This window comes from Delphinus delphis, chromosome 3 (genome assembly GCF_949987515.2).
Source record: "Delphinus delphis chromosome 3, mDelDel1.2, whole genome shotgun sequence".
NCBI lineage: Eukaryota > Metazoa > Chordata > Mammalia > Artiodactyla > Delphinidae > Delphinus > Delphinus delphis.
In genome coordinates this window covers 58,471,721-59,625,153 of record NC_082685.1, presented here as the reverse complement: position 1 = coordinate 59,625,153, position 1,153,433 = coordinate 58,471,721, and the positions used below count along the sequence as shown (strand labels likewise).

Here is a 1,153,433-nt window from a genome sequence, read left to right as displayed (position 1 = left end):
TTAGGTGACTTAAATGGTATTGTGTAACCCCTCAGTCTATCTGCAAGTTTGGAAATGACAGGTAGGTACCCCATCACCAAAAAGAAAAGTAGATTAAGCACACTGAATTCAGATGGTGGTGCAAAATATTTCTTGACTTTCCCCCGATTCACTTGCAGTATAAATAAAGTCTGCGTTGGAGGGCTATCCAGGGAACTCCTTTCTCCCTGTGTTCTCCAGTCACCCTGCCCTTGAGTCTTTCTGTCTTTATATCCTGTCGAGCCAAGGCTCAGTTCTCTCCTCAGGACCTTCATCTGCATCCAGGAGGAGGGCTGCAAATGCTCCGTGGTCACCCGGAGCCTCCTCTTGGCCATCTGCGGTGGGTCTTCAGATGCTGCAGTGTGGATGCCTCTTGGGACTTGGGATACTTTCAGCAAAGCCTCAGTCTCTCTACACTGTCTTATCACAGATACCCTCTTCACTAGGGAGGAGAAGGGGCGGGAAGGAAGACATGAGGATGGAAGGAAACCCTGTCTTGCCGCGTTAGGTAATATTATTATTATCATTATAATTGGTATTGCTGGCACCTAGAACTGTCTGCTGCTTGACTGCTTTTCTGTCTCTGCTCCAGACCCTGGATATCCCAACACTAAACCCTTTTTTTCCTTTGAAGTAGCATGAGTGAGCCTCTGGCCAGGACATCAGCTGTTCTCCAAACCCCCTGATCTTCACACTGGGGCAGGGGCTGCTTATGCTGCAGGAGATGAGAAAGAAGCACCATCCAGGTGCAGTTGTGTCCACAGGAGGCAAGAAAAATGGAGAGTTTGATACCCAACATGTCCGATGTCGTCTTTTAATGAGAAATACATAAGGAAGAAGGCAGCTCTGACAGGCCCCTGCAGGGAAGGACCTGGCTGATGGCATGCGGTGTAATTGTTAGGAGCATGCGTAGAACTGACTTGGCAGCTCTGACTGCTGCTACATGTCTCATCTCCCCCTGCTCCTGCCGTTTCTGCTCCATTCCCAGGCCGAAGGTTAGCCCCCTTCATGAGCAGAGGTCTGGCCAAAAGGCTGGGGCCAGCCCGCCCTTCCAGCATCCCATTTAGACACACCAACCTTGCACATCAAAGGAGGATGAGCAATTTCACTTTCTGCCCTGAAGGCCAAAATAAACAGATGTTGTAATGCTAGCCCTTAGGGAGAGAGGGCAGAATCAGGAGCCTTTTAATCCATTTCCTCCATATCAACATTTCAGATCCAGAGGGTCGGACGCCTTTGTTCATAAAAGGTCACAAGAAGAGCATGTTGACTCCAGTAAGCAGTCTCCTGGGTCAGACCATTCCGGAAGGGTCTGTCTTTGGAGCCATACCACACAATGGCAAGAAACACAGAAAGGGCAAAGAGTTCTCACAGCTCAAAATTCTTTGTCTAATTATCCAGTGCCCACTGTGCTCCGCCAGAATGGGTTCTGAGCTCTGGTCCTGTTTCTATCTCATACCTGGTAGGTGAGTCCACTCTCTGGGCCCTCAGTTTCCTCATTCTGCAAAGTGTGAGGATGGACTGCACCAGAACAACCACCTACAACTCTGGGTACACTTTGGAAGAACCCGGCAAGCTTTTTTTTTTTTTTTAATTGGAGTATAGTTGATTTACAATGTTGTGCTGGTTTCAGGTGTACAGCAAAGTGAATCTGTTATACATATACATATATCCACTCTTCTTTAGATTCTTTTCCCATTTAGGCCCCCTCAGAATATTGAGTAGAGTTCCCTATGCTATACAGTTAGTCCTTGTTAGTTAATCTATTTTATATATAGTTGTGTATATATGTCAATCCCAGTCTTCCAATTTATTCTTACCCCCCTCACCCCCTGGTAACCATAAGTTTATTTTCGACATCTGTAACTCTATTTCTGTTTTGTAGACAAGTTCATTTGTACCCCTTTTTTTTAGATCCCACGTATAAGTGATATCATATATTTGTCTTTCTCTCTCTGACTTACTTCACTCAGTACGACAATCTCTAGGTCCATCCATGTTGCTGCATATGGCATTATTTCGTTCTTTTTTATGGCCGAGTAATATTCCATTGTATATATGTACCTCATCTTCTTTATCCATTCCTCTCTTGATGGACATTTAGGTTGCTTCCATGTCCTGGCTATTGTAAATAGTGCTGCAATGAACATTGGGGTGCATGTATCTTTTCTAATTATGGTTTTCTCCAGATATGTGAGTGGGCTTTTTATTTTTGGCTTAATGGACACAGATTCCTGGGTCCAATGCCAGGCTTGCTATGTAAAGATGTCTAGGGCTGTGGCCTAGACCCTTGCATATTTAATAAGCTTCCCTGGAGATGCTGAGGCAGCCAGCTGGGTACTCAGAAAAAAACATGCTTCGCAGCCACTGAACTAAATGATCCTTAAGGGCTCTTTCTCAGATGATTATTTTTAAATATTTAACTATATTTTAATAACATAAAATATAGGCACTTTTCAGAAAAGTGGAGAAAATAGAATTTTTCAATGATAATCATTCTACCAGGCAGAGATCTCTATGTCATTATTTGTCCTTATACAGAGTTTTCTTGGTTTTTCACTTTTGTTGGTTTGCATACTTATAACCACACTACAGATACAAATCTGCATCTTGCTTTTTCTTTTAACATTACCTTATAAACATTTTCCCATGTTTTATCTATGTTTTGTAACTAACATTTTTAAAAGTAAATGACATAATCTGAGCGCATGGTCCCTGGCTTACTTTCTCACTCCCTTCTACTTGGAATTTTCAGCTCCATGAATTTGAATCACTTGCTCTGTTGCAGAGCTCCTCCTCTGAGGGATATGAGAGCACTGGGTGGGCTGTCTACCCTCCTTCCGTGGCTTAGCAGAAACCTGACAACCCATGTCCTGCCCACAGAGTGCCCTACTTTGGCATTTGTGCCAGATGAGGACCAATTCACTGAGTCGGATGCTGCTGAGTGAAACCAGCGTGGATGCCTCTGCATTGCGCTGTGACTCCTCTCCTGAGAATCCTGTATCATTGCTGCTGATGGAACAAGTTAATGGAGAAACTGATGGATCTGACCCAGAAAACATCACCTGATCGCTCCCAGTCAGTTTTCATTTGCTATGGTCTGTTTGAGCACTTAAGGGCTGCAGCGAACTTCAGTCTTAATTGGTGCAATCTCAGGTTTGGGAAGCTCATTCATCGACCCAATCGTGAGCCCCCTCAGACTAAGTAACAAGCAGAAAACTCAGGGCTAGGCTTTGGGCAGAGAGGATGCTTAGTATCTGGTGGCTCAGGGCATCACTGTTCTCAGTAAGCTTCTCTTCATAGACGCCAGAAGCCAGAGAATCCAGCTACACCACACGTTATTCAAGCAGGAAGCTGAGACTTTTCCTGGGGAAGGGACCTATTTAGGGTCTCACAGTGAGTATGTGGCAGAGCCTGTAAGCAGGATTGGCTGCCTGCCCTTGACACCAGGCTGAGGTGCTGATACAAGGTGTCTGTGCCTGCTCCTCCTTCAGGATGTCCCAAGAGCTCAGGTTGGCTTTGTCCCTCCACCATATTCCCCAGCCAACTACTTTGCCTCGAGCCCATGTCAGTATAATGTCCTTATGGTCCTTGCCTTCCCTTCTCTTCCCTTCCCTTCTTTGCTTCTTCCCTCCCTCCCTCCCTTCCTCTTTTCCTTCCACAAGGTTTGTTTTGTTTTGTTTTGTTTTGTTTTTTTACGCGGGCCTCTCACTGTTGTGGCCTCTCCCGTTGCGGAGCACAGGCTCAGGACGCGCAGGCTTAGCGGCCATGGCTCACGGGCCCAGCCGCTCCGCGGCATGTGGGATCTTCCCGGACCGGGGCACGAACCCGCGTCCCCTGCATCGGCAGGCAGACTCCCAACCACTGTGCCACCAGGGAAGCCCCACAAAGTTTTCTGAATGTTAAGCAAATGTCAAGTACTGTACTGGAGATTCTGTAGGTTCACCAGCTGTTGGGAGTGACAGACTGGTTCACCTGTAAGGCAGTTTCACCCCCAGTGTGATAAAGACTGTGATGGGGCTGTGGAAGCATAGGGAAGGGCACCGACCCCAGACTTTAGAGGGGAGGGGCTTCCTGGAGCAGGTGACCTCTAAGTCAAATCCTGAAGACTGCGTGGGAATGAGCAGAGGGAAGTGTGAAGATGATCATTCACTCTTGGGGCTACGTGTAAGAAAGCACATGACCCACGTGCGGGAGTGCAAGTCATTCTGCATTTAGGGCCCACAGGGTTTGGAGTGATGGAACATGACCTTCTGTGCGAGCGGTGTGCCGTATGCCACTGGTGGAGCCTTGTAAGCAGTAGGTTTCCACTCCAACAGGGGAGAGCTATGGCTCTGTGTGCTTGGGGAAGCGGAGGGGTCTACCTGAGTCCTGAGAGGGAAGGAAGTCTCCTTTGGTTGAGTAACACTGAAGGCTTCTGTAAAGTGCAGAGGTGACCAGGAAGAGGCTGTCGTATTCAGCACTTCTCACTGGCTGACCTTGCCGCTCTTCCTGTGCTTAATTAGGCGGGCACCCAGCCAGGCGCTGAAGTGATAGAACCTAGGAGTGATGGGCTTTGTGGGGAAGAATCAGATAATTCTGGAGGAGAACTTGCCCAGGTGGGACACCACTGTGAAGGTCCCCAGGCAGCTGGGCAGGGAGTCAGCACGAGCAGAAGACGCCCGCAGCAAGGACTAACTGAGAAAGAGAGCTGAGAGGACCAGCTTTGCCTTGTCTTGTATCAGCTCTATCCTGAAAGCTGACAGCATCCTTAACTCTGGGCTCAGAGCATCTAGTTTGTTTAAAAGCCAGTGCCATGGGTTTTCTTTCTCATAGCATCTAATTTATTAAAACTCAAGCACCATGGACAAGTCTTTTTTTGTTTGTTTGTTTTATCATGACAAATGGTGGTCTAAGCCTTTTATAGGAGTAATCTTCTACTTGAGGAGTTCGGATTTCAGTCTTTATAAAATCATCTTCACTTGAGGCATGGGCTAATTCTGGATGATCTCAGCTCTCACTGCCCTCCAAAAATCAGATCTCTGGACATTATTAGTTTTTGCTTTTAAATCTACATTTGTTAACTAAACATCTCATAGAGTCATTTCGTAGGCATGCGGTCCAGCTGGTGTCTGTTCTCAGGATAACTTGGGAACAGTTAAGAGACAGGCAGCCCAGAATAAACAGGAAGAAGAGAAGAGACCTGCAGTTACTGAGTGGCTCTTTCATGAATTCTATTTAATCTTCCCCACAGGTCTGGGAGATAGGTTTATTTATCCAATTTTCTGGTAGGGAAACTGACATTCAAAAGGGGCTAATGTAGCCTGAGGAGCTGGGGTGAGCGGAAAGCTAAGATGAACTCACTGAACCTTGCCCTTGTATAAAATAATTCCTTTCCCTTGAATGTAGACAGAACCTGTGGATGTGATGGGTCAGAACTGTCCTAATTAGGTTATGTTATGTGGCAAAAGGACTGTGCATATGTAATTAAGATTACTTATCAGCTGACTTTGAGTTAATCAGAAGGGAAAACATGCAGGGGGACCTGACAAATCACATGACCCTTTAAATCTGTGTGGAGAGGTCAGAGACAGAGGAAGTCAGAGATTGGAAGAACGAGAGAGGCTAGACATGGAGGACACTCTCCATTGCTGGCTGTGAAGCTGGAGAAGGCCATGTGAGAAGGAACACAGGTAGCCTTAGGGGTTGACACATTCCCCGCTGACAGCCAACAATAGAATGGGGCCGCCATCCTACAACCTCAAGGAACTGAATTCTGCCAACAACCACTTGCGCTTGAAAGCCCTGAGCCCCAGAAAAGAACTCAACTCAGCTGACACCTGGACTGCCACCCTGTGAAGCTTTGAGCAGAGAACCCAGCTCAGCTGTGTCCGGACTCCTGGCCCACAGAAGCCAGGAGATAATAAACAGCTGTTGTTTAAAACCACCTAGCTTGTGTTAATTGGTTGCACAGCCATAGAAAACGAATAGAGAAGGTGATGGACCAGAATTTAAAGCCAAGGCTGTTAGGACTAAGGCCGGGCTTGTCCCACTGCAGCAGCTACCTCCTCTGCCCTCTACTGCATCGCGGGGAGAAAGTGAGAAGGGCTTATTGGACAATTAAACTCTACAAGTGTTCACTGAGAGGCTTTAGGTGCATAGCCCTGGATTAGGCAGTGGGTTTATAAGATGATTAAGACTCAACAGCATCCCTCAAGGGGCTCACTGTGTAGCATGAAAGACAAACAAGAGGCAGATGGTGGAAGTGATGTGGGAGAGCCTATGGCAGACAAGCAGCAATGCACTGTGAGAGTTGGACTCAGAGAAGGCTCCAAAGGAAAGGACGCTTTCAGCTTGGACTTGAAGACTGTTGGAGGCCACAGCAGACAAAGTGGGAAGTGCATACGTGAAACATGTCAAAGCCAACTGCACACCGAGTGAAACAAAGCAGAAAGGTGAGGTTATCACGAGGGTTTCAGTCCACAAGCCAGGAAACTCAAGGCTGCAAGAGGCAATGAGTTCTGAATTGTTCACAGACTAAGGGATTTTCAAGGGGTAAATGCCAAAGTTCGTGCTTTTTCAGCTGATTGGTCACCTGGTGGTCTTCTTCCTTATTTGCATCAGGTAGCTGAGTCGGGGGAACAAGGAAGTCCAGAGATGGTGTGGACAGACTTGGCGTTTGGGGATCGGCTGGCTTCCTCTGCTGATCTCTGAGAAGAGCTGTAAATTCCTACAACTTATGTTAGGTAAGGTTGAGTTTCATTTTCTTAACGTGCCTGCGTTGGTCTACCGCATTTTGTCCCTGACATAGTGACTCCATTTTAGTTTGGTTCTACAAAGGGTGACAAGATGGGCAAAAGCAGAGACAGGACACACAATCTATATAAATTCTAATAAGCGGTCCGTGGTGTCTGGACCGTCAGGTGCGTGCAGGGCAGGTGGGGGCTGTAGCTGGGAGTGTGGGTTAGACCAGAGAGGGGCCTTTCATCCTGTGATACAGCGTTCTGGCCATTTCCTCTAGGCGGTTAGAATAATTTCTCTGCCAGCCCTGCCTGCCCAGAGATCTCATAAAAATCAAAAGGCAATTTACTAGATGACATTCTAGACTGCCTTAATATGCATTCAATATCAAAATCTACGACCTCAAATGGCTGCCATTTCTTTGGTCAACTCCTTTTCACTTAATTTAATCTGGGATTCATTCCACAAACTTTTCCTGTGCAGCAACTCTCGCTGGACACTGTGTGGGCCCCGGGGGCACAGCAGGGAAGCGCAGGAGGCCCTCCCCTCAGGGAGCTGCACTGACCAAGCCTGTGGCGGGGGTGAGGGAGGAGTGACAAGGATTAAGAAAGTGTGTCCAGAAGGAGAAGGGAATTTGATTCCTGGGAAGTGAGGGAAGGAAGAGGCCAGAAAGCATCAAAGGCTTCCTTTTCCAAAACACTCTGGAATTCTGTGTGCTCCGAGAACCTGTTGCTTCTGAGGAATAGCTGTCAAGCTTCGGCTGGAAAGTTTATACAGGTTACCAGAACCAGTTCAGAGCTGGCGACCGCGTGCAGCCTCATTGGACGCTCAGGGCTGAATTACCGCGAATTCTTTGCCTTCATTGCATAATGGCTTCTTTTCTTTGTTAAAATTTAACATAATGATATCATAGGCAACAAAATATTTCAAGGGGCATTTTGGAAAGGATTATGTTTGTTTTTTTTTCCTACAGCAGATTTCTCTTTCCTAGTCTCAAGTTTAAAGTTTTTCAGTCTGTTGTAAAAGGAGTAAAAAATCGGGGTAGGTGGATAGAATTGTTTTGTGTCCTGACTGTAGTGGTGGTGGTTTCATGAGTGTCTTAGCTCGGGCTGCCATAACAAAATACCATGGATTGGGCAGCGTAAACAACAGAAATTTACTTTCTCACAGTTCTGGAGGCTGGAAGTCTGAGATCAGGGTGCCAGTTACGGTCAGGTTCTGGTGTGTGCTCTCTTCCTGGCTTGTAGATGGTCACCTTCCCACTGTGTGCTTGCATGTCAGAGGGAGAGAGAGGAAGAGAGACAGAGAGGCAGAGACACAGAGAGTGAGAGACGGAGGCAGAGAGACAGACCAAGACAGAGAGACAGAGACAGAGAGAGACAGAGACACACAGAGAGAGACAGAAACACAGAGAGAGACAGAGAGAGACAGCTAGAGAGAAAGAGAGGGACTGAGACAGAGAGATGCAGAGAGACAGAGAGAGAGAGAGAAGTAGAGCAAATAAAGAGAGACAAATAGAGACAGAGACAGAGAGATACAAAGAGAGAGAGACAGAGAGATGAAGAGAGAAAGACAGAAGGAAAAAGAGAGAGTGCTCTGCTCTCTCTTTCTTTTCTTATGAGGAGAATAATCTTATTGTGTCAGGTACTTCATTTAACCTTAATTATCTCCTTGTAGGCCTCATCTCCAAATACAGCCACATTGAGGGGTTAGGGCTTCAACATATGAATTTTGGGTGGACACAATTCAGTCCATAGCAGTCGCTGTATAAATCTGTCAAAACTCATCAATTTCTGTGCTTTAATTAAGTACAGTTTATTGTAGATAAACTAAACCTCCATGAAGTTGTTTTAAAATGTATATATAGAAGAAGAAGCTGGAAACAACCGGAACGTGGCCTTTTAGATTTAATACAAACCGTAAATGTCAAGTTAGTCCTTGCTCTAGGATTGAGTGACTGAGTCGCTTGCTATTCAGTAGAATTGGAGCAGGAGCCCCCCACTTCCCCGAACCGCCATCCCCTAGGCTTGCACCTGCCCCTCTGTGACAGAGGACAGGACTGGATGCTGCCTTTGGGCCCACTGAGCACAAGCTGGTTCCTCTTCTTCCTCAGGCAGCATTGGGCACTGGTAACCCCCTGCCCCTCACTTGGCTTGGGAGCTCTCAGAACCTAGATGAAAGACCGACCTGCCCCTGCTTTTGAGGAGCAGGTCCATTTTCCACCTATCTTTGAGCATAAGGTATTTCCAAAGGGCCCTGGAAGAGCTGTGCAGTGGATGAAGGGTCTCAACCAGTGCTGTCCCCACTACACCAGGACACACTACACCAGGACACCAGGACACCCACCAAGGCTGGTCCCTTCTAGAGGGCGTCATGCTCCAGCATTTTCTGCCCTTTCTGGGGATCCCCTCATGACACATGCTCTCTGTCTCAGGATCTGCAGACTCAGTGTTCAGATAATGTACTGGTGGACGGTAATGGCTTGCATGACCCAGGGTTGCCTCTGAAGGTAACAGAAGCATTCTGGAGACAGCGTCTGAACCCCAAAGGGTCTTGATGCTTTTTTCTACCCCTGTCTGAACTCTAGCCCATCTCCCCTACCATGTCAGGGGGATTCTTCTAAAATGCTAAATGGATCACACACTTGGCTGATTATAGCTTTTTATTATTCATTCCTTTATCCTTCCAGAAATTATATAGCAAGTTTCTGTTGTTCTCAGCATTGGGCATACAGGAGTGAATAAGACATAGTTCCTACCCTCTAGAAAATCACTGTCTAGCAAAGGCAGATAGACTTGTGAATAGATAAATGTCACAAAGGGCTGTAGGTGCTTTGGAAGAACTGAATATGGGATTTAGCAGAGCCCAAAGGAGGGAGATGTCATTTCTTCCTGGGAAGCGAGAGGGTGTCAAGTAAGGAAAGCTTCAAAGAAAGAGTGACCCCGAGCAAGGTTTTGAAATGAGAGAGTCAAGACATTTGTAAAGAGGAAACTGCATGGAGCAAAGGCATGAAGCAGTGTGTAGACATACTTATCCCCATTTTACTTATAAACGTTGAGGCTCAGACAGGTTAAAAGTGTGCTTATAACTGTACTGTTCAAATTGCTAGAAAGAGCTTCTACCACACATTGTTATAGGGGCTAGGAATACAGCAGAAAACAAATTCAAATGCAAGTACAGGGCTCTCTCCACCACTTAACACTGCAACTCATCTTTTCAAGTTAACAATTCTATCAAGCATCCCTCCTATGCACAAGGCACATTGGGGAACCTGGAAATGAGCTCTGCAATGCTGCCCTCAGAATATAAATGTTATATAGGAAAGAATATTATATACAGACATAAATAATCATGTGGTCCTTTCAACTTTGTAATTTTATCTTGAAAAAAAAATCATTGTTTTGTTTTATTTTCCTGATGCCAAAGTGCAAACATTACAACAAAACAAAAGTATTATTGCCCTGGTACTTAGCACTTGACCAAGGTTTCAATTAATATGTTCTTATGAACAAAATAAAATGAGCTCTGACCCAAAGGCAATTGGGAACTGTTCTATTTGTACTCACACTTAGGCCATGTAACATGAGTTGCCATTCTAAGAAAGGTCAGTCTTTGTAGTTAAGCTGTTGGGTCTGCCATGTAGACTCCTTGTCCTATCTCCTGGAGGGACCTCCGAATCCATAAATGAGAATCAATACTCAATCTACTTCAATGCCGAGAAGCTTTTCGCATGGGTGCTTGAGCATCTATTTCTGGCTGTCAGAGGGAAAAGCAATGATTAGATCCAGACAGATAATGTCACCATCCCCCACATGACACTTGGGTGTTAAGTGAAGGTGAATCATGTCACCTCAACTCAAGTCTTTACGTTCCCCTAGGCCCTCCTGGCCTGGGCCAGTGGCATCCAGGATTAATGACGTCCTGGACCATAGCACAAGAAACTTGAACATCACTTCTCTGTATGGGAGAGAGGGCAGGAGACTGAGAATGATTCTTGCTCACTGAAGCCCACCCAAAAGTGGCTCAGTGAGTATCCGAATCCCCAAGTAACCAACAAGACTTCTGGAAGCCCTACCTGACCCTACAAGGGATTTAGGTCCCAAATTCCAAAAAGATATGCATATAAAACATAGGGCATCGGGCTTCCCTGGTGGCGCAGTGGTTGAGAGTCTGCCTGCCGATGCAGGGGACACGGGTTCGTGCCCCGGTCCGGGAAGATCCCACGTGCTGCGGAGCGGCTGGGCCTGTGAGCCATTGCCACTGAGCCTGTGCGTCCGGAGCCTGTGCTCCACAACAGGAGAGGCCACAACAGTGAGAGGCCCGTGTACCAAAAAAAAAAAAAAAAAAATGGGGCATCAAGGGTAGGTTCTGTTAGAGTTTTTTCAGGGCCAAGAGGTCCAGGAACACTGCCTGCCCATAATGTATTACTTTCCGTATGAATCCCCAAGAGAAGTAATGTACAGGACAAAGGTAAAAGACAGGCTCAGTTTAGTGTTAGCTGGGCCTTTGACCCTGAACCCCAATATAAGAATGACAGTAAATTAGACTGGGCCACATTAGTTGTGCCCACTCTCTAACCCTGGGCCCGTGGCAGACATCACTCATCAATAATGGTACTCTACTATAGCTCCCACACTTAGCCTCAGACTTCTTTTCAATAGAAAGTTTCAAGAAGCCATTCCTAATTCATAAAATGAGTACAAAGATTAAGCCCTTTTGCTTTTTTTTTTTTTCTAATTTGGACCAGAAGATGAGTGAAACTGCTCTGTACTGTCCCTGTCTTGCTGCTTCCTGCTAGGATCTCCTGCTGTTCTAAGCTTGGCTGCGTACCCACAGATTTCATGCTATTAAGGACGTCGCATTCTTGGATTTGGGTCACTGAAGCCCTGCCATGTATCTCCTCTCCTTCCTTAGCTCCTACCAGCCAATGATAAGAGAGCGTTGTTTTCTATTGATCTTCCTCCATTTGTGTTTTTCCCTCATTCTGAGTTGAGTCACAGCCCTCTGCTTGGGTTGTACTTTTTTCGTCCTCTCCCTGCCAGCTCATATTCTCTACTGGTTTTCATAAAAAGCATATCTTGGAAAGTTTAAACAAAGTCATTTAAACTTTCTCTTTCATTGTTAATAACACAGAGAGTCTTATGTGCCAAATGAGCTGGTACCTCTGACTCCAGTGTCTCTTAATTTATAACTGAAAATGCTGTCACCCGCTGTCTCGGGGGTGTTTTATGTCCCACTGTCTCATGTTGTCTCTGAGGCTCTTCTTAAATAGTATTACTCTCAGTGAAGCCTGAAACCTTCCTGTCTCTTTTAGAAAACTTTCTCTGCTTGATCTTATCTTCCCTTGGCTTCCCAGCCTGGGCCTAAATCTCCCTTTAGTGCACTTGCACAAAGGCAGGGCAAGATGCTAGTGCATAGGCATAAGTGGCCTCAGTTACTCATAAGCCCAAAGGCTCTTAAGAATTGATAATTTCTTAGTTTCTTAATAATTTCTGCTTCCTATAGAGGATGGAATTCAAATCTGTGTTTCCCTCTAACTCCATTGATTTCACTCTCAGGGAGGTATTAATCTGATTGTTCAGATTCCAATAAGTGACAAGTCTTAAGGGCATAAACAAGCCCTAGTGGACAGACACATTCTCTTTGATTTCATCCCCCTTTTAGCTGGTGCATGTCTATTTTGCCTGATAATAATAAGATTCTCAAGACTTGGGTGCGGGAGCAGTGGTAGGTGGGGAATAGGCAGAATGTCCTCGTGGCATCTTTTATCTAAAATTACTTCAGTTCAACTCAGTCCTCACAAATGTCCAGAGACAAAAAGTATCGTCACTGTCCTTTATCAGGACTGTTAAAATAACTCTTCAGATGTCTCTAATTCTCCAGCCTTGTCTTCTTCTGATCCATCCTGCATCCTGAAGCCATGATGATTTTATGCAATGTGAATCTGATCATATCTCTGCGCTTGGAAGGAGGAAACACATTCAGAGCTCAGGAACAAGGACCAGAAAGTGATCTTGCTTAAGGAAGAGTGGCCCCTGCATGCCCACAAGTCATGGCTTATTAGAGAATTCAGGTTCTGATAAAGGGCTGCATATACCTCAGCCTCTCCAGGGAAGGCTATTATGGTGAGAAGAAAAATGAAAAGGAACTAGAAAACAATTTTTAAAAGTTTAAAAATCTAAGGGTTTTGCAAAATAGGCAAACCCTTGTAGGATGCTACATTCTGATTTTTTTTTTAGTAAGTGCGTATGGGGTCTCCTCCCAAGCAGAGAATTCTGGGTCTACTTTATTTTTTTTAAATTATTATTTATTTATTTATTTATTTTGGCTGTGCTGGGTCTCCGTTTCTGTGCGAGGGCCCTCTCCAGTTGTGGTGAGTGGGGGCCACTCTTCATCACGGTGCGCGGGCCTCTCACTGTCGCGGCCTCCCTTGTTGCAGAGCACAGGCTCCAGACACGCAGGCTCAGTAGTTGTGGCTCACGGGCCTAGTTGCTCTGTGGCATGTGGGATCTTCCCAGACCAGGGCTCGAACCCGTGTCCCCTGCACTGGCAGGCAGACCCCCAACCACTGCGCCACCAGGGAAGCCCTTGGGTCTACTTTTATATAGGATTATGGGGCTGTAGGCCCCAGCAGTGCAGGCTGGCCTGTTCCCATTTCTGGGTGAAGCCAAAAGCACAGCTTGGCTTCCCTTTTTCCCCTTCCAGGACTCTGGGGCTGATTAAGAAGCAACTCAGATGTACCCAGGTGGGAAGGAGCCTCTGTTCCTTAGCAGTTCGTTTGGAAGCAGTCGCAGCCAGCTGTCAGGAGTGAGGCAGGAGAAGCCAATGTGGGGAGCTGGGGTCCGGTGTAGGGGAGTGCGGCCAGTGTCAGACTTGGGAGTGTGAAATGAGGCCAAGCTGGGGCAGGGAGGATGGAGGGGCTGGAGTCTGAGGCTGGGTCAGCTCTTCAGGAGACATCTAATCGGAGCAGTGTGTGAAAATTGGAATTTGGAGTCAGATTCAAGGGCAAACAGAGCTTGTTAGAATGGCAGGACCAGCCTTCAGATCAAATCCTTGGCCAGCTGAAAATAAAAATCACTTCTGGGGATAAGAGACCAGAGAGGCCAAGCCTGTCTGCAATCTCCCCACTGTTCTGAGAGTTTCTACCACCTCTGGTCTTAAAGGCACAGTCATCCAAAACTAGTGTTTGCTACAGGTTGAGGTACCAGCCCCCATTATGCAATCAGGACATCAGTGTTGTTTGGGGAACCCAGGGTTGTCCACATCTTAGCAGAGGAAGAAAACCTGTGATCATTACCTTGTTGTGTGGGGCTGACTATTCGTTAGTTTGTGGTACAGGCATAAGCTGGACAGCCCAGCCCTTCTTTGGGTCATAGGCATATATATTGGCAAGTGCCTTTTATTTCAAAACATTTTAAATTTTCTGTGATGAATTTTGAAATAGTTGTTCATCCTGAGGCATCGTAAAGCTAAAACTGAAAGCCACAAACATGGTAGCTTTGCTATGAACCAGTGCCACATGCCATCTCTTACCTTCCTCCTGTTCTCTGTAAGTACTTACTGAGCACCTCTCTGTGCCAGGATGCCCTTCCCCCAGTGGAGCACACACTCTATGCTTCTCAAAACACACTGGCAATCTCTGCTCAGTCTCCCACCTCTCCAAAGACCTAGAGTGCTGACTGATTTTTTCATACTCATTTTCTAAGTTAAGAGCAAAAGCCATAAAATGGCCTTATTCTTTTTTAAGTCAAAACAGTGGTCAAAAAGAAGATAAACCATCTGCATAACTCAGGAATGCTGGATAAGCGTCACGTTTAGATTTTTTTTTTCTCTCCATGATGTCTCTTTGCCTGGAGGAGAACTTTCAAACAATTCTCACATTAAATTATATGTAATTCAACAGGAAAAAGTGGTGGGCAGTCTAGCCTCCCACTGGGTGCTCTGACTTATCATTTTAATGGCCTTGATTTGAAATGCCCTGTACCTGACCTTGAACGTCCATAGAAGGGATGCTCTGATCCGTCAGTGTTTGCAGCCTAACCTTCATCAGATGATCATATAGGAAATCCCCATTTCGGATGCTGGGACTGTCGAGGGTGTTGATTAAAGGAATAAGTGTCTTCATTTTGTGCAAATATCCTGAAGTATCCGTTCCTAGCCCTGTGCCATCGCCTGCAAGGAGCATCATGAGGCTGAGGCCAGGTGCTACTCAACCCTGCTTGCCTCCCTGATCTTCACTGAGTGCTCACAGCATGCTGAGTGCAGCCTCATTCAGGCCAGCAATCATCCCCTCTGAGAACCACCTGCAGCCCCACACCAGTGGTTTTTTGCTGGGAGGCAACTGGTACACGGGGAAGAGTAGTTTTGGGCAACAGAATCACTCAGAATGGAATCCTACTGCTGATATACTTGCTAGATGTGTGGCTTTAGACACAAGACACTGTGTTAGAAAGAAGAAATGAGATGACAAAAAGAACGCCCCTGTCGTAAAACGGAATTTGAAAACCGTGAATGTGTGTAACGGTAGCTTTGAGGATAAAAAGAACGGGGCCCTACCCTGCGCAGCCTCTTTGCTTCCTTCTTTTCTCCACTAGCACTTCCTGAGCGCCTCTCAGTGCCCAAAGCTGAGCTAAATGCTAAGGGTGCAGCTGTCACCAAGAAAAACATGACCTTTACCCCAGAGCCCATACCTGGAGGCAAGTGTCTCACAAATCATTCTGCCCCTCCCTTGTTTTGGTCTTCTGCAGCCAAAGCGAGAGCAAGAATCGTTGTTCTTTTCTCTGTAATTAGTACAGTGTTCCCAGTAAGAGTTCAATAAAATGTTCCTCACTTAACTAACTAGCAAAACTCAACTTCCAGGCGGGATTTTTCAGAACAGCCTACGGTGGCAAGAGTGGCATATTGGAAATGACCTCTCACACTTTGAGCTCTAGGTCGAGACCGAAAAGGGAAGAAGAAGAAAAAGTATTTGCCCTTCTATAGCTGGCTGGGTGAGGCAGTGGGCCCCACAGAGTAATCCACGCAAACTCATATAAACAGGTCACCCACCACCAGTGGGGAGGGACACAGACGCAAAGGCAAATGTAGCTTTGCTGGGTCTTACTAACACCTTATGTTTACTTTGCCCATTTTACTACTAGGAGAAGCAACCACATAAGGGTGTTTGAGGAAAAAAAGTAAATAAGCACATAAAATGTATTTGTTACTCAGCGTGGCATAATGTAGGTGCTTTTAACAGCAGGCAAAAATAAGCTCCTTCAGTAAATTAATTCAATTGTGGTGACAAAGCACCCTGAAGTCAGAGAGGCTGCCCCTGGCAAAGCCTCGGTTCCTTGGCAGTGGTGCTGAAACCCTACGTTATGTAATTAAAACAGGGGAAGCCCCTTTCCGGGAGAACGAGCCAGGAAAACCAAATAAAATAGCAGCTTCTTAAAATGAATTTTCTTTTCCTTACTCTTCAAGAAAACACTGATCAAATGAGCAGAAGTTAGTTTTGTTTCTAAAATAAGAAGGCTGATGTCTCTGACAGTGGAAGTTATGCCTCAGGCCCTATTCTGTTGAAAGGCAGCTCTTACATGTCCTCCTGTCACAGACCCCCAACCAAGGCCCTGCTCACCATAAAACCAGTGCAGCAAAAACCACACCACATTCACTGTGGTTCTGGCTATCAGAAATGTGATGCTAAGGAAAATCGGGAAAACCAAATAGGAAGAACTTCAGATAGTTTCTAGCTACATTTGTTTTTCTTATTTATAAATGTCATCCATGTGGACATACACATCACACAGTTGATTTCAGTTTTGTTGAAAATGTTAGACAACGATTTGGTAAATGAGAGCTAAATAAACTGTGTGACTGGTGCACCCACTGTGGCCCAGGGCTGGGGGAGATTCCAGCAGAACCCTGCTTACGTTCCTCGGTAGCCTCTCCTCACCGGAAGCAGGCCTCCAGTATCTGGCCCTTGCCAACCTCTTCAGCCTCATCCTCATTCTGCTCATTTTGAAATGATCTCGCTCAGCTGTTTCCTAGCCCCATGCTTTGTACCAGCCCTCCTCTCTGCTAGAATGTCTCCTCCCTTCTCCATCTCCTTCTCCCTGGTGCAACTGAGGAATCCCCACACATCCCTCAGACCTGGCTGCAGAGTTTCTCTTCTAGGAATCCTCCCATGACTGTCCTCCCCTTCCTGCCAGCCAGCCTGGCCCAACTTTATCCCCAGGGCCTTGCCCACACCTGGCAAGGCTCTCTTTACAGGCGTGATCTTAGCTTATCGGTTTCCTTGTAGTTGGTTTACCTGTCTATCACTACTCCTGAACGCAGCTTCTCAAGGGCAGGGGCTATGTTAACCCTGGTTTCAATCTCCCACACTGCCAAAGTGCCTGGAACACCATAATTGAGCCACTGGTGGTGGAAGGGAGGAAGGGAAAGGGAAAGGGATGGTGGACAGAATAAAACAGTTACCTGAGAAGGTCTGGGGCAGAGCATGAAGGAGGCACCAGTGCTGCTAGGGAGAGGCCAACACAGCCAAGGAATCAGAGGAAATTATGAAGCTTCACAGAGGAAATGGAGGGTCTGCCTTGCTTACAGGGATGATAACTGGAATGAAAGAGGGAATCCTGGGCAAATAAAGGTAGATGGTCCCAGAGTCCCTTTCTTAGGTGTATAGAAGCCTGACATAAAAAGGCCCGGCTTTGTTTGTGTTTTAGTCAGGGACCTCCAGAGAAACAGAACCAGTAGGATGCATGTATACATAGAAAGAGGTTTATAATCAGGAATCGGCTCACGTGTCCATGGAGGCTGACAAGTCCCAAGATCTGTAGGGAATGTCGGCAAGCTGGAGAGCCAGGAGAACCACTGGTGTCGTTCTGATCCAAAGATCGGCAGGTTTGAGACCAAGGAAGAGGTGAGTGTTCAAAATAATTTTATAATAAGGTGCTTTTGAAAGAGAATGAACAGAAGAAAAGGCTTCTGCTAGTTTGAAGACTCCCACACATACCCAGGTCACAGGTTTGTCTCAGCAAGGTGATTTCTCATTAGCATACATACCTGATATCAGATTTGGGTGAATATTCTCACCCTATTGCCCCACTCCTTGGAACTTTATTATTTTTTTCATTTTTTTTGCAAATTATAGTCCATTATAGGTTATTACAAGATATTGGGTATAATTCCCTGTGCTATACAGTAAATCCTTTTTGCTTATCTGTGTTGTGTATAATAGTTGTATCTGTTCATCTCATACTCCTGATTTGTCCCTCTTCCCCCTCTCTCCCCTTTGGTAACCAAAAGTTTGTTTTCTATCTCTGTGAGGCTGTTTCTGTTTTGTATAATTTGATTTGTATTATTTTCTAGATTCCACACTGAAGTGATATCATATAGCATTTGTCTTTCTCTGTCTGACTTTTTCCCTAAGCATTATATTCTCTAGGTCCATCCATGTTGCTGCAAAAGGCAATATTTCATTCTTTTTTATGTCTGAGTACTATTCCATTGTGTATATATATATATATATATATATATATATATATATATCACATCTTAAGCCAGTCCTCTTTTGATGGGCAGTTGGGTTGCTTCCATGTGTTGGCTATTATAGATAGGGCTGCAGTGAACATTGGGGTGGATGTATCTTTTCAAATAAGCATTTTCTTTTTTTCTGAATATATACCCAGGAGTGAAATTGCTGGATCATATGGTAGTTCTATTCTTAGTTTTTTTAAGGAACCTACACACTGTTTTTCATAGTTGCTATACCAATTTACATTCCCACCAAGAGTGTATAAGAGTTCCCTTTTCTCCATATCCTCTCCATCATTTATTACTTGTAGACTTTAAAAAATTATTTATTTATTTATTTATTTTGGCTGTACCAGCTCTTAGTTGTGGCATGTGGGATCTTCGTTGCGACATGCAGGATCTTTAGTGTGGAGTGTGGGCTTCTTAGTTGTGGCATGCAGACTCCTTAGTTGTGGCATGCATGCGGATCTAGTTCCCTGATCGGGGGTTGAACCCAGGTTCCTTGCATTGGGAGCACTGAGTCTTGCCCACTGGATCACCAGGGAAGTCCCACTTGTAGACTTTTTGATGATGGCCATTCTGACTGGTGTGAGGTGATACCTCATTGTGGTTTGATTTGCATTTCTCTAATAATTAATGATGTTGAGCATCATTTCATGTGCCTGTTAGCCATCTGTATGTCTTCTTTGGAAAAATGTCTATTTAGGTCTTCTGCCTATTTTTTGATTGGATTGTTCCTTTTTTTGATATTGAGTTGTATGAGCTGTTTGTATATTTTGGATATTAACGCCTTGTCAGTCCCATCATTTGCAAATATTTTCTCCCATTCTGTAGGTTATCTTTTTGTTTTGTTGATGGTTTCCTTTGCTGTGCAGAAGCTTTTAAGTTGGATTAGATCCCATTTGTTTATTTTTGCTTTTATTTCTTTTGCCTTGGGAGACTGATCTAATAAAATCTTGATATGATTTATGTCAGAAAATATTTTGTCTATGTTCTCTTCTAGGAGTTTTATGGTGTCATATCTTACATTTAGGTCTTTAAACCTTTTTGAGTTTATTTTTGTGTATGGTATGTGGGAATGTTCTGATTTCATTGTTTTACATGTAACTTTCCAGCTTTCCCAACATCATGTGATGAAGAGGCTGTCTTTTCTCCATTGTATATTCTTGCCTCCTTTGCCAAAGATTAATTGACCATATGAGCATGGGTTTATTTCTGGGCTTTCTATTCTGTTTCATTGATTTTTGTGTCTAGTTTTGTGCCAATACCATGTTGTTGTGATTACTGTAGCTTTGTAGTTTAGTCTAAAGTCTGGAAGGGATATGCCTCCAGCTTTGTTCTTTTTTCTCACGATTGCTTTGGCAATTCTGGGTCTTTTTTGGTTCCACATAAATTTTAGGACTATTTCTCTGAGTTCTTTGAAAAATGTCCTGGGTATTTTGATAGGGATTGCATTAAATCTACAGATTGCTTTGGGTACTATAACCATTTTAACAATATTAATTCTTCCAATCCAAAAGCACAGAATATCTTTCCACTTCTTTGTATCATCTTCAGTTTCCTCCATCAGTGTTTTATAGTTTTCAGAGTATAGGTCTTTCACCTCTTTGGTTAAGTTTATTCCTAGGTATTTTATTCTTTTTGATGTGATTTTAAACAGAATTGGTTTTTTACTTTCTCATTCTGATATTTCATTATTAGTGCGTAGAAATGCAACAGATGTCCTTATATTAATCTTGTACCCTGCTTCCTTGCTGAAATCATTTATTAGTTCTAAGAGTTTTTGTGTGGAGACTTTAGGGTTCTCTATATAGAGTAGCATGTCATCTGCAAAGAATCACAGTTTTGCCTCTCCCCTTTCAACTTGGATACCTTTTATTTCTTTTTCTTCTCTGATTGCTGTGGCTAGGACTTCCAATACTGTGCTAAATAGAATCTGTGTGAGTAGGCATCCTTGTCTTGTTCCTGAATTTTAGAGGAATGCTTTTCAGCTTTTCACTGTTGAGTGTTATGATGGCTGTGGGTTTGTTGTAAATGGCCTTCGTTATGTTGAGATATGTTCCCTTTATACCCACTTTGATGAGAGTCTTTATCATGAATGGATATTGAATTTTGTCAAATGCTTCCTCTGTGCCTATTGAGATAATCATGTCTTCCCCTTTGTTAATGTGGTGTATCACATTGATTGATTTGCGTATGTGGAACCATTCTTGTGACGCTGGAATGAATTCAGCTTGATCATGGTGTATGATCCTTTTTATGTATTGTTGGATTTGGTTTGCTAATAGTTTGTTGAGGTTTTTGCATCTATATTCATCAAAGTTATTGGCCTGTGATTTCATTTTTTTGTAGTGCCTTTGTCTAGTTTTGGTATCAGTGTAATGGGGGACGCATAGAATGAATTTGGGAGTGTGCCCTCTTCTTCAATTTTCTGGAATAGTTGAGGAGGGCAGGTATAAGTTCTTTATTTGTTTGGTAGAATTCCCCAGTGAAGCTTCTAGATTGCTTTTTATCTTGGAAATTGAACTATCTATTTTTGATTGATTCATCATTATAGTTTTAGTTCCTTATTACAGTGGTCTGCATTTATATTGATAATCTTTATTAATTCAGTTAGCATTTTTATTACCAGTTTTTTGAACTCAGAATCTGGTAGACTGGTGAGCTCTATTTCATTATTTGTTTTTTTAGGGGATTTCTCTTGCTCTTTTAATTGGAAGTAGTTCCTCTGCTTTTTCATTTTACTTAACTTTCTCTGTGTCTATAAATATAAGAGAAACAGTTATGTAGTGTGGTCTTGAAGAAGTGTTTTTATGTGGGAGCATCCCTGTGTAGACCGTATGTCTGATGTCTTTGGTGAGAAGGCTGGTTTTGCTATGAACGCCAGCCACATCTTTCCTCAGGATGTGTTGGCTGCTATCACCTTGATACAGGTGTACTTAGTGTTGGAGGATCTAAAGCCTGTGCAGGGTGTGAGGCGGGACTTCCCTTCTGCTCTGTGGCTGTTGCTGCCCTATCAGGAGCAGGATCTGCTCCCCAGTTGTTGGAGTAGGAGCCCTGGGGGTTGGGCTTGATTAGGTTCCATGCCTCTTGAGTGTATGCCCTGCCCTAAAGGAAGGGAGTGCTGAAGCAAGCCAGGCCTGTGCAGACACAGAACGCCAGTAAACCACCTGTGTAGGCATCCATGGCTCCACTTAGATGCTGTCCAGGGTCATGTCTTTACCCCATTGTGGTCATCCCTGATCTAGTACAGGGCTGTGGTGTGGAGTGGGCAGGGCTGGAGCATCTGCTAGGCTGGGACTGGGGGTCGGGGTGTTGTGCCTGTAGGAACTGAGGTGGCCATGCTGCCGCCAGACGTCTGGGCTTCCTCTGTGCCTCTCTCCTCCCAGGACGTGTCTGCCCCAGATCCAGCACCAAGTTCTGGCATGCAGTGGGCAGAGCCAGAACACTGGCCTGGCTGGGAGATGGGCGAGGCATGTGAGAGGAGGTATCTCTTGTAGCACTGCCCAAGTAAGTTCTGACAATGGCCGCTGCAGCCCCACCGGGACCACACCCCAAGTCCCTGGGCTGTCCGTGCAAAACTAGACCAGAGTCTTTTCCCAGGGCTCAGCTGGCCCAGATCTTGTGCCAAGCTGGGGTGTGGAGTGAGCAGGGCTGTGGTGTGTGCCCTTTTCATATTGGGAAGTGCAGTGACGTGGCAGCCACCAGTGCAAGGCTCTCTCCACCCTGATTGTTGGCAAGCCAGCATGCATGTACTCCCCACAAGTAGAGACTAGGCTTCTCTAGCCCTTCTATCTGTCCTGGTGTAGTAGGGGACAGCACTAGTTGAGCAGGTGGGTACCTGGGACCTTGCATCCGCTGCACAGCTCTTCCAGGGCCCTTTGGAGATACCCTATGCTCAAGGGTAGGTGGTAAAATGGATCTGTTTCTCAAAACCAGGGGAAGATCAGTCTTTATTTGGGTCCTGAGAGCCCCCAAAGCCAAGTGAGGGACAGGGGGTCACCAGTGCCCAATACTGCCTGGGGAAGAGGAGGAATCAGCTTGTGCTCAGCCGGCACAAAGGTAGCATCCAGTCCTGTCCTCTGGGGCTCAGTCGCAGAGGGCAGATGTAAGCCCAAGAGGATGAGGGGTTTGGGGAAGGGAGTGGTTCTCCCAGCAGCCAAGGGGGCTTGTCTCTTCCACGTAGGACCTCAGGCTGGGACACTCAGTCTGTGGTTCCACCTGCTCACTACCCAGGGTGAGAGTCTGCCTATGCAGACCTTCTCTTCCTTTCAGATCCCTCCAGGGGGCACAGATCCCAACCTTATGCCTTTATTCCATCCTTCCTGATTATGTGGAAATCTATCTTTCAGCTTTGGTTGTATAGGAGTTCTTCTGCCAGTTTCTAGTTTTCTGTGAGATTTGTTCCTCATGCAGGTGCACTTTTGATGCGTTTGTGGGGGTAGGTGAGCACCATGTCCTCCTACTCTGCCAACTTGATCCAACCTCTCGGGCACTTTAAAAATTACCCATATTTTTCTTTAGGCAGCAGGATGATTTGTGGGACCCAGGGGGTGTTCCATCTCAGTGGGGCCTAATTGTCAGGTTGGGAGAGAGTCACTATTTAGGAGATCCTCTGGATAGCTGGACTAGAGGCCTAACAGGACCTAGGGAATAAATAGGACCCTCTGGGGTCTTGAACGGAGGGAGGAGTCTCCCCCCAAAATAGAGCCAGACTGGCTGGGTTCCAGCCTGATTTCTCCATGTATCAGTTTTATGATTTGGGGCAAATTCTGTAACTCAGTGCCACTGTTTCCTGGAGAGATGACATCTCTCTTAGAACTTCGTGAAAATAAAAAAAAGAGGTATATAGCCCAGCAGAGCTGTGTGGTCCACAGAAGGCACCAAACATTTCTTCTTTCTCTCTCCTTTGGCATCCTTCCCATCTTGGAAGGGTTAATCCCATCAGAATATCCCAGTACTCAACTCTATGGCCATGGGATTTTTGCTTTACAAATGATTTTGGTCTAAGTACCAGGGAAAGAGAGATGGCATATTCCAAGGCTTTAGTCAAGAACAGATGATTTTGTGCAGTCCTTATTCCAAATGGAAAGACAGACACTGAACTGGAGTCAGGAGAATTGGGCTATCACAGATTCTCTCACTTTCTCCATGGTTAGAAGGAAGCATGCCTATAGTCTCTTATAGCAGTAAGATAATATAATTTTAAGAATAGAGGAATGTAAAATAGTTAGAAATAAGGATAACTATAAGAAAAAGTTTTTATCATTATTATTCCATGTACACGGTCACCATATGGATTTATGGCCTTATTCTTATTTATACTGTCATCATGAAATATGAATATGGGAACCATAATTAGTATGGTTCTTATTTGATGAATATTATTCAAAAACAAGGCACAAAGTGAGCTCTATTATTTTTTCTAAGTACTCAGAGACCTATATAGGCCTTTTCCCTAACTGTGGGTGATGAAGTAACAGAGGCCCAGGTGTATTAATTTCCCAGGTTCCCTTAGCTAATAGCAAGAACATTCTGTCTAGTACATTTAGTAAACAGTTTGTACTCTGATTTGAATTCTCAAATTTAAAGGTTGTTGAAGGGAGAAACTACCTGAAAATAGCTTTTTACAGTTTATTCAGGTCACCATGATTGAGCTTTAGGTTATTGAAAATTGTCATTTCCTTCCCTGTTTCGGAACAATAATTGTCCATATGAACAACCATTGTTTGCTTGTTAAAGCAGGACAGCCAGCTGATATGTCTTAGGAAGATTTTCAACCCCGCAGGTTGAAATTAAAAGCTTCTATGGCTAAAATAGAGTTAACCAGAAAATTCAGTTCAGAAAATACTATATTCACTGATATTCCTGGTGACTCAACATTTTGTTATATTTTGCATTAAAAAGGAAGATCAATCATGCCCTGCTTGACGAAATGCTGCCTGGCATAATAGTGTGGGCGGAAACAAAGCAACTCAGCTTTGTTTTTGCTCTGCTGTGAATTAGTCTGGTGGTTTAGGGGAACTGTGTAACCTCTCTGAGGCTCAGAGTGCCGACCTGGAAAATTAAGGATCAAATTAGAGACAATTTGAAACCCTGTAGTTCTCGGTGCCTACCTTGTACCAAATCATCTACCAAGTACTACAGGTGAAGCCAGAGGCATCAAACAAGAGTTATCTTCAAGAGGTTCAAGTGTGATATTATTAATCCCCTCCCCCAAACTGTCAACCTGTCTCCCAATCCCTATTGAACAAAGTGCTGAGAATAACAGTGAAATATTTTTATCTCTGAGGATAAAGGAAAGGGACTGTCTTTGCACCCCGGATCTGTAGGTGAGAAATAAAGTCACTTGCACCATTGTACTTTCTAACATAGCAATTTCTGCTAAGCCAGCAGTTCAACAGAGTGATGGGAGGTTTTAAACAGACATGACCTCTCCCTTCTAGGGACCCCCCAGGGTCAGTGTCAGTGAGGACTGAATAGATTCTGGGATTCTGGGTCCTGGAAGCTGTAGCAGAGACTCACTAGCTGGTTACCAAGGCCATTTCCCTCTCCTGGGAACACAACTGGATTAAGTATCCCAGCCTCCCTTGCAGGTAGGTGTGCCTTTGCTCCTGAGCTCTGTCCTATGGAATATGGATAGAAGATACCTTTTCTAGTGTGATTCATGAAAACTTCTCACCTGATCCTCAAGTCTCTCTCTCTACCCATCTGTCAGCTGAGTACCCATGCCCAGGGCAACTTTGAAAGAAGTCACACATTGAAAGATGGAAACCTGTAGCCTGGGTTCCTGAATGAATGTCTCTACTACCGATTGGACTTTGCAAGAGTAAGAAGTAAACTTCTGTGTTCACCTGCAGAAAATTTGGAGTTTATTTGTTACAGCAGCTAGCTGCATATAAAAATGCCTGCCTACATACAAAAATGGTATTTGCATTATTGATTATTTCATGGCATACAGTCAGTTAAATGGCAGCTTTTAGGGTTTCACCTAATTAAGTCGATAAACCATCCACTATGGTCCTGCGGTCTTAATGAATGAATATTGAATAAATTATCGGATACATAAACAATGGATACATAAACATTGGATAAATAAATAAACAGCACTGTCAGGAGTGGGTAAGATGGCAAAAATGTCTTCTTCCCTGTGTCTTCCTAGCTATGTCTGGAGCAGCTTAGAGCCACCGCTGATTTACTCTTGGAGAAGTGAGACATAAATTGTGATGCAGCCACAGGAGTCTCTGAGGCAGTTAACAAGAGACCCAGAAAGAGACTGACTAAGCTACAGGTGCTGCCCAGCTCTGATAGGGATGAGGGAGAGAGACAGATATGCGGAAGTGCCATTAAATCAGAAGCCAGGGCAAATGCACTCCTGGAACCGGGAAAGCAAGAGAGGCTGTTTCCCCATTCTCCATCCTGCAAGGGAAGCTGTGTACAATTATAATTTTCAAACATTTAAAAGCAATAACTCTCTTGTAATATAGAATGAATATGTGTCAAAGATTCTAAACTAAAGGAATGAGGGAGCTGGTATGATGGTAAAGCTGGTTCAAAGAGCATTTTGAAGAGCAAGGGTTACATGGTCTATCAGAAAAGGCATTCTGAAATAAATTTGCTGAGTTAGACACAAAGCCGGAATATCCTACAGTCAAAACATAACCTCTAGGGTTATCTTTTTCACCTGACAGAAATCTACATGGTAAATTCATTGGGTCTAATCCCTTAATAGCAGAGCCAAATACAGGCATATTCCCCTAGATAGGTAATTAACCCCTACATAAGGCTGTGAAACAATTCTCCAAAATAACATTAAAGAGACATGTTGCCCCCTCTTTGCTTTAGGATAGGGAGGGCGGGAGGGAGGGAGACGCAAGAGGGAAGAGATATGGGAACATATGTATATGTATAACTGATTCACTTTGTTATAAAGCAGAAACTAACACACAATTGTAAAGCAATTATACTCCAATAAAGATGTTAAAAAAAATAAAACAGGGGTAATAATTCCTAACTCAAAAAAAAAGTTTCAAAAGATTATTCCTAACAGCCCCCCCTAATTTGATAATAAATAATATGCAAAAATTATTCCTGATCACAAAAAACGGCTGGTCTCATTATCTTTTAGCTTGATTATTTACAAAGGTGAAGCAAGAGGTATTAATTAACTATATAATCCTCCTTGAGCATATAGAATTGAGCAAATACTTAGGTCAGAGAATTAACTTCTATCTGGAAATTTCATTAAGAAATCTCCTGAGGGGTGGGCTATTCAAAAGACTTGATTATTTGCTCTTCTATTTTGAGGCTAGAAACTAGGCCCAGGAAACCCCACCAGACTTCATATCAATCAATACTGTAAGTTCTTCTCTCTTCTAGATTCTCCAAATTTTATTAAGGTCACTGGCGTGCCAGAAAGTGCCCTTCCACACCTCCCGTGGGTCTGGGATCCTGTAAGCCACAAACACGTCTCAGGACAGATGTCCTAAGTGGGCTTTGTAAACATGGGCACCACATGTTAAGTGTACCTTTTTAAAGGTGAGCTTGTCATGCTTGATTAAATGAGGTCAGTTTTCAACATGGAACTCCAGATACGGCCTTGGTTGCACGACTGATCTGTCAAAGCACATCTTGGTAAAAAAGGAGACCAAATTCTCACTGAGCAGATGCAAACAACAATACTGATGTGTAAAATGAAGAAACTCAGTATTAGTTTTTGAGTTCTGAGGTATCAGTGAGAAACAGATACCATTACAAGTGTACTATTTCAGTTTGCCAAAGCCTCGTCTACTAAAGTAGAAATAGATGAAAAGGAAAGAAAAAATATTTCCTCATATACCTGTCAAAACTAGAATATTAAAAAATGGTAACAATATTCAAAGTAAATAAGGATAATTATATTCCTCTCATCAGTTAATTCAGTCCCATGTAATTAAGTTTATTTCACTGGGTCTTGAGTCGGCAACTGCTTTCCTGAAATTGTCTTCTTCTTAACCAAAGCATTCTGGATATTCTGACCAGACCCCCAGATACAGCCTGACAGTTGTCTAAGTAATGTCAGCTTTACACTGTGGAGCTTGTACCCATGAGTCTAGTCCTTGAAACATCAGTAGTCACTGGTACCTGGTACAGTCCTTTCCTCAAGACTCTGAGTCTCTTCTTCTTTGTTGAAGATACAGATTCTAGCCTGTGGGCCTTCAGGAAAATATCAGAGGAAAGTGGAAGCCACCTGTAGATGAGACCATATGTTTGTGGTTCACTTTTTAGTGAATAATATCAAAATAGAGGACAATTAAGTTCTCTGTTGGGATATAATATATGACTTTTTCCTGAGAAGTGAATGTCCCTCTTGGACAAGATCATGTCATAGACAATGAGAGTGCTGGAAAATCTCTAGCACCTGCCATTCCCCTCTGTAAAGTATACACCTCTGGAACATTATTATTAATAACATTTTACCTATATGTACAAAACTATTTGATTTGACAGATCAATTTTCATCATTCAACTCTTACAACTGTGCTGAGCAGACTAAGAAATATGCAAAACAAACCTAATTATTTGAACCATCCCTCTTTTTATAAAACTAAAGAATGTATCTTCATGAGTTCCTAGCGGAACTTTGGAACATCACAAAGATGTTTATGTGTAAAAAAAGCTAATTTTTTATGTTATAGTCCGATTTGGGGGTGACAAAATCAAGAGTGATAAGAGGAAATTTGGGCACCTGATTAAGATAGAAATAATAGCTTGGTTACCCATTAATCAAAGTGGCAATACAGTATTTTAAATAAACAGAGAGGAAGGTGACACAGTTTCACGGAACCTGAGTGCCTTGAGAATCAAGGGCATAAAAAAGCACAAAGCACGGAAAACTATTCCAATGAGAATTGTAATCGTTGCTATCCAGGCAGATAACAGAATGTAAAGAATAAGCTTTTATTCCCCTTTTAAGAGCAGACTAAATGCTCTAAGATCAATTTACCTTTTAACAGAGAAAAAGCAGATTCCAGCTGTTCGTTCATATCAGATTTGACAGTAAGAATTCTCTAGCTCCTCCCACTCCATTTATTAAACTTATCTTACGAATAAGCCCATCAACACTGAACACAGTTTTCCAAAATTTTAGCACACTTCTTTCCTTCTTGCAGAATCATTATTTTGCAGGTGCTATAAACCAAGGTAAATGAAATTTCATTTCTACAAACCCTCTACAATTTTCTGTATCCAAGTTTTGTCTTTAATTATTCTTTTCCACATTCAAGAACAGCCAGATACTATACTTTAGGTCAAATCTAACCTTTTTTTCCCTTGAGAGACACATTCCATTATCTTGCAAGTAGTTGAATTTCCTTGCCATTACTCCTAGTATAGTCTTAACCATTCATATTGATTAAAACTTTTAACTGAAGGAACCAAATTCTATTTTAAAGAAAGAACTGCAAGGTAGGTAAGTAGCTGAGAATTACCCATCATACACAAGGACTTCGGCAGACCAAAAAGCTCACAGAACACATACTGTGACTCCCAACAGCTACCCACATGCCTTTATACCCTCCAAATGACAAAAAGGAACACATTCATTAATAAGACGCAAAGATATAGCTGTTCTATGACATATGAAAATAAGAAGCAAAAGTACTTATATTTATTTATATAATAAGACTATACTCTGTAACCAAGATTTCTGTATTCTCTTTCACCTAGAAATTATCCAAGTATCTAAAAATTATTAATTCAATTTAATATTAGCCTATGGTTTTAAAGTTAGCTAAGAGTGTTGGGAATTATGTTCAAACTGGCAAACTACAGTCGTAATTGCTGTTGATATAAAAGGTTTGTCAGAATTATAATTCATTTTAGTTGTAATTTTTCACAATCCTAAATATTATATAGGAGTAACTTTAGATTATCTGATCAGTAAATAGTCTAAAAAGTTTAGGAAGTTCATATTAACTTGTCTCTTCATGAAAACATACCAAAACCTTACTTTTTAAAAAATCTTGCATGATACCTCATAGTGATAAAACCAGAGAAAACATAGATAACTATGGTTAAGCTAAAATTTTTAAATCAATCTGATTTGACCAAGGATTCACCTTGATTACCTGATTTTTTCTTTTTTTTCATTTTTATTTCATATTGGAGTATAGTCTAACAATATTATGTTAGTTTTAGGTGTACAGCAAAGTGATTCAGTTATACATATACATGTATCTATTCTTTTTCAAATTCTTTCCCCAGTTAGGTTATTACAGGATATTGAGCAGAATTCCCTGTGTTATACAGTAGGTCTTATGGGTTATCTATTTTAAATATAGCAGTGTGTACCTCTTAATCCCAAACTCCCAATTTATCACACCCCCCCACCTTTCCCCTTTGGTAAGTTTGTTTTCTGTCTGTGAGTCTACTTCTGTTTTGTAAATAAGCTCATTTATATCATTAATTTTTAGATTCCTCATATAAGCAATATCATATGATATTTGTCTTTCTCTGTCTGACTTACTTCCCTTAGTATGATAATCTCCAGGTCCATCCATGTTACTGCAAATGGCATTGTTTCATTCTTTTTAATGGCTGAGTAATATTCCATTGTATATATGCGCCACATCTTCTTTATCCATTCTTCTGTCAACGGACATTTAGCTTGCTTCCATGTCTTGGTTTTTGTAAACAGTGCTGAAATGAACATTGGAGTGCACATATCCTTTCAAACCATGGTTTTCTCCAGTTATATGCCCTGGAGTGGGATTGCTGGATCATACGGTAGCTCTATTTTTAGTTTTATAAGTAAACTCCATACTGTTCTCCAAAGTAGCTGTACCAATTTACATTCCCACCAAGAGTGCAAGAGGGTTCCCTTTTCTCCACACCCTCTCCAGCATTTATTGTTTATAGACTTTTTGATGATGGCTATTCTGACTGGTGTGAGGTGATATCTCATTGTATAATAGTTTTGATTTGCATTTCTGTAATATAGCAGTGTTGAGCGTCCTTTCATGGGCCACTTGGCCATCTGTATGTCTTCTTTGGAGAAATGTCTGTTTAGGTCTTCTGCCCATTTCTTGTTTGGGTTTGTGTTTGTTTGTTTGTTTGTTGATATTGAGCTGTATGAGCTGTCTGTAGATATTGGAGATTAATCCCTTGTTGGTAGCATCATTTGCAAATATTTTCTCCCCTTCTGTGGTTTGTCTTTTTGTTTTGTTTATGGTTTCCTTTGCTGTGCCAAAGCTTTTGAGTTTAATTAGGTTCCATTTGTTTATTTTTGTTTTCATTACTCCAGGATTGAAAAAGATATTGCTGTGATTTATGTCAAAGAGTGTTCTTCCTATGTTTTCCTCTAAGAGTTTCAGAGTATCCAGTCTTATATTTATGTCTTTAATCCATTTTGAGTTTATTTTTGTGTATGGTGTTCAAGAATATTTTAATTTCATTCTTTTACATGTAACTGTCCAGTTGTCCCAGCACCATTTTATTAAAGAGACTGTCTTCTCCATTGTATAGTCTTGCCTCATTTGTCGTAGACTGGTTGACCATAGGTGTGTGGGTTTATCTCTGGGCTTTCTATCCTGTTCCATTGATCTATATTTCTGTTTTTGTGCCAGTACCATACTGTTTTGATGACTGTAGCTTTGTACTATAGTCTGAAGTCAGGGAGCCTGATTCCTCCAGCTCCGTTTTTCTTTCTTAAGATTGCCTTGGGGAGTTCCCTGGTGCTGCAGTGGTTAAGAATCTGCCTGCCAATGCAGGGGACACGGGTTCAATCCCTGGTCCAGGAAGTTCCCACATGCCATGGAATAATTAAGCCCGTGCACCACAACTACTGAGCCTGCTCTCTAGAGCCTGTGAGCCACAACTACTGAGCCCACATGCTGCAACTATGGAAGCCTGCATGCCTTGAGCCTGTGCTCCTCAACAAGAGAAGCCACCACAATGAGAAGCCCACACAGTGCAACGAAGAGTAGCCCCAGCTCGTCACATCTAGAGAAAGCCTGAGCAGCAGCAAAGACCCAACATAGCCAAATAAATAAATAAATAAATCTTTAAAAAAAAAAAAGATTGCTTTGGCTATTCAGGGTCTTTTGTGCTTCCACACAAATTTAAAAGTTGTTTGTTCTAGTTCTGTGAAAAATGCCATTGGTAATTTGGTAGGGATTTCATTGAATCTGTAGGTTGCCTTGGGTAGTATACGCATGTTGACAATATTGATTCTTCCAATCCAAGAACATGGTATATCTTTCCATCTATTTGCATCATCTTTGATTTCTTTCATCACTGTCTTACAGTTTTCAGAATACAGGTCTTTTGCCTCCTTAGGTAGGTTTAGTCCTAGGTATTTTATTATTTTTGATGCGATAGTAAATGGGATTGTTTCTTTAATTTCTCTTTCTGATCTTTCATTGGTAGCGCTTAGAAATGCAACAGATTTCTGTGTATTAATTTTGCATTCTGCAACTTTACCGAATTCATTGATGAGCTCTAATAGTTTTCTGGTAGCATCTTTAGGATTTTCTATGTATAGTATCATGTCATCTGCAAACAGTGACAGTTTTACTAGTTTTTTTTTCAATTTGGATTCCTTTTATTTCTTTTTCTTCTCTGATTGCCATGGCTAGGACTTCGAAAACTATGTGGAATAAAATTGCTGAGAGTGGACATCCTTGGCTTGTTCCTGATCTTAGAGGAAATGCTTTCAGCTCTTCACCATTGAGTATGATGTGTGCTGTAGTGTCATATATGGCCTTTATTATGTTGAGGTATGTTTCCTCTTTGCCCACTTTCTGGAGAGTTTTCATCATAAATGGGTGTTGAATTTTGTCAAAAGCTTTTTCTGTGTCTATTGAGATGATCATATGGTTTTTATTCTTCAGTTTGTTGATGTGGTGTATCACACTGATTGATTCGTGGATATTGAAAAATTCTTGCATCCCTGGGATAAGTCCCATTCGATCATAGTGTATAATCCTTTTAATGTATTGTTAGATTCTGTTTGCTAGTATTTTGTTGAGGATTTTTACATCTATGTTCATCAGTGATACTGGCCTATAACTTTCTTTTTTGTGGTATCTTTGTCTGGTTTTGGTATCAGGGTGATGGTGGCCTCATAGGATGAGTTTGGGAGTGTTCCTTCCTCTGCAATTTTCTGAAATAGTTTCAGAAGGATAGATGTTAACTCTTCTCTAAATGTTTGATAGAATTCACCTTGAAGCCATTTGGCCCTGGACTTTTGTTTGTTAGGAATTTTTAAATCACAGTGTCAGTTTCAGTACTTGTGATTGGTCTGTTCATATTTTCTATTTCTTCCTGGTTCAGTCTTGGGAGATTGTACCTTTCTAAGAATTTGTCCATTTCTTCTAGGTTGTCCACTTTATTGGCATATAGTTGCTTGTAGTAGTCTCTTATGATTGTTTGTATTTCTGTGGTGTTCATTATAACTTATCCTTTTTCATTACTAATTTTATTGATTTGAGCCCTCTCACTTTTTTTCTTGATGAGTCTGGCTAAGAGTTTATCAATTTTGTTCATCTTTTCAAAGAATCAGCTTTTAGTTTCATTGATCTTTTCAATTGTTTTCTTCATCTTTATTTCATTTATTTCTGCTCTGATCTTTGTGATTTCTTTCCTTCTACTAACTTCGGGTTTTGTTTGTTCTTCCTCTAATTGCTTTAGGTGTAAGGTTATGTTGTTTATTTGAGATTTTTCTTGTTTCCTGAGGTAAGATTATATTGCTATGAACTTCCCTCTTAGAACTGTTTTTTCCACATTCCATAGGTTTCGGATTGCCGTGCGTTCATTTTCATTTGTCTCTAGGTATTTTTTGATTTCCTCTTTGATTTCTTCAGTGATCCATTGGTTGTTTAGTAACATATTGTTTAGCCTCTATGTGTTTTTGTTTTTTACAGTTTTTTTTCTTGTAGTTGATTTCTAATTTCACAGCATTGTTGTTGGAAAAGACACTTGATATGATTCAATTTTCTTAGATTTACTGAGGCTTGCTTTGTGGCCCAGCATGTGATCAATCCTGGAGAATGTTCCATGTGCACTTGAAAAGAATGGGTATTCTGCTGCTTTTGTATGGAATGCTGTGTAAATATCCATTAAGTCCATCTTGTTTAATGTGTCATTTATGGCCTGTATTTACTTATTGATTTTCTCTCTGGATGATCTGTCCATTGGGGTGTTAAAGTTCCCCACTGTTATTGTGTTACTGTCAATTTCTCCCTTTATGACTCTTAGTACTTGCCTTGTATATTGAGGTGCTCCTATGTTGGGTGCATATATATTTACAACTGTTATACCTTCTTCTTGGATTGACCCCTTGATCATTATATACTGTCCCTCTTTATCTCTTCTAACAGTCTTTATTTTAAAGTCTATTTTGTTTAATGTGAGTGTTGCTACTCCAGCTTTCTTTTGATTTCCATTTGCATGGAATACCTTTCTTCATCCCCTTACTTTCAGTCTGTATGTGTCCCTACATCTGAACTGGGTCTCTTGTAGACAGCATATATATGGGTTTTATTTTTGTATCTATTCAGCCAGTCTGTGATTTTTTGTTGGATCATTTAATCCATTACATTTAAGGTAATTATCAATATGTATGTTCTTACTGCCATTTTGTGAATTGCTTTGCATTTGTTTCTGTAGGTCTTTTTTCTTTCCTTCCTCTTTTGTTCTCTTCTCTTGTGATGTGATGACTAACTTTAGTGTTGTGTTTGGATTCCTTTTTCCTTTTTGTGTGTGTATCTATTGTGGATTTTAGGTTTGCGGTTACCATGAGGTTTTGATGTAGCAGTCTATACATAAACAAGATTGTTTTAAGTTGCTGGTCTTTTAATTTCAAATGCATTTCCAATATCCTGCATTTGTACTCTCCTCTTCTCATGATTGCTGGTTTTGATTTCATATTTGTGTGTGGATGATTTCCTATCTTTACCATATGTTTGCCTGTACTGGTGAGCTTTTCCATTCATAATTTTCTTGTTTCTAGTTGTGGCCTTTTCTTTCCTGCCTAGAGAAGTTCCTTTAGTGTTTGTTGCAAAGCTGATCTGGTGGTGCTGAATTCTCTTAGCTTTTGCTTGTCTGTAAATCTTTTGATTTCTCCATTGAATCTGAAAGAGAGCCTTGCTGGGTAGAGTATTCTTGGTTGTAGGTTCTCCCCTTTCTTCACTTTAAACATATCATGCCACTCCCTTCTGGCCTGCAGAATTTCTGCTGAGAAATCAGCTGATAACCTTATGGGAGTTCCTTTGTATGTTATTTGTTGCTCTTTTCTTGTTGCTTTTAAATCTTTTCTTTGATTTAATTTTTGTCAATTTGATTACTATGTGTCTCGGCATGTTTCTCCTTGGGTTTATCCTGCCTGGGACTCTCTGTGCCTCCTGGACTTGGGTGACCACTTCATTCTCCATGTTAGGGATGTTTTCAGCTATTATCTCTTCAAATATTTTCTCAGGTTCTTTGTCTCCCTCTTCTCTTTCTGGGTCCCTTATAATGCAAATGTTGGTTTGTTTAATGTTGTCCCAAAGATGTCTTAGACCGTCTTCATTTCTTTTCATTCTTTTTTCTTTATTCTGTTACACAGCAGTGATTTCCACCATTCTGTCTTATAGTTCACTTATCTGTTCTTCTTCCTCACTTACTTTGCTATTGATTCCTTCTAGTGAATTTTTTATTTCAGTTATTATATAATTCATCTCTGTTTGTTTGTTCTTTAGTACTTCTAGGTCTTTGTTAAACATTTCTTTTATCTTCTGGATCTGTGCCTCCATTCTTTTTCCGAGATCTTGGATCATCTTTACTCTCATTACTCTGAATTCTTTTATAGGTAGATTGCCTATCTCCACTTCACTTAGTTGTTCTTCTGGGGTTTTATCTTGTTCCTTCATCTGGGACATATTCCTCTGCCATCTCATTTTGTCTAACGTTCTGTGATTGCAGTTTCTGTTCCACAGCCTGCAGGGTTGTCATTCTTCTGCTGTCTGCCCCCTGGTGAATGAAGCTATTTAAGAGACTTGTGCAGGTTTCCTGTGGGAGGGGCTGGTTCCTGCTCACTGGTGGGTGGAGCTGAATCTTGTACCTGTAGTGGGCAGGGCCATGTCACAGGGTGTGTTTAGCAGGCAGCTGGGTGGTCAGAAAGACTTTAAGCAGCCTGTCTGCTGATGTGTGGGGCTGTGTTCCTGCCCTGTTGGTTGTTTGGCCTGAGGTGTTCCAGCATTGGAGCCTACAGGCTGTTGGGTGGGGCCAAGTCTTGGTGAGAAAATGGTGGCCTCCAGAAGGGCTCATGCCAATGAGTACTTGACAGAGCTGTTGCTGCCAGTGTCTTTGTCCCCATAGTGAGCCATAGCCATCCCCGCCCTCTGCAGGAGACCCTCCAATACCAGCAGATAGGTCTGGCCCAGACTCTTATGAGGTCACTGTTTTGTCCCCTGGGTTCTGGTGTGCGTGTGACCTTGTGTGGGCCCTCCAAGAGTGGAGTTTCTGCTTCCTGCAACCCTGTGGAATTCCTGAGATCAAACCCCGCTGACCTTCAGAGCCAGATTCTCTGGGGGCTCCTCCTCATGTTGCCACACCCCCATGCTGGGGAGCCTGACATGGAGCTCAGAACTTTCACTCCTGTGGGAGAACCTCTGTAGTATAATTATTTTTCAGTTTGTGGGTCGCCCACCCAGTGGGTATGGGATTTGATTTAATCGCAGTTGCACCCCTCCTACCGTCTTGCTGGGACTTCTTCTTTGACTTTGGATGTAGGACATCTTTTTGGTAGGTTCCAGTGTTGTTGTTGTTGTTGTTGTTGTTGTCGATTGTTGTTCAACAGTTAGCTGTGATTTTGCTGTTTTTGTAAGAAGAGGTGTGGTCACGTCCTTTTGCTCCACCGTCTTCAGATTTTTGATTCTTTATAAAGATGCCTCTTAGCTAGGATTTTCTGTAAGAAAGGATATTTGTAAGCCAGCCCATTTAAAATATTAGAAGTTCAGCTTTTATATTTTTGGGGAATTCTGGCAATATTATTTGTGTAAGTGTTTAAAATTTCTATGAACCAATTAATTAACTGAATTTAACAGACATTGTATTCTAATTTATTAATGCCCTTTGGGAGAAGGAAAATATTTCATGCCCTCATAATAAGAAGTAAAGGCCTTTCTTAATTTCAGACACACAAACCTACAGTGAACTTGCAGCTTCGGTTCTACAAATTCAGTCATAGATCAAGAACACACAGAGAAACACAAAAATTCATTGGTCCAGATCTCAAAGGGCTATTCAAGGATGCACAAAATATTTTTTTAGTTGTTTTGAGCTCACAATTAGCCAAATAGACAAACAGAAAAGACTACAAAACTGCATTGTCTGTTTCTCACCCAACAGAGAATAGATCCCATTATCCCAGTAAAAGTGATGAGACCATAAGACTGGAGTCCCAATCACTGCAGTCACCAATGGCAAATAACAAACTGGTGATGCATAAATCAGAATGAGGACTAAAGCTGGTCAAGGACCAGAAGTAAAAAGAAAAACACAGAGTTAAATTAGAGAGAGAGAGTGTATCAGGGAAGATGAAGTTTTATTACCATTTGGGATCTGTCCCAGGAGCCAAAATAGCATGCTAGGCTGAACATGAGGTGCACCTCCCTGCACCACAGCTGAATTGGCCCTGATAGATTAGTCCACTTGGCAATCTCATTGAAATCTCCCAAACTGACAATTATAATTATTACAATTTTCAAAAAATTAAGAACATATAACTATAGAAGGAACATGTGTCAAAGATTTACTGATATATCAGTAAGAGAACCAGTAAGATAGTAAAGCTAGTTAAAATTGCATTTTGAGGGACAGAGGTTATACAGTTTACCGCCCCCTCCCCCCAAAGCATTCTTAAATAATGATGGTTCTTACAATCTGGTAAGCTGAAAAATGATTCCTCAAAGATGTCAACTCTCTACTCCCCTGAACCTGTGAATGTTATCTTAATGGCAAAAAAGATTTTGAAGATGCTATTTAGGCTAAGGATCTTGAGATGAAGAGATCATCCAGTATTATCTGAATGGGCTCAGTTTAATCACACGAGTCTTTAAAAGTAGAAGAGGAAAGCAGAAGGGTGGGTCAGAATGATGCTATGTGAGAAGGACCGGCTACCGCTGGCTTTGAAGGTGGAAGAAGGGGGCCATGAGCCAGGAAACATGGCAGCTTCTACAAGCGGGGCATGGGCCTCAACTTCTGGTTAGCAAGAACACAGGGACCTCTGTCCTACACCTGAGAGGGACTGAGTTCTTCTAACAACTGGAATGAGCAGTAAAAGCATTCTCCTCCAGAGCCTCCAGAAAGGAACACAATCTGCCTACCACTTGATTTTAGTCACATGAGACCTGTGCTGAACCCCTGACCTCCAAATATGTAAAATAATAAGTTCGTGTTGTCTTAAGCCACTAAGTCTGTAATAATTGGCTATGGCAACGGGAGAAAACTAACACAGTGAGGCAGAGATAAAATTTGTTAATATCCTATAGGCCAATAAAATGATAAGCTTTGAGGTTATCTTTTCTACCGGGTAGATCCCTACATGGTACATTTAACTTCACAAGAATCTAATTTCATAGCTAATAGTAAACAGCCAAGTCAAACACAGGTACATTACTCTAGATAATTAAATAATCTTTGAGTAAATACGTTAAACAATACCCCAGTTGACATTGAAAGAACATGCCATTCACCTTTTTGCCTTATTTCCAAGTTTAATTAATTTTTTCTCAACAGGCGAGACAGGAAATATCATTTCAGTTTACAAACAATAAGTTCCATGAGGGCATCACCTTATTTATATCAATTAATGTTGTCTTATCACAGTGACACCTAGCAGGTTTGTTGAATGGATAAAGAAACCCCTGCAACCTCATCTCTAAATATTTCCTCCTATGAAATCTATGATTCACACCAATTTCCTTCTTTTCTTTAAATATAAACAAGGCATGTTCTCTCTCACCATGAGACTTGCATTTGCTTTTCCTTCTGTCTAGAATCCACACCCCCATTCAGCTTGGCTAACAAGCAGTCACACGTTAGATCTCAGCTTAGACGTGACATTCTCTGGGAAGTAGTGTCTGGTCACCTCATCTTCTCACATGTGACTCTTTCTGCTCTTATAGCTTCTGTAATTAGTGCCACAATGCTTAATACATTAAATTTGCCTTATACAGACCCCCGTTGGAGGTCTAATGCAGCAAACTGTAATAGTTTAAGCATCAACTCTAGAGTCAGACTGCCTGGATTCAAATCCTGGCCCTGCAGCTAACTAGCTGTGTTATTTTAGGTAAGTTAACTGATCTTTTTGTGAATCAGTTTTCTCATCTAAAAATGGGGATAATATTAATATAATCACTACATAGAGTTGTGGTGGGGATTCAATGTTAAGGGCTTAGGAACGGGCCTGGTATATGGCTAGAACGTGGGAAGCTGTTATTGTTTTGTAAGTTCCTTGAAATCAGAACCATCATCTTGTTCACCATTTGTCCTCAGTTTCTGATGCAGAATGCCTGACGTGAAGTGCTCGGTATCTTTTGGTGACTTGAGTAGACTTGTGACCCATCCTTTTCTCAGACCAGAATTGGAGATAAAAGAGCAACGTCTTCATAGTGAGATAAGCTACCCAGAGAGACTTAACCCTAAAGCCAGGAGAGACCCTCCCCCTGAAATATCTGGAAGTGAAAGTACTGGACCTAGTGCTCCCTGAAGGAGGCTGTTGACTTGAGCCTTCTGCAACATGGGCCTCGTTACATCACAGGTGCAATTAGCCTAGTCCCAAAAGGACCATGGGTTCTCAGTAATGGCAGACCCTTCCATCCCTACCTCCCTCTCCCTCTCCCTCTCCCTCTCCCTCTCTCTCTCTCTCTCTCTCTCTCTCTCTCTCTCTCTCTCTCTCTCTCTCTCTCTCTCACACACACACACACACACACACACACACACACACACACACACACGCACACACACCATTCTTCCTGGACCAGGAAATTCTTCAGCAGCCTTGAGACCCATTACACTGACCTCAGGGATCAGCCTCTCAGTTTCCTAACAAGGTGAGTTTCCAAGCTTTTGCTCAGGATATCCCTTGGAGGAATATAAAAGAGATTGCTCTGGCTGAGAGAATGTAATGCCACTCTTTTCCTTGTTCGTTATTGGTGTTACTAGCTGAGCCATCACACTCTTTTTGATACACAAACTGAGAACTGTCCTCCTTCAGCCCTTCTTCCCAGGGGGATCTGGAAGCACCAGCCCAGTCAGAAACAGAGCCACCCACACAGTCTACAGCCTGCAACGACTTAATCAAACTCAGACTCCTGCAGGCATCGGCGTTCAGCCCCCACGGAGTGAAGAGAGAACATAAATTATGGGAAAGGCACAGTCATTTTGCAGAAATTACCACGAGCCAGCGTGGAATTTGTACATGGACAGAAGCTATGAGATTTAGTATGAATTTTTAAAGGCCTGGTCTTATTACATGCTGAAATGGCTGTTTGGGCTGCATCGAAACGAGCTATGAGGAAGCCTCACTGATGATTGTCTACACCCTCCTGGTTTCCATCTGTTATTGAAGAAGGTTTTATAATCATTACCTTTGCGATTCTCATTTTCATGCTTTTATTTCCCCTAACACTAAGGAACTTGAAAACACTACACAAATACAAGCATTAAACAATGAAATAAAACTGAATGGCATCCCCCTGGATAATAATTATTATTTTGCCTTTGAGAAAGGTGAGTCAGAAGAAAGTTACATAAAATTTCTCATATAGCATGATAGCTACAGAGACCAGACTACTGGATTCCAGATTTCTAGAAATGTTACCCCGTCGAATTCTCATTCTACGAGTTGGGTGTTGTTATTCCACCATTATACAGCTAAGGAAGCTCTCTCTTGAATGAGATGAGACTGTATTCTGAGAGTAGATATTTAATGAAAAAACATAGAATTTTGCATACTTGGATGACTGAGAAAATTTTAGCTGTAAATAAAGGCATTCAAAAAGCTTAGCAGTGGTGGCAAGGGGAATTCCGAATCCCATGCCCAGGCTGACTTTCTTCCCCTCATCTCTCTAGGATAGCGGTTTGTTGAGGTTTGAAGGTTTATGTTCTCAGAAGGCAGCTTGCCTGTGCCCATGGCACTGCCAGAAATCCTAAGACCATGCTGAAAAGACACAAAGAAGTTCCCCCTTTGGCTCTAGACACCTCCTGGCTTGAATAAAAGATAGCATTTTAGCAACACTGGACTGCCATTTCAGAGAATAGGTTGGCATCAACCCTTTGAAAAATACCATCTTGAGTCCATCTTAGGAAAGAATGGGAAGTAGGATTGTTTTCAAACCTAATCCCCTTCTAGCACTTCCATCCTCTGCAGCTCTCCCAGATAGGTGGGTTGAAGGGGAAATACTAATGCTGCAAAAGGGTCAAGGCCACCCCTTGATAAACAAGGAGAAGAATCTGACTTTCCAGAGGCCTCCTCCCAAGCTTTAGCCTATAGTTATGCATTGTTCCCTCTCTGCCCCCAGGAAGGCCTTGCTGGGCAGAGCCCCGTCTGCTCCTCTTTGCCATCTTTGCCGTCTCCCTCCCAACCTTCACTCCTGGAAAAGACCCACCCTGGCTTCTGTCTCCAAAGAATCTTGAAGCAGCTTCCTGGTGAGTATCTGAGCTACTTTCTCCCTAACTGGTACTGGTTAGTGTGTCCTACCTACCAGATGATATATTCCTGTTTTAACAAGGGCTTCTTGAGACAGCTGAGACAACATCTTTTTTTAAGAAAAATTATTTGCCTTTTGAAACTAAGTACATGTCTTACTTTGATTAAGAGAGAAGTTATGTAAAAGAAGAAAATCATTGAGGTTTTACGCATTAGTTTTCCCCTCTGTAAATCAAATAATCCCAGTTCTAAAACAATTCCTTTTGAATAAGTCATTTTCCAGTTTTTATTCTTTGATGGGAATGATTCTTCCCTGTGAATTCCTCCAAAAGTCTCAATGTAACCAAAATACTTCCCAAAGGACCCCAAAATATATGTGATCTGATATATACTTATCTTTTTAAATTTTTATCTTTACCACATTTTTCTTGGCATTTATCACTAATGTCTAAGTTATTTATTTCTTTTTTAAAATCAGGTAATTGCTACTATTTTATTTTTTAATTTTTATTCACTTTTATTGAGGTATAACATTGACATGTTTTATTAGTTTCAGTTGTACCACATTCGATACATGTATATACTGTGAAATGATCACTGCAATACAGTTAACATCCATCACCACACATAGTTACAGAATTTTTTTTCTTGTGATGAGAACTTTTAAGATTTACTCTTCTGGCATCTTTCAAATATGTAACATAGTAGTATTAAGTGTGGTTGCCATGATATACCTTACATCCCCATGATTTTTTTATTTTATAACTGAAAGTCTGTATCTTTTTCTTCCTTCACCCATTTGGCCCACTTCCACCCCCACCCCTGACAACCTCCAGTCTGTTCTCTGTACCTATGAGGGTTTTTTGGTTTGTTTGGTTTTTTTAGATTCCACATATAAGTGAGATCTTAATAGTATTTGTCTTTCTCTGACTTATTTCACTCTGCATGATGCCTTCAAGGTCCATTCTTGTTATCACAGATGGCAAAATTTCATTGTTATAATGGCTAAATAATATTCCATTGAATATATATACAGTTCGCCCTCTGTATCTGCAGTCTCCGCATTCTTGGATTCAATTAACCGCCGATGGAAAATATTTGAGAAAAAATTCTGGAGAGTTCCTAAAAGCAAAACTCCAATTTTCTGCATGTCAATGACTATTTATATAGCATTTACATGACTATTTATATAGCATTTACATAGTGTTAAGTATTATAAGCAATCTAGAGTTGATTTAAAGTATACAGAGGATGTGCATAGGTTATATGCAAGTACTATTCCATTTTATATAAGGGACTTGAGCATCTAAGGATTTTGATATATGGCACTGGGTCCTGGAACCAATCCCTCATGGATACTGAGGGATGACTGTTCAACATTTACTTTATCCATTCTTCCCTGCACAGACACTTAGGTTGTTTCCACATCTTGGCCATTGTAAATAATGCTTCAATGAACCTGGGGGGTGCATACATCTTTTTGAATTAGTGTTTTCATTTTCATCGATAAGTAGCAAGAAGTGGAATTGCTGGATCATATGGTAGTTCTATTTTTAATTTTTTGAGGAATCTCCGTATTGTTTTCCATAGTGGTTGCACCAATTTACATGCCCACCAACAGAGCACAAGCATTCTTTTTTCTCCACATCCTCATGTTACCTTTTGATAATAGCCATTCTTACAGGTGTGAGGTGGTATCTCACTGTGGGTTTGATTTGCATTTCACTGATAATTAGTGATGTTGAACATCTTTTCACGTACTTGTTGGCCATCTGTATGTCTTCTTTGGAAAAAAGTCTAGTCAGCCCCTCTGCCCATTTCATAATTGGATTGTTCATATTTTTGATGTTGAGTTGTATGAGTTCCTTATTTATTTTGGATATTAACACCCTCATCAGATATATGCTTTGCAAATATGTTTGCACATTTGTTAGGTTGCTTTTTCATTTTATTGATGGTTTCCTTTTTCTTGCAGAAGCTTTTTAGCTTGATATAGTCCCACTTGTTTATTTTTGCTTCTGTTACCTTTGCTTTTGGTGTCAAATTTTTAAAAATCATCACCAAAACCAGTGTCAAGGAGCTTGCTGATTACGTTTTCCTCTAGGAATTTTATGATTTCAGGTTTTTCATTCAAGTTTTTAATCCATTTTGAGTTAATTTTTTTGTATGGTGTAATATGGTGGTCTAGTTTCATTCTTTTGCATGTGTGACTGTCCAGTTTTCCCAAAACCATTTGTTGAAGAGACTGTCCTTTTCCCATTGTATATTCTTGGCTCCTTTTTTTGTAAATTAGTTGACCATATATGCATAGGTTTATTTCTGGACTCTGTATTTTGTTTGATAGTGTTTTTATTACTGTAGCTTTGTTATATAGTTTGAAATCAGGGAGTGTGATGCTTCCAATTTTGTTCTTCTTTCTCAAGATTGCTTTGGCTATTGGGGTCTTTTGTGGTTCTGTACAAATTTTAGGATTATTTGTTCTAGTTCTATGGAAAAATGCCATTGGTATTTCGATAGGGATTGTGTGGAATCTATAGATTGCTATAGGGTAATATGGGCATTTTAATAATATTAATTCTTCCAATCTGTGAGTACAGAATATCTTTTTATTTATTTGTGTCTTCCTAAATTTCTTTCATTATTGTCTTATAATTTTCAGTGTAAAGGTCTTTCACCTCCTTAGTTGAATTTATTCCTAGGTATTTTATTCTTCTTGATGCAATTATAAATGGGACTGTTTTCTTATTTTTTTGTTCTGATAGTTCATTATTATTGTATAGAAATGCAACAGATTTTCTGTATATTGATTTTGTATCCTGAAAATTTACTGAATTCATTTATTCTAACAGTTTTTTGGTGGAGCCTTTTCTATTTATAATATCATGTCATCTGCAAATAGTGATGGTTTTACTTCTTATTTTCCATTGTGGATGCCTTTTGTTTCTTCTTGTCTAATTGCTCTGGTTAGGACTTCCAGTCCTATGTTGAATAAAAGTGGTGAGAATGGGCATCCTTGTCTTGCTCCTGATTTTCAAGAAAAAGCTTTCAGCTTTTCACTGGTGAGTGTGATGTTAGCTGTGGTCTTGTCCTATATGGCCTTTATTATGTTGAGGTGCATTCCCTCTATACTCACTTTATTGAGAGTTTTTATTGTAAATGGATGTTCAACTTTGTCACATATTTTTTCTGCATCTGTTGAACTGACCGTATGATTTTTATCCTTCATTTTGTTCATATGCTGTATCACATGAATTGATTTGTGGATGTTGAACGTTTGCGTCCCTGGGATAAATTCCACCTGATCATGGTGTCTGATACTGTTAGTGTATTATTGAATTTGGTTTGCTAATATTTTGTTGAGGATTTTTGCAACTGCCTACATCACGGATATTGGCCTGTAATTTTTCTTTCTCGTGGTGTTGTTTTCTGGTTTTGGTATCAGTGTAATCCTGGCCTCATAGACTGAGTTTGGAAGTGTTCTCATCTCTTCTCAGTTTTGGAAGAGTTTGAGAAGGATTGCTATTAATTCTTTTTTTGAATGTTTGGTAGAATTTACCAGTGAAATCATCTGGTCCTGGACATTTGCTTTTTAGGAGGTTTTTGATTACTGATTAAATCTCCCTACTGGTAATTAGTCTGTTTAGATTTTCTGCTTCTTAGTGATTCTGTCTTAGAAGGCTGTATATTCCTAGGAATTTATCTGTTTCTTTTAGGTTGTCCATTGACACAGTATTCCAATTTAAAAGTGTTGTGGTAACCAGAGGGAAGATTGCCTGGGGGTTCTTGAACTAACTTCAGATAGGCAATGGCTAACGGTAACTTTCTCTAGCATTTTTTTGTTATTGTTGTTGTTGTTTTATTGAAGTATAGTTGATTTACAATGTTGTGTTAATTACAGCAAAGTGACTCAGTTATACATATATATACATTCTTTTTCATATTCTTTTCCATTATGGTTTATCACAGGATATTGAATATAGTTCTCAGTGCTTTACCGTAGGACCTTGTTGTTTATCCCTTCTATATATACTAGTTTGCATCTGCTAGTCCCAAACTCCCAATCCATACCTCTTCCACCCTCCTCCCCCTTGGCAATCACCAGTCTATTCTCTATGTCCGTGATTATGTTTGTGTTTCATAGATAGGTTCCCTTGTTCTCTGGCATTTGTTAATTGCGACGGCCCCTCCCCTTACCCCAGTGCTTGCCTGGCTCCTCTAGATAGGGCCAGGAGAAGGCAACAGGTCTCAAATGGCAGTGTATATCAAAGCCTGGCTCACCAGCAATGCCTGCTTCTGCCCAAGCAGGTAGGAAAGGTTCCAAGGAACCTCTCAGAAGCTCCATATCTCCTAGCCTATTATCCCAGGTGGTCTTGACTGCAGAGGAAGGGGAATGAGTAAGAATATTAGTAACTCTGGGAAAGAAAGAAGAAAAGTCAAACTATGAGCCATGAACTCTCAGGCTTTTTATGACACAGAGCAGCAGAAAATGAAGACTTGAAAACACAGTGGCTGTTTATGGAGAAAAGAATCTGGGAACTTAACAAACAATGAAAAATCACACGACCAAGTGAGTGTTGCTCTTCAAAGTAGTTTTCTTGGCAGACTTGATACTTATTCTAAAAATGCTTCTTTGCTCAAAATGTTTGGCCAACTCCAGCTTCAAAATTACTTCCCAAGCTTGTGACACATTCTTTTGATATCTCCTTAATGATGCCAAGTCTTTGTCTTTTGAGGATGAACTTAAATTTTGTAAAACAGACAAAGGTCATTAAGAGTCTCATCGGGCTTCCCTGGTGGCACAGTGGTTGAGAGTCCGCCTGCCGATGCAGGGGACAAGGGTTCGTGCCCCGGTCCGGGAAGATCCCACGTGCCGCGGAGTGGCTGGGCCCGTGAGCCATGGCCGCTGAGCCTGTGCGTCCGGAGCCTGTGCTCCGCAACGGGAGAGGCCACAGCAGTGAGAGGCCCGCATACCGCAAAAAAAATAAAAATAAAAAAAAAATAAGAGTCTCATCTGTTGGGTAAGTTGAATTATACCATCCCATCACTTCCGCTGATCCTCTGCAAAGTGATTGTGAGTTAATGAAGCTAAATTTCTTGCACAGTTTGTAAAATGACCCTAAGAACTATCTTAAAAGGAGAATAGAAGAGTTACTGAAAGGTCTGTTTGGAGCAACCAAAGCATCTTTGGAATAAGTATACAACCTTTCAGAGTTGTTACGTAGAAATGGGTAACACTCACTAGGGTGCACAGGTCTGAGGAAGATTCCTTAAAAAAATACAGTGTGCGTCTATCAGAGCCACAATCAAAAACACATAATGTTTTGCCTTATCTCCATTTCTGAAAACTTAAATAAGGGGAACAAACTCCTTAAACTTCCAGAACCCCCTCCTCTCTTTACCTCCTGCCATGTACACAAGACAGCAAGAGACTGAGAATGAGCATGAGATCATGTGAATGTGAGAAAGCAAAACATCGTGAATTTTGCCAGTGGCTTCTGCCGGTTTCCTTTTCCTCCAGTTGGAGCTGTTTCTTCTCTTGGTAATTCACTAATTCACTGTAGAAAGGCTGAGGATTGGGTCTCTTGTCTCTGAGCTCTTTAGCCCACATGTGTAAATTCTGTCAGTGCACGCATTTAAATCGAAGGTGATTATAAACACAAAGTAGAATTTGTAGAACACATACACACAGATCGAGTGTGTAAAAACAATTCACGTTTAGTATTCACAAAGGCCATGTTACTGAGTTTAGAAACCAGATGCCAAGAGAATAGAAGTGTTGAATACTAGAACCCCACTGTTCTGAACTGAGCAGAAGTAAATTTATTTGAATAGTTTGATTAGATCTTTTAGATCCTATCCTGCCTGTCACTAGAGCACAGCCAGTCCTGTGAGACCTCGCTCCTGCTAGATTGCCCACTGACCAGAGGTTGAGTGTGGTACATTGGAATTTGGATCGATCGGAAACCTCCCCATCCGAGTGCCGCCTTGCCCAAAGGAAGCAGCAGAAGTGGGTCGACGGTGAGAGGGTGCTCACCGTGCTGAGGCTGAGGCAATGTGGTCTGATGGAAGACTGGAATCTCGGGTGCCCCTTCAGTCTTCCCTCCTGTGACTGCCTGCAGCGTCTCACATCCACCATGGGGACAAGACTCAGAACAGGGGGCTTTGGAAAGAACCTAGATGGCTGGGCATGTGTCCAGCTCCCCGGACAAAGTGTGCTGCCTGAAACCAGTAATGGTGTCCCTCAGTTCCCCTCCCTGCGACCGCAAGTCTGCAGCAGAGCCAGACTCCCTTCCCACTTCTCTCAAGGCTGCTCTGAGCTCATGGGCAGAAGGCCCAGCTGTCACTGAGGAGGGGAAGACCTGAGAAAGAAGGTGGAGTCGAGATCAAGCCCTGGACCCTCAGGGAATTGCATGACCTGCACAGCTCCCCCAGATCCCAAGGATGACCCAGGTGGGCCCTGGAACTTCCCCCCACTCCCATCCCTGCCCAGGACACTCATCTCTCCCAGCCCTTCTGACCTTCGAGGGAACTAAGAGTCTTAACCCTGAGCACAGCTGAGGCAGGATGATGCAAATAGTGCGGCAAAGACCAGGAAGCACAGGCACTCTCCTCTCCTTGCAAAAGGAACAGCGATGATGATGGTGGTGATGATGATACAGAACGTGGGAGAGCAAATACCGTGTGCCAGCCGTTTTACAGACTTTATTGTGGTAATATCCAAAGAAACTTTATAAAGAGGCAATGGGGAAACACAGCTTGGACTAGATGAGTCATCTTCCCCAGAGTCTTTATTCTTTCTGCTTGCTTTTCTTTTGGGGCATGACCCAGATGCCTCCTCCTGTGGAAAAGCTTCCCTGCCCTTCCTCCCTCCCCCATAACAGGGTAAGCATCTTCCCCTGTGCCCTCATAGATTCCTGGGTTTCTTTCTGTCGGACCACTCCTCCCCCCTCCGCCCCCCACACTGGAATTGTCTGTTAAACGTACCTACCTCCCTCTTTTAGGCTGTGAGTCGCAAGAGACTGGCTTGCGTGGGGAAAAATATGGAGGTTCCTTAAAAAACTAAAAATAGAGTTACCGTATGATCTAGCAATCCCAGTCCTGGGCATATATCCAGAGAAAACTCTAATCCATGCACTCCCATGTTCATAACAGCACTATTTACAGTAGCCAAGACATGGAAGCAACCTAACTGTCCATTGGCAGAGGAAAGGATAAAGAAGATGTGGTACACAGTTGCAGTGGAAATCACTCAGCCAAAAAAAAAAAAAAAAAAAAAGAAATAATGCCATTTGCAGCAACATGGATGCAGCTAGAGATTATCATACTAAGTAAGCCAGACAAAGACAAATAGCATATGATATCACTTACATGTGGAATCTAAAAGAGTGAACAAATGAACTTATTTACAAAACAGACTCACAGACATAAAGAACAAACTTATGGTTACCAAAGGGGAAAGGGGAGGGGGAGGGATGAATGAGGAGTTTGGAATTAACAGATACATACTACTATATATAAAGTAGATAATCAGCAATGTCCTATTGTATAGCACAGGGAATTATATTCAATATCTTGTAATATCCTATAATGGAAAAGAATCTGAAGAAAAAAGAGACTGGCTTTATTTATCTCTGTTAAGTTCAACCCAGCCCAACAGAGGATGTACTCAGCAAATGGTTGTCACATACATGGATGGATGGATAAAAATACACACAGTGCTTATAAAACAGATATTGAATACCTTTTATGTGCCAGGCATTTTGTTAGTGCTGAGAGTTCAACAGTCACCAGACAGTCAGGGTTCTAGCTGGGTTTTTGAGCCCCAGCTCTCTTCCTTCTCCCCACCTGGGGAAACCCGCCTCAGAGTCTCTTTCTCGGTGTTTGGGATGTGCAGCCAGCCTCCCCTGTGTGTAGAGGACAGAGTAGGGGTCTGGGCCACATTCCCAGTCCCCCCTGGAGAAAGGATCATGTAAAATGGATGGCAGTGGTGGGAAAGAAGCATTTGTTTCTGTCTTTTGCTTCGCTATCCAGAGGCTCCTACTGCCTGTGACAGTTGCTCTCAAGGCCACACTGCAGCTATTCACACTTCCATGTGCCTCCTCTCCTGCTGACCTCCTCGGTCATGATCTAGATGCCAGAACTTTCCATCTCTCCACACTGAGTGCACATCACATAGTATCAAGTAAGACCGACCCCAGCACCGCTCACCTTTGTTCCCTGCCCTTGGGGAGAAGAAATGATAACAGCCTGCTTTTGAGCACGTGCTGTATCTCAGGCGATCACTTTTCCAAGCCCTCAACCCACTGCAAGATAAGCATCGCAGATAAGCGAACGGAAGTTCTCAGAAGTTGTGCAGACTTACTCAAGACCACTCAGGACTTGAACTCAGGTCTTGGTAGATCCATAGCAGGTGTTCATCCCACTACATCAGACTTTATGGAACAAAATGAAGGGCTCCCATTTGGAAAACCAGTTGGGGCCATTTGCTGAAATGAAAGACCGAGATTCTTTGCAGTCTTACCGACGGCTGTGGTATTTCTCTGTGGAACTGCAGCCTTTCCTCTTACAACCTAAAGAAGAAACTAATATTTGCCCATGGAACAGAACTGCCAGGAAGGAGGCCAGGAGGGCTTACCAGGGTACTGTTAAATTGCCGGTGAGCCAGAGAGCTACGGCAAATGCTTCACTCATGAACAACTTTATAATCCAGCTGGGGGGCGCGGCACGCTGCCTGCCATGCAGATGAGATTCCAGGAAGATGGGCTGAGGTCAGGGAACATTGGGACTTATTTCCAGAGGATATTGTAAGCTGACTTCTGGGGTGCCGTTGAGACCCCAGTGTGTGATGGCGGGTTTCAATCGTGGTAGCTAACGCGTGGCAGGCACTACCTCTGCGCCAGGCTGTGGGCTGGGCTAAGTTTTCAGCTATGATGCTGGCAGTGCCCAGGGGTTGGTGAAGTGGCAGTCACACGAATAAGGTCGCGCAGCGTGAGAAGTGCTAAAGTGGGGGTAGCTCCTTTTCGCGCCTCTGCAAGTGTGAATAACAGCTCCTCGCTGCCCTCCGGAGCTTACGGCTGCTGTGACCTGCATAAGACAAGGGCACAAATACCTGACAGCACGTAGCACTCCTCCATTCACTGAGCACCTGTAGACCAGTGAGAAGACAAGGCTAGTTAGACACAGCCCTCAATCGCAAGTTGCCTGTCTTTTCATCATCATTCCACACATTTTATAAAAGAGAAAAAATACTTCCAGAAGGCTTGTTAATTTGCCTGGGGTCATGGAGCTGGCGTGTGGCAGATGTAGGACTAGAACACTAGACTATGTGACCACAAAGCCTAGATCTATCTTTGCATGACACGACAGATGCTGAAATGGCTCTGAAATGGCCCTCTAAGTGAATTTCACATTACCTGCCTCCATCTGTAGGCATTCTCAGGAGTGTGAAGAGATGTGCTGATAGAAAGCCAGGGGCTTGTTCATGAGCCCAATCAGGCCAGTTAGCTCAGAGGCCTAGAAGGAGCCAAGCTGTGGCAGAAACTCTTCCTGGGAGCCAGTTCCTATCACAGAGGCGGGGACTGTAGGCCTCGCCTGAGCAGCCCACAGCAATTAGATACTCTCCGTGCAAGACACAGAGAAGCACCACCCCGATCCCTTCAGGGAAGGACTTGCTGTCCAGCTGGGGAAGTGCAGGCAACAGGTACCCCACACTGTCAGCCCCAGCTGCAGGGGGCCATCGCACCTGGGCCCACACCCTTCTGGGACAGCCGTGTTCCGTGGTACAAGGCCGAGCTATTTCAGCTCAACATGGGATGGGTGGTGCTGGCTCCCAGGCTCCCCATCGGGTTGGCCAAGGCTTTGTGGCGCCTCCGTCACAATTCTAGTTTTTCCTCTGCCCAGCGCTGCTTTCTCCCGTTCCTTTCGTAAACATCTGGTACTCCACCATCTATCTCAGCATCTGCTCTGGGAGACTCCAGTCTGCAACAGTATTGAAGCCTGTAGGGATATGTGTGTAAGGGGTGGGTGGGGGAGAGGGATACAGAGATACAGCACAGCCCTTGCTCGGAAGATGCTCATCATTGGGCACAAGGGGAGAAATATGGGTAGCTCAGCTGAAACTCCCATCTGCAGATGAGCTCAGAGTAGAGTCCTCCTGCCTCTGTTCAAGAGCCAGCACAGTGAGGCCATCCTTGGTCCCAGGCTGCAGAGGGATAGTCACAGAGGGCTGGGGCCACATGAGGGTCCTTCTGTCCCCAGACACCAGCTTCGTCCCGGCTGATCCACCAATTATTTCTCACAGCCTTCCCTTTGTATCCATGGACACCATTATGGTCCAATCCGCCAGCCTCTTTTCTGGGCTATTCTGCCATCTCCACCTCTAGGCCCCTGCTTTTGGTCATTCTCCACAGCCACAATAAACCCAAAATACAAGGCAGAACATTCCTTCACTGCTTAAAGCTTTCCAATGGCTTTTTACTGCTTTTAGAATAAAATCGATACCACTTAAATGGTCTGTGATATTCTCCATGGTCTGGCCCTGCCTGTGTTTCTGACCTCAACTAATATTTTTTTGAGGGTCTGCCACATGCCAAGCACTGTGCTAGGTGCTGGAGATAACAGCAGCGAACAAAGCAAAGTTCCATCATAGTGGGGAGTGACAGGCAACAAACAAACAAATAACAAATGTGTCAGATAGTGCCAAGGGTCATGGAGGGAAAAAAAACAAAGTGCCTGGGGTGAGTGAGGGGGGCAGCAGGAGGGGAAGGAGACAGAGTGTCCGTAATAAATTGACATTTTAGCAGAGACATAAAGGGCTTTAAGAGAGGGAGCCATGTGGATATCCGGTACGTGTGGGTGGGGCAGGGCGGGGTGGGGCATGCACCAGCAGAGGAAGGAGCAAGTGCAAAGGCCCTGAGGTGGGTGTGTGCTCGGTGTGTTTCAGGGAAGCAAGGTGGCTACTGGAGCAGAGTGAGTGAGGAGGAATGGTAGCAGAAGAGTTCAGGAGCATGTGGGGTCTCATGGGTGACCACACGAGCTTTAAATTACACGCTGAATGAGATGGGAGCTGTGAGAGGGTTTGAGCAGAGCAATGCCTTATCTGACTTACCATTTAAAAGGATGCGTCTGGCTGCTCGGGTAGGTGGGGAGTGAGAGGGGAAGCAGGAGACCAGGTAGGCATACTCCAGGTCAGGGTGCCCCCCCCCCACCAGATTTCTGGTCATTTCCAGGTCAGGGTGGACTAGGGTGGCAGCAGCAGAGGTGGGAGGAGGCAGTCAGAAGCTACACGCACAGTGGAGTTGACTGGACTTGGCCGTAGTTGGCTACAGGGTGTGAGAGAAGATCAAGGATAACTTGGGACCTATACAGTGTAAGGATAGCTATTCTTTTTACTGAGATGGGGAAAACAATGGAGGAGGGGCAGGGTTTGTAGGGGAACTAGGAGTTCCGCTTGGGCATGTCAAGTTCAGCATTTCATCTCTTACCACTCGCCCTGAACTCACTGCACTGTCACACTGGCCGTCGGTCAGCTTCTAGAAAATCAAGCTCCTTTAACCTCAGGGCCTTTGCACTTGCTGCTCCCTTGGCCAGCTGCTCCCTGACTCCGCTTAGGCAGCGGGGAGCAGCTGTCTACTAGACAGGGCTCTGACCTTCCCGCACCTTCTTCCTGCAGATCTCAATACGGCTGTCACTTCCTGCGCATGTGTTGAAAGACGCTCCCGACCCCTCCCAGTCACATAGTTGGTGTTTTGCTTTTGTTTTTGCTTTTTTTTTTTTGGTAGCATTTATCACTACACATAACCTTTCTGTTCCTTTGTTTATCTGCTAGTCTGTTAGTTCCATGAGAGTCGAGACCATGGCTCTTTTGCTCCCAGCTCTTAGCTCAGTGCCTGGCACATTGTGGTTGCTCAATAAACATTTGTTAAATTAATTTAACAAAGAACAGGAACCATCGCCCTGTATTCCAGGGGCTCACAGCCCAGGAAAGGAGGAGATGTCCCTAAATATCAGTCACATGTAAGAAAGAATCAGTGCAGACAGGGCCAAAGGAACACCTAGCGACAAAGGGCAGATGTGGAGTGTGGCCGAAGCACCTGGGCAAGGCTGGCTCAAGAAGAGAGCTGGCGCAGGTGGGGAGCTGTGAGGTGCGGCTCAGGGTGCACCCAGGGCAGGCGGGCCAGGCCCGGTGGGAGGGGAGCAGAGGCAGGCAGGGTAGCCCAGGCCGGCCTCTTCTTCTCCGCAGCTAGCAGAGGTAGGGTGAGCAGTTTTCTGCCAGGGCTGGGGAGCACCAAGAATGGAACGATCGGCATCGCCTGCCAGAAAGCCCGTCCCAAAGCTCCTTCTCCAGGTGGCGGAGGGACATGCAGGGACCATAAATCAGAATTAATTGCAGCTGTCATGCAGAGGGTAGTTCGCCTTCTAGACACCAGAGGAAAGAAACCCCACTGGGTTCAGCCATCAGTACCCGTCCATTGTGTGTTCTAGCCCCACATGCCCCTGCTTGACCCCTGCAACTGCAATCAAACTTCTTTGCTGACAAGTCCTGTCCTCAAAAACCCTTGCCTTGAACACGCTTGGAAAGTAGCCCTCCTGCCAAGGACAAGGCCTAAAGGAAACACAGCTGCTAAAAATACTGAAACACTCTCTGAGCTTCATACCCCACCCACCCCCTTGGACCCTCCCCTCCCCAGCCCAGAAGGTTTCTAGGAGGCTGTCTGTGGGTGAGGCCCTGGGGAGCAACGTTTCCACATCACCAGCAGAGGGAGGCAGGTTGTGTCGGCTCAGAGCAGAGAGCAGGGGCCAGTGGCGGGGCAGGACAGCTGTGGACTCCAGCAGGGATAGAGCCAGTCTGGCCGGTTTCCTGGCAACTCCTGGTGCTGGCTGTGTTTAGCGGCAGCTTCCAGAGCAAAGCTTGCTTGAGCCCATGGGTTCCTCTGTTCTGGGGTATTTTTCTTGGCTTCCTGAGGCCTTAGTGTGGTCTCTTTTCCCCATGACTCTGGCTGGGGTCTGTACCAGGGTTAAGCTGTCTTCCCTGAAGGACAGGCCTGCACTGCATCAACACTGTGTCTGGCACAAAAGGCGACTACTCAAATGGAAGAAATGCCCCCCTACCAGATTTCTGGGCACCCCAGTGTCAGCCGCAGGCACTTCTGGGGTTATAGGGGGCATGCCTACAAGTGTGGGAAGATTGGAAGGACCTGGCTCTGGGTCATTTCCTCTCCTGGGTTTTTCACCCTCCTCCGAATCTTGTTGGAGAGCTCTCTCTGGGTCATCCTCTCTGATTGTGCTGTGACGATGACACTGTTACCTGAATACCCACCTGGGTTCCTGTCCAGAGGCCCCAGACATGGTCACAGTCTTGTCCTCCACTGTCCCCCAGTGTCTGACTAGGCTCACTACACCCTGACTGCTGAGCCTTCCCTTAATTCCCTTAAACTTTAGACACTGCGTTCCTGCCATACACCTAACCTTCTCCCTAGGGCTGTAAGAGATGCAGTGCTTGCCCTAAAAGAATAAAAACTCCCCAGGAGGTGAAGGCATACCCACAAGGGGACACTGAAACCAAATAAGGCAGCATGTACTCTCAGAAAAGTGTGAGATTAGTATTTACAGTAAGAAGCATATATTTGGCCTTTGTCCAGTGTTCCTGGCACAGAGCTCTAAAACCCTTGGCATTTATTAATTGATGAGAGCGGTAAAGGTGTCTTTTGTTAGGTTAATGAGGTGACTTTTCGAATGCACCCGAGGTTGGGGCTGGTTTCCCGGAGAACCAATCCTGTGATTAAGAGAGTTGAAACTTTTCAGTCCCATCAGTCCTCCAGGGCGGCCCCATACCTCTGACCTCCAGGGTGAGACGAGAGGCTGGAGGTTGAATTAATCGCCAGTGACCAATGATTTAATCAATCATGGCTAAGTAATGAAACCTCCATAAAACCCAAAAGGACTGGTTTGGATACCTTCCAGGTTGGTGAACACGTGGAGGTTCAGGGAGGGAGGTGCACCTGGAGAGGGTATGGAAGCTCCTCACCCTTTCCCCATACGTTTCCCTGTGCATCTCTTCCATATAACTGTTCCTGAGTGTATCCTTTTATAATAAACTGCTGATCTAATAAGTAACATGTTTCTATGAGTTCTATGAACTGCTCTAGCAAATTATTTGAACTCAAGGAAGGGGTCCCTGGAACTTCCCATCTATAGCTTGTCAGTCAGAAGTGCAGGTCACACCTGGGCTTGTGACTGACATCTGAAGTTGGGGGCAGCAGTCTAAGGCTGAGCCCTTAACCTATGTGATTTGATGCCCTCTCTGGGTGGCTAGTGTCAGGATTGAGTTGAACTGTAGGACACTCAGTTGGAGTCTGAGAATTGCTTGATGGTATAGAGGAAACCACCCCCTCCCCCAACACACATATGGGCATTGGGTTCCAGAACCCTTTCAGTTGGTGTCAGGAGTGGGATTTGCTAGATCGTCCCTGGCTCACAGAAACATGGTTTGGGAAGAAAGGATGAAACAGTGAGAATGAAGAACCTTTGATTCTTGGGCCACATGGTCACCTGTGTCATGGAGCAGCAGCGGTGCTGCAGTCAGTTACTGAAGGTAAAAGTTACCAGTAGAATTTAGAGATGGGTACAGATCCTGGGGCGTGGAATCACTGGATATACAAGGAAACGCAAAATAATAAGCATGCTCAAGATATAGTCGCTTGATTATTGTTATCTGTAATAGCTAAAACAAAAGTAGGAGAAAGTGCTGGGCTGGGCCTTGATGCTAAACCAGGCTCAGATCTGGATCCATCTGAGCTTTGGCCACTAGCCTCCAAATTGCCTAGGCAGGGGCAACAGAAAGTACCTCCAAGACCTCTGGTTACCAAGAAAGTAGTCAGTGTAGGGGGAGGACAAAACCAAGAGACTCCTGAAACCAAGGAGTGTAATGTAAGGAACCGTCTCATTTTGTATCAGTATCATCAGCCTTCTGAGGAACCCTTACTGAAATGGATTATGGGAGTAGCTAATTTAGGAGCCTTGTCTTTGGTTTTGAGTGCTACAGAGTGGAAGAGCATGTTTGGGTTGACACAGAACCCACAGCTCACTATGGAACAATCACAGATGTCTGTACATGGGCTGGACCTATAGGAGGTTACTCCCAAAGGGAACTCTGTAAGGTCTATTTACCCTGAGAAGGGGGACTGCCCATCTCCCCCTATGAATGCCAAGTGGAAACCCCAGAGGAAGCAGCTGATATGCTTTCCATGCAAGCCATGTGGGACTGACTTTAAGTTGGCTGGTATATTCACCTGCCGAATATGCCTCTTACCCAGGTCATGGTAAATGTTGTGGTTGAGGGGGACCCTTTCACATGGGCATCCCATATAACCTTATTGCTGCAAAACCAAAGGATAGTTTGGGAAGCTTTATCTGCCGCTGGAGAGGGGCACAGTGACCCTGGCTGAGTCTTCTAGCATAGGGAACATCCTGAAGGCCAGAGGAAAGGAGTTTTTCCCCTTCAAATCTCAGGAATCTCAAAACAGATGCCAGGTGAATCTGACAGCTGAGCATGGCGTTGGTAAACTCAACAGGCTCCAGGAGTAATAAGCATAAAGGGAGCCCTTCAGAGATCCAGCCTGCCCCCGCCTCCTTGAAGTAGCTCACCCATGGAGGAGGAGAGGTACTAACGCCCAAGAAGGCCTGAATGTGCCTGGTCCATGTGAGGTGTCTTATCACCTGCTGGCTCAGTTAAACCTCACAGTGGTCTTGTGTGGGAGGCATGTAAAATTGTCCCCACTTCACAGGCGGGCAAACTGAGGCTCAAAGAGGTCAAGTAGGAGGTCACACAGCTGGTAAGTGGCCAAGCAGGGCTTCAGACACCTCTGAGATGCCACAACTGGCTGCCCCTTAATAACAACAACAACTAACCCTGCGTGTGCATTCACCATCTGCATGGTGCTCTCATATGTTGTAAATTTAATCCTCATGTCAACCCCATGAAGCTGGAGGTGGTGTTTCCATTTTACAGGTAAGAAAATAAAATCCCGAAGAAATAACATACCCATGACTCATTGTGTAACGGGTGGCTGAGCTATGATTTAAAATTTAAGCAGTGGTGTGTCTGGTAACCCAGGACCCTTTATGACATCACAAGGTTCTGGTATGTATCCCTCTTGCCATTAAACTCTGGCGACTGAGAGTTTTCCTGGAAAAGTTGTTCTGCTGTCTCCCAGCCGAAGCTGGCTATCACCTAAGCCCCCTCCCCATCCCTAAACATCTTCCCTGTCACAGGCAGTCAAGAGCACATGCCCTCCAAGGAAGTCAAGTGCCACACCCAGTCCCCACCCCCAGCAGCAGGCCTGGCTGATTACTGTCAGTTTTGTCCCTGCTCCCCTGAGCATCTCCACTGCCAGGTCCTGTGACAGGGCACGGTTAGGAACAAATGTCCCTGAGATCTCTGCTAGGAGCCCTCAGCATGTCCTGTTGAAAATCACCCCTGCCATCTCCCTTGAGAACCCTTTTCCCCTGGAGCTGAACATTTACAGGCATTCCCTTCATTTTGAGGGCTTGCCTTTGGGGGAGAAATAACTCAGCAGCAGGTCAGACACACAGCCAGAGATGGGACGGCAATGATCTCCACTCCCTGAGTGTGGGCCCAGGATGACTGAGTAACAGAAACACAAGAGGCAGTGCAAAGCCAGCATTCAAGCAACTCAGGGTCAAAACCAGGGCTCATGCTTGCTAGGATTTTACCTGCTAAGTACTGGATGTGCTCCACTCCAATATAAACATCATCACAACCCAGTGAGGGCAGAATTGTCAAATTCCTGATTTACAGTGAGAAAAGGGAGACTTAGTAAGCTTAGGTAATTTGCTCAAGGGCTCATAAACTGGTCAGTTTGATTCCTTCCTCTCTGTTCATAATCACTTTGATACAGTACCTAAAGCAGTGGCTCTCAGAATCACCTGGAAGGCCGTATCCACAGAATTTTTGATTGAATAGGTCTGAGGTAGGCTTGAGAATTTGCATCTTTTAAATTGAAGTATAGCTGATTTACAGTGTTATGTTAGTTTCAGGTGTACAGCAAAGTGATTCAGTTGTACATATACGTATATATGTGTGTATATCTGTCTATATCTACCTATCTATATATATATCTGTTCTTTTCAGATTCTTTTCCCTTATAGGTTACTATAAAATATTCAGTACAGTTCCCTGTGCTATACAGTAGATCCTTGTTGGTTATCTATTTTATATATAAATAGATAACCTTGTTGGTTATCTATTTTAATTTTATATATATATATATATATATATATATATATATATATATATATATATATATATATATATATATAAAATTTATCCCTCCCCTGTCCCTTTCCCCTTTGGGAACCATGAGTTTGTTTTCTATGTCTGTGGGTCTATTTCTATTTTGTATATAAATTCATTTGTATCATTTTTTTAGATTCCACATAAAAGTGATATCATATAGTATTTGTCTTTCTTTTACTTCACTTAGTATGATAATCTCTTGGTCCATCCATGTTGCTGCAAATGGCATTATTTCATTGTTTTTTATGGCTGGGTAATATTCCATTGTATAAATATACCACACTTTCTTTATCCATTCATCAGTCGATGGTCATTTCCATTTTTAGCAAGTTCCCCGGTGATCTCGGAACTTTAAGAACCACTGCTCTGGAGGCTGGATGGATTAATGAAGAGTTTACTCAAAACCAACCCAAGTGCACGGCAAAAGGGATTTGTTTCCTTCAGTATGTATCATCTGGTGACGCCAGAGGGCTTCTTGAGCTGTAGTAGCAGCCGACCCTGAACCTAATCCTCACTCTCAGGGCTGGCTCCCGTGGAGAGGACAGGGGGATGGGCTCTGCACTGTTGAGCATTTAAGGAGCCCAAACAGGGACTCCAGTTGGCTAACCCATCAGACAAGAACAGCACCACAGTGGTGGTCTTAAGGGTCTCTGTCTGGCCAGTGGGTGCTGAGCCAAGGGAGACCTCACCAGCCCTGAGCATGACCAGGGCAGCCAAACTCTACTCCTCGTTTTATCCAGACCACAGAAGTCTGAGTCCCTGGGGGTTTGGTTTCAGTGTCTCAGGATCAAGAAGCAAAGCATGCTTGCTCTCCCTGCAGCTCTGAGGTCAGGCAGCCTTCTCCCCACCCCTGCCCACCAGGAGACAATGACAGTTGGCAGGAGGAAGAAAGGGAGGGGGAAAGAGGCAGCTAGGTTGGGGGGAGGTGCTGAACGTGGGCGCTCAGAAGACCTGACGCCTTCTTATCTGAGGCACTGTCTGGCCAAGGTCAAGTTGCAGGTGGTGGCAAGAGATTTAAATGCACAGTAAAAGAACAGTAACCATCCTTTCGTGTGTGGCTGTTTCTCTGTGCTTTGCTTCAGGTCGGGCTGACCCTGGGCTCTTCATGTGGACAGACAGTCCAAATGCAGCTCTACTGTGTATGCAAGGAGTCATCCGGCTGACAGACACACTTTCCTATGCCTCCACACTTTGGATCTTCCTTATGGGAGCAGTGCAAAATCAAGGAAGCAGGTAATTTGTAGGAGCTCTGTCTAAAAGCCTGTGTTGAAAATTCATTGCTCTGCAGCAGCTGCATGGCACTCTTCTGGGGTCACATGTCAGCAGAGGGATGGGGGACATTGGTGGGTCACAGGGCAATATCCAACGGGAAGATAGAAACGGTTTTCAGAAAAAAGGTCTTAGTATATGGAACATGACCTTACAGGAAGCCGGCCACGTAGATTAGGAAGCAGAAGTCAGAGTTCCATTTGTTTTGTGTCTATTTAAGATTCACAAAATTTTAAAATCAAGGTAAATACAAAGCAAAACAAAACAAAAAAGAATGAAAAGCAAAAGAAAAGGAGGAAAACTATTGGGTTGGCCAAGAATTTTGTTCGGGTTTTTCCATAAGATGTTACAGAAAAACCTGAACAAACTTTTTGCCCTACCCAATGTACGTGTACGTGTGTGTGTGTGTGTGTGTGTGTGTGTTTGTGTGTGTGTTTCTGTCTGTGGAGTTGCACCTCCAGCTGCTCAGGTCGTGCACAGCATGTGATTACCCAGATGAAGGGAAACACTTGTGAAGAAGGACAAAGACACAGTTTTAAATCTACAGAAAGCAAAAGAGAGGTCGGGGCCCTACAAGAGAAGACATCAGCACCCACACCGAGTTCTCCCTGTCCGGCTTGGTGTGAGCCCAGGGGAAAAGCTAGAGTCCGGATTTCCTAGGCTGCCAAGAGATTGTGAAGGAGCGAAAAGATACTACCAGTTCACTGCCCTGATCGGCTTCTTAGACTAATAGATCTCAGTCTCAACTGAATATCAGAATTATCTGAGGGGCATTTAAAAATCTTAATGTCAGGCCACACCCCAGACCAGTTAAGTTAATGTTGCTGAGAACCTCGCATCAAAGATTTAAAAAACCTGAGTGATTCCATGGGCAGCCCAGGCTGAGCATCCCTGCTCTGGAACACTCTTGTTGACTTTGAATTTCTTAGATTATTGGCAGATTTTGATAATCTGCTTTCATCTGATTTATGCTCATCACGCATGCAGTCAGTTAAGACCTGGCCCCAAATTCCTCTCACTGCCTGTCTTTGATACTCTGTATCCTTATTTACTTGCATTGATTTAAAGATGAGCATGAACTGGAGACAAGTCATTAATTCATACTTAAAAAATAAAGAGCGAACAAAATTGTGAAAGTATTTCCCAGCCCTCCCACATCCTATCTAACTTCTTGAGCCGCAAATGCCTTTGCAAAATAAAACTTCAGTCCTAAAAAACCCAGCAAGCCAAATGTTTCTTTTCCCGTTTTCGGTCAGTTCCTTGATTTTATCTCTAGCCAAAAAACCCCAAAAAACAAAGCACCGTTTTGGAAGATCTGCTACCTCTTCAAGTAACTTTTTTTTGGTACATGTGATAATGTGGTAATTCTGAACTTTTTCTAAGAAAAATTATACCAGACAGACAGGTCTTAGATAATTTTCCCCACCACCATTCTCTTGTCCTGTTTTTTAAAAAGTTCTTTTAGAAATGCCTCTTCCAATCAAAGGTCGGCCGTTTATTTCAAGATCTATAAATAGCTTTGGTTTTCCTAATATTCTTCTAGCATATTGTATTCCTCTGCTCTCTGCAGTGTTCAATTTCTTCCCAGTTTTTTAATACCAACACAGCCTGAAAAATATTTCCCTGGGGGGAAAGTTATGACAAGTGCCCTAAAACAAAAGCGACCATGCCAAATGCTCAGAGAGTGCTTAATAATTAATGAATGAATGGAAAAATAGCAAAGTGTCTTTCTAGCCCAGGTATAGATTTCAGCACTAGGAATCACCATACATTCCTAGGTAAATATATATGTCACAGTGCTGGAGAAATACCTAGAGAAAACTGTGCTGTTAGAAACTTTGCCAGCGGCTACTACCATAAGCCATTAGATAGACTGTCCAATCTCCGCTTTCATCTCTGCTCTGAATCTCTAATGCACCTTGGGGAAAACCTGCTTGGATTCAGAACAAAAGGAGAAGAACTGAGATCATTTGGTGACTTAGGGACTTCGTTTATTGCCACTTGAGATGATCAAATTACCTTTATTTTTATCTCAATCAATTCATCTAACTTCCGCATTCATGTTTTTGTCTTGTTTCTCTCTTTTAAACCATGCATCCTTCAGTATGACACACTTAGCCATGCTTCCAGGTTCTCAACCACCTAATCTTGAGGAGTAGCTAATGATTGAGCAAAACGTTTTGTTTCAGGATTTAAATCAAATATGTCTAAAAGATATGTTTCGTATGTCTAAAAGAAAATCGACCCCCAGGAATCACGCCCAAATCTTTAGTGGACCCAGCTTGTCTCCTCCCCAGTCCAGGGTTTGATGGTCCGTGGAAAAGACCCTAGATTTTGGGAAGACTTGTTTTTCAGTCTGTTCTCTGCTCTTTCCAAAGGTGTATTACTTTTTGAAAGAGGAGTAAAAGTGCATTGTTTGGAAATTTAGTTCTTGTTTTGGCTAATAGGGTGGGGTTGGTTATTTATCTGATTGTATTAGTTGTTGACCTGCCCCATGATGACCAGTCTTGAGGAGACTAATCAGTTTGGAGAGAACGCAGATAAAAACAGACACAAGGTTCATCAGGCCCCTCTCAGCCAGACTGTCCCAATATGCCGCTCTTTCACAAGCCCTGTATTTCCATACCAGAATTCCTTAATGGTGTTTCTCCACCAGTCTTCTGAATTCCCAGTTCTGAGAACAATGGATCAAGAAGTCAGGAAAAGGGGAAACCAGTATTAGAAATCTCCTCTGAGAATTAAAGCTTAACAAGTTGTAAAGACTTTACTGGTCGGAAGGAATCCACTGACTTGAGAGCAGAGAAGCTGACAAGGGGAGTGAAAGGTTGAGGGGGACATTTCTGGGAACCTAGTCGTTGACAATCTAATCCATTCCCCTTGTAGCTTCTGCCATGCTTGTAAGTGGGTGGCCATGCTTGTAAGTGGGTGCCCCTGCACCTGTCTGCTGCTAATGGTGAGTCATTCTTGCAAATAAAATAAATATTAATAAGATTATACACATAGTATACTTTCTACAAATGCTGTGAGTGATGTTCCAAGAAGTAATAAGTTTTGCAAACAAATGAAGTCCTTAAATTGGCAGTTTTAACATGTGATTCTATGTCGTGTCATTACTCTTCCTTGGAGATCTGAATGCTACATTATTGGAACGCTATCTTATAATGTTTGCTTGTGTTTATCCAGAATGTGAATATTGCTATAAGCTACAGTTCTTCGTAATGACATTAAACTTAAAATTTCTTATTCTTCTTATTTATTCTTATATATCAAACAAATTTTCAGATTACCATAATATGGATTGAGTATAAAGAGTCTTAGGAGTGTTTTAAGAAAAACTTATGATTTCAGAAATTCCAGAGAATTCCCGAGAATTCTTCCTTGCCCTCAACTATATCTCCTAAATTTCTCTTAGAGTCTGGTGCCGTATCTATGCCCCTGACCTGAGCTGCCATCCCCTTTGGAGAGACCTCATAGAAACACAAGTGTGTCCATTTCATCCCCTCACATAAGACATTTTAATGGCTGCCCACCCCATTAAAAGGTACTCAATCTCATTAGCAACCTGAGAAATGAAAATTGCAACCACAATTAGAGATCAGTACATACCTATCGTCATGGCACAAAATGAAAAGTCACAGCTCCATGAGGCAGGAACAGTATTTGTTTTTGCTCACCATTTTATTTATAAGTTTAGCACAGTGCCAGACATATAGCTCAGTGCCCCTCTGTAGATGGATGAACGGGTGGATAAATGAATGAGAATGGACACACCAGAGCTTCATGCTATATATCGCACACGGCATCACCCAGACACCTGGCCAGGTAGGAGGTCCTTTGGGTATTGCCCCAAGTGGCTTTTTTCTCTGAGGCTGACAGTCAAGGTCCCTTCACTTATCCACAATGCTTTCTCCTATCACAGTGGAGAAATTGATTCTTTTGAGCCCAAGTTTTCCCATCTTGAACACGGGCCTGGTATTTCCTTCCTTCTGAAAATTTATCAAGCTGTATCAAATTATATAAAAATCCATTCAAACATAGCCTAACATCAGCGACGCCATTTCCTCATGTTTTGCCGAATTATGGTGAGAAACAAATGAGGTAATGCACGTAAAATTGCTCCATAAAGCACAAGGCATCATGCAGAATTAGGATCCAGCATGATTAAGTCAACTTGCCTCCAATCACAACCCTGTCCACCTGAGCTTACACCACAGGGCCTGGGCTTAGCCTTGAGCCCACCTGGAGAGATCCTCTGTCTATCTGGAAACCCCTTCTTTTCTGGCTCTCTCTAACCTGCTTTGGGTGCCTCATATTCCGGAACCTAACTTCATTAATCAAGGTCCTCATTCTCTCTGGACATAAATGGATTGTAGAATGAAACCCACTTGGCTTTGGGGCTTAGAATTTCCTTGACCCTTGACCAGTTTCTTAACATTTCTGAACCTCAGTTTCTACATCTGTAAAACGGGAATGGTAATCTCTCCTTAACAAGGATGTTTTTGAGAACTGAATAAAGCTGTGTGCTCAAAGTAGCATTCTTACTGTCTGGTTCACAGTGAGTGTAAGATATACATTAGTTCACCTCCTTTTCCCTCTGGGTGATCTCAACTAATTGAAAAGCTCATCTTCACTAATAGAAGAGGACAAAAATGCAGGGTTTGATATGACAAAAGGTGGAAATATCAGGTTGGGTAAGGTAGCTTTCAGTTCCTTAATAAAGCAGAGGGTGAGAGATTTCATCACACAGAAGCCCTCCAGCCTCTCCTAGTGGTCACTGAACCTTCTGGGTGATGGGAGGACTGGAATACATAAGAGCTCACTTGCTGAGCAAAGACTTTTGTCTGAAAGTGTGTTACAGAAGCATGATGGTTTTATAGATCTCAAAATCATGGCTAGCCGGAACTTGCCCATCCTAAGTTTGAGTGGGCCACTTCAACACATTCTGGGAACCATGCCAGCAACAACTGAATACCAGTTGGTCGCCCCCAAATCACTTACTCCCTAAACCTGGACTTTTAGTCTAAGGAATTATTATCTTAGACCAAGACTTGCAATAGGATGCCCTTGTCATTGGCTTGTAGTCATTTAAGACCACCCCTTACTGCTCCCTCCTCCGTGCACCTACGCACTGTGTAGGCTGGGTCTGCACAAAGGACCCTCCCCAGTCTTGTACTCTGTCAGTCAATAGTGTAAACCTTTGCACATGGAAACTTGTACCTCAGGATCAGGGAATGTTTCCCTTGGTTTTGAATCAAAATAATTCCTGCTGTATTTGAAGTATGTTTTTGTTGTTGTTGTTTTAAACAGAGAAAGAAGAGCTTTTCACTGTTACCAGCTCCCAGAACCATCTTTCCTCTGGCTTCTGATTTCTTGCTGCCCACTCACACTGAGGTTCCCGGCCTCAGCTCTGTGACAACCAGGGTGCTGGCTGTCGGCACCACAGATGTCGTGTCATCCCTGAAATGCTTTGGTTCTGTGTCCTTTCTCCGTTGCTTTCACACAGACAAGGATTTGGTGCACAATATGCAAGTTTGCCTATTTCCACTCTGACTCAGTACATGCATTGAACCTGAAGGGACTGTAATCAGACACAAAAGGCTCTTAAATGTAGGCAGCTCATGTCAGGGATCCCCTAGCAGAGTCCCGATTTCAAGTATTACATTCTATTTCCCAGTCAGGAGTTTTCAATTTCTATTGTGAAAACAGTCACTTCGGTGAAGATTAAGAGCAGGAATATGGTTGTGAAATTGACCTGTCAGACATGTAAGTGATGAGGAGAGTCCATGTGTAGTAGTCAGGGCAGAATCAACCTAGGCAAGAAGAAAGTATGCATTTTAGCAAGAGCCTTTTTTCGCTGTGGGAACCCACAGCAACAGGATGTGCATTTTTCATTGAGTGTGGTTTTACTGCCCTCCAGTGTCTCAGAGTGTTAAGGACTTATTGAACCTAAAAATGCCTTCTCACCACTGGCTATGGATTTTATAGTCCCTGAAAAAATATTAGAACTCAGTGAAAAAACCATTAGAGATAGTCTAGTGAACATGATCAGCCTTTGTATAGGTGGAAAACTGGGGGCCAGAGAGGAAAGGCAGGTTCAGCCTGCCAAAATAAGAGGCAGCATAGCAAGGATTAATCATCTCATTCATTCATTTGTTCATTCATACATTCATTCAATTGTAGCACGTGTTCCTTTTCTTGTATAATATTGGAAAAAATAAATTGTATTCTTTGTTCCCTACATTATATCACTTTCTCTGAAGTCCCTGAGGACTCCAGAGCCAGAGTTCTTAATTCAAACTTTGTCCCTCCACTCCTTTATATCCCTTAGGAGAGAGGAAAGCCTGGGTCCTTGTCACTCACAGACTCTTTACAGAGTTTGGCACATGTTAGGTGTTAAATCAGTATTCATTGAAGCAGTCAACCAACTAATGAATGGAAGGATAATTTGTTGCAATATAAATTGTGGTATTTTTGTTGTTGTTCTCATTGCTATAAGTATATAAGCATTTCATTGAAAGAGCAGAATTTAACAGGATACCAGCACAAAATAAAACTCTCTCCCAGTTACTGTACTTTTATACCTGCTTGGTGGGCTAGGTTTTTTTTTTTTCCCTTCACACATTGCTTAAATTTAGGTTGGGTCTTACGATGTTTGTGGTAACTTTCAGATATAAAAATGACCTCAGGTCACTTTTAAACACAGTGATTTAACTTTCCAATCACTTGAAGGTGGACTTCTCCACTGTTCTAGTACTAACCTTAGATGTGGGGAGAGGATCATGGTGAGATACCACTTATGCTCTCAAACTGACAAAGATAAACGCATGTTGTAGTAGGGCTTCCCTGGTGGCGCAGTGGTTGACAGTCTGCCTGCCGATGCAGGGGACACGGGTTCGTGCCCCGGTCTGGGAAGATCCCACATGCAGCAGAGCGGCTGGGCCCGTGAGCCATGGCCGCTGAGCCTGCGCGTCCGGAGCCTGTGCTCCGCAATGGGAGAGGCCACAACAGTGAGAGACCCGTGTACCCCTCCCCGCCCCAAAAAAAGGCAAAGTATCTGGGAATGTCAAAAAAAGTATGCACAAGTAAATTGTGATAGATTCACACTATGCAATGTTATACAGCAGTAGGGATGAACAATTTATAATTACTTGCAAGAACATTTTAAAATCTCTAAGCATAACACTGAGCAAAGAAGACAGACACAAAAGGGCATACATATATATATATATATATATTTTTTAATAGATTTATTTATTTATCTTTGGCTGTGTTGGGTCTTTGTTGCTGCACGTGGGCTTTCTCTAGTTGCGGTGAGCGGGGGCTACTCTTCATTGGGGTGTGTGGGCTTCTCATTGCGGTGGCTTCTCTTTGTTGAGGAGCACAGGCTTTAGGCGCGTGGGCTTCAGTAGTTGTGGCACGAGGGCTCAGTAGTTGTGGCTCAACAGGCTCTAGAGCACAGGCTCAATAGTTGTGGCACATGGGCTTCGTTGCTCTGTGGCATGTGGGATCTTCCCGGACCAGGGCTTGAACACATGTCTCCTGCACTGGCAGGTGGATTCTTAACCACTGTGCCACCAGGGAAGTCCCCAAATGGCATATATTTTTGAGTCCATAAAAATCTTAAAGTATAAAAAAGAAACAAAATCAGCATAGATTTATAGTGAATGAAATCAGAACGGAGGTTAACTTCGGAGGGATAATAGTAATGGGAGTATGAGAGGTAAAATGTGGTTCAGTCTATAAAAAGGTTTCATTAAGCTATAATCATAATACTGTCTTGTGATATTTAAATATATGTGAATATACAGACCCTCTTATATATGTATGCATATTTATTAAAATATTTTAATATGTAAAACATATTAGAAAATTATAATGCATGCATATTAAAGTAAACAACAATAATATCCAATAGGCAGGACAGAGTTAAACTGGAGATTAAATATTCTAAGGTCTTTGTATTATCCAAGAAGTATAAAAAATAACCAATCTGTATAAAAAAATAAAAAGCTATGTTTTAATATTTAGAATGATAAATAAAAGACTAGTAAAAAAATATATGGCTAATAAGCAAATGGAGGAGAAAAATAAAATAAAAAGAATTATCCTAAAGAGAAACTAAGACAAAAGAGAAAAAAAAAAAGATTGTAGAACAGATGGAATAAATAGACAACACAGAAAGATAGCAGATTTAAATCCAAGTATGTCAGCAATCATGTTAAATATGAATAAACTAAATATGTCAATTAAATGACAAAGATTGTCAGACTGGGTGAAAATTTTTTTAAAACTATTTGTCACTTACATGAGACACACTTTAATATATGAGGATAAAGAAAGATTCAAAGTAAAAAGATGAAAAAAGAAAGACTGTAAGCAGTATTACTATGGTCTGAATGTTTGTGGCCCTCAAAATTGATAGGTTGAAATCCTAACTCCCAAAGGTGATGGTACAAGGAGGTGGGAGCCTTTGGGAGGTGATTAGGTCAGGAGGGTGGAGTCCTCATGAATGAGATTAGTGACCTTATAAATGAGGATCCAGAAAGATCCCTCACCCCTTCAACCATGTGAGGTCACAGTGACCTTGAGAAGTCTGTGACCTGGAAGAGGGCCCTCGTTCAACCCTGCTGGCTCCCCAATCTCAGACTTTAGCCTCCAGAACTATAAGCAGTAAATTTCTGCTGTTTTTAAGCCATCCAGTCTATGATATTTTGTTATAGAAGCCTGAATGGAGTAAGGCAAGTGTGCAGAAGAAAAGCTTGTATACCAATACTAATATCAGACAAATTAGATTTTAAGGCAAAAAGCACTGCTAAAGATCAAGAGATATAGTGATAAAAGTTTCAATTAACTAGGAAGGTTGTGATGGTTAATTTTTATGTGTCACCTTGACTAGGTACAGTACCCAGATATTTATTCAAACATTATTCTAGATGTTTCTGTAAAGGTAGTTTTTAGATGAGAGTAACCATTAAATCAGTAGCTTTTGAGTAAAGCAGATTACCCCTCATAATGTGAGTGGGCCTTGTCCAATCAGTTGAAGGCCCTAAGAGAAGACTGACCTCCCCAGAAGAACAGGGGATTTCTGCCAGTAGAGAACCTTTGGACTCTTCCCTGGGTCTCCAGCTGCTAGCCTACCCTGCAGATTTTGGACCTGCCAGCCTCTACAGTCATATATATGTATATATGTCAGAGACGATCAAATATATACGCATGTAAAACTGCTTACTGTGTTTGTACCTTGATCGAGCCCCCAAGATATCCTTTTACTGCCTTGTAAGGTTGGTAGTTAGGATATTCCCATTTATAGGCACAAAAATAGTACTAAATGGTTACATAACTTGCTGAAGGACATACACCTACTAATTATTAGGATCAGATCAGAACCCACACCTTGCTGACACCGAACTCATTTTCTCTTCCCATTGATTCATCTCCTCTTTTCAATAATCTTACTAATTTAGTCTGGCCTGTTCCCCCATTTTGAAGAGGGAGATGATGACTTGATTTTCTAGCCTGATAGACCCATAGCACAGCACCCATGGAGCTCGCTGGGGGGCCCCTGTCTTTCCACACAGGCTGCCCTGCCGACTCCCTGCCTTTGCTCGCAGTTCTCTCTGCCAAGTGCACACGTAACGCTTTCAGGGCACTATCGCTCTCCAAGTGACAGATCTTAATGCTCCTAATTGTCCCCCATTATATCATCATTACTTTTTCTGTGGAATTAAAATCCTTTTCATGAAAGGGCAAAAAAAGTTCATCTGCCTTACAGCATATCCCAAACTTCTCTATTGGAATAGTTAGTTCTTTAAAATTTCCAGCTCTGGCTCCAGAGTGACTTTCATTATCTTTCCCCGTGGCAGTTTGTGGGAAGGATGTTGCAGTCACACAGTAACCTCTCCTGTCAGTGTCTTCCTTTTAAAATGAAAGCTGCTAAACAGTGAGTCCTAGAGGGTAGAGGCTATATCTTAGTACCCTCCATGTGCCTGGCACCGTGCCTGACACATATATCATAGGTGATCATTACATGCTTACCAAATAAGTTATTGGAACTTCATCATTCCTTTTTTCAAGCACATTTGAATCCTCTGCCTTCAAATCTGTGGGGTGGTCCTCAAGCTTGTTAGAACTAGAGCAAAACAAATTTAAAAAGATATAGGTGGGAATTTTATGTCGCATTTTACAGGTGGTGAAACTGAGGCATGAGAAACTGAGATGCTGAAGCCAAGCGCTACACAGCAGAACCACAGCAGAGGCAAAGCCAGTCGGAGATGATCAAATACCTTTCCTCTCTGCATCCTTCTGCCTGGACCCCTCCCAGTCTCTTGGGTTGGTTCACTCTTTCTTTTCTTTTTTCTGTTGTTACCATTGCAGAAGTTCCCCCTCTCTTAAACCAGTGTAGAAATTACTGGCAGCATAGGGTCAATGAGGTATAAACGCTTCTTCGTCAACATCAGAGCAGGGACCAAAGGCAAGCACTGTGAAATTCCTTCCCATCTAAGCTTCCAAGGCAGCATCTTTGACCCATGGGTCAAAAGAAAGTGGCTCATGTCACATTCTGTGGCCATTGTTTGCTGGCCTGTTAGTTTCCCCATGGGGTGGCTGGAGGCTCCTGGAGAGACAGTGAGGGGTCATCAGGGGGAGAGTTCAGACCCTGGAGTTACAGCCCAGCTCTGGGGCCTTGGCTATGCACTCATTCAGTAAACACTGACTGACAGGCACCATGCTGCCACTGGGGGATGTTATGGTAACAAGATAAGCATGGTCCCTGCTTCATGGAGCCTTCAGGGTTACATCTAGAAGATAGGCATTTGATGAATGAATAAAAGCATGGCTAATATTTATGAGTGCTTACTGTGTGCCAGACACTGTGCAGTTTCATGCATTATTTGAAGAGGAACCAGTAAGCAGCAGAGCTGAAGATTCAAACCACATCCATTTCTGTCTGGCTCTAAGGCCCAAACTGATGAAAAGAGAGGATATCGAAAATACTGAGTAAAATGTCTAGCACTTAGTGAGCATCGTGGTAGAATGGCATGAATCTGGATTTGAGTCAGAAGGTTAGGGCTTGTATCCTGCATCTGCCCCCTCTGTGATGATGGACCGCAGGGGTGAGGCCACATCAAGGGGGATGAAGCTCCCTGAGGCAGGGCCAAGCAGGTTCACTACCTTGCCCTTAGCAGCTGGCACAGAGAAGCTGCTAGAGTTCAATTACATTGGCCTGACTTAAAATATCTTGGGATGCGACAACATGGATGAACCTTGAAAACATTGTGCTAAATAAAATAAAGCAGACACAAAAGGACACGTATTGTGTGACTCCACTTAGATGAGGTACTTAGAATAGTCACATACATAAAGAAAACAAAGTAGGATAGAGATTACTAGGGAGTGGGGAGGAGGTTTAGTCTTTAATGGTTACAGAGTTTCTGTTTGGGATGATTAAGAAACTCTGGACGTAGATAGGGGTGATGGTTGCACCTTGTGAACGTACTTAATGCCAGTGAATTGTTCCCTTTAAACATGGTTTAAAATGGTAAGTTTTCTGGTATGTATATTTACCGCAATAAAAAAGTAATATTTTTTAAATTAAAAAAGTAAATATCCTGGGAAACCAAGCAATGTCACAAGAGCTTAGAAAACAGTCAGAGGGGACAGACCTGCAAGGTACCAATGGAGAAATCACTTCTTGATGATACGCTGTGGCTGATTACTTACTCGGCACTAATAATACTTTCCCGTGTACACTGTGTACTCCTCCACCACCAGAATAGAAGCGATTATTTCTGTTCTGCACAGAAGAGGAGAGCTTAAGTGCTTTCCTGTCAGCTTCACACTGATGGAGTCTGGCCTTGAACTTAGGTCCTTGAACTCAGATCTAAGCATCACAGCAGGCTCCTCCTCGGGAAAGCAGCCTCAGTCCAAGCAGACCCTGATTGGGGTGGGGTAACAGCTGTCATTTGAAGGTGAGTTTTAATGAGATTCCAAGGTTTCCTGGACCTGAAGGCTGAGTTTCCTTTGGAAGCAGTCACAATTAAGATAACAGGAAAGCTCTAACCAAATCCATATGCTCTCAGATCTTCTGCTAACGAGAACTCTATACAAATAATGGTGCACATGAAATGGGATTTCTTTTGAGCTAAGGAGGAAGACTAGCTTTTCTCCAGTGGTCTAGTCCTCAGCTGTACCTTCTCCATCCCAGGGGAGTGGATGAGTGCGTGAGGCTAGGCAGCTGCCCTTCCTTCTAATGCAGCATCTGACCATTGCCCTAATATAGCGCTTCTCCAGAAGTGGCCATATGTCGTAAAGGGGCAAATTTTCCCCTGGTTGAGAACCACTGCCCTAAGAGAAGACCTCTATGGGGAGGGATTGATTCATTCAGGTCCTCAGCCCTCCTTGGTGTGCTAGTCTTTTCTGCTGCCCCTGCCTACTCAGTGCTGCGGAGCCTATAATCCAGGAATGGTGCATGCTGAATTAAAGAAGGGAGCAATTCCAATCCCGGACTCGCCCCACATCTCCCTGTTATTGTATGTGCAAGGCCCCGTGGGAGCTATAAGACGTTTGCAGTGTGTTATTCAGTGATGTAAATGAATGAAGAAATTAAATAGATGTTACAAGTGGTTGGTGAGGGCCCAGGCCCCAGGTAGGCCACTAAAGGGAATCTTGTGGTCCCAGCTCTTGGATAACCTACCAGAAATATCTGAGTGAAGGGACTTGGCAGGTGTGTCTCAGTGCAGCTGGCCACACACGTGCTGGAATGCCTCGTGGGTGGGAAACGGACTTTGCAGACTCCCATACTGGGGATGCTCCAGCCTGGCCTTGGGGGTTGGTGTGTATGAGAGTCACCTCAACGCATCAGAAAGCCACCCTGCCCACCCCCCCCACCCAACACCTCCAGCCCCGTGAGGACAAAACAGTAGAGCTGTTAACAGCAGGTCACAGCAAAGTCACAGGCAGAGAGAGCAAGACAGTGTTTAGCCCATTATGAACTTTCAGTAACTGCTGGTCAGGACTTTTCTTCTGGATAATACAAAGGAGGCAGCAGGTTCTCTGCCAGCTAAGAGAGGACCTGCTCCCTGTTAGTCACAGTTTCATAAAACAAAGGTCAGCAATTTCTGAACAAATTCGATTTTAGAGTAACATTTTCTGTTTACTGGTTTTGTTCATTTTAGACTTTTTAAATGAATGATAAATGTAATATTTATTACAGAAAAAGTAACTATATACAAAGAAGTGCAATGGCACAGAAGATAATTCATAATAATCCTACTGCCAAAGAGAGTGCAGCAAACAATTTTGACATTTTTTATCATAATTTTGTCAAGGCTTTTTTTCTTCCATGATTTTTATTTATTTTATTATAAATTTATTTATTTATTTTTGGCTGCATTGGGTCTTCGTTGCTGCGCACCGGCTTTCTCTAGTTGTGGCGAGCGGGGGCTACTCTTCATTGCGGTGCACGGGCTTCTCACTGCAGTGGCTTCTCTTGTTGCGGAGCATGGGCTCTAGGCGCGCGGGCTTCAGTCGTTGTGGTGCGCGGGCTTAGTTGCTCCGCGGCATGTGGGATCTTCCCGGACCAGGGCTCAAACCCGTGCCCCCTGCATTGGCAGGTGGATTCTTAACCACTGCGCCACAGGGAAGCCCTATTTTTATTTTTAGAAGTGATGTGTTGTATTACAGTCCCAGCAAAAACTAAGTGATACTTGAAGAGAGTCTAGTAAAGTTACTGTTAATGAGGGAGTGGGCAGGATGTAAGGAAACCGCAAGAGGTGGTGCAGCACCCACCCTGGCGTGTAGTGACAGGGAGGTGCCACCCCCACCCCCAGCCTAAAGAGGATGGGGGAGAAACAGTGGCCACACCCAAGACAGAGAGCTGGAAGGCTGCATCGGGGGAGGACCCCTTGAGAAGAAGAGGGGTGCTGGGGCATCACAGGAAGAGAGCAAATACCTTGTCCTCCAGCTTCTGCCTCCCTGCAGGGGCCCCAGAAACCAGTCAGCATGGTTGCAGAAGCACATGCCAGGGTGGGCAAGGGTAGAGGGCCAATCTGGAGGAGCAGACAGACATCCAGCCCGAACAGGAGCACGTTCCTGTGGTCTAATATTCAAACATTATGGATAAAGCTACCCCTCTCCACAAAGAGGTGACCATTGGTTTAAGTGTGGTCCAGATCCTTCAGACATTTTTCTAGGTAGTTAACTGTATACTATATGCCATCATAAAATGTGCAGTTTTGTTCTGTGTATATGTGGGGCGGGGGTTATAAATGGTCTGATGCTGGTATTGTTAGACGACCTGCCTTTTCACTCAACAATATATCCTGGACTCTTTCTGTGTCAGCTCGTGTGGAGCTAACATGTTATTTTAACCTGCTGCAAGGTGTTCCCCAGTGTGGTCCATGGGAAGGCTGTTTTCCAATATCGTGCTTCTTGCTCTCGACTTTTGGGGCCATGGCAAGATTGCAGTTCCCTTCTCTATTAAACTCAGGTGTGCCAGTGCAGTTTTCTTTAGGGAAGGACATATAAACCAAAGTCCCATGTGTTACTTCCAGGGACAAGCTGTAAGAGCCAATAAAAGCTTCCCCATCTCTCTTCCTCTGCCACTGGGACTAGGAACGTATCAGACCAGTGATGTCCAATAAAAATGTAATACAGGCTGCTCTGTAATTTGAAATGTTCTAGAAGCCACATTTTAAACATTTTTTAATAGATAAAATTTTGATTCTATGTTATTTATCCTATATATTCAAACTATTATCATTTCACCATGCAATCAAGATTGAACATTATTGAGATACTTTACTTTTTTTTTATGCAGAGCCTTTGAAATCCAGTGTGTGTTTTACACTCACAGTGCGTATCAGTGCCGATCCGCCACACTGCCAGGGCTCAGTAGGCACTCGCAATAGCCTCAGTAGATAGCAGCTTCCATATGGGACAGCACAGTCCTACCTGGATCTCAGGACGACACAGAGCTGAGCTCACAGCCAAAGCATGATAGGCATACGGTGTGCCTGAGAAATAAATTTCTGCTGTTTTAAGGCATCACGGTTTGGATGTTGTTTGTTCCTACAGCATCGCCTGGTCTATCCAGACAGGCACACATCCTAACTCATGTAATCATTTTCCCATGGATGGACATATAAGTTGTTTCAGGTTTTTCACTGTCATAAAAATGTGTTAATACACATCCTTATGTGCATTTCTGATGCTCATATGCAAGTTTTTCTCTGGAGTAATTACCCAAGAATAAAATTATATGAGCACATTTTAACACATATGTCTAAAAAGTTGTCCAGATGGACTTTACAAATTTTCACTTCCATCAGCAGTATCTGAAGGTAACTGTTTTTTCCATATCCTTACCAATAGTTCATATCATCAAATTTTTCATTTAATAGTGGTTTTTTTTTGTATTTACCTTTTGATATTATACTTGACAAAATAGATAGCTGTTCTTTTTAACATCATAATTTTTTTTTTTTTTTTTTTTTGCTGTACGCGGGCCTCTCACTGCTGTGGCCTCTCCTGTTGCAGAGCACAGGCTCCCGGACACGCAGGCTCAGCGGCCATGGCTCACGGGCCCAGCCGCTCCGCGGCACGTGGGATCCTCCCAGACTGGGGCACGAACCTGCATCCCCTGCATCGGCAGGCGGACCCCCAACCACTGCGCCCCCAGGGAAGCCCCGTCATAAATATTTTAATCTAATTAAAAACTTTTATAAACCTTGATTTTAAGTGGCAGCATAAAAACATGGTACAGATATGCAAAGTTTATCTAGCCATTTCCTTAGTTTATTTGACATTTGGATTGTTTATGACTCAGGTTATACATAACATAATGAATATCTTTGTACATTCAACTTTTTCCACAGTTCAATTATTTTTCCTTAGGAAAAATTCTAAAAGTGTAAGTTTTGGGTCAAAGACCCATAAGCTTTGTTTTAGGCTTCTTGATATTTGCTAACAGGTTTTTTTTTTTTTTTTCCTCCAGAAGAATTGTATCAATTATACTCCTTTAGGGAAATTTCAGATTTTTATATAAGATGTATTGGGCATTTAGCATGTGCAGATGCCTTCAGATGCATTATTGCACTTAGTGCTCACGAGGGGGAGCAAAGGGGAAATGACCCGTCCAGGTTCACATGGTAGGTAAGGGGCAATGCTGACCCTTGAACCCAGCTTTGGACCACAAGTTTAGGCTTTTTGTTTGTTTTGTTTAACGCTTCAGCTGTCTCCTTTACACTGCTGTTGAAAAATAGCCTTCTACTTGATCTTTATTGCAGCCACCACTCGTCCCATTAATTAATTAATTAATTAATTAAGGTCTCCAAGTAGAGAGAAGTAGTATTAACAATGGCTTCTTTCTGTGGGAAAAACCTCCTCAGTGTTTGAAAAAGGGCATGTCAAGCTATAACTTCAAGATGCCAGGAGAGGGCACTGCTGGCCCATAATATGCTTTAGAAATAAACAGAAAGGCTCTCAAGAGGAGGCTGACAGTTTCTGTGATGGTTTCCCTAGGAGAGAGAGAGACCTTCTACTGAAGGAAATTAAGCTGTTGTTTGGCATACAGAGCTGTTTTCCAGTGAGACTCATCGGGGTTCTTTATTCAGGTGATTTAACCACACAAACAAACCACCTTGTTTCAAAATGAAACGGGAGTCACCATAAGGTGTTTTAAGTGGAAACCATCACAGATATTTCTTAGGATAGTTCTCACCATCGCAGACAACAGTGAAATGCAAATGGAGAAGCAGGGCTAAATGCAAACTTTCCTTTTAGCATGCAGTAGAGTTGAGTGTGTCAGAAAAGATCAGAAACCATCTCTGGACATTTTCCCATTTTGTTCTTTGGACAACTGTTGATGTTCTGTAAATGTTAGCTGAAAGCAGTGCTGTGCTCACTGAGGATGTACAGAGCCATCTCTTTTCTGCTGCAATCTGAGCTCTATTCTTGCCTGGACCGTGGCCATAGTTTTCCTGATTGGTTTTCCTTCCCCCACTGCCACATCCTCAGCCCCACTCTTGTCCCACACTGTGGCCTGAATGGACTCTCTAAGAAAGACTTGGATCCCATCACCTCTGTACTGAAAACCCCGTAGTCATTCCCCACCACCTTTCAGATAGAAGTCTTTGCATGTCTTACCCTACTTTCAAAATCAAGCCCCCCCTTTCCCAACCCCATTTTATGCCACTCTTCCTGCACCCCTCCTACTACTGTGTTCCAGCCACGGTGAACTTCTTGCCTTCCCCCCCAACATGCTTTGCCCTTTAACATCTCCATGCTTCACACCTCTATTCCCTCTGCCCGGGAAGTTCTGCACCATTTTTTTTCAACCTCTCAATTTCCTGCTCATTCTTCAAAACCCAGCTAACAAATCACTTCTTCCTGATGTTCTCTCCAAATCTCCAGACACAGTCACTTCTCTGTTGGTACTCTCATGGGTGATTGTAGGTCTACGTTGTACTGCTGTTTCTAATTTTGTTTGTCCATCAATACCTCTGTACAGAGAGCTCTTACAGGAAAGGGACCGTATTTCATACATCATTTCATCTAAGCTTAGCTAAGCTTATGCCTGGCATGTAATAGATCCTCAATCAACTATTATTATTTGCATTTGCATTTGGATAGAGAGGCTTCCCATAAACTTCAGTAATCTGGCAACATGCCATATATATATCATTATAAAATATTTTAGAGGTTCTAAACTGTCATTATTCATAATTTTATAATTTCATACTTGAGATGGAAATGTTTGTTTATACTTACTTTTATGTCTTTCTTCTGGATGATTTTATTTGGAAAGAGGATATCTGAGGCTAGAATTTGGACCAAGACCGGCATAAGTTTCTTGACAGAGATGTAATTTCAATGAAAGGAGAGTTTCTAGTGGGTAAGAAGGGAAACTCGCTCCAAGTATTTAACAGAAGAAAACAGAAAGATTAAAGTGGAGAGGGAAGCAAGGATCCTTGAGAGCTGGTTTGGCACACTCTAGGGAAGGGGAGATGGGAGATAACAAGAGTGAGTTAGGAAGGAGAGAGAAGGGTGAGTATGGGCATTTATTCCTCCTCCTACAGCTTCTATTTTTGCTCCCAGTGGCAGGAATTAACATTGGTAAAAGTCAATTGCCAAGTTTCTACCAACACCCTGTATTCTTGCAGATGGTAGTGAGTTCTGAATGATCATTACATCTTGAAATGTAGAAGGTCACTAAAGGGAACATTATTCACTCAGAGATCTATGGAGCTTGTCACTTCACAATGTACACTATTTTAATGAGTCTTGAAACTCTTTGTACTGGTCCTATACGTACACAGAGAGTTATAACTAATAGCCTGTATAAGCACACGCCTGCACGTGCACGCACTTGCAGACACGGGGCTTCACACATCCACTATCCCACATGGGGCATGACTCCATTTTCCTATTGATGGATAGAGTTCTTAGCTTGAGATGAACCATCTGTCTACCAAATGGCATTTCTACTGCTTCAATCACATCGCCAGTAATCACTTCCCCTAAATACATTAGTGGGAAATGATGTAAAAAATAATTAAATGTAACTATCCATTCCATTAGAAATTGATGATATCTGTGTTTTATAAGTTAGAGACGTGTAGGAGAAAATGATTATTCTTACAACTCATTGCTACAGAAAGATCTCTTCATTGTCGCATAAAATTTATCCTAGTAAGAGGAATATTTGAAAACTTGGTGGTTCAAAGGAAAGAAGTAAAGACTTTAAATCAAAGAGTTACTTAGAAAAATAGAGGAGACAGAGATACTAGGAAGCTGATGATAAGGGCAAGTAGAAAAAAGGGGTTATGCCAGTGAAACTTGCTTTTCAGCTTAGGGAAATTAAATACAGTCTAGAATTGATTAGCATAGCCTCTATGACCCATGAAAATCAGGTAGACATTTTGGTTGTTACAATGTTGGCTTCTGACTTAGCCAGACACAGTGTTTCTTGAATTTCCATTAACCCACCTATGAAAAAGCCCTTCTCATCCTAAAGGAAGTAGATAGAATCTTTGGTCATCACTGTCTACCTGGTTCAAAACACAACAAAGAAAAGGGGGCACTCCCTTTTAGTTGTTTGGATGTTGTTTTGGGGGCAGATGAAATATTGCTCCTTTATTTCTTCAGTGCACTATTCACACAAACACACACACACTTTTTTCAGCAAATTTTATACTATTTAGGGACATAAACTCTGAGAAAACAACTAAAGAAAATGTGTGTTAGGAGGGGAGTGTGTATGGTGTGAACAACTCTCTCTTTGTATGTACAAGCATGTTTTCCTTGAGTGGTTTTTTTTTGGGGGGGGGGCTTTGTTTTTAATTCTCAATCATAAGTAAAATTATTCAGATACACATGAAAGAGGTATTCTGGTAATAAGGCATATTTGGAGTCATAGCTTGTCACATTCTCCATTCATTCAAAATGTAAGAAGTCCAGGAAGGCAAATAGATGCTTTCCCAGGCTAAATAAGGACTCTGGCTGAGTGCCTCATGGAAACAAGCAATTGGGCTGGCAGCTCAGCAGATCATTTTGCTCTTTGGTTATAAAATAAAGAAAGAAAAGTTGACTAGTGTTCAAAGGGACCAGAGATGGATAACACATATAGCAATATTTAGCTCTGGGTAAAACTCACTTATTCAAGCACATGAGAGAAAAAAACACTATGGGGTTTATGAGAATAGTCTCTAGGATTGGTGAAAGGTATATTATTCTGAAGGTACAGAGGAATAGCGAATCTTTGAAGATAAATTACTACAGGAATCAGAAAAAAAGTTTAGAAAATTATTAGACTACCTTATAAGATGCCAGGAGATATGGCCTCTGTGAAACAGAAGCAGAAATCCTCAAGGATGGGATAAGCTAAAATGAAAATACAACATAAACAAAATTAGGATTTCAGGGACGATAGAGAAAATAAAGATAGAAAGAGGTTTCAGGTAAACTAAAAATGCAGAATTAAATATACGTTGGAGACATCAATAATCAGAAATTGCAAAAAAATATCAATATACTTTAAAACATGTTTGATAATTAGAAGAATGGAACAAATATTAAAATGGGAGTGATAATATATAGAGAAAAAAATACAGACAGTAGACATCCCACTTAACAATGATAAAAATCTCTGAGGAAAAATCCAGAATAATTGGTATTGAATTGTTAATCAAGAACATAAGCAAAAAAAATACTGCAGTTTTTTTTTTTTTTTAAAGGAGGTATTTTAATAGGAAGATCTCACAGGGTAGGGGGAGACAGAAGTTACCACATTCCCACATAGAATCAATGATAATGACTATACCTAAATATAAACCTGAAATTAACTATTTTATTTTTTGTATTTATAAATAAAAAGAACATAATTCTGCAAGCATCCTTTCAGATGACACACAAATGACCCACAAAGAAACATATGTCTGGCTGGCCCCAAATTTTCTTCTGTTTTTCTGATACTAAATAACAGAGGATAAGAGAACAAAAATTTTGAGGGGAAAACAGTGAGCTCCAGTAATCCATAAGTGAAAGCAATAGGAAAATACTCTTAAGACACACCGATGTTAAGTAAGTGTACCACTCAGAAAGCCATCCCATAAAAACAACCCCGCAACTTGAAGATAATAGCTTCAATTGGTAAAAAGAGTCTTGTAACCTAAGAATTAGGACAACATGTATAAAAGCACTGTAATTTCTGCTGCATTTGAAGTTTCTGTTCTAAGGAAATAATTTTATATTTGACATTTTATTGTTCAGAGATATTAATTGAAGCATTATTTCTTTAAGCAAAAGTTGTAAACGAGCTAAATGTTTAACATCATAGAACTATCCAAATGATGGATCATTATTCGTTCATTTAAAGTGATATTTAGGAAGAATTTTAAGGATGTGAGAAAATATTTATGACATAAAGTTTAATGAAGAAAACATGGTAGGAGTTTGTGTAGAATAACTTTTATGATGTAAAAAACACCAAAGAAAATAGATTAGATGAAAATGTAATGAATGTCAACTGTGGATGCCCCTAAGGAGGGGGATTAGGATTGAGCTTTATACTTTTGTGCAGTTTCTAAATTTTCTAGGAAGACCTTGAAGGTCAGGAAGGAGAAGGCAGAAAGAATTATAAAATTTTAGAACTCGAAAGGATTTTAGTGATTGCCTGCTGTTGTAATTCCCAACCATGAGCCCATTTTAGAACTCCTCAAGCAAGTTGTAGTGCTTCAGGTAATAACGAACTACCTTTATTACACATTGGTTGTGTGCTAGTCACTATAATTTCTTTAAATATAATCCCTCCAAGTTTAAAAAGTGTCATACATTTATTTATTCATCAAAAGGTCAAGAAACTGTGTCTCAGGTTTTCTAACAACGGTCTAATAGCCTTTCTAATTCCCCACACTTTGCATGACCTGGAGTGTGCTCACAGGACTGATGGTTGGGACACTTAGCTTTCACTGGAGTAGATCGTACTCTACTCAGGAGAGGAGAATATGTGGCATGTTTTTGCAGAAGGAGACTCGTCATGCAAATTGCTTGGAGTCTGACAGAATTGGCTCTCACATATGACTCAGCAACTTAAAAGCTGGATGATTTTAGGTAAGTCAATTAACCTTTCTGACTCTCTGTATCCTCACAGAAGTGTTCTGAGAATTTAATTAGATGAGGCATATGGAGCGCCAGGCACATTTCCCGGCATATAGATCCCGCTTATGCCTACTGACTCTCCCTACCCTGTCACAGAACCTTCAGCATCCACACTGATGGTCCGTTCGACACACTGACCTCTTAATCTGAAACGGGCAGCACTCTGTGCCCTGTTTTCAAACATAATGGGACCGGCTCCCTTTGCCCTGTAACCTGCTTCAAGCGCCCCTTTTTGTTGCGCTTTCTAACTGGATACTGAACACTGCAGTCCCTCTCGGCAGGAGTTCTCAGTGGCGTCCCGCTCCCTGCAGATCTGCCTCTGATCCGACCTGTTTTCTTTGCCTCTCACAGTGGCAGCACTAGCCCCTGTGGAGACCTCAGCCAGGCTGGCTAAACCACAGGGAGCGGGCAGCTACCTCACATGCAGGACAGACATCTCTGTTCAGACCCCAAGGCAATGGCGAAGGAGGAAGGTTGATTTTGAGCCGTAGCTGGCCCCAGACTACTGCTTCACCCCTGTCCTCCTCTCATCTTCTCACCGACTGGCATAGACCACCCTGCCCTCCCTTCTGGAGCATTCTTACATCCCCTTGTAGCTCTCCAGGTGGTAGCCATCCTTTAGTCCTCGTTCTGATATCACTCTCTGAGGAATCTCACTCTCCCTGGCCCAGCCCACCTCATTCCCTGCCTCCCGTCAACAGCTGTGGCACTCGTTACGCCCCTTACTCAGTTGTGTTTGAGAATTAGGACGCTGGTGCCAGACAGAATAGATCTGAATCTTGGCTCTTATTAGCTGTGTGATCTAGAGAAAGTGACTGATCTTTTCTAAGGAAGAGTTTCCTCACTTGTAAAGTAGGGATACTAATAGTACACGTCCCATAGAAGTGCTAGGAAGATTAAATTAAAAAACGGAAAAGTGCCTTGCACGTAGCTAAGCGTTTAGTGAGCATCTTTTAAGTTGCTTACGTTTTTCAAAGTAAGCTCCTATATGACAAGATTGATCATCTATCCATCCACTCATCCATCTATCCATTACTTGGGACCCAGAGGCAAACCAGACCCAATCTTCGCCCTCAGGAGCTGGCAGTCTCACTAGGGAGACAGAAGTGTGAGCACACTGATTATGATGTGATATACCTGAAAGGCTTAGGACCTGCCAACTTCCCCATTGACGCCGCAGCTAAGACAGAGCATTCTCATTCGGCTGCAGTGTGCTCTCTGCCCACTGCTCCTGGCTGCTCACTGAAGCCTCTTGGTCCCAGAGAAAAAGCTGGAAGCTATGGCTACACTGAGGTCTGGAGGGACCTGTGCTCCATCCTGATTTCAAGGCCGCAGTAACCTCCTCTTTTACTGTGTGGGAAATGGAAGAACTTTTCACCATAGCCTGCTGGAGCTTCTAGGACCTTGACCAGGATTTTAATCCATCCAAACCAGTTCTTCCAAGCTGAGGGTCAGTGGGCCAACTCTGGACTTGATCCTAGAGTCAGACAGCAAAGCTTGGCAGTCACCTGATACCTTCTCAACACCTTCCACCCAGCAGATCTGTCTGAACCATCCCCAACAAGGAATAAATCCTATCTTTGGAAGATTTTCAGGGGAGTCAGTTCACAGATGCCCCTTCCAGTGTGAGGTTATTCATAGAGCCTCTGACTCATCATACAAAGATGTGAGAGCACACAAATACAGAAACAGTGTCCAATTAGCTCGGAGGATCACAGAAGCCTGTGAGCCTGGCCTTGGTCAGGGCTGTGATTCCCACACGAGCCAGCTGACCTCTGATGCCTGCAGACCTAATGCTGATTGGGCAGCATGTGGTCTTCAGGGAGCAGAGGAGAGCATGGGCAGCTCTCCATGACCCCAAATCAAAGGCTACATCCTGAATGACCTCTGTGCCTTGCCCATAATGTTCTTTACAATTGGCGCCCTACCTGGCAAGATCCCTGCCGTTGTAGAAAAACATAGCTTACGTGTCCTCCCTTCTGAGGTTTTCCCTAATAGACCGTCCATCACCTGATGCTTCTAGTTCTGTTCAACAGGCATTTATGAGGTTCTCTTTTTATTCCGATGTGCATGTGTCACTGCATTTGATGATGTGTGTGCATGTCTCTGTTAGACTTGAACTATCCAAAAACAATGCTTTGTCCTGTCTATCCCAATGCTCAGCATGGAGTTGGAATTCGATGTGAATAGATAGGACCAAGTGACTAGAGAAGAGATCCTATTTCCAACCACACTAGTGGGGGAGGCACAGAGTAGCCATCAACAAAGAGCTGAGAGGAATGGAGCCTCTGATAGTCTCCAGGTGAGAGGAGCTGAAATGGGCAGTTTCTGAGCTGAGATGGAAGAAAGCAACTCAGCCCCTTATTGGCTGTTTTCCCACAATGCTTAGCAACTCTTTTACCTCCTTGCTACCTGGCTTTGCTTTTCTCCTAATTATTTTACTACACTTTACCATTATTTAATCTCTCAAGCTTATGTACATCTACTGTATCTGTAGGTGAAAATACTATATAATGGTACACCATGGAGATATAGTAGGTGTAAATAACCTTAAAAGCAAAGATAATAGTAAAATGCAGCAAAATAACTATAAAGTGATGTTTTGACAATACATTACTTTTGTTTTAACATACTTTATTTAATCATAAATTTATATAACTTAATATTTAACATGGCTGTGTTTAACAACCAGCTTGGAAAATTCCTAAAAATGTTAACAGTCAGCACCTGTGAGGGGGCGTGGGCCAGCTGCAACCTCATTGTCAGGATAACTAACCCTGATCACTGCCAGGACCACCCCTCCAGGACTCCGCCCACCAACGGGAACGCTTGGTAGGAGAATCCACACTCCCAGGACTAGAGACTTGAGCCCCAAACTGGCTCAGATACACACAGAAGCGAAGAAAGTCTGGCCGTCTGGAGAACTGCCACTCTGCCGTCAGAGAGATGGGAAACCACAGAGGCTACAAACAGGTCCGTCCTTTCCTCCCCTTGCTAGAGGTTGGGTTGCTGGAGGTCAGGGTGTTTCTGAAACAGAGATTTGTGTTTATTGGGGAGCGCGGTTGGGAACACCACCTGGGAGGGAGTGAAGGCCGCAGGACCGGGCAGGGAGAAGTTGAGCTGTGATGCAGGTGCAGGGAGGGCCCCAGCTGATCCCCTGGGGAGCCCCAGCACTGGGTGGGCTCTTCAGGGCTGTTTTGCTCTGAGGCACAGGGCCAGGCCTTTGCAGGCCGCGTCACCCCGGTCACGGGATGTGGGCTGTCCCCGGAGCGGAGGTAGTGTTGGACAGGCAGCTCCCTCTGCCAAGGGCAATGCCTGAGGAGGCGCGTGGCTGTAAGCCACCCAGCAGGCAACACTCATGGCAGCCGGGATGGGAAATGAATGCTTGGTCTTACAGGGGTCTGGTCTGCACGCCAACCCTCCCTTACACCGGAGTGGGCCCCAGAGCAGCATCAGCTGGGAACTTGTTAGAAATGCAAGTTTTTAAGGCCTCAGGGGATGGGGCCTAGCAATCTGTTTGAACAGGTTTCCCAGGTGATTCTGTTGCAGCCTGGTGTCTGACAGTAACTGTCTCACACCAGCAATTCTCAGACTGTGGTCTCAGAACCACCTGATTGTCTTAAAACTTACCTAGGACCCCAAAGAGCCTTGTTTATGTGGGTAATATCTACCTATATTTACCACACTAGAAATTAAGAGATTTAAAAAAAAATAGTCTATCAGTTTGTTAAAATAACAATAAAAGCCTATAATTTTATGAAAAAAACTAGATTTTCAAAATTAGAAAAAAATTAGTAAGAAAAGTGGCATTGTTTTCCATTTTTGTGAAATTTTTCAATGTCTGGCTTAGCAGAAGGCAGCTGGATTCTCATATCTACTTTTATATTCAGTCTGTCTTAACATCCCATGTCATGTAGCTTCTGGAAAACTACTGTACACTTGAAAGAGAATGAGAAAGAAACAAGGCTCATAACGTCTTTGCATCATGATAAAAATAGTTTCAACACTGTAGGCCTTAAAAGGGTGTCAGGGACCCTCAGTTTGAGAACTGCTGCCCCTCGCTTCTCTCCTGGAGCAGGAGGTCAGGCCTCTAGGTCAGATGCTGGTAGGTTTCCGTGTGTGGAGTAGTTTGGGATTGTGCCTTGGACCTTGGGAATGTCACGTTGAGGAGACGCTGGGTTATGTTATATCCTAAGAGGAGTGCTTTCTGTTTTCGTTTTTGTTCACCAGTAGACAGTGCACTTGGTTGGGCTCAGAAGGCAAGCTCTGTCCCTGGGGCAGCAGCTCAGTGCGTTCCTGCAGTCTGTCCTGTGTGTGTGTGTGGTTCAGGGCTCAGCCGGAGACTTGGGCGGAATTTAGACCTAGAATTTGGGGCTTTCTCCTTTCTGGGTACCCTGCTCACTTTTCAGCAGCTATGGTTGTCCCATACTCAGCTGTCTGGTTTCCACTGGAGTTTTCATGCCCGCCTCACCCCCGGCAAACACAGAGTGCAGATTCCCACTGGCCGTTAGACCAAAAATCCCCTTAAAAATCTCGACTGCATGATGCCGTTCCTTTGTTCTGAGTGTCATGTCCCCTCCAGAATCTCCCTGATTTTGTTCGATCTCCAGTGCCTTTGGATCATCGCTTTTTGGTATTTTGTTAGGTCTAGTTGTTATTTGCAGGAAGGTAGCGTCATCAGGAGCTCTCCAGTCACAGGGGAGAGGAAGGGGCGTGGGACATTGCAGGGGACATTCTAAAGCCTCCTCCTTCCCTCGTCCTCACTTCCCTCTGGGGTCCTACCAAGAAGGAATAATACTAATATAGTTTCCAGGACCCTGTGAGTAGAACTGCTGAGTTAACACTTGGCACATGGGTGTGATTCTCTTTTTAGCTGCTTCCCTTCCTGTGGCAAAGGGCCCGGCAGACACAGGTCCGCTCCCTCCAGCTCAGTCAGCCAATATCTGTTTTTCCCGGGATGGTCTTCTTTCTCCCGCTAGGCAGTGGGCCCGGGACATCTGCCTCAGCTGAGGACCAGAATGGCTCAATGCTAAGGTCCCTTTTCTTCTGCTACCACTTCTCTCTGGCAGCATTCCTCTTATTGATGGGTTTGTACTGGATCAGACTCTGGTCTGCAGTCCTTTAGGCCTGACTGGCTCAGCAAAAAGGTAGTTACCAGGTTGCTAGAGTTCTCTGTTTTGGGGTTTGAGGCAGAACCCACAGCTGATAATAGATTGTTTTGTTGTATTCGCTGTATTTTATTTTTGCCAGGCATTTTCCCCATATTTATCTCTCTCTCTCTGAGACCTCAGAGGGAGGAAGATGGATTGGCAGGGCAGGGTTAAGGAGTCCCCCAAAGTGCTTCCTTCTTTCATGCTGCGTCCCAGAACCACGGGATCTGAAGGCAGAGTCCAGAGTCTGTAGACATGGGAGACCTTGATCTGGGACAGAAAGCACCCAGGACTCGAGGCTAACCCAAGTCACACATCTTTCAGGACACCTACCAGGCTGGGGGCACAGTTATGGTGTGTGACATACTGGGCTGTAGGTGTCTTTCAGTCTCGTCTCCTCTGCTAGAATAGGAGCTCATCTCTTTTTCCTTTTACCCCTGGCAACCTCATGGCACTCATTATTCTATTTCTGTTCTCAGACTCAACATGCTCAGAAGTCAGACAGATTCGTTCTATTTCAGTTCCTTCCACAGAACGTGAAAGGGGCTGGCAGCGCCATTCAGCATGACCCCTACTCCAGTCCAGAGGACCCCCTCCCCACCCAGCCCTGCAGCACCTCTCTGACCTTCTCTACCTACCACAGACCCCACTGCCACCCTCAGCCCCCTCTTTCAGGGATGCTCACAGGCCTGCTTCACTGACAGTCCCTCCTCTGTCTAAAGCTTTCTGTGTTCTCTGTACCAGTCAGGGTCCCAACAGGGAACAATAACATATTACAAGCTGGATAATTTAGGAAGAATTTGATAAAGGGATATTTTACAAAGGTACAGTCAGGGTATAAAGAAAAATCAAGGAATGGTACAGTCGTCTGGGACTGGAGACAGAGGTGAATGTTCCAGGCACCTGGAGAGGGGGCTCTGTGGTGAGGATGGGAACTGGCCTGTGGTAAAGGGACACAGGCAACCTGTGGGCCACCCACCAGAGACAGAGGCAAGGAAAGCTGCCCCAACATCCCTCTCCTCCTGTCTTCTGATCTCCTGCCTTGGCTTCCACCGCCACATATTAGTGCAGTGATTTTCCACTGCAGGTGACATCAACCAGAGGCCAGATGGTAAGAGAGCCTGTTGAAGCAATACTTAGAGGTCCAACCCCTGTGCACAGGGCAGAGTGGTGACGGGAGATGGGGGCTGGGTCTGGAGGAGCAAGGAGAAGACCCGAGAATAGAGGACTATTTTATCCCATTGAAGGTAGCACGGTATAATGGATGGACATGTTTGTTTTAATCTTACCTGCTATACGATCTTGAGCAAACCGCTTCATCTGTGTGCACCTCAGTTTTCACTTCTGCAAAATGATGATAATACAGAGTTTTTATGAGGCTGTTGTGGGTATAAAGTCCATAGGCTGAGGCCTGTCACATAGGAAGCCTTAGTAAATGGCATATATCCTTACCAGGACAGTCTTTTTTTTGTGTGCCCTTAATCATACCGATATTCCCTCTCGCTTTTGCAACTTCATTCTCTCCAAGGGATTCTTCCCTTTCGTCTGCAGATATGTCTGGATAGCTCTTTTCCTCACTCAACTTCAGTTTGGTTTACAGAGATAAGTGCAGTGATGGGCATTCTCAGAGAGCTGGACACTTCTGGAGGGCCAGAAAGCTGGTCTGGTCTGGTGCACAGCCTTGGGCCGGCAGCATGCCCTTCATTTGTGGTCAACCCACGGGCCATGGCCGGCAAATTATCTTAACTATCTGATTGACTCAGACTGCAGGAATCCAGGTGAAGGATGAGGTTTGTTAGCAAAGGCAGTACCAAAATTGGGCAGCCAATCCAATTAGGAATGGTCGTGTTACGTTTTCTACAGAGAAGGAGCAAAAGGCAAATCTGAAAAAGACTGTCTGTTTTGGGGTGTGATTAGTTCTGAAGTGTGCATGTTTTGGGTTCATTGACCTCTTCCAGTTGTGTCCTGTGTGTAAACAGTCCTCAGGCCCTAAGGGTCAGGAGAGGTTCCTCATTGGTGATGTGATAAAGTCACAGCTCTGAAGTAAAGTCTAACTACCATCAGGGTTAGCAGCAAGTAAATGATATAAACTGTCAATACCCAGATGCCCTCTGCATTAGTTTTCTAGGGTTGCCATAGCAGAGCACTACATATTGGGTGGCTTAAACAATAGAAATGTATTGTCTTGCAGCTGTTCTGGTGCTAGAAGTCTAAAACCTGTGTGTCAGAGGGTTGGTTCTTTCTTGGGGCTGTGAGGGAAGGATCTGGTCCAGGCCTCTCTCCTCTGTTTGTAGATGGCCACCTTCCCCCTGAGTCTCTACATTTTCTTCCCTCTATGTGTGCCTCTGAGTCCAAATTTCTCCTTTTTATGAGCACATCAGTTGTATTGGATTAGAGGTCAGCCTAATGACCTCATTTAACTTGATTATTTCTGTAAAGACCCTTTCTTCAAATAAGGTCACCTTCTCAGGTCCTAGGGTCTGGGCTTTCAACATGTGAATTTGTGGGGGGGGGTTCACAGTTCAACCCATAACACCCTCTAATGGCTCTTGAATCAATGGAGACTCATAAAAATCAATATATCTAGAAGATTCTCAAGTTGGTCACATCTCCATAGTTTATTTTCTAAACAACCGTCTTCTTGTGAAGGGAAACCTTCTTTCCCATCGTCCTTTGCAATTTTGGGGGGTAGTGCCTATGTATGCCAGATGGGTTAAAGAATTCACACACAGTGCAGGGAAGTTGACCACACCAGCCTCTTCCTTTTGCACCAATCAGGGCAGGTCCCTGGGTCTCCTCAAATGAACTAACTGGCAGAGAAGTCAGACTTTCAGCCTGAACCCGTTTACCTGGGTCTGCCTCTGTCACGTCCTTGGGTAATACTGTATGAAAGCCATTATTTGTCTTGTCAACACAGACCAGGAAAAAATACATTAAAACCGAGCTCTATCAACCTTGTCTTTTCCACATCTTGTCTTATACATCGTGTCCAGAATCCCAGGGAGTGTCTGGCACCTACCCTCAGGGCAACATGAGGAAAAGGCTTTCTCTCTCCAGGGCTTTAAATGTTCAGACTGATTCCTCTGGCTTCAGGCTGCTGAGTCCACAGATGTTCTGCTGCAGAACGCTAATGTTTATCCAGGGTTCAGAGGTGGTGGAGAGACGGTGGGCTTTTGGTTCCCACATCCAGTCTCTGAAGAGAACTATGCCCTGGGAGCTGAGCAAAGCACAGGGGAGGGGGAGCTCTGCCCTTGGGGGGCCTTAGAGTGACTCTGAGAGACTTAGGTAGACGGTGAGGAGATTCAGGCTGAGGGGAGCGGGCTGGAAACATATTGACCTGGGTTTGTGGCCCTGCCTGGACTGGACTGTTTGGGGATGCCTCTCACAGGTTTGTCTTGAGACTGAATAACCCAGACTCTGGGGTATATTGATGTTGGTCTCTTGTATGGTTTTCGTCTTAGGCCCTTAGGATCAGACTGGTGATGGAGGGAATCCCAAAGGGATGGAAACCATGCAGTACTCATCATCTAGGGCAGGAGGTGATTGGGAAGGCAGGCTGTAGGTTGGCGTCAGGCAAAACTCCCCCCACCCCAGGGTCCATCTGAACCAACTCTGAGGCATGGAGGGGTCCTGACTGAGGGGTAGATAGAGGGGAGATGAGCTTAACCTGCCAAAAGGAAGCCATTCACTTGTGAGTAAAAGAAGCAGTGGGATGAGAATCCCCAAGGATGGGGCCTGCTGCCATGCCGTTGAGTGCTATTCCTCTGTGTTGCGCATCTCTGTCATCGTTCTTGAAACTGCTAAAATTTCAAAGTTACACCTGGTCCATGCCCTACTATACAGGTAGTGAAGGGAAGGGCAGGTCCCCTGTCATGGGGAAGCAGACAAGACCGGGGCAGAGAGTCCTCTGAGGCCGTGTGGTAATAGAAGCTGGGGTAGGAGGCATGAAGGCTCTGTGTAGTCAGACACGAGCCCCTGTGAGGGGGCCCCTGAGGAATCGGGGGACAGGTGGAAGAGGGCATTTCCTGACAGAAGAGCTGGTGGAATACGTGTCCCTGTGATTCAAGTTACACGCATAAGCAATCAGTTGAAATTCAGCCCGATAAATCCTGTGGGACAGGTCAGCACAGATGTGAGGAGAAACCCCAAGTGGTGTAGACAGTGGCTCAGAGCCTGGGAGTTTGACTACATAGTTAGAGAGGCTCAGAGCTTGGGTTCAGACAGCTTGGTTTGAGGGCCATTGGCACCATTTGCTGGCCGTGTGATTGTGGGTAAGTTAATTTTGCTAATCCTTGGTTTCCTCATGTAATATGGGGATGATAATCGTACCTTGTGGGATTCCTATAGGATGCAGTGAGGTAGGTAACTTAGCATCATTCATTCGTTCATTCATAATTCATGTGTATATTGATCACTCGCAATGTGCCAGGCCCTGTTCTAAGCACTGGTATACATCAGGGAATAAAAGCAGAGAAAAATCATGCTCCCCTCTGTACCACCACTGAGTTTATATGTGGTGTTGAGAGTGAGCCCACAAAAAACATAGCAATATTATCTTTCTTATATGAGAAATCTATACATGAATGAATGAATGAATGAATGAAATCAAACTCATAGATACAGAGAACAGATTGGTAGTTGCCAGAGGCAGGGGCTGGGAGTAGGAGAAATGGGTGAACTTTTTTTTTTAAGTTTAAATAAATAGGATAAAAATCAATAAAATTTATAAACCAAGACTGTAAGCTGCCAATTAAAATGTCTTTCTACCTTACAAATATACTTTTATAAGGAAAAAAAGTGTCAATAATTGTCTGTATACCTTAGGTTAGTGAATAATACACTGAAATATTGCTGACTATGCTGTAATATTAGAAATTCAGTATGGTATTCAGTGATTCTTTTATTCTTAGTCATCAAAAAACAATACAAAATGTAAGATGAAAGTAAATTGGAAAATTAGAAAGGGAGAGATGCTTATAATTCTGCTTAAATATTATTGGCTAGTTCATAACCGGGTACAGAGTGAGAAAGTGAAATGGTTGTGGTATGAGTTATACACAGTGGATACTTCTGTGAAAAACAAACAAAAGCAAACGTCTGTTATGAGAGAAGATAAGTGACTATGAACAAAAGGGTAAAGGAGAAAGAATTTTTACATCTTGGGCAAGTAATCAAGATTAAAAACTCCAATTCTATAGTCATAGAGAAATAATTCAGTTATTCAGCAATCTAAAGGTATCACTTGTGATTAAACTACTGAATAGATACGTACCATTTCCTTACAGTTTTGAATATGTACCAAGGTGGAAAGATGGGGATACTTTAAGGTGTTTCAATAGTCTGTTCCAGCTGTGAACCATCATTAGACTATAAAGATGTCGATTAGAATCAACTTTTCGGAAGCTGGTTATCCAGTTAATCTATTTCCATGTCCTTTTTCTCAATATTTGTCTTTTCTTTTCCATTGTTAGCAAAAAGGAGAGACAAATGGCCTTGGGAGCAAAATTAGTTGATTTTGTGTAAAATGATAACCTGAATTTTAGGTGTAGTTGGGGATCAAGAAAAGCCCTTAATTTAAATAAAGATTGGGTATCCCTTAAAGATTTCACTTATTCGTGTATTTTATTCCTGAACAAAGTACTTTCAATATGTCTGTGTATTTATACCTTGCAATAAGGTGCTGTCAAACAATGCCATAAATACACTGAAAAAATACATTTTCTTTTCAATAAATATGTGAGTATGTAATGGATAAATGATTTTTTGATACTTTACACATTAAATTATTGTTTATTTCTACTGTTAAACAGTAAAGTATTTCCAATTTAAATCAACAAATTGTTACCTAATAATAGACCTTGGGTTTTGTTTTTTTTCTCAGAGATATTTATTTTGCATAATCATGCCAGAGCTGCCTCATTTTCTTGCTCTATATCTAACTATGGATTGGTTAATACTATCTGAACAGGAATGAAAATGTTCTTCTGATTCGCTCCCTAATTTTCCAATTTACTGTGTAGGTAAAATCTTATTATATTTTAAAATATTTTTATATTGATGATAAGGCTTTGCTAGTATTCCCATCAATAAAAGATAACTTTGAAAATAATGGAAAAAAATAAAGATTTTTATTCCTCAGGTAGCGTTTGAGAGAGAAATTAAAGGGTGAGTGAGGAAATGGGAAAGCAGAAAGGTGAGTTAAAGGCATTCCAGTGGAACCATCAGCACAAGCAAACCTGGAGGTGACATAAGGTGCATATGAATTGGGATTTCAGTGTCCATTAGGCGTTTAAATCCTCAACATGCTTCCCTGCAACCAGCCACGTCAAGGCAGCCCCCTGAGTTGGAGAGCATCTCACCAACTTTGTAGCTGAGATTTCCCATTTTCGATCCGAGGGATTGCTATAACTCACTGAGTGCACTTTCAGATGGCCTGCACCACGCAGACTGGCTGAACTGGAGTGAATGGGAGAATCTTGCCTCACTTTTCAAATTCCGGTAGCACTGTGGCAACCTTCCAGTTATTTTACAGGGTCGAATGAAAAGAGCAATTAGAGAACGAGAAAATTATATAGGACTTCAGCCTGAGAGAGCATAGACATTAGCAATTCATTATTGGAATGGAAAATGTGACAAAGGGATTTTGAGAGTGGTGATAACCTAGCTGAGACAGGGAGCCGGTAGGAGATTCTGGTAACACTGTAAAAAAAACATCTCCTAGTTCAACTGAACTAGAGGCTCTCACTGCTTAGAAAATTGTGCAGCATTCTTTCCCTCTCATCGCAGGCCCCCTGCCATTCCGAGCAAGCAAGTGTGCATGTGATGTTTGCAGGGCTTAGTTGCAGCGAATCTCCATTTGTTTCTGGTTTAATCAGTTCTCTGAGTGCTGTAAACCAGTCACCACCTATGATCCCTGTGGGCTGTCTGCAGTGTGTGCTGTGCAGGAACACTTCATGGGATCCTAACACCTTCCTGGATCGCAATGCAGCCTTGACAGAAGAGCCAGGCGTAGGATGTTAGCCGTCGGCATCATTACGTTCTGGGAGCCAAACTTGAGTCTTATGACCTGTTCAGAAGTGATAATTATAGAAGAAGAATAGCTAACATTAATTATGGGATAATAACCACTAACCAGAGTACTTACTATGAATAAGGTAGTACCATTCTAAGCATACTACCTGTACTATGTTAATCTTCACAAAACCTCTTTAAGATAGGTATGATTATTTTTTAATTTTTAGTTGATTTTATTGCAGTATAGTTGATTTACAATGTTGTATTAGTTTCGGGTGTATAGCGAAGTGAGTCAGTTTACATGTGTATATATAGTAGTTTACATTTGCTAATCTCAAACTCCCAACCCATCCCTCCCTGCCGGCCCTGCCACCTTGGTACCACAAGTCTGTTCTCTGTGTTTGAGAGTCTGTTTCTGTTTTGTAGATTGTTCATTTGTGTCCAATTTTAGATTCCACATATAAGTGATATCATATGGCATTTATCTGTGTCTGACTTACTTCATTTAGTATGATAATCTCTAGGTCCATCCATATTGCTGCAAATGGCATTATTTCATTTTTTTTTATGGCTGAGTAGTATTCCATTGTATATATGTACCACATCTTCTTATCCATTCATCTCTCAGTGGACATTTACATGGTTTCCATGTCTTGTCTATTGTAAATAGTGCTGCAGTGAACACTGGAGTGCATGTGCCTTTTTGAATTATGGTTTTGTCCGGATATATGCCCAGGAGTGGGATTGCTGGGTCATATCTGGTTCTATCTTTAGTTTTTTGAGGAACCTCCATACTGTTCTCCATAGTGGCTGCACCCTCTTACATTCCCACCAACAGTGTAGAAGTGTTCCCTTTTCTCCACACCCTCTCCAGCATTTGTTATCTGTAGACTTTTTAATGATGGCCATTCTGACCCGTGTGAGGTGGTACCTCATTGCAGTTTTCTTTTTTAACATCTTTATTGGAGTATAATTGCTTTACAATGGTGTGTTTCTGCTTTACAACAAAATGAATCAGTTATATATATAATATGTTCCCATATCTCTTCCCTCTTGCGTCTCCCTCCCTCCCACCCCTCCAGGCGGTCACAAAGCACCGAGCTGATCTCCCTGTGCTATGCGGCTACTTCCCACTAGCTATCTACCTTACGTTTGCATTTCTCTAACAATTAGCGATGTTGAGCATCTTTTCATGTGCCTATTGGCCATCCATCTGTCTTCTCTGGAGAAATGTCTATTTAGTTCTTCTGCCCATTTTTTAATTTTTTCTTGCGAATTGAGTTAAGCATCAACAAGATGACACTCTTCTCTGTGAATTTGTGAAGCAGTGGTCACCATCTAAAGTTATTGGGCATCAAGAGGCCAAATGCAATGTCTCCAGCAGCCCCTGTTTCCTTGGATAGCTCCAGAGACCTGCACAGAGGGTATCATGGCACTTTGGCTTCGGTCTAATGGGGTAGCTCTTTCCTGTCTCTTCTCCAGGGGGAAGGTATGATTTCTATCAGACTGGGAGATGTTTCCCTATCTCTAAGCCAGAGAGCAGAAGGATGCTGGGCCCGCGGGGACAAGGCAGTCACACAAGGTGCAGACCCCACCCCCAGCATATTTGCCCTTAGAGAACCAGAGCTACCTCCTTCTCAAGGATAGAGAGCCAGGACTAAGATGCACAATGTCCCTGTATCCAAAGATCCAGTGTTGTTAAAATGTCAACACTCCCTGAATTCCAAATGAAAATCCCAACAGATATTTCATAGAAGCCCTCAAAATGACCATAAAGTTTATATGGAAGAGAAGCTGTTTAGAAAAAGAGAAATAAAGAACAATTGAAAGAGACCAGCAAGGGATTACTTGACTTAACATTTATCAAAATATACAACAAAGGCAGTAACTAAAACAGGAGAAATTAAATGAGTAGGTCATTGGAATAAAACAAAATACAGAAATGGTTCCATGTATATAGAGGAATTTAGATTGTGGGAAAGATGGAATTTCACATGGGTAGAAAGAGGATGAACTATTTCCTGTCAAATTGAGAGCTAGTTATCCCAGTATCATTGGTTCAGTCAAGCTAGACGTGCCCCAAATCACCACTCCCAGTGCCAGGGAGATGGGCTAAAGAGCTCTTTATTCAAAGCAATAATAATATTAGGTGAAAATGAATGAGAATATTTTGATAACCCTAGAGTAAGTTAGAGCTTCTATGTAGGATGCAAAATGCCAGAAGTTAAGAAAAAAAACACTTTTAACAGGTTGTGAAATAAATTTAAACTCTGTATATAAAAAACATCATAAGGGAAGTTAATTAAAAGAAATAGCAACATTGTTTCAATTTGAATGTTTGAAATTTTTCATAATAAAATTTTGGGAAAACAGTAGGCGACAGACTAGGAGAAAATGTTTATGACACAAATTACAGGCAGGATTAATATTCAGAATATATAAAAGCACCAATAAATGCCAAAAGATGAAAAATTGACAAAGAATACATATAGGCAATTAAGAAGAAATGCCAACAGATTATAAACATAAGAAAATTAGTTCAAATTGACTAGTAATCAGGGAAATGAAAATTAAATCAACAATTACCTAACATTTCTTATCCGTTAGATTGGAAATAATTAAACATATTGATCATATTCTGTGTTGTTAAGGAAATAGACACTCTCATCCTCCTTGTTTGAACTGTTCATATCAAAGCCTTTGGGAGGGCAACCTGGCAGTATTATTAACATTTTAAATGTGCACACCCCTTAATCCAGAAATTCTGTATCTCGAAATTTATTCCAAAGAAAGACACATTTGCTTCAAGATTCATGTAAAAACATTGGGGGAAATGCCCATTGTTAGAGGAATAAACTGTTGATACACATAAACTATAGTCACTAGGAAGAATGTGGTAAATACATATGTATTGACACAAAAACTTTTCCAAGACATTTTTCTTTGTCAGTGAGAAAGGCCAGTCAGTAAACGATTCATAGGGCATGATTTGCATCATATAAAGGGAAAACAAAAATACTTGTTTTTCATGGATCTGTGAGTGGAAGAATGGCTATCACATTTCCCTCTCTCTCAAAGCTAACAATTCCCCCATCCCTCCCTAACCCCTTCACAAAAACAAAAGCACGCGTGCGCACACACACACATGCACGTGCACATACCACTTACAGCATTACATCCAAATTAGTTTCTAAGCTTCTTTCCCTACTCTGTGTTCTCATAGCACCCTGTACTTCCACTTCCCCCATCTATATCAATTGTTGATTCAAACTCTCTTTTTAACACTAGCTTCCAGAAGAGAGGGACAATGCATGAAATGCTGGTGTGTTACATATTTGGGATAATTATATGCTAGCCCTAAGGCACAGCACTGTGCTTGGCACACAGCAGGAACTCAATATTTGTCAAATGATAAATAACTCCTTTGTAAAAAGGCAACATTGAAATACATCAATGCGTTAGTAATTAATAAATAAAATGACCAATAAATTCACATCCCCTCTATCAAATGACTGATTAGAGGAGAATAAGAAATTTGCAGGTGAAGAGTGGGGGGCTGTTTCATAAGCACTCCCTCTTGCAAGGACACGTGCAGCAATGTTTTCTCTCGTTTGCAATGAGAAGAGGTCAGCTGCTTGTCCTCACTTTGTATGGATATGAGCCTAGACTTCACCTGGCATCCTCTCCATGCATTTGGTATGTGAGATCTCAAAGGAGAAGTGACAAGACAGTGGATAGAAGTTTTTTGTTTTTTTTACAGTTTATCAGGGGAATACTGGCACCTCAATTTTTATTAAAGATAAAGCAAGCAAGCAAGCAAAGATAATGTGGAATTTGGGTTCCAAAAACTGGATAAATGATGGAGGAAACACGGTTTTCCTATAAATACAGATAATATATTATGACCAGAGAAACCCCATATCTCACGGGTGGAACGAATCTGAGAGGATATCCATTCCAGTGAAATTACATTTGGTATAACATAAAAATCTTCAGTAGATAAGTTATCACTACGTGTAAGTTTTCAGAGAGGGATAAAGCTGTATGTGGGTGTTGGGAGGAAGAATGCCATGTGGTAAGGACAGATGGAACTTGTAAGAAAACTGGGTAAAACGAACCCTCTTGTCTTTGTCTTAATCTTCAAGCCTGCTTCTGGTCACGTTTGAATGTATTTCTAGCAGGCAATGCATCTGTGGGCTTTGTGAAAGCCCTGTGAGAGAAATGAGATGAAATCACCAGGCAAATGTATAATATCATGTTCACTCCTTGAGCTGGAATTCCCTGTGCACCTGCCTGTCACATCAATCCGCGGGAATCTGTTAACTGCCTAGTTCTCCGGTCCAGGTGTAGCCGGGATGTAGTAGGCAATCCAAAGAAGTTTATTGAATTAATAATATTAGATGCTTTTTTTTTTAACGTGGAAAGCATGAGGTGGTTCTTTATTTGAAAATGATACATGGCTTTGGAAGATGGGAAAAAAGACAAAACGTTTTTTATCTCTGAAATACTCTTTAGGATTTGGTATATGATTTTTGCCCTATTTGATAAATAACATTGGAGACCTAGGGGCTCAATAGAAAGTAAGTCTTAGGCTCATAATTACTCCACTCTTAGAGGATTCTTGTCTATCAGTAGTTCCCCTTTGAGAGGGGACGGGTAGACCAGAAAGTAGGGAAGCAAAAAAGGGATTCCAAGTTTTTCTGTTGTGCACATTGTATTTTTCTCAATAAGCTTTCTTGAATTTTGTGGTTCTGCCCACAGCCCTATTCTCTAGGAATTCCCTCCATCCATAGATAGCCCGTTGAAAGGGCAGGCCTGGGCAGTAAGCGGAGGCAGCCAGGCTGAGTGAGAGTCTGTGGTGGGTGAGAGACAGGAGAAAAAAAATCAAGGTATTCAAACACACAGACTCCAAAGCTATGTATAATGACCTGCCAATGGGCAACTGGGAGATTGCCTCCTGAGGATGAATGCCCTAAAAGGGGTCCTAATTTAGGTGGATGTCTATTCCTTGCTATCAGTAATGTCTGACTAAGACGTTTTTGTTTGATTGAAAGTAAGCCATCTTTTGAGTAATACTTGCTGGTTTGGGGTGTTTGTGTGTAGTGCCTGTGTGTGTACACGCTCTCGCCTCCACCTCCGGCCTCTAAGAGCTCCGCTCTTAGTCTATCCAGGCTTCTGTGTGTTCTCCACCAGTGAAGACACATACCCATTACCAGATGGTAACAATTTTAAATGGAAGAGTTGGTCTCTAGAAACTGAGCTCCCTAAGTATATGTTTAATAGGGTTTATTAATACACAAAATTTTAGGAATGTTCTATCTAAAACAAGGTCCCGTTGAATACAGGTCCCATTCTCACCTGTCTTTCTCTGACCAGCAGCATTGTTGCCTTTGCCTTGCAGCATCTTTACACTATAAGGGACCTAAACTGTTACAATCCTTTTCTTAACAGATGAAGAAACTGAGGCCCAAAGAGGTCAAGTGACCTACTTACCCAGTGTCACAAAGTGATGTAGGACAAAGCTAGACTGGACCTCAGGTGTCCTGAAATATCAAGCCCCATGACACTCCCCTTTCCTCGGGTAGTCTCCTTATCTTGCCAATGCTCACTCCATCCCGGGCTGTGACAGGCCTCTCTTGGCTGGCTGGATCTAAACTTAGACATCCTTTCTTTCTTTTCCAGTGAAGTTTTTCCATATGGTTCTTTATATAATTGGTCCTCAGCTAGAAAAGAAAATGTATGCTGGTGTCAGGAGGTAAACCCTCTAACTGTTCCAAAGTTAGCTTTCTGCCCGCTACACTTTTCAGTTACAGAGCCAAGTAAATCTAGGACAAATGCTCTCATGAATCACTGATGGGGTCTGTAAAGAAGGATGTTTCCAGGCCCTCAGAGACCTAGCTTGAGAAATGCAAGTAGTTTTAGAAAAAGAGAAAGGCTGCCACTTTTCAAACCACTGCTTTGTCCACCCTCTGAGTCTCTGACCCGCCAGCACAGTATTAGCTCAAACAGACGTGATCCATTCAGCTTCACCCGGCTTGTCATCTCAAATCCCCAACCACATTTGAGGAGCAGCCCTGTTTGGAGGCAAAAGACTACAAAAGAACTAGAATAACAAGCCCAGGAGAAGCAAGAGAGTCAAGAGGGAGAGACCCTTGGCAATGGCCAGAAGCACTGGAGCTGGTGAGCAAAAAGTTAAACAGCATCAGGAAATCTCATTTCCCTGCCATGTTGCTGCCCAGAGCACAGGTATTTGCTACTGCTAGTGTAAGTAGGTGGAAAGCACCAAAAGGGAGGAAATGAAGGCATGCACACAGCTTGTAAATCCTTGGGATGAAGGAAGCAAGGCTTCAGAAACAGAAACTAATCAACTGTGAGAGAAATACAGGACCAGCCTTTAAGCATGTGCTTTGAGCCTGAGCTGGGCCCTTCTAAGGACCAAGTACTTCCTGAGGGGGAAAGGGGGAGGGTTGTCCCAAATCCTCCCAGCTCTGTTGCACACTGCTTGGTACAAATAGTAAGAAACACTTGGCATTTCCCCTAGTGCTATCCTGGGCACTCTTTCCAAGTATTAGGCATTCATTTAATCTTCTCCCAAAGTCTGTTATTATCCACATTTTCCAAATGAAGAAGCAAACTGCAAAGTGAATAATCTTCTCCAATTTACATATTTGTCATGGAGAAAAGCCAAGATTAAAACCAAAGTTTCTCTGACTCTAGCACCCACAGTCTAAATCATTAGGCTAATTATCTCTTGCAATGCGCTTGCTGTACGAGAACTTGCTGACCCTCTTGCTAACCATGCTTAGATGCAGCCAGGGTCATTCAGAGGGCCCAGGATTTCTGATCAACTTAAAAGGAATCTACGCTGTTCTGGAATGCCCCATTTCCCCCCTCCTTCTCTCTCTCCTTTTCTCTTTCTCTTCTCATTCCTTTTTCGTTTCCTTCTACATCTCTATTGAAGCTCCCCTTGCCCCAAACGATATTGTTGAAGCCAATATTTGGTTCTATGTGTCAAAAAGTTTTCTATTTGGAGCCGAAAGTCACACTCTTTCTTTTCCGTTTGTAATTTCCAACTGTTCGTTTATCAGAACTTACTTTCAAGAGTCTAACATTTGCAATAAAGTATAAGTGGTTGACAAGTCTCATAAAGGAGGTGCCAAGACCTACCCATAAAGAAATATCACCCAGAGGCCAAGAACCACAGAAGAAATTAGATCAAAATGGAGATTAAGTCACCAAGGAAAGGAATCAGTCACAAAGAAAAATTGAAGGTGTCATCAAGGCCAGATCGGCGTGTGGGGAGAAGAGATGGCTAGTAGACTGAGTATATGAACCTCCTTAGTTGACTTTCATACCACCAGCTGGCAGTGGTCCTTCTCCCAAGGCTGCCTCCCTACAACCCAGCCCAGGAAATGGCCAAGCTGTCTTCTCTCCACCCAGCTCTTGCCATCCTTCTTTAGCTGACCCAGAATCCTGATGCACGTCCTGACCAGCATGCGTCTCAAGGCAGCACAGTACCTCCTATCCTGTAGCGTGACTGATTTATCCGGGTCCTGGACGAGGAGTCTTCATGAGCACCATCCCTCCCTCCCTCCACCTTCCTCACCACAAGAAAGTGTATGTGGGGATCACACCTAGAAAAGAACATTCCCAGAGATATTCTCAGAAATTGCAGCTTCTCACTGCTGAGATGAACAGAGAGGCTAAGAGAACTGCTATTCCAAGCCATGGAATTACAAAAACAGCCAACATCACTGAGGACCATCTCTCCCTGTTCCTGTGTTTCATTAGCTCAGCATCAACCGACTTAACTAGAACAGACAAAGCCTCATTAAAATATCATGTTGGACGAGATATAATTCTCAGAATAATGTTAACATCAAACAAGCAATTGGGAGACAGCATTGCTCTGGCCCTGCAAGGGAGTGGGTATTTTGCAAGGTAAGCACTCTTCTTGCCAGTGGGGTTTGGATGCTGGGTGGAGGGAAAATGATTATGGATGAAGAGGCTGTTGCTGTGAGGGTAGAAACTCTATGCTGACTACACCAAGCCCTATTCTCTGAATATTTGGCTTCTCAAAACGTAATTCTTTTCTAAACCCAAGTGCAGTAATGACATCTCTAAACTGACTATTCAGCATTTCTTCCTTACAAGTGAACCACCTGTCCACTGTTAAGAGAAGCTGTCAGATTAACTCTGGAGTTTGCTAGTCATCTTCCCCGTAGAGAGGCTCAGTCAGGTGTGAGGCATTGTGGGAAATATCCCTAAGGCAAAGGAATTTCAGAGGTAGCTTGTTTGGTATAATATAAAGAACATTGCCGTGAGTTAGATCTCACTTTTAGCACTAGCTCAGTCACTGTACTGGGTTGAAGGGTGTGCCCCCCAAATTTATGTCTACCCAGAACCTCCAAATGTGACCTTATTTTGAAATAGGTTTTTTTTTTTTTATTGTTTTGTATGGTTTTGTATACGTATAATTAATTAAGTTAAGATGAGGTCATACTGGATTAGGGTGGGCCACACCAATGACGGGTATCCTTATAAGAAGAGGAAAGGCACACAGAGACATACAGAGGGAAGATGACCATGTGAAGACAGGGGCGGAGATTGGGATGGTAAAGCTACAAACCAAGGAGTGCCAAGGACTGCCAGAGGCACCAAAAGTAAGGAAGAAGCAAGAAGGGTTCAGAGTGAGTGTGGCCCTACTAGCATCTTGTTTTAGGACTTCTAGTGTCCAGAGTTGTGAGAGAATACATTTCTGTAGTTTTAAGCCATCCAGTTTGTGGTAATTTGTTGTGACACTTTTAGAAAATGAACACAGTCATTAATTAGCTGAGTAAACTTGAACTAGTTATTTATTCTCTCTGAGCCTCGGTTTCTTTGTCTAGACCAGAGTTTAGATCTATGACTTTGGTAAGTTATTTAATCAATTTTCTCATCTTAAAATGAGGTACTATAACTTAGCATTTTGATAAAGAGAATTAGAGTTAACACGTGTAGGGCACTTAGTACATCATAAACATTAATAGGCGTCTCACTAAATATTTGTCACCTCTTTCTATATCCTGCCTTGGTCTGAAAAGAAACTGAGATGGCTTAACAAATTCTCGTCATAAAGCATGATGCACTTGCATAGAATTTAATGCTAAGCTTTCCAACATCCAATGCAAAAAGGGAATAATGGAGTTTTATATAACTCACATAACCACAGGGCAAGTTATCACAATTTTTAAAATTTAATTTTTATTTTATATTGGGGTACAGTTGATTCACAATGTTGTGTTAGTTTCAGGTGTACAGCAAAGTGGTTCAGTTATACATGTATATATATATATATATATATATATACACATTCATTCTTTTTCAGATTCTTTTCCCATATAGATCATCACAGAATATTGAATAGAGTTTCCTGTGCTATATGGTAGGTCCTTGTTGATCATCTATTCTATATATAGTAGTGTGTATATGTTAATCCCAAACTCCTAATTTATCCCTCCCCCAACCTTTCCCCTTTGGTAAGCATAAGTTTGTTTTCAAAGTCTGTGAGTTTCTTTCTGTTTTGTAAATAAGTTCATTGTATCATCCTTTTCGATGCCATGTATAAGTGACATCTTATGATATTTGTCTTTTTCTGTCTGATTTACTTCACTTAGTATGATAATCTCTAGGTCTTCACTTAGTATGATGATCTCTAGATAATCTCTTAGTATGATAATCCATGTTGCTGCAAATGGCATTATTTCATTCTTTTTCATGGCTGAGTAATATTCCGTTGAGTGTGTGTGTGTGTGTGTGTGTGTGTGTGTGTGTATGTGTGTGCATGTGCATGCACACACATACACATACACACACACACACACACACACACACACTACATCTTCTTTATCCATTCCTCTGTGATGGACTTTTAGGTTGCTTCTATGTCTTGGTTATTGTAAATAGTGCTGCAATGAACACTGGGGTGCATGTGTCCTTTCGGATTATGGTTTTCTCCGGATATATGCCCAGGAGTGGGATCGCTGGGTCATATAGAAGTTCCATTTTTAGTTGTTTAAGGAATCTCCATAGTGTTTTCCATAGTGGTTGTACCAATTTACATTCATACCAACAGTGTAGGAGGGTTCCCTTTTCTCCACACCCTCTCCAGCATTTATTGTTTGTGGAATTTTTGATGATGGCCATTCTGACTGGTGTGAAGTGATACTTGATTGTAGTTTTGACTTGCATTTCTTTAATAATTAGTGATGTTGAGCATCCTTTCATGTGCTTTTTGGCCATCCGAATGTCAAATTATCACAATTTTATCCTGGCAATCTTAGGGGAGATACTGGTGGGCCAAACTGTACACTCCCATGGACGCAGAGTTTTCCTGTATATGTTTCCAGATTTGATTTAGCCTCACGTGTTATTAAATTTCTACTCTGTGTAAGACTCAACAGTAGCAGAAATAAGGAAGGACCCAATTTCTGTCCATAAAGAGCTTTTAGGCCAGTAGTGGGGTAGTGAGTGGAGGGCAGTCAGATACGTCTACAAGAAACTGATGTGAGGCATGATAGGATCCTGTCCTCATTCTTTGAAGGTTGAGAAGAGAGATAAATCAGTAACATTCTGAAACAGCACAAACCTATGTCTTATCTTACAGCCAGGGAACACGTTTCTTACCAAGTAGTGGTAAGGTCATTTCACCTCCTGTCCCCAGCCTAGTGCCCTTACAGGGCAGTTTGGAGGATAAAGGCCTTCATTTTCCTGAAAAGCCTACTCTGAAGATTGCCATTTCCAAGAAAGTTAAAAGTCTAGAAATTGAAGCATAAAACAGTATGCTCAGTGCTGGGAATATACTGGTGAGAAAAACAGTCGAGATCCTTGCCCTGATAAGGTTTTATTCTCACAAGGGAGACAGACATCAACTGGTCATCACTAAATTGAAGGTGAAAATGTTTTGTACTAAGAGAATAGCTAATAGAGAGAATTTTTTCTAGCTGTGGAGGTCAGGGAGGTTGTCCTGAAGAAGTGATGTCTGAGGTGAGATTTGAGTTTATCTTGGTGAATAGGGGAGAAAGGAGCATTCCAGACAGCATGGGCAGCATGTGCAAAGGCCCTGAGATGAGCAGGGCTTGACTAGTAGAAAGGATAGAGTCGAACTCAGTACCAGTGCTCTGGAAGAGCAAAGGCAAGGCACAGAGGGCGGAGGAGCCTGCTGAGTGAGACGGCAGCAAGACCATGAAGGGCCTTGTCAGCCATGTTAAGTTTGGTCCTTATCCCAAGAGAAATGTGAAGCCACTTGCAAGCTGAGAAGTTTGCCGCACACAGTGTGGTTCATGGATCGACAACACGGGCGTCACAGGGGGAGCAAGTTAGAAAAGCAGAGCTCACGCCCAACCCACACCTACTGCTGAAACAGAATCTCTTCCCCACTTGATTGGCTTGCATATTAAAGTTTGAGGAACACCAGCTTAGAACGTTTTCAGGTCGTGTAGGAATTGCACAGTGTGGAACATCTACCCGAAACATTTGTGTTATTTAGTATGTGTGCATGCGTGCATGCGTGTGTGTGTGTGTGTGTGTGTGTGTGTGTTAGGCAGGGACGATAATAAATCCCAACAAAGACACCTGGTTAATGGTGTCCTGTTGTCCTGTGAACGCTTTCCTTGAGAGCGTTTTCTACTGTGTCAGGGCTCCTCTGTGCACTTGGGACAGTGCTGAGTATGTTTAGTATGCTCCATAATCATCGTGTGGCCCAAGGAAGCCTCTCTCCATAGTGGCACATCGCTCAGGCATCTTGGTGGGGCCGGCTCCTGCGCCTGTCAGACACCTCTAATTGATCAGCCTTCTTTTTACCCTGCGTTTAGACATGGCCTGAGACTCTCTCCACACAGTTCACCTGTGCGTACCAGTTGATCTAAATTGCAAGATTAGATCAATTTCCCACCCTCAGTTTCTTTGGGCAAGGCATAAGAATGAATTTCTGCAACAATCAGCATTTCTGAAGCTTCAAATATATTTGCCCACGGTCCTTTAGGCTTGCAAGCCTAATTTCTAGGAATACCTTTCCAGGAGGGGAGCAGAGTCGCAGCCCCTTGGAGCTTGGCCACGAGGGGCCGTGAGGGTCACACGGTAGGCTCCCCAGCCAGAAAAGGAGGAAGAGATACCAGCTTAGGGAGCCTGCTTCTCGCAAAGGCACCGACAGCTCAGGGAGGAACAGCAGAGACTTCTCCAAGAAAGCATTTGTCTTTTTGAACCATCAGAGCTGCCTCTGGGTCTGCAAAGAAGGATGACTGGAAGCTGTTCAGAAGGACAACTTAGGAGCTGGGCAGCTTCAGCTACCACAAGCTTAGACAGAGATGGATGGGTTGTCAAACACCAAAAATTAATCCTGAGTCTCTGACCCAAGCAAGATTCCCAGCAGCATGAGTGTCCAGCTTCATTTTTTCTATTTATAAAAGAAGAAACTAATCTTTCTCTCCCCCCAACACATGCATAGAGGTGAATGATAAAACTGGATTTGCCACTGACTGTCCCAAATACAGTATTTGGTCAGTGCTTTCAAGAACAAGCATTTTTCTGTACACTCAGATACAGGACTGTGATCAAATGAGATTGATTGTGTCTGAATGGATCAACTTTATTATTCTGGAGTTATGTGGACTTGGCCTAGATCAGCATTTAGTTTGTATCCACTTGGTAGATTCAAAAAGACCTCTGGACACTCCCATGTTTGAGTTTCCTTTGAAGCCTAGTGGTAAGAGGGACGAGCAAGAAACTCAGGACACAGCTCCAGTCCTCAGCATCATTGCCATCATTAAGTGACATTATATCCATGTGACATCAGCAGAGGCAAACACATGGCAGACTAATAAACAGAGTTAACATCGACTGACCAAACAGAAGGATTTGGGTAGTGAGGAAAAACCAACGAGGCATAGTTAACGATGCAGTACATAACACTACAGTACAATGGGATATAGAGTAACAGTATAGCACAGTATTGCTAACCAAGGCTGCAGGCTCAAAGGAAGAGGGGGAGACATAAGCTGAATGCTAGGAGTTGAAATAAAAAAAGTTGAGCTGTTGAGCAGGTCATCCAGTGGCTTCCTTGAGCACGTTCAGAAATTCTGAGTTGACACAATACACCTTACATCTAGAACAGTCTTCCCAAGGAGACAGTCAAGGATGCCTCAGATTGGCAGATCTTGAAAGGATGATCATTGAAACAGGTAGACATTTTTCCAAACACAAGTTACTTCTCTGCAATGTTCAGAAAGGCTTACTCTGAAACACAAAATGTAAGCAGCTAATTCCAGCTTTCATATCTGAGTACTATAATTTCTATATTCCCCTGGGAGTTATTCCATCATAGTTTTATTTCATTACTGTGTTCAGTTCTATGCACGGCATGAAAAGCTAACTTTGAGGCACCAAATTCCGTAATGCTGATTCAATATTTTTTTATACTTTAGCTAACTCCTCTGGGGAAAGTACTTTTGAGATGTATTCCCGTTTGAGAGAGCCATGGTTGTGCTAATGTCCACAAAGCACACTGCTGAGCAAAAGACGTGGATCTGAGTGTGTTCATGGTGCATCCTTGGCATGAGTGTAAGGCTCTCTGTACAATGAGGAAAGTGTCTATTTATTATTTATTAAAATGGTAACTTTCTATGTTTTCCAACTTTATCAAGAAGTAATTGATGTATAACATTCTGTAAGTTTAAGGTACACAACTCTGTTAATTTGCTACATCTACATGTTGCAAAATGATTACCACAGTAGGGTTAGTTAAAACCTACATCACCTCACATAACCGCCACTTCTTTTTTGGATGAAGGGAGAGAGAAATGGGTGTCTTTGGCAGGATCCCGCATAACTGGGGAGGCTGGGTACTCTCTCGCATGATTTCACTTTCCCTTGAGAGGAAATCATACTCTGAGAAAGTCTCTCTTGGCCCTGAGCTATGCTGCCTTAGGGGAGGGGTGATACAGAAAAAGTTTCCAATGTGTCCAAACTCCTTTTTTTTTCTTTTGTTGCTCCATTGGTGTGCTAGGACTTCTCCACTGGAAACCTTGACTCCCGCAAATGCTTTCTGGTCTGTGGGTGATTGCTTAAGCCAGTGTTTTCCGGGGTCTCCTGGACCACACCCGACAGGGGCTGGAGCTGGATCGTGAGCCACTGTAGGGTCCGCTACTGGGACCAGAGGTCTTGTCTGCCTATTACCTGATGCGTGCGCGGGCGAGGCTGCTCTCGGGTCCCACGGCATGTGGTGCTGGATACCAAAATTCTCACAATGACACTTTTGTCTATGGATGGATGCCAAATTGTTATTGTTGGGAGAGGGACATGACAGGGTATGCCTTATTCAGCCGTGTTGCTGGTGTAAGCTGTCAGTTCATTTAGAAAGTTGCTCAAAGCAGTTGATTTCAAACAGAACATCTGCATTAGGTATGGAATTTAAATGAATTGTTTGAAATTCATTAATGCAGTGGTTTTAATGAGGAGTGAGAGGATATATAAAGGAGCCTTGATGTTATTTAGCTCACTTGCTTGAAATGGAGATCTAAAACCAGAGTGACATAGACTTTAAGCAGTAAATAAAAGTAATTACAACCCAAGAAATAACCTTCTGCTCAATTCTGATCAGATACAATGGGAAAAAAATGCATTTAGATCTGGACACCTCTTAACAAACATAAATTTTCATGGAAAAGTGTCGAGGGTGGTGAAGTATTTAGAAACTGCATCATGTGAGGAACGAAAGAGGCTGCCTAGCCTAATTTTAATCTGGGGAGGAAGCCTTCAGAAAAAGTGTCTTTTTTTTTTTTTTTTTTTTTTTTTTTTACGGTACACGGGCCTCTCACTGCTATAGCCTCTCCCGCCGCGGAGCACAGGCTCCGGGCCCGCAGGCCCAGCGGCCATGGCCCACGGGCCCAGCTGCTCCGTGGCATGTGGGATCCTCCCGGACCAGGGCACGAACCCGTGTCCCCTGCATCGGCAGGCAGACTCTCAACCACTGCACCACCAGGAAACCCAGAAAAAGTGTCTTTGAATGACTGAAAAACTGCTGTGTGGAAGTAAATTCCTCCTGTGTTGTTCTAGGGGGGCAGAAGCCATAAAGAAGTAAAGCACAATGACAGAATTTCCAAGCTATCAGAACTGCCCAGTGACTGAATCGGGGTGGCAGCAGCAGAACAAGATGTGACATAGCAGCTGAAAGACCCATTTGGGACAAAAAAGAAAAAAGAGAGCTAGGTCAAAGGGTGAGGAACTGAGTTCTTTTTCCTGATTCAAATTCTCTATAAAAAAGGAACCAGAACAAGGAGAGGTTTTTTAAAACAAACAAACAAAAATAAACTTTAAGAACCGTTTTAGATGTACCAAAGAATTAAGATAGTACAGAGAGCTCCCATATACCCCACACCCAATTTCCCCTATTATTGTAGTAGCTTACATTAGTATGGTACGTTTATTACAATTAGTAAACTAATATCGACACAATATTGTTAGCTTACTTAAGTTCATACTTTATTCAAATTTCCTTAGTTTTACCGAATGCCTTTTCAGGATCCCATCCAGGATGCCACATTCCACTTAGGTGTCATGTCTCCTTAGGCTCCTCTTGGCTGCAGAAATTTCTCATGCTTTCCTTGTTTTCGATGAGCTTACCAGTTTTGAGGAGTACTGGTCAAATATTTTGTAGGATGCCCCTCAAAGGGATTTGTCTGATGTTTTCTCATAATTAGACTAGGATTATGGGTTTGGGGGAGGAAAACCACTGAGATAAAGTACCATTTTTATCACCTCACGTCAAGGGTTCATATGATATGTAGTTTATCACTGTTGTTGTTGACCTCGATCACCTGACCGGGATAGTGTTTATCAGGTTTTCCCCTGTAAAGTCACTTTTCCCCACTTTTCCTTGCTGTCCTCTTTGGAAGGAAGTCACTGTGTGGATCCCACTCTTAAAGAGTGGGATTTATGCTCTCTTCCCATCCCCTGAGAGTGGAGTAGCTACATAATTCATGCGGAAGTCCTCTGCAAGGGAAATTTGTCTCTTCGTCAATTATTTATTTATTCAATTATTTATTTATATCAGCAAGGACTCACGGATATTCATTTTATACTTTGGGTTATAATCCAATACTACTTTGTTTTGTTGCTCAAATTCTTCTGGCTTTGACCCCTGCGAGTTCTTTCAGTTGGCTCCTGTGCTCTTTCCACATAACTCATCAATGTAGGTTTTGTTTTGTTTCTGAGCACTTCCTTCCTTTTAGGCACTTGAAGAAGCTCCAGACTCATCTTGTATATTTACTGCCCCAGTGCTAGCATCAGCCATTTCTCCAGGGAATCCTGGCTCCTTTTAACGGAAGATGGTATTATGGACCAAGATCTGGGTGCTAGATGTGTTCATTGCTGCTGGGTTCTTCTTGCTTTTGCACCATCTCTGCTGACAAAACAAGGACACGTGTGTGTATATTAAACCACTTATATACATTTATCCATAAATATTTCCATATGTAGCTATCTGTAGGTATATGAATACTGAGTTCATACTGATGTCTTCAACTCTCATCTATTACCACGTGGACTATTCCAGCCTTCTCCCCTTGCTTAACTGTGATCCCCACTTGAACAGTAAGAAACCTGGCTCCCACAGTCCACCATCCATTTACTTAATTGTTCAATTCCAGTGTCTGAATTGTTCATCTGAACCCCCATAGGAAACAACTCTTTCAGCTAGTGTACAGTGTTTATGTGTGGCTCCTTTTGCCTTTAGTCTTGCAGACTCCAAAGTTACATAGGTCAGCACCTTTCCTCTCACCCCTTTAATGAGGTAGTTTCATTTATTTTTGATACAGTTAGATTCTCTTGTCACAGTCTGAATTCTTTCCTGGAATTCCTTGACCTCATTTGTTTGTTTTTGTTTTTAAATTTGCCTTCATTAAGATTCACTCTTTGTTCTGTAAAATTCTGTGGGTTTGAAAATAATATCATGTACCTCCAATTAAAGAATCATACAAAATGGTTGCCCTATATTACCTGTGCTTCCCCTATACAGCCCTTTGTTTCTCCCCTGAAAGCCCAGGCAACCACTGATCTGTTTTCCATCTCTATAGTTTTGTCTTTTTCAGAATGTCATATAACCAGAATCATTCAGTTCGTAGCCTTTACAGGCTGGCTTCTTTCACTTAGTAATGTGCATTTAAGGTTCAAGCATTTTTCTCGTGGCTTGAGAGTTCATCTCTTTTTACCAGTGAATAATATTCCATTGGGAACAAACCACAATTTGTTTATCCATTCATCTATTGAACAATATCTTGGTGGCTTCCAGTTTTTGTCAATTATGAATAAAGTTGCCATAAAACATTCACTTGCAGATTTTTCTGTGGACATAAGTTTTCAGTTAAGTTGCGTAAATACTTAGAAGTGTGATTCCTAGATTGTAAGGTCAGAATATGTTTCGTTTTATTAAAAAAACGCCAAACTGTCTTCCAAAGTGACAGTACTATTTTTCATTTCCACCAGCAATAAAAAAGAGTTCTTATTGTTTTGCTTCCTTGCCAACATTTGGTATTGTCAGGTTGATTTTCGTTTTGTTTTCTTGGCCATTTTAATAGGTATGTGGTAGTGTCTCATTGTTGTTTTAATTTGAAATTCCTTAATGATAGATATTGTTGAAAATCATTTCGTATGGTTATTTTCCACCTGCTTATCTTCTCTGATGAGAGGTATGTTCAGATGTTTTGCCCATTTTTTTTTTTTTTTTTTTTTTTTTTTTTGTGGTACACGGGCCTCTCACTGTTGTGGCCTCTCCCGTTGCGGAGCACAGGCTCCGGACGTGCAGGCTCAGTGTCCATGGCTCACAGGCCTAGCCGCTTCGCGGCATGTGGGATCTTCCCGGACCAGGGCACGAACCCATGTCCCCTGCATCGGCAGGCGGACTCTCAACCACTGCACCACTAGGGAAGCCCTGCCCAATTTTTAATTGGGTTGATTGTTTTCCTTTTGTTGAGCTTTGAAAGTATTTGTATTTTGGATATAAGTCCTTAATCAGATACATGTTTTGCAAATGTTTTCTCTCAGTCTGGGGCAGTCTTTTTATTCTTTTAATAGTGTTTTTCACAGACCAGAATGGTTTAATTTTAATAAAGCCCAATTTATCAATTTTTTTCATGAATCATATTTTTTGTGTTGCATCAAAAAAACCTCATCATCAAATCCAAGGCCACCTAGATTTTCCCTTATATTTTCTTCTAGAAGTTTTATAGCTTTGCATTTTACATTTAGATCTACAATCCATTTTGAGTTAATTTTTGGGAATGGTGCAAGGTCATGAGCCTTTTTTTTCTCTTTGCATTTGGTCATCCAATTGTTCCAGTAGTATTTGCTAAAAAGACTGTCTTTTCTCTATTCAATAGCCTTTGATCCATTGATGTGTTAACTCTCTTTGTATGGATTTATTTCTGGGCTTTCTATTCTGTACCACTGATCAATGTGGCTTTTTAACCCCCACCAATACCATACTGTACCTTTGTAGAAAGTCTTGACATCCTATCATGTCAGTCCTCCAACTTTGTTCTTCAGTGTTTTGTTTTTTGCAATCTTTTGCCTTTCCATATAAACGTTAGAATAAGATTATCGATATCTATAAAATAGTTTGCCTGGATTTTGACTGGTATTGAATTGAATCTTTAGAAGAAGGCTTGGGAAGAATTGACATCTTAAAAATATTGAGTCTTCCTATTGATGAACACAGAATCTCTCTCCATTTATTTTGATCTTCTTTTATTTTTCTTATCAGTTTTATAGTTTTCTGCATACAGACCTTGTACATATTTTGTTAAATACATAACTAGGTATTTCATTTTTGTTCTACTGTAGATGGTGTTGTGTTTTTAAATTTTAAAATTCCAATTGTTCATTGGAATTGAGAGATTACATTGGTGTATGAAAGAGAGGGGGATTTGGGAGAGGAAGAGAGAGAGGAAGGAGGAGAGGGGGAGGGAGAGAGAGAGACAGGGAGGATTGGCTCACAGGATTCTAGTGGGGCCGGCAAGTCCAAAATTTGTATGTCAAGCTGGTAGGCTGGAAATTCAGGTAAGAGCTGATGTTGCAGTCTTAAGTCCAACATTTTCAGGGCAAGGAAGGCAGGCTGGAAACTCTGGGAGGTTTTCTGTGTTGCAGTCTTGGGGCTAAATTCCTCCTTCTGTGGGAAACCTTAGTCTTTATTCTTAAGGCCTTCACTTGATTCCATGAAGTCTCCCCATGTTATGGAGGGTAATCTGCTTTATTCAAAGTCTATTGATTTAAATGTTAATCACATCTAAAAAAATCTTCATAGCAATATCTAGACTAGTGTTTGACCAAGCAACTGGTCATGATGGTCTAGCCAAGTTGACACATAAAATTAACAATCACATTAGTGTACCCTCTGACTCTATATATTTTCTGGAAGAGATTTGGTGTTATTTTACTCTTAAATGGTTGATAGAATCTACCAATGAAATAATGTAGGCCTGGTGCTTTATTTTTGTAGCATTATTAATTATTGGCTGCATTTCAATATAGACCTTTTCAGATTGTCTGTTTCTCCATGAGTGAGTTTTAATAGTTTGTGTCTGTCAAAGAATTGGTCCATTTCATCTCAGTTCTCATATTTATGAGCATAGAGTTGTTCATAATATTCTTTTATTATTCTTTTAATGTCCAAGAGAGCTATAGTGATGACCCCTCTTTCATATCTGATATAGTAATTTCTGTTTCTCCTTTTTTTCCTTGGTTAGCCAAATAATCATTTTCCCTCACTCTGTACAATTTCATTGATTTCTGCTCTAGTTTGTATTTTCTCCTTCTTGCCTTAGGCTTGATTTATTATACTATCTCTGTTTTTTAAGTGGAATTTTTAGATTATTGATTTTACATCTTTCATCTTTCCATACATATATACGCATATATATATATATATATATATATATGCATTTTAGTACTATGTATTTCCCTCAAGTACTGCTTTGCTGCATCCCACAAATTTTTTTTTCTTTTTTTCTTTTTTTTTTTTTGTTGTACATGGGCCTCTCACTGCTGTAGCCTCTCCCGTTGTGGAGCACAGGCTCTGGACGCGCAGGCTTAGCGGCCATGGCTCATGGGCCCAGCTGCTCTGCGGCATGTGGGATCTTCCTGGACTGGGGCACGAACCCATGTCCCCTGCATCAGCAGGCGGACTCTCTACCACTGTGCCACCAGGGAAGCCCACAAATTTTGATATTATATTTTCATTTTCGTTTAGTTCAAAATATTTTAAAATTTCTTTGAGATGCCTTCTTTGGTATATTTGTTGTTTAGAAATGTTGTTTAATCTCCAAATATTTGGGGATTATCCAGCTGTCATTTTATTATTGATATGTAGTTTAATCTCATTGTGGTCTGAAAACACACTTTGTATGATTTTAGTTCTTTTAAATTTGTCAGGTTATGTTTTATGACCCAGAATGTGGTCTGTCTTGGTGAATGTTCCATATGAGCTTGATGAGAATATGTATTCTCCTGATATTGGATAAAGTATTCTATTAACGCTAATTAGGTCCAGTTGATTGATGATACTGCTTAGTTCAACTGTCTTAGTGATTTTTGCTTGGTAGATCTGTCAACTACTGATAAAGGGTTATTGAATTTCTGACTATAGTAGTAGATTTGTCTATTTCTCCTTGTAGTTCTATCAGTTTTTGCCTCATGTATTTTGATGCTCTGTTCTCAGATGCATATACATTAAGGGTTATATCTTTTTGAAGAATTGAGCTCTTTATTATTATGTAATGACCCTCTTTAGCCCTGATAATTGTCCCTTTCTCTGAAATACGCTTTGTCTGAAATTAACATAGCAACTCCAGATTCTTTTTAAAATTAGTATTAGTATGGTATATCTTTCTCCAATCCTTTATGTTTAATTTATCTGTCTTCATGTTTGAAGTGGGTTCTTCATAGACTACATGTAGTTGGATGTTGGATTTTTATCTGATATTACAGTTTCTATCTTTTAATTGATGTACTTAAACCATTTTACATTTAAAGTGATTATTGATCTAGTTGGATAATACTTACTATGGATAATACTTACTATGGATATTTGATTATTGATCTAGTTGGATATATACTTACTATACTTACAACTATTTCCTCTTCATTGTATTTCTTTATTTCTTCCTTTTTCCCCCCTTTTCTGATTTCAATTGAGCACTTTATATGCTTACATTTTCTCTCATCTCTTATCATATCAGTTATATTTCTTTTGAAAAAATTTTAGTGGTTTCCCTATAGTTTGCAATATACATTTACAACTAGTCTAAGTCCACTTTCAAATAAAACTGTACTGCTTCCCAGATGGTGCAAAAACTTTGTAACAGAGTATTCCTAATCCTTCCCTTCCATCCCTTATAAAAATGCTGTCATTCATTTTACTTATATATATGGTATAATCACATAATACGTCTTGAACAGTTATCTATGATACCAATTTAGAATAAGAAAAAAAAAAGGTTTTTAACCTACATCTATTCCTTCTCTGATGCTTTTCCTTCTTTATGCAGGTCCCATTGTCTGAGCTATATCATTTTTCTTATCTCTGAAGAACTTCTTTTAACGTTTCTTGCAAGGCTGGTTTGCTGGCAATGAATTAGCTCTGTGTTTGTTTGTGAAAGTTTTATTTTCCTCACTTTTGAAGGTTTATTTCAGTGGATACAGAATTCTCGGGTGGTGAGGTTTTCTTCCTTTCAACACTTTAACTATTTTACTCCACACACTTAACTTCTTAAATGGTTTGTTATGAGAAGTCTGTTATAATTTTTATCCTTTTTGCTCCAATGATAAGGTGTTTTTCCCTCTGGCTTCTTCCAACATTTTGTCTTTGGTTTTCTGAAATTTGAATATGATATGCCTTGGTGTAGAATTTTTATTTTTATTTTGCTTGGTGTTCTCTCAGCTTGCTGAATCTGTGGTTTGGTGTTATTGATTGAGAGAAGTTCTCAGTAATTTTTATTTCTGTATTTATTCTACTTCATTTGTTTTTTCCCAATTAAGTATAGGTTATATACCTTTTTAAGTTATCTTGTAGGTCTTGGGTATTACTTTCCGACTTATTTTCATTCCTTTTTTCTCTTTGTATTTCAGTGTGGGAAGTTACTAACGTACCTTTAGACTCACTGATTTTTTTTCTTTTGCTGTGTCTAAAACCGTTTATTAAAGGCATTCTATATCTTACAGTGTTTTTTATTTCAGCATTTCCTTTTAATTCTTAAAGTTTCCGTCTCTACACTTACATTACCCATCTGCTCTTGCATGTTGTGTACTTTTTCCATTAGAGGATTTAACAGATTAATCATAAATGTTTTAAGTTCTCAGTCTAATAATTCCAAAATCTGTGTCATATTTGAGTCTCATTCTGATGCTCACTTTGTCTCTTTAGACTCTTTTTTTCTTGCCTTTTAGCATGACTTGTAATTTTTGTTGAAAGCTGGGCATGATATATTGGGCAATAGAAACTGAGGTAAATTGGCCTTCAGTGTGAGGTTTTATATTAATCTATCTATGACTCAAGTTGTGTTTAATGTTTGATGTAGCTGTGGGTGCAAGGACTTCAAATTCCTCTCTAGTGTCTTTGGTTTTCCCCACTGTTGTCTTTGGGTTTCCCTAAGTACTCCTTCTTAAATAGAGTCTGTGCCTTGCAACTCTTCTAGTTGCATTGCACTGTTATTGTACTGGAGCACTGGTGATGTGGTGGTGAGGTGCAGGGAAAAGAAAATGTTCTATGATCTTACAATTAGGTCTCAGTCTTTTAGCGGGCCTTTCTCCCTGGGCTAACACCCTCACAAGTGTTTCTTAGCTTTACCTTCTATTTCTTTAGGTGAGACAGAAAGACTACAGGGGGCTGAGGTTGGGTAATTGCCCTTCTACCATCTGCCTTGGTAAGATAAGGTGCTGATAAATTCTTTTTCATTGGAGAGTAGGCCTTTGTTGTAGAGAATGCTCAGAGTACATTTCAAAGTGTTTACTTTTCCCCTCCTCCTGCCAGAACCATGAGGTGATTTTTTTTTTTTTTTTTTTTGGCTCTTCATCATGAGAACCTGGTGGGTACCTGAAGTTAAAAACCACAAAAGTTTAGCCCACTCAAGAAACAGCCCCCAGGGGTTTCTCACTGTCAAGTTACCCAGATTCCACCTCCAGCAATTCATCAAAATTGCCGTTTAAATATTCCTACCAGTTTATGACACCAAGGACTTTCACACTAGGGAAGCAGAATCCCCTGGGTTCCTAAAGAATCCCCTGGCCATGATTTTCTGTATTCTGGGATGGTGATTTGTCCTGAAACCTCAATTATCTGATAAGCCCAAGAAAAGTTGTTGATTTTCAGTTTGTTAAGCTTTTTTTTTGTTGTTATTGTTTTAAGTATGGGAGTGATGATTACCAAGCTTTTTTTTTTTTTTTCCCCCAAGCTTTTTACATGATGTAACTGAAACCAGAAAACTTTGGGAGAATGAGGCAAGGAAATAAATTACAAGAGAGGGGCAGATTTATAACTTTATATTTTTAGTCTCAAAAAAGATTTTCAGCTGTGTCCTACTTTTTCTCCCATCAAATGAAGGAGTCTGTGAGTGTACAGCAAAAGATGTTGATTTTCAGCCATAGAGATGGTGAGACATCCATTCAACCAATTTGAGGTAACTAAAACTCAGAGAAGGCAGATTTCTTAGGCTTTCATCTGATGTGGCATGGAGGGAGGGCATGAACTTCTCATGATATCTATGTCATATTATGTCTAGGTGCTCTAGCAGATGGCCCAAAGCTGGAAAAATACTGTTCTCATTTGCTAGCATTTTTCTTTTTTTTCTTTTATTAAGGCAGAAACTTATTAACTCATTGTTAATGTTTGTATTATTTGCTTAATCATCCACTATATATAGACAGATCCTTTTTTGTCTGAACTATTTGTTAATTGCAGACTTCTTAATGCTTCTCTCTATATATCTCCTAAGAATAGGAATTCTCCTCAATAACTACAATATAATAATCACACTCAGAAAATTTAATATAGACTCAATATGATTATCTAATATCCAATTCATTTAAAATTTCCCAAATTCCTCCCAAGAGATTATTTATTGCAATGTTTTGATCCATTATTCAGTCAAAGATAATGACTTGATTTAATTGGCATGTATCTTAAGTTCTCTTTGATCTAGAATAGTTGCCCAAACTTTTTTTCAGGGGTTCTTTTATGACATTAACAATTATTAAGAATCCAGAATATTTTTCAGAGTGTCCCTATGTTTGTGTTTGTCTTATTGTTTTCTGATGACTTGATTCAGGTTGAACATCTCAGGCGGGGATTCTACATTGGTTATTTTGTGTTCTTTTAAGGAATCACTTCAGGGGACACAGGACATCAGGTTTTACCTCCATTGGTGACATTACATTTGATCACCTTTTTAAAGTGATCCACCAGAATTTTCTATTATGCTGGAATCTTTTCACATTTGTAATTAATAAGTAATTTGTGGGGAGGCATTTTGAGATGTTGTGGATCTTTGGTTCCCCAGAATTCTTTTCCTCAGTAGTTTAAACATCATCGATGTTTCCTTCCTGAACCAATTTTTAGTCCTTAGCTATAGAATGGTGGTAAATTTTCTGTCATTTCCCATATATATATATATATATATATATATATATATATATATATTTTTTTTTTTTTTTTTTTTTTTTTTTTTTTTTTTTTTTTTTGCGGTATGCGGGCCTCTCACTGTTGTGGCCTCTCCCGTTGCGGAACACAGGCTCCGGACGCACAGGCTCAGCAGCTATGGCTCACGGGCCTAGCTGCTCCGTGGCATGTGGGATCTTCCTGGACTAGGTCACGAACCCATGTCCCCTGCATCAGCAGACGGACTCTCAACCACTGCGCCACCAGGGAAGCCCTCCTTTATTACTTGGCATTCTTCTGTAAAATAGAGCTTCATACCTCCTCTCTATTTTTTAATACTAGTAAGAATGCATGTATATATGTATGTATGTGTGTATACATACTGGGCATTAAAGGAATTTGAAGCCCCTAGCACCTACAGCTATAGATATATCAGCATGAGCTACTGGGATCCTTTTTATTTAGTGTATCATAATACATTCCTGTTATTTTTATTTTTATACTCAGTTATACCCTAATTTGTCCGGTGATTACCTCTTAAAACTGGCTGTGGAATCCTTTTGACATGTTCCCTTTAGTCTTTGAACAAGTTCTTATTTTCTGTTACAACTAGATGTTCCAGGTTTGCTTTATTCCTTCTATTTGGAAGACCTAGAGTCAATCATTTCTCAAAGAGCCCAGATTACTTTTAGTGGGAAACAGTATTTAGAAATCAAAATCTGGGCGCTAAGTGTGCTCATTGTTACTGGGGTGCCATTGCTCCTATCCCCTTTTGGTGGACAAAGCTAGAACATATTTTTGAACTCCTATCCATACTAATATCTTTAGTTCAATCCAGTATCACAGAATTCTTCATCTTTTTCCATATTTGTATCTTCTCTCATTGTGAGAACCAATATTGTACAAATAGGCATAGTAATAACTCTGGTTCCCAGCATCAATATTTTTACTCATTTGCTCAAATCTACAATACACAAAAATAAATAGTTTCAGAGTTGCTACATCAATACCACTACCAACAATAAATCTCCTAAATAAATTTCAAGATTTCTTTGCTGTTCTTTTTGTCTTTAGAATAAATCTCAATGAAGGTATCTGGAGTAGTGTGTTCAAAACTTACTTGAACAAATCCTATTTATCTTTTGTGTAATTTTGATGTCTATTTGTTATAAAGAAAATATAAATTGCCTGTTCATATTAAATTTTATCCTTCTTCCCATCTTTGTCAATATATTTTGATTGTTTGAGTGTGTAAACCTAGAATCAAAGGAAAAACTAAAAAAAAAGATATGCTCAGAGATGTACTGATTCTTTCTCTTTCTCTGGCACCCTATTCCCACCCATCCCCTCTGGGTTATTAATTAGGTAGCTAATTTCATTAGTTTCTGGCTTATTTATCCTTCTAGTATTTCTTTTTGCAAAAATAATAGACATTTTCTTATTCTCTGATTTTTTTTACATAAAGAGTAAAATACTATATATAATCTTTTGCACATTGCTTCTTTCCACTGAAAGACACATATCCTGAAGATCACTCCATATCAGTTCATAAATAGCCTCCTCATTTATTTTTACGGATGTATAGTACCTCATTATGTGAATGTATAGTAGTTTATTCAGCCAAACTTCTAAGGATAGGCATTTAGTTCATTTCCAGTATTCTGCTACAATAAATAACGCCTCAGTGAATAATCTTGCTCATGTGCTGTTTGTTTCTTTTTGACATTATTGCAGATAAATCTTCAGGGTAAGTTCCTAGAACTTGAAACAAAAGGTTTTTCAGGGTTTTTTGTTTTTTTTTTTTTTTTACTTGCCATGAACAATTAGACTCAATTTTGAAAGCAGATTTTATTATTTGTTTGTATTGTGGAGGTGTGGGGAAGCAGATAAGAATATTTTGGTCATGTAAAAGTACCAAAATTGAGACAATGAGGAATCAAACTCTTGAGTGTAATAATAATTTAAAAGTTAAACTTAACTGTTGCGAATCTCCATCAGGAGGCAGGCCTAAAATTGGAAGTAATGAGGAAACTAGATTTATTCTCACTCTGGACCTCAAAATAAACAAAAGAGCTGGGAACCAGCATGGTTGCCATACTGCCAACTCCATGGGTGCTGTGTTTGTGGAATAGATATTGAATAGTGTCCCCCAGGAGTTATGGCATGTGACAGCCCTGGGAACTTGGACTACAGAGAGGGATAGAGCTATTCAGATCATCGACATTGGGCACCAAAAAGAAGGGTGTCACTATGGACTGGAGAAATCAGGAGTATCTGGACAGCATCAACAACAAAAATCTGTTTTGGAGCAATTGGATGGATTCGACTCCATTCAACGCACATTTATTTGGCACACACTGTATACAAAGTTCTGCAGGAACTTGGAAAGCAAGCTCTCCACGTGTACCTACTATATGCCATAGACTATACTATTCATTATTTCAGTTATCATTAACAGGTTTGTAGTGAGGTAATATCAATATCCCCATTATATAGATGGGGAAGCTGAGGTTCTGGGTGGTTCAGGTATATGTCAGATCAACCTATTTCAAATTGCAGTTCAGCTCCTTACTAGCTGTGTGATCTTGGCTAATTCAGATAACCGGAGACTCAGTCTTCTCATCTGTAAAAAGGGGAGGATAATAGGAAAATTGGCAACGCAATCTAGAGCAGCCTGGTGCCATCAGCATGTGTGTCACCTGGCGACGTTGTAGAAATGCTACTCTCAGGTTCCACCTCAGAACCAAAATCTCAGAGAGTGGGTTTAGCAGTCTGTCTTCACAAGCCCTCCAGGTGATTCTGATTTTTGGAGTTGGAAAACCAGTTGTGTAGAGGTTAAGAGCATGGATTCTGGGTCCTGACTCCATGGGTTTGAATGCTGGCAAGACTGTACTTTTTAGCTGTGGGATACAAGTTACTTAATGTGAGTTCACGCCTTTGAAAGTGGATATAATGATAGTACCTACCTCGTTGAGATTGCTCCGAGGATTTAATGTACATAAAACAAAACAGTGCCTGGCACATAGGGAGTATTACAGTGAGTATTTTAAAGCTTTTTGTTAAACAGAATAGATAAAAATAAAGGTTGCTAGGGGGTTTTAGATAGTGTGTATAAATTGTGCTTGGCATATAGTAAGCCTCAACACATGTTAACAGTTATTATTGTCAGTAGTGATAATGCCGTAAAAACTTGTTCTAAAGTCCCAGAGCCAGTAAGGGAAAGCACTAGGACTGGAATGAACTCTGTCCATTTCTAATGTCTGTACCCTCCCTGTACATTACACTGTACCCCACATGAACAGTCTCTGCTTTCAGGGGAGATAAATATAAAAAGTCCACACTAAGCAGGTGGACATCATGGCAGAGATCAACCTAGGAGCTGTGGACAGATGCATGCAGACAGAGCAGCAAGAAACAGAAATGCTGTTGCCCTCAGAGAGAGGAGGATATCGGTATTGGGGAAGTGATGGAGGGAAGAAGTTGATGACCTGCTGGGTAAGAATTGAAAGGGACACATCATTTCAGCTGGAAACACTCAAAACATCATTATTTCGAAATTGCTGAGCAAATTCAACGGCTGGTATTCCTGTGCTAATGTGTTAATAATAATTCTGCAGTTAGGGACAAGCCTGAGCTTTTAGCATTCAAGGCCACTTAAATTTTAAAGAGTCATCTTATGGAAAGTTTTAATTAGCTCTGGATTGTAACTAACATTCTCTTTAAAACTGTGGTGGGCGTTTGATGAGGTCTGGTTTCCAGTGGATGGAAATTAAAGCTGGATTTTACTCATTGCTCTGCCTTTGGGGCCAAGGCAGTTCATCTTCTCTGTGGCTCAGCTTGAGCTCCACGTAGCAAGGCATTGTGCCCGCCAGAGGAGTCAGGCCTGCGTGTCCCCTTGTCCTCTGTGCAAAAGGAGAAGGGTAGCCTGGCCACTCAAGGATGAAGGTTGGTCTGACCTCTGACTACAGCCCCTGCCTCTCTTCCCTTAGCTTATATTCCTCCTCCTAACGCCTAGATGTCCTGCCTGGTTTTCAGGACAGTCTCCTGGGTACAGATGCACATTCCAGCTTCATGCTGTGCCTTCACCTGCCTTCTAAAACTCCACTGAGATGTGCAGGCCCAGCTCTGTCCGCCCTTTTTTTGCAGCATGGTATGGTGGGACCAACATGAACAGGGTGCTAGTGGACCTACGTCTGTAAGCTGACTTTGCCATACGTAAACTGTATACTTGAGGCTTTTTCATCTCTCACACTCAGTTTTCTCATCAGTAAAATGGAGATAAAATACCTTTACTGTGAGGATTGGAGATAATCCAATGGTTGGCCCATAGTCAATATTCAAGGAGCGATTATTTCTATCATCATCCCATCACTTCCAGCCATTCTCACATTTAGTTCTCTTCTGCCTGTGTCCTTCTCGAATTACTTTATGGAGTCTTCCCTTCAAACCCTGAGGGCTGACTTCTTTGCAGTCCCTTTTACTGCTCCCCCGCCCTAGTTCCCCCGTGGTGATCACATTTTTGCGTTGACTGGAAGCCCCACAGCAAATGAGCATCCTTGTTACTGGTGGGAATGGGCTTCTTGCAAGTAGCCGGGCTCATGATGGAGGAGTATAAACTGGCTCCAATGGTGTAGCACTTAACCAGAAAGAAAAATAACCAAGTTTAAGATCTGGAACTTTAAGAACCATGCTGAGTTTGGCAGTACAGGAAGCCCAGGTCTGAGGGCTGATTGGTGCAGTTCCGGGACCTGTTTGTTATTTGAGGGTCTGGGAGGCTCACAGGAAGTCCAGAGATTGAGAGGGGTAAAGTGAATCTCACCTACACCTGTGACCGGGCAGCACGGAGCAGAGTCAAGCAGGGGAAATCAACCAACAGGGAATGGCATGTCTTCAGGCCGCTGCCCCAAAGGGGATCCCAGAGCTTCGCATAGCAGAGTAGAAGGGGGAAAACCAGAAAGGGACCAGAGAGTGTTCAATGACCATCCTTGAGTTTCTTCCAGGTGGTGGACCACTTCATACCTCATGACTATCTTCCTACCTCTTTCTGGCCATGTGCCTGTTTCAAATGTGACTGTGAGTTAGTTCCTTGGGACCTAGAGCTCTGATTTTTTAGATTCTGAAGTTTGGGTTCCTGCCCTGTACCCTCACCACATCAGAGAAGCTAAGTGGAAATATGCAGACAGTAGGGTCTTTGGAATTAATCAGATCCGAGTTTGAAGTCCCGCTGTAGAATCTACCAACCTCTTCATATTGGACAAGTCTCTTCATATCTTGGCAAAATAAGGCTTATCTTTCAGCTGTGAGGTTTCTTTACTAAGGCACACGTAGCCTATTGCCTGCTCAATGAATGGTAGCTATTTGGTGCTTAATCCCATTGGTGGCTCTGATGACGTCTTGGCCTAGAAGATTCGGTGAGTTGTTCAGGGGATGACAAACTAACCCCAAGTGTCTAAGGCTCTTCTTTTCTTCAGCTAATGTAGTCCAACCATCTTTAGCTAATTCAGTCATTTCTCATTCACCAATGCATAAATTATCCTCATCATAGGCTTAACCATGCAGCTAATATGGTTTGGAGAGAGATTGATTAACAAATCCCTAATTGAAGCTCAATAAATGAGATAAATGTGAAAGTCTGTAAGATCAAGCAGCAGTCTGGAGATGACTACTGGCAATATTCAGTTATCCAATTCATCTAGCAATACTTCAACAAGTACTTATTGTGTGTCTACTTTATGCATGTCAAGCCTAGGACTATCTCCTTTGTCAAAGATGGATATTAAGGGACTGCCAACTCAGCCACGGTCAGTCTGAGTAGACTATAATTAGGAAAGATGACCACTGTGGGGGGTCAGAGCTAGGGCAGGAAGTTTAAGGCAAGTCAGGAGATGGAGACAAGCTGAGAAAGGGACCAGAAGGTGAGGCCAGGAGACCATAAGAAGGCAACTAAAAGGTTCCAGAGGTAGTTATCATCTACCAGAGGTGAGGAACAGAGCAGAAATTGGTGACGCAGGGATCCTGGAGTGATCGGGCTGAGACCAGTGTCTGTGCATGTGGTAGGTGGGTGAGGGCTGGGACTGGAAGGTGAAAGAGTTGAACACAGATTTCTTTTATACTCTGGCGGGGAAAGGTGTATTGGTGCATGCATGGGTGAGTTCATGTGACTTATAGGGACCAAAGAGACCACAGGTTTGTTAGAATCAATGTGAAACGCTACATGCTCAAGGCGAATATGAGCTGTTGGCTTTACAGTTGTGAGCCTATTCGTTCTTCCCCCTGAGAGTAGGTAACTGCACAGATAAGCGAGTATGTGTCTCTTTCCCTTGACTTTAATTGTGGTCTCAGCACTGAGCCCATGTCGTGTAAACTTACGTCACATTGTATTTTCTGAGTTGTGCCATCGCACACACCTGGCTCAGCTTGCCGAGGCCGGATTCCCAGGCACTGGGTTTGTGCCTTTTCCAGTCTTCACGAAAACACTGTGTAGGCTAGTAGAAGTCTCGACCCGGTGTCCACTTTATTGTTCAGTTCAAATTGGGCTTATCACCCTTTTCCTAATAGAAGTGTTTGCCAGTCTTCACCCTCATCCTGGTGCCTCTGTCCCCTCTGGCAGCTATGGCTAAAAACAGAGATGGAGTGAGAGACTCTGCATCTTCCTAGACACTTTTAAACAGATCCTTGATCACCCCGTCCACCTCCATGCAAACCTAGCTCAGGCAAGGAGTGTTTGAACTTACGTGCATTTTCTTCCCTCTTCTGTAATCAGCTGATGTTCTCCTGTTTCAGCCTTTGAGTGGATTTGCTCCACACGTTAGCTCACAGAGCCTATTTCATCTACCTAGGGTCTTTATTTCTCGGGTTCTTTGTCCTGCCTCAGAAGGATGTGTGCTGTTGAAAGAAAATAGTGTATTGTGTGATATGAAATTTCTCTCTATCTGCAGTTCTGGAAACCAAGGTTCCAAAAAGGTATCAGTTTAGGGAAATGTCAACAAACATTCCATGTGCCAAAAAAACTATTCTCTAGTGACATGTCTCAGTATCACATTAACCCCTGAATATGCCCTGAATTTCTTCTGATGTTTGACTTGGTTATAGTTAGTTGGAAACGTCGTTGCTCAGGGATTATATCCTCACTGAAACACTGACTGTGCTCAGAGAGCTGTGGGACCCTAGGAAAAGGTTTAGAGGGCCTAGAGCTCTCTAACCCTTCATACTCTTTCTGAGCTTCTCTTTCTTTATGTAAAAGGAGAGATAACTTTACTTCTTGAGTCCCATTTTAGAAATGCAACCTGTAACAGAAAGCTTTTCTAATAGCAGATCAGTTTCCCACCTAATTGGGGGTGAAAGAGAGATCATTAATTTGCAGGGAAATCAGTGTGATCCTTATCTAGCTTCAGCTCTGAAGGTTACACAGGCTCGAAAGAACCTTGTTTACAGGAACACTCGTATGCTCCCATCGCAGATGTTAGACATCAGCCACGGTGCTTAATGCCACCTATGTAATATTCTGAAACGAGTGTGGGCTTACTCTTCTATGGCATCTGTCATGGGGAACTTGAGGAATAGAAAAACTTGCAGCAGGATGCTTTCCTTGGGTTCTAACTAGTGGCTGGGCATTTGGAATTCTCTGGCCTGCACCTTAACCCCTTTGCTTGAAGTTAGAGGGCCTTTCCTTGCACAGAGCACGTATTGACTTCTATTGTTAATTTTTTTTTTTTTTTTTTTTTTTTTTGCGGTAACCGGGCCTCTCACTGCTGTGGCCTCTCCCGTTGCGGAGCACAGGCTCCGGACGCGCAGGCTCAGCGGCCATGGCTCACGGGCCCAGCCGCTCCGCAGCATGTGGGATCTTCCCAGACCGGGGCACGAACCCGTGTCCCCTGCAACGGCAGGCGGACTCTCAACCACTGCGCCACCAGGGAAGCCCTATTGTTAATTATTTAAGTAGGCCCCATGACTCTCCCCTCTCAGTGGCTGGAAGCCACTCCTACATTCCTGTTTCTCAGCTCGTCTACTTCTAATCTAAATTCTTCAAATGTATTTTTAGAACAAGTATGCTTAGAAGTACGTTTTTGACATTTTCAAATATTAGAATTGGAGCATCTTTTCTGTATCAAATGCACAATGGCAGAATGTACCCTTAATTTCAAGAAGACTCATTAAAAACTTCCATCTTGATACATAATTATCAGGAGTCAAAGTGGTCATGATTAGTCAAACCTCACAATTAAAATCCTCTGTTTGATGGACTTTTGAAATAAAATACCATTATTATCTAAAACCTCAATCACCTATGATAATAAGGTTCTCAATTACTTCTTTTGTTCTTCACAAAAAGATTAATAATGCTAGTTCATATATTTTTTTAAGTATCAACATCTGCAAGAGGCATACCACATAAGCCATATGTAGCTAATCTCTTCCAAAGGGAACAAGAAACAGATTGAGGCATATGTTTTATGGACAGCTAATACTGCCCTACAGCAATAGTTCATGCTAATTATCTTTCTTGAATTGATTATGTTTGCAATAAATTATTATCTTTATGATTATTGCTAGTTTCAGGAAAATGTTCAAGAAATAATTGGTGGTTAATATAAATGACCTTGCACTGAGTTAGTGTTCAGATAAATGTCACATTAAGTAGATAATTGTTGTGATCTGATTCTTACCCTTAACAGCTCCTTCTGGTCCAGCTGCTGCGTTAGAAGTCTTGAGCACCCAGGTGGAATTCTACAAGTATTAAGAATACATTTGAAGCTCTTAGATAAGTGCTTAAGTTTATGTGGAATATTGTCCTGGACATTATCACGACCTTAACCTAGGTGGCCATTTGTGACTATAGTGATGACCTTTGCTTGTTCCGAGGCAGTGATCCATCATGAAAGCCAAGGACAGATTGAGTCTTCATTTATCAATACAACCCATGGCCTCAAATGCAGTAGACTAAGGCAATATTTGATCGTCTCCCTATACAAACTCTCCCAATGTTCATAGTCTTCATGATCAACAAGTTCTTCCTTTATAATTGAAATTTATTTTTCATCATGTGTTATCCTTGGTTGCAAAGATAACTAGGAACTAGGTGCTCAAACTTCATTAATTTTTTTTTTGAATTTTATTTATTTTTTTGTACAGCAGGTTCTTATTAGGTATCCATTTTATACACATCAGTGTATATATGTCAATCCCAATCTCCCAGGTCATCCCACTACCACCCCACCCCACCCTGCCACTTTCCCCCCTTGTTGTCCATACGTTTGTTCCCTACATCTTTGTCTCTATTTCTGCCCTGCAAACCGGTTCATCTGTACTATTTTTCTAGGTTCCATATATATGCATTAATATATGATATTTGTTTTTATCTTCTGACTTACTTCACTCTGTATGATGGTCTCTAGATCCACCCACATCTCTACAAATGACCCAATTTCATTCCTTTTTATGGCTGAGTAATTTTCCATTGTATATATGTACCACATCTTCTTTATCCATTCATCTGTCGATGGGCATTTAGGTTGCTTCCATGACCTGGCTATTGTAAATAGTGCTGCAGTGAACATTGGGGTGCATGTGACTTTTTGAATTACGGTTTTCTCTGGGTATATGCCCAGAAGTGGGATTGCTGGATCACATGATAATTCTATTTTTAGTTTAAGGAACCTCCGTACTGTTCTCCATTGTGGCTGTATCAATTTACATTCCCACCAACAGTGTAAGAAGATTCCCTTTTCTCCATACCCTCTCCAGCATTTGTTGTTTGTAGATTTTCTGATGATGCCCATTCTCACAGGTGTGAGGTGATACCTCGTTGTAGGTTTGATTTGCATTTCTCTAATAATTAGTGATGTTGAGCAGCTTTTCATGTGCTTCTTGGCCATCTGTATGTCTTCTTTGGAGAAATGTCTATTTAGGTCTTCTGCCCATATTTTGATTGGGTTGTTAAACTTCATTAATTATTGGTAGGCCATTGAGAGAGTAACTATTTATAGAGAAGTATGATTCACATAGCTAACAGCATATATTGATTACCTACTGCATACAGGTCCTTGCATGTTTTTGTTAGGGAAACAACTCAGGAAGTAATCAAGTACAAATGGGGTTCAAGCTAAATGTCTGGATTTACCTTCAGCAAAATGAGCCGAGGATCCTAATATTTCTAGGTCTTACTTTTTATCCCTAATATACCACCAGCATAGCAATATTCAACAAATACGTGAGCCATTCTTTTTTTTTTTAATTATTTTTATTTATTTATTTTTGGCTGTCTTGGGTCTTCGTTGCTGTGGGCGGGCTTTCTGTAGTTGCGGCGAGCAGGGGCCACTCTTCGTTGCAGTGCATGGGCTTCTCACTGCAGTGGCTTCTTTTATTGCAGAGCACGGGCTCTAGGCATGCGGGCTTCAGTAGTTGTGGCACGTGGGCTCAGTAGTTGTGGCTGGTGGCTTCTAGAGAGCAGGCTCAGTAGTGTGGCACACAGGCTTAGTTGCTCTGCGGCATGTGGGATCTTCCCAGACCGGGGCTTGAACCCGTGTCCCCTGCATTGGCAGGCAGACTCTCAACTACTGCGCTGCCAGGGAAGCCCCGTGAGCCATTCTTATACTGGATCCTGCAGAGCATGGCTGTGAATAAGACATTCATTTCCCCTGAGCAGTCCTCTGAGGGATATGAAATAGGTAATGGCAAAAAATAAGGTCATGACAATACAGGGTTATGGTGTGGTTAGGGTATGGGAGGTCCATGGAACTGGAGGATCACAGAGAGGTACACCTAGTCTAGCAGGGGAGACAGAAGATGTCTGGTAGAAGTGACATCAAAGTCAAGTTCTAAACGATGAACAGGAGTTAAGAGAATTCTAGTTGAGCTGGGCGAGGACTGGGGAGGCACACAGAGAGTGAGTTCTGGCTTCTTGACGATGGGAACCCATATATAAGTTCCGAAGGCCAGGAAGAGTGCGGCACACTTTGAGAACGATAATGGAAGTTAGTTCAAGATGACTGGAACATAAAGTGCAGATAGTAGCTGAGCCTGGAGGTAGAAGTTTGGCTTTTGCACTGAAGGTAAAGGAGAGCCATTACAGTGTTGGGAGGGGAGGGACATGCTCAGATATGCAGGTTAGCAAACACACCGTGATAGCAGCCTGGACTACCATTGAAGGAGGGCAGGGGAGACCCATAAAGATGCTGGAAATATAATCTAGGACAAAGAATGGCCCCCTCCAAACACTCTTGCTTTTCCATGTTCCCTGCAAGTAAAAGCCCATTTGGGAACCAAGTTAACAGTTGAACAGTGTTTTTCAGTTATTCTGGGGCAGTACTATAATCTACTTCCTATGAGAAGAATGCTGTTTGCCATGGCTGAAAAATGCTCAGTTGGTAGTTCTCTGGGAGAAACTACTCAATTTGCTAAAATTTAAATACCCACAGAGTAAAAACAAAAGAACCTAATAAGAAATGTGTCACTGAAATTGAACAGAAGCTAGAAAAGTCCCATTTCTTGTTTTGTTTTATCTTTTCAAAAGCTTGGCTCCACAGCAATTTACCCACGTTATCATTCATCCTTTGTATCATTAGCATTTGGGAAAATGCCTGAAACTGTCACCATGAGACAGGCAACATGCAGAAACTAGAAATGTGGCTTGAAGAAATTAGAAAATAAAACTCTTAAGGAGGAGGGATGAACATTTCATTAAATATAAAGATGATGCTAAAGAAAATCCTTCCTGACTTTGAGTTGCTGGCTACTGAAATGTCATCATGAATTCAGTCTTGTCTGCATGTTCTGTGGTACAAAACCAGTTGTTCTGACAGTCCCTGTCTTCGGAACACAGAGACCACTGATGTGGGCAGACAAAGCAAGGACCAGTTTTGAGCCAAACATATATTAAAGCAGATACTAGTTTTTAAAAGAAAGGCATTGGTATTTATTCATTCATTTATTCATTCATGCCAGTACATATCATACATAAGGCAGGGGGCCCAATGGAGGCGAGCAGTTCCAGGAGAACTGGATGTGGGCCACGCCCATGGTAGGCTTAGTTATAGTCGAGTAGAAGTGTTAAGTCATGGCCTTAAATGGCAAAAACAAAGTGGAAAGTAGTAAGTTAAGTGTCAATAGAGAGTGTGCTTTCAGTAAAAGTGGGTAAGGAAAACAGTGGGGGGTAGTGAGTAGAAGGAAGAGGGAAAATACAGCAATTAACATTTTCCTGAACCAGGAAATAGATATCATGTGGTACAGACTGTAATTACTCATCTTTTAACACGAGGGAACTAAGACTTAGAAAGAGTCAATAGTTTACTAGCCCTGGAATTTTGGCTCCTGTTAGCACTGGAGATCACCCTGGTACCTGTAGGACTTCACGGTACATCATTTTATTTCTAGTATACTCTGGAGTTGAGGTCTCAGGGTAATGAAGAGATTATGACTTTGGTTTCAAGATTTTGCAGACTTCACTAGGTCAAGGAACCATGAGAATTCCATGTATATTCTTCAAAGAGTAAGACAGAGGACAAAAAGCATGGAGCCGATGTGTTATAGGGTCTCTTCTGGTATGGTACCAGCATAGGGAGTTCAGATAATGAGAATCTTGGTATGCCAAGGAAGGCTTCTTAGAAGAGGTGAAGGCATAGCTGGACCTTTGAAAGTAGGACCTGGACAAAAAGAACAAGGGAATCTTCCGGAAGGAAGAGAGCTGAGGAAATAAAACCAATCCTGCACCCACTGGAAGGGTAACATTGATGCCAGTTGAGATGACTGAGAAAAGACCTCTCTCTACTAGTGTCTGACTTGAGGTGAGGAGACCAAGAAATAACACCATGAAGGTTGTACACCAGGTATGATCTGGGCTTTTGGGGTTGGGAAGAGACATGATTTAGAGAGGCGGCCGGTGGTAGACAGGAAAAGCTGAGCAGCTCCCTTGGTCTCCACTTGCCCCTCTCCATTTTTGGATATGCACAGTGGACATTCTCCTAGTTTTGACAAATGCAGTTTTAAACCTTCCTCTCGTCTCACCTGGCTTCCAAGTAGAATGTATTTCTGTGCCCCTCTTACAGCCAACACTTCAGAGAAGGATGAGTTAGAAGGAAGAGGGTTGGGGATATTAGAGTGTACCACTGATTCCCTGGCTGTCATTGTCTCCGTCTACTTTTTAGATTTATTTACTTGGTCTGTAGTTTTCCTCCCATCACTGGCTGAGTATACCAATAAATACATTCAGTGTTGGAGAGTTTCCTTTCTGTCTGAACATGGCATACTCTGGTAAGGGTTAGGGCAGTGGGAGAGAGGGCCAGTTGCTGAAGGTAGGACATAGGATTTGGAGACCTTGAATACAGTCTGGACATTGGGCTCAGTCATAGCTGAGACATAGGAACAAGTTTGTTTTTATGAGACCTGGGGTATGTCCTACACAAATCAGAGAAGTGTGGGCTGGAAGGAAGAGGGAAGAGTGGCATTTTCTTAATGGTACTCTACTTCTCCATTTGAAGTTTGGCTCTGTGATACATGGCTTGGATGTCATAGGTGGATGACCAAAAAATGCACTGAATTCTAAAGAGCTCAGCTCTGCCTGTAATGGTGGTAACTCTCTTGAGTTACTCTTGGAGTTCACAGGTGGAGTGAACTGTGGAGGCTGAGAATCACTGACATACTTTAGAGGAATAGTATACATTCAAAAGGAGCATACATATAGCCTCAGGGAAGCAGTCTTCCTGGGTCTCGGTTTGGTAGCATATTTCAAATTTGGGTCTTTTGACCCAGAAATTTTACACCTAAGTATTTACCCTATAGAATAATAAAAAAATTAGCTTATAGCTCATGCCTACTGTACAGTTACTAAGTTCAAGGCCCTCTGCCAAGCAATTTTCCTGCTTTATCTATTTAATCTTCCCGACAATACTGTGAGACAGGGACCATTAGGTACTATTATTTCTTCGTCTGGGGAAAGAAAAGGTCACCCAACTAGTAGGCAGTTAGAAAATAAACTAGTTGCTTCCTGTTAAGCATTGTTTTAATTATGAAAAACAACTGAGGCAGCTTAAAATTCTAATACAGGAATTTGTTAAATTATGTCTCGGTTATTCAATGGAATTCAGCCATCTTGACATTGAAAGTAATGGTGTAGAATGTTTTTAACATACACAGATGTCTCTGCTGTATTAAGTGTGAGAAATAGGTTACAAAAGAGTGTATACAATATGATCTCATTTTTGTTTAAAAATAGCATCTGTATATTTTCCTATGTATATACAGACATCTTTATAAGTCTCAAAATCTATACATCAAACTATTAATAGAATTTATATCTGGAGGGTGGGCTTGTGCCTGGCATTTACTTTGTTCTTTTTGTTGATTGCTTCTTATTTTTTTTCTACATTGAACACATCTTTACTTGTTTAATATAAAATGTTGCTCCCCACCCTGAAGTCTTTGAAAAACAGAGCAAAGTCAGTTAATAGTTGTTCATTTTTATCTCAAGTGGAAAATAGAAGATCCAAGGGCAGTGTGCTCAGTGGACAATAAAACAGAGCGGGCTGAAGAGAAATAGGTTTCAGTTGAACTCTCTAAAGATTTTCTTGACTAGTAGTGAGTAAAAACTGAAGTACTCAGCAAGGGTAGATTTAGAGCTACGTGGCTTTATACAGAGCAAGAAGGAGGTTCTCTGAAGCTCAAGTGCTCAGTCATTTCCCCAAGTGCTCCAATCTAAAACAGAGATTCTAAACTTGGGTCTCAATGGGTCCCTGGATAGAATCAGGGATGTCCATGAACTTGGGTGGAAGGAAACTGCGTCTTAATCTTCTTAACTGTCCAGCTACACAGTAGAATTTCCTTCCAAAACTACTAAGTGGCACCTATGACTTTGTCACCAGTAGAAAGCCCATGTATTTTCATGTCATGTTACAGTTTTCTTTTTTTAGTTTTTGGCCCCACCCCACGGCACGTGGGATCTTAGCTCCCTGTCTCCTGCATTGGAAGGCAGAGTCTTAACTACTGGACCATCAGGGAAGTCTCCAGATGTTCTTATGTTTATTATTACTTTGAAATTATCATAGATAATGCTTCACAGATCTGTTCCTTAGTCTTATTATTTAATGCAGTAATAAAGAAGCATACATACTGCCATACCTTTTTTTTTTTTTTAGCTAACCATGTTTCAATATCATGGTTTCCTTTTGGAATCCTGTGTCTCTTAATCTTATGTGTGTAAAAACATGCCCCTGAACAGGGGTCAGTAGACTTAACTGGAGTGCCAAAAGAGTCCATGGCACATGATAGGCTAAGTGCCTCTGATGCAAAATCTGTAGATCAGACAGCTCTGGCCGTTCGGAAGACATCTCTGCTCCTCTGAGTTCCTCCATGAGGTGTCTTGCCTTGAGGTCGAAAGATGGGTCACAGAGCTTCTAGTTACAAGAGTGTGAGCACAGCAGCTGGCACGCAGTAGGCATTTTAATATAGGTGTGTACTCTTCTCTCTTTCCATTCCTTACCTGCCTCTTTGAGTGGCCAACAGCTATCCCTGTCCACAAGCCAGTTAAAAAAGAAAAAGTTAGCAATTAACTATTTTTTTAAATGGCCGTCTCTTTCGCTGTATTGAATGGGGCTTTATCCAACTGACGTCTGTATAAACAGATCATCCGTTCAGACGTCTGCTGAGCACACTTCAGGTACAAAGGCCCACAGTGTACTTCTTGGAGGCACAAACTGTTGGCCCTCTGTCCTCCAGGAGAGCATCGTCTGACAGAGGAGAAATGAGGTACATGCAAACCGTTTTCACAGAAGGTGGAAGGAGCAGCTGAGCTTGATTCTGGGGTGCGGTGGCACACTTATTTCTGGAACTCTGTGCTTGCCTACTTTTTTCTTTATGGAAGTATGGTTTAGTTTTGTGTTGTTCTTGTGAAAAAGGGACACAAACAAAAAAATACTAACCACCTTTCTCATCTCCTATTTGAGTTTATTTTTCTATCCCGTTCACTGTTATGTCCCTACACGTGCCCCTGAGCAACACGTGGTAGGCATCCGATTGTTATTTGCTGATGGATGAAGGTAGCATGCATCCTGGTTTACAAGACACCTTCACATCCATTGACTTAAACCAGTGTTTCTTAAAGTGTGATCTGAGAAACAGAGAGGTTGTTGAAAGTAGATTCCTGAGGCTGACCCCAACCGTCTATGTCAGAAACTCTGAGCTTAGGCTATAGAAACCTGAACTATAAAGAAGTTCTCTCTTCCCGTTCTGGTCCACTTCTGTGGTGATTCCTATGCACATGAAAATTAGAGAACTACTATCTTACATGATCCTCCCAAAAATCCTATAAATTAGGTAGGGCCAGCACCATCAGCCCATACCAGAAATTAGGCAAATGAACAGAGGAGAAGTTAAGTAGTTTTACAGAAGATGATACATTTATAATGTGGCAGCTGGTTAAGGTATTATTCAGAGAGAAGGAGCTCGTCAGGTAGAGGGAAGAGAATTTTACAGCCAGAACCTATAAATCCAGTCGCAGAGAATGGAGAGTGTAAGGTGGACGTGGAAAGTCTGAAGCTCAGGCAGAAAGATTGCGCAGGAAAGTTCTTCCAGGCAAGGGGAAGTGAAGGCTTCAGCCAGGGCAAGAGTGCTGGGTACAAGAAGGAGAAAGTACAGCCAGTTCTCGTCATTCGCGCATTCTGTATTTGCAGTTTCACCTGCTAGCTGAGATGGATCTGTAACCTGCAAATCAATACTCAAGGTGCTTTCGCTGATATTCACAGACTTGCACAGAGTGGTGAAAAAATCCAGGTGCCCAGCGTGCATGTTCCCAGCTGAGGCGGAGCAAGGCAATTGCTGTTTCAGCTCTCAGACTATAAATACATGTCCTTTTCGTGGTCTACTTAGGAGTGCCATGTTTTTTGCATTTCTCTGCTTTTTGCTGGTGGTTTCTCTGTTTAAAATAACCCCCAAGTGTAGCAGTGAGGCGCTGTCTAGGTTCCTAAGCACAAGAAGGCTGCGATGTGCCTTAGGGAAAAAATACGTGTCAGATAAACTTCATTCAGGCAATAATGATAGTGTGGGTGGGCATGAGTTCAGTGTTAAAGAATCAACCGTGTATATCAAATAAGGTGTTTTAAAACAGAAACAAGCATAAACGAGGTTATGTATTGATCAGTTGATGAGAATGTTGTGATCAGAGGCTGGTAGGAAGCTAACCCTGGATTTCCCCAGGAGCCGTGGCTCAGTGTTCACTAATTCAGTGTTCCCGGTGACGTCATAGAGCACATTTATCAGGAAGAATAAGACTCAACTGTAATTAACTGTCAGGAAAAATAATTCAACTGTAATTTTTTTTAACATCTTTATTGGGGCATAATTGCTTTATAGTGGTGTGTTAGTTTCTGCTTTATAACAAAGTGAATCAGTTATACATATGTTCCCATATCTCTTCCCTCTTGCATCTCCCTGCCTCCCACCCTCCCTATCCCACCCCTCCAGGCAGTCACAAAGCACCGAGCTGATCTCCCTGTGCTATGCGGCTGCTTCCCACTAGCTATCTACCTTACGTTCGGTAGTGTATCTATGTCCATGCTTGTAATTCTTGTAGCAATGGCACCTGGAAGTATCTACCATGCCCCAGTCCCTCTGTGTTTTAGTGTCAGGGCTAAGAACCCTTACAGCCCTGCAGTGTGTTTGCCATGATCTATGTGCAAGGGTTGGGAAACTGAAGCTCAGAATTGTGAAGTTGATCTGATGTCACTCAGCAAAGAAATGCCAAATGCTAGTTTGCTATAGACATTGCAGTCATAACCAACAGGGCTTTACTTACTCTTGGGGTGAGTGGGCAAGAAAGAAGGGAGAGTTGTAAAAATAATCTCAAGATCTCAAGCCCAGGAACAGGAAGGTGATGGTGCCACTAGGAAGAAGAGCAAGGTAAGATTTTAGTAGCAAAGCAAGACTTGATTTTAGCTCTAGATTTGGAAGTCACCCACAAAGATGCATTTATAGTCAGAAGAAAGAGAATTTGGGGGGGTAAAAAAGTTTGTATTTAAAGAAATAGAGGGAGAAAAGGGAAGCCAAGAAAGAGAACAGAAACCTTAACCAGATATAGGGAAAGAATAGAAGACTACAGGGTAATGGAAGCAAAAATGGATTTTCCAAGGAAGTGGAGAAGAGATGGCCTACAGTGTGAGACACTCAGAAAGGTCGAGCAGGACGAAGACTGAGAAAAGGTCACTGCATTTGCCGATGGGCTGTCACTGGTGACCTTCGGGAGAGTGGCTTCTGTGACGGTGGGGTTGGAAGACAGAGAAGGAAGGAGTGAGTAGGTCTGAGCCGTGGAGGCTGCAGATATGGCTGGCTCTTCTCCCAGCTGCAGATCTCCAGAGGGGTGAGATGGGAGGGTAGCTTTAAGAGGAGACAGGAGCAGCCCTGGAGACAAGGAAATGGAGTCCAGAAAAAATGAAAAGGCCAGAGAAAATGTCATTTTGAAGACCCAGAAGGGGCTAAGAGGGAAGGAACACACAGATTTGTCCTTTGGGAAGAGAAGGAGGTGTTTTTGCTCCTTGAGGCAGTGTAAGGCTTGCATCTGCTGGGGCCTGGAGAGACAGAGGAATCTGAAGTTTTCAAGCTAAGACCCAAACCAGGACTATGGTCATCCTAAAAGACGGAGATGAATGAACAGCAGGAAAGGTGGAGACACCCGCTAGGTTCACATTTTCAGTCTCAGAGAGGTGATATTGACATCATCAACTCTGATTGCAGAATATCTAGTCATTTTGGGAAATAGCCTTGTTGGAGACATAGACTGTTATTTCAGAGCAGTTAGAGTTGCTTGGCTACTTCTAAAAAGTTATGACCTAGAAATCTTGCTGAATCTGCATTTGCCATTAATAACAACTATTGAGGAGCTGACATTTTCAGGCAGACACCTTGCTTAAGTTCTTCACAAATAAAGGAAATCGCTTAAATCTCTCAAGTAGGTTAAACGTTTTCCATCTTCACTTGTCTGTTTTCCTTATTCATCAAGAAATCTGGCAAGCCTTTTATCTACAGATGTTGCAGAGGCACACTTCAGCCAGGCTTATGTGAAATTGTCACAAAACCCCAAATTAATGAGACCTGACTGCCTAACACCGCGCTCCAGCTGGACCTGAGTGCCCCTAATAGCCCTGCCCATGGGAGCAGGAAAGTGAGCTCGGCCGTGTTACCGCGTCTTGGTTAAGATTCTTCAATGATAAAATGCTTCCAGGTATAGAATGTTCCCAACAGCCTGTTCCCTGGGAAATGCTGTGTAGAAGCTGATGGGTAATAGCGGCTCGCTCAGCCGAGTCCAGCCTTGAGAACTGAGATATTAAAGTTTGATATGCGAGGGAAGCAGTTCTAACCCTGAGTCCAGCTCACAGCTCTTACTACCTCTGCCCCACCACCGGGCTCGGAAGGAAACTGCTCACCATCTCACCTGATGCCCCTGTTCCGTAGCCTCCAGCTTGACCTCTTGGTACGGGGCAGCCCTCCAGCTGCATCCTTCCCCAAGGCTTCTGCAGTAGACCAGACCTGGATTCAAGTCACCTATGTCCCTTACCAGTGGTGCAATTTTAGGCAACTTACTGAGCATTTGAGTCTGTAGAATGGAAGCATAGGGGTTGTCATAAGATGCAAACGGGTGTTTTTGACACACTCAGCGGTGGGCGAGATGCATAACAGGCCGCAAGGCAGTGCTTACTGTTATCATTCAGTACTGTTTGTTATCTTAGACGCTAAGCGATTTAATATTTGTAACCTTTTTATTATTCTTTTTAATCTCAGATTCCAGTAATGTGTGCTCATCGTAAGTCAAACAGTAAGAAGTGTGCAAATCTTTTTTTTCCTTCCTTCCCTTCCACCACCTCACACGCCCTTCCAGAAAGTATCCATTGCTGTGGGTACCCCTCACACCCTTCTCTCTATTCATACTAACACATTCATAAATATCAGGGATTTCCCCCGCTAAGTATGTATGTGGGTTTCTGTGGTTTTTTGTAAAAATGGGATCATACGGTGCTCAAACTTACCCTTTCTGATGTCACAAATGTTTCTCTAGGTCAGTATTGCAAATAAACGTATTCTTTGGAAGAGCCACATGTTACCCTAAACAGCTTATTAATAATATAATCTGTGCATAATATATTGCTACTGTAATTGCCTCAACCAGCCTCCTATTGATGGAGTCAGGCTATTTATAGTTTTGTTTCTCTAGCATAAATATTATCATTATTATTTCATCATGGGCATAAAACTGGGCCTCCTGTAATATCACAGTTTAGATGGGAAAACCAGAATCCATAATTAAGTCTCCTATTCTGCATGATTCTTTCTTCCATTCTACCTTATCTGCCTTCAATTCTCCTGTCTCCCTGCTCTCCCCCTCCATCTCTTTCCACCTCTCCTCCCTCTATCAAACCCCACCATCTTTCTTCTCTCCATACAATTGCTTCCCACATCCCTGATAAACCTGGGAGCAAGGGGAGATTGAAGGTTTGTTTTATTTCTGCATTTTATTGGATCTGGCCTTCAGGGAGCCTGTAGTCATTTTTATGACAAAGCATTACTTGTTAGAGGACTTTGCAGTCTCTAAGCAAATGAATGTAAATGAATTCCTAGGCTGTGCCCTACCTGCCCTGTGGGCACCCTGTTGGGTTCATTTTGTTCCATTAGTATCTGCAGGAAAATTAGAAATCTGAGATTCTTTTAAGCAGAGGAGAGCTCTTATTTCACTCTGGAGAAGCCATGTTGGAAATTTTGGACACTTTTTGCTACAAGCTGCATTTTTAGATCTGCAGAGTTAAATGCATAAACCGCTCCTGAAAGTTTAGTTTGTTCGCTTCTCCCCATATCCTCAGCCTCTGGCACGTGTAGAGACTGGGCTTATTTTGAAGCCAGAGACCCAAAGCCTTGACCCATCTTGATACAGTGGTGGTACCCACAGGTGGCCAACACTGGACACACAGAGACTAGGCCAGTGCTGGCAGAGAGGGATGGGGCTGGTCCCTGGTAGGGGACAAATTCTGGCTTCTAGGGCAGGAAGAGACCAGTTCAGGCAAGCCCTCATGCTTCTGTTTGGCAAAGAGAAAATTCCAGTTAGCCTAATCCACTATATTCAGTTCAACCTATAGTGTTTTAGTCACTTGTAGTTTAAAAGTCTTGCCGAGGTATTGAGTCAAATTTACATTCTGTCATTATTTAGGAACTTTTCTCAATTGAGAGCTCTCCCTCCAGGCTTTACACACACACACACACACAGTTGATTCCAAGCTTCTTTTTTTTTTTCCTTTTGGAAGTTCTTTTATATATATATATATATCTTTATTGGGCTATAATTGCTTTACAATGGTGTGTTAGTTTCTGTTGTATATCAAAGTGAATCAGCTATATGAATACATATATCCCCATATCCCCTCCCTCTTGCATCTCCCTCCCACCCTCCATCTCCCACCCCTCTAGGTGGTCACAAAACACCGAGCTGATCTCCCTGTGCTATGCAGCTGCTTCCCACTAGCTAGCTATCTTACATTTGGTAGTGTATATATGTCAATGCTACTCTCTCACTTCGTCCCAGCTTACCCTTCCCCACCTGTGTCCTCAAGTCCGCTCTCTACATCTGCGTCTTAATTCCTGCCCTGCCACTAGGTACATCAGTACCGTTCTTTTAGATTCCATATATGTGCGTTAGCATCCGGTATTTGTTTTTCTCTTTCTGACTTACTTCACTCTGTATGACAGATTCTAGGTCCATCCGCCTCATTACAGGTAACTCAGTTTCATTTCTTTTTATGGCTGAGTAATATTCCATTGTATGTATATATGTACCACATCTTCTTTATCCATTCATCGGTTGATGGACACTTAGGTTACTCCCATGACCTGGCTATTGTAAATAGAGCTGCAATGAACATTGGGGTGCATGTGTCTTTTTGAATTATGGTTTTCTCAGGGTATATGCCCAGTAGTGGGATTTCTGGGTCATATGGTAGTTCTACTTTTAGTTTTTTAAGGAACCTCCATACTGTTCTCCATAGTGGCTGTATCAATTTACATTCCCACCAGCAGTGCAAGAGAGTTCTCTTTTCTCCACATCCTCTCCAGCATTTATTGTTTGTAGATTTTTTTGATGATGGTCATTCTGACCGGTGTGAGATGATATCTCATCGCAGTTTTGATTTGCATTTGTCTAGTGATTAGTGATGTTGAGCATCTTTTCATGTGTTGGTTGGCAATCTGTATAAGACCTCACACGATTAGAAAGACCAGGAAGGAGGAGAAGGGGTCTACCTATGGGTGCCTCTCTGGGTCCTCCTGGAACTGGAGGTGTGGAAGTGTCCACCAGCCTTTGCTATGCTCTCTGGCTTGGTCTTGCCCTGCGGAGTGACCTTGGTGCTGCCTGCTACAGTGGCCCATGTCCCTGTTACCTTATTGCCCACTCCAGGCCCACAGGAATCTGCTGTGCCAGGTCGGGCTTCCAGGTTAGGGACCAAGCTTTGCCACCTTCTTCCCTCACTCTGCCAACCTACTATCATTGCTGTTTTGCTCATTTCCCCACAGGGATTCTTCTCAGGAAATACCAGTTGAGAAGCAAGTACCAGACCCTATGTTCATAGTCACCCCCGAGGTACCAAGAACATTCTCTTGAGGTCACCCAGAGAGGAGGGGTCAGCCCAGAGATGTAGTTTGTCCTCCTTGTCAATTTTCCCCAAAGCCCATCTCCTCTCTTTCCCAGTCTTTTTTTTTTTTTTTTTTGGTAATATTTATTTATTCATTCATTCATTCTGCGCCAGGTCTTAGTTGCGGCATGCGGGATCCTTTGTTGTGGGGTATGGAATCTTTAGTTGTGGCATGCATGCGGGATCAAGTTCCCCGACCAGGGATTGAACCCAGGCCCCTGCATTGGTAGCGCCAAGTCTTACCCATTGGACCACCAGGGAAGTCCCCCCAGTCTTTTTTTAACCTCTGTCTTGGTGGCAAAAACCTCCAAATCATTTGTGCTTTATTTTCTACTTGGTACAGATTGGGAGAGTCTGGCCCTAGGAAGTATATCTCTTGTCATTTAGGAGATGAAGGATTTAACCTCTCTGGTTATCAGCTATGAGCTTGCTCTTCTATAATGGGGTATTTGGTTGGAGGAAGGGACTAGTGGATAACAGGATAGAGAAGGGAAGGCATCTTTCAGGTGACACTTTACGTCATCTTGGCCCAGCATTCCATAATCAACTATGTAACCATTTGCTTTGTGGCTGTGTTTCTGTTGTGGCAGTGATTGTACTGTTATATCCCCAACACTCTCCACTCTGTCACAGGTGCTCAGCTGACATTTGCTGAATGAATGAAGGAGCCATCACACCAGTGCCCAAGATCAGAGCCTGCCCGCCCACAAAGGTGATCTCTGTCAACCCAGGAGGGCTGACTGGCGCACCTTCTAGCCCTCATCCATGCGCCAGAATTGGTAAGAGGAGCCGGGGAAAACTGGATGAGCAGTTGGGAGAAGAGGGATGAGGATGTGGGGAAGGAGGTACGACCTCACGAAAGGAGGAGATGGAATACCTACTATCTATATAGCAGTCTCTTGATCTGAGATGCCAAGGGCTTCTGTCTGAGTATTAAGGACAAGATGCTTTGTCTGCCAGTGCAAGATCCCAGCTGTCATCAATGGCCATTTTCTTTTTTTTTTTTTTGTCTTATTATCTCATTTTATTTATCTTTTAGAACTCTTCCAAATATTAGAGGAAAGAAATCAATTTTCACCTGTCACGTTCCACACTTCAATTACTGATGAATGTCAAACTTTATTTTAACATCTTTTTTTTAACATCTTTATTGGAGTATAATTGCTTTACAGTGGTGTGTTAGTTTCTGCTTTATAACAAAGTGAATGAGTTATACATATGTTCCCATATCTCTTCCCTCTTGCGTCTCCCTCCCTCCCACCCTCCCTATCCCACCCCTCTAGGTGGTCACAAAGCACCGAGCTGATCTCCCTGTGCTATGCGGCTGCTTCCCACTAGCTATCCACTTTACACTTGGTAGTGTATATATGTCCATGCCACTCTTTCACCTCATCACAGCCTACCCCTCCCCTTCCCCATATCCTCAAGTCCATGCTCTAGTAGGTCTGTGTCTTTATTCCCGTCTTACCCCTAGGTTCTTCTGTGCCTTAACTTGGGTTGAACTCATAAAGGAAGGGAAGAAAGGAATCGAAATCCCATCCACTTCACTCTTTCATTTGAAAGGGCTTTGTCTGTGTGCCTGGGTGTACGTGACTGAAATTCACAAGTGTGGTGCTCTCCCTTCATTCTTGTACCAGCATTTGTTATTCCTGATTTATGTGGGAGGCAGAATAATACAGTGTTTCAAAGGGTTTGGAATCCAAATTCTGCTACTTGTTAGCTCTGTGACCTGTTAGTAAACTCGCTAAGCCTCAGTTTCTTTATCAGCAAAGCAAGGGAACGTGCTTGCAATAAACATACAATAAATGTTAGCTTACCTATGGGGAGAAAAAACGCCCCTCCCACGCTTACCTCTGTTGTCCAGTTAGTCTCACAAACGTTATGCAAACTTAATTTCATTCATTCTTTTATAAACTCATTCATCTGACACATCTTTTTTTGAGCCACTGCAGTGTAGTTGCTGAGACCACAGACTTTGAAGGTCAACTATCTGGGCTTAAATTCTTGTTTAGATATTTGCTGGCTGGGTCACCTTGAGCAGGTTACTTAACCTCTCTATTCCTCCAACTCCCATCTGCAAAGAGAGTGTCCCAGTGGTATTTATCTCATAGGTGATTATGAGGATTAAATTAATGGGTTAAAAAGGTGGAAAGTATCCAACAAATATTAACTGTTGTTATGATTATGAGCCAGGTACTGTGCTAGGGTGTGGAATATGGTGGTGAGTAAAAATACATCCCTGACCTAACAAAGCTTACCACCCAGCAGAGAGGATGGTCTACAAATAATTATACAAATATAATTGTCATTGTGGTGAGTGCTAAGAAGGCAGTGGAAAGGGAACAACAGTAGGCCAGTGGAGCAGGGACTTGAAATGGGTAGAGAAAGGCTTGAGGGAAGATCCCCCAGTGAAGTGACAGTCCAACCAGGTTGTGAGGATTAAGATGTGTTGACCGGGCCAAAGGCAGAATCTGAGCTAGAGGTACAAAGGCCCTAGTTGAGCAATGAATGGTGTTGTGGTGGGGAAGACAGAGGGTGACCAAGCAGGGATGTATGCAGACTTTGGAGGCGAGGTAAGAATGTTAGGCTTGATTCAGAGAGCATCGGAAGACACGGAGGGTTTTAAAACAGGGGGGCGATATGGCCACTTTCTCACTGCCTTGTTCTATCTTTGGAGCTACAAGGTGAGATTAGCACACGGCCCTCTGGCCACTGGGTCATCCTGATGTTTTCCTTCTGCATATCTTCATTAGCTGATCCATCGCAGCGGTCTCAAAGCCAGGAACGCATGTGAGAAAACTCTGGGGGCTGGACATTTCAGGGCCTCAACCATTCTGTCTGGCATTCCCCCGTACGAGGACATTCTCTGGAGGAAAATGATGACACATCCTTGTCCTTCTCGAATCCCACCCTCAGTGCCTCACACAGTGTGAGGTGTGATATGAAGCGGTCCATCCATGAAGGGTGGTGGTTCGGAGCCATCACCACGATGACGTCATCAGGAGCTCATCAGGCCATGCCCAGCTCACCTTTCACTCTGGTCTTTGTGGCTCTGGCAGGTGGGACTGGGGCAGAGGGCCTGCCCATGGGGTTTCTGCCCTGAAGCCCTGGCACAGCCTGCGTCAGATTTATTTATGATTTTAGGAAACTGTGAGGTTCACGGGTCAAGATGCTGTGACACAGATTTTAGTTTTATTTCTGCATGTTGCTCTCAGCAGCCATTTGTTCCCTCCTCTTATACCTCTTTGCAAAGCTCCGGATTCCCTAAGAAGGACTGAAGCCATTTGAATTACGATACATTGTGTTCCCAGCCAAGGTGTGTTGTGCTGGTGAAACCTTCCCTTGATCAAAGGCTACAACTACTGTTGAGCGTTTGGAACAGCATGGCGCTTTCTTTACTATGCCCGAGGAGTGTATTTCAAGAAGAAAACATTGCATTCTCAGAGTAACAAATCATACCTGTCAGGTAGGCTGCCCATCTCTGGGAGCATTAAGCACAAGACCAAACTCTCTGCTCTCTTCCCTGAACCGCAGCTGATTTCTCGAACACTGATTAAATGGCAAATGCAAAGTCTGTACAGACAAATATAGGTCATCTTCCCCTTTGATGGCTGAATTGCTAGCGTGCAGCTGGAGCCGCTACGTGTCAGATCCCTGACAGGGTTTTGTTTTACATTCCAGACACAAGCAGGCTCCTGGAATCTTCTGCCACCCACATACGCTCCGTCTCTTAAGCTCCCCCTGCACAAACACGGCCCTCTGCTCCTTCTGCAATCCGAGGACTTGAACGAAATGAAATAACAGTACAATTCAATTCAGATTCAATTTAGGGAATATTTTGATTTTCTGGTTGAATAATTCTAGAAAAGATACAGGTTTAGTCCTGAATCCAGCTGGCTTATTGGATGTATGTATTTAAAAACAGCTTTGATTTGCTTCATAGCTCACTTTAAAATAAGCTGGGCTTCATCTGATTCTGGAAATGAGCGTGACCTCTCCTCACTTTCTGCCCAGCGTTCGGTTCGAGACCCCAAGGCCCCGCACATGAAGCGACGTGAAGCTCAGTTCTGAAAAATAAATCTTTCAGGGTCCTCGTTTGACTGTGCTTGGGATCCAAGGAGAGTTGAAAAGGCCCAAGAAGCCCAGTTTAAGCAGAGAGTTGGCCTACAGCCAGTTTTAATAAAAGCACCTTCACTTTGGGGCAGTGAATGTAAGACCAGCATCCGTAGCACAAGAGAAGCTTACAGGGTAGCAACTGGACACTTCGCAGCTAATCTAAGCTCTTCCAGGAAATAGAGAATTGACTGTAGTGCAGTTCAGATCATAATGGGCTAAAGGCGTCTCTGTGATCTCCTATTGTGTGTCTCACTTTTTCTTGATCCCCTGTAGTCTGTAAGTTCATTATTCTTCTTGCTGTCCCCAGAAGTAAGCAGTGGGCCTGATGTCTAACAGGTGTTTGCCATGTGTGAGTTGAATTGAACCCAAATCTTATCTTGTAGAAGTTAGGATTAGGTTTGACTGCAAGGAACAGAGATCCCCTAAATGGTGACTTAAACAAGATTGGGGTTGGTTTATCTGTTGGGTGAAAGGAGTTCAGAGGTAGGCAATCCAGGACTGACGTGGTGTCTCCACAATGGCCAGAAGCCCTATATTCCCTCTGCTGTCTGTATTGAGTAGCCCTCCTCCTCCATCAGGGAAGGAAAGAAGAAGCCCGCCCATTCACTCTTTTTTTTAAAATTTTTTACTTACTCATTATGAAATATAACACACATGTAGAAAAAGGTAAAGAAAATATATACAACTCAATACATTATCATAAGACAGGCAAACATATAATCAATATCCAGGTCAAGAAATTGGGCTTCCCTGGTGGCACAGTGGTTGAGAGTCCATCTGCCAATGCAGGGGACACGGGTTCGTGCCCCGGTCCGGGAAGATCCCACATGCTGCGGAGCGGCTAGGCCCGTGAGCCATGGCCGCTGAGCCTGCGCGTCCGGAGCCTGTGCTCCGCAACTGGAGAGGCCACAACAGTGAGAGGCCCGCGTACTGCAAAAAAAAAAAAAAAAAAGAAAAAAAAAGAAATAGAACATTGCCAGCATCCCCAAAGTTCCCTTTCAGGTTCCTGCCTAATCTCTCTCCTCACCACCACACACCCCCCGCCCCAAAAGAAAACTACCATCCTGACTTTGATAGTTGTTAGTTCATTACTTTTCTGTATAGTTTTATCAGTTCAGTTTATCCCAGTTCACTATAGTTTCGTCATGTCTATTTTAAAGTTTTTTTAATAAATGGAATCATCTAGCATGTGCTGTTGTACAGCTGATTCCTTTTGCTCAACAGTATGTTTGTGAGATTCAGCCATATTGTTGTGTGGAGAAGGTGTTTGTTTTCATTGTTGTGTACATTCTGGTGAGTAAACAGTGGTATCTCCTTGTGCTGCTGATTAGCATTTTCCTGATTACTAATGTTGTTTAGCGCTTTTTCATGTGGATTTTAGCTATTGAGATAACTTCTTTTGTGAATCACCTGCTCAAATCTTTCTTTTTTAAAAAATTTGCATTATCTATTTTATTTATTTGTAAGAACTCTTTGTGTATCCTGGATATAGTTTGTTATTTACTGTGTTCCAAATACTTTCTCTTACTCCATAGCTTGCCATTGCATCCCCATAGGAGTGTCTCTTTAGAAGTCCTTACTTTTAAGACAGTCAGAATTATCATTCTTTTTTTTTTTTTTTTACAATGGTGAGTGTTTTTGGTGTCTGGCTAAGAAATCTTTCTGTACCTTGAGGTCACAAAGAAATTCTCCTGTTATTTTCTAGAAGCTTTATTATTTTGCCTTTCATATTTAGATCTACAGTTTAAATAGGGATTGCTTTTTATGTATGTGTGAGGTAAGGTTTAGGGTCCCCCCCACCGCCACTGAATAGCCAGTGATTCCAGTATTAAAAAGCCCATCATTTCCCCTGCTGCTCTGCAATGTTACCCTTTACCTTAATCAAGTGTCTATATATACATGGATCTCTTTTTGAGCTCTCTATTCTATTCCATCAAGTTATTTGTCTGTCCTAGATTCAATACCACATTGTAAAAATTACTGTGGTAATTTTATAATTGTAACTTTACAGCAGATCTTGATATCAAGTAGACCCTGTCTTTTCATTTTCTTCTTCAAGTTTCTTAGCTTTTCTTTTTTAAAATTTCTGTTTACATTTCAGAATCAGTTTGTCAAGTTACACACACACACACACACACACCTGTTGGGGTCTTGGAATTTCATTAAATTTATAGATGAAGTTGGGAGAGAACTGATTTCTGTACAGTACTGAGTTTTCAAATCCAGGAACATGACACATCTCTTTTTCTAGTTAGGTCTTCTTTAATTTCTCTCAGTAATGTTTGCAGTTTTTTATGTGAAGCTTTTACACGTAAGTTATTCATAGATAGTTGATACTTTTAACATTACTGTAAATTGTTTCTTTTAAAATTTCACTTTTTAACTAATACATAGAAATGTAATTAATGTTTATGTTCTGATCTTATAACCAACAGTTTTTCTAAACTCAATTATTATTCTAATTATCTCTCTGTGGATTATTTTGGGTCTTTTACATATATACTTATGTCTATAAATTATCTTATGTAGTTTAGGTCTGTTCAAGTTTTCTATTTTTTCTTGGGTCTATTATTATTAACTTCTTTTGTTTTTATTTCATTCTGTCTGCTTGCTTTGTGTTTCATTTGCTCTTCTTTTTCTAGTTTTTTAAGATGGAAGTTTAGATCATCGATTTGAATCCTTTCTTTACTAATATAGCCTTTTAAACTAATAACATTCCTCTAAGCATTGCTTTAGCTGCATCCCAAGATTTTTGATGTTTTTATTTTTATTATCATTCAGTTCAATATTATCTAATTTCTCGTGTGATTTCTTTTTTGAACCAAAGGTTATTTATACTTATGTTGTTTAACTTCTAAATACTAGGGATTTTCTTGGTTACTTTATTGTTATTGTTTACTTCAAATATATTTTTTTGCACCTTGACACTCTCTTCTCCTGTCGCATTTCAAGTATATGTATGTTTCCACCTTGATATCTAATAGGTCCATAGGGCTCTGTTAATTTCTTTTTCAATCTTTCTTCTTCATCTTGTATAATTTCAATTAATCTGTCTTCAAGTTCACTTACTCCTTGCTCTGTCATGTCCATTTGGCTATTAAGTCCATCCCATGAATTTCTTTTTAATTTTGGAAATTGAATATTTCAGTTCTAGAATTTCCATTTCTTTCTTTTTTATTATTTTCTCTGCTGAGATGTTCCTTTATTGAAACATGTTTTGTTTTGCTTCATTGAGAATAGTTATTTAGTGCTTTAAAATCCTTTTACATTGGTTTCAACATTTAGCTCATCTTAGATTTGGACTCAATTGACTTTTGAGAATATGCTCCATTTTCTTGGTTCTTTGAAAGTCATGTAATTTCAGATTTATCCTGAACATTATGAATGTTAAGTTATGAGAATTTTGGAATCTATTATTTTTACCCAATTTTTGTTCCTTCTTTTGTTTTAGTAATTTTCTTGGCTGGGTTTGAATTGCAAATTCTGTTTTTGGAGACAGCAGTTTTGGTCTTGATGCAGATTTTTTGTTTTTAGCTTAGGTGCTCTGAATCTGTTCTGTGCCTGAGTCATTCAGGGGTTATACAGAGATAGGGGTAAACAGAGCTTAGAGATCCCGCATCTGGCTCTTTCCCTTTTGAGGGCCCTTCACTCTCTTTAGCACCTGTGAGTGCCAAGGCTCACTTTTCTGGTTCCCCAGGCCAGAAAAACTATAGGGTTTTTTGTTTGTTTGTTTGTTTCATGCAACCCTACCTGCTCTGTGTATGCAGCTTAGCTCCACGCTAAAAGCCTTGGAGGTGGGAGTTTATTTGTATAGCTCTCTGGCTCCCTTCTCCAAGCTAGCATGCACTCCTCACCAGTCAGTCTGCTTCTGTTCATTTTCCAGCACCTTCAGGCAGTTGGCTTTTCATTTACATCCAGAATTAGTAGTTGCTTTCTGCAGGAGAAGGGGAATGTCTTAGTCAGACATACCCAGAAGTGGAAGTCCTCTTTCAGAATTCCATCAGGACAGTGAGGAGAAGAGGAATCCAATGGCAGTGAGTCAGGCTCCAGACTGGCCTATAGCTCCATTTGATATAAATTCACCAGTAAATTTCCTTGCTTCTAACACAAGGATAAGGGCAATAGGCTCAGATCACTTCTCTTTCTATCCAAAATGCCCAGACACACTGGCCTTCTGAAGAGGTGGCCTCAAAGTGACATGCCTACAATAACTATGTGGAAAGTTTTTGGCTTTCAGATATGTTTAGTAGGATGTGAGTTAAGTCTGGAAATCAGAATCTCTTGTTTCATGAGTAAGACACTTCCCTGACTCTTGTCACCAGTATTTTCCAGTAAGGATAGTATATATGGTCTTGTAGAACTCAAACACAGGAGAATTAATCAGGAAGGGCCGGAAGCTGGAGGAAGACAGGAAGGACCCACCATGAAATTCAAATAGGGAAATAGAAACATAAAAAGTACTGGAGTTTATTATTATTGGCTTACTGAACCATCTGGCAAGTAAAGTCAGGAGCAAGTTATGGGCAGACAAAGGGATGCTCAATAGGTCCATTTGGGACATGTGTTCCAGGGGGTGGGGACAGGTAGGTATTGGGTGCCCACAATGTTCTGGGGCTGCCACAGCTGCCTTATGGCCCCTCTTTGGCAGAGAAAGAAATTGAACCTCAGACAGCTTTTATCACCTGCCCAGTATTTCATGGTTAGGGAGTGGCAGATTCAGTCTGAATCATGGTCTGCTGGACTCCAGAAGAGAGAGAACTTTGACCCATTCTCTGAATCAGAGGTTCTCAATCTTTATTGTAGTATAAGTAAGACAGATAGTGGATATTTATCACCCATTAAAGAAAGCAAATTGAAAAGCAAATGAGCAAGACTGCCATTGCTAAAAAATTAACCATGAATCTCAATTTATTTAAGAAAAGAAAAAAAAAGTCATTTGCACATTGCAGTATCTTGATCATTATTCATAACAAATTACTAGAGCCACCACTTTATAACTTATCCCCACACATTGCATCAGGGTGAAAGCACTCAAGGGCTAGAGAACATTAACCTGGAGAAAGGGAAATGTCCCGCATTTGGATGCAGGGACTCAGCGAGAAAGAGGCTGAAGCAGACAGTTTCCTCCAGCCCCTTATAGCTGAGCAGCAAGAGGCAACCAACCAGAAGCCTGGTTTCTCCCATCCACTCCCAGGTCCTCTCCACCTCCTCGGCTCACTCCTGCCTGCAATCAGTCCAGACTCTTAGAGCTATTGACCGGCTGCCTCACAGTCATTGCCCAAATTCCATCTCCTGTAAAATCCATTTTCCCTGCCTCAGAGAGAGCCATTGGATTTCTCAATTATCAAATTGTACAGTCATGAGCTTACATACTTCTAAGAGGTAATACGGTGTAAAGTTTCTTTTCCGTGGAAATGTCATATTGGTTCCTCTGGGGAGTGAATGGAATATTTAAAATATTCTTTCAGTCTCAATAGCCCATTAAGAGGGATGCAAAGGTGAAATGTGACTTTGCTTAGGCTGGAATAGAAGTGTGTGTTCTTTGAGAAGCTCTGAGGCAGTTTGCTCACTGATAGCATCACTGCCTAATCTTTTATTATCTGTCTCGCTTCCTACTTTTTGGATTAAAAAGTACCTAAGTGGGCAAATGAAGTTTCTCTGCTGACACACACCTTTGATAAACATAATTTTTGGCATGTAGTTATATGCACACTTACAGTTAATTCAATCAGCGTTGCTTGTTTATTTTTTAAAATAATAAATACAGCTACCGTTTGTTGGATGTGTACTTTGTGCCAGGCAATACTTAGGTACTGTACAAGTGCTATATAATTTTATAAACTAATTTTTTGGCTATAAAAATACTATATAATTACATTCTCCTTATAAAAATTCAAATAATTTAAATAACACTGAAGTCCAGTTTGATCTCAGTCCCTATCCTCACCCAAGATTCTGCTGTCCTACCAAAAGGTAACAGCTTTTTCACCTTTTTGTGTCCTTCCAGAATTTTCTATGTACTTACATACATATGTTCCTGTACAATAGATATAGGAGTGTGGTTTTGTGTGTATGTTTGTTTTGTAAATAGAATCATCACTGTGTTTCATGCTGCAATTTGCTTTTCACACTCAACAATATGTCTTGGATATTTCCCTGTGTTGCTAAGACAGTTCTGGCTCCCTTCTTTTAAACTCCTATTTCATTGTCCATAACAGCATAGCACCAAATTTTACTTAGTTATTCCCTACTAAAGCAGAATTAGGTTGTTTTCTTTTTTCCTCTTGCTATTACACACAAGGGTAAATTTCTATATTTGGGGTATTTAGCGTTTATTAGCTTCCTTGTTAGAAATAAGAGGGTGCCAATAGTCAGCCCAGTGTAGTGTGTAGCTCACACAGACAGATTTCAAAACCTCAGTTCCAGTACTAGAGTACAGACAGGATTATCTGCATTTTATTTTGAGAGTGGTAGGGGAAGGGAGGAAAAAAAGAAGCTAAAAATACAAGTGATAACTATTGAGATATCACATCTGGGATCAGTTACATATTTTTCAGACATTAAAAAAGGACATCCAAACCATAGGAAACACATCGTTATTTTCATTTTGGCTTTTTTGTGTTTTTAATTGGCAACCAGCAGAAATCTCCTAGACAGATGAGGAAAACAAACTCTTAATTAGGAAGCATGTATTAGGTATGTGGAGAGCCTGTTTCTTTCCAGACACTCCACGTAAATGCTACTTCCTGTACTCCCCACAAGCTCTTGAAGGGAAGCAGAGTATGCCACCCCAAAATATGCCACTTTGCTATGTGGATTGTTTTGAGCTGAAGGCAATCAAGACCCCAAAGACTCAGGAAAAACTTTTACCTCTCCCTTAACTACCTAAAAGAATTTAGACAGGGGTCCTACACCAGAAGAGAGCTATTGGCAGAGAGAACTTTTCTAATCTGAAAGACCTCTCTACGCGGAAGAGCAAACTTCTAATTACCAGTCATCTGCTCTTAACATCCTGTGAGTTACGCTCCTCCCCTTTGAAGCCCCAGGCCCCTTTCACATTCCTTAGTTCAGGATGGCATATAGATCTCAATCGCCCGACTTGCTCTTGGGGCTCATCATATCTTTGGAGAGCCCATACGTATAAAATTAATTTTGTTTTTCTCCTGTTAATCTGTCTTGTATCAATTTAATTATTAGAGCAGTGAAAGAACCTAGAAGGGAAGAAGGGAAAATTTTTCCAGCCCTGCACCCTGATTACACTGCTGTGCTCACGGCTCCTGATGTCAAGTAGCTACACTTCAATCCTGCAACCTTCAGAAGAACAAAACACAAACGTTTGCATTTGTTTATCTTTCCAAAATTAGTAGTGTTGTTGAGGAGGTTTTATTATAAATCTGACTTATTCTTATATGAGATAGTCAAGCATATGGAGATGTTTAAAGAAGAAATTTTTTAAAATCTCCCCCAATGTCTCGATCCCAATATTAATTAGCATTTTGGTAAACATCTTCCAGATAGTGCATTTTCTGTCTTTTCTGAGAAATATAATTTTCTATAAATGTGATTCTAACACTCATGCATTTTTATAGCTAACTTTTTTTTTCAGTCAACAGCATATTCTATAAATCTTTAACAATGCTAATAGATGTGATCACTCCTTGATATTGACTAAATCATAGTCAATCACGTGGTGGTGTGGTACATTTGACCCTTCATTCATTCCCTTGGTCCCTCATCCATTTATCCCCCAAATCTTTGTTTTGTGGCTTATTGTAAGTCAGGCATCATGCTAAGCACTGAGCATACAATGGTGGGCAATACAGGTACAGTCTGAGGGCCTTAGGAGTTTAGGTCTGGTAGGAAAAACAAATAAGCAATTGTTTATCATGTGATAAACCCTATGGGACTTGGTTTAGAAGGTGTGATTAAGAGAGGCTCCTTGGAGGAAGTAATAGCCATGCTGCAGAATCACAGAGGATGAGTGGGAGTTTGTAAGACAGTGGAGGCGGGGGGTGGCAGGGGTGTTTAAGCAGGGGGAACAGCATTTGCAAAGACTTGGAAATGAGAGAGATCTGGCCCTTCTGTAGAAACCAGGCTGCTGCTTTGTCTTTATTATGGGCTGTTGACACTGCCTAGCTGAGATCAGTGATCTCTAGGGCTGGTGGTGGTTGGCAGTGGTGGTGGTTGGCAATTGTGGTGGCACCCACCCTGATGTTTCTTCATGGCTTTGGTACTTGGCTAGAAAGAGAAGGTATAAGTAGGAAGCAAGAGCACTTCCTCCGCCAGCTTCAGCAGGGAGAGGATAAGAAACCACAGAGAAGGGGCTTTCCCCAGACCCCCAAATCTCTGCCTGGACAGAGTTTCAACAGGCTCCCAGCAGCCTGGGTCCTCGCAGGGTCAGAGTGAACCTGCTGAGGAGTGAGGGGCCCACTGAACATGGATCAGTGTCAGAATTGCTGGCTTTGAAAGACCAAGGGACTGTTAGCAAGTTTCTGACCTCAAAGATGGGGATAAAGGGGCTAACACAGGCAGTCTGAAATTAAACAATAACTTATAATTTTTGCCGTTTGAAGGTAGTGTCATTTCCTCAAATGTATCTTTGAACTGGCATTTTTATACCCCCGCCAAGGGAAATTCTGATAAATGTAAGTAAAGCCGTGGTCCTCCTTGCTTTCCCAATCGTAATTCCCCGAGCTTTCTGGATAAAATATCCATTTTTTTCTCTGTGTTGAATAAAAATGTTGAGTGCCTTGCAGGACACTAAGGTAAGTTAGGAACTGTCCAAGTATCAAAGGAAAAAATACATTTGATCACCTTTGGACCCCAATAGTCAGGTTGGAAGCACATCATCCCCAGACAGTGGGAAGGGATTTGCAAATGACTTAAATTCCTGTGAGTGACAATGCAGGTAGCTGCACATGCCAGGGAAATGTTTATTGACTACCTATTACACTGAGAAATAGAAAAGATAAATATTTGCACTTCCATTGAGATACATTTAAAATTCCCAAACAGCCATCATATAATCTGCAAAGCAATTTACCCAATTGTTTTACTTTTTTTTTACTGAACAGGTGATTATAATGATATTTATTCTAGTCTGTGTGGATTTGTTATTGGTGATTACTTGTAGTTGTTATGCATCTGATACTGAGGTTTTTTCTTTTGAGGGGGTGGTAACAAATTAATAGAAATCACATATAAGGTACAATGATAAATCTCTTCTGATTTTAAAAATCAGAATCAACTTGGTATCTCCACTGACAAAATGTACAAATCCACAATCTTCAAAATTGCTTGCGGTACAAAATTATTAATTAGGTAGCATAAACTCTGCTTTAGGACTTATGGAACTGGGCTTCCTGGTTCTTCAAATACACTGGCTATTAAAACGTTACCACACATACAATACAATTAGAATACAATAAAATGCCTATCACTAAACTGGATCAAACTGGTATTTTTCTTTGATGTTAAGTAGGAACCTCAATATCGTAGAATGCCTTGAGGGGTCACCATTCATCATTCCTTACTATATAGAAGATCTGTGGAAATAAAATGCATTAGAGAGCTCTCATTATCCAAATGCTGAATAGCAAGGGTTCACCATTCATTTTGCTCATTTCCCACTTTCATATTCAGAGATGGCTTGTTCAGAAGACTAAATGGGATGAAATATACTCACCTGGCAAGTACATATATGATAGAAAGGATTAAGAGGAAATGGGAGTGGTAAAAGACCAGTAATGAGGTTACAGGATCAAGCCACGCAAGAAGTGAAGAGGGTCTCGAGGAACAGGGCAGCAGAAGCAAGAGGAAAGAATAAAAGTTGGCCAGGAAAGAAGCCAAAGAGTAGGGAAAAGGAATCAAATATGTTCAAGTTTTAAGGCAGCAGGAATATGTGAGTTTAGGGGAAAACAGGCGTTTGGCTTATTACTTACAGAGACTGCAGTCATCCAAGACACTCCATGCTCCTTTGGGTCATATTGGCATTCTGTATTTGTGAGAGCTTTTTTGGTAGGATTTAGTTAATGCGAGAACTTTCCCTTTGTATTATAATTGCCTTTTGCCATTCTCTTTCCCCAAACCATGAACTCTTTGATGGCAAGGTCTTTGTCTTTCATCTTTGTATTCCTAAAGCACCTAGCAACATACAGGGCACATAATAGATACTTAGTAAATGTTTGAAAAAGGAGGCATGTGGTGAAGAAATCAAAGGAAGTGAGGGACTAAGTGGAAACAGGGCAAATGTCATTTGATATTTGTCTTAAAATTTAATATCCCAAAGGAACAAATTCTAGAGCAACATCTTACTTTACCACATGGTAAACTGAGGCCCAGGCAAAGGAATCAAGTTGTCCAGTCAAGGTCAGTCAAGTAGTTAGAGGCAGAGGTAAGGTCAGAAACTTGGTTTGCACTGCACACTGCTCTGTCCTCACCTGGTGAGTACTCCTGCCCCCTCAGAGAAAGCAGTGCCTGTTTTATTTTATTTTATTTTTTCTTTATTGAAGTATACAATGTTGTGCTAATTTCTGCTGTACAGCAGAGTGACTCAGTTATACACTTATATACATTCTTTTCAATATTCTTTTCCATTATGGTTTATTCCAGGAGATTGGCCATAGTTCCCTGTGCTATATAGTAGGATCTTGTTGTTTATCCATTCTAAATGTAATAGTTTGCATCTACTAACCCCAAACTCCCAGGCCATCCCTCTCCCTCCCCACCTTCCCCTTGACAACCACAGGTCTATTCTCTGTGTCCATGAGTCTGTTTCTGTTTTGTAGATAGGTTCATTTGTGCCATATTTTAGATTCTACATATAAATGATATCTGTGGTATTTGTCTTTCTCCTTCTGATTTCACTTAGTGTGATAATCTCTAGGTCCATCCATGTTGTTGCAAATGGCATTATTTCTCTCTTTTTTATGGCTGAGTAATATTCCATCGTATATACGTACCACATCTTCTTTATCCATTCCCCTGTTGACGGACATTTAGGTCACTTCCATGTCTTAGCTATTGTAAATAGTGCTGCAGTGAACAGTGAGGTGCATGTATCTTTTCGAATTAGAGTTTTCTCCAGATATGTGACTAGGAGTGGGATTGATGGATCAAATGGCATTTCTACTTTTAGATTTTTGAGGACCCTCCATACTGTTTTCCGTAGTACCTGCACCAATTTACATTCCCACCAACAGTGGAAGAGGGTTCTCTTTTCTCCACACCCTCTCCAGCATCTATTGTTTGTAGAATTTTTGATACTGGCCATTCTGACTGGTGTGAGGTGATACCTCATTGTACTTTTGATTTGCATTTCTCTAATTATTAGCAATGTTGAACATCTTTCCATGTGCCTATTGGCCATCTGTATGTCTTCTTTGGAGAAATGTCTGTTTAGATCTTCTGCCCATTTTTCAATTGGGTTGTTTGTTTCTTTCGTTGTTGAGTTGTAGGAGCTGTTTGTGCATTTTGGAGATTAAGCCCTGGTCAGTTACATTGTTCGCAAATGTTTTCTTTCATTCTGTAGGGTTTTGTTTGTTTGTTTGTTTGTTTTAATGATTTCCTTTGCTGTGCAAAAGCTTGTATGTTTGATTAGGTCCCATTTGTTTATTTTTGCTTTTATTTCTGTTGCCTTGAGAGACTGACCTAAGAAAACATTGGTATGATTTATGTCAGAAAATGTTTTGCCTATGTTCTCTTCTAGGAGTTTTATGGTGTCATATCTTAACGTTTAAGTCTTCAAGCCATTTTGAGTTATTTTTGTGTATGGTCTGAGGGTGTGTTCTAACTTCGTTGATTCACATGCAGCTGTCCAACTTTTCCAGCACCACTTGCTGAAGAGACAAGCAGTGCCTGTTTTAATTCTCTCCAAGTGACCAAGGATTGGGACACAAAGAAGCAACTCCATGAAAAATATCTTTTACTAAGCAGACATGACCCTGATGACCCTGACAGAGCTAGGTTCAAGCCCATAAGACTGACCACAAAATACAGAGGTATTTTCCAGAAAATTGAATTTTAAAAATTATTACCTGATTAATTTTTGATGGGTAATACAATCGCATGATTTGAAACCTTAAAAGAATAAAGAGGTATAGATGTTGAGAAGTCTCTTTCCCTTGCCTGTCCCCCACCAGGCCGGTTACCACCCACCATATAGTTATGTACTTTTTTAGTTTCTTACGTATCTTCCACAGTTTCTGTACAGTTACATAAGCCAAATGTGAATAAATATTCTTCTTTACTTACTTTTTGGGTAAACAAAATGTAGCATATTACAGACACTCAACTGCACCTTGCTTTTTCTTTAACTTAGAATTGATCTTGGAGAATTCTCATACCAATACAAAAAGAACTACCTTTACTAAGCTATTACAAAGTAGTCTATAGAGTGGATGTAACAATTTAATTAAATGCCCCCCATGTTTGTGTATATTTGGGTTATTTCTAATCTCTGATATTAGAAAAAAATCCTTTAATGGCTAATATTGTATGTACACCAAGGGTTTGTGCATTTGTAATTTTGACATATTGTCAGTTACCCTCCTAGTGGTTGTACCAGTTTACATTGAGTTGGCAGTTTGAGAGTACCCGAGTCTTAACAGCTTCTTCATCCGAGTTTGTTATCAAACTGTAGGATGTTAGCCAACCTGATGGGTGAAAAATGCCATTTCAGGGTAGTTTAGTTTGCATTTGTCTTAGGAGTGAGGTTGCACATCTTTAAAATGCTAGAAAATAGAAATAGAAAAACCAAAACAGGATTTCCTCCACTTACCAAGATCAATAACCAGCACACGGTTGGCCCTAAAGAAGGAGACCACTGGCACCTCTGAGAGGCATTTGAAGCCAACTACCCCTCGGTGCCAGCACTTCACAGGGATTATCTCATTCAGATTCACAAGCCCTTGAATAGTAGGCGCCGTATTCCCATTGTACAGATGGGGAAACTGGGGTTAACAGAGAGCAACCTTCCCAAGATCTGGCAAGTAACCGACCGGGGGCTTGAACTTCAGTCTGGAGTACTCCAGGACCCTGGACCAGCCACTCTCCTGCACTGTAGAGGATGCTGTCTTTCTGCAGAGAGTTTGAATGAGGTCATTTGTATGTCGTTCTACTCCCGTTGGATTTATGCTCTTCTCCCTGGTCTAGCCATCTCCTTACCCTGCGCCTGGTTTGGAAGGACATATGTTTTCTTTAATGTAGCTGTGGTTCATTGCTTTTCCCTGTAGGATTTTGAGATGCAGCAGGTTTACTCTTGGGCAGTCTCTCCCTCTCTGCACTTTACCCTTTTCTGCTGCTGTCTTTATACAAGCCACTGTGTGTTTGTAGCAAATTATAAATATCGATCTGTTTTCTCTCACCTTTTATATAAACATGGGAGTTTGGGCATTGGGCTGTGTAATGAAGAAAAGCGTTAAAAAAAAAAGTAGTTGGGAAAATTTATTATTTTCTTGGTTATATATGAGGAATGAACTCAACGTAATCATGTGCGAGCAAAATAGATTAAGACTGTCAACTTCTAAGCTAACCACAACTGGACTTTTCCAAAATTACCTGAGAAAGGCTAGCTCTCCCCAAGTAGAACTATTACTTGGAAAGGGGTAGGGAGTTTACAGCGGCACCCATCCTGTTAGAACGGGATTGTTAGCCCCATCAGCTGCAGCTGTCTATCTAGAAAGCTAGGAAATAACCAAGGTAAGGTGTGCTTGCCTCTCTCCTCTCCATATCTGTTTGCAAACCCTTCCAGGTCCCTTTGATCTAATTATTGCCTGTAGGCATATGCCCCCTCTGCTGGTAGTCAAATTAAGAATCCCTTCTGTAGGTATGCAGAGCAGCACTTCTAGAAAGCACTTCTGCCTTCTCAGTCTGGCCATCTCAGTTTTTCCTCCTATCCTAAAGCCTCAGCATGCCTGCTGAAGGAAGGTAGGCTTTATGGAAGCCAGGTCCCATTCCCATGAACCCTGCACCACCACCAACTGAGTGTGACAGTCTTGGGTCATAGATGTCCTGGAAACCAAGGACCAGATTAAGGCTGTTTCCAGGGGCAGGACAGGAATAAAGACTCAGATGTAGAGAATGGAATTGAGGACAAGGGGAGGGGGAAGGGTAAGCTGGGACGAAGTGAGATAGTGGCATGGACTTATATATACTACCGAATGTAAAATAGTTAGCTAGTGGGAAGCAGCCGCATAGCACAGGGAGATCAGCTCAGTGCTTTGTGACCACCTAGAGGGGTGGGATAGGGAGGGTGGGAGGGAGACGCAAGAGGGAAGAGATATGAGGATATATATATACGTATTGCTGATTCACTTTGTTATAAAGCAGAAACTAACACACCATTGTAAAGCAATTATACTCCAATAAAGATGTTAAAAAATAAAATAAAAATTAAAAAAAAGATGATTGAGAAACAGTGTAAAAAAAAAAAAGGCTGTTTCCAATCAAAATTAAATCACTTGAAAATGGCTATGAAATGCACTTTTCAAGTGCCTGACAGGCACTTCAGTTGACTGACAAAGGGATCAAAGGGATCTAGAGAACTGCCAAGCCGTGCATTGCCATGTACCTCATCCATTTTTCAGGCTGTTGCTTTCTGTCCTGGGGAGTCAGGAAGAAGGGCTTAGCAGGAAGAGAGGGAAGAGGAACCAAGACACAAATACTACTATTTTTCTTTTCTCTGCTTCTGCTGTGAACAGCCTCCTTTTACTTTATTTTTTATTATTATTATTTTTAACATCTTCATTGGAGTATAACTGCTTTACAATGGTGTGTTAGTTTCTGCTTTATAACAAAGTGAATGAGTTATATATATACATATGTTCCCATATCTATTCCCTCTTGCATCTCCCTCCCTCGCACCCTCCCTATCCCACCCCTCTAGGTGGTCACAAACCACCTAGCTGATCTCCCTGTGCTATGCGGCTGCTCCCCACTAGCTATCTATTCTACGTTTGGTAGTGTATATACGTCCATGCCACTCTCTCACTTTATCACAGCTTGCCCTTCCCACTCCACATATCCTCAAGTTCATTCTCCAGTAGGTCTGTGTCTTTATTCCCATCTTACCCCTAGGTTCTTCATGACCTTTTTTTTTTTCCTTAGATTCCATATATATGTGTTAGCATACGGTATTTGTTTTTCTCTTTCTGACTTACTTCTCTCTGTATGATGGACTCTAAGTCCACCCACCTCACTACAAATAACTCAATTTCGTTTCTTTTTATGGCTGAGTAATATACCATTGTATATATGTGCCACATCTTCTTTATCCATTCATCTGTTGATGGACACTTAGGTTGCTTCCATGTCCTGGCTATTGTAAACAGAGCTGCAATGAACATTGTGGTACATGACTCTTCTTGAATTATGGTTTTCTCAGGGTATATGCCCAGTAGTGGGATTGCTGGGTCGTATGGTAGTTCTAATTGTAGTATTTTAAGGAACCTCCATACTGTTCCCCATAGTGGTTGTATCAATTTACATTCCCACCAACAGTGCAAGAGTGTTCCCTTTTCTCCACACCCTGTCCAGAAATTTATTGTTTCTAGATTTTTTGATGATAGCCATTCTGACTGGTGTGAGATGATATCTCATTGTAGTTTTGATTTGCACTTCTCTAATGATTAATGATGTTGAGCATTCTTTCAGGTGTTTGTTGGCAATCTGTATATCTTCTTTGGAGAAATGTCTACTTAGGCCTTCTGCCCATTTTTGGATTGGGTTGTTTGATTTTTTCTTATTGAGCTACATGAGCTGCTTGTAAATTTCGGAGATTAATCCTTTGTCAGTTGCTTCATTTGCAAATATTTTCTCCCATTCTGAGAGTTGTCTTTTGGACTTGTTTATGGTATCCTTTGCTGTGCAAAAGCGTTTAGGTTTCATTAGGTCCCATTTGTTTATTTTTGTTTTTATTTCTATTTCTCTAGGAGGTGGGTCAAAAAGGATCTTGCTGTGATTTATGTCATAGAGTGTTTGCCTATGTTTTCCTCTAAGAGTTTTATAGTGTCTGGCCTTACATTTAGGTCTTTAATCCATTTTGAGTTTATTTTTGTGTATGGCGTTAGAGAGTGTTCTAATTTCATTCTTTTACATGTAGCTGTTCAGTTTTCCCAGCACCACTTATTGAAGAGGCTGTCTTTTCTCCACTATATATTCTTGCCTCCTTTATCAAAGATAAGGTGACCATATATGCGTGGGTTTATCTCTGGGCTTTCTATCCTGTTCCATTGATCTATATTTCTGTTTTTGTGCCAGTACCATACTGTCTTGATTACTGTAGCTTTGTAGTATAGTCTGAAATCAGGGAGCCTGATTCCTCCAGCTCCGTTTTTCGTTCTCAAGTTTGCTTTGGCTATGCGGAGTCTTTTGTGTTTCCATACAAATTGTGAAATTTTTGTTCTAGTTCTGTGAAAAATGCCAGTGGTAGTTTAATAGGGATTGCACTGAATCTGTAGATTGTGGGTAGTACAGTCATTTTCACAATGTTGATTCTTCCAATCCAAGAACATGGTCTATCTCTCCATCTATTTGTATCATCTTTAATTTCTTTCATCAGTGTCTTATAATTTTCTGCATACAGGTCTTTTGTGTCCTTAGGTAGTTTTATTCCTAGATACTTTATTCTTTTTGTTGCAGTGGTAAATGGGGTGTTTTCTTAATTTCACTTTCAGATTTTTCATCTTTAGTTTATAGGAATGCAAGAGATTTCTGTGCATTAATTTTGTGTCCTGCTGCTTTACCAAATTCATTGATTAGCTCTAGTAGTTTTCTGGTAGCATCTTTAGGATTCTCTATGTATAGTATCATGTCATCTGCAAACAGTGACAGCATTACTTCTTCTTTTCCAATTTAGATTCCTTTTATTTCTTTTTCTTCTCTGATTGCTGGGGCTAAAACTTCCAAAACTATGTTGAATAATAGTGGTGAGAGTGGGCAACCTTGTCTTGTTCCTGATCTTAGTGGAAATGCTTTCAGTGTTTCACCATTGAGGACGATATTGGCTGTGGGTTTGTCATATATGGCCTTTATTATGTTGAGTAAAGTTCCCTCTATGCCTACTTTCTGCAGGGTTTTTAATCATTAATGGGTGTTGAATTTTGTCGAAAGCTTTCTCTGCATCTATTGAAATGATCATATGGTTTTTCTCTTTTAATTTGTGAATATGGTGTATCATGTTGATTGATTTGCGTATATTGAAGAATCCTTGGATTCCTGGAATAAACCCCAGTTGATCATGGTGTATGATCCTTTTAATGTGCTGTTGGATTCTGTTTGCTAGTATTTTGTTGAGGATTTTTGTATCTATGTTCATCAGTGATATTGGCCTGTAGTTTTCTTTCTTTGTGACATTTTTGTCTGCTTTTGGAATCAGGGTGATGGTGGCCTCATAGAATGAGTTTGGGAGTGTTCCTCCCTCTGTTATATTTTGGAAGAGTTTGAGAAGAATAGGTGTTAGCTCTTCTCTAAATGTTTGATAGAATTCTCCTGTGAAGCCATTTGGTCCTGGGCTTTTGTTTGTTGGATAATTTTTAATCACAGTTTCAATTTCAGTGCTTGTGATTGGTCTGTTCATATTTTCTATTTCTTCCTGATTCAGTCTTGGCAGGTTGTGCATTTCTAAGAATTTGTCCATTTTTTCCAGATTGTCCATTTTATTGGCATAGAGTTGCTTGTAGTAATCTCTCATGATGTTTTGTATTTCTGCAGTGTCAGTTGTTACTTCTCCTTTTTCATTTCTAATTCTATTGATTTGAACCTTCTCCCTTTTTTTCTTGATGAGTCTGGCTAATGGTTTATCAATTTTGTTTATCTTCTCAAAGAACCAGATTTTAGTTTTATTGATCTTTGCTATTGTTTCCTCATTTCTTTTTCATTTATTTCTGATCTGATCTTTATGATTTCTTTCCTTCTGTTAATTTTGGGGGATTTTTGTTCTTTCTCTAATTGCTTTAGGTGCAAAGTTAGGTTGTTTATTTGCGATGTTTCCTCTTTCTTAAGGTAGGACTGTATTGCTATAAGCTTCCCTCTTAGAACTGCTTTTGCTGCATCCCATAGGTTTTGGGTCTTCGTGTCTCCATTGTCATTTGTTTCTAGGTATTTTTTTGATTTCCTCTTTGATTTCTTCAGTGATCACTTGGTTATTAAGTAGTGTATTGTTTAGCCTCCATGTGTTTGTAATTTTTACAGATCTTTTCCTGTAATTGATATCTAGTCTCATAGTATTGTGGTCAGAAAAGATACTTGATACGATTTCAATTTTCTTAAATTTAACATGCTTGATTTGTGACCCAAGATATGATCTATCCTGGAGAATGTTCCATGAGCACTTGAGAAAAATGTGTATTCTGTTGGTTTTGGATGGAATGTCCTATAAATATCAATTAAGCCATCTTGTTTATTGTATCATTTAAATCTTGTGTTTCCTTATTTATTTTCATTTTGGATGATGTGTCCATTGGTGAAAGTGGGATGTTAAAGTCCCCTACTATGATTGTATTACTGTCGATTTCCCCTTTTATGGCTGTTAGTATTTGCCTTATGTACTGAGGTGCTCCTACGTTGGGTGCAGAAATATTTACAATTGTTATACCTTCTTCTTGGATCTATCCCTTGATCATTATGTACTGTCCTTCTTTGTCTCTTGTAATAGTCTTTATTTTAAAGTCTATTTTGTCTGATATGAGAATTGCTACTCCAACTTTCTTTTGGTTTCCATTTGCATGGAATATCTTTTTCTGTCCCCTCACTTTCAGTCTGTATGTGTCTCTAGGTCTGAAGTGGGTCTCTTGTAGACAGCATATGTACAGGTCTTGTTTTTGTATCCATTCAGCCAGTTTGTGTCTTTTCTTGGGAGCATTTAATCCATTTACATTTAAGGTAATTATTGATATGTATGTTCCTATTCCCATTTTCTTAATTGTTTTGTGTTTGTTATTGTAGGTCTTTTCTTTCTCTTGTGTTTCTTGCCTAGAGAAGTTCCTTTAGCATTTGTTGTAAAGCTGGTTTGGTGGTGCTGAACTCTCTCAGCTTTTGCTTGTCTGTACAGGTTTTAATTTCTCCATCAAATCTGAATGAGATCCTTGCTGGGTAGAGTAGTAATCTTGGTTGAAGGTTTTTCTCCTTCATCACTTTAAATATGTCCTGCCAGTCCCTTCTGGCTTGTAGGGTTTCTGCTGAGAGATCGGCTGTTAACCTTATGGGGATTCCCTTGTGTGTTATTTGTATTTTTCCCTTGCTGCCTTTAATATGTTTTCTTTGTGTATTTAATTTTTGATAGTTTGATTAATATGTGTCTTGGTGTTTTTCTCCTCGGGTTTATCCTGTATGGGACTCTCTGTGCTTCCTGGACTTGATTAACTATTTCCCTTCCCATATTAGAGAAGTTTTCAACTATAATCTCTTCAAATATTTTCTCAGTTCCTTTCTTTTTCTCTTCTTCTTCTGGGACCCCTATAATTTGAATGTTGGTGTATTTAATATTGTCCCAGAGGTCTCTGAGACTGTCTTCAGTTCTTTTCATTCTTTTTTCTTTATTCTGCTCTGCAGTAGTTATTTCCACTGTTTTATCTTCCAGGTCACTTATCCGTTCTTCTCCCTCAGTTATTCTGCTATTGATCCCTTCTATAGTATTTTAAATTTCATTTATTGTGTTGTTCATCGTTGCTTGTTTCCTCTTTAGTTCTTCTAGGTCCTTGTTAAATGTTTCTTGCATTTTGCCTATTCTATTTCCAAGATTTTGGATCATCTTTACTATCATTATTTTGAATTCTTTTTCAGGTAGACTGCCTATTTCCTCTTCATTTGTTAGGTCGGGTGAGTTTTTACCTTGCTCCTTCAACTGCTGTGTGTTTTTCTGTCTTCTCATTTTGCTTATCTTACTGTGTTTGGGGTCTCTTTTTTGTAGGCTGCAGGTTCCTAGTTCCTGTTGTTTTTGGTGTCTGTCCCCAGTGGCTAAGGTAGGTTCAGTGGGTTGTGTAGGATTCCTGGTGGAGGGGACTAGTGCCTGTGTTCTGGTGGATGAGGCTGGATCTTGTCTTTCTGGTGGGCAGGTCCACGTCTGGTGGTGTGCTTTGGGTGTCTGTGGCCTTATTATGATTTTAGGCAGCCTCTCTGCTAATGGATGGGGCTGTGTTCCTGTCTTGCTAGTTGTTTGGCATAGGATGTCCAGCACTGTAGCTTGCTGGTCATTGAGTGAAGCTGGGTGCTGGTGTTGAGATGGAGATCTCTGGGAGATTTTTGCCATTTGATATTACGTGGAGCTGGGAGGTCTCTTGTGGACTAGTGTCGTGAACTTGGCTCTCCCACCTCAGAGGCACGGCACTGACTCCTGGCTGGAGCACCAAGAGCCTTTCATCCACACAGCTCAGAATAAAAGTGAGAAAAAAATAGAAAGAAAGAAAGAGAGAGAGAGGATAAAATAAAGTTATTAAAATAAAAAATAATTATGAAGAAAAAACTTTAAATAGTAAAAAAACACAAAACAAAACAAAAAAATGATGGACAGAACCCTAGGACAAATGGTGAAAGCAAAGCTATACAGACAAAATCTCACACAGAAGCATACACATACACACTCACAAAAAGAGGAAAAGGGGAAAAAATCATAAATCTTGCTCTCAAAGTCCACCTCCTCAATTTGGGATGATTTGCTGTCTATTCAGGTATGCCACAGATGCAGGGTACATCAAGTTGATCGTGGAGCTTTAATCCGCTGCTCCTGAGGCTGCTGGGAGAGATTTCCCTTTCTCTTCTGTGTTCGCACAGCTCCCCAGGCACAGCTTTGGATTTGGACCCGTCTCTGCGTTTAGGTCGCCGGAGGGCATCTGTTCTTCGCTCAGACAGGACGGGGTTAAAGAAGCAGCTGACTCGGGGGCTCTGGCTCACCCAGACCGGGGTGAGGGAGGGGTGCAGAGTGCGGGGTGAGCCTGCGGTGGCAGAGGCCAGCATGACGTTGTACCAGCCTGAGGCACGCCGTGTGTTCTCCCGGGGAAGTTGTTCCTGGATCACGGGACCCTGGCAGTGGCGGGCTGCACAGGCTGCCAGGAGGGGAGTGTGGAGAGTGACCTGTGCTCACACACAGGCTTCTTGGTGACGCAGCAGCGGCCTTAGCGTCTCATGCCCGTCTCTGGGGTCCGCGCTGATAGCCGCAGCTCACGCCCGTTTCTGGAGCTCCTTTAAGCGGTGCTCTGAATCCCCTCTCCTCACTCACCCCGACACAGTGGTCTCTTGCCTCTTAGGCAGGTCCCGACATTTTCTCGGACTCCCTCCCGGCTAGCCGTGGTGCACTAGCCCTCTTCAGGCTGTGTTCACGCCGCCAACCCCAGTCCTCTCCCTGCGATCTAACCGAAGCCCGAGCCTCCGCTCCCAGCCCTGCCCGCCCCGGCGGGTGAGCAGACAAGCCTCTCGGGCTGGTGAGTGCCAGTTGGCACCGATCCTCTGTGCGGTAATCTCTCTGCTTTGCCCTGCACACCCCTGTTGCTGTGCTCTCCTCTGCAGCGCCAAAGCTTCACCCGTCTGCCACCCGCAGTCTCCGCCCGTGAAGGGGCTTCTAGCGTGTGGAAACCTTTCCTCCTTCACAGCTCCGTCCCACTGGTGCAGGTCCCGTCCCTATTCTTTTGTCTCTGTTTATTCGTTTTTCTTTTGCCCTATCCCGGTACATGGGGAGTTTCTTGCCTTTTGGGAGGTCTGAAGTCTTCTGCCAGTGTTCAGTAGGTGTTCTGTGGGGGCAGTTCCACGTGTAGATATATTTCTGATGTATCTGTGGGTCGGAAGGTGATATCCACGTCTTACTCTTCTGCCATCTTCTCCTGGCACAAGGTGGCCATCCCTGGTTTCACATCAACATGATCTCAGGCACAAACCTCCTTGTTTTTCCATTTTATCTTTAAGTTACTTGTTGAAACAACCAGCCAGCCGTCTCCACGACTGTCACGGCTTTGGCCGCTGGAGCCCCTCCAGAGCCGGCAGCCTCAGTGAGGTCGCCCTCCCCTTGGGTTCCGGGGCAGTTCCGTGACAGCGGAGGGAAGAGACCCCCGAGCTGGGAGTTCCCTCCTTTTACATTAAATGGTGGTTCTCAACCTTGGATGCACATTGGAATTTCCTGGAGAGTTTTTAAAAATACTGATGTCTGGATCCTATCCAGAGATCCCTAGACTGTTAGGATAGTCTAGGTGCAACCTGGACACTGAGTTGTTTTAACACTCCCTGGAGGTTACACCCATGTTCATAATAGCACTATTCACAATAGCCAAAAGGTAGAAGCACCCCAAGTGTACATCAGCGGATGAATGGATAAACAAAATGTGGCATATCCATATAATGGAATATTAGTCACTCTACATGCTACCACATGGATGAAACTTGAGGACATTTTGTTAAGTGAAATAAGTCATACATGAAAAGACAATTACTGTATCATTCTGTTTATATGAGGTACCTAGAGTAGGTGTGGACTTTGGTCTCCCATCATGGACATCGGTAGTAGCCCATGACAGTCTCCAGATTAGCTCTGTGAGAAACTCCAGGGGCCTCTAGTTTCTTTCCGAAGATTATAGTCAGAATTTTAATTGTTGGAGCTTGAGTCTATGAATTTTTATAATCTCCCCAAGTGATTTCTGATATGCTGCAAGGATTGGAAATCACTGCCTGTCATAAAATCCAAACTCGTTGATTTCACCTGAAGGTCTTGGGCAATCTGGCTCTAGCATGCTTTTCCACCCTTACCGCTTATCTTCGCTGTGTCCCTCAGACAGAACTTTTATCCTCATCGTAACACCCTGCGCTTTCATGATGCCCTGGTTCAGAATTTTCTTTCTGCCTGGTGCGATCTTCTGCTACTTCTTTGCCTATTACAATCCTCCTCAACCTTTGAGACTTGGACTGACTCTGACCCCTTCCACAGAACTTTTCTGGATTCCTTTCCCATCTTCATGCCTTCTCTCTCCTCTCCCTCACCAATGGTTACCATAGTTTTGAGCTTTAGGGTCCTTTCCATTGTACGTGAGTATTTTACTCTCAGCATTTCCAACATATGGTCTTATGGTCGAGACTGATTCTCTGGGAAGACAAGGTCCTAGCATGATGCTTGGCTCAGAATAAGTGTTCAGTGTTTATCACATGAAATTTAATTTCACTTTCCAACCCTGACCTTCTAAGCTCCAGATAAATATATCCAATGGTCCACATGATGTCTCAAGCTTTTCAACCAAAACACAGTCAAAACAAGGTTTTCATTTAGCTCTGCACATTTTCCCTCCCCTCCATGTCCTGCTTCTCAACAGTGGCATCTCCAGCAACCTGATTGGTTGTTCAGCTCAAAATGTTGAACATCACCTTTTATACCTCTCCATTTCTCACCTCCTACATCCAATCAGCCATCAGGACGTGACAATTCCATCTTCAACATAGAACATAACCTTTCTCTTTTCTCTCCATCTCTGCTGTCAACCACCAGACACCAGCTTTCTGTCTACACTGAAGAGCCAACTGTTCTCAAACATTACCCCTCACTCCGCACCTCTTCCAGTTGGTTCTCTTGGCTGCAGTCAGACTGGAGTGAGTAGCATGTCTGGCTATGTCACTCCATTGTTCAAGCCCTTTCATAGATGTCTGCTGATCCTGGCAGTCACAGGATTTCATAGAATCTACAAGGCTCTGTGTCTCCTGCCACTTACCCTGTTTTTACTTCCTGTTCTCCCAACACCAGTCCCCTCTCTTCTTTATTTTGGCCTTATGTCTTTCCTCCATCAGAAAATTTGTTCACAAGGTTATTTCTGCCTAGGATGCTATTACTGTGTCCCAAACCCTATGACTGGCCACCTACTACCCTTCTTTCCGACTTTCCTCTAAATGTCACTGCCCTAGGGAGACCTATCCTCAGCCCAAGTGTAGTAGCTTACCTTCTCAGAGCACCCATGATTTTTCCATCTTAGTGTGTAACACAAGTGTGCTTATAAAAATTTTGGATACTCACTTCATTGGGTTTCATCCCTGATTGTATGCCTGTATTCAAGCATCTACAAATTGTTCAATAAATATTTACTGCACGAATCAGCTCCATACAATCTGCCTGACTACGTAGACCGTACTCATTTTCTGGGCGCCACTCCCAAAGGAGTAAAAATCATTTATATTTCTGCCACAGAATTGCTTCTTTCTTGAGCTGATCCAAGCTAATCATTGAAACGCAAAGTGGTGGCAGTCAGGGGTGGGTGCTGGCTTAGGAGGGAGAAATGCAGGAGTGGGTCCCTAATCACCATCATATGGAAACATTCAAGTCCTCCAGCCCATCTCCTCTGAGCTCCCGTCACAGCTGGCAACACAGTTCTGTAGCCTCTGGTCCCCTACCCACCAGACTCCCTACCTAGAGCTGCAGGGTGGGAGGGAGGAAGACCCCACCCCTTTCTCTCTCCCACTCTGGGTACATTATCATGAACAAAGAAGGGAGAGGAGGATTATTTTCTTGTGATGAATGCTGCATTTTAAACAATGTTCCCTAGGCATTTAAACAGTCACAGTTATTCTACATGCAACAATAGTTTCATTATATATAGTGAAAATCCTTCTAAATGTTAATGTAACATGGCCCAAGAACCTCACATTTGGAATAAATAAACCAAGAAATGGCCTCACATTAGTGAAAACTTATTGAGCCCAGTTTTCTGTCTGTTGCAACACGTTTTAGGGAGAAAACAATTTCTCATAGTTGTAAAGAATACAGCCTTTGAAGTTGGAAAGATGTGGGTTCAAATCCTAGGTTACTAACTGGGTGACTTTAAGAAAATTATTTACTATTACTGAGCCTACTTTAAAGGGTTTTTGAAAAGATCACATGAGAGAACATATATCAACTAATGAGTACAGAATGCTGTTAGTATGTGGTTTATTGTATATAGTTATAATATATAGTATAGATAGTATATAGTCAGTACTCAGTAAATGGTAATTAGTAGTAGTTACTAATATACAAATTCTCTGTCTTCTAGCTCAGTAGTAAAGCTTACCTTGGGTCAAATGGAAAGTTGCCTAATACCCATAATTTATCCAATAAATATTTCTTAAGCCCCTACTATGCTCAGACAGTGTGCTTGGTACTGGATAATATTTGAGTGAATAAAATGGGCATTTTTAAAAGATTGAAGTATAATTGATTTATAATGTGTTAGTTCCAGGTGTACAGGAAAGTGAGACAGTTACATATACATATATATCTATTTTTTTCAGATTATTTTCCCTTATAGGTTATTACAAAATATTGAGTATAGTTCCCTGTGTTATACATTAGATCCTTGTTGGTTATCTGTTTTATATATAGTGTGTGTATATGTTAATCCCAAACTCCTAATTTATCCTCCCCCATCCTTTCCCCTTTGATAATCATAAGTTTGTTTACTATATCTGTGGGTCTATTTCTGTTTTGTGTATAAGTTCATTTGTATCTTTTTTTTTAAGATTCCATATATAGATGATTATCATATGATATTTGTCTTTCTCTGTCTGGCTTACTTCATGTAGTATGATAATCTCTAGGTCCCTCCATGTTGCTGCAAATGGCATTATTTCATTTTTTTTATGGCTGAGTAGTATTTTATTGTATAAATATACCACATCTTTAAGAACAGTATGGAGGTTCCTTAAACAAACTAAAAATAGAGCTACCATATGATCCCGCAATCCCACTCCTGGGCGTATATCCAGAGAAAATCATAATTTGCAAAGATCCAGGCACCCAGTATTCATTGTGGCACTATTCACAATAGCCAAGACATAGAAGCAACCTAAGTGTCCATCGGCAGAGAAATGGTCATGGTTTTGCCCTCATTGAGCTTAAAGTTCAATGAGAGACAGTAAAACAAGTAAGCAAACCAATTAATATATATCTATAAAACGTGCTGAGCTGCACAGGGGAATGAGCTGCATGGTCTGAGAGGAAATGAGGGAGAAGGGCTACATAGATAAAGAAATCAGAGGAGTGCCAAATGAGCAGCTGACTGGCTAGGTCCACAGGCTTATTCCTGTTCCCACCCCAACACAGAATCAAGAGAGACTTGGTCAAACACTTTGTTTATCCATCGTGATACTTTTCAAATTTCCTGATACATTTTACAAAGCTGCCCTAACTGATGCTCTTATCTGACCAAAACTGATGAGTGTGGAACAAACATACAACCTACAGGCGAGCACATGAAAAAACAAAATCCTTAAATAAAATGCTAGCAAATTAAATCCAGCAGCATTTGAAAAGGGACAAACTCCAAAGGTAGACTGATACAAAGAAATCTGCTAATATCATTTATCCTATCAGTTGGTCAAAGGAGAAAGACTGTATCCTCATATCCCACAAGTAGAAAAATCCTTTCATTGTATTCAACATTCAGAATAAGGGTTTCCTTTACTAATCATTGCTGTGGTTGGTTTGTCTGAAATTCTAATGCTACGAAATATCATGATGCAAATCAGAAAACCTTCAAAGCTAGCAAAAGAAAAAGAAAAAAAAGCATGTGTGTATGTGTAGAGGGGGTGTAAACTGGCCATCTCTACCAGGTTAGTTTAGGTAACATCAGTATTCGTAAGACTTCAAACCAATATACGCACCATTCCTGCCCAATCCGAGCAGTCTGTTCAGCCCAACAACTTTGACAGAAGCAACAGAAACAAACCCCCAAAGGCTGTGGCTGCTCACTAGTGACATGGTTTATGCCAGCATGTAACTGACAGCCTCCATTTTTGAAATTAATTACTTTTCTTCTGGAGTTAAATTTGCTGATGGTGCTTCTCACAAAAATATGGGTCTTTACATAGCAAATGCTCTAATTAAATAAGAATAAAGGCAGAAAACTTCCAGACCTAAATGAGATACATTCATTCTGTGCATGTGCTTGAATCTTTAATGATTCGAAATGTAACAGTCTCTTCCCTCCTGGGATAGCAATGATATCTTGCTCTTTCCTAAATTTGCATCCGGCTCCTTTCTAATGTTTATTTATGACTGTGGCAAAGAGGATAGGTGCATTCATTTTGTTCTTTCCCTGCCATCCCCTGCCCAGTCTCGCAACCCCCAGTGCAGTAGACTGAATTGTGTCTCCACAAAATTCATATGAGGAAGCACTAACCCCCAATGTGACTGTATTTGGTGATATGGCTTTTAGAAGATAATTAAGGTTAAATGAGGTCATGAGTGTGGGGTCCTAATCCAATAGAACTGGTAACCTGTAAGAAGAGGAAGAGCTTTCTCTCCCTCCCTCCCTCCCTTCCTTCCTCCCTTCCTCTCTCTCTCTCTCTCTCTCCCTCTCCCTCTCTCTCTCTCTCTCTCTCTCTCTCTCTCTCTCTCTCTCTCTCATCCCATATCTTCCTTATCCCATCTAAACACCCTGCATTAGGGACCACAGACATTATTGTTGTCTGAGAATCAATATCCCTTTTCTGCATTCCTCCTCCTCTCCTCTGCTCTCTTCACATGAAGGTGCATGGAAGAAACAGTGAGGACACTATGTGTCAGATACTGGGCCAAGCACCACAGCCCAAGATTAGCCCCTTTAATCCTCATATCCGCTGCATCAGGAGAAACACAACAAAGGAGTCCCCATGCCATACCTCCTGAAGCCATTGCTCTTGGCACAGTTCTGTACCCACTTTGTGGTGCTCTTAAGAGCCAATAATCAGAGGAGCCACTGCTGGCCAAGAACAGGTATAATGCAGAGATGAAGTTAATTTCCAAATGGCCTGGCTACTGTCAACTCCTACTTTCCCACGCCTCCCTGGTCTCCCTTACACCAGACCTGGATCCATTAGACAAAGGGGACAGAGAAATCCCAGGACTCCATGCCCTCAGAGCTCCCCAAGGTTACTCTTTGATGTATTGGAGGAGGGGGAAGCCAAAGAAAGGGAAGATATCAAATCAGAATCTTTGAGTTGCAAGCTAACTTGGGAAGGGGGTGGGGAGAAATTTAATAAAAGAAGAGTGCTATCCCACACAACCCAAGAGCAGAAAAGTGTCTGGGCCTTGGGAAGAGAACTAGAAGAACTAGGATCTAGAAACTGGACAGAATGCCTTCTGTCTCTTGTGCTTTGCCCTTCACTGCTTAACTGCTTCATTCTCTGCTCTTCCCATATGACAGTTGCTTTGTCCAGTCTGCAAGGTGGAATATGGTTGCCTCACAGAGTCAAGGTTATATATTTTTATCTCAGATGTCCAGAAACTTTTGGAATATCTTTTAGTTACATTTAGCCCTAGGAGAGAGGACCTGATTGACCCAGCTTGGATGAGCATTCCACCCCTGTCCATGTTGCTATGGCTCAGGTAGGCATGATCACAGAATAAGCTAGTAAGCAAGGCAATGGCCTAGGGATAAAGAGGCCTCCCCCGAACCCCTGCAAAAGTGTGTACCACAGGAAAAGGAGAGGAAGGAGGACAGAGGTGGAACGCCGCTGGCCAGCTTTTGTTGAGTTCCTATGGGATATCTTACATGTATTCTAGACGCCCTGATGAATGCCTAGGGAATAAACCATGATCCTCTAAGGGCCTAGCTGGGGAGACCAGGAATACCTAGAAGAGACAATTCCTGAGCAATATGAACAGTGTTACTCAAGAGCTAAATTATAGGGCCCAGGTGCAGTCCTCAGAATTTCAGAGGGTGATTAGGGTCTGTACTGGTGAGAAGGAAACTCATGTTTACTGTGACAAGCATCTGTTAGATGTGGTTACATGTTTTGCCTGATTCCAGCCTCTCAACAGCCCTGTAAGATAAATGCTATCTGAGAAAACTTCCTAGAGGATGCAAGGAAAGGGCATTCTACTGGAGCTCATGGCATGAGCAAAGCCTTGACAGTAGGAAAGACCGCGTTTGTACAGGGAAGTGGCAGGTGACCAGTCTAACTGAAGCAGAAAAATGTTTTAGAAATGGCGGGATTTGTGAAAAAGAATCTCAGTAAAGGCACAAACTAATGAAATTACCACCATTCATTCATTCAGTTTACTTCTTGATCCCTATGATGGTATGGCAGGCTCAGGAACTTGGCACTGGAGATGAAGAGATGAGTGAGGTGCAGCTCAAACTGAGAATTCTACAGTCTAGCAGACAGAGAAGTAAGTGATGGAAACAACAGGCACGCACTTCACACATTTCAGAGATGGAAACATCACCTGTGGATTTTGGCTTCTCAGTATATGAGCCATGTTTTGCCGTGGCAAAGAGGGAAAGCAGAGAATTAAATCCAGAACATCACTACTGCAGTTCCCCTATGTCTCTGTCATTTTAAAGGGCCCTGAAGGAGATTTTTAAAAAGAGATCTAATCATCAAATGGCCAAAACTTTGGGGATTTTTAGGGTGACCTGGTATCCAAAACAACAGACTGAAGACATTAATCTGCAGTACCAACTATGCATAATTTTCCAAAAAAGTTGATGCCATACCATTGGGCAGCAACTTTGCTATGCTGTTCATATAGAATAAATCTCATTTTTAATAAAAATGTATCTTTAAGATATACACAACGATTACCCTAGAAATAGATTGGACTGTCTATTATATTGATATATACACAATCTCAGAAATTTGTCTCTAGTGCCTGGTTAACTATACACCAACAAAATTTAGAGCTCAATAAAAATACTTTATAGCATTCAGGCAGCAGTGTTCCTATTTCTTATGCAGATACACTGGAAATGTGGTCAGGGCTGTCATTCATCCCTGGCACTTAAATGTTTTCCACAAGTAGTTGCTGCCTTAGGAAAGCATCACCAAATAAAATGTTTTTATTTGGTTCTTCAGTGATACATCAATAGACATTAAATTAAAAACTTCCTTGTACTGAGGTGCTATACCTCCCTTCACAATGTTTTCAAGGGGAGCTGGAGGGTCTCTAAGGACCCATCAAGGGGGATGCGGAGGCAGAGCTGGGGAGTTATTACCTCTTAAAAGGATGGCTTTGCTATTGGCCACTTCAGCTTTATGGGGAAGGAGGGAGCATATTTAGAATTTTATTAAGATGTACCCTCACCTGTCCAGAGGGGGATCACCATATCCCTGTGCCTCGTGTCTCTGCAGCACAGGAGAGGGGACCTGCAGATCACACGTGTCCTTCTTTCCAGACACCAAAGTATGAAGGTTTCCCTTTCTTCAAGCAAACTCAGTCCATGGTGGTATTTTTACCCACTGGATGTGGCTGAAGAGGAGGAGGATATGTAGACTTTGCCAAATGATTCGTCTATAATCTGTTTAAATAAGGAGGTTTGATAGGACATTGAAAATAGACTTTTGCGTTCATAAGTTACACCTGCCTGCCCAGTTGTATTAGTCAGTTCCCCATCCGCAGACCAACTGCAGATCAAAAAGTATTTGAAAAAACAGTCCAGAAAGTTCCAAAAAACAAAACTTGAATTTGCTGTACGCAGGCAACTATTTACATAGCATTTCCATTGTGTTAGGTGTTACAAGTAATCTAGAGACGATTTAAAGTTTACGGGAGAAAATGTACAGGTTAATATACAAATACTATGCCGTTTTATATAAAGAACTTGAGCATCCATGGATTTTGGTATCCAAGATGGCTCTGAAACCAATCCCCTGAGGATACCAAAGAATGACTGTACTTGGAGTGGGTCACATAAATATAATAATAATAGTATTACTACAAATAACAGTAGCACTCCCGTAAAGGCCCCTTCCTTGCCTTAGTTTTCTCCATAACACTCATCATATTTACCATTTATTTTATTATTTATTATTTACCTTCCTTCACTATAATATATATCCTATAGAGGAAATGATTTTGTCTTTTTTTTTTTCTTCCACTACCCCACGCTTCAATGCATGGAACAATTCTGGCTCAAAGCATGTTGTCATTAAATATTTTTTGACCAATTGATCTTTATTAACTTTTATTTAATATTTATTAATCTTTATTAAGTCTTGATTATATTTTTATCTCATTTAATTAGTATAATACTATAAATAATACAATTTATTATTCCCATACCTAAAAGAATGAATGAATGAATGTATTTTTTTTCTTGATTTTTATTTTATTTATTATTGTATACAGCAGGTTCTTATTAGTTATCTATTTTATACATATTAGAGTATATATGTCAATCCCAATCTCCCAGTTCATCCCACCACCACCACTCTTCCAGCTTTCCCCCCTTGGTATCCATACGTTTGTTCTCTACCTCTGTGTCTCTATTTCTGCCTTGCAAACCAGTTCAACTGTACCATTTTTCTGGATTCCACATATATGCATTAATATAATATTTGTTTTTCTCTTTATGACTTCAGTCTGACTTACTGTCACTCTGTATGACAGTCTCTAGGCCCATCCACATCTCTACAAATGAGCCAATTTTGTTCCTTTTTTTGGCTGAGTAATATTCCATTGTATATATGTACCACATCTTCTTTATCCATTCATCTGTCGATGGGCATTTAGGTTGCTTCCATGACCTGGCTATTGTAAATAGTGCTGCAGTGAACATTGGGGTGCATGTGTCTTTTCGAATTATGGCTTTCTTAGGGTATATGCCCAGTAGTGGTATTGCTGGGTCATATGGTAATTCTATTTGTAGTTTTTTAAGGAACCTCCATACTGTTCTCCATTGTGGCTGTATCAATTTACATTCCCACCAACAGTGCAAGAGGGTTCCCTTTTCTCCACACCCTCCCCAGCATTTGTTGTTTGTAGATTTTCTGATGATGCCCATTCTAACTGGTGTGAGGTGATACCTCGTTGTAGGTTTGATTTGCATTTCTCTAATAATTAGTGATGTTGAGCACCTTTTCATGTGCTTCTTGGCCATCTGTATGTCTCCTTTGGACCTTTTTTAGGTCTCTTGCCCATTTATGGATTGGGTTGTTTGTTTCTTTAATATTGAGCTGCAGAGCTGTTTGTGTATTTTGGAGATTAATCCTTAGTCCATTGATTTGTTTGCAAATATTCTCTCCCATTCTGAGGGTTGTCTTTTTTGTCTTATTTATAGTTTCCTTTGCTGTGCAAAAGCTTTTAAGTTTCATTAGGTCCCATTTGTTTACTTTTGTTTTTATTTTGTTTATTTTGCTTATTTCCATTACTCTGGAAGGTGGGTCAAAAAAGATCTTGCTGTGATTTATGTCAAAGAGTATTCTTCCTATGTTTTCCTCTAAGAGTTTTATAGTGTCCGGTCTTACATTTAGGTCTCTAATCCATTTTGAGTTTATTTTTGTGTATGGTGTTAGGGAGTGTTCTAATTTCATTCTTTTACATGTAGCTGTCCAGTTTTCCCAGCACCACTTATTGAAGACACTGTTTCTTCTCCATTGTATATCCTTGCCTCCTTTATCATAGATTAGTGGAACAAAGGTGTGTGGGTTTATCTCTGCGTTTTCTATCCTGTTCCATTGATTTATATTTCTGTCTTTGTGCCAGTACCATATTGTCTTGATTACTGTAGCTTTCTAGCATAGTCTGAAGTCAGGGAGTCTGATTCCTCCAGCTCCGTTTTTTCCCCTCAAGATTGCTTTGGCTATTTGGCGTCTTTTGTGTCTCCATATAAATTTTAAGATGTTTTGTTTTAGTTCTGTAAAAAAAATACCATTGGTAATTTGATAAGAATTGCATTGAATCTGTAGATTGCTTTGGGTAGTATAGTCATTTTCACAATATTGATTCTTCTAATCCAAGAACATGGTATATCTCTCCATCTGTTTGTATCATCTTTAATTTCTTTCATCAGTGTCTTATAGTTTTCTGCATACAGGTCTTTTGTCTCCCTAGGTAGGTTTATTCCTAGGTATTTTATTCTTTTTGTTGCAGTGGTAAATGGGAGTGTTTCCTTAATTTCTCTTTCATATTTTTCATCATTAGTGTATAGGAATTCAAGAGATGTCTGCATTAATTTTTTATCCTGCAACTTTACCAAATTTATTGATTAGCTCTAGTAGTTTTCTGGTGGCATCTTTAGGATTCTTCCTGTATAGTATCATGTCATCTGTAAACAGTGACAGTTTTACTTCTTCTTTTCCAATTTGGATTCCTTTTATTTCTTTTTCTTCTTTGATTGCCATGGCTAGGACTTCCAAAACTATGTTGAATAATAGTGGTGAGAGTGGACATCCTTGTCTTGTTCCTCATCTTAGAGGAAATGCTTTCAGTTTTTCACCATTGAGAATGATGTTTGCTGTGGGATTGTCGTATATGGCCTTTATTCTGTTGAGGTAGGTTCCCTCTATGGCCACTTTCTGTAGAGTTTTTATCATAAATGTGTGTTGAATTTTGTCAAAAGCTTTTTCAGCATCTACTGAGATGATCATATGGTTTTTATTCAATTTGTTAATATGCTGTATCACATTGCTTGATTTGCATATATTGAAGAATCCTTGCATCATTGGGATAAATCCCACTTGGTCATGGTGTATGATCCTTTTAATGTGTTGTTGGATTCTGTTTGTGAGTATTTTGTTGAGGATTTTTGCGTCTGTATTCATCAGTGATATTGGTCTGTAATTTTCTTTTTTTGTAGTATATTTGTCCGGTTTTGGTATCAGGGTGATGGTGGCCTCATAGAATAACTTTGGGAGTGTTCCTTCCTCTGCAGTTTTTTGGAAGAGTTTGAGAAGAATGGGTGTGCGTTCTTCTCTAAATGTTTGATAGAATTCACCTGTGAAGCCATCTGGTCCTGGACTTTTGTTTGTTGGAAGACTTTTAATCACAATTTCAATTTCATTACTTGTGATCAGTCTGTTCATGTTTTCTGGTTCTTCCTGGTTCAGTCTTGGAAGGTTATACCTTTCTAAGAATTTCTCCATTTCTTCCAGGTTGTCCATTTTATTGGCATAGTGTTGCTTTTAGTAGTCTCTAGGATGCTTTGTGTTTCTGCAGTGTCCATTGTAACTTCTCCTTTTTCATTTCTAATTTTACTGATTTCAGTTCTCTCCCTCTTTTTCTTGATGAGTCTGGCTAAAGGTGTATCAATTTTGTTTATCTTCTCAAAGAACCAGCTTCTGGTTTCATTGATCTTTGCTATTATTTTCTTTGTTTCTATTTCATTTATTTCTGCTCTGATCTTTATGATTTCTTTCCTTCTACTAGCTTTGGGTTTTGTTTGTTCTTCTTTCTCTAGTTCCCTTAGGTGTAAGTTAGATTGCTTATTTGAGATTTTTCTTGTTTCTTGAGGTAGGATTGCATTGCTGTAAACTTCCCTCTTAGAACTGCTTTTGCTGCATCCCATAGGTTTTGCATCATCCTGTTTTCATTGTCATTTATCTGTAGGTATTTTTTGATTTCCTCTTTGATTTCTTCAGTGACCTCTTGATTATTTAATAATGTATTGTTTAGCCTCCATGTGTTTGTGTTTTTTATGTTTTTTTCCCACTGATTTATTTCTAATCTCATAGCATTGTGGTCAGAAAAGATGCTTGATATGATTTCAGTTTTCTTAAATTTACCGAGTCTTGATTTGTGAGCACTTGAGAAGAGACTGTAATCTGCTGTGTTTGGATGGAATGTCCTATATATACCAATTAAATCTCTCTGGTCTGTTGTGTCATTTAAAGCTTGTGTTTTCTTATTAATTTTCTGTCTGGATGATCTGTCTATTGGTGTAAGTGAGGTGTTAAAGTCCCCCACTATTATTTTGTTATTGTAGATTTCCTCTTTAAATAGCTATTAGCATTTGCCTTATGTATTGTGCTGCTCCTGTGTTGAGTGCATATATATTTATAATTGTTAAGACTTCTTGGATTGATACCTTGGTCCTTATGTAGTGTCCTTCCTTGTAACATTATTTATTTTAAAGTCTATTTTATCTGATAAGAGTATTGCTACTCCAGCTTTCTTTTGATTTCCATTTGCCTGAAATATTTTTTTCCATCCTCTCACTTTCAGTCTCTGTCCCTAGGTCTGAAGTGGGTCTCTTGTAGACAACATATATATGAGTCTTGTTTTTGTATCCATTCAGTGAGCCTTTGTCCTTTGGTTGGTGCATTTAATCCATTCACATTTAATGTAATTATCGATATGTATGTTCCTAGTACCATTTTCTTTTTTTAATTTATTTTTTATTTATTTTATTTCATTTTATTTTTATTTATTTATTTATTTTTGTGGTACGTGGGCCACTCACTGCTGTGGCCTCTCCCGTCGCGGAGCACAGGCTCCGTATGCACATGCTCAGCAGCCGTGGCTTACGGGCCCAGCCGCTCCGCGGCATGTGGGATCTTCCCAGACCAGGGCACGAACCCGTGTCCCCTGCATCAGCAGGCGGACTCTCAACCACTGTGCCACCAGGGAAGTCCCTATTTATTTTATTTTTGACTGCATTGCATCTTTGTTGCTGTGCACAGAATTTCTCTAGTTGTGGCAAGTGGGGGCTACTCTTCGTTGCTGTGCGTGGGCTTCTCATTGCGATGGCTTCTCTTTCTGTGGAGCTCAGGCTCTAGGCATGCAGGCTTCAGTAGTTGTGGCATGTGGTCTCAGTCATTGTGGCTCCCGGGCTCTAGAGCACATGCTCAGTAGTTGTGGCACATGGGCTTAGTTGCTCCGAGCATTTGGGATCTTCCCAGATCAGGGCTTGAACCTATGTGCCTTGCAATGGCAAGTGGATTCTTAACCACTGCGCCACCAGAGAAGCCCACCAGTACCATTTTGTTAATTGTTTTGGGTTTGTTTTTGTAGGTCCTTTTCTTCTCTTGTGTTTCCCACTTAGAGAAGTTCCTTTAGCATTTGTTGTAAAGCTGGTTTGGTGGTGCTGAATTCTCTTAGCTTTTGCTTGTCTGTAAAGCTTTTCATTTCTCTGTCAAATGTGCATGGGAATCTTCCTGAGTAGAGTAAACTTGGTTGTAGCTTCTTCCCGTTTATCACTTTAAATATATCATGCCACTCCCTTCTGGCTTGTACAGTTTCTTTTGAGGAATCAGCTGTTAACCTTATGGGAGTTCCCTTGTATGTTATTTGTCATTTTTCCCTTGTGGCTTTTAATAATGTTTCTTTGTCTTTGATTTTTGTCAATTTGATTACTATGTGTCTTGCCGTGTTTCTCCTTGGGTTTATCCTGCCTGGGACTCTCTGTGCTTTCTGGACTTGGGTGGCTATTTCCTTTCCCATGTTAGGGAAGTTTTCGAAAATAATATCTTCAAATATTTTGTCGGATCCTTTCTCTCTCCCTTCTTCTTCTGGGACCCTGATAATGAAAATGTTCGTGCATTTGATGTTTTCCCAGAGCTCTCTTAGGCTGTCTTCATTTCTTTTCATTCTTTTTTCCTTATTCTGTTCTGCAGCAGTGATTTCCACCATTCTGTCTTCCAAGTAACTTATCCATTCTTCTACCTCAGTTATTCTGCTATTGATTCCTTTTAGTGTATTTTTCATTTCAGTTACTGTATTGTTTATATGTTTGTTCTTTAATTCTTCTAGGTGTTTGTTCTTTAATTCTTCTAGGTCTTTGTTCAACATTTCTTGCATCTTCTCTATCTTTGCCTCCATTCTTTTTTGGAGGTCCTGGATCATCTTCACTATCCTTATTCTGAATTCTTTTTCTGGAAGGTTGCTTATCTCCACTTCTTTAGTTGTTTTTCTGGGGTTTTATCTTGTTCCTTCATCTGGTACAAAGTCCTTTGCTGTTTCATTTTGTCTATCTTTCTGTGAATGTGGTTTTCATTCCGCAGGCTGCAGGACTGTAGTTCTTTTTGCTTCTACTGTCTGCCCTCTGGTGGATGAGGCTATCTAAGATGCTTGTGCAAGCTTCCTGATGGGCAGGACAGGTGGTGGGTAGAGCTGGCTGTTGCTCTGGTGGGCAGAGCTCAGTAAAACTTTAATCCTCTCGTCTGCTGATGGTGGGGCTGAGTTCCCTCCCTCTTGGTTGTTTGGCCTGAGGTGACCCAGCTCTGCACCTACAGGCCCTTTGGTGGAGCTAATGGCGTACTCTGGGAGGGCTCACGCCAAGGAGTACTTCCCAGAACTTCTGCTGCCAGTGTCCTTGTGCCCGCGGTGAGGCTCAGCTGACCCCCTGCCTCTGCAGGAGACCCTCCAACCCTAGCAGGTAGGTCTGGTTCAGTCTCCTATGGAGTCACTGCTCCTTCCCCGGGTCCTGATGCACACGCTACTTTGTGTGTGCCCTCCAAGAGTGGAGTCTCTGTTTACCCCAGTCCTGTCAAAGTCCTGCAGTCAAATCCCGCTAGCCTTCAAAGGCTGATTCTCTAGGAATCCCTCCTCCCATTGCTGGACCCCCGTCAGGTTGGGAAGGTTGGGAAGCCTGACGTGGGACTCAGAACCTTCACTCTAGTGGGTGGACTTCTGTGGTATAAGTGTTCTCCAGTTTGTGGGTCACCAACCCAGCAGTTATGGGATTTGATTTTACTGTGATTGCGCCCCTCCTACCGTCTCATTGCGGCTCCTCCTTTGTCTTTGGATGTGGGGTATCTTTTTGGTGAGTTCCAGTGTCTTCCTATCGATGACTGTTCAGCATCTAGTTGTGATGCCGGTGCTCTCGCCAGTGGGAGTGAGCACACGTCCCTCTACTCCGCCATTACTGTCCACTTCCCTTGGTGGCACAGCCACCTCCTCATCCACGTTGTGGCTGTTCACCTGGACGCTACTCCTGACTCTTGCTCCTTCCCTCTCACTTCCCCCGAATGTATTTTTCATATAAAGCGTTAAAGTACCACTGGAGCCTAGATTATGGTTTTAAAATACCATTTCCCAGGAAAAGAAACAAGGTTTCCTAGAGAAGTGGCTGATTTCAGATCTGGGGTGGGAAGTGCACAGGATGAGGCTGGAACATCTTGCCAAACAGAGAACAAGGAAGCTGTCAAACACTACTTGACTTGTTTCAAAAGGTCTACGAGGCCAACTTGAAGGGGCTCCCACTGGGCAAAGATGTGGAAATTTAAGAATAAAAAGAATAATTGCAATAGCATGAAAACCTGAAAGGTTTAAAATCCATTAGTTCATAATGGTAGTTTTTAAAAAGTCCTGATTGGTTACCTGAAAGTAGTAAATAAAAGAATCATGACTTCCTGTTTTGCCTCAGAGATCTAGAGAGCTGGCAGCAGTGCTGTTCCCACACTTACAGCAGGAAAAACCTGGATAAATGCAAATGAGTGTCTTTTCTTGAACTTATAGTGAGCTGAGGCCACAGGGCGAATAATCTGAAATCTGGTGTCAAAGACATAAAGCACCAGACCATTAAGGAGATGATTTTATTCAGACTACTGCAAGAGGGCCGCACCCGGATTCAGAGATCAAGGCCTCTCAGTGGTGGTTTTGCCTTAGACTTTTATAGGGAGCAGTAGACAGGTTACAGGTGGGGAATTTAGAGGTGGGATTGTTTTGCAGTCAGGGACAGTCTCAGCTGAAGTGGAAATGTTTATTTCTGTGTCTGGCTGGTTTCAGGGGGGACTAACAGTTCTAACTTTAGCTATTCCCTCATGAGACAAAAAACGGGGAGTCAGCCTGAGGTGAAAGGGGAAGGGCTGGTTTTGTCAGCGGATTCAGGCAAAAGGGGGAAAAGTCTGTGTTTGGGCCCCTCTCAGGTAAATATGGGAGTCACCTTGAGTGTTATACCAGTCATGACAAAGAGTAAACAGCAAGTCTTATCTGAGTCATATGGGGAAGGGTGGTTCTTTATGGTAAGCCGTTTCCTGGAACAAAGAATGGTAGGGGGATTTCTTACTGTCACTGTTTGATGGGAGCACAGGGTGAGGTAAAGTTCAACGTTGTCACTGGAGCGACAGGAGCGACAGGTGGCTAAGGGTGTCTAACAGTCTGCAGCTGCTTTCCAGGGACAGACTACCAGCTACCAGAGAAGTGCACAGGAGATCCAGGCAGAAACTTAAACAAATTCCTAAAGGCTGGTGGTGGGCTATGTTCAAGAGTGTGAATCCCATAGGGAGGTTTGCAAAGTCTTACAGGTGTGTTTCTCTCAAGAACTGCACCAGGCGTTCAGCTTGTTGCTGGCTGGGGGAGGTGGATGGCAGCCCTGCTGAAACTCCACTGAGACCTATCTCCCCATGAAACAAATGCCTTAATCTTGCTGAGGAACAGGAGACTGGAGCCAATCCTTTGCAGCTGGATATGGGGAAAGGAAGAGAAAAAGCTCTACTCCAGGGAGAGGGCCAGGCATAGTGTAAAGCCCAGCACTAGGTCTGGAGGAGGGGCCAGATCACTCGTGAGACCATGTCCCCAGCCTGAGGGGTACAGTGATTGCCCACGGCTGAGCCTCAGTCAGTCGAGGGTCAGAGGGTCAGAGGACATCTCCGTCCCTGCATCTCTCAGCACCACACTAATGAGTATCAAGGAAAAATAGCAGTGGAATATGCACGCAAGAAGCGCAGGAGAGAGGTTTTCTCTGGGAAAAGGGCAAAGGGAAGACTGGGAAGATGAAATACCAAGTAGGGAGCAGACTCTGAGAAACACACCCCAAAACAAGGTAGGACTACTTATGAATGAAATGGGTTTATAGTTGGTTTTTCTTTAATCAGCATAAAATATTTCATCCTTTTTTGCCTTCTTTTCTACCTCATCATATATTAGCAATTGACTTTCTGGTTATTAATACTTGCTTTCATGTTTTTGCATTCCTTTATTTTCAATCTTCCTATGTCACTTTATTTCAGATGTTCTCCTTGTCAAAGCACATCTCTGCTTTTGTTGATCCTTATTGGTATTTGTTGTGTTGATATTTTATAATGGCCTTTTTGATTCTCCCCAGAGAGGCGTATCCTTTGAAGGTTTAGATGGGATCCTAACCTTGGTTAAATAACTTGTTTGGCATAATGATTGCAGAGCATTTGCTTTAACTTTTAGCTCTTTTTACATGGGCTCAACCCTTAAGATAGCCACCTCTCTAGAAAGTAGGAGGGCACCTAAACGTTCCTTAACTTGCTGTTCATGTTTGATGGGGGTTCCAGCAGAGGTGAGAAACCCCCTTTGTTTCCAAAGCATCCCAAAGCCATGTACTACTCCAAAGGCATACCTTCTTTGTGTACATATGCTTACTCTCTGGTCTTTGGCTAGTTGACAAGCTCTTGTGAGCACGGTGAGTTTCGCCATCTGGGCTGGTTTTACCTCAGGTAGAGGACTGTACAGTATTCTAAGGGAAAGCTTGGATTAGTGCTAGCATATCCTGCTGGGTATCCTCCAGTTTCACTTTTGAGGTCTGGTCCATCAGCCAATAACATTAGGCTGAGGTCCTCAATAGAAGTCTTTACTAAATCTAAGCAAGGCACAGAGAGTTTCCTAATGGAGGTACAACAGTGTTGAGGCTCCCCTTCTCGTAGGGGCAGGATTCAGGGTGTTGGCAGTGGTGAATGGTAAAGTGAGACAGAGAGAGTAATAGAATTTCCTAAGAGGTTAATCAGTTGGCTGAAAAGTGCCGTGGGTTCTCAGTCAGCAGTAATGTCTGTATACTGCATGTGGACCCATGAGGTCAAGCGGGGAGCCTAGAACTGGTTCCGGCAGAAACATCATTGTGATGTGGCAGCTGTTACCCTAAGACAAGGGGGATAAGTCTTTGCAGGTGGGTCAAGGATGAAGCTATATTAAGAGATGGGTTTTCGATGTTTGCCGTGGAGCTCAGTTAAAACCCCAAGAGCTTGTTGAGATGGCTCACACCCAAATGGATGAAACAGTTTTTTGTGGTTAGGGATGCCTGGGGAAGGAGGTCGTTGAAGAGCCTCCTCCAGACTATATACAGCTGGTTCTTGTTGGAGCTCTCAGAGCAGAGAGCTTCTTACCAAGGACTTGGTCAATTCATAAAAAGCGTTGCAATTTCAGAAAAATCTGCACCCCTTGTTTGCAATATCCAGTGAAACCTCAATTGTTGTTTGTTAGGGTCTAAGATATATTCGAACAGCCTTCGGTCCATTAGGAGAAAGTGATTTTCCCTTTTATATAGGTCATGCCCTAACTAATAAACTGTTTGGCAGAATTTAAATTTTTTTTGAACCTTTATGTCCCTTTTCTGCTAAGACTGAGAACGAGTATATGGCATCCTTTTCTTAGGCTTCTTTGTTCTCTGAATAAAATAGATCTGAATGTTCTCTGAATAAAATAGATCTGAATAAAATAGATCATTTACATATTGTATCAGAACTGAAAAACATGGAGGAATTTAGGTCTTTTTAGCCTTAAGTTAAGGACCTGGGAAATATAGGAGGGGGGCTTCGGTGAACCCCGGGGTCATGACTGTCCAGATAAACTATTGTGCTCCCCAGGTGAAGACGAAGAGAGGAATTGATAGTCCTGGTCTAGAGGTATCCTGAAAACAGACCGAGCAAAGATCCACTATGGTGAAGCAAGTGGCTTCAGGAAGAATTGATGACAGGATTGTATTTGGCCTAGGTGCTATAGGGAAGCAAGGGATAATACTTTTGCTGATGGCCCTGAGGTCTTGAACAAATGGATATTGCCATCCACTTAGTTTCCTTGCTGGCAGGATGGAAGTGTTACAAGGACTAATGTAGGGTATGAGAAGACCTTCGGATATAAGACTTCCAAATGGATTTGATGCCTCTTCTTTGCTTCTGGTGTCAAGGAATATTGTGCAAGTTTAGATGATGGTGTGGTTGGATATATCTGAACTTTTAGAGATTCTGTTCCAATTATTTTGCCTATGTATGTGAAATTTTTAGCCCGTAGAGTGTCAGGTACAATGTCAAGATCGCTGTTTTTAGTACGCACTAAATATAATGAAGGAAGCGAAGGTATCTCCGGAGCAGAAACAACTTAATTATGAATAGACAAGTCCTCCAGAACCTCAAGAAATAGTCCTTCTGGTGTACATTTGATTTTACAATTCCACTGGCAAAGTAAGTGTCTCCTTATTAAATTTGAAAGGGTGATATCACAGAGCAGGAAGAAGTTTCTATCAGTTAAGGGCTTGCTCATATGGGAAATCTGTTGGCTTATTTGAAATACATACCATCCGTGTGATATGTTACTCTGAGGAGGAGGTTGAGCAAAAGTGGCAGGATTTAGTGCAGACACCCATATCTCCTTGAATATGAGTGGCAGGAATTGGTGAGAAAGACTTTGTATTTACAGTTAGTTCGCCTTGAGTGTTTAAGGATATGTGTCCAGCATTTAACAAAACCACTGCATAATATTGCTGCCACGGCATTTGTTTTGTGTGGCCAAGTGGCCTACAGGGGCCTTGAACTGACACTAGCCCCTCCCTGGAGTGCATGCCTGAGATGAGAACCTGAAGAGGCACAAGTCAAGGTAACTTCCTGATATGATTCCCCCACCTCCCAGGGCCTTGACCTTATAACTCCATGGGTAAGAAGACTCCCTCAGTGATCCGAAATGAGGGATCTTCCTTTGTCTTGGTTTTGTCTCATAAGCTGGGGCAATCTTTCCTCCATGTTCTTCTGTAAACAATATCTACAAGTGTCCTTGTGAGTAGGTGGTTGGTTGGGTTGTGAGCCACCTAGGTGTTTGATCTGCAAGGCTAAGTTTACTTTGTTAAAGTCTTGTTTCATTTTTGTTCTAAAGCCCTATCAAAATATTCTGCTAGGTGTTACAGGTTAGCTCAAGTACCTATTTTCCATTCTGTTTTTGAATTAGATCTCCAATTTCATGTTTAACTCCATCATCAAAATGAGATAGGAGAGCTGCTGTTACATCAGCACCTACTTTAACTCACAAGTGTTGTCAGGAGTTATTTTCTAGTCAACCCTGAAAATCTCCCATGGTTTTGTCTTGTTTGCGTACCTGAATTATGGTTCAGTCAACTTTGTAGGGGGAAATGCTTCAGGTATGGCTTTTAGGAGATGAATTTCTTTTCTGGCACTATATTTTCTTTTTAAGTTTATTGTGGTTTATCGTGGAAAACGGGGCCTGTAGGTCCCTTTCCAGATAAATCCAATCAGCTTTTGCCACCCAGGATTTAGCATCTGAAGTTCCAGCCAACATGTGTACAAGTTGACATGTCAGGTAATCCTAGGTCATATGTACCCAAAGAATTTTAAATTCTTCTGTGAATATTTGTGATCTGGTTTGGATTTAAGGAAATCTTTAATTATAGCTCTTAATTCAGCTCAGGTCCAAAGCTTAAATTCTATAGTTGCTTGTACACCTGGCTCATGGGAGGGATGGATCCTTATAGGCACCTGGTATTTTGAGGTTTTAGGTAAGTGATTGGGAAAAGGTAGGGAGTCTGGACAACGGGAGGAGGGAGGAGGGAGTGTGGAAGGAGAGAGGGCAGAAGGACAGAAGGAAGAGGGAGGGCTGTATGGAGAGAGGTGGCCAGGGGACAAAGAGGGGAGGATTTATTAGGGAATGAATTCTCCTTCGTTCTTGCAAGTTTGTCAAATTTTCCTTAGCTTTGGGCAAAGAGTCTTTTAGTGAAGTAATTGCTTATTCAGAATTTCATTTGGAGGCCTCTGCATGCCAATCAAAAATTGATGTTCAATGGGATTGTGAAATCTTATCCCCTTTCTTTTCTAAGGCACCTCTCAAATGAACAGTTTTGTTCAAATCAAATGTTCCCAAGAGACGCCACTGAAGGCCCAAATCATCCTTCGTGAGGCTATGCCACTTAGAAAGTTAGACACAAGAATTAGGATATTAATCAGAGTACATATAAGAATCAGTAGTTTTTCTAGGTAGTAGAGAGGATTTAGACTTCGATGACCCCAGGAGAGCTGGAGATGGTTGGCAGGAATGTAATAGTTATATTCCTTGTGTCTTGGGCACCAACCTGAGAGCTGGCCACCTCCTAATGCAGACCCAATAATCTATGCCCCTGGCTGGTGGAAAACCAAAGAGAATACTCTCTTTAGATCAAAGCCAACCTTTTAGGACACAATATAGAAGGGAAACCTTGTCCGGTTCTGTTGGTGACCCACAGCAAAGTTTATTCAGTGGATGCCAGTCTGGTGAGAACTGAAAACTCAAAGGTCTGTGATGCCAGCTCAGATAACAGGCATTCTGCTCTATGAGTCTCCTTCATAGGACAAAAAACACCTTTAGACAACACAACACCAAACAGTAACACAAAAGAAAGCAAAAAGAGATGAAAAAGAATGGTCTCATTCAACCAAGGAGGCCAACAAATGTAAACCAATAACAAAGCCTGTGTACCACACAGAGAATAAATAGCTGAGCAACTCAACACAAAGAAGAGTTCAGACCTGGTGATGGGTCATAGACTACACCAGCAGCAAGGCACAAGGGGGCCCTATGGGTACCACACACGGTTGAAGGTAACTATGGAAATACAACCAAATGAGAATAAGCTAATGTTATTTATTCAGAGGTTGCTATAGAGGCAGAGGAGTGAGAAAGCTTTATAGTGGAAAAAAGGGGAAGGCTTCTGTGCCCTGACTGGAGGCTGCTGGTGCAGGGAAGTTGTAGGCAGGCTAACTAGAAGTGGGACATCCTATGTGGTTGGTTAGGGGTACATATTTTGCTTTCTCTGGTTGGTTCTTATTTGGAAACAGGGGCAAAATTAGGGAAGCTATCAGTTGTTAATAAAGTCCTGGTCGTTTGGGGATGACTATGACAAAAGTTATTGTTTGGCTTCCCACAAGTCTAACTTACGGAGAGCAGTCTGCCTTCCTAGCGTACATACTGTAGATCTCGGATTGGCTTCCTGGGCTGGTTGCTGCAGATTGCGGGCGAGAGTCGTAGTTACGTATAGTCTGCCCAGTACTGTCTGTATATTCAGTCTCCCACGTCAATCTGTTTATTCATGTATAGGTATTTATTCTGAGTTTCTTAGCAGATTTTAGAGTTTTACACGCGTGCTTGATATTATCTTGCTTGACACTCAGTGGTTTCTTTCACACGGAGGACTCATCAGTGTCCGTCTTCAGTTTTGGGCTGTTCTTCCTTCTCTTATTGCTATCTCTCCATTATCAGTTCTCATTCTCTCCAGAATTTCCCTTAGAAATTTTTTGGTTTCTGGATTCGTCTTTCACATTTTTTAACTTACCTGTCCTCTTCTTCATCTTATCCCTTTGGCTTCATTCTGAAAGAATTCTTTAACTCAGTCTTCCAGCTCACTAATTCTTTCTGTGTGTTTATTTGGCTTTTTAATCCATCTATTGTTAATAGTCCGGAATGCTATCAATTATATTTGTCACTTGAAAGAGTTAGTAAGCAATGTGTTTTATTTTAAAGTTTCTGAGTACAGTAATTATCTTTTCTTAAAAAGTCCTGTTCTGAATGCAATATTAATTCTTTGTCCTCAGATATAAATTCTGCCATTGGTTGAGTTTGTTGCCTCTTTCAATTTGGGGTGATTTTCCTGTATTTCCTCCAGTATTGGATAATTTTTGGTTGTGTTTATCTCAGTGATTGACATTTCCTGTTAAATTACCTGTTTTCTCTGTGCTCTGGGGCCTTAGCAAGTGTACTGTTTTGAGTGAACTGTGTATGGTGAGAATGGGTAAGTGTGGCTTGATGGCTGGGTGGAGTATTTGTCATTCCGTGTTTGAGCAGCTGGTTTCTCCTGGCACCAGAAGTTCTGTCTAGCCTCTCTGATCCTGGCTCCCATCTATAGACAGATACCCCTCGTTGCTGCTGCCTGGTCTCTGAAGAAGACAGGAATGATGCACAAGGTTTTATCTGCCTGGAGTGCCTCAACTTAGCTAGCTCCCAGTTAATTGTTTCTGGGTCACCTTCAGGTTTTGAATTCCATCATGTCAATGCATGGACTTTTTAATGCTTGAATGCTCCTTCAATGAATCCCCCCCACCCCATTCTCTTATTTTTTAAATTTTTATTGGGGTATAGTTGATTTACAATGTTGTGTTAGTTTCAGGTGTACGGTAAAGTGAATCTGTTATACGTATACATACATCCACTCTTTTTTAGGTTCTTTTCCCATGTAGACCATTACAGAGTCTTGAGTAGAGTTCCCTGTGCTATACAGTAGGTCCTTATTAGTTACCTGTTTTATATATAGTAGTGTGTATATGTCAGTCCCAAACTTCCAATTTATCCCTACCCCCAGTTCTGTCATGTTCTGTCTTTTAAACCCAGCCATACATTTTTTATTTTAACATATTTTCTATAATTCAGTTTGGTGTAGGAAACAGAAGATCGCAACATGTGTTCACTTTGCAGTCTCGAAACTGGAAACTTTTTAGTCTAGGGCTTGTTAAAGTATGGTCCAAGGATCCTGGGTGGGGGGGTCCCTGAGACCTTTTCCGGATTCCACAAAGCCCTTCCTTTTCCAGCTGTATATTTGTGTGAAGCTGGATTCTCTTCACGTAGTTCAACCAAAACACATATTGCAATAGATTGAATGCTGAAGCAGCTATGAGAATTCAGCTGTCTTCTAAGTCAGATATTAAAGAGATTTGCATAAATGTGGAATAGTACTACTCTTCTTATTAATTATTTTTTGTTTTAGATTATATATTTTTCTTTTTTTAATATTTGGTTGCACTGGGTCTTAGTTGCGGGAAGTGGGCTCCTTAGTTGCAGCAGGCAAGCTCCCCGATTGCAGCTCCAGGGCTCCTTAGTTGTGGCTTGCCAGCTCCGTAGTTGCAGCATGCAGGTTCCTTAGCCATGGCATGCGAACTCTTAGTTGCAGCATGCGTGTGAGATCTAGTTCCCTGACCAGGGATCGAACCCGGGCCCTCTGCACTTGGAGCACGTAGTCTTATCTACTGGGCCACCAGGGAAGTCCCAGAATATATGTTTTTCATAAAATATATTATTGATATCAACATGCAATACATTTCTTATTGTTATTTGATTAATGAAGAAACAGAAAATATTGATAGATATAATGACCCATATAAACAATACATCTTTGAGGTCCTTAATAATAAAAGGGTCTTGAGACCAAAACATTTGAGAACTGCTATATTAGTCCCATTTCACATGTGAGACTTCTTGCCCCGGGGTCTCACCTAGAGGACGATGGCACTAAGAGCCACACCCATGGAGTCTGACTGCAGAGCCGTGTACAGAACCACCATGCATACTGTTTTTCTGTATTGCAGCCATCTCTCTATTATCTGCAAGTGTTTATTTTTATTTAACTGATGACATCAGAGAAACTACAAGTGTTCTCTTGCCAAAGTAGGGCAGGTGTTTATGGTGTGTGTGCACACACATTAGTCTATCCCCATTGTAAAGTGAATAGAAATTGTTTATTGCTGTGTTATTAATGCCTTCCTGTGGGGGACTTTGGAATTGGAACTTAATTGCACTAATATCATATTTTCATCGATTCCATAGTCTTTCACATGCCCTCTTTTTTCCCCAGAAGCTTTCTTTCCCTATAAGCTGTTTATGTTGTTTTAATTAGATATCAAATACATACAAAGACTGTATCATAAACATAAAGTGAAAAATAGTTAAACTGGATGGTAGGTACACAAACATCAAAGAGTATCAGTCCCCTAAGTCTATTTTCTGATCTATGTCCCACCTTCTACCACCCTGAGGTAACTACTTTCCTGAATATAGTATTTATCATTTTCTTGCTTCTCTTCATCACATATGGATGCATTCTTAACCAAAATATTTCCTGAAGTTTGACCCATATGAACCATACATAGAATACATTATATTAATTTTTCTGCAAACTTTTTTCCCACAATTAGAATTTTTTGGAGAATGACCTATGTTGATATGTGAAGCTGTAAATTTTTCATTTTCCTGCTGTAGTTTTCTGATGCCTAAATATATCATGATCTATTAATTCATTCTCCTACCGAAATGACATCTAGATTGTACACAAGATTTTTTCACTATTAAAAATTTTTTTCTGAGACTTCCCTGGCGGTCCATTGGTTAAGACTCCGTGCTTCCACTGCAGGGCGCACGGGTCCAACCCCTGGTCAGGAAACTAAGATCCCACTTGCCACGGAGTGTGGCCAAAAAAAGAAAAAAAAAACCTTTTTCTATGAACATTTTAAAAACGTTTTGAGATTATTTTACATTCACATGCAGTTGTAAGAAATCATACAAAGAGATCTCTATGGACTTCTTCCAGCTTCTCCCAATAGCAACATCTTGCATAACTATAGCACAATATCACAGCCAGGAAACTGACATTAATACAGTCCATTTACCTTATTCAGATTTGACTAGTTCTCATGAACTCACGTGTGTGTATGTGTGCGTGTGTGTTTAGTTCCACGAAATTTCATTACACAGTCAATATACAGAAAAGTTCCATTATAATACTCTTTTATGCTACTCTTTGATGGCCATAGCCACCTCCCTCTCTTTCTTCTTCCCTCACCCCTGGCGACCAATTTGTTCTCCATCCCCATAATTCTGCCATTGGAAACCTGCTATATGAATGGGAACTCACAGTATGCAACCTTTTGAAATGGCTTTTTTTTTTTTTCAGGCATCGCATTTCCTTGAGATCCATCCGAGTTGTTGCATGTACCAACAGTTTGTTCCTTTTTAACTGAGTAGTATTTCATGGCATAGATGTACCACAGTTTAACATTCACCTGTGAAGGACATTGGGGTTGTTTCCAGGATGAGGCTAGTTCACAAAGCTGCTATGAACATTTGTGTATTGGATTTTGTGTGAACGTAGTTTTTATTTCTCTGTGATAAATGCCTAAGAGTGTGATAGCTGGGTTGTATGGTAAGCACATGTTGAGTTTTGTAGGAAACTGCGAAACTGTTTTCCAGAGTGGCTGTGTCATTCTACATTCCTGTCTACTACCATTTTTATATGTCCATTTTGTGTACACACCTGAATACATCCTAGGTATACACCCAAGGATGGGTTTGTTTTCTTTTACTTTTTTTAAAGAAGATGTTGGGGGTAGGAGTTTATTAATTTATTTATTTTTGCTGTGTTGGGTCTTCGTTTCTGTGCGAGGGCTTTCTCTAGTTGTGGCAAGTGGGGGCCACTCTTCATCGCGGTGCACGGGCCTCTCACTATCACAGCCTCTCTTGTTGCGGAGCACAGGCTCCAGACGCGCAGGCTCAGTAGTTGTGGCTCACGGGCCTAGTTGCTCCGCGGCGTGTGGGATCCTCCCAGACCAGGGCTCGAACCCCTGTCCCCTGCATTAGCAGGCAGATTCTCAACCACTGCGCCACCAGGGAAGCCCGAGGGGTTTGTTTTCTAAAGTGCGTGCACTAATGTATTCTTCAGTATAAACAAGCTCTGTTTACTCCTTGTCCTCAGTGACACTGGATAATGTCTAACATTTTCATTTCCTCTGTTTGGGGGAAGTATAGGCTATCTTGTGGGATTAATTCACACTTCCCTAAACATTTTTCTTACGTTTATTACCATTTAGTTTTCCTCTTCAATGATAATCCTGTCCTACTCCCTTATCCTTGTTTCTCTTGGGTTGCTTGTCCTCTGCCTAGTGATTCCAACAGCCAGGATACTAAAATTTTGTCAGATATAAACATTACAAACATCTCATGTTTGTGGTTTGGTTTTTCATGGCCTTTCTGAAACCTTTTTAGGAATAAAATTATTAATTTTAATACAGTCAAATGTATAAATATTTTCTTTTATAGTTGATGTTCTTGTGTATGTTTTCCTATATTCTAAAAGTTTTATAGGCTTATCTCCTCCATTTAATCCACTTGGAATTTATTTTAAAGCATAGTGTGAGGTGGGAATCCGAATTCACTTTTGTCCATAAAAGTACCCGGTTGTTCCCGTATACTGTCCTGCATTCCATACTCCTTTCCCAATCACTTGCAATGTCAGTTTTGTCATATGTCAGTTTTGTCATATGTCCATTTAAGTGTGGCTCTGCTTTAGGGCTCTCTGTTCTGTTATCAATCACTGTACTAATTGCACAGTGCCTTCTATATAGTATTACTATAATTGTATTCTAAATTTTGATATCTGGTTGAGTAAGTCTACCCTCCTTGCCCCCAGCCTGGTTCTTTATTCCCAGGAGTGTTTGTCCATTCTTCCCCCTTTGCTCTTCCGTGTAAACATTTTGAAATGACTTGTCAAATTTCATCAAAGTTTGGAAGGATTGGAGTTAAATTGAAACCATAGAACAATCTAAGGAGAAATGCATCTTTATGGTTATAGTTTTTCAACCTCTACATGTGGAATCATTCCATGTATTAGATCCTCTATGAATGTCTTTCAACAGAGTTTTCTAATGTACTCCAAAAAAGTCTTGCACACCTTTTATTTACTTTTATATAAGAAACATATATTTGGTTGCTATTACAAATGATATCTTTCTTTATTACATCTTTTAAGAAGTTGCTGGTATATAGAAGTGCAATTAGGTTGCTAAACCATTCTCTTTTCACGTTATCCCGAGTGCTTATCCTTTTTCCTACTTGAGCTTTTTCTGTACTTATCATTTTCTAATATACTGTATAATTTTCTTCCTCATTTTGTTTATTGTACATTTTCCTTCACCAGAATGTAAGCTACAGTGGGGCAGGTAGTTTTTCTATTTTGTATACTACTTTTCCTCCAGTATCAAGTACTATTCTGCTTATAGGAGACATTCAATAAATATTTGTTAAATAAGTGGATGAGCTCTTATTAATTTTAATAATTTATTGTACATATTTTGGGGGGACACTGTGCAGTTCAATTATGTCATATGCAACTAATGACAATTTAATTTCTTCCTTTTGGCCCATGTCTTTTTTTGTTGTCTAGTTGCTCAGGTTACTTCCCTTCATATAACATTGGATACAGTTGATGACATTGGTGAGGGTGGTATTCCTTTCTTGCTACAGATTTTAAAAGTAAAACTTCTAGTATTTCTCTGTTACATATGATGTGTGTACACGTACATTTTTTATGAGGGGGAGATTTTCTTTATCAGCTTAATAAAATTTCTTTTTACTCCTAGTTTGCTAATTAAAAATATATATTAACAAAACTGGATATTAATTCATTGATGTTTTATTTGTATCTATTGATAAAGTCCTATGGGTTTTCATCTCTAATTAATTAGTATGGTGAAATGGATGAACAATTTCTAGTATTAAACCAATCTTGGTCCTGCTTTGGTTACTTGAGGTAAATCTGAGTTTTAATACTTGGTGTCATATTATTTCTAGCATTTTTAAAAAATGAATTTTATGTCTACTTCTTGTGTAAAGTTGATCTTCAATTTTTTATTTCCTGTAATATCCTTCCCTAGGTTTGGTGTCAAGATTTTGCTAACTTGATAAAAAGGATTGGGAAGAAGTCTTCTTTCCTAGTCTTGAAAAAATTTGCCTAACATTATACTCTGTTCCTTCAGTGTTTCATAGAATGCTTGTATAAAATCATCTGAGCCTGTGTATTCTTAAAGGAAGTTGTTATTTTTAAAGTTAATTATTCAATTTTTAAAAATAGTTTTAAAGTTTTGAGTCAACTATTGTAGTTTATGTTTTTTCCAAGTAGCGTTCCTTTTCATTTAGGTTGTAAAATTAGTTGGCATAAGGTTCATAATTATTTTTATTACTTATATAGGAGCTTTTAAATCTCTGCTCCATCAGTGGTTATGTCCCATTTTCATTCCTAATAGTATGTATTTGTAATTTTTCCTTCTTCCTTTGTTCTTACTAATTTGTCAAATTTATATATTTTAGAAGAATCACTATTAATTCATCTTTATTCAGTTTCACATTTTCTACTGTATCTTTTTTCTCTATTATTCCTAAATTCCAAACAAATGAATTTTTTTCTATTTACTTTTTAGTTATTGATTTCTAACTTTGAGCTCAGAGAATGAAGTCTGTCTGATAATTATTGCTTAAAATTTATTTTTGTTTTTTATGTTTAAATATTTTAAAATTGAAGTATAGTTGATTTACAATGTTGTGCCAGTCTCTGCTGTATAGCAAAGTGACTCAGTTATACCCATATATATATATTCTTTTTTAATATTCTTTTCCATTATGGTTTATCCCAGGAGATTGGATATAGTTCCCTGCGCTATACAGTAGGACCTTGTTGTTTATCCATTCTAAATGAAATAGTTTGCATCTACCAACCCCAAACTCCTAGTTCATCCCTCTCCCTCTCTCCTTCCCCCTTGGCAACCACAAGTCTAATCTCTATGTCTGTGAGTCTGTTTCTGTTTTGCAGATAGGTTCATTTGTGCCCTATTTTAGATTCCACATATAAGTGATATCATATGGTATTTGTCTTTCTCTTTCTGACTTACTTCACTTACTATGATAATCTCTAGTTGTGCTGCTGCAAATGCATTATTTCTTTTTTATGGCTGCAAATGGCATTGTTTGTTGCAAATGGCATTATTTCTTTTTTATGGCTTAGTAGTATTCCATTGTTTATATGTACCACATCTTCTTTATCCATTCATCTGTTAACCTAAACAAACATGTAAGTTGTTTCCCTGTTTTGGCTATTGTGAATAATGCTGCTGTGAACATAGGGGTGCACATATCTTTTTGAATTAGAGTTTTGTCCGGGTATATGCCCAGGAGTGGGATTGCTGGGTCATATGGTAATTCTGTTTTTAGTTTTCTGAGGAACCTCCATACTCTTTTCCATAGTGGCTGTACCAACTTACATTCCTACCAACAGTGTAGGAGGGTTCCCTTTTCTCCACACCCTCTCCAGCGTATGTTATTTGTAGACTTTTTAATGATGGCCATTCTGACCAGTGTGAAGTGGTACCTCATTGTAGTTTTGATTTGCATTTCTCTAATAATTAGTGACATTGAGCATCTTTTCATGTGCCTACTGGCCATCTATATGTCTTCCTTGGAGGAATGTCTATTAAGGTCTTATGCCCATTTTTCAATTCAGTTGTTTCTTTTTTTGTGTTTGAGTTGTATGAGCTGTTTGTATATTTTGGAGATTAAGCCCTTGTCGGTCACATCATTTGCAAATATTTTCTCCCATTTCATAGGTTGTCTTTGCTTTTGTGTGTGTGTGTGTGTGTGTGGTTTCCTTTGCTGTGCAGAAGCTTATATGTTTGATTAGGTCCCATTTGTTTATTTTTGCTTTTATTTCTATTGCCTTGAAAGACTGACCTAAGAAAACATTGGTACGATTTATGTCAGAGAATGTTTTTCCTATGCTCTTTTCTAGGAGTTTTATGGTGTCGTGTCTTATGTTTAAGTTTAAGCCATTTTGAGTTTATTTTTGTGTGTGGTATGAGGGTGTGCTCTAACTTCATTGATTTACATGCAGCTGTCCAACTTACCCAGTACCATTTGCTGAAGACTTTTTCCAATTTTATATTCTTGCCTCCTTTGTCAAAGATTAATTGACCATAGGTGTGTGGGTTTATTCCTGGGCTCTCTATTCTGTTCCATTGATCCATATGTCTGTTTTTGTACCAATACCACAGTGTTTTGATTACTGTAGCTTTGTTTGTATTGTCTGAAGTCTGGGAGAGTTATGACTCCTGCTCCCCCCCCACACCCCGCTTCAGGATTGCTTTGGCAATTCTGGTTCTTTTATGGTTCCATATAAAATTTGGATTATTTGTTCTAATTCTGTGAAAAGGGTCATTGGTAATTTGATAGGGATCACATTAAAAGTGTAGGTTGCTTTGGGTAGCATTGCCATTTTAACAGTATTCTTCCAATCCAAGAGCATGGGATATCTTTCCATTTCTTTGAATCCTCTTTCATTTCCTTTATTAATGTTTTATAGTTCTCAGCATATAAGTTTTTCACCTTCTTGGTCAGGTTTATTCCTAGGTGGGTTTTTTTTTGGTGTGATTTTAAAAGATTTTTTTTTTTTTTTACATTCTCTTTCTGATATATCATTGTTAGTGTAAAGAAATGCAACCAATTTCTGAGTGTTAATCTTGTATCCTGCTACTTTACTGAATTCATTTATTAGATCTAGTAGTTTTTGTGTGGAATCCTTAGAGTTTTCTACATATAGTATCATGTCATCTGCATATAGTGACAATTTTACCTCTTCCCTTCCAATTTGGATACCTTTTATTTCTTTCTCTTGTCTGCTTGCTGTGGCTAGGACTTCAATGCTATGTTGAATAGAAGTGGTGAGAGTGGACATCATTGTCTTATTCCAGATTTTCTCAGGAAGGCTTTCAGCTTTTCACTGTTGAGTATTATATTGGCTGTAGGTTTTTGCATCTGTTATATATTCATCAAAGACATTGGCCTGTAATTTTCTTTTTTGGTGGTGTCTTTGTCTAGTTTTGGTATCAGAGTGCTGGTGGCTTCACTGAATGTCTTTGGGAGTGTTCCCTCCTCTTCAGTCTTTTGGAAGAGTTTGAGGAGAATCACTGTAAGTTATTCTTTGTATGTTTGGTAGAATTCACCTGTGAAGACATCTGGTCCTGGACTTTGGTTTGTAGGAAGTTTTTTTTTTTTTTTTAATTACGGATTCTATTTCACTTCTGTTGATCAGTCTGTTCAAATTATCTACTTCTTCTTGATTCAATTTTTGTGGACTGTGTGTTTCTAGAAAGTTGTCCATTTCTTCTAAGTTGTCAAACTTGTTGGCCTATAATTGTTCATAGTATTCTCTTACGTTTTTTTGTATTTCTGCAGTATCAGTTGAGATCTCTCCTTCTCATTTCTTACTTTGTTTATTTGGGTTCTCTCTCTTTTCTTCTTGGTGAGCCTGGCCAGAGGTTTGACAATTTTGTTTACCTGTTCAAAGAACCAGCTCTCACTTTTATTGACTTTTTCTATTTTTTTAATCTATATTTTATTTATTTTCTCCCTGATCTTTAGTATTCCCTTCCTTCTGCTGACTCTAGGTTTTATTTGGTCTTCTTTTCCTAATTTTTTTAGGTGGTAGGTTAGGTTGTTTATTTGATATTTTTCTTGTTTTTTGAGGAAAGCCTGTATCACTATGAACTTCCCTCTAAGATCTGCTCTTGCTGAATCCCATAGATTTTGTATGGTTGTGTATTCATTGTCATTTGTCTCAAGGTATTTTTTAATTTCCTTTTTGATTTCCTCATTGAACCATTGGTTTTTTAGTAGTATGTTGTTTAGTCTCCGTGTAACCTTTTTTTTTCTCATTTCTTTTCATCCGGTTGATTTCTAGTTTCATGCTATTGTGGTCAGAGAAGATGCTTGAAATAATTTCTACACTCTTAAATTTGTTGAGGTTAGTTTTGTGCCCTCATATGTGGTAAGGCCTAGAGAATGTTCCATATGCACTTGAAAAGAATGTGTATTCTGGGTTTTCTTGGATATAATGTCCTGAAAATATCAATTAAGTCTAACTATTCTATTGTATCATTTAGGATCTCTGTTGCCTTACTGATTTTCTGTCTTGAAGATCTATCTGTCCATTGATGTGAGTGGGGTGTTAAAGTCTCCTACTATTATGGTACTCACATCAATTTCTCCCTTTATGCCTGTTAGTATTTGTTTTATGTATTTGGGTGCTCCTATATTAGGTGCATATATGTTGACAAGCGTAAAATCCTCTTCTTGTATTGATCCTTTTGTCATTATATAGTGTCCTTTTTTATCTTTCTTTATAGCCTTTGCTTTAAAGTCTATTTTGTCTGATATGAGTATTGCAACTCCTGCTTTCTTGTCATTTCTGTTCTCATGAAATATCTTTTTCCATTCTCTCACTTTCAATCTATGTGTCCCCTTTTCCCTAAGGTGGGTTTCTTATAGGCAGCATATTGTCGGCTCTTTTTTTTTTAATCCAGTCTGCCACTCTGTGTTTTTTTTATTGGAGCATTCAGTCCATTGACCTTTAAGGTAATTACTAATACATATGTATTTATTGCCATTTTAAGCCTTGTTTTCCAGTTGATTTTTTGTTTCTTCTTTGTTCCTTTTTGTGGTTTGATGATTTCCTTTTATTTTATCCTTGTGTTCTCTTCCTTTTGGTTTTTGTGAATCTATTGTATGTTTTTGATATGTGGTTGCCCTGTATGTTAACCCCTTCCTGGATCTGCTTGCTTTAGACTAAGAGTCATTTAGGCTCAAACACATTCTAGAAAAAAAAAACAAAAGCTACATATTCTTACTCTCCTTCCCCATATCTATGATTTGATGTCCTTTTTTACATCTTCATATTTATCCTTTAGCTGTTCTTTATGTTGATCATTGCTTTCACAAGTAGGTTTTTTGTTTTCTTGTTTGTTTTGTTTTTTTTATCTGTATACTGGCTAATTTAAGTGATTTACTTTCGAAATGTGATTTCCTTTTTCCTGTATCTTCTTGCTTCTTTTCTATTTAGAGAAGGCATTTCAATATTTCTTTTAGGATAGGTTTAATATTGCTGTATTCTTTTAGCTTCTGCTTGTCTAAGAAATTCTTTAATTCTCCTCCTATTCTAAATGATAATCTTGCTGGGTAGTGTATTCTAAGTTGCAGGTTTTTCCCTTTTAAGAATTTGAATTTATTTTGTCACCCCCTTCTGGCCTGTAGTGTTTTTTTTTCTTTTAGTATTTATTTATTTTACTATTTTCTTTTATTTATTTATTTTTTTGACTGCATCGGGTCTTAGTTGCTGCCCGCAAGATCTTTCATTACAGCATGGGCTCTTCATTGCAGCATGCAGGCTCTTCGTTGTGGTGCACAGGCTTCTCTCTAGTTGTGGCATGCAGACTCCAAAGCACGTGGGCTCTGTAGTTTGCAGGATACGGGCTCTCTCACTGAGGCTTGCAAGCTTGGTAGTTGTGGCGCAAGGGCTTAGTTGCCCCACGGCATGTGGGATCTTAGTTCCCCGACCAGGGATCGAACCCACGTCCCCTGCATTGGAAGGTGGATTCTTTACCACTGGACCACCAGGGAAGTCCCCTGGCCTGTAGTGTTTCTGTAGAGAAATCAGCTGACAGCTTTATGGGGGTTCCCTTTTCATTAACTCTTTCTTTTTCTCTTGCTGCCTTTAGAATCCTCTCTTTATCTTTAACTTTTGCCATTTTTATTATAATATGTCTTGGTGTAGGTCTGTTTGTGTTCATCTTGTTTGGGACTCTCTGTGCTTCCTGTACCTGGATACCTGTTTCCTTCTTTAGGTTTGGGAAATTTTCAGCCATAATTTCTTCAAATACATTTTCAATCCCCTTTTCTCTTTCTTTTCCTTCTGGAATCCCTATTATGTATAGACTGGCGTCCTTTATATTATCCCATAGATCTCTTATATTGCTTTCATTTGGTTTCTGTCTGCTGTTTTGATTGGGTAATTTCCATTATTCTATCTTTCAGATTACTTATTTGTTCTTCTGTATTATTCATTCTGCTATTCATTACCTTTAGCTCAGCTTTCATCTCAGCAAATGAATTTTCTAAGTTTTTTGGCTCTTCCTTATGGTTTCTAGTTCCTTTCTACAGTAATCTGCACTTCTGTTAATTGCCTTTCTTAATTCCTTCAGTATTTTCATTACCTTCACTTTGAAATTGGTGTCTGTTAGACTGAAGAGGTCTGTTTCATTGTTTCTTCAGGAGAATTCTCTTGGTCTTTTAACTGGGAGTGGTTCCTCTGCTTCTTCATTTTGCTTATATTTCTCTTACTCTGTGCGGGTAGGAGAGACAATTATCTACTGTAGTCTTGGAGGGCTGTTTATATGTGGGAGCATCCGTGCATAGCTTGTGTGGTTTAATATTTTTTTGGCGTGAGGGCTGTTGTAGGTTTGCACACTTGCCATCTCTTTCCTCAGTGTGTGCTGGCAGTTATGCCCTTGATAGGGGGTATGCAGGTGCACAGCCCACACATGCTCCCAGGAAGGCAGGGGCAGCAGTTGGCTCCCGGTTGAGGGACCCTTGGCTGCAGTGGCAGCTGGCTGCACTCACTTCCAATTAGGTGGGGGCAGCTGCTTGAAATTTATTTAGTTCTCATTTATGGCCTGGCTTATGTATTTTTTTTTTCTCACACAGGATTTAGTTATATACCTGTCTATTAAACCAGCTGTTAATTATAGCATACAATTCTTTTATAGCCTAACCCTTTCTCCCCATGTTTGATTTATCAGAGAGGTGTGTTTTTTTAACTCTCATATTTTTATGATGAATTTGTGAATTTTATCTTGTAGTTCATTGATTTTTTTTTCTTTTGCTTTTTTAGGGTTAGAAGTATGTCATTAGGTATATACAAACCTAGAATTTAAAATTTTGTTTACTGCTGTTTACCTAGTGGCTAAAATAATGCTTAGCACATAGTAAACTCTAAAAAATGTTTATTGAGTGGGTAAATTGATATTTATCTATCTCTCTATCTATCTATCTATGATCCTGTAAAACTCAGTAAATTCTTTTTTGTAAAGTGAGTTTGGTCTGAAAGTAATGAAGTTTTTTTTATTATTTATTTTATTTTTGGCTGCATTGTGTCTTCGTCTCTGCACGTGGGCTTTCTCTAGTGGAGGTGAGAGGGGTCTACTCTTCATTGCAGTACATAAGCTTCTCATTGGGGTGGCTTCTCTTGTTGTGGAGCACGGGCTCTAAGCACATGGGCTTGAGGAGTTGTGGCACATGAACTCTAGAGCACAGGCTCAGTAGTTGTGGCGCATGGGCTTAGTGGCTCCGTGGCATGTGGGATCTTCCTGCACCAGAACTCAAACCCATGTCCCCTGCATTGGCAGGTGGATTCTTAACCACTGTGCCACCAGGGAAGCCCAGTAATGAAGTTTTTAGTAACAAAATTTTGGTTTGTATTTGCTTCATACAGTTTTTACTATCATTCTCCTTTCAACTATTCTACATCCTTGTGTTTTAGCTGATTCTTATATACAGCAGGTGCCTGAGTCTTAATTTTTATCCAATCAGACAGTCTATATTTTAACTGGAGAGTTTAGTCCATGTATACTGACTATAATTATTGATATGTTTGCATTCTTTTCTACTATTTTTTTTCATTTTTGTAAATACCCTTGGATTATATTTTTTATTTTCATTTCATTCTATACTTTCCCTTCTACTGATTTTGTTAGTATATATTCTATTACTGTTCTTATAGTGAATATACTGGACATTTTAAATTTATATTTAAATTTTTAAGTCTAAATTTAATAAAAATATATTATTTATCCTCAAGTAAAATAATGATCTTAGAGATAGCCTCATCCACCAGAGGGCAGACAGCAGAAGCAAAAAGAACTACAGTCCTGCAACCTGTGGGATGAAAACCACATTCACAGAAAGATAGACAAAATGAAAAGGCAGAGGACTGTATACCAGATGAAGGAACAAGGTAAAACCCCAGAAAAACAACTAAATGAAGTCGAGATAGGCAACCTTCTAGAAAAGAAATTCAGAATAAGGATAGTGAAGATGATCCAGGACCTCAGAAAAAGAATGGAGGCAAAGATCGAGAAGATGCAAGAAATATTTCACAAACACCTAGAAGAATTAAAGGAGAAACAAACAAAGATGAACAATACAATAACTAAATGAAAAATACACTATAAGGAATCAACAACTGAATAACTGAGGCAGAAGAATGGATAAGTGACCTGGAAGACAGAATGGTGGAAATCACTGCCACAGAACAGAGTAAAGAAAAAAAAATGAAAAGAAATGAACAGCCCCGGAGACTTCTGGGACAACAAAACACAACAACATTCACATTATTGGGGTCCCAGAAGGAGAAGAGAGAGAGAAAGGACCTGAGAAAATATTTGAAGAGATTATAGTCGAAAACTTCCCTAACATGGGAAAGGAAATAGCCACCTAAGTCCAGGAAGCACAGAGAGTCCCAGGCAGGAGAAATCCAAGGAGAAACACGCCAAAACACATAGTAACCAAATTGGCAAAAATTAAAGACAAAGAAAAATTATTAAAAGCAATAAGGGAAAAATGACAAATAACATACAAGGGAACTCCCATAAGGTTAACAGCTGATTTCTCAGCAGAAACTCTACAAGCCACAAGGGAGTGGCATGACATATTTAAAGTGATGAAAGGGAAGAACCTACAACCAAGATTACTCTAGCCAGCAAGGATCTCATTCAGATTCGATGGAGAAATCAAAAGCGTTACAGACAAGCAAAAGCTAAGAGAATTCAGCACCACCAAACCAGCTGTACAACAAATGCTAAAGGAACTTCTCTAAGTGGGAAACACAAGAGAAGAAAAGGACCTACAAAAACAAACCCAAAACAATTAAGACAATGGTAATAGGAGCATGCATATCAATAATCACCTTAAATGTGAATGGATTAAATGCCCCAACCAAAAGACACAGGTTCACTGAATGGATACAAAAACAAGACCCATATATATGCTGTCTACAAGAAATGCACTTCAGACCTAGGGACACATACAGACTGAAAGTGAGGGGATGGAAAAAGATTTTCCATGCAAATGGAAATCCAAAGAAAGCTGGATTAGCAATACTCTTATCAGATAAAATAGACTTTAAAATAAAGAATGTTACAAGAGACAAGGAAGGACACTATATAATGATTAAGGGATCGATCCAAGTAGAAGATATAACAATTATAAATATATATGCACCCAATATAGGAGCACCTCAATACATAAGGCAACTGCTAACAGCTATAAAACAGGAAATCTACAATAACACAATAATAGTGGGGGACTTTAACACCTCACTTACACCAATGGACAGATCATCCAGACAGGAATTAATAAGGAAACACAAGCTTTAAATGACACAATAGAACGGATAGATTTAATTGATATTTATAGGACATTCCATCGAAACACAGCAGATTACATTTTCTTCTCAAGTGCACACGGAACATTCTCCAGGATAGATCGCATCCTGAGTCACAAATCAAGCTTCGGTAAATTTAAGAAAACTGAAATCATATCAAGCATCTTTTCCAACTGTAACGCTATGGGGTTAGAAATAAATCACGGGGGAAAACATATAAAAAACACAAACACATGGAGGCCAAACAATACATTACTAAATAACCAAGATACTAAATAACCAAGAGATCACTGAAGAAATCAAAGAGGAAATTAAAAAATAACTAGAGAAAAATGACAATGAAAACAAGCGATTGAAAACCTATGGGATGTACCCAAAGCAGTTCTAAGAGGGAAGTTTACAGCAATACAATTCTATCTCAAGAAACAAGAAAAATCTCAAATAAGCAATCGAACCTTACACCTAAAGGAACTAGAGGAAGAAGAACAAACAAAACTCAAAGTGAGTGGAAGGAAAGAAATCATAAAGATCAGAGGAGAACAAATGAAATAGAAACAAAGAAAATAATAGCAAAGATCAATAAAACTAAAAGCTGGTTCTTTGAGAAGATAAATAAAATTGATAAACCTTTAGCCAGACTCATCAAGAAAAAGAGGGAGAGGACTCAAATCTAAAAATTAGAAATGAAAAGGAGAAGTTGCAATGGACACTAAAGCATCATAAGAGACTACTGCAAGCAACTCTATGCCCATAAAATAGACAACCTGGAAGAAATGAATGAATTCTTCGAAAGGTGTAGCCTTCCAAGACTGAACCAGGAAGAAACAGAAAATATGAACAGACCAATCACAAGAAATGAAATTGAAACTGTGATTAAAAATCTTCCAACAAATGTCCAGGACCAGATGGCTTCACAGGTGAATTCTATCAAACATTTAGAGAAGAGCGAACATCCATCCTTCTCAGACTCTTCCAAAAAATTGCAGAGGAATGAACACTTCCAAACTCATTCTATGATGCCACCATCACCCTGATACCAAAACCAGACAAAGATGTCACAAAGAAAGAAAACTATAGGCCAATATCAGTGATGAACATAGATGCAAAAATCCTCAGCGAAATACTAGCAAACAGAATCCAACAACACATTAAAAGGATCATACACCATGATCAATTGGGATTTATCCCAGGGATGCAAGGATTCTTCAATATACACATATCAATCAATGTGATACAGAATATTAAGAAATTGAAGAATAAAAACCATATGATCATCTCAATAGATGCTGAAAAAGCTTTCGACAAAATTCAACACCCATTTGTGATTAAAAAGCTCCAGAAACTGGGCATAGAGGGAACCTACCTCAACATAATAAAGGCCATATATGATAGACCCACAGCAAACATCATTCCCAATGGTGAAAAACTGAAAGCATTTCCTCTAAGATCAGGAACAAGACAAGGATGTCCACTCTCACCACTATTATTCAACATAGTTTTGGAAGTCCCTGCCATGGCAATCAGAGAGGAAAAAGAAAGAAAAGGAATCCAAACTGGAAAAGAAGAAGTAAAGCTGTCATTGTTTACAGATGACATGATACTATACATAGAGAATCCTAAAGATGCCACCAGAAAACTACTAGAGTTAATCAATGACTTTGGTAAGGTTGCAGGATATAAAATTAATGCACAGAAATCTAGATCTTTCATAAATCTAGAATACACTAACAATGAAAGATCAAAGAGAAATTAAGGAAGCAGTCCCATTCACCACTGCAACTAAAAGAACAATAACCTAGGAATAGACCTACCTAAGGAGGTAAAAGACCTGTACTCAGAAAACTTTAAGACACTGATGAAAGAAATCAGAGATGACACAGACAGATGGAGAGATATACCGTCTTCTTGGATTGGAAGAATTAAAATTGTGAAAATGACTATGATACCCAAAGCAATCTACATATTCAATGCAATCCCTATCAAGTTACCAATGGCATTTTAACAGAACAAGAACAAAAAATCTTAAAATTTGTATGGAGACACAGAAGACCCCAAATAGCCAAAGCAATCTTGAGGGAAAAAAATGGAGCTGGAGGAATCAGACTCCCTGACTTCCGACTATGCTAGAAAGCCACAATAATCAAGACAATATGGTACTGGCACAAAAACAGAAATATAGATCAATGGAACAGGATAGAAAGCCCAGAGATAAACCCATTCTCCTATAAAGGAGGCAAGAATATACAATGGAGAAAAGACTACATCTTCAATAAGTGGTGCTGGGAAAACTGGACAGCTACATGTAAAAGAATGAAATTAGAACACTCCCTAACACCGTACACAAAAATAAACTCAAAATGGATTAGAGACCTAAATGTAAGACAGGGCACTATAAAACTCTTAGAGGAAAACATAGGAAGAACACTCTTTGACATAAATCATAGCAAGAGCTTTTTTGATCCACCTCCTAGAGTAATGGAAATAAAAACAAAAATAGATGGGACCTAATGAAACTTAAAAGCTTTTTCACAGCAAAGGAAACCATAAACAAGATGAAAAGACAACCCTCAAAATGGGAGAATATATTTGCAAAGGAATCAATGGACGAAGGATTAATCTGGAAATATATAAATAGCTCATGCAGCTCAATATTAAAGAAACAAACAACCCAATCAACAAATGGGCAGAAGACCTGAAGAGACATTTCTCCAAAGAACACATACAGATAGCCACGAGGCACGTGAAAAGCCGCTCGACATCACTATTATTAGAGAAATGCAAATCAAAACTACAATGAGGTATCACCTCACACCAGTTTGAATGGGCATCATCAGAAAATGTACAAACAACAAATGCTGGAGAGGGTGTGGAGAAAAGGGAACCCTCTTGCACTGTTGGTGGGAATATAAATTGGTACAGCCACTATGGAGAACAGTATGGAGGTTCCTTAAAAAACTAAAAATAGAATTATCATATGATCCAGCAATCCCACTACTAGGCATATACCCAGAGAAAACCATAATTCAAAAAGACACATGCACCCCAATGTTCCTTGCAGCACTATTTACAATAGCCAGGTCATGGAAGCAACCTAAATGCCCACTGGCAGACAAATGGATTAAGAAGACCTGGTACATATATACAATGGAATATTACTCAGCCATAAAAAGGAATGAAATTGGGTCATTTGTAGAGATGTGGATGGACCTAGAGACTGTCATACAGAGAGAAGTAAGTCAGAAAGAGAAAAACAAATATTGTATATTAACACATATATGTGGAACCAGACAAATGGTACACATGAACAGGTTTGCAAGGCAGAAATAGAGACACTGATGTAGAGAACAAACGAATGGACACCAAGGGGGAAGTTGGGGGTGGGATGAATTGGGAGATTGGGATTGACATATATACACTAATATGTATAAAATAGATAACTGGTAACCTGCTGTATAAAAATAAATTAAAAATAAGGATCTTAGAATGTTTTAAATCTGATCATTCCAATTTTGTATGCTTTTTTATTCTTGGATACTACTTCTAAATTAACTTCTGTAGCCCTACAGACTAGAGGGTAATATTTTTGTTTTGCACAATTAATGTTGGCTTAAATTAATGTTGGTACACGTTTACCACTTTCTGTACTTCCACACTCTTTCTTCCATCTCAGACCTTCCTTCCAGGATGATCTTTCTTCTAAAATCACATATTTTAGAAGTCATTTCAGTGAAAGTCTATTGGTAATAAACTGTCACTTTTTGTTTGTCTAACAATATCTTTATTTTGCACTTGCTCTTGAAGGATAATTTTCCAATTCTAGGTTAACAATGATGTTTCTCTTCGTGCTTTACAGATATGGTTCTATTTTCTTTTGTCTGACACTTTTGCTCTTTATAATGCAAATATCAGTCTAATTCAGTGGTTTTCGAAGGGTGGCTCCTACACCAGTAGCATTTGTATCACCTTAGAGCTTATTAGATATGCATTTTTTCAAACTATTCCAGACCTACTGAATCCACACCCTGTGGTTGGAACATAGGAATATGTATTTTAAAACATCCTCCAGGTGATTTTGATGTATCCTGATGTTCGAGAGCCGTTGATATAATGTTATTCCTTTGAAGGGGAAAAGTAATCTTTTATTTCTGACTGCTTTTAAGATTTTTTATTTGTCTTTGGTGTTCTATAGATTATGATGAGTATAAGAATTTCTAAAAATTTATTTTGGTTAAGATTTCTTGGGCTTCCTGAATCTTAAGGATTTGCGGCTTCAATTAATACCAGAAGACTGTAACCCATTACCTCTTTAAATATTTCTTTTACCCATTTTCCTCTACTGTATTCTTCTGGAACTTCATCAGACTTACATTGGACCCTCTTACTTCATAGTCCTTATTTTTAATTATTTACCCATATTTTATATGTCTTTGTTATCTTTATTATATTTGGGGTCATTTTGCCAATTATCCCCCAAAGATGATTTATGTTTGTTTCTGCTTGGGGCACATTAAATTTGATTTACATCTTGGGATTTTGGACCACATAAGAGATACGAATTCTACCCTCAAACCCATATGAATTCAGATTGTGTTACGTATTCTCATGGGAATGTTTTCTTTCTTTCTCATTCTGCTCTAAAGTGAGCCAAGGTTAAGACTTGGATGCTCAGCTACCTCCCTTAATTTCCTAATTTTTAAAAAAACAAATTAATCCCCTGAGGTCATTGCCTTTTGAAGGTCTTGGCTTCCCTGGTGTTTCTGAGCTTAACCCCATCCTAATGAGGCCTAGTCTTTGTCTTGTATCTCCTGTACCTATGAACTATTAAAACACAGCTAGAGACCACCAAAAGGTAAGCAAAATCTAGCTCTAATATTAGGTTAAACCTGTGGATTTTTGCTTTTTTGTTTTTGCTTTTTCCTGCCAATTAAGGAATTAGTGTATTGATCAATAACTGATCAAGGATGGCTGGATGGCTGAGCTATCAGGAAGGTAAATGAATTTTATTTAGTATTTTGGGAAATACTGTATCAGGAGTAATTTCTCTGAACACCTTGTCAGCCCTATTGCCAAACGTTGAGATCACTTGAATTTTACTCTAACCTCTCCTGTCAGTATCCATACTCCTCATCGAGCATCCTGGTACTAGTGACCATGCTGGCCCCAGCACTCAGTGGATAGATTGGAGAATTCACTTGCTCATAAGCTAGGGAGATGGGATGGTAGGCACTGCCGTTCAAATGCCTTAGGTGGCCTGTAGGTATTTTGTCCAAAAGAGCCCAAGCTTTACCCTGGCTTCCCCAAAGTGTCCTGACCTGAGATAACCTGACAGCCAACTTGAAGGAGGTGGCCTTTTGGGGTCATACCCGCCGAAAATTCTCCTTCTATCTCAGCTCAGCAGGGTCAGGCCCAAATATGTCAGGGAAGCACAAACAAGAAGGCTGCAGGTCAGAAGCCATAGAGTAGAGGCAACAGTACACTGAGTATCTTAGATCTAGACTGCAGTCCCGCAGATGTGGCCCCAGAGTGTGGACATTCCCTCTGCTCTGAGTGCCATAGATCCTACGGTGGAAAAAAAGAACCCATCAACTAATACAGTACAAAATAGGAGCGCAAAAAATATTTGTAGAATGGATGAATTTGCAGAGATGTCTCTGAGCCTTGGAATATTACCAGATGTTCTAGTCCATGATGGGCCCTGGTTTATTACCATTTCTTTGTTCTTTCAAGATGTTTGTGTTGAGCAACATGTACTATACCTTGTTCTGTGCAAACCACATAAAAATAAACTTGATATTTGCTATATTCAGTTCAGAAAATGGTCCCTAAGCATACAGCAGCCAAAAGGCCCAGGGCTATGTTTTTGTGGAGCAATAGAGAATTGGCACCTTCTGATGGTTGAGGGGAACCATAACAGGTGATTAGACCATCACCTGAAAGATGTCAGGGATGAGGCATGGGCTTCAGTCAAGCACAAATATAGTAAGAAGTGAGAATATTCCAGAAACAAAGAAAACTACTGTAGGATACAGGTAAAGCATGTTGAGGGGAAGGATTAAGATGGTAAAGGAAGTCAGGGCCCATAGTGTTAGTACATTGAAGAGAAGTTGTGGAATTTATATATTATTTACGTAGCAAAAGGAAACTCTGGACTTCTGATCAAAAACGGCCCAGGATATTTTCATGTTAACAGAGGTGTTTGAACCCAGGCCATACACAGGCCAGACATTTTACATTGGGGTAGAACGGTTTCAGGGTGTCTCTAGAGTTCCCCTCTGAGTGACTGGTACAGTTGGTTTCAGGTGAGAAGGGACTGTCTGGTGTCAGGAATGGATGGCCAGCTGGCTGTGACATTAAGTAGTGTCATTACACTCTGTGATTCTGGAATGTGGCTTCATTTCTATCAGTTAATGTTAAGCAGCTCCTAAATCCTGGCTTGGTGCTCATGCAAAGTGCTAAGATCCTTTTTTGGCGAACTATTTGTTAAAGTATAAAACAACTCAGAATTCCTCTGCACGTACAAAATGTCAAGTGGCAGAATAAATAACCATTCCCCTGATTGATCTCTATGGGCAGCATATGTTTGAGAGCTTGGCTTTTCTATAATGAAAATATGCCAACCCTGAATATACATTTGCACTATTGAGACATGTATACACTATCAAATGCAAAATAGATAGCTAGTGGGAAGCAGCCACATAGCACAGGGAGATCAGCTCGGTGCTTTGTGACCACCTAGAGGGGTGGGATAGGGAGGGTGGGAGGGAGACGCAAGAGGGAGGAGATACGGGGATGTGTGTATACGTATACCTGATTCACTTTGTTATAAAGCAGAAACTAACACACCATTGTAAGCAATTATACTCCAATAAAGATGTTTTAAAAAATATATGTTTTAAAGAAATAGGGCAGTTTGTGGTGAATGAGGCACCCAGTGTGGTGAAGTTGAGATCGAACTGGGAGAAACCACAGGGAGGCTGAGATCAAGCCAGAGAGGGGAGGGCAGCGTGTGATGAAAGTGAAAAGCAATACCAAGGAAAATTCATCTTTATCTATGCCCATCTTTAAGAGAAAGCTATGCTACGTAATGTAGCTGGGTGTTTAAGAAATATGGGAGGCCTTGTCCTCGAAGCTGTGGAAATCAGCAGAAGTTCTGCAGTCAGGGTTTGATGTGCAGAAATGGTGTTAACACAGGAAGCAAAGACCACAGGCTGCAGTGAGTGCAGAATCATAGGGGCTCAGAGACCGGCACACCCAGCCCATTCATTTCACAGGCAAGAAAGCTGAGGCCTAGAAAGGGAAGGGACTTGCCTAAGGAATCACAGGGAGTCAGTGCAATTCTTAATTCACAATGGCCTATACTCAGGGTAGCCTCTTCAGTCGACAGTGAACCCAGGCTGTGTCTGTCTGTCCTCTGCTCTAGCACAGACATCTGGAATTCTTTGAGGACAAGGTCTGATTGCCTCAGCAGACAGTGCAAGGTACATGGTAGGTGATAAATGTTGTGAATTGATGTATTGCCAGACCTTTTCCCAAGGTCCAGGGTATCTCTTTTGTGTTGTGTGTGTGTATGTGTGTGGGGTTATCTTTTATTTCAATTACTATCTATATTTCATTTTTTTAAGTCAACACACAGCCCCACAGTGTAATTTAATAGTGAAGAACATGGGCTTTGGAGACAGCCCATCCTGGTTCAAATCCTCACTCTGCCATTTACTAGCTGTGTGACTTCAGACAAGTTGCTTAACCTCTCTGTAAAAGAGGAAGAGCAATCATACCTATGTACAGAACTGTTGTGAGACTTGTAGGAGATAATATAGATAAAAGTAAGCAGCCTACAGTCAGCCTAGTGATGGTTGTTACATTATTTCCTTCTCATCTAGTGATGGTTGTTACATTATTTACAGCATCTAGTGATGGTTGTTACATTATTTCCTTCCCATCCTGACTCACTCCCGTACCAGTTTTGCCATGACAAGTTAGAGGTGCAGAGGTTGAACTGCGTCCATTTGAGACACAACATTCTTGGGCTGCCTGTCACAGCATTGCTGCTCTTCCTGGCTCGCAATGACGGCTCCAGGCAGTGTTGTCCTCAGTGGGGGAAGAGTGGAGCCACTGAGTAGAATTGATGTTTTCAATGGTTTTTGAAAATGAGTGCAGATGACCAGGAGGTGATAAAGGCTGCCTAGGGTCCCAGGTCCACAAGACACGGGAACAGTGTCATCTGGTCCCTATTTTAAGAACTGGCCACAATTTTGAGAAGAACTAAGTTATAGATTTTAATGAGTTTCATTGTTTCTTTTTATAGAATATGATTAGTACTACCACTTTTGAAAATCAAGCTTAGATTTATATGAATAGAGTTCAAATTTGTGAAAAAAAGTGGGAAGAAATTCTTCTGTATAATCACACAATCTCTAAGTCCTTAAAAAAGAAAAAGAAAAGGAAAAGGGTTAATAGTAAAACTAGAAATAGTAGGGCAGAATAGTAAAGACATCAGGAATGTCAGGAAAAGAGGATGGCTCTCCAACTTTGGAGAACATGTGCTATCAGCTTTGTTAACAACATGTGTTAACAGACCCCCCTCCTAAAGAGACTTGCAAATCACTATTTGGCGCCAGGATGGCCATCGAATTTGTAACCTTTAAACTTGTGAGTAATACAACTCATTGGCATGGTGCATTTGTCATTAAGAGTACTACAAAGAGCCCACATGTTATAGGATTGTCTCTATATGAAATGTTCAGAAAAGGCAAGTCTATAAGAAGCAGAAAGTAGTTTGGTGATTGCCTGGGGTTCAGGATGGGAAAAAGGAAGAACTATAGCTGGACATGAAGTTACTTTTTCTTTTATAGTTAACTTTTTTATTTTTAAACATCTTTGTTGGAGTATAATTGCTTTAGAGTGTTGTATTATTTCTGCTGTATAACAAAGTGAATCAGCTATACGCATAGGTATATCCCCATATCCTCTTGCTCTTGTGTCTCCCTCCCACCCTCCCTATCCCACCCCTCTAGGTAGTCGCAAAGCACCGAGCTGCTCTCCCTATGTCATGCAGCTACTTCCCACTAGCTATCTATTTTACATTTGGTAGTGTATATATGTCCATATCACTCTCTCACTTGGTCCCAGCTTACCCTTCCCCCTCCCTGTGTCCTCAAGTCCATTCTCTACGTCTGCGTCTTTATTACTGTCCTGCCCCTAGGTTCATCAGAACCATTTTTTTTTTCAGATTCCATATATATGTGTTAGCATACAGTATTTGTCTTTCTCTTTCTGACTTACTTCACTCTGTATGACAGACTCTGTGTCCATCCACCTCATTACAAATAACTCAATTTCGTTTCTTTTTATGGCTGAGTGATATTCCATTGTATATATGTGCCATATCTTCTTCTTTTTTTTTTTTTTTTTTGCGGTACGCAGGCCTCTCACTGTTGTGGCCTCTCCGGTTGCGGAGCACAGGCTCCGGATGCGCAGGCTCAGCGGCCATGGCTCACGGGCCCAGCCGCTCCGCAGCATGGGGGATCTTCCCGGACCGGGGCACGAACCCACGTCCCCTGCATCAGCAGGCAGACTCTCAACCACTGGGCCACCAGGGAAGCCCTGTCACATCTTCTTTATCCATTCATCTGTCAATGGACACTTAGGTTGCTTCCATGTCCTGGCTATCATAAATAGTGCTGCAATGAACATTGTGGTACATGACTCTTTTTGAACTATGGTTTTTTCAGGGTATATGCCCAGGGTATAGAGGGGTTGCTGGGTCATATGCTGGTTCTATTTTAGTTTTTTAAGGAACCTCCATACTGTTCTCTATAGTGGCTGTATCAATTTACATTCCCACCAACAGTGCAAGAGTGTTCCCTTTTCTCCACACCCTCTCTAGCATTTATTGTTTGTAGATTTTTTGATGATGGCCATTCTGACCAGTGTGAGGAGATATATCATTGTAGATTCGATATGCATTTCCCTAATGATTAGTGATGTTGAGCATCTTTTCATGTGTTTGTTGGCAATCTGTGTATCTTCTTTGAAGAAATATCTACATAGGTCTTCTGCCTATTTTTGGATTGGGTTGTTTATTTTATTGATATTGAGCAGCATGAGCTGCTTGTATATTTTTGGAGATTAATCCTTTGTCAGTTGCTTCATTTGCAAATATTTTCTCCCATTCTGAGGGTTGTCTTTTGGTCTTGTTTGTGGTTTTCTTTGCTGTGCAAAAGCTTTTAAGTTTCATTAAGTCCTATTTGTTTTTGTTTTTATTTCCATTTCTCTAGGAGGTGGGCCAAAAAGAATCTTGCTGTGATATATGTCATAGAGTGTTCTGCCTATGATTTCCTCTAAGAGTTTGATAGTGTCTGGCCTTACATGTAGGTCTCTAATCCATTTTGAGTTTATTTTTGTGTATGGTGTTAGAGAGTATTCTAAATTCATTCTTTTACATGTAGCTGTCCAGTTTTCCCAGCACCACTTATTGAAGATGCTGTCTTTTCTCCACTGTATATTCTTGCCTCTTTTATCAGAGATTAGGTGATCATATGTACATGGGTTTATCTCTGGGCTTTCTATCCTGTTCCATTGATCTATATTTCTGTTTTTGTGTGAGTACCATACTTTCTTGAATACTGTAGCTTTGTAGTATAGTCTGAAGTCAGGGAGCTTCTTTCCTCCAGCTTCATTTTTCTTTCTCAAGATTTTTTTGGCTGTTTGGGGTCCTTTGTGTTTCCATACAAATTGTGCAATTTTTTGTTCTAGGTCTGTGCTATTTGTAGTTTGATAGGGATTGTATTGAACCTGTAGATTGTTTTGGATAGTATAGTCATTTTCACAGTGTTGATTCTTCCAATCCAAGAACATAGTATATCTCTCCATCTCTTTGCATCATCTTTAATTTCTTTCATCAGTGTCTTGTAGTTTTCTGCATACAGGTCTTTTGTCTCCTTAAGTGGGTTTATTCCTAGGTATTTTATTCTTTTTGTTGCAATGGTAGATGGGAGTGTTTCCTTAATTTCTCTTTCAGATTTTTCATCATCATTAGTGTATAGGAATGCAAGAAATTTCTGTGCATTAATTATATATCCTGCTACTCTACCAAATTCATTGATTAGCTCTAGTAGTTTTCTGGTAGCATCTTTAGGATTCTCTATATACAGAATCATATCATCTGCAAACAGTGACAGCTTTACTTCTTCTTTTCCTATTTGGATTCCTTTTTTTTCTTTTTCTTCTCTGTGTGCTGTGGCTAAAACTTCCAAAACTATGTTGAATAGTAGTGGTGAGAGTGGGCACCTTGTCTTGTTCCTGATCTTAGAGGAAATGGTTTCAGTTTTTCACCATTGAGAATGATGTTGGCTGTGGGTTTGTGATATATGGCCTTTATTATATTGACATAGGTTCCCTCTATGCCTACTTTCTGGAGAGTTTTTATCACAAATGGGGGTTGAATTTTCTTGAAAGCTTTTTCTGCATCTACTGAAATGATCATATGGTTTTTATCCTTCAGTTTGTGAATACGGTGTATCACATTTATTGATTTGCATATATTGAAGAAACCTTGCATTCCTGGGATAAACCCCCCTTCATCATGGTGTATGATCCTTGTAATGTGCGGTTAGATTCTGTTTGCTAGTATTTTGTTGAAGATTTTTGCATCTATGTTCATCAGAGATATTGGTTGGCCTGTAGTTCTCTTTTTTTTGTGACATCTTTGTCTGGTTTTGATATCAGGGTGATGGTGGCCTCATGGAATGAGTTTGGGAGTGTTCCTCCCTCTGCTATATTTTGGAAGAGTTTGAGAAGGATAGGTGTTAGCTCTTCTTTAAATGTTTGATAGAATTCACCTGTGAAGCCATCTGGTCCTGGGCTTTTGTTTGTTGGAAGATTTTTAATCACAGTTTCAGTTTCAGTGCTTGTGATTGTTCTGTTTATTTCTATTTCTTCCTGGTTCAGTCTTGGAAAGTCATGCTTTTCTAAGAATTTGTCCATTTCTTCCAGGTTGTCCATTTTTTTGGCATAGAATTGCTTATAGTATCTCTCATGATCCTTTGTATTACTGAAGTGTCAGTTGTTTCTTCTCCTTTTTAATTTCTAATTCTATTGATTTGAGTGTTCTTCCTTTTTGTCTTGATGAATGTGGCTAAAGGTTTATCAATTTTGTTTATCTTCTCAAAGAACCAGCTTTTTGTTTTATTGATCTTTGCTATTGTTTCATTCATTTCTTTTTCATTTATTTCTGATCTGATCTTTATGATTTCTTTCCTTCTGCTAACTGGTTTTTTTCTGTTCTTCTTTCTCTAATTGCTTTAGGTGTAGGGTTAGGTTTTTAGGTTGTTTCTTTGAGATTTTTCTTGCATCTTGATGTAGGATTGTATTGGTATAAACTTCCCTCTTAGACCTGCTTTTACTGCATCCCATAGGTTTTGGGTCGTCATGTTTTCATTTTCATTTGTTTCCAGATATTTTTTCATTTCCTCTTTGATTTCTTCAGTGATCTCTTGGTTATTAAGTAGTGTATTGTTTAGCCTCCATGTGTTTGTATTTTTTATGGTTTTTTTCCTGTAATTTATATCTAGTCTCATAGCGTTGTGTTTGGAATAGATACTTGATACGATTTCAAATTTTTACGTTTACCAAGGCTTGATTTGTGACTCAAGATATGATCTATCCTAGAGAATCTTCCATGAACACTTGAGAAGAACGTGTATTCTGTTGTTTTTGGATGGAATGTCCTATAAATAGCAATTAAGTCCATCTTGTTTAATGTGTCATTTAAAGCTTGTGTTTCCTTATTTATTTTCATTTTGGATGATCTGTCCATTGGTGAAAGTAGGGTGTTTAAGTCCCCTACTATTACTGTGTAACTGTTGATTTCCCCTTTTATGTCTGTTAGCATTTGCCTTATGTATTGAGGTGCTCCTATCTTGTGTGCATAAATATTTACAATTGCTATATCTTCTTCTTGGATTGATTCCTTGATCATTATTTAGTGTCCTTCTTTGTCTCTTGTAATAGTCTTTTTTCTCTGATATGAGAAAAGTCTGTTTTCTCTGATATGAGAATTGCTACTCCAGCTTTCTTTTGATTTCCATTTGCATGGAATACCTTTTTCCCTCTCCTCACTTTCAGTCTGTATGTGTCCCTGGGTCTTAGTGGGTCTGTTTTAGACAGCATATATACGGGTCTTCTTTTTTTATCAATTCAGTGAGCCTGTGTCTTCTGTTTGGAGCATTTAATCCATTTACATTTAAGGTAATTATCAATATGTATGTTCCTGTTACCATTTTCTCAATTGTTTTCGGTTTGTTTTTGTAGGTCCATTTCTTTTCTTGTGTTTCCTGCCTAGAGAATTTCCTTTAGCATTTTGTTGTGAAGCTGGTTGGGTGGTGCTGAATTCTCTTAACTTTTGCTTATCTCTAAAGCTTTTAATTTCTCCATCGAATCTGAATGAGATCCTTGCTGAGTAGAGTAATATTGCTTGTAGGTTTTTCCCTTTCATCACTTTAAATATGTCCTGCCACTCCCTGCTGGATTGCAGAGTAACCGTATGGGGATTTCCTTGTATGTTATTTGTTGCTTTTCCCTTGCTGCTTTTAATATTTGTTCTTTGTATTTAATTTTTGATAGTTTGATTAATGTTTCTCGGCATGTTTCTCTTTGGGTTTATCCTGTATGAGACACTCTGTGCTTCCTGACTTGATTGACTATTTCCTTTCCCATGTTAGGGAAGTTTTTGACTGTAATCTCTTCAAATATTTTCTCAGACCCTTTCTTTTTCTCTTTTTCCTCTGGGACCCCTATAATTTGAATGTTGGTGCATTTAATGTTGTCCCAGAGATTTCTGAGACTGTCCTCAATTCTTTTCATTCTTCTTTCTTTATTCTGCTCCCTGACATTTATTTCCACCATTTTATCTTCCAGGTCACTTATCCATTCTTCTGCCTCAGTTTCTCTGTTATTGATTCCTTCTAGAGTATTTTTAATTTAACTTATTGTGTTGTTCCTCACTGTTTGTTTGCTCTTTAGTTCTTCTAAATTCTCATTAAATGTTTCTTGTATTTTCTCCATTTTCTTTCTGAGATTTTGGGTAATCTTTACTATCATTACTCGGAATTCTTTTTCAGGTAGGTTGCCTATTTCATCTTCATTTATTTGGTCTTGTAGGTGTCTATCTTGATCTTTCATCTGTCACAAATTTTTTGTCGATTCTTTTTTTTTTTTTAATTGGTGGTGCTGCTTTCCTTTCTCACTGGTTGTTTGGTCTGAGATGTCCAGCACTGGAGTTTGAAGACAGTTGGATAGAGGTGGGTCTTGGTGCTGAGATGAGGACCTCTGGGAGGCCTCACTCCGATTGACATTTCCTGGGGTATGATGTTCTCTGTTAGTCCAGAGGTTTGGACTTGGAGCTCCCACCACAGGAGCTTGGGCCTGACTTCTGCCCTGGGAACCAAGATCCTGCAAGCTTCGTGTCACAGTAAAACAATTAAAAAAAAAAAAAAGAAAAGGAAGGAAGAAAGAAAAGGAGCAGTACAATATCAAAGAATAAAAAACAAAATAAAATTAGAAAGATAAAAAATATATTAGGAAAAATAAAACTATATTTAAAACAACTGGTCGCTGGGGGTTCCTCCAGTCCCTTTAGGTGTCCATGGTCCCCCACTGGTGCCTGGTAGGTGCCATAGTGGTGAGGAGACGTGAAATCTGTGTCCTCCTAGTATGCCATCTTGAGTCTGTCTCTCTGAAGTTTCTTTATAATGTCATAAAATTAGATGTGATGTGGTTGACACCTCTATACATTTAATAAATGTCACAGTTAAAATACATTTTATACTAAGTAAATTATACCTCAATAAAGCTGTTTAAAAAATCCAACCTTATGTGAATTGATGGAAAAAATCCAACCTGTGTGAAGGTATTGATCAAATGTCATCCTTTCTATGAGGTCTGTTTAGAAAAAAATCTTTCCAGGTGAAATTAACTTGTCAGTCTTTTTTTGGTTCCCATTACTCTTTGCTTCTATTCAGTACTCATCCAATAGATAGTAAATGATAATGGTGTATTGGGCACTGAGGAATGAGAAAGAGCAAGATAGAATGGCATCTCTTGCTTTTTTTCCCCCTTTTTTACTGTGGTAAAATATATGTAAATTATGATTTTAACCATTTTTAGGTGTTCAGTTCTTTGGGACTGAGTTCATTCACATTGTTGTGCAATCATCACCACTGTCTCAGAACGTTTTTCATCATCCCACACTGAAACTCTGTACCTGTTAAACACTAACTCCCCTTCCCCCATCCCCAGGCCCTGGTAACCTCTAGTCTTCTCTGTCTCTGTGAATTGGACTATTCTAGGTACCTCATATAAGTGGAATCACACAGTATTTGTCCTTTTGTGTTTGGTTTATTTCATTTAGTATAATATTTTCAAGGTCCATCTAAGTTGTAGCATGTATCAGAATTTGCACATTTTCTTTACCCATTCATCCACTGATGGACATTTGGATTGTTATCTTTTGGCTACTGTGAATAATGCTGCAGTGAAGATTGTTGTACAAGTAGTTGTTCAAGTTCTTGTTTTCAGTTCTTTGGGGTATATACCTAGGAGTGAAATTGCTGGATCACATGGTAATTCTGTATTTAATTTTCTAAGGAACTGCCATTGTATCTTCCACAGTGGTTGCAACATTTTACAATCCCACCAGCAATACATGAGAATTTCCACTTCTCTACATCTTTCCTAACTCTTTAATAACTCTTGTTATTTTTTTTCTCTAAAACACTGCACTTTTTTTGAATTTTATTTTATTTACTTTTTTATATAGCAGGTTCTTATTAGTTATCCATTTTATACATATTAGTGTATATATGTCAATCCCAATCTCCCAATTCATCACACCACCACCACTACCACCCGCCGCTTTCCCCCCTTGGTGTCCATACGTTTGTTCTCTACCTTTGTGTCTCAATTTCTGCCCTGCAAACTGATTAATCTGTACCATATTCCTAGGTTCGACATATATGTGTTGATATACAATATTTGTTTTTCTCTTTCTGACTTACTTCACTCTGTATGACAGTCTCTAGATGCATCCACGTCTCTTCAAATGACCCAATTTCGCTCCTTTTTATGGCTAGTAATATTCCATTGTATATATGTACCACATCTTCTTAATCCATTTGTCTGCCAATGGGCATTTAGGTTGCTTCCATGACCTGGCTATTGTAAATAGTGCTGCAAGGAACATTGGGGTGCATGTATCTTTTTGAATTATGGTTTTCGCTGGGTACATGCCCAGTAGTGGAATCGCTGTGTCATGTGGTAATTCTATTTTTAGTTTTTTAAGGAACCTCCATACTGTTCTCCATAGTGGCTGTATCAATTTACATTCCCACCAACAGTGCAAGAGAGTTCCCTTTTCTCCACACCCTCTCCAGCATTTGTTGTTCGTAGATTTTCTGATGATGCCCATTCTAACTGGTGTGAGGTGATACCTCACTGTAGTTTTGATTTTCATTTCTCTAATAATTAGTGATGTTGAGCAGCTTTTCATGTGCTTCTTGGCCATCTGTATGTGTTCTTTGGAGAAATGTCTATTTAGGTCTTCTGCCATTTTTGGATTGGATTGTTTGTTTTTTTAATATTGAGCTGTGTGAGCTGTATATATATTTTAGAGATTAATCATTTGTCGATTCGTTTGCAGATATTTTCTCCCATTTGAGGGTTGTCTTTTCGTCTTGTTTGTAGTTTCCTTTGCTTTGCAAAAGCTTTGAAGTTTCATTAGGTCCCATTTGTTTATTTTTGTGTTTATTTCCTTTACTCTAGGAGGTGGATCAAAAAGGATCTTGCTGTGATTTATGTCAAAGAATGTTCTTCTTATGTTTTCCTCTAAGAGTTTTATAGTGTCCGGTCTTACATTTAGGTCTCTAATCCATTTTGAGTTTATTTTTGTGTATGGTGTTAGGGAGTGTGCTAATTTCATTCTTTTACATGTAGCTGTCCAGTTTTCCCAGCACCACTTACTGAAGATGCTGTCTTTTCTCCATTGTATATCCTTGCCTCCTTTGTCATAGATTAGTTGACCATAGGTGTGTGGGTTTATCTCTGGGCTTTCTATCCTGTTCCATTGACCTATATTTCTGTTTTTTTTTACCAGTACCATATTGTCTTGATTACTGTAGCTTTGTAGTATAGTCTGAGGTCAGGGAGTCTCAGTCATCCAGCTCCGTTTTTTTCCCTCAAAACCACTTTGGCTATTCGGGGTCTTTTTTGTCTCCATACAAATTTTAAGATTTTTTGTTCTAGTTCTGTAAAAAATGCCATTTGTAATTTGATAGGGATTGCATTGAATATGTAGATTGCTTTGGGTAGTAGAGTCATTTTCACAATATTGATTCTTCCAATCCAAGAACATGGTATGTCTCTCCATCTGTTTGTATCATCTTTAATTTCTTTCATAAGTGTCATAGTTTTCTGCATACAAGTCTGTTGTCTCTCTAGGTAGGTTTATTCCTAGGTATTTTACTCTTTTTGTTGCAGTGGTAAAGGGGAGTGTTTCCTTAATTTTTCTTTCAGATTTTTCATCATTAGTGTATAGGAATGCAAGAGATTTCTGTGCATTAATTTTTTATCCTGCAACTTTCCCAAATTCATTGATTAGCTCTAGTAGTTTTCTGGTGGCATCTTTAGGGTTCTGTATGTATAGTATCATATCATCTGCAAACAGGGACAGTTTTACCTCTTCTTTTCCAATTTTTATTCCTTTCATTTCTTTTTCTTCTCTGACTGCCGTGGCTAGGACTTCCAAAACTATGTTGAATAATAGTAGCAAGAGTCAACATCCTTTTCTTCTTCCTGATCTTAAAGGAAATGCTTTCAGTTTTTTACCATTGAGAATGATGTTTGCTGTGGGTTTGCCATATATGGCCTTTATTCTGTTGAGGTAGGTTCCCTCGGTGGCCAATTTCTGTAGAGTTTTTATCGTAAATGTGTGTTGAATTTTGTCAAAAGTTTTTTCTGCATCTATTAAGATGATCATATGCTTTTTATTCAATTTTTTAATATGCTGTATCACATTGTTTGATTTGCATGTATTGAAGAATCCTTGCATCGTTGGGATGAATCCCACTTGATCGTGGTGGAAGATCCTTTTAATGTGTTGTTGGATTCTGTTTGCTAGTATTTTGTTAAGGATTTTTGCATCTATATTCATCAGTGATATTCGTCTGTAATTTTCTTTTTTTGTAGTATCTTTGTCTGTTTTGGTATCAGGGTGATGGTGGCCTCATAGAATGAGTTTGGGAGTGTTCCTTCCTCTGCATGTTTTCAGAAGACTTTGAGAAGGATGTGTGTTAGCTCTTGTCTAAATGATAGAATTCATCTGTGAAGCCATCTGGTCCTGGACTTTTGTTTGTTGGAAAATGTTTAATCACAGTTTCAATTTCATTTCTTGTGATTGGTCTGTTTGTATTTTCTATTTCTTCCTGGTTCAGTCTTGGAAGGTTATACCTTTCTAAGAGTTTGTCCATTTCTTCCAGGTTGTCCATTTTATTGGCATAGAGTTGCTTGTAGTAGTCTGTTAGGATGCTTTTTATTTCTGCGGTGTCTCTTGTAGCTTCTCCTTTTTCATTTCTAACTGTATTGATTTGAGTGCTCTCCCTGTTTCTCTTAATGAGTCTGGCTGATGGTTTATCACTTTTGTTTATCTTCTCAAAGAACCAGCTTTTAGTTTTATTGATCTTTGCTATTGTTTTCTTTGTTTCTATTTCATTTATTTCTGCTTTGATCTTTATGATTTCTTTCCTTTTGCTAACTTTGGGTTTTGTTTGTTCTTCTTTCTCTAGTTCCTTTAGGTGTAATGTTAGATTGTTTATTTGAGATGTTTCTTGTTTCTTGAGGTAGGCTTGTATTACTATAGACTTCCCTCTTAGAACTGCTTTTGCTGCATACCATAGGTTTAGGATCATTGTGTTTTCATTGTCATTTGTCTCTTGGTATTTTTTGATTTCTTCAGTGATCTCTTGGTTATTTAGCAAAGTATTGTTTAGCCTCCATGTGTTTGTGTTTTTTTACATTTTTTTCCCTGTAATTGATTTCTAATCTCATAGTGTTGTGGTCAGAAAAGATGCTTGATATGATTTCAATTTTCTTAAATTTACTGAGGCTTGATTTGTGACCCATGATGTGATCTATCCTGGAGAATGTTCCGTGCGCACTTGAGAAGAAAGTGTAGTCTGCTGTTTTTGGATGGAATGTCCTATAAATATCAATTAAATGTATCTGGTCTATTGTGTCATTTAAAGCTTGTGTTTCTTATTAATTTTCTGTTTGGATGATTTGTCCATTGGTGTAAGCGAGTTGTTAACGTCCCTCACTATTATGGTGTTACTGTCAATTTCCTCTTTTACAGCTGTTAGCACTTGCCTTATGTATTGAAGTGTTCCTATGTTGGGTGCATATGTATTTATAATTGTTATATCTTCCTCTTGCATTGATCCCTTGATCATTATGTAGTGTCCTTCCTTGTCTCTTGTAACATTCTTTATTTTAAAGTCTATTTTATCTGATATGAGTATTGCTACTCCAGCTTTCTTTTGATTTCCATTTGCCTGGAATATCTTTTTCCATCCCCTCACTTTCAGTCTGTATGTGTCCCTAGGTCTGAAGTGCATTTCTTGTAGACAGCATATATATGGGTCTTGTTTTTGTATCCATTCAGCGAGACTGTGTCTTTTGGTTGGAGCATTTAATCCATTCACGTTAAAGGTAATATTGATATGTATGTTCCTATGACCATTTTCTTAATTGTTTTGAGTTTGTTTTTGTAGGTCCTTTTCTTCTCCTGTGTTTCCTACTTAGAGAAGTTCCTTTAGCATTTGCTGTAGAGCTGGTTTGGTGGTGCTGAATTCTCTTAGGTTTTGTTTGTCTGTAAAGCTTTTGACTTCTCCATCAAATCTGAATGAGATCCTTGCTGGGTAGAGTAATCTTGGTTGTAGGTTCTTCCCTTTCATCACTTTAAATATGTCATGCCACTCCCTTGTGGCTTTTAGAGTTTCTGATGAGAAATCAACTGTTAACCTTATGGGAGTTCCCTTGTATGTTATTTGTCATTTTTCCCTTGCTGCTTTCAATAATCTTTCTTTGTCTTTAATGTTTGCAAATTTGATTACTATGTGTCTCGCATATTTCTCCTTGGGTTGATCGTGTATGGGACTCTGTGCACTTCCTGGACTTGGGTAGCTATTTCCTTTCCTATGTTAGGGAAGTTTTCGACTATAATCTCTTCCAATATTTTCCGGGTCCTTTCTCTCTCTCTTCTCCTTCTGGGACCCCTATGATGCGAATGTTGTTGTGTTTAATGTTGTTGCAGAGGTCTCTTAGCTGTCTTCATTTCTTTTCATTCTTTTTTCTTTATTCTGTTCCATGGTAGTGAATTCCACCATTCTGTCTTCCAGGTCACTTATCCGTTCTTCTGCCTCAGTTATTCTGCTATTGATTCCTTATAGTGTATTTTTCATTTAGTTATTGTATTGTTCATCTCTGTTTGTTTGTTCTTTAATTCTTCTAGGTCTTTGTTAATCATTTCTTGTATCTTCTCGATCTTTGCCTCCATTCTTTTTCCGAGGTCCTGGATCATCTTCACTATGATTATTCTGAATTCTTTTTCTGGAAGGTTGCCTATCACCACTTCATTTAGTTGTTTTTATGGGGTTTTATCTTGTTCCTTCATCTTGTACAAAGCCCTCTGCCTTTTCATCTTGTCTATCTTTCTGTGAATGTGGTTTCGTTCCACAGGCTGCAATTGTAGTTCTTCTTGCTTCTGCTGTCTGCCCTCTGCTATCATTTTTTGATAATAGCCATCCAAATGGTGTAACGTGCTATCTCATTGTGGTTTTGATTTGCACTGCTCTAATCATTAGTAATGTTGAGCCCCTTTTCATGGACTTAACGGTCATTTGTATATATTCTTTGGAAAATGTCTGTTCAAGTCCTTTGCTCCTTTTTAATTTGGGTTGTTTGTTCTTTTGTTGTTGACTTGTAGGCATTCTTTATTTATTCTGGATATTTATCTCTCATCAGATATATGATTGGATATATTTTCTCTGATTCATTTTCTTGATAATGTTCTTTGATGCATAAATCTTTAAGTTTTGGTGAAGTCCAATTTTTTTTTTCTTGTGGCTTGTGCTTTTTGGTGTTATATCTAAGAAATCATTGCCAAATTCAGTGTCGTGAAGCTATCTTTCTATGTCTTTTTCTAAAACTTTTGTAGTTTTTGCTCTTACATTTAGGCCTTTGCTCTACTTTGAGTTAATTTTTGTATATGGTGTAAATAAAGGGCTTAATTTCATTATTTTGCATGTGGATATCCAGTTTTCCCAGCATCATTTGTTGAAAATACTGTCCTTTACTCATTCAGTGATATTGGCACCCTCATTGAAAGTCATTTGACCATATATGCAAGGATTTATTTCCAGTCTCTCTATTCTATTCCATTAGTCTAAATGTCTGTCTTTATGCCAGTACCTCATAATTTTTATTACCATAGCTTTGTAATAAGGTTTGAAATCAGGAAGTCTAAATTTTGCAGCTTTGTTCTTTTTAAAGACTGTTTTGGCTATCCAGGGTCTCTTGAGATTTCATGTAAATTTGGGGTTGGATTTTTCTTTTCCTTCAATAAACATCAGTGGGATGCTGATAGGGAGTGTGTTGAATCTGTAGATCACTTTGGCTAATAGTGATAACTTAACAATATTAACTCTTCCAATCTATGGACACCAGATGTCTTTCCATTTATTTATATCTTCATCAGTTTCTTTCAGCAAAGTTTTGTAGTTTCCAGTCCATAGTTATTACACCTACTCTTTTAAATTAATTCTTAAGTATTTTATTCTTTGTGCTGCTATTGTAAATTGAATTATTGTCTTAATTCTCTTTCAGGTAGTTCAGTTTTAGTGTATGGAAGCACAGCTGATTTTTGTGTGTTGATTTTGTATCTTACAATTTTGTTGAATTCATTTATTAGCTCTAAATTTTTTTGTCTGATCTTAGGGTTTTCTACGTATAAGATTATGTCATCTGCAAACAGAGACAATTTTACTTTTTCCTTTCTTACTTGGATGCCTGTAGTTAATTTTTCTAATTGCCCTGGCTAGTACTTCCTATACCTTGTTGAATAGGAGTGGTGAAAGCAGACATTCTCATCTTGTTCATGAACATAGAGGAAAAGTTTTTTAGTCTTTTACCTTTGAGTATGCTGTTACCTGTGGGATTTTCATATATGGACTTGATTATGTTCGGGTAGTTTCCTTCTATCTCTAGTTTATTGGGCTTTTTTCATGAAAAGGTATTGAATGTTGTCAAATGCTTTTTATGTATCAATTGAGATTATTACTTGTTTTTTTCCCCTTCATTCTGTTAATATGATATATTACACTGATTGATTTTCATATGTTGAACCCCGTCTTGCATTCAGGGGATAAATGGTTTGGTCCTGGTTTATAAACATTTTAATATATTGCCAAACTTGGTTTGCTAGTACTCTGTTGAGGATTTTTCCATGAATAATCATAAGGGATATTGGTCTGTAGTTTTATTTTCTTGTAGTTTATTTGTCAGGCTTTGGTATCTGTGTAATACTGGTCAAATAGAATGAGTTAGGAAGTGTTCCATCCTCTTAAATTTGTTGAGAAGAGTTTGACAAGAACTGGTGTCAATTCTTCCTTAAATGTTTGGTAGAATTGTCCAATGCAGCCCTCTGACTCAGAGACTTCCTTTGTTGGGAGATTTTTCGTTACTGATTTAATCAAAATTTCTATTTCTTCATAATTCAGTCTTGGTTGGTGGTGTCTTTGTAGGAATTTTGTTTATTTCATCTAAGTTATCCAAATTGTCATACAATTGTTCACAACATTCTCTTATAATCCTTTTTTTTTTTTAACATCTTTATTGGGGTATAATTGCTTTACAATGGTGTGTTAGTTTCTGCTTTATAACAAAGTGAATCAGTTATACATATACATATGTTCCCATATCTCTTCCCTCTTGCGTCTCCCTCCTTCCTAACCTCCCTATCCCACCCCTCTTGGTGGTCACAAAGGACTGAGCTGATCTCCCTGTGCTATGGGGCTGCTTCCCACTAGCTATCTATTTTACGTTTGGTAGTGTATATAGGTCATTGCCACTCTCTCACTTTGTCACAGCTTACCCTTTCCCCTCGCCATATCCTCAAGTCCATGCTCTAGTAGGTCTGTGTCATGATTCCCGTCTTACCCCTAGGTTCTTCATGACCTTTTTTTTTTTCTTAGATTCCATATAAATGTGTTAGCATACAGTATTTGTTTTTCTCTTTCTGACTTACTTCACTCTATATGACAGACTCTAGGTCCATCCACATCACTACAAATAACACAATTTCGTTTCTTTTTATGGCTGAGTAATATACCATTGTATATATGTGCCACATCTTCTTTATCCATTCATCTGTTGATGGACACTTAGGTTGCTTCCATGTCCTGGCTATTGTAAATAGAGCTGCAATGAACATTTTGGTACATGACTCTTTTTAAATTATGGTTTTCTCAAGGTATATGCCCAGTAGTGGGACTGCTGGGTCATACGGTAGTTCTATTTGTAGTTTTTTAAGGAACCTCCATGCTGTTCTCCATAGTGGCTGTATCAATTTACATTCCCACCAACAGTGTAAGAGTGTTCCCTTTTCTCCACACCCTGTCCAGCATTTATTGTTTCTAAATTTTTTGATGATGGCCATTCTGACCAGTGTGAGATGATATCTCATTGTAGTTTTGATTTGCATTTCTCTAATGATTAATGATGTTGAGCATTCTTTCATGTGTTTGTTGGCAATCTGTATATCTTCTTTGGAGAAATGTCTACTTAGGCCTTCTGCCCATTTTTGGATTGGGTGGTTTTTTTTTTTTTTTTATTGCACTGCATGAGCTGCTTGTAAATTTTGGAGATTAATCCTTTGTCAGTTGCTTCATTTGCAAATATTTTCTCCCATTCTGAGGGTTATCTTTTGGTCCTGTTTATGGTATCCTTTGCTGTGCAAAAGCTTTTAAGTTTCATTAGGTCCCATTTGTTTATTTTTGTTTTTATTTCCATTTCTGTAGGAGGTGGGTCAAAAAGGATCTTGCTGTGATTTATGTCATAGAGTGTTCTGCCTATGTTTTCCTCTAAGAGTTTTATAGTGTCTGGCATTACATTTAGGTCTTTAATCCATTTTGAGTTGATTATTGTGTACAGTGTTAGGGAGTGTTCTAATTTCATACTTTTACATGTAGCTGTCCAGTTTTCCCAGCACCACTTATTGAAGAGGCTGTCTTTTCTTCCCTATATATTCTTGCCTCCTTTATCAAAGTTAAGGTGACCATATGTGTGTGGGTTTATCTCTGGGCTTTCTATCCTGTTCCATTGATCTATCTTTCTGTTTTTGTGCCAGTACCATACTGTCTTGATTACTGTAGCTTTGTAGTATAGTCTGTAATCAGGGAGCCTGATTCCTCCAGCTCCATTTTTCTCAAAATTGCTTTGGCTCTTTGCGGTCTTTTGTGTTTCCATACAAATTGTGAAATTCTTTGGTCTAGTTCTGTGAAAAATACCAGTGGTAGTTTGATAGGGATTGCATTGAATCTGTAGATTGCTTTGGGTAGTAGAGTCATTTTCACAATGTTGATTCTTCCAATCCAAGAACATGGTGTATCTCTCCATCTATTTGTATCATCTTTAATTTCTTTCATCAGTGCCTTATACTTTTCTGCATACAGGTCTTTTGTCTCCTTAGGTAGGTTTATTCCTAGGTATTTTATTCTTTTTGTTGCAGTGATAAGTGAAAGTGTTTTCTTAATTTCACTTTCAGATTTTTCATCATTAGTGTGTAAGAATGCCAGAGATTTCTGTGCATTAATTTTGTATCCTGCAACTTTCCCAAATTCATTGTTTAGCTCTAGTAGTTTTCTGGTGGCATCTTTAGGATTCTCTATGTATAGTATCATGTCATCTGTAAACAGTGACAATTTTACTTCTTCTTTTCCAATTTGGATTCCTTTTTTTTTCTTTTCCTTCTCTGATTGCCATGGCTAGGACTTCCAAAACTATGTTGAATAATAGTGGTGAGAGTGGACATCCTTGTCTTGTTCCTGATCTAAGAGGAAATGCTTTCAGTTTTTCACCATTGAGAATTATGTTTGCTGTGGGTTTGTCATATATGGCCTTTATTATGTTGAGGTAGGTTCCCTCTATGCCCACTTTCTGGAGAGTTTTTATCGTAAATGGGTTTTGAATTTTGTCAAACGCTTTTTCAGCATCTATTGAGATGTATGATTTTTATTCTTCAATTTGTTAATATGGTGTATAACATTGATTGATTTGCGTATATTGAAAAATCCTTGCATCCCTGGGATAAATCCCACTTGATCATGGTGTATGATCCTTTTAATGTGTTGTTGGATTCTGTTTGCTAGTATTTTATTGAGGATTTTTGAATCAGTGATATTGGTCTGTAATTTTCTTTTTTTTTATAGTTTCTTTGTCTGGTTTTGGTATCAGGGTGATGGTGGCCTCATAGAATGAGTTTGGGAGTGTTCCATCCTCTGCAGATTTTTGGAAGAGTTTGAGAAGAATGGGTGTGAGCTCTTCTCTAAATGTTTGATAGAATTCTCCTGTGAAGCCATCTGGTCCTACACTTTTGTTTGTTGGAAGATTTTTAATCGCAGTTTCAATTTCATTACTTGTGATCAGTCTGTTGATGTTTTCTGTTTCTTCCTGGTTCATTCTTGGAAGGTTATACCTTTCTAAGAGTTTGTCCATTTCTTCCAGGTTGTCCATTTTATTGGCATAGAGTTGCTTGTAGTAGTCTCTAGGATGCTTTGTGTTTCTTCAGTGTCCATTGTAACTTCTCCTTTTTCATTTCTAATTTTATTGATTTGAGTCCTCTCCCTCTTTTTCTTGATGAGTCTGACTGAAGGTGTATCAATTTTGTTTATCTTCTCAAAGAACCAGCTTTTAGTTTTATTGATCTTTGCTATCGTTTCCTTCATTTCTTTTTCATTTATTTCTGATCTGATCTTTATGATTTCTTTCCTTCTGCTAACTTTGGGGTATTTTTGTTCTTCTTTCTCTAATTGCTTTAGGTGCAAGTTTAGGTTGTTTGTTTGAGCTGTTTCCTGTTTCTTAAGATAGGATTGTATTGCTATAGACATCTCTCTTAGAACTGCTTTTGCTGCATCCCATAGGTTTTGGGTCATCGTGTCTCCAGTGTTATTTGTTTCTAGGTATTTTTTGATTTCCTCTTTGATTTCTTCAGTGATCACTTCGTTATTAAATAGTGTATTGTTTAGCCTCCATGTGTTTGTATTTTTTGCAGATCTTTTCCTGTAATTGATATCTAGTCTCATAGCATTATGCCCGGAAAAGATACTTGATATGATTTCAATTTTCTTAAATTTACCAAGGCTTGATTTGTGACCCAAGATATGATCTATCCTGGAGAATGATCCATGAGCACTTGCTAAAAATGTGTATTCTGTTGCTTTTGGATAGAATGTCCTATAAATATAAATTAGAGTCCATCTTGTTTAACATATGATTTAAACCTTGTGTTTCATTTTTTATTTTCATTTTGGATGATCTGTCCATTGGTGAAAGTGGGGTGTTAAAGTCCTCTACTATGATTGTGTTACTGTCGATTTCCCCTTTTATGGCTGTTAGTATTTGCCTTATGTATTGAGGTGCTCCTACGTTGGGTGCATAAATATTTACAATTGTTATACCTTCTTCTTGGATCTATCCCTTGAACATTATGTACTGTCCTTCTTTGTCTCTTGTAATAGTCTTTATTTTAAAGTCTATTTTGTCTGATATGAGAATTGCTACTCCAGCTTTCTTTTGGTTTCCATGTGTATGGAATATCTTTTTCCGTCCCCTCACTTTCAGTCTGTATGTTTTTCTAGGTATGAAGTGGGTCTCTTATAGACAACATATGTATGGGTCTTGTTTTTGTATCCATTCAGCCAGTTTGTGTCTTTTCTTGGGAGCATTTAATCCATTTACATTTAAGGTAATTATTGATATGTATGTTCCTATTCCCATTTTCTTAATTGTTTTGTGTTTGTTATTGTAGGTCTTTTCCTTCTCTTGTGTTTCTTGCCTAGAGAAGTTCCTTTAGCATTTGTTGTAAAGCTGGTTTCGTGGTGCTGAACTCTCTCAGCTTTTGCTTGTCTGTAAAGGTTTTAATTTCTCCATCAAATCTGAATGAGATCCTTGCTGGGTAGAGTAATCCTGGTTGTATGTTTTCCTCCTTCCACTTTAAATATGTCCTGCCACTCCCTTCTGGCTTGCAGAGTTTCTGCTGAAAGATCAGCTGTTAACCTTATGGGGATTCCCTTGTGTATTATTTGTTGTTTTTCCCTTGCTGCTTTTAATATGTTTTCTTCATATTTAATTTTTGATAGTTTGATTAATATGTGTCTTGGCATGTTTCTCCTTGGATTTATCCTGTATGGGACTCTTTGTGCTTCCTGGACTTGATTAACTGTTTCTTTTCCCATATTAGGGAAGTTTTCAACTATCATCTCTTCAATTATTTTCTCAGTCCCTTTCTTTTTCTCTTCTTCTTCTGGGACCCCTATAATTCAAATGTTGTTGAGTTTAATGTTGTCCCAGAGGTCTCTGAGACTGTCCTCAGTTGTTTTCATTCTTTTTCTTTATTCCGCTCTGCAGCAGTTATTTCCACTATTTTATCTTCCAGGTCCCTTATCCGTTCTTCTGCCTCAGTTATTCTGCTGTTGATCCCTTCTAGAGTATTTTTAATTTCATTTATTGTGTTGTTTATTGTTGCTTGTTTCCTCTTTAGTTTTTCTAGGTCCTTGTTAAATGTTTCTTGCATTTTCTCTATTCTATTTCCAAGATTTTCGATCATCTTTAGTATCATTTTTCTGAATTCTTTTTCATGTAAAGTGCTGATTTCCTCTTCATTTGTTAGGTCTGGAGGGTTTTTACCTTACTCTTTCATCTGCTGTATGTTTTTCTGTCTTCTCATTTTGCTTATCTTACTGTGTTTGGCGTCTCCTTTTCACAGGCTGCTGGTTCATAGTTCCCATTGTTTTTGGTGTCTGTCTCTGTTGGCTAAAGTTGGTTCAGTGGGTTGTGTAGGCTTCCTGGTGGAGGGGACTAGTGCCTGTGTTCTGGTGGATGAGGCTGGATCTTGTCTTTCTGGTGGGCAGGTCCACGTCTGGTGGTGTGCTTTGGGGTGTCTGTGGCCTTATGATTTTAGGCAGCCTCTCTGCTAATGGGTGGTTTTGTGTTCCTGTCTTGCTAGTTTTTTATCATAGGGTGTCCAGCACTGTAGCTTGTTGTTGAGTGAATCTGGGTGTTGGTGTTGAGATGGAGATCTCTGGGAGATTTTCTCTGTTTGATATTACATGGATCTGGGAGGTCTCTTGTGGCCCAGTGTCGTGAAGTTGGTTCTCCCACCTCAGAGGCACAGCACTGACTAGGCTGGAGCACCATGAGCCTTTCATCCACATGGCTCACAATAAATGGGAGAGAAAATAGAAAGAAAGAGGATAAAATGAAATAAAATGAAGTAATATAAAATAAAGTTATTAAAATAAAAAATAATTATTAAGAAAAAAAAATTTTTTAAGTAAAAAAAAAAAAAATTCAGATGGACAGAACCCTTGGACAAATGGTGAAAACAAAGCTTTACAAACAAAATCTCACACAGAAGCATACACATACACTCTCACAAAAAGAGGAAAAGGTGAAAAAATAATATATCTTGCTCCCAAAATCCACCTCCTCAATTTGGGATGATTTGTTGTCTCTTCAGGTATTCCACAGATGCAGGGTACATCAAGTTGATTGTGGAGATTTAATCTGCTGCTCCTGAGGCTGCTGGGAGAAATTTCCCTTTCTCTTCTTTGTTCGCACAGCTCCCGTGGTTCAGCTTTGAATTTGGCCCCGCCTCTGTGTGTAGGTCACCTGAGGGCGTCTGTTCTTCCCTCGGACAGAACGGGGTTAAAGGAGCAGCTGATCTGGGGGCTCTGGCTCACTCAGGCTAGAAGCAGGGAGTGGTACGGATGCGGGGCGAACCTGCAGTGGCAGAGGCTGGTGTGATATTGCACCAGCCTGAGGCACGCCGTGTGTTCTCCTGGGGAAGTTGTCCCTGGATCACGGGACCCTGGCAGTGGCGGGCTGCACAGGCTTCCGGGAGGGGAGATGTGGATAGTGACCTGTGCTCACACAGAGGCTTCTTAGTGGCTGCAGCAGTAACCTTAGCATCTCATGCCCGTCTCTGGGGTCCGTGCTGTTAGCCACGGCTCGCACCCGTCTCTGGAGCTCCTTTATACAGTGCTCTTAATCCCCTCTCCTCACGCACCAGGAAACAAAGAGGCAAGAAGAAGTCTCTTCCCTCTTCGGCAGGTCCAGACTTTTTCCCAGACTCCCTCCCGGCTAGCTGTGGCACACTAGCACCCTTCAGGCTGTGTTCACGCTGCCAACCCCAGTCCTCTCCCTATGATCCGACCGAAGCCCGAGTCTCAGCTCCCAGCTCCTGCCTGCCCTGGCGGGTGAGCAGACAAGCCTCTCGGGCTGTTGAGTGCTGGTCGGCACCAATCCTTTGTGCGGGAATCTCTCCGCTTTGCCCTCTGCACCCCTGTTGCTGCGCTCTCCTGCATGACTCCAAAGCTTCCCCCCTCCACCACCCGCAGTCTCCGCCCACGAAGGGGCTTCCTAGTGTGTGGAAACCTTTCCTCCTTCACAGCTCCCTCCCACTGGTGCAGGTCCCGTCCCTATTCTTTTGTCTCTGTTTTTTCTTTTTCTTTTACCCTACCCAGGTACATGGGGGAGTTTCTTGCCTTTTGGGAGGTCTGAGGTCTTCTGCCAGCGTTCAGTGGGTGTCCTATAGGAGCAGTTCCACGTGTAGATGTATTTCTGATGTATCTGTGGGGAGGAAGCTGATCTCCGCATCTTACTCTTCTGCCATCTTCCTCAACTCCCCTCCTTTTCATTTCTATAAAATGAGTAGTGGGCTTCCCTGTTGGCGCAGTGGTTGAGAATCTGCCTGCTAATGCAGGGGACATGGGTTCGAGCCCTGGTCTGGGAAGATCCCACATGCTGTGGAGCAACTAGGCCCATGAGCCACAACTACTCAGCCTGCGCCTCTGGAGCCTGTGCTCCGCAACAAGAGAGGCCGCAAGAGTGAGAGGCCCGCGCACCGTGATGATGAATGGCCCCTGCTTGCCACAACTAGAGAAAGCCCTTGCACAGAAACGAAGACCCAACACAGCAAAAATAAATTAATTAATTAATAAACTCCTACCCCCAGCGTCTTCTTAAAAAAAAAAATGAGTAGTAATGTCCCCACTTCCATTTCTAACTTTAGTAATTGAGTCTCCTTTTTTTCTTAATCTAGCTAAACTTTGCTAGTCAATTTTGTTAATCTTTTTGAAAACCAACCTTGGTTTTGCTTATTTTTTCTTTTTTTCTATTTTCTATTCTATGTATCTCTGCTCTAATCTTTATTTCCTTCCTTCTGCTACCTTTGGGTTTATTTTGTTCTTCTTTTTCTAGTTATTTAAGATGCAAAGTTAGATTTTTGATTTGAGATTTTTTAAATGTAAGCATTTAGAGTTATAAATTTCCCTCTTAGCACTGATGTTGTTGTGCCCTGTAAGTTTTGGTATGATGTGTTTTCATTTGCATTTGTTTCAAGATACTTTATAACTTCCTTTGTGATTTCTTCTTTGACCCATTGGTCATTTAGGAGTGTGCTGTTTAATTTCCACCCATTTGTAAATTTTTTGGTTTTTCTTTTATTATTGACTTCCAGTTTCATTCCACTGTGATCAGAAAAGATACTGTATGATTTTAATCTTTTTTAATTTATACATTGTAAAATATTAAAACAATGAGACAAGTTTTTGGCCTAATACATGGTCTATCCTGGAGAATGTTCAGGTCCACATGTAAGAAAAGTGTATTTTGCTGTTGTTAGACAGAGTGCTCTGTATATGTCTCTTAGGTCCTATTGGTTTATACTGTTAAGTCCTTTCTCTCCTTATTGATTTTCTGTATAATTCTATCAATTATTTTTATTTTTTGCAGTATGCGGGCCTCTCACTGTTGTGGCCTCTCCCATTGCGGATCAAAGGTTCCAGACGCACAGGCTCAGTGGCCATGGATCACAAGCCCAGCCGCTCTGCGGCATGTGGGATCTTCCCAGACCGGGTCACGAACCCCCATCCCCTGCATCGGCAGGCGGACTCTCAACCACTGCGCCACCAGGAATCCCTCTATCAATTATTGAAAGTAAGCTATTGAAGTCTCTACTTATTATTGTAGGGCTATCTATTTCTCTTTTCAAGTCCATCAACATTTTTGTCACATATTTTGTAGGTGTAATTTTTGTTGCATATATGTCTTTAATTGTTACATCTCTTTGGTGAATTGACCCTTTTATCATTATATAATGCTATTCTTTGTCTCTTGTAAGAGTTTTTTACTTAAAGTCAATTTTGTCTAATACCTGTTTAGCCACCCTTTCTCTTTTGAATACTGTTTTCATGAAATACCTTTCCCATCCTTTCAATTTCAACTTATATTTGCCCTTTCGTCTAATGTGAGTCTCTTGTAGACAACATATAGATGATGTTTTGGTTTTGCTTTTTAAATCCATTCTGCTAATCTACACATTTTGGCTGAGAAATTTAATCCATTTACACTTAGTTAATTATTGATAGAGAAAGTCTTACCTTTGACATTTTGTTGTTTTCTGCATGTATTACAGCTTTTTTTTTAATGTCCCTTTTTTCTTCTGCTATTGCCTTCTTTGGGTTTAGTTTCTTGTTTTGTCATTTCCTCTTTTGAATATTCTATAAATATTTTATTTGTGGTTACCATGGGGATTACATATAACATCCTAAAATTATAAAAATTATTTTAAATCGGTAACAACTGAAATTCACTTGCATACAAAACTCTACCCTTTTATAGCTTCTTACCTCTCCTTTATCTATTCTTGTCCCAAATTACATCCTTTTATATTGTGTACCCATTAACATAGATTTATAATGATTTTTATACATTTGTCTTTTAAATACTGTTGAAAATAAAAATGTTAAAAGCCAAAATTACGACAATACTTTTAAAAAATATTTGACCATGTATTTAGCTTTACCAGAGAATTTTATACCTTCATATGGTTTTGAGTTACCATCTAGCTTCCTTTCATTTTAACCTGAAGGACTCCATTTAACATTTCTTATAGGACAGGTCTAGTGGTAATGAATTCCTTCAGCTTTTGTTTATCTGACAGTGTCTTAATTTTTTTTGAAAGATATTTTTACTAGTTATAGAATTCTTTGTTGCTATGTTTCTTTCTTTTTTCTTGTTACTTTAAATAATTTCATTCCGCTGTCTTCTGGTCTCCAAGGTTTCTTGGTGGTAAATTGTCTGGTAATCTTACTGAGGATCCCTTGTATGTGATGAATCACTTTTCTCTTATTGCTTTCAAGATTCTCTCTCTTTCAGTAGTTTGATTATGATGTGTCTTGGTGTGTATCTTTTTGGATTTACCCCACTTCCAGTCTGTTGCGCTGCTTGGATGTGCAAATTCATGTCTTTCCTCAAATTTGGCACATTTTCAGCCATTATTTTTTCAAATAATCTCTCTACCCCTTCCTCTCTTATCCTTTTGGGATTTTTATAATGTATATACTGGTCTACTTCATGGCATTTCATAAGTTCCTTAAGCTCTGTTCACTTTTCTTCATTTTTTTTTTTCTGCTTCTCAGACTTGATGATGTCATATGTCCTAATTTGATTTTTTTCACCAATTTTTTTTCTTATGCCTGCTCAAATCTGCTGTCAAACCAGTGCATTGAAATTTTCTATTCAGTTCTACTTTTCAGCTCAAGAATTTCTATTTGTTTTTATATATATAATTTCTATCTTTGTTTATATTCTTATTTTGTTCATGTATCATTTTCCTTGTTTCCATTAGTCTTTTGTTCATGTTTTCTTTTAGCATTTTCAGCATATTTATGACAGTTGTTTAAGTTCCATTGCCTTTGCTTCTTCAGGGATTATTTCTGCCACCCTATTTTCTTCCTTTGAATGGACCATGTTTTCCTGATAGTTTGTGTACCTTGTGAAAAATAGGGCATTTGAAAAAAAACATCCACCTTTCTCAGACTTTGCATACCAGTTCTGTACCAGGGAAGTCCTTCACTAATTAACTGGTCATATCTGAGGCTTGGGATCAGTCCAAGGTGAAGATGTAAGGTTTTCTCATGTGTCTTAGCTGAGCATGCATTTTGTCTGGGCCTGTGGGCAGCACTTTTTGATTCTCCTATGTACACAGTTGCTTTTAAATGTCCCAAAGAGTTTACTTCACTTTACCCATACTCTGCTGTCTCAGGTATCTGCAGGTCTCTAGTACCTTGCAGCTTTCATGAGCAGTGCTACCTGTTTCTCCCTGCCTGATCTTTGAGTTAGGCATCACAAAGTCCTGTCCTTTAGGAAGCCCCAAGATAGGTAAGAATATTGCAGAAAAGGTCTTTTTTGTTCCCTCTGATTCATGGGATAGAATTAGGAACTCTGCTGCCACCTCCTCCAGATGAAGACCATTATGAACTGGGGAAGCAGTGGTTCAGGGCGAGTAAAACACCATGGAATTTACTACCATTTTGAATGTGGCTTTTTATTGCTTGGGTGTTCACTTCGTTGTTGTAGACTTTAACCACTTATTAGCGTTCTTATAAGGTTATCTTAGCCAGTTTTGGGTTATTTTTCATGTCTCTCTGGGGGAATGATGGCTTAGAGCTTCGTAGTCTGTCATTTTGCTTTATCTCTGGCTTTTGAAAGGTTCATATTTGATGAGAAAATTGGACATGGCAGTTACCAAGCACTGGTTTGGAGTTACAGGGTTCTAGAGAAAAGGGTAGGAGTGCTTGGTAATTCTCAGAGTAATTGAAAAGGGTTCCTAGAGGAATAATAATTGAGCTGGTACTCCTCGGCTGTTTTGATAAAGGAACTATCAGGAACACAGGCAGAAGCTTGAGAAGGGTGGAGGTGCTTGGGAAAAAGATTAGAATTTGAGATGTGAGGAATGCAAGGAGACAAAGAGGTGGAAAGGGATCAATTACAAAGGAGTGTATTTGCCAAGCCAAGTAATTTAGATTTGGTCATGACAGTGATGAGAAACCTTGAAAATTTAGTAGGGCAGTGACATGATCAGATTTGCCTTTGAGAATAAAGTACTTTGGCAGAAGCAGCATGTAAGATGTATTGGAGCTGGGCAAGAATAAAGCAGGGTCACTGGTTAAAAAATTCCCAAGACAATTGAGAGAGAGGATGGTGGTCAGAAGCATGACAGCAGTGGTGAGACAGAGAGGAAGAGATATTTAGAAAGAAGAATTGAAAGAATTCGGTGACTTATTACCGTTTGGGAGTTGGGGAGAGAGGGGTAGATGGTGGTGCTATTCCTGAAGTCAAGGAGTGTATGAGGAGAAGTCTTGAAGAGGAAGCTAATGAATTATTTTGAAATCATACAAGACATGGTGTATTGCTTTCATGATAAAAAGCAAAAGTGAAACATAGAGATGAGGCTGATCAGACCAAGTCCCAGTCCTTTCCTCAGAGGTCACCACTGCTACCAGCTTGGTGTGTGTCCTTTCAGACCTTGCTTTGTGTATTTCCATATTTACTCAGAGAAAGTGGACTGTATAACCTTTTATATATCTAACTTACATATTTCATACTCTATCACTTGATTTGTTTCTTCATACAATTGATGTTTTAGAAGCTTTGATAAGTCAGTGCATATGAAATTACTTCATTGTTTTTGACTGCTGCATAGTATTCCAGAGCATAGAGTTGCCCATTGTGCCCACTGATGGATACTTAGTTTTGTACCAAATTTCCTGTTCTAACAAATGATGGTACAATGGCTATACATACATTTTACATATATCTTTGTAAATTAGTGTGATTTTTTTCCCTCTAGGAGTAATTACTGAGAAGTGAAATTATTCAGTCCTAGGGTATTTACTCTTACTTACATAGTTATTACCAAACTGCCCTTCAATGGCTGATTGGACTGTACAGTGTGTAAGAGTGTTCCTTATACTACACTCTCAACAACACTTGACATGATCATGATTTTTTTCTGAGTGAAACTGAGGGATCATTGCTTAATTTGTGTTTCTCTGATCATGAGTGAGGTTAGGCATGGTTTCTTTGCCATCTGTGTGTCTTCCATGGCTCGCTTGTTTTTATCTTTCCCCGTTAGTCTGTTGAATTCTATTTTTCTTATGGATTTGTAGGAGTTAAAAAATTTTATATCCTAATCCTTCATCTGTTTTATGTCCTCATTATCTTCTTTAGTCTCTCGTTTATCTTTTAAATTTGTTCATGACGTGCTATTAATTTTGATGGAGGAAAATTTATTAATCTATTCCTTTATGGCTCACATTTGCTAGGAATTGTTTTTAAAGAAGCCTTGCTGACTCCTATTTTCATAGGCATATTCACTCTATATTTCATTCTATCATTTTGATGTTTTAAGGTTTAAAATTGAGGTGGTAATGGGAAATTTGAGTAGAATTACCTAAATGTCAGGTGACTTTTTCAGAATGGAATCAAAACCTGCACTTGAAACATAGACCGGGGCTTCTTCAAGTGGAGGAGTTGGTTGAAATCACTGACGTAGATAAGCTTGTCTAGAGAAAGCATGTAAAATTAAAGAGGAATTGGCCAGGGACACAGATCTGAGGAACACCTGTATGAACAGAACTGGGTGAAGAAACGGAAATACAGGAGACCTAAAAGGAATAGCCAGAGAGGTAGGATGAAAATCAGGGAATGATGGATATGAGAAATCAGGAAAGGTGAGCTTTAAACAAGGCTGCAGTAGCTATTGGTGTCAACTATGATATCCATCAACCCATACTGTAACAGTTATTTGTCTTTTTCAAGGAGATAACTTTACAGAGCAGGACCCCCTAGGTCTTATTCACTTTTCTTGATATATTCCTAGCACTGAATATGGTGTCTGCCCATAGTGGCATTCATCCATCCATCATATATTAATCTATATATCTACAAATTTTCTAATTAATCTTAAAGTCTTGTTGAATGAATAAATTTTGAAATCTTCCTCTTTCCTTGAATCAGTTTGTCAAAGCAAATCTGAAAACTGATCCAGAATTTTGAGAGGTGCTGGGACCTTTTTACTCACGCTGTATAACTAAGATTCCTTTGGTCCTGGCCTTTAACAGACAGAGGTGGCTTCCATGAAGACACAACTTGAGGAGACATGTGGGGTTTGACTGTAAATCTGATGACTTAAGAGGAATTTTGGGAGTGTCCACAAATGCCAGCTGCTCTTTAAGGTACCCTGTACCTACCCTGGAGGCTTCATATTGGCCACTGTTCTTCTGACCTTAGTTATTTTGTGGATTTATGAAGCACCTTTCCTTGAACTGTCAATCTGTAAATTGTCTGTAAGATGCAGTCCATTGGGTAAAGAATTAGAATTATTCATAAGATAGTTTCTACCTCGGTTGGTGGTGAAATTACTCACTCAGGGTATAATTAAGTCATAGATACCCTGGCTTTAATGTGGATAAAGGTGGAAAGGAAATAATTCCTGTTGCAATTTGGGTGTTTTCTGATGTTTGACAAGCATCTGGTGTGTTCAGCCATAAACTGAGGACATCTCAGAGTCCCTGTAAACGAGGTTTTTTTGTTTTTTGTTTTTCCCAAGAGAATTGGAGAATAACTGACTGGGGAGGGAAGGAAGAAGAAGAATTGAAAAAGCTTAAGGTTGCAAACAGGATGACAACAGTGAAACCCGATGGATAAGGACTAAGTAAGAAAGTTGTGGCTTGAGAGAGGAGAACGCGGCAGAAAGAGGGGTCGGGTGAGAAGGTTCTAGGCTGAGGGGGCACAGGGCATGGATGTGCCAGGGTGTGCTGAGAGGGGTCAGGACAGGCTGGACCACCAGCAGGCTGGCCTCACAGAGGGCCCTGTGTTGGTGATCCCCTTGACCTGCCCATACTCTTCTCCAGAGGTCATGTGTGGACATGGCCTGGCGAGTGCATGTGCAAGCTAACAAAAGACAAACACTCAGATGTTGCAGACAAATTAAAATTTATTGAGACAGACAGAAATGCACCTACTCAGGACTACAGTTAAGCATTTACTATTAACCAAAGAGTCGTGTTCACATTCCAGATAAGTCTATGTGGGAAAGCATTCAGAATTTACTAGGTTGTTCTACTTCGCTATTTCATCTACAATAGGGACAACAAACTGACACTCAGGATTTGGAGGGCTCTCATTACAATACTACACATTGAACAGAGACAAACATCAGTGACTTTGAGAAAAAGGTATAAAAAGACCAAAACCACCCACTGTAGAAAGGGCTCTTGGATGTTACTGTACAGTGTGGTCAAGGTAAAAACTAAACAGAACTGTAGATGGCATCCCGTGAAGAGGAGAGGGGCAGACCTGGACAGACACGCTGTCATTCACTGCTGGGCATGGGAAAATGGGCATAAAGGAGGAGGACCTGATATAATATCTCGAATTCAGTGTGAAGGTATTCCCATGCCTAGAATGTTCACGGAAACAAAAAGACAGTAATATGTTAGACAACTAACCATTGTGGAAGAAAATTCTGGGGCTTAACTAAGATGCCAAGGAAATGGCATCAAATAAAAGAACCATTTATGGAATAAGAATATAACTATTTACTGAGGAGGTTCCAAAAATGAGCCAGTGAAGTTTCAACTCCATATCTGTCTCCAACAAGGGAATGACTATCACAGTACTATTTTTTTTAATCAAGATTTTTATGTATACTCCATCACTAGCTAAAGGGCTCCTGCCAAGAAAGAGGAAAGCAAAAATTCTTCTTCTAAGGATGAGGTAACTAAAATATCAAATCTTTACTACTTATGCAAAGTACCTTTAAAAAAATCTAATGCTGTCTTGCCAAAGCGAGGCATGAAAAGTGGCGTTAATGTTGCTCCATTGATTTGGGGTTCCAGTCTTAGGAGGGCTTTTTATTTAATATTTTAATGAATCAAAATACCTTCTCGGAATGTCTCTGAAAATGAGCATCTCATTACCTTCCTGGGAATTGACTAGGGAGCGCTCTTCTCCATCATTAAGTTAATGCTAAGGATCTTTAAGTGTCATCTTAATTTGACACTTGTCATAAGATAATTAGGCAAATTAAAATCAGTGTGGTTCACTCTGTTCCTAGAAGTTTCTCTAAGTGAAATCGATTTGTCGATTTTAATTTGTTCTCTTGTGCACTTTTCCAAGCTCAGAGGAGATAGTAACGATGGTTTTCTTTGATGGTCTAAACTGAGATTTTAAAAATATGTCTCGATTCTTTTATACATTCGATTGTAATTTAACTGCAATTAAGCACCTGTTTTCTAAATTATCATCTCAGAGTTTTGTTCAAGTGAGAAAAAAACAAAAACAAAAACTGAAACAGAGGTGAAGGAGTTGAGATCCCAGTACAGAGCTTGCCTGTGGTCACCCGCTACCTAGGGTCCTGGCTGTACTCACTCTATCAGGCCAAATGAGTTTGCCATATCAAGTAAGTTCATGTCCCATCTTAGCCAAGTCCAGGGATAATGCCACTGGGTCTGGCCAATGCAGGGATTGGAAAATACTCGTTTGAGGTGGGCTGGTAAAGTATAAACAAATGGTCAGTTTGGAGCAGGGGCTGGTCAGCTGCCGCTGTAATCATGGTTTGGCAGAGTATATTTTTCGCCTGAGTTTACGTGGTCTCCTTGTGGACTAGCTGGAGTGCGGGAAGGGAAGAAAAACAAATGTGGGCAAGAGATCCTTGCTGGCTGGCTGATGAGGGCGTCCATGTGGGTGGAAACCGAGTGGGGCAGGAGCTTAAGGCCCTGTACCGAGCTAAATGGGGCCACTTTGAAGACTACTCTTTGGTACTTGTACGGGGGCCAGCTTGATAGGGGGAGAAATCCTAAAGACTATAGAGATGATGACCCTACCAAATTTGGAGATAGACTCTAATCATGAGTTAACTTAGGGAAAAGAAACGCAATGGTAAAGGGCTTTCTTCATTAGTACCTTGACACTTGTGTCGGGGAGGGGATAAGGGCAGGACTAGCTCTTGAAAATCTAGCCCTGGCTTCCCACGTGCTGTCGTGGAGTTCTTTCTAGGCTTCCATCTGAGATTCTTTGCAAATGATGAGCGATCAAAAATCTCTAGAGCTTTTATAGCGTCATCATGATGTGTGGCTAGAGAGCGGCAACACTGAAACATGGAGTTAAGAATGCGGAATTTTCTTCTGCTAAGGAACAGCGAGGGACTGTCTTCTCAGAGAGCAGAGGGTATGTGTACATGCCTTAGAAAAAGCCCTTGAGTAGGTAGGAAGGGAGGGGCCTGCCGCAGACAGGACTGCTGCAAGCCCCAGGGGCGCTGGAGCTGAAATGAGAGAGATGGCTTGTGGAGCTGCCCGCGTGGGAGTCGCATGGCTTCTGCGAGGAAAGCAATTTAGGCAGACAGAGGCTTATCCAAATCAAAGAGGCTTCCAATAACTCTGCTGCCGCAGACGGAAGCAGCCTCCTCAGTCTGCAGGCTACAAGTGCCAACTGTTAGTGCAAAAAAGGACTTTGATACACATTTCCTATTCCAGAAATGATGATCCAGGTCTGGACAAGCTGACAAATGTGTAATTGTTTTTCAAATGAGTTTTTAATAGATACCCAAACCCTTTTTTTCGAGAGGTGTGTATAGTCTCTTCTGTACATACTTCCATGTTTATGTACGTACAGAGAGAAGCATCCAGACACCTTTTCTAATAAAGGAGATCAGTTCCCCAGAGGGACTCTTGACTGAATTAAGGCTGTTGTTTGTAGGAAGCCAGATCGAGTAATGTGAAAAACTGATTTGTAATAATAGACACCAGGGGTGGTGGGGGGCACTGGGAACAAGGTACAGTGCAGTGTGTTTTCCACAACATCTACAGGACACAAGAAAAGCACTTAGACACGGTAAGGCCGGGAACCATGCTGTACTAACCACCAGTGTCGGTGATCGCAAAGGGTCTTTGACGTTTGAGGGTAGGGGCTCCCTGCACTGTCAGAATCCCACATAAATCACATGCTTGTTGCAAAAAACTCACGGGAGGGAAGGAGGCTCTAATTCAGCCAGCCTTCCCCTGTCTAAAAAACAAAACACAACACCCTTTTTCCCACACGCCGTATGCAAAATCAGAACGCTCCGGGAACAAGGAGTTGTCTTCCGAACCTTAGGTTGGGTAGAGAGGGCAACAACGGAGAAGAGGCCATGTGCCGTGGAGTCTTAGATACAAATGCAGGAACAGGAAGTGACTTGCAGTGTTGTGCGAACCTCGTGTCCTCCTCCTCGTGGGAACTACCATATGTACCCGACCTCGTCCTCTTTCTCGTCGCCCTCGTCCTCATCATCCTCCGTCGCTGCCCGGGCGTGCACCCGCAGCTTCCCCACTTTGTCCTTTGGTCCCAGCTCCCATTCATCCTCTAGGTCATCCAGCAGGACCACAGAGCCGCCACTGCCAAAATCCCCTGAAGTTTCCTGCTCCTCTTCTGAAACATTAAGAAGGAAGAAAAGATCTGAGGTTAGGTTCTGCTTATGCCTCACGACTTCCTTAACTGTAGGGCAAAATCATGCAATTTACCTTCTGAACATGAGAGCATCCCTGTCTACCTGGCATGGACCATAAGCTTTATTCTGATATGAGCCCCAGAATTCTTGAGATGTTTCTACCTTGTTGGGAGGTCTATCTGAGTCACTCTTTGCCTGCAACCGTTTCTGACTGTCAAAAACTGTTGTCCAGTTCATTGGCCATAGTGAGCTCCTGGCACTCGGAAAACTAGCTATGCATTATCTCATGTGATTTCAGGGTTACTTTATCTCCATTGTAAACTCACTCACTGTAGACCATAACGACCTCTACAAATTCTTCTGCCCAGATCCTCATACAGTGAGTACCTCTAAGTCACCAGAGGTCATTGGGGGCTGATGCAGCAGGCCTTACTCACCACAGCTCACAGCACCCTGTTTCCTGGAGCCAGCTAGCTCGTTCCCGTATTTATCCACACACCAGCACTGCCCTGTGCTGCCGTGGCACTGTGTGGCTTTGTAATAGCCCTCCTCATTACACCGAGGTATGAATGCTCCTGGGAGAACGAAAGGTCCAACTTGAATCAGAGAAGTGCACAGATATTCAGAGTTAATGCCCTCAAAAACAGACACGAGGGCTCACACATCAGACAGGGTATTTACTGCAAAGCCAGCAAGAAAGAATGGCATGCTTGGTTATTACCTAATCAAAATTACAGGGCCCTAGGACTTGCTCAAGGTTAGATAGGATTCCTTCTTGGATGAGTTCTCTTTTTCCCTGTGGTTCTACTCGTATTAATAACTATTTCAGAAGTTTTTCCAGTTTTATTGAAATGTAATTGACATATAATCAACACACAGCACTGGATAAGTTTAAGGTATATAGCACAATGATTTGACTTATATATTGTGAAATGATTACCACAGTAAATTTAGTTTACATCCATCATCTCATATAGAAAATAAAATTTTTTTTCCTTGGGAGAAGAACTCTCAGGATTTACTCTTAGCAACTTTCATATCTACCATACAGCAGTGTTAACTATAGATATCACGTTGTATGTTATATCCCAGTAGTTATTTATCTTATAACTGGAAGTTTGTACCTTTGGACCACCTTCATCCAATTTTCCCACTGCCCATACTCTGCCTGTGTTTACCACCAGTCTCAAAGTTTGTTTTTAGATTACACACACAAGTGATCATACAGTATTTTCTTTCTCTGTCTGACTTACTTCACTTAGGATAATGCCCTCAAAGTCCATCCATGTCATCACAATTGGCAGGATTTCCTTCTTTCTTCTGGCTGAATGATGTTCTGTTCATATATATATATATATATATATATATATATGTGTGTGTGTGTGTGTGTGTGTGTGTGTGTGTAAATACATATACATATATATATATATATAAACATATATGAACCTCTTTAGCCATTCATCCGTTGATGAACACTTAGGTTGTTTCCACATCTTGGCTAATGTAAATGATGCTGCCATGAATGTGGGTGTGCAGATATCTCTTTGACATAGTATATTCATTTCCTTCAGATATATTCCCAGAAGCAGAATTTCTGGATCATATGGTAGTTCTATCTTTAAATTTTCAAGGAACCTCCATACTGTTTTCCATAGGGCTGCACCAATTTATAATCCCAGCAACAGTGCACAAGGGTTCTCCTTTTTCCACATCCTTGCCAACATTTGTTATCCCTTGTCTTTTTCATGATAGCCGTTCTAACAGGCAGGACCTGATATCTTATTGTGGTTTTGATTTGCACTTCCCTGATGATTAGTGAGGCTGAGCACCTTTTCATGTACCTGTTGACCATCTGAATATCTTCTTTGGAAAAAATGTCTATTCAGTTCCTTTGTCCATTTGTCAAATTGAATTATTTGTGGAATTCTTTGTTTTGTTTTTGCTATTGAATTGTATGAGTTCTTTACATATATTGATATTAACCCCTATCTGATATATGGTTTGGAAATATTTCTTCTCATTCCATAGGTTGTCTTTTCGTTTTTTTGATTGTTTTGCTGCACAGAAGCTTTTAAGTTTGATGTAGTCCCACATATTTTTGATCTTGTTGCTTGTGTTTTAGGTGTCATATGCAAAAACTCACTGCCAAGGCCCATGTCAAGAGCTTTCTTCCTATGTGTTTTTCTAGCAGTTTTATTGTTTCCAGTCTTACATTTAGGTCTTTGATCAATTTCAAGTTAATTTTTGTGAGTGGTGTAAGGTAGGGGTCTAGTTTCATTCTTTTACATGTGAATATCCAATTTTCCCAGCACCATTTATTGAAGAGACTGTCTTTTGGATATATTAGTTGATTGTATATGTATGGGTTTATTTCTGGGCTCTCAATTATGTTCTGTTACTCTATGTGTCTATTTTTATGCCAGTACAACCTTGTTTGTTGACTATAGCTTTATAATACAGCTGGAAATCAGGAAGTGTTCTTCTTTGTTCTTTCTTAGAGTTGCTTTGGCTATTTGGGGGTTTTGTGGTTTCATATAAATTTTAGGATTGTGTTTCTATTTCTGTAAAAATGCTACTGGGATCTTTATAGAAATTGCTTTGAATCTATACACGACTTTGGGTAGTATAGACATTTTAACAATATTAATTCTTCTAATCCATGAATATGGGATTCCTTTCATCAATGTCTTGACAGTTTTCAGCATAGAGATCTTTCACCTCCTTGGTTAAATTGTATCATCTGCAAACAAAGAAAATTTTACATCTTCCTTTCCTTTAATGTGCTGCTAGAGAATTTTTGCATCTATATTCATCTGGGATATTGGCTTGTAGTTTTCTTTTCTTGTAGTGTTTTTTTCTGACTTTAGTATCAAGGTAATGCTGGCTTCATAAAATGAGTTTGGGAGTGTTCCCTCCTCTGAAGTTTTTTGGGAAGAGTTGGAGAAGGATTGGTGTTAATTCTTCTTTAAATATTCGGTCAAATTCACCAGTGAAGCTGTCTGCTCTTGGTCTTTGCTTTCGTGGGAGATTTTTGATTATTGATTCAATCTCCTCACTCGTAACCGGTCTGTTCAGATTTTCTATTCCTTCCTGATTCAATAACATTAATACTTGAGATAATCATAGGATTTTTTATCCTTTATATGCTTTTAATGAGTGGCACAATTTTTTAAAATATATCTTTGCTTTCCTGGAATAAATACTACTTGGTCATGATATATTGGATTCAATTTTCGGATCCTTTTGCATCTATGTTACTAAGTGATAGAGGCATATAGTTTTGTTTCTTCAATTTCTGTATCCAAGCAACTCATTTGTAAAGTGATTCAGGTATTTTTCTTTTTCTGTACTCCAGATGTTTTGTATAAAATGAGAATGATCTCTTCCATGGATTCACCCATAAAAATATTTTGGGCCTGGTGCCTATTTTAGGAGGTGACAGTAGGATTTTGATTTTGATTTAAAATTAATGTTTTTGTGTTTTTTTTTTAATCCTGTTGGGTCTTCTTTTTCTTCATGACCCATACTCATAGTATCCTTTTCAACTAGGTTTTTGTAATTGCTGTAAGTTGGTTTATAGCAATGGTTTCCAAAGTGTGGGCCCAGGACCAGCAGCTGCATCATCAGTGGGAAACAAACTGCTTGGAAAAGCAAATTCTTGAGCCCACCTCAAACCTACTGACTTAAAGACTTTGAGAGTGGGGCCCAGCAAACTATGCTTTAATAAACTCTCCAGGTGTTTCTGTAGTAGTTCTCAAACTGTGAAGTTTGAGAACTACAGATTTATACTATTCATCTATATCTGAGGTTACAGCCCATTTTTAAATGCATGAGACTATTTGAGGCTTTCCCATTGTCAAAGTTTTGTCTATTTGATTTCTTTTTGCTTTAGTCTTAACTGTGTTGTCCTTATAGCTTTTGGATTTGAAATTTTAGTTTTATTTGTTTTTCCAGAAATGCATCTGAAGCTATGAATGTTCCTCTAAGTTTCATTTTAGTTGCTTCTCTGTTTTTGGCACATAGTGCTTTCATTTTCATTCAGGTCTAAATGTTTTGTAGTTTTACTTTATTTCATCTTTGACTAATTATTTAAAAAACAAAACCCAGACATATAAGTTTGTGTAACCTCATTTTTACTTCTGTTTGTATTGTGTTGTAGAGAATATCATCTATGATACTTTTTTGAGGTGTTTAGTTTTAGTTTTCTTTTGTGTAGTCCATGACAAATGTCATGTGTGTTTGAACAGACTGTCTATTCTATGCCTATGTACATATACAGGAATACATATATAAAAATGCTAATGAATAGGAATACATATATAAAATAGGAATACATATATAAAAATGCTAATGAAGTATGTTGTTCATTTCTTCTTTTGTATACTTGAACTGTAAGTTTTCAAGAAGAGGTATATTAGAGTCTCTGATTAGGCTATAGATATGACAACTCCTCCTTGCAGCTCTGTTACTTTGTGTGTGTGTTCTTTTTTTAAAATTTTTATTTTATATTGGACTATGGTTGATTTACAATGTTGTGTAAGTTTCAGGTGTACAGCAGAGTGATTCAGTTATTCATATACATGTATCTATTCTTTTTCAAATTCTCTTCCCATTTATGTTATTACAGAATATTGAGCAGTGTTCCCTGTGCTACACAGCAGACGCTTGTTGGTTATCTATTTTAAATGTAGTAGTGTGTACATGTCCATCCCAAAATCCCAGTTTATCCCTCCCCACCTTCACCTTTCCCCTTTGGTAATCATAAGTTTTTCTATGTCTGTGAGTCTGCTTCTGTTTTGTAAATAAGTTCGTTTGTATCATTTTTTTTGGTTCTGCAGATAAGTGATATATGGAAACAATGGAATATTACTCAGCCATTGAAAAGCAACATGGATGGACCTGGAGATTGTCATACTAAGTGAAGTCAGACAGAGAAAGACAAGTATCATATGATATTGCTTTATATGCAGAATCCAAAAAAAACCTATACAAATGAACTTATTTGGAAAGCAAACAGACTCACAGAATTAGAGAATGAACTTATGGTTACCAGGGGGAGTGGGGGAGGGATAGACTGGGAGTTTGGGATTGACATGATCATATGGGTTTTTTCTTCACTTTGTTAGCGTGGTGTATCACACTGAATGATTTGTGGATATTGAAAAATCCTTGTGTCCCTGGGATAAACTCCACTTTACCATGGCATATGATCCTTTTAATTTATTGCTGGATTCAGTTTGCTAGTATTTTGTTGAGGATTTTTGCATCTATGTTCATCAGTGATATTGGCCTGTAATTTTCTTTTTTGTGGTATCTTTGTCTGGTTTTGGTATCTGGGTGACAGTAGCCTCATAGAATGAGTTTGGGAGTGTTCCTTCCTCTGCAATTTTTTGGAAGAGTTTGAGAAGGATGGGTGTTAGCTCTTCTCTAAATGTTTGATAGAATTCACCTGTGAAGCCATCTGGTCCTGGACTTTTGTTTGTTGGGAATTTTTTAATCACACTTTCAATTTCAGTGCTTGTGATTGGTCTGTTCATATTTTCTATTTCTTCCTGGTTCAGTCTTAGAAGGTTCCATTCTTTTTAAGATTTTGTCCATTTCTTCTAGGTTGTCCATTTTAGTGGCATATAATTGCTTGTAGTAGTCTCTTAGGATCCTTTGTATTTCTGTGGTGTCAGTTGTAACTTTTCCATTTCTAATTTTATTGATTTGCATCCTCTCCACTTTTTTCTTGATGAGTCAAAGGGTTTATCCATTTTGTTTATCTTCTCAAAGAACCAGCTTTTAGTTTTATTGATCTTTGCTCTTGTTTTCTTTGTTTCTATTTCATTTATTTCTGCTCTGATCTTTATGATTTCTTTCCTTACTACTAACTTTGGGTTTTGTTTGTTCTTCTTTCTCTAGTTGCTTCAGGCGTAAGGTTAGGTTGTTTATTTGGGACTTTTCTTGCTTCCTGCGGTAAGATTGTATTGCTATAAACTTCCCTCTTAGAACTGCTTTTGCATCATCCTGTTTTCATTGTCATTTGTCTCTAGGTATTTTTTGATTTCTTCAGTGATCCATTGGTTGTTTAGACTCCACATGTTTGTGCTTTTTTCCAGTGTTTATCTTATAGTTGATTTCTAATCTCACAGCACTGTGGTCAGAAAAGATGCTTGATATTGACTGCAATTTTCTTAACTTTACTAAGGCTTGCTTTGTGCCCCAAGATGTGATCAATCCTGGAGAATGTTCCATGTGCACTTGAAAAGACTGTGTATTCTGCTGCTTTTGGATGGAATGCTGTATAAATAGCATTTAAGGCCTGTGTTTCCTTATTGATTTTCTATCTAGATGATCTGTCCATTGATGAAAGTGGGGTGAAGTCCCCCACTATTATTGTGTCACTGTCAATTTCTCCTTTTATGTCTGTTAGTATTTGCCTTCTATATTGAGTGCTCCTATGCTGGTTACATCTATAGTTACAATTGTTATAATGTTACATTTTGTTTTAAAGTTATGGGTATACCAATTGATGACATAACAACATAGTAAATGTAACATTTCAGCAAGATAATAATACCTCTTTCTCTTAAGAATTGAAAACAAAGTATTTGCTCTTGTCAGATTTTCTCAGTCTCTGTCTCATAATAAATGAGTTTAGCCCAGTCACATTTATGGTGATTACAGATATGCGTGTTTTTATATCTACCACTGTATTTTGTGTTTGCTGTCTTCCCCCTTTCCTGCTTTCTGTTGATCAAGTTTTCTTTATTCTATGGTTGTCTTCCATAGGTTTAAAAACTATATATTCTTTTTCCAGTATTTTTACAGTTACCTTACAATATGCACTGAGAATCATATTTTTCTTAATAAAATCTTAAGTTAATCTATATTTTCTTTTATTCCTGAATAAACCAGACACATTTTTATCACATTTTTCTCACTGACCCCCAACAGTCTGAAATTTTAATTCTACCTTGATATCAAAACATTTTTATAGTTCATATTTGTTTAGATTTAGCAGCATGCCTTATTTCTTTTCCACATTGTATCTCAATAATTCCTCCTGGTATTGTTTGTCTTCTGCATATTAAAACCTTTAGTAAGTCTACGGTTAGTAAGCTTACTGAATCTGTGGTTTGAGACTATGTCTGTCATCACACTTGGATGATCACTGAGATAAATTTAACATCCTAGGTTCAAAGTGATTTCCTCTCAGCACTCTGAAGATAATATTTTCTCTTCTTAACACTCAACTGTAGGTACTATTTATGACAGTTTTTCGTTTTCATTTTTCTTAGGGGGCATGTGTGTGTTTGATGATTGTGTGCTCATCTACTGTGGGACAATTCTCAGTGTAACCTGAGTAGTAACATTAATCAGCCATGTGAAGATGGAGGTTTCTGCTTACCACTGGCTTCTACTGCCTAATTTTATCTGTGATTTTTTGAGAGTGACTGTGTTTTTAAATTGACCTTTTATTTTATTTCATAGAACAGATCTGGAAAGAAGAGTGGCATGGCAGACAGTAACCTCAGATCCAGCTGATTCTAGCAACTGCTCACCAAGCTATTCCAAGATGACCACGTTCTCAAAGATCACAGCTAGGAAGTTGCACCCAGAAAAATCCCTCCTAAGTGACAGGTATGTCTGCTGGTGCTGCAGTTAGAAGTAGTGCCCATACTCTTAGTTGCTCAGCCAGTACACAGCACCCCTGGTCTTCAGGGAACAGAAGGAAGGACAAAAAGAAAAAAGCAGATGCTTTCTTTTGAGAACAAGTAGAAAGGTGAGGAAATGCTGATCCTCCTCCTTGAGCTGCAGTTGGAAAACAAGAGCAGTTAATAGATGCCCCCCCCAAAAAAATATATATCCTGGCTTGAGGCCCCAGGTTGGTAGGAAGCAGGTGCTGCTCTATATCTATAAGGTAATAGAATTACTGTTTTTTTCTAAGTAGGCAGTAATTATAACTGACTGTAATTTGTTATTGCTTGTCTCTGCTAGGAATCTGAATGCCCCTGAATACACATGTGTTATATTAGGAGATTTCCCCCTGCAAAAAATAATTTGTAAGCAGATAAATGGTATTTTTATGAGTCGGCTGGAATAATATCCCTATGTGGGGAGATGTGGTAAAGTGAGCTTTAAAACTAGGTGGGATTCACAGTAGGAAAAAGATAGGCCTTTCATTCCTGTGAACTGGGGAAAATAAAAGATGAGACATTTTATCTGAGGCCACATACTTTAAAAATATCTCATTATCAATGAAGCAGTAAGAAGATATCCATGCATCCAGAAATAGCACTCTCTATTAGTTCTCTTAAGCACATCACTCAAACCCAAAATAACCTCGCACATGGAAGAATCAGATCATTGAGCACAAGTCCTTGCACTGGAGGAAAGCCCAATGGAAGAGAGATCCAGAAAGATGCTTTTATGTCTTCAACACTGGAGAAGAACCTACACTCAGGTCCAGATCACAACGACTTTGGAGTTCTTGGTGAGCTGAAAAGGGTGTTATCAGAAGTGGGAAGTCTAAGGCAAGCCAGTGAAATAAGTAATTTTCAAAAGTAGTAGGAAGGAGATAAGATGCACTTTGAGGTGGCACAAACATCAGATGAAGAGAAATGGCCGGAGTTCACAGACCAATCTGCAAAAAACTTGCCCGTTTCCTTCAAGAAAATAGCTAAATGGCAGGCTGTTTAGGGGGTGAACCTGCTTCTGAATGTTTAACAAGAATAATTCGTGTTGTAGCTGTCAGCTCTCTTTTTAAAAAGCAAGGGAAGCAGTGCAGGCTCTTTTTTGGGCAAACAAATGAGGTGTCTCAGCAATGGCCTGGTCTGCGTGCTGCAGAAAGGAGGGTATGGAGCTAAAGGGAACCTTCAACAGCCAGCATTTGTTACCTTGGCCACAGATTTGCATGTCAGGGAAAAAACACACTCGCACAACCCACTTGCTTCCACCTCAACATTTGGACAAAAGATAAGAGAAGAAACGTAGAGACAGGGTCCAGTGATCATGCACCTGAAACAGGAATGTGTTTAAGTGCACTCGAGTCCTTGGACCCTGTCTGATAAATTTAGAAGGGACTCAGCTCATCGTCCTCCTTGAATGGACAACTTGATCTGCAGAATGTAGGAAATTCTATAATTTATAGATCTTATCATTTTAACTTGGAAGGAACCCTTGAGAGCTCCGTTCAATGGCCATACCTGAAAGAAGGAAAAGCCAAGATCAAGGAGGGGTTAGCTCGATTTCAGCCCGGTGACCTGCCCACTGGTCATGGGCTGACCTTTGACGTCTCCTCCCGCTGATGGGAGCACGCAGCGTTTCTCAGCCAGCTAACTGAGCCTCAGAGTATGTCCTGTGGACTACCGCCTAGTACCAGCTTCCTGGAAGAGCCCTGTCTCGGGTAATATGAGGCAGTTCTTTCACAAAACACTGGTCCCTAATTGAATAACCATGGATGTGCTCAATATTACAAGAGACACGGATGGTTTAATTAATTGTTTAAATGAGTGGCAAGGAATGGTGCTTACCCAACAGGCTTTTCCCCTTGTTCAACTTCTGAATCCTGTTCATTTCATTCTGGCAAGGGAGACCTAAAAATAATTTATGCAAGTCAGTTTCCAGATGGTAAGGGATATGATTGCTAAAGACTGGTTTCACTCTTGACACGAAATGGAGACAAGGACACACCTGGGAGTGGAATTACTTCATCTGCTGTTACTATGCAGCAAAACAAATTCAGGCCATTAGTGGCACTAATTTTAAAAAAACAACATTTTATACCACTAGGTACTTAAAATAGTATTTGGGGGCTACTTGCACTGTATAGGAATCTTTCTTCCCACCAACCATTCAAGCAAATACCAAGTGTCTAGTCAGTGATTTCATTATTTACTTCCTTATAGAAAGAAAAAAAAGTCTCTTATCAGCCAAGACTTCTACGAGCTGAGAACCAGGATAAAAGGTTACTAGTGGGTACGTGTGTTGAATCCACAGACTGGGACAAATACTTAATCTACCTCAGGTCTTACTGCAGGATAGAAAGACGATTAGAATGGCTACCTCCGACCTCATGGCTCACTACCCCAGGAAAGTAAAACACAGGCCTCAAGGGACAACTATGAAGATACAGAAGAGATCCAGAGGGACAGAAGGGTGACACCTTAACTCTGGGCTTTGCCACCTCCTACGTAAGTACTTTGGGCCTGTCTCTTTCGCCCTCTCAGCCTCCAAGCCTTCAGTGATAAAACATGTGTTATTACAAACGAGCTCAAAACTGTCCATTCTCAAGTGAAGGGCTGATACAGTGGGAGCCACATGGCTAAAGTAGGGCATATGAAAGTGTGTGGTACCCTTTTGACTTCCGCTCCATGCAAAAAGAAAGGCGACCTCACTAATCTTAATTTTACTATGACCGGCCTTTGCAGATGCTGTGGCTCTGCTATTTGCTCATGGTTCTCCAGCAAAGACCATGACATTTGGATTCTCAGAGCACTTACCCTACCTCTGTAAGTACAAGTGTGGAGTCTGCAGAAGGTACCTGAGTGCCTATTTACATCTGTTACCCTTTGGATTTCACAATGCCACCTGGTCTTGCTTCTCATTCCTTGAGAGAAACTATCATGTACATGTTTTTGACTTCTGGGTTTAAGATGATTTCGGAGTACAGGAGAAAGATACCACCTGAAACCAGCAAAAAAGAGACCAAACTCCATCTTTCTTTGATGATTAAAAGTAGCATCTAGGGCTTGCATGGTGGTGCAGTGGTTGAGAGTCCACCTGCTGATGCAGGGGACACGGGTTCGTGCCCCGGTCTGGGAAGATGCCACATGCCACAGAGCGGCTAGGCCCGTGAGCCATGGCCGCGGAGCCTGTGCTCTGCAACGTGAGAGGCCCGTGTACCGCAAAAAAAAAAAAAAAAAAAAAAAAAGTAGCATCTATAGCAAATAATGAACATTCACTGAATTCTCAGAATGCACCAGCTAATGTTTTAGAATTTTCTAATTAATTTAATCTTTACAGTCACCATATGAGGTAGGTACAAATGGAAATGCTCATCTCCCTATGAAGAAATACAGAGAAAAAAATCTTTAGGCATTTAGAAGACTGCTCCTGAAGGAGCATCACAATCATAGACACTCTGCCAGTTTACCAGGAAGCAAGTTTCTAATTGTCAGGCCCCTTTCTCAAACTGTCTTTAAAAAACTCTACTTATAAGTAAAAATGAATCAAGACTGAGACCTACTAAAAATGCTGCAAGAAAAAGAGAGGAACGAATAAGAACGAACTTCAGATGAAAAATTTGTAACAAAATGTATGCTGCTGAGAAGAAAATATTTACCAAAGATTCTAATGAAAAAAGACCGTCTACAAGTATTTTAATGCACAGGTACAAAAGCTCAAGGATATAAATAACATAAAGAGGAAAATTAAGCCGTTAAAGAAAGGAAGGCTATATCTGAAGCAACAAAACTGATGTGAAACGTCCATGTGACTGATGAGAAGAGACTAAACACGTGGGACAAAAAAGTTTTAATTCTAGAGCTCAAAAGAGCATAACATGTCTCAGGAAAAAGTGATTGATGTAGCCTGAGCAAAACTAAAACATGTCCAAGGAAGTTCATAGCCGTGAAAGGTAAAGAATCCTTTTGGCTTCCAGGCAAAATGGTTACATCACCACCAAAAGGGAGAAAAATTAGTATGGGTTCACTCTTTCATTAACTACATCCAGGGCTAGGAGAATAACGTTAAAGTATCAAGAGAGCAAACTATGATTCCAGGAAGTTTATACTTAGCATCTTTGCTTCTGTATAAAGGAAATTTATATATTTTCAAACATTCAAAGACTAATTCCCATGAGAGCTTCTGAAAAAACTTCTAAAACTTGGCAATAAAGAAAAGAATGATCTCAGTCAGCACGAAGAGTTTAAAAGTGCTCTTTCAAAGCTTTATTGGGCCAAAGAGGTACCCAGATCCTTAATTGTAGAATATCTACAAATTAACCATAATAAAAATACAAACTATGAATACCTATGGCCTATAGCTAAAGGAGTGCTTTGGAGGAAAACTTTACCCTCAAGTACATACATTAAAAATATAGGAAATAATAAAGAAAGGTGAGGGTAAATAGAACTCCCAAAGTTGATTCTGGGTCAGGAAGGGAGGTGGTAGGAACTTTATCAAAAAAATAAAGGAACTAACTTAAGAAAATGGGAGAAGTACACAAAATAAGAAACAAAGAACGACAACAAATTATTTTGCTCAACTCCTCCTAGATGCCATTCTTTTCCATAGCTGGGTCCTGGCTCCCTCCCACAGTTGCTGAAAGGGCAGCCTATCTGGAGACATCGCATGTGGCCAGGGGCTCAGCTGTGTCTCGTGGTTAAGGCAGTTACTTCCCTCTCGGGGACCTGGCATTACCCCTCCAGGTGAAGTATTAGCAATGAGGCTTCGCTTCATTCAGCCTCAACCTGGAGCTAAAGCCACATGACTTTGTATGAACTCAAGCCCAGAGCTATCATTAAGCTTAACGCTGAACCACCACAAGCATATTCCTATTGAAGTAAAAAGCATGGCTATCACGTAACGTCGATTTGGAAGAACTAGCTGATGTGATTAGAAAGAAATGAGGTACAAAAATTGAAAAGAGAAAAAACTATCACTATTTGCAGATAATATGGGTGCACACCTGAAAAATTCAAGGAAACCAACCAGAATAACCATCATAAATAAAGTGAGGATTTAGTATGGTGGCCGGGAACAAATTCAATAGTGAAGCAATCACCAGTGAGGAAATATAATGGGAAAAAATGGATTTTGTCTGTACTGGCAACAACAAACACAAGGGAAGTATAACATCTGTGAAAACAAAACTTGTAGCTTGCTGGTTAACAGGCAAACCCTGTTCTAGGATAAAAGGGTTCAATATTATATAGCTGTCAACTCTCTAGATTAATCTAATTTTGCCTAATTCTAAAAAAAATACCAGTAAGTTTTTTTAATTGAATGAACTGATTATAAAATTCAAAGAGTTCAAACATATAGGACATATAACGATATTCTGAAAAAAGATTAATGGTAGGAGAGAGTGGTCCACTAAATAATAAAACATGTCAATTAGTAGGACAGAGCACCCAGGAATAGACAGATCTACATAGAGCATATAGGAGTTTTATATATGATTGATAGAGGAAGCATTTCAAACTAGTGGGAGAAAGATGGGTTAGTCAATTAATGACAAATGGGCAAGTGGACAACCATCTCAAGGGATCGGGACTGGGACCCTACTTGACTGCACACACACAAAAAACTAAAGGGATAAAAGATTTCAGTAAACAAACAAAACCCCACAAAGGTACTAAAGAAAACAAGAGAATTGCTTTACTATCTCACAGTGGGAAATGCCTTTCTAAGCTTAACGTAAGCCTTATGGCTTCTAAGAAGCCCCAGAATAAAAGATGGAGAAATTTAACTATCTTAAAATTTTAAATTTCACCCTAGCGAAAACTCACATAGTCAAATTTGGGGAAAAAAACTATTTGCAATACCTGTGATGAGACCAATTCTAATGTCTTAGTATAGAGAGAGTTCCTACTGAAACCAAACAGAAACACCTAAAAACCTAATCTGAAGAAAATGTACAAAAAACAAAGACATGAAGGATCTTACACTGACTTTGGGAATTATGTAGCAAAGGTTTCTACGCCCATCTTACAGATGGAAAAGCTGAGGCACAACAGTTAAAAGATTTTCCTAAAAGGAGGAGTGGAATAACACACTCCTTAATTATGCTCCTGGGTTTTCCCTACCATGCTGAAAGTGGAGATCAATGAGGAGAAAAGAGCGTTTGCTTTATTCTCTAGCTGTGTCTTTCTGCTTGCTGATCCTTGTCTATCTCCCCAGGACATGAGAGGGGGCCCTTCCCTGCACAGCATGGTGGCCCTGCCCTCTGGGCCCCACCTCCCTCCTGCCTTACCTCCAGGCTTCTGGAAGCAGTAGCACCACTCATTGTTAGAGAGCTTGCCATCCTTGAAGGAGTCACAGGAATTGAAGAGAGGCTTGATACAGGGCTCGTACTTATCCAGGTAGATGGCGTTGATCTCTGAGTGGTCAAGCAGGAGGTCATAGTTCATGTCCAACTTGTTGAACATCCAGCCCAGGGAGTCCTTGCAGATGGGAAGGATGCTGGTGTCAAACCCTGTAGAGGGAAGGACATGTCTCAGCTGCCACCAAGCCCGCTCTCTCCTGCCCTGCTTGCTCCCCAGCTTTCTGCCCCCAAAGGAGCCCCAGGGCCCACCCTCTCCACCTCCTCCCCTGGTGCTTTCCCCCTCCACGGGTACAGTCTCAGCAGCCTTCCACCAGAACATGTGGTGGTGGTTGGTTGGTTTTTAAATGAAACAGTCTAAAATGTGCTAAGACAGAGAAGTCAGCATTTGAGGAGAGTATATTCTAAAGGGAATAAATCCCCAATCCTAAGTTATCTGTGATGTAAATAGGGATTTTCATTTACCAGACTTGCTTAAAACAGGGGATGCCTGAAAAAGGAAGAGTACAAACATGGTGAGTAAGAGGACTAACGGATAATACTGCAAACTATGCTTTTATATTGAGGGAAAAAAACTACTTGAAAAACCAAAACAAAAGAACTATCGTAAAAGGATGGCAGTGAGATGAAACTATGTGGTACAATCCAGAAGCAGTGATTATATCCCAAAGGACTGTTCAGTCCAAGCAGTCTGAACATTAATGGGAAAACAAGCCAGGGTACCTGCCTCTGTTCCCCATTTTTCTTTTCTGCAATCCCCTCAAGAGATACATGACATGGAATCATGTATGACTCAGAAAATTATTTCTTTTTATTTCCCGGGGTGCGGGGAGGAGGGTTGGTTTTCTTAGAGAAGTATTTGTTTCTACAGTGGAAACTGTATGCGCTCGAATAATAACACTTGGCCTAACACTCGGGATACTGAGTGTACTGTAGACAAGCCCCAGAGAAGGCATACCCCACATGTAAAACTCATCTTTCTTTCGGAATCAAAGCACCAGGCAATGTTAAATTATTCCATAATCTGGATTTCTAGGACTGGTTTTATTTTCTCCGGAAAATGATGAAGAGTTCACTTTTGTGTTACTGAAGGCACTCTTCTCAGCATTTTATACTGAATTATCTCACTGAATCCTTATAACAGCCCTAAGAGATGATGCTTTGTCCTCCCTATGGATTACAGAAAAGAAGCTCAAGATTTAAGTTACTTGCTCAAGGTCATACAATTGCGGGGCTGGAATTCAAGCCCAGGTGGCCCAACCCTCAGTCTACATTCTCAGTCCCTCCTCTCCCAGGACTGCCTCTGCTTCGCATGACACAGGAGCCTCCTACGCTGAGGACATCCAGCTGGCTTGGGCGCCAAGTTTAGGGATGAGCAATGCAAGGGCTGCCACAGTGACTGTCACTGAGGATCCTGATGGGATCGATTGATGGGATCGATTGACCCTCTAGGGTTCTAACCTACAGCCTGCTCATCAGGCTCTATGTGCCTCACCAGGAACCTCTGCTTAGTCAGCAGGATATAAGACAGAGCAAAGCGTGCCCACCCTTTAAAGTAGCATCTTTACAACAGGGTCTTGGCTGTCCAGACGCCAGTACAGGCACACAGGAAATGCTCAACAGAAGAACTTGTTGAGAGGAGTTTTCTAGCTACTGCAAAGTTTAACTTACCCGTTCCAACATACAAAAATCTTTCCATTTTTAAATTTATACCTTTTGATATCTTAAAGCACATCTTAGAAAAGATCCTGATTTTCAAGAAGAGAGACTATGGAACATCATCTGGCCTCTTCTTTGACTGAAGGTCATGACTGAACAATCTCTGTGATGATGATGTCCTCAGGGGCGACTGAATAAAGCAAGATAATTGACTCTGACACTAAATGGCTCCACGCTTTTGTACAGAATATTTTATGTAGTATGCATCAATGTTGTAGGATATTACCATTTTAATACACAGGAAAGGGAAATTTTAATACTGCTGACTGACCACTGAAATAAGTGCCAAATTTGGGAGGCTCTAGAAAAGGGGCACCTGCATCTGGTATCCAAGGGAACAGAGCAGCTCTTCTGGCTGGCGCAGCGCTCATGGCACCTCTAGGGTTCTGTGGTTTTCCCCTTCAGAACTCCTGGACTGACAAAAACGTCTCTCCTTCCTGTGCCTCGTGGGCTAACCAAGTGTCATTCCTTTATATCCCTTGGCTCCAGTTGCTTCAGGACATCCAACCTAAAAACCTCTTCAGGGACTTGATTTGCCTGTGGCCAAGGGCAGGCCTTTTGCAGGCTCCCCGGGAGGCAGAAGGGGCCTCCCACGACTGGAGGCTGCGAGGAGCAGCTCTTTCACATCAATCTGCTCTTCATTGAAAGGTTGTTCAGAAAGCCCGGGGACTCAGCGGCTCCTGGAAGACCCCTGGGAAAAGCTTCTAGAGACTACCTGTGAATTAACTGTCCACAAACTCCCAGAGACTACCTGTGAATTAACTGTCCACAAACTCCCAAGGAAACCTTTGGCAGGGATGGAAAGAAAGACTCTTACATCCCCCTTCCCACAGATACTACAACCCCAGGACCCACTCTTTGGACACTTAGCATTTGCTTCCCAGAATCTACCTTTCCCTTAAGGTAAAAAAGTTCCAAACTGGTGAAAGAATTGTCCCCTAGGATCAACATTCTCTACTAGTATCTCCAGATGGCTATGAACAGCAAAGGATAAACCCGAAATTAAGAAGATCATTCTAATTTGGCCTGAAGACCAGATGCTGGTTAAACTCTGGTTCCCACCAATTACCAGTATCACTTCTTACCTACTTAGTTCAATCCAGGAGCATTACATTCAGAAATCCTGTCCACACAAGTGTGGCAGCAGGGATGGGGTGAAATACTCTCTGCTTTAAATAATGTGTGTTTTTATATTTTGACAAATCAATATAAAAATCTCTACACAGAAGAGGCTGTGGCAAAGCTCCGCGCATCTCAACAACTGTATTGTTGACTAAGCCGTTCTGTGCCAATCGGCCACAGTGTGCAGGAGCTCTCCCCTAATGGCCTTTACGTTAAAGGCAGTGAGAGGCTCTGTTAAGGTACAAACAGGCAGACCTACTCTGAGTTTTCTCTCCAGCTTCTGGAGAGGCTCTGGGTATGGTCTCTGCCAGTTCAGTGATGGCGGAGGGAACACTTGTCTGGGAGTTTATCTATGGAAAACAAAATGCAATCTGATTAACGTCCATAGAGCTAAGTTATCAAAGATGTTTGCTACCGTGTTGCTTATAATAGCTGAACATTAGGAACAACGTCAAAGCTCCCAAATAAAGGTCTAATTACATAAATTATGTTGTATCTATACATTGAGGTTCTATATAGTGACTACAAGGCAGAATACTACTCAACAGCCTAGAAAGATAGTGTATTGCTGGATGATAAAAGAAGGCCATAAGACAGTCTGTAAAGCGTGTGTGTGTGTGTGTGTGTGTGTGTGTGTGTGTGTGTATACATACACACACAGACATAAATATTTTTTTCTACGTGGCAAGGGAACATTTGAAGTATATGCCATGCCACGACGTGCTTACAGTTGTTAAAATGCTGTGTTTCTATACATTTTTTAATTGAAGTATGGTTGATGTACAATGTTGTGTTAGTTTCAGGTGTACAGCATAGTGATTCAGTATTTTTGCAGGTTATTACAAGACAATGGCTATAATTCCCTATGTTATATAGTATATTGTTGCTTATCTGTTTTATACACAGTAGCTTGTTATTTTGGTATCTTTACTTAAATGCATTTTCCAAAAGGACTGTACTAGGCACATGATAATTTTGCAAGCAGACTTTAAAAAACCTAAGTTGTAGTATTTTCTTGATTCTAAGGCATTTCCCTCTCCTCCAATATTTCTGAAACTGGGGCATAGTTCAAGTCAGTGTCTACATTTAACTTAGGGTTTCTTTTAACAACAGCATCTCAGGGTGGTCAATCAACAACATCCAATAACTGAGGAGGGAACGTGGTGTTTAAAATGAGGTAAATTAGCGAGAGTAAAGCGGTCTTACTGCCTTGGGCTGTGTCGGAACTGGTGGGCTTGACGACCCTGTTTGCATCCTCATGGAGGGCTCCAAACCAGTCTTTGAGCCGGGAAGCGAGGTTCCTCAACTCCTTGTCCGTGCAGGCTGGAGAAAAGAAGATGGAAGAAACAGTGAGTCCGTGGGCCTTCTCCTCTTTTGAACTCTCTACTCTCAACATGTGATGCTCCTAACAGACCTCCCTCTCCAACCAGGATATAGCTCCTTATGCCACTGTGAAAATGCCCCAAAGATGCTGCTCTCACAGGTAAAGAGTATGACAGAGTGAGAGCCGAGACGCCCATGGCAAGCAGCGCTATGCACAACCGAACTTGTACTGCCTTGGCACTCTGAAAGCAAGCTGGGATGGCCTCGCGGTCATGCACCAGCCTCCAAAGACCGTCACGGGTCCCTTTTGCTAACCCGATCAAACTTGCTATTGCAGTTGCCAGAGAAGATGTTTTCCACTGAACTCATGGCAAGAGATTAACATTTAGGAACAGCTAATGCTCTTAGGGAAAGGCTGCCTGGGACACCAAAAGATCCCAGTGAGAGCGACTCCCGATTTTGCTTTAGCCCACGTTTGGGTTTGTGGCTGTGGCTTATGTTGCCGGCCTTTGAACAGACTGACTCGACTTTTCCCTGTGGACAGATGGATGCCTTGTCCCTGGAAGAGTCCTTTCTATATGCAGCCCATCTTTAGCTATCCAGCTTATCTTTTACGGTATGACAGAGCAAGGCCAACGAATACTCCTGAGAACAAGAAGAAAATCCAGATGGGTGGATGGGTAGGTGGGTGCGGGCTATTTGACAGTCTCATAGAGAGCTAAGACTGGAGGAGAGAAATCCCCAAAGGAGGGACAATGGTGCAGAGGAGGGAGCTGACTTTCCCTAGCTGCCTGATTTTACCCTAATTCTGGGTGCTGAGAATTCTGACAAAGGGTCCAGGCAGTGGGCCGCTCCCAAGAGGCAGAAAAACCAGCAATGCATTTAGCGGTTGTTCGCATCCGGAGGGACAGGAATTAGAGACCTGAGGAGGTAAAGCCTCAGTAAATAGGAAGTGAACCCCACAACTGTCAGTTTTCCCAAATTCTAAAGCTGCAGGAGTCAGGCTGTGAAGCCAAGCAAGCCACATTACAATGCAGAGCCAGGTTCTGAATGTCTCATGGTGCTGACAAGATGTAGATTAAGGCTAGAACCTATCAGTGCGGAGAGACCCCAGTGGAAGGCACGGGGGTAGTGACGAATGAGCAGAGGGTCTCGCTCAAACTCCCATCCAGCCTTCACTAAGAGCAGCGTCTCACTCAACTGAGGCGACCAGCCCCCATCTGAGCTGCAAAGGGATGAATCCCCTCCAGAAGACAATACGAGGCAGAGCCTCTCCTCATTTTTATAGGTCATGTCTGCTTGCAGGAAAGCCCATCTTTCCTGAGCCTGGGGCTTGGTCCTTGATGGAGAACACGAGCCAAACCTCCCAGCCCTCAGGAGGAAAGGACTCTCTTGCCCTCCATCTGAGGGGAGGTGGTGAGCAGACCCAGACTGGGTCTGTGCAACCTCAGTGCACATGTATAGCTGCTTCCTTCCTTCCAGCCAGGAGCCAGAGGTAAACTCTGTAAAGCATGGAGTGTGTGGCCATTGTTTATACGCCGGTTGCTAATGACCTCAAGACAATACCTGGCGTTCAACAACCAGGACACGACTGTATCTTAAAACACCAGGCAGGCAATGGCACTGAGGTCTGTCGGGAGAGGCAGCAGAGTATATAAGAGCTCTGGGGTCTCACTGCCTGCTGTGAATCCCAGCTTGACCACTGGCTGGCTGGGTGACTCAAGCCAGCCACTTCACCCCTCAGCGCCTCCGTTTCGTCATCCGTAAACTCAGGGTATCATGTGACTATAAATGAGATGGGGTGTGTTAGAGGGCTTAGCGAAGCACATGGTATATAGTAATTACTCAGCATGTGCCAGCTATGAGTTTTATTACCTCTACGATTGTTTTTATTTTTAAATAGACAACTTATCAGTAAGTTTGGAGCAACTAGAACAGCATTCAGAAAACCAGTAAGACAAAGATACCTAAACACAACTGGCTTTGGCCACACAGGAAACGGGTGAACACAGATACCTGTGCTATCCAACAGAGTTACCATGAGCCATACGTGGCTATTTGCATTTAAATTAACTAAAATGAAATAGAAGTCAACATTTCGTTCCTCAGTTGCACCCACCCCGTTCCAAGTACTCAGCAGTCACTCGCGGCTAGCGAATGACTCCATCTGGGAGAGCGCAGATACAGATTACTTCCATCACGGCCGAACGTTGTATGGCGAGCGCTGGATGAAAGTTAGCTATCCCTTTGGGATTTCCAACTTTCGGAGGTCCATCACGATATCCTGACACGCAAGCCTGTGCCTCCAGTCCTTCCCTCCAATCTGTACAGATTAGCCGAGGAAGGAGACCACAAGCTCGCTCAGGCTGGGAACCCGCATCTCATGCTGAGCCATAGGAGGAGGAGGAACTGTGGCTGATGGTAGCGCCACACGGCTCTGCCAGGTACCAGGACTGGCCCCCGGGCGCAGGCCCCCGCTAACGTGCTTATCGGCCCCAACTCAGACCCTCTGGGGACTAGAAGGCCCTCTTTTCTGAGTTTTCAGACAGTGCACAGCTCTAAACGGGAGAGGAGGTGGTCTGTTTTTCTGAGGAGAATGGGATATGGGCTGTATAGTCAATCTCACATTTGAAAAATGGAAAATTAATAGTATCTATTTCTTCCTGATTGCCATGCACACCATCTATTCTAAATGTTCTTTGAGCAGGGAAAATTGCCAAGTCAACTTGCAAAGGAAATGAATCCCCATCTCACACTGCAGGATAAATTAGTCAGTCATGTTTAACTAAACCCTGACAGATGTGCAGTTAATCTATATCTTTAGAAGACGGCTGAATTTCCCGCCGACTTCCCAAAGTACACAGGCTTTGGATGGCTGATGGAACCAGGGACTGGAGTCTTGAAGGAGCACATCTGTCGCTCAGGGAGAAGTCCTCAAGCAGGACACCACTGGCCTGGGTAGAGAGGGATCAGAAAGCTGAATCGGAGATAGGAGGCGCTCAATTACTGGGCCCTGTTCACTCACAGTGTCCTCAACCGAATGGTCCTTACAAGGAGAAAGTCAGGCACAGTCTGCCTGGAGCCAGATAAAAAAAATAATCAAAGACGACAGCACACAGAGAGCTATTTGCTCAGATTTGGTATTCTAGCCATAACAGGCTGGCAATGGGAGAAAAGCGCTTGCCTTTTAAGATGCCTATCATAGCCCCTGATAAAGGTCGGAAAGGAGGACTAACGCTTTGAGAAAGAGGGGACCCAAAGGGTACCGCTCACACACTCGGTTCCTTCCTGGGGAAAAAGTAATTTCTGTGTGGAGGAAACCATAAGACCACATCCACCTGCCGTCTCACACTCTGCCTGGAGGTGGGCAACTCCTGTGATTTCTAGAGGGGTGTCTGATGGTCTCTCCACTCCTCCTGGTGAGAGAAACAAGGTCCTCAGCAACCAGCATCAGATCGTCAGAGGGAAAGATGCTTCTGTCTTGGGAAGGGATCTGGCTCAGTCACAGACGCCGGGGCTGGATCCCTGTCCCCTACTTTACCTTCCCAAGTGGTGGGCGCAGTCAGTGCCCTGCCCTCCTACTCTCCATTCTCTTCCCTCTCGCCCCAGCCCTGGCTTCAGCTCAGTTTTAATTGCTATCATCCTCCCAGTCGTCTCTGCCCAGCATCCTCTTCCTCAGTCTTACCATATCTGCCTTCCTGTTCCTACAGGTTAGTCTCCATCTTCCTTCCATGATCTCAGTCTGCTGAGCATGGCTGGTGTGTTGGTGGCGTCTTGGAGATCCACTGACCCCAATTGCCACCTCCTCCCGTAGTCAGAGAATGACCCTCAGAGCCTCAGGGCAAACACCTGGGCCTGATGTCCTGGACTCCCACGCAAAGTTGCCTGCTTCTTGCTAGCCCACTGCCAGCCCATGGTGCCACCATGACCTCCCACCACCAAGACAATGGTACCAGGCTCCTAATCGGTCTCCCCGACTTGCTCCCACGTTCCCTTCGCCGAACAGCAGCCAAAGTGATCTTTCTAAAATGCAGATTTGATCAAGTCGCTTCCCCACTTAGCTACTCCAGAGGCTCCCAACTGTTCACCCAAACTCCTCAATGTGAGATCCATCTCTAGTCTCTCCTCCTCGGCCTCCAGGCTCTGCCCTTACTGTCCTTTCCACGCACCTGTTCCCCCTGGAGCACATCTCTTCTCTTTGTCTTGCTAATGCCTACTCTCCATCAGATCTCTGCTTTAAAGGTATTTGCTCTCTGATTGTCTGACCCGCGAACCAGGTGAGTTTTCCCTTTTATAATGCTTTCGAAGTCTTGCTCCTCAGATGGCACTCAGCACACCTGTAACTTCTGGCTCAGCGTCCATCTCGCCCTCTAGATCACAGCAACACAAAACATGCCCCGAGGCTGGCTCAGGCCTTGGGGCCCAGCACCTTATGCCCTCAGCTCCTGGCATAAAGAATGGGAGCTCCCTGGTGGCCCAGTGGTTAAGAATCCGCCTGCCACTGAAGGGGACACGGGTTCGAGCCCTGGTCCCAGAAGATCCCATATGCCACGGAGCAACAGCCTGTGCACCACTACTGCTGAGCCTGAGCTCTAGAGCCTGTGAGCCGCAACTACTGAGCCCATGTGCCACAACTACTAACGCCCGCACACCGCCACAAAGCCACCACAATGAGAAGCCCACGCACCGCAACGAGGAGTAGCCACTGCTCGCCGAAACTAGAGAAAGCCTGTGTGCAGCAACAAAGGCCCAACACAGGCAAAAATAAACAAGTAAATAAATAAAAAAGAATGCTCTCAACACATACTTATTAACTGGGTATAACAGTGCTCTTGCTGCCTTTTGTAAACTTCAATCCGTCCATCTGCACAATGGCGTAATAAAGCTTAGCTCATAGCACCACTGCATGGAGTAAGATGAGACACTATCAGTAAAACACAGCTCAGGGCTTCCCTGGTGGTGCAGTGGTTGAGAGTCCACCTGCCGATGCAGGGGACACGGGTTCGTGCCCCAATCCGAGAAGATCCCACATGCCGCGGAGCCTGTGCGTCCGGAGCCTGTGCTCCGCAACGGGAGAGGCCACAACAGTGAGAGGCCCGCGTACCGCAAAAACAAAACAAACAAAAAAAACATAGCTCACAGTTACTAGCATACAGCAGGGCCTTGATAAATTTATGTTCCCCTTCCCATTTCCCAATTGTCTGCATAATATGTTAGAATTTTATTCTTATGCTTTTTCTAAAAAAAAAAGCCTGAGGAGACGCCTGGGATATAAAGAATGACATCTCTCCTCTTCTTATTTTGTAGGTGGGTCAGTACAAGTCCAAGAGATTCAGGTTACAATTTATATCTGCCTTCCTCCAGGTGGAAAAGCTCCATGATGGGAGGGCTTGGTCTGATTTCCCCACACCTGATATTCCCAGCACTTACCATAAGGATGGATACATAGTTGTTGATCAAAATATATGTATTGAAAGAAAACATGAACACAGTGGTTATAAAATCCCCAAGTCAAACAGCTATCAAGTGGCAGAGACAGCATTTGGATCTCGGCTATTATCTTGCTGGGCTGCCCCTGGGTCCTGGACCAGCTTTTTGGATTCATTGGGCTTGTGGGTAGCCAGTACTAACTGAGGCAATTAATATACTTGGTCCATGATGTTCTGGGTTGAAAAACAGCGAAACATCAGGCCCTCACAGGTAAAGGAAGCTCTGCCAGCAGAGGAAGCTAGCTGAGTATCAGAGGATGGAGGGAGCATGTAGGCTCCCACCTTCATTAGCTCTGGTGTGAGAACAGTGGATCTTTGGAAGGACTGCGTCCAGCCTGCTGCCTTCCTGTTCCGCTCCCAGAAGCATGTATCACCTGTGCAGCCGCTGGGGCTTTAGTAGAGAAAAGTACAGGGCCACTGCATTACTCCAAATGTGCAGGAAGACAGTTCCCTCCCCAAGGAAAGCACAGCACTCGGGCAGAGAAGGGCCCAGGTAAGGTGGTGCTCTCCCAGTGGGCTTTCCCTGTCTGTTTGGAAAATATGAACAGAATGCAATAAGCAAGTGTAAATAAGGCACATGCAGCCTCTGTGGAAGGTATACAGCCCTGGAAAGAAAATGTAGAAATCACTTTTTCTACCCGGGCACTCTCTCCTCTCTCCACAAGGCCTGAAGCTTTAAGGGGTATTAGGCACGATGGGCTCTGAATGCAGACAGTGTTGAAACAAAGCCCGGAGTGCGTCATGAGTGGCCCAGCTGATGGGAGGGAGAAGGATGCACTGTGGGCAACATCATAGGGTAGAAAGCGGTGACAAGGTCACTGCAGCCCTGGTGGGGTCATGAGAGAGGAGGGGGGCACTCTGATCTATGAGTATTTGCCTATGGAGAAGTTAGCCCAGGTAAGCAGTGCTGGGGGGAGAGAGCGGATTGCTCCTTCACCGAACGAGCGTCAGTAGCCTGGCTCTGCCTGCCCCCATCACCCCTTCTTCCCTGCCTCCTCTGTCTTCCTTCAGACAAAGCCAAGGGTTAGTGAGGAAGTTTCAAAATAGGTAAAGTCTTTGGAAGGGGCGAGATAGGAGCTGGGAAACCTGTGCTCCTTTGAAAAGTGCTCCCAAGGGCGATGACTGGTGTTCCAAGCTGATCTCGGCTTATTGCTGACTTTGGGGGCTGAATGACATGCTGCAAAGCCCTCTTAGAGGATTAGAAAGGGGGAAGGTAAGGAGACAATCCGAGGTATAAAAATATGTCAAGAGATGAGGTTAAAAAATAGAAGCGGGGCCAGACCGTAGACATTCTGCATTTAGAGCTACAGTGTTAATATCTAACAGAGAGAGCAAGTGTGAGTGTGTCTGTGCGTTACAAATCCTAACGGAAGCCACATTTGAACACCCAATTGGGGATGTTTGAAAATGGCAAATCCGACACGCAAGCATTATAGGATATCTGTAAGCCTCTGCTAGGGAACCAATTACCGGTACACTCTGGAAACTCATGAAATCTTGCAACTAAAGAGCCAAACGAGAAAACCACCCGCCCGTCACATGGACCCTCCCTCCCCAACCGTAGCCTCACCAGTGCTTAGCTCAGGACTCGGGCAGAAGCTAATATGAAAACAATAAGAATGTAACTTAAATTTTAGTGCCTCTGAAGGTAATTAAAGAGTTGGGCCAGACTGGAGTTTTCTCTGGAGCAGGCCGGGAGGCCTCTCAGAAATGATGACCTGGTGCTGGTCCTTTCAAACTAATCTCCTTCAGCCCTTCTAGGTGCTGTTGTGCATAATTAGTTAATCAGAGCAGCAGTGGATGGATGCACTGAGAGTGTTTGCAATTAGCATCCTCTGTAAAAGTTCCAGCTGAGCCTCCTTCAGGGCCGAAATAGGTGCTGGGCAGAGCCTGGACTGGATCGACTCAAGGATGTCTTCCTGAACTGCCTTGCCTAGGGTCCAGCCTCTTCTTTCTGCCCTGGCATCCTCATGCTGCTGGGAGGCTTCGGCTGCCTCTTCCCAAGAGGGACTGGGTCCCTCGTGCCGCTGAATATCTAGCACACAGCAAGTGCCCCAGTGCTGGTGGGGGGAGTGTGCAGGAATGCTCAGCAGAGGGTGCTACACTCCACGGGAGCTTGAAAGACAGGGAGGACGAGCAAGGCTACAGCTCCCTTGGGAACGTGGGCGCTAATCAGCTGGAACTCAGAGAGGTGAGAGTTGGTTGATTCTGCTTAGCGTGGTTTTTAACAGCAATAACCAGTCATACTGCTTTAAAAGAATCCCAGGGAGGCAGGAGAGAGTATCTAGGCTCTGCTCTGAAGCCAGCTCTGCCATCCTAGCTGAGACTGGACAGATGACTTTTCCAATCATCAGTTTCCACATCTGCAGAATGGAGGTGATGACAGAACAAGCCCGCAGCATTATGGGAGGACTGGACTAGAACAGACTTAAGTGTTCAGCACTCGGTAACCACTGGCTCTGAGATTATTTGTGTTTGTGGATCCACCAAGTGGAAAAGTCTGGGAATCCAGAGCATGCGTGTGGTATTTTCACATGAAACAACCCCTGAAGCCAGCTAGTAGGATACGATACTCCCCTGCTGCTTCTCAGAGGTGAGGCAACATTGCCAAGGTCCTACAGATGGTCAACAGTAAAACAGACATTCAAACCCAGTTCTCCTGATTTGACATTCACTTGATCTGCTCACACACCATGACGCCTGGTGCCTGCACCTCTACTCCAGCCCCATAAGCAAGGGAGACCCTCTTCCACAAGTTAAAGACCATGCACTTGACCACAGGGGTCAGAACCCCACTCCCTGCCCTGAATACAAACAGGGGTTTGGCACTGCATTAAGAGTTCAAGCTTCTACATACAGATGGCCAATAGGCACATGAAAAGATGCTCAACATCGCTAATTATTAGAGAAATCAAATCAAAACTACAACGAGGTACCACCTCACGCCGTTCAGAATGGCCATCATTAAAATGTCTACAAATAACAAATGCTGGAGAGGGTGTGGAGGAAAAGGAACCCTCTTACACTGTTGGTGGGAATGTAAATTGGTGCAGCCACTATGGAGAACAGTATGGAGGTTCCTTAAAAAAACTAAAAACAGAATTACCACATGATTCAGCAATTCCACTCCTGGGCATATACCCAGGCAAAACTATAATTCGAAAAGGTACACGCATCCCTATGTTCATAGCAGCACTGTTTACAATAGCCAAGACATGGAAACAACCTAAATGTCCATCAGCAGGTGAATGGATAAAGAAAATGTATGTACACACACATATACATACACACACACACACACAATGCAACCTTACTCGGCCATCAGAAAGGATGAAATAATGCCATCTGCAGCAACATGGATGAAACTAGAGATTATCAATAGTAAGCGAAGTCAGAAAGACAAATACCATATGGTATCACTTATGTGTGGAATCTAAAATACAACACAAATCAACATATCTACAAAATGAAAAGAGACTCAGCAGATATAGAGAAAAGAGTTGTGGTTGCCAACGGGGAGAGGGGGGGTATGGGAGGGAAGGACTGGGAGTTTGGGATTAGCAGAGGCAAACTATTATATATAGGAGGGATAAACAATAAGGTCCTATTGTAGAGTACAGGGACCTATAGTCAATATGCTGTGATATTTTCCCTAATGGAAAAGAATATGAAAAAGAATATATATGTATAACTGAGTTACTTTGCTGTACAGAAGAAATTAACACAACACTGTAAATCAACTATACTTCAATAATTTTTTTTTTAATTAAAAGAAATAAAAAAGAGTTCAAGCTTCTGGGTCTGACAGCCCTGGGTTTGAACACTAGCTCCCAGTGTACAAGTGGTTGTTTTTCACATAAGTCACTGTTCTTCTCCAAGAGTCAGGTTTTTCATCTGTAAAATGGTGACATTAACAGTCTCAAACTCATGGGGTTGTGGTAGGGATTTACTGTGAAGCTGAAGCTTTCAAAAACCAGCAGGCAGCCACCACCATCTTCTCCTCTGAGGAACGTCAAGGGCTGGTAGCACTTACCCTTGGGAGGCTGAGAGATACGCTCCCAGCCATAGCAGTTCTAGTGGCAGAAAACACAATCAGGACTTCCTGACGGGATTTTTAAGGCACATACAAGGTGAATCCCCACTTCTAATTGGAGGTCATCTAACAGAGATTTGAGCCAGGTTGTGCCTGCTCAAATTAAATTGATTATATGTAATTCCCGTTTTTACTTTTCAGCACCTAAAACATCAATATATATGCGTGTTCTCTTACCCTTAGAGAGTGCATCGTTTTGTGTAAAGACAGGCATGAGCAAAGGAATTAGGGCCCCATTATTCAGGAGCTCACTAATAAAGTCCTTTTTAAAAAGCAACCTTAGAAAGAGCTTAAGATACTGGCATTAAACTGGGAGGAAAATGAGTTAAACTAATTAATGGTACAAGCTACAAGAAGGGACAGATTATAGAAGATGGCAGAAGAGTAAGACACGGAGATCACCTTCCTCCCCACAGATATACCAGAAATACATCTACACGTGGAACAACTCCTACAGAACACCTACTGAACGCTGGCAAAACCTCAGACCTCCCAAAAGGCAAGAAACTCCCCACGTACCTGGGTAGGGCAAAAGAAAAAAAGAATAAACAGAGACAAAATAATAGGGACGGGACCTGCACCAGTGGGAGGGAGCTGTGAAGAAGGAAAGGTTTCCACACACGAAGCCCCTTCACGGGCGGAGACTGCGGGTGGCGGAGGGGGGGAAGCTTCAAAGCCGTAGAGGAGAGTGCAGCAACAGGGGGGCGAAGGGCAGAGCGGAGAGATTCCCGCACAGAGGATCGGTGCCGACCGGCACTCATCAGCCCAAGAGGCTTGTGTGCTCACCCGCTGGGGCGGGCGGGGCTGGGAGCTGAGCCTCGGACTTTGGTCTGAGCGCAGGGAGAGGACTGGCGGCGTGAACACAGCCTGAAGGGGCTAGTACGCCACGGCTAGCCGGGAGGGAGTCCAGGGAAAAGTCTGGACCTGCCGAAGAGGCAAGAGACTTTTTCTTCCCTCTTTGTTTCCTGGTGCACGAGGAGAGGGGATTAAGAGCGCTGCTAAAGGAGCTCCAGAGACGGGCACGAGCCGCGGCTATCAGAGCGGACCTAGAGACGGGCATGAGACGCTAAGGCTGCTGCTGCCGCCACCAAGAAGCCTGTGTGCAAGCACAGGGCACTTTCCACACCTCCCCTCCTGGGAGCCTGAGCAGCCCGCCACTGCCAGGGTCCCGGGATCCAGAGACAACTTCCCCAAGAGAAGGCACGGCGCGCCTCAGGCTGGTGCAACGTCATGCCGGCCTCAGCCGCCACAGGCTCGCCCAACACTCTGTACCCCTCCCTCCCCATGGCCTGAGTGAGCCAGAGCCCCCGAATCAGCGGCTCCTTTAACCCCGTCCTGTCTGAGCAAAGAACAGACGCCCTCCAGCGACCTACACGCAGAGGCGGGGCCAAATCCAAAGCTGAGACGCAGGAGCTGTGCGAACAAAGAAAGGGAAATCTCTCCCAGCAGCCTCAGGAGCAGCGGATTAAATCTCCAAAATCAACTTGATGTACCCTGCATCTGTGGAATACATGAATAGACAACAAATCATCCCAAATTGAGGAGGCGAACTTTGAGAGCAAGATTTATTATTTTTTTTCCCCTTTTCCTCCTTCTGCAAGTGTGTATGTGTATGCTTCTGTGTGAGATTTTGTCTGTATAGCTTTGCTTTCACCATTTGTCCTAGAGTTCTATCCGTCCGTTTTTGTTTTTAATTAAAATTTTTTTCTTAATATTTTTTATTTTAATAACTTTACTTTATCTTACTTTATTTTATTTTACCCTCTTTCTTTCTTTCTACTTTTTCTCCCTTTTATTCTGAGCCATGTGGATGAAAGGCTCTTGATGCACCAGCCAGGAGTCAGTGCTGTGCCTCTGAGGTGGAAGAGCCAACATCAGGACACTGGACCACAAGAGACCTCCCAGCTTCACATAATATCAAAAGGCAAAAATCTCCCAGAGATCTCCATCTCAACACCAGCCCCCAGCTTCACTCAACGACCAGCAAGCTACAGTGCTGGACACCCTATTTCAAACAACTAGCAAGACAGGAACACAACCCCACCCATTAGCAGAGAGGCTGCCTAAAATCATAATAAGTCCACAGACACCCCAAAACACACCACCAGACGTGAACCTGCCCCAGAAGAAAGACAAGATCCAACCTCATCCACCAGAACACAGGCAGTAGTCTCCCCCACCAGGAAGCATACACAACCCACTGAACCAACTTTAGCCACTGGGGACAGACACCAAAAACAACAGGAGCTATGAACCTGCAGCCTGTGAAAAGGAGACCCCAAACACAGTAAGATAAGCAAAATGAGAAGACAGAAAAACACACAGCAGATGAAGGAGCAAGATAAAAACCCACCAGACCTAACAAATGAAGAGGAAATAGGCAGTCTACCTGAAAAAGAATTCAGAATAATGATAGTAAGGATGATCCAAAATCGTGGAAACAGAATAGAGAAAACGCAAGAAACGTTTAACAAGGACCTAGAAGAACTAAAGATGAAGCAAGCAATGATGAACAACACAATAAATGAAATTAAAAATACTCTAGATGGGATCAATAGCAGAATAACTGAGGCAGAAGAACGGATAAGTGGCCTGAAAGATAAAATGGTGGAAATAACTGTTGCAGAGATGAATAAAGAAAAAAGAAAGAAAAGAATTGAGGACAGTCTCAGAGATCTCTGGGACAAAATTAAATGCACCAACATTCGAACTATAGCGGTCCCAGAAGAAGAAGAGAAAAAGAAGGGGACTGAGAAAATATTTGAAGAGATTATAGTTGAAAACTTCCCTAATATGGGAAAGGAAATAGTTAATCAGGTCCAGGAAGCACAGAGAGTCCCATACAGGATAAATCCAAGGAGAAACATGCCAAGACACATATTAATCAAACTATCAAAAATTAAATATGAAGACAACATATTAAAAGCAGCAAGGGAAAAATAACAAATAACACACAAGGGAATCCCCATAAGGTTAACTGCTGATCTTCCAGCAGAAACTCTGCAAGCCAGAAGGGAGTGACAGGACATATTTAAAGTGATGAAGGAGGAAAACCTACAACCAAGATTACTCTACCCAGCAAGGATCTCATTCAGATTTGATGGAGAAATTAAAACCTTTACAGACAAGCAAAAGCTGAGAGAGTTCAGCACCACGAAACCAGCTTTACAACAAATGCTAGAGGAACTTCTCTAGGCAAGAACACAAGAGAAGGAAAAGACCTACAATAACGAACCAAAAACATTTAAGAAAATGGGAATAGGAACATACATATTGATAATTACCTTAAATGTAAATGGATTAAATGCGCCCACCAAAAGACACAGACTGGCTGAATGGATACAAAAACAAGACCCATATATATGCTGTCTACAAGAGCCCCACTTCAGACCTAGAGACACATACAGACTGAAAGTAAGGGGATGGAAAAAGATATTCCATGCAAGTAGATACCAAAAGAAAGCTGGAGTAGCAATTCTCATATCAGACAAAATAGACTTTAAAATAAAGACTATTACAAGAGACAAAGAAAGACACTACATAATGATCAAGGGATCAATCCAAGAAGAAGATATAACAATTGTAAATATTTATGCACCCAACATAGGAGCACCTCAATACATAAGGCAAATACTAACAGCCATAAATGGGGAAATCGACAGTAACACATTCACAGTAGGGGACCTTAACACCCCACTTTCACCAATGGACAGATCATCCAAAATGAAAATAAATAAGAAAATACAAGCTTTAAATGATACATTAAACAAGATGGACTTAATTGATATTTATAGGAAATTCCATCCAAAAACAACAGAATACACATTTTTCTCAAGTGCTCATGGAACATTCTCAGGATAGATCATATCTTGGGTCACAAATCAAGCCTTGATAAATTTAAGAAAATTGAAATTGTATCAAGTATCTTTTCTGACCACAACGCTATGAAACTAGATATCAATTACAGGAAAAGATCTGTAAAAAATACAAACACATGGAGGCTAAACAATACACTATTTAATAACGAAGTGATCACTGAAGAAATCAAAGAGGAAATGAAAAAATACCTAGAAACAAATGACAATGGAGACACGATGACCCAAAACCTATGGGATGCAGCAAAAGCAGTTATAAGAGGGAAGTTTATAGTAATACAATCCTACCTTAAGAAACAGGAAATATCTCAAATAAACAACCTAACCTTGCACCTAAAGCAATTAGAGAAAGAAGAACAAAAATACCCCAAAGGTGGCAGAAGGAAAGAAATCATGAATATCAGATCAGAAATAAATGAAAAAGAAACGAAGGAAATGATAGCAAAGATGAATAAAACTAAAAGCTGGTTCTCTTAGAAGATAAACAAAATTGATAAACCATTAGCCAGACTCATCAAGAAAAAAAGGGAGAAGACAAATCAATAGAATTAGAAATGAAAAAGGAGAAGTAACAACTGACACTGCAGAAATACAAAAGATCATGAGAGATTACTACAAGCAACTCTATGCCAATAAAATGGACAACCCAGAAGAAATGGACACATGCTTAGAAATGCACAACCTGCCAAGACTGAATCAGGAAGATATAGAAAATATGAACAGACCAATCACAAGCACTGAAATTGAAACTGTGATTACAAATCTTCCAACAAACAAAAGTGTAGGACCAGATGGCTTCACAGGCGAATTCTATCAAACATTTAGTGAAGAGCTGACACCTATCCTTCTCAAACTCTTCCAAAATATAGAAGAGGGAGGAACACTCTGAAACTCATTCTATGAGGCCACCATCACCCAGATACCAAAAACAGACAAGGCCAATATCACTGATGAACACAGATGCAAAAATCCTCAACAAAATAGTAGCAAACACAATCCAACAACACATTGAAAGGATCATACACCATGATCAAGTGGGGTTTATTCCAGGAATGCAAGGATTCTTCAATATACGCAAATCAATCAATGTGATACACCATATTAACAAACTGAAATAGAAAAACCATATGATCATCTCAATAGAATGCAAAGAAAGCTTTCGACAAAATTCAACATCCATTTATGATAAAAACCCTGCAGAAAGTAGGCATAGAGGGAACTTTCCTCAACATAATAAAGGCCATATATGACAAACCCACAGCCAACATCGTCCTCAATGGTAAAAACTGAAAGCATTTCCACTAAGATCAGGAACAAGACAAGGTTGCCCACTCTCACCACTCTTATTCAACATAGTTTTGAAAGTTTTAGCCACAGCAATCAGAGAAGAAAAGGAAATAAAAGGAATCCAAATTGGAAAAGAAATAAAGCTGTCACTGTTTGCAGATGACATGATACTATACATAGAGAATCCTAAAGATGCTACCAGGAAACTACTAGAGCTAATCAATGAATTTGGTAAAGTAGCAGGATACAAAATTAATGCACAGAAATCTCTGGCATTCCTATACACTAATGATGCAAAATCTGAAAGTGAAATCATGAAAACACTCCCATTTACCATTGCAACAAAAAGAATAAAATATCTAGGAATAAACCTACCTAAGGAGACAAAAGACCTGTATGCAGAAAATTATAAGACACTGATGAAAGAAATTAAAGATGATACAAATAGATGAGAGATATACCACGTTCTTGGATTGGAAGAATCAACATTGTGAAAATGACTCGACTACCCAAAGCAATCTACAGATTCAATGCAATCCTTATCAAACTACCACTGGCATTTTTCACTAGAACAAAAAATTTCACAATTTGTATGGAAACACAAAAGACCCCAAATAGCCAAAGCAATCTTGAGAACGAAAAACAGAGCTGGAGGAATCAGGCTCCCTGACTTCAGGTTATACTACAAAGCTACAGTAATCAAGACAGTATGGTACTAGCACAGAAACAGAAATATAGATCAATGGAACAGGATAGAAAGCCTAGAGATAAACCCATGCACATATGGTCACCTTATCTTTGATAAAGGAGGCAGGAATGTACAGTGGAGAAAGGACAGCCTCTTCAATAATTGGTGCTGGGAAAACTGGACAGGTACATGTAAAAGTATGAGATTAGAACAATCCCTAACACCATACACAAAAATAAGCTCAAAATGGATTAAAGACCTAAATGTAAGGCCAGACACTATAAAACTCTTAGAGGAAAACATAGGCAGAACACTCTATGACATAAATCACAGCAAGATCCTTTTTGACCCACCTCCTACAGAAATGGAAATAAAAACAAAAATAAAGAAATGGGACCTAATGAAACTTCAAGGCTTTCACACAGCAAAGGAAACCATAAAGAAGACCAAAAGACAGCCCTCAGAATGGGAGAAAATATTTGCAAATGAAACAACTGACAAAGGATTAATCTCCAAAATTTACAAGCAGCTCATGCAGCTCAATAAGAAAAAAACCAACAACCCAATCCAAAGATGGGCAGAAGACCTAAACAGACATTTCTCCAAAGAAGATATACAGATTGCCAACAAACACATGAAAGAATGCTCAACATCATTAATCATTAGAGAAATGCAAATCAAAACTACAATGAGTTATCATCTCACACTAGTCAGAATGGCCATCATCAAAAAATCTAGAAATAATAAATGCTGGAGAAGGTGTGGAGAAAAGGGAACCCTCTTGCACTGCTGGTGGGAATGTGAATTGGTACAGCCACTATGGAGAACAGTATGGAGGTTCCTTAAAAAACTACAAATAGGGGCTTCCCTGGTGGCGCAGTGGTTGAGAGTCCGCCTGCCGATGCAGGGGACACGGGTTCGTGCCCTGGTCCGGGAAGATCCCACATGCTGTGGAGCAGCTGGGCCCGTGAGCTGTGGCCACTGAGCCTGCACATCTGGAGCCTGTGCTCCTCAACAGGAGAGGCCAGAACAGTGAGAGGCCTGCGTACCACAAAAAAAAAAAAAAAAAAAACAACTACAAATAGAACTACCATATGACCCAGCAATCCCACTACTGGGCATATACCCTGAGAAAACCATAATTCAAAAAGAGTCATGTACCAAAATGTTCATTGCAGCTCTATTTACAATAGCCAGGACATGGAAGCAACCTAAGTGTCCATCATCAGATGAATGGATAAAGAAGATGTGGCACATATATACAATGGAATATTACTCAGCCATAAAAAGAAACGAAATTGAGTTATTTGTAGTGAGGTGGATGGACCTAGTCATACAGAGTGAAGTAAGTCAGAAAGAGAAAAACAAATACCATATGCTAACACATATATATGGAATCTAAGAAAAAAAAATGTCACGAAGAACCTAGGGGTAAGACGGGAATAAAGACACAGACCTACTAGAGAATGGACTTGAGGATACGGGGAGCAGGAAGGGTAAGCTGTGACAAAGTGAGAGAGTGCCATGGACATATACACACTACCAAACGTAAAATAGATAGCTAGTGGGAAGCAGCCGCATAGCACAGGGAGATCAGCTCGGCGCTTTGTGACCACCTGGATGGGTGGGATAGGGAGTGTGGGAGGGAGGGAGATGCAAGAGGGAAGAGATATGGGAACATATGTATATGTATAACTGATTCACTTTGTTATAAAGCAGAAACTAACACACCATTGTAAAGTAATTATACTCCAATAAAGATGTAAAAAAAAAAAAAAGACATAGATTTCCCTGTTAAACCCATTAAGACTATTCTTAGTAACCAGATTTGAGGAGCCTTTAATGGTTCTCTTGATTCTAATGATAATCCTTCATCTGGAAAAAGAAATACATTTAGAAGTTGCACAACATTTGTAAGTGTGCATTAGTGGAGTAGCACTTATTTTCCCCCCTGAATAATCTAGAGCAGGGAGGTTAGTTCAATGAAATAAGCTTTTAAAGCTTCTGATAAGATCCACAGATTTTTCCACACTCTAGGGCAAAACAAAATGTTGAATATGCAAAATATTGGTTAAAAATGCCAACTCTGGCTTTGTGTTTCCCAGGCAGTGGGTAGGCATTTCCCTACATGGGAAACCTTGACTAGATGAGCAATACTGCAGAAAACAGCAGTTTTACTGAAGGATTTCATAGCCAACCAGATTCCCTAGGTCCTCAACTAATAAAGACTAAGCTGGAAAAAATGACATCAGTTCTCACCTAAAATCAGCAGTGGCAGATGCTTCAGGACAAGGTGTGAGATGCAGCATCCACCTGGACTTCTGAGAGCAGTGGGAGTGGGCAGAGCCCTGGGAAAGGGGCAGGGATGGGGAGGGTCAGTCTCTGCCTGGGCCATCCCACCGCAGAGAGGCAGACTCAGTGTCTGCAAGTCACTTTGTGTTTGTTAATGTATGAGCTCAAATGGCTGGTGACAGTCAGGGAAGACTTTCAAGGGGAGGCGGGACCTCAGCTGAGGCTCATGTGCAGGGAGGACTTTGAAAGGAGAAGACATTCCAGGCAGGTCTTAGAAATAATGAGGAAGCCAGTTGAAATTAAGTGACTGATTGTTACAGCTGATTTATATTTAAATTAGCTCTGCTCGAATTAAACACAACAACTTTAGGGCTTCCCTGGTAGCGCAGTGGTTAAGAGTCCACCTGCCAATGCAGGGGACCCGGGTTCGTGCCCCGGTCCGGGAAGATCCCACATGCCGCAGAGCGGCTGGGCCCGTGAGCCATGGCCACTGAGCCTGCGCGTCCGGAGCCTGTGCTCCGCAACGGGAGAGGCCACAACAGTGAGAGGCCCGCGTACTGGGAAAAAAAAAAAAAATATATATATATATATATATATATATATGTATAAATAAATCAAAGATATAAATGTTTGTGTATATATAAAATCTGTGTATCTGCTCAAAGATATCCCATTATTTCACACATTATATAAATGCTTACGTGCATTCCAAGGACCATTTTCTGACCAGGTAACACTTACTATTCCAGGACTGATACTAGCCTGTATCTGCAGGAGGTTTTACTATCAGAAAACATATTTTTAAGGTACATATAAGAAGAATCTCCATTCCTAACTGGCAATTTGTGTCCAGTGTAACCTGTTCAAATTCAACGTGCACATCTGGGCATTTTTAAACATAATTTGAGTTTCCGTGTTTTTTAATACCTAAGGAACCAATACATGCGTGTATGTTTTTACCCTTAAACATGGCATAAGCTTTGTTATTTAATGGGACAGGAAGCCACAAAGGATTGGCAGAAGGCCATGACTGCCAAGCTTGAGATGGAGATCTGATGCGAATGGCCTGGGACGTGTATGGAACCTGAGATGGCCTCTTTAATTTGTGGGTGAGAGGGGGACGTCAGATTAGGTGGGGACCAGGAGAAGATTTAGCCCCAATACAGAAAACCACAAGTTCTTCTTAGTCCTTCCCCAGAACTCCTCCCCTTCCTGGTCTAGAGTGAATGGTGACATGGGTATATGGGCTGATTGGAAGATTGGTAGCACCATCCTCTTCCTGTGACAAAGGTCAAGCAGTACCTCCAGGGGTACTGGAGTTGGAGTCTAGGGTAAGAGGGTAGAGGTGGGAGCTGGAACTGAAAACTCCCAATTGGAACTGAGGCCAGGACAGAATGATCCTGGAGATGCCTGGAGCAGACGCATCCTGGCATCTTCACTCTCATGCTTCTAGTGGACAAACTGATAGAGGACCAGGATAAATAAGGTAGTGTCTAAGGAAGAGCTGCCTTCTGAAACCATAACGGGAGTCTTAAGCTATTCCAAATCTTGCCAGGTTCAGTGTCTGACTCACTATTCTTTTCACTCTTCAGGTTATGCAACTCTCTCTAAATTTGTCTCCACCTTACCCTGGAAGACTTAGGGCACAAATGGGTGTAGTGACTTGACATGATAAGAGGACGGTATTCAAGCCTCAAGGAACCTCCTCTGGACTCACAGAGGACCTTGTGACTGGCACAAAGATGAAATAGTAGCTATTATTATTTCTATTTTTAGAAACACTTCTATATTTGATCACAATTGCCTGTTTAGACATCTAGTATCTAACAAGGCAGCATGACACAGCTAGCAATTTCCCTGTTCCCCTCCTAAATATCATATATAATCAACAATGTAAACAGAAGAAATACCATAAATTCTATTTTCAGTAAAACTAGAAAAGAGATATAATCCCTAGCTTTGAACAATATTTCACAAGCCACCCAGATGGAAGTATAATGTCCAGATAGGCCAGTAAAAAAATATCAAAAATATGTTTCTGATAAGTGAAGGACTCCTCCTGAAGTGATAGATCAGCATTTCCTGTTCAGCAAAATCTAAGGGATCTGAAGAAAGGACAGGGCACAGATCAAGCAGAAGCTATACAGGTAGAAAAAAACCAATAAGAAAGCAAGAAAAGAGTGTAGTGGCCTAGGGACAGCAGGTCCCAGAAAATGCTCACAGCATTGTTCTTCCTGTTGGCAAGAGGCACTCCAAAGTGCAAGAACAGCAGAGACAGCTGATGAGAGAAACCCTCTTGGGGCTGATCTGTTTCATAGAAACAGAAAGAAACACAGAGGAGCCATTTTAGCAGGAAGCCACCTGTCACTGGTGACACTAAAGCAGAGTGCTTTGGGATTGTGAAGGCTACAAAAATATAAGGGTACCCCCCCCCTTTCATCCATAGGACTCCCTTTTGAATAGGTAGGCCATTAAAGTCTAACTTATTCCAATTTTTTTTTTTTTTTTTTTTTTTTTTTTTGCGGGCCTCTCACTGTTCTGGCCTCTCCCATTGCGGAGCACAGGCTCCGGACGCGCAGGCTCAGCGGCCATGGCTCATGGGCCCAGCCACTCCGCGGCATGTGGGATCTTCCCGGACCGGGACACGAACCCGTGTCCCCTGCATCGGCAGGCGGACTCTCAACCACTGCGCCACCAGGGAAGCCCTAAACACAGATTTTTTAATCAACATGATCTGTGTGCTGTTCTCCATCCTGCCTTGTGACCTTGGGCAGGTCTAAATTCAATTTCAGCACTCCCTGAGTCAGACATGCAGGGGATGCAGAGATGATTAGGTCATTGCCCTTGCCTGGTGTTCAGTCTCCCCTCTCCTTATTTGTAAAAGGACAACGTTTTCCATTCACTGTATCTGTGGAATTTTAATGACAAAGACCTTTCTCCCAGAATGTTCTTTGCTGGAGAACCAAGGCTCAGTTCCAATATATGTTCATCTGTGGAATCCTCTCAATACCCACCCAGGAAGGTTCGACCGCCCCTTCATGGGGTGTCCCCAGAGCCCTACACTAAAAGAATTCCACTTTTATGTGCTATGTCACAACCTGTCATCCCTCCTGGACTCTGAGCCAACGCAGCAAGGATTCTGCAACAGTCACATCTGTGCTCACCCGCAGTTCCCAGCAGAGTGTCTGGTCAAAGGTAGGCATATATGCAGAAGGCACAACGGACGTAATCTGAATATTCTGAGCTAAGTTAAAACACTGTTCCCATTACCATAAAAGTACCAGGAATAAACACGGTGAAGAGGTCAAATAAGAAAGTGCCGGTGTGTGCATTTGAGGATGAGGGAGAGAGTTATAACTACCACCAAGACAAATAACTTCCAGCCAGAAGATGACTGGACTTGGGTGGGGGAAGAGGCGGGAGAGATACATGGGTGCCTGAGTCTATGACGCTGACTATATACAAAGACACACACATTGTCTTAGTGAAGCCTCAGGAAGTCCTGGGAGGGTGATCCTATGACCTCCACTTCGCATTTGAGAATACCAAGGTCTAGACAGGTTGGGGCCTTGCCCATTCTCACCTCGTCTCCCTGCAACACACATGTAAAGGCCAAAGCTGGCATTTGAACCCAGGACCAAATGATTCTAGTCCGTGCTCTTTACCCCACCCACGCCGACTCGCTTATGGGAAGGAAGGGCTTATTCTTCTATCGCAGATATCATACTGATTCCCCCTACCCAAGGAAAGAAATTACCAGAAAGCCTGGCAACTCTGAGCTCAGGGTTCCACAGGCTGAAGTCTGGCTCACGGGCTTACAGATTGGTGCTAACCCACCCTGCTAACACCTCAGCCGGCCTGGCAGCATCCAGGGGTCCCTGGGATCTCCTTGTCCTATTTATTTGCATATTGTGATGGAAGGATGCAAGAAGGACTCCACACACTTGGCTAGTTTCAGCACTGGCTTCTCATTCCTGTCTGGATATTTACCACTAAGTAATTTAGTTTATCTGTGTCTCCGTGAGCTTATTTGGAAAACATGGAACACTGCTTACAGAAAATTAAGCTTCATTTTCTTTAAGCATTCAGCCAATAGTGCAGGAAGTGGTGATTTGGAGGTAACTGGCTTATGCATATGTAAACATGATACATTTAGCAAATTCAGAGCATTGAAGAAAACAAAGGTACCTTCCAAGGAAGCTTTAGTGCAATAGAGCCATTCTGAAAGGAACAGAATTATTGGTTTGTAAGAATAGTTGAACTGAGATACAAATGGAAAATAATGATTTACACTGTGGAGCAGGGGGTGGGCATAAGCAGAATTTGAACAGGTCTAATTTGAAGTGGTGTTAAGGTGTCTCTAAGGACTTCAGAAGAATTATAGCCCATGGTGTGCTTTGAGATTGAATTCATGGTATGATGAGGTCGTGCATTTCAAACTCAGTTGCACTGTGACTCCTCACGTTTCACACAATCTCCCAGCATATGTTTTTCTCTTTGAACCTACAGAGAGAATTCTAGGTGTACCTTTAGCTCAAAAAGAATTGCAAGAGTTAAAGCATCCCTCAAACCGATGATCTTTTCTATTCTCCACTAAGACCTATTGCCTATGTCCCTTCTAGTATCTCATCAGTAATTAATTGCACTGAAAATTTAACATATCACTCCACACAGGGCAACCTTGCAAGCCAGCACTGCGGATTTCAGAACTCCTAAACAGGGCAGGTTAGAGTGCCTGAACTTGAGGGTTTCCAACCTGCAGGCCAAAGTGGAGGTGCTGCACGTGTCTTCAGGCACTGCCTCCAAGGGACCCACTAACTTGCAGGGCCCAAACAGCCCACCATTGACTGTAAGAGACAAAGTCACCAGGGCAGCTTGGCTGCGTTGCTTTCATCAATACTAACACCAGTAGTGATACTATGTCCCAAGAGCTGCCATATATTAAATACCTACTATTGCCGAGAACCATAAGAGCACCTTGCCTTCATTTAATCCTGGTGATAACTCATCAAAATCGTTACTATTACTTCTCTCTTACTGATAGAAATAGGTTAGGGAGGTTAAGTGACTTCTTTTCTGGCTGCCACTGAGTGCTTATGATATGACAGGTGCTATCCACACAAACATGACCTCACTGAATCATCACCCCAACTCTCTACGAGGTGGGGAGTTTCATTAATATCCATTTCCCAAGCTGTGAACCAGAAGGAAGTTACATTACATGTCTCGAGTCAAGCTAATAAAGGGTAGAGCCAGCAGTCACATTCAGGTCACAGCCACAGCCATGTCTGTCCCACTGTGTGCTGCATTCTTACCATTTGAAAAGAGTTCCCCATTGCCAGAAAGGGAGGAAGAGCGGGGGAAGGAGAATCTTGAGCTTGCAGAAGTCATGCTGGTCTTTGGTACCCCATGCTCCCCCTCCCATCCTCTCCCCGCCCCCCCCCCCACCGACCCCTGACAACATGCTCCCAAACACACACAACCCATCCCCATTCCAAGTGATAGACTTGTAAATCCCCTCAAGAACCCTTTGAGGAAGGCACTATTATCATTACCATTTTATAGCTGTAGAGACTGAGGCTTGAAGAAGTTACATAAACACCGCAAAGCCAGTGACGTTTTAAGCAGCAGGGTCAGGGTCTGCACCAAGGCTGTCTGACTCTGATCCTGTACCCTCAGCCAGGAGGCCACAACAAAGTCAATCTAATCATTAGAGACATGGTCTGGATGGCCCAAGAGTTCTAACTAGGGTTCTGGCTCAGGATGAAGAACGCACACTGAAAATTATGACCCTTTAGCAGATTTTATATGAGACTTAAGCCAAGCAAGCGCAGATGGCTACAAAGATTTCGTTGTATTCTTACCAACAACTGCAGTGGTTACAACACACACGCAACCTAGAAACAAATGTCCAATAATAGGGATTGCATTATGGTTCACAAATATGCTAGAAAACTGAGAAGCCATTAAAAAATAGGACAAAGAAGGATATTATAACATACAAAATGTTTACAATATATTAAGTGGAAAAAAAAGCAGAATACTAAGGTATTTATGGACTGATCCCACTATTGTAACACAAAATGGGTAGTGTAGTGAGTCATGTAGTGAGTCAGAGAGACAGACAGAGACAGTCAGAGATGGGAAAATATACAATAAAAGACTAAAAATGGGTCTGTTATGTGGGAGGTTTCTCTATTGTGTTTCTGTCTTTTGCCTGTTGATGTTGTCTAATTGTTTACAATCAACAAATGTCTATTATTTTGTGATTTTTTAAAAAGTTTTTTAGGCCTAAGATAAATACAGTCCATTGAGGCTCCAAAAAGATTGCTGGAGACCAGAGCACCACTTCTCAGAGTTTGGAGTGCAAGGATGTTCCCAGAAAAGAGTTTCATGGAGAAATTCATTTGGCAAACATTCTATTTATCGTTGGTGATTTGCAGTGCAGGGTCTCATGTTAAGGAGCTGGAGGAATCAGGCTCCCTGACTTCAGACTGTACTACAAAGCTGCAGTAATCAAAACAATATGGTACTGGCACAAAACAGAAATATAGATCAATGGAACAGGATAGAAAGCCCAGAGATAAACCCGAGCACCTATGGTCACCTAATCTATGACAAAGGAGGCAAGAATATACAATGGAGAAAAGACATTCTCTTCAATAAGTGGTGCTGGGAAAACTGGACAGCTACATGTAAAAGAATGAAATTAGAACACTCCCTAACACCACACAAAAATAAACTCAAAATGGATTAATGACCTAAATGTAAGTTTGGATACTATAAAGCTCTTAGAGGGAAATATAGGGAGGACACTCTTTGACATAAATCACAGCAAGATCTTTTTTGATCCACCTCCTAGAGTAATGAAAATAAAAACAAAAATAAACAAATGGGACCTAATGAAACTTAAAAGCTTTTGCACAGCAAAGGAAACCATAAACAAGACGAAAAGACAACCCACAGAGTGGGAGAAAATATTTGCAAACAAAGCAACTGACAAGGGATTAATCTCCAAAATATACAAGCAGCTCATGCAGCTCAATATCAAAAAAAAAAAAAACAACCCAATCAAAAAATGGGTGGAAGATCTAAATAGCCATTTCTCCAAAGAAGACATACAGATGGCTAAAAAGCACATGAAAAGATGTTCAACATCACTTATCATTAGAGAAGTGCTAATCAAAACTACAATGAGGTATCACCTCACACCAGTCAGAATGGCCATCATCAAAAAATCTACAAACAGTAAATGCTGGAGAGGGTGTGGAGAGAAGGGAACTGTCCTACACTGTCGGTGGGAATGTAAATTGGTGAAGCTGCTATGGAGAACAGTATGTAAGTTCCTTAAAAAAACTAAAAATAGAGCTACCATATGATCCAGCAATCCCACTCCTGGGCATATATCCGGAGAAAACCATACTTTGAAAAGACACATGTACCACAATGTTCATTGCAGCACTATTTATAATAGCCAGGGCATGGAAGCAACCTAAATGTCCATCAACAGAGGAATGGATCAAGAAGATGTGGTACATATATACAATGGACCATTACTCAGCCATGAAAAAGAACAAAATAATGCCATTTGCAGCAACATGGATGGACCTAGAGATTGTCATACTGAGTGAAGTAAGTCAGACAGAGAAAGACAAATACCACATGATATCGCTTACATGTGGAATCTAAAAAAAAGGGTACAAATGAACTTATCTACCAAGCAGAAATAGAATTACAGATGTAGATAACAAATTTATGGTTACCAGTGGGTGAGGGGAGGGGAGGAATGAATTAGGAGATGGGGATTGACATATACACACTACTATGTTTAAAATAGATAACCAACAAGGACAGGGAACTCTGCTCAATACTCTGTAATGACCTATATGGGAAAAGAATCTAAAAAAGAGTGGATACATGTATTTGTATAACTGATTCACTTTGCTGTACACCTGACACTAACACAACACTGTAAATCAACTACACTCCAATAAATTTTTTTAAAAAATAAAGAGAGTTTATTTAAATTTAGCCTGGAAGTTCCTCAATTCTTCTGGCCACAGAAGACTTCTTTTTGTGTGCAGGACACCATTACTATCTAGCAGCTCAGAGGAACACAGTTTGGAAAATGTTTGCCTACGACTGTTATTTACTCATCTCTACAACCTACTCATGGTCCAGATATCAGTCTCCCCCTCCCAGGCATTTCCTTTCTCTAACACCTGTGACACTAATGAACGTTTTCCTTTAAGTGTCCCCCATACTTTCAGAATTTAAGTGAAAAAAGAAGAAATATTCTAATTTCCTTAAGACATGGGACACCTGGACCTGTAGACGTCATCTGAAGTCAAAATATTTTGGGATGCATGAAATACTTTTTTTTTTTTTTTTTTTTTTTAAATGCTGCTGCTGTTAACATCAGTGTTATCACTGAGTATATACTTGTTCTGGAGAACTTGTTTGGAGCCGTATCAGCAAGCCTCCATACCCTTCAGAGGAGATCGGCAGGTGGCTGAGACAGCGGCGGCCAGATCTGGGGGCACAGCGTGCAGCGGGGTGGGAGGGATGGCTCTGATCATAAGGCTTCCTTGTTGAACCAAGTTTTCCTTGGCCTCGTGGTGCCCAGTGGTGGTGTGGCCTAAGGACATTCCTCGTACCCCATGCGTGTGGGTCTCAGGGCATCAATATTTGGGGACTTACTGGAAATGTGGCCTCAGACATAATTTACCAGCTAGTGAAGCCTGCAGTGTCAAGATTATAAGTGCCCAAGATAGAGAGAGAGGAGAGAGACCCTCTTAGCTCCCTGAACTCTACTGGAAAGGTGACATTCTGTGTCAATATGCCTAAGCCCATCACCCATAATGAAATATGTACATAGCTAAGACTCATTAATCCAATTTTCTATCCCAAGGGATATAAAAATCTTGAGAGGAACAAATTTCTGAGAGGGTCAGGATACATCCTCTTTTATTTAGTTTGTTTTCCTTTTTAAATCCTGTGTAATGATATGAAAACCCCCAATGACTGTGACAGAAACCACCCATTTCTCTGACTGACAGGAGTTATTCTGGAGGCGGCGAGAGTCTCTCCCAAGACAGTTTGGCAGAGGGAAGAGGCAAAGGCCAAATCGTTTGGAGGTGACTTCCCCAAGACAGATGATTGTGATGCTGGGAAACTAGGCTGGGGCTGATTCAAAAAGTCTTTTGGGGTAAAAGTCAATTCTAAAAGACTCAATTTTCCACTTTCACCAAGAGGCAGGTTAAGTACCTGTGGAGAAGAGTTTATAGCGTGGTTAGCACGTTCGTCTTGGGAAAGAGACATCAGTGTGCTTTTTTTTTTTTTAACATCTTTATTGGAGTATAATTGCTTTACAGTGGTGTGTTAATTTCTGCTTTATAACAAAGTGAATCAGCTATACATATACATATATCCCCATATCTCCTCCCTCTTGCTTCTCCCTCCCTCCCACCCTCCCTATCCCACCCCTCTAGGTGGTCCCAAAGCACCGAGCTGATCTCCCTGTGCTATGCGGCTGCTTCCCACTAGCTATCTGTTTTACGTTTGGTAGTATATATAAGTCCATGCCACTCTCTCACTCTGTCCCAGCTTACCCTTCTCCCTCCTTGTGTCCTCAAGTCCATTCTCTACGTCTGCATCTTCATTGCTGTCCTGCCCCTAGGTTCTTCAGAACCATTTTTAGAGCAGGGATTCAGGTGCTCGTATTAGTAACGCTCACGTTCACGTCAGGGCCCCTTTCCCTCCTAGAGTCTCCCCTCCCAAACAGAAGGCTCGAGGAACCCAAAGACCTGCTGGGAAGAGCAGTCGGAGCCCTGAGAGATCCTGCTTCTGCTGCTGTCACCCCCTTGCCGGGTTTCAGTGGGGAAGGCAAAGGGGGTCTGCTTAGCTGTGTGCAGACATGTGAACGCAGCAGACCACAGAGGGGCAGAGGCCCAGCTTACCCTCCCGCAGTCACACACCCACGAGTTGCCAGATTTATTCTGGGCCACGAGTGTGGTCCAGGCCTCTGGAGGCATAGGGGGAGAAGGAGAGCCACAGTGGAACTGTTTCTTCGTGCTGCCAGGTCAGGACAGCATTTCAGAAGGGCCTGGCACTGGAGCACATGACGCCGAGCCTGAGAACACAAGCCTTGAACGGAATCCCACCAGGTCAGGGGGCGTGTGGAGGGAAGGAGACAAAGCACGCACGTCCTGGACTCAGGATTTGGAGTCTGAAGGATACTCTGAATGAAATGGCTAGAGTCCAGCAGGCCAAGGCCGCTGCTGAAAGGGAGGGAAGCTGGGGTGGGTGAGGGTACAGACTCAGGACGCAGGTGCCCCTCTGCACCAACGCCACTCTGCTCTGCACAACCAGACCACTAACCAACACTTGTGTGTCTGTCCTGGGTCCTCTGCAGACATGAGCGTCACTAAGGAGCTGCTGTGCTCCTCCATGAGTTCTGAGACAGCACTCACGTGGACACCAGCAAAATGCTGTTTCCACCTAACACTCTGTCGTAAAGAGGAAATGAAGGTCCCGCAAAGCCTCAAGCATGAGCACAGCACGCGGCGGGTGTTGAAGACGTCAGGTATTTCCCAGATCGCTCGCTCTCGCTCACTTAGGGCTCTTCACGAGCAAGGAGTCAAATAGCTGATACATTCTGAAGTTCAAATTCAAATGTATGTCTAAGATAAGCAGATTTAGAAATCAGTAGAAAACAGACTCATACCCAAAAGGCAGAACCCAGATTATAAAGCCTTGGAAAAATCAGATAGGTCAGCTTAATACCCACTAGTCCACCGGCTGTAATAGGAAGGAGTTACCTAGTTCTCATGTAGTTCTGACCACAGGGGTCTGGTATGTTTTTCTAGACTTCTGGAAGGAAGCTAACTAACCAACCTTAGGGTTAAAAGTTAGGTCAAGGGGCTTCCCTGGTGGCGCAGTGGTTGAGAGTCTGCCTGCCGATGCAGGGGACACGGGTTCGTGCCCCTGTCCAGGATGATCCCACGTGCCGCGGAACGGCTGGGCCCGTGAGCCATAGCCGCTGAGCCTGCGCATCTGGAGCCTGTGCTCCGCAGTGGGAGAGGCCACAGCAGTGGGAGGCCCGCAGACCACAAAAAAAAAAAAAAAAAAAGTTAGGTCAAGGAAAGCTTGCTCAGGAACCCAACGAAGCTGCCTGGGACCCAAACCATTTGTGATATTTTAAAAGGACAAAAGACCCAGAAGTACCAGCCCAATAGAGCCCCATGTAGACAGTATTGTGAGACTACCCCTGGGGAGGGCCAAGGGGGAGATCAAGAATGAGGGGGCTTAGTTCTGGGTCCAAGATTTGAACCAACTGTATGTGCTCAAGCACATCTGGGGTGCTGGAGAGCTGGGGCTTCTCCTGCCGACTCTCGCAAGTCCATCAGGCCATAAATCATGCTGTGGCAGACACAGTGTCCCTCCCAGGTCCTCTTGGTTGGCATCACTGACTGGAGGAAGGAAGGACTGAGAAAGGAAGCCTCACAGCCAGAGGCTGTGCCTGAGCTGGCCTGTGATAGGCGCTCTTGAGTCTACCTGCTGTTCATGTGAAGGAAAGCTCGTCTCCACCAGGGCGAGGGTGACACAGAGTGAAAATGGCCAGAGGAGACTTCACTGTGGAGGCCATCTCCCCGCCAGACCAAAAGACCTTAGTGGCTCCAGGCAGCGTTATATTTCTGTCTCTCCCGTGGCGCAAGCTTGTTGCGGGAGGAGCTTAAGATACAGTTGCTACTGGTGACCCACTGAGGGAAGCCCAGGCTGCCATTGTTGTTTCTTTTCTGAGTCAAATTCCAAGGGAAACATTGAAAAACTCACAAAACTAGGATCAAATTTTCACATTAGGTTATTCCCAACACCTAGTTGTGTGTGTGTGTGTGTGTGTGTGTGTGTGTGTGTGTGTGTGTGTGTGTGTGTAAACAAATAATGTGTAAGGAGCTTCTTCACTCTAATAATTTTTTTAAAAATGCATGATAAATATTGCAAGAATCTTTAGACAGAACCAAGAAACAGAATACATGACTGCGAAAACAGAATCTATTGACTGTGAAAACAGTATCTATTGACTGTGAAAACAGAATCTATTGACTGTGAAAACAGTATCTATTCACTCTTTGTCTTAAGGAACACCATAACGGAATTACTCAACCAATGGCATCATCACATTTGTTATTTTAAAAGAAAAACAACAAAAAGTTAAGCCTCACCTCCCAATACACATCAATGTAAGTTTCATATGGATTAAAGGCTTAAGGTAAAAACAATCAACAGTACCAATTATTGCACAATAAATAAAGAAGGACTCTGCATATATCAAAGCAACAAAAGACTTTACGAAAGTGTTCATAAAGTGGAGGATAAAAATAAAAGGTTTCTGTTCATGAAAAGACTCACCATAGGCCCACACTATGGAAGAGACACCTGTGGACAGCCGGCCTCAATCCTGTCAAATTGGCATCAAAACAAGTTGAGCCTAAAACCTGTGCAAATGACAACTCAACTTAAAGGCCCCCAAAGCCTAGAAGGAAACCTCGAGCTTTCACTGGCCTGTGTCAGCTTCAACTTAAAGGTCTCCAGGGCCAATTTTACCCTCCAGGGGGCATCTGGTAAAATCTGGAGACACTTTTGGTTGTCACAACTGCAAAAGTACTACTAGCATCTAGTAGGCAGAGGCCAGGGATGCTGTTAACATCCTAAAATGCACAGACGGCCCCACAACAAAGAATTAATCTGACCCAAAATGTCAGTAGCGACAAGGTTAAGAAGCCCTGGCCCAGGAGAGAAAAGGGAAGTACCTTGTGGTTTTCATGACTGACAGCAATGACTGCTCAGATGATATACAGGAAGAAATGGATACAGGTCCAAACCTCAGGACAATCAGTAGAAAATGGAAAAATCACAGGGTGAATTCCTACTCTGAAGTGCGTAAACCTTTATCTTGCAGTTTGCTTCTGCCTTTATTTCCTCTCACTTTATCCACTCCTTAGTGTACTTTATAGGGATCATGAATAACCACAACCCTTAGAAGGGTATAATGATAGCCTATTAAATATGTAGATATAATATATGGATCTGTACATCCAGAGAGGGCAAATAATGCGACAAGTCACCACCATCCTCCTGTCAGTTAAAAACTCTAAGGGAATACTCTTCTCTCCCCACTGGTAACCACTAGTTTGTTCTCTATGTCTGTGAGTCTGCTTCTTTTTAGATATATTCACTAGTTTGTTGTAGTTTTTAGATTCCACATATAAGTGATATCATACAGTATTTGTCTTTGTCTAACTTATTTCACTTAGCATAATACCCTCCAAGACCATCCATGTTATTGCAAATGGCAAAATTTCATTCTTTTTTATGGCTGAGTAGTATTCCATTGTATATCTTCTTTATCCATTCATCAATTGATGGACACTTAGGTTGCTTCCATATCTTGGCAATTGTAAATAATGCTTGGGGTGCATTATTTACATTGGGGTGCATGTATCTTTTCGAATTAGTGTTTTGGGGTTTTTTCGGATGTATACCCAGGAGTGGAATTGCTGGGTCCTATGGTAGTTCTATTTTTAATTTTTTTGAGAAACCTCCACAATGTTTTCCACAGTGGCTGCACCAATTTATATTCCCACTAACAGTGTACAAGGGCTACCTTTTATTAGAATCTTTTTTGAATGTATATTTCACCTTACTCATAATTATTCCTCTTCTTTTTTCAAAATGTATACCTGAGTCATTTTAAAAATGAAATATTAAAAGAACCAAGTTTTTATAAGTGATATTTAAAAGACAAGTTGGCAAGCACTCTGAAAAAAGGCAGGGTCAATATTCTTAATATATAAAGAGTTCTTTCAAATCAATAGGAAAGCCATTAAGAATGTAATTGAAAAATCGACAAAGGGTTATGAACAAATGCTCTCGTGAAAGAAGAAATACAAATGGCCAATAAGCACACACACAAAAAGCATTCTACTTCAATACTAATAAAAAATGTAAATGGAAATAAGAGTGAAATACTAGAGTATACTTATAAAATTGGCAAACATTAAAAATATAATTGCTACTCCTACACTGCTGGGGTGGAATGTGAGTGTAAATGATCCAATCTTGCAAATCATTTTGATTATGGGTAATTTTTAAAAGAAATAACTGGTTTCTAATTATAAATACCATGTAGATGGTCCCCAACTTACAATGGTTCGACTTAACGACTTTTCAACTTTATGATGGTACAAAAGCAGTACACGTTCAGTAGAAACCATACGTCAACGTTTGAGTTTTGATCTTCTCCAGGGCAAGTGATCTGTGGTATGATACCCTCTCATGATACTGGGCAGCGGCAGCGAGGTGCAGCTCCCAGTTAGCCACGTAATTATGGGGGTAAACAACCCATAAACTTACAACCATTCTGCACCCTTACAACCACTGTGTTTCTCACTTTAAGTACAGTATTCAATAAATTACATAGGGGGCTTCCCTGGTGGTGCAGTGGTTGAGAGTCCGCCTGCCAATGCAGGGGACACGGGTTCGTGCCCCGGTCCGGGAAGATCCCACGTGCCACGGAGCGGCTAGGCCCGTGAGCCATGGCCGCTGAGCCTGTGCGTCCGGAGCCTGTGCTCCGCAGCGGGAGAGGCCACAACAGTGAGAGGCCGCGTACCGCAACAACAAAAAAAAAAAAAAAATTCTGAAGTGCAAAGAGGGGTGATGGGCAAAGAAAAAGGCAAATATGTGGGTAAAAGTAAATAACTATTAACTGTATAAAACAATGATAACATCTTGGAAGTACAAAGAATGTAGAACTCAAACACATACCAACAATAGCAAGTAAGTTGGAGTAGAAATACCCTAAGGTTCTTCCTAGTATTGCCTGGGAGGGGGGCAAAGATACTGATCAACATCATAAAGTATGATGTCAAAACTTCTGGATTAATCACTAAAAGAATAGAAACAGAGTGACTAGCTTCAAAACCAATGGACCAAATAAAAAAATAGAATTAGAAAAAAATAATCCAAAAGAAGACAAAGGGGAAAAAGAAAAAGAATCATGGAAAAGGCAAACTTAAAAGCAGAAAATATTAATGAGGATGGAACTATTGTAAATATATGTGCTTTGAATGCTTTAGTTAAGATAAAGATTGTAACACAAAGTGAAAAATAAAACCCAGCTGTCTGCTGTTAACAGACAACTAAGACCAAAAGACAAAGAATGGCTGAATGCAAAAGGACCAAAAAAGGTATCCTGGGCTCATACTAACTCAGAGAGCTGATGTAACTACAGCATTAGAATTGTTGGAATCTTGACATCAGAATTCTTAAATTATCAAAATTTAAAGCAGAAGGACTACTGAAAATTGAGTCAAAACACAAGTGATAAGAGTTTCACATCACTAGGAAAGCAGTCTTCCTAAACATGCCTGCAGCTAATATTACAAAAGGCAATCCAGGTGTACTGAACACTAAAGTATCAAAGAAAACACGGCAAAGCATTCAGAAGAAACTATAAGAGAATAAAAGCATTCAGAAGAAACTATAAGAGAATATATTTATTTACAACCTCAAGTTCGGGAAGGATTTTTTAGGTTAAGACACAAAAGTGCAAACAAGTGCGACAGACAATGTGTGCCCCGAAATAATCGACCTGAAAAGTGTGACTCACATACCAGACAGTGCCTAGAAGAATAGTTTAGAAAATGAGAAAGTGTGCTACCGACAGAGAAAAGGCACAATGAGGAAGACATCCTGTCATCCGCAATGCAGTGCCCAGACATGTTCAATACCCTAATTATAACACAGGAGAAAAAAGGCCAATTCTTTGTCATCCTAAGGGATGTTCATCCCCTGTCTGTCCCGTCACCCTGTCTGCTCTCACAGAAATGAAGGAGAACAAGGCTGATTTGGCTATTTTAAAAGATGGCTCCACCAAAATACACTGAGTATCGTAAGCAGGAAGTGCTTCCATAGAACGATGCAAAATTCACATAATCAGGGCTTCCCTGGTGGTGCAGTGGTTAAGAATCTGCCTGCCAATGAAGGGGACACGGGTTCAAGCCCTGGTCCGGGAAGATCCCAAATGCCACAGAGCAACTAAGCCCGTGCGCCACAACTACTGAGCCTGCACTCTAGAGCGTGCAAGTCACAACTACTGAGCCCGCAAGCCTAGAGCCCGTGCTCCGCAACAAGAGAAGCCGCCGCAATGAGAAGCCTGTGCACTGCAACGAAGAGGAGCCCCTGCTCATCGCAACTACAGAAAGCCCACGCACAGCAATGAAGACCCAACTCAGCCAAAAATAAATAAATAAAATAAATTAGAAAATAAAATAAAATTCACATAACCATAGCAGGCTACATGGTGAAATTGTATCTAATTAACAAATGTCAATATACTACTCCTTGCTAACTCTAACACTTGCATCCTTGGGTATTTCAGGAAGTCTACAGAAGATTCCGTCAGACATGCGACCCAACAGCTTATATTTCCTATTAAGTCTCTTTATATTAATAAGGTAGCTTCTCTCTGAAATTCAAGGGGCAGGAAGCTCCTTAAATGACAGGAAAGCAAACTTTGGCTTTTGAGCAGCAAAATTCAACAGCATAGCCAGCGCTACTCTGGTAAGACTAGCATAGAATGAGGGAAGGTGACGAGGGTGACAGGTGTAATTAAAATTATGTTCAGCTGCTGATCTGCCAGACAGATAAATTTCATAAGCACTAAATTGCATCAGTTTACTGAAAAAAGTTACAATTGACTGCTCATTTTTGTTGAATACAACATTGATTTAAAGCTGGGATCCTGGAACTTCACTGTGATTAATGAAATCTCACCAGGTCTTTGGAATAAAAACAGCACCAACCTTTGACCCATAGAAATGTTTAAGGTATTAATGCAGCTCATGTGAGAAAAATGCCCTGGTTATTGCTGTCCACTCCACTGTTACTCTACAATTTGGACACCTTAATCATGAAAGCTAATCTCCTCTTTTAGTATAAAGCAATTCCTAGGAAGGGGGCCACCTGGCATGTAAGAAAAGTAGGAGAACCAGAAAGCTAGGCAGGGAAAAGAAAAAGATTGAATAGCCAGTGATGTCATGATATGTCAATCATCCCTACTATGCAGGTGATGTAAGACTAGAGGCAACAGAGGTGAGACAGCCTGGAAGCAGGACCTAACAAGCCCAACAGTGGTGGGAAAGAAACCTACACTTACAGTATTTGCTACATACTAATACCCCTGCTCACATCACCCCCTTTCAATTCATTCATTCAACAATTAATCAACAGATATTTCATGACCATCTATTATATTCTAGTGACTGTTCTATGTACACAATACATAGTCCCTGTCCTCAAATACAAGAAGAACAATCAGATGAAGAGGAAATTCCAAAACTGAATAAAAAGTGCTACGAAGGGTACCATGAGACAACTATTCTCCCATTTTACCGATAATAAAACTGAGGTTCAGAGAGGTTAGCCCTGGTCAGCAATAGAACCAAGGTTGCAATCCACATCTGTCTAGCTCCAAACCTGTGATATTCCCACTCTATCATGAGCTTCCTTCTAGGTGCAGGAGGGGAGGGAGAAGAAACTGTTGAAGGCAGCTGGGGAGATGGTACCCCTACTTGGGACTACATGGCCAATGAAAACTGGGCTCAAGGAATCATCTATAAAAAAATAGGTGAGGAAGCTGGCTTGAGAAATGGTAAAACAATTGCTAAACAGAAAATGTGCAGAGACACATATATGCAAGAGGTGCATTTCTACATGCCTGAGGTAATCTAGCTCCCATGCTGGACATCAAAGGGAGCAGGAATGGCCTGAGCACAGAACCACGTAAGAAGGAACATCCATGCTCAGTGTGGTAGGGACCAGGACAGGAGCAACTCCACCAAGTGGAGGGAAGATAAGACTATTGTGATGGTCAACTTTACGTGTCAACTTGGCTAGGCCATGGCACGCAGATATTCGGCCAAATATGATACTAGATGTTTCTGTGAAGGTATTTTTCTAGATGAATTAACATATACATCAGTAGACTTTGAGTAAAGCAGATTACCCTCTGTAATTATGGGTGGGGCTCATCCAATTAGTTGAAGGCCTGACCAGAACAAAGACTGATCTTCTCTGAAAAAGAAGAGGAATTCTGCCAGCAAACTGTCTTTGGACTTGAACCACTGTATCAACTCTTCCTGAGTCTCCAGCCTACCTGTCTACCCTGCAGATTTTGGCCTTGCCCACCTCTGCAATTGCATGAGCCAATTCCTTAAAATCCATCCATCCATCAATCTCTCCCTAGATATATGCACATGCATACACACACACACACACACACAATCCATCCTATCTGTTTCTCTGGACAACCCCGACTAATACAACCACATTAAATTATGGAACTAGGAAACCAGCTCCACGGCCCAGAGAATCCCACCACACCACACCTAGTACAGGATAACTCTGCCTCCCAGGTGCTAGTCTGAGTAGCTGGGCCTATTACCCCCACAAAATTCATGGGAAGCAAAGAGGATCAGCAGACTGAATGGCTCAGTGGACTTTTTCAAGGTGAATAATTTATTCATTCCTTTGATAGATATTTATTGAATGTCTACTATGTGCCATGCTCTGTGTTAGAGGCTGGAGAATCTGGGCTCTGACTGGTACACAGTAGGCACTCAATAAAGACCTACTGAATAAGTAAAACCTTCACTCTAAAAAAATTAAACTTACTTTTTTTTTTTTTTTTGCGGTCCACGGGCCTCCCACTGCTGTGGCCTCTCCCACTGCAGAGCACAGGCTCCGGACGCGCAGGCTCAGCGGCCACGGCTCACGGGCCCAGCCACTCCGCGGCATGTGGGATCTTCCCGGACCGGGGCACGAACCCATGTCCCCTGCATCAGCAGGCGGACTCTCAACCACTGCACTACCAGGGAAGCCCTAAACTTACTTATTTTTATGATTGTTACATTTTAAAAAGAACTCCAAACCCAGGTGACTAAATCCAGAATTCAGGTCAAGATACCACGAGGGCAAGGATCCTGTACAGGCTAGGGTGACGGTGGCAAGAATTCGTAATGAGAGGAGAAGGGTTCTGGGACCCTCCTTCACAATCTGGAGGTTTTCTCCTTGAGCACTTTTTATCTTTCAAACTTGATTCTATAATTACTGGAAATGTGTGTGTGTCAGAGAGACTATGCCTTTAGAGACAAACGGGCCCCAATTTACACAAATAATGTATTTATCAAAAGCTCTAAGGCCAGTTTTATATAAATTCAATGCTCATAAAAATGTTCTAGGTTAAAGGACCCCCCCCCCCCAGGTTGATTCTTTTGCAGAGCCAACCATCACTTCCTAGAGTGGTACTAATAGAACTTTCTGTGGCAACAGAAATGTTCTATAGGACTTCCCTGGTGGCACAGTGGTTAAGAATCCGCCTGCCAATGCAGGGGACATGGGTTTGAGCCCTAGTCCGGGAAGATCCCACATACCACAGAGTAACTAAGCCCGGGTGCCACAACTACTGAGCCCGTGAGCCACAACTACTGAAGCCTGTGTACCTAGAGCCCATGCTCCGCAACAAGAGAAGCCACCGCAATGAGAAGCCTGTGCACCACAACGAAGAGTAGCCCCCGTTCACCATGACTAGAGAAAGCCTGCACGCAGCAACGAAGACCCAATGCAGCCAAAAAAAAAAAAAAAAAAAGATAAATTAAAAAAAAAAAGTTCTGCATCATAGTATCCAATATGGTAGCCACTTGTCAAGTGGATCACTGGAAATGTGGCTAATGTGACCAAGCAATCAAACTTCTAGTACTGAATTTAAATTCATTTTAATAGCCATATGTGGATAGTAGCTATCATATTGGACAGCACAGCCCCAGACTATCAGGAGAAAGCTGTTACAGGGTATTTTAACAGATAATAGGGCTATCCAGGCATGGGGACCCCTCTTCCATCAACCCTATTACTGCCAGACTGGCTCCTCAGTAGTCTGGCTGTGATCTCCCCTCCGGCCCTGGTACCCACCACCGCTCTGTGGCCCTCATTCTCTTCTGCACGTGAGCAGGCATAGAGCTAAACCTCAAGGGAATCTTGTGGCTGCCCCCTACTGAAAAGCCTGCTGAGCAAGGAACGGATAAGGGTGACGGGAGGGACCACAGGGTGGATGACGGGAGAGTGATGTCTATGAAGCTCTATGGTCGGAATAAACGTATCACCCTAAACGCCTGTCTCCTTCCGATTATAGGAAGTCAACTTTCCCATTTTCCCCAAAATGTGATGGCGGAGGGGGAGGGGATTTTTCTACCTCAGGGTACCCACAACCCCTTCGCTCTTCTCTTTAAGTCAGGATGACTCTGACACATCAGAGGGTCCAGTTGTCAAAGGAGACTTGTCCCCATTTCAGAGCTGTGAGTCTCCTCTGTAGGAGGCAAGCTGCCTTCCCAGGAACAGAGGTGACAGGCTGAGCGAGTGGCAATTACAGGGGGAGGACGCGTGTTCTCTGACCATGTGAAACAGAGTAGAAAAATAATCTCAGCCAGACTCTCACTGGGCAAAATGCTACGTCCCAGAGGAAATGTAATTCATACCACTACCACTTGCTGACTCTAAATGACGGCAAACGTGACCTAGCGGAGAATGTTCGCACAGCCGGCGTGGCAGCACGGGGCTGGTGGTTTTTAGTGTGGTCACAAACATAGTCAGGGGCACCTTTGAGCAGCAGGAGGCCCTTGAGGTTTCTCCCAGCTTTCTGCGGACACCAAGAGATAATGTATGTGTCAGTGGGGATGTCGTACCTGGGGGTGGGTTTCATATCCAATACCCCTGCTTAAGGTAGCAAGTCTGCAGAAGGGTCACAGGGTAGGAAGGACAGTGAGGTATGTGCCTCTCACCTACCCACCCACTCAAGGGCTCTCTAGAAATGAAACTGGCCTCAGAGAGGTGAATGACAGAATCGATGCCCAAGGGAACACACGCAAAACCTCCTACAGAGACTCAACTCTAGAATGAAAGACTCAGTGGTAATTAGTAACTGATTTAAAGACAGCGACACAGCCAGAAAGGCGATGTGTCATTCAGCAAAAGAAATGGTCAGTGGAGAACCAAGGAGAAAATAAGAGTTTGAGAGGCAAGTATGGGCAGTGCCCATCGAAACTCTCCCTGAAGGATCCATGGTACATGGATGGTCATGTAAGACTAATCCTGTAAGAAGAGCTAAGAAATCCATCAAGGTATCTTAGCTGGAGTGTGGGTGGGGACGTTGGCCTCTTACCATCAACTAAATCCCGTTCCTCCCATTCCGTGCTCACCTCGCAAGCACTGATTATAATCTGGCTCTCACAGAGCTCTCCTAGAGGGAGAGAAGGGCTGACGTGGGGCGTGCCTATCCCAGTCCCCACCTACCTGACAATGGGCTGGACGTGATAAGCTATCTTGTTTGGGGTTTATACAATGGTCTCTTGGGAATTCGGTTAATGTGCTCTCATACCACTCTCAAAGAGAAAATGAAATCTAGTTTCAGATCTGTGAAACCAAGGTCCAAACAGATCCAGAACGTGGCCAGTGTGTTGAAGTAAAAGCCAACTTGCACGATCTTTGGTCATAACCAACCATAGGTTTCCTTAACGGTAAACGTGTATGACTTTACCGTAATGATAATAGCTGTTATTTAGTATCTACTCTGTACCAGATACTTTAAATCATCACCTTGACTGATCCTTAAAACAGCACTGATGAAATAAGGTTTATTTCCCAACTTAATATGCTAGGAAACGGAGACCCAGAGAAGATGAGTCCTGAGCCCGAGAGCTGGGATTAGGCTGTGGGTCTAGCTGACTCCAAAGCCCTTGCACACCTGACTCCAGCAGTGATTTTCAAGCTTACTTTGGCACAGAGGTCAGAGATCACGCTAAAGGGGCAAAAGGTGGAGGCCAAGAAGAGACCACATTTATTAGCTTCCACAAAAAAACGCGCTAAAGGAAGTCTGGTTTTGTTTTCTCCAAGCTGAACTGACCTGTTTGGTGCTGAAATTTGCCTCTCAGAGGAAGCAATTAAGAAGAGAAGGGGGGCTTCCCTGGTGGCGCAGTGGTTGAGAGTCCATCTGCCGATGCAGAGGACACGGGTTTGTGCCCCAGTCTGGGAGGATCCCACATGCCGCGGAGCGGCTGGGCCCGGGAGCCATGGCCGCTGAGCCTGCGCATCTGGAGCCTGTGCTCCGCAACGGGAGAGGCCACAGCAGTGAAAGGCCCGCATACCGCAAAAAAAAAAAAAAAAATGAAGAGAAAGGGCACACACCCTCTAAAATAAGGTCCGCTAAGAAACTTCTGCCTGTTCATGAAAACATGTGCACTTACTAGGGGTCAAACACATCCTCTTTAAGATGGACTTGTATTCTGAAGCGTTTCCTTTAGTGAATTAACGCACTGTATAGTAAACACCTCTCCTTTAGATTAAAGCTCTGGAAAGCAGGAACTAAAAGCCTAAAGCACAGCCTAGGACACTTAAGAAAGCATATGGGGCAGAGTGATGGGTGAGTGGAGAAGGAGAGGAAGTAATGTCCTGCCACTCCTGGGGAGAGCAACCGAGAGCTCTTGGCCCTATGGCCATCCACCTGCCACATTATGATTCCACAAACATTGATGGTTAGACAAATGACCAGTTTAAAGATCTGATCCAAGATGATTCAACACAGCTTAATGAACCATTAGTGACTATGCCTCAGCTGTTCAGTGCAAGAACAAAGATGTTTAACACAGCCTCTCAATACAAAGGACACCAACAGCAGTTCACACAAGAAGAACTAGAGATCACCAAGTAAAAAAGAAAAAGGGTGCAACCTCGCTAGTGATCAAAGGAATACCAACTAAAGTAAGACTTGATTTTGGGTGTGTCTGGCAAATAGGCCACATTAAAAAAAAATTGTTTGTGTCTTTTAAAGCAATATTCAAGACTGGAAAGGATGTTAGCAAATGGCCAGTATGACAGACTATATGTTGGTCCAGCATTTTGGGGTGGGTAAGTTGGGAGTATGGATCAAAAGACCTAAAATTATCTGTATCTTTGAATTTGTATTTTTATTATGACCATTTATCCTATCAAAGATGTGTATGAAAACGTATGTATAAAGATGTTTATTCAGAATCGCACCAAAAAGACAAAAAAGGAGCCAACAGCTCAAACCAAGGGACTGGTTAGATACATCATATAACAATGCTACGCGGCCATCAATAACCAACTCCTCAAGAAGTTGATTTGGGAGATGTTTGTAACATACTTCAAAGTGACAAAAGCAGGTTTCAAAGCACTACCTAGAAAATCATTTGCGTTTTGTGAACAAAAATCCACATTTTCTCTATTTTTATCTATATTTTCTCTTCTCTATGTTCAAGTGTATATAGACTTATAAGATAAAATTTTATAGTTTTTTTTGAAAATAGCATAAGTCTCACAAATCAAACCAGCGGTAACCTCTGACGCTCACGTGGGACCTCATCCTGTCTCCGTGCTCTCTGTTCATCCCCCACGGTAGCCCTGGTTTGGAAAGAGATGAAATGACTTGTCCATGCTTTCTACTAACTAAACCCCAGAGCTGGCCTCACACTCAGCTCCCTCGCTTCGAGAGTCCAATTCTCTTCATTACACTAGAGCTGGATCTACCCTGAACCGGTACCAATTTCCAAAACTCATCAGGTCTCACGGTGAACTTAACCCAACTGCATTTGAAAATGGCAAATGTAATTATGCCATGTACCTAGACATAAGTATTCCCCAATGGGAGAACCCAGCAGCTACCATATGTTTTAAATTCTAACTCTCCCCAAAGAATTTTTTTTAAATTATAGTATGTTCCGTAATGAAGAGTTTTGTTTCGTAAGCGTTTTCCCCAGAATCATAAAAGCACATTCTTCCTTGTAAATTATACATGGCATAATTACAAGATGGCCATGCTTCGGGTCTCACTTCAAAGTGATTCCATTTTAAAGCGTTCCCTTTAATAAACAAAAAACACAGCCTCCACTATGGAGCTGTCCAGAATTAGTGAACTCTATTTTTAAAGGGTAGATACTAACCCTGGGATTGATATCAAGTCTTCAAAGCCTTGCTTTATTCTATACAAATTCTTTTTATCATAATCATAAGATCAGGAATTAAGAAGGTTGTAAAAATGACAGCGGCAAGAACAATTAACAACTAGATAGCATACAGACCTAGCTTGTGGGGGAACTGTCAAAGAGGAGTTTAGACTATATCAATAGATACCATAATTTCTCCGGAGAAGAAATGATTTCTCTAGCTTTCTCTACATCTGTCCATCTCCGCACATACACTAAACATTTCTGGATGGTCTGATACATGGTAAGAGCTCGACAAATGTTTGCTGGCTAGCTGTGAACACCAATGAGAAAGACCCCCCCTCCCCTCCCCCCCAGAAAAGTTTTATCCCAGATAGGCTAGGGTGGCTTCATGGGTTGAGAAGGGAAGACAGTATTGCAAGGCTTGGGAACAAGATAAGTGAGAGTGAGAATCCAAGTTCAGGGGAAAGTGAGTTAATGAACTCGATTATACCAAAAGGGAGGGCCAGATGTTCCCCAAGGAGTGGTTTTAAGAGACTGGTCTGGAGGTGGGGTACAGCAGGGTGGGAAGGAGAAAAGAAGCGGCAGGACACCCTGTAAGCAGACGCTGCAGTGAGGGAGGTGGGAGGGGATGAAGACCAAGGTGAAGTCAGTGGAAAAATGTGAAAAGATGTCAGATGAATAGAAGATGCGGACTAGCTAAACATGGAGAAGATGGTACAGGTGAGAAAACCAAGGAAGGGGAGACCAGCAAAATTCGTGGAGAAGCCCAGCATTCCACTAAGGAGAAAGGAGAAGGGAGAAGAGTTTTCAGAAGGAAGAAGGCATGGAGGAGGGAGAACCCAGGATTTAGCATCAGGACTGCTGCTGCGGGCCTGAGGACCAAACAGCAGGAGTCGGAAGGGGCGAGTGGTGAGACAAGAAATGTGGTAAGGATACTCTACACGATGAAAGAGGAAGATGGAAGGGCATCAGGAATGAAGGAATTCTCCTCCCTTTCCTGAGGAGGAGGGATGGGTGGGCACCCAAAGAATCAAAGAGCTCAGGGCTTCCCTGGTGGCGCAGTGGTTGAGAGTCCGCCTGCCGATGCAGGGGACACGGGTTCGTGCCCCGGTCTGGGAAGATCCCACATGCCGCGGAGCGGCTGGGCCCGTGAGCCGTGGCCGCTGAGCCTGCGCGTCCGGAGCCTGTGCTCCACAACAGGAGAGGCCACAACAGTGAGAGGCCCGCGTACCGCAAAAAAAACCCCAAAAAACAAAAAAAACTCAGCTCTCACAGCCTCAGGGCAGCAACCTCAGGAGGCAGTCCACCTGGTAAAGGGACAGGGCAGGTAGAGAGGCAGGGCTGCGGCTGGGCTGACAGAAAAGGAGAGGAAGTGCCTTCTCCTCACTGCTCCTCCCGCGGGTCAAATCCATTCTTCCTTCATTCTGGGGACTCACCGTGCACGCTGTCCTAGAGCCCCTCAGATGCGTGAAGGTGCTCCCCACCAGCCGCTCAGCGGACGCTTCTCCCTGGGCCTCACTGGCACGTGCTAATCCCTCCAGCCTCAGGTCAGGTGCCACTCCCGATGGAGGCCTCCGCCCCTGAGCGCAGGCAGCAGGGCCAGCTCCGCCCTCCTCCCTGCCAGGCACCCGGCACCTGACCTTCGGCGCTTCCCTTACACTGCTCCCACCCTCCCAACCAGTGATGTGTTCGACGGTCCCATCATGACCGTCCTCTCTCACGTGAAGCTCCACGACAGCAGAGAGAGCTGTTCTTCTTCGCTCACTGTTACACCCTAGCGCCTAGCACAGTGGCTGGCCCCGAGTGGGCACTCAGGAAGCCCTTGTCAGGTAAACAACAGGGGAGATGGCTGGACTCCGATTGTTTACGTGCTACACTCTCTCCCACACAGGGGAGCACCGTCTCAGGTACCTGTGGTTCCCCAGGGCCTGGCCCCCGGGAGGTCCCCCCTAAGTGCCCACCTGCTGATGGACTGCCTGTCTGGCTGGGGAGGGTGGTAACCCCCACGCAGGGCCTCAGTTCCCTGTTTGGCATGAGAACAGCTGGAGACCCTGAGTCCTCGGACCCTGTGACGATAAGGAACCTGTGAGAACAGAGTTCTTCTCAGGCTCAGCACCTTCTCCTAAGGGCCGGGCCCCATCGCGGGTGCAGGGAGACCAGGGGGAGTGAAACAGCTCCTGCTCTCAAGGAACTCTGGGCCTCAGGAGGGAGACACATGGAAACAGGGTGAAGAGTACCACGAGAGTGTGTACAGCACCAACACCGAGGGGGGACCGCTTCCGCTTCGGGAGAACTTAGCAGGTGCCAACCTCGCTGGAAGCGCTTCACAAAGACGGCCTCGTGCAGTTCCGTGCAGCACCCCTAAGAGATCCAAGAGATGAGGGTCTCCACGGTGGGCTGTTAAGCCCCTACAGGCAGCTGTTACAACAACGGCGACAGCAGATGGCGTGACTGAGCGTTTACTAGGGTCCAGGCCCGTATGAAGTATTTTACAGGCAGCATCTCATGGTTTTGTCACACTCCCATGAGCTAAGCATGATCATCACATACATTTTACAGCGGAGAGAGGTTAAAAGATTTGTCTAGGCTCAAAGCTCGGACGTCACAGAACTGGGGATGAAACCCAGGTGTGTGGGACTCCAGAGCGAACTATTCATCTGTAGTTAAGGAAGCATGCAGTCCCTGGAGGAACCACACGGTGATGACAGATCGACAGCGGAGAAAGGGCACTGCAGACCTGGCATCCAGGGCAGGGCTGGCACAGACGATGGGCATGGATAACGGGCAGCTGTCTTTTCCAGCTGACAAAGCGTAAGGAAAATCAGGCAGCACAAAAAAGGTAAGAGCAGGTGGTCCACAGAGGTCCAGGTGCAGGCCAGCACAGCCTCCTCTGTGGGGATGGGAAAGGGCAGATACGGCTGCAGGTGGCTGGCCACCGTGAGTCCTTCCATATGTGGCCTCTTTCCCTACAAGTCAGATCATAAGCAGCTCCTCAGACCCTGGGCGTGGCGTACAGAAGACTGCACACTTTAGCACCTGAATTTAAATCAGGCCAATTTCGTGCTATTCCTGCAGGTGTCTGTGCTGCAGCTTCTTTTTTCTCTCCTCTGCCTGCTGGAGGAGAGGGAGAAAATGAGCAGCCCAGCAGCATCACTGCGTCAAGACCAGAGTCGGCTGCCCGCAGGGCAGCTCCCCCAGCCAGCGTACTGTTAGTCTGAATCAGAGAAGACCTGGGGAAGACATGAGATCTTCACACTACCCAGAAAGCCACTTGCAAGCAGAGAAAGGGCACAGGTGCAGATACCTCTGCAAGGCGGCTGCCTTTCCAGAAGGAACGGGCAGATGGGGGAAAGGATGGCAAAACTGGAGCAGGGCAAATGTAGCTAGGAGGGGAAGGGGGTGAAGAGCCATGACCAGAGAGAACGCTCACCTGGGCCCTCCGCTCTCGGGAGCCTCTGGCCACTGCCCTACACGGCTGGCCTGTCTTGTTTACCACGCCCTAGGGGTGGGGCATCCAGCACCTGTGACTAGATGGCAGGGAAGCGCCCTGGCCCTCCCTTGTCACATGAATGGATCTTAACCAAGCCTTGCTGGTGAAAGCAGCTCTTCTGCCCCTTTCCTGTTTGCCCATTTCTGTTCCCCTCTGACCTTAAAAGAACTTAATTATAGGAATGAGATCACTAGGCAATTTCACCTAACTCCTGACTTACGCTCTCCTGAATGCACACCATGCCTTGCCTAACCTGTTGATTCTATCCCTAGATTAAAAGAAGTGAATATGAAGGATTAAGGAGTTAAAGAATGACTAGCTCCTCTACCCCCATCGGCCCCCTTAGCAAACCTGCAGGAAGATCATATGGGCAAGATAACACCTGAAGAAAGAGTCAGCCAGTCTGCATGCAATGGAGACTGATGCAGAATCCAACCTCCTGCCTCGATGAGTCACTGAGCTTCTTTCCCCTTTTTCCCTTTAGAAACTGTCATAGCGGAGCGGACTCTTCGGCGTTGGTCTCAGGACATGAGTCTATCTTCTCCCTAGACTGCCGGCTTTTCTGATTAAAGCAACCTCCCTCTCTACTGATACTTGCCTCTTGATTACTGGCTTTTGAGTGGCAAGCAGCCGAACCTGAAGTTTGTTAACGCTGGGACCATGCCTGACTCAAGCAGGGATGTTAGGGTGGGCCATGTGCCTGCGGGCGCCTCAACCACAGTGCCTGGGCAACCACCCAATTCACCTTCCCTCTTTGGCTAAGCTCTACGAGGGTGGTAAGGACCATTCAGAACGGAAAGACCAATTGCTAGGGTGGGAGCAGGGCTGCACTTTCTCTCTGCTTGGATGTCCTCTGTGTGTCAGACGCTGCTCTGTGCTGGGAATTAACCAGGGAAAAAGACATGTGGAGCTTGCCCCATGAAGTGCTCCCGCCAAGGATAAGGATGCAGAGCCTGGCAAAAAGGGAGGCCACCATGAGAATGCGCCTGGGGGCAGCGCAGCGGGGGAGAGAAAGTTGGGCTTATGTAAGAAACCTTGTGCCCCGGCAGCAGCAAAGGGCCAAGCCGTACTTGGGAGCAGAGGCTGGGGAAGAGTCTATCCATTTTCCTGAAGGAAAGGGACCTATACCCACTGGGCCCTAGCTCTCATCTACGTCACTTTATTTTCTATCAATTCGTGTCCACCAAGCAACCTGAGCAGGGGCTGATCAGACAGTCCCGGGTTTCTGTGCTTGCCACACCCTGACCAATGACTTTCGCCACACTCAGGAGTTCTGGAGCAAAGGAGTAAGGGGTAGTCAGTGACAGGAAATCCGAAGACTTCTCCTCTCTGACAACCCCCCTCTCTCCTTCCCCCCAGGCTCCTTCTCTGTGCTCCCCCAGCCTCTCTGCCTCTCTTCCATCAGGACACAAATGACACAACTATCATGACCGATCTGTCTGTCTCCCTCCAACAGGAAGCTCTTTGACGGCCAGGGTGGTGTGCCCAGCTATCAGCACAGAGCTCAGAAGATGTATCCTGGTGAATGAATGAATACTGCCACTCCTTCTTACCTCCCAAGCGGGCTGATTCGAGTCGCAGCTCAAAGAGCCCAGGCCACCCAGGAGCCAGGCAAGAATGGGGTGGGAGTGAGGCCCGCCCTTCAACCTTAGCAGCTTTTCCTGCTCCAGTCCTCAGGGAATCTGCTTCATAAACACTTACTTAGCAAGACATTTAAGACGCTATTGATTTCTCCCCTCAAAAGCAGAGGTGAGACAGTGATAGACACGGTGAGCAGCCAGCAACAATGAGTCCCCTCCACCCCTGTGCAGAAGTTATTTCCCTTTCAGATCGCCAGCGTGGCAGCCCGGAGTGAGATGCAACATGCTAATGGAGGTGGCCACTAGAACCAGTAGCAATTAGAGGCTTAAGCTCCCTTTCCCATGAGATGAGGGAAAACAAAGCTGACTGCAGACGGTGTACTTGCTTGTAAGGCATCTTTCTCTCCTATTAAGGAAGAAAGATAGGAGGCCTCACCTCTCCAGGAGCCAGGATCAACGTCAGGCCACCATGGACAACATTTTCACACCCATACTAGGTGCTGGACACATAAATGCATGGCAATAGGTAGCAGGGACATGAAGGTCCCTGCATAAAAACAGAGCCCTTGTCCTTGAATAGAGCTAGATGATGCCCCCCTAAAGTATCGGCTCCATGACAGCAAACCTTCCTCCCTATTCTCTGTTGTTGGGGTCTGTTATGGACTGAATGTCTGTGTCCCTCCAAAATTCATATGTTGAAGCCCTAACCCTCAATGTGATGGTATTCGGAGGTGAGGCTCTGGGGGAGGTCATGAAATTTAGATGAGGTCATGAGGGTGGAGCCTCCATGATGGGATCAGTGCCCTTATAAGAAGAGGAGGAGACCAGAGCCCCATCTCTTTCCACCATCATGTGAAGATACAGAGAGAAGGTGGCAGCCTGTGGGCCAGGAAGAAGGCCCTCACCAAGGATAGAATCTACTGGTACCTGGATCATGGACTTCCACCCTCCAGACTATGAGAAACAAATGTCCGTTGTTTAAGCCACCCTGTCGGTGGTACTTCGTTACAGCGATCCTGAGCTAAGGCAGGGTCCCAGAACTTAGCACGATGCCTGTCTCATATCAGGTGCTCCACAAACATTCTTTGAATTAATTTATGCATAAGTTAGGGTAATGGTAGCTGCTGCAACAGATAATTCCCAACATCTAAGTGGTTTAATATAAAAAATATATAATCATTCACTGTCCCCTCAAACTAAGACAAGGGGGTCGCAAGATCATCACGCATGTAAACTCTTGGCCTCATTTACTGAGGTGGGCTCTGCCCCTTAAACTCACAGTCTCCTGATATGGAAACATGCATTGGAAATAATAAACACAGAAATGCAGTTTCAGAAACCCCAGTCAACTGTACCTGGTATTTGAGGGCCAAGGCACAGCTGAGCAGGGAGAGGTAACCCAGAGGTGCTGGCCTCAGTCACGGGTGGAGCACTGCCAGTGGCTGCATTTACATATTTTAATGATCACATGAATGGGGGTTTGTGGAAGAGGAAACATCAGATTTGTCACAGAATAGAAAAATGCCTTTGGGAAATGAGGCATTAGGGACCAGCTGAGATGTATGCTCTTGCCTGAGGGCGGAGCCATCTCTCCAACGGGCCTGTTATTATAGGGAACGTTGCGCAGAAGCCCTCAGGAGTGGTTTAAAGAAAGAAAATGCACTGAATTAATTCTCTCTCTCTCTCTCCCCTTGACTTGGAGAGGGCGAGACAGTTGAAGCAGCTATTCTAAATCCACACTTCTGGACACCAAACTCTGGGACTCATGAGTGATTTCACTGGATGCCAGGTTACTCTGTCTCAGGGGAAATCTGCACCTCTGGGGCCCCCACGGAACCTCCCAGGATACAGGAAGCTTGTACCTGGCAGGGAAGCAGCAGGTAGATGACAACACCCAGAAGCAAGCCCGGGAAGAGGGGAAGATCACAACAGACATGATCTGCATCTTACCTTCTCCTCCCAAAGAAATTTTTACAGCACCAAGGTTTCAAATGCCTGTGTGGTCTGAGAGTGAAGAAAGGGCAGGTGGAATCGGGGGGGGATTCAGGAGGGAGAGAAGGAAGAAGACAGAGAAGGGGAAAGGGAATATCTATTTGGTGCCGAAACAAAAGAATCGTGAGGAGCTTTGTGGTGGCTGTGATTTGCTTCTCTGTACTCTCTGGGTCTCCCTGACCCTTCATGGCAGCAGTATTTTTGTGACCCAGATTGACAGTGATACGAACCAAGGAAAGACCTTGTGGGTCAGGGCTGTTGGTAAACAAGCTACCACCATTACGTTGGCTTTCCAAGCAATTAGTAACCACATATGGCATTGCTTATTTTTATACTTACCATTGAAATGTAATAAATGTATGAACTTGCACCGCCAGAAGGTATAAGTTCTATGACAGCAGAAACGGAAGCTGCAGGTACCTGTCTGTATTCCTGAATACAGTAGGAATCAAGAAGGGTTTTACGATTTTGATTTAACGCAAGGTGCTAACGACAGAGCATAAAAAGGTTGCTGTTCAATGGACCTTCCTATTAGCAATCATAACGTAGCTGATGAGTGTGATGGTGAGCTTTACATTGATTATTCCATTTAAACCTCAAAACAACTCCATGAGGACGCATCCTTATCCGCATCGCCATTCCTCCAATGAAGACATGAATTCAAACTGGTTAAAGTATTTGCCAGAAGTCATCCAAAGTGTAGGTTCCTGGACTGAACACAGATCTGTCTGAATCTAGAAGCAGCATTTTTCACCACTCTGCTTTTCTGTCTGTCATGCCATGACTTTTACAGCAAGGACATTCTGCTCACACCAGGAGCTCTGGGAGGACAGAGGGAAACCCAAGACATGTGCAGACAAAAGAAACTGTGAGGGCTTCCCTGGTGGCGCAGTGATTGAGAGTCTGCCTGCCAATGCAGGGGACGCGGGTTCGTGCCCCGGTCCGGGAGGATCCCACATGCCGCGGAGCGGCTGGGCCCGTGAGCCGTGGCCGCTGAGCCTGCGCATCCGGAGCCTGTGCTCCGCAACGGGAGAGGCCACAACAGTGAGAGGCCCACGTACCGCAAAAAAAAAAAAAAAAAAAAAAAGAAACTGTTAACCTTGATCCTGGAGGGCCCCTCAGTGCCCAGGTCCATGCTGATGGTCTGATAGATGCTTGAATTTGTTAGTACTTCTCTGCAATGTCATCCCACCCTTCATGCTGCCTTGCAGAAGACTGGAGTTGGAAGATGCAAATTCAGATTATAAATCCTCATTTGCCATCCTTCTGACTCCCCCACAAACCCAGGGCACCCTTGCACCAGGGCCCATAGGTTCAGCGGGCACGACTTGATAACCATAGACCAGAGAGAGGCACGGTCTTGGCATCAGGGCCCTGAGTAGGATTTAGGCTATCCACCCTCTGCTGCCGGTAGGTACTACTGAGCCATGGCACTGGGCAGGCCCTGCAGGAGGAGAACAGAGCACTCAAACGGAATGCTGGCTCCTGCCTTCCAGGCACCCAGGACAATGCTGCACATTCACAGGTGTACGGGTGGCTGGCTGGTCACCTGAACGACAGCCTCCTGCCCATGTCAGGATTCCTCAGGTTACGGTTGGATCAAATTCCCCCCAAAAGTAACCCATTCACTGTTCAGAAGGTTTGAAAAGAAATAAACCCAGCTGCTGGCTTGGGTCTGCCAGGGAGTGCTTCTCCGGAGGTTAACGTGGTGCTGTCATGCACAGCGAGCTTTCCGCTAGGGCTTCTGTTGTTCCTCGTGCCCTTGTCTCCCTGCCCCGGCTCTGTCCAGCAGCTGCCCAGTGCCTGCTGGCCACTGGTGCCAGCAGAGACCGGGCTCTGAGCCTGGAGCAAAAGGGCTGTCAGTACTGATTGGCTTCCTGCTGAAGTGGGCCCGCCCCACCATCCAAAGAGGCAGGAAAGACAGTGTTAAAAGCAGGCTAGCACTTCACGAGGGCTTGGACAACTGTTCTAATGCATCCTGATGAGCTCCATCTGCTGCCAATCTACACTGGGCATATGTCTCCTCGCCCCAGCACTGCATTTTGGCTGGAAAATTCATCACAAAGTATGTATCTGCCTTACAGAGAGGAGACAAGTGCTGGAGATGGTCTTCAAGCATATCTGGGAGCAAAGGAAGGCAGGTGGGGGAGAACATTCTGCAAAGACAGATCCACAAAATGCCAAAGGGATGGATACTTCCTGAAACATTCACCAACACCCAAACTGCCAGACAACACCAGAGCATAAAAGTGACCCACACAAGTCTTTACATTGGCTGCAGCCTTAGCTGAAACCATTTCATGAACTGCTTTTCTTGCTTCTGTTTGGTGTGGTCACAGCTCTCATTCTCATTCAGTTCTGAGCTCCAGTTTATCTCACATCTCTAGTTTTTTATTAAGAACCATTATTTCACAAACCTCTTCACGTCTCTTCATAGTAATGATCCTCACTAGAAATCAGTTTTCTTTTGGGAACCGTGAGTGTTTATCACCTCATGAAAGATGCTGAGACGCAAGAGCCCACTGAGATGACCATGCCTGACCATCTGCTGGACTCACACGCTAGCCAAGGGAACTGTCCCCCATGCTTTCCTTCTAGGCAGTCAGCAACTGGTAAACGAGGGCCTACTGTGTGCTTGGCCAGCACTGCACTACCAGGACAAAGTACATGCTTCAGGCAAGAAGGCTGAGAACCAAACATATTTCCTTTTTAAAAAATATTTTATATTACAAAATAGAAAAAGAATATTGTAATACTGAAGAGAAAAAGCAAAGTAGGAATGCTTATACCACCAGATTTCAAGACTTACTATCAAGCTGTAGCCTTATAACTGGACAGTATGGTAATGGTTAAAAAAAAAAAAAGAAGAAAGAAATAGACAAATTGATCAATGGCACAGAATAGAGGACGGAGATGTAGACCCACACAAACAGACTCAACTGATTTTTGAAAAAGGAGCAAAAGCCAGTGGATTCCATTCAATGGAGAAAGGATAGTCTTCAATAAATGGTGCTGGAACAACTAGATGTCCAAATACAAAAGAATGAACCTAGACAGAGACCTTACACCTTACGCAAAAATTAACTCAAAATGAATGACAAGCTTAAATGTATATTCATTGGAAAACTACAAAAATGCTAGAAGAAAATGCAGGATAAAATCTATGTAACCTTGGGTTTGGTGATGAATTTTTAGATATAACACCAAAAGCAGGATTCATGAAAACAAATAGATAAGTTGGACCTTATTAAAATAAAAAACTTCTGCCCTGCGAATGACACTATAAAGAGAAATAACACACAAGCCACAGCCCAAGAGAAAAGATTTGTAAATGTATATGTGACAAAGGACTTGCATCCAAAATGGAATGCTCTTAAAACAACAGGAAAATAAACAACCCAATTAAAAAATACACAAAAGATCTGTACAGATAACTCACCAAATAAGATGGAAACTAACCATATGAAAAGATTCTCAACCTGAGTTGTCATTAGGGAAATGCTAATTAAAACAACAGTGGCATACCACCACACACCTAGGAGGGAAATGTGAGGGGGAAAAACCAAAAAAACCACAAATACAAATTGCTGACAAGGATGTGAAGCAACAGATACTCTCACTACTGCTGTAGGAATAAAATGGTATAGCCACTTTGGAAGACAGTTTGGCAATTTTTTTTTATAGCTAAACGTCTTACCATATGATCCAGCAGTAGCATTCCTAGGTGTTTACCCAACTGATTTGAAAACTTGTGGTAACACAAGAAGCTGCAGTCAAATGTTTGTATCAGCTTTATTCATAACTGCACGAACTGGAAGCAACCAGGATGTCCTTTAAAAGGTGAATGTATGAACAAATTATGAAACATCCATACAGTAGAATACTAGTCATTGATAAAAAGGAATGAACTATCAAGCTACACAAAAACGTGCATGAATCTTAAATGAATTGCTAAGTGAAAAAAGTACAAAAAGTTACCTACTGTATGGTTCCATTTATAGGACATTCTAGAAAAGGCCTATAGTTTGCATTCGTTCTGCCAGTGGTTCCCAGGGATCTGAGGTGGGTGAGTGGAGTGGTTGAAAAGTAAAGCACAGGGAATTTCCTAGAGTGGTGACACTATTCTTTATGATACTATAAGAGAGGCTATATGACTGTATGAATTTGTCAAAAGCCATAGAACATTACAGCGCAAAGAGTGAACCCTGATGTATGCAAATTAAAAAAAAATCATTTAGGAGGTTGGGAGCTCCCAGGATGAAAAGCAGAATGTGACAAGACAGTCTAAGTGTATCACAGAGGTGCTGACCTGAGTAGCTTTGGAAATGAGTAGAGCCTATAAGACTAAAGGCCAAAGGATTATACATAAACGCTGTGCTCTAGTTGATAAAGTCATTTCCCACAGAGGTAGGGATCCGCAATTTGATACCACTGTATGTACATGCATACCATAATTGCAGAATTAAGTAAATGGATGGTGGACGCTGAGAGCCAAGTTTCTCACTGCTGGAGTGGGAGATTATAGACAAGCTATGGAGGAGACTGTAATGATCCTTGTGGTGATGGGGCACAGTTGCAGACATTAGTATGAACTCATATTCAGCTTAACATAGATTCTGATGGACACACACAGAAGAATTTACAAATGTATACGTGTGTTAGTATGCACACATATATTTCCTTGTTCTGTTAGCTGAAAGGGCAGACGAGTGACACTGCAGGGGTAGTGAGCACACCTAGAGCCCAGACACCCAGATCTTGGCCTCTAATGCTGTTCTCCAATAAAAGTAACCAGGGCCGCCTGGAGAAACGGCTGATTCTATGGCTGGGATAAGGAATCTGCAAGATGAGTCTGGAGCATCTTGTAGTGCCAGAAAGTAAGGAAGTACTCAAATGTAAGTAAATAAAATAAACCACAGGGAGAGTATATCAAAGGGACACAGGAGCCACCAAAAAGAGCTCCCTATGTCCAAAGCTGGAACAATGAGAACAACAAAACTTTAGCACTGGATTAATCTAATAGTATTCGATTATAACCTCAGGTACCAAATAAATGTCTATGAACCATAAATTCATATTTGATTGATCAAATGAATGAATACATAAATAAATAATTAAACAGGAAGAAGAAACTAATCTTTGGTGCAGAAGAACTGCGAATAATTTATGTAGATGCTCCGTTCTCAAGGAGAGAGAGCATTAACTCTCCACTCCTTAAATGTGGATCGTCATAGTTACCTTCACCCAAAGAGTACACTATGAAAAGAGGGGAAAAAGAGTAACATTACAGTGGAGAAACCTGATATGAGGGGAAAATGGCTATGGGGCATATGGGAACTCTCTGTACCTATGTTTGCAATATTTCTGTAAATCTAAAACTTTCCTAAAATAAAAAGTTTATGTAAAAAACAACAACAACAACAACACTGAATTAAAGGTATTGGGAAATAGAATTTTGTTGGATATCAATTGCTGAAAAAAAGAGGTACACAGTGCTCCAAGCATGAAGAATGACCAAAGATTGACGAAGCCAAGGAAGTGAGGAAGGGGTCCTCTACAGGCGATGCATGAGGAGACCAGTCACAGAGGGACAAAGGGTGCCAAAGCCTTCACAAGCCCTGATTCACACTGGTGCCCCAGCAGAACTTTAAAATGCCACACCACGGGCATCTTAGTCAACAAGTACCTTATTTACTCCATTCTGGAAGTTTTATCCAGATCACTGAGACACAAAAAGAAGTGTAACATACTTACAGGCAGTGGGGTGAAGTACTTAGAAGCAGGGGCCTGGAAGTCAGACTGATCTGGGTTCAAATCCTAGCTCTGCCATTTGCTAGATGTGTGACCTTGAGCAGTTGGAATGAACAAAGGTCTATTTTCTCAGTATTAAATGGAGATAACAGTACCTCCCATCCCTGGGCTTTCAGGAGACTATATGGAAACATACACACAAAACACAGTGTTTAGCAATAGCCAGTAATCCCCAAATGGCAGCTTTTCCTTAAAATTTACATTGGAGAGGAAGATAAAACACCCATTATCTGTGGATGAGATAGTCTTCTATAGAAGATCCAAAATGATAAAATAAAAAACTATCAGAATCAAGATTTCCTGTTGGAAAGAAATAATCATTTTAACAAAAATAAAAAAAAAACAGTTTTCATTCACAGAAAGCAATCACAAACATCAACTCTCTAGTCATAGGTGTAATGAGGAATACAGGAGCCCGTATGAAAGGAAACTGCAGACATTTCCTGAGGAAACTGGGAAGAACTGTGCCATGTTTCCAGATGGAACAACTTAAGTGTAAAGTTATCAATTCGTCTCAAATTACTTTGTAAATCCAATCTAAATCTCATCTCCTGCAAGTTTTCAAAATGATTTTTAATATCATCTGGGAGAACACGCAAGATGGGCCATGAAAATTGTGAAAAAGAGGACAGCTTGTTGTTAGACGAAAGATGAATTACAGAGTAAAAATCATTAAGAAAACTGGCTATTTAAGAAAGAAAAAAGAACCCTTATAGTTCCATTTGTCACAGTATACCCCAGAATAAGTATTAGATTGATTAAACTAGTACTTTTTTCAACTAGTAGTCACAATGCATGAGTAGGTGATGAATGTAACTTTCTAAAATACGAAGTATAATGGCAGAGAATAGAAAATAGCACATATTATACAGAGTGAGAGTGAGTATTGCTTGGTGGAAGCTTTAAGTACTGGCTCACAATATAAACTATTTCTTCCTGTTTGAATGCCATTGGCCTAATGCGTCAAATATGAAAAATTCAAGCCGTGAAAGAACAAAATGAAAACACAGGTGAAATTTTTATCTGGTCTCAGAGTAGGGGAGATTTCTAAACATACATCAAAGCCAGAAACTCCCACAGGAGAAAAAAAAAAAAAAAAAAAAAGATGGACCTAACTGGATAAAAACATCAAAATCTTAGTCTATCAGAACACACCATTAAAGGCAAGCAAAAAAATTAGGAAAAAAATTGTGAGATATACATGATGGGTTCATACCCTTAACACGTAAAAGAATTGCCTTATATATTATTGAGAAAAATACTGTGAAAGGTAAAGAATAGAGTATATGAGGCAATTCATAAAGAAGAATTACAAATATTATATATATATATATATATGTGTATATCCACATATATATATGGAAAAAAATGTTAAACCTGCAGTGTAGTCAAAGAAGTAAAAAAAATCAAACTTTGACAGAGCCAAGTAATTGTCTCCCAGGATCCATTCTTCCTGCTTTTTTTTTATTGATAAGAACTCTGATTTTTAGCTGCCTTCCAGCTTAAAACTCTACATTCCCCAGCATCTAGGTAGACCATGTGACTAGACTCAAATTAAATTCAGACTAAGTTGACCACTGAGATGTAAAGTGAATTATATCCAAATTCACAAGGGTCTGCTTGAAGGAAAGTAGTGTGCCCTTCTTTGCTCCTTCCCTTTTCCTGTTGACTGGACTACAGATGGAATGGCTGGAGCTCTAGCAGACATGCTGGACCATGAGGCTGCACCAAGGTCATCAGAGCAACAAAATGAAAAGGTTCTTGATGGACCTGAGATGTTCCATACCAGCCCTGGACTTCTTACCATTTGACTTATATGAAAACGAAATAAACACTCTTTTGCTTAAACCACTGTTATTTGAGCACCAGAGTGTTGATTACGTACTGCTGAGCCAAATCCTAACTAATAAAAGTACCTTTTAAAAAACTCACACAATAGAAAAATTCTTTAAAAATTATAGTATCCAAAGTTGATAAGTGTCTTCTGATAGGCATTCTCGTACATTGCTTATGATATACATTTTCCGGAAGAAATTCTGCCAGTACGTAACAAAAGACGTACAATATGCATACCCTTTTACCCAGAAATTCTACTGCTAGGACTGTTTCCTATGAAAATAATTAAGACGTGCAAAATTAATATCCAATGATGTTCAAAGAAGCAGTGTTTATAATAACGAAAAATTAGCGAGAAGCTAAGTGCTCGATAGAGGACTAGCTATAAAAATTATAGTGCATTTATAAAATCAGACACCAGGCAGCCATTAAAAATCAAGTTTTAAAAGGATAATTGATGATATGGGAATATTATTAAGTAGTATTAAGCTAATAATAATGATTTTAAAGTAGTATGTGATTATACTCAGATTGGGAGACTACGGGTAATTTTAAAACGTTCTTCCTGTATTTTTAATTTTTTTTAAATGTTCTGTAACAAACATGTAAAACTTCTATTTTTTTAAAAAATGCTACTTAAAAATTTGCATGTGTCTACTGCCTTTTACCACATACCTGTCTTTTCCAGTTGGGCAGTTCCTTCCGCTCACCTTCACGTACACTGTGTTCTAGTCCAACATGCCTCACTCATTTGTAACAAGAAATATCCTTTCCGCTCCCTTATCAGAAGTCTTTGCAAGAGATTGCAGAACCCCTGATACACAAACGTACTTTACTCACAGATCAGATGCTCCCACTCCAGACCAATCCAAGTCCTAGTTGGATTGGTGCCTAGTTCTGGGAACTACATGCTCTCCTGACACTGAGTGATGCTCCTGAGACCACCTCGGGTCTTCCCTGCCCTAGATACCAAGACACCATTGGCCCTGACTCCCTGGGGGCTCCTGGTGTCACACAAGCATGGCCCGTCTCCAGGCAAATGCTCTTTAAAAGGAAGGTGTTCTGTATCAGCTAGAAAATGTATTTAGCTGCAAATAACAGAAAGCTTGATGAACAGTGGCATAAGCCCTTGGAGGTTCACCTTGTGACATAAGTTAGGAGAGAGGCAGGGAACCAGAGTCACAACTGCCCACTTTCTAAGCTCCTGCCCACTCATCCTTAATGGGAATTCTTGGGTTTGTCGCCTTGCAGTCACAAAATGGTTGCCACAGCTCCACTCAAACCTCTGATTTTCATGAAAGCAGGAGCCTTCTCAGAAATCTCCAGAAGACTTTACTTGCATTCCATTGACCAGGACTGATTCCCCAGGCCACACTGCCAGCTGGAAAAGAGACTGAGAGACTAAGAATTCTGGTTTTCCTTAAAGAAAACCAGAATTGAATGGGTACAGGATCGACAACTGACAGTACCTGCTAGTGTTGGCAAGACTGATTCTAGAATGCAAAGGTGTTTCAGAAGGCAGTGTGTTACCAAACTGCATAAACAGCAGACCAGGTTACTCGTGTGTGTGTGTGTGTGTGTGTGTGTGTGTTACCTATATTCACTGAGCATCCTTCAGAACCAGCAGCTTTCATAATTATCTCATTGAGTTTATTTCATTCTTATAATAATCTCTCAAGATAGGCCTTATTCTCTTCGCTATTACAGATGTGGAAACGGACACTCAGAGAAGTAGCTTGCCCAAAGCCACACAGCCAGGGAGCTTTGGGGCTGGACTTCAATCACACAGCTGTCTAATCCCCCAGCCCCTGCGTCTGCTAGTTTACAACACTAGCCTCCTGGCAAGTTCCATCATATGTAACCTGGAGGGCAAATAAGGGGACTTACAAATGTGTTTGCATCAGAACTTGAAGATGCACACGAAGACCCATGGGAGGTCAGATGGGGAGCGCCCTTCTGTGGGCAACAGGTATGCTAGTGACCTTGACCGGGATCTCTCCCCTAACTGCTGCTCATGGACAAGGAGGCAACAAACCATGTACACAGGACCCCAAAGAGCCAAGTATTCAGGATGGTTATCACAGAAAAGACTCGGTAAAACAATGCAGACATTTTAGACCCAAATCAGAAGTTTGAGAGGAAACTGAGGAGGAGATGTGTCTCCACGGTACATAGAAAGAATAATAACTCACAACAGACAGGAAGGAGAAAGGCACCAAACTGAACCTGGATATTTATTTATTTAAATATTGCTCTAATTAAATAGGTAACAGATACGGTACACGTTTATGTTTATACTTAGTTGTGTCCACTCATGCCACAGACCCTATGCTAGGGATATAAAGACAAATAAATGAGACATAATCCTTGCTTTCAAGGTTATGACACTCTAGTGGATAGATGATATTTAAGCTAGATTAGTTTCCTTGTCTCAACCATGTGAGGTGAAGTCTAGCTCTTCTGACCCCTGGGACTGCAACAGCAGGTCTGAATTCTAACAAAGCTCTCGGAAAATAATTTTTAAAAATGCCTTTGGAGTCCCAGACTTATAAAATGGGATGGAAAACAGCTCAGCCCTATAGACAATTGTTACCTTGGGACAGAAGTGAGCTCCCTGTGCAGATACTGAAATAACAGATTATTGATATCTTTGGTGTTGATTTCTTCTCATCTGCTTACAGGAGGGACAGCACAGGACCTGGGCACAGAATAGGTATTTAATAAATGCTGGATGGATGGATGATGGATGGACAGATGAACAGACAGACGGATGCTGGGTGGATGAAGACACATTGCTCACCACTACCTCCAGACTCAATCACTGCCCTCAGTTTTAGGGAAAAAAACAAACCAAAACAAAACAGCTGTCAGAGTGTTGCCTTAAGCTTTACATTTTAATTTTTTTTTTTTTTTTTTTTTTTTTTTTTTTTGCGGCACGCGGGCCTCTCACTGCTGTGGCCTCTCCCGTGGCGGAGCACAGGCTCTGGACGCGCAGGCTAACGGCCATGGCTCATGGGCCCAGCCGCTCCGCGGCATATGGGATCTTCCCGGACCGGGGCATGAACCCGTGTCCCCTGCATCGGCGGGCAGACTCCCAACCCCTGCGCCACCAGGGAAGCCCTACATTTTAATTTTAATTAGGGCTTAGAGGCCTTCAGAAGCAAGGTACATGAAGTCACAGATCAGTATTGTTCTAGTTCACTACATTTTTCCTGAATAGGTAAGTTTCCTATTGGGCGCAGAGGTAATCAGTATTTAATCCAGCTATCTCACAACAGAAGTATGCACAGTTCTTGCACCAGAAGCTCTCAACCCAAATGAGAACAAACTCTTGCTACCTCCAGATACTCCCTCCTTTGCCTAGGAATGTTCTCAGGAGAGCCCGTTCATGAACTGAACAGAATGTTCTATCCCAAAGGATGCTATGCTTCTGTCATCAAGGCAAAAAACATTTGCTTCCCGAGGCAACCTGAGCCCTCTTCCTAAGCTGGGGAGGCAGGATACAGGCAGATTCAAGAACTGGGTGAGCTCAGGCTGGATGACGCCATCTGTCCCAAACCACGGGAGCCAGAAACACACACAGCACTTACGTTCCAGCCTGAGCTCATGCCCCAGAATGTCTGATGCAAAGAAGGCCAGAGACGGGTGTCTCAGAATCACTGAGCCGGCCTCTTCAACCCAGGGACCTAATTCACCTACAATCCCCAGCCTCTTCAAGGGCTGCAACATCCACAAGCTCAAGTACATCAAAGTCCTTTGAAAACCTTAAGAGCCTATACATTTCCTCAGTTAATTTGTTCTACAAATGATTGAAGATGGCCCAATCTGTGCCATCCACTGGCCCATGCATGTGCTGGGCACGGTGCTCACAGCAGGAAGCTGAAGGGAAAGCTGGGACAGAAGATCCAGGTGAAGAGGACAGACTGGCAGTGCAGAATCACAGACAGGAGCTCAGTAGGGAAGGGACCCCACAGCAGCCACCCTTCAACACCTGGGGAAAAGAAGTGGGGGAGGGCTTCTGGGAGAAGTGCAGATGCCAGAGCCTGAAGCCTGGGGAAGTCCTGAAGGAATCGAGTCACAGACGGGGATCCAGATGCAGATCAGGCTAAAGGAATAAGGGCGCACGATTCTACTCTCTCCAAGCTACTGACGTGAAGCTCTGAACGCCCCACAGGATTAGCCTAGTTCGGGACAGCGTCTCCCATGGTTCTAAGATTTGGAGGGATGTAGGGACAGGGATCTAGACCTCTTCAGCCTCAGTAATACCCCTCAGGGTAGCAGTTCCATAGGACTAGCAACCCCCATAAAAGGGGCTTTTTTTTTTTTTTTTTTTGCGGTACGCGGGCCTCTCACTGTTGTGGCCTCTCCCGTTGCGGAGCACAGGCTCCGGACGCGCAGGCTCAGCGGCCATGGCTCATGGGCCCAGCCACTCCGCGGCATGTGGGATCTTCCCAGACCGGGGCACGAACCCGTGTCCCCTGCATCGGCAGGTGGAGTCTCAACCGCTGCGCCACCAGGGAAACCCAAAGAGGCTATTTAAAAAAAAAAAAAAAAACTTGGTTTCAAGTAATGTTTTGAAAATCTTTTTTTTTTGGAGTATTACTTGGCCTTGTGCATTGGTACGTGATCACAGTTATGATCAAACCCCCTGTCAGCACTAATTTTCTGCTCTTTGACATTCATCTTCTAGATCTGGTTTCATAGCGTGAGTGCCCCTTGCCTAGGTGATTTTAGAAGCTGGAGCTACACTCAACATCCCTTGCTAGGGTAGAACACAGAGGACTCACTGGGGTGTTAGCCACACCCCACCTCCAACACATGACATAATGGAAAGGGCCATTTAGAAGACTCAAGCTTGGACAAAGCATAACCAGGCCAAGGACGCCAAAATAAATGGATACCTCATAGGATGAGATGGGAGGAAAAAGGCCCATGCAGATGCCTTCTAGAGATTCCCAGGCGGACATGTAACAGGACAGCTGCCCTGGTTCCTTACACAGAGCCTTCTACATGGTGAAGTCTAGTCAAATATGAAGGACTTGCCCCCCAAACGACCTGCTATTGCATCACCGGGAAATCTGAAAGCAGCAATTTTTACATTCTATGGACCCATGACCATCCTCATCATCGCCTCGGCCCCAACGTCATGGTGCCTCCTCCACCTCTCGGAACTGCCCCTAAATTGTGCTGAAAGTATTTCTTCTGTTAGCTCACTCTAGGTCTTGAAATAATGAGAAACACAAGCAGAACCTCCGCTGTATAAGGAGATCTACCGTCTCTCCCTGCAAAGCTCCTTCTTTTCAAGCAGGACAGAGGGGCCCCGGGACTAGAAGTGGAACGCGAGATCTCGCCATCATGACACCACCATGATTTGGAAGCGTCTCTCAGATCTCTCTTCTCTTTTGGTCTCCACAGGCTGAAGAGAGCTGGCTCGCTGTTTTCGCTGTGGCTATGCTCCCGAGCGATCTGAATATCTATTACCATATATTCAAACAACTGCTTATTCTGAGCTTTATCTGGTGTCATTATACATTCCTCAAGTTCAATAGTCAAAGTGCCATCCTGCATCCTTTATGTCTAAGTGCCATTTGAGTTTTTAAACAGAGAACCATGATCAAGATGATGACGACGATGATGACACAGCTGTATTTTTCGAACTCTACATCTACAGTTGAAATTGAGCTCATTTACTTCTCACTGCACCTGCTAGGAAGGCGCTGCCCCTTCCTTTGCCAAGGCCCAGGTGCCCACTACAACCCTTGGCCCTAGGAAGGACGAGAGCTACCAAGATTTTACTAAGCAGCTGGCTTGGTGACGGGGTAGCCACTTGCTCTCTTTCGATTATAATTTCAATTTATTTTGTATTGTGATGCTGTCTTTTCTTCTCACAGCAATAGATAGCAGGGCCATGAAAGAACAGTCGACTTCAGGACAGATTACAAATGAATTTTTATCTTTAAGAAGCTAGGTCGGAAACTTGTGGCTATCAGGAAAGCGTACTACGCAGCGGTGAGCTCATGCTCATGCCAGGGTTCGGATAAACTTCAGAGAGCAAGGTGCGTTACAGAAAGAAAGAGGAGAAAATGAGTGAGGACACCTTGGAAAAATCCCATCAGAGAGGGCTATGATATCAGTGACGGAGTGCATTCTCTGAGCACTGAAAGCACAGGGAAATTTAGTTTAAAATGTGTGAATGTGTGTGTGTGTGTGTGTGTGTGTGTGTGTTTTCTTTTTCCAAAGGAAGTCTTCCCTTTCAGTGGATATTCAATTTAGGTTAAAAACACAGTATAACGTGAGGATAAGAGCACACGTTCTAGGAAAGACTTCAAATCCCTGCTCTTTCATTTATTAGCTGGGTGGCCTTAGGCAAGGTGCCGAAAAGCTCCAAATCTCAAATTTTCTCACCAGCACTACAGATGACATTTTTTGGCTGTTAGAAGAATTAAACATATACACCAAGGGCTTAATACACGTATTAAGCACCTTCTACAGATGATCTCTTGTCACAGTAAATCTTTTTTATTTTTATTTTTTTGCCATTTTAAACATTATATTCTATGGTAAATCTATATCATGGACAATGCCTTAAAAATAATGAGGTAGAATCTTTCAACATTTGACCAATAACTGTTGGAAATCCAGACAGAAAGCCCTCATATAACTTCCATTCTAGTTGGGCAAGTCAGACAACAAACAGAACAGGTAAACAAATTATCTAATATATTGGAAGATGATAAATGGTATGGAGACAAATAAAGGAGGAAAGAGAGATAGGAAGTGTCGGGGAGGGTTTCCTGAGAAGGCCATGTCTGTGCAGAGATTGAAGGGTGGCTGATGGAAGGAGCCATGCAGATGTCTGGAAAGACAGTCCAGGCTGAGGCAGGATATGACAGCACATTTGAGAAACCCACTGGGACCTGATCCGGGCCTTGATCGTGCTTGGCCTTGCAGGTCACTGAAAGGATTTTCTCTTTTCCTCTTAACAAGATGGGAAGTCAGTGGAGTGTCCTGAACAGGGAGTTATACAGTCTGACATACAGTTTACAGAATGTTTAACTCCTATGTTCGAAAGAGAATGTAGGGGCCAGGAAATTAATTAGGAAGCTATTGAAATAAAAGATGAGGATGTCTTGGACCACCAGGGTGGTAACCGTGGAGGTGGTAAGAAGTGCTCATATTTGAAAATCTATTTGAAAGTAGACTCAAATGATGATTATAATGTGGCACATGAGAGGAAGAAGGGGTTTTTTTGTTTGCTTTTACTTCAGCAGATTGAAATATGAAGCTGCCATTAATTAAGATGGCAAATACTACAGGAAGAAAGAACAGATCTGGGGGGAGATCCAGAGTTTCATTTTGGACATGCTAAGTTTGACATGCCTATGGGCGTCCAAACAGAAATGTGGAGCAGTCATTACACATTTAAGTCTGGAGTACAAGGGAGCAGAGCTGGCAGGTTGGCTAGAAAGAGAGCAAGGTGGGGGCAGGGGGCTTGGGCAGGAGGAGAGAGACAGACAGACAGATAGATGTGACCCTCCATGAAAACGTACGTACAACACACAAGAAAGGCAGGGTGCAAAATATCGTAGAATGTGATCCTGATTTTGGACGGGTACAGTTTTAAAAGTATATTAATATATGTTTACAAAAAATAATTGGAAGCATATGCAACAGAAAGCTAATAGAACTGGGAATATGAGACACTTTTTCCATAATACTTGGATTTTATATAAGAATGGGTATTAATTTATAAATAAAAAATAAGGGCAGGAGAAGAGTGCCATCTGAGTGAATTATCAAAGCCATTAATTTCTAACACCAACCTCTATCTCCTTCTCTGGACTCCAGCTATGACCCTGGCCACCCTCTCCCTCAGTTTACCCTTCTCTCTCTTTTCACCTTTAGCTTTCTCCAATCAGTTGCTACCAAGGAAGCTTCAGAATGACCAGGAGAACCTGTGGTCTACTTTCCCAGGGCTGAACTCACAGAAGAAGACTCTGAGTTCAAAGCCAAAGTCGGGGGCTTCCCTGGTGGCGCAGTGGTTGAGAGTCTGCCTGCCGATGCAGGGGACACGGGTTCGTGCCCCGGTCCGGGAGGATCCCACATGCCGCGGAGCGGCTGGGCCCGTGAGCCATGGCCGCTGAGCCTGCACATCCTGACCTGAGCCTGTGCTCTGCAACGGGAGAGGCCACAACAGTGACAGGCCCGCGTACCGTAAAAGAAAAAAAAAAAAAAAAAAAAAGCCAAAGTCGGCATTTACCTCCAGAGTCCTGACAAATACCTTTTTCTTCTTGGATGCAGTTGCTAATTTAACCCCCAATTGTTTTTTCTTTAAAGCTCATGACATTTCTATTAACAAGGCCCTAAAACTGAAATGTTCCTTTACATGTTTAATTTTTGACCATAATGTAGTACTGAATAATCAGTGAGCGAAGTTGAATGGGTATGGAAAAGGTTAATATAAACCGCTTTTAAATTGCAAGTTTGCAAGCCCCAGGCCTTCACCCTGTTACACAACAGGCATTAAAGAAAAATGTTCTTTCTGTGGTTGCAAAGATAAACCTTCATTTTGCTGGGAGCCTCTGCAGCAGGACCCTTTTAGGATTTTTCCATTGAGACATCACAGCGAGGAAGAACTTTTCATCCCGTCTCTTTGGCACCACCTCCTGTTCCCGTTTAAACACATTTCCCCAGCTCGACTTGTGATAAGTAATGGAATTAGACAACCGTCTGTCAGCCCAGGACTTTTCCCCCCAGAATCTAGCCCTCAGGTTGAAATCACCATTGGAGAAAAGAAAATCATTGAAGACTATTTTTCTACTGTTCCCAAGAGCTCAGCTGGAGGGAAGTCGTTATTTCCTCTTTAGCATGCCCTGCGGGAAGGATCTGTGGAACGAACTTCCCCACCTCCCAGCACAGTCAGGCCAGGAAGTTACAGCTTCATGGACGCTGACCAGCCGGCCGGCTGGCTGTCTCCAGAACACCTGAGGCCGACTGGCTGGGCCCCCATCCCTCCTCCAAAAGCTAACCTGTGACAAGAGAAGCAAAGAAGGAGCTGGCCTTAGAGACAGTGCTGTTCGCTCTACTCTCTCCTCCAAAGCGGAGGAGGAGCGGGCGGGAGAGACTGCAGGATGCCTTCCAAACACTGCTGCTCGTGGGAACACAGGGACACTCGCTGCCTGATGGTTCACACTTCAGGATCCAGGCAAGCGACATCAGACCCCGGAGAAATAAATCTAACTCCCACCCAACTCAGCTCCAGACCCTCGACCATCTTTAGCGGAGGACCTGGCTGGCTGTGACCTAAGGGAGTACACACGGGGGACAAGGGCGCTAGCCCAGGCGTCGAGAGGCCCAGGCTCTGACCCTGCCCCACACCTGCCCACTGTCTGACCTGAGGAGAGATGCCTTCTCTCCATAGACCTCCAGTTTTCTCTTGGGGTAAATGGGAACTGAACAGTGGCTCCCTGGTGCCAAACTCCTTTCCTACAGATGCGATCGGAGGTGGTAAAGCATAAAGGTGGAGCCACTCTAGGGAGGTCGGAGGCCCGACCCACTCGGCCTTCCCCTGGTCCCCGTGGGGAAACCCGAGGCGCCTTCGAGGAACACAAGGGTCCCCTCGTGCGTGGTATGGAGGAAGACAGGGGCGATCTTTCCTGACCTGATACCCTAACTACAGAGTTTTCACCTCAGCCACGAGGGAGTTCCGAGTCCCTCCTTCAGAGGGAACAAGGCTGCTGAGCGCAGACCAAGGGGAGAGGTCTGTCTCTGTGGACGAGCGGAGGGGAGGGGAGTCAGGGTGGGGAGAGCAGCAGGTATGGGGTGGGCTAGTTTAAAAATGTATCTTCAAGACCCTAACAGTCCTCTATTTTACCCCTAAAATTTCAACCACTGTAAAGAAATCAAGAAACAAGTGCTTCAGACATTCCTCATATTCTTTACTGAGGACTGAAGAAAAAGCAGCAGCAAAACCCAGAACCAAAGGGTTAACATTAGATGTGAGAGGGGACTTCCTAACTGGGCTGGCTCTTGGGTACTGGAAAATACCAAGAGAAACTGGGGAGGGACCTTTCCTAGGAGACTCTTAGAAAAGGTACAGAAACCCAGGCTTAATGTGTAGACCTCAGTCTCCCTTTTTTTTTTTTTTTAACATCTTTATTGGAGTATAATTGCTTTACAATGGTATGTTAGTTTCAGCTTCACAACAAAATGAATCAGTTATATACATACATATATTCCCATATCTCTTCCCGCTTGCGTCTCCCTCCCTCCCACCCTCCCTATCCCACCCCTCCAGGCGGTCACAAAGCACCGAGCTGGAGCTGATCTCCCTGTGCTATGCGGCTGCTTCCCACTAGCTATCTACCTTACGTTTGGTAGTGTATATATGTCCATGCCTCTCTCTCGCTTTGTCACCGTTTACACTTCCCCCTCCCCATAGCCTCAAGTCCATTCTCTAGTAAGTCTGTGTCTTTATTCCTGTTTCACCCCTAGGTTTTTCATGACATTTTTTTTTTAAATTCCATATATATGTGTTAGCATACGGTATTTGTCTCTCTCTTTCTGACTTACTTCACTCTGTATGACAGACTCTAGGTCTATCCACCTCATTACAAATAGCTCAATTTCGTCTCTTTTTATGGCTGAGTAATATTCCATTGTATATATGTGCCACATCTTCTTTATCCATTCATCCGATGATGGACACTTAGGTTGTTTCCATCTCTGGGCTATTGTAAATAGAGCTGCAATGAACATTTTGGTACATGACTCTTTTTGAATTATGGTTTTCTCAGGGTATATGCCCAGTAGTGGGATTGCTGGGTCATATGGTAGTTCTATTTGTAGCTTTTTAAGGAACCTCCATACTGTTCTCCACAGTGGCTGTATCAACTTACATTCCCACCAACAGTGTAAGAGGGTTCCCTTTTCTCCACACCCTCTCCAGCATTTAGTGCTGGGAAAACTGGACAGCTACATGTAAAAGTATGAAGTTAGATCACTCCCTAACACCATACACAAAAATAAGCTCAAAATGGATTAAAGACCTAAATGTAAGGCCAGAAACTATCAAACTCTTAGAGGAAAACATAGGCAGAACACTCTATGACATAAATCACAGCAAGATTCTTTCTGACCCACCTCCTAGAGTAATGGAAATAAAAACAAAATAAACAAATGGGACCTAATGAAACTTAAAAGCTTTTGCGCAGCAAAGGAAACCATAAAGAAGACCAAAAGACAGCCCTCAGAATGGGAGAAAATATTTGCAAATGAAGCAACTGACAAAGGATTGATCTCCAAAATTTATAAGCAGCTCATGCAGCTTAATAACAAAAAAACAAACAACCCAATCCAAAAATGGGCAGAAGACCTAAATAGACATTTCTCCAAAGAAGATATACAGAGTGCCAACAAACACATGAAAGAATGCTCAACATCACTAATCATGAGAGAAATGCAAATCAAAACTACAATGAGATATCATCTCACACCAGTCAGAATGGCTATCATCAAAAAATCTAGAAACAATAAATGCTGGAGAGGGTGTGGAGAAAAGGGAACCCTCTTTTTTTTTTTAACTTTTTATTTTATATTGGAGTATAGCCAATTAACAATGTAATAGTTTCAGGTGCAAAGCAAAGTGACTCAGCCGTACATACACATGTATCCATTCTCCCCCAGACTCAATCTCCTTCTTTTTAATTTTCCCCTTCCTTTGGACAATCATTAGGCTATACTCTTGAGGATGGTCTGGTATCACAGAGATGAGAGAGAAAGCAATTCAGTAACTTGTCCAAGGTCATGAGTAACTGAGAGGTGTGAGAGGAAATACTCAGAGGTATTAAAGGGTGACTCCACCCTCCACCATCTCCCCAGGGGCCACAACAAAGGAGAGATGCCAGAGAAAAACAAAGAGAACACACACAAAAGATCAACCATTTGTCTCTGCCTTCCTAAAAACGATCTCAAAACCAAAGCTGAGACGAGAGACTTTTGATTTCCAAGAACCGGGTTTGCTGTAACTCAAATGGCCAAAGGCTGGAAGAAGCAGAGTGAGATCAGAAAGAGAGCTAGTTAGACCCTGGCCTCACACACCTTGGACACTCACATCCAGTACTGATCACAGTTGGGGCTACAAAAGGAAGGTGAACAGGCAGAGGCCGGTGAGTCCCTAGGAAATGTTCTGCTCACCACAGCTTTTGGGTCTCCAAACTCAGCTCTGGGGCCTGGGCAGGAAGAGGCACTCCTGAAACCCCAGACAGCTGGAGGTCCCGCAGCAAAGAGGACCTGTGTCTTTCTACCAATATGAAGCCCATTTTGAGGTAAGTCTCACAAAGATGTCCTCTGCGTGCAAGAGAAATGGCTGCTGGGCAGATCCAAGGAGAGACGGCTTGAAAGAGCAAACTCAACGCAGTCTTTCTTGACACCAGAAGGTCACAGAAGTTAGTGGCCCTGAAGGGGGCCAAGGAGGGGCAGTGAGAGGATGAGTAAACTCAGAAGAGTAGGCTTAGAAGAAAGAGGACTCGGGGGACTTCCCTGGTGGCACAGTGGTTGGGAATCCGCCTACCAATGCGGAGGACATGGGTTCGAGCCCTGGTCTGGGAGGATCCCACATGCCACGGAGCAACTAAGCCTATGTGCCACAACTACTGAGCCTGTGCTCTAGAGCCCAAGAGCCACAACTACTGAGCCCGTGTGCCACAACTACTGAAGCCCGTGCACCTAGAGCCGCAGCTAGAGAAAGTCCGCATGCAGCAACGAAGACCCAACGCAGCCAAAAATAAATAAATTAAAAAAAAAAAGATTAAAAAAAAAAAAGAGAGGGCTCAGTATGAGTGGGCAGAGGTCACGGGCAGGATCTTAAACATCTCTCCTTGGCTGCACTCAGGATGAAACATTGCTGGACAGCTAATTAAAAACTGCAAAGCCCCATAGAGGTAGATTCCAAAGAAAGAGACACACCAGGAGCCACCTGACACCAATATGGTAGCTCATAAGCCCTCATCCCACCCCTACTTCCTAGAATTTAAATATAATCCTGAATTGACAGAATTGACCTGGAAATGACTTCACTAATGTTTGTATTAACCAGAAGGAACCACGGTTCAAAATAGAGGTAAGGTTGAAGGTAAAATGTCATCATCAACAACAGTAATGTCACATTTTTGACACATCTGCATCTGTGAAACTGTCAAATGTCATTTCTGTAATAGGCACAGACACAAGCCTGCTCTGGATACCGTTCAGAGCCACGGTGTGTCTCATGGATGGCGTCTGCCCGTAGACGCCACTCCCACCGCAGCTTCAGAGAGGGGCGGCTGCCAGGTAAGGGGCTGTGGACTGGTGGGCACTCCTCCTCCGCCTTTCACCCAACAGCCAAGTGGCCAGATGAAAGCTGCCCTTCATTTCACCTCCAACCCCTCTTGTGCATCCACCCCCTCCTCACCCCAACTGCCACAACCTCAGTGCAGCGCTCACTGCCTGGCGCAAACTATCGCGAGAGCTGCGTGGAAAGAATCGTCAAATTAAAGGAAAAAGTCAGCCTTCCCTTGACTGATTCTGTCCAGGTAAAATGTTCCTCATTGAAAAGTTTCATTTCACATAATGACCCTAGGGATCTATCCGTGCCCTCACTGCCCGTAATATGCCCTTATCCCCCAGGGAAACACCGATCAAATCCGTATTAAATAGTGAAGCATCCTATCCTGAGAGAGGATTATACTCTCCTTCATTAGGATGTTGTTGGATATGTAATAAATTAACTACATTCAGTCTTATCACCAACAGGTAGTTCCTGCTTCCCCTCATGCTTATGTAAAATATTTGCTTTACGTCACAGCAGAAATTGGGTCTTTAACGAAAAAGGACAATCTCAGAGCCTCATGGAAAGAAGTGTACCAAGTTTGACGGATACTTCAAATAACAGATGCCTTGTTACAGGCTTCCAAGGTGATATTTCTTAGATAATTGCCAGGTGATACCAGAGACAGAGTGTGGAGTTCCAGGACTCTGATGACTTCATAAAAGCAGACAGTTGACCCAAGAGCCAGTGGAACAAAAAATAATTAGACAGGACTGCAGGAACTAATGACGGAAACATAATTTTGATCACTGGTTTGAGAATGTTGCTGGTATTCTTTTTTATTGTTCTCATTTCTGATAGGCATATAATGAAGTCTTTGCTTTCTTCCTGACCTATCTCTCACTACTAACTTAGTGGTCTGTGCTTTGACAAACATTTGGAAATGAAACCCTTTCAAGTGGTAATCTTGTTCTCACTAACCTCTCAGAATTCTGGAACGACACTTTTTTTCTGAGTCTTTTTACTTTCAATGCCAATGTAGTTACTCTTGCACAGGCTCGATAAGAATTTGTTCTAGTTTTCACCAGTAAGTAACTGAACAAATAGATGGTACAGCCAAGGCCATACCTGGAGAGTCATATTTGAGAGTGAATCTCATTTAATCAGATGTGACAAACCCACCATGAAGAAACAAGGGTTGTATTTTGTTTAAAGAACCATGAAGCCCTCCCAGAAAACTACAGGCAAAATGGTAGAAATGGCTTTCTTGGATTGGTTTCCTTGTCTCAGAACAGAAGACTAAATGAAAGCAGTAAAGAATATACTTGGAATAAGAGAGGCTATTGAGACTTCCTAAGAAGATTCTTAAGAAATCTCCAGGGCTTCCCTGGTGGCGCAGTGGTTGAGAGTCCGCCTGCCGATGCAGGGGACACGGGTTCGTGCCCCGGTCTGGGAAGATCCCACATGCCGCGGAGCGGCTGGGCCCGTGAGCCATGGCCGCTGAGCCTACGCATCCGGAGCCTGTGCTCCACAACGGGAGAGGCCGCAACAGTGAGAGGCCTGCGTACCGCTAAAAAAAGAAATCTCCAGACAGAAGTTAATTTTGTGGGCTTTGTAGTTGCTTACCACAGCACGGCTTTAGGTTTTCTGACCAAAGTACAAGGAGGCTTGTGTAGATTAGTTGACATTTCTTTTTTAAAAATAATTAATTAATTAATTTTTATTTTTTTGGCTGTGTTGGGTCTTTGTTGCTGTGCACAGGCTTTCTCTAGTCGTGGCGAGTGGGGGCCATTCTTCGTTGCGGTGCATGGGCTTCTCATTGCGGTGGCTTCTCTTGTTGCAGAGCACGGGCTCTAGGCGCACAGGCTTCAGTAGTTGTGGCTCGTGGGCTCTACAGTGCAGGCTCAGTAGTTGTGGCGCACGGGCTTAGTTGCACTGCAGCATGTGGGATCTTCCCGGACCAGGGCTCAACCCCGTGTCCCCTGCATTGGCAGGCAGATTCTTAACCACTGTGCCACCAGGGAAGTCCCTAGTTGACATTTCTTCCTAGAGTTATATAGATGATCAGTCCAAAATGCAATGAGATCAGCTTTTTGGTAACCAAGAATAATCTATGGAGATTGTTTGTGACCCCAGTGCTTTACAGTTTACAATGTCCTTCCACATCCTGGGTTAAACCTCCCAAAGAGCCTTCTAACACAACATTCCAGCAATCGCCATGAACAAATTTACACTTGAACATCTCCATCTATGCGCCTTGGAAAAGACAAAACAGCTTAGGAAGAGGTAAGTGGATGAACACTTACACCCTATTCATTCTCCTCCGTCGCAAATACCTGCAGGCTTTAGAAGACACGCGTGTGCACGCACGCACACACACTCACACACCGATGTCCAACATTTTCCATGGGACAGCCCCCTACAGCTGAGAAAGTCCAGCTCCACAGAAGGCCAACGCAAACTTCTATCTTGGGTCTCATTACGGAAGGCTTGTAGGGGGCTGAGACCAGTGGGCCAACATTACTTTCCCCATCATGAAAACATCCAGATAAGCCCGACCTTTGCCGCCCCTGTCGGCCATGGAAGAGAAACCGCAGCGCCTGGGGAGTTCTTCTTCTTCCATCTACCCCCTGGCTCCGTGTCGCATGCCAGGCAGAGGCAGAACATATTAGTAGAGAACTGCTTTTGCACGGGGTACGGCCCATCATCGTGACATCTCTGCACTCTATGTTTTGAAATCGGGCCTTTCAAAGGATTTAGAGATTAGAGTTCAAGGATGTCCAAGGCGCACCCCAGGGCAGGCCTGGTCTTAACGCTGAAACCCTGCCCTTCCTACACCATAGCCAATTTGACCTCTGGAAGAACCTAGTGCATATCTTGGTCTAACAGAATTATTTTCAAAGACTCTCAGCTCTTCTTTTTCTATTTAATGGCAGCTGAAGGCGGTTCAGTTTGGCGTCCCTAAATGACTAGGGTACATGCCGAGCATAACGGTCTCCCCAGCCCGAGCTAGAATGCCTCTGTTAAGGGCTTAGGGCCAGGTTCCTGGCATCTGGGGAGGGAGGACCTTGGCCATGTCAGGCCGCCCTGACCACACGGCCCCCCTTCGGGGGGTGTCCTGCGATGCCAACTCACCATTCTTCTCTGCCTTGTGTTTTGGTGGCTTGGGCTCCGGGAGACACGGACAGGGCCCGTCGCAGAGGGTGGTGAGACTTTTGCCAGTGGAACAAGCATGGAACTCCAACTTGCACTGCAAAAGACAGACAGAACAAGCCTTAAGAATACTGTCATGTAGACCCCTCCCCAGCTTCCTTAGGAGACCGCCAGTGCCCTTCTAACCACAGTTAGACTCACAGAAGCAAAGACAGAGAGAAGAGGAGTTCATCTCTGTTAAAGGTCTGAATTACAGGATGCTAACTAAGAAATGGCCTTCTATGTTTTCCCAAATGCACAGAATAACATCTAAAAACACTGCACAGGGAGGCTTAGTTTAGTAAGTGGTCAACTCAACCGTCATTGTTTATGCAAGCATCAGGATGAAACTTAACATCTGTGGAGTCCCAGAGGGTCCACAAAGACAAAAGGCTGCTCCAACTCGTTCCCTTACCCCCACTCGGGAGGCTCTGCCAGTGTAGCCCTCCTAGTCACGCTCAGCTGCTCACCCGCTCACCCTCTTCCTGGGGAGGAAGGGTAACAATCTACTTAGTAAGTGTGGATGGTGTGTGAGGCCCAGGCCTTTCCCCGGGAGCAAGCGAGGAGTGAATGATTTGGCCTCAACCATCCAAAACGCAAGCTTGACACAGTCTTTCCCCCCAGAGGATGCCTGTGGTTGTCTAAGTAGCCTGGGACTGGGTGGAAACGTCCACTGAATCCTAGGATTCAAAATTAGAAGCCCCAAAGCCATACAACGTCCTGTCAACCCCTTCATATTTTGGCCGCTGTCTCCAGTTCTTTACCCTTAAGTCTCAACTGATTCGGAACCCAAGCAGGAAAGAAGGAGGTTCTTTACGGATGCAAAAGACCACAACGATTAACAGCATTTTATTATGACTACATTATGGAATAAGAAATGGAGACTCAGAGGCTAAATAACTTGTGAAAGCTCAGGACATGTACAATCCAGGATTCCAAACCCCCTCTGACCGACTCCAGGGCCAAGCACTTAACCGTCCCCATCACTGTGTCTGTCATGTGGAGGGACTGAGAGAACAGATGGCCTGCACTGGACTCCGCGTGTGGCTAATTATGCGGCTGGGCTACTGGCCTGGGTCGGAGTTGTCTGAGAGTTCCCTCCCTTTTTGACCTGCAAAATTCTCTAGATCAAGGCCTGTGTGCAATCAATCAGGCTTCTGCAAAGGCCCACGGGCCCAGAACCACGCTGGTATCTGCTGAAGGTTCAAAGGAAGGGGAGACGGGCAGAAGGGACGGAGCATCCACGGTGCGTGCAGCTCTTATCAGGTGCCACGCGGAATCTTTCAAAGGGAAGAAAAGGGGAGATATGGTCCTTGCCCTCGGAAAGCACAAATGCATGCCTTTGAAAAGGCCGCCAGCATTTGCAAAGCAACACATGAGTGCAGATGAATCCCGGCTCCTTGTGAGACGACGGGGTATTCAGTCCCCACACAGATTACACCCCGAGCATAGGGAGAGCGGGCTTTCAACCTACACATGCTGGAGTCACCCGTGTAATTCCTACCGTCGGCCACGCAGTCGCCTGCGACCCTTGCAGAGAGAGCACGGCAGATGAGCCAACGGGGAGCTGGCTTCCTCTTGATGCAAAACTCCCTTTTGTGCACGCTGCTGGGTGTCTGGTGTGGCCCAGTGTGGAGGCAGGCGTGCTGGGGGCCGTATGAAAGGAAGCCACGGCCCAGACCGCCAACGTCGATTGACGGACGTAGTGAGGAAACAAAAAATGTGTGACCACGTGGCTGTGACGATGAGGAGAGGAGGGATATGTGTGTATGTAGGGATGCAGCACCAAAGAGACCCCAGGTATGGGCCATACCTGCAGATGGCCCAGATGGACAGAAGAGGCACCAGGGAGAACGCTGGAAGGCGGCAGGTGGGTCCCCAGTGTAAGAAGCTTCTTTTCAACTAGCACAGCCTGTGTGCACGTGCCCGGGGCTAGAGGGGAGACTGCTGCTCCTGGCCCCACCCCGCCCCCCCCCCTTCCCCTGCGCTAGTTCTCTGGAACCATCCTCAGGTTCAGGCTAGTGATTCTCATACTATTTTCTCAACAGAATCCCTAAAGCTAATTTAGAGGGGGAAATACACTTTGTTTTTTACATGTCAACTTATTTTATGAAGTCACAATTAGTACACAGACTTGCTCTAAAGCCTTTTCATACTGTGACTGCAATTGCCTGCTTGTATCTGTGATAGACAGTAACCCTCTTCCCAAACGTTCTCTGGCCTCCCCGGAAGAGGGAGCTACACTCTGCTCAGGGCCGTGTGTCATGAGATCTGATGTCCCCTCTGTGGTGACAGCAGTCTTGACCACATGACGCGCTCTGGCCAGCAGATGGTTAGTAGGAATGATCCAAGCCAGGTTTGTGTGACATTTGAAAACCCACCGCTTGGTTTTCCCCTCTTGCTTTTTCCCTCTGTTATGGAAATGGCACGTGTCCCATAAGGGCCGCTCCTTCTGCCTGGGACCCAGACGGCAGAGGACACGGAACAGCGCTGAAGCGAACCCACAGCCAGCATGCGACATGAACAAGGAACTAATGCTTGCTGTCACAAGCCACTGATGTTTGGGGATCCCTTGCTACCACAGCATTTTAGCAAAAGGTGACTTCCTACTAGACCCTAAAGTACTTAATGGCAGGGAAAAGTCTTAGTCGCGGTCTTATCCCTGGCATGACATGATACACATATAGCCCTGGCACACAGTAGGTGTGCAGTCAATAGCTGATGAATGATAAAGGCAGCAGGATGGGGTCCCTGTTCACTCTGCAGCTCTGAACCTCTGTTCCGGCCACCAGGAGACACCAGTCTGCCTGCGCAAGGAGCGTAGGTGCCAGAGCTCAACGTGTGAGATGCTCGTCGTGAACCATCCTTGACTCACAGCACTCCCTGGTCCTGTCTCTGAGCTCCACATTTAACGCTCTGCCTTTCAGCCTCCCCGCTCGCCCGAGTCTATCACTGGAGTCAGAATCCAGCCCATCTGCTTCCCAGGTACCCAGAACAACCGCCTCTTGGGTGGCCTCGCCTGGCCTAGGGACCCCTGCACACTGTGATTCTAGTAACACAGCTTCCGTGGCTGGCCCCGGCCCCGCTCCTGCACAGTCGCTGTCTCAGTCTGTGGCGGCCCCGGCCCCTCTCCTGCACAGTCGCTGTCTCAGTCTGTGGCGGCAGCCAGGCCTCTTCCTGACTCCAGGAAGGGGCCACCAGAGAAAACAATATTTAGCTGCAGTGGTGAAAATGCATGTTTCAAGGACACAGATCTGCCTTTTATCTTCCAGAACAATATGTGGCATTTAAATGAAGCTCAAAAGGCTATAATTTCATTTTTTTATAAAACTCAAAATGTGCTCTTTAGAGATAAACACATATGTGGTAAAAGCTACTTTAAAGAAGCCAGGGGCGGGGGGGAGCGTTGACAGACACCATCAAGATACAGGTCACCTCCACAGAGGAGGCAGGGGACGGCGTCATACAGGGGCCCACAGAGGCACAGTGAAAATCGGGAAGGGTTTATTTCATAAGTTGGGTGTTAGACTCTGAGGCTTTTGTTTTGTTAGTAGCTTTGGCAACATATGAATAACACATATATGTTTATGTGTCAAGTACTTTATGATCAAACATAAAACACAGTTTATAGGCTTCTATCCAGGTAAGGACCAATTATCACCACATCTCCCGAGGAAGCTGGTTAGGAGGAGTGAGAGCACGTGTGTGGGGCGCCCCTGGGAAGGGTGACGAACCCTGAATATCTCTGGGCAGAGGCATCTAAGGGCCTACAACCCAGGCATCTCGCACATGTTCCCTTCCTACAGCTCTTCTCCAAGTGGCACCGGTGGAGTTACCTACCAGTCTCTTACCCCAGCCCCTCTTCCCCAGGTCCTTGCTGGGCAAGAACAGATACAGAAGCCAAAAGGTGGTCACTGCACCAGCTTTATCCAGAGAGGACACAAAACCCTCACAGTACGGGACACAAAACCTTCACAGTACAGGGCTTCCCGTTAGACCGGGCTGTACAACGTGCCTTGGACCTTCACACCTCCAACTGCCTCTCCCAACCTGCAGGGGATGGAGGCCTAGGAAAGCCCTGGTCCACTTACCGCCAATTACAGGCAGAGACAACACACAGACCTGGGTGGACCTGGCAGAAGTGTGCCCGGGTCTGTGCACACAGAGATTTTGGAAACATAAGGCAGGTATGCTACCCCTTGAGTACAGACCCGCCAAGAGAATGGGAGCCAAGAGAAAAAGAGGTGCCCACGTGACCTGGCCAACGCGGGGATGCTGCTCCTGGCTGTGACTATGAACCTGAACTAAGAGATGCCGGGCTCCCACCCAACAGGACACAGGCGGCTTTCCTGGGAACAGGGCAGTGGGGAGCAGAGAGCAAGGGAGTGAAAGGGTCCTCCCAGGGAGATACGGGGAGGGAGAAATAAGCGTCCCCCAACACCACAGGAACATCACTAGCTCCCGCCCTACCTCAGGACCAAATGCCAAGCCTTCAGAACTCCCACACCTTCACCCTCACAGTGTTCTCAAAACAGGAGTTGAAAACTGGCAAAATTATGGATGGTGATTTCTTGGCATTTAGGACTTGCTCAGAAAGCATGTGTCTGCTTCCTCCACGTATGCCCTGCAGGTCCTGAGGTTCCAGGTAGCTGGCACCCCACCCTGCCCTGCCCCACCTGGGCTTGTTGTCCTGAGTCAGAACAGGGTCTGCAGAGCTCCAAGTTAAACAGGGCGGCCTGTGAGCCTACCTCTTAAAGAGTCTGTAGCCTGGAGGTGGACTCTCAAAACAAACTGAAAAATGACATTCTTGGGAAGTGACACCCATAACGCCTCATTTTAGGAAAAAAATTGGGGTTGGGGGATAGAGGAGGAACAAACAGGTACAAACAAAGTATATGGGTTTGGAGTGGAGAGCCATTCAATCTACAAAGTTCACAAAGAGCCAAAGGCAGACGTGCTCCCTGGAGCTTGTCCATCACAAGCAGAGTCACAGCTCAATAAATGTAGAGTTACCACCAGAAGGTCACCGTGGCCCATGGGGGAGAACCCTTCTAGCCCTGGCCAACACTGGAAGCTGGTCTAAAAAGAGATGAATCACTACTGTTCTGCCCACCTGCTCACCCTCTGGGAGGGAAAGATTTACACCTTGTGCTATGGGTTGAATTACATCCCTCATGTTGGAGTCCTAACCCTCAGTATCTCAGAGTGTGGCCTATCTAGAAATAGGGTCTTGACAGAGATAATCATGTTAAAATGAAGTCATCAGAGAGGCCTCAAATCCAATATGACTGGCATGCTTATAAGAAGGGGAAATTTGGACACAGAGACAGACACACACAGAGGGAAGATGATGTGAAAAGTCATGGGGGGAAGAGGACCATCCACGAGAAATGTCTGAGGCTGCCAGAAGCTGGAAGAAGCAAGAGACAGCTTCTCCCTGGCAGTCCCAGAAGGAACCAACCTTGCCCTCACCTTCATTTCGGACTTATACCTCTGGGACTGTGAGATGATGAACCTCTGCTGTTTAAACCACCCAACTCACTGTACTTTGTTACAGCAGCCCTAGCAAACTAATACACCTTCTATTTTTAAAAAGAGAGTCTCTAAGGGATGGATCACCTTGTCTTAGGTTCATAAAGCACAGATCTTGCGCCAAGATGGCTCCATTCTCCTAAAAAGAAAGACGATAACATGAAACGGCAGCCTCAGGATACGGGGCAGCTGGACATGAAGAACTTGGCCAACGTATAGGCTGAGACTCATGCCCAGAAGAGAGGAAATATGAAAAACTCAAGGCTTTATATTGATTTTATGATAAAGCAGTTAAATAAATAATTAGCCAGAACTATTGAAAGGAGGAGAGTTGAAGAAGTGGGAAATAAGTTAAGGACTTTACATACAGTACTGGAACCCATATTCATATAAACGCAAATATAAAAATAAATACAAACCGCTGAAGCTTCTAGACCCCTTGACCTCCTGGGACAGCAATGCCTTCCCCAATCATCACAGAAACAGAGGAGACAGAAGAAGAGCCAGAGATTTCACAAATTGGCAGAAATATTCAAAATGTTGACCTACTTAAAAATAAACGGCCAGCAGATTTCCCAACCAATCTTCCATTTCGCATAACACGCCAACACGTTGGAACGAGCGAATGTTTGCCCGCGAATGGCCAGTAAATCTCTCTCCTCTGTGATTTGTAAAGCAAAGCTAATAACCTCTCTCTGGGTCAGTGCTCACGCAGGTCTCCGCTGCTCACATTCTCCACCGCACCGCGCTTTTCCTGTTGCCTCGCCCCCTTTGGGTATTATTTTTAACATTTTATTTAAATTGCTTTCTCCGCTGTATTTCATCAACCTCTCGTCTATTTTTAAACCAGACTGTTGACAGTTCACAGTTGACAATTTTGTTCACAGTTGATGAATTCTGATTTGTTTTTATTCCCCAAAAACCATGTCAAGGAAGGTGGAGGCGGCGAGGGGCAGCTAATTTCCCGACTCTGCAGGCTTTCACAACTGGGCGCCAAGCTAGCGGTTGCTGACGGCACACGTTATCCTGGGGCTGAGGAACAGCTGTCCTGTCTACCCAGGGCTGGAAGGTCTCTGCGGTCATCTGGAGAGAGCAGCGAGGAGAAACAAGGGAAGGGGCTCTGGTCTCATTCAGAGCTTTACCAAACATGCATGCATGTGTGTGTTCCTTCTTGCATTCAACAAATATTTATGGGCCTATGGTAAGCCAGTGTCCATTCTAGGCTCTGAACCAATGGGACAAGGGGCCTGTTTTCATGAAGTGTATGGGGCAGGTGCTGATGAGGGCTGTGGAGGATACACCATGGACAGTAAGAGACAGAGAGTAATGGGGAGGGGCTGGTACATTATATGGGTGACCAGGAAATCTTCTGACCAGATGACGTCTGGGCAGGGAACAGAATAAAGTGAGCCATACGGCTATCGGGAGAAGGGGGTTCCAGGCAAAGGGAAGTGCAAAGGCCCTGAGGTGGAGGATGCTGACTGCACTTGAGAAATAGCCAGGAAGCCAGTGAAGCTGGAGAGGAGTGAGCAGGGAGGAGAGTGGAAGGGACCAGCTCAACTGGGCTGATGGTGGGCCTTCTCAAGAAGGCTTGTGTGTGTCGGGGCTCAGCCTTTAGATCTCATTCTGTCTCTGTCTCTCTCTCTCATACATGCACACACACTCCTTCTCACATTCTCTCTCTCACACACACTTGCCTTTTCTGAATTAAGAGTTCCAAAGAAGGTAGAACCTTAAACTTTAAAACCAAGTTGCTAAAAATGTGAAAGAAAAGCTCTTCTTTACAGAAGAATGCCAGCTAAATAAAATTAGAAGGAATACTGGAATTAGAAAATAATTATTTTGCTACCCGCCCCCCCCACAACGTAATAATTGAGTCAGGAAGGAATCATTTGATGTTTACTAAAAATATTGTGTGAAAGTCACTGGGGAATAGGACATTCACACAGTCTCCAAGTGTCACCCCATAGAATACCTAATTAGGGTCCCACTAGAGGGGCCCTAATTAAAAGAGGAAATGTACATTTTTCAATGACATTTGGCAGTCACCTCTTAAAGGGACAAAGGGGCCGATTTAGTGCCACCAGCAGTGGGACCACCTGGCATGTCCCTCCTGATGTGCCTCAAAAGGAAGTAATAACAGTGCCTTTGAAGTTCCAGTGCCCAAAATCCTTAACTTGGATCTATTCATGACAAACCAAATCCAAAATTGAGGCTATTTTATAAGATGACTGCCTAAACGCTCAAAAAGCGAAACAAACAAAAAACGCCTGAAGTGAGTAGGTCCTTGTTCTAGAAGAAATTAAACAGTTGAAACAAAAGCAATGAGTGAGACTTGGTTGGTTCTTGAATAATAATAATAATTATACAAAGCTATAAAAGGCATTCTGGGAAAATGTTGTGATTGTAACACGGATTATATGTTAGGATGCTGAATTATTGCTCTCGTAGGTGTAATAATACCTACTAAGGGGCTCGTATAGGAAAATGCCTGTTAATTTTCTTAGGGGTGAGATGTCACGAAGTCTACAAATTACTTCTAAATGGTCCAGGGGGAAATTGCACATGTGTACAGAGAGAGGAAATGGGGCAAAATGTTAATAACTGTCAAACCTTGGCAATGGGTATACTGTATTCATCCCAACATTCTTTAAACTCTTCCATATGTTTCATAATTATTAAACCAATCGCTAGCGGAAAGTAAACGTTGCTTTGCCCGGCGGTGCTAGAATTCTTCGCAGAAACCACTCCTATCTCCTCCCGTGAACTGCTCCCTCCCTCAGTACTGCGCTGAGTTTTTCTCCTTCGCCTGCCACTAGGGGGCGAGCTCTGGGCTGGGGGGTGGGGGGGTGGGGGGGGGGTTGGGGGGTTGGGGGGGCGGGGCAGAGAGGATGCTGCACCGCCGCCTACAGGACCTTCCTGGGATTGCAAAGAACAGGCCTTCAACAGGGATTGGTGAGACCAAGGATGGATTGAGGTTTTCCTAAAGCACACATTCTCTTCACTGATGTACACAGGCACCAGTACAGTGAGAAGACTCGACACAGGCACCATGAATTGCAGCATCTGAGGTCTTGCAAAGACTCTCTTTCATGTTGCAGATGGGGAAACTGAGGCTGGAAGAAGTCATGCATCTCGTGGGAGGTCATTCTCTTACGTAGCTTTCCTCACCTGCTCCCTACCTGGCTCATCTTGTCAACGAGTTAGCAAACCCTTTTGAGCAAATGAGGATTCCTGTAAAGAATGTCCCAGGTCTGTTTTAAGGGGCAAGGCTGAATAAAGCTCCTTTAACTCGCTTAACAAAGCCAGTGGAAGGTCCTGCAGGGAAACGCCAAAGGGACAAGATACCCTGAGGGGGCCTGAGAAAAAGATGCCCTCTCCCCAAAGGCCTGAGAAAAAGATACCCTCTCCCTAAAGCAGCCAACTCCGATAGCCTTTGACTTGGGGAGCCCTCCAGGGGCTGCATCCCACCTCCCTGACCAGACCCTGGTGAGGCGAGTGCCCCCCGCAGGTGTCACCTGTGTCAGTCCCACCTCACACGCCCTCAGCCTCATCTCCACTACTCCCTGCCCCTGGTCCACGCTTTTTGCTCCCAGACATCACACCTCTGGGGCTTCGTGGCCTCACCTCCACTGCTTCTCCCCTCTGAGTCATTCTCCTGATGTCTGCTCTGCGTGGGATCCTCTTAAGGCTAGATACTATTTAAAAATTTCAAATTTCTTTGGGATTTTTCCTCTATCTGGGATTTGGGGAAGACAGTGCAGATGAGGAAGGAGTTGGAGTTCCCAGGCCCTGCTTCCTGTCGGTTTCGTGGGAGATACCTGGGAGGAAGGACCGCCAGGTATGCACCAAAAGAGATGGGACCACACACAGCCTGGCCAAGCATGGCCTGGAAGCAGCAGGGAGCCCCAGACCCATAGGGGCCCTGGAGACAGGGACGGTTAAGGGCCCCTCCCTGCATCCCCTCATCTTCTTGAGGCCTTTGCTCAAATGTCACTCTCTCACTGAAGCCTTCTCTCAGTACCCTTTTAAAACGACAACCTGGCATTCTGATCCCCTTACATTGTTCTACTTTGCCTTTTTAAAATATGAAATCTATCATCTTGTAAATACACTGCTTAAATCACTCATTTGCTGCTTTCTGTTTGTCTTGCTAGAATGTGAGTTCCACAAGGACAGGGATCTTTGATTTATTCATTGTTATGTCCAAAGCTCCCGGAACAGCACCTGGCACATAGTAGGTGCTCAATGAAAATAAGCTGAGTCAAGGAATGAGGGAACAAAAGCAAGAGCCTCTGTGTAGAGGTGACGGGCAGAGCAGCACCTCCACCCCACCTAGCGTCCGACTCCAAGTAAGAGCTCAGACCCTTGACAGGATCCAGGAAGGAGGCAAAACTCATAAAACGACTGAGGTCAGGTTTACCCCCAGCCCTGTAGGAAAGGGGCTCCAAGTAGAAATGAAACCGGTTTAATAAAAAAGAAGAGGCATGCCACTCCCAACACCTAAGCATGAGAGCAGAGACTCAGACCTTCCCTCTTGCTTGCCGGGCTCCACGCCCCCTCCAGGCAGGCCTCCGTGGGCTCCTGCCTGAGTGCCCAGTGCTGTTCTCCTTGCTGCCCTGACCGCAGGCACCTCGGCTACCTGTCCATAGGACTGCATCCTGAAGGAAATGTGCCCCTGCGTCTCAGCCCCAGCACACAGCAAGTACTTACGACGGACCTGCTGATTTATGTGATGCACCTCACATAACACTGGGTGAGAGCTGGTGTTGGTTTTATAGACGAAGACACTGCAAGCTTGAGAAAGCAAACGATGGCCTCAAGGTCACAAAGCTGTTGATGGCAGCTTCACTGTGAATCCAGATCATTCCACCTCCCCCTAGTCCCTGCTGCGTGTGGTGCCTCACGGACTCCTCCACTGCCAGGGGTCTGGCCAAGCCTTGCCAGGTATCCCAGGAGGGCTGGATGAAGAGGGAGAGGTCAAGAGGAGGGGAATGATCCAGAGCTGGGGAGATGCAGGAAGGAGGCTGCCACGACGCTGAGCTCTAGTGGGGAAATGAACCGCTGGCCACATCTCCCTAAATCATGCCAAACGGAACCCTTGCTTGTCAGCTGCACTACTGATAGTGATGTTATTCAAAGTCACTTTGAATTATTGTAATTAGCTAAGGGAGCTCACAGAAGTCAAGCTGGTTAGCCAACAGAACTGGATAGGATGATGTGGACATCTTTCCTTTGCGTTCCGGAAGCTGAGAGCACCCAGACTTACCTCCCCTGGAGGAGTAAGGGCCTGAAGCTATTCCAGGCTAACAGAGTAACTGTCGGAGCACACAGGGCCTCTCCCCAGCAAAGCGCTTTCAGAGGCTGGCAGTCCAGAGTGGCCCAGCCGGGGCCTCAAGCAAGCGATTAGGCCTCTGAACTTGACTCCCACCTGGCGGGAAGCTCCTTGAGAGTAAGAACTGGACGCTGCTTGTACTCACACCCCCCCAGGGCCAGACAGAAGCCCGACACTTGGAAAGTGGGTGGAAAGGGCTTGCTGAAATAGTGAACTAATCATCTTCCCAGGAACCCTAGGAGGTCAGGAACCACCATTCCCATCTTACAGATGACGAGAAACACAGGTCAGGAAGGAGATGACACAAATCAGAATGAAAGGGGAGAGGAAGAAAAGACGACAGTGGAGAAGGCACGGCGGAAGGAGACGCGGGAAGCACACTGAGGAGAAACACAAGGAAGAGGATGGGGGCAATGCTGCAAGCGTAGGAGAAGCAGAAACATCCTGGGAGGTGCGAGGGGCGGGCGAGAGCAGGGGCCCGTTCAGGCGTCTCAGGCGGGCTCAGGCAGCTCCAGGAGAAAGGAAGAGGGCGTTCCGAGGTGCTGGCACCTGCTTAAAATAAAATGTTTCCACTGCTAGAAATGCCCTTGGGATGCCTGTCTCTCCCTCTGTCCCGGCTTCCTTGGAGGCCCTGCCTATTCTCAGCCACCATTCCCACTCGAGGGGCCCTGACACCTCTGGGGCAGAGTCTCCCACACAGGACTCACAGGAGGCGGCAGGCAAGTCGAGTCGAGGTGGCACCTGATTTCTCCGAAACTCTCACCTCTGCAGCTGTGATGACAGAAGGCCACAGGCTTCTGCCCCCTGCCCGGCCTGCAGCTCTCAGGGTTAACCAGAAGGAAACCTGACACTCGGGGCTCTGACTGCTTACTAGAGGCGAGAACCGAGAACCAGAGCACTGTGCGTAACCTGTCCAAGCCTCCCCTCCCTATCACTAAACAAAAGGAATCCTCCTCCCGCAGCTGTCAGGAGAGTGCAAAGGACAGCTCAGGGATCCCCTGCGCGGCAGCTCTCCCGTTCCTCGGGTCCTCCCAGCCCTGCCTTCACCCCTCCCCGCCTCCAAGGGCTTCTCCACACCTGAGCGAGTTCTGTCAAATGCAAATATGTTTGTGATGCCCCACCCGTGCACACCCATTCCTTGTTCCCTGTCATCCTCAGATAGAAATAAAGATTTGAGCCCAGCAGGAAAGGGCCCCTCCTTCGCGACACCTTGCTCTGTCTGCAGCCCCCCACAGAGCCTGTAGCAGGTGTCCCCAAAGGCTCCCAGCCCCTGTGCCCGCCTCAACCCCAACGCCGGCCCGGCCCTCTACTGCCATGACTGCTTTCTTGCCGGTTTCTCTCATGAGCTCCATAAACTGTAGGTTTTCATGCACTTGTTTATTAGCCCCAGTGCCCAGCAGAGCATCTAAGAAATAGTAGGTGCTAAATTAACAGTGGATGGACAAATAGCTGCTTGGACAGATGAATGGATGGATGGTGGTCCCACCCACCTCACTGCCTGCTGAGCGATTCCACATGGCTCTGGGTCATCGTGTCCGGTCAAGCTGCCCAAACGATGTCATCTCTCACCGCACAACTCCAGGCCTTGATGCTCCTTGGCCCCGTGAATGACATCTGGGCTCTCAAGAGTCTACCAGATGCAAAGCTTGGACAGTCCTCTCTACTACCCAGTGTGATTCTCCCTGCTTACTGAGGACTCAGACCGAAGACCCCCAAATGCTGACATTTTCCCCACAGGCCCCGGTTAAACTCAAGACCTTCTTTCTGAGGCCCGTCACCTCTGGTCCTGATGTTGCTTCTCCAGCAACAGTGCCCCATTCCTTCAACATCTGTTCTCCACCCCACTCCCCAGTCCTTGCGTCACTCGGACGTTCCTCTCACCCGAACTCCTTCACCTTTGGCTTCCCAGCCTCCCCGCTCAGACTAGAGCTCCCCGAACACATCCCAGCCTCTCCTGCTCCAGCAGAAACCCTGCTCCAGGCACATTTCCAGCCTCCACGACCCAACCTCCAGGCCCCCGGACTGCTCCTCTTCTTGCCTCTGTCTCTCTAATGAGTTCTCCCCGTTTATCATTTAGCTGCTGGACTGCAGGGCTTCTCTGTAATACACCAGAGCATCCTTCAGACTAAAGCTACGAACACAAAGTATATTTGTATCCTGCACAACGCCGGTAGAAAGGGATTATAAAGTCTTAATAATATATATAATGTTCACTGCAGTTAGTCACGGAACCCCAGGCATTGGGCTACAAGCTTTACCTACAATTCCTTCTTTCATTTTCACCCCAGCGCCTACGAGGTAAGAACTATTATAATAGCCATATAGGCTCAGAAAGGTTGTTTGCCCAGGGAAAGCCAGCTCTAAGTTGCAGAGCCAGAATCCAAGCCCAGGCCATCTGACTCTAAAGACTGTGTTCTTAAGAGTTTAATTACATGGTCTTATGTCTAGGCGTTTACCAAGTTCAGTACGGTCCATCTCGTCAGCCCACCCATGGTGCCTGCAGGAACCACTGTCAGTCACACATCTGGGAGGCATTCTCTGTGAACGGTACCAAGGCAGCACATCTTCAGGCTTACAATGTTCTGCATCTGAAAAGGCAAACAGGTGGTGTCCCTCCAAAGTATGTCTGCAGGGCTCTTGTCATGATCCCACTGGACCCTGGGCTCCAGGAGGGCAGGGATCTTCGACCTTATCTTCCCTGCTGCATCTCAGGCACCTAAAGGTGTGCCCAGTACACACTAGGAACCCTTATTTGTTCAATGAAGGAAGAAATGAATGACAACAGATAACAAGCACCTCCTCCGCCTCCCACAAGCCCCGCCAGACCTTTATTACCAAAGAAGAAATGAGTTTCTCAGAAAAATGAGGGAAGAAAACCACAGACATCTGAAGTGGCTACAGCGGAGAGAGCACTTCGCAGTCAGCAAAAGACGGGGAGGACCATGTCACCCATGAGAAGGAAGGTCAGAGTGAGAAGTGTGTATCAGACCCACAGCCTCTGCCGCCCAGCGAAGGCCTCTTCTGTGGCTTCAAACTAATTTTCTCCTGTTCTGAACTCCTGAGAATGCAGGCTTCGTAGGGAATTAATCGTTTGGGGCTCAGAAAACGGTGAAGTCACCTTTCTGCTCTGGTCCCCGCAGCAGGAGGACGTGTGGCCTCCTGCCCCAGAGCATCTCTGAGGGGCAGTCCCAGGGCGCCTGCTACACGTTGTCTTTATTTCTTTGTCATCACGAACACACTGTAGAGACAGGTTTCTGAAGCAATGACTTCTCGTAGGGCCTCTTCCTAAAAACCCCTCCCCTCACTTAGAAACAGAGACTTCACAGATGAGGGAGAAGAAATACAGATGGAGAAAGAGAAGCAGCAGATTTCTAGAGTGATAAAGCATCCAGGTCGCAACCCCAGCAGCTCCTGACATTTTTTTTTTTAATTTATTTATTTTGGCTGTGTTGGGTCTTTGTTGCTGCGTGAACTTTCTTCTAGTTGCGGCGAGCAGGGGCTACTATTCATTGCTGCGCGTGGGCTTCTCATTGCGGTGGCTTCTCTCGTTGCACAGCACGGTCTCTAGGAACGTAGGCTTCAGTAGTTGTGGCACACGGGCTCAGTAGTTGTGGCTCGCGGGCTCTAGAGTGCAGGCTCAGTAGCTGTGGCTCACGGGCTTAGTTGCTCCGCGGCACGTGGGAGCTTCCCGGACCAGGGCTCAAACCCGTGTCCCCTGCATTGGCAGGCAGATTATTAACCACCGTGCCACCAGGGAAACCTGCCCCTGACATTCTAAAGAATGAGAAAACAGATGCCAGCTAAGCATATCCACCAACTCCTTTCCCAAAGCTAACACTTGCCAAGGTCAAAAAAAGCCATTAACATCTCACAGTGGCCTCACATAAGATTACCATCACCAGCCATTCAGCCTCACTTTACGTCTGCTCTTTAGCCCAATTTCTTTCTCCCTCCCCCTTTGCTTGCTGGAAAAAATAAACCCCAAATGCCTTTCTGAATAAAACCTGCATATGTTCATAAGAGCCAACAAAACAAAGCTATAGATAAAGGTGACCAAAAATGCCAAAGCAGACTTCGACCAAGTGCAAAACATTAAGGTGATATTTTTAAAATGAAACAGTAACTTAAACTCTGAATTACTGCCTGATTTTACTGCTCAGAGATGAAAGATCCTGCAGTGCTGAACGAAAAAGCCGTGTAACTCCAAGAGGATTTTCTTTGCTCAGTATCACCTCTGTGAGAAATACATTTAAGTAATAAAACACCCTTGCAAGAGTGCATTCTCTGAAACTGGTGAGGGCTGGACAAAGTCTGTCATTTTCCCTTTCTTTTGATTACACAGTTTTCCCCCAACAAGTCTCATCTCATTTCTCCAAAACCTGAGAAAAGGGGATCCAGTCAGACCAGGAGCCTCCATGAGGCGACCCTTGCCCCCATCCTGCCCTGTGAGGCAGGCACGAGCTGCTGATTCCTACTGCTCATCCCATGGCCACAAATGTCCAAGTCCCATCAGTCATGGGGACCCCCTCTCCTTCTGTACTTTTTCTTGAGGCTGCAGATCCTGAGATGGCCATGACAACACAGGCAAACTTACAAGGGTGAGGTGTAGGCATCTGATACTGAAATGTAGGTACCTGCCTAATTCCTTGGGCTATACAAAGAGGGGCAGATCTGAAGGTAGAAGGTCAGCCCTGGGGACAAAGGGAGCAGAGATATGCCTGGCACTTACAGAAAGCACAGTCTTGTGATGAGATGCCAGGACCCAACCAGGCAGGGGGGACGGTCATGTAGGTAGATCCAAGGGGTGAGCAACTGACACGGATCCAGGCAGGAGGGGCAGGAATAGGGACCCAGCTATAAGGAGGCGGGCTTGGAAGCAAGAAGCCATTGCAAGTCCTCGTGAAGATGGCAGGGTATGGTGAGTTTAGATGAGGATGCATGACAGGTATCCAGGTGCTGAGGGAATGGCGCGCGAGAGAAGCAGCTGGTACAGCTTTGGAGGGGCAATCAGCCTTAGATCCCCCCACCCCCGGCTGTGTGTCCTCGGGCATGGAATGGGGCCAAGAAGCGCCTGGAGTCTGGGCTGGGCCTCAAGTCTACAGAGGCCTGAGCAAAGCGGTGCAGCGTCAAAGATCTGGGAACTCATCACACGCTCAGTCCTCAGCTCCAGGCTTCACACAAGCCTTTCCTTCCCCTGACTGCAAAGTTAGAAAGTTCACCCTAGTCTTCTCCCACCACTACCAAGTTTCTACTTGCATATTTTGATGTCAATACAGAACCTGTGTTAATCAGGCCAAAATTCATTAACAAAGGCCAGCTGTGACCTCCAGGAAGCTAGCTGCTCTCCATCCAGTATAATTTGTGTGTCATACAGCTGAGGGCTTTTTCAAACATTGTAACACCGAGCTCCAGGGGGGACCCCCGCGAAACAAATGGGGACAGCTCCCATTGTAGTAGGCTCCCTGCCATTTCGAGGAATTCTGCACCGCCAAACAATGAGGAGCACTCCTGTTGTGGCACCGTCATCGTGTCATTGTCACAGATAATTAAGCTCATCAATTATCTCCTTCCCTCTGCTGCCTTAAGATGATGCACTTGTGAGGCTCACAGGAAGCCCATCTATCAGCCACTCAAACCCTCAGGAACTGCGCTGCTGACTTCCCAGAAGAGCTGGCTGGTTACAGCAGAAGCTCTAGAATGAACCGCTCTGGGTTCCAATCCTCTCTGGCTCTAGAGCTATGGGAAAATTAATTAACCCTCTTGTGGCTTATTTTCCTAATACGTAAAATGGGGGTAATAATCATACGTGCCTCAGTGGGCTGCCCTTCTCCATTCTTTCAACTGAAGTTTGTCGGGCACCTACTGTGTGCTTGGCAGTGTTCTAGGTGCCAGGGCTACAGCAGGGAACAAAACAGGCACAGCTGCTGTCCTCTCAAAGCTTACATTCTAGAGTAGGAAGCCACATACTAGAAAAAATTAATATGAAATGAAAGAATGTATATAAAATATAAAGTGCTCAGCCCAATGCCAGACACAGAGCGTGGGCTCACACTGAAACACTGGCTACATCTGGGTACACATCTCCCCTGCCATGCCTGCCCACAGAACCTCGTGGGGCTTGCATCTCTCCAGTGTGACAGGGGCGAACAATGATACAGTAAGAATCCTACCGCGGTCAGGAGTGAGGCAGTGTCGTGGAGAGGAAGGAATTTGGAGGCAGACAAACTCGGACTCAAATCCCAGCTCTCACTTCCTCAGCCTACAACCTTGAGCATGTCACTTAACCCTCTGAGGCGCAGTTTCTGCCTCTGTGAAGTGGGGGTGACAGTGGCACCTGCCCCCGGCCTTGTGAGAGGATCGGCCAGGGCTACGGTCAGGGCTCAGCCCAGTGCCTGGCACCGGGTCAGTGCTCACCCCCTCTGCCATCCCCGCCCCACCCCGTGTGGACGCGAGCAGCTGCGGCTGTTACGCTGCCCCCGTTCCACTGCTGAGAATGCGCCCGGGGTGCCTGAATCACTTCACTTTGTCATCCATAAGAATGCCATAAATTCCATCCCCGCCAGATGGCTTTGCCCCCTTCTACTTGTAACAACAGCTCTGAGCGCACAGGTGCACCTCGAAGCTACAGAGGGGCCTGGGGACTGTGAAGCGGGGGCGGCACACGGCTCCCCGTTCAACCTGGAGCCTCAGCAGATGACCACTCTCCTCTCCCCGCCAGGCTGCGAGCTCCTGCAGGGCAGTGGCCTGAGCATCCCTCTCGGTGCCTGGATGTGTCAGGGGCACGGAAAATACCTGAGGGCTGAAAGCAGCTGGAGCAGAAGCAGTCCAGGGGGACAAAGGAGAAACCACTGTTAGAGGGGGACTTGCCACTCCAATTCCCCCACAGTAAGTCCTCTGTAAGAAGCACTAGTGCAAACGAACATTCTGCTCCAGACTCTGTAGGGCCACAGAGGAGAAAGTTGTATCGCGGGTCCCTAAACCTCAAGCAAGAGAAAATCTATCTCTATTAGATTCTTCGGTCTCCTCCAGAAGTTCGTCTTCAGCTGCCACGGACCCAGTCTCTGCTTCAGCTCTCCAGGCCAGCCCCCAATCCACTGGTTTCTCGTATTCATATCCCGCTAAGGAAGCAAAGAGCCCATTTAGGGACCCACCATCTGCAGAAGGCAGGGGATTTAGACAAAGCCCATAACTGTCCACAATCACACAAATATTCTACATTTCTGATCATTCTAATCAGAACAGAGCAGTAAAACTGGTATTAAGAAAAATCAAATTTCCTTGTGTCTAGAAGACAATCAAATATGTGATTCTAACAGAAGGGACCTTCGGCATCCAAAGTGACAAACCACAAAAGGAGGTCACACATCGGAGGGTTCCCTAAGTAGCACCCCCGAGACCATCCAGAACTGCCCCCATGTGACCCTCAGCCCCGCCCCCTACACATCCATAGGGCAGGCGACCAAGGACAGCACCTGCGAAGCGGACCTAATGGTAGCTGTCAGAAAGAACCCAGAAGTTACTAAAAAGGAAAAAACAAGATTTAAATTTAGGGCCGTGACAAACCACAGCTCTGAGGCATTTGGGAGGCAAGAGCAGGAAAGTGACATTTCCCCAAGCAGAAGCTCAGCTCCAGCAAGACGATCCCACTCGCCATCTGTAATGGGTGTCAAACTGCTTTCCCTCCTGGCTTTCCCACCCCAGAAGGAGGGAGGGGGCTGCTGACAGACAGGGCAGGGAGAGGTGGTCTTAGAGAGAGAGGTCAGGGTCTGAGCGAACACTAAGAGCACCTCTGCTGTCTACACTGGGGAGGAAGAACCTTACCTTTCACATGGGAGCAAAGAAAGACAAAGCCAGGTGCACACCCATACAGAAGAAATGGCCCCCTTCATTGCTGCTCAGCCATGACGAAAGTGGATGTGCAATGATGAGGACAATGGCAGAAACATGAAGACAGTAACTGCTGGAAGTAGAGCTTTGCACCCACGAGCTCATTTGAACCTCACCATAAACCTCCAAGGTAAGCATGCTTGGTTCTTAAAATATCTGCCGATCTGATGAGTGAAAAATTGCATCTCATGATCGTTTCACCAACGTAAACCCCTCCCTTCCTGTTTCCACAGGGTAGTGCCATTCAGGGCTGGGGGCAAGGGCTCCACAGTCCGACAGCCCTCGCCCTAATCCCAGTTCAGCCACGCTCCAGTAAGTCCAGTTCTCCCATCTGCAGGCAACGATGTACCTGCTTCAAAGGGTGCTCACTTTGAGGCAAATGAAATAAAAATGCTCACAGAACGTTTAGCACAGGAGCTCCTCATCTGGACTTCTTCCCTTTTCCTCACCAAGAAGGCCTCTGCATCTTCCTGTCTCGCTCCCTAGGTTAACCTGTTTCCCAGCAGCTGATGACACCTGAGCCCCACTAAGGACCCAGAGAAGATCCCCCTGACCCCAACTCCTTCCTTCTGCTCCTCCATCCCTCCCCACAAGCCACACTCTGTCCCACCACAAGGCGTCTTGTTAGGGACAAAATAAGCCACCCCAAAGGTTCTAGGATGTCAAGGGCTCATCGTCCCTCAATCCACCCCCACCTAAGTGCAGAAACTGAGCAAGGACACTAACAGTGCCTCTGGCAACATTAGCTTTCTCTCAGAGATGAGGAAATTGAGATTCAGAGATCATGTGATCCGTCCGAGGTTACCAGGAGAATATGAAGTAAAGCTGAGACTTGACTAATGTTTCCTAAGTCCTCATCAGATACTCTTATTATGTAACAAGTTGTCATTTCCCCAGCAGCTGGGGAAGTCCTTGCAGGTATTTGCTGAAATGAATTAAATCAAAACAATAAGGATACACCAGGAAAAGCTTCCTAAAGAGAATGATGAAGACAGCGGTGCACAGCCTGCTCTTCTTTCCCTCCCAACTGATTAACTGCAGCAGGACCAGAGGGCAGAAGGGTCACTGAGCGACCTCCTTTCTTAAGGTGACAGCTGAGGGCTAGAGGGTCTCCACCCCTCGGACCTCTGCTCTGCCCAAGAGGCCCAGGGTAGGTCAGGTGTGTCCTGGACGCATGAATTCAGACAAGTCACCTGAGCTCGTTGAGCTTCCACATCTTCTTCTGGAAGACAGGGATAGTACCACTGACCTTTTTGGGTTATGTACTAAGTGAGATAATACAGGTCAAGTTCTTGGCATGGTACAACATTCAATAAACAGTAGCTATTTTATCTCCATCATCATCGTCGTCATCATCATCATTATTGATATCGTTATCCATGTCATCAAGTTCATCTGAAAGAGCTATCTCCTCAAGATCTCTCGCCCTCAAAACCCCTGCGTCCTTAGGTCTCGGTACGGCAGGGAGGGCTGGAGATTCTGCTTCTCTGTGAAGTAGTAGCCAGTATCATCTCTCCCACTGAATAACATAGGATGTGTGTCAGGGTGGGGGACCCAGGGAGCACTGTGACCGTGACATGCAGTAGAGGCTGGCGACAGAAGCACAGCATCCGTCAGATCTTTCAGGGGGCCCAGAGAGGGCTCCCCATGCCACACGGGAGGGAGAACACGGAAGAGTCTCCAAAAGGAGGTCAGGAAATGGGCAGAAAAAGAGAAAAAAACATGTGAACCAGGGGAATTGCGTGGGTAGCTCTATTTAACTGGAGCCCCCCACCCAGGATTTCTGCTGAGGCTGGGGACACTACGTGCTTCTCTAAGCTAACTGGTGTCCAGAAGCATCTACCACCCTCCCATGGAAAGCTCTCAGTTGGGAGTCAGGTGACTCAGGTTCTTGTTTCCACTCGGAATAATCTGACTTCTCGGGGCTCAGTTCCCACATCTGCAAACATTGTTGCAGGGCGGGAGTGGGGACCAGGGGGGCTGGACTAGTTGGGTTCTAGGCTTTCCTCCAACTCAGATACACTGTGCCTTCCCGAACCAACAGAACACCCTACCTCAAGAGCGATGTGGATTCCCCTCCAGGGAGGGGCTCCTTCTTCTACTCCTGCAAACCTCCCAGGGCATGTGGCTGAAGTCCCGAGTTAGGAATCTGAAGCCACATCCCTGCCTCCTGCATATTCATTAGGAAAGTTTAACTTCATAACCCCACTGGTTCTATCAGTGCGAGCTGGTTGCATGTTTTTCATTTCCTCATGGATTTGCAAGATGAGGAGTATCTGCCTCCCGAATGGCCTTGTTCCTACTTTGGGATACGAGTCCCCGGATCAGCTTCCTCCAAGGCATTTGTAAAGAAAGATAAAAATAATGGTGTCAGGATGTCAAACCTATCATCCTCTTAGAGGAAGTTTGCTAATCCTCCTGCCTCTCTTCTCACCCACCATCACCCCCACCCTTCTGGCTATCCTTAGCCTGTCACGCCAGTCACTTTTGCTTTGGTAGAGACTACATGTTGAGAGATACACAAAGAAGTGGCAAGGTCAAGGTCCCTGTCCTCAGAGAGTTTCCAGACTGGCCGCCAGACTGGCCGCCATTACATGGTGGACCATGGCAAGTGACCTTGAGCACTGCAGGGTTTGAGAGGTGGAAAACAGTAGTGGGGAGATGTCTTCGGGGTGACCTTGCAACTTGGTGCAAAGTTCTGAGGATTTGGAAAGAATGAGGCACGTGGGAGACCAGGAGCAAAGACACAGATTAGGAAAGAGGCTTCGAATTCAAATTGGATTCTGGTCCAAAGTAGGAGCAGGAAGCAGCTACTGCATTTGCTCGAGGAGAGGAGAAGCACAGTCCATGTGTCAGGAGAGGAGGCCAGGAAGAGCACTCGGAACGTGGCCAAGAGGATGCACTGGAGAACTGGGGAGGGACAGAAACAGGGAGGGAGCACAGACATGCAGGCACCGGGAGGGGAGGAGAGGGTCTGTTCCTGACAGGGCCAAGGCACTGCCACCCCTCCCTGGCCTCCCATCCCTCCCCCTGTCCCATCATAGTCTTTGATACTCCCTCTGAATTAAAGTGGAAGAAGACAAAACCAAAAACCTTCAAAGCCACCCTATCTCAACAGCATCTTCTAACTCTCTGGTTAGCTGGGGAAAGCAAGTAGAGACGGCTTTCAGCTTCCAGACTCAAAACTGTAGTGACAGCTCCTATCTCACACTGAATGCACTAACCCCAGAAGCCGACACGTTAATTCCCCAGATGTGGCCTCCCTCTTCTTTCTCTGACACCTGCCACAACGTGACAGCTGAGGGCCTCAGTACCAGCGACTGGGGCAGTGGGACACCAACAAGGTCATCTTCACTTCCAGGACCTGGAGGACTGTGCGGCTGCCTCTCAGTGCCTCCCCAGGGACCTCGCCCAGCCAGACCTGCTTGTGACTTGAGTCACCCAGAAAAGCAGGGGCTGACTTCAGGAAGCCATGCAAAGTGGACGAGGCTTTACAAAGGAAGTATTCTCCCCGGAGCTTGCATGTCCGCTCAACCTCAAAGTTCATCAGATGTATCATCTCATACTGAGACAAAAACATCCAAATGGACACTAATTTTTAGTAACGCGATAAGCACAGAAATTGAGAGTAAGCTTTAAAAAACGTATGTTTCTAAACATGCTTTCTGAAGCCCTGAGTTAGAGGGCTTTGTTCCTACAAAGGAGAGCTCCACGGTGTGAGCTGAAAGGACGAAAAGGAGGGGAAAATACACCCCAGTGGTGAGACAGGAATGAGACAGAGGCCACCAGCTGGCTGGAGACTTCCACTCCCCAAATAATCAGCCGGGGTATAAGAACACACTCTGACACCTGGACACTGGACATTTTTTGCTCACTGACTTAGCTGGGAATCCGTGGAGAAATGGAATCAACGTGGAGATGGTCCATCGTTCAGAACAACAGAAATGGAAGCAATACTTTCTAGAACAAAACGTGCAACTCCCACTCGAGATGCTAGTTTGAAGGTTCTATCTCAATAAGCAAGGGTTGAGCTTGCCACAAGAACAAAACCATTTTTTGGCAAAACGGCAGTTTGAAGTGCATCCCTTTGTCAACAAAATTGCTGTGTAATTTCCAAACTTCTCACAGAGAAGCAATTAGCCAACAAACACCTCCATGAGTCATGACACAGTGGAAGAAAGAGAAGAATCCCTGTTCTGTTCTCCACCCCACAGCGCCTCTCTCATGCTGGTCTGGAAGACAGCATTTCACCCCTGGGCTCTGCCTCTGGTCATATCCAGACCTTCCCGCTCTGCGCACTGCAGGCATCTGGCACACCGATATAGACAGCTTGGGAGCCCTTGAACTTCCACTTCACTGCTGTTCACAGAGTACAGACGGCATAAGTAAGCAGAAGCTAAGATTGAAGATTGCCAGCTCTTCGAGGGCAGGCACCACGTCCAGCCCATCTCCATCCTCCCCACGGCAGCCCAAGCACGGGGACCGGAACTCAGCAAGCCCTGTTGCCGACTGAAGTTAACGAAGCAGCAGAATCAGTCCAGTTCGGTTGCCATGTAGTTTCGTCTTGAAAGCATGAAACAACTCTCAAATACTCCATAGTCCCCAAGCTGGGAGAGAAGAAGGGTCATCGCCCAAACAGAATAGGGAGATCTTGTGAAAGGAAAATCCGTTTGTTCCCCCGGGCTTTTAAGTCAGGAGCCTTGACAGATGCAACGTGATTCTCCTGAGACTCAGGCACCTGTAGTCATGAAGCGGTTTCCTTTCTTATGGTCCTCGCTGGCTCCGTTTCAGACTCCAGCCGCCCTCCATCCCTCCCCCACCTCCTTACGTGCTTATACAGCCGTGGAACTGAGCCAAGACCCAGGGGAAAAAGGCAACACAAGAACAATGAAAACTGGGTCGCAGGTTCCCTTTCCCCCGCCTGTGTTTAGGGGCCGAGAGGCACAGGGGAGCAGATGGGTGCAAAGGGAGAGGCATGGTGAAGATGGCCAAATGGGATGCAAAGATATATCTCACAAATCTGCTTCTTTATGAGCGTGGGGACAGTGCCTTCAAACTTGGCAACGTCATCTCCTCCATCTTCCCAAGGACTATCTCTTCTCTACTCCATCCTTTCTTTCTACCAGCATTGACTGAGCATACTAGCTGTTAGGCACGGGAGTAGGTTGCCAGGGATATAAAGTAACAGCTCTAGCAAAACAGGGCCTGGACAAGATGAGAAGAGACTCCCAAGGGTGACACTAAACTGAAATGATAAAACCTCCGCCTCAGCTGAAGCTGAGAAACAACCCCTTCATAAAAAAGCTCCAGTACCAGGCAGCTAAATGCCCTGGGCTGTACTTGGAAAAGGCCTGTGCACATTTCCACTGAGAGACATGCCCACCGGCAGCCTTTACGTCTAGGCTTGGTTTCTGGGTAAGGACAAATAAAAATAACAGGTCTGGACAGCCACGTTTAATTTAACTGCTGGCCCTCCTTGGCTCCTGGGTTCTCTGAGCTTCCCTCCGCCTCAGCAGTCCAAGTTTGCTCACTGTTGGAGGATCGCAGGTTGGCCCTGCCCTCACAACGGAGAGGCAGGGGTCTTCAGTTGTTCGTGTCTGTCACCCCCAGGGATGGGCATGAAGTCTGGCACGACGGTACGTGTATGCTGATGGTGAAGTTCATTAACCCTTTTCCCCAGAATTGAAAGCTATTTGCATATGGGAGTTCATTTGTCCTTCGAGATTCTTCATTTCATTGGCTCACAAAACTATTCCATCCACCGAGACAAAAAAAAAAGACTCCCCAAGGCACTCAATCACGGCGGTTCACATAGACGTGATAAACTCACGTTTCCGTTATTTTCCTGTCAAGTGCCTCAGGGGCCACACACAGAACTTCACGACCCGCGCTGATCACCTCTCCTGCCTCATCCTCGTCCCTACCCACCTGCCTTTCGATACCTAAGTGTCTATTGAGTCATTTCTCTGTGCCAGACATTGTGCAAGCTGCTGGGTATAAAATAGCTGGCCAAAAATATATGTAGTTCCTACTCCAAGGTGCTCCGAGTTTACTGGGGGAGAGAGAGGTTAATTAAATCATCTTTCAAATACAAAATTAGACAGTATCTGTGGTGAAAGCCAAGAATAAAAGGTATGTGGTGCTGCTGACAGGCCCTGGCCAGCTCCAGGGCATCAGGGAAGGCATTCCTGAGGGAGTGACCTAGGAGCTGAGGCCCGCAGGATGAGTGGAGTTTGCTACAGGCGTGTGAAGCGGGGGCGGGCAACCAGGGCTCACTCCTACCTCCGTGCTTTTGCCCACGCTGCTCTCTGTGCCAGGCACCCTTCACGCTTCTCTGACGCAGCTCAGCCATCAGCTCCTCAGGAGGCCCTCCACCCCTGATTGCCCAGGCGAGGTCAGATGCCCTCCTGTATGCCCACGTGGCACTCTGTACATGCCTACCTTTATCAGGTCACTTAACATGACTGGTCCATCTCCCCTTCAGAACTGGGGATTCTATAATGGCAGGGACTTTGCCTAATACATTTTTACTTCTCTAGGGCCTAGAGAGGAACAAGCACCCAGTTCATTCCTGCTGAATGGAGACGGATGGATGGATGTATGGATGGATGGATGGATGGATGGATGGATGGGTGATGGAAGGAAGGATGGATGGATGGATGGAAGGAAGGAAGGAACGAAGGAAGGATGGATGAACGTAGCGTTGGTCACCCCCATTCCCCTCTCCTGCCTCTTTTGGGCAGGGTGTGTGCACAGATCACTATCTGGGCAGTCACTAGCCTCTCTGTATTCAGTGTCATGATTCTCTTTTCTCCCTGGACTCCCAGAAGGACAATCAGAAGAGCCTGCCATCCCCCTCACTGGGCAGAAGAACAGGATCTTCCCACAGCCGCCAAGAGACTTTGGACAAAGAGAAGCCCAAAGCTCCACCCAGCAGCTACCCTGGCACATTCTGAGAATCCTTCACTCCATTTGATCATTCACTCTCTCACTCACAAGTATCCATCACGTGTTAGACACTATCCTGGAAACTCAGCAGGGAACATGACGGACACAGGCACTGCCTTCAGGGAGCAAAGTATTGCGTAGCAATTAAGAAAAGATGACATCAGATCCCAATACTCGGTCTGAAGAAAGCAGAGCAATGGACTAGAAAGTAACTGAGGCTGAGGTCGGCTCTGTTGTGTGGTATCAGAGGGAACCTTTCAACTGAGACTCAAAGGATGAGAAGGAGCCAGTCATGTAAAGTTCTGGGAGAAGAACATTCAGCAGAGAAAGGCCATACACACAGAATCCCTGACGTGGAACCAGCTCGGAATGCTGGAGGGAGAAAAGCACACTGGGGTGGCCGGACAGAGTGGTGGAGAGAGAGATGTGGTTAAGATATGGTAAGACAGAGGCCAGGTCATGAAGGACGTGGGGGAGCTGGGTAAGGGTTCAGATGTCATTCTTCAAGCGATGGGAAGCAAATGGGGTGTTTCAGCTGTTCACTGAGCTGTGCTGGGAGGAGTGCAGGTGGAAAATGAGGGAGCAGTGAGGGGGCCAGGAGTGGCCCAGGTGCACGACAACGGTGGTTTGCATCGCTGTTGGGGGAGGAGCAATGGTGGCGAGAGGTCACATCAGGATACAGTTTGGAGGGAAAAAAAGGCAAGGCTTTTTATCCATTCATCTGTTGACGGGCATTTGCATTCTTTCCATATCTTGGCTACTGGGAACCGCGCTGCCACAAACATGGCGGTGCTTATATCCCATCCAATTCCTGTTTTCATTTCCTTTGGGTATATTCCCAGAAGCGGAATTGCTGGATGGTATGGTGGGTCTACGGGAAGGAAGGATATCCTGCCATGTGTGACAACATGGATGTACCCTGAGCATATTATGCTGTGATATAAGCCAGACAGAAAGACAAGTGTGGTATGATGTCAGTTATACGTGGAATCTAAAAAAAATCAAACATGTGGGGGGAAAAAAAAAAAACCAGAGTAAAATGGTGGTTACCAGGGGATGGAAGGTGGGGGGTAAGACTGATGATATTTAAGGGTACAAACTATGACGAGCAGTAAAATAGCCACAGAGGTTTAACGTACAGCCTATTGGACACAGACAATAATATTGTACTCTATGTATGTAATGTGATAAATGTCATTGACAACAACCATATTACAAAATATAAATGTATCAAAGTAATGCAATATACACCTTAAATTTACACGTCACAGTCAAATTTGTCCAATTAAAAAAAGAGAGAGAGGGTTCCCTGGTGGTGCAGTGGTTGAGAGTCCTCCTGCTGATACAGGGGACACGGGTTCGTTTCCCGGTCCGGGAAGATCCCACATGCTGTGGAGTGGCTGGGCCCGTGAGCCATGGCCGCTGAGCCTGTGCATCCGGAGCCTGTGCTCCGCAACGGGAGAGGCCACAACAGTGAGAGGCCCGCGTACCGTAAAAAAAAAAAAAAAAAAGAGAGAGAGAGACAAAGCTTGCTAATGGACTGGCTGGAGGGGATGACAGAAGATGAGGAGTCAAAGATGCCTCTGTGGTTTGGGGCCCGGCCACCGGGTGGGGGTAGAGTGTGGCCAAAGGGGGAGGCCCTGGGGGATGGGGACGATCAGAAGCCTGACGTGAGACGCCGATCAGAGAGGAGTTCTAACCAGCCATTCAAAGCCGCCCTACCCATGCATCGTGCTCCTGCGATCCACTGCCACTAACCAGCTACGTTTAGTACTTCGCACACTTCAAGTACTGACAAAAAAGAAAAAACTGTGTGGGTTCGGCTAAATCTACACTCAGATCCACCCGTGACTTTAGGCTGTGTCGTCTCAGGTAGGGAACAATCTGTCTGTGTCCGTTTCTTCATCTGTAAAAGTGAGGACAAAACTGTTTCACCCCAGGGCTGGGAGGGCAGACGCCACCCAGGGCAGGGGAGGCCGCTGCAGGCAGGCTGATCACCGGGTCCTGAGGGCCAGGCCCTGCCCACCGGCAAGAGCCTGGCTGTGGTTCTCCATTCTTCTCATTATTTATGATTCTCCCTCGGTTGATGGAAACTTTATGAAGGAAAAAAGCCCGAGCAATTCCAAAGCAATACGGGCATACTGTCTTGAGTGACTGAAAAAGCAGGTCAAGAAAAATGACAGCTCTAGGGCTAAAAGTGTGGGTCTACAAAACATGTAATCAAGAAAATCTGTGAGCTGTGAAAACCAAGTAACCTCAGGAGCCCTCCCTGGCTCCCCACAGGACCCGCTCCCAAGAGTACAGAGAAATCTGGGTGGGTGGGCAGGAGGGAGGGGGAGGGGAGTCACCGAGGAGGAGATTAGACTCGGAGCTGTCAGTGCCGTCAGCACCCAGGGTGTGCGACAGAAGCCCTTTGTTTATACGACACAGTAATGGGGCGGTATGCACAGGGCCCTCCCTGCGGGCGCCCTAGGCCTGCCCCATCCTCAGCCTCCAGCTCTCTGCTGTGGCCCCTGAAATGGCTCAGTCACAAGCTCTGCTCCTCAGCTCATCTTCCATGGGTGAGCACTTCACTCTTCCCACGTGGAGTGGGAAATATATAGGAATAATAAAGCAATATATATAATAAAGCAATGATCGCTGCCCAAGACAAAAAACGAACACGGAAACAGGTTTCCACAACAAGCACTTCTGAGCAAGGTACTTGGGATGGCGCGACACAGAAGCAGCGCCAGTGGGACCAGCTGTGGCCCACGGAGACCCAGCGTCCACCACACCCCACCAACACCCAGCACCTGTTCAGGGTGCTGTGAAACACCATCCTGGGCTGGGCCCAGGGTCACCAATAACCAGTTTGGGAAAGAAACGGTCTGTTGACGGGGAGGAATTAATGCAGACACAACCACGAAAGGAACATTTCAAATACTCAGGAAAAGGGGCTGCTCGTGATACCTGAAAACAAATCATCAGAGCAGCACGGTTGTATCTAAGAAACTGATGAGCCAGCCCAGGCCATTATCTGTAAGCATTTGCCAAGGCAGGATTAATAGCCCTTCAGGCTGCGGCCATACTGCTTCCTGAGAGTTAAAGAAAAAACGCTTTAGAAATATGATGAAAATCCATTTTTCTTGCCAATTCTAACTGAATTCAACACCTCCTAGATGAGTCTGAATTGGGCAAGTTCTGTTGTACTGACTTTAGCAGTGTGGGAATTATGTCTGTCTGGACATGGCAAGTTGTCAGGGTGATGTTGTGGGAAAGCCTGGCTCCTCATTTAGTTGCTGAGGGACGACAGGAGTGTTAATAGCTTGAGTCTGACCTGCTTCATTATATGAATAAGGGGTTAAACACTAAGGCCCACCTCATAGGATGGGTGTGACAATTCAGCAAGATCACAGCATGTTCACGCAGCACAGGGGGTGACACAGGATACACACTCGATGTGGTATGGACACCGGTGTTTGTGTGATCAGCAGTGCACGTGGGGGGCTGGGGTGGGACGCCCAGGGCAGGAGACATGAAGCTGGTCCCCGGAGAGGGGTTCTGGAGCAGATCCTTGCCTCTGGTCTTGTGAGCAGAGGGACTGCCTTTGCTCCATTCCTTAAAGTGGGGGGCTTTCCAGGCAGGGGCAGGCCTGAGCCCAGTTATTTACTCCCCTTGCACATCTGGCAGACTTGGCTAGGGTCACATTTCTGTCCGTCCCTTCCAGCAAAGGAACGGTGAGGCCAGCAATGAAAGCTGCGGGTCACTTAGACCTCCAGCAAGGCCCTGTCTCAGAGGTACATAAACCCCAGCTCAGAAACCCCAGCAAAGCTACTCCAGCTCTAGAAAATGCAGGCAGCTCAGCCCACCCACGTCAGAGATCTGTACACATGCCGAGCAGAGGAGGAGGTCTCAGCAAGCGACGGACGGACGGATGGATGGATGGATGGATGGATGGATGGATGGATGGATGGATGGATGGATGAATGGGTGAATGGATGGATGGATGGATGGATGAATGGGTGAATGGGTGAATGGATGGATGGATGGATGGATGGATGGATGGATGGATGGTGAGTCGTGGGGTGCGAATGAGGTGACATCAGGGCGAGTCAGGTAAAGGGGTGAGTGTGCAAAAAACATTCCCACCTGCCATACTGTGCAGGCCTTTGTCTACTTCCTACTGCCTCCTCACCATCTCCTTAAGACCACTCTGAACTCAGGCCCACCCTGATTTCACCAATAGAAACTCAGCCACCCCTGAACCTGCTCGGCCGCACGCTCACTACAGGTGCACAGAATGAATGGAGATGAACCTCAGCACAACAGCTGGAGCATCTACCATGGTGGGTGCTGCTGCCACGGGACCAAGAGCGAGCGAGAGAGTCCTTGTGCTGGCCAGTGCCTGCTACAGAGTATGCCTTCAACAAAAGGCGCCTCTGTCATCATCCCCATCACCACCTCCACAGCTCAGAATACGAAGCAATCCCACCTACTTGGGAGAAAGAGGCAGAAAAGACCTCGGGGAGAAAATGGAAAGTATGATATAAAAGCTGGGCCGTTGGGGACACAGGGAGGAGTGGCTTTCTAGAAGAGGTCCTTCAGATTTCCTTGGGGTGAGGACAATTAATATATACAGATGGCTTTTCTATGTGCCAGAGACTGTTCTAGGAATGTAGCACGTGACAACTAATGTAACCTTCGTAAAAACTCTTTGAGGTAGGCATCACCATCCTCACTTTGTAGACAAGGGATTGGAGCACCAAGGGGCTTCATGACTCGTTCAAGGCCACAGAGCTACCAAGTCAAACTGGGATTTGAGCCTATGCCATCCAGCCCCACTGAACAAGCTCTTAACCCTGACAGTGATGTGTCAACCCTTCCCCTGTCCTCCCACAAGGCACCTCCCCCGTTCATACCTCTACCACACCCCTCACCTGTTGACTTGTGAACTATCTATGTTTACACGCCTGTCCTCTCCAGAACCAGGGGACAACCTGGGGACAGGACCAGGGTCTGGCATGGGCCTGGTACACGGTGGGCATGTCCGATGACTCTCGAGGGGCCACCCTGGAAGAGGGTCGCAAAGCAGGCACCAGGAAAGTTGCAGCCTTTTCCAACTCTGCAGACTCGGAGGTCTGAGATGGGAATCTGAGAATGAACCGAACACTTGCAGAGTCAAAAGATGAAGCAGCCCCTCCCACCCATGTGGCCTGCAGAGGTGCCAGCTCCCTTGCTCCCCTGTCACCTACAGGACTAATGGCCTTGTCACATCAGTCACAGGGACCATGTCAAGCACGTTGCTCTTCCCTTACCTGCACTGACCACAGATTCCTGTCTCCCAGGCGTTTATACACTGAGCAGTTTCTTCTTGCCACACAGTGACCCTGAACCATCCCTCTCACCCAAGTAGCCACGGGGACCAAAGGGTCCTCAGGTCCCACAGGGCCACTCCAGGAGACCTGCCCCCCACCATCCCAGTCATGCCCTGGGTGGCTCTTCTGGCCACTGCTCAGTGCCCCAAGACCTCTGCTTCTCAAAGAAGGGGTAGCAGGGCAATGCCAACAAATGAAAACCGGGCTCTGTACCCAAAGGGATGTAAAAATCCAGGACAGAGAATTCTCCAGAAGGAAGAATCCAAAGTGACTGGGTGTTCAGGCTAACCTGCATCTTTTTCATCTTTTGAGTTTTCACTAGAAAAATGTTTGAAAACAGTCAACTTTATCTTCTGACGTTGCTCATCCTAGATGAGGCTACAGATGGGATGTTTATGAATGATGGAGGTTACCAGTGTCAAAAAAGAGAAACATGGAAACGAATGTGGGTATTTGGAAGAATGTGCTAATCTTGAGACACACTCCACAGGTCTGATCAGCTTTTGAAAAACTGTTTAAACAGCTGTATTGAGGTATAGTTGGCCTTCGGTAAACTACACATAATTAAAGTGTACAACTTGGTCAATAAAAATATACACACACTTAAGAAACCATCACTATAATCAAAATAATTACCGTATCTATCATCCCCCAAAGTTTCTTCATGCCCATCCTATTCTTCCCCCCACCACAGGAAACCAGTGATCTGCTTTCTCACACTACAGATTAGCATGAATTTTCTGAAGGTTTATATCAGTGTCATCAAATAGTATGCACTATTATTTATCTGGCTTTCATGCAGCATAATTATTTTAATATTCCATCATGATGTTGCATGCATTAGCAGTTCATTCCTTTTTATTTCTGGGGAGTATTCAATTGTATGGATAAACCACATTTGTTCATTCATTCACTTGATAGACACGTGGGTTGTCTGCAGTTTTTGGTTATTAAAAATAAAGTTGCTATGAGCATTTATGAACAAGTATTCCTATGGATGTATTCTTTCCTTTCCTTGGGTAAAGATCCAGAAATAGAATGGCTAGATCATATGGTAGGTTCTTTTTTTTTTTTTTAAAGAAACTTCCAAACTGTTTTCCAAAAGCGGGTTGCCCATTTTACACTCCCACCAGCAGCGTGTGAGAGTTCCAGCTTCTCCACATGATGGCCAACACTTCATATGACCAGTCTCTTTAACATTCAACATTCTCATGTAGTGGTATCTCATTGTGGTTGTAATTTGTATCTTCTCAATGATAAATAATGTTGATCTCTTTAATGTACTTATTTACCACCTGTATACCTTCTTTGGTGAAATGCCTGCTCAAATCTTTGCCCACTGTTATTGGGCTGTTGCTTCACTTATTGAATTTAGAGAGTTCTATATATATTCTGGACACAAGCCCTGTATTGGATACATGATTTTCAAATATGTTGCCCTTAGGCCGTGGCTTCATTTTTCATTCTCTTCACAGTGACCTTCAAAGGCAGAATTTTTTTGAAGTATCATTTTTTTATTTTATGCTTCATGCTTTTGGTTTTTTATCTAAGAAATATTTGCCTAATCCAAGGTCACGCAGATGTTTCTATGTTTTTCCTAGAAGTACACAATTTTAGGTTTTATATTTATATATATGAGGTATGTATTTTTTATACTTTTACAAATTTATCACTTTTGCTTCTCCTAAAACCATCCTGCAAATATAATTTCCTTTCCTCCACTCATGTTCATTTTCAGCATTCAACACTGGAGATAGTAAGATTAGCAGGAGGTACTTTCTCCCCTCAAAGACTGTAGTTTTTTTTATTTAGGAAAAATTTTGAACATATGCCAAAGTAGAGAAATTAGTACCATGAATCTCCATAATGTCAGCTAAACACTGTCGCTCGCCACCTGGTTCTATAAGAATGAAGTCAATAGCCACTGCAGTCACTGACTTTCAACACACCCTGAAAGGGGTTCAGGGTGGAGATCAGGAATGAGGCCCTCTGTGCTCTGGGAAACACTGGCAGAAAAGGCCTTTAGATAGTCAGATATTTTCAGGAGAAGATTTTATGAGCCCAATTTCTTGCATCTACTCATAACTAGAAAAGCACTAAAATCATTAATGGACATCTGCTCTTTGTGACTAGCAGCGACCTTCAGCCAAAATGTGTGCTCGATTGCCTGTATCCTCCTTCACCAAACCCACATCTATACTGACTTCCCTCACTTACCTCTTCAGAGCAGTTCCTCAGTGCTGAGAGGCTGTCTCCCACGCTTATAGTTTTCATTTTGCCCCAAATAAAACTTTAACTCACAACTCCCACGTTTTGCATTTTTTTCAGCTGGCAATAACCTCCGTTCAATAATTTTCAAGATTTTGCCACATTTGCTTGATCTTACCTAAATTATCTTAAGTTATCTTAAAGCAAATCCTCTATGTTCTTCACAATGTATCTCTTAAAAAAACGTATGTTTTCCTTATTCAACTACAATGCTATCAACACATCTAATTTTCAGTCCATAATCAATTTCCCTTAAAGTCCCCAAAACATCTTTTTCTTTTAAAGTTTTTGTTGCCTTTTTTCAATTTGGGTTCAACCAGTGTTCAAAAAACATTTGGTAGCCATGTCTCCCACTCCACCTTTTTTCATGCAGAAACTGGATCCAGTTTTTCCACACACCCCCAACACACGTCATATTCTGAATTTGTCTGTTTGCCTCTGCGTGGCCTCCTTTAACACATTCCTCAACCCCTGCACGTTCTGTTAACGGAAGTCAGCACTGTAGGCTTGACTAGATTTAGGTTTAATTCTTTTTGGCAAAAATACTTCACATGCCTATGAAGCACACATATGACTGTGACACCAGAAGACACCACATGACACCAGAGGACAAACAATGCCAGCTGCTCACTGAAGTGATTCTATGATTCATCCAATGACTCAGGTGGTAATAGCACGAAGTTAATCATCAACCTTTGTCTAATGGTTTCACCCGTGCTTGACTGTTGCCCACATCAGCTATATCTTTAGGGGCTGAAAATGACGATTTTCTAATTCTAGTGTTACTTCTGCATTTATTAGCTATACTCCTTCTGTAAATAATTTTCCCTTATTGAATAGACCTTTAGGGTTACCCTGAAATATTATCTGTACAGAAACAGTATGGATTTAATTACTTTTTCACTGCAAAATTTAGAATAAGGAGCTGGAATCCTAGTTTTTTTCCCATAGTGAAGGAGTTTACATGTGTGTTTTCATCACTAAAATGTACTTTTAAAGATAATAAGAATAGATAAACCTTTAGCCAGACTCATCAAGAAAAAAAGAGGGCCCAAAATAAATAAAAGTAGACATAAAAGAGAAGTTACAACTGATACCACAGAAATACAATCATAAGGGCATACTATGAACAATTATATGGCAACAAATTGGCAAATGTAGGAGAAACGTATAAATTCCTAGAAGCATACAATCTTCCAAGACTGAATCAAGAAGAAGTAGAAGATCTATACAGAGCAACTACTAGTAAAGAAACTGAATAAGCAATCAAAAAATTTCTGACAAACAAAAGTCCAGGACCAGATTTATAGATTAATTCAACCAAACATTTAAAGAGAGTTTTCATATCTATACTTCTCAAACTATTTCAAGTAACTAAAGAAGAAGGAACACTTCCAGACTCATTCTACGAGGTCAGCGTTACCCTGGCATCAAAACCAGGCAAAGACATGACAAAAAGATTAAATTATAGACCCATATTCCCAATGAACGTATGAGCAAAAATCCTCAACAAAATATTAGCAAACTGAATTCAACAATACATTAAAAGGATCATATATCATGATTAAGTGGGATGTATGCCAGGCATGCAAGAATGGTTAAACATCCACAAATCAACCAATGTGATACACCACATTAATAAAATGAAGGATAAAAATCACATGATCAACTCAAAGGATGCAGAAAAAACTTTTGACAAAATGCAACATCTATTCATGACAAAAACTCTCAAGTTGGTAGACAGTGAACATACTTCAACATAATAAAGGCCATTTATGACAAATCCACAGCTAACATTATACTCAACAGTGAAAAACTGAAAGCTTTTCCTCTAAGATTAGGAACAAGACAAGGATGCCTTGTCTCGCCACTGTTATTTAACCTTGTTTTGATAGCCCCAGCCACAGCAATCAGACAAGAAAAAGAAATAAAAGGAATCCAGATTGGAGGAGAAGATATAAAACTGTCACTATGTGCAGATGACATGATACTATATATATGTATATCCCTAAATTATATATATGATACTATATATATACTATATATGTATATATAATATATACATATATATATATATATATATATATATATATATATATATCCCTAAAGACTACACCAAAAAACTATTAGAAATAATAAATGAATTCAGTAAAGTTGCAGGATACAAGATCAATATACAGAAATCTGTTGTATTTCTATACACTAATAATGAACTATCAGAAAAAGAAATCAAGAAAACAACCCCATTTACAATCGCATCAAAAAGAATATAATACCTAGGAATAAATTTAACCAAGGAGGTGAAACCTGTACTTGGAAGACTATAAGACACTGATGAAAGAAATGGAAGACAACACAAGTAAAATGAAATATATTCCATGTTTATGGATTAGAAGAATTAATCATGTTAAAATGTCCATACTACTCAAAGCAATCTACAGACTTAATGCATCTCTATCAAAATACCAATGGCATTTTTCACAGAAACAGAAATAATCCTAAAATTTGTATGGAACCACAAAAAGACCTCAAATAGCCAAAGCAATCTTGAGAAAGAAGAACAAAGCTGGTGGTATCACACTCTCTGTTTTCAAACTGTACTACAAAGCTACAGTAATCAAAAACAGTATGGTAATGGCACAAAAATAGACACATAGATCAATGAAACAGAATAGGGAGCCCAGAAATAAACCCATGCACTTATGGTCAATTAATCTATGACAAAGGAGACAAGAATATACAATAGGGAAAAGACAGTCACTTTAATAAGTGGTGTTGAGAAAAGTAGCCAGCTACATGTAAAAGAATGAAACCAGATCATTTTCTCACACCATATAAAAAAATAAACTCAAAATGGACTAAGACCTGAAACCATAAAACTCCTAGAAGAAAACATAGGCAATATGCTCTTTGACACTGGTTTTAGCAGGTTTTTTTTTTCTGTTTTGGATGTGTCTCCTCAGACGAGTGCAACAAAAGCAAAAATAAACAAAAAGGACCACATCAAACTGAAAAGCTTTTGCACATTGAAGGAAACCATCAACAAAGCAAAAAGGTAACCTACTGAACGGGAAAAGATATTTGTAGATGTTATGTCTGGTAAGGGGTTAATATCCAAAATATATAAAGAGATCATACAACTCAAGTAAAAAAAATCTGATTAAAGTGGCAGAGGGGGCTTCCCTGGTGGCACAGTGTTTGAGAGTCCACCTGCCGATGCAGGGGACACAGGTTCGTGCCCCCAGTCTGGGAAGTTCCCACATGCCGCGGAGCGGCTGGGCCCGTGAGCCATGGCCACAGAGCCTGCGCGTCCTGAGCCTGTGCTCCGCAACGGGAGAGGCCACAACAGTGAGAGGCCCGTGTACTGCAAAAAAAAAAAAAAAAAAAAGTGGCAGAGGACCTGAATAGGCATCTTTCCAAAGAAGACATACAAATGGCCAACAGGCACGTGAAAAGATGCTCAACATCGCTAATTATCAGGGAAACGCAAATCAAAACCACAATGAGACAGCGCTCACACCTGTCAGAATGGCTACTTTCAAAAAGACAACAAATAACAAGTGTTGGTGAGAATGTGGAGAAAAGGGAACCCTGGTGCCCTGTTGGTGGGAATGTAAATTGGTGCAGCCACTATGGAAAACAGTATGTAGGTTCCTCAAAAAATTAAAAATAGAACTACTGTACAATCCAGCCGTTCCACTCCTGGATATTTATGCAAAGATAAATGAACCTGAGTGACCACTGATAGATGAACGGATAAAGAAGATCTCTCCCTCTCTCTCTCTCTCTCTCTCTCTCTCTCTCTCTCTCTCACACACACACACACACACACACACACAGAGGAATAATATTACTCAGTCATAAAAAAGAATGAAATCTTGTCGTTTGCAGCATCATGAGTGAAAGTGGAAGGTACTATGCTTAGTGAAACAAGTCAGAGAAAGACAAATATTTTATGTTTTCACTTATATGTGTAATCTAAAAAACAAAACAAATGAACAAATACAACAAAACAGAAACAAACTCACACGTACAGAGAACAAACTAGGGGTTGTCAGAGGGGAAGTGGGTAGACAGATGGGTGAAATAGATGAGAAGGATTATAAACTCCCAGTTATAAAATAAATAAACAAGTCATAGGGATGTAATGTACAGCACAGGGAATATAGTCAGTAGTATTATAATAACTTCATATGGTACATAATCTGTAAAAGTACTGAATTACCATGTAAAAAAATACCATGAGGAAATTAATTTCTTATGACTTCAGACAGGTTATTAAATTACCTTGGAAAACTCTACTAAATACACAACGTTAATTGCTTTGAGCCTACCATGAAATAAAATCTAAATATTTGAAAAAAATAATAAATTAACTAATTAAATGTGTTTTTAATGATTGTATTTCTCGCTTCTAGAAGTTTCAGAATGATCTGGTATGTTTTTCTACCATATCATTCATTGCTGAAGTTTTGAATCACCTTTTTCATTTAAACATTTTGAACAACTGATTTTACATTCCGTACCTGAAAAATCCATCTCTCAACGTTTTAGGGGGTCTAACTCTGCTATTTTTTATCTGTGCTGCCTCTTGCTCATGGTGGCTTATTTCCTTCTATGCTTTAAAGAATTATGAGTTATGTTTGGCACTTTGAGGGAATCCTGTAAAGCCTGAGTTGATGGTCCTGCCCTCCAGAGAGGACTTACACATGCTTCTTCCAGGAGCCCTTGAGCATCCCATAGCCAGGGCCACTTTAAGTCAATTTACAATTCAGGTTTCCAACACAAAGAGGGTAAACTGGAACCACACACTTGGGCTGCTATTCACACAGTAAGCAACAGGACACCTTAACAGCAGTTACCTGTTCTGATTGGTTTACATCTGTGTCCTGTATTAGTCATCAAAGGTTTTGTGTACCACAATTGCCTTATCTGAATAAATACAGGTTCTTTGTTAAAAAGTTTCGCAGGTCATCTTTTCCCTCTCTAACCAGAGCCCAGGCCGAAGTCGAGAAGTGTTATTGTCTCACTTTACCAACAGGCATATTTAATTTTTTTAAAAACAATCGAGCCCACCCTTTAACTCGAGGTGAATGTTATTGTTTTAAAAACCAAGCCCACCCTTCAACTCAGGGCAAGCATGCTGAAAGTTCTGGATTTATGTGTGGGATCTCAGCTGCAATTTCCCACCTTGTAAGCATTTAAGGCACTATCTCCAGTCTGCAGGCAGCAGTTACCCCAAAACCTCTTGGTTAGATCCGCTGCCCTTTACCTCCCCACCCACCGGGAAGTGGTCAGTATCCACTCTGGTTTTCCTTCTCCCTACCCCCCAACCAGGGACTTCTCTTACATCTGACAAGCTCATCTATTTTAAAGGATAGTTTTTAGGATCTCTAGCTCACCGTATGGATGGATATACACACTTATCTACAGACAGTTCTAGAGTGGTACAATGAATGCTCCAGCAGAACTATGCACGTGGTGCTGCTGTAGCTCAGAGGAAAGAAATGGCTTATCCTAGCACCAAGAGCTCAAGGATGCTTCACTGAGGAGATGGTGCTTAGGCAGAGCCTGGGAGCTGAAATCCCAGGAAGGCGTTTACGCCATTTCTGGCAGAGGTGGGTGTGGGTAAGGGAGGCTCAACCCATTCTATCCCGTTACGTGCATTAAAGTTCAAAAGAAACGACTGATGAATCCTCTCTGCTCCACCTCTATTTTGCTTGGTTTGGTGCCAGGGAATTGGGTCATGTGGTGGGGTGCTACTACGACGGGCCAGGTGGCTGCCCTGGAGAGCTCCCAGCAGGAAACAGTGGAAGAGATGTAGCAGGTCTTGCTCAGAGCCACCTTTGGGGAGCCCCACCCCACTTATACCCAATAGCATCTTTTGGTCTCTCTACTAGGAGAGGAGAAAGTAAATAAACCCTTAAAAGGAGCTTCATCTGATCAATCTGGTCAGGGTCCCTGGGTTCCGGTTTCATCTGATCTCTTGCCTGGCCGCCACTGCATAGCCTGCCTTTGGGGAGGTTTGCATCCCAAAGCAATCCCCAGTGCCTTTCGATAAGAACTTGGGGAAAACTGTTCTTTTGGACACAGGGTCTTCCCTGCTGCGGAAGGTCTGCTGTTCTGAGCACCTCACTGGACAGAACCCAGCATCGCAGGAAGGTGCCACCCTTGGCCAAAGGATGAAGTATTTCTATCTCACGTGCTGTATATAAAGATGCAAAAATGTTTCATTTGGCACTTCCCTGGTGGCGCAGTGGTTGAGAGTCCGCCTGCCGATACAGGGGACACGGGTTCGTTCCCCGGTCCGGGAAGATCCCACATGCCACGGAGCTGCCGGGCCCATGAGCCACGGCCGTTGAGCCTGCACGTCTGGAGCCTGTGCTCCGCAATGGGATAGGCCACAACAGTGAGGGGCCCACATACCGCAAAAAAAAAAAAAGTTTCATTTGTTTTAGAATGGGAAAAAACCACCAACTTGCTACGGTAAAAGGGAGAGCATCATTTAAGTCATATCTCTCAATAGGCAGTTATGGTAACTATTCATGGTAAATTCTAACCCAGCTAAATATTTCCTCATTCTCTGACATAACATACAGGTCCTAGCCCAAGGCATAGAAAGTGAGATCAGCTTCTATGAGCATTACCCATATCTAGTACTGAAATGTTCTCTTGGAAAAAATGTCATAAATAAGTCTGACTGTACTCATTTGAGCAGTAAGCCAACAGGGAATGTTTTGTTTGTTTATTTGTTTAAGAAAAACAAAAGCAACATGAACCTGAACTTCATTAAAAGTTTTTGTAATGATTTAATTAGATTTATAGCACTGTGCCTATTCATTCTGGCCAGGGACCCCTCTCTCTTCTAAAGGATTGGTTGGCAGAGATCTCATGTGCTTTGCAATTTTTTCCTAATCCTTTGTTTCATCTCCTGATTAGGTGAGGATGAGCAAAATCATGTTCAGGTAATTGCTTTATCAAATGGTTTAATTATGCATTCAACAGAACTGACAACAAGAAGGTTATTCTTCCTAACGTGCTTTCAACAAAAGCGCTAACTAATTACATGGCATTCTACTCAGGGCATTTGAGAAGAAGACATGAAAACCTATTCTTCAAATCTTGGTTAAACACATGTTTGTGTATACAACATAGAAATACGTGGTAAAATACTTAGTTGAATTGCTTCCTTCTGCTGTAACTTCATAACTAATCTGCGTGTTGACACAGACCATGTAAATTCTGAGGATGCATTTCACCGTGGACGGTGTTTGAACATCTGTGCTTTCTGAAAATGTCACAATAACCATTTTACCTGAAAGTTTATCCTCGGGAGCCAAAAAGACTGTGTTATCTTGGCATGTTCCAAAAAGAAAGAAATGCTTAACAGAACTGAGGACAGATGTGTCTCATGATTAGAAGGAAGTATTACAACATTAGGCCAAATGGTTGAAAAGATTTCTGAATTAAAGTGGTGCTGAATCTACTTTATTTTGCATGAACTTCCTTTTCTCTTTAACTAGATCGCTAACACGTCTGGTATGGACCTGTATTATATGCTCCTTTTTGCCTACCCCTCCTAGAAACACAGTACGCCTTAATACATTCTTACAGGCTCCAAAGCTAGCGGCATTTAGCTGAAGCCTTTAAGGACACAAATACTTAATAATATTTGATATTTTAAAAGGTGATTATGCAGTACACTACTTTAAAATTTTTATTCAGTCCAGTACTCTTTCCCTCTCCTTCTGGTAAAAAAAATACTACCCTTGATCATAGTGAAGGGTGGGGGTAAAGAGGGTCATGTTACCATAGTATTTGATTAAAGGATGGGCACATGATTCAAAAACAGCCAATTGGAATCCTTCCCTGGGATGGAAACACAGCTACTGACAAGTTCCTTTGCAGTTTCTAGGCTAGAAGCAAATGAATCAGGGGCTGTCAAAATCCATATTCCCCGCAAAGGGGAGAGAGCCTCTTGGCAGAATGAAGCCCAGCAGAGATGGGCAAAGATGAGAAAGAATTTCCACACTGAATTTCCCCTTCTTTCTCTGAGGTCTGCCCACCCCAGTATACTTGCTAGCCTTCTGTGCCAGTAAATCTTCATTTTCTGATGAAGCCAAGTTTGAGTTCTGTTTCTGTCACTTGAAATCAAAAGCATCCTGATGATACAGCTGGTATTTTATATTACTTTTCAGATGGCATTTCCCTCGTAGAAGTAACGACTGTCACTCGAGAACCAGACAGACAAGGGTTCCAATATCTACTCTGCTGCTAAGAGCTGTGTTGACCTTGGACAAAGTTTTGCAGCTTCCGCTTTCTCCTCTTTGAGACTACTCATAGCCCCTCCCTCAAAGGTTCACTGTGAGAATTAGATGGCACAATCGAGGAAGTAAAATAATACTGTGGCACTTAGTATGATATCACAGTATCTAATACATGTTCAACAATGGAGTACTATTTTTTTCATCTTATTGTCACTGTCATTATTTAAAATATTACTATGGTAGAGACGGCTAGATTACTCCAATATTCACTCTATCCTTCTTAATAACAACACAACTCTCAAATTTTAGCTGGATACAGAGCTACCCAGAATAAACCCACATTTCCCAGCCTCCCTTGCAGCTCTGCGTAGCCCTGTGACTAAGTTGTGGCCAGTAGGATGTGAGCAGAAATGGCACATGACTTCCAGACTGTGCCTCTTCCCTCACCTCCTTCCTACTGGCTGGGGCACAGCAGCCATCTTGGACCAAGAGGCAGAAGCTCAACAGTTCCAACTGTCAGGATGACAGAGCAACAAGGTAAAGGATGCTGGTCACTGACAGTCTGGAGGCAGCATATCAGCCCCAGGCTGCTTATCTTTAGAATGTCTACGTGAGAGAGAAATAAAACTGTATCCCGTTCAAGCCTCTGTTCCGTTTGAATTTTTGCTAGAGCAGCCAGAACTAATACACAGTAAACATCTTAAATATTATTTATACTTGTTCCTTCCAAAAACCCTGTGAAAGAGAAAAGGGGATGACAACCAAACAAGGGCAAGAACTCTATTTAAACTAATAGTTGAAGGTCTTCGTACTATGAACACTAGCTTCTCATCATCCAGTGATGTTTGGCTACCGCAGACTGAAGAAAGGACAATGAAAATGAACAAGGCCTCAGGGGGCAAAGCAAAGTTGGGGCATCTGCCATGGGGAATTTGTCCCCTTACCTCCAACTGTTTAATGTATAAAACAAACTTGCTTAGAGTTGGTTAGATGCCACTGAGTACGTCTCCAACGTCATAACACCTCTTGTGTTAGCTTTTTCTAAGCAACAGAAAATCAAAATAGTGAAGTCTATGACCCGACTCCCACCTCAGACCACTGGTGTCCACGTGGTCTTTGGGCACACGACCCGACCTTTTTCTCCCCCCCTACCACCTGAGAGCATGCAGGATGTGGGCGGGGTATTTACTACTTCTTGGCCCTCCACAGGGCTGCCCAGATGGCAGTAGCCAATGCCTTGCCTAATTGCTGCTACACCTCTTGTTCCTGGGGCCATGACCATGGCCATCGGGCTCCCGTTTCCTGATGCACAAAATGTGCAAATGCAAGCCTTCCACCTCAGCGTCCAATCATCTTCTCTTCTGCTTAGTCAGAAGTGAGACCCTTGCCAATGAGCCATTTGCAAGTGAAGACAATTCTCACCCAGCACGTTCTATGGAGGCCGGGCTACCTAAAAATGTCCCTGAAAACACCGACAGCCTCAACTCAGCCAGAAAGCAAAGATGAGGAGCCGCACATGAAAACCACCCACGCCTGTCATGGATGCAGGGCCATAAAAGTCGGGGGAGACTAAGAAGACATGCCGAGCTCGACGCTGTCTTGGGAAGGTTTAACAAATGCATGCCCTGGATTGGCTCTGACCCTCAGAACAGCCTGTTTGTGGGGAATGCCGGCCAACGGAGTCTCCACTTGCCAAGAACTTCAAACATGACCTTTACTTGGTGACAATTGTTTGAAACTATTAAGACGACTCTGAAAATAATATAATCCGCAGCAACAAGGTGCTGAAAGAAATGCCAACACTGTAAGGCAAGCTCTCTCTCCCCCTCCCTCGCGTGCGCGCACTCAGAACAGAGGGGAACCATCCTCCTTCACAGCGCTTCTTCACTCTGCATCTCTCTTCTGCCTCTAGACAGAAATGAGCCATTTGCTAATTGTTTAACAGCTGTTAATGAACTAAACGTCGTGGGAGGAGGGGCAGAGCAGACGGGGGTTTGCCGGCTTGTTTGTCTGTTCCCAACAGCCGGGCTGATGCCTGCGAGCAAGCTGAGCAGGGCTCCCAGGGCCACTCCAAGGACCCTCCTCTCAGAGGTCAGGCCGTGCAGCTTCTGCCTGGACAAGAGCAGTCCCAGCCCTGACGTCTGAGCTCTGGTCAGGTGGGTGCAGGGGGAGAGATGTCAAGGAAGTCCTATTAAAAGAGGCCCAGCCAGGAGACACCCACCAGGGCCAGAACCTGGAGCAGCGGGGACCTCCACTCCTGTCCCCTTCTGAGTTTCCAGGTCCCCGGCACCACTCCAGATCTGCTCACAGTTCTCCCAAACCGCTCTCCCCTCCAAAGGGAGAGAAAGCTGAGATGGCCCACCGGAAGCCTGGGCTGGCCAGATACCGTCAGCCACGGTGACGTTTCCCTTCTTACAGGCAAAATTAGAAATTGGCAGCCAGGACCCCAGGAGCCTTCATCTTTCTACGTGGATAACAGCAGAGAAAGGAAAGGCACTCACAAACGACGGGGTCCCTCTGGTTTAGGCTGAGGCCACAAAGCTGCTGGCAAGAGCAACTGCAAGTCCCACTGGGATCCAGATGGTGAAGATGTCCCTCTGCTGAGCTCAAAGCTAAATGACTCTCTGTATTTGAAATTGAGACAGTCACCAAGTCCAGCTATGACTTCCTGAATGCCACTTCAGATTGCTTCCTATCCATCTCTGCAACCACAATACAAGCCCCAGGCTTCCAGGCTTGCCCAACCACTCCCATCCTGCAGCCAGTGGAAAAAAAATAAAAGTCCTTAATAAGACCCCCAGTGTTCTTAGGGTAAAGTGCAACCCCCTCATTTGGCCTTCAAGGCCCCGGAAAGTGGCCCCTGACACTTTTCTAGCCTCATTTCTGTGTCTAGTTAACCCCCTGTCCCCAATCCCCATGCGACACTGCCACAGTGACACATTCACCGGCTCCTTCAGGAGGGTCTGTGCTTTGTTTCATCTCTTCGGCCCCCTTTTTCCTCTGATGAATGAACTCTCTATACCTTCCACCTCCATTCGTACTCCAGGCGACTCCTTCCAGCCTTAAGATCTCAATGAACCATCGCTTCCTCTAAGAAGACTAGTCACACCTCCAAACTGGCTGAGGAGGCCCTGTTCTGGGTCCTGCGGCATCCCGAACATCCCTTACCTGAACACCTATTTTAATGAAAGGACACTGCTTTGTAATCTGTCTACCTTCCTCGTAAGTTCCGTGAAAACTGGGGCTTCGTCTTCTGTCGTATCCCCAGGACTTAGCACAATGCGTGACACAGAGTAAGAAAGAATTCAATAAACACTTGCTGAATTTCTGGACTCCTTCAGTTTTCCTGGCCAGGAGAATGTGACATCAGGGCAAGTTAAATGATAAGGGTGATCCTTCTACTACCCAGAAGCCATGTCGAGGGGCAGGGTCTCTACCACATTCTCAAACCAGCTGCGGTGCTGGCCTCCACTTGCCTGTTCCCAGAGGGGAGTTTTCTGTTCCTTATCTTTTGTGAGTTATGCTTTGTAGAGTCTGAATGTAGAGTCATTTACTGCCATGTAACATCTTACATCCCTTCATCTCAAGATGCTTTGCGTTCCTGTGGGTTTTATCTTTGATCTGGGGGAGTCACAAAGCTCTGAGTGGTGTCCCTGGTACCAGGACACTGGAAGAGTCCTGCTACAGAGACAGAGGCTTCTACATACATCCCCACCCCCATTCTAGGAGCTTCTGATTGTTCAGGGCCCAGAAGCAGAAAGCAAGCTTTGTTTGATGGAAGCCGAAGACAAACACCGGGCATCTAGGACAGAGCTGATACCCACGCTCCTTCCTCCCCCTGCTGCTGTCAGTGCTCCGCACAGGCTTCAGATCCACCGTGAAAGGGTGAACACTTCCCCTGGAGGACGCTGATTATTTATTACAGATTTCCTTGATGATGATGGGACTGGGCTGCAATATATTTTTGCCAAAACTGATTTTTGTGAATGTGATTTATGACATCAAATCACTTCCAGTTGTACATGCATCCTGGTCTCACCTGTCCTTTGTTTCTTGACCCCAATGACCCAAGAAAGGCCATAACTCCAGGGAATGGGAAGTCACTTGTTCACTAACAGTTAACTCATTCACTCTATTAACTGCCCATCTACTGGTGGTCCTGTGACAGCTTTGTCTGAGACTAAAATATGCCCTTGAACCTGAATAAAGAAGTGGCCATATGTTTAGGGGCAATAGCTAAATCACTCCAATACTGAACCCGACCAGTCTGAAATATCCCTCTTGGAAGGAAGTCTCGTTGCACACCACGAGGGTTTAGAATTGGTCTTGGCTTCAGAGGTCTTGAGCAGTCAACACATGCCTTCAGCATGAGACATTTGATTCATTTCTTTAGGAAAAAGAGAACGTCAACTTTCTAAAAGTGGATAGAAAGCTAGGAGATTAATGTCAAAAACCAACACACACACCATTTTCCACTGCACTGCTGCCCCTCCACTAGCCTCTGCCCTTTGTTTTAACTGGAAGCAGGTGATCACAGATATCCGGGCAAGAGACTCTGAGTGTCAAATTCTGCCACTGCCCTTGACTCTTTGGGCCTCAGTCTACCCCACATGGAGGATGGGGAGAAAGGCACTACAGTTGTGATAGGAAGGCATTAGGTCTCTTCTTTTGCTCTAAGAAAAGACAGCTGACCGGGTCTGGGAAACTCAGGACTGAGGCAGGTACAGGAATTCAAGGGCACTAGAGGAATAGCAGGCTGGGGCAGACTTTGGGGCTCTGCCCAGCAGTACCTGGAAGCCATTCCTCTTTTGAAAAATCATTGCAAAGGAGCCTTCCAAATCCTGATCCTGCCTCTTAAACAAGCTAGTTACCACTACCTGTAAGCAGGCAACCTTCCCTAACCCAAAAGGCCAACTTTCCTGCTCAAACTGCAGGGGAGCCCTGACCAGCAAACATTTGCAGAGACATTCCCTGGGCAGCTGACAGCATTTCAAGCCACATCTGACAGGTTACGACTGCTCCTTGTAGCTCGGGGGTCAGGGCGAGCTGGCATTTGAAGCTCCTTCTGCGAACGAGAGACAGGCGAGCGGGCGGGTTGTTGCTGGAGTTTGATGTGCAACGTGCCACTTGCCCAAACAGCCCTGATCACTCACTGACATTTCCTGGCTCGTCTCTAATCGCACACTCCAGGATCAGACAGTTCACTCCAGAGCTGGAGGGAATAACTGAACAGCGCAAACTGGATCTTCACAAAGAGAATGATTGCAAAGAGCCTCTCTCTGCCAGGGCCCCAGGCTGGGTGTTTAGCTAAGCAACTTGGCCCAGGCTGGGGATGGCTTATTTCTCTCAATCACTAAGCTCTCTGCAACCCCTTCACTCAAATCCCGGAAGGGCTGCACAGACTGGAATCTCACCATTGCTTCTCAGCTGGAGTCCTCAGAGGCTCTTGTCTCTTATCCGTGATGCTGAGCACCAACTGTGTGTCCTATGCCTGGTGAAGGTAGACAGGCATTGTTTCTACCTCTAGGACCACACACACTCTTAAGTCTGCCACTTAAGGCGGACATGGGCAAGAAGGCACTTACAGCAGCAAGTGTCCTGCAAGCCTGGCATTGCCTGACCACCTGCTTACTTTCCAAGCTTTGGCTGAATGTCTCCTCTTGGACTGTCCTCACATCTGCCCTCTCCTCCTCGTCTCCTGCGCCTCTCCCCTCACTGTCACAGCCACCAGCAGGGCAACCTCTTAGTTCTTCAAACTCATCATCCTGCCTTAGAGCCTCGGCCTATGTTATTTCCTCTATCTAGAACATTCTACCAATGCCCCCTCTCAGAGTTTAAAGGACACCTCAGAAAGGCCTTCTCAGCAGGCAAGCTTCTCTAACACAAAAAGCCAACTTTCCTGCTCAAACTGCAGGGGGACCCTGACCAGCAAACAATTGCAGAGACATTCCCTGGGCAACTGGTAGCATCTCAAGCCACATCTGACAGGTTACGAGTGCTCCTTGTAGCTCAGGCGTCAGGGGTAGCTGGCATTTGAAGCTATAAAGCACTCTGTCTCTCTTTCAGAGCACCACATGTATTTCCTTGGTACCAGTTACCAAAATTTGAAGTTACCTATTTATTTGTTTGGTCAGTTATTTCTGTCTGTCTCCCTTACCAGAGTGTAACCTCCAAGTGAGCAGGGATGGCGTCGGGATGGTTCCCCACTGCCCTTCCATGCTCTGCACAGTGCCTAGAACAATGACAAGTGTCCAAGAGACAGTTGCTGGACAAACGAATGAAGGTTCTGTCTAGAGTAGGTGATTACGGAGACAGACTCTGGGGGGCTTTGCTGTTGACGGTGAAGGGTCTCAGCTTAGTTGCGACTGCAAGAGGAGAGCTATCCATACATTTTAAGTGGGGGAGACGTACAAACAGACTTTTAATGCAGAATGACCCTCACCTCTATGTCATGTGGAAATGGATTTGGGGGGCCGGCGAAAGGCAGACTGGAGGTAAAAGAGTCCTATTAGGAGGTGTCTATAAAAACCAAAGTCCTCACTACTCAAAGTGTGGTCCGTGGACCAGCAGCATGGACGTCACCTGGGAACTTGTTAGAAATGCAGAATCTCAGGCGCCACATCAGACCTGCTCTGTCATAATCTGCATTTTAACAGAATCTCCAGGCAATTGTTCACATACCTAGAAGCTGGGCTTTAGCTGAAAGACAATGATGGCCTGATCTGCCTTCGGGGAGTGGGGGACAGATCTGAGTCATCAAAGCTATTATAAATGCACTAGTCCAGACGGTGCAGGGTGTTAGAAGCCAGCCTGCGGTTCCTTCGGGGTCAGGGAGAGACGCGAAGCGGGGATGGTAGGCACACTCAGCCCAGCTGGGCTGAGCGACTGGGCCAGGACGTTCTGGCTGTGACCCTGGGCAGAGACGCTGTAATTCACACTGCAGGTCTGACGTTGGGGAGGTATGGCTTAGTGACTCTGGCCGTGAAGAAAAGCCAGCTTTTTTATTTCCACTATATCATAAGTTTCCCCAGCACCTGGCACAGAGCCTGGTGCATAAGAAGGGCTCTAGTGATACCTGTTGAAAGAACAAAGGAACTACCAAGCTGTAATTATGATACTGATATCCTAAAACAGCTTACACGGGTCTGGGTGCAAGCTAGATGAACCTTCTGGCTTCCCGTTTTGTTACATATATTCCCTTTGGTTAGAAAACTGTGAAAATCCGAGAGAATAAAAATCTACTTTCAGGGAATAAAAGTACATGACTCACTCTTTCGGTGAATAATAATACATGATTATTATTATTACTTGTAATAATCCTAATAAGCTTCTGAGGACAGCAGGCAGTGAGGGACCCCCAGGTCTATGCAATCTCCACGGAGTAAAGGTCAGGACGGTGAGGGGATCGCAGAGAACAGAAGCTATGCGTGCAGTGGGGGAGGGACAGAGGTGGGACCAGCGTAAAGGCCCAGGCCCAAGGACCACAAGGCAACGTGGCCACAAGTGACCAGGGAGTCGGCAGTTACAACTCTCATCAGCCCCCGACTCCCTTCTGCAAATGATCCCTACAGAGAAAACAAGAAGAGAGATAAAAGCGGCGCCGCTCTGGCTGGAGGGGATGGGAGAGTCAGAGACCCACTCCTCGCCCCCCACCCTGTCTCAGACACACACACACAACTCTCCCCGCCTAGCACTAAGCGTGTGGGAGCGGGTGCTGAATTATATTTGTTGAATAAGAATAAGCAAACCCTTGTCGATTCTGTGCTTTCTTTTGTTCATTATCCCACCGAAATGTACCCATTCCCAAACGCAAATGGACAACCTTAGCCCGAGGACGCTGTCTGTAGTTCCAAGAACAAATGGTCCCCTCCTTCCTCCACCCTAGTGATCCCTGCTTCCCTGCCTGCAATTCCCTTTATTACAGCCCAGATGAAATGCTCTTCCTCTGTGAAACTTCTCCTCCTTGCTCCAGTAAGAATAAACAGACCCACTTTATGCCTAGTCCCTTTTTCTATGAAACCATTTTCTCTTCACCGGTTTGAGTTAAAATGACCTGTCACCATACTAGCAACCCTGTCCCCCCTCACCCCGCATTAGACTGTAAGTCCTGAAGTCCCCAGAGAAAGGCACAGCAGCCTCTCTAGCCCCAGGACCTGGGGTCGTGCTGGGTACATTCTAGATACACAATAAATGCAGCTTAAATGTGTGCCGACATCATACACCTCCCCAGCACCACGCTGTCCGTGAGGCGGGCATCCTGGGCCTCCCTCACATCTTTGCTCCAAAGTAAGCTTTGGAACAGCTTACTTCCTCACCTCCTCCAGGAAGCTGGCCTAGATTCACTGCAGGATCACACACCACTCTCAGAATCACACTTCCCCTAAGCCCTTGATCCCTCCAGTTACATAGGAGAGAATACTTTTATCTTGTCTCTTAGGCCAAAGAGTCTGTTCATGTGGCAGCTTCTCAAGGGCAAGCCCCAAAGTCCACCAAGATTCACAGGCCCCAGTTTTGGCCCAGAAAGCCTTGTCAGAACAAACAGACACAGAGTACTTTTTGATGACTAAAAAGAGAACGAAGAAGACCGACCTTGGACGTATAGGTGTGGCCGTCAGAGCCGCAGATCATGGCTGACTGTGCCGTGGGACAGGGCTTGCACTTGACCAGATTCGAAGGTCCAACCCAGTGTCTGTGGGCTACATTCCCCTTCTTTTGCCTGAGGATGAAAAAAAGAGGGCATAAGGTAACTGAAGCTCCAGTCTCCATGGTCTTTCCTCCTAGCCAGGCACATCCTGAAGGCCCCTGGCCAGCACCCCAATTTGTTCCAACTTGCTGACAGTGGGCAGGAGACAGTTTCAAAAGCCTAGGTTCAACCCACCAGATGGATGGAGGAAAGCAATGTGGCCATTAAAAGTGTTGTAAACACATGACTTATTGACATGAAGAGACATTCACAACACACTAAAAAGACAATGAGAGAATGACTCCGTCAGCTTCCCCAGCGCCCCATCTGGGGTGTGGCAGATCACAGGCGCCCCCAAACAGCACCCAGAGCCTCAGACGCCTCCAGGGCCGACCAGCAGCCTCCGAGTGGGAGGGTGCAGAGACAACTCAGAGAACAGTCTAGATAGAAATGCATCTCCAAACACAAGCAAATGACTTTATCACAGCTGTGGAAAACCATCTCTGGATACGTTTTAAAGCAATTTCAGTCCGGCTTTCAATTTGCCATTCGATAGCCCGGTTCTGAGGTGATGTCACTTTCAACTGCTAAAATCATCATAATTCTACTCTTTCATTCCAGCTCCAGTCTCCCCCTATCCTAACCTTTGTCATAATGATAAATGGTGCTATTAGGATGGCTTATGTCGACAGAAGGAACCCCATCACCATATCATAAACCACCGAAATAAAGGCCTGCAGTTACGGCCTCCCTTTCTCTCTTAGTTGAGGCTGCTTTCCCAGCAAACCACTGAGAGCCACTCTCCCAGCTGAGGGGCGAGTTCTGGGTGGAGGACAAGTGAGTGTGAGCTGCCCATCAATCAGGCGGGTACTGTGCCCTTGAAGTGCTTTGCTCTGGCAGTCCTGCAAGGTGCTTATTTGGGCGCTAGAGTCAGAAAACACAGGTTCAAAAGTCAGCTCTGCCTCTTACAGTGTGATTGCAGCAGGATATCTCACCCTGTAAATCTCAGTTTCCTTATCTGTAAAATGGGGCTGGGGGGGCGCTGGGAATAGTATCTCCTTCAAGGGGATGGTATGAGGATTGAAATGAGCTGATGTATGTAAACGACTCAGTATAATGCCTGGAAAATAGGAAGCAACAAAATTGGTACCTGCTGTTATCATTATCATTTGCCCCAAAAGTTGGAGGTATAAGTACCGTTGCCATAGAAATATGACTTAATTCTAAAGCCCTAGGTTTGGAATGGTGCTGAACTCCCCAGAACTCATGGGCCCCAAGGAGGACATCTTTTCTGCCAGGTGTGGAATGGATCTCCAGCTCCTCAGGAATTGGGGTTTGGCATCTGACATAATCTACCCTCTTCCAAATGAAGGAAAGTGAGAAAGAAACGGCACCCACCAACTTGGTTCTTATCCTACCTCAAACCTGCCCCAGCGATGTGGGGGAGGCAGTAAGAGCAGGAAGGTCTGTTTGGGGAACTGCCTTGAAGGCTGACATCGAGAGGAGGACCACGTGCCCACAGCACAACACTTGGAACCGTCAGGGATCACAGGCTGGACGGGTTGTAGGGCTGAGCCTGTCTGACCAATGAAGTGGCAGAGGAAGTCCTACGAGGGCACTTGGAGATGGCCTGGTCCAGATGACTCATTTTCCTAACGTTAGCAACTAAAGCCAAGTTGGCAAAGAGCCTTGCCCACAGTGATGGAGATAACGGGAGGCTAGGTGCATGGTAACATTCACACAGCTGCAGTGTGTCCAGGGATGACTCCTCTTCAACCCATCTCAGTCCCACCTAGATGAGTAGCCTGAACATTGGCTGGGGCACCTGCATGTTTGTCACCGGGGCTCCTCTCTCCAACATCTCCCCGCTTCCAGAGCAGCTACCCACCTTGTCCCTGTCTCTCTGTCTGGAATAAAAACATCTACTGTTTGCATTTCTAAATCACATGGACATGGGGTCTCCTATTAACCAAACACACTTTCTTCTTTCAAGGTGTGTCCTGGACTACTGAAAAGGGGATTGTAGGGGAGGGGATGCCATGCAGCGGACAAGCCGGCTGTTGGCACAGGGTTAATCTCAGAGGACGTGATTCCTTCAGAAGAACACCACACATTTATCATCATTCGCAGAGCAGACTGTCTGATGCCGATAATGAATCAGCAAATACAGGCAGCAGTTCAGGCGTCTGGCAGCCCTTCTCCTGGGTCTGTCCCCAGCGTGCGTTGCCACAACCGAAGCAATTCTTGTTTTGAGTTCCCAGAAAGCGGCAATGAAGTCCAAAGAGTGGGCAGCTTTGCTGGAGCAGGCATCACCGTGTGCGGTGATGCCCCAGAGGAAGGAAGCCTGAAGGAGCTCAGCCAAAGGCAGACAAGGGAGAAGTGAGCACTGAGCCACTGGCTTTGAGGAAAAGATAGAGAACTACCTATTAATCACCGGCTAGTGGTGGGTTATCCCTGTCTCTGGACCTGAACTTCACTATCAAGCGCGTTAAGGGGAGGCAAAGAGGTGAAACTGGCCAGTGCTTCCTAGTGGGCCTGGTGCATCAAGGATGCTCGATACATCCTTATTGGGTGAGTGGGTGGTACCCTACGTGCTCACCACTGCAGCAGTTACTAGCAGTTAATCACAGACTATCTGAGCCAGAAAATACCTTAAAATGAATCTAGTCTAAGAACTTTATTTTATAAATGAGGAATTGGACACACATAGCAGAAGTGAACTGCCCAGTGTCACAAAGAAATATGGCCAAGTTCCTCCATATATATCCGTCGGGTTGAAGTTATCCTGAAAATGACTGCATTGCTCTAGGACCATTTTAATTCCCCTGTTTTGGCATCTATATTTTCACCATCAGGGCTCAGTTTTATAAATAAAAGCCCCGTGAAACACTGTCCTTGACTCTGCACCTGCAGTGGAGAAAGCTCTCTCTCATACCTGATGCCAGGTGGTCATGGATTATGCCCAGAAGGGACCACGTCTGACTTCTCCTGGGATACCTTGGGGACTAGAGGTACAAAGGCCAAGCCATTCTGAGTTTTCCCAATTCTAATGAGACGAACATACCTATTATATCCAGGCAAACCCAGGTGTCCCTTACCCCACTAGGACCCTAGCGGAGACGGCACCCAAACTTACAGTCTCTGTCCAGAGGCTAAATTACACAAAATAATGTACAAGCATATGCGAGCCCAAGGAGGCATAACTTCCCTGGTTATTGTGTGTATATTTCAATCCCCACAATTCAGGGCAAACCATAAAAAATAACCAACCCAGTCGAGGCAAGGGACTAAGCTTTCTGGCTCTAAGATATTTCACTTCTTGAGTCAATGAAGAGTGAAATCCGATGAAGGTGTCTTGATGGGATTGCTATTCCCAATGTCAGAGACGTTCATCAACTGGGGCGACACAAGCAATTTAGTCCAGGAGGCAGGTCCTGCCAGCCTTCCCTTTGGCCACAGAGCCCTAACTTCATCCCAGCCTGGCTGGTACTGGGGGCAGCCACACCTCCTACCCTACACACAGCACGGCACAGAAAATCCCAACCGACAAGATGGAGAGAAGAAAGACAATCGGAAGATCACCGGCATTGCTTTCGCTCAGTTGCTTATTCTTGATCCTTTTTTTTTAAGTTTACCAAAATTCTCAGCATGTATGGTTTTGAAGCAGAGTGATGATTCTTAGGTCTAAATCTGGTGATGCGACTCCCATGCTTTAATTCTCCATCTTCTCCCCACCTCCTAGGGCATCGTCTGAACGCCTAGTTTTGCTGTTAAACTGACGGAGCCTGTCTTCACTGGGTCACTGTCTGTCTGCTTCCCTCTCCAACCTCCCCGCCACACACACATCCATGTACACACACACATACCTATGCATGCACACACACACATACCCCATGTACACACCCCACCATGCGCACTCACACCTATGCACGTGCATACGCACATACACACACACACACACACACACACACCATGCACGCACACTGCACGCACATACACACCCATGCACACACCCCCATGCACACAATGTACACACACACACTGACCACCAATGTCAAATATTTTTTCTCCAGCCACCCTTTGCTACTTCCCAGAGGCCACCAAAGGGCTCTGTACCCCTGTGCCAACGTGTGAGTTTTTCCCAGATCTGAAACATCTTTATTCCTACCCACGTTTCTCCCCTCCAACCCTCTCTGCCTCATAAGGCCTCCTTTAAGGCTCAGTTCAAAAATCCCCTCCCCCAGGAAGTCTCCAGGGGCCCTTCCACAGGTATGCAGGTTGCACTCTCAGCCCAGCATGGTCCTGTGATCACTTCTGCTCAGGCTCCCCTACTAGCCTCCAAGCAAGCACCTTGATTTGACTGGACCAAATGTTAAGACACTACTATGATTCAGATAGGACCTGGCATACACCCAAGCTAAAAGCCTTAGAGTCCATCCTGGACACCTCCCTTCCCTGCCCTCACCACTTCTCCCCATCACTCAGGTCCTACTGATTCTATCTCCAGCCAGCCATATCAGCCCCTTACATGTGCCATGCAAACTCAAGTCAGTATTGACTTGGTAAACGCCTTCTACCTACAGAGCAAATATCTGCCCCTTGTCTAAGCTGCAAATCGACTGCTTTCCATGAAGTTTCTCCTCCCCCTGGGAGCCCTACCCCAAGCAGAATTAACCATGACATTATTTGTCCCAACACACACCTCGTTCAGACCCAACTGTGACTGTCACCACAGCACAAAGCAGTTCATTTTGTTTCTATCTTCCTCAATAGACTGTACACTCTTCAAGCGTAGTGACTGCGTCTTAACCACATTTGTGCTCCTGGTGCTTGGAAACATGGTTGACCCTTAACACATGGGTGTGCTCAGTGAAATAAGTGAATTTATTAATTTGGACTTTTAGAACTTTCTCCTTTTATTTCTGGAAATTATTAGCCCTAACCAGAAGACAAAAATTGCATGTTGTTTAAAGAATTAGACCGACTAAGAAATCCTAATTCAGACTTGCAAAAAAACAATTAGCAAATATGTCTGAAGACAGCAGAAAAGTGGGTAGGGAGGACTCTCCTGTGCTTCTGAGGGCTGAGGGACCCCCATCCTCTTGAAGTGAGCTTGTCTCCAAAGCTGGGGGAGGACCTCCAAGACAGAGCTTCCAAATTCCCAACTGAGAGTAATTTTCAAACTCAGGAACGAGAAATGAGAATTCTCAAGAACTCTTGAGAACTGCTGAAATAATAAGTTTTTCTGTCTTCTTCTCAATACTGTATTTACGTGTTATTTTTAAAACAAATAGGAAATATTAAGTTTAGTAGTATTCATAAGGAAATGTAGCTTAAAGTGAAAAATTCAAATACTAGAAATTACCAGCAAACATGATTGGGTAGTATTCAAGTAATGTGTTATTTGCATCTTCTAGCAAGTTAACAGAACTGCACAGAATCACATGTTGATACTTGTTCTAAAACTACTTTTTGGAACACCACTCAGAGGATTTCTATAAGGTACACTATGAAAATGCATTTATTAATATTCATTTTATTTACAAGAGCAACTCACCACTGGCAGCATGGTGGATGACGACCACATTCTTATAAGATGGCAATAGCTACAGGCAAGCCAGACCAGATCATGACTGCTCTTTCCTGTCCTAGTTCCTGGAAACGTCAACCTTAACCCTCAAGTCCACACGTCAGCATTTCCTGCTCTTGCTTCCCACTGGCCCCTGCCACTCTTCACTCAGAGATCCCTACCCTCACCAAGCAGGGCAAGTCCCAAATCCTGCCACTTCCCCAGCTGACGAGCAAGGGAATCTCTGATGACATGAGTTGTGACCCAGTATTTCACACGAGCATGGGCAGAGGTAGGGCCATAATCAGGGCCCACAGTAAAAGTGTCCGAACAAAGACTTCTAGAGAACTTTTTTCCAGCAATCAATACAAATGCAGGTGTAAATTTCCTGATATCAATCCCACAGGATGAAATTCAACAAAGTGTATCAAAAATATTTGAAAGATGCAGTGGGGGAAGGAGCTGCAGCTGTATAGAACTGCTGACAGTTTTTTCAAATTTTTTAAAAATTTTATTTATTTATTTTTGGCTGCTTTGGGTCTTTGTTGCGGTGCACGGGCTTCTCACTGCGGTGGCTTCTCTTGTTGTGGAGCACAGGCCCTAGGCACACAGGCTTCAGTAGTTGTGGCTTGTGGGCTCAGTAGCTGTGGCTCCCGGGCTTAGTTGCTCTGTGGCATGTGGGATCTTCCCAGACTAGGGCTTGAACCCGTGTCCCCTGCCTTGGCAGGCGGATTCTTAACCACTGCGCCACCAGGGAAGTCCTTTCGTCACTTATTGAAGAAGACAAGACCCCTTCATTTTATTTAATACACTGTGCATTCTAATGTGTTTGCATAACTTTTGACAGAACTGTTTTACTCTGCATATGAACAGCTGGTAAAAGAGAAAAGCAATTCCAGGTCACAAATAGTAGCAGCTGCACTCCAGTTCTTTCCTGTGACTGCTCCACTCCAGTCTAAATGCCCTGAACACATCTCCCTGACTCCTCGCCCACAACAACACCCTGGCAGTAGATGCTGCCATTACTCCATTTAATGGAAGGAAAAAACAGAGGCCTACATAACCAGTCCCAGCCCCTTCTTCTCTGTCCTGTCTCTGCTCTCTCGTCAAATCTCTACGGCAGACCTGTCAGCTCAGAGGCCTGGAGAACCCACCGAGGAACCAACCCTTTCCATTAATCACAGTGTCTGTTTGCTGGCAGCCAGCATTACTGCAGTTTACTTTCATGTTAACGTCAAACTGCCCATTGGAAACCGAGATTGAATTTGTTTGCAAAATCAGAACTAATTGCTTCTGAAACAAGGATGGAAGATACTCAGATAGTTGATATGGTGGCTACTTTGAACCAGAGACAAAATAATGAATGTTAATTGGAACGAAAACAAGTTAACCACTGAAATAATCTGTCCTGTAAAATGAGGCTATAATTCCTCCATTGTTAGGGTTATCTGAGTCATTATACTAAGTCATGAAATTACACAGGAGGAGCATAATGGCCTGTGTCATTTACAAAAGCTGTTTTGTGAGAGAGAAAGGCTCCCACATGAGACTTGCTCCATCCTGGTGCCCGTGGGCTCAGGAGTCTCCTTCCTTTTCCAAATGAAGAAGGTCCCAGACACAAGATCCTGTCCAAAGAGAGTCCAAGTTTCCTAATAAACAGATGTCTATTAGAGAACTGAGGAAAGAACGCCCAGCCTTCGTGGAGTAACTATTGTGCATCTCGGAGTGTTCTAAGGGCTACTGCGCACTCACATGGTATAAACACATGCTGTTTACAGAAGCTTGAAATTTTTAAGGGCAAATGTATAATAATGATAATAGCAGCTAAACATTTACTGAGGACTTATGATTCTGCTGATACTACTGTTATTACGACCAGCAACAATAAGGACCATGTTCTGAGCTCTCGCAATGTTCCAGGCCCTTTACATGAATTGTCACATTCACTCCTCCCGGCAGCTCCAAGAAGGAGGGGAGTGATAGTGCAACATGGGAAGAACATGGGAAGTGTTGGGAGTGAGTACGAGTCGAGGAGACCTCGTGAGCAAAGCAGACTTATGGAAGGACCCAGACTCACAAGGTGGGCCCTGGTCATCAGGGTGGAGCATCTGCTGATGCACTGATTCGAGCTGGCATGTCACTCACAGGGAAGCCAGCACCCTTGTGTGTCTTCACTCCATCTGGCTTGGCCCAGGTAAGGAGGCTGAGGGTTTGACATATGCCAGGTCGAGGCTCCAATCCATCAGAAGAGAGAAGCAGGTGCCAGAATTAGCAGAGAGCCATCAGTCCCCAGGCATGCTTCCAAACCACCACCAAGCCAGCTTTCTAAAGCACCTTCACACCCGTAGGAAAAGTACGTATTGTTTACGTTTTTAGAGCAGAACCAGGGCCACCAAACAGACATGTGCCTGGTATGGATGCAATTCCAAAAGCTGGAACGTCTCTCTGGGTGTATGTGAACGGCAACCTCTGCACTGCAGTTCATTTCAACTTGAGCCTCCATGACCTGCCTTTCACCTGAGCTGTGTAATGGCCCAGGCAGCTGAAAAGCATCTAATCTTCATAGATGACAAGATTCAATAGCCAGAGGAGAGCTTCCAGCAGCACTGTACGTGCATGTGTGAAAGAGCTGAAAACGTTTAAGAGGGAACACACCACAGGAAACACTCCCTTAGCCAGGAGGGACTGAGGGTGTGAGAAAGGGAACCTCCACTTTGTTACTCTATATGTCTAGTATTTGACTCTCTTACAACCACGTATTGCTGGTTTAATCTGTTCAAAATCTAAAGAAGGAATGCATTTTCAGAATTTTTTAAGAAATGCATGTTGTCAAGCCTACCCGTCTGCCAACACTCCCTTTCTCCAGTAGTGTTTAAAAAAGTCAAGGTGATTGAAACAGAAGAAAGATCTCCCAGGTGCAGGAAGGAGGGCCGAAAAAAGGGAGTTTATCTAGGTAAAAGCCTCCTGACCAGTCCGCAAAGGCTTCAGTGAAGAACAAGGGGTCAGATCTATCTGAACTAAGTTTCTACATTACTGCATTTTGAGGGCCTGTTTAAGCAAAGCCATCAAAACTGAAGGTATAAGTATTCCAAAGGTGGTTAGGATCCGAGAGACAGTCTACTTTTTCAGTAAACATTTATTATATACCTACTATGTGCCAGAAATTGGGCAAAGAATTCAAAGATAATGCTAGATTTGTGTTAAACGTACTTCCTATAACACACATCACATGTAACAATTATTAATTAGCATAATAATATTTAATTACTCTGGATGGCTGAATTTATTTGGGGTAGGTGTTACTTTAACTGTTTTTATTCCTACATCCTGAAAAGGTAAAGGTTCTCTGAGAATGCTAACTTATCCAAGAAAATTTCTACATGGCAAATTTCTACGTGCTATTAATTTCAGGACCCCCATCACCATTCTACATTTAAGAGCGTCAGAAGCAATTTGTGTGACCAAAAGACAAGAAGGAAAGGAACTTGCCGAATTACAAACCCAGATCTCTGGTGTTCTTCACATTTCTGGACATTACTTGAATCAAGGTTTCCTTATACTTGAAACCAAATAGATATGTCCAGGGATCCTAATTCAACCCAGTTCTCACCTAAACTTACAGTGCCCTCAGCGTACCCACATCAAATCATGAAGGTTAGCAGGCTGATGTGATTATGTAAATTCCACTAAGCGGCCTGAGACTCTGTGTCTGCAGTCACCTTCCACTGAGGCAAACGACAGAGCACAGCCACTGGCACCAAGGGGCTCTATGAGGCAGCGAGGGTGGAGTTTTAACTCAAAGTTCAGCTTGTTAAAGAGCTCGGCCACTGGGGCCTGCAGGCAAAACCCACACACGTACACACACACTTACAGGCCCCAGCTAAGATTCTGCTTTGTTAGTGAAAAGTGCCAAGCCGGCAGTGTAACAGCAGCTATTAGGGAAAATGTAAGTGAACGGCTGGGCTTTCTTTATTCCCTTAGGATAACGGATAGCGGAGTACTGTTGTAAAATTCCTTTTCTTCCTAAAAGGGGGCAGGAGAGGAACTGTTACCATTACCCACTGGCCTTTGGCATTCCCATTTGATTTCTTGTTTACTGGTTGTCTTTGTTTGCTGGTCCAAGAAAGCAAGGGCCCTTTCTAGCCCTGAGACCTTAGAGGAAATCTTTAGCAATGGATACGCTCATTGGAAAACAATCAAATGAAAGCCCAGGGCCAAGAATTTCCTTTGCCTCCGTCTCTGAGTGTCCATAATCCTGCCTCTTCTCGGGAGGGGCCAGAAGTACTGAGGGTTTTGCTACCACGACTTCCAGCTAAGTGTGTGTGAGCTCAGGTGTGCACAAGAGGGTGAGTGGAATTCTAACATGGACTCTGCTGCTATCGTCTCAGAAAATACATGCTTGCGTTCCTGAGGGGCAGTTAATTATAATGGGACATGCGTATGAGAGAAAAAATAGCCACGTTTGTTTTCTAGTCACCAGCAGCAAAGCAACCCCATCCTAGGAGGGCTGCATACGATCCACTTTAGGAAGAACAAGTCGGCAAAACAAAGCAGAGGTGGGTAGATGGCATCGGGGATACCGCCTTTGCAGGACAGGCCCAGAGACAGGCTGGAAGCTGACAGAGACACGGATCCAAGGAGATCCAGCTGAACACCATCATCCGCAAACCATCAACGTGGCACCATTCACCACCACCAGTGCCGCAGAACACAGGCATGGCCACATCTGCATAACTTTCTCCTGCTCTGGAAGTTTTCTTCACAGTCAAGGTCAGAGGAGAGAAGCTAGAGCCCTTGACAAGTTCCTTCTCGCCTCTGTGGCCTTCACTGGTAGGGAATTTTCTGGGTGGGCGGCCAAGAATGAAGCCTAGCTCCCTTGGTCTTGTATTTTCTCCAACACTTACCTTCTCCGGCCAGGTTCCTCCCACCCTTTCCCGAGGGCCAGCTCCAAGGCTACTCCTCGCAGAAGATGTCTCAGACAGCCCCGCCCCTTCCCTGAAGCATGTCTGTCCTATGTTCCCAGTCCCTTGTTCGTGCCCTGCAGCTCTTTATCATTGGCTACTTTGGACTATGCTCATTCAGGTACCCAGCTGCTCCTATGCACAGACGAGATACTCAAGAACGTGTTGGCACAGGGAGCAGTAACCCTGTTCCCTAATGCTATTCCAGAGTAGAACCTGGACCAATGTCTAAAAGTTACCAAGAGAAAACCTTCTGAGTCAGCACAAGGGAGATCTCTCAACACAGTGAGAGCTGTCCCAGGACAGAGGTTCCATCTCAGGAGGTTGGGGAGGAGGCTGCCAATACCGCAAGAGTTAACGCAGAGGTCCCCTAGAGGAAGGGGATTCTACAGAAAGCACACTCTGGTGTGTGTAAGCATTCTTCTATGACGGACCATGAGGAGCTTGTTTCTGTTTCTTTAACACTGTAGTCAAGGGCACTGAACATCCTGGAATACAGATCTTTACGTGTATCTCTATTGGCTTCCATGAGATAGATTCTCCAAAATGGAACTAGGGGGCCAATGAGGCCAAAATACCCACCAGAAGTGCTGTAATGTGAATACCTGCAGAGTGCCAAGACCTGGAGTTACACTCCAGAGGGAACTAGGTATTACAAGTAAGTGGGATGAGCATGATCGGGGTGGGGGGTGGGATGTGCTCTGTGGCAGGGAACTCACTAGATGTGAGCTCACGTGAGCTGGCAAGGATCATCACCCCACCTGATGGTTCCTTGAGCGACTGGAGGCTCAGATAGGAGACTACCTTTCACTGGACACCTACTGTGTTCCAGCATTACTTTAAAGTCATCCTCTGATAAGAAAATGCAGATTCCATGTAGGAAAGTGTCTGGAAGGCAAAGTGGCCCTTACACAGAAGACGGGCTTCGGGCAGCCTTGCCCTGGTCCCCCATCTCTGCCACATAAAGGCTGGGCAGGATTGAGCAAGTCACACAGCGTCTGAGCCAGAGTCCTTACATGCTCTTAAACTACTAGGGATACTAGTAAATACCACTGGTCCATGCTGCCCCTTCCCTGCCTTCTACCCATGGCCCAGCCCCAACTACAGGGGGAAGTGGCTGCTGCCTTCTTGGAGTTTTAACTTTAGTTTACGGGACTTTTGACTTCCTAGCCTAGACTGTAGGCACCTGTGTCCCTAGTCCCCTCTACTAGGCTGCCAGCTCCAATGAGGGGAGCTTTAGGATGGTCCTGTGAGCGCATGTGTGCGTGAACGTGTGTGAACGTGCGTGCGCGTGCACACACACACACTCACACCCAGAGTCCTCCAGCTCCTCTCACATAGCACACAATCTGGTTTTAAGAAAAAGAATTCAAGAAAATTCGGTCCACATTTTCTTGTCGATTATATTATAAAAAATTCTTACCAGATCTTTAACAGTGGTCATTTTAAATCTTCTTCAATTCATGGACAATTATTTTATTCTGATGCTTTCTTAAAAGCTTTTGCAATAAACTATAATCCAAAAGTAATAAAAAAATTCAGTCCATCCTAAGCCACACTTTTATGTCACTCTCTGGCTTAAAGCCACATAAAACTTCCTTTCACACCTGGCCTGAGAGCCGACCCCGTCCGTGGCCTTCAAGACTCTGTAGGGTTGGGCCCTGCCTCCCTCTCTGACCTCATGCAGCCAGGTCCCCTCCATCATTGCCTTTCTGCAGCTCAGGCCTCTCTCCTCTCACTTCCTTTAGGACACCAAGGCCCTTTCCCTTCCCTGAACCAGGGCCTTTGCAAAGGCTGTTCCCCAGCTCCAAGAACACTTCTCCCTACTCTGTACCTTCTCCCCAGATGGCACTGTTGGTGGGAATGTAAACTGATACCGCCACTATGGAGAACAGTATTAAGGTTCCTTAAAAAACTAAAAATAGAACTACCATACGACCCAGCAACCCCACTACTGGGCATATATCCTGAGAAAACCATAATTCAAAAAGAGTCATGTACCACACTGTTTATCGCAGCTCTATTTACAATAGCCAGGACATGGAAGCAACCTAAATGTCCATAGACAGATGAATGGATAAAGAAGATGTGGCACATATATACAATGGAATATTACTCAGCCATAAAAAGAAACGAAATTGAGTTATTTGTAGTGAGGTGGATGGACCTAGAGTCTGTCACACAGAGTGAAGTAAGACAGAAAGAGAAAAACAAATACCATATGCTAACGCATATATGTGGAATCTAAAAAAAAAAAAAGGTTCTGATGAACCTAGTTGGAGAGCAGGAATAAAGAGGCAGACATAGGAGATGGACTTGAGGACATGGGGTGGGAGGGCGAAGTGAGAGTAGCATCCACCGTATACGCACTACCGAACGTAAAATAGTCGGCTGGTGGGAAGCAGCAGCATAGCACAGGGAGATCAGCTCGGTGCTTGGCGATGACCTAGAGGGGTGGGATAGGAGGGAGGCTCAAGAGGGAGGGGATATGGCGACGTGTGTATCCATATGGCTGATTCACTTTGCTGTGCAACAGAAACTAACACAGTATCGTGAAGCACGTATACTCCAATAAAGATTAAAAAAAAAAAAAACCACTTCTCCTTACTCTGTACCTTCTCCCCACCTGGCACCTTTTACCCCCTTCAACCAACCTAAAGTGACCCTCTCTATGGCATCCTGCTCTTATCCTACTTAACGCATAGCACAATTTGTATGATACTTTCTTTATACCCGTCTTTTCCAACAGACTTTAATCTCCACAAGGGTAGACTGTGTCCATTCATCACAGAATTCCAAACACACAGCAGTGTCTGGCAAGTGGAAAGCACCATAAACACTTGTTTAAGAAATGATCGCAGACCCCAACTTCGTGGAGTCTGAATGAATGACATTTAACCCAACATCAGCAGTGCATGGGAGCCCCTTTCTGAGAACCAGTCTTGCCAATGTGATGACAGGATGGACTCAAGCCCAAAAGCCCTTCATCACCATCACCTTCACAGATGGCCTCCCTGGTACCCGCCAAGAGGACACTAGTTCCAGGCCGGAGGGGAGCCCCGACGCTTTGCCCTCCACTTGGGAATCCTCATAGCCATGGAGGTTTGAGCCAGAGCCTCCTCTCTCATGTCAGGTAAATGGGAAGCAGGACACCCCAGCAACCCGGCTGCAGCGGGACCATGGAAAAGACAGTCCGGAAGAGGGGCCTTTCACTCTTCAGTAAGACAGCCACATTCATTTCAGTGTGTACCCATGAACAACATCACTTAAGAGTGCACCTTGGAAAGGTACCAAGGTCCCCAGACTAATTAACTTTCATCTCTCCTGTCCCTCTATTCATGGAAGGCCTTGCCGGCTGCCCATCCCCTCTGTGAGGGACATTAAAGACAGGATATTAGCTTGAGAACATGCTATTTAAAAAAAAAGTACACCTAAAGATAGCCTCGGATGCCCATCTAAATCATCCCGAGTCCATTTTCTGGCCCCAGAACCCTCATGGTCGGTGCCCCAGATAGGCCCTACTCTGGCGCCTGATATCCATCAAGAATGTCTTTCACGGTTCATTGGTTGAATTAATCTGATGCAAAATGTCTAAACTGGAAACTGTGAGTTGGGATCTTGATGAGTTTCGGCAGAGCAGCAAGCAAGCCACAGTAGATTTATTAATAACAAAGGTGAAGGAAAGAAGTTTAAGAAAATTAAAACAGAAGTAAGTGAAAGGGGAAAAATCAATCAGATCACTTCTGCAAAAGAAGATGATGTGTCCCGAGGCCACACCGGCCTTGCTCCCCTGGACACCAGGACACTGCTCTCCCTGGATCCTGGAAAGTGGCCCAGAATGTGCAGGCAACACACAACTTTGGGGAGTTGCAGGGGGGCTGGAGCTTGTCTGCTTCCTTATGTTTAAGGGCAGGTGTGCTCATAAAACGATTCCCACCTGTGCGCCACCCAGCAAGCCTTGAGCCCTGGTGGAAATCATGCCTCACAATGACCTCTCCAAAACCTGCACACCCCCCTTAACCTCCTCTTTCTAATCCATTTCAATTTGATGCATAAAACATGCCACTCCGTGCATTCCTTAACATGCAGGGGCACCAGGAAGCACAGCAACTGCAGCCCAGTGATCTGGGGCAGAACCACAGAGCAGGGTGGTACACTCAATGCTTTCTAACAGAGACGGCGAGGAAATGGGAGCGGCGTTCGATCAGTCCCTGTCACAGCCACTCCCATCTCCACAGATGCTTGGCTCACTAGCCCTCCAGCGGCTTTGCATCTGGGCACAAGCAGCTTCTGAGAATTCCACGACAAAACATTCTCCATCTCCTCCAGATAGTACCTGGTCCAAAAAAAAAAAAAAAAAAAGACAAGGACCCAGTGCTTTGGGGTCCATTAGAAACGGAACTGCCCCCTCTGGAAGGAGGCCCCGCTCCAGCAGCACAGCCCAGGAGGCAGAGATGGCAGACTGGCGGAGGATGCTGGAGAGGATGCTAGCAGGGCAGAGGCTCTGATCCTAGAGAGACTCACCCAGAAACTGCCCAGCCAGGCAGAAGGCCACGAGACAGACCAGGAGGCCTCGCCAGGTAACCCTGCCCTCATCCACTCTCGTCTTCAGACGTAACACTGCTTTGGCACCGGAAGCGTGGTATTAAAAAAAAAAAAATGAAAGGAAACCAAGGCAGGGCAAGATATGAGTCTGGGACATTTCACTGGCAGTCGTGATTTTAATATATTTTAAATGCATTTATAAAACTTGCCTAGTGAATTTGCCTTCCAATGCAAGATCTGCCTCTCACTCCTCTCCCCTGCTCCAGGGGACTACAAATTCCACACAGTTATTCACACCTCCATTATGAATTGTTTTCTACTCTCTGCTGCTTTGGTCCTCAACTCGTCTAATCAACACCCTCAGCTTCAGAGAGGAAAATAAAGGCAGAGAGTAGGTAACTGGCTTGCTTGAGCTGTGAAACCTTGCTCAGTGAAGGCCTCAGAAGCAGCTGGGTCCTCACGGGCAGAGGCATAGAGTCCTTCTGTTCTTTAAAAAAAAAAAAAAAAAAATGGCTGCGGTTTAAAGTAATTAAACATCTCTATGTTTAAGTGACATGTGGTTTGAATGACTGCTTTTGGAAAAACCACAAAGGGAAATAGTGCATCCGGAATTATTGCTTTTGGCACAGAAAGGAAGAAATGGGGTTAATACCCGGGCCCTCACCAATCGCTCTGTGAGGGGCAAGACTTAGGAGAGACGGTCCCAGGCCTATGTGTCACGGGCATCTAGGATCAGGAACAGATTGGCTGGTGGGCTGGTGCAGCACTGCAGGCAAAAGCAGCCAGGGAGAGCTCATACCCATAGCTCTGCAGCAGAGGAGGCTGTATGGCATCCCTCCATCCTGGTTCCAAACCTACCCCTTACGGCCCTGTGCAACCAAGGGAATTCCTTATGGAACCTCAGTAGTCCCATCTGTAAAATGGGGATCATAATACAGACCTACAGACTGCTGTGGGAAATCAGCAAGGATGCTTCTGCTAAGTGAGCCTAACATGGTAGGTGGTCAGTGAGTGGCAGCTCTGGAACCAACCACCCTCCCTATGTTTCCCTCAGTGCCCAGTGGTAGGTATTTGCAATACAACAGACCACAGTGGTGGTTTCTCTGTTTAGAAAGGTGACTGACTCAGAAGTTGGCCCAAACTGAAAACTCAGCTGCACTAATTCCACAAATAGCCTAGAAATAGCACCAAGCCCTCATTAGCACGTTATCCAGAGAAGACGGCAGACGAAGATCCCTCGAGGTTAACACAGAACGCAAGGCAATTCAAAGGCCCCTCGGAGAAAGGGGATGAGCTATACACATATAAAATCGTAGCAAGGGATGTGCGCATTATCACAATAATTGGAAACAACGCCTTGAATTGCGAAGCACCAGAAAGCCTAGGACTCACCCACCTTCCACGTGGCCGTGTGTCTCCCAAACTGAGACAGGCGTATGTGTATAATCGACCTGTTCAAAGCCTCTGTAGCAGGAGGCAGTGCTTTGTTGTAAAACAAAACTGAGATGAAATACCGTCATCCTTTCAAATATCCTCTGAGAGTTTCGTATTTGAGGCACATTCTGTGATGTAATTCTCTCTGACCTCAGACACTTTGATTCCTTTTTTCATGTTCACATAAAAGACTGAGAGCTCTCCGACTGGTCTACTGCACTGCCAGCCTCAACTGGATCTGAATTCTTCACTGGTGCAGAGAATTCGTTGTTATTCCAGATAATTAGGAAGTAGAGATAAAGGGCCATTACGTTAGAAGGCCTGGCCCATTGGGAAGACCAGCTGTTGGCTCCTTATTTAAAAACAGATTAGTTCCCACTGCTCCCAGAAGGCTTCCAAGGGCACACTCAGACACCGAAAGTCCCATCCTGACATCCTTTCCTCCCAGTCACAATGCACATGCAGAATTTGAGAATGTAGCTTATCTGGAAGGCTTAAAACAAATGCTTCAATTTTCCATTCTCCAAATGAAAATCAATGGCAACAGAGAGGTAAAATCGATGTTCAGCGCTCTGTAGGGAGAAGCCCTCCCCATCTCTCGCCCACCCAGAACAATAAATCAGAACGAGCCATCCCACCGGCAGCGAATTCCTAAGAGCAGATCCCTCTGCAGGTAGTGTGAGCTTCTGTCCATTTTTTCCATAAATCACTCCCTAAGAGGGTATTTTCTTTAAGAAGAGCTAAGAGAATATTTTTAAAACTTAAGTCAGAAAGAGTAACACATTGCTGCATTAAAAACTCTTCTTCCCCAAACAAAGCCATTTGCCAATAGGACCTTTGGCATCTAAGAGCAGAGTCTGACTTAACTGTTACCCCAAGGTCCATTTTGTAATATCAAGCATTAAAGAATGCTCAGGCACCCCAATGACCTGCTCCCCGAGACAAAGATCTGTTTTCTGTCACCATAGGTTAGCTTATACCTACTAAAATTTCATGTAAATGAAACTCATACAATATACATTTTTGTCTTCTTTCACTCAGCATAATTATTATAAGATTCGTCCATGTTACAGCATGTATCAATAGCTTATTCTTTTTTAACTGTTGAGTATTAATCCATTGCAATGAATATGCCACAACTTGCTATCTGTTCACCTGTTGATGGACATTTGGGTTGTTTCCAGCCTCCAGTTATTACAAGTAAAGCTGCTATGAACATTTGTGAGTGAGTCTTTATATAGACATATGCTTTCATTACATATTCTAGAAACAAACCTTTTGTTGGGCATATGTTTTGCAAATATTTTCTCCCAGTGTGGCCTGTCCTTTTATTAGTCTAACAGTGTCTTTTGAAGATCAAAGTTTTTACTTTTGGTTTTTTTTTTTTTTTTTTTTTTTGGTACTCGGGCCTCTCACTGTTGTGGCCTTTCCTGTTGCGGAGCACAGGCTCCGGATGAGCAGGCTCAGCGGCCATGGCTCACGGGCCTAGCCGCTCTGCTGCATGTGGGATCTTCCCAGACCGGGGCACGAACCCGCGTCCCCTGCATCGGCAGGCGGACTCTCAACCACGGCACCACCAGGGAAGCCTGTGCTGGAATATTTTAATTCCTGCTTTTAGATTACGCGACCATCGCCTATTTCCTGTTTCTTTTTGCTTGTCTACACTCTCAGTGTTTTCTGTAACGAGCATCAACTACTCTGATATCAACAATAAATTAGAATATTAAGAAAAAGTCATTTGAGAGAAGGCTTCGTGACTCCAGGTTGCCTTCACACTGCTCTTAAGTGTATAAATGGCCCCCTTGGAGCACCTAAAAGACGAACAAGCTTCCAAGAATTTACCCTCTCCCAACCCTGCTCAATACTGCTCAACAGCAGGAAAAGATGAAACAGAGAACGTCCAAAGAGAATCCTCCAAAGGGAATGTGAGTTCAGCTGAAGCCTCTCAGTGAAACCAGCTACAAACCCAAATGCCATTCTAATAAAGGGGAAGCGTTCCAGCAGGGCTTGGGGGGAGGTGCCCCACGTGGTCCCCCAATGAAGTTGCTTGTCCAGCCGCCCTGACACTGTGTAGCCACAGACCCACGTGTCAAACCGCTTCTCCACTCACTCCACCTCCGAGGGCGAAGAAAGCTAATGAAATTCTCCCACGGATGCGCTTACTGTCCTCCTGTCTCAGTCCGCTTGCAAAGACAGCCCAAATCTGTAGCCGCACGAGCAGCCCCAGGCCGACCCCGCTGCCTCTCCACGTGTGTGCGCTCCTGACTGTCCGGCGGGCAGGATTTACCTCTCGAGCTGCTGCAGAGGCCAGACTGGCTGATGGGATTGCTTGCAGATGTTTCACAGAGAGAAACATTACTTCCCTGATGGATGAATAAATAGAATCGTCAACATGGCCTCCCTGGTCACAGGCGACCCCTAAAGTATAATGAGGAAGGACAGATGTTTCATCTGGGAAGGGGTCCAGGACTCTAAGAAGAGGTGTGCACTGGGCTGGTACGGGCTGAGTAATTCGGCCTCCCAGACGGAGGGAGGGAGAAGGCTAGACCCACAACTACAGCCACCACCATTGTAGAGCCTCTCGCCGGTGCAGGCCACCGCCCAAATCCTGATGACAGAGTGGGCATGCCCCTCAGTTAAAGCCTCCTCTTTGGGCTGTTTTTCCAGTGAATGAAGGGTACCTATCATCAGGAATGTCATCTTCTTCCAAGTCCTCACGTGCTGTGAATCACAAAGCGGGCAGCAGGCTTCCTCGGGAAGAAACTCCAAAGGGCAGAACAAGAAAGTGGGCAGGGCCCCTGGAGTGAGCTACTTTTTCTCAGGAGCATGCAAATTGAGGGTTTTCTGGCTGACCTTCCAGAATGAATCAGACAATAATATACCTCTTACCATAATTGTTTTAGTAATTGTAAGGCTGGTTGTCATTATGTGACATTGGACTACGTACCTTACACCCCTCCATCTTACTGACCTCTCACAAAATGAAATACACACAAAACGTCCTAAGCAAAGGATTAGCAAAGCTTAACCACTGGTAAACCCTCTCTGCAAGGATTACTAATGGATGTATCCCAGCAAATGGTAAAGAGGAAAGGGGTAAGTGCTTTCATTAAATCCATTTTACAGCTAAGGAAGCCCAGATTCAAAAAGGTCAAGTAACTTGCCAAGGTCACATAGCTAGAAAGTAGCCAGCCCGGAAATGAGCTTAGAATGCTGCCATTCCCAAATCTATGCTCTTAACCACTGTAACTCTGTGGCCACCAGGAGATGCAGGAGATGAGAATTACGCTTCCAACACAAGCAAAAAAGTGGTGGTGCTTCCAACACAGAAACAAGGCATGCCCAGAGAAACACCACTGACACCTGGATATGCCCAAATACCAGTGAGGTTGCTGCCTCTGTCTCAAACAGATTTGAGCTTATAAATAAAAATCTCTTGTCTGGGACTTAATTCTAGGAGGAAACAGGCAATGGACTATCCGTGTTATACACACACACACACACACACACACACACACACACAAAACCACATGGCTGAACAATACAGCACTTTTCCAAAGAGTATGTGCAAAAGAGGTATGCTGCAAAAGAGGCCACATCTTCCCTCCTTCAGAGAAGGAAGAAGTCATGTGTGGCAGGAGAATCTAGGAGAGTTTTTTCAGAGTATGCATGCCTTAAAAGTATTTTTGAATAACGACAACAACAAAAAATGTTTTGCACATCCCACTCTGCAGTGAACTTGATTTTTCTTGAGGGTAGGAATAGGGTCTCTTGTTTACCTCTGTAGCCTCAGGGCCTAACACAGGCCTGGCACATAGTAGGTACTCAGTACCTTTTTGTTAAATGACAAGGAATGAATGGATAGAACGACGAGGCCAAAACATGGTACTGACAAAAAACATAAGCTTTGGAGCTCGACGGTCCTGGGTTTGAATCATGGCTGCCACTTACTAGATATACAAGCAAATGACTGACTCCTCTCTCTGCCTCAGTTCTCTCACTTTTAGAATGAAGACAAAAATAAGTACCAACTTGGCAAAATGGATGAAGGAATTCAAGGATGCAGGTTCTGAGCACAATGCCTGGCATATGCTAGGTTTCAGGGGCGAGATCTATCTTAGCTTCCAGGGAGAACACTCCAGCCTGGGGGAAGAGCAAAGCACATTACAATACCTCGAATCTCATTTTTATGGAGACAAAGCTTGACTATGTTTAGGTGACCACAGAGACTAGGTCTGCTGCTGCAGTGTCAGGTTTGCAGGGGCAGAGTAGGCAGGGGCTCTGTTCCACGCTGTCAGGCTACTCCCCGGGTGCTGATTCTCTGCTGGACAACAATGTCAAGAATGGGAGCTCCCCACACACGTTCTGTGGAAACCATGGACAGGACTGAGGTATATTAAAGTGTGTCCCAAGAGGGGCAGCCAAACGGGCAAGAACTGCTCAGACGTCAAGAACTAAGAGGTGGTTGGGACTTCCCTGGTGGCGCAGTGGTTAAGAATCTGCCTGCCAATGCAGGGGACGCGGGTTCAAGCCCTGGTCCGGGAAGATCCCACATGCTGTGGAGCAGCTAAGCCTGTGCACCACAACTACTGCACTGCACGCTAGAACCTGCGAGCCACAACTACCGAGCCCACGTGCCACAACTGCTGAAGCCCGCACGCTTAGAGCCTGTGCTCCACAACAAGAGAAGCCGCCACAATGAGAAGCCCGCGCACCACAATGAAGAGTAGCTCCCACCTGATGCAACTAGAGAAAAGCCCGCATGCAGCAACAAAGACCCAACAGAACCAAAAATAAATAAATAAATAAATTTATTTAAAATAAAATAAAATAAAATAAAGAACTAAGAGGTGGGACAGCACCCATTCTGCATGGTCCCAGGATCAAACTGGAACCAAAGAACAAGTTATAGGGAGGCAGATTTCAGTGGGAATTGACTTCCAGAAAGGCTGCTTTCTTTGCCTAAGGTTATGGTGCAGTGCAGGTGAATAGCAGAGAAAGTCGCCAGATCTAAGTGTGTGTAACTCTAATGCCCATCGCAACACCTCTCCATCGTACAGGTAGTAAAGGGAGAAGGGCGAAAATGACACTAAAATCACCTTTCTCCCACCCCCACCCCACCCAACTCCATTCTTAAAGCAAGCCTAGAGTCCAGGACTCTCCAAAAAAGAAGCGTGAGCAAATTCAAAAGGAGCTTCGAGGAGGGGTGGGGAACCACGCAGCTAACACGGTCTTGGTGCTCCGGCCGGGTGTCAGGCCTGTGCCTTTAAGGTGGGAGAGCTGAGTTCAGGACACTGGTCCACCAGAAACCTCCCAGCTCAGCATAATATCAAAAGGTAAAAGCTCTCCCAGAGATCTCCATCTCAATGCTAAGACCCAGCTCCACTCAACAACCAGCAAGCTACAGTACTGGACACCCTATGCCAAACAACTAGCAAGACAAGAACACAACCCCATGCATTAGCAGAGAGGCTGCCTAAAATCATAACAAGGTCACACACACCCCAAAACACACCACCGTATGTGGTAGTGCCCACCAGAAACACAAGATCCAGCCTAATCCACCAGAACAGAGGCACAAGTCCCCTCCACCAGGAAGCCTACACAACCCATTGAAACAAACTTAGCAACTGGGGGCAGACAACAAAAAAAATGGGAACTACGAACCTGCAGCCTGTGAAAAGGAGACCCCAAACACAGTAAGTTAAGCAAAATGAGAAGACAGAGGAACACACAGCAGATGAAGGAGCAAGGCAAAAACCCACCAGAACAAACAACTGAAGAGGAAACAGGCAGTCTACCTGAAAAAGAATTCAGAAAAATGATAGTAAAGATGATCCAAAATCTTGGAAATAGAATGGAGAAAATACAAGAAACGTTAAACAAGGACCTCAAAGAACTAAAGAGCAAACAAACAATGATGAACAACACAATAAATTACATTAAATATTCTCTAAAAGGAATCAATAGCAGAATAACTGAGGCAGAAGAACGGATAACTGACCTGGAAGACAAAATAGTGGAAAAAACTACTGCAGAGCAGAATAAAGAAAAAAGAATGAAAAGAATTGAGGACAGTCTTAGAGACCTCTGGGACAACATTAAATGCACCAACATTCCAATTGATAAGGGTCCCAAAAGAACAAGAGAAAAAGAAAGGGACTAAGAAAATATTTGAAGAGATTATAGTTGAAAACTTCTCTAATATGGGAAAGGAAATAATCAAGTCCAGGAAGCACAGAGAGTCCTGTAGAGGATAAATCCAAGGAGAAACACGCCAAGACACATATTAATCAAACTATCAAAAATTAAATACAAAGAAAAAATATTAAAAGCAGCAAGGGAAAAGCAACAAATAATATACAAGCGAATCCACATAAGCTTAACAGCTGATCTTTCAGCAGAAACTCTGCGAGCCAGAAGGGAGTGGTAGAACATATTTAAAGTGATGAAAGGGAAAAACCTACAACCAACATTACTCTACCCAGCAAGCATCTCATTCAATTTCGATGGAGAAAATTATACCAGTACAATCCTACCACAAAAAACAAGAAACATCTCAAATAAACAACCTAAACTTACACCTAAAGCAATTAGAGAAAGAAGAACAAAAAACCCCCAAAAAGTTAGCAGAAGGAAAGAAATCATAAATATCAGATCAGAAATAAATGAAAAAGAAATGAATGAAACAACAGCAAAGATCAATAAAACTAAAAGCTGGTTCTTTGAGAAGATAAACAAAATTGATAAACCATTAGCCAGACTCACCAAGAAAAAAAGGGAGAAGACTCAAATCAACAGAATTAGAAATGAAAAAGGAGAATTAACAACTGACACTGCAGAAATACAAAGGATCATGAGAGATTCCTACAAGCAACTATATGCCATAAAATGGACAACCTGGAAGAAATGGACACATTCTTAGGAAAGCACAACCTTCTGAGACTGCACCAGGAAGAAATAGAAAATATATACAGACCAATCTCAAGCACTGAAATTGAGACTGTAATTAAAAATCTTCCAACACACAAAAGCCCAGGACCAGATGGCTTCACAGGAGAATTCTATCAAACATTTAGAGAAGAGCTAACACCTACCCTTCTCAAACTCTTCCAAAATATACCAGAGGGAGGAACACTCCCAAACTCATTCTATGAGGCCACGATCACCCTGATACCAAAACCAGACAAAGATGTCACAAAGAAAGAAAACTACAGGTAAATATCACTGATGAACATAGATGCAAAAATCCTCAACAAAACACTAGCAAACAGAATCCAACAGCACATTAAACGGATCACACACCATGCTCGAGTGGGGTTTATCCGAGGATTTCAAGGATTCTTCAATATATGCAAATCAATCAATGTGATACACCATATTAACAAATTGAAGGATGAAAACCACATGATCATATCAACAGATGGAGAAAAAGCTTTCAACAAAATTCAACACCCATTTATGATAAAAACCCTCCAGAAAGTAGGCAGAGAGGGAGCTTACTTCAACATAATAAAGGCCATATATGACAAACCCACAGCCAACATCATTCTCAATGATGAAAAACTGAAACCATTTGCACTAAGATCAGGAACAAGACAAGGTTGCCCACTCTCACCACTATTATTCAACACAGTTTTGGAAGTTTTAGCCATAGCAATCAGAGAAGAAAAGGGAATAAAAGGAATCCAAATTGGAAAAGAAGAAGTAAAGCTGTCACTGTTTGCAGATGACATGATACTATACTTAGGGCATCCTAAATATGCTACCAGAAAACTACTAGAGCTAATCAATGAATTTGGTAAAGCAGCAGGATACAAAATTAATGCACAGAAATATCTTGCATTCCTATACACTAAAGATGAAAACTCTGAAAGAGAAATTAAGGAAACACTCCCATTTACCACTGCAACAAAATGAATAAAATACCTAGGAATAAACCTACCTAAGGAGACAAAAGACCTGTATGCAGAAAACTATGACACTGATGAAAGTAATTAAATATGATACAAATAGATGGAGAGATATACCATGTTCTTGGATTGGAAGAATCAACACTGTGAAAATGACTATACTACCCAAAGCAATCTACAGATGCAATGCAATCCCTATCAAACTACCAATGGCATTTTTCACAGAACTAGAACAAAAAATTGCACAATTTGTATGAGAACACAAAAGACCTTGAATAGCCAAAGCAATCTTGAGAACGAAAAACAGAGCTGGAGGAATCAGGCTTCCTGACTTCAGACTATACTACAAAGCTACAGTAATCAAGACAGTATGGTACTGGCATGAAAACAGAAATATGGATCAGTGGGACAGGATAGAAAGCCCAGAGATAAACCCATGCGTGTATGGTCACCTTATTTTTGATAAAGGAGGCAAGAATATACAATGGAGAAAAGACAGCCTCTTCAATAAGTGGTGCTGGCGGAACTGGACAGCTGCATTTAAAAGAATGAAATTAGAACACTCCCTAACACCATACACGAAAATAAACTCAAAATGGATTAATGACCTAAATATAAGGCCAGACACTATAGAACTCTTAGAGGAAAACTTAGGCAGACATTCTATGACATAAATCACAGCAAGATCCTTTTTGACCCACCTCTTCAGAGTAATGGAAATAAAAACAAAAATAAACAAATGGGACCTAATGAAATGTAAAAGCTTTCACACAGCAAAGGAAACCATAAACAAGAGGAAAAGACAACCCTCAGAATGGGAGAAAATATTTGCAAATGAAGCAACAGACAGAGTATTAATCACCAAAATTTACAAGCAGCTCATGCAGCTCAATATCAAAAAAACAAACAGCCCAATCCAAAAATGGGCAGAAGACCTAAATAGACATTTTTCCAAAGAACATATACAGATTGCCTGAAAACACATGAAAGGATGCTCAACATGACTAATCATTAAAGAAATGCAAATCAAAACTACAATGAGGTATCACCTCACACCAGTCAGAATGGCCATCATCAAAAAATCTAAAAACAGGGCTTCCCTGGTGGCGCAGTGGTTGAGAGTCCACCTGCCGATGCAGGAGACACGGGTTCGTGCCCCAGTCCGGGAAGATCCCACATGCCGCGGAGAGGCTGGGCCCGTGAGCCATGGTTGCTGAGCCCGCGCGTCCAGAGCCTAAACTCCGCAATGGGAGAGGCCATAACAGTGAGAGGCCCGTGTACCAAAAAAAAAAAAAAAAAATCTACAAACTATAAATGCTGGAGAGGGTGTGAAGAAAAGGGAACCCTCTTGCACTGTTGGTGGGAATGTAAATTGATACCACCACTATGGAGAACAATATCGAGGTTCCTTAAAAAACTAAAAGTAGAACTACCATATGACCCAGCAATCCCACTACTGGGTATATACCCTTAGAAAACCATAATTCAAAAAGAGTCATGTACCACAATGTTCATTGCAGCATTATTTACAATAGCTAGGACATGGAAGCAACCTAAATGTCCATCGACTAATGACTGCATAAAGAAGATGTGGCACATATATACAATGGAATATTACTCAGCCATAAGAAGAAATGAAATTGAGTTATTTGTAGTGAGGTGGATGGACCTAGAGTCTGTCATACAGAGTGAAGTACGTCAGAAAGAGAAAAACAAATACCATATGCTAACACATATATATGGAATAAAAAAAAAATGGTTCTGAAGAACCTAGGGGCAGGACAGGAATAAAGACACAGACGTAGAGAATAGACTTGAGGACACGGGGACGGGGAAGGGTAAGCTGGGATGAAGTGAGACAGTGGCATGGACATATATACACTACCAAATGTAAAATAGATAGCTAGTGGGAGGCAGCCGCATAGCACAGGGAGATCAGCTCGGGGCTTTGTGACCACCTAGAGGGGTGGGATAGGGAGGGTGGGAGGGAGACGAAAGAGGGAAGAGATATGAGGATATATGTATATGTATAACTGATTCACTTTGTTATAATGCAGAAACCAACACACCATTGTAAAGCAATTATACTCCAATAAAGATGTTAAAAAAAAAAAAAGAAAAAAGCAAGCCTATTGGGGGGCTGTGTGTGTGTGTGTGTGTGTGTGTGTGTGTGTTCTTGCTTTACGTATTTCTGCAGGACTGAAGGCAGATGTAGCCTGAATTCAAAGGCTCCTTCTGTCATCTGTAAAAGCCTAAGCCCACTGAATGCTGGGAATGGGTGGGGAGTAAGGGACAAAGGCTTTAACAACCCTGAAGAGGAGGGGAGAGACTTCCCCTGGGCTGGAGAAATAGAAAGACACACTCTCAGAAGGAATGGTGGCCTAGTGGTCTTGAGGCAGCAGAACCCCACACCAGTACTCTCGGCCTGACAAAGACACCCACGCCCCATGGAACATGGAAGCAGACAACCCCCAGCCCCGCCAACCTCAAGGAACCTCCAAGGATTATCGTAGGGAGGATGTCAGTGGCAACCAGAAGACTAAAGGTACAGCCCCTGTTTTCTTAGCTAGAAGCTTCCTGGATCCTGAGGTCACCCCAGGAGGAGGAAGGGCCACCATAATCACCAGGAAGGGATTTTCTGTTCATCTGCTCAGATGAGGACTCAGAGTCAAATAAAGTTGATTCAAAGGAAACTAAGATATTAACTCTCTTTGCAAATATGTGTTTGAGAACTGAGATTCATACCACAGCAAGAGTTCTTACACCACATACCATATAAGACACAGATACAAACACCTGCTCCCCCTCTCTCCCTTGTCCCCCAGAGATCAGGTACCCCAGATCTGCTGGCTGGAGAGGACCTCACAGCCTGCGGCTTACCTGGGGAGCAGGTGCTTACGGCTGACACACAGGGCAGTCTGGTAGTCCTGGGTCACACACACCTTGTGAGGGCTGCATTTCACCTTTAGGCAGGGGTCTTTGGATGGGTCCAGAGCTGAGGCAAAAAGAACATGAAAAGAGGAGTTAGGACCTCCAGGGAAATCTAATTTCTATTTCTACTCAAATAAACAAGAGGGAAATAAACAGACCATGTGTTTGCACCCTGCACTGTTTACTTAGGCTGGCCGGGATTGGAATGAAAACCCACACGGGGGTGGGGGGTGGAATTCTGTGTCTATTCCACGTGGTTTTCTTCAACATCAGGAGAGTGATTCTTTTGTGCTTTGGGGAGTTTCAGTGTCTTCATCTTGGCCAGGAACTACTTTTAAAACTCCTTTAGAATCTTGTATGCTCAGCGGACCAAAAGCCACATTTCCCTCTTCGCGTATTTGTCTGCTATTGCTTTTTATGACTTTGTGCCCAATTTTACTTATTTCCTACAATAGAAAGTCCCAGAGGACGGAGTTTTTTGGCTTCAGTTCCATCCACACGGACTGTGAGCACAGAGAAGCCACTTTAAGTTTTGTGAAGAACTTCAGGATGAACAAGACAGTTTTGAGTCACACAAACTTATGACATAAACGGGGGCGGGGGGGGAAGGCTGACACATAAATATTTATTGTGCAAGGGAGAATCAGATAAGGGCCATGACAGGCATATAACATGATAATAGAGGTTGAGAGAAAAAGAGAGATCAATTTCTGGGGCAAGGATTAATGAGGCATTAATATGTGAATTGGATCTTAAGGGATGGGCAGGATTTTAGAAAGCAAAGCTAGAACAGGCAATCTAGGCAGGGTGGCCAGCACACTCCAAGGTAGACAGGCGTGGCTGGGCAATCCTAAGATATTTAGTCTGACTAGAAAGTGGGCTTTGTGGGTGGAAATAATGAGGCCGGGGGTTGATTCGACCAAGTCACTGTAGAAGGGTCTCCAAAGCCAGCAGATCATACCCTGCAGCATTTCCTAGAACAGGCAGGGCAGCGGGCCCCTGGCTAAGCAACACTCCACAGGCTGAGGTGTACACGCTCATCAGGGCAGACAAGAGGCCACAGGAAATCCTCTGCAAAACAAAAACAACGGTGCCATCTCCCAGCTCTGCGTCCTAAAGCCGATCAGGTGGCCAGCCTGTCGTAACTGCTCTCCACAGCCAGGCGAGGTCACGCTCCCCACGCAAACGTCAGTTAAACAAATCGGCGTCCCAAGCAGGGACAACTGCTACAAGAAATGGGAGGACTCCCATCAGACCCTGGGCCCCCCAGCAATCATGATCCCCCCGCACTTAGAGGAAGTCAGGATTCCCGTCAAACCACCCAGGCCCAGAATCGCAATGCCATTTTCTTCCCACGGCTGCTGGGAATTCCTCAAGGGACCTGAACACACTACACCCGAAGGTATTTCTTTCTGGGGCTTGAACCGCTCAGGGCGGCTCCCTCCACTGAGGCAGCTTCAGCCTCCGCAAACAGAAACCAGGGTGTATTCTCAGGCCGGTCAGGTGAGCAACGAGACCCAGGCCATGGTCCCAGGGGAGTCACCTGGCAGAGCCTACTCCCCAGCGGATGTGCCTGGCTGCCTGGGGCTTAGCAGCAGGAGATGGGCTGCAAGAGAGAGAGGCTAAAGCCCCAGGGACAGGGTGCTCACTCCGAGCTCCTAAGCTAAGGGCTTCGCCTCTGGGAAGTGAGTGGCTGGGGGCCTGTGTCTGCCCTCAGAGCCCTCCGAGGCTGGGCCTTTCAGAAGCTTGCAGCGGGAACTTCCTGGTCCCAGGTGGAGCTCTCTTTCCTCCTGAGACGTCCTCACGAGAAGCCAGGAGGCTGGTGCGTCTCAGGCCAGTGGCCTTCTCCTTGTGCTTTGCCCTCCACCTTCACCCCAGGGCAGCAGTCCAGCCAGCTGTGACTTGCTTTCCAGGACTCAAGCAGCACCGAGCTAACAATGAATGACGATCAGATGGCTGCTGAGGATGACCATGCTGGCCCTTCACTGCCCCTTCTCACACTTCTGGCCACCACAGGATGAAGACATCCCCGGCAGCCTGGGCCACAGGTACCAAGTGAGGCATTTCCTGACAGGTGTCAAGCGCTGTAGAACGCTTGGGATTTTCACTGAGTAGATCTCAGAGATGGCAAACACCAGGCTGGCCTAGGGTCTCAAAATCTGCAGGACCAAATGACAAGATTTATTGCCAAATTTGAGCTTCTTCTTGCTTTTGCAGCCAACTTCACAGACATGCAATGTCCACACTGGGATCCAGATGGCCTCAAGGGGCAGTGCAATCTCAAGGAGAGTAAGTCAGTGAGCACAGCAAGGAGGAGCCCAGTGATCAAGGTGAATTCTGCCTTCACTGCTTCCTGACCTTCTATACCTCAATTTTCTCTTCTGTGAAATGGGATGATAGCAGTCCCTACTATCACTTTTGGTTATCAAGAGGATGAAATGAATGCATCATTGTAAGTGCTGAGAACAGACCTGAAACATGTGAAGCACCTCATAGGTGTTTGTTATTTGTTGTGTGCCTGGCTTTTGTTCGCAGAGTGAACAGTAAGCCTCCGAAATAACCAGAACAATAACTCACACGTGTCCAGTGCTTTTGACATGCAGGCAGTGAACGAAGCCCTCTAACTGGATTACCGCACTTAATTCTCGCAAACACCCAAGGCGGCGGCTGCCATTCCTGTGCCCATTGTACAAAGAAGATGAGAGGGGCGGACGGTATGTGACATCTGGTCGGTTGACTCCAGAACCCAAACTCCACCACGATACACCAGCAGCATGAAAATCACCTAGAGTCTCCTTTAAAAGGTGGATGTGGGGTCCCACCTTACACCAAGTATGGAGCCCAGATGTGCCATGCTCCTGAGAGGCCTTCAGGGCAGGCTGAGACTTAAGGAGTAAAGGTAAAGGGAAGCCAGGGGGTCTGGCTGTCTGGGCCACACAGGATGCCCCGATGCACCATACACGGCCCCAGTGCTCCCCGGAAGGTGGGGATGCCAACCCTGGGCAGTTGTGCCCTCTGCCCACCCCCTCTAAAATGCAGCAACCCCCCAAAGGAGTCACCTGACCAGTGGCTGTCAATTTTTTTTCTGCAAGCTTGCTACATCTGTCACCCTACCATTAGGCTAATACTATAGATCACCCTCCTCCAATTCTTAAGGCTAACGTTTCTTAAAAAACAAAAAAAAAACTCCAACCAGAAATACTAATAAATAAAAATCATCAGCTATTTAACTTCATACACGTATTTAACGATTTGCATATAGAAATCAAGTCTGCTAAAAATTAATTACCAGGGTCTGAATACTTCAAACATGCATGGGAATTATTTAGAGTAAATGAACTTCACAGCACAACAAAACAGTAACAAATCAAGCTGTCATCGTTTATTTAATCACCAGGACGCATCTTGTTTTTGAAAAACAGCAGTACTGGAATTGAAAGGGGATGAGGATGGTAAAGGAGCGTGCCACCTCCATGTAAATACTGCCTCTCAAATACGCTTCTCCCAGCAGCCCCGAGGCTCGTGGTGACTGAAAGGCACCCACACCTGTACTGGGCAGGGCTGTGCGGCTCCACTTTCTAGAGGAAATGATAGGAGATCAGAAAAATAAGTGGCGTTTGAGAGGCCCTTTAATAAGGTGCAGGGAAATTGTGCAGGTGAGGAGGTAGGGAGAGAGGGCTGAGAGTTCATGATAACCGTTACCAGGGGTAGAAGCTTCCTTGTCAAGGCGCTAATGATTTCTGGAAACTGCGCTCCAAGTTCCTCTCTTTCCCAGCGCATGCTTGAAGATAGGACGCATCACTCCCCACAAGATGCCGAAGCCCTGCGTCCCCTCTACCTCTTCTACCATAATACCTGCAGGACTCATGTGGACTCAGACAAGAGACTAGGGCTTCCCTGGTGGCGCAGTGGTTGAGAGTCCGCCTGCCGATGCAGGGGACATGGGTTTGTGCCCCGGTCCGGGAAGATCCCACATGCCGTGGAGCGGCTGGGCCCGTGAGCCATGGCCGCTGAGCCTGCGCGTCCGGAGCCTGTGCTCCGCAACGGGAGAGACCGCAACAGTGAGAGGCCCGCGTACCGCAAAATAAAAACAAAAAAAACCCAAGAGACTATGCCTAACACAGAGCAGATACCCACAGGAGGTTAATTTCATCTTTCCTGCCCACCTACAAAAACCAATCAAGTGTCAACTGGCACAGGATACATGTCCAATTAATTTTTTCAATAATTTTTACGAAAAGGTTTTTCAAAGGGAAAAAAAAACCAAGAATGAATTAATTTAAACAGAACTTTGTCAAGCTGAAAAACATCAAATTCAAAAGCAAGTTAATTACAGGCTTCATGTAAGCTTTTTTTGAAAGTAATTTTATTTTTTAAGCTCACTGCTTGGTCTCAATTAAGGTACTGATATTTTAATTATCGTAATTGTTTCTGAACTTGTTTTTCAGTATGAGTTAATTTTTAATTAGCTACGTTGATTGGAAAATTCTGAATCAAGACTTTTTGCTGTCTTTGGGCACATCCTACAAGCTCACTGTCAAACAGTCATAATACCTGGAACAGCAGAGCAGGGTACCACCTCAGAGATGCTAAGATGAGAGAATGTTCCATTTTGTGGTCCCTGAGAGTCACCTGGGGGTGTGGCATATGCCTGGGTTTATTCCATCAATATTTGCAGAGCATCAGTTCTGTGCAGGCCCATTTTTTCAGGCTGGAGGCTGGGACTTCTAGAGTGAACGAGATGTCATTCCTGCCCTCCAGAAGCTCACAGCTCAACAGAGGAGACACGCAATATGAGGGTAAGGTCTGTATGTTATGGGAGATGGGGGAGGTGCCTCATCCAGCCTTTCAGTGGGTTAGGTGAGACCTCCTGGACAGACTGCTATCTATGGAAAAGTGGGTTTAACCCAGGTAATAGGATGAGGAAGAACATTCCGGGTAAAAAGAAGCTCCCATTCTAGATGTAAGAGAAATTGTGGCAAGTCTGGGGAATGGCAACATTTCATCAGGCCGGCAGCAGGCTGCAGCAGGGGTGGTGTGAGACACGACTACAGAGAGAGACTACAGAGAGTGGCAGCATCATCATGGGGGGCCTTGAAACCACAATGAGGACTCGGGGGGGGGGCGTGGCCACCAAGTTCCACAGTGCCGTCAGATATGGCACACCCTCCCATGCTGAAGTTGGTGGAGAGGGGGTAGGAAGAGAGAACCCTTTACACACATTTTACATGGAAACTGGTCCTTTGATAAGAACAGACAAACTCTACACCACTCGTACCCTCCAAATGAGAGGGGGTGTCGAGTGGAGGGCCCAGCAGTCAACTCTTAGTGCCCCCTTTCCTCCTTTGAGGAACCTCCATGACCCCTTTTCCTGGGGATATTAAGCTACCTGGTGAGACCAAGAAGCAAAGATTTAATCCAAAAACACCATGTGAACTTGTGGTCCACTCCTGTGACTTGTGGAAACTTCCTCCAACAAAAGGTCACTCAATTTTCAAAGAGTTGACAAATTAATGACTGTTTGTTGTCTCCTTCTTCCTTTTAACGTTGCTCTCTGCCCGAATCGTGCTCATGTGAGGTTCATCTGAAGAGCAAAAACGCTCCCAGTGATTCATTAGGAGTGACTTAATGGAAGACTGACAAAGAAATTACTCCAAACTGCTAAAACCTTGTCAAGCTAAGATCCCAAACATTTATGACGGTTCATCTGTCCCCATGGTAACCCGTGCATGCATCTTGCTTCCCCCCACCCCCTCCAGAGGGGCTTGTTTACTAGCTGATGACAGAGCCTCACAGAACACAAACCAGAAGATTCCACCCAAAGGATTTTGCTGGAACCATAGAAGAATGGCAGCTTGGAAATCTTCCATCACTGATCTCAGCTTTCAAATCAAGGGGTTGGCCATGTTCTCTGAGGCCAAACAAAGGGGCCTATTGGCCATGCGTCTAAATAGGACAGATAGGTGAGTGATATAGAAGGCTGAATGTGTGTGTCCAAGGACTGGGAGATGGGAGTGGGTGGGGACATAGGACAGACAAGGACAAAGGGATAAAAAGATGCATCTGACCAAAAATACCCTCCTGGAAAGGGACCTTTTCTTCCCTCTTCAAACCAAGAGTCTGAAGACTCATTTCTTTCTGTTAAAACTAAAAGCATCCTCTCTCTTATATTTGTGTGTGTGTGTGTGTGTGTGTGTGTGTGTGTGTGTGTGCGCATACGTGTGTGTGTGTGTTTGCAAGGGGTGGTATAAACTATGAAGAGCCCTTTTGGAGGGCAGTTTTTCAACCATGTCCTTAAATGATAATAACCATTAAACATTGGTAAATAGGTATTTATTATATCGTTCCCTCAACTTTTTTATATATATGAAAATTTTATTAGTAAGTGGAAAGAACAAAAAACCAACCAAACAAACAAACAAAAAAGGGCTTCCCTGGTGGCGCAGTGGTTGAGAGTCCACCTGCCGATGCAGGGGACATGGGTTCGTGCCCTGGTCCGGGAAGATCCCACATGCCATGGAGCGGCTGGGCCCGTGAGCCATGGCCACTGAGCCTGTGCATCCGGAGCCTGTGCTCCGCAACGGGAGAGGCCACAACAGTGAGAGGCCCGCGTACCGCAAAAAACAAACAAACAAACAAATAAATGGAAAGAACGGAAAAAAGAAACATCCTATGACCTAGCAGGTGAATGTGTTAAGCAAAAACATGTATCTTAATGATCTACAATAAGGGGAAATTATAAACAACTTGAGGGTCCATCTATATCCATCTGCTCAGACTGCCACAAAATACCAGAGATTGAGTGGCCTGAATAACAGAAACCTATCTTCTCACAGTTCTGGAGGCTGGAAGGCTGAGATCAGGGTGCCAATATGGTCAGTTTCTGGTGAGTGCTCTCTTCCTGGCTTGCAGACGACCACCTTCTGTGTCTTCACATGGGTTTCTCTAGGTATACGCAGAGCGACTAAGCTCTCTGACACCTCTTCTTATAATGATACCTATCCTACTGTATCAGGGTCCCACCCTGAAGACCTCATTTAACCTTAATTACTTCCTTAAAGGCTCCATCTCCAGAAACAGCCATAGTGAGGATTATGGCTTCAACACAAGCATTCATTCCATCACACCGTCTACAGGGAAATGGTTACCTTAACTACAAGACGTCCATTTATGAGATACTGTCCACCTACTATAAAGGAAGAAGTAGGTTTATATGTATTAACATAGGTAGATGTTCATGGTGCATTAAGTGAAAAAGGAAGGTGAAGATGAGAAAACTGATTTGAAAAAGATAAGTAACTTTCTGACAATACACGGCTAATAAATGGCAAAGCCAGTACTCAAAACCAGGTCTGTCTACATCAAAGGAGATGTCCTTTCCCTTTCCTATCGTGCTTCCCTTGAAAAGAAGCACCAGCCCCAACCTCCACCCATTCACACAGAGGACATCCTCCTGAATGTCCCCTATCTCCTGGGGCCATCCCTGCAACAAGTTGTGAATCAATTCAGATGCCCTATGGTTGTGGGCCACCACCACTGCAGGCTGTCACTGAGTAGTCTAGAAACATTACCCACAAAAGGCAGAGTCTCCTGCTTCCTGGAGAATCTCTACAGCAGGGAGACAATGACAAGTCATGACCGTCGCTGGAGGCAAGAGCAAGTGTCCCGTCTTGTGAGAGTATGGCCCTCCTGCCTCTGAGATGTAAGAGTTAAGGATGCCCTAAGCTGGGCTAGAAGTAATAGCAGCGGCAGGGAAGAGCTTTAATCCCCTGCTCATGTGCAAAGCGAGACATTATAAGCAACCACCGATAGGTCCCACATGGCTAATTTACACATCCTGATCATTAGAAACAAACATGTTCAGACGGGTCTACTAGGGCAGCTGTGACAGTAGGCGCCACAATATCACAGGCCACAAAATGTTATTAGCCTGGCCAGTCAATGCTCTTTCTCAAAGCTCTCATCCCACACCTTCTCCCGTTCCCCCGGCTGCTCTGGGATGGTGAAAGCAAGGACGCTCACTCTGCGTTTTCACCAAGAAACTGATTTCCCTTCAAAAGTGGGATGGAGGAGAGGAAGAAAAAGGAGAGGAGAGGAGAAGAATTAAATGGAAAAAAGGGTAGAAAAGAGCATTTTATTACATAAAGCATCACCTCGTCAGGGGGCTGACAGAGACGGTAACATCCACCGACCTGTAAAATAATGTCCCATTATTCTAATTCACCATTGAGGTAACTGATATACAGATCAGTTTAATATGAATTTACTAATAAGGAAATTGCCACAGAGATGTTAAGTAACTTGTCTGTGGTCACACAGTTGCTAAGTCTGGATTTCAATCTAGGTGAGTCTCACACCAGAGATGATACTTGGAGCCACTACACCACTCACAGAAACAGCTTATGACGGGGGTAAAAGTCATGACTACAGTGCCAAGCAGCAGCATGTCCACCTCCCCCAAGAATCATGTCACCCACAGGATCCCTAAGAGAACTTCTCACTGTGAAGAAAACACTGTACCAACTGAAGTCAAAGCCAACTGCTTGAATGTGTAAATAAACTTATATGATTTTTATAATGAATACAAAAGTCAAAGTTTCTTTCCAAGGCAATGCTGATGTCCAGTGAACTTAACACTCTCTCTCTGACATAAGAAACAACATGGAACAAGTGAACCTCATCGTTCCTTCTGTGAGTGGGTTTTGTGAAACATCTATATGGTCCATGTCACTGGGGAAACGCAGGATGGCTGGCGGTGACAAGGGGCAGGACCAGGCAGCATGATCAACGGGACCTGAGAATAGTCACAACTCTCAGTAGAGGGACAAGACACCATGCACAGAGAAGCCTTAATGTTCTCATCCATCAAAATGGCCAGAATTTATTAAAATGTTGTAATAGTTGAAGCACTTGGGTTCTATTTCATTGTAATTGACAGAAATTATTCATGACATTTATGAACACAGGAGACAGAATTACTTAAGACCAGTTCCATAACCTAAGAAAATAAGAGGATACAAAAAGCACAATAAAAATCAAATATTTCCAGGAAAAAGGCATACTTAAAAGAGTGCTATAGCTCATAAAGTCTATCTTTTGTACCTGCTCCTCACTTCAATGCAATTAAAATTCCTATAAAACACATAGCTTTCCTCAGAGAACTAACTCCTTTGGTGCTAATGAGCATGATTCTTCCATTATTCTGCAGTCGTAGTAAGAATGTGGAAATTCAGAAACTCCACTGATTTCCAAAAAAATAAAAATTAGTGCACCTAGAAGATTTTTCAAGGGTTTGGATCAGAGAGGTGTGGGTTTGAGAGGAGAGACACAGCTGGCTACTTCCTGCTGATGTGACCTTGACGGGTCACTCACCTCTTTAGGATTCAGTTGCAGACCAACAGATCTACCTCATTGGGGTGTCATGAGGATCTGACAAGATATCACAGAAAGGTGCTGAGCACAGGGCCTGGAATACGGTGTATGTTTTCATCCTCGCCACCAGCTCTTCAGATAAAGAAAGGGGATGTACACCAAGGGCAAGTGACCCCAGGTATTTCAGAGACTCAAGATCCTGGAGCTATGATGCTGTTCAGCCTTTCCAATCCCAAATATGAGACTCATCTCCACAGGAAAAAACATTAAAATTTCTTTTTGAACATCAAGCTCAGGGCCCAGTTTACCCAGAACACTTTTGCTGATTAACCAGATCTTCACCACTGCTGAAGCCAGAGTATGACAACTAAGGCTTTCATACATCTCTAGTAGGGCTATGCTCTGCTTTGTCTCATCTCAGAGATTGTAAGGTCTAGAAATGAAGAATAAAAACCTTTCCTTCCCCTAAATTATGTTCACCAACAGTACAGCCTACATGGTCATACTCTTTTTTTTTTTTTTTTTTCTCTTTTTCAAGAGAAGGTCTTTGGGCTTTGTCTCTACTGGAGAGTCAAGGAGTTTGAGTGTTAAGGTATCCTAAGGGCCTACATTCAAGAGCCACTGGTAAAAGGCTAGAAAAAGAGGGAATAATTAAGGGGAGAGAATCTGGCAGACACTGTTGATCCCAGCAGCCAAGGGCTTGAGTCCAGGAAGGTTGGTAACATGTGGTATGCTGGGGATAAATGGGCAGCAACGTTCATCCAGGCAGGTTTGGTGGACAAAGGTGGTGCTTTCCGATCCTCAGCCAGAGGATGTCCACCTGGCCTGTTTCTGCCTTGCCGTAGAGAGGCTGGCAGGAACAGGTGTTAACTGAAACCAGAACAGTAAAGTCTGCAGGGAAAGCCTGCCTCAGCTTGGAGATCAAGATGCTCAAGTGACCTCTCAGAGCCTTGCGTAGTGTGGCATCATTCTGAGGGGCAGAACCTCGGTGCAGAGCTCTAGTTAAGTAACACCCCCGACAAGTCTAAAAATCAGTGGAAGGTGGGGAAACAGGCAGTCACACACCATATGTATCTATCACAGCCTGGTCTCCTTTCCCTGTTTTCCACAATCTAATCTAGTCCTTGCTTCTCAGACTGTGGTGGGCCAAGGAGGATGCATATTCACAGTGACTCTGCCTGCAACATCTATGTTACCAGATGGTAGATAATTTTAAACATTTTTTATTATTAAGTCAGTCACTGGTCTACTATGGAATAAGATGCAAAATTCACATAAACTTGGATCAAACAGGCTTCAAAAATGTATGGGCTCACAGTGGATTCTGCCCCCTAAACCTCAGAGTAGGTATTTGCTCTCACTTGCCCTTAGGGGTGTTTTAGTAGAAAAGTTTGAGAAGTGTTTAAAGGGTTTACCGAGTTTAAAGGGTCCCAGGATGAAGCAGAGAGCTCTCCAGGGTAGTGACATCTAAGATGAGAAATCAGTAGCAGTGTAAGTACATACAAAGAACCTTCATCAGCAAATTGTTCATTCTTGCAAAGACCAGAAAGCAGGTCCAGGTAAAGCTGGTCTATCCCATGCCCCCTAGAACAGACCCCCTCCTCGCCCAACGCCATCTGTCCCAGGGCTCTATCACAGTCCCCTGGTGAAAGGCCCCAAGGTTTCTTAGAGAACTAAACCTGCAAAATCCAAGCTTTTCTGAGAGCTTTCAATGTGTCAAGCGTTGGGTGAGGTTTATAAATGAGCTACGAAGCATTTGCGGCTCTCCAGGTATAACTATCAACATTAAAGCTGTTATTACTTTCATCCTTCCCACTGTTTTCAGAAACTCTTGGCTCCAGATTTCAAAAGGGGTAATCGGAGACTATTCATTTCTAAATCCTTTCTTTCTCCAATTAGGGCAGATTCATTTCTGCTTTCTTGGGATGGTTCCCAAGGTTATTAAATTCCAGTCCTTAACTGTTAACATTGAAGCAATCGTGACAGAGTTAGCGCTGATTGGAGCCGAGGTTTCTTGGAGCACCTTCTAAGCCATTAGAAACCCCCTCAAGCTGAGAGGAGAATGCTTGCATCTCCCACCGTAGGTTTCAGTGAGTGCCGTATCATTTAAGTCTTGTGTATTCTTGGTCCTCTGGTTTTTGTGTCCCACAATGTTCAATCATTTCGAAATACAATTTTCCACATGCATCCAAATAAGCTGAGCAATTCACAGTTCCAGCCTTGCTCACAACTGTCTCTCTTTCCTGCCTGTCTCTTCACAAATGTGCCACTCAAGGGCCAATTCCCCACCCCCGCTTGCATCACTCTAAGCTAAGGCTGGTAGTGCTAATATAAAATATAAATCAGCTCTAAACTGCACACGGAAGACAGATGCAATAATAAATTATGGGCAACTACCTATGAGGTTTCCTTAAGACAAATGTGGATTAAACACAAGGAGTAAAATCTTTCATTTTCATTCTTTAGCGATAAATACTGGGTCCCCAGCAGGCAAGACAGAGTAGGGAGACAATCATCTTTAGATACTATAATGGCTGCAAAGTTTTTTGGGTTTTTTTTCCCCCCACTAAAGGAGGGGAATTGATGTTCTTGTTTTTGTTAAAGTTATGGATTCTAAATTTTTTAAAATATTCTTTTAAGAAAGAGCTTCAGGACTCTCTCTTCCACAGTCTGGCCTCAAACTTCCTTTCCAAAATTTAGTTCCCATTCTCTCCTCTTCCTCCAATATTTACCCTGCCCTCAGTTACAGCAGACAACTCATAAGCCCTCAAACACCTGTTGTTCTTTCATGCCTCTGGAGTCTAGACTGCAACATCCGATACAAAGAGCCCTTCCATTCTTACAATTACCTTATAAGGCCACTATTTTCTCCACCTGATGAGAAAAAAATATCAGAACTTGCCTAAAGTCATGCAACTAGTAAGTGGCAAAGCTGGGATGTGACTCTTAAGTCTGTCAAAAATCTAGTAGAAGCCTCAGGAGACCACAGACAATATCTTTCCTCCTCACTCCTGCTTGCCCCTCACCTCCACACAGTCTGGAATATCATGGGGATACTAACGGTTGTTGAATGAGCACGTGAATGGCCCCCAGCCCATGGACTTAATCACTCCTTTGTCTTACTCTGTGAGGCCAGGGCCAAGTCTGGCTCATCATTTCTGAACTCCAAGTCCCCTGACATTATGTCTGCTCCAAGGGATATATTCAGTTAGGGCTGAATAAACTGTCTGTGCCAGGAGTATCTTTCCATAAATCTTTTATTTCTAGGTCACAAAGATTCAGAGCTAGAGGTGTCCCTGGAGCATCTGCCTCTAGACAAACATGATTGTATTTAGCACAGGAAAGACTTTAGTCCATCAATTCTGCAAACATTTATGAAACTCATTTTACATGCCAAGTACTATCCTAAGCACTGGGCATTTGGAGATGGGCAAGACAAAAGAAGCCCTTGCTCTTAAGGAACTGACATTCTCAAAGAGGAATAACAAGAAAGAGAAGGAAGGAAGGGAAGAAGGGAAAAAGGAAGGGAGGGAGGGAGGGAACGTTAGATAGTACTGAAAGCTAAGCAGCTCATTTTAAAAGAGTGAGGCAAAGGAGAGCTCCTGAGTAGCCCCGATGGATTAAGTAGTCAGGGAACTTGGGTCCATCTTCATGACCACCAAGACATGGCAGGCCAGGGACTGTGCTTCACTGCAGGGCTCTTGATTGGCTGTTGCTCATGTTGTTGAAGCTAAAGGTGAACAGACTGCAGAGAACCCAAACCTCAGGCTTCCTGGACACGTCTTTGCTCATACAAGCAAATCACCAATACGTGTGTTATGGATGATACGGTGAGGTCAAAGGAGCATGAACTATGGGCTCCAGAAAGATCCCATTTCACATATGAGTTCAGCTCCTTGGGTGCTGTGTGACCCTGGGCAAGTTATGCGGCCTCTCTGAGCTGTAAAGGGGAGGGGTAACATCCCCTTCACATGGTGCTTAGGAGGGCTGCAGGAGACAACGTATCAAAAGCTTAACATTACTCTCAGCAAGTAATCAACACATGTTAGTTTCAACTCTTTCCCACAGGATTCCTCTTAAACATTCCTTACAGTGGCACCAGCCCAAAATGGACCCATTTTCCTCTCTAGATTTCTCTACTAGGTCATCTTTAAGCCAAGCGCAGCCTTGAAGTCATCGTGCCTCTATTCTCCACCTCCAGAGAGCCACCTCCACTGTCATCCTGGTCTTGCTCTCTGCAGCAGCTCCCAGCCCACACCCCTCATCCCCCCTCCCCCCTCGCCACCCGCTGCGTCAGAAACCTGCTCACTCCACTCAGCATCCATCACCAGCCAGGCAGCCAACGTGGGGAAGGTCATGGGAAGGTCCCCCCCCCCCCGCCCCGCTCCTCTCAGTGAGGTCAAGCTGGAAACGCATACATGGCACTCCGTAAATACACGGAACAGAGTGAAACGAGAAGACAAATGATGAAATGAAAGAGATTCCCTTTGTCCTGAACACTGCTTCCCTAAGCAAATGTGTAACAGAGATTTTCTGGTACCAGGTCCCAGTGGCTGGGGCTAAATCAGCCATCAGGCCTTTTGTGATCCTGAAAAAGCTAATGAGAAGATGTGTTTCTCTGTAATCCAAACAGCATCCATTTCATGCCCAATTGTTTTTTAAAATGGGCAACAAATCTCTCTGGTGTGTTCCTTCCTCTGACAAACAAAAACTCTGTCTGTTCTCTTTGTGGGCCCTGTCCAATCAAAGGGCCACAGGCCCTGATGCCAAGTCAAAGTCACTGTCACAAAGGCAGCCCCGCTGGGCCATCTCACTCCCTCCTAATGAGTTACCCTCATTGGAAGCCAAGCCCAAATCCCAGATTTTGAACTCAGACTGATGAAGCAGCCCAGTGATTTTTAACTCATTTCAAAATTGCAAGCTGACAACATTTCAGACTGAATTCACTCCTGTGTCAGGCAACGGCATTAAACAAGATGGAGTATGACAAAGCTTCAACATATACAGGAGAAATTCCCAGAACCACAGAATAAGGGACCTCAGGAGTACCTTCAGGGGGAAGCAGAAGTGCCTTTGCATCCTGAGAAGTGGGGAGGGACGGTGGTAGGATGACCACCAATTCTTGCTGCAGAAATGAAGCGACATGTTGGACATGGTCTGATGTACCCCACTGGCATCCGCTACTATACGTTTCCCAGGTCAGAAGTACTGCCTCAACCCATCCCTTCCCCCACCAAGAGCTTCCATATTCACCTCTTAGGGGATAATTCCTTATGGGAACACCGCTCCTTAGCAACCTCTTCCCTATGAGTTCAAGAAGAAATCAATAGGAGAACACAGTTTACTCTAAAGGAGTTTGATATCTAATAATTCATCTACTGATTAAGCACAGACCCTCACTGAGTCCTACTATGTGCCAGCCATCATTCCAGGTGCTGAACAAGAGACAGCCTCTCCCCATGCTTGTGGCACTGCCAGGCCCCTGAGTGATGCCAGGTACCTGCCACATCTGATCTCACAGAATCCCCACAGCAACTCCATGAGACAGGTGGTACCATCATGCTAGTTTTACAGCTAAGGTAACAGAGGACCTTGTAAAGAAACGATGCAGAACTTGCTCAAGCATCTAGGGCCAGAAGAGACAGAGCAAGAAATCAGACAGAGGTGGATCCAGAGCCACCTTGCTCCAGAGGCCCCAGAGAGCAGGTCCGCATCCCACCCGTGTGCTTTGACCAGCCCAGACAGTGCTCTTAAAGTTTGAATACGTTGTTAGCAGTAACGAATTAGAGAATAACGTAGAGAACTCCAGCACACATTTCTGGGTTACTTTTTAGCAGAAGAGCTGGCCACTCGGGCTTGCATTCCCACGTGGCTGCCTTCTCCACCGTATCTTCTGTGCCCCCTTTACACTCGCTTTCACCTCGGTCCCTTCCTTTCCCCTTGTCTCCTACAGGACTCGCCCGGCTGGTCCTGAAGCCACTAGTGTTTGCATCACCCATGGCTTCATAAGAACATGCCTCGGGCTTCCCTGGTGGCACAATTACTGAGCCTGCACGTCTGGAGCCTGCGCTCCGCAACAGCAGAGGCCGCGATAGTGAGAGGCCCGCACACCGCGATGAAGAGTGGCCCCCGCTCGCCGCGACTAGAGAAAGCCCTCGCACGGAAACGAAGACCCAACGCAGCCATAAATAAATAAATAAATAAATAAGAACATGCCTTTTCTTTACAAAATGAACCACAGCACGATCCAAATTCTATACTTCCCTCTCTTAGCAAAGGTTCCCAAGACAATCAGGATGAAGTGTTCCTGAAGGGTTCGTCTTCTTTAGTTGGAAAGCACTTCATCATTTGGCAAAACAACATGATACTTTTTTTTTTTTTTTTTTAGCTTTAACAGACTAATTTTTCTTCCTTTGAATTTTCGCATCTGTGTAATTAATTTAGCAATCCTGCGCCCTGCAGACTTCTTCCCTCCTAACAGGCTTTACTCTGCTTTTTCTTCTTAGAGTCTTGACCGTGCTGAACAACACTCTTAGTGCTGTCAGATCCCAGAGGTGACTCTCTGGCAGGGGAGCAACCAAGGGGCCTCATCCCCCCGATATTTTCCTTGAGGTGGGGCATTCACCATCGATGTATCCCCAAGTGGCAGACAAGGACACCTTCTACGTGGCTTCCCACCCTGCATAGGTTTCTGCTGTTCCGTGGCCTGCAATTAACATCCTCTCCACATCACAACCCACAGAAATCCCATTCCCTGGGCACTAATGTCTGGAATGATATGACCAAACAGAAATTCCTTTGGACGAAAGGTTATTAACCAGGGGTCTATGGACAGGTTTCAGGGGGCCTAAGACCTGCACCCCAAATTTTATGGACATTTTTGTGATGCAAGGGACCCAGCATGGATGTTTACCTTGAGTCCTTCAATCCCCCCCTTCCTAGCAGCATCCTGTTTTGCTTTACATAGAATCACCTCTCCCCATTGAGTACGGGCTAGGTGGGACAGTGGTTCAAATTGCCTCCTTCCCACTAAAAAGACAGGAGTGATGTGTGCCGTCTGATCCTTGCTCCCCCTGCCCTGGTTCATTCAATCCCAGTGACCTTCCTATGACTCGGCAAGGTGAAGGGGGGCCCCAGGGCAGAGGGGACATTGGGGATCATTAGTCTGTGGTTCCCACTGCCCGACCCTCTGGTGCTGCTTTAGTCCTCTCCAATTTCTAAGCCAGGGTTTTCCCACCCGGCCTCTCGCAGCCTCTGTGAGTCTTAGATATTCTTCTCAAGATATCTGAGCCAGGCTGTGCTCCTACCATCCAGAGAACCCTTAAGCAATACAGATTCATGGTCTGTAGAGAACATCACAGGCCCTGTGGTTAGAAACCACAGTTTCAGGGTGTTGAACAGTCCTTGTTAGTAGAAATGCAGCCATATCTGGAAAGTTAATGCACTGAACCATCACTGCTGTGAAGGTGCAGAGTAATTGGGATGAGCAGACCCTTCTCAACACTATAGCTCTCAGAAGCTGCTCCCTGGAGATGAAAAATACTGTGCGTATCGTGGGAATGTGGGTGGTGAGATTTCCGCAGAACACTCCCATGAAAGTCAGCAGGGGAGGGGTTGCTGGCTGTGCCTTAGAAGGGCAGGAGTCCTTGGGGGCACTGTGACGAGGGAGGGTCCTTTAAGAGAGGACAGGCTGGGCTGTGAGAAGACCCCCAGGGCAAACCCCATTCTCCACGGGGTGGGCCTGTGATGACCGGGTCAGGGTACCGGTGACCCGTATACCCAGGATCTCGTTCAGAGAAGGCGAACCATCCACTTGTCAGGTGGTTCTTCAGGCTTCACAGGGGAGAGGTGGCTGCACTGACTCCCAGTCCCAGTCATGTGCCTCTTAGTCCCAAGTCGAAAGTCTCAGGCCAGAATCAGGTCCAGCTGAAATAAGGTGTCCACCTTGACCCAGTCACCTACAGCCTGGGATGAGGGGTCTGTTATCAGAAAGCAAGCATGGCCACCAGAAGCCCACCCATGGGAATTTCTCTTCTTCTTTTTGGATGGAGACACGATATTCCTAGAGAATGGGTGATTTTGAGTTGGGAAGATACCTCAAAGGATATCAGCCTCAGGAAGCACATGAGGCAAGAAAAGACGTGCCTTTTAAAACGGGCTCACCTCTGTCTTGACTAGTCTAAGCCACTGTTAACACACTAGAGCTGACCCTTGACGTCAAGGGTACGTTGTCTCACCAGTCACCACATAGAGCTCATTAGGACCATAATCAACCCCCCGGTGCTCGAGACAAAGTCCTTCAGGGTATCCCGTGTTCCTCGGGAACCTCTACACTCTCTCCCCAGGTAAGGCTCGCCTCTGCTCCTGTCAACCTGAGCTCACATTTGGATCTCTTTGGGCTCCAACGGCAATTACTGCTTATGCTGTAAAACCATTACTGCTTTCACCGACACGATTAGTGATGGTTTGAATTTCCACCAACTTTTATCTTGTGTCACCTACTAGATTGTGAGCTCCTGTCTTATCAACAGGTTTGAGTTGCCTCAGAGCAGCCAGTATCATACTTCCATTGACAAAATATTACCATCCAGTTTACAATAAACACATAACACATTGTTTATAATATCCTGGCACCACTGAAAATGTTTTGTCCAAATTGCTTCTGTATTCAAAAATCTCGAGGACGTTCCTACGTCTAAGATGTGAGCAAGATGGAAGATTTTAAAAACCTATCTTTTTCATCAAGTATTCAGTGCCACCACTATCCAATTTCCATGATGTAAGAATAAGATGCGGTAGCTGTCACAGTCTGGGTAAGATCAAAGACTTGTCATTCTCTATTCTCGTCTTTGGTGATGTGTTATACGTGGAATTACCTTGGTGTGAATCCAGAGCCCCGGCACAATATTGGGGCTAGTTTTATATTTCTACTTTTAAGCGGGTAAGAAAGTTGTTTTCTTCTTCTTTTCTTTTCCTCTATCCCCCGGGGGAAAAGAAACCTCTGATCGATACACTCTGCCTATTTGCTCTAGTCTCCTGAGAAAATCGTCTGTCTTCTTACACCACCATCTGAAATAAGCCTAGGGAAGAATTTGGGCTTCCATCAGGGATTATTTACAGATGACCCCAGCCCAGCACCACCCCTACCCGCCGCAAGAGACATCTGACAATGTCTGGAGACAGTGCACGTGTCACAGCTGGGGTTGCGGGGGTGGGGAGCTGGGGAGGATGCTACTGGCATTTAGTGGATACAGGTCAGGGGTGGTGCTAAACATTCTACAATCTATAGGGCAGCCCCTCACAACAAAGAATCATCTGGCCCCAGATGTCCATAGTTCTGAGATTGAGACAGCCTAGCTTAGACAGGCAAGGTGGGTTGGTAGGAGCTATTGTTGGAAACATCCTTTGGGTCTAGATTCGTGTCTATGTGGAGGATGAGAAGTGAGCCTGGCAGGAAAAGGAGGCATGAAAAAGAGGGAGCAGGAAAGTGGGGTTTGTCCTTAAAAAGAACATTCAGAGAACATCTCTGCCCAACATCAGCACTGGAAGGTCATTCATAAATTAATAAACCAAATTCCAGATGACACGATTGAGGAAGTGATGTCCAGAGAGGGGAGGCTAACGTATCCGAGGTTCCTAAGCCAGCTGCCTGCAGAGCTGAAACTAGAACCTGGTCTCATACTCCCAGCCCACTGCTCCATCTACTCTGTCATGCTGATCCCCAGAAAAAGAGAAAAGGAAATATAGCTCCAAAACTACCGCTGGCCTTTAAATTCATTAAGAGAGATGGGAAGTAAGAAGAGACCTTTCTGACCCAGGAAGGAACCAGACATACAATATGAAGATTGAAAGGCCATGGATTTATTCAACACAAAATATGTATAGCACCTACTATATGCCAGGCTCTGGTTCAGGTGCTGGAAGCACACCAGTGAATGGAGAGACAAAGCACCTGCTGTCACGTGACGGACTTTCTGGTGATACGTGCAAGAGTGGCAGGCATGGCCGCCAGGGAAAGGCAGGAAAGCTAAGGCCAAAGATAAATAGAAGGTTAAGGTAAGTCCGGTACCTAATATCCCCTCCAGGGCTCAAAGACCTATCAAAAGGCAAACTCCCTAAGTACCTTTAAAAAGGATGTCATAGGCTGATGCAACATTTTGTTTCAAGCTCTAAAGCTTTCACAGGTCACTAACTATTCCATTACTTAGTAATTACCCAGCAATGCACTACTAGGTAATGCAATAGTAGTAGTAGTAATAATGGCCAACATTTCCTGGACACGGATATACGCGCAGAGTACTGTGCTCTGCACTTTACATACACCATCGATCTCATTAAATCCTCCTAACAACCCTGTGATGGAGGTATCAGTACCCTAACTGCTAGATGCAGAAACTGGGGTCACTGATGTCAAATAACTAGTCCAAGATCACACAGCTAGAGGAACTCACACCCTGGTCTGTCTGCCTTCCGAGACCTAATGATGAGGCTGGATGACATCACGACTTTCTAAGCTTTCAGCCTAAGACCTACAGTCAGCATGGCGGCCACTCTGCACCAGTGTGGGACTCTCAATTTTCCTGTTCCTCCTACATGGGCCAAACGGCATACCTGCCATTTATCCATAAGGTCTTATACCAAACAAACAACCATCTTTGTTAATATACATTGTATTTCTGTCTGTTCAGTGTGGCTTCTCAGAAAATTTAAGTTGTCAGCAGACCACCTATGTCAAAGTCATGTATTTCACACAGACCATAAAAAGGACACATCAGCATGAGGACCACCTTGTATGAAATGTAAATGCTCGCACGCTGTTAAACTCTGAAAAGCAGGGAGGTTGGATGAAGTATTCATTTGCACTTTGGAACACCACCAGGCAAGACAGATTGCTTGCTGCCCCATAAATTTTCATCACCAGATTAAATTTTGTTAATGGGACCAAGAACGTTCAAAATAACCCATTTTTCCATGTGAATATTGGATCTAAATCATTACTCCCCTACCAAATTAAGTTTTGTTTTTGTTTTTGTTTTTTTAATCCCTCTCAGGAATCTCCTCAAAGGGCTACATGCCCAGGCTCACACCCGCTGGGTCTCAAAGAGCAGAAGAGTCCAGGCAACACGGGAGTTAAGACCATAAGCTGACTGACTTCTGCCAGCTCTAGGAACGCCTCATGGATAAATGTGTGAGAACCTCATCCTGCCAACGTTTAGAGAACACCCGCTATGTATCAGAAAATACAGGTGCATTCACACAGGTTGTCTCATTTAAGCCTCCCCAGAAGTCTGGGAAATCAAGAGTTTGCCCATCTCACTGATCAGAGAAAAAATGAGGCTCAGAGAGGTTCAGTCACTGCCCTGGGGCACACAGCTAGGACATGGCCAGGCCAAGAGCAAATCTATCGTTCTAAATCCAAGTTCTCGCTCTCCTTTCACAGGTGTTTCCATTACACCCGTCTCTTAAGTGGGGTCAGAATCTAGCTCATGATGGGTGCTCTGTAGAAGTTTGCTGAATAGAGGAAAACGCACTCACGGGTTTTAAGTAACTGAGAGCTACCTGTATTTACATGAAGACAGCTTTCACTTATTCCTGGATCAAAATAGCTGTCATAAAACATGACAAATGACAAAAAGCAAAAAAAAAATGGCAAGAGAGGACAGCCCATGCTGGCACACAGTAGGCATCCAACAGCGTTCCTTGGCCTGCTAAACTCATCAGCTAACAATTCCTACCAAGAGAAACTCACGCTGGAGTTTGAAGTACCATTCACGTCTGAGAGGGCAGCATGACAACGACCGCACCTTTCTACTAAACATATGTTATCTGTGTGCCTCCGATTATAAAGGTTACTGTGACTTAAATTTCCAGTCAGAGAACCAGAGCAGCTGCTCAAGTGCGCCATGCACGTCTCATATATTAAATCACCAGGGACAGTCTGCCTCTCTGGCCAGCGAATGGCCTGAGCATCTGGGCTTTGAATTGTACGTTTTCCTCCTTCGCTTCCGCAGAACAGCCTTCTCGAGGAATTCAATGATGACTGCACTGAAACCCTCAGCATCACAGAATGCAGCCCCGGCCTGCAACATCAACAGTTCTCAAGTTTCCAGATGGATTTTAAAAAGTAATAATTCTCCACCAATCTGTAAAAAGGTGGCCAGGATGGCCCTCAGACTGAACCCACAAGAAGTGTCTGATCCTGCAAGTTGATTTCTATGGAAACGTCGATACTTTGCTGTGCCCTTCCATTCATTTTGCTGCCTCGGTGAGGGCAGGATAATGAGGATTTGGAGAATAAGACTCACCTGGTCCATCCCTCCACTAATAGATAGGTGGATAGTAACAGTACACCCGAGCTAGCTTAGTTGCTATGTAGAAAAACCAATTATCCAGCGGTCCCTCTCCCCCGCAGGAGGACGAGCTCTCTGTGCATCAATGTTTCATGCCCTGTCATCTGTGCATTATTTAATAAAGCAATTGAGAGGACAAGGTTTTTTTTTTTTTATTTTTCAACCTCCCCACCAGAGACCCAGGCCTACAGTACACGATGCTGGAACTCAGCTGGCAGTCAGAGAGATGTATTTGCAGATTTTTTTGAGACCAAGGGGCTGTTTCTAGCCTTAACTACACACTCCCAGTGTCTGACCCCAGGGACACCCAGGCGTCGTCTGTTCCCACTGCCAGAGGTGAACTAACTTCAGAATCCAATCAATAGTGATGCAATCGATCACCAGACACTTACTGAGTGCCATGCTGGGGGATACAAAGCTTATCAACCAGGATGCCTGCCCTCATGGAACCTAGAGGCTCCCTGTGGAAACAGGATGAAAATACACGGGCAGGCAAATGATGGAGTCTGCAAACCAGCTAAGCACATGACTAGCTTATCACGTTGGTGGTGCACAGGGCCCAGCGCATGAATGTGACGTGTAGATATCTGCCACCTTCTTTCCATCCAATGTTTCACTCCCTTCCTTCCAGCACGCGGGCTCCCGTTTGTGCGTAGCGTTCGTGGGAATGTGGTTTCCACTGATGCTTGCCTTTCACCCCGCGGCGAAGCCACCAGATCCTTCTTTTTCCTGAGGCCTGGTACAGTGGACAAGCAGGTGGTCTGAGCCCAGCCCCAGACCTCTTTCAGAGTCTTCAGAAAATCCGAAGATTACATTCATCACAGCCAAGGTGAGGGCACTTGGACTTGATGGCTTCCAATGTATGGCCTTCAGCAGGGCTCTCCGTTTCTGCCCTATGTTCAAGCCCACCCCCAACCCCAGCTGTTCTTTGAGCTCCTGTCATCCTTCCCACAAGTCACCTGTTTCTGAAGCTTTCTTCAGCCAAGAGACTTGGCTTCTGTTTCTTGCACCCAAGATGCTTCCTGATCAAGAACTGTTCGTTGAGCAAACGTTGGAAGCTGCACTCCATCTCATCACCAGTCCGGATTAGCCAGCCATCAGACTAAGCATGAGCTTAGGGTACAAAAGTGTGTTTTATGAGACTGGTATTTCAAAAACAACTTGACACCATCAAGCTGTGGACTAGAATCCGGGTAAATGTGAGAACTGTGTTGGTCTTTCTTGAATTTATTCTGTAGTTTCGCATGGTTTTCTTTTGGTTTTCACTTTGACTTGCCTATGGGGTCAGAGCTTAGGGATCTGAACAATCGTAGTCTGGCTCTGCACGCTGAACACACATCTCTGCATTTATCACATCTCCTAAATCAGGGTACCGCCTCCTTCAGGGTAAAGACTGGATGTTTCTTGTCCTGAATATTTAGCTACTATATATTTAGTACTACCACTGTGTTAGGTAGTTACTATATTCTGTGGATACCTGTTAGCATTTAATCCTCGCAACAATGCCACAAAGTGTGCATTACTATTTCCATTTTGTAGTAAAGGGGAGAGATGCCCAGAGAAGGTAACTTGCCTGAAGTTATACAGCTGGTAGAAGGCACAGCTAAGAGCTTTGGGTCTAACCTCACCACCAAATTATGTCACTTACCGATTACTCGCAGGCACCTATGACGGTGCCTTTCACAGTCAAATCCAATGACCAAGTCCTGGAGGCTAAAAAAACGTTGAGCTATAACTAAGCCAGTCCCCAGTTTCTGCCGAAGCTTTTCCTCTAGAAAGAGGGACACCTTCTGCAACTTTGATGTGAGCAGTCTTGAAATGGCTCACGCCAGCAGGGAACTATCCCACATTTAGCAGAAACCCTTGCTCTTCAAGTTTAAACATACTTTTCTCTCCTCTCCATGGGAAAGAGACAGGCTGACCTGACTCGGTGGTATAATTCGCTTTCATATGCTTGAAGACAATTACTAGGTCTCCCTGCAGGCTTCTTTTCCTGAGGCTACAATTCCTAATTATTCTTCATACATGCCCTAATTTCCAACTCCACAATCAAGTCTGTTGCTCTCCTTTGAACTGTGTCCTAGCTGTCCTTTGCGGTTAGTGGTCCTGACACACGGCATCACGCCCTGGTGCCCGGTTTTGTCCATCCTCTTATGCCTGACTTAGGTATCTGTATCAGACGGGCAGAGGTAAAGAGGTTCATGCCCAAGATGGGTGATGGCCTCCACTCCAAAAGGGAGCACGTGCCTTGATCAGAGATTCTGTTCCAAAGCTGGTTCATCGGCAGGTCCAAGCATCCAGGAGTTGGTATTAGATAGGGAAGAAACACCATCCGGGCTTGGCATCAGGGAAGTCCTGGCCCTTGACCAGCCCCGGTGTCCTCTGGTGAGTAACAGACACAGCCAGAAAAGAGGGGTCCAGCACATGTCCATGGAAAGGAGTGAAAGGAGAAGGGGTACAATGTGCCCCATGGAGAGTGCATCACCAAGGAATGATACCTTGCTAGGGACAGGGCCACCATCACCTTCTTACACATGCTATGTCTCAAACAACACAGGTTCCCCCACACGCCAACACAGACCCCCCCCCACACACACACCCCCTTAGGCAGATCTAATTCCTACTCATTTTTCAGATGTCTACAATTCAGGTGGTCCCTGCCCTCGAGGAGTTTACATAATTACATAACGAAAGGTGCCAGGTGTCCAAGAGAGAAAAAATGACAGACTACCATGGGAATGAGAGTCATGAAGAGAGAGAGATTGTGACCTACACCAGGCACGAAGAAGGCTTATAGAAAGGGAGCAACGGAATTGGGGACATTGGAGGTAGGCTCTGAAAAACGGGTAGTCCAAGACATGAAGAAATTGTGGGTAGGGAAAACAAGTGATCAGAGGCAACAATAAAAGCACTGGTAGATTGGCTTGGTGGGTGGGTGGGGACTGAGGTCTATGAGCAAAATCATGATATAAGTGGAACTGCACATGACTTACAATTAAACGCAACATCTTCACAAAGCGCAAATGTTTGATCTCTATAATTCCCATGTAAGCCGCTTGGGGCAGAGTAACGTTGCCCCAGTGAAGGACAGTAGGAGATGGATCACTGTGTGTTACGGTTTGGTCTATCCACTACAGGGAATTGCTGGATTATTCTATTAAGTGTTACTGTCAGTCAATATAGTGTAGTGATTAAGAACTTAGGCTCCAGGTTCTAATCCCAGCTTTACAGTTCACTTGACCTTGGACCAGTTACTTAACTTTTCTTGACCTCAATTTCTTTATCTTTGAAGTGGAAAAATAATTACAGCTACTGCATAGAGTTTTCAAGTCATAAGGCAGGCAATCCATACAGAGTGCTTCGCAGAGAACCAGGCATATGACAGTGTACAAAAAGGCTGCTAAACCACCCCCTGGAGCCCCAGCAATGTCCCCAAGACCATCCATTTGGATGAGCATGATTTAGATCTGTGTATGTATAATAGATATACCTCAACACACACATATCTGTTTATGACAAGCGATAAGCAGTGACTCCTTTAGAAAAGACACATATTTGTTCAAAACGCACAATAAAATTAAAATGCATTTGCAATAACAGTAAAGGCAGAAGGCTTGTGCTGCCCACATCTATTTTTGACTACACTGATGCTAATTCTACTGCTATAAAAAGAGGCCTCTAGACCTGGGTAGCAACCCCAGGGGGCTGTCAACACCGTTAAATTTTTACCCAATCTTCCTAATGATTGAATTAACCTAAGGCAACAACCATTAAAATCAGTAACCCATCTTGCTTTATAAGCTCCTACAATGAAAAGTACACAGCAAATCCCACAACGTGTTCTACTTGTCTTCAAGGGAGAAAAAGCCCATTCCTTAATCACACAAATGGCCAGTTTGTCCTCAATTCTTTTACGCGTTTGCCATCAAGCTTATCTTGAATGGGCTCAGAGTGAGGGCTCTCTTCAGGCCTCCCAAAACTCCTGGAAGAAGAAGCCCTGCTCCCTCCTTGGCTGTAGACACAGGAACAAGCGGGCTGGCGACACGACTTAGCACATGCTAAGTTGGGAAGATCTGTGTGTGTCTCCAGGGATATTTAGACTCTGGTAAAATGAACCTGAAATATTGTTACTGAAAGGCTCAGAATTCTGACAGGCTTCCCGTGATTACAAAAATCTCCCTCACCTCGATCTACTGTGTGTCTTCGTGTGTGTGTCTATGTGTACATGTATACGGACACACACACTTTATTCATCAATAATTAAAACTGAGAAGAACCCACCACCTGTTAAGGCCTCAGAAAGATTATTCCTTCATCAGCGAAGGCAATAATCCTAAAGGCAATAATAATATTCTCGTCAATAAAAATCAGCCATAGGTGCAGGACAGGCCGAAGACTAGTGTGGATAAAAAAGAAAAATGATGCCAGTAAACTGCATAGGGTTAATCAAGTACAATGACAGCTGATGCAATGCCAACCAAATCCTGAGGATTCCACATCCCCTTCTTATGACCTTCTCCTAAAGGGCATTCCTGGTGGTAGAGGTGCTGGTGGTGATGGTGATGGTGGCCAGGGGTGGGCAGAAGGGTGGTGACCGGGTCTGACAACATAAGAGCATAACCACAACTCCCTCTGCTTTCCTTTTTTGCAAGTTCTGATTATGTTCTCCTCTGCCAGAATTGTTTTAGCAGCACCCAACGCCTGGAATTGCAACTTACAGAAGGGAGTCAATCCCCAGAGACTAGAGGAATTAATTAACATAAGGCTGGACACAGTGTGCTCAGGGAACAGAGAACGGTCAGCCTGTAGAGCAGGGTCTGCCCCTCGATAATGGAATGTGGGGTGTGCATTTCTCTTAGTATCTGCAGAAATTCCTCCCAGAGAAAATCCACCATGTGGAGCTAAAGACAACATTTGCTTTCTTTGAAATCAGGGCAACCTCAGCCAATGGGCAAAGCAGATGTCCTGTGCACAGGTGTGCCAGGAGCCATTCCACATTATCAAAGGCATTTTCAAAGGCATCCGGGGTGGGAGGGAGTCCAGAGGCCCCTTCACTGGGAAAGAAGCCCTGGGCAGCAGCTGGGTTAAGAAGCTCGGGAGTGGGTGCCCAGTTTGGACAAGAGTGAGGATAAGAGAGAACCAGGGAGCAACACTTGACAGGGAGAGGCAAGAATCAAGCGGGAGTGACAAAGGGGAAAGGAGAAAAACAGATAAGGAAAGAAAAGGCAAAAATACTTCAGGAAAAGAGGCTTAAGGAGGCTGAGAGGGGGGGAATGTAGGGGTTTGGGAAGGAGGGGCACAAAATGGAGAGCTTGTAAGATAACCAACTTTAAAACTCCCTCTCACAGGAATGCAAGGATTCTTCGATATACGCAAATCAATCAATGTGATACGCCATATTAACAAATTGAAGGAGAAAAACCATAGGATCATCTCAATAGATGCAGAGAAAGCTTTTGACAAAATTCAACACCCATTTATGATAAAAACCCTCCAGAAAGTAGGCAGAGAGGGAACTTACCTCAACATAATAAAGGCCATATATGACAAACCCACAGTCAACATTGTCCTCAATGGTGAGAAACTGAAACCATTTCCACTAAGATCAGGAACAAGACAAGGTTGCCCACTCTCACCACTGTTATTCAACATAGTTTTGGAAGTTTTAGCCATAGCAATCAGAGAAGAAAAAGAAATAAAAGGAAGCCAAATCGGAAAAGAAGAAGTAAAGCTGTCACTGTTTGCAGATGACATGATACTATACTTAGGGAATCCTAAATATGCTACCAGAAAACTACTAGAGCTAATCAATGAATTTGGTAAAGTAGCAGGATACAAAATTAATGCACAGAAATCTCTTGGATTCCTATACACTAATGATGAAAACTCTGAAAGTGAAATTAAGAAAACACTCCCATTTACCACTGCAACAAAAAGAATAAAATACCTAGGAATAAACCTACCTAAGGAGACAAAAGACCTGCATGCAGAAAATTATAAGACACTGATGAAAGAAATTAAACATGATACAAATAGATGGAGCGATATACCACGTTCTTGGATTGGAAGAATCAACATTGTGAGAATGACTATACTACCCAAAGCAATCTACATATTCAATGCAATCCCTATCAAACTGCCACTGGCATTTTTCACAGAACTAGAACAAAATATTACACAATTTGTATGGAAACACAAAAGACCCCGAATAGTCAAAGCAATCTTGAAAAGAAAATCGGAGCTGGAGGAATCAGGCTCCCGGGCTTCAGACTATACTACAAAGCTACAGTAATCAAGACAGTATGGTACTCACACAAAAACAGAAAGATTGATCAATGGAACAGGATAGAAAGCCCAGAGATAAACCCACACACATATGGTCACCTTATCTTTGATAAAGGAGGCAAGAATATACAACGGAGAAAAGGCAGCTTCTTCAATAAGTGGTGCTGGGAAAACTGGACAGCTGCATTTAAAAGAATGAAATTAGAACACTCCCTAACACCATACACAAAAATAAACTCAAAATGGATTAAAGACCTAAATGTAAGACCAGACACTATAAAACTCCTGGAGGAAACCATAGGCAAACACTCTATGACATAAATCACAGCAAGATCCTTTTTGACCCACCTCCTAGAGAGATAGAAATAAAAACAAAAATAAACAAATGGAACCTAATGAAACTTCAAGGCTTTTGCACAGCAAAGGAAACCATAAACAAGATGAAAAGACAACCCTCAGAATGGGAGAAAATATTTGCAAATGAAGCAACTGACAATGTATTAATCTCCAAAATTTACAAGCAGCTCATGCAGCTCAATATCAAAAAAACAAACAACCCAATCCAAAAATAGGCAGAAGACCTAAATAGACATTTCTCCAAAGAAGATATACAGATTGCCAACAGACCCATGAAAGAAAGCTCATTACACATTCTCTAATAATCATTAGAGAAATGCAAGTCAAAACTACAATATGATATCATCTCACACCAGTCAGAATGACCATCATCAAAAAATCTATAAATGATAAATGCTAGAGAGGGTGTGGAGAAAAGGGAACCCTCATACACTATTGGTGGCAATGTAAATTGATACAAACACTATGGAGAACAGTATGGAGGTTCCTTAAAACACTAAAAGTAGAACTACCATATGACCCAGCAATCCCACTACTGGGCGTATACCCTGAGAAAACCATAATTCAAAAAGAGTCATGTAGCACAATGTTCATTGCAGCTCTGTTTACAATAGCCAGGACATGGAAGCAACCTAAGCGTCCATCAACAGATGAATGGACAAAGAAGATGTGGCACAGATATACAATGGAATATTACTCAGCCATAAAAAGGAAGGAAATTGAGTTATTTGTAGTGAGGTGGATGGACCTAGAGTCTGTCATACAGAGTGAAGTAAGTCAGAAAGAGAAAAACAAATACTGTATGCTAACACATATATATGGAATCGAAAAAAAAATGGTCATAAAGAACCTAGGGGCAAGATGGGAATAAAGACGCAGACCTACTAGAAAATGGACTTGAGGACACGGGGAGGGGGAAGGGTAAGCTGGGACAAAGTGAGAGAGTGGCATGGACATATACACACTACCAAATGTAAAGTAGATAGCTAGTGGGAAGCAGCCGCATAGCACAGGGAGATCAGCTCGGTGCTTTGTGACCAGCTAGAAGGGCGGGACAGGGAGTGTGGGAGGGAGGGAGACGCAAGAGGGAAGAGATACGGGGATATATATATATATATATATATATATATATATATATATGTATAACTGATTCACTTCGGTATAAAGCAGAAACTAACACACCATTGTAAAGCAATTATACTCCAATAAAAACGTTAAAAAATTTTTTTAAATAAAATAAAATAAAACTCCCTTTCACACGAACACACGTTGAAAAAAATTCTTTCACCAAAATGCTGTCAGACTCAAAGATAAGAGGAAGGGTAGTCGCACGCATTCACTTTGAAGAGTCTTTTTAAGACATGTCTTTGGTGTCAGCCAGTGAGAGAAAGGAGGAGTTTAGGGGGACGTAGATCTCTGATGGAGCGTGGGACAGGGGTGGAGACAGGGAGCGGAGAGTTATCTGCAAAGCCTCCCAGATGGGGGCTTAGAGAAACAAATCCTATGGCCTCTGGTCCTACGTGGAGCCAGTCCAGGTAAGAGAAGGTGTGGCCACTAGGCCAAGGAAAGGGAAGGACCTCCAGGGCCACAGGATGGGAGGGAGATGCACCTGCTCTGTGGCCACCTTCCAGAAATCACCTCCATACCCGCGGAGGAGAGGAAGGGCAGCGGCTTTGGAGCGATGAATCCCTGCGGCCATTTCACACACACACACACACACACACACACACACACACACCCGCCCGCCCCCGGCCCGGAACCGTCAGCCCATCTCACTGCCCAGTTCACAGCCAGGGCCGCCTCATTAAAGACGCATCCTGACCGTCCAGCGCCTTCACACCAAACTGCCCAGAAATGGCCTCATCTGTTTGATTACTGACCACTGATTCCTCCGCTAGAACACAAGATCCACGAGAACAGGAATTTGTCTATCTGTTTACATCTCAAACCCCTGTGGGTTTAACACATGGTAAACACGTATTTGTGGAAGAAGCCAACGAATGTCTCCACTCGTCCAGCTGTTACTCACAGAAGTGTACTGCTGTGGGTACCACCTTGTTAGGGGCTGAAGAGGGGAACGGTCGTGCTGGGTCTGTTCGTGAAGTCTGTTAGGCACCAGGCATCTGACCGCAAGCCGTCCCTACAGCTTCCCAGAGGAAAGTATCCTAGGCACGTCTCACAATAGAGACTGAAGCTCAGAAAGGCCGAGAAACTTGACTTTTTGCATACCTGGATAGCAGAGCAAGAAATCTGATTCAGAAGCCAAGGTCCTTCTCTACAGAGTGTGGGGGATGACGGAGTCTAGTGGCAGCCCAGCCCTCTTGTCTTGCCCTGAGAGAGCCCAGCTGGAGCCACCCTCATCGTGGTCCCGCACCCTCAGGGTGGGAAGGGGGCAGAGACAAACAGCGTGATTTGTTCAGACCCAGCTTTGCACTGGCCCAACACTGACAACATCTCTGCCTCCGGATTCCCAGGTCCAGTGGATGCAGGGATCAATTCTGGAATCACAGCAAGTGTCAGAGGACAAGCTTCTGGGGGCACACGAGTAGCATTTAGTGTTCCTTGGCTAGAGAGGGAAAGAAGGCGCCCTGGGCTTCTGTGAGGACACTGGGCCCCAGCTCTGCGGCTCCAGGCTTGACCTCTCCCGAGGGCCCACCTGTGACATTAACTGCCCATCTGACACCCCCACGTGTCCGCTCAGAGCCCACACTTCATGTCCAAAAACAACATTCTTTTTTTTTTTAATTGAAGTACAGTTGATTTACAATGTTGTGCCAGTCTCTGCTGTACAGCAAAGCGATTCAGTTACATACATACATACCTTCTTTTTTAATACGCTTTTCCATTATGGTTTGTCACAGGATACTGAATATAGTTCCCTGTGCTATACCTTAGGACCTTGTTGTTTATCCATTCTAAATGTAATAGTTTGTATTTACCAACCCCAAACTCCCAGTCCATCCCTCTCGCTCCCCCACTCCCCCTTGGCAACCACAAGTCTGTTCCCTATGTCTGCGACTCTGCTTCTGTTTTGAAGATAGGCTCATTTGTGCCTAGATTCCCCATCTAAGTGATATCATATGGTATTTGTCTTTCTCTTTCTGACTTATCTCACTTAGTGTGATAATCTCTAGTTGCATCCATGTTGCTGCAAATGGCATTATTTTGTTCTTTTTATGGCTAAGTAGTATTCCATTGTATATATGTACCACATCTTTATCTGTTCATCTGTCGATGGACGTTTAGGTTGTTTCCATGTTTTGGCTACTGCGAATAGTAGTATGAACATAGGGGTACGTGTATCCAAAAACAACATTCTTGATTCTGCAAAATGTGTTCGTCCAGTCTTTTCCATCTCAGTCAATGAGAGCACCACTGACTCTTCCCTGAAGCCAGACACTCAGGAGGTCACCTCGATTCCTACGTCCATCCATCCACCAGTCTCACTGGCCCTCCTCTTAAACATACCCTGCAAGTGGGCCTCTTCTCTCCATCCTCCTGGCCTCTCTGGACAGCTGCAGAAGCCTCCTAACTGGACTCCCTCTCCTCCCCTAGGGCCCTGTGGTCTCCCTTCCATGCAGCATCCGGAGTCATCGTTCAGAAATGTGAATCCCATTAGCACTTGAATCCTGCTTGAAATCTGTCGCCGTGACTCAGAAAGCCTCTCCCATGGCCTAGAACATCCTACACGATGTGGACCCTGCCCACCTCTCTGCTTCCTCCCTGGCCCCCCTCACCCTCTGGTCCAGCCACAATGGCAACTCACCTTCCTTCTGACCCTCTGCCAGGAAGCTAGTTCTAGCCTCAGAGCCTTCACTATGCCTGGAATGGTCCGCCCCAGGTCACCGCCTGCTGGCTCCTTTGGTCACTTCCATTCTGTGTGTCTCATAAGGACCTCCTAGACCACCCCTCTGAAGAAGCCGCCTCTGTCATACCCCGACTTTTCTTTGCAGCATTTAGCAGTCTTTGATCTTTTATTGTTTATCTCTCCCAGTAAAATGCATGCCCATGAGAGCAGTGATATTTTCTGTTGTGTATCCCCGGATCTAGAAAAATGCCTAGAACATGGCAGGAGCTCAGTGTAAACTTAACAAGGGGCTAAAGGTCTCTCTGCATCACACCTGGCCCAGAAAAGGAGGTGCCCAGAAACATGAAGACATGTTTGGTAGAGGATGGCAGCTTTCATTTCCACACCAGCTAATAAGTGACTGGTTATGGAGCGTTTCTAAGGCCATTCGGGTTATTCAAACTCTGGTATTATTTTCCTCCAGTATGAAAAATAGGTTTTGATTACAAAAGTGGGGCTGTGCAGAAAAGGCCAACTCCATCCTAAGTCTGCTAAGAACCACACTCATAATGGGTTAAAAAAAATGAAAGGGACCAGTTTTCTATCTAGACCCAGTGAAAAAGCAAGATATCTGTCCCCTTTTCCCCATCTGATCTAAAAATAAAGGCCCTGCTCTGAGTCCCTGAGAGAGAGTCTAAGTTCTGATTCTGTGTGAGGAAAGGCGCAGCCATTTGCTCACCCTTAACAGGGCATAATATCACCAATTAGTTAACTGACCCATTTAAGTCGTCACACAGGGTGAACTATAGGCTCCCAGAGCTGGCAGACCTTCAGGGGTCCTCCTGTCTCCTCTCTGCTTTGCTGGGGTGTCTTGAAGCCCTAAGAACTATGCCTGTCTTTAAGGGAGGGACACCTTCTCATGACATCTATTTTTCCAACCACTTTTACAGCCCAAAATTCCTCCAAGCAGCAGCCTGAGTCCCGCACAGCACGAATTCCAATAGACTGTCCGCCCTGCTCTTTCCCCAGCAGAGATGGACCAAAGTTCATTCCCAGGTTGGGTAGCAAGAGTGGGAGGAAGCAGAGCTGCTCCAAGCCCCAGCTCAGCCACTTGCCAGTGGTGACATGTGTGGCAGGGCCCTGACTTTATGGAGAAGGATGGACTTACAGCACTGGGTCTTTCTAACGCTTAGGGCTTTTGTGAGGAGTCAGCCTAAGTGAGGCCACCTCCCCCTTGGCCCATGCCTCCCTCCAGTAAGGCCCCTCACTCGTGGACTGTGCCCTCACTAGATGCCAGACACCAGAGCTTGACAGGAACCATCTCCTTCCCTGCCCAGAATAAGTCCACAAAGGGCCTGTCAGTGTCATGAGGTTACGGTGAAGAAACTTAGACTCAAAAGGTCACACCATCAACAAGTGGCTGGGCTGGGGGCCACTGGAATCCTGCAGCGGTGACAGCCCCAGCTTTACCCCGCCCCCCCCTCCCCCCGCACAGCTGGCCCGGAACACGGGGCACCCGGGACCCGCCAGCACTTACTGAGATGAGTTTAACACATTTTACAAAGCAAGCAAGAAAGATGCGACTGTAAGATGCTGCTGTTCACTTACATTCCCTTTTGTAATGATAATGTTTAGAAGTCTCCCCTGAGCAGCCTAAATAAAGGGGTGAGGTGGGAAAGGAAGAAGAGTTAGACCCTCTGGAGCACCAGGCTCCTTACCTGAATTATCACATCTTATTCCTCAGTGACCCTGGGTTACACATTATGATCCTCATTTTATAGGGTAGAACGTCCAACTCAAAGAAATCTCCAGCTTCCTAAGCCTGAAGCCAGTGGGTTTTATTTCCCACAGACCCTCCTGTAAGATTCTCAGGGATTACAGTCACCACTCCCGGGGCCGTCTGATTCCCTGGCACCATGCTCTTGGCCACCTCCAGCTATGACCAAGACCCCCCCACTCCGCTGCTTGGCTGAAAGAAAACCAGGAGAGCTAGTGGCTCTGGAATATCCAGGTCAGAGCTGTGAGGAGGCCTCGTTTCCCCTCCTTCCCACACTCTGATGAGCACAGTCTCAAAATAGAAAGCCCCAGAGTTCAGGCACTGGGATGATGGAAAAACACAAAAAGGCCATGAATGAGACGCTCACTCTCCTCGTCCTCAAAACAGAAAACTGAATGTGTGATCGAGTAGATGGCTTGCTTAGATTCGACTTGGAACAGAATCCAATGCTACCTACATGTGAGGTCTTGGGCTGGGCACTGGGGGAAGACGTGGGTCGTAAAGGTGACCTCGGGCTCGTGAGTTCAAGGATCTCCCATCTTAGAGCGTGACCCTCACAAGCAGCACTAATTCAGGGCCGAAAACACAGAGGGGAAACACGGATGCCCCCTAGCAGAAAGGGAAAGGCTCAGGGGAGGACCAGTGTTACGCTGGGCACTGAGAAGGAGGTGCGATTTCCAGCAGGAATGAGGCACCCTGGGTAGAAGCAGCAGCAAGAGTGAACACGGGAAGAAAGGAAACTGAAGATGTGGAGTGGAATGTTCCAGTCTGGATGCGTGTGAGGGTGGTCCAGGCCGGAAGGAGACCAGAAGAACCATTAAGCCCTGCACTAGTCAGTTTGGACTTCCTTCCACAGTCAGTGCAAGCCCCCCTGTCAGTTTCTGCGGGGAGAGTGACACCACGGGATGTGCCTTAGGGTCCTTCACTCCATCAGCCATGGGGATTGCTGTGAGCTAGCAGGACCCATCAACAGGGGACAGTGGTGACCGTGGTTCTACTGACAACACGGGGTTCTCTCAAATTCCAGCCTTAGAAGTGAAACTTCTGAGCTGGATTGAGAGAATGAGAGAAACAGTCACAGGGGCCCCGAGGCTAGCTTCCCAATGCTCGAAGCTTCCAACTTGCCATCAGCTTTGTCCCTCTCTTCTGCTGCATTCGAACGAAGCATTAAACGGAGCTGGAAGTGTGGTCCCCATGGAAGCTAGAAACTTAGGAGCATTAGCTGACAAACAGGCTCACTGCTGTGTAAACTCCCAGGGCAAATGCAAAGTGTGAGCTAATCTTGCCATCATTACAAGTTCTCTGAGCTGAGGATAATGTATGGTAATCTAAATCTGGCCTGGCAAACGCCTGCCTGGGAAATCGGATTGGGATTTGTTTGCTGATTCCCTTCCATCCTCCAGGAGATTGCAGGACATGGCACACCAAGACCTAGTCACGAAGCTGACACGTCCCTAGTGCTCCAGTCCCCAAGGCACTCATCTGCTAGACCTCCACCGCTGGCTAAAAGGGACATGAGGATAACAATCTGAAAATAATTCTGCAGCAGTGGGTCCGTAGGAAGAAACCTACAGCTTCATCAGTGCATGGTTAAAGAGTTCAGAGTGCCCCTCTGTATACAGACCATATGTAAAGCTCAATTGTGCCCCTCTCCTCCTTTGCTTAACACCTTCTGGAAGATTCCATCAATTCTTTTTTTTTTTTTTTTTTTTTGCGGTATGCGGGCCTCTCACTGTTGTGGCCTCTCCCATTGCGGAGCACAGGCTCCGGACGCGCAGGTTCAGCGGCCATGGCTCACGGGCCCAGCCGCTCCGCGGCATGTGGGATCTTCCCAGACCGGGGCACGATCCCATGTTCCACTGCATCGGCAGGCGGACTCTCAACCACTGCGCCACCAGGGAAGCCCCAGATTCCATCAATTCTGAAACAAAGTTTAAAATGCTCTGTCGGGCACACCTGTTCAGCCCTCACCACCTGTGGCTCCCCACCACCTAACACTCAAAACCCCTTAATAAATGAGCAGCCTGCAGCTCCCCTCACAAAACACACACATCTCCACACCCTGGCTTTGACGGTTCCCTCCACCTACGCTGCCCCTCTGCTCCTGGCTAAATTTTACTTGTTTTTCAAAACACAACTCAGACATCTCCTTCTCTGGGAAGTTTCCTGAACGGTTTTCAGCTCTCAGTTATCCAGCCAGTACTTGTCAGCGTTTACTGTATGTATACGAAGTATTATTACAATCCCTGCTTTACACTGAGGGAGATCAGAGAGGTTAACTTGCTGGAGGTCACAGAAACACAGTCTGGATTCACTCCCCACTCCAGTCTGGATTTGGGAGCCGTGGTCTGAATGACTGCGCTGTCCACACTTAACCTCTGCACTAACATTTCTCTTAGTCTGTCTTTTCCACCAGATGGTCAAGTCCCTGAAGGTAGAGGTGGCCCAACCCATCTCTCTGGCCAGCACAGGGATACTGGCCTGCTGCAGGGGCTCAGTCAAGAGCCCCAGAGCCGGGACATCCCTGGTGGCACAGTGGTTAAGAATCAGCCTGCCAAGTCAGGACACGGAAGCAACCTAAGTGTCCATTGACAGATGAATGGATACAGAAGGTGTGGCACATATATACAATGGACTATTACTCAGCCATAAAAAGAAACGAAATTGAGTTATTGTCGTGAGGTGGATGGACCTAGAGTCTGTCATACAGAGTGAAGTAAGAAAGAGAAAAAAAACAAATACCGTATGCTAATGCATATATATGGAATCTAAAAAGAAAAAAAAGTGGTTCTGAAGAACCTAGGGGCAGGACAGGAATAAAGACACAGATATAGAGAATGGACCTGAGGACACGGGGAGGGGGAAGGGGAAGCTGGGATGAAGTGAGAGAGTGGCATGGACTTACATATACACTACCAAATGTAAAACCGATAGCTAGTGGGAAGCAGCCCCATAGCACAGGGAGATCAGCTCGGTGCTTTGTGACCACCTAGAGGGGTGGGATAGGGAGGGTGGGAGGGAGATGCAAGAGGGAGGCGATATGGGGATATATGTATATGTATAGCTGATTCACTTTGTTATAAAGCAGAAACTAACACACTATTGTAAAGCAATTATACTCCAATAAAGATGCTATAAAAAAGAATCCGCCTGCCAATGCAGGGGAGACGGGTTCGAGCCCTGGTTCAGGAAGATCCCACATGCCGCGGAGCAACTAAGCCCGTGCACCACAACTACTGAGCCTGCACTCTAGAGCCCGCAAGCCACAACTACTGAAGCCCGTGAGCCTAGAGCCTATGCTCCACAACAAGAGAAGCCACTGCAATGAGAAGCCTGTGCACCGCAACAAAGAGTAGCCCCCGCTCATTGCAACTAGAGAAAGCCCGTGCGCAGCAACAAATACCCAATGCAGACAAAAATAAAAATAAATAAGTTTATTTTTTTAAAAAAAAAAAGAGTCCCAGAGCCAGCAGTCCCACAGCACCGTCAGGCTAAGCTCCTCCACTCTGGATGCTCTCCTCTCTAGACCCACACACCCTGGACTCTGGCCAGCCAACTTCTAGGCCCACGTCGTCAATTTTCAGGGAGACTTGATGAAGAAATGTGAACGGTTTAGTAGAGAGACACTCCATTTCAGAAACAACTCCTAGTGTACTTGTTAGGGACAAGGTGCCAGCACTTGTGTTCTTGGCATGAAATGGATAAGAACCCCCAGTCTTGACCAAGAAAGAACGGGTAACTGTGTGTAAACACATGACGTTTCATTATGTATTGCATAAATATATCCCTTTCAAACACCGCTTTCTCCCACAAATCTTTACACAGTGCTCACTACATGGTAGAGACTATGCATAAAAAGATGAATAAGAGCCAGTACCAAAGAGCCCCTGGTGAGACAGAGACCTGCCTGGGGATGCAAATGGAGGACCGGCCAATTTGGGAACGATGAAAGTTGGGAAAAGGTCAGGAAAAGGGACATGGAAGACATCCTGGCCTGCAAACCATTATTCATAGTTGTTAGTATCTGGGTCCACATTCTAAACCCAGCTGCACAACCAGATATGGATTCCTGAATCTCACCTCCTGAAATCGAAACCTGGGTGGCAGGGCCCAAGATTCTGCACCCTTAAGTTCCCCAGGCGACTCTTGCACAGACTGTTTCGCACAGGTCTAGGGATGGGGTCCTGGAGCCACTGCTCCAGGATACAGGGCTCCCGAGAACACTGAGGGGGCTGCAGGGGGTTCAGGGAGGGCTGAAGAGCCTCAGACTCTAAGCGAAAAGACTGGCGTTTACATTCACCCTCCAGCGCTTGCTAGCTGTGTAGACAAGGGCAAGTCACTCAGCCTCTCGGAACCCCTGTCCTCACCGGCAGGCTGGAAGGTACAAAGGTTCAGAGTCAGACTGCCTGGTTGGAAATCCCAGCTCCACTGTTTCCCCGTGGGGTGACTTTGGGCAAGTCACTCGTGCCCTGTCTGTGCTGGAGCTTTCCTTCCTTATAACATCGAGCTATGAACATTATCCACTCAGAGGAGATGATCTACATAACGCACTTAGCACAGCGACTGATACCCGGCAATCGTGAACTGCTTATCTGCCATTATGATCACCATCCTCACCGTGGGATGGTGGTGTGGCCTTAGGATTTAGCCCAGTGCCCACCAACAGAAGGAGGGTTCCCCAGGACAGGAACAAACTTTACCAGAGTTTTAAAACATAGCTTTGATTTCTTTAATTACTAGGTAAAGTAGGCGTTCTCCAGTGAGCATTTGGGGTTGAGCTTTCTCCCAAGGATCCACAGCTGTTGAAGAGGCTAGCAGAATCAGCTCCTGAGTGGATGTGACTCAGACACCCAGAGCTAAAGGAAGCTGCTGAAGTAGGCAGCAGCCTGGCACAGGAGCAGTTCAGCCAGTCCCCTCGACTGACCCCAGCGCCCAGCCGCGCAAAGCCCTTCTCTTTCCCAGCCCCACACGAGTTACTCCTGACCCAGACGTCCACCCCTTTCCTTGACCCAGAATGTCCCATCATCTCCTGGCATCTGCTACCCACCTCAACCCACACTCCTGTCATTTGGGGAAGAGGTTGAAGAACTCCCCAGGCTGGAGCTCCGCAGGGTTTCAAGTAAAATCAACACCCATGTCCATACACCGATGAAATCAAACAAGAGGTCTCCTGCCCTTCACGGCCCAGAGCAGAGAACATTAGGGCAGCCACTTAGCACCCAGTTCGGGGCATGAGCACGAGCATGGAAGGCCTACAGCACTAAGACAAGGGGCTTCTCCAAGAGAATCGAGAAGTAGGTGGACTGGCACCAGCCTCTCTCCGACCTCCTCGACCACCCTTCTGGCCTCCCTCCCCATCTCACCCTCAATGCCCCTTTTGGTTTCTAGAGGATTCCAAGCTCTGTCCTGCTCAGAGGCCTTGGGATTGCTGCTTCCTCTCAGAGCCCTGTCCCTTAGGATCATCTTATCCTCCAGGCCTCCCCTTCGATGGCTCCATCTCAGAGAGGCCACCCCTGAAGACCCCATCCCTTTTACTCTCTCACCGGAACCTGCACGTTCCCTCCAGAGAACTTCACCATGCTTGCGATTATCCCGCTTCGTGCTTATCTTGCCGACCATTGCATCTCCAGCACCCAGCGGAGCAGACAGCACAGAGTGAGTGAACGAAAGGACCAACAAAGGGAGGGGGCAGGGGTGAAATCAAGGCCGGAGGAGGAGGAAACAGAAAGGCTCAGCTGGGGGAGGGAGGGAAGAGAAGAAATAGCGAGGCCAAAACAGAACAGAAGACAAAGTGCCTTTCTTGGGTCCTGGGTGGCCAGGGGGAGTTTTATTTCTTGTTCTTTGCTTGGAGGCACTACACAGGTTCCACTCCATCCGTATCAAGTTGACTTGCTCCAGCGCTAAGGCCCCCTTCTCTGAAGCCACTATCATCACTGGCTGCCCCCCGACTGTCCAGCTGCCCCCTGGGAAGAAACCTATGGGTTCTGAGCCGGGGCAGGATCCTGAAATTTCTCAAGCAGATGGTACCGGCTTCCAGCACTGAAGGAGTCCTGGCGATTATTTTAATTTGTTGTGTTTCTCTTTTGAATTCAGGAAATAGATGCAGGCAAACTAGCTACAAGCTATACTTGCATGACTTCAATACCTGACAGTCTTGTGGCAATCTCCTTTTCAACCCAGGGCCCTCTAAGTCTTCATGAAATAAAGAAAGAAAGAAAATCTTCAGGGAGGAAGGAGGTGAACACAGTGGGGGCTGCTGTGTGATTAGGTGATGGACTACAGTGGTACCAGGGTGCCCAGAGGAGGCCATCTCACTGAGGGGACAGAAAAGAGATGTGAGCCAGGATGGCATCTAAGGAGGATCCTGCAGGACCACAGAGCAATACCACACAGGGAAGATGCAAGCTGTGTGTCCGCTAGATAAGGCCCTTCAAGGTACAGCCTGGTAATTGAAAACAAAATGAATGTGGGATTGCTACAAGACAGGCAGTAACAAAATACAGTGCTCCATCTTGATAAGTCACGAGAAATGAAGTTTTCTTAAGGGGCTGAAGTGGGGATGGCAGCACGTGGAAGCCAGTTCCCTCTGAGACCAAATTTATCTGCACCGCAGAACAAAGGTGATGACCGGGCATCCAACGAGTCTCTGTCCTCGTGGGCGTGATGCCTCCCTGAGTCGGGACCTGCGCATGCGCCAGCTGGACAGGCTGAGCCACCCCAACCTTGAACCGAACACCTCTGGCCCTGTGGCCCCCTTCAGCTGCTTTCCTCTTGCTTACCTTTCACAACCAACCTTCTCAAAGGAGTCTGTGGAGCGGTAACACTGACGGCCATAAGGAGGCTAGTAAGCCAGGCCCTTCCCCGGGCTCCTCCTGGTGGAAAGAGCTACATAACAGCTATGGCTCTTGTTCCAGCTATCTGTTTGGATTGCACCTGTTGTCATCAACATTGTCCTGGAAGGACTCAATTTCACTCCACGGAAACACCTGCAAAGCTCTGGACCAAGCTGGACAAGCTGGCATCGGTAACTTTCTTCTAGCCCCAGAAGACATCAGGAAAGGGACAGAAGGAATGGGGGTTGGGAGGTTGCAACTGTTACTATAAACTTCACGGAGGCTCGCCAGCTGGGTCAGGCTTGAACAAGGGCACAACTGACACATGTGAAGCCACCAAGATTCCCAGTCTGTGAGCTAAGTGTTCCCCATATCCCTTGCGTTATCTCAGAATCCTCAGGTGTCCAGCTTGGGGAGGGATGAGGCAGTGAGCCAGGTGTTCATCTGCATCTGGTCTAGTCCTGCTGTCTCCAGTACCCTGGACCCCACCTGGCCTTCCTTCTGTATCATTTCACTCCACTCTTCCCAGGAGACCAACAACCTCCAGGTTCCTAACTCCAAAGGCCACATCTGCATCCTTACCTGGGTTGGCTCTCAGTTCCTTTCGGTCTCCTGACCACACCTTCCTTCCCGAATGCGTCCTTCCCTGTGGTTCCCATGACACTCTGGCTATGCCGATCCCAGTCAACTTCCTGCCTTTCTGGCACCTCCTCTGTCTCCTGTGAGCACTCCTCCTGCTTTTTATCCCTTCTATATTGTTGTTCCTTGGGGTTCTCTCCTAATTCTCTCTCACACCCAGTCTGCTCTCCCTGAAAGAGCACAGCAACCATCTACCCTGCTCCATGGCTTCAAATACCTCCTTCATGCTGATGGCTCCCAAATGTTTTTCCAGGCCCAACCTCACCACTGAGCTCCAAGCCCATCTGTCCAGTTACCTGCTGGTCCTCGTTCCAGGGACAATCCACAGGCAATATAACAGCGACCCAGGCCCTACACTTACCTCGTCCTTTTTCTTCCCAAACCATCTCTTCTTTCCATGTTCCTGTCTAGTCACCCTGTAACTCTAGGTAGTTCATCACCTATAACTCCTTCTTTTCTCTGTCCCCCTACATTCAAACTCTCTCTACCCTCCAGTACCTGCCTTACCTGTCCCCCTCCCCACCAACCCATCCTAGTTTCTCCTCTTTTCTACAGCAACTACCTCCTTACTGAGATCTTGCTGGGTTCAAGCGTAATCTCCCTCTGACCCACCTTCCAAACTGCCATCCTTATCTATAACTCGTACATGCATTGAGAACCCACTGGGTTCTGGGCACTATAAAAAAAATACTTTCACTCTGGGCATGTTCCTGGTGGCTGTAAATTCTAGAAAAGACATAAACAGACCACTAAAGTTAAATATGTTAAAATGGGAGTTATGTGGAGTGCTGTGAGAGTGTGGAAAAGAGACTGAAAAAGCCAATCGTGTCACTTCCTATCAACAACCTTCAGGGACTCCCCTGTAGATGCCCTCAACAGAGCTGCCAGTGGTGGTGTCATGACACACAGGAGAGGGGGACCCATGATGAGGTAACCCAAGTAATTAGTTAGCCTATATTAGTGAAAACAATTAGGGCCCAAGAACAGGAGTTTTCAGACCATTATCTTTCTATACAGTAGAACAGATACGAGGCTGCCTGATAATAATAGCCCTGTTCCTTAGTTGCAATCTGAAGTGGAGGAAATACAATCCTATAAGGTGAGCAACATCCCAGACAAGTCCACAGGACATCCTGGGTCAGGCAGTCACTGTAGGAGAAAGGAAGGGAGCCGCTGGCCTTTCAGATACTCTCGCTATGGTGTCTAAGGGCCACATAACATGTCCAGCCCGGGTCCATCCATCTCACACCTGTCCCCAACTGGCTCCTTGTTCCAGCCATACCTGATCACTGGGTTCTGACTATACTCTGCTCCCAAGACTTTGGGACCTTTCTTAGATTGTTATGCCCTGCCTGAAATGCTGTTTCCACCATGTCTACCATCCTTCAGGTCACAGATTACAGCCCAGGAAGAAATGACCAACTGCTTCCCTCCTCAGGGCCTCCAGAGCCCCATTTGTCCATGGTCTTCCTCCCCCATCTTCCATGATATCCAGAACATGGTGGGGCAGGGCTGGAGCCTGACCCTGCCCTGTCTACCCAGGGCTTACTTTAGCCTCTGGCAATGCATACAGCCCCACATGTATTTCCTGGGCAAACTAAGAACTCATTGTGGGGTCCACCTGCTGCAGAGCCAGGAGAAGCAAGTCTGCACAGGGCGAGAAGGGAGCTTTGAAAGGGCTTCCTGTGTATGTCCCCACTTTGCACCTAAGGACAGAATGTTCTAGGGTGTTTTTTAATCCTCTTCTCTCTTAGTTCCTCTGTTTTATCTTCCCACTTAGAAGCTGCAAAGGGCCAGGACCTGGCAGATGCAGAAGAAAGATTCCAACTCTTCCTGGCTATGTGACCTCGAGCAAGTTCTTTAACCTCTCTGAGCACTTCCACTTCTGTAAATGAGAAACATTAAACATCCCACAAACGGGTTGGAAGAAGAAGAAGTAAGTTACCCTGTCCCTTATAAAGCACATAGTGAGCCCTTAGTTAACGTGACATGCCCTTCCCTCCATCCCTCTGTTCTGCAATCCTCACTATGCAAAGGGACTGAGGGGGGGATGAGTCTTGTAGGAGAGCCTGGCACATGCGAAAGCTCATCAGAAGAGTATAAACAGAGCTCTCCAGACCTGAAGACCAGGGCATCGGAGTCCAAAGTGATCTATTATTCACCCACCACGAGCAGCCAGTGCCCGTTGAGACTAAAGAGAAGCCTAGAGTTAGCCTAAGTTAGAGGGTTTCTCCCACTCCCGAGGCTGCCGTGTTGGGCTGTGCAGTCCCTAGCTTGGGCACAGCCAAATAAGGCCACGTGGGCTGGGACAGCTGCCTCTCAGGGCACTGAAGGGTTTAAGCAAGGAAGAAACACAATCTGACTTATACTTTGAAAACATGTCTCAGGATCCATCAACAGAAGAATGAACAAATAAACTGTGTACACAATAGACCACCACCCAGAAGCTAAAGTGAATGAGCTAGAGCTACATGAATCAACATGGATAAACCGCAAAGAAACGTTGAGATGCAAAAGCACAGTATGATACTGTAACGTGAGGTTTAGAACACACAAAAACAGGAGTACACATGTTTACTTATGGATACCTATGTAGTAAAAACATACACACACAATGCAAAACATACAATGAGAAATTCAGTTACCTCTTGGGAGAAAAGAAGGGCATACTGAGGTCTTTACTAACAAATCTATGATTTTTTTTCTTTAAGTAAATGATCTGAAGCTGACACAGCTGTATTAAAGCTGGTAGGCAGATAGAGACATACATTTTTAAAAACTATGTTAGTTATAAAGAAGAAGGTGTCACTCTGATGGCTATGGGGCAAAGGGACTGGAGGGGGCAAGACAGGAAGCAGAGGGACCAACCAGGAGGTTACTGCCACAGTTCAGACAAGAGACGACGCGGGTGGAGAGCAGTGGAAATAACGTAAAATGGGCAGACTCAGCGCACGTCTTGGCAGTGATCCAACAGGCTTTGGGTATTGATGGGATGTTTAGGGTAGCTGGAGGTTGATGGATGGGGGGAGGCATTGTGATGTCCAGTTTCCTGGTTAAGCACGTGGATGGTAGAAACACTGAAGTTGGCAGAAAGCAATGGAGGAGAAACATCTGGTCAACCCAGGGACAGATCCAGAACCAATGGCCCCCAGCACCACTCCCCAGCAAATGAAGTGAGACAGACATCTCCCCAGACTCATAATGGTCTGTCACCATAGAATATCATGAGAATTCTTTTATAAGCTATGCCTGGCACCTGGCTTTGATGAAATAACCCAATTAAGAAAGGGATGGAAGGACAGAGCTGAAGCCCCCAGTAAAATAAAGCAGCCGGTGCTTCATTCTGCCCTCAAACCTCTGGGTACAACCAGCAGAGAAAAATGGGAGGTCTGGATGGTGTCCATGAATACTTGATAGCTCAATATAGCTTTGGGGGTGCCAAACACTATGAAATATGGACAGCGCCTGGCTGCCCCTGAGAAGTTACATTAGCAGTAATAACATAGTAGGCTATAGGTACAGGGTGCTGGTAATTTATTTCCCCTTTAAGGATATGTTAGAAAAGGCAGATTTAATAGTGTGGAAATGAGAATGGGTGAGAGATGACATCGCAATTGTGTAGATAACCCATCAGGCTCTCCCAGCCCCCAGACGGCCCTAGATCTGCTCTCCTTTCTCATAGGCACCTCTGAGGCCCCCTGAGAAGCTTCTTCCTCCACCCCCACCCCACCCCCAAATGCACACCCCATTCTGTTAGGCTGAATAGGAAAGTGCATAATTGCTCATTTAATTCGCAAGCCGCCCAGGGTCTTGGTTTTTGTGTATCTGATACACCAATGTACCTGCTTCAGACTGAATATTCCTAGAAGCAGGGCTAGTGCCGAGGCCAGCCACTCTGCCCAGTAACACCCACAGATGAAAAAAGAGATGGCTGCAACAGCAACTTCTTTTCCCACATGTTTTAGCATCAATAACCCTTCTTTCATCAGCAAAGGGAGAGAAGTGGCATTGAAGACTTGGTCATTCACATTCGTTAAAAAAGGCATTAAGTATTGATTATACTGGGCACTGTGCCCAGCTCTCAGGGGGCTCTTGGTGCAGGGGACAGACAGACAAGTGAGTAGACAACAAAGAACTGTGGGAGAAAGGCAACAGCACAGGGAGACACAGGGTGCCCAAGGGAGCCCACTTCACAGCTGGGGAGGCTTCCCAACAGAAGCTGAGACATGAAGGACCAGAGAGCGTTATCCAAATGAAGGGAGTGGAAGAGTGTTTCAGGCGGAGGGAACAGCATGTGCAAGGCCCCAGGCGTAAGAGAACACGTGGCCTGTCAGCAGAACTGCAGCGATTCAGTCTTATCGGAGCAGAGAGTGGCGGGTGGCACATGCAGAGATGAGAGTGGCGGGGTGAGCAAAGGCACCGTCTTTGCTTTCCCCGGACTCAGCCCCGGGCCACCCTGTGCTGGGCAGAGAGAGACTTGTGGACGGCCCCGCCCTTCCTCCCCTCTCCCTCCTGGCTCCTGTCTTTCTTCCCACAGCCTCCCCTTCCCCCAGACCCTGCTCCCTACACTGGGCCCCACTTGATTTCCCTCCAGGAAGGTGGCTCTCACCCCTCTGCCATAGAGCCTCTGCTGACCACTATCTGCCCAGGCCCAGAGAAAAAACAGGACTCAGCAGAAAGTTTCCATCTGATCCCTCCACAAACACCACCTCTTGGGCCAGCAGTTACAGCCGCGTTTCTGGTCAGAGCCTTCTGTAAAGGATGCTGACACTGCGTACAGCAGCACAAGGGTCCCCGGTCCTGCCTGGTCAGGGTCAGCAGGTTTAGCCATAATGAAAACAAAATGCTAAAAGCAGCCTGCCCCCCCACACGGTCCGGACTCCCTCCACGTCCAGCGTGTAATTAGGAAGACAGAACAGCCTGGCAGCAGTCCGTGATTAAATTCACCATGCAACAAAGGGGTCATCCATCACTTCTTTTGTTTTCTTCTCGCTCTAACAATGTAAAATGATCCTCTTAAAAAACTGAAGTGAATAACCTGATCTGGCCTCTCCTTCACTGAAAGCATGCCCACTGCCTGTGCACAGGTTTCCAATACCCCTCTCTGAGTTTTAACTATACATCTTTCCAACTGTAATAATTCTCTGTCTACTCAGTGGTGTGGATTCCATGGAAGGTGATCTTCACAGGTACCACCCTGTCAAAGCTGCCTGATACAGGCAATTAGCAATTCACCTGAATTTCACAGACACATAAAACGGTAACTGTGCAGAGCTCTGGTTTTGTCTAACATCATTTTTTAAAAAAAAAGATATCTTAACAAAGCACATGGGTGACTGTGAAATTAGCTGAGAGCCAGCCCAAACATCACTATCACCCTCACAGGGCAGGAAGCAGAGAAGATGTGGGAGCTGGGGCGATGGATGAAGGATGGGGCCCAGGCATTGGTGGCCACCTTATTTGGCCACAGGCTATCGCAGGCCAGCCTTGAGACTGGACAGCTGCCAGTGGGTGTGGCGTGACATGGGGGTGGCCCACATTTCCAGATGTGTCACCCAAACTATCCACTCCAAGGAAGGTGACTCAGCCCAGCCAGGTTCACCGCCCCCTAGAGTTGGAAATAAGAGAGAGCTACGAGTACATACTGGTTGGAAGCAGCAGGGGTGACATCTCTCCAGAGATGGCTGGTGTAGGCTACTCCAAGCCAGGGATGCAGATATAGTACTCTGGGTGGCAGTGAATGTGCAGGATCCTGTGTACCACCCGTGATATTGTGATTTATAATAAGAAATAGCGTAGTTCTTATTCAACCCCATTCCTGGCACAGAGCTCCTAAAACCCTTGGAACTTCCTAAGCAATGAGAACAACAAAGGTATCTTTGTTATATTAAGGAGGTGACTTTTGGAAAACACCCTGGTTGCCCAGGGAACCAACTTTCAGTTACCATCCCTGGAACTCCAGGGAGGTGGGTGGGGCGGGGCTGGGCGGGGCACAGACTGAGTTCAATCACACATGGTCAACGGCTTAATCACTCATGCCTATGTAATGAAGCTTCTCTAAAAACCCAAAGGGACGGGGGTTTGGAGAGTTCCTGGGCTGGTGAACACAGGGATGTGCAGGGTGAGTGACGCTCCTGGAGAGGAGCCTGCAAGCTCCTCCGCCTCCCCCTACAGCTTGCGCTGTGCATCTCTTCCATCTCGCTGTTCCTGAGTTACAGCCTTTTATAACAAATCGGTAATCTAGTAAGCAAAAAGTTTCTGAGTTCTGTGGGTCACTCTAGCAAAGCAATTGAACCCACGTTGGGGCCCATGGGAACCTCCAATCTATAGCTGGCTGATTAGAAGCCCAGGTGGCAACACGGACCTTAGTTACCTTAAGGTAACTAAGATGCCCCATGCCTGGGAAGTGGAAAAGAGAATTACTCTTTCAGGCCATCCAAGGGCACCTGAGTCCATCAAATTAACAAAATTAACATTTACTGTGTGTCCAGCATAATACTAAGCGCTGTGAAGGATACTAAGAAACAGGAGTCTCAGAAACTCTCCTTTCCTCCCCATTATCTCATCAATCACGGCCTCAGTCCCTCCCACCCCCTCCCCACACTGAGTCCATCTCCCTGCAGGCAATCCCTCCTAGCCCAGCCTAAGGCTGGGAGAAACAATCTCCCACCTGCAGACCCCAAACCCCAGCCCTTCCTATCCAGCCAGTGGGCACTTTTCAGATCGCAAATCTGTCATCCAACCCTCCTCATCCAGCTGAAAACCTTTCAGTGGGCTCCCACTGCTCCTAGGGTAATGACAACACTCCTGAAGGTGCCCTGCATGGCCCTGTGGGGTCTGGCCCCAGCGAGATCTCTCTTCCTCATCTCCTGCCCCGACCCCTGGCTCTCTGCACCCTGGCCTTCCTTTAAACCCTCTTGCTTACCCCACTATCTGTGATGAGAGGGCATTTAAACATGCTGTTCCCTCTGGCTGCAGTGCTTTTCCTCTCTGCTTTACTTATTCGGCTCCCTCAAGTCGCAGCTCCAATGCAACATCCACAGGGAAGCCTCCGCAGATCATTTCTAACTATGTCAAATCTTCCCTTTGTAACCTGCTGGAGCGCTGTGTACCTAATGGGAACTTATCACTGTTTAAACACTACACTGACTTATGTGATCATTTGATTACTACTGTGTGTCCTCCCTGAACTATAAGCTCCAGGAGAGCAAGAGCCATGCTTGATTTTGTCATCGTTGTGTGGCCAGTACTCAACAGGGTGTCCCACATACACTATGAGTTTGGTGTATATTCATTGAGTTAAAGAATCTTGGCCCCCAGGGGCTTGCAAAAGCTGTCTAGTTCATGAGATGACCCACAACTAGCTTTGTGAAAACTGACATCCAGCAATGAAAATAACACAGCCACCCAAAAAAGCTGGAGGACCTGGGTGATGAGTATGACTCAAGCTGCCCTGTGACCTAAAGAGAATGTTTCAGGCAAGATATCCATGAGAGGACGATCACCTCCGTCTTGACAACACAGTCAGGATCTTGGGTGCTTTGGACCACTTTGGGAAGCTCACTGATTCTGCAAAGCCCTCGGAACCCACCTAGGCACGTGTCTCTCCAATCGCACAACCGGAACTTACTCTGGTCCCTGTACATGCTGGAGTTCTAAGGCCCATGCGCATCAACAGGAGAGACTGTCTTGAGCGAGATACTGATGTCTGCTTGATTTTGGTCCACTAAAAAAAAAAAATGTTGCTCAACAAACACAGAAAGACCACGATACCCTGTAGGATGAGGCATGAGGGTTCCTGCTTAGAAAGGAAGCAGAATCACTTTGAATCCCAGCTCTGCTATGCACGACAAGCCACACACAGGCCACTGTGCCCCTCCAGGTCAGTTTTCTCATGCATAGAGTCAGGATAAGAATCACGGGACCTACTGTCCAAGGCCGTTCTGAGGATTAACTAAGATAATATATGCAGCATGCCTGGCACAAAGTAGATACTCAAATTCCAGATTCCACTACAAGAGAAAAATCCTGATACTACTTCTCTACAAAAATAGACAAGCTTAAAAATAAAATTTGGGAACACATTGTATTCTTTAAAAAAAATGTTTAAGATTCTTCTTTTCTGATGATCACAGCAATGCATTTTCATTGAGAGATAATACGCAGGAGATGAGGACCCATTAAATGGATTCAAGTCTAGCACCAGTTCCTCACAGCTGTTTGGCCTTGGGCAAGCTACGTAACTTCCCAGAGTTCAGTCTCTACATCCATGAAAATGGAGATGGCGGTATCCTCCAGTTTATTGCCTAGTTGTAGCAATTAAATGAGATAATCTATGTGAAGTTCTTGATATAACACCTGACCCATGGAGAGGACTCAGTAAACACTATTTCAATCATCATCATCATCACTATTGTTGAGACTTTTTTAAGTCAGAAAGATACAAAATATGGGAAAGGTAAGATAATTTGAAATGCCACCATCCATAAATAAACATTTTAACATTTTAGTGTTCTTCTAATAATCACATCACTATTTTAATTTTACAAAATTTGGCTCATACAATATAAACTTTATTGTATTCTGATGTTTTCTGTCTCCTTATGTCCTAATTATTAAGAACGTGACGTTAAAGTTTCTGTACTATTCCATCATGTGGTAGGACCAAAAGTAATCCATCATAAAGTTTAACCAAATGTTGGGCTTATAAATAATGTTGCAATAAATGTCATTTATACATATGCATTTGTCCTCATTTCAAATTATTTCTTTCGGACATACTCTTAAAGGATGAATTACTGTTTAACAGAGTAATTTTTTTTTCTATTCTCAGTACTGTGTATGATTAATTGCTTTCCAGAATTCATATGGTGCCTAGCAGAATACTTAACCCACTGAAGGGCTGGACAAAGAGCTGTCAAAAAGAGAGAAAAGAATAAGCATTGTCTTTTTAAAAAATATAGCCTAACAACAGAAGAAAGATTGTATCTTTACTTTATACTTCTTTGAATGCCAATGAAGTTAAACATTTTTTCATGCTGTGTATATTTCTTCTATGAAACTTTATATTTATGTATTTGTCCATCTTGTAAAGTTTTAGCATTTTTATTAATTTGTAAGTGCTTTTTATATATTAAAGCTATCATCTCTTTGACTTACTTGTGGTAATATTTTTCTTAATTTGCTTTGTGGTTTGTTTTTGACCCAGATCATATTTTAACTTTAGTGTAGTCAAAATTTCTGGTTTTACTTTTAAGGTCTAGGGTTCTTAGGTTAGATGCGAATTCAACCATGACTTCGTTTTTTATGTGTTCTCATTTTTTTATACATAACTCTTCTGAATAAATACTTAACAATATGACTAAATGTGTTTGAGTGATTTATATGTGAGAACTACCTATCTTAAAGTATTTTGCAAAATCTCTCAGCACCATCAGTAAAATAATCCTTTTTTTTTTTTTTTTTTTTTTTCTGTACGCGGGCCTCTCACTGTTGTGGCCTCTCCCATTGTGGAGCACAGGCTCCGGACGCGCAGGCTCAGCGGCCATGGCTCACGGGCCCAGCCGCTCCGCGGCATGTGGGATCTTCCCAGACCGGGGCACAAACCCGTGTCCCCTGCATCAGCAGGCGGACTCTCAACCACTGCGCCACCAGGGAAGCCCAAAATAATCCTTTTTGTACTGTTGCTGTAATCATACGCCAAAGACCTTCCGATGACTATGAGGGTTTATTTTTGACTTGTGAATTCCAGTCCACCGTTCTGTCCATTGATTTTTACATCATTCACACTGAACTCTTAAGGGGGATAAAAACTCATCTTCCTCAGAGCCTGAGTCGGTGGATCCTGTGAGATGATGACCCAGAGGACCTGAGTGGCTGCCGTCTTCCTTCAGACAACCGCCACCTGTCACAGAACCAGCCTGGGCATAGTATGAAGACCCCGTGCTGTGGAAAAATGTGTGTCAGCCTGACACATGTCTCTGCTTTGTTAATATCATTCAGGCTCAGTACCTCCCCTCACAGATTCTCTTCCAAGCCATGATTTGTTTTGTGCTGTGTATATTATCTCAAGAGCAGACTGGTCAGGAAAGAACCTGCTGGTTGCCTGAGTCACCACAGAGCCATCAAGAGAAAAGTCGATGATGTCAAAGATGGTTCTCAGCTATCTGTGGCCGCTACCTAACCCCCATCAGTCCTAAGTCCTTATTTTACTTGCTCTACCAGCCACTTTACCCAGTTGATCTCCCCCCTCTCCCTTGAATACTTTCTCCACTTGGCTTCCAGGATGTCACACTCTCCTGGTTTTCCTCCCTCTCTCGAGAAGTTTCCTCTCAGACTCTTCTAGTGCTTCCTCCTCATTTTCCCAACTTCTGAACACTGGGGACCTGAGTCACGGGTCTTAGTCATCAGACCTCTTTGTTTTTCTGCCTACGCTCACTCCCACGGTGATCTCATCCAATATCATGGTTCTTAAAGCCAAGGACAGGCTGATGATGCCCAAAACCTTTACATATCCGACTCGGGTCCCTTCCTGACATTCAGACCAATATATCCAACAATCAACAAGAGAAATTCTAACATGTCCCAAAGTGAATTCCTGACCTACCCGAGGCAAACCAGCTCCTCCCAGAGTCTTCTCCCATCCCAGTCCATCAGCAAATCTACCAAAAGACAGTGAGAATTCAACTGCATCTTACTGCCCTCACTACCACCACCCTGGTCCAAGCCACCATCACCCCAGCCTATGTCAGAACAAGTCCCCTAAGTGGTCTCCCTGCTTTTGCCCTTTGACCCTCTTCAGAGTAAAGTCAGAGTCTTACTGTATTTACACGGCCCATCACCTCTCTGTTCTCATTTCCCAATACTCTCCCCTCTGTTCACTCTCCCCCAGATGCTCCCGCGATCCCTCAGACCAGCCAGGCTCACCTCCTCTACTGGGCCTTTGTACCCGCTCCTCCCTCACCACAGTGCTCCCTTCATCTGACTCTTCACTTCCTCTAGTCTTTGCTCACTGTCACCCTCTCAGTGAGGCCGTCCCCAGCCCCATCCAAAATGTCAGCCACCCCCCCCCCAAAAAAAGTATCAGCTCTCCACTTTGTATCTCCTTTCCCTGCTTTACTTTTTCTCCTTGGTACCTGTACTAACAGATTCTAGATTTACCTACTTAGCTTGACTGTCGACTGTCTCCCTCACCAGACTCTAAGCTCCACGAAGGCAGGCATTTCTGTCTACTGCCACAGGTGTAGTAGCCTAGTATCAGAACACCGCTTGGCACATAATAGGTACTCAATGAATGAATGGATGCATAGATGGACGGATTTATGAATCCCTCTTTTACAAACAAGGAAGTGGAGGCTTCGAGTAATTAGAAAGCCTCCCCGGGCTGGAACTTGAGCCCAGAACTGATTCTATAAGGAGGCCTCTGCTCATAACACTGTGAATATGAATTGAGGGGTTGAGACGGTGACACCATGAATAGAAACGGGATCTATTTAGCAAGTTCACTCTGCTTTGCAATGCTGTAGGCAAGTTTTCCACTGACAGCTTTAGCATGTCATTTTCTCAGGGAAAAAAAAAATTAAAAGGAACAATGTAGACACAGGGGAACTGTCCTCTTGAGTTGGCCCAGGAAGAAAAAAAGGCATCAGCAAGACAATGCCCAACACGAGTGAGAGAGAGGATGAGGGACCTGACTGACAGAAAAGGAGAGGAATTAATTCATCAGAACAAAAAGAGACAAGAAGGCCTAGACCAACAGAGAGGCCTGATACACATGTAGGGCTCCATGAATGGAATGGCGATTACCAAACAAAACAGTACTAATAAGATTACAGCTGATAATGAATCTGCTACAAAACTCTGGAACGATGTTAGGATTTTAATAAGCATCCCCCAAAGAGCATTCAGTCAATTTCACAAATACCCATTCTCATCACTTAATTCTAAGGGGGGAGGAAGACCGCTCTACCCAGCTGCTTCTAAATTAATAATGCACTTCATTCCTGTCATGCCTCAGAAACAAAGCCACTGTAACATTTCAAGCTGTTTTGGGGAGAACTTTAATATTCTCCCTGCTAATATAAATAGAATCTTATTAAGTGGGTCCCAGAGGTGTGACATTTGGGATGTAATCTAAGCCCTGGTGCCAATTCCAGTGTTAACCTTAGAAAATACGTCATGTAAACACTTCATTTGAACAAGTAAGGCAATATAAGCTTTCCCCCAGAAAAAGGAAAAGAAAATTCAGTACCCCAATGAAAAAGGCTGTTTAATCCCAATTTTGACAAAGACCACAGTGAATGGTACATTCTGTCTCTTTCTCTGCATCTTTTTCACAACATCAACTGTCCCTCAGTGCTAAAGAATCTGTATTATAAATATAGCCAGTTCCACTCCATAGAGGGGAAAATAAGAAGAGAAAACCCATGTGACTTTTTGCAACAGAGCAGGCCAAGCAACTCCCAACCCAGTCGAGGCCCAGATGTGGCACCCATGCCTCGGCCCCCTGCCCAGCAGCTTCCCAGGGTGAAGATGAATGCTCCATCGCACAGGGATGCCCAGGGCTTCAAGGCACAGTGTGCTGCCAACCCTGTGAGCAGAACCCGGCCCTGCGTCATTGGATACAATCATGTCCAAACAATCCCGATCCCGTTCTCACGACTCAGTCTCTAATGACAGCCCAGCCTCCTGTAGCCACAGCAAGTCCTCAGGACTTCCAATCCCAAGGCAGGGAAAACAAGTAATAGAATAGTGTAAAGGAGAAAGTGAAATGATAAATAAAAGGAGGAGGAGGAGGAGGTTCTGTCGCCTGCTTGTTCATAATCTGGACGAAACGCTTGTCATGGGAACATACTGCTAGTATACATATACATATTTTAATGTCCTCCTTGTATTGGAAATAAAAGGGAAAACCGGAAGGCATCCTGCAACAGGACAAACCAGAGAAGCCAGACTAAGGCCCCGGACAAGCCGGTATGCAGCTCCCCTTGAGACCTGATTTATGACGTACACAAGAACATACACACACAAACGCATGTGACATATCGATTTCTCGGTGTTTCCAGCATGCATACATGCCTCCAGGAGCAATAATGAGCAAAAATGGTGCTGAACGGCACTTGGAGGCTTTATTTGAGCTCAGAACTTGTTTCCTCCATTTGTAAATGAGTTAGATGTTCACAGCCTGAGACTGTCTCCTTCATTTTGAGGAGCTCAGAGTTTGAAAAGGAAAATAACAGCAAAGCATTCTTTTCCTGGAATTAAAAATCAGGTCACAGTTAACTCAAAAATAACTTTGTTAAGGCTAAGGATGGGAACAGAGGCGTTCTATAAATAATCACTAACATCCATATTCATTGTGAGCCTTTGAAACTCACTGGACGAGTAGTTTCAGAAAAGCGGCGGCTGATCTGAACGTGTTACTTGAAGAGCGTCATCCATATTCACGTCCTGGATGCGCTCTAATCAACGAATCAAAGTGCTCGACTAATTAAATGCTGATTGCTTGTTGCACAAGGGTGAAAGTCAACCATATTAGCCAAGGTTGGAGTTATTCTAAGACATGATGACAGTTGAGCTTTTTCAAGCCATTTTTTGCCTAACAAGTACATTACCCTTAATGAAACTTCATTTAGGCTAATGATTACCTTGGTTTAACAAACAACTAACGGATGACTTTCTGTCTTTTAATGCCCTAAATTTGGTAACTGTCACTGTGGACGTGGCTGATAAACTTTGAACACTTTTCTGGGCTTGGCCACTGACAAGTCAAAGGATGAGGATCTGGTCTTCCCACCCCACAAAGTGACTGCTCAGCCTCACGATAGAGGGAAAGTGGTACCTGATCTGGCACCTTCGATGATGAGGCTCATGAGGGGTTCAGTATCACTATCCACTTGGGGTGAGGCCATTTCCCAAAATCAAGGCTAAAGCATGAGATGACTCCCTCTCAGCAAAAAGGACAACGCAGGGATCCCAGGCCTGAGCATCTTCTCGTTCCCTCCCTAGGGAAATCCCAAGAGCTGCTTCTAATTACTGATGTTCAGTGTATGATTTCCTCATCATTACTGCTATTTACCCCTTCTTCCTTAGGATGGCATTACCATGTTTACCTGAAGGGTAATGCGTGCTTTAGCTAAATGAGAAAATCATTCTGTCTCTCTAAGCCTTAAGAATTTTGCATACGATACTGCGTAAATCAATTTAAAGTATCTCACCGAGTCGTCAACAAAAATTATTTACTCTACCTGCCTTACCGCGTTTTGATTTGTAGCGTGCTTTCTAAAGTTGCACATGTAAACAAGAAACTATTTAGATGAGGAGTGATGTCACTCTTGCATAACTGTCTCTCCTTCATAAATTAATCAGGCTGGTGAGAGGGACATCAGAGAAAATCCCTCTTAAGTAATGTGGATGACTGACATGCTGCCACTTCCAAAAGGAGGGGGAAAGTAGAATTCTTCCAAAAGATGGGATATTGTCAACATGAGGAATACCTCCGGCTAGTGGGTAAGAGCTTAGGCTCTAGATTCTGACAGATCTGGATTTCAATCCGTGCTATATATTTGTTTGGTAGCCTTGGGCTGGTTCAATAAGTCGGCTCAAGCCTTGGTTTGCTCCTCTGTAAAATGGAAATCATTACCCCTAACTCTTGCTTTGTTACGAGGCATCAATTAATATCATGCCTACAAAGTCCTTAGCACTGGCTTGAGAACCACAGATGCTAAAGCTATTTTTAATTTTATTCTTAATATTATTAAGAATGTCCAGCCAGCAGCATAACAGTTTTCAAAAGAGCAGAGGTTTTTGTAAACTTGATCAAACAAAACCTAGAGAGCTGCAGGCACCCCCCCACTGTGTCTGGGAGAAATCACTGCCCTGCCAGATCCGGCTCAGCTCTGATGCAGAAGCAAGGCGGCAGGCTGACCAAAGGGAAACATATTGATTGGTTTCTAAGAGTCATCAGTAAATAGCATCACACCCCCCACACCTCACAGTCGAGGTAGAAGTCTAAGAGTCAGCCTTCATTTCGTCTCCTTTCTGTGATTCCCTTTGTTCAACACATCGCGCTGTCCCATACATTCTGCCTTTAAATCACATCCCCAACTCCCCACTCCTCCCTTGCTCGTACTTCCGGCCCTTGACCCCGGGCGTCACCTATCTGCTCACCTGCAATGTTGCAACTAGCCTTGCCCTAGCCCCCACTTCTCATCTCACGTCGCCTGCAGCCCCACCAAATCCAGTCTCCATCCAACTGCCGGGCTCATCAGCTTAAAACCCTTCTTCCATGGCCAGCCATCACCTTTGGGGTCAGGTCCAGCTCTCAAACAGGCCTCTGCTCACCCTGCAATCTCACATCCCGCCACGGTCCCCTCCCCCTGTGCACTCCGGGGGCACCATCTCCGCTCCCCGGATACATCGGCCCGCTCCCACCCCTGGGCCGTGCACAGTGGCTTCCTCTGCATGACAGGCGACTCCCTCGCCCTTTGCTTAGGGGGCTCCCTCCTTGTCATCAGGATGCAGCTGAAACATTTCCTCCTAAGAAGTGAGAATCCCAGTGACTCCGAAGAAGATGATTTATTCCCTGTCACAGTCCCCCGTCTGTTTCTTTACAACAGTCTTCTCCAATTGAATGCCACTTTTGCTTGTTTACCTGTATCTCTCCACGAGACCGCAGGCTTTGCAAGAGCGACTGGGGCCCGCCTTTCATTCACTGTTGTGTTGCCTGCACTTAGCAAAGTATTTGGCAAACAGTAGTAATTTGATAAAAAATGAGTGAGTCTGGTGTTGTCATAGGGTCAAGTAAGATTCAGACTTTACTCTGCATGGTTTCAGGGTAAAGAGAAAACTCATGAGCAGAAGTTATGAGGCAGCCGACACATTTAAGGGAAAGGAAGCCTTCCTAGTTGCAAAAGACCTGCCTTCCCTCTGAGTAGTGAGGTTCCTGTCCCTTAGAGTATTCAAGCAGAGACTAGTCAACAGTTCACAGGAAAGGACTGATTGGACCATACAATCTGGCAGGTGGCTTTCACCTCCAAGACTCTATGAGATGAAAAAGCTCAGGCCTCGGCAGCGATGAGTCCTCGCAGCAGGGTGGCGGAAAGTGGACGGCAGGACTGTGCACTGGGATCCAGCAGTTCTACCAGCTGCGGCTGTGACTACAAGCGTCCCAGTGTCCTCAGATCCTGAAACGGCTTCCTGGCCTCAGTTTTAGAGAAATGCACAGTCAAGTCCAGCTACTGGTGAAGGCAAAACAACACCTCTCACTGCTCGGCAAACACAGACAGAGGTCAGTGTCTGTGGCAGGCTGGCCCAGGCTAGTCTCCGGAAAGAGCGACAGTTAAGTGAGAGGAAAAACAAACGACTATCAAAGCTTTACAGAGCACTTACAGGTGCCTGGCAAGGTTCTAAGCGCTCTGCACGAGTTAACTCACCAGAGCCCTAGGAGAAAAGTACTATCACGGCCACTGCCACGACTGGATGGAGAGCTGACATGAAGATGCCAAGAGAGGGCAACACACGAGGCCCAAGGTCAAACATTCTGCAAGTGGGTAAAGCCGTGATGAGGACCTGGGCAGACAGACCAGAAGACACACTCATAACCCTAACACCATCCTGTAGCACAGAAACTCGAAAGGCAAGATTCACTATGTATCATCTTTTTCAATTGCTCTGGAAGAGCCATCAGTGGTGTTCAAAAACCCACTGAACACACTTGTTAAGGCTGACAGGCTAGAATGGATTCCAAGAAGCCCACTGGAACCCCTAAGTCAGAGCACACTGAAGGGTGGGTTCAAGGAAGGGGTTCCCAAGAGTGCAAACACAGAGCCCTGGAGCGACTGAGAACTCCAGTCAAGCGCCTGCAGCTTAGGTACCAAGGTGTTTGGGCCTCCCCGACGGCCTGCGCTGAGCCCGCCTGCACGCCCCCCACAAGGGCTTCTCAATTACAGGGGACTGCCAAACACACCGAGACAGGTGTGAGTCCCTGCCAGCTGGAAAAGCCAGACAAGGGGTAATTCTTCTAGAGAGGCTCACAGAAGAAAGGGAGAAGCCCAGGCAGCCACTCAGCCGAATTCCTGGCCCTTCTCTTTACCACTTGGGCATGTGAGACAAATGACTTGCCCTTCTGGGTCTCTGTTTCCTCACCTGTGTCACCCAACTGCTTCTTAGGGCTGTTATGATACAAGTTAACAGACATATTTAGGAAATGCTAATATGCTAAAACTGAAGTTGCTTTTAATCTGTTACACCCAGCGGAATTAATATAAACAGGAAAAACTGCACATAAATATCATCATAGCTGACATTTATTAAACATTAACTACGTGCCAGACAATGTCTTATGCAATCTACTTGGGTTGTTTTATTTAATTCTCAAATGCTCCATAAAGATAGGACGATTAACCCCATTTCACAAGTGAGGAAACTGAGAACCAGAAATTAAGGAACTTGCCAAAGGGACACAATGCCGAATAAGTATCAGAGCCCAGAGACGAACCCAGCCATGTGACGGCAGAGGGCACACGCCAAACCAGAACTGCACCAGCCTCTCTGGAATAGGAGAGTACAGCACACTTTCACTGAACACATTTTTTTTTTTTTAACAAGTATAGTCCTTTGTCCTAAGTGACACAGATTTTCTTAGGTCCAGTCTCAACTCGGGTCGCTGGAGTCTCCTTTTGTCCAGGTTCTCTGGTATCCAGCCTGGGGTCTCTGAATGGCCTGTTGACAAGTCCTGTCCACTCCTATCAGAGGCCAGCACAGTTGTCCTTCCGTCTGGGTTGCTGACATCCCGCACTGACCACAAAGGGCACCTGCGGGCTCAGAGCAGGCCCACCGGCAGAGAGCCTTTCCAGTGGGGTCTATTGTAAGTTGGAACCAAAATACCAGGACCAGCATTCTCCTGATCTATTATTATGTGTAAGGGATGGTGAATAAGTGACTTATAGATGCCCATATACTTCCTTCATGACCTTCTCAATCAAACATTTTTTTTCTTTTTTAACTGTCAGGAAAGAGGTATAGGCTTCAGTTACAGCACTTCGCTGAAGACTGGCCCTGGGTTTGCATCAGCTTTTCCTCCAGATTACAACAGGCCACCTAGGTTCCTACTCTCCCAGCGTGAGATGGTAAACGGGGCACCACCAGGGGCCGAATTAAGGGCAGGTGGTAGCAGGAGCGGGGCAGTGGAGGAAGTGACCACCCTGCGTTATGACTGAGGGACAAAGGAACATTTCCTGAGCACAGGAGAAATGCTGGGCCCTGTGCTGGATGCTTCCTAGGTTGTTTGAGGATTACATGAGATGAAGCATGTGAAGGGCTCAGCCCACGCTCCACACACGCTGATTGTACTTTCTGTGGTTTACTATCATGATTATTCTTTTTAAAGATCATCCCCTATGAATCCCAAATCCTACATGGCTTAAAATCAGAGCACATGGGCTTCCCTGGTGGCGCAGTGGTTGAGAGTCCGCCTGCCGATGCAGGGGACACGGGTTCGTGCCCCGGTCCGGGAGGATCCCACATGCCGCAGAGCGGCTGGGCCCGTGAGCCATGGCCGCTGAGCCTGCACGTCCGGAGCCTGTGCTCCGCAACAGGAGAGGCCACAACAGTGAGAGGCCTGCGTACCGCAAAAATAAAAAAAAAAATCAGAGCACAGCTTATTCATTTAACTTAAAAAATGAATTCCATCCTTTAATATCTCTGAAAAGCATGTGAAAAGGATGGAAATACAGAGTCCCCAGCCACAGTGATCCACTGACCATCCTCCCCCCACTACCCCCAGAAGAGCCTGGCCTCACCACACACTCTCCACCAAAATCCCTCATCCTCTCCCAATCGAAATGTCTTTGGCCCTAATTATTTTGACTGGCTTAGCCTCTCTCCCAGCCAGAGATCTTTTTTTTTTGCCCTATTTACAAGGAAGGAGGAGAGAAAAAATGGGGTTGGCAATTCCAGGATTCTTTTTGGTGGCTGACAGAGCAGGGAGCCCCATGGACACGCACATATTAATAATTTTGTCCAATCCTGGTATCTATTATTAATAAGGACAACCATGTGAACTTGGGGATAGTGTCCCCATTTTTATAGATGAGGAGATGAAACCTTGGAGGGGTTAAGAAAACTGCCCAGGCCACACGCCCATACACGGGAGAGACTGAGGTTTTCACAACTCCATTCAGCCTCCCTAAAAGAGGCTGTGTCATCCAAGCACCTTTTCTATATCTGAAATAAAACCACAAAGAACTCTGCCCGTGGAGCAAAAGGAATGCAGATGTGAGAGAGCTGCCCGAGTGTGAAGCCCTGTCTCATCCCGTCCCGATGGCGTGAGCATCGATCCACGTTCCCTGACCCCTCTCACCTCCGTTTCCTCATTCACGAACCTGGGATAATAATTCTTGTTTCATAGGGTTGCTGTGAGAATTCAAAGAGCACACTCAGTAAAGGTTATTTCCTCCCTTTCACCTGATGAGCCAGCTTAAAAAAAAAAAAAAAGATACATTCTATTTGTCGTCTCCTGAATGTGGCAGCAACGTTTTCTCCCTTTCACTGTCAAACCCCACACCATGGTAAGAATTACTCACAAAGAGTGTTTACTATTTCCTATTTCCAAAATGTATTTTCCATTAGGTAATTCAAAGCTGTCAAGGCTCCCAAGGCCCTAAAGAACCAGGCCACACTGGAGCCAGCGCTGCATATGACCCTCCGGCTATAAACAAATTAGTTCTAACCCTAAGTAGATATGGAGGGTACTTGATGTTGCTCCGATATGACTCAGACTGATAGAAACACTGTAAATATCCTCCCCAAAGTTGGAAGCAGGCAGCAAATGTGAAACCATTTTCATAATAATTTGTTGAACCAAGAACCATGAGAGAGGCTCATGCGACAGATAGGAAGAAGCCAAACTTGATTAAATCAGACCAACCATGAAATGCTTGGCTGTTCTGTGCTTCCATTCTGGGCCCCTGGGAGTTCAGTCCCAGTGTCAGTCAAATCCGACACAAAACAAAACCCAACTTTCCAGCCGGAGAATGGCCAGGAAAGTTATGTTACGTTAGGAGGCGGAAAACTGACTCATATGGTCAATGAGCACATAGTTACTGGGATCAAGTTTAAAAAGATTCATATACTACACTTCGTACCCAAATATAAAACCACAAGAAAAGCAGGGAAATATAAACTCTTCCGAAAACTAAATGTAATAAATCCATATTTTATGTTCTTGGGCATTAAGACTCAAGGACTTTTCGTGCTTTCAATGTTCCACTGTAGCCTTTTCGAGCCTGTGTCTTTGCCAGCACAACTACATTTGATATTGATTTTTTTGTTACAAAGTCAGGAACTGAAAGAGCTTGGGACCAAATATATGATCCAGGGTAGCTGATTTTCCTCCTTGTATTTCCAATTCTACAGAATTTCAGGGTGACATTTTTACCCTGTTATACACAGGACAATGAGGCAAAGTGATGGGGGATGTCAGTTGTATAATAACAGTTAAGCGACTTTCTAGTTCCCTTCTTTTTGTACACATACACACATGCTCACACACACACCCCACCACCACCACCATGCATCATAGAACAGGCAAAAGAAACTGGGCCAAGGTTTGTATGAATTCATCTCAAAGAAACACTGAAAATGGAACGATCAAAGAACAGAGAGCTCCCTTACTTTCTTGTTACTTCTCAGGCTAGAACTGAGTAAACTACTTAACTTGGTAGGGGAGTCAAAGCAATATCACATCTTCGTCTTTGGAGAATTAAGACTGAACCATGTGCACTTGTGTCTGAAATGCTTGCCAATGATCAGTTCTGTTCAAGAGTCATGCCATTCTATTCCTTAGAACCTCTGAGCAACCCTGTTTATTAACTCAGGGTAGTACAGGAGAGAACACAGAATACAAGATACAATTATAACACAGGTTGAGCATGCAGTCTGGGACGAGGGGTCATCTGGAGAGGGAAAGAAAGCCTTTACCCGGTAAGTCATCACTGCGCGTCGCAGAGCTTTCACATTCAACGTTAAGCCATCCATCAGGCAAGGTGTGCAGGAGTGGCTGGGGTGAGGGGAAGGTTTGCTCAGGGGTCCATGTTACAGCTTTCGTCTTCTAATTGTCTAACTGCATTCCTCCAGTCCTGTTTTGTGCCAGTTAAGGACCCAGAACCGCCAATAAGCCTGGCCTACATGATGTGACGAGAGTTTGCAAGCTTACCTCATCCCGCTTAGCAGTCTGTCCACAAGACAGTGAGCTACGATTCCTGCCGATGAGTCAAAACAATATGCAAACACAGTCCCCCTCTCCTCAGTAGCTGGAACATCATTGCTGGGAGACGAGCTTGGGGTAACACTCAGCCCTATGCACACCTGATGCCCACAGAGCAAGAAGACCGAGAATGACAGCTCTGGAAGGAGCCTCCCAAGCCCCACTCTGGTGCTGCTTCTTTAAAGATGAGGAAACTAAGGCTCAGGGAGGTAAGGGACTGCAATCCTTCACTCCAGTCCCCATTACCCTGGGTCACGTTTTTAGCGTAATAGTTAAGAGCAAGATCTTCAATGTCAAACACAGCTCAGATTTCCACCTCAGCTACTCCTTAGCTGTGCGACCTTGAGCAAGTAAGTCCCTAAGCATCTGAGGTTCAGGTCCCACAGCTATAAAATGAGGGGCCTAATGGCACCGACTTCAATAGGGGTGTTGCTGAGAACCCATGATGGTTTGCATGAAGTGTTTAGAGCGGTGCCTGGTGTGTAATAAGCAATGCAATACATTGTAGCTAACCTGATGATGATGGTGTCATTTCGTGGTATGCCTTCAAACCGCGGCAGGAATCTCTCCTCAACCTTGGCCTGAATTGTTTGCAGGCTGCCTGGTTAACAATCTCATCTTGGTCAGGTGAGGAGGACACCAGGTGGTTACCTGTTTAGTCCATGACTGACCTAAAAGCCCAGGGCCAGCGGCAAGGAGTCTTAGCCCTTTCAGGCTGAATTTCCAAGATTTCCTGAATTTGTGTTCTGTGCATTGGCAGATTTGCTTCCCCTGCCGCCGAGCTCCTTTGCAGTAGACAAGGTCAGAGGCTCAGCGTCTTACACACGGATAACAGCTCCAGGCGGTGGCTGGACCGAAGATTCTGGGTTGTCTGCTGAAGGAGGCATCCACAGCCCCAGGCTCTGCCTCTGACCTCCCAGACTCCAGCTGCTGGCTGCCTGGGAGAGGTCAAGGGAATGAGACCTGGTTTCAGTGCACTGCAGCAGCCTCTGCACCTCACTGAGGACCCTTTCAGGAAGGCAAGAGCCAGCTACTGCAGCAGCTAGAGATGACAAAAGGCCCAGGTCTGAGGCCCACAGTCATGGGTTTCATTCTGGATGAGGGGGAAAGAGCGGAGAGGCAAAGCAAAATCAACAGCATCATCGTCATAATAGTGGTAACTAACATTTGCAGAGCACTTGCAACTGCGTGTGTTAATTGGCACTGTCCCCATTTCACTCATGAGGACACTGAGGCTTAGCGAGGATCAATGACTAACCCAAGGTCACACAGCAAGTAAGCTGCAGAAACAGACTTCACACCCAGGGGGTCTCAGAGATTCTCCGCATGGCTATACCGACAAGAGCACTCCCAACGGCTCATACTCACAGACTCAGGAGCCAAGCTCCGTGCAGGGCCATCACATCATCTCCACCAACCCTCTAGCAATGAGTGCTATTTCCCACTGTACAGAAGAGGAAACTGAAGCTCAAAGTGGGTGCCGAGGCTGGCGTCCGACTCTAAACCCTGAGTCTCCAAAGCACCCGGAAAGGACGAGCTTAGGAATCAGGAAACCCGGTGCTGGTCCCCACTCTGCCACTCACTGACCGCACATCCTCAGCTAAGTCGGTCATCTGGATGGGCCCTTGGTGCCATCTGTGAAACAGGGTAGCAATCCCTGCCTCCTGGAGTTCTAGGAAGGCTCCAGGGAAGGGGGCAACACACACACCTGGGAGAGCAGATATCACTGTGATGGCAACGACCTTCCTCCTGACCCAGGTTGCTGCTCGATGCAGCAGGGTCCCAGACCAGACCAAAATACTGTCCTGGTGCTACCATTTTCATTCATTCTATTCCTAAAGCAAGAAGGGTAGCAACAGAATATGCCACCCAAAAAAAGCCACAAATCTAACGTGCACCCATTCATGTCTGCCTTCAATTTATATCAGCACTAGGAAACTTTAGACCAAAGAAAACTGCTACCAGAAGTCTTTAAGGGCAAGGAGCTTTGTCACCACATACACACAGACCCCAATACTTGGCATAGCATGTAGCCCAGGATCTATCACACAATAGGAGCTCAAATATTTCTAAATTATACCGAATAGTTAACCAATTACTATTATTTGCTAAGAGCCAGGTACTGTCTTATCTCAATTACAGTAAGTCCCCTACATACGAACGTTCAAGTTGCCAACTTTCAAAGATGCGAACGTGCGTTCCATCAATGTCAGGCGTGAGTGAAACTGCAGCTTGCCGTCCGTCTCCTACTGCTGACGATCCTTCAGCTCTACCACCTCCCACCTCCTCTCCCTCTTCCAGTCAGTAACTCTTCTTGCCTGTTCACTCGATGCCAGGTCCTGTATGCCAGCTGCTGTACTGTACTTTCAAAGATGCGAAAGTGCATTTGTATATTCAATCACTAAGTTCATGTGTCTGGCGTACATTGCAACGTGTGTGCATCCTCTACAGGTGGTTGTGCTTTTGAGTTCTTTACTGTACAGTTCTGTTGCTGTGCAACACAAGGAGCTTACTAACGAAGACCTGAAGGAATTGGAGGCCCAGAGAAAGGACAAAGAGAGACAAGAGGAAGAAGTAACTGAAGAATCAAAGAGATTCACGATGCAGGAAATGGCAAGGGGATTTTCTTTATCTGAGGAGGCACTGTTAGTTTTTGAGGCACAGGACCCGAACGTAGAACGGCACACAAAGGTTGCAGCAGCTGTTCAGTAGGCAATCCAGTGCTACCATGTCATCTATGACGAGAAAAAAAGAGCTACTACCCAGATAACACTGGATCATTTTTTCAAGAGGGTAGATAGAATTGAATCCAGCAAAGAACCAGAACCTGTGCCATCAGTGTCAGGCGTGAGTGAAACTGCAGCTTGCCCTCCGTCTCCTATTGCTGACGGTCCTTCAGCTCTTCCACCTCCCACCTCCTCTCCCTCCATCAGTCAGTAACTCTTCTTGCCTGTTCACTCGATGCCAGCCCCTGTATGCCAGCTGTTGTACTGTACTACTGTACTTTTCAAGGTACTGTACTGTAAGACTAAAAATGTTTTTTTTATTTCTTGTGTTTCTTGTGTTATTTGTATGAAAAGTATTATAAACCTATTACAGTACAGTACTGTATAGCCGACTGTGTTAGTTGGGTACCTAGGCTAACTTTGTTGGACTTAGGAACAAATTGGACTTACGAACGCACTCTCGGAACAGAACTCATTCGTATGTAGGGGACTTAGTATAATCTTCCCAACCTGTGGAAGAGATATTATTTTTATTCCTATTTTATAAATGAAAAAACTGAAGCTGAGAGAGGAGAAATAAGTCGGCCACGGTCACAGAGCTGGTAAGTGGTGCAACCAGACCAACCCAGGCCTGAGTCAAACCCAGAGCCCTTCTATGTAGCATGTACTGCCAGCTCAGTACAATCAGAACCATTCAGACACCAGAAAGTTATGTCACTTCTCGAGGACCAGTGTGCTCTCACAGGGACACTGATTTCATTTTTCATTCAGAAAGAAGGGATCCGGTTTATCTAGTTCACCATTATTTCCCTACAGCACACTTTTGGCACACGGCAATTACTCAACGACTACAAAATATTCAATGACTGAATAAGCGCTTCTTGATAGCTGTGGTCTACGCCCTCAAGCCAATTAGGATCACTAATGAGACAAAGGCTTAATAAAATAAACAAAACCAATGCCTCACACACCAAGTGCCAGTTTCAGGACGCACAGGATCGGGGCTAATAGTAGGGGTGGAGGGAGAGATTGGTGGGGCCTGAGGAGGCCTCCCGAGGAGGAATCTGCCCTTGACCTCATTTTGAAGGAACTTAATATCTGAATTAGAGATAATGGGAGGCAGAATTCACAGCGCATGAAATCATGATAATTTTGTTGTAGAAATATTCCATTCCTATGCAAATCTATGTTTTAATTAGCAAGTTCTATCCCAATTTTTTAAAAAACCTCCATGTTTCCATTCCAAGGAAAAAATAAATATTTGCTCCTTAATTAGGTGAAGACCAAATGAATACCGTGTACTAAACGTACACAAGCACCAGGACTCAGGCAAATGAAAGATAAACCCTTGCCCAGTGAGGGATAAACACGAGCCGGGGCTGATGGACGGCAGTGTATGTAATTTCAGTGGGAGAAAACGTTTTGAACATTTATTACATGCCAAGAACCAAGCTTTGCCTAGGCTTTCTCATCTAGGACCTGAGAGGAGGCTGGTTTTGCCCCTATAGGAAACAGGTATATTCCTTCTAAGAAATGTCAAAAATCCAGCTTCCACCTAGGCAAAGAGGTAAGCAGCCTCAACCCCTTAGAGAACTCACACTCCACCAAGGTACGGCCTTTGAGTCAGCAAAAGGAGAACTACGCTCTGTAGGGCCCCTCAGATTAGACTCCCCCCGGTCACCTAGAGAAGACACATCAACTAAGCTCTTGGGACAAGAGAGGAAGCTGGAGCGCCACCATCTCTAATGTACAAAGGAAACCAGAGTAGCTCTGATGATAGCACCTTCCTGGAATATAAATTTCAGTGGGTGGCAATTTTGCACATTTTCATACCACAGTAAACACAGACATTGAGGAATATAATTCAAAATGGGCATAAATTTTTAAAGATGAAACCTAAGATTTCAAAGGAATTTAAGGTTTGTGGAAGACTGCTTCAGGCCACACCCCAAACTTCTCAGCAGTATGGCTCAGGTTCCTCTACCTGGGTATTTGTGCTAGAAAGTTCCATAAGGCCCTGGGTTCGTCAAATGTTGTAGTTTCCAGGCAGATCTGGAAACCACAGAGTATCTTTGCGGTGACTGCTTAGTTCTGATCTGATGCATGAGGGTTCACTGTGGAGGGGAATCCCCAGACACTAGGCTAGCTACAAGTGCGTGGGACCATATAACTCCCTGTTCTAGAGATAAAGTAGCTGAGATCTAAAGAGGTCAGTAACTGGACCAAGGTCAAAAAGTGACAGAGCTGGGGGTCAATCCAGGTTCAAGATCAAAATACGGTCTCTCTCTTATAGGAGTAAATGATCCAGGTGGCACAGTGAAATGTACGATGAAAAGGTGACTCCTCACAAAATGTTCCCTATCAAACAAGTGGTGATCACAGGGCGATCCAAGGCATGGCAGGGGGATGGGGCACTAAAGCAAACCCTAAAAGACACAAAGGAATCAGACAGGTGAGAACGGGCGATGCATTTGGTAGGTGAAGACCGTCTTGGACAAAGATTGATCGCCATGCGTGACTTTCATTCACCATAGCATAAGGAGTAGGGGATCTGAAATCTCATATCCTGCCTTCAAATCCTTACTCCATCACTTACTAGCCTATGCCTTGTAGACAACTTATTCTCTTTGTCCTTTTTTCTCAGTTCTCAAGTGGGGATCCTAACTGACACTACCACACAAGAATCTCCAGATAATCGGGTGAGATATGTGTACATGGCCAAGCATTAGCGATTATGGTTCATTCAGTCATTCAAACATTTATTAAATATTTGCTCCAGGAAAGCCACTGTAATAGCAAATAGTGGATCAAGAATTGTATAACATAACATTATTTCCATTAAGGATCATGCAACATATTAGTAAGATAAATAAGTATGAACTGAGAGCAGAGCGTAAAGGTGAGCAGATCCCCACCCGGCTTTGCCTGGACGGGCCCAGGTTGGGGGTGGTTTGTGAAGCCATCCGTGGGGAAGGCTTAAGAGAGGTGACACTTGCCTATCTTTCAGATTAAATAGGAAATCACAAGGAAAGGAGTGGGGGAAAGGCACGAAGGAGAGAGGAAGGCATGGGCCGAGGCCGGAGCCTGGAGGATGCAGCTTGGTGGGGCTGTGTTGGGGGCGGGGGTGCCGGAGGCCACAAGGGGCCAAGTTTTAAGCAGAGGCAAGATGTGCTCAGACGTGCATTTTTAAAATAGGCATCAGGCAGGAGTCTGGGGGCTTAAGGGCATCGAGAGGGAATCCAGAGGGTGGGAGGTGGGTTAGGAGGCGAGATTCTAAAGGTGCCCTTCTGCAGAAGGGGCAGGAGAGTCGAGACTTGACGCTGCAAACAGAGAGAAGACAGGGGGGCCTGGGGAAACCATGCAGACCCAAGATAAACCGACAGAGAAAATAAAACTCAGTTGACTGAAGCATTTCTTTCCAGTACTGGAGGCTCTTCTCAAACATGAATAAATAAATATGCTTCCAATGACTACAAAGCAGCACTTTGCTTCCCTTTAAATCGCTCCCCAGAGCCAGTCCTAGGAGCCCTGAGTGACACCCAGCACACGGAGCTGAGCCCCCTCCTCTCCCTGCAGGCAGCTCGAAGCAGAGGGCAGAGAGGGCAGCTCTTAGCCAGGCAGCTCGAAGCAGAGGGCAGAGAGGGCAGAGTTCAGGAAAAGGGCCCACCTTGCCTACACCTCACCTGGTGACCTTGGACAAGACCCTCCCCACCCCAGCCTCAAGTTTAACGTCCCACCTGGAAAACAGGGCCCCTGTGACCCCTTGTAGCTCATACGCTCCCTGATTGTAAAGATGGGAATTTCCTTTCTAGGTTTGGCCATGACACCCCTGTACTTCTCTGAAGTCATCATAGACACCCACAATATGGACCAATCCACTACGGTTTAGAAACGAAGACTGCCTGAGGGAATTCCCTGGTGGTCCAGTGGTTAGGACTCTGTGCTTTCACTGCTGAGGGCGCTGGTTCAATCCCTGGTCAGGGAACTAAGATCCCACATGCCGCGCGGCGTGGCTAAAACATTTTAAAATTTTGTAAAAAAAGAAATGAACACTGCCTGGCAGTCAGCCATTGTTACCGGAGGAGGTACTGAGCACGCTCCTTACACAGCTCAATCACATTTGTATTGATCACCTACCATGCAAAGGACTTAAAAATGCCTGACTCAACCCCCGTGCCATTCTCATGAGGTAAGGAATACAGCATTCTCCTTTTGCTCAAGAGGAGACGGCAGCTTAGAGAGGATAAGTAACTCATCCAAGGTAGCCTAGCTAGTAAGTGATGGAGTTGGGACAGAAGTCAGTCCATACGGCTCCAACCACACTCCCCTCCCCTACGCCATACTATCTCACTTGCACAAGCCCACCTCTCTGACGTTTCTAGACAGGTAGAGAACATCAGAAACAGGAGGGGCTTTGGCATTACCTGGCTCAGGGATGCCACCCCTCACCCTCTCCTTACCTGTGGCAGACATGGCTAATCAATCACAGAATTTTCCCCAGCTGACTTATGACCACAGATCCATTTCTAACTGGTCAGAATTCAAGATGAAACCTGATCCTTTGTCTTCATCTTTGCCAGACAAAACTGAATCCTGTTAGAGGGATGTGATGTGTTTAAGGTAACACAGCTGGTTCATGAGAGCTGGAACTAGCATCTTCATCTCTTGACTCCCAGTTTAGCAGGCTGAGGGGGAGACCTCCCTATGCAAAGGACAGAGCCTCTTCTAATGGAGTAGAGATAAACAGGAGAAGAGATACACCTAAGATGGCCACAACGTCAAGTTCCGGAAGGAGAGTGTCCCATGTCTAGCCCTAACATGTGGTTCTCAGATACTGTAAGTCCTCCAACTAACGGCCCACTACAGAACAGCATTTCTGCTTAATTCTGATTGAAACACACAGTTCATACAGCTGAGAGATTAATTTGTTTTCAAGCTAATGAATATTTGAAATGGGAGTCCCCATGAATTAAACAAAAGAACAATAACGCTACTTATTTAGCTCCTTCTGGAGAGACTAGATTTTCTTCAAGCTTTACAGGGAAAATTGACAAGTTAAGCGACTCAGCTACCTGCACCCAAAGGAGGAGCTATCGATCCCATTCCCAGGACGTGGCAGAAGCAAGCTCCCAGAATCAAGTCCTTAGGAACCAGCCAGACTCTTCCCCTACCCCTGAGCCATACAGGACAGGTGGTCCCAGACACGCCCAGAAGGAGTTCTTCCTCATCAGATACCATGTCAGGAGAGGGGGTAGGGGAGCCCAGACAGCACCACCAAAAGTCAGGAGCAGGTAACCAAGCTGCTGGGCACGTAGGCAGAGGCAGGCATGGAAATGGGAAGGAAGATCATTAGCAAGGAAGAAAGCAGTGCCCAGGCTGCCTCCAAAGGGCAATCAGAAAACTCAGGGTTCCCTCCAAGGTACTCCTCTTTGCAATCTCTGGGTGTGGGGTGAGGAGGGTCTTAAGCAGGCACATCAGAGGAAACCTGTTGGATACAAAGCTTTCTTCCCTGGAAGCATACCTGGAACCTCTCCAGATAGATGACTCCTGACAACTTTGCACCCAGGAAATGCTCTCATCACTGGATCAACCTGTCCAGTAGCCTGTTTCCACAAATACACCGCGTTCTTTGTGTGAACAGGAATAATGATACTAAGATTATAAAAATCACTCTTCCAAAATTATCTGCAGAGCGGTAAGCAAGCAGGGTTCTGACGGTGAAAGTCTCAAAGGTCCATTCATTAAATATTAACTCTTACTTGTGAGAGGGAGAGCTGGCCGGGGGCAGCAGAGAATGGAAAATGGAAGACTGTCCTCAAACTTGACAGGGCCGGCTCCAGGGACAGTCATGTGTCTGCAGGGTTAGAACAGGTCTAATGAGCCAGGCATTGGCATTTCTGCAAATAAGTTTCCTTCTAAAAAGGGAACTCATTATTCTCAGAATCACATTTCTGAATTCATGAAGGTAAAATTACAGCAATTAAGAATCATGCCTTTTCTTTGCCAAGTGAATAGAAGCTCAAAATACTGCCAGACAAAATCCCAGGTCAAATTCCACGAGCAAGCATACCATATTACCAGAAACGCACACAGATGTGGAGAAACGCTAACTGGCACAGGGCCTCTACTTAACGTCCTGTATCTCATCACAATCAAAGGACTCATTCATCCCTCATCCATTCTTTCAGTCCACAAACGTCTGCCGAGCACGGGGCCCTGTGTTAAGTGCTTAGGAAGAGAGGTCTCAGTCCCAGCCTAGTTTACTGAAGATAAATTTTTCCAGGAGTGATGTGATGATTTTATAGGGTTCTAGTCCTGGCTTTTAGAGATGCTTTGCCTTCGAAAACTGAGGAGGTCCTGCAGAAGCCACTTTTTAAAAAGGTGAACCTTTACAGAGCCATGGCCTGCAAGATTCTCTGGCTCTAGAGTCTGGGGTAAAAGACCCAGCTCTGTCTGCCTCAGCAGCAGATCCTGAAAGAGTCTGAATCTTGAAAGAGTCTGAATTCATGAAGGTAAAATTCATGAATTTTATCCCAGTAGAGGGCCCTCCTCTACTGGGGTCACCTGCATCTCCTGACCCTGGAGGCTGGTGTTTCTGGGCAGAGCAGTTGGGGGTGGGGCAGGAGGAAGAAGAGGGGAACAAAGACAGAGCAGTGAAGAACAAAATCAAACAACTTCCAAGTCACATCCTACACATCCTGTGCTGACCATCCCTCATTCCCACCAAAGCACTCTATTGGTAAGTGCTGTGGAAAAAGAAAATGCCCTCCCCATGTTTTTCTACGGGCACACAAGTGATTCTGTCACTTGACTTGCCCTGCCTGGTGGCACGTACCTGGATGTGCGGTGAGTCCCTCTCCACAGGACCTGTTTGTCCATCTATCGAAAGGATCATCGTCTTCTGGGCATTACCAGGTGCCCGGCTCTATACTTTGTATGGCTCTAGATCATTTAATTCTCAATGAATCCTGTAAGGTCGGTCCTCTTTTTGACCCCACTTTGAAGATGAACAAACTAAGCCTCAGAGGATATAAGGCATTTGGCCGAGGTCGCACGGGGCTGACACCTAAATCTAGTCTCCTAACCCCTGAACTCCACTGCGTCCTACTGTAATCACTGGACTACATGACAGTCTCCACTCTACTGTGAGGACACGGAACGCCAGGACTGAGTCAGCTTCTTCTCTACCTCCCCAGCAACTCTCACAGGGACCAGCACACAGTGGGCACTTAGCAAATGGCCACCAAGTAGATGTGTGAGCGAGTCAGTGAGTGAGCCAATTGGTGAACGTTGCTGGTCTCCATGCTGAATCCTCGGCCATCTGAGACAGTTCCAGAGTAGAAACATGCAACATTCAAATGAAATTCAGGTGAAAAAGTCCCTCAACTTTATTAAGATGTCTGACTTAATGTCCATGCTTTCAGAGTTTTTTGTAATAATTCTCTGTTAAAATGACCCACTTAAATTAACATCCCCCTACAGTAAAACAACAGCCACAGAAGCAGGGCCGACAGAAATACATCTGCTTAGACAAGTATGTGTCACTTTAAGAAAAACTGAGCTACAAATCCCAAGTATCTATGTAGAAACCTATATAAGGAGAGGCATTTTATTATAAAAAGTATTCACCATAAGTTTCGTCCAAATAGCCCACTGCCTTGGAAATTCTGGTTTTAAATGTCTGATTTCAACACCTTCCAATAAACACATCTTTTGAGCTATGTCCATCCTAAGGAAAATGACCAATTAGTTATACTTATTAAGAAGAGTACAAGGCTTCATGTCATAAAAGTCCAAGCCAATATCAGAAACTTTTAGGGACATCTGTCTGTGACAAAACTCCAGAAGAGGTAACAACATTTCTAACCCCACCAAAACGAGAATTCTTACAAGGCAGTTATTATATGACACACTTAGGTCTCGTTGAAAGGAATCTGCCCCAACAAAGCAAATAAAAAATTCAAAGTCTTTTCACTTTCAGTCAATGACTAAGATGACAACAGATCCCAATTTTAGGAATTTAACTTCATTATTACGCCATGAGGGTCAGACGATCAGAACCATTCATTATGATAATTGCTTAGCCTGTAATTAGATTCATTTTCTTGACATGAATATTCATATTTTCCTGTAATTGTTGGTATAAAAGTAAGTGAGAATGTTGGCCCTCTCTTCTAAGGCAATTAGCATTTGAAATATTTCTCGGGAGAAACAAGCTACCTAAAATGATGAATGAACACTTCCCTTCCTGGGAAAGCACACAACCAGTTATTTCTCCCAAGGCCTCTCAAGGAAAGCAGAATCTACACCTGCACAAGGCTTCAGGCACTGAGTTTGTGTCAGATGGGAAAGCCTTGGTCAGACTTAGTCCGAGAGGGTCTTCCTGGTCTCTGGCATCTTAAAAGACACACACCGATTATCTTGCTTTTATTACTATTCCCAACACACACAGGACAGCACGAAGCCTCAAGTTTTCTCATTTTGTTTAATGCAATAGAAATTGATGGCTTTTATCACGCCACATATATAGGCCATCAGGAAGGAGGACAGAGAAGCTGCAGATTATCAAGTGATCTGGAAGCATGCAAGGTGCCTGGGTAAGTCCACAGCATACTAAGAAGCTTTCTGAAGTGCCTCTGGTCCCCACCCTCATTCTGGGGTAATCCTCTGTTTGGGTAAGGCCATCATTGGGGGAGGGGGGCTCTGTCATCAAACAGGTCAGTTTCAGGACCACAGCTTAGGTGGTAACAAAGGGTAATGCCAGTAGTTAGAGCAGTTAGTAGATGTGTGTGCTGGCTTTTTGATCATGAGTCAACCGTCAAGGATGATTACAGGTTTAAATAAGACCATCTATCAAAGTATTCCCTTTACTGGTCGGTCACAGACTCATAAGAAGAATGAGGACTTCACAAACTGTGCGAAGATCCCTTCACATACCTAGCAAGTGGTGAGCCAACATTTGTTTGGCTGCTACTGAAAAAAAAAAAAGATGAAATTTTAGAAATAGACACATGTCAACTACTATTGAGTGCCTGCTATGCCCCAGGCACCCTTGTTGGCAGGAGGTCTAGAATGTGCATTCTCAAAGGGGCACCACTGCTCCTTGAGGGGTTTTTGAGGGGTGAAAAAATTCTTACTCCTTTTATATACAAAGTACAGATATAGTACATAAACAGATGTATGGTATATGCGTGACAATAAAATTTCATGGAGGGGGGCAATTAGCAAAACAAAACAAAACAAAATTTGAAAAGTTTCTATAGGAGAGTGATAATGCGGGGAAAAAGTTGAGAAACACTGGTCTAGAGTAATGGACACACAGAAATTCTTCCCTTCGTGGAGCTAATACTCTATGGGTATCAGACAGACGATCAACAAGTAAAATGGGGTTTATTAAGAATAAGCGCTATGGAGGAAAATGAGGCAGAGAAAGGAAGTAAAGGCTGGCCAGGAAGGGACATAAAGGAGGGAAATAGGAGAAAACTACCATTTCTATGATTATTCATGAATTTTCCTCCCAATTGTGGCTGCTAATGTAACTTCCATGTGAGAAAAATGAAAATCTGCATGACAAGTTAAAAGGGTAGTCCCTATACCTCGGCACAGCTCCATTATATAATATATAATGTGCTATAATATAGAAAAACAGTAAGAAGTATTATGGTCAAACGAGAGATTTATACGTGGCAGGGGTAGTCTCAAGTATTGAAAAACAGCATGAAATTCCTAATGACACCATCTTAAACACCATCTTTGATGACATATTTTCAGCAGTTCATATGAGTCCTTTAATATTCTCTTTCCTCACAATTGAATACCCAGTTGACTACCTTAATTCCAATGTCCACCCATTTGAGACTAATGATTTGCTATTTGGGGCATGTTTAATGATTCCCAGTGTCATCTTCACATTTATGAGACCCAAGCTTCAACACCGTTATTCTCATTTTATCACACATGTTTATGAAATAATGAGGAAAAATGCACTGAAAGTTCAAAGAATTGCTGGAACACGTAAGGCTATACAAGCAGAGATGATGATCTTGCCAATAACATGAACTCTTGGCTGTCAGGCTCTTCCAGAGCTCAGAATGTCTGTCTGCCAGGGCACATCTGAACAGTGACACAAAACTAGCGAACGTAAAGATGTACAGGGGTATCAATTCATAATGTACTAAAATGAAGTTTACGCAAAAGTTGAATCTGAAGATGTCGGGACCACCTTAGTGCATCCCCTATTAGATCATAAGAGAAGTTTCAAGAGTCACTTCGGGAAGTTTACTGCACAGGTTGTTTTCTCCTAACTAATAATGCCACAAAGTTTCCAGTTTCCCATAACACTGGAACATCTTTACAGATGCTAGGCAAAGTTATTCTCCAGGGGAGCAGTTTATGATTTGAAAGGAAGAACAGCATAGCTCAGCGCTGTTTGTAAGCTAAGTTCAGCCTCCCTGTAGCTTTGCCACGTCTTTTCTATGGGGAAATTAACAAGAAAAGCTCTCGGCTTAATATATTATTGGAACTTGGCTACAAGCTAATTGGGAAAGAGAGGTCATGGGGAAATGCTGTTTACTGCTGATGTCTCCAATACAAATCTGGGAAATGGTAAGACACTTAGTGGACAGAAGACTGCTTACCAGGTAGGCACGATATATGGGTACATGTGACTTACTGTGCGTTTAGCCAAAGTCTTCCTTGGAATAAGTGACATGCTTTCAAGGAGCAGATTGCAAAATCATGCAATCATAAGGAGGAAACAGCCAAAGAGAAATCCTTAAAGAATGTAAGCTGGGAAGGGAAGCTGGTATAACTCAAAAGGCCAGTTTATACCCAGGTCCCAAAGCACCCACCTTCCTACAGATTTCAGGGACAGCTAGAAACTTGAAAAAGCTTCAGAGATCACCCTGGAAGCAGCCAGCTGAGATTCAGAAACTGTCTCTGCTAAGCCTCATAAAGCAGTAAACTCACACACATGCCTGCATGACGATTTCTAAATCTCAGCCCAGTCTTTTTTTTTCCTCCCCTTAAATAAAATAAAATTGTTATTGCTGCCTGTTTAATAACAAGAGGAAAGTGCATGGAGAGATGTGCAGGCAGCATGAGGCCCATGTCCCTCTCGCAGGCTGTTCCAACCACCCGGGAAAACAATGAACCAGCCAGCCCCGCAGTTCAGCTCCTTATTTTAAGGGCCTCAGTCACTGGAGACTGGGCGCTTGGGCCCAGTCCACTTTCCTAGGCACTCGACTGCACGCGGTGCATTTCAAGTGTGAAACGGTTCAGCTGGTTTTCTTACTTCTTGTTTGTGCTTCTAATATTACTTATTTATGGAGAGGAGATGAAGTACCATTCTCCCCCCCACAGCATGAAAGCCCTCAATACTCAATGCTTTCACAGGGCTCTGTACTGAAACACGTCCACCACGCCAGCTCAAGGGCCCCCCCAGGGAACCCAGGCAGTGCTGAGACCGGCCATGCCCAGAAGTACCGGTACTTAGCAGAGCAAGAGGAAGGCCAGGCTGCAGCTCCGGGAGTGCAGGCTTTGGACACAGCACAGACCTGTGCTTGGGTTCCCTCTCTGCCACCTTCTAGTGGGACGATCCCGAGCAAGTTAGTTACCTGCTATAAGCCTCACTCTAACTCATTATAAGTTGGGGAGATCGTAAAGCTACCTCATAGAGGTATCGTGAAAATAAAATGATAACACGCACAATGCTTGGCACAGTGACTGGCACACTCCACGCTCAACAGCTGTTAGCTACCATCATCAACATCACCATTAGGTACCAAGGGGTATGAAAGATCTCTCCATCGTCACTCAGCCCCTACCCAGGTGCCTCCTATAGTCACGTCCCTGCACAGAACCTTTCCTAAGTGGTTCAGACGTGTGCACCCACACCCCAACACAAACTTTGACCTTCCACACATGTGCATGCTAAGGCATGGAGCGTGACGCCCCAGTGCACACACACGTGCTAAAGCAGGGGTTTCCCCCTGCAAAGGAATCACCTGGAGAGCTTGTTAAAACACAGGTTTCTGGGCCCTGTCCTCAAAGATGCTGATGCAGCATGTCTTAGGTGGGACTTAAGAACTGGCCTGTCTGATGCGCTGGTCCAAGGATCACATTTTGAGAACCACTGCACTACAGGAAGGAGAAGTAGGAGACAAGCTCAAGAACTGAGAAAGGGAAATGTGCAAACAGAAGTTACCTTCAGAAAGCTCAGAACCAGCTGGAGTCCAGCCCTTGACAAAACCAGGAGGGGACCCCATGTGAGCACCCGGAAAGGCTGCAGGCAGGCATCCTCCCTCTCGAGGCACCTCGCCACACTCCTGCAACTTGCACTGTGGGGCTGACCCAAGGCCACCGCGCTACAGGGACACCCAGACCACAGCTGGGCCCTGAAGAGAGGGGGTTTCTGGGAACAAGACCACCAGTGAGCTGTACATCATCCTGCCCCGTGATCGCCTCCTCCTCTGCGTACCTACAATGCCGCAGCCTAATGCTTCTTCACAGGGAGACTGATGGGCACATTTCACGCTAATTCTTTCTGGAGTTGGGAAGCTTTTAGTTTCCTCATGTCAAGAAGAAAATGATGGCAGACATTTCCAGTAGAAATGCCACTGCATTCTTTATGATGTCATTCGGCTACCGCCAGAATTAAACTATTGACCAAATTACTCTGTTCACCACAAAAATTGTGGCTTGATCTTCTTGCCCTGAGGGCTGAAGTGTCATGCTGCAGAGGCATCTGCATTTATTCTCAGTAAGTAATGCTGGGCCATGAAGTGCCCCGTACACAGGCAGAGGCCTCGATGCTAAGAAAGCGACAAGGATCCAGGGTCCCTGTGACCCACGTGCTTCCCCACATCCCTCAGGGTTATGCAAACCCTCTAGCACGGTGTGAGTCCAAACGCTCAGACTCTCATCTGCTCCCACAGCATTCATGTCTCCTGTTCCCATTCCCTGTGCTCTAGGCATCGTAGCAACGGCTCAGGACTCCCCCATCTCTGCGCCTGTGCACAGACTGCCCTCTCCTCACTTCTCTGTGTGTTTAACTCCTACTCATCCTTCTGGTATTAGTGTAAGTATCACTACTGTGTGCCTCAGTAGTGTCTGTTATGGACTGAATTGTGTCCCCCACCAAAAAAAAAAAAAAGAGTCCTAATCTCCAATATGATGGTATTTGGAGACTGGGCCTTTGGGGGGTAATTAGGGTTAGATGAGGTCATGAGGCTAGGGCCCCCACGGTGGGATTTGTGCCCTTATAAGAAAAGGAAAAGACACCAGAGCTCTGTATCTGCCAAGTGAGGACATGGCAAGAAGGCTGCCACCCACAAGCCAGGAAGCAAAGCAGCCAACATCCTGACCTTGGACTTGACCTTGGACTTCCAGCCTCTAGAACTATGAGAAATAAATGGCTATTATTTAAGCCACCCAGTCTACGGTATTTTGTTATTGCAGCCCAAACCGACGTGTACGTCCCCACCATAGCATTCCTGTTTCTGATAATTCTTTGTATCCAGATTATAAACTGTGTGAATCAAAGGACACTTACTGGCCAGGGTATCTCCAGAACATAATAAAGCAAATATTTATCAATGAATGAACAAGCCCACAAACGAATGAATGAATGGGTAACTCTGAGTACCTTCCCACCCCTTTCAGAGCCTCCCTTTATCCATCTGAAAAGTGAGCCATTTTGACTGAGGATTTCTAACGAAATCTGTGACCAAGGGATACAGCAGAGGCTCATAGCAGCTGCAATCCCTCAAGTTCAGAGCATACAGGGAATCAGAAGACCCTACCCCACGCTAATTCTGTACTATGGGAGCTGCCCAGACCTCAGCATTTAAGGCAGTGCAGAAGGACTCAGAAAGCCAGCAGCCCACAAAGGAAGGACCCTCAAACCCTGAGCATCCAAGAAAGTGCTTCAGGATCTACTGCAGTAGGCTCAAGGCTAGGTTAGCCTTAGGAATTCTTAATCAGTTGTACGTACTAGGCCCTAGGTGCAATTTTATTTGACAGAAAGATAGATCTTTCTGCTTAGCAGAAAACAATTAAATTTAAAAGTGGTAGTTGGGGGGAGGGATGAATTGGGAGATTGGGATTGACATATATACACTACTACATACAAAATAGATAACTAATAAGGACCTGCCGTAGAGCACAGGGAATTCTACTCAATACTCTGTAAGGACTTATATGGGAAAAGAATCTAAAAAAGAGTTGATATACGTAAAACTGATTCACTTTCCTGTATGGCAGAAACTAACACAACATTGTAAATCAACTCTATTCCAATAAAAATGAGAAGAAAAAAAAAAGAAAGAAAGTGGTGGTTGTTTTCTAAAGCTTCAATCCCACCAGTTGGCATTACTCATGAAGAAGAACTTTCTAAGGATAGCAAGTTGAATTATTTGCCATATTATGACTTAAGCCAACCATTTCATAGGGTCTTGAAATCCTGATGACCCTCTGGCTCTGGCAGAATCAAAATAAAACAAGAATCTTTGAGAGCTTGGCATCTATTGCCCACCTCAGTGCCAGGCATTGAAATTTGCAAAGGAGCCTGAGGTCCTTCCATTTTGGTTTAAAGAACAAGCCAACTCGTGCATCAGTGTCTGTAGGACGAGGGAACAGAGGCGATGACCTGAACCACGGATTCTCTTGGAAGAAAGGCCTATGGCTTCAGAACAGACCCCGGGGCTTCGCCAACAGAGATCAGGCACGTTATCATAAGGCTTGGAGAAGCAAAGCAACAACAGCCGATACAGCCATTAATTATAGACTACAGACCACCTAAGCAGGTTTGTGACATATCAGCAAGTCTCTCAGACACTCCCATCCCCTGGATCTTTGCTGTCCTATTCCCTGGGGGCTTCCGTGGTTAATAGGGGCTGTTGCGAGGCTGATATACCTATGAACAGGAATGCAAAACTCTGCGACCTAGACATTTCCCCATCAATGTCCAACACAGAAAAAGTGTAAATTCCATTTCTTTAACAAAGCTGACAAGACCAAGAAGCAATGATGAGCAAACCAAGCCTGTTTTCTTCTCAGGCCCCCCTCTCCCCTTCCCAGCAGAGAGGAACGTGAGGCTTCTGATTGCTGCCAGTTGACCTGAGAAGCCCTGAATGGGTCAACCAAGCTTGGGGACTTACAAATGGCACATCACTGGTGCAAGAGCAGGAAGGGCTCTGGCCAAACTCCAGGACGAGGAGGCCACAGTGGCCCACCCTCCACAGAGGTGGCTCCCAGGCCATCAGAGTGAGACTCAGACTGCACACACCATGGAAGCAAGACCCCGCCCAACACAACCCAACAGGATAGAAGCACTAGTCATCTTCAGAATACTGCTTGCGTGTTACTCCACTGGAATTGCAGTGCCAAAGTGCAAAGATTTAAAACAATCACCTCCATGAATATTTTAAATGTTTTGCTGAGGGGCAGAAAGCATGTACAAATATGATATTTTCAGTTTAATTACTATGTAGCAGCCCTTGCCCAGATAATGGATTTACCTCCAAGCGATGTCAGAATTTAGGAACAATCTAAATATACCTCTGCAATCACTCATCGGTCTTGATACATGAATTCGCTAGGACTGGGTGATGACTTCGGTCTCTTCAGCAACAAGATGAGCACATACACTGCAAAAAAAAAGGCACTCGGAGCAGCCTGAGCTGCTCTGCTCCAGGCCTTTTTAGTTCTGATTGTGGGTGGATTCTTTTTTTTTTTTTTTTTTTTTTTCTTTCCTGCAGTACACAGGCCTCTCACTGTTGTGGCCTCTCTCGTTGCGGAGCACAGGCTCCGGACGCGCAGGCTCAGCGGCCATGGCTCACGGGCCCAGCCGCTCCGCGGCATGTGGGATCTTCCCGGACCGGGGCATGAACCCGTGTCCCCTGCATCGGCAGGCGGACTCCCAACCACTGCGCCACCAGGGAAGCCCTGGGTGGATACTTGATGAGACTGGAGCCGCTCTTGCAGAAGCACCTGGTCCTCGCTAGACACACAAAGGGAATCGTCATCTGATCTTGTCTGGGACACAGCAGGAAACTTAAAGAACAGAATAAAACGAGATACTTATTTTGGCCTCTCCTTCTACGGCTAAGAACAGGAAGATGTAGGGAAGAATTGAGAAAGAAAATAATGAATTTCGATGTTACAGAGAGTATGAGTCAGGACACTTGAACACGCGTGAAGGAAATTCAGCATGAACTAGCTAAGCCAAGGAGCACACTTCACTAGCTTTTGTAAACAGCCAGCTCAAAGGGTGGCTAGTCTTAGGGGGGACTGGTACCAGGGGCTGCTTCATCACTAGGTCAGGGAAGCATGGAAGCGCTCAGAGCCCTAGCGTCATCAGGGGCACAGATTCTATGGGAAGATGATATTCTCATTTGAATCACAGGGTTACAGAGAAGGAAAGGCACATCTCCTAGAAAGGTAGACGAGATGGCTACTGGTCTGGGCAGACAAAACGACAGAAGTCCAGGACAGGGGGCTCAGAGAGGAGAGAAATTACACTGACAGCAGCCTTGTCATGGCTATAGGGTGATGGGCAACAAAGATAGCCTTTTGCCTCTGAAAGAAAAGCAAACCAAGACTCCCTAGCACTCTGCTCCTTAGATGCAAGAGAGAAGCCCTTATAACGAAAGGGGCTCGTCACATACAGGATTACATACTCCAGACCCTAAACTTTCCCCATCTTTGTTTATATACAGACATCCATTGACACCCCTTGAGTTACCACCTACTATCAGCTCAGAGCTGCTAAGGGCATGGAGGAAGGCTGGTTTTATCTTGTGAGCAGCTAGCTTCTGAAATGTTATGCAAGAGCCTTATCTCAAATCAAGAGCATCCCTGAAGACACACTAGTTCAGTGGACAAACACCTTCACACCCAAGGACTTGGGGACTCTCCTTGGAAAGGAAAGGTTGCCTCACCCACCCACGACAAAAGGAACAGTAAGAGGAACCAGTGAGAGCAAAAGACCACAGGACCGCTGCCTGATGCCTATTAAAAACAAACACACGCGGGCTTCCCTGGTGGCGCAGTGGTTGAGAGTCCACCTGCCGATGCAGGGGACACGGGTACGTGCCCCGGTCCGGGAAGATCCCACATGCCGCAGAGCGGCTGGGCCCGTGAGCCGTGGCCGCTGAGCCTGCGCGTCCGGAGCCTGTGCTCCACAACGGGAGAGGCCACAACAGTGAGAGACCCGCGTACCGCAAACAAACAAACAAAAAAACACACGCAAGTGATGTCTATTTTATTCTTTGGGTTTACTTGGAAATGCCAAATACAATGAATCTTTAGTACTTCTGTAAGAAGAAAAATAAAAGTTGCTTCATTTAGAAAAATATATTGAAGCATTAGATCAGAATAAAATGGATATATATTAGTTTCTGTTAATCTATCAATTTGGGGATAGGAATTTTAGATGGCATACTGTTCATTCCTTTTCTATATACTTTTATGAAAATTTCATAGGACTATGAAATGTTTTCACAATATATTAAATGCTTTTGAAATGCTTTCAAAAATAAATCTGATTCCATCACATATCTTTTTTCACTGAAATTTTTATTGAAGTCATTGCAGATTCATAAACAACTGTAAGAAATAATCCAGAGAGATCCCACATACCTTTCTCCAGTCTCATCTTACGGTAACTTCTTGCAAGGCTATGGTACAGAATCACAACTAGGATATTTGCATTGATAAATTCCATCCATCTTACTCGGATTTCTCCCAATTTTACTTGCACTGTGTAAAGTTTATCTCTATATAATTTCATCCCATGTAGATTTGTGTATCCACCATCACAGTCAAAATACAAAACAGTGCCATCGCCACAAGGATCCCAGGCATCACCATTTTATAACCATACCCTTTTCCTCTGACCCCTCTTAGTCATCCCTAACCACTGGCAATGACTACTTTTCCTTCCATTTCTAAAATTTTGGCATTTTGAAAATTTTATCTATAAATGGAACCATACAGCATGGAACCTTATGGGATTGGCTTTTTTCACTCAGCAAAATCCCCTGGAGACTCATCCAGACCATTGCATGTGTCAACAGCACATTCCTACTTCAGTGCTGGGTACTATTCCATGGTGTGGATGTACCACAGTTTAACATTGACTCACTGAAGGACCTCTGGCCTGATTCCAGGTTTTAGCTATTACAGGTAGAGCTGCCATAAACATTCATGTGCACACCTTAAACTTGCACAATGTTATATACCAATTCTATCTCAATAAAGCTGGGGGGGCGGCGAATAACAGGGAAAAAAAAGTGGTAGGACTCATCTGGCCATTTGGAAACTGGTATCTTTTTCTATATGTGAGCTGTATAATATATTTTTTCTATGCTTTTAAAGTCAGTGGTTACCAAATCCATTTGATTTAGATTATCTCCTATATACTCAGTCTTGGCCATTCATGTAAAACAATCTTATGTTAAAAAATTAAGTGCAAGTTTTCATATGAACACAAGTTTCCACTTCTCTGGGATAAATGCCCAAGAGTGCGATTGCTGCATTGTATAGAGCTTGCAGTTTAGAGCAACTATACCATTTTACATTCCTGTCAGCAACTGCGAGTAATTTTTGTCTCCACACCCTCACCAGCATTTGGTGTTGCCGTTTTCATCTTCGCCATTCTGCTAGGTGTGTAGTGGTATCTCATGGTTATTTTAACTTGCATTTCCCTGATGGCTAATGATGCGGAAAAGCACTTCATGTGGTTATGTGCCGTCTGTGTATCCCCCTTGGTAAAAGGTCTCTTCGTGACTCTTGCCCATTTTCTAATTGGCTTGCCAGTTTTTTGACTCTCGGCTTTTGAGAGTTCTTTATACAGGGCCAGGGGCTAGTCCTTTGTTGGCTGTGTGTGCTGCCAGTATCTCCAGTATACAGCTTGTCTTTTCATCTTTCTAACAAGGTCTTTCACAGGCTACAAGTTGTTGATAGTTTGATGAAGTCCAAGTTAACAAATTTGCCTTTTATGGATCACGATTTTGTTCTCCAATCTGAGAATTCTTTGTCTAGTCCTAGATCCCGAAGACTTTCTCTTATTTTTTTTCTCCTATAAAACGTGTATGGCTTTACATTTTACATTTAAGTCCACGATCCATTTTGAGTGAACTTCTATGTTAGGCACGAGGTTTAGGATTTTTCCTCATGGATGACCATGGCTCTAGCATCATTTGCTGAAAACGCTGTGTTTCCTCCACTGAAATCCTTTTGTGCCTTTGTCAAAAATCACTTGAGCATATTTGTCTGGTTATATTTCTGGGTTTTCTATTCCGTTCCACAAATCTAGCCCTCTGGCAATACCACACTGACTAATTACTATAGCTATATAATTAGTAAGCTTTCATATAAAATAGAGGGATTCCTCCTATTCTCCTTTGTCAAGATCATTTTACCTATTGGGGGCCTATACCTGTCCAAATAAATTTTAGAATAAACTTATCTACATCTACAAAAATCCTTGCTGGAATTTTAATAGAAATTTCTTTAAACCTGTGTGCCAATTTGGGGCAAATGGATATCTTGACTCTGTTGAGGTCCCCAGGTCATGAACATGATATGCCTATTTGTTTAGGTATTCTTTGATTTCTTTCATTGGTATTTTGTAATATTCAGAACACAGATCCTATGCGTGATTTAAGCGTATATATAAAGATTTCATTTCTTTGCAGTCAACATAAATGGTATTGTGTTTTCAGTTTCAATGTTCACATATTCGTTGTTACTCTACAGAAACATGACTGACTTTTGTGCATTCGTCTTATATAGTATTATCTTTGTGAGATTACCTACTGGTCCTAGGAGGCTTTTTTTAAAAAAGTATTCTTTGGGGTTTTCTACATAGAACCCCGTGTCATCTACAAACAGGCACAGTTTTATTTCTTGCTTACCAATGCCTTTTCTTTTTCCCATCTTATTGCAAGGGCTAGAACTTCCAGTTCTATGGTGAATAAGAGTGGTGAGAGCAGACTTCCTTGCCTCACTCCTCAAAGCAAGGGGTTCCCCAGTCCAAGCCACTGGTGTCTCCTGGTTGAGAAGGAGAGTCTTGGGCCATGAGGATAAAGAGGTGTCCCTGAGTGCTTGTTGTAGAGGGCATCCTCCAGCCATCCAGGGGTCTCTGGGTAGGGGAGGGGAGAACAAAGAAGCCTTCCCAAGCCAGGCCACATGTTGTGGAAGGGCCTCTTTTGCTGGTGGCCCCCCAGCCACTCTTGTATCCCTCAGTGAGAAACAAAAGTTTCAGGCACCAGCAGGGAAGAACACTTCCCGTGGCTACCATTGTTGGTACAGCCAAGGTACTGGGTTCACTGAATGTTGAAGGTACTCTTATTGTATCAAGGGAGGGATGTGCCGACCTGGGCTACTTTCTGGTGCTAAGTTGTAGGTCAGGAAAGGCCATAAGACACTCTGCCACTGTGCTGTTCCTCCAGTCCTGGGTTGCAAGCCAACACCTTCCTCTTACCACCTTTCAGATTCTCCTCTGGTTGCCTCTTAATGCTTTATCCAGGGTTTACTGTCACTCTTAGTAGGGAGGAGCAGGGATAAACACATCTATGCCATTTCATCCAGACCCAGAAGTTGCACCAAATACCTTCACATCTTTTTAAAAGTGAGAGGGAGTGAAGTCTTTCTTTCAGTAGAATTCCAAATGATATGTGTAGATACTGCTCCTTCCAGGAGGTGGGGCTTAACGCCTGCCCTCCCCACTTGAGGGTAGACCAGAAGTAGTGACTTGCTGCCGAACAAGAGTGTGAAGAAAGGGGAAAATAGCTTTACAGAAGAGAGCACTGGAGAATACTGCTTTTCCCAAGAGATGAAAGTCTGGAGTTAAGCTAACAGTCATGTACCAATGCCAGTGTCTTAGTCTTGACAAGTGTACCATGGTTATATGAGATGCTATCAATGGGTGAAACTGAGTGATGGCTATACACAAACTCTCTGTGTATCTTTGCAGATACACTTCAGATTTACCTTTCTGTAAATCTAAAAGCATTCCAGCATAAAGTTCATTTTTACAAAGTTAAGTCAAATGATATAGAATCCTACTACTGAATACCAAACATATTTCCAACAAAATGTCCCATCACACAGTTGGACATCTTTTACTTTAAGGCAGACAAGACACCGACGTGAAAGGGCTTTGGCTCAACTACTGCCGACCTGAAAGTGCTTCACTAAGCCCACATTGTTCCATCACAGAGACGGTGCTGTGATGGAAGTGACTCGAAAGAGTGAGTTATTTGCATCTGCCTCTGAGGCACTGACCCGGAGATGAGATTTTTGGAGCTGTATCTTTGGCTAAGTGGGAGCTGAGGCGACAGGAACACCTGGGGTCGCTCAGTCTCCCCTGCATGAGTTTCTCTGTGTCAAGGGAGAAAGGATGTGGGATGCTATAAGGAATCCCGAGTGCTGCTCCTAAAATACCCAGACAAGGGAGCCGGGGCCAAATGCTCTGCCCTGCTGGATGACACACGACAACCTTCAGCAGGACTGCGCCACCAACAGAAACACAGCAGACGTGTGGGTGTTTGTGTCTGGATTACCCAGTGGTCATCAGTAAATGCAACACGTTCAGTTTTCATTGTCTGCTGATGAGTCGTAAGTAGAATCTCAATAAAAATAACCGCTCCTGGGCTTCCCTGGTGGCGCAGTGGTTGAGAGTCTGCCTGCTAATGCAGGGGACACGGGTTCGTGCCCCAGTCCGGGAGGATCCCACATGCTGTGGAGCGGCTGGGCCTGTGAGTCACGGCCGCTGAGCCTGCGCATCCGGAGCCTGTGCTCCGCAAAGGGAGAAGCCACAACGGTGAGAGGCCCGCGTACCACAAAAAAAAAAAAAAAAAAAAAATAACCGCTCCTGAAATCCTGAAGCCTTACTTTAGCTTGCAAGCCTCAATCTGATCCTTGATGACACTGATGATGACTGGTGACAAGAGAAACATGCCAGATGAAGTAAGTGGGGCTACATGTCAGAGAAGTGAGTATGGGCAGAAAGAGGCCTAGGTTTGGGGACATGTGGACAAGCAAAATGTTTGTGGGCGTGCATACGTGTGTGAGGCTGAGATACACATGTCTGTGCATAAAGATTGATGACAGGTGTGTGGGTACCACAGTAAAGCAGACAAGTGACAGTTGCTGAGTGTGTGTATGTATATATAAGAGTAGCACGGATACATCTGCTGGGAGTGTGTCCGTGTGTGTGTGTAAGGGTAGAACGCACAAGGACCATGTGAGGCTCACACAGGAGGTCCTGTGCACCATCACAGGATGTAAACATCTGTGGGGCGGGGTGTGCATGAATACACAAGCCTGTGTTTAAGGCCTCTCCCTTGATTGAGGCCCTGGATAAATGAAATCTTACTAACATTTCACAAGTTCACTTAGGCCCAGTTAGACCAGGCAGAGGGAGACCTGCCTCTGGCCCTCATCTGGAAGCCAGGCCTCCCCAGAACTCACGCTCCCCCTTCTGGGCCATGTCCTTGTTCCCTAGAATAAGAATTTCCTGCGAAAATAGGCCTGAGCCAACTTCCAGGGCCTTTTCTCCAAGGTGCACTGACACCTTGACAGGTGGCCTGAGCTACCAGTGAGGGCCCCTTAAGCCTAAGAGGGGTCCACAATGAGGAGGGGGCTTAGGATCAGAGTTTGGACGAGAAGGCTGGGTGCCTGCAAGCGGGCACGCAAGGCCCTTCACGGAGCAGGAGGACACCGAGGGTGGGATGAGAAGGGGCTCTTTGTTCCCATAGCCACATCCAGGTCATTATGAAGGTGCCTTTGTCAAGGTAGGAGGACAGAGCACGTGTTGTCGCTTGAGAGTCTGTCAGTCTGCTTATACTGTAACTTGGCTCTTTAGACGTCAGGTAATATGAGTCTCTGTTTAGACTCTTGTCACAGGTCCCCGCAGTCATGAGACCCAGCCTGTGCGTAGACTCGCGTGTACGCAGGCTCCCCGGCTTCCCTGCGTCCTGCCAACCCCAGTCTCCAGCCCGCCGAGGGTGGGTCACTTCTGTCCCGGATGCTGGGCGGTGTGGTTTAATTAGAGTCAGCTCACACAGGAACACACAACTTGCAGTCCCTGGGAAGTGGTTCATTTAACACATCAATCCTAACCCATCATACGTACACACACACACACACCCTCATACATGCACATGCACACATGTAAACAGATGCACACACCCACCAGGAAAACATTCACTAAGCACAGAAATACGTCAGTCTGCAAACTCCTAGAACTGGACAAGATACCTGAATATAATTAAAAGCTAGTTTCAGCCAACTGTACTTGGTGGCTGGTAAACCCACAGCACCCTCAGAGCCCCGAGCTGACACCACTCTGATCTAATTACTCTGGGGGTGACAAATAATGCAGGGACGAGAGGCACGTTATCGGAAACCACTTTAGCAGCACTCCCACTCACAGCCACGCTGCCCTCTGTACTGACTTCACCCAATTAGCTTGCAAGCAGACTGCCTTTTGTAAATCAGTGATGCCAATGAAATGAATTCTGCACCCAGAAGAGAAGGGCAAGCAACTGTCAATTGCATGGAAATCATTAATTGGCATGAGCCTTTTAGGTTAAGTGAATCATCATTATTTCCTCAGTCTGGTGGCACTGCGAGGAGATGAGGTCTAGTGGGCAGACTGCCAGCATTTCACCTTCCTCCTGGCATTTACTCATTCAGGGGAACAGAACAAAGTCTTCGTGAGCCTGTCAGAGGCAGAGACCTGAGGCTGCTGGGTTCCTGCCCTCACAGCCCCTTTCCTACATAAACTGAGTCCCAGCAAAGTACATCCTGCATTGGGGCCATAGGCAGAAAACATGCAAATCTTCAAACTGCTCACACTCCTAAAATGAAGTCTAATGAGTTTACTTACGACCTCTGCCTGGACTGAGGCTGTGAGTAAATGATGCTCTATTGACATTTCACAAGAATGTTTAATTTTCACAAGTTTCCTAGGGAGCTAGGCTCTGCAAATACTCCCTTTTGTGAGCAAGCCATAAGGGGGTACACAAATGATTAGCCTTTATTTCTGAAGAGTACATGGAGAAAATAAAGAATATTTGCCCTATTCATAGAGTCAACACGTTAACAACTCCTAAAATTCAGACTGCAGAAAGGAAGAGTCGTCTGAAGTTCCTAAAGCAGCGGTTCCCAAACTTCAGTGTATGGAGATTAGCATCACCCGGAGGCCTTATTAAAACACAGATTGTTGGGCCTCGTCCCTGAGTTTCTGCTTCAGATCCGGGTGAGGGCTTGAGAATTTGCATTTCTAACAAGTTCCCAGGTGATGTAGATGCTGCTGGCCTGGAGATCCCACTTTGAGGCCACTGCTTAAGGAAATGGTCTCCTTACTTCCAATTACATATAACAACTCAATTTATTTAAGAAACAATTCATCGTGGAGGTTAGGCATATGTATGCCAGGTCAAATAGATCTAGGTTTAAAGTGTGATTCCATCCCTTACCGGCTGTGTGATCTTGGCCGAGTCATGCTCGCCTCTTCAAAGTCAGTTTTCTCTTCCGTAAGTTAAAAGAAATTCCTCTTTTAAGGATTACGGAAGATTAAAATGGGCTAATACAGGTAAAGCCAACCTACTACGTATTAAACTAATTAATTTAGTTAACTAATGATTGACTTTATTAGTTCTTATTAGTACCAATAAAATACTAATACATTATTTTCCATACTTTGCCTCCCCAAAGAGACAAAGCTTACCTTCATTAAGTTTAAACTGGCACCCACATACATGAACATACTTGTAAGTAGCCCTAGAAACTACTGGTTCCCTTAGGTCAAATATGTTTCCTAAAATCTTGTTCACAGTACAAACTTGTTCAGAAAACCCTCCTTCACACAAAAAAGTAAGTTTTTAAACAAAGTAAGTAAAAACCTCACAACTATAAGGTATCAAAGAAAACTCAAGACCTATTTCATCCATGAATATCAATACAAAAAAATTAACATATGGTATCAAGAAGCACATTACATCATGACCAAGTGGGATTTATACAAGCAAAGATTGCTCAATACTATACTAGTCAATCCATCAAACTAGTTCATCATATTAATAGAGCTCTAGTGTAAAATCATGTAACCATCCCCTAGACAGAGAATAAGGGATGAATTTGGGCAAAATTGAATTGGGGCAAAATTCAACAATCATTCTTAACAACAATGAATCAATCAAACAGGAATAAAATGTACACTTCTTTGACATGATAAAATATATTTAACACAAACCCAAAGCTAGGATCATACTTAATGAGGCAACACTAGAATACGAGCCAGTAAGAATCAGGGCCAAGTACATATATACAATGGAATATTACTCAGCCATAAAAAAGGAATGAAATTGGGTCATCTGCAGAGAGGTGGATGGGCCTAGAGACTGTCATACAGAGTGAAGTAAGTCAGAAGGAGAAAAACAAGTATTGTATATTAACACATATATGTGAAATCTAGAAGAATGGTACAGGTGAACCTGTTTACAAGGCAGAAACAGAGACACAGACATAGAGAACAAACGTATGGACACCAAAGGGGGAAAGGGAGATTGGGATTGAGATTTATACACTACTACGTATAAAATAGATAACTAATGAGAACCTGCTGTATAGCACAGGGAACTCTACTTCATGCTCTGTGGTGACCTAAATGGGATAGAAATCCAAAAAAGAGGGGATATATGTATACATACAGCTGATTCACTTCGCTGTACAGCAGAAACTAACACAACGTTGTAAAGAACTATACTTCAATAAAAATTTTTTTAATTAAAAAAAAAAAAGAATCAGGGCCAAGACAGGACCAAGACAAGGGTGCTCACTATCACTGCTATTATTTCACATGATATGAGGGGAAACCTGGGACCTTAAGAAGTATAAGAATTGGAAAAGAGTAGATAAAACTAGGACTGTTTAAAGACAAGTTACATATACTCTTGGAAAGCCAAAAAAAGACCAACTAAAAACCCTCAGACAATTCAAAAAGCTAGCAAGATACAAAAATTAACTTGAAGATACCCGTAATTTCCTTCCATACAAACCTCCACCAATTAGGACATCTGTCCAAGAAAAAATTCCTTTTACTGTAGCACACATGGAATAAACTATCAAGAAACTGACTAAATAATAAATGTACAAACCTATGAAAGAAAACTGTATAGCCCTTCTAAAGGACACAAAAGAAGACTTGCACGAATAAGAAGATACACACTTTTCCTGGACAGGAAGACAAACTTACGGAGATGTCCATTTTTTCTTGAGGGTAACTTATAAACCTAATGCTCTTCTAATGAAAATACTGTTTTCAGTTTGGGAATTACACAAGTTTATCTTTAAGCATGTTTTGAAAAATAAATATGTAAGACTATCAAGAAAAGAAAAAATATACAAGATTGAAAAAACAAGAATAAATAAAGGCAGCCCTAACATATTATAAAGCCATAATGTTAAAACAGCGTGATACTGGTAGTGGAATATGACTATAAAGACAAACACATGGATCAGAATGCAAAGTCCAAAGTCAATCCAAATACAAACTCAGAACACAGTAAAGGTAGGCATCTCATATCAGTGGGGAAAAATATATATATTCAACTAGTGATGTAAGGACAACTGAATAGCACCTGAAGGAAAAAGTGGCTTCTGTATCTTACAGCGCACACCAAAATAAATGCCGAATGTGTAAAAACATGGTGGGAGAAAAAATGAGAAAATTCCTTATTAACTTTGAAGTGGAAAAGGCCTTTTGAGTCTTACCTAAAAATCTAGATGTTACAAGAGTCAAGGTCAATAAATATGAACACATAAAAATGAAGCTTTTACCTGGGAACATACCATAAGTAAAATTGAAAGGCAAACATCACCACTGGGAACCTCGTATTTGCATTCAAATTAGAGGCAAAGGGCTAATCTCTCTGATACATGAAGATCTCCCAGAACTTAACAAGTAAAAAACCAAGGACCTACTAGAAAAATGGGCAAAGGACTTGAATAGACATATCTATTGGCAAGACTGTTTGGAAACAGTGTCAAATACTTACCATTACTGGGAGGGAGAGCAATTTGATAACAGTCATCAAAATTATAAATGCATTTGTCTTCTGATCCACTAATTTCTCTTCTGAGGATTCAGCATACTGAAGACCTTGCACTTGATGTGTGAAATGACACAGATACAGGGTGTATTCATTCTAGCACTGCTTTTGATAGTAAAACACTAGAAACAACCTGAATGCCCACCAATAGGGGATTGATTAAATAAATTATGGTACACTTTTACATTGGACTACCACATAGTAGAAGGAGAAGAAAAAAGACAACAATGGTGTCTGTGTACCTAACTAGAAAGATCTCCAAGATATATTCATACTTGTAAAAAAAAAAAAAAATGCAGGTGCAGAACACTGCCTATAACATCCTTTTATGTTTTTCAAAAAAAAAGAAAGAAAAAGAATATACATGCACACACAAATTAATAAATGCTTAAATTTATCTCCAGAAGGATGCACAAGAACCTAATAACAGTAGTTACCGGGTGAGAAAACTGGGCACAAAGAGACTTTTTCCTGTCTTCCTTCCTATTTATTTCTGAACCATCTGAATGTATCCCCTACTTAAAAATCTTAATTAAAGAACAAAGAAAATAAAAATGAATGTGATCATCCTTTGTAGGGTGACTTTTTTAGAAACTGTTATCCAAGTACACCCCAGGAGGTGCCTCATCCAACTTACAACTGAGCCTCTGATGTTCCCCTTGGCTCTCTCTTGAGCCCCTGCTCCCTTTTTCATCACAGCTAGCATCTAGGGAAGAACACACTGAGGTCTTAGGGTACCACATAATTGGGAGTTATTTTATATCTCTCAAAATTACGCTAAAACTCCGCAAAATGTCAAAGGCAGGCTAGAGCCTGCCTTTTAAATGCAGCACTAGAGCCTTTCTGTTTCCTTGGGTTTTCAGTCTCATTTTCCTAGGATCAAAGATGTCATCAAGAAGGTGATTTTCCGAAATTGATAGAAAAATGGTTAGTATCTAATCGCGGACTGGCATATCTGTATGTGGGTACCAACCAGAACAAACTGGTTTGGAGTCTCTGAGATAATGGAGGACTTATTCATGGAGAAAACTTCCCATCTTGCTATGTTACCAAGGACCCTAAACTAACCTGCATAAGAAATGGTTCTTTCCAAATCTACTATTACACTTTTTTTACAGGAATTCTGCAGGAAAATGCCATAATTTAATGCACTGATGGCGCTGCTGATTCAATTTTCTGCTTGCATAAATATCTGCTAAATCCCTTATTATGAATGAACACGGCTGGCCTCAGGTATGAGACCTCCAGTTCTAATCACTGCAGCCACCAGAACTGATGATTCTGTAATGACTTGAAACAGATCAACTAGCTGGCCAGCCTCACCCACCACACAGTTCTGAGGACTTTGCGTTCATAGCACTGACAAGGAGAGTCAGAATCTATGGGCAATGAACAGGGATTAAAGGATTATCTAACGAGATAAAAGCAATGAGAATGAAACCATTTCTAATAAGGCGGCAACAGCACTCTTTGCAAACAGTGGCAGCAATCTCAGTAAATATTCGAGAGAAGGCAGCTTATGTTATTATTGATGAAAGATATAACTCTAATAAAAATGCAGTGCATATAAAAATGTCAGAGACGGTTTCATTTCATGTGTAATAAAGTAAGGCACATAAAAATAACATGTTGGCTATAAAGAAACTATATTGCATTCGATACAGGTACACAAACACACACAGCAAGGGATTTAAAGAGACTGCTAGTGGCACAGGGATCCACAGAAAATGACAGGGATCCACAGAAAATGAACCTCCACAGTCCAACATGTACAAAATTCAGATTGAAGCCGGGACTAGGACGCCATGCTGGGAAACACACTGTCCTTCAGGTAACTGCGCCTGAAGCTTCCACGACCGACTGGATTTACAAAATGAAGGACATTCAGAGAAAGGGCACATAAGAGAACTGGAAAAAAATTTTTTTTGAAAGTATTTGAAAGGAATCAGCAAAACCAGGGCTGATTTCTAGGTGTCTTCCCAAAGCCACGGCACCAAAATGGAAAAATTGATTTCTGAGAGAAGAACTAAAAAATGGAGGTAGCAGTCTTGAGCTGAAAAACAGTAGAACATCAAGTCTGTGGCTCTCAACTTCGGAGTGTCCCGTCAGAAGATGGAATCCCACCTGACCCTGGTCCTCAAGGTTTTATTCCACCCTCAAAGGAAGGTTCTCACACCCAGAGGAAAGGAACTGGGGCTGCCAGACCTGCATTCATGACTGCCAGTGACTCCACTGGGCAAGGCTCTACATGACTGCTGGCTCCCGGCGGGCTTCTTGCCACAAGAAGCTCTGTGTTGCCAGCACCTGTCACCTTGACCTAGTGTCCTCCAGCATGGGAACTAAAGATCAAACCCCCTATAGCGTGGGGAAGCCAGATAATCAACAAAGACCTTTGATAAATTATTTTTTAAGCACTAATGTGACAACTTACCAATGTCCAGGACAAAGTTTACCTGCATCTATCAGGAGAAAATAGCTCACAAAAATGGCTAAAAAATTTAAAGGTCTGATTTTAAACTCTGAGTAACAGAAAATAATCCTCTAAGGATTTAAATAAAAAGATATGCACTCTCTCTTTCCAACCGCCACAAAGTTGAGGATATTAGTGAACAAGACCACTTGTCCCAGCAGAACTAGAAAATAAACATCATTGGCATTATGCTGCCAGGTGAGAGCTAACATAATTAACTGTAAACACATCATGTTTCATTAGGATTCTCCTTGATGCTAGTATTAAAAAAAATCAATGATCTTTTCAACTTAACAGCCAATCTGAAAAGCAATTTTAGAAAAATAATTGGTTTCAGTAATGGGAAAAAAAATGGTCGAAAGCATCTTTGCATTACTTTCTGGAGCTTTTCAAGGCCATTCCCAGGACTCATATAACATTTATAAGAAATAATTATACTTCAAATGATTATTATACCAATTGTTGGTTCTAATCAATAGTTAAGGACATAAGCAGGAAAGGGAATTAATTACACATTCAATACTGCTCCTTAAAAATGAAAACAAAATTGAGGGCAACACAAGCCTCAAGAACTTGTGGGAGTGAAAAAAAAACACAAGTTCTGTAATATATCACCCAGGCACAGACGGCTCATGCGTTGCAAAGCCCACCAGCTGGTTATGAAATCGGAATTACAGTGACATCAGCAACATCAAAGGATCTGTGGTCACATGGCCCAATCATGTAATCTCTGAAGTGTGAACTCTCACAGCTTCATCTGTATTTAAAAAAAAAACCAAAACAAAACTTCTAAGGAACTCTAACTGCTCTGAGATACTCTTCAAGAATGGAATCCATGATCAACTAAGTTTGGGAATCACCATCTATGACGTTGTCTTCAGAGAACCACAACGTGCATGAGTGTATTAAAGGCTCTGAGAAGTCTAGCGGTAAAACACCTAATTATCATCGTTTAAATCAGTGTCACCCCAATATACATACATATATAACTATTAATACCTATTAACAGTACAAGGAACTTCTTGTTCAAGTGATGTAGGTCTCCCCGTTCTACATCACTAAGTCAGTGATGAGCTCTCAGCACCCCACGAACACCCTTCACCATTACAGACAAGTCTAACTATCAAGACGAAACAGCACAGGGGACACACTTCAGGTTTTAAAGTGAATCTGATCAATACTTGAATTCTCACTAACCATTTAATCACTGTATAATCTTGGCAACCTTTTTAATTACTTCTGAGTCCCGGCTCCATCATCCATCTAGTAGAGTAATAGTAACTATTTACAGTGATGCTGTGAATATCAAGAGACACTACATATAAAGTGACCAGTTAGTTTCCTAGCATCTATTACAACTGTCATTATGATGTAACATTTCCCTTATACTGAGCTCAAGTCGACCTCCAAGTTAACTACCTCTACCTCTCAGAATCAGATAGAACATATCCTATCCCACTTCCATCCTCCATGGTGGTTTTTTCCTAAACACCTTCAGGTCTTCCAGCTCTTCCCCATGGATTCCAGACCCTTCACTGTCACCTCCACATCTCACTGCTTCTCTTATCTGCGAGTGTGTTATCCACTTTTGTTGGACTCTCTAAATCTGATGGATGGCCCAGGAGTGATCCAGGTGAGGACAGTGTGATTTGAGGGGATCTTCACACTTGGAGTCTGCCATGAATGACCACACTCACCCACCACTCTGGATCTTATTCCGCCCCACACATCCTGCCCTGAAATTGTCCAAGCAACCTTGTCCAACCTTTGGTTGAGGCAGTTGGGGCAGTTGGAAGCAAGAAGTCAGGGAGAAGCAGCTAAAGGCCAGAGTGCGTTTCCAGCAGCTGCATTCAGTCACATGCATGGAGCTCCTGCTTCATCAGTTCTCAGGTGGGTCCTTGAAACACCTAAATCAGCACCGTAGACCTATTCAATACTAACCTCTGTGGGTGGAGTCCAGGATCTGTGTTTTAACAAGCACTCTAGTGACTGAAGCTGGAGGACCACTACCCCACAGTTTGGAGGACATTTGAAGCTGGACTCGATTCAATGAAGAACCTGTAGAGCTATCTGAAGGGTGAAGAGGCATTAACCAGATCAAAGAAGAGATCATGGAGGGAAGGGGGAACATGGCAGGCAAAGGCGGCGTATGGCCAAGACACGATGCAAGGCCAGGTGGCAAAGTGTGGAAAGGGTGGGGCAGGGCTCCATGAGGTGGAGGCGGTGCCTGCCCAGGAAAGACCTGGCATGGAGCAAGCTCAGCTCTCCCACTAAGGCCTGGAGGAGCCCCTGGAGGTCTCACAGTTCCTGTGCAAGCCAGTGGCAAGCCATCTGGGCTACACCCACTCCTGATTTAGGTGCCACCAGCCACCCAGAAATTCTGTTTCTGATTTGATCAGGACCCACACCACCCTACGGTGTGGAATTAATGCAACTGCATATTTTCTTTGCAATATCCCTTCTGCTTCTTTGTCCATAACAATCCCGAGTGCAAAAAGCAAAGCAGATACACCTCTTCTGGACCCCAGCTACACAACCAGCCATCATCACAGAAGTTCACAAGATACACACACATGCGTGCAGAATGTTTCTTTACTAGAGAAAAAGGGCTTGTATTAACTCTTGTCTATTTTCCTACATATAACTTGCAGGCTAAAAGTCAGCTACCAAGCAAAGGTTTAACATACTAAAAATAAAATTCACTATTTTTTTGGTTTCATTCACAGGTGAGGAAATATAGGGAAGTATACGTTTGTCTAGCCTTTTTTTCCCCTTAAAAACCTGTAACATCTTACTCTCTATACCCTACTACTCAGCCCCTAATCATACCAAGGCTTAAAGGGGTCTCTCATTACTTCATATGGATTTGCCTAATTCATTCATTCATTCAACATTTCCTGAGCACCCTTCTACGCTAGGGTCACAAGTATAAATGACATACCACCCTGTCCTTGGAACGCACAGTCTAGTAAAAAAAAGCCTGTTCCCACCACGAGCTGTGATGCCAAAGGCAGAAGCAGCACCTACTTCTATGGGCTCCCCCATAATTACTGATTGATCAATTTCTATCACGGAGCACAAGATACTTCCACAATTTTTAGACAACGGTGTGCTTGGCGGTCAAGAATGGGAGTTGTGGAGTTAGACCTGGGTTCAAAGGCTGGCCCTACTACTTACTTGCTATGTGGGTCTCTCTGAACCTGAGTTTCCTCATCTGAACAGAGAGATGAGAAGAGTTCCAGCCTTCTGGGATCACTGTGCACATTCAAGGAGGTAACTCGTAGAAAGGGCTTAGTACAGAAGCTGGCACAGAGGCAATACTCAAAATTACTAGGGTTAATTGAAGTATAAGCTATTAACAATCCTCCCTTAGGCCTCAAGAAAAATTCATGGAGATCAGCTACAGTTTTCACAAACCACTGTTGCTTCATCAGAGAACTCTGGCCAGGCAGGCCACAACACATCTCGTATGTTCTTAAAGAAAAGGTGACTGTTCTTTAAATGGAAGTCAAAGATCATGATAAGATCCAGAGCCCAAAACCTCAGTGTCACCATGTACAGATTCTCCACTAACCGTTTTGAAGATGAAACATGACCTATTTCCTCACCAAACAAAAAAACAGATAACTGGAAATATTACAGGAGGCAGGAGGGAGACAATTTCCCAGCAGCAATGCTGTTCTTTGTAGACATTCTTGGCTCCAGGGAATAACTTGTTTGAAATTTCATGTAAGAAAAACATTAACTAAGGTATCAAAAAAGCACATCTCCTTTGATGCAGAGACTTCACTTCCAGGAACTTATCCTACAGAAATACTTATAGAAGCATGACAGACTGACTTACAGCAATATTCGTTGAACCATTTTTGGTAATAACTAAAAAACTGGAAATGACTCAAATCCAAATATGGGAACATGGTTAAATAAATAGCAGTACTTCACAAGTTACATACACAGGAGAATATTATGCATCCACTAAAAATAATGTATCAGTGGAGGAATTGATAAGGAGAGCTCTCCAAGATGTAGTACGTGAAAAAGAAAGTATGCAAAGAGAAATGAGTATGCATACACACACTGCTGTAGTCACCTAGTCAATTTCTAGAAGGAAGCCCAAGAACCTGTTCATGGTGGTGGTTATCTATGGCAAGAGGAATTACATAACAAAAGGGAACAAGGGAGTAAAAGAACTTTACTTTTCATTTTATACACTTCTGACATGAATGTTTTATACCATGTACATGTTTGTTTCACTTTTTATAACTTTACAATTTCAAACTGTCAGTTCCAAGGTCAAAATGCATCTCCCAGTTATAACGAACACTGAGCTAAGAATAAGTTCAGAGGGAATTAAAACCAGATCTCCCTTGAAAAACGTGACAAACTCCATGATTAGGCAAATAGTACTTCTAGTGCAGGAATTTTTGTTTCTTTGTTTTTGGAAACAAGTTGACAATCATCTACCTCTCCTTACTATACACAGTACAGTGTAGTGGAGATTAAATCCTCATTGTGGAGACACACCTGGATTTGAACCCTGACTCCAGATGACTCTAGACCAGGGGTCAAAACCTACTGCCCCGGTGGCTACACTCAGGACTAATCTGGCCTGCCACCAGTTTCTACGTAGCCTGAGAGTTAAGAATAATTTTTGCCTATTTAAACAGTTGAAAATTAAAGCTAATGTTTGATGACACACAAAACTTCGATGAAATACAAATATCAGTGCCCATAAGTAAAGTTTTATTGGAAGACAGCCACACCCATCATTTGCACGTCATCTGTGGCTGCCTTCACACTGCAAGGCAGGATTGCATCGTGGCAAAAGGAACCACATAGAGCCTAAAATACTCATTACCTGACCCCTTACAGAAAAAGTTTGCCGAATTCCTAACTCTACACAACGGACTCAAATGAGTCTCTTTCTTACCTGTAAAGTAGGTACAGTAATAGCACTAATGTCACAGGGTAGTTGTGAAGACTGAACATAATAATGTGTGAATAGTACTCAGCACTTACTGTTTTTTATATAGTTTTTCATATTTTAACAGTGAAATCAGGATTTTTTTTTTTTTTTTAGGCCACACCACGCAGCATGCAGGATCTTAGTTCCCCAACCAGGGATCAAACCTGTGCCCCCTTCAGTGAAAGTGCAGTCTTAACCACTAGACTACTGGGGAAGTCCCAGGATTTTTTTAAAAAACAATCAATGCTATGCCAGTTTGGTTCGTATCGGGTATTTTTTTGTTTGCTTTTTTAGTGGTACTAATGTATCTTCAAACCGTGGTGTCTGAGATTAGATGAAAGCAAGCTGAACCTACCACATGTTGGTTGCCTGATACTTCTGGCTATAATTGAGATGACCACTACCCTCACTGTAATCCTACACAGGTTACGATCACCTGTCTCTTGCTGTGACTGCCCTCCTTGCTCAGAGCCAATCTCCCCAGGTTGTTTGCATGGTGCATGCACAGACCTGGCTCAGTTTCACAGCACAGCTCTCCTGTCTGCTGTACTGTCTGTTCTACAGACAATGAAACTGAGGCCCAGAGAAGTCATGTGACACGTCCCAGGTCCCAGCTAATGGAAAGACAATATGGGAAAGCAAAGTCCCATCGTCTTTCCCTCTCACCAGTGGTTCTCACACTTGAGTATGCATCAGAATCACCCAGGGGGCTATGTCAAGGTGACACAGATTGCTAGGTCCCATTCCCAAAGTCTCCCATTCAGCAGGTGTGTGAGGTGAGGCTGGATGATTTTCATTCTACCAGGCTCTCCAGCGAAGGCATGCTGCTCGCCTGAGGGCCACACTTTGAGAACCGCCGAACACTACTGAGTCACGGGAGAGCAAAGTCCTCACCCCTCACCATCACCCCCACGTCCTGTCCCCTGAACCAGGTCCTGTGCAATCTCACCCACACAAGAAGGTTTTCTTGTCTATTTGTCTCTTTGTCTTTAAGAAAAAGATCTCTCGGGCTTCCCTGGTGGCGCAGTGGTTGAGAGTCCGCCTGCCGATGCAGGGGATGCGGGTTCGTGTCCCGGTCCGGGAAGATCCCACATGCCGCAGAGCGGCTGGGCCCGTGAGCCATGGCCGCTGAGCCTGCGCCTCCGGAGCCTGTGCTCCGCAATGGGAGAGGCCACAGCAGTGAGAGGCCCGCGTACCGCAAAAAAAAAAAAAAAAAAAAAAATAGGCTGAGGAACTGAATAGACATTTTTCCAAAGAAAACATCTAAATACCCAACAGGTTCATGAAAAGACGCTCAACAACAGTAATCATCAGGGAAATGCAAATCAAAACTATAGTGAGATATTACTGCACACCTGTTAGAGTGGATATTATCAAAAAAAAAAAAAAAGATCTCTCTTTCTTCCCATTGTTGTCTTAGGGCTGATGGCAACACCAGAGCCAGGGGTCAGCGGTCCAGTCCTGACTGGCCAGTAACCAGCTGGGTGGTTTGAGGCATTCTTTCCCCTCTGTGGCCTCCGTTTCCCCTCTGTGATGTGAGAAGGTCAAATGGGATGATTCTCAAGAACGCTCCCAGCAGAACAACAAGGTTGATGCGAGGTTTCTGGCGGAGCATCCTCCTCCCCCTCAGCGCTCACTATGAATCCGCGCAGCTCCTAGAGGGGTCCTCGCTTAAGGAACGGCCCGACGGATGAGACCTCACCATGCGGGCACCAGCAGAACGGCGCTCCTGATTGGCTTCTGGACGCCAGCAAGATGCCTGATCTCAGGTAGCACATAGCCTTGTAAGTCACTAAAGGAGGTGATGGAGATCATCATCCCTCCTAAAGGAACTCTCAGTTTCCCCTCAGGTTGTGCTAAGGCACACAGAGGCTCCCACCCACCCTGCACCTCCTCCAGACCCTCTCTCTCTCCTAGCGATCACCTCCCTAAAAGCCCAATTACCATCTGTCTGTCTCCAGCTCTCTTTTAAAAACCACCGATACGTGGTTTAACTTCTACTGTATCCACTGAGCACCGAAATTACCTTCTGCTACCAGGGCTCATTAGGCCAGTGCCGGGCATGCCCTGGCCACGTGGCCGATGTTCCTGTGGGGCTTAGCTGGGTACCAAGTTCACCAGAATCAGGATAGGACAGGACGCCATTCTGGAACAAGCGTCCTCAGCCTCAGCACTATTGACCTCTTGGGGTGGATAACTGGGTGGGGATTGGGGGTTGTCCTTTGCAGTGTAGGATGTTAGCAGCATTCCTGGCCTCAACCCACAGATGCCAGGAGCACCCGCCCCCTGCAGTATAAAAACCAAAACTGTCTACAGACACGGCCAAGCATTCTCTGGGGGGCACTGAAACTACTGTTGAAGAAACATCAAAGGTATCGGGAACAGAACCCAGGCTACAGAGCCAGATGGGCTGGGGTTCAAATCCCCACTCAGCCCCCAAACCACCTACGTGGACTTAAGCAAGGCGTCTTCTTTCTCTTACTATTTATTCAAAAAGAGAGGCTTACAATAAAAATTTTTAGATGACAGTATATGAAAAACTGCAAAGTAAAACTGCTCATGTCCCTTCCAGCCCATTCCTCAGAGATAAATGGTTACAATTTGGTGTTAAGGTATTTTGTACGCAAATACAAGCACAGTCATCAGTTATATACGTATATAAACACTTTGTTTCACATAAGTAAAATCATATTAGGTACAGTTTTGCTTTTCACATTTATATCATGAATACTTTTCCAGATGACTACTTATGAATTCCCTGAACCCTTTTAAAACCTGAATATTCTACTCTCAAGATTTGAACCCAGTTTTCCAGTTGTAAACGGGAAGAACCTGTTTTCTTTATAGAGTTGTCAGTATTAATGGTTATATGCCTGTGCACACACATTTTTTAAAGAGGACTAGATAGTACTGGCATAAAATAGGTGCTCAATAAACAGTAATTACTTTTTCTGACAAGTATTAACTCAGCACTTACTTTGTGCTCAGTCCTATACCAGGACCTGGAGATACAGAAGTACACAAGACATATAAGCCTTGTCCCGAAGAGATCACAGTTTACCAGGGATACAAACAGTAAATAATTCTGAAAATTTATTAAACTACAACTGTGTAACAATGCAAAGCATAGACTATTAGGAGAGTGTGATCTAATCTAGTCTAGGGTCAATGACAGGGGGTTTCCTTGAGTAAGTGACCTAAACTGAGACCTCAGGGATGTGTTGGACAGGGGGCCAGAAATATGCTAAGCAGAGGGCACAGAACGTGCAAAGGCCCCGGTGCAAACTATTTGCAGATTATTATAATATTATAGTATTAATATTAATACTTAAAGGAATAGTCAAATAGCCAAGAGATGAAATAACTAAAATTTGCTCTTAGTTACAATTCGTCTATCTCCCTCCATACTATCTGAAAAGTTATACCACCCAGATAACTTTCCATTTTGTACATTTAAAGAATCACATATAGGAAAATCCGGTTCTCTAAGAAAAATGGAAAACATACGAAGAAGAAAATATAAACCACAGAGTTATGAACATACCAACAGCTAAGAATATTCTACAGAAAAGCTCCTATAGCACGATTAACTAGACGACTGGCATTATCATTTCTGTTTTTTTTGGGGGGAGCGGGGTAGGATAAGTCTTGGTGATTTCCATAATGGTATATAAATGATGTCCTTGCAAAAAATCTCTATCTGTCAAATCCCCAAGGAGTCAAATACTGGTGTTCCAGCTCAGAACTCACTTCTGTGTGCAGTTCTGGAGGAGAACATCCCAGTCACCTCCCCCGCTTTGCCAGGTCAATTGTGAAACTCCCTGGAGTGCACCTCCCAGCATCTTGGCTTTGCCACGGGCACTCAGCTCCATTGATACTTAGCACATCAACTAGAGAGAAGGGATCTAACATGTCCTGAGCTCCTGCCATGGGCAGGCACCAAAGTAGAACCTTCATATACATTTTGCTCAATTAATCTGACTGCAACCAAATAAGGTAGCTTTAGCCTTCTGCAATTTACAGACTGAAGTCAGGGATGTTAAGTAACCTCCCCAAGGTCATAAAGTGGACTCACAGTTTAGATCTAGGATAGGATGACTCCATCTTGGATCCATGCTAACTCTAAGCAGACCAATCTCACCTGGTTTCCCATCCAAAAACTCCCGGTCTGATCCCTACTTACCTCCTGAGACCAGACCAAGTAGGCAGGGTTTCAGGGCTGTAATGACCAGTTGCAGGGGGCACAGCATGAATGCAAATATGCAAATGTTTCTACTCCAACTTTGCGTTCACTGATGTAATCCTTTTCCTTTGGGTCACCAAGCTCTCCCCTTCTAACCTGTTCCTGCTCTTGAATCACTGTGTCGGTCCCTGGTCTCTTGCACCTGAACTCCTTACATTTGATAAGCGGGCCCTTCATAACTCGCCTGATTCCTCTGTTCATGTAAGGCTCATTGCCCTGATACCAAAACAAGACAAGAACAACACACAGAAAAGAAAAATCACAGGCCCAAATCACTCATGAATATAGATACGAAAATTCCTCAATAAAAAATGAGCAAATCGAATACAGCAACACGTTAAAAGGATCGTACAACACGATCAAATGAGATTTATTCCCAGGATGCAAGGGTCGTTCAACCTGCAAATCAGTCAACATGATACACCACATTAACAAAATGAAGGATAAAAAAAATCACGTGATCATTTCAATTGATGCAGAAAAGCATGTGACAAGTTTCAACGTTCATTTATGATAAAAATTCAATAAAATGAGTATAGAAGGAATATACCTCAACATAATAAAGGCCACTAAGACAAACCCACAGGTTAACATCATATTCAACCAGAAGTGTCTTAACTGGGACAATGAATGTAAAATTTTTAGCAAAATGCCTGACGGCCAGCACTCAATAAACACCAGCTGTAAATATTATCATGACTGCTACTGTCATAACAACTACTACTAAAGGAAGTCTGAGATAAGGGAAGGCCACCCATCATGGTGTGTTCTCCTCCCTTTAAAGTCTCCCTAACATTTGATAAGTACTTTATATGTGCTAGGTCCTTTCTCTATTTCATTATATAAGCAGAAAAATCTACGAAGTGATTTCACTATAGCGTAGGAACCTGGAATTAGATAGGCCTGAGTTTAAATTCTAGGTCTGCCTTATTCTCGTTCTCTAATCTATTTAGACAAGTGCTTTACTAGTCCCAAGCCTCCAAGTGTATGACTTTTTCTATCATCAGTCTACCAAAGCAGTTTGGTAAAAGTAAAGACTAGTTACACGACGAGTCTGCTTTCCGGATAAGCAAGAGCACCGCGGGGACTCACCAGGCCCCTCTCTGGAGGACTTTTAGGGCTTCACTTGGCTCAAGGCAACTCTGCTCGTTCAATGAAAAGGTGTAGAATGCAATTTAGTGAGTCTGTGTTCTCCATGGGACACAGCATAAAGAGGGAGGTGGACCCGAAGACAATAATTTTGACTTTCAATGTGCTAGCCCTTGATTTTCCCAAGGGCTTCCTAGGGAAAGCAAGGCTTGGGCATTATCATTTCTGACTGATACCCCACCTCCCTCCCCTGACCTGATGGTTCAGCTTGAATGGCATTAGAGGCAGGGATGGTCCCTCCCATTTTTCCTCCAGAGCAGACCCACTCAGTGTTGACCGCTCAGTGTTGACACTAGGCACATACTTTCCCAACACACCATAATCCCTCTTTTTGTTGTTGCTGTTGTTAGTTTCTACTTTATCTTTATCTGAGAGTTGCAGGGTCTCTCCCTTGGTGTCTGAGATAGCACAAGGTTCTAAATATCTCGAGAGTCATCATTTGATATGCTAACAAAACCACATTTCATCCTGCCTGCACTGCAGAGTTCTCCAACAACAGAAGCTCAGTGAGACGACAGGCGTTTGTCAAAGCATGCCTTTGGGGCTGTGGGAGGGGATCCAGGGATGTGGCGCTAGACTCTGAAACTGGACAACAGCCCAGGGCAGGTTCTAGGCGTTCCTGGAGGACGGAGACCAGCCTAATCTATTCCTCCAGGCCCTCCATGGCTTCTCTGTGAAGAAGGCTTCCCCAGACCCACTCTATTCACTCCCCGTTGCTCCATCATCTGAATGTAAGACGAAAACATTTCTTTCTCCACAGAGGACACCAATCTCTCTGCGTGAGCCTCACGCTGATAGATCACAGTGCATTTGGAAATTCATGCCTGTATCTACGGCTCTGGCAAAATAAAACATAGCACCAGGGCCGTTTATTCCCCAGCCATTCTTGCCAAAGACAGCAGAATCTATTCAAATGCAGTGTGCAGGAATGCAGGAACCGAAGCCTTCAACTGACTAGATAGATTACTTTCCTTTACTAGGAACATCCAGTAAGCCACCCATTTTACTTTCTCAGTCCCTTGTCTTTGCAGTGAATGAGGCTTCAGTCACCTCTGATCAACCCCACCTACTGATCAGGAATCCATACACAGGTGCACAGACATAGCTTTGGTAAACTGAATCCACCTCAGATGCACCAATCAGGCAAGTTGTTTGAGAAAACCCTAAAGGGAATAATTTCTATTATAAAATAAATGATCGTTTCTCAACAGACCTGCCTTATCTTAGAACTGCACCAACTCAAAGTCAGAAGCCATGTCAGTGGTAAGTGCCCCCACCCCCATCCAGAGTTTGGTTCCCTCAATCGGGTGGTTGGCCGGTCTTAGGTGTGCACATCCCAGCAATGGTGACTTTACCCCCCCCTACCCCGAGGTGGCCCGTCCCATCCCCACACAGCTGGGGCTGTAAAACAGCCAAACTTGAACTCAGCCAAAGTCTGTCACTTGGCAACTCCCACCCACTGCTTCCAGGGCTGCCCTGTGGAACCAGACAGAGCCCCTCAACTCTCTCTCCACAAGCAACCCAACAAATATCCAAGTGCAGCTATTATACCAGAAGGAGTTCAAGACGCCATGTACTGTGCTGGCTTAATATGGCGACTGGCCCACATCCCTGTGTCTTATCACCCCACTCCTACTTTCAAAACTATACATAAAGCACTTGAAACCTTTCCTGGATGAAGAAATCTACACCTTGCTGTGACGACAGAATGATGAATGTTCACCCCTAATCTGGGAGTGTAACTGTGTCATCACTAACTGGGACTTTCTCCTCCGGGCCCATCACTAACAGAAAGGACTGACCTCTCTAAAAGTGAAAATCATCATTATTAGCAGATGCCTGCCGACACTTATATGGCCCACACCCCCAAATTGTATTTTTTCCTAAGGGAAAAATATATATCTTTATTTGTCAAATAATATATCTTAGCGGTACTGCTGAGAAGAGACACGGCTGAAAATTAGGCATTCTGTGAGTTTCTACTGAGTTCTCAATGAGTGCTTCACAACACTTGTTTGAAAATATTCCAGAATAAAATTCCTATGTCTATGTGCTGTGGCAATATGCCCAAATCCTTCTACCATGAGGACCCCTTTTCAACTGTCAAAAAACACCTGTAAACGGCACCCTCCCCTTCACCCTCCAAAGGTAGCTATCATGTTAGTAGTTCTGTTGATGGCTGAGAATTTCATAACAACTAAATCTAATAGGAATTTGTTAATACTTTTTTTTAAACTTTTTATTTTATATTGGAGTATAGTTGATACTCCAATGTTGTGTTAATTCAGGTGTACAACAAAGTGATTCAGACATGTATCTATTCTTTTTCAAATTCTTTTCCCACTTAGGTTGTTACATAATATTGAGCAGAGTTGCCTGTGCTGCACAGTAGGTCCTTGTTGGTTATCCATTTTAAATACAGCAGTTTGTACATGTCCATCCCAAACTCCCTAACTATCCCTCCCCCCACTCCATCCTTCCGCCCTGGTAACCATAGGTTCCATAAAGGTAACCATAAAGGTAATACCTCTCAATAAAATGTCAATTTTATTGAGCACATCAGCACCTGCCCACATTTGAGAAACAGGGCTGTAAATATACAAGTGTGTGCAAGAAAAGCGTTTCCCATCCTCGGAAAGCCTAAGTCACGTCATAAAGCTCCCATGTGACATCTTTGTGGCCCCCTGCGGTTCCAGTGGTACATAGGGCACAATGCTCATGTTCATAATCATCCACTGTCTGTGGGTCTGAATTTACTTACAGGCTTGGCGTGCAGGAAGGTGACTCTGCGTTCAGGTATCATAGTTCTGGGTTGGATTCGGCATGTCTGACTGAGGACATTGGCTCCACCCACCACTTGGCTGATGAAGGAGACCCATTTGCTTCCACTAATTAGCAGCACAGATGATCTGAACTCCCTGTTTCTGCCAGGAAGAGCCCAGAACTCTCTGTTCCCAATGCTAATCAGTTACCAGAAACAAAACAATCGGAGTATTCTCTGATGGAGACAGGCCATCCATTCTTCCGGATGTTGTCAATTTTATCCATGTATCAAGCCAGACCTTTAGAAGACTGTGTACTCTTTATTAGCCCGGCTTATCATCGAATTACCTTATAGAACTGCACTTTGGCACTATGCCATTGGCATACACCGAGAGATCCTGGAGGAAGCAATGGTAAAAACTTACTGTGGTATTTACCGTCAGACACTGTCAAGAAAGTGGTCCATGCCCACACAACTCCCTTTTTGAGAACTCACTGAAGGAAGGCATCTCTGGTCTCCATACCAGGAACACCTTGTATTTCTCATGAAAAGCTGCCTTTCTTTCATCTCATGGGCACATAAGGCCATGTGCTTCCTTCCTTCCTTTGGTTATTAGGAAGCCCCAGGGCCCGCTCTAGAAGTGCACAGAAATGTACTGTGTGTTTTGAGTACTACCCTTGCTGCAGCTTTATTTAATTCACTCACATCTTTTCCTTAGATCCAAATACTGTCATCTATTTATTTATTACCTGCTATTATACATTCCTGAAAGTTATCTTTTCATGAATAAGACAGAAAAAACATATTTTTAAGAAAAGACAGAAATGTCAGGTTATCATCATTTGGTTACAAACCTGAGGACAGCTGAGTGACATTTCAGGTAAGTTTCTGCACGGAAACTGAGCATTTACAGACCTGAAGTGAAGGTAGCAGGAGAACTCAAGTGCATTTATCTCCACATTTTGAAGTGAGAGGGAATGACAGGGGCTGGGGTAGAGGCCAGGGCTCGTGGGTGGCACAAACCCTGGGCCACTTCGGGGCTAGAATGCCGGCTCAGAAGGACCACCCTCCACCTAACTGGGGTCTTCTCCTCTTGGCATTCAGTGCATCTGACATTTCCCACCTTTCTGATCCCTTTCTACCAATATTTTTTGGCCAATGAAGAGCCGGAGCAGCACAGGGCCAACTGCTATACACAGCATTCGTCTCCTGCTGAGGGCTCCTCGGGGATGCCACTGCCCACAGCACTGCCCCAAGCTGCCCCACAGCGAGGAGACTCGGCGCCTCACACAATCACCGCAAGATCAAAGGGACTTGGCTCCGGCTCTCTGGGACATGGTTTGTGTTTCTAAATCCCCCTAGCACCTTATTTCGTGTGAGTTGTGTGAGTGCTTGAATGCATGTGAGAGGGCAGGGGTGTGTTTCCCTCTTCTCGAGATTAAAACAATCCACCTGCAAGTGGTGCGGGAGGCCGCAGAGAAACAGCAGTAATAACCCAGAGGTCGGCCCAGCATTCGGGCTCCCCTGCTCATGACACGTGGCTGCAGGCCTCCTGGCCTCTAATCGTAGCCTGGCAACAATGACTCCATCGAGGCCGCGTGCCCCTCCTCTGCCAGACACTGCCTCTACCCTCGGGCCTCCCTGCTGTTCCAGGTCAGAGGCACCTCAAGGACCCATCAGCCTCCAGAGCCTACACACCACAGGCAAGAGACGAGGTCTGACAACGAGATCCTCAGCTCTCCTCTAGGAGAAGCCACAGACAGTCCAAGGACATATTTACCCTCTTCTCGTTTTTTTTTTTTAAATAATGGATTTATTTGCTAATACTGATGAATAAGGAGTTTTTACCCACGTACAAAGACTTCTTCATTTCTCGATCCTCTGCAGCAAGCAGAAGTCCTGGCGATGCTGGGCCCCAGCACCCTCAGGACCACCCTCAGCAACAGCTGGGTCACGGTCACTCTCTGGAGGTGGAGTAGGTGCTGGCTTGTCCCAGACCCCACGCCCCACCCCCAGTGTTCCTGCACCAGACCTACCTCACTGTCTGCAGTCCCCACTCTAGGGGTATTTCAACATCAGAAGGATCTGGAGAGATAACTGGCGACAGAGGGAAGCAGCCTACTGAAGTCATGACTTACATTTTCTTCCTCTCTCTTAATAAATGTATTTTTTTTAAAGCATCCCATCAAACTTCACTTCTTTGGTAACCGAAGTCGCACCCATCAGGAAACGTTTCTTTCCGTCAGATGCTGTCCCTCCAGCTCACCTCCCAGCATCTACCCATCCTTAGAAAGGCTCCGGGTCACTTTCTCCACCATCCTTCTCCTGACTCCCACCCAGGAAGGGCTGGCTGTCCCATCCCCCGAGCGCCCCCATCTGCAAGACTCTGTCTGGGAACCCCAAGCACACACCCTGGGTTATTGTATTTCATGTGTCTCTCTGTCTCTCTCTCGGCTACACAGACTACAAGCGCCCCGAAGAAAGCTGCCATCACATTCCTCATCATGTTCCTGCATGAAACCAACTCAGCACCTACTAAGTGATCAGTGAACAATTCACTGATCAATTAGCTCACACACCAAAAGGGAGACGCAGACACATCGAAACCCCTAAGAACTTCTCACACTGAGAACCCAGAACAAAACATCAGCCCTCCTCCTTTTACCAAAGCCTTATTGCCTTTCTCACGTACGTGATAATAAGACTGGATCAGGCACCACATCCAGAGTTTTACAGACCCTTCATGTCACAGCTGTGAAAAACAACATAATTTCTATTTTACAGATAAGGAAGTTGAGGCCCAGAGAAGTGAAGCGTTTGCCTAGGTACACACAGTTATTAGAGGGAACAGCTGGAGCTGAACTCAATCTTTGAGACTGCAACGCCCAGGGTCCTCCCAATACATCACACTGCCTTCCATCATACACGGTTATCAGGGCAGGACAAACATTTGATAGGCCTCCAGCAAGGAAGTGTTACATAACACACACTGAAGAACTTTAACAAAAGCAAACTCTGGACCTTAGGCAGAAGAGCTATGGGGCACAGGTGATACTGGCGAGTGTTTCTCCAGGCAGCCATCTCCCATTGGGAAAATGCTCTCATCCACTCTGTGGTCTCCAGTGAGGAAATTTACCCAGCATTACTGATCCATTTAAAAATTCAACTGACAGGGCTTCCCTGGTGGCGCAGTGGTTGAGAGTCTGCCTGCCGATGCAGGGGACACGGGTTCGTGCCCCGGTCCAGGAAGATCCCACATGCCGCGGAGCGGCTGGGCCCGTGAGCCATGGCTGCTGAGCCTGCACGTCCGTAGCCTGTGCTCCGCAACGGGAGAGGCCACAACAGTGAGAGGCCCGCGTACCGCAAAAAAAAAAAAAAAAAAAAAAATTCAACTGACAGTTTTTCCCCTATTGAGAATTTCCCCAAACCAAGGTTGTTTCATTAGGACTCAACAAATACTATGTAATTAATTCAGGGGCTGTTGTTCTAGCAGATGGAATAGCCGAAGGTTTGGGTTTGCTTCTTCTTTTTTTTTTTTTCTCTTTTTATAAAACTAACACTACGTTTTATGAGTTTGGGGAAAGGTGATAAACATGTCTTTTAAATGGATCTGTTCGTGCTAAAAGAACCTCTTAAACACAGTAATAGAAAGCCACAAGCGCCCCATAATTGCACGGGAAATTTTACTAGCCTTCATGATTCCATCCAAAGGGTGGAACACAACCCAGAATGGCTTTGGCTCCTTGGAGCTGCCAGGCTACGGGCAGCTGCTAGAGGAGCCAGAGGAAGCCGGGAACTTAACACCCACAGCGGCCGGCTCCTGTGAGGAGATGGGGCTTGCACAGGGGTCCCCGGCAAGGCTGAGCTGAGAAGAAACTGAGCTTTCCTGGGCACACGCCACATACCAACTCCCCGGCTCTCTGCAATCATGAGCTCGCACAGTCATCACAAACGTCCACCAGATGGATATCGTTAGCCTAGATAAGTCACATGCCTCAAGTGGATGTCCCACATTCACGGGGGAGCCAAGATTTGAACCCGAGCCTTCTAAACCCTGGCTCTTTCCTCCACCTCTTGCAGTGCCCACAGGACTCTGTGAGAAAACAAAGTACCTCCTACTCTGGTCCTTTCTGCTTTTTATTCTGAGCCTCCCTCCCCACCCCTGATGGTTAAAAGGCCCATTTAATTCCATTGGTTTTATTGAAGCGATATTCATACCTCACTGGTTAAACTGTAACCTTTGAAATAAGAGCATCAGACTTCAAATTTTTCATTTTTCCTTCCTTCATGAGGAAAACATACACAGATTCTACATTGCCTGAAACCACGATAGCTTGGCTATCAGAAGGAAAGGACTTCAGGGGCCACCTGGCCCACCCGTTTTATCGCAGAGGTGGGCAAACGGAAGTCAAGAAAGGCCAGTGAACCCCAATAAAGATGTTAAAAAAAAAAGAAAGGCCAGTGATTTGCCTGAAGTCGCACATTTTAAGAGTGGCAGAGTCCTGTCCCACCTTGGCCTCCTTTGGGGGACACCACACTCTCCAGGCCAAGGGACTGGATGGACGAATAAGTCAGCATGTGTTAGAAATGCTAAGAGAAAGTAGTTCCAACAGCAAAGCAAATGAGACAACATAAATGTCCACCAACGGGGGAACCGGTGGGTAAACTGCAGCATATTAGTACCACAGAACATCACAATATAAAGGAATTAACTGTATCGACAGCTAACCCATCGAAAACGATTTTCAGTGAAATAAACAGGTTAGAGGAGAAAACATTTACTTCTATATGTATAACAGTGTTTGTAGACACGCACGTATGACATAAAAGGACAAGAACATGGAAAGAAAAACATGTTAACGACACGGTCACCTTTAAAGAAAAGAAAACGGGAAAGAGGACCAAGGAGGGGCCCCTGGGGGATTTCAGTCTTATATCTGATGTTTTATTTCCTTAAAATAAGCAGACAGGTAAAGGCGGCCAGAGATGAAAGATAAAACATTCAACTTGATCTAACTTCAAAGCAGATAGGCTGAGTTAAAGGAGGAGCAAACCAATATTTGAATTAGCAGTTTTCTGCTTCTTCTCTGGCAGAATTGACTTGGAAAATTTAAAAATCAACACTTGAAATTTTTAAAAATAGTAACTATTGTATCGTCATAGTCAAGAAAGAGAAGGAGAGATGGCAGGAGGTGAGAGGCGGAGGTGTCTGGAGTGAGGTGTGAATGTCTGGGGCAGGAATCGGTTATTTTAAATAACAGGAGCTATTTCTGTTAAGGGGAGAGAATGGTCCTTAACTTATGTGCAAAGGCAAAGGCGAGAGGGAGGAACCAACCAGACCAAACATGAGGGAACCCGGGGAAAATTAAGATGCTTCCCACAAGCCGGGCCAGCTGCCTCTGAGAATCAGTAGCCCGAAGGATCAGGTAGGATGAACAGATCCTTAAACACCGAAAATTTTTCAAGGCCCGACGAATGCAAGTCAGAGGCTCCTTTTGGGGCGAGGTTAAATTCCACATCAAGAGGAAAGCTATGGGGATGTAAGATTTCTATAAAGCCTATCATGTAAAATTTCAGATTAATCTAGAGGGAAAGAAATCTCCTTCTAAAGAAAAATTTTAGAAATAAGCAATCCTGGCTCCACCAGGAGCTCTTTAAAACTCGGACAAAACATGTTGCTGTGATAGTCCACGGGGCTCTGGCTCCAGAAACATGGCTGGAGCACAGGAAGTACTCTCTCCTTTCGAGTTTTAGAATTTTCGCCTGAAAATAGTTCAGGGCTTTGGTGAGGATTTGAGCTTATCAGGATCTTGGTATAATAGATTGGAGGTCAAAGGGCAAGGTTTTTCTTCTTTTATTCTACTCAAGTGAACAGCATGAGTGAAAGGGGACCCTGCCTTCCGGAGCTTTATTTTTATCTGGAGATCAGTTTCTACAAGTTCATATTCTGCTCTGAAGATCACCAGCATCATCTGAGATTTAGTCACAGCCAGGCCGCTCTGGAGGAAAAATGATTAATATTCACTCCAGAAGGAAAAACGTTATCCTTTAAACCTCTACACTTTACCTAAAACATTCATTTATTCCACATTAAAGGAACCCACTCGTCTCAGAAAAAGTTCCATGATAAATCCCCTTCAGCCATTTTTCCTAAAACGGTTTGTCCCATCAAGTGGAACTTCTTACCCAAATACACCAGTGGGTTCTTTCCTGAGTGGACCATGGCTGCAGTATGGAACCTAGATTAATTTGCATTCCATCACTGCAGGACATTTTCAGGTAATCAGAATTTTATATTAAAATGATGCAATGGTTTTATACACAAATTACCTTCTCAATCCCGCAATACAACAACAACAATAAAAACCTTTCACTTGGCAAAAGCATTATGAATAAGCTCCAATTTTCTTTTTCGAAAAGGACTGGTCTAGGGCTTCCCTGGTGGTGCAGTGGTTGAGAGTCCGCCTGCCGATGCAGGGGACGCGGGTTCGTGCCCCGGTCTGGGAAGATCCCACATGCCGCGGAGCGGCTGGGCCCGTGAGCCATGGCCGCTAAGCCTGCGCGTCCGGAACCTGTGCTCCGCAATGGGAGAGACCGCAACAGTGAGAGGCCCGTGTACCGCAAAACAAAACAAAACAAAACAAAACAAAAAAAAGGACTGGTCTAGAAGTTTTGAAGCTGCCTGTTAGAATTCACTTTGCTCCTTGTTCATCCGCTCCCTCAGTGAATCCCCAAAGCAACACCTTTTATTTTTGTACCACAGTATTGTGGTTCAACCAACTCTCTCTTTCCCCTCCAGGCCCTTTGAATAACCTTCCTCATCAGCCACCGGACTCCAAGGGAAAAGAGGATCTGTGAGACTGCACCCTCAGCGTCACACCGAAGGGAATGTTGGTCAGCTAAGGCTGGGGGTGCCCTGATCGACAGTCAACAGACACAGACTGAGTGAGGCCAATCGGTAGCAAAAACTGTTGTCCCAACTAAAACTGCCCTGTGTCACTAGGGTAAACAGGTGACATCATATGAGTTTCCCAGGTCAATACTTTTCGCTTCCCCACCCTGTCACCCCCAGTACGGACACACACTCCGTGCTGGTGTAAGAACTTGGACAGATGACTAATGATTTATAATCCCGAGGGGCCCAAGAAAGACCTTCTTTAGTGTGGTCCCTACTGTCTAGCATAGGGGGTTTAGACATCAGTATTCGGTACCTGTTGAATGAATGAATGAATGAGCATTAAGAGCCTGAACCTTTTCAGCCCCAATAATGAGGATGTGGAGGTGCAACGGCAATGACTCACCTAGCGTAAGACAGGCCACCTCTAATTTAGCCCGGGAGCTCCAGAGCATTACAACTGTGAGCGCTCCCATGAGGGAATACAAGAAGAAAGAAAGAAAACCTGCGTGGGAAGGGAGAGAAGCAACACGGAAAGGCAGCTAGACAGGAAGAGGAGGGAGCAAAAAAGATCAATGGCTGGCTAAAACAACACTTAACAGAGCGCTTGCTATCTGCCAGACACATTATCTCATTTAATCCTCTAGGTGCTCTTATTGTTACCATGTCCAGATGGGAAGGCTTAGAATCAGAGAGGTTAAGCAACTTGCCTAGAATCACACAGCTAATAACTGGCAGAGTCAAGTTCCAAATTTAGAGGATCTGACTACAAACCCCGGGACCCCATACTGCACTCACCAAAGTGTATCCCACAGAAGATACCGCTTTTTCTGGGGACATGACAGGTATGGTGTGAAAAAAATAACAGCAAAAGCATGTGGTCAAAGGCAAATTTAGCACATGGTAAGTTAAATGGGCTTCTTTACTAAAAGACTTCTTAGAGCTTTTAAATTGCTAACAAACACTGTGAATCTCCACGAGATGAACAGAGCATATGTGTGTCCCAAACTTGTTTGCGCAGGGACTGTTTTCTTGGGGAAGCATCTTGCTGGACCAGATGCCACTTTCAGAAGCATAAAACTCATGTCTGCTCAACACCCACTCTATGCTCCAGGTTTGCTAGGGGCCAGCGTAGGGAAGGTGGCAAAGGCAAAAGCGGCAGAGGCCACCCAGAGCCCTCCAGGCTCGGCCAGCCTCCTGCAGAGGGCCGCTCTGAGGGCCCCAGTCCTCCTGCCTATATACGCCAGGAAGCCGTCTGCATCTGCCAGTTGCCCTCTTGAACTATACAGCCTGGCCAACTCCCGCCAGGGCAGCTATCTTTGTGGACTTCACAAAGGAAATTTCTCACCTGAGTTAATAATTGTTGCCTTCAATTCTGAACCCCCTTCTGTCCCTTCTGTGGGGAGATTTGGCATTAAGTCATCACAATCAAAAAGGATAGACTACTTTATCCAAATCTCAGAAAGAATTCTTAGAAAAGCCTCAAGGTGACAGCTATTATACTCCACTGACAGAGCATTAATGATCCTCTTAAAGATAACACGTTAAAGACGTTTTCAGCCTTGTGGAAGGACACCTCCAGTGAGGTGCTTTTCTTCTAACTACCTTGGAGTCATTACATGATAAGTGCTTGCTCTGTGAAGCCCTGTTGTTCAAAGTTCAGTCACTATCCTTCAGCAGAAAGAGCAATTACAGGGAAGTAACTATTTCTTGAATACTCTGTGTGTCCTTACTATTCACACCAGTACTTGAGACAGTCAGGAGCTACAGGGCATTTCAGAGGTCAAGCTACAGAGCTGAATGGTTAAGTCTGACCATCTGTGACCAAAGCCCAGGGATGCAAGGCAATGAATGATGCAATGGAGAAGTTACCTACGAGTCCGGTAGGAGGGGCAGCATTTAGCAGGTGTGTCTTGGGTTCCGAATCACTGCTGTTGAGCCACCAAACTAGGCCCTCTAAAGTATTGCCTTCAACCTGTCACTCCTCTGCTCAAAAACTCTCTATGGGTCCCCACTGCCAAGAAAACAAAGTTTAAACTTCATAGATTGGTATGAAATGCCCTTCACAGCCTGCCTCAAATCCACCTATCTGGCTGCTCTCTACCAGAATCCCCCATGCACGGCCTTCCTTCCCCTTTTCTCCCCCTGCATTTCAAGCCCATTCCACACCCACCTCTATCATGAAGCCACTTCCACCTCCATCTCAGAACATGCTTGTCATCTGGCCCTCTAAAAGCTTTCCAGCAAGTTCCATTTCTATAAACTGAAAGTCATCCCCAACCACAAAACTGCCTGAAACACGTCGGATTCTTTTTTAGCTCAGGAGGGGAAACGACTTCTCTCTGCAGCTGACAATCTCCACTGGAGCTCGGCAATCCTCCTATTTGCCGGAAGATGAAATGCCCGATCTCTCCCATGCCTGTGGTTTATATTGCGCCAGGCTGTGTCAGCGCTGATATAGTAACCTCCCATTTTTATTGAGCGGCACCCAGTGTAATTGATGACATCTGCTGGAGCCGATATTTTAAGTGAAGGCTATTCTCAGCCCTGCCTGCTCTCCCCCCAGCTCGGGATATAAATAGCCAACAGCAGCTACACCTGAGGTACAAAGTGGGGCTTCTCAGCTAAGGTCCTCAGTTATACCCCAGAAAGTCATGAGGTTTTCTGCAAGGATTTATTCAGCAGATCGAGCTTTCAAGCCTGCAGAGCTCGGAAAAGAGGGAGCAGGGGCAGGACGCTGCTGGGTATGGTTGCTAACCTTCCTTGGAGAGAAAAATCCTTGTTTGGACTTTGTGGTTAGACAGATTTAAATAGCATGTTCAAAGGAAGCTATCATTTATATCATATATGTAGATATATCATTTACATATATGAAGTGACAAATGATGCCCCCCTTCGTGTATAACCTTTCCCAATGCGAATTAGTAAAAATTAAAATGTTCCTTGGTAAAGTTTTAGTATTTGTTGGCAGGCCTTGGGGAAGAGTAAATCTGGCATTTATTTAGGCAACACTTGATCCTTACAGGACTAGAGCCTAAATCTTTTTCTGGACTGGAAAGCATCAGTTCATGGTCGCGATCACCTGCGGTACCTCCATAAGAAAGATCCTGGTAGGGGTGTTTGCAGAAGGGCTCATTTACCAGGTACACACAGGGAACGTGTTGCTCTACATCTGAGTGTTCTTCCAACATGAAGGTGTAGCCTTTTGAGAAATTTTTAGAAATTTTGATCATCTTTGATGGAAAATTTCTAAATTACAAATACTTTCATATGTTTTACTGTGATTTACTGTGATGATTCAGTCACTGTTAAAGTTGTTAGTTCTCCAAAGAAGACATCAAGATGGCCAACAGGAACATGAGAAGATCCTCGTCATTGCTGATTATTAGAGAAATGCAACTCAAAACTACAATGAGGTATCACCTCACACCAGTCAGAATGGCCGTCATCAAAAAGTCTACAAATAACAAATGCTGGAGAGGGTGTGGAGAAAAGGAAACCCTCCTACACTGTTGGTGGGAAGGTAAATTGGTGCACTATGAACAGTATGGAGGTTCCTTAAACAATTAAAAATAGAACTAACATATGGTCCAGCAATCGCACTCCTGGGCATATAATCCAGAAAACACGAAACTAATTCAAAAAGATACATGCACCCCAATGTTCATAGCAGCACTGTTTACAATAGCCAAGACACGGAAGCAACCTAAGTGTCCATCAACGGATGAATGGATAAAGAAGATGTGGTATCTATACACAATGGAATACTACTCAGCCATAAAAAAGAATGAAACAATGCCATTTGCAGCAACATGGATGGACCTAGAGATTATCATACTGAGTGAAATAAGTCAGACAGAGAAAGACAAATAGTATATGATACCACTTATATGTGGAATCTAAAAAGTAATACAAATGAACTTATTTACAAAACAGAAACAGACTCGTGGATATAGAAAACAAACATGGTTACCAATGGGGAAAGGGTGAGGAAGGGATAAATTAGTAGGAGTATGGGATTCACAGATGCACGCCACTATATATAAAACAGATAAACAACAAGGATGTACTGTATAGCACAGGGAACTATATTCAATATCTTGTCATAACCTATAATGGAAAAGAACTGGAAAAAATACTTATACCTACGTATAACTTCATCACTTTGCTGTACACCTGAAACTAACACAATATTGTAAATCAACTATATTTCAATTAAAAATTTTTTTAAAGTTGCTGAAGTGTGAGGCCCTTGGAGCCCACTGGCATAGGTATAGCCCAGACGGGGCCTCCAAAAGAAAGCCTCCCCTAGCACCTGCCCACAACACACACATGCATGCCCACTAAGTCTCCCACCTATAGCGTCACCTGCACACACCTGCATCATAGCCATTAACACATCTCCCACCGCAATTGTTCACTGAGCTATTTCCCCACTCCCCACTCTGAGCTCCTCCTGGATGGGCACCACAGGTTTTCTGTTTTATCCCCAGGACCTGGCTCGGTGCTTGTTCCAGAGTGCTAGGTCAATAAATGTTTGAGAATGAATGAATGCATGCACGTATGAATGAACGAAGTGTTGCACTACTTGAGGGCATACGCTAAATGCCTATGCGAAAATTTTAATGCCAATTTTGCTTGCAGGAAAACCAGAGTCCGGTTGGAGTGACCCATTAAAGTGACAAAGGAGAGAGCGGAAAGGGGCGCCTTCTATCGTGTTACACGTCAACGCTTTCCTTGACTTCTTTGTGTCAAGTTGACCATCGTGACCACATCAGATACTCAGTCTACAGAACTGAAGCTGATTCTCAGAAGCGTGAACCTTTGAGACTCGGTAGGTAACATTTTCCCTCTGAGTTGCAGCACTAATTGCATATACGTACTTCAAGTACAATCTGCCACCATTTCAGCAGCAGGGTCTGTGCCAACCGCAGCCCCACATGGAACAATAGAAACAGGGATGTGATTCACAGCAGGTCCTCGCTGTGTCTTAAATAGCTCACAGGAGGACAGAGATTTACAATGGCCTTCAGGAGCCTGGCTTTGTGCTTGCTGGTATGGGTGGAAAGAGCCCTCTGAGGACCAAGCTAAAACCCAAGCGGTCAGTGAGCTGCCCCTGAAACAAGCTTCTATTTAGAAACACGATGAAGTTATTTAACAAATGAAATATCAGCGCCCCTGAGAGCCTCCCGGGATTAGCCTATTTCTAGACGAGAAAGTTTCATTTTTGTGGCTCATGTGAATTGGACAGCGTCTCCAGGCACAGTCTGTTCCATGAATGAAATCACTGGACTCAGCCCAACAATTCACCGGGTGAGTCTGATAAGCATTTTACTATTTGGTTTCTTTATGTGTTTGTTCTCTAACAAAACCAACCAATGATTATAGTGGTCAATTCAATAAAAACATGTTTTAATCAGTCTTAGGCAATCTCAGACAAATAACCAATTTGATAAAAATAATTTCTATCACCCCAGTCAATTCAGTCCACAAAAGTCAGTAAAATAAGACAGCCAGCTGGCCTTTAAGGGAAGAGTAAATCAGCATTCAAGGAAGGAAAAATGAGACAGCATTTCCCGTGGAATATACAGCAAGAAAAAGGGCATCCTTTACCTTGGTCAAAAGGCTTGTTGGGGTTCCAGTTTCTGAAATAATCATCCTATATGAGGAAAAAAAACGGAAAACAAAGGTCAGATTTCAAGAAGCTTCTCACACAAATGCATAAAAAGCTGCCTTTCCCCCCACCTCCCAAAACACAAAGGAAAACACTGAGGGCTTAGAAATCTTTCCAAGGCATTCACGTGCAATCAAAACTATCAATTGACTTTTTAAGTTCTTGTCTTTCAAACTGTATGGATTATACCCTAGGAAGAGTTAATACATTTCAGCCTAATATGGAAACAGCACTGCTCTTCCTGGTTTGACAGATAAACGGAGACACCTTCCAGGTGCAAGACTTATTTGCCATCAATTATACCGCTAGTGGTGATGCCTAGCTGTTCTCACTTGGGATTAAACCTCTGTGTTTGTAACCACTGATAATTCAACTGTCAACATTTCTCCTACACGAAGACATGTAATTCTGGCCCACAATTCCAGTCTTCTAACACTCCCCAAACCTAAAAACAGAGGGCCATTCAAATGTGAGAATTAACCACAGGCATATATTCAGCTTAATACCATGTGTCCCAGGTGTGTAACGATAAAAACACAAAGGCTGGCCAATCTGGTTCATTCATAACCATGTCCTTCTTGCATGAAGCTTGCTCCGAGGCTAGACACTTCATTACTTTGAAAGTGCAAGGGTCCAGGTCACTCACTTCTCTATCGTCACATTAACCTCTTCCCCACTGCTAATAACCCTTCCCTTCCAAACCTCCACGGCCCACTCTTTCTCCTCCCTGGAAGTGCTCACCCACCCCACTGCGGCCGAGCACACCCACTCTGTCAGCTCAGCTCAACTGTCTGCAACATGCAGAGGCCTCACCCGTGGAAAACACCTCCACAGCCATTTTTAGGGCATGTGGCCCCATGCAGTTAATTCCCTCCTGCATACACTCAAATGATCTGCTGGATGTGTTTTCGGCTGGTACTCTGCAGGCTGCAGTTCCAGAAAGCTGGCCAAAATGAGGCCTCGACGTCTCTTCTAGAGAAGTTCATTTAGATCAAAGTGCACAATTAGTTTCAACTATGGTCCATGCCATGCCGTCTCCTGCGGCCGTTTATCTCCGACACCATCTCCTGTGAATTTTATCGGCCTCTGTGTCATTCAATTACCTGGCTTTATTAGGTCCTGGTTGCGTTCACCTAAGCCCTTAAATAGATTTTAGGAAACTGGATTTAGAGTAAAATCAGAACATTGCTCCTTGGGCAGTGATTCCATTTTTCCAGAGCGTGAATAAACATGAACGGGTTCCTCCGGATCCTGGGGAGTCAGCATTAAATCATTTTTAACTCTGAGGAATTGGCCCACTTTGCTCCGGCTTTAAATTTATGGCATAACTGGTCTTCTCACCCATCTGGTTAGGAAGTCTCTGAGGTCTACACCATGAAATATCACTGAGAAAGTTTAAAAGAATCCCTCTGCCACATCTCACTCCATTTATTATTTTAAATATAATCCTAGTCTTTTGAATTATGTGGCAGCCAGAGTTAATGATTCTAAGCTAAGAGCCGGATGATTGGTGGGAAATTTACCACTTGATGTCTCAGCTTTGATGGCCAATATACTCAGCACTAAATATAAGCAAGTGACTCAGACATTCTGCTGTTCACAAGGGCAAGAGAAGAGATAACCCAGGATGAACTCACCCTCACCACTGGAGAAAAGACAACAAAACCTCTGTCCTTCCAACTGTGGTTCATCAGTGCCCTCTGCACATCCAGAGGATGGTACCACCCAACCGCAGTCTAAAATCATGGGAACTATTTTCTACTTGAACATGCTGTTCTAATACATGGAAGTCCTTGGAAGCTTAGGATGTGTGTCTAACAAGGAAGGACTGGAGCCAAAGACAAGTTCCTCTGCTTTAGTTTCACATGTCACATTCCCTTTGATATCCAAGTGAGGTTTGAGCCGGTCTCAAGAACTGGATATTCCCTAGTGATTTCAACATACGTTATAACTTGGATGGAATGTGAAGCATTCTTCTGGACCTTGCCACATTTCCAGGCTAACTATAACTGCCATTTTTACATATTTCTTGGGGAAAATCATGGTTTTAAATATAAAACCTCTAAAAGTGGCTATCTGCATGAGAATATTTAGAAACTCATTGCACATGTAATAATACTGCCTAACTGCTGCCCAAATGTGAAGGTACACCTGAGTCAAAGCTCACTGTGCAAAATGAGTCCTTCAAAGAGCCTCTTGCCCGGCAAGGCCAAGTGGGGAAGGAAAATGATTTCCCTGCATCTGATTGCTTTTGACCTGCCTTGGGAAAGCGGGCGCCAAAGCAGAACCCAATGAGCTAGCAGCCCAGACAACCTTGGGTGTGACCGCTGTGGCTACAGCTGAGAGAGAGGCACCAGAGCCCACTTGGGGGATGGCCGCTGAGCACGGGCCACTTAGCGGTCACTGCAGCAGCGAGGTCCAAGTGTGAGTGGCTGGAGTTCACGGATCAGCCTTCCACACTGGACCAGCCAGGTCTGCAGACATGGGCAGTCCAAGCAGCTGGGCCTGTGCCAATCAATCCACTCTGCCTCTGGGGCAACGTCTGATAAGGACCATAGTTGATACCATCCAAACTCGTGCGGAAAAAGCCAAAGCTAGAAGAATGCCCTTCTAGAGCTTCACCTCACCCGAGTCCCACTTAACAGTCAGTGCTCAAGGGACAAAGGACGACTGGCTGGTCATTTCTCCAGGGCTTAACATCCACGGGCACCAGCCCAGATCTTCCTTTATCTTATCTTCTATCTAAAATTTTTAAATATAGCATGTATTTTAGGTTATCCTAAAACAGACCCAGGAATTGCTGGGCTGTTGACGCTTCTACCTCCTTTCTCACAGTGGCAAATCCCACCGTGGGAAGCAGTGTGCCAGCCCCACACCACCCAGGTGCTGCCCGGTACCTAAGTGCATTATGCTGCGTGGACCCCAGAGCCTGGTCCAGAGACCAGAAAAGCACAGGACTTGAAAAGCCCTCACCTCTGATCTTCCTCCTGGCCCAATAAAGATGTGGCCTGTTAAAATTCAGACTGCGGTGGAAGGCATGGCGGAGGTACTAGACCACACTCGCCAGGCGAGGTGTATCCGTCTGTGCTGGCCTCTTAACGGGTAATTTTATCTCTACTAATGAAGCTTTTAAAACTGACTTGCAAGGACCTCAGCAACAGTTAATTCTTAAAACATACACCTAAATAGAAGTTCGCATACCTAGATACAGTTATTTATTAAATTCAATAACTCCTATTCGTGCATACTACAGGCTGAAGAGTGAAGGGTGGCAGTGTTACCATGCATGTATATTTTATTGGCTACACTGCACAGGATAATTATATCAGGCCTCTGCTGGACAGGGCAGAGAACAGTCTTCCTCTAAATTCTCACCATACGAGGAAGGGCTTATTGCATTTCATGATACCACTTCGAAAATGAAAATCACCCAACTCTTTAGGGACTGTTAAAACCTGGAAGAACCTATAAATTTAAAAAGGCTCTCAAATTTGAGCATACTGAGTTATGTCCAAAATCATGAAACATTCCAGGTGAGCATACAGTCATAGTAAAAACACATCAAAAGTCAGCATACCTAAATGTCCATCAACAGAGGAATGGATAAAGAAGATGTAGTACATATATATACAATGGAATATTACTCAGCCATAAAAAGGAATGAAATTGGGTCATTTGTACAGACGTGGATAGACTTAGAGAGTGTCATATAGAGTGAAGTAAGTCAGAAAGAGAAAAGCAAATATTGTATAATAACACATATATGTGGAATCTAGAAAAATGGTGTAGATGATCTTATTTGCAAAGCAGAAATAGAGACACAGACGTAGAGAACAAATGTATGGATATCAAGGGGGAAAGGGTGGGGTGTGAGGAATTGGGAGACTGGGATTGACACATATACATTATTGATACTATGTATAAAATAGACAACTGCTGGGAACATACTGTATAGCATAGGGAGCTCTACTTAATGCACTGTGGTGACCTAAATGGGAGGGAAGTCCAAAAGGGAGGGGATGTCTGTATGCGTATGGCTGATTTGCTTTGTTGTGCAGTGGAGGCTAACACAACCTTGTAAAGCAACCATACTCCAGTAAAAATTATTTTTTAAAAAAAAGCACACAGATCACAGTAAGAAAGCGACCAATGATAATGTCTAGAATGACAAAGAAGGGAGTGGAGCTGGTGGTGGAGGGAGAGTCGTGGGAGTGATCATGGCCCCAATTATTTTTTTAAACCCTCCACCGCTGATCAAAAGAGGTAAAACCATATTCATTCCACTAAATAAATATCCCACTAAACACAATACTGGATCCTGTGAAATTATCGGCACACAGTGGCTGGTGCAAAGGAATTTAACTCTGGTTTTTCAACTACTTTAGAGATACCCTGTTTTGATAAACATTCATGGGAAGCGAAATCTTTTTAAAATATATAACACATATTATATATTATATATATAAAAGATATTAATAAGGATATATTTATCAGGACATGTTAATAAAATACGTATATATACATATATACCAAAGGACATTCTGATCTATAATGCATCTTCCAAGAAAACTTTTAAGCCTCCCTACCATGAAATGATGCAAAAATATTCCTGCCATAATTTTAGTGATTAAGTCTCCTCATCATGGATGTCATAACGAATTGGAAAGTCTCTGGGTTTAGCCCATTTTGATTGGGAACCTGAATTTTTCTTCCCCTGTCCCACAGCCCCCAAATGGCCGATGCAATTTAGCTCAACTATTCCCCAGGGGGTTGCCTTTCCAGAGATGTTTATTTCAGCTCCAAAGAATGTCAAAGCAACTCTGAGGAGGAGATGAAGTGGCACAATCAAATGGAAACCACTTTTGAGATCCAACTGCTTTACTCCCACTTATGAAGATGATGATGTAATTTATATATACCTTACAGCTTTAGCTACTACAGATCAAAGACACTTCGCTCTCCTGGAACAGATCATTTCTCCTTCACACATATTTTAGCTAAGTTGTTTGAACACTGAAGTATCATCTGAAGATTACCTGAGGTAATAAAAATTACCAGCCTAGAAAATAAATGGAAGCCTCATTTGTCTCGACCAGGAGTGAGCAGTGGAGACATGTACAGAAGGAAGTAAGGTGAATTGAGGGCAGGCAGCCCCTTGGGGTCATCTGAAGACCCCCTGCAGATAAATACAAAAAGGAGCAGCATTGCCCTGCAGGGCCAGGTGGACTAAAGCCAGGTTTATAGATCCTAGATGGAGGTTAATCCCACTTTATCAAACCCCAAACCTTTACAAAGAGATTAGTTAAGGGGCTATAGGCAAACTGCTCTCCAAAGGACTCAGTGCAAACTAGTTATTTTTCACACTAACTGACTGGGGAGAACAGGAAGGAGGGGTGGCTGGCAGGTGGGAAAAGTGTCTCTGAAATGATAATAGAAGTCATTGGAAATGTGAGATTTCCAGATGACATTATGTAAGTGCATCAGCTGTATGATGTGAAATTTTCCTGTAATTTCAATTTGTGTGCAGTGGAAACCCCTACTAATCACGCTGTTGAGAAATACAAAACATTCCATCCATTGGGAAGAAACTAGCGTCCCAGACACCACCTTACCTCTGAGCTATTTCCAGTCACATCTCTGGGCAGGCAATGTGCTATCGGTCTCCGCTCCATCAGGCCTGTCCTGCCCACCCCTGGTGAAGAGCCCCAGTGACAATCCTTCTGAATGAAGTGATCGACCAACCAGCCCAGCTTGGACAGTGACTTGAGGTCCCCCGTCCACCCCCCATCACTCCACAGACCCCACTCATGCGAACCCTGTACACCAGGGACTGGAAGCTGGGCCATTCATACATCTTCCATTGGCACATATCACACCCACACAGCTGGGCCCGGGCTACTTCTGAACAGGGATGAACAGTAAGTACTACTTACTCACCTGCGCATTCCCCCAGGGCAACACTCAACAGTACACAGTTAAGTCCTGGCCGAACTGTATATAATTTAAGTACGCTGTTCCCGCTTTAACATCTCCGTATCCCTGTGAAATGCCCATGACTGTTCCCGGTGTGCACGTAAGGACAGGTGGGTGTAGGTTTACACAGACACTCTAAATCACTTTCTTCCTGAATAGAGTGATTCTTTGATAAATTGGTCTGACATTTGGTATGAAGTCCTGCAGGCCTCAGACAAAATGGTTTAGAAAATAACAATGTCAGTTGCTCTGCTCTTTCAATAAATAATCCACCAGTAAAACACAGATAATAACTGACAATCATACTTGTACTGTAACTAATGAGAAAAGATAAAGCAGTCAATGGACTGTTTCTGTGCATTTGATAAATTGCACCCCCGGATATACCCATGAAAAATAAATGTGTGTGGTCCTGTTTCACTGAACTCGAACAAATATTTACCACTGAGATTTAGGATTTAGAGCGAAATTTACATTTTACTTGGCAACAATTTTGATGCTATGTCTACACACAGTAGAAAAATCGAAAACCTACCTCAACTTCCTGAGTACGAAAGCATTATAAATGAGAAAAAAATAAAAGAATCACATCAAACGATAGGAAGGAATGTAAACATTTTCGATAATTGCATCAAAATTTCAAATTATCATAACATTAGAAAGGTCACAGGCAGACATTTTCCCGACCATCACTCCCTTGAAAAGGTCCCCTTGTTCACTAAGTTCATGAAAAGAACATTAGGTTCTCAGTAGAATAGGTGAAGCGCAGGGAAATCAGAGGGTCCTCTGGTGATCTGTGTCATTACTGTAGGACAAATAGCAAAATCATGATTCAACCCAAATACGCAGGCGTGATTATTATCTTTGAGAATTTCAAATGATTAATTTCCTATGACACTGGTCCAAAGGGTGAAATTCAATAAAAGTCCTGAGATGACATCAGACAGCAAGAATAAAAGACCTTCTACATTTCTGCAAAGAAATTCTTTTGCCTTGCAGCTCCAAAATAGCTTGAAGGGGTCTAAAACCTGAGAAAGACATGGATTTATGGTCTTGGGATGTAAAATGAATAGGACTGTCATGGCTCCTCAGGTGATTAAAGGATTATAACCGCCACAAAGTCCCCTTCCTCAGGACTGTCTGCCTGTCCATTTCTGTCCATCCAAGCTGGGGTCAGGGGGAGTGACGGCTGATTTGGGCTTTTCTCAAAGAGAAAAACTGAGTCTGAGGTCCGTTCCAGAAAGTGTGCCCTATATCTGGCTGCTTCTTCTGGGAATACAAATGGACCTACGATGCTGCCTTTGTACTCTGACCAAGACAAGGGGCGTCTCCCCAGACGCAAAGCCACCCACACCCTTGACCTCGTTAGCAAAATGATCAAAATACCTGAGCTAGCCAGGAGCAGGCTTCTGAATGTCAGATGGGAGTGAAGCAGGCAGGGCTATGATGTCAAAGACAGAGGAGACACTATGAACAGGACAGGCTCTGAAGCAGATACAGGTTCAAATCCTGCCTTGAACACCCACCAGCCAGCTGGTCTTGCACAAACCCCTCAGCTTCTGAGATGCAGTCCCTTGATCCACAAAGCAAGACCACTGCACCTGCCTTGGAGGCTGGGTCACCACGATTCGCAACAATGTGGCAAAGTGACTGGCATATTACCAGGCGCAAAAAAGGACTCAATAAATAAAAATGTACACTTTTGTGTCCATGTCCAGACGTTTATAATATTGCGATGTCTCAAAAACATTGAGAGAAACAGGCTTTATAGAAACAATGACATGCTTAAAATTTCAGTAATGTGACTCTTGTGCATTTGAATCTCACCAAATAGGCCCAAATGAAGGGAGATCAATTGTACTTGGGAACGATAATTATGAAATATTTCAAACGCATGCAATTTTATTAGTCTTATGAATGAAGAGTGACTTAGAAAAAAATGCAATGAAATATGAAAGCATGAGTTGCAAGCAGATCGCTGTTTAAAGGTCAGGCACCCATTCTCTAAGATTCAGTGACCCTGTCTATTAAAAAAAGATATTACTTACACCATAGAGCTGTTCTGTATAACCAGTGAGGTGTTTTGAACCACTGTTAGCAATTACACATCATATAGTTCTAAGTCAATTTAAGTTTCAATTTTGACTCACTATATCCCGTTAAGTGGACTGGACCTGCTCTGAACAGGTAAAATTTCTGCATAATCATTAACTGACATGTAGAAAACAGAGGAAGGAACCGTGAAAAAGTCCACCTCATTGACACACCAAGTAAGACCCTTGCCGTCTTGGAGCAGGTAAACCTTTACTTTACAGAAAATACAAACTGTACTTGCCTAAGGCCCAGCCCTGTCCGAGTATCACGAGCTCCAAATTCATTAGGTCCCTCTATCTTTCTGAGAATGCCACTCCTACCACCCCCGAGGCTGGCAGGCCTCCATCAACATCCAGATGCTGCCTTTTGGAGTATACAACACTGGCTATGAACTATCACCACACCCCTTCCTCCCCACCCACCCTGCACGGGAGGTGCCAACCGCAGGCACTGGAAAGCAGTGGTTCTCATCCTTGACTGACCACTGGGGTCACGGAGGACCTTTCTAGACACTGATGCCTGGCACCGCCTAGGAGATGCTGATTCGGTGGTCTGCGCCATGGCCTCCACAATGGGACATTTAAAGTTCCTCAGAGGGGGCTTCCCTGATGGCACAGTGGTTGAGAGTCCGCCTGCCAACGCAGGGGACACGGGTTCGAGCCCTGGTCCGGGAAGATCCCACATGCCACAGGGCAACTAAGCCTGTGAGCCACAACTACTGAGCCTGCACTCTAGAGCCCAAGAGCCACATCTACAGAAGCCTGCACGCCTAGAGCCCGTGTTCCGCAACGAGAGAAACCACAGCAATGAGAAGCCCGCACCGCAATGAAGAGTAGCCCCCGCTCGCCGCAACTAGAGAAAGCCTGTGCACAGCAACAAAGACCCAACACAGGCAAAAATAAATAAATAAAATAAATAAATTTATTTAAAAAATAAATAAAAATAAAGTTCCTCAGAGGATTCTAATGAGTAGCCCCCATTGGCTAAAGGAAGCCACACACTGATTCAACCACAGTGACTGAAAGGTGACCAGGGGACGATCAGGTCCACCACAAACAGCAAACCCGGTGCGGCCCATCAGAGGCCTCCCTTCCCCCAGCTTCCGGAGCTTTCCAGAGTTAAATTCACCTTCCACTGTCAGGTCTGGCCTCAACACCTCTGGGGCTCAGTACACGGTACCTCTGGGCGCTCTGCTGGCCAGGCCAGGATCCAGGCTGGACTGGTCCCTCTTCCCTCCCTCTGCCATTCAGGCATCAACCAGGCCCCCCCCTCCCTGGATCTGTCACACCTCCCACTCTCTGCACCCACAGCCTCTCCCTCAGTCGGGCCCCCCAGCTGCCCCTCGGGTCACCACCATGTGCCCAGCCAGCCTCCACTCCCTGTACCCTGCTCAGGCTGTTCTCCATGCTGCTCCCACGGGGACCCTCTGAAGGGACGCCTGCCCTCATCAGCCCCCAGTATCAAATACTCGAGTTGCTCCCCACAGCTCCCAGGCAAAGGCCAAGCCCGGGAGCAGCTTACAGGGCCCTGCAAGGCACAGTCCCTGCTGAATCCTCCAGTCCCCCTGCAGCCACACCCCAGCCCACACGCTTCGCTCCAGCCCCACAAGAACCACTTCTTGGTTCTGCAACAGCCATGCTTACTTCGAGCTCTGAAATTCTGCTCGTGCTGCTCCTTTCGTGCCTGAAATACCCTTCCTCGCCCTTCTCTGATGAACATTTGCTGCTCTATCAAATCCCAGTTTAGACTAGACGACGCTCCTTGTGCACACGCCTCCCCGTCCCCAATCCCTCCACATCAGAGACGTCTCAGCCGTGTGGTCTACAGAGCACTGACGCAACCGCTCTGCAGTGGCCGACCACTCCCCTGCCACTCAACCACACAGCCAGCAGTCCCCACGGCCAGGGGCGGGACATCTTCACCTCCACGCCTCCAGAGCCCAGCACATGCCCATCTTGCAACAGGTACTCAATGAGCACCTCCTATGAAGAAAGAACCATTCAACCTCTGTTGCTTCTTTTACACCAGAGTCTTGGGCTGCAACTCCCCAATTAAGTCCCCGTTGACTCAGAACTTCAGGCTCCGTGACCTGGAGGTTTCCGAGGAAAGTGAAATGGGCAACTCCCTTTGTGTAACTTAAACTGGGGCAGTAACGGGAACCTGGCACCAGCAGGGATGACGGCAGAAGACCTTGGAGGGATCGACCAAGGAGGACAGGTGGACCCCTGCCCGACAGCCTCGCCCCACGTCTGCTAACACCCCAAGTCACCGCAAGGAACACACAGACTTCATGACTTGGCTCACCACGGCTGGCAGAAATCGGATGCAAGATTCAGGACCTGCATCAAGGTGAAGTTGAAATGAAGAAGTTGAAATCCAATCCAAAGTATCCAAGTGATACTGATAGCCACGTTAATGTTCATCATATAGGAATAAGAGCAGCTACCATTTCCCGAGCGTTCCCCACGCGCCAGGCACCGTCCAAGCCAGCTGTGTTCTAGCTCACTGAACTCATAGGATAACCGTGTGAGGGAGGCACAATCAGCACCCCCATGACATGGCTGGGAAAGCGAGCTTCGAGAGATCGCATTTCTGTATAAGGTCACACAGCTAGCGAGAAGCAGGAGGATTTGAACTCGGTTTTGCCCGACTCCGAAGATCATGCTCTAACCGCTCTGCACCGCGTTAATGGTACCATGTGAGGGGAGGGCCAGTGAGGTATGTAAAGACTGGAGACCCTGGGAGACAACACGGGGCTCGTTCCCTATTGGAGATGGAACACGATGGTTGCAGGAGATGCCAAGGGACGGAGATGAGCACAGAGGCCTGAGGCCTCCCGAGAGGCTCCCTCTACCACTGCATTGACCCTTAGCACATCTGAGCCTCAGCTTCCCCGTCTGTGAAAGGGGGGATTCAAACACCTGCCTCACGGTTCTCTGTGAGCTTGGACAGCAGGTCCATCTGTCCTGTGCCTGGCCCCAAGAAAGCAGTCAGGACATCCGGATGTCCTGACCACCCCGTACGCCAGATGGTTCCCCGGGCTCCGGAATCACGGCCAGCAGCACTGATGACAGCAGCCTCAGGAACAAGCCCCCCTGAGGAGCACTTTGTGGGCTCTGGACCAAGCACTGCCACCACACCTGTCTGCCACCACACTCTCTGGGGCCCACTTCAAAGTGGAGCATTCAATGCCGACATCAAGCCACTGCACAGAGGACATGGTGGCTTCGGCACCGCCCATCTCTCCGAGAAGCCATGACCACAGGCTTTGCATGAAATTTTCATTAGCTGCACAGCAAGGCCTGCTGCAGTTCCTCCCAGCCCTACCATTCAGCCTCTTCTCTTGGAAGGAACATTTGGGAAAGTTAGCAATAAAAACTCCCCCACTGTGCCCCTAAAAGCCTCCTAGCAGCCTCCCTGCCTGCCCTCCTCTGCATCCTGAGGCTCTGGCCCTTGGACCATGTACACAGCAGATGCTCCTTACCAAAGCCCCAGAAATAAATCTGGTCAAGGCCTTTTGTCCACTTCAAAGCAATGATGTCACCATCAGAATCTGAGAGGGTTCATTTGAAATCTGCAACTTCTGAACTTCTTTCCCCCGTGGTAAGAGGTCACCAGAGTAGACAAGCCTGCCAAATAGACCCACACTCCCAAGCCACAATTCCCCTCTGTGATCACTGGCAAAGCTTCCACAGAGAAGGCGGAGTGTGCCCTGTCTGAGGTACAGCCACTGCTATAACTAGGGCTTGCCATGAGTGTAGAACAATCCTCTCACACTCCCAAAGTCTGCTGGGTCCAACCAATCCTGGACCATGCAGATGGGCTAATTTTCCTCTCACTCAACAAGCACTTATGCAACTCTATGATGGGTGTAACCCAGTCTCTCACACCCAGCACTGCCAAATAGATGCCTGGTAGACTCAGGAGACTTAGAGAAACAATCCCAAAGTACTTCAGCCAGGCTCCACACTTGGGAACTTGCTCACCTGGCCACTCGGACAGGTAGATGATGTACTTACGTCGTATGACAAGACAGAGAGTCCAGAGAAGCTATAAGAGAACTGTCCTCATACCAAGATCGGTGTGCATGAGTCCTTGACTAATGGGGATCTGTGTACTCTGTGAACATCTAGCTGTCCTGTTGCCCTCCAGGGCTGTTTCCATAATCTGTCCACGTTCAATGAGGGCCTGGGGCACCCACAGAGACAGAGCAAGGTCGAAGCTGCAAGGAAGTTGGGGGCAGAGACTCGAGGACCTCAGTGCCTGAAGAGATATCCACACCTAATCTCCAGGCACTAAGGAGCCGCTTGGAGGTGGGCGGACTTGAAGGTGGATCCCATCACACCAGTACTTTCCGAAGGAGCCCAACTGAAAGCAAGGACACCAATGAAGAAGTTCATTCTACGTGAGCACAATTATCACTTACAGCATTTGCTGCACATCTGCCTTTGTGCCAGAAAACAGACACCAAGAACACCCAGCCCTTACCCTCAGAAGCCCACAGTCTGGCCAGGGGAAAGGGAACCAGAAATGTCAGCAGATGAAGGCATAATACTACCCGGCAATGTGCTCATTATGAAAAGAAAATAGCTACAGAACACAGAGGAGGAAGCCACCAACGACTCCAGGGAACCAGGACTGACTCTACTGAAGCAGTGGGACTTACGCTGGGTCTGGACGGACAAGGAATTTTCCAGGCAAGGAACGTGGAGTAGGTGGGACAAGGAGCCAGCAGTTGCAATGAGCAGGACTCTTTGCTGCAGCAGCCCTCAGCTCAGGCAACAGGAGAGGAAGCCTGAGCCCAGGTGCAGCCACAGAGACAGGACAATGGGAGACATCTGCCGGCTCTGCCCAGGGTCTCCAACCCACCACGGCCACACCACTAGGTCTGCCATCTGCTCTGCAGACAGAAATCCTGTAGCTGCTGTGGCCGGTCACTGGCATCACTGTGATCCGTCCACTCCAGCTGGAAGGCTGAGCAATGACACTATGTCTAGAGAAGACGCACTGACCCATGGCATGCCACCCCAGGGACAAGAGCCAGCTCACATCCTGGCCCTTCCAAGCAGCAAGCGTCCCCGTGCCATCTGTTACGAACATGTGTAAGTCATATGGGCCACAACTGCAACCAACTAGTCTCTGTGCCTGTCACTCTCTCTGTCCTGCAGAGACACACTGCCAGCTTGCTCCACCTTCCTTTATTAAATAAACATCTCTCCCTTTGGAGGTGAGATCCCTGAGAACAAAGGCCATGCCACGTGACCATGCTCTGGGAACCAAGACCCTGGAGGTGCCCCCTCCCCACCCGCAGTCAGTGATAACAATTAAGGGCCTCTTGCTCTCACCGAGCCTTTGAAAGGTTCCACTCTTGTTAGCAGGGGACAGTGGTAGGGAACCAGGGTTCCCTTTTACCCATCTTTTAAAATCAAAACGCTCCAGGGCAAAATTATCAGGTTACACCATTTATATGGTAACAAAACACACATCAGTAAGGACATATTTATTTCTTGTGGAAGAGTACTCAGCCAGCAGAAGCCATGTAATATTTTTATTTTTATGCTTTCTTTTAATTTATTATTTGGAAAATAAGAGGAATGTTAATAACAATGCAGGCCCTTTCCAGCCCTAAAATTCAATGATTCTAAATATGTCAGATAATAAATCAAATACGCCTGACAGCTCTGTGTAAATAAAGTGGGAGCAATTTTCAGACTAGCAAGGACTACTGGAAGAATCCAAGGAAGACCAAAGCAAGAAGCTGCTTTGTCTTTGAGTTTTATTTCTGCTTCCAAATTTTAAGAGCCCAGCAAGAACACAAACAGTAGTTATGCCCTAGATCTTCAAAATCCCTTTCCTATTAAATAACTTATGAGCGTTAAAGAAAGAGTCCAGTTGGGTTTTTTCACATGATGCTACTCAGAGAGAACTTTTGAAAAAAATTTCCAAGATCTAATTCTTTAGCTAAATTACCTTCTTGTGAAAGGTGGAGACTCCTAGAAAGTCACATACAAAAACATGGGAAGAAAGAAACCAAGAAGCAATAAAAAGGACCAATGATGCAATGTAACTATCTCTTCCACTCGATAACCACACCCTCCCCATGCCCAGAGCCCACCCCTCAGAGGCCTGGGAAGAAAGAAGGGGCAGCCACGGCCACCAACAAGCATGAAGCAGCGCTGGGTCCCGCTCATTAAAATCGATCTTCTCATTTAGCCAGTTGCATGGTCACATTTTCTAGGTATCTCAACTGTCCTTAAAGAGTGCCCATGATTCACCATAAGAAGAAAAAAATACAAAAAAAGAACTAGAGAAAAGTCGAAATGGTAATAATGGTTATCAATGGCTGGAGGAATATAAGAGTTTTCTTCCTGCTTCTACTTTATTATTTTTCAATTAAAAAATAACCTGTACCACATCTTCTTTATCCATTCATCTGATGACGGACGCACATATATACAATGGAATATTACTCAGCCATAAAAAGAAACGAAATTGACCTATTTGTAATGAGGTGGATAGACCTAGAGTCTGTCATACAGAGTGAAGTAAGTCAGAAAGAGAAAGGCAAATACCGTATGCTAACACATATATATGGAATTTAAGAAAAAAAAAAGTCATGAAGAGCCAAGGAGTAAGACAGGAATAAAGACACAGACCTACTAGAGAATGGACTTGAGGATATGGGGAGGGGGAAGGGTAAGATGTGACAAAGCGAGAGAGAGGCATGGACATATATACACTACCAAACGTAAGGTAGATAGCTAGTGGGAAGCAGCCGCATAGCACAGGGAGATCAGCTCAGTGCTTTGTGACCGCCTGGAGGGGTGGGATAGGGAGGGTGGGAGGGAGGGAGACGCAAGAAGAAAGAGATATGGGAACATATGTATATGTATAACTGATTCACTTTGTTATAAAGCAGAAACTAACACACCATTGTAAAGCAATTATACTCCAATAAAGATGTAAAAAAAAAATAACCTGTATTACTTCATGTGTTTGTATGTTGTCTCCTCATTCATCCATTTACCCATTCTTCATTCATTCATTCATTCAAAGTTCTATGGGATAGGGAAAATGAAGACAGCATTACCCTAACATCACGGTTGGGGCAACTCTAGCCAGAGAGGTAAAATCATTTCTAAATGAATTCACACAGCACTAAAATCTGCAGTATAAGATCTATGTACACCAAAAGATTAGACTGAGAGCTGTACTCACAGCCCAGACATGGGGAATAAGAAGGAAGAACCTCTTGGGCCATGACCTAGAACAATGACTAGGAACCTTTCCAGGCAGTTGAATGGAATCACAAGCCCTTCTAATTACCCTGTCTCTGGGCTGGCACATAGGGTAAGCATTCATTTATTCCTTTTGTCCTGGCACCCTGTTAAGGAACGAAAGATCTGGAATAAGCAGGGTGTGACCTTCAGCTCACTCACCAGCACACAGCCCATGGCCCCTGCCAAAAACAGGTAGGAGAAGGACCCACAGCTCACAGTAGAAATCATACATTTACCCACAAGGCGGTGACAGCTACTGCAACAAACCCACACTGTGGCTCAATTTAATAAGGCATCTGATGCTCACATGCCTCATCTGATTTACCAGCAGGATACGTAAATCGCAGCTAGAATAGGAGGTACCTTGTCAGGGCTGCCTGCTGGAATTATGTGGGAACAACACTGCATGGCTTATTTTGGTGTTGCCCATCAAAGCCTCATATGTCTGTTTCACACACCTCTCTTTTGACAAAACTCAGCTCTTAACCCAGCTTGGAGCTGAAATCAATAGTTCTGCTTCTGGATCTGAAACATAAACAAACATAAAAGCCTATGGCAGTTTCTTAACTGGTAACTCCTCTTGATGTCCACTGTCACTGCCTAAGTGATTCTGGACAAACATTCCAACCTTTTCGAGCTTCAGTTGCTTCATCTGTAAAATGAAGGCTATGGTGCCCACTCTACTAGGATTACTGGGAGGATTACTTGGGACATAGATGCAAAATGCACCAAATATCCAAACATGGTCACTGCTATTTATCTATCTATCTATCTATCTATTTATTTATGGCTGTGTTGGGTCTTCGTTGCAGCGCGCAGGCTTTCTCTAGTTGCGGCGAGCGGGGGCCCCTCTTCGTTGCGGTGTACGGTCTTCTCATTGCTGTGGCTTCTCTTGCTGAGCATCTCGGCACGCGGGCTTCAGTAGTTGTGGCTCACAGTCTCTAGAGCGCAGGCTCAGTAGTTATGGTACACGGGCTTATTAGTTGCTCCGTGGCATGTGGGATCTTCCCAGACCAGGGCTCGAACCCATGTCCCCTGCACTGGCAGGTGGATTCTCAACCACTGCGCCACCAGGGAAGACCGGTCGCTGCTTTTTTTAACTGAGCTCAGTACATCCTCTGCTGTAAGCTGATAAAAGAATTTAAATAAATAAATAACACTAGTTTCCTCTGGATTCGTATATTTGTGATACTGCCATCCTGACCCTACAGAAATTTTTAAGAAATCAAATCTGGGTAATGGCTGCTTTGGAAAAGCAGCAGCCACTGCTCTGTGCAAAAGTGTAAATAAAATGCCACTTAAGTAATCACATTACTCACAGCTTAACGCATGTGGTCCAGAGCTACAAGCAAGCACGTCTGTGATGGATTTCTCATCCGTGGCCGCCCCTGCAGCCCATCCAAGCGTCTGCAGGCATCCTGACTGGGAACGTCTACATTAGCCCCTGATGGGACCCACACTCCCGCTGTCAATGGGAACACACTCAGCAGGAAGGAGGCGATGCCTTCATAATAAGGTGATAATGTAAACAGAAACGTTTGCTTGGGGAAGGGCTGCTAGGCTCTAGGTCGGCCATTAAATGTCCCTTCCTCAGTTCTCAGGGGCTCCCAGAGCAGTCTGGGCTCCCTACCTGAATCTTCCCAGCCCCTGCCAGGTAGGGATGGAGCCTCCTCAGATGCCGTGATACGGCCTACTTTTGACTCAGCACGGCTGAGTACCAGACTAAACACCAAAGGAGACAACCGGCAATGCTGGACTAAATCTACCTTCTTTCTGAGAAGGGGCTCTGAAATCTCAGCATTTTCCATTTAACCAGAGGTTCCCTCAAGGGTGCCAAGCACTAACTGGGGATATTTGGTCCTTAGACCATTTACACTCTGGATAAATGCAGAACTTCTAGAAAAGCCAATTCAGACTCCAACCACAAGCATGCTCTAAAGATGTGGGTGGGAGGAGCTTCAAGATGGCGGAAGAGTAAGACGCGGAGATCACCTTCCTCCCCACAAATACATCAGAAATACATGTACACGTGGAACAGCTCCTACAGAACACCTACTGAACGCTGGCAGAAGACCTCAGACCTCCCAAAACGCAAGAAACTCCCCATGTACCTGGGTAGGGCAAAAGAAAAAACAGAGACAAAAGAATAGGGACGGGACCTGCACCAGTGGGAGGGAGCCGTGAAGAAGGAAAGGTTTCCACACACTAGAAACCCCTTCACAGGCGGAGACTGCGGGTGATGGAGTGGGGAAGCTTCAAAGACACAGAGGAGAGCACAATAACAGGGGTGCACAGGGCAAAGCAGAGAGATTCCCGCACAGAGGATCGGTGCCGACCAGCACTTACCAGCCCGAGAGGCTTGTCTGCTTGCCTGCCGGGGCGGGCAGGACTACGAGCTGAGGCTCGGGCTTTGGTGGGAGAGAAGGGAGAGGACTGGGGTTGGCGGCGTGAACACAGCCTGCAGGGGTTAGTGCACCACGGCTAGCCAGGAGGGAGTCCGGGAAAAGGTCTGGAGCTGCCGAAGAGGGAAGAGACTTTCTTCCCTCTGTTTCCTGATGCGCGAGGAGAGGGGATTAAGAGCGCTGCTTAAAGGAGCTCCAGAGACGGGCACGAGCCGTGGCTATCAGCGTGGACCCCAGAGACGGGCATGAGACGCTAAGGCCGCTGCTACCGCCACCAAGAAGCCTGTGTGCGAGCACAGGTAACTGTTCACACCTCCACTCCCGGGAGCCTGTGCAGCCCGCCACTGCCAGGGTCCCGTGATCCAGGGACAACTTCCCCGGGAGAACGCACGGCGCGCTTCAGGCTGGTGCAACGTCACGCCAGCCTCTGCCGCCGCAGGCTCGCCCCACACGCTGTACCCCTCCCTCCCCTCCGGCCTGAGTGAGCCAGAGCCCCCGGATCAGCGGCTCATTTAACCCCATCCTGTCTGTGCAAAGAACAGACGCCCTCCCGCAACCTACACACAGAGGCGGGGCCAAATCCAAAGCTGAACCCCGGGAGCTGTGCAAACAAAGAGAAAGGGAAATTTCACCCAGCAGCATCCGGACCAGTGGATTAAATGCCCACAATCAACTTGATGTACCCTGAATATATGGAATACCTGAATAGATAACGAATCATCCCAAATTGAGGAGGTGGACTTTGGGAGCAATGATATACATATATATTTTTTTCCCTTTTCTCTTTTTGTGAGTGTATATGTGTATGCTTCTGTGTGTGATTTTGTCTGTACAGCTTTGCTTTTACCATTTGTCCTAGGTTCTGTCTGTCCATGTATTTTTTTGTTGTTGTTTGCTTTTTTAGTATAGTTTTTAGCATTTAGCATAGTTTATAGCACTTGTTATCATTGGTTGATTTATTTTTTTGTTTGGTTGCTCTCTTCTTTCTTTTACTTTTTTAATTTAATTTTTTTATTTTTAATAATTATTTTTTATTTTAATAACTTTTATTTTATTTTTTTTTTGTTGTTCTTTCTTTCTATTTTTCTCCCTTTTATTCTGAGCTGTGTGGATGACAGGGTCTTGGTTCTCCAGCCGGACATCAGGGCTGTGCCTCTGAGGTGGGAGAGCCGACTTCGGGACACTGGTCCACCAGAGACCTCCCAGCTCCATGTAATATTGAATGGCAAAAACCTCCCAGAGATCTCCATCTCAATGCCAAGACCCAGTTCAACACAATGACCAGCAAGCTAGCGTGCTGGACACCCTATGCCAAACAACTAGCAAGACAGGAACACAACCCCACCCATTCTCAGAGAGGCTGCCTAAAATCATAAGGCCACAGACACCCCAAAACACACCACCAGATGCAGACCTGCCCACCGGAAAGACAAGATCCAACCTCACTCACCAGAACACAGGCACTAGTCCCCTCCACTAGAAAGCCTACACAACCCACTGAACCAACCTTAGCCACTGGGGGCAGACAACAAAAACAAGGGGAACTATGAACCTGCAGCCTGCAAAACGGAGACCCCAAACACAGTAAGTTAAGCAAAATGAGAAGACAGAGAAACACACAGCAGATGAAGGAGCAAGGTGAAAACCCAAAAGACCAAACAAACGAAGAGGAAATAGGCAGTCTACCTGAAAAAGAATTCAGAATAATGATAGTAAAGATGACCCAAAATGTTGGAAATAGAATGGAGAAAATACAAGAAACATTTAACAAGAACCTAGAAGAACTAAAGAACAAACAAACAATGATGAACAACACAATAAATGAAATTAAAATTTCTCTAGAAGGAATCAACAGCAGAATAACTGAGGCAGAAGAATAAATAAGTGACCTGGAAGATAAAATAGTAGAAATAATGACTGCAGAGCAGAATAAAGAAAAAAGAATGAAAAGAATTGAGGACACTCTCAGAGACCTCTGGGACAACATTAAATGCACCAACACTTGAATTAGACAGGTCCCAGAAGAAGAAGACAAAAAGAAAGGGACTGAGAAGATATTTCAAGAGATTAGAGTTGAAAACTTCCCTAATATGGGAAAGTAAATAGTTAATCAAGTCCAGGAAGCACACAGAGTCACACACAGGATAAATCCAAAGAGAAACACGCCAAGACACATATTAATCAAACTATCAAAAATTAAATACAAGGAAAAAATATTAAAAGCACAAAGGGGAAAAAAACCAAATAACATACAAAGGAATCCCCATAAGGTTAACAGCTGATCTTTCAGCAGAAACTCTGCAAGCCAGAAGGGAGTGGCAGGACATATTTATTTAAAGTGATGAACCGGAAAAACCTACAACCAAGATTACTCTACCCAGCAAGGCTCTCATTCAGATTCAATGGAGAAATTAAACCCTTTACAGACAAGCAAAAGCTAAGAGGAATCAGCACCACCACACCAGCTATACAACAAAGGCTAAAGGAACTTCTCCAGACAGGAAACACAAGAGAAGGAAAAGACCTACAATAACAAACCCAAAACAATTAGGAAAATGGTAATAGGAACATACATATCGATAATTACCTTAAATGTAAATGGATTAAATGCTCCAACCAAAAGACATAGCCTGGCTGAATAGATACAAAAACAAGACCCATATATATGCTGTCTACAAGAGACCCACTTCAGACCTAGGGACATATACAGACTGTAAGTGAGAGGATTGGAAAAGATATTCCATGCAAATTGAAATCAAAAGAAAGCTGGAATAGAAATTCACATATCAGACAAAATGACTTTAAAACAAAGACCATTACAAGAGACAAAGAAGGACACTACATAATGATCAAGGGATCAATCCAAGAAGAAGATATAACAATTGTAAATATTTCTGCACCCAACATAGGAGCACCTCAAAACATAAGGCAAATGCTAACAGCCATAAATGGGGAAATCGGCAGTAACACAATCAAAGTAGGGAACTTTATTTATTTATTTTTTATTTTATTTTATTTTATTTTTTTAAACATCTTTATTGAGTATAATTGCTTTACAATGGTATGTTAGTTTCAGCTTCACAACAAAATGAATCAGTTATATATATACATATGTTCCCATATCTCTTCCCGCTTGCGTCTCCCTCCCTCCCACCCTCCCTATCCCACCCCTCCAGGCGGTCACAAAGCACCGAGCTGATCTCCCTGTGCTATGCGGCTGCTTCCCACTAGCTATCTACCTCACGTTTGGTAGTGTATATATGTCCATGCCTCTTTATCGCTTTGTCACCGTTTACCCTTCCCCCTCCCCATAGCCTCAAGTCCATTCTCTAGTAAGTCTGTGTCTTTATTCCTGTTTCACCCCTAGGTTTTTCATGACATTTTTTTTTTCTTAAATTCCATATATATGTGTTAGGGAACTTTAACACTCCACTTTCACCAGTGGACAGGTCATCCAAAATGAAAATAAATAATGAAACACAAGCTTTAAATGACATATTAAACAAGATGGACTTAATTGATATTTATAGGACATTCCATTCAAAAACAACAGAATACACTTTCTTCTCAAGTGCTCATGGAACATTCTCCAGGATAGAACATATCTTGGGTCACAAATCAAGATTTGGCAAATTTAAGAAAACTGAAATCGTATCAAGTATCTTTTCCAACCACAACACTATGAGACTAGATATCAATTACAGAAAAAATCTGTAAAAACTACAGACACATGGAGGCTAAACCATACACAACTTAACGAATAGACCACTGAAGAAGTCAAAGAGGAAATCAAAAAATACCTAGAAACAAATGAGCGAAAACACAACCACCCGAAACCTATGGGATGCAGCAAAAGCAGTTCTAAGAGGGAAGTTTATAGCAATACAATTCTACCTTAAGAAACATGAAACATCTCAAATAAACAACCTAACCTTACACCTAAAGCAATTAGAGAAAGAAGAACAAAAAACCCCCAAAGTTAGCAGAAGGAAAGAAATCATAAAGATCAGATCAGAAAGAAATGAAAAAGAAATGAAGGAAACGATAGCAAAGATCAATAAAACTAAAACCTGGTTCTTTGAGAAGATAAACAAAATTGATAACCCATTAGCCAGATTCATCAAGAAAAAAAGGGAGAAGACTCAAATCAACAGAATTAGAAATGAAAAAGAAGTAACAACTGACACTGAAGAAATACAAAGGATCATGAGAGATTACTACAAGCAACTGTATGCCAAGAAAATGGACAAACTGGAAGAAATGGACAAATTCTTAGAAAAGCACAACTGTCCGAGACTGAACCAGGAAGAAATAGAAAATGTGAACAGACCAATCACAAGCACTGATATCGAAACGGTGATTTAAAATCCTCCAAGAAACAAAAGCCAAGGACCAGGTGGCTTCACAGGCGAATTCTATCAAACATTTAGAGAAGAGGTAACACCTACCCTTCTCAAACTCTTCCAAAATATAGCAGAGGGAGGAACACTCTCAAACTCATACTACGAGGCCACTGTCACCTTGATACCAAAACCAGACAAGGATGTTACAAAGAAAGAAAACTACAGGCCAATATCACTGATGAACATAGATGCAAAAATCCTCAACAGAATACTAGCAAACAGAATCCAACAGCACATTAAAAGGATCATACACCATGATCAAGTAGGGTTTATCCCAGGAATGCAAGGATTCTTCAATATACGCAAATCAATCAATGTAATACACCATATTAACAAATAGAAGGAGGAAAACTATACGATCATCTCAAGATGCAGAGAAAGCTTTCGACAAAATTCAACACCCATGTGTGATAAAAACTCTCCATAAAGTAGGCAGAGAGGGAACTTACCTCTACATAATAAAGGCCATATAGGACAAGCCCACAGCCAACATCGTCCTCAATGGAGAAAAACTGAAACCATTTCCACTAAGATCAGGAACAAGACAAGGTTGCCCACTCTCACCACTTTTACTCAACATAGTTTTGGAAATTTTTGCCACAGCAATCAGAGAAGAAAAAGAAATAAAAGGAATCCAAATTGGAAAAGAAGTAAAGCTGTCACTGTTTGCAGATGACATGATACTATACATAGAGAATCCTAAAGGTGCTACCGGAAAACTACTAGAGCTAATCAATGAATTTGGTAAAGTAGCAGGATACAAAATTAATGCAGGGAAATCTCCTGCATTCCTGTACACTAATGATGGAAAACCTGAAAGTGAAATTAAGGAAACACTCCCATTTACCACTGAAACACAAAGAACAAAATACCTAGGAATGAACCTACCTAAGGAGACAAAAGACCTATATGCAGAAAACTATAAGACACTGATGAAAGAAATTAAAGATGATACCAACAGATGGAAAGATATTATACCACGTTCTTGGATTGGAAAAATCAACGTTGTGAAAATGACTATACTACCCAAAGGATCTACAGATTCAATGCAATCCCTATCAAACTACCAATGGCATTTTTCACAGAACTAGAACAAAAAAATTCACAGTTTGGAAACACAAAAGAACTTGAATAGTCAAAGCAATCTTGAGAAAGAAAAATGGAGCTGGAGGAATCAGGCTCCATGACTTCAGACTATACTACAAAGCTACAGCAATCAAGACAGTATGGCACTAGCACAAAAACAGAAATATAGATAAATGGAACAGGATAGAAAGTCCAGTGATAAACCCATGCACGTATGGTCACCTTATTTTTGATAAAGCATGCAAGAATATACAATGAAGAAAAGATAGCCTCTTCAATAAGTGGTGCTGGAAAAACTGGACAGCTTACATGTAAAAGAATGAAATTAGAACACTCCCTAACACCATACACAAAAATAAACTCAAAATGGATTGAAGAGCTAAATGTAAGGCCAGACACTATCAAACTCTTAGAGGAAAACATAGGCAGAACACTCTATGACATAAATCACAGCAAGATCCTTTTTGACCCACCTCCTAGAGAAATGGAAAAAAAAAAACAAAAATAAACAAAGGGGACCTATTGAAACTTAAGAGCTTTTGCACAGCAAAGGAAACCATAAACAAGACCAAAAGACAACCCTCAGAATGGGAGAAAATATTTGCAAATGAAGCAACTGACAAAGGATTAATCTCTAAAATTTATAAGCAGCTCATGCAACTCAATATCAAAAAAACAAACAACCCAATCCAAAACTATGCAGAAGACCTACATAGACATTTCTCCAAAGAAGATATACAGATTGCCAACAAACACATGAAAGAATGCTCAACATCATTAATCATTAGAGAAATGCAAATCAAAACTACAATGTGTAGGGCCTTCCCTGGTGGCACAGTGGTTGAGAGTCTACCTGCCGACGCAGGGGACACGGGTTTGTGCCCCAGTCCAGGAAGACCTCACATGCCACGGAATGGCTGGGCCCGTGGGCCATGGCGCTGAGCCTGTGCGTCTGGAGCCTGTGCTCCGCAATGGGAGAGGCCACGGCAGTGAGAGGCCCGTGTACCACAAAAAAAAACAAAAAAAAAACAAAAACAAACAAAAAAAACCAACTACAATGAGGTATCACCTCACACCAGTCAGAATGACCATCATCAAAATATTTACAAACAATAAATGCTTGAGAGGGTGTGGAGAAAACGGAACCTACTTGCACTGTTGGTGGGAATGTAAATTGATACAGCCACTATGGAGAACAGTATGGAGGTTCCTTAAAAAGCTAAAAGTAGAACTACCATACGACCCAGCAATCCGACTATTGGGCATATACCCTGAGAAAGCCATAATTCAAAACGAGTCATGTACCACGATGTTCATTGCAGCTCTATTTACAATAGCAGGACATGGAGGCAACCTAAGTGTCCGTCGACAGATGAATGGATAAAGAAGATGCGGCACATATATACAATGGAATATTGCTCAGCCATAAAAAGAAACGAAATTGAGTTATTTGTAGTGAGGTGGATGGTCCTAGAGTCTGTCATACAGAGTGAAGTAAATCAGAAAGAGAAAAACAAATACCATGTGCTAACACATATATATGGAATCTAAAAAAAAAAAAAAAAAGGTTCTGACGAACCTAGGGGCAGAAGTGGAATAAAGACGCAAACATAGAGAAGGGACTTGAGGACACGGGGAGGGGGAAGGGTAAGCTGGGACAAAGTGAGAGAGTGGCATGGACATATATATACTACCACATGTAAAACCGATAGCTAGTGGTAAGCAGCCCCATAGCACAGGGAGATCAGCTCGGTGCTTTGTGACCACCTAGAGGGGTGGGATAGGGAAGGTGGGAGGGAGGGAGGGAGATGCAAGAGGGAAGAGATATGGGGATATATGTATATGTATAGCTGATTCACTTTGTTATAAAGTAGAAACTAACACACCATTGTAAAGCAATTATACTCCAATAAAGATGTTGAAAAAATAAATTAATTAAAAAAGAAAGATGTGGGTGTCTGTTGGGGCACGGGCTGGAATACCCACAGGAAAGGACGTCATGGTCACTTCTTAATATGAAGTGACCTGTTCATGGATTGGAAAAATCATGAACCAATCATGGATTGGAAAAATCATGAAATCACAAATGAACTTGGTTCACTTCTTAATATGAAGTGACCTTAATATGAAGCACCTGCTGCCTTTGCTCACACAGAGCTCCCTACACATGGGCAGCTTTGATTGCAACAAGGCAATCAGAGACTTTGCCCTTCCTGCCTCTACCTCCCAGCAGGGTGCCCTCATGGTCTTCTCCTCTACTCTTTCTCATCAAAACTTGTAAAGAGAACTGGGGCAACTCCACTCACATTCAGTAAGGAATCCAATCCCAAGGTGATAAAATCCTGCCAGAGTTTCTGCCAGTAGAAAGGTGAGAAATATTTGGGGAGAGGGCCTTTGCTAGCCCCTGAATTTAAAACACACTCATCAGCCTGTGTCCTTGTAAAGATGGAAGGTAAGGAGGATTAAGAACTAGTGTAGGAGACTTCAGACAATACTACAAAGCTACAGTAATCAAAACAGTGCAGCACAAAAACAGACATATGGATCAATGGAACAGAATAGAGAGCCCAGAAATAAACCCACGCACCTACAGTCAATCTTTGACAAAGGAGGCAAGAATGTACAATGGAGAAAAGACAGTCTCTTCAGCAAGTGGTGTTGGGAAAGCTGACAGCCACATGTATATCAATGAAGTTAGAACACACTCTCCCACCATACACATAAATAAATTCAAAATGGCTTAAAGACTTAAATATAAGACATGACACCATAAAACTGCTAGAAGAGAACACAGGCAAAACATCTCTGATATAAATCACACCAATGTTTTCTTAGGTCAGTCACCCAAGGCAATAGAAATAAAAGCAAAAATAAACAAATGGGACCTAATCAATGTTATAAGCTTTTGCACAGCATAGGAAACCATAAACAAAGTGAAAAGACAACCTACAGACTGGAAGAAAATATTTGCAAATGATGAGACAAACAAGGGCTTAATTTCCAATATACACAAACAGCTCATACAACTCAATAACAAAAAAATGATAATAATAACCCAATCGAAAAATGGGCAAAAGACCTAAGTATACATTTTTCCAAAGAATACATACAGATGGCCAATAGGTGCATGAAAAGATGCTCAACATCACTAATTATTAGAGGAATGCAAGTCAAAACTACAATGAGGTATCACCTCACACCAGAATGACCATGATTAAAAAGTCTACAAATAACAAATGCTGGAGAGGGTGTGGAGAAAAGGGAACCCTCATACACTGTTGGTGGGAATGTAAATTGGTGCAGCCACTATGGAAAACAGTATGGAATTCCCTCAAAAAAACTAAAAGTAGAGTTGCCATATGATCCAGCAATCTCCCTCCTGGGCATATATCCAGAGAAAACTCTTAATTCAAAAAGATACATGCACCCCAATATTCACAGCAGGACTATTTACAATAGCCAGGACATGGAAGCAACCTAAGGGTCCATTGACAGAAGAAGATGTGGTATCTATACACAATGGAATACTACTCAGCCATAAAAAAGAATAAAATAATGCCATTTGCACCAACATGGATGGACCTAGAGATTATCATACTAAGCAAAGTAAGTCAGAAAGAGAAAGACAAATACCATATGATATCACTTATATGGGAAATCTAAAATGTGACACAAATGAACTTATTTATGAAACAGAAACAGACTCACAGATTATGAAAACAAACGGTTACCAAAAGGGAAAGGCACTGGGGGGAGGGATCAATTAGGAGTTTTGGATTAGCATATACAAACTATTATACAGAAAACAGATAAACAACGAGGGCCCACTGTATAGCACAGGAGACTATATTCAATATCCAGTAATAAACCATAATGGAAAAGAATATGTATACATATGGATAACTGAATCACTTCGCTCTACACCAGAAACTAACAAAACACTGTAAATCAACTATACTCTAATTTAAAAAAAAAAAAAAAACTAGTGGAGTCAGGGAAAGGGAATGAAAAGAGTCTGCAAATGGTTTTGAAGGGAAAAGATACAGCAACCAGGAAAATGAACACGGGCATTGTGAGAATATTTTCTACTACAGACCCAAAATGGAGCTGGTGGGCAGTACAGCAAGGAGGTGTCCTAGGGAGGTGCTGGGGCCTTGTCATTTTCTAAAGTAAGATCAAGAAACAGCTACTCAAGCCTGTATTCAGCCTACAGTGGGAAGTAACAAGTGTCCACTGAACACCTACTGCCAGCCAAGCACGGTGCTCTGCTCTGCGCTTTACGTTATCCCCCATAATCATCACAACGACTTTGCAAGGATGGAGGTAGCCTCTACATTTTACAGTAGAGAAAACGATGGCTGAGGGAGATTACGTAACTTGAGCAGGGCGTCAGCTCCAGCTCTGTCCAACAGCAGAGCCCTGGGCTCTTTCCACATACCATGACAGCCCAGTGCCGCCAGTTGGTTGAGCACCCTACCAAGTTCTAGACGATCAGCTCCCGAAGGATGGACTCCACTGGACCCGACTCAGACCTGATCAACCTGCGAAAACTCAGAACAGCTACTGGTTGAATCAGAGCTGGTATGAAATTATGATTCTCTTGGAAACTCGTAATTTAATCCTTTTGAAGGCAAAGTCCCACCTTTGACAAAGCCCAGGGAAGCTGAGCCTCTAGGGCTAAGATATGGGTGAAGCGAGAGTATAGAAAAGGAGGGGAGAGAAATCCCAGGAGGCACCTGGAGGGATGGGGGAGGAACAAGCTATTACACCAGATGTCTGTGTGGCTGCTGGGCTGGAGTCGGGGCTGGAGGACAGAGGGTGAAGCAGGATCCTTGCCCATAAGATGTACGGCATCCAGCAGGTTCCAGGAGCGGCCAGTTCCCATCCTAAGCGAGAGCAGCTTGCTAAGCGCACCAGCCTGCAGCCTGATCCGTGAATCACCCCAGACTGACGTGCCTCTTCTCCCGGCCAACAGCCAGGTGGGCCACGGGCGGCTCCCACACGCTCGTGTACAGGAGCGCACACACCTTAACAGACCTGGGGCCCAACTAACTAAAAATTAGACACAAATTGGATTTGGGTCATTGCTTGCCTTCCTGCTGGTCCCTGCATTCTGCCACACAACCTCGGGGCCTGAATGACAGAACTGGAGAAAATATTGAATAAATTATGGACACACATTCAACCACAGCTACCCAGACCTCTTGTGCTTATTAACAATGCCTCTCTACCACGTTATTCTTAAATTTTCCACAACTAAAATCTACCTGGGAACGTAAATCTTCCTCACCATAACGTGAACAAGTCCCATAATAACAGCTCATTACTGAGCCATGTTGGGTTATATTTCTCCAAGAAAATAAATAACCAGTTGAAAGATTGTCAGAAAAATGTTCCACTGGTACTCAGGTTAAACAGGACTATTTATTAGAAATTATCAAAAGCTACTCACACCTGTGGCAACTATAAGCACACAAGGTCCTCAGGGAGTTTTACACTGAAAGGTGGGAAAGAGACGTAAAACACACAAGTGCTGCAGATTTTCGCTTTGAACAGATCTTCATTTCTTTGGCCTTTGGGGCTGATCTTGGTGATGGGAGCCTCTTGCACCAAATGCTCAGACAGAGAGAACCCTGGGGAAAGATTCGTAAGAGGTGGAAGAGGGGAAAATACCATACGGAGAGCTGTTACTCTGTGCCAGGCAGAGCTCAACCCCCCAAATTAGGAGTCAGAAAACTTTTTCCTGTGAAGGGCCAGAGAGTACATTTTTTTGGCTTTGTGGGTCACAGACAGACTCTACCACACCCTCTTTTCCCTGCCCCCTTTAAAAATGTATCAAGCACTCTATACACACTATTATATATAAAACAGGTAATCCACAAGGACCTACTGTATAGCACAGGGAACTCCACTCAATATTCTGTGATAACCTATATGGGAAAAGAATCTGACAAAGAATGGATATGTGTATAACGGAATCACTTTGCCGAACACAGTACTGTAAATCATCTATACTCCAATATAAAATAAAAATTAAATTAAAAAAATTGTACCAATCACTGTAAACTAGTGACCTCAGCTGGACTTGGCTTTCGGGCTGAGTCTATCCATCCCTGCTCTAAACAGACTACTTGTCTCAACTCTTTCCACTACCCTCTGTGGTAGATGTTGTTTGTGTTCCCATTTTAAAGACGAAGGGAATGAGGTGCTGAGACGCTAGGAAGCCTGCTTGGGTTCACATACTTGGCTTAAATGTCAAAGTGCAAAGCCAGGCAGGACCCAAGCCTAGGCCCACTGGTTCTCAAAGGTCATACTCTTCCCACTGCACCTCATGGCCACAAAAACACTCTGAATTTGGCAACTCTCTTTTCAGCAAAGAGTGAATTTATATTATGAATAAGAAGGGATGACAAAAGAACTCATATTTGTTGAACATCTAGTGTGTATTGAGCTCTGGCCATGGACTTTACACATGAGAGTGCCCAGGGCCAGCGTGGATAGTTGTATAAGTCACTCACTGTATGGGAATGCCCGGTCAGTAGTGGTTATTAGTGGGGAGAGAGAAGCGGGGAGTGGGGGGGACAACACAGGGGTAGGGGAAGAGTTACTATGGGATAATATGAAATCACATGTGAACATTTTGAAAATTGTAAAGCACTATAGAATTTAAAGACTCTGTCATTCAATTAAAAAAAGAAAAAAAGACTGCCAGGTCAGGAAAGGAGTGGGGGCTGAAATGCCATGTGCACTGCATGCATCAGTCACACCCTGGAGCAAGGCTGTATCCACCCAGAGGGAGCACCTACTGCCACTTCGAAGGCACCATGGTGACTGTAGCAGTCCCACCAGTGTATCTCCCAGAGGGCAGGATGCAAGAGGAACAGCCTCACCAAAATCCAGGGGAACCTGCAGCCTGGGACAGCGAAGGGAGACAGAATAGAGTCCAAGCGAGCAGACTTGCAGAACACGAGGAGGATAGGAGAAGCCAGAGACAGGAACCACGGCCCCAAGCCTCAGTCACTAAGGAAAACCAAGCTCACCCCACCCTCAAGTCTTAGGATAGAGTTCTGCAGTCAGGAGAAAGGCCAGTTTCACACACCATGTGACTTAATGGACTTCATTACTCCTAAAGGTGATAACAGTGGAAAACAGGTATTTTAAAGGAAGATTTACATAAATTCTATTCAGTTCAACAGACACTTATTGACTCTCTCAGTGATCATGACCTAAGAGTTTATTAAAGGAAGCCAGGAGCTGCTGCAGAATTTCCCTGACATCATGCAGTTTACATGGTGTAGGTGTCATCCTTAACAAAAATGGACTCTTAGTCACAAAGCAGAACGGGTGAGACCCAGTGTGACCGCTGGGTTCCTGCGGGCTCCTCTGCTGCAGTTCTGACCGTTGCAACCCAGGCCATTATAATCCCTCCCCATCACTCACACAGTACAGGGACCTACAAGCGCCCCGCACAGCTGTCGTGGCATAAACCATTTCCACCCAGAGTGCCCCGGCAGAAGACAGCCCAGGCAGAGCCCTGAGACGGCCCAGGTGTACCTGCCTCATACTCTACCTCCTGGGCTCAGATGCCCTGGTCTTAACTTGCAGGAGGCAAAGCTGAGCCAAAGGCTACAGGAAGTCCCGAAGCACAGAGGCCTGCCCCTGCCTCAGCACATGGTGACGCGTCCCAGGAGGGACAGCCCTGGGAAAGAGTCCTTAAGGACCCATGAGGCTTCCTTTCTCCCACACCCTACCCAGATGGGGAAAAAAAAAAAAAAAAAAAAACCCACTCATAATTGTCTTCTTCAGACCTCAGCAGGCAAAAACTTAAATTGTTGGGAATCAGTTAACCAGTGGAAGAAACTGCATTTTGTTTCCTTTATCATCTCCAACTCCAAGGACAAGATTTTTCTGAGATGCCCCTAAAAGTTTTTGCAATTGTCTCCAGACAGACACTAGTGAGGAGAGAGAGTAATTTACTTTCTGCAATTACTAAGCTCCAAACTCCCTAAACAGCCAATCTTTATGCCGCCAGTGTAGCTGTGTCTGTGGACGGCTGGTTCAGGCGAGGGCAATCATTCCCTGAGCCCTCCCCTACTGCTCAATGTTCAAAAGGCAATGAGAAAATTACCCAGAAAACAGCTGTTTATGCTTTAGGTGGTACCTATGTGGAGAGAGAAGTGACGGGCCGGTGGAGGTCACAAGCCATAAAATTGAGAAAATCCTATTTTCAGGTTAAATGTGAAGAGAATTCCCTCTGCAAGAGGGAATCAATAGTCAAGCAGAAGCACTTCAGGACAAGACCCTCTGGTGACGGAGAGAAGGAAAGTGGCACGAGTCACCTCTGAGTGACAAGTCACTGAGCTACGACAGCTGCAGAGGGACTGAACTTCACCACTGTTACCATCCCCAGAGCTACGAAGGCGCTTCACCCAGCAAAAGGGAGCCAGGCCCAGCCCCCAGCTTCTGGATGATTTTCTCCTTCCAAGCACACAACCCAACAACATAGAGAGAGCGTCTAAATCAACTGTGGTAAACTGTGCCGCTCCAGGCACAGCTCTGCGGCATTCTGAGAACAGGTAATGGCAGCTATTACTCCCTCCCAGCCATAACCCAAGAAGCTAAGAGATGTGGGAACCCTTGGACATACCCAACCCTGACTTTGTCCCAATCTTGACAATAAGCTGCCCACAACAGAGAGGGCCCAGCACAGCATCCTGAATCCTACTCAATGCTTTGCTTATGAAGGACCTATCTCCCCAACCAGGGCCAATTCTCACCCTCATGGCTGTGAGAATTTGGTCCAGTGGGCTGGAAAGTAATGGTCCTTAACCAATGAATACAGAGAGCATCTAGAAGCAGCCAGAGGTTCTAATCACTGCCCTCTCCTAGGTTCCTGAGACAAGGCAGTCATTTGCTGCCAAGCTTGGACATCAGGTTACATTTAAAAGGGAAATCTGGACTCATAATGATTTTAAACATACATAATTCTAGACCAGGTTGTTGCTAAGCACTGAAGTCTACTTTATTTTACTCAAAACTTCCAGGTCCTCCGGACTGCACCTGGGGAACAAGATGCAATGCCTTCTGGAATGAGGAGAAATAAAATCACTTCAAAGGGCGCTAAGGAGGGCTTCCCTGGTGGCGCGGTGGTTGAGAGTCCGCCTGCCGATGCAGGGGACACGGGTTCGTGCTCCGGTCCGGGAAGATCCCGCATGCCGCGGAGCGGCTGGGCCCGTGAGCCATGGCCGCTGAGCCTGCGCATCCGGAGCTGTGCTCCGCAACGGGAGAGGCCACAACAGTGAGAGGCCCGCGTACCGCAAAAAAAAAAAAAAAAAGAAAAGAAAAGAGTAGCCATTAGAAATAGTATTGCTGTTTAATATATGATTCTCATTTATGTTCATTTTAACCCTCGATTATTCTTCTTTTCAAAGCTAGCCCATCATATTAGGATTTTAGAGGGAAAGTTTAAAAGGAAGGTTTGCTTGCCCTCTTGCTTTTCTTTGAAAAACAGCATTCTCTGGCTCCATGGTCTGAAAACAGGTCCAAAAAGACAGTGACTTACTTAGTCTTTTAAAAAGGAGGGAAAAAAAACCCTAACATGCAAGTCAGAGGCAAAGGTGAGGGAAAGTGGTTCTGTTTTACAATCAAGAAAAAGCAATTCAGGAGGAAAGACCCACATGTCTCTGTGTTGGTTGAAGCCAGAATGAACCCACAGAGAGCTGTACATTCTGCTGAACAAGAGCAGGCAACCACATTTTCCTAGATGCTTCTTTAAAATATGTAAGGGAAATGGTATGCAAAGACAAAAACTCATAAAGCAATCTTTCTCATCAAAAAACACCATAAGGAGGGTGAAAAAAAACAAGCCACAGAGTGAGAGAAGATATTGGCATCATTTAAAACCAACAAATGGCTTGCATCCAGAATATATAAAGAGCTTATACAAATCAATTAAAAAGAAGACAGACAACCCAGTTAAAAGTAAAGGGCAAGAGATGTGAATAGGCACTTTACATCATAGGATACCCCTAGGCCAAAATATACCATAAGGGCTAAAGCAGGGAACTCTGACCACACCAAGTATAAGAAAAGACGTAGCGCAACTGGGACTCTCCTGCCTCACTGGCTGGAGTGGAGCCCTGCAGTGGTACAGCCACTTCAGGAAACCACTGGACAGTGTGAACGGAAGATATTCCTATCGGCCCTGTGACCCAGCAACCCCACCCCTGGGAATACATCCAACAGAAATGAGTACAGGTATAGAAAAAGATGGATACAAGAATGTTGATAAGCAGCAGTGCTCAAAGCAATCTGCACTTGAAACAACTCAAAAATCCATCAATAGCAAAATGGATAAACTGGGGTCTGTTCACACAACCGAATACTAGACAGCAACGAAAACCAGTAAACTATACTATACATTCCAGCCTGAGTGAGACCACGTGCATATATATAATACGGAGTAAAAAAGGGCCAGACACCAACAAACATAAACTGTAGGGTGTCATTTACATGACATTCAGAAAAGGGCAAAACTAGCATTCACTGCAAAGTTAGACTAATGGTAACCTCTGGGAAGAAGGGAGCAGAAGTAAGGCAGAAAGGAAATAAGATTGGGGAGGATAAGTGAGACTTTCGGGGTGCTGCTCATGTCCTGTTTCTTGATCTAGGGGCTGGCCACACGGGTCTGCATACTTGGTAATAGGTCTATTCTATTTGTGCACCTTATATGCATATTACCCTCCAATACAAAAGTTTAAGCAATGACTGAAACAGATACAGTATATTCTGTTGTATTTATGTGATCTAGCTGGGTCATTGCTTAGTTGGAAATAAAGAGATGCAGTTGACCCTCGAACAACACCGGTTTGAACTGTGCAGGTCCGTTTATACGTGGATTTTTTTTTCAATAAATACATCCATTACAGTACTAATGGTCAAGCGTTGGTTGAATCCGTGCATGAGGAACTGTGGATACAGAGAAACCACATCTACAGACTGAGAATTATATGTGGATTTTCGACTGCACAGAGGGTCGACGCTCCAACTCCCACAGTGTTCAAGGGTCAAGTGTACTCTGAACCAGAAACTGCCATTTCCAGGGAAACATTCACATGGCAGAATGTGTTCTTCTGACACCCGGGGCACTGGTGGATGGGTACACCCTGCAGTCACTGCACTGTCCTAGTCTCAACCCTGACAGAAAGGCACATGGGAAGCCAGAAAGGTACACGGAAAACCTAATAATGGCACAAGTAACAACAAATGTATTAATCACTTATTACAGTCCTGGTATTGTTTTAAACACTTAAAATGTATTAACTCCTGTAATCCTCCTAAGTTCCCATTTCCTTTTTCAAACGAGCTAACTAAGCACAGAGGAGTTAAGTGGCCAACCCAAAGTCACACAGCTAGCAAGAGCCAGAGTGTGGATCCAGGCCGGGTGTTCTTGCTCCAGAACCCCACACACTTAGCCACACGCTGTGCCACCTCCCTAAACTACCTGACAATCTGAGGAAGAACAGGAAATCCAACCCCTTGCCTCAGCAGAGGCATTCATGCCATTGATGGGGAGAGTGAAGACAGAGGCCAGGAAGAGAAGAGCCACCATTCACAGAGCGCCTATGTGCCAAGCAATGGGCTAAATACCCTCTTCATGCCAAATCTGGTTTAATTTTCACAACAGCCCTCTGAAGTAGCTAGTGGTATTATCCCTATGTGGGAGATGAAGAACATGGGCTGAGAAAATTGAACTAACTTCACACAGCCAGTGATGGGCACAGGCAGGATCTGAACCCAAAACTCCCCCACCTAAAAGGTCAGTAGTCTCCCAGATCCTACAAGCCAGAATAAGGCCCTGGCATCATGGTGTTTCCATGGCAACTCCAGAAGCCCACCCCATTGAAATGGCATATGGGAGGGGAAGCTCATGCCTGCATAGTTGCTTCACAGACCCAGGCCAGAGCCAAACCCAGCTGGTAAGAATGCAGCTGGGAGAGGGGTGAACAAAGGCATAAGGATTCCCACACAGACAAAAGCTGGAGTGAGGTCTGAAGATGCCCCACCCGGCATGTTGGAGGAGACAACTGTTTCGTCTGGCCCACAGGGTCCCCCTTTTCCTCTAAGACAACCCTTTACTTTTGGTTGAGGCCTAGCTGACCACACTTCCCAAACACACAGAGAACCACATGACTCAGGCATGGCCAATGTGAGTTCTCCCTCCTTGCCACACCACAGGGATTCACCCAGGAAGGGGTACATGATCCCACAGGTTAGTAAGAGTCTTCCTAGGGTTTGCATATGGATGCAGGAAAGACAGCATTCTCCATTAGGAAGAGTTATCTTGGAACTGCCAGAGAACATCTTTCCAGTCACTGGGAAGAACGTGTCTAAGAATAAAGCCAATGTGCCAAAGTTGGTGCAGCAGAGAGATGAGGAGAGAGTGAGAGCAATCCCTGGATTCAGCCCTGCCTGAAGTCCACAGCTGCACTTTCAAATTATGTGGACCATTAACCTGGCTCTCTACTTAACCTCGTCTAAATCAGGTTTCATTTGCTTGCAACCCTAAAGGTCCTAACATAGCAGAGGTCTCTGAATAAGGTATGATGCAGAGTATGGACATTTTTCGAAACAAGAGGTGGCAAACTGGATGGGGTGAAGCCAAGCTGAGTTACCTCCAAGGAGTTTTCAAATTGGAGCCACCCTAGGCTGAACCCCCAAAATCCTTACTCAGCTTCCAAGAAAGGAAGGCAGCATGGTGTCATGAGGAAACTCTATGCTGTCTCCACTCACTGGTATAGTTTACAAAAAAGAAAAAGTGAAAGGGAGGCAGACCAAAATGCTGGGGCAACTACCAGGGACGCAGATGTGATCTGAAACAGCTGAGTCACCCATCATCTTCCAGCACAAACAGATGTCAGAACTGAGCTCTTCTGTGGCAGAACTAAATGCACAGCCAGGCTTGTCTCCAACAAATGAATCTCTCTGGTGCAATGACTCGACCCACCTTTAATGAGAATTTTTTTGCGATTTTAATTCCATACAAGATTCAGCCAGTGAGAACGATCAAAATGGTATTTTACTACCTGCAGATACACACTTTACCTTTTAAATTCATATCTTCAGATAGAAAGGGGGTTAGCAGTAAGAGGAAATTAAATCCATAAATCCACTGATTTATCACTGCACAAACACACAACAGGCACCATGACAGTAAACTCTTTGCAGGCAGTATTTCCCCCAGAGTCGTCACTGCAAACACGGTGGAAAATCCTGATTTGGAATGAGAAAGAATTCCATTTTAATCTTTTTTATCTTCTTGGTCTAGTAATCCCCTGTGGCCACTGCCCATCTGGCATGTTCCTAGAAGAAAACTGTGGCCACTATGGTATAATTCAACTTGATGATTGGTTTGTGGAATTTTTTTCAATGTATACTATAGGCCATTGGGTATTGGTTTTTTCTTTTTTTTAATAAATCTAATAAACCAATACTGAGTACCATTTATTTCAGGAATATTTTAAAAGTACAAATAAGAAACAGGTAGCTTTTATGAGAACACATGAAATGCTATCTGCAGGGAGTTAACAGAGCCTGACGAATTAGTCTAATCTCAAGTGGACCAGGAGGAAGGGAACTGATTCATCAAATCAATTTGCAATTAGTAATAATATTGTGCAGTGCTGTAGCTCGCACCATCAGAGCATATTAGGATGTGCAACACACTTTAATTAATTCTGACAGTGCCCTTTAGAGCCCCAAATCGCACACTTTACCCTGTACTGGAATCACAGAGGACATGACGAAGAGGCAGATTCCCGGGCCTTACCCTCAGAAATTCTGATTCAGGACATCTGTCACAGGGCTTAGAAATCCCATCCCACTTCCTCTCCCAAGTGACTGTTATCAATGGAGGTGCAGGGACAGTATTCTGAAATGCCACTACGAAGAAAGGTATTATTGGTCTCACCACACACATGGACCAGAGCTCAGAATGAACAGAGGTGTTCCACTTGCTCTAGAGTGGCGCTGTCCAGTAGAACTTCCGGTGATGACGGAAAGGTTCTGTAGTCAGCATGGCCCGCACAGGAGCCACATGTGGGTAATGAGCATTTGAAATATAAGTAGTAGGACTGAGGAACTGAAGGCTTCATGTCATTTCATTTCAATTAATTTTAACTTAAATGGTCCCATGTGTCTATTGGCTTCGTTACTGAACTATGCAGCTCTCGATAAAACAGCAGCATTTAAGAAAAAAAATGGAAGTTAACTGTATTAGAACATATTCCTTTCTATCTTCAGCAAATTGTCAGCTCTTCCTTTAACATATGCAAGATGGCATGATCTGAGTACCTGCTATTCTCAAAACCTCTGATCAGGTAAGTTTTACAAATGAAGAAACTGAGGCTCAAAGAAGCTAAACGAAGTCACACGGCTGGATATAGCAGAGACAAGATGTGAACCCAAGTAGTGCAATTCCAGCACCGCGATGCTTCCATTACAACATACTGCCTCCACATATATGAGCTCAACCCAAAACACAAAAGGAAGAGTAACGGAACTGTCACCTCCCTTATCCTAAACTCCTGAAAATTTTCATTGTTTTTCCACCTATCAATTGGTATTCCTATGCAGGGTTCTATGAATAAACAAACACAGCATTACACTGAGAAAGGAAATGATTCCAGGGCCAACCACACTGCAGGATTTGGCCCTCATTGATCCTCTTCCTCTCCAGTTTTCCCCTCTGCTCCAGCCACACTGCTGCAAGAACATCGCAGGCACTCTCCTGCCTCAGGACCTTTGCACTAGCTGTTTGCTCACCTGAAATGTTCTGTCTTCAGATATCCACATGGCTTACTCTCTTCCCTGAGAACTCTGTTCGACTGTCCCTTAAAAATGAGTCCTTCCTTCACTATTATTATTTTTTAAATTCCTCTTTCCACTCCCACAAGCCATTACTCTTGGCACTGCCTCTATCCCTTTATTTTTCTTTGTAGTATTGATCACTTGTTTATCGTCTGTCTTTCTCTGTTCCCACTGGGATATAAGCTGCAATGGGGATAGTAATTCTGTCTTGTTCACTAACGTATCCCACCACCTGGCCTACAGGAGGCACTCAGTAAACACTCTGGATAAATATATAAATTTACAACAGAAGTTTTCTTGCATGGCTGCAATATAGGTATTATTCTTTCATTCTTCACACAATTCTATACTTCCCCAATATTCCACAATAAACATCTATGTCCCTTGCGGTCAAAAATCGATAAATAATTCAATCAACAAATATTCTTCACATAATCCTACTCAGTTGTCATTGTGTTGCCCTAATGCCACCCCCTCGATGAAGTCTTATCTCATACCTGCCCCTACTCTCCACCCTTCCTCCTCTGAGTTCCACTAACAGCGGCACGGAGCTACTAGCCCCTGGAGACAGAGATGGTCACGTCTGTATTTCATCATAACTGCTGGATCCAAGGAGCTTAACCACAGAGGCCAGCCAACAAATCATACTCGAAAATCAAAATTCATTTAAAAAATATAACTCCATCATTTCTGACAATTTTACAATTGCATCAGACGCTAAGAATTAAAAGGCTCCATACTTGCTGAAATAGCTACACAATGTTCTCCCACTAAAGGCCACCTCTAAACACTCCTTATAATGCTAGCATTAGGAAGCTGGGGGTACACTCAACTTCACTAACCAACCATGCTTAGATAACGCCTGTTTTACTGGAAAAAGAAAAAAGCATTGTTGGATGTGGTCTCTGATTAATATCAATCAAGTATCAGTGGAGTTGCATCATATGTAAAACAATAAAGGCACATAGTGTATCCCTTCATTTTACAAAAGGCTTTTCCTCATGCATTACCTTATTGAGTCTTATCAACAACTCAGTAAGCTGGGTTTTATTTGTATTCCTGTTAAGAAGCTGAGGAAACTAAAGCACAGAAAAGCAATATGACTCCTCACATGTCCCAAGTCATGTAGGTAGACAGTCATGTAGGTGGAGCTGAGTTAAAGGACATAATCTCTAGTTATGAGAGTTATGAGCAAAGTAGCAAGGAAGGATGTCCAGACAACAGAGAAGACGTGATGGGCAGCTACAAAGTGTGGCATGGCTGACTGAATACGAACTAAAGCAGCATCCAGGCTGTGAAATTGTGCTCCGGGCTCTGCCTACGAACATTAGTGTTTGACAAGTGCAGCCCAGTGAATCGGTAGATGGAAAGGTTTTCCCACTGGCCTGACACTAATGCAGGCCAGGTAAGTAAATAGCACTCATCTGTGACAAGTACAGATAAATCCCAGTTTAGGGCTCTCCTCTGGAAGGGCTAGTGGAGGTGTCCTGACACTCCACTAGGACAATTCATCATACCGGGGAAACAGGTTAAAAGTTGCACTCAGCACCACGTAGAATCTCAGCACCAGCTCATACAGCAGGGACTGGGGACCTGGGATTTGACAAGGCACACAGACACAAGAGCACAGACCTGCACAGCAGGTTTCCTGGGTCCCCCAGCAAAACGGTGAGCGGCACAGCTAACCCCAATAAACTGTAACACATTTGCTTACAGAATTTTAGTTTGAGTGAACCTCAAGAAATGACAGAAGAGACTACATATATACATAATTTGTGTACATTATTCGTATGATACATATATATACCTGTATACATACATATGTGTGTGGGTACATATACACGTACACATATATACATACACGTGTGTGTACATATGTGTCAGAGATTATCTCACCAACAACTAGGGAGGTCAGTGGTACCTTCAATTGAGGTGCAAAAGGGTAACTTCTGTGCACCCTTAATTTTAATAGAAACAATAATTACATGAAATAGAAAAAGTACAGCTATAAACTATAAGGGTTGACAATGGACACATTTTCATCAGACAAGACCATAGTTCCAAAAATCTCATCAGGAAAGGAAATGCAACTATACAAACATGATTAAGAGACCATACTAATGTGGTCCAGAGGAGGGCCTCTGCAGTCAGAGAGACCCAGCCCCGACCTCAGCTGTCCCACCCACTGGCTATGAAACTTTGGGCAAGTCACTTCAGTCTCAGCCCTCCAACAGGGATAGCTGTGTGAGGATGACATGAATTACTGCGTCTAAAGCACATCTTAACACAGAGCCATGTGTGCAGTGAGGACTTATAGAGTGTCATTGCCTTCCCCTCTCACTGTGGTGGGCTGGCCATACCCAACCCCGAGTACAGGGTGTCCTTTTGGACACCAGAATGGGGCCTTCCCAGAGGTCCTGTGGGAACTGTACACACGGCATGATTTAATTTCCATTTATTTGGGATTTGGTTGATATTGATTGCTAATTCAATTCCACTGTGGTCAGAGAACGCTAAGATTTCAATCCTTTGAAATTTGAGTCTTATTTTGTGACACAGGATGGTCTTCCTCGGCATATTTCCACATGCCCCTGAAAAGTAAGTATACCCTTCCGTTAGGTGAAGCATTCTATAAAAATCTATTAGGCCAAGAGGGCAGGTAGTGTTTGTCAGATCTTCTGTATTCTGATTTTTTGGTCTGGTTGTTCCACCAATTACTGAGAAAGCAGTGTTAAGATTTCCAGCTACGATGAAGAATCTATGTCTCTCTTCAGCTGTATGTTTCTGTTCAAGTATGCGGAAGCTATGTTACTAGGCACATACACATTCAAGATTGCTAGGTCTTCTAGGTGAACTGACCCTTTTATTATTAAGGAATGTTCCTCTTTATCTCAGATAATACTCCTGGTCTCGAGGGGTACTTTTTCTGATGTTAATATTGTCACTCCAGTTTTCTTATGCTTATTTTTTTCATGGTATGCCTTTCTCCACGCTTTTACTTTCAACCTATCCAACCTTCTATATTTAAAGTGGGCCTCCTGTAAACAGAATTGAGTTGTGTTTCCTTTCTATCCAGTCTGACAATCTCTACCTTTTAAATTAATGTTTATTTACATTTAATGTAATAATGGATACGGTTGGACTCAGAGCTCACATTTCCCCCTCCCCCATTCTCTTCCTATGAACTATTGTTGATGTTCATGCATATGAATATATGCACATATATTTTATACACATCATCTACATACATTATAAACCAAATACAGTGGTATATTTTGTTTTTAATAGTTATATGTCTTAAATAGATAGAGATTTTAAATAAAGAGAAGAAAAATATATACTTAAACAGTGCTATATATATATATAAAATTCATTCATTCCTGTCGATCCGTATTGTCATCCAGTGTCACTTTCCCTCAGCTTTAATAACTTCCTTCAGCATATTCTGCAGTGCAGTTACGCTGGTAACAAATTTTCTGCTTTTACTTCTCTGAAAATATTTCACTTTCATTTTTGATGGATATTTTTGCTGGATACAGATTCAAGAAGTGACAGACTTTTTTAGTGTTCTTTTACTATTTTAAATGTTTCATTTTCATCTGACTTCCATTCTTTCTAATAAAGAGTCAGTTTTTTAGCATTATTATCACTGTATAGAATGTGTCTTTTTCCTCACTGTGGCTGCTTTCAAGGTTTTTCTTTCTCTGGTTTTTAACACTCTGACTGTAATGTACCTAAAAGGCAGCTTTCTTTGTATTTGTCCTGCTTTGGGTTTGTTGAGCTTGCTCTATCTTTAAGTTGACTTTTTCTCCAATTTTAGGAAATGCTAGGCCTTTATTTCTTCAAATATTTTTTCTGCCTCATTTTCTCTTCCTTTCTCCTTCCAAGATTCCAATTACATGCATATTAGACTTTATATTGTTCCACTGTTCCCTGATGCTCTGTTAATTTTTTTTCTAGCTTTTTTTTCCTTCTGTTTTTCAAATTGGATAACGTTTTATTGATCTAACTCCAGCTTCAGTGGCTCTTTCTTCTGCCATTTCCAATCTGCTCTTAACCCCATCTAATAAACTATTTCAGATACTACACTTTTCAATGCTAGAATTTTCATTTTTTAAATAGTTTTCATTTCTCTACTTAGATTCCTCATTTGTTTATTCATTAAGACTCTTTCCTTTAAGTCTTTTTTTTTTTTACATCTTTATTGGAGTATAATTGCTTTACAATGGTGTGTTAGTTTCTGCTTTATAACAAAGTGAATCAGTTAACAACCTAAGTGTCCTTTAAGTCTTTGAACATATTTATAATGGTCGCTTTAAAGTGTTTCTCTCTTAATTCCAATATCTGGATCCTCTTACTCAGCTTTAATTGCTTTGTCTCTTAGCCACAGCTTATACATTCCTGTTTCCTCTAGTAATTTTTACTGTAGAGTGGATATTGTGTAGGATACATTGCAGAGGGTATAAAATCTTTTATCTCTTTTAAAAATATTTATTTTTATGTTCTGGCAAGCAGTTAATTTGGCTAGACTCAAACTGCAAATTCAGTATCCCCTGCAGTGGGTAGCAGCTAAAACTTCTCAGTTTCTTCAGCCCTTCAGCTGTTGCTTTTTGTTGGGAACCTTGAAGTCTCCCCCATTCACGTGAGTTCAGGCATCAGCCAATGATTCGGGCAAAGTTTCCAAGGATGTTCATGATCCTCCTTCTCTAGCTCCCTCCTTTCTGAAATATCTCCCTTCACTTTCCAGCTGTTCTGGCAGCTCTGAACTCTGCCCTCCAACTATTCAACTCAGTGGCATCACAGCTGTCCTGCTTGACCTCTAACCACCCATACTGCAGTAACTGGAGTGTACCCTCAAGGAAAAAGCCACAAAAAAATCTTACCAAGTCCAGCCCTCCTTCATGGACTTTTTAGAATCAGAATGTAAAGGCAAAGACAAAAATCAAATTAGATTTTAAATTGCTCTGAACAAATAAATTGTGGGAGGGCATGCATATTGTAGGAGACTCCTTTCCTTTACAAAAGGAGTTAACCTTGGGGTTCCTTTAAATCTGTTTTAGATCCCACTGAAAGTCTATTTACATTATAAGTTCTCTAAAAAGCATACATTCACACACATACATTACAAATAATTTCAGGGGTTTGGTACACACTTGAAAGTGCCCATGAATGTTCACATTCATTAGAAGTTCATAACTCAAGGTTAAGAAGCTCAACAGTGCATCTCTCCTTTCCCACCCTGTCAGATGACATCAGATTAATTAGAATCCCTGTGCTTCAGGGGTACAACATTATGAACAGTGGGCAGAAGAGGTCTGTGGGAGATGTTGTGTGCTTTGTGCAACCAGTCATCAAAAATAAAAAACAAGGGGCTTCCCTGGTGGCACAGTGGTTGAGAGTCCGCCTGCCTATGCAGGGGAAACAGGTTCGTGCCCCGGTCCGGGAAGATCCCACATGCCACGGAGCGGCTGGGCCCGTGAGCCATGGCCGCTGAGCCTGCGCGTCCGGAGCCTGTGCTCCGCAACGGGAGAGGCCACAACAGTGAGAGGTCCGCGTATCACAAAAAAATAAATAAATAATATTAAATAAAATAAAATAAAAAACAAATTTCACTAGCCATGCTGGAGGAAAGACTGAATTCTTTCTAATCTCTCTGTAGCAAATATTACAAAATTAATGTCATATGAACAGCAGCAAAAAACATACAGGGAAAATATACTGTAGAGGTGTGTCAGGCAGTTAACTTACAATGTAAATCTGTTATTTTCTGGGCTGAGTCATCTAGGCTTTCTGGAATTTGTAAATTTGTGATGATTTATTTTCTCAACCTAAACAACAAATAATTTTACTCCTAAATTTGTGTGTGTGCGTGTGCGTGTGTGTGTGTGTATCGGTGTTCTATTTCATAAAGAGGGTCCCCTATATAAACTTCAGACCCCACAAAACCTGGATCCACCCAGGCTCACACTACTGTGGATCTCTGAGTTTACTCTCACTAGAAAATCAAGTGGTCTCAGAACACACCGTGCACACACAGATCCTCCGACAGGACCACTCTGGGGTCAAGACAGACCCCATCCTTATCTAACTCTACCCCTTGGTGGATGTTTATCCAACCTCTCTGAGACTCGATTTTTTGCAATAAAATGGGGCTACTTTATATGGCAGCTTACATATTCAGCCCCATATATGGGGGCTAGAGATAAAATCCTGAGCAAAAACGGACATAAAGGCATGGTCCTTCTTGTCGTGAGGCATAGAGACTGGAGGGGAAGCAGGCCTTTGTTAACGCCCATCCACTTAACCCCTGCCTCTGAAATCTTTTCCTAACAACCCAAAACATATATACACACAAGCCGTATTAGTACAGATTTAATATGCATCTATTTTTCTCCAAGACCTACTTTTGCTCCCAGGCAGGGAGAACAAGCACAGCTCACGGGACGGCTGAGCCTCTCGGGCAGCCCGTGCTCTGCCACACGACCCTGGGTTGATCCTACTCTGTGGTGTGTTTACTCTGCTGTGGCCTCTTTTCCACCACGGAGTTTGTGTTCTGGTCAACAACTTTTACTCATTGTGGCTTACACCCATAACAGCTGACAAAAGATAGGTAGCAAAGGAAGAATCTGGCATGTGGTGATAAAAATGCAAAATTTACAGATGAAAACTATAGGACACAGGGAGCAAAGAGAAGCACACCCTTCGGGATTGGTGACCACCTTGAGGACTCGGGGTTGCGGGGGGCGGCATCATGAAAGCCACTGCAGCCTGGGTGGACCAGCCCACAACTGTCAGGAACGGGGAGGGGAGCGAGAGCAGATGGACGTCTGGCACGACCTCGGGGAGTCTGAGCTGAAGGGTGACCGCAGGCGTCTGAAGCCTAGAACGCAGCGCTACAGGGGCTCATGTACAGCGACCTTGCCAAGTGCTGATTCGGTGAGCACTTTCTTCTCCAGGAACACATCCTGCACTGAACAAGGTCTGCATTTATATAGTGACAGAATGAGATCAGCATTAAGAAGAAATGGAATGCTGTTCTATGAGCCATGAAGATTAAAATGATAATATACATAAACTACTGAGCACAGTGCCTGGCAGTTAGTAAATGCTCAACAAACAGCAGCTGTTAGCAATTCTTATTATGCCCCCTGCTCAACTTCGCTACAGGGCAGGGTAATGGCCTATAGTTCTTTGTATTCCCAACTGGACTTCTGCCAGTGCAGGGCATACAGTAGTACTAAGAAGATAGCACCTGATTAATTCTACCAAGTTTTTTCAGACACACAAAAATAGCCTTTAGACTAAGTTGCCCAATTCCCATACATGCCAGTCTCAGAACAATTCCTTGCTCTTCCTCTGCTCTGTATCAGAGGCAGAGGCATTTCTGACTCCTTTGACCACTGGCTGCAGCAAGGCTGTCCAGTGACAGGTGGGATGAACGGCAGGGGACGGGAGAAGCCAGGGTGTCTCCCCCCACCTTCCCCTGACTCCAGTGGCATCTCAGCAGTCACTGCGTCTCCACCATGACCCAACTCCCTGCGGTCCCAGCTCAAGCAGGGCCACCCTCACCCTGGTCCTAGCTCCCGACCTCTGGTACCACCACCTCCTCCCATACGGCCCCCAGCCCAGGAGTAGAACAACTTCCTGCTCTTCTCAGCTTTTCCAACTCCCATGTAACCAACTCTCTGTATTCAGTTTTCTGCATTGAGAACACCCAATAGTTTCTGCTTTCCTAACTGGACCCTGACCAATGCACCATCTTCAGAAGAACTTTCACACAACCATTCAATGGAACACTTAGCAGCAACGATACATACTTCAACGTACAGACATATAAAGATGACTGCGGGCTACAGTTAAGAGAATAAGAAGATGTGAAACAGTATTGTACTTAGGGAAAGACAGACAGTGAGAGGCAAGTTCATTTAGGCACTGAAAAAAATGCACTTTAAAAAAAAAACTAAGTATATATGAAATTTTGACTATCTCCAGGTGGTGAGATGATGATTTTCTTTTTAACTTCCCTGTGCTTCTCTGGAGTTTCATTCTTTTGTAATAAGTAGGAATTACTTTTCTATCAGAACACCAAAAAAAAAAAAAAAAGGCAATTCTACTTTGGGGGAAAATATCACCTGAAAGGAGACTGATTTTCAGGAAGAAGTGAAGGGTCATGTATCCCATTGCCATCTGTCTCCTGGGCCTAACTTAAGACTCCTAATGGAGACAGCATTCCAACCTTGCTCCTGGCAGGAGGAGGGGGGAAGCAGGGAGCCCACAGGAAGATGGTATGGGCCATGGGAAAGGGTGGCAGAGAGTCACCAGAATTCCCACTCAGTAACGGGTACCATGTACCCCCTTTGTGGGCCTCTCCCCATCACCCCAGACTGGTCTTGAGGACACTGTCCTCCCCAGCCATTTCTCCACCGGCTCCCCCCAGGTCCCTCCTACAAACCAAATCAAACAGCTCCTCCTCCGGAAGCCTTCCCCGCCCTTCTCAGCCAACGCTATTACTTTTCCCAAGCGTGCCAGCTCCCTTTCTTCTCGGCACAAGCAGAAGGCACAACATAAATGTTTGCTAAATACGTTGATCCTCTTCTGTGGGTTGAGCATGTTATGGCATGATTCCCACTGACTATAACTTACGTGTTCGTAAGAAGCTCAAACCTGAGTCCAAGTCCTAGTTCTGCCATTTCAAATCTGTGTGCCCTCTAGCAGATCATTCTTCTTCACTGAGCTGTGACTTCAAACAGTTGTCACACAGGATTATCACAAAGACTAAATAAGAGAACTCAGGGGCTTCCCTGGTGGTGCAGTGGTTGGGAGTCCGCCTGCCGATGCAGGGGACACGGGTTCATGGCCCGGTCCGGGCAGATCCCATATGCCGCGGAGCGGCTGGGCCCGTGAGCCATGGCCGCTGAGCCTGCGCGTCTGGAGCCTGTGCTCTGCAACGGGAGAGGCCACAACAGTGAGAGGCCCGCGTACCGCAAACAAAAAAAAAAGAGAGAGAGAACTCAGGGGAAGTATCTGGTATTAAAGCTGCCACGTAGCAGGGACTCAGACATTGGGCTCCCCCATCATTCACAGGTCCAGCCTTCATGAACAGGGCTGACACACTGCAGGCATTCTGTAAACAGTTGTCCAATGTCCCTTTGTACACACAGTAGTCATTCATCTTGTCATCAAGGAACCCTCACATGAAAATGCCTGCCTCTTGGCACAATTATCCCACAAAAGCCTAGAAAGGGTATACACTTTGGATACAGGGCCCTTTTGTTCAAATTCAGATTGTGCCACTCACTAGCTGTGTGCCTCAAAACAAGTGACTGAACCTCTCTGAGCCACTTCTGTACAAGGGGGATGATACTAACTTCCTGAAAAGAATTCTCATAAAGATTAAAGAAGAAAATGTATACCAAGTGCATCACATAGCTCCTGGCAGGGGAGGGCTCTACAAATATTAGCCTGAATCCCTCCCATTTAAACGGATGACACCAAGTCTTTTTTCAACTCATGAAGAAAAGCAAGCTAACCTTGCTGCAGTTATAAACACCACAGCATAATGGCACCCAGGTGGAACCACGCTAGTGTCATCTTCATTTAAGAATTTTATCTTGTCAACTGATTTATTAACCATAAGAAGCAATTCCTCAGGGGAGATTACAGTTGAAATAATTGTTTTGAAGAAAACAGGGCAGATCAACACGCTGGAATCATTAATCATCAGAACAGTAACATACATTTGATGAGAAGGCCTCCATGGGGCTTTCTTTCTGTGATGAAAGGAGAATTTGCACAAAAATCTACGGTATAGCCCTGTCATCAAACAATTCATCAGCATTTCTCCCGGCCCTGCCCTGCTTCACTCCACAGGAGTGGGACTCTGTGCCTGGGAATGACAGTTCCAGGGGAGGATGGGCCTCCATCATTAACCACTGCAAAGCAGCAAGAGTCTAATGGGTTTATTAATGAATTAATAACTGAGCAAACATTACTTGCTATTTTCTACTGAGTACTGTCCATGAAATACTGCAAAAGCAACCCAGGAAATGAGAAGCTGTGACACTGAACACGAGAAAAAGCTGCTTCTCCCAGATGCAGGTAAGACACGGCATTAAAATCAATTTGGCGCTTATTAGAAGGTAACAGGATTACTGTGTTCCCAAACACAGGCACTCCTTGAGAGAGGACAGGCCTCACGGAACCCTCCGCTCATTCAAGAACAAACCTCCTACAGGCTGGTTTAGAAATCTCTGTTTTCATCTTAAAAAGCACATGTTTCAAAGCAGGTATTAATCTCTCAGGCCATAAGGTAGAGCCTCCGGTGTTGGTTTAACAAACACAGTGAATCCAAAGGGATAAATTCAAAGTCATTTCTTTTTCCCATTTGCTGCAGAATGTCATGGTTTTACTGTAATCAGAGGTAAAACCCTGACTTCAGAAAATGATGGCTGACCATTTTCTTTTGTCTTTTTAAATTTTTATTTATATATGGCTGGGTTGGGTCTTCATTGCTGTGCGCGGGTTTCCTCCAGTTGCGGTGCACGGGCTTCTCATTGTGGTGGCTTCTCTTGTTGTGGAGCACGGGCTCTAGGCGCACAGGCTTCAGTAGTTGTGGCACGCGGGCTCTAGAGCACAGGCTCATTAGTTGTGGCGCACGGGCTTAGTTGCTCCGCGGCACGTGGGATCTTCCCGGACCGGGGCTCCAACCCGTGTCCCTTGCATTGGCAGGCGGATTCTTAACCAATGCGCCACCAGGGAAGCCAATTTTCTATGTACTTACTAGGTATCAGCCACTGCCTTAGATTTTTTGGGGTGGGGGTGGCAGTGGGGAAAGAAGATTGGCCAAAGTGATGTCTATTCCTGAGCTCCATGCTATTGGTTGGCTTTCAATCCTGTCTATATATCAAAAGCACCTGGAAAGTATTAAAAAATACTAATGTCTTAGATTCTTCAGAGACATTCCCATTTGATAATTCCAACAAGCCTGTATAACAGATAAGGTTACTCCCATTCTGCTGAATCTCTCAGTTTCTTCATCTGTAAGCAGAAGTCATTTGTCCAACATACTTTTAAATAAGTTCCAAGTGTCAACTCCCTTCCTCTTTTCTCAAGTCCAATCTTTATACACACACTTTTATTGCTTTTTCCTCCTCTTATTTGAGAACTATCGCATGTATACTAAAAATAACCAACATGTAGAAATAAGAAAAAACAATCATCACCTGCAAAGTGAACTCCAGAAAGGGCCACTGTTCACATCTGATGCCTGCCTTGTCAGTTTTTTCTATATATTATTTTACATTACAAGAAAATAGGATAATTCTGTACCCACTCTTTTGTAACCTGCTTTTTACACTTAATCGAGCATGCACTTTTCCCCATATCATTAAATATTCTACAGCATCATCTGAGTGGCTGTCTAGGATCGCAGTGTGTGTGTGTGCCCTCATTTTCTTAGCCCGTCTGAATTAACTAGGGGTTACTGCCTGACAAAAGTCAGTCTTCCGTTTCTATACCCGAACCAGAAGAAGCAGGTACTCGGGTATTCGCAAGTGTGGAGACCCTTTCATTGCTTGGCATGTCACTGCATTAACATGCCATTTCTTTAGGGTACTTCTTTTTCAAAGGGATCCGAGACACATCTCATGGCAAAAACTGCCTGGAAACCCCCTAGGATGCGGCTCCGTATTCAGAACTCAGCTCCCTTACATTGTCAGCAGCAAGACAGCACTGAAAGGGCTCCCAATGCCAGGCTCAGGACAGCCTCCTGTCGGAGAGGTGTGAAGTGGTGAGAAAAGCAACACTGCAGGTTCCAGAGACCGGGTTCAGGCCCAGGTGATCTCAGAGGGTCACAGATCCAGGCAGTTTCATCCCTGCGGCTCTCAAATGAAAGCAGCACCCCTCAACCAATGAATCTCTCTCCTCCAGGAGGGTTTGAGAATAAAGCAGAAAGTTGCCGAACCCCTCGGGAAAACCAGGCTGTAAACATTCAAGGCCCTTTATCACTACACCAGGGAGGAAGGTGCATGCTTTGTTGCTGTTATTCTTTGTCTTAATCCAGATTCAGAAATCAAGTTATAAAATAGGCTATGCCAAGAAGCACCAGCACAGTAGCCCACAGCCACCAGGAGCCTAGGACGGTTCAGGCCGGAAACCCAGGCTCTTCGAGGAGCAGCGAGCCCCGTGGTCCAGCAGCCAGGGGACGGTGCACAGGAAGCCTCACAGAGGCCCACCGGGGCTCAAGCCTTGAGGATCTGAGAACAAATGCTTTCTTGGCTCCAAACCCTCTTCTCTCCCCATCCCACTCTCTCCCATCCCCATCTGGTAAATATCCCACCAACAGGAGGTTCCTCTGTGGTAGAAGGATTTCAAATACCCTTGGAAGAGAAATGCCCACTTATGACTGGAAATGAATAATAACTGGAGCTACACAGACAACGGTGGCTCCTGGGCCAGGCCCGTTTGTCCATCACCAGGTGGACATAGATCCCAATCCCGAGGACCCTGCGTGACTGCTCTCCTCTGCCTCATCCTGGATTAGAGCGAGCCTGGACCAGCAGAGGAACGTGGTTCAACTACGTGGGGTCACAGAGGGTGGGGCTTAGGTATACTGAACCCAAACGCGTCTGACCACCTGTTTTCTGAAGCACCTAAAACCCCCAAAGTTAGATTCTCTGCTAAGCACCCAGTGGGAATGTGTGAGTTTTAGTAAGTATAAAGCATTATGCTTTTGCGAAATTGAAGGGGTAACGCATCAACTAGTCCCTACTAAACTAGTTCACTCAGAGCATCGTAGGATACTCCCACCATCTGGCTGGAAGCAGGGATGACGTATGGCCGCACCCAAGGGGCAAGCTTTCACAGGAGGACGAGATGGAAGAGAGAAAGGGCAGAGCCCAGCCTGGCATCTTGCTGCCGAAGGTGCTTGGCCTGCTGCAAGTGGTGTTTCCAGAATAACTGGAGAGCGGGCTGGGTACCTGGGTCACCCAAACAATGGAGGGTTGGAGGGTCACCAACTACCTCAGAAGGAGAATCCCAGCTCCAGCCTCCCTTCCATCCCCTCAAAAGGAACCGGATCCCATTCCTCTAAGCTCCCAGAATATACTGCCACATTGCACACCTACTGATGCTCTGGGAAAGAAGAGTTCAAATCTATCCAAGCTACGATTCACCCCTTGGCCAGGAGTCCACCCTGCCCCATGGGCTGTCCCCACAGTTCTCTCAGAGCTCCTTGGACCAAGGGGCTGTGTTCAGGCAGGACAGGGAAAAGGACGGTTCTCCTAACTTGAGTACATTTACTGCAGGACTCAGGTGCTCCGCATCCTGAGGGAAATGAAGACCAACCCCGTGGCAAGTGCTCCTTGTGGGAGAGAGGAGCAGCAGAACTGACAGAAGCTCCTCACTGGGAGATGTGAAGCTGGCTGTTTGTCCTTCCAGATGGGTCCTGCCCCCGTCCCCTGCCCCACCTGTAGACACCCAGCCTCTCTCTCAGTAGGAGCTCCTGGTCCCTGCATCTTCTCAATTTGGTCTGGCCTCAGGCTTGGAGCCCTACCCCTCAGGCTTCCCTGCCCTTGTGTTTGATCCTTTTGATCCTAAGCTTGCCATCAGGAGGCCTGGAAGGACCGCTCTGCTCCCGACAAGCGGGACCCCCCTCATTCCCCCCCGGGCTCATTTCATTGAGCGAGGCACACAGTCCCATCACTGCTCACTGGTGACTAAAGGACACGGAAACATCATTCCCTCATACAACGTCGGGAAAATCCTAACTTCCCTGGTAACAGTTCAAAGAGCTCCAAAATCCAGCGTCACCAACACTCTCACTTTTGCACCATAGTAACCCTGCCAACTCCTCCCGGCTTGATTAAAAACTGACATATGGTACACCAGAAGGAAGACGGGACCTGCCATAGGACGAAGCTGTGCTCAGATCCCAGCTCTGCCCCTCATAAGTTTTCTGAGCCTCACTTTCCTCACCTATACATCAAAGATAATCAAAGCTGCTTTGGGGATTTAAAAAAATTAAATACCACACAAAAGGTATGGAGCTAACACCCCGTCCTCTATGAAAGACAGTTGGGACTAATATTTGTCATGTGTCCATTGTTTCTCCCCAGGTGGAATCCTTGGCTATTAATTTATACCCTGGCTTTATTTTAAAAGACATACAAATCCTACCACAGTTAAAGTTTTTAGAGTGCGTGGACCACCTTTTCCCTCTTCACTCCCCGAACCCCATCTCCTCCCGAGCTCAGCACCGAGCAGGTGCTCCACAAACGAGGCTCCCAGGAGAACCCCAGTCAGTCTCACGTGTTGAATTGGCCTGAGTGAGGCCAGCAGCACTGAAAGCTGTCTGTCCATCAACATGCACCGGCTCGGTCTCAACACCAGCAAAAATGAGTTGTCCTCGAGAACACTGGGGAAAGTTGCTGTGAGGCACCACATCCAACTACGTGAGAAATCGTGCAGCTTCTCTAAAATCAGAACCCTCCTCTGTCTGCTTACCCCTGCCAATTCTGTCAGGCCGCGACACTCCTCCGCAGGAGTTTAGCAATGACCGTGCCACTCTGAGAGGAGCAAAGAATCTCACAAGCTGGAGCTGGAACCATGCCCATGAACAGTTGCGTCGTCGCAGCTAAAAATCCATCTCTCTCCACTAGGAAGCCTTCCCGGATCCACCCAGACAGAATTCGATGCTGCTCCTCAGCGGCCCCGCCCAATTCAGTTTCCACAGGACTGCAATTCCCTCTGCAACCCATATGTCACCCCCCACAAAGCCGTGAGCTGTGATGTGTCTTCAGCGCTACACCAAGTAAGGTTTCCGGTACACAGCAGATATTCAACGAACTTTTATTGAATGATCTTAGCCTGTGAAGCTGATACTGCTTTTCCCCTGCATTTTGTACACAAGAAAACTGAAGCTGAGAGGGGCTTAGCACTTCACCTGGGATCCCTCTGCTCCACGCAGGAGGGAAAGATGTCCTGCACGCCAGGACACCTGCCACCAGGGCACACTGGGCGTCCCCCTGCGGCCCTGAAGGCTTGAGGCTCTCAGAACACACCTATGATATCGGTTTATCCTGTTTCATAATTACTTGCTTCCTCCTTCTAGACGGTATACTCCCTAATACCCGGCATCAGTCTATCTCCTCTCACGGCATCCAGCCCTATCAGGGTGGCTAGGCTGGGCTCCCATAAAAACTGCTGCCAGAAGGCAATGGCTTACCCGTCCCTCAGCACCTGTCAGACTTTACGGGGCCTTCAAATCCCAGGGGGAGCTGGTTAAAACGCAGATTTTTGATTCACTAGGGCTGGGGTGGAGCCCGAGAGTCGGTCTGTATTTCTAATAAGCCCCGGGTGATATGAAGGCGGCTGGAAAGCAGGGCACACCCTGAGAGGTGAGGGTAGCATCACTGGAGGCTCAGCTAGCTTGAGCTAATCCTCTTCTTTTCAAAAAAACAACTTGTTGGGCCTTCCCTGGTGGCGCAGTGGTTGAGAGTCCACCTGCCGATGCAGGGGACACGGGTTCATGCCCTGGTCCGGGAAGATCCCACATGCCGCGGAGCGGCTGGGCCTGTGAGCCATGGCCGCTGAGCCTGCATGTCCGGAGCCTGTGCTCCGCAATGGGAGAGGCCACAGCAGTGAGAGGCCTGCGTCCCGAAAAAAAAAAAAAAAAAAAAAACTTGTTTTTCATTCCTAGGCACTTGGAGCTGTCCCTCCTCTCAGCTCTGTCATGAGAACACCCTCCTGATGCTTGCTATTGCGATTCCAAAAAATCAGAGAGTGAAGTTTCAGTCCTGAAAGGCCGGGAGCCCCTGGGCTTACTCCCCTCTCTGCAGGTTCCACGCCCATGGCCAGGACCCAGGGCTCACACAGCTTATTCCTAACAACCCAGCCACGGCCACAGAGGCGTGAGCAGATGCTTCTGCTTTCGAATCCCCAGAATTCAGAACTGTAGATGCGGAGCCTCACTGTAACTTTTTTCCCCTGCAGGTTTCATCTCTAGCCTCTCTGCCCTCTGCATATTTCATTCATGCCCAGGACTGCGTCTTAAATTGCAGGAAACCGGAACGCTGCAGATCAATTAGCCTAACTCACAATGTGTCCTTTTTCTCATTTCGCAATTGGAATGACATGGTTCCTGTGTTGGGCATGTGCCTGCTGTGTCCCACTAGAGAGCAAATCCACCTGCCTTCAGAGGAGATGCATGAAAGAGCCACAGCCCTCACACTGCCTTGTCGCAGAAGACCGGGGACACTTCTGAGAGTGATGCTTTTCTCCTCATCGATAAGAGGTTTGAATGGTCACTGGGTCCGGCAGAACAGGCAGCCCACCTGTCTTCCGAGGGCTCTGGGTACAACCCACCTGCTCCCTCCCTGTGCTGCATGGCTGAGGTAGAGGGGCAGCTCCTCAGGCAGAGTCAATGATGATGTCCTACAGGCAGTCCCCAGTCACCAATCTACAGCCCTTGTCTCCCTCCTCGGCTTCCACTACAGCTAGGTAAATTAAAAGGTTTTGTGAAAAATGTTAAAATCAAAACAGAAAGGGCCTCTATTGCTGGCCCCTCCAGTGAAACTGCTGGAATCCCTTACCTTCTCACCCCTCCCGTCTCACAACCATAGAACGAGGGCAGAGAGAACTCATGGTCTCCGACCTTCAGAGGCTCCAGGAATTCGTCCCTGACCTATACTGCTGCTGCTTTGGTGCAGTTCAGGATACTAGGGAGAACATGGCCTTCAGCTTATCAGGAATGCACGCATTCCAAAAACGGATGGAGGGTGGTTTTATGAAAGTCAGGTGAGAATGTGTGAAAAATTAGAAGTTTACTGGTATGACTGAACCAACAGCAGATTCAAATTGTCTTTATCTGAAGAGCATCTTCGAAACATCCTGCTTCAGGAAGTGAAGGTTCGATTCAGCAGGTACCATTCTTCATCGTGTCTGGCAAACCAACCGGACAAGTCAGCAGGCTACAGAAAAGTCTGACACCCAGAGAAAGAAAACATTACTGCAAAGGCTTCCTCCTTCCACCAGTGTGATGCATTTATGAAAAAAGAAGGGATTCACCAACCATGACCCGCAAGTGAAACCAAATTACAATAGGCATATTTTCTCTTCTTTTACTCCATCAGATGAAGCCAGCTTCCAAGATCTGAACAGCTATAATTTCCCACCCCACCTCCCCAGCAATTTACACTTTTCTTTCTCTTGGCAGACACTTTATTTTTGAGAGCTGTACCCAGTTCTGTTTTGATAGCTCACCAAAACCTAGGGTAACAAGTACTTTTAATTTATTTGAAAAGTCTCATTAATTTTTCAAGCCACACAACACACACAGGTACAAACATATTTGCCAGACATTTGCAGCCAGTGAAGGTTAATAGTCACTTCATGTAACTGCAGACGTTACAAGCAATCGTCCTGTCCCACTGCATTTTCAAAGACCACATAATTATGTAACCTATTCCTCCCTTTTTCTATCATTACATTCCACTGGGGCAATTCTGAAGAGCTGTCCCCCTGCCCTGCAGCCTCCTCAGTAAAGGGCTGCATGGTGCCTGATGCATAGATACTGGGTTTGAGGGAGGACGATTTCTGCAGCCATCCATAAACCTAACTCATTTAAATTGCTAGCTGTCGACCTGAGAAGAAAGAAACAGCTGTCCTAAAATTATTAAAAAAAAAAAAAAAAAAGTTTGGCTCTGTTGTCTTAAATGCAAGCGGAGTTCCTATTTCCATACAGCAAGAGTGAACGACCACCTACTCATCATGAGGGGCTTTGTCTTCTCAGCTCTCTTCTCCAGGACCACTCTCAAGTGCCTTGAGAAGAGGTAGGAGGGCTCAAGGTGCCTCTCCCTATAACTAGGTTTCTGCTGAGTGATGAACCAGATAACTGTTTACATGGCCAAGTGGATCTGAAGTGGGAAAAGAAATAGATTCAGGATGTCACTGAGAAAACCACCCTCTGGAGAGACCTTCAAGATGGCAGAGGAGTAAGACATGGAGATCACCTTCCTCCCCCAAAATACATCAGAAATACATCTACATGTGGAACAGCTCCTACAAAACACCTACTGAACACTGGCAGAAGACCTCAGACTTCCCAAAAGGCAAGTAACTCCCCATGTAACTTGCCGTGTGGCTGACAGGGTCTTGGTGCTCCGGCCAGGTGTCAGGCCTGTGCCTGAGGGGGGAGAGCCAAGTTCAGGACACTGGTCCACCAGAGACCTCCCAGTTCCACATAATATCAAATAGCAAAAGCTCTCCCAGAGATGTCCATCTCAACACTAAGACACAGCTCCACTCAACGACCAGCAACCTACACTACTGGACACCCTATGCCAAACGACTACCAAGATAGGAACACAACCCCACCCATTAGCAGAGAGAATGCCGAAAATCATAGTAAGGTCACAGACATGCCAAAACACACCACCAGAAAGACAAGATCCAGCCTCATCCACCAGAACACAGGCACCAGTCCCCTCCACCAGGAAGCCTACACAACCCACTGAACCAATCTAAGCCACTGGGGGCAGAGACCAAAAACAATGGGAACTACAAACCTGCAGCCTGCGAAAAGGAGACCCCAAACATAGTAAGTTAAGCAAAAGGAGAAGACAGAGAAACACACAGCAGATGAAGGAGCAAGATAGAAACCCACCAGACCTAACAAATGAAAATGAAATAGGCAGTCTACCTGAAAAAGAATTCAGAATAATGATAGTAAAGATGATCCAAAATCTTGGAAATAAAATGGAGAAAATACAAGAAACATTTAACAAGAACCTAGAAGAACTGAAGAGCAAACAAACAATGATGAACAACGATAAATGAAATTAAAAATTCTCTACAAGGAATCAATAGCAGAATAACTGAGGCAGAAGAACGGATAAGTGACCTGGAAGATAAAATAGTGGAAATAACTACTGCAGAGCAGAGTAAAGAAAAAAGAATGAAAAGAATTGAGGACAGATTCAAAGACCTCTGGGACAACATTAAACACATCAACATTTGAATTATAGGGGCCCAAGAATTAGAAAAGAAAAAGAGAGGGATTGAGAAAATATTTGAAGAGATTATAGTTGTAAACTTCCCTAATATGGGAAAGGAAATAGTTAATCAAGTCCAAGAGGAACAGAGAGTCCCTTACAGGATAAATCCAAGGAGAAACACACCAAGACACATACTAATCAAACTATCAAAAATTAAATACAAAGAAAAAATATTAAAAGCAGCAAGGGAAAACCAACAAATAACATACAGGGGAAACCCCATAAGGTTAACAACTGATCTTTCAGCAGAAACTCTAGAAGCCAGAAGGGAGTGGCAGGATACATTTAAAGTGATGAAAGGGAAAAACCTACAACCAAGATTACCCTACCCAGCAAGGATCTCATTCAGATTCAATGGAGAAATTAAAACCTTTACAGACAAGCAAAAGCTAAGAGAATTCAGCACCATCAAACCAGCTTTACAACAAACATTAAAGGAACTTGTCTAGGCAGGAGACACAAGAAAAGGAAAAGACCTACCAAAACAATCACAAAACAATTAAGACAATGGTAATACGAACATACATATCAATAATTAACTTAAATGTAAATGGATTAAATGCTCCAACCAAAAGATATAGACTGGCTGAATGGATACAAAAACAAGATTCATATACATGCTATCTACAAGACACTCACTTCAGACCTAGGGACACACAGAGACTGAAAGTGAGGGGATGGAAAAAGATATTCCATGCAAATGGATATCAAAAGAAAGCTGGAGTAGCAATGCTCATATGAGACAAAACAGACTTTAAAATAAAGACTATTACAAGAGACAAAGAAGAACACTACATAATGATCAAGGGATCAATCCAAGAAGAAGATATAAGAATTGTAAATATTTACGCACCCAACATAGGAGGACCTCAATACATAAGGCAAATGCTAACAGCCATAAAAGGGGAAATCAAAAGTAACACAATCATAGTAGGGGATATTAACACCCCACTTCCACCAGTGGACAGATCATCCAAAATGAAAATAAATAAGGAAACACAAACTTTAAATGACACATTAAACAAGATGGACTTAATCGATATTTATAGGAATTTCCCTCCAAAAACAACAGAACACACTTTCTTCTCAAGTGCTCATGGAACATTCTCCAGGATAGATCATATCTTGGGTCACAAGACAAGCCCTGGTAAATTTAAGAAAATTGAAATCGTATCAAGTAGCTTTTCCAACCACAACGCTCTGAGACTAGATATCAATTACAGGAAAATATCTATAAAAAACAGATACATGGAGGCTAAACAATACACTATTTAATGACTAAGAGATCACTGAAGAAATCAAAGAGGAAATCAAAAATTACCTAGAAAAAACTGACAGTGAAAAACGACGACCCAAAACCTATGGGATGCAGCAAAAGCTGTTCTAACAGGGAAGTTTATAGCACTACAATCCTACCTTAAGAAACAAGAAACATCTCAAACAACCTAACCTTATATCTAAAGCAATTAGAGAAAGAAGAACAAAAATCCCCAAAGTTACCAGAAGGAAAGAAATCATAAAGATCAGATCAGAAATAAATGAAAAGAAAATGAGGGAAACAATAGCAAAGAGCAATAAAACTAAAAGCTCGTTCTTTGAGAAAATAAAGAAAATTGATAACCCATTAGCCAGACTCATCAAGAAAAAAAGGGAGAAGACTCAAATCAATAGAATTAGAAGTGGAAAAGGAGAAGTAACAATTGACACTGCAGAAATACAAAGAATCATAACAGATTACTACAAGCAACTATATGCCAATAAAATGGAGAACCTGGAAGAAATGGACAAAACCTCTGTAAAGCACAACCCTCCGAGACTGAACCAGGAAGAAACAGAAAATATAAACAGACCAATCACAAGCACTGAAATTGATACTGTGATTAAAAATCTTACAACAAACAAAAGCCCAGGACCAGATGGCTTTACAGGCAAATTCTATCCAACATTTAGACAAGAGCTAACACCTATCCTTCTCAAACTCTTCCAAAATATAGCAGAGGGAGGAACACTCCCAAACTCATCTACAAGGCCACCATCACCCTGATACCAAAACCAGACAAAAAGGTCACAAAGAAAGAAAACTACAGGCCAATATTACTGATGAACATAGATGCAAAAATCCTCAACAAAATACTAGCGAACAGAATCCAACAGCACATTAAAAGGATCATACACCATGATCAAGTGGGGTTTATCAAAAAACAAACAAACAACCCAATCCAAAAATGGGCAGAAGATCTAAATAGACATTTCTCCAAAGAAGAGATACAGATTATCAACAACCACATGAAAGGATGCTCAACGTCACTAATCATTAGAGAAATGCAAATCAAAACTACAATGAGGTATCACCTCACACCAGTCAGAATGACCATCATTAAAAAAAATCTACAAACAATAAATGCTGGAGAGGGTGTGGAGATGGAACCCTCTTGTACTGTTGGTGGGAATGTAAATTGATACAGCCACTATGGAGAACAGTATGGAGGTTCCTTAAAAAACTAAAAATAGAACTACCATACAACCCAGCAATCCCACTACTGAGCATATACCCTGAGAAAACCATAATTCAAAAAGAGTCATGTACCACAATGTTCATTGCAGCTCTGTTTACAGTAGCCAGGACATGGAAGCAACCTAAGTGTCCACTGACAGATGAATGGATAAAGAAGATGTGGCACATATATACAGTGATGGAATATTACTCAGCCATAAAAACACAAAATTGGATTATTTGTTTTGAGGTGGATGGACCTAGAGTCTGTCATACAGAGTGAAGTAAGTCAGAAAGAGAAAAACAAATACCGTATGCTAACACATATATATATGGAAGCTAAAAAAACAATGGTTCTGTAGAACCTAAGGGCAGGACAGGAATAAAGACACAGACATAGAGAATGGACTTGAGGATGCGGGAAGGGGGAAGGGTAAGCTGGTACGAAGTGAGAGAGTGGCATGGACATATATACACTACCAAATGTAAAACGGATAGCTAGTGGGAAGCAACCACATAGCACAGGGAGCTCAGCTCGGTGCTTTGTGACCATCTAGAGGGGTGGGATAGGGAAGGTGGTAGGGATACACCAGAGGGAGGAGATATGGGGATATATGTATATATATAGCTGATTCACTTTGTTATACAGCAGAAACTAACACACCATTGTAAAGCAATTATACTCCAATAAAGATGTTAAAAAAATGAATTTTAAGAAAATTATGGAAAGCATCCATATAAATAAAACAGCAACCCATGAACCACTGGAAACCTAAGAAGAAGAAGAAGAATACAAAATGAATAAAATTGAGTCCCTTTAAAAAAAAAAAAAAAGGAAGCCTCTGGCTTCCCTGGTGGCGCAGTGGTTAAGAATCTGCCTGCCAATGTAAGGGACATGGGTTCGATAACTGGTCCAGGAAGATCCCACATGCCACGGAGCAACTAAGCCTGTGCACCACAACTACTGAACAACTACTGAGCCTGTACTCTAGAGCCTGCGAGCCAGAATTACTGAAGTCCACCTGCCTAGAGCCTGTGTTCCACAACAAAAGAAGCCACCGCAATGAGAAGCCCGTGCACCATAAGGAAGAGTAGCCCCCCGCTCACCAGAACCAGAGAAAGCCTGCACTCAGCAATGAAGACCCAACTCAGCCAAAAATAAATAGATAAAATAAAATAATTAAAAAAAAAAAAAAGAAGAGAGAAAACCACCCTCTGACGAAAAGGGAAATCAAAGATGAAACAAGTATTGCCTATCTGTGAATATTCCCTCCATTATACACAGGGTACACGGGGAAAACTGGGACTCTGAAAACCAGAGCATGCATGGGAAAGCACAGAGAAGGCCCATTTCGGACATTTCACCTAGTCAAGATGAAATTTCTTCCTAACTCCAAGACATGCCGCTGAAGACAGAGACACTCAGTGATGTGGATCTGCTGACCGATTCACCTGCTTCTCTGCAGGAAATAAAACTTCATTCGTTTACAGACTTGCTCGGTCACTGAGGAGGGTTCGTGAACACCCTTTTACCTAGGGCAAACAAGTCACATTTTTCTCCCTAAAATTTGCCAACGGATGCAGTTGTAAGCTAAGAAATGTAATCAGTCACTTTCTCCACCTCAGCAGTTCCAGTTTGTGGAATCTCTGCCTCAGAGAAAAGAGGAGATGCACCCAAATTCCAACGCTGTACATCATGAAGGCTATGAAGCCTGTTTGAGACATCATGAGAACTACCCAGCTGAATTTTAAGCTGCTTCTCCCCAGAGAACTGAGGACTCATGGATTCCCAGATAAACTACATTTGGAGGAAAACTGTGAGTAAAAATCCAGAGAGTTCAATGATTCAGCTCTCCTTTGGTCTCTAATTGATTTGTAAGCAACACTCTGTGCCTAGTGTTGGATGAAATACCTGTTAATTTAAAGCCATTTATTACCACTTCCTTTCAGCCAGCACATTTTCCCAATATGTTTATTGCTCATTATAAGTAACAGATTGACATCCCTTGAAGAGAAAGTCTTTTTAATACTTGTAAAATGGTTTCTTGGAAGAGGCACCAATTATAAAACTAGCTACAACACCACTTGAGTAATGCTGCATTACAATTTTAGGAAATCCCATAAAACAATACTTTGTGTTCAAGTGACATCAGCAAAGATGGCAAAACAGACAGCCCCAGACTTCATTCCCCTGCAGAAAATCCAAGTGAAGAACAACATTGGTCCAAAAACCCTTTATAAGAACTCCATGAATCAATCAGAAAGTCATCATAGCCTAGGCAAGCTCAAAGCCAAAAACAAATGCATTAAAGGAGGTAATAAAAATCATTTCTTTGCAATCATGTCAGCCCCTCCCTCAACTTGGCAATGCTCATGATTGGGAGGAAAAGCCCTACTTGTAGCTCTTCCCTTGGAAGGGAGAGAGAACAGTGGAACGTACATCAGTGCGCTGGCTTTTTGGGGGGCTGCCCAAGAGAGTGGTTTCTGTCTTGCCCAACTCAGAGCACTGATGAGGAACAGCATTCCTTGGATGCCTGGGGGCAGCAGAGAACAAAAAAGAGTTCATCAGCTTATGGCAACACCAGAGAACTTGTAATACTGCAGAAAGAAATGGACACAGCTCGCTGCAACTGGGAGAAAGTGCCCAGCTGTGGCTCCTCCCTTGGGAGAAGAAAAGAACACTGAAACGTGCATCAAACATGCTAGCTTTTTGGAGAGCTGCCCAAGGGATGGGTTTCTGTCTCACATGACTCAGAGCACTGACAGAAATGGCATACTTTGGGTACCTGGGAGCCACAGAGAACAAAACAGAGCTCAGTGGCTTGTGGCAGTGCCAGAGACCTTGCAGTGCCACAGACAGACACCAGAGGGATCAAGAGACAAGAAACTCCTGAAAAAGAAACTGGTAAACCTCTCTAACTGGGAAATCCCATGCACGAGCCCAGCAATCGCACAAGCCCAGAGATTACACTTCCCCAGAAAATATTTGAGAGGCTCCCCAAATCTCTAGCCTGGCTGATTGATGAAGTTCTTCCCCTGAATGAGGCAAATCTGTAAAGACGGAAAGAAGTGACTCTTTTTTCAAATGCACACATCCCAACACAAAGTTACAAGTCTCATGAAGAAACAAGAAACACGGTGCAATCAAAGGAACAAAATAAATCTCCAGGAACCAACCCTCAAAACACATAAATACATGAGTTACCTAACGAGGAATTCGATACAATCACCATAAAGGTGCTCAACAAGCTCAGGAAAATTATTCATGAACAAAATGAGAATATCAACAAAGAGACAGAGAATTTAAGAAAAGCCAAGTCAAAATTCGGCAGCTGAAGGACACAATAAATGAATTGAAAAAGTCCCTAGAAGAGTTCAATAACAGACCTGATCAAGCAGAGGAAAGATCTGAGAACTTCAAGAGAGGTCATTTGAAATGATCCAGTTAGAGGAACAAATTAAAACAAAAAAAAATTTTTTTTGAAAAAGAGCGAAGAAAGCCTGAAGGAGTTATGGGACACCAAGAAGAAGATTAATATACACATTATAGGATTCCCAAAATAAAAGAGAAAAAGCAGAAAGCTTATTTGAAGAAACAATGCCTGAAAACTTCCCAAAAGGGGAAGAAAATGGACACGCACATGCAAGAAGTCCAACAGATCCCAGAAAGACATATCCAAAGGAATCCACAATGAGACACATTACAATAAAATTGTCAAAAGTCAAAGAAGTAAGTTTGAAAGCATCAAGAGAAAAGTGACTCATGGTGTACAGAGGAACTCCTGAGAGAACATCAGTGGATTTCTCAGTAGAAACCTTGCAGGCCAGAAGGCAGTTGGATGACATATTTCAGAAACGGAAAGAATAAAACTGCCAATACCGTATCAACCAATAATGTAACAAGCAAAACTGTCCTTCAAAAATGAAGGAGAGGGGCTTCCCTGGTGGCGCAGTGGTTGAGAGTCCGCCTGCCGATGCAGGGGATGCGGGTTCGTGCCCCGGTCCAGGAAGATCCCACATGCCGCAGAGTGGCTGGGCCCGTGAGCCATGGCCGCTGAGCCTGCGCATCCGGAGCCTGTGCTCTGCAACGGGAGAGGCCACAACAGTGAGAGGCCCGTATACCACACACACACACACACCAAAAAAAAAAAAAAAAAAGAAGGAGAAATAAAGACTTTCTGAGACAAACAAAAGCTAAGGGAACTTATCACCACTAGACCTGTGTTACAACAAATGATAAAGGGAGTCCTTTGAGTTAAAATGAAAGGATGCTACAGAGCAACAAGAAAGCAAATCAAAGTATAAAGCTCACCAGCAAGAGTAAATATATACACAAACACAGAATACTATAATACTGTAATGATGGTGTATAAATCATCTTTAGTTCTGGTATAGGAGTTAGAAGACAATAGAACAAAAATAACTAAAAATTAATTGGTGGATGCACAATATAAAAAGATATAATTTGTAACATCAGTGATACAAAGTGCATGGCGGGAGAAGTAAAAGAATAGTTTCTTCTGTACGTAATGGAAGTTATCAGCTCAAAATAGATTGTTATAATTATGTTTTATTTAAGTCTCATGATAATCACAAAGAGATTATCTGAGAAGGGAATCAAAGCATATCACTACCAAAAAAGAAAAGAAAAGGAAAGAGGATACAGCGAGAGAGGAAAATAGGGATGAAAAGGCTGCAAGAAAGAAAGAAAACATTTTTAAAAAACAATTTTTTTAATGACAATATTAAGCCCTCCCCTCTGAGTAATTACTCCCCGATCAACAGACAGAGTCTCTAAATGGATTTTTTTTTTTAATCCAACAACATGCTGTCTAAAAGAGACTCACTCAAGATTTAAGGACACACATAGGCTGAAGGCGAAAGGACGGAAAAAGATATTCTATGCAAATAGCAACCAAAAGAGAGCAGGGATGATCATAATTATATCACACAAAATAGACATTAAGATAAAAGCTGTCACAAGGGACAAAGGAACATTATATGATGATTAAAAAGGTCAATTCACCAGGAAGAGATAACAGTTACAAATATACAGTTGACCCTTGAACAACATGGATTTGAACCACGTGAGTCCACTTACACAGGGATTTTTTTTTCAATAAACATACAGCAGGCCCTCCTTGTTTGCATCCATGGATTCAACCAACCCAATACTGAAATTTCTGTCTGCAGCTGGTTGAATCTACAGGTGTGAAATCTGTGGATATGAAGGGCAGACTGTATTCATTGTGCTATGCCATCTTATATAAGGGACTTGAGCATCCATCAATTTTGGAATAAGCAGGGGCTCTTGGATACTTAGGGATGATTTTATATGCATCCAACACCAGAGCAATCAAAATATGAAGCAAACATTGACAGAATTGAAGGAAAAAGTAGCAACATGGTAATAGGAAGAGATCTCAATACTCCACTTTAAATAATGGATAAGTCATCCAGAATGAAGATCAATAAGGAAGTGGAAGAACTGAACAACACTATAGACCAAATGAACATAACAGATCTATACAGAACATCCTACCCAACAAGAACAGAATACACATTCTTCTCAAGGGTACATGAAATATTCTCAAGGATAGATCACATGTTAGGGCATAAAACAAGTCAACAAATTTAAGAAGTTTGAAATCATATCAAGTGTCTTTTTTGATCACAACGGAGTTAAATGAGAAGTCAAGAGTAGAAAGAAAATGGAAAAAATTTTAATATGTGGAAACTAAACAACACAAACAATGGGTCAAAGAAATCAAAAGGGAAATCAGAAAACACCTTGAGACCCAAAAATACATACCAAAACTTATGGGATATGGCAAAAGTAATACTAAGAGCAAAGTTTACAGCAGCAAATGCCTGCATTTAAAAAGAAGAAAGAGCTCAAGTAAACAACTGAACATTATACCCAGGGAACTAGGAAAAAAACTAAGCTCAAAGTTAGCGGAAGGAAGGAAATAAGCATTAGAGCAGAAATAAACAAAATAGAGAAGAGGAAAACAATTGAAAAAAACTCAAATGGTTTTTTGAATCAATGGTTTTTTGAAAAGATAAACAATCTTGACGAGCCTTTAGCTAGACTTAAAAAACTCAGTTACTAAAATCAGAAATAAAAATGGGGGAACATTACCACTAATTTTATAGAAACAAAAAGGATTATAAGAGAGTGCTGTGACCAGTTATAAGCCAACGAGTTGGATAACTTAGATGAAATAGAAAAATTCTTAGAAACACACAACCTACAAAGATTGAGTCATGAAGAAAAAGAAAATCTGAACAGACCTATAATGAATAGGAAGATTGAATCAGTAATCAAAAACCTACCCAAAAAGAAAACCTCAGAACCAGATGGTTTCACTAGAGAATGCTAAACATTTAAAGAAGAATTAACACCAATCCTTCTTAAACTCTTCCAAAATATTGAACAGGAACACTTCCAAACTTATTTAACGAGGGCAGCATTATCCTGATACCAATGTCACACAAAGACAATACAAGAAAGTAAAACTCTAGGCCAATATTCCTGATGAATATAGATGCAATAATCCTAAACAAAATACTAGCAACCTGAATCTAACAGCACATTAAAAGGACCATACACCAAGTGAGATTTATCCCTCAGATGCAAGAATGGTTCAACAAATGAAAACCAATCAATGTGACTGACAGAATGAAGGATAAAAATCACATGACCATCTCTAGTGAGGTGAACCTTAAGGACATTACGCTAAGTGAGATAAGCTAGGCACAGAAGGACAGACACTGCTGTATTCCACTTATCAGGTATCTAAAATAGTCAAACCTTAGAAGCATGAATTAGCACAGTTGCCAGGGATTGGGGGAAGGGATAAATTGGAGCTGCTGTTCAATGTTCATGCAAGATGAAAAAGTTCTAGAGCTCAGCTGTACAACAATGTGCATACCAGTAATACTGTACTGTATACTAAAAATCTGTAGAAGGTAGATTTCAAGTTATACACTTTCAGCACAATAAAAAATAAAATAATACTTCCTGTCCAAGCCTAAAGTCTCAGAAGAATCCGAACCCCACACCATCTCACAAGCAGTTTTCTCCATCCTAAATTTAGCTTCCAAAGGAAGAACAGCAATGCGCCACCATCACGAAGCCATATAGGAAAGTCTGATGGCTCAATCCCCAAAGCAGAATGAGGGGTCAGCACTCGTCCTGGAAGATAAACATTTACCAATCCACTTACAGACCTTCCGTTTGATATGTATGTATGTAAACACACGAAAGTATGCTTGGAAATAGACGTGACAAACTGATAACAGTGCTGACGTACTGGGGGGGAGAGGGAGAAGGTGGGGACAACTGAGATAAAGATGGTTAGGATACTTTAGCCTTGTGAGGAGTAGTAAGAGAATCTTTTAAAAGAAAAGTGGTAATGACTTAATTGTGTAATTTAAAACAATGAAAGTAAAATGTCTTGATTACAAACACTATTTACCGATCAGTTGTAGTATTCTCTCTCAATATATGTCGTTGATACATAAAAACACCTAAGCCCTCTCTTGCATGACATCCCTTTTCCAGACAGGGAAATGTCACCTTTATGTCAGTGACAATCCACACTGTTTCTGGCCACTGAGTTCACTGTCCTTGTTCCTTGAGACCAAGACAAAGTATCCCATCCACCCTTTATCAAGGGAGCCAGACCTCATGTACAGACACTTCTTCTCAGCACCCCTGTCTTTGTTCAGACTAACAGCACATATGCAGTTCCCAAGAACTAACAGCCCAGCTTTATGGAATGTTTGCCCAAACAGAACTCGAAGGCAATGACTTGTGATTATATTATTCAACAATTATTTATCAAGTACCCACTTTGTGCCAGACACTTCACTGCTCTCAGTGCTGGATACACAGCACTGAGAACAGATCAAAAGACCCTGCCTTCTTGGAACTCACCTTTGTGAGTGGTGTGGAAATGGGCACACCAATTCACACATGTTGTGTAACAATGTCACAGAGAGTTAAGAGCTATGGAGAAAACAAGGAGGGGTAAGTAATCTACGGAGGGACTTCCCTGGTAGCACAGCGGTTAAGAATCCGCCTGCCAGTGCAGGGGACACACATTCGTGCCCTGGTCTGGGAAGATCCCACATGCTACAGAGCAACAAAGCCCATGTACCACGACTACTGAGCCTGCGCTCTAGAGCCCTCGAGCCACAACTACTGAGCCCACGTGCCACAACTACTGAAGCCCACGTGCCACAACTACTGAAGCCCATGCGCCTAGAGCCCGTGCTCTGCAACAACAGAAGCCACCACGATGAGAAGGCCACACACTGCAGTGAAGAGTAGCCCTGCTCACCGCAACTAGAGAAAGCCGGCGTGCAGCAACAAAGACCCAAACGCAGCCACAAATAAATAATTAAATAAATTTTTAAAAAATAATAAGAACAACCTGTAGAGTGATGAGTGGTGCTAGTCTACATGGGATAGTTAGGTACCACCTCTCTGAGAAAGTCATGCCAGAGCCAAGGCCTGAAATAAAGAGTGAGCCAGCCATGCAAACAATTGTGAGTAAAGCACTGCAGAGAGAGGGAACAGCAAGTGCTAAGGCCCTGGGGCCTTTTATTTTGATTGGTATCAAGTTGACCTCTAAAAGGGCCGCACCAGCTCACACTCACCAGCAGCATCCGGGAGTGCCTCTTTCCCTACACTTCCATGAGCAACTCATTTAACTTTTTTTTTTTTTTAATTTTCTATAGAAAACAATGACCACTGTGTTTTCTTCAAGAGCTTCGGCTAGATGGACTCAAAGGAATGGATGATGGGAGCAGAGGACAGGAAAGGAAGGCAGCTTCCATCTGGTGCTTCCCATACCATGCACTTTGCTCCTTGCTTAACAGGTGTTTCAATTCATCCTCACATCAACCATTCAAGAGAGAAGCATAGGTACCTTCTTTTGCATGCAAAAGAGCTGAGGCCTAGAGACTTTGGGAAATCAGCCCAAGGGCACTCAACTCTTAGAACAAAACTGGAATTGACCTCCAGTAAGCCTGACTCCAGAGCCTGGACTCTTTCTGTGACACTGGGCTTCCCAGCCAGAGGTACAGAAGCGCCCTAGGCAATGCTATACAAGGGACACAGGGACCTACTCAAAGCTCCCAACCGAGTGGAGCTCATTACCCTGGGTAATTTCTTGCATATGCATTTTATTTTCCTTTCACTGGATTTTTTCAACAGTTGAAGCCAGTATTTCCCAATGCACCAGGAATTTATCTACAGCTGAAATAAGTTACTGTCAGGAAGATGTGGATATGAATAATTAAGTCCCTATTAAACATGCACACATCTTGTAATAAATCCCAAATTAGATAGAATGTGCCAAGATCTTGTTAAACCTGCCAACACATATTCTTAAATAAGGTGGGAATATAATTTGGAGCTTATCAGGAGATTCAACCTTTTGCAAAAGATGCTCTTTGACTGCTCAGAATTTTAATCCAGACATTACCTGAATTCGCGTTGTCTATCATTCCATTGTGTTTATGCCCATTGTAAGAATCAACCAAGTAATCTGTCTTGGGACATCCTCAAACAGAGGGCATCTCGATACATATTACATTAAACCTCGTTATTTGGGATGAGACGCTGTCTAAAAGAGCCTCACTCTAAATACACTTAACCTAAATTCTGTTTTTGTTTTTGTTTTGCGGTACGCGGGCCTCTCACTGCTGTGGCCTCTCCCGTTGCGGAGCACAGGCTCCGGATGCGCAGGCTCAGCGGCCGTGGTTCACGGGCCCAGCCGCTCCGCGGCATGTGGAATCTTCCCGGACCGGGGTTAAGCACCCGTGTCCCCTGCATCGGCAGGTGGACTCTCAACCACTGTGCCACCAGGGAAGCCCACTTCACGTAAATTCTGAAAAGTAATCATTTGCGTTCATCACTGACTTAAGTAGAACCTTTCTAAGAGCCCAAGCATTGTGCTTTCTGTTGCAGAAGGGGTGGAGCACTATGGCTAAGGGCACAAAATCTTGAGTCGTACTGAGTCCCTGCCGCAGCTCCACCACTTCCCAATAGTAAAATGAGGACAGGGTGGTTTTAAAGAATCCATGAGTAAATCACCTAATGTGCTGCCCGCCCTATAGAAAGTGCTTAGTAAGTGTCAGCTGCAATTATTATGGTTTGGTGCACCCCAATAATGCAGACTGATATTACTCAAAACATGTAACTAGCAGTTTTTAATAACTTTATTTTTCTGATATAAAAATAATAGTTTATCTTCATAATCTTAACCCACAAGAATAATTTTAAAAATAAGTCTTAAATATAACATAATGAAGTCTTAAATATCCCTATGACACTGGCAAAAGCTAACACAACTACATTCATTTTGCCCTCAGGAAAATTAAGATACTAGTGGTTGAGAAACTCCACCGCCTGCAGGGGTAGGATAGGGAGGGTGGGAGGGAGGGAGACACAAGAGGGAAGAGATATGGGAACATATGTATATGTATAACTGATTCAATTTGTTATGAAGCAGAAACTAACACATCATTGTATTGCAATTATACTGCAATAAAGATGTAAAAAATAATAATAATAAAGAAAAAAGAAACTGGTTCTTAACATCCCAGTGGAAAGGAAGGGGACACAGAGGAAGACACCCAGCCTTCCACAACTCTCTGTATGGTGCCTCGGGGCTTCCTAACCCCATAGGCCAGTACATTCTTTAAATATAACCCTTAATTTTACATTCAAGCTGTGTAACCTTGCACAAAGCAAATAACCGGTCTGTGCCTCAAAGTCCCCATCTGTAACGTGGGGAATAATAAAAATACACCATTGCCAGAGTTGCTGTGAAGAAAATGAACTAGTATATCAGTGTAGATAAGTCCTGCCACCCACACGTGGTGCTGGCCAGCTTGATGAACTGCGGGGAAGGTACATCCCCCTGCCTTTTCTGGAGTGAGTCTTTATAACTCGGGAAATAATCCAGATTCTCAAGCTAAAGAAACAGGAGGAAAATGTCTTGGCAAGAAAAAAAGAACATGAATGTACGATTCCAGCAGCAACCCCTCAGATCCTGAAAGATCACACCTTGGATTTAACTGTCCACTATCCATGCCCACCTGTGATGCCATTTCAGGTGAAAACAGCAGCAGCTCATCGTAGCCTTTTGTGCTGCCTGACATCCAAATGATCACTGAACTACTCTTTCCTGGTAACTGGGGAACCAATTATGAAACATGATTGGACGGATCAGTGAATATGTGCCAGGAACCCTCTTGAAGGACAAACTTGTGATTTTACAGAATCTGTAAATACTACCCAGCTGGATGGCAAATGTGCTGGAGTCCCTAGGTCATGTCCCCATCAGGGCCCTGTCTCCAACCCCCCTCCATCCTCCTCTGCACTCTAGAGGGAGGGAGAGCGGCATGAGGATGGGGCCCGGGAACAGTGACCGTTGGCCAAGGCCATCCAAAGGATGACTTACCTCCTCCCCAAAGAAATAAATCTCTTGTTAAAATGACAAAAGAGAGCTTCCCTGGTGGCGCGGTGATTAAGAAACAGCCTGCCAATGCGGGGGACACGGGTTCAAGCTCTGGTCTGGGAAGATCCCACATGCCGTGAAGCAACTAAGCCCGTGAGCCACAACTACTGAGCCCACATGCCACAACTACTGAAGCCCATGTGCCTAGAGCCCGAGCTCCGCAACAAGAGAAGCCACCGCAATGAGAAGCCCGCGGAACACAACGAAGAGTAGCCCCCACTCGCCACAACTAGAGAAAGTCCGTGCGCAGCAACAAAGACCAGCCAAAAATTTTTTAAAAATGTTTTAATGACAAAAGAAAATTTCCAGAAAAGAAAAAATAATCCACATGGTTTGCAGGGAAGAGAACAGATCAGATACCAAGACCTGAACCTAGTTCCTGAGCAGACAGGCCCCAAGGGAGTCCTGGCAGAGAAAGCATTTAACACAGTACCAAGCACACAGTGTTCACTTTATAAACATTGACTCTCCTCCTCAGTGCGGAAGACAGCTACAACAACAGCCAGCATGCCGCAGGCCAAGGCGTGATGCTAAGTGCTTTCATGCCTTGTTTATTCACTCCTCAGAACAGCGCTGAAGAGCAGGTGCTATTATCATTTACACATTCCAGCCGAGATAACTGAAGCTTAGAGAGGCCAGGAGACTTGCTGGATCACATAATTAGCTCATGGCAGTTACAGCACCAAGCCACGCCTTCTGCAACACTCCCTCTAAACTGTATCGCGGGCTTCCCTGGTGGCGCAGTGATTGAGCGTCCGCCTGCCGATGCAGGGGACATGGGTTCGTGCCCCGGTCCAGGAAGATCCCACATGCTTGCGTACCGCAAAAAAAAAAAAATAAAAGTAAATAAATAAATAAACTGTATCGCCTCCATAGACCACGTGATTTTTGAACAATAGTTTTGCTAGGTCAAAGTCTTTGGGGACTTGGAAATGATATATGAAGTCATAAATGGCTCCTCTCGACTGGCAGGCTTCCCCCATGCCAGACTCTGGAAGCTGTGATGGTTAATTTTGTGTGTCAACTTGACTGGATCATGGAGTACCCAGACATTTGACCCAACATTATTCTGGGTGTGTCTGTGAGGGTGTTTCGGGATGAAAGGAACCTTTGAATCAGTAGACCGAGTAAAGTAGATTGCCCTCCCTAACGTGGGTGGGCTCCATCTCAACAACTGAAGATCTGAATAGAACAAAAGGCTGAGTTCTCTAAGACGAAATTCCTTCTGCCTAATTGAGCTGGGCCTCTGGGCTCTTCTTGCCTTAGTACCTAAATGGAAAAACTGCTTCTCCCCGGAGCTCAAGCCTGCCAGCTTTTGGACTGGAACTTACACCACTGGTTCTCCTGGTTCTCAGGCCCTTCAGACTCAGACCCGACCTACACCATCTGCTCTCCTGGGTCTCCAGCTTACCGACTGCAGATCTTGGGACTTCTCAGCCTCCATAACTACATAAGCCAATTTCTGCTTTATTTATTCTTATATTTATATTTACTCCCCTGGTCCTCAAACTAGGCTCAGTGGGAATTCATCTGTCATCAGCCTAGTCAGATCAGCTCTTACTGCATGTTGCATGGATTTATCTATCTCCATACCGTTGGTCCTCTTTCTCTGGAGAATCCTGGATAATAACAGACGCCAAGTATCACCTAAGGCCCCACTTTGTTAACGGTGGAGCCTTCTTATGGGCTGTTTCCACATTAAGCATCCAACAGCCCAGTTTTAAAATTGAACCTTAAGTAAATGTCCAACCGGAAGAAATGCTGTTTTGAAAATAAAATGGGAAGTGATTTGAAGAGGGAGCTCCAGGGGGAGAGGAAGGGGGATACAAGAGAGTCGTGCTCCTGTGGCCCTGCTCAGTACCTTTCCACATTACTGTTGTTTCATCAGCTCCTCTAACACAGCACATCCCTTTGAGCGCAAACACTATCCCACAGAGCAGGCTTGAGAAGCGTATCACCCACAGGTCTCCTCATCTTACTGAGTCTACCGAAGGGTCTGGAAGAGGCTGGACAAGTCATGGTTGGGTCAGAACCTCTTCTGCAGTTCCTGTCTCTCTTCCAGGTACGAGACAGACTCCCCTGGCCCTCCAGCTAGGCTCAGTGGGGATTCATCTGTCATGAGACTGGGGTCAGATCAGCCATTATTGCACATTGCACAGAAAACAGACCTGGGACCCCACCTCTGCCCTGCTACGCCTCCCGCCAGGGCTCTGCTTCTGAAAATTAGCTCCTTCATCATGACAAGCTGCGCAAAGCTCAGAAGTTAAGAGCTGACCTATGGGCCCAATTCACAACACTTATGGTCCTGCCACTTCCCTGCCTTCTATCTCTGCTCTGTACCTCTGGCTGGCTGAATCAGAGGTCCCCAGACATTGTGGCCATGGAAATTTTAACTGCAATTCCCAATTGTGGGCAACTTTTAGGGTGAGGGCTATGTATCTACAATGCTCCTAACATTTCCCAGCTCCTTCCACCAAATTCAACCAAAATGCAAACTGACACTACGTCCATAGTTACATTAGGATAAAGCCAGCTGAACTCACTTTTTAAATACATCAGCACTTATTTTAAAGCCACCTATCTCTCACATCTCAAGACATGAACCTGCTCTAAATCTATCATCAGATGCATTTTGAAAATCACATGGAGAGCTAGAAGCAGAAATTGTAAAATGAATGTAAATGCAGGGTTGGTACTTGGTTATGCAGTCTGTTTTAAGTTCTCGATGGTAAAAATATTCATCCACGCAACGCTTCAATGAACACATGTTGAGGACTGACTACGTGCCGGGCACAGGCCGTGGAGACACAGAGATGGACAGGGGAGGTCTGCAAGGGTCCCCATCCACGCATGGACCCTGCCAAACCCCCTCCATTTGCCAAGAAAGGGTTCTGGGAATCTGGGCAGAGACCTGCCCGGTCCAATATTCACCCCGATAATTTTAGAGCTTTTATCTAAGGGAGTCGCGTGCCAAGCAGAACGCAGCCATACGTAATTGTCATCATTCTGTTTATTGAGCACCTGAGTCGGGCACTGTGATAAGTATGCACTATGCACAGTATACCCTTTAATCCACCTGACATCTCTGCAAGGTAGGTATGAGCACTACTAGCTTACAGCTGAGGGCCAGAGGGGTTAAATGACTTGCCCAAAGTCATGGAGCCAGCAAACGGTGGTGGAGCTAGGATTCAAACTCCTTCCCTGTCTGCCGGTAAAGCTCTGGTCTTCCCGGGCAACCGCTATGACTCCCAAGGGGTTCAAAAGAGGCCTGCTTCTCACTCAGCCATACGATCACCTTCACACCACTTCGCCCCTGAGGCTGAGGGACCGTTGACTCCTCTGAGAACAGCTATGTGAGTGGCGGGGCTGTAGCAGCAGGCCCCAGACGTGTTGCTTCCCCTTCCTTGAGTCAGCCTTGTCATCTATCAAATGAGCAAGTGGAATAAGGGATCCAAAGGATGTCTTCCAGCCTCAGGGCCTTCTGGATCCCTGCAATTGGAGGACCTGCCAAGGTGTGGCCAAGAGGTTCTAGCCCGTTCCCAGGGCACGCAGTCCCACAGCCAGGCCTTGACGGGCAGCCACCCAGAGATGAGCTGGCTCCAGAAAAACTGCCCAGCCACATCCCTGCCACACATAAAGCCAGGGCTGCCTTTCACGCTCCTCCCCTAGCTCACCGCGCTTGCCGACGGAGCGCTGTGTAGTTTATATTAGAATTTTAGCAGACTCAGATCACATCTCTCCCCTGCATTAAAGGTAATATTCCCCAGTCGGTGGTGATGGAAACCCCTGGGCACGGTCTGCAAGCCCCAGGGGCTCACTTTGGCCCCTGGCCTCACCTGGGCCCACAGCCCCGGCTCCTCCTCCAATCTCACCAGGTGCTCTTGCCCTTCCGCGTCTGCAACACTGTTCCCCTCTCTTTCCACGGCACGGCCCCCCTGTCCTTTAGGCCTGGGCTTACAGGTCCCCTCCTGTGAGAGGCCATCCCACTGGGTATTCGCTATCTCAGCCCATCTGGTTCCTCACAGCAGATACCACAATCAGTCATTTTTCTACTGAGACTCCCCCACTGAGGACTCTGCTTCACCTGCCATCTGCACCCAGCAGAGTGCCCAGCACAAAACCTGCCTCAGTAAAGACGAACTGAACGTCAGAAAGAACGACATTGCTTATCTTGATCAACCCTGTCCCCCTGCTGTAGCAAATGGTTGGCCAATCTCAAGGGTCCTCCTCAGCAGCTGCAGGCTGCCTGGTGGAAGCGGGCGATGGTGCCGAGATCCGCGCAGCAAAGCAAGCTCCCTGCTCTGTAGGAGCAAAGTCACGCACGCGACAGTGTTTCCAGACTATAAACTGCCGTGCAAATATGCGGCGGTTCTTTTAGATATACATAAGTGGTGTGAAAATACATCCACGACAAACACTTAAATCGTGGTCCAAGGCAGAATATGCTAAGTGCAAAGCGAGCATCACAAGCGAGGGTGAGAGTGTGCGAGAGGGAGCAGGTGAGGTTTCCCAGGGAAACAGAACTCAGCCAGGCCCTAAAAGGGGCACAGCCCGGGACACATCAACAGGTGGAAGAGCTGAAGTGTGGCCCCTACCCAGTGCAGGAGTGATCGCCGGAGGCGTTGGTTAAGAGCACAGATCCTAGGCCTCACCCCCGACTCACTGGCTTCAGCTCTGGGCATCTGTACGCTTCATCGCATCCCTAAGTGATTCTGATGCTGATTAAAGAAAAGTAATCACCCAGCTAAACGGCAGCCTACCAGGCAAAAGGGCCCGATGGCGCCCAGCAGTGTTGGTAGGACAGTAACTTGGGAAAATCTAGCATAAAGGGAATTAAAAGTTGGAAATGCATGTTAGGGCTAATAATGAGGGGCTTTGAATGTCAGGTTCAAGAGCTAGGTCTGGATTCTGTAGGGAAAGGACTTGGGGGCAAAGCAATGACATGGTAACTGCAATATTCCGGAAAGAGAGGAAAACAGCTCAGGAAGGATGATGGGGAAGAGAGCTGGATGAGAACAGAGGAGATGGTCAGGGAGTCGCAGAAGGCTCCAGCAGACACTGGGTCGGCAGAGCCCTCCCCTGTGTCCCAGGGCCCCATGAAGGATTTCACGGGGGTGGCTACCACTGGCCACCACCAAACACAGACGCCAAGTCTCCTTCACAGGCATCCTCTCCGGCCTTCCTGATAAGTCCAGGCCTGAGGATGCTCTGACAGAGGAAACACACAGGATCTCAAGGCACAAGTGAGAAAATCTTATCTGCAGGCCAAGAGAGTAAGAGATTCTTCAGAATTCAAGTGCTCAAGCGCTGGTGTTTGGCAGATGGGCGGTATGCCAGGAGCCCAAGTTCCTGGAGACAAATAAATAGTAACAGTAATCCGGTCAAAGCCAAGAACCTGCTTTTTGGGGGAAAGCCGGCACGTGCCTGTTGCATCTATAAATGAGCAGAGTTTCGTGAACACTAAATGTAAGAGCGTTATTTTCTAAACAGATGCATCTGTTTGTTGGGAGGTGAATCTCAATGGAGGGAGGGAGGAGGGAGGGAGGGAGGGAGGGAGGGAAGAGGGAGGGAGGGAAGAGGGAGGGAGGGAGGGAGGGAGGGAGGGAGGAAGGAAGGGAGGAAAGAAAGAAAGAAATCAGGAGAGGGTGCATATAGAAACATCACATCCAAAGCATCACTATTAAAGTAAAGCACAGTGGGTAGTCTCTATCCCGACTGGGGAATTTAAAAGAGGCCCCATTACAGCCCAGCAGAGCCTCGTTCGGACTGTCAAGGGAGCCATCTCTTCTTCCCTCCCTCCCTCCCTCCCTCCATCCCACGTCTACATGGCTCTCATACTGTATTGCTACTGACTATCTTTACAAGAGTACACGGATTCTGTGAGATAGACTTGCCTCAAAACAATGTAGTTACATAACTTGGACTCCAAAGGATGAAGTGTATGAACATGCAAACAACTTCCTTTTGTGCTGAGATGAACAGAACAGGTGACTTTTTAAAAGCTTCCCTCTTTGGAATGCATGAACAAGGTTCCAGCCAAAAGAACTGACATTTGTTTCCACTTCTCTGAAAGCAGACAGGCTGTAAACATTCCAGCAAGATTTGGGGGGAGTCCTTTAAGGTCCACATAAGAAAGGAAATGGTTTGAGAAACGTCTCTCCAGCTCGCTGAGGGCAAAGAAAGAGCAAAAATATTTCGATTCCAGGCAAATCTTCCAGGAAGAATTCTGTCATGAAATCAGGTCCCTGTGCTTCCTGCCCTGTCGCCCCACATTCTCTCCAAAGAAGACAATGCTTTTCTGGCCCTTCTGGCTTCAGAGATAACCTTCATGGTGAGAATCAATAGCTGTAACGCAGTCTTTGGTTCAGAATGAAGCAATAACCCTGGCCCAAAGATGAGGTTCCCTGTCGAAGTCAAGGGGATGCTGACACAGACACCTCATTTTTTTCTCACAATCATGTCAACATTTGTCTTGGCACTTAGGCAAGAATCCAGCCCAATCCTGAAGAAAGACACCTGTGCTGTCCTGCCTTTCTCTAAAGAGAGAGAGATGCCCACACCATTCAGATTGCACTGCCCATTAAACCAAACACTGGCATATACGCGGCTGGCACGCCAGTGCTGCCTCCGAGGCCCTTCCTCAGTGAGGCAGATGCCATAATCATGCTCCAGGAAAGAAGCCAGATGCAAAAGGCTGCATGTGTATGAGTCCATTCATGTGGCATGTTCCTAAAAGGTGCATTTATAGAGACAGAGAGACGGGGGTGAAAGCGGGAACCCGGGGACTTGGGAGGATGCTGGAAATGTTCTCAAACTGGATTGTGGTGGTGGGCTGCACCACACCAAAATTTTACTAAAATTCATTGAACTGTACACTTAAATGGGTTAAAGTTATGATATTAAATAATACTTCAATAAAACCATTAAAAAGTGCATTCATTGAGTAGTTAAAGATATGGAAAGTGTGATAAGTAAAAAAAAAACAACAACAACAAAACAGAACACCAGCTATCAAATCACATGGTAATTTGCTAAAACTACATATTGGCACACACAAGGGCATAAGAGAAAGAAATATACTAATTCAAAAGATACATGCACCCCAATGTTCATAGCAGTGTTATTTACAATAGCCAAGATACGGAAGCAACCCAAGTGTCCATCAGCAGATGAATGGATAAAGAAAATGTGATACACACACACACACACACACACACACACACACACACACACAATGGAATATTACTCAGCCATAAAGAGTGAATTTCTGCCATTCATTTGCAACAGTGTGGATGGACCTAGAGAGTATTATGCATAGTGAAAGAAGTCAGACAAACGTATGTTAACTCTGTCAAACACACAAAGTGTGTTATCACTTATATGTGGTATCTAGAAAAATAAACAAATGTACACAACGAAATAGAAACAGACTCATGATATAGAAAACCAGTGGATACCAATGAAGAGAGGGAAGGAGAGAGGGGCAAGACAGGGGTATTGGATTAAAAGGTACAAACTACTACGTATAAAACAGATAAGAACAAGGATATACTGTACAGCACAGGGAACTATAACCATGATATTTTAATAACTTTAAAGGGAGCATAATCTATAAAAATATTGAATCACTGTGCTATATACCTGAAACTAATATTGTAAATCAACTGTATTTCAATTAAAAAGATAAACCAAAACATTTAAAGTGGTTATTTTATATACGATTATAGATATATTATTAGATTTTAATTTTCTTCTTTACAGTTTCTGTATGTTCCAAATTTTGATCATGAACATGTTCTACTCTCATAATTCAGAAATGAACTTATTCAATAATGCATGTATGAAGTCATCAGCCCAGTGTACATAACTGGAAGGGTTGACAGCAATATTTGAGAAGATACCACTTCGGGCCCCAACACCTGAGTACATTCTTAATTCCCTAGCTGTTGCTGAAATTCAGGGGCTTGAAAGAGTTAAGGCCTCTCTCTTCGAGTCAAGCACATCCCTCTCTCCTCAGTGGGTCTACAGTGTGTGTTCCCAGAAGGGGGTCAGCACAGGGAAAGCAAAGAGTAATTAAGCCATGGCCTGCACACGCATTCAGCAGCTCCCTGTTAATACACCGGAACAAATTTCAATGTGTTCAATTCAATTAAATGTGGACGAGAGTAGCTGGAATGACATTAGCGAGCGTGAGCCCTGAGGTGCCCATCCCTAACCCACAACACAGCCTATTTGTACAGAGGCTTTTTTTCCCCCATGAGAAGGGCTCTTTATTTTCTTGGAATACACAGGCTTACTGTAACAGAAGATTTACTGGCCCCAACTAATGAGTTCCTATCCTTCAGGATTAATATCACACACGGGATCTCTAGGTACTTTGCTGATACAGAATTTTCTAAAGCAGTAAACACTTTGGACCATGCTAACACAGGACTTTCTCCATCAGGGCTGTTAAGCTTGAGGACAAGGGTCACCCGAGGCCACCCCTGCCATTTGCTCATTTGGAAAAGTGTTCTCAACTGAGGCAAACACCATGTTTCCTTGACCTGGCCCAGTAGGGAATCTTGGTAGAATCCTCAGCCCGTCAGCAGTTCTCCAAAAACTGCCCCCTGCTTAGCACATGGACAGGCCCTGCAGCCTGGTTTGTACCACAGAACCCACATCCCCTCTCAGACCACAGCTGCCGGGGCTGTGGGCAAAACCCTGGCCCAATTATCCTCTCTCCTGACATTAGAACCAAGATTTGCAACACTATTCTCTCCATTGGTCCTTTGAAACATGGATCTATAAATTCCAGAGCAGCCATGTCCCACCAATGCACCTGGTGAAGCAGGTAAAGCCAGGCTCAGGGGACAGCGTGGTAATGCAGAGAACACAGCTGTGAGAAAGTGAGTGTGGCCTTCTCAGTCTCCGATAGTTTGCTAGGTCCTCGTGACAGTCCCTGTGAGGTCAGCTCACAGGTTGTACAAACTATTCCTTTATTCCTTGTTTTGGCTTAAACTAGCCTTAGTTTTTGTGACTTGCATCCAAAGGAGCCTTCAGTAAAGAATGTACAAAATACAGTCCACTCTGAAAATAGGAAATACACTCCTTGGCTCTCTGCCAGGACTCATTAACAAAGGGAGGGGCAGAAAAATGAATGTTCTCCTCCCCAGGACTGAAGGCAAGCTTCCTCAGAAAAGGGCTCCCAGGTCAGGTGTCCACGCTGGAAGCCCAGTGGAGCCTCCAGAGTGATCGATTCACTCAATGGATCAGAATGAGACTCCCCAAGGGCAAGGACTAGGGACAGCGCCTGCCTCGCTCACCGTCGGAACTCATGCACCTAGAACAGCATCTGCAGCATAGAAGGGGCTCAACTAGTACCCTCTCAATTAACCAACAGATGCCTAAACACTTAGTGAGCATTTACTTTGTGCAAAACTCCATTCCAGGTAGAGGATCCAGAAGTTCCATATCCCAAGATAGGGTCTTTCCGGAAGCAGGAAACAGCCCCATCTGGGGGAAATAACAAGCATGTTTGCAGAGCTACAGATTGCAACTACAAGAGAGAAAGCCTTGAGTATCAAGCTACAGAAGTCATCTTCAAGTTGACTCACGTGCAGGTCAGATCACACACACCACAGCTAAAATATCTACGGAACGGAAGTCATTTCCACTGCAGTTCCTTAAATCACGCTTCCTCCTTTGCTTCGTCACTCTACCTTCTAGATATGCCTACTTACCAGGAAGATTTTGAGGCATCTTCTCTTTCTGTATCATGTACCATGAAGATCCTAAGTGTACTGAGACCTATACGGTCTCAGACTCGCCAGCACCCTCCACCTCTGGATGTTCTGACCACAGGCACCTAGCAGCTCATGTGACAGGAGAGGAGAGGCCCCATCAGCTTCAGCAACCATCCAGCTCAAGGCAGAGAACAAGCATCAGTTCACCCGAAGACCAGTGATTCAACTCTCTCCATTCTACAACAGCACGCTGACACACACCTGTACACTAACATACACACACAGAGAACTCCGTTGATAACTGCATGGAATCCTGGCCCTCCTAAATGAAGACACTTTCCAGTTTTTGTCCAGCAAGAAGCATTAATAAATACCCAATTATCTTTTCAGTAAGTATGTCTATAGGAGGGGGTGAGTGATTCGATAGAAAGAGTACTGGCCACTAGACCAGAACAAGTTTTCACTGTAGCCTCTCCGCTAATTAACCCAGGTAACTATGTGACTTTCCAAGGCATTTCATCTCCCAGAGTCTGTTTCTCCATCTGTAAAGTGGGGCTAATAATACTCCTTTACAGTGCTATTTCAAAGATTAAGTCAGAGAATGCACATCAGAGAGTCTAGCAGTGCCTGTCACGTGGCAGGGACTCAACAAATGGCATCTGTGACCATAAGTACTGATTTTACCTAGTGTGAACTATCATGTCAGTTTAAGCAGTGGCCAGGGTACAACCACATACCTGCCTGTGGAATATAGTCACAAGCGCACACAGAACCCAGAAATGGCCAGTGACTGGGGATCAAAGAGAGCTCACAGAACAGCAAGTGCAGCGAGTGGTTTTTCACATCATGGCCACCAGCATCTACCTCCCCTTCTCTGGGTTCCTTTGGAGAACCAGCTCTCCCCTCATATAGTTCTTGGCTTTGGGTCACCCCAGCTAAGGACAGAGCATGGGACCCAAACCTAAGCGCCTCAATGCACTGAATTTTTCTGGTCATCTGGATGGGCACGTGATACAGTCAGAGCCAATGAAAGGCAATGAGATGTTTGCCGGGATGGCTGGAAGGCATTTGCTATGACACGTGAGTGTGCGAGGCTAGGAGCCTGGAGCCACTGCTGCCAGCTCCCCGCCATGAGGACACCGCGCACCTGAGAACAGATGCAACGCACAGAAGAGAACAGAGCTCAGAGACAGAAGGTAGGAAACCAGGCCCTGGGGACACCTACGAGCCTGCATCAAGCTAAATCGCAAGTCACAGCTACCTGCTGAATTCTTGGTTTTGTCTTAATGGGTTTTCTCCCCCCAATCAATTGTAAGTCAGAATTGTGTCTCCCGACACTGGGAGAGTCCCGACTGATACACAGAGTGAAAGGATGTGGAGCTGGTTAGAGGTGAGGGAGCAAGCAGAGAGGCCCAGATTCACTGTGGACTATGGAGAGGCTGCCGGACCTGACCCAGCAAACCCAAAACCCTGGGAGGCATGCTCCTAACCTGAGGACACCACCCTCTAGCCCACAAACCCGAGGCCAGCCGTGGGGTCCAGCCCGGGTTTGATGTGCAGGTGACCCTGCACAGAACAGCACTTGACTTCCTCTCCATCCCATCCTTTGGGTGGGAGGCACCGGGACATTTCCCAGGGCCATGATCCCTGCAGCACAGCTTGGGAGCTTCTCATAAATTCTACTTTACTGACTGCCTTCAAGGAAAAAAACAAACACGTTGTTAAAACGCACTCAGGAGAAGGTGGACCGTTAAGGGACTTAGGATCTCTAGCTGTCATCCCTAGAGGAGAGCTTGATCCTGGATTGTGACAAGGAACCCCGAACACCTGGGGTGAGGCGCCCTACCCCACGGCACAGGTGCAGTGCATCGTCATGCTGACCTCAAGGCCGTTTGAACTCTTGTCAGCCCCTTCTGGCCCCAGCCAGCTCCCCACAAGCTGGTCTTTACCAAGAGGCCATGTGGGAGAGCGGTTAGTGCCACATTCTGGAGCTTCAGCACTGCTGGCACTGGATTCCTGACCCTGCTACGTCACTTTACCTCTCCGAGCCCCAGGTTCTGCATCTGTAAAGCAAGGCTAGTAATCCTACCCTGTCGCAAGGTTGCTGCGAGGATGAAATGAGGAGTGACTTACAGGCTGAGTGGGGAGCAGGTCTTAACTTAGTTCTATCAAGAAGACAACGGAGGGCTTCCCTGGTGGCGCAGTGGTTGAGAGTCCACCTGCCGATGCAGGGGACGCGGGTTCGTGCCCCAGTCCAGGAACATCCCACATGCCTCGGAGAGGCTGGGCCCGTGAGCCATGGCCGCTGAGCCTGCGCGTCCGGAGCCTGTGCTCCACAACGGGAGAGGCCGCAACAGTGAGAGGCCCGCGTACCCCCCCAAAAAAAAAAAAAAAAAAGACAACGGAGGTCAGAGTAGATAAGTGACTTGCCAAGGTCCTGGAGGTAAGGATTTCAGGATTTTAGACTTGCATCTCGGTCTGACATCAGAGCCCCGACCCTCTGCATCCTTCTCCATGTCTGCAAGGCTGTTTCTCTGGCATCCCATAACTCTGACAGTCAGTGCACATACATGTGATGCTCCCCTGACTGGCTCTACACATGCACTTTTTGTGGCATCCAGCCTGCAGTCTCTCAAGGGGGACAACTTCCAACATTACTGTTCTGCACACACTTGGAAGCAACTTTATGTTCTAGGAAGCAAGGTCTCAGAGATGAGAAGCAAGTTCTAATTCCTAATGTGTGTGCTTGCTCGGGGTGCCTGCAGGCATATTATAAATGTAGCTGTATTTTAAGGTCTGCTCAGAATAAAGAAAACCTGTTCCCGGAGCCTTTACTCTTCCTAAACGTCAAGGTGCCCCAGTAATCAAACAGGTTTATTGACATACAAAGGAAATTAGGATGCTGCCAGGGCAGATGCCTGAGGCCTGAAGGATGCAACTGGACTGTCTCAGGCTTGAAAAAAATCTCGTGGCCAAAAAAAAAAAAAAAAAAAAAAGTGTCAACTCTGAATTTTGAGGCTGTGCCTACTAGCACAGAGGACATTTACATAAACCATAAGAGTTCCCCAGAACTACCAAATATTTAACATACCTTCTTGTGTTCATTTCTTCCAAGAATTTTCACTGAGACCCTACATGTCAGGCACTACAGGAGACCCTCAGGTTATAACCCTAAATGTGCCAGGTATGGCCCTTGCCCTCCCATAGGGAGCAGAGCCAACACCTCCCAGGGCCCTGCATTCCCTGCCAGTGGTTCAAACAGGTTTGCAAAAACTGCGTGTTTGCAGTGATGTGGCGAACAGCTAATCCCAAGAGAAAATCCTTTCATGCAGCAACGTTTCGAAAAACTTGTTCCTTCTAATAAGGTGTCAAGGGAAGAAAACAAAAAGCTTTTGTGGCCAAATTAGTTAAGAAGGACTGGTTTGTTTGTCTGTCTGTTTATTTATTTATTTATGGCTGTATTGGGTCTTTGTTGCTGCATGCAGGCTTTCTCCAGTTTCAGTGAGCGGGGGCTACTCTTTGTTGTGGTGCACTGGCTTCTCATTGCAGTGGCTTCTCTCATTGTGGAGCACGGGCTCTAGGCACACAGGCTTCAGTAGGTGTGGCACAAAGGCTCAGGAATTGTGGCACACGGGCTCAGTAGTTGTGGCACACGGGCTCAGTAGTTGTGGCACGTGGGCTCTAGAGCACAGGCTCAGTAGCTGTGGTGCACAGGCTTAGTTGCCCCATGGCTTGTGGGATCCTCCCGGACCAGGGCTCGAACCCGTGTCCCCTGCACTGGCAGGCGGATTCTTAACCACTGCGCCACCAGGGAAGTCCTAGAAGGACTGGTTTTAAAGCCGGCACACCAGTTTCTTTACTGAAGGATGTCTCCCATCCTTTACCTCGGGAATGTGCTGGGTCACATGCCAACAGGGCACCAGGGCTGCAGCGTGTGGGCGCACAGGGCCCGCCCAACACTACGAGGCCAGCAAAGGTTTGCAAAAACGTATGTGATCAGGCAAACTCTTATCCATGGGGTGTTTTGATAGACCAGCATTCCACTGCCATCAAGGAGGTGGCTGAAGTAGACCCACTGTGGCAAGAAAACTGCACCACCTGGTCCCTGCTCACCTGTCTATGCCACCTCCTCGCTACGCCAAGATTCACTCCTATGTTTCTCTCAGAACAAGAATTTCTTTCCATGGAAGAAAATTTAATTGAATAAAGCCATCTGAAAGGCATTTTATTCCTTAAGTTACTAAGAAGTATCTTATCTTGGGTACTTCTGTCAGCTCACCTCACAAAATTCATCACCGTAAGTGACAATACAAATAAATACATTTAGTGGTCCAGCCAATCTCTGTGGTGTCCACTGAAGGTGGAAATTGTTGTTATCTCAAGAGGCATCTTTGTGACCTCCTTCCTGCCCATTCAGGACCAAAAAGAGTGGCTTTCCAGTTAAGAGTGCCCAGCGAAAGTGGTGAACAAGAGTGCTGTAGAGCAACAGAAACTGTACGTCCTGCAAGAGAATGAGGATCTTCATGGATTATTTAAAATAAAATAAGTTCGGGCTACAGTTTCAGACCAGAAGAGCAGAGCAGGTTGAAATGGAAGATGCTCGGCTATTCACAGTCCATGGCCCGTGACTGACGAAGGAGTCCAAGAACCTTGCCCCTTGGCAACACTGGGCAGTGGAAGTTTCTTTTACCAACTCTGGTCTCCAAATTCTGTGCCCTTCTAGCTCCTCCTGGCTTTTCTGTTCCACTCCTTGAGCTGACCTGACCCGCCCAGGAGTGCAATATCTATATCCTCCTCTCCCAGCACCATCTCATCTCATCTCAGGAAATACGCTCAGCTTCATTCACACCAGAATGTAATGACTAATACCAGATAAATGATGTGTCCTAGATTCAGTATTAAAGCAAAAGAACCGCAACTGCCCAAGCAGTGTTTTGGACCTCAGAGAGCTGGTGGGTATGTTTCTTTGAGCAGAAGCGCCTTTGATCAAGTCCAAGTACATTGCGAAACTTATCCGCCCCCATAGGTGTCAGAGAAAGATGCTGCAGGAGTACCAGTCACCGGGGGCGGGGCGGGGGGCGGGGCAGGGCTTGACACACCTGGTCCAGGTCAAGCCTCCATGTCCACGCTGAGGCAGAGACCAGCTATATCTGCAGAGCTTTGGGAGAGGAAGAGGAGTTGAGGGGGAAGAGCAGGGCAGACTGAGATGAGAAATCCCACAGCATTTCCATCCCCTGCCTGCTCAGGACCCTCTAGTCCAGGCTCACCCACAGCACAAGAGATGCAAAGGCCACCATCTTTCTCTGCACAAGAGCCACACACAGTGGAGTTGTAAGTGCCCTGGAGATGTCCAAGTTCAACACTCCCATCCAACAGGGCAAGAAACAGGGACCGAAGGGAAGGGGCTTCCCAGGTTCACTCAGAGGACTGGCAGAAGAGCCTTACAGAAAGCACCTTGTTGCTTCCAACCCTGTCAGCTGCATCTACTCAAACTCCCCATCACAGCCACCCGGGAGGCTCCGGGCTCTCAGCCCTGTTGTGTGAAATCCCACCTGCAACAGGAGGCATATGCACACGGATCCTCTTTAGGGTCTCCTCTGCTTTTAGACAGCAAGGTGTCAATCCCTTCTGCAATACCAAGGACTCATCCTGCGACAGGTACCTGAGCATCAGGCTGCTAACAAGACCCTCTGTCCCAGTAGGAGAAGACGAGAAGGCTCGGCTGTCCATGCTATGGAGGTGCCCTCCCTGGCTAGCTGATTCTCACTGAAGGTGTTAAGTCCAGGTGTTCATCTCTGGACGCAACAGGTACACACTGGAGAATTCAGCTCTAGCTCCCAGAGCAGGCTTAGCAACGTTCACTTAACCAGACTGTGGTCCACATGGATGCCCAGTCATTCTCTGCCTCACAATGAATCTGGTCCGCAACCTCTTGGAATATGTGTTTGCAGTACAGAAAGATATTTCACGCAATAAATAGCCCTCTCTTGCAACTGAAAAAGCTAATGGAATTTAATTACTTCGGAGAGATTCTAAGAGAAATGAAGTTACACCTTCCTCACTCCCTCCTCCAAGTGTTCCAGGCACCAGCAGTGTGAAGCCAACATGTGAACCTGGGAAAGTGCACGGGTGGCCTCCAAGAGCATGGCCAGATGTCCCCATCCAAGTGTGCCGAGTCATTAATGCCAGTCCATCCTTCACGAATGACTCTCCTCTATGACTATTTCAGAATCAAAACAAAGGTCATAAAGCCAGCATGTTTATTCTACTACCAGTCAGAAGTCATTTCACATTTGCATTAATAACCTCCTGTAAAGACAGCTGACATATCTTAGCTTTTAGTGACCCCGTGACACATGCTGTCATTGAAATGGTCTGATGTTCACAGCATGCTTCAGAGCAGTGGTGCTTAAGCAGGAGCGATTTTGCCCCTGGGGGCACTGGCAATGTCCGGAGACAGTTTTGATTGTCACAAATGGGAAGTGGGAGGGGCTCCTGACATTTACTGGGGAGAGGCCAGGGATGCAGCTGAACATCCTAACTGCACAGGACAGCCTCCCACAACAAGGAATTTTCCAGCCCCAAAAGTCAACCATGCTGAGGTTAAGAAACCCTGATACAGAGCAACACATTTCAAACCACCCTGGGCATAAGGTCTACATGAAGACTTTACATGCAGGTTTCTGGATCCCACCCCAGGAGACTGTGTTTCAGGTGGTCTAGGGTGGGAATGTGCTCTTAAATAAAACAACAGAAACCGCTCCCCTTTCCCCAAGGGGTTTATTTTCACTGATGCCTCAAAAGCACGGGCTTGCAATTCCAGGAGTTGCCACCAGGGAGCAGTGCTCTCAGCTTGGGCAACAAACACTTCACCCAAAGTTCTTGGGGAGAACCTCATAGAACCACATATGCTCTGCTTCATACCACAGTTAAGGAGCAATACGGACTAAATACAGAAAGTGAATAAACCCACAAAATACAGTGCAACATCAAGGGCAAAAGGAATGCAAACGTCAAACACTGGAGGCAAATATTCTCCTCTGCCTAAATTAACTTAAACCGAATCTTTCAGAGTCAAGCAACTTCAGAAATGGAAGAACCGAAGTCATCCAGTCCTACAGCCTCATTTGAACAGACAAGGACATGCTGGTTTCTAGAGCCTGTGACCTTGCCAGGCTGTGCCCACCGAGAGTCCCAGCCGTCAGCGCTTCAGGGAAGACCACAGAGTTCCGCCTCTGAGGGGCTCTTCCCATTTATGGGCTGAACCTGCATATGCCTTAAAAACATATCCCCAGCTGCCTGAACCTCTTGCACAAAATACCCCCACAGAGGTGGGCCTTACCTGGATCCCACAGCCCAGTGTTAGCCAAACTTGCCTTATCCTAAGACTCGCCTGGGACTTGGTGAAAATGTAGGACCTCCCTCTGGAGAACCCCTTGCAGCAGGTCCGGAGCAGGGCTGAGAATACCTTTGAGCAAACGCTGAGGCTAGAGGACGCTCCACCTCCGGCTTCATTCCCAAGTTTCCCACAATGTGGTCCCTATGAGAATCACCTGGGCACCACGTCAGATGGATCGGACCCTCTGGGGGCTGGGCCCAGGACTATTTTAACAAACTCCTGGGCGATCCTTTTGCACATTAAGGTTGAGGAAGGACCCCCTACATTCTCTATGGAAACCACTTAGAGCATGATGCCCTCCCTTGTCTGATGGGAGTATCATCTCGAGCAAGGGGCTGGGGGAAGCGGGGGAGACACAAATGTATCAGACTGTTGCAGGCACTCCACCCACACTGGGGGCAACACCTTGCTTGTTAGCATTCATCTCTGCCTCATCTGGTCCTCACACACCTGTGCAAAAGAGATTCTCACCACCATTTCATTATGAGGAACAGACTTAAGTAGCTGCCCAAGACCACAGGGCTAGTGAGTGGCAGAGCCAGGATTCAAACTCAGGTCTGTTGCACCCAAAGCCCCGTTCTTCATTTGACGGTGAGAGGCAATTTCACTAAGGCCTTGACTTTCCCTTTCCCTGCACTCAATTCCTTTCAGCTTCCTCTCCCAGGGCACAACAGAAGAGACACCCCTCCACCCCCCACCCCCTCCACCCCCCACCCCCCCCACCCCCCCACCCCGAGAATGCAAAGCCCAGGAAGGCTGGGAGCTCACATTTCCCTGCCGTCTCCTCCGGTCCTCAGGTTCAGTTACCAGTCCCATGGGAGCCTGAACCACAAATTGAGCAGGAACCCGTTCCCCTCCCCACTCAGCCTCTTCTTTGCCCTGTCCTGTCTCCTGGATGGCTGATTCACACGCAGAGAATGCATCTGCCTCAACTCTGCGTTGTTTGAGCCACTACCTGCTTCCAGCTGCAACTCCCAAGTCAAAAGGTGGGAAGTCAGAACAGGGAGGAGAGAAGGACTGAGATAATCAGCCCTTGATTAACATTGAGCTGTGAAAGCACCACCTTTTCCAAAGCTGCAGGGAGGGCTGATGGGAGGAATGCAAATGAGACGGCATTAGGAAAAATGCTGCCTGATCTGGAAAGCGCCACACAAAGAGGAGTTATCATTCACATTAAAGAGAAACAAAGAGGGAAACACAGCTTTTTCCAGCCAATTCTCTGAGAATCGCCTTCTTCAACCGAAGAAGGGCAAGTTCTTCAGAAAAGTGGGTCACAGCTCCAGATGAGGACCCCACACAGCACCCAGTACCAGGTTCTGTTGCTAAGCGCCATTAAGGAAAACCAACATGTGTGAGACACGGCCTTGGCTTCAAGAAGCTTATGATCTAAGGAGCAGGGGAGGAGAGAAATACCCCAACCCTCAGGGCACATGTCTACAGGAGGTGAGAGTCAGAAGAGGTTACCCAGACCTTCCAGTTCTGGCCCCTAGGCCTGTCTCCCAGGCATCCACTTACCTCCCTGTACTGTCTTACCTCGGTCCAAGCCCATCATCTGTTGCCTGGACAGTGCTCCACTCTCCCCTGCACCAATCCATCTCCCACATCGCAGAGACAGTCATCTTTCTACAATCCATCATGTTTCGAAATCCAACCCCACTTAAACACCTCAACGGCTCCTTGTAACTTTCTGGGGAAAGTTTAAACTTCTTGTCTGAAGCCCTCTAAAAAGTTCACTGCCTCTCTTCTCCCAGCCTCCTATTGTGCTCTGAGCTCCTCCAGTAGGCTGGAATCTCTTCCCTCAGAATTGAAGTACAGTGGCTTACCTGGGACCTAGTATGTCACACACCCACTCAATCTCTGCCTGGATCATGCTTCTGTATCCTTAGATTTCTTCCTTCTGAAGCCTTCCCTGAGCCCGTCCCACTCTAGCAGAGGCATTACTTGCTCTGCCCTGTCAGTCTGCCCTACAGGTAAGCAATTCACACCTGAGTGTTTTCACGTCCTATTATAATTACTCATTTAATGTGATATCATCGTCTTTAAGGAATAGGTATCACCTGTAGATCTTGTTAACTGGATTCAGTAGGTCTGGGGTGGGGCCCATGATGCTGCACATCTAACCAGCTCCCAGGTGATGCTGATGCTGCTGGGCTGTGGACCACGGATGGACCACGATGGACCAGGCAGGGCCAGGCTCGTCTTGTTCACCGTATATCCCTAGCACCAGGTCCTAACCTAGCACGTGCTGACAGCACTGTGACAGAATGAATAAACGAGGAAGGTGGAGGGGATGGAGACATACACTCGGCAGTTTGGGGTTCAGATAATAGTTTCATTAGAGCCACAGGGGACAGTGATGCTGACAATGTCCACAAAATTAATACTGTCCTTTACAGATCAGACCTTCCTGAGGAATAGGCAAGTATCCATTTATAAAGTTGATTCTCCACCTGAATCCAATTCCCAGAGCAAGTATAAACCCAAAATAGAACATCTGAACTTGGTGATTTTGTGCCGTTTACCAAAGCTAAACAAATTGCTACTTGCTGCAATCTCAGAGAGAGGGCTGCAGTGCCTGTGCTTAACTGTGAATTATTAATGTGAAAGATTTGCATGGGCTTTTTATGATTATGGCCGATTTTGATGTCTTTGCGCCCTGCTTAGGGCTTCCACACACACAGCTATAATTTCTTTGCAAAAAAAAAAAAATTTTGCATAGACCTAGTATAGAAAATGTATTGAAGTTGTTTCAATATAAAACGAAATTGCAACAATTATATTGCGCCTCCTTCCGAGGGTAATCTGAAAGGATGAAGCACTGGGACTTGTTTAAATCACTATCAAGAGAAAAGGAGAAAAGTAGCACAACATCTCTTTGGCAGCCAGGCTCTTAATTCTGCAGACCAATGATTTCAATATCACTGAATGGGAAAAATGGAGGTAAACATCTGCAACAACTTCAGTAACCGGCAGCAGATCAATACAGCTAGAAAGCTGCCCTCCTCGTCCTAAGCCTTCCAAGGAACTCAGCCCGACTTGCACGATTCCTTACAAAGATCGCATTGTAGAACCCAACACACTGGTTCAGCTCGTACACAGTGAAGAAGGAACTGGTGAAAAGGGAAATTTTAGGTAACTCTCCCAAGTCAAAACCGATATTTCTCTGAAGAATAGAAAGGCAGGCATGCTGCTGAGTGCTTATTTCCATACATGTGGCTCTCAATATACGCCTGCTCCATGGCAGAAAGAAGGAATCAATAGTTTCTCACAGGAAACCTGAAGTACAGAGGGGTAGGATGGAAATAAAAGGGGTTTGGAGTTTGTATCTCTTTTCAATTCCAATTCTGCACATCCTCGGGCTAATATCTATAATTGCCTGCAATAGTTGACCTGCAATAGTTGAGGGCATCTATTTAAAGAGTCGATATTATTGAGTGCCTAACTTCAAGCTGGCCTGGTTCTCTGTGCTGAGAATTCAGGTTTCTGGCTTGATCAAGTGGAGGAGCCATTCGCCAAGACCGGGAATACAAGAGGAAGGGTACGCCGGCAGCACGGATGGCGTAGAGGCGTATATTCGCTTCCTAGGGCTGCCGTAACAAGTCACCTCAAACTAGGTGGTTAAACAATAGAAACGTACTGCCTCGCAGTTCTGGAGGCTAAATGTCCAGGTCGAGGCGTTGGCAGGGTTGGTTCCTTCCCAGGGCTCTGAGGGACAATCTGTTCCAGGTCTCTCTCCTAGATTCCTATGGTTTGCTGGCCGTCGTTGGCATTCCTTGACCTGCAGATCCACCACCCCCACTTTCACCTTCATCACCTTCACACGGCGTTCTCCCTGTGTATTCTCCCATAATCTTCCCTCTGTGCACATCTGTCTCGGTGTCCAAATTTACTCTTTTCATGATAAGGACATCAGTTATATTGGATTAAGGGCTAATGAGCTCATTTTAACTTGATTTTAACCTCTGCCAAGACCCTGTTTCCACACACGGGCCCATTCTGAGGTCCCAAGGGTTAGAACTTTCATGCATCTTTTTTGAGGGACACAATTCGCCGTCTAACACGGAAGCGAGGGAAGATGGTAAGCCGCGTTCTCGGGCTGGTGAGGGTGAGCTATCTGTGCATGCGTGGGTCCTCAGACCAGGAGCAAAATTTGAACGAGAGACAGAGTTGAGAGACATATGTTCATGTATCGGGTCAAACGGAAACAGATGTTTGAAGGTCAGGTTCTCGGTGAGGATGGTGTGGCTAAAGCTGTGACATGAATGAGACTGCCCCGAGAGGAGTTACAGTGCTTCGGAGAGAAGGGGCACCAGGCAGGGAACCCTCAGCACATCGGCACTTCAGAGGTAGACGAGGGAGGAGGGGCAGCTGTGGAGGTGTGGGAAGACCCAGGAGGGTGACATCGCTGAGGCCCAGGGAAAAGAAGGTCTGAAGGGAAGGTCACTGCTTCCATTAAGGAATCCCAGTTGTCTATGACGGTATGACGAGCTTCCCCAACCCTGGCAGCTTAACGCAACCATCACCTGTTATCTCTCAGTTCCGTGGGCAGGAGTCTAAGCAGGGCTTGGAGCAACGCTCTTGCACCACGTGGCACTAACTGGGGTCACTGGGTGGTATTCACCTGGGGGATGAACTGGTCTGGAGGGTCCGATATTGATCCCTCTCATGTCTGGCACCTGGGGGTGGGAGATGGGCAGGGGAAATGGCTGGACTCAGCTGCACGTGTCCTGCAGAGCGCCTACCCCTGGCCTCTGCAGCCTGTGGTCTCAGGGCCAGGCTCTATCTGGTTTGTGCCTCTTTATCCTTCTGGTCCCAGCGGAATCAATCTTCAGCTGCAAAGTGAAACCGTGGGATTTCTTATACAAAAAGGAAAAAGTGTCATTCAAAGTAAGAAAAATAATGTACACTTAAAAACTTGTTAAGAGGATAGATCTCATGTTAAGGGTTCTTACCACAATGAAAAGAAAGGGAGTCAATGAGATAACCAGGTAAAGACCAGGTACAGGGTCTGGCACACATTAAGCATCCATTATACGGTTGCCATGATGTAACCAGTTCTAGAAGGCTTATTATGAAAAGCAATATACACAACCACTTCCCTCTCTCCAGAGGCATTTTGGTAGCTATTTTTATAACCCAGCATTATCTTTTGGAGGGCTGGGCTGGGCATGAAGGGATTTAGGGAATAAGCCTGTTCAAATGATAAAGCTTTAAAAATGGTTAAGACTTAAAAAAGAAAAAACAAAAAAACTTAAGGAAAATCTGCACATTTCCAGTTAACTAGAAGACGGTATACTCTCCCTGAAAAGAAAAGCTCTTACAATGAGAACAGCATTGCTACTGAGTGAATCAGAGGTAAGCAAGTTAATTTATTCAGGCATGACTATTATTGACGGCATCCAAGTTACTTAAACATATTGGTTTAAAATGTGATTTAGACAATGCAGTTACATGTTTCATATTTAAATATATTTGATGCCATTTTATGTTGTCAAATATCAAATTTTTTTAAAAAATCAAAAGTGAAAAAATGTAAACCTTGGTATTAAAGTTCTCATGAAAGTACCACTGCACTAAAAGCATTAAATCTGATCCGTTTTCATGGCATTTGGTTGGGATGTGAGTTTCTATCCTACCAATAGGCATGCTTCCCATAAGTGCCATATGAAGGACATATTTCATTCTAGGTCAAGACAGCTGATCCCATCAGGACCCAGCAGAGTGCAGATGGTCATAATTTCCAACTAGGACTGAGCAGCAGGTTCAACAAGTGGCCACACCTGTTCCAGAAAACAGGAATGAAAACAGCCCTGATCCATCAGATATCACTGCACTTGAGGTGAGCCCAGATGGAGAAGAATCTGGATGAAGACAAAAGCATCAAAGAAACAGAAATGCTGGGGTGGAAACAGGATGGCCTGGAAAGGTAGAACATCGAGGATGCAATGCCCCCTCCCAGCAGAGCAGGGGGCTGTAGAAAGAGCTCGGCCAGATGGCTGTCGCTGTCGCTCACCGCCACGGCTGCAGCAAGGCGCTCAGCTCTCAGCCTCCCCACTGATCACATAGAAACACAACGCAGCTTCTCACCAGGGGGTCGTGACAACAGGCTGATTGGTGGAAAGCACCCTCTATGCAAGATACTCTCATTGTCATGGGCCAGTGGTCTTCCTCAACCCACTTGTTGTCCACCTCCTCCCGACAGGAGAACACAAGCTGGGCCAGAATCCAGCTTGAGAATTATCCATCTTCCCTGAGAGGAAGAAACCCCAGCATCACGCCCTCCGGGCCCTCCCAGTTCTGTGTCACCACCAGCCACCCTCTGTGCAAAAAGGCCCGACGTTCGGCGGTATGAACGCACAGCCATGACATGGGACGACTACATCAGAGGACAGTAATTTCACATACATTGCTGTAATCATATGGAAATAAAATGTCTCCCCAACATGTCAAGTGTCACCACCCTTTACAGCAGCACCTTTTAAAACACTTAAAGGACACGTAATTTTGTCATGTAGATCAGAATATCTACAAAACCCTGATATAAGTAGGGCCCATCTAAACCAAAATTATATGACAGCAATAGGGAACTACCAGTCGTAACTTAGCATCTAATCAGCCTTGCTCTAGAAGGCATAGCAGAGATGCTGTATGAGAAGCTTCCTTATCTGAGGCTCTGGAAGACCTGAAGGCCAATCACCAGCAAGGCCATGTGGAGAGACATGAAGGGTTCAGGTTCTGGAATCAGAACAACGTTGGAACCCTCTCTGCAATTTATTGGCTGTGTGTCCTGAAGTGAGTCTCTCAACTCCTCTGTGCCGCCTCTCTTCCTCATGAGTTAAAATCCAGCCTTGCCAGATTGTTGAGAAGGTTTGAGAAAAGGTAGGCCCCAACGAACAGCAGCTACTATTATTGTTGTTATTGTGTTAGTAAATATTTTAATAGATTTTTTTCTTCAAGGCAGAGAACTAAATTTCATCTAAAAAGACATCTCTGTTAATCACACATTAAATATTTAATGAGCCCCTAATATAGTCAAATACTGTGGAGGAGAAAAACAAACAAGATGCGCGATGTCTCACCTCAAGGTAGTTATAATGTCATGACAGCTGAAGATGCCCCATTCTTGGTCACATGATTTGTAAAGAATTTTCTGTATTTTTCATGAAGTTGTGAACAATCTTTTTATGTATGTAACTGTGGCATCCACTAAAGGGAAACCCCTGGAAGGACCAGACCACATCTGTCACAGAGCTGAGAGAGTGCCCAGCACAGCCCTCATAGGAGGAGCTCAGCAAGGAGAAATGGGGATGGGGGTGAGGGTGGGGAGACACTCAAGTCAGAAACTCCCTGAAAAAAAACCAGCCACACCACTTACTGACAGACACTGACAGGCTGTAGTCAAGGAGAACTCGGCACTTCCTGTAAAGGCTAGTGAAGCAACGTCTCTAGTTCAAAATAAAGACGGGGAAGGTAGAATGGGTGATTTTTCACGTGTGGGTTGGAGGACGTGGGCTTGGTAGTGACCTACCTCCACGTTCTCTTCTCTCTTCACACATACACACGTTATTTTCTGTATTTGCAAAAAATGTACAAAGTCCGCCTGAAGGCCGTTTTCTGGCATTTACGCAGCACCCAGCTTTGTAGTTCTGGATTTATCCAGGACCACCACCGTTCTGGTCAAGTCAGAGCAGACAGACTGACAGAGGACAAATACGCAGAACTTCAGGGAACTTTCCTGAAAGTTACACAGGATGAGAAGTGGACCCATTGGCTTCTTCCCAATAAACCAGAAGGCAACCTGATCACAAAGCCTTCTGCTGGGCCCACACGGGCCACCGACCACCTCAGCGGTGGGGTTATCTCTGCACATCGGAAACAAACGTCTCTGATCAGGTAACACCGGGCTCCGGATCAGACAGGGCAGCCCCTTAAACAGATACAGATTATTCAGTCCGTCAGAACTCTGTAACACTGCCAGATCCCTCCTGGGCACTCCATTATGATCCCACCAGCAGGCACGGTAGCCACGTATGAATCACATGTCCCTAGAACACAGCACGCTCGGCGAGCACAAGTTCGTGACCTAAAACCCCTTCCTGGACGGGAGGCCCAGCAGAGGCGAGCAGAGACGGCCCCTGCTCGGCTCTCTGCCCCACATCTTGCTCCCCGGCAGGCCCATCTCCTTCCAGGCTTTAATTCCTGGTCCACATCCTCACTCCACAGACACCTGCCGGCCTCTCCAGCACCACAAGGCAAAGCTGAACGCCACCTCTTCCCTCCAAGCGGCACAGCCAGCTGGACTTCTCAATGTGTGTGTTAAAGGTGCCCTTGGGGTCCTCTTGTGAGTATCCCCCCAAGTCACTCAGAGTCCTTAAAAAGCCCCAGGGAGGCTGCCCGCAGGAAGCTCCTGCAGCCCTTTTCTCTGCACGACCAGCACCCTCCCTCACATCCAGATCGTCAGGCGCTCCAGCATCAGGTCTCCCTGAATCCACACCCTGCCCCCGCCACCCAACGCCATCCCCAAACTCGTCCCAAATGGGCCTCCAGCCCACCGCCGGAGGAAACCCAACGGCCGGAGCCTTCCCGCTTTGCCACCCTGAGCACAAATCCCTGACCCTGGCCTCCACCCACCCAGGCTCCTGCACTCCTCCACGTACACCCTTCACTTCAGCCACGCAGCCCCCGCCCCCGTCCCATCCTCTCCACACTCCCCAAGGGCTGCCTGGAAGCCGACCTCCATTCAGCCCTCACCACGTGCCCTGCTTCTCCCCACCACCGCCAGCTCGGAGCTCCTTGAAGGTACGGCTTAGTCCTCATCACCTCTGCGTACACCTCTCGAGGTGCCGAGAGTTTTACACACCACAAGGTTTTGATCGATACTTGCTGAACATACTACCTAATCCATCGATACAGCATAATGTCTAGAATGAGGGCCCCGGCAACAGTGCAGATATCCGGTACTTGCCTGCTGACAGCTTTATTTTGTGTCTCCACCTCTAGAAGGTATCCTGCCTGAGGAGACAGGCCTGTCGGTCTGCCTGGTGCCCCCCACCCTGCACCTCAGCATCCAGGGCAGGAGCCGGCCCCCAGGAGGCATTTCGGGAATGTTTTACTAATTCAGAGATCTACTCTCAAGTCCCGGCTCTGCCGGTTATATCAGCTGTGTCACCTTGGGTCAGGGACTCGCTCTAAGCCTTAGTTCCCATCTCGGTAAATCAGGAGAACGGTGCAGCATCCTCTCCAAGAGCTGTCATGAGGCCCCAGTGAAGTGATGCAGGTCCAGGGCTTGGGGTGGGGCGGGACACCAGGAACGTCTGCAGTGACACTGTCATAGTGTTCCCGCCACACCTCTTTCATTCCGGTTTGCTTTAAAGGTCTGAGCAGTTCAAGGCGGCTCGAAGCACTCTGGGCTGTGCCCCCAGCGCCCTCCACCCTCCTCTCTGCTCCGCTGGGCCCAGCTCACGCCCATCCCCCAGGTGGGGTCCTGCACGCCTCGCTCAGAGAGAGTCTAGAACACGGCAGGCCATGCGGATCAGAGCTGGGCTCTGGGAACTCGCCCCCGTGGAACTCAGCCTGGGGGGCAGCAAGCCTCCCTGAGAAGGAAGCAGCCTGGTGGAACGGCTCCATTCTCCCCCCATCCTCCCATGGGAAGGGAGCTGTGCACTGCTGCTGCTACGGAACCACAACTGAGGTGCCGGGCCTAGTGAGCCCTGAGCTCACCCTCAGAGAAGAGGCTCCCCTGAGCCAAAGCAGCCCAAGCTCTGGCCCTCCTCCCACCTGCTCAACCTTGTTGCTGCAGTTGGACGAGGCTAGGCGTCCCGTTTCCATCTCACTAACGGTAACTCACCCCCCACCAAGTCCACATATCAACTAAGGTACACTGCCAGGCGAGGTCCATTCATAATTTAAAACTTCACTGCATAATGCATAAGATATCTTATTATAAATTATTCACCTCAGATTGCCATCTGGACGTTTAGGGAACTTGGGGGGACATTTCAAAGGGAAGCGGGCATTTGCCCGCATCGTGTCAGTAAGCAAAGAGTACTCGATTTGGTGGTTGTTGCTGCCATTTTATTTGCTAGGAACCCGAGCAGATGGACCCCACTCCCCTCCACCTAAAGCCACTGGAGAGCTGTGTGCTGCCCATCCTGAGGGCGGCCACTCGCCCAGTCCCTCTCCCTCCCCAAGTCCCTCCCTTGCTCCACCTTCACGACAGCTACAGGCACATGTATCACAGGAGCCTGTCTCGTCTCCCAAGAACACAAAGACAACCATCACCTACTGCTGACCTGGTAATCATCAGAGACTTCTCCTCTCTTCCCCTCAAGTTGATAAAAAGAACTGATTTTCACTCACCCACAGCTCAGTATTTGCAATAGAAGCTCCCCTAAAAAGGGGATAAGAGCTTACAACGGAACCCAGTGAGGGTACCATTCATCGAGTTTGCCATTCGACACTAGCGTATCCTTCTCTTAGGCCACTGTGCCGAATCCATCCATTTGAGTAATCATAACTGAATGTCTACTACTATGATGCAGGTACTGTACTATTTGCTAAGTCATGAACAGAGTACGTTCCCTGTTAGGAAGTTCACAGACCAGAGGCTAAGAGGCTTATGCAAACACAGCACTACAAAACAAATGAGACCTGAGGTCCACTTTGTTCTAGGCACAATCTGAGGCGATGAGAACTGTATGTAATACATTTATATTCAAGGTCAGTGGGGATGAAAAGATTCTGTGATCAGCTCTGCTCGCATGGGGAAAGGGTGAAAGAAGGCTGCACAAAAAAGAGATGCCTGAGCTGGGTCTTGAGGGATGGCTAGGAGTTTGCCAGGCAGACAAGGAGAGAGAGCATTCTGGGAAGAAGGCCCGACATGCGCAAAGGCTGCAGTCAGGTAACTGCAGCACACAGACGGAACTGCAGGTGGGTTTGCATACATGAACACTTTAAGGGAGAGATGCAGCCTTGAGGGTGCTGCTGTCGGGGGGAGTTGGGTGGGGGGAGGTGAGATATATGCTCTTCCTTTAAAGAGGTCAGTGTGTTTCCACTTCATCTGTGACTAATGATTCTCACAGAATCTTTGTGAACGTGGAAAGAAATGGAATTTTTCTCATTCTTTCGTAACAGAATAACTGGAACCCATGCAGCCCCCTCTTCTTGCCCTCTGTTAATAATCCACCCTTCACCAGAGTAAAATATTATAACTCTAAGGTACCATTCCATTTAAACCTTATGGAGCTTCCTGGCAACTAAGAGATCATTGCCAAACACCCCATCCTGAGATACAAATGTGAACGATAGAATGGAAGCTTTGCCTTCCAACAAGGACTTCTGGAGCCCTGTTTCTTCCCTGAAGACTATACCAGTTACTGAAAATCTGATGGGTTTTCTATGCAGCAAGCAACAGGTGACCCAATTAGGCCTGCTTAGTAGGGAGGGGAAGGGTGAAGGGGCTTTGTGGCTGCATGCTGTGTGTCCCTGTGAGACATCACCACACAAGGACAGAATAAGCCCAGTCGCTTTCCCCCAAGTAAAACATCTCATTATCCTCCTTCATACCTGCCAGCTGTGCCCAGCACAAGGCGCTGTGTCCAGGTGAGGTTCGGCCAACACCATTGCCCCCTCGACAGAAAGGGACACGGTACTGACCCAGGGCATGGCTCTTTGGCCCTTCATCTGTCACCACATTTGGGTCTGTTCACTTTCATGCAACCAAGTCAATAGACAGTGGAATAGACAGACAGACAAAGACCTGCTCTCTCCCCCAACAGTATCTCCCCAGACAGCCATAACTTTCCACCAACCAGGATAAGAAATTGAATCCATCCAACAGTTCTTCATCTGTTTCCTCCAAAACTTGAGTGCTCCAGGTGGTTGTGTATTTAAGGGAAATTCTCTATTGGTTTTTGATAAACTGTTTATATCACAGTTTGATATTCTTTGGCTAAACCCTTTCTGAGACTCTGTTCAAATAGATTAAACGCTCAAAACTTTGAAGGGTTTTTCTATGCCTCCTGGACAAAATTTCAAGACTTCCATGATCAAATCAAGAATCTAGATACCCTGAACTCCAATATAATAGGCACTTTCGGATGGCACTGAAGGTATGAACGCATCACAAAGCCTGCAGTATGGGAGAACAGAGGACAGCTTCTTAAGGTATCATTTCTAGGATGAAGGCTAAAAATTGTCTATCACAGCCAGTTAGCCTCAAAGGAAGCCTAAATAAATCAAGCCCACTGGGGAGCCAGTGGACTATAAGGCCTATATCAGGAGCAATCTTCTGAGCATCGTGTCCATATGAGGCAAGAATTCTCCCTCTAACTAGGGCACAGGACCCTCTTAGGAATGAAACTTTGGATTATGTTATAGTATGTCACTGTATCTTAGAAAGCAACCTAAGGATTGAACTGGAAATCTGCATTTGGACGATACTCTCATTTGACTACAAAATATTTTTCTGAGTTTTCATCATCAGGACAGCAGCAACCCCAGAAAGGTAAGCAAGGCATGGTCATGCCATTCTCACGCACAGCTCCATCTCTGATTCAAAACCAAAATACAGGCGATCCAGAGCATATAAAATCAATGAAGAGAGTTAGTACACAGAAAGCACTTTGAACCCTGAATGAAAATTAGCTACTATATCAATAGAAATAATAACTTCCATTTCCTGAGTACCTACCATACACCAGGACAGGTGCTCTCTAATTTGATCTAAGAGCAAACCCTACAGGGTAGTGATAACTCCCACACTGTATAGATGAAGGTGAGGAAACGCAAATTTTGTCAGTTTCTGCCTTGTTTGCAGGCCTTTGTTAATGAAAAGTCATTTTTATTTATTTATTTTTTTTATAAAACACTGCATTCCATACTAAGAAGCAAAGGCAGCCAGCATTTTTACATCATTGCCCAACTTGGATAAAGACAAAAAGCCAGGAGGAAATACCTAGACTGATACATTTCCTGAAGTGGATTTTTCCCCTCTGTGACGGACTTACTGTAGCACTGAGCTTTCCTCTCAGCACTTACACATCCATGTGGCTGCCCTGTCCACTGCTGGGAGGTGGCTATGACCCAGAGATTCACCCTACCACAACTTCTGAGATCCCCGTGGTGACAAATGCACTACTGACTAAGTACCCACCAGGCCCTCCCTGACCAACTTCATCCCCTGAATGTCTAAGGAACAAAGAGGGCCAACTTCCATTTCAATAACTCGGAGAGGATTTAAGAAAAATAGGAATTGGTGCCACCACTCCCTCAGCAGATGCATCACTCCAGGGCCCAGCTCAGCTGGCAAACACAAATGTGCAAGATTCAATCTGCAATCAGTTTGTCACAACAGCCATCTCTCACTCTGCCGTTCCTCAGGGGAAACAGTGTAAAAACAAACACACATGCAAGACTCAAGACAAAAGGCAGAAGGCAGCGGCATGTGGGTGCTCAGAACTTTGCAAGAGCACTGGGTCTGAGCTCTGACCTTGCAATAATGTCGTGTGTCCCTTCGCCTTTTACAAGGCATGCAGCCTTTTCCACAGTAAACCCATGGTCCTCGGGACCACATGGGTCTGGGGCATCTCCAAAGTCACCAGGAAGCAGAGGGGAACCAGGATTTCTCCACAGTGCTGCGGAATCTTCACAACACAAGAGCCTCTCCAAATACTACCCATCCTCACATGTGCTCTTGAGTCTATGGAGGGCATTCTCTTTGGAACATTGCCTCCTGTCTCAGTAGTAAGTTCAGCATCTCCAAATGAGTCTGCCGGCTTTTATCTCTGCAGTGCCTCACTTGATTTCTAAAGTGCCCCATGCTGGGAAGGTAGTCTTGATAATAACATAGTATAGCAATTTTGGGGGGGGGGCGGTTCCACCACTAACAGTAACTACTAATTTCCTATCCTTCCATCCCATTCGAGTGCACATTTCTCAGAAGGTTCTCTATCATTCCAAAGAGAGCTGTTTATCTGGATTCCTCAAGCTTCCTTCCAAGAGATAACTAGGATTAACTTCCTGTGGAAAGCCTTTCTGCACTACTCCGAGTTCAATGATGGGTCCCTTCTATACATGTTCCTACAGATCCTTTATTTCCCCACATTAAAGCATTATCATATGATGTTAGTTATGGACTGAATGTCTGTGTTCCCCACAATTCATATGTTGAAACCCTAAACCCCTCAGTGATGGTTTGTAGGGGGTGGGGCCGGTTTAGAGGAAGTTGTGAGGGTGGGGTCCCATGATGAGATTAGTGTCCTTATAAGCAGAGGAAGAGACATCACAGCTTTTTCACTCTTCCAAGTTAGGACACAAGTCAGAAGGCAGCCATCTATAAGCCAGGAAGAGAGTCCTCATCAGAACCCAACCATTCTGGCACCCTTATCTCAGACTTCTAGCCTCCAGAACAGTGAGAAATAAATGTCTGTGGTTTAACCCACCCGGTCTATGGTATTATGTTACAGCAGCCCAAGCTGACAAGACAATGTTACAATGATTAATTCTCTCTCTCTACTCCCTATTTTACACCACGATCTCTGTAAAGGGAGTGATAAGGTCTATTTGTGCGCTCCGCTGCATCCCTGGCACCTAGTACAGGGTTTGGGACATTAAGAGACACTAAAGAAATATCCGTTAGATGGATGGATGGGTGCATGCAGGGGTGGGTGGGTGTGTGGGTGGGTGAGTGGATTTATGTGTACGAGCATAGATGAAAATTATGGTTTTGAAGAACATTCAATGCTGGAGGAAATGGCTATGACATAATAAGTAAAACGCAGGAAACAAAATTATATAAACAATATGATTTCAATTATATGAACATTTACACATGATTAGGGATCTGGAAGGAAATAAGCTAAAAATGCTAATAGTGGTTGTCTCTGGGTGGTAAGATTAGGATTGATTGTTGCCCTTCTCTCCATTTCCCATGTTTCCATAAATTGCACGTATTACATTTGTTATCCAAAATAAGATTACATTTTTAAAAAGGAAATTACTAAGAGAAAAAACACCAAATGCCTCCGCATTTTAGGAGATTTTCTCCTCTAAAATCAGAGACCCTTGGGTTGGGGAAGCCCAGACACTGGTAGATTCGTGTGCCCAGAGGTCAGGTGCTCACACCTCTCCAGGTCTCCCGGAAGCATGAAGGATCTTCACACGCAGCCTTCGTCTTTTCACAGAGGACTTCCCTGTTAAGCGTTCTTTCAGCTTCAGCCATTCAGAGATGGAGGTGAAGGGCGGGCCACCTCTGAGAACAGACCAAAAACTGTAAGGAATCGTCAGACCAGCAGAAAAAGATGGGGAAGGAAGCTGACCCAAATCTTGAGCACCGTGAAGACCAAGACTAAAGGAATCACAGATCTGTTCACCGAGCAATTGAAGAGATCCTCCCAAAGCTCTAAGGAACAGAGGAAGGTCATTGCTCTAAAGGTAACTTTTTTATGGAGTAGAAGGGGCTGAAGTTATAGGTAACGATAATAATTTTGACAAGTACAGCTACCATCTGTACAGAGCTTAACACAAAGGTCGGCAAACTCCGACAGTAAAGAGCCAGGTAGAAAATATATGAGGCTCTGAGGGCCATAGAGTCTCTGTGACAACTACTCAACTCCGCTGTTGTCGTGCAAAGCAGCCACAGATAACACATAAAAGGATGAGCATCGCTGTGTTCAAGTAACACTCTATACACAAAAACAGGCAGCAGACCAGATCTGGCCCGAGGGCTATAGTTTGCCAACCTCTGACTTCACAAGGCAGGCATTATTAAACCTCTAATTTCATTCCCACAACCCTAGGATGGGGAAAACAAACTCAGAAATAAGTCGCTTGCCCGAGCTACGTCACCAGAAAGTGGCAGGGTGTGACTCAACTCCACGTCAGTTTGACTCCAAAGAGCTCACTCTTTGCCAGGAGGTCCTCGTGCCAGCATTATGCTCAGGGTGGGGACCCAGGGGCGAGCAAGACCCAGACCTTGCCTTCTGAGGTTCAGAATTTAAGATGGGCGTCTGTCCCACAGGTACCTACCTGGCACCCACTCGCCAATACAAGTATGTCCCAACAGAAGAAAACAGGCGTCAGGAACACTAACACCCACAGCCCAGACACACACTGAGTGTACCAATTCCTCTGCAAAAGCGTTTCACGCTCTCCACAAAGGATACTGCCAGGAAGTGAGCTCACTTGGGGCTTTTAAACACTGGTTTATACGTCTGTAAGTCATGAGGGCAGAAGCCAAGAAACAAAAAGATAGAGCATGAGGAATCCTTACCGGAAATTCACTGTACCAGGTCACAGTTTCACTTCATAGTTAACAGCATAGTACCTGAGGTCAGGTAGACCTGGATGGGAATCCCAGCTCTGCGTGACCTTGAGCAAATGAGCCAAGCCTCAGCCATCTCCCCTGTTAAGCCGAGGTTAGGAATCCTTACTGTCTTGGGGGTGTTAGGACACAAGATGGGGGCCAGGAACTGTGTTTATCTTGTCCATCATCATATCCACAACACCAGGATCAACAGGAAGTACAAAATAAAGGGAAGTAAGAGAAATTAAAATGGAGATTTTCTGAAATAAATTAAGTCAGCAGGAAAATAGGACTAGCACGGGAAGCAAGGCACAGCTGCCTTGTAGGGCCGGGTACCAGCCTGGAGATACACAAATATACCCTCTGAGTGGGCCCAGGAGGTCTCTCTCTCTCCCGGAGGCAGGTGTGGAGGGCAGTTAAAGCAAGCAGTGAGGGTACAGCACGGCTTTTGCTTACCCATCTCAACACAGCCTGAGGTTCCGGGACCCTGGCCCTGCCTCCAGCCCCTGCCGCTGGTTTATTTCCCTAAGCTGCCCGCCTCCTGTTTCCCACTCTAGAATAAACTCTGACCTTATTAACCTCCAGCAAGCAGGGGAGTGAACACCCAGCCTGACCCTCCCCCCATGCCCCTTCCACAAGCCTTTCTGGAAGCTGCCAAATTGGAAGATTTGCAAGCATTTTTCCCTAATGCTGAACCACCTGTGGCTGTTTCATCAACCCAAAGCCAGAGACAAGGGAATGGGCAAGAAAAGTGACATTTTCTGCATCTGCAGCATGCCAGGGACCGTGGGGCTAAATACACAAATTCTGTGATGGTTTCTGTATGGCAACCCTGAGAGTGTTTTCACCCACATGTTTAAGAGGGGGCTGTAGCACAGAGGGGTTATGTCATCAGCCCAAGGTCACACAGCTTGTAGGTGGCAAATTTAGGTCCATCTAAGCCCAAAGGCTCTCCAGCTCACCTTCACTCAACGCCCACCTTGCCCTACTTCCCCCGTGTCCACTGTACACCAGCCACAGCGGTCTCCTTTCTGTTCTAAGAATGTGCTGCTCCCCTTCCCTGGAATGTTCTTCTCCCTTCTCTTTACCTGGTTAATACCTGTTCAACCTGTGGCTCTCAGCTCAGTTATCACTTGCTCAGGAAAGTCTTCCTGGCCACCACCCCTGACAAAAGTCCAGCTTAACTCTCCACCCTCACCGCTCTCTCCTCCACTGGGGCCCTGGGTCTTTCCTTCATAGCATTTATAATCCAATGGCAAGGTGGATGAATATTTTCTTGTGGTTTGCCTACCAAACAAGACAGTGGATTCCAGGAAGGGAGTAACTATGCCTGACTTCTACGCTACTAAACCCAAGCACTTCCCATGGTGCTTGGCACATAGCAGGTGGTCAACTGAATCTGATGAATGAACAAACGAACTACCATCTACACATATTCCCAGGACAGGAGGCCCAAACATCATCTTCCTTGAGTTTAGCACAAGCATTAATCACACGTGCACACACCCACACAATCTACCACCCATGTTAAGTTCTTGAAAAGCAAGATTACAAATCGCCCACCACTCTTTTCAAATTATAGCATAGTCCCAACCTGCAGTTTCCATACTGAACCTTGTACGTGTCATTTCTAGGTGCTACTGCCACTTCAGTTTATCTGCCATTGCTACTCAAATGACCTGAAATAAGAATTCACACAATGCCAGAGAAAAGTGGAGTCATTTTGCATAAACTGTAGCAATATCTTTTTGGATCCACCTCCTACAGTAACTGAAATAAAAACAAAAATAAACAAATGGGACCTAAGTTAACTTAAAAGCTTTTGCACAGGGACTTCCCTGGCGGTCCAGTGGTTAAGACTTCACCTTCCAGTGCAGTGGGTGAGGGTTCGATCCCTGGTCAGGGAGCTAGGATCCCACATGCCTCGCAGCCAAAAAACCCAAAGACATAAAACAGAAGCAATATTGTGACAAATTCAATAAAGACTTTAGAAATGGTCCACATCAAAAAAAATCTAAAAAAAAAAAAAAAAGCTTTTTCACAGCAAAGGAAACAATAAGCAAAAGACAACCTACAGATGGGGAGAAAATATTTGCAAATAACGTGAATGACAAGGGATTAATTTCCAAAGTATACAAGCAGCTCATACAGCTCAATATCCAAAAAGCAAACAACCCAATCAAAAAACGGGCAGAAGACCTAAATAGTCACTTCTCCAAAGAAGACATACAGATGGCCAAAAGGTACATGAAAAGATGCTCAACATCGCTAATTATTAGAGAAATGCAAATCAAAACTACAATGAGGTACTACCTCACACCAGTCAGAATGGCCATCATCAAAAAGTCTACAAGCAATAAACACTGGAAACGGTGTGGAGAAATAGGAACCCTCCTACACTGTTGGTGGGAAGCTAAATTGGTGCAGCCACTATGGAAAACAGAATGGAGGTTCTTTAAAAAACTGAAAATAGAACTACCATATATGATCCTGCAATCTCACTCCTGGGCATATATGTGGAGAAAATCATAATTCAAAAAGATACATGCACCCTAATGTTCACTGCAGCACTATTTACAATAGCCAAGACATGGAAAAAACCTAAATGTCCATCGACAGATGAACGGATAAAGAAGATGTGGCACATATATACAATGGAATACTACTCAGCCATAAAAAAGAATGAAATAATGCCATTTGCAGCAACATAGATGGACCTAGAGATTATCATACTAAGTGAAGTAAGTCAGACAGAGAAAGACAAATATCATAGGATATTGCTTATATGTGGAATCTAAAAGAAAAAAAAGACACAAATGAACTTATTTCAAAAACAGAAAGAGACTCACAGACATAGAAAACAAACTTATGGTTACCAAAGGGAAAAGGGGGGTGGGGGAGGGATAAACTAGGAGTTTGGGATTAACGGATACACACTACCGTACATATAAAATAGATAAACAACAAGGACCTACTGTATAGCACAGGGAACCATATTCAATATTTTATAATAACCTATAAGGGAAAAGAATCTGAAAAAGACTGTATGTATAATGTATAACTGAATTGCCATGCTGTACACCTGAAACTTACATGATATTGTAAATCAACCATACTTCAATTAAAAAAATTTTTGAAAAAGAAAGAAAGGTGGACTTATTTTTATAAAGCACTTGGGTGAGGAATGGATACACAAAAGGCTACAGAACATGAAGAGCTTTTACACAAAGGTCCCACAGCCCTGACGATACCTGGCAAAGAGACAACGGGGCAAACTCACTCACTCACTCAACTGACACCTACAGTGATGAGTATAAGAAGGGAAGGATCTTGACCCCCCCCTCCCCTCCCCCTGCTCCTGGGGCCTGTATTGTTGGAACTGTGCCCAACACTTTACACTTAGGACCAGACAGGACTTAAGAGCCAAGGTTGGAGTTGGGCAAAAAGCATGACTCCATGACTTACCACTGTCTGCGTGGCCCTAAGTCTCCTCGTCTGCAAAATGAGGCTAACACTAGTGCCTCCTTCCAAGAGGTGCTGTCAGGACCAGGTGACTTACATGCAGGCAAACTGCTTCTTAGTGCTCCCTGCGTGACGACTGTCACCCCATCATCTGTGGTCCCTGAAGGAATGTAGCTCCCCCCAGGGAGCAATCGTGAGAGGTTCCACTTAGCATCCAAGCGCTCAGCACAGGTCATGCTTTTGATGAGGACACTCACACAAGCTTGTAGGCTGCATCTGCAGAACACCCAGCTCTCCACAGCTGCCCCCTGCTCAGCCTCCCCTCTCCTTCCGGTTGCAGTGCTCAGCCCAGGGGTCTCCACTAAGAACCTCCTGAGCACAGTGCTGTGGCTAGTGAGCAGAAGAGCCTCAGCCTTCTCCTTCATCAGCATGGGAGTCTCTGGCCAACCTAAATGAATCTTGGGTTCTTCCCAGCCCTCCACACGGGCCTTGGACTCAAAGGGTCACAACTCAAGGGGGAGTTCCGACCTCAACCTTACTAATTAAGTCAGGTGTGGGAGGAATTCTAGAGTCTACTCTGGCAGTGACAGAAGTGGGTAGCCTCTCTCCCCTGCAAACAAATTTTCCCTCTTTGAGTAAAGGACCCTGAGATAGCCCCTTAAAAGTAACACCAATATTGGGGCAAACCTCCTTTATGAGTGTCTTCAACATTTTAGTAAACTAACCTCTCCCTTTGAAAGAGCTAATTGTGGAACAATTGGCCACCTAGTGCATTCATAAATCAGACATCTGAGTCTTAGAATAATTTCCCCATAATTCATGTTAATCATTCCACTCTCGTAACATGAATCATCTGTTTAAAGGAAACCTTTACCAAGACAGGCAAGAGCCACTGGATCTTGCTTTAAAAAATCTCTCCAGAGCTCACAAGATTTTCTATTATTGACAGAAAATTTACTGCATTTTTAACAGGCACTTTAAATATTACTCATGCAATCAAAGCTGTTTTCCTAAGCCAACTTACACAGTTTTCAAACCTGTATTACGGTTGACCTTATTAAATACTCTGTAGTGCCACTTACACATCATGGCACACAAAAGTACAGTCCCAAAACTTTGGGCAGCAATGGGATAAAGGGACTCCTCATATATCGTCCAAGGGGAGCATCAAAGGCTCTGAGCAGGGCGTGGACTCCCACAAGATGCCGTGGGAGGCAGAGATAGGGGACGGGTCCCCAGGAGAACTCTTTGCGCAGAAGTTCCGTAGGTAGGCAAGCAGACAAAGATCTGGCTTTACTCTCCTTTCATCAAGAATTTCACTGAATTCTCTCCAAGAACACTCTCCAAGCACTCCAAGGACAAGACAGTATTTTTCAATCTTATTAAGGTCCAGAATGTCAAGGGGGTAACAGGACAATGTGATGTTTTCAAAATGGAAAACTTGGAACAACTTCTCATCAAAATCTATCAACCAGATAGTAATACCACAAGTAGCTGCCATTTACTGAACACTCACTACCACGCGTTGCGCTAAATGACGTAGAGATTAAGATCTCCCTTAATCCTCAAGATAATCCTATGAGACAGGCATTATCATCTTCATTTTTCAGACAAGAAAAGACAGCCAGAGATATTAGCAACTAGCCCATGGCCACCACACCAGAGAGTGGCAGAGCCAGGCTGGAAGCAGAGGCCTGTTCAACCCCAACACCCAGGCACTAAATCCTTACTCCAAACCAGCCTAGAAGGTCAAAGCTAGAGTCCCACCCCACTCCCACCTCCACCATACGGGACTATGTTCAGGTGAAGAGTCACTGCCATTAACCACCAGTCAACTATCAATATCTGTCAAAATAGTTCAGCTCCTTTGAACGGGCAGGCCCTTGAGTAAGGCTGAGACCTCCGTGACTGAGCAGGAGTTTAATTAGAAACAGTTGGGGCAGGGAACCCATCTCCAGCTTCCAGTGAAATCAGAAAGGAACCAGAGGAGAAGGAGCATGGCTCTAAGTAAAGGTGAGAGAAAGGGAGATAGATGCTCCAGCTAAGTGTGAACCAGTTGGCAGCAAAATAAAACAAAATCAGACCAAGTAAATGAACAGAACAGCAAACAACCATGGCTGCAATTGTTAAGGAAGAGGGAAAAGGAGGGGGAAGGGGAGAGGGAGGGGAGAGGGGGAGAGAGAGCACAAGCTGTGACAACTGAGTTAAATAGCAGTGATTCTGTGCTCTGAGTGGTGGTGTTTCATTTGTTTGCCTATTCAATATGTTTTGGAGTAGATGAAATAAAACTACTTGGATTACATTGACTTCACATCAACCTGGATACAGGGGAGGGAGTTTGCCTGTACTTCCTAGAGTTTGTCTCGCTCTAGGCTTCCCTGACCAAGGGTCCCCTCCTTGGTTCCCCAAAGTGAACCACTGACAATCACTAGTCAGCAACAACTGGTGGAAAATGTATGATGCAGAGGGGCAGCCTGGCCTCTCCTGGATCCCCCTTAAGACTCCAACATCCCTGAACCATCAACCCAATGCTGTGGTCAACAGTCAGCAGGAAGCAGCCCTTGAGCACTGTGCAGGAAAGAAAATAAAGCTGAATTTTAAAGAAATCAAGTCTCTGGGCATTTCTAGAGCAGCTCCAAACAGATCGTGGCCCCGGATGAAACACGTGAGAGACACTTTTGCTGAAGAAGTTTACAGCTTAATGGAAAAAAATATAAGTAACTCCACTAGAGACATGCCTAAGAACATTAAATAAGATCACAGGCATACAGTGAGCAGAACGTCAGAAGTGCCAACACGTGGGACCTATTATTACCATTACTACCCCATGTTAAGCTCCTCTTGCTCCCCAGTTTTATCTGCTCACAGTCCTTCACGCCGTCCCACATAAACCACACATCCCAACAAAGTTTTTCAGCACAAAAAGTTTGGAAATCTCTCTATACATCTTCTCCTCTCTTTCGTACTGTTTGAACCAAAACCTGTTAGGCACCAACTACCTGTCAGGAACTCTACTGAACTGTTGGGATGTTAACATAAAGCAGAAAAAGCATTTGATGAAATTCAACATCCACCCATGATAAGAACTCTCACCAAAGTGGGTATAAAGGGAACACATCTCAGCATAATAAAAAGCCATTTACAACAAACCCACAGCCAACATAATACTTAACAGGGAAAAACTGAAAGCCTTCCTGCTAAGTTCAGAAATAAGACAAAGATGCCCACTCTCACCACTTCTATTCAACATAGTATTAGAAGTCCTAGCCACAACAATCAGACATGAAAAAGAACTAAAAGGTATCCAAAACCGGAAGCGAAGTGGTAAAACTGTCACTCTTTTCAGATGACATGATACTCTACATAAATAATCCAAAAGACTCCACATAAATCTTTTAGAATTAATAAATGAATTCAGCAAAGTAGCAGGATACAAGATTTATATACAGAAATCTGTTGCATTTCTTTACAGTAACAATGAAATATAAAAAAAAATGAGAGGGCTTCCCTGGTGGCGTAGTGGTTGAGAGTCCGCCTGCCGATGCAGGGGACATGGGTTCGTGCCCCAGTCCGGGAAGATCCCACATGCCGCGGAGCAGCTGGGCCCGTGAGCCGTGGCCACGGAGGCTGCGCGTCCGGAACATATGCTCCGCAACGGGAGAGGCCACAACAGTGAGAGGCCCACGTACCGCAAATAAATAAATAAATAAATAAATAACTTTTAAAAATGAGAGAAAGTAAAAAAAAAATTCCATTTAAAATCATATCAAAAGAAAAAGCTAGTAATAAACTTAATCAAGGAGGTAAAAGACCTATACACTGACAGCTATAAAACACTGATAAAGGAAAATGAAGATGATTCAAAGAAATGGAAAGATATACACCATGCTCTGAGATTGGAATACTTAATATTGTTAAAATGACCATACTACCCAAAGTAATCTACAGATTTAATGCGATCCCTATCAAAATACCGATGACATTTTTCACGGAACTAAAACGAATAATACTCAAATGTACATGGAAACTCAAAAGACCCTGAATTGCCAAAGCAATCTTGAGGAAAAAATGAACAAACAAAGCTAGACGCATCACCCTTCCAGACTTCAGACAATACTACGAAGTTACAGTAATCAAAATCGTGTGGTATTGGCACAAAAATAGACATATAGATCAATGGAACAGAATAGAGAGCCCAGAAATAAACCCACACACATACAGTCAATTAATCTATGACAAAGAAGGCAAGAATATGCAATGGAGAAAAGACAGTTTCTTCAACAAGTGGTGCTGGGAAAGCTAGACAGCAGCATGTAAATCAATGAAGTTAGATCACTCCCTCCCACCATACACAAAAATAAACTCAAAATGGTTTAAATACCTAAATATAAGACATGACACCATAAAACTTCTAGAAGAGAACACAGGATCAAAACATTCTCAGACATCAATCACAGCAACATCTCCTTAGATCAGTCCCTCAAGGCAAAACAAATAAAAGCAGAAGTAAACAAATAGGACTTAATCAAACTGAAAGGCTTCTGCACAGCAAGGGAAATCATCAATAAAACAAACAGACAACCTACAAAAAGGGAGAAAATATTTGCAAGCCATGCAACCAACAAAGGGTTAATGTCCAACATATGTAAACAGCTCATACAACTGAATACCAAAAAAACAACCCAATCAGAAAATGAGCAGAAGACCTAAATAAACATTTCTCCAAAGAAGACATACAAATGAACAACAGGCACACAAAAAGATGCTCAACATCGCTAATTACTAGAGAAATGCAAATCAAAATCACAAAGAGGTATCACCTCACACCGGTCAGAATGGCTATCATCAAAATGTCTATAAGTAATAAGGTGTGGAGAAAAAGGAACCCTCCTACACTGTTGGTGGGAATGTAAATTGGTACAGTCACTATGGAAAACAGAATGGAGATTACTTAAAAGCTAAAAATAGGGCTTCCCTGGTGGTGCAGTGGTTGAGAGTCCACCTGCCAATGCAGAGGACACAGGTTCGTGCCCGGGTCCGGGAAGATCCCACATGCCGCAGAGCAACTAGGCCCGTGAGCCACAACTACTGAGCCTGCGCGTCTGGAGCCTGTGCTTCGCAACAAGAGAGGCCGTGACAGTGAGACGTCCGTGCACTGCGATGAAGAGTGGCCCCCGCTTGCCACAACTAGAGAAAGCCCTCGCACAGAAACGAAGACCCAACACAGCAAAAATAAATTAGTTAATTAATAAACTGCTACCCTGAACATCTTCTTTAAAAAAAAAAAAAAAAAAAGTGTGGTTAGCTAATGATGGGCTTTTGAACCAGAAGACGATGTTGAGCGAGGGCTGGGAGAATTGTTTTCAGACACGCACATACTAACGAACCAGAAGAGAATTCCAGTTTTCCTAGTGACGTGTGAAAATAATCTAGACAAGCCAAGAAAACGGGGACCAGGGGTTATACTTTAAGGTAAAATTACAACTGTGCAAAGTGCCACAAAGGAGAGCATGGGCCCCTGAGAGTGAACAATGGGCACCTGGGACCCAGTCTGGGGATCAGGGAAGCTTCCCCCCAAGAAAGGAGACCTGAAGGAAGAGCGGGACTCCCCAGAAGGAGAGGGACAGGATGCCCCGGGCAGGAGGAACAGCACGTGCAAAGGCCCCACGCCACCCACACGAAGCCAGCCTGGCGGGAGGCAGGGCTGCGGGGGCACACAGAGCACTCTGCAACCACCCCAGGGCGTCCACACACTATGAGAAACACAGGACACACCCAGGTTTGGGAGCCCTGCCTAGGCTACTCTTCCTCCGAGGAAGCTTTCTAGGCCGACCTCCTCTGGGGCTGCTGCCCCGGGCGGGCGCTGTCCTCTCCCACCCCCAGGCCCTCAGTCCCTGATGCTTCTGCTTCTCCTGCGCACAGGACAGCTTGTTCCCTGGGAGGGCGCGCTCTGCTCCCTTATTAATCTTGCTGTATCTTATTAAAACAGCCTGGTGCCTGCCTGGTGTTCTTCTGCACAGAGCAGTGGGGTTCATGCGGCAAGTGGCAGCTGGGCGAGCTGCATTTCATTTCTTTTATGTTGGAGGAATGACCTAGATGCTGCTCTGTACAACAGACTCACAGACTCACACTTGCAGGCTTTAACCCCTTCCTTCCCATCAGCCCGGTGCCCAGGTGGGAGCAGAGGTCTGGGCACCCACAGGAAGGTGTCAGCTGAGCTGGGACAGGACAATGTGAGACCACTCAAGACCGTTCCAGATGACCAGGGCAATGCCCCCTGCCAGGTGGGTGTCTCTGGGGAGGCCCGATGCGGCAGGGGAAACTTCTCTGGGGACCCTTTTTCATGGAGAGCGGTGCCCACGACATGAGTGAAGGGAGGCGACGGCCTCGTGGTTCCCTCCATCTATCTCTTTTCTTAGCTGGCTTCCATCCCAGGCTGCCGTACTCACTGACTCATTCACTCATTCATCCCAGACATTCATTCCCTCTGCTGGTATCTTCTCGGTGGCTACTCTGCACAGGCTCTGTGAGGGACCCAGAGGTAAACGACCGAACCATGAGAAATCCTCCCAAGGAGAATACAAATAGCAAAACGCCCACCGGCACCATCCCCAGGCACTTCCCAGAGGGGAAGAGGAGCCAGGGAGGTCACACGGCAGGTCATTACCCAGAAGGACCCCGCAACTCGGGTAAGCTCCTCCAAGTGGTCAAAGCAACCAGGACCACTGACTTAGTCAGGTCGGGCTGCTGTAACAGATTACCGCAGACTAGGTGGCTTGAACAATGGAAACTTCTATCTCACGGTCCTGGAGGCTACAAGTCCAAGATCAAGGTGCCCCAGGGAGGACTCTCTTCTTGACTTGTATCAATAGATGGCTGCCTTCTCACTGTGTCCTCACAGGGCAGAGAGAGAAGCGCCAAGCTCTCTGGTGTCCCTTCTTAAAAGGACAGTCATCCCACCACGAGGGCCTGGCTTGGTAGAATTAGCATGGGGACTAACTAGGATCCCATGGAGTCACCAACTTAGACCAGCCCCGAGCCCATGGAGACGCCCTGAGGCTTGCTTGGTCTTGTGATCGACACAGGTCTGGTGCCTCGGGTGGGCGGCGGGTGGAATTTGTCTCCCGGGCCCCAGCCTGCCTCTCCGCTCCGGACACCCAGAACCAACAGATTCCACACCCCCTCCCGACCCCTCCTCCCTCCTTCTGCCAAGCCAGAGAGTGACTTGGAATTGAACTTTTTCCCTCCAGGGGTATGAAAGGAAACGGAACACATAAGAGATGTGATTAAATGCTGACTGAGCTGGTCATCGTGCCGGGATCTGACAGTCGCATGCCGACCAAGTCTGGCAATTTTCCTCCTCTTAATCACGTCCTTGCCGGATTTAAAATGCAATGAACATCAATGAGAACAAATGCTAATAAGGCTTTAACAGGCATTGGAGGTCAAGAGGTGAGGAATGAGCCTTGCATATTCTGACTGAAAGAGGGTCAAAGAGGAAATAACCGGGATACTAAACAGAAATCTTTTGTTCAAGAGGAATGGCTTCCCTGAAAGGCAGCTGCTCCAATCAGTGATACTCACTCATTAAAGAATGTGCCGCTCGGTGTCCCGCAGCAACAGAAACACCCAGATTTGTGACTTGTACCTTTCCTGGCATTTAGCTAACGCGGTAAAGTCACCAGCAAATTTACACCAGGTCTCAACGAAAGATAAGGTCCTTTCTTGACACAGGCGGTCATTAGAGTTTTAGCTGTGGTGAAATTTCTCTGGGAAAACACTGTGGCCTTGCAAACGTCATAGCAAATGCCTCCTGCAGGAAAGCACTGACAAAATTAATGCGTGTGTCAAGTGTGTGGGGCTGCGTATTTCTCTCCCTCTGCGGGGTCGCAGGAAAGCCTTGCTCGTGGATGGACTTCACATCCACAGAAGAATCACAGAACATCTACCTGGCTGGGAGGAAGGGACAGCCCAAGACCAGGCCTGTCTGGTTTGCTCTGACTGCTGTGAGCATTGCTCTGACTGCTGGCCATCGTACCTGGCCACAACCCTGCACTTCACTCTGGTTCCAGAACCCAGCGCAGATGTGGCCTGAGGATTCTCAGCCATTTTCTGGGCTTCCTATGACTTCAGACGTATGGCCTCTCCAGCCTCCCAGACATCCTGAAACACCCAGTCTGTGGCTGCTTTGGATTTCCTGATGAAGACAGACCTGCTCTGAGTGCTAATGATGCAGAGTAAAGAGTGCAGTGACTTCCCAATCAGACAGACCTGCATTCCAGGCCCCGCTGCCTCGCTTGCTGGATATGAAACTGAGCACAGTCTTATCCTCCACCCTGCTTTACTCCTGTGCAAACTAGGGAGGCTTGCACTATGGAAAGCACTGAGCACAGGGCTAGGCGTGTGATGAGCACTTCATAAAGAGTAGCTCTTATAACTGGTTTCATAGAAAATGGGTTTTTCACTCCAATACAACAGTCAAAGTAGCTGGGTGAATAAGGAAGCCTCAGGGGGCTCGACAAAGCACTTTGCAGTGAGAGCCCATCCCTTTAGGTAACAGGGTTCACCATGGATTATACAAACAACCTTCCGTTAAAAACACAAATGGGAAGCTGAGGGGAGCAGGATTCTCTATATCACTAGAGCACCCCCCAATCATATATAATCTCTTTGGAGGAAGGAGAGGAGTTCACCTCGAACCATAATCCAGATGTCTCCAAATTCTCTCCTCTTAGCTTAGATTTCCACCCTTGATGACAAGGTGACGACCATGGTGACCGTGACAGCCTCTAAGGTTCCCTGAATGCTTACTACATGCCAAGTACCAAACTAAACACGTTCATCTATTTGCCCACTTAATCCTCACAAGAACTCATGAAGAAAGGGCTCTATCAGTCCAGGTCAGCGCTGTCCAACAGAACTATAATGTGAACACAAACATGAGCCATGTACGTCACTTAAATTTTCTAGCAGCCACGTTAAAAAGTAAAAAGAAACAGGTGGAATTAAGTTGAGTGTTTTATTTAACCTAACATATCCAAAATATTATTTTAACATGTCACCAGTATTTTAAAATATTAATGATATGTTTTACCTTTTATTTTTATACTAAGGCTTCGCAATCTGGTGCATCAGATATAGAGAACAAACTTATGGTTACCAAGCGGGTAAGGGGGGAATTGGGAGATTGGGATTAACATACATACACTACTATGTATAAAATAGATAACTAATGAGAACCTACTGTATAGCACAGGGAACTCTACTCAATGATCTGTGGTGAACAAAATGGGAAGGAAATCTAAAAAAGAGGGGATATACACATATGTATAACTGATTCACTTTGCTGTACAGCAGAAACTGACACAACATTGTAAAGCAACTATACTCCAAAAAAAAAAAAAAAAGATCTGGTGCATATTCCACGCTCACGGCGTATCTCGATTCAAATGCTCAGTAGACACAGGTGGCTGGTGGCCACCATGGTGGACCATGCGGGTCTAGACAATGAGGAAACTACATGAAGAAACTTGGCCAGGGTCCCACCTGGACCCAAGCAATGCATCCAGAGCCAAGCTCTCAGCTCAGATGCTCTCCTGCCTCCTGTTTGCTGAATCCATTAAACCCCACATTCTGCAGCCCACCACGTGTACCAAGGAATAGGGGCTCATCCTTCATTCCAAGCACTGGATGCAGATCCCTTCCTGCGTGCTGAGGGTTGAAAATGCACGGAGGGAGACACCTGCGATTTCACCTGGAAAGATCCCGACAAGGCACCATCTCTAAAACCTGCTAAAAATGACCCCAGGTGAGAAACAGATAAGCAGGGGACACACGCATTTTTTTAGCAGCACCCCACTGACGTCAGAGGGTAGTTTCACAACGGTCCCCAAAAAGTCCAAATCTGTGTCAGAACTTCCTAGAGAGGGAGGCAAGAGTGAGTGTTAGAGACTAGTTACGACTGGGTAGGGATCCCAAAGTGAAATACCAGAAAACCACAACGCTCAGCACAGAGAAATATGGAGTCAACAGAGAAGTAACACACACTTAACCGGGAACAGGTATGTGCATGTTTCCCTGGAGATAGAGCGGAAGGGATAAGCTGCAGGTGAAGAAGGCCCTTCCCCGGCCTGCATCTCACCTCAGAATCTTGAGCTGCCCCCTCACAGACACGGAGATCATTCAGCCCAGAAACCCTCGGCAGTTGTAGTGTGTGATGTAATGGCATCATGGTAACTACTTGCTGCCTACTGTGCTGTGAGGAAAGCTGCCCTCAAGGACCAACATGGCTTGAAAGGCCTGCATGAGACTGGCAAGCCCAGCAGAGTTTCCAGCCCAGAGACAGCTGCTGGGAACACCCAGAGCTTAACGACAAAGAGGGTGAAAACCCCCGAGTGTGAACTGCTTTGTCTGGAGCTAAGCACAAAACTGACCCAAGGTCCCCGTCAGGCAAGGGTGGGTTTCACCTCCTGCCCCCCAGCACCCCGTCAGCATCCCCGTAGAACGGTCCAGGATAGAAACATCTGCCCAGGGCCTACAGCACAGGAGTGACGGGCCAAGCCTGAGGCCCACCACCAAGCCTCTGCCGTGCCAGGCCATGTGAGGGTGGCCAAGGCCTCAACCCCTGACAAATGAGAGTCCTGAACGACCCCAGCTGGGTGGTGGGTGACATGTCCTCCCTGAGGCACACTGGCTTCATTACCACAGGGATGTATGCCAATGCTGAGCTCAGGGTAACATCTCTCCATCCCATCCCAAACCTGGACCTCTGTCCGTCTGGGAGGGGCCCCCAACTCCTGCACAGGCAGCCGTTACTCGCAGGAGCTCAGCATCACACACACCCAGCTTGCCTCTTACTCACACAGTGACCTTGGTTGAGTTATTTAACTTCTCTGAGCTTCCATTTCTTCTTCTTTAATAGAGAGAATCATTTATTCATTTAACAAATATTTATTGAGCCTGGCCCTTCCTAGTTTCTGGGGGATACAAGGGTGAAGAAAAGAAAAAAAACAACCCCTCCCACCTGGAACTTAATCCTAGTTGGAGAAGGAGGTACCCAGTGGGCAGATCAACATGTATCCACAAATATAATCCCAGGGCCTCCCTCACAGGGCTGTTGTGAAGATTCCATTAAACAGCACATCTAACGCAGACTGCACGCACTAAATAAATGTAAGCTATTGTTATTATGAATAGTAATAACAGTTATAGCTAATCCTTTCAGCTACACCTGGGCCTGGCTCCAAAAATCCAATTTGGCTGGAAGCCAGAGTGGGATAAAAGTCGGACAGGCGGGGCTCCCTTCTCCCCATCCTAACATTTTTCTGGATTCGCACCACAAGGACATCCTGCCACAAGGATGGAGCCCCAGACAGCCTTCATTTAGCAAGCGCAACAGTCCCATCAAGCCCAGGTTCACAGCAAAAGGTGGGTCTGGGATAGGGCTCTGGGGGATATATTTCCACTACCCAGGGAAGGGCCAGCTTTCTGCCAGGCTCCACGAGGAGCCATGTACCTGCCTCCAAGGAGCTCACACACCGGCAGGGAGAAGAGCCTCAGAGCTACTCCAAGGCTCTGTGGCATATGGCATCTTCATGAGGCTGGAAGGATAGTAAGGGCTGCGATCCTGCCAGTGGCGTGAATTCATGGCTTTGCAGTGGCGCCCCAGGGAGCACTAGGACCCTACGAGATGGAAATGAGGATGCCGACAAGGATGGCAGAAGCACTTATCCTACCACTTACTAGGCATTCGCTAAGTGTCAACGCTGCTTTGCATTTATTGCCTTAACGTTTTCAACGACCCTATGATGGCAGTACTTTTTTCAACCTCCGGTTTGTAAATAAGGAAACTGAGATGAAGTGATTTGTCCAAGGATGCACAGCAAAGGAAACCAGGCAGGTGGTCTAACGCCAGAGGCCAGATCCTGACCCAATGAGCGAAACCTCCCCACCTGCGGTCACCCCAGGGGAAAGGGAAGGCAAAGAGGCCGAGCCTCCAACACACAGCAGTCACATTCAATCTAGCTCCTAGGTACAAACTCCATGAGGAATTTCACTTGGGAAAGAAAGCTCCATTGCTAATTTGTAAAAAATCATTCGGATAAATGATGACCAGTACCGAAGGGTGGCTTATACGCCCAATGCTTAAAACTGTCAAGAAGCCAAATGCCCATCAACAGGAGAAGGGCTGAATTGTGGTAATAAATTCATACAATGGACTACAACACAGCAATGAAAAAGAACTACTTCTAGATACGACATGGCAATCTCACAGACATGATGAATGAAAGAAGACACACAGAAGAATACACCCTGGATGAATTCATTCTAGATCAAGTTCAGAAACAGGCAAAACTAATCAATGGTGATAAAGGTCAGAACGGTGGTTACCCTTGGTAAGGGAGCATTGGCTGGGAAGGGCGTGAGCCTTTGCAGGTGTTGCAAACGATCTTAAGTCTTAATCCAGACTGGGCTTCAGAGCAATATTAGAGATAAACATTTATTGAGCTGTACACTTAAGATCTGTGTACTTTTCTGTATTATAGCTCAATAAAAATATAAAATAAAAGTCCAAGAAAATCTCAATAAGTTATTTAATCCAGGATCCTGCCTTTAGGGAAGAATGGACCCAGACTCCTTTAAGAAAGAAGGCAACTGCCTATCTTGGTTGTTAAGGTAAAAATAAAGATTTTTTTTTAAACCCCAAAACAGAAATTCAGCTGCAACAATCAAACACTCAGCGGTGGAATTAGCCAGGGGAAGCCTCCCGCTCCAGGTCTGCACAGGTCATACGTGACCTCCAGCAACCCCCAGCCTGCCCCGCTGGGGAGATGAACGGTTTGATTCTGGAAAGATGTGTCTGCAGAGAACAAAGCCCACACCCACCACTTCAAAGGGGCTTAGAAGAATATTCCCTTCCTCGGCACCCAGGAGCATCAGGCCTTTTCAGAAGGCACCGCAAGAAACTCAAAAGCACTCTTAAAAGCTAGGGACCCACCCAGTCACTGCCCCTGAAACCAACCCAGGGCCCCAGGCACTCCTGGTCCCAGGAAGAGAGCAACACAGATACAGCCTGGCCTCCCCTGGCAGCCAGCAAAGCCCCTCTCCCTCCTGCTCCGCCCCCCCACCCCCACCCCCCACCGCTTACTCAACACGCAAAGCCGGCTTGCAGAGAATCACAGGCCAGGGTGCTGGCCTTTGCTGCCGTCATTGTGAATGGTTTTGATGCAAGAGGCTAAGGAGTAATGAGGGTCGCTGAGTCTGATCACAATCACACTCTGATTTGAATTATGGTTCAGCAATTACAAGGTCCTCAGCCAGTAGAGGCCCTTGGGATTAGCAGGGAGGGAAGGGGGCTTCTCAAAAGGAAATTTGACCCACCAAACAAACAGGTTTCCCTTCCAAGCTCCTTGGGGAAGAGTCTTTTTCACAGAAACCCCCTTCTGGCGCTGGGTAAGCCTCACGGGAAAAGTAAGTCGTGGATTCATGTTATTTTCATGCCCTTGTTTTCCTTTCCTATCAGTTTCTTCCTTCTTAGACACTGCTGTATACTGGCTCTCTGTCCCCACCCTTTCTGGTGTACCTCTCTATATGTGCCTAGAAAAAAGACTAGGTCGACAACAAAATGTTAACAGCTGTGAAGCAGGGTAACAGACTCAAGGGTGACTTGTGCCCTCCTCTTTGTACGGACGTGCACATGAAAGGGTACATTATTAAGAGCTGTACTGGTGTCTGTTTGCTCGCCCCTTTGCTTTCGCTGCAGTATTCTCACCAACATAGCACCTCACTTCCCTGACCCATGAAGAGGAGTCCAGCTTGAACTCCTAAAGATCTGGGTTCTCCTTGCTCCACAGAAGAGTAAATGCTATTATTTGTGGGTTTCAGAAGGAGGGGGGAGGAACTGAGAGGCAGAGGACAAGCCCTCCCCCAATTTCTGTGTTTTCAATTTCTTGCCCCAATGAGGAAAATTACCTGTATGAGCATCTCCACATGGCCGGTGGAGATGCCGGTCTGGGCTCAAGCACTGAATCAGGGCACGGCCTCACACAGGTGGCTGTCTTGGGCAGCGACGGGCAAATGGAGGCCTCCAAGGGTGGGTTGGGGGAGCTTGATTCCTCTGGGCCACAGGGCCCTGGTCGGGGAGGCACCTGTGCGAGCCAGGCCCTCAGGGCCCGCCTCCCTCCCTTCTCAGCCTCCCAAGTCTCTCTCAAGGGAAGGAGCCTTGAGAAATTCCTGACACCAGCCATCTCGTCTATCTCAGCAGGTTGTGCCTCAAGTTGATTCAACTTTAGGAAAAGAATTTAATGTGTGATGTCTTGCTCTCCGAGCATCAAAAAACAATTTGGTCCTGTTACTGTTTTTTTTTTTTTTTTAATTCTCTACAAGGAACATGTATTACTCGTGGAATAATCAAATACACTTTTGCAACAAGGCAAGACATCAGCAATTAAATAAGCTGACAGATCAACCGTGGGAGCGGGGGCTACTTCTTATGCTTCCGCATGGTCACCGGCTGTAGCAGAACTCAGGATTCTCTTCAGAATGTGTTCAGAAGAAACCCCTTGATGTTCTCTAACCTGGACAGACTCCAAAGGCAACAAATTAACCAGATCAATCCTGAAAGGCAGTCCTTGTCCCAAAGAGAAATCAGCCCGGGTCTGAAAGAAATCAGGCAAGACTAAATAAATGAGAAAACCAGGAGACAGAGCTAGAAGAGATGCAGCACAGTCACATCCTCCCTGCCGTTTCTCAGCTTCATTCTGCATGGGAATTGTGGCCTGAGGGACACCAATCCCAGGAGAGACCTAGGCAGATGACTGGGCTATGGGGCTGGAGGAGGAAGGGGAGAGACCAGGGACGGGGAGGGGAGAACAAGGCAGCATTGGGAGTACAGGAGGGACAGGCACAGCCACGCCAGCTCCGTAAGATGTAGACGGGCCGGCTGATGATCAAAGCCAGTCTTGAAGGTTGAGCTAAACAGCAGCAATTTGTCTCAGACATGGATGGCTTCCGTATCTGAGCTGGAAACACCAATGAACCCAAAGGCCCTTCACGCAGATGAGGTCGGACGCCCCAGTGAGCTGGAGAGGAGACTAAGATGCTGCCCACCGTTCGGCGCAGATGGCCCCTTACTGAGCAAAGTGGCCAGACGGGTTCCAGGACCCAGGTGAGCATGTCTGTGGCACGCAGCTCCTGGGCCTCGGCAGGCCACACCGGGCTCAGTGCCTGAGGCAAAGGCTCTCCTCCACAGAATAGACAGCAACCATGAGCTCGAGAAGGAACACAGTTCCCTCTTGGGGAGCTGGAATATGAGTCCTCTCCGGCCCAGCAGGGTGGAGAGAAGAGAGAGGCAGTAGAGGGGCAGAAAGGCAGCCTGGTACACTCTGAGGCACCCACAGAGGCCGCTGCTGTATCCTGAGCCACCTCCCAGCTCTCAGCAGGCTTGGCTGTTGGAGGGGTTTGGCTTTTGCACAACTATTTCCTGAGCCTCTCCCCTCCCCCCCCAGACATCCACTACACCCCGCGCTCCTGCAGCGCCCTGAGCAAGCCTGAAAGAACCCAGCACCGGCTCCCTGCACCATCTAACGTGGAGGCCTACCTCCAGGGGGTGCTACACAAGGCAGTGCATGGTGGTCGGTGGACAGGGAACACCTGCCAACCCTCCCCCACCCCGGGGACTGATGGTGTCAGGATCCTGTTTTGAAGCCACTAGCATGAAAACTCATTCTGCCTTTCCAGCACAACAAAGACAGACTAACCATCTGAAGAGTTTCATCATAATGAATCTATTTTAATCTCCTTCAAACACAAGAGAGATCAAACACACACAGATTTATCTTTACTGCAAAAGGAAAAAAAAAAAATCCTGGGTAATATGCGAATGTGTTTCTGTGCTATCCTGTGGCTTTACCTAACAAAAAAGGAGGGTTTCGTGTTCAAAAACATACTGCTAAGTGACAAGGTCTCTTAAGACTTTTGCTGCTTCCCAAGCAAGCTGCAAACGCTGTTGAACGGCTTCCACTGCCCACTGGAGGGTACTGGTGCTACTTAAAAATCACATAAGACAAGCTCATGATTTTAAACTTTTTACTCACTGCTTTGGCTTAATAGGTATAAATCATACATTAAGTCAGCGTCTGAATGGAACGTGAAATCTTCCTTCCATAAGCCAAGACACATCTGGCGGCAAGTCGCCAGCCAGGGCTTGACCGTCTGAGGCTGTGGAATGAGTATGGTTGAAAACTATCTTCTCTTCGTGGGTGCATCTAGAGACTGTCATACAGAGTGAAGTAAGTCAGAAGGAGAAAAACAAATATCGTACATTAACACATATATGTGGAATCTAGAAAAATGGTACAGATGAACCGGTTTGCAAGGCAGAAATAGAGACACAGATGTAGAGAACAAACATATGGACACCAAGGGGGGAAAGCGGGGGGGGGGATAAATTGGGAGATTGTGATTGACATGTATACACTAATATGTATAAAATAGATAACTAATAAGAACCTGCTGTATAAAAATAAATTAGTTTTTAAAGAAAACTATCTTCTCTTTCCAGAGTCCAAATAAACTCATCTCTCAGGTACTTCAGACCTTAGTGGTGGATCACTTCATGAGCCCCAATGGTGAGAGCACTCAAACCAGTTCCCCTGCACAGACTGAATCATCAGACTAAATATTGCCGCTTTAACACTTAGTAAGAATTAGAATGTCAGGGAAGAGCTTTCCGGGCATTGATCATTCCCCTCTTTTTCCTCTAAGATATTCATATAACAACCCCCTAAGACCCACACCAAATAAACTCACCAGACCGACAGCTTGACAGAGCAAGTGTCGCACGTGTGAATCACGCTCCATCTGCAGCGTAAGCGAGCCACCTTCTACCAGCAGGACTCACTAAGGGCAGAGAGGTGGGATTGAGAGGGTGGGGCACTGGGGGAGGGGAAAATATGCAGAGAGGTAATATGACACGTTAGACAACATTCAAAGCCAAAAATGGATGGAACTCAACGGAAGATGCATTCATGTAATTACTTTATTGGTGTAGTCATCTGGGTGCATTTTCCTAAGCAGGTAATGAAACGGTCTGTGTGTATCTAATATGTGAGCGTGACCTTCCAAAAGAAGCTGAGGCTTAGGAAGAGAGACCCCAGGGAAGAGAGTAGGTAGAACTGCCCAGTGGTAGAAAGTAGCTTATATATGTTCACCTCAAAATGGAAGCATGTAATATATGACCAGGTCTCAGAAGTTTGATTCGCTGCTGGGCCAGGACTGGTTAAACTTGTGAAACAGGTAAAGATTGTCCCCTTGTCTTTCTTTCCCTCTTCCGCAATCTCCACATAGACTACCCACCAGGCCTGCCCCTCCAAGACAGCAACTCGGGCTCCAGAAGCACAGTGAAGAGCATGGCCTTTGGAGTCAGAAAGACCCTGGGCTCAAATCCCAGCACGGCCACTTACTGTGAGTCCTTGAGTCAGTCACTTAAGCCTCCAAGCCTTCTCCTCCCATCTGTAGAATGGGGATATAAGAACTTCTCAAGGAGCTGCTGTGAAGCTCAAGTTATATAAAAACATGTCGAAATTTAAAAAAAACCTCAGCACACTGCCTGGCCCACAGAAGACTCCACAAACAGCAGCCCCAACTATCTTTCTCCCACCCTCCCAGCCCTCGATTTCCACAGCTGACCTGATGACTTTTTTTCCTGTCAACACCAGCAGCTGAGGTTGTTTTGTTTTGTTTTTTCTTTTGCGGTACGCGGGCCTCTCACTGTTGTGGCCTCTCCCGCTGCGGAGCAAAGGCTCCGGACACGCAGGCTCAGCGGCCACGGCTCACGGGCCCAGCCGTTCCGCGGCATGTGGGATCTTCCCGGACCGGGGCACGAACCCGTGTCCCCTGCATCGGCAGGCGGACTCTCAACCACTGCGCCACCAGGGAAGCCCTAGCAGCTGAGTTTTACCTACTCCTCTTCCCCAAGAGGGGAAGGGAGCGGAGAGTAGGAGCAGCCTTTGACATCTCCCTCATCACGCGCCTCACACCCAAGGATGCAAGCTGCCTTCGCGAGGCCAGACAGTCAGGGCGACTTGCCTTCTTCCCTCCGGCCAGGGAGGGAACACAGGCCAGGACCCAAGACGGCGGCGCACAGGCTCAGGGCAGATGGGAGCATCCCGAAGTCAGGTCAGCCCTGACTCAGATGGAAATGACTTAACAAGACTGGGGGCATCTGAAGCCCCTGAGGCCAGACCCCAGGCATCACCCTGCCCTTTCTCTGTGCCAGGAGGCACCTGCCACAGGCCGGGGAGAACACCAGCCCCCGGCTCCTTCTCAGGAAATGCCTTCAGTCTTTCAGGCCTTGGAGTCTTCCACCTCCTTCCTCCCCAAGGAGTACTGAAGCAGCAGCAATTTTACAGTCAAAGCTCCCACTAAAACTCAGCCACCGGCTCCCTCCTCATCACCAAAGCAAGGTCATCGCTATTCCAAGTGCCAGAAAAGGGACACGTTGTCCTCCCCATCCCCCAGAACAAGCACAGAGGCCTCCCTCTCCTGCCATCTCTGTGTCCTGTGCCTCAGTCGGGATGGAGGCCACATTTTCCAAGGCTGCCCTCTGCATCCCCAGCCGGCACAAGCCACATGGGCTCTGTTCCAGGCATGAGGGCTGGGGCCGAGGCTGTCAGCACAGCAGGGACATATGGCCCGGCGAGCTCACATGGGGTCACGAGGGGCAGAGAGGTGCCTTCTCTTTCGGGCTGGGAGCATCTCAGGGGTCTCTCAGAAATAACCACAGATGGTCACTTAGAGAGGACGGCAGAGCTGACCAGTGGGGCTCTGCCCACAACAGCGGTCTGCTAGTCAGGCTCTGTCCCACCTTGAGCCCAAACCCTGCCCAGCGGCTGCAGCAGACTAACTCGGGTTTGAGTCCAAGCTCCAGCACTCGCCAGCTGCGTGGCCCTGGGCAACTAACTCAGTCTCCCAGTAGGATGGTAATTGCGCCTGTATTTGTTTCTTGTGGCTACCATCACAGACTACCACAGAGTTGGTGGCTTAATTTTTTTTTTCACCTTTTTAGAGGCCAGAAATCAAAAACCCAAGGTGTTGACAGGGCCACGCTCCCTCCACAGGCTTTCACGGACAACCCTTCCTTTCCTCCTCCACCTTCTGGTCTGTCTTCATATGACTGTCCTCTCTGCATCTCTGGGTATCAAATCCCCTCATTCTTTCTTTCATAAGGACACCAGTCACTGGATTTAGGGCCCACATTAAATCCAGGATGATCTCATCTCAAGATCCTTAAATTAATGACATCTGCAAAGACCCTATCTCCAAATAAGGTCACATCCACTGGTACTAGAGGTTAGGAGTTGGACATATCCTTTGGGGAGACATGAGTCAACCCTATAGCGCCTATCACACAGGGTGACTCAGATTAAAAGAGATAATGTCTGTAACATATTTTGCATGAGATCAGGCACAAGGTAAACAATAAACATTATAAGTGGGACTTCCCTGGTGGCGCAATGGTTAAGAATCCGCCTGCCAATACAGGGGACATGAGATCTATCCCTGGTCCAGGAAGATCCCACATGCTGTGGAGCAACTAAGCCCGCAAGCCACAACTACTGAAGCCTGTGCACTCTAGGGTCTGAAAGCTGCAACTACTGAAGTCCACACGCCTAGAGCCCGAGCTCCACAACAAGAGAAGCCACCGCAATGAGAAGCCCACACACCACAATGAAGAATAGCCCCCGCTCGCCGCAACTAGAGAAAAGCCCGTGCGCAGCAACGAAGACCCAACTCAGACAAAAGCAAAAAAACAAACAAAAACAAATTATAAGTTACTATTATCACAGTCATCATCATTATCTCCCTCTCCGGGAAGCTTTCCTGATACCTCATTCCAAAAAGAATCCGAGACAATTCAGACTTCCCCTCTAGATGACAACCTCCTTAAGATCAGGGACCGTGCTTGTTGACATTTTCCCAAGCACCCATAAGACTGTAGGGGAACATGGTCTCAACAGCGAGATCACGGACTCTCAGGTCAGACAGACTCATGTCTGGAACTTGGCTCTGCCACATTCTTATGATATGACCTTAGACATGTGTATCAATGTCTGCTATCAGTCACTACCATCTGAGGAACAGGAATATTACAGCCCCGCAGGAATGTTATGAGCACCTCAGATAACACACAGTCCAGAGTGACCAGCAAACAGTATGTGCTCTGTAACTAGAGTCATGATGCACTGTTGGTTCTCAGCAACTGTCCGGTTCAATAAATATCTGATCACAAAATAAGTGGATGCCGCCAGCCACTCCTCCAATCAAGGCACCAGACCACACGAAGCCAATCTGCATCCTTGCGTAGACCTCACAGGCAGGGCTGGCACTGAGCCCACTACCTCACCTCCTCCACAGCCCTGGGAATGAACCCCCACACACACCCAGACTGATAAACCACTTCCTTCCTCCGTCCTTCAGGCTCTACCTACCACCTACCAAGCACCTCTTGGATGATCTTGAGCAGGATAAGCAAACTTTTTCTGGAAAGGGTCAGAGAGTAAATATTTTAGGCTTTCTGAGCCGTACGGATTCTCCCCACAACTACTCAATTCTGTGTCATGGCATGAAAGCTGCCATAGACAATGTGCACACAAATGAGCAAGGCTGGGCTCCAGAACAATTTTATTTACAAAAACGAGTGTTGGGCCATGGGTTGTGACCGCTGCTTTTGAGGATATATAAACAAGTAAGACTCAGCATCCACATGGAGAGGAAAGGACAAGCGGAGGACGGAATCCACGTGTCTCATCCCCACGTCAGGCTATTGAACTATGTCCTACCTTGTCCACCCAGGATCGATGAAAAGTACACTTCAATGCAGACTCACAGATATAGAGAACAAAGTAGTTGTTACCGGTAGGGGGAGGGCCAATATAGAGGTGGGTAGGGGCAGGTACAAACTACTGGGTATAAAATGGGCTCAAGGATGTATTGTACAACATGGGGAATAGGGGCAATATTTTGTAATAACTGTAAATGGAAAGTAACCTTTAAAAAATTGTATAATAATTAAAAATTTTACTTTAAAATTGTTAAATTTTAAAAATTAAAAAAAAAAATTAAGTACACTTAAACCAGGGAGAAAAATAGTAACAGTTAAACCAAAACTATCTGTCAATGGCACAGAGGAAATATTTGTAATATAAAATCCAACCAACAAATCAGAAGAGTCTGTTCATACAGACATTCAACAGGTATTTAGTGAGTTCCTACTGTGTGCCAAGCCTCTGCTAGACAGTAGAGATATAACAACAAGGAACGCAGACCCAGCTCCTCAGGGGGCCCACAACTCAGTGGATGAGAGCTTCGTCTTGTGGGTGAAACCACTGAGCTAAACGCTACTGGAAGGCACACAAATTATACAAACCCATGGAATACAAAGAAACCCACTGAACACCGACATCCTTTTCAAATGTTGAGCTAAGTTCTTCCTGTGTTCTCTGATGTGATCTCTGGAGGGCAGGGACATGGAGAGAGTTGCCGTTCAATTCACAAGATACTGTAGAGAAAAAGCAAGGTCACAAAATTGCATGCTTCAAAAACTATTTTTCCTGATATGCAGCCTGGTGCCCAGAGTTTGTAGGCCTATGCTAACCCATGCCATCTCCTGCCCTTGAAGTCCACACAGTGTGATGGGTTTAAGGCTCCAACCTCAAGGGCTCCCCGCCCAGGTCTGCTCGATGACACGAGGGCTGCTCTGACCTGCCAGCTCCACACGGATGTGGACCCAGTTTCCATCTCGGTGGGGCACTGACACATATCCCACTGAATTTGCAGCTTTCAGCTCCTCTGCCAGGTCTGCAGAGTCTGCTCTGCAAAGCCCTCTGACTGCTCGACAACCTCTTCAAAACAGGCAAAATTAATTTTAGACAAACATTTAAGAGGAAAAGAAAATCTATCTGGAGGACTTGCCAACACTCACAGCTGTGACACTGACAAGAAAAGGGCTGCAGAGCAGAGAATTCGCCTCACACCATTCACTTGTCATCATACACCGTGCTTTGCACAGATTGGCATAATTTAGGGAGGCAAGAAAATAGGCCAACTACAGCAAAATTCCACAGGCTCGTCCCAAAGACCAATCAAGACAGGATGTAAGAGGTACAGATAAAGCACACCGCCAAACGCTTCCTGAGAGATGATTTTTATCACAGGCTTGCAAACGATAATCCAAGTAGAACTTGTACTTCCAGGTATATCAGCCCTCTTTAAAATAGTATAGAAGCACCTCCCATTTCTCACATGCTCTAGAGTCACACTGGACTAGGAGAAGGGTCAAGGGCTTTCTCTGCTTCCCAGAATACTCTGCCCAGGTCCTGTCTGCCCCTCAGAAGCCTACAGCCTCTCCTCTGTTAGGCGATGCCTGCCTCTGTGGACCCCAAACGTTTCCACCCCTGTGCTCTAATACTACTTTGACTTGTTTTAAGTTCTGACCACCCAGGGAAATGCTGGACCACACCCTTCATCAGGATTCAAGGGGTCACTGCCAAGGTGAAACAGAAGCAGGAGGGACCCCTGGCTTTGAAGACTTAACCTGCTTGGTCCCAACACTTGACAAGCAATCCCAAAGCTGGTGCTGGTGGTGAGAGCCACCGTTTACGACTACGGCTAAGGAATGCATTTGACTCAAGCTTCTCAGGGCTGGAGTGTGGAAGCAAAGCTGCATCACCTTGGTTGAGCACAACATCGTGGGCTCCACACAGCTTAGCTGGGCTGTCCCGACTGCCACGAGCACATGAACTCTCATCAGGGTTCAGATGGGGCATGCAGGTTTCAGGCATGCTTGAGGCCTTTTGTGGGGGAAGCCCTAGGCTATAAGTGGTACCAACAAATTCTGGGATTTGCGAGAATGTTAACGGGCCCTCTCAACACGCAGGGATACCACCACCCCTGCCCTACTCCACCCTCTAGGGTCCTGCCCACCCAGATCCACGCATATGAGTCCAGGGCACCTGTACATCCCCTTGGCTTCACACAGCATTCTGCATCCTTTCTTGCTCTCATATAAAACCCCATGTCTTTGTCCTGCGTTCCCTAAAGTTAGAGGAGACCCTTCCACCTCTTCTCTGTACAAGGGACTCTGCAACCTGGGGGTACTTAGGGATTTTCTATTTAATAAAAAGGGCAAAATAGAAGACAAGCTGGCAGAAATCCCCTGTGGACTGAAACAAGGTCACGGAGAAGTCACCGTGAGGAAATGATGCTTGCTGGAAGCTGTATGTATCTCTAAGCAAATAAAGGACATTTGTTCCCGTGGCTGCTAACACAATGACCCCTGGAACCAAAAGAGCCTCCCAGCCTAACTCTTATATATTTTTAATGAAAAATTGCAAATTAGATTATCTTAATTTGACCACATCTGCCTTTTTTAAACCAAGGAAATTACCATTTTAATAGGAAGACCAGCTATTTGTCTAAGGAAAAAGGTCCTTGCGAGGTCTGCTTTGCCTGTTCTGTTTCCATTTTAAAAAAGAAAAGAGATCATGGGCATCAGAGGGCAGAGGGCAGTTGGTCAGGCTTGAAAAACACACAGTAGTTCTCCTGGTGAGCACCACAAAGGGCCAGCACCCGACAAATCCCGCTTCCAGAGATGTTCTCAGACGCCAGAGGCAGCAAGGGCTTCTCGTGTGTTCACGCGGTCTTGGTTTCCTTCGGCAAAGCTGTACTGAGCCCCTTCTGCGTGCCAGGTATGGTGCTGCATGCTGGGGATTCAGCAGAGATCAGGGCACTTTCCAGAGGAGAAATGCAGGAGAGAAGCCAGAGGTCAACTGCCTGAACAGAAGCCTGGAGTTAGACAGGAAGGAGCAGGTGGGAGAGGGGGGTCGAGCACTCCAGGCAGAAGGAACAGGGTTGGTGGGAGCATTGGGGGAGGGGCCGGCGGCAACCGCAACATGAAGGGCAGCCAGCGTGCAGGCCACCCAAGGAGCGGAGGCTTCACGCTGAGGGCATGGGGACCATCACTGGTTTTCTTTTCAGAAGACCCACTGGTTGCTGTGGGGCAGGTGAGCAACCGTGCGAGAGTTTAAGCAAAGCGAAGACGCAGCAATGATGCTGCTGCCCTGCGTTTGAATGGGGTTCCCTTTCCTCCCAGCCCCACCTAACCTCAAACCCAGGCACGGTCCTCCCAGATCGCTTCCACCGATCTCTCCCTGCTCCTCTCTGCGGCTAATCCCCCCTCCTGTGCCTGTCCCTGATCTCCATCCCTCAGGTGTCCCTCCCTGGGATTTGCACCCTCGATCAGTTCCCCTTTCTCAGGCATCCTCCATCACCCCCAACCGTCTCCTCCTGACCGCCCCCCAACTCCGCGATGTACAGGAGCCCCTGGCACTGCCACCCACAGTGGTCCTGGCTGGGTTGCCAAACGCCCTCAGCACAGGCTGTGAAGTGGACATGCGAGTCCTGTCCTTCTCAGTCATTCCACCCAGGCGGCAATGCGACCTGCCTTCTGCTCCCACAGCTTGCCTGAAAGGTGCTCTGCTCAGCACCCGCAATGACCTCTGCATTGCCAAATTCTGCCACTCTTCTCAGTTTTCTTCCTCCTAATGGCCTTCCCCACTCCAGACCACAGACCAGCCCTCCCTCTTGAAACTCTCCTCCATCAGTCTGAACGCAACAACTGAATGGAAAACATGGATTCTACCCGTGTTTTCCATCTACCTTTCAGATCACCTCTTCACTGGTTCTACTTCCTCTTCCTACTGCCCAATGCAAACTGGCCTCCAGGCTCCACGGCCCTTTACATTTCCCTGTTCTCAGCCAGACCGTGTAGGAGCACAGCTTCACCACTGCTTCCACTCCCCATCCACAGACATCCACCTTCATCTTTACCTCAGCAACTTCAAAAACCCCAACTCCAAGACCTCCCTGGCGCCCCAGTGGTTAAGACTTCGCCTTCCAATGCAAGGGCTGCGGGTTTGATCCCCGGCCGGGGAGCTAAGATCCCACAGGCCTCGGGGCCAAAAATCCCAAAACATAAAACAGAAGCAATGGCGTGACAAATTCAATAAAGACTGTAAAAATGGTCCACATCACAAACATCTTTAAAAATCAAAACAAAACAAAAAAAACCCAAACCCCAGCACACAAAACGCCTTCCGTCAAGTTTTCCTGCTTCTGCCAAGAATACTAGCCCTATGACTAGAACACTCAGTTCTTTCCAGAACTTTCCTCTTTTCCTCTATAAACTGTTACCAAGTCTTAGCAAATCTCCCTCAACAGCTACCAGGATGATTCCTGGAGTTACAACAAAGGCTGCAGGCTCTGGAGACAGACTACACCGGGTCACATCCTGGTACTGCCACTAAGGAGCTGTGAGACCTTAGGTAGACCAGCTGCCTCATTGCTATGCCTCAGTTTCCTGGTCTGTAAAAGGAGGGTAATGTAAGTACTGAGTTCATAGGATTGTTCTAAGAGTTCCAGGTGATAACACAAAGCATGTGGCACGGCATGTGGTAGCACACAGGAAGAATCCAACTAACGAAAGCCGCAGTTACTAACTCAGTTGTCCTGGTCCATCCCTTCTTTCCATTTCCTTCTACCTCTTTCCATTTCCTTCTACCTCTAGGCCCATACTCGGATTATTCCAATACATACTGACTTGTCTCCCTTTCTCCAGCCTCTTTTCACCTAAATACATGCCAAATACCTCTTTCAGATTTACCTTTTGAGGTCGCACTGTTATCGTCTCATCCCCAGTTACCGACAAGATAAAGTGCAACCTCCTCCTCCCAGCATGCCATGCTCTCCACACGCTGCTCCTGGCACACAGGCAGACCCAGCCCCCAGAAACCCCATGCTCCCTCCACACCTTTGCCAAAAACAGCCTGTGGTTAAAACCTCACTCACCTACAGGCACATGATAGAATCCCGTGCAGCAACTAAGAAGGGTAATGAGGATGGCGACTGCAGTACATCAGCTGCACTAAAGACCCCAATTCCTCTCTCCTCCCTACATCCACACCCTTGATCACACAATCTTGTAGTGGTTTCCCTCACACTCTGCCCCTTGACGCAGCCATGTGACTTGTTAGCAGACATGACAAGCAGAGGCTTGACACAGCACTTGAGCATTTCAGTTTCTGCTCTTGTGCCTTGGCCATGACCATGAGAACGTGCTTGACCTAGCTGCTGGGAGGTGAGACACGTGGAGTTGTCCCAGCCAAGGCCATCTTAGATCAGCGGACAGCCAGAGGACCCACAGCAAGCAACACCGGCCAAGATGAGCCCAGCCCAGCTAACTGCAGGCATCAATGCTCATTGATGCAATAACGCTCTGTGGTTGTTTGACAGGCAACAGATAACTGATACATGTATTAACCAGCATGGAGAAAAGATCATAGCATATTACAGAGGGAAGTGACTGACAGCAAAGCAATAACGGAGAGCACAGTTGCAGCTGACAGAGTGAGTGTGTGCCTGTGCTTCCATTCACAGGAAGTGACACAATTGCAATATTTATTTACTTAACTGTCTCTCAGCCTAGATGACTATGTCCTGGAGGAACCACATTCACTATGTTTACCATTATGGACTGAAGTGCCTAACTCCAGGCCAGGAAAACTCGTATACTCTGAATAAATATTGTTAAATGAATAAGTGAGTGAATTTCCACGCATGTGCATGCATTGAAAGGTCCAGAAGTTTTACACCAACTGATCGAACGTGCTTATCTCCAACTGCTTACACAATTGGTGGTATGTGTTTTAGCTTTGTTTTCTGGTTTTTAGTAAAAAGTATTCTCTATTCTTCTACAATTAACATGATGATTTCTATAAAAAAGGACTAAGAGTTCAAATAAAATCCTTCAAGGTGAAGAGCCTGGATTCAGGGTAGAGGCCGCCTCAGTCAGCTGACCGACCCCCCAGGCAATGCCCTCCTTCTCCCAACTCTGTGTCTGCTGTCATCCATTCTCACGTTTTTAATTTGCTTTTTTATTGGCAAAGATCTTGTTTCCATGGGTATATAGCAAAACTCTTAATAATAACAGGAGTTTATACTTTAACCCGTTTAAACACTACAGTCCCAGAGCAGTTATCAATCAATTTTATTTAAATTAACACATGAGCATACTGGATTCTCACAACAATGCTGAGAGGCAGAAGGTTCTAGAATTACTGACCCTACTGTACTTATGAAGAAACCGAGGCCCAGTGGATTGTCTATGATCACGAAGGACAGAATTAGAACTCATCACAAGACAAGAACTGGACCTCAAATCCTGACTCTCTCCCCACTGTTGGTTCAGCACCCTCACCGTCTTCACCCACCACAAAGCTCGTGACCACGAGAACAACCTCCCTTAGGAGATCGGGTATGTGTCACATCCATCCTGGCACCCCCTCACCTGGCCCACTGCCTCACATACAAAAGGTGCTCAATATATGTTCCCTGCACTGAACCAGGCAGCTGAGCCCAGGGAACTGAGGAGGTCAGCTCTCCTCGTCTCCCCCTCTAGAGAAGGGTGTTAGCAAGTCAGGTGGGTTCAAGATGGTCTCTAGAGCAGAGGGAGACTGTAGGGCTCCCTGGGTCTGGGAGCCCTTAACTTGAGGCCCATGGATGGGCTTTGAGAGGTCCACCAAGCCATGGTGTTGTGTGATAAATACTTTTTGGATGTGTGCGTGTGTTTCAGGGAGAGGGCAAAGCATTCATCTGACGGTCAAGGGGAGTCACCAACCCCGCAAAGCTGAGGCCCAGCCAGATGCAATGACTTCTGCCCAATGGCAGCTGTGGTCGGTGGGCAGAGCTGGGGCCAGAACCCAGGCCTCCTCACTTCTATCATGGGGTATTCTCTTTCCTACGAACTGCTCTCCATGTGGCATATTTATGCCAACGTCATGGTCCCTGAATGCTGCATTTCTACAGCTTAGAAGGATGGTCAGACAGGTTTATGGCTTTACTGGATTGTGTTTTCAGCAGACCGCAATTTTTTGTAATGGTAAAATATTTCTGACGTGATCTGGATCCATTCCCTTCATTCATCAGCCATCCGTGGAAGTGTCAAGCATGCCAAAGCAATTTTCTTTAAAATGATTTGTCAGCCATATGAACACAAGTCAGCCCATCTGATCTCTGAAATTCAAACCACATTTCTCTTCAGAAGAGAATGAATGTGCAGTCTTGACAAAGAGGATGCATTTTCGTCAGTCTGGGATGAGCAGGCCTCTGTCAGGAGGCAAAGGGGTAAACAGGAGGGCACTCCTTCCAGGGCTGCCATCTCCCCACATCCCACAACACCATGTCTGGCACCCAATGCCTGGTGACTCCTTCCCAGGGCCGACATTTAACAATGACAACCATCACCCAGCTACGGCCACACTGCAGGCAGCCGCGACACTGTGCGTGCACTGGAAAACGGGAGAAGGCAGGGCTGTGACGCGCTGAGGTGACTGATGAAGCAGAAATAACGTTCCTACGATGCAGCTTGACAGAGACACAAGCTCAGCCCCGGCAAAGCCTCGGGGCTGAATTCTCGGGAGGTGAGGAGGTAAGCCTAGGGGGCTAGTCCAAAGGCATGCTGCTAGCCTGGTAGGATTCTATCCTGGGGGTGCACTTGTACCCTGAGAAAAGCCTGGAGAGGGATGTCAACCAGAGGCCAACCACTTAGTTTGCTTCCAAAAGGATCCCACACCCCACACCACCACGTGACGGCTATGATTTCCTGTTAGTGGTGCCCATTCAGAGCTCTGAAAGTCTCCCCAATACAAGTTACATTTCTTTGCAGCCCGTAGTACTCCTCAATTTTTTGCAGCTTTGTCAAGGACTACCTCGGATGAGACTTTTGGGTTCCACTATCCGGAAAGAGACGGAGATTTCAAACCTCAGGACCCAAATGCCCAAATGGATTTGGGGTTCCCCACTGCAATTCAGCCAGTTCTATTCCTTAAACTCCTTCAGATTAAAATGTTCCCTCTTTTTGAATTATGGTTTTCTCAGGGTATATGCCCAGTAGTGGGATTGCTGGGTCGTATGGTAGTTCTATTTGTAGTTTTTAAAGGAACCTCCATACTGTTCTCCATAGTGGCTGTATCAATTTACATCCCCACCAACAGTGCAGGAGGGTTCCCTTTTCTCCACACCCTCTCCAGCATTTACTGTTTCTAGATTTTTTGATGATGGCCATTCTGACCGGTGTGAGATGATACCTCATTGTAGTTTTGATTTGCATTTCTCCAATGATTAATGATGTCGAGCATCCTTTCATGTGTTTGTTGGCAATCTGTATATCTTCTATACAATGGAATATTACTCAGCCATAAAAAGAAACGAAACTGAGTTATCTGTAGTGAGGTGGATGGACCTAGACTCTGTCATACAGAGTGAAGTAAGTCAGAAAGAGAAAAACAAATACCGTATGCTAACACATATACATGGAATCTAAGAAAAAAAAAAAGGTCATGAAGAACCTAGGGTTAAGACGGGAGTAAAGACACAGACCTACTAGAGAATGTACGTGAGGATATGGGGAGGGGGAAGGGTAAGCTGTGACAAAGCGAGAGAGAGGCATGACATATATACACTACCAAACGTAAAATAGATAGCTAGTGGGAAGCAGCCGCATAGCACAGGGAGATCAGCTCGGTGCTTTGTGACCACCTAGAGGGGTGGGATAGGGAGGGTGGGAGGGAGGGAGATGCAAGAGCGAAGAGATATGGGAACATATGTATATGTATAACTGATACACTTTGTTATAAAGCAGAAACTAACACACCATTGTAAAGCAATTATACTCCAATAAAGATGTTAAAAAAAAAAAAAGTGTTCCCTCCACCAACCAACCCCCAACATGACCCCAGTATTTATTCTTGAGAAGTAACAGAGAGAATACTTGGAATAGGCATGAAGTTACCATAAACAAATCCAATTTATACTGTGTTTTTCTAAGTAGGCACATACATCACTGAGGATTTTAAGAAGTACCCAAATTTTTTTATTTGTATAATTTGTTATGTGTATTAAACCTGTGGTTTCACATGTATTATTACTTAAGACTAAATTGGAGGGAAAGGAGAATTGCTTTAAAGAAAAATATATTTTTAAATAAATTCAAGTATTTGGAGATGGGGCAGAAATCAGGACAGTGGTACCCACAAGTCTGGGAGACACAGCACTGGACGTGAGATGGGAGATCCACACCCGCTGCACCTGCAGCCGCCTATGAGCACACACAACAGCTCAGGTGTGACGAGGAAGGGCAACCAACATTCTCTGAGCACCTACTCTGCTTCAGAAGCCTTTCATGTGTCATCTCGTTTATCGTTCGTAATGATCCTGCAAGGATCAAGTCTCCTCACTGGATACTCAGAGGAGAAACACAGAGAGGTTAGGCAGTCATCCAAAGTAACACACTTATTAATCCCAAGAGTATGAAGTGGGTCACCTGGCCTGGAAATGTGGCTGGACCAATGCACTGCCACACAAGAGAGGGCACGTCAGCAGTGAGTTACCCCCTTCCACCCGGCAGAGTAAGAAAGTATTATTTAACATTAAGAATGGGCTCTGCTGGGGCTTCCCTGGTGGCACAGTGATTGAGGGTCCGCCTGCCGATGCAGGGGACACGGGTTTGTGCCCCGGTCCAGGAAGATCCCACATGCCACGGAGTGGCTGGGCCCGTGAGCCATGGCCGCTGAGCCTGTGCGTCCGGAACCTGTGCTCCACAACGGGAGAGGCCACAACAGTGAGAGGCCCACGTACCACAAAAGAAAAGTAAAAATAAAAAATAAAGAATGTGCTCTGCAAAGAGCCTTCCACTTTTATACTTTGAGCTTTTCAAACCATGTTCACATCCATCAACATCCCCTTACCTAAGTATTACTTTCATTTAACAGAAAGAGAAAACAGGCCCAGAGATGGTGAGCAGGTTGCCCAAAGTGACCCAGTAAAGTGAGCAACAGAGGCAGGAGCAGAAATGAGCTTTCACCTCGAGCTTCCTCACCCCTATCTTTCTAACTAGATCATGAGCTCCTAAGGATGGGGATCAAGCCATTCTTGCTGCCTCAAGCTGCCCTCCTTTCACACAGTCAGCCCTGAAGGAGGTGAGGTTTACTCACTCATCGCAACGCCTCCTTCTTGTTCTTTGCCAACCCAGAGTCAAATGGTGAACCTTGCCTGTCTGTCCAGTGTGAAGTTATAGCGACTGAACACGTGGGCTCTCGAGAGAGACTTCCGAGTTCAGGTACCCATTCTTGACCTCCGGCAAGTCACTCACCGTCTCTGAGATTCAGTTCCTCCTCCATCAAGTAGAAATAACATCAATGCCTACTACCCACAACTGTAAGGGGTCCAGCTGAGAAAATCGGCAGGAATCGTTCCACACGTTCTTCAGGACTCATCCCAGACATCAATCACCTCCTCCACAAAGCAGTTTTAGACACACACAGTCTCCTGCCCACAGAGGCTAGTACCACACCAGGCATACAGTGAAGGCTCAATATTTAGCAAGTGAATGTTTAATGAGAATTTCCAAAAGAGAAGAGAATCCTCAGAGCCTAACAGAAGGAAGAGGAACTACTGCAAGGGTAGTGGGAGGGTCGATCTTCGGGAGCCCAGGGAGCCTGCCCAGGAGACCCTCTGCCCACCAGCTCACACGGGGCAGGGAGCTGCCTCTCTCACCCACACGTGGGCCCGTTCTGCTACCTGATGACACTTTCAGTGAGACCTGCCTGCAGTTTCCGGGTATGTGCAAACCTACACGAGGCAGTCTCGTTAGCTGATGGGTCGTGACAAGGTGGCACCATGACTAACTCGTGCCTTTGAAATAACTGGTGCCTGGAGACCAAGTGTTCGGTCCAAGATAAAGTGGCACGAGGCAGGTCCCTGTCACCCCAGGAGACAGGCCAGAGAAACCTGAACTGCCATCCATCCCTAGCTCCCCCAGGAAAAGCAGAACACAGCGTGACTGTCTCTGGCATTAAGCAATGTCTCTGGCCTTGGGTCACTAACTTATATGGCTCACAAAAGTACAGTAACAGATCTGAAGTATTTGCTTAGTTTATCTTTGTGCCCCTATCCCTTCTAGCAGTTTCTGATAGGATAGGCAGAACACATCATTCTCTCAGGATGACAGAAACAAATCTTTGGAGAAATTATGAGAGTAAATAGAGCTGGAGTCACCTGGAGACCACAGCTAAACAAATACCCAACAAATCTAACTGATTCTCTAATTTGGAAATCTGGCAGATTAACAGGGTTTTATGGTGATTTTATGGATATTATTTCTACAATTTCTTGCTGGTTAAGTGATCGATAAAATCTAACACTATAGCACCTGTTTATTCTTGAAAATGAACAAGCGGCATGAGAAACACCTAATGATGGATTCCAAATGCATTAACCTGCGGTAACCTGGAGACCACAGCAGGAGAGACCAACCTGGTGGGTACATCGTGCACCAAACCATGTGGCTCTCCCAATAAACTGACACTGCAGGCAGCTGGTAAAACCTAAGACAGCCAGAGGTTTTAGCCAAATGAATGGGTGGGGGAGGGCCATCTGTGTACCAATGACACCATCCCAAAGGGTACACCTTGGAAGGCAGGGAGAGGATGCATGTCACCTGGGAGATGTGCACTTATCATCAACATTTCAGTAAGCTTCTTATTTTTCCTAAAAGTTCTATTTTTCTGAGACACAGCAGCCCACAGAGAATGCTGAAAGTGATGCCCAAAAGTGTTTGAAATATACCAGGGGTGGAGATGTCAAGGAAAGACTGCATAACGTAACCATGATAACTAAGAGTTATTCAGAGTCGGGCATTGTATGAGGCAAGCAAGAGCTCTTTTAATTCTAGCAAACCTACCAGGGAGTATCCAGAGTCCAGGTTCTTCACTGCTGGGCTATAGTGCCTCTTTAAGTATAAAAAAAAAAAAAGAAAGAAAGAAAAGAAAAGACAAGACAAGACAAGAAAAGAAAAGAAAGAAAATAAACTTGTGATTTTGTCTCCAGCATTGAAAAATGATTCTGTGCAGAAGCCCACCACCATAGCAGCTCCCAACCGGCTGAGGTCCAGGGTGAAGACCAGACCATTTGCACTGGAAAGGGAAGACCCCACCAGCAACAGAGGAAAGCTTTGTGTAGAGATTAACAGTCGACTTTTCCAAACCATATTTTTCAAATTAATATAAGTTATTTTAAAAATTATTTTTAATAAAGAATAAAGAGATCACAATACTTGCTAACTCTGGGGGAGTTTAACTTCTTTTCTGACTCACTATCTCTGAGGTCAAAATCCCCCAAAATGAACAGAATTACTTTTCAATCTCTCAAAATTGTCTGTCCTGAAGCAAGTCTCATCCACTGAACTACAAATAAGCTGGCTCCTCTGCAAAGGCCTGGTTTCCACACATGGACTTTAAGATGACTGTGGTCTTCTCACCTCTCTGTTGGCAGCTGTGGCCATGGACCCGGCAACCTCTAGCCAGCTCAGGCGGTCGCCAGGCCACAGGGTGGAAGAGCACAGTGTTCCACAGGCAGCCTGTCCCCACAGGCAGAGGCTGTACCTAGGAGCCTACTGTAACCCCAGCCAGCCTGCAGGTCCCCATGACATGTGCAAATGACTCAGGGAAAGATCCTCATTACTACCGGGGCTTCCACTGAGAAAAGGCTCAGGCCAGCTGTGTGTGAGAAGATTCACAAACGGACAAGGAGACCACCGAGGTCTGCAGGGAAGCTACGTGGAGTCTTGACCCCCTCCTATGCCCAGGAGATGCCTTGTCCTGCCTTGTCCACCCTATCCGGCCACAACAGCCAATCTCCAAAACACACTGCATTTCCTAGAAAGGAGGACCTTTGACTTACAACCTATTATTCCTACTTGGAGGGATCAAGAGGAAGAGCTTTTACCATAACTGGTCTCTAGGGTTTCACAGATAGCGTGTGGGGTGAGCACCATAGTGGCCAGGACCCCTTAGCACAGCACTCACAGCTTCAGAGGGCCCTTGAGAAGACCTAAGCTCTGCTCGCAGCCAAGGAGCTGGGCGCTGTGTGGGTAAACACACAAGCACAGACAGTCCCAAGAAAAGCTGGCAAAGAGGGAGGAAAAGAGTGCATCAAAGAGAAGAAAGAAAGTCCAGTCCCAGATAAATCAGGGGTGTTCCCGCTGCCCAGAGGGAGATCCTTCCACAGCTGCTTACAGACCTAACCAGTAGAGCATCTGCAGGAAACACCTTCCCAACCCATCCCCTGGTGTCCTGCCTTTCCTAGAAAGAGTCAGTGGATGGGGCAGGGCAGAGGGAAGAGAGAATCTGTCTCCCAGAAGAGGCCACAGAGCACCCTTGCACCACACCCGACACAGAGCCAGGGGCCATCCCAGGTGGTTCTAGTAGACCCGGTCATCAGGGGAGGTACACACCAAGTCCTACTCATGGAAACACTACAGCTGGAGAAAAAGCAGTAGTGCTAAGGGAGTTTATACATTTTCATTATTCTAAGATGGTTAAGAAATAATCTAATGCAAGGGGCGGGGGAAAGTTGGCAAAATGATAGCTAATAAAAACAAAATGTATCCAGTGCTAGCCACATGCTGGCTCTACCTACGTCACCTTATTTAGTCCTCAGAATGACCCAGTGCAGCAGGTACTATTAACATTCTTGTCTTAAGGTTGGGAAACAGAGGTTTTGAGATTATATGACTTGCTCAAGGCCGCATAACAAAGGCTTATATCCATCTGAGATCTTAAGATTTGAGCCTTAGGTTTCTCTGGGAAGAAAGGGGCACTTTGAAAAAGCACATTTACTAGTGTTATCTCAGAAGCAAGTCTATCTCCTGCCCGAGGAGCTCCAAGGAGCCCCATCTGTTCATGAAGATTTCACCTCGAGGCCAGCACCAGAAAGCCAGGGAAGACAGGTTACGAGTGCCACGTTGTCGTGTCTGGGAGTAAACAGACCCATTTATTTCAGTTCCCCTGAGTCAGAAGGGGTGTGCATTTGTTTCAGGAGAAACTGTTAGGTTTCTCTTGGAAAAGCTTTTAGGAAAACGTACGACCACTGCAAATACTCTAGTTCTTGTGAGACTAATCTGCTTGTGGGCATTATAACAAAACAGACTTGCACATCTCCCCCAAAATGAATTTAAATTATGGAAGAAAGGACTTCACAGGTTTCAATTTAGTCAGCATTTTTAAATGCCACTTTTTATTGACAACCATCTGGGGTGGGGATGAGGTGTGTTTTATGCCACTTGGCCAAGGTGATGATTGACCCATATTATTTCATATTTGACTAATTAATTTTCTATCAGTAAGTAGGAATGGAGGTGAAAAGCCGCACAACTATATCAGACACCACAGTGTGAACGCTGGGCTCCCAAAAGCAACCCCGGGGGTCAGAACTCAGCTTGTCTCCAAGAGAGAGGATAGGAAACCACACTGAATAAGGCAGCACGTGGGAATCATGTTGTATTTCACTGAGCGGAAGGAAAAAGTGTCTGACCCCAAGAGGAATTGCTAATGGAAATCTGAAAAAATAAGAAAAAGTGTATTTTTAATAGTATCGATCCAGATTTAGGAAACAATTCAGAATGTGACATTGCAGGTCGAGAGGCCCAAATAATTTTACCTGGAGGTTCTCCTTTAAAGTGGGAAATACGGTCAGTGTGGACGGAGACCTCATCAAAACTATTGATCCACAGCAATAAGGAGCTGAGATGTCCTCGGAGAGGGTCTAAAGCCACAGGCTCATTTCATAGATGCTGATACTGAAGCCCAGAAACACAGCTGGATAAACTCAGAACTGGAGCCACTTACCTGTGTCCCTTCCCCTCTCCTTCCCCTTTCCCCCTTTGCTCTGTTTGACGAGGATGCCGCCTCCTTCATCTTCAGTTACAGAGGAAAAGATACAGAAGTGAGAAGACCACATAGGAAACAAGAACCAGGGAAAGCCCTGGAGTCCCGGCCTTCTCGTCTCAGGCTCCACTGCACCCGTACTGCCACTTCCTCTGGTGAGCTCACCTTCCAGGCGGCATCCACTGAGATGGAAAGACAACTCCCCCTTTCCACCATTCTTAGTTTCAAGCACCTTGGAGCTCTCAGAAAACACTCCATGATTTCAGCAACATCCAAAAACAGTGCCAGGCATTGTTCTAGATGCTTAGGATAAAATGGTGAACAAAACAAAGAGCCTTGTCATTGTAGAATTCACATCCTAACAGAGAGAGGAGGCAAACAATAAGTGCGTTAGAGAAAGCATCTCGTGTGCTTAAAGGGAATAAATACTATAGAAAAATGAAAATGTAGAGCCAGGTATGTGGTGAAAAAACACAGAAGGTGGGCAGGGGTGGGATGCAATACTAAATAACGTGGTGAAGGGAGATCTCATTGATAAGGTGAGATCTGAGCCAAGACCTGCAGGAAGTGAGGGAATTAACCAAGCAGGTATCTAGGAGAAGAGCTCCCAGGGAGACTGAGCAAAGCCCCTGAGGCCTGGCACCTTCAGGGAACCGCAAGGAGGCCAGTAAGGCTGGAACAGAATGAGTGAGGGAGAGAGAAGACCAGCTCAGAGAGGTAACAGGAGGCCTGTAGGACATGATGGGCCTGTAGGATAGTGAGCACGGTTGGCCCTTCCTCTGAGAGAAATGGGGAGCCATAGCAAGGTTTTGAGCAGAGGAGCAACATGGTCTGACATGTTTTCAAAGGACCAGTCTGACTCCTGTGCTGAGCACAGCCTGCGGAGCAGTGACGATGCAAAGGAAGAGGAAGCAGGCAGAACTGCGGGCAGGCATCTGCACTAATCCGGAAGCAAGATGTTAGCTCAAGCCAGGACAGGTGCAGCAAGAGCTGATGGGCAGTCAACCACTGGGCATTTATATCTACACTCACTCTGGTTGTAGAGTTGCAAACTCAAATGCCAAGTAGGGCCAAACTGATGAATTAAATAAAGTAGATCAGGTGCAAACGGAGGTGCGTTGACAGAGAAGGTGCTCGTGCCCCATAGGAAGGGGCAGCCACCGTCTGCCAGCCAACTGTCTCCTTAATGGACCACGAGCCCCTGTGGCTGTGTCTGAGGATCTCCCAAGAGAAATAGGAAATCCAGATATGTGGGGTTTTGGATGATACCTTCTAACTTTTTAATGTTAACAACTGATTCAAAAAACTTTTTTTTTTAACCTACTGTCCAAACTAAACACATCTGAGAGCTGGACTTAACCCATGGGTTTGTCACCTCCGATGCACCGATGCAACCAGCGTAAGTAATCATTGAAACACTGGCCACCTAACATCTGGAGACTTACACTGCATCCGCACTCTGCACAAAGCTACATTTCCAGGTGCTTATGGTGTTTATCTTCATGAATACCCCATCAGTCACGTTAAACCTGACTGTAAATGCAAGAAGCACTGACAAAAGGAACCAGAAGGCCGAAGTTCTTTGAGGTAATGCTCTTAATAAATATTTGATAATTAGGAAAATAAAGACATCACAACCTCATCAAAGATGCAGGGAGCCTCTGTCACCTGTGGTGCTGGGAAACATCATCAGAAACCTCACCTAAGACAAGTTTGTTACAAAGCGATGGATGCGGAGCTCAGAATTCATCCCGAACGGAAAAGCAGATGTCTAAATCCATCACTGTTAAGGTCAAAAATGCAAAATCAACCTGCAATGATTCTGCAAGCAGCCAAGGGAAGGAAGAGGGAAATCCCCTCATCAATTCATATAATTACTGACAACTCACAGAATGAGCTTATTTTAGTCCCATAAATCAGCTGAGCTGTAAGTTACTGTGTCTCTGAAAGGGGAGAGAAGCTTGAGGTGTGCACTGTGGGAGAAGGGCCAGAGGCGGGAGGCAGAAGGCAAAGACGGCAACTGTTTCTCCCACGTCCTGCCCTCCAGGCAGCAACGAGGGTCTTCCCAACGGCAGCGTAGGGGCAAGTGCCACACTCCCACCCCAGTCCCATCCCTCTCACCAGGAACAAGCCAAGGAGCTGCCCTGATCCCCGCTGGGCCAAAGGAGATTCCTCCTGTTCCCCCCATCTGGGGCTCTCCGAGGCTCCAGATTTCCTCCCAGCAACCAAGGGAGAAGGACCACAGGGACAAGCCTGCTGACAAGGCTCACACTGCAGAGACAGAGGATAGAGACGAGTCTGGCTAATTCCCTTCCCAGTTTAGCCAAATACAGTCAAATTCCGAATTTGAGAGGACACGTATTTACTCATGGCTAGAAAAGGAAGCAAGGAACCCGCAGCTGTGCTGGGGATCAACCATGAAGCCTCACCATGCCTCTGGGAACACAGACCAGGCGAGCAGAGGCACCCACAGGCTTCCTGCAAGGGCCAAGCCCCACCCATCTGGCCCCGCCAACTGAGAGGAGAGAGAAAACAGAAGCTTATATGGCCGGGCGGTATCCTGACTCCATCACCCCTCAGTTCAGTGCCCCGGGCAAGCCGCTGCTCTCCAGGGTCCTGCCCCACTCCCGCTGAGACGACAGCCACAGTTCCAGGAGGCAAAATGAGAAGATGCAGTCTCCCCACTGGAGGGGCCCAGCATCCTACGGAGGAGACTCTCCACAGACAGGAACCTGTAGCCCAGGGCCAGGCGTCCTCACCAACACAGCCTCCTATCAGGGCAGTCACGCTCAGGAACATACAGAAGTGGCGTCGGCCCTGGTGCCCCACGCCTGTGCCAGCCTGCGTGGGTGCTGAGGACGTCTGCAGGGAGGTATTAATTCTGGGGCTGAGGAGCATGTCAGACTCCAACAGTAGGAGCCAAGCCAGGCAGGAGTGGACACCTGCCCACCATCCCGAACGCTGCCGACACGGCTGGGGGTCCCAGCAGATCACCACTTTCCTGACAGCTCTGCCGTGTCAGTGCCTGCCGGCTGAGCGCACAGTCCATCTTGAGCACCGGGAGCCAAGGGACTGTTGCCACAAGCAGGAAGCCCATCTGGATTCAAGGCCTCTGCCCTTCTCCTTAGAAGGCTTCCAACAGGACAACTCTTCAGAATTAGAGAAAAACACCAAAAGGGCACAGAATACCTGCCGGGCACTGTGATAAGGGCAGAGCTCGCATTTTCCACTGATGTCTCCAAGGGAGGACCCGCGAAGAGGTTTAGTTAGTTGCTAAGAACACAGGCTCTGACTTCATATCCCAGCTCTTCTACTTTCTAGCTGAGTGACTTTGGGCCAATGACTGAACTATGCCTCAGTGTTCACGCCTGTAAAATGGAAATAATTACAGTACTTGCCATGTCGGGTTGTTAAGAGGATTAAGTCAATTATTCAAGTAAGTGCTTCAACAGCCTAAGTATGAATGTTAGCTACCACTAGCTCCTGCTGTTATATCAGTTTTACATTGAGGAAACAGAAGCTCATGGGAAAAAAGTAATCTGCCTAAGGCCAAAAAGCTAGTAAGTGGCAGAGCTGGGTCTTGAACTGAGGTCTCACCCTTAACCACTGTGAAACACTAACGGCATCCCGGGATGCTGCTGAAACATGGTTGAAATAAACTCAGGGAGAACTAACAGCTTAATTATAGCAGGGAAATATGTACTGGAATAGGACAAAATTTCATGGTCTGGAAAAAGAGATATAAGATCTTTACTTCAACTCCACGGCTGTCACTTTAAACCAGCTCTCTTCCAAGGAGAATGGGCCATTTCAGAGCAATGGATCTTTTTTTCTCTGGGGAAAAGTGACAACACTGTGCTTTTCTACTTTAAACTACATTTCACAACTGGGGAGAAACTTAGGAAGAGACAGTAGCCAGAGAAAGGGCAGCAGTGACAGGCTTAACCCAAAGGGCAGGATGTTATAGTAAAGATTACACCTGCCTGGGACCCAAGCCCCTGGGGTTCTCACAGGCATTTCTCAGGTGGTGCAGCTGACAAGGGGAAGTGGTGACTACTTTAGAGAACAATGCAGTGATCCCATTAGGTAGTGACCCAGGGATACCTAAATCCTGTCCAAGCCCACCTTGCCCTCCTCTTCAAGGTCCCTGGGGAAAAAATATGACCATAAAAGCACAAACTGCTTTCTTGTGTCCAAACCCCAACATAAAATACCAGTGACCCAGGTTAGACCACATAGAGAATTTATATCACCTGGGCTACGAAGAGCCACGTTCTCTCCCTAACCTGAAACTGGATCCCAGGTCCTTCTGCTCTGCAAGAAAACAACCCATTGTACACCTACCAGTATCAGAGAAAAGGGAGACAGAGATTACGAAAACATCTGAAACACAGATCACTCGCCAGCTTAAAACCCATAAGCAGCGTCCCCCATGCATCAAATGACATCCAAAGTCCCGCTACCAAGACACAGGCTCTGCAGAGTCTGTGCTGCTCGCCCCTTCTCCCACGTCTCCCTCTTCCTTTATTCCAACCACACAGGCCTCCTTGCTATCCCCCCGCACCAGGCCCAGCTCCCGCCAGCTTGGAGCCTTCACAAATGCCGTTTCATCTCCCTGGAAGGTTATTTCACTTCATCCTGATTTATTTCCTTCCTGGCACTTACCACTTTCTGAAAACATACGATTTGTTTGTTTTCTGGCTTATTGTCTATTTGCCCCACTAGACTGTAAGTCCCACGAGGACTACAACCTGTCTGTGTCATTCACTGCAGTGTCCGTAGCACTCAGAAGATATTACAGAAGGCAGAGCGGCTAGTCTCCCCCAGCTCCACCATGACGACAGGGGCTGGTTACCAGATGCAAGAGAGTGGGGTGAGGAGACAACACAGACAGACAGGGACACATGGATAGATATCTGGGCTTCTCATATGGCTCAACCATATCCTAAGTCCACTGATGTCCAAGAAGAGGGAAGAGAGACCATGCCCCTTTGCTGGGACCGTCATCACCCTGTAAGCTCCACCTCTGGAAACCAATACCTCCTAAGTGTTCTTGACCTTGAGACACATCATTCCTCACCCTCCTCCTCAAGGATAAAGAGTTTATAGTTGACTCCAATCTACCCTTAGAAAAAAGAAAGAAAAGGAAGAGGGGAAAAGCCTGGAGCTCCCAGCTGTGGCCAACACATAAGGAAGAGACTCTCCGGACCCCACTTACTTTATTTTTTAGACTGCATGACTTTTTTTTTTTTAACATCTTTATTGGAGTATAATTGCTTTACAATGGTTAGTTTCTGCTTCATAACAAAGTGAATCAGCTATACATATACATATGTTCCCATCTCTCTTCCCTCTTGCGTCTCCCTCCCACCCTCCCTATCCCACCCTTCTAGGTGGTCACAAAGCACTGCTGATCTCCCTGTGCTATGTGAGACTGCATGACTTTTATGGTCACTTGCAGCTCATACATTCTCTGATTTTATGTCGTGGTAAAGGACACCAGGTAAATCCACCAAGGACTGATTCCCCTGGAAAGTGGAACAAGATGTCAAGGAAAGAACATGAATCCTGGCATGAAACAGACTGTGGGACATACCATCTCTACTACCCACTAGCTGCGTGGCCTTGGCCACGCTTCTTAGACCCTCTGAGCCTCAGAGTCCTCAACTGCAAAATGGGAGGATAAGTCCACCCTCCTCTCTGGGTGGGGGTGGGTAGGTGCAGGGGGTGGGTGGACAGGGCCCAGCACTGTGCCTGACACACAACTTACGGTCCATGAAGGTCAGTCCCATCTCCTTCCCAACCCCTTCTCCAAATAGGTACCTTAGAATACAGCCCATCAGACTCCTGAGCAGGACCTTCCAAGTCTGAGGGGACCCAGGCCAACTCCACACCCCCAAAGTGTCATGACAACCCACCCCAACCCCATCCAGGAAATGCCAGACATGGTCCCCCACCTCCCCATCCTTCAAGAGGATTTCCCTTTCTTCATTCAAAGCCTGGAAGGAGACAGTACTGCTGAAACACCGAGAGGGTGCGTTCAAGTTCTATTTGTCGTCCCCTTCACAGGAGGTACGTGCTTCAGAGCCTGAGGAGAAGGGCTGAACAAAAGCATGGGTTCAGGGAAATCCAGATCCATGAGCAATGTACAGGGGGCGAGGCTGCACTGAATACACTGGTTGGAGGCTCCTAAACCCGCATGGGATTGAACTAAAAGCCAGAGGACATCGGGGGAGGCAGTTCGGCCCAGTGATTCAGAGCACCGCTAGCCTCAGATCCCAAATCTGCCATGTCCTCGCTGTGTGTGCCTCTGTTTTCCTTTCTGTAAAATGGCACAATAGCGCCCACCCCCATAGGGTCGTTGAAAAGGGTTGAGGTGATGCACGTACAACACTCAGCACACGATAAATAACTACGTGGACAAGAGACATACAGCAGCTGCTCATGGAAGACTAGCTGTCGAGTTAGCAGTCACTGGGTTGGTAACACTAGTTTTGTTTTGCTTTCTGAGGTTCTTCTGTCTCTCTGTCAGTCTGAAAGGATACACGTGCAAGTCCCACATTCACTCAATGATTCAACATCTATGAAGTTCTAGGCTCACTAGGAAGTGCTGAGCAAAAGAGACGTCCGGCCCTTGGGGAGCTTATGGGTGAAGGGAAATGCAGTTTAGCTCAGTTCAACATTTACCAGGCACCTTGTATGTTTCAGGCCAGGGCCACGAATGGGGGCTGGGGAAGAGACGCCAAGCTGAATCAGATCCAGATGGTCTTGCAGTGGACCCTCGCGAGCTGCCTTCTCTCACCCTGTAACCTTCACTGTCCCCCTGGGTGCCATCACACCTCAAATCATCACAGCAACACATTACTACCTTTTCAAGTCTCCCCATTTTATACCCTCATTATCATGCTCCTGAGATACCGCATTCACAGGCACTTAGTCAAGGGGCTGGACTGGTTTATTACTACATCTTCCAGCTGACATATTTCCCCTTATCTGGGAACTCCACCGCCACGCCTGTTAGTGTTTAAAAAAGACCTTTCCGGGGCTTCCCTGGTGGCGCAGTGGTTGAGAGTCCGCCTGCCGATGCAGGGAATGCAGCCTCGTGCCCCGGTCCGGGAAGATCCCACGTGCCGCGGAGCGGCTGGGCCCGTGAGCCATGGCCGCTGAGCCTGCGCGTCCGGAGCCTGTGCTCCGCAGCAGGAGAGGCCACAACAGTGAGAGGCCCGTGTACCGCAAAAAAAAAAAAAAAAAAAAAAAAGGACCTTTCCGAGGTGTCATTTCGCTTGTTTCTGATGATGATTAACTTTAATAACTGATCAAGATGTTAGTGGGAACCAGCCTTTGGAAATTGGTGACCATGGAGGTTTATCGTGACAACAGGGCCTTTTTAAGATGGTATGAGCAGGCCGGCTGCAGGAGGTGGGGAAAAGGCTGCTTTTTAAATTTTTTTTTATTTATTTTTTTTTGCGGTACGTGGGCCTCTCACTGCTGTGGCCTCTCACGTTGCGGAGCACAGGCTCTGGACGCGCAGGCTCAGCAGCCATGGCTCATGGGCCCAGCTGCTCCGCGGCATGTGCGATCTTCCCAGACCGGGGCACGAACCCGTGTCCCCTGAATCGGCAGGCGGACTCCCAACCACTGCGCCACCAGGGAAGCCCTTTAATTAATTTTTATTGGAGTATAGTTGATTTACAGTGTTGTGTTAGTTTCTGCTGTACAGCAAAGTGAATCAGTTATACATATACATATATCCACTTTTTTAGATCCTATTCCCATATAGGTCCTTACAGAGTATTGAGTAGAGTCCCCTGTGCTATACAGTCGGTTCTTATTAGTTATCTATTTTATACATAGTAGTTTGTATATGTCGATCCCAGTCTCCCAATTTATCCCTCCCTTCTACCTCCCCCCCTTGGTAACCATAAGTTTGTTTCTACATCTGTGACTCTATTTCTGTTTTGTAAATAGGTTCCGTGCACCCCAATGTTCATTGCAGCACTACTTACAATAACCAGGACATGGAAACAACCTAAATTTCCATCAGCAGAGGAATGGATAAAGAAGATGTGGCACATATATACAATGGAATATTACTCAGCCATAAAAAAGAACAAAATAATGCCATTTGCAGTAACATGGGTGTACCTAGAGATTGTCATGCTGAGTGAAGTTAGAGAAAGACAAATATCATATGATATCACTTATATTTGGAATCTAAAAAAATGGTACAAATGAACCTATTTACAAAAGGCTGCTTTGATCACTGCCTCAGTGGCTGTGGGGTCATGGCCATCAGGCTCTGTTATTAGTTTCATTACCCCAGACAAGTTCAGTTTTGTGCCTGTTGGATAACGGGCCACAAAAACATTTCTGCTTTTTAATGGAGCCAACAAGTATTAGAGACTGAGTCCCACTTAGTCTAGAGCACATCACAAAGAGACGGCAAGCAGAATGGGCACTGCCTCTGCAGTCCATGGCCCTGAGCATGAGTTCGCGTTAGGAGGGGTGTGCCAGGCCCACACTCTGAGGGGCAAAGAGACACCCCAGGCACAAAGGAGGGTGCTCTTCTCCCCTCAGAGGCCAGGATGGAGAGGAAGCAACCAGAGGAGGGAGGGAGAAGGGGTACACACGGCAGCAGAGGCAGAAATGCCGCCTGAGAAGGACACCATACTCCCAGATGAGCACATCAAGTTCAGGGACCACAGGAAAGGACGTTTCCTACCATCATGCTTTGAATAGAAGCCAGTCAAGTCACAAATTCCCTTGCTCCTGGTACCAGTGGCAGCACGGACTCCAGCAGGAAGGTCCTTACCCGGCCCCTTCTTATAGACCAGGCACAGTGCTGGGGGCTTCTGAGTATTCAGGGGAGAACAGGACAGCAAGGTCCCTGCTCTCAAAGTCCAGCTGTTACCGAACACAAGTTTGCATGCCCGATGCACAGCGAGCCCAAACAAACCAAAGCGTCGGGGTCTGGAGCAGAGAGAGGTTTACTGCAGGGTCATGCAATGAGAACAGGTGACTCGTGCCTCAAAAACCCCGATCTCCCCAGAGGATTTCAGCAAAGCATTTTTAAAGGCCAGGGGAGGGATGGGCGTCCCAGGGTCTGTGATCAGCTCATGCACAATTCTCTGATTGGCTGATGGTGAGATAACAGGGTGGTTAATTTAACATTATCAATCCTCAGGTGCCAGTAGGTCTGTGGGATGTGTGCTCATGGTCATCAAGTAGTTAATTTCTTCCATTTGGTGGGGGTCTTAGTATCTGTAGAACTCAGGAAATGTGCATCAGACACGGTTATCTAGGTACTTCAGAGAGGAGCTACAGTAGAGGATATGGGGGCGGAGTCTGTCCTGAGAAGGCCTTATAGGGCCCTGCTGGGGACACACACCAGCACAGCACAATAGGGCGCTGTGCGAGAAGCTGGGAGACCTATTTAACCCAGATCAGGATTTAGCCGAGGTTTCCCAGACCAAGGGGCCTCTAAACCGGGGCCTGAAGGAAGGGTCGTGAGCATCCAGAGAAACAGGGCAGAGCAGAGAGACGAGCATGTTCCCAGGGCAGAAGCCAAGATGGAGCGCACTGATGCGGCTGGAGCAAGCCTGTGAGAAGGGGAAAGTGACAGTGATGGAGGTGGAAAGAGAGGTGAGGCCAAGTCACCCAGGGCCTTGCCTGGCTCGATAAGAACCTGGGCTCTCTTCTGAATGCAACAAGGAGCCCTGAAGGATCTGAAGAACGATAAAGGCATTAGACTGGCATTTTAAGACATCCTTCTGGCTAACTAATATGAAGTTCTGGAATGCACAGCAAGGAGGCCCAGACTTCTGCCCCTCTGCCGCTTGCCAGCTGTGAGGTTTTGGATGACTTGCTTCCCCTCATGAGCCTCACTTTACCATCTGTAAAATGGGGCTAAGCACAACCAGGCCCTGATGCCCTCACCAGGGCATGTGAGGCTCCAGGCACCAAATGAGAGCAGCATGAACTGCAACGGGTCAAACCAATGCAACAGGTGATGACAGTCCCCAGAACGCCCAAGTCTCACTTCATCCCACGGCTCTAGCCGTCTCCAGGAAAAAAAATCTATTTACACCTAAAAACAGAAACAAGTGTTGAATGGGAGTTGCCATTGCTCTCTCCAGCCCTCGTGTCCACAAGGAAGAGGAGGTTTGAGTGGCTAATGCAGCCACCGAGGAGAAAGAGGAATGTGGGACAAGAGGCACTCGAGCACTCAGTGAAGCAGAGTCCTTGGACTCCAGGTCATCCCCAAGATGAGCAATCCACCCCAACAGCCAAGTGTTGAGGGAAATACCCAAATGTCATGAAGATGGAGTGTGTGAGCCCAATGCAACACTGCCCTCCTATACTCCTTCTCTCACCAGACAGTCATTTTCCCGGACCACCGAGTCTCCCTCAGCTCGGATGAAACGGTGCATTCATCAGAGCACAGATGCGCACCCTGAAGGCCCATTCTGCCTCAGGACCTCACTGACAAGTGGCTGGTGTGGAGCTGATGCTGTCATCTGAGTGCTGCCAGCTGCAGCGCCTTGCTCCAAGCTGAACATCTGGCAGCCCTGTCGAAGAAGCTGGGCCAGAGGGAGACATTAGCTGGACTTCCACTCTACAGCTGACGAGCCTGAAGAAGGGGACCCGCAGGAGACAGCTAGGTGTGGGGAGATATTCCCCAAACAAAATACGCCACCCTGACATGAAGCAGTTAGAGAGCAACAGTATGGCTGCCCATTTTACTTTAGGGAGGAACACAGGGGAAGCACAAGGTCTCTTCCTGGAAAGCATCATTCCCAGACCAACAGGAAGAAACAGCACTGACACTAAGACCCCCGCCCAGGCACAGAAAGGGGATAGACTCCCCCCACGCCCCTCCCGACTTCCCCACATCAGAGGAAGCCTGGGAACATCCGTGGAGTCTCCACTGGGGCCTGTGATCCAAGGCAGGGAGTGTGTGTTGCCTTTTCACAGGCTTCAAGCACGAGAGGTAGAGATGTCACCCCAGAGAAGAGTGTGACAAGGACGCCAAGACACACGTGCAAGAATGGTCTCTGCCATCCCGTGAGGGGAGACAAGCGCAGGGGACCTAAATTTCAACAAAAACTTTGGAAAATAAAAGAGTCCAAGCACACTCTGATTAGATCTCTGTGTTCTAGCATAGAAAGCTGGCCAAAATCTAACGTTAAGTAGGCGGCAAAAAAAAAAAGGTACTTTTGAACACAATGTGTATTAGTCAGACCCTATTTTTATAAAATCTTAAGAGTTCACTTTTTGGGGTGCTGTACCAAGAACTTATAGGCATCAACTCATTTAATCCTTTATGGGACAGGCATCTACTACTAATTCATTTTATAATTGAGATCATGAGTTGAAAACTCTTAGTTTGCTGAATACAGAACTGCTTCCCACAGATCAGTGCAAGCAATTTTATTCTATCTTCTTCCCCCAGGATTATTCTTCATTCAAAAAGTACATATAGGGCTACCCTGGTGGCGCAGTGGTTGGGAGTCCGCCTGCCGATGCAGGGGACACAGGTTCGTGCCCCGGTCCGGGAGGATCCCACATGCCGCGGAGCGGCTGGGCCCGTGAGCCATGGCCGCTGGACCTGCACGTCTGGAGCCTGTGCTCCGCAATGGGAGAGGCCACAGCAGTGAGAGGCCCGCGAACTGCAAAAAAAAAAAAAAAAAAAACAGTACATATACACTGTATGTATACACTTCATTCAAAGTGTACATACACTGATTCTCTTTTGCTTGTAGAAAAAACACCCACACACACAAGCAAAAAAACAAACACATATACACCATAATCCATGATTTTACTAACTTCCCTTCTTCCCTTATTTCAAAAGTGACTTTGGGGACTTCCCTGGTGGTGCAGTGGTTGAGAATCCGCCTGCCAATACCGGGGACATGAGCTTGAACCGTGGTCCGGGAAGATCCCACATGCAGCAGAGCAACTAAGCCCATGTGCCACAACTACTGAGTCTGCGCTCTAGAGCCCACGAGCCACAACTACTGAGCCCACATGCCTAGAGCCCATGCTCCACAACAAGAGAAGCCACCGCAATGAGAAGCCCGTGCGCCACAATGAAGAGTAGCCACTGCTCACCACAATTAGAGAATACCCATGTGCAGCAACAAAGATGAAACATAGTCAAAAACAAATAAATAAATTTATTTTTTTTAAAAAAGTGACTTTGCTATTAAACATTTTAAATAAGTCAATGGGTGAGTGGTTAGATGGTTGGAATTTCTATTCACACATCTGGGTAGCCCCAGCTGATCTTTTCCCACCTTCCTGAAGGTTCTTCTTTGCCACACCTACTCACTCCTAGCTCCTGGAATGAGCTTTAACCCCCCTGGGCATAAATCATAGCCCTCCAACCAAGATCTGAGCTACATTCTTGACTTCTCTGAAACCACAACCTTTGGAGGGAGCTGTGCCACACCCAGATTTCACAGTCTTATATAGAAATCTGCTACCTCTAGACAAACTTCAGTCCCAAATACCTGAATAAACCTTTACCCCTCACAATCCTGAAATACTGAACAACTCAAACAGAGCCCCTACCTGTTCCCATAAACAACCAGTTCGTCAATCACCAGGGTCCAACACGTGTGTGATGTCAACAGGCCGTATTTACTCATCTCTGCACCCATTTGGTTTTTACAGAGATCATGCCCTGTCCACCCACCTGTTATCCCTAAATCCTGCCTCTGATTCTCCTGAGAGCAAAATTTGAGCACTCTGCAGGTCAAATAGCCTGTTTCCAACTACTGGTTCAAGAAAAGATCATCTGTAGACAAAGTATGAGAAATGATTCCAAATGGAAAGAAAACACAGAAAATACTCTGTCCAACTCATAACAGTATGAACAAATTTAATATACGAAAGTTCATTCTAAGGGGAAAGGCAGGTCTGACTTCCTCCCTACCCCCACTCTGTCCTTCACAACAGTACCTGCAATCTCAGGCCCTTCCCCGTCCAGCAAGCCCCCCGGCCGGGTGAGAGGGGCGAGCAGGCCAGTGTCCCTGGGCAGTAAAAGACAGTGACCAAACATGCCTGTCCTTGGTCCCTAACCACCTTTCTCATTCCTCTTCTGCTGAGCCATCTGCAGGAAAATGTCAACATGTGCTGCAGGGAGAAAATGCATTTGCTAATTTATATGCCGGGTAAATTCACTTATTCAGTAGAATAATAAAAATATGACTGCTCACCACCCTTCCCTTCGAGGGTAAAGACATCTTTATTAATGATTTTAAAACCTGAAGAAACAGGAATGCTTGCTCTGTTTACATTTCCCTATATTAAACTGAAGACATTCTCTTGCTGGTGGCAAAACATCGAAAATACCCTTCTGGTCATGATTTATTGCTAGAGAAATTTTATTAAATTGGGATGTGACTATGTGTCTAGCTATCAATTACATCACTGGAAAAAGAAAGCAACAGAAATTTACATGTTCAGTAATTCCTGCAATAAGCGCTCTGTGTTCCTGGGAGATGTTAGAAAATATTTTCAAAGACCTCATATTTTAACCCCTAAGGTGCAGAGCTTCAAATGCTGCATATTCAGGTGCTAAAAGGAGTCACAGGTGACCCCCAGTATCCTCCCCACCAAAGCCTTACTAACTGGAGGACAGTACACCTCGTGCCCCGTGTGCCACAGCTTTGCCGGTCAACGATTGCTTGACCACAGACCTCCTTGATTCTGAATTTGGCCTGAAGCCACAAATTAGCATTCAATTCAGGTCAGAGAAGCATTCCCATTTAGGAACTAGCACAATTATAAGTAAACCAGAAAATATAGGCTGACGTTTTTAAGTCCTAATTTGAGGACATGAGCTATTTGGGGGGTCAAATTTCAAGTAGATAAGGAAAAAAGGCATTTCAGGATAAATAGGTATTTATGACTAATTCCTGGATTAGAGAAAAAGGCAAGACAGATAAACAAGGTCCAAAATGTTTTAAGATTCCTACCATAAAAGGCAGTCCTTTCCTACTGCAAGCACACAGATACTTCTGAGTTGAATCAGTGCTACTGGTAAGCCCCTGGGCTGACTTTTGAAATACAATTCGCGAGACAAGAAGAAATCATCCAACCTGTGTGTTTGTGCAGCTGTTGAAGGCTCCTAACAGAGGGAAAAATTGTGATCTCTACAGGCCCAGGGTGCAGTGACTTACACCACAGGTAGGGGAAAAGGTCCTCTAGGATGGGATCAAGGTGACAGCTAGATCTTGCCTTCTCCCTCCACTATAAAGAATAGTGAAAACCACCTGGATCCCCCTCATGGGGTAAATAGGCAGTCATTCCTGGGTCCAGACAAGCCATTCATTACATCCCAGAAGCTCTAGCCCAAGGATCATCAAGCCATAAAGCCACAAATGGGAAATCTCTAACTAGTCAGTTACCCAAATGAATCAAAATTTTAATTTATTTTCATTTCATTCATTAAGGAAATTCATTTTCTTAGCCCAAAGTCTGGCAGCAAGCCCACCTTGCTTCTGGAGAAAACAAACAACAAAATAAAAACAAAAAACAAAGACACTGAACCACCATACTTGCTTCCTTGATAATTCAACTGAATGAAAATTCATTACCTAGCACACTTGATTGTTACCTTGGCAACCCTGAAAAATCACATATTCCTAAATATTCTAAAATCTCAGGTCATTTTGTTAACTCACAGAAATCTTAGCAGATAAAGACCATAAACCCACAGATCCAAGAAGCTCATGAACCTCAAGCACAAGAAACATGAAGAAGATTATCTGAAGTCACACCTTAATCAATTGCTCAAAACAAGTGGTAAAGAGAAAATCGTTAGAATAGCCAGGGGGAAAAAAGATATGTCACACACAGAGAAACTAGGGCAAAGGAAACAAATTTCTTGATTGAAACAATGCAAACAGAAGACAAAGGAGCAGTATCTTTAGAGATACTGAAAGAAGAAACTGTCAACCTAGAATCCTATACCCAGCAAAAATGGCTTTCGAAAATGAAGTTGTAATCAAGACTTTTTCAGACAAACAAAAGATGAGAGAATTCCTCACCAGCAGACGTGAACTATTACAATAAACGTTAAACACTTCAGGCAGAAGGAAAACTACGGTAGATGGAAATATGGATCTACACAAAGATATAAAGAGCTCTGGAAAAGGAAACTACATGGGCTCTCAGAATCAGCACTGTCATATATATATTAACTGCTTTCTTTACAGTAATTATGTTATTGAACATATGTTTTTGTTTTGTTTTTGTTTTTGTTTTTGCAGTACGTGGGCCTCTCACTGTTGCGGCCCCTCCCGCTGAGGAGCACAGGCTCCGGACGCGCAGGCTCAGTGGCCATGGCTCACGGGCCCAGCCGTTCCGCGGCATGTGGGATCTTCCCGGACCGGGGCACGAACTCGTGTCCCCTGCATCGGCCAGCGGACTCTCAACCACTGCGCCACCAGGGAAGCCCCGAGAAGATGTTTTTATGGTACAACAGTCATGCAATATTACTCACATAATTGGTTAAGATTTTTTAAAAGACACTTCCAAGACATTTCCTACGTTCAATAGCTGCTTCAGGTTCAATTCCAAAATCCTCAAATCCTTTTAGGGTATACGTTCCCTCTTCTATATTGTCCAGAAAAAAACAAAACAAAACAGCTGCCAGAAGAACCAGAGTATGATCAAAACAATTAAACTAATAAAGATCTGAAAACCCAGGTCCTGGCACATTCCTAGTCTCCCACCAACTCAGTCTAAGCCAGTGCCCATGCAGGGTCAGGTGCCAGGCCCAACAGCCAGGACACCAACTCTGGCTTGGCCACAAATCAACATTACCATCTTGGGAGAACTACCAGGGTTCCTGCATCCATAAAACAGAGATGCCAGTAGTACCTAGTTTATAAAGCATTGTGCAGTTCAACTGCCTGGCCTACAGTGAGTGATCAATCAATGTTAGCTGCCTTATTCTCACTGCTGTTTTATTATGGTTTTTAATTTCTATATACCACAGCACAATTTTTTTATATCAACTGCAATCCATTCAGTAATAGATGACTGACGATTCACTCTCCAATGCAGAGGGAATTCTGGACACCCAATCCGGAAGCACAGCCTTTCAGGAACTCTTGCTCAGACACAGTATGCTCCCTGGAAAGCAGCTGACATCTGCAAAAGAAATAAGGACTCTTCCTGGCTGAGCTTCAAAAGGTGACCTGAAGCGAGCTTTGGTGCTCAGTGTTTCAGTGGAGATGAGCTTAAGAACTAACTCAATCTTTCTGAACAAACATAAGACCAATTTATAACTTAGAATGCCCACTTACATATTCATATGCAACTGGAATATCTATGATCAAGAAGCCAGCCATTCACCAAAGAGGCCCCTTCATGCTGAATGGGGCTTCCCAGGAGACCAAAAGCACCCAGCAGAAGTCTGCCTTAGAAGTACAGAATGAGAGCCAAGGTAATGGCATACTTTCAAAGGATATTTCTAACAATGGCAGCCTGATGAGTTATTCTCCTACATTTCAAGGATGCTTCTACTTAAAGAGTGTGGAGCGTCTCCCCTAGCAAAACACTGGAGAACTCTCATTACATGAAATATGAGTTTCCCCAAACCTCATCAACATAGGAGCCTTTCCCCAGGGCCTGTCCCAACGAGACGTAAGACCTCGGGCTTCCAGAAGTCTTGTGCAGTTATTTCTAGGAATCTCTGGGAGCAAAACACACAAGCTCACACACAATCCTTCCCTGTCTGGCTCCCCTCTACTGCAACGTTCTACCCGAGCAGCACCTCAAGAGCATTGATTATCTCCACGAAGGATACAGTCTCCAAGGGCTTCCACCAGGTGGTACTACACTACAGCTGTGTGTGGCAGAGTGCCAGCTTCTCAGAGAAGCTTTCCCAGCGCACACCCCACCCTCACTACCTCAGTTCTCTCATTACATATTACATATAATATACATTATATTGTGCTTTGAATACAATATAATGCATGTAAATAGATTATATATAATGTAATGGAAATAATTACATGGAAGAAAAATACATATAAACCCATTATATTGTACTTATCCTCTGTGGCACTGATTGCAATCGTAATTAAATACTTATTTGGGTAATCTTTAAACAGCTGTCTCCTCTGCTAGAATCTAAGCCCCATGAAGGCAGGAATGTGTTCAAGTTATTCTGTGCTGTGTCCCCGGTGCCCAGCACCTCCACACAGGGTAGACACTCAGTAAGTCTAATTTGGCTTAGTCGATTCAGCATCCCCATGTCACAGATGAAAAAAAACGAGGCCCAGAGAAGGGAAGGGGCTTTTCCAAAACCTTGCTATCTTTGTCAGAGCCATAGTTTGAACCTCGGACTCTGCAATCCTTAGCCCATACTGACACCTAAGTCGCTCTAGCACCAAGAGATCGATCCACCCATAATCCAAAGGAGAGAATAAACCCTAAACTACAGAGACCAAAGATCTGTATTCCAATCCTAGATTTGCCACTTAAACCTTACAAGGCTGTGGCGGGAATTTAATGAGGTGATGTGTATACTGTGATCGGCATAGGATCAAGCTCATATAACCTCTCTAGAGACCAGCTGTTCCTGGAACAACTTGTGAAGTGTGTTCTTCAATTCCCACACATCGTCTTGATCAGGCCAGAAGAGCCAAGTCCTTAGGAAGGCAGGAAAGCATCTCCAAACAAGCAGTCACTGTTCCCCCCCCCCGCCAGGCAGCCAGCAAACAGTGTTGGATGAAGATGATAAACACAGGGTACCAATCTTACCACACAGATGTGTGTTCAACAGCGGGCACACAGAGCCACGTGGCAGGTGATCCATCTTAAAAAGATGGCATTGCCAGCTAACTGATTTCTGCCAGCCATGTATCTAGGAAGAATTTAAATTGTGATTCAAATGTACTCATAGCATTATCACTGAATATACCAAAGGCTCGATTTGCACATGGACAAACAAGACCATCCATCACCCCAGGTCATACTTAGTCAACACCCAGACAGCCTCGGCCTCTTGCAGGAGAATCAGCGTCCTGGAAGCTTTTTCACCACTGGCATATTAAAAATGATGTTTCAGCCAATTCTATAATCACCTATGTTTTTCTCATGTTTCAGGCCCTGTGCTAGGCCTTGGGGATTCAGCCATGATGAGATATAGCCTCTGCTCCAGGAAGCTCACAGTCCTGTGAACTATATTTACACAGTACTTTACAATCTACTACGTGATTGCACTTAAACCTTTATCCATCTTTCCTTGTATTTTTATTATTATTGTTATGGCTTCCCTGGTCTGAGAACAATTTGATGTCTAATTTGTTTCTGATTAAAATCAGGCAGGAGAGCTTAATTACCCTCATTTTTGGCTAAAGAAATCTAAGTAGGGAAGAAAAAAATCGATAGATTCCTCTAGAAATGTACAGTGTGGCAGACTGTTGAGTAGCTGTCCAAAAGCCATCGCAAACCCCCTTTTCCTTTGCTACCTCTCACAATAGAGGTTGAATAGTCAGACACTTGCCCGCCTCCTTTTCACTGAGGGGTCACCTAGTTCCAGCCACTGCAACATTTGTAGGAATCTGTTCTGAGGCTTCTAGGAAAGCTTTTGGTCTGATTTTAAGAACAAACAGTCCCAGCTAGGTTGGCCCTAATCCTCATCACTGTGTTCACAACACAGGGATGTGATGCTTGGAGCTATAAGAGCCAACCTGCCAACAAGAGGCAACAAGCAAGTCAGAAGGGAAAAGCCCAGAGAATCAGAGTCATTCTTGTTGCTATTGTTGAGCTGCTGAGACAACGACAGCAGCTCTATCCCTGCACACTATTTATGAAGTAAGAAAAACCAAGCCCTGATTGTAAACCACTGTAGCAGAGGATTTCTGTTAAGCCGCAGCCATACAGTCCTGGAATACATAGTTCAGGGCACGACTGAGCACATGCCTTTGAACTAGACACACTTGGGTTTATGTACCACCTCAGTCACTTACAAGCTACATGAGTCTGGACAGTTACTTAATTCCTCAGAGTTCAGTTTCCACCTTCTATAAATGAAAATACTAAAGAGTGTGGAGCGTCTCCCCTAGCAAAACACTGGAGAACTCTCATTACATGAAATATGAGTTTCCCCAAACCTCATACAACTGCTGGTGAGAATGTAAAAGGGTGCAGCCATTATGGAAAACAGTATGGCGGTTCCTTAAAAAAATTAAACATAAAATAACCATGAGATCCCACAGTTCCACTTCTGGGTATATATTTTTAAAAAAAAAACTGAAAGCAGGAACTCAAAGAGATATTTGTACACCCATGCTCACAGCAGCATTATGCACAAGAGCCTCGTGCAACCCAAGCGTCCATCAACAGATGAATGGATCGACAAAACGTAGTATACATACAAGGGAGTATTATTCAGCCTTAAAAAGGAAGGAAATTTTGACACATGCTACAATATAGATGAACCTCAAAGTTCTTTATGCTAAGTGAAATAAGCCAGTCACAAAAGGACAAATACTATGTGATCCTATTCATATGAGGTACTTAGAGGAATCAAACTCATGAGACACAAAGTGGAATGGTGGTTGTCAGGAGCTAGACGTGGGGAGAGGAATGGTGTCTCCATTTTGCCAGATGGAAAAAGTTCTGGAGGTGGGTGCTGATGATGGGTCCTCTTAGTGTGGTTATACTCAATGTGACTAAGCAGCACACCTAAAAATGGCTACAATGGTAATTTTACGTTATATTGATTTTACCATAATTTTTAAATTAATAAAGATAAATAATAAAAAATAACTTTAGAAAATAAAAAAAATGCAGAAACCATCTTAATGAATTCATAGTTTGTCAGACCACACCACCGGCTGACCACCATCCTGGGTGAAGTCCAGCAATGCTTGCCTCCTTATGGATTTGTCCCAGACCAAAGGATCTAAAAGGTATTTCATTCATGCAGCAAATAAAGACAACTACTTGCCTCTCTAGGACACCAGACATGAGTCAAATGGTTTCCTGCCCTGAGGAAGTCAAAAAGATATCCACAAATAGCCACCCGTAAGGGAGAATACACCTGTCTCCCAGAGAGGTAGAAACGATGCAGTTTTCAGAGGTCGGAGCCAATGCTCATGGCTTTGGAGTTTGAGGATAGTTCCAAAGAAGAGATGGCACTGGAGCTAGACCTGGAGATTAAGAACGTTTATTGCTGAAACAGAAGAAGTTTTAAAGATGTTTCCTGCTAGCAATAATGGCAATGTGAGCAGAGGTAGGAGAGCATTCGTCTGTTTGGAGGTAATCGTGCATTAGGATGAACAGGAAAGATAAGAGCCAGGCAAAGCCCCAAGCACCAGGAAGGTAGTCGTATCTTTATTTCAATAGAGGACGCCTGAGATCAAGATGTGTGTTTGTACCCACAGCACTTAAGACTATTCTAAGCACAACTTGAGTCCTCAAAAACTGTCAACTCATTCAGTGGACTGCAGCATCTGAAGCGATGCTCCAAATGACTAGCATTGGTTATGAGAGTGGGCAGGCCCCGCTCAGCTGCCAACACACCTCTTAGAGTGGTCCCTGGGCTACTTCCACAAAGAATGAGGAGCCACTACAACCACCTCCAAAGACCTCGGTTACTAATGGACACCACGGGCCAGTCCAAGCCCCCCAAAAGCCTTTAACATGCATGCTCCCAGATGGGGTCAACCCCACCAGACAGAGCAGGGCTTCCTTTCTAAAGGGAGATTGGCCCACCTTCAGCCCAGCTCAACACCAAATCTGGGCATCTGGCTCCTTGAGAGCACTGACCCTTGTCCTTCTCTATATTGAAGGCAAGTAAACTACTGCAAATAACTGAGAGAAAAAAGAAGAAAAATGGATAAGGAGATCCAATGCCAAAAAAAAAAAATTCAAGTGAGTCCAATTTTAAGAAATTATTTCAAAGTTCTAATTGCTATAAGTGATGAAACAATTCATGACAGAAATTGCAATTACCAAAGAAATGATCTGTTCTGCAACGGCAATTTTAGTGACATTTATAACACACAAGAAATCATGAAGCTTAATTTTTTGAATTTACTGGGGCTACAGATGCCGTGTTGAAATCTAATTAAATAGATCCACAGAAACCGGCCAGCTGAAGAAATAGCAAACTTGCTGAACCGTGCACTGGTTTTTAAAAGCAGTTCGTGAACAGCCTCCAAATAGGCAGTCAGTAATGATCTATCTTTCTTGCTCGACTGCCATTTCAAAAAAAAAAAGAGACATTTCTCTATTGATCTTCAGTCCTTCACAATAGAATTTACTTCAACTTCGAAAACACATCCCTCATTCTAATGATTTTCGATAGATGACCAGGATAAGTGGAAACTCCCCCACTACTTACCTTTCAGGTCTTACATCCAAACTATCTCAGGTCTCAAGGAAAAAGGTTCAAATCATTAAGTGATTGAAAAAAAGATTTCCTTCTTCAATTTCTTAAGAATGGTAACAGTCAAACATTAAGAGCCTCAAGAAGTTCTGTAATTCCTGAAATCTCAATGAATTGCTTGTTTAGGTACTAAGTAATCCATGAGGACAAGATTCTGATTAGGAAACTAGTAAATGCTCAAAGAAAAAAACATAGAAAACACATAAAGGTACAAAAAAGAAAATTAAAATCGCCAACAATCTCACCAACCACCATATTTAACCACAATTAACATTTTGGTCTCTTTCCTTCCAATGTTATTTTCTAAGCATACATATTTTTTATCACAATGTAAACATGTTATCAATATATTCACAGTCTTATACACCATTGTATCATTAAACATTATTTCAAGCTCATTTAACATAATTTTTTAAACAGTCCCCTATTTCTGCATTTATAGTTTGTTCCCAAGTTTTAAGCTTTCATCAGTAAACTGATTCACATCCACTTACATAAACCTGTATCTGCAGCTCTGATTCATTCCTAGCAGGGATTCTCAGAAACAAACTCCTGGGACAATGTTCATTAACTTTTTAAGGTTCCTAATAAGAAGAGCCTAATTGCTTTAACTAAAAGTTATATCAATCTACATTTCTACCAACAGAGTAATGAATAGCCCAAATTGAGAACTATTTTTTTTTCTTTCCAACAGCATTATTAAACTTTCAGTGAATGCCTTGCCAACTTTTTCCTGTACGCTTCTCTGTTTTACAAATCTTGATATACTATTTTGTCCTGTTTTCAATTAGTATTACAATTAACATTGGGACCTTAAAGTTTCTTTGAAAACATGATTCTCTCAGTGACTACTTTTTGACCATCATATAAAATGTATTTCTTTAAGTAAGGGGAGGGATTTTTAAAAGGTTGAAAATTTTTTTCATGTTTATTAGCTATTTGTATCTCCTTTTCTGTGAACTGCCTGATTATAGCCCTTGCCAATTTTCCTACTAGGGTTTTAGGGTTGTTCTTATTTATTTATACATTAACCAAATTAATCCTTTATCGGGTATGTTTTTCCAAGATTTTTTTTACTGGAATTTTGCTTTCTTGGGGAAGTTTTTAGACTTCTAGAAATGTCAATTTTATGTAAAGTAATAATTTTCCTCCTCTGAAATTTTCATTCTGTTAACTCCAATATCAGCATCAAATACAATTTTTCTTTGTTTTTGTTTTCTATGACGGTATTTTTTTTCCCATTTAACTCTTTAATCCAACCAAAATTTATTTTGGTATATTGTGTGAGGAAAGGCTATAATCATATTTTTCCAAGTAGTTAATTTAGGATGTATTAAACAATTCCTCCTTTCCCTTCATCATGCACTAAACCCTCTCTCACATTAGGCTCCATTTCTAGACTATTCTGTTCCATTCAACGGTATGTTCCTGCACTAATAACCACATGGTCTTAATTAGCATAGTTTGAGTACATTTTATATCTGGAAATGCAAATCTCCTCTGATTATACATCATTTTCAAAACTTTCTTAGCAATTCCAGCTGGCTGATTCTTCAAGAATTTGAGAATAATCTGACACATTCCAAAAAAAGAAAGAAAGAAAGAAAGAAACCCTCAGCTGAGATGTTGATTGGACTGGGGTGAAACGATACATTATTTGGAAAGAACTGACATCTTTATCATACTGGGAGAAACTGGCATCCCTCATCCCCATTTATTCAAGTCTTCTTTTTTGTCAGTCAATACGTTTTTGTGATTTTCTTCATACGGATTCTGCAACATTTCTTGTTATGTTATTCCTGTGTGTCTTACTTATTTTTACTCATAAATAAACTACACCAAGCATGGACAGTCTGAAATGATAGGCCTAAATTTCAACACCACATCATGAAAGATATGCTTGTCTCTCCAGGCCCTGACAGAGAGGCTCACCGTTTCAGAAATGAACGAAAGGATGAACAGTGAATGGATGACAAATGGGTCCAAAGCCCTGGTGCTGAAGAACTGGGTTGGCTAGACCACACAGCAGACTCATGACGGTTCTATCATGATCAATATCCCCCTTCATATTTTCACAAAAAAAGAAATCATCTTAAAATATTCACAGAACTACCTCTGGTAGCTCTGTCCATCATGTTACACTCTCCCCAAGATTCCTGATCTTCTACTCTATCCCAAGGGGTGGGCACAAGCAAGCCAAGGTCTTTCTAGGAAACTTCAGTTTTGAAAGGAAGGACACTGGCCTTTGGAACTGAGGGTAGTATCAGTCCTGATGAATATTATAAAAAGGTGGTTTGAAATAAAAGGGATAATTTTATTGAGATACCATCCACATGCCATATAATTCATCCACTTGAAGTGTAGTACACAGAATTGTACAACCATCACCCCAAAAAGAAACCCTGTAGGCGTTTTAAACTATTTTTTTTAATTGTGGTAAAATACACACATAATAGTTATATTAACTATTTTTAACTGTCCAGTAGTGTTACATACTTTCACACTGTTCTGCAACCAATCTCTGGAACAATTTCATCCAGCAAAACTGAAATTCATTCAACAACTCCCTATTTCCCCCTCCCTCCCAGCCCCTGGCAACCACTATTCTATTTTCTGTTGCTATGAGTTTGCCTACTCTAGATACCTCATGTAAGTGGAATCATACAGTATTTGCCATTTTGTGACTGGCTTACATCACTTAGCAAAATGTCTTTGAGGTTTATCCATATTGTTGCACGTGTCAGGATTTCCTTCCTTTTTAAGGCTGAATAAATTGTAAGCTTTTTTAAAGGGAAGAGAAGGGAGGGAGGGAGAAGCAAGGAGAGATATAGGGATCAAGGGCAGAGACCAGGAGTTGGGAGGCTCCTGCACTGGTCATGACAGGAGATGATAGTGGTCTGTCCTACAGCGGAGATGGGGAGATGGACAGTATAGGTGAATTCAGATATATTTTAGATTAATGAAATATACTTCAAGATAGGAATGACAGGACTTGCTGATGGATGTGATGTGGGACTAAGGGAGAGGAATACTCCAAAATAATACCTTGAGTACCTGAGAGAGGGAAGACTGCAGGGGACAGATAAAGGAGGGAAGGGAAATACAGAGCCAAGCAGCCCCCAGGAGCTACACCTAAACAAGCCCAAGAAGAAGTACAAGTGCCTCGTCACAGTGAAATCAAGGCTGCCCTGGGAGGGAGTGTCTATAGTTGACTTCCCTAAAATGTGTTGGCCAATTTACCACCACTATTTGCTTTATAAGAAAACTTTATTCATCAGATTTCCTTTCCAGGTGTTTACACATGAGTGTGTATGCACACACTCATACAAACATGCATACACAGAAGCCACAAAGCTCACCTGATGATGTGTCTGAATTCTCACCAAAAGATTAAAAAAGGAAGATAAAGAGTCTTCTCTTAGCCAAAAGGAGTTGAAGGGCAAGCTGCCGCCTTACAGAAGGAGTAGTAAAAAGTAGACCGGACAATCACACTCAATCATAGGAAAAAGAATCATTCCTTAGGTTTCCCAAGTCAAGGCTGGCTATCAAAGCCATAACAAGAGTGAATAAGGTATACAGATAATTTATTCTTTCAGTCAATGCCCAACACAGGACTTAAAAGCGTTCAATGCAATGGTTAAGAGTGTGCACTTTGGGGCTTCCCTGGTGGCGCAGTGGTTAAGAGTCCACCTGCCGAGGCAGGGGACACGGGTTCGTGCCCCGGTCCAGAAAGATCCCACGTGCCGCGGAGCAGCTGGGCCCGTGAGCCATGGCCACTGAGCCTGCGCGTCCGGAGCCTGTGCTCCGCAACGGGAGAGGCCACAACAGTGAGAGGCGCGCGTATCGAAAAAGAGTGTGCACTTTGGAATTTGACACTGGCTCTACCACCAAATAGCTCTGTGGTCACGGGCAAATTCTATCATTTATCTGATTTTCAGTTTCCTTATTTATAAAATCAAGATAATCAAGCTTACCTTAAAGGACTGGTGGGAGAGTTAACATGAAACAGAGCGGAGGAGGAAGAGTATGAGTGAGTGAATGAATAAATGAGAGAGAGAGAGAGTGTGTGCAAGTGTGAGTGTGTGTGTGTGTGTGTGTGTGTGTGTGTGCATTACAGGGTGGTCAAGTACACTGGGTGGTTTCAGTGCTAGCCAGGGAGTCAAAAGACCCAGTTTCTCCTCTAGCTCTGTACTAACTAGCCATGTGACAACAAACAAGTTAGTTCCTTCTCTTGCCTTGGGCTTCCTCACTCATTAAAGTCTCACTGACCTGATAAACAGACTTACAAACTAGCATCAGGGAAAGCTAAGAACCAATCCATAATCACTTCAATCCCAAAAGGCTGAGGAATTCATCCTTTTGGGTTCCTCCTGAGTTATGGGGTAAGGGCCTAAAGTAAGAAGGGTTAACTGAAATTCCAATCAAGAAGCAATTGGGGCCCCTAGACGCCCTCTGCCACTCTGCAGAGCTCAGTACTGCACTTTCTCTACCAAGGCAAAACACATGAGGTTTATCACAGGAGACGGGCTTTTATTAGAGGGTTTCTTCACTGAGGGACCCTAGCACAGGTTGAAGGCTATGATAACTCACATAGAATACAGGGTTAAGCAAACAAAGAAGGATGCTGAGATAATCTCACACATACACACACCCCAGCCCTCTCCTCTCCACTGGCCACCAGTAACCATGACAGTCTGACCTTCACACTCCAGGCAAGAGATGGTAAGAGTCTTCTCTGGAGAGTCTGAGCAGCCCAAGAGGAAAGACCAGAAGATATCAGCACTGATTCTTTGGTTACACTGGTTTATAACATTATATAAATTTCATGTGTACAATGTGACATTTCAACTTCTGGATACGCGTGCTCACATATGTATGCATCACCACCACCCAACAGGTACTAAGGAAAACAGTACGAAGACTGCTCAAAAATAGGAATAGAACTATCGCATGACCCAGCTATTCCAATTCTGGGTCTTTATCTAAAGAACGCAAAGACACTAACTCAACAAGATACATGCATCCCTTTGTACATTGCAGCATTATTTACAATAGTCAAGATATGGAAAAAACCTCAGTGCCCACTGATGGAGGAAGGGATAAAGAAGATGTGGTCTATATAAAGACAATGGAATACTACTCAGCCAACACTGATTCAGACATCCCAGCCAGATCACCCTACAGGGAGACTCAGACATCCCACCCAGATCACCCTACAGGGAGACTCAGTATCAACAAGCCCCACCCACACACCAGAGCCTCCAAACAGCTTCACAGTCCCTCTTACAGACAAACCAACAACTGAATATTATCAGACACTGGAGGAAAACCATGAACATGAGAGAGAGAGATCAAAACAGAGGGGAAAGTAAAGTGAGAAACTTGGAAGAAAAAAGACTCTACAGGGAGGGAGAAAAGCAAAAATAATTACGATTAACATCCTCAGAGGGGAAAAAAAAAGACATTGTAACCATAAAATATGAACAGCATGGTACAATAAAAGAACATCTGGAAAAAAAATTTTTAATGGCTTGGGAAGGGGAAGACCTTCAAGATGGTGGAGGAGTAAGACGTGCAGCTCACCTTCCTCCCCACAAATACATCAGAAATACATCTACATGTGGAACAACTCATACAGAACACTTACTGAACACTGGCAGAAGAACTCAGACTTCCCAAAAGGGTTGTGGTGCTCCGGCTGGGTGTCAGGCCTGTGCCTCTGAAGTGGAAGAGCCAAGTTCAGGACACTGGTCCACCAGAGACCTCCCGGTTCCAAGTAATAGCAAATAGCAAAAGCTCCCCCAGAGATGTCCATCTCAACGCTAAGAGCCAGCTCCATTCAAAAACCAGCAAGCTACTGTGCTGGACAACTATGCCAAACAACTAGCAAGACAGGAACACAACCCCACCCATTAGCAGAGAGGCTGCCTAAAATCATAAAAAGGTCACAAACACCCAAAAACACACCACCGGACGTGGTACTGCCCACCAGAAAGACAAGATCCAGCCTCATCCACCAGAACACAGACACTAGTCCCCTCAACCAGTAAGCCTACACAACCCACTGAACCAACCTTAGCCACTGGGGGAAGACACCAAAAACAACGGGAACTACGAACCAGCAGCCTGTGAAAAGGAAACCCCAAACACAGTAAGTTAAGCAAAAGGAGAAAACAGAGAAACACACAGCAGATGAAGGAGCAAGGTAAAAACCCACCAGACCAAACAAATGAAGAGGAAATAGGCAGTCTACCTGAAAAAGAATTCACAGTAATGATAGTAAAGATGATCCAAAGACTTGGAAATAGAACGGAGAAAATACAAGAAACATTTAACCAGGACCTGGAAGAATTAAGAGCAAACAATGATAAACACCACAATACATGAAATTAAAAATACTCTAAAAGGAATCAATAGCAGAACAACTGATGCAAAAGAATGAATAAGTGACCAGGAAGATAAAATGGGGAAATAACTACCACAGAGCAGAATAAAGACAACAGAATGAAAAGAATTGAGGACAGTCTCAAACACCCCTGGGACAACATTAAACACACCAGCATTTGAATTATACGGGTCCCAGAGAAGAAGAGAAAAAGAAAAAGAAAGGGACTGGGAAAATACTTCAAGAGATTATAGCTGAAAACTCCCTAACATGGGAAAGGAAAAAGTCAATCAAGTTCAGGAAGTGCAGAGAGTCCCATACAGGATAAATCCAAGGAGAAACAAGCCAAGATACATATTAATCAAACTATCAAAAATTAAATACAAAGAAAAAATATTAAAAGCAGCAAGGGAAAAGCAACAAGTAACATACAAGGGAATCCCCATAAGGTTAACAGCTGACCTTTCAGCAGAAACTCTACAAGCCAGAAGGGAGTGGCAGGACACATTTAAAGTATGAAAGGGAAAAACCTACAACCAAAATTAATATACCCAGCAAGAATCTCACTGAGATTCGATGGAGAAATTAAAACCTTACAGACAACAAAAGCTAAGAGAATTCAGCACCACCAAACCAGCTTTACAACAATGGCTAAAGGAACTTGTCTAGGCAGGAAACACAAGAGAAGGAAAAGACCTACAAAAACAAACCCAAAACAATTAAGAAAATGGTAATAGGAACATACATATCAATAATCACCTTAAATGTAAAGGGATTAAATGCTCCAACCAAAAGACACAGACTGGCTGAATGGATAAAGAACAAGACCCATCTATATGCTGTCTACAACAGACCCACTTCAGACCTAGGGACACATACAGACTGAAAGTGAGGGGAGGGAAAAAGATATTCCATGCAAATGGAAATCAAAAGAAAGCTGGAGTAGCAATTCTCATATCAGACAAAATAGACTTTAAAATAAAGACTATTACAAGAGACAAAGAAGGACACTACATAACGATCAAGGAGCAACCAAAAAGAAGATATAAGAATTGTAAATATTTACGCACCCAACATAGGAGGACCTCAAAACATAAGGCAAATGCTAACAGCCATAAAAGGGGAAATTGACAGTAAGACAATAATAGTAGGGGACTTTATAACACCCCACTTTCACCAACGGACAGATCATCCAAAATGAAAATAAATAAGGAAACCAAGCTTTAAATGGCACATTAAACAATATGGACTTAACTGATATTTATAGGACATTCCATCCAAAACAACAGAATACAATTTCTTCTCAATTGCTCATGGAGCATTCTCCAGGATAGATCACATCTTGGGTCACAAATCAAGGCTTTGTAAATTTAAGAAAACTGACATCATATCAAATGTCTTTTCTGAGCAATATGCTATGAGAATAGATATCAATTAGAGGAAAAAAATCTGTAAAAAATACAAACACATGGAGGCTAAACAATACAGGACTTAATAACCAAGAGATCACTGAAGAAATCAAAAAATACCTAGAAACAGATGACAATGTAAACACAATGACCCAAAACCTATGGGATGCAGTAAAAGCAGTTCTAAGGGGGAAGTTTATAGCAATACAAACCTACCTCAAGAAACAAGAAACATCACAAATAAAAAACCTAACCTTACATCTAAAGCAATTAGAAAAAGAAGAACAAAAAAACCAAAAGTTAGCAGAAGGAAAGCTATTGCAAAGATCGATCAGAAATAAATGAAAATGAAATGAAGGAAACAATAGCAAAGATCAATAAATCTGAAAGTTGGTTCTCTGAGAAGATAAACAAAACTGATAAACCATTAGCCAGACTCATCAAGAAAAAAAGGAAGAACACACAAATCAATACACTTAGAAATGAAAAAGGAGAAGGAACAACTGACACTGCAGAAATACAAAGGATCATGAGAGATTACTACAAGCAACTATATGCCAATAAAATGGACAACCTGGAAAAATGGACAAATTCTTAGAAAAGCACAACCTTCCAAGACTGAAGCAGGAAGAAATAGAAAATATAAACAGACCATCACAAGCGCTGAAATTGAAACTGTGATTACAAACCTTCCAACAAACAAAAGCCTAGGACCCAATGGCTTCAAAGGCAAATTCTATCAAACATTTAAAGAAGAGCTAACACCTATCCTTCTCAAACTCTGCCAAAACATAGCAGAGGGAGGAACACTCCCAAACTTATTCTTCGAGGACAGCATCACCCTGATACCAAAACCAGACAAAGATGTCACATAAAAAGAAAACTACAGGCCAATATTACTGATGAACATAGATGCAAAAATGCTCAACAAAATACTAGCAAACAGAATCCAACAGCACATTACAAGGATCATACACCATGCTCAAGTGGGTTTATCCCAGGAATGCAAAGATTCTTCAATATATGCAAATCAATCAATGTGATACACCATATTAACAAACTGAAGGAGAAAAAGCATATGATCATCTCAATAGATGCAGAGAAAACTTTAGACAAAATTCAACATCCACTTATGATAAAAACCCTCCAGAAAACAGGCAGAGGCGACTTTCCTCAACATAATAAAGGCCATATATGACAAACCCACAGCCAACATCATTCTCAATGGTGAAAAACTGAAACCATTTCCTCTAAGATCAGAAACAAGACAAGGTTGTCCACTCTCACCGCTATTATTCAACATAGTTTTGGAAGTTATATCCACAGCAATCAGAGAAGAAAAAGAAATAAAGGAAATCCTTTATTTCTTTTCTGTCTTTTCTCCATTGTATATTCCTGCCTCCTTTATCAAAAATAAGGTGACCATATGTGCATGGGTTTATCTCTGGGCTTTCTATCCTGTTCCATTGATCTATATTTCTGTTATTGTGCCAGCACCATACTGTCTTGATTACTGTAGCCTTGTAGTATAGGCTGAAGTCAGGGAGCCTGATTTCTCCAGCTCCATTTTTCTTCTCAAGATTGCTTTGGCTATTTGGGGTCTTTTGTGTTTCCCTACAAATTGTGAAATTTTTTGTTCTAGTTCTGTGAAAAATGCCAGTGGCAGTTTGATAGGGATTGCATTGAATCTATAGACTGCTTGGATAGTATAGCCATTTTCACAATGTTGATTCTTCCAATCCAAAAACATGGTATATTTCTCTTTCTGTTTATATCACCTTTAATTTCTTTCATCAGTGTCTTAATGTTTTCTGCATACAGGTCTTTTGTCTCCTTAGGTAGGTTTATTCCTATGTATTTTATTCTTTTTGTTGCAGTGGTAAATGGGAGTGTTTCCTTAATTTCTCTTTCAGATTTTTCATCATTACAGGAATGCAAGAGATTTCTATGCATTAATTTTGTATCCTGCTGCTTTACCAAATTCATATGTAGTAAGGTGGATGGACTGCGAGTCAGTCATACAGAGTGAAGTAAGTCAGAAAGTGAAAAATAAACACCGTATGCTAACACATATGTATGGAATCTAAAAACTAAAAATAAAAATGGTTCTGAAGAACATAGAGGCAGGACAGGAATAAAGACGCAGACATAGAGAATGGACTTGAGGACATGGGGAGGTGGAAGGGTAAGCTGTGATCAAGTGAGAGAGCGGCATGGACATATACACACTACCAAATGTAAAATAGATAGCTAGTGGGAAGCAGCCACACAGCACAGGGAGATCAGCTCGGTGCTCTGTGACCACCTAGAGGGGTGCGATAGGGAGGGTGGGAGGGAGACGAAAGAGGGAGGAGATATGGGGATATATCTATAGCTGATTCACTTTGTTATAAAGCAGAAACTAACACACCATTGTAAAGCAATTATACTCCAATAAAGATGTTTTTTAAAAAAAAGGTCTTGGGAAGTTAAATTTATGTACATGTGTGTATTCAAACTAGTACAAATGGTTACCTGGGGAGGCAGCATTGGAAATGGGATGGATGGTGGATGGGATAAAAATGAAACTCTCCATTTAGACCTTTTTGAACAATGTGAATGTGTTATCCATTTTTTTCTTTAATGGTGTCTAAATACCATGTGACACCTCATAACATGCCATTTAGCTACATGATGGCTTTCACAGATTTTTCAGGGCCATTTGGTAACCCAGTCATAACCTAGAACATTATTTCCAGGGCAAAATGCATCCAAAGCTACGTAATGATTCACTTATAAACAAACAAACAAACAAAATTTATAGATGTAAGTTGGAAAAGCTGACATGAAATAAGAAGGAAGGAAGGAAAGAAGGGAGGGAAGGAGGAAGGAAGAAGAGAGGGAGGAAGGACGGATATCGGTCAGCCTGGGCTGCCATAATAATCTACAATAGCCTGGGTGGCTCAAACAACAGGAATTAATTTTCTCACAGTTCTAGAAGCGAAAGGTCCAAGATCAGGGTGCCAGCATGGGTGAGCACTGGTCAGATTCTCTTTCTGGCTTGAAGATGGCTGTCTTCTCACTGTGTACTCATGTGGCAGAGAGAGAAGGAAATCTCTGAAATGCTATCGAACCCCCCCTTTAACTTTAATTAGCTTCTAAGAGCCCTGTCTCCAAACATAGTCGCATTGGGGGTTAGGGCTTCAACACCTGGATTTTGGGCAGACACTATTCATTTCATGCAGATGGAATAGAGTTTACATGGCCCAAGAATGTAACTCTAGGGCAGAGTATTTACGCCAACCTTGGAAGGACATTCATCAAAGAGCAAACCCCATACAAAACAGAAACAGACTCGTAGATCTCAAAATCAAACTTATGGTTATCCAAGGGGAAATGTGGGGGGAAGTGACAAATTAGGAAATCGGGAATAGCATATATACACTACTATATATAAAATAAGTAACTAATAAGGACCTACTCTGTATCACTGGGAACTCTACTCAATTTTCTGTAATAACCTATATGGGAAAAGAATCTGAAAAAGAATGGATATATATACCTATATAGATATAGATATATATAACTGATAAACTTTAATGTACACCTGAAACACACAACATTATAAGTCAACTATACTCCAATAAAATTTTTTTTTAAAAAAAGACCAAAACCAAGATCAACAGGAATGAACAAGTAACTGGGAGGCTCACCTGTGGAATCTTCTGATTGTGTCAGGGGTTAACCTCTACCACTTGCCGTTCATCACCTGCCTTACACACTCTCTCCAACCTCCCCGAGCACTATTATTAGTGGGCCTATCTGCACCCTTCCTTATGAGCAATCATCCTACAGAACTCAGAATTGAATTTTGATTCTAAACCTCATTATGCTGAAGTGCTGATATGAATGGAAATGGCATAGTGCTTTGGTTCCCTGAAAGTTACTTTTTATTTTTCTTTTTACATTTTTATTGGAGTATAATTTCTTTACAATCTTGTGTTACTTTCTGCTGTATAACAAAGTGAACAAGCTATACGTATACATATATCCCAATACCACTCCCTCTTTCGTCTCCCTCCCACCCTCCCTATCCCACCCCTCTAGGCAGTCACAAAGCACAGAGCTGATCTCCCCGTGCAATGCGGCGGCTTCCCACTAGCTATCTATTTTACATTTGGTAGTGTTTATATGTCAATGTCACACTCTCACTTTGTCCCAGCTTACATTTCCCCCTCCCCGGGTCCTCAAGTCCATTCTCTAGGTCTGCATCCTGTCCTGCCCCTAGGTTCTTCAGAACCATTTTTTTTTCTAGATTCCATAAATACGTATTAGCATACGGTGTTTATTTTTCTCTTTCTGACTTACTTCACTCTGTGTGACAGTCTCTAGGTCCACCTACCTCACTACACATAACTCAATTTCGTTTCTTTTTATGGATGAGTAATATTCCATTGTATATATGTGCCACATCTTCTTTATCCATTCATCTATCAGTGGACACTTAGATTGCTTCCATGTCCTGGCTACTGTAAATAGTGCTGCAATGAACATTGTGGTACATGTCTCTCTTTGAATTATGGCTTTCTATGGGTATATGCCCAGTAGTCATATGGTAGTTCTATTTTTAGTTTTTAAGAAACCTTCACACTGTTCTCCATAGTGGCTGTATCAATTTACATTCTCACCAATAGTGCAAGAGGGTTCCCTTTTCTCCACACCCTCTCCAGCATTTACTGTTTGTAGATTTTTTGATGATGGCCATTCTGACTGGTGTAAGGTGATACCTCATTGTAGTTTCGATTTGCATTTCTCTAATGATTAGTGATGTTGAGCATCCTTTCATGTGTTTGTTGGCAATCTGTATATCTTCTTTGGAGAAATGTCTATTTGGGTTTTCTGCCCATTTTTAGATTGGGTTGTTTGGTTTTTTTGATATTGAGCTGCATGAGCAGCTTATATATTTTGGAGATTAATACATTGTCAGTTGTTTCATTTGCAAATATTTTCTCCCATTCTGAGGGTTGTCTTTTTGTCTTGTTTATGGTTTCCTTTGCTGTGCAAAAGCTTTTAAGTTTCATTAGGTCCAATTTGTTCATTTTTGTTTTTATTTCCATTTCTCTAGGAGGAGAGTCAAAAAGGATCTTACTGTGATTGATGAAACAGAGTATTCTGCCTATGTTTTCCTGTAAGAGTTTTATAGTGTCTAGCCTTACATTTAGGTCTTTAATCCATTTTGAATTTATTTTTGTGTATGATGTTAGGGAGTGTTCTAATTTCAGTCTTTTACATGTAGCTGTCCAATTTTCCCAGTACCACTTATTGAAGAAGCTGTCTTTTCTCCATTGTATATTCTTGTCTCCTTTATCAAAGATAAGGTGACCATATGTGCGTGGGTTCATGTCTAGGCTTTCTATCTTGTTCAACTGATCTATATTTCTGTTATTGTGCCAGTACCATACTGTCTTGATTACTGTAGCTTCGTAGTATAGGCTGAAGTCAGGGAGGCTGATTTCTCCAGCTGTTTTTCTTCTCAAGATTGCTTTGGCTATTTGGGGTCTTTTGTGTTTCCACACAAATTGTGAAATTTGTTGTTCTTGTTCTGTAAAAAATGCCAGTGGCAGTTTGATAGGGATTGCATTGAATCTGTAGATTGCTTTGGGTAGTACAGTCATTTTCACAATGTTGATTCTTCTAATCCAAGAACATGGTATATCTCTCCATCTGTTTATATCATCTTTAATTTCTTTCATCAGTGTCTTATAGTTTTCTGCATACAGGTCTTTTGTTTCCTTAGATAGGTTTATTCCTACGTATTTTATTCTTTTTGTTGCAGTGGTAAATGGGAGTGTTTCCTTAATTTCTCTTTCAGAGTTTTCATCATTAGTGTATAGGAATGCAAGAGATTTCTGTGCGTTAATTTTGTATCTTGCTGCTTTACCAAATTGATTGATTATCTCTAGTAGTTTTCTGGTAGCATCTTTAGGGTTCTCTATGTATAGTATCATGTCCTCTGCAAAACAGTAACAGCTTTAATTCTTCTTTTCCGACTTGGATTCCCTTTATTTCTTTTTCTTCTCTGATTGCTGTGGATATAACTTCCAAAACTATGTTGAATAATAGCGGTGAGAGTGGGCAACCTTGTCTTGTTCCTGATCTTAGTGGAAATGGTTTCAGGTTTTCATCATCAAGAGCGATGTTGGCTGTGGTTTTGTCATATATGGCCTTTATTATGTTGAGGAAAGTTCCCTCTATGCCTGCTTTCTGGAGGGTTTTTATCATAAATGGGTGTTGAATTTTGCCGAAGCTTTTTCTGCATCTATTGAGATGATCATGTGGTTTTTCTCCTTCAATATGTTAATATGGTGTATTAACATTGATTGATTTGAATACACTGAAGAATCCTGGCATTCCTGGGATAAACCCCACTTAAGTATGGTGTATGATCCTTGTAATGTGCTGTTGGATTCTGTTTGGTAGTATTTTGTTGAGCATTTTTGCATCTATGTTTATCAGTGATATTGGCCTGTAATTTTCTTTTTTTGTAACATCTTTGTCTGGTTTTCGTATCAGGGTGATGGTGGCCTTGTTGAATGAGTTTGGGAGTGCTCCTCCCTCTGCAATATTTTGGCAGCATTTGAGAAGGATAGGTGTTAGCTCTTCTCTAAATGTTTGAAAGAATTTGCCTGTGAAGCCATCTGGTTCTGGGCTTTTGTTTGTTGGAAGATTTTTAATCACAGTCTCAATTTCAGTGCTTGTGATTGGTCTGTTTATATTTTCTATTTCTTCTTGGTTCAGTCTCAGAGGGTTGTGCTTTTCTAAGAATTTTTCCATTTCTTCCAGGTTGTCCATTTTATTGGCATATAGTTGCTTGTAGTAATCTCTCATGAGATCCTTTGTACTTCTTCAGTGTCAGTTGTTACTTCTCCTTTTTCATTTCTAATTGTATTGACTTGAGTCTTCTCCCTTCTTTTCTTGATGAGTCTGGCTAATGGCTTATCAATTTTATTTATTTTCTCAAAGAACCAGGTTTTAGATTTATTGATCTTTGCTATCGTTTCCTTCATTTCTTTTTCATTTATTTCTGAACGATCTCTATGATTTCTTTCCTTCTGCTAACTTTGGGAGTTTTGTTGTTGTTGTTTTTCTTCTTTCTCTAATTGCTTTAGGTGTAAGGTTAGGTTGTTTGAGATTTTTCTTGTTTCTTGAGGTAGGACTGTTTGCTAGGAACTTCTCTCTTAGAATTGCCTTTGCAGCATCCCATAGGTTTTCATTGTCATTTATTTCTAGGTATTTTTGATTTCCTCTTTGATTTGTTCTGTGATCTCTTGGTTATTTAATAGCATATTGTTTAGCCTCCATGTGTTTGTATTTTTTACAGTTTTTTTTCCTGTAATTGATATCTAGTCTCATAGTGTTGTGATCGGAAAAAATAATTCATACAATTTCAATTTTCTTAAATTTACCAAGGCTTGATTTGTGACCCAAGGTATGATCTATCCTGGAGAATGTTCCACGAGCACTTGAGAAGAAAGTGTATTCTGTTGTTTTCGGATGGAATGTCCTGTAAATATCAATTAAATCCGTCTTGTTTAATGTGTCATTTAAAGCTTGTGTTTCCTTATTTAATTTCATTTTGGATAATCTGTCCATTGGTGAGAATGGGGTATTAAAGTTCCCTACTATGATTGTGTTACTGTCAATTTCCCCTTTAATGGTTGTTAGCATTTACCTTATGTACTGAGGTGCTCCTATGTTGAGTGCATAAATATTTACAATTCTTATATCTTCTTGGATTGATCCCTTGATCATTATGTAGTGTCCTTCTTTGTCTCTTGTAATAGCCTTTATTTTAAAGTCTATTTTGTCTGATATGAGAATTGCTACTCCAGCTTTCTTTTGATTTCCATTTGCATGCAATATGTTTTTCCCTCCCCTCACTTTCAGTCTATATGTTTCCCTAGGTCTCAAGTGGGTCTCTTGTAGACAGCATATATACAGGTGTTTTTGTATCCATTCAGCCAGTCTATGTCTTTTGGTAGGAGCATTTAATCCCTTTACATTTAAGGTAATTATCGATACATACGTTCCTACCACCATTTTCTTAATTGTTTTGGGTTTGTTTTTGTAGGTCTTTTCCTTCTCTTGTGTTTCCTGCCTAGACAAGTTCCTTTAGCCTTTGTTGTAAAGCTGCTGTGGTGGTGCTGAATTCTCTTAGCTTTTGCCTGTCTGCAAAGGTTTTCATTTCTCTATCGAATCTGAATGAGATCCTTGCTGGGTAATCTTACTTGTAGGTTTTTCCCTTTCATCACCTTAAATGTGTCCTGCCACTCCCTTCTGGCTTGCAGAGTTTCTGCTGAAAGGTCAGCTGTTAACCTTATGTGGATTCCCTTGTGTGTTATTTGTTGCTTTTCCCTTGCTGCTTTTAATATTTTTTCTTTGTATTTTATTTTTGATAGTTTGATTAATATGTGTGACTGGCCTGTTTCTCCTTGGATTTATCCTGTATGGGACTCTCTGTGCTTCCTGGACTTGATTATTTCCCTTCCCATGTTAGGGAAGTTTTCAACTATAATCTCTTCAAATATTTTCTCAGTCCCTTTCATTTTCTCTTCTTCTTCTGGGACCCGCATAATTCGAATGCCAGTGCATTTAATTTTGTCCCAGAGGTGTCTGAGACTGTTCTCAATTCTTTTCATTCTGTTTTCTTTATTATGCTCTGTGGTAGTTATTTCCCCTGTTTTATCTTCCAGGTCACTTATCCATTCTTCTGCCTCAGTTATTAAGCTACTGATTTCTTCTAGAGAATTTTTAATTTCATTTATTGTGTTGTTCATCATTGTTTGCTCTTTAGTTCTTCTAGGTCCTGGTTAAACGTTTCTTGTATATTCTCCGTTCTATTTCCAAGATTTTGGATCATCTTTACTATCTTTACTCTGAATTCTTTTTCAGGTAGACTGCCTCTTTCCTCTTCATTTGTTTGGTCTGGTGGGTTTTTACTTTGCTCCTTCATCTGCTGCATATTTCTCTGTCTTCTCATTTTGTTTAACCTACAGTGTTTGGGATCTCCTTTTCGCAGGCTGCAGGTTGTTCAGTGGCTTGTGTAGGCTTCCTGGCAGAGGGGGACTGGTGCCTGTGTTCTGGTGGATGAGGCTGGATCTTGTCCTTCTGGTGGGTAGGACCACGTCTGGTGGTATATGTTGGGGTGTCTGTGAACTTAGCATGATTTTAGGCAGCCTCTCTGCTAATGGGTGGGGTTGTGTTCCTGTCTTTCTAGTTATTTAGCATGGGGTGTCCAGCGCTCGAGTCTGCTGGTCGTTGTCTGGAGCTGGGTCATAGTGTTGAGACAGAGATCTCTGGGAGAGCTCTTGCCAATGGATATTACATGGGGCTGGGAGGTCTCTGGTGGTCCAATGCCCTGCACTCAGCTCTCCCACCTCAGAGGCTCAGGCCTGACACAAGACCGGAGCACCAAGATAAGGTCAGCCACACAGTTCAGAAGAAAAGGGAGAAAAAGAAGAAAAAAGAAAGAAAAATAAATAAAATAATTAAAATTAAAAATATATTATTAAAATTAAAATGTAATAAAAAGAAGAGAGCAACCAAACCAATAAACAAATCCACCAATGATAACAAGCACTAAAATCTATACTAAAATAAACATAAAAATCATAAACTAGTCAGTCACATACAGGAAACCCCAAGTCTACAGTTGCTCCCAAAGTCCACTGTCTCAATTTTGGGATGAATCATTGTCTGTTCAGGTATTCCACAGATGCAGAGTTGATTGTGGGCATTTAATCCACTGGTCCGGATGCTGCTGGCAGAAATTTCCCTTTCTCTTCTTTGTTCACACAGCTCCTGGGGTTCAGCTTTGGATTTGGCCCCGCCTCTGCGTGTAGGTCACCCTCTGGTGTCTGTTCTTTGCCCTGACAGGACAGGGTTAAAGCACCTGCTGATTAGGGGGCGCTGGCTCACTCAAGCCGGGGGGAGGGAGGGGTCCACAATGCGGAGCGAGCTTGCAGCCGCAGAGGTTGGCATAACGTTGCAACAGTCTGAGACGCGCCGTGTGTTCTCCTGGGGAAGTTGTCCCTGGATCACAGGACCCTGGCAGTGGCGGGCTGCACAGGCTCCCAGGAGGAGAGGTGTGGATAATGACCTGTGCTTGCACACAGGCTTTTTGGTGGCTGCTGCAGCAGCAGCCTTAGCATTACATGCGCATCTCTAGTGTCCTCGCTGATAGCCGTGGCTCACGCCCGTCTCTGGAGCTCATTTAGGCAGTGCTCCGAATCTCCTCTCCTCGCGCACCCCAGAACAATGGTCTCTTGACTCTTAGGCAGCTCCAGACTTTTTCCCGGAATCCCTCCCTGCTAGCTGTGGCACACTAGCCCCCTTCAGGCTGTATTCACGCAGCTAACCCCAGTCCTCTCCCTGGGATCTGACCTCCGAAGCCCAAGCCTCAGCTCCCAGCACCCGCCCGCCCACCCCGGCGGGTGAGCAGACGAGTCTCTCAGGCTGGTGAGTGCTGGTCGGCACTGATCCTCTGTGCAGGAATCTCTCCACTGTGCCCTCCGCACCCCTGTTGCTGAACTCTCCTCCATGGCTCTGGAGCTTCCCCCCACCCACCCACCCGCAGTCTCCACCAGTGAAGGGGTTTCCTAGTGTGTGGAAACCTTTCCTCCTTTACAGCTCCCTCCCAGAGGTACAGGTCCCGTCCCTATTCTTTTGTCTCTGTTTTTTCTTTTTTATTTTGCCCTACCCAGGTACATGGGGAGTTTCTTGCCTTTTGGGAAGTCTGAGGTCTTCTGCCAGCGTTCAGTAGGTATTCTGTAGAGGTTGTTCCACATGTAGATGTATTTCTGATGTATTTGTGGGGAGGAAGGTGATCTCCACGTCTTACTCCTCTGCCATTTTGAAGGTCCTCCTCCTACATTTTATTTTTCATACCTAAATTTTATTCAAGCTTTATTCTTATAATCTGCCAGTTTTATGTTTTTCCCCAAAGCCTACTGCCCCAAAAGCAAATTCTGGAAAAAAAGAAGCCTGTCTAATATGAAAAAGATAGATAAGTGTCTTATGAAAATGATGTCTGTTGACCCAGATCCTGCTGAGTGAGCAAGCGAATCCTTGGGTGCAAATGAGGCACTTATGACTTCTATTGAAGCCTTGGGAGGCGTCATTTATTACATGCCTGTCAGAGGGCACTAACAGTTCTTTAACAACTTGAAGAACAAGGGAGTGTTCTAACACGACAGCTGATCCTTGTTCACTTGGCAGAGAGTGGTTGAGCGTTCATCACCACATTCCTGTGATTCTGGGTAGAAATAAGTGAGGCAAAATCAAATGTTCAACATCAGAGCACCTGAGAAGAAAGCTACCCAATGTCTACTGGAAGACCGATGAGGTTTCTCCAACCTCTTTATCATCTTCTTTTCCCATTTTCTCAGACAACAGGATCAGCCTTAGAAGCATTTGCCCCTGAGATATCTGAAGTGTCAGCCCAGAAAAATTGGGGGCACAAGGCAGGGGGTTGCCTCAGCTTTCACCCCTGTTGTCTCCCACCAGACCTAGTGAAGGAAATGACCTCCTGTCTCCTGCCTTTGTTTTCTCAGTTGCAAAATAAAGGGATTGAACCAAGGTTCTTTCAGCTCCCCAAGTCTGTGATTCCAACATTTATCAAATCACACTACTTAGGAAGATAAATCCAATCAGAAGTCTTGGCCGCCTGCCAGGCCTAAACCTCTTCTCACAACAGGCTAGTGAGCAAAGGCGTGTTTGCAGGACTCCCTGTGTATAGGAAGGGTATGGGATAGTGGCTAATGGTGCAGCTTTTTAATTACCTCAGAGGCTCTGACCCCAGGTTCCAGTCACACAGGGCTGGCAGCTGTGTCTTATGCCACACGGATAGTAATACCCATCCACTGTGCCCAGGCCATTGACTCCCAAACAGTTCATTAGCAAGAGAGCACAGAACCACCCTGGTGACAGATGGAAATCCATAAGCAAGAGGCCTCAAATAGAGGAAATGTTTCTAAGTATTAAGACACTGGCTCTCAATAAGACAGTCAGGACAGGTCCCTGGGGATGAGCAGTTACCCATTCACAACCAGGCAGGGGCAGAGCTGCTGGCAGAATCAGAAAGCATGCTCGCTGCAGGAATGAGGGGCCCCCAGAACTGCCCCTAAAGGCCCAGGGTGTTCGGTCACATCACAATTTCCAGAGTCTCAGCAAGAGCCTCGTTCCACTTCTAAAGAAGCAGAAGAACAAAGCTTCGTTGGTGATGGGCCTGCAGTGCTCACTTACTGGGGATGGTCCTGCAGAAAGTGGCCCACTTCTCCTGGGCCTCCACCTACTCCCCAGGCATCAGCTACTCCAGCTGCAGAGGAAGGCCTCTGCATAAGTTACTTTAACTCTTCCAGTTCACTCAACCAGTTACCTCTTCAACAACCTTGCTAGCCCTGCAGGGTCTTCCAGGACGATCATAGTTGAGGGCCAGAAAAAAAAATAGATTCAGGCCAAGGAGACTGTGAGTGGATAAGATGCCAGCCCACAACAAATGAGGGAAGATGTAGAGAATAAGGGGAAGGTCAGAGAGCTGAGTTCAAATCCCTATTTCACCATTATTTGTCAAGGGGTCTTGGGCAAGTTGCTAACTTCCTTCAGCAGAGTTTCTCCACCAGCAAATGATCATTGTATTACCTAACTCACAGGGTTGTGACAAGGGATAAATACCAGAACACAGGGACAACACTCAAGTACATTCCCTTGCACACACTAAGCACTCCATAAATGTCACACCGCGGTGTGTGGCCACGCTCATGCAACCTGAGGACCACCTCACCACCACCAACACCAGACACTTCACAGCCCAGCGAGACAATGCCAACACCAAGACTGTAAGTGACGGCTAATCCATCAGGTACATTCAAGGAAGAAAAAATAAAGAGGCACTTGCCAACAAGAAGAAAAGAAAACAGAATTAATTATAGTAGGTCCTCTGTGTCTTGTGCCCAACAGAAAATGAGTTGGTTGCTAGGCTTCTTTTCTGGCCACAATTCATGATGCAATTACATCACTGTCATTCTTTTCCATGTTCCATTTTAAACAGCCTCCTGGTCACCATTACATGACCTAGTCAGTGAGGAAGGAGGTCAGTGGTCCCCGCCTCCGACTTGTATGTGCAATGGTTAAGTTCCTGGAACTTGACATCTGTGCAAGTTGCTGAGGTCACCTGAAGGAGGAGGGTTTTCTGGACTCTGGTGCCTCCATCTCTACTGCAGCCACCCTTCCCATGGGGTGGAAAAGAACATGGTCTTTGAAAAAAGTCAGGTCTACCATGTTGGCTAGACAGCTAACCTTGTTACTTAAACTCTGAGCCCATAAATCATGACTAATACCCACTTGAAGGCTGTTGCAGGTTTTAAGAGTGAGGTACATGAAGTGCTCAGTGTCGTGCCTCAATCATACCAGATCTTCAATTAATGATTACAGATTTCCTCCTCCCTCTCCAGCTAGTCCTTCTCAGTGTCCTTTGTAGACTCATCTTTTTTTTACTTCCCCTTAAACACTGCCATCCCCACGGCTTAGTCTTGACTTCCTCTTCAATAAATGACATCAGAAGTACATCTTTTGGGTAAAGGGAGGGCAACCCATGGAGGGCTTCAAACATGGCGCAAAGTCACTTCTCATAGCTCTCAGACTCGGCGCACACTCACTTCAAGCTAATAGATATACTGTGCTCTGAACTGGATGGTGTTTGGATAACCGGAATTAAATACAGTTTTATAAATACCAAGAGGGTGCATCAAGGAACAGAAGGAGCCCACAATACAAACTGGAACCCCGGCCTAGTTCTGGCTCTGCCATGACCACTCCCCTAGTCAAAACCCCAAATTCCTCCTCTATAAAACAAGGAGGTTGAAATAAAAACCCTCCGAGATCCCTTCCAACACTAAAATTCTATGTTCTACATTAAATCATGTACATGCAGGCTCCACAATATCCCTTTGGACCTAAACATCACATCAATAAGCAGTGCCAGGCATTTATTAGCAGTAAAAATTCAAAAGATGCAGGAAAAAGGCTACATTTTCTCTCTGGGGGAAATGGAAGTACCCAAAGACTTTTTTCTTCATGAACCTTGTATACATTTGTTAACAGCAGAGTCACTTCAATTAAACCAACCCCAGTGATACAATTAATCAACACAGCTACAGAAAGTAACACAGCATTTGGACCTCCAGAGAGTCATTGGGCCAGGAAGAAACAGATCACAGGTGGTACCCAGTGACGAAGAGTAGAAACCATCGCAGGAGGGCCCCAGAGGGGAAGGCAGTCTTCCCTTTGGTCTCTGTAGGAGGCCACAGGTGGGCGATCCCAAAATAAGTCCAACCTGGATTCTGAGGTATTCCCACAGGAAAAAGGTATATAAGATGCAAAGTTAGAGAAGATTGGAAATGTGCCAGCACCATGGAAAAGACAAAAGAAAGGCACAGATAAACATGGCTTAGAGACTGAAAAAAGGAAAAAAGATTGTTTTTGTTTAATCGGGGTAAAAAAAAAGTCACATAAAATTTACCATTTTAACCATTTTTAAGCATACAGTACAGTGATGCTACATACATGCACATTTTGGTGCAACAGATCTGCAGAACTCTCTCATCTTGCAAAACTGAAACTCTACCCATTAAACAACAACTCCCCATTCCTCCCTCCCTCCTCAGTTCCTGACAACCACCATTCAACTTTCTGTCTGTATGATTTTGACTACACTAGGGACTTCATGTAAGGGAATCACCTAGCACTTGTCTTTTTTGTGAGTGGCTTATTTCACTTAGCATAACATCCTCAAGGTTCATCCAGGTTGTAGCACATGTCAGTATTTCCTTCTTTATTAAGGCTGTATACTATTCCATTGTGTACATACCATATTTTGTTTATCCAATCATCTATCAATGGACACGTGGGTACCTTTCACCTCTTAGCCACTATGAATAATCCCTGATTACATCCTGGCAGTATGAATGCGGCAATCTACTTGTAAGTAGATTTTCATAAATCAAAATGCCTGTTTTTTGTCTTTTGTTTTTTCTTTTGGCCACACCGTGGGGCTTGCAAGATCTCAGTTCTCCAGCCAGGGATTGAACCTGGGCCCTCAGCAGTGAAAATGTGAGTCTTAATCACTGGACTGCCAGGGAATTCCCTCAAAATGCCTGTTTTGACCCAAAAAGTCACCCTAATTTTTTTTTTTTTTTTTTTTTTTTACTGATTCCTAACATAAACTATCACTCCTTCTTGCCTAAGGTGGGAAAGAGCTGATAAAGACCTTCAGCAGCAAAGAGAAGACTGCCTGACCTGGAAGAACGTCACGGTGCTTCCTAAAATGTGCCATCACGGCCCAGCATCAGGGCCCTAAACCAGTGGTTCCCTATTTGGTGTTCTTGTTTGTTTGTATAAGCAGATGTGGATGAAAAATATTGCCTGCCATATCTGTAAACAAAGGATGTTGCAGCCATCAAGCCATCACATTACAGCTGCCCCAGTAGTGAGCACTGTATGGTTCAAAGGAGACTCAGGATGAGAAAACACAGGATACTGGCCCCAGATAGCTGAGGTGCGTATCAAAGGAATAATTTCAGTGAGCCCAGACTCTTGCATCTTCCCATACATAGAAAAGCGCTGGGGGCGGGGCAGGGGGGGACCTTCAGGATGGCGGAGGAGTAAGACGTGGAGATCACCTTCCTCCCCACAGATATATCAAAAACACATCTACATGTGGAACAACTCCTACAGGACACCTACTGAATGCTGGCAGAAGACCTCAGACCTCACAAAAGGCAGTCACGTACCTGGGTGGGGCAAAAGAAAAAAAGAAAAAATAGAGACAAAAGAATAGGGACGGGACCTGCACCTCTGGGAGGGAGCTGTGAAGGAGGAAAAGTTTCCACACACTAGGAAGCCCCTTCACTGGTGGAGACACGGGGTGGGGGGGTGGGCGGGAAGCTTCAGAGCCATGGAGGAGAGCGCAGCAACAAGAGTGCAGAGGGCAAAGCGGAGAGATTCCCACACAGAGGACAGGTGCTGACCAGCACTCACCAGCCTGAGAGGCTTGTCTGCTCACCCACCGGGGTGGGCAGGGGCTGGGAGCTGAGGCTCAGGCTTCGAAGGACAGATCCCAGGGAGAGGACTGGGGTTAGCTGCATGAACACAGCCTCAAGGGGGCTAGTGTGCCACTGCTAGCCGGGAGGGAGTCCAGAAAAAAGTCTGGAACTGCCTAAGAGTCAAGAGACCATTGTGTCGGGGTGCGCAAGAAGAGAGGATTGCTTCCCTGCCTGCCCACAGAAGGCAGAGCACCACCTAAATGAGCTCCAGAGATGGGCACAAGCCACAGCTATCAGCTCGGACCCCAGAGATGGGCATGAAACACTAACACTGTTGCTGCAGTCAACAAAAATCCTGTGTGCAAGCACAGGTCACTATCCAGACACCCCCAGGAGCCTGTGCAGCCCGCCACTGCCAGGGTCCCGTGATCCAGGGACAACTTCAATGGGAGAACACACGGCGCCCCTCAGGCTGGTGCAACGTCATGCAGGCCTCTGCCGCCACAGGCTCTCCCTGCATTCCAATTACAACTACCGTACGCCACCCTCACCGCAGCATGAGTGAGCCAGAGCCCCCTAATCGGCTACTGCTTTAACCCCCTCCTGTCTGGATGGGAACAGATGCCTGCCGGCGACTTACACGCAGAGGCGGGGCCAAAACCAAAGCTGCACCCCAGGAGCTGTGCGAACAAAGAAGAAAAAGGGAAATTTCTCTCACCAGCCTCAGGAGCAGCAGATTAAATCCCATGATCAACTTGATGTACCCTGCATCTGTGGAATACCTGAATAGACAACGAATCATCCCAAATTGAGGCGGTGGACTTTGGGAACAACTGTAGAGGTGGGGTTTGTTGTCAGCAACTGATTTGTTTCTGATTTTTAAGTTTATCTTAGTATAGTTTTTAGCACTTGTTATCACTGGTGGATTTGTTTATTGGTTTGGTTGCTCTCCCCTTTTTTATTACCATTATATTTTTAATAACTATTTTATTCGTTTTTTTTCTTTATTTTTTCTCCCTTTTCTTCTGAGCTGTGTGGCGGACAGGGTCTCGGCACTCCAGCCTGGCGTCACACCTGCGCCTCTAAAGTGGGAGAGGTGAGTTCAGGACACTGGACTACTAGAGACCTCCTGGTCCCACATAATATCAATTGGCAAAAGTTCTCCCACAGATCTCTGTCTCAACACTAAGACCCAGCTGCACCCAACGACCAGCAGACTCCAGCACTGGATGCCCCATGCCAAACAACTAGAAAGACAGGAACACAACCCCACCCATTAGCAGAGAGGCTGCCTAAAATCACACTAAGTTCACAGACATCCCAAAACACACTACCAGACTCACTCCTGGCCACCAGAAAGACAAGATCCAGCCCCACACACTAGAAGACAGGCACCAGTCCCCTCCACCAGGAAGCGTACACAAGCCACTGAACAACCTGCAGCCTGCGAAAAGGAGATCCCAAACACTGTAGGTTAAACGAAATGAGAAGACAGAGAAATATGCAGCAGATGAAGGAGCAAAGTAAAAACCCACCAGACCAAACAAATGAAGAGGAAAGAGGCAGTCTACCTGAAAAAGAATTCACAGTAATGACAGTAAAGATGATCCAAAATCTTGGAAATAGAATGGAGAAAATACGTTTAACCAGGACCTAGAAGAACTAAAGAGCAAACAATGATGAACAACACAATAAATGAAATTAAAAATACTCTAGAAGGAATCAATAGCAGAATAACTGACACAAAAGAACAGATAAGTGACCAGGAAGATAAAATCAGGAAATAACTACCACAGAGCAGAATAAAGGCAACAGAATGACAAGAATTGAGGACAGTCTCAGACACCCTGGGACAACATTAAACGCACCAGCATTTGAATTATACAGGTCCCAGAAGAAGAGAAAAAGAAAGGGACTGAGAAAATATTTGAAGAGATTATAGTTGAAAACTTCCCTAATATGGGAAAGGAAATAGTCAATCAAGTTCAGGAAGTGCAGAGAGTCCCATACAGGATAAATCCAAGGAGAAACAAGCCAAGACACATATTAATCAAACTATCAAAAATTAAATACAAAGAAAAAATATTAAAAGCAGCAAGGGAAAAGCAACAAATAACATACAACGGAATCCCCATAAGGTTAACAGCTGACCTTTCAGCACAAAGTCTGCAAGCCAGAAGGGAGTGGCAGGACACATTTAAAGTATGAAAGGGAAAAAACCTACAACCAAGATTAATATACCCAGCAAGAATTTCACTGAGATTCGATGGAGAAATTAAAACCTTACAGACAAACAAAAGCTAAGAGAATTCAGCACCACCAAACCAGCTTTACAACAATGGCTAAAGGAACTTGTCTAGGCAAGAAACACAAGAGAAGGAAAAGACCTACAAAAACAAACCCAAAACAATTAAGAAAATGGTAGTAGGAATGTACGTATCAATAATTACCTTAAATGTAAAGAGATTAAATGCTCCTACCAAAAGACATAGACTGGCTGAATGGATATGAAAACAAGACCCGCATATATGCTATCTACAGGAGACCCACTTGAGACCTAGGGACACATACACACTAAAAGTGAGGGGATGGAAAAAGATATTCCATGCAAATGGAAATCAAAAGAACGATGGAGTAGCAATTCTCATATCAGACAAAATAGACTTTAAAATAAAGACTATTACAAGAGACAAAGAAGGACACTACATAATGATCAAGGGAGCAACCAAGAAGAATATATAACAATTGTAAATATTCATGCACCCAACATAGGAGCACCTCAAAACATAAGGCAAATGACAACAGCCATAAAAGGGGAAATCGACAGTAACACAATCACAGTAGGGGACTTTAACACCCCACTTTCACCAATGGACAGAACATCCAAAATGAAAATAAATAAGGAAACACAAGCTTTAAATGATACATTAAACAAGATGGACTTAACTGATATTTATAGGACATTCCATTCAAAAACAACAGAATACACTTTCTTCTCAAGTACTCATGGAAGGTTCTCCAGGATACATCATATCTTGGGTCACAAATCAAGCTGTGGTAAATTTAAGAAAATTGAAATCATACCAAGTATCTTTTCCAACCACAACACTATGAGACTAGATAACAATTACAGGAAAAAAACTGTAAAAAATACAAACACATGGAGGCTACACAATATGCTACTAAATAACCAAGAGATCACTCAATAAATCAAAGAGGAAATCAAAAATTAGTTAGAAACAAATGACAATGAAAACACGACAATCCAAAACCTGTCGGATGCTGCAAAAGTAGTTCTAAGAGGGAAGTTCATAGCAAACAATCCTACCTCAAGAAACCAGAAAAATCTCAAATAAACAACCTAACCTTACACTTAAAGCAACTGGAGAAAGGAAAAAAAAAGTTAGCAGAAGGAAAGAATTCATAAAGATCAGATCAGAAATAAAGGAAAAGAAATAAAGGAAACAATAGCAAAGATCAATAAATCTAAAACCTGGTTCATTGAGAAGACAAAGAAAATTGATAAACCATTAGTCAGACTCATCAAGAAAAAAGGGAGAAGACTCAGATAAACAGAATTAGAAATGAAAAAGAAGTAACAACTAACAATGCAGAAATGCAAAGGATCATGAGAGATTACTACAGCAACTAAATGCCAATAAAATGGACAACCTGGAAGAAATGGACAAATTCTTAGAAATGCACAACCTTTCAAGACTGAAGCAGGACGAAATAGAAAATAGAGACAGACAAATCACAAGCACTGAAATTGAAACTGTGATTACAAACCTTCCAACAAACAAAAGCCTAGGACCCAATGGCTTCATAGGCAAATTCTATCAAACATTTAGAGAAGAACTAACACCTATCCATCTCAAACTCTGCCAAAATATAGCAGAGGGAGGAACACTCCCAAACTCATTTTACGAGGCCACCAAAACCAGACAAAGATGTCACAAAAAAAGAAACCACAGGCCAATATCACTGATGAACATAGATGAAAAAATCCTCAACAAAATACTAGCAAACAGAATCCGACAGCACATTAAAAGGATCATACACCATGATCAAGTGGGGTTTATCCCAGGAATGCAAGGATTCTTCAATATACACAAATCAACCAATGTGATACACGATATTAACAAATTGAAGGATAAAAACCATATGATCATCTAAATAGATGCAGAAAAAGCTTTCAATAAAATTGAGCACCCATTTATGATAAAAACCCTCCAGAAAGCAGGCATAGAGTGAACCTACCTCAACATAATAAAGGCCATATATGACAAACCCACATCCAACATCATTCTCAATGGTGAAAAACTGAAACCATTTCCACTAAGATCAAGAACAAGACAAGGTTGCCCACTCTCACCACTCTTATTCAACATAGTTTTGGAAGTTTTAGCCACAGCAATCAGAGAAGAGAAAGAAATAAAAGTAATAAAATCAGAAAAGAAGAAGTAAAACTGTCATTGTTTGCAGATACTATACATAGAGGATCCTAAAGATGCTACCAGAAAACCACTAGAGCTAATCAATGAATTTGGTAAAGTAGCAGGATACAAAATTAATGCATAGAAATCTCTTGCATTCCTATACACTAATGATGAAAACTATGAAAGGGAAATTAAGGAAACACTCCCATTTACCACTGCAACAAAAGGAATAAAATACCTAGGAATAAACCTACCTAAGGAGACAAAAGACCTGTATGCAGAAAACTGTAAGACACTGATGAAAGATAGTAAAGATGATACAAACAGATGGTGAGATATACCATGTTCTTGGATTGGAAGAATCAACATTGTGAAAATGATTATATTACCCAAAGCAATCTACATATTCACTGCAATCCCTATCACACTACCAATGGCATTTTTCACAGAACTAGAAAAAAAATTTCACAATTTGTATGGAAACACAAAAGACCCCGAATAGCTAAAGCAATCTTGAGAAAGAAAAACGGGGCTGGAGGAATCAGGCTCCCAGACTTCAGGCTATACTACAAAGCTACAGTAATCAAGACAGTATGGTACTGGCACAAAAACAGAAATATAGATCAGTGGAACAGGATACATAGCCCAGAGATAAATCCACGCACATCTGGTCACCATATCTTTGATAAAGGAGGCAGGAATATACAATGGAGTAAAGACAGCCTCTTCAATAAGTGGTGCTGGGAAAACTGGACAGCTACATATAAACGAATGACATTAGAACACTCCCTAACACCATACACAAATAAACTCAAAATGGATTAAAGTCCTAAATGTAAGGACAGACACTGTAAAACTCTTACAGGAAACCATAGGCAGAACACTCTATGACATAAATCACAGCAAGGTTCATTTTGACCCACCTCCTAGAGTAATGGAAACAAAAAGAAATAAACAATTGGGACGTAGTGAAACTTAAAAGCTTTTGCACAGCAAAGGAAACTATAGACAAGATGAAAAGACAACCCTCAGAATGGGAGAAAATATTTGCAAATAAAGCAACTGACAAAGGATTAATTTCCAAAATATACAAGCAGCTCATGCAGCTCAATATCCAAAAAACAAACAACCCAATCCAAAAATGGGCAGAACACCTAAATAGACATTTCTCTAAAGAAGATATACAGATTGCCAACAAACACATGAAAGGATGCTCAACATCACTAATCATTAGAGAAATGCAAATCAAAACTACAATGAGGTATCACCTCACACCGGTCAGAATGGCCATCATGAAAAAAATCTACAAACAGGGCTTCCCTGGTGGTGCAGTGGTTGAGAGTCCACCTGCCGATGCTGGGGACACGGGTTCGTGCCCCGGTCCAGGAGGATCCCACATGCCGTGAAGCGGCTAGGCCCGTGAGCCATGGGCACTGAGCCTGCGTGCCCGGAGCCTGTGCTCCGCAACAGGAGAGGCCACAACAGTGAGAGGGCCGTGTATGGCAAAAAAAAAAAAAAAAAAAAATCTACAAACAATAAATGCTGGAGAGGGTGTGGAGAAAAGGGAACCCTCTTGCACTGTTGGTGGGAATGTAAATTGATACAGCCACTATGGAGAACGGTATGGAGGTTCCTTAAAGAAAAGAAATAGAACTACCCTATGACCCAGCAATCCCACTACTGGGCATATACCCTGAGAAAACCATAATTCAAACAGAGTTATGTACCACAGTGCTCATTGCGGCTCTATTTACAATAGCCAGGACGTGGAAGCAACCTAAATGTCCATTGAGAAATGAATGGATAAAGAAGATGTTGCACATATATAAAATGGAATATTACTCAGCCATAAAAAGAAATGAAATTGAGTTATGTGTAGTGAGGTAGATTGACCTACAGTCTGTCATACAGAGTGAAGTAAGTCAGAAAGAGGAAAACAAATACTATATGCTAACACATATACATGGAATCTTAAAAAAAATAAAAATGGTTCTGAAGAACCTAGGGGCAGAACAGGAATAAAGACACAGACATAGAGAATGGACATGAGGACATGGGGAGAGGGAAGGGTACGCTTGGACGAAGTGAGAGAGTAGCACTGACATATATACAGTGCCAAATGTAAAATCCGTAGCTAGTGGGAAGCAGCTACATTGCAAACGGAGGTCAGCTCGATGCTCTGTGACCACCTGGAGGGGTGGGATAGGGAGGGTGGGAGGGAGATGCAAGAGGGAGGGGATATGGGGATATATGTATACATATAGCTGATTCACTTTGTTATACAGCAGAAGCTAACACAAAGATGTGAAGCAATTATACTCCAATAAAGATGTTAAAAAATAAATAAATGCACCCCAATGTTCAAAAAAAAAAAAAAAGAAAAGAGAAGCAGTAAATTCCTTAACTTGAGATATTTAGTTTTCCTTAATTAACAGTAATCTTTTGATGTTCCAACTACCTGGTCTTTTTTGCAGAAACTCATATATCCTGGCTCCCTCCCTTACCTCTTCAGGGCAGTCTCTCAGAGTTGGCTGAGATGCTGTGTCCCAGGCTTAAGTCCTCCGTTTTGTCTGCTGAATAAAATGAAACTCTCAAGTTTTAGGTTGTGTATTTGTTTCAGTCAACAGAGACGCATTTAAACATTAAAAAAAAAAAGCTTTTAAAAAAGTACACAGTGACAAAAAGCTACTAGTAATTCAGAGATGTTTAAACTTAATTGGTGTTGTATTACCTCAATGGCATCCTCTAATATATATAAATAATATAAGCAAAGCTTGGCAGGCATAAGGGGTCACAGACTTGAAACCACCCCACAGATGATACACACCACCATCACGACAGCCACCACCCCAGCCAGGGATCTGAGGTCCAGGAGAGGGAAATGCCTCCCTGCACCACCCTTATCCACCAGGTCCGACATCTTTCACCCATACCTGTAAGAGAAATGACCAGCATTCCATCTAGGCCTGCAAAAAATTCCTAAATAAACTTAACCCACCTCTGTAAGGCCAGCCAGAAACATTAATAACTCTGAGTTATATGACATAATCTGGCTCTTTTCAAAAGCCAAGGGCCTGATGCCTGGTTTTCCTTAATATTCACCTTCAGTCTCTCACATCAAGTAGGGTTTAAGCACTAGTACTGAAAAAACAAATACAAGCTCACTGGCATCACAATCAGAACCACACCTGATCTCACGTTTGCACTATGGAGAGGCACTCACTCTGAGAGCGAGGCACCATCCAAACGTCATTTGATTTGAAACCTGGCAGTTTCTTCAGGTCCCCTGGGATGAGGAAACTTGGATAGATGAATTCCACTGTGAAGTGCAGCCTGTGATCCCTGAACCCCTGCAGAGGCCACCTGAGCCCCTCCACACCTGGTTCAGTGCCGCTGGGAGTCTGCACACCCCTTTCCACCAGGCACAGCCACCATACAGAACCCAAATACAGCTAAGTTATGTGCGAGTGAAAAAAATCAGACATGTTTTTACATTTTCCTAGCGAGATATCCTTGAACTTTAAGTTTTCAAACAGCAGTCCACTGAAGGACCTATTTTTCCTATCCGTCGATGTGAACCGCTAATTTAGAATTAATTCAATGATGGATTTCAGATTTCAGAACAATCAGGTTCTCTGTTGTTCTGACATTCATAGGTTTAGCAGACGTTTTGTACAAACACACCCAGCATGTGGCAGCTGCTCTGCTTTCCACCCCTTCCCAGTGTTCCTGCTTCAGCTCTAGGCAGGGTCCCCCTTTGGGAAAGCTGCGTCCTCGGGAGGAAGGTTTGATGTGCAGCAGCAATTTGGCATGAGAGTTGATATCCCCTGAGTTGTCAGTTGGGCACCAATGGAGGTGAGACAGCCATTTCTACTGAAGTGCTGATTTCTTCTCCACAAGCTCCCAATGATCTCCCTCCCTCGGGCCCTGCTCCCAGGCAGTGGAGCAGCCGAAAGCCAGGAAAAATCCTCGTCTGGGCCTCCAAGGTGTCTGGAGGACCAGCTGTCCTGATGCCCCCTCCAGCCTGCTGGCTGGTCACAATCCACAAACTGGAAGATGATTTCTCTTCAACTGACCCAAGGGCCAAACACTTCTGTCCAGTGAGACAAAAAAAAGAGCCATGTCCTCCAGCAGACCACCGGCCTCCTGGGCCACTGTGTCAGAGGTGATGCCACCTGACCACAATTTTCACCCCAGAACATACGCAGCCTCTCCTCTCTCTAGGCCCTGCATCCATCTTCCAGTTGATTCCCTCAGAAAATAGATTTAACAATAGTTCCGCCACAACTTTTTAAAAAATCTTGTGCAGTCTGTGTGTTTTCATGACCAGGAAAGGAGGACAGCATCACGAGGAGAGACGGATCCTGCCAACTGGGAGCTGTGAGGTTTTAGACACTCTTGCCTCTCTAAATCTCAGTTTTATCTGTAAAATATGGTAAGGATAGCCGTATCAAAAAATTAGAAAGAAAGATAGACAAAATGAAAAGGTAGAGGACTTTGTACCAGATGAAGGAACAAGATAAAACCCCAGAAAAATAACTAAATGAATGGAGACAGGCAACCTTCCAGGAAGAGATTTCGGAAAAATGATAGTGAAGATGATCCAGGACCTCGGAAAAAGTATGGAGGCAAAGATCAAGAAGATGCAAGAAATGTTTAACAAAGACCTAGAAGAATTAAAGAACAAACACCTAGAGGATTTAAAGAACAAACAAACAGAGATGAACAATACAATAACTGAAATGAAAAATACACTAGAAGGAATCAATAACAGAAAAACTGAGGCAGAAGAACGGATAAGTGACTGGAAGACAGAATGGTGGAATTCACTGCCATGGAACAGAGTAAAGAAAAAAGAATGAAAAGAAATGAAGACAGCCTAAGAGATCTCTGGGACATTAAACGCAGCAACATTTGCATTAAAGGGGTCCCAGAAGGAGAAGATAGAAAGGACCCAAGAAAATATCTGAAGAGATTATACACGATAACTTCCCTAACATGGGAAAGTAAATACCCATCCAAGTTCAGGAAGTGCAGAGAGTCCCATGCAGGATAAACCCAAGGAGAAACACACCCAGACACACAGTAATCAAACTGACAAAAATTACAGACAAACAAAAATTATTAAAAGCACCAAGGGAAAAATGACAAATAACATACAAGGGAACTTGCATAAGGTTAACAGCTGATGTCTCAGCAGAAACTCTACAACCCAGAAGGGAGTGGCACAATATACTTAAAGTGATGAAAGGGAAGAACCTACAACCAAATTACTCTACAGGAAGGATCTCATTCAGATTCAACGGAGAAATCAAAAGCTTTACAGACAAGCAAAAGCTAAGAGAATTCAGCACCACAAAACCAGCTGTACAACAAAATGCTAAAGGAACTTCTCTAAGTGCGACACAGAAGAGAAGAAAAGGACTTACAAAAACAAACCCAAACAATTAAGAAAATGGTAATAGGAACATACATATTGATAATTACCTTAAACGTGAATGGATTAAGTACTCCAACCAAAAGACACAGGCTCGTTGCATGGACACAAAAACAAGACCCGTACATAAGCTGTCTACAAGAGACCCACTTCAGACTTAGGGACACATACAAACTGAAACTGAGGAGAGGGAAAAAGATATTCCACGAAAATGGAAATCAAAAGAAAGCTGGAGTAGCAATTCTCATATCAGATAAAATAGACTTTAAAATAAAGAATGTTACAAGAAACAAGAAAGGACACTACATAATGATCCAGGGATCAATCCAAGAAGAAGATATAACAATTATAAATACATATGCACCCAACACAGGAGCACCTCAATACACAAGGCAAATGCTAACAACTATAAAAGAAGAAACGACAGTAACACGGTATTAGTAGGGGACTTTAACACCTCACTTACACCAATGGACAGATCATCCAGACAGAAAGTTAATAGGGAAACACAAGCTTTAAATAACACAATAGACCAGATAGATTTAATTCATATTTATAAGACTTTCCATCCAAAAACAGCAGAATACACTTTCTTCTCAAGTACACATGGAACATTCTCCAGGATAGATCACATCTTGGGTCACAAATCAAGCCTCAGTAAATTTAAGAAAACTGAGATCATATCAATCATCTTTTCCAACCACAACACTATGAGATTAGAAATAAATTATAAGGGGAAAAATGTAAAAAACACAAACACATGGAGGCTAAACAATATGCTACTAAATAACCAAGAGATCACTGAAGAAATCAAAGTGGAAATCAAAAAATACCTAGAGACAAATGACAATGAAAACACAACAATATAAAACCTATGGGAGGCAGCAAAAGCAGTTCTAAGAGGGAAGTTTATAGCAATACAAGCCTACCTCAAGAAACAGGAAAAAACTCAAATCATCTAACCTTACACCTAAAGGAACTAGCAAAAGAAGAATAAACAAAACCCAAAGTTAGCAGAAGGAAAGAAATCATAAAGATCAGTGCAGAAATAAATAAAATAGAAACAAAGAAAACAATAGCAAAGATGAATAAAACAAAAAGCTGGTTCTTTGAGAAGATAAACCAAATTGATAAACCTCTAGCCAGACTCCTCAAGAAAAAGAGGGAGAGGACTCAAATCAATAAAATTTGAAATGAAAAAGGAGCAGTTACAATGGACACCACAGAAATACAAAGCATAATAAGAGACTAATACAAGCAACTCCATGCCAATAAAATGGACAACCTGGAAGAAATGGATAAATTCTTAGAAAGGTATAACCTTCCAAGACTGAACCACGAAGAAATAGAAAACACCAACAGACCAATCACAAGTAATGAAATTGAAACTGTGATTAAAAATCTTCCAACAAACAAAAGTCCAGGACCAGATGGCTTCACAGATGAATTCTATCAAACATTTACAGAAAAGCTAACACCCATACTTCTTAAACTCTTCCAAAATATTGCAGAGGAAGGAACACTCCCAAACTCATTCTATGAGGCCACCATCACCCTGATACCAAAACCAGACAAAGATACTACAAAAAAATAAAATTACAGACCAATATCACTGATGAATATAGATGCAAAAATCCTCAACAAAATACTAGCAAACAGAATCCAACAACAAATTAAAAAGAATCACACACCATGATCAAGTCGGATTTATCCCAGAGATGCAAGGATTCTTCAATATATGCAAATCAATCAATGTGATACACCATATTAACAAATTGAAGAAAAAAAAACTGTATGATCATCTCAACAGACGCAGAAAAAGCTTTTGACAAAATTCAACACCCATTTATGTTAAACTCTCCAGAAAGTGGGCAAAGAGGGAAACTACCTCAACATAATAAAGGCCATATATGACAAACCCACAGCCAACATTGTCTTCAATGGTGAAAAACTGAAACCATTTCCACTAAGATCAGGAACAAGACAAGGTTGCCCAGTCTCACCACTATTATTCAACATAGTTTTGGAAGTTTTAGCCACAGCAATCAGAGAAGAAAAAGAAATAAGAGGAATCTAAATTGGAAAAGAAGAAGTAAAACTGTCACTGTTTGCAGATGACATGATACCATGCATAGATAATCCTAAAGATGCCATCAGAAAACTACTAGAGCTAATCCATAACTTTGGTAAAGTTGCAGGATACAAAATTAATGCACAGAAAACTCTTGCATTCCTATACACCAACAACAGAAGATCAGAAAGAGAAATTATGGAAACAATCCCATTCACCATTGCAACAAAAAGAATAAAATACCTAGGAATAAAGTTGCCTAAGGAGGTAAAAGACCTGTACTCAGAGAACTACAAGACACTGATGAAAGAAATCAAAGATGACACAAACAGATGGAGAGATATACCATGTTCTTGGATTGGAGGAATCAATATTGTGAAAATGACTATACCACCCAAAGCAATCTACAGATTCAATGCAATCCCTATCAAATTACCAATGGCAGTTTTTACAGAACTAGAACAAAAAAACTTAAAATTTGTATGGAGACACAAGGGATCCCAAATAGCCAAAACACTCTTGAGGGAAAAACATGAAGCTGGAGGAATCAGACTCCCTGACTTCAGACTACACTACAAAGGTACAGTAGTCAAGACAATATGATACTGGCACAAAGAAAGAAATATAGATCAACGGAACAGGATAGCAAGCCTGGAGATAAACCCATGCACCTATGGTCAACTAATCTATGACAAAGGAGGCAAGGATATACAATGGAAAAAAGACAGTGTCTTCAGTAAGTGGTGCTGGGAAAACTGGACGGCTACATGTAAAAGAATGAAATTAGAACACTCCCTAACACCATACACAAAAATAAACTCAGAATGGATTAAAGACCTAAGTGTAAGGTCAGACACTATAAAACTCTTAGAGGAAAACATAGGAAGAACACTCTTTGACATAAATCACAGCAAGATCTGTTTTGACCCACCTCCTGGAGTAATGGAAATAAAAACAAAAATAAACAAATGGGCCCTAATGAACCTTAAAAGCTTTTGCACGGCAAAGGAAACTATAAACAAGATGAAAAGACATCCCTCAGAATGGGAGAAAATATTTGCAAACGAATCAACAGACAAAGGATTAATCTCCAAAACATATAAACAGCTCATGCAGCTCAATATTAAAAAAAACAAACAGCCCAATCCAAAAATGGGCAAAGGACCTAAACAGACATTTCTCCAAAGAAGACATACAGATGGCCAAGAAGCACATGAAAAGCTGCTCAACATCACTAATTATTAGAGAAATGCAAATCAAAACTACAATGAGGTATCAGTTCACACCAGTTAGAATGGGCATCATCAGAAAATCTACAAACAACAAATGCTGGAGAGGGTGTGGAGAAAAGGGAACACTCTTGCAGTGCTGGTGGGAATGTAAATTGATATAGTCACTATGGAGAACAGTATGCAGGTTCCTTAAAAAACTAAAAATAGAATTACCATATGATCCAGCAATACCACTACTGGGCATATACCCTGAGAAAACCATAACTCAAAAAGACACATGTACCACAATGTTCATTGCAGCACTATTTACAATAGCCAGGACATTGAAGCAACCTAGGTGCCCATCGACAGATGAATGGATAAAGATGTGGCGCATATATACAATGGAATATTACTCAGCAATAAAAAGCGACGAAATTGGGTTGTTTGTAGAGACGCAGATGGACCTAGAGACTGTCATACAGAGTGAAGTAAGTCAGAAAGAGGAAAACAAATATCGTATACTAACACATATATGTGCAATCTAGAAAAATGGTACAGATGAACCGGTTTGCAAGGCAGAAATAGAGACACAGATGTAGAGAACAAATGCATGGACACCAAGGGGGGAAGCACAGGTGGGATGGTGGGGGGGTGGGGGGGGGATGAACTGGGAGATTGGGATTGACATATATACAGTAATATGTATCTAACAGATAACTAATAAGAACCTGCTGTATAAAAATAATTTTCTTAAAAAGGCATCAAGGGGAAAAGAATTAAATAAGGTAGCATTCATAAATGCTTTCCAGAAGAGTGTGTCTGACACAGATACGGTAGATATCCAGAAGAAAAGGTTAGTATCTTCTTTCCTCAACACAAGGATGCCCAGAGAATCTTCAGGCAATACACGTGAGAGTGTGAGATGCTGGTGTGGAGAAAGGGCAAAAAAGATGGGGAACCTTCTAAAAGCTCTTCAGCTTTCGTAGTTTTCATTCAAATTTCAACTGAGACAAATGTCAGAGGACTTCTGGGTCCCCACCTATTCTGAGGAATTAATCACATCTGATAATGAGCTTATCACCAACGACTGGGCTAGAATGGGTTCCGTTCCACTCAGCGATGCCTGTGATTCTTGTCCTTCTCAGCCACAGTTCCAGCCCTGCAGCATCCCGCACCAGTGCACACATCCTGCTCTGTCCCCTTACTGGACATTCCCAGGCAGACGGGCAGTTGCCCAGGAAGAGCGTGGGGTGTGCATGCCTTTCAGTACCTCTGGTTCTATCACGGCCGACTTCATGGGGGAGCACCTGTGCGTTCACAGAAAGCCCATGCTTTGAGCCCAGTCTTGAGCTCCATCTTCACAGCATTTACCTTTTCTCCCAAACCTACTCTCCTGCTCCTAATAATGGTACCACTCTTCCCCAGAACCTGGGCTGAAAATCATAGACACTCTGCAGCCACAAGCCCTGCCACCCCCACCAGCACCATCCCCCTGCAACAATGAAAGCTGCCAGGTACTGTCAGTTCTGGTCCAGCCTTGCATCCACATCTTCCTCTCCATCCCCATTATGGTTGCTCTACTGCTCTCTCTTTCACCTGGATTATTAAAGTACCCTCCCAACCCCTCTCCTCTCCTCCAGGCTCTTCTCTCACTCAACCACCCTGCCCGCCCATGCCAGATGGACCTCACCCAGGCGAGAGTAGCCACAGCATCTCCTGCCCAGTGCCTCGCTCTCTCCCAGTGCAGCAGTTCTGTGGTTCTGAAGCTACTGGAAACCCCATCCCTGGCCCAGACTAGCAACAGACCCACCCTAACCAGGACTCTGCAACATTTTAGGAAAGCCACAGGCTAGGGGCAAGGTCCCCTCTCCCTCCTTGATCCTTATTCGACAAGAGAACAGCACCCTCTTTCTGATCTACATACCGTCCTTACTATACTGTATGCACCCTGCGGTCAGAACCCATGCTTGAACCACTCCACATCTGCTTACGCCAAGCACTCCAGCACAATGCAGAATTTTTTAAAAGTGACTTCTCATAATACACATTTTCAGTGTTGCCCCAAGCTCACGTTTCAGCCTCAGCAGGGGTGAACTCAATGCTATCATGGTACTTTTTACACGGTACTCAATTTTGCAGGACATCTGTCATCTCCTTTTCATCTTCCTTTTTCTCGTGACATTAAACACGGGGAATTACATTAAGCATCAACAGACTCTTGAAATGTACCTCAAAAGATCTGAATGTACCTGAAAGATCTTTACTAATCCAGCTAATGTGCTTTCCTTCCAACACCCACTGAAATCTAGTTCTCATCTGAATACTTCACAAGCATCATCTTGGAAAACCTCTTTCCTTTGATCTACGTAGAAATAAAAAACGTATTTAGCCCATTCAGGCTGTGTTTGGCCCTGCACATACACTTTATGCCTCCATTTGAAATCTTAATCCTATTGCAGCACATTAATTCTGGTTTATATGAAATGCTGCCGGCAGAATCCATTGATTTGCTTCATCCGTTGATATGAGTTTCCTTCAGTGAGCCCTATAACTTTTTAGCTAAGTAAATATGTAAGTATGTTTTCTAATTCTACAGATTAGGATAATTTCAGACATGACAATAATTGCTTATTTTAGATCACTAGTTAATAGAGAAGCTTGCAGATGTGGTTTATAAAACAAACCAAGATCTAATGATCTATATTTGCAGTAATCTCACCACTCCATGCTGTGTTTTTCGTATCACTACAATGGTATCCTGATTAGACAACCTTTTGCCAAGGAAGTTTATTTTTGTAGCATTTCTGCTGTTTTATTGTTACACAGAGTAAAAAAAAATAAAGAAAAATAGAGTGCTTTGCCTAGTTATTATGAAGCAGTCATTTTGAAAGGGTGGGGCTTATGGAACCCCATGTGATTTAGTTATTTATTCTTCCATTTGAGTTGGTTACAGCCTACTGCCACCTAAGAACATAATAAAAATGGATCTGAGTCAAGGTTTAAACACAATAGTTTTGGAAGAACTCCCCCTTTTTGCTTTGGGTGTGTCTAGGAGACATCATAATAATTGAGATTGTAACGTTAAATGCTCCAACTGACACTCATATAATAATTCTTAGTGGGAAAAAATTCCCAGGACAGAGTTCTGACAGTGGTATTTGTATTGTTATGACTAGCTTTTCAGTTGCAAACATATAGCTTCACTCTTTGCTTATATGGCATCCTTAGTACGTGGACATTTACCTTATGTCTGTTTTTTCTACTGCACTGTTGGCTATATGAGGGACCAGCTACAAAAATTACATATAATTGAATATCACTTTTGATCCTGGTGTTGGTATCAACGTAGCACAGCTATGTAGGTGAAAAAGAAAGCCTTCCCTTGTTTCCTGAGAATCTTCTAGGGCACTAGTAGCCTATGAATCAAGGACACCTTCAAGCCTATGAATCTGACTTTTAGGAAAAGAAAAGTTGGAGGTTATTTAATTTTTTTAAATCCCTTTCCACCATACAGTGTTCTTCACCTTCATTCAAACCAAAGACAAATATTAGACAGCTTGTGTTTTCCTCAAATGTCACAACTAGTTGGTTTGTTTAGGAAAGGAAGACATGCTCCTGAAATAAAACTCAAAACCAAAGCCCATTTGGTGCTGCCAGAAAATGACTATGACTGTGGAACTCACTGTCAATGCAAACAGCACTAGAAGCACATCCCAAACCCCCTGATTCCACTAAAAAGCAGTGCAGGGAATTCAAAATGAGAAGCCGCTTCACATACACCTCTCATTAAAAATAATTGTCAATTCCCTGTGTGCTCTCTGTGATCCTCTGGGGTACGTACAAGAAAGGAAGAATGAAAACATAAGCTGTATCTACCAGAAACAGTCCAGAAGTGAGAAACTCTCCCGATATCTAGGATGAAGAGAACTTAAAACCAAAAAATCAATGTACTCAAAGAAAAAAACCATTAGTTTGGCTCAAACCAGTGAAATAATTATCCTCAATTCCCCACTTCTTTCAGTATGGCAAAACCCAGCCATGGGACTCTAAAGCCCTAAGTGCAAGGAGCAAAAGGTTTGATTCCGTCTGAGGCTGTTCTCACTCAAGAAGAGTTTCCTCTTAAGCCTATCAGCACCATGGACAGTTCAGAGTAGCGTTACTGAGAAATAAATATTAACCACTGCACCACAGATATCCACATCATGACCATGACGCAATTAGGAAGTAGACTGACAAGGGATAATGATGTCCCTGTGTGCTTTATTTTGCCCTGTTTTGTTGGAAGAGGACATGGAGGAAGGGAGTGAAAAAATAAATGAAAAATCAAGGTCTTAGAATTCTAATGTGACCCCTGGGTTTCACTTCTCCAAGCTAAATTTAGCTCTTTGTGCACGGATTAATGCAAACATATACCATGTTCCCTAATGGTAAACATCATGGTTCATAAGGATGTCACAAGCTGTAATAGAAGACAGATATTATTTGGGATCAGGAAAAGAAAATGTAGGAGAAACAAAATCTCTGAGTCCATCCACTGTATTCAAGGATAGAGTAGGTGAGAAAAGTGAAGGATAAAATAGGATATTTGTCCCTTTTAGGGTGGTCCAGTGTGTACAACTTGAGGCTGGCTTATATGACAAGCAAAACCTGGGCCTGGATGGGTGTCCACGACAATTCAACAAGAGATAGGAGCACCATCACTGGAATCACCAAGGTGAATTCAACTACAAGGACCCTCTAAAATACCTAGGAGAGTGGAAAACACCTTCAGAGGGTCACTGAGCTGCTTCTTAGATGTGGGTTAATAACAGTCACATGAAGGAGCATGTAAAATCTCTTTCACGGGCTTCCCTGGTGGCGCAGTGGTTGGGAGTCCGCCTGCCGATGCAGGGGACAGGGGTTCGTGCCCCGGTCCGGGAAGATCCCACATGCCGCGGAGCGGCTGGGCCCGTGAGCCATGGCCACTGAGCCTGCGCGTCCGGAACCTGTGCTCTGCAGTGGGAGGGGCCACAACAGTGAGAGGCCCGTGTACCACAAAAAATAAATAAATAAATAAAATAAAATCTCTTTCACGTGGCCAGTAGACCCTGAAGCAAATGTCACATGCCTGTAAATCCACAGAACACGTCACAATCCTGTGATATGGGAGAGGTACACAAAGAGATCTAACTTGTTGGGATAATGAGGTGAGTCCCCTACAAAAATTCAAAATGATTTCTCCCAGCAATGTTTGAGAAGGGTTCACAGTGATTAGTACTCTCATTTAAGAGTGGATGTTGATTCCTCCATGGAAGAATTAATAAACATGAAAGTTACATGATTTGCATGATGAGAATGTTGTTTTCCCTTAATTTTGTTTTGGCAAAGTACAATGAAGGCCCTTGAACAATTCATCACAATTGCTGAATTACACCAGTAAATGACAGCTCTTCTATAATCCCAAGCCAAGAATGCTGTCAAATCATATATATGCAAAGAGGCTGGTTTTTTCCCTTCAGATACCAGCTTACTGAAAAGCTGTCACACAGCTTTTGAAGATAAAGCATAAATCTATTTCTTTTTTTAACCCAGAGAAAATAATCTACTAGAAAACAATCTCTTCTTTCCAAATTAAATGTATCACCAAACCAGACCTCCACTGTCTTAAAGAGCTTCTCCAGATTCATACTCAGTTCTTAAACCTTTGATGAGTTCATTCAGCTAGAAACTGTGGAGAAATGAAGCCAAGTTTTGAGGCATTAACAACAGATTTTGTGTCTTACGCCGGAGAACACACCCATCTTTCATCATGATGACACTGCTTCGCTGTCATCTTCCAGAGCATATTTCCTCAAAGGATTTGGATCTTATTATAAGGACAATACAGAAGTTATCTTCTCCACCTGAGAGGGATGTGAGGCCAGAATAGGTTAAGGGACTTGCCCTGAGTCCCACAGTAACTCATCAAGAAGGAAGGATCCTTCCTTACAGATGGTTTTGTTTCCAGGGCAGCCCTATAGACACCAGCCTGCCTGAATCAAACAAAGGTAGCTGCTCTCAGAATACTGAGCATGTCTCCTAGGAGACAGGGCCATGTTGGCCTAAAAGGGTATATGAGAGGAAGGGCTGCTTTGTGGTTCCTAAATGAAGACAATGCTACAGAGACAGTGGTCCAAGTCACAACCCTGAGATGGCCTGGAACAGTAGAAACCACTCTCAAGTTTGTGGGGTGACGTGGTCCACAACAACAGGTTGCTCCTTGGCTCTAGTACCTGCAGCCCCAGAAATCAGAGATACTCAGAGGATCTGCTCTTAAAATGGGATCATTCCTTCCTGGCAGCCACCAACTTTCTTCGTGGCTTAGAATTCAGAGACCAATTTATGTTCCCAGTCTAATTTAATACGCCGTACTGGTCACATGAGGGGCCACAGGATGGGCCGGAGAAACCTCTGTAGCTGTCCGGAGTCCTTACCTGCACTGCTCTCTGGCACTCACTCAGTTGCTTCTTCTAATCCTCAGACACTGGTGATTCCTGCCCAAGCCAGTGTTCATATAGTTCTCATTTTAACAGGAGTGAAAACTATGAATTTATGGTACCTCGAAACTAACATCACCAATAACTCATGCATCACAATTTATGTAGCTGCTTACACATCTTTCACTATTTACTGATATAATGATTTCTTCTCCCCTTGCCATACATCGAGAGGCAATGTGCCCCTCATGCCTTCACTCTGAAGGGAATATTAAACGCTAAAGAATCTAAATGTTAAATGCTAAAGAATCTCAGTAACCCCGATCCCCGATGGTATCTTCATACCCAACTACCCAAAGGTGTTCTGACCCACCAGCTTAAGACTTTTGATATATTTATTCAATCGACCAACACTTACTGAACAGAATTGTCCTGGCATAATTATCACCACTGGGAATGTATACAAAAAGAGACTATTCTTGTCCTCAAGGAGAAAACAATCAATGATGGGGCAAGAACCCATCGCCAGTAAAATGATGATCTATAGGAACTACAACAGAAGTCTGTCATGGATGTGATGGTGGACCCAAACAATAACTGGCCACCTAAATTCAATGGAAAATCTGTATAAATTTTATTTCATCTATGAGACTATAATCATTATACCAAATGTTCTACTTCCACATAGGATAGCTTCACATCTACAGAAGAAATTCATTGTTAACCCACTACCAACTACTACTCATCTGGTAGTGGGTATACTAACCTTTGTTTCAAGAGACTATTCAATAAATCTGAAATAAAGCCTGCAAGCAGTTGAGTTACTAGTGTCTTCTCCTACTCATTCCACTTAATGGTCTAGGGCTTTTCAGTTTAGCTTGATATCTAGGAGAGAGAAAATTGAAATTTGAGAGCAACTCATCCCATGGGGAAATCACTAGGTAAGATGAGGCTTCACTGTCAAGGAGGAGTTTCACATATGGCTGGTTCTGAGCAGAAACCCACACATAAACAGATACCTGCAGAGGTCCTTATGAATGTTTCAGAGGAAGATCAAAGAGAAAATAGACATGAATGGGTTGGAGCAGAATGGTATGAAGTAGCAGCAGTGCTGGCATGGATTGGAATTTAGATAAAGTCTGTCCATGCAGGGTGAGCTTGAGCAGAATACAATGTTCCGAGGCTGAAGGAGACAAATGGGTCGTATCAGTGTGGGACAGTGGGAGGAGAGTATGAGCAGTTCCCAACTATTCCAACCCAATGACACTCGCAGAGATTGTTAAAACCATACCAAGAATCAAGAAGCTAATCAAATCTCATACCCCGGATCGACTATAGTTTCTAGACAGGTCTACTACACTCAGCCACACAGGCAGGACAACGCATGTGAAAGATGTCCCAGGGGTTATGCAGCGAGACAGCCCTATATCAAGGAAATAAACCAATAAGGATGTGTTGATGTTTGATTCAGTAATTCAACTAGTCATGTTTGAGTACCTACTATGTGCTAAAAAGTGTGAAAGGCACTGGGGATGCAAAGCTTACAACGCACTTACCAGGTCCCTTATATTTCAACAAAAATGTGCTGGTTTTTCTAATTATCTCAAAGAAGAAACAAAAAGAGAAATCTGTTCCTCGAACGAGATAAATCTCCTTCAGTTCAAACCAAAGTGGGAGCTGCGTGTGGAGGATAAACCAAAGGACTCAAAATGAGAAAATCCACAGGAGTGACTCACTTCTGTTCAGTGGTTACTGAAAATAAAACAGTGGCAGTCAGTTCACTGCCAGGACACACAAGCAGGTACGTAGAGAAATGTTGAGGTGTCTTCTTAAAAAAGACTCTTTCTTTGAGGACTAAGCACCATCATTCCAGTGACTCCTCATTCTGGATTAGGCTGAATTCTCCTTGATAAGTCAGAGAAGCACGTTTCAAAGGGAAGACAACACGGGTGAGCTGAACCTGGCAAAGGACTTATATAAATAAACACACTTTTCTGTAAGGTTCAAGACACAGACACTGAGCCAGCAAAATGTTCCTGAAGCAGCTACAAGCATTGGTCGCCATCGCCAAAAATGGCTCCAAGATCAGGTTATCCCGACCACACTGGGAGAGTCTCAGAAAGAAACCAAGAGTTAACTCTGTTTTCTAAATTTCATACAGTGAATACTTATTATTTTTATAATAAGAAAAACAATGTAAAAAAAAACAGAAAAGTACCAAATATTGCCTGGAGCAACATCTTTGGCCCCTAGCTGCCTTAACTTTTCAAAATAAGCCATTGTTCACGAAAACGTCAGTGAGTCTTGGCCTTCAGTCAAGTTTTTATAGTAAGAACTTGTGTGCTATGAAATTTGGGAAACATTTCTGTGATTCAATTATCTTATTTTCCTCCACCTAAATTTCTCCTGGGGTAAGAGTTTCATTTCTTGGTTTTTTTTAGCTTTTACCAATAAAGACAGGAAAACATCTAATATTCTTGAGTATATCTTATTGTACCTTTGAGAAAACACATGCGATCTGTGGGTAAAAGAGAAATACTTGACCACCAACAAAAGCATACCTATCAGCCCCCAAGTAATATAAAATACTTATTTCTAACACTCAGAAACATTTATGCCAAAATGAACATTAGGGAAAAGCTGATTTGGATGGTTTTACTATCTTCTTAGCCCATAGGCGTAGACCACCAACTTGGTTGTGCTATTTGGAATGATGTTTATGAACAGAGAAACAGAATACACACCAGGAGGGAAGAGTGTGTGTTCCTCAAATTCTGGCCACACCATGCCACCTCACTGAAGCCACACACACAACTAGGCGTGGGTAAGCAGCTCCATGAACAGGCAGCCCAGGTTAAACGCCCTGTATCAAGTGAGCGTGTTGGCAACCGCATGGTGGACAGGAAGGGTGAACAAGATGAGTGGGTGTGGGATGTATGTGTCCTGTGGTCCCCTAAGAAAAAGACTCATTACTGAACTCAAGGGCAGGGGAAGCCCCCTGAGGTCTGAGACAAGAACATTTATCAAATCATTGCCAGAAGCGACAAGACGGTCCCTGTGACCAGGCTCAACCAACTCTACAATTGACCTTCCTCCCCAGACTTCTTAAAAAGGGCACCTTCAACTCCAAGCCTTCAGGGGATTTTTCCACCAGTGAAGAGCTGGTTCTAAGAGTAAGATGCCCTTGCACTCTACAAGGGATGGAAACTAATTCAAGGCTATGGTGAGATAAAACATCTTTCCTCACAGCTGGAGTTCTGGAGAGAGATTTCAGCAAGGGACTCCTCTTGGAAAGTATCTATAAAGCTGACCAGGACTGCCTAGAAATTTAAACAATGCTGCTCTCTCTTTCTGAACTGTTTCATGTGGAAGAGACTCCCAGCATGACCTGAAGGAGGTGCATGTGGTTTCCAGGGAGCTCACAAGATGTTTACCATCCCTGAGGTTTTTATCATCATCGTCATCAATAAGGCACCTGCTTCCTTCAGAAGCTGATGGTATATTGGGGGAGACGCAAAGAAAAAGTAACTACCTCATGAGGTATTACAATTGTAAGCACTTGAGTTGTTCAGAGGTACATGAAAGACCTTCATCAACTAAAGCAATCAGGAGAAGCTTCCTGGAGGGGCAGGTTTGAACTAGAAATTCAAGGTGCACCTGGGGTGTTAGGACAATAGAAAGGTGTGTTAGGAGAGAGGCTTGGCCTGCACAAAGTCATGAGGCCAGAAAGTACAAGTGGTATTTAGAGACCGTAAGTAATAAATTAGTCTGGGGTGTGGGCAAATCTGTGTAGAGGAAGAGTGAGAAGGATGGGGCAGTAAATAGGACGAAACTGTAAAGGGCCTTAAAGGCCAGGCGAAGAGTGTGGATTTAATTCATCAACAGTGGGCTGGTTGTGAAAGCACCCAAGCAGGTACATTTAAACACCATATGGAATATTAATACGGAGCAGCCCACAACATGGTCTGGGGTGGGGAAAGCCTGTGCTGGAGGATAGGGAAAGGCTCCAGAGGTCCGATGCCTGGCTCCTGCATCTGCAGGGCTGAGGAGGTTACCGACCATTATCCTTCTGAACCTTCCTGCCCTGAAACGAAGCAGGACCCTATGGGGCCTTCCCAGGAAGGACCCCCGCCCCCAGTGTCCTCCACCTGCCTTTTGACTAGAAAAACTTTAGCCGAAGAATAAATTTAATCGGAGAAGTGATAAAATGCAGAAGCAAAGGAAAACAGTCAAGACCAAATAATAATAGTTTAGCTATTACACAAAGTCAAGGACCTTTGTTCCTCCTCAAGGGCTATAGATAATAGTCTGAGCCATATCCTTTGAGCTATTTTTTAGATACTGAAACTCCCACCAGGTGGAAGACATTAACCACATGATGACCAGACTGTATCCGTGACATAAGCTGCCACAATTCCGAGAATAGGCCTCAAAGAAATGGGAACAAACGAACTCTGGAACTGAAGACTAACTGTACTTAAAACAATCACAGTAGAATCCAACAGCACATTAGAAGGATCATACACCATGATCAAGTGGGGTTTATCCCAGGAATGCAAGGATTCTTCAATATACGCAAATCTATCAATGTGATAAACCATATTAACAAATTGAAGGAGAAAAACCATATGATCATCTCAATAGATGCAGAGAAAGCTTTTGACAAAATTCAACACCCATTTATGATAACAACCCTGCAGAAAGTAGGCATAGAGGGAACTTTCCTCAACATAATAAAGGCCATATATGACAAGCCCACAGCAAACATCATCCTCAATGGTGAAAAACTGAAAGCATTTCCACTAAGATCAGGAACAAGACAAGGTTGCCCACTCTCACCACTCTTATTCAACATAGTTTTGGAAGTTTTAGCCACAGCAATCAGAGAAGAAAAGGAAATAAAAGGAATCCAAATCGGAAAAGAAGAAGTAAAGCTGTCAGTGTTTGCAGATGACATGATCCTATACATAGAGAATCCTAAAGATGCTACCAGAAAACCACTAGAGCTAATCAATGAATTTGGTAAAGTGGCAGGATACAAAATTAATGCACAGAAATCTCTGGCATTCCTATACACTAATGATGAAAAATCTGAAAGTGAAATCAAGAAAACACTCCCATTTACCATTGCAACAAAAAGAATAAAATATCTAGGAATAAACCTACCTAAGGAGACAAAAGACCTGTATGCAGAAAATTATAAGACACTGATGAAAGAAATTAAAGATGATACAAATAGATGGCGAGATATACCATGTTCTTGGATTGGAAGAATCAACACTGTGAAAATGACTCTACGACCCAAAGCAATCTATAGATTCAATGAAATCCCTATCAAACCACCACTGGCATTTTTCACAGAACTAGAACAAAAAATTTTGCAATTTGTATGGAAACACAAAAGACCCCGAATAGCCAAAGCAATCTTGAGAACGAAAAAAGGAACTGGAGGAATCAGGCTCCCTGAGTTCAGACTATACTACAAAGCTACAGTTATCAAGACGGTATGGTACTGGCACAAAAACAGAAAGATAGATCAATGGAACAGGATAGAAAGCCCAGAGATAAACCCACGCACATATGGACACCTTATCTTTGATAAAGGTGGCAGGAATGTACAGTGGAGAAAGGACAGCCTCTTCAATAAGTGGTGCTGGGAAAACTGGACAGGTACTTTTAAAAGTATGAGATTAGATCACTCCCTAACACCATACACAAAAATAAGCTCAAAATGGATTAAAGACCTAAACGTAAGGCCAGAAACTATCAAACTCTTAGAGGAAAACATACGCAGAACACTCTATGACATAAATCACAGCAAGATCCTTTCTGACCCACCTCCTAGAGTAATGGAAATAAAAACAAAAATAAACAAATGGGACCTAATGAAACTTCAAAGCTTTTGCACAGCAAAGGAAACCATAAACAACACCAAAAGACAACCCTCAGAATGGGAGAAAATATTTGCAAATGAAGCAACCAACAAAGGATTAATCTCCAAAATTTACAAGCAGCTCATGCAGCTCAATAACAAAGAAACAAACAACCCAATCCAAAAATGGGCAGAAGACCTAAAGAGACATTTCTCCAAAGAAGATATACAGACTGCCAACAAACACATGAAAGAATGCTCAACATTATTAATCATTAGAGAAATGCAAATCAAAACTACAATGAGATATCATCTCACACCAGTCAGAATGGCCATCATCAAAAAATCTAGAAACAATAAATGCTGGAGAGGGTGTGGAGAAAAGGGAACACTCTTGCACTGCTGGTGGGAATGTGAATTGGTTCAGCCACTATGGAGAACAGTATGGAGGTTCCTTAAAAAACTACAAATAGAACTACCATATGACCCAGCAATCTCACTACTGGGCATATACCCTGAGAAAACCAAAATTCAAAAAGAGTCATGTACCAAAATGTTCATTGCAGCTCTATTTACAATAGCCCAGAGATGGAAACAACCTAAGTGCCCATCATCGGATGAATGGATAAAGAAGATGTGGCACATATATACAATGGAATATTACTCAGCCATAAAAAGAAACGAAATTGAGCTATTTGTAATGAGGCGGATAGACCTAGAGTCTGTCATACAGAGTGAAGTAAGTCAGAAAGAAAAGACAAATACCGTATGCTAACACATATATATGGAATTTAAGAAAAAAAAAATGTCATGAAGAACCTAGGGGTAAGACAGGAATAAAGACGCAGACCTCCTAGAGAACGGACTTGAGGTTATGGGGAGGGGGAAGGGTGAGCTGTGACAGGGCGAGAGAGAGTCATGGACATATACACACTAACAAACGTAGTAAGGTAGATAGCTAGTGGGAAGCAGCCGCATGGCACAGGGATATTGGCTCGGTGCTTTGTGACAGCCTGGAGGGGTGGGATAGGGAGGGTGGGCGGGAGGGAGACGCAAGAGGGAAGACATATGGGAACATGTTTATGTATGACTGATTCACTTTGTTATAAAGCAGAAACTAACACACCATTGTAAAGCAATTATACCCCAATAAAGATGTTAAAAAAAAAAAAAAAGACTAGGCAATGTTATTTTGTAAAAAAAAAAAAAAAACAACAATCACAGTGATGCTGATCAGACCACTGCATGACTAATTTCAAGATGACCGTCAGAGCTGTCAGTGGTGTTCTGCACGTAGCCCCCTCCCCTCCACCAATACACCCCCGAGACTCCCCTCTAAAAGCCCTTGCCCGCTGATCAGCGGTGGGCAGTTGGCCTGTGGACACGAGTCTGCCCTCCCCCCCGATTGCTGGCCTCCGGAATAAAGCGAACTTGCCCTTCTGCCAACACCTGCCTCTCGAGTACTGCCTTTTGAGCATCGAGCAGCCAGACCTGAGTTTCGGCAGCAGTCCCATCAGCTTACCCATCTTCCTGGCAGGGGAGCAAGCCCCTAGGATGTGAGGCCCCCAGGCAGAATCTTCTAGGTCAAGGCACAAGGCAAGGACCGGTCAGTTTAGGGGACACAGAAGAGCCTAGGATCCTCCCCTTGTGCCCCAACCCCACAGGAGACAAGGCCAGTTTGTCCAGTCAGCCAACAGACTTAGGCCAGGCTGCAGGCACATGCTGCACACAGAGGGAGGACCATGGTGACCGTCTCCGGTAGACAGGCAGGTAATGCATGGTCGCAAAGCCTCTCCAGGCAAGTTCACTCTGTGGGATTCTACCTGTTACTCTTGAACTTGAAGGATAGAGAAGGTGATCTCTAATTTCGAGCAAACTCTAAATCCTTATACCGTCTACAAGGCCCTGCATGGTCTACAGAACCCTGCCTACCTGTTCTGCCACACTGCTGCTCACTGAACTTACTCCCGACGTACCACTTTCTGTTCCTCAAACAGGCAAGTTCATTCCCGCCTCTGGGCCTCCGCGCTTGCTGCTCCCTCCACCTAGAACGCGTTTCCCCAGATTTAACCCAGCCGCCTCCACCCGATTTTCATTTCTTTAGTGAGAACTTCCTGACCACTCTCACTTAAGTTTTGTGTCCACAGAAGTAGTCCACACCAGCACACCTATCTCATCACCCTGTGAGGGCTTCTGAATTGCACTCAGCTCTATCAGAAATCCTAACTTACCTAAATGTCTGGTGTGTTGTCTGTGTTCCTATTAGGATCTGAAACCTAGACGAGCGGGGACTTTTTCACTCCTGCCCAATTCTGCCTCCCCAGTGTCCATAAAAGTCCCTGGTCCATATTAGTACTCAATAAATATTTGTCAAATAAGTGAAATAATTAATTAATCAATCCATGTCTTGGGAGATCCATGACCCTTCACCTCCCTGAAGGGTCATGGATGAAAACCTGGTTAAGAGAATGTGCTGCTCGGGCAGATGTTAAAGAGACTAGAGCTCTAGAGTTTCTTTTAAACCATCTGCATGAAAATGTCGGCAGCTGGGTAATATATGTGTTCACATCAAATGGGGGGAAAGCAATGGCAACGTGAACACACGGTCAGTGAAAAAAAAAAAAGAAACTTCCAGAAATGTCTTCATTAACGAAGCGGCTTGTGGGGCAGCCCCTTGAAATGCTGTCATTGTCAGTAATAAAACTCCCCTAACTGTGGACTTAAGGGCAGGGAGAGGGGTAAGAAGGGTGGCATTCTACCACGATTGAAAGGAGAGAGTCTGGAAGACTTAGGCCCTGAGTCCCGGCACGGTCCCGGGCCCACACCTTGTTCTGCTCCTGTGTCTCGGCTCTAATGAGGCTTCATGAAAAGCAGAGCTTCCTTTTAAGAAAATTTCATCCTAACCTGGAAACAGCAAAATGCAGCCAAGTCTCAACTACTGGACTAACGAGGTGGAGAAACAATAAATGAAACCTTCAGATAATTCAGAAATACCTTCCAGCAAACCTCTCTATGATCGAATAATAAAAACTTCTGTCATTTCTGTAGCAGGGGATCACTCACAAAGCACTTTCACGTCCCACCATCTCTTGTGATTCTCAAACTCCCCGCGAGGCCATTGTTAGCATCATCGGCATTTTACAGATGAAGACACTGAGGCTCCGCCAGACAGGAGACGTCCCTGAGTCCTAGACAGGAGGCAGAACAAGGGGCAAGACCCTGTGCCTGCTGACGGATTAACTCCCCACCTGGCCCACACTCCTCCCCGATGGGGGGCGTGAGAGCACCTGAGACAGTCCCGCAGGGCCCCGATCTCGGTCCCCTGGGCCAGCACCAGGAGCCTCGCACCTGGACCGCCCCTGAGTCCTCACAGACACATTCATTTTCTCCTATCTCCCACTGCTGGGATTTGCTGTTTCATAACTTCCTCCAATTTTTTTCTAGAACGCTCATCTCTCCTCAACAACTACAACACGGAGAGGCCCAGAGGCACAGCCATGTCCACCGTGCCTGCTGTTCCCCTGGCAGCAGCCAGAGGCCTGCACCTCCAGGCTGTCACGTCGTTGGGGACGCTGTGACTAGATGCAGAAAAGGCTCCAGCTCACACACTTAGGTGACAAAAACCTCCTTGGATCTGACGGACTCCTGTGGGCCACAGCCCTGGCAAGTGCAGGATGCACTGCTCAGAGGGCAGATTTGCGGTCAGACTGCCTGGCTCGGAGCCCCGGCTGGGCCACCTCCCAGCTATACGACCCAGGGCAAGTTATTTAGCTGGTGCCTCAGTTTCCTCTGAAAAATGAGGCTTATAACAGTACAGATGTCAGGGGCCTACTGTGAATATTAAGAGAGAAAACACCTGCAAAGCACTTAGTGTCTAGCACTGTCAAGCAGGGGCTTAAGAAATGTTAGCTGTTGCCATCAGTTGCTCTCATTCAGATACAATGTTCTTGAAAGGTTAAGAGAATCTACAAAGCATGAGAGCTGGGAAGAAACATGTACACATGTAAGGATGCAGCGTGCTTAGTAATACTGCAGAGAGAAGAACAAAGCGGACTGGAAGCCAAATACAAAACCAAACACTCACTGGATGAGAGAGAAAGCTTCCCTGAGAACATCAAGCTCATTCCAGCTTCAAGGTCTTTGCACTTGCTTGGCAAGGTCTATGCCCCCACCCTCCCATGGCTGGCTCCCATGTCCCCTTCTCAGAGGGGTTTCCCCGACCACCCATCTGAAGGGACCTCCCCCGTACCCTCCATCACATCACCCTCTTGCACTATCTTCACAGTATTTGTCACTCTCTGAAATGATCTTAACATGTTCACTTGCTTAGTGCCCAATTCCTCCACCAGAGTATTAGCTGTATGAAGCCAGGAACTTTGAGTGTTTTGCTCACTATTGCTTCACCAGGGCCCATAAGAATGCCTAACACATAGCAGAGGCACCAAAAAATGTGGCTGAACCAATAACTGGACACTGAACTGAGCCATGAAGAATGAGTGGGAACTTCCCAGGTTGAGAAAGGATGTGCCCGGGAGGGAACCGTGAGGACAAATGTATATCTGACTTGAAGGGCTGCCCATAGTAAACGTCCCAGAGGACTGTCTAATGTCAAATGAGATGATCTCTCATGACATGGGCTCCACAGTGTGACAAAACTCTCTTTAAGCTCTGAACCTCCACTCAGTCTTTCTAGAGCCTAGCATTCATACAGTTCAGCCAGGCAACTCTAACCCCCTATCCCAATACCCCCCATCACAGCAGGGGGCAGGGGCACACCAGCACCCAGTGGGCATCTGCCATGTGAGAAGGAAACACCTGGGTCTTCATCCACCTCCTTGAGGAAAGGAGCATGTAAGTGCATGTGACAACCTCATGCCGGGGCCTCCTCCAGCAAACTGCCAAGATCTCAAGGGACTCATGGTCCAGAGACTGTGTCCCCAGCCACAGCCATCATGGGGAAAATTCACTTGTAATGAAGTGTTGACATCAAAATATTTCAAGTGTTTGAAAATTAAGAATTATATTAGGAGAGAACTATATTTTATCTAATAATACATAACTAAAATTATGTTCACAATCAAATATTCATGGCAATACTTAACATTTATTAAGCCCCTGCTTAAAAGTTTTGTTGATTCTCATCAGAGAACTCTGAATTTATAATATAAAAATATATGCAAATGAAATCATTCATTCAGTAAACATTTATTAGGTGCCTCGTCTGTGCCAGGCATTGAGATATAGCTAAAAGAGTCACAGATCATTTCCTCATGATGCTCCCAGTCTGTGTGTGATATAAAGAAGGAGTGATCATCTCTGCTTGAGTAGGTTAAAAAAATTTTTTTAATTAAAGAATAGATCAAACAATAATAATGATAATATCAGCAACTAACATTTATTGAGCAATTAACTACCTCCCACACACTGTCCTAACACTCTTCACTCATTTAATCCTCACAACACACATATGAGGTCGAATTATTATTACTTGCATTTTATATATGAGGAAACTGAGACACAGAGAAGTTAGCTCACTTGCTCAAGGTCACAGAGCTAGTCAAAGACTGCAGGAATGGACTGTGCTTGACCTGGGACAAAGTAAAAGAAGTCACCAAGCAGTATAACAGTGTTTCTCAACTTCGGCACTACTGGCACTTGGGGCCAGTTATTCTTTGTTGTGCGGCTGACCTGTGAATTATAGGAAATTTCGCAGTATCCCTGGCCTCCAGATGCCAGTAGCAACCTCCTCCCCGCCAACTCCTGTTACGACAAACAAAAATGTCATCAGACATTCCCCAATGTCCCCTGGAGGGGAAAACCAACTCCAGCTGAGAACCACTGGGATAAAGGAAGGGCATGCCCACGGCGCCCTGGCAGGCAGTGGCATGGCAGGTCTGGGGAACTATGTACAAGCAGCGTGATGTGGCTGGGAGCTGGGGCAATTCAGGGAATGGCAAAGAATGAGGTTAAAGGGGTGAGCAGGAACTAAATCATAGAGACGTGTCACAGCCCACAGTAAGAATCTGGACTTTACCTAGAGGACAGTGGAGAGCCACTGAGGCGTTTTAAGCAGGGACACGACAAGATCAGATGTGGGTTTCAGAAATATGGAGCTGGAAGCCACCTGGCTTAAAGATGGTGCAGCAAGCGGGGGCGGGGGGTGGCGGGGGGCAGGTGGTACTAATTTGAGAGACTCGCAGGAAGCCAGGGAAGAAAAATCTATTTGAGAGCACTGGAGATACAATGGCCAGGCTTGGGGATGGAGGACCCAGGGATAACACCAGCCCACAGACCTGGGTGACTGCATGGATGGCAATGCCACTCACAGTGACAAGAAGCAGGAGGAAGATGAGCTCAGTTTTGCACATGCTGAGTTCGAACTGCCGTAGCAGAGAGGCCGTGCATGTGGTGATGCCCCTAGGCAACTGGACGAGCAGTGCTGTGAACCTCCAGCCTGGGCTGGAGATGTCTATTTAGAGCGTGAGCAGGTATGTGGTTGTAAAAACTTCGCTAGTGAATGAAATGATCCAGGAGAGATTAATAAAGTGAGAAGAGGCCTGAGGATAAAACCCCAGGCAATCATTAATATTTAAAGGCTTAGAGGAAGAACTGGGCCCAGACAAAAAGCCAGAGCCAGAGATATCGGGGAGGTCACATCAGAAAACCATGAGAGAACAGTGCTGCAGAAGCTAAAGGAAAAGAGGGTGATACCAGGTGATGCTAGAATCCAGGGTCACGGCTGAGTGGGAAGAAGCAGCTGTTAAGCACCTAGGCCATTCATTCTGGTTATATTCATAAAATATATTTCCTTCCATGAGGAAAATATAAGTTACCAATATAAAAACACATTTCTCCAAATGTAGATACTTGAACGGAATACCAAATCAAACACTCCTTTGATTCACTTGTGATCTCACTCAGATTAGAAAACAACTCCAGTGTCAAAAGGCTGCCAAAATCATGACAGCTGAACGCTGTAGGCCAAGCAGAGCCTTGGAATATAAAACCCAAGTTCCATCCAAACTCCCTCGCATGACAACATTAAGACCAACGTACAAGCATATACTCTTGACAAATTGTAAACTGATCTTTTCATGAGAGCCCAAACTTGATTATTGTTTATCTAGAAAAGCTCTGTTGAACTGTCAGAGGGTTTTACCATCAGACATACAGGTATGCTTGCAGAATATAAGGTCTACTCTGAAGCAACATTTCAAAGAGTTACACATTCAATATACTTTTTTACCCGACACTTATTTGCAATCTATACATGCCTGGTTATTTGTCCATCACTCGAAGGGAATCTATTTGAGTGAGCAATTATGATGCAATGCTGCAGTACTCAAGAAGCACGCAGAAATCAATTCTGAGGCGGGAGATATACAAGCACACCACAGGGCAGAAAAACGGACAACAATGGAGTCTTGGTCTTCCAAAATTTCCCTGAAAGAACGTATATTCCAGAATCCCAGGCTCAGAATCATTCTGCATACAAAATTCATTTCCAACACAAAGCCTTGGAATTGCATAACCTCAGTCCATAGTGATCTTACACCACATTAGCCTTTCCCCCAAAACATCTTCTGTTCCGTTGCATTTTAGGTCTACAGATAAGTGAGATAAAGTGGGACATAAGCTTAAAGGGCTTTATTACTGGTTTCAATATTCACAATGCCACAATCTGCCGCAGACAGATCCGAGTCATGTGGTTAAATGTGCAAACAATTACTCAATTTAATTTCATCTTGCAGAAGTTGAAAAACAAGCTGTAATCACGGTGGATGCTGTGCATTTTATTCCAAAAGCCACACTATCTTTTATTTTCCTGATTGGATTTTATTCTTGGACGCAGGAGGAGTGGGCTTCCACCCTAAGCATGCTAACTCACAGGGCGTTACGAGGCCGGGCCTAAACCGGGCGACAGCTGGATCGCTCCTGGATGGTGCAGCTCCTTAAAGAGACAGGGTCCAAGCTGAGCCACTGCCCAAACCCTCATCCCGAATGGTGGCACACCCCACTGCACTAAGTCCTGGAAGTCCACAGAGTCAGGAGCCCTGGTCTTTAGGTGAGGAAGGAGCCCCAAAGCACTTCAGGTTCTATCCTGCCTTTAGCACAGGCTCCAGGATCACGCTCCCTGTGCTCTGCCAAGACCCTTGGACAAGTTACTCCACTTCTCTCTGCCTCATTTTTCTCATCTGTAAATTGGAGATCATAATAGAACCTACGTCAGAGAGCTCATGTGAGGAATAGAGAAGAGTGCACATAGTAAGTGTTTAGCACAAGACCTGGCCTAGATTAAGGTCCCATTATCATCATTAATATTATCTAGTAACCTCACAGAGAAAAATCTGTGTATTCATGATCTGACTCTATAACAAATGACCCCAAAACTCAGTGGATTCAATCCACAAGCATTTCTTATCTCAGTTTCTGTGCATCAGGAACCTCAGCACAGTTTAGCTCAGGGCCCCTGCCTCAAGGATCCTCACAGGCTGCAATCAAGTTATGGGCCAGGGTCTCATCTGAAGGCTCAGCTGAGGGAGAACCGCTTCAAAGTTCACACACGTGGTTGTTGGCAGGATCCAGTTCCTCCCAGGCTACTGGGCTGAGGGTCTTAGTTGGCTGGCGACCAGAAGCCTCCCTCAGTTCCTTGTCACATGACCTAGGCCTCAAAACGCAGCAGCTGGCTTCCATCAGAGCTAGCAAACAGAGCACAAAAGGGCACACAAGACGGAAGCTACATTCTGTCTGTAACCTAATTTCACCAGCGACACCCTGTACTCTTGCCATATTCTGTTTGTCAGAAGTGAGTCACTAGGTTCTTTCAAGGGGAAAAGCTCACACAAGGGCATGAACCCCGGGAGGTGGGGATCGTTGAGGGACGCCTTAGAGCCCTGCCAGTTATAATGAGAAAAGCCAAACTCCTCGCAATGAGCATCCAACTCCTTCTTTCCATCCTTCAACAAATATTTGAGTACCTAGTTTGTACCAAGCTCTGCACAAAGGCCCTGAGAATATATTAAAGAACAGAGACATGCCTTTGTTCTCAGGAAGCTGATAATCTAGCAGGAGACATTAAAGAAATAAGACATATTACTATGGAATTTAAGTTGTGACAAGCACCATGAAGAAAAAAAATACATCACGTAATATCGCAGGAAGAATGTGAGCCGCTCCGATTCATGTAAGGCTTCCCAGAGGAAGAGAGCCAGGCTGAGACCAAAAGGGTGGGCAAGAGTCAACCTGGTAAAGGGCAGGGCCAGGAAAGAGGTCCAGACACAACAGAACGACAACAGGAAGGCTGTGAGGTCAGCACACCCTGCACATGGCGGGCTCACCGACAGAGGGGTGGAGGCAGGACAGGGCCCGGCAGCATTAAAGTTTCTAACCGGCCACTGTTCTCAACTAAATTAAATTCACGAAGTATAATTCAGATAGTTCGGCCCCTCCCGGATTTGGGTTATATCCACCAACAAACTACCGCAGAGACAATTAATAAAACCTACTTTGGTCTCAATTTTCCAGACCTTCAAACCTCCAATGTCTTGTATTTTAATAATGTGTCCATGAAGACAGGCTTCCATAAAGGACACACTACCTCTAACCACAAGCAGATCTCATTCCGATGAATTAGCGCTAACCAAAAGCGCTCACTTAGAACCATGACGACTCCTTCTCATTCCGTTTCATTAAGTGCAATCCATTTTTCCATAATGAGGCTAACTGACTCCTGGAGTTAAAGAGAACACGGGAATCGAGGGAGACCGAAACGCTCAAAATAAAGCTGCTTTCTGTTGGTTCTCAAGGTTAGAGAACAGACCCAAAACAGATGCAGCCCAGTGGGAGTTAAAAGAACTTTCCTTCAGGGCACTCAAATTCTTCCCAATGCCCTCTCTCGCTTGCCAGCAAGCTGCGGGTTCAGGTGTCAAACAGCCACACAAGGACACATCTCAATGTATCTGAAACCCGATACATTTATACAGGAAAAGAAATTTGTAGCTCCTCACTATATTCATGTTAACCTGGGCTGAGATACTTAACGATAAATGGCCTGCATTGTAATCCTATTGACAAAGGTCCATCTTTCCTACTGAGGCTGTGAAAACCCCTAGTACACTGTCAGTAGTCAATCCACACATAATTATGCAATTAAGGTGACACGTTTCTTATGCTCAAAAATTGAGCGTCGACGGTAAGCCAGCTCTTGGAACAGCACGCCTGCAGCCCCACTTCCCTCACACCTAACACCAGGATGGAATTCCCAAGGTAAAACTCACAGTCAGAACAAAGCAGACCAGATCAAAGTTGCATGCTTTTCTGGGGCAAGAAGGTGTAGTGGGATAAAACTGGGGAAGAAGGGCTGCCCATAAAAAACAAACAAACAACAAAAAAAACAGGTTGTCTAGTCACCTGCATCATGACAGCTTCAGCCATGATACGGTGGAGAAAGGGAGTCAAGAATGATGGACCAGGAGAAAACTACTTAATGAGAGAGTGCAGTAAGCTTTTAGAGCAGCTTTGGGAAACAGCGGAAGACTGGAGGCCCCTAAATTTAGAGTTTGTTGGCGGCAAAACAAGCCTCTGGCTAGAAGTTGAAAGAACTGGATTCCAACCTCAACTAACTAACTTTTTGGCCATTAGCAAACATCTTCAACCAAGCAATTAGCAAGTAATTATTGAGTAGCTGCTATGTGGTCAGTACTGAGCAGGCTTTGCGGTTGACACCAGGGGAGTTAAGGCTCCATCGCTGCCCTCAAGGAACTTCACTTTTTAACTCAGGATGAAAACCATATATGCAATAGAACCTCAACCTTCCGGAACCTGCCAGGATTGACTCTTTGTTACTCAGTCTTCCATGAGTTGAGAGTTAAAGCTTTAAGTATAAGAGCTTTTAACAGTTAAGTGCTTTTAATATGGAAATCTTTCAGAAATACACTATCTCAGCACTTCCAAAGTGTTTAAACACACACACACACACACACATTCTGCTGTATATTAATTATTGCCTAAAAAAGTTGGGTGGTCTCAGAGTCAATAAGTTTTAGAAACAAGCGGTTGAAAATTAAATAGGATTCTTTACTATAGGACTTCTCAGAGCCTTTTAAAAAATAAATGTGGGGCTTCCCTGGTGGCGCAGTGGTTGAGACTCTGCCTGCCGATGCAGGGGACGTGGGTTCATGCCCTGGTCCGGGAAGATCCCACATGCCACAGAGCGGCTGGGCCTGTGAGCCATGGCCTCTGAGCCTGCGCGTCCAGAGCCTGCACTCTGCAACGGGAAAGGCCACAACAGTGAGAGGCCCGCGTACAGCAAAAAAATAAAAAATAAAAAAAATAAATGTGTATTGTGAGTATCTAAAAGGAGACATGACATATTTCTCCAGGGAATCATTTTTCTCATGGGATTAAGGTTTTGTACCGTGTACTTTGGAAAGACTGTGCTGTACACTTCCCTTTCACCTTAAATAAACACTCCTGATAGCTCAGAATTGTCTTACCACGGGCCTGAGTCATTGCGGCGGGCTGCTGAGGAGGATGAACTGCTGTACAGAAAGTGTCTTCCTGCCACTGGCCACCCTGAACAAGGAGCTGGGTCCTGGTGGCAGTGCTGGACACCCCCCAGTCAGGCTGCACGACTGACTGTGCTGCGGGGGTGGGCTTTCTGGGCAGCACAACCTTCATACTCTGATCTGGAACCCAGAGGCGGGCTATGACAACCTTTCAGGACCTAGAATATCCCACCCCCCGTATGAAACTCCAGTGCAAGGTATTGCCTGCCCTCAAAGTCCCAGCTCCTTTAGGAAGATTCCAGACCACATTGCCCTTTTCCTGCTCCACTCAGAGCACAGATGGCCTGCAAGATGTTCTTGGCACTTACCCGGGCACTGCCTTATGACACGTCCTACGTTTCCTTTTATGACTGCTGTCCTCTTGGACCGTTTCTTTGTGGAAGGATTTGTAGGCACATCCTCAACTAAACAACGCATTCCACAAGGACAGAGACTTTGTCTCTCCCTGCAGCACTGCGAACATAGGCTTTAAATTTTTCGTGACTGACCAGGAAAAGTTGAAAGAAAAATGCAAGGTATTGTTATGAAAAGAAGTCAGCCAGCCCAGCACTGGCCCTCCTGAGATAAGAGCTGTGCTATTTGTCTTATCCTTGGGTACAGTGTGGGAGGCCAGCCCCCCTGCTGTGATGCAGTTAGCAGTAAGGAGGCCAAATCCAAACAGAGGTGGAGGAGGCCACAGGCACATCTGGAAAAGGCTTCCGAAGTGGTGGCTGCCGGGCATGGTGCCTCCAAGACCCCAGCAGGGCCTGACGGGGGTCAGCCGTCTCCAAACCCAGTCTGGTGGCTCATGCTGCCCTAGAGCCATGCCCTCTGCAGTGCCTGGAGACCAGCTTGGTACAGGCGCTCCAGAGGCAGAAAGGAATTCACCAACAAAGAACAGCAACAGATCCTGGCTTCCCTCCCTCCACTACCCGAAGGGAGGGTCCAACTGGAGGTGCCGCCCAAAGGTCTGGGGGAACTTCCCGGGCCCCAGTGGGAGGTGGTGCGACATGATAGGAGCATGGGTGTCTGGAGACAGGCCACCTAGGTCTGAATCATGGCTCTCTTGTGATTTACCAGTGTCCTTGGGCAATTCAGTTAATGTTCTGAGCTTCAGTCTCCTCATATGTAAATTGGGGTGAAAACAGTTCCTTTTTTATAAAGTTGTGAGAATATATAACAATTGCACAGAGCGCTTAGCCCACACTGGGCACACAGTAAATGCTCATTGAACACTGGCCCTTCTTACTAATCACCACTTCCCCTAACCATGGTCTGCTTGATGCAAGACTTAGCTCTGATCAACTCTCCACACCAAGCTGAGGTCCCCACGGCCACAGGGGGTGATCCAGGCCTGATGTATTCAGATGACATATGCTTAAGAAATGAAAATTATATTTTGCATAATTAGATTGGCAAATTTTGCTGCCCTCCCCACCAGATGATAATACTCCCCAAAGACAAAGTACCTGTGTACTTTCTTGCTTTGACATTTAATAGCTGTGAGGGCTTGGGCAGCTTCCTCATCTGTAAAAATGCAGATAATAGCACCTACTTTGTTCTGCTGCTGCAAAGGTTAAATGGAAATACGCAGCAAGCGATCATCACATAGGAAATTCGCAATCAATGGGAGTTGCTATTACTATTTGTGTGGCTACATTTTCCAGAATCAAGAGAAAGATCCCCCACCATGGCTTTTGCAGCCAGAGCATGGTTAACAAAGATGGTGGGAAACTGCAGGGCCTTGGTGGCTGTTCTGAGTTCATGTGAAAACCCAGAAGCAGTCCCATTACCACCAAGCATAATGACGGCTCCTGGGGACCAGCAGTCAGTAGATCAGACCCAGCGCAAATGCAGCCAAGCAGGAGGGGAGAGTCACAGCAGTAAGAAAAGGAGCACCTCCGCAGAGCGGGAGAGGCCTTGGCCCTCTCTCCACCTCTCAGCGGGGAAATGAGAGGCTGAGAACAAGGTCATCAGGGAACTCTGCAGCCTAGCAATCAGCACTGATGTCCACGGGCCCTGAGGGCACGGAAAATAATGCGGCAGAGTGATTTAGCCCAGGTAGATTGGGCAGAAGGAGAGAAGCAAGCAGCTGACAAGGTGAGCAGAGAGAGGGGTGAGGAAAACGCTCAAGTTGCAAGCTGCAGTCCTGGTGGCGGGCACTCTCTCCACCAAGGAATTCATCTGGAGAGCAGCTCGCCGGGGACTTGCTGCCATGAATTCATGCAAGGACACACCATCAGGCAGGCCTGGGTCAAGCACTGCCAGCAGACCACGTGCACACTCACACTGGACCTTAGGCATGGAGACACTTCAGGAATGGTTTGGTCTGGGGCTGCAATTCTCCAGAGGCAGAGTTGCTGGTCAGACAGGAGCTATCCCTGTCACTATCTTCCCTTTGACACCCCTAGCCCCCTTGTCCAGGTAGAAGGGCGATCTGCCAGGAAAAAAGGGTGAGCAAACCTTGGAACGTAGGTGATATAATGCAGGAAAAGAAATACAAATATCTGAAGTACATGAAAAATGCTCAACGCAAATGAACACGTCACTGAGATTTCAAGTTTCACCTATCAGGACAAAAATGCAAACGCTATAACCCAGTCTGGGAGGAAACAGGCACTCACGTACATTGCTGGTGAGAGTGTTAATTGGGGCAGCCCATGGGAGAGGAGAATAATTTGGCAAGACCTATTAACGTTATTAATGCATACACCCTTTGACCAAGCAAATCTACTTCCGAAATTTGACCTACAGATACAGCTGCACATGAGTGAAACGCAGTTTCCATAAATCATTCATTGCAGCATTGTTTTTTTTGTTTTTTTTTTTTTTGCAGCATTGTTTTTAACAGCAAAATACAGGGACGAATCCAATTTCCACCAACAGGAAACTAAGTAACTAAAGTACATATATCCAGACAATGGAATACTATGTAACTTTAAAATAATAATTAAAACCCAAGAGAAAAATGGGCAAAATTTATAAACAATGCACAAGAAAAGACACGCAAAATATATTAAAAGATGCTCTACTTCATTTGTTACAAGAGGAATGGAAATGAAAACTACACTGTGATACCATTTCTTAGCTATCATATTTGAAAAAATTCAAAAGCTTTATCACATATTCTGTCTGTGAGGTTGTGGGGAAACCAGTTCTGTCATACATCTCTGGTAGGAGTGCAAAATGATTCAATCCCATGGAGGGGGATTTAGCAACACCTAACAAAACTGCATATGCTTCTACTCTGACCTAGCAATCCCACTTCTAGGAATTCACCCCCAAGATGGAACTTCACAAACACAAAACAACAGATGCACATAGTTATTCACTTGCCTTCATGAATTTGCCAGAAAACAATGAAACAACCTAAATGCCCTTCCATAGAAGACTGGCTGAATAAACTACTATAAACCCACGTGGTGGAAAAACTCTGCAGCCATACTCAAAAATGAGAAAGACTTCAATCAACTGCTATGGGACTATTTCCAGGATATATTGTTAAGTGAAAAACGCAAGGCGCAAAAGTACATACGATATACATCCGTATACCCACACACACTAAAAAAAGAGGAAATAAAAACATACACATATGTGTACTTATAGAAAGAAACAGAGAAATAAAAACTATAAGCTAATAAAAACAGTTACCTATACTAGGTGGGTGTAACAGACAGCAATGCACAGCTACAGGGAGTAAGATTTCTAAATAATCCTTTTTATATAGTTTTGATTTTGAACATGTAGATATTTCACATTTTCAATCACAAAAATTTTTAATGACAAGAAATCAAACTCTAAAGTTGAATACAAACAGTAATAAACGAACCCAAACATCTGTTAAAGTGATAACAAAATCACTTAGGAATAAGAATTTATTCAAGCAATTTTGGACACACACTACTCTGACTACAAGCCCTTAGTGGGACACATTTTAAGGGCAAAAAGAATTGCAAACAAATCTTGAACTTTACTTAGCAGGTTTGCTGTGAGTAGTAGCATTGATGCTATAGTTCCTAGACTCTTGTGTACAAAGGAGAATAAAAAACATGAGTAACTGTATTGATATTAGGAATCAGGGCTCTCACTGCAGGAAAAACAAATTTATGGCATCTAGCAGTGTGGCGTTCAATTTACACTGAAAGTATTGGTATGAGCACACAATTTACACAATCCCTACCTTCACGCACTTACAGAGCCTAAAAGTAATGACAAGTTCCAGTACTGACAAGCACACCCAGTACCCAGATCTTGGTTTCTAAATATCAGTTCTCATTAGAAGGAACCAGACTCTTTGAATAAATGTCTGATTCCAGGACTGCAGAGGGAAAGACATGAGATAATCCTAGAACATCTTACTATGCCAGAAAGCAAGAGAGTGCCCAAAAGGACACAAAAGGAAGCTTGAATGGGTTCCCACAGTCAAACCTGGGACAATGTGAGAGTCAGGAGGAATAATGACAACACACTGAATGGTAGCACATTCAATTTTTTTAAAAATCCATGTGTCCAGTGTTACTAAAAAGTAATACTTCTTTGCTAAAAATAAAAAAAAATACAAGCTACAAAATATAGAAAGAATATAATTGGAAAATCATCACTTTGCAATCCCCAATGTAGTAACTGATACAGGCAAGGACCATCAGTGCATGCTAAAACCACTGGGTAGAAGATTTTTAAGAACAGAATATTCACACGGTCTCAAAATTCCACCCCACAGATTGTTTGTTAAATACAGAGGGCATAGAATACCTTTACAATGAGGGGCCTGGCAGACACCACCTTGACCAAATGATCAAACTGAGCATCCCCAATAGCGAAACAGATTGGTATTAGGTATCTTATGCGAAACAGTGCTAAGTACATAACATCACCCATGTGGTCTTCTTGCCCAAATGTCTAATCTGAATCTAATTGAGAAGAAGCAATCAGATAAATACAGATTGTGAAACATTCACAAGAACAACTGGCCTTAACTCTTTAAATATTTCATTGTCCTGAAAGACTCCCTGCCCCCAAAAAATGTGGAGGTATTCCTCTTTTCTAGACAAAATGTGACACGACAACCAAATTCAATAGTCAATTTTGACTAGTTCCTAGAATGGGGGGGGGGAAGCTCTAATAGTATTTTTAGAAAGAAGGAGACATTTTAATGTAGACCAGATAACATTATTGTATTAAAGGTAAGTTTCTTGGCTCTGATAATTTTATTATTTAAAATGTGGGGTTCTTAGAAAATGTCTCAGATAATGTGTCTTAAAAATAAATAATAAAGAAGTTCTCTATGTTCTAATATTTTTAAAAGTCTCTCCAGACTATTCTACATTAAAAAGGCAAGACACATAACAGGGTATAAAGAATCTTACCTTGGTTTTAAAAGTGGGGTAGGGGGTACAACACACAGTTTTATTTGCTTGTATGTGCACATGAAATTTCTAGATGAATATACAAGAAATGAATAACAGTGGTTACCTGTGGCAGGTAGCAAAGAGGAGCAGGGAACAGAACAAGGGAGACAAGAGATAGAGGTGCGAGCAAGTATACCCACCATGTACTTTTTAAAATATTTGGAACCATGAGTAGGTATTAGCTACTCAAAAAAAACCAGTGAACATTGTTTTTTAGAAAAGAAACAAAAAGACCTAGAAAGTGGAAGGACTAGGTCAGTGGAAGAACTTAGGGACCTTTAAGGAGAGGTTGTCGCTATGTCCTTGGTTTTGGAAAACATGGTCTTCCCAGTCTGAGTAGGGGAAAGCAGGTGCGCAGGGCAACAAAATACATCCAGAGTCTTAGATGTTTGCATATTCTTGTTCCCTGGCAATTCAGCAATTCTTTTCCTAAAAACTTATCGTAAGAAAATAATTATAAAGATGAACAAAGATTTAATCACCAAAAAATATTCATCACAACATTATCATAATAGGGACAACCTGAAAAAGCCCAAATGTTTAAAAAAAAAAAAAAAAAAAGCCTTGGGCTTCCCTGGTGGCGCAGTGGTTGAGAGTCCACCTGCCGGTGCAGGGGACATGGGTTCGTGCCCCGGTCCGGGAGGATCCCACATGCCGCGGAGCGGCTGGGCCCGTGAGCCATGGCCGCTGAGCCTGCGCGTCTGGACCCTGTGCTCCGCAACGGGAGAGGCCACAACAGTGAGAGGCCCGCATACCACAAAAAAATAAAAATTTTTTAAAAAGCCTTATTTAAATAAATTATGGAGTATCTACCCAAAGAAATACTAGGAAGACGTGATCAAAGTATATGCCATGACACAGAAAGATGTTTATGTAGCATTTTAAAGTGTAAAGAGCATATGCATTACATCATTTCATTTAAAATTATATACATGTAGGTAGGTATAATAAATGCATAAACCAATATAGCTATCTTAGGGTGATGGGATTACAGATACTTTTTCTTCCTTCTATTTTTTAATTTCCTCAAAAAAGTGAGATTTTAATAACTATAATTTTTAAGAAGTGAATTTATTTTTGTAAATAGGACTGGAAAAGCCTTGTGCAGAAAGCTTCTGCAGAGGTATATCCAGACACCTTTCCCACCAACTTCAAGGTCAGGAAGAGACCTGCAGATCACTCAGAGTTTGGGGACTGCCAACTCATGTCTCTTAGCGCCTGTAATGTTTCTCAGTATAACCTGCGGAAGGGGAAAAGGGAGGGGAACCAACACACTGGCTAGGATATCAAAGCAAACCTGTCAGCCTGCCAACAACCTCTGAGAGCAGCTCTGCCACAAGAGTAGGTCAACATCCACTGGACCATGACAACGGTTTCCCGCTAACCCCCCAGGGGATGATCACACTGGAGGGGGGAAACATGGCCTCATTTCAACCATGGGCCCCTTGCTAAGCTCGGCATGTCAGCTCAGACAGCACCTGAAGCTAAGGACTCCTGTAATAAGCTGACAGAAGCAGCTCCCACACATCAGCATAGCCTCGTGGCTCTGGAAACAGGGACGCTTGGCTTCATGTAATGCAGCTGAAAAAGCCCCAGTTTCCATCAACTTGCTGGCTGCCGAGCCAGTTAACAGAATGAGGCTTATTTCCACCAGCAGCACACCATGCTCGAGAACGGAAGTTTGAAGTCCAACCCAGATCTGAACCTCCCCTTCTTGTCTTTAGCTGTTCTGTGTGGCAAGTGTCTTACCCGTTCTGAGCCTCAGGCTCCTCGGGGATCTTCAGGAGCGCTATGAAAATGAAACAAACTATGTGCAAAGCACGTGGTCGAGAAGTTTAGCTTATGCGTGGGCGTGCACGTGCGCAGAAAGAGGATGGATAAACAGAAAGCAACATGGTGACAGAGCTAAATTAGAAAAGCACCTGCTAGATACTAAATCTCAGTAAATATAAACTATTACTATCGCTAGAACAAAGATTAGTGAGCTAGAGTCATCCGCCAACAGACCAGAAACCAAACATGAGGGCTTGAAACACAATCCCCTGTGGCTATAGTCAAAATCTCCAGAACATAAGACTGGCACTGGTATCTCAAAAAGGGAAGAAGTTACTGGATTAAAAAAAAAAAAATCACATCCAAGTCCCACATATATCAGGAACATAAGATCTGAAATAACCACTGGTTTTACTTTAAATGGAACATAAACTAAATGACCCAATAAAAAGTGACATGGACATATATACACTACCAAATGTAAAACAGATAGCTGAAGCAGCCGCATAGCACAGGGAGATCAGCTCGGTGCTTTGTGACCACATAGAGGGGTGGGATAGGGAGGGTGGGAGGGAGACACAAGACGGAGGAGATATGGGGATATATGTATATGTATAGCTGATTCACTTTGTTATAAAGCAGAAACTAACACACCACTGTAAAGCAATTATACTCCAATAAAGATGTTATTTAAAAAAAAAAGAAATTAAACTCTCTCTCACGTCCCTAGTTAATTTGAACAGAAAAAAAAGCAATTGCAGGGCTTCCCTGGTGGCACAGTGGTTGAGAGTCCACCTGCCGATGCAGGGGACACAAGTTCGTGCCCCGGTCCGGGAAGATCCCACATGCCGCGGAGCGGCTGGTCCTGTGAGCCATGGCCGCTGAGCCCGCGCATCTGGAGCCTGTGCTCCTCAACGGGAGAGGCCACAACAGTGACAGGCCCGCGTACCACCAAAAAAAAAAAAAAAAAATTGCATTCAGCAAAGCTTCCCATGTTGACCAACATAAGCTAGGTTGCAAGTCTAGAGGTTGTTTAAATTAGTAAGTAAATATATTAGTAGGACTTCCTATTCATCAATGAACTACTATTTTGCCAAGCAGAGAATTAGGCCCCTTAAATAAGGAGTATGTTGAGTGACTGGGATTTCTGATGCCCTCCAAAAATATGATTAATACCAAAGCTGAGCGCTAAATTCCTACATATTCCTTTTACAGAAAAAAAAAAGTGTCAAGCAACAGGCATCCAGATGTTGAGGAATGCTTCTTACCTACAGGGCTTCCGAAAACGGGGCAGAACTGATCCCACCATTACCCCACTCTGGCCCTCACCTTCTCCCCAGTCTGTATGAGAAGAGGACCAGAGTGGGGAGAAGGTGGTCACTGGAACATGCAGTGTTGACCAGGTTCCCCCAGTGAGGTGTATTTCCCCTTTCAAGTGCAATTTAAGAGAGTATTACAGAACAACTTAAAAACTGGGGGCACCTGCAAGGGGAGAAGATTTGTTTCCCCAGTTGGAAATCTTCTCAAACAATGGACTTGCTCATCTGTCCCATGACTAATTGAACAGGAAAGAGAATTCAAGAGGACTGGCCAAACAGAGAACAGGCAGCACTGGGGGAGCATCTGTCCAGATTATTTAGTAGAACAAGGAGATGAGAGCTTAGAGAACAAAAGAACATAGAAGGCAGCTCAACTGGAGCCATTTTATGTGCATCCCTGCATGGGGACCAGGTGAGAGGACCTTATTAGCATAAGGCTATGGGACAGACATCTGGGAGAGGATGCTCTAGGGATGTTATTAATGCCACTGGCCAAACAGGTGACTTCCCCTCCTTCCAGGTACATCGCAGGATCACCCTTAACTGCCCCACTGATGTGGAATCTGGCCACATGACTTGCTTTATTCAAAAGAATGCCTCATTTAAGACAAAGCACTGAGCTTCTAGTGCAAGGCCCTGCAGCACACACTTCCTCCTGCCATGGTGATTGTGAACCCACAGAGATGGAGTCTTCATCAGCCTGCTGTCCTGTGGACAAGACAGATCAGAGTCCTACCAATGCATGAGAGATGGGTGCACCAGGGAGCAATAAGCCCTTGTTTTAAGCCATAAATATCACTTTTGGAGTTCTTTGTTACCGTGGCATAACCTAGCCTATCCTGACTGATAAAAAAGCAAAATGAAGGAAAAGGTTGATCTGAAGTCAAACAACCCCACCAAGGAATTAGGTAGTAGGCAGGTCCCCTGCCTGACCCTCCAGAGAACCCACCTTGATGCCAATCCTGGGAGGAAAAGGATTAAACAATAAATTATACATTCACCACCACACCAGCTCCTGGAGCCACAAGTCTAGACCACGCAGGCGAAGTGAAAGAGAAAACTCCAAATCTGTTCACGAGATGCAAGTTTTAAGCTCAACTGGCCTTAGTTTTAAATAAAAACGATGGAAAACTATGGAACGTGCCCAAGATGTTATTAAGGGAAAGTGGCGATTCAAAATAAACAAAATTGTCTCATGTTTATTTCCTAAATTGAAGCTCCTCAATAAGCTGGTTGCCCATACATGTTTGGCAAACAGGGACATGTGTTTATGCCTGATCTCAGAAAACTGCAGCTGTTCACCGTTTCCTTAAAACACACACACACACACACACACACACACACACACACACACACATTACTGAAATAATCCTAAGAAGACAATCAATATTGCCCCGAGACGATCAGCTCTAGCTGGCCCTACCAGCCATAGTGTACTAATCCTATTATGTGGCCTTCCTGCTTCTTTTAGAGATAGAGTTGTTTTTCTTTGCACAAAGAAGTTACACCCTACAGGGAGAGAGAAACAATTAGGATATCATGAAATAATGTGTCCAAGAGAAGCGGGCTTAGAGCCCACCCATGCTACTGAAAAGGGTGTGCGCTGAACAGCCAGAGTGTGGACATGAGATGTTACAGGGAAGAGACCCATTAACACGGAAAGGTTCTCTGACTTTCTACTCTATGTCTTCAGCCAAGAGAGACAAAGTCAATCTACGTAACAAGCTATTGGGAGAAAAGGAAGGGAGAGAAGAGGAAGGGTTTATGGGGCTGTCATGTAAAAGACTCCTGAGTAACATAGGGACCAAAAGAACACAGAGAACAGAGGTTTTGAGAATGCAGTTGTGGGTTATGAATTGGATCTTCCCTAACATACTTTGAAAGACAGAAAGAAAAACTGGAATTCTTTCTGAAATCCTTTGGCGGCTGGACTGTGCATCTGTGAGCAGAATTTTAAACAAAGCCTTGACTGTGTGGGGCCCTGGGATCTATTTGGGTGACAGATCCTGCTGCAGAAACTTCTCTGCTCACAACATCCTTCCCCTTGCCCTCTTTATCTGGTCCTCCCCAAAAGGCACGGCACAATTCAGAACATCCTTCTCCCCACAAGCCTCCCTGAGCTCTCTTATGGGATTGGATGATCCTTGCCGGGGTTCCCAGAGCATCCTGTGCTTCCCTGCGTTCACTCACATCGCCTGTGTTATGACTGTTTATTCTTCTGTTTATCCAAGTAGAGCATCAGCTCCTTAGGGCCAAGATTTAGTATTGAATTTCCACATTTGTGAGCCTGGCACCATGTCTAGCACACACATATTCAATAATTAAGATGATCTAGTCTCCCTTGAGCTCAAAATTTTACTTCACCAAAATAATGAGAGGAAAATGATTCTTAACACAAGCTGAGTTTCTTGCCTGTGCACCACCATCTCTGCTACCTCTGCAGAGCCTCAGCTACTCTGCGTGTCAGTCTTGTACGCTATGAAAACATCTCACATGAATACTCACTCTGTGGAGCGGGGAGGAGAGTGGAGAGTGTGTGCGATTTAAAAATTATGACCGACAAAAAGCATCTAAAAAGTTACTGCAGATTGGTTTGTGTGTCAAGGTCCCACTTTAGACAACTAGTAACAGAGTGGCCCAGCCTGCCACAGGTCTGTATAAAAGCCACAACAGAAGGGGTCCTCCAGAGTTGTGGAAAGGGGAGCAGAGGTGGGCAACACGGGTTTTCTTCTCTTTGCTCCTTGTCCCCAAAAGTACGCCCAAGAACTCAATGAGCCTTTTGACGTTAACTCAAGGCTAGAAAGGAGAATGATCCACTCTTAGCTTAGCATCACACACGACTTACGTTGGAGGCAAGTTAATCTTCAAAGTGGAAAGGGTCTTTCAGACCAGACCAAAAAGAAGATCTTTCTCCACACTCCTACCGATGCCTAAAACATCCAACCTGCCCCAGGAGTGAGACCAGGCAGGGTAGAGATAGCAACTCATGGGGGATGTAAAGGACAGACATTGATGGGCCTTGAGGAGGATGCAGAATAAAGGAGAAAAAGAAGAGCACTTTTTAATGGGGAAAGGGGACACGATGGAAATGCCCAGTGGGACAGGGCACATGCGTGGTACACCGTCATCCTGACCTAAGGCTTCACATCCATGAAAAGAAGCCAGGGAAACATGCAAATAGGCGAGACAATCTACTCTCCTCATCTCCGCTACCATATGGACTCAGCGCAGACTGGCAGACTACGCAAACCAGAAGTAAAGGCTTGATCAGCTAGCCTCTGGGAGGCTGAGTGGGCCTGGTCACTTTCTTATGGGTTCTGCTCCCTTTCCCATCCTAAAGTGCTACAATTACACAGGGAAAGAGAAAAGGCCTCCCCGTACATCCTCAAACATGTAATGAACATCTGGCAGCCTCAGAGAGACCAGAATTCAAGAGCCAAGGCCCTGCAAAGTGAGAGAGTGGCATGGACATATATACACTACCAAACGTAAGGTAGATAGCTAGTGGGGAGCAGCCGCATGGCACAGGGAGATCAGCTCGGTGCTTTGTGACCACCTAGAGGGGTGGGATAGGGAGGATGGGACGGAGACGCAAGAGGGAGGAGATATGGGGATATATGTATGCATATAGCTGATTCACTTTGTTATACAGCAGAAACTAACACACCATTGTAAAGCAATTATACTCCAATAAAGATGCTAAAAAAATTTTTTTTTTTTTTAAAAGAGCCAAGGTCCTGGAATACAGAAGCTCACAAGCCAGCTGTGCCTCCAACAGGGGAAACAAGAACCCAGGGGGAGGAATACGCTCTCTAGTACGAAGCTGTGTGGTGCGGGCTGTCACTGCTACAGAATTCGGAGGAGCAGGTCGTTAAAATCTGCTGTGCAGCATATGAGAAAGAAGTGAGCTGTGAACAAGGATTATCTTGTTGGAAGTAACGGCTACTACCCAAGATGTGTGGCAAAACGAGATTCAAGGGAGAGTCACCAGCCCAGCCATCTGGAGACTGTCGGTTCTTTGGAGGAACGGAAATATTTTTATGCTGCATTTTCCTGCTCCTCAGGGAAACAAAATCAAACAGTGTCTCTGACTCACAGTGCAGGCAACTTACCCTGATTCACAGGTAAATACACAACATCTCACACAAAAACTCCCTGTGGCCATTTATCTTGGCAAAAACTAATAAAAATCGTATGGTTTTTTAATATACCTGATTGGCTGTGATGATGCATCAGATTTCCTCAAGATGTAAAAAATAATGTATGTGTTTGATTCATTCTTCCTTCTCTTGGCACTGCCAGAGTCAAGTATCTAGAACCTGAGGTGCTCATGTCCTAGAATGTAAGCTCCACTGGGGCAGAGAATTTTGTCTCTGTCCCAAGGCTTCAGACAGTCCCTGTCACACTGATTCCTTAAATGAATGATGAAAAGAATGACCCCCGCATATGCCCCTCACCCTCCGCCTCATCCACCTGGACTACACCTCACATTAAAAAATCATCCTCATAAAAGAAACAACCGTATCTCTAAGGCCAGCATTTCGCAACCTTGGTACTGTTGACACTGCGGGGTAGGGGGGCGTGCAGGACGTCATGTGCATGGTAGGACATTTAGCAACATTCCTGGCCTCTACTCACTAGATGCCAGTAGCACCGTCCCCCCCCCCCCCGCACCCCACCCCCAGTTGTGGCAATCAAAAATATCCCCAGGGGCTTCCCTGGTGGCTCAGTGGTTGAGAGTCCACCTGACGATGCAGGGGACGTGGGTTCGTGACCCGGTCCGGGAGGATCCCACAGGCCGCAGAGCAGCTAGGCCCGTGAGCCATGGCCACTGGGCCTGTGCGTCCAGAGCCTGTGCTTCGCAATGGGAGAGGCCATAACAGTGAGAGGCTCGCGTACCGCAAAAAAAAAAAAAAAGTCCCCAGACATTGCCAAACATCCCCCGGGGGCAAACTCTTCCCTAGTTGGGAATCACTGCTCTAGGCCTGCAGACAGCTCCCAAAGAGCTGACAGATGCAGAGGACTCATGTTTCCCATCTCCTGCACGATGCTGAGACAGCAGCCAGGGGAAACCCTTCTCCCTGAGGCGAGCGCACCGGAAGGCCTGAGGTAGGAGGAAATACTGGCTAATGAAAGTCAGGCAGATGTCTTGATCACAAATGAAGACTGAGATGGGGGCCCCAGCTTTGTCTGTATTCAACAGGAGAAACCATTTCACCATCAGGCTGGGAATGAAGTGGGTTCCTAATGATCTCCTCTCACCCTCGTCCAACACAAGGGTATGAAAACCTCTACACGTTGTAGCAGTAGCAGGGGATCTGTCGGTAGCAATTTCACTTAGAATCAATTTCACTTAGAATCAGACTTGGAGCATCTGCTCCTGCCCCTAATTAGGAACAAGGCCGGGATTTGTTAATATCTCCACAAGTTTAATGTCTCCACAACAAACTCAGGAGGAATCAGAGAAACATTCCTCCGACTTGGGACTCTTGCAGGCATCATCTTACCTGTATTAACTCAGTACCTGCACATGTCTTGGCATGTCAAGCTTCTATCACATTCTCCTTCTTTACCAAAAAACCCACTAATAGCCAATGCTGGCAAGGGTGCAATAAAACGTACCTTCCATAATTCTGGGGGTAGAATCAATACAACATGGTAACATACACCAATGGCCTTTAAAATGCAATGTCAGTACACCATGTATCTCTACTTCTGCGAATATAGGGTAAGGAAATCTAACTGTTGAAAGGTTCATATGCTCAAATGTTCATCATATAATTATTTACATTAAGAAAAAATGGAAGCAACCAATTGTTTACTGTCAGATATTTTAGTCTGGTATATTGCAGTATGTACAGTCAATGGACTAATATATACCATTAAAATGTCATTTACAAACAACAGTATCATGCTATACTAAAATGTTTATGCTGTGTCATTAAATGAAAAAGAGACAGAGAAAAAAAACCAAATCATATTAACAGCATGATATCAACCATGAACTTTAAAACTCTGACATTAAGACTTTGGGAAGCAAATAGACCTCCCACACACACACACACACACACACACACAAATTTTAACAGTGACTGCATATGGGAAGGAAATAAATTATTTCTCTTTTTCTATATCATCTAAATCCTCTTTCCAAATTAGCTCTTTCAACTAGGAAAAGAACAATTTAAAGTCAAAAGAACAAAACTCACAATAGAGCATAAATATATCCCTTCCATATTCCCTTTAACTTAGTTTTCCCCCCAATGTTACAAAAGAACATTCTGTAAGTTTAAGGTACACAAGTGATTATTTGATTCACGTATGTACTGTGAAATGATTACCAACCATAATAAAATTAGTTAACACAACCATCACCTCATATAATTACCACTTTGATGCTGTTGTTATGGTGAGAACATTTAAGATCTACTCTCCTAACAAGTTTCAAGTATACAATACAGTATTTTTACCTATAGTCACCATGCTACACATTAGATTCCCAGAACTTACTTGCCTTATAACTGGAAATTTGTACCCTCTGACCAACATCTCCTTATTTCCTCCACCCCCTGGCAAATACCACTCTACTCTCTGTTTCTATGAGTTTGGTTTTTCTAGACTCCACATAAATGATACCATACAGCAATTTTCTTTCTCTGACTTTTACGTCACTTAGCATAACACCCTCAAAGTTCATCCATATTCTCACAAATTGCAGAATTTCCTTCTTTTTCATGGTTGAATAATATTCCATCATGCATATATCCCATATTTTCTTTATTCATTCATGTATCTAGGGGCACTAAAGTTGTTTCTGTGTCTTGTTGTTTGTAAATTGTAGCAAATAATGCTACAATGAACGTAGAAGTGCAGATATCTCTTCAAGACAGTAATTTCCTGTGTTTTCATGTAGGAGTTTTATGGTATCAGGTCTTTTTTGTTGGGGGGGTTTATAGTTGCTTTACAATGTTGGGTTAGTTTCTGCTGTACAACAAAGTGAATCAGCTATGTATATAAACATATCCCCTCCCTCTTGGACCTCTCTCCCTCCCTCCCACCTATCCCCATCCCAACCATCTAGGTCACCACAGGGCACCGAGCTGAGCTCCCTGCACTATACATCAGGTTCCCACTAGCTATGTTTTACACATGGTAGTGCATAATTGTCAATCCCAATCTCCCAATTCATCTCACCCCCTCTACCCCGCCCGCCATGTCCACATGTGCATTCTCTACAACTGCATCTCTATTCCTGCCCTGCAAATAGGTTCATCTGTACCATTTTTCTAGATTCCACATACATGCATTAATATACAATATTTGTTTTTCTCTTTCTGACTTACTTCATTCTGTATGACAGACTCTAGGTCCATCCACCCCTCTACAGGGAAGAAGCTCCTTGACATTGATCTTGGCAGGAATTTTTTGGATATGACACCAAAAGCACAAGCAACAAAACAAGTGGGACTACATCAAACTAAAAAGCTTCTGCACAGCAAAAGAAACCATCAACAAAATGGAAAGGCAACCTATGAAATGGGAGAAAATACTTGCAAACCTTGTATTGGATAAGGGGTTAATATTCAAAATATATAAGAAACTCATACAACTCAATGACAAAACAAAACCTGATTAAAAAATAGGCTGAGGGGCTTCCCTGGTGGCGCAGTGGTTGAGAGTCCGCCTGCCGATGCAGGGGACACAGGTTTGTGCCCCAGTCCGGGAGGATCCCACATGCCGTGGAGCAGCTGGGCCCGTGAGCCATGGCCACTGAGCCTGCGCGTCCAGAGCCTGTGCTCCGCAACGGGAGAGGCCACAACAGTAAGAGGCCCACGTACCGCAAAAAAAAAAAAAAAAAAAAAAAAAAAAAGGCTGAGGAACTGAATAGACATTTTTCCAAAGAAAACATCTAAATACCCAAAAGGTTCATGAAAAGACGTTCAACAACAGTAATCATCAGAGAAATGCAAATCAAAACTATAGTGAGATATTACTGCACACCTGTTAGAGTGGCTATTATCAAAAAAAGAAAAAAAAACAAGAAATAGCAAGTGTTGGCGAGGATGTGGAAAAAAGGGAACACTTGCTCATTGTTAGTGGGAATGTACACTGATTCTGCCACTATGGAAAACAGTGTGAATGGTTCCTCAAAAAATTAAAAATAAAACTACCATATGATCTAGCACTCTCACTTCTGGGTATACAGCCAAAGGAAATGAAAACAGGAGTTAAAAAAGATATCTGCATTCCTATGTTTCTTACAGCATTATTCACAATAGCCAAGATATGGAAACAACCTAAGTATCCATCAACAGATGAATGGATAAAGAAGATGCGGTGTATATATGCAATGGAATATATTCAACCATGAAAAATAAGGGAATCCTTCAATTCATGACAACACAGGTGAAACTTGAGGGCATTATACTGAGATGTCAGAAAGAGAAAGACAAATACCATAAAATGTCACTTACATGTAGAATCTAAGAAAACTAAACTCACAGAAACAGAGAGTAGAATGGTGGTTACTAGGAGCTGGAGGGTGGGGGAATTTGGGAGATGTCATCAAAGGGTACAAACTTGCAACTAAAAGATGAATAAGTTCTGGAGATCTAATGCACAGCATAGTGGTATAACCAACTGTATTATATAGTTTGAAGTTGCTAAGAGCCTAGATCTTAAATGTTCTCACCACAAAAAAAATAACGATGATGATAAGTATGTGACATGATAGAGGTGTTTGCTAAAGATACAGTGGTCATCATATGGCAATATATACATGCATCAAATCAACACTTTGGACATCTTAAACTTACATAGTGTTACATGTCAACTGTATCTCAATTTTTAAAAAGTGCACATAAACAGGAAAAAAAAGACAGTAATTTCATGTCCTTCAGATATATTATCAAAAGTGGGATTGTTGGATCATGTGGTAGTTCAACTTTTAATTTTTTTGAGGAACCTTCATGTTCTCCATAGTGCCTGCACCAATTTACAATTCCACCAACACTGCACAAGGGCTCCCTTTTCTCCACATCCTCACCAACACTTGTTATCGCTCGGTGTTTTGATGATAGCCATTCTAACAGGTGTGAGGTGAAAGCACATTGTGGTTTTGATTTACATTTCCCTGATAATTAGCGAGACTGAGCATCTTTTCATGTACCTGTTGGCCATTTGTGTATCTTCTTTGGAAAAGTGTCTGTTCAGGTCCCTTTCCCATTTTTCAATTGAATTTTTTTTTTTTTTTTTTTTTTGGCGATTGAGTTATATCAGTTCCTTATATATTTTGGATATTAACCCCTTACCAGATAGATTGTCTACAAATATTTTCTCCCATTCTGCAGGCTGCTTTTTCATTTTGTTGATGGTTTCTTTTGCTACAGAATCGTTTTAGTTTGATGTCCCATTGGTTGACTTTCACTTTTGTTGCTTACGCTTTTGGTGTCATACTCTAAAAATCACTGTCAAGACCAATGTCAAGGAGTTTTTCCCCCTATGTTTTCTTCCAGGAGTTTTACAGTTTCAGGTCTTATGTTTAAGTCCTCGATCCATTCCTAGTTAATTTTTGTGAGTGGTATAAGATAGGGGTCCAATTTCATTTTTTGCATGCAAATACTCAGTTTTCCCAACACCATTCATGGAAGAGACTATTTTGTTCCAACTGAGCTACCCTAGTTTATTTTTGTCCTTAGCACTTGCAACCAACTGTTGTATCTTAATCTGTGTATTGTTTTTCTCTCTCGACTAGAACATAGGCTCCACAAGGGTAGGCAAGTACCTGATACATAATAGATGCTCAGTACCTTTTGGTTGAAATGGATTACGAATTAGATTGTGAAATTTGTTTTTAAAGTCTACAATCAGTAAAACAAAAATGTTGCTCCCAGTGAACTTTCATACACTAATGGAGGGAGAGTAACTGGCAGAACCATTTTTGGAAAACTATTTAACCACATCTCTGAACACTGAACACTCACCTACCTTATGAGCAATAGATTCCACAGCTAGGCATGCACCCGAAAAAATGTACACATAGATGCACCAGAAGACATGCCCAAGAAACTGCTATCCCGTAACAGCCAAAACCCAGAAGCTACCAAAGTGTCCCTCCACAAAAGAATAGGTCAATTAAGTTGTGGAGTATTTACACAGCACTGAGAATTAACAAACTACAGCCACACATAACAATGTATCACAAACTTAACGCTGAGCAAAAGAATCCAGCCACACACACAAAAACACATCCTTATGATGCCATCTATAAAAGTATAAAAACAGGCAAAACTAATCTATAGTGTTGTAACTCAGGAGAGCTCTTCCCTGGGAGGGGGACAGGCAGTGAGTGTGGGGCTCACAAGACGGACTTCTCAGATGCTGGTAACATTCTGTCCCCTGACTGGGCTGCTGGATGTATGGTGTGTTCACTGCGTGAGAGCACATCAGGCGGCACCCTCACCCTGCACATCTTCCACTCCAGCGAAACATACTCCCTACCTATGCAGGGCTGCTGAGGACCAGGACTCTTCTGCGATTCCCTCTCCACTCGCTACAGGCCTTGACCTGGAGCCAGGACAAGGCTCAACACATCACGTTTCAGCATTTATACACATCGAGTCCTGTCTCACCTAAATGCTCCACCTCAACTGTATTGACCGACACCCTTTTGTTGCCAGTGTCTGGGTCCTAAACTCAGGCAAAACAGCAGGGGCCGCTCATGTATGTCGGTAAGAGTTGAATTAAGCTCATGTGGCTTGACCACCAGACAGATTCAGAGATGAAGGCTTATGTGACTTTCTCCCAGAAACATGGCCCAGGTCCCAAGGCCTCTGGACATCCAGCTTGCCGGGACTGCTCTCGTCCCTTTGTAGACCAGGCCTTTCCCTTTGCAGAGGAACCCTCAATAGACACCAAGCCCCTCTGTTTCTTCTCTTGGTCTTGGACAAGAGGGCTGTAGACTACAGAGGACAGGGAGGATGTTTTGCTCCCTGCTACATCTTACTTGCCCAGCACAGTGCCTGGTACATAGTAGTCTGGCCAATGAGTACCTGTGATATGAACATATGAATACATGAACAAACAAACAAAACTACTGAATCTGTGCACCAGGCTCTGGTTACTAGAAAGGTGAGGATCTAGGTTCAGGATGACCGTGGAAACAAAGAAATATTTTTTAAAACACATGCAAAGGTCTTTCTGAGGTAGGAGGAACTTTTCAACCACCAACTTAATCTTATAAAAAAAATAATAAATCACACAATTTATCTAACACCAGGAAAGACAGCATTATTTTATCTTTACCATGGATAGCATTTTCACTCTTTCACTCATTTCGTCTCATTCAAGATAGGTGGTCAAAGGTTACAGACCAGGTGCAGAGTCACAGCAAGGCTGGCCGGCTCAGATGGGAAGCAATGCCTTGGCCTGACGGAAGTACTGGACACACCAACCCCACCAAAGTCACAGAGGAATCAGCATGTCCCATGAGCACAGAAAGACCTGGAAACTTCCCAATTATCCCTTAACAATGGGGCTATTGAAACACTCCAAATAACCACACAAGTCTGTTCAATACACTTAACTACTTTCTTCCTCTTGGCAATAGTTTTGTCAATTGTAGGTGCCATTAATTAGAGGAAATTCAGCAACATAGAGTAAGGCAAAGTTTGAGAGTTTGTTCAGTGGGCAACAAGGAATACTGCCATGTCCTGCTGATCCTCATAAATTTTCTAAACTTTGACAAGTCTTTGGTTTCATTGTTCCCTGATCTTTCCAAAATGATCTGGCCAACCAAGCATGAAGATTTACTATACCAAGAAGAGAGCTGCAGGTAGTACCACTGTCCAGTCCATATCCCTCAGACCTTCTCTGTGTTTCCAACTGATAGTACAGTCTTCCCTCTACATCCATGGATACAGAGCCCATGGATATGGAGGGCCACCCGTACTATGCCATTTTATATAAGGAACTTGAGCATCTGTGGGGTTAGGTGTCCACAGGGGGGCCTGGAACCAATCTCACGCTGATACCAAGGGACGACTGTGATCTGCATCTCTGTGCCCACCTCCCATGAGAGTAAACACTGTTTACTACATCCACCATCTTCAATACCCACTTCTCCATAAACCAAAGCCAATGTCAGAGTCAATGGAGTCAATGTCCTTCAGTTCATCTGTGCACAAAACATTATCAATCCTGCTAGAGAAGATGCAAAGTCAGACCAGAGTCGGCTGTGATCAGGCCCCTTTGGAGACAGGAAATTTGCTGAGATGACCACCTGGGAGTTTGTCATGGAGAAGGTCCCACATCAATTCCACCAAGCTCATGTGCATAAGCAGCCCTGATGCCCTAGAAGCAGTGACAAGTCAAAAGTCATTCTACTCCAGGAACATTTCATGACAATGGCTGCTGCTGAGACCTGTGCACATACACACATTGGAAAGCAAGCCCTTTCTTTCTATTGATGTCAATGGTAGCCCTGTTGACATAAGGGGGAAATACAGCACTCATAATAATTTACTCCACATCTTCAAATGCTCATTTTGTCTAAAGTTGTATTATTCACTGGCGCTAATGGTGTTGGCTATTAGGGATGAATAATAATTCTCCAGGGTTTTTCTGAAAATACAGTCTGAGAACCACCTGCATCAGAATCACCTGGATTGCTTATTTAAAATGCAGGTTCCTGGGTGCCGCCCTTGACCTATTCAAGACTGCTCTGGACTAGGGGGCTGAGATCTGCATTTTAAACAAGCCCCACCAGTGACTTTTTTTCAATATTATAAAGGTGTAAGCCTGAGAACTGCTGCTCTAGCACCTTTCTCTGGGCATCTTCCCTTTTGTTTTGGCCATGAAGGGTCATCAGCAACTTGGCCTGGCCTTTCTTAGAACTGAGTTAAAGTGATTCCATTTACATGGTGGAAAAGGAAGGGTAGAGCTAAAATACAAAGTGGAGTCATTTGCTCTCTGCCTGTTTGTTTTCTCCACGCTTTTTCTCTGCAAAGACTGCCTGGAACACCTGCAATAAGTTCTACTTCCCTGCTCCAGTCATAGGCGCCAATGGACTTGGCATAAATTCCTGCTCACCCACCACATAATTATGCTGGGGAATGTTGATGGTGTCTTCTGTAGCGTGACATGTCACAGATCACACAGGAAGAGCTTGCAAATTATTTCAAATAATTGTATAATATGTCCTTCCTTCCTTCCTTCCTTCCCCACTGCACCAAAGAAAACTTTGTCCTAAAGGATCAAGGGAGAGGGTCTCCTGAGGGACGTATTTGCATAGAACCCTAAGAAGGGAACCCAGTGAAGTTAATTTGGACATCAGTGTTATCCTTCCAGGAGAGTCCCCAGTAATTCACATCACTAGTCTGCGAATGCACCTTACCTCCTCCCTCAAAATAAATCAACATCCTGACGTCTGTCACAAGGACACTGGAAGGACCCAGACCCAGGGGCTATGATGCCACATACTGTCCAGCCCTCCAACTGCATGCATGTCTAAACTCTGAGCCTTGTGTGTGGAAATCTTGGTTTCCATCTTTAGCTTCCAAGCCTGGTGTCCAGCTGGTTCTCAGAAATGGTAGCGGGCGGAGGGGGGTGGGGACAAGGGCAAGGAGCAGTCCATATATACCAGTCTCGTTTTTGAAACAGAAACTTCACAGATCACTCTGTCCAAGAAATTCTATGGTACCCTGATTTCTAAAGAGCAGTGGGAACTGTAGGAGCTCTAAAGCCCAGGACACTTGACCACAGAGGGAAGGAGAAACTCATGGGCCCCAGACACCAGAGGAGCAGGAAGTCTTTTTTAAAGGGGGAGGCAGGGCGAGGGCTATTTACACGACAGAGATGTCTGTGCCAGGACCTACAACCAGAAAATTTAAAAAACGAACCACAGAGAACCGCAGACAGCCTTTCAGCCAGCAAGGAATAAAGACAGGCTCAAGGAAAATGGAACCAATTTCCCCAACATTTCTCCAAGACATGAGACAGAAAGCAACATCTATAGCTGTGCGTCAGCAACTCACCCATGCTCCCACGGCCCAAGGTAAGAGAAGTGACCCTCAGAAATTGTTATCAGAATCACAGGTACGCCAGTCACTGAAAGATCACGAAAACCCCACAAAGCAGGTATGATCACTCCAGTTTTGTTTGTTTGTTTGTTTGTTTTTGATCACTCCAGTTTTACAGATGAGGAAAGTGGTGCTGTAGCCAAGACCCAAGCTTATTCATGACAAGACTGGACGATGAGCACAGGTTAAGAGGGGCCTCTTCACCAGGAAGAGCTTTGCACAGGTTCAGGGACTGTACCTGAATTGTGAAGGGGGTGAGCTTCTCTGTCAGGCTCACCCTGCCTCTCAACAGCACGGCCCATCTGTTGGTAACCATAATCAGTCAATGGCTAACAGAATGAAAGACACGTGTCAAAAGCCAGCATGACTTACTGGGGCCAGCCCTCTACAGGGAACAGGTCCTCCTCAGCCTGGAGGTGTGCAAAATCCTGGTACGGACTAGTTCACTCCTTCGTTCATTCATTCACTCAGATTCAATCAAACATTCACTGAGCAGATTTCTGGGCTGGGCTCAGTGGTAAAGGTCTGGGGACAATGAGCTCTGTACATCAGAGCTATAACTAAAAGGAGTTATGAAGTTTGTACGGTCCTGCTTAGAGATAGGGGTTAGACCAAAAAAAAAAAAAAGATGTTTTTCAATGTGTGTGTAACCTAGAATTTCCACCTACCAAACACTATAATCGCACATGTGCCAGTAATTCTGCAGGCTTTCCTTTCCCAGGGATTCATCGAGAGATGTGCTTAAGTAATAATTCAAATCAGTAAAATGCTAACAGACCACCTACTGTGTGCAAGGCATGATAAGACTCAGGCTCTTACTTCAGGAAGAATACAACTATTAAAGAAGCTAAAATATAAATACATACATCCATAAGTTGAGGAATAATGCATGAAAGTGTAATAAGAGTTGTTAATATTAATAAAAATAATAGCCTCCACTTAATACTTAACACTTAATTGAGTATTAAGCCAGACACTGCTAACAGCTTCACTTATATTAGCCAGTTTACTCTCCATGCCAACCCAGGGAGGCTGATCAACATAGTGGACTCCTGTGATGTTTGCCCACAAGGCATCCATTTCCCCTTAAGAAACTACCCTTTAACCTTCCTTTAACCATGTAATCCAATGCAGTCCCCACCACCATTCTATGCCCAGGTCCCAGGCCCCGCCCCAGGACTAGGCATGTACCCAGGCCCAGACAATTAGCATATATTCTACCAACTTGGCCACAGTGATTTACTGGAGAATGGGTGCATAATACAGGTAAATCTGACAAGTCTCAATTCTGGGAGTTTTGTGGCAATATGGAGACATAAAAACTACAGTATGTTATAAACGTGTAGCTGCCATGAGTCACCACATGGAACTAATCAGCCTGAGAACACAACCAACATGGGGAAATAAAGCCCAAAGATGGGGGTGGGGAGATGGGGAAGTGGCAAGAAAATGATAAACATACACACACAAATCCGGTGGTGCAACCCGAGCCCATGGATCCAGCCTTATCTAGATGCATAGTTTATCAGTGGAATTTTCAGTTACACAAGTAAGTTTTCTTTTCCATTTAAGCCAGCTTGGACTAGATTTCAGTCATTTGCAGTTTGGAGTCCTCACCAATATAAAGTGATCGTCCCCCACTTACTAAATGAGAAGTCAGGGATTCAGAGAGGACAAACAGCCTGAAACTAAATTAACTGTCTAAGGTTTTTTTTTGGGGGGGGGGCTGGGAGGGCACAATGATTGTGTGCACTGAGACCAGAAACCTGCAAAAGAGTCAGCCTGTCAATTGCTCAGAGCCTATTTTTCCCCTTCATCCACCAGTTCCAAGGTGGAGACACGTGAGTCGCCCGGCTATGGTCCCTTTTCTGCATCGTGAGTTTATTTCTTGTTTACCTCTACCCAGAGGGAGTAGTCCTCTAGGGTCCCGGCTCCATCCAGGGGTCTATTAAACTCTTCCTTCTGGACACTGTCTTCTTTCTTAGTAGTGCACAAAAACGGTACACCCTACAATTGACGGCATCTTATATTGGAGGAAATATGACCAAAAATAAATACGTGTAATCTTGCGCAAATTATTCAATGTCTTACAGGAAATTTCTTCCATTTGTAATGATCTCGCCTGGGGAGATGAGACCAAGTATGAGCTTGGGTCTGAAGAATTTCCTAAGGAGTATAAAGTCACCTCCCCAGGGCTTCCCTAGTGGCGCAGTGGTTGAGAGTCCGCCTGCCGATGCAGGGGACACGGGGTCCGGCAAGATCCCTCCGCGGCTGGGCCCGTGAGCCATGGCCGCTGAGCCTGCGCGTCCAGAGCCTGTGCTCCGCAATGGGAGAGGCCACAACACTGAGAGGCCCACGTACCGCGCAAAAAAAAAAAAAAAAAAAAAAAAAAAAAAGTCACCTCCCCAGAGGAAAAGTAAAATGAGCCATCCTGAAGGTGTTCATGTTTAGATATTGAGTGTGTTTGGTTTGAAATATACTACAATGAGTAAATGAGTAGGAAATGATTATAAAATATTTAACTACTAACATTACTGTGTCTCCCCAAGCGAGATCAAATAGTTGAGCTAATGTTTATGTCCCACTCTTCCAGGGGAGGGGTACAGGTCTGATGATCCATTTGGGACCAGTTCTTGCTTTTGACAATAATCTCATCAGTATACAGGAGAGTACTTATCCTCCTAGCAATCCAGGTCTGCTGAAGCACTGTGGAGGCAGGGTTGGGAGGCCCAGGAGACACAGGGGAACTCAGCCTGGGAGGGTCAACTGGGGCAAAAGCTCTGCCATCCTTGCCAGGCAAAAACTAGGTTCTCTCTACAAGGGCCAACTGAAGGTTAGGACAGAAAATACAAGAATGGTCTTAGGGCTATCAGCTTTTAAACTGTCCCTTTATAATGATTCCTGTGAAATAATTATTTCTATCAGTGGTCGTCTAGTACAGGGGATTTAAGATAGTGGGTTTATTAAAGAAAGTCAGGATGACAAACTCATTTAATTCTCCTTGAACCTGTTTAATCAAAATGATTTTCTGCTACTCTCTATTACAAGCCAAGTTTCTGTGGTGACAGATTAATGACTGATCCACTAAGCCACATCACCTCTCTTGTCACCAACCCCACCGACTAAGCCAGCCACCATTCTGTCAACAAGCCTCACTTGCCCTTGAAACTCATTATAGCTGAGACGTTAAGATCAAATGAGCAGATCAGATGCTCACCGCCACCCCAGTTCTGCTACAGAGACCACCAAATCCCACAGCGTGTGCACAAGAAGGAAAAGGCACGTGGGCTGGTCCTGTGGTCTCATTAGAATTACAAACCCAGGTCACTCCAGAGTAAGATAAATGCCAGCCAAGGCAACACTTGAGTCTTCGGGCCTGCTAAAGGTAATTATCCCAGAGTTAAATGTCAGGGCTAGTTTCATGAGTGCAAAAGAAAGAAAATGTCATGTTTGGTGTAAGCAACAATATTATTTTAATCAAATCAGAAGCTCATTATTAGCAGAAGATAAGGCCTGATGTGACCCCGACAATAAGCCGTGTCCAGCGCCTGGCTTCCCGCTCCACTCTGTCTCAACCTCAGGCTCTTCACTGATTTCCCTCAGACATAAAGCAGCAAAGACTTGCAGTGTGATACCAGTGGAGGCTCACAGCCAAAATCCACTCTGCTCTTGATGGGCTGCAGTGCAAGAGTCTCGCAAGAGTCTAGAGTCAGACTGCCTGGGTCCAGTCCAGCTGCTCCACAGCCTAGTTCTGTGGGCAAGAGACTTCACCTCCCAGTAAATAAGGACAACAGTACTTCTCTCCCAGAATCGTTATGAATATTAAATGAGATACTATATGTAAAGTACCTTAAACAATGCCTGGCACACTAAGTGCTGGATAAATGTTAGGTATCACCTATTTCTGCAATGTTTTCTTTTTTTTTAATTTCAACCAGCACATATTACCTTTATAAGAAAAAAACTTTAAAAAAGTAACAATAAGAAAGAAATATTGACAGCGTAAGTTAAAGGATTTCATCCAGTAGACAAGTGGTTACCTGAGAGAAGAGATAGCATTTATTTAACTTGCTCACCCTTTTGGCCACTGCCTAGCACATGGTAGACAGTCAAATATTTGCTGGAATGAATGGGCGTACAAATGAATGTAGGAATTAACAGAGGAAATTTCCTTAGTAATGGTTATGCAAAGCCAAATGAGATTCAGAAAAAATCAGGAAAACGGTTGTGGCATCCTGACCCCTCAACCTCAAACCACAGAGGATGTTAACTCTGCACGCCAGTTGGAGCAGCTGGAGGTGGGAAATTACTGTACAGCTTAAAACAAACATCTGCCTTCTTTATCTTCTCCTTCTTAATACTATATCTGTGCAAAAGTTTGGGTCTCCATCTGGCCAAAACATCCCAACTGCTAGTCTTTATAAAAGAATAATGACCAAACTAACAGGCCACCAGTACACTTCGGAGCAAACACCTGTATGTTGTTATATTCCTCCTGGCTCCATTGCTCCAGGCAACGAGCCACAGAGTAATTGTGAAAGTTTTACTTCTGGAAAGAAGGCGACAGATTATTTGTGTATCTAGAACAACAGGACCTCTTCAAAGCATTAAGTAGGGGCTATCAGGTCATCTCTGGCAACATCACAGCACACTCAACAGGCAGGGGAACACGGAGCACACGGCCCGCCACCATTTCCATTTCAAATTTAGCCAATAACCACCACCAATGGGTATCATCAACTCTCTAAAAGGAGCCCTTAGTTTTCAGTTTCACAAGTTCAAAAATCCCTTCTAGCAGCCGCATGGCACAGGGATATTAGCTCGGTGCTTTGTGACAGCCTGGAGGGGTGGGATAGGGAGGGTGGGAGGGAGGGAGACGCAAGAGGGAAGAGATATGGGAACATATGTATAACTGATTCACTTTGTTATAAAGCAGAAACTAACACACCATTGTAAAGCAATTATACCCCAATAAAGATGTTAAAAAAAAAAATCCCTTCTAAATATCTCTCCCCCAAATGCAAAAAAAGTGACAAGTCAGGGGAAAGGTAAGAAGTTTTCTTTCACAGTGACTTTCAAAACCAAGCATCATAACAATCTCAGGGCCCGGTCTTTCAAAGTTATCAGTGGTTTCCACAAAACTCAAAAACAACAGCAGAGAAGCTGAGCTTTGCTAACCTCAAGTAAGGCCTGGCTCAATGAAAAATGACCAGGCTGGCTGAGCAATGACACCATTAGCTGGGGCTTCACCGACTGTCCACTGAACTACTGGCTCCTGTAGGAAGCAACTTTTAGTCCTTGGTCCCAGGGGACCGAGGCTCTGTGGTCATTCCAAGTAAAAGGCCCAACTGAAGACACTTAGACTTGGCCTAAAAGAGCATCTAGTTTGCATTTCACAACACTTTAAAGAGGTTAATGGCATTAAATTATGTCTGACCCACAGCTAGCAACAGAAGACTCCAGGAAGCATATAAAATGGTTGATGATTGAAGATATTTGTGATTTTGAAGCATTTTGGATGTTGTTAAAATAGTATGCTGGATTAAGTTATCATTTTAAAAGAATATATGCTGCTAAAAATATTTGTTTAACACCTAAAATTGCTCCAGAAACAAAAAAGCAGTGCATTTGTTAAGCATTTGTTAAGCATTCTGTTAAGCTTTGGACATTTTTACAAGGCGGAACTTCCTAATCATTCTAAGAATTACCTAGAATGTTCATTTAAAATATGGATTCCCAGCACTCATCCCAGAACTATAGAATCAGAATCTCTGAGGAGGAAGGCGTGAGTGTGGGTGCTACAATTTAACAAGCACCCCAGGTGAGAGCCTCATGATCAGCCGGGTTTGTATCAATAAAAACACTGATCCAAGAATTTAAAATGTCACCATTTGCAAGGAAGATGAGAAGTGAAGAAAAGCCCAATCTTTCAAAATTTAAATCTGAATGGGAAACAAGAATAATTCCATATTTATGATACACCAAGACTAGAAAACCTTGAACAGACACAAAAGCAGAGTAAACCTTTCCATACCCAAAGACCAACAAGCACAGCCGCTTTCCATCTGACCCAGATGCCACGCGAACCAAGGCGTGTGCAAAGGGGCCCTTGTCCTCCACACCTGGCCCAATTCTCCAGCTCCAGCCGAGTTAAGCATCTGCCCTGTTCCTCAACTCTATCTAAAATGTAATGGCAAAAGAAAGAAAAAAGCAAGATAGTTCCTATCCTATATGAGTCTGGGAATGGAAGCTTCCTTGGGGCACCTTTTGGGCATCTTGGCCATCTTTTTCAGCTGCAGGCAAAGGCAGTCAGTGCAGGGCTCCTTGGAGCGGAACCAAAAGGGGATCGAAGATGGTTAACAGACTAGATCAGGGACAGGAGGACGTGTGGCAGGGATCTCATGGTGCAGGGTGGTGGGGGGAGCAATAAGCCCTCAAATAACTTGTTCAATGAAAGTGTTTAATCGCCTCTTTCAAGGAAAAGACCACCATCAACTAGAGGGAGAGGGAAGAGGAACAGAGAGAAGAGAGATAAGTAAGCCCCCACTCAAGGCCTAGGCTGCTGTGGAATGGGACCTGGAGAGGTGCTCTTTAGAAAGTCCTTGAAGACACCTGGATTCACTGGATTCCTCAGGCCCTCCCTCTGCAAAGACTGGGCATGCCGGGCACGGGGCTAAGAGGAATCCAGTGTAGGAGGTGACTCGCACACATCTCCCACCTCAGGGAGCCCTGTGCCAACAACAGGGGCTCGGCGGTATGGGTCTCTCCCAAAGGCAGGAGTTCCCGATGTTAAGTATCATCAAAGTTTTTCCTAGTCCCCTAGAAGCGCAAGGCCCCAGCCACCTGGGGCGGCCTTTGAAAGAGCCGGCAGCAGCTCCCACAGCACAGAGGGGATGCCATCTGCTGGAAAGACTGTGTCAGGTGCCTCTCGTCCAGCATCCTCTGGGGCGTACCTGGGGAGCAGCAGCCAGCCTGAGGCAGAAACAGGCAGCAGATTGCCTCTGGGTGCCCAGGAATAACTTTCTCCCCTCCTACAGCTCCCTCAGAGGAGCAATCCTCTGCCACCCAGGCTCCCCCTCACGGCGGTGGACCAACTCCACGAGGTGCCTCCTCCTTTTCCCTTCCCCTAAAGACGCCAAGGGTCAAAACCACCATGCTTCCACCCAACATTTCATCAGGCCTGTGGCCATGACTCTCCGAACCTCCTGGGACACCTGCCTCCCTACTCAATGAGCTGGGCTCACCCCAAACCTAACCTCTGCAGCAGGCATTCTTCTGGAACACCCCAGAGATGGTCTCAATAGCCGCTGCCTAGGGAGGTCTTCCAGGGGGCTTGGCAAAGTCAACCATCAGCGTGAGGAGATCTCAGAAGCTTCAGGAGCCTCTCCCTCCGCAGCTGCTCGCTATTTACACCATGTTTAGTACAGTCACCTCCCCCAGCCCGACAAATACACACACCTGGGCCACAGGTAACAGGCGGAGAGCATCAAGCCTTCGAAGTTCTCTTTAAAGTTCCTCTCAGTCAAGATGAAGCCCAGGAACCCCGAACCGACAAGCTGCCGGCGAAGTCTGCCCCAGTGCCCTCCCCACCCACTTCAGAGGCCCCCTCTGAGAGGCTCCCCCGCCCCCCGCAGGGCCCGGCGGCGGCTGTACTCACGTCTCGAAAGCGGTTCCAGTACTTGTCCCGGTCGTACTGGGAGACTGTGCTCAGCCACTGGTCATTGTCCAGGAAATTGCCGTTGTTGGGGCCCGCGCCTCCTGCGAGCGCGTCCAGGTGCCGGCTCTCGACCTGGAGGAAGCACCACGCCGCGGCGGCCGCCGCGAGCACCACGATCGCTGGCATCTGCGGGGCAGGGGCAAGCGGGGGCGGTGAGCGGGAGGCCAGGGCGGTGACGAGCCCCGCGCCGGGCGCCCAGGACTGAGCGCCTCCGCCACCGGCCCCCGCTGTCGGCGTGGGGGGATCTCCCAGCAGGGACAGGGTCAGCCCTCGCACAGCGGGGGGGGTGATCTACAGACCTAGGGACCCCGCTCATGAATGGGGGGCTCAGTTACAAATGAAGAGGCTGCGTCACAAATTAGGGGCCGCTATCAAACTACAGAGGACCTTGTCATCTATTCTCCGGGTGCTCCACTGGCCGCCACTCTCGGATAGGGGCTTCAGTACCCCTCCCCAAAAAACGGAGAGCCCTCGATCCGCAAGCGGCACTCCCAGAGACGGTGCCCAGAGCCCCGGGGTAGGGAGACGGGGAAGAGGGCTCCGAGCAGCAGTCCAGGCTCCGGTTGAATGCGGGGGGGTCTCCCCTCGCCCGCCCTGCCGCCTCGGGGAAAGAGGGGCGCGCGGAGATAGCCCCAGGCCCTGACCCGCCAGCCCCCAGGTGGCCGCGGGGAGGTCCCAAGTACGCCAAGTTGGGGCGCGGGGTTCTGTGGGACACGTACCTTGGGGCCCGGCCCGGGTCCCCGCGTCCGAGTTGCTCAAGCTCCTGTGGCGCGGTCGCCGAGAAAGCTGATCGGCGGGCTCGCTCCCCTGCGCTCCTGCTACCCGCCGCCCAGAGTCCTGACGCTTTGTGAGCCCGCAGCGCTCTAGCTCCGCTAGCTCGCAGGCTCGCTCGGGCGCGGCGTCCGCGGGCGGAGGAGCCCGAGCGCACGAGCCGAGGCCTCTGGCGACCCCTGGCGGCTGCGCGCTGCTGTGGGGCGCGCCTGAAAGCCCCGCCGCCCCTGGTCCAGCTGCCAGCGATCTGGTTAGCCACATCTCAATGCAGGGATGAAATAAGCTTTCAGGCCCAAGCTGGTGAGAGACAGCTGAGGAGACTGAGGATCAAGGCCAAGAAGCGGGCCAACGTTTGAGGCATTCTCAAAAGCAAGGTCGTAGGGCCACTTAAGTCAGAATCACCTTGTTGGGGGGAGGGGAGGGCTTCTTAAAAATGGGAATTCCTGGCCCACGCCCCAGACTTGCTGAATCAGCATTCCTTAGGAGAGCCTCCCCGAGGTGAGTGAATTTCTGCACTGCCCATCCCAGGTCATGCACCCACCCGCATTTCTGCACGTCCATGCCCTATACCATGCCACCTGCTGTCAGTCTCTTAAAGACAGTCCTCCTGGCCTCCATTTCTATCATTTCCACAGCTTTGTGTCACCACATTGACCCTGTGGTCATCCCTTGGTGTTCTTATACAGAGAAGCCCGTATCTACTTCTGTCCCCACCCCCTTGGGAACTAGCCCCAGCACTAGCCTATTGGGTTTTCCTAGAGGGGAGGGAGGGGAAGGAGAAGAACCAGGCCAGGCTTCAGGGACAGGACACAGAGGCAGGAGACCCAACCCCCATCGGCTTTCCAGATCCTCAGGCAAGTCTGATCAAAAGGGCTGGAAGGCATTCGTGCAGCCCCTGCCTGGGTGCAGGGGACACTTACCTGCTGCCTTTCTCCTGTACAATCTCAACCCATTCCACAGACAGCTGGGTGCTCTTTTAGCACAGGGCTGACGTAGTCACCCATCTCCCCTCAGTTGCTTTCTGATAAAGACTAAACTCAAGACTAGGGCTCCAGGCCCTGCACAGCTGGCTCTGCCCACCTCTCCAGCTGCCTCTCATGCCACCCCCTCCTCCTTCCTTGACTTCCTGGACAGGCTGACCTTGGTGTGGGCCTCCGTGGAGATGGGTTCCATCCATCACTGGGTGTTGACCTCTGCCTGGGCCGTTGACCACACCCACCCCCAACACTGGCCTCACCGATTTCACCCCTTGGCTTAGTCACCCTGGCTTCTCCAGGCAGACTTGCTGAACCTGTGGATGAGGCCAGGATGCTGGTGACTTTCTCCTTGAGAACACAATGCTTCTCAGCGGTAAGCTTACTGCACTTGAAATCATTCACTCCATGTCTGTGTCCCTGGCTGCCTGGAGCTCTGTGAGGGCAGGGGTCAAGTTTGGCTTGTTCACCACTGTCCCCCGTGCCCAGAGCCAAACTCGTGACATGAAGCAACTGCTCAGAAAATACTTGGTGAATGAATGAATGGTACCCAACCAGAGTCTGGAACCACACGCTTCTCAGCCCACATGCCCCAGCATGTGCGATACGGTCAGCTGTCAGTTGTACCGCAAATAATTTGGTTGCATGTAGTTTAATGTGTAGAAGTTGGATTATGAGTTTTTTTCCTAAAAAGTAGCAGATGCTTATCCCAACATTACTCTCACTGATTTACATTCCTAGAAGCTTTCTTAAAAGGGAGAAAAGGAGTGGAGTCACAACTATTATATTGGGGACTGCACGTCATCCGCAGTTTATTTTATCATGGGAATATTTTAGGGGTTTCAATATCATATCCTGGGGGTATCAGAGCAGGAGAGAGGTTTAGAAATGATGGAGAGTACATTTCTTACTTTCGCATAGAAACCCAAGTGAGCAGCTACTGCCCCATTGCTCTGCCCAGTTTGATGGCAAAACTCCTCCAGAGAGTCGTCCCCAGGCATCGTTTCTGCCTTCTCAGCTCCAATTCATTTTTCCACCCACCCTGTATTTCAGCCTCACTAACGAACAGACATGACTTGTCACCATCAGCAACCTCCTCCGCGTGGCAGCCCTCGGTCCCCCACACCCCGCCTTAACCTCTGAGAGGTTCCTTCAGGCTCTCGTGGCACCACCCCTCCCGGCTTTCCTACTTCCCGCTGGGCGCTCCCACGTATATACCAGAAGTTCCCAGGGCTCAAGCCAAAGCTCTCTGCCCTTTCTGTCTAAACCCTTTCCCTGGGTGTTCCCATCCTGTCCTGTGCTGAGATGGTCCAGTGGCATTTCTAGCCCAGAGTATCTGATAACTTCCCGCGGTATGTCCAACTTCATACTCAACATCTCCTCTGGGTGCCCCATGGGTATGTCAAACTTTACCAGGTCAAATCAGAAGTCTAGATTTCCCTCCGTGAACCTGTGCTCTGAGCCCTCCCTATAACAGTCTCCCCACCCATGTGGCTGCTAAAGTCAGAAACCTACAAGTCATCTTCAGTCCTTCCATATCCCAGTCCCCTCACTGCCCATCTATCAGCAAGCCGATCCCCTCCACTTCCAGACTCCCCTCCAGTCCATCCTCATCCTCCATGGCCACGGGCACCACCAGGTCCACTTGGCTGTCACCTCCCACCTGGAAGAGTGTCTTCTTGGCTAGTTTCATTGACTCTTTTCTTTCCCTTCCAACCCATATCCACTCAGGGGTCAGACCAATCTTTAACACAGAAATTACTCCTTTGCATAAAACTGCTCAGTGGCTCACCATGACACTGAAACAAATCTCCAAACTCCTTCCCGTGATCAATAAAGCCCTGCACCATCTGGCCCCATCCCTCGTGCCGTGATTCCCTGGATTCTAGCCACACTCCTGCTCATGGCTTTGCACACACACCAAGCATGTTCTCACCTTGGGTCCCCTGCACTGACTGCACCCTCTGCCTGAACGGTCCTCTCACTGCTCTTCAATGGTCAGCTCCTTGGGCGTCAGATCTCAGCTCAAATGACACCACCTCACTGAAGCCTTCCCTGACCACCCATCTAAAATAGGCCCTCCCCATCCCAACCACACCACTACTCTCCATCCTTGCATTTGGTTGTTCCCTTAAGAGTATTTTGTCCCTTTGATTCTCTCTCTTCCAATTCAAATATTAATTCCAGGAAGACAAAAATAATGTCTTTTTCACTCCTGTATCCCCAGGCTTAACTCACAGCCTGACATCCAGTGGCCATTCAATAAATATACAATAATTGAATTAATGATTTTTTTTTCTTTGCATGTGTTGGGTCTTTGTTGCTGCACATGGGCTTCTCATTGCGGTGGCTTCTCTTGTTGCGGAGCACGTGCTGTAGGCACGCAGGCTTCAGTAGTTGCAGCACACAAGCTCAGTAGTTTTGACTCACACGCTGTAGCTCGAAGGCTCAATAGGTGTGGTGCATGGGCTTAGTTGCTCCGCAGCATGTGGGATCTTCCCAGACCAGGGATCGAACCCATGTCCCCTGCATTGGCAGGCGGATTCTCAACCATTGCGCCACCAGGGGATTCCCTGCATGAATGACTGAAGCAAACTGCATAAACCTCAATTTACCCTAACGTTTGAAAAGTGTCTGGAGATGTTTCCTTTGGCTGCCCTTAAACCCCTTGCTCTGCAGATCCAAGTTCTGCTTTTCTGGCAGGCCATCCCCAGTTTAATCAGAGGGCATCTGCTCTTGGCCAAGCTCCAACTTCACAACTGGAATCTTCCCTGTAACCACCTACCGGGGTGGGAAGGGCAGCCAGAGCAGCCCAGGCAGGTGTAGGGGTGCTGGATATGGCCTGAGCCGAGAAAGGACGTAACCTTGGAGCAGGGGCAAGGAGCTAGGAGCTGGAGACCTGCCATCCGATCAGACAGCACCTGAGGGGAGGAATGTCAGATTTATTTGGCTTCGGGAAGGACCGGGACCAAAATCAATACTGAGCCTTGGGGCTGTATTTCTGCTTGTCATTGGCTTACACACAACTACAATAACTCCTTGTTTTAACATAGTTCTTATTTCCAAAGAGCCCCACATGTTTTATTTTCAGTTTAATGGATCCTCAGACATGTGCTGTTGGTATTCTGAAGCAGACATAACCATCACCATTTTAAACTGGGGACAGGGGCGCCCAGAAAGGTTAGAAGAATTGCTGAAAGAGAGAAAGATGGATCTCGCAGTGGAAACTTCTAGGTGTAGCCCCCACTTCATGACACTATGCTGGCTAGAATGAGAAGCACCCGTTGGACTCCATCTGATAAAAGAGGTGCCTATGATACGTACATTGTCATCAATCCAGATTTATTTTTAGCTGCAAACTCATATTGCTACATGGCATCTCCATTTGGCACCTGTCTCGCTGGCATTTTGAACTCATTGTGTCCAAAACTGAATGCTTAAGCTGCATCCTCCAGCCAAACCTGCTCCCCTTCCCACAACCCCGCCTCGGGAAAGCGACCACCACTAGCCCGAACGCTAGCGTCATTCTGACCTCCTTCTCAGCTACCCCCTTTAATGAATCACCCATCTGTCAAGTCTAGCTTTGCAGTATTTCCAGTTCCACCCACTCCTCTCCATTGCTGTACTTCTACAGTCCACTTTCCCACCACGTCTCACCGCCACTCCACAGGGCCCCTTACAAGGATCTCGGCCTCTCAGTTGGCCAGGTGTAATTCATTCTCCATACAGGCGCCAGAGTGGTCCTATCTCAGTATAAATGTGATCCCTTCTCTCTCTTCACTGACTTCCCTGTGCTCTCAGGGTGAAGATCAGGCACCCCACTGTAACTACCCATGCACCTGCTAAGCCTGGATGCTGCCAGCCCCCTCCATCCCACACGTCCCTCGCCCTCCCCTTCTGATCACCTGCACCCTGCCCCCTCCACCTGAGGGCCTTTTTGTTGGGGGCTTGCTACAGCCTGGATGCTCTCCTCCCTGCCTGCCTTTTCCTAGCCAGGATCCACTCACCCTTCAGGTCACAGCTTCACTCCAAGTCGTCAGGAAAGGCTCCCCTGACCCCAACAACCTCATGGCACTCATCACAGCTGTATAATGTCCATCTCCCACCAGACACTCAGGGCACAAGGGCAGGGTCCAGCTGTGCGTCTGTCTTATTTGCTGCTGAACCCATAGTGCTTAAAAAAGCATCTGGTACATGACAGGCCCACAATAAATGTTGTGTGAATCAGTGAATGCTCACGGCTTAGTGAATTTACTTCCTTTTCTTCTTGGAAGCAAAGAAGCTCCCAGGTTTATGTTGATATCTTAACCCCCAAACACTCCGTGGATGGAAGGTGGTGACAGTGGGGGATGACTTGAGCTCTCCACTCACAGGCTGTTCTGCTGATTTGAGGGTGATGCTGGAAACTCTCCTGGCCCCAAGAAGAGAACAATGAAATAGATGCATTTCTTGACACCACTGAAAACAGCTCACCCAGCAGGGCCTGTAACTTTTATGAACATGTCGACTTCACCTATTGATTATATGTATTCAGCAGAGCCAGGCTCACTCCATCTCCCCGCATCGCCCATCGCCATCGCCATCCCCCACATACACACATACCTTCTTGCTTTCTTCCCCCCATGCAGAGCCATGGCAGGTGGGCGACCTAGCTTGGGAGGAATTGATTTTAAGCAAATGAATACCTCACAAATAAATGAAAATAACTGGCAGAAAAGCCTAATGGCCAAGTAACTACCCAGGGACAGAGCAGAGGGGGTTGAAGTCCTGACCACAGAGAGAAAATCATGAGGGTGACAATACCAGTAACGTTTGCTGATGTGTAAGGAGCACTTATGATGTATCCGATACCGCGGTCCTGTGTGTTATCTAATGTAATCCTCACGACAACCCCCTAGGAAGCAGGCACCAAGATAAGCCCCATTTCACAGATGGAAACACTGAGTCCCAGAGTTATATTATTGCCCATTCAGTATCCCTTGGTGAAGAAATGGAAGAGCCAGGATTTAAACTGGCTGCTACCTGATGTCAAAAGTCCCACTATGACCCACCACAGCCCTCACCTCACAGCTGCCCTCTCCTTCACTGCATCCTGTTTCCTTCACCTCCCACGATAAATTTCACACCACTGAAAAGGTACCTTTTGATGCACATGTGCTGTTACTAGTTCATTTATACACAGTATATGTTGTCGTCATGAAGTTTAGTGTCTGTTCCCATGGAATGTAGGGTCCAGTCGGCAAGATTTAAACGGAAAATCATACTAATTATTTACGATTGTGATCGTATATGCTTCAAAAGGCACCGGCAACTGTGACTCATTGAATATGGTACCAAAAAACTTAATATGACACAGGGTCATATTAAGTGTAAAATAGTATTTGGCTGGCAGGGGCCACATGTCTGGTCCTCACCCAGGAATACGGAGGCGCTCTCTGCCTCTAATAGTGATGGCTGCTTACAAGATGCCTGGTGAAACAAGGTGAGGTGGTGTCTTGACCCACCTCTATGGTCCTCCAGGCAGAGTCTAATGAGGTGGCCAGGGATCATGGGAGAGAGACTTCCAGGGACTGATGCATTTGTGAAAAGTCTCTGGGGGTGGGAAGGGAGGGCCTGGGTTACTCTGGGGAAGGCAACCTCAGAGTCTTCATTTACTCATTCAACAATCAGCTGTGGAGAAGGCCCTTTATGCCAGGCTAGATGATGCTGGGGACACAACAGGGGGATGGGACAGATACAGCCCCTGCCCTCATGGAGCTCCCTCTAGCAGGGAGAGCCTCAGCAGCTGTTTGCAGCACTGGAAGCAAATGTGCCTGGCCCCGCTGGAAAGAGCTCTTCTTTGTTTGATTCCTCTGTGCTCCTGCAGGTTCCCAAAAAGCTAGGACATCCTTCTGCCTGGAACGGTCTCCCAATTCTCCAACAGTTAAAACGATCCTTGGAGTCAGCTGCATCCCATTTCAGAGAATTTAACAGAGCACACATCTTAGAATCAATAGAATAGTGGAATGCCTTACCTCAGCGGGGTATCAAGAAGATTAAAGTATTTCATATTTTTGATGTGCTTCGAACAGTTCCTTACACATAATAAATGCCATGTAAGTGCTTGTTTGTTAAATTAAAAGTTCCTCACCCAACCCTGTGAAACAAATGCCACAGTTCTCCCACTTTGTGGTTAAGGACTCTGAGGTCGGGAGAGGTTGAATGACTTGCTCAAGATTATGAGGGATCTGAACCCAGGCATTCTGGCTCCTGAGTCCATGTCTACACCTCGATGTGGGGCTGCCTCACCCTCTTCCCCGTACACTATGTTCTGTGACGGAAAATATGAAGATACCTGCTCTCTGTTGACTGAAGAACACACCCTCGGAGACTTGAAGACAATTTTCTTTTCCTCTCCCAGAAAAGCTATCCAAGCTCCTTTTCCTTTTCCCACTCTCATTTTTATGTTCATTTCAAGAAGAGAACTGCACCCCTGGGGTTGGCATCAGCCTCCACACTATACTACAAAGATTCAAAATAGGCCAGCACGGGCCTCCTTCCCTCTCAGGGTCAACGCCAGGTCTCTGCCTTTAGAAGGGCTGCCGTTTTGGGATGATGTAGGTTCACACCTTTGGGAGATGGAGGCTGGGGAATGCCAGGCCCATGGAGAGTTTGTGCCTCCAGAGAGCAAGGCTCCTGAAAGAGGCCCCAACTCAGCAATGATCCCAAGACTGAGAACAGAACGGGGTTCCTCGTGAAAGCAGCTCTCCAACTGGGATGGAAACAAGAGAGCAAACTTGGAGCTGGAGAAGCCACACAGAGCCAGGTGAGCCAGAGCCACAGAGCCACAATGAGCCAGCCTGGCTTGCCAGCCCCCAGAAATGCCCAGGCATTGACAGTCTTATTGAATGGAACATGAACTAACTCAAAAGGATTTCTAAAACCACCCAGCAAACTAGCTTGAACCAAAAAGAACCCTGTAAATACTTCCTACCACAGCTTCCAAAATGGAATACAGATGGGTCACCAAGTCCTATACACTAAACTGAACCAGCTTAAACCCCCCAAGAATGAACAACTCTAAGAAGGCATCATCTAAAGGCAAGAGAGTCTCGGAGACCTGGGCAGCTCGATAAGAAGACCCAAATCTTCATCACTGTGCTACCTGCCTGGAGCAGAGGCTCTGGGGACCTTGGTTCAAACATCAGCTCAGCCTCTTACTAGCTATGGACTCTCAGACTAGTCAATTAACCCCTCTAGACCAATTTGCTTGCTTGTAAAACAGGGATAATAATGTTGTGCCTTCTTTACAGGGCTATGGGGAGGATTAAGAGGTATGTAAAACTCCCAGTGCCTAGTGTCTGCACAAGAGAAGCACTATAAATATGATGCAGGAGTGTCACTGCCATTCCCATAAGATGCTTAACAACTTACCCAGCAATGTCTTATTAAAGTTTCACATATGAGGCTCACATAAGCAGGTCAGTCACCCCTTTAAAAACTGAGAAACTTAAACTCAGGGAAGAAATTTTAATCACTTACACACTCCTCTCCACTAGCTGTTTCTTAAAGTCAAAGTGTTAGCAAGAATTTGCCTGACTACACACATATTCGTATATAATTTACAGATGCCTACAACTATGAAAGACATACTCGGGCAATTTGCAAGTTAAATCTGTATCATCTCATTCAAGGCATGAAGTGAAAAGGGAGCTATCAAGTCAGGGAGGACTATAGACAAGACAGGGGGGTCCCCAGTTCTCCCCAGATCTGCAGTGGGAGAACACTAAATTCAGGAAGTTAACATCTGCCCAACAAAGGAATATTATGCACGTAATTAAAATGATGGCTATAAAATCTGTGAAGCAATATGGAGAAAGAGTGGAAAAAGTCAAGTTACAGAATTGGATGTACAGAATGATTTCAGCAGGAAGGAGGGAAGAGTGAAAGAAAACACACCGGGACTGGCAGTGACTATGTTAGGGGTGAACTGTGCATAATGTCCTTCTCCTTCTTCCAAAGATATCTCAGCATGGAAGTGTAACATAAACAGTATAACCTTCGTGAAGAACATATACTCTGGAGTTAGAGAGACTGGGATTTGGATCTCAGCTCCATCACTTAATGCCTGTGTGATTTCCATAACTTTTTCACTCTCTGGGAGCTTGTTTCCTTATCTGTAAGATGGGGGTAATGGGGCTTCCCTGGTGGCGCAGTGGTTAAGAATCTGCCTGCCAATGCAGGGGACACGGGTTCAATCCCTGGTCCGGGGAGATCCCACCTGCTGCGGAGCAACTAAGCCTGTGTGCCACACTACTGAGCCTGCACTCTAGAGCCCGTGAGCCACAACTACTGAGCCTGCCCTCTAGAGCCCGCGAGCCACAACTACTGAAGCCTGCATGCCTAGAGCCCGTGCTCTGCAACAAGAGAAGCCATCGCGGTGAGAAGCCTGTGCACAGCAACGAAGACCCAGCGCAGCCATAAATAAATAAATGTATATATTTTTTAAAAAGATGGGGGGTAATGATAGCACATACCCATCATGATTTTGAGACGATAATACCATATATATATTTTATATATATATATATATATATATATATATATATATATATATACACACAGTGTTTGCACCACACCTGACATGTATTAAGTTCTCGATTACTATTAAATGAGCAGGCATAAGAAGTGGAGCCTCTTTCCTCCTTGTCAGTGGGGATTGGCCAATAGTGGCTGCTATTCCGTCAGTTCTTCTCAGTCCTCACTTCTGATGAAGGTGGTAGAGAGAATTAGGTTGGGAGTTGTGAGGCCCAATTCATGCCATATTTTCCTGGCTGTCCCTAGGGCTCCATTTCTCCTCTCTAAAATGAGGGGAGAGGGCCACAGCGCCTCTACCCCAGCGTTCCTCTTTGAGGAAGTGTGAGGTGCCCTTGACATTAACAATTGAAAGCTCCATATACTTTGAATCAATTAAAAGAGTCAAACAAATCAGTGAGGGAAAGAATACACATCAATGGGAAAACAGGCAAAGGCCTTGAGCAGGCAATTCACCAAGAAACACAATGTCAAACTATATACCAGTCAACTGCCTCATAACCAAAAAAGTACATTAAAATAATGTCACCTATCAAATTTGTACGTTTTTAAAACTCATTATTCTCTAGTTGGCAGATATGGGGAAAAGTCACCTTCCTATACCATTTGTGGGCTCATAAACTGGCACAATCCTCCTGGAGGCCAAGTTCATGATATTTACATTAAAAGCCATAAAATATTTGTGACCTTGGACTTCATAACTTTGCCCATAACAATGTAACCTAATAAGATAATTAAGAATGTTTACAAAGATTTATCAACAATATTATTCTTCTCAGCATTATTTATAATAGTGAAAACTTGGAAACAATCTTAATGTCTAGAAACAGGACTAGTTAAATAAACTACATTTATATAACAGAACATTATGTGACCATTAAAAGTCATGTTTTTGGGGAATATCTAACAGCTTGGAACATATGACGTTATTGAATAAAAATAACCAATCAGTATCACCTGAGGGTGGTTCTCTAGAATCAGAGCCTGAGACAAGGATTCTTGAGAAAGTGATTTGTTGAGAGCATGCTGTGGGGAGAAGGGAGCAAAGGGAATGAGAGATTGCAGGGGAAGAGAGCCAGGCATGGGTGTGGTCCCTCAGGAGCTCTGGAACAGACTTGTACCCCCTTGTTGGTGCCCCTTGTGAAGCTGGTCTTTTGCGTCCCCACAGCATTAGCTGCTAACCGCAGGCAGCAGGGTGGTGATGAGGGTGTATAACTTCCCCAGATACCTCTGCCAAGGGCACATCTCCTGAGAAGGGGCACCACTCCTGTCCATTTGTTCTTCATGTGAAGATCACCCCATCCACCCAGAGTTTCTTCAGGATTCTGACAGGTTACACTCTCTGGGAAATCATGTGGGGAGAAGTATTTAGTTGCTGCTGCACATGATATCAAAGTCATGGCTGACCCTTGTCCTTTCCTTCCCCTTGGCGAGCACTTCTGCTAGCCTAGGTGACCTGCCTGGTGGAGCAACCCAGGTCCTCATCCCTGAGGAGTCTGAGCCCCTGATGACCATGCTCTTACCAGGCTATGGCTGCTGTACGTAACCACCTACAGTTACAATGGACTATGAAAGTACCAAGGGGCAACAGAGGATCATGTGATGTAAAACATTTCTTCTCACCACTGTCACAGAGCAGCAATCCTACCTCCTCATGATGATGAGGACCAATCACTCCTTTCTGTGTTTGCTGGTCTTCTGGTGTGAGACCAGAAATCCAAAGTGACAAGGCAACAGCCATAGCTTAAGTTCAGTGGAACATCTACCTTGTACCTTGGTGGAAGCATCTCCCTTCTGAGACCCAGGATCTCTACATGGACAGACTGAAGTTGCAAACAGGAAGCACAAATTCTCTGGGTGGGTCAGAGAGAAAGATGAAGAGCAGGGATGCTCCTTTTTACACCCCTTGATTCTCAGACCTATGTCATCTGTCTACTGGGGACATAGCACCATATAATGGCCATTGGTTTAAGATGTATACTCAGCCTAAAGGATGTTGCCCCAACCTTGCAGGTGTCACCTCTAAATTGATACCTCAGCAACATCTTTAAGAGGCCATTCCAATCCTCAGTCAGGCCAGCAGCTTCCAGATGGTACAATATATCAAAGGATCAGTGGATCTCATGGTTATGTGCTCACTGTCATACCTCCTTTGCCATAAAATGGGTCCCTGGTCCAAGGCAATGTTGTATGGTATCCCGTGTCAGTACATTAACAATGATTTGATTCTTATATTTGTCGGTGGTGCTGGCTGAGACACTGCAGGCAGAAAAGTTAAACCTGAACTCAGAATGTGTCAGTCCCAGTCAGAATGAAATGTTGCCCACCCCAAGCTGGAAGAGGTCTGATATGTAAAGGATTCAGCCATGATTTCTGGTTTTCGCAGGTCAAACATTCAGCTATGGCAGTAGCTAAATCAACCTTAGGGAAAGAAAACCCATGTTGTTGAGATTATGAATAGCCTTCATCTTCGCCACCAATGCCACTCCATACATCAGCCCATTGTGCAAGTAACATCAATATATGTACATGGGGCTTCCCTGGTGGCGCAGTGGTTGAGAGTCCGCCTGCCGATGCAGGGGACACGGGTTCGTGCCCCGGTGTGGGAGGATCCCACATGCCGCGGAGCGGCTGGGCCCGTGAGCCATGGCCGCTGAGCCTGCGCGTCTGGAGCCTGTGCTCCGCAACGGGAGAGGCCACAGCTGTGAGAGGCCCGCGTACCCCCCCAAAAAAAATATATATATATATATGTACATGTGTGGGTTAGTACTCATACATGTATTTCCTAGTCCTGTCTACTGAGAGGGTTAGATCAATCACACCTCAGTAGCAATGAGCAGACCTAGTGCCAGGTCTTGGTTTCTAAACACTATTCTCGGGACCTCCCTGGTGGTCCAGTGGTTAAGACTCCTCGCTTCCACTGCAGGGGGCAAGGGTTTGATCCCTGATCGGGGGAACTAAGATCGCTGCATGCCCCATGCAGTGTGGCCAAAAATAAAATAAAATAAAATAAACGCTATTCTCTAATAAAAGAAACTAGGGCTCCTTATGAAGTGGTCGATAGTAGGGCTACTGCAGGGAAAATAAAAGATGAGCTTGGAACGTGTTGTAGTGCGAGAAAGTAAGAAAGTGCTCGAAAAGATGTGGGCTTGTCCAAAGAACAGAGTACAACCTGAAGGGGCTCTTAATGGCCAAAAAAATAACGACAGTACTCAATGTAACCCCTAGAATAAAATAAATATCCATGAGTCCATACTGATATGAGTGAATGAAGAAAGGAAAAAAATGGAGAGGGAGGGAGGGAGGGAGAAAGGACAGCTTTCTTGCAGTAGATTCCAATTAATAAAGGCAGAAAAAAGAGGGAAGGAGAAAGTCATCATTACTCAAACACTACAGTAATAATTTTTGTAGACAATATCTACCAATTTGTGGTAAAATTAGTGGGTGAAAGTTTGAAGAGAACTAGGATGTGAGTAGTTTCAAAGTATCTTCCTCTAGATACTAAGTAAAAAAGGAAGATAGTAACTTTACAGCGGAGAAACCTAGGGGAAACCACCTTAACCAAGCGATGAAAGTCAGCATCACCAGTAGTAAGACATTTTGACATTATGAACCTCTTGATTTGGTGCACGAGAAGGACATAACTAATTTCTTTGGTATTCTTGCCCCCAAAAGGCATACATACCCTCATTCCAAACAGGAAAAAACAAACCAAATTGAGGGATATTCCATACAATAATGATCAGTACTTTTCAGAAATGTCAAGATCATGAAAAAAAAAATTTTTTAACTGAAGAATTGTCAAGACTAAAGATAAACAATAAATAAATGTGCGATTCTGGAACACAGAAAGGACATTGGTGGAAAACTGGTAAAATTCAAATAAAGTGTAAAGTTTGGTTGAGTATTGTACCAATGTTCCTTTCCTGGTTTTGTGCTATGGTTATACGTGCTGTTAACATTAGGGTGAACTGGGTAAAGGACATAAGGGCACTTTCTATACTAATTTCACAGCAATCCTTTATGTCCCAAATTAATTCAAAATGAAAAAGTTAAAAAAAATAAAATAAAATACACTTCACATTTTATAAACCAAGGAAAAAGGAAAAGAAAGTGTAGGCCCAGGTAATGCAAATTCTTTTTAGTGTTACCAGAGCCCAAGTAAAACAAACAACTCAGGTAGAAAAAATAAAAATTATGTTTACTCCCTAACCAAACAGAAACTCTACTAAGAGTCTCCACATGCTGTGTTCTTCCATTAGCATGGATCATTGGAAACTGACTACCTTTAGAAATGATGCCCAGTTTCTCTCTCTAGGTACAACACAAGATAAATTCCCAGGGCAGTGGCCTCTGTTATTGAATCCAGCACTAATTAAGTTAATGTATCCTACCTTGTGTGTAGAGGTGTAATTCAGGTGGTACAAATCCTTTATTGAACTCAAATTCAATAGTCATGTACAAATCCCCTATTTGTGCTATGTACAAAGGTTGTAGGAAAATTATAAAAGGTGATACATTATCATTATATTCCTATGACAGTCGGGTGTTGTCATTGACACAAGCCATTCATGGGGCACCCTTTCATTTGCACAGAGGAAAATGTTCAGTTGAGTAAACATCAGCACACAATCAATGGAGCAGAGGCCTGCAGCTTTTGCCAGCCCAGTATTTTTTTCTCTTTCTTCTGTTAAATTTACCCTGATTTACCTTTGAGGAACTACCTCCTCCCTTCTTGTAGCCCATATAATTCAGGAGGGCAGGTGTCACACCCTAGTTCCAGACATGGGCCCAGGACCCCAGCCTGGCCAACAAGGTTCCCTTCTAGAGCTTTTGTTGGAACTGTTAGGAAAGAGAAGGACTCCTCCTTTCCAGGTGGTACTAAGATGATAGGGGGTAAACCCAGAGTCAGGGGTGCCCATCATGCTGGTATCTTGGAAGAGATGCTGAATGAGGCCAACGGGGGGAAAGCAGAGCTAAGAGAGATGGTGACCAACCAGGTACATTTGTCATGTTTCTTTTCTTTCTTTCTTTCTCCCTTTCTCTTTCTTCCTTTCTTTCCTTGTTTTTTTCTTTCTGTAAGCCAGCTTTAGTTTGGTTTCTAATACTTACAGAGTAAATAATTAAAAAGAAAGATTTCCAGGCCAAAAAAATATTATTTATTTGAAACCTCAGCACCCAGATCTATCTCTGAATTCACTCACTCTGTTATATTATAGCATTATAAGCAATCCTATCTTTCTAATTCTTTTAATTATCCTCTCCTTCACTTTCCTGGTCTTCCCTCTCACCTCACACCTCAACAACACTTATGAATCTCACTTCACCTCAGAGCAATCAAGCATCCCGCCTGCCCATTTCCCCAAGGGTCACACGTTTGAAATCTCTGTAACTCAGACTTTGAATTTTCTCTCTCCTCAGAGCAATCAAGCATCTCGCCTGCCCATTTCTCCAAGGGTCACACATTTGAAATCTCTGTAACTCAGACTTTGAATTTTCTCTAAGCTCTAAAATAAATAGTAAAAAGGAGAGAGACAGAGAGAGGAAGGAAGGGAGTGAAGGGAGGGAGGGAGGGAGGGAGGAAGGAAGGAAGGAAGGAAGGGACGGAGGGAGGGAGATGGGGAAAAGAGTAAGACTTGCATGGTCATCCTGGGGTTAAACGTGGAAGTTTATTCTAACAGGAGAGGCAGCCAGACTGGAAGTTGCCACGGCCTGTGTTTTCATGGCAGCCACTAACCAGTTCAGAAGTCTTGGACAAGACACCTAAAGGCATAGGCTCCAGGTCTTAGGCCATGAAAGGAAGGGTTACACTAGATGGGAGAGGGCGCTTTTTCCACCAATATGCTTTTCATCAAGTCAGATCATCCTCCAGACGGGAAGTTGCAGGGAGGAAAATAATCTTCTAGCGTACCAAGAAACTAGACAAACTTTTACTTCCTGAGTCCCGATGTTCTTATTCAGCCTTAGCATTTTACCCACCTTCCCCCATTAGCCAGCCTCCAAAAGGGCAGAGACCATCTGCTCGCAAGCAAAGAATAGCAACATTGGTAGCAAACGCTTTCTGCATACCTACTATGTGCCAGGCACTACACTAGACACGCTTCTAACTGTATCTCCAATCCTCGCAGCATCCCTTTGAGATAGGCCATTTTAGTCTCCTTTTTTAAACAGGAAAACTGAAGTTCAAAGAGGTTAAATAACTTGACTGAGATCCCACAGCAAGGAAATGTCAGCACCATTGGTCAAATCAGGGTCCGTCTCACCACAGAGCCTCTCCCTTTCCTCTACATCTTGCTCTATATCAGCTTCCAGTCTGAGCAGAAGAGCCACAGGCAGGATGGTGTGTGTGAAGCTGGTGTCTTTGGAGGTGGGCTGGGAGAGCTGGGTCTGCCAAACGGAGAGAGGACCCGACAACCCCCTCCACACCTTCACCCGGCGCTTTAGATTAGCAACGATGAAGAAAAGGTGCAACTTTCCAATGCATATCAAGGGGCAAATCACAACACTATAATGAAGAAAAAAAATCTGGAACCATCACCTGGGAAATGGCTAAGCCAAGTGCCATAGATCACGAGGACAGAGACCCTGTAGCCCTAAAAAATGATATTTGCTATTGTGTACATGAAACAAGATCAAGGGAAAAGAAAAAGAAAAGCAGGAACCAAAAGAATAAAAACATCAGTTAAATAAAATAACTTTTTTTGGTCATATAGTATGTGCGGATATAGTGACTGGCACATTACTTGGATTATCTCACCAAATCCTCAACTGTAACGCTATGAAGTAGGTATTATTATTCCTCCCCACTTTTCAGATGAGGAAACTGAGGCTCAGGTTAAGTACAGTGCTCAAAGTAATTAAACTGGGACTCATTTTAGAAGCTAGGGAAACTTTACTCCAGAGCCTTCTCTTTTAAGTGTTTATCACTGCTATATGAAAACACAGATATGAACATGTATTCAAGAACAATGGATAGGAATGCCCACATATGCCCAGCACTTTTAGTGTTCTGAGATACAGAATTAACAAAACAGAGAAGGTTGCAGATCTCCTGGAGCTGAGATTCTGGGGGAGGCAGAAGACAGACAAATGTGAGGATGGAGTCATGGACTCTGAAGAAATTGTAGAGCGAGTAGGAGGATGGGGAGTGATGGGGAGGGTGCTAGATTAAAGGTTTGAATAGGGTCATCCAGAAAGGCCTTTTTGAGAAGGTGACATTGGAGCAGAGAAAGAAAAGGAGGGACCAAGCCATGCAGCTGGAGTCGGGGTCAGTGGGGAAGGGGAGGGTGCTCCATGGGAAAGAAGCATTAAGTGTGAAGGCGCTGAGGAAGGATTTACGCACGCACCCAAAGAACAGCAAGAATGTCAGTGTGGCTACAGGAAGAAGGGGTGATGGGAGGTGAGCTCAGAAGGAGGCCAAGATCCTGAAGGACTTCTCGGGCCATTGTAAGGCCTTTGAATTTTATGAAACAGGAACCACTTCAGGAGGGTTATGAGCAAGGAGTGACATGATCTGATTAGGTGGGCCTAAAAGGGGCACAGTGTAAGACTGAATTTCAATCTCAAAATATCTAAAGGCTGTGAGGTCTTTTAAGGGCATCTCATCCATCTATAAATGGGCAAACTGGTCCCAAAGGTGACTGACCTAAGGTCAAATCACAACATGTGTGAAAGGGCCGATTCCTTTGACGACCTGTACAACTTTGGGCAAAGGAAAAGGAATCTCAGTGTTTGAAATCAAAAGAAATAAGGGACTTAGGACCCCTCAGGCATAAGGTCACTGGGGGCCCCCGAATCTCAGTGTTCTTATGTGTAAAATGGGAATAATGGTTACCTCACAGAGTTTCTTTTAAGAAGATGAGACACGTACACTCATCTAGGTGTGGTTATAGATTACTGACTACACTGCACTGTGGTCACCCAACTGAGAAAGCTTAGCAGGTTCCCAGTTGTCTATAGAATAGAAGCTAAATGACTGTCATCCAGATTGCCTCCTAAATATCAGCACTTAGGTAACCCAACCCTTCCTTGCCTATTCCCTTGCAAGTTGTATCAACCCCTAGGTCTCTCTACCACATGTCCCTGTTTCATTTTCTTGATAGCACAAATCCCTGGTTTTCTTATTTATTCCCCTGTCCTGCTCACTGCTATATCCCAAGTACTTGAAACCATATTTGTTACACAGTGCTGTCCTCTACAGGTGTTGACTGAATTGGCTTGAGATTAAAGACCTTGGACAAGACCTTCTTGAGAATGAAGTGATTCCTAAAGGACATTGTGACATCCCCTTTCCTACCTGGAATGGCTTGAAGACTGTCTTGCCAGTGGACAGAGAGTTGGAGCAGGACACCTCTTCAGGCCCTTTCTACTTTTTAGAATTGTTTTGCCTCCCCCTATGTCTCTTTGCCCCTGGAAAGTCTGTCGTTTGTGAGAAGAGACAATGAGCCAGCAGCATCTTCTGCTTCCCTGTGAAGTAGAAGATACATGTGAAACCCATGCAAAATTGTACAATCTGGTCACGCAGTTGAAACTCAACTCTTGGAAGAGAAGGAGGAAGAGAGCTTTTTATACTCAGGAGCTAAGACTAAAATATGTAAAGAAAAATAACAAAGCTGGCGGTAAGTATTGGCAGCTTCCCTGACAGCAAAATTCAAAATAAATCAGGCAATTCTTGAAACTAGAGCTAGACTTCAGGAAATTAGGGTTTGTGTTCAAGTGGGCACATTACAATTTCATAAAAATTGTCTTAGCTCTTTCTCTGATGTGGACTTGGGACGATAATGATGTGTTTAATGTTACTGATTACGTTGCTGGGCAAATCGGGGACCATGGAATAATTGGAGAAGCAGAGACTGAAAGGTATTTGGAAAGAAATAAACCAGAGGCCATCCTCTAAGACTTGTGTCTTCAGCTCACAGCTTGGGCCAGACCTTCACACCATCCCCCCACCACACTCCTACTTCTACTTTGGCTCCTTTAAGTCAAATTCAACCGAAAGGGACAGAAGATCCTAAGTCCATTCTTAACAGGGATTGTTCTGTTTTCAAATAGACGGTGTCAAAGGGGAAAAAAACCCTGCTGTGTGACAAACCTCATAATGGGTAAAAGCAGCAGGGAAGCCCTTTCTCTGCGAGCAAAGGGTCACTGTGCCTTCCAAACCAAGATTATTCCAAGTCAAAAAAAATAAATAAAAATGTTTAACAAGAGAATTTACGATTCATCTCCTAGCAAGGAGACTCCATTAGTTTAGGTCCAAAAATGCCTTGCCTTAAAAATACCCAACATAAAGAAAATCGGGTCCTATGGATTGAAAATAAGCCCAAAGTCAACCCTCTCTCATTTCACACAAAAGGAAACAGAGGCTTCAAGACATTGAACACCATGCCCAAGGGGACTTTCCAGAGTCCAGACAAGATCTCAGTTCTCTTTACTCCCAAGTAGGGTAAGCAACCATCCTGGTTTGCCTAGAACTGTACTCATTTTAATATTGCAAGTCCCTCATCTGACTTCCAGTTTCTGGTTGGCACGTAAGGAGTTTGGAGTCTTCACTCCTATCCTAACAACAAGTAAAAAGCTGAACAAGCTGAAAAATCAACAACTTTTCTTAGATCCATCAGAGAAGAGAGGTCACAGGGCAAACCACTGCCCCCAAAATTGGGGAAACACACAAGCAGTTACAGAAAATTATAACTTACTAGAGGAGAAACCCACAAGCAGAAACCAGTACTAGGATAGGAAAACCTGAACTATAACTGATAAATTACTGAAGGTTCATCATGGACAAGTCTGAGAGTTAAAAATACTGGCAGGGCCCAGTCACAGGGAGGTCCTGACATTTGTGAGATTTCCCTCCAGGTAAGTCACAGTGAGGATAGAAGAGAAATTCCCTCATGCTTCAAGCAGGAGGAGGGGGAAGTAGCCATTTTGAAATACACCAGAGCATTGTGCTCTTTCGGACAAGGCCTACCCACAAGAGAAACTATTTTACTGGGGTTTTATCAGAGCCCAACTGACCTGGGGGAGGGAAACACCCAATTCCAACCTGCTCTAGCCTTCCACATGGAAGAGGGGAAATAACCATCCTGTCTCACACAAGGGGGAAAAAATTCCAAGAAACATTGTGACATTCACAGTTCAGGGACACACGTTCACTAAAAGATTGGGACCTAATCCTATGACCATAGAATACTTCTCTTCCCCTATACCTCACCACCATACCACTGAAGGACTATTTATCACAGTTCCTTTTACCCAGTACATCATGTCTGGCTATCAAGAAAAAATTGCAAGGCATACTAAAATGCAAATAAAACACAGTTTTAAGAGGTTGAACAAGCACTAGAACCAAAGTCAGATATGGCAGGAATGCTGAAATTATCAGGCCAAGAATTTTTTTAAACTATGATGTATATGCTAAGGACTCTACTGGAAAAAGTAAACAACATACAGGAACAGATGGATAATATAAACAGAAAGGTGGTAATTCCAAGAATCCAAAAGAAATGTTAGAGATCAAAAACACTGTAACAAAAACAGAGAATTCCTTTCATGGGTTACTAGTAGACTGGATAAGGCTTAGGAAAGAATCTTTGAGCTTGAGGATATGTCAATAGAAACTTCTAAAACTGAAAAAGTCAAAAGAATAAAAGACTGAAAAAAATGGAACAGAATATCCAAGAGCTGTAGGACAGCTACAAAAGGTATAGCAGACATGTAATGGGTAATACCAAAAGGAAAAGAAACAGAGAAATGAAGAGAAGTCATATATCAAGCAATATAGATTGGTAAGTTGCCTCAAATTAATGTCAGATGCCAAACCACAAATCCAGGAAACTCAGAGACAACCAAGCAGAATAAATGCCAAAAAAAACTACACCTAAGTATATCACATTCAAACTGAAAAAAAATCTTGAAAGAATCCAGAGGAAAAATCACCTTACCTATAGAGGAACAAGGATAAGAATTAAATGTGACTTCTCCTCAAAAACCGTTCAAACAAGAAGAGAATGGAGTGAAATATTTAGTGTTGAGAGGGGAAAAAAAACACCAACCTAGAATTCTGTATCCTACAAAATTATCCTTCAAAAGTAAAGGTAAAAGACTTTCTCAAATAAACAAAAATGGAGAGAATTCATTACTATTAGATCTGCCTTGCAGAAAATGTTAAAAAGAAATTCTTGAAAGAGAAGGAAAATGATACAGGCCAAAAATTCTTAACTACATGAAGAAAGGAAGAGTATTGGAGAAAGAATACAAAATTGTAAAATTCAAAACTTTTATTTTTCTCATGCTTTATTGATCTAACAGATAGCAGCTAGGATGAGTTCTGCTTGTGCCTTACTCAGAAATGGGGGCGAAGTGTCTCTGTAATGATCACAGAGGTTAATGGGGAAATATGTCTAAAAGTTATAGTTGAGGAGAAATCTTCTGAAATGGGTCTCCTACGTAAAGCAAGACATACCTATTAACAATGCCCATAAGTCAAATATTTGAAAGTGGATTTCTTAAATCACAGGTCAAAATGAATTACTTCAGTACTTCTGTCCTTAGGCTGTAAGCCAGCCTCTCAGAAGACAGCATCTAAAATAAGTCCTTTCACCTCCACACACAAGGATTTATGAATATTCTGGCATACACATCACTGAACTATTGGGGGCGGGAGGTAAACTTGCCTTCTAAAATACATATTTTAAGACTTTTAGAGAAATCACATTTTATCTGTTAAGAAACTTACTCCACTCCCCTGAGGGCCCGCAGACCTTAAGGGCTGTGCAGGTTGTAATTGTCATGTGGGGAGGTGGAGAAAGGGGACTGGAGGAAGAGAAGAATGGGCACAAGGACTCCTTGCCGGGAAAAGACTGGTATAAGGAGTGAGGGTCACTTCTCTCCCAGGTTTGTTCCACACACCTGCTTTCCTTTGAAGCTAATGCACCTTGCTGGGCCACAGGGTTGGGGGCCTTTTAGACGGCAGTGATGAAGGGGCCCAAATGTCACTAAAATGAGAGGTTGGCCCTTTCCTAAAGAACATTCCCTGATTCTTTGTTTCATTCCAGGAGGCATGCTGAGTGTTCCCAGAACCCCTAAAATGAGGTAATTCCACAGATAAGAGCAGCTTCTCAAACGTCAAAGTGCATTCAAATTACCTGGGAGCTTATAAAATGCAGGTTCTGATTCAGTGGGTCAGGGTGGGGTCTGAGAGTCTGCAGTCCTAACAAGCTCCCAGGTGTTGGCAATGCTGCTGGTCTGAGGAGTAACAAGGACTTAACGGTCTCATCCCATGGGCTCGAAATTCATCCTTCACAGACAAACTGGATCCCACACAATTTTCCATAGTTGGAGCCTTATTCCTTGAGATTTAGAAACTTCATCTCATGGTTTACATACCTTCCATACACTGACAGTTCCCAAAATCATACCTCCAGTCTAGATGTCTCCCCTCAGTTCCAGATTTGTAAATACCACTGCCTAATATCTCCATATAAATGTCCAATAGACACTTCAGACTTACGTGTCAAAAACTAAACTCCGGATCTACCCCCACCAAAAAATATTAAAACAGCTAATCAAACAAACAAAAAGCTTCCTCACCACCAGCCTTCCTTAGCCCAGAGGAAAACGATCCTGTCCTTTCAACTCTTCACATGAAGAACTTGAAGTCATCCTGACTCCTTATTCTCTCACACCCACACCCCATCTGTCAACAAATCTTTTTGGCTGTTTACCATTTCTCCTGGTAACCACTATGGCCTAAACCATTATCATCTCCTGCCTGGGTTGCTGCAGTAGCCATCTAACCAGTCTCCCTGCTTCTGCCCATGCCCCCTGTAGTGGGTTGAATGTCCCTCCCATCCCCCAAAAGATATGTCTGTGTCCCAATCCCCAGAACCTGGGAATGTGACCTTATGTGACAAAGGGGTCTTTGAAGATATAATTGCGTGAAGGTCTCTAGATGAGATCATGCTGGATTATCTAGGTATGCCCTAAATCCAAAGACAAATGTCCTTGTAAGAGTAATACAGAGGAAGATTTGAGAGACAGAGAAGAGACGGCCATGTGAAGACAGAGGCAGAGACTGGAATCATGCAACCAGAAGCCAAGGAAGACCTGGACCCACCAGAAGCCAGAAGAGGCAAAGAACAGATACTGCCCTGGAACCCTAGGGAAGTGCAGCCGGCCAACACCTTGATTTCAGACCTCCGGCCTGCAGAACTGTGAGAAAATATGTTCCTGTTGTTTTAAGGCACCAGATGTGTAGTAATTTGTTGTAGCAGACACAGGAAACTAATATATCCCCCTATAGTCTGATCTCAACGAGCAGCCAGAGGATCCATTTAAATCACAGATCAGATCTGATCACTCCTGTGCTCATGAGAGGAGTTCTACAGTGGCTTCCCATGTCCCTCATGATCTTCTGGATCCCCAGAGGCTCTGCTCCCCACCTCTCCCACCTCATTACTCCTCTGACACCCTCCCCTCTGCTCTCCCTCCTGCCCCTCCACTCCTCGCTCTACGTTGAATGCACCAGGGACACTCCCACAACAGCGCCCTCTGCAGAGATCTGGATGGCCATTCCTTCCCTTCCTTCTACACTTTGATTCAATTTCACACTCTCAATGAGGCCTACCTGACCATTGTTTTTAAGATTGTAAGCCCCAGCTCCCAAATACCCTTACTCTGCTCAGCTTTTTCTTTTTCTATAGCACTTGTCACCTCCTAACATATAATTTCTATATTTATCATGTTTACTATTTATTATCTGTCTCCTCCAAAAAACTATAAGCTCCAGGGTGGCAGCAATTTTTACGCCTTTGTTCACTGATATATCATAAGTGCCTTAAATAGTGCTTGGCCATAGTAGCTTCTGAAAAGAGAAAGGAAGAGAGGAAGGAAGGAAGAAGGAAGGAAAGAAGGAAGGAAGGAAGGAATGAGGGAGGGAGGGAGGGGAGAAAAAGAAAGAAGGAAAAGAAAATAAAGGAAAGAAAGAAAAAGAAAGGAGACGAAAGGAAAAGAAAAGAAAAGGAAGAGAAAGAAGGAAAGAAAGAGGGAGGGAGGAAGGGAAGAAAGAAAAACTTTCCTAATATCATAGTAGAGCTGATATTCAAACCCAAGGCTGCCTGGCTCTAAGGCCTTTATTTTTAATCCATGCCACCACCCTAGATTCTTGCTACAATACTACCCTTAAAGTACCTGCCTTTGGACATCCTTGTAGGTTAAACCTCCTAAGAAGAAGCTCTCTTGGAACTCCCATTATAAACACACGTGGAGAGAATCCAGGGCAGACTTAGCTTAGCCACAGCAGAAACTAAGGAGCAGAGTGAGATGTGGACCCTCTGCACAAGGAGAGGGGGCAGTGCAGGGAAGAGCAGAGGTGAGACATGTTTGAAATATGTCAGGAAATAAACCCAGAAGTAATATAAGTAATGCCACAAGGCAATAAGTCAGACACTTCTAAAACGGGAAAGGGATCAAGGGCCACCTGAGTCCAAACACCCACCGATGTTTAACTCGCCTCTACATCAATCCCACCAAGAAGGTGACTCAACTCTTCAATTAATACCTTAAATTTAACTTTTCTTCCTTTTATTGTATAAAAATAAGTGTCCACCATCAAATCCTCCAAATTAGACCTTCTTTCATAGACCAGAAGCCAGCACATATTTTTTTTGGAAAGGACCAGATAGTAAATAGACTTTGTGGACCATATGTTCTCTTTGGGAACTATTCAACTCTGCTATTGGAGCACAAAAGCAGCCACAGACAATACATAAAGGAATGGGTATAGCTGTTTCAAATAAAGCTTTATTTACAAAGGCAGCCAGCAGACCTTAAGTTTGTCAATCACAGCATTAGACCACCCAGAATAAGTCAAGTCTGTCTTTCACAGGTCAGTCCTACAGATATTCAATAACCCCTCTATTCTCTGGATCAAAAAAGTCCAATTTCTTCCTTTCTCGCTGGTATGGTCTCCAGCTGCTCCATTGGAACCCTCCTCTAACACCCATTTGTCTGTGTAGTTCTCAGTGGGGGTCCTACACTGAATAGGATGCCCCAGCAGGACCAGGCTGCACTAGAGAGGGCCCATCAGCTCCTTCACTCCAGCCATCATGCCTCTAATAACATTGCCACAGGTCACGTGCTTCCCCGCATCCCACATCCCACTGTTGATTCAGAACGCACTCACCATCGGCTAAAACCCCGAATTATACCCACTCGGGCCAAGTCCCTCCCCTGGCCATGTTTGTGCCCTTGGTATTTTAGGCCTGACCTTTGCCCCCTTAGCTGTTACCTCATCAGATTTCAGGCTTTGGCTCCACCCAGTCAAGATCTGTCTGACTCCTACATCTGTCACTGAGTATATTGATCACCCTCCCATCTATGCCATCTACAAACTGATGAGCAGACCCTCTCTATCTTCACCCAAGCCCTTGATAAGAAATCTCTAGGAGGACATGGCCACTTGCCCCTACATTCTCTGGCACTCTCCTCACGTTCAAGAATGACCCATGACCCTCTCCTCACGTTCAAGAATTCACTAGAACAACTCACAGGACTCAGGAAAATGCTTAACTTACTATTAGCGGTTTGTTATAAAGGGTACAATTCAGGAACAGCCAAACGGAAGAGATACGTAGGGCAAGGGATGGGGAAAGGGCACAGAGCTTCCACGCCCTCTCCAGGCGTACCACTCTCCAGCACTGCAGTGTATTCACCAACCCAGAAGCTCTCTGAACATTGTTGTTCAGGAGTTTTTATGAAGGTTTATTAAGTAAGCAGAATTAAGTCATTGGCCATTAGTTATTGAAGTCAACCTCCAGCCACTCTTCCTGCTCAGGGGCTGACCGGAAAGTTCCAGCCCTTGAATCGCTGGTTCTTCTGGCTACCAGCCCCATCCTGAAGTCCACCAACTAGCTAGTCACCTCACTAGCATAAACTTAAGTATGGTTGACAGGGGCTCGTTATAAATAACAAAAGACACTCCTATCACTCAGGAAAATCCAAGGGTTTTAAGAGCTCTGTGATGGAACCAGGCACAAAGACCAGTTATATTGTTTATTTTATCACAAGTACACATCATTGACATCCATTTTTAAAATTTTAAACATCACATCTACTTGGGTCCCAAGGGAAAAGCAACTCAGAAGAAATGTTGGTCTCTCCCTTGTCAGTATCAATCTAGAATCATCTAGTGTTTCATGCTGTAACAGGGAATCAGACTTGCAAAATCAGAGGGAGCAGAAAGAGCCAGAAATACAAAATTCTTTATTGTAGCCCTAAGAAATGAGGCTGGAAATTCATCAGACCTGAGTCGAGACTGATGGTGGCTTTTTCTTCTATTTGAATAGAGACAGGCTTGGAGTATGTATGTGTGAGTATGTGTGCTTCCAGCCAGTTACCCAAATAGAATTTGGTATTCCTGAGTTTTATATTTGTCTGTTTAAGGATGCTCAGACATAAATGGATCTTTAATTACAGGGTCTAAATATAACCCCATTTCCTTGCACACAACCCCACCTTTCACCGGATACATTCATTTGCTCCTACTAACATTAGCTCTTTCTGAGCTTTCAGAGAAAAGCCTAGGGTGACTCAGGGAAGGAGCTTCTTATGTGCAAAGGAAAGACCCCTCCTCAACAAGGAAGCCCTCCCTCTCTTCTGTGAGTCTTCCCCTTTCTAGGAGAAGGGAGGGTGAGAGGAGCCAGCGCTGCCCAGTTGCAGCCTGACCTGTCCATCTGTTATTTGTGAATATCAGCGGTTTTTTTCAGGCTGAGAAGCTTTGCCTTAGTTGGAGGTTGTTACTAAGTGCAAAAAGGCTCCATTCCACAGCCCTGCATGGGAAGTGTTGAGACCCAGGCTGGAAGTCGGTGTCTCTGGGCAAAGTAGGACCACCCTGATCCCTGTCCCCAGGAAAATCTCTCAGCCACTGGCTTCCCAAAACCTGCTGGGTGCACTGAAGCTTACTCTCTGCAGCATTGACATCCACCAGCTACTCTGATTCCCTGTCTGAATGTAGAGTTGATTCTGGGTTGGTGGGGAGGCAGTAAAGGCAGAGGAATTGTGGGGCAGGAGCTGTGTCTTAGGCAGAAGAACCTGGCTGTGTGTGTCTATTAGATTTGCCTCGCCGAGCCTCTTCCTGGAAAGAGCCCAAGGCGTCCCCTCCTCCCACCTGCACTCCCTGAGCACACAGCCACATCCAGCTCCCCACCACACACTTCTACAAGCTTTGAACCCTTCCTTGGCAACCCTGGGTTCTTCTTCTTTCTTTTCTTCTCCGGATGAGCTCAGATACCCCAAGGGAGTGAGGTGAGGCCAGATTCCAATGTATTTCTTTGTGCTCCAAACCTGAGACTTGTTCATTCCCTGGAACTGAGAGCTCTAATAGCCTGCATGCCACGGCAACCACTCCACACTGCAGCCGAGGCAATGTGCGTTTCAAAAGTAAGAGAGAGTACATTGCGGAGGAAATATTTTATGCAAATTAACCAAGCTTAACATTTTGATAAAGGCCTTTTTTTCAAAAAAATCAAGGAATCCAGTACTCCACTGCAAGTTTAACACAAAAGAAAATTTCAAAAGCCTGAATTTTTTAAGTAGGTGACAGCAAGAGACATTAACCACCCGTAAGATGGAACAGAAGGCAAAGTGCATGACTCTATTAGTTCAAAACAATATTTATGTGAGCTTATGGATTAAGGTGTTTCAATAATTTAAACAATTCTCTCCCTTCGTTTGAGTGGGCTCATCGCTAAGCCAAAACATATTTGCAGTGGGATCAATGCTACATTTGCACATGAGCTTGAAACCTGCTCTCAAACACAGAAGGAGGAGGAGAACTAAGATTCCTCCAGTGTGAACTGGGCCATTTGGAAGGTGGGCCAAGCCCTGTGCTAGGCACTTCACATGTGTTAGCCCCTTGCAACAAGCGTGCTCTGAATTCCCTCAGAGAAAATGACAAAGGGCCCAGGAAAAGCCACAAGCCGATCATTCTGGGTAAAGACACTTCCCTTTGGAAAGAAAATGGCTGAAAAGAATTCATGTCTTTCTCACTTGCTCCCTGGACACCTGCATAAGATAGTGCTTCAAAGCTGAAAAAGGTGGGTTGAAGACAAAATTTTTTAGAAGCCTACTAATACTGCCACTCACCCCAAATTCAGGCTTCCCAGAAGCCCCGAGCCCACGTCCTCACAATTCCCAGCTAAACAGTTTAGAGGAAGAGGCAGGCTTCAGCATCAGCCAACGTTCTGAGTCTCTTCACCTACTGAGATGTGATTCCCAACAGAGGTTCCCAAACCTGGGGTCTTAAAATTATTACAGAGGGATCCACATGCACGCCAAATTTGTCTGTAGACAGAATGCATGCTTCACGCTTAGGTGCACTGTTTCTCAAATGTGTGTCACTGCTGTGGTGATTAATACAATGCAGATTCAGATTTCAAAGTATCTGAATGTGTAGGTTTTGGTCATTATATCGGGTTGGTCAAAAAGTTCGTTCAGGTTTTTCCATAACATCTTATGGAAAAACCAGAACGAACTTTTTGGCCAGCCCAATATATTCTCCATCAATAGACTCTAAAAGTATAATCACTATCCTGTAGGGGTCCACAGTGTTTTTTTACCTTAAAAAGACTTCCTAAATGCAATAAACTTGGAAACTGGTGACCTCAAAATGGCTGGAACAGCTGTCACCAAACTCACATGCATTACTATGTAGGAAGAAAACCACAGGCCTGTGCTACAGCCTCAGTGACTCTTGTTTAGAAAGAAATCTTACGAAGCTTGATTACCTATTTTTCCAGAGATAAAATTTATGAATTAGTAATGTGGGAAAACATAAAGGACACTCAAAACACTCAATTGATCTGACTATAGAACTTTAAAAAATTCCTGTGAGTCAAAAATTCTCTATAAAAATTTAAATCACCAACTGGGAAAATAAATATAAGCAAAAGGTTTAATAACCTTAACATTTTATATATATATATATATATATATACACACACACACACACACACACACTCACACACACACACATATATACGTCTTAATGTATAAGACACCAGAGAGCCCCAAAGTAATAAAGGACATGAATAAAATGCATAGAAGTACAAATGACCAATAAACACTTTTTAAAATTCAAACTCACCAGAAATCAAACATGTACAAAATTAAACAATTAGATATCTCTTCTCACCTATCCACCTGGTCAGACATACTTAAAAATAATACCTAATAATGTCAAGAACCTAATGAGAAAGACATTTACATACTTTTAGTTGCAATATAAACTGGTACTGTGTTCTAGAAAGAAATTTGGCCATGTGTAACAAGACCTTCTTTAAAAAATAGCTTCATCAAGGTATAATCAACATACAATAAACTACAAATGTTTGAAGTGTACTACTGATAAAATCTGGCATACATGTATGCCTGCGAAATCATCACCACAATCAAGATAGCAAACATATGCATCACCCACCAGAAGGTTCCTTGTGTCCCTTTGTAAACCCTCCTTACCACTTCTTCCTGCCCCCCATTCCCAGTCAACCATTGAAATGCTTTCTGTCTACACTAGATTCGTTTTTACTTTTTAGAATTTTATGTAAATGGAATCATATAGAATGTGCTCTTTTTTGGTTGGCTTCTTTTACTCAGCATAGTAATTTTAAGATGCATCCACCAGAAAAGGGAATCCTCCTACTCTGCTGGTGGGAATGTAAATTGGAGCAGCCACTGTGGAGAACAGCATGGAGATTCCTTAATAAACTAAAAATAGACTTACCATATGATCCAGCAGTCCCAGACCTGGGCATATATCCGGAAAAGATGAAAACGCTAACTCAAAAAAGATACATGTACCCCAATGTTCATAACACCACTATTTACAATAGCCAAGACATGGAAGCAACCTAAATGCCCATCGACAGATGAATGGATAATGAAGATGTGGTGTGTGTGTATATATATATATATATATATATATATATATATATATACACAATGGAATATTACTCGGCCACAAAAAAGAATGAAATAATGCCATTTGCAGCAACATGGATGGACCTAGAGATTACCATACTTAGTGAAGTAAGTCAGACAGAGAAAGACAAATATCATATGATATCACTTATATGTGGCATCTAAAAAAATGATACACATGAACTTATTTACAAAACAGAAAGAGACTCACAGACATAGAAAACAAATTTATGGTTACAAAAGGAGATATTGGGGGAAGGATAAATTGGGAATTGGGGATCAACAGATACATATTGCTATATATAAAATAGATAAACAACAAGGACCTACTGTATAGCACAAGGTGCTATATTCGATATCTTGTAATAGCCTATAATGGAAAAGAATCTGAAAAAGAATATATATATATACACACATACATGTATAACAGAATCACTTTGCTGTACACCCGAAACATTGTAAATCAACTATACTTCAATTAAAAAAAAGATTCATCCATGTTGTTGCAGGTAGAAATAGTTTATTTCTTTTTATTGCTAAGCAGTATTCCATTGTATGGATGTTTCACAATTTGTTTATCTATTTTCCAATTGAAGGGATTTGCGATATTTCCAGATTTGGGCTACTGTAAATAAAGCTGCTATTGACATTCATAGACAAGTCTTTGTATGGACATATATTTCCTTTTTTCTTGAGTAAAAACCTAGGAGTGGAATGGCTGGGTCACATGGTGGGTGCATATTTAAATTTTTAAGAAACTGACAACCTATTTTCTAAACAGGTTGTACAATTTTATTTTATTTTTTTGAATTTTATTTTATTTTTTATACAGCAGGTTCTTATTAGTTATCTATTTTATACTTATTAGTGTATACATGTCAATCCCAATCTCCCAGTTCATCCCAGCACCACCACCCCCCAACCCTGCTTTCCTCCCTTGGTGTCCATATGTGTGTTCTCTACATCTGTGTCTCTATTTCTGCCTTGCAAACCGGTTCATCTGTACCATTTTTCTAGATTCCACATATATGCGTTAACATGTGATTTTTGTTTTTCTCTTTCTGACTTACTTCACTCTGTATGACAGTCTCTAGGTCCATCCATATCTCTACAAATGACCCAATTTCATTCCTTCTTATGGCTGAGTAATATTCCATTGTATATATGCACCACATGTTTAAAGAGGTTGTACAATTTTACATTCTCACAAGCAACATAAGAGTTCCAGTTCCTCCATCACCAACAACTGGTATTGTCCGTGAAAGACATGTGGCCATATGTATCAAGAGCTTTAAAACAACAACTCTACTATCTGATCTAGTAATCTCACAAGACCCGCAGGCTGTATGTCCAGCCCCCGATTTGTTGGGAGTTGCCCACAGTGTAAACAGAATCAGTGGATTTCAGAGCTGACGGTCCACTGCTGCCTAGTAGGTCTTTTGGAGCTCAAGTCTCACGTGGCTGGTTGGGATATGAATACACCTTCTCAGCAGAGGGCTTCCAGACATTTCTACCCACCGGGTCACATTCCAGGGGAACACACACACACACACACACACACACACACACACACCCCTGAGGAAGACTGTGAGGTGATAAAGCCCCAAGAGATAGGTCTGCATCCGTGGGCCAGAAAGACTGGGAGGCTCCCCAGCAATGAGCTTTTGCTGCCAGGACACAGCTCTGAAGTGCAGATTTTTGCTTAGAGAGAAAGCATTTCACAAAGGATTCACTGATACTAAGAAACAGGAATAAAGTTATCAGTTGAGTCCCCAAACTCTTGAATTGAGTTTCCTTGAATTCAACATTCAGAGTGCTCCTTTCACTATAAAAAAAAAAAAATCCCCTGACCTCTCCAGCCTGCAGATGGAGATGAAGGCACATTGACCTCAAAAACTCAGATTCCCTACTCTTACCCCACACACTTACAAAAGCCCTTCAGTTCTTGGAGATCCTCCATCACCAAACAGTCCCCGAGAAGTGTCCCGTATAGGCTCATAGGCCCATCTATCACCTGCAGCCACTGTGCGGGACCCGTCACATCCCTCCTCTGCCTATCTATGTCCTCCCCATGAGCTGCAACAAAAGACAGCCTTACCCTTGTTGCTTCTGACGGCGCCCATCAGAACTCACCGATCGAGGCTTCCCTGGTGGTGCAGTGGTTAAGAATCCACCTGCCGATGCAGGGGACACGGGTTCGAGCCCTGGTCCAGGAAGATCCCACATGCCGTGGAGCAACTAAGCCCATGCGCCACAACTACTGAGCCTGCGCTCTAGAGCCCGCAAGCCACAACTACTGAGCCCACGTGCCACAACTACTGAAGCCTGAGCGCCTAGAGCCCGTGCTCCACAACAAGAGAAGCCACCACAATGAGAAGCCCATGCACCACAATGAACAGTAGCCCCCTCTCACCGCAACTAGAGAAAGCCAGCGTGCAGCAAATGAAGACCCAACACAGCCAAAAATAAATTTTTAAAAAAAGTTATTAAAAAAAACCTCACAGATCCATGCCAACATCCGTGCCAGATGTGCTCTCTCCTGACACCCCCAGAGCCTACAGAGCCACCCGCCTTCCATAACCATGTGGGAGAATACCCCCTCCCTGACCATGAGTCTCTGTATCCTGTGGGCACCAGAGCATCCTCCAGCACCGCCATGGCTTATGGGGTCCTTTGTGAAAAGAGCAACTTCAGCTTCCAACCCTAAGCCCTCTTGCCATCAAATTTAGGGACTGGGCTGAGACCAGACCCCAGAGCATCCTCTCCACCACACTTGTCCTCTCCTCACTCTGCTCCAGGTGCTCTGGCCGCTAGAAGTCAGCTCTCATCCTTTAGGCAAAATCCAAAAAGATGCATAAATTGTAACTCCTTGAAATAAAGAGCTAAAGGGGTCCAAGACCTATATTTCCTGCTGGATATTTTCAGTCATATGGTCCATCTCTCCTCAGGTTCAGTATGGGTAAACTGAACCCTTCCTGCAAGCATAACCTCTTCCCTACCACTACCCCCTTTCTGTGTCTGTTAGCAAAATTTTCATGCTCCCCAGAGGGAACCAGACTCTCAGAGTTCTCTTGACTCCTGTCTCTCAACTCCACCCCCAGTCACCAAGTCCTAATGTGTCTTTCCTGCTTGCTTCTCTCTTTCTCCAGCCCCAGCTCTGCCAACCTCATGCCCAGACAATGAGACAGTCCCTCACTGGTTTCCAGCCTTCCTCTCTCTCTCTCCCTCTGGTCCACAGCTGGACCACAGCTCAGTGAGAGCAAAGCTGCTAAAGCACCTCTCTGGTCACAGCCCATTCCACATGCCCACTGCAATGCTGGGGTAGACAGTCACCCATGAACAGAGAAGAGTCATGCTCTATTACCCCATGAGCATCAGCAGTAGTGTCCATTTACTGTACACCTGAGCCAGGCACTTTGAATACTTTATTTTACCCATCTTCACACAACTCTGTAAGATAGGAGGTATTGCTCCATTTTACAGATAAGAAAAATGAGGTTCATACACTTAAATTACTTTTCCTCCAAAATAGAGGTTCTAAACCTATTTGAGGTCTCAAAAACCTGTGAGAATCTAACAAAAGCTATGGACCCCCTCGCCCAGAAAAATATATGTGCTTAAGAATTATACTAGAACTATATTGCATATGTATATGTATAATATACTATATATTATATATCATGCATATATGCATGCAATGCAAAGTCCTGCATACTGTTTCAAGGGATTAGCAGATACCATGAAGGAATCCATATGCCTCCTATTGGTGTATCCCAGGTGAAGAATCCCAACTTAACAATGTCTTTCACCATCCCCAGAAGTGGGCATGTAGAATTTTAAGCTAATGGTCTTGAATGGTTAGGTTTTTTTTTTATCTTTATTTTTTAGCACATTCTACTCCCCTGGAATGAGGCTAAGGCACCCAGCTCGTAACTCTAAGGAAAGACAAGAGGGTAAGCCATTACACCCCAATTCCCCTCGAAAAGCCAGTTCCTAAATGTGTTTCCCTAAATGTGTGAGAGGCATTTCCCCTGGGCAGCCAGCGTGGCTTTGGAAGAGATGAGCAGAGCAGAGGTGTAACTGAATGGAAGGTAGCCCACAGGGTTAAGAAACCAAGCACTTTCCTTCAAGAAGATCAGAATTTAATCTGATTGGTGTCAGAAATACTTCCTTGTGGCACCAAGATTTTAACTCATGACACCAAAAACACAGTGAATGTCCAGCTTTATAATCGCTAAAATGCCCTTGGCCAGCCCCAGGTTAATAGGCTGTCATTCCGAACACAGGTTTAGCCAGAAACAAACCACAGCAATGACAAAACAAAACCTCTTCCTCTCCTTCTCACTCTCCTCTCCATCCATCCAAAATTTATTAGTCACCTATTGGATGCTTGTGGATTCAGAAATGTCCCTGCTTTCAAAGAGCTCACAGCCTACAGCGAGAGACAGATGATTAAATGGATAATTATAGTGTCGTCTGAGTGTGGATAAACGTACATCACAAGGGACAGGTTAAATTAATCATGAAATAGCCATACACTAGAGTCCTATGTAGCCATTAAAAAGAATGATGCAGGGGCTTTCCTGGTGGTGCAGTGGTTAAGAATCCGCCTGCCAATGCAGGAGACACGGGCTCGAACCCTGGTCCAGGAAGATCCCACATGCCGTGGAGCAACTAAGCCCATGCGCCACAACTACTGAGCCTGCACTCTCAACTAGAGAAAGCCTGCACGCAGCAACGAAGACCCAACGCAGCCAAAAATAAATAAATTTATTAAAAAATAAAAAAAAGAATGATGCAGCACCATATTTATTGATAGGGAAAGATCTCAGTATATTAAATGGAGGAGAAAAAGCAGATTGCAAAACAGTATTTTGCTCTCTGTCAAATTATATTTTACACACACACCAATATCGAAAGGATGTTCACCAAACTACCAGTTAGCTCTGGGTGGTATGTTTTCAAGTGATTTTTACTTTATCCTTCATGCTTTTCCGTTATATTTATACAATGTAAATTTTTCAAAAGGAAACATCTTTCATGGTAAAAATGAGAGGCACTCACGGCAGAAAATTCAACGTGCTAAAGTCAGTAATGGAGATACTCCCACACACAGACACACACGCACCCGTACACACCCAACTCACTTGGAGTGCAAGATTCTCTGCACCTGTACACACCCAACTCACTTGGAGTGCAAGATTCTCTAAGGATATGTGAAAGGTGAATGACTGTGTCTAGAGTTTTCTTCCATTTTTCGTTAGCTAGCTAGCTATATGGACCAGAGTTTTCAAAGCTAAAGATTTTGAGCTGGGAGATTGGGATTGACATATATAACTAATAAGAACCTGCTGTATAAAAAAAATTAAATTAATTTTTTTTAAAAAAAGCTAAAGATTTTGGAAAATAAGAAATGATACTAAATGGCCTGCAGCATTCACTACCAATAATGGCAACAATTTCCCCATTCTGCAAAAGTGAGCTTCCCTTGACTAACTGAGCAGCTTTCATTTGATTCTACAAGAGTAACAAACCCCACCTCCACTATTCTGGCCAGCCCCTCATGCACTCCAGCCCTCTGGAGTATGTTTACAAAGCACCCAGCAAATCCACTCAGCCCAGATCCTCTGCCTCGGATCCGCCTTTCCTGCTCTCACACCCAAGCAAGGTTGGGGGTTTAGGGTCATTGATTCACTTAACACATACTGAGCCTCCCCTGTGTGCTCGGCTTCCGTTAGGAACTGAGGTGTAGAGATGAACAAGACAGGTATTGTCTCCATCCTCATGGTCAGGACCTGGTGGGAGAGGGGGCTGAAACAAAGGTGACTCTGGAGTCAAACTCCCTGTGTTTAAGTCGTGGGATCCCACTGACCAGCTGGGTCACGTGGGGATGTGGCTTAACCTTTCTGGGCTTCAGCTTCCCTGTCTGTTAAAGGGGTGTAATAAACCCCATTGAGTTGCGAGGGGATTAAATGAGGTGAAATGCTTGGAGCCTGACATGAAGCAGCCCCAGGTGAAGGTTAATTACCATGGTCACAAGCGCTTGCACACGTAGTGGGCTGTGTAAATGAAGAGAACGCAGAGAACAGAGCTGAGGAGCTAGCAGCAGGGTCGCTGCCCACCTTTCCAGAGAAAAGTGGTTCAATAGGAAAAAGGGAAAATGTCATCAGATGTGGCACCATCACTCTCTTTCATTAAAATCGTTTCCATTGAGGATGCACAGCATTGCTGCAATTTCCAGACCACATAGTTCAACTTGGGCAATACTGAAAGGAAGGAGACGGCAGAATGTTAATATCTCTCATTCTGGGAAAATATATAGTAGGAGCCCCACCATGCCGACCTTTTCAACACAGAATATTTTGATTAACTGGCCATCCTGTTCCTCCCCTGCAGGTCTAAAAGGCTATCAGCAGAGAGCAGGTGACTGGTCAGTCAATCACATTTTTGGTTCGCTGAAAAGGTTAAGAGACTGCAATAAAGCACAGTGTCTGGAGGGGGAGAGGAAGCACATCTGTAGTCGTGAAAGGGGGATGTAAGAAGGTGGAGCTTCCCCACCTTGGCTCCTGGTCCTGAGCCAGGTTCAGCTCTTCTGCTGGCCAGTTAATTCCAAGCACCAACATCTGCCCTGAATACTTCAAGATAATTAGCACCACATGTTATCAACAGGAAGCTGGTACCCACGGGCACTTGAGATAATTGTTTCCACACTGGCATATCCCTGCCTACCGTGAAAGGTCACTGCAGCCGATATATTCCCACCACCCCCATCCCTCTCGTTCAATGAAAACAGCTGTCCCTTGTCACTGCAGTTCTGTCAGTTCTTTGGTGCTGGGCTCAGAGCACCCATACAAAGGCTTCTCAGAGGGAAGCATGCTCCAGGAGTTTGCAATGATTACTTCCTGCGACCTCTGACATCGCAACTGTGGCAAACCCCTCATACAGGCAGTAGCTGAGAAACATAGCCTGGTTTGGTGTGTCTGGGACCTGATATGCTCAGAAGAAAAAATACAATTGCATTAGATGATTGTGACCAAGACTCTCAGGACCCCCAACAAAGTTCAGGGAAGCGTCTTCAGGAGACCAAGGAAAAGTAGAAATCTCAGTGCCCTGGCCAACCCTGCACACGAGCTCCAGCCACACAACTGAGCCATAGTCTCCTTGCTCTAGAACTACAACCGTTCTCCTGTTCTCTTCTCCCTGACCTCACCCCTGCTGGCACATCCACCTCCAGGTCTCCCTTTAGCCAGCGCTGCCCGCCAAGCCTTCCCTGAAGCTGCTGGAAGAGGTCAGGTCCTCCCACAGCCCTCAGTCTCACCAGCTTTGTTTCACCCCAACCTACCCGCTTCCCCACCAAAGGAGAGCCCAGTGGAGCAGGGATCCCAACGGCCTTGCTCATCCCCTCTACCTCCCGTGTCCCGAACAACACTCAATAAATCTTTACTCAGTAAACTTTGAACACACAGAGGGCATTGCTATTTGCTAGCTGATGCTCTGCTGCTTTGCACTCCAAGTAACATGAAATTCAGGAGAATATTAGTCCCCAGGGAGGCACAATCAACAAAATTCTTGATTCCAGAGCAAACGGGAGCAAGAAGACCTTAACTGTGAAGTGAGTCACCAGTCGGAGGCCCCAGCACAAAGTTTCCCAGCAGGCAGCTGCATCCTTCCCGGGGAAACATTCTGACTGCATGGAAGGATGACTGCACCCACAGGTCAAGGCACCAGACACAGCAGCGAGAAACTCAGAACGGCCCCAGGCAGCCGTCGTGTATTTGTTATTCTGTGTGCCCAGCCCACAGAGGCCCCCTGCACCTGGGGCGGGATCCGGAGCTCGCCTTGTGCTGACACCCCCTTCCCGGCCCAGCCGGGCAATAGCTGCACCAAGTCACGGGGTGAGAGAAGCTTTCGTACCTCCCCCCCAACCCCACCCCACTCCATCAGACCGTCACAAGCCCTCACCCCCAGAGCTCTGGCCACACTGGCTTCTCCCCACCTCTAGGAAGTGCCCACACCTGGCTCAGGGCCTATTGGCCTGGCTGGTGCCTCTGCAACCTTCACAGCTCCCGCAGCCACAAAGATGGGTAAAGCCCCGGAGGGCACCACAGTCCTCTCCTGCGCTCACTTTCTCCTGTTGTCATTTTACATCCAGCGTGTGCTTACTTGATTAATGCCGTTTTCCCTCACTAGACCGTCAACATCCTGAGGGCAGGGGCAAGCCTAGGTCTGCTTCCACTCGCCATTTTGTCCCCTGTGCCTGGCACTCGGGTGGCGCACAACGGAAGTCTGCAGAGTGAGGAAATGATCGGCTGACCTAGGTGTGCCTTACCTAAACTGAGTCGTAAGGAAATGATACCACGTGCTCAATAAACAACGGTTTGAGCAACAGAGTGCTCTCACCTCACAATACACGTCAGCATGTTATTTTTAAAACTCTGAGGGGTCCTGCAAGAAAGAAACTCATTCAACTTTAATCCAATGTTTCCCAATGTACCTGAGTGTGAAATCCTTTTCTCATTCCTTTCAATATCCTAGAGAGAACAGTGTGCCATAGAATACCAGTTTGGGAAACACTATCCTGGGTAACGTTTCTGTTTTTAAATATCCTATTTAAACAAACTGGGGAACCTGCAATTTTTCAAGAATGCTCTGAGCCATCACAGTGGGGTGTGAAGGATCTTCTGTTCCCAGGCTCTGACTCCTACCTGCCCCATCCCTGCCCTTCCGTCCATGGTCTGTGCCAGGTTCGAAAAAAAACATGCTGATAGATGTAGACAGAATGCCCCAGGCTCACTTCCCTTGGGTTTAAATCAGGACTAAGAACCAGGCTGGAACCTGCACAGACCTGGAACACTGTCCTTTTCAAGTTCATGATTCCTTCATATCACATGCTGGCCACACAAAATAAGAACAGCAGTTGGCATTTACACTTTTCAAATCACATTACTGATGTTGTCCTTTTTGTCTCACAAGAAACCCAGTAGGTAATTCAGATATAATTTTCCTTATTTGAAAGAATAGAGGCACTGAGACCCATGCGGTGTGAGTGACTTGCTCAAAGTCACTCAGCCCCAGCAGTTACAGAGCATGAACTAAAGGACAGATCCTATGCCTCTCTGGCCGAGGCTCTTCCCTCTACAAGACGAGGTCACTCTTTCAAACTAAGACTCTTCCAGAAGAGACAGCTTCTGGCCCAAACAGGTCTGCTAGCAGAGAGAATTCCCTTACACAAGGAGACAACCCCAGCTCACCATGGGCCAGGAGAGCCCAACACATCAACGGAAGAGGCTGCAAACAGGTAACCTCTGAGCTGAATCTAGTGGGTTTTGTTCAGTCTAAATAGTGGTGTTGTTTCTTAGCTGCCTGCATTCTAAAATCAACTCCGGAGGCCTGGCCACCTGGGGACTGCATTCCTGTGGCCAGCATCAGTGGCACAGTACTCTCTGTCGTTCTGGACAGGCACGACCCCTCCAGCTCATCCCAGGGCCCCCAGCCTGTATCACTCATTTATTTACCCTCTGGGCATTGTGGGCACTGAAGTTTGACCTCCTGCTTTGTAGATGATGGTCCTTCCCAAGACCACAAGACTCAGAGGTGGGGGCAGAATGGAGGGACACGGGGACAGCGAAAGAAAGAGGGAGAAAGCACCGAGAAGGACATCTTCTGAGGTCTGGAAGAACAACCTCTGCCAAAAACTAAAAGCAAGTTTCTGCAACAAAGAAAAAGCGGACATAAATTCCCTTCACCCAGCAGCCAAACGTTTTAATATTTGTGCCTAGACTTTCCTGGGTGATTTTAATTCACATGTGAGCTTTCCCTATAGAAAGTAAAAAGGAAGACAGAGGGTACAGAATGTGAAAAATACTCAAAGTGCCATCATTTAAATGTAATTGAATCCATTACAAAACACTGTGTCCAGCAAAGCCATTGCCTTGAGAGGTGTTTCGTCAGCTCTATGTACCACTCAAAACCCATCGAAAGCTATGAAAAGCACCTGCTGTCTCAGTGAACTCCAGATTCATTTGCTCTGGGGTTGGATTCTAATGTGGCCCCTTTGCAGCAGGAGCAGAGCTGGGAGCGACAGCTGAGGAACTTCTCAGGCATGTGACAGGCGAACTTATCACATTACATTTCAAAGCCACACACTATATTAAACAGAAGCAATTCCATCCCGGGCAGCAGCATCTCAGTCCCAACTTTATCAGGTCTGGCTGGCACCGGGAGGAGAATACTGATGCAGAACTCGCCAATCACACTTTTGCAAGTCCTTCAGAGTTCAATAGTTCAAGTTGGCTCTTTCTTCCAGTAAATTCACCTCACTCCGGCTGTGGAGTTGGTCGGCTGGGCATTGCACGGGTATGGGAAATAATTTCTCCCCAAAGCGAACTCTCAAGTCAGCCTGCCTTCCAGGTTCAGGTTCACCGTTGTCTCCTCCAGGGAGCCCTCCACCATCTCTTCAACCTTCCCCACTCTCACTTTCCTCCCAACTGCTGGAGTCTTTGGTCTTTTTAACACTTGGTCTGCTTCCTTGAATTATTAATTATCTTTTCTACATGTGGATCTTTGTGACTGGCAGCTAAACAGGCTGGTCCCTCACGGCAGAATAGGGCCTCCTACTTCTCTTTGTAAAAACCTGGATAGATGCCGGAATGGCCACTCTTATGCAGAAGGCATTCTGGACATGAGATTTAGGGGCTCCAAGGGTGGCAAATAAACAGCAGAAGCACAGGCCTGGAGGACCATGTGGCTGGGAGGATGGGCATCTCAGTGGCCAAGGGCCAGGGCTTTCCCAACCCTTTGGCTGCCCAAGACCTGGCACCCTGGCACTCCCCAGAGGAGAGGCAGGACCCAGGAATGACCGAGGCTGAGTTTCTACCACCTGGTAGGATGAGGACTGAGATTTACAGAAATGAAACATGTTACACATCTGAGTTTGTGACCAGAGAGTCCCACTGGCCTCAAATCTAATTGAGCGAATGACAGAGACACGAGAAATGAAGTGTAGGTTTTCATCCTCAGTGCAGTGGAGGGAGGGATTGAGAACGTGTGGGAGGAAGTTGCAGCACAGGCTCTAGGAGCAGAGCATAGGGCACGAGTGTGCCCCAAGTCTGGGACCAGCGGAATAGGTTTGCTTATGGAACCACAGTGCCTATTTGTATATAATTTCTCTACTGGTCTCAATAGGTACCCAGAACCCTATTTTCTGTCCCCCGGGAGAAACCATTAAAGGCCACCTGGAGGTCCCCAAGGAAGTAGGGCACCTTCTGAGCAGAGAGTTCTGATCTCAGGGAAGACACCGGGGTGCAAAATCGTGCCATGTCACACTGCAAGTGGCTGTCCCGCCACAAAAGCTGCAGTTTCCCCAAACCCCCTTCACCAGCAAGAAGCATGCCTGGCACATGGTTGAATGAAGAATGAATGTCCACAGATAACAAATGCTGGAGACGGTGTGGAGAAAAGGAAACCCTCATACACTTTCAGTGGGAATGTAAATTGGTGCAGCCACTATGGAAAACAATATGGAGGTTCCTTTAAAAACTAAAAATAAAGCTATCATATGATCCAGCAATTCCACTCCTGGGCTTATATTCGGAAAAACCAAAAACACTAGTTGGAAAAGATACATGTAGCCCAATGTTCACAGCAGCACTATTTACAATAGCCAAGACATGGAAGCAACCTAGGTGTCCATCAACAGTTGAATGGATAAAGAAGAAAGGAAGCATAGCACAGGGAGATCAACTCGGTGCTTTGTGGCCATCTGGGGGGGATGATAGGGAGGGTGGGAGGGAGACGCAGTGGGAGGAGATATGGTGATATATGTATATGTATAGCTGATTCACTTTGTTATAAAGCAGAAACTAACACACCATTGTAAAGCAATTATACCCCAATAAAGATGTTAAAAAAAAAAAAGAATGCCATAAAGAGACTGATAAGTTAGCCAATGTATTCAAGGGGTAATTTTTAGATTTTTCATGTAATCAGCAATTCTGTGTGCTTCCCAGTTTGGATGTATTTTGACCTGTTAACTGAACTGAAAATATGTTTATATCTATACACTATAAGTAGTCTCAGATATATGTTTTGTGTTTATTCCATTAAGAAAATATGTTCAAAAATCTAGCACGTATACTCTTACCACTTGGAGAGAATAAAAATTTGCCTAAGTATTCTTTTCTGTATGATCAAAAATTGCTAGATGATTATAATAATAAGAATTATAAAAATAATAATTTCCACAATTTATTAAATACTACCTGTATTCCCAATACGATGCTAACTATTTTACCTAATTTATGTATTACTTAATAAATCATTTTGGTTTAATTATCAAAAACAAAAAGATGTGGTGTATATACATACACAATGGAATACTACTCAGCCATAAAAAAGAGTGAAGTTCTGTCATTTGCAGCAGTATGGATGAACTTGGAGGGTATTATGCTAAGTAAAATAAGTCAGACAAAGACAAATGCTCTATGATATCACGTATGTGGAATCTAAAAAATAAAACAAACAAATGAACATAAAATAGAAACAGACTCAGACATAGAAAACAAACTAGTGGTTACCAGTGGGGAGAGGGAAGCGGAGGGGGGCAAGATAGGGGTAGAGGATTAAAAGGTACAAATTACTATGTATACAATAAATAAGCTACAGGGAATATTGCCAATATTTTATAATTACTATAGATGAAATATAACCTTGAAAAATTATGAATCACACTATTGTACATATAAAACATATAATATTGTAAATCAACTATACCTCAATAAACATATGTATATAATTTCCCCATAACATGCAAATAAATAGGAAAATTCACAAAGAACAACAATAAAAAACAATGAATGAATGAGTCAATCCATCAGTGAGGCCTACCTGTTCCTCTCATCCACTGAAGAAGTATTCAATCTGCACCCGTTGCCACTTGCCACACACCCTGCAACTGCTCTGCCACAAGACATACAGCAGGATCCAGGGAGACATGGACAGACACAGCTCCCCCCTTCATGAGGTTTGCCCTCTAGATGGGGGAGAAGACCACCCAAAACTGACAAATGAACCATTTCAGGTAGGGATCCGGGCAAATAAAGAGAAGTAAAGCAAGAAAGAATTTTAAAATGTTGGAAGAGCAACCGTCTAGATGGTCACCTGCAGGAAGGGTGACATTTGAGCAGAGACTTTGTGAAGATCCGGGATGAGTGTTCCAAGCAGGGGCAAGAGCAGACACAAAAGGCCTAAGGCAGGAGTGAGTCCAGCAGGAAGAGAGGGAAGGCCAGTCGCGGAAGCAGGAGCGTGGGAGGAGGGGCTGCACCGCGGCCCTGTTTATCATGCACACCTGCTCTGGGAACAGAACCACCTGCTACTCATCTTTCTACCGGCAGTGCCAGCCCCGGAGGGAAATGTGAGGGCAAGGCTCCTACTCCTGCCCTGAGCCTCCAGCACCACTAAGACCCCACAAATCCTGTTCAGAGAGAAGACCTAGAGAGCACCCATCCTTCAACGAGATAAAATGGAGTACTTTCCGACCCAGAACTTTCTGAACATCCCCTTTGGGCCCAACATTTATGTTTGACGCCAGCTCAAAGGAAATTTTGTCTCAAAGCGTCAGTTACCTCTGTTCTGCTATTTCTACATCTGGGGAAACAGTGCCTCAGTTTAAAGAAGATTCCAGAGGCTTCTCTCTCCCCTATCCGGATCACTGAAGGGACGCTGAGCTCCCCAGATGGAAACATCAAGGGTGGACAGACGGTCCTTGATCGGCCCTATGACTGGGCCAAGCAGGGGCAGTTTGCACCTACGCTAGAGACCACGGACCTGCCCCAGAAGGAGCAAATAAGAGAAAAGGCCAGGGCAGAGGCCATCAGTGCGGCCCTGGGGTCCTCCCCCATCTCCTAGCCCCTCCACTCCTTCCCCAGCTGCTGACCACCTGTCACGTGGAGCATCACCACAGCGGCAGCCTCACCTCCCACGTCACACTGCCCAGACCGAAGGCCCAGCCGTGACCTTGCTGCTCTCTGTTTACAACCTTTCAGAGGTTGCCACTGCCCTAGGGATAGAGCCCAAGCACCTTTCACAGTCCATCCAGCCTCCCTCCCACCACCCAGTCCTACACTCAGCCCAGCTCAGCCAGCATTTCCCACAAACCTGGGACTGTGCTCACGGCAAGAAGTAGGTTTTGCGGGAGACCCAGCGCACATACCCACACAGGCTCGTGAGACACAGGTTTCAAGAAACACTGATCCTTACCATATACAAGCCCTGATGTTTTTGATTCCAGATCATTCTATTTGCTTTTGAAGCTGGTCATGACACACTAAATTGACCTCATGACCCACTAACAAGTCATGAACCACAGTTTGTAAAACAATATACAAAACCGATTTTGTAGTCGATTTGAGTCATCTCTCCCTCTTGTCCCTCTGAGATTTCATACACGCAGCTCTTTCTGGTGGAATTCCCTTTCTCTTCCCTATTCGCCCTTTCTTTTGCTAATTCAGTTGTTTCCAGTCTCGGGCTGCCCATTAGATTCACATAAGATGCCTTAAAAATATGCCAGTGCTTGGCCCCCAGTCCCCCAGATTCTGATGTAATTGGTCACGGTGGGGCCCTGACTCCCAGATGATTCTCACTCTTAGCCAGGGGTTGAAAAGCCCTGGACTCACTCCTGCTCAGTCTTCAAGTTCATCTGAAACAGCCTCTCCAGACGGACAGACACACACACACACACACACACACACACACACACACACGCACACACACATGTCTAGGTGACCCTCTCATGAGCTTCTAAAACTCCCTGGCCCAGTCTCTGTAGCACCCACCACGTGCTACTGTACTTGGCATTCTGTCTGTCTCCCTTTAGGTGGTGAGCGGTTTGAGGGCAGGGACGGTGTCACATGTCATCCCCATAAACCCATGGTTCTCAACACACAAAAAGTGCTCAGGAAATATTTGCTACATGAACCTGTGAGGAAGGTCCTATTATGATCCCATTTTACAGATAAGGAAACTGATGTTCAGAACGTTAAATAAATTAGCCAGTGTTGTACAGCTAGAAGTGGTAGAGGTGGGATGAGAACTCAGATCTGCCCATTTCCAAGGTCAGAGCCTGCTAACCAGCACAGAGCTCCCTGTCGTGGTCTGATAGATAAGAGTCACACTAAGTCCACAGGCCCAACTCACAGCTGTTGTTGGTCCATAAGGATGAAGATCCAAGGAAAGCCATTAGGTCACATAGCAGGGCTGTTTCCCACTGGCCCTTTTCCGGCCCTGGGTTCACAAAGCATCCCCCAGGGACTTGGTCCCCGGTCCTCTTATATTTCCACTCTGCCCTCTCACCAAGGATGCCCCAACCCAGACCCCATACTGGTAATGCCAGTTGGACACTTGCAAATGGACATTCTCAGATAATGACTCATCCCAAACTCATGTTCTCCCTCCTCTCACCCAGTCTCACTTCCTCCTCTCTCTCTTAATGCTTCCAATTAACTAAGTTCAAAATATCCTAACCCCAACATGGCTGACCGGCCCCTCCTCCCAGCCCCCCACACCATACCATCCTGCTAGGCACCCGGTCTCCTCTCTTGCCACTTCCCACACTCCACTTCTTAACCCCACCATTCCAGTGGCCCACAGCCAACCTGCTCCCAGTTCATCCCCACCTTCCCTTGGACTGCAGAAGTGGTCTCCATACATCTTTCTGCTTCCAGGTTCTCCCCACCTATTGACCCCCCACAAATAGGATACCTGACAAATCTTCCAAAGCCCAATTCTGGCCAGATCTCTTCTTCATTCAAAATCCTCCAGTGAGCCCATACTAGCCTATACTGGTAGATAAAACCCCAGTGTCAAAGTCCACTGCTGTGACCTGGTATTACGGGACCTTTCCAGCCACATATCACCATGGCTCTGCCACTGGTGTCTGCGCCACTAACTAACAGGTCTGCCAGGTATGTCATTTCTCAGATATGCCTTCTACTCCCACCCCATCTAGGCCCCAGTATCACCCAATTGCAGGAGAAGGGCTCAAGTGGAAATAATACCTCAGGAGGACCAGGCCAATAAACCAGATGATTCAGACGTTAACCCCCTGCTCTCCATGTTAGGCCCATGACATCGGGTCATAGCTTGAGTTCATTCATAAGCTAAAAGTAGGGTCATGGGGTCATGGAATCTTGGTCATGTTAACTGTGAAAAAAAGAAGGTGGTGATCATAATGGTTTCTAGTGGGGCCATGGGGAAGGTGGCTGTGAGTAAGGTAGCACAAAATTATGGGAGTAGGAGGGCTGGCAGCCTGGAAATTGCACCAGGACACGGGGCCTCTGTGGGCAATAGGGGAAGGGGATATTGGCCCCTGGTATGCCCTCAAGTGAGTTACATTTTCATAAGGGGAGGAGGTTCTGCCAGGGTATCTGTCTGTTCTCAAGTAGATAAGACTCAGAAGTCTTCAGGGAAATATTATTCAGAAACGTCTTCCCCTTGGCAGAGGTTTCTTTCCTTCCAGAGACTGGGAAGGTTGAGATCATGCCTCTTCCATCCCACCACACGAGGGGAATCAATCCCGAGGTGTCCCATCCCAGAGGGTCCCCAAGTCAACCCCTTCCTACCCTGCACCCTGTCCCTGGCTCAGGCCTGATGCTCCCTTGCCTGGGTTAAGTTGATTGGGGTCCCTACTTTGGCATTCCAAATGCCTAATTGGGAATAATTACATCTCAGTTATACTTCAATCATTACATACCAACACCACAGCTGCTTTTAAGTTTTATTTTTCATTAAAGCAATGTTTTCAAGAGCCTGTTTTAAAGGAAGGAAAAAAACTACTGAATAATCATTTGTAATTTAAAAGTAAACAATAACAAATTATGTTCACGTTTGTGAAACAAAATGCTCTATCCAATCCAGTTAGTTATTAACCTAAAAATCTCCTTGAGTCACCTGGAGCTTCACATGCACTAGGCTCAGAGACTCTGAATCTAAGATCCTAGAGTTAGTTTCCGGTAACCATAGACCCAAAGATACTTTGGGTCCATAGACCCAAACACTACGGTTTTTCCAAGAAAGGATGGCTGAAAGCAGGACTCACCTACAGAAAAAAATAATTCCTTACACTGATAGAACGCTTTATATATATATATTTTTCAGATGTATTTGTGCATAGCTCCAAGCCTCATTTTCTCTGGTGGTTCTTAACCTTTTAAAGATAAAGCTATGAAAACTCGTCTCCAGAAAAAGGCACATATACCAAATATACCTAAGATTTTGCATCCAATCTTAAGAGGCTCACAAGTTCAATAAGGCCATCCATGAATTCCTTAAGACTTATGATTTGCAAGCTTCTCGATGTTCATTTGTTTGTTTCTAGTAAATGGCTAAAGCATAGACGTACTTGTAAGTTATTGGGTTGGCCAAAAATTTCATTCGGGTTTTCCATACAGGCACTATGAAATTTTTAGATATAATTATTTACAGTTCATTCTACAAACAATGACTAAGCACCTACTGTGTTTCAGGCACTGAGCTCCTTGCCAGAAGAGCGCTAGGCTCTGGTGATGAATCAGATACGGTCCCTTAAGGAACTCACAGCTCAGTGGGAGAGGCAAGGGTAGGACACATGTTATAGTGAGAAGGAAGGGGGAGGAAGCACTGGAAGAATGCTGGTCCCTGTGATGCTGCCACGCTTGGCCTTGCTGCCATAACAAAGCTGCAGCTGGGGTGGGAGGGCAGGGAAATGCCTCAGCACAGACATGCAACAATGGCATTAATGCCAAAACCTGAATCCCATGCTAGGAATGTTGACCCCCTGCAGGCAAGCCCTTGAGCCTGACCCAGTGGCCAGAGAATGTGACCAGTTCATCCATGTACTGAGTATTCTCTAAGGACCCTAGAGTCCAGAAGAGACCTACAGGTCACAGAAGAGAATTTAGAAACTACCACATAAGGGTTTGAAAAATAAAACATGATCAAAGTATACAATTGACCCTTGAACAATGCAGGGTCAGGAGCACCAACCCTCCGCACAATGTAAAATCCAGGTAAAATGTATAGTCCACCCTCTGTACACACAGTGTCCCGTATACCGGGTGCCTCCGCGTCTGCGGTTCTGCATCCGCAGATTCACCCGACCATGGATCACATAGTACCCTAGTATTTACTATCGAAAAAAATCTGTGTAAGGGACCCTGCACAGTTCAGACCCTTGCTGTTCAAGGGCTGATTGTATAAGAAGCAATTAGCCCTGCCCAGGACAGAAAAAGGAAGGTTTCCCAGTGGAGGAGCTACCCAGGCTGAGTGTTGAAGGATGAAAAGAGCTCCCGTCAGTGTGGTTGATAGAATCCTACAGACACACTGGAAGGGAAGGCAGTTGGTGAGAAGCACAGTGCCAACTTCATTTTTTCAAAACTCTTGTATCTACCAACAGCCCTTATTGTCCATGTCTGTGACTTTTGTACCTTAGATACTGTTATCGCTAGACTCTCCTTACACCCCGAAGCTGGACTTTCCTAATTAAAGGACAAACACTTCAAAATATTACTGGGTGGCCTTGCTCCCTAACAACAGTCCAGTTTTGTTAGCTTTACTACATTTGTGTGTAGTTCCTTATTTTTACAAATACTTTGATATTAGCTTATGGGAGAAAAAAACAAAGGCCTATAACTAGAGGGAAAAAAGCACATAAACTTTGTACAATTTAGAAAAAGAGGAGAACTATTTTGTGAGCCCAGAGTAGTACATCTTTAGTCCCAATAGTACTCAATGGGCTTAAGCCAATCCACTACGTATTCAATTTTGAAAAAGAACAAAAACATGAACATGTAAGACTTGCAGTTAAATATGACCAATTGACAACAAGCACTTATGTCTTCTCCTTCTGAAAAACTCATTAAAATCATAGCAAAGTAATTTTTTAAGTATAACTACCAAGAGAAAGGAGAATGAGAAAGAAGATAGCAGGGAATAAACATTTTCCACAGATTTTGGGAAGACAGAAAGTGGATGCAGGGTTGGTAAACCACACAGCTAGGCGAAAAAAACCACCACCAATGTGCCCACAAAATAGAGATATCTGTGATATACAAAGAAATCCCTTCTTCCCTCATCCACCCCAACACAGACCTCAGAAAAACTGAGGACTTAAGGTTCTAGGTGCCGTCAAAGGCAGTGGGTGAGGAGCGTGAGACACAAAGCTGAAAGAAGGAGGACTCGTGGAAAGTGAACACAGAATTATTTTGCCTCCACAGCCCCAAACAACCAGGTGACTAGCCCCACCGACCCTATTCCCAAAGGTTTATTCTCTGCAGAAATCCATTCCATCCAGACAGGCTCTGGACTCAAGAACATCAGGCATATTAGAGATATAACATAGGTTAACTTAAAGTCTGCAGTCTTAATTCCTCCTCTCTATTCCCAGAAAGCTGGAAACAGGCCATTCTCCTCCCAGGCTGGAGACTAGAGGATTCATATTCAGAGAAAAGATAGCCAGATTCCTACATATCACTGCAGTGAAGTATACTACTTGACCAATCACACACACACACACACACACACACACACACACACACGCACACACACAAACACACACACACAGTAAACAGCTTTTTAGGACTCTATTGTGAAACATTAACAGACAACCAAAGATCATCTAACATCTGAGGAATTCTTCTGATACAAAAGATAGATCAAAACAAACAAAAAAGTAAAAACAGGTAAACTGAGGTAATCAAGAGAAATAATTGTCAAAATCTTAATTAAAAATGGATACTGCATCCAAGAAAAAAATAGGATTCTCTTTGTTAAGTGTACCGAGTTGAAAAAAAGAAATCTAAAATTAAAAATAAAATAGAAGAAATAAAAAATTCAATGGAAGGCCTGGTAAACAAAGATAAAGAATTTACCTCAAAAGTAGAGTTTTCACCTAGTTTCCTTTTTTCTAGAAAGAGAGACCAAACAAAGGGACAGAATTGAACCTGGGGTGCAGAACATAATGGAGCAACACTTTCAAATGAGTTTTTAACCTGAGATTTCATAACCAGCTAAACTATCATTCATGTGAGAGTAAATAAATTCATTTTCAGACTTGAAAAAACTCGAAACTTAAGCAGGGGTTCTGAAGCAGGAAAGCTGTAGTACCTCTGGGTGTCACTGCCACAGACCTAAAGAATAATCAGTCCAATTTAGAAGCAGGACGATGGAAGCTCCCAGGAAGGAGGACTCTAGGAGGAAAACAACATCACAGAATTGACAGAATATCTATGTGTGTGCTGAGAAAAAATTTTTGATAGGAGTGTGGAGGTTGCTGACAAAAAAGAAATAAAGTTTACGTAAAAAGAAAACTCTTGAAGTAAAAAGAGGGGGTGGGCGGAGATGTTAACTCTAGAAAAAATAAATAAATAAAAAGTCCTCAAAAATAACAGAAAACAACTATAGTACTGAACTTGGCTTGTCCATAAATTAAGCACAATCATGTAACCACTGACTTCAAATTCAAGCAAAATACGCTACATAATCATACTGGAATGGGGAAGCGGCAATGTGGTAAGGAGTGGAAGGTGAGAAGAGGGTTGTGTGTAAGCATTCTAAACCCACTCAAATTAGAATTCAATAATGTCCAAAGTGGATAAATTAAGAAATGGTAAAATAAATAAGCTACAGGACATATTGTACAACACAGGGAATATAGACAACATTTTATAATGACTATAAATGGAACACAACCTTTAAAAGTTGTGAATCACGATGTTGTACATCTGTAACATATAACATTGTCATCAGCTCGATCTCAGTAAATAAATAAACAGAAAGAAATGGCAGTATTAGCATATTATCTATAAATACAGAGTTAAGTTCCCAAAGAAATATTAAAGATGTGGAAAGCAGTCGACTCTGGGGGACAGAGAACTGAAAAGGGACAAGGTAAGGAGAGGGGGGACATTTGACTGCTACTTTCCATTGTAAGTATTTAATGACTGTGCATATATTACCCTCATAAAAGTAAATTTTATTTTTTAAAATAACACACATGAAACATGACCATACCATTTGAGTATGTTTAAATGGTAAGAGGCTTTAAGGATTTTGTTACATTTTCAGTTCTCTGAGAACAGACACACTCTTATAACACATGTCTATCGTTCAACATCCATCATTCAACATCCACCTAATCACGTCTGACTTTCACCTGTACGTTCAGGCACATGTTATGGACAAAAGCAGGGGTATGACTGCTAACATTTTCCTACCACTCAGCAGCTAAAGGCTCCCCAGGCCTCTGCAGCTCTGAGTCCAGGCTTGGACTCATAGTTTCATGGTTGGTCCAGCCTGTCTGGCTCACATGCTAATGACTTCATTCATTGTTCCCTATGATAACAACAGCTGAGCCATGATTTTCAACAGCCGGAGCCCTGAGCAGCCTGCCAGGACTGGCCAGTACTCCTGTCTGTTAAGGAATCTACCTGCCCCTCAGTAAGAGCCAGGAAGCTGCTCGTGCCAACTTGCTCCCCTGGCTCAAAACTGAGTACCAAGTCCTCTCCCAATACCTCCTCAGTAGGAAGATGATGAAAGTATCTTTTGCAAGGTAATAATCCCATAATTGTGACGACTAATAATCTCCCTATTGTGAATGTCACATCTTCCCAAGAAGTCAGCAGAAGTTAGGTCCCTACAATCTGTGAAGCTCCCTGGGGCTGGGGTCCTGAATAGTCACTGCATCTGGACCCTCCTTCCCAGAGGTGCCAGAAGATCTCCTTCTGTCCCGATGTGAAAGCCAGTCTGTGTGATACAAGCCTGCTGTTGAGCAGACTATCAAGTGAGCCAGGCTTGACTTGGACAGTCTCAGCCCAAATCCAATCACATCCTAATCAGGCTTAAGTGAGATTAATAACCTCTCACAACGGACTCTTAAGTATTTCATCAACAGACATCCTGCTAAGGAAACAGCTCTGCCAGCCTCCAATCTGGCCAAACAATTTCTGCCCTCCTCCTTCCCCACCCTGGCTCCCAGCCCATCAGACCACCCAACCCTGCAGGAACAGAGGAAAACACCAAGGGCACTGTCAGGGCTCAAAGCAGATGGGAGAAGTCAAAGCAGAACTACTACTGAGTCAGAAATATCAGAAATGAGCGAGCCTCTTTGCCCCACTCTAATGGCCCCTATAGGGTAGACACAGGAAGGTTCTAGAAGCAGTGTGGCCATCGTTGTTTCTGAGATGGGCCAGACCTAGACCATCTGCACTGTGGCTTAATGCTTTCTAGCTCTGCCCACATTGGCTGCCACGCTAGACTAAAAGTCATTCATTTCCTCAAAAGATATTTGTTAAGCACCTACTATGTTCCAGGCACTGAGTTGCAAACTAGAATTTACTGGAGAATAAGATAGACAAGGTGCTTGCCCTCGGGAGTTTAGAGTCTAGGCAGACAGACTAAGTCAATAATCTCAACATGTAGACATGGACCAACAAATTTTAATGAGGGCTGTGAAGTGAGAGTGGGGGGTGGATGGTGGAGTGAAGAGAGGGAACCTAACTTAGATTAGGGGTCAGACAAGACCTCCATAGGGCCAACTGAAGGATGAGTAAGAATTAGCTGGACATGGAGAAAAGGAGCATCCCAGTCAGAGGAACAGTCTGTGCTGTGTCCCTGGGGCAGGACTATGACAGGTGGTTAGTACAGCTGACACAGAGCCAGCAAAGGGGACAGCAACGCAAGAAGAGGCCACAGAAGTCCACAGAGGCTGGATTATGGCACACTGGGTAGGCACAATGGGAAGTTACTTACTTCAGCAGGACAGCCCTTTCTGTGGTTTTGGCAAGATGTCTGGGCATAAACTTTATAGCACTGTCCCTACTTTTCCCGTTTGGAAAACACTTTACCAGAATAAAGTAAATTCATTCGTTCATTCATCCAGCAAGTATATACCAAGGTAATAAGACTGACTCTCCCACACCATGGGTGAAATCAGTGTCATATGGTCAGTGGAAAAGTCTGTCCTAAAGAAATTCTAGGTGCTTCACTGCCTGGGCACATGGAGGCCACAGCAGGAAACACAGGCTCCTGACCTCAAGGGGCTGGGGAGAAAAGGCAGGTCAGCCTGTGGTTCCCCAAACAAGAAAGGCCTTTTTAGACACCTGCTCTAATGGGGTTCTTTTTCCCATCGCGGAGCACAGGCTCCATGCGCAGGCTTAGCAGCCATGACTCACGGGCCCAGCCGCTCCGCGGCATGTGGGATCTTCCCGGACCGGGGCACGAACCCGCGTCCCCTGCATCGGCAGGCGGACTCTCAACCACTGCGCCACCAGGGAAGCCCTAATGGGGTTCTTTTAACTTAGGACTTCAGAAGGAAATAAAACAAGTTGAAAGGAACTAAACTTCACTTAGGAATGAGAATTCTGAAATGTACCAAGCAATACTGTCACATGGACACACACGTTCCAATCTCATTCTAAGGCATTCTCAGCTAAAGGGTGGTCCCGATAGTCAGTGCTGTAAGAGTTAAGAGGGGGAGGGATAGGTCTCTGCTTCTTCAGATGGAAAAGCAAGAAAATCCCCCATCTAGCTTACCTCATCCCCATTAACTCACACTCTGCACATGGGCTATTCAAAGAAGCACTTTATAGAGAATCATAGTTGAACACTTCAAAAAGCTTCAACACTGAAGATGCTTTTTGATGGGGCCTAGAAGGTAATAGCTTTATTCCCAAGAGTTTGCACTGGCATCAACAGCCTATACAGAGCTTTTAAGGTGACCCAATCCTTGGGAACAGCTTTTCAAAAAAAAAATTGGAAATGGGCCCCTACCTTATCCATTGAGGCATGAATACTGTGCCTATTACCCAAACTGCCAGCTATGAAAGCAGAGAACATGAGATGACTGTCACAGTGAAAGCTGCAATTACCGACAGCTCCAGCTCACCTCTGAGCTTCCCCATCTCCGCTGCTTTTCAATCAGGTGTTTTTTCCAAACCTACTGAAACTCAAGCGCTGGGCTGCGTTCCTGTGGGTTGTCAGAGCTCTCTTTCCTAAGCCCCCCGGGAAAGCCAGAGGCCTCAAATTCTTGTCCTATCTCACTCCTCTTGTCTCAGGACATTGAGTGGGGAGTCCCAAGCCTTGCCAAAGGCACCTTTGGAAAGTCGGGTCCAGGAGCCTCTCTCTGCAGAGCAAAGGGTTAGAGCAGGTAAAGGAGTATGAACAAGGTGTCTTTGGCTGAAAGGGAAGCAAGAGCTATAATGGGGCTGTGATTGCAGAGTTCTCAAAAGCTTAAAAACGTAAATACCAGCACACAAAGCAACCCATGATACGAACTCAAATCGTTCTCTCCTCTCCCTTCCCACTGGCTTTGCCTGAAGTCAGGGACTTGCCACCCATCTTCTGGACTATCGTAGCAGTCTCCCTGCCTCCAGCCTGGCCTCTCCAATCCAGCTCCCCCATAGTCACTTCTATCAGAGTGACTTTCCCCAGACTCGGTTGTGACTCTGTCACTCCCACACTGAACATTTCAACAACCATCCACTGCCTACTAGAAAAAGTCCAACCAATCTCCCTAGAGTAATGTATATGGCCTTTCGTGATCCATCTCCTGTGACCTTCACTGTCTCGTATTCCCCTCACTCTTCTCTTTCCCCAAAATGCACATCCTCTCCCCTCAACAGAAATGCACCACCAGAGACAACTCCTGGGTGTGCCGTAGGGTTTGCATGCCTGTGCCTTTGCGTATGCTCTTCTCTCTGCCTGGGGTGCTTTCTCTCTCTGCCTTATCTGTTCATAAACACTCAGTTAAATGTTACCTCCCTCTGAAGGCTTCTCTGTTCTTCTCTGATAACTGGTCTGCTCCTCTATTGTCTAATACAACCTGTAACACCAAATGGCAAGTGTTGATTTACAGGTTTGTCTACCTCACCAGACTGAGTTCCTTAGAACATAGATTAAAAGTTCATCCTTCTCCAGTCCCTTACCCAGCACCTAGAATGAAAGGATCTTTTCATTGTCCATAATTAGATAGAATCATTCCCATTTTACAGTTGAAAAAAGTGAGGCCTAAAGAGGTGAGTCACAATGCCTATTGGCAATAGACTTGGATCTAGAAATCAATTTATCCAACTCTTAATCCAGAGGATTTTCCACCAGGGCTCCCTTCCCACATGGGGTTGGGCCTGCCCATCTCTGCAGAAGGTGAAATCTTCAACCTTAAGTCCCATTCAGGCAGAGTCACTTGATACAGAAGTCTCTGGGGTCTGGTGTCAAGACCAAAACACAGGGCCCCTCCTGGGCACTGCCATGTTACCTCACTGCCTTTTTCACCCATTTCCAGGGAGCTCACTAGACTCCCAGAAGCAGATTAGCGTCAGAGACCTAAACTCACTCAAGCTCCTAAAAGTCCATAGAAGGCCTTACGTAAAACACTGTTTACCAAAGAGTAGAAAAGTGGCCTAGTTGAGAGGCCTCGGACAGAGGGTCAAGGCCAAGATGCAGCACAGGGGCTCAGAACACCCATATTCTCCACATCGTCTTAACCTCCCAGAGTCGTAAATACAGAGAAGGCCATCAGGAGAGAGCCTTTAATTACCTGCAACTGTCCCAATTAAGCAGCATTGCCTCCCCAATTAGCAGTCCCTTCCACTGGAAATCATTAGGCTTAATTCCATTTCCCAAGAAACACCTTAATCAAGCAAGCTCTGTCCCAACTCCTCAGGCAGCCAGACTCCTGCTGACGTCAGCCTGGCCCTGTCTGGCCTAGATGATGATGCTAAATGGGGCTCTGGGTCAATTTCGCAATTAAATACATCCCTTGAATTACACTGTTATCTAATGTTTAGCCAGACCAAGGGAGTATATTTCTTAAATTACATACTAAAGAAAAGGTAAGAGCATGTTCAAAGAAGGCCCCTCCCTAAAGAAGGAGATAAATTTGTAAGCATATTCCAAAAAAAGCATCTCTGTTATAAAAAATAAATCTCAAATACCACAGGGTGAGAGCTACAAAGCACAGCCTGTTTACATGATGTAAGACAGGAAAACTACAGGCACTTTCACTGTCAAAGCCAGAGGTGCCCTATTTCTCCCCCTTTTATTTTCCTCCGCTATTCCTCCAAATTATTGAGAAAGAATCTTAGGAGAGAAGAGACCTTTCCAGGTGCAGATGCCCATAGAACTTTTCAAATTCTCTGTGTCTGAATACAAAACATTTTAGTCAAAAGGTGAGGGAGAGGAACCAGAGAAAGAAGAGGATTTGGAGTTGTCCCCAGCCTGGATGACTATCAATGGAATTGCAGCCTATTACATGTCAGCACTAAAGCCAACTTCTGACCACCAGATTTACAATTTAGAGATACTCCTTTTTGGTTGTGTCCAACTTGCTTGTTCCAAAATCACAGAGCCCCATTCGCAGGCTGACAGAGGGTGCATTGCCAACCAAGGGGCTCACTTCCCCTGTTACACCAGCCTGAAATCCTTCACACTGCAGTGTTGCTGAAGCACCTTTCCTCCTCACTCTCAGCATGGCATCCTCCTCACACTCCACTGCTTTATTTTTTTCTCCCTCTTGCTTCATTACCAGCAGACTTAAACCTCCTGGAAAGGGGAAAGGGAGGGAGGAAAAGTACAAGATGAACTTGGTTCAATCACAATTTAGAGTCCCTGGAAACTTATCCACGAAAACCCTACAAATACATCTTAATTTTCACTCTGAAATAGACTATGTAGTTCAAATCGAATTCTGTTTCCTTCAACTTTTTTTTTATATCCATGTTAATCACATTCCTATGAAATTGAAGAGAGAGAAGTGCCCCTCTCCTTGATGCTAAATTTAATATGGAGATGATTAGAAGTGCATTTGCCATTGTTGCCTGGAGAGCTTCACTCATTAGCCCTCCATAAATTAGATCAACACCTAACCATTCCTGCTGCTCCCCAAGTCCTCACCGCAGTGCCAGCCTCTGCAGTTATAACCCTCTATTGATCTTTTTCCCAAATTATTTATTTTTTAAACTTCATGATCAGTTTACCTTAGTTGATTACTATTCAACATTTAGGAACAAACTCCCAAACCCCAGGGAACTCTGATCCTGTCCCCTAATAGGTGGGGAAAAATATATATATGTGTGTGTATGTGTGTATGTGTATATATTTGCTTGTGTGTGTATGTATGTATGTAAAACTTGTCTGAAGTCAATTGTTTTCTGTTGACTTTGACCATTTCTTCCTTCTCTTCCCCAAAGACAAAAGTATTTAGATCTGATAAAGCATCTGGCCTGTTAGATGAGCTTTCCTTTCTCCCTTATAGAAATCCTGATTGAAAATGTCTCTGCTCTGATAGTGGGATAGAGAGTTCCCAGGTGCAAGCCACAATTTGTCATTGGGTTCAGCTGCAAAGCTTTCTGGTTGGGGGAAATGGGACTCTTTAAATTTTCCTTAACAAGTCTCAAGTCAGCCCTGAGAATTCAGATGACATGTGCCCTGTGCCTTGCGACCCATGCCGCCCAGGCCTCAAGGGAGGCTTACTCGAGGCAGTAAGCCAGGTCAAAGCCTTGTGATGATAGTACAGGTGGTCATGATACTAAACTGTTACAAATAATAGTTAACAGTTGAGTCCTAACTATGTTCCAGAAACAATTAAAAAGGGCTCTCCCTGTATTATCTCACTTATATGGTAGGTATTACTATTACCCACATTTTGCAGAAGAGAAAGCTGAAGTTTAGTAAAGTCAAGTAATTTTTTCAAGAACATGCAGCTAGGAAGTGACTGTGCTCAGAATTCAAACCCAGTCTGTTCTATTGCCAAGTTGTCTGAAACTTCAGAATTGACAAGAGAGGAAATTAATACCGAGCTGGGGTTAACATCTACTATGTTAGATACTAAACCTCAATTCCTGCCCTGTTTACATGACTGTAAATTATAATAGATCTCACCCTGGAGTCAGGTTCAGACTTCAGGTGAATCACTTTCTCCTGAGTGTTAGTATTCTCATCTATGCAATGAGAATATTGGACTAAGTGATCTCATGGGAAACTTCAAGCTCTTGGTCTAGGATTCTAGGTGGCTGAGATATAGATAGTGCTATGGACAGACATTGAAAGTTGGAGATGATCTAACCTAGGTATGTCAAATGCACAACATACAAGCTACCTCTTCCCTCTGCGGTGCCCACGGCAGATATCACTAATGGATCACAATCTCCTTCTGGCTGAGCCCGGTTGTAGCTTCAGCATCCTTTTCAATTCTATGCTGAGGAAGCAAGCGAGTGAGACAACAGCATATTGGATAAATCTATTTGCTTTCCAAATTTACAAATGAGGAAACTGAGACCCAGAGCAACTATGGAATTCAATAAACATATATTGGGCAATGAATACATGCCAGGTCTTGTGTTAGATCCTGAAGATAAGAAGATGAATGTGACATAGTCTTGTGCTCTAATGACTTTCAGTTTAGTGAGAGATGTAGACTGTAATTACAATACTGATGAGTCTTATTTGGCCACATGGGAAACCACCTAACCTAGACTAACAGATTCATGGAAGGCCTCCTACAGGAAATAGCACTTAAGCTGAGACTTGAAGGGAAACAGGAGTTTGTCAGACGAAGAAGGGGTAAGACAGCCACTCTAAAAAGAGGGAGGAATCCAACAGTGCGAGAGAGCTCAGACTACTCAAGGAGTTAGAAGTTGCTAAGGATGGCTGGACCCTTGGAGCATAAAATCCAATAAGTTAGGGAATGGTGAGCAGAGAGGAGGCCAGCAGCGGCCAGCCCATGAAGGGCCACGCACGCCATGACACCAAGGCCTTCCTCTAAAGACATGGCTGCACTCCTCCCTCTGAGAGGTACGGTCTTTGTCTGTCCTCCTTGAATCTTGGCAGGTTTGTAACTCCTTCAACCAATACAGTACTATGGAAATGATGGCATATGACTTATGAGGCTGAATCATGAAACACCACATAGCTTCAACCTTCTTCACCGGAACTCTCACTCTTGGACCATGAACCGCTGTGTAAGAAGACCGACTACCCTAAGACCACCACGCTGGAGGGGCCACATGTGGGTGATCCAGCTGACAGTCCCATCTAAGCCCAGCCTTTCGGTCCTCCCCGCTAAAGTGCCATATATGTAAGTGGAGCCATCTTGGATTTAGACTAGCCCATTACCAGCTGAATATGACCAAATGACCTGTGTTGATGCCCCATGGAACAGAAGAATTGCCCGGCTGAACACTGCCTGAATTCCTGACCCACAATTTATGAGATATAATAACATGACTGTTGTCTTTAGCTACTAAGTTTTGCAGTAGTATTTTTATGCAGCGATAAGTATCCAGAACAGCAAAGGAGTGATGAAGGTTTTTAGAAAGGAGAGTAACATGATTAGATTTGTTATAGCAGGAGCTATGTGGGGGAATGGTTTGCGGAGGAGGGAGAATGGAGCAGAACAATTCTTTGGGCTACTGCAGCTGTACAGGTAAGTGATGACCAAGAGACTGGCAGTGAGGTGAAGAGAAATGCTGAGCTGACTTGAGGTACATATAGAAGGTGGAGTCAACAGAATGCAGTGACTGATGGGAGAGAGGAGAGTCAAGAAAGATTCCTAGTATTCTGGCTTGGGTGACTGGGTGGATGGCAGTACCATTGCTGCGATGGGGAAGTTTGGAGAAGCATGTATGGGCATCATGGGGAGAGGAGTGAGTCCATCTTAGATGTGTGAGGTAAGATAATGCAGGATGGGGTGGGTAGCAGCTGGAGAACTCAGGAGATCCACCTGCACTGGAAACCCAGATGTGAGAGTCATGCGCCAAGGGATGGTGATGAAAGCCCTGAGGGGGTGGAAGGACCAGGGATCTCACTGCGAGGAATGAAAAGAGGAAAACTGGGCACAGAATCACAGGGAGTAGCAGAGCTGAGACGCAGCGGGAACAGAGCACAGCCTGGCCACCTAAAGCTACTCCTCCTGGCTGAGCCCCAAAAGTTTCTTACCACCTCCCTTCTCCTGTCTCCTATCCCCTAGGAACTTTGAGGCTTTGAACATGACAAACACTGAGGCTGAGGAAATGTGGGACTAGGCTCTCTTCCCCTGGTGGTCATCAGAAATGCATATGCCACCCCATACCAACTTCTTTAATATTTTAAACGCTCTGCTTTGTCCTCCTCTCTCCATTCCCTCCAGCCTGATTGTTTTCTTTTAAATGCTCCTCATTTCTTTACCATTTCATTTTCTTTCATCTGCAACCTGCTATTAAGGTTGTTTTCCCCACAGCTATTTTGACACCAAAGCAGCTTAATCTATTCTCCTAATTAGCTTGTGATACACAGAGCCCAACATACCCTGCACAATAGCATCTCCTACACAATGGGGCTTTCTTCCTTTCCACTTCCCTATTTCCTCCCACCTGTTCTCAGGGTGATGGCTCTCCCAGCCAGAGCTTCCTCTCTCTCTGGTCAGGTGACCATGGACCTGGACCACTGACCTGCCCAGTGACTGCAGTAGTCATCTTTGGAGTTCTTCCATGGAGTGAGACATTGTCTCCGTAAAGCCCCTGTTAGAATGCACCATAAGAATTAAGCAGTATTAATGATATGTCAGACAGCTTTCTTTGAAAGTTAAATTCCGATGGAGTAAGGAAACTCAATCGAGGGGGAACTCAATTAAGACATTGAATGGGGGAACCAAACTCAAGTCCAAATAAAGAAAAATGTAAAGATGCACCTGGAGAGTGGGCAGCCGGGTCTGGGGTGAAGGGTGGTGTAGGGGACGTTAAGTTGAGCAGATCAGAAGAGAGTTCCCCCTGGTGTGGGGTGCCTATGCCACGTGGAGGCAGTGCAACAGCCTCACAGAGTCTCACGGGCCTCGACTCCTCCCCGCTGCCTTCTAAACACACACACATTCCCCCACAAAACAGGCTGCTGATAAAGCTAATGAGCCTAAGCTGGCCAGACTCACCTTGGAAATTGCGTGACTGGCTGGGCACAGCCCCAGCACAAGAGAGAAGAGGAAGAATCTGAAACAGAGGCCAAAATATCATGCTTTCTTCACAACCTCCCACTTTGTTGAAGTTGTTGGCAATTGACTTAATAGCCTACAAAAACTCATTTTAGCCTCCAGACAATCCTGAGCATTTTTCTCATCTTAAAGAGGCTTAGGACTTCCCTGGTGGTGCAGTGGTTAAGAATCCGCCTGCCAATGCAGGGGACATGGGTTCGAGCCCTGGGCCGGGAAGATCCCACATGCCGCGGAGCAACTAAGCCCGTGCACCACAACTACCGAGCCTTCGCTCTAGAGCCCACGTGCCACAACTACTGAGCCCACATGCCACAACTACTGAAGCCCGCGCACCTAGAACCTGTGCTCCGCAACAAGAGAAGCCACTGCAAAGAGAAGCCTGCGCACCGCAACGAAGACCCAACGCAGCCAAAAATAAATTAATTAATTAATTTTTAAAAAAGAGGCTTAGAGGCAACTCCCTGAAAGCCGGACAAAGTCATAGCTTTCTCAATATTCCCAGGGTTCCCCTCCAGCCTTGGCCAGGACTCTAAGTATCACCCCAGGAGGCAGATGTTATCAAAGGATAATACACGTAGAGGGATTTGCACCAGGGCTCAGATATGTTAGGTCCCCCATGAGTGGTTCTTCTCTAACTTCAAATGCCACAACTCTTTCCACAATGCTTCACAGTGTGCTGAAAACCAAGGGGCCTCACAGCACTGCCCATGATGTAATCCAGGGGTGTCACAACACTGTCCCTTAACATAATCCAGAGATGTCACAACATTGCCCATGATATAACCAGAAACTGCAGCACTACTTCTTCTGAAAATACTGGGTTCCTTAATCCCAAGAACAGTCTCCGTGTGGTGAGCCCCCCGCCGCCAGCTGCCTATGAAAAGAACCACCAAACTCCAAAAGGAAGAATCTTTTTATCATCTGAACTGCAAACAATGTCTATAAACCCTCTGAAAAACCTACAATCACTTGTGGTCTGCATTTCTTTTTCTCAAGCTCACACCCTCCCGTCTAGCCCCCTAATTCTCTGCAGGAGAGTTACAGAAACTCACCATCACACTTCAATACACACCTCCTGCTCTTTCCCTAAGGGAACTTGGCCTATTCCAAACTCTCTCCCCAGTCTATATCAGGTTCCTTTCAATAAAGTTTATGGAGCCTGGACTCCCAAAATAATTATAGAAAACACATTTCCTAGACAAGAATATATTTACTCTAAGAAGCATTACCTTCTTAATCTGCCTTGCCCTTTGCACTCCTAATGACTTCCCTAATTGTGTTTTGACAATATTATATATTAAATCATAACTAATACAGTTAGGGCAGTGTCCTGGCCTCTACTGTCCTCTGCCCTTGTCCTATCAAAGCTGTTGGGTAAATACACACCTACAGCTTCTGGAACATCCCGAACCTCATTTCTGAAAGCAGAAAAGTACAGAAACTGGAGGGATGTGTTCTTGCCCTCAGAGGTCAAATATTTGTTGCAGGTGGCTGATTTGCAGAATACACAATATGGCCAAGAACATGGGTTTTAGACTCCATCAGACTGGAATTAAAATTTACTAGCTTAGCCACTTACCAGCCCCATGGCCCTAGGTAAGTTATGAATTTTTTCAGCACCTGTTTTTTAATCCGTAAAATGAAGATGACAACAGTACCTATCTCACAGGGTTATAAGAGAGAACATTATAAAACTCCCAGCACTGAGCAAGGCATAAGGGAAGCACTCAATAAACAACAGTTATTAATTATACATTATGTTGGGGATGTCTTTTATAAACTTTGAGCTTTGTGATGTGGTGCAGGGGCTGTTCTTGGGATGAGAGAACCAGGTGCCTTCCTAAATAGTGCTGGGTAGCATCCATAATTCAGCTGTGATCTCAGGAACCATCTTCACTGCCTGGTAATAGGTTTTGGTGCCACCAAACTTCAGGCACCCCTACATCCTCAGATTGCTTAAAGCTGTCAGTGCCCTTCACACAGACTCTTGGTCCACTCTGAGCTGCAAAGTTGCCATTTTGGGGGGTTATTTCAGGGTTGATTGGATGAAAGTGGGCATTAGCAACCCTCTAGTCCAAAACCCAAACCCCACACATGGGGAAATTAAATCATTCAATTCAATAAACACCCAATCTACCTCCTATCCCAGCTCATTTCTTCTTACTAAGTCACTCCCACTCACCCTCTGGAATGGCAGTACATTAGCTGGGTCAGCAAATATTTAATGAGTACCTACTATGTGTCAGGAAGCACGCTAAGCAATGGGAGTAACAACAATGAACAAAATGGGCAAAAATATCTCTGACTTCATGGAACTTATATTCTACTTAGGGAATACAGACAATAAACAACTAAATGAGTGAGTGGTATAGAGAAAAATGAAGCACGTTCAGGTGAGAAGGCAGCAGGGAAGGAGTCCATCAGTTTCTGTAGAGTAGTTGTAGGACTTTCTCCCAAAGGCCTTGATCAGAGGCCTGCAGAGAGTGAGGAAATGATACCTGGGAAGAGCATTCTGGAAGAGGAGGCCACAAATACAAGGGTCCCAAGCTGGAGCAGAGTGAGTCTGATATGTTGGAAGACCAGCAGGAGATCAGAGTTCATGCAGTGGAGTTATCAAGAGCAAAAGAAGGAGAAGAGGTCAGAGAGAGAGTGAAAGGTCAGATCAGGCAGAACTTGGGAACCAAGATGGCAACTTGGTCTTTAACTCTGGAAAGGTAGACAGTCAGTCTGAACTGTGAGTAGAAGAGAGACATAAGCTCACTTAAGCTTTAAAAGGATCACTCTGGGTAGTGTACTGAGAACGGACTGCATGGGTAGCAAGGTAGAAGCAGAGAGGTCACTTAGGAGGTTCCTACATTATTCTAGGAGAGAGTGGGCCAGAAATGCCACTGAAGGTGGTGAGAGGAGAGCTCACACCCCACTTATTATAGGAAGCCTCATTCTCTCCCCTTCTGTGGTGCTTGCACCATCATACCACTTTCACCCTGTATTTTAATTGGCTCTTTCCCTCCACTGACTCTGAGCTCCTAGAGCTAAGAACCCTATTTTATGCATTTCTATAATCTCAGCAACTAACCCAGTGCCTAGCACAGAATACACAGTCCTAATAAAATGAACAAACTTTCATGCCAGGTACTGTAGGGATGAACACCAGTGGTCCATGGCCTTAGAGAATGTAGCAATGAATGTTTATGCTATCAAGAGTGATCCTGAAGGTCCCTGGTTTGTTGTTTTGCTGAAGCACAAATTCAGATTACTTGCCTGAAGATTGGTGTACAAGAAAAAGACACTTATCTAGTGACTGGGCCCCACGACTACCCAGAATACAAGCTCTATCCAATTTGTTTTTCTCTTTTTCCTCAGTGGCATTTGGCAGAGGGATTCAGATATTTTAGGATCCACAAAGATCTCCCTCCTGAAAGTCAAGAATCTATTGTAGATGCAGTATCTACCTTCATCAGGCTCATATTCTATTGGGGAGACACAGACTATAATAAAATATAAGTGCTATAATAAGGTGGAAATATGGAAGAGAAATAAGGAGGATATTTAACATATGAAAATCAATTACTGTTATATACCATATCAATAGAATTCAAAAAAAATGATTATCTCAATAGATGAAGAAAAAGCCCTTGGCAAAATCCAATACCCTTTCATGATTAAAAAAAAAACAAAACACCTCAACAAACCAGGAACAGAAGGGAATCTCCTCAGCATGATAAAGTGTATCTAGAAAAAACATACAGTTAACATCATATTAATAGTACTAAAAGTGGATGCTTTCCTCCTAAGATAAGGAAAAACAGAAGTATGTACACTCTGCCACTTTTATTTAACATTTTACCAGATGTTCTGGCCTGGGCAAGAAAATGAAATAAATAAATGACATCCATATTGGAAAGGATGAAGTAAAATTATCTCTATTCACAGATGACATAATCTTGTATGTACAAAATCCTAAGAAGTCCACTAAAAAATTATTGGAATGGGGCTTCCCAGGTGGCGCAGTGGTTGAGAGTCTGCCTGCCGATGCAGGGGCCACTGGTTCGTGCCCTGGTCCGGGAAGATCCCACATGCCGCGGAGCAGCTGGGCCCGTGAGCCATGGCCGCTGAGCGTGCGCGTCTGGAGCCTGTGCTCCGCAACGGGAGAGGCCACAACAGTGAGAGGCCTACGTACCACAAAATATATATATATATATATATATATATATATATATATATATATATAGGAATGAATAAATGAGTGCAGCAAGTTTTCAGAATATAAGACTAATTTAAAAATTTATTGTATTTCTATACACTAGCAATAAACAATCTGAAAATGAAATTAAGAACACAGTTCAATTTACAACAGCATCATAAAGAGTAAAACAGTTTGAATAAGTTTAACAAAACTTACTACACATCTACAGTAATCAAGACCCTGTAGTACTGGCATAAAGATAGACATGTGCATCAAGGGATTGGAACTGAGAATTTGAAAATAAATCCATAATTCATGGTCAGTTGATTTTTCAACAAGGATCTAAGATCATTCAATGGGGCAAAGAATAGTATTGTCAACAAATTGTGCTGGGACAACTGGATAAGCCAATGCATAAGAATGAAGTTGTAGTTTTACCTAGCAACATATAAAAAAAATTAACTCAAAATGGATCAAAGGCCTAAATGTAAGAGCCAACACTATAAAACTCTTAGAGGAAAACATAGCAGGAAATCTTCATTACCTTGGATTAGGCAATGGATTCTTAGATATGACGCCAAAAGCCCAAGGAATAAAAGAAAAAATAGATAAATTGGACTTCATCAAAATTAAAAACTTTTTTGCTTCAAAGGACACTATCAAGAAAGTGAAAGACAGACCATAGAATAGTATGAAATATTTCCAAACCATGTCTGACAATGGAGTCGTGTCTAAAATCTAAAAAACACATTCATTAATAAAAACAGATAACAACTTTCAAATGGTAAAAAAAATCTGAATAGACATTTCCCCAAGGAAGATATACAAATGGCCAGTAAGCACATTTAAAAGATGCTCAACATCACTAGTATCAGGGAAATGGAAACTGAAACCAGAATGGGATATTACTTCAAACCCAGTAGAATGGATATAAACAAAAAGTCAGAAAAAACAAGTGCTGGTGAGGATGTGGAGAAATTGGAACTCTCACACATTGCTGGTAGGAATGTAAAATGGCACGGCCACTTTGGAAAACAAACTAGAAGTTCCTCAAAAAGTTATACATGGAATTACTCAGCAATTCTAGTACTAGCTGTATGCCTAAGAGAACTGAAAACATGTGTCCATACAAAAACTTGTACATGAATGTTTATAGCAGCATTATTTATACTAGCCAAAAGGTGGAAACAACCCAAAAGTCCACCAATTGATAAAGAGATAAGCAAAATGTGGTATATCTATACAACTGAATATTATTCAGCCATAAAAAAGAATGAAATATGGATACAAGCTACAACATGGATTAACCTTGAAGACATTATGCTAAGTTAAAGAAGTTACTCACAAAAGACCACATATTATATAATGTTATTTATAAGAAATGTCAGAACAGACAAATATATAGAGACAGAAAGTAGATGAGTGGTTGCTTAAGATTAGACAGTTTCTTAGTTCAGGCTACTATAACAAAGTACCATAGACTATATGGCTTATAAATTGACATTTATTTCTCATAGTTCTAGAGGATGGAAGTCTGAGATCAGGGTGCCAGCACTGCTGGGGTCTAAGGACCCTCTTCTGGGTTACAGACTGCTGATTTCTTGTTTTATCCTCATATGGCTGAAAAAGAGGGAGTTAGCTCTCTGGTCTCTTATCATAATGGCACTAATCCCATTCATGAGGCTCTCCATCCTCATGACCTACTCACCTCTAAATACCATCACATTGAGAATTAGATTTGAACATACGAATTTTAGAGGAAAACAAAAATTCAGACCATAACTGTTGGAATGGTGGGTTGAGAGATGACAGCTAAAGGACATATACTTTCCTTCTGGGGTGATTAAAAGTTCTAAAATTGATTTAGTGATGGCTTCACAATTTTGTGGATATACTAAGAAACCACTGAATTCTATACTTTAGTGAATTGAATGGTATGTGAACTATATCTCAATAAAGCTATTTCAAAAACAAAGACACAAGGGGGGTAGAAAAAATATATATAACATGTTTAATCAGAGTTCCAAAAGTAGGAGAAAAGAAAATATGTAAGAGAAAACAATCCATAATTTTTTTTCCTTTTTTCCTTTTTCAATCTCATCAAGCGTCACATCCTCCCTCCCTACTCAAAACTAGAAACAATTAACTTTCTGCCACAAATTTTGGCTGTCAGGCTCCTAAACAAAAAATATTTTCTTTCCTAGAACAACAGAGGACCTAATAGTCCAGTTTCAGCACTGTAGCTTCTAAATGAATATATAAATTTTTTCTATAAGTTCAGTCGTGCCCTATGATGATACAGTTAAATGCATTTTTTAAGTATATTGTATTAACATTTTTAAAATTTAAGTATACTTGATTTACAATGTTATGTTAGTTTCAGGTGTACAGCAAAGTGATTCATTTATATATATACATATAAATACATATATATTCATTTATATATATATATTCTTTTTCAGATTCTTTTCCATTATAGGTTATTACAAGATATTGAATATAGCTCCCTGTGCTATACAGTACATCCTTGTTGTTTATCTATTTTATATATAGTAGTGTGTATCTGTTAATCCCAAACTCCTAATTTAACCCTCCCCCAAAACACATTTTGATTAAAAAGAATGACAAATCTTTTACATTCCATATATAAGTGATATCATATAGTATTTGTCTTTGTCTCATTTATTTCACTAAGCATAACATTCTCTAGGTCCATCCACATTCCTGAAAATGGCAAGATTTCAACATTTGTTATTTGTAGGAAGCTAAAAAATAAAACAAACCAATGTATATAGCAAAAAAGATCCCTGACTTCAGATTATACTACAAAGCTACAGTAATCAAAATGGTATAATACTGGCACAAAAACAGACACATAGATCAATGCATCAGGATAGAAAGCCCATAAATAAACCCATGCACTTACAGTCAATTAACATACAACAGAGGAGGCAAGAATATACAATGCAGAAAAGGCAGTCTCTTCAATAAGTGAAGCTGGGAAAACTGGACAGACACATGTAAAGGAATGAAATTAGAACATTCTCTAACACCATATACAAAAATAAACTGAAAATGGATTAAAGACCAGAATGTAGGACTGGATACTTTAAAATTCTTAGAGGAAAACATAAGCAGAATACCATTTTACATAAATCACAGCAGTAGTTTTTCTGGATCCACCTCCTAAAGTAAAGTAATGGAAATAAAAGCATAGCACTGACATATACACACTACCAAATATAAAATAGATAGCTAGTGGGAAGCAGCTGCATAGCACAGGGAGATCAGCTCAGTGCTTTGTGACCACCTAGAGGGGTCGGATAGGGAGGATGGGAGGGAGACACAAGAGGGAGGGGATATGGGGATATATGTATATGTATATGTATAGCTGATTCACTTTGTTATACAGCAGAAACTAACACAACATTGTAAAGCAATTATACTCCAATAAAGATGTTAAAATATATATATTATATATCTATATATAAATAAAAAATGTTTTAAATTTAAAAATGGGACCTAACTAAATTTAAAAGCTTTTATTTTTTAATCATCAAGTATACGTTGTATGACATACATGAGGACTGACTGAATTCAGATTAAGAAGGAAATGTGACATTAGACAGAGGGTAGGGGTTTTTTTATTTTATTATTTTTTTATACAGCAGGCTTTTATTAGTTATCTCTTTTATACATATTAGTGTACATATGTCAATTCCAATCTCCCAATTTATCCCACCATCACCACCCCCAGCTTTCCCCCCCTTGGTGTCCATACGTTTGTTCTCTACATCTGTGTCTCTATTTCTTCCTTGCAAAATGCTTCATCTGTACCATTTTTCTAGATTCCACATATATGCGTTAATATACGATATTTGTTTTCCTCTTTCTGACTTACTTCACTCTGTATGACAGTCTCTAGGTCCATCCATATCTCTACAAATGACCCAATTTTGTTCCTTTTTATGGCTGAGAAATATTTCATTGTATATATGTGCCACATCTTCTTAATCCATTCGTCTGACGATGGGCATTTAGGTTGCTTCCATGATCTGGCTATTGCAAATAGTGCTGCAATGAACATTGGGGTGCATGTGTGTGTGTGTTGAATTATGGTTTTCTCTGGGTATATGCCCAGTAGTAGGATTGCTGGATCATATGGTAATTCTATTTTTAGTTTTTTAAGGAACCTCCATACTGTTCTCCATTGTGGCTGTATTAATTTACATTCCCACCAACAGTGCAAAAGGGTTCCCTTTTCTTCACACCCTCTTCAGCATTTGTTGTTCGTAGGTTTTCTGATGATGCCCATTCTAACTAGTGTGAGGTTATACCTCATTGTAGTTTTGATTTGCATTTCTCTAATAATTAGTGATGTTGAGAAGCTTTTCATGTGCTTTTTGGCCATCTGTATGTCTTCTCTGGAGTAATGTCTATTTAGGTCTTCTGCCAATTTCTGGATTGGGTTGTTTGTTTTTTAATATTGAGCTGCATGAGCTGTTTATATATTTTGGAGATTAATCCTTTGTCCGTTGATTCATTGGCAAGTATTTTCTCCCACTCTGAGGGTTGTCTTTTCATCTTGTTTATACTCTCCTTTGCTGTGCAACAGCTTTTAAGTTTCATTAGGTCCCATTTGTTTATTTTTATTTCCATTACTCCAGGAGGTGGGTCAAAAAAGATCTTGCCATGATTTATGTCAAAGAGTTTTCTTCCTGTTTTCCTCTAAGAGTTTTATACTGGTCTGTCTTACATTTAGGTCTTTAATTCACTTGGAGTTTATTTTTGTGTATGGTGTTATGGAGTGTTCTAATTTCATTTTTTACATGTAGCTGTCCAGTTTTCCTAGCACCACTTATTGAAGAGACTGTCTTTTCTCCATTGTATATCCTTGCCTCCTTTGTCCTAGATTAGTTGACCATTGGTGCATGGGTTTATCTCTGGGCTTCCTATCCTGTTCCATTGACCTATATTTCTGTTTTTGTGCCAGTACCGTATTGTCTTGATTACTGTACCTTTGAAGTATAGTCTGAAGTCAGGGAGTCTGATTCCTCCAGCTCAGTTTTTTTCCCTCAAGATTGCTTTGGCTATTCAGGGTCTTTTGTGTCTCCATACAAATTTTAAGATTTTAAAATTTGCTTGTTCTTCTGTAAAACATGCCATTGGTAATAATGATAGGGATTGCATTGAATCTGTAGATTGCTTTGGGTAGTATAGCCACTTTCACAATACTGATTATTCCAATCCAAGAACATGGTATATCTCTCCATCTGTTTGTGTCATCTTTTATTTCTTTCAACAGTGTCTTACAGTTTTCTGCATACAGGTCTTTTGTCTCCCTAGGTAGGTTTATTCCTAGGTATTTTATTCTTTTTGTTGCAAAGGTAAATGGGAGTGTTTCCGTAATTTCTCTTTCAGATTTTTCATCATTAGTGTATAGGAATGCAAGAGATTTCTGTGCATTAATTTTGTATCCTGCAACTTGACCAAACTCATTGATGAGCTCTAGTAGTTTTCTGGTGGCATCTTTAGGATTCTTCCTGTATAGTATCAGGTCATCTGCAAACAGTGACAGTTTTACTTCTTTTCCAATTTGTATTCCTTTTATTTCTTTTTCTTCTCTGATTGCCATGGCTAGGACTTCCAAAACTATGTTGAATAACAGTGGCGAGAGTGGACATCCTCGTCTTTTCCTGATCTTAGAGGAAATGCTTTCAGCTTTTCACCATTGAGAATGATATTTGCTGTGGGTTTGTCATATATGGTCTTTATGATGTTGAGGTAGTTTCCCTCTATGCCCACTTTCTGGAGAGTTTTTGTCATAAATCGCTGTTGAATTTTGTAAAAAGCTTTTTCTGCATCTATTTCGATGATCATATGGTTTTTATTCTTCAATTTGTTAATATGGTGTATCACATTGATTGATTTGCATATATTGAAGAATGCTTGTGTCCCTGGAATAAATCCCACTTGATCGTGGTGTATGATCCTTTTAATGTGTTGTTGGATTCTGTTTGCTAGTATTTTGTTGAGGACTTTGCATCTATATTCATCAGTGATATTGGTCTGTAATTTTCTTTTTTTGTAGTATATTTGTCTGGTTTTGGTATCAGGGTGACGGTGGCCTCATAGAATGAGTTTGGGAGTGTTCCTTCCTCTGCAATTTTTTGGAAGAGTTTGAGAAGGATGGGTGTTAGTTCTTCTCTAAATGTTTGATAGAATTCACCTGTGAAGCCATCTGCTCCTGGATTTTGTTTGTTGGAAGATTTTTAATCACAGTTTCAGTTTCATTACTTGTGATTGGTCTGTTCATATTTTCTAATTCTCCTGGCTCAGTCTTGGAAGGTTATACCTTTCTAAGAATTTGTCTGTTTCTTCCAGGTTGTCCATTTTATTGGCATAGAGTTGCTTGTAGTAGTCTCTTAGGATGCTTTGTATTTCTGCAGTGTCTGTTGTAACTTCTCCTTTTTCATTTCTAATTTTATTGATTTGAGTCCTCTCCCTCTTTTCCTTGATGAGTTTGACTAATAGTTTATCAATTTTATTTATCATCTCAAAGACCCGGCTTTTAGTTTTATTGATCATTGCTATTGTTTTCTTTGTTTCTATTTCATTTATTTCTGCTCTGATCTTTATGATTTCTTTCCTTCTGCTAACTTTGGGTTTTGTTTGTTCTTCTTTCTCTAGTTCCTTTCGGTGTAAGGTTAGATTGTTTATTTGAGATGTTTCTTGTTTCTTGAGGTAGGCTTGTATTGCTATAAACTTCCCTCTTAGAACTGCTTTTGCTGCATCCCATAGGTTTTGGATCGTCGTGTTTTCATTGTCATTTGTCTCTAGGTTTTTTTGATTTCCTCTTTGATTTCTTCAGTAATCTCTTGGTTATTTAGTAATGTATTGTTTAGCCTCCATGTGTTTGTGTTTTTTATGGTTTTTTCCCTGTACTTCATTTCTAATCTCATAGCGTTGTGGTCAGAAAAGATGCTTGATATGATTTCAATTTTCTTAAATTTACTGAGGCTTGATTTGTGACCCAAGGTGTGATCTATCCTGGAGAATGTTCCATGTGCACATGAGAAGAAAGTGTAATCTGCTGTTTTGGGATGGAATGTCCTATAAATATCAATTAAATCTAACTGGTTTATTGCGTCATTTAACGTTTGTGTTTCCTTATTTATTTTCTGTCTGGATGATCTGTCTGTTGGTGTTAAGTGACATGTTAAAGTCCCCCACATTTATTTTGCTACTGTCGATTTGCTCTTTTATAGCTGTTAACATTTGCCTTATGTATTGAGGTGCTCCTATGTTGCGTGCATATATATTTATAATTGTTATATCTTCTTCTTGGATTGATCCCTTGATCATTATGTAGTGTCCTTCCTTGTCTTTTGTAACATTCTTTATTTTAAAGTCTATTTTAGGGCTTCCCTGGTGGCGCAGTGGTTGAGAGTCCGCCTGCCGGTGCAGGGGACATGTGTTCATGCCCCAGTCCGGGAAGATCCCACATGCTGCGGAGCAGCTAGGCCCGTGAGCCATGGCCTCTGAGCCTGTGCGTCCGGAGCCTGTGCTTCACAATGGGAGAGGCCACAACAGTGAGAGGCCCGCATACCGCAAAACAACAAATAAATAAATAAAAATAAGAATAAAAAATAAAGTCTATTTTATCTGATAGGAGTATTGCTAATCCAGCTTTCTTTTGATTTCCATTTGCATGGAATATCTTTTTCTATCCCCTCACTTTCAGTCTATATGTGTCCCTAGGTCTGAAGTGGGTCTCTTGTAGACAGCATATATATGGGTCTTGTTTTTGTATCCATTCAGCGAGCCTATGTCTTTTTGTTGGAACATTTAACCCTTTCACGTTTAAGGCAATTATCGATATGCACGTTCCTATTACCATTTTCTTAATTGTTTTGGGTTTGTTTTTGTAGGTCCTTTTCTTCTCTTGTGTTTCTCACTTAGAGAAGTTCCTTTAGCATTTGTTGTAGAGCTGGTCTGGTGGTGCTGAATTCTCTTAGCTTTTGATTCCTCCAACAAATCCGAATGAGATCCTTGCCAGGTAGTGTAATCTTGGTTGTAGGTTCTTCCCTTTCATCACTTAAATATATCGTGCCACTCTCTTCTGGATTGTAGAGTTTCTGCTGAGAAATCAGCTGTTAACCTTATGGGAGCTCCCTTGTATGTCATTTGTTTTCCCCTTGTTGCTTTCAATAATTTTTCTTTGCCTTTAATTTTTGTCAATTTGATTACTATGTGTCTCAGTGTGTTTCTTCTTGGGTTTATCCTGCCTGGGACTCTCTGCACTTCCTGGACTTGGGTGGCTATTTCCTTTCCCATGTTAGGGAAATTTTCGACTATAATCTCTTCAAATATTTTCTCATGTCCTTTCTCTCTCTCTTCTCCTCTGGGACCCATATAATGTGAATGTTGGTGCGTTTAATGTTGTCTCTTAGGCTGTCTTCTTTTTTTTTCATTCTTTTTTCTTTATTCATTCTGAGGCTGTGAATTCCACCATTCTGTCTTCCAGGTCACTTATCTGTTCTTCTGCCTCAGTTATTCTGCTGTTGATTCTTTCCAGTGTATTTTTCATTTCAGTTATTGTATTGGTCATCTCTGTTTGTTTGTTCTTTAAATCTTCTAGGTGTTTGTTCTTTAATTCTTCTAGGTCTTTGTTAAACATTTCTTGCATCTTCTTGATCTTTGCCTCCTTTCTTTATCTGAGGTCTTGGATCATCTTCACTATCATTATTCTGAATTCTGTTTTTGGAAGGTTGCCTATCTCCACTTCATTTTGTTGTTTTTCTGGGGTTTTATCTTGTTACTTCATCTGGTACATAGTCCTCTGTCTTTTCGTTTTGTCTGTCTTTCTGTGAATGTGGTTTTCGTTTCACAGGCTGCAGGATTGTAGTTCTTCTTGTTTCTGCTGTCTGCCCTCTGATGGATGAGGCTATCTAAGGTTCTTGTGCAAGCTTCCTGATGGGAGGGACTGGTGGTGGTAAACTTAAAAGCTTTTGCACAGCAAGGGAAACCATAAACAAAACGAAAAGACAGGGCTTCCCTGGTGGTGCAGTGATTGCAAGTCCACCTGCTGATGCCAGGGACATGGGTTCATGCCCCAGTCCGGGAGGATCCCACATGCTGCAGAGTGGCTGGGCCCATGGGCCATGGCCACTGAGCCTGTGAGTCCGGAGCCTGTGCTCCACAACAGAAGAGGCCACAGCAGTGAGAGGCCCACGTACTGCAAAAAACAAACAAACAAAAACCGAAAAGACAACCTACGGAATGGAGAAAATATCTGCAAACAATGAAACCAACAAGGGATTCATTCCCAAAATATACAAACAGCTCATACAGGTCAATATATATTAAAAAAAAAAAGCAACCTCATCAAAAAATGGGCAGAAGATCTAAATAGACATTCATCCAAAGATGACATACAGATGGCAAACAGGCAAATGGAAAATGTTCAACATTACTAAATATTACAGAAATTGCACATGAAAACCACAATGAGGTACCACCACACATAGGTCAGAATGGTCATCATTAAAAGGTCTACAAATAATAAGTGCTGGAGAGGGTGTGGAGAAAAGGGAACATTCCTACACTATTGATGGGAATGTAAATTGGTGCAGCCATTGTGGAGAACAGTATGGAGGTTCCTTAAACAACTAAAAACAGAGTTACCATATGATCCAGCAATCCCACTCCTGGGCATATATCCAGAAAAGACAAAAACTCTAATTCAAACAGATACATACACCCCAGTGTTCATAGCAGCATGATTTACAATAGCCAAGACATGAAAGGAGTCTCGGTGACCACTGACAGAAGAATGGATAAAGAAGATGTGGTATATATACAATGGAATATTACTCACTGATAAAAAAGAATGAAATAATGCCATTTGCAGCAACATGGATGGCGATTACCATACTAAGTGAGGTAAGTCAGACAGAGAAATACAAATATCACGTGATATCACTTACATATGGAATCTAAAAAAAGATACAAATGAACTTATTTACAAAACAGAAATAGACTCACATCCATAGAAAATAAACTTATGGTTATCAAAGGAGAAAGGCAGGGGAGGGATAAATTAGGAATTTGGGATTAACAGATATACATTAATATATATAAAATAAACAATGAGGACCTACTGTATAGCACAGGGAACTATATTCAACATCTTGTAATAACCTATAAGGGAAATTTTTCTGAAAAATAATCTCTCTCTCTTCATATATATATATATACACATATACATACACATATATGTAACTGAATCACTTTGCTATACAGCTGAAACATTGTAAATGCACTATACTTCAAAAAGAAAAAAGCAAAAACGAAACAGACTCACAGATATAGAAAACAAACTAGTGGTTACCAGTGAGGAGAGGGAAGTAGGGAGGGGCAAGATAGGGGTGTAGGATTAAGAGGTACAAACTATGTATAAAATACATAAGCAACAAGGTTATGTGGTATAGCACAGGGAATTACAGCCATTGTCTTGTAATAACTTTTAATGAAGTATAATCTGTAAAAATACTGAATCACTATGCTGTACACCTGAAATCACTATGCTGTACACCTGAAACGAATATATTATAAATCAACCAAATGTCAGTAAAAATTTAAAGAATGATGAATCTGGGGAGATATATGTGCACGTGTGGTGCTGTCCATGGTTCTGATCCTGCCTGCTAAAGTGCCTTTTTTTCTCCTAATCTGGGACAATGTGATCATTGAGCAACCTCTTCCAAGAATTCTTTTAAAATATGAGGGAAAAGGCAGTGGTGAGAGACAAAAAAACGGAGAAAAATGGGGAGAAGGAGAAAGAGAAAGGAAAAAAGCAAAGACAATTGCAAATGTAGAGACCACTGAAAGATAAATAGCCAAGTGAAAAAGAAGAATACTTTTTGTTTTATTTTTCAAACAATTGTAGTTACCAAGAAGGCATGACTAATCATAACTGAACAATGAATAACAAAATTACTGAAGGAAAGTAGTAAATTTATCAAGAGTACCAAGTGATGCTAAGATTTGATGGTGTTGATACCAGTAAATAAGTTCTTGGGGCTGGATGAGAACAGCAGGTAGGTAGAGATGATATGACTGAGTTGTGTTGTACCAAAGTTTTTACAGGTTTTCTTTACTTTTATTTTATATCTTCATAGCTTCTTTCCATCACGTCTCCAACAGCTAAATTATTTTTCTCTTTGAGAGGTTAAGAGACAGTCCCCTCCCTGCCCTCCTTCTCCCATACCCATACCTCTCTGAGACCAGCACTGACAGCATACACCACATAGAGTTTACTCAGCCACTGGAAGGTGACAAATGGCCAGTTCTTTCAGCAGATAACAATTCTTCATAGCCTGTTTTCAAAACATTTGAACTCTATAATGCATGCTCACTCTGCTACAAGGAATTACAGAAAATTGATGCGCTCCTCAATATCATAAAGCAGAATTATTGTTCTTTGTTTGTTTACATGTCATCTGGGCTTCAGGGCGTATGAGGAGAAACTGCAAAATTGCGGGCAGTATTCAAGGGGTTTGGAGTATGAGATGGCTGAGAACTGCTCAGAGCCTGGCAAGGACTTCTCTGCAAAGTAATCATGGGCACCAGCACAGAGGGATCACAGCTAGAAATCAAGGTCAGCTGGAGTGTTCCGCATGGGAGATAATTCTATTCAGTCCATTTTGGTGGCCGTTTTTATTCTCAGTATCATTTTTCAGTATTCCAGAATGTCAGAGATAGAAAGGGCTTAAATATACTCCACGTTTTCCAATGTTCTCATTTACAAGCAAACAACAATAAAACCTTGAAACCCCGAGAGGTTGGGTGACTTCTAAGGTCACAGAATTAGTGAGATAATCAAGGCTGGAATCCAAGGCTCTGATCCCAATCCAGTGCCTTCTTTATAACATTATGGTCACTCGGGCTCTACCGCTCACTGTCTATGAGTATGAGTAAGCTAATTACCTCCTCTGGGCCCTAGTTTTCTCATCTGTTGAATGGAGACATAATTAGCCCCTCTCTCTCTTTGGGTTCATGTGAGGATAAAATGAGATCATTCATGTAAAATGCATAGCACAGTGTCTGGTACATAGTAAATATTCAACAAATGAGAACTCTCATTATTACTAACGTTATTATTAAAATTTCCACCTTACATGTGAAGAAACTAAGTATTAGAGCCTCGAGAAGATTGACAAGAGAAAAAGATTTCAAAATAATTGATTTTGAACTCTAAACCCTAACTTGTTATGGACCCTTGAGATGACTACTCTCAGGGATATGTTTTTTGGGACAAACATGTTTTGAAGCCAGCAAGATTGTACCTCGCATACCCCCAGTGACCACAAGGGCTGGGCTGAGAGCTCTAATATCCAGAAAGAAAACTAAGCTCAAACTGCCCTTCACTTTCAGTTTCCTCGTCCTCAAAACCCAGGCTGGCAATAAAGCCATCAGCAGACTGAAATTCTATATCTGACCTGCCTGTAAATTTCATTGCTCAAAATCCCAATTTTTGTTAATCCTCTAACCTGCTTAATGAAGCACAATAAATGTTTGAGGATTAATGAACATGTTAATAAGAAAAAAAGAGATGAATTTACCAAGGATGACTGGAAGATAAAAGAATGAAAGCTGATAGAGGAAAAATATTAAAGGATGGGATTAACTACACATGAGAAAGATGCAGTTACCATTATTGTTTTCAAAAAAAAAAAAAACTCATCACATGCATCAGATTAAATTGCTCCTTTTTCCTGAAAATAAAATAGAGACTTGTCTCCTCTGTAATGGAATTCAACCCTCGGCTCTTATGAATCAGGACCAGATTGTAACATTCTTGTCCAATAAGTGTGGAATTATTTCCAGCCAATTCAGAAGCTGTTCACTTTCAGTTATTTAGATCATTAACAAAATTAAAATATAGGGAAGAAGACCCAGCTTTCACACAAATCAGGGGAGAGGGAAGACAAAAGGGGAGAAAACCTGCAGGTGGGAATCAGTTAGACTAGCTCACAGCCTTTGCATACTCTAAGACTCATTCAAAGGACCAGATCCAACTCCAACTCATACTCCCACTCATCACTCATTCCCTAAGACCTCATATTCCTCTCGCAGAAAAAGTCACTTTAGGGCAGGCAAGAGACAACATAGACTAAGAGGGAAGGATGGTGCCTGCCACTTGCCAGAGATTTTGTATATTTTGAAGCTCTTTAGTGTACATGATTCTGTTCAAGCTTTGTACCAGCCCTACAGATGAAGAAGCTGCATTCCCAAGAAGTTCTGTGACTTACCCAAGTTTGTGGGGTTTTTTCCATAATAATAATAGGGGAAGGATTCAAATTCAAGCTTTGTGGTTCCAGTACTAAAGCTCTTCATTACACACACACACACACACACACACACACACACATATGATATTGGAAATACCCCCAGGAAATTCCCTGTCACCTGAATTCAGTAGGAGAAATCTAGCAGAAAGAAATTAAATTTGCTGAGCACCTGCTGCCAGCCAAGCACTATGCTGGGCCTGTTCCATGCACCACACTCACAACGGAGGCTCTGCAACGGAGATACTATTTTATGGGGAGATGGCCCCATTTTACAAATGAGGAAACTGGGTCACAGAAAAGCAAAATGACTTGCATGGGCTTCAGTTTCCTCATCTATGAAACTGTAGGATGGAACTTGAGGATCTATAAGGTCTTTTCCATCTCTAAGATCTGTGATTCCAAGACAAGTAAAGAAGCCACCTTCCCCAGGCAGTGGAAGGAACACCTGGGCCTCATCTTCCACGCTCACTGCCTCTCTCCCTGGTGCGCAGGGGCCAACCCCCATTGCCTGAAGCCCTCCTAGGCCAGAAGGGGAGAGGGCTCCTCTGAGAAGTGAGAAGCCCCGTGGAAATTTCTTTTGTCCCTCTCCAGGTGAAAGATCTCCATGATGCTCAGCACGCAGCCCGGACCCACAAGCCCACGGATTCCCATGGAAATGCGGCTCCCAGCTGGGCAGCCCCATATGCTGAGTGGGAGGCCCACATACACACAACCGAAACAAACTTCCTGAGAGCCCCATGGAGACACCCACTTTCTGTGCGCCTCCCCACAGCCCACTTGTCTCGGCCCTCCACTCCTCACAGCAAGAGCCACAGCCCCAGAGACCAAGCCACACCGAGAGGGCATTTATGGAAGTGTCTGGCCCAACCAAGGTTAACTTCCCTTTCCTGATACTAATAAGAGCAGCAGCTGCCGCCATCTGTGCTCTCTGACCTCGTGCCACCCATGGCCCCCAGTGCTTTGTCTTGCACAGCCCGCCCCAGTCAGTCCTTTCCATGACTCTGTGCTGTGGGCACTGCTTGTTATCGCTGTTTTACAGGTTTGAAAACTGAGGCTCAGAGGTTAACTGGTTAAAGTCACAACACTAGGAAATAAAGGACTTGGGAGTTGCATCTAGGTTTTTCTGACCTGACAGCCTATACTCTTAGTGGCTGGCAGCGGGCCCGGTGCTCACCAAGCACCTGCTGGAAGGCGGGGGTGTCCATATGGTAGAAGGACAGGAGCCCTACCAGGGAAGAGTGCCTGGGCTTTGGGAGGAAACACACAGGGCTGCAAACAGGCTGCAAGCAAAGCAGTGCTCAAAACATGAGGGAGACCCTGTACACAACCCTGGGGAGACGAGCCACGCCCTCGCCAAAGACTGGAGGTGAATAGGGACATAGGGTGGGTGGGACCTGGTGTTTATGTTTAGAGGAGCTTCTTTTTCCTGAGTGTCCATTCACTGTACAGTCAAAATTTACAAATTTCAAAACATACAAGGGAATCAACTCCAGAGAAGGTCTTAAGAGGGAAAAGGGGTGGGGTAAGCCAAGTGTAGAGAAAGGGAGGGTGGAGGTGGGATAAGCATTACAGGATAAGGGAACAGCATATGCAAAGCCCTGAAGTCTGAGGCACTGGAGGAAGGCCAGTGTGGAAGACTGTGATGAGGTGAGTCAGAAGGAACGGGCCTGGAGAGTCCCGCAGGACCTGATCATACCAAGTTCTGAAGGCTATGCTCAGCGTGTTCTGTCACTTTGCAAGCACCATGGGAAGTTACTAAGCTGGCAAGAGACAAGAGCAGTTTCTCGTTTTGGAAAAGCCATGCTGGCTGTTGTGCAGAGGATGGATGGGGGCTTGGGGGAGCTGGAAGCAGGGAGGTGAGTTATGAGGCTAATGCTTCCATCCAGGTGAAAGTGAAAGGGTAGCAGATTACTGTGGTGAGACATGCAGTGAGTCAGGTGACATTTTTGGCAGGGACTGGGATGGGGGTAACAAATAAGACTGGAAAGAGCTGGAGCCACATACCTTCCCATCTCCACCTCGCAGAAGCTCCAGGCATGAGGAGATGGGGGTCTCAGCCTCTCCGACACTACTCCCTCACATGTGCAGAAAGCTAAGCATAGTCTGGGTAGCTGCTCCCCCAGCTTTCACTCTCATGTGGGACCCTTCCCACTGAGAGCTAAGTGGCAGTCCCCAACCAGGGCTCCCTGGAGCAGGGGGAGGGGGTCGCACTCCTGAGAGGAATACAGATAAAAAGCAGATGAGAGGACAAGAAGTTGCCAATATGCCTCACAAAACAGAGAAGCTTCAGATATCAAGAGGCAGGGAGGCCCAACCCAAACCCAGCCCAGCTCCAAATAAATGCTTTCTAATTGAAGAAAAATCCTGGTACGATTACAAATATATACCCAGTCATTTCTAAATGCCATCCTTAATATCATCTCAACTTTTCTAGGGAGGATCAATAGACACATTTGCCCTTATCAAACTCTTGATTCCAGAAAGAGAAGCAGAGACGATGACTCCATCCAGGGAGGCTCCATGCCTGGCAGAGACCACGGTGAGGTCCCAGGTCACTCCCCACTTTCAGACCAGCCAGAGCCCTACACAGCCATCCCCACTAACAGTTCACAGAAGAGCTCCCTTTTCTTTTTTCCTTTTTTTTTTGGGGGGGGGAGGTGTTGTCTTATTGGATTATTTTTATTTTTTATTTATTTTATTTTATTTTTTAACATCTTTATTGGAGTATAATTGCTTTACAATATTGTGTTGGTTTCTACTGTATAACAAAGTGAATCAGCTATATGTATACATACACATATACCCCCATATCTCCTCCCTCTTGCATCTCCTTCCCACCTTCCCTATCCCACCCCTCCAGGTAGACACAAAGCAGCGAGCGAACAGCTCCCTTTTCAATATCACCCCACACCCACCCCAGGGCTGGTGGTTCCATCGTAACCCTACTAATGAGAATAACAGCTACAATTTATGGAGCATCTATTGGGAGCCAGACCCACATTTCAGATTGTGTTATTGCAGTTATACAGACAAAGGATCTGAGGCTCAGAAAGGTTAAGCAACTAGTAAGTGATGTAACTAGGACTCAAACCCCAGGTCTGTCTGACTTCCGAGCCACCCTTAACCGCTTTGCTATATCTCCCACTGGGCGCCCTGGGCCACCCCTCCAGGTACTTTTGCATAAATCACCTGGGGCCTGAGAGTGGAGAAAGGGCTGGCAGTGTCCTCTTCTGGAATGAGAATGAGAATGATGGTCCTCACTCTGTCCTCTGCCAGACAGTCAGCCCCCTGTTGCCTGCTAGGCTGAAACAAGAAGAGACAACCTCAGAGCTGAAAGCCAAGGGCCTGGGCGCTGGGTACTCAGAGGCCATTGGATTGCACCTCCCAGAAAGGATGGCCCTGGAACCCCAAATCCAGAGCTGATGGCTCTCCCTGCCCCCTCTCCACTTGTCTCCAGGACAGACACTATTATCCCCCAGGGCCTTTGGCGGGGAGGTCTAACCGGACATTGTCCTACTGCCCTCAGATTCCTCCCAGGTACAGAGAGGCAGTGGAGTGTGGTGGTTAAGAGCAGGGCCCTGGAGTCAGACCACTGGGATTCTAATCTTGGGAACCTTGAGAAAATGACTTTCCCTTTTTGAGGTCACAGTTTCCCCATCTGCAAAATGGGAATAACAGTAATAGCCCTCACTGGGTGGGGGTTGCTGTGAGTGCTGGGTGGGACAATGCAGGTGAAGCCTGGCACATGGCAGGTTGTGTTAGCCGTCATTCCACCTTCCATTCCCGGAAAGGGCTCATGCATCCGGCGAGAATGACACTGATCATGTTAGCTCTGCCAAGAAGCCCTTCTGGCTGTGGGTGTGCACACATCCGTGTGCGGGAGAGCAGGGCGAAGCACCAGCCCTCCACCTGGCCAGCACGACCAGGAGTCCATTGGAGCCTCACCAGAGCCCTCTGAAATCACCCTTTCTATGCAACTTATGTGGAAATGGAGGCTCAGAGAGGCAAAGTGATTTACCCAGAGCTACACAGCCAGGGAGCGGTGCTCCAGGAAGAAGTGAACCCTGATCCAGCGCATGGTCCATCATTTCACACCATCGTTTGTTCTTCCTGTGTAAAGCATGCCGATGAGTATCTTACCATTCGTTTATGGAGAACACAGTCTGGGCCAGACACTGGGCTATGCTCTGCCCTCAAAGATGAACAACCGGTGTAAACGGATGACTGCAATTTATGGCGTGGGTGTCTGCACAAGGTCCCTTAGAGACACAGAGGAGGTGGCAATCAACCCTGCTGGGGAGAGGAAGATAGAAAGCAAAGGCTGCCATGAGGAGAGACACCACAGCCAGGAAGACAAGCAAGGCTGGGGAGGACAATCCAGACCCAGGCATTAGAGAGCTACTTCAAAGGTCTGAGCCTGGTGCAGTCACCTACACCTTGTGCTCCTGTCTCCCTGTGTCTCTGTGCTGCCCTGGTCCACTCTCCTAGAATTCCCCCTGGTTAATCCCCAGAAGCTGCTCCTTAGATCACCTAATACTCTCCCAACCAGTAGGCACGATATCCCACAAAGTGCTGCTCGCCGGGAGGCCACTGTGGTCCAGCCATTGCTCAGCCCTCGACAGTGGCAGGAGAAGCCACCAAGGTTCAGACAGCCTTGGTCTCAGGTCCACTCGAAACCCTCGCCTTGTTCCTCCCTCTAGGGCTGCTTCTGGGCCAGGAGCTGGGGACCACAGTGCCACCTGAGCTGGCATGGCCAGGTTGAGTCACATCTTTCATTCCTGAGGGGTCTTCTCCCACTCCCAGCTCCAGGGTCCTCCCCAGGCCTCACTGAGTCAGCTCATCTAGCGGCTTTATTATTAGCAACAACAACTACTACTAATTTTTAATGCTTACTACATTCCAGGCCAAGAAAAACAATTTTTTTAGTTAAAATGAATATTCTGTCCAGGATCTGCAATTCATGGTTAACACATGCTACCCAAGAAAGACAGTTGAGTCTATCTCCTTCAGAACCTTCCTTGAGAGGAAATTTAACTTTTTATAGGCTAATCATATTTTCCTTTGGAGCGATAACCTACCTAAACGGTTCTACTCCAGAAAGTATGGATATTTCAAGATTATTTCAGGGACCAAATGCCTCAGTGGTAACAAGATCCTTTCTCCCCCCTCCAAATGTGGGCCTGTGAGAATAAAATGATAGACAGGCCTGCTATTCTCCAGCAATCTGTAAAGACAGCAGTAATATACCTCAAAGTATCCCCAGAGATAAAAGAGTAAGATTAAATAATTTGAAGATAATTTCTTCCATGAAAAGAATAATGTTGCCATCAAAATGAAAACCCTTGTAATAAAACCAAATTATGCTGAGACCTCGGGAGTACTCTGCCGCTCTCCCGCCATTTCGAGAGAGCACTTCTGCAAAAACGGTGCTGGAACTGCCAGCACAGGGCTTACACAGGAGGCGGAGGCTGGGGGGTTGCAAATGCCCACTCTACCCAGTCCCGCAGGATAACACGGGGACCAGGTCCAATATCAAGTGCTAAGTGAGTAAGCACACAACAGGAGAAGAGAGAAAGCCTGGCCAACACCAAGGAGTCAAAACCAAGCTGTGTCAGACCTGCAGGAAATCAGAACCAGCCACTCTCTTGTCCTCTCCAGTTGGGTCCAGTCCAGTGGGTTGAAGCGTTCCCATTCGGTTTGGGGTCTGTAAATGGAGTGGGCCCAGAGGCAAATCTGTGTATGATTGGAACCCAGTGGGCTGAGAGCAGAGAAAGGCAGCAGATGGGACTTGCAGGGGTGCCTGTAGAATCGAATTCTGCTGGAACCAGGGATTCGAGTACATCATGTGCAAGTCTCCTCCAAAGGCTAGAGTGGGAGAAACTGGGCAGAGAATGTATTTAAGCGTATACATAAGGACAATTCCATTTCTGTCTTAGCACAGTACACCAAAAAGGCTGGCGATATCTTTCCTTCTAATTAAGGGTGTGTTTGAGAAAGTTTGACTTAAAACACAGGGACATAGACTCGTCACTTTAAAAGCACCGAGGGGTAACTCCTCCTCCTCCAAAGCATCTATTGGTGCCCACGGGCCAGGCCCTCAGTGAAATAGTTACATTCATATTAAGACAATAGAGGCAGAGAAAACAACAGGAGTGTTCAGTGTGGGTCTTCAACTGAAAGCCTCAAACACAGACTGCCTGGCCCTCAGGATATGGTTTGTGATGGGGCAGTTTCTTACTGGGCAGCGAGTAGTACCAGGGATTTACTTATTTCATGGTGTTTAATGACTTACCTGAGCCTCAAAGGGGAGGCCAACTGGTCTTCACAACTAGCTGAGCAGAGAGCAGAGAGGAAAGATGCAGAGCATGGCCTGAAGTTTCAGTATGGCCTGGTACCAACAGGACCTGCCTCCAAGGAAAGGCTCTCTACTCCTGTGGCCTCTGCCTGCCTTCCTACCCTAAATGCACCTTTCCAGCGTGGCAGGCTTCCACGTGTACCTGTCCTTCTCTCTCTTCTGAATGCAACTGCCTAGAGCAGGGCTGCATCACCCTGATGTGCCCAGAGTCCTGCGCAGGGCTTAGCACACAATGGGTGCTCCACTGAGGGCTTGGGACTGGATAAACAATGACCAAGTCACTAGGTCTAAGGCCTGAAGCCTGTGAGGTTAACTGAAAGAGGCACTTTGCTATTCCTACCCCCTCCATTCCCATTCCTCCCCTACCCCACTGAGTTTCCTCCTACCTCTCTCAAATTCTGCTCCCCCAGAAGGACCTGAAGCTATCACTTACCTAGCTCTTAGCTGTTTCCTCTGCCCTGGGACTCCTGCATTTTAAGCTGTGTCCCTGGGATGAAAGGCATTGTCCCTATTTGAACAATGTCAAGCTTAACAGAGAAGGGAACGAGGGAGGCTGGAAGGAGGGAAGGAGAGAGGAAAGGAGGAAGAGAGAAAGGGGGAGAGAAAGAGATTGAAAAGTGTTTGACTTAGTTCAAGCAAAAGAAGCTGGAAGGCAAGAGGAAAGGCAGAGGGGGTCTGTATGCCACCAAACCCAGAGGACCACGCCCCCTAAAAGAGAGTCCAGGGAAAGTATTAGTTAAGACCTTGATGCCAGACAGACCTGGATTTGAATCCTAACTCTGCCCTTTCCTAGCTGTGCAATTTGGGACAAATTACTTGACGATCCTGAGACATCTCATCATCAGTAGAAGGGGGATGCTAACACTAGGCTCTCAGGACTGCTGGAGTAAATGAGCTGATGTAGATAAGTCATTCAGGAGAGTGCCTGGCACACAAAAGAAATTCAAGGGCCAGTAGCTGTTAAACAATTTGTATTTCTAAATCAAAGAGGGGCCTCTGGTGTGCAAGGAAGGTATTTTCTTAAGTTATAGGACAGAACTGGCTTTTAAAATCTTTGAGATTCTCTTCACACAAAAGGAAAAAGCTTCTAGGATCTCTCAAAGATATAATAAGGAATAAGGCTGGAAAACAGCTTTTAGGAAAAAAATGCTTTGGGGAAGTCACAGACAACCCGGTAAGCCTCCGCATAACATTGTTTATGGTAACTTTAAAAAATTCTCCCACTGTGAGAAACATTGCAAATTTTATACTATCTCAGGGGGTGGGGGGAAGGGGGAGAAGAGTCATGTCTTGTTTCACTTTTTTATATAGCCAATTTCATGCACTTTTGACAACTGTAGCATATCTCTAAGATATGATTCTCTTCCCCTGCTCCCATACATGGAATATCAAAACGATATATTAGGGTTGCCCCAGGCAAAAGAACACAAGGACAAGTACTCAAAACTGAGATGACAAATCAGGTTCATCACTGGTGCCAACTCTCATTGATTAGCAAGAGGCTGCCTGGTGCCTTGTCTTGCAGGGGTCAGTGAGAAGGTGTCATAATTGATTAGTGATGTCTGCCTTGGACGCAGAATAGGGTACCTAGGACTCTAGTGATATGTTTTTGACATCACTAGATTCTGTGCTAATTCTCCAGCTACTTAGGAAGATGAATAATAATGACCAGATTCTGCTCAACAGTTGCTAAAGCAGGCAGGGGAGTGCCCCAAGGAGAGGCACTACTCAGGAGGAGGATGGATCAATGCTTAGTGCTTGGTGAAAATGTACCACCTTTCAGAAGGAAGTGAAAGAACCAAACTTAGTCAATTGGGTCATGATGAGAGGCATCTGTGATGGTTAATTTTATGTTAACTTGACCAGATTAAGGGATGCCCAGATAGCTGGTAAAACATTATTTCTGGGTGAATCTGTGAGGGTGTCTCTGGAAGAGATTAGCAGTTGAATTGGTAGACTTGGTAAAGAAGATCGCCCTCACCAATGTGGTTGGGTGTCATACAATCCACTGAGGGCCTGAATAGAAAAGGTGAGGGAAGGGAAATTGGCTCTCTGCTTGAGCTGAGACATCCACCTTCTCTTGCCCTTGCACTTTGGTGCTCCTGGTTCTCGGACTTTGGGACTCAGACTGGGACTTAACACCATTGCCCACCCACCCACCCACCCTCAATTTTCAGGCCTTCAGACTGCGACTGAATTACACCAGCAGTTTTTCTGCTTCTCCACCTTGCGGATGGCAAATGGTGGGACTTCTCAGCCTCCATATCAACAGAAGCCAATTTCTATGATAAATTTCCATATATATATATGTTGGATTTATTTGGCTCTGTTTCTCTGGAGAATCCTAATACAACATCTTAACAAATAGCTGTTTGATCACATTAGTCAACAGAAAATTTTGGGGGAAAAAAAGAGCAAATGAAGCAATGGGTTGTGCTCAAGAGCATAAAGAACTCTTAGTCGATGAATTTCCTGAATCTTTCCAAAATTGTGGAAAAATTAAAACCAAATGGGGATGAAGAAAAATGAAGATAGACTCCTGTCAGCCTCCTCCAAAACTGATGAGGACTTTGGTTTAGTTTCTACATATTTGGGGGGTTTTCCTCCAGATATACTATAGTTACTGATTTCCAACTTGATTCCACTGTGATCAGAGAATGTACTCTGTATGATTTCAGTACTTTTTTTTTGAATTTTATTTTTTTATACAACAGGTTCTTATTAGTCATCAATTTTATACACATCAGTGTATACATGTCAATCCCAATCGCCCAATTCATCACACCCCCACCCCCACTCCCCTGCCGCTTTCCCACCTTGGTGTCCATACATTTGCTCTCTACATCTGTGTCTCAATTTCTGCCCTGCAAACTGGTTCATCTGTACCATTTTTCTAGGTTCCACATATATGAGTTAATATACGATATTTGTTTTTTTCTTTCTGACTGACTTCACTCTGTATGACAGTCTCTAGATCCATCCACATCTCTACAAATGACCCAATTTCGTTCCTTTTTATGGCTGAGTAATATTCCATTGTATATACATACCACAACTTCTTTATCCATTCATCTGTCGATGGGTATTTAGGTTGCTTCCCTGACCTGGCTACTGTAAATAGTGCTGCAATGAACATTGTGGTACACGTGTCATTTTGAATTATGGTTTTCTCTGGGTATATGCCCAGTAGTGGGATTGCTGGATCATATGGTAATTCTATTTTTACTTTTTTAAGGAACCTCCATACTGTTCTCCATAGTGGCTGTATCCATTTCCCACCAATGGAGCAAGAGTGTTCCCTTTTCTCCACATCCTCTCCAGCATTTGTTGTTTGTAGATTTTCTGATGACTCCCATTCTAACTGGTGTGAGGCGATACCTCATTGTAGTTTTCATTTGCATTTCTCTAATAATTAGTGATGTTGAGCAGCTTTTCATGTGCTTCTTGGCCATCTGTATGTCTTCTTTGGAGAAATGTCTATTTAGGTCTTCTGCCCATTTTTGGATTCGGTTGTTTGTTTCTTTAATATTGAGCTGCATGAGCTGTTTGTATATTTTGGAGATTAATCCTTTGTCCGTTGATTCATTTGCAAATATTTTCTCCCATTCTGAGGGCTGTCTTTTCGTCTTGTTTATGGTTTCCTTTGCTGTGCAAAAGCTTTTAAGTTTCATTAGGTCCCATTTGTTTATTTTTGTTTTTATTTCCATTACTCTAGGAGGTGGATCAAAAAAGATCTTGCTGTGATTTATGTCAGAGTGTTCTTCCTATGTTTTCCTCTAAGAGTTTTATAGCGTCCGGTCTTACATTTAGGTCTCGAATCCATTTTGAGTTTATTTTTGTCTATGGTGTTAGGGAGTATTCTAATTTCATTCTTTTACATGTAGCTGTTGAGTTTTCCCAGCACCACTTATTGAAGAGACTGTCTTTTCTCCATTGTATATCCTTGTCTCCTTTGTCATAGATTAGTTGACCATAGGTGCGTGGGTTTATCTCTGGGCTTTCTATCTTGTTCCACTGATCTATGTTTCTGTTTTTGTGCCAGTACCATATTGTCTTGATTACTGTAGCTTTGTAGTATAGTCTGAAGTCAGGCAGTCTGATTCCTCCCGCTCTGTTTTTTTTCCCTCAAGACTGCTTTGGTTATTTGGGGTCTTTTGTGTCTCCATACAAATTTTAATTTGAGTCCTCACCCTCTTTTTCTTCATGAGTCTGGCTAATGGTTCATCAATTTTGTTTATCTTCTCAAAGAACCAGCTTTTAGTTTTATTGATCTTTCCTACTGTTTTCTTTGTTTCTATTTCATTTATTTCTGCTCTGATCTTTATGATTTCTTTCCTTCTGCTAACTTTGGGTTTTGTTTGTTCTTCTTTCGCTAGTTCCTTTAGGTGTAGTGTTAGATTCTTTATTTGAGATTTTTATTGTTTCTTGAGGTAGGCTTGTATAGCTATAAACTTCCATCTTAGAACTGCTTTTGCTGCACCCCATAGGTTTTGGATCATCGTGTTTTCATTGTCATTTGTCTCTAGGTATTTTTTTATTTCCTCTTTGATTTCTTCAGTGATCTCTTGGTTGTTTAGTAACGTATTGTTTAGCCTCCATGTGTTTGTGTTTTTTACATATTTTCCCCTGTAATTCATTTCTAATCTCATAACGTTGTGGTCAGAAAAGATGCTTGATATGATTCTAATTTTCTTAAATTTACTGAGGCTTGATTTGAGACCCAAGATGTGATCTATCCTGGAGAATGTTCCGTGTGCACTTGAGAAGAAAGTGTAGTCTGCTGTTTGGGGATGCAATGTCCTATAAATATCAATTAAATCTATCTGGTCTATTGTGTCATTTAAAGCTTCTGTTTCCTTATTTATTTTCTTTTTGGATGATCTGTCCATTGGTGTTAAGTGAGGTGTTAAAGTCTCTCACTATTATTGTGTTACTGTCGATTTCCTCTTTTAGCGCTGTTAGCAGTTGCCTTATGCATTGAGGTGCTCCTATGTTGGGTGCATATATATGTATAATTGTTATATCTTCTCAGATTGATCCCTTGATCATTATGTAGTGTCCTTCCTTGTCTCTTGTACCATTCTTTTTTTTAAGTCTATTTTATCTGATATGAGTATTGCTACTGCAGCTTTCTTTTGATTTCCGTTTGCAAGGAATATCTTTTTCCATCCCCTCACTTTCAGTCTGACTGTGTCCCTAGGTCTGAAGTGGGTCTCTTGTAGACAGCATATATATGGGTCTTGTTTTTGTATCCATTCAGCAAGCCTGTGTCTTTTGGTTGGAGCATTTAATCCATTCACATTTAAGGTAATTATCAATATGCATGTTCCTATGACCATTTTCTTAATTGTTTTGGGTTTGTTTTTGTAGGCCTTTTTCTTCTCTTGTATTTCCCACTTAGAGAAGTTCCTTTAGCATTTGTTGTAGAGCTGGTTTGGTGGTGCTGAATTCGCTTAGCTTTTGCTTGTCTGTAAAGCTTTTGATTTCTCCATCGAATCTGAATGAGATCCTTGTCGGGTAGAGTAATCTTGGTTATAGGTTCTTCCCTTTCATCACTTTAAGTATATCATGCCACTTCCTCTGGCTTGTAGTTTCTGCTGAGAAATCAGCTGTTAACCTTATGGGAGTTCCCTTGTATGTTATTTGTCTTTTTTCCCTTGCTTTCAATAATTTTTCTTTGTCTCTAATTTTTGCCAGTTTGATTACTATGTTTCTTGGCGTGTTTCTCCTTGGGTTTATCCTGTATGGGACTCTCTGTGCTTCCTGGACTTAGGTGGCTATTTCCTTTCCCATGTTAGGGAAGTTTTTGACTATAATCTCTTCAAATATTTTCTCAGGTCCTTTCTCTCTCTCTTCTCCTTCTGGGACCCCTATAATGTGAATGTTGTTGCGTTTAATATTGTCCCAGAGGTCTCTTAGGCTGTCTTCATTTCTTTTCATTTTTTTTTCTTTATTCTGTTCCACAGCAGTGAATTCCACCATTCTGTCTTCCAGGTCACTCATTGTTCTTCTGCTTCGGTTATTCTGCTATTGATTCCTTCCAGTGTAGTTTTCATTTCAGTTATTGTATTGTTCATCTCTGTTTGTTTGTTCTTTAATTCTTCTAGGTCTTTGTTAAACATTTCTTGCATCTTCTCGATCTTTGCCTCCATTTTTTTTCTGAGATCCTAGATCATCTTCACTATCATTATTCTGAATTCTTTTTCTGGAAGGTTGCCTACCTCCACTTCATTTAGTTGTTTTTCTGGTGTTTTATCTTGTTCCTTCATCGGCTACATAGCCCTCTGCCTTTTCATCTTGTCTATCTGTCCGTGAATGTGGTTTTTGTTCTACAGGCTGCAGGATTGTAGTCTGATTTCAGTACTTTAAATGTACTGAGACTTGTTTTATGGTCTGCATGTGGTTGGCCTTGGTGTACAGATATACTGTGGTAAATAGCAAAAGCCATTTACCCAGCAATGGCCCAGGAAAAGGTGGAGTCTACTTTTTCCATTCTGTGAGTCAGGGTTGGCCATGAGACATCAGCAAATGTGAGAGAAGAATTTGCCACTTGGGGCTTGGACCTCTTTCTGTGCCTGAAGAGATCACCATGTGAACAAGCCTGAAGTAGCCCCATCCCAACAACCTGCCAACCACCAGATATTTGAGTGCAGCCATCCTAGATCCTCGAGCCACTGGCTGACCTGTCACTGACCCCAGGCACAGGAGCAATCCCAGCAGAGACCAGACAGTCTGCATCAGACCAGAAGAACAGGCTGACCAATCCATAGAATAGTGAGAAATTATAAATAGCAGTTATTCTAAGCCACTTAGTTTTGAAGTGTTTGTTATGCAGCAGAAACTGACACAAATGTATATATGCATGTTACATAACACACAGTACACACATACATATATACATACATAGAAGCACACACGCCCCAATTATCCCTTTTCTCTCCTTTTTTCTACTTTATAAAGGCGCTGGTATAGATTGTGGTTGCTAAGTGGATATTTAGGCTTCAGATTATATGCTATCAAGGCAGAATTATCACTGAACTAGAAAAGGAATCATATCACTTAGAGAGGCAGTGACTGATGAAATTTGCTTTCCCTTTGGGGAAACAGGGTAAGGACATTGCAATTTTTGCAGAGGATAGTTGCGTTAAGTTAGAAAAGAGCAAGTTGTTATTGCTGTGGTTGTTTAGACAGGTGGGAAGAAGGGTATGTATGGATATTGAGTAGCAGATGGAAGGAATGTGGCAGATCATGAGGACTGAAAGCTCAATAGGCCTTCTTGTCCCCTCCTACATTGCAGAGGCTGGAAAGCAAAAAAACGACATTTCCCACACAGGGGACTATATTCAATATCATGTGATAAATCATAATGGAAAAGAATATAAAAAAGAATGTGTGTATGCATGTGTGTGTGTGTGTGTGTGTGTGTGTGTATAACTGAATCACTTTGCTGTACAGCAGAAATTAACACAAAATTGTAAATCAACTGTACTTCAATAAAAAATTTTAAAAATAAACTACAGACTCACTTTACAACTAATGTTTCTAGATATGATTTAGGTTCTGCTAATGAGATGCACTAAAGCAAAACAGGGATTGGGATCTAAGGGAATGGGGAGAGAGGTGGGCACCCATGTTCCTGGTGTGGTTGTGGCCGAGGTGGGAGGCATCCAGCCAGGAGCTGCGACAGCCGTCTCTGATTCTGCAGTTCCCCACCTGGGGCAGAGGCAGCTGGGCTCTGGCAGCCTAGCTGTGCAGCACAGCTCTGAGAGCCACAGCAGCCTCGAGCCTCTTTCTTTACCTCTCCCAACAATTCCATAAGCCATTAAATATCCTGCTACCTGTCGCTCTCTCTACAACTGAACCCTGACTAGACAAGGACCAATTCTCCACTGGCACGAGAATCCAACCCCTCACATTCTTAGATGCCATTCTGGGTAAAAGAAAAGGGGACCAGACAAATGTAAGAGGCTAAGAACTACCTAAAAAGGGACTGTTAAAATTTTTGAGTAAGACTAAATTTACCAGATTGGACTAAAAATTGAAGGGTTTTTCCCTCCCGCTAGCCAGAAAGTGGGTGACTTGTGAGGAAAATCAGAGCACTATTAGAGAAACCAAGACTGCATTTTCTCTGTTCATATGACTGTCTTTCCACTAAATGAGATAATACATATATGTATTATCTCATTTAGTCCTCTGAGTTCAGGACTATTATTGCTCCCACTTCAAAGATGAAGTAACAAACTCAGAGAGATAGTTCCCAAGGTCACGCAGCCTATAAGCAGTAGGGCCAGGAATATAACCTAGACAGCATATCCCTGGAGCCCCACTCTTCACTGCTATGCTCTTCTGGCCCCAGTTTCCCCTCCCTGCCTGCTTGGCCTCCACTCAGGTCCCCAGTGCCCTCTGCTTCCCTCACCTTTCAAAATGTACTTAGGTATTCACACTCAGAGAGGAACAACTCTTGAGATGTTAACTTTGACAGGCAGGGGCGTTATCACTTTAACAGCATCAAGATCCTCTGAGCTTGAAGGATAAAACTTCAGAGTAAAGTAAGCAGAGTGAGATGTGTGTGGGTTCTGGAAAACCACCCCACAGTCACCTAGTCTCTCCAAGCACTCATACTGTCTCCCAGCTAATCTCTCCATGCCTGCACACCTCCTCCCAATCTCCCCCGTAGGGAGAAGAATCTACCAAAGGCAACCGAGCTGCACCTACTGATACCTACCCACCACTAGCCAGGATGTATCCAAAAGGCAGCAACTTGGGGCCTCAGCAGCAGCAGGCCTGACAGCGGGCGTATGTGGCGTACATGTCAAGGATAATGTCCTTGATCCTCCGTCAGCCTCCAGGAAGCAGCTTCCTGGGGAAGCCTAGGGGAAAACAGCAGTCAAATTGCATCTTCGTCAGCCCTGACTTCAGTTTATTGAAATCCATAACTCTCCCCATGTCTTCAAGGGAATGTGTTTAGGTGTGGGAGCATCTGATAGGAAACTGAAATACTGATGAAGATAAGCCTATAATTTTTGATAAATAACATGCCTTCCGATACTAGATTTTAGTACTTTGATTTTGTCAAAGTATGAGCAAAAATTTGCACCCAAGGAAAAGGATTAACAATGAGGAAATTCTGTTCATGCCATTCCTTTTTTCCTGTAACTTGGAGAAAACTGCTCTCCCTGAACATCAGCTGTGGCATGGCATCTTTAAGTAGTTGGAAAGGGAACTGCTTACTTCAGTTTGACAAACATTTTTTAGCACCTTATTTATGCCCTGTACTGGGTGCTAAGGACACATTCAGACCTGGTCCCTGCCTTCAAACCAATTAATTTTTCAGGAGAAACAAAGCTGTGAATGAGTGAGTGCAAAATAGCATGGAATCATAGCAAAGAACATGGCCTTCAGACTCAGATAGATGTGACGTCACAATCCTGTGCAAATTTCCACTAGTTATGGAGACCCTGTGCAAGTGGTTTAACCTCTTTGAGTTTCAGTTCACTCAACTGAAAAGGGGGGAAAATGATGCCCACCTCTCATGGTTGTCATGAAGGTCACCCACGAAAGCAAAACTCTGTGCCGCTTCCACTCTTAAAGCCTCCTACGGTGGACGTACTGGTGCATAACCCAGCTCCCTGGAGGCACGCGTTCCCCCAGCCTCCTATAGTGTCATGTGCTAATGGCTCACAGCCGAGCCCCTCACCAGAAATCGCTGTCTGCCCAGGAGAGCTGCCTCACCCAAGGTTATATGACCTGCAGGGGTGGGAGGTGAGAGTATACATATAAAATGACCTTTTTCAATGAGTTATAATTCACACTCTCTAAAAACTTGCCCTTTTAAAGTTTAGTTCAGTAGCATTTAATATATTCACAAAATTGTATAACCATCATCACTATCTAATTCCAGAACACTCCATCTCCTCAAAAATACTCCAGATAACTTCATGCCCATTAGCAGTCACTCCCTGTTCCCCTCTCCCCCTGCCTCGTGCAACCACCAATCTAGTTTTTGTCTCTATGGAATTGCCTATTTTGGACATTTCATACAAATGAAACCATACGATATATGGTCTTTTATGTCTGGCTTCTTTCACTTAGCATAATGTTTTCAAGGTTCACACATGTTGTAACTTCATTCACTGCTTCATTCCTTTCTATGTTTATCCATTCATCAGCTAATGGACATTTAGCGTTCCACTTTTTGACTATTAGGAATAAAGCTGCTATGAACATTTGTGTACAAGTTTTTGTGTAGACATATGTTTTCAGTTCTCTTGGATGTATACCAGGTAGTGGAATTGCTGGGTCATATGTTTAACTTTCTGAGGAACTGCCAGACTATTTTGCAAAGAGGCTACACTATTTTACTTTCCCACCAGCAATGTATGAGTATTCCAATTTCTCCACATCCTGGCCAATACTTGTTATTGTCTTTTTTATAATAGTCACGCTAGTGAGTGTGAAGTGGTGTCTCACTGTGTTTTTGTTTTTGTTTTTGTTTGCGGTACGTGGGCCTCTCACTGTTGTGGCCTCTCCCATTGCGGAGCACAGGCTCCGGAAGCGCAAGCTCAGCGGCCATGGTTCACGGGTCCAGCCGCTCCGCGGCATGCGGGATCTTCCCGGACCGGGGCACGAACCTGTGTCCCCTGCATCGGCAGGCGGACTCTCAACCACTGCGCCACCAGGGAAGTTTTGATTTGCATTTTCCTGATGGCTAATGATGTTGAACATCCTTTCATGTGCTTATTGGCCATTTGTATATCTTTTTGAAGAACTGTCTATTCAAATTCTTTGCCCATTTTTTAATTGGTTTATCTTTCCATTGTTGAGTTGTAAGAATTCTTTATATATTCTGGATGCTAAATCCTTATCTGATATATAATTTGCAAATATGTTCTCCCATTCTGTGGGTTGTCTCTTCACTTTCTTGATGGTATCATTTGAAGGATAAAAGTTTTAAATTTTGATGAAGTCCAATTTGCCGCCTTTTTTTTTTTTCAATGACTGATTTTTGCAAAGATTCAAAAAGTAGTCCCCTCGTGTCAACTCAGGACAGTACTGAAAGGCTATCCCAGCTCCAGAGTTCCCCAGGCGATGGACTGAGGCCTCTGCTGCAACTGCATTATAGTTCAACTCTCCCTCTACCTCTTCCTGCTTCCCTCTCTCCTTCACGGAGGTTATAGCTAAGAGCACTCGCCAAAAACATTCTGCATGAGTATCACAGCATCTAGGAGTATGTTTTGGGGATAATACTTCCAATGTTTTCCCACTGACCTCAAGAAAGAGAATTACCTCCTCCCCATGGTTTCAAGTCCTTTGGGACATGGCTCCTACCCACCTCTCCAGCCCCATTCTTGTGTGTTCCCCTTACGCGCTGTAATCCAGCCATGCTGAACTACTTATGCTTTCTCAGAAAGGCCACCTCTGTAGCCTCTGGGCCTCTACACCTGCTATTCCTTCTTCCTCCCTCCCCCACACCTCCATCTATCCTTTCACCTGGCTATCATCCATCATCCATTCAAAGTAGAACCTTAGCTGCCCATCACTTCCACCAGGACGATTTCCCTGACCCTTCTGTGTACATCCACAGGCCCCTTTACTCACCCCACCCTTATGCGTACCACACTGATTCTAATGCCTTCTTTATTACTTTGTCTGCATGACCAACATGAACCCCACAAGGGCAGGGACCCTCTCATTTACCCCCTGGTGTAGAGCCTAACATCCAAGAAGAGCTCAGTAGACATGCATTGAATGAATAAATACGTATTGAATACACACAAAGTACAGAAGCAGCCCAGAGAATGCAGTGAGTAACTAGGGACTGTCTCACGAAGGGACAGGGAAGCTCCTGCACAGGGTTCAGAGGGCACAGGAGCCCCCAGGCCAACAGTGGGAGGGCTGCAATGAAGCCACTCCAGAGTCTGCAGCCCACTGGGCATCCCTGTATTGTGTAGTCCGCACCACAGCAGACCCCAGTTCTCTTGCTCATCCCACCGTCTCTACCCGGGCCTCCTGAATCCACCCCGGGCAAACCCTCCTGCATTCACAGGATCCCGGTGCCTAGCATTTTCACAAGTCCACACAAAAAAATTCTACTAGAAGCTGCTAGAAATCAAACCACCCTTTCTGAGACATGCATAAAACCTCCTCTGGCTGCCTGGAGAGGGTTTTATGGGTTGCCTTATCAGGGCACTGCAGAAGTCACAGGCACCAGGACAGACCATTCTTTAGTTAATCATTCAATAAGAGGCTGGGGTACATTAAAATGACAGATCTGTGCCTCAGAAATACATTTGGAATGCTCTCTGTAGCCTCAGCCTTTCCCCGCCAGATCCCCTCCTCCCAGGTCCAGGCTGCAGCTTGAAGGTGAAGATGAGGCCCAGAACCAGAGGAAGGCCCTCAAGGGGACCATTAACTCCCAAGAGTGCAGGCTCCCTCCAGACTGGGGTGCAATGCCTGTCTGTCCTTGACCTCAGAGGGCCTGCGGCTGGGCCTGGTTTTATTACCAGGGTCCCCCTGCTAGCAATTGGTGGGCATGGGTTTAAACCCACACTGTCCAGCTCAGAGCCTTAGCTCTTAACCACTATGCTACATTGTCAAACTCTACTCTGCGACTAGATCATCCAGTTCTTCCATGGCCCTCTCCATGCTGCCACACAACCTCCTCACAGGTTCAGGGAAGGCCCAGGCCTCTCCAGCTCAGATAGGACCCCTCCCGCTCCATGGCCAGGGCTGAAGCAGCAGCCTCACTTGGCAAGAACAGCCCCAGGACAGCCCCTTGGCAGCCAGACTGTGCACATCATTTTCTTGACCTCCTTTAACTTAGCACAGCTCAGCCACCACTCGATGGGCCACCATTAGATGTGAGGATGTCCTGGAGTACAGGATGACAAGGGAGTTGGGGAAATGCCTCCAAAAAGCCAACACCAAATCTCACCCACCTCCACCTCCCAGTTTGCGGCTCAGAAAGACTTATGGTGCTGCACACGTGGGTCATTCTTGCGATAAACGTCATAGATCTTGCAGCTGACAGGCCTCCTCAATCAGAGCTTCAGGAAAGCATCCACGACGGTTAAAGGAGCTGTCCCTAAAGCCTCAGTGACAGGCTCCTAAAGGTCTCCGTTGTTTAGATAATGTCTCATTCATCCTGCAAGAGGGACATCCGCTCTTGATGCCAACACAGCAAGGAAGATGGCTGAGTGAGGCTGGAGAGGAAGACTTCCCCACCCAGCCCTGTCCCAGAGCCCCAACTCTGTACCTCCTCAGCAGATGCCAACACAGGGAGCATCATTATCCCTCACTGCAAGGGGCCCTGCATATGGTCAGTATCCAGCCAAACTAACTGCAGGGACAGATGCTAGACTATGGACCAAAATGACGTGTACTTTGGATCCAAGAAGGCTGACCCCTGGAGAGGGAGCCACATGGCACTTGGAGTCAGGAGGCTAATAGGAGCCTTGACTGGGGCCAACATTGCTAATTGCCCACCCGATGTCCTTTCTCCCCTTCTTTCTCCCAGGCAGAACTCTGAGTTTGTTTGGAGCAGCAATGTGCTCAGTTAAAAGCATTCACCTCCTCTGACTCTCTTGCAGCTGGTGGCACCGCAAGGAATTCTGTTAGGAGTTTCTGGAAAGGTTTTACTCTCCTATTACAGGTAGTGCTCCTTCTGCCTCCCCCTCCCTTCTTTTTCATGCCTTTCGCGGATGTGAAAACAGCTGTGAAGTCTCTACCTTGCAACATGCTAAGGATGGAAGAGCAGAAAGACAGAAGGACCTAGGATCCCAATGACACCATGGAACTGCCTGTGCCAGCTCTGGAATGCCTACCTGTAGACTTGTGGTTATCTGGGTAAAAAACCCACTCTTTGGTTAAAGCCACTATTGTCATTTTGCTGTCACACAGAGCCAAACACAATCTTGGTGATAAAGTCCAAGCTCTTACTGACTAGGAATTTGAGTGAGTTGCTTCACCTGTTTCTAGCCTCAGTTTCCCCATCTGTATGAAGGGAACAATGAGAGTGATAATTGCTACCACTAATAAACCACCCACTATGTGCAGGCACCATGTAGTGTTTCAAATGCCCCACCCACTGCATTGAGAAAGTGACCATCGTATATAATAGGTAGACACGCTGCACAAAATAATACCTGCCTTGGCTACCTCACTGAGCTTTTCTGAGAATCAAATGAGACCACGTTTGAAATTCCTTAGCAATAAAGAGTTATACAAGTGCCTACTAAATCCCACATTCTCTGCAGTCGATGGGATCAAATCCAGGGAGATGCTCTACTCCTGGAACAGGAAGTAAACTCATGAAACAAGCCCCCATCACCACCCAGAGGAAAGGAGAAAACAAAAGGGATTGAAACACAGTTGTGTCAAATAGAAAGAAGCCACGTGGCTGCCGGGTGAAAGCAGGCCCCAAGTGCATTGCTTCCCTTAGTGACCTCCTTCAGAAATTAAGCCCTGGGTGAATCCCCAGCCCAGACAAGACCCTGGGCAGAGAGCTTGCCTCCTTTCTCATGTCTGTCTTCCCTCTGCTCATATGCCTGCTGTGGTGACCGCATGCAGTCAGGATGTTCTCTGTGCTGTCACTGCAGAGATTAGGTTCTCATTCCAGAGGTTGTTCTGCTGGGTCCAGCCTCCCCGGGGCCTTGAGTGGCTGCCTTCTACGTTTTAGGGTCTTCTCATGCAGTCTTCTGCATAAGTTCACAAAATTGAGGGCACTGTTGCTGAGAGGCAAAGAGACTGGCTCAAAACCATAAGACCGCCTGACTGAGGTTACATTTGAACCCGCATCTCCGGACTCGGAAGCTTCTGATCTGAAGCTCTAGGCTGACCTGTCTCCTGCCACTTGAAGAAATAACACTGGCTCTGTCTGGCTTGCTCTAGGTCTCTGCCTATGTATTTCTATATGAGTGGCACCTTGTCTGCTACGGGTGCGTGCGTGCGTGTGTGTGTGTGTGTGTGTGTGTGTGTGTGTGTGTGTGTGTCTTGCTCATTGTCTTTCTGTCTCCCTCTGATTCTGTCTCTGCGTGTCTCAGTCTCTCTCTCTTGGTCTCTGTCTCTCTTGCTTTGTGTGCATCTCACACCCTTTCCCCAGGTCTCTGTGAGCTTGTCCCTCTCTCTCTGGGTGCGTGTGTTTCTCTATCCTCCCCACACCCACCCCCCACTAGCACATCATACAGTGCCTGCTGTTTTCCAACTGTGTCCCTCATGCAACTCCAATCTCCAGGTCCACAGGGACCATCTACCTCGTTGGCAGTTGCATTTCAAGTACCCACCACAATGTGCAGCGTAGATGCCGAATGTATTTCTGTTGAATGAATAACTGTTTGTTGAACATACTGTGAAGGGAGAATAAAAGATTCCCAACACTGGAAAGATGGAGGGAGGGTCTCTCAGAGGCAGCTGGGAACTGAGAATAGGAAGGGAAGGAAAACAAAGGGAAGGAAAGATGTCTAAAGCCAACTTTTCCAGTCCTTACAAAACTCACAGTTAGAGGACTCATCAAACCATCTTGATCATGCGTGATTACTGGCAGGGCCCAGTGGCCTAAGAGCTTAAACACATGTGGGGCATAGTCGTCCAAAACTACTTCCACGGAAGATGTGGGTTCGGAACCTAGCTCCCCACTGTCACTGGGCCTCCTGAACCTCATTTCCTCCCCGGTCAGGTGGGGGCAAGAACAAGACCCTGCAAGTAGAGTAAATGCTCCCACGGATACAAGAGCCCTGTTTACAGATGAGGAACAGAGCTCCAGAAAGGGGGAGGGGTTCCCTGCAGGCCACACAGCTGTGAACAAGGCCTCCTCCCACCTGAGGCCGGGGGAGGACTCAGACACCTGAGGAGGAGTTGGGCCCTCCATCCACCTGGGAGTTTGGAGCAGCCCTCGAAGCTGGAGTGACCACAGGACAGGAGTCTCAGAAAGACCAGGCCCACCGCAACAGGACCACCTCTCCTCTGTCCACCCCAGAAAGGGTGGTGGCTCTCAAGCTTGCGGTCACTCCCTTTCCTCAGCCCCAGCACAACCTCAGGTTCAGGCAGGCAGACACGGGCCCTGGAGCCTCCGCTGGCCTCCTGGGGGACCCGGCTCTGCCGCAGGTGCCCTGGCCTGTCTGCAGCTCCAAGCCCCAGTCCCCAATTCTGCAAACACAGGCGCTGGAGTGGACGATGTCGAGGGTCCCAGCCAGGTGCCCCACCCCCTGGGCCCTGATATAGAGCATTACAGGGAAAGCCACCTGGGCAGAAAGGAATGACCAGTGGGGGACGCAGACTGCTCATAGAAAACCTCACGAGGCAGGCAGAGCAACAGATTTCATATCAAAATAGACTAGCTAGGTAGGGTCGAAAGACCCTATTTGTAAACTGTAGAAGGATAAGTTGATAGAAAAACCACCAAATATGATTTCACTCTGAACTTCTGGTTAAGGTAAGGAGAAACCAGGCCAAAGGGTCAAGGGGAGGGAAAGGTGTGTGTGCTCAGACAAGCACTCCTTTGCTCATCTGTCCCTCCCCGGGGCCCTCTCAGCGGGGGTGACAAGGGCCCAAGTGGGTGGGCCCACGGCAGGGTGGCGGCGGAGCAGGTCGCCGACCTGGCGCTGGGCTCTGCCTCACTGCCTGCCCTGGAGGGCCAGACACTGGCAACCTCCTCACTCTAGAATGTGCCCACAAGGTACAGCCCCTCTGGGATCCTGCGTGCCACAGTTCAACAATCAGCCTCGGCAGAAGGATGGGGACTGCATCGTTTCTCAAGGTTATGTATGACGTTGAGCCAGTTAATTAGGCCTTGCGATCCTGCGAATTGGGCACCATCTGCCTCTATGAGGTGTTGTGGGCATTAAAGCACAGGGTCTGGCGCATGGTAAATGCACAATAAACGCTAGCCAGTGTGATGATGGAAACAAGCGCGTCCTAAGCCCTCTTCTCAGGCTGATTCTCAAACTCAGTCGTGAGCCAAAAGAGCTAGGAGTTTCCATCTGGGTCTGCTCCGCTGCTCACTTATAACACACCCTCAGACAAACGGATTCACCTCTCTAGGCCTCCTCTGTCCCAGTACGGATGCAATGAATAGTGGTTACTGCTACTATCACCACGGTAACAAATGTGATTATTTGCCAATAGTGTAAGATTGGGACATCGTTGGTCCAACTGGCCTGAAAACTTGGGCTTCAGTATTCTTCTTGAGCCAAGTTTGCACTTCCCAGCAACCCTTAGGGCCTCCCTCTCCTTGGTGCTTCTCAGCATGCCCTGCTCCCGTCATCACCGCCTCACTGCTGGAGTGAGGAGGCTAAGGACACAGACTCTGGAGTGCAACCAATATCCTGCAGCACTGCTACCATAGGCAAGTTGCTTAACCCCTGTGCATCTCGTATCTTCATCTGTAAAACAAAGATAATAATAGTAACTCAGAAGACCATGATAAGGATTAAATGTATTGATATAAGTAAAGCACTTAGAAGAGTGTTGGCACATAGTAAACACTCAATAAATGTTAGCTATTATTATTTCATATGTGTTGATATTTTAGCAGTCAGCATATTTAATAGTTGTATATATTTAATAAATGTAATTAATATTTGCATTTTTAATGGTTCAAACATAACAACATATCTATAAAAATCTCTAGGTATTGTAACAAACATTTAAAAATCAATGTTTATTTACAGCCAAATCTCTACCTCCTCCTCCCATGCTGGTACCATCTCACCCACCTCACGGTGATCACCAGGCAGTTGTCCACACAACCGAACACCCACTGGAGAGACTGGCCTCTCTGGGCCTCACTGAAGATCGTTGTGAGTCTGGCACTGTGTCAGATAATAGAGACCAAAGGAACCCAGACTCTGTCCAGCAGATCCTGAAGAGAAAATCTTTTGAATCTGAAGACATGCAGGAGTTAAGTCTGCCCTTTTCATGTCTGAGACCGAGTAAAGAGACTGGACTACAGAAATGAAATACTGAGAAAGGTTCTCACAGTTCAGCTTTTATTAAAGTTAAAGGAACATAAAGTATGGGAACCTAGAACACAATTCCTGTTAAAAGAATACATGTGAGGAACTGTTTCTTCAGCTAGCACTGTAACTGATGGAGCATGTGACAAGTCTTCTTTTACAAACTCTGTGCTCCCTACCGTCCAAGCAGAGACCACCAGATCAAGGACCCGACCTACGCAGTGTGGTGTACAGGGTGTCAGGGATCAAGTCTGCCTGCCTACGGACAACCACATGGACATGGCACCCACACAGACACACAAATTCAGTGTCTTGAATCTTCTTTCAAAGAAAGTATTTTACACATCACATACGAATTAAACAAGAAATTCAACAAGGGTCCTTATTGCCACTAAAAAGGGGGGAAAATAATTTGAAATCTCATAACCAAAGGCAAGAACACCGCACCAGAGCACTTTGTTGCTCCAAATGCCACTGACCCATGCATTACTGCCTTGGCAGATGCTGTAGCTACAAGTCACTGAGCCCCACGATGGAGGCTGCACAGGGGCTCTGAGGTTGTGATTATCCACTACAGAAGAGGCCTCAGGCACTCCCAAACGTCAGAAGTGCTGCCGGCTCTCCTGCTTGGTCAGTAGATAAACAGCACAGCTGAATATGAGGGGCTTAGGACTCTAAATAGTGCAAACACTTAAAAAAAAAAAAAAACACATTCCAACCTCCTCGCTTCTCCAGGCAAACAGAGAACCTCCAGCTAACTGGATTATGAATTTGCTCAACTTCCCAATTTGATCTGTCAAGGTGCAAATGGGGAGCAAGCGTGGAGGCAATTCAAATGGCACCTGTCCCAATAATAATAAAAATAAAGATTTTTTAAAATGAGACTAATTGGCAGATAAATACACAAAACAGAACCTGAAGTGTAGACACAGCTCAAGAAACAAGTAAGCTGTAAGTGTAGCATGAACATCTGCAAAGCACATGCTGATCACATTCTTAGTGGGGAGCATGAGGAACGAGCCCTCTTTTAAAGTTCATCGACAAGATGCTTCCAGAAGGGACATCATCCAGCAGCAAAAGCCTTAAGCCTGAAGCTCCGAAGAATAAGGAGACAGAAAAGAATGAAGACTAGTCAGCTCGATCTAGGAAAACTCCCGGGACTATGCGCTGAAGGGCAGGCCTTTCCCTGGGCTTCTCCATGCCACAGCATGCCAGGCTCCGTGCCAGGCCGTGAGAGATGCCAGGAGATGGGCCAACCAGAGTCCCCCCTGCCTCACCCTGCCAAAAACAGACTCCAAGAAAAGCAGATCGGCAACATAGATGTGGAAGGGCTGAGTCAGGCTTAATGTTAGTCCCTAAACAATTCAGTAAACACCAGTGATTGTGTTTTTTCAGCAATCTCCCTTGAATGTGGTGTAAGAAAGAAGCTTCCAAGTCAACCTGGAGCTACTGAAGTTTGGGGAGGGTGAGAAACAAAGGGAAGATAGCTACAGGCATGAACGATGTTTGAGAGTGAATGATGCATAGAACATAACATTTCATTATCATGGACAATAAAAAGCAATTCAAATATCGTGAAAAATTACTTTATAAAAATATCTACATTAAAATTTTAGCCTGAAAGCTGTAGCTTCAGTTTTATAAAAAGGCAATCTTTGAAAGGATCTGGCTCAGGAATATACAAACATTATACAACAGATATCAAAGTAAGACAGCTCAAAAAGCATCTTAGGGGATATTGCAACTGGTCTGTCATGAAATAGAATTAAGTATTCTTATTGCATAGCAGAAAATGAGGTCACTTTCATTTGCATAATACTGCAACTTATTAGATGGAGAGATGCCATTGGGTACTTATGAGAAAGAACTTTGGAATTCAGAGTCTGACTTCTCTGTTGTCCAAATCAGAATCCAAGTGGTGTCTAAGCTGCTTCTAACCTTGGGCTGCAATTCCATTTCATCGCTGTGATCAGACTTCAGATATCCCACAGGCAAAGCTGCATTCACAAGCAGGTGTGGCCACCAGAAGAGGGGATGCAGGGGGGTTCACCTACCACATGACCAGCACAGACGTGAAAATAAGTCTGTTGTGCCCACTGTGGAGACAGAATTGTACCTGGTGATAAAGGGACAGCAGGTTTTGGATGGCATCTGTGGGCAGCTAGAGGAGATTGGCTATTTGGTGATGACGTACCAGTGTTCTAGTCCCCGTGAGAAAGGACACATGAGGATAAAACGAACATGGCCTCAGCAGCACTACCAGCAGGGGCAGTGCTTCCTGGGAAAGGGGACGTGAGGTGGGGTCAATAGCAAAAATCCAAAAGCAGGAAACACAGCTGGCTAGCTCTCAGGGAGGGGATCCTTTCTGGGAAGATGACACACAAACAATAGCCTCCCCCCACATAAGCATGATAAGCCTGGAAGTTTAGCTTCCAGGTGTTGGGGGGGAACTTCACCTTTCGTCTGAAATCAGGAGCTGTGTGATGGCACACATCAGACCCCAACCTCATCCCCCACCCCACCCCCCCACACACACACCCTGAAACAAAGTCCCAAACCTTCCTCGGAGAGGGAGGAAGAACATTTGGAACAGAAAGCGCATTCCATCAGCTTCCGATCCAGAGGCAGGCAGAGCTTTGAGACCACAGTCACCTCCATGCCAGGTAAGAGCAGAACAAACCAGCTAACAGCATGTCTTGATCCCTTTGGAGCTGTTCTTCCAGGTCCACCAAAGCTGGATATTTCAGCCTCTGCCCAAGGTTACTAAAAATTCTGGGTACCTTGGTATTCTCCAAATGTCTCACTGAAATAACATCTGCTCAACATCAGAAGATGTTTCCCCCTCGGGGGAGTTGAGTGGTTCACGCACAATAAATATACAGTAAATACACAAAGTGTCCAACTCACTGGGGAAAGTCCTGGGTTTATAACTTCAGGGTGAAGTGGGGAGAATGACAGTCTCCTATGAAACCTGCTTGGAAGTTGCCCAGTTGTATGAGAAGTCCACCACCAGAGTTCATAAAGCCCCTTGGCTCCCTAAAGGTGGACCTTGACATCAGGAAGGGTCAATTCCAGCCCCCAAGTTGTGAGACTCTTCTCCAGACACAAGACTTCCCCTCCTTATGCTGGAAATTCCAATATAAGCAACTTGCTAGTTCAGGAACAGTACAGCTTTACGGTTCTTTTTTTTTTTTTTTTTTTAATGGAAATGACTCCCTGAGCCCTCAAATACCCTCCTCCGGATGCCTGAAGGTCTGTCATTAATCATTTTTACCTGTGAATTAGCAAAGCTTTCTTCAAGCTCCTCTCTCAAAATGCAAGTACTCCTGAGAGAGATCACACATTCAGGGCCCACCACCATGTCCTCCCTCGCGGGGGAAGCTAGGAGGGGGAAGTTCTGAGGATTGGCGAGAGGGTACAGGCCTGGAATGGGGGAAGAGCACAAGGAAAGGAAGACAAGGATGTGAGACAGACTGAACCGACTGCCGAGGGCCAGGCCCAGGGTGCCAAGTATACATCCCTTTGAATTCATCCATGTCCATGTAAATCACATGTGACCCCATCCAGTGCAGGGACAAACCTATCTTTGGGTTTGGAGGTATGGTGATCTTTTACTTAGCCTCCAAACCAGAACACTTTTGAGAGTAAAACGGGATGCTCTGAAAAATTAAACCTGGATAATAAGTATAAACAGGGACTGTCCTATCCCAGGAAAACCCAGAACTAGGATCCTCTCTGGGACCACTATGGACAAGGACTGAAGCCTTACCACTTTGTTTTCTTGTGTTTTTGTTTTTCATGTATTTTTTTCCTCCAGTGTGTTACTCAGTGCTTCTCTGAAGAGCTAGTTTTCCCAGCTGAAGAGACACGAAATCTCCCAAACCTGGAATCCTTGACCTCAAAGACCAGTAGCCCAGAGACTGGGCAGTTCCGATAAGAAGTTCCAGGAGAAGAGCCCAAGGAAGAGCACCCAGCTGAGGGGCTAGAGAACCTGTGGTCCTAGTTCTAGCACACAGAGGACACGGGGCAGCTTCGAGAACACCCCACTCTTCTGCAGACAATGCGAGTAGTCTAGGCCAGTACATGGGCCTGGTCATTTCTGGACATTCCCGGTATGTCCAACGGCACTTCCAGTAGACAACAGCTCTAGTAGTCTCAAGGTCCCCATGGGGCAAATCCGTAAGAGAGGTTTCTGTGATTTGATTTTTAGCATAGCGGAAGGATCAGTAGTATAGAAATGGAGCAGACCATCACCACCCCCCAATTTAGTGAATCACCACGTTCTGCGCACACACACACACACACACACACACACAGACACACACACACAGGTTCCAGGTTCTCTGATGTCCCTGTGGAAACACACAAAAGAACATTCAAAGGTGCAGCCGGAGCTATCAGGAGCCCACTGCTCAGGGCAGAGGACGAAACACCTTGCGGGAGCAGGAGGTGGGTCACTGTCTTCCCACCCTGACGACACTGCCAAGTTGGAGGAGGGCGGTCCCCGCTCCTCTGCAGACTCCGGCAGCGAGTGGCACCCAGCCAGCGTGGTCCCACTGTGCCAAGTCACAGGCAGCACCCCTCCCTTCCTCCACCTCCTGGCAGCGGGAGTTGGGGTCACAAGGGCTTGTGAATCACAGCAACACCTAAGATGAAAGGGGGAGAAAGTTACCATCTTAGCTTCTCCGAACTTATTCAGAGTCACAAGGAGTTCATGACCCACAACACCCCAAGCCACAGCCAAGGGAAATGGGCACGATTTGTACCCAAACACTGAAGGGTCCGTGGACTCAGGCTGCCAGCAGCCGGCTGCTTCCCGCTCTAACAGCCACGTCTCCACACGACGGTTAAACACAGAGCACAGTCCCTCAACACCACAGGGGAGTGATCTCACCCCGCATCGTCACACCGACTCACATCATATTGTAGTGACTCCCCTTCCCAACCCCAGCACTCACTGTAATGACACTCGGCACCCGCACTGGAAACCTCACAGCTCTAGATCTGTATCACTTTAAGAGAAGTGATGAGTGATACATGTCTCCTTTTAGAAGACACTGAAATGAAGTAGAAAGAACAATAGACTGACTTCATGGTAGCAAGAACAACTGAATTCCCATCCTAGCTCTGCCACCAGTCAAACTGCATTGTGGCTTCAGGCAAGTCCATGTACCTCTTCAGGCTCCATTCCCATATATTCAATATTTTCTAACTGAAAGACCCCTCCAATGCTAAATTCTATACTTGGATAAACAGTCTAGACATGTCTGTATGTGCTACTGTTTTGGCCAGGTTGAACTCAATAGCTAACTTATGAGCCTAAAATCTTGCTTGTAAGGGGTTACAGTCATGCAGCAGATACTATAGGCTGATTCATCCAACATCCCTTCTACTTGCTGTCCTCTGCTATAGAGACCAGCAAGTTATGAGGTCAGCTTCCCAGACTACCTTGCAGCTGGAGGTGCTATGTGACCCAATCCTGGCCCACGAGATTGTAACTACAAGTCTGCCAGTGCTGCAACTTTGGTTTTCTTCCTCGTCCTGCCTGGAAGAAGCTCACGCAAGGTGCAAGGGGCAGCAGCAGCAGCTATTCATAAAGCTGGCAGAACAGAAAACACAAGAGAAACCTGATTCTTCGATGATACTCTGAGGCACCAGGCCAGCCCTGGACTCCTTTCTGCCTGGGACAAATACATACATACAAAAAAAGATACTTCCTTATCTAAGCAAGTATCTGTCAGTTTTTCTGGTACCTGCAGCTGAACCAAATTCTAACTTATAGTTAAGGTGTAACTAGGAGCCTTATTTTAACATATTACCACCACTATCAAATCTTCTGGTTGAAAATGAGATTGAGAGAACGTTGCTAAAAGAAAGCCCAGGACACCCCAATGGTGACATTTTGCTAAGACATGCATTTCATGTTAATTCCTGGATAAAGCCACAGACATAAAAGATTAGAAGTGAGGAGAACCCAAGTCCTCAGACCCAGATGTGTGCTGCCTGACCTTGAGAACATCTTGCCTGCACCTGAGGCTCCTCTTTCTCAAGGGAGCATGTCTTTAAAAAGCAGGCTCCTGTATTGCTTCTTATATAAACTTTCTCTTCTGATTCTAAAAATAAAATATTCTCATTATGGAAATTTTGGAAAATACAGAAGAACACCAAGAAAAAGAACTTTAATCCTTACATACAAAAGGAGAGTCACCGTTAGCTCTTTTGGAATATTTCCTGGATTTACTAATAATAACCACAATCATTGACTGAGTGGTTTCTACCTGCCAGGCAGGCACTGTGCTAAGTGCTTTCCACGTATTATCACGTTTCATTCTCACTACAGCCCTAAGAGACTTGATATGATTTTATTCTCATTTTACAAATGAGAAAACAGAGGTTCGGTCAGACTGACTACCTTGCCCAGCGTTCCAGGGCTAGTGGCAGACCTGGGACTCAAATTCAGGTGTGACTCCAGTATCCATTTCTGTAAGCAGGAGCTACTCTAACCCCCATGACCCAGGACTGCTCGACTGAGCTCACGTGGTACATACATTTTGCATCATCCTTTTCTCAACCAGTCTGTCACAAACATCTTCTCATATTAAAAACACGTCCACTGTATAAATATTCCACAACTTATTTAGCTATTTCCCTCATGTCAGACATTAAGTAATTCTCAGTTTTTTGCTCCAATAAATAACTTTGTCCATAAATCTTTGCATTTTAGGCCATATCCATAGATTCTAAGAAAAGAGATTCACTCAGTCAATGGGTTTGAACACAAATCGCACCTCTGCTCATCTCCTTCCCACCTACTAATGGGGTGGGCAAACAGTAAAGAAATGGACATGAAATATTCAGCACTGACACAAAATTCTAACTACTCACACCTGCACCTTCCCCTCTCATGAAGGCTCACGTGGAGGCAAGATGGGATCCCTCACTGGCCTCGCTGCCTCATACAGGAAAATGCCCTGTACTTCCCACTTCAGCTTTGGAGAGAAAATGACAGTGCTAGTTTTTAATAATTAACCATGAGAACAGAATCACTCTAGGACCAAAATGCCTCTAAAATCTTTTCTATTTAATTGAGAAAAATCCTAAATGAGAAAAAAAATTTAAATAAGTTCATTAATTGAAGCCTTGCACAGACAGAATGCGATACAAACCCCTTTGAGCCTGCATGGCATAATCTTCCTTTGCACTGAAATCCAAACAAGATGGAAAACGGAATAAGAGTACCATTGGAGTTATGACGGAGATTATACATGGTAATGGTCATAAATACTTAGGATGATGCCTGGTACATTGTCCATGCTCAATAAATAAACGTTAGCTCTAATTCTTCCAGTTTCTGGAGAACCAAATACAAGGAGCTGAGTTCTTGGGTTGGCCAAAGAGTTCCTTCAGTTTCTAAGTATAAATAAAAGACACATTTTTCATTTTTACCAAGAACTTTATTGAACAACGTATTCACCATTTTGTTCCACTACCTTCTGACATTTTTCAGGCAACCGCATAATTCCACCTTCCCAAAACCTTGTATCTTTTGAGCAAAGAACTGCTCCAGGTGCCTTTTACAGTCTTCCAGGGAATTGAATTTTTTTCCATTAAGAGAATTTTGTAATTTAGGTCTTCTTGTAAGAGAAGACCTAAATAAATGGAAATCCGAAGGTGCAATGTCTGGTGAATATAGCGGATGAATCGGAATTTCCCAGCCAAGCTGTAACAGTTTTTACTTGGTCACCAAAGAAACATGCGGTCTTGCGTTATCCTGATGGAAGATTATGCATTTTGTGTTGACTGATTCCGGACGCTTTTCATCTAGTGCTGCTTTCAGTTGGTCTAATTGGGAGCAGTACTTGTTAGACTTAATTGTTTGGTTTTCCAGAAAGAGCTCATAATAGAGGACTCCCTTCCAATCCCACCATATACACAACATCACCTTCTTTGGATGAAGACCAGCCTTTGGTGTGGTTGGTGGTATTCATTTCGCTTGCCCCATGATCTCTTCCGTTCCACATTATTGTAAGTATCCACTTTTCATCGCCCATCACTATTCGTTTTAAAAACAGAATGTTTTCGTTATGTTTAAGTAGAGAATCGCACGCGGAAATACGGTCAAGAAGGATTCCCCCCCCCCCCCCCGCCCCCGCTTAATTTATGTGGAACCCAAACATCAAAGCGATTTACATAACCAAGCTGGTGCAAATGATTTTCAGCGCTTGATTTGGGTATTTTGAGTATGTCAGCTATCTCCCACGTGGTATAACATTGCTTGTTCTCAGTTAATGTCTCGATTTGATTGCTATCAGCTTCCACTCGTCTATCCGGCCGTGGAGCATTGTCCAGCGAGAAATCTCCAGCACAAAACTTCGCAAACCACTTTTGACACATTCGATGAGTCACAGCACCTTCTCCATACACTGCACACATCTTTTTTTGCGTTTCAGTTGTGTTTTTTCCTTTCTTGAAATAATAAAGCATAACATGCCAAAAATGTTGCTTTTTTTCTTCCATTAATATTATAAAATGGCTACACAAAAATTCCCCAGTTTTGATGTTTTTTTAAAACTACACGCTGATATGACAGCTGTCACAATACAATCTAACAAAATTGTTTCAAATGATATTAAAGACAACTAACTGCTACTAGAGCCATCTTATGGGAAAAAACGAACAAACTTTTTGGCCAAACCAATACCTCATAGATATCTATGTTTGCTTGTCTCCCTATAGACCCTCAACCTCAGCCCCACTGACTCTGATCCTGTCCCCCACACCTCATCAAAACCATCACACACCCCACCAGGAATAAGCCTCTATAGCCACCTCATTCCTCCTTCTTCCCTCCAGCCTCTTGCTTAGAATGCTTTTTCCCCCAACCCTGAGCTAGAATAGCACAAAAGGCATGGGCTTGGGACTCAGACCTGGGTTTCAATTCTGACCCTGACATTTTTTTAGCCACATGGTCTTGGGCAGATTACTTAAACATTCCAAACCTCCGTTTCATCATCTATAAAATGGAATGGAGTCTCATTCAACCACAGGGTTGTTGAAAAGATAAGAGTGTATGTATACACTGTACCTAACAGACTGCTTTGTGGCCCAGGGAGTGGGCAGCTGGCAAAGGGCAGCTACCTCTATGACTGTGACCCACCCTCAAAGTTTAATCAGGCTCCACCTCTTCCAGGAAGTGTTCCCTGACATGTCATGCCCTAAAGCCTGTGCAGTACATTTCATTTAGAACTTACACTTACATCATCTTGTATTTCCTATTTTTGTAGGTAGGTCTTATCTTTCCAATTTAATTTCTGGAAAGCAAGAACTGTATCTTATTCCACCTAGGGGCCCGGCACAAAACAAATCAGGAAGGGCAGTGAAATTCTAAAACCTCTTATGACAATTCAGATCAGTTGGACGTGGCTCCCTGGAACACTGTGTCAAGAAGAATTCTATGGCTACATTCAGCTTCGCTGGGGAAACGAGTGCTAATTATGGGTATCTGCCGTGGGCGCAGAATGAAGGAGTGGTGACATGTGGCAATCATCTGCCATGCCTGAAGGAGGCACTCAGCCCCAAGTTAAGCAAGCTAACCTAGCCCCCACCTGCCCCACCCCACCTGGGCCCCAGGATGGGGGTGGAGCACACTGACCTGCGTAGCTCCGCCCTGTGCTCATGTTGCTTGGCAGCAGCGTCCACTTGTCAGCGACAGGATTGTAGTACTCCACCGAAGCCAGGTTACAGGATCCATCATCCCCTCCAACCACATACAGGAGCCCATTCACTGCACAGACCCCTGGGAATCAAACAGAGGCCAGAGAAGGCATGACAGCAGGAGCAGCAAGGGGATGGACCAGAGACAAGTCTGGATGGCCCTGGAGGCGCTCTTCCTCCCCTTCCTGCTAGAATAACAGACAATTGGCTCCTAGGGTTTAAGTTTGCTCAACGGAGGAACACACAACAGCCACTGGGATCTGAGGATCCCCCCTCCTAACAAGGTCATGTCTCTGACGAGGGAGCTTTCACGACAACATAGCCCCACAGGTGTTCCCTGCCCTTGACCCTAAGAATAGGCAGAGCACTGTAGGTACAGACCCCATTCTACTGCAGCACTGCCCACTGGTGCATGCAGGCCTCCCACGCCCAGTCTGAGCTACGTGTGGAAGGAGACAACTCAGGGGATTTCATGTACACTACTACTCTGCTTGTTAGCTGTTCCTGATAAACCATTTTATCCACACTGTGGGGCACTAATGGTTGTGTCTGTGATCCCTTTACACAATTGGTTTCTGAATCCACATACAGTTCCCAGGGAAAAGGCTTCCTACCCACCCTGATCTCAGAGTGAGCTGGTTTGGAGGCACGGTCTCATGTAGCAGGGACTCAAGAGTAGGAAAATGTAAGTACTGCTCATCAAGATTTAAAAGGCTGTAGTCCAATATACTGTGTATTTTTTCAAAATTAGACTCAGGGATTAACGATGCGCAAAAAGTAGTAATTTTCAGTGTTGGTGAACATACTCTCAAATACTGGTGAGTATAAAATGCATCACCTTCCTGGGTGGTGTCAAAAGTACATATACTCCCTCTGATTCAAAAGTTTCACTTCTGGCCTTTTATTCTAAAGAAATAATTTTAAATGTGTGCATTAATTAGCTATAAAGGCTATTTATAATAACCAAAGCATTACTTAGAGAAAAGATGGAAATGACCTAAAAGTCCAATAGTAGCTTGGTTATTTAAATTATGTTATAGCCATTTAGAATAATATTATGTAAATATGTTTAGTGTTATAATAAGATATTCATAAAAGATTGTAAAGTAGATTAAAAAGGCAGGTTATAAACCAGTATTACAGTATGATTCCATTTTTGTTATAAAAAATAGAAATATCTATATGTGAATGTGTGTCTACACATGCATTTACATCTAAACCTACTTCTTGAATTAGCTGCTTGAAGGTTCTGTAATTCCTCACTCGTGTGTCTCAAGGCCAAATGCCAGGTTATATCACAGCAGGCTTAGACAATGAGCAAATTAATAAACTCCCCTCTTTTTCTTGTTTATGCTTTCAACAAGTCAGCTGCAAATGGGTTTAGCAAGCAGGTAATTTGAGTATAAAGGAAATAAGTCTGCCTGAAAGTCACCTGCTTGTATTTCCAGCCTGGGAAATTGGGCTAAGCCAACACTATGATAGAGTAAGAAGGCATAAAGCAAGATATACCAACATAGGACACAACACATAGGGCAAAGTTCTAAAAGGAAATGGTTTAATAGGGGTGTCAGGCTCCAGGCATAAAAAACCTAAACACTCTAAGGAAAATCATTCCTACAGGAAGGAAAAGGGGAAGGGAAAGGAAGGGAAGGGAAGGAGAGACAGAAAATACAAAGAAGGGAATAAGGAAAGTGGTCCTATCGGAGAATGGATCACGAATCCTTTCATGGATACCCTTGAAAGGAGGGAAATTGGTTTCTGGTGGGAGGTGAGAGGTTCTCATAGCCAGACACTGGCAAAGAAAAGACAGAATCAAGTATGATTGTCTGACACTGTCCACACAGCCCTATGCTTAGCTACCCAACAAAGCCACTGGGCTGGGGGCAGAGATGGCAACCAGAGGCTCTTCTGGATCTGTGTCCATCTATGTGCAGTGAAAGTCATCATCCTTCACTGGGAGGGAAGGAACCCTCTGCATCTAAGAGGGGACCCTGTGAGGCGCCCCGTGGCTAGCTTTGTGGGTTCCAAGCTCTCCCCTGCCCAGCAAATGGACACTCCCTACTCAGGGTACAAGCTCAGCCCCAGGCCATGGGAGCCTCTCCCCTCTGCCTCTCTTTTAGAGCTAGTGTTTGCAGGAAGAAAAAAACACCCACAACCTCCCCCGGAAGGAGAGGAGGGAGCAGTCATATTACCTGCATTGCGCCGGCACATGTTCATGTCTGCCACCTGCTTCCAGGTGTTTGTTCCAGGATCGTAAACCTCGACACTCTTCCTCACCAAGGGCCCATCATGCCCACCTGTGGCATACAGCTGCCCGCTGAGGACCCCAACGCCTGAAAGGCAGAGCACAGAGTCCCAGCCTCAGGCTGGCTGCAGCGACCAGAAACCAGGAGGCCTGGAGTCCAGTCTTGGGCAGCCATCGCCGGCAGGGTGACAGGGGGAGTGCTGTTCTGTCTCCCTGGAACTCAGGGTCCTCGTCTATAAAACAAATATAATGACACCTACCTGCCTTATAAAATCAACTTGAAAACTGCCAAATATAAAGCAAACATAACCTCATTTCTATTCAGACACATAAAAATAAATATTATATATATAATATATATAGGTGTGTGTTTGTGTGTGTGTGTAGTAAAAAGAGTTGAAACGGAAACTACACAGCAGGTGTGCTGAGATCATTATTGCTGAGGCCTCCCTGCTTGTCTTGAAGCAGAAGCTGTTCTTTCTGCCCCCGTGCTCTCCTCCTTAGATGGCAGAGGGGCACTGAATCACTCACGATGGTGGTAAGCCTGAGCTGAGGGCCAGGACTGCATCATTTACAGGTTTTTACCATAACCTTTTAACATCCTCTAAAACAAGTCAAGGAAATAAAATCCAGAAAGCCCGAGTGCCTAAAAAGAGCAGCTGATGTGGTGGCCAGGACACCTGGGTTCTGGACCTGTGTCTCTAACCTGCCCGCCAGGTGGTGCTTCCCTTTTGGGGCCTCAGTATTCCAACTGCATAGTGAGGGAGCTGGACTAGATCGGTAGTTCCAGTGGACCACAGACTACTCCACTGCGTGGACAGCTCAATTAGCTGGGGAATTTTTGAAAACACAGAGTCCACAACCTCACTCCCAGAGACACTGGTCAGGAGTCAGAAAAGGTACCTCAGGTGACTGGAATGTGCAGCCAGGTTTCAGACCCAAGGACTAGATTTCCAGAATATAAACTTCATATGGACAAGAACCATGTTTGTCTTATCATGACTGTTTCCCTGTGCGTGACGGTACGTAGTAGGTTCTCAACAAATACCGTCTGAATGACAAGATGTGTAAAATCCCACCAGCCATTATGCAGGTGTGCAAATGGCTCCTCGCAGTTGCCCTAAACTAACAGCAGATGGTGGTGGTGTATCGACAGTGGCTATCTTACGGACCTGAGTTAAATGAAATTCAGTGTGTTCCCAAGCTGCCTCACCTTCCTCACCTCCATGTGCAGGAGGAACTAGCACATGCTGGGACCCAGAAATGGCCTCTTTTCCTCACAGCCATCTGCTAGCACTGCCCACACCCTGCTGAGGAAGCAAGCAGCCTTCCAGGCATTCAGGGGCACCAGTGCCCTTCCGCAGCCTCCTCTGCCAATGCCCACACAGAGCTTTCCTGGACCTAGAGCCACAGGAGCCCCTGCTGCCAGGGTCTCTGGGTCTTTAGCCACCAAAGAACACCTACCAGGACGAGTATGTGGGTTCCCAACTCCAGATGTGAGGCTTCTCCAAATCTTAGGGATGTGAAGCACTAAAGAAAGGCTGCCCTGGGAGCCTGAGGCCAGAGCACTGACAGTGACCTGAGGAAAGAAGCCACCTCCGGGAGAGATACCGCCCCTTAAATCAAGGTCACTGTGCCTCGTGAGAGGCTTGAGCGGCCCCAGTGATCTCCGCTCAGCAATAACCCCTGGGCAGCCTGACAGAGACAGAGCAGCAAGGCCTCCAAAGGCAGCTCCGTCCACAAGATGAGCCTGAGCTTTCTAAGGTGGGTCTGTGCTTGTGGCTCTGTCCGGAGCTGGCCCTCCACACTTTCTGCTTGAGGCACTCCTAGAAACAGCCACGGACCTCAGTGTGCTGCTCCACTCCTGCTGAGCTGTCCCTGCCTCCTTGGGCTTTGAACACTTTCTTGCACACCTCAAGTCACACACAGGATTTCCAGGAAATACAAAGAAGATTCTACCAGTACCGTAAACCAAAACTACTAAAAAGAGCCCTATGATGGCAGGAGAACCAGAGGATCTGTGAATTGAACTGGGCCCTAGGGAACACCTATTGCAACCCATTCATTTCACATCTGAGGAATCAGAGGCCAAGACCACAGGGACATTCGAGCAGACCCAGAACCAAGATCCAGCCCTCCTGACTTCCATGCATTTGCTGCACGTTCAGGAAGGGCCAACCTGTTCGGATCAGCAGAGACGAGCTCCCTAAAAATAGCCTTCCAAACACAAATGTTTCTTAAATGGAATCATACAGCATTTTCTTTTCTAACCAGTGGGCATACAGTGGTTCTTGAAAAATATTAAAATAGCATAATTTTTAAGGAATACTAAGGAAGTGGTCATGTGTTTGGTTGTATAAAATGAGATCACAACTCAATCTTCAAAAATACAAAAAGAAAGATAAAGTAATAACATGGTGGGGAAAAGCTCCCAGTTGTGGCTTCCCTTCCCAGAAGTCACATGGCCTTCCTGCCAGCCAGGTTGGTCATCAGTCACCACTCCCACAGGAACCGGGAGCAGAGAGCCAATGCCCGGCCTCCAGCGCCTCCCTCTGCCCTCCCAGACCCTTTCCTCTGGGCCCCTAGATGATGGGGCAGACAAAGCAGGGAAGAAGGGGCTGTTGCTCCACTTCCCGGAAAATCCCAAAGGACCACACAGCTCCTGGCCTTCCCACAGGAGGCGGAAGTGGGCCCCATGTGGGGATTTCTTCTCCTCCCATGCGGGGGAGGGGGCTGAAGTGAAGAAAAGTTGGGGGGAGACATAAGTTTATCTCCAGATATTAACACTAATAGCTTGGCTTTCAGCCCCCAAGACAGAGATAGGCAAGTTTAGCTTTTCCAAGGAAGACTGGGACAGCCATGCTTGTCACACTACTTCATGAGAATGAGACTCTGATAATCTGGGGTCCAAAAAATCTAACTTCAAAATGCAACAAACCTGAGTAGGAATCCCAGCTTTGCCAGTGACTAATGATATGACCTTGGGCTAATTACTCAACCCCTGGTTGACTTACTTTCTAAATCTGTTAAGTGGAGTTATGTCGTGTCTACCTTGCAGGGCTGTGAAGAGGATTAAATAAAATGAGGCATAGGAAGTGCTTATTAGGACAGCACCTGGCACATAGCAAGCTTCACTTTTCAAGAGATGCAGACACCTCCAAAGAAATGGAAGAGATGACGATGAAGGGAATATGATCTCATCTGTTCTCTACCAAAGGGATCCCCCTGAGAAGGGTTAACTCCTAAGTGCTTGTGTCAGCTGCAAAGGTGCAAGTGGGATTATATACACTGAAAGGAGAGAAGAGGGAGGGAAAATAAGGTAGAATGTTAAGCTCTTGGCCTCCAGACCCACCTGTGAGATCAGACACAGCCTGACCCCTGACCTTGCCCCCCCCCGCACTGTACCTGCGCCGCTGCGACGAGTGCTCATGTCTGCCACGTATGTCCACTCATTGGTCGCTGGGTTGTACTGCTCCACGGTGCTCAGGCACTGGCGGGAAGCCCCATCATAACCCCCAACGGCATACAGCTTCCCTGGAACACACAAAGTGGCTGAGGGTGGTGCTTCAGACTCGCATAGAACTGGAGCGTGGCGGAAACTCCACTTGTAACCCACTGGGGCACCCTCACCTCCATCAGGGTTCAGGACCCCCTCCCCCAGGAAGACCACGACTCCCTCCCCAACCAGGGTAAGCATGCTTCACGACTCTGTCTCCTACTTCCTCTTAAGCCCTGAGTTCCTCCTCAAAGCAGTACTGACTGAACCTCTTTCTCAAAAAGCACACCCCAAACAGCCAGTGCAAAGCGATGGCCTGCTGTCACTGGGGCTCAACATATTCTTCCTAGTGAACTCATTAGATCTTCTCCAGAACAAGGCACCGGAGAGATGGAAAGCTTGAGGGCCCCAGGTGCAGCCAGGCAGGCAGACTTTCTGGGTAAAGGCTCACAATAGCAGACAGAACAAATAAGGAAAAATATTCTCCAACAAGAACCCAAACATTGTCTCCTCCATGTTTTGTACTCTGTCCACAACCCGGGCAGGTGCAACGTGTGAATGGAGTGCTCTGTGTGCACTGTGGGATGGGTTGGCTGGAATTTATCTGCAGACTCCCGTGCAATCTCTGAGCCATGCACAAGACCCCTGAAGCACCATCACCTATTTTAAAAATAAAATACCATAAACGGCTATCAAAGAGCAACAGTTTGTTCTGAGGATGGTGGTGAGGTTGGGCAAGGGGGAAGGAAATTGGTATTTGAATGATCTCAGAGAGAGATTCAAACATTTGGGTTTAACATGTAGTCTTAGAATACAGTGGGAAGGTCTCGTGTGTGTGTGTGTGTGTGTGTGTGGTGTGTGTGTGTGTGTGTGTGTGTGTGTGTGTGTCTGTGTGTGTGTGTGTTGGGTGTGGGTGTCCTACCTCACCTGGGGTCTCAGTCCTATGGGGACCCTGGAATTATAATAAGGATCTTAAACACTAGCTACAGACTAAATAAACACCACCAGATGCAAATCTACTTAACAGGGTTACTCAATCAAAAGATTTTTTTGGTCACTATGTGCTTTCTTAATGGAGAGGTACCAAGAGTACAACCAAGTATGTGAAAAATCTACAATCATTTTAAGTTAGAAAGAGATTCTCAGGCTCAGAACTATGTTGTACCATCAGGACGTTTGCTGCATCAGATGTAAAATTATTCCTTCTTCTATCATTGAGCCTGGGTTTGTGTTCTGCCCCCACAGCCCTCTCAACCAGCCCTTCTAGAAGAAAAGGACACCTCCTCCTGACTCTGCCCTCGCCTAAGCCGGAGGGCAAAATCCTGACTCAGAGCTCCCCCAGGACCCAGGCTACTCTCGTGGTGTGTGCTGGCTCAGAGGTAACCACCTGCCCAGCCAGCTGTCCATCACTAGGGAGGAGACAGGCCTGGGGCGTGGAGGAGAAGAGAAGCTCCTGAGGGCAACCCCAGGCTCTGTAACACACAACCTCCGCTCTGCAGGGAGCTTCTGCCTAATCTCCCAGCCTCACTGTCCCTCTTCCTATGTAGAGATTCTTCAAGGCAGCCAGTAGCAGATGATCCTGATTTTCTTTCTTTTTTCCCCAGTGTTATTTAGGCTATGTAGCCATGGTAAGGAGACGATGAGAGGGAGGCGGGTTCTGTGCAGACAGCGTGAGGAGCTGTATCTTCAGGGCCACTGGGAAGGAGCCTCCACTAAAGACCCTCCCTGGACATTCTCACCAAAGCTGTCCATTGGACTCTGCTGCCCCAGGGTGACTCCCGGCCGAAACAGCTTCAGATTCAGGTTGGACAAGATCAATAAATCCCCAGTCTGTCCTCTGGGTCAACAGGGCGTGCTACCACACAGCACTTCTGCCACACAGAACATGCTCGCAGAAGGCTCTGTCAAGGGGAGTATTTCAAATGAGTACCAGGAAGGTATCTCCCCTAACCCCCATCAACCATTCCAACTCTGCGTCAGCTGAAAAAATACCCACTCAGTGTTTCTCCTTTCAGGGATACTCTATTTTTAACCCCAACTCTATTGTTTGATATTCCTGGCTAAGGAAAAAGGGGGGAAATGGGAAGGTGGCTAGACAAAGCACTTGCATTTGGCAGACAAATCAACTTCTGTTCCAACGGGAGGATGAGATTGCAAGAAACAATTTTATCTCAGTAGGAGGACAAAAATCCTTGCACTCACTAAGATGACTCATTCAGTATGTTAGAACAATATACTTTTAAATTAAAATTTAAACTACATAATACTGGTATGGACCAAGAAATGCAGCGAGAGAAAAGAATGCTTATATTAATGTCTAACTCACCGCACATTACACTCTCCCCGAAGCATGTGTATGTGTTGTGTGTGCACGTGACATAGAAAACGCCTGTATACATGTGTGAATGCACAGATTTCCAGCTAAATTCCCACTTCAGGACAGGCTAATGAATCAGTGTTGTCCTGCAAAGTATAGCATTTTAGTCCAAATAATACTCTATGCTTTAATACGTTGAATTCATGCATATTTCTAAAATGTCTCTCTATTAGCATTTGCTGATGGTCTGAGTTGGGAGTTAGAAGACCTGGGTTCAAGGAGTGGCTGTGCTATTTACTAGCACAGGGCACATTGATTACCCCTCTGGGACCAGTTTCCCTTTCTGGAGAACAGAGAAAATCTAAGTCCTGCCCATCTCCTTCAGGAGAGTTTTAGGAACAAAATGAGAAATTGGAGATGAAAACCGTTTAAAAACTACAGTGCACTGTCTAAACAGCCCCCAGACCTCACCATTCGCTCCTGTCTCACCGCACACACCTTTCCTGACTAGAGCAGGACCCACCAACCTGTCTTGTAGTGACTAATCAGAACCGGGGAAAGGTGACCACCTCACTCGGGGCTCTGTTAATAATGCTTAACATGTGAACATGAGGACAAAATTAAACAAACAATTGACTCTCACCCCCTCCACATTATACTCCTGGGTTATATCTTGACTCTGGATTCTCCAACTCGTAATAGAGACAAGTGGCCAAAGCAACAGGCCAGCATCTCCCCTCTAGGCTCCTCCCACGCCCCCCAACCCAGCTCACCCACTTTCTAGCCTTGGGCCAGTAGCTTCACCTTTCTGAGTCTCAATTCTTCTCATCCGCTCATCAGGATACTAGTACCAGACTCAGCAGTAACAGGAGGAATAGAGTCAGGACACCAGGAGAAGGCCCAGGGGCCAGGGCAGGAACAGGCCACCACCCACTGCCGCTCCTTACCCTCTACGACACCCACACCCACACTGCTCCGCCGTGTGTTCATTGGGGCCACGAAGAACCACTCGTTGGTCTTGTAGCTATAGGCTTCCACTGACGCCAGGCCTGGGAGACAAGAGACTCATGAGGTTTCTATGGTGCCAAGCCTCACCCTGCTGTGCGAACAGTGAGGATGGGGGAACAGTGCAGACCTGGGGGCTGGAAACCTGGGTGTATGACTCAGCACTACCTCTGCCTCACTGTGCAGCCCGTGGCACCTCCCTAAACACAGCTGCACTGTGTCTGCCTGAGGGGACCACTAAGACCTGACCTAGAGGGTGGGCTGTGAGAGGCCCAGGGGTATAACGTAAACCATAAAACCGACAGAATGGAATAAATACCTGAGGTTGCCTCGCTGAACACCTATTCTATCCCTCTTTTCCCTTGTCTTCCTCTATTTTAGAGGCTGGAAGTCTGAAAACGTACCTTTCCAGAATCCCTTGGAGCTGTGGGTGACCAAGTCAATGCAATCTAAGCAGGATCTCTGAAACAGCCTTTGCTTTTCTGATAAGCCCCCACCCCCCTTCCTGCTTCTTGCTACCTGGAACACAAATGTGTTGGCTGGATGTAACAGCCACCTTGTGACCATGAGGATAAGTCCAAAAGACTCTTCAGGAACTTGGCCCCAGTATCCTTGAGCAACTGGATGAAGGTGGCAACTGCCAACCTCTGAATTTCTTGTTTCATGAACAAAGCAAAAGCTCTCATTTGTTTAAGCCACAGTTTAATCAGGTTTTTTACTGGCAGCCAAAAGCAATGCCTAAAAGAAACAATGCCCCACTATCCTTTGTTCTCTTTATTCCCAGTTCCCACTCACTAGAAGCAGCCTCTGGAGGGGCTACAGATCTTGGCATTAATGAAACAGGCAAAGAGAAGGCTGAAAAAGGTTACCAATTGGTGAAGACACAAATGAAATTTCAGGGAGGTAAAATATATTGTTTTTCCTGTCACTGGGGGCCAAAAGGTATCACTTTAGTTTAACAGAGTTGCTGTCAACAGAGACATCCACCTGGAGATAATCTCTCCAAGTCCATGTCCACTAGTAGTTTCTAATGCTTATTTTGGAGCTAGATGAAAGCCAGGAGCAAGGGGACGCTTCTGCAGTGGCACAACCTTGCACAGCTTTGGTAGGGCAGTAGAAAGGGCAATGGGCAAAGACTGTGTGACCTAAGCCACGTCTCTTCCCATAGCTGAACCTTAGCTCCCTCATCTGTTCAGAGGAGGGTTCAGACCACAGTTCTGAGACACCATCCAGCTGAGCTTGCTCTAAGCCTCATCTCCAGAATAAATGGGTTAACAGACACTGGAAAGGAGAAAAGGGCCTCTTCTGAGGGTGGGGTCCTTCCTAGAGCCCTAGAAATGACAGCACGTGGGCAGTTACATATTCTGTGTGTAGGAAGGTGCGCCTCTGACACGCAAGCTGGGAGAGGAGGAAGGATGGGTATGTTCTCGGGGCAGTAGCTACAGAGGGACCAGCGGTTGGCCCAAGAAATGGCTGACCAAACCAGGGTTGCATGGAAGGTGTGTCCTAGGCTGGATGGGGACTGAGTCCGGGACCTACCAGTACTGCCATCAAAGCCCCCGACGGCGTAGAGCAGGTCGTTGAGCACAGCTGCTCCCAGCGTGCTCCGGCGCTCCTGCATGCTGGCGATGGACGTCCACTGGTCCTTCACCCCGTCATACACGTCCACTGTCCGCACACGCAGTGAACCATTGAACCCGCCCACAGCGTACACGTGGCCAGCCATGAACACCACACCTGAGGCACAGGAAACCAAGGCATCAAGGTCATCTCAGACGGCTGATGACTCACGTTAATGAGTGACAATGGGGGAACGAGGCAGGCATGTAAATAATTCACCACAGAAGGTGATCTCCAACTTTAGATATTTGGGACTCACTGGATTTCTTCTCACATTTGCATTTCTAGTTTTGTTTGATTCAAGCAAGTACCTGGATTAGTCTGAAGTCCCTAAGCACATGAGAACTGACCCCAGAAGGTGCAGCTAGAAACTGTGCAGGTGGGGAAGGGAAAGGAAGGGAGTGTGGAATGCACAGATGCTTTTGGAAACAAGGAGCAGGACTGTGGCACCCAGTAGAGACCTGCGGTGGCGGCAGGGGTGGGGCGGAGTGGAAAGGCAGCCTGCACACCGGGAGGCAGTGCGGCTCACCTGCTCTGCATCTCCTGGAGGGGAGCTCAGCAATCTGATCCCACCGGTCCTCCTCAAAATCATAGCACTCCACACTGCGGATGGCCTTGGGTGCCTGGCCGCCAACCACGATCATGACCTCCAGAAAGACAAGTGGACATTAGCTGGGTCTCCCCAACATCCAGATTCATGGGTCATCAATCCCTGTTACGTCCACATGCTCACTGCCCAGGGTCCGTGGATGATCTGAGATGCCAGTTTACAGAGCTACGTACGTGAAGGTGCTGCCCCTAATCACCAACAGGTCTGAACATTCAAGAAAAGTCTAACGAGCATCTTCCCACAGAAACACAACCGTAAAGTCTACGCTTCCCAAGTGCCCCTGCTCAGGGCTGTGTTGGGGGTATAGCCAGTTGGGGCATCTTCTGCAATCTGAGTGTCCTTAAGCATTGGGGGCAAGGGGACTAAACTTTAAATCAAAATAAAATATTCCCATATATATATCAAAATATGCATATATTTTGGAATAGAGTACAGAATTTGGATGCATTTTAAGATAAAATTTATTCAAAAATATTTCTGAATGCATAGATTATAGGGAGCACTTATTCACTGCAGTATGGGAAAAAATTTGTAAAACACCGCTTTGTGGTGGTCACCACAAAAATGCATGTAACTGATGATGTTCTGAAAACACAGTGCTATAGTGTTATTTCCACAAGTAAGGTAGTGGCTACCACTGCCAGTCATCTTGGGAAGTATGTTGTCATTTGTCTGTCACCACAACTCTGCAAGGTAGATATTATCGTCCACATTGACAGGTCAGGAAAGTAAAGCTCAGAGAACATAGGTAAATTGCCCAAGGTCACACAGCTAAGCGCAGCAGAAGAGAGACTGAGAGCCAAGTGCACCTAACACAGGAGTGAGTGCAGCCCCACCTCTCTCCTGCTCCAGAGACAGGGTCTATGCCAGGACAGCTCACTACACCGTGTTTTTCAAACTGCAGGTCACATTTCATTGGCGGGTCACTAGATCAATTTAACGGGTTTCAACCAGCATACTTTTTAATAGAACAGCACAGAAAATATAGTAAGGATGTTATTTCATGAAATATTTGTTCTGGTTATACACACATGTATGTATCTCCTAGAGAGCAATTTAAACATATTTCTTAGCGTAGGGTGTAGTATTTTAAAAAACAATGAAAGCCACTGTTCTGCCTGCAGCAACAGAACTTCAGCAGTTCACTGTGGTATCCCCATTGCTGTGACTTTTGTCATGTGTTATTAATAAATAAAAATTAAAGCACCAAAGTTAACAATAGTTTACATATGTCAGTAAGTCTACAAATTCATGGCTGTCGCCACAATGACTTCACTCTCACTCACTCATTCCAAATTGCCTTCTTAAGTGGAGAGAGAGGGATAAAGTCACAGGCAGACAATCAACATAAGTCACAGGATCTTCTCATTATCTGTGGCTTGTCTTATTTACCACAATGGTTCTCAAACTTCCATGTGCATCAGAATCCCCTTGAAGGCTTGCTGAGACACAAATTGCTGGGCCCTACGCCACAGAGTTTCTGACTCAGTAGGTCTGAAGCGGGACTGAAAATATGCATTTCTAACAAGTTCCCAGTTGATGCTGATGCTGCATTTCCAAGAGTCATACTTTGACAATTCCTGTTTTAACCCACAAACATAGAGATTTCCTGATGATGTACCATCAACCATTTCTGCCGTTATAATTATCACAGTGATCCCTGCTTCCCTGCAAAGCATTTCTGGGGAGAAAAGTGATCATCAAACTCTGTGAGTGCAGCTAAACATTATCCACCATATAGGGAGACAGGTATAGGGCTGACAGTCATTGCTCAAGATCAATTATTTATGACCCAAGATTCTAGATTCAGGCTCACCTACTGCCCATGTGGGTGGTCACTGGTCATCAGAGTTAGTCTATAGCGCTTCTGTGACCGAATGTAAGTGACCAATGTTCAAAAACTCAGAATTCCGTTCTGACTTCTGGAACATGCCAAAGGAACCCAGGACACATAGTCCAGACTTAGAGCTGTTGGTGCCTCCATAAATAAATGTTCTGCATTTGACTTTCCTCTGCTCAGAAGGTCCACTGCCCTGTGTCAAGAGCAGCCCTTTTCAGAGAGATGCAGAATTCTACATTCCTTCCCATCTGTAATTCTTTGCTTAGATAGGCATCCATGAACAGTTCAAGGGGGATGTTAATGAACACAGCCTCTTGGCAAACTTCAGACAATGCCCAACTTATTCCTCCAGGGCTGAATGACCCGCATTCAAAAACATACCTAGAACTTGTACTGTCTTTCTGGTTTTGAGTTGGTAAAGTTGAAATGAAGTCAAACCATTACAAGGATTTTCTCTGAAATCTGATTTTGGGGCTAACTGGGAATAAAACTAGTTTTTAGTTTTCTTTCTGCAGTGACATCAAGTACCCAACACCCTCTCCTTGAAACACTCTTCCCCCATCTGATCCCCCCCAACAACTGCTTATCTTTCAGGTCTCAGTTTACACGTCACTTCCTCCAAGAGGACCTCTCTGACCTCCAAAGCTGAGTTACAGGTCCTTCTCTGAGAACACATATGCCCTGGGTTCTCCCACTAAAAGTGCCCCACGTTGTGCTGTAACTGTCCAGTAACCTTGTCTCCCTTCTAGACAGTGAGCCCTGCCAGCGCAGAAAAATGTACCTGCCTCAATCACCAAGATAACCCTAGGGCCCTAGGGTACCAGGTAAAAGTGATGACTCAAATATTTATTTGGAATAAAGAATAAATGAATAGTAAAGACCACATGCAAAGAGTTAAATGAAAAAATACATAGTTACAGGGCTTCCCTGGTGACACAGTGGTTAAAAATCTGCCTGCCAACGCAGGGGACTCGGGTTCAAGCCCTGGTCCAGGAAGATCCCACATGCCGTGAAGCAACTAAGCCCATGCGCCACAATCACTGAGCCTGCGCTCTAGAGCCCATGAGCCACAACTACTGAACCCACGTGCCACAACTACTGAAGCCCACGTGCCTAGAGCCCGTGCTCCGCAACAAGAGAAGCCACCGCAATGAGAAGCCTGCACACCTCAACGAAGAGTGGCCCCCACTCGCTGCAACTAGAGAAAGCCCGCACGCAGCAACAAAGACCCAACACAGCCAAAAATAAATAAATTAAATAATTTTTTTAATTTAAAAAAAATACACAGTTAAATAAAAAAAAAAAACACACACACAAGCTAGAATGTCTCCTTCTTGGGTTAAAACATGTTAGACACCAGATTACAATTCTGGGGACAGAATTTGAGGAAAACAAACAAAAAGAGAAAGAGAGCTTTTCCCATCTTTTGACTCAACCACCAGAAGGCTGTTTACTCTTTGCATAAGCTATCAAGACCTCTTCTATAAACAAAAAAGGCAAAGCTTCAGGGGACTTAACCATGTCCCAGAAACCATCTTCCGCCAGGGTAGGGAGGTACATTCATACTGGAGAAAATCCAGCACTCATCTCTGAGAATTTTCATAGTAACACAGAAGCGATATTATAGAAATGCAAAAACTTTAATGTTAAAGTAAAACCTGCATAGAAAGACCAAAAAGATACAGAACAAGGTTTTCAAAATAAACTTGCCTTTGAGCTTATAAAACCACTGGTGAGAGACGACTTTTAAAATTCCAAACTTGTACAATAATCTGGGAAGAGCAATTATGAGGTTTCATGGGGGTAGGACCATTGGTTTCTGAAAATGTAGAGGTAGCTCAAGGCAGAGGGAGGAGTAGGTATACTTTCTCCTTCTCTCGTAGACATGAGAAGTCCAATTTCCATGGCAGGTCTTACAAAAAGCCATCATACAAGGAGCACTACGGTCATCACTGTGTAATTGTACAGCATAAAAAGAATACATTTCCTATCTTGACTACTGACAGATGGTTGTTTCCATAGATACCTGATTTTAGCAACCAATTAGACAAAAACGAGTATTCCCCAAAGTCTACATGTATTACATCTCTGAAACTGTAAACCTCCAGATACTCAAGTCTCTTCTTGTCAGGGCAAGAAGAGACTTGAACCATTCTTTCTTGCAAGCCCACATTTGACATTTCCAGAAAAACTCAGGCCCAAAGACTTCAATAGGCATATTTCTTTCTTCCCCTGACACCCCTAAGTCCCACTTTACTAAAGATGTGTAATGTCTTTAATAGAAATTACTGAGTCAAATCAGCTTATTAAATGATCACTATGTTTAACATTTATCCTTCAAGGTAACTCTGAGTAAGAACTACTGGTGGTCATATGGGAATCATAAAATACTAAAGAACTAGTTCCAGGCTAACAATTATGCTAGACCAAACATAACCTCATCACACTCAAGGACAGCAATGTACTTGGGAGCCCTGCAGGGCACCCAGGGTCCTGACCCCAAGTCTCAGTCATCACTGTGTTAAAGGCTGCAGACCTCTTGGTGAGTGGAGAGTTCTGGGTGACACAACACTGGTGAGCCAGACTCGACTGTGCAGGACATGGCTACTGGACCACTCCCAAGGAAAACACTCTCATTTTAGAAAGTCAAATGGCCATTTACTTTAGGGACATTAGTGAGACCATGTAAAGACTACCTGAGTCCTTGGGAAGGAAATTTCACTCCCAGCATAACAAGATGATTTTTTAAAAAAACATTTAACACTGTTTCTTTCACTTGGATGAGTCTGAACTCCACCAGCGTGACTGTGTCAGTGCAGGCATGTTGGTCCCTCCTCACAACATGACAACTGCTCTGTGTCTGAGAGCCATCAGGTAGCAGAGACTAGCCAGGGGGAGGGCAGGAAGTGAACAGCGCAGAGCTTTCCAGCCCATTTGTGCATCAGGACCCTAACCCTAAGTCATTAGACTCTGCACTCAGGGGAGTGGAATGACCCAGGCTCTGCACACCTTGTTCATCAGGCAAGAGTAGAGTGTGTGTCCAAACTCTCTTCCATGACCGGTGAACTGGGCAGAAGGCAGGCCCAGCCAGTCGGTCCCTCGGGCCAGGGCAGGAAGCAAGAGTCTCTCTTACCCTGGTGCGTGGGGCCGCAGGGCTAACACCAAAAATTCATCCGAAGGAGCATGTCGAGGTCGAGGCAGAAGACTTGTCCCAGCAGGTTCTGAGCAACAGGTGCTCCAGGCAAGGACTGACAGCCAAGGTGCACGGACCACGAGAGGTGAAGAAGCAGCAGCGCGGGAGCAAGACCCACGGAGGAGAGCAGGAGTGGGAAACGGACTTTGGAGTCAGACACACCTGCGCTCAAATACCAGCCCCGTCACTAACTAGCTGTGTGAACCTGGGCAGGCACTTAACCTTGCCAAGCTCGCTTCCATCACCTAAAATATCAGGATAATAGGATGTTTCTCCCATGGGTGTCAGGAGGCTTAAATGATATAAAGCATTTAGCACAGCGTTCGGTAAACAGCACACACTAAATGTTAACTTCTATTATTAGATCAACACCAGCATCATTACTACCATTTAAAGCAGCTGCTAAAACAGATTCCCAACAAATGGTAGAAAAGGACGCTTATGATCTGTGAACGGGAAAGTGAGCGCCAGTAATTCCAGGGATAATGATGGGGGGTTTTCAGGACCCCAGGGTGTTTCCCAGGGTCTTTCCTGGGTCCATTTAAAGGACCGAGATGCGGGAGGAGCAGTGTCCATCCGTGGGCCTGGCCCAGGTGAGAAGTCATCCTACCCACCCTGCCAACAGCCTTGTTTCCAACACTGTCTTCTGAAGGCAGGACAGACCAACTCAGGAGGAAGCCACCCACTTCCAGCCCAAATGGCTTAATGGCTTTTTGGTGTCATTTTAAAGAGTTGAATAAAGATGTCAACTGCACTGAAATGACAGTGAAAAGTGCCAGATTCAGTACATCTCCAAAGGGTTTATTTGCATCTTCCTGGAACCTCATTTCTCTGCTGCCATCTGCAGCACAAGGTAATGCAGGAGTATCGTGAGTGGCTGGGAGTCAGCCCCTGGTTGTCCATGGCAACCCAGCCTCAGGGAAAGTGCTGGGTGGTGAACGTGTGGGAGCCCAGATGATGCTATTAGCTGTTCTGGCTTGAATATGTCAGTATGATCAATGCATATATGGCACAAGAAAAAAACACCCTTCTTAGCCTCTGCAGCTATCTCAAGGCAGAATCTTGTTTCTTTCAGGGAGGAGGTTTGGCTGGCAAACAGGTTCTCTGCTGAGAATTGCTGAGGACAATGTGCAAATCTCTCTCCACCCCTTTGTTTCTCAAAGTCAGCTCTGTCAGAAAGCCAACTTGGACTGAATTCATGAAAGCACAAGCCAGCTGGCCCTTGGAATTCCTGTGGCCACTCCTCCAAGTAGCCCCATTGTCTCTCAACGTCTCTTCTTCCTCCTTTTATTTGGCCACTTGTATATTTCTACCTTACTTTCTCAGAGGGACTTCTTAAAAGTCCTCAGAGGGTAGGAATCAGGTTTCTTTCTACCCAGTACTCAGCTAAAATGCTTTTGTGAAATGTGGAGGCAAGGTCTGAAGTCAGTCACCCTGGACTTAAATCTCAGCTTAACTATTTACTAGCTGTGCTTCCAGATACATCGCAAATTCTTTGATATTCCTCCACTCAAGACATGGAACTTAATCACCACCCCCTCCCTTGAGTGTGGGGTAGACTTGCTGACTCGCACCCAGGAAATAAAATACAGCAGATGTGATGGGACATCACTTTGAGAGAAGGTTATTTAAAGACTACAGCTTCTGTCATGGGCGTGCTCTCTCATTCTTTTGCTGTAGAATCACTCACTCTGCGGAAGCCAGCTGCCATGTCATGAGGACACCCGAGCAGCTTATGGAGAGGTCTGTGGGGTGGGGAACTGATAACTACAAGCAACCACAAGCGTAAGCTTAGAATCAGATCCTCCCCAAACAAGCCTGGGGATGACTGCAGTCCCAACCAGCAGCTCAACTACAACCCCACGAGAGGCCCTGCGCCAGGATGACCCAGCTAAGCCTTTCCAGGATCCCTGCCCACAGAAACTAAGATAACAAACGTTTGCTGTGTCAAGCCACCAAGGTTAGGGTAATCTGAAATGCAGCGAGTAGGTGACATAACCTGAGATCCAACTTCCCCATGTGTAAAAGGGGGATAACGACAATTTTGAAAATCTTATTAGATAATAAATGTAAATCACTCAGCTCAGCGCTTGGCACGTGCTCAGCAATTAGACCTGCTACTATCATCTTTGTGGGGTTAGTATCATGTGATGGTCAAAAGCAAAGACTTTGAGTTGGCCAGACCTATAAAGAACTCTTACAACTCAATAAGTAGAAAATAATTTTTTAAATGGGGAAAGATTTGAACAAAGACTTCACCAAAGAAGACAAACAAATGGCAAATAAGCACATGAAAAGATGCTCAACATCATTAATCATTAGAGAAATGCACATTAAAACCACAGTGAGATACGACCACATACCTACTAGAATGGCCAAATTTTTTTTTAAATAGATAATACAAGGAGTGGTGAGACAGTTGAGTAACAAGAACTCTCGTACGTTGCTGATGGGAAAGCACAATGGCACAGTCATCTTGAAAGACAGTTTAGCAATCTCTTAAAAAGTTAAACTTACAGTTACCATTCGGCCCAACAATCCTACTCCCAAGAGAATTTAAAGTATTTACCCAAGAGAAATTAAAATACTTGTCCACACAAAAATCTGTGAGTGAATGTTCAAAGCAGCTTTATTTGTAATAGCCAAAAACTGAACACCCAAATGTCCATCAGCCAGTAAATGGATAAACAAATTACAGTCCATCCATACAATGGAATATTCCTTAGCAATATAAAGGAATTAACTCTTAATACATGCAACAACATGGATGAATCTCAAAAACATGATGCAAAGAGAAATAAGGCAAGATCAAAAGGCTACATATGGTATAATTACAATACATTTATGACATTCTAGAAAAGAGAAGACTGTAAGGACAGAAATCAGATCAGTAGCTGTCAGGAGCTGGGGGTAGGAGAAGTCGCTTGACTACAAAGCAGCACAAGGGAAATTTTTGGAGTGATTAAAATATTCTATATTTTGATGAGGATGGTGGATATATGACTGCGTGCATTTGTCAAAATTCATCAAACTGCATCCCTCTTTAAAAAGAGCAAATTTTACTGTGAATAAATTATTGTACCTCAATAAATAGGAATTTTAAAAAATATGGGATGTTGATAATGAGGAAAGCTACGCATGTGTGGGGGCAGAAGGTATATGGAGAATCTCTGTACCTTCCCCTCAATTTTTAAAAAAATATTTATTGGGGCTTCCCTGGTGGCGCAGTGGTTGAGAGTCCACCTGCCGACGCAGGGGACACAGGTTCGTGCCCCGGTCCGGGAAGATCCCACATGCCGCGGAGCGGCTAGGCCCGTGAGCCATGGCCGCTGAGCCTGCGCGTCCGGAGCCTGTGCTCCACAACGGGAGAGGCCACAACAGTGAGAGGCCTGTGTACCAGAAAAAAAAAAAAAAAAAAATTTATTTATTTGGCTGCGCCACATCTTAGTTGCAGCCCACAGGATCTTTGTTGCTGCATGCAGGATATTCATTGTGGCACAGGAGATCTTTAGTTGCAGCATGCAGGATCTTAGTCCCTGACCAGGGATTGAACCCAGGCCCCCTGCACTGGGAGCATAGGGTCTTAACCACTGGACCACCAGGGAAGTCCCCCCCTCAATTTTGCTATGAATCTAAAACTGCTCTAAAAATATAAAGTACTAACTTAAAAAAAAAGAAGTAAATGTATTAGAAATGCATCTCAATGAGATGAATGAGATATTATAGAGCTTTAATTAAAGAATATTTTGATGCGAAAGAAAAAAAAGAAAGATGAAGAGAAGGAAGGAAGGGAGGGAGGGAGGGAGGAAGGAAGGAAAAACAGGGAGAGGGAAGTGAAAAGAAAGAAAAGAGAAAAGAAAAGGAAGAGAAAGAAAAGAATCTTTTTTTATCTGCCACCAAAACGTGAAAACCTGTCCCTGAAGGCAGTTTGGTACAAGACTTCGGAGTGGAACAGACCTTGTTCAAACCCCAGCTCTGCACTTACTAGCTGCATTACTGGGCAAGTTACTTTACCTCTCTGATTAAACTCTGTAAAGTAGGGATATGACTAGCACTGACCTATTATTATCATGATTTAATGAGATAAGGCACAGTCCATAATCCTCAAAGTGACAGCTCCCCTCAGCACACCCCACTCCTCAAACCCACAGTGGAGATCTTATTAATTCAAGTGCCCACACAATGGTGACAGGAGTAGAGGCTGAGAAGCAGCATGGACAATATAACCTTAAATCATTTAAGGATTAAAGCTGGGGGAACAATGAGGCAAAGAGCAGCAACGCCTTTTTTTAAATTCCTTCAACAGATTCAAAGGAAGTCATGGTGCCAGTCGCCTGCAGAAGGCCATGTGCTCAGAAACCTAAACATTTTCATTTGGAAAATAAATGGTTCCTAAGGAGTAGAGGCGACAGGGGGACAACTTTGGCCTCCTGAAACAGGGGGTGGACTCTTCTCAATTATAGAATCAATATCTGGGAAGGGACACAAGGTATGTTGCAGAGGCGGGGAGCGGGGGGTGGGGGGAGGGTTGTCTCAAGCATGCTTAGTCCAGGCTCAGATACAAACTTGGCTTTGATTTTCAAAACTGTCTTTTCATGGGTGTGTGCTGTAAAAGCCAGACATGGAGCCTAGAAAAGGAGAGGCCACTGGGTAGGGTCACCACACAAAGAAAATGGGCCAGCTCTGCACCATTTCCTTAGCTCCAGAATACACTCCCCAGGAAAAGACGTCATTAACCTGATATTAGATAGGATGAGAACCTCAGTTTTCAAAGAGAAAAGTCACAGACAAGCAATAAGGCCAGCTGGAAACCCGGGATATAAAAAAACCGCCTGCACACAAAACAACAGCGCACCTTAGAATCAATATTCTCCAGACACAAAGCTGGTAGAAATTTAGATCATAATGAGGGTGATATTCAAGTCCATGGGAGAGAGAGATTATTTAATAAGATAACTTTGAGGCAACAGCCTCATGATCTGCAATACAAATAAACCTGAATTCCTACCCTCACTCTTTACACCAAAACAAATTCTAAGTGCATCAAAGATTCCAACATAAAACAGAAATCATAAAAGTATTTGAAGAAAACACAGAGTATTTTTTTTTAAATCTCAGAGCAGGGAGAACATTTCTAAGCAAAACCTAAGCTATAAAGCAGAAGACAGATTAATTTGACTACTTATTATTTTTCGGGATTCAAAATGTTACAAACAAGTTTAGAGACAAACTAAGAAAAAAATATGTAAAACACATACAAGGGCCTAAACTCTTTAAAAAGAGCATGTAAAAACCATTAATTAAAAAAATACAGTCTAACAGAAAAATGGGCAAAGGACATGAACAGGGAATTTCCACACCTCCCAAAAATACAAATGCCAATAATCCTTTGAAACCAAGATTAATCTTACTCACAATTAAAGAAATGCAAACCAAAACAAGATGCCATCTTTTAAAGGATATTTGACACATATATGTTTAGATATTTTAAAAAATGGAAATTATTGCAAGGCCCATCAATAGATGACAGTTACATAAATAATAGCACATAAATATAATTAAATGCCATGCACCTATTACAATTTAAATGCTGTTTTTACCCATAGTGATAACACTGAATGCAGTCTGTAGCATCTGGTTGAGTAAGAGAAAAAGATTTCAATCTGTGTAGCAAGAGTCCATTTATCTAAAAGTGTACAGTTTGACCTATTTGTGAGTAAGTGCACAGAGATACGTCTGGAAGAAAATTCATCAAAATGATAGCAGTGACTGTCCCTGGGTGGAAGGATTTCAGGTGATTTTTACTTTATTTTGAAATCCTTTTAATAATCTACAATGAGCATACATTTCTATAATCAAAGAAAGCTAAGTTATTTTCATTTTGAAAAAGATGAAGAAGTTTTGATGCAATGTTCCAACAAAACAAAACGCATCAACATGCAATAAGGCAAATGGTCCCAAGGCTGAGACCCATGCCCTGTGGCTGCCCCTCCTAGCTGGCACTGTGCAACAGGAGGCAGACAGGTAGGTAAAAATCAGGTTTACAAAGGTGGAGCAGGTACAGGATGGTAAGGGTTCAAGAACAGGTTTGGAGCGGGAGAAAGACTCAATTCAAAACCTGATTCCAGGCGGCTTCCCTGGTAGCACAGCGGGTAAGAATCCGTCTGCCAATGTAGGGGCCAGGGGTTCGAGCCCTGGTCTGGTAAGATCCCACATGCCGCGGAGCAACTAAGCCCATGCACCACAACTACTGAGCCCGCGTGCCACAACTACTGAAGCACGTGCACCTAGAGCCCGTGCTCTGCAACCAGAGAAGCCACCGCAATGAGAAGCTCACACACCACAACAGAGTAGCCCCCGCTCACCGCAACTAGAGAAAGCCCACACGCAGCAATGAAGACACAACACAGCCAAAAATAAATAAATAAATTTATTAAAACAAAACCAAAAAGAAACCTGGTTCCACCACATTAGCTGTGTTTACTTTGGGCAAGTCAGTTAATCTCTCTGATCCTCAGTTTCCTCCTTCCTGAACTAGGATAACTGCCTCTACTTTCTATACGATATCTTCAGCTCACTGCTTGGCACACAGTAAGTACTCAATAAATGTCAGCTGCTTATATTATTATCTGGGACATTTGTAACCTTTGTTCACATTGCAACCACTATGTTCTCCATGATCTGGGGTCACAAGAGCAGAGCGGAGAGAAGCAAACCTCAGAAAATCCAAATATCTGGTCTTGGACAACATGCTTCTCTAGCCCCGTGAAACCCTTCCTGGAAGCAGCAGGTGAGGAGTAAGGCAGCCAACCGCAAAGAGGAAGAGAAGGACAAGGCAAGGAATCCCTGGGTGCTGCCTAATTGTAGTGGATGAGCCAACACGACTCATTCCTCTCCTCTACCCTTCCTCCTGGGTTGGCTGGGACCTCCCCCTAGACTTCATGTTAGGATCCTGGAAAGACGACTCGAATGCCAAGGTAGAAAGGCCTTGAGAGACCATCTAGTGCAGCATCCTTCATTCTACATGTGAGGAACCTGAGGACCACGGAGGGGAGGGGACTTGCAGGGAACCAGAGAGCCAGTACCCAGCACAGACCTTCCATCATGGTGTCCCCTCCTACGCTCATCCTTCCCTCCCCCTGCCTGCCCCCTCACACGCTCTCATTTCCCCCATCTTTCCCCCACTTCCTTACCTGTAGGACTCCTTAAGGGCCCCTTTCTCCTCTGGCAGCCCTAATTGTCCTTTATGGCTCTGTGATGAGGGGAGAAACCAGACTAGGACTGTTCTGACTCAAAGAATGGCCTAGAAAGAGGACTGCTGTGGCCACCACTACATCAAGACCCACCCAGCTACTCCTCTGCTTCCAAAAGAAACAGAGCCCAAACCATGGTGTAAAACAGGAAGGGAAGAAGAAAGAGACCTGAGTTATTCACAATCCTTCCTGGTGACAGTGAAGGTTACCTTGAAACCCTTAGGAAAGGAAGACCCCGGAAGAGAGAGGTACCAGCAGATTCACGAGGAACCAGCAGACTCCATCTCCTAGGTGGTAAATACAACCGAGAGGCAGGGCAGCCATGGGTGAGGAGAGACTTGGAGACAGGAGTACAAGGCCATTTTCCCAGATCACAGTTCCAACTCTTGGCAGTGACTGGGCTGGGGCTTACCTTGGGCAGGCTAACTGGAGTCCTGGGCTTCGTCCTTGGGTTTTTAATCAAGAGCCTCTGATCCAGAGGGAGAAGATGATATTTCATGGCCTCGATGAGGAAGTCCTTACAGGTGTTGTTATTCTTTATCAAAGCTTCTTCTTCAACTGTCTAGAGGTAATAACCCATAGGTGATCCTGGTGCAGAACTCGGCCCCATTTCCCAAGCCATCTCCCTGGGCTGAGTCATTCCTGTACTCTCACACTCATTCGTTCCCATACCACACCATCTCAGACCCTAAGATAAAGGTCCACAGAGTTACAGCTTAGTGCCCACCTCCTGCATCTCAAGAGAACAATGGAGTAGGTGATTAAGCTCTGGCATCAAGCAGGCAGGGATACAAATCCCAGCTCTACCACTTAACTCCTCAGTTTCCTCATCTGTAAGATGTAAGATGGGCATATTAAAGTCCCCCAGAAACTCATAAGTTGTGTTTGTTTGTTCGTTTATAGGCTTAACGAGATTATGCAAAACAAAGACAACTGATTGTCCCTAAAGCTTCTTTCCACATGCCTTCTGGTTAGAATGTATTATAATGTTTAAGGCAAATGGCCAGATATTTGAGAGAAGGAGAGGGAGGGAAAGAGGAAAACGGTGGGATGCATCGGCTAACCTTTGGAGGCACTGGGTATAGTAAGGTGATATTCAAGAAGAAGAATTCATATTCATTATCTTACAGTGCAAGCCTCAGGGAGAAGTGTCCAGTGAGGCACTCTCCAACAAAGCAGTGGTATCAGAGCAGAAAGAATGTCCTGCACAAAAGTCCCACCAACTGACCTCCACTTGGACTGCATCTAAGCTGGGGCTGTGGCTTCTTCATGCCTTATTCTAGAGCCAAGGACTCAAGCAGGTGCTCAGCAAGTGTGGGCCTAAATATTTCACAAGCAAAGCTAAGGATGAACCATGCTGGTACTCTGACTCTCAAATCTCCACCCTTGGGCACAGGTCAGATTGCTACGTGGCATATCTGTAAGGGGTAGTGTGGTCTTCAGAGGCTACTTCATGTCTTCTTTGCTGGAGTGTTTGGGAGCTGTTGGCAAGGTCAATTCCATTCAGCAGCTAACAGTGATTGAATGTCTCCTGGTTGGGCAGCTCAGTGCTGGACCCCGGGGAGAAAATGATGCACAAGACAAGGGTTCTGACCCAGAGGCCCTCAGGTCCAGTCAGAGAATGAGAAGGGCCTCCCCACCTCAATTATCTCAGTCCTCGAGCTGTCATGCACAGGCCTGGCTGAGCCGCTCCTGGGTCCCCCACCTGTAACTAGGAATGGGAATGCGGCCAGGGCCATCACCTGCTGGGTAGCGTTGGAGATGGCAGGAAAAGAAGGATCAGTGAGGGCGCCTCTGTTATCTCTGGACACCTCCTTCCCCACAGACTATCCCCAGGGACACTCCGTTTTCTTGGAAGGTTTTTTTCCCTCCTACTGAGGGATTGAGGCAGGTAGGGACAAATCATAAACGTTTGGGGTCAGTTAAAAATGAAAAAGGGTGGGAGAGGATCTCTTTAAAAGCTTGGGAAGAAGGAAAAATGCATGAAAAATGCTACTTCTCCCAAAGAACTCATTCGGCTTGAATGAAAAGCTCCCTGGGAGAGTTAGTACTTCATGGGTACAGAGTTTCAATCCGGGATGATGAAAACGTTTTAGAAATGGGTATGGTGATGGTTGTACAGCACAGTGAATGCAGTTAATGCCACTGAACTGTACACTTAAAATGGTTACCATGATGAAGTTTATATTGTACGTATTTTATCACAAGGACAAATTTTTAAATAAGATATGGCATGTTATACACTTGGCACAATATTTGTAAATATTTAATAAAAGCCTAGTAAAGGTTAGCTATTAAAAGAAAACAACAACAACAAAACAACTCCCCCAGAAGTCAGTGTTGGTACAGGTCTTCCCAGAGCTTTCCTTCCTCTCAGCCTCCTCCTCTACCATCAGCCATCCCCAGTGGTTAGACTAGTTTGCCGTTTCAAGGTCAACTGAATGGTTTTTTGGGGGGAGGGGGTTGTTGTTGTTTTTTAACATCTTTATTGGAGAAAATGAGTGTTAATGAAACATCTCCTTCCAGAGGTGTTCTGAAAAAAAAAAAAAAAAGTCCCACACAACAGTTCTCATGCACATTGTCTCTGAGCTCCTCCTTCTCCAGATCTAAACCTGACCTTGCCCTAATAACCCAGGAACTATTTCCTAAAGTCTTCATTAAATTTCCATTGTGGGTACCAGACGGAGGTTGTGCGCAGGGGTATCTAAAGCCCCTTTAGCTTTCTCCGGAACCCAAGTCCACAAGCCGTCCTTCCTCCTTGTGAAAGTGAGACTGTGCTGGAGGCCAGGTGTCCGCCTTCACCAGTGGTCAGGCCCCACTCAGGATAGTGGGAGGTTTGGCTCTGACACGGGGAGCTCAGGTGGGTTCGGTGCCTCTGCTGAGGGGGCCTCTCCTACACGAAGGATGTGCGGCCACCAGGTGGCAGTGGTACCATCCAAAGTGTAAAACGCAGGGCATGTATGAAGGCTTGAGAATATACGCCCCGGCCCCTGAGAAGAGGGCTGAGGTTCAGAGATTCAGAGACCATTCCACTGACTCCTGAGGGCTGTGATCAACAGCACCACAAGATGAAGACTTTATAAGTGCTGGTAAGGATACTCTCTCCCGCTACTACCAACGGTCGTGAAGGCCATAGAGATATCACTGAACACAGGGTTGTAGGCTTTACATGGTTTATCTCATTCTATCCCCAAACGACCCTATAAGGGCAGGGGCTATTTTCACCAGATGAGAAGACAGAGGCTTAGCAAGGCTGAGGATTCGCCCAGTGTCTTACGGTCAAGAAGTGACGGAGCTCAGCTGCTGGGCTGCTGAACCTACTCTTATCCCGGCTTCACATCTGCCATTCCTCCCAGGGACTTCTTGAGGACGGCTGAGGGCTGGCCTACTGCCTTGGCACTTGTTATTTGTCTATTTAAGTTTTATCCTCTGCCTGCCTGGAAAACATCTAATGCCACTGACACTACAAAGTTAAGTCATGTAAAATATACAAACAGAAGAGAAAGTATTAAAGGTGGCGCCTGCTTAGGGAAGGTGGGTGGTCTAGAGCCAGACAGACTTGGATTTGAATCCTAACCCTGCCACTTACTAGCTGGTGACTCCAGATAAATCCCAACCTCCGTAAGCCTCAAAGCCCACATTTGTAAAAAGGGGATTTTAACCTCTGCTCACAGGGTTGTTACAAGGATTAAATGAGAAAATATGTGGCACCATGTTTTAGAGGAAGCAGACGCAGTATGTATTCCAGGCACTTGCGAAGAGCTGGTTTTTACAGTCCTGAATTGGGCCCCAAGTTGCCTAACACGAAGGCAAGAAGGGAACATAGAAACATGATGGAAATGACCCTTCTTGCTTCAGTTCTGTACAACAAAAACAGCTAATAACTTCTGTTGAACATGTGTCATCCCCAGCTCCATGCTAACACCTGAACCGCATCCTTACAGCTCCTTTGGTCCTCACAACAACACTGCTGGGCTCTAGTATAATTTCCCTTCTAGAGAAAAAGAAACTGAGGCTTAAAGCTAAGATGTAGAAGAGGAGGAACTAAACCTTAGTGTCTCATTCTCAAACCTATGCTCTTAAACCTTACACTACCATGCCTCACACTGAACCCAGGGGGTTGGTGCCCTCACTCCACAGAAAGGACCCAGGAAACTCAGCACTCCATACAACCGGGGTTGCCCACTGCTACTCCTAGGAGGCCTGGGCGAGCAGGGAAGCGCTTGGTTCTTCACATAGCACTCACCTGGACAAGGTAATCCCTCGGTAAGAGAGGGAGACGGACGTGTTCCATCAGCTTTGCCATGTGCTCTAAACGGGTTTCTTTCTCGTAATTGATCCATGAAATCACAGCTTCAAATACCTGTAAGGAAAATCAACATAGGTAACTTTTGCAAAGAGGCATTAACTTTAAACAGCTTTCAAACAACTTCCTCAACCTGAAGAAAGAAAGAAAAGTTACAAGTCATCCACAAAGGTGTTTAGGCTAATGTAAACACCTTTAAATTTAATACTTAAAACAAAAACACAAAGTCTCTACTATCTGACGTCAGAGAGTGCTCTCTCTCTCACACACACACACACAGGTACGCTAAGAAAAACCTGCTACCCCAAACACAGAATTATCAAGGTTCATCGCAAAACAAAAATCAATTCCAATAGTTACCTCAGGGTAGAAATACAGAGCAGTAACTGAACCAAATTTTACAAAGACTGTCCAAGAGGACCAGAAGCCCTGGGGGCAATATCATCATCCCCATCACACACCCCCATCTCTTCATCTATCTCCCATGTTCATTTAATGCAGAATAAAAACAATAAAGATATCCTCTGCAAAAGCTGGCTGTAATGGTGAATGTGACACTGAATGACAGAAAATGGCAAAAATTTCTCCTTGGGTCAAACCTCTCCTTTGAGGAGAGATTTCATTTCTATACAAATCAAAATGGGGCTTCGAAGCAAAAAGGGGAATCTATGGTTTGGATGTTTGCCTTACTCAAGGTTAAGTTCAAATTCAAACTCTGCACCACCATATACACAGAGACACATAAACTTCAGTGTTGGTAAGACAGCGAGGAAACCACGACTGTTAATGGAAACTTAACTAACGCGGCTTAAGAAGGGAAGGAAGAATTTGGCAATATCAATCAAAAATTCAAATGTGCATATCTTTGACCTAGAAATATCACTTCTAGAGCGCTAGTCAACAAAAACATTCACAAAAGTGGTGCAAGAATATGTGTTCCAAGATGTTTGCTGCAGCGTTTTTGTAACAGGATAAAAAAGGAAACAATCCAAAATCCACTAGTGGAGAAATTATTAAACTAGTATCGATACCATGGGATATTTTCAGCTCTTAAAAAACAATAATAACAATAACAAGTGGTAATAAGACAAAACACTTTCTTGCGCCAGAAAGCAAGAAAGTGCTCAAAGATTAAGGGGGACACGACGAACAGACACAGAGCGAGCTAGATGGCGCTTTTTCATTGCCAACGTCTGGGACAATTTAAACATCAAAAAGAAGAATGAAGAAATCAGTTCTGCGCTGACTGGGAAGGGGCCAAAGGAAACTTCTTCTGGTAATGGATATGTTCTTTATCTTGATAGGGCAGGAGCTATGTAAGCATAGGCATTTGTCAAAATGAATCTAATTTTACACTTAATATCTATACATTTCACTGTGTGTAAATCGTACCTCAATTTAAAATACTTTTAGTTAAAAGAAAAGGATAGTAATGAATCATAACCCAAAGAACAAAAAAAGAGTCCATGAGTCCGTAAGGACACTTTAAAAAGTGTGGGAAGGGCTGCTCTTCCCAGAAAAATGTCTTCTAATAAGGTAAAAGGGATGACAGAATAAGAAAAACATTGTTTTGCAACCACCAATGTAATAACTGATTCAGCAAAGACCGTCCATAGATGCTGAAATCATTGGGTGAAAAGTTGTTGGGAAAAAAGATATTCACGGTTCTCAAAGTGTCACCTGACAGATTACTTATTCATTACATGGGGAGAGTGGGGGTGCTTCAAACGGGTATATCTGACAGATACCACCTTTAACAAGTGGTCAAAGTCAGCACCACTAATAAATAGGACAAATTTATATTATTGTGTTAGCCAAAAAGTGCCTTCGGTTTTTAAGTAAAAATAAAAGACACATTTTTCATTTTCACCAATAATTTTATTGAACAACATATTCACCGTTTTGTTCCACTACCTTCTGACATTTTTCAGGCAACTTCATAATTGCATCTTCCCAAAACTTTGTATCTTTTTGAGCAAAGAACTGTCCCAGGTGCCTTTCACAGTCTTCCAGGAAATTGAATTTTTTTCCATTAAGAGAATTTTGTAAAGACCGAAATAAATGGAAATCCGAAGGCGCACTGTCTGGTGAATATGTCTGATGAATCAGAACTTGCCAGCCAAGCTGTAACAGTTTCTGCCTTGTCATCAAAGAAACATGTGGTCTTGCATTATCCTGATGGAAGATTATGCATTTTCTGTTGACTGATTCTGGAGGCTTTTCGTTGAATGCTGCTTTCAGTTGGTCTAATTGGGAGCAGTACTTGTGAGAATTAATTGTTTGGTTTTCCGGAAGGAGCTCATAAGAGAGGACTCCCTTCCAATCCCACCATATACACAACATCACCTTCTTTGGATGAAGACCGGCCTTTGGTGTGGTTGGTGGTGGTTCATTTCGCTTGCCCCACGATCATTTCCATTCCACGTTATTGTACAGTATCCACTTTTTATTGCCAATCACAATTTGCTTTAAAAACAGAACGTTTTCATTACATTGGAGTGGAGAATCACATGCAGAAATGTGGTCAAGAAGGTTTTTTTCACTTAATTTATGTGGAACCCAAACATCAAAGCGATGAACACAACCAAGCTCACGCAAATGATTTTCAACACTTGATTTGGGTATTTGAATAAGTCAGCTCTCTCCCACGTAATACAACGTTGATTGTTCTCAATTAATGTCTCGATTTGATCGCTATCAACTTCAACTGGTCTACCCAACCGTGGAGCATCATCCAGTGAGAAATCTCCAGCACAAAACTTCACAAACCACTTTTGACATGTTCCATCAGTCATAGCACCTTCTCCATACGCTGCACAAACCTTTTTTTTGCGTTTCAGTTGGTTTTTACCTTCCTTGAAATAAGAAAGCATAATATGCTGAAAATGTTGCTTTTCTCCTTCCATCTTCAATATTAAAATGGCTACACAAAAATTCACCAATTTTGATGTCTTCTTTTTTTTAATGCATGCAAATATGACAGCTGTCACAATACAATCTAACAAAATTGTTTCAAATGAAGTTAAAGACAACTAAGTGGGACTTCCCTGGTGGTCCAGTGGTAAAGAATCCGCCTTCCAATGCAGGGAATGTGGGTTCGATCCCTGGTCAGGGAACTAAGATTCCACATGCTGCAGGGCAACTAAGCCTGCATGTCACAACTACTGAGTTTGTGCGCCTCAACTGGAGAGCCTGCGTGTCGCAAACTACAGAGCCCACATGCTCTGGAGCCCGAACGCTACAACTACAGAGCCCACGCACCTTGGAGCCCATGTGCCACAACTAAAGAGAGAGAAAAAAACCCACATGCCACAACCAGAGAGAAGCCCACGTGCCGCAGCAAAGAGCCCACATGCTGCAATGTAAGATCCCGCATGCCTCAACAAACATGCCATGTGCCACAACCAAGACCCGATGCAGCCAAAAATAAATTTTAAAAATAAATAAATAATAAATCTTAAGAAAAACAAAAAACTAAGTGCTACTAGAGCCATCTTATGGAAAAAACCGAACGAACCTTTTGGCCAACCCAATACATTCCTGAATGTGATTTAATGAGAGGGAAACAGCATCCCCTAGGTAGTATTCTTTCTAAAATGTTTAACCTGAATCTTATAGTGAGGAAACAATCAGACAACTCCATGTGTGGGACACTCTACAACACAGGTGTCCTGGATTCTTCGAAACTGTTAGCATTATGAAAACCACTTAAAAAAAAAAGGCAGGGAGATAGTTCTAGATTAAGGGGATTTAGAGACATGAGAACTAAACGGGAGGCATGATCCTTGTTTGAATCATGGATTAAAAAGAAACAACCATGAAAGACTTTTTCTGAGACTGTTAGGAAATTTGAATGCTGACTAGATATTTCTTTGGTATGATAATGGTTTATGGCTAGAAAAGGGAATTTCCTTGTTCTTAGGAGGTGCAAGCTAAAATACTTAGGGGTAAAGTGTCATGATGTCTGCAATTTACTGTCAAATGGTTCAGCAAAATAAAAGATTAAATAGAGAGAGAGAGAAAGAGAAAGCAAGTGAAGCACAACGTTAACAAATGGTGAATCTAGGTAAAGAGTATATGAATGTTCATTCTTTCCAACTTTAGTACAGGTTTGGAATTTTTCAAAATAAAAAGTGGAAGGGAGAAGAAAAGGACACAACCAAACTGGTTGAAATGATTTTCAGTGCTTGATTTGGATATTTTGAGCTATGTCAGCTATCTCCCGCGTGTTATAACGTTGATTGTTCTCAATTAATTTCTCGATTTGATCTCAATCCTACAACAAAATTTACAATTTCAAAATTCAAAGTTGAAAGCTATATCTCCCGGGGTGGGTAAAAAACCTCCAATTTTTCTTACCCTAACTATATTTTTGTGTGTATTGATATGTTAATAATGCTTTGGCCCTATTTCCTAAACATATACTCAAGTCAGGCTAAGCATACTCAGATTGAACAAGATATCAGGAAGGAATCCGTCAGAAAGGGAAGGGAAGGGAAGAGAGATGAGCGGAATGGAACAGAAGGGAAGGAGCAGTATGTATGTATAGTTTGCTACCATTTCTATATAAAATAACCTATATGTGTACAAACATAGACACACACACACACACCATGGAAATTCTCCTTGTCTAGTTCATTTTTTTTTAATTGTTAACTGTCACAGAGCTATGTGTCTCACCCTTATCACATTATTTTGTAAACAGTTGTGTGTTTCTTCAAGTAGCCCTTAAGATCCCTGAAACAGGGACCTTGTCTTACTTGCTGGCGCATAACACACACTCAAATATGTTTTAATGAATGAATGGACAAATGAGTTCAGAATAAGCATGTAAGCAGGCTGGAACAGACAGCAGGACTGGGGAAGCAGAGGCTGGTATCTTGGTGGGGAGGGCAGAGCCAGGCCACAGACCAAAGGATGCTGGAGACTCCTTGCTTTTGCTGCGTTAGGAGGTGAGCAGCCATGGTTCTGTTCTGCCCTGCACTGTGGTTACCCACACTTCCTTCCACTTCCCTTTACTGGACTGTAACTCTTAGAGGGTGAGAAGTATACCAGCTCTGTCTCTGCACTTCCTGCCACTGAGCACAATGCCAGGTGACTGGTTGAGAAAGCTTTCATGAAGAATGAACTGCAAGGCCTTGAGTAGGTAGGACTTACTGATCACGCCCTTCCCTGTCAACCAGCTTAGTCTTTGCTATAAAAGCTGCAAAGCAGGCTGAGTCTAATGACGTTGATATTTAACCTTATCTTTATTTTTGGCTTGACTTGTCTAACTGGTTCCACTCAGTTGCACTGTTTACCTACTCAGCTGTGAAAGCCACAGCACTCGGCAGCAACGGTGACCTTCTCAGCAGCTAGAGAAGGCCGCATATTTTTTTCATTTAGACGTCATGCTTGGAAAATAAGCAAATAAACTTCCAACTAGCCTATGTGCCTAAAATCGCTCCCAACGGCCCCTGCCATCAAAGGACTGGCCAAGGCAAAGGGGCAACAGGTAGCAGCAGCAGCAGTTCACGTCCATGCTGTGTCAGGCCCTGAGCCACATTCCCCAGAGACACTGTAACCATGGACTCTCCTGACGGCCGCTGAGTAGACACTCCTGCCCCTCATTGACTGACTCATCCAAGTCCAGAGGCAGAAAGCAGCAGGGCTGGGCCCACACAAGCCCATCTCCAGGGCTCAGGCTCTTACCCGTTATTCTCAGCAGCTACCCAGCTGGCAAACCTCAGCCAACAGGCCACATGCACCTGTTTTTGTAAATAAAATTTCCCTGGAACACAGCCACACTCACTCATGACAAATCATCTATGGCTGCTTTCACACTTCAACAGCAGAGCTGAACTGAGACTCTGTGGCCCACAAAAGCCTAAAATATTTACTGTCTGGCCCTTTAAAGGAAAACTGTGTCAACCCCTGGTCTGTAAAATCTAAGCAGAGACCCTGTGGCCTCAATCATGAGACAGGGTGATCTCTACTCAGATGAAAATACTTTTCATGGGCCCCACGATGAAATAATTGGCTGCCTACACGGCACGGTTAGGGTTTCACTTTTAGACAAAGAAATAGCATCATTTCCTCACCACTTCATGTTCCAGAACCAATTTCTTGAGTGCTACGAGGTTGCTATGTGGAAAGGAGATGGAGGAAATTGGATTTCATCGTCCTCGGGTCACACCTCCAACATAAGCACAAGCTTTGGCCAGAAAATACCAGATGAACCTGATCCTTCTACCCCACCCCCTAAGTCACTGAGACAGCCAAGCCAGATGTTCCCGCACACTGAGTAAAGGGGGGAGCCCTTCACTGGCAAGGGGAAAGGTCCAACAGCTCACGGGATCCCAACCAGGGATTCAACCCAGGCCATGGCAGTGAAAGCCCAGAGTCCTAACCACTAGGCCACCAGGGAACTCCCAACAAGCTCTTGAACAGTAATGAGTAAGGGTCTCCCCATCGGGGTGGGGGTTCATTAATAAAGACCAGGGGCCTGGGTGGCAGACACAGCTTCAAATCACAGAGCTGTCTATTGTCAATAAGCCTTAGTCTCCTCCTCTCCAAATGGCCTTGAGAGCCGTTGTATGCATTAGAAATGATATGCAAAACAGTATGCTGGGTAAAAGAAGTCAGGCACAAAAGCATGCACACACCAGGATTCCATTTATACAGAGTTCAAAAACTGGCAAAACTGATCTACTGAGAAGTCAGAATAGTAGCTTGGCGTCTCGGGATGGGGGGCAGTGACTGGGAGGAAGGCCGGGAGCTCTGTTCCTTGATCTGGATGCTGGCTTTGTGGGTGTTGCACTTTGTACAAAGTTGAACCGTGCACTTTGCATTTGCTCATGTCTCTGAGCTTACTCCAAGCTCACTAACTCCGAGCTTTTTTTCAACGATGTGTGAAATAGTCACAGTGAGCAGCCAAGATAGATTGTTGGTCCTAGCATGGTGGTACTCCCGTCACAGGCACTTACTGAACTGTGCTCTCCAAAGGAGAGCAGTAAGAAGGGTAACACTGACGCAGGGGCCCAGGCCACATCATTGTCTGCAGGCTGAGGATTTGGCAACTCGAATGCTGACCTCAGAGTGTGGCAGGGCTGCCAACAGCTCGGCCTAAGCACGGGATGTACTTCTTTGGGCGCTGGATGATGCCTCAGCAGCAAGCACTGAAGCCCAGCCTACCGGCTGAGGAGCTCCTGCCCACGCCCCAGACCGACCACCGGTGCTGGCGGGAGAGGCTAGGCATTCAGACAGGAGAGCCTGCAACACTAATGATCCCAGGAGACAAGGTCCAATCCCTTCCAGGAGATAAAATATCAGAATTTGTCCCCTGATGAGAGTTTTAGGAGATAAAAGTACATAAAAATGTGATCATGCAGAGAGAAACTAACCTGTTCTTCTCATTATAACACATACTTGGCACTAATTTAATTTTTTGAAGAAACTCAACCAATTCCTTCCTGACCTGTATCTAACATGAGGCCATTTCCCCGTTAGTTCTTACTCTGAGAAGCCTCAATAGTGTTTCATAAGAAGGCATGGAATTCTTGAGAAGTAGAAAGATATTTACCAGCTAGGAAAGCAAAGATTCCGAAAAGTCCAATAACCAGCAACTCGGTGGCAAAACTGCAGTGGAACGCAGGAGTCATATCTCTTCTCCTGGCAGTGTGTTTGTCCTGGAAGGTTGCTTATCCTGCCCCTGGGTCAATGAGGCTGCCCATGGTGACAGCTGAACTTCGTGTCTCAAAGCGTATGCAAAAAACAGGCTTTCTGCTCACAGGGTTAGCTCTAACCCTGCGACACCTCCCATAGGAAAGAATCAGGTGCCTGGGAGGGGCTTGCTTCTCTGTGTTTTCCCTCTCACTGGGCAGGGGTAAGCAGGGGAGAGGGGAGGAAAGTCCTAACCAAAGAACTAGTGATTTTGTGATTCCTACCACATCCACTTGTCCTCTCTCAAATAACAGGAATTTTAAAACAAAAACCACACGGAGGAAAAACAGGAGAGAAAATGGCAAAGATCCACGCCTCCCTCCGACCTCTAGTTCCCACATGTCTCCTTATTCTCTGGAAAAATATTAAAATTATCCCCATAATATCAGCTGGCTCAGGGCAGAGCCCAGCCCCAGTCTGCCTCTTCACTCCCTCGGGGAACGTCTGCTGAGCACCTCCTAGTGCCTCCCAGGTCTCTGTGTCAGGACTGTGCGTGACACAGAGATGGCTAAGTTACCCTCACAGCCCTCAAGGAGCTTGAGCGTAGTGAAGGGGATGAGTCGTGGGCAAAAGCAAGTGCTCTTGGAGGAAGAACAGCACCTGAGCCCTCAGAGAGGCCCAGATGGTGCTGGGGGTGCTGGCGACCCAGAGACAGTTACCACCTCAGCTCCTGCCTGGCACAGAGCCGCAGGTCACGCCAACCACCCAGACCAATATGGGACCCGGGAAGAGCTTCCCCTTGAGAAAGGCCCCAGTCAATGGTTACATGTATCACCTCATTTCATCCTCAGAAGAGCTCTATAAGATAGATACTACACTATCATTACCCGCCTTCACAGATGAGAAAACTGAGACTTAGGTTCTTTTATTCATTCCTTCAACAAATATTTTTTGGTATCTACCATGGACCTGACACCACTCTAGAAGCAACCATAAGATAGTCAAAATTCCTGACTATACATGGTGTATACATTCTGGTAGGAGATGAATAACTGGCCCAAGATCACTCAGCTTGTTAAAGTAGTGGAGCCAGGACTGAATTCAGTTATTCTGGCCGCAGAACCCATACTTTCAAACTTCCAACAAGCAAGCTGCCTGGGCCCAGCCACAGACGCTTAAAGTCATCATTAATAGTAAGATACTACATTTCCTCTATTTTAAGATGCATAGTTTTAAGATGCATCTGAAACCTGGCTGCATTTTATAATATACATTGAAAGAAACCTGTGGGCTGCTGGTAGAGAAGTCAGTCATAATATAACTGATACTGTGTTTCAAGTGTAAATTTTGCTGAACACAGGTCATTTGACTGCCGACGCAACTGAATTTTCTGCAAATGTTAACATTAAATCAGTTGGATTTTAACTTAAATGAAGATCCCTGATACTACTTCAAATACACTCAAAAATTTTCACTATATCGCAAGAAAAAGCTATTATGCATGCAAGCGATTATGCCTATCACACACAATGTAATTAAAGGGAGTAGAAATCACCAAACCTCTTGGAACAGATCACAGAATTTTCAAAGCCTTAAGGGCTAGCGTTCAAATGACAAACATCTAATTGTCAAAAGCTTCCAGCTATTTAACTTCCAGCAATATGTGAGCAATTAAGGGGAAAAAAAATATATGGGTTTTGCCAAAGAGAAAATGCAGGCCAAACCCTACTATTCATTAATAAGACTCAAAATTACATAGCTAAACTTAAACATACCAAAGGGTTCAAGATCATGAGTAATACACTTTCTGAAAAGCATCACATAACTCTGAAGTTACACATAACTTCTGAGAACAAAATATGATACACAACATCAATAATGTGAAAAATACCTACACTCCAAACTGATTCTACAGAAAGAGGAACCCATAGGTAAGCATATGAATAAATGAAAGTCAGTATAGACAAGTTTTAAGAGTGTACATCTATTGTCATGTTTCTTTGTTTCTGGAAAGATGCAATTAACACCATGCTTTGTTTCACCATTACCAATGGCAAATCAATACAATTACCATTATCACTGGTACCTCCAAAGACAGAACTGTGATCATTACAATGATAGTTGCCATTTATTGAGCACCTATCAAACACCGTATTTGATTTTTTTTCACCCAGTATCTCTAATCCTCGTGACAACTCTGTAAGGGAGGCACTCTTAGTATTTCAGTTTTACATGTAAGTAAATTATGGTTCAAAGAAACCAGTGACTTCTCAAGGTCATACGGTCAGTAAGTTGAGTGTGGAACCAGTCCTGCCCAAGTCCAAAACCCAAGTGGTTTCCAGGGCACTATACTGCCCCTCCCTACTAACAACCCACCTCCACCCCTGTCCTGGCATAGCACGCATAGACAAGCCCTCACCTAAAACTTACTATGATCTCAGAGAAGGATGGGCCAGGATGAATTTAAGATCGAAGGGTCTCCCTCTCAATCCAACACCCTAAGTTGATTCAAATCCTGCTACTTATGTGCCTGCTTCCATTTTCTCAAACTACACTTGAGGACATGATCAAGCAGACCCTAAACTGGCCAACAGCCCAACATTCACAGAGCCAAATGACTGGTTCATTCCGTCAAATTGTGCCAATTTGGTAGCACAGTCCAGAGAAGAAAGTACACAAGCTTAGCAAGAAGCGAGGAAAGCCTGTCCATTTCTGAGGCTAGGGCAGGAAGGGGCCTGTGGCCTGGCCAGAAGCATCCTTTCCCCTGGACGTGCTGTTTCACATCAGCTAATGGAAGCAGAGACCTCCCTAAGCCTACAGGAGAGTCCAGCTTGTGCCAGTCACCTTCTGGGGATCCCCCTGAAGTCTCAGGACAGCCCATAGTTCCAACTGACAACTGCTTTTCTTCTTGATCAGACTTTTGCAGGACAACAGGCAGGGGCTTGTGAATTTCACACCCATTCTCTGGACATGTACCTTTGGATGCAGTTCTCGTCTCCAACATAAAATCCTTCTCAAGGGCTTTTCCTTGAATATTCCCTCAGGAAAGGGCCTCAAGCTTGGATGCTGAGATTGGACTAGGACAATTCAAGAAACATTTATTGAGTATCTCTGAGGCTGCAGAGGTGAGTAAGGTGTGGTCCCTACCATCAGGGAACTCACAAGTGAGTGGAGGAGGTAAGACCAGCTCAGAACGAACTACAATATAAAGTAGAACAAGGTTAAGTGTTATCCCAGAGGAAAAAGGGATTAATTCCAGATGCACAGTCAATAATCAATTCAGCTAACACTGACTAGGCACCCACTAGGCAGCAGGTACTATACTAGGCATTTTATATACCTTATCCCATTCAATCCCCACAACCACCCTGTGGAACATGTTCTATTACTACCCACACTTCACAAAATGAGGAAGTAGATGGAGAAGCAAAATATCTTGCCCAAGGTCACATAACTGATTTGTAAATACTAGAGATGAGATTTGGACCCCAGTGGCCAACATGGAAGCATATGTTATTTCCAGTATAGTAGACTGAATCTCCTGGAGTAAAGAAATTCTTCCTGGTAGAAGAAAAATCTGAACTGTTTGGGAATTCAGCCAGGTGAAGAGGGAAGTAGAGAATATTCCTAGCATAGGGTCAGAGATGAGGAAGGCTGGGAAGTAGGATAGATCAGCAGTCACAGATCAGCTACAGCAGGGGCAGAAGTCAAGCTTCTAGCGCAGAGGAAGAGGTGTGTGGTCAGTGAGTCAGGGGACTGGGGTCAGGAGACCTGGGTTCTAGTCCTGGCTTGGCCACCGAAAAACTGTGTGTGACCTTCAGCAGTTTCTATCCCCTCTCTGGGGCTCGGTTTCCTCATCAGTAAAAATTCCAATTCCCTATCGGAGTAGATGTTCCCCAAAGGTATGCTCTGGCTTAAATGCTCAGTGATACTCACAAGAGGCTGTGTGGGACTATGGTTAAGACCAGGTGACATGCAAACCAGCTGAGTGACCTTGAACAAGCTAATTAAATCCTCTGAGTCTGTTTCCTCATCTGTAATGTGAGGACAACAGCGATGCCTGCTTCACCTCACAGGCTGAGGTGAAGGCTGAGTGAACTGAAGAACATCAAGCACTTAGCACAGGGCTTGGCAAACTATAAACGCTTAAGAAAGGGAGGCAAAAAAAAAAAAAAAAGGGAGGCAGCTTTCCCGCCATCATCATCATCATCACCATTACTCCTTCTTTAAAGGGTCCATAAAGTGAATGTAGCAGTCGTGGGCCAGAAAGCCTTTTTTTTTTAAAAAAAAAAAAAAGGACAAAAAAAAATAAGATCTTTTTTTTAATTTGAAAAAGAGAAAAGGTCTCATTGAACCACAAGTCCTTCCCATGACCACCTCACGAGAGAGGCTCCTGTTTCAAAGAAGGGCCATGTCATACCTTCTCTTCTGAAGAAACGGTCAGCTTGTCACTGGATATCAAGCTGCACACCTGGTCCAGACTTAGGCTAAGAAATTCTTCCCCCAGCATCACCTCTGGAAAGTGCTGCTCTGTTCCAAAAAAAGCAGAAGTTCAGAAAACAAAGTTATAACACACTCCTGCCCTTCCATGAACCAAGGCCATGACAATCTGTGGGATTCAGAGCAGAGTCCTGGGAGCTCTGGGGGAGGCAGGAGGCAGAGAGAAAGGCAGACATCCTGGCTGGAGGGAAACCAGCCTCTTAATTCAGCAGCAAAGGCATCCCCCTGTGTGACCCTCTGTCCTGAACATCATCACAGAGGAAAATGGGGCAGAGAGATGCGAGGTTATATTTTTTCCATGCTCCATGAGATTAATCATGGTCTTGCAGAGAAGCCTCACAGGGGCCTGCCTACTTAATCGAGCTCATTTCCCCTCAAGGCACAGGCTGGCAGAGTTGCAGACGGTGCCACCTGCAGCTCAGCCAAACAAAAGTGGGTCAGAACTGCTGTGTGGCTCAAAGTCTCTGGGGGTTCTGGTAGGAAGTCAACATTAGAAGGCTGGCAGAAGGGTTCATCCCATCTTGCCCAAGTCAAGCCTGCTATAGTGAGAATCTGGTTCACAAGGAGGCTCAACTAAGCTTTTGTCCAGGTGTGGCACCAACACGGCTGGCACCACCACCACTGGGAACAGTCCACAGCGGCTGAGCCTATAGAGGCCATAAGATGGAGGGGAGTTCGGGGACAACTAGAACAAGATAAAACTCACAGGCCCGAGGACCACACAAGGGAAATGCCAAGGACAATTCCTACCCTGACATTCGCCCAGGCCGCCATCCTGCTATTACAGAGGCATTTGCCAGTGAAAGAGCATGCACTTCAGAAAGAAGGACCTAGATTCAAGTCCCGGCTTTGTCATTTATGAGTTGTGCCTTTGAGCCAATGGCATCTCTTCCCTGGGTCTCATTATCCCCATCTGTACAATGGAGGTAAAAACCACGTCTCACTCCCTCCCATGCTCTGATGAGAGAGGAACTGAGAACGTGTTTTGCAAGTTCCTTCCAAGTGAACCAGCCCAAGGGCTGACAGTTCCTGGTGTAGCAGACTCTGGAGGTCACAGCGTCCTTTGTCATTTGCCCCATACCTTCCTCGGTTCTCACAACCCTGCACCATCGCCCCAGGAGCATCTGTGCTCCTTGCCCTCCAGGCCTCTCCCCTTCCTTCTGTGGTGGCCCCGCTCTGCCCTGAGAGCTTCTTGGATAATTCCAGAAGCTCCCCACCCCCCACTTGGCCTGGCTGGCTCCTGGAGTGAGATTCTGAGTCCCTCCATGCCTGGGAGGCTGCTGAAACATCAACTCTGCTGCAGCTGCACAATGAAAAGGAAAATCAGAGCATGCTAATCACACTCATCAACTTCTTAAAAACCAAACAAATGAAGAACTTAAGGTTTAAATAATTTTCTTGCAAAAATCATTTTTAACTTTTTATGTTGTAAGAATTTCAGATCCAAAGAATTCCCATATGCCTTTCATCCAGATTCCCTAAATGTTAATACTTTACTCTCAATGACTGAGTTATAAATAATCTTTCCCATCTTTCACTGGACAAAGAGGGCTCCCACTTTCTCCCCACCAGCCTAATGATATAACTGAAGCCACTATTAAAGCTCACCTGTCCTGAGGCTCAGGGATGCTTGTACAAGACAAGACAAATTTAAAAGTCAGATCTTTTACAAACGGAAGCAGCTGTCAAAACGTAAGAAGCTGGTCTTACTTCTCTATATGTCAACAGAAAAAAGCCTTTAGTTAAAGCATAGATTTTAAGTATGACATTCAAAACACCTCCCTAACTATGGGAATATTTAAGACTAGATAGTTATTTTTAAAGTGTCCATTCCTAAAGATTTTTAAATAAAAGCAAGTAAACAATTTTCTTTGGACAATGGGAATTCATTCTTGGCCTGGAGGCTTGGAAAGTAACAGGATTCTCCCTATACACTCTTTCTAGCCCAAGAAGTCTTTGGACCAGAGTCTCCCAATGTGTTGGCAACACCCAAGAAACAGCAGAGAGAAAACTGACAAAGTATAGGGCAGGGAGGCTCTGTGGACCAGCCTCGGCTGAGCTCAGCAGGTGAGTCAGGCAAACCAGTGCCTACATCCCTGTGGCCCAGAGCCATACCTGGTCTTGCCACCTTTATCTTTGGTTGACTGAAAAACCTAACATTTGGAGGAGTGAAAAGAACAGGAGGAGGTGAGAAAGTAAAATTCTGAGCTGTAAGGAATTCTTCCTCAGAGCTCAGAAAGCCAAAAGTAGATGAGCTTGGGTTTTGAAAAGGAGGAAAATAGAAGTGCAGTGATGTGTACCCTAGGTGACTTGGTGAACAAACCAGAAGTCCTCAAAGATAAACCAAGGCAGGAAGTAGTCAGCCCCCCACACCTCCCCATCTCTCACACTCTGGGGCATTGCAGGATGTGAATCTGGGTCCCTTCTCTCTGAAGTCAGCTGCTTATTTGCCCATCAGGAACCTCCCACTGAAAACCTTCAGAAATCCTCCCAGGAAGGAGCATCTGGTGGGGAGGAGGCAACAAGGGAGGTATTGGGCAGGAGCTTCTCACCCAGGGCTGGCACCCCGAGATCCAGGAGATTTGCGAGGCATGAACAGGGGGACACAAAGAAGGGGCCCAGACAAAAACTCCTTCCCTTCCCCCTTTGGTCTGAGGACACAGGGCCCAGAGTCTGGGGACCAGAGCCCCCTTTCTGTTAGCAACACTCAAGACACAACAGGACAGAAAAAACAGGAACAGGATGCTCTGGCTAACTCAGTTTCCTGGGAGACAGGAGCTCCCCAGAAGACTTTGTACTCAAGTCAGCGCTCTTCCCAGCCTCTTCCTGGAAAGAACCCACTATGCTACCAGAAGACACCGCCCTGAGAATCAGCTTCTACCTTTAACACTTGTTTGTTTGTTTCGAGCTTTTTTTAAATTTGTTTTGCTTTGCTGTGAACGTATTAAGGGAGAATGTAGTGACAAACTGTGGCTAACAATCAGAAGACCTGGGTTCAAGTCCCAGCTCCACCTCTTACAGTCACTTCTTTCCAGGCTTTGGCTTCCTGAATCATAAAATGGGGTGGTAATGCCTGACCTCAGTCTCCAGGTTGTTTTGAAGTTCAAAAATGATACTATGTATTAGCCCATTTTGAGATCTATAAGAAACTCTTTAGAAATGAAGGAGGAATATTATGCGCCCATGTTCCTGAGTCACGAAGTCCAGTTCTGTGGGCAGGACTGCTCTCCAACAGAGAAGCGTTTCCGCAGCATCAGAGTCATCCTTTGAGACTGCAGGTCCTGCAGGCAAGGCTGTGGACCTCAAAGGTCTTAAGAGACCCACTTTATTCCACTGAGTTCCACAAACTTTCTAGTGATATAAGTTACTCAATTTCTTCAGATGAGAATACTGAAGGCTTCAGTATTCTCATCTATTAAATAGAGAGAATAATAGCACCTATCTCATAGAGGTGTTATGGGCATTAGATAAGCAAATATATGTAACTCACATTTCCTGAGACCATTGTAAGTGCTCAATAACTGTTCATACATGATGTGCCAAATACAGTGTTTCTTCAAAAATGAAGAAAGCAGAGCCGATGCCTACAAGGAGGCCACTGGCTTACAAAAGGGTAAAACAAGGCACCAGCAACTTCAACCCAAAGTCCACAGGGCCATGACTGGGAGAGGCACTCCAAGTTAAATAAAAGCAGGCAAATTCAGAGCATGACTAGAGAACAAGCAATAGCTCAGTCTAGCTAGAGGGTAGGCTGTGTCTTCATTCATCTAACAAATATGTATAGAGCATCCTGTGCCAGGCTCCCAGAGATGCAGGAGAGACCGGCAAGGCTCAATCTTGGGGGATGGGTGAAATATGCAGGGGTGTAGTATCTTTCAACCATGGGCTAGCCCCTTGAAGGGGGACTCTCCAAAATAAACTCTAACTTTTCTTGTCTTTTTGCTTTTTTTTCCTTTAGGGAGGAGTGTAAACAGGAAAAAAAAAAGTCAATTAATTAACCATTCTGACTGAGAGTCCCAATTAACCAGGCTTCACTATAAGTAGCAAACACTGTTTAGGATCCAAGTTTTGGAATGGAAATAGTGAGTTGTTTAAGTTATTAGGTATTTAATTTTTCTCTTCATTTGACTAAGTTTTTGCTTATGGAATATAAAGGGAAAACATATTTAAGAGATTATAATAATAACAAAAAATCATAACATTAAGAGAAAATGCAGAATACAAATTTATAGATACTGTTTGTTCACAAATATATAAGTCTAGAATTTCAGGATTAAAAGATAGCTCTTTATTTCCCCTCTGTACTCAAATAAAAAGTATTATTATAAATATTTTAAAAATCCAAGTTTTGGAAACACTGCTTTGGGAAAGATCTCCAGGGTTCTCCCTACTTGCTGCAAATAATAATAAAGCCTTCCTTCTCCAAAAAAAAAAAAAAAAAATCCAAGTTTTGATTAATGAAACATTAATGGATCTGTTCCTGTCCATTTGGATGAGAAATTTTGGAGAAGGGGAGGGGCACCAGACAACTGCAAATCCTTTCCCTGGCAAGCAACACACGCATATCTTCCCAATGTCGAAAGGATGAGGAAATTGGGTGGCACATTCCTAGGAAAGGGGGCATATTTGGGTCTTTTCAAGGAAGCAGGCCTGGAGAAAGTTAATGGCTTTTCCTTAAAACAGCTAACACTGTACTAGGTATTTTACATATATTATGTCACTTATATCTTCCAAAAGCCCAGCTGAAGTGAATATCAATATCTCCATTTTACAGATGGAGAAATGGAGGCTTGGAAAGCCTAAGTTATGAGCTTAGTATCATACGGCACAGTAAAGTGGTAGAGCCAGGTTTTGAAATTAAGGCTATCTGAATATAATAACAAACATTCTGATAAGTATTATAGTCCTCAAGATAATAAAAACTTGTCCTGAGCAGGCCATTTTGGTAAAATTCAATATAGACATCAGAGCACCCTAAGAATCCCTCTTAGGGATACTGCAGAGAGAGAAAGAAACAGGAATCTAAAGATATTTCTTTAAAAAAAAATCTTAGAGTAGTAGTGTTCTAAACATTTTGGCATCAGACCTGGATTCAAATCTCAGACCCAACCCTTGGATTGAAATCTTTCTCTAATCCACCTGTCTTCCAGGTTAGATGCCGTGATATTCTTCTGTGTTCCCAAAGCCACCCAAATAGGAAATTAAAATGTTCATACTGCTAGTCAACCTGTCTTACCACCTGAGGTCTTCCTCTCATACTGGAACTATGAGTCCCATGAGGGCAGGGTCTGTCTCATTTGAGTCTGTCTGTGTGATTGTGAATCCTCAGTGTCCAGGACAATGTCTGCAGATATTGAGCTCTGCAATTACTGCGCTTCCTTGTCCATTCTTCAGGACTGCCTAGGGCTCAGGCAACCTCTCAAGCAAGTCCCAAGTCCATTTCTCCCTCTTGATGGGATGAAATAAACCTAAGCCTTTGATCAGGTTCAACTAAGCTACAAGCCCAGACAATAACCCATCTATGACTTCTTTGACCTGCAGAGACGAAATGAACCCAGTTATTCCAGGGCCAGGGGCCCCAGCATAAAAGGTATGAGTGCCTCTGAATGGCACCACTGATCATGCCCCCAGGAATGAATGGCTGACACAGGTGGACACACAAACAGAATCAAAACATTTTAACAGGGTATAAAAAGAAAACAGCTGATTTAAATTTCTCTCTCCATTATCCTATTTTGGGAGGGCAGAGGTAAGCTTTCTTGAATCAATATTTGGCTTTCAAGGCCCACAGTTTCCTTGCTCCAGGGAGAAGGCTCAGCTCCCACAGAGAAGTAACACAGATCTACCTTGACCTCTTCCCACAAGGGGTCACGACCACCAGCCCTTAGACTCTAAATTTCACTGACTCCACTCTGCCAGGGATGGTGGGATACAAGCTCTCTTTCCACGTCGACCTAATTCCAGAAGTATATATGTTGTACCTCCCTTTTCTCTCTATCACACACACACAGAGCAAAGGGCTATATCAAAACTACCCAGTTATCAGTGCTACTGATTCAACAACAACAAAGTTCCCTGTTCTCCAGAGTATGGAAGGAACAGGGAAGTTTCCTAAAATCCCAACAAGGAGAACACCTAACAACAAAAAATACCTGCATCTGCACTAATACTTCACTTGCCACCTTCAAGGTAGAAGCAGAGGTAGGAGTGAGGCAACTGCCATGGACAGAGAGGCTGAACTGGCCTGGGAAGATGTGAAAATAAACAGTGGGCTCAGAGCACAGGCCCTGGAGACAGCCTCATCATGAATCTTGGCATTGCCACTCACAAACTATGTGATCTGGAGCAAGTTACTAAACTTCTCTGGGGTTTCCATTTCTTCATCTATAAGTTGGGAAAGTAATAACTACTTCTGATAGTTATGTGGCCTCTTATAGTTATGAAGTGTGTAGCACCATGCCTGGCACCTTGCAAGTGTTCAGAAATGGTAGAAACTCCCACCATGATCATCACCACCATTATTACTTTATGATGCCAAGTTGGAGGCAGCAATTTCACAAGATGACCCTCAGTGAGTCAGAGGTTCGTGTGTTTTAAAATGCTTTGTCAAAGTTTTTTGCTGCCCTTAGTTTAATTACTTCATTCCATGGTCTCAAATGACTCCATCAATCAAAAAAAAAGGCCATTTCTCTCCACAAACACGTGAAATTCGATGGCTTTTCCATCCCATGGCTGGAGGGTTTCAGCTCAGCTTTGGCAGACTGATGTAAACAAAATGTCCAAAGAATTTTAATTGCCACTTCATTAACAGGGTCCCATTAATATCCCTCCCAACCAGCTCTGCTGATGGTCCAGTGCATGGCCATCCAATTACCAAACAACAAAGTCCCCATAAACCTGGGCCCAAGCCTCTGAAGTTAAATATTAAGCAGTCCCTGGAAACAATAACAGTGAGATATAAGAAGTCGCAGGATACAAAATTAATACACAGAAATCTCCTGCATTCTTATACACTAACAACAAAAGATCAGAAAGACAAATTAAGGAAACAATCCCATTTACCACTGCAACAAAAAGACTAAAATGCCTAGGAATAAACCTACCTAGGGAGACAAAAGACCTGTATGCAGAAAACTATAAGATACTGATGAAAGAAATCAAAGATGACACAAACAGATGGCGAGATATGCCATGTTCTTGGATTGGAAGAATCAATACTGTGAAAATGACTACACCACCCAAAGCAATTTACAGATTCAAATGCAATCCCTATCAAATTACCAATGGCATTTTTCACAGAATTAGAACAAAAAATTTTACAATTTGTATGGAAACACAGAAGACTCCGAATAGCCAAAGAAATCTTAAGAAAGGAAAACAGAGCTGGAAGAATCAGGCTCCCTGACTTCAGACTATACTACAAAGCTACAGTAATCAAGACAATATGGTACTGGCACAAAAACAAAAATATAGATCAATGGAACAGGATAGAAAGTCCAGAGATAAACCCACACACATATGGTCACCTAATTTATGACAAAGGAGGCCAGAATATACAATGGAGCAAAGACAGCCTCTTCAATAAGTGCTGCTGGGAAAACTGAATAGCTACATGTAAAAGAATGAAATTAGAACACTCCCTAACACCACACACAAAAATAAACTCAAAATGGATTAAAGACCTAAATGGAAGGCCAGACACTATAAAGCTCTTAGAGGAAAACACAGGCAGAACACTCTTTGACATAAATTGCAGCAAGATCTTTTTTGACCCACCTCCTAGACTAATGAGACTAAAAACAAACAAATGGGAGCTAATTAAACTTAAAAGCTTTTGCACAGCAAAGGAAACCATAAACAAGATAAAAAGACAACCTTCAGAATGGGAGAAAATATTTGCAAACGAAGCAAGTGACAAAGGATTAATCTCCAAAAATATACAAACAGCTTATGCAGTTCAATATCAAAAAAACAAGCAACCCAATCAAAAAATGGGCATAAGATCCAAATAGACATTTCTCCAAAGAAGACATACAGATGGCCAAGAGGCACATGAAAAGATGCTCAACATCACTAATTATTAGAGAAATGCAAATCAAAACTATAATGAGGGGCTTCCCTGATGGCGCAGTGGTTGAGAGTCCCCCGCCATGCAGGGGACATGGGTTCGTGCCCCGGTCTGGGAGGATCCCACATGCCGGGGAGCGGCTGGGCCCGTGAGCCATGGCCGCTGAGCCTGCGCGTCTGGAGCCTGTGCTCCACAACGGGAGAGGCCACAACAGTGAGAGGCCCGCATACCGCAAAAAAAAAAAAGCTACAATGAGATATCACCTCACACTGGTCAGAATGGCCATCATCACAAAATCTACAAACAATAAATGCTAGAGAGGGTGTGGAGAAAAAGGAACCTTCTTTCACTGTTGGTGGGAATGTAAACTGATACAGCCATTGTGGCAAACAGTATGGAGCTTCCTTAAAAAGCTAAAAATAGAATTACCATACGACCCAGCAATCCCACAACTGGGCATATACCCAGAGAAAACCATAATTCAAAAAGACACATGGGGCTTCCCTGGTGGCGCAGTGGTTGAGAGTCCGCCTGCCAATGCAGGGGACACGGGTTCGTGCCCCGGTCCGGGAGGATCCCACGTGCCGCGGAGCAGCTGGGCCCGTGAGCCGTGGCCACTGGGCCTGCACGTCCGGAGCCTGTGCTCCGCAACGGGAGAGGCCACAACAGTGAGAGGCCCGCGTGACGCAAAAAAAAAAAAAAAAAAAAAAAAAAGACACATGCACCCCAGTGTTCATTGCAGTACTATTTGTAATAGCCAGAACATGGAAACAACCTAAATGTCCATCGACAGATGTGGTACATATATATACAATGGAATATCACACAGCCATAAAAAGGAACGAAATTGGGTCATTTGTAGAGACGTGGATGGACCTAGAGACTGTCATACAGAGTGAAGTCAGTCAGAAAGAGAAAAACAAATATCGTATATTAATGCATACTTGGAATCTGAAAAAATTGGTATAGATAATCTTATTTACAAAGCAGAAACAGAGACACAGATGTAGAGAACAAACATATGGATACCAAGGGGGAGGGGGTGGGATGAATTGGGAGATTGGAATTGACATATATACACTATTGATACTATGTATAAAATAGATAACTAATGAGAACCTGCTGTATAGCACAGGGACCTCTACTCAATGCTCTGTGGTGACCTAAGTGGGAAGGAAGTCCAAAGAAGAGGGGATATATGTATACATATAGCTGATTCACTTTGCTGTACAGTAGAAACTAACACAATATTGTAAAGCAACTATACTCCCATAAAAATTTTTTTAAAAAGAAAAAGAAACAGGCTGTGCAAAACACTAGGGTCCTTTTCCCAGTTACCCAGGAGAACTATGATACCATCAGCTGGGGGCAAGGGTCTGAGCAGTCAGCTTCTAACTATGGGACTCACCCTCCCCCAGCCCAGAATAATATATATCACAGCAAAAATCTGGGGGCATAACCCTGAAGGGGAAACTGGACCCAGAGGAAGCAGAAGAGACTGCCACAGCAGGAAGAAAAAGGCCCATTCTAAACAGGAAATCAAATAGGGTGGAAAGAGGTCGTGCTCCAGCCCAGCAGAGGCATGCTGTGTCCACCTTCGCCAGGGGTATGAAGACTTATCAGAAGGCCATCGTCGACCTTAAAAGTAGTTCCTCTTTTAGACAGCAATTTGGCAGTATCTTTTTTTAATGCTCACTCTCTTTCAGCTACTTTATGCTGCTAAGATGGTACCCTACAGGTACAAGCTCACTATTACTTACAAAGCAGCAAGTTTCCTCCAAAATATTACATAAAGTAATTCTTGCTAAAGCATTTTATATAAAAGAAAAAAACTGGTAACATTAATGTTCATCAAGAGAGGACTACTTAAATAAATTGTAGTTCATTACAGTTCATCCCTATGATGCAGTAGACAAAAAGAGTAAGATGTAGCCATACACAAGGGTCTGCCAAGAACTCCAAGATATTGTACTAAGTAAAAAAAAAAATTTTTTTAAGTATAATGAGTACAGAAGGCTTCTATTTGTGTAAGTTAAAAAGCGTAATATATACGTATTTTGTAGGGATACCCAAGAGAGTGCCCTGCTCCCTTAAGAGGGCCTGGGAGAAGATCAGCTGAGCATTTTATACCTTGTGTCCTGTTTGAAACTTTTATCATGGGTACAAGTTGCTTTTATTGAATACATTCTCTAAAGTTTTAAAATAATGGTATAGAAATATGTCTGCTGACACGGAAAGTTGTTCAGAATATACTGCTAAGATTTTTTTAGGCTGGAAAACATACACGTGGAATGAAAAAGACTGGGAAAGCTATATACCAGGGCGCTGCCCGTGACTCCCACTGGGTAGGATTGTGGCGCTTTTCCTGCTCTTTCTGCCTGTCGGCTGCTTCTGTAATAATCACAGGTGGTTTTGTATTAAGATAGCAATAACAATAGCAATAATAACAAAAAGAAAGCTCATCTTAGAGAAGGAAGAGGAACAGAATTGAGGCACAGCTTGGGGCTATGGACAGGTGAAGGCAGAGGCCAGCTGGCCAGAGACTAGGGAAGAGGGGGAGGCAGGACATACCCAGCTGTGTATCTGCATACAGAGAAACCACAATCAGAAGCTCTGGAAATGGTCCTCCTCCCCCAAAGTGCAAGCAGTCTGCAGCAGGGGCAGTGGTGGTGACCCGAGGAGTCCCATCTCTCCACCAGGTCCCAGCTCTGAGGCTCTCTTACTATAGATGGTGTGAGTGGCAGGGAGGCTCCAGAGCACGGCCCTGGGTGGCACCTACTTCTGCAGGGGGCTCACCTCCCTGTCCCCCTGACCCCGAAACCATCCTGGAAACAAGGCAGGATGAACTACCCCCATCAGAGAGAGAAGAAAACAGGCCTAGGGCCACTTAGCTCCAAAGTGTTGGCTGGTGTGACCCCTGGTTCTGAGCTGGAGGGTTTCCTCGTAGTCTGTGGGCTAAAATACCTCCTAACTCGAGGCATCGGGCCAGGGAAGCCTGTGACCGCAGGGGCTGACACTGCCCCTTGTGTGCGACTCTGGCCGGTATCCACACCCCCACAGTTAAAAGGGGACGAGGTGGCTGCTCTGTCTCAGCAGGCAGCAATGGCAGAGCCGCCAGGTTCCATCTCAAGTCAATCGGTGCAAGATCAAAGACACAAAGCAGGCCCACAGCAGTGGGTGGGTGCAAGGGAGTGAGCACAGATAATCATTTTTTATTTCCTTCTCTAAGCACTTCACCGTGTGAAGTCTTACCTTCACACTGCTTCTTCTGTCTCCTCATCACGGTCTCATCAACCTCTGCGTTACCACACTACCTTAAAAATATGATTTTTATTTTCCCTGCTGCGCACAGCTGACAGCTGCAAAGAAAACTATCCAGGAGCTGGTCCCAGGCTCCACAGAAGGCCTGAACAACAGGCAGAAGGCTCTCAGCCCTAAGTCACGCTGACCGAGACAGGGAAAGGAGGAGGACTCATGCGTGCAGTGAGGGGGCTGCCTCCACGTGCTCCTGGGAGGCAGCCTCCCAAGGGGGAAGAGAAGATATCCACGTCTCACTTCTCCACCCCAAGATGACTAAACACCCCACATCTAGCAGAGACAGCTGGCCGTCTGTCTACACTACTTGGTTGTTGGGATTTGGTAATTGCATGGCACAGACTTCAAGGCTCACACTTCCGATGGAAAATGCCAGCTCTAGCCACCAACACTCCACAGCTACTGATTCACAGAGCCACCCTACATCCAAACTGGGCCTGGAAGCCACAGAATGTAGCAGTTAAAAACATGGCTCTGGAGTAAACACTGTCTGGGTTTGAATCCTGTCTGTCTCTTCCAAATGACCTCAACAAATTACTTCACCCCTCTGTGCCTTAGTTTCCTCAGCTGTTGTATGCATTAAATGCACATAAAATGCTTAGCCTAGGATGTGACCCAAAGTAGAGCTTAGTAAATGCTAGCTAAAAGTAATTCACCAGGACACTGCCTACACACACCCACAATGCTGCAGAACCCAATCACCACGCCCAGATCAGGACCTAAGAGCACCAAGACCACGATATGTTCCCAACTGCATCCTCCCCACTCTCACACAGGTGAGTCTCACCATCAGACAGTGAAAAGGGCAAAGGGAGAAAACACAGATTTTGAAAGTAGGGGAGAGCCAAGCCAGAAGAACCTGGGAGCCTTTGTTAAAGGGGGGGTTCGGTACACGGCCCAAACCTCAGACGACCTTGTAAGCCAACTACAAAAGGATGTGATACCTGCTGTGTGCATGCAAGCACGTGCACTCTATAGAAGGAGAGGGCTGGGGAGGGGAGACCAGGAAGAGAGACAGAGATCTTCTGGCGTCTAAGCACTGTCCCTTTGCCACTGCACCAGCAGATGTCCACAAGCTGACCTGGGCCTTGGCCAAGCTCTCAGCTCCTGCTGAAGCAAAGTCTGAACACATCCCTCAAGAAAGTGGCTGGACTAGAGAGGGCTGGACTAGCAACGGCTCCCTGAGAACAGAAAGGAAGTGGGGTACAACACTGGGAAAGGCAGACACAGGAGGGACAGCAGAGAAACAGGAGAGTCAAGGATTAGGGCCAGGAAGAGTCAGAAGAATTCAGAATTGAGGTGACTGGGGAACGTCCTTCACAAAAATCATCATCACTGACATCATCCTAACAACTGGTCCCATTTGTGTCCTCAGAAACAAACCTCAGGAAGAAATGAGAGTCTGTGTAGGCTCCTGGGGTCTGGGGCTTGATGAGAGCAAAAAAGGATGCTGAAAAACAGAAGAAATGCTTGTTGACTTGTGGATCAAGGGGCTAACACAGCACAGGGAGCTGGCAGGTGGGCAGCCAGCAGGCCCTCAGTTAACTTCCCGACATTAGCTGGACACGACACACAGAACAGACAGCAGCTATGCTGGCGTTTGTTTGGGCAGGGGGAAGAATGAGAGGCTTTACTGCAAGGGAAGGAGGTGGCCGTGACTGAATCTATTGATTCATGTGACCAGATCTGTTTCCTAGGTCACTCATGACCTTCGTCCTCAAGTTGAAATAAATACCAATGAAGACTTCTTTCCAGCTAAACATGGTGGGCTGAACATTCATGTTCATCACTACTCCCTCTGAAAACCCCATTAAAATAGCAAGATGACAAGCTCTAGCAGGGAGAATGTCTCCAAGGAAAATAAAATGGACTCAACAGATTATCTGATATACTGAGAAGACTGTTCAGTGTATCTGTCTTACAAGAGTTAGCAGTTGTAGCAGTCACTGTGTAAAAGAAAAAGCATTTTATTAACTGCCTTACTGAATAAAAAGTTTTCTGATAAAAAACTAATTATAACTTATCTCAGCGGTAGAAATGATGTTAGAAGAATAAAGAGAGGGGGAACAGTGTATGTATATGAGGGGGACGTCTATGAAAGCACAATTATTCTCCTGTGAGAAGTCAACAGATAACATCTAAAACTATTAAGTCCAAAAATAGTGGTACAAACGTTTTATTTAGGTAAATAGAGGTAAATATCAGACAAAGCAGCTTTTAGCTAAATCAGCACATGTATTTTAATTCTTTTAGAATTGCAAGTGAGTGGTTCTAGACAGCAAGACTTCATGTGGAAAAGCAGAGCAGGAGACTCTTATCATTATAAGCCTTGCAATAGTATTTGACTTTTCCAAATCGTGGTCATAGAACACATTGGTCAAAATAGAAATTTTCCTAAATGACAAAGATTTATTTCAAGACCTAGGCCAAATTACTCTTCCCCCACGAAGTCTTCTCAGATCTCCTTCCTCTTCTCTCGTGAAAATCACCGTCTGCACCATTCACCCGACAATTAATCACATTCCACTTGGCAATGAGCTGAACTCTTCTATTGTTAATTATCTTTCCACCTGTGTCTTGTCTCCCTGACTAAATTATAACTTGTTCATAGCAGAGCGCACTTCTCATCATCTTTGAGGAGTCCACCACAGACCAGGTTATTAAATCCACAAGTTCAGAGAGGTACAGCCACCCCACTCCCCATTACCTGCATAAGCGTTGGCCTGCTGCAGGAGGTCGGTACAGGTGTGCACGTCTGCAAACGCACGGATACCCAGGCAATTGGTGGGATGCAACTGAGACTGCAGGAAGTCACAGCAGTTCTGGCGAACATCCATGAGCTGCAGCAAGCTGGCTGCTGGGAGCAGCACCTGGAAGAGAAGGTGACATTCTGACTTGCAGGATCCCACCACCAGGGTCTCATCTCCCCAAAGCAGTGTTCTAATCAGACCACACCCAAGCTCAAGGTCTTTGCACGGCTCTCCACTACCTGCCCAAGTAAGTCCAAACTTCTCGGCCTGGACTTTGAGGCAAGCCCAGCCTTAGTCCCCACTACTCTCCACTTCATGGACCCTAAGCCCAACAGATTCTCTGTCTCCCTACAGACCAGCAGTGCCTCCCAGTGGCTAATGTGTATATGAATTCCCCTTGGGATCTTATTAACATGCAGATTCTGACTCAGTAGGTTTAGGGTGGGGCCCAAGAGCCTCCATTTTGAATGAGTACCCAGGCTATGCTTGCAGCTGCTGGTCCATGAACCACACTTTGAGTAACAAGACCCTTATAGGCTGAGTGTTTGTGTGCCCCGCAAAAGTTTATACGTTGAAGCCCTAACCCCAAATTTGGGCGGTATTTGGAGATAGGTTAAAGGAGGTCAGAAGGGTGGGGCCCTAATCCATCAGGGCTGGTGCCCTTATAAGAAGAGAAACAGATACCAGAGTTCTCTCTCTCTCTCTCTCTGTCTACCATGCAAGGACACAAGGAGAAGGTGGCCTTCTGCAAGCTAGTAAGAAAGCCCTCACCAGAAACTCAATCAGCTGGAACCTTGATCTTGTACTTCTAACTTCTAACACTGTGAGAAAATTAGTTTCTGTTGTGTAAGCCATCCACTCTGTGGTATTTTGTTACAGCAGCCCAAGCTAAGACAAACTGGTCCTCCTACCTGGAGAATCACCTGGAGAATTTTTAAAATACTGATGCCTGGGTCTCACCCCCAAAGATTCAACTTAATAGGAATGGGGTGTAGCCTGGACAGTGAGATATTGCTAAAGTTCCCCAGGTGCTTCTAATATATAGCCAAGTTTAGAACCACTGCCCTACAGCCTTTAGCTACTGTCTTCACTCAAAGGTCTTTATTGACTTGTTCACAAGCTCATTCACCATTTAATTACTGAGCACCTGTGGGCCTGCCTTTGTGATTCAGTGGTAGGTAAGCAAGAGAAATCAGACCCCTGATCTTATAGAGTTATCATCTACTGGAACAAGAGCATCATCCCCAAATCCACTGGGACTCAAACAGATACACTCTACTCTCCCATCCAACAGACAAATAATAAAGAACATTTCTGAGTACCTTCTCAGCAAAAGGAGAGCTAAGTTTCCTTTTAAAAGGCCATGAGACACATGAGTATTTATACTGTATCCTGGAAGACAGAAATAGTTCCTGCTCAGGTGTGTGTGCATGTGTTTTTCCTAAAAGCCAGGGAAGACTAGCTTGAACAGGCCAGATGGGCGCTCAGACTGTCAACCCTGGTCAAGCTCCCTAGGGCTTTGCCACAGCTACCAAAGCCTGCCCTCGGATCAAAAACCATGATCATTGTCAGAGTCCTTCTTGACACCAGCTCTGCTACCCCTCCCTCCCGACCCTGTGGGAGGGGTAGATGTTCTGAGAGTGACTTAACAAAAAGAAATTCAGAAAAAAAAAAAATCAGAGCAGAACAGTTTGGCTTGAGACTGCATCACTCAGGGACCCCCAGCATCCATTTCACCCCAAAACAACCCCTGTGTCCTGGGCCTTTGCTCTCAGCTGCCCCCCTGACTCTCAGGGAGAGTGTCTAGGCCAGCCAGACTCCAGGTATTCCCAACCACACGGGCTTGCCCAGGAAGACAAGGGCTGCAGATGCATTTGATTTCTTGACTCAGGGCAGTACAAACTTTTTTTTTTCTTTTTTGAGTGATTTAAATTCTGGAGGCTGACGGTCTCCCAAAACAGCTCTGAGCCTCATCTCTAGCCCTCCTCACCTCCATGGGCTAAGGCCAAAATCTCTGCCCCACTTCCCATTCTTGGGCCTTGTCCCACCACTAGGGTAACCAGCCATCCAGGTTTGCCCCGGACTGAAGAGTTTCCCAGGACACAGGACTTTCAGTGCAAAAACTGGGGCAGTTAGCCACCCTTCCTCACTCCTGCCCGCACACAGATGCCACCAAGAGCCTCCACTAACAGTGGTCCTGCTCCCAAGCTTAAAAGCCTGCTCTCAAAGGGAAGCTCTTCCTACCTGCAGGCTTAAACCTCTCCCTCACGATAGCCAAAGTCTAGAAAACATCTCCTCTCTCCTTCCTCTGCCCTCTCTCTTCCACTACCCTATGTCCCCAGCAATACAACAGTAAATTACCATCCTGTCCTTGGTATTTTCTGAACCACTGATTCATTCCAGAGAAGGAAAAAGATAAGATCACCCGTTCTGGAGACTTTGAGACCGTAAGTGAACATAGCCAGGCTCCAAATCTGACCACCTGAGCTCCATCCCCACTAGACAGCCACGTCCCCACGGAGCAGCCATAAACTGGGAAACTCAATTAACCTGTGAGCTTGCTCAGCCTAGCCAAACAGATTCCAGGACCAGATTAGTCTCTCCCTGAGAGTTAAGTGGAGAACCATTAACCATTCTTGCTGAATACATACCAGGAATGGAAAGTCGTGTTCCAAACCCCCAAATGACCTCCATGACACCCGCCCTGACCAGCACCAGCTATAAACCCTAGAGTTAGGGCCATAGGTTGACCAACCATCCTGGTTTGCTCAAACTTTGCCAGTTTTAGCACTCAAAGTCCTGTGTCCCAGGAGAGCCCTCAATCCTGGGCAAACTGGGCTGGTTGTTCACCCCAGAGACCAGAAACTCGTATCCAGTTACACTAAGAAACCCTGGTGGAGAGGAGTAATCCAATGCTGTCCAGCATACACCCTACTTCGGGCGTGGCAAGCCCCCAAGGGTCAGGTGTGATTAGAGGCTGCAATGGACAGCAGCCCTTTAGGTCCGCAGAGGAGGAATTTCTGAGAGTCCAATCCGCCCCCAGATTGCATACCCGCCAAGCCAAGATGCGATCACGCCAGGGACACACGCCTCCTCCGCCTCCCTGTCCTCTTCTCCCCCACAAAGACAGCCGCAGTTTGGGGCTTAATTTTTCAAGCTCGTGACAACCATCCAAAGAAATGAAATAATAAATACTTTCTGAACACATTCCTTAGATTATACTTTCAGTTTTTAGAACCTCCCTGGATAGAGCTACCCACACAGCTTTCAACTTTCCTACTGTTCACAAAACCCACTTCGCAGACAAAAATGATCAGGCTTTCCACCTCTCCATACACCCTCCTCCCATCCTCTTTGGGTCCACTTCTGCCCGAAAGCATTCCCAAGGTGACTTCCCAAAATGAGCGGGGCTGGTGGTTTCTCTAATTGCCCCTTCCCTCCTTTGTCTTTGATCTTATGCTGCGATCCACTTGCTTCATACAGGAAGGCATGAAGAAAAGCAAAGGGATTCAGAATGCTGAGGAGGGTTTAGAGGCTGGAGGATGTATCACTGCTCAAATGCTGAGTCTCAGGGATAAACAGGGGTCTGGTCCAGTAGGGCTCTAGGGGCTGCACACAAGGCGAGTCAACACAAATCCCCACAGGCTACAAAAGAAAAGAGAGTGAAAAACGTCCAGGAGGTGGTCTTTGCTTCCCTCTCCCACAACAAGGGCTAAAAGAGGATTTCCTCTTCTCTTATCTTGCCTGCAACTCGACTCCCTCAAGCGGCAGCAGTAACAAGATTAGGAACAAGAGGCCAAACTCAGGTCCTCAGCTTGGAAGCAAGACTGTCCTGGTGGAATCACTAGGGCCGTGCTGCTTGGCCCCTGGAAGAAGATTGAGACCTGAGAAGGAGCAGTTGGCTGGAATCGCTGCAGGAAGAGAAGACGACCCTGGGTTAAAAGCTTTCAGCTTGGCTCTCGCCGTCTCAGCATTTTGGTGCTGGGAAAACAGGCCCTGGAATGACCCTCAGCAGAGAGTTTACAGGTTCCCCTCCAGCTTGCAAATGGCTTCCCTCCATTTTTCACATGCAGGCACTGTTTTGTTTTTTTTCCTCTCCCTCGGATAACATGAAAACACAGCAGAGGATATCCCGTCACAGAGTTTAGTTTCCTTTAACAAAAACAAAAGGAAATGCCCTGCCTCAGAATGTACCTACTCCTGGAATTTCAGAGAGGCAGGGCCATGCACAGAGGGAGGGTACCAGCCAGAGGGCCAGGTGGCAAGGCTGCCCAGGGCCTCTGCCCACACCACACAGCAGGGGGTCTGCCTCTGCCAGCACCAGGCATGAGGCCTGGCACAGAAATAGTGCTAAATAAAAATCTACTGAGAGAAAGAAGGGAGAGAGAGAGAGAGAGAGAGAGAGAGGTGTACAGATAGATGAACAGGAGAGCTAGCAAAAAGTACTGTGATTAAATGTGTCACTTAGAATAATTTTTTAATTTTTTTATTGAAGTATAGTGTCACTTAGAATATTGACTTCTCCACTTACCAGCCATGTGACTAAAGGCAAATAACCTCTCTTACCTCTGACTCCTCAACAGTAAAATGAAAATAATAGTACTGCCTTAAAGGCTTGTTGTTGGGCTCAAATGAGATAATACATTTAAAGCAGCTAACCCAGTGTTTGGTGCATAGGAATTCGTCAGTTAAACTGGTTTTTATTATTATTAATTATTACGAGCTGAAGTCAAGATTCTGATCATTCATTTAACGAGAAACTCGAGTTGACCACATCAACAGGGCATAGTGAGCTGGAGAGAGCTGGATTCAAACCCCAACTCCACCCCTTACTACCTGTGTGACCGTGGGTACTACCCACTTAACCCCTTGGAGCATCAGTTCCTTCAACTGTAAGAGAAGAATCATAGTAGAACCTTCTAGTGATGGTTACGATAATTAAATGAAATAATGCATGTGAAATAATCAACACATGCTTGTCTTACAATGAGTATCAATAAGTAACAGTTACGACTTGTTACCTCCACCATAGAAGGGCAGCTCAGACTCTCCAAGGTATGTGTGGCTGGGAAGAGATTTAGGGCATCATCTCCCAGTCACTTAACCAAGCCCCAAGTCTCTGACCCTTGTTTCCCCAGGTGCCTCCATGCTCACCGCCTCAGTGCACCAAATCCTCAACACACACTGTCCTCACAGCTTGTGAGCAACTCTCAGCAGGTACATCAGAGCAGTAAGAAGCAACCACATTTTGATCTAAACTTTCTCTTCTCAACTTTTTTTGTTTTGTTTTCCCCCAAGGTCACCCCTGACCAAACCATAGTTTAAAGTGAGGGATAAAAAGGAAAATAGTTCATATATCTGACTGATTCCAAACAATGCAGTTTCCTGAAGGTTCCACATTGTGCTTCTCAGGAGAGCCCCTGAACATGCAGCCCCCTCCCTACTCCCACATACAAATGAATGCAGCAGGCCCCTCCAGGGGCTCACACGCCAGCAGGGACACAGACAGGTGGAAGAGGAGGCAGGCCTGACCTCCCAGACCTTCCTTCAAGACCCAGCACACAAAACACTTCCTCAGTGAGGCCTGCCCTGACCATCCTCATCAAGGGGGTGATGACCATTGCCTGCTTCCTGGGTACCTCCACCCTGGCCCCTACCACACTGGAGGGCATGCATTTGCCTGGCCACCTGTCTCCACCTTCAGACTATGTGCTCCTTGATGAAAAAGCTTCTGTGTTCACAGTGCTCTCTGTGCCCATACTGCCTGTTGGCACAGGGTGGCACTCCTCTAAGTGCTTTACCTATAGTAATTCATTTAACCTTCATGCCAACCCTATGAGGTTAAGTACGATTATTATGCCCATAATACAGACAAGAATACTGAGGCACAGAGAGGTTAAGGACCTTCTTGGGGGTCACACAGCTAGAAAATGGTGGAGTCAAGGTTTGAAGGCAGACAGTCTAACTCATGACCACCCAACAGAATGGGTACTATTATGATTCCTGTTTTACAGATAAGAAAACTGATCCTTGAGGCAGCATGTCAGGGAGGGTATCAGAGAAGCTCTAGTAGAAAGGAAGCAGAACAAACCAGAGGCTGGCAGAGTAAGTGTCTTCTCTGATCAGAGGTCACTGAGTCCCATGCCCTCACTTTACAGTCAGGAGACTGACCCCCTGCAGTGGGAAAAGGCAAGAATAAGAGTACTGTGTGAATGAACGTCAAAGCTGAGGCCTGGACCCAGGTCTCCATTCAGACTTGATTCCTGCCTCATCTTTAGTTCTGCATGCCCTCTGAACCTGCACGTCTTCACGCTGGCTCCCTCCCCACGACGCTACAAAGTAGTTTTTAAAAGTAATGGTGACGACATTTTCTCCAGAGTCCTCGGATTACGCTATCTGTTGCTACCTGCCTTAAGGTAGCTGGTGCTGTAGAGACCACCACTGGGTTAGACCAAAGTTGCAAAGATAAATACCCAGCCAGGCAAAAAGGATCCAGAATGGAACATCTTCTAACTACCTAAGCTTTTAAACACTTTGTACTTTACAGGGAAAAAAAGCTTATTAAATAAACACATGTAGAAAAGGGAGAAAAAAGCTGGTTCCAATTATACAAGTCTACAATCTCCCCTAAACAGTGTTTTAAGTTTGTTTGGTTTTGTTTTGTTTTAGTGACCTAAAACAACAAACAAATTTATTTTCTTACATCTGGAAGTCGGAAGTCCCAAATGGGTTTCACCAGGCTAAAATCAAGGTGTCAGCAGAGGTGAGCTCCTTCTGGAGGTTCTGAGGGAGAATACGTTTCCTTGCCCTTCAGGCTTCTAAAGGCACCCACATTCCTTGGCTCATGGCCTCCCTATCTTCAAGGCCAGAAACATCAAACTGAATCCTTGCCAGGTCACATCGCTCTAGTTCTCTCATTCCACCTCCCTCTTCGATTTAAACACCCCTAGCTATTACCCTGAGCCCACCTGGATAATCCAAGCTAATCTCCCATCACATGTTCAGCTGATTAGCAACATTAATTCCATCTGCAATATTAATTCCTCTGACATTCACCCTAACATATTCACAAAATTCCAGGGGTTAGAACACGAACATCTTTGGGGGCTACTATTCTGCCTACCACACTGTATGATTAATAAGTTACTGATATACCCTAATGCGAGATTTTTAAAAATTATTTATACCCCTGCATATTTTTAGGTTGACATCTAGCATTATTCATTAGAGTTGAAAGGATGTAATTTCTGGCATTTTGTGAATCTTAATATTTATATCAGTCTCAAAAGTACCTAAATGAATTTAAATGTCATGGTGATTTGAAATCACTATCACCCATTAAAAAAATTTTTTTCCATACATGCCCTATACATATTTTATACTAAATTACTTTGCACTTACTGTTACTGCCCAAAAGTCATTCAGCTGTTTAAATTCCGCTGCTAGACCTAGTATGTAACCATGACCTCGCCCACTCTACTCTGGATGGGAAAGACCAAAAATAATGGAATGGCTATGCATTTTACTGTGTATAAAATAAACCTCAATTTTAAAAGGGCAGGGAAGGATTATACCAGATCACTGTAGAAACTGTGCCACCCAAAAGTCTGTCTAGGGGCCAGAGACAAAAGCAGTCTGTACCTTGGGGCAGGCTCTGCAGGCCCAAATGCAGGGTGCGTCAGACCCTCAGTCTGCCTGTGCCCTGACACCCCCAGCAGAGTACCCTTCATCACGCCAAGCTAACTTCCATTCATCCTGCAGTCCTCAGCTCAAATCTTGTCTCCTGAAAGAGCCCTTCCTAGATTCCCTCCTTCATCCAAATTGTTCCTTTCCTTCAAAGGACTTATCACAATTTGTGCATAAACATTACTTGTGTGCTTATTTGGTGAGTGTCCATCTTCACCCCTAGACCACAAATTCCATGAAAGCAGGCAATGGAATGACCTCTGCTCACTGGTACAAACACAGTGCCCAATAAAGTGTCTGGCATGTAAGAGGCACTCAAACATCTGAGCCAAATGGAATCAATACACGATTATCAATTCGGCCTCCCAAATACCTCAATCCTAGAAGAGGGGATGGTGTTCTGGATAAGGGAAATAGGCATTTTGGTCACCAGAGAGGTATCGGCCTATTCACCTAAATAAGGTGAAATTTTGCTTTAAAAAAAAAAAGAAGGAAGAAAAAACCTCCATATCCCACACAATTTCCATTACTTTAATTAAACAGTAAAATCCTTAATGACAAGAAATAGTGTATCCTGCGTCTGTGTTTGGCCTGGTGACTCATAGCGTTCCAGCGTGGGCCACACCCTCAACCATCTTCCCTTCTGAAGCATGACGCTGATGTCTCACGTCCCCACAGTAAAGATCCACACCTTTAGGTGAAGCAGTGTCTTCACTGGCTCCTATTTCAAGGCTCCAGATGGCTTGGGATGAGGGCAGGGTGGCGAAAGGAGGAAAAGGCACAGACAACATGTCTCAGAGCAACATGCCCCTACTGACACTCAAGCCTGGTGCTTGGCACCTCCACAGGCTCAGAGGCATTTCGCTGACGAACAGTTAGACAAGAAAGACTTTTAACAGCCTCACAAGCCAATACTCAAAATCCCTGAGATGAGATAATGACTGAGGAGAAAAGGGGTCACCCAGGCTTCTAATTCTTCCTTTACCAACACTTTAAACCAGCATGAGTTAAAGACTTTCTGCTCTGGAGCCCAAGCTCATTCAGAGGGATTTTGGCCTAGTGGTTAAGAACGTGGGTCCCATGGTCAGGCAGGCAGGAGTCTGACGGTCGTTCACCCTGGCCATGTGACCCAGGGCAAGTCACCTACTCTCTCTGGAGCTTCAGTTTCCTCTCCAGTTACCAACTGAGTTGTTGTGAGGGTTAAATGAAATGATGATGTAAAACAGTGGGCCCCGAACATACAATACACTGAGCTATTAGTTGGAGCTGAATTTACCTGGACGTTCTCTTCAGTCACCTCAATCTCGGCCGTATAGATGTAGTCAATCAGCTTACTCAGGGTCTGCCCATCCACATCCTTGATTTCTATCTTCTTGGCTTTACTCTCAGACATGTCACCTACAGTTCAAAACAAAAACAAAATGGACATGAACTTGGTGCCTAGGGTGTGCTTAACTTTCACATGGCCTCCTGTCCTGTCTTGGCAACATAAAAGCACTGTCTGTGCTCCCGGAGGCAGCAGAAGGGCTCAGGCCCAGAGGAAGATAGACCAGCTGACATCAAGGTCACAACAACTCTGGGTCTGTGATCATCCACAAACCCAATTTCAAGCATTCCCCATTCTATCTGTTGCCCATTTCCACTCTGAAGGCAAATCTATACGGGATAAAGCATTCAACCAAGTTACTGCAAACTTGTACACAGGGGCCAGGGAAAGTGAACGAGATATGCACCTGTCCTCAAGAAGGAGCACCTGTTCTAGTAGGGCAGATATATAAAAATATATGAGATGATAAGAGCTTAATAGAGGTATATGCAAAGTACCAGTAGAACAACAATTTCTTAAAAAAACAATTATTGAGTGCAAACTATGGCCAAGCACTGTGCTAAGCACTTTAAACTGTTGCCTATTTTAATCAACAACCTATGAGTGTTATTAATATCATCCCCATATTACAGATGAAGAAACTGAGGCACAGGAGTGTAGGTAATTCATTTTGCCTACAGTCATACATCTAGGAAGGGGCCAGGCTGGGATTGAAAGCAGGGAGTCTGACTCTAGAGCCCCACACTTGTAATCACTATGGTGTATTGAATCCCAAGAATGCAGACGATAGAGCAACAAACCCTGTCTGGGGAATCCAGGAAGGCATCCTAATAGGAGGTCACATTTGAGCTGGGTATTCCACATGCAGCAGAGGTGAGGAAGGACGAGCTGGATGCAGGAATCATCAGTGCAAAGATAGGGAAGTGCCAAAAGTATAAATGTGGGGAACAGTGAGAGGGCAGCACAGCTGGTACGTGGGGTGACAGTGAGAGGAAGGAGGCTGGAGAGGTAGATAGGGGCCAGGACTTGCAGAGCCCAGCAAACCATGCAAATGAGTTTGCACTTTATCCTAAGAGTAGCACCACTGAAAGGTTTTAAACAAGGGAATGACATCAACAGATGGGTGTCTTTGAATGAAATTTTGGATGTACTGGTGGAAGCTGGATCAGAGGCAGGGAGAACAGATGGGAGGCCCTGACAATAATCCAAAAAAGAGAAGACAGAGGCCTGTGAACTAGGGCAGCAGTGGCACCACATGTGCAGTCCCGAGGCCCCTGACTTCAGCCTGCCCTCTCTATACAGCGCACAGCTCTATCTAGAGCCAGCCTCCTTCAACAAGGGCTGCTGATTTCAGAAGGAAAAGACAGGCAAGACATGTGTCTTTGTAGACTGAAATGAAGGGCAACATGACTACTAGAAACAGGGATTCAGAAGTCCTTATGTGAGTGTGAAAACTGAGCCTGGGCGGTTGTTTTCTCTCTGTGGAATCTGTGCACTGGAGCCAAGAAAATAAAGTACAGTACAGCATGTGGGCTGCAGACGCCCACCTCCAAGCTGCATGGACTGCACATGATTCTTCCACCAATCCCCAGTTCCCACCCTGACACAGTTCTAGATATGAATGACTCTGAACAGGGAGGAAAGGTGGGGGCGGGGGACCTATTCCAGACGTTGCCGGCTCCCACTGCTGCCAGATCAGGTAGCCCAGAGACCCCCAGTTGGTTCTCTCTGACTGTAGTAGAAGCCAGTGAAAAGTCTTCAGCACAAAGAGCCCTGAGACAGGATGAAGAGGCAAAGAGGAAACAGGAAAAGACAGTGGGTTTCTCCTCTGCCTATAAAACAGGCTCTCACAATCTCTTTCTTGAATTTACTCTAAGACAAACAAGAACATACACGCGGGTTTCCCTGGTGGCGCAGTGGTTGAGAGTCCACCTGCCGATGCAGGGGACACGGGTTCGTACCCCGGTCCAGGAATATCCCACATGGGGTGGAGCGGCTAGGCCCGTGAGCCATGTCCGCTGAGCCTGCACGTCCGGAGTCTGTGCTCCTCTCACAACAGTGAGAGGCCCGTGTACCGCAAAAAAGAAGAAAAAAAAAAAGAACATACACGCAAGGAAATCAGAAGTTAAATTCATCTCTCCAAACAGCTACTAAGACATTCACAAATAAAGGTCCAGTTGGTAATTATATTGCAAAAGATCATCAAAGATAGCCAATTCTTAGTTTAAGAACTTGGACCTTAGAGGGACTTCCCTGGTGGTACAGTGGTTAAGAATCTGCCTGCCAACACAGGGGACGCAGGCTCGAGCCCTGATCCGGGAAGATGCCCCATGCCGCGGGGCAACTAAGCCCGTGCACCTCAGCTACTGAGCCTGCGCTCTAGAGCCTGTGCTCCTTTATAAGAGAAGTCACTGCAATGAAAAGCCCGCGCATGGCAACCAAGAGTAGCCCCTGCTCACCGCAACTAGAGAAAGCCCACGCGCAGCAACGAAGACCAAACACCCAAAAAATAAATATATAAATAAATTTTATAATAAAAAAAAACTTGGACCTTAGAAAAACGAGCAACCAGCAACCTGACTGCAAGAACCAAGAGACTCAGAAGCCCTTAGTGAGTGTGAAATCAGAGCCTGGCCTGATTGCTTTCTCTCTATGGAATTAGAGCTTGGGAGTCAGCTTAGGGTTTTGTAACTTGGGGGTAAACAAATGGAAACTCCTGAAATTGCATGAAAACATTTGTATATGTGGGCAAAAGTTTGATTTTCTGAGGGGATGAACAAATCATTTTCATCAGTCTCAAATGTCCAAAAAACATTAAAACACAGTTTTCTAGATGGTGGGACTTTGGGAGATTTTTTTTCTTGCTTCTTTATGTGAATCAAAAGTTTCTAATTTCTACATTAAGTACTTAAAACTCCAACAAGCAAGGAAAAAATGGAAAAAAAGAAAACCTAGGGCCTCAGAGACATGTATTTTCTGAGAAATTTACCTTATAGGAAATTGGAGACCTATATAAATCATAAGGACTCATAAAATGCAATTTAATATCTCTATGAACCAGTAGAAATCACTGCACCAAACTAAGACATCAGTTTAAACAAACCCTGAAAGTGGCAGTAATAATAGTTGCTACTACATGCAGGCCCTCAGGGTTTACACACATTATTTCATTTAGCCCTTGCAATGACCCCAGGAGGTACTAGATATTACTTCCATTTTACAAATTATAGAACTGGCATATCAAGAGGCACTTGCACACAGCTAGTAAGATGCAGGGCTTGGATCTGAACCGTGGCCTAACTCTAGACCTCATGTCATTTCTAATAAATCCCTCTATAATTTAAACCTGACCCTAACTAATGGCTTTGATAAAAGTATTCCCAAACAAAGCCTATGTCCAAATTCTGAGCCAACTTATACTTATTACCCAGTAAGCAAGAACGAAGAGAGATGGGATCTTGTCCTCAACACCTAACAGAGTGCGTGACATATAACAAGCACTGAAAAAATATTTGTTGGTACAAGGAAAGAAAGAAAGAAGAGAGGCTTTCTTTTGACACCTCATAAATCCACAGACTCTGATAATTCTAAAGAGGGAGAAATCATCAAAGGCTTGGTCATTCTTACTCCTTCACTCACCTCCGTTACTTTGACAAATATTTCTAGAGAACAGAACATACGCCCAATAAGTCCTTCTCTATTGAAGGTCAACCCAAGAGAACTGTTCTGCTGGTTTTTCTCAAGAGGCCCAGCCCAGCCACTTCAGACTCTGAACTTTCAGAAAAGAGGAAATGCAGATGGCCAACACGCACATGAAAAGATGTTCAACATCACTATTCATCAGTGAAATGCAAATCAAAACCACAATGAGGTATCATCTCACACCTGTCAGGATGGCTATCATCAAAAAGAACACAAATAACAAATGCTGGTGAGAATGTGGAGAAAAGGGAACCCTCCTACCACTGTTGGTGGGAATGTAAATTGGTGCAGCCACTGTGGAAAACAGTATGGAGGTTTCTCAAAAAACTAAAAATAGAACTACCTTATGACCCAGGAATTCCATTCCTTGGTATACATAAAAAAAAAAATAAAAAAAAAAACCCAAAACACTAATTTGAAAAGATACATGCATCCCAATGTTCACAGCAACATTATTTACAATTGCCAAGATATGGAAGCAACCAAAGTGTCGATCAACAGATGAGTGGATAAAGAAGATGTAGTTTATATACACAATGGAATACTACTCAGCCATTAAAAAGAATGAAATTTGCAGCAACATGGATGGACTTGGAGGGTATTATACTATGCAAAATAAGTCAGACAAAGACAAATTCTGTTTGACATCACTTATATGTGAAATCTAAAACATACAACAAATTAGTGAATACAACAAAAAAGAAGCAGACTCACAGATACAGAGAACAAACTAGTGGTTACTACTGGGGAGAAGGAAGTGGGAAGGGGCAATATAGGGTAGGAGATGAAGAGGTACAAACTATTAGGTATAAAATAAGCTACAAGGATATATTGTACAACACAGAGAATACAGTCAATATTTTATTTTTGTATTTATTTATTTTGGCTGCATTGGATTTTTGTTGCTGCGCGTGGGCTTTCTCTAGTTGCAACAAGCAGGGGCTACTTTCGGTGTGGTGTGCGGGCTTCTCATTGCAGTGGCTTCTCTTGTTGCAGAGCACGGGCTCTAGGCACGTGGGCTTCAGTAGTTGTAGCACGCGGGCTCTAGGGCACAGGCTCAGTGGTTGTGGCGCACGGGCTTAGTTGCTCCATAGCATGTGGGATCTTCCCAAACCAGGGCTCGAACCCATGTCCCCTGCACTGGCAGGTGTATGCTTAACCACTGCGCCACCAGGGAAGCCCAGTCAATATTTTATAATAACTATAAATGGAGTATAACCTTTAAAAATTGTGAATCACTATATTGTACACCTGCAACTTATATAATATTGTACAGCAACTATACTTGAATTAAAGGAAGAAAAAAAAGAAAATGTCTGTTTGTTGCACATCTTTTGTCCTCTGTTAACAACATATCCTGTTCTTCCAGATAGATCATGATCTACTCAAGGGCAGATATCTGTTCATTCATTCACTCAACAAACATGTATCAAACAGTCCCCATGGGCAAGGCCCAGAGGACACAGTGGTGAACAAGTCATGTTCCCTGCCCTCATGGAGCTCAGTCTAGTAGAAAGAGGGATAAGTAAACCAACAATTACAAAGTATGTTAAATGCTAGAAAAGGAGGTTCAGCTTAAAAGGTTCTTAAGCAGGGAAGCCTATACCCTGAATTGTATGCAAAATGATGAGTACACAGGAGCACACATTTACTATTTTTTGTGGAAAGAATCCATTGTTTTCATCAGACTGATTCGTAATGGTTAAGAACCACTGATCTAACATGAGATCTGGAGGAGTCATGGTTGTTCAGAAGAGCAGTGAGTATGAGGGAAGAATATTCCAGGCAGATAGAATAGTGTATGTAAAGGTCCAGAGGTAAGAAAGAACATGACCTATTCTGGGACCATAAGAAGTTGAGTCTGGCAGAAGCACAGCATGAAAAGGGAGGAAGGGGGAGAGGAGCTGGAGATACAAGCAGGGTCTGGACCACTTGAAGGCCTTGTGGGCCATGCTGAGAAGTTCATACTTCATTCTAAGGGCAATGGGGAGACCTTGACAGACTTTAAGCAAGTAAGGGATACATTCGATTTTTTCTTTTGGAAAGATCACTAAAGCTACAGCATAGAAAATGGGTTTGGGGTGAGGGAACAAAATAGGAGGCAAGTTGACCAATTAGAAGGCTGCTGCAGTAAATCAGGTGAAAGATGATGGCAGCCTGGATTAAGGGTCTGTGTCTTGAACTTCTTTAAATCCTCAGGCTCTACTTTAAGACCTTGCACGTAGAAGTCTCCAAGAACCGTAAAGAGCCCAGGAAAGCAAGTCATGGTTCTCGACGTAGCAAGCACACCACATGCACAACAGAGCTCTTTTTAGGTGGAAGATTGCCCAAGGGGGAACAGGAGGGAGGAGGTGCATCTTGAGGAGCCAGGAGGGACAACCTTTCACCATCACAGAAGACTTTGGAAGGCTATGAAATCACTGGCTCATCCTCTAGATCACAGTATAAACCCAACCCTATTATTCAGCCAAAGAAGCCTCAAGAGTGAGAAAGGAATGGTAGAGTGGCTGCGAAGTCTTTCTGAAGGACCAGACATAGACCACCAACCACCCCTACAAAGCTGTATGGCAAAGGGAAGAAAAAGTGCATTCAGGAAGCCTTGTGTCATGGAACTCTTCCTCACTCCTCAGCTGAATCCTTACTGTTTTAATTTAATTTCATGATCTGGGTAAAAAGAAAACAGAAGGTCCTTATCCTTTGCACAGTGATCCTGCATGGGTGTTAAGGTGGTTATTAAACTCTCTTACCACGAACCTTCATCTGTCTAAGTCCTAATATCTGGGTTGCCAACTCATTTGGCTAAAGCTGAGACCTATGTCACATGTTAACATCACATGAGAAAAAGAAATACCCTGTCACGTCCCTGAATCCCAGCTAAACCTCCTGCAGGTGAGCAGCCTATGCCATTTAACTGCAAAAGGCTGACCTCTGTCTCCTGTAAAGTAAGGACATTCCCGGCCCTGCCTTTAAGCCAAGGCTATGTGAGAGTCAAAGGAGATAATGAGAGTCTGAGAACTGTGGCAGCAGGATTCAGCAGAGCTGCAATGATGGATATCACCCCAGCACCCAACCTCCCTGGAATCTCGTCCTTCCTCCACTTGGAAAGGTCTTTCTGCTCAGCTAGGGGCACATGGAGCACCAAGTCAGGAAGGAAATGCCTTCCTGATATGAAACAGAGATGTTTCATATCACCCCTAACCACCATCAGGGCAGCTGGTATCAGAGCCACCCCACACATCCACATGAGCTCTGTAAACTATGATGTGCTCTACACATAATAAGAGTAAACTTTATTAAGTACCTATTCTGTATTGGGTGCCTTATTTCCCTTACCTGTATCTGTTCCCTGGTTATTGTTATTATTGTTTTATTGTTGTTATTCCAGTCTCATAAACAAGCAAAGAGGATCATAGAGGTTAAGTGAATTCCCTACAAACCGATCAGGTGCTGGAGTCAGGTCACGATGGCTCCAAAGCCCTTTCCAAGACACCACACCATCTCCCAATGCAAGGTGGCATTACCACCCCTGTGTTTAATCCTCAGCAAAGAGGCCTCTGCATCAATAACTCCAAACCTCCTCTATGAACATTCATAAAACATTTCTTACCAGTGATCCTCCCCAGTGATGATCTAAATTTCAAGGCTGAGCTACTCCAAGTCCAGACAAGTCTACCGCAGATCATCTTGGTCAAATCAGTTGCACCTTAATGGGTGCTGGTGGGTGTCTGAATAGTGGTCTCTTTTCCTAGACACTACAAAGGCCTATGTTGAACTATATCCAAATCAATTCCTGAAAAACTCACCATTTCCTTAGAGGCAAAACCCTCAGAAACCAGACCCTATCTACTCCGACTAATCTCTCAAGGCCCTCTTTATACAAAGAAAGGATTCTACTCCCTAGTGCTCCCTTCCTCCCTGCCCCACTGCCTTGGATTAAGTCTTGCTAAACTGCATGTTACGCAAAGATCTTCAAAAACATCAATACATCATACAAACACTCAGAACACAGACATAGGCCAGGGCCTGGCAGAGTCAGGCATAAAGAAAGGGTGAAACAATGGTTCTATGGGATGAGTGCATGCCTGGAGGTAAGAGGGCCAGGCCCTAATTTTTCTGCTTGAGGCTAGTTGGTGCTCACATTCCAAGCCCCTTGCCTCTTACCTCCAGCACATTCCTGACTCTCCTCCCTATTTCTGTTCACCATATATTCGAAGACACCAGTTGAATATCAGCCTACATCTAATAAAAACTGGACTGTAACTTTTCTTTAAAAAAACAAAGCCGGGGCTTCCCTGGTAGTCCAGTGGGTAAGAGTCTGCACTCCCAATGCAAGGGGCCCGGGTTCAATCCCTAGTCGGGGAACTAGATGCCGCATGCGTGCCACAACTAAGAGTTCACATGCCGCAGCTAAGAGTCCGCATGCTGCAACTAAGAAGTTCCCATGTCACAACTAAAAGTCTGCATGCCACAACTAAAAGATCCATATGCCACAACGAAGACCCAGTGGAGCCTAAATAAATAGAAAAATAAAAACAAATAAAAAATTAAAAAGCCAATTTAATCAGCCACTGCATGTAGCACAACAGAGCCAGAAGATGGGACAGCTCACTCCCAGGGCTTCTTTTGGGATGGAGTTCAAATGTCTTTTAGCCATGGTGATGAGCCTAAGACACTTAGTCCACATATTCTTTAGAACTTGGTTCTTTTAACACCATAAAATGGGATTGTTTTCAAAGTTTTGGATGACATGAAGGGATCCATATGGAGTACAAACACTATAGTACACAGAACACATAGAAAAGGGCATGATAAAAAGAGGGAAAAAAAACTGACTGGGCTATTTTGGGGAAATTATCTTCCCCTGGGATGGAGGTGCTAGATGGGGGGATGGGATCAGAGGGAATTTTAAGTATTCCATATTCACAGAGAAAAGGAGGACAAGACCAGCCCTTCTGGCCTCTCCAATCACACTATGCTGAAGGAGTGGAGAGCAACTCAGGTGACTGCCCATCCCAGACCTTCTCACAGGTTGGCTGCCTTTGGACACTCTTCTGTGGGCACTCAGACCTCAGTTTCACACTTATTACAAGTTATTCTGGGAAGGATATGGTCAAGGAGTGGAGCTGGTATTTGGAACCATCACAGGACATTTGGGCAATATGAACTCAGAGGACAAAAAAATAAAAACACTTTAAGCCTCAGTAAAAGATCTTAATCATACCACTCAAGTCAGAAGAAAGTCACATGTATTTCCTTTTCTTTGGGGCCTTAAACATGCTGATAGAAATGGACTCAACGAGAGTCAGCTGGGCCTTTTCATTACTAATTTTATGCATTTTGAAGCTGAACCTGATAATTAGAACAAAATTTTGCAATGTTACTTTTTTTTTTGTACCTGTTTACCAAGGTTTAAGCAAAACCAAGGGGCCTCAGAAAATACACGAATCTGATGTACTGCCGATGGAAGCGTAAGCTGGTACAACTGTTCTAAGTGTTGTGGAACTGAGGCACGTGTCTCACAAGAATTCAAAATGTGCACACACTTTAACCAAGTATTTTTTATTCTAGGGATCTAAGGAAATAATCAGGAATGTAAGTAAAGACTAAGTTGCAAGGATGCCCATTTTAGCATTATTTACAATAGCAAAATATTAGAAAGAACTATAATTTCCAACCAATAAGGAAATGGATTTTCAATTCGGATGCATATGATGGAATCTTATGAGGCCATTAAAATAATGATGTAGATGTGATTTCATTGCCATGAAAATATATTGACAATATAGCGCTAAGTTCAATTAAGCAAATTTTCATTGAGCACCTACCGTACGTAAGATCACACTAGGCAGCAGGGACATAGCAGTGAATTTAAAAGGTACAGTTTTTACCCTCATAAAGTTTATGACTGACCAGGCAAATCAGACAGTGAGGAAGTAATGAGATAAGTAGTAATAGTAAAGAGAAGCATAAGCTATCACAAGATACATGTATTACATGTATTTTTTTTGCTTGCCCACATTTTCTAATTTTTATTCTGCAATGAACATATGTGAATAGTGTTTGGATGAGGAGATGGATAGGTAGGTGGGTGGGTGGATGGATGCACAGACAGACAGATGATGGATGAATGGATGGACGGATGGATGGAAGGAAGAATGGAAGAATGGATGGTAATCAGATTCAATGGAAAGTTTGGGCTAGGCAACATATTAGACCGCTTTCTTCTCTTGATTCCCTCTTCCCTTCAATTACTAGAATCCAAGACCTGATCCAGAAGCACCTTTTCTCTCCCTTTTTAAAATCACCTTGTTTTGCTAGGCACTTCCACTACCCCCAGAGGCAAGTTCATGAGCAAAAAGTGGAGCCAACAGTACAATTTATTGTAATTCCAAATAGACTCCTCTCTCAACACTGGACTTTCCAAACCACACAAACAGAGAAGAATGACTGGCAGAACTATTTACTGAAGTTGCAGCTAAATAACTATTGTAGACAAGATAAATTATTTTAAAAGAAAGAGACGGATGAAGGACAAGGACAAAAAAAGAAATAAAAACCTTACTACTAGAGTTTGAGGCTACTCCAAAGAGAATGTGGCTCAAAATTTCCAGGTAGTGAAATTAGCTGGTTTTCCAGGCTGCACTGTGGAATTCCTGGCCCAAGGCTCAAAGTGAGGTAAGTGTGGCTTGGTCCACTTAGCAAAAGCACTGCTCCAAGTTGAGGCCAGGTCCTTCACATGATGAGCCAAGGGGGACATACATGTGAGGAATTCTCCAAATGCCAAGTGCTAAGTACTCCCCGCCCCACCAAGAAGCACTCCTGCCCAGCACAGGCTTTGTACTATATTAGGAAAAGGGCAAGAGCCTATTCAGCAAAGATGTGCCTGCACTCGCCCATCCTTAGCAACACCACATTCATTCATTTAACCTTCACTTATTCAGTCTCCTAAACATCAGGCCCCGGGGTGGGTGCTAAGGATTCAACAGTGACAAGACATAAGACATAATCCGCAAGCACCCAAAGCTCACAATCAAGGGTAGGAGACATTTTGTTCATTAAAATAATATTTTAGTCCTATTATGTACCAGGTACTCAGGGTACAGAAACAAACAAATCTAACAAGATCCCTGTCTTCATGGAACTGATACTCCAGTAACGAGACACAGGTAAAAAATATATAAACAACCAACCAATGTGATTTTCAGATAGTGATAAATGTTATGAAAAAAATAGAATCAAGTTATGGAATAGAAAGAGACCTAGTGGGGAACTACGGCTCAGGTGGTCAGAGAGGAGGCAACATTTGATACAGGGTGAGAAGCAGCAGGTACACGAGACCCCAGAGCATGACCACCTCAAACCCCAGGAAACATGAGCATTTAGAGTGATAGTGACCACACTCAGAGGAAGCACAGGGTACAGATGAGTGTGTGGAAGAGACACCTGACCTCACCCAGCTGGCTTTCAGTCAGCAGTGATGGATACAGCACTGCCTGCACCTGGCTCAGGGGAGGTGCTGTGAGGTACTGCAGACAAGAAGCTCAGCCCATGCGTTTCAGGGAATTCAGTCTTAGAAATAATACACGTGCAATAGTTGGACAAGGCTATTTGGCATGTTCAGGAAACAGGGACTCCCTGGAAAGTTGGCAAAGGTACTGAAACTGAATGCAGATGGTGAATATACCTCTGTCTTACTCTCCCCACCCCAAGCCCCACCATCACTTCTGCCAACTCTACCGCATTCCTATAAAGGTTAGAGGAGACTCAGCGTCCCTGCCTGGAAAGAACAGCTAAGGAATAATAAGACGTGGGCCAGCTAGGCCAGCCAGCCCTGGGCCAGGCATCCAGAAGCCAAGTTCCACTCATTCACCGTGTGACCTCAGGCAAGTCCCTTCCTTTCTCTCAGCCTCAGGATCCCCCATCTGCAAAATGACAGCTCAGAAGCCTGGGGATGAAGCCAAGAGTCTACATGTCTAACCAGCTCCCTGACATGATTATGATGCATGACAAAGTCTGAGAATTCATAGACTATATGATGCTCCAGAGTTAACTGCAATAGGGGCTGCATGCTTGACTCGCCTGGCTGAGGGCCTGTCACGGTGCTCTGCATCTCCATGGTGCAGAGCAAAGAATCTGGCACACAGGAGCTCCTCAGGGTAGGCGTCACAGTCTTCTTTCCTCCCCCCTCTCATGCCACCACCCTCAATATTCTCCCAGTGGGGCTGCAGCCCCACAACCATGGGTTATTGTTTGCCCCTCACCATACCTGTGAACATCGCACAGAAGTAGGGGCTGCAGGCTGCCAGGACCACACGGTGGGCTTCTATCTCAACATCTTCTGCCACAATTACCACGTCACACAATAGCTGTTTGCTGCAAGACACCAGTGGGAGAAAGGATGGGTCACAGCACCAATTCCCACCCCCAGCCACACAAGGGTATTTTTTCTCCCCCACCCTCCACATTCCATACTATCACCACGGTTGTCATACAGACCTACCATATCTTAAGTTAGGCAGGGAGATGGACTCATCAACTTTTCCAAGTCCCTAATAAGCCCCACATTCAGGCTTTCCTAAGGCACTCGACTCTGTAGAGATCTAACTACTGTGTAGCTGCAAATTCACGGCTCCTTCATTTGTCTTCACAACTCTGCTCCGCAACTCCACAGGCTATGACTGAGAAAGGGGGACAGCAGTTCAAGGAGCAGTGGGAAAAGCTTTGGGCTGTTAGCTGAGTAACTGAATGAATGCCAAGGAGCATGAGCATGCCACTGAGGTGTGCCACCAGCTAGAACAGGTATTAACTCTTCCCCAAGGAGTCCACTGCCTGTGAAACACTGGTAAGAGGCCAGCCAGATCTGGAGGACTCAAGTATGTTTCTTCCCACCCAGGTTTAACACTAACATCAAAAAGACTCCGCCGGGGCTTCCCTGGTGGCGCAGTGGTTGAGAGTCTGCCTGCCAATGCAGGGGACATGGGTTCGTGCCCCGGTCCGGGAGGATCCCATGTGCCACGGAGCGGCTAGGCCCGTGAGCCATGGCAGCTGAGCCTGCGCGTCCGGAGTCTGTGCTCCGCGACAGAAGAGGCCACAACAGTGAGAGGCCCGCTTACCACAAAAAAAAAAAAAAGACTCCGCCGGTACACACAGTGCTCCCTAAAGACCCTGGGCAAACTCCAATTACTGCAATTATTAAGAAAACTGTAACTACATTTTTACTTGTTTGTCACCCCCATACACTATGAACTTTAAAAAGGACTTGTTTACTGTTATATCCTAGACACCCGGTTGCATGCATAGCACACAGTAGGCCCCAAACTTTCACTAAATAAATTAATAAAGGAATGAAATTTTAAATAGGATCAATCCACACTCAGAAACAGAATGAATATTTGACTACTTTGAAGACTGAAAGGGTACGACAAGCCCTATCAATCCAAGAATTTTTCCTCTACCAGCCTTTCAAGTTCTTATCCTGGCTATTATCAATACAATAGTCAACATTTTATGAGTTACATGTGCCAGGCACTGTTCTAAGCACTTCTTTTTAATACATATTATTGCATTTAACCCTCTCTACAACCCTATGAAGTATGACTACTGTTATGCCCCATATTACTAAAAAAGGAAACTGAGGCCCAGAGAAGTAACTTTCCCAAGGTCATACAGAAAGGGAGCAGTGGATTCAGGATTTGAATATAAGCAGCTGAACCCAAGAACCCATGCTCTTAACTTCTATAGTATCCTGGTCACCACTAGTCCTTGCTTTAGATTGAAGCACTAGAAGTGGGAGGGAAGACAGGGAGGATAAACACATTTCAACTGTGATCCACTGGTAGTGGTTACTTAGCACACTATACTGGATTGAGAAGTCTGAGGTCATGACTGGGTTCCACGAGACAGTGATGAGATAAATATAATGAGTATGTCATGGTTAATAGATGGAAGAGAAGCTACATATTTGCTCTCCCTGGTATAGCATATTAAACCATTGCCAACTATTCAGACATTAGTCCAGGTTCACTTTTCAGAGAAATAGAGTCATACAGCCTGGGAACGCTAGAACCACAAATGCCCTTAGAGATCACCCTATGTATGAAGTTCAGAGAGGTGGCCCAAAGCCACAGAAGCCTTACTCTTGAATCTAGTTCTGACTCCAGGTACAGTACCATAATGCCTCATGATTGGTTGACACTTAGAATGGGAAAAAACAGTAGCTAGGTTATCTCCAATGCGGAAAGGTGACCAGGAAAGGTTCAGCATATAGAATAAGGTACCAGTGAGGGGGCTTCTGGGAAGGGTGAGACCCCTGAGCACCAAGAGGCAAAACCTGGGGGTGGGACCTCATCCTGCAGTGAACAGCACACCTTACACACGAACTTTATCAGAATAAACAGCTCAACTGGGAACAGAACTGGCTCTGCCCCAACAGGCTACAAGAACATGGACAAATTGACCCCATCAGTTTTCTCATCTTTCTTAGCTGCCTTGGGACATATACCGTGGGGACCAAATGAGATTGCAGATGCCACTTGAGAATAGGCTTGTTTAAATATGATTAAAATATATTGTAAAAATGTATTCCCAACAGTATATAGACTCCGCTTGGACATTTTCATTTCTATTAAAGATTCTGGGGAGAAAACAGAGTTATCACTGCTATTTAAAAGTACAAGTAATTTTTTTTGGTAACCAGTATTTTAATAAGGAAAGTGTTGACACAGATGGGTCAGAAATGCTGAGCAAATTTTCAGTGCCAGGTGATGGGCAAGCAAATGTCAAAGTAGGATATCTTACACAAACCCAGAAGAGCTGATAATTCTTGAACAAATGGGAAAGAGACCAGAAGGAATGAGGATTAAAGATGGAGAATCTAGTCAAGCAAATAAAAGAGAGCAGCTCTGATAGGTGGGAAGTGTATCTCAAGGCCAGAGAAACTCTAACCTGGGAGAGTGACCAAGAAAAACTTGCCACAAAGTCAGGGTAGGCTTTCCCAGGTGGTGGGAAAGCCTGTCTACACATTGGAGACATCTCAGTCTCCACTATGCAGGGAAAAGGGAAGAGGCAGCTCTACAAGCACTGCATGGCTCACAAGCACTTCTAATTCCAATTACCAGAGATCCTGTGAGATCCTTTTTTCTGAAGTATCAGACACTACTCCAAAGGACAGTCTTGAGGAGAGAAAAGTAGGGCTATACACACTGTGATTTGTAGGAAATAGAGTAGAGCTGTTAGGAAGGAGCTCAGGCCCTGGAATCAAACTGACCAGGGTTCATGTCCCCTGAGTATCATAGAACTGACATGTGTTGTAAACAAGATAATGAATAGCACTAATAGTAAACATTCAGTAAATATTTATTTCTTTTCTTCCTTTTTTCCACAAAATACTTCAATCAAGATTAGAGTAAGTTTTGGACATGGTAAATTTGAGCTGCCTTTTGGACATCTAAGTGGGGCTGTCAAGTAGGCAAGTGGATACCAGGGTCTGGAGTTCAGAGGTGGGAAATAGCTAAGAAGTTGGGGGAAAGGGGAAGAACCAACAAAAGAGATGAGAAAACAGCCAGTGGGATAGGAGGGAAACCAAAAGGGTGTGATGTCCAAGAAGCCAAGTAAAGACAGGGCTGCAAAAAGGAAGGAATGATCAATTGTACCAAATACTGCTGATAAGTAAGATAACATTAGGGTGGCTAGCCAGGGCAATTAGGCAAGGAAATGAAATAAAGGGCATCCAAATTGGAAAGAAAGAAATAAAACTATCTCTATTCACAAATGACATGATCTTGTACATATAAAATCCCAAGGAATCCACTAAAAAACTACTAAAATAAATAAATGAGTATAAGGAGGTTGCAGAATACAAGATCAATATACAAAAAATCAACTGTGTTTCTGTACACTTGCGGTGAACAAGCCAAAAATGATATTTTTAAAATCCCATTTACAATAGCATCAAAAAGAATAAAGTACTTTAGGAATAAATTTAACAAAAAAATTCAAAACCTACACCCTAAAACTATAAAACACAGTTGAAGTAAATTAAAGACTTAAATAAGTACAAAGACCTCCAGTGTTCATGAATTGGAAGATTAATACTGTTAAGATGGCAATTCTCCCCCAAAATGTTCTACAGATTCAATACAATTTCTATCAAACTCCCAGCTGGCTTCTTTGCAGAAAGTGACAAGCTGAGCCTAAAATTCAAATGTAAATGCAAGGGACCTAGAATGGCCAAAACAATCTTGAAAAAGAACAGAGTTGAAGAACTCAGGTTTCCCAATTTCAAAACACTACAAAGCTAAAGACAGTGTAGTAACAGCACAAGGATAGATACATAGATCAACAGAATAGAATTGAGAGTTTAAAATAAACCCTCACATTCACAGTTAATTGATTTCTGAAAAGGATGCTAAGACCATTCAACCGGGAGAGAATAATCTTTTCAACAAATGCTGCTAGGATAACTGGATATCCACATGCAAAAGAATGAAGTTGGACCCCTACCTCACACCATACACAAAAATTAACTCAAAATGGATCAAAGACCTAAATGTAAGAGCTAAAACTATAAAACTCTTAGAAGAGACATTGGGGTAAATCTTCATGACTTTGGATTAGGCAGTGGTTTGTTAGATAGGACACCAAAAGCACAAACAAAAAAAAAAGATATATTAGACATCAAAGTTTACAACTTTTGTGCTTCAGGACATCAGGAAAATGAGAAGAAAACCTACATAATGAAAGAAGAACTTTGTAAATCATATGTCTGATAAGAAGCTTGTATCTAGAATACATAAAAACTTTACAACTCAATAATAAGTAGACATATAACCCAATTTAAAATAGGCAAAGTATCTTTATAGACATTCTCCAAATAAGATACAGAAATGGCCAATGATCACATGAAAAGGTGCTCAACATCATTAGTCATCAGAGAAACGTAAATCAAAACCACAATGAGATAACTCCTCACACATACTAGGATGGTTATAATCAAAAACACAGAAAATAACAAGTGTTGATGAGGATATGGAGAAATTGGGAGCTTCATACACTGCTGATAGAAATGTAAAGTGGTACAGCTGCTGTGGAAAACAATCTGACGGTTCCTCAAAAGGTTAAACACAGAGTTGTTATTTGACCCAGGAATCCCACTCCCAAGAGAAATAAAACATACATCCACACAAAAACTTGTACCTGAATGTTCACAGCAGCATTATTCATAATAGCCAAATGGCCTCAAATCTGTATATCCATACAATGAAATATTATTCAGCAATAAAAAGGAATGAAATACTGAGACATGCTACAGCATGAATGAACCTTGAAAACATTATGCTAAGTAAAAACTGTTAGTCACAAAAGACACATTATATGATTCCAAAATAGGCAAATCATAAAGACAGAAAGATTAGAGGTTGTCTAGTACTGGGAGGTGAGTGAATAGGGATAACAGGGGGATTACTGCTAAAGTATACAGGGTGATGAAAATATTCTAAAATTGATTGATGGTTGCCCAATTCTGTGAATATAATAAAAGCCATTAAATTGTACACTTTAAATGGGTGAATTGTATGGTATATGAATTATATCTTGATGAAGCTGTTACCAAAAAAAAGAAAAACAGCATATACATCTGCAAAAAATGAAAATTCTAAATCGAAAAGATATATGCACCCCAATGTTCATAGCAGCAGTATTCACAATAGCCAAGACATGGAAGCAACCCAAGTGTCCAGATGATTGGCTTAAGAAGATGTGATACACACACACACACACACACACACACACACACACACACAAAATGGAATACTGCCCAGCAATAAAAAAGAATGAAAAATCTCCATTTGCAGCAACATGGATGGACCTAGAGAACACTATGCTTAGTGAAATAAGTCAGACAGAGAAAGACAAATACTATATCACTTACATATGAAATCTAAAAAATAATACAAATGAATGTATATACAAAACAGAAACAGACTCACAGACATAGAAAACAAATTTATGGTTACCAAAGGGGAGGGGCAAATTAGGAGTATGGTATTAAAAGATATAAACTACTATACATAAAAGAGATAAGCAACAAAGATTTACTGTACAGCACAGGAGATTATACTCAATATCCTGTAGTAACCTACAATGGAATATAATCTGAAAAAAAAATGAATCAGTATGCTGTACACTTGAAGCTAACACAATATTGTAAGTCAACTATGCTTCAATTTTAAAAAGTTATACTAAAAGCAAGAAGGAATAAAAATTTTAAAGGCTAAAAAAAAATGATACACTTCAAAAGAAAAGAAAAACAAAAAGCAGTGTGCTAAAATGGCTCGTTACTAGTAATAAAGCCATACTGGAAAACAATCTAAAAAAAAAAGATGAAGCAGAGAACTTTTTGCAATGGAGAAATGAGAGATTCAAACTGTAAAGATAAGATAGAAGATTGTCGCTCCTTTTCAGGCCTGATGAGGGGGTGCTATTCCAACAAGGACCACGTGCCCACTTGCTGGTTGGCTGGTAAGTCAGGAGACAAAGAGCCATTAGGGCTCTGCTGCCCAGAAGCAGCTGTTGGTCTGACCAGAGCAGAGCGAGGAAGTGCAAAAGTAGGAGGAAAGCTGGTTGGTTACCATGTCAGCAGCCCATTTTCTACAATGCAAGTATAAAGAACAGGAAACACGTGAATTGTGTGATTCATAAATTGCAAAGAACATGTGTGCTTGAACTAAAATAGCTTAAAATTGAGGGAGGGGAATGTGAAAATAATGCAAGAAATAACCCTAGGTCCCTGGAATATCAGGTAACATTTCATTAGCCTGACCCCTGAATGGCAAGGTGCTTCACCCCGGCCTTCATCAAAACAAAGTATGCCTCTCTCCAGTTCCCATTAAACTCACCCAAATCAATAAAGTGTCTATTCAGGCCCCCTTTCTCTCCCTGCCTCCCCCATTCCACGCTAGTTTTTTAAGTTAGCCATTTAAATACCTTAGAATTTGATATAGTCTTTGAACACCACTAGAATGCAAGCAAGATTGAGGGCAAGACTTTGTCTCACCTACTGCCATATGCCTGAAGCAAAAAATTGCCATCAGGGGACTTCCCTGGTGGTCCAGTGGTAAAGAATCCGCCTTGCTATGCAGGGGACACAGGGTCGATCCCCAGTCGGGGAACTAGGATCCCACATGCCGCAGGGCAACTAGGCCTGCATGTCAGAACTACTGAGCTTGCGCGCCTCAACTAGAGCCAACGTTCCACAAACTACAGAGCCCAGGCCTCCTGGAGCCTGCGTGCCACAACTAGAGAAGAGAAAACCTGCACACCACAACTAGAGGGAAGCCCACGCACCACAACCGCAACAAAAGATCCCGCGTGCCGCAACTAAGATCCAACGCAGCCAAAAATAAATTAAATAAATAAATAAAGACATCTTTTTAAAAAAATCACCATCATAATAACAGCTGACACAGAATGTTCACTATGTTGCAAGGACTCATAAAATATCTAAGGAATAGCTATTATTATTATTATGCAACATGCTGTTTAAATTAGCAATTCTACTTCCAGGAATTAATTCTATAGAAATAATTGTAAATATGCACAAGTACTTAACAACAGTAATATATGTGCTATCACTGTTCTAAGCACTTAACTTATTAATCCTCTTAACAAGCCAGCAAGACTGGAACTATTATTAGCCCCATTTTATGGTTGACAAAAGTGAGGTTGGGGATATTAAGGAACTTGCCCAGGTTCACAGCTAGTCAGCACTGGAGCCAAGATTTGAAACCAGGCTGCCTGGCTCCAGAGTCTATGCTTGTGACCACTGTGCTATCCTGCTCCACACATAACCACTGCAGGTATTATTTATTTGAGGGATTGGAAAACCTAGACACCCAACAACAGGGAAGTGTTTTAAAAAAAACAAAAATAGAATATCATTCATCCACTTAAAATGAAGTTGTAGGACAGTAACACAAAAAATTTGTTCAACATAATGTTAAGAATAAAAATGTGGTTGAACACATACACTACTATATATAAGACAGATAAACAAGGACCTACTGTATAGCACAGGGCACTCTACCTAATATTCTGTGATAACCTATATGAGAAAAGAATCTAAAAAGAATGAATATATGTATATGTATAACTGAATCACTTCGCTGTACACGTGAAACTAACACAACATTGTAAATCAACTGTACTCCAATAAAATTAAAATATTTTTTAAATAAATAAAATAAAAATCACCCATAGGAAAAAAAATCTGGTTGAGACATATATATTAAAGAAAAAAAAGATCTCCTAAGGGTTAACAATGGTTAGCACTGTGACTTTTTGCTCACCTGTATTTTCTAAATGTTCTATAATATATTCTTTTTACAAAAAATTTACAAAATTTACAAATTTTTAAAGAAAAATTTAAAGGTTTTAATTTAAAAACGAAAGAGAAATCCATGCCTAAACCTGAACTAAAATTTTCCCAACCAAAACATAAACAGATTGTGGTCCATTTGAAAAAATCAAAATCAATTTGAAAAAATCAAAAGGAAGAACAAGACTGTGATGGTTAGTATTATATGTCAACTTAACCAGGCTAAGTGATGCCCAGATAGCTGATAAAATATTATTTGTGGGTGTGTCTGCAAAGGTTTCTCTAGAGGAGATTAGCCTTTGAACTGGTAGACTGAGAAAAGAAGATCTCTTTCACCAGTGTAGGTGGGCATCATCCAATCCACAGAGGGCTTGAATAGAACAAAAAGGTGGAGGAAGGGTGAATTCTCTCTTTCTCTTCTTGAGCTATACTGGCCATCTTCTCCTGCGCTCAGACATCGAAGCTCTTGGTTCTTGGGCCTTTGGACCGCAAGACATACTCCACTGGCTCTTGTTTCTCAGGCCTTCAGATTTGGACTGAATTATACCACTGGCTCTCCTGGTTCTCCAACTTGTAGACAGTGGATTGTGGCAATTCTCATCCTCCACAATCATGTGAGTTAAACTCCTATAATAAATCTCCTCTTACATATCTGTGTCTATATATCCGGTTTTCCAGAGAAACAGAAGCAATAATATATATAAATAATATAATAATAATAGATATATTATTGGTTCTGTTTCTCTGAAAAACCCTGACTCATACAAAGATGATTCACTTAAATTTCAGCAAAGGACAAGTGTTTTCCAAAATAAGTTTCACAGAACACTCGGTCTATCCATAACAACAACAACCAAAGAGGATTCAAAACCATGTGGGAAACCCTCAGTTAGACAAGTTTATTGTATGACTTCTCAGAGATTTTAATATGCGTATATATATTATGAATCTCAGGGGGTGGGTATAGCAGTTTTATATAACATTTTTCAAACTCATTTTGTTACAGATCTCTTTTTTCCCCACAGAGCATCTTGAGGAAATGTTCCTCAGAACAGCCTTGGCAAACGCTGACTTATACAAAAGAGAAGCAGCAGGACTGTTGGAGGAGGTTAAATCCAAGTTGATGCTTTTGAGGAAAGATGCAAAAATGTGGTAACTTGCAAAAGAAGGAACAGACATAACAGGATTTTTTTTAGGTATTTAAGAAAAAGGAAAAATGCTAATAATATAAAGTGAGGGTTCGGGGAATTCTGTGTGCATGTCTATTTCCTGAGCTCTACCTTTAAGCAGTTACTACAGTTGGCTAAAGCAGGCAGTCTTTTCCCCCCAGTTTTATTGAGCTATAATTGACATATAACATTGTGTAAGTTTAAAGCGTATAATGTGATGATTTGACATATATTGTGAAATAATTACCACAGTAAGGTAATACATCTATCATCTCACATAGTTACCATTTATTTTTTGTGGTGAGAACATTTAAGATCTACTCTCTTAGCAACTTTCAAGTATGCAATACAGTACTGCTAACTATAGTCACCACATCGTACATTAGATCCCCAGAACTTATTCCTCTTAAAACTGGAGGTTTGTACCCTCTGACCAACATCTCCCATTTCCCACAACCCCCAGTCCCTGACAACCACTAACCTATTCTCTTTCTGTGAGTTCGGCTTTTTTAGATTTCACATATAAATGAGATCATACAGTCTTTGTCTTTCTCTGTCTGACTTACTTCACTGAATACAATGCCCTCGAGGTTCATCCATGTTGTTGCAAATGACAGGATTTCCTCTTTTTATGGCTGAATAATATTCCAGTGTGTATATATACCACATCTTCTTTAGCCATTCATCCACTGACCAGCAGTTAGGTTGTGTTCATGTCTTGGCTACTGTGAATAATGCTGCAATGAACATGGGAGTGCAAATATCTCTTCGAGATGGTGATTTCATTTCCTTCAGATATATGCCCAGACGTGTGACTGCTACATTGTAGAGCAGATCAATTTTTTTTAATTCATTTATTTAATTTTTGGCTGCATTGTATCTTCACTGCTGCATGCGGATTTTCTCTAGTTGCGGAGAGCGGGGGCTACTCTTTGTTGTGGGGTGCAGGCTTCTCACTGCGGTGGCTTCTCTTGTTGCAGAGCATGGGCTCTAGGCGCACGGGCTTCAGTAGTTGTGGCGCACAGGCTTCAGTAGTTGTGGCTCACAGGCTCTAGAGCGCAGGCTCAGTAGTTGTGGTACACGGGCTCAGTTGTTCCGCGGCATGTGGGATCTTCCCAGACCAGGGCTCGAACCCATGTCCCCTGCAGTAGCAGGCAGATTCTTAACCACTGCGCCACCAGGGAAGCCCACAGATCAATTTTTAATTTTTTGAGGAATCTCCATATTGTTTTCCATAGTGGCTGTACCAATTTCCATTCCTACCAATAGCACACAAGTGTTCCCTTTTCTCCACAGCCTCACAAGCACTTGTTATCTCTTGTGTGTTTGTTTTGTTTTGTTTTGTTTTGTTTTGCGGTACGTGGGCCTCTCCTGTTGCGGAGCACAGGCTCCAGACACGCAAGCTCAGCGGCCATGGCTCATGGGCCTAGCCGCTCTGCGGCATGTGGGATCTTCCTGGACCGGGGCACGAACCCACGTCCCCTGCATCGGCAGGCAGACTCTCAACCACTGCGCCACGAGGGAAGTCCTCTTGTGTGTTTTTTATTTGTCTGTTTTTGTTTGTTTGTTTGATAATAGCCATTCTAACAGGTGTGTGATACCTTATTGTGATTTTGATTTGAATTTCCCTGATGATTAGTGATGTTGATCCCCATTCCATGCACCTGTTGGCCATTTGGGTATCTTCTCTGCAAAAATGTTTATTGAGGTCCTTTGCCCATTTTTAATCATTTTTTTCTACTGAGTTCTAAGCATTCCTTGTATGTTTTGGATATTAACCCTTCATAAGATTTATGGTTTGCCAGTATTTTCTCCCTTTCATAGGTTGCCTTTTCATTTTGTTGATGATTTCCTTTGCTGTGAAGGAGCTTTTCAGTTTGATGAAGTCCCACTTGTTTATTTTTTTCCCCTGTTTTCTTCCAGGAGTTTTATGGTTTCAGGTCTTAACATTTAGGTCTTTAATCCATTTTGAGTTAATTTTTGTGAGTGGTGTAAGATAGGAGTCCAATGTCATTCTTTCACATGTGGATGTCCAGTTATCCTAACACCATTGGATGAAAGACTATCCTTTCCCCATTAAGTATTCTTGGCTCCTCTGTCAAATAGTAGTTGACCATATACATGTGGGTTTATTTCTGGACTCTCAATTCTGTTCCACTGGTCTACATGTCTATACCATACTGTTCTGATTACCATAGTTTTGTCATATACAGTTGACCCTTGAACAACATGGGGGTTAGGGGAGCAAACTCCTCCTTCCCCACGCAGTCGAAAATCCACATATAACTTTTCCATATCCACAATTCCACATCCAGGATTCAACCAACCACAGATAGTGTAGTACAATAGCAGTTAATGAAAAAAATCCAGGTAAGTGGACCCTTGCAGTTCAAACCCATGTTGTTCAAGGGCCAATTGTAGTTTGAAATCAGAGAGTGTGATGCCTCCAAACTTTGCTCTTCTTTTACAAGATTGCTTTGGCTGTTTAGGTTCTTTTGTGGTTCCATACAAATTTTAGGATTGTTTCTTCTATTTCTGTGAAAACTGCCATTGGAATTTTGATAGGGATTGCACTGAATCTACAGATGGCTTTGGGGAGTATGGACATTTTAACAATATTAATTCTCTCAATCCATGAGTATGGGATATCTTTCCATTTATCTGTGTCTCTTCTTCAATTTCTTTCATCAATGTCTTATGGTTTTCAGTGTACAGATCTTTCACCTTCTTGGTTAAATTTATTCCTAATATTTTATTGCTTTGACACTATTGTAAATGAGATTGCTTTATTTCTTTTTCAGATAGTTTGTTACTGTATAGAAATGAAACTGACTTTTGTATGTTGATTTTGTATCCTGCAACTTTACCAAATTTGTTTTTAAGTTCTAACAGCTTTTTGGTGGAGTGTTTTAGGGTTTTTTATATATAGGATCATGTTATCTGCAAACAGAGATGATTTTACTTCTTCTTTTCTAATTTGGATGGCTTTTATTTCTTTTTCTTGCCTAACTGCTCTGGCGAGAACTTCCAGTACTATGTTCAAAAAGAAGTGAAAGTGGGCACCCTTGTCTTTTTCCTGACCTCAGAGAAAAAAGCTTTCAAACTTTCACCATTATGATGTTAGCTGTGGGTTTGTCATACAGGGCTTTTAACATGTTGAGGTATGATCCTTCTATACCCAATTTGTTGGGAGTCTTTTATTATGAAAGGATGTTGAATTTTGTCAAACAGCTTTTCTGCATCTATTGAAAGGATCTTATGATTTTTATCCTTCATTCTATGAATGTGGTGTATCATATTTATTGATTTCATTATCTTGAACCACCCTTGCATCCCAGAGATAAATCTCACTTGATCATGGTATATGATCCTTTTATCAGATCATACTTTACCAGATCATACATATACTGTTTGCTAGAATTTTGTTGAGAATTTTTGCATCAATATTTATCAGGGATATTGGCCTACAGTTTTCTTTTCTTATAGTGTCCTTAGCTGGCTTTGGTATCAGGGTAATGTTGGTAATGAGTCTGGGATTATTCCCTCCTCCTCAAGTTTTGGGAAGAGTATGAGAAGGACTAGTGTTAATTATTCTTTGAAAGTTTGGTAGAATTCACCAGTGAAACCATCTGTTCATGCTTTTCTTTGTTGAGAGATTTTTGATTATCAATTCAATCTCCTTAATCATTACTGGTTTGTTCAGATTTTCTACTTCTTGATCCAGTCTTCATAGTTTATACGTTTCAAGGAATTTATCCATTTCTTCTAGGTTATCCAATTTGTTGGTATATAATTCTTCATAGTGGCCTCTTGTAATGATTTGTCTTTCTGTGATAACAGTTGTAACGTCTCCTTTTTCATTTATAATTGTGAGTCCTCTCTCTTTTTATCTTGGTTAGTTTAGCTAAAGATTTGTCAATTTTGTTTATCTTTTCAAAGAAACAGCTCTTAGTTTCATTGATTTTTTTCCTATTGTCTTTCTAGTCTCTATTTCATTTTATCTAATCTTTATTATTTCTTTCCTTCTGCTAAATTTGAGCTTAGATTGAACTTCTTTTTCTAATTCCTCGAGGTGTAAAGTTAGGTTGTTTATTTGGAGACCTGAAGTCTTAAATCAGACAAAGGACACAAGCCATACTCAAGGGAACTAAATGAGGAACTTCAACAGTGTCTAGGGAACACAACACAAATTCTTTAGTGACAAAAGAGAATTAGGATTGAACGTTAGCACTGCCCACTGCCTAAAACAACTATGGATGGAGCTTCTAGGAAATCTGGCAGGAAGCCTAATAAAAATTGATCAGTAAGGCTTCCCTGGTTGCACAGTGGTTAAGAATCTGCCTGCCAATGCAGGGGACATGGGTTCGAGCCCTGGTCCGGTGAGATCCCACATGCCGCACAGCAACTAAGCTCATGCACCACAACTACTGAGCCTGTGCTCTAGAGCCTGTGCTCCACAACAAGAGAAGTCACCGCAAGGAGAAGCCCATGCACCACAACGAAGAGCAACTTGCCGCATCTAGAGAAAGCCTGTGCACAGCAAAGAAGACCCAACGCAGCCAAAAATAAAATAAATTAATTAAAAATTTTTTGATCAGTAGGGCATAAGACAAGTCTAATTTAACTTGGTTTTTAATGCCAAAGACTAGGCCTTGCAGAAAGGAGAAATGAGTAAATGAATATAGAATTTTTGTTTACAAGTAGTTTAAGCCCCTACCCAAAACACATACCTTCAGCTATATGTGCTTTTGCTCATGCCATTTTCTCTGGCTGGAAGACTTCCCCCTAACCTTACCACTTTTCATTTCTCTAACTCTTACTTGTTCTTCAGAATTTAGCTCAAGCACCTTCCCCTTTAGGAAGTGTCCTCCAAAGTTGCGGTTTGACACGCTTGCTTTCACGACACCCTTAAAGAAACTAACAATTATTGCATACCTACCACCTGGCAGGCACCTGATGCAGTTTTCCTTCATAACACCTATTTGCACTGTAGAAAGACCATTTTTATTGACTTACTATCATTTTTTACCTTGTACCCTCACCCACGCATCCCAGAGCCTAGCCAGTATGTCTGGGCATCTTTGGTGGATAACTCAAAGCTCCTATGAAGTACAAGGTGCTAGAGATTAAAATGATTCAGAAGTTGCCCCTGCCCTCAGGGAGCGCATGAACTACAAAGAGGGTATAAACAGTTACAACTCACAATAGGATGAAATATGCGGTAAATAATGGCATGGGCACAACAGAAACATGAAAAGATGCTCAACATCACTAATTATTAGAGAACTGCAAATCAAAACTACAATGAGGCATCACCTCACACCAGTCAAAATGGCCATCATCAAAAAATCTACAAACAATAAATGCTGGAGAGGGTGTGGAGAAAAGGGAACCCTCTTGCACTGTTGGTGGGAATGTAAATTGGTGCAGCCACTATGGAGAACAGTATGAAATTTCCTTAAAAAAAATAAAAATAGAGCTACCATATGATCCAGCAATCCCATTCCTGGGCATATATCTGGAAAAGATGAAAACTCTAATTCAAAAAGATACACGTACCCCAATGTTCATTGCAGCACTATTTACAATAGCCAAGATATGGAAGCAACCTAAATGTCCATTGACAGATGAAGGGATAAAGAAGATATGGTATATATATACCATATATATATATGATATAGATATAGATATAGATATACACCATCATTTTTTACATATATATATATAAATATATATATAACGGAATATTACTCAACCATAAAAAAGAATGAAATAATGCCATTTACAGCAACATAGATGGACCTAGAGATTATCATACTAAGTGAAGTAAGTCAGACAGAGAAAGATAAATATCACATGATATCACTTATATGTGGACTCTAAACTAATGATCCACATGAACTTATTTACAAAAGAGAAATAGACTCACAGACATAGAAAACAAACTTATGTTTACCAAAGGGCAAAGGGTGGGGGAGAGACAAATTAGGAGTTTGGGATTAACAGATACATACTACTATATATAAAATAGATAAACAAGATTTACTGTACAGTACATGGAACTATATTCAATATCTTGTAATAATCTATAATGGAAAAGAATCTGAAAAAGAATATATATATATAACTGAATCACTTTGCTGTACACCTGAAACTATCACAACATTGTAAATCAATAATTTATTGTATTTCAATAAAAAAGATAACAAATAATGCCATGGGCAAAGGAAGCTTCTGAGCTCTCTGATAAAGAAGAGATTGTATGCACAGCCTTCGTACAGAAAAACATGTTCAGTGCCCTGAGCCTGTCTTGCAAAAATGCTCAGCAAACATGCACATTGGTCTTACAAATAGCCTGCATACCGCTCACTGTTTAGCTCAGTGAGGATGAGTGCTTCTGCATTTCATTTCTCTCTTTATAGAGTTAAACTGCATTTTAGAAGCTAGGTATTCTTCCATTCATGTGGTTGTCTTGACAAAGACAAAAGTTCAGACCAAAGCATGAGAGAGGGAGGCCCAAATAAAATGCCTGGCATCCACAATCTTTAATCTGCAATTGTGTGTAGGTGTTGCAATCATTCTATTACTGGCCTTCATGCAGCTGGTTCAGTTGGAAATCAAGTTTATGAACAGAACTGCTGTAACCAAAATGGATTTTTTTCCCCAGTGATTAAGCACTGAAACAATAGGTGTTAAATAAATACAAAGGAAAGAGAGAAATTTGAGGAAGCCATTCTGTCTCTATCAGAGTTTGAAAGGGAAAGCCAAGTGACAAGTGTGGGTGAGGAAGAGTCAGACTTCACTAGCTGGTGGTGTTCTGACCTCTGTTCTCAGTCCCTGATGACGCGCACCCAGCAAGTTCCTTCCAAAAGGGCACGAGCAAAATAGGAAAAGTACCTCCGCAGTTCATTCATAACCTTGAACGCCTTCCCCATGTGGGCAGGGTTGACAGTAATCGTCCTCTGGTTCTTTTCGTCATCCCCAGCCTGTATTGGGGGCTGGGAGCTCAGCTTGATGCTGTGAACAGGAAGGGAGTGGGAAGCAAAAGAGAGGATCACATGTTGGTAAACTCGTTCATCCAACTGCCACAAACCCATGCATTTGCCCACCCACCAGGGGCATCTCTGTCAGCCTGTTCTCTTCACCACAGACCCAGCAGGGAAGGAAATCACTGGGTCAGGAATTTCTTCAGGATCTTCCAGTGCAAAATGCACCCCTCAGAAAATGTACCCCTCAGATCCGAGCTCAGCTTCTTCCATCAAGCACAGGTGTAACTTTGTGGGAGGTCCTTATCCTCCATCTCTCCATCCCTAAAAGGGTAGGGGGTGAGGAGAGATTAAGCACTATACCACTCACTTCACAGGGATGTTGGTTCATTCAACGAACATTTAAAGGAGTTTACTATGTGCCAAGCACTGTATTTAAATTCAAGAGAAACACAACAATAAGGAAATCACAGACCTTGCTTTCACAAAGCTTAGAGTTCAGTGACAGAGAAAGCCAGGAAAACATTTCTCAGAAGCACAAAGGATAGGCAACTATCCCAGTGCTGGCAGGTTAAGGAAAAACTTACTAGAAGCTGAGGAAAAACAGAAGTCTTAAGGAAGAGCAGAAATTAGCCAGGTAAAAAGGACGATGGGAAACAGCAGAGGAAACAATATGAACAAAGACCCAGAGAAAAGGAGTCAAGTATGTTCAAAGCACTGGAAGTTCAGTAAAACTAAAGAAGAGTATCAAGAGAAAAGCCTAGAAGACTGATCAGTCTTTTAAGTGTCATAAACAAAGCTAAGGAGTTTGGATTTCATTCTAAAACAATGAGAAGCCATCAGAGTTTTAAGCAAAGAAGTGGAGCAGGAAGTAGGTGAACACATTTGTGCTTTAGAAAGATCACACTGGCTACAGTGTGGAGAACAGTGGCACAAGAGTGAAAGCTTCGACGAAACCATAATCCCATAGAAAGACAAGGGATTGTAATTGTTATATAAAGACTAGCTATGTGGCCTAAATGAGCAGGTGGTGACTAGCAAGAGCCACCCATAATCTCAAAGCCCTCTATACCAAAGACAAAACACTCAAATTCCTATGGGATGCCAGCCAGATGCCCAATCACTCCTGAGCAACAAGTCTCAACTTGATGGTGGGGTGGGAAAGAAGAATCCAAAAAATGAGCAAGGAAAGGACCTTCTCCCCAAACTGGTAAAACTATTCAGCTCCAAGTCAAGTCCAGGACATTGCAGTTAGGTCTCTTTGGACCAGGTTAAGCTCTGCTTTGCTAGTAGAAAAACAGAACCTTCTCCACTTGTGTAGATTTGGGGACCCACAGTTCACTCCAACTCTAAGACACTGAGAGTAGCTTCCTTTGCCTTCCCCTAGTGGGCCTCCGTTGATGCTACCACCTAGTCTTGCAAACTGGCTCAAGATAGGCGTTGCTATGGTTAAGAAAAAGTTCCGGAGACCTGAGAGTCTCTCTCAATTTCACACTGGGATTGGTAACCACTGGAACATTCCAATATAACCAGCATGCCAGACCCACAGCTTGTCTGACCAGGACAGATGCCTCTTCTGGCTTCCTTCCCACTTTCACTTCAGCATGAAAATGTAAGCTACAGACCTCTGAACTTGGGGACTGCCTGCATTCAGGGTGCAAAGAAGTTAGCTAAGCACAGTATGATAAATATCAAGACAGGTGATTAGAATCATGTGTTTAAAAAGGTGAAGAAAATCTCAAAACAGAGAATGTTATCAAGGAAGGGGAGAACCCAGTAAAGATAAAAAACTTCATATTAAAAATCCCACAAGTTGGGCTTCCCTGGTGGCGCAGTGGTTGAGAGTCCACCTGCCGATGCGGGGGACACGTGTTCATGCCCCGGTCCGGGAAGATCCCGCATGGCGCGGTGCGGCTGGGCCCGTGAGCCGTGGCCGCTGGGCCTGCGCGTCCAGAGCCTGTGCTCCGCAACGAGAGAGGCCACAACAGTGAGAGGCCCGCGTACCACAAAAAAAAAAAAAAAAACCCACAAGTATAATTTCTTTTGTAGTTAGTGTCCTTCCCTACTCCATGCCAGACAGATATAAATTTCTATTTTATACCAAAGGTTTAACATTTTTGCTTTTGATATTTAAGCCCTTATTTTATCTGATGTTGATTTTTATGTCACTATATTAAATAATGGATCTAATTTTTTCCTGTAAGTTCCATTTATTGAATACTTCTTTTTCCCACTCACCTGTTATGCCACCTTTAGTCATATATCACAGAATGTTGAACATAAAGTGTGCTAATGAATATTCCTGTCATCTTCCTGCTTTTAAAAAAGATGTTTGTAGTGTTTCCTCAATGTGTGTTAATTTTAGGATTCCTGCAGATGGCCTTTATCAAATTAAGAAAACTCCCTTGTGTTTTATTTTTTAATCATAAAGTTAAACTGAATTTTATCAAATGTTTTTGTGAATCTAATGAGATGATCATACGTATTTTTCCCCTTAATCTTTCAATGTCGTATATGACATGTATTTTCTAATACTACACTATACTTGCATTCCTGGAGTAAATTTAGAAACTGTAAAACACTGCACAAATATTCATTACAAATGTTGTCTTCAAACTGTAGAGAGACTTAAAAGACAGGAAGAGAAAACATAATCTGGTACTGATCAGGAACAACTGAAGGTTTCTGACAGAGAACTAATAAGATTAGAGCTCATAAAAGCCCAGGGGACAGAAATTATTAGTTCTATTTTACATATATGGAAGAGATGTAGACGAAACAGAGCCATTTTGGAAGCACTGACAACCACCTCCACTGTGACTAGTAACTGGGAAGCTTGCTCTCCCTTGTTGTGCTGGACTTTGCACTTTCCAGACTTCCAGAATGGTCCAGGGAGTTAAGTTTTGCCTCCTCTATGAAGCCCTTTGAATACTTCAGTCCTAAGTGATCTCTGCCTTCCCTAAACCACTGCAGTATTTCTGGCCTGTAACTCAGTTGGCACATAGGACACTGACCTGTGTTTGAGTACCTTTTCATAGCACATATTTAGCCACCCAGCCCCCTCATGCTAGATTCGACATTCCTGGTGAGCAAGGACTGTGTGTCCAAGGACTCTCATACGGCCTAGCCTTCCCAGCGTAGGGCCATGCCCACAGCAAGTCTTCATTACATCATTCTCATCAATGAACTCTGATCTGAAGAACTCTCACTGTCCCCACAGTGGTAGAGAGCACAGCAGAAAGGGATGGTCTGCCCCAACCACTGCCCCCAACCCAACAATTTAAAAAAATGAAAGTAGAGCTGGTCTTCAGAGTTAAACTACAAATCAATACACACAAACTATTCATTATAGAAGTTATACATAAACTCTAAACATCAGGCCCTCTTCATGGCACACCACCTCCCACAGCCTTTTCTCCCACCCTCCCCTCTCCTCTAAAGTCCAGAGCCATATATCCAGTGTCTGAATCAACTCCGCTACTTAGATATTCACAGTAACTTATACTCAACTTATGCTCCCCACCCTCCCTCAAGCCTACTCTTCTATCTATATTCTCGATCCCAGAGGTATAACCAACTACCCACTCACCTATCCAAGAAACTGGGATATCATCCTCGATATCTTCTTCCCTCCCTCTCTCTCTCTCACTTCACAAATAACCACAAGTCCCATCGGTCCTAGGTCCTTTACTATCTCTCCACCCCATTCCCTTCTCACGGTCACTGCTACCACGACTTCAGTCCAGGCCATCAAGATCTCTCACCTGGGCTACTACAGTAACTTCCTCACAGACTCCAGAATGATCTTTACAGAATGTCATTGTGCGCATGGCACGTTCTATGTGAAACATCTCACTGGTTCCTCACTGCATCCAGAATAAGCCTCAGAGACCCATCCTGGCCCTGCATAATCTCATCATTGTCCTGAAGACTTCTTGTTACTGAGGTACTAAAATACTCACAATTGCCTTAATAAACCAGGCTCTTTTGCCCTATCCCCACCCACTGTCCCCTATGTCTAGCTCATTCCCACCAGTGCTTCAGACTTCTTGCTGAAGGCCTTCTCTATCATCCTCCACTACCCTGGACTAACTTCCCCTCTTCCGTGTTCCCGCAGTACTCTGTACTTCCCTCTGTATTATACTGTAGTGACCTCTTACTTCTCTGTCTCCTCTTACTTCTTCTCTCCCCCACAGAATGTGTGCTGGTAAATGTGTAAGAGCTGGTTACAAAGAAGGGAGCCCTGATTTGTAACATTTGCCAATTTCCTTGGTGTAAATACCTCCACCATGGCAGATTTCAAGCCACCAATGGAGTTGGGAAGAGATGTGCATTATACCACCATATAGTACTTCCACTACACAAGTATAATAGACATAATCTAAAGGGCATAGATATTAGCAAAATAATTAGAAACTGATGAGTCTGTACTACACTTGTTTTTAATATAATTTATTAGTAAGTTACATAATTTAATTTTTAATAAGGGCTGTATTTAATAACTGACTCACAAAATTCTTAAATTTTAACAAACAGCTCCGGCAAGTGGGTGAGTGCTGGCTCTTGCACACCACTGCCCACCCTAGATTTTGAGCTCCATGAGAACCAGGATGGTGCCTTATTTCCCTCTATAGTCTTAACCTCTGGCACATGACATGTGCTCAATAAATGATTACTGAGTAACTGAATGGATGGATAAGTAAATGAGGTATAACGGTCAATTATTCCATCTTTCCTCACATCCCCTCATTAAAGTAATTATAGCTTTATCCCTCTCAACTTCCCCCACCCTCCTCCCCATAGGAGGTACTGGGGGGAGGGGAGGGGCATCCTTAGCCAGTCTCATCCCCTGCATTGGTGATACAGTATCAGGAGGATGTGGAGGCGGGTGGAGAAGAGAAAGCCAGACTCAACTAGAGTAGAAGGAAGAAAGCAAGAAGGGTTGCCGCTTACTGTGTCAGTTCTCAGGCTCTTTCCATCACTAAGGAAAATCCAGGCAATAAATGGAAAGGAAAGGACAGTAGAAGGCATGTCAGCAAAGCAGGAGACATAAAAACCGCTGAGCATCCAATTGTGCAGAAGTGTTTGGGGGATGTGCCAAACGAGGAGCTCCAGAGCGTCCAGGGTGTGAGAGAATGGGGAGGAGAGGAAATGGGAGTCTAAGAAACGCTGCTGAGGGTTAAAGACTGCATCCCCACTACAAGTCTTCAAGAGATGCAAATAAAGTTCAGGCAGCGAGGGCCACACACACAGAGCCCAAGCACGTTATGGTCAGGCTATAGATGAGACAGAATAAAGAGAGTCAAAGTCACCTAAAGAGGGCAGCACAACTCTGAGTCAGAGTTAAGACTATGCCAAATGCATTAAAATCCCTCAACAAAAATGTCCTTTAGAAAGGGAAATTGAAAAAAAAGAATCAGACTGAGAAAGCCCTTGGTCCAGCTCATCCAACACTATCTATGAAAGATACGATTTAATCATCAGACAATCATTTGGTTCAGCCTCAGGTCAGATCCCTGTTGTGGAACCTGAAACCTATAAACACTCAAATGCCCTAACTCAGTCCCCAGCTCGCAATGGAGGAGCCTCTTGATCAAGTTGGCCTCCCCCATGGTTCTCCTTCAGGAAGCAAGAAAGTGGTAGCAGGCTCTCAGGAACGTTGTGCCAGTAATACTGTTCATCACAAATTAATAAAGTGACACTCTGACTGCTGTACCTCAGTCATGATGAGTTCATCAGCATGACTCCACTACTCCAAGTCTGGGCAGCAAAGGAAACTGACAAGAGAGGATTTCAGAACCTACCAGGCTCTGGGCAAACTGCAGATCTAGCTTATTTCTCAATCCTAAAGTTCAAGGCCAAAATGACCAAATTTAGATGTCTGCATCTGGATGAATGAAGGACCTGGCACTTGAAGACACCCAGGCTGCAGGATTCAGGGTGTGATGGTGCAGTCCTGTCATCAAGAAACACCCCCTACACACAGGCTGCTATAGAGCTCCATATTCTCCTGCACTTTCACAGTGCCACCTCAGTTCACAGCATCAGCTGATTCCCTGCAACGGGACACATGGACACAGAGAAGATAAGTACCAGTAAGCTACAGCTCCTGGGTAACAGTAACAGTTAACATTTACTGAAAGCTTACTTTACCTCTACTATCTCATTTTATCTTCAGAACAACCCTATGAGGTATTATCTCCCGAGGCACTGAGATAAAACTTGTCCAAAAGTCCCACATAACTACTAAGTAGAGAACTGACACCCAAACCCAGGTCTGACTCCAGGGTCTATGCTCTTAATAGCAATGTCCACTGACTTGGGATAATGTCCACAGCCCATCGGCCAATGGGAGCTCAATCCTTATGATCCACTCTCTGAGGTTCTTCACGGTATGGCCAAACCAGGCTAAATGAAAAAGACTGAATCTCCTAGGACCTGTGACATAGCACTGTTTCACTCCACTGATTGTGGGGAACTGCATTACGTACGGGAGTTGATATTATTAATTATACGGAACTTAGAATTTCCACACAAGCCCGTCATGATGCATCAAAGCTGGCCAGCAGCTGCTGCCATTCTTATAATGTGCTCCTTCATAAACAAGCTCAAGAACAGGTATGTTACTAATCACATTCCTAAGAGTCCAATTCACAGATAGCTTCCTTCAAAACCAAGGGGGAAATCTCTTAAGCGGGCTGCATAAAAAATGTAAAACATAAGAGAAACACTTGAGTTCGGACAGATAGAATGAGACAAGGAGAGAGAAAGGCTAAAAGAAAACGCAGTCTCATTATGTGGCATTTTTGGAAGCTAAGCTTCTATTTGGTTTGACTAGGAGAGCTGAGCTCTTCCATGTGTGTGGTTTTGATAGAGGCTACAATAGACTTTCACAAGTTAAAAAGAAAAGTCCAGGAAAGTTGGGCCGAGAGTCTGAAAATCCTTTTAAATTATAAAAAGTTACAGATTTCTAACTTGACAACCATTGAACTTATTTGATAGGGAAAAAAATATCTAAGAACAAAACATGTTCAAGTTATTTTTTACATAGTACATTAATGCTTTTTTAAGTCTAACCTAGTTTTAGGGTTTATCCAGAATTTGAAAAAATTTAGGTCATTCTACAATGGCAAATTTCATCAAATAAAACACTTGCTTTAGAAAACTTATCCCAAAATGTTCTTGTCAGGATGTGTCTTAACAATCTAAAACGTAGCAAGAAGGAGAAGCCTAAAAACCCAAATCTGGGTGTGGGGAAATCAAGAGGTTTCTTTCAACTGACTTTGTTTTCTTGCAGTTGAAAACCTTGCTTCACCAAAAGGTATTTCCAAAATGGAAAATTTGGTTTCATTTATCATGGTTGAAATGCACATATACTTCAGGCAGCAGTGATGCTGAAAAATTTCTACAGAAGTTTCCACCCATGCCTTCTAGGGGTGGGAGAGGGCTGACAGGAAAAGAGAAAGGCTAGGACACTGAACATTTGCTCTTCCCTAGGTCTTGCCAGTGTTACACCTGGCACTGCAAAACTCAGCGTTTGGAGAGCACTGGCTGTGTATGTCATGTTCTTTCAAAAAATATGCTCTATCTGTTCCTGATCAAGAATGGAAAGATAAATTCTTGGAGTTCCAGGAGCAGGCTCTCCTCCATAAGGACGAGCCATTCTCCCTCTGAGGACTGCTCACACAAGTTCACAGCACACTGCTGGGCGCACCATGCCCCTCACAATCACGGGCATCCCGATGCTTCTGATGAAGAAAACCACCACAATTTTAAGAAAAATGGACAACCAACTTCCCCTTTTTCTGACGTTTCTTCCAAAAGTTGTGGTTCTCTGCAATTCTTGTGGATATGCCAGAGACTTTGCCTGTAAATTTTTGTAACTGTGGTAAAATATATGTAACTTGAAATTTACCATTTTAACCATTTTTAAGAGTGTAATTCAGAGGCTTTAAGTACATTTATGTTCTTGTGCAACCATGCATTTCCAGAACTTTTTCATTTCCCCAAGTTGAAACTCCATGCCTATTAAGCAATAACTCCCCATTTTTCTCTCTCCCCAGCCCCTGGCAACCACCATTCTACTTTCTGCCTCTATGAATTTGACCATTCTAGGTACCTCATATAAGTTGGGAATTTATTGTAATCCATCCACAAGGCTGATTTCCAGAACTTAAGTCCCAGTAGCCAGAGCTACTGTCATTTTCAATGTCTATCTGCTCTATACACACACACACAATTTATCACTGTAGTGGCTGAGAGCTGGAGACCCTTTTCCTATGCAAAACAGAAGACAAAGTCATCTTCCTCTGACTGATCAAGGCACAATGATTCTTCACAGAGGGAGATGGGAAACTTGGCATCAGAAGGTCCTGTAGAGAGCTAGAGCGCTTAGGGGATACTGCAAAGGTGAGTGTAAATTCAGTTTCTTCTTAAGATTTTGGCCTGAACAAAGGAGTATCCAGTTCATGGTTCCAAACCACTAAAGCATCCAGATGCCTCAGGGTGTCTATAAAAAGGAGGACAAAGGTAGGTGCTGGTGAATCCTACAAGAGCAAGTGCCACGCCCTGTGTGGTATCTTACTGTGAGGAGACAAGTTTAGGTGGATGCGAGATGATGACCTGATAAGATCTCTCTAATTTTCTCATGGGAACGGTCCCACAAAATCTTCTTTGGATTATAAATATAGGAAGGCCCTAAAATAAGCCCTGGGTACTATCCAAGCACAAACCATGGAGTACAGCAGGGCAATAGATGAACACCAACAATAACAGCAACTACCATTTACTGAGTGCTCACGCTGTGCCTGAAAAACTTACTAAATTGCCTCCTTTGATCTTCACAACAACTCTATGAGATATGGAAACGGTCCCTCTACACTGAAAAGAAAAATTAATTCTGAAAAAATGTGACACACTCAAGGTCATACAGTTTATGAAATAGATTTACTGCAAGCTCTGTGTTACCCCAAAGCCCATGATTTTCGTACCCTTATGACAAAGAAAGAAAATTGTTCATCAGAAATCTCTAGGCTGAACATTTTTAATGCTTAAAAACAGCCCCAATTAAGCTTCAGCAGGTTCAGTGTGGAAGAACCAGACTCAGGATCCCTCCAGTCCCCAGAGGTCTGACATGTGATCCTAGGCCAGTCACTCAGCTTCTCTGGCCCTGAGTTTCCCAGGGAACTTGTGAAACAAGGCTACTTCCCCCTCTTCTGCCCCCACCTCAAAGCATTCCATGGGGTCAATTACCCGTGCTGAGATAATAAGGCTGATATCCAAGGATGAACCTATTGGCCAAAGGTTTCAATCACTTCTCTCATGAGCTTCCTTTTTAGTTATCAGAGCTTCCCACAAAAGTTATCAGCTAATCAGCAAATAATTATCTAACGCCTACTATGTGTGCAGCCACACAGTAGTTAATGTGGAGTATTCAGAGCTATAGGCAGCATCCTTGCCCTTGAGGACCTATCTCCCAGTTTGGGGACTTATAGGAAACAAAAGCACAGAAACATCTTGTGGGTGGGCCTATTATTCAGTACCCAACTATGGAATTGGAATTAGGAGGAACATCTGCCAGAACCAGAGAAGCTTAGGTTTCCAAGACAAAGTGGAATTTTAAAACAGCCTTGATAGATGAATAACTTTTGGAAAAGTAGAAGCAAAAGGCATTCCAGGCAAAAACAAACTCTGGAAGCTAAGGATCTGAGACTGGATGGAGTACTGTACAGGATGGGTGATCACAAAAGAGACCCACAGATCTCTTGGTAGCAGTATGGGTGAGCACTGGGAATGGAGACTGGAGCCAGATTTCACAAGACTTGAATGCCTGGCAGGGTAAGCTGGTCTTGGAGTGGGAACAAAAGGTAGTGAGCTTGGTGACCTGGTGAACACTGGAAGCTGCAAGGTTTAGATTTCTCTGCCTTTGATAGGAAAAACTAAAAGAACATGTGTGAAAACTAGGTGTTGTAATGCCAAAGACATCAGCTATCCCAGTTGAGAGGCACCAGAGTGTTGAAGAACAAGAGAGCTCCTGGGGGCGAGGACTCATTACATTTCTGAACACAAAACTGAGAACACAATAAGTACCCCAAAATGCTTGGGAAGCAGTACTTTGATCTGCTGCTGCTAGTTTGAAATGGACCTTTCAGCCCCAATATGTAAGCAAATCAAGAATCTCTAAACCTCCATTCACATCACTGCTGCCCTCTGTTGGCTACCAGACCAATAATAGAAGGTGGGGACACCGTGCACCTCTGTCCCAAGGAAGCAGGCTTTCAGATGCTCTGTCGGCCAGTGGCCACACAGAGTCCAACACTAAGCTCCTGTTGCAAAGGGCACTCAAGGAGAGGCTGTACCAGCACCACACTCAGTCTAAAATGTCCCAATCTCTTCCTGGGAGTCACATCAAGAAACACAATCCCTGGGGGCCTCTTCAGACAAGAGGACACCAAACAATCATGCCAGTTCTAATGGGGTCTAGAGATGTTTAATGACATCATTCTGCCCCATGAGATGGGGCAAGATTTGGGACAATCCATGCAAAAGAAAGTGTACTGAGGTGCTCTCCAGTGTTGACTTAGTGGAACCTGTTATCATTTAACCAGCTGGTTACCATCTGAATCAAACTGGCAACTCAGAGCAGCAGCCCTCCCTCCTCGGCTGTCCACTGCCGTGGCCTGACCGCTCTTGCAGTCTTCTCACCTCAAGGAAAATGGCAAGCCTTGTTCTCTACCAGCCGCAGACCCACAGAATGAAGAGGGGACGTTTTAGCACACAGAGGAATGACCCGCCCCTGCACCACACTGAGCAACTTCACGATGAAAGAATCAGATCCTCAGATAACAGCTTAAAATTTATTAAAATGCATGTGCCTGCCAGGAAACAATCCCTCTCTAGTTAGATCCAGCTCAACAGAAATACTTAAATTTCCATCTGTTAACTTCTATTTCATAAAGAAACCCCTGATGGAAGGAGCAAGAGTTTCTCTAAAGAATATAACTTCCAGTATAATTTGTAAACTTTTCAATGCAAATGGAAGTCAGTTCAGAGCAAGTGTCACCTGAATGGATTTCTCTCCTTCTCACTTGAACTTGTGTGTGTATACAGGTACACACACACACACACACACACACACACACACACACACACACACAGTAAGGAAAGACATCAGCTTGGCATGCGTGTTGACAACTTGAGCACTTCAGAGTGAAAATGCAAGCACTCTATGTCAGGCCAGACCTGCTATGATACCAAAAACCCCCCACCCAAGAAAAACCACCCCGGGAAAGCAGCCAGGAAAGGGAAACGCCTCCTTGAAACAGCCTGATTCAGCCCATGCTGAAACTATTCCCGAACACCAGCCAGGAAGTCCCGTCTTTCAGGGTGCTCCGCTGCCCAGCAAACCCAGACCCGCCTCTGTGGAAGCCAGATCTCTGGGGAAAGGGGCTTTCCTGCTCTGACTCTGCTGCCCGCTGGGATCCATCAGTGACCAGGTCTTCCAACCCTGTCTAACCAATGCCAGCGCAAAGCTGGTGGCTGCACCGCGAGCGCACACAAACACACACACACACACACACACACACACACACACACACACGTACACACTCAGGCGCGCGCACGCGCGCGCGTGCGTGCACGCACACACTTATACATAACATACCTTTCACCGTCCATTGTGTGAGGCCCAGCCAGGGTGGCAGCCGCTGAGCTGTGCATGCACTGGAGGATCCTAGCCCTGTTCTCGTTTCTCCCAGCCAACCAGCGGGAGATCTGATCAGCAACAGTGATTCAGCATGGCTGCAAATGAAGCCTCCTCCCCTCTTGATCCTCCTTCCTCTGACTTACTCGCGGCAGCTTCTACCGCAGAAGCAGCAGCAGCAGAAAATGTCTTACCCAGAGCTCCCTGCAGCCCTTTCAGCTGCTAAAAGCAGCAACCCACTTGCTCCCCCTCCCCCACAGGCTTGCTGCTCCTCCGTCTCCTAGGAACAGCGCAGCGCCAGCAACCCAAGTACAGTGCCACCTTTCCAGCCGCTTCCACATCTGCCCAGGCATCCCCAGCCCAGGCGACTAGCCCACCCCAGTGCCTCCTGCCTCCTCTGCCTAGACTGAAAAGACTCAGGCAGTTCCTCACTAGCCCAAGAAATACGGGCCCCCACCTCCTCCCCTGCCCCCACAGACTACGAGTTCGTCAGCCTGGTCAGATTGCTGGAATGAGGAGGCCCCGCTGTGGCTTACAGTGGACTTTATCCACCTGGGGAAATTGACTTGTAGGTCACATCTCATTTTCCAATTCCTCCTCCCAAAATCTACAGCAGCTCTGAGAGTCTGACAGATGGAGAGAAGTTAGGGCAAAAGAGCCTGACAGAACTGAGAAGAACGCAGAGAGAAATTAGAAAAAGGGAACTGAAACAAATACTATTTTACTACAAGAGGCTAAACTGCAGTAAAACCACCACAATGGTACCACGTACATTTATTTCCCCAGGCCATACCAAAAGACCACAAGTTCTACAGCACAGCCCTAAAGTACCTTCTTAAAGTCTGTCGTGTTGAAATTTAACTTAAGCTGTGGCTCCAACCAGTAAGTCTCCCACTGAATCCCTATCTGCACCCACAGATCTCTCGCACCCTGTAATCTCTAGTTGCTGAGCCTCAATTTTGACCCACCTAATGCAAACACATAATCCTGGGGCACGCTGGAGGCCAGTCTGTACCTCATAGCCACAGTCAAGGGACATAGAGGAAATGGGAATGGCAATCAGCCACTGGTGTTTGGTTAGCCACAAAAATGGGTTAAGAAGCTTCCTTGATGCCTCAGAAAAATCATACATGAGCATCTATATTCTGGGAATTCTCTGGGTCACATCTGTGCTTTTCAGGACCCGTACTGCCACTAGCTGGTTGAGCGACTTTCAGTAAGTCTTTTCTCCACTCTGGACCTCAGCCCCTCATCCATAACATAGGGTCAGACTCTAGAGTCCCTTTTGGCTCTAAAATCACATGATGCTAAAAATGTCTTGAATGTTCCATTTTTCTCCTCATTAGAGTAATCTGTAAGATTGTTTAAGAAGAAATTTTTACTGGACTCCAATGTTTTGAGAGGGCTTCAGGGAGGATAACGTGATGTATGTGAAAGTATGTGGGATGCTTAGTAAACCTATTATAGTTATAATTTTGACCTGATAAATGTCTTCACTGCCAGAAAGCCCTGAAACCAGGGAGGGAGGCTGGACACTGAGGTAACAGAAACTAAGAGTAACTTAAACTTCATACAGCCTCCTGAACTCAAAGTGGCTAATGTGTTACTCTTAAAAATAACCCCCCGCCCTTGACACCGCAATGTTCTCTTAAATGAGGCCATTAGGCCACTACCCAAACTCATTCTTTCTCAAGTGAGAAGAGGCTCGGGTGATTTTATTTACAACCTACAGCCCTGTATCACAACTTCTTCCTTTCACAACAATACCCCTCCTATCTTTCTCCCTCTGCCCTTTCCTCTTCTAATCAGCTTTGTGGCGCTGCTCCAGATATTTCCTCTTGAGGTGAATCACAGGGACCAGAAGCTGAACATCACAAATAAGGAAACTGAATCCCAGAATCCGTGCCAGAGTGCAGACATCCACCAGGAAGACGAGTGGGTGATTCATAAAAGGGACATGAGAATGAGTCTCTCACAACTTCATACCCTCTTTCACAACTTCACCATATAGGAAAGGACGGGGGGAGACTCCCCTGGTGTCCAGTGGTAAAGAATCCGCCTTCCAATGCAGGGGATGCGGGTTCAATCCCTAGTCAGGGAACTAAGATCCCACGTGCTGCAGGGCAACTAAGCCCACATGCCACAACTACTGAGCTTGCACGCCTCAACGAGAGAGCCCACGTGCCCTGGAGCCTGCGCGCCACAGCTAGAGAGAGAAAACCCTCACACCACAACTAGAGAGAAGACTGTGCACCACAACTAGAGAGACAACCAAGCAGACCATGGGCTATAAGGAAAAAAGATCCCACATGCCTCAATAAAGACCCCATGTGCGACAACTAAGACCCGACGCAGCCAATAAATAAATAAATAAAACAAATGTTTTTTAAATAAATAAGTAAATAATCCTGTTTATTAAAAAAAAAAAAAGGGGGGGAGAACTGTCACATCTAACAAACCAGAGAGAAAATTTTTAAAGATCAGAAAATACTGAAAGGCTGAGCATATTCAGGTTTTAACATACAACTATTGAGAGCCAGTATAAAATTTTTACACAATTTCCTTTGCAACCTACTTTTGCCAAGCTAACCAACATCACTACAACGTATGTGTTGAAACCATAGTGCTACCACCTGCTCACTTTATTCCCCATTCTATCCATGAGAAGTAAGCTGAACAGAGACTACCTAGAGAAGGACATTGAGAAAAGAAAGGCAAAACCAGGGTCAGAGCTGAACCAAGAATCAAAGCCTCCAGACTCCTGGCACAAAGTTGCCACCTAAATCTTCTCTACTATCAGAACTACACTTTACACTTTCTACATTATTATCCAAGTGTTCTCTGGGCCACAGCCTGAACCTGCTTGCTCTAGGCTAACTTTCCTAACTGGACTTCAGATTAAGGAGAGTCACTATTGGATTCTTGCAGTAGAGGAAAGTCAGAGGAACCAAAGTAATCTCTGCCTGGAGGAAGAGGTCCCATCCTTGAATTCCCAGATGTAGTGTCTCACCTCCTTGCTAGCCCTCCTCCCCATACCCAAAGCTTCTCCCACAGCTTACCAATAGTACCCACCTCTCCATCCCAGAGCAATTTACCCAGCCATGTACACCAACTTTGTTCAGCATCCTCCAGCTCTATGTGGCTGAGGAAGAAGCCATGTGAGGAGAAAAAACTTTTATGTGGGTTTGGTGTAGAGAGTTCTCTTCTCCACACCCCATCTCTCTACAAGGAGCCTGTACAGCACAGCTTATCTGGAGGTAGCAAGGCCCATCATTCTTCCTTCTAAGTGTCTTTTTCTTCTTTTCTTGCTTTTATCCTGCTTCTCCAGAGCCTCAGTTCCTCACATGTGCAGGCACCATAACACATACAGTAGCCCCACACCTGCATCAGAACCATCTGCCCAGTGGGTTAAAATTGTAGGCATCAAAGGATCAAAAGATGCAAGGAAACTTTTCAGGGTTATGGAAGTGTTCCATATCTTGACTGTGATGATACTTACACAATTGTATACAACTACTACATTTTATCAAACTAGACACTTAAGTGGGTGAATTTTATTTTATGCAAATTATACCTCAATAAATCTGGGAGAAAGAAAATACTACAGTACCAGGCTCTACCACACACCTACAGAATTGGGGCCCAAGGCACAGGAATTTTAGTGAACTTCATAGGTGACTCTAATACACAGGTAAATGGAAAGACCACAAAGAAAAGAGCTCAGACCAACAGAATCAGACAGACCAGGGTCTGAATATACTTACCAGAAACATGACCCTTAGCAATGTACTTTACAAGTCTCAATTTCCTCATCTGTAAAAAGAAGATAATAATAGTACCTACCTCGCAGTGTTGTTAGGTTTCAAGACTATAAAGCACTTAGCAGAGAGCCTGGCCTGTAATAGGCACTGAGTAACCATTAGCAGCTATTATTTGCATTGCCTATGCCAATGCTACCAAACTATAGCTCTGTGAGTCCTTAGTTTTGAGGTCAAGAAGAAAGTCAACCAGGGTAACTTGTGCCAGGAAGCCCAGCCCTGGGCCTCTCCTAGAGCCATTCAGTGGTCACTATTACCAACAGGCCACCAAGAGCCAGGCAAGACCAAAGCTAAATCAAGACCCACCCACACCTGTATCACCAAAAGTTTCCCTCAGATTCTGGACCACTTGATGAGAGTAGACTCCCCCTGTAGCTGCTTAGCATGCCCCCAGCACAGGAAGCCAGGCAGAAAATGAAAAGGAATTTGAGGTCCAAAAAAGTCAAAAGGTAAAGAGAACAGCATATTATCCAGAGAGATGCTTGGCTTCCCTCAGGACTCCTCCCGTGAAGTAGAAGAACCCATGCCCTGAACATATTCAAGACAATAATTACCCGTGGCACCTGTGTTGCACTTTAAAGCTCACAAAGTTCTTCATGTCCCTCATCTCCTTGGACTTAAGATAACATCCCCTGAATAGTAATAACAGCTCCCATCCCTTAACATTTTACTCTGGGCCAGACTCTGTACTCAAGACTATACATATACCCCTCTCATTTAATCCTCACAACAACCCTGTGAGAAGGGACTATTATCCCTGTTTTAAATGTGAGGTGTACAGAAATGAAACAGATTTTTGTATATTGACTTTTTATCTTGCAACTTCACCGAATTTTATTAGTTGTGACAATTTTTTGAGAGAGTCTTTAGGGTTTTCTATATATAATATCATGTCATCTGCAAATAATGATAGTTTTAATTCTTCCTTTCCAATTTGGATGCTTTTTACTTTTTTCTTGCCTAATTGCTTTGGCTAGGACTTCCAATACTATGTTGAATAAAAGTGGTGAGAGTGGGCATCCTTGTCTCATTCCTGATCTTAGAGGAAAAACTTCCAGCTTTTCACCTTTGAATATGAAAATATATGGCCTTTATTATATTGAGGTACATTCTCTCTATACCCACTCTGTTAAAAGTTATTATCATAAATGGATGCTGAATTTTGTCAAATGCTTTTTCTGCTTCTATTGAAATGATCATATGATTTTTATCCTTCGTGTTGTTAATGTGGTGTTCCACAATGATTGATTTGAAGATGTTGAACCATCCTTGCAATCCTGGAATAAATCCCACTTGATTATGGTGCATGATCCTTTAAATATATTGCTGCATTCAATGTGTTATTATTTTGTTGAAAATTTTTACATCTATGTTCATTAGGAATATTGGCCCATAATATTTTTCTTGTGGTGTCCTTGTCTGGTTTTGGTAATAGGTTAAAGCTGGCCTCCTAAAATGAGTTTAGTAGAGTTCCCTCCTCTGTTAGAATTAATAAATTCAGTAAAGTTGCAGGATACAAAATCAGTACACAAAACTCTATTGCATTTCTATACACTAATAACGAAGTATCAGAAAGAGAAATATGGAAAAATACCACATTTACAGTTGCATCCAAAAAACCCAAAGTATCTAGGAATGAATTTAACCAAGGAGGTGAAAAACCTGTATATTGAAAACTACAAGACATTAATGAAAGAAATTGGAGAAGACACAAATGAATGGAAAGATATTCCATGCTCGTAGATTGGAAGAATCAATATTGTTAAAATGTTCATACTACCCAAAGAAATCCACAGATTTTATGCACTCTCTATCAAAATTTCAATGGCATTTTTTACAGAAATAGAACAAATTATCCTAATATTTGAAATAGAACAAATTATCCTAAAATTTGTATGGAACTACAAAAAATCCCCAAATATCCAAAGCTATCTTGAGAAGAAAGAACAAAGCCAAGCCATCACATTCCTTGATTTCAAACTATATTACAAAGCTATACTAATTAAAACAGTATGGGGCTTCCCTGGTGGCACAGTGGTTGAGAGTCCACCTGCCGATGCAGGGGACACGGGGATCGTGCCCCAGTCTGGGAAGATCCCACATGCCACGGAGCGGCTGGGCCCGTGAGCCATGGCCACTGACCCTGAGCATCCAGAGCCTGTGCTCCGCAATGGGAGAGGCCACAACAGTGACAGGCCCGCGTACCGAAAAAAAAAAAAAAAGATGGGCAGAACATATGAATAGATGTTTTTCAAAAGAAAACATACAGATGACCAACAGGCACATGAAAAGATGCCCAACATCATGGAAATCATGCATCATCATGAAAACGCAAATCAAAGCCACAATGAGATACCACCTCACACCAATCAGAAAGGCTATATCAAAAAGATAAGAATGGTACTGATGAACCTAGTTGCAGGGCAGGAACAAAGACGTAGACATAGAAAATGGACTTGAGGACATGGGGTGGGAGGGCGAAGGGTGAAGTGAGAGTAGCATCGACATATATACACTACCGAGTGTAAAATAGTTGGCTGGTGGGAAGCAGCAGCATAGCACAGGAAGATCGGCTCAGTGCTTTGCGATGACCTAGAGGGGTGGGATAGGGAGGGTGGGAGGGAGGCTCAACAGGGAGGGGATATGGGGACATGTGTATGCATATGGCTGATTTGCTTTGTTGTGTAACATCAACTAATACAGTATTGTGAAGCAATTATATAATAAAGATCTATTAAAAATTTTTTTTAAAAGATAAGAAGCAAGTGTTGGTGAGGAGATGGAAAAAAGGGAACACTTGTACACTGATGGTGGGAATTTAAACTGGTGCAGCCAATAGGGAAAACAGTATGGAGGTTTATCAAAAAATTAAAAATGGAACTATCACATGATCCAGTAATTCCACTTCTGGGTATATATCTGAAGAAAACGAGGGATTTCCCTGGTGGTGCAGTGGTTAAGAATCCGCCTGCCAATGCAGGGACACGGGTTCAAACCCTGGTCTGGGAAGATCCCACATGCCGCAGAGCAACTAAGCCCATGTGCCACAACTACTGAGACTGCGCTCTACACCCCACGAGCCACAACTACTGAGCCCACGTGTCACAACCACTGAAGCCCGCACGCCTAGAGCCCATGCTCCACAACAAGAGAAGCCACCGCATGAGAAGCATACACACCTCAACGAAGAGTAGCCCTTGCTCGCTGCAACCAGAGAAAGCCCGCGCAGCAACGAAGACCCAGCGCAACCAAAAATAAATTGATTCTTTAAAAAAAAAAAAAAAACGAAAACACTAACTCAAAAAGATGTATGTACCCCCATGATCATTGCAGCATTATTTACAACAGCCCAGATATGGAAACAACTTAAGTGTCCATCTATGGATGAATGGACAATGATGATACACACACACACACACACACACACACATATATACACACCCAGAGCGATATTATATAGCCATAAAGAACATTAAAATGCTGCCATTTGTGACAACATGGATGGACATCGAGGGCATTATGCTAAGTGTAATAAGTTAGAGAAAGACAAATACTGTATGATCACTCATATGTGGAATCTAGAAAATTTTTTTAATTAAAAAAAAATCTCACAGATACAGAAAAGAGATTGGGGGCTTCCCTGGTGGTGCAGTGGTTGAGAGTCCGCCTGCCGATGCAGGGGACACGGGTTCATGCCCCGGTCCGGGAAGATCCCACATGCCGCGGAGCGGCTGGGCCCGTGAGCCATGGCCACTGAGCCTCAGCGTCCGGAGCCTGTGCTCCACAACGGGAGAGGCCACAACAGTGAGAGGCCCGCGTACCGCAAAAAAAAAAAAAAAAAAAAAAAAGAGATTGGTGGTTGCTAGAGGCAGGGGGTTGGGGGAGGGAGAAATGGGTGAAGGGGGTCAAAAGGTAAAAAGAAAAATGTTTTTCTTTTCAAAAGTAATGCAGTAAATATAAGCTCGACTGGAACATAAATAAACAAATAAATGTGAGGAAACTGAGGTTCTGAGACTTATAAGGACTTGACCACAGCCCTATAGGTTTGAGCCCAGGTCTCCCTGACCTCAGAGACCATTACTAACTACTGTGCTTGGCAGGCACTACCCCTATCTTACTACCTTCATTCTAGAGAAAAGCCAGCTGAGGCTGAGAGAGAGAAAGCAACTGGCTCAAGATCGCTCAGTGAGTTGGTGGCCAAGTGGGGCGTGGGACCAAATCCTCAGATGCCTGGCCTAATGCCCTCTCCACCTCACCTGAAGATGGGGAACAACAGCATTTGAACCCCTAAAGATATTAACACAAGCTGGCATCCAAGGCTCCCAACACCTACTATTATAAAGTCCTTAACGCTGGATTCCTCTGGTCCCTTAGCTTACCAAGCAGGCCTAGCCAAAGATTGCTCTTGAGGAAAGCTGGAGGCACATCACTGGACCCCGGGTGAGTCAAAGAAAAGCCAGACCAACTATAGCAGCAAGCAGGGTGCTTCACACAGGCCAGCACATCGCAAACACTTGTCTTTCCGGGTCCCCCTAAGAATTCCATCCTCTCTCTAATCTTCAACCTGCAACTGGTGCCCTCTGCTGGTAAATATGTGCATATCTTTATGAGAAAAGCAAAACCTAATGACTACATCAATGGCTTAGGCAAGGTTCAAAAATCTGCTTCCTTCAAGAATAAGTATTAATTCCTACTTACAATTTTTTCATAGGTACTTGCAACTTTAAATTGACTGCATCGGTCCTCTATCTGCTGCCCCTGTCTCATCTCTCTAGTCCTTTCCATTCTGGTTACAAAGAAAGCTGAGCTGTTTTTTACATGAAGAGGTAAAATACAGATGAGACATAGCCCCAAAGTCAAGAATACAGGGATGCGTATATGGGAGAGGTCAGGTCTGCCCATCTAGCAGGTACAGAGAACTGAGGCAGGCACATGGTTAAAGTAATGTAAAACCCATGAGAAAGTATGCTCAGATATTCTGGTCACTCTCTGCCTTCATACGACTGCATGCTTATAATTCAGTCTCCCTGAATATCTTACTCTGTCTATGTGATGGGTTGTACCAGGAAGCTGCCACATAAATTCTACAAGAATAGAATGCCAGAGAGCTTACAAACTGATTGGGGAAACTGCACATGGACACATATAAATAATGGTAGAAAACAAGAGACTCAAGAGAAATGAAGAAAAGGTACTACGGGAACTCAGTGGAGTAAGAGACAGCTTCCAGTTTGAGGAAGGAGGGAGTAGGACACAGGAGTAGATATAAAGTTGTGAATTTAGTAAATAATTCCATGGGGCTTTAAAAAGAGTATTCGTAAGTGTAAATAGTTTCAACTGGATAATTTCAATTTCTCATGATTTCACTTAAAATTTTTAAAAATAATTTAAAAGGGTTAATTGTTTAATCTCACTACTTTAATACACTGACATACTATATTACACTAAATACATATTATTATTGCATATTTTATTATAATTTTTATTGTGGTAGAATATACATAAAATTTACCATGTCAACCTTTTTTTTTTTGCCAACAAGATTATTTTTTTTTGCAGGCATTTTTTATTTTTTTAATTAATTTTTATTGGAGCATAGTTGCTTACATCAACATTTTTAAGGGCACAATTCAGTGGCATTAAGTACAATCGCAATGTTATGCAACCATTACCACTATCCATCTCCAGAACTTCATCATCCCCAAAGAAACTCTGTACCCAGTGAACAGTAACTTTCCATTCCCTCCTTCCCCAAGCCCCAGGTAACCTCTATTTTACTGTCTCTATGAATTTGCCTATTCTAGATCCCTCAGATAAGTGCAGTCATACTTGTCCTTTTGTGTCTGGCTTATTTCACTTAGCATAATGTTTTCAAGGTTCATCCATGTTGTAGCATGTATCAGAATTTCATTCCTTTTTATGGCCGAATAATATTTCACTGTATGTAGATAAGACATTTTGTTTATCCATTCACCTGTTGATGGCCAATGGATTTTTAATATCCCACATTTTCACAGAGCACAATTTAGTAAACATTTCCCTAATGTTTGACACACATCAGTTTCCAATCTCTTGCTATAGATGTTATAATGACCATTTTTGTGCAATGACTTTTTCTTTCACTGAATTGTTTTCTTAGGTTAAATTCCTAGTATTGGAGGGCTAGAGAAAAGATATGGATACTTTAGTGGTTCCTACCAAATAAATCCATATTTACCCTCCTCACTCATCATCTTTTCCAGCCTGATGGAGAAGTTACTGTCTGCAATTTCAGTTACAAAAGTACAAAACTGTGATTAAACTCAACTGAAGACAAGCAAACAAACAGTTCCACCAAATGAAAATAAAAGCTTTCAAGCTCATGAACATTTGGATCCAGAGATTTGAAGGGAACTGGTTGTGACTCTGAAGTCAGCAATAAATAGAAATTCAGAAGAGCTATGTCAAACGGGCATTTTTGCCACAATCTCCCTTCTGTGACCCACGTTTCATATTCTCCATACCAAAATCTTACTTCATGATGAAAACAGAATAACTTCCTTCCAAGGGGAGTAATACAAAGCAGTTAAATCAGACCATCTCGTTACACATTTCATTGCAGTGTATACAGGCAAAGTGTGATCCTTCTAACACACTGACATACCTACACCTGTTGTCAGATGCTGTTGCTTCTAGTAGCTGTACTTCCTACCTCCCTAAGGAATTATTTATGGTGCCTATGTCAACAACTGCCTTCACTAAGATTACTTTAAAGATCTTTACAAGGCAGTCCTTTTTATAAACTTGCTTACAAAGGATTTACATGGTGGCGGTGAGTCTCCACATGCTCAAAACTGCTAGAAGCTGCAATAATGAAAAGACCTAGAGCTTTTGGAAAAAACGAAAGGAATTAACAAAGCAGAAAGTGCTCAAAAGAGCTCTCCACTAGACACAGAGCTGACTGACCTACGTGATAGGTTTTCCAAAACTGCAACTTCTACCCGCAACCTGATGTTTTCCACTTAACTTGGTTACACACACACACACACCAAAAAAAAAAAAAAAAAAGTTAGCTGTTTCAGGGGTTCCCAAGTACAACACCAGGTTCAGAGACGAACTAAAAAGAACTCACAGAACTCAGTACTGCTAAGTCTTACACTCACAGATAAAGTTTACTACAGACACACAGTGAAGATACACAGTAGGATCATTTGGAGAAAAGACACAGACAGTCTGGAGGAACCCAAGTGCAGGCCTCTTTATGGTCTCTCTGACCATGAGGGGTCACACAGAATACACTTGTGTGTCATGTTTCTGTCCAAGGACTAAGTCCTCCCAAGTTTTATAGGTACCCGCTGCCTAGCACCTATCAAAACTCTAGAGTCCCAGAAGGAAGGCGGTATTTAGCATAAATCATACTGCTTGCACAGTCTAGACACTGTGAACCACCTTCATCAGTTAGGGAACAGTGGGAACACTCCCTAAATCCAAGTGCCCAGGCAAGGGCCAATCTTGCAAGTAGTTCCTTCTAAAGACAGCACATCACAATTAAAGCTTCATTTCAGCCAAAAAGAATAACCTCTCTCAAAAAAGCAGATGCCTATAATAGAATTAAAGAGACTGTGGGTCTTTTTACACCTTAATCCAAATTGTTCTGATTGCTTTTCTCATAAACCCTCATCGAAACCAACCATAACAACTAAAGGAATAGAAATTTTGTTCTAAGAAAATCAGAGAGAATCTTTTAAAATTCAAGGCAGATCATGATCCTCCTCTGCTCAAAACCGTGAAATGGTTCACCAATCATGTGGTAAAAGCCAAAATCCTTACAACAGTTTACAAAGCCCTTTCTTTTGTGATCAGCTACTCCTTTGCTTCTCTTCCCTCAACTCCAGCCACCCTGACCAACTTGCTCTTCCTCAAAAAGTCCAGGCACAATCCTGCCTCAGGGCTTTTGCTCTTCCTAAGCCTCTCCCTGGAATGCTGTTTCCCTAAATATCTACACTGCTCACTCCCACATTTCCTTCAAGTCTCTGTTCAAATGCCACTTTCTCAGAGAGAACTACCCATACCACCCCATTTTAAATTGCACTACCTTCACAAACATCCTGCCCTGCAGCACTCCCAGCTCCTTAGCCTAATTTTTCTATACCACACATCATTTTCTAAATGCCATATAATTTATTATGCTTCATTATCTGTCTCCCCCCCCCCCACTAAAATATAAGCTCTACTGAGGGCAAGGATTTTTGTCTCTTGTTCACTGCTGCATTTCCAGCTGAATCACGAAGGAGAGAAGTCATACATTTAACCTGACATAGTAGGAGACAGGGAGACACTGAATTTCAAACAATGTGGGAAAACTCATGACCGGTGGGGAGAGTAACTTAGTGCAAATAGCTAGATCTTCAAGTTTGGTGGTGCCTGAGAGATCAAGTCACTAGAAAACGTGGAAGGGATTAAATTTTTTTTCACTGAAAGGATGACAACAGATGGCACATTCAAACAGGGTTATTAAAGAGTTTTAATAAAAGGAACTATTTACAAGGATGTGGGCACAGTTAAGGAAAACCAACAAGGTTTGGTGAACCATCTTGGGGCTAGAAAAAGGGAGCCTGAAGTAGCAATAGGATGGAGTGGTTACCAGAAGCCAGAAAAGACCCAGAGCTGTAAGGGAGGGCCACTGGAGCAGACCTGTAGCCCCCGTTAACCTGTTTGCTGAGTATGTGTACTTGGGAGACAGGGGGAACAAATATCTTGACCTCGCCTTTCTGTCACTCTCCAGAGCTCCTGTTGGTTTCTCCCACTGTCCAAACTCAACATGAAGCCAAAGAAGAGACTACACAGTTCTTTAAGAACCAACCTTCCAAGAACACAAAGCGAGAAATAGAAAGGTATGGAGTGAATCAGGAAGGGCAAAAAGAGAATATGCAGCAGAGATAACCATTTTGTAAAGCTATCTGCAAAACACACAATGCTTCAATGTGTTTACCAGCATCTTCAACTTGCTATGTTCAAACCTTCCTTCTAAATCTCCTCTTCCCATTTTCGGTGACATCACCATCCTCCTACTCACACAGTAATTCTGATTCAACTACTCCCTCTTCCTTATTCCCCCCCATATCCGATCATTTGCCAATTATACTTTCACAACTTCCCTCAAATTCCCTTTCACTCTATTGCCAGTACTACTTCTTTGTTCATGCTCTCATTTTCTTACCTGGTTAACATCAGCTGTCTTAAAGGCCTTACCACCTGAAACATCACTCAAATGCCATCTATTATACTCAGTGTCATTGATTAATCTTTCTAAATTACAGTTCTACTACCACTATTGTTTCTCAAAAACCTTTAGTGACTTCCACCGACCGCCAGATAGACTACTCAAAGACCTCAGTAATATGGTCCCAACTTTTCCCAATTTATTTCCCACAACTCTCCTTTACCCTTAATACAAATTAGCCACTTGTATTTGGAAGCTTCAATTGTAAAGGAAGTTTTGTGCAGACTATGGCCATTGGAATCAGACTTGGATTCAACTCCCAGCTCGATCATTTCACCAGCTGGGTGGCCTTGGGAAAGTTTCTTAACCTTTCTGAGATGAGCTTCAGCTACCTTACCTGTGAAGCAGAAGGTTACTGAATGGATCCAGTGAGAACATTTGCAAATGTACTTAGTACAATGTTTAGCACAGAGTAGGCATGCCAGTATCTCTGCCTATTTGTCCCTCTACCTGAAATTACCTCTTTCTCCCCTCACCTTCTCTATGTGGCCAATTTTTTAAGTGAAATACCCCATCTTCCTCAATGCTTTTCTTGATCTTTCTTCCTACCTGGAAGTCACTCTCAACACATTATTTATATCTTTCTTATAATAACAAACACACACAGCTAACACGGTTCACACCTCTCCTACTAGAGGTGAAGCAGCAGAGGTATAGAGGGTTCCCACATCCAAGCTCACCCAGCAAATCAAGAGAAAGGCCTAGGTTAAAAACAAACCTCAGATACTGAGTGCTCTACGGACTACATACACATGTCACTACTTTTTTTAAGACAGTTATTCATTCACCTCGTTAACTGTGCAAATACCTTGTGGTTGAGGTGGGGGTGAAAAAAGGTACACCTTCTGCCTGTCACATCCCTTATCAGAAGTATAATATTAAAATTACTATATACCAGAGATGACATTATGCCCTTTACATGTATTCTTTCACTGAATTCCTTCAACAACTCTGAGACAGGTATTAATAGTAGTCTCTCCTTTTTAAAGACAAGGAAACTGAGGTTCAGGCCAATTAGCTCAAGATCATGGAACAAGGTGACCGGGTCAAGAAAAGAACCTGTTCTACCTGATACCAAAATGTATGTCCTTAAGGACTATGAAATACTAAATCAGACGCCTACTGAGGCAAATTACATTTGCAACATAAGCATCAGAGAAAAAAATATACCTTTCATATTGTATCCAAATAACAAGTAACCAATAAACGAGTGAGACAATTTTAATCAGAGGATATATACTAAATGACAATGGGACTAACTCCAATTTGTTTGTATGGTGTGAACAATCTGAGATGATGCCACGATGCTGAAAAAGATGCAAGATTTCAAAAGAAACAGAATTCCCAACAGAATGCAAGTTACATGAAGACAGGAACCGTGTTAGTCTTACAGCTGTCTATCTCCAGATCCTAGATGTGTTTTGCACAAAGAAGGTAATCAATACCTAATGAAACTGACAGTAAACACTGGGAAATAAGCATACTGTCCAAATGGTACAAGTTCACATCAGATAATTTTAGAACAGGAGACCATGACACAAACCCATTACAGGTAGAATTTTTATTTTTTTAAGCAAACCTTACAAAGTGGTAAAAGAATCAAAGGGGCCAAAGAAAATCTGCCTGAGTAGAGAATGGAGCACAGAACTGGGGAAAAAAAAAAAAAAAAAGGAATCTTCTTGAATCCTTTTTTCCTCTCTGAAGATTCAAATCATTCAGCTCCAGGTGCACGTTTAAAAAGTATATGGAATAGGTCAGTACATAAGAGACTCAACTGCCCTTTTTAGCCTTCCTATTATGGGATTCCTTTCTCAAAAGCAGCTTTCTGATATCTTTTTTATGATAAATGTTTTATCTGGTAGCATTTAACTTCTCATTTAGGAAGAATCTGAAGCTCACCCACAAGTAGGCTCCAAATGTCAAAGACTAATTTTCCCAAACCAGTTGCGTGCCTCTCTTGAAAATGAGCAATAAGTCATATTTCCCAACGAGATACTTCCACAAATTATATTTAGGAAGAGGCTATATTTAAGCACCAAGAACATTCAGGATGTGCTAAGCTCAAATTCAATTTGAAGCTAATAATTCATGCCCACTTATTATTCTTCAGACTAACCTTGCCTCCCCACAAATTATAAAACTGTTAATTTTTAAAACAAAATTTACAGTACATATTAAGCTTTCAATTATAGCAAATTAAGTTTTATCAGAACTGTTTACTGCAAAAGTTACTAACAAAACTGTATTTTAAAATCAATAAGTCAAAATATAGGGAAGACATATTAAAGGAAGAAAATGGAGAAAGAATAGTGAGAATACTGTTAACTATGGCTTAATAAAGGGGGTCTCCAAACTATGAATTACACTCCTTACGGAAATATTCATTAATATATAGTGATCATCACTTCCCATTTAAGATCTCAACTGATTTGTGTTTCTATCACTGAATATGTCCCATCTTCCTTAAGCTGATTCTATTAATGCTTAGCAAAAATCGTGAGTCATAAAATAATGCAAAATAAAAATGGACGATGTGCTTCTAAAGTCTTCGTGGTCCAGCAATCTAAGAAAAAACTGTAAGGAGCCCAATACATCGTGCTCTGTGTTTTGGCATAAGTTGTGGAACACCCTTTGCCAACTCATCTACCTAGTCCTAATGTCAAGACTAGTCCAAATGTTAACATTTTTCTTGACCAACAAAAAGTCATCACTACTGCTCATACCTATCTCTGACTAAAATGTTCATACTCTATCATGATTATTTAAATTCCCCCTACTCAAACAAAACCTATGGGTACCTTGTGAGCATGGGCTGATCCTCTTTGGTACATTGCAAATTGCAACACAAGCCCTGCAAAAGTACTTTTAAATTATAATCAGAGGAAATATGGAAACATGCTAATCAATAAATTATAGTGCCTCTCTACTATAGAATACCAGTTATATGAGACAGAGCTATATGTACAGATATGGGTGTCTTTGAAGTTAATATATATATGTATGTATACACAAAGTGACTCAATTCTTGTTCCTAAAAAAAGATAAATGTACCTCCCTGCAAATAAAAAGAACTAGAAGTAGACAAACTGTTAACATAGGTTATCTACAGGTACTGGGAGAAAACAGGAAGGAACAATACAATGGTCTTCACAGGCCATTAACTGTTTTATCATGTATAATATAGCTTTGAAGTTTTTCAGTAAAATCTTTTAGTTGAATATACCCTAAGGCTTTAACAATGCTGCCAATGAGCATGTATCCTTCCCTGAATATACATGAGAACTAAAAAATACATACCAGAGAACTGCTGCATTCTCATTATCTAGCGCATTTAACTCTAAGGTAGCCATCTCATCAAGTGTATATGTGATGAGCAAGAACATGATGTGAAACAAGAACAATCACTGCATTATGTGTAACAGCAAGAGAAGGAAGAAGCCTCACGTCCATCAACAGCTATGGTACAGCCATGCTATGGAACATTATACAGGCATTAAAAAGGATGAGGAAGGTCTATCTGCCCTGATATAATGTCAATGATATACATACAAACTGCAAAACTATATAATCCTACTTTTAAAAACTAATGTATTTGTTTTCGTTTTTTTGCGATACGCAGGCCTCTCACTGTTGTGGCCTCTCCCGTTGCGGAGCACAGGCTCCGGACGTGCAGGCTCAGCAGCCATGGCTCAGGGGCCCAGCCGCTCCAAGGAATGTGGAATCTTCCCGGACCCAGGCACGAACCCGTGTCCCCTGCATCGGCAGGCAGACTCTCAACCACTGCACCACCAGGGAATGGCCATCATAAAAAAATCTAGAAACAATAAATGCTGGAGAGGGTGTGGAGAAAACACTCTTGCACTGCTGGTGGGAATGTGAATTGGTATAGCCACTATGGAGAACAGTATGGAGGTTCCTTAAAAAACTACAAATAGAACTACCATATGACCCAGCAATCCCACTACTGGGTATATACCCTGAAAAAACCGTAATTCAAAAAGAGTCATGTACCAAAATGTTCGTTGCAGCTCTATTTACAATAGCCCGGAGATGGAAACAACCTAAGTGTCCATCATCATATGAATGGATAAAGAAGATGTGGCACACATATACAATGGAATATTACTCAGCCATAAAAAGAAACGAAATTGAGCTATTTGTAATGAGGTGGATAGACCGAGAGTCTATCATACAGAGTGAAGTTAAGTCAGAAAGAGAAAGACAAATACCGTATGCTAACACATATATATGGAATTTTAGAAAAAAAAGTCATGCATGAAGAACCTAGGGGTAAGATAGGAATAAAGACACAGACCTACTAGAGAATGGACTTGAGGATATGGGGAGGGGGAAGGGTAAGCTGTGACAAAGCGAGAGAGAGAGAGAGAGAGAGAGAGAGAGAGAGAGAGAGAGAGAGAGAGAGAGAGAGGCATGGACATATATACACTACCAAACGTAAGGTAGATAAAGGTAGATAGTGGGAAGCAGCCGCATAGCACAGGGAGATCAGCTCAGTGCTTTGTGACCGCCTGGAGGGGTGGGAAAGGGAGGGTGGGAGGGAGATGCAAGAGGGAAGAAATATGGGGACATATGTATAAATGATTCACTTTGTTATAAAGCAGAAACTAACACACCATTGTAAAGCAATTATACTCCAATAAAGATGTATTAAAAAAAAACTAATGTTTTTTTTTTAAAAAAGATCTAGCTGAACATATGCCTATTAACAAGGATTATCCTTCAGAAGAGTTTGCTCATATTGGCAGGGTTTTTACTCATTCTTTGTTTAGTTTGGTTTACAAGCAGTTATTTAAGTATTTAATTCTAATTTTTGAAAATACACCAGCCTCAAGAAGATTCATTTACACGTTTCTTCTATTTCCTAGTAATACTGGTATTTTCTGTGACTTGAAGTACAATCCAAATATGCAGTATTATACTTTTTAAAATAACACAGAAGGGACTTTTTATTGGAAAAAAATTTACAATTTATGTTCACTTTTAATAGAAAGCATTAGACAAAGGCACAGCAATGTAATCTGCAATAAGACACTAAGGAAAAGGCATTGTCTTACACTGGTTTAGAGGCAATCTTTGTTGCCCTGCTTCAGAAAAAAATAAAGCCTTCTAAAACAGGGAAAAGAAATAATTTTTCCCAGTGACCAAAATCTTAACACTGACTCAGTAAGTTGGTTAAAATGGAAGAAAGAGACTTACCTCTTCTAAGTGCAAATACTGTCTTTTGGGGAATAATCCTTACATTACCCAGATGCAATTTTGCTTAAATCAATTCAACATCCAAATGCCCACTTTCAATCAGCAGAGATAAGTTTAAAATGCAAATTCTTGAATTTGAGAAAATTAAGCACACTTGGAAGATACATAAGCCTACAAATCAAATAACTGACACTGCCATTTCTGGTCTTGAGGGAAATAATCATAAATAGCAAATTCTTAAGTATCCTCAATCCTTTAACCTTGCTTAAAAACAAAAATTCATTGTGAAGGTTTAAATATGAAATCTGTGTTCTAAATCACTGTTACAGGAGGAAACAATCAGTATATCATCCTGTTTCGTTATCACTATGAACGTTAACCATTTGCAAGCTTTTTAATATCTGAAATTACTATCAATCTTTTAAACGACTTCCAACTAACGACTACCATTGACTTTATACTAAAAACACTGTAAATGCAAAGTTCTTCACGATAGGGAGACAAAAAAAGGTTCATTTTTATTTTTCTAATCTTTCAAATTAAATTCAAGCATAGCACAAAAATTATATTCAATACTGATTAGGTTCTGTGCCACCTCCTCCCATGAAGTCTTAATTAAATTTGAAGTAGTAATGGTCAGACAGTTCTTACAGGTGAAAGAAATCAAAACATAAGAATAAATAAGTCCCACATGCCAAAAATGCTTGCATAAAATTGACAAGAGGAATTCTGGGAAGACGAAATACCACTACTTTTACCTTCACTAAATACCAATCCAGAGTATAAATTTGTAAAGGTATATACATGACAATGAAATGGTAATATACCATGAACAGAATGCTGTCATTTTTCTAATTAAGAGAAAATCCTTTAACATAATTTTTTTTACAAGTCACTACGTTGGAAATACAAAATGACAGTAACCTTATTACACTATGAAAACCCTCCAAGAGGTGGACTATTCCAATTGAACCAGAAGAAACAGATCTTCCCCTTAAAACTGAGTAAAATACAGGCAGAGTAATAATTATGATAAAAAATTTACACATATCATTTTCTATATCTTAGAGGACCCCCCCAAAAAAGCTGAACCAAATCACCACATGAAGAAAGGCAGTATGATGCATTTTACTGAGAGTAAAAAACAGAAATTTAAGCAAATTGTAAAACCATGTGAGTGCAAAATTTGACTATGTTGCTTATTTATTCAATAGGCAAAAACATCTACCCCATTTGTTGCAGAGGTACTTAAGTATTTGTACCAAGTATCAGCTACCCTTTGTCAAAGTGACTAAGCAGCCTTAAGCAGCCTAGCAATCTTGACCGTTCTTCCTGTCTCCTGAAAGCAGAACCCTAGCAATTAGAAAAAAAAAACTTTTGGCAAGAATTAAATCTTAATATACAGCAAGAAGAATTAAGAGGAAAAGGGTCAATATATTTTTTTACTTTAAAGCCCAGTAATCTCCCTTCAGAAAGCTTAATACAGCTAGCTTTGGGCTTTCAACCACAAAACTCCAGTCAAATATTTTACCATAACATTAAATCAAAATGTAGGTACTGGATTAATAGGTACTCTGAACCCACCCACCAGGTTATACATACTCTCACTCAATCATGTAAAGGATTGAATTCTTTATTTGTGATATCCATAAACGTTGCTATTCTATATGTCTATCCAGGAAGGCAATTTTCTCTGGTATCACTGTTCTGTTTTGCTTTTTATAAACAACAACTTGAATTCTATTGCATGAAAGGGCTACAAATATACATTTGTTAACCAAGCAGAAAACACAGATATTTTGCTTTACAACTTGCACCTAAGATACCAGTACATGAAGCTGGTTCATTAGTCGCCATAGCAATATGGGGCCACTGCCCAAGCTATGCATAGCAGTTTACATTTTCAAATCTCATGTAGAAAGGGCAATTGTGATATTGACTGTTAACTACATTCCTGTAAATCCCATCTTAGTTACAAGTAAATGTATAACCAAAGTCTGCACAGATTTTTGATGGCAAAACTTCTAAATCTGACGCAACTGTCCTAACAAGTTTTTAAACGAATTGTTTTGCAGATATACTGCCATTCTGCCAGTAGATGGTGCCACAAAGGTTGGGGGAAGGATTTCCATAAGGACAACAGTTCAGCTAGAGGGGGAAAAGAAAAACGTCTAAACCTGCTCTGAAAATACAAAAACGCTTTTAGTTTGAGGATAAAATATAACCCTTATTTGTAACCATTCATTACAGACAAACCAGTAAGAGGGATGAAACTAGTCCATCTGAAATTTTTTTAAACAATTCATATGAATGAAAACACATGCTTAATACAAACTATTTTCTTTAGAACTACACGGTACATACTTTGAGGTAAATTCTCATAGAAAGAAGTGACCATGTCAAGATGATAAGCAAATTACTTCGTACAAGAGATGGATGCAAAGAAACTAAAGATTTTAAAAAGCCACATCCACCACTTCAAAAGTTTTACCTGTAAGGGATAAAATTCAACACATCACTACCAGGGCAACAGCCAAGAAGAAGAAAAAAAAAAAAACCCACAGGACCTTTTAAAAGTTTCTCGAAGTACACATCAAGAATTAACAAGAAAATTTTTCAACTAACATCCCTTAAAACGGTACGGAATGGATCCTAGAAAAAAATGTTAGACATGTACGGTCAAACACAATGATTTATTAAAAATAAAACGTAAAAATGATTTTTGTACATATGCTTCCAAATTTCGGGCATGGGATCCAAGGAGATTTCATAGAAAACGCTGTAGCCAGATATCAAGTCCTTACAACAAAGTAAACTAACCCGCCCAACCCCCGCCCAGGTTTTGCTACAGAATCAGCAAGTTCACTCCCTCCCCCCAAAAAAAACACAAATTAAAACAAGACATCTTGCTAGTATAAAAACGACCAAGGTCCAAGTAATAATAAAAAAATAGAGTCCATCAATGACTGTAACACAAAAATGTGTATGTGGGGCCAAGTCCATCTTCAGAGGGAGACAAGGGAGGTGGCAGGCAAACAGGGCAACACCCCCAAGGGTGAACAGCCTAAGAAGTGGCTTCCCCAAGGGCAAAACGGGGAAGGCGGTGGGAGGGGAAAGGACTTAGGAGTCGACCCTAGTTGGGTGGTTGAAAACAGCTACCCCTATAGCCACTCCCAGGCATTAAAAAAATTTTAGAAGGAGCTGCCTCCATACCCACCCCCACCGCCATAGCCACCTCTGTAAGGTCCACTGTTACTGCGACCTCCCCAGCTGCTGCCTCCTCCACCGCCGCCGCCACCGCTCTTCATGGGCCCATAGGACGACTGGTGCTGGCTGTAGCTACCGAAGCCGCCGAAGCCGTTACCGTAGTCGCTTCCACCGTAGGACGAACCGCCTCCGCCGCCTCCGTAGGCGTTGTAGCCACCGCCGCCGCCGTAACCACCGTAGCTGTTGTAGCCGCCGCCGCCCTTAGACAGGCCGTTCTGGTCACGACCACCGCCCCGACCCCGACCGCCCCGGCCGCCCCGGGAGGAGCGGGAGCCGCCTCCGCCCCCACCGGAGTGGATATCCTCCTTGGGGACAGCCTTCTTCACCTCCACGCGATGGCCCTGGATCGGATGGAACTTGACCACCGCGGCCTTGTCTGCCGCGTCGTGATTCTGAAAATACACGAAGCCGAAACCACGCTTCTTGCCAGACTGCTTGTCGGCAATAATCTCGGCCTTTTCCACGGTGCCAAACTGCGAGAAGTGCTCTATCAGGTCGCCCTCGGCCACGTCTCCCTTAAGGCCCCCGACAAAGAGCTTCTTCACCTTGGCGTGGGCACCGGGCCGCGCCGAATCCTCCCGGGACACCGCCCGCTTCAGCTCCACCGTGTTGCCGTCCACGGCATGGGGCGAGGCGGCCATGGCGGCATCGGCCTCCTCCACATTGGAGTAGGTCACGAAGCCGAAGCAACGGGAGCGCTTGGTCTGGGGGTTCACCACCACCACGCAGTCCGTCAGGGTCCCAAAGGCCTCAAAGTGGCCGCGCAGGCCCGACTCACTCGTCTGCACGTTGAGGCCGCCGATGAACAGCTTACACAGCTGGGAATTCTCCATCTCCACGGCCCGGGCCTTCCCCCCGCCCTGCGAGCTCCGAGGTTTCGCCGTCGCCGTTATCGTTAGCTAAGGCTTCTTCACAGCTTGGGCCCAGCCGTCGCTGGAGCCGCCCCCGCCGGTCACCGACGGGGAAGGGAAGAAGGGAAGGGAAGGGAAAGAGGAAGAGAGGAAGGGGAAGGGAAGGGGAAAGGTGCCGGCTAGAGGGCGATCCGAGGAGAGTTGAAGGCAAGCGAGGACGCCGCTACCGCCACCTCCGCTCCCTTATCTGGGCACCACACAAAGAGGCCGCTGAACGCGCGCGCACCCTCGCCGAGGCGTGCGTCACCGCGGACGTACGACAGCCCAGGGCTGCCCGCCAATCCCCGCCTCGCTCTCATTAGTCCCGCCTACCGCGCTGCCGCGCCGCTCTAGGTCACGGACTCCCCGCCCTCCGCGGTCTATTCAAGCCCTCGGCCTGCGCTGCTCCCACCACCGCCTCTACCGCCCCGTTTTCAACCCCAGGACCCTCAGTTCACCCTGAGTAGGGACTCTCCCTGCCCTTAGCGAACCTTTGCGATTCATTTGCCCCCAGCCCCGCGGCTGTTCCCGGTGATTTTCCCCCTCCCCTAGCCGTGTCCCCTCGCCAAACTCCGCAGTGGCGTTCGCGCCAGCCCCTTGAGAGACGTGTCAGCTCAGCCAATCACGGCGATCCGCTCGCACCCACTTCCGTTTGCGGCAGCTGCTGGACGGGCGCGCTCCCCGGTGCGCGCTGGCCCCGGCGCCCCTAGCGTGCAGAGCTCGCTTGCCACCCTCACGCCTCCTCCCGCCCTGGGCTGGCCGCGGGGTGGGAAATGGGGGAGGGGTCGAACAGGGGACGCGCTGGGGGACGTTCCCAACGGCTGCGGCCTGGGGCGCCACGCGCGGGCTTTTTGAAAACTTGACTGTTGGGGTTGGGGGTCCGGATTTATTTGCCGTGTTTCGGCCGGGCCGCTACACCTGGCGTCCTCACCCCTCCCGTCCGCACAAAGATGGAGGGAAGAGGCCTAGTCGGGGAAGGCAGTTATTAACCGTTTATAGTGGGCCAGAGCGGCGATTAGACTAAAACGCGGGCACGTGGCCCTGCGCAAAAGAGAGCCCGAGGCCATGTGAAGGACAGCAGCGCGCCTCCAGACTTTCCGACCAAGGCGTGGCGCGAAACCCCCGCCACCCCTAGGCCTTCCGTGAAGCCCTCCGGCGACACTCCTCTCAGCCTCCCTTCACGCATTCAGACAGAGGACATTTTCATATTACCCCAGTGTACACATATATTTTTCTTTTTTCTTTTTCGCTGTACGCGGGCCTCTCACTGTTGCGGCCCCTCCCGCTGCGGAGCACCGGCTCCGGACGCGCAGGCTCAGCGGCCATGGCTCACGGGCCCAGCCGCTCCGCGGCATGTGGGATCTTCCCGGACCGGGGCACGAACCCGTGTCCCCCGCATCGGCAGGCGGACTCTCAACCACTGCACCACCAAGGAAGCCCTGTACACATATTTTTATATGTTTACGTTATCTGTGCGAGCTTCCTTCCCAACTAAAACGTTAGGTTTTGGGGGTTTTTTTTTGCGGTACGCGGGTCTCTCACTGTTGTGGCCTCTCCCGTTGCGGAGCACAGGCTCCAGACGCGCAGGCTCAGCGGCCATGGCTCACGGGCCCAGCCGCTCCGCGGCATGTGGGATCTTCCCGGATCGGGGCAAGAACCCGTGTCCCCTGCATCGGCAGGCAGACTCTCAACCACTGCGCCACCAGGGAAGCCCAAACGTTAGGTTTTTAAAGGAGTTTACAATCGGACTGGGATCCGAGGGAGTTAAACACATGAACACTGTATGTTAAGTATTACGCACCCCTGAGAACTGCCTTACGGACCCAGATGGGAATGCAAGAAAGTTACAGTGGCTTCCATTTATTGAACCTTTTGTGTGCCAAGCAAGATACAAGGAGTGCGACACGGTGTAAGACATGTGACCAAAAGCCCAAAAACCGTGTGGTAAATTAGAAGAGGAATTCCTCACTGTATCCTGGAATGGAATGTATTCAGAAATGATTAAAGAGGTAGAAGTTGCACTGAATCGCAGAGTCAAAGGCTAGATAAGATTTCTATAGGGAGTTTATCTGAACAAAATCTGGAGGAAATTTATAAGCTCCCAGGGACAAAGAGTAGACCAGTTTGACTGGATCAGGAGGTTTTTGACATTAAAAAGTAAAATAAGGGTCTTGGTATTATGGAATGTTTTGAAATTTAGATTAAGGAGTATGAATATTATTTCAGAGGCATACAGATAGGCTTCAAAATTTGGGGACAATCTATAGTCTGGCTCTAACACCTACTAACCATGTGACCATCAAGTTGTGTGACTTCAGACAGGTCACCTAACCTTTTTAAAATTAAATTATAAGTTTTATTATCTGAAAATCAGAACATAAAACACCTACCCACTGTGGTAAAAATTAAATGAGATTCTGCATGTAAACGCAGAGCACAGTGCCTGGCACATAGTAAGTGCTCAATTTATCCAATAAATACTATACCGAATGCTGGGAACAGGGCAGTAAACAATAGACAAAAATCTCTGCCCTCATGGAACTTATATTCTTGTGGGGAGAAGCAGACAATAAATAAGAATGGTATACAGCATGTTTGATAGTGATAAGTGCCATTGAAAAAATTAAAAGAGAAGGACAATAGGAAACTACTACCTTGTCATTACAAAACACAATTCAGGTATGTCAGGATTTGCTAACCAACTGATAAAGAATGAGGACAATAAAAGCATTCCAGTGTTTGAAATCTGGAAGCCAAAAACTGCAGCATAATAGTGTAAGGCCAACTGGCCCGAGGCAGGGGAACACAATCAGATTCACAGGTTGCATCAGACCGAAACTCCGGACCACCCAGTTCCAGGAACTGACCTGGGGACTTTGCACCCGGCCCAGCCTTCCCGCCTTTCGAGGGGCGGGACTAACGGTCCCCCAGGATACCCGAAAAGACCACCAAATAAGGAATACCCTGCGCCCTCCCAGATTCATCACACCCCTTTCCCTTCTTCCCCTATAAAATCTTGCCCAACCCTCGCCCTCGCCCGGGAGCGCTCCCCAAAAAAGCTCACTTGAAGCTTTCCTCTGTTCCGCGGTGCCGTTTGTTAAGATCCGACCTTACAAATAGAACTAGAAAAATCTAACAAAAGAAACTATTTTGGAGGAAGTGGGGGAGATGATGAACATTGTTGTTAATGTTTAAGGTGATACTGGGATATTCATGGGGCACTGTTTTCTGGGATGCCCAAGACTATAGCTCAGATGAGAGATTAGACCTGAAGGAATTCAGAGTCATCCAAATAAATGTAAAATAGTAAAAGGTGAATTTCTGAAAGAGAATAAAACCATAACTTATTTTTCCATCTAAACTGTAAATTCTAAAGTAACAGTTTTTTCCTACATTGTTTTGAAATAATCCTCCATACCACCTTATTGAGGACCCATTGTTGGTTTAATTTCTATTGACTAGGAAAGCTTCAAAGAAATGTATGTCTAGTATAAGCCTTACCTATAGAAGGAGGGTAGGGATGGTGGGAGACAACACAAGCATGTTTGAGAGACATTTAGAAAACCAGGATAAATGCAAGGTAATTGGGATGTTAGATTCTTTTCAGAGATTAGATTGGTAAAGGTAGGGACAGTGAATAAGCAGTGTTATATAAACACTTAAATGATGCTGTCGCTTTCCTACCCCTCAGATCATTCAGGAGAAAAACATTTTTTTTTCTACTTTACCTTTTAGATCATTGCCTGAGTATGGTTCTTGGCTTTACCTTGCTTACAGGTATGTCAGCCTTCCAAAACAAAAAAGTTTAAAAATATAACTGAAATTTAGACAACCTTTGTTTTCCATCCCTCCTACAAATATGATTACAAAAACCTAACTGAATATGGTGTTTAAACAACTCATAGAAATGCACAATAAAAAGGGCATATTTGGGCTTCCCTGGTGGCGCAGTGGTTGAGAGTCCGCCTGCCGATGCAGGGGATACGGGTTCGCGCCCTGGTCCGGGAAGATCCCACATGCCGCGGAGCGGCTGGGCCCCTGAGCCATGGCCGCTGAGCCTGCGCGTCTGGAGCCTGTTGCTCCGCAACGGGAGAAGCCACAACAGTGAGAGGCCCGCGTACCGCAAAAAAAAAAAAAAAAGGCATATTTTACTGTACCTAAATATACCCAGAAAAAGAACAAGAGAACTAGAGAAAAGGAAAAAGAATGAGCTGAAGAAGAGGGGGGAAACTATGGCCAGCTATATTTTCAGAAAGCAGCAACTCTGCTTTTTTTTTTTTAAGTCAACTTTTTATTATATCCAAGAGTTTCTTTTTGCAGTTAAAAGTTCTGTTGTGGCCTGAACTGTGTCCCCACCCTCCCCTCTATATTCATATTTTGAAGCCCTAGCCCCCAGTACTTCTGAGTGTAACTATAATTGAAGATAAGGTATTTAAAGAGGTGATTAATTTAAAATGAGGCTCTTAGGATGGAGCCCTAATCCATATGGTTAGTGTCCTTATAAGAAAAAGAAGAGACACCAGGGGCATATGTGCACAGAGCAATGACCATGTGAAGAGGCAGCGAGAGGGTGGTCATCTGCAAGCCAGGGAGAAAGATCTCAGAAGAACTCAACCCTGCTGGCACCTTGATCTTGGACCTCCAGCCTCCAAAAGTTGGAGAAAAAATTTCTGTTGTTTAAACCACATATTCTTTGGTATTTTGTTATGGCAGCCCTAGCAAACCAATACATGTTCCATTTTTATTTACTCAAGGTACTTTCCAAAAGGGCAGTCTGCCATTTGTGATGAGGTACAGTCTTTCTAATGGACTCTTTAGCAACTCACATCAACAGCCTTAAAATCTGACCCATTCTTCTGAACCAGTAATGATACTTCTGGAAATTTATCCTAAGGAAATAATTGAGGATCTGTGTAAGAGTTCAGCTACAACATCTCAATACTGTTTAAACTAGAAAAAAAAAAAAAAGGAAACTATCTAAATGCCTCCAAATAGCTAACTAATTAAACAAATAAGGAAATAATTAAGTAAATAGTTCAGGTAAGGATATTATGAAGCAGTTAAATTGATACTATATAGGAAAAAAAATGACTGGTACTTGGGTATGAATCTTACACCATTATGATGATGTGTGAAAGGTCACATTACTTATTTTACCAAATCAAATTAAGTCTAACTTTAAACCACATACTTGACAGAATGGCAATAATGTCAACATGTCATTATTGGGGCTCCTCTCATCTTTTTCCACTCAAAGGCACTTGCCTCTCTCCCCGTCCCCTCTTGGGCAATCTAAGAGCAATACCCTTGATAAAATGCTTTTTGTTTAAGAAAAAGAAAGGTGTGGGGGACAATGAGGACTGAACTTGAAAGACTCTCCTAAGGCAAAAACATACACAGACATATTCAATCTGTGTATATATTAACTGTATCTTGTTCCAGTGCCTATGTATTTTCTTGCCTCAGGTGCAAAATCTAGGCTTTTAGAAGGAATTTGTATTTGTTTCCTCCACATGGGAGGGGATGTCAAAGGAGGAGGGCTTGGAAAAAGACAGTTTCCCAAGTCTAGGACAAATGACCACACAAAAGGTACAAACTTCCAATTATAAGTCCTGGGGATATCATGTACAGCACAGTGACTATAGTTAACAGTACTACATTGTATATTTGAAAGTTGCTAAGAGAGTAGATCTGAAAAGTTCTTATCTCAAGAAAAAAACTATATGAAGTGAAGGATGTTAACTACACTTATTGTGGTGATGATTTTTGCAGTATATACATATTGCAAATCATTAAGATGTACAGCTAAAACTAATACAATATTTTCTATCAATTATACCTCAGTTTTTAACATTAATTTTGAAACAAAAGACATGACCAGAAGCTTCTGGGTTTTTGTCCATGGGAGGAAACAGTGGCCCAGCCAGTGTACAGCCCATCATTCTACTTTACCCTCCCCTGCTACACACACACACACACACACACACACACAGAGAGAGAGAGAGAGAGAGAGAGAGAGATAACAGTGCAGGCTGAACACTATCTTGAAAGCAAGGGATATCACCTTAGTCTTGGGACCAGATCCACATCTGTAGCCCCAAATCAACCTGGAATTCTTACATGTAAAACTCCAATAATAATGGATATTTAATTGCCAACCACTTGGGTGGGAGGTTGGGGAAGATTACCAGAATTAAAGGATGTTATGGACTGAGTGTGTCCCCCCCAAATTCATATGTTGAGGCCTAATCCCCAATGTGCTGGTATTTGGAGGTAGGGACTTTGGGAGGTAAGTCCTGAGAGTGGAGCCCTCATGAATGGGATTAGTGCCCTTATAAAGAGAACCAAAGAGCTTTCTAGCTCTCCTTCCATCATGTGAGGACACAGCAAGAAGACAGCCACTTATGAACTGGGAAGCAGGCCCTCACCAGATACTCAATCTGCCAGCACCTTGATCTTAGATTTCCCAGCCTCCAGAAATATGAGAAATAAATTTTGGTTGTTTATAAGTCACCAAGTCTATGGTATTTTTGTTATCTCAGCCCAAACAGACTAAAACAGAGGACTTAACAAATTGACATTTCTCAGGCTACCTCTTCCCTAAAAAACACACACCTAAGTACAAACATATCCACAGACTCACACACAGAATATGAGCCTTCTAAATTAAAAGTATTTAGAACATTCTATTTTCATTTATTCATCATTCCACTTCATTCATTCATAGGCTAAATGCTGTGAATAAAAGTCCCCTCCAGGAGCTCAACAGTCTTGGAAAAGAGGGAAAATCAACAACAGTAATACGTTGAGAAGACAGACAGATGTTGCAAATATAGTGTGTTGAGATAGAAATGGGCAGAAACCCAAAGTTCAGTAAATTCTTCTAATAGAAGGTAACTTCAGAAGTAGGTTTAAGAGTTAGTTAGGCCTACAGGAAGGTAATGGCGTTTCAAGTACAGGAAACAGTGTGTGTACACGCTGTGTTTGGAGTCACACAGTAGATGATCAAGGGTATGACGCTGTATGGTATATTGGCTTGTTGCTGCTGTAACAAATTACCACAAACTCAGTGCCTTAAAAAACACAAATTTATTATCCTGTAGTAAGGAAATCAAACAGATGTCTCACTAGGCTAAAATCAAGGTGCTGGCAGGGCTATGTTCCTTTCTGCAAGCTCTAGGAGTGAGAAAGCAGCAGTCTGCAAACCGGAATGAGAGGTTTCACAAGAAACCAATCCTGACGGCACCTTGATCTTGGACTTCTAGCCTCCAGAATTGTGAGAAAATAAAATTCTGTTGTTGAAGCCACCCAGTCTGTGGTACTCTGTGATGGCAGTCCTAGCAAACTACTACACCCACCTAGAAAAGAAGTGCTCTCAACGTCCATTATTCAGGGAGTCAGACCTCACTCATCTGTTCATGCAAAGCTTCCTGTACACATCTTGCCTAGATAAGATTACACCAGGGCTTCCCTGGTGGCGCAGTGGTTGAGAGTCCGCCTGCCGATGCAGGAGACATGGGTTTGTGCCCCGGTCCGAGAAGATCCCACATGCCGCGGAGCGGCTGGGCCTGTGAACCATGGCCGCTGAGCCTACGCGTCCGGAGCCTGTGCTCCGCAACGGGAGAGGCCGCAACAGTGAGAGGCCCGCGTACCGCGGAAAAAAAAAAAAAAGATTACACCAGATTTAGTGTTCTACCTATGAATTCCATAACAAGGTCACAAAATTACATCCTTAAAAATTACATAAATTATTCATCCTTTGGTTTTGAATTTTACGACTTTCATTTATATTTCTCTTAAAGTTTAATGGTACACGGGCCTGTCACTGTTGTGGCCTCTCCCGTTGCGGAGCACAGGCTCCAGACGCGCAGGCTCAGCAGCCATGACTCATGGGCCTAGCCGCTCCGCGGCATGTGGGATCTTCCCAGACCGGGGCACGAACCAGTATCCCCTGCATCGGCAGGCAGACTCTCAACCACTGCGCCACCAGGAAAGCCCAAAGTTTATTTTTTTAGTGCACTGTTTTACTTAGTCCAGTAAGAACTTCAATTTTTTTAATTTTTATTTTCTTCAGCAAATTTTATACAGAATATTTTCCTCTCCAGGAGACATGTATCGGATCCATGTGAAAATGAAGTTTTTTAATCTTACCTGTTAAATCCATTTCAACTTCTAGTTTTAGCCTATAGTATAGTTCAAAATGTGTATAACAGCTTAATAAAGCTTCTTTTCCTCACACAGAAAAGGGAAATAATGTGCACTGATTGAGATCAAATTTCCATCAACCTAAAGAGTGGCAAATCAGAGTAAGATTTAATTTGTGAAGTATTCTATACTCAAACCTGTGAATAAAGTAATATTCATACTACCATATACATTTTGAGTCGTCAGGAATCTGGTCCTTCCTAATTTCTAAATATACACTGAACAGTGCAAAGAACAGGTTAGTCTACTCAGTAATAAGCTGTAAGAGTGGTATTTAGTTGTATTTAGTGGTATTTAGTGTACTTAGTGGCATTTAGTGTATTTAGTGGTATTTAGTTCAGTGAGTTCAGATTATGTACAGAGCCCTTCTGGATCATTCGGGATCTAAACATTTTTAGTCAAATGATATTTATTATCATAATTTCAGCACATTAATACGAGAAAGGAAATTACACGCTTCTTTTTTTTCAAATAAAACTAGGAAAACAGTGGAAAAAAATAAAAATAATTAGCCAAGATTTATACAAGCAACAACAGTATACTAATGATTAGCAGCTATGAAATCAAGAATCAAATGCTTCCTGAGGAACCTATTCCATATGATAATCACTGACTGAGATCTCTCAATGTATTTAGCAGTGATTTGTTTGTTTGGGATTGACTATCTGTACAGCATAATTTACCTAAAATCTGTTTTACTTTGCTGCCCAGGATTCTAAATATGGTCAATTTTCCAGCTTCTGAAATAACATATAAAGCACTTTTCATTCATAGGAATCAAATAAAGCGATTTCTTTCAAGGATTAAAAGTGCATATAATTCAGTTCAAATTCTAATAATATGTTAATTCCCATCATTGGTTTTGAGGAGTTTATGTTTCACCAAGCTCTGATATGATTATCTACTGCATACAGCCAAAATATATAGTAATACAATTTCTAAGTTTCATCACAAGGTTTTGATCATGGTTTTGTAAAAACACTGATCTGATCTTACTGGCACATTCAAAAGTTCTACCAAAAATAGTAAGTCCCATTATATCTAAGCATGTAATGTCAGTAAGGCTCCTTTATTACCCTGTATTTCTATTTTAAAAGAATCTTCTTACTCTACATTCTAGAATCACAAGAAGAATAGAGCATGAAGAGACCTTTTATTGGTCATCCAGTCCAAAACTTTCATGTGCACATGTGGCCCAGAGAGTTAAAATGACACGCCCAGGGCCACACAGACAGGTAGCGGCAGAGTCACAACTTCTAATCTGCAGTCAACTGGCTTTTTCACACATGGCTAAGCCTATGACAGTCTTCCTCGTATAGTTTCTGTATCGGCTTCCTTATTTGGAAAATAAAAACATCATTAAAGAAGGAGTTGGGTTGTCATTCTATCCTCCTAGCCATCATTTATCTGAAGTCTACTGAAGTAGACTCAATTCAGAGCTCAATTTCTCCTGGGTCAAATTAAGATTAAAAGAAATACGAGGTTTGGGTATTTGAATGACAACTTGTACCTGGAAGATAAAGCTGTAAGAAAACTGGAATTAAACCAGTATTCACCCCATACCTGCTCCCAGCCCCAAGTCAGCTGCAGGAGCACTGGGAAAGCGAAGAGAACATCTGAGTCTACCAAATGTTGAGCTGGCTTGTTCCTTCCTTCCCACCACTTCAGCTTTTGGGTTAGAAAAAATAATACAAAACCAAGCTTGTTGAGGTATATTGAGTCCATCTGGCATTAATTTCTGGAGGCACATATCAAACTGAAATATCTCAGCTGTTTCACAGAAAAGGTACAATTAGACTTATGCCGAATTTTTCTGGGGAAAAAAGTCTTTTCATGTGTAAGTAATTTCCCCCAGATCTTGCGAGCTATAAATGTGTATGTTGAGTATGAAAGTTACTTCACAGTCTAGGCGAAGGAAGCATCATACTCTTTTTCTATTATCAAATCTCATCTTAAGCCACCACTCCTCAAGTTGATAGAAATTTAACCTCAATCACTACTAGGGTCAAGTCCCACCCCTAGGATAAAGACTTCAGGTTGTACACAGTCCAGAATACTTAGGGAGAGCCCCCTGATCTTTGGTCCAGATTGGTCCCTCCTGATAAGACTACAGGGCCCCTTGCAGGAAAGTGACTCTGCTGTTTCCTGAAACTTGCCACCCAGCTCAAGCTGGGACTCCTTTTTACCAAGGCTAGGAACCCCAACACCAAAGGTTCAGCTTCCCACTGTACCACAAAGCCATTCCACACTGAGGACAGGCCGCATCCCCAAGGGGATTATAAAAGAGCAGCTCAGAGGAACTGGATGCTGGTCGCTGACACTCATGGAGCCCTCCCTCCCCGAAAAAATCGCTCTTTGAGGTCTCCATGGTAGACTCTCCCTCTTAGGCTCTTGCCCCTCACTCCTCTCCTCTGGGAACACCTGGCATAAGCCCTTCAATGAGTTTAGGTTTTCTTTTTTTAAATTTTCCTCTCTTTATTCCAGCAAATGAAAAATAAAAATAGATGAAATCATAGTATCACTAAGTCTGAGAATAAACATCAAAACTTGACTGTTTTCTTTCCTTTATGGCAGAACTAGAGGATGAGATTTTTTTTTAACTTTTCATTTTATATTGGCGTACAGTTGATTAACAATATTCTGCTAGTCTCAGGTGTACAGCAAAGTGATTCAGCCATACACATACATGCATCCATTCTTTTTCAAATTCCGCTCCCATCTAGGTTGCCACGTAATATTGAGCAGAGTTCCTTGTGCTACACAGTAGGTCCCTGCAGGCTTTAAAAAACAAAAGGCAATTGTAATTCTGCATCGGTCCAGTTGAACAAAAGCTCAAAGAAAGTAGAAAAGTATTCTTGAAGTAGGGCAGGAAAACAGAATAAAAAGCAAATTAATATTTCAATAAATTATCTTACCGCATGTGTCTATTGTAAGCTGTCCTTTTTGCTAAATTATTTGAAAGCGGGTATGATATGACAGAGGCTACATTCTCCATCCCTATTCATGTTTCTAAGGAGTGCCTCCTGCAGGCACAAGTTTAGGGCAATTTGTGATTGGATTCTCAGTTCAAGAAGCATCGTATGCAGTGTAAGGTCGGATCTTAACAAACGGCACCGCGAAACAGAGGAAAGCTTCAAGTGAGCTTTATTAGGGAGCACTCCCGGGCGAGGTTCACTGGTCCCAGAGAAACGGGCCAGAGAAGTCGCACCCGGGAGAGGGTTGGGCAAGATTTTATAGGGGAAGAAGGGAAAGGGGTATGGTGAATCTGGGAGGGCGCAGGGTATTCCTTATTTGGTGGTTTTTTCGGGTATCCTGGGGGACCGTTGGTCCCGCCCCTCGAAAGGCGGGAAGGCTGGGCTGGGTTCAAAGTCCCCAGGTCAGTTCCTGGAACTGGGTGGTCCAGAATGTCTCCAGGGCAGTTTCTGGAACTGGGTGGTCCGGAATGTCTCCAGGGCAGTTTCTGGAACTGGGTGGTCCGGGAGAATTTCGGTCTGATGCAACCTGTGAATCTGATTGTGTTCCCCTGCCTCGGGCCAGTTGGCCTTACATGCAGTTTTTAGACAAATAATTATCTGTACCAGTTGGGGAGCATCTTCTTTGACATTATGCTCTTGGTTGTCAGTTTTAGGGTCATAGAAGTGAATATATCCCCTATGTCAGTGAATGGTACCACCGTCCAGCTGAGGTTGTTAGAGGTCTTTTCCTTTGACAGCTGCCCCACGACCAATTTCACACTTTCCAGATGTGCAGAACTAATTGTAATTCTCATAAAAGTCATGTTCTCTGAGCTCCAGGCCTTTGCATATGTGACTCCCTCTGCCTAAAATAATGTTTCACAGCCTTTTACATAATTTGTTGCAAACAAAAAGGATAATATTTATACTACACACAGAGATAAACTGGAAGGAATGTGGAATTATCTATATGGGCCTTGTTGGAAGAAAATTCAACAGAGAAAATATTTAATAAGATATCAAAACATTTTAACGAGAAACTTTAGTTTCCTCATTTAAACATAACTTTATTCTTTTCATGTTAAAATAATTCCGAACTTACAAAAGAGTTTCAATGATAACACTATAAATAACTTTTTTCCCCTTGAGAGTAAATTATCAACATGGATACCCCAGTGCCCATGCTACCCAGATGCCCCCTTCACTTCAATCAAGCTCCAACATCTTGTGCCAGACTTGCCGCTGTCACCACTATCCTGTGCAGACAACCTCCTCACCTCTCTCAAGCTCCCAACAACCACACAAGCTGCTACCACCCTCCTCCTCATAAGCACCCTCCTCACCTCACTCAGACTCTGATACACCATGCCAGGCAGCCAACAGCCCACCACACTCCAATGCAGATGCCTACCTTGCCAACCCTACCTAATGGTTTTTTAATTGGATTACTTAGGAAGGATGAAAAGAAGGTAGGAAAACCATAAGGTAGAAAAAACAGGGAAGGGGACGGGAGGGGAGGGGAGGGGAGAAAACTGGTTTTATAATTGAAATGGCCAGGTGTAATTCCTGATCATTTATTTAATGATAATCTCTCCAATTTTTGACAATCACCATCCACAAGAAACTTTATTCATGGGTAGGTAGATGAAAATATAAAACAGTTTTTATAACCATTCTAAAATGGACCACAACTGAAATTATACTTTAAAAAATCTAGTACTTCTTCATTTCCCCTCACTGGCAAATGAAAGCATTCCAGGCAGAGGGAACAACTAGCGTAAAGATCCCAAGGAAGAAAGAAGTCGAGTGGGCTGGAGATTATTGACAGAGCAGGAGAGTGATAGGGGAGATTTCTTGTGCAAATGCAAAAGGATTTCAAATTCAATCAAACTTTTATCAAGGCTTTTAAAGTAATGAAGAAGCTCTTATTTGCAGTCTATACTATAAACAATAGAATAGTTACCTTGTAGTTACCCTCAGATCCCACCAAAAGTATATCCCAAGTGTAGAGACAAAAGTATCTCATTTATATATAAACACAATAATTGAGAACCACCATCCCAAGCTGTGCCCACCAGGATCCTCTGCTCAGCCCCTCTGCTTCATATTCCAGACCAGCTATACACTATACTCATTGGACTCTTGGATCACTATGTGTTCCATTGACTCCATTGTCTCTTGTCCTTAACAGGCAGCAGCTGGCTCCTAAATAGATGTCCAACTGGTAGATGACATCCTTGGGCTGCACTCAGTACCTTGCATTGTGACAGCAAATGCCAGATATCCTTAAAAATATTTGCTAGTTGCAGGGATGATGGGTCTTATGGTCAAATACTGCTCCATCATAAATGCCCTCTAAGGAGTTCAGCACAGGGATGCTCTTGACACTGTTCCCAGGTTATACCTGAGTATATCAAAGACTGAGGGGATTAACATCTACTGCATGCCTATAATCCATCCTATCACTCTCCTGCTCTGTTAGTAATCTCCAGCCCACTGGACTTCTTTCTGATTGGATATTTCTGGCTCCTTTTTCTTCCCTTCTGTGCCTAGATAAGTCTTATTCTGATTCAGAACTCAGTTTAGAAGTTCAAAATCATTCATTCATTCAATTAACAAATATTTAGAAAGAGAAATGAAGAAAACAATCCTATTTTTAATTGCATCAAAAAGAATAAAATACCTAGGAATAAATATAACCAAGGAGGTAAAAGACCTGTACACTGAAAACTATAAGCTATTGATGAAAGAAATTGAAGACACAAATAAATGGAAATATATTCTGTGCTCATGGATTAGAAGAATTGATATTGTTAAAACGTCTACACTCCCCAAAGCAATCTACATATTCAATGCAATCCCTATCAAAATTCCAATGGCATTTTTCACAGAAATAGAATACATAATCCTAAAATTTCAATGAAACCACAAAAGGTCCTGAATAACCAAAGCAATCTGGAGAAAGAAGAACAAAGCTGGAGGTATCACAATTCATGGTTTCAAACTATATTACAAAGCTATAGTAATCAAAAAGGTAAGGTGGTGGCATAAAAACAGACACACAGATGAATGGAGCAGAATAGAGTTCAGAAATAAACCCATGCATATATGGTTAGTTGACTTACAATAAAGGAGCCAAGAATATAGAATGAAGAAAGTACAGTCTCTTCAATAAATGGTACTGGGAAAACTGGGTAGCCATATGCGAAAGAATGAAACTAGACCACTATCTAACGTCATACACAAAAATCAACTCAAAATGGATTAAAGACTTGAAAATAAGACCTGAAACTATAAAAAGAAAGCACATGGAGTAAGCTCCTTGACATCAGTCTTGGTAATAATTTTTTGGATTTGACACCAAAAAGCAAAAGTAAATAAGTGGAACTATATCAAACTAAAAAGCTTCTGCACAGCAAAGAAAACCATCAACAAAATGAAGAGGCAATCTACAGTATGGGAGAAAATATTTGCAAAATCATATATCTGATAAGGGGTTAAGGTCTGAAATATATAAAGAATTTATACAACTCAATAAATAAACCAAACTATTCAATTTTTAAAAGGGCATAGGATCTGAATAGACATTTTTCCATAGAAGACACACAAATAGCCAACAGGTACATTAAAAGATGCTCAACATCACTAATCATCAGGGAACTGCAAATCAAGACCACAATGAGCTATCATCTCATACCTGTTAGAATGGCTGTTATCACAAAGAAAAGAAATAAGTGTTGGCAAGTAGGTACAGAAAAAGGAACTCTTGTGCACTGTTGGTAGGAATGTAAATTGGTGCAACCAATACAGAAAACAGTATGGCAATTCCTTAAAAAATTAAAAATAGAACTACCATATGATCCAGCAATTCCACTTCTGCAAGAAACAAAATCACTGTCTCAGAAAGATATGTGCACTCCCGCTTTGTGACCACCTAGAGGGGTGGGATAGGGAGGGTGGAAGGGAGGCCCAAGAGGAAGGGGATATGGGGATATATGGATACATATAGCTGATTCACTTTGTTATACAGCAGAAACTAACAGAACATTATAAAGCAATTATACTCCAATAAAGATGTTTAAAAAAAAAGGAAAGAAAGATATGTGTACTCCCATATTCACTGCAGCATTATTCACAATAGCCAAGACATGGAAACAACTAAGTGTCAGTAAATAGATGAATGGATAAAAAAAAAGTGATATATATATATATATATATATATATATATATATATACACACAGTGGAATATTTTTTAGCCATAGAAAAGAATTACATTGTGTCATTTGAGACAACACAGATGGATCTTGAGGGAATATATGCTAAGTGAAATAAATCAGAGAAAAACAAATATTGTATGATCTCATCTATATATGGAATTTAACAGAAAAAAACAAACTTATAGATACAAAGAACAGATTAGTGGTTGCCAGAAGCAGGGGGTAGGGGCTTCCCTGGTGGCACAGTGGTTAAGAATCTGCCTGCCAATGCAGAGGACATGGGTTCGAGCCCTGGTCTGGGAAGATCCCACATGCCATGGAGGAACTAAGTCCGTGGGCCACAACTACTGAGCCCACGTGCCACAACTACTGAAGCCCATGCGCCACAACTACTGAACCCCATGCGCCTAGAGACCATGCTCCACAACAAGAGAAGACACTGCAATGAGAAGCCTGCACGCTGCAACGAAGAGTAGCCCCCGCTCACTAAAGAAAGCCCACACGCAGCAACAAAGATCCAATGCAGCCAAAAATAAATAAATTAATTAATTTTTTTAAAAGAAAAGAGAAAAAAGAAGCAGGGCATAGGGGGAGAGTGGAATAGGTAAAAGTGGTCAAAAGGTACAAGCTTCCAGTTATAAGATAAATAGGTGCTGGGGGTATAAAGTATAGCATGGTGACTACAGTTAACAATACTGTATTGTATATTTGAAAATTATAAGAGAGTAGATCTTAAAAGTTCTCATCACAAGAAAAAAAGTTGTAACTATGGGTGGTGATGGATATTAACTAAACTTAATGTAGTAATCATTTCACAATATATAAATACATATCGTACACCTAAAACTAATATAATGTTTTATGTCAATTATATCTCAAAAATTTTTTTTAAAAAGATATTTTAAAAGTGTCTACCAGGCACCCTGTTAAATTCTGGGAATGCAGCCCTGAACAAGATAGACAAAGCCCTGATTGCAAGGATTTTACAGCTGGTAAAGCAGGTGTTGGGAGAGCAGACAGACAATAAATAAACACACACAAAAAATTAGAATCGATAGGTGCTGAAACACAAATGACAAGAAGAAGCCAGTCATGTGAAGAACAAGGGAAGAACCTTCCAGACAGAGGAAACAGCTAGTGTAAAGGTCCCAAGGAAGAAACAAGGCCAGTGGGCTGGATATTACTGACAGAAGAGTGGTAGGAAATGTGGATAGAGATCTAGCAAGGGCTAGATCATGCAGGGTCTTAAGTCAGGCAAACAAGTTTAGATTTTAAGAGCAACAGAAACCACTGAAGGATTTTAAACAAGGAAGTTACATGATGTGATGTCTTAAAATGTAAAAGATGACTGGTGGCTATATGAATTATGAACTGTAGAATAGAAGTAGGGAAACTAGTAGGGGTCTACTATAGTAATCCAAGGAAGAGACAACAATGTCTGGGACTAGGCTAGTCTGGGACTAGGCTAGGAGACAGAAAAAGAAAGAGTTGAATTCAAATATACTATGATAACAGAGTCAAAAGAAACTTGCTGATGGACTTGATATAGGGTATAAGAGAATAAGAGTCATCAAGAATGGCTCATAGGGGCTTCCCTGGTGGCGCAGTGGTTAAGAATCCACCTGCCAATGCAGGGGACACGGGTTGGAGCCCTGGTCCGGGAAGATCCCACATGCCACGGAGCAACTAAGTCAGTGCGCCACAACTACTGAGCCTGCACTCCAGAGCCTGCGAGCCACAACTACTGAAGCCCGTGTGCCTAGAGCCCATGCTCCACAACAAGAGAAGCCACCACAATGAGAAGCCCGCGCGCTGTAATGAAGGGTAGCCCCCACTCACCGCAGCTAGAGGAAGCCCGCGCACAGCAACAGAGACCCAACACAGCAAAAAATAAATAAATATAATAAATTAATTTTTTTAAAAAAGAATGGCTCATAGGCTTCTGGCTTGAGCAAGCAGGTGGACAGAATCCCACCTACTGAAATTTGGAAGAATGGGAGAGGATGCAGGTCTGTGAATGAAATCACGAGTTCTGTTTTGGACACGTTATCTGAAATTCCTATTAGACATCTAAGAAGAGTTGTTAAGTAAGCAAATGGATATAGGGCTCTGGAGATGAGGGAAGGGTCAGGGCTAAAGATGAAGCAATCTGCACACAGCATTTAAAGACATGAGACAAGATGACACAGCAAGAGTGTGTAGACAGAGAAGATATTTCAAAACACTGACCTAGGGTACCCGAACATTTAGAAGGTTAGCGGAAGTAAAGGAGAATAAAGAGGAAGAAGAAGAGGTAAACACACAAATGCGTATGAGAAAGAGCAGCAAGTGAGATAGGAGAAAACCCAGGATAGTATAATCTTGGAAGCCAAAAGAAGAAAGTGTTTCAAGAATAAGGTCTGCTGTAACAGAACACCCCAGACTGGGTGGCTTAAATAACAGAAATTTATTTCTCACAGTTCTGGAGGCTGGAAGTCCGAGATCAGAGTGCCAGCATGGTTAGAGCACTCTGGTATAGTCTTTAACTGTTTCCTCACATGGCTGAATGAGAGAGCGAAAGAGAAGACAGACAGACAGACAGAGACAGAGACAGCATGTATTCTGATCTCTTCAACCCCTTACAAGGGCACCAATCACATCATGGGGTCTCCACCCTCATGACCTATATAACCCTAACTATCTCCCAAAGGCCCTACTTCTAAATACCATCACACTGGGAATTAGGGTTTCCACGTACGAATTTGGGGGAGGACACAAACATTCAGTCTATACAAGATTGCTATAATCTAAAAGATAGACAATAACGAGTATTGGTGAAGATGTAGAAAAATTGGAATCTTCATGCATTGCTGATGGAAATGTAAAATAAAATGGTACAACCACTGTGGAAAAGTCTGGTGGTTCTTTAAAAGGTTAAACGTACAGTTACCATATGACCCAGAAACCCCACTCCTAGGTATAAATCCAAGAGAAATGAAAACATATGTCCACATGAAAACTTGAACTTGAAAACTTGAATTGTTCAGAGCAGCATTATTCATAAGAACCCCAAAATGAAAGCAATCTAAATATCTACCAACTGATGAACGGATTATCAATCTGTGGCATATTCTTACAAATGAATATTATTTGGCAATAAAAAAAGAATGAAGTAGTACTTATACATGGTACAACATGGATGAACCTTGAAAACATTTTGCTAAGTGAAAGAAGTCAGACACAAGGCCACATATTATATGATTCCATTTATATGACATGTTCAGAATAAGCAAGTCTACAGAAAGAGAGAGTAGATTAATGGCTGCCTATGGCTGGAACAGGGAAGGAGGGGGAAATAAGGAGTGAATGCTAATGGGTACAGGGTTTCTTTTAGAGGAGACAAAAATGTTCTAACATTAGAGTGGGTGATGGTTGCACAACCCTGTGAATATACTACAAACATTGAGCTGTACAATTTAAATAGGTGAATAGCATGGTATGTAAATTAGGGAAAGGTCACCTAAAGCAAATACTGCTGAGAGATCAGTTAAGATTCGAATAGAGACCACTCTATCGGTTACTATCAAAGTCATGTGTAACCTTGACAAACAAATATTTAGTGGAGTGATGGAGACAGAAGGCAAATAGGGTGGACTGAGAGGGAATAAGTGAGGAAGTAGAGTCAAAGAAGTTTTGCTGTTAAGGGTTGCAGAGAAACAGGGTAATGAAACAGAGGGATATGGAATAAAGGGAGGGTTTGTTTTCATAAGATGTTTCATAAGATGGGAGATAATACAGCATGTTTGTTGATGAGAATGAATTGATGTGGAGGCAGAACTTGACAGTGAAAGAAAGAAAATGTTTGCTGTTGAATCAAAGTCCTTGAAAAAGGGATGATTAAAAAGCAAAAATGAAAAGGCTGGCATGCCTTCACTTCAACAGGGAGAAGGCAGAGAGCCGAGGCATACATGTCAGTAGACTGTAGATAGTGTTAGGAAATCGAGAGAGGTGCTGCTATTTTCTACATGAGGCCTGAAGCAAGGTGACCAACTTAGGGTAAGGATGTAAAAGTGTATTGATTATATTGCTGTATAACAAAATTACTCCCCCAAACTTAGCAGCTCATGAGGTCATGTTTTTTCTCCACAGTTTCCTAGATTTGATCTTTGCCTAGAAGCCAATTCTTAACCTTAGAATCATTGCTTTTTGGAGATGCTAGAAACAATTTTAAGACCAGTAAGTAAGTCCTGGCTTCTTCGTGTTTAACCAGCTTTTCTTTAGCATCTCTCTTAACATTTCACTATAAGCAGCAAGAAGAAACCAGGAAATATCTTCAACAGTCTGCCTGGAAATTTCCTTAGCTAAATCAACAAGTTCTTTATGTATATTTGCTACCTTCCACATTAACACAGGTGACAGTGTTGCTAAACTTTCTGCCTCTACATATATGTGATCCCCTTTCCTTCAGTTTCTACTAATATTTTCCTCACTTCACCCATAGTCTCCTGAAAGGCCATAATGCATCTCCTAACAAACTATTTAAGCCACTTAAACTTTTCTCTAACATTCTCTTCAAAGTCTGTTCGGCTTCTGCCTACTGCTTAGTTCCTAAACTACTCCCATATTTTTAGGTTTTTGTTATAGAGGAATTCTACTTCCAAGTGCCAAGTCTGTATTAGCTCCCTATGACAAATTACCCAAACTCCACAGCTTAAAATGACAAATATTTATTATCTCACAGTTTCTTTGAGTCAGGAATTTGTGAGGTACTGAGCTGGGTGATTCTGGTTCAGGGTCTCACGAGAGGTTGTCATCAAGATGTCAGCCAGGACTGGAGGATCTGCTTCCAGGAGAGCTCACTCACATAGCTTTTGGCAGCTGGCCTCAGTTCCTTGCCATGTGCCCCTCTCCATAGAGATGCTTTGACATGGCGGTTGGCTTCCCCTGGAGTGAGTAATTCGAGAGACAGGGAGAGCAACGGAAGCCACATGCTTTTTATGACCTAGTCTCAGAAGTCATATATAGTCACTTTCTTTCTTTTCAGCTTCACTGGGGTATAACTGACAAATAAAATTGTAATATAAAGTGTGCAATGTGCTGTTTTGATATGCGTACATATACCCAGTCACTTCTGCCATATTCGTTTGTTTGAAATGAGTCACTAGGTCTAGCCCATACTCAAGGGGAGGGGAATGAAGCTCCATGACTTGAAAAGAAGATAACCAAAGAATTTGTGGACATATGTTAAACTACCTAAAGGAGGAATGGAGAAAGCGTGCAAAGAGAGAAGGTGAGAAATACCTGTTTCTGAGAGTAAGAAAATGAATATAAGATTACTGGAAAATTGAATAGATTTCCAGAAAATTTTGAGTTCCCATTTAAGATCTGTGATAATGAATTTAAATAACTAGTCAGGGGACTTCCCTGGTGGTCCAGTGGTTAAGACTCCGAGCTTCCACTTCAGGGGGCACGGATTCGATCCCTGGTCAGAGAATTCCCGCATGCCGTGCAGTGCGGCCAAATAAATAGTCAGCCCCCTGAATTCATTGGCTGGGTTAGGTGTCTCTGCCACATGCTCCTCCACCATCCTATGCTTACCTGTATTATATCTTTTATCAGGAAGATCTGCAGTGTCTGTTTACTTATCTGTTTCCCCCAACTAAATGATTAATCTTTCAAGGTCAAGGACTGTGAAATAGTCCTCACATGATAGGTATGCAATGACTATTGGTAATATAATTTAATCTGTTCCAAACACTTGCCTTTAGGCAAGAATAGAGGAGAAGGATGAAAAAGGAAGCTACAACATAACCTCGAAGAGAAGGGTGAAAATAATAGGGTAATGAGCACTTGAAGGGTCATAACATAACCTGGAAAGAGAGGAACAACATTTAATTTGCCAAAGAAACTAGTTTATTTCCACCTTACCTCCAGTTCTTTAGGTTTGCCACTAGCCCAAATTCAAGCTAGCTCTACACTCCTCCCAATCTGAGCTTCCAGACCCAATTCTAATCAAAACATGGGGTGGAGGCTTATATTAGTTTTCTATTCTTGCCGTAACAAATTACCTCAAATCTAGTGGTTTAAAATAACACAACTTATTATCTTACTGTCCTGTATGTCAGAAGTCTGATGACACTGGGCTAAAATTAAAAGTGTTAGCAGGGCTGCATTCCCTTCTGGAGGCTCAAGAGGAGAAACTGTTTCCTTTGTTCACATTCCTTGGCTCATGCTCCCCATCCCCCTCCAGCTTCAAAGCCAGCATCAGTGAGTCTATTTGTTTTCACACTTCAAATTTTTCTTGCTCCTTCTTTCATTGTCCTATCTATCTATCTATCTATCTCTTTCTCTCTCTCCCTCTGGCTCTCTGACTACAACCAGCAAAGGGGCTCACATGATTAGACTGTACCCACCCAGATAACACAAAACAATCTCCCTATCTCAAGGTCCTTAATCTTATCACATCTATAAAGTACTTTTTGCCATGTAAGGTAACACATTTGTAGGTCTGGGGATTAGGATGTGGACACCTGTGAAGGGTCGTTATCCTGCCTACCACAGGGTTACAGACACAGAAGAGGAGAAGAAGCACAGGGAGGAGTAAAGGAGGCCATGCATTTGTACAGGTCATAAAGCCAACACTGATTTAATTAAGAGAAGCGCTGAAGGAAAATTTTAACTTTGATTACTCAGTTTACTTAGCACCACGTATGAGGTTGAAAATGCCAGATGCTGAAGCAGCGCAAGGAAGGTAAGAAAAAAGTAGGTAGAGAAGCCATAAAATACCACAGGCAGACAAATCTCCATGCCCTCAAACTATTGCTGTGATTTGGTGGTTTCAATATTTGGAATCACAAACACACACAACCATTTATTGCTTCTCTTCAGTATACTATATTACAATTCTCAGTATAATATATATGTATATATATTTTTAGTATAATATATTATATATGTTTTCAGTATAATATAATACATATTCAGTATATATTTCAAAATAGTTGAAATTCCTTATTTTCCCTCCAAATGCAATGTTCCGTTCACATACCACCAGATGGCAGAGAAGAGCAAAGAATAAATTCCAAAATACCAAAGAGACAAACCCAAAACACAAAACAAAAAACAAAAAACCATTTTCTTATACTTGAAGAAGCCCAGCCCTCTGGTTAGGTGGCAAACCCAAACATCTTAGAATAGAAAAACACCTTATTTTTTTTTAACTTTTTTATTATTTCAAACATACACAAAAGTGGAAGGAGTAGTGTAATAAATCCCCATGAATCCATAAATTAGCTTCAAGAATTATCAACACATGGCCAATCTCATCTCATCTATATCATTCTCTTGTCCTCTCTCCATTTTTCTTATACAGTAGGTCCTTGTTGGTTATTTATTTTAATATAGCAGTGTGTACATGTCAATCCCAAACTCCCTAACTATCCCTCCCCTCCAGGGAGTCTGTGAGTCTGTTTGTTTTGTAAATAAGTTCATTTGTATAATTTTTGTTAGATTCTGCATATAAGCCATATCATACAATATTTCTCTTTCTCTGTCTGACTTACTTCACTCAATATGACAATCTCTAGGTCCATCCATGTTGCTGCAAATGGCATTATTTCATTCTCTTTAATGGCTGAGTAATATTCCACTGTATATATGCACCACAACTTCTTTATCCATTCCTCTGTCAATGGACATTTAGGTTGCTTTCATGTCTTGGCTACTGTAAACAGTGCTGCAATGAACATTGGGGTGCACGTATCCTTTCAGACCATGTTTTTTCTCTGGATGTATGCCAGAGTGGGATTGCAGGATCATATAGCAGCTCTGTATTTAGTTTTTTAAGGAACACCCATACTGTTCTCCACGGTGGCTGTACCAATTTACATTCCCACCAACAGTGCAGGAGGGTTCCCTTCTCTCCACACCCTCTCCAGCATTTATTGTTTGTAGATTTTTTGATGATGGCCATTTTGAATGGTGTGAAGTGATATCTCATTGTAGTTTTGATTTACATTTCTCTGATAATTAGTGATGTTGAACATCTTTTCATGTGCTTGTTGGCCATCTGGATGTCTTCTTTGGAGAAATGTCTATTTAGGTCTTCTGCCCATTTTTTGATTGGGTTGTTTGTTTTGATGATATTAAGCTGCATGAGCTGTTTGTAAATTTTGGAGACTAATCCCTTGTTGGTCACATCATTTGCAAATATTTTCTCCCATTCTGTGTGGGCTGTCTTTTCATTTTGTTTATGGTTTCTTCTGCTGGAAAAGCACCTTATTTTTAAAGGCTTGAAGAGACATGAATTTCACAATTTTCCTCTAATTGATATTTGGACAACCTGTTAAAAATGTGTATCAAGACAATATAGCCAAGATGACCTCAGACTAGTAGGCAAGTTCTAAGCTCAGAAAAAACTAAGAATCACAGTAGCTTAAAAAGAACCTACCAAAACCAAAAATTTTTCAAAAAACCAAAATCCACTGCCTTGGCCCTGACCTCCTTGAGGAAACTTAATGGTTGCCTCCTGATCAATCCCATGTGGCTGACCCTCAAATTCAACTTGTCCTACACTGAACTCACCCTCTTCCTTCCATACTCTCTCTTCCTCCTAGTCCCTGTTTCAGTTAAGAATACTATCATCCACGTGGTTGCCAAAGCCAGAAATCCTCAGGTCATCCTTGTTACTTCCATAACCCTCACACTGTAAAGAATGAATATTTTATTATTCCTTTTTCTTCATCTACTGGTTTGGAAATAATATACTGCTTTTATTTTTTTTAGTAGTTATCTCAGAAATTACTGCATGCATACTTAACTTATCAAAACTAAAATTAATGAATCTCTTTATCCTATGCTTAGGTGATATGAGTATCATTTAAAATGCATTACCCCCCTCCTGGATGACATTATTGTTGTTACTGTTGTATATTTTAATTTTTTAACCCTACTGGGACATTATTATTACTGTTTTATATAATTAGTGTTTGTTACATTTACCCCTATGTTTGCTACCTTCTTTCTTTCTTCTTCTTCCCTTCTTCATCTCAGACCTTCCCTTGGCATCACTTTCCTTCTCTCTGAAGGGCACCTTTTGCAATTTTCTATAGTGAGCATCTGCTACAGATGAACTCTTTTACCTTTTGTTTGTCTGCAAAAATGTCTTTCCTTTGCACTCTTTATTGAAAGATATTTTTGTCTAGTATAAGTTCTAGATTGGCAGATATTTTGTCAGCCCTTTAAAGATAATCATTCCATGGATAAAGAAGATGTGATACACATACACATGCAGAAACACACACACAAAATGGTATACTACTCAGCCATAAAAAAAAAGGTAAAACTTACCATCTGCAACAACATGGATGGACCTTGAGGGTTTATGCTAATTGAAAGTCAGATGGAGAAAGACAAATACCATATGATTTCACTCATATACAGAATATAAAACACACACACACACACACACAAAATAAATGAACAAACCAAACCAAACAAAAATAAACATGTAGATACAGAGAACAGAACAATGGTTAACAGGGGACAAGAAGAGGGGTGGGGAGAGGGCAAAATGGGTAAAGGGAATCAACTGTTTGGTGACAGATGAAAACTAGATTTTTGGTGGTGAGCACGTTATAGGGTATACAGAAGTAGAAATATATTGCTGTACACATGAAACATATAACATTATAAACCAATGTTACCTCAATAAAAAATAAATTTAAAAAATAGATAAATAAAATAAAGATGCCATTCCACTATCACCTGGTTTCCACTGTTGCAGTTAAGAAGCCAACTGTTAATCCAACTGTTGCTCCTTTGAAAATGATCTACTATTTTCCTCTGGTGCTGCTAATACTGGTTTGCCTATTGTTTGCTGTAATTTCTATGATGTGTCTTGGGTGGATTTCTTTTTATTTATCCTACTTGAGATTGTAGAGCTTCTTTAATTCATTCCAAAATACTTTCAGTCCTTACATCTTCAAATATTGCCTCTGTCTCATTCTTTCTCTCCTTTCCTTATAAAACCCCAACTAAATGATTGATAAACCCTCTTACTCTATCCACAACACATCTTAATTTCTCTTCCACATTTTCGGTCTTTTTATCTCTCTTCAAAGCATTGATAATATCTTCTGATGTATCCTCTAGTTCATTAATTCTCTCTTTGGCTTTGCTCAATCTTCTGTCAGACCCTTCAAATGAGTTTTTATTGGATGATTTATTCATCATTTCTGGAAGCTCTATTTGGTTCTTTTTCAAATATTTTCTTTTCCTTTTATAAATTTTCTATTCCCTGCAGACAGTTTAGGCTTGTATTTTATCTCTTTTAACATTGTAAACATACTTGTATTAGTCACAGAAGGCTAAGTTATGTGACAGTAATAAGTGGTTCCAAAATCACAATGGCTTACGACCACAATCACGTATTTTTTGCTTTCTCCCTATGTTCAGTGTAGGTCAGCTGCAGTATTGACCCACATCTTCTCTGCTGTGGGACCAAGACTGACAGATAAGCCATTATCTGAAATACTAATGCTTGTCATGGAAGAAGTGAAAGAGATTATGGCCAAGCACACGCTGACTCTTAAATCTTCTGCTAGAAAGTGACACATGTCACTTCTGCTCACATTTCAAGTACAATCCTCTTGTAAGGAAGGGCACCAAATCTCATGAGTAATAAAAAGTCTATCACAGCACACCTTATCATTAAATATTCATTTCCCACCATCTGTCACATACTAATAAACTTATCTCCTCCCCAAGGGAGAAAACCCTAAAATTCCACACAGTCACTACTTTGAGCCTAAAGTGCAAGATCTCTGAGTGATATGTGTTCATTGCTATATAAGGTCTAGATGAGGTTCATTTGAATTAATAATACACATTATCTATTCCACCCCACCCCGATATATATACAATAGTGGAACAGGGTCAGGATAATTGCAATAAATACTTCCACTTGGAAAGAAGAAAGATAAAACAAACAATTCTAAAATCCCACTGGGCAGACGATTATAAGGGGTCCTACTCTGAGGCGGGGGCGGGGTGGTGGTGGAGGATATTTCTTGAATAGGTCCTGATTTCCATAATCCATTGTTCCACTCCCTAATCCACTGTTCACATGGCCCTTGGTTCTGCCCTTTGGCAGAACATCCTTTTCAGTTATTCTTAGTCACTGTGAAGAGGGCATTGGAAAATATGCCCTCCTTGGGGACTTAGCAGCTTTCTTTGCATGTTTCCTTCCTATAGAACATTGGGGCAAACAGTAGCAGACTCTTTTAATCCAGTCTGGTGGTATTTTTGATGTACAATTCTTTCTCAAAAATATGTTTGATTTTTATTTATTTTATTTTAATCAGCTCCCTATACTAATAGCCACACCCACAGTTCTTTTTAAGACAATCCCCCCTCATTAGAATCCATTCAGATACTTGAGCCTATCAAGCTTCTGTTGGGATAGACACACCTCTAGTCCCTTTTCCTTGATCATTCTGTCAAACTAAATAGAACTTAATAAACATCACTTTGATCCACTCATACTTTTTTTTTTTAGTTGCGCGGCACTTGGGATCTTCATTGAGGCATGCAGGATGCGGGATCTTTAGTTGAAGCGTGTGGGATCTAGCTCCCTGACCAGGGATCGAACCCGGGGCCCCTGCATTGGGAGTGCAGAGTCTTATCCACTGGACCACTAGGGAAGTCCCCATTCATAGGTTTAACAATGAGTGTATGTTCACACCCTTGACGTGATCCTTGCTTTAGAGGCTAAGCTTTTTTTTTTTTTTTTTTTTTGCGGTACGTGGGCCTCTCACTGCTGTGGCCTCTCCTGTTGCGGAGCACAGGCTCCAGACGCGCAGGCTCAGCAGCCATGGCTCACGGGCCCAGCCGCTCCGCGGCATGTGGGATCTTCTAGGACCGGGGCACGAACCCGTGTCCCCTGCATCGGCAGGCGGGCTCTCAACCACTGCGCCACCAGGAAAGCCCGAGGCTAAGCATTTTTAATCAAACTTTATCATTCAAAGGTCTTAGTTTTATCTTTTACTAGATGGAAATGAGAAATGGAATCACTTACATCTTCCAAACCTGCAAGTTCTGAACTTCTATGCTCTCTTAATTTCCTCTCAAATTAAGGAATTAAATTCTTTTTTGACTTGCAAATCAGCCAATTCTTTTTCAAGCCCATCTCTTTCCTGTCATAGCGTATCAAATGCAACCAATATTAACTAACTCACACTACAAACATTCTATTTTTCCCAAAAATCTTCCCATAAAGAAAACTATAGGCCCAGATGACTTCACCGTTAGTGCCTATAAATATTCAAGGGAGAAATAAGTCTAATAACATCCAAATTCTTTTAGACACTTTAAAAAAAGAGTGTATTTTTCCAATTTATTTTATGAAGCTAACGTAACTCTGATACTCTAACATAACTCCACTAAGAACAGTAAGAAAAAGGAGAATTTACAGGTAAGCTCACTGAAGAACATAAATGCAAACTTCCTAAACAAAATATTACACAGAAAACTGCAATGTATAAAGAGGATAAGGCATCATGATTAATTTGTGTTTACAGAAATTATACAAAGTCGATTAAGCAATAAAATATCAATCTTAATAACCAAACAACAGAATAGAGGAGAAACTATGATTATCTTAATAATGACAGAAAATGTATTTGATAAAAGTTAGTACCTAGTCAAGATTTTTAAAAAATAAATCTTAGTGTACTGAGAAAAGAATTTTCGTATCCTGAAAGCAGCATTTACAAAAAACTTACAATAAACAACACACTTAATGGTGAAATGTTCAAAGTTTTGCCTTTAAAGGATGCCTGTTGAAACCACTTTTTATTCAACACTGTACTGAAGAGCCAGTCCAGTAAAGCAAGTATATGAAATTTTAAAGCTGGGCTTGGAGAGAGAGAAACAAAACTATCGTTATTTGTAGATGATAGGATCACAAATATGGAAAATTTAAGACTATCTAAAGACAAATTATTAAGACATTTTAGTAAGATGACTGAATATAAAATGAATTTGCAAAATCCACTTTATTCCTATATATCAGCAACAATTTAAAAAATGAAAAAAAATTTAAATACCAACTACGCTAGCATAACATATATGAAATATCTACAAATAAATCTTTAAAGATATGCCAACCTCTATATGGAAATTATAAACTTTATTGAGAGAATTTACAGACCTGAATACATAGAAAGATACACCACATCTATGGAATTTAGAAGACTCAACACTGGAAACATTTCAACTCTTCCAAAATGAAGTACAGATTCAATGCAATCCCTATAAAAGTCACTAGCAGTTTCTTCGTAGGATTTAAAAGCTGATGCTAAAATTTATAAGGAAACACAGAGGATCCAAAATAGCCATGATGGCCCTAGAGTCTGTCATACAGAGTGAAGTTAGTCAGAAAGAGAAAAACAAATACTGTATGCTAACACATATATATGGAATCTAAGAAAGAAAAAAAAAAAGGTCATGAAGAACCTAGGGGCAAGACGGGAATAAAGACACAGACCTACTAGAGAATGGACTTGAGGATATGGGGAGGGGGAAGGGTAAGCTGTGACAAAGTGAGAGAGTGGCATGGACATATATATACTACCAAACGTAAAACAGATAGCTAGTGGGAAGCAGCCACATAGCACAGGGAGATCAGCTGGGTGCTTTGTGCCCACCTAGAGGGGTGGGATAGGGAGGGTGGGAGGGAGGGAGACGCAAGAGGGAAGAGATAAGAGAACATATGTATATGTATAACTGATTCACTTTGTTATAAACCAGAAACTAACACAGCACTGTAAAGCAATTATACTCCAATAATGATGTTTAAAAAAAAAAAAGATGTGATTAATGAGAATACTGAAATTGAAATATAATTTTTCAGATTCTTAAAAAATAAATAAATAAAAATAAATAAAATAGTCATGATGCTTTTGAAAAGCAAAACAAGCTGGGAGGACTTATTCTATGATATCAAGTCTAATAAAATACAGTAATTAATATAGTGTTATATTGACATGAGTGGTTAAAAAGACAAACAGAACAAAATAGCCAAAAATAGACCTATACCTATTTGTCCCTTGATAAATGACAGAGATGGCACTGTAAAGTACTAGGGGGAAATACCTCCTTTTCAATAAATGGCTCTGGAACAATCAAGTATCTATGAGAACAAAATTAAACTGTACTTCTACTTTATACCATCAAAGATCAGTTCCAAGTAGATTATAAACCTAAATGTGAAACTCAAACTGAAAAGCTTTTAAAAGATTATATAAGAGAGTATCTTCATGACCTCAAGATAGGGAAGAATTTCTTAAATAAGATGCAGAAAACACTGAAGATTTATAAATTCAACTCCATTAATCTTTGTTGGACTCTGGGGTGAGAAAGAAGATAATAAACTGGATCAGAAAATGATAGCAAAGTAAAAGGTTAGAGGGGTACACCCAAATTGACTGAAATTCCACAAAGTTGGAAAAGAAGTCATTTAAAATGGCAATGGGGAGCTAGAAATAAACAAATAGAGAGATAAATCAATAAAGCTGATTCTTATTATATGTTGTACTTATGGTCTATAAAGTTGCCATGAATGCTAAGTTAGTGAATACTAAAACATTGTTCCTAGGGGAAATATGGGGTTAGGTTTCTGTGAGCCTCTAGTCACGTCTTCATCAACTGATCAACACATAACCTTGTTTTGAATGTTTCTGTTTAAAGATACTTTATTTAATATACTCATGGCAACAGCCATATAACTCATGTTTGAACAAAGCTCATCTAACACATACGTTTTCTCTGTAAGGCCCATCATAGCCTTCTTGCACTTAAGGACAGTAGATAGCACTTCAGCACTACACTTGGGGGACCATTTTAAACAATGAAATCACTATCAAAAAGCATAAAAGTGTGAAAAATATGGCACTAAATAAACTAAAAAAAGGACATCTGTTTACAGTATGAGAGCTAAAACAAGAAGGGAGAACAGCTGCCTTATTCAAACTCAATGTGCTCGTTGTATGATGCAAACTTTCACCACTCTGCACATGTCTACAAATGACCTTGAAAGCACTGTGAGTATTGATTTGGGGGTTATGAATAAATTTTAGTGAGTAGGTGAATTTGTAAATATGTAATCCTTGACTGAGGATCAACTGAATATATATATTCTCTGAGAAGCACCATGTGAAGCTCTGAATTAAATGGGCAAGAGGGTGCAGGAGGGGCACACTGCCTGGAGGGGCTTATATTTTGAGAATACCTAAGGATGATAGAGATGAAAGAAATATTTGGAATTAACAGACCCCAAAATTTCAAATGAAACTCTAATAAAAAGTTCTTTGAGAGGTTTTTATTATGCTTTGACATATCTGTCTGCCACAGCACCACAGGACACTGATTAGGCCTGGATATATGGATATATTCAACATGTTCAAATATCACTGTATCCCAGACTGTTACTTCCTTGGGATAATCTCTAAAAATGAATGTGGGCTAATATTTAGCCACAAATAAAGTTGCTGTTTATAATTTGGTGTTGTTTGTAATGGGGGGACCATCAATAGGAAACTTGTTAAATTATGGTCTACCCATAAAATGGATTATTACTGTTAAAAGGGTATTATCAGGAGTATGTCCTGATTTATATTACCAATTCCCACCCTTACCTCTACTCTCCCCCTCCAAACCTGATCAACCATCATCAAAGAGAGATAGGAGGGTTTCCCTGGTGGCGCAGTGGTTGAGAGTCCGCCTGCCGATGCCGGGGGACACGGGTTCGTGCCCCAGTCCGGGAAGATCCCACATGCCACGCAGCGGCTAGGCCCGTGAGCCATGACTGCTGAGCCTGCGTGTCCGGAGCCTGTGCTCCGTAACGGGAGAGGCCACAACCGTGAGAGGCCTGCATACCACAAAAAAAAAAAAAAAAAAAAAGAGATAGGAGAAGGTGGGATTCTGTAACAAGATAGGTATAAAAGTAGGCATTGCCAAAAAAATAAAAATAAAGGATTATTTTAGCTGCCATTCAACAATCAAGCTACCCACCAGCTCACAGAGTTCTTCCTATAGAGTGAGGAAGATACCGTGTCCCCCATTAAAACTTCTTAAAATTGGAGTTGGGAAGGACTTGATGGACTGTGGGGAAGGAGAGAGTTATGAGATAAAGTTGAAGAGGTAGACAGGAACTACCTCATATAAGACTTTGTCAGGAATAGTAAAGAATTTGGATTTTCTTACAATAGCAATTAAACACTGATGAAAGGCTTTAGGTAAAGAAGTGACATGACCTAATTTATATTTTATCAAAATTCACTCTGATACATTGTGGAGAAAGGATTGGAGGAAGTAAAAGAAAATGTTGAGCAACAAGTAATTATACTATTGCTTTAGTCTTGGTGAGAAATGATGATGGCTTGGATAGGATGAGCACAATAGTAATGAAGAGAAGAGGATGGATTTAAGACACATTTTGGAGAAAATAATCCTCTAAAATGCTAAAATTGATTGCACTACAGTGGCGATATTAAGATTATTTTCCCCCTCAAGTTATTTCCCAAGTTTTTAAAAATAATGTTCTTACATTTAAAATAAAAAACACATGGGCTTCCCTGGTGGCGCAGTGGTTGAGAATCTGCCTGCCAATGCAGGGGACATGGGCTCGAGCCCTGGTCTGGGAAGGTCCCACGTGCCGCGGAGCAACTAGGCCCGTGAGCCACACTACTGAGCCTGCGCGTCCGAGCTTGTGCTCTGCAACAAGAGAGGCCACGACTGAGAGGCCCACACACCGTGATGAAGAGTGGCCCCCACTCGCCACAACTAGAGAAAGCCCTCGCACAGAAACGAAGACCCAACACAGCCAAACATTAATTAATTAATTAATTAAATTTTTAAAAAAATAAATTAAATAAAATAAAATACATTTACTCTAAAATAATTAAACCTTGAAATAAACAAATAAAATAAGATACATCTAAACAGACTCATGCCTAATACTTGCAGGGTCCAGGGCAAGATTATAAATGAAACTCATACCATATCTCTAAAAATTCAAAGGTTATAAAACAATCTATTAAATAAAATGTTTAACCTACTTAACTTGATAAGATTAAAAATGTGTAAATCAATAATTTTTATATAACTTAAAGTTGACAAAATATCAAAGACAATTGAATTTAAGTATTATTGCACATGTCCGGATACAATGATGAGCTGGCAATGTACGAATGAATTAATAAAGACATATTTAATTCATAAATTGTAATATATTCCATAAAATTTATTTTTCTTACTTTAATATCAACAAAATCACTAGTTATGTTGTTATAAACAAGATTTTCTCATAATCTGTGTCATATTGCCAATAAGGATCCACAGGATTAAAAATAAAATGCGGTTTAGAATCATCGACAGGAAGACACTGGAACTCACCAAAAAAGATACCCCACATCCAAAGACAAAGGAGAAGCCACAATGAGACGGAAGGAGGGGCACAATCACAATAAAATCAAATCCCATAACTGACGGGTGGGTAACTCACAAACTGGAGAACACTTATACCACAGAAGTCTACCCACTGGAGTGAAGGTTCTGAGCCCCACGTCAGGCTTCCCAACCTGGGGGTCTAGCAATGGGAGGAAGAATTCCTAGAGAATCAGACTTTGAAGGCTAGTGGAATTTGATTACAGGACTGGGGGAAACAGAGACTCTACTCTTGGAGGGCACACACAAAGTACTGTGCACAATGGGACCCAGGGTAAGGAGCAGTGACCCCATAGGAGACTGAACTAGACCTACCTGCTAGTGTTGGAGGGTCTCCTGCAGAGGCAGGAGCGGGGGGCTGTGTCTCACATGAGGACAAGGACACTGGCAGCAGAAGTTCTGGGAAGTATTCCTTGGTGTGAGCCCTCCCAGAGTCCGCCATTAGCCCCACCAAAGAGCTTGGGTAGGCTCCAGTGTTGGGTCGCCTCAGACCAAACAACCAACAGGGAGGGAACCTAGCCCCACCCATCAGGAGACAAGCGGATTAAAGTGTTACTGAGCTCTGCCCATCAGAGTAACAGCCAGCTCTACCCAACACCACTCCCTCCCATCAGGAAACTTGCACAAGCCTCTTAGATAGCCTAATCCTCCAGAGGGCAGACAGCAGAAGCGAAAAGAACTACAATCCTTCAGCCTGTGAAACAAAAACCACATTCACAGAAAGACAGACAAGACGAAAAGGCAGAGGGCTATGTACCAGATGAAGGAACAAGATAAAACCCCAGAAAAACAACTAAATGAAGCGGAGATAGGCAACCTTCCAGAAAAATAATTCAGAATAATGATAGTGAACATGATCCAGGACCTCGGAAAAAGAATGGAGGCAAAGATCGAGAAGATGCAAGAAATGTTTAACAAAGACCTAGAAGAATTAAAGAACAAACAAACAGAGATGAACAATACAATAACTGAAATGAGAAATACACTAGAAGGAGTCAAAAACAGAATAACTGAGGCAGAAGAACAGATAAGTGACCTGGAAGACAGAATGGTGGAATTCACTGCTGTGGAACAGAATAAAGAAAAAAGAATGAAAAGAAATGAAGACAGCCTAAGAGACCTCTGGGACAACATAAAACGCAACAACATTCACATTATAGGGGTCCCAGAAGGAGAAGAGAGAGAGAAAGGACCCGAGAAAATATTTGAAGAGATTATAATCAAAGACTTCCCTAACATGGGAAAGGAAATAGCCACCCAAGTCCAGGAAGCACAGAGAGTCCCATACAGGATAAACCCAAGGAGAAACACGCCAAGAAACATAGTAATCAAACTGGCAAAAATTAAAGACAAAGAGAAATTATTGAAAGCAGCAAGGGAAAAACGACAAATAACATACAAGGGAACTCCCATAAGGTTAACAACTGATTTCTCAGCAGAAACTCTACAAGCCAGAAGGGAGTGGCATGACATACTTAAAGTGAAAGGGAAGAACCTACAACCAAGATTACTCTACCCGGCAAGGATCTCATTCAGATTCGATGGAGAAATCAAAAGCTTTACAGACAAGCAAAAGCTAAGAGAATTCAGCACCACCAAACCAGCTGTACAACAAATGCTAAAGGAACTTCTCTAAGTGGGAAACACAGAGAAGAAAAGGACCTACAAAAACAAACCCAAAACAATTAAGAAAATGGTCATAGGAACATACATATTGATAATTACCTTAAATGTGAATGGATTAAATGCTCCAACCAAAACACACAGGCTCGCTGAATGGATCCAAAAACAAGACCCAGACCCATATATATGCTGTCAACAAGAGAGCCACTTCAGACCTAGGGACACATATAGGCTGAAAGTGATGGGATACAAAAAGATAATCCATGCAAATGGAAATCAAAAGAAAGCTGAAGTAGCAATTCTCATATCAGACAAAATAGACTTTAAAATAAAGACTATTAGGGCTTCCCTGGTGGTGCAGTGGTTGAGAGTCCGCCTGCCGATGCAGGGGACACGGGTTTGTGCCCCGGTCCAGGAAGATCCCACATGCCGCGGAGCGGCTGGGCCCATGAGCCATGGCCGCTAAGCCTGTGCGTCTGGAGCCTGTGCTCCACAATGGGAGAGGCCACAACAGTGAGAGGCCCACATACCGTAAAAAAAATAAATAAATAAAATAAAGACTATTCCAAGAGACAAAGAAGGACACTACGTAATGATCAACAGATCAATCCAAGAAGAAGATATAACAATTATAAATATATATGCATCCAATATAGGAGCACCTCAATACATAAGGCAAATGCTAACAACCATAAAAAGGGAAATTGACAGTAATACAATAATAGTAGGGGATTTTAACACCTGACTTACACCAATGGACAGATCATCGAAACAGAAAATTAATAAGGAAACACAAGCTTTAAATGACACAATAAAGCAGATAGATTTAATTGATATTTATAGGACATTCCAACCAAAAACAGCAGATCACACTTTCTTCTCAAGTGCACATGGAACATTCTCCAGGATAGATCACATCTTGGGTCACAAATCAAGCCTCAGTAAATTTAAGAAAATTGAAATCATATCAAGCATCTTTTCTGACCACAACGCTATGAGATTAGAAATCAATTACAGGGAAAAAAACGTAAAAAACACAAACACATGGAGGCTAAAAAATACATTACTAAATAACCAAGAGATCACTGAAGAAATCAAAGAGGAAATAAAAAAATACCTAGAGACAAATGACAATGAAAACATGACGATCCAAAACCTATGGGATGCAGCAAAAGCAGTTCTAAGAGGGAAGTTTATAGCAATACAAGCCTACCTCAAGAAACAAGAAAAATCTCAAATACACAACCTAACCTTACAACTAAAGGAACTAGAGAAAGAAGAACAAACAAAACCCAAAGTTAGTAGAAGGAAAGAAATCATAAAGATCAGAGCAGAAATAAATGAAATAGAAAGAAAGAAAACAAGAGCAAACATCAATAAAACTAAAAGCTGGTTCTTTGAGAAGATAAACAAAATTGATAAACCATTAGCCAAACTCCTCAAGAAAGAGAGGGAGAGGACTCAAACCAATACAGTTAGAAATGAAAAAGGAGAAGTTACAACAGACACTGCAGAAATACAAAGCAACCTAAGAGACTACTACAAGCAACTCTATGCCAATAAAATGGACAACCTGGAAGAAATGGACAAATTCTTAGAAAAGCACAACCTTCCAAGACTGAACCAGGAGAAAAAGAAAATATGAACAGACTAAGCACAAGTAATGAAACTGAAATTGTGATTAAAAATCTTCCAACAAACAAAAGTCCAGGTCCAGATGGCTTCAAAGGTAAATTCTATCAAACATTTAGAAAAGAGCTAACACTCATCCTTCTCAAACTCTTCCAAAAAATTGCAGAGGAAGGAACACTCCCAAACTCATTCTATGAGGCCACCATCACCCTGACACCAAAACCAGACAAAGTTACTACAAAAAACGAAAATTACAGACCAATATCACTGATGAATATAGATGCAAAAATCCTCCACAAAATACTAGCAAACAGAATCAAACAACACATTAAAAGGATCATACACCATGATCAAGTGGGATTTATCCCAGGGATGCAAGGATTCTTCAATATACGCAAATCAATCAATGTGATACACCATATTAACAAATTGAAGAATAAAAACCATATTATCTTGTCAATAAATGCAGAAAAAGCTTTTGACAAAATCCAACACCCATTTATGATAAACCTTCTCCAGAAAATGGGCATAGAGGGAACATACCTCAACATAATAAAGGCCATATACGACAAACCCACAGCAAACATCATTCTCTATGGTGAAAAACTGAAAGCATTTCCTCTAAGATCAGGAACAAGACAAGGATGTCCAATCTCACCACTATTATTCAACATAGTTTGGAAGTCCTAGCCATGGCAAGCAGAGAGGAAAAAGAAATAAAAGGAATAAAAATTGTAAAAGAAGAAGTAAAACTGTCACTGTTTGCAGATGACATGATACTATACATAGAGAATCCTAAAGATGTCACCAGAAAATTACTATGAGTTTGGTCAAGTTGCAGGACACAAAATTAATGCACAGAAATCTCTTGCATTCCTATACACTAATGATGAAAAATCTGAAAGAGAAATTAAGGAAACACTCCCATTTACCATTGCAACAAAAAGTATAAAATACCTAGGAAGAAACCTACCTAGGGAGACAAAAGACCTGTATGCAGAAAACTATAAGACACTGATGAAAAAAATTAAAGAGAATACAAACAGATGGAGAGTATACCATGTTCTTGGATTGGAAGAATCAATATTGTGAAAATGATGATACTACGCAAAGCAATCTACAGATTCAATGCAATCCCTATCAAATTACCAATGGCATTTTTTACAGAACTAGAACAAAAAATCTTAAAATTTGTATGGAGACACAAAAGACCCCGAATAGCCGAAACAGTCATAAGGGAAAAAAACGGAGCTGGAGGAATCATACGCCCTGACTTCAGGCTATACTACAAAGCTACAGTAATCAAGACAATACGGTACTGGCACAATAACAGAAATATACATCAACAGAACAGGATAGAAAGCCTGGAGATAAATCCACGCACCTATGGTCAACTAATCTATGACAAAGGAGGCAAGGATATACTATGGAGAAAAGACAGCCTCTTCAATAAGTGGTGCTGGGAAAACTGGACAGTGACATGTAAAAGAATGAAATTAGAACACTCCCTAACACCATACAGAAAAATAAACTCAAAATGGATTAGAGACCTAAATGTAAGACCAGACACTATACAACTCTTATATGAAAATATAGGAAGAACACTCTTTGACATAAACTGCAGCAAGATCTTTTTTGATCCACCTCCTAGAGTAATGGAAATAAAAACAAAAATAAACAAATGGGACCTAATGAAACTTACCTTTGCAAAGCAAAGGAAACTACAAACAAGATGAAAAAACAACCCTCAGAATGGGAGAAAATATTTGCAAACGAATCAATGGACAAAGGATTAATCTCCAAAATATATAAACAGCTTGTGCAGCTCAACATTAAAAAAACAAGCAACCCAATCCAAAAATGGGCAGAAGACCTAAATAGACATTTCTCCAAAGAAGACATACAGATGGCCAAGAAGCACATGAAAAGCTGCTCAACATCACTAGTTATTAGAGAAATGCAAATCAAAACCACAATGAGGTATCACCTCACACCAGTTAGAACGGGCATCATCAGAAAATGTACAAACAACAAATGCTGGAGAGGGTGTGGAGAAAAGGGAACCCTCTTGCACTGTTGGTGGGAATGTGAATTGGTACAGCCACTATGGAGAAGAGTAGGGAGGTTCCTTAAAAAACTAAAAATAGAATTACCATATGACCCAGCCATCCCACTACTGGACATATACCCAGAGAAAACCATAATTCAAAATCACACATGCACCTCAATGTTCATTGCCCCACAATTTACAATAGCCAGGTCATGGAAGCAACCTAAATGCCCATCGACAGACAAATGGATAAAGAAGATGTGGTACATATATACAATGGAATATTACTCAGCCATAAAAAGGAACGAAATTGGGTCATTTGTTGAGATGTGGATGAATCTACAGACTGGCATACAGAGTGAAGTAAGTCAGAAAGTGAAAAACAAATATCGTATACTAACGCATATATGTAGAACCTAGAAAAATGGTACAGATGAACCTGCTTGCAGGGCAGAAATAGAGACACAGATGTAGAGAACAAACGTATGGACACCAAGGGGGGAAAGCGGCGGGGGGTGGGGGGGGTTGGGGGGATGGGGGGTGCGATGAATTGAGAGATTGGGATTGACATATATATACTAATATGTATAAAATGGATAACTAATAAGAACCTGCTGTATAAAAAAATTAAATAAATAAAGCACTTGGAGGGGGAAAAATGTGGTTTATTCAAAATGTATAAAATTTGAAGATACTGTCATAAAAAAAATATACTAAATGTGAAAAATTTAAATTATTTTCACATTTGTTTTCAAATATTATCTTTTTTCCAAACTGCTCAAAATTATCTATAAAATTAGAAAGCAGTATACAAATTGTAATTAACAAATACCAAATTTTAAGTAAGATTATTATAATAAATGGAAACTCATGTAATTTTTTAAAAAACTAATTAAATCCTATTATATATTTTTAAAAAAATAGAACTACTCTCAATTCTAGGATTCGAGGCTCATCCATTGTCACTGTCAACAACTGGCATCACATATATTATGCTTGGACTTTCATGTACAACATTTAAGAGTAATATGAATTGCTTATTATTATAAAATATTCCTCAGCTGCCATGGACCACTGTTACAAATATCACCTTAATTTGTGAGTAGAACCACAAATTGGAATACAATGAAAAATGAGAAAATGGATAGTTAGTAGTACTGGAAAACAGTAATTCATTACACAAGAATCTATTTCATTTATGCTAAGTTAATTAGTCTTTCCTCTCACCTAAGAACTTCTGTCACTCAAGGCATCCCCATACTACAAAGCAGTATCCATAACATCAATATCCTATAACCTTCATGATATTTGGACATAATCACCTTTATTTTTTGAGGGCATGGGGCATGTGATGGAGAGAAGTGTACCTTGGGCCTGAACAGTCTTAGTCTTTTAAATGTTTAGAATTACAAGTTGTGCTCTGCCAGTGCTGAGTGCTGGAACCAAGATGACACTTTTTTTTTTTTAAAGAAGGATATTTATTTATGCTGTGTTGGGTCTTCGTTTCTGTGCGAGGGCTTTCTCTAGTTGTGGCAAGCGGGGGCCACTCTTCATCGCGGTGCGCGGGCCTCTCATTATCGCGGCCTCTCTTGTTGTGGAGCACAGGCTCCAGACACGCAGGCTGAGCCAGACGCGCAGGCTCAGTAGTTGTGGCTCATGGGCCTAGTTGCTCCGCGGCATGTGGGATCCTCCCAGACCAGGGCTCGAACCCATGTCCCCTGCATTAGCAGGCAGATTCTCAACCACTACGCCACCAGGGAAGCCCCATTTTTTTTTTTTTTTTTTTTTTTTAACATGTGGGTCCTCTAAGTACAAGACCCAGGGCAGGTTGTCCTCTGCCCCAAGTCTTAAGGTAGTACTCTAAAGCTTTAGTAAGTAAATAGGTCCTCTAGGATCTACTGAAATCTAAGGAAAAAACAATCAATTCAAGCAGGTTAATCCTAACAGCTTTTCTTTTTAAAAACGCTTATAATGAGACGGCTCTTAACAAAGACAGAGGTAAAGACAACTTCAGCAGGGTGAGGAAAAAAAAACAGAAAGCCTTTCTTTACCAAGCTTTTAGTATAATCAATTATAACACAGATGACTGAGACTTTGAGTTTAGACACTACTTATATTTTTCAAGATGCTCCTCAATCTTGACTTTCTCTAATATGTAAAAGTATGGGCTCAGAGAATCACCTGATGGTTTAGTTTACACTTATCAAGGCACAGCAGATTAAAGACAATAAAATGTGTTTTATAACTAAATATAAAGCTTATAATATAATGAGAGAGAAAGTAACAAAACGGCCAGAGCTTCAGAAAGATGGGAGAAATAATCAGCGGCTTAAGTTCTTTCTTTGGATACTTTGCTTGTTGTCCAAGGCTGTTAGCCTAAAAACTACCTTTTGCAATTAAAACAGTGAATTTTAACTGAGGCAAACAAAACTCAAATGCTTGCTAAATTTTATCACCAATAAAGACAGCAAAGGATTATATCAAACATCCCCTTAAAAATTTAAAAACAACTGTTTTCACCATTTCCCAATATCTCATGCTCACTCTAGGCTTTCTTTGGGAAGGGATGCAAAACACAAAACAATTAACTTTGCTCTTAACATGGATTATATACTTCTACTAAGGCAAACTCTAAAACACAACAATGAGTGCCACTTACTGAATATCTACTATGTGCTACCATTTACCTTCAAAATAATCCTGCCAGACAGATGGCAATATTCACCTTACAGAAAAGAAATCAAAAGCTCACAGAGAAGCTCAAGGTGACCCAGGTTAGGTAACATGGGACAATCTGGGTTCAAAGCCAGCTCTGTCTCACTCAAGCTGCCTCTCAAAATCTTCACCAACATCACAGACAACTAAGATGATTTCTTAGTATGCTAATACTAAGTTATCAGTATGCTAATACCTCACTGCTAGTTATTGCCACTGTTCTATGTACAGAAAAGATATTTGTTGTTTAATAAGCCCTCCAAAGTTTGCTACTCTCTGTATTTCAAGTACAAACAGATAAATAAGTAGTGGGGATACCAGTAAAAGATGACTGGGGGAAGACGAGGTATGGGCCCTGAACTACTCTGACTCTCCAAGTTTCCACAGAGGAGGAGATTGGCTTCCACTCCTGTAGCGCACATCCCAACCCCCTGCCACATACTCCACTGGGCCAGTGACCTGGCAGGGTTCTATAAAACACAGATACATAATTTCAGTGTTGTTGACTGCCTGGTAATTTTGAGTTTTTAATTAGTTTGGTGTATTGGGTAGGGAAATAGAACTGATTTGCATGGCTTAGTTCTAAAATTTGGGCTCCATCAATGAATCCTTGAGTTAGGAAATATTTCAAAATGTTGCTAGTCTATCCACTAGGCTATGTCAGAAAGATCTTCAACCACACTTGATATTCCATAGCCCTGCTTCTCAAAGTCTTTGAACACACTCACTATAAGGAAATACTTCTTATATTTCATTGAAATCTCACTTTTCAGTCTTTTGTAACAGTGAGGAACAGCCCCCTCTTGTAATAATCTTTCAAATATAGAAGAGGGATTTTCAGTCCCCACTTTTATTTAAGAAGCTTAGTTGTTGTCAGTTTCAAAGTGCTTGATGAAAATCTTATTTAATAATACACAACTTTCCTGGGGAACTTAGGTTAACTTTAATTTTAAAAGCATTTTTATTAGTCTCATAAATTATAACAAAATCAGGAATAAAACCCATCTCTTAACTGACAGTAAATTCTCTAAGAACAACCACTAATGCTTATGAATAATTTTCCAGGAATATTTAAATTAAATGTATGATTTTGGCAAAGCTATTTTTTTAAGTACAAAACATATGTATGCATGCCATAAAATGCCACAGATTTTCACATGCACTCTTATTATCATCTCTATAAGATGACTGAAAGTAACATTTTGAACACATCTTGTAAATAGTTCCATCTAACATCACCGCTGCTGTGACTCCTGACTCCTCCCTCTGGCTCTTCAGTGGCCTTCAGATCCTAATGGATTCCTGAGCTTGATCTTCTGTGCAATGATTTCAACTCTGGAAGCAGCTTCTGAAGTTATAGATTGTTTAGTGGATAAATAAGCCAAAAAGGGAGAGGGGCGTATTATGGCTTGGACAGGTGGCTGACATGTCATCTTTTGACATAAAAATAAACTTAGAATAATAATCATGGAAATGAAGAAAGAAAACATGTAGAAGATGAAAAGAATAGCAACAGAGCCAGAAATTTCCAACAGGTAAGAAACTGGGAAACAAAGCTCTAAAATGCTAAATAAAAATCTTGCAAGTATGTTTTTCAAATATTCTTTTCATGTTAAAATAATCCTGTTTTTAGGGCTTCCCTGGTGGCACAGTGGTTGAGAGTCCGCCTGCCGATGCAGGGGACGCGGGTTCGTGCCCCGGTCCGGGAGGATCCCACATGCCGCGGAGCAGCTGGGCCCGTGAGCCATGGCCGCTGGGCCTGCGCGTCCGGAGCTTGTGCTCCGCGGCGGGAGAGGCCGCGACGGTGAGAGGCCCGCGTACCACACACACACAAAAAAAATCCTGTTTTTAAATATGTGAAGATCATTAAAAATTAGAACTGCTGTAAAACTGTTGTATGTTCAGGCCTAATTATACCAGATGTCTTTTGCTTATGTGACCTGAAAAATAACCCCACAGCTTTAAAATGCACCATTGTAAAGAAATTATCAAAACAAATCACCAAATGCTAGTATTGGCAAAATGGAGTTTTCATTACTTTTTGTTTACCTGTTTGTAAATAAACTTAAAAACCTGGTATACTTATATTCATTGGCAGAGTTTAGCTCTCCTTTCTTGATACATTTAATGTGTTGTTATTTTAAGAATTAAAAGCCTCAACATTCCCAATAATGAAAAGTTCAGTCATTAACCTCCACGGAAAATTAAAGATTCAAACAATCTGTATTCGCTTGATTTTAAAAGTAACTGTTAGGATCTGAAAAATGAAATGTGTACATTTTCTACTGACATTTTATATGGACTCAGGCAACTGTCAAATTCAAGGAAAAACAGATAAACCATCTCCAGCAGAGAAAATCAAAGTACATGTAATAAAACTCTAATGTTACCCCCAAATCTTAAAAGCATACATTTCTCCAATAGATAGATGTAAAATCTGATTTGGGGGGAATGGGTGAATAGTTGAGTAGGATAAGGAGTTTGCACAGTATAGAATAACCAGGCCAATTACACTTTTATAAGGCTGTGAAAGAGTAAGCATTTGTTTCTTGATGCTTCTTATGGTTACTTAACATAGTAGTTTGTTCTTAGGGAAAACTAAAAGATGTGACTTTACAGAGATTCAAGTTCTACTTGTTTTCATGGAACACAAATGATTAATTTGACTGATTCTAAGAAATGACCCAAATAAACTAGAAATATTACTTTGTGTATGGTTTAGAAAGTAGAAGTCCTATTCCTGGCTTTGCTATTAACTATGCAACCATGAGCAAGTCACTGAGTCTTAGTTGCCATGTTTGTAAATCAGAATTAAAGGAGAGTACAGGACTGCTGTTGCGATCAAATAAGAGAACGCACTTTGTCAGTACTTAAATTCGTTTTCAAAAATTGTAATTGAAGTAGAGTTGATTTACAATATTGTGTTAGTTTCAGCTGTACAGCAAAGTGATATCTTGTCATATATACATTTTTTTCAGATTCTTTTCCATTATAGGTTATTACAAGATATTGAATAGAGTTCCCTGTGCTATACAGTAAATCCTTGTTGCTTACCTATTTTATGTATAGTAGTTTATATTATACTCCTATACTAGTTAGTAGTTTATATTATACTCCTATACTAGTTAATTTGTTAATTCTACAGTCCTCTCCCTTTCCCTTTGTTAACCCTAAGTTTGTTTTCTACGTCTGTGAGTCTGTTTCTGTTTTGTATATAGATTCATTTGTATTATTTTTTAGATTTCACATGTAAGTGATATCATATAATATTTATCTTTCTCTGACTTGCTATACTTCGTATGATATTCTCTAGGTTCATCCATGTTGCTGCAAATGACACTATTTCATGCTTTCTTATGGCTGAGTAATATTCCATTGTGTATATATATATATAGATATAGATATACCACATCTTCTTAAACGAATCGTCTGTTGATGGGCACTTGGCTTGTTTCCATTCCTTGGCTACCGTTAATAGTGCTGCTATGAACACTTGGGTGCATGTGTCTTTTCAAATAGAGTTTTCATCTTTTCTGGATATATGCTCAGGAATGGGATTACTGGATAATATGGTAGCTCTATTGTTCGTTTTTTAAGGAACCTCCATACTGTTTTCCATAGTGGCTGTATCAATTTACATTCCCACCAACAGTGCAGGAGGGTTTCCTTTTCTCCACACCCTCTCCTGCATTTATCATTTGTAGATATTTTGATGGCCATTCTGACCAGTGTGAGGTGATACCTCACTGTGGTTTTGATTTGCATTTCTCTAATAATTAGTGATGTTGAGCATCTTTTCATAGCACTTAAATTCTTGAGTGAATAAATAAATGGGGTAGTACTTTAGACAAATTAAGCTCTAAACAAGTGTGAGATGTTATTTGCACCAACACAGCCATAGAATCTATATTCCTAGAGGCTTAAGGAAAAGGAGAGAGAGTTCTTGCAGTGTGATCCTGCACTATTTTGGGACCCTCACATACATACTTGGAGGGTGGGGATGCAAAACTTCACTTTGCCCAAGGCCACAGGCTCTTTGAAATTACATAAGGAAATTTTTTAATATAAAAGGAAATGTTCTGCTCACCTGCTTTTAAAATTAAGAACAACAAATACAGAAGTTTCTTCAAGAAATATAAAACAGGAGGTAGCAGAAAATAGTGGAAAGAGCATGGAACTCTCCAAGAAGCAGGAGACTAAGGCTCTGGTCCCTGTTCTGCCAGTAATTAACTGCAAAGCCACAGCATCTGTCAAATAGGAGGGGTATATTAAAATACCTATAGAGTTTCTTCCAGGTCAAAACACCATAGCACCAAATGAAATATAAGAGATAATCTGAAATATGCTTTAGTTTTTCTGTGTTATGGATAATTAAGGGAAAGGAGGAAACAGAGAACAAGGCAGATAGGCAGAAAGGGAGGAAGACAATGAGAGGTAAGGAGAAAACACACATAGACCAAGGAGCAGACACACAAACTCTATCCCCAACACCTCCCCCCAACCCAAAAAAAGAATTGTATGAATAGAGACAGAAAGAAAGACACACACACAAAAAAAGACATTCAGATACAGAAATAAATATGCATATGCAGACTTTGGCAGAGTAAAGCTTTGATTTTATTCATCTTGAAACTTTTAAACACAAAACTACCAAAAAATGTGTAATGTAATGCTGTACTTTTGCATTAAAAGGTATAAACAGAGCCAGTTCAAGGCATGTGCCTCATGAGCATATCTAGATACAATCAAGTTGAAAGACTGAAGACTACCTACCTCTGCCATATGCTACTCATATTTTGGGGCAAAATATCACTTGGTAATTTGAAATCTCACATCTTTGGGGGTCATTTGCAACCAAACAAGCCAAAGATGAACTTTCCTAAAATAGAAATGTATCCCAAGAATTTTTTTATGAATCAAGGCTTAGCATTACTTTGCTTCCAGATAGGCAAGATTTAAATATTTTAACTTAATAGTTACCAATTATGTAAAGTGTAAATCCCACACTGCCATTGAAAGTCCATATTGGGGATTTACTTGTTAATCTTCTCTGAATTGTAAAGAGGGCACTGGATAATGTAACTCCAGCACTCCCCTTTGATTCCCTCCCAGATGAGGCCCATCTGACCTTCTGAGCTTCAAGCCTCCGTAGGAATTTATAGACTGGGGAACTAATTTGTATTTTGCTACTAATCATTATAGAAGAGAGTAGAGGGGTTTCTACTAAGTTTTAGACCTGCTGTTGCAGGGTGGTGAGTGATACTCATTCACTCGGCCCAGACAACCCAGATCAACAAGAATGGGCAACACAAGGGTTTCCAATGTTTATTCCCATCTCTATTACCAAACTGCTAGGAAATGTGCAAAACTGTATGAATTTCTAAATCTGTAAACAGAAAACTGTTACTCAGACCTAATTTTGCAGGGTTCACAGGAAGCTTTTCTTTATTGTAGACAGTAAGAGCTGGGAAGCACAAGACTTTGCTGGTTTTGTAAAATAGGCCATTTTTAAAATTTCATTTGACAGATAAAGAAATTGAGGCCTAGAGAAAGGGAATGATTTGCCCAAGATCAAAAAGCTAGCTAGGGCTTCCCTGGTGGCACAGTGGTTAAGAATCTGCCTGTCAAGGCAGGGGACACGGGTTCGAGCCCTGGTCTGGGAAGATCCCACATGCCTCGGAGCAACTAAGCCCTTGCACCACAACTACTGAGCCTGAGTGCCACAACTACTGAATCCCGCACGCCTAGAGCCCGTGCTCCGCAACAAGAGAAGCCACCACAATGAGAAGCCACACACCGCAACAAAGAGTAGCCCCCCACTCGCCACAACTAGAGAAAGCCCGCGTGCAGCAACGAAGACCCAACGCAGCCAAAACTAAATAAAATAAATTTTTTTAAAAAAAGCTAGTGAGCAGCAGGACATGTCTCCTAACAGGAAGTATAGTGCTCATGCTAGCATACCCATATGTATCTGTACATCTGTACACTGCCTATTTCCTTTTCATCCCTTTTCTCCTCCAAGTAAAGCTTGTTTGGTGGCAAGTAAACAATTTTCTAATTCTCATTTATAGTTCTAGTCCACTGACTGTCATAAAGGGCTTAAATCTATCTTGACATTTCCCTTCAGCCAATATCTGTGAACTCTAATTTTGTTGAACCCCTGAATCATCCAAGCCCTAAACTGCATCTCAAATACCTGTTTACAAATTTTGCTATTTCTACTCATCACCACAGCACATATGAACCATAGATCAGTTCCTTGTGTCCTTCTTTATCTTTTATCAATGCCATGTATGTTGTTTTCTTCAAATTCCTAAATAATAAACCAAGATAAGGGGTATTTTTTTCCTGTGCTCTCTTTCAACATGTCCTCTTTGGGCCAGAAATGTCACCACCTGGAATGGCAGGGCATTCACCATGTCTGCTGTGCATCCTGGTACGAATAACTCCACTGAATTTGACCACCCTAAGCCATGCTGAGCCATAGGATCAAGGACCCCCTTTCCTCTAGAAGTCAGAAAAAGAAGAGACCCAAAGGAAAAGAAAACTGAGGGAATGCTTTCCAAATAAAGTTAATTCTGAGTAATAGCTCACTAGGCACTAGCTATCTTTGCTTGATCTCTAGAATCTGAGCAGTGTACCCAGAAGCTGCTTGTGCCAAGTCTGGCTTCAACCCCAGAGAATGGAAGAAAGAAAAAGAGGGGAAGCCATATGCTGTTCCACAGCGGGCATGATCTGGGAGTCTAGCCCCCAGACTTAAGGCTATAGACTAGCTCTGGGGAGTGGAACTGACAAATTTTATTCAGCGCACATATACTGAATACATACTATATACTCTACATTGGGCGTGAGCAACAAATTCAGTTGCATGATCTCATTTAGTCCTCACAACAATGCAGAAAGACATTGTTTATCCCCATTTTACAGCTTTAAAAAACTGAGCCATAAGGGTAATTAACTTATGTCGAAGTCATACAGACACCAAACAGTAATGCTCCAAGTGGAGCCCAACTCCAAATATAGTTACTCTGGCCTCCACAGCACACATATACAAAAAAGACAGAAGGTGATAGGGATGGAAAGATACCTCTGAGCTACCTTATATAGTTAACAGAACACTGTGGCATTCCCTTTCTCATTATCTCTAAAGATTATACTGTTGGGACAAATAAAACACCCTGAGATGAAAGGAAGGCAAGGATACAGAGACTCTCTGGATATCTCTCTTATGTACTCTCAGGGACATTGTTCCACCTATAGAATTGTCCAGGTTGTTAAGAACTTGCATTAATTTTCTAGGTTCTGTTTAATTTTTAGGATCTCAAGAGCTTATTCAAGTCATTCATGTATTTCCATCAAGCAGACAAAGAGGAAGACTAAACCCCACTAATCACTCATTGGAAGACTCAGAGCAAAGTTCTTTCCAAGAACTGATGGCCAAAATATCCAGCCATAATACAAGTAAGCTTAGAAAAGCTCTTCTTAAACCCTGACATGATGGAATTTTTCTTAAACCATCCAGCATCTAATAAAACCAGTATAAAGAGCAACAACTCTGCACTTTTCTACTTTGAGTCCTGTAGACCCCACTTCCCTAGGCTTGCTCCTATTACTCATAGTCTATACTGTGATCTTAATCATGGACTTTTCTGGAAACCTCTCTCTCATTATTATCATCTTTAAGAAGCAGAGAGAAGCTCAGAATGTCACCAACATACTGTACGCCTATCTCTTCCTCCCTGACATCTTGGTACGTGTCATGTACATCCCTTTTACTATCATCTACACTCTGATGGATCACTGGATATTTGGGGATATCATGTGCAAACGCACCTTCTATGTGCATAGTGTCTCCATCTCTGTGTCCATATTCTCACTTGTGTTAACTGCTGTTGAAAGATATCAGCTGATTGTGAACCCTCAGGGCTGGAAACACAGTGTAGCTCACGCCTACTGGGGTATCACATTGATTTGGCTAGTTTCCCTTCTGTTGTCTATTCCCTTCTGCCTGTCCTACCACCTCACCCATGAGCCCTTCCAAAACCTCTCTCTTCCCACTGACCTCTATACCCAGCAGGTGGCCTGTGTAGAGAACTGGCCGTCCAAAATGAACTGGCTCCTCTTTACCACCTCCCTGTTTATGTTGCAATATTGTGTCCCTCTGAGCTCACCCTCATCTGCTACCTGAAGATTGTTATCTGCCTTGGCAGGAGAAATGGGAAAGTAGACAAGAAGAGGGAAAGTGAGAGCTGGGTCAGGGAGAACAAGAGGATCAACGCGATGTTGATTTCTACTGTCGTAACCTTTGGGGTCTGCTGGCTTCCCTTGAACATCTTCAAGGTCATCTTTGACTGGTATCATGAGGTCCTGAGGAGCTGCCACCATGAACTGGTATTTGTATTTTGCCACTTGATTGCTATGGTTTCTACATGCATACATCCTCTGTTTTATGGCTTTCTCAACAAAAATTTCCAGAAGGACCTGGTATTGCTTATTCACCACTGCTGGTGCTTTGCACCTCGGGAAAGATACCAAAATACTGCCATCTCAAGTATGCACACAGATGAATCCAAGGGATCATTAAGATTAGCTCATACATCAAGAAGTATATAAAGGGCTTCCCTGGTGGCGCAGTGGTTGAGAGTCCACCTGCTGATGCAGGGGACACGGGTTCGTGCCCCGGTCCCGGAAGATCCCACATGCCGCAGAGCGGCTGGGCCCGTGAGCCAGCCTGCGCGTCCGGAGCCTGTGCTCTGCAACGGGAGAGGCCACAACAGTGAGAGGCCCATGTACCGCAAAAAAAAAAAAAAAAAAAAAAAGAGAGAAGTATATAAAAACTGGTAACACTTAGTGCTAAAGCCCTTCTTATGTGAGAGATGGAAAGGTAATGGCTGGGGATAAGGCAAGATGCAAAAGAAGCCAGAACTAAAAAAATTTTTTAAAAAGCAACTTTATGCTAAACAGTTTTGCTTTAGGCCAGACCTATCTGTCTCATATATCCACCCAATACAAACACACACACACACACACACACACACACACACACACGTGTGCGTGCACATCACCCTTTTCTCTTAGAAGAATAATAACTCACACACCTAGCTGTCATCAATTGTGGCAAAGAATGACAGTGAGAAAGCAATAGAGGCAAGGAACATTGATGGCTGGGGAACAAAATTCCCAGATATTGTTATTCAATGGAATATCCACAAGAGTTATTACTAATGACGTGCCCACTAAAAACAATGCTATATATATCTCCTTAGTGCTGAAGCAATTCCACTTTCTGATATGGAAATTGTAACTTTCAACCATGTAACTATTCAACTAATTAGCAATGTCAGAAAGACCCCTATTATAATTTACTAATTAGCTAACTGAGTTTGGATTGGAAGTTGAAGGAATGGTTTTAAGTTAACATTTAAACTAAGTATTGTAATTATAATTAATTCACATGCCTGAGTCAGATTCTCTAGTTTATGACAACAGTACATTTTCTTCACTAACAATGCTATTAGTGCCACTAGAACTGGTCACAAACTCTTTAGCACTCCAATTATGCTCAAATCACATAAACTAACTTATTAATGGCCAATGTAGATAGAGCTTTCATTACAAAATGACTTTTTATCTCTAATTCTTTATGTATATTGAGTAGGGGTTATTATGACTCTATCATTGGGTCTGATGAACTTCATTAATAACACTTATAGTTAGCTCCAGATTTTTTAAAACCTCTTGCATATCTTATGACTTAAACATTTTAAAAATATCCCTCATCCCTACAGAGTCACTTAAATAGAGAATCAGCTAGATTGTCTTCAAAAAGAATACTAAGCTACTGTTCAAATTAGCTCAATGACTTTTACTAAATGATGACCGGCTTTATCTCTTCCTCAGATACGTCTCCCTATTAAACTGGGGCTGCAGCTTATTTTTATGTTAAAAATAAATCATATTTTCTTCTTTCTTTTGAATAAAGGGTAATGTTTCTCTGAATACCTGTGATTTTTCAATTGTGTGTGTAGTTTTTTTTCCACATTAATCTCCATATTTTCCCCTCCTGAAAAATCTTTTCTCTCTCTCTCTCCCCTTCCCCCCTCTGTCTCTGTTTCTCCCTCCTCTCTCCTTCCCTCCATCTAGCTTTTCCTTCTCTTCAGGACTTCTATTCTCTCTGATATATCATTTTGGGGAAAATGAACAAAAAAAGCACTGCAGGATACCCAACAGAAATAAAACGTAACAGTATCACAGTATTAGCTGCAAATAAAAGCTCTTATCTAAAAACCAGCTTCAAATGGTGTCAGTTTAGACTCCTAAAGGTACAGCTGCATCCCCTTAGCCCAGAAAACAGCTCTCCCTAGATATTTCTATCTCTTCTGACAGACAGTGGTTAATATATACTATAATTAAGATCCAATGTGCGATTTTACTTACTTGGTAAAGATATAATGATTCTAGTTTCCATTACTAAACAGATTTAGACCAAGCCACTGAAAGCAGGAAACGGCTTTCATCAAACTCTGATACCACCCTCTCCCCTCACCGAAACACAGACACCTGGGCTCCGCTAACCCTGGCACCCCACCCCGAGCGTTCACAAGAGATCTCCAACCTGTTCCTAAATATTATAGTGCTCTTTCTGGCTCCATGATAAGAACTATTTCCTTCTCCAATAAAACTGTTCTGTCTTTTCTTCTGAACTTTTCTTGAGCTTTAATGAAATAAAAGTCACTAATGACATAACTATCAATTATAGTCTGTTGTATTGCCATTTGCAGCAACATGGATGGACCTGGAGATTATCATACTAAGTGAAGTAAGTCAGAAAGAGAAAGACAAATATCATATGCTATCACTTACATGCAGGATCTTAAAAAAATGATACAAATGAACCTATTCACAAAACAGAAACACTCACAGGCTTAGACAACGAATTTATGATTACTGGGGGAAATGGGGGGGAGGGATAAATTGGGAGTGTGGGATTGACATGTACATACTACTATATTTAAAATAGATAGCCAACAAGGGCCTACTGTATAGCACAGGGAACTTGGCATAATATTCTGTAATAACCTAAGTGGGAGAAGAATTTGAAAAAGAATGGATACTTGTTTGGGTATAACTGAATCACTTTGCTATACACCTGTAACTAACACATCATTGTTAATCAACTATACTCCAATACGAAATTTTTTTTCAATTAAAAAAAAATAGTAGTCTTTCTTGGGTTTATTTTTTCCTCAAAAAAGTAGTGAATTAACTGTAGTTTTAATGCATGCTTTTACCTGTAAGGGATTTTCATTCTGACAGATGGGAGAGCACAGGTCTATAAGTAGCTACTTAGGAAGGTATAATGAGAATATAAACCAAGTGTCGTGCGGACCCAGTGGAGGTAAAATGCATTTTTGAGAGTAAACAAGGAAAGATTTCAGGAAAGTCTACCATACTGTTTCTGCAGCATTTGTGGATGGTGCACACCAATTGGTCTACTGTTGAACCACTTGGTGAATGAAATAAGGCCACATTTTCTCACTTGCCTCTCCCCCAGTTGCCAGGTGGGCCTGTATTCTCCCTGCTAGGGATCTATCTGAGACTGGAACTTGACGATGTTTGCCTGATAGCCATGCAAACACAGTTCCCGCTAGCCACTGCTCCAAATATCTGTTCCTCTGTCTCCTGACCTCAAATCATTTTGGATTGAGAGTAATTTCTCTTATCTTTAAAAGTTTCCAGAAAAGACAAGTATTAGTGGGATGTACGTGTCTGCCTACTGAACCAGAGCTGAATGAGAAAATGCTAATACATCCTGCAATGAGTTCCCTAAGTTTTCTCTCTGACCGTTTCTAAAGATCCCCCAGATAATTTCTAACAGAGAATCAACAACATAAATGATCCAACATAACAAATGCCCAAATGTGGTTTAAATACGTATAGTGCATATTTTTCTACAATGGAAATGTAATACCCTGAAAAAGGTGTAAATAACTTGACAGAGCAATAAGCATGAGGCTTCATTTTTCTGTGTGTGTGAATATTTTCTCCCATTCTGTAGGTTGCCTTTTCATTTTGTTGCTTTTAGTCTTTCTTTTTTAAAAAATTGTCATTACTTGAATTGGGAAATTGGAATTGACATATATACACTATTGATACTATGTATAAAACAGATAACTAATGAGAACCTACCTATAGCACAGAGAACTCTACTCAATGCTTTTTTGGTGACCTAAATAGGAAGAAAATGCCATCCCAAAAAAGGGGAGATATATGTATACATACAGCTGATTCACTTTACTGTACAGTAGAAACCAACACAACATTGTAAAGCAACTATACGCCAATAAAAATTTTTTTAAAAAGCAACAATAAAACCCATTTGAGCTTCAAAATAATAAATAAACAGTCATTACTTTATTTATTTATTTTTAATTTTTGGCCGCACCACAGGGCACGTGGGATCTCAGTTCCCCGACCAGGGATCGAACCCATGCCCCCTGCATTGGAAGGCAGAGTCTTAACCAGTGGACCACCAGGGAAGTCCCTTATTTTATTTTTTTAATTTAACTTTTATTTTATATTGGAGTATAGCTGATTTACAGAGGCTTCAATTGAAAGAAACTGTTCCTCACTCTGTGCTATGGAGGAAGAGTATATAATTCGTCAGCCCAGTAAAAAAGTCAACCTCTCTTCCTGTAAACTTTGTTTTTTGTAGAATAATAAATCAAGATAAATATATTAAGTTCTCACTATGTCTTTAGCAGTGTATTAGGTACAGAATAAGTATGACACAGCTTTAAGAGTTTACAGTCTAGCTGAGGCTTTAAAGAGTTTACAATATACCAGAGGCGTAATTCAAAGTCTTGGTTTTGAAGGCTTTCCTTCTGGCTAGGTTGAAAGCTGCCAAAAGGAAAGTTAAGAGTAAATGACGGCAGAGTTGGTATCAAAGGAGGACTCACTTTTTCTTTATACCCATAAGTGAGAATATACTGGGGAAGAAAAGAGGAAGTATTCTAGAAGAGGGGTCAAGGAGGAGTATTTAACATTGATAAGCCCAGGAATTCCTAAAATCCTCCCTGAAGTCACCTATGCAATAAATGCGCTCATGCAATAAACTGGAGAAATGAGACGATGAGTGTTTCCAGTGCGCATTAAGGAAGGCAAGGCAGGTCTGTTTCCCCTGTTACTGTGTCCAAATCAAACTCCTTGTTGATGCTGGGATAGTATTTGCCCTGCGGAAGAAGTGAAAGGATGTGTGATGCCAGTGACAGGAACACATCCATCTTCCATCTGGTCACCGACTGTTTCCTGTGATCCTCTATTTTAGGTAGAGAAATCTGTTCTTCTCAACTAGACTGTGAACTTTCAGAGACGTTAATCTACATCTTTTATTCCTTCTATACCAGCCCCACACTACCCACTCAGAGTATTTAAGATAGGACTAGGCAAGGAAAAGCATTTAATACAGATTTTACAAGTTATTTCTTAAAATACAAGCTAGGCAGTCATTACTCACAAATTATTGAATGCCTGAATGTTCTCAAACCTATGTTTTATTAATTATCCAATGAGAATATAAAGACATAAGCCTAATTACACAGATTATAGTAATGTCAATAAACTACCAAAACCCAAGTGCTTTGGGGCTCCGCTTAAACGTTTCTCAAAAATCTTCTCTAATCTCCCAGGGCTGTTACAATCCCCCTGCTCTCATAGTACCCCGTGTATAGATAACTACCATGCATAACAATGAAGGCCTGTTTACATCCACAAGACATGAACTCCTTGAAGGCAGAGACTGGGTCTTATTCACTGCAGTGCTTCCAGTGCCAAGCATAGCATCTGGCACAAAGTAGGAATTCAATCAATATTTGCAAACTGTAGATGTAGAATAAATCTAGCAATAACAAATCTTTGCTTGGAAGTGGTGTGTGGATCTGAATAGTAAGTGGGGCCTGTACTCCCTGAACTCAGTACTTAAAGAAACAGAATGTCAAACTTCTATCTGAAATATAAGAGCCAAGGCTCAGGAAATCTGCATGAGCCGGAGAAAAAACAGGAACACCTTGGTTCTAGGGGAACCTCAAGGGTAAGGTGGATTTTTATGGCTCACATGTTATTTGCAGATACAAGTCGTGCCAGTAAAAGTCAGCTAACTGGGCAGGTCCTGAGAGTGGAAGAAAATGCCCTACTAACTTCCAATTAACGAAGTTGGCAAAGTTCTTCGAGCAAACAGATTTTAGAAATGAAAGGCCAGTCTTCCAGGGCAACCAGCCTCTAGGAGAGTGGGACTCATTATGACTCTACTAGAAGAAAAACCGGACTCTCTATAAAAGGCCAAGGCAGGGCAGAACTTTGTCTTTTTCAGTGAGCCAACTTCTTTTCCACCCAAAAGCAACAGTTACTGTGTTACTGATTTGGAGGCAGTCTTCCTCATCCCGGGATCCCAGAAGATGCCCTCTGCTTTTTTACAGCAGTAGGAGTCCCTGACTTCCAGACACTGTCACCAGACAATCATATCCTGAGGATTCAAGTTTTACACCTTTCTATTCCCTGCAAAGTTTCTCAATTTAAAAACAAAGACAAATATTTTAATGTGTATATGTGTGTGCGTGTTTATCCCTGGCTGATAGGACTTTTGGGTGACCTATCTTTACTTCTTTCTTCCTTGTTCCATCTTGCCTTCTAACCTGCCTTCCTCTCTATTTTTTTTAAAATAAATTTATTTATTTATTTAGGCTGCATTGGGTCTTTGTTGCTGCGCGTGGGCTTTCTCTAGTTATAGCAAGTGGGGGCTACTCTTCATTGCGGTGCGGTGCACGGGCTTCTCATTGTGGTGGCTTCTCTTGTTGTGGCTCGTGGGCTCTAGGCACGTGGGCTTAGTAGTTGTGGTGCACGGGCTTAGTTGCTCCGCGGCATGTGGGATCTTCCCGGACCAGGGCTGGAACCCGTGTCCCCGGTATTGGCAGGCAGATTCTTAACCACTGTGCCACCAGGGTAAGTCCCCCCTCTCTTTCTTTTGGCCTATTTGCTTATCTGCATTTTCTACTATTCTGCTAGGAACATACATTATTTGTATAATTTTTTCAAATGGGTTAGAAAAGGTAAAAACTTTTTTTTTGTTATAAATTTATTTATTTTTGGCTGCATTGGGTCTTCATTGCTGTGCACAAGGTTTCTCTAGTTGTAGCGGGCCGGGGCTACTCTTCGTTGCGGTGCACAGGCTTCTCATTGCGGTGGCTTCTCTTGTTGCAGAGTATGGGCTCTAGGTACGTGGGCTTCAGTAGTTGTGGCACAAGGGCTCAGCAGTTGTGGCTCATGGGCTCTAGGGCACAGGCTCAGTAGTTGTGGTGCACGGGCTTAACTGCTCCACGGCATGTGGGATCTTCCCAGGTCAGGGCTCGAACCTGTGTCCCCTGCATTGGCAAGTGGATTCTTAACCACTGAGCCATCAGGGAAGCCCTGGGTCCCTATTCTTGAGGAATGCACTGTAAGCCAGACAATTACAACATGGTTAAGAGTTTAGAAAGAGGCAGAGTGGGACTATGCCTTTTCATCAGAATCTAATTCCCCAGCTCCCCCAAGAAACTGAGAGGGAGAGAGGGTACATGATCACTGACAAAAAGACCATACAGATTGGAAATTTTGCAAAGCTATAGCTGAAGCCTGGCATCCCTGACTGGCACTGACCAGCAGCTCTGTCTCCTATACCACTGGGCCCTGCCAGTGTTCAGATGAAAATTTTCCAGGGGAATGGGTGTCCGAATGGTGCCCATGCACCTTACTACACAGAATAAGCATGCTCTCAGCATATCAAACTGATGAGGAACTTCAGCAGTAGCATCACAGGCTCCTAGAGAGAGACAGGTACAAGCTAATCATGCCTGCCATAACCATGGAACATTTCATGAAAGTTTTCAGGCAAAGCCCCTCCATACTCATATGTCTTCTAAAAAATTCTCTCTCTCTCTCTCTCTGATTCCAGGGAATTGAGAAAGAAATTACAAAACCAGGATTTCAGCTGCTTCTGGAAGAGCCAGGAGCTCTCAGAAACAGATGTTAAATCTAATTTTGGAGCCTAATAAAAATGTTGGATATCTAGCTTGTTAGAATGAGTCTGGGATATGGCTCATAAGTCAATGATTCAGTGGAACCTAAACCTACAGTATTGTGTAGAGGGGCTTCAATTCCTCCACAGAGCAACTGGTGGGAAACAGCTCACAGATCTCAGATGTTGACTCATCCTCCTGAGAGGCCACAAGGAGCAGCTACTTGCTCATTCATTTAGACCTACAATAAAATTGTCTCTGATGTTGGTGGGACATGGACTGTCAAATAATGCCCCTGGAAGCCAGGAGTCCTGAGACTGTCATCCCAGCTCCTCCAAGGACTTATTTTATAGCCCTAAGCATGTCAGTTACCCCTCTGTGCCTCAGTTCTGCCATGCATGGAAAGGGACTCCTGCTGCCTTCCTTTCTGGAAGAGATACAGAGATGACACTGGAATATTCACCCCCATGCTTCAGAAGTTAAGTGGTGATATTGCTCCCAGGTCGGGAGGGATGGAAAGGAAAGTGGAAATACATTATCAAAGTATAGTGGACAAAGCTCAAGTTTTGAGCCATCCAGCCCTGCATTTGAATCCTGACCCTACCACTTACCAGCTGTGTGAAATGAGGCAAGCTTCTTTAATATCTCTGACCCTAGAGTTTAATAAGACAGAGAATAATTCCTGTCTTATAGGACTGCTGTGAGGATTCAAGATAATGTATGCATGGTGCCTGGCACAAGTAGGGACTGAAAATAGTAGAAATATTAAAATTTCTGACACCTACGTAGGAAGTCACTCTTCTATAAATTTACCTGAGGCAGAACCAGCCCACAGATCAGAGAGTTGGGTTAAAAATCTATGGAGGAAAAAAAAAAAATCTATGGAGGAATCTAACTTCCTAAAGATGATAGGAGAAAAAAAGCAGACAATTTCACACTGCTCTCAGCATCCTTCCTCAACCCTCATCATATAGAAGGAAACTTTCCACCTTCACTCAGCCATGGCCTTGGTATCACTCTGACAAGAAATCTCTTGTCACCCCATGGGACCTGGCTTCATAACCTGACTACAGAATACTGCAGGGAAGGGAGATGGAGGATGTTGCAGGAAGGGCTTGCAATTTTAAACATGTGGTTTGGGAAGGTTTCACTGAGGTGACATTTGAGAAAAGAACTGAAAGAAGTAAGGAAGTAAGACATGCAGACAGCTGAGGGAAGAGAGTCTAGGGAGAGGGTAGAACAAGTTGCAAGGGCCCTAAGGCAGGAGTATGTCTGCTGGATTCAAGGAATAGCAGGAAGACTGAAGCAGAGTGAGTGAGGGGAGAATAATAAGAGGATGGGGTCTGGGAAGGGAGGGCCTTCACATGTGGTCTCTGAAGTGATAGTCCTCCCTTAGGCCTCAGTTCTCTCTTCTAAAAAGTAGGCATAATGGTAATACTCAAGAATAGCATACTTGAAAGGGTAAAGTAAAAAGACAACATAGTGAACAATCTAATGGACTAGGAATCAGAATACTTAGTTTTTAGGCCTATATGTACTCTAGTTGGCTATGTGGCCTTGCGCAAGTCACTTCTCTAAGCCTGTTTTCTTATCTGTAAAATGGAATGATCTTGGTTAACAGAGAATTTTTTAATCTGAAAAGTTATATTGTGCATAAAGTATTTTTCAACAAACGGCTGGAACAACTGGATATTCGTATGCAAAAAAAAAAAGAACTGCTATTCAATACCTCATTCCATATAAAAAGTCAAATTCATCACAGACCTAAATATAAAACTTAAAGTTATAGGGCCTCCCTGGTGGCGCAGTGGTTGAGAGTGCACCTGCCGATGCAGGGGACACGGGTTCGTGCCCTGGTCCAGGAAGATCCCACATGCCGCGGAGTGGCTGGGCCCGTGAGCCGTGGCCGCTGAGCCGGCGCGTCCGGAGCCTGTGCTCTGCAACGGGAGAGGCCACAACAGTGAGAGGCCCACGTACCGCAAAAAAAAAAAAAAAAAAAAAACAAGTTATAAAACTTATAGAAGAAAACATAGGGGAAAAAATTAAGAACTTGGGTTAGACAAAGATTTCTTAGATACAACACCAAAAACATGTTCCTTTAAAGAACAAATTGATAAGCTAGACTTCATCAAAATTTAAAACTTCTGTTCTTGAAAGACACTGGTAAGAGAATGAAAAGACAAGCCAAACTGGGAGAAAATATTTGCAGAGCACATATCTGATATAAGACTTTCTGTCCAAAATATATAAAGAACTCTCAAAATTCAATAACAAGAGAACAAACGACCCAATTTTTTTAAATGGGCAAAAAAACTGAAGAGACATTTCACCAAAGAAGATATATAGATGGCAAATAAGCACATGAAAAGATGCTCATGCTCATTGGTCATTAGGGAAATTGAAATGAAAACCACATGATACTAATACTACATATTTGTCAGAATGGCTAAAATTGAAAAGAGTGACACACACAAAGAGATGGCAAGGATACAGAGGAATTGAACCCCTCATAAGCTGTTGGTGGGATCTAAAATGGTACAACCACTTAGAAGTTAAACAGACAACTACCATTTGATGCAGCCGTTCCACTCCTAGATGTTCACCTAATAGAAATAAAAGCATACGCCCATGCAAAGATTTATATGTGAATGTTCATAGCAGTTTTACGTGTAATAGCCAAAAATCAGAAACAATCCAATGTCCATCAACAGATGAATGAACAAACACGGTATATTTATATAATGGATACTATGTGGCAATAAAGAAGAACGAACAATTGATACAGGCTACGATATGGATGGATCTCAAAATAATTACAATGAGTGAAAGAAGTTACACCCTCCCCCCAAAAGAGTACATACTGCATGCCATTTATATAAATTCTAGAGAATGCAAAGTAAACTACACTGACAGAGAGCAAATCAGTGGTTGTTTGAAGATAGAGGGTAAAAGGGAGGTTCTACATGTAGAGACATGAGAAAACTTTGGGGGGTGACGGATATGTTAATTATCTTGAATGTGGTAATGCCTTCATGGGCATAGAGCACGTCAAAACTTATCAAATTGCACACTTTAAATATGTGCAGTTTATTGTATGTTAATATACCTCAATAAAGCTGTAAAAAAATTTTTAAAGAACGCAAAGTATTCATTCCATTTTTTGTCAGCAAACATTTATTAAGCATCTACTTTGTGGCAAGAACCATGCCAGGCACAAGAGAGGTAGAGACAAATGAAATCAGGTTCTCAAGGTACTTACAGCCTCCAGGAAGGAAGCTTTAAAGCAATTTCATGAACCTACTGCACTGTCACCATCCTCTGCAGAAGGGGAGAAAACAAGGGCAACCTCTGACAGTGCTAGGAACCAAAAGGTAAAGCATGGATCAGAATTAACTCTATTCCCTCTCCCCTCCTTGAATCCTCAACTCCCAAACTGGGAACATTCTTCTATACTCCCTCATCTCAGAACTTTAGAACATCAGGGTTGGAACTGCTTATAGGGACGAATGAAGCTCAGAGAAGCAAAGTGACTTGTTATCTCGCACAAAGCTCGTCAGTGGCAGAACTAAACTGAGCAGGTTGACCCCTGACTTCTGTTTTAGTTTTGGATAAATTGCATTATGACAATTTTTATTCTCTACCTGAGCTGACTTAGTGATTAATGATTGAGGATTCTCAAATTCACCCAGAAACTTCACATGAAATGGAGCTGGATGAGCTGCTTCATTCCTCTATAGTGAGCCTTCAAAGCAATTCTGTGAACACCAGGGTCAGAGTCACTGGAAATCAGCTGACCATGAATTTAAGTGTCAAAGCTTCCAGATCAGTTTTCTTCTGCTCAGTCACCACTCACAGCCTTCTCAGGGGAAGGGCTCTGCAGCTAGGCCAAGAGGTGGATGTGGGAAAACCTGTGCAGATAGCATAATACCCACAGGGATGATGAACAGATTGTACAGATCTCTCAGTTTATCCCTTCTTCCTCCTTCTCCTTCTGAAACATACGTCTACAACTCTTTCACCCTAAGGGTGAATCCAAACTTCTTCTAAGTCCCAATAAAGAAAAAAAGAATAAGAAGAGGAAGGACCTTCAAGATGGCAGAGGAGTAAGACGTGGAGATCACCTTCCTCTCCACAAATATATCAAAAATACATCTACTACAAGTGGAACAACTCCTACAGAACACCTACTGAATGCTGGCAGAAGACCTCAGACTTCCCCAAAGGCAAGAAAATCCCCACGGACCTGAAGGGCAAAAGAAAAAACAGAGACAAAAGAATAGGGATGGGACCTGCACCTCTGGGAGGGAGTTGTGAAGGAGGAAAGGTTTCCACACACTAGGAAGCCCCTTTGCGGGCAGAGACGGGGGGTGGCGAGGGGGTGGGAAGCTTTGGAGCCACGGAGAAGAGCACAGCAACAGGGGTGCAGAGGGCAAAGCGGAGAGATTCCCGCACAGAGGATCGGTGCCGACCAGCACTCACCAGCCCGAGAGGCTTGTCTGCTCACCCGCCAGGATGGGTGGGGGCTGGGAGCTGAGGCTCGGGCATCGGAGGTCGGATCCCAGGGAGAGGACTGGGGTTGGCGGCGTGAACACAGCCTGAAGGGGCTAGTGCACCACGGCTAGCCAGGAGGGAGTCAGGGAAAAATTCTGGACCTGCCTAAGAGGCAAGAGACCATTGTTTTGGGGTGCGGAAGGAGAGGGGATTCAGAGCACTGCCTGAACAAGCTTCAGAAAGGGGCACGAGCTGCAGCTATCAGCGTGGACCCCAGAGACGGGCATGAAATGCTAATGCTGCTGCTATAGCCACCAAGAAGCCTGTGTGTAACCACAGGTCACTTCCACACCTCTCCTCCTGGGAGCCTGTGCAGTCCGCCACTGCCAGGGTCCCGTGATCCAGGGACAGCTTCCCCAGGAGAACACATGGTGCACCTCCAGCTGGTGCAACGTCGCCCCGGCCTCTGCCACCACAGGCTCGCCCCGCGTTCCATACCCCTCCCTCCCCCTGGCCTGAGTGAGCCAGAGCCCCCTAATCAGCTGCTCCCTTAACCCTCTCCTGTCTGTGTGAACAACAGAAGCCAGAGGGCAACCTACACACAGAGGCAGTGCCAAATCCAAAGCTGAACCCCGAGAGCTGTGCGAACAAAGAAGAGAAAGGGAAATTTCTCTGTGCAGCCTTCGGAGCAACAGATTAAATCTCCACAATCAACTTGATGTACCCTGCATCTGTGGAATACCTGAATAGACAACAAATCATCTCAAAATTGAGGTGGTGAACTTTGGGAGCAACTGTAGACTTGGGGTTTGCTGTATGCAACTGACTAGTTTCTGATTTATATGTTTATCTTAGTTTAGTTTCTGGCACTTGTTATCATTAGTGGATGATAATGTTGGATGAGTGGATTAGTGTTTCTTGGTTTGGTTGCTCTATTCTTATTTCTTTATAATTTCTTTATATTATAATTTATTTATAATTTTTATAATTCTATAATTCTTTATAATTTTCTTTAAAATAAAAATATAACTATTTTATTTTATTTCTTTCCTTTTTTTTCTCCCTTTTCTCCCTTTTCTTCTGAGCCATGTGGCTGACAGGGTCTTGCTGCCCCAGCTGGGTATCAGGCCTGACCCTCGGAGGTGGGAGAGCCAAGTTCAGGACACGGGATCACCAGAGACCCCCCGGCCCAACGTAAACTCAATCAGTGAGAGCCCTCCCAGAGATCTCTGTCTCAACACTAAGACCCAGCTCCACTCGATGACAAGCAAACTACCGTGCTGGACACCCCATGCCAAACAACTAGCAAGACAGGAGCACAACCCCACCCTAATAGCAGAGAGGCTGCCTAAAATCATGATAAGTTCACAAACACCCCAAAACACACCACCGGAGTCAGTTCTGCCCACCAGAAAGACACAATCCAGCCTCATCCACCAGAACACAGGCACCAGTCCCCTCCACCAGGAAGCCTACATAACCCACTGAAACAACCATAGCCACTGGGGGCAGACACCAAAAACAACAGGAACTACGAACCTGCAGCCTGTGAAAAGGAGACCCCAAACACAGTAAGATAAGCAAAATGAGAAGACAGAAAAACACACAGCAGATGAAGGAGCAAGATAAAAACCCACCAGACCTAACAAATGAAGAGGAAATAGGCAGTCTACCTGAAAAAGAATTCAGAATAATGATAGTAAAGAGGATCCAAAATCGTGAAAATAGAATAGAGAAAATGCAAGAAACGTTTAACAAGGACCTAGAAGAACTAAAGATGAAGCAAGCAATGATGAACAACACAATAAATAAAATTAAAAATACTCTAGATGGGATCAATAGCAGAATAACTGAGGCAGAAGAACGGATAAGTCACCTGGAAGATAAAAAATGGAAGATAAAAACGGGGCAATAACTGCCACAGAGCAGAATAAAGAAAAAAGAATGAAAAGAATTGAGGACAGTCTCAGAGACCTCTGGGACAACATTAAACTCACCAACATTCGAATTATAGGGGTCCCAGAGGAAGAGAAAAAGAAAGGGACTGAGAAAATATTTGAAGAGATTATAGTTGAAAACTTCCCTAATATGGGAAAGAAAATAGTCAATCAAGTCCAGGAAGCGCAGAGACTCCCATACAGGATAAATCCAAGAAGAAACACGCCAAGACACATATTAATCAAGCTATCAAAAATTAAATACAAAGAAAAAATATTACAAGCAGCAAGGGAAAAACAACAAATAACATACAAGGGAATCCCCATAAGGTTAACAGCTGATCTTACAGCAGAAACTCTGCAAGCCAGAAGGGAGTGTCAGGACATATTTAAAGTGATGAAAGGGAAAAACCTAAAACAAGATTACTCTACCCAGCAAGGATCTCATTCAGATTCAACAGAGAAATTAAAACCTTTACAGACAAGCAAAAACTAAGAGAATTCAGCACCACCAAACCAGGTTTACAACAAATGCTAAAGGAACTTCTCTAGGCAGGAAACACAAGAGAAAGAAAAGACCTACAATAACAAACCTAAAACAATTAAGAAAATGGTAATAGGAACATACATATCGATAACTACCTTAAATGCAAATGGATTAAATGCTCCAACCAAACGACACAGACTGGCGGAATGGATACAAAAACCAGACCTGTATATATGCTGTCTACAAGAGACCCACTTCAGACCTAGAGACACATACAGACTGAAAGTGAGGGGATGGAAAAAGATATTCCATGAAAATGGAAATCAACAGAAAGCTGAAGTAGCAATTCTCATATCAGACAAAATAGACTTCAAAATAAAGACTATTACAAGAGACAAAGAAGGACACTACATAATGATCAACAGATCAATCCAAGAAGATGTAACAATTGTAAATCTTTCTGCACCCAACATAGGAGCACTTCAATACATAAGGCAAATGCTAACAGCCATAAAAAGGGAAATCAACAGTAATACAATAATAGTAGGGGACTTTAACATCCCACTTTCACCAATGGACAGATCAACCAAAATGACAATAAATAAGGAAACACAAGCTTTAAATGACACATTAAACAGGATGGACTTAATTGATATTTATAGGACATTCCATCCAAAAACAACAGAATACACTTTCTTCTCAAGTGCTCATGGAAGATTCTCCAGGATAGATCATATCTTGGGTCACAAATCAAGCCTTGGTAAATTTAAGAAAACTGAAATTGTATCAAGTATCTTTTCGAACCACAATGCTATGAGACTGGATAACAATTACAGTAAAAAAAAACTGTAAAAAATATAAACACATGGAGGCTAAACAATACACTACTAAATAACCAAGAGATCACTGAAGAAATCAAAGAGGAAATCATAAAATACCTAGAAACAAATGACAATGAAAATGCAACGGCCCAAAACCTATGGAATGCAGCAAAAGCAGTTCTAAGAGGGAAGTTTATAGCACTACAATACTACCTCAAGAAACAAGAAAAATCTCAAATAAACAACCCAGCCTTACACCTAATGCATTAGAGAAAGAAGAACAGAAGAAAACCCAAAGTTAGCAGAAGGAAAGAAATCATAAAGATCAGATCAGAAATAAATGAAAAAGAAATGAAGGAAACGAAAGCAAGGATCAATAAAACTAAAAGCTGGTTCTTGGAAAAGATAAACAAAATTGATAAACCACTAGCCAGGCTCATCCAGAAAAAACAGGAGAAGACTCAAATCAACAGCATTAGAAATGAAAAACAAGAAGTAACAACTGACACCGCAGAAATATAAAGGATCATGAGAGATTACTACAAGCAACTATATGCCAATAAAATGGACAACCTGGAAGAAATGGACAAATTCTTAGAAAAGCACAACCTTCCAAGACTGAACCAGGAAGAAATAGAAAATATAAACAGACCAATCACAAGCACTGAAATTGAGACTGTGATTAAAAATCTTCCAACAAACAAAAGCCCAGGACCAGATGGATTCACAGGCAAATACTATCAAACATTTAGAGAAGAGCGAACACCCACCCTTCTCAAACTCTTCCAAAATATAGCAGAGAGAGAAACACTCCCAAACTCATTCTATGAGGCCACCATCATCCTGATACCAAAACCAGACAAAGATGTCACAAAAAAAGAAAACTACAGGCCAATATCACTGATGAACATAGATGCAAAAATCCTCAACAAAATGCTATCAAACAGAATCCAGCAACACATTAAAGGACCATACACCATGATTAAGTGGGGTTTAGCCCAGGAATGCAAGGATTCTTCCATATATGCAAATCAATCAATGGATACACCATATTAACAAACTGAGGGATAAAAACCACATGATAATCTCAATAGATGCAGAAAAAGCTTTCGACAAAATTCAACACCCCTTTATGATAAAAACTCTCCAGAAAGTAGGTATAGAAGGAACTTACCTCAACATAATAAAGGCCATATATGACAAACCCACAGCCAACATCATTCTCAATGGTGAAAAACTGAAACCATTTCCACTAAGATCAGGAACAAGACAAGGTTGCCCACTCTCAACGCTATTATTCAACACAGTTGTGGAAGTTTTAGCCACAGCAATCAGAGAAGAAAAAGAAATAAAAGGAATCCAAATCAGAAAAGAAGAAGTAAAGCTGTCACTGTTTGTAGATGACATGATACTATGCAGAGAGAATCCTAAAGATGCTACCAGAAAACTACTAGAGCTAATCAATGAATTTGGTAAAGTAGAAGGATACACAATTAATGCACAGAAATCTCTTGCATTCCTATACACTAATGATGAAAAATCTGAAAGTGAAATTAAGAAAATACTCCCATTTACCATTGCAACAAAAAGAATAAAATATCTAGGAATAAACCTACCTAAGGAGACAAAAGACCTGTAAGCAGAAAAATATAAGACACTGATGAAAGAAATTGAAGATGATACAAATAGATGGAGAGATATACCATGTTCTTGGATTGGAAGAAACAACACTGTGAAAATGACTCTACTACCCAAAGCAATCTACAAATTCAATGCAATCCCTATCAAACTACCACTGGCATTTTTCACAGAAATAGAACAAAGCATTTCACAATTTGTATGGAAACACAAAAGACCCCGAATAGGCAAAGCAATCATGAGAAAGAAAAACGGAGCTGGAGGAATCAGGCTCCCTGACTTCAGACAATACTACAAAGCTACAGTAATCAAGACAGTATGGTACTGGCACAAAAACAGAAATATAGATCAATAGAACAGGATAGAAAGCACAGAGATAAGCCCATGCACATATGGTCACCTTATCTTTGATAAAGGAGCCAAGGATATACAATGGAGAAAAGACAGTCTCTTCAATAAGTGGTGCTGGAAAAACTGGACAGCTACATGTGAAAGAATTAAATTAGAACACTCCCTAACACCATACATAAAAATAAACTCAAAATGGATTAAAGACCTAAATTTAAGTCCAGACACTATAAAACTCTTAGAGGAAAACACAGGCAGAACACTCTATGACATAAATCACAGCAAGATCCTTTCTGACCCACCTCCTAGAGAAATGGAAATAAAAACAAAAACAAACAAATGGGACCTAATGAAACTTAAAGCTTTTGAACAGAAAAGTAAACCATAAACAAGACCAAAAGACAACCCTCAGAATGGAAGAAAATATGTGCAAATGAAGCAACGGACAAAGGATTAAACTCCAAAATATAAAAACAGCTCATGAAGTTCAATATCAAAAATACAAACAACCCAATCTAAAAATGGGCAGAAGACCTAAATAGACATTTCTCCAAAGAAGACATACAGATGGCCAAGAGACACATCAAAAGATGCTCAACATCACTAATTATTAGAGAAATGCAAGTCAAAACTACAATGAGGTACTACCTCACACCAGTCAGAATGACCATCATCAAAAAATCTACAAACAATAAATGCTGGAGACGGTGTGGAGAAAAGGGAACCCTCTTGTATTGTTGGTGGGAATGTAAATACAGCCACTATGGAGAACAGTATGGAAGTTCCTTAAAAAACAAAAAATAGAACTACCATATGACCCAGGAACCCCATTACTGAGCATATATCCCGAGAAAACCATAATTCAAAAAGTCATGTACCGCAATGTTCATTGCAGCCCTATTTACAATAGCCAGGACATGGAAGCAACCAAAGTGTCCATCGACAGACGAATGGATAAAGAAGATGTGGCACATATATACAATGGAATATTACTCAGCCGTAAAAAGAAACGAAATTGAGTTATGTGTAGCGAGGTGGATGGACCTAGAGTCTGTCATACAGAGTGAAGTAAGTCAGAAAGAGAAAAACAAATACCTTATGCTAACGCATATTTATGGAATAAAAAAAAAATGGTTCTGAAGAACCTAGGGGCAGGACAAGATAAAGACGCAGACGTAGAGAATGGCCTTGAGGACACGGGGAGGGGGAAGGGTATGCTGGGACGAAGTGAGAGAGTGGCATTGACATGTATACACAACCCAAAGTAAAATAGATAGCCAGTGGAAAGCAGCCGCATAGCACAGGGACATCAGCTTGGTGCTTTGTGACCACCTAGAGGGGTGGGATAGGGAGGGGATATGGGGATATATGTATACATATAGCTGATTCACTTTGTTATACAGCAGCAATGAACACAGCAATATAAAGCAACTTTACTCCAATAAAGATGCTAAAAAAAAAAAAAAAGAATAGGGAGAGAAATGTGCAGGATGAATATATTTGTCAGGACAGGCTTGTATATGCTACGGTAACAAACAACACCAAATCTCTCAGGTCAGGGCCTGAGACTGGGGACGACTTCTGCTCCACATAATCACTCGTGGACCCAAGATATTAAGGTTCCACCATCTTGTAGTTATACTATCTGAAATACATGACCTTTTCAGTTACTCAGGCAAGGAGAGGGAAAGATGATGAGTCTCATACCAGCAATTAAATGCTCTGGCCTAAAAGTGATAGGCACATCACTTCCACTCAAAGCCCATTGGTCAGAACTATTCATATGTCCCTACCTAAATGCAAGGGATGAAGAAATATAATTCTCCAGTGTGCCCAGCAGAAGAAAACCAGATATGGGTGGACACCATAAGTCTCTATCACAATGGAGCCAAGGTTATTGGTATCTTGATTCAAACGGGTCAGCCAATAGCCTTTACAAAGGATCTTGAAGGGCTTTACAATACCTCCTGATTATCATTCTTCATTTTCTAAATGAAAATGATTATCATTCTATCATTATCTATCATTCTACCAACTTTCATTTTCTGAAATTCTGGGGATGACCAGTTTGTCAGTTGACCCTTAAGCTTTGACTCTTCTCACGAATATCTACTTGCTCCAGGTGACCTCACTTCAGTGCTCACAGAAGCACTTATTAATTTACAAAAAGCATTCCCTTATAGCTTCTTCTCAGTACAATAAAAAGGCTTCTTTCCATCCTAAGTTATTTCTTTTTGTCCTGATTCTTACCTTCTTGACACAGTACCCATCTCAAACACGTACTCCTAAAAATGGTTAAGAAAAAGATAACTGAGGGACTTCCCTGGTGGCGCAGTGGCTAAGAATCCGCCTGCCAACGCAGGGGACATGGGTTCGAGCCCTGGTCCGGGAAGATCCCACATGCTGCGGAGCAACAAAGTCCGTTCGCCACAACTACTGAGCCTGCGCTCTAAAGCCCACGAGCCACAACTACTGAGCCCACGCACCACAACTACTGAAGCCCTCATGCCTAGAGCCCATGCTCTGCAACAAGAGAAGCCACCGCAATGAGAAGCCTGCACGCCACAACTAGAGAAAGCACATGCGCAGCAACAAAGACCCAACGCAGCCAAAAATTAATTAATTAATTATTTTTAAAAAGATAACTGAAAATAAAATTCAATATCCTTGAGTCTGGGATATTGAAAGCCCAGAACAAGATGATCAGCCACTATCTGTGCTTAAATGATCTTGTATTTTTAAAAAGAGAAGCTAAACTCACCCCTTGATCTTCCCAAGGTGGCCCTTCCATTCCAATTAAAATAGACATTTATTTTGTCCACAACATATGGTCACTGCAGTCTCTGGGCCTTTGCCCCATGGTGCTCTTCTTCTGTTCTGAAAACCAACCAGTTTTTTATTATAATTAGTTTTTATTATTTCTTTTAAATTTTTATTGGAGTATAGTTGCTTTACAGTGTTGTATTAGTTTCTACTGTACAGCAAAGTGAATCAGCTATATATCCCCTCTTTTTTGGATTTCCTTCCCATTTAGGTCACCACAGAGCACTGAGTAGAGTTCCCTGGGCTATACAGTAGGTTCTCATTAGTTATCTATTTTATACATAGCATCAATAGTGTATATATGTCAATCACAATCTCCCAATTCATCCCACCCCCCCTTCCCCCTCTTGGTGTCCATACGTTTGTTCTCTACATCTGTGTCTCTATTTCTGTTTTGCAAATAAGATCATCTATACCATTTTTCTAGATTCCACATATATGCGTTAATATACAATATTTGTTTTTTGCTTTCTGACTTACTTCACTCTATATGACAGTCTCTAGGTCCATCCACGTCTCTACAAATGACCCAATTTCATTCCTTTTTATGGCTGAGTAATATTCCACTGTATATGTGTACCACAAGAAAAGCAACTAGTTTTGATCCATAATTTCCTTCAAGGTCTAGTCCAAGGCTCACCTCCCCTAAAAAGCCTTTTCTCAGCAGACCTGACTCACATTGTGCCTCCAGTCCTTGGGCCCCCTCAGTGCCTGTACACAAAGTCATCTATTCCTGCTGCCCACCCCTTCTCTATTTCTACACATAGTACTCTGCTTCCAGGCTGCCAGCCTGTCCCTAACAAAACTGTGAGCACCTCACCAGCAGATTCAGGCCTTTTTATCTCTTGACTTTCCCTGAGTGTCTAGCATGGGGCCAGATCTACTTGCTAAGTAAAGCAAAGATAACCTAGAGAATTTCTATCAGCTAGAGAAGATTCAACCTTTAGAAATTACCCAAATTTCTCAAATCCTAATATATAACAGAATTGAGAATCCCTTTGTCCTATTAACCTTGCCAGAGCAAGGAAATTAAAAATTGGTATACAAGAAGGAAAAAGAAAACAGTTATTATTTACCTTCTCATGTGTTCACATTCAGCATCTGTTTTCTTACAAAGTTCCAAACAGCATCACTGTTTACAATTACTAAGAGCTGCATTCATCAAGTAGATACACAATATTTTACTGATCATTTCTGTGGCTAGATGTTTAGATCGCTTTAAAGTATTATATGATATGACATGATATTACATTATATTATATAAGAAATGACATTGTGATCAAATGACACTGTGATAAAACTTTGCCTGTGTTTTAGATTATTTCCTTAGGATAGGTTCCTAAAAGTGGATGTCAGGTCAAAAGTTACGAACATTTTTATTATGCCTGATGTATACTATAAACAAATTCTTAAATACCGTTTGGCTCTAGGATATTATAATTCTACTGCTAAGAAATGGAAGCCCCCAATCGTAAACATTTTTTAAGGCAGGCGGAATAGTAAAAGTCAAGAAAGCAAGACTCTGAAATCAGATTGCCGGAGTTCAAATCCCAGTTCTATCACTTGCTATCTATATAGACATAAACAAGTTACTGAATCCTTCTGAGACTATGTACATAAAGAACAGGGTCTGGCACGTAGTAAGGGCTCAATAAATGTTAATCATTATCATTGCTTTTAGATTACCAAAAAGAAGATGAATCTATAATTCAAAAATCCAAGCATTATCCTCAAATATTACAGAGGAAATAAACATAAAACAAATGACAAAACAATACTCCTGTACCTAGAACATAAGTAAGCAGGTTCATTTACTGTGAATACTATTTACACTACTGTGGTTATTAATTACATATAAATAAAAATAATTACCATTTTACTGAGTGCCTGTTTTCTTTAAAAACCCCTACATACACTGTCTCATTTAATTTAATCACCACAACAACCCTGTATGGTGGTAGTGTTAATAACAATAACAATGATAGCTAATAATTTCCAACTGCTGATTATGTGCCATACATGGCTGTAGATAATAATTTATTAATCATTATAAAATCTATGAAGTAGAGCTTTTCATTTCACTATTATCCTCATTTTACAGACAATATAATTGACATACGCAGAGGTTAAAGAACTTGTCCAAGGTTATATAGCTAATAAGGTAGATATTATTCTATTCACTTTATAGTTAAGAAAACTGAGACTTAGGGACTTCCCTGGTGGTACAGTGGCTAAGACTCTGCACTCCCAATGCAGGGGGCCTGGGTTCAATCCCTGGTCAGGGAAATAGATCCCATATGCTGCAACTAAGAGTTTGCATGCTGCAACTAAAGATACTGCAGGCCACAACTAAAGATACTGCATTCCACAACTAAAGATCCCCCATGCCACAATGAAGATCCCGCATGCTGCAACTAAAGACCCCACATGCCACAAGGAAGATCCCACACACGGCAACAAAGATCCCGAGTGCTGCAACTAAAACCCAGCATAGTCAAATAAATATTTTTTTTAAATGAAAAGAAAAGAAAACAGAGATGTAAAGAAAATTGTCTATAAAGGTAAGTAACTGGGGCAGGCTTTGAACCAGTATCTGTTAAGACTCTCAATCCACATTCTTTTGTTCTACCACTCTGCCAAATTTATGTGGATTTTCTGTGTACAGAGAATGCCCTATATAGATAACAAATGTTTAAGGCTGGCTTCCCTCATTCTTGCCTTCTTTTTCCATAAGCCATGGGATACTGAGGACGGTCTCATTTTAACATGTGCCTCTGAGAAGAATATAATTGGGAAGGCAAGCCCAACATGAAAGCCCATATACTGAAATGTGTCCTTTAAAATGATTCTTTCTCCCGAGGCATTATGTGTTGTAGTCCTTTGAGAATGCGTACCTGAGAGTTTCTAAGTTTCTAAGTTTCTAAGTTTCTAAGTTTCAGATACTTGGGGATTCCTAAACAGGTGCTTACGGCAACTCTTCCTCAAAAGGTTTTTCAAATGGTTGCTACAGAAAGGTCTCCTATTTCTCTCTGCCTCAGAAAGTCCTCAAAATTCTCACCACTTGGAGAAACAAAAGCTGCTTCAAGCCTCCCAAAACACCTGGAAAATACTCACATTTATAAAGAGACTGAACCCACAGGAAGAAACTGGGATTGAAGTCTTTACTCTTGAATAAACTGATTGCTTCATCTTGGACAAACTATTTCCCTTCTCTGCGCCTCAGTTTCCTCTTCTACAAGATGAGGCACTGGATTAGATGGTTTTCCAGGTTCACTAGAGCTCTGATTCAAGGATGAAAATTAAAGTGAGTTTGGAGTCTATAGCGGTGCAATCCCAGGGGGGAACAGTTGTATGAAAGTCCAAAGCCCAGCTTTGCAACCATTAACAGAAACAGATTTGCAACCATTAACTGAAACCCACCAGGGCTGGTTTAACTTCAACAGGGAAGGAAAGTGCCCTGAGATTCTGATTTAAGAATGCAAGTCCTGTGCTTCCCTGGTGGCGCAGTGGTTGAGAGTCCACCTGCCGATGCAGGGGACACGGGTTCGTGCCCCGGTCCGGGAAGATCCCACATGCCGCCGAGCGGCTGGGCCCGTGAGCCATGGCCGCTGAGCCTGCGCGTCCGGAGCCTGTACTCCGCAACGGGAGAGACCACAACAGTGAGAGGCCCGCATACCGCAAAAAAAAAAAAGAATACAAGTCCTGCTTTCTTGAGACGCGCCTCGCTGGGAGAATGTCAGGGGCACCGCGTCCCCATGGCAGCCTGCAGTCGGCTTCAGTGTGGCTCGGAGCCAGGCCAGGCAGTCACGCTCGAGGCCCGCGTCGCCATGGCCACAGTTCCCAAGTTGCTGCAGCAGCAGGAGGAGGAACACAGCAAGCTGAGATCTGTATCAGTGGACCTGAATGTTGATCCCTTGCTTCAGACTGACATATCTTATGCACTCAGTGAGAGAGATAAAGTCAAATTTACAGTACACACCAAGACCACGCTGCCCACGTTTCAGAGCCCAGAGTTTTCTGTTACAAGGCAACATGAAGATTTTGTGTGGCTACATGACACTCTTATTGAAACTACAGACTACGCTGGGCTTATTATTCCGCCCGCACCTGCAAAGCCTGACTTCAATGGCCCTTGAGAGAAGATGCAGAAACTGGGAGAGGGTGAAGGGTTTATGACCAAAGAAGAATTTGCCAAGATGAAGCAAGAGCTGGAAGCTGAGTATCTCATGGTCTTCAAGAAGACTGTGTCCTCCCGTGAAGTCTCTCTTCAGCGGCTCTCCTCTCACCCTGTTCTCAGTAATGATTGCAACTTTCACATTTTCCTGGAATATGATCAAGATCTAAGTGTTAGGCAGAAAAATACCAAAGAGATGTTTGGTGGCTTTTTCAAAAGTGTGTTGAAAGCACTGATGAAGTCCTTTTTTCAGGAGTTATGGAGGTAGATGACTTCTTTGAACAAGAGAGGTATTTCCTCAGTAACTATTATGATAGGATCAAGGGTTCCTTTGCAAAGGCTGACAGAATGACCAGCGCTAATAAAAATGTAGCAGACGGTTACATCCTCACCGCAGCCTGCTTGCATAGCCTGGCTTTAGAAGAGCCCACGGTCATCAGAAAGTACCTACTGAAGGTGGCTGAGCTATCTGAAAAACTTAGGAAGGTAGAGAGTCGAGTCTCCTCAGATGAAGACTTAAAGCTGACAGAGCTCCTCCGATACTACATGCTCAACATAGAGGCTGCTAAGGATCTCTTATATAGACGCACCGAAGCCCTCATTGACTATGAGAATTCAAACAAGGTGCTGGATAAGGCCTGGTTAAAAAGCAAAGACGTCAAGCTGGCTGAGGCATACCAGCAGGAATACTGCCAGAAATTTGAACAGCTTTCTGAATCTGCAAAAGAAGAGCTAATCAATTTCAAACAAAAGAGAGTGGCAGCATTTAGGAAGAATCTGATTGAAATGTCTGAACTGGAAATAAAGCATGCCAGGAACAACATCTCCTTCCTGCAGAGCTGCATTGACTTGTTCAAGAACAACTGAACAAAGGATATGAATGTGAAGAAAGCCAGCATCATTTGCACTCAGATCATTACCACAGAAGATTACCTTTGACTTTAATTTAAAATTATGTGAATAAATATTTTGATTTCTAAAGATCTTAACACTTACCCATGTTGGTTTAAAAATATTTCTATTGCATGCTACTTGGACACAACTAATCTTTATGCATTTAATACCTCAGAATGGGTAGAATCTAAGTACTGGGTTCTCCTCTAATTTGTCTTTCGTAATTAAGAAAGGGTGCGGGAATCTCATGCCTTCTGGAGTCTGTAAGGAGTGACCTGGCACATGCTGCCTCACTGTTCCATGTACCCATGCTCCTACAAACCGGTTACTTTACGGTAGGTGCCGATTATAACAGATAAGTCAGCCGCTTGTTACAGGTAAGAGACATTCTATCTCTTCATTAGGTAATTTTCCCTTTCTTACTCTCCTGGTTCTTTAATCACCTTGAGTTGTTTGTACTATAACAAGAGCAAGAAGAATCTCATATCTTTATATACACCCTTTGCAGCTCCATTTTTGTAGTAGGGGAGAGAAGCATCTTAAGGGTATAAGAACAAGTAACAAGGCCTAATTTAGAAGGTGGCCAGATCTACATTAAGAAAGATGTGACCCCCCTCCCTAATGGGGGGGGCGGTATGTGTGTGTTTGGACTTTTTATAAAGTGTACAATAAAATAATAATCCATGCTCTTAAAAAAAAAAAAAAATGCAAGTCCTGGGAATTCCCCGATGGTCCAGTGGTTAGGACTCTGCGCTTCCACTACAGGAGGCACAGGTTCTATCCCTGGTCACCTGTAAGCTGCATGGCACTGCCAAAAAAAAAAAACAGAATGTGAGTCCTTTGAGAAATTATTTAACATGGACTTGAAGGATTTGGTGGAGGAATGTAGGCAGTGGTAAAGGAATAAATCTTCTTCAACTTTGCAGGAAAGAGCAAAGCAGCATCGAATCCCTTTCGTATGTTTTTCCCTGTGCTAAAGACAGGAGCAAAGATAGGCTCCTGCTGCCACCTTGTGGCACATTGGACAGCTTAGAAGGAAGGGTTTACTCAATCTGGGTGCCCCCAAGTCTAAAATACCCTCAAGAAACCACATCTTCTTTCTCCCTTAACAATTACACAGAGCTTGATTACTCACAAAACACTTCCAACCCTATGATCTCGTTTCATTCTCTCAGCAACTATGTTGAGTGGCAGGAAGGAGTTAATAACACCATTTTACCAACAGACTATGTGATTTACCTACCGTCACAGTAGCTGGCAGTCAGGACTTGAACACACATCCTGACTCTAAATGAGGCAGTTCATTCACTACTATGTAGGAGTGGGGATGAAACAGGTTTAGGTATGCTCTAGGCCTAGGAATTTGAGAGAGGGAAGCTTGGGAAAAGGAAAACTCAATTTCTTGTGCAGACACAACTGGTCACAGGCTACAGTCAGGCTGCATGTCTATAGAAAAAGACATTCAAATAAGCCTGGATTCCTGCCTTCCTTCCTGGTTTGCACATTCTTGGTTAACATCTCTAGCCACTCCAGCTGGCCTCCCTCCCTCTGCTCCCCAACCCCAGCCTATACATCAGGGCTCAGGACTTATAGCTAAATGCTGAACACCAAACAGATCCCAGGCACAGGAGCCACAACATCCAGAAATCAGCAAGAACTACTGGGAGCACTGCTATGTCCCTGGGTTAGAGCTCATAAGATTTGTGACTCAGCCAAAATCTTCTTATAAGTTTTCATGGGAAGCCCAATTGGCTTGTCTCATAATGATGTCATGCTCACTGAAACAAAAGGGGCAATGCTGGGGTTACATGATTTACCAACTGGCATATAGGAATGGCCTAAAATTAATCTGAGTGTCCAATTACTCCAAGGCAACCATAACTTCTTTGATATGGAATTACAAAGCCCAGTGCCTAAACCTTCCACCACCATAGGCACATTCCTTCTGGTTCATTCATTCATTCATTCCCTAAGTGAGTAGAGCACATTCACCAAATGAGTAGGGCACTGTTATAATCCCTTTGATTGAGATTTTGTTGCCTAGTGGTGAACAGAGGGAAATACGGAAAGAACATAATTACAAATGCATGTGAGATATATATATTAAGTACTCGGGGGTTAGGAGGGAAAAATAAGATTCCTTCTGCTTTGGGTGTTAGGGGATTGGGGGCAATAAGTGGATAAAGAATTATTTCACAGATATAGAACACAAAACACTTTGCAGTCTGGCCTTTACAAACCTTCTCTGCCTTCTCTCCAGCTACTACTTTGTTCTTACCCTACCATATTCCAAACATAAATTTTCTTCAGTAATTTAAGGATTAAGAGTTTAGGCTTTGGAATCAGATAGATCTTGGTTCTAATCCCAGCTCTGACACATTATACAACCTTGGGCAAGGCTGGAATTTCCCCAAGCCACAGTTTCCTGATCTGCAAAGTGGAGATTACAGTAATACTCATTTTAAAAGGTTTTTGTAAGAGTCAACTGATGTCACGTATGCAAAGCACCTAGCTTTGTGCTAGATGCACGGTAAAAACATAGTAAATAGCAATCAATATTGTTAGTTATCTCTGTGCCTCTGATCTTTTCTTTGCCTGAGATTCTCTTCATATTCTCAGACTGTTTTACCCCTATTTCTCTTTTAGAGCCATCACAAAAGTGTATTTTCTTCAGTGCCAGGTCCTGCTAGCTGTCCCTCACTGAGTTCAGAACCTTTGTTCATTCCTACATGACTGTGTTTATGTGACGTCAACTTGTATTTGTTTATGTCTGTCTTAAGTCTGTGAGGCTTCAGAGGGTAGCAACTGAGTCTTATTCATTATGCACTAGCACCTAAGCACAATACATGACTCATGGTACCACTAGAGAAATTACTGTTGAATAAATAAGATTATATTTGAACTGGATCTTAAATAAGTAGGATTTATTTTTTTTTTAGTATTTATTTATTTGCACCAGGTCTTAGTTGCAGCAGGCGGGCTCCTTAGTTGCGGCTTGCAGGCTCCTTGCAGCTTGCGGGCTCCTTAGTTGTGGCATATGGACTCCTTAGTCGTGGCATGCAAACTCTTGGTTGCAGAATGCATGTGGGATCTAGTTCCCTGACCAGGGATTGAACCTGGGCCCCCTGCATTGGGAACTCAGAGTCTTAACCCCTGTACCACCAGGGAAGTCTCCAATAAGTAGAATTTAAAGCATACTTCCGAATGGCCTTTTAAATGTGAATATTAACCTATTAATGTTGTACACTAAACCACTGGAACCCACTATATTGAATATCAAACATTAGCCTTAAGATGGGCTGACAGCATCATCCACCACAGTATAGACAGCAGAAGCAAGAAGAATTAAAATCCTGAAGGCTGTGGAACAAAAACCACAATCACAGAGAGTCAAACAAAATGAAACGGCAAAGGATTGTGTCCCAGGTGAAGGAACAAGATAAAACCCCAGAAAAACAGATTGCCTGGAGATAGGCAATCTTCAGAAAAAGAATTCAGAATAATGACAGTGAAGATGATCCAGGATCTCAGAGAAAGAATGAAGGCAGGTGTCGGGAAGTTGCAAAGACCTAGAAGAGCTAAAGAACAAACAAAAAGAGATGAATAATACAATAACTGAAATGAAAACTACACTAGAAGGAATCAATAGCAGAATAACTGAGGCAGAAGAAAGGATAAGTGACGTGGAAGACAGAATGGTGGAAATCACTGCCACAGAATAGAATTAAGAAAAAAGAATGGGGCTTCCCTGGTGGCGCAGTGGTTGAGAGTCTGCCTGCCGATGCAGGGGACACAGGTTTGTGCCCCAGTCCGCGAAGATCCCACATGCCGCAGAGTGGCTGGGCCCATGCACCATGGCCGCTGAGCCTGCGCATCTGGAACTTGTGCTCCGCAACGGGAGAGGCCACAACAGTGAGAGGCCCGCGTACCGCAAAAAAAAAAAAGAAAAATGAATGAAAAGAAATGAAGACAGCCTAAGAGACCTCTGGGACAACAATTAAACACACCAACATTTGCAGTATAGGGGTCTCAGAAGGAGAAGAGAGAGAGAAAGGACCTGAGAAAATATTTGAAGAGATAATGGCAGAAAACTTCCCTAAAATGGGAAAGGAAACAGTCACTCAAGTCCAGGAAGTGCAAAGAGTCCCAGGCAGGATAAACCCAAGGAAGAACGCGCCAAGACACATAGTAATCAAATTGACAAAAATTAAAGACAAAGAAAAATTATTAAAAGCAACAAAGGAAAAATGACAAACAATATACAAGGGAACTCCCATAAGGTTATCAGCTGATTTCTCAGCAGAAACTCTGCAGGCCAGAAGGAAGTGGCATGATATATTTAAAGTGATGAAAGGGAAGAACCTAGAACCAAGAATATTCTACCCAGCAAGGCTCTCATTCAAATTTGCTGGAGAAATCAAAAGCTTTACAGAAAAGCAAAAGCTAAGAGAATTTAGCACCACCAGAACAGCTTTGCAACAAATGCTAAAGGAACTCCCCTATGTGGGGAAGAGACCAGCAACTTAAAACAACCTTGTACACATATAGACTGCTATAGCAAAACCTCACGGGAACAGCAAGCCCAAAAACTACAATAGATACACACACAAAAAAGAAAAAGCAAGCCAACCTCAGCAATAAAGATGGTCATCAAACCACAAGAGAAGACAACAAAAGAGGAAGAGAAGAAAAAGATCTACAAAAACAAACCCCAAACAATTAAGAAAATGGCAATAGGAACATTCATATCAATAATTACCTTAAAAGTAAATGTATTAAATGCTCCAACCAAAAGACACAGACTGGCTGAATGGATACAAAAACAAGACCTGTATATATGCTGCCTACAAGAGACCCAGTTCCGGGCTTCCCTGGTGGCGCAGTGGTTGAGAGTCCACCTGCTGATGCAGGGGACACGGGTTCGTGCCCCGGTCCAGGAAGATCCCACATGCAGCGGAGCAGCTAGGCCCGTGAGCCATGGCCGCTGAGCCTGAGCATCCGGAGCCTGTGCTCCGCAATGGGAGAGGCCACAGCAGTGAGAGGCCCGCGTACCGCAAAAAAAAAAAAAAGAGAGACCCAGTTCCGACCTAGGGACACATACAGACTGGAAGTGAGGGGATGGAAAAAGGTATTCCATGCAAATGGAAATCAAAAGAAAGCTGGAATAGCAATACTCATATCAGACAAAATAGACTTTAAAATAAAGACTGTTATACAAAGAAGGAAACTACATAATGATCAAGGGATCAATCCAAGAAGAAGATATAACAATTGTAAATATCTATGTACCCAACGTACACCTCAATATATAAGGCAAATACTAACAGCCATAAAGGGAGAAATCAACAGTAACATAATAATAGTGGCGACTTTAACACCTCACTTTCATGAATGGACAGATCATCCAGATAGAAAATCAATAAGGAAACACAGGCCTGAAATGACACATTAAAGCAGATGGACTTAATTGATATTTATAGAGTATTTCATCCAAAAGCAGAATACACATTCTTCTCAAATGCACATGGAATATTCTCCAGGACTGACCACATGCTGGGCCACAAAGTGTGCCTCTGTATATTTAAGAAAATTGAAATCATATTAAGAATCTTTTCTAACCACAACACTATAAGATTAGAAATAAACTACAAAAAAAAAACAGTAAAAAACAGAAACACATGGAGGCTAAACAATATGCTACTAAACAACCAGTGGATTACTTAAGAAATCAAAGAGGGAATCAAAAAATACCTAGAGACAGGGACTTCCCTTGTGGCACAGTGGATAAGACTCCACACTCCCCCATGCAGGGGGCCTGGGTTTGATCCCTGGTCAGGGAACTAGATCCCAAATGCATGCTGCAACTAAGAATTCACATGCCACAAATAAGGAGCCTACGTGCTGCAACTAAGAAGCCAGTGAGCCACAACTAAGGAGCCAGCAAGCCGTAACTAAGGAGCCAGGCTGCCGCAACTAAGACCTGGTGCAAATAAATAAATATTAAAAAAAACACCTAGAGACAAATGAAAATGAAAGCCCAACAATCCAAAACCTATGGGATGCAGCAAAAGCAGTTCTAACAGGAAATTTTATAGCGATACAGTCTTACCTCAGGAAACAAGAAAAATCTCAAACAACCTAAACTTACACCTAAAGCAACTAGAGAAAGAAGAGCAAACAAAACCTAGAGTTAGTAGAAGGAAAGAACTCATAAAGATCAGAACAGAAATAAATGAAATAGAGACAAAGAAAACAAGAGCAAAGATCAATGAAACTAAAAGCTGGTTCTTTGAAAAGATAAACAAAATTGATAAACTTTTAGCCAGACTCATCAAGAAAAAAAGGGAGAAGACTCGAATCAATAAAATTAGAAATGAAAAAGGAGAAGTGACAAATGACACCACAGAAATACAAAGGATCATAAGAGACTACTACAAACAACTATATGCCAATAAAATGGGCAATCTGGAAGAAATGGACAAATCCTTAGAAAGGTACAATCTCCCAAGACTGAACCAGGAAGAAATAGAAAATATGAACAGACCAATCACAAGCACTGAAATTGAAACTATGATTAAAAATCTTCCACCAGGACATGATGGCTTCACAGGTGAATTCTATCAAACATTTAGAGAAGAGCTAACACCTATCCTTCTGAAACTGTTCCAAAAAATGGCAGAGGAAGGAAAACTTTCAAACTCATTCTATGAGGCCACCATCACCCTGATACCCAAACCAGACAAAGATACCACAAAAAAAGAAAATTATAGGCCAATATCACCAATGAACATAGACACAAAAATCCTCAACAAAATACTGGCAATCTGAATCCAACAATACATTAAAAGGATCATACACCACGGTCAAGTGGGATTTATCCCAGGGATACAAGGATTTTTCAATATCCGCAAATCCATCAGTGTGATACACCACATCAACAAACTGAAGAATAAAAACCATATGATCATCTCAACAGATGCAGAAAAAGCTTATGACAAAATTCAGGACCCATTTATGATAAAAACTCTCCAGAAAGTGGGCATAGAGGGAATATACCTCAACATAATAAAGGCCATATATGACAGACCTACAGTTAACATCATACTCAACAGTGACAAGCTGAAAGCATTTCCTTTAGAACCAGGAACAAGACAAGGATGTCCACCCTCACCCCTTTTATTCAACGTAGTTTTGGAAGTCCTAGCTATGACAATCAGAGAAGAAAAAGAAACCCAGCAATCCCACTACTGGGCATATATACCCTGAGAAAACCAAAATTCAAAAAGAGTCATGTACCAAAATGTTCATTGCAGCTCTATTTACAATAGCCCGGAGATGGAAACAACCTAAGTGCCCATCATCGGATGAACAGATAAAGAAGATGTGGCACATATATACAATGGAATATTACTCAGCCATAAAAAGAAACGAAATTGAGCTATTTGTAATGAGGTGGATAGACCTAGAGTCTGTCATACAGAGTAAAGTAAGTCAGAAAGAAAAAGACAAATACTGTATGCTAACACATATATATGGAATTTAAGAAAAAAAATGTCATGAAGAACCTACGGGTAAAGCAGGAATAAAGACGCAGACCTCCTAGAGAACGGACTTGAGGTTATGGGGAGGGGGAAGGGTGAGCTGTGACAGGGCGAGAGAGAGTCATGGGCATATACACACTAACAAACGTAGTAAGGTAGATAGCTAGTGGGAAGCAGCCGCATGGCACAGGGATATTGGCTCGGTGCTTTGTGACAGCCTGGAGGGGTGGGATAGGGAGGGTGGGAGGGAGGGAAAGGCAAGAGGGAAGACATATGGGAACATATGTTTATGTATGACTGATTCACTTTGTTATAAAGCAGAAACTAACACACCATTGTAAAGCAATTATACCCCAATAAAGATGTTAAAAAAAAAAAAAGGAATACAAATTGGAAAAGAAGTTAAACTGTCACTGCTTGCAGATGACATGATGCTATACCTAGAAAATCCTAAAGATGCTACTAGAAAACTACTAGAGCTCATCAATGAATTTGATAAAGTTGCAGGTTACAAAATTAATTCAAAGAAATCTCTTTCACTCCTATACACTAACAATGGAAGGGCAGAAAGAGAAATTAAGGAAACAATCCCATTCACCATTGCAACAAAAAGAATAAAATACCTAGGAATAAATTTACCTGAGGAGACAAAAGACCTGTACTCCGAAAACTGTAAGACGCTGATGAAAGAAATCAAAGATGACACAAACAGATGGAGAGATATACCATGTTCTTGGATGGGAAGAATCGGTATTGTGAAAATGACTATAATACCCAAAGCAATCTACAGATTCAATGCAATCCCTATCAAATTATCAATGGCATTTTTCACAGAACCAGAATAAAAAATCTTCAAATTTGTATGGAGACACAAAATAGTCAAAAGCAATCTTGAGAAAGAAACACAGAGCTGGAGGAATCAGGTGCCCTGACTTCAGACTATACTGCAAAGCTATATTCATCAAAACAGTATGGTACTGGCACAAAAACAGAAATATAGATCAATGGAACAGGATAGAAAGCTCAGAAATAAACCCATGCACCTACAGTCAATTAATCTACAACAAAAGAGGCCAGACTATACAATGGTGGAAAGACAGTCTTCAACAAATGGTGCTAGGAAAACTGGACAGCTACGTGTAAAAAAATGAAATTAGAACATTCTTTAACACCATACACAAAAATAATTAGGATTAAAGACCTAAGTGTGATACCAGACACTATAAAACTCTTAGAGGAAAACATAGGCAGAACACTCTCTGACATAAATTGCAGCAATATTTTTTTCAATCCATCTCCCAAAGTAATGGAAATAAAGAGAAAAATAAACAAATGGGACCTAATTAAACTCAAAAGCTTTTGCACAGCAAAGGAAACCATAAACAAAACGAAAAGACAAGCCACAGATTGGGAGAAAATATTTGCAAATGATGTGACTGACAAGAGATTAGTCTCCAAAATTTACAAACAGCTCATGCAGCTTAATATCAAAACAAACAACCCAATCAAAAAATAAGCAGAAGACCTAAATAGACATTTCTCCAAAGAAGACATACAGATGGCCAGTAGGCACATGAAAAGATGTTCAACATTGCTAGTTATCAGAGAAATGCAAATCAAAACTACAATGAGATACCACCTCACAATAGTCAAAATGGCCATTATCAAAAATTCCACAAACGATAAAATGCTGGAGAGGGTGTGGAGAGATGGGAACCCTCCTACACTGTTGGTGGGAATGTAAATTGGTGCAGCCACTATGGAGAACAGTATGGAGGTTCCTTAAAAAACTAAAAATAGAGCTACCATATGATCCTGCAACCCCACTCCTGGGCATAGATCCAGAGAAAAACATGGTCCGAAAGTATACATGCACCCCAATGTTCACTGTAGCACTGTTTACAATAGCCAAGACATGGAAGCAACCTAAATGTCCATCAACAGAGGAATGGATTAAGAAGATGTGGTACATATATACAATGGAATATTACTCTGCCATTAAAAAGAATGAAATAGGGCTTCCCTGGTGGCGCAGTGGTTGAGAATCTGCCTGCTAATGCAGGGGACACGGGTTCGAGCCCTGGTCTGGGAGGATCCCACATGCTGCAGAGCAACTAGGCCTGTGAGCTACAACTACAGAGCCTGTGTGTCTGGAGCCTGTGTTCCGCAACAAGAGAGGCCGTGATAGTGAGAGGCCCGCACACCATGATGAAGAGTGGTCCCTGCTTACCACAACTAGAGAAAGCCCTCACACAGAAATGAAGAACCAACACAGCAAAAGTAAATAAATTAATTAATAAACTCCTATCCCCAACATCTTCTTTAAAAAAAAAAAAAAGAATGAAATAATGCCATTTGCAGCAACACAATGGACCTAGAGATTGTCATACTCAGTGAAGTAAGTCAGAGAAAGAGAAATATCCTATGATATCACTTACAATCAGAATCTAAAAAGAAATGATACAAATGAACTTAGTTACAAAACAGAAACAGACTCACAGACTTAGAGAACAAACGTATGGTTACCAGGGGGGAAGGGTGGACAGAAGGGATAGTTAGGGAGTTTGGGATTGACATGTACACACTACTATCTTTAAAATGTATAACCAACAAGGACCTACTGTACAGCACAGGCAACTCTGCTCAATATTATGTAACAACTTAAATGGGAAAAGAATTTGAAAAAGAATAGAAACATGTATTACTGAATCACTCAGCTGTACACCTGAAACTATCACAACATTGTTAATCAACTATACTCCAATATAAAATAGAAAGTTAAAAAAGAAAAAAAAATTTAATAAAATAAAATAAAAAGATGGGCTGACAGGACCAAAGTGGATCAAAATTTCATTAGGGAAGGCTGAGATGGCTGCACAGATGAATAGATGGAGTCTGGAGCCCAGGTGGATGCTTAGGAAACAGGTGCAGGCCTTCCTTGGGTAACCAGGGGCACTTTGGGAGTCTTCAGTGGAGGAGGGGAAGGAGTCCCTTTAAGAGTGGATAGGAGATTCAACAATAGAAAGAAGACAAAAGACAAGTAACTTTTTCCAGGATGACCCTAAGAGGAAGACAACACATTATGTTATACAGAAGATCACCATATAGTCTAAAAGGCTTAGTCTAAATTATAGCTTTCTGCCTGCTCATCATGAAACCATCACTTTATCTGCAGAGAAGCAGTCTTGTCTTTCATTACAACAGAATCAGAGGTCTCCAGGTCCTCTTAAGGTGCTTGGCAATTTTTCAGCCATCATTTTTTCAAATATGTTTCTGGTGTCCCTGCCCTTCTCTAATTCCAATTATATGTATGTTAGACCACTTGATATTGTCTCACAGTTCACTAATGTTTTTTGGGTTTTTTTTTCAGGCTTTTTTCTCTGTGCTTTATTTTGGATAGTTTCTATTGTTATGTCTTCAAGTATCTAACCTTTTCTTCTACTGTGTCGAATCTGCTATTAATCCCATGCAATGTACTTTTCATCTCAAATACTGTATTTTTCATCTCTAGACTTGTGTCTTTTTTTATATCTTCCATTTCCTCTCCTTGTTATACTCATATTTTCCTCTACTTCTTGAACAAGTGAAGCATATTCATAGTAGCTCTTTTAATATCTTGTCTACTAATTCTATGATCTCTCATTTCAGGATTCTGTTTCTATTAATTAAATTTTATATTTTGACTGTATGATCGTGTTTCTTTGCACGTCCAGTAATTTTTCACTGGATGCCAGACATTATGTCATTTCCCTTCCTTTACAGATCACAGTCCTGTGATGCCTGTTGTCCAATGTCTGAAAACTATTCTTTTCTGTATCCGGTTGGGTCTTTTAGTTGTTTAGAGTGAGAGGGTAAATTCTCTTCTTGATACTCATCATTGCTGGAAATGGAAGGCCTCACAAGCTCCAATAAATTAATGTATCTAGGCATTAAGCATCAATGATTCCTAACATCACAAAAAGAGAGATAACTAGACATTATGTGCTTCCTAATGATACAATGTCATCTATAGTTTTGCAAAAAGGTATGTAACAAACCTGAATGTGATCAAGCCTCTAGATCCAACTACCAATTTACAGGAAATACAGAAGACAAAGGAACATCTTAAACTGCACAAACTACAGGGATACAATCAACAAAATAAAAATTGCAGGAAGCTCTATAGGACAGTTTTTTCAACAATTTAAATTACAAGAAAATTTAAAAGGTGAGGCAAAGCTGTAGATTAAAAGAGACTTAAAAGATACATCCATCTACTGTAATGTGTAGACCTTACTTGGATCCTGATTCAAGCAAACTGTAAGAAAAAATTATAACACTTTTGAGACAACTGGAAATGTGAACTCAGACTAGATAATTGATGGTGTTAAGAAGTTATTATTAATTTTGGTTCACCTAAATTATTAAATATAGATTATGGTATTATGATTATGCTTTTTAAATGACTCATCTTTTAGAGAAACATTCTGGTATATTTACAGATGAAATAATGTTTAGTATTTGCTTCACATTAATATGGTAGAGGGCAGGTGAGTGGAAGTACAGATGAAATAACATTGATCATGAATAGGTAACTGAAGAAGCTGAGTAATATATGTGTTTAAAATTTTCTATTACAAAAGAATTACAATTGTTTTAAGGATCATAAAATTGAGACATGAGTTCTAAATCTGGCTCTGACGTCATTCTGCTCTGCACCTATGGACCAACCACTTCTCTCTAGGCTTTAGCTTTCTCTATAAAATATGAAATATAAAGCCCATTCCAATATATTTTCCATTATATCCACTTATGAGCTATGTGACACAGGAAAGTTACTTAATCTTTTTAAGCCTGTTTCCTTATCTGTAAAGAGTGATGAAAACAGTAGCTGGTTTTCATGACTACTGTGTGAGTTAAATTGGGTACTGTATGTTAAAGCCCTCATCATAGTGCTTGGCACAAAGTAAGCACTCAATAAATATTATCTATCATTATTATTACCATCTCTTGCTACATTAAGAAATACTATAGATGAAAGGACTCTATACTTTATTACTCCCTTATCCCTTCCTTCTCCATATCGCCTTTCTTTAGGACAAAGGTAGGAAAATGTGAAACTTCCCCTCTAAAATCTTTGCAACAATGTGCCCACCAGCACAAGCCAGGAGAGAAAGAGCTTGGCTCTCCTCAGAGTCATTGCTCTGGGTCTGGAAAAACAGAGGCGTCACTTTCATCATTTTCAGAATATAGTATGCAGCTGTTCTTCTGGTATGCCACACATCCTGAGGTTGCTCCCAAGGGCTAAAAACAGAGCTCAGGCGATTAGCCCAGGGCAGCCAAGATCATTCTTTTTCAAGGTGGCCCCATTTCAAATATAATGAGCACTTTGTATGTACTCCCTTTTTAACCAAGAGTTGGTCTTCCCCACCAGACTGTGAGCTCCTTGAGGGCAGGACTGTGTCTAGTTTATCTTTATAGCTTATGCTCCTAACATAACACCTGGGACAGAGCAAGTACTCAACAAATATTTGCTGAATGAAAGAATTAACTGTTTATTCTTTTGTTTTATTTAGTGTGGGACAGGAATGGGAAAGAAACATTGATAGGCATACAAAGAGCCAACTGTTGGAAGAATCTTTCTAACAGTATTTGTCAGGGTGTACAAACTTGTTCACAACTTCTAATTCATTTCTTCTCCCTATTTCCCACTACTTCCCACTATGCATCTTTTATAACTTCCCTCCACTCCCATAAATTACCAAATACACCCTGAATATTCTTCCTCCTGAGCCCATTATCATACTATTCCCTCCATCTGTTAATATTTCTCTCTCTCCATCTCTCTCTCTTACTCTCATCTTAATACATGCATCCTTCAAGACTTGGCTCCAGTATCTCCCCTTCCAAGAAGCCTTTCTAAACCACTACAACTTAAAGGGATATCTTCTTGATTTCCTATAACACTTTAGATTAGCTTCAGGCACTCATAATATTACATCATATGCTGTGGTTAGTTGTAAAGGTTTCAAAACTTTTACAAGATTGAGGGAAAGAGTCATCTTTGAATTTCTTAGGCATCCAGTGTAGTGCTTTGTACACACCAGGAATCTGATGAGCGTTTAGTGCATTTACTGGCTAAACTTTGCAGAGGAAGTAATATAATCATTCGACCCAATTTAAAGTATAAAACAACAAGTGAGGGCTTCCCTGGTGGCGCAGTGGTTGAGAGTCCGCCTGCCGATGCAGGGGACACGAGTTCGTGCCCCAGTCCGGGAAGATTCCACATACCGCAGCGTGGCTGGGCCCATGAGCCATGGCCACTGAGCCTGCGTGTCCGGAGTCTGTGCTCCGCAACGGGAGAGGCCACAACAGTGAGAGGCCCGCGTACCACAAAAAAAAAAAAAAAAAAAAAAAAGTGAGCCTTTAAAAGGGTGTTTTGTCTATAAGATCTTTTTCCTTAAAAAGTTAACACATTGTTTTGGAAGTTTTGGTACCCTATTATTACCTGTTCTATTAGGCAATATCCTCTACTTTTAGAAATCAAAGGGAAAAGCGTCACACGGCATATATTTTTTTTTAATCAAGTGAATTTAAAAGAAAAATTCATATCATTAAAAAATAGTAATTTCACATTTTCTTCAAACCCCAGGATGACAGCCTGGAGTATCAAAAACCCAAGATTGAGAATCATTAGACAACTGTATAAGCTTGGCTAGGCCCTTGGTTTTCCCAACTATCATCCCCAAACTACTTCTCAGCAAAGTTACAGGGCACAAAGGAAAGAAAAGCATGGAGAAACTGTAAAATACTAAAATCGTAGGCTATTATGCTTCTCAAAGGTAAGGGTTAGGATAGAAACAAATCTCATTTCTTAAAATTAAGGGTGAGCTGAGGCTTCCTTGTTACTTGGATAGTTGCTTTATTATCTCTTCTAGAAGATGCACTCTACCACTGCCATCATATATTTACCACCTTGTTGCCTTTCCTTTTTTTTTCATTTCTTCTAGATTAAAGATTTATATAACCAATTACATTCCCCACCACCACTATCCTCAGCAAACAACTTCATTGTGGCCTTATCGGTGCTGTTTCTTAAACTTATCATATTTTATTGCAGGAGCATACTTAGATTATTTAGTCTAACTTTTCCATTTTCCACATGAGGAATCCAAAGTCTAGAAAGAGTACATGACTTGTTCAAGGTAGTGTCAAAATCCATAACAGAAACTCATTTTCTTAATTCCCAGTTCTCAACATTACACCCAACAAATGTCTGGGCACACAGATGGCCATTAATAAATATTTTCTTGAACTGAAATGAATTACTGCTTTCTCTTTGTTTGACAAAACTACCTGGCCACCCTGTAGAATGTGGAAGGAAGAGGTGAAAGTGGTGTTCTGAATACTATGGCTTAAAAGGCAACTTAGTATAGACTGGAGTAGGCTGCCCAAGTTCTGATTTAGGCTCCACCACTGCCCATCTGTATGATCTCGGGAAAATTGCTTTACATTTCTTAGCCTCAGCTTCCTCATTTGCAAAATGAAGGTAATCACAGAAACTACCTCAAAGGGTTGTTTATTCATTCAATGACATTTGTTGAACACCTGCTCTGTAACAGATACTCTGTTAGATGGTGGAGATACAATGCACAAGAAAAAAAAGAATCTACCCTTAGGAGCTAATATTCTACTAGGATTACAGGATATAATGTACATAAAATGCCTAGTAGAGAGCTAATAAATATTCAACAAATGTTAGTTGTTGTTATCATTATTATTAAAAACTGTACTATGTATCCACGTTTAAAAAGCAAATCAGCAAATAAATCTTACAAAGAGACAGCTCCAAGCAAGACTTTAATACATGAAACAGCTCACACAGTAGCGTTTCACAAGGACAGATATTATCACCATGGAAACATTTCTCTGAGTTCCTTAAGAGTACTTGCTGGATACTGTGGAAGGTTCAGGCATGGTCTGTGAAGACACCTTATAAAGAGCATCACTTAGGGAGTGGAGAAAATCCTAATTTTGTCCAAAAAAGATAACTTTTTCTATAGAATCATTTAATAAACTTAATGTATAAAATCTTAAATTAAGAAACATAAATTAAGGGATAATTACCTGTATTACAGTGGGAGTTATCAAAGATATCTTTTTAATAGCCAGCTTCCCTAGCATATTCAAAACATGTTACTGTTCAAAATTCTACATGATTAACAAGAACATGAAAAGACAGGCAACATCTTCAGTCATTAGAGAAATGCAAGTCAAAACCACGATGAGATACCACTTCACACCCAGTAGGGTGGCAATACTTTTTTTTTTTTTTGCGGTACGCGGGCCTCTCACTGTTGTGGCCTCTCCTGTTGCAGAGCACAGGCTCCGGACGCACAGGCTCAGCGGCCATGGCTCACGGGCCCAGCCGCTCTGCGGCACGTGGGATCCTCCTGGACCGGGGCACGAACCCACGTCCCCTGCATCGGCAGGTGGACTCTCAACCACTGCGCCACCAGGGAAGCCCGGCAATACTTTTAAAAATGGAAAATAACAGGGGTCGTTGAGGATGCAGAGAAATTGGAACCCTCATAAATTGCTGATGGGGATATATAATAAAATAGTTATCTCTGTGGAAAACAATTTGGTGGTTCCTCTCAAAAAGCTAAACAGAGAATTACCATATGATGTTGCAATTTTGCTCCATGATACATACCCAAAAGAATAAAACACAGGTACTTAAACAAGTAGATGTTCATGCATGTTCATAGTAACGCTATTCACAGTAGCCAAAAGGTAGAAACAGCCCAGATGTCCATCAACAAACACATGGACAAACTGTGGTACATACATACAATGGAGTATTATTCAGCCATAAAAAAAGAACGGATTACAGATATATGCTACAATATGGATAGATATTATGCTAAGTGAAAGAAGTCAGATACAAAAGGTCACATATTGTATGATTACATTTATATGAAACATCCAGAACAGATAAATCCATAGACACAGAATGCAGATGTGTGGATGCCAGGGGTAATGGGGAAGGAAGAGTAGGGAGAAACTGTTTAATAGATAAGGCGTTCTGCTTGGAGTGATGGAAACGTTTTGGAACTAGATAGAGGTGTGGTTGTACAACACTGTGAATGTACTAAATGCCACTGAATTGTTCATTTTTAATATTTATTTATTTATTTGGTTGGTTGGTTGGTTGCACCAGGTCTTAGTTGTGGCAGGCCGGCTCCTTAGTTGCAGCTCACCAACTTCTTAGTTGTGGCACATGGGCTCCTTAGCTGCAGCAGGCAGGCTCCTTTTTTTTAGTTGCAGCTCGTGGGCTCCTTAGTTGCAGCTTGCTGGCTTCTTAGTTGCGGCACACAGCTCCTTATTTCTGGCATGTGAACTCTTAGTTGCAGCATGCATGTGGGATCTAGTTCCCCAACCAGGGATCGAACCCAGGCCCCCTACATTGGGAGCACGGAGTCTTAACCACTGCACCACCAGGGAAGTTCCCTGAACTGTTCATTTTAAAATGGTTAGTTTTATAACAAAAATTCTAAAAAAGAAAAAAAAGTTTTATGTTACATGAAATTCATCTCAGTGAGTTTTTAAGATGTTATCCACATGGCCTATAAACACAAAAATGTGACCAAAAAAAATTACAAGTGATGGCTTAGCCATCTCAGAAACCCATGTAAACAGGGCCTATACCTATTCACAATGAAGGAAGAACAGAGAGCTCTTACTAAAATCCTAGTTCCTTCCTGTTAAAGGATAATTATTTAAGGTAAAATTATGACTGTCATATAAATATAAAACAAACACATGTCAACATTTTATCTAACTAATTAATTAAAGACAGAATCAGAAGATGTTAAAAACTGGTTCTAGAGGTAGCCATAAATGCTGAAATTAATTTGTTAACAGATGCAAAACTAGCCTCTTGGAAGAGGTGGTCAACTGCACTTCCACAAAACAAAATTGGTTTGCTTTTTTATAAACAAGAATAATTTGCATTACCCTCAGTTTTCTACAACTTTATAGAGTTTAAAACAGTTCAAAGACACTGAAAGGTACAGATCACTACAGAATCAGATAACTTGGAAGAACACACTAGTCAATGCCTAGCATTCTAAAGGATTCTCAGTAATTTTTTTTTCAAATTTCACAATTTTTCCTGACATTCTCTGGCATTCAAGGTAATTCACTACATTGGCAAATGGCTTCTCTTCTTTGACTTGAGGTCCTTGTCTGTTTTAAAGAAGTTTTTTAAGGAGTAGTTGGCTTGGATGACCTGAAGCTTGCCTTGATCTTTGACAGCCTGGTAAGAACCAACTTCCAGGGGCCAGATGCTCAGTCACAGATTCCTACAGCTAACAGAGCCTTTTAGGCCATCAGCACTCATCATTACATCACATAAATTACTTCCCTTCTGATGGGACATGCCATCCCTTGATGAGGGAGACCGTATTTCTAATGAATCATTCCAAAACAACTTGCCTTTTTGCACTGCTACTGGAAATAGGATTATACTGAATTCCCCCAGCTTCTGTCATGACCAAGAAGCATCATTTAATTTTTAAGCAACTGACTGAAACTAGAGAGAGAAGTAGTCTGGAGCTATGGAAAAAAACAAGAGAAAGTAGTTGGCCTACATGAGATGCTCAAAAAATACTGGCTGAGTGGAATGGCTTTGGAAATTTTTATACCATGTATGTGGAGTTGTGATCAATTGTACTTAGTTTACTGTACTGTAGTAATGCTGTATTACTTACTTATGGATTACTTACTCAGTGACACTAAGGACTGCACTTAGGACACACTTAGTGTAAATGTAGCATGACATTGTTTCTTCCTTTTGTTAGCTCTTCCATAGCACTCTCCAGCTGCTCAGTACTGGGCATACAGTAGGTTCTCAATCAAAGCTTGCTGCTAAATCATAATTTACAACAGTGGAAGTCTATACTTATCACAGAAATTTTCAGCTTACTCATGATAACAAGAAGTTTCTCTATTTATTGGACCTACATTCTTTATATTTTAGGTGTATTGATCAATCCAGCACAATCAAAAGCACATCTACGAACAGCATGTAAAACAGAAGTCTTAAGCTTCAAAGAAAAAATGTGCTGTTCCACATACCTCTCCACAAAGATCTACAACCCTGCATAGATCCACCACCAAAGTCAATGCTGATATTATATGACACTTCTGAAATCAGTAAAATTATAATCCTGACCCAAGCAACTGTGAGCTATCTCCTGTCTTCTGGATTGAGAGGAAGGGCAGCTTGAATTTCCTTGAAATGCCAATACCAAAATTCTTTGCATTCCAGCTAAAAAAACGCTTTGCTCACCATGAGACTTTCTTCTGCCCTGCCTTTTATCTCCTGGTTTCCATTCAGATTTGATGTATAACTGTTAGTGGTTAACTCATGGTCACATATTTTTTGGTCTTCTGTTGCAAGGCTGTGCACTCCCCAAGTGTCATTAATACAAAGTTGGGGCTGCACCAAATACAGTGGAATAGATAGACCCTTCCCCAGTCCTTCCAGTTGATACCCTAGCCTCTTTGCCGACAGCTGTCGTTACAGTTTATGCCCCTCCTTGACAGACAACAGGGATCTACCTCAAACAAACCCAGCCCTGAGGGGCTCTTCCTGTGAGGACAACAGGAGAAGAAAAGCACACAGACAACGTGGAGGCTGTGAGTACCTTTGAAACCAAGGCTGCTGTCTGGGTTTTCTCATATCATAGTGATCCTACAGATGAGGAAAATCAAATATTTCTAATTCCTTGGGCTCAGGACAGAGAATACAATCCAGATGCTTTTAATTTATAGGAAGTCAGTACAGTGACTTCCCACCTCTACTCACAGGACCAAATATATTCACTCACTCACTCACTCACACAGTCATCAATATACACTTACCTAATGGCTATTATTAAAGCACTAAGAAAAATGCAAGAAGGGGTTCGAAGATATATTGGAATTCAGCATTTCCTGGCTCCAAACATCTGGAGCTGCTAAAGTCCCTGCACTTCCCAACACTCCTCTTGGTCAGATGTACCTTCTGAGTGCCAAGGTGCAGGTGTAGCATACTAGAGAAAGAGCAGCCCTTCCATTGTTTCAATGTTACATGGTCCTTGACTCTACATCGGGGAAGCCAGACAGAATATGAAGAAAGGACTGCAAAAATACTGCTGGTGACTTTAAGACTGGAAATGACAACTTGCCGGGAAAGATGAAGAGAGGTTGTACTGATATAGCCAGAAGGAAAGGAAGAAGGTTGTGTAGAGGAAACAAACAAACAAAAAAAGAGTAATGAAAGGAGGACAGTGAATAGTTGGTCTCTACCAGGGATGCCACCGTTTATAGCTCAGCTCAAAAGGTCCAGAGTCAACATCTACCTGTAAAGGCTCCCTGGAGGCAGCTTAACTAAAATGTCTATAATGTACATTATGCTAAATGCAGGGAAATGGGTAGATACACAATGAGCATTACTGAATACCTATTTCATCTCTCCTTCCAGCCCACAGATTTAGCCAAAAACCTAAGGAAACCCAAGGAATTTGTTTTTGTGTACTGGGTCTGTGGTTGATTTTTTTCTCTCACTTCTCTGCCATACTTTCCAAGTTTTCTAAAATGAAAATGCATTTTTATAGAAACATTTAAATAAATTATTTTATAAAAATAGAACAAACCTCCAGACTTGGAGAGAGGGCCCTGGGTCAGACTGCACATTGCTTAGTGGACCAAGACATTCCAGAGCTCCCAGGGCTCTTAACACCAATTGTTGTCAACATCTGAATCTGTTGGGTTTTCTAAGTTCAGCAGTTAAGAAGAGGATAATAACATCTGCCTTCCTTAAAGACTTGTTCTGAAGGTCACAAGATAAATGTGTGAAAGCGTTTTGTGAGTATCAAGTACTGAATCAGTGTGACACAGTATTATTCCAGTTAAAGGCAACTTTCTATAAAATGAAAAGAGGGTAGGGATAAATATAAAGAAGGTAGTGATTTATATGAATTTCCCCTCCATCTGAGTTTAAACGAAATCCACAGAGTAATTCTGACTGGCAAAGGCTCTCTGCTCAGGACATCCAAAGCAACAACAGAAACAGAAATTCAGCAATAAGAATATTTCTTTACTCCGTATCAGGTGACTTGGATGATTGTGAAGTCTTCAAGTCCTAGAAATGAATACCTGAGAGGTCTTACCACTTTTCTAACTCCGGTGGACTCTGACCACTTGGGGGAAACACTGAAACCCAACTGACATGGAAAAGACCTAGCAAAATTATATTTAAATTATATTTGTTTCGAGTTCTCACCTGCATGTATTTAGCTCTCTCCCACAGGAGCTGGAGGGACTAATTAATTGAGTCTGACAAGAAGCAACAAGTACAGGGCTACAGACTTTTACTAACACTAGTCCATGGCCAAATATGTTTCTCATTCTGGCTCCTATTTGCGGTGTGCATTAGAATAGATGATGTCAACACCAGACGAGAAGACAAGTTATCTCAGTACTCAACCCCTGGCAGGAGAATTTGTGCCCTGATTTATTTTTAGTGTTTTCTACCTTAGTAATCCAGTCAGCTGAAGAAAAGCTAGCAACCAGACTGTTCTCTGAGCTCACCACCCTTATTTATCCCTTAGCAACTAGCAAGACATTCAGTCACCTGGGGGAGAATCTACTAGGAGTTTGGGGTCCCATCATTTGCAAATTTTTAGAGGCCACAGAGGATTATTATCCTAACCAAAGTGGAAATGTGGGCTTCACTATTTCATTGGTAGCAACTTTTTACTCAAAAGAGAAAGACAAAGAAAGAGAGGTTCCTAACAAAAACAGGTATGTATAGCCTATCGCTTTTATCAGCAGGGTGGAAGATGGGATGAAAAGCAAGAATTGTGCTTTACCTTTTATGAAATGTTCGAACTTAAACTAGAGCACACATTATTCTCCTTATCTTAAGCTTCAAACTGGACTGTTACTAGGAGCTCACAATGAATAAGTGCCTGTTCACCAAGATGCAGAAAGGGAAGATTAATCAATACTTTCCATGTTTTTGTATTTGGATTTAACCCCAAATATTTAACTTTATTTCAATCTTATACAGCTTGTGAGGACAGATTTATCCAACACCAGCTGTCCTCATATTTAAAAGCTGCTCCACAAAGATAAAATTAGAATCAAGGGAGGATCATATTCCTCAGCAAGAATTCTGCTCTATGCCCCACTGATGCCCTGAGCCACAAATGACAAACCAAATACCAGCATTATTGTTGTTTTTCTTGGACATTTCCTAAGAAGCTACAGTGTGGTAGAAACAGTCTACACTGCACAAAAAAGGCATGAGCCCTAAACTCAGAATTGTACCCATGGGTATATATAAATTTATTCCCAAGGTTATTTCTCAGCAAAGTGGGAGGAAGGCATGTACTGTTTTGACAGAGCAGGGAGTGAAGTCAACTATCACACATACCCCCGCCCCTTTTTTTTCTGGAGCTTTCCACTCCAGGAATTTTCCAAACTTGTATGAGGCTCAAATTAGACTGAAGTCTGGGGAAGATACTACTGTTCATTAAATCAAATAGAAAGACCAAATGTCATCACCTTGATATTAAATATTTGGTGTGACAATATATTGTGTAAAAAAAAAACAAAAAGAAAAATCATCTCAAGATTCTAAAAGACTATTAAATATTTTCTTTGAATGATGTCTAACTGTAAAAGTATAGCTGTAAAAATACATCGTTAATGTTCTATGTGCAGTTTGGAAGATCATATTTCTCAACAGGCATTTTACAAGAGCAGAAAGCAAAAGTGACCAATAAACACACAAAAGATGTACAACCTCATTCCAGATTAAAGAAATGCAAGTCTACAAAACAATGAGATGCCCAATTATGAGGATTACAAGGAAGTGATTCTCAAATAATTATTGAGAATGTACCATTTTACAAAAGGGCCATGTGGCCATAACTATTAAACTTCAAAATGCATATGCTTTTTTCCGCTGTAATTCCACTGCTATAGATATACTTTAAAAAGCATGCAAAGGTGTATTTATAAAGATGCTCACTTAAGTATTGTTTTTAACAACCCAGATATTTTTCAATAGGGAACTGATTAACTATTATAAACCATATAAAAATTCTATGTAGGAATTTAGAAGAAAAAATTAGATTTTTATGTGTTATTATCAAATAATGACCCAGATATATTAAGTGGAAAGGCAAGATGTAGAATACTATAAATAGTATGATTACATTTATGAAAAAAGAAAATTAAATTATATACATAGCTATATATATGATTAAATATCAGAAAGAATATTAAAAATTGTTAATAACAGAAATTAGAGACTAGAAAGGGTCAGTTTTAATTTTTATTTTTTATTGAAGTACAGTTGATTTACAATGTTTCAGGTTTACAGCAAGGTGATTCAGTTTCTTTTTCAGATTCTTTTTCATTATAGGTCAGTATAAGATACTGAATATGGTTCCCTGTGCTATATAGTAGGTCCTTGTTGTTTATCTATTTTATATATAATAGTGTGTATCTGTTAATCCCAAATTCCAAATTTAGCCCTCCCCCCCACTTTCCCCCTTGATAACCATAAGTTTGTTCCCTATGTCTGAGTCCATTTCTGTTTTGTAAATAAATTCATTTGGATCATTATTTTAGATTCCACATATAAGTGGTATCACCTGATATTTCTCTTTCTGTATCTGACTTACTTCACTTAGTATGATAATCTGTAGATCCATCCATGTTGCCGAAAATGGCATTATTTCATTCTTTTATAGCTGAGTAATATTTCATTGTGTGTGTGTGTGTGTGTGTGTGTGTGTGTGTATCACATCTTCTTTATCCATTCCTCTGTTGACAGACATTTAGGTTGCTTCCATGTCTTGGCTATTGTAAGTAGTGCTGCTATGAACACTGGAGTGCATGTATCTTTTCAAATTAGAGTTTTCATCTTTTCCAGATGTATGCCCAGGAGTGGCATTACTGGATCATACGGTAGTTCTATTTTTAGTTTAAGAAACCTCCATACGTTCTCCATAATGGCTACACCAATTTACATTCCCACCAACAGTGTAGGAGGGTTCCCTTTTCTCCACACCCTCTCCAGAATTTATTATCTGTAGACTTTTTGATGATGGTCATTCTAACTGGTGTGAGGTGATACCTTATTGTGGTTTTGATTTGCATTTCTCTAATAATTAGCAATGTTGAGCATCTTTTCATGTGCCTTTGGCCATCTGAGTATCTTCTTTGGAGAAATGTCTATTTAGATCTTCTGCCCATTTTTTGATTGGGTTGTTTGTTTTTTATATTGAGCTGTATGAGCTGTTGGTATATTTTGGATTATTAATCCCTTGTCAGTCACATCATTTGCAAGTATTTTCTCCCATTCTGTAGGTTGTCTTTTCGTTTTGTTATGGTTTCCTTCGCTGTGCCGAGGCTTATAAGTTTGATTAGGTCCCATTTGTTTATTTTTGGTTTTGTTTCCATTACTCTAGGAGACGGATCCAAAAAAAATATTGCTGAGATATATGTCAAAGAGCAACCTGCCTATGTTTTCCTCTAGAAGTTTTATAGTGTCCAGTCTTACATTTAGGTCTTTGATCCATTTTGAGTTTATTTTTGTATATGGTATTAGAGAATGTTCCAACTTCATTCTTTTACATGTAGCTATCCAGTTTTCCCAGCACCAATTATTGAAGAGACTGTCTTTTCTTCACTGTATATTCTTGCCTTCTTTTTCGTAGACCAATTGACCATATGTGTGTGGATTTTTTCTGGGCTTTCTATCCTGTTCCATTGATCTATGTGTCTGTTTTTGTGCCAGTGCCATACTGTTTTGATTACTGTAGCTTTTTAGTATAGTCTGAAGTCAGGATGCATGATTCCTCCAGCTCCATTCTTTCTCAAGATTGTTTCAGCTCTTTGGAGTCTTTTGTGTTTCTACACAAATTTAAAAATATTTTTGTTCCAGTTTTGTGAAAAATGCCATTGGTAATTTGATAGGGATTGCACTGAATCTATAGACTGCCTCGGGTAGTATGGTCATTTTAACAATATTGATCCTTCCAATCCATGAACACGGTATATCTTTCCATCTGTTTGTATGGTCATCAGTTTCTTTCATCAGCGTCTTACAGTTTTCAGAGTGCAGGTCTTCTGCCTCCTTAGGTAGGTTTATTCCTAGATATTTTACCCTTTTTGATGCAATGGTAAATGGGATTGTTTCCTTAATTTCTCTTTCTGATATCTCATTGTTAGAGTACAGAAATGCAACAGATTTCTGTATATTAATTTTGTGTTCAGCAACTTCACCGAATTCATTCATGAGTAGTTTTCTGGTGGTGCCTTTAGGATTTTCTATGTATAGTATCATGTCATCTGCAAACAGTGACAGTTTTACTTCTTCCTTTCCAATTTGGATTCCTTTCATTTCCTTTTCTTCTCTGATTGCTGTGGCTAGGATTTCCAAAACTATGTTGAATAAAAGTGTCAAGAGTGGGAATCCTTGTCTTGTTCCTGATCTTAGAGGGAATTCTTTCAGCTTTTTACTACTGAGTATGACGTTAGCTCTGGGTTTGTCATATATGGTCTTTATTATGTTGAGGTAGGCCCTCTATGCCCAGTTTCTGGAGAGTTTCTATCATAAATAGATGTTGAATTTTCTCAAACGCTTTTTCTGCATCTAATGAGATGATCATATGGTTTTTATTCTTCAATTTGTTAATGTGGTGTATCCCATTGATTGATTTGCAGATATTGAGAAATCCTCACATCCCTGGGATAAATCCCACTTGATTATCATGTACAATCCTTTTAATACATTGTTGGAATTGATTTGCTAGTATTTTGTTGAGGATTTTTGCATCTATGTTCATCAGTGATATTGGCCTGTAATTTTCTGTTTTTCTGATATCTTTGCCTGGCTTTGTTATCGGGGTGATGGCAGCCTCACAGAATGAGTTTGGAAGTGTTTCTTCCTCTGCAATTTTTTGGAACAGTTTCAGAAGGACAGGTGTTAACTCTTCTCTAAATGTTTGGTAGAATTCACCTGTAAAGCCATCTGATCCTGGACTTACATTTGCTGGGAATTTTTAAATTACTGATTCAATTCCAGTACTGGTAATTGGCCTGTTCATATTTTCTATTTCTTCGTGGTTCGGTCTTGGGACATTGCACCTTTCTAAGGATTTGTCCATTTCTTCTAGATTGTGCATTTGATTGGCATATAGTTGCTCATAGCAGTCTTTTATGTTCCTTTGTATTTCTGTGGTGTCAGTTATAACTTCTTTTTAATTTCTGATTTTATTGATTTGGGCCTAATGAGTATCACTAAAGGTTTATCAGTTTTGTTTATATTTTCAAAGAACCAGCTTTTAGTTTCATTGATCTTTTGTATTGTTTTTTTAGTCTCTATTTCATTTATTTCTGCTCTGATCTTTATTTTATTTTATTTTATTATTTTTTTTAATTTTTGGCTGCATTGGGTCTTCACTGCTGCGTGCGGGCTTTCTCTAGTTGCGGTGAGCGGGGGCTACTCTTCATTGCGGTGCATGGGCTTCAGTAGTTGTGGCTCGCAGGCTCCAGAGCGCAGGCTCAGTAGTTGTGGCACATGGGCTTCGTTGCTCCGCGGCATGTGAGATCTTCCTGGACCAGGGCTCGAACCCGTGTCCCCTGCGGATTCTTAACCACTGTGGATTCTTAACCACTGTGGCAGGCGGATTCTTAACCACTGTGTGGCAGGCGGATTCTTAACCACTGTGCCACCAGGGAAGTCCCTCTGATCTTTATGAGTTCTTTCCTTCTAATAACTTTGGGTCTTGTTAGTTCTTCTTTCTCTAGTTGCTTTAGGAGGAAAGGGTTAACTTTTATTTTTCACTTTATACCTTCCGTACTCTGCATTTTTAGAATTTTTGCCCTAAGCGTCTACGACTTTTTAAAATCTTTTGGCACTCACAAGTTTGTTTCAATTTTCTGGAAGATTCAGTTGCACAGAACATCCCAAGTTCCTAAAAATACATTATGAATCAAAGAATTAAATTATACTCAGGATAGTTTTAGTGCTGACTGTATTTTACGGTACTCTACTTCTCTAAAATTTGGTTATTCCTATAGCTAGGTAGAACTGGCCAGAATTCCAAGGGATGGGCAGGGATCTCTTGGAATCTGGGCAGAGAAAAGAGATTTATGATCCAAACAACTTCCAGCCCCCAAACCCAGGGTCAGTCTTTAAGCAGGTAGCTTCCTTATTGCCAATCTTCTCCTCTCTTTTCTGCAAGTTTCCTCACCTGGCATTAAGGGCCAGGAGTTGAGTCTCTGCTACTTGATACCTAATACGAAACTTCTACCCCATATGTTCTGTACATGATGACAAATAAATCTCCCTTAAGTCCTATCAGGTCACTCTATACCCAGTACAGACCTGCAATGATTCCTTAACCCATATCATCTAAAACCTTACCCTGGCATTCAAAGCTCCTGGGGATTTGAATCCTAACCAATCTTTCCAACTTTCTGTCTCCGTTAAAATGACTTATTTGTATTTCCTATGCATGCCTCACATTTTAACCAATGTTAAGACACTTTGCCATGCTATTTGTCAAAGTGTGGTCTGTGGACCAACAGCATCAGTTTTATCTGGGAGCTTGTGAGAAAAGCATGATCTCAGGCTCCCACCCAGACCTACTTAATTAGAATCTGCATTTTAACGAGATTTTCAGGTGCTGCGTATGTACATTAAATTTTGAGAACCACTGTAAAACTATTAAGTGTCTTTCTTTTCTTTTATTAGCTTTTTAAAATATTTATTTATTTATTTTTGGCTGTGTTGGGTCTTCATTGCTGTACACAGGCATTTTCTAGTTGTGGCAAACGGGGGTTACTCTTCCTTGCAGTGCGCAGGCTTCTCATTGTGGTGGTTTCTCTTGTTGCAGAGCACGGGCTCTAGGAGCAGGGGCTTCAGTAGTTGTGGCACGTGGGCTCAGTACTTGTGGCTCGTGGGCTCTAGAGCGCAGGCTCAGTAGTTGCGGCACACAGGCTTACTTGCTCCGCAGCATGTGGGATCTTCCTGGACCAGGGCTCGAACCCGTGTCCCCTGCGTTAGCAGGCAGATTCTTAACCACTGCGCCACTAGGGAAGCCCTCAAGTGCTTTGCTGTGGTGCCTGAGGGACTATTATCATCATTATTTATTTCCCTGTAGAATATGTAAGCACCTAGAAAGCAAAGGGTTATCCAAATTATGTGCCTAAGATATGCTGTCCAGCCCTCAGAAACAAAGGACTACACTGAGCAGATACTCACTAAATATCTATGGATCGACTAATTTGGTTTCAGTTCTGCAGCTAAAAAAGTAACTAGAATCACCATCCTTCACTCTGTTGTCTGACAAACCAGACCCAACATAGACAACGTATGCACACAAACACACAAGGACATACACACACAGGGTCTTTTATAAACAGGATTTTTCACGGGAGAGGAAACTGCAGAAGAAAGGCATGTTAAAGCCTGACATGAATATCAAAATTGTTTCGAGATCAACTAGACAGTCACTGTAAGTCCCCTTTAAACTAAAACTGAGGGGCTAGATTTACTTGATGGACTCCAAGGTCATATGGAGCTCTAAGAGTCCATGATTCTATGATTCCAAGGGACATCACTTTTGTACTGTCCCAGAAGCTACTGTAGGGACCAGGGACAGCCCTGAGATTAAGTTTGACGCTGCAAAGCCTGACTTCCTCTCTCAGTCCTCTCTAAGCCCCAGCTTCTCTATTACCTCCTCGAAAAGCTCCTGCTCTACACGTGTGTCTACTATCCTAACACTTCCATCTCCTGGCACTTCCAACTGCCCTTGCCTCTACGAGCTTGTCACTGTCACACTTCTCTCTCCTACTCTGTATTCAGCTTCTTGGTCTCTCACGCAGTTCAACATTGCCAAGGTGACAATGAGCTAATTAAACTGTGCTAAAAGAAGAAAGTTAGGGAAGAAAGATGTCCTGATAAGCTGTCCTAATTACCCTTGCCCACTCCCCTTGTGTATTCTTTGGTAACTTTATTTTTTTTTAATTTATTTTTTATTGAAGTATAGTTGAATTACAATGTTGTATTAATTACTGCAGTACAGCAAAGGACTCAGATATACATATATATACCTTCTTTTTCATATTCTTTTCCATTATGGTGAATCGCAGGATATTGAATATAGATCCCTATGCTATACAGTAGGACCTTGTTTATCCATTCTATATATACCAGTTTGCATCAGCTAATCCCAAACTCCAAATCCAACCCTCTCCCACCCCTCTCCCCCTTAGCAACCACCAGTCTATTCTCTATGTCCCTGATTCTGTTTCTGTTTCATAGATAGGTTAATTTGTGTCATATTTTAAATTCCACCCAGAAGTGATATAATATGGTATTTGTCTTTCTCTTTCTGACTTACTTCACTTAGTGTGATCATCTCTACTTGCATCTATGTTGCTGCAAATGGCATTATTTTGTTCCTTTTTATGGCTGAGTAGTATTCCACTATATATATGTACCTCATCTTCTTTATCCATTGTATCTTTCGATGGACATTTAGGTTGTTTCCATGTCTTGGCTATTATAAATAGTGCTGCTATGAAGACAGGGGTGCATGTATCTTTTTTAATTATACTTTTGGGCTTCCCTGGTGGCACAGTGGTTAAGAATCTGCCTGCCAGCGCAAGGGATATGGGTTCAATCCCCAGTCTGGGAAGATCTCACATGCCGCAGAGCAACTAAGCTCGTGCACCACAGCTACTGAGCCTGCACTCTAGAGTGCTCAAGCCACAACTACTGAAGCCCGTGTGCCTAGAGCCTGTGCTCCGCAACGAGAGAAGCCACTGCAATGAGAAGCCCGTGCACCACAACAAAGGGTAGCCCCTGCTTGCCGCAACCAGAGAAAAGCCTGCGCACAGCAACGAAGACCCAATGCGGCCAAAAATAAAATAAATTAAAAATAAAAATTATAGTTTTGTCTGCATATATGCCCAGGAGTGGGATTGCTGGAGCATATGGTAATTCTATTTTCAGTTTTCTGAGGAACCTCCATACTGTTTTCCACAGTTGGCTGCACCAATTTACATTCCAACAGTGTAGGAGGGTTCCCTCTTCTCCACACCCCCTCCAGCATTTATTATTTGTAGACTTTTTAATGAAGGCCATTCTGACCAGCATGAGGTGGTACCTCATTGTAGTTTTGATTTGCATTTCTCTAATAATTAGCAATGTTGAGTATCTTTTCATGTGCCTATTGGCCATCTGTATTTCTTCTTTGGAGAAATGTCTCTTTAAGTCTTCTGCCCATTTTTCGATTGGGTTGCTTGTTTTTTTGTTGTCGAGTTGTATGAGCTGTTAGTATATTTTGGAAATTAAGCCCTGTCAGTCGCACTGTTTGCAAATATTTTTGGCAACTTTCTTGAGAGAAATGAAGTGGGGTATCATTACACCATATTCTGTAGTGAGGGGGGCTGGACCTAGTAAGAATTTGCCCTTTGGGACTCCATATTTTAATTTACTGAACACATTTTCAGTTCTGCCTCTCCCAAGCTCTCTGATACGGGTCTTTGGAGCTTTAACCCAAAGCTATTTCATATCCCCAAAATGGGATCAATATAGTCACCACACATCTCTCTCACACTTTGCAAACAGCTTTTTACACACTGTCCAGTTTGATTTAGCTCAACACCACATCTAATTTCTTACACATCTAAGCAATAAAGAGAGACCACTGTCAGAATTAAGTTTCTGACCCAGTGTCCTGTATATGAGAAGATTATTAATGGACATCTCTGTTCATATCCTTATAAGGTCTCTCCTAAACCCAAAGCTTTAGAGCTACAGTAAGCAAGACAGTGGGGTATTAGAAGAGGGACAGAAACACAGAACAGAAGACAGAATCAAGAAATAGATCCATACAAGAGTAACTAACTGAATTTTGACAAAGGCTAGGCTTTTCATTGGAATTTAGATCCCCTTTCCTCCCATTTCCTAAGGAGTACACAGGTCAAGAAGTATATTTCTTATAGTAGAAGTTAAAAGCCCTCTGCTCTAGATATGGACTGTGCAGATTTTATTCCTGGCTTCACCACTTACCAGCTATGTGTGTTTGGGCAATTTGTATAACCTCTCTAAGCTTATGTTTCCTTATTTGTAAAATGAGAACAATAATATCTCTGTAGCTTGGGGGTTTTATGGGAGTGAATGAGATAATGCATACAAAGTGATTAGTACAGTGCTGGTGATTAACCTCATTTTAAGTTTTTAAAATCAAGCTCAGAGAGGATCATTGTACGTGATCTTTCTTTTTTTTTTAATCTGCGAAGGCTGCTTAATGCTACAGATTCCCCTCTCTAGGACTCTTCTAGTTACACATAGCTCTAGCACATGCCACTGTCCATGTGCTGGGTAACCTGACTCCCAGCTAATGACAGTATGTGGTCTTAGCTGTCCTTGTGCACATAGCATTCCTCTTGGCAATAACTCTGTATGTGTGTGAGGAGGACAAACAGAAATGGAACAGCCTCTTTTAAAAATCGAGCATGATCTTATAACATAGAAACTTATGTACTTAAGCCAGTAGCATCAAAAAGGACAAACATCCTCTTTCTATTTTAGGCTAAATATCAAAGGAAATAAAAATTCTAGGGTTAAATATCAGTCTCTTCTGAATTTAGCAGGATGTGAAAGACATTAGAAGGAATCTAACCTCCCCCACCTCTAAGATGACTTGACAACTGGCTTGTCTGCTTCAGAGTGTCACCACTGGGGAGGGTGTCATTTGTGTTAAAATAATGGCTCTTCCTGTTTAAAGACAAACGGAGGACTGGAATGTCTTCATGGAGAAATCTGTGTCTTTGTCTGAACCAGTCTATCAGAAGATTGGTATAAAACAAGTCAGTACTGATGTGGCCTTGAGGGTGTGATAACTTTGGAGGGCTACATCTAAAGGAAGAAATCACTATAAAGTGTGTGCAAGAAAGGGCTGCAGGGCTGAGGAGAGTTTGCAAAATACAAACTTTGTCAACTTGCCAAAAGTTGGACTGAAAGTTGCTGACTGTTTCCAAGACAGTAAGACTCTTAACTCGAGGCAACTTTTCTCCTAACATCTCTGACCAGCAGTCACTGCAGGTGCTGGAAAATGAGACCAGAAGTGTTGCAGATTATTCTTCTGGAGTCTAGGTCTCTGCCACCACTGCTCCTTTGCCCCAGAGCTGGTTTGGTTTCAGTATTTTATCCTCAAATAAGAAAAAAAAAATCTTAAACCCAATCTTTCACTAAACTTGAAAGTTCTCTAACAAAACAAAGTACAAAGTGGCTTGCCATATAATTCAAACCAAACATCTGTTTATCTTAGTATTTGAGCCCTAAGGTCTGAATTTATTGTATAGAAGGACTCTACAAACTGAGTCTTTTAAAGCTAGTTCCTGTACTGCCATAAATGAGGGACCAAGAAATAACAACAAAACAAAGTGGGGAAAGTTTTTCTTTAAAAGAGAGAGAGATTCTTAGAACACTTGCTCTTAGAGCCTTAAGCCTGCATGTAAGAAATCCAATTACCCTGAGGTCACCATGCTGTGAAAAGCCCAAGCCATATGGAAAGGCCCTGGAGGAAGAGACATCACATGGAAAGAGAGAGAGAGAGGCCAAGTAGCACCAACGTGCCGCACTTGTGAGTGAAGAAACCATCTTGGATTATTGCACTCTCTAGGCCCAGCTGCCCCAGTTGAAAACACATGGATCGGAAATGAACTGCCCAGCTAATGCTTCTTGAATTCCTGACCTAAAACATCAAGTAACAGTAGAAAGATCACATGCCCCAAAGAGCCCCTCAGTGAGCAAGAGTTTCAAGATATGTCCCAGTCGTTTCCAAGCCTACTAGGATCTTAGCATCAGGGGGAGGAAGTAGTGACATTCCTAACTCATGATCAGGCATCATATCCTTTGATGGAGAAGCAGTCTGAGAGAGGCCATGAACAATGTGGACCTTGACAATAGGAAAACAAGTATGGTATAGGTTCAGCCACAGAGATATCCAAATAGAAATCTGTATGCTAGTTAGAGCATAATAGATATCCTTTAAAACAGCTTTATATCAAAACACCATTTAGCTACTGGAGAAACCATGAGAACCAGGACAGTGAGTATTTAACATGGAAAGACATAATTGATAATCTCCTTGGCACTGTATAAAATCAAGAAATTTGACAAAACATTAGGAAGAGGCAAAACATTGAATGTAATTAAGTAAAATTTCTAGTCATCTAGAAAATAGCAACCCACCCTTAACATTAGTTTAACTGTGTTGAAAATAAAAAGAAGTGGTTTCTTTTTCTAAAAAGCAAGAGAGAGGGAATTCCCTGGCAGTCCAGTGGTTAGGACTAGGCACTTTCACTGCCATGGCCCATGTTTAATCCCTGGAACTAATATCCCGCAAGCCACGTGGCATGGCCAAAATAAATAAGTAAATAAATAAATATAAATAAATAAAAAGCAATAGAGAGAGAACAAAAGACAGAGAAACATGATCAAACATGAAGGCAGGGGCTTCCCTGGTGGCACAGTGGTTGAGAATCTGCCTGCCAATGCAGGGGACACGGGTCCGAGCCCTGGTCTGGGAAGATCCCACATGCCGCAGAGCAACTAAATCAGTGTGCCACAACTACTGAGCCTGCGCTCTAGAGCTCACGAGCCACAACTACTGAGCCCACGTGCCACAACTACTGAAGCCCATGTGCCTAGAGCCCGTGCTCCACAACAAGAGAAGCCACCGCAATGAGAAGCCCGCGCACCACAACGAAGAGTAGCCCCCGCTGCATGCAACTAGAGAAAGCCCACGCAGAGCAACAAAGACCCAATGCAGCCAAAAATAAATAAATAAATTTATAAAAGTAAAAAAATAAAATTAAAAATAAAAAGAATGCACCAAATTTGGCTTATTGTGTGAATTTTCACTAAGTATTCTAAGGTGACATTTTGAAACATCTGAAATATTGTACGTTGCGAACCTGCCTTACCTCTCTCTCTTTCCCCAATTTTGCCTAATATAGCTACTATGTGAGTCTTCTGTTGTTCACTTTTAAATAGACCTGATGTTCTATTTCTCAAACCACTGAACCTACATTACATCCATGAAGCTGGTATAACTCTGCAGACATCCTATTCAGGCAGTGTTATAAGGGCCTCACCATTGTTCATGATCTCTATGTATCTTGTCATCTTTCCAGGGTAAGATTGCCAAGGTCTTAGACTCTTCATTTGGTGGAGTCTAATTCTGTTCTCTTTTCAAAGAGCTAGGGTTACACTCAGCAAAGGTTACAATTTACGTGAGACATGAAGCCTGCTAGCGTAACTCATCACCAAAGTAAAATCCCTAGCTATTTTTTCTCTCAAGGACATCCCCAGTGCTACCTAAAGTCAAGAAGGAACACTTCAGGACAGGTCGCATGTAGGGCCTACACATATTCTGAATCCACATTTTCATTTTGATACTCTAGAGGGTGGTATTATTTCATAGCAGTCAAGCAAAAGGGTTTTTTCTTTCTGAAAGCCTCCTTTTCTATCCCCTAGAGGGAAATACATGAGAATCAAATGTAATGACTGCAGTGGCTTTAGCCAGAGAAGTCAATATTTAAGAGTGAGCTATTTAAAGAAATATTCCTTTTCTGGAAGGAAGAGGGATGCTCTCATGTTTGGTTTGGTTTTATCACTAACCCAAATGAGTTCTGAAAGATTTGTTTTCATAAATAACTCACATTTTAAACTGTTTAAGTAATTCCTAAAGCGCAGCTCATTTTTCAAACCTCTGCATTCTGGAGTGGCAGTTTAAGCCACAGACCTAAGTGCTGACTGGTTTTGCCTTTAGCGCCAATGTTCATCTTTCTTTCCCTTATGCTCTGATGGAAGTTCATCTACTCCAGTAATTATGAAAATCAGAGATTTTAAAGCAGGATCAAATATTTTAAATATTTAAAAAGAAACCTTCTCACTTCTCATTAGATATAACTGAGACTCTAAAGGGTCTTGCCCAAGTCATGTAACTAATTAATGATAGATCTAGAATCAAAATCTAGATTTCCTCAATCCTGAATTAGTACCCTCTCTCCCATACTATCTGGCCTCTCTATATTTTTATCCATTTCTATATCATCTTCAGACAAAGACTATTTAACTCATGCTAACCAGTGGCATATCCCAAAGTAAGATTCAGGACATTTCATGGTTCTATTATTTATCACTGTCTCCTTTCATTGGCTGGATGATCATGGACAGAAGATGGGAAATCCTGCCTGGCCTGTTCACCGCACTGATTAAATGACAACATGGGCTCTCTGGTGCCTTGCACATAAAGTTTGATTGTTCATGCTTAGAACAGGAAGCATATGGAATGTTAGGGGGCCTTACCTTCATAAGAACTGGATTTTCTCTTTCTTTTCTCATTAGCCTGGGGGCATAGGACAATTTCAAGGTGGACAAAAACCTGAATCTCATCCACCACTGAAACTATTCTGCTGATGTTTTCTAGCTTCTCCTTCAAGATGTGCCAAGGAGCTTAAAGGAAATTCTAGCTTCTTGAACCAACTGACCTTAATATTTATTTATAACATATGTTTCTTCCAAGAAGTTCCAAATGTTTCATATACACTTTTACTTAATTCTGCTCCTCCCGTAAGGGGAAGAATTTCATTTTTATTTTCCTGCCACAGCCAGAGTTTCCCTGCTGTTTATAAGGGTTTCTTTCCGGGGTCTGATACTTAAAGGTTAGAATCTCTAGAAGCCACAAACATTCTCAACTGATGTCTCAGCCAATATTGCTAACAAATTCATTCATTCAACCAATATTTATTGAGTATCTCCTATGTGCCTGGCACTATTCTAGGCACTAGGGATACAAGAGTAAACAAAACAAACTATGTCTCTGCCCTCAAGGAGCTCATATACAAAGTAAAAAGACTGTTCCATTACCCAGTGAATTCAGAACCGTAAAAATGCTCTATCCTGATAAAAGAAAAAATCACTACAGTTTTAACTACTCAGACTAATATCTGCAGTTTTACATTTATCTGGTAATACAGAGTCAATTTGCTAGAGGCCCATATGGATTGCACTAGAAAACAGGAGATTTTGATTCTAATCCTGACTCTTCAACCAACAGACTGCATGACCTTGAGCAAATACATAACCTCTATGACCCTTAGAGTTTTGTTCTCTGAAGATGTTAGACAAGACTTCCCATGTCTTCTCTTGGTCTGCAATTCTTTTTTGAATTTTTTTTTTTTTTTTTTAACCGGTACGCGGGCCTCTCACTGTTGTGGCCTCTCCCGTTAAGGAGCACAGGCTCCGGACGCGCAGGCTCTGGACGCACAGGCTCAGCAGCCGTGGCTCACGGGCCCAGCCGCTCTGCGGCATGTGGGATCTTCCCGGACCGGGGCACGAACCCGCGTCCCCTGCATCGGCAGGCGGACTCTCAACCACTGCGCCACCAGGGAAGCCCTTTTTTGAATTTTTAAAAATATTTTTATTTATTTATTTGGCCATGCCGGGTCTTAGTTGCAGCATGCGGGATCTTCATTGCCGTGTGTGTGGGATCTTCCTTGTGGCATGCAGGATCTTTAGTTGCAGCATGCAGGATCTTTAGCTGTGGCATGCAGGATCCTTTAGTTGTGGCATGTGGAACCTTTAGTTGCAGCATGCGAACTCTTAGTTGCGGCATGTAGGATCTAGTTCCCTGACCAGGGATCGAACACAGGCCCCCTGCATTGGGAGCACGGAGTCTTAGCCACTGGACCACCATGGAAGTCCCTGCAATTCTGTGATTGGTTAAATTCACCTAAGATGGCTGGTGTGGTGTGAGGACTTACTTCCAAGGTTAGAAGAGGAGGAATCTTTCTTTTCTTTTTAATTAATTTTTTTCATTGGAGTATAGTTGATTTACAGTGTTGTATTAGTTTCTGCTGTACAGCAAAGTGAATCAGTTATACATATACATATATCCACTCTTTTTTAGATTCTATTCCCATATAGGTCATTACAGAGTACTGAATAGAGTTCCCTATGCTACACAGTAGGCTCTTATTAGTTATCAATTTTATATACAGTAGCGTGTATAGGTCAATCCCAATCTCCCAATTTAGCCCTCCCCCACCTTTCCCCCTTGGTAACCATAAGTTTGTTTTCTACATCTGTGACTCAATTTCTGTTTTTTAAATAGGTTCATTTGTACCTTTTTCTAGATTCCACATATAAGTGATATCATATGATATCCGTCTTTGTCTGACTTAATTCACTCAGTATGACAATGTCTAGGTCCATTCATGTCGCTGCATGAACGAAATAATGGCTTTATTTTGTTCTCTTTTATGGCTGAGTAATATTCCATAGTATATGGAATATACCACATCTTCTTTATCCATTTCTCCGTCGATGGACATTTAGGTTGATTCCATGTCCCAGCTGTTGTAAATAATGCTGCAATGAACACTGGGGTGCATGTATTCTTTCAAATTATGGTTTTCTCCGGATATATGCCCAGGAGTGGGATTGCTGGATCATATGGTAGCTCTATTTTTAGTTTTTTAAAGAATCTACATACTGTTCTCCATAGCAGCTGTACCAATTTACATTCCCACCAATGGTGTAGGAGGGTTCCCTTTTCTGGAAGAGGAGGAATCTTTCCATATCAGCTGTTATTATTTGTGGGATGGGGTTGAGGGAAATGGCACAAACCAACACATACCTCCTAGGACAACTATTCACAGCATCTCCTTATGCAATAATCTATAAAATCAATCAGCTCCACGCCTACCATCTGGACTAGATACTTTGGGGATGGGAAACATACGAAAAGACCCCTGATCTTAAGGAACTTCCAGATGAAAGTATGCAATAGTAAATAATTAAAAACAGAAGTGTATTGTAAGGAGTTCCCTGGTGGCCAAGTGGTTAGGATTCCGGGCTTTCACTGCCATGGCCCAGGTTCAATCCCTGGTTAGGGAACTGAGATCCTACAGTTCTATGCCATTGAATGGTTATGGAATGCTTTCCCCACACGAGATAAAGAGAAAAGCATAGTACTGACACACCAGTTAGTGTTCCATGAATGTTACTTCGTTTTTCTACCCATCCCCCACCACTATTCACCGGCTAACTCCCGTCCCCAACTCACACACATACGCACTTTGTCTTTTCCAATTTTAACATTCTTCAAAACCGAAGGTCCACCCTGGGCAGGAAGTTTTCCTATGCTGGTCAAGCTTCTGTCTCCTTTGAAGTCATAGCACTTATTTCCAACAGCCTGTGGGGTGATTACATGCTGTCTTGTGATGTCACTGGCACTATTTAATGTCTTATGAGTTCAGTGTTTCTGATGTCTTATGGTATTAATAAGATAGTACCTATATTATTATTATCATACATCTTTTGCATTAGTGAGCTTTTCATATACTTTCATTGTACCAGCTAACTCTAAACTCCTTTGTGTTTCTCCTGGGGTCTTGGCATAGGAGACATCAGGAAGTATTCACTAATTCAAAAGTTTGAGGTGTTTGTGAAGTTTTCATTCATTACAAAAATGATCCAAGTCAAATAAATACAGCTAACACTTCATGGTTTGATTCTACTCTGTTTAGAGAGTCCATAGTTATAAACTCTTTTTGTGCCCAATTTTGGACATAAAGATAATCTGTGCATGTTTTCAATCCCTTTAGGTCACAGAACTAAAGCTATCTTCTTCTGAACTACCAAAGAAAAATTCTATCTGTTCTTTGAAAATTAAAAAACAACCAACTAACCCTTTTAAAAAAAGCAGTTCCAGTTCACAGATTTTTTTTTTTAATGTTTATTTATTTATTTTGGCTGTTGCCAAGTCTTAGTTGCGGCACATGGGATCTTCGTTGCGGCATGCAGGATCTAGTTCTCCGACCAGGGATCGAACCCGGACTCCCTGCATTGGGAGTGTGGAGTCTTACCCACTGGACCACCAGGGAAGTCCCCACAGATTTATTTTAATCTTACAAATGTATTATAAAATACTGTATGCTTAGAAAGGAGTAAACATAATATATAAGTAAAATTTAAATAATAATAAAATGTACACTCTGTAGCCATTATCCATCACAGGAAATAAAACATGAAATAGTAAAGCTTTTATATCACCAAAATTTTAGTCTAAAGCAAACTAAGTCCAAAATGGTTATAAGGGGACTGCCCTGGCGGTCCGTGGTTAAGACTCCCCGCTTCCAATGCAGGGGGCACGGGTTCAATCCCTGGTCAGGGAACTAAGATCCCACATGCCACGCAGTGTGGCCAATAAATAAATAAATAAGTAAAATTTTAAAATGGTTATAAAGCTTCGAGATGATAAAGGGGTTTTTAAAGACTAAAAAAAGACACCAACTATTACAGGATTATACATTGAGATTAGAAGGAGATTAGGTAAATCTTGTCCTAATGACAGTATCAAATACAAGACTTTTTAAGTTGGAACTACTTTATTTTCATTGACTACATAGCCTGGATTTTTGGAATAGTTACAATTTCATTCCATTTCCATAAACCAATGGCTTTTTGGAAATTACAATATTCTGTTATTCAAACTAGGCTACATCTGCCAAACTACCTCTTCTATCTGGAAATAAAAGTTCTTTGTGGGGTCATGTGATCTAAATGTTGGTTTCTGTAAATAAATCAGCATAGATAAAATGAAAAAAAAAAGGCATCAGGTTACAGATTTAGGAAATCCTGACTCTAGTCTCTGTTGAATTACTGGCTTTCATGAAGTGAGCACTAGACTTTCAAGTAGCTAATACAGAAAGAAATACAACCAATATTAAGATCCACAGTATCTATGAGGAAAAACGAAACCAGTAGCACAGGAGAAGCCCAATTATTCCTGATTCTAAGAATTGAGATATATTTCTCTATTAAAGCCTCAAAGAGATAATATGAACATTGACATCCCTTCCTTATAGTAAGCACAGGAATGTGTTTCAATGGGTTTCTTTTTTTTTAATTGAGTTATAGGTGAAGCAGAATATTATATAAGTTATAGGTGTACAATATAGTGACTCACAATTTTTAAAGGTTATACTCCATTTATAGTTATTGTAAAACACTGGCTATATTCCCTGTATTGTACAATATATACTTGTAGTTTATTTTATACATAATAGTTTGTATCTCTTAATCCCCTATTCCTATATTGCCCCTCCCCCCTTCCTCTCCTCACTGGTAACCACTAGTTTGTTCTCTATATCTGTGAGTTTGCTTCTTTTTTGTTATATTCACTAGTTTGTTGCAATTTTTAAATTCCACATATAAGTGATATCATACAGTATTTGTCTTTCTCTGACTTATTTCACTTAGCATAATATCCTCCAAGTCCATCCATGTTGTTGCAAATGGTAAACTTTCATTCCTTTTTATGGCTGAGTAGTATTCCATATATATATATACACACCATATCTTCATTATCCATTCATCTATTATGGACACTTTGGTTGCTTCCATATCTTGGTAACTATAAATAATGCTGCTGTGAACACTGGGTTGCATGTATCTTTTCGAATTAGTGTTTTTGTTTTTTCCAAATACATATCCAGCAGTGGAATTCCTAGGTCATATGGTAGTTCTATTTTTAGTTTTTTGAGGAATTTCCATACTATTTTCCATAGTGTCTGCACCAATTCACATTTCCACCAACAGGGTATAAAGGTTTCCTTTTCTCCACATCCTTGCCAACATTTGGTGTTTCTGTTCTTTTTGATGATAGCCATTCTGACAGGTGTGAGGTGATATCTCATTGTGGTTTTGATTTGCATTTCCTTGATGATTAGCAATGTTGAGCATCTTTTCATATGTCTGTTGGCCATCTGCGTTTCCTCTTTGGAAAAGTATCTATTCAGATCTTCTGCCCATTTTTTAATCAAGTTGTTTTTTTGATGTTGAGTTGTATGAGTTGTTTATATATTTTGGATATTAACCCCTTATTGGTCATATCATTTGCAAATATTTTCTCCCATTCAGTAGGTTGTCTTTTAGTTTCGTCAACTGTTTCCTGGGCTGTGCAAAAGCTTTTAAGTTTATAGGTTCAATGGATTTCTTATAACAAATATGCTGAAGACTTGAAATCAAAATGCAAATTCAGAGACACTAACATATGCCCTCTGAAATGATGTTTTTGGGAAATAACTCAGCACTTCTTTTGGGTGCAAGCATAACTCCGTAAAGGTAAACATCTGGAATTTTTACACTGCAAACATTAAAGAAGTTCCATCCTTAGTCAAGAATTCAGATGTTCTGGATTGATCTGCTATTTGTAATTAATTTGCTGGTCCTAGTGTGAATACAATATACTTGAACTAAATTTCATTAAATTTCCATCAGATTTAGATAGAATTTCGTTTTCTCTTTCTTTTAGGTAAGTACCCAGAGAAGTAAGAAAACATTTTCTCTCTGGGATTATGCTTGGAACATGCAACAGAAATGTCAGAGTAAGTACAAAATGTGAATGTGCATTTGTTGCATATGAATATAGGGAGAATTCTACTTTTAAAAAAATATACCAATTATCAACTTCCCTAAGTGCAAAGTGATTATTTGCTTTATAAGTTATTTTTTCTGCACAATAGTGACAGCCCACTGATTACGGGACTAAGACAAAGGAAATTTAAAGCAAAACTACTAGGAGGCATAATCCACTAATACTTGCTCAAAAACAAAAATTACTTGAATTATTATGCAAATCAAAAGAAAAATAAGGACTAAAGGTAAAAAATGTCAAACATTCGAATGTATTTTCAGTGAGGCACTTCTATCAAAGCCACCTCTAACCTTTCTTTAACTGGATTGTGTTTGGTTTTGTTTCCCCCACAGGATAAAGAAGAAAACCACTAGAGTTTCTCTGACCATCAGTTCCCCTGTTAATGAAACCTCCAATATCAGATCAAGTTATTCTACCTTAGTTCAACCACTGTGTATTGACCCCCAGAGGGTAGGTTCAGTTTTAAAAGCTTTCTGAGGGGTTCCAGTAATGGAGGCACAGGCCCAGAGAGGAAGGAATCAATGCAACTTTCTTGAAAAGCACACATAGGGAGAGCCTCCAGGTGCATGACCTCAGAAAGAACAAGAGAGAAATCTATGGGTCTCAAAAATAACTCCACGGTAGTTCTGTGGGTTGGCCATTTGTCTGTGTGCCAGGCCATAAGGGACAGTTGGTTTCTAGGAGCTCAGTCCCATAATAGAATATTCCAACTATCCAAGGAATGAATTCCCTTTTAATTAAAAAAAGGGGGAAATGCTTTTTCAAAAATCTAAAAGATACAACAAGAACAACTGTATGGAGAAAGGAAAAAAATCTAATCAGTAAAATTTAGAAGTTATTTAAACCTTTAATACACAGTCTCTAAGTACTCATTTCTCAAATGTAATCTCCCAGTGTTGTATTTCACCATCTCAGCTAATGGAATGCTGGAGGAGAGAGAAAAAAGGGTGGCATTGGAGCAGACATTCAAACTGACATTTACATTAGGAGCATCATCCTTTTCAGAAAGTAAACTTAGGGTGTGGTCGGTAACAGCTAAAAATGATCCAGTTAGTCCATGCCCACCATGCACCTACGTTTTGGGGCCTTGACAATATGGATGATAGTGTCTCTTCTATTTCTTAAACCAGATGCAGAGTCCCTGCAGCAGCCTGTCGGGATCCACTTGTGTAGTAGCCCCTGTGTTTACCAAGGTAACCTATCCACACTGCATGACGCAGTTTGGATTTTATAGATAAATTGTGGGGATTATCAAAGGTGAAAGAAGAAGGAAAGAAAACTAGAAAAGGACCTCAGAGATTATAATTATTTTATATATGAGAAAACTGAGTCCCAGAAAGCATAAAATTATTGTTCAGTGTCACAGAGCAACTCATGGTTTATCCTACGCTCTTTAGATTTTTGCTCTGTGTCAGTCCTCCAGCTCTGGAAGGAAATGCTTAGACTGTCCTTTCCAAGCAGACAATGCTCTGCCTGACCTCAAGATTCATCAGGTTCTCTTAACTGGCCATAAGATGCCCTTCTGAAGTAGTCAACAAGCAAAGCCATATCTACCTCCTGCTTGGGTCACAGTCAGAGATCAGGATTGAGAAGCCTCCTCTATCACTCACTGGAAACAGCAGGATTCAGTCAGTTAGGTCAAACCAAGCTAAGATTGATATCTTCTCTGGGCTCTCTGTTCCAAGCCTAACAGAACTGAAACTATTGCCATTGCTGGCCCAAGGTATGAGAAGCATGGCAGGGACTTAACCAGATACAGGATGGGAGACACAGAAAACAATGTCATTAAGAGTAAGGAGCACTACTATCAATTCTGGAAGCCCACTTTCAGCAGATGCCACCAGGCACAAGCGTCTATTATTTCCACAAGTCTCCTGCTGCATTCCTTCCCTGTAATATGCAGCCCTGGGCATCAGGCTCAAGGGTGGGGTTGGTGGTCATTATGTCTTAACTAGGTCTCACCTGATAGAAGGGCCTCTGAGCCTCTCTCTCTCTGGTCTGAGGGCCAAGTTATAATCTGAAATGTAATTCTAGATTCTAGAGGACCCTGGAGCTAAGAATAGGAGAGGACAGAGATTAGGATTTAAATTTAAGGGGTAAATTTACAACAAATGTCACTCGTTCATATGCATTATGAGACTATACTAGCGTGTTAATAAACACTTCTTATATATATATAACTCTTCATTCTTTAAAGAAAGTTTTCAGATTATTTCTCTGAAATGAGCCTCAAAACCTCAAGTTGGCTGAGCATTTTACTAGCCCTATTTCACAGACAAAGAACATGAGTTCTACAAAGGTTAAGAGTCTTCCAAGTTCCTATGATAAGCTTCAACCAGCTAGTGGCAAAGTTGTGATTTTGGCCCAATTCCTCAAAGTCATGAATCAGAATCCTTAACAAATTACAATACTGCCCATGCTGCTTGACCAATAATAAAGATTAAATCTGTGACTTCACAGGTACTCAATAAAATAACACAACAAAGTGAAGACTTTTCAAGTAATTGGTTTTCTATCTTGAAAAATGGCTCTTGGGGAAGTAAAGAGCCAACTTTCTCATTAAACTCCATGAAACTGAGATTAAAGACTTATACCCGACTGTAAAGCACACTATAAAGCACAAAAGATGCCCAGCAAGCTCCTTATTTTGATTAAGGTACAGTCAGTAGTCAATAATTATGATGAAAAGCATGCACACTTACTGCAATTGGCACCCCAAATCATTGTATATGGTGAAACAGTTTCTTCCATTCCGTGAATTCTGTGTTTATTCTTCAGCATCTTCAAGACATCTCTACAACCAGAGGTCAGTGTGTCGTGTTTGAATGCCGAGTCCAGGCCACAGCCACAGTTCAAGTTCACTGGTACAGAGAGAAAGAGCAGATAGCAGACTCAGATGACTTCCGAATTCTGAGAAAAAGTACAGTGATAAGCTTTTGAATTTACTTTTCATTCTGATTAACCTTGAAATATAATTCATGTTTTAATGTTTAACAGCTGATTCGTTACAGGCTCAAATATTGCTACTGCTAAACAATTACTTAAAATCCAAATGATTCCTCAACATAAACAGCCAAAAAAGAAAACAAAACAAAACAACTGTTTTGTTCTGATTAAACAATAGTTTTAATAGCTGTAAAAAGACTAGTTTGTTTTCAGAGATTAACCTTATCTTCCTAAACAGTTCTTAGTATACAAACAAGAAAAAAATGTGAGAATAAACATATTTTTTAAAGAGCAAAACAAATGAAAACTGGTGCGTAACTTTCTAAATACTTTATTGTGTAAGTTTCCTACCAAATAATTAATTTAGGGAAGGGTAACAAGTATGACAATCTACCTCATGCTAAACACTGAGTTTATACTTTATAAACAATTTCTCATTTAATCCTCACATCAATATTTTGAGGTATGCGTTATCATCTGCATTTCATAAGCAAGAAAACTGAAATAAGAAATATGAAACACCTTGCTGAAGGTCACAAAGCTAGTAAATGCTGCAGCCAAGGTTCAAGCCAAGGTATTTCTTGCATCAAGTGAAGAAAATATACTCACTTAAATATTAATTCAAAACAAGTGAACATTTGCACATCACATTTAGAAAGAAACACCTCTATTACACAACGTGGTATTTCTCTTAAAAATAACATTTATTGCATTTTCTGAACCTAAAGTAATACATATTTATTATAATAAATCTAGAAAAATATAAAATATACAAGAAGGGCTTCCCTGGTGGCGCAGTGGTTGAGAGTCCGCCTGCTGATACAGGGGACACGGGTTCGTGCCCCGGTCCGGGAAGATCCCACATGCCGCGGAGCGGCTACTAGGCCCGTGAGCCATGGCCGCTGAGCCTGCGCGTCTGGAACCTGTGCTCCGCAATAGGAGAGGCCACAACAGTGAAAGGCCCGCGTACCACAAAAAAAAAAAAAAAGTACAAGAAATTTAAAGTTACATTCTTACCACCCAGAGAAAACTATTAACCTTTTGTGTAGTTTTCTACAGTAGTACTACAGTATTTTTATGATGTAATATTCAACTTTATTTTAATTAGAAAGAGTAAAAGAAAAGGATTTTCTCAGGAGAAAAAGGCCACCTCAGGATTAGTGTTTCAGCAACAGTTCACATTCAGAGAAGAGATATATCTGGTCTTACTTCCTATTAGAAATGAAGAACTAAAGCCCAGAGAAGTAAAGTAATTTTCAAAAAGTCACAGAGCAATCTAGTGGTAGAACATGGCTAAAATACAGTTTTTTTTTCTAGCACCTTGCCAAGTGTTCATTCCATTATGTACCTTTTCTGAGTTTCTAGAGAATTTACAGCCTGTGACTCAAGATTTCAGTCAATGTTGTATTTGCTTCAAGTTATTTCACACATGGCTCCTTCTCCCAACTAAATTGTCATCATTTAAATTCTCTCTCTATTCTTTTGTTTTATCTTTCAGAAGCTTGTTTATCATCCATTCCTGGTAAGCACAATTGTTCAACGTCTTGATAATAAATAATTAAACCAAATTTAGCATCAGAAGACTTTGGCTCCTAAGCCACTTTCGCCTTCAGGAGCAGTTTTGAGGCTAACCTATGCCAACTCTTGAACTGATACAACAGAAGAAGCAAGATAACTGGGATCTATCAGTGTATTTATTCGTTTATTCATTCATTCAACATGTATTTACTAGACACAGGCTATGTCCTGTTCTGTTCTTCACACTGAGGAGTCCCTGCCCTCACAGGGTACAAATTCTTCCTCTAATTCCATTTGGGATATTATTTGTGCCTCATGAGCAACATACAGAGGCAGTAAGGAGGTGTCCTGACATCATACATCCAAATTGTTGACTGTCCAAGAAGTATGTGTGGTGCCCATCACACAGTGGCCATCACTGTCTAACTACCATGGCAATAATAATTTTTAGGTCAGTTCAGAAAATCTTTCTATAGGACCTTTATGCTAAGCACTAAAGCTACAGAAATCTAGAATTCAAGAGATAAAATATAATCCCTGCTTTTAAGAATCTCACAGTCTAGTAGAGAAAACAGATGTGTCTAAGAAGTAGGTGTTAGGGACCAGGATGGGATTATTTTAGGTTGTATTTTTAAGATTTATCTTCATGAGCCCACTCAAAGACAAAAAAACTAATCAGATGGATTTTTTTAAATCTTAGGAATACAGTATTTATTCCTAGTACGTACTCTCCTTGACATCCTCCCACACTGTTTGTTAACTTGAGGGATCCAAATACTCTGGTCAAGTTGACTCTCTCCCCTTTCCAGAGGAAGTGTGCAGCTTAATTATCGCAGAAGCATTTCCTGAAGATTCTGGGGAATTCAAGTGCATTGCAGAAAATGAGGCTGGGATTGTTGTCTCCACAGCAAGACTCTTTGTTTCTCCAGGTAACTCCTCAGGATCACCCTGCTCAAATTCAGCCCTGAGCCAAGAGGAAGATTCTGTTTCTATCTGAACTGGTGACTAATTATATTTTTCAGAAGGAAAAGAAGTGGAGAAATCAGACAGTTCTCCAAAGTCACTCATGAGGACATTTTCTCCAAAACTGGCCTCCTTTCCCTGGAGCAGTGAGAGCTACACAAAGGGCAAAAATCCAGACAATACTCCAATAAACCTTATGCCAACTATTCCTGAAACAGCCAGTCACCATGAACATGAGATCCAGGTTCCAAAGGAGGATTTCTGTACCATCAATGAAAATTCCTCTGAGCTACAACCACAATGGTAAGGGCAGACAGACCTAACATTCACTCAATCAACAAATGTTCTTGGCTCTATATATAGAACAGTGAACATGACAAAGCTCCTGCCCTCAGTGAGCTTGCATTCTGAGATGACTCACTTTACCTGTGTCATTTCTCCCTTGCCCTCCATCATGCATTTCACCAGGGCCGAAATAGTAAGTCATGTGCTTAGATCCACATTTAAGGGTTTGGTACAGAAACTTAGTAAAAAAAGAAAAAAACACCAACAATGTTGAAATGGCAAAAGATTCTGAAGAATGGGATCTTTTCCTGAAACAGAATTCAATGTCCTATCTCAATACAAATTGGTAAAACATTTTGTGATACAGGTTTCTTCACGGTTAGTCTTAGAATACAGACACAATTGTCCTTGCATTTAGAGGACAAATTGTAAATGGAAAGATAATTCAGTAAGCGAATTTGCCAACCAGGCTATGTTTAAAAACAACATAATCCACCACCATTCCCAGCCCCCAAAGACAAACCTCAAACGAAAATATTGATTTTTTAAAAACCTAAAAATTGATACTTGGAGACTCCAAGTCATTGGAGGGACTTCCCTGGTGGTCTATTGGCTAAGACTCTGCATTTCCAATGCAGGGGGCCCGGGTTCAATCCCTGGTCAGGGAACTAGATCCCACATGCCGCAACTAAGAGTTCGCATGCCGCAACTAAAGATTCCGCATGCCACAACTAAAAGATTCCCGCATGCCGCCAAGTAAAAGATCCCGCATGCCGCAACTAAGACCCAACGCTGCCAAATAAATAAACATTTCTTTTTTTTTAAGTTATTGAAGACTAACAGACCTGGAACAGTGCGTGAAGTACATAGTAGGAATTCAATAAATAGTAGCTATTACTTCACTGCATTGTTCTTTTATCGAGATCAGTGTTATCTCCAACAACAGCCTATGACTGTGATTTCTCAGTTGGTCTCCTGGAATCCCTTTAGCTTATAGGATCACTAGTCACCTGGGCAGTAGCCACCCCTATAAATAAAGATTCCTCATGGGATCAAGGAAGACCGGGTGTGTGGAAAAATAAATAAGACTGCAATTTATTGAACAAACATCTATTAAGCACATTGTATGTGTTTTGTCAGTTTCTGTGCCTTGGGAAAATAGCCAATACTCATATCCAAAATTTTTCTCCATGAGTACCTGTGTTTATCAGTGAGCCTTTAGGACTTAAAAAGGCCTTGAATTTATAATATAATATCTTTCATATGAGACTACTATCTTTTTCATTAATAAAACCATTTGTGGGGACACTTATCGGGCAAAAGTTCCATGAACGTTAACAAGTTTTTTACTGAATGTCTACCATGAGCTAAACTGTCCTAGACAAGATAGATATATAAGCAATAAAGAATCCCTCCCTCAGAAAAAAAACTTAACCTAGTTGAGGAGATACATTATACCACATAATAGTCCACTGTATGATTTCCTGTTTCATTTGAGTCTCTCAGCAACCCTGATTTAGGTTCGTAAAACTGATACTATCTTTGTTTTTTCAGTTAATTATTAAAGCTCAGAGAGTTGAAGCAACTTGTCTAAGGTTACACAGCAAGTATGTGGTAGAGTGGGCACTCACACTCAGGTCTCCAAAATAGATAATAAAAAGGTTAATGTCTAGAAAGCTGTAGAAGATCAACCAAATTAATGTTATCATTTTTACTGTTTGACTCCAAACCCAGTGTCCATTATTATTT

General features: G+C 43.4%; 4 protein-coding genes and 1 pseudogene across 4 annotated transcripts; 2 read left to right on the top strand and 3 right to left on the bottom strand.

The window, feature by feature from the left end:
• Positions 1 to 242,356: 242,356 nt before the first annotated feature.
• SPOCK1 (SPARC (osteonectin), cwcv and kazal like domains proteoglycan 1) lies at positions 242,357 to 792,773 on the bottom strand. Its single transcript, XM_060008793.1, has 11 exons — positions 792,635 to 792,773; positions 791,856 to 792,041; positions 535,317 to 535,362; positions 414,650 to 414,764; positions 387,254 to 387,380; positions 337,014 to 337,128; positions 263,943 to 264,059; positions 259,827 to 260,048; positions 255,382 to 255,444; positions 246,301 to 246,438; positions 242,357 to 245,844 (listed from the first exon to the last, which is right to left on the bottom strand). Exons 2-11 carry the CDS (start codon positions 792,039 to 792,041, stop codon positions 245,654 to 245,656), a joined length of 1,320 nt encoding a protein of 439 aa, XP_059864776.1. The 5' UTR covers positions 792,635 to 792,773; the 3' UTR covers positions 242,357 to 245,653.
• Positions 792,774 to 897,651: 104,878 nt separating this feature from the next.
• Positions 897,652 to 1,008,240, bottom strand: KLHL3 (kelch like family member 3). Its single transcript, XM_060008792.1, has 15 exons — positions 1,007,818 to 1,008,240; positions 996,067 to 996,186; positions 979,895 to 980,001; positions 967,876 to 967,997; positions 958,871 to 959,033; positions 944,701 to 944,810; positions 932,580 to 932,696; positions 928,746 to 928,895; positions 915,967 to 916,084; positions 915,357 to 915,554; positions 913,760 to 913,861; positions 910,405 to 910,533; positions 906,947 to 907,087; positions 904,693 to 904,836; positions 897,652 to 899,686 (listed from the first exon to the last, which is right to left on the bottom strand). Exons 1-15 carry the CDS (start codon positions 1,007,871 to 1,007,873, stop codon positions 899,658 to 899,660), a joined length of 1,806 nt encoding a protein of 601 aa, XP_059864775.1. The 5' UTR covers positions 1,007,874 to 1,008,240; the 3' UTR covers positions 897,652 to 899,657.
• A 17,639-nt stretch (positions 1,008,241 to 1,025,879) lies between these two features.
• HNRNPA0 (heterogeneous nuclear ribonucleoprotein A0) lies at positions 1,025,880 to 1,030,545 on the bottom strand. The gene has a single exon (XM_060008791.1). It carries the CDS (start codon positions 1,030,251 to 1,030,253, stop codon positions 1,029,345 to 1,029,347), a length of 909 nt encoding a protein of 302 aa, XP_059864774.1. The 5' UTR covers positions 1,030,254 to 1,030,545; the 3' UTR covers positions 1,025,880 to 1,029,344.
• Positions 1,030,546 to 1,078,688: 48,143 nt separating this feature from the next.
• LOC132422403 (neuropeptide Y receptor type 6-like) lies at positions 1,078,689 to 1,079,804 on the top strand. The gene is given in 3 exon segments (XM_060007161.1): positions 1,078,689 to 1,078,775; positions 1,078,777 to 1,079,356; positions 1,079,359 to 1,079,804. Coding segments are annotated over 3 exon segments (1,113 nt in total).
• A 23,796-nt stretch (positions 1,079,805 to 1,103,600) lies between these two features.
• LOC132422079 (sorting nexin-5 pseudogene) lies at positions 1,103,601 to 1,104,826 on the top strand (annotated as a pseudogene).
• Positions 1,104,827 to 1,153,433: the final 48,607 nt, after the last annotated feature.

Coding starts and splice junctions, on each gene's coding strand:
- SPOCK1 (XM_060008793.1), bottom strand. CDS start 792,041: ATGCCAGCGATCGTGGTGCTCGCGGCGGCCGCCGCGGCGTGGTGCTTC. Junction 264,060..337,013: donor ACACAAGGCAGAGAAGAATG/GTGAGTTGGCAT, acceptor TCTTTTCTCCAG/CCTGCACGGACAAGGAGTTG. Junction 255,445..259,826: donor CTGCTTCCAGAAGCCTGGAG/GTAAGGCAGGAG, acceptor AATTATTTTTAG/GTCTCCCTTGCCAGAATGAA.
- HNRNPA0 (XM_060008791.1), bottom strand. CDS start 1,030,253: ATGGAGAATTCCCAGCTGTGTAAGCTGTTCATCGGCGGCCTCAACGTG.
- KLHL3 (XM_060008792.1), bottom strand. CDS start 1,007,873: ATGCACAGCTCAGCGGCTGCCACCCTGGCTGGGCCTCACACAATGGAC. Junction 913,862..915,356: donor GGGCTTTGATGGCAGTACTG/GTAGGTCCCGGA, acceptor CTTGTCTCCCAG/GCCTGGCGTCAGTGGAAGCC. Junction 904,837..906,946: donor CATGTGCCGGCGCAATGCAG/GTAATATGACTG, acceptor TTTGATTCCCAG/GGGTCTGTGCAGTGAATGGG.